The 1,013,676-nt window shown below is 42.1% G+C and overlaps 7 protein-coding genes, 8 long non-coding RNA genes and 2 pseudogenes across 61 annotated transcripts; 9 read left to right on the forward strand and 8 right to left on the reverse strand.

Annotated features, from left to right (window-relative positions):
- Positions 1 to 419: 419 nt before the first annotated feature.
- LOC138764206 (uncharacterized) lies at positions 420 to 20,998 on the reverse strand. The gene is made up of 2 exons (XR_011358069.1): positions 20,582 to 20,998; positions 420 to 627 (listed from the first exon to the last, which is right to left on the reverse strand). It is a non-coding gene; the product is annotated as an uncharacterized lncRNA (long non-coding RNA).
- A 553-nt stretch (positions 20,999 to 21,551) lies between these two features.
- helt (helt bHLH transcription factor) lies at positions 21,552 to 23,862 on the reverse strand. The gene is made up of 4 exons (XM_069939793.1): positions 23,562 to 23,862; positions 23,212 to 23,316; positions 23,020 to 23,116; positions 21,552 to 22,201 (listed from the first exon to the last, which is right to left on the reverse strand). The coding sequence occupies exons 1-4, from the start codon at positions 23,586 to 23,588 to the stop codon at positions 21,711 to 21,713; spliced, it is 720 nt and encodes a 239-aa protein (XP_069795894.1). The 5' UTR covers positions 23,589 to 23,862; the 3' UTR covers positions 21,552 to 21,710.
- Positions 23,863 to 125,719: 101,857 nt separating this feature from the next.
- On the reverse strand, positions 125,720 to 126,510 carry LOC138764271 (uncharacterized). The gene is made up of 2 exons (XR_011358093.1): positions 126,340 to 126,510; positions 125,720 to 125,886 (listed from the first exon to the last, which is right to left on the reverse strand). It is a non-coding gene; the product is annotated as an uncharacterized lncRNA (long non-coding RNA).
- acsl1a (acyl-CoA synthetase long chain family member 1a) lies at positions 126,109 to 367,903 on the forward strand. 16 transcript variants are annotated; one of them, XM_069939872.1, is made up of 22 exons: positions 126,131 to 126,222; positions 204,391 to 204,444; positions 234,120 to 234,343; positions 265,165 to 265,282; positions 275,531 to 275,595; positions 279,044 to 279,145; positions 283,206 to 283,305; positions 286,816 to 286,994; positions 288,980 to 289,012; positions 290,348 to 290,399; positions 290,715 to 290,788; positions 296,804 to 296,881; positions 303,734 to 303,868; positions 305,636 to 305,770; positions 310,746 to 310,841; positions 313,929 to 314,001; positions 321,471 to 321,559; positions 333,972 to 334,088; positions 346,657 to 346,800; positions 355,861 to 355,962; positions 365,907 to 365,978; positions 367,237 to 367,903. In XM_069939872.1, the coding sequence occupies exons 3-22, from the start codon at positions 234,149 to 234,151 to the stop codon at positions 367,375 to 367,377; spliced, it is 2,100 nt and encodes a 699-aa protein (XP_069795973.1). In that variant the 5' UTR covers positions 126,131 to 126,222; positions 204,391 to 204,444; positions 234,120 to 234,148; the 3' UTR covers positions 367,378 to 367,903. The 16 variants fall into 16 exon arrangements, with proteins under 16 accessions (XP_069796046.1, XP_069795934.1, XP_069795973.1 ...); XM_069939896.1 differs by having other exon boundaries at positions 126,139 to 126,172; XM_069939886.1 differs by lacking the exon at positions 126,131 to 126,222 and adding an exon at positions 126,459 to 126,593.
- An 8,550-nt stretch (positions 367,904 to 376,453) lies between these two features.
- Positions 376,454 to 457,078, forward strand: cenpu (centromere protein U). 10 transcript variants are annotated; one of them, XM_069940015.1, is made up of 14 exons: positions 376,454 to 376,573; positions 382,517 to 382,667; positions 383,165 to 383,283; positions 389,230 to 389,413; positions 408,316 to 408,463; positions 414,465 to 414,579; positions 415,279 to 415,536; positions 430,880 to 431,000; positions 433,582 to 433,699; positions 442,374 to 442,452; positions 443,755 to 443,802; positions 443,909 to 443,970; positions 455,023 to 455,179; positions 456,602 to 457,078. In XM_069940015.1, the coding sequence occupies exons 3-14, from the start codon at positions 383,218 to 383,220 to the stop codon at positions 456,713 to 456,715; spliced, it is 1,470 nt and encodes a 489-aa protein (XP_069796116.1). In that variant the 5' UTR covers positions 376,454 to 376,573; positions 382,517 to 382,667; positions 383,165 to 383,217; the 3' UTR covers positions 456,716 to 457,078. The 10 variants fall into 10 exon arrangements, with proteins under 10 accessions (XP_069796116.1, XP_069796123.1, XP_069796172.1 ...); XM_069940022.1 differs by having other exon boundaries at positions 376,454 to 376,566; XM_069940047.1 differs by lacking the exon at positions 376,454 to 376,573 and adding an exon at positions 377,649 to 377,713.
- LOC138764332 (calumenin-like) lies at positions 417,237 to 424,044 on the forward strand (annotated as a pseudogene).
- LOC138764340 (uncharacterized) lies at positions 423,184 to 427,278 on the reverse strand. Its single transcript, XR_011358125.1, has 2 exons — positions 427,061 to 427,278; positions 423,184 to 423,415 (listed from the first exon to the last, which is right to left on the reverse strand). It is a non-coding gene; the product is annotated as an uncharacterized lncRNA (long non-coding RNA).
- On the reverse strand, positions 457,067 to 499,730 carry primpol (primase and polymerase (DNA-directed)). 5 transcript variants are annotated; one of them, XM_069939965.1, is made up of 13 exons: positions 499,570 to 499,730; positions 492,713 to 492,895; positions 485,394 to 485,497; positions 481,837 to 481,975; positions 478,727 to 478,874; positions 477,174 to 477,467; positions 476,437 to 476,599; positions 475,471 to 475,568; positions 473,615 to 473,701; positions 473,384 to 473,492; positions 463,159 to 463,241; positions 463,014 to 463,060; positions 457,067 to 457,458 (listed from the first exon to the last, which is right to left on the reverse strand). In XM_069939965.1, the coding sequence occupies exons 2-13, from the start codon at positions 492,890 to 492,892 to the stop codon at positions 457,186 to 457,188; spliced, it is 1,725 nt and encodes a 574-aa protein (XP_069796066.1). In that variant the 5' UTR covers positions 492,893 to 492,895; positions 499,570 to 499,730; the 3' UTR covers positions 457,067 to 457,185. The 5 variants fall into 5 exon arrangements, with proteins under 5 accessions (XP_069796066.1, XP_069796086.1, XP_069796095.1 ...); XM_069939985.1 differs by lacking the exon at positions 499,570 to 499,730 and adding an exon at positions 491,336 to 491,454 and having other exon boundaries at positions 492,713 to 492,792; XM_069939994.1 differs by lacking the exons at positions 492,713 to 492,895; positions 499,570 to 499,730 and adding an exon at positions 491,091 to 491,142.
- On the forward strand, positions 499,728 to 544,153 carry LOC138764327 (caspase-3-like). Its single transcript, XM_069940090.1, has 7 exons — positions 499,728 to 499,897; positions 514,085 to 514,157; positions 530,078 to 530,205; positions 531,374 to 531,502; positions 532,098 to 532,273; positions 536,971 to 537,106; positions 542,502 to 544,153. The coding sequence occupies exons 2-7, from the start codon at positions 514,090 to 514,092 to the stop codon at positions 542,723 to 542,725; spliced, it is 861 nt and encodes a 286-aa protein (XP_069796191.1). The 5' UTR covers positions 499,728 to 499,897; positions 514,085 to 514,089; the 3' UTR covers positions 542,726 to 544,153.
- Positions 518,086 to 559,640, reverse strand: LOC138764337 (uncharacterized). The gene is made up of 2 exons (XR_011358122.1): positions 559,210 to 559,640; positions 518,086 to 518,224 (listed from the first exon to the last, which is right to left on the reverse strand). It is a non-coding gene; the product is annotated as an uncharacterized lncRNA (long non-coding RNA).
- A 61-nt stretch (positions 559,641 to 559,701) lies between these two features.
- On the forward strand, positions 559,702 to 565,598 carry LOC138764341 (uncharacterized). The gene is made up of 3 exons (XR_011358126.1): positions 559,702 to 559,734; positions 560,580 to 560,847; positions 565,164 to 565,598. It is a non-coding gene; the product is annotated as an uncharacterized lncRNA (long non-coding RNA).
- Positions 565,599 to 568,495: 2,897 nt separating this feature from the next.
- LOC138764369 (uncharacterized) lies at positions 568,496 to 592,155 on the reverse strand. Of its 2 annotated transcripts, XR_011358130.1 has the most exons (3): positions 591,990 to 592,155; positions 571,163 to 571,291; positions 568,496 to 568,638 (listed from the first exon to the last, which is right to left on the reverse strand). It is a non-coding gene; the product is annotated as an uncharacterized lncRNA (long non-coding RNA). The 2 variants fall into 2 exon arrangements; XR_011358131.1 differs by lacking the exon at positions 571,163 to 571,291.
- LOC138744346 (uncharacterized) lies at positions 575,903 to 576,503 on the forward strand. Its single transcript, XR_011345452.1, has 3 exons — positions 575,903 to 575,965; positions 576,283 to 576,332; positions 576,423 to 576,503. It is a non-coding gene; the product is annotated as an uncharacterized lncRNA (long non-coding RNA).
- On the forward strand, positions 590,277 to 706,714 carry irf2b (interferon regulatory factor 2b). Of its 9 annotated transcripts, XM_069940146.1 has the most exons (13): positions 590,277 to 590,419; positions 599,345 to 599,383; positions 605,214 to 605,341; positions 608,171 to 608,303; positions 626,515 to 626,635; positions 667,026 to 667,118; positions 672,195 to 672,294; positions 672,946 to 673,122; positions 681,857 to 681,903; positions 682,649 to 682,769; positions 696,552 to 696,716; positions 701,603 to 701,646; positions 705,500 to 706,714. In XM_069940146.1, the coding sequence occupies exons 6-13, from the start codon at positions 667,032 to 667,034 to the stop codon at positions 705,821 to 705,823; spliced, it is 1,065 nt and encodes a 354-aa protein (XP_069796247.1). In that variant the 5' UTR covers positions 590,277 to 590,419; positions 599,345 to 599,383; positions 605,214 to 605,341; positions 608,171 to 608,303; positions 626,515 to 626,635; positions 667,026 to 667,031; the 3' UTR covers positions 705,824 to 706,714. The 9 variants fall into 9 exon arrangements, with proteins under 9 accessions (XP_069796247.1, XP_069796237.1, XP_069796258.1 ...); XM_069940136.1 differs by lacking the exon at positions 599,345 to 599,383; XM_069940157.1 differs by lacking the exons at positions 599,345 to 599,383; positions 608,171 to 608,303.
- A 53,616-nt stretch (positions 706,715 to 760,330) lies between these two features.
- LOC138764390 (uncharacterized) lies at positions 760,331 to 813,736 on the forward strand. Of its 9 annotated transcripts, XR_011358137.1 has the most exons (7): positions 760,331 to 760,464; positions 765,525 to 765,890; positions 784,301 to 784,376; positions 789,135 to 789,368; positions 790,362 to 790,534; positions 791,831 to 793,203; positions 804,063 to 804,427. It is a non-coding gene; the product is annotated as an uncharacterized lncRNA (long non-coding RNA). The 9 variants fall into 9 exon arrangements; XR_011358150.1 differs by lacking the exon at positions 765,525 to 765,890; XR_011358146.1 differs by lacking the exons at positions 760,331 to 760,464; positions 804,063 to 804,427 and adding an exon at positions 813,245 to 813,736 and having other exon boundaries at positions 765,349 to 765,890.
- Positions 813,737 to 892,231: 78,495 nt separating this feature from the next.
- enpp6 (ectonucleotide pyrophosphatase/phosphodiesterase 6) lies at positions 892,232 to 986,001 on the forward strand. Of its 2 annotated transcripts, XM_069940287.1 has the most exons (8): positions 892,232 to 892,559; positions 901,930 to 902,109; positions 926,860 to 926,971; positions 955,688 to 955,829; positions 968,276 to 968,455; positions 971,501 to 971,638; positions 974,348 to 974,471; positions 983,526 to 986,001. In XM_069940287.1, the coding sequence occupies exons 1-8, from the start codon at positions 892,319 to 892,321 to the stop codon at positions 983,741 to 983,743; spliced, it is 1,335 nt and encodes a 444-aa protein (XP_069796388.1). In that variant the 5' UTR covers positions 892,232 to 892,318; the 3' UTR covers positions 983,744 to 986,001. The 2 variants fall into 2 exon arrangements, with proteins under 2 accessions (XP_069796388.1, XP_069796398.1); XM_069940297.1 differs by lacking the exon at positions 901,930 to 902,109.
- On the reverse strand, positions 917,658 to 918,843 carry LOC138754014 (golgin subfamily A member 6-like protein 25; annotated as a pseudogene).
- Positions 986,002 to 1,013,676: the final 27,675 nt, after the last annotated feature.

Here is a 1,013,676-nt window from a genome sequence, read left to right on the forward strand (position 1 = left end):
AGAATGGTATGATGCAAGCTTGTGTCATGCAAGAACCCATTTCTCAGTCTCCCTCAGTGCAATATTTTACTTTGGTTCCAGTAAGCTCCCCACTGGAGTAGATACTCAACGATCACCTAGACCACAGGAACACTTACTTTGTATTCAGTGACATCAGCTCAGTGTTCAAAACCATCATAACTGCAAAACTGACCAAACTAAATGATCTGAGACTCTGTTCATCCCTCTGCAATGGATCCTCAGCTTCTTAATTGGCAGTCCCAATCAGTGCAAAACAGCAACATTCCCTCTTCCAAGCTGACCATCAACAGGGGCACCTGAAGCTTAGTTCCCTAAACTACTCCTTGTACACTCATGATTGCATAGCCAATTTTAGTTCAACCCAATCTGCAAATTCACTGACAACTTCACTGCAGATGTCTGAATAGCTGGAAATGATGTTTATTGATGGAAATATAGAATCTGGTTGGATGGTGCCAGAATAATAATCTTGCTTTCAATGTCACTAAGATCAAGGATATTATTGTTGTATTCAGGAAGAGATGGAGGTGGAGAGGGTTAAAATCTTCAATTTCAGAAGAGTCTGTATTTCAGAAGATCTCCACTGCAGCTAGCACATCAAGGCAACTGTGAAGAAAGAATATCAACAGCTCTAATTCTAAGAAACTTGAGGAGATTTGGCATGTTTTTTTTTAACACACTGTGGAAATTATACTGACAAATTGCATCTCAGCCTGGTTTTGGAATTCAGCTGCCCAGGAACATAGAAGTCTGCAACTTACATCATGTAATGATGCAGATTGGATAAGGGACTTTGAAGTAGGGGAGCCATTAGGTAATAGTGACCACAATATGGTGAGTTTTAATTTGCAATTTGAAAGGGAGAAGGAAAGAAAGTTGGAAGTATCAGTATAACAGTTGAATAAAGGGGATTATGCAGCTCAACAAAATATAATGAAAGGATATCCTGGCTGGGAGAACTGTGGAACAAAAATGGCAGGTATTTCTGGGCATTTTTCAGAAGGTACAGGACCAGTTCATTCCAAAGAGGAAGAAAGTTTCTAAGACAAGCAAAGGGCAACCATGGCTGACAAAAGAAGTCAAGAACAATATCAAGACCAAGAAGAGGAAGTATGATATATGAAAGAGGTGTGGGAAGCTGGAGGATTGGGAAATCTTCTAAGAGCAACAGAAGATAAGTAAGAAAGCTATATAGGAGGAAAAAAATGAGGTACGAGAGTAAACTAGCCAATAATGTAAAAGGGGATAGTAAAAGCTTTTTTAGGTACGCAAAGAGAAAAAATTAGTTAGGACCAAAATTGGGCCCTTAAAAACAGAAACCGGCAAAACTATTACAGGAAGCAAAGAAATGGCTGATGAGTTTAACAGATACTTTGGTTGTGTCTTCACAGGGAAAATTCAAGTAAAGGTCAGATAAGGGGTAGAGGTCCTGCAGTATCAATTGATAGAAATTCCAACAGTAATGGAGGAATTGATGGAAATCCAGGTTCGGAAGCATGTGGTCTTGAGTTAATTGAATGGACTGAAGGTTGATAAGTCCCAAGGTCCTAATGGACTGCATCCCAGGGGGCTTAAGGAGGTTGCTCTTGAAATTGTGGATGCATTTGTCGACATTTTCTAATCTTCTATAGATTCAGGAGAGGTGCCTGTGGATTGGAGGGTTGACAAAAGGCAAAGGAGGAAAAACCCAACACCCAACCCCAACCAACCAATTTTCCCTTGCAACCGCTGCAATCGTGTCTGCCTGTCCCGCATCGGACTGGTCAGCCACAAACGAGCCTGCAGCTGACGTGGACTTTTTACCCCCTCCATAAATCTTCGTCCGCGAAGCCAAGCCAAAGAAAAGAAGAAGAAATGTTGTGCCACTTTTTCAAGAAGAGAGGGAGGGAGAAAATGGGCGATTACAGACCGGTTAGCCTGACGTCAGTGGTGGGGAAGATATTAGAGTCTATATTAAAAGAAGAAATAACAGAACATTTAGACAGAAATAATAGTATAATTACAAATCAGCATGGATTTCTGAAGGGAAAAATCATGCTTGACTAATCTGAAATTTTTCAAGGATGTGACGAGGATGGCGGACATGGGAGAGCCAGTGGATATGGTGTACTTGGACTTTCAGAAGGCTTTTAATAAGGTCCCTCCCGCACAGGAGATTAGTAGGGTTCTGGTAATAATAGAGAATTGGTTGACAGACAGGAAACAAAGAGTTGGGGTCAACTGGTCATTTTTGGGATGGCAGGATGTTGCAAGTGGGGTCCTGCAGGGCTCGGTACTGGGTCCTCAGTTGTTTATCATATATATTAATGATTTAGGTGAGGGGATTATAAATAACATTAGCAAATTTGCAGGTGACATGAAAAGAGATGGCAGTGTGAAGTGTTGGGAGGATGTCTGGAAGATGCAGGGGACCTTGGACAGGTTAGGTGAGTGGGCAGATGCATGGAAGATGCAGTTTAATGTGGATAAATATGAGGTTATGCACGTTGGTGGCAGGAACAGGAAGAAAGATTATTATTTTAATGGAATCTAGTTAGAGAATGGTGAACTGCAACGTGATTTAGGTGTACTTATACTTCGGTCACTAAAGCTAGCATGCAGGTTCAACAAGCTGTGAAAAAGGCAAATGGTATGTTGGCCTTCATAAAAAGGGAAATAGAGTATAAGAGTAAAGATGCCCTTCTGCAGTTGTACAGGGCCCTGGTGAGACCACAGCTGGAGCATTGTGTCCAGTTCTGGTCTTTTAATTTGAGGAAGGACATTCTCCCTATTGAGGGAGTGCAGTGTAAATTCACAAGGTTAGTTTCCAGAATGGCAGGATTGACAGGTTGGATAAACTGGGGTTATATACGTTGGAATTTAGAAGGATGAGGGAAGATATGATTGAGGTATACGTTTATTGAGGGATTGGACACGATAGAAACTGATTACATGTTCCCAATGTCGGGGGAGACTAGAACTAGAGGCCATAGTTTAAGAATACAGGGAAGGCCCTTTAGGACAGAGATGAGAAAAAAATGTTCTACCCAGAGAGTTGTTGGTCTGTGGAATGCTTTGGCGCAGAAGGTGATAGAGGAGGGTTCTCTGGATAAGTTCAAGAAGGAGCTAGATAAGGTTCTTGTAGACAGGGGAATTAAAGGTTATAGGGAGAAGGCAGGGACAGGGTACTGATAGTGGAAGATCAGCCATGATCTAAATGAATAGCGGTGCTGGCTTGATGGGCTGAATGGCTTACTCAAGTACCTATTGTCTAAAGGTCCATCAAAGGCTCCAACCTCTCATCTAGTGAATGCATCTATGCAAAGTGTTGCCTCAAACAGGCAGCCAATATCATAAAGGACCTGTTCATCTGCAACAAATAAGAATTTTGCTGTATATGTACACTGGGCAATATATGTGTCAGTAAAATTATTATCATTATTACCATTTTCAGAGATTCAGTAATGTAATGGGTATGTTATTTGGTTACTATTGCAGAGGTCTCATCTAATGATTTAAAGTTCAAATCCATCCAACTGCTTGGGAATTTTAATTCATGAATTAGGTGGAGGCAATAATGCTAATTATACAATTAAAACTTAATTGATTTATTAATGTCCTTTTGGAAAGGACATGGTGTGGTTGTTGTGCAACTGCTGATCTATAACATTGGTGGATGTTTAACTCGAGCAAGGCACTCAACTCAATTGTGAATAGCCATAATTAGACCTCAGAGCTTACCTAATTTTAACCTATGTACAAGGTTCATTCAAGACAAAGGCACACGCCATTCAATTGATCTTCAAGGAATGTATTCTGGATGAGGGGCATAGATATTTCAAGGACAGCTTGGTAACATGACCACTAATCGAATTAGTCAGATTCTATAGGAGGTGGCCGCCCAAGATGGTCAGGTTTTGGCAGGTGCTATGAGAACCAGTACAAGTGATAAATCTTCTTGAGTTTGTCTTTACAACTCTTCAAGGATGCATCTGCGTACAATAAAATTGGTAGGACTGAACACTCCATAGACAGTCTAGGGATCTTCACCTGGAGGACAGCTTCCATTGTATTATGTAACATTATCACCCAGGATAGATGTATCAGCTCAAATCCAAGGGCAATCAAGAGCATCAGATTTGAACAAAGTCATGAATTGCAACTTTACATATTCTTCACTCCATTGTAACCTTCAAGCTGGGGTCCAACACTAATCAATGAAGAACATGAAATATTTCAGGATCATATCCAATCCATTTTTTTTTAACGAGTGTTGCCAACGTTCGCCAACACTCTGTAAAACTATGGGAAGATAGTTTATCCTACTTTGTGGAAGGTTTACACCTTTTCCAGTAAGATGGTCAACTTCTTAACTCAGTAATGCTTCAGTAAAGTTGTGCACATATTTGGAGGTCTCCAATTTCTCGGTCACTCTAAACCTTTAACAATAAAAGGCTTCTGGCTATTGCTCTTATAAAGTTAGTTTGAGAAGGTCGATCCATTAAAGGTTTTGTACATTCACTGCTGTTAGTAGATGTTTTGAATGTTGAAAGACCTGGACAGAGTAGATAAAGCAAAGTTGTTTCCAATGATAGAGGAGTCAGGACAAGAGGGCACAACTTCAGGATTGAAGGGTGCCCGTTTAAAACAGAAATGCAGAGGAATTTCTTTCACCAGACAGTGGTGAATCTCTAGAATTTGCTGCCATGGGCAGCTATGTAGGCCAGGTCAATGGGTGCATTTAAGGAAAAAAATTGATATCAGAATAGTCAGGGTTATGGGAAGAAGACAGATGAGTGGGGCAGAGTGGGAGATTGGAAGAATGGATCAGCTCATGATGGGATGGTGGAATGGACTTGATGGACCAAATGGCCTACATCTGCTCCTATATCATTTGGTCTTGTGGTCTATGGTCTAATTTAACTCGATAATTGGGGCTTCTTTCACTGGGATCCAGTTAATCATTCATTATTATTATTACTCATGCATCTGAATAAAATGTCAAACAGATGGCATGGTTAGTGCAGTGGGGGCAGCACAGGTTTGAATCCGGCGCTGCCTGCAAGGAGTTTGTACATTCTCCCCATGTCTGCGTGGATTTCCTTTAGGTGCTCCGGTTTCTTTCCACCTTTCAAAAATGTACGAGGACTGTAGGTTAGTTGGGTGGCACGGTCTTGTGGGTCGGAAGGGCCTGTTATTGTGCTATTTTTCTAAAAAAAATCTGATGGCCAGTTAAATGGATTAGATATTATCAAATTAGAAGACTCTGTGACCACAAAAGTGATACCAGGATGGTTTATGTTGCTCCTGGCTGCAGGATCAAGCATGTCACTAAGCAGGTAGAGAACATTCTCAAGGGGGAGGTTGAACAGCCAGAGGTCATTGCACACATTGGTACAATTGACATAGAAACAGTAAGGATGAGGTCCTGCACAATGAGTATGGTTGGTTAGGTAAGCATTTAAGAAGCAGCCCCTGAAGAGCAGTGATCTCTGAATTACTCCCTGTGTCACAAGGTAGTGCGCTCAAAAATAAGATGGGGCAGATGAATTTGTGGCTGAGGAAGTGGTGCTGGGGTCAGGAATTCAGGTTTTTGGATCATTGGGATCTGTTCTGAGTATAAGAGTTGGGATGTTATGGTAAAGTTATACAAGACATTAGTGAGCCCAAATTTGGAGCATTGTGTACAGTTTTGGTCACCTAACTACAGGAAAGATATCAATCAATAATCTAGAGAGAGTGCAGAGAAGATTTACTAGGATGTTGGCTGGACTTCAGGAACTGAGTTTTAGGGAATGATTAAACAGATTAGGACTTTATTCCCTGGAATGTAGAAGAATGAGGGAATATTTGATAGCGGTATTTAAAATTTGAGGTGGATGGACAGAATAAATATAGGTAGGCTTTTTCCACTGAAGGTAGGTGAGATACAATCTAGAGGTCATGGGTTAATAGTGAAAAGGAAAAGTTTAGGGGGAACATGAGGAGAACTTCTTCACACATAGAGTGGTGGAAGTGTGAAGCAAGTTGCCAGCTGAAGTGGTGAATGCAGACTCAATTTTAACATTTAAGAAGAATTTAAACAGGTATATGAATGGGAGAGATATGGAAGGCTATGCTCTGGTGCAGGTCAGTGGGACGAGGAAGAAAAATGGTTCAGCACAGACTAGAAAAGCCAGAGGGGCCTGTTTCCATGCAGTAGTGTTTTATGGTTCTATGGTTCTATCCTAAGAGAGGGGCATGGCTGGCAGCTCAACATTCCAATATACAGGTGCTTCAGGAAAGATAGAGGAGGGGATAAAATTGGAGAGGATGTTATGTTGGTGGATAAGGAGGACATCACAGCAATAGCCAAAGGTAACATTACAGACAGGCCAGCTAGTGAAGCTATGAGTGGAGATGAGGAACAAGAAAGCCATGATCACCTTGTTGGGAGTGTACTACAGGCCCCCCCCCAAGTAGTCAACATGAATTAGAGGAACAAATTTTCCAGGAGGTTGCTGTCAGCTGTAGGTCAAATAAAGTTGTCATAGTAGGAGATTTTAACTTTCCAAAGATAGTAAAACCCTTGTATCTGACGCCTATGGGAATTAGTAAATGCCAGAGAAGTGAATCTTCCAGTTGCTTCAGACTGTGTTGCATAATGGAGAACTAATGGCGAAGTGCACCAGTTTTATTTTTTATCCATTTATTTTCCACAAATTTTTGCCAGTTGCTTGCGGCTGCCATATTCTGAGGGAGAAGACCCACGTGCACTTGGAAGAACAAAGAATGATTACAAGTAGTCAGCATGGTTTTGTAAGTGGGAGGACATGTCTCACAAATATGATAGAGCTTTAAGATGTTACCAAGAAGGATGACGAGGGCAGAATTGTACACATTGTATATATGGGTATCAGAAAGGCAAGGTTCTGAATGGTAGGCCGCTCTGGAACATTAGTTCATGAGGGATCCAGTGAGATAGCCAAATGGATAAAAAATTGACATCATGAAAGAAAGCAGAGTGATGGTGGAAGGTTGTTTTTTTGGATTGGAGGCCTGTAACTAGTCACGTACAACAGTGTTTGGTGCTGGGCCCATTGCTGTTCATCATCTATATCAATGAATTGGATGAAAAAGTACATGGCATGATCAGTAAATCTGTGGTTGACGCTAAAGTGTCTGGCATTATAAATACTGGACAGACAACTTCATTATCTCACTCCAGCAGTCCATTGTTCCTGCAAGATTCAAGACTGCCACTATTATCTCATGCTCAAGAAAGTGACCATAGCTGGATTAAATGACTACCATCCAGTGGCACTGATATCCACAATCATGAGTGCTTTGAATGACTGGTAATGGAGTGCATCAAAGTCCACCTACCAGTGAAAATGGACCATTCCAGTTTGCCTATCAGTCAAATCAATTCACAGATGATGCAATAGGCCTGACCTTCCACTCTGCCCTGACCCACCTAGAGACGATGGTTCATACGTCAAGCCTCATTGACTTCAACACAGTGACACCTCAGAGGCTGGTGGATAAACTGTCCTTGCTGGGCCTCAGTATTCCTCTCTGCAACTGGATCCTGGATTTCTTGATTGAAAGGTCACAGTCTGTCTGGGTTGGCACCAAAGCCTCAAGCTCCAACACATTGGCAGACCTCAGGGCTGCAACTGTCCATGCTGCTGACCCATGTCTGTACTGCTAGGTTCAGCTCCAACAGAATCATCGTTTGCAGATGATACAGCAGCAGTAACAATGATGAGTCAGCTTACACTGTACTATGGTGCAAGAGCAACATCTGAGTCTCAACATGGAAAAGATAAAGGAGATGATTGTGGTCTTCGGGGGGATTTAGGACCACTCACCACCACATATCAATGACTCTCGCATAGAAAGAGTGGGGAGCCCCATCAAGACACATACATCAGGATGCTCATTATCGACTACACTTCAGCATTCAACACCATCATCCTCTCCAAGCTCCAAGACCTGGGCCTCAATACCCCCCTGTGTAATTGGATCTTGGATTGACTAATGTCCAGACCACAAATGGATTGGCAAGAACAATCCACAATCTCCATCAGTACTGGAGCACTGCAGGTCTGCTCTGCTCACTTTACGCCAAGGACTGTGGCTCTGTACTATAACACCATCTACAAATATGCTAACAATACCATGTAGTGGGTTGTATTGAAAAGGGGTGGTCTGATGTTGGATTTAAGTTGGGTTCGGTGGGTTCATAGAGAATAAGTCCAGACACAAGCTGAAAAACAAGGAATAATCTTTATTGCACAGACAGGGAAATTGTAACAGGGAAGACACAAAACAACACTATACTAAAACTACATAGACATTCACATTGGATATAGTGATCTCCGATACCAGTGGCTGCCTTCTCTTTTTTTTGTTATACACCTACAGAAATATACAGTCACTAACACACTCTTACAAGACAGGGACTTCAACAGACACTCCTGATTCCCTGTACCAACAGGGGTTGGTTCAATTCTAAGTACTGTCACAAAATACTACAGTCCCACTCTAAATGTAGTGCACAACTTACCAATGACTTCTCCAGTAATGTCCACAGATCATGACCTGGAGTAGAACAGCATTCATAGTCAGGACCAAGGTGCAGAGAGAGTGTGCTGCACCACGTGGTTTGCTTTTAAAGGGCGGTAAGCTGGGGAGTCCAGCCCAGGTAATCCGTGAGTGATTTAAAAGGGCCAGTGGTCAGGTGTGCACTTATGGAAGGGCAGATTGGTAGGTGATACAACTTCTGTCTATATTCCAGACAGAGAGGCCACATTGACTCCACCATCCACACTACATGCAATGAGTCAGGATATAGGAGGGAGATTGAAAACTTGGCTAAATGGTGTTCTAACAACCTCACACTCAATGTAACCAAAATCAAAGAGCTGATTATGGAGAAAACCAGAAGTGTATGATCCAGTGATCATTGGGAGAATCAGAGATGGAGAGGGAGCAAATTTAAATTCCTGGGAGTCACTACCTTGGAGGACCTTTTCTGGACCCAACATATGGATATCATCATGAAGAAAACATGTCAGTGCCTCTACTTCCTCAGACATTTGCAGAGGTTTTGTATGATATTAGAAACCTTGGCAAACCTCTACAGATGTACAGTGGAAAGTGTACTGATGGCCTGGAATGGGGGTACTAATAACTCTGAGTGAAAAGCCCTACAAAAGATAATGGATATAGCCAAATACATTACAGGCAAAACACTCCCCATCTTCGAGAAAATCTACATGGAATGCTGCCATCAGAAAGCAGCAGCAATCATCAAGGATTCATGCCACCCAGGACATGCTCTACTCTTACTGCTACTACCAAGAAAAAGGCATAGTCACCACAAGATTCATACCACCAGGTTCGGGAACAATTGCTACTCCACCATCAGACTCCTAAACAGCAAATTCAATCAGAAACTTGTTAAAGGACTCTTTGCACATTATTTATTACAGAATTTTTTTTCTGTATTGAAAGTGAAATTGTTTACATTTCTTTCCTTGCATTTCTCTCTTCTGTATCCGTATCAGCATGGTTGAATAATGGTTAGCGGAAGGCCTTTACAGCTCCAGTGGTCGGGAGCAGGGTTTGAATCCTGCATTGTCTGTAAGGAGTTTATACATTCTCCCTGTGTCTGCATGGGTTTTCCCTGGGGGCTCTGGTTTCCCCCTATTGTTCGAAACATACCGGGGGTGCAGGTTAATTGGGAATAAGTTGGGCTGCATGGACTTGTGGGCTGAAATGGCCTGTTACTGTGCTGTATGTCTAAATTTTAAAAAAATTTTAAATCTGTTCTTGTGGAGTTTTTGTGGACTACCATTATGTAGAAATTCTGCCTGGCCCATAGGAAACAATCTCAGGGTTCAATTAATGTCATATATGTACTCTTGACATTAAATCTGAACTTTGAACATTGTTCCTTGGTGTCCATTTAAATGACAACCTATCCTGGACCCACAATGCCTCATCAGTCAGGAAGACACAGCAGTACCTACATTTCCTAAGGAGGTTGAGGAGAGCAAGGCTACCGGTCACCTTACTAATAACAATAAAGAGTGTCCTGGCTGGCTCCATCATAGTTGGTTCTGGTAGCTGCAAACATCAGATCTTAGGTCAGTACGGAGGGTGATTAAAACTGCAAAAAAATTCACGGGTCTCCCTTCCCTCTATCGATGATATCTACAGGGATCAGTACTTAAAGAGGGCTCAGAGAATCATTGAGGATCCTTACCAGCCAGCCTGCAGTATCTTTGAGACACTACCTTCAACATCAAAAGCAGGACTGGCAGGCTGGGAAACAGCTTTTTTCCCCCACAGGGGGTGAGGCTGTTGAACAATCCTGGAAACCCATAAATTATTTTTATAAATATCTATTTTGGATCACTATGTACATATGTCATCTGTGTATAGGAAGAACTGTGTGTCTGGACGTGTGCAGTATTATCTGGTTTTGTCGGGTTGTAAATGTGCATGTGCAATCAGAAGACAATAAACTTGAATATGAACAAGTGAAGACAAGTTGCCAAAGATTGTAGCAGGATCTTGATTTGCTTGGGCAACTGGGCAGATGAATGGTTGATGGATTTTAATTCAGAGAAATGTAAGGTGTTGCATCTTGGGAAGCCTAACATGGGTAGGACCTACACAGTGAAGTGTAGGAATTGGGCAGAGTTGTAGACCAGAAGGATTAAGGAGCACTGCTACACAGTGGCTTGAAAGAGGAGTCACAGATAGATAGGGTGGTCAAAAAGGCTTTTGTCATATTAGCTATCATCAGTCAGTACTGAGTACAGAAGTTGGGAGGTAATGTTCCACTTGTAAAAGTCATTGGTGAGGCCCCATTTGGAAGATTGTATTCACCATGATGCAGGAAAGACATCAAGCTGGAGAGGGTGTAGAGAACGTTTCTGATGATGTTGCCAGAACTCAGGGGCTTGCTTATAGGGAGAGGTTGAGCAAACTAGGCTTTACTCCTTGGGGTGCAGGGGGATGAGAGATGATCTCAGAGATATATACAAAATCTTAAGAGGAATAGATTGGATAAATTCAGAGAGCTCCTTTTCCTGGAGTAACCAGAGGGCATAGGTTTTAAGTTGAGGGGGGAAGAGATTTTACAGGAACCTGAGAGGTGCGTACAGGCTGTTGAGAAGATGGTTGAGGCAGGTACTATTGCAACATTTACAAGCAAATGGATATGGGCCAAATAAAGGCATGTGGGACTAGCGTAGGTGGGACATTTTGGTTAGTGGGAATAAGATATGTCAAAGGACCTGCTTCTATGCTCTTTGACTCTAAGCAAGGGCTTTTCTCTTCAGAGCAATGGGGAAAACTTAATAGAAATGTGTAAGATTATGAGAGGCAGAGATAGAGGGGGCAGCCAACACATTTCTCCCAGGGTAGCAATGGCCAATACCAGAGGACGTCCATTTAAGGTGACTGGAGGAAAGTTTAGGGGAGATGTCAAAGGTAAAAACTGACAGAGAGAGTGGTGGGTGGCTGGAATATATTGTAAGGGGACATATAAAAAGTTCTCAGATAGAGAAATGGATGTAAGAAAAATAGTGGTTTACGGGCTTTGAGTGAGGAAAAGATTAGTTTGATTGTTGAGTAGGTTTATATCTCTCGACGTAACATTATGGGTGAAAGATTTTATACTGCAGTACTGATCTATGTTCTAATGGCAGATTGGCTCCTGATGATTTCAGGACAAATTTCAACTTGACTTTCATGTTCTACATGAAATTACTTCTCTGAAGGGAAAACTCAGCCCAGCGCACTAACGCAAGTAAGAATCAGAAAATTACTGACCAGTATTCAGCAACGAGAGAAGAATATGTTGTCCCTACAGCCCCCAAAAGAACATGTATAAGAAATAAGAGGAGGTGAAATCATGGCTGATTTGATGATGGGCTCATTTCTACCGATCTGCCTTTCCCCCATATCCCTTAATTCCTCGACTATCTAGAAATCTATCCAACCTTGTCTGAAGTTTATTTGCTGAGGTCACCTCCACTGTTTCAATGGACAGATTCACCACCCTCTGGGAAAAGCAGTTCTCTTCATCTCCATCCTAAATCTACTATTCTGAATCTTGAGGCATTGTCCCACCTGTTCATCTCCACTTCTTCATTTCAATTTTTACTTTTGATAAAAGAGCAAGATCCTATCAAATGTGCCTTGTACAGACCTATTTCATTACTTAATATAGACATGAAGATGCTTTGTAGAGAACAAAAGAAAAACCATATGGAAGCTGTGAGTGAGCTGAATCAACCAACTGATTTTATTGGAACTCTCCAAGAGCTTATCGGCAAAACCATCATGATCTCTTGCGTTTCCACCCACCCCCCTCTCCACCACCACCACTACTGGGATCGATGTAATGTCAGCAAGTGCGAGCTTGCACCTCCATGACCCGAATTGTTTGCACGCTACATGACCACCGCCCCCCCCACCCCCCCAACTCCAGATGTATTCAGAGGGGCCAAGTACATAGTTCATAAACAGTTCATACATTTGGGAGGCTGACCTCTCTGCCACAGAGCTGAAACAGTTACTGGTTGGTTGAGGCCAAGATATGTTGGTTTGAGGTGGTTGACCATGAACATTTTCTGCCTACCTCCAGGGTCCAAAAGGCATGTAGTCCATTTGTGTAATAACACCTTGTATGGACCCACGTATGGGTGCTGTGCCTCTCCTTATGAAGATGTACTCACAGTCTTCTAGATCTTTAGGGACGTAGGATGGAGATGAACTGTGGCATGAGGTTGATACAGGGGGCAAGGTGCCCACCTTTTTGTGAAGTCATGTTAGTAGCACAATAGGTGTTTCCTCCTGGCTACGAGCCACTGGCACAAACTTTCCCAGGACTGTCAGCAGGGCCCCTTAGACAAGCTCAGCAGAGAACATAGCCAATCCTCCTTCAGCACTGTGCAGATGCCAAGGAGCACCCAAGGCAGCTTGTCCACCCAATTCTGATCCTTGCTTGTGTTAATGTGCTGGGCTAAGTCTCCCTTTGGAGAAGTAATTTCATGTAGAACATGAAAGTCAAGTTGAAATTTGTCCTGAAATCATCAGGGCTGTCTTCAAATGCCGATGGAACCTTTCCACCAGGCTGTTAGACTGTGGGTGGTAGGCTGTGGTGTGATGTAACTGGGTTCCTTGGAACTGTGCCAGTGCTGCCCATAGGCCCCCTGCCTTCTGATGTGATATTGGAAGGAAGGCCGAAATGACCTATCCAGTTGGCGATGAGAGCCCTGGCACAGGATGTTGTGGGAGTGTCCAAGAGCAGGACAGCTTCCGGACATCTATGGAACCTGTCCACTATCATTAACATGTACATAGTGCCTCTGGAAACCAGCAGCAACCTGACGATGTCCCATGGATGTGGTCAAGTCACCTGTGTGGCAGTGGGAAGGACTGTAAAGAAGGGCACTGCACCTTGGATGTCTGACAGCGCAGACAAGTTCTGGCCCAGTGGCCAATCTGTTTACGTAGGCCATGCCACGTGAACCTATCTGTGGCCTGTTGAGTTGTCGCCTAGATGGATGGGTGGGTCAACATGTAGCGTGTCAAAGACACGATGCCTCTATGCGACAGGAACCATGGACCTAGATCAGCCGGTGGATGTGTCACAGAGAGGTGTAGCTTCGGATGGCCCACAACCCACATCTTCCAGCTGTAGCCCTGATACTGCAGTGCAGTAGGCTGGTATCTCGCCATCCTGCCACTGGGCCACTGTGAATGCTGTATAGTCAATTCTAAGGGATAGAGAGTGCATAGACAGGACATACATATGGGACAGAGCATCAGCCGCGAGGTTGTTCTTGTCATAAATGTGCTTGATAGTCATCGTGTACTCTGGATATAAGAGAGGTGATGCTGCCACCTTCTTGACTATAGGTCCGCCACCTTGGTGAAGGCAAAAGTGAGGGGCTTATGATCGGCAAAGACCGTGAAATTCTGACCTTTGAGGAAATGGTGTATGGCAAGGTAGAGAACTAGCAACTCCCTATTGAATGCACTATACTTCGACTCCAGGGGTCTCAGGTGTGTCCGACGAAAACGAGCAGTCTCCATTGTCTATCAATCAGCTGCTCTAGGATGCCACTGATGGCCATGTTGGATGCGTTGACTTTGAGGGCAGTGGGCACATCAACGCACGGATGACTAGAAGAATGGCATTGGCCAGAGCATCTTTGGTCTGGTCAAAAGCTGCCTTAGACTCCGCATCCCAGCTGACTTCTTTGGTCTGACCAGACAGCAGCTTGAAAAGAGATTGCATGATCCTGGCAGCTGATGACAGGAACCGATGGTAGAAGTTGACCTCCCAATGAACTCCTGCAAACCTTTGCCAGTACTTGGCTTGGCAAACTTACAAACGGCCTCAAAATTTGACGGAAGAGGGACCACCCCGTGTCAATCGATGGAAATCAATGGTTGTCAGGCCAAACTGACATTTCGCTGGGTTGATGGCTAGGCCGTAGTCACTCAGTCGCTGGCAGAGCAGATATAGGTGTGTTAGGTGCTCCTGTCATGAATGATTGGCAGTGATGATGTCGTCTAGGTAGATATCCAGGCCTCGCCCCACCGAGTCTATGAGTCTCTGCAAAGTCTGTGCTGCGGTTTTGAGGCCGAATAGTGCGCGGAGGAACTTCAAAAACCTGAAAGGAGTGATGAGGGCTGATTTGGGGACGTCACAACAATGTATGGGCATCAATTTTTGAGAAGATCATCACTCCATGTAGATTGGCCATGAAGTCTTGGATGTAGGGAACTGGGTACCAGTCAGCTGCCATGGCATAATTGAACTGGCAGTAGTCCCCACGAGGTCTCCATCCCCCAGATGACTTTGGCACCTTGTGTAGAGGAGAAGCCCATGGGCCGTCCAAGTGCTGAATGATTCCCATCTCCTCCATCTTCCTGAATTCTTCCTGCAGCTTGTCGGGAGGAAGCCTGCATGCCCGAGTGTGTAGCGGTTGTCCCTGCTTTGGGATGTACTGCTGGATGCCATGTTTCGGGACTGCGGCATTATAATGGCTGGGAATCCTGCCAGGATTCTGGCAAACTCATTGCCTGATAAGGTTACTGAGTCAAGGATGGGGGCCGGGAACTTTGCTTCTTGAAGGGTGAAGGCCTTCAAGATTCATCTGGAAGTCTCCTGGTCGAGTTAACTGACCAATTAGTAATATCCTGTGGAGTCTGCGGTGATCTGCCTGACCTGAAACTAGGCCTCAGCATGTTTGAACCAGACTAGCGGCTGTGAGGACATAAAGGTTGGCAGCTTCAGCGAGACTACATTCTGTGTGCTCATGTCATTCATTGTGGGGTCCAAAATGGCATTAGGGTCACCACTGTGCTTGGTGTGCAGTGCAACGAATGAATTAAAAACCACATGGAAGCTGTGAGTGAGATGAACCAACCAACTGTTTTTACTGGAACTCTCTGAGAGGTTTTCAGCATGACCCCCATTATTCTTTGCAGCCCCCCCCCCCCCCACCTCCTACCATTGTGACATCAGCAAGTGTAAACCTGCACCTCTGTGATCCAGTTCACTAGTGGATCAGTGCAGCCTGCTAAAAAATCATCTAAAATTTTGGCCCATAGATTAGAAAATATTTTACCAGATCAGATAGGTTTTATTAAAAATCATTATTCTTATTACAATATACATCAATTTTTGAACTTTTTGTATTTACCCTCTACTTCAGCTCTTGAATGTGTACTTTCAATAGATGCCGAGAAGGCTTTTGATCAGGTGAAATGGGACTATCTTTTTGCTACTTGTTTGGCCCAGATTTTACTAAATGGGTTAAATTACTATATTTATGATCGATGGCCACAATTTGTACTAACTCAAAACAGTCAAATTTTTTTAGGCTTCATCAGGGAACTTGGCAAGATTTCCCTTTAAGCCTGTTGCTTTTTGATTTAATATTTAACCTCTTGTTATAGCTTTACAGGAGTGTAGAGATTTTTCAGCATCAATTAGGAATGGTGTTGAATGTAAAGTCTCTTTATATGCAGATAATCTTTTGCTTTTCATTTCAAACCCAGAGGTTTCTATACCAAACATATTCACTCTATTTACCCATATGGGCCAGTTCACTCGATAAGAGTGAATTATTACCCATAAAGGGGTTGGCTTTAAGATATTCTAATTTCCCTTTTAAGTCAGTTTAGGTATCCTGGAATTACAATCACAAGAGTTATAAGAATTTTATTGAAGGAAAATATTTTTGCAAAGTTCTATTACCAGGATTGCCACGCTTGTCCATTACTATAATTAGAATGAATATCTTTTCCAGACTATACCAATTTTTATCCTTAAATCTTTTTTTGACTCATTGGACTCATTTATTTCCATTTATAAATGGGAAGGAAATCAACCTCTTTTAAATAAAGTGCATCTTCAAGAAAGAAAAAAAAGAGTGGAGGTCTGAAACTTCCAAATTTCAGGTTCCACTTTGGGGGGGGGGGGGGGTGGTGGTGGTGGTGGTTCAATATATGTAATTTGCTTCTTTTATTTAAATTTGATAAATTAGTTGACTGTCCTTCTTGGGCAGAAATGGAACAGATTTTTTCTAAAAAAACATCTATGTTGGCAGTCCTAGGGTATTTCTTACCTATTTTTTCTTTTGATAAATTAACCAGTAGTCTGATAATGAGACATAGATTGAGAATATGGGCACAATTTAGAATTTATTTTTTGAATCCATAGTTTTTCTCTGGCCAAAATTTTAAAAATTAGTTAGAACCTATTATAACTAAACCTATTATAACTAAACATCTTTTTTTTAACCTTCTTTATCAGATGCAGGTTTCAGAGAGTGGTGTAGACTGAGAATTAATAATTTTAAAGTTCTTTTTATTCAGCATTATTTTGCTTCTTTTGAACAATTGAGGGCAAAATTTAAATTACCCAATAGTCATTATTTTTTCAAATATCTACAAGTCAGACATTTTGTTCAGTCCACGCTTTCTGATTTTCCACAGGTTTCTGAAACAAATTTTCTTGATTTACTTTTTGACTTTCAATTTTCTCATAGAGGTTCAATATCAATTATTTATAGTCATTTGATGGATTTGAGAACATTTTCTCTAGTTAAGATCAAGAGTGATTGGCAGCATGACACAGATTTGTACCATCCAGATGAGGACTGGGATATTGCTCTAAATATGATTAATGAATCCACAGTTTGTGCACAATGTTGTTTGTTGTAATTTAAGGTTGAACACAGAAAGTTTTCTCGGTTCTATTCTGAAATTGATCCATTATGTGATAAATATAACATTTTTGAGGCTTCTTTGATACATATAATTTGGATTTGCCCTAGTTTAGAAATTTATTGAAAAAATTACATTCAAACTTAATCAATCATTTTTAGGGTCAAGTTAGAACCGTGCCCCGTAATTGCTCTGTTTGGTTTCTCTCAAGAAGAGGGAATATTATTGACTTCATCTCAGAAGTGAATTTTAGCTTTTACCTCCTTGATAGTTCGACCGGCAATTCTGATGATTGGAAAGGAAGTTTATAAAAAATCAGACATAATGTTAAAGATATAAAGGGCCCATTTATAAAATATTAGCATAATTTAACAAATGAGGGTGTTTGGATGCCTCCTGAACAGAGCTGTCTGGTCCTTCGTTCCTATTTTTCTTAGATATGGAAGTTTGACTTGTTTAGAGGAGGATTTTGATTGTGGGGGGGGGGGGGGAGTCCTCTTTTTCCTTTTTTTATATTTTTGATGTAGCAGGTTTGATTTAAAGGGTACACACATTCTATATTATGTATAATCAAGGTTTTTTATGAAATGTTCAAATTTTTGTCCTTCCTTATACTCCTAGCAAATCTAATAGATCTATATGTGTGTATTTTTTTTAATTGAACTCAAAGAAAAGAAATAAGATTACTGAACAGCATTCACCAACTAGGTATGTTGTCCCTACAACCCCCAAAAGAACATATATAAGAATTAAGAGGCAGGTGTAGGCCATTCGGCCCACTATTCAATGAGATCATTGCTGATCTGATGATAGGCTCATCTCCTCCTTCCTGCCTTTTCCCCACATCCCTTAATTCCCATTCTATGTAAAAATTTATCCAACCTTGTCTTAAATACATTTGCTGAAGTATCCTCCACTGCTTCAATGGGCAGCGAATTCCACAGATTCATCACCTTCTGGGGAAAAGCAGTTCCTCCTCATCTCCATCCTAAATCTACTATTCTGAATCTTGAGGCTATGTCCCATCTCTTCATCTCCACTTCCTAGTTTCAATTCAAGGAGACCTGTGTAGCTCCCAAGCTAGTCATTTTGTGACTATAATTAATTCCAAATACTGTGTGTATAATTATCTGTAAAGGTGCTGCAGAGGGGGTGGGGTGGGGGTGGGGGAAAGAAGAAATTTGCCTGGATGTTGCCTGGAATGGAATAGGAGAGACTTGCTGCGGAAAAGCCTAGGAGGGATGGGAAATCGATTTGAATGAGTCAAAGTTATGAAGGCCATGGATAGAATAGACATTAAGAATTTTTCTCCATATCAGAAGGGTTATTTAACTAAAGAGGAAAGAGATTAGGAGGGGTCTTGAGATTGTTGTTTTTGATCCAGAGAGTGGTTGAAATCCAGAGCTGCCTGAGATAGGTATTGCAGCAAACTTCACAAAGTCTTAGCTGAGAAATTGAAACATGTCACAAGGGCTACAGGCAAAGTGAGCGAATAGGGGGCTGGTGTGCTTGTGGCCTGCACTGACACAGTGGGGCACAGATGCTGTTCTCATTCTCGACGCAGTGTCCATCAGTATAGTTATTGTCAAAGAGCATCAGATAGTAAGATACAACCATTAATCGCCTAGGTCCACATATTCTTCCATGAAAGCAATTTGGGTCACCAAATTACAGGAAGGTGATAAACAAAATCGAGAGAGTGCAGAGAAGGTTCACGAGAATGTTGACAGGATGTCAGGGTTTGAGTGACAGAGAAAGGTTGAGCAGCCTGGGGCTTTTTTCTCTGGACCGTAGAAGATTGAGGGGGGATTTGATGGAGGTGTTCAAGATTTTAAAAGGGACAGAGAGAGTCAACGTGGATAGGCTTTTTTAAATTAAGAGTGGGGGATATTCAAACCAGAGGCCATGGTTTGAGATTACAGGGGGAAAATTATGAGGGGAAATTTCTTCATGCAAAGGATGGTTGGGATGTGGAATAAGCTCCCAGCAGAGGTGGTTGAAGCAAGGACTTTATTTACATTTAAGGAAAGACTGGATAATTACATGGAGGGGAGAGGATTGGAGGGGAAGAGGAGGGTGGGGATTTGTTCCAGCATGGACTAGTAGGGCCAAACTGGCCTGTTCTGTGCTGTATATGATGATATGGTGATGATATGTGATATGAAAGAGCAGGGAGACACGTTTCATATCACTACAAGCTGCATTTAGGACATTGAAAGCGAAAAAAAAATCAAATGTTGAACTGCAACCCTTGAACAGAGTGGTGAACTAGGTTTGCTCGTGTTTTTGACATTATAATTGCATTTCAAACAAAAAAAAAGTTAACAATGAGCGAGCACCTTTAAGTGCTGTCCACAAAAGCGCTGGAAAATTTCCGCAGTAAGTAAAAGGTAGTGGATGTTTCGGGCCTGAACCCTTCCTCAGAAGTTCCGAACCATTTCCTGGGGAAGCTGCATGACCTGTCGAGTTTTTTTTTGTAACTGGATAAAACCCTAGATTCTGCATATTTTTCTGGTTGAGCCCGTTTAAATGCCGTGAAACGCAGCTTTCGTGGGATTTGAATAATGATGGGTTAAAATTAAATGGGCAACCACATTAATCAAGGAAACAAGTTCATTTGGCGAAGGATCCGGCGACCCTTTCTGGTTGCTTTGCCTGGCAGAATCTTATTTCATTCCCGAATCATTTTAGTTTAATGGCCGGAGATCATTATATTTTAGTTTAATGGAGATCATTATATTTTCTGTAAAGGATGTGATTGCGCTGGAGAGGGGGAAGATTTGCCTGGGATGGAGTGGAAAGCCCAGGAGGGGTGGGAAATCTGTTTGAGGGAGACAAAATTATTCAGGCCATGGATAGACACTGAGATGTTCTCTTCATATCTGGCGTGGTATCTAACTCGGGAGGGGTTGAAATCTGTTGTAGGAGGTGGGCATTATCATTTATCATATCCTCTTCCGCGGCCGAGGTCTTCAAATCTTCATGTTTCCAGAGGCATTGTCTGGTCTAGGGATCCTCGAAATGCAGTGAACGGGGCCGATCTGCATCCTGTAAAACGATCTAACTTTCAGAATCATTGAAAAGTGGGTCGATTTACTTTGAGTAAAGAACAAAGAACAAAGAGCAAAGAAGGCGCTCCCTCAAGCCGGGAGGGGGCTGCGTAAACACACGCGTCTCCTGGAAATTGGAACACCCGCGAAAAGGAAAAAGAAAACAACGTTTCAGTGATCATTGCCGATTAACAGTGGCAATAGGCATTTATTTTTTTGTCTTTTGGATACTTATGTATTTATAAATAGAGACGGTAATAACAATACAATAAATAACCTACCGACAAGCTAGAAGTGGAAGAATGAAACCGAGCTCTTCCGTTCTTTTGCGCTTCGGATTCGGGAACTGCCCCGCCAAGAATGCAGTGGGGATATGAACGCGGCTCAGGTCATCGCACCCCCCCCCCCCACCTCTCCATCAATTCCATCTGTACCTCCCGCTGCCGGGATAAAGCAGCCTCTCAATATAATAAAATCATCCCACCTCGGCCTCGCTCTCTTTTCCGACCTCCCGCCGGGTAGATTTGCAAATGTGAGATTACGCGCCAGCAGATTCAAGACAGTTTCTCTCCCGCAGTGTCAGGACGACTGAATCAACCCCCAAAAAAAGTTTTTAAAAGTGTTGCCATTGCTTTGTCCCATCTGATCTGTCTCTGTCACTCTACATTTCCTGACCCTCTTACCTGTTGTACTCTGTCTGAAATGTTAGCTGGACAAATGTTATCTCTGCATCTTGGTGCATGTCACAATAAACCTGAACCTGATTTTCTTTCATTATAATATACATATAAAAATCTTTCCCATCGCCAAAGTTAAAACAAAAATGAAGATAATATATATAGATACCGTTCCTCCAAAACAGAGCGAACGCCAGACTCTGCACTCTGTACCGGGAGATTACCAGGTCCAACGCTACGTTTCCACCGGCTTCAGTGAACTATGGAAGGGAAGATTCGGGACGGTATTGAGAAATTCGAGGTGCACACCGAAGCCCTGCGGAAGATTCACAATCTATCGCTCGCCCGTCCCATCACCACCTGTAGTTTCCACCTTGGCCTCGTAGCCACCCCAGAAGCCCAACGTGGAAGCAACTCATTCCCGATCCCGAGGGATCGCCGGAAAGGAAGAAGAGGTGTGGCTCATCTTAGTTGTCAAAATGGACAACGTGTCACTGCACACGTTCGGAGGCTATAAACATCGCAGCCGTCATTTGACACATAATGGGTTTAATTCCCCCCCCCCCCCCCCCACACCTTTAAGATGGAATGTTAAAACTGAGCTTTCGACCTGAGATCTTCTTACACTGCTCAATCCTACGGTGCAGTTACGAATGGTTATAGTAAGATCCTATTTAATGGGCCTTAATCGATTGGCCGCTTCCCCCATTATGCCAGTCCAACATGTATTTTCCTATAAATTTGCATGTTGAGAGCTGTGAAGGCCAAAGGTATTCGGGTGTGAGTGGCCAATCACGTTAATATAATGGCGATCGAGGCCTTGCACAGAGTGGAGGAAAGTAGGTTGCTGCCCTGGGTTAGTCATAGGGATGGTTGGGCTTGGAATAAAGGGGAGTCCGGGACTCCGAGCTGAACCGTGCCAGTGCATGGTTTGTGTTCTTGCCACCCCGGCCCCTTGCTGCAGTAAGGACTCGTTCAAACGCGAATTTGTAAATTCTGGCACGGGGTGAAGCTGATACGAATAGTCCGTGTCGTGAGAAGAAATTGGCCCGAAGATCGGATCGGAACATCGGCGAGATTTGGACTGCAAGAAGGCGAGAATTCGGGCGTATTTTGTGTCCTTTGTTTCCATGCGCTCCACCGTGGTCAGATAATGGACCAGGTTCTTCATACACTCGTGATAACCGGCGTGGAAGTAGTTGGCCAATTCTGCTAGTAGTTCGCCTGCGTAAATAAAATGCGTTCAGGTGGCTCACAAATATTCTGAAAATTAGAAAGCTTTGGAGTAAGCTCTTAACACAGTAGTAGATAAATCAATGCAGGCTTGTGATGACCGAAATGACGCGTGCCTATTAGAATATTAAAAGTTTCCTGAAAACTAATTGAAATAGGCGCAGACTTCTTTAAGGAAAAGCCAAGCACGTATTGCTGCTTGCATCAGATTTGTTTTAATATTGCAAATGGGAGCGAGTTCTTAAAGGATCTTGCAGAGACCATTTTACTATGATATTCTGTATTAACAGAAACATGGAACTCGGATAGTTCCAGTCAACTTCGGATCATTTTTCTCTGGAGGTGAAGGTACACGAGGGTGAAAAATGTATGAATTGGATCGTTTTCACTTGTTTTTCTCGGCTCAACCCTTTCTGGAATCCAGGGACATGTTCGCTGATGGCAACTGTGGTTTTTCATAGTGTAAACACCACGGTGTTCTTCTCTTATCTATGCACAACGGGAACACTGCTCTGTGATTTATAGGTTTTAAAAAAAAATTCTGTGGATTTCCTTCCAGAGAATAACGTGGAAAAGTTTCTAAATTAAAGTGTTGTACTTTACTTGAATGGGAAAGAGGCGGTGTTTAGTGGCGCGCAGAGGTGTGAAAACGATTCTCGGGGTGGGGAAGGGGGAGATTACTTTTGGACTGTGTCTACAATCGCAATATTTCTAACCAAGATTTGCTTTCTTACTTTTCGGAAAATCAATATTTCACAACTAGTTACCAAAACTCACGAAGTGTTAAGGGAAGGTATTGGGACCTCTACCTTTTTCTCTTCCTCTGGAGAAATCAGCCGAGTGCAGAGCCCTTAAATACTGAACTGTCATTTCCAAAATCTCTGCTTTTTCCAGTTTCCCAGTGCCCTGAAATAAGATATCACAATAGAATAGCTGGAGGTAGTAAATGACGAGCCTCCTCTGCATTAGACGTAACAGTTTTTTTTTAAATTGGGAGGTACCTGCTTTGCCAATGCCATTGGAACAGTTTTGCCAAGCTCGTTCAGACAGCGATTGATCCGATCTCTGCGTCTTTTCTCGATCACTTTGTGGGACACAGGAGCAGTCTGGGGAGTAAAATACAAGCTTAACAGCAGAAAGTTGAGATCTGGGGGGAAAAAAAAGTCACTCCCCTGTTTTTGCTGGAGATTCCCCTCCGTGAAGTGGATGGGGATGCATTAACCTCCAAGAAAAACATGAAAACATTCTCTTCCTCAGCAGAGGAGGGAATGTTCTACCACTGACAGTGAAAAAGCCACATACAATTGGAAGCGGTCAGTGAGAAAGCACGGCTCAAAAGGGTTGCCCTTACCTTGCGCTCTTTCGTTTTGGCGGACATCGTCAGACAAAGAGGATAAAATGGGCAATTAAAATAGTTTCACCGTTAGCAGCTAAACTTTTCCTCCCTGTGCTTTCTGCAGTCAAATAAAACTCGACTATGCTCCTCCCAGGCTGAAAGTGGCTCCTTATAAAGCGATCATTAAGGGGTCCAGTGCATTCATTACCTAAATTATTCGACCGGATTAGAGAGCGGGGCATTGGGGAATACGTGGTTAAAGAGGTGGCAGAAATCTGGGGCTGAGGTACTATAGCCAGGGGTTAGCAGGGGGCAGTCCGGCTTTGTTAATCCACGTGGCTCTTCAAAGGACACGTGATCGTTCCCCGAATATCATTTGCATAGTCCTAAAAAGGCGGGAAATGTGAACTCAGGCTGGTGTCTGCCCCGATCCATCAGGGCGCAGTGCGCACAAGAAAAGAAACAAAACAAAAGGTCCTACCCACCCCCCCCCCCTCCTCTTCCCTTCTCCCTTTCGATTTCGCCTGTTTCCAAAACTAAAGCGAGCGATCCCAGCCCTCAAGCATGTCCGGAGTCATTAAAGTAATTAAGTAAGCCTTTAATAGGCTGTTCCGCCGAGTTCAAGGGAAGGGGAAGGCTCCCGTTTGTTCTCACACGACTTGGTGACACATCCATTTTATGGGAGATGGCAAGCTTTTGTTTCCACTCATTATTTATTGGAGACCTCGGCAGGTGTGGGACTGGGGCTGGCACACGAACATTGCTGGCTTCAAAGCCAGCCCCAGCAGACTTTGGCACACGAGGCTCTACCCACCACTGGATTCGATTTGGTGGGCTCAATTTGTAGCCTATTATCCTATAAGAAAATGTCTATTGAAATGAATGAATAGTTTCGTTGGCCTAAATTTTAATAATGGGAGATCTTTAAGCATTGTGGAGGAAAAAGAGAGAAAGAAAACAAAATAAAAGGGAAAATGCAGCTGGCCTAAAAGTGTATTATTCACTGTCACCTGCAAGAGGGAGAGCCTGGAGATCCCTATTCATTTGCCTAATTTTGATCAATTTAACAAACTTTGGGAAAAATTACTCTGGCATTGTTCAAGAGGGCAAAGCTTGATGATCGAATTAGCAGCATGTTCTGATCCGGTAAATGTCATTAGAGAGAAAGAGACAATCGCCTTTAAACTGGTTCCTTTAAACGCGCCAAGTGGAGAAGCCAGGGCGCTAATATTCTAAAGACAGCGCTTTGATATGATAGGCTACTTTGCATCTCGCTTTTGCAATATTATCATAACAAAAATATTTTAACATGCGACTAAGTTAAATGGGAACAAAGCTGCTCTATTTTTTTACGGCCGCCTTTTAAGCAAAGTTTACTTGGCGATTGTTTCGTCTGGTGGCGTCAGTTTAACACACTCCCCTCCCCACGACTGGATAACATTTTTGCGCAGGGATTAAAAAAATAAATAGCCAAAGTATCGTTACACATTTTGTAAATAATAAACATATAAATTGTAAAATGTCAAAAGAGCATTGTTTTGCATCGCTTGCTGGCCCCTTATTAACAAGATTTGTTTTCCAAAAATGACAGGAGATCAATATTTATAGAGCTCGGATTTAAAAATCACTTTTGGAAGTCAGGCAAAAGACACTAATTTTAGTTTATTTCAGAATTGTCCAAATCAACAACAGTCAACCAAATTTTGAATATATAAAGCAATACAGCAAACAGAAAGACTGAAATGTAAACATCTATTTACAATATATTTTTTAACTGGCATTTAGAAATATATTAATGGTCCGAAAGAGAAGAAACTACTTTTAGAATTTCTTTTTTTTAAAAAAACACTGCTCTCCTCGATCAAAATTAAGATCTGTAGAGGTGTCACATCAATCGAAATGGCCTGTGGAAAAATTCTGTGCAGCGTGAGTTGTTACAGTGTTGTCCACGACCTCTTGGCGAGCCACAATGTGGTCAGTATCACTTTGTCAGACAAATCGGTTTAGCTGAGAGGACTGGCCTTGGCGATGAGCTTTGAATGGGAAATTGTTCTGTTTGAATTAATCTTCAAGTGAAAAAGACGCAAGGTCACTCAAGCAACTCCGTCTTTACAATTATATGGAAAGAATATTTAATGCACCACATCTACGTATAAATTGTTTACATTTCACTATACGTTAATGTAAATGACACATTCAGTTACAGACGAGTCAAAGCTGCATAAATTGCTCTCCTGTTTAGATGAAGATTTCACAGCGCTTGAAAAAGAAACCCATCAATTGCTTTCACCCAAGGCTTCAACCTCGTGAGGTTCAGATTTGACTTTTCTGTTTTAGTGACCAGAGGCAAAGTTTGAAACCTTATTTGGAGATTTTGCGCATGAGTGCACTATCAACTCATTTGAAAATTGATTCTTTTTACATGGTATTTAAAGATCTCTTCAAATTATACACGTAACATTTTATCTGTCGCAAAATTACCCAAGTTTGACCTGCCTTTTCATAGCAGGCTAGAGAGTTGGATGGGACTGGAAGGTTTTTAAAATGCGAACAAACGCAGGCTTTAAGTAACGCTTTTATATGTAACGTACGGTTCTCCCTGTGGGGTAAGTTTTACTTTCCCGGACGACATCGTCCAAGACTGTTAACGATTTTTACTTCTCAAATGTTCCTAAAACTCTTCTATTCGCTCTTATTTGTACCATTAGGTAACTTTAAAATAGTTGGAACTAACCTAGTGCCCCCCCCCCAAAAAAAACCCCTTAAATATAACACAATTGCCACCACGTGAAAACGTGGTGTCCTTCGCCAAAACAAAAATCGTTCTCTTTTTTGGTCCGCCGTCAAGACACATGTTAATAAATGTATTAGCGTCCACGTGAACGCGTTTCTCAATGCATAATTTAGATGGTATCCAAAATGTGCGACAACCTTGTTCCACGGCTGAGTTAAAATAGGGAATAAACTGGATGTACGAACTGGAGCAGTATTGTTTTCGTGGCTTTAGGCAACTCTAAATTAAGTGTTTCCTCCCACTCTATTCACTGAGTGCCCAGATGTTAAAATGTGCATTGAAGTGATGACGAGCGCTCGCATGACTGCCTTCCTTCATCCCTTATGTGAAGGTATCTTCCTCATTCATACACTGTCCTGAGATTACTATATGTTTGACATGTCCGAAGTCAAATTATCTCGTTTTTATGTGGATATATCTCCTCGTTGTGATAAATGCAACAATGGAGATGCCTCATTAATTCTTTTTTTAATATTTTATTTAAATTGAACATCACAAACATAACAGTTAAGTACATACATAATGTGATTAGTCATTTTATATATATATATATATATATATATATATATTTTAACAAACCCAACCATCCAAACCTCCCCACTAATACCCTCCCTGTCCCAACTTCAAAGAAAGAAAAAGGAGATCTTATTTCTTGAGAATTATTGGATCAAAGTATTTCAAACTTTTTCTGCATTTTTATAAGTTAATTTTAAACCTAATCCCTTAACTGCTTTATTTGGTACTGTTGGAGAGAGTTATTGTTGTTAACAACTTCTGAGCTACATATATTAGCATGGCTAGGGGGTGGTGTGGCTCAGATGGAGGGACGTTACCCCACCTACTCATGCTCAATGGCTATGTGATGTCATCATGTTTAAACAGAGAGAAGATTAGATGCTCAATTTCTGATTTAAATGTAAATTTTCAAACACTGTGGAGACCTTTTTTAAATTACTTTTATAATTTTTGATTTGATATGAAGGTAGAAGTGTTGACTAATGAGGTAATTTATCATTCTGATAAGAATTCTGTCTTTCTTTTCTTTATGTTTTGGCCAAATAGCTTCTTTCTTGATAGTGGATTTAGATTTTCATTTTTGTCATAATAAAATAATATAATTTGTTTAATTAAAATGTGGAGTTTCTTGGATGAAATGATATGATTTAAGTGTAATGTATCGGTTTGAATTTTAACATATATCCATGTGTACTCTATTATTGGGTGTGAAATTTCAATGTTAAAAATAAAAATATTGAAAGAGATTATGTCAATTATGGAATCAGAAGAGTACATCGCCTTTACATGACGTACAATTCTAGTTGGTCTAACTGATGGCTCAACATTCTCACCTCTTCAAATGTGGCAGATATAGCACAGGCTGAAAAGAATGCAAAGATCATCAGTATGGACAAATAACTGGTGTGAGATTGGGAAAATAAAAGTTTGCATTTACATGGCCACTTGTATGATTTCAGAACCCCTCACAATGACACTTTTACACTCAATAAAGCATTTCTGAGATGTACTCATTGTTATGCGTAAGAATCAATCTACTCAACTGTTATATGGCAGACACCAGTGATCAAATCAATGTTGAAATGTTGGTTAAGAAAAACTAGTGAGAGGACAGATGGGTCTAAGATTTAATGTTCTGTTGACATTTCACTGCACTCATTCTATGTTGCATTAAAGTACTTGGTTGAGCTCTTATAAATTAAAGCTTAAACCCACATCCAACTCAAAAACAAGAATGATATCAAAGGGAAAAGGCTGACTACCTTAGCTTCAGTGGAACCACTCATTGTCACCAGTGAACCCATTCTAAATTCATGACTATCTTTCCAATGATTACATGATTAAATACATCTAGGGTATTACAGTGTTCTCAATACAATTAAAAATAATATTCTACATAATGGTATATGTCAAAGCGTGGGTATGCACCGAAAATGCATAGTTAGCCATGTAACACCAGCAACATGAGGTGCATGTGGCAAGGGATTAAGACCATAACAGACCACAAGACAATCTTGTGAGTTGAAAACAATGATTCCTCCCTGAACACCTTTGATTCACAGCTCAACGAGAGAACAGGCTGACACCAAAGAAAGCCCCATCTCCCCCTCCATCCAGTGCCCAGACAGAAGATAAGGTGTTGTTCCTCCAATTAATGGGTGGTCTCAGTCTGGTAGTGCAGGAGACCATGGACAGACATGTCAGCAAGGGAATGAGATGAGGAATTGAAATGTGGCCATTGGGAGATCCATGCTATCGTGGTGGACAGAGTTGAGGTGTTCCACAAAGTGATCTTCCAATCTGTGCCCAGTCGCTTCGATGTAGAGTGAAATACGATAGGCTGCAGAAGCTGTGATTATAGTAAACACACTGAAAGGTGCTGGAGGAACTCAGCTGGTCTTTTCAGTATCTATAGGAGACAAAGATATATTGCTGATGTTTCGAGACTGAGCTCTTCTTCAAGGAAAGAAGCATCCCAAGCACCTCCTATAGATGCTGAAAAGACCAGATAAGTTCCTCCAGCATTTTGGTGTGTTTTCTCTGATGTAGAGGAGACCACAACGGTAGCACCATGATCAAGATTCAGAACTGACACATTCCAGTCAGGAGGAAGCACAAGGATGGTCGGCTAAGTGAACCTTGGACCTTGAATTTTGTCAAAAGAAAAATGAAAGCATACATAAGGGTGAGGAAGATTTTTAAAAATCAAACAAAAAACCCAGAAGAAATACAAAGATGGCAAGAAAGAGCTAAGGTAGAGCATTAGGAAGGCCAAAGGGGGGGGGGGGGGGGTCATGAAATGCCCATGGTGAATTTAAGAGAATCCCATGACATTTTATACTTGCATTAAAAACAAAAAGGTGACTAGGAGCACTCAAAGACAAAAAGGAGGGAATATGCTTGGAGGCAGAGGAAGTGTGCAAAGTACTGAATACTTTGCATGGTACACATGAAAAAGGAGATGAAAGAAAGTGAGAGCAGTGCGGAAAATACTAATGTGTTCGATTAAGAAAGAGATGATGCTGGGTATTTTGAAGAGCATTAAACTGGATAGGTCCCCTGGGCTTGATGAGATATATCCCAGGAATTTGAAAGAAGCAAGAGAGGATGTGCTGGGGCCTTGACAAAGATCTTTGTATTCCCCCCCCCAAGCAACAGACAAGGTCCTGGAGGACAAGAATAACTAATGTTATTCTGTTGTTAGAGAAAGGCAATGAAAGGCCAGTGAACCTCGCACCAGTGATACGGAAATCTATTGGAGAGCATATTTTGGGATAGGATTTGAGTACATTTGGGAAAGCCTGGTCAAATTAGGAACAGTCAGCATGGTGTTGTGCAGGGGAAGTCAAGTCTTACAAATTTGAGATGATATAGGTGATAGATGAGGTTAGGGCAGTTGTTGTACAAGACATTAGTGAAACTAATGGACTATGTAGAATGATAGGATGTAGGCAGAGGAGTAATCCATTTAGGCCTCTCAGCCTGCACCATCATTCAACATGATCATGGCTGATAATGCCCCAATTCCTGCTTTCCTTCCATATCTCTTCACCCCTTTAACCATAATAGCTGCATCCAATTCATATTTGAATATATCCAAAGAACTGGCCTCAATAACTTTCTGTGGTAGGGAGTTCCACAAGTTCACAACTCTTCCTGAGTGAAGATGTTTCTCCTCATCTCTGTTGTAATAGCTTATCCATAATCCTCAGACTTTAACCCTCTGTTCTAGAGTTCTCCTTTACTGGGAACATTCTTCCTGCATCTAACCAGTCTCATCCTGTCAGAATTTTATATGTTTCAATGGGATCCTCTCTCATTCTTCTAAATTCCTATGTATAGCCTTATTCTATCCAGGAATCAGTCTGGGTATCTTTAATGCCCACCCTCAATAATAAAGTCATTCCTCAGACTTGAAGACCAAAATTGAACACAATCATTAAATTTGTAGCCTCACCCAAGACTTCCCTGATTCTATATTCAAAACCTTTCCCAATAAAGTCCATCATTCCTTTTGCTTTCTTTATCATCTGCATTTTCCGCATTCCAACCTTCAATGAATGAAGTACCGTAGCATCCAGGTCTTGTTGCACCTTGACATTCCTTAATTTGTCTCCATTCAGTATATAGGCTGTCTGCCTGTTTTTTTTTGACCAAAGTCAAAGGTTTTTTTTTTTGACCTCACATTTATCTATCTTATACTGCAATTGCAATGTATTTGCCCACTCTTCTCATTTGTCCCAAGTCACCCTGCAGTCTCTTGGAAATTTCCTCACAGCTCACAGTGCTATCCATCTTCAGATCATCTGCAAACATGGAGATATGACATTAATTTCCTTTGTCTAGATCTCAATGGGAGCCATATGTCCCCACTAGGGGCCACAGCACACTTAAGGGAGCGGGGGGCTCACAAACTGAAATCATAAAATATTTGTTATGTAGTAGGTAGGAGAGAAGTATGGAAGAAATTGGACTGCTTCACAGGGAAAGGGGCTCATAAACTTTGAGCAGAGTCCTAAAGGGGTCATAGCCAAAGAAAAGTTGAGAATGGCTGATCTAAATGATTAATATATGTTATAAATAGCTGGGGTGCCTGTAGCAGACCACTAGTAACTACCTGCCTGTCAGAACAGGATGCATTTACATTTATTAGCACCCTTTGCTTCCTGCTTGACAACCAGTTTTTTATCCATATGGTTTCTCCTCTACCACCTTCTCTATTTTTTCCACACCAATCTTTTTTGTTGGACATTATCAAAGTCCTTTTAAAAGCTGAAATATACCACGACATCGAGTTCAATATTGTCTACTGGTCACGCCCTCAAAAAATTCTAGAAGATTCGTCAAGCATGGGGTTCTTTTCATAAATCCGTGTTGGCTTGGACTAATTCAAGTCAGTGACATCTTTAATAATGACTCCAATGCTGAGGTCAGGCTAACTGGTCTATAAATCTTGGGGGGTTTTTTTCACCCCCTTCTTTCTTAAAAAGTGATGTCACATTAACTACCCTCCAGAATGATCCAGAGTGATCCAGTTTGATGAAATGATCATTAATACATCAATTATCTCTAGGGCCACCTTCTTAGCTTCTCTGGAATGTAGCCTATCAGGCCCCGGGGATTTACTGACACAGCGCCAACAATTTCTATAAATTCCTCCTCTATGATAGTTCCTCAGACCCCTAGTATTCCTAGAATGTGATGTGTAACTTTGTAATGCTGTATAACCCTTCTTTGATTTCACAGTTAACCCTTATTTCTCTCTGATGCACTATCAATAACTCCAAAGACTAGAAGTTACCTGATTGATGGGACACCTCTGCAGTGAACAGAAATTCACTGTCTATGTATTGTTCAGATGGCTAGCTCCTCCCCTGGCTCCACCCCACCTATCCCAATATAAACCCTGGTTTTCCCACCTTACCTCAGATTCACCTGAGGACTATTGTGTCTACCGGCCATTGATTGTAAACTATTAAAAGATCCTCCCAAGTCTCTGAGTGCAATCAGTCATGTTACAATTTTAATAACCTAACTTTTGAAGCAGGTTGGAAGCCTGTTGAAGTCAGGCATGCTCCAGGTCGGCCCTCTGTCGCCAGAGGTCCTGGATGAATCACCTACTGGCTACAGTGCTTCTGGTCCTACCTGACGGGCATGCAAGACATCTTCAACTCCGATAGTCCCTGGAGGTCTGCACTTCTCCCAAGGGACTGTCATCAGGGACTGTGCAACATACAAGTCTACCATAGAAGGCTTGAGGCCCCGCTAAATGAGGCCTCAGAATGATGTGGTGATGAGACACCAGCTCACTCAATGCTGGCAAGGCCTGGGTGAGTCGCTGGACAATTATGTCCTTGAACTGTGGTGACTAGGAAATGCCACCTCAAAGTGTCTACAAGGCACGTCCTGGGTGAGAGAGGAAGAACAACCCATGTGGCAGGAGTGAGGTTGAGGTACTTGAGGAGCTGGCAAAAGCACTCAAAGAGGCCCAACTAGAAGCTGAAGACCTCATGAGTGAAAAATGGCATCTTTTTGGAAAACAAGTTCAGTGAGGCGCCAGCAACCCCCGTAGCCCCAGCACTGATTGCTGTGGCCATGCGCGACTGAGGATGTTATTTCTGTGGGCAGACACAATACCCCCCCTGCCCAATGCCCCACCAAAGATGGCATTTGTTTAGAATGTGGTAAGAGTGGGCTCTGGGTGAAGGTGTGCAGGGCGAAGGGGAATCTTGAGTTCCAAAGTGTCGGCCCCAGCCTCTCCGTGCTGCTTGCCATCAACATCTTGTTGCACCTCATGGCGAAACATCGTAGGAAGCAATGGCAGCCACCTTGCTGTGCCTTGTAGTCGATGCCATCTTGTCTGCCCATGGGTCAAGGTGAAAGAGAAGGAACGTGGTTTCTGGAGCACTGGCCTCAATCATCCTTGACCAAGCAAGACCTCACCAATTGAATAACTTAACGATGGAAGTGAGAGTAAACGGACACTTGGCTGATTGACACTGGGTCCACTGAAAGCTTTATAAGCTCTGCAACTGCTCTGCAGTACAACTTAAAAGTATACCCAAAGGACTATCATTATTTACCTAGCATCGCACTCACACTCTGTGACAATCCAGGGGGATTGAATAGTACAATTAACTGTGAAAGAGTGGGAGCCGAGATGCAGCAGCTGCTTAAAGAAAATATCATTGAACCTAACAACAGCCCATGGAGAGCCCAGGTGGTAGTCGTGAAAGGGGGAGAAAAGTCCAGGCTAGTGATAGACTATAGCCAAATAATCATTTCACACTCCTTGATGCGTACCTTCTCCCTCAAATTTCGGACATGGTAAATGAAATTGTGCAGTATCAGGTCTATTTGACCATTGACCTGAAAGCTGCATACCATCAGTTACAGATCCATTCCGAGGACCGTCCCTACACAGCATTTGAGGCAGACGGACAGCTCTATCAGTTCCGGAGGGTCCCTTTTGGTATCACAAATGAGGTCTTGGTCTTCCAGAGACAGATAGACAAAATGGTTGATGAGTACGGGTTGAAGGCCACCTTACCTTATCTCGACAACGTCATGATTTGTGGACACTCTCTGGAAGAGCTCGACACTAACCTTCAGAAGTTTCTCCACACTGCCAAATCCCTGAATCTCATGTACAACTCCAGTAAATGTGTGTTCCGGATAAACGTCTGGCTATTCTGGGCTATGTGGTGGAGGATAGCATCATTGGTCCCAACCCTGATCAAATACACCCCGTTAGCCCTCCCGATCCTGAAGATCATGAAGACTTTAAAGAAGTGCCTGGACTTCTTTTCTTACTATGCCCAGTGGGTCCCTCACTATGTGGATAAAGTCTGCCCGCTGTTAAAGTCCACCTCTTTCCCATTAATTGCTAAAGCCCAGGAGGCTTTCAACCACATTAGGAGCTATATTGCAAAGGCCACCATGCATGCAGTGGACGAGAATGCACCATTCCAGGTGGAGAGCGAAGCCTCAGATGTAGCTCTGGCCGCTACCCTTAACCAGGCAGGCAGGCCGGTTGCTTTTTTTTCCCCACACCCTACAAGGCAATGAGCGTTGGAACCCATCAGTGGAGAGAGAGGCTCAAGCCATTGTAGAAACCATCAGGCACTGAAGGCATTATCTGGCTAGCAGAAAATTTACACTGCTCTCTGAACAGCGATGATGGCATTCATGTTTAATAACACAAAAAGTGCACCTGATAAAGACATCCTGCCCCTTCGAACGACTTAGTGTCTATTTCAAGGGACTCCTCCCTACCAGCAATGGAAACGTTTACTTTCTTAACGTCATTGATGAGTATCCACCATGGTCATCAGGGGCTTGCACTTTATTTTCACCTTGTTCGAGTATCCCAGCTATATCCATAGCGACCGGGGCTCATCATTTACGAACGAAGAGCTTCGACAGTACCTGCTCATAAGAGGTATTGCCTCAAGCAGGATGACTAGCTACAATCCTCAGAGGAATGGACAAGTTGAGAAGGAAAACATGATGGTATGGATGCCTGTGTAATTGGATCTCTCATCTAAAGGCCTTCCAGACTCACGTTGGCAAGAAGTTCTACCCACGGTGTTCCACTCCATAAGGTCGCTCTATGCACTGCAAACAACGCAACTCATCACGAGCAAAAAAGGTGGATGAGCTGAAGGTGTGGATTGATACTTGGAAGTATGATGTGGTAGCGATTAGTGAGACATGGTTGCAGGAGGGATGTGATTGGCAACTGAATATCCCTGGGTTTCGTTGTTTTAGGTGTGATAGAGTCGGAGGGGCAAGAGGAGGTGGGGTTGCATTGCTTGTCAGGGAGAATATTACAGCGGTGCCTAGGAAGGATAGATTAGAGGGCACATCCACGGAGGCTATTTGGGTGGAACTGAGGAGTAGGAAAGGAGAGGTTACACTTGTAGGGGTGTATTATAGACCACCCGGAGGGGACCGAGACCTAGAGGAGCAAATTTGTAGGGAGATAGTAGATATTTGTGATAAGCACAGGGTTGTAATTATGGGAGATTTTAATTTTCCACATATAGATTGGGAAACACATTCTGTGAAAGGACTGGATGGGTTAGAGTTTGTGAAATGTGTGCAAGATAGTTTTTTACAACAATATGTAGAGGTGCCGACCAGAGAAGGAGCAGTGTTAGATCTACTGTTGGCAAATGGGATGGGTCAAGTGACGGAGGTTAGTGTTGGCGAGCACTTCGGGTCCAGTGATCATAATGCCATCAGCTTCAATGTCATTATGGAAAGAGATAAGTCAGGGCCAAGGGTTGAGGTTTTTGATTGGGGAAAAGCTAGATTTGAGGAGATGCGAAAGGACTTGCAGGGTGTGCATTGGGACAATTTGTTTTATGGGCAGGATGTAGTAGAGAGATGGAAGTCTTTTAAAGATCAGATTTTGAGAGTGCAAAAGCTTTATGTTCCTGTTAGGTTAAAAGGAGGGGCAAAAGGTTTGAGAGAGCTGTGGTTTTCAAGGAATATTGGAAACATGGTTCGAAGAAAAAGGGAGGCGTACATTAGATATAAGAAGCATGGAGTTAAGGAGATGTTTGAAAGATACATTGAATGTAAGAGGAATCTTAAGAGAGGAATTAGGAAAGCTAAAAGAAGGTACGAGGAAACTATGGCAAGCAGGGTGAAAACTAATCTAAAAGAGTTCTACAAATATGTTAACAGTAAGAGGAAAGCTAGAGACAAAATTGGTCCCTTAGAAAATCAGAGCGGAAAACTGTGTGTGGAGCCTAGAGAAATGGGGAGATATTGAACAGTTTCTTTTCTTCGGTATTCACTAAGGAGAAGGATATTGAGAGATGTGAGATAAAAAAAGCAAATTGGGTAAATATGGGGAATATAGAGATTACAAAAGGTGTAGTTTTAAGGCTTTTGAAGAATATAAAGGTGGATAAGTCTCCGGGACCAGACGGGATCTTCCCCAGGACATTGAGAGAAGTGAAGGAGGAAATAGCAGAGGCTCTGGCGGTAATTTTCCAAATGTCATTAGATATGGGGATAGTGCCGGAGGATTGGCGCATTGCGCATGTGGTTCCGTTATTTAAAAAGGGTTCAAGGAGGAAGCCTGGCAACTATTGGCCTGTAAGTTTGATGTCTGTGGTAGGTAAATTAATGGAGAAAATTCTTAGAGTTAGTACTTATAAACATCTGGATAGACAGGGTCTGATCAGGAGCACTCAACATGGATTTGTGGGAGGAAGGTCATGTTTGACCAATCTGATTGAATTTTTTGAAGAGGTGACTAGGAATGTGGATGAGGGTAGCGCAGTGGATGTTGTCTATATGGACTTCAGTAAGGCCTTCGATAAGGTACCACATGGAAGGTTAGTTAGGAAGGTGCAGTCTTTAGGTATAAATTTTGAGATAGTCAAATGGATTGAACATTGGCTGAAAGGGAGAGGCCAGAGAGTGGTAGTGGATAATTGTCTGTCAGGTTGGAGGCCGGTGACCAGTGGTGTGCCTCAAGAATCTGTATTGGGCCCATTGTTGTTCATTATATACATTAATGATCTAGATGATGGGGTGGTGAATTGGATTAGTAAATATGCAGACGATACTAAGATAGGTGGAATAGTGGATAATAAAGAAGGTTTTCAAGGATTGCAGAGGGATTTGGGCTGCTTAGAAAAATGGGCTGAAAAATGGCAGATGGAATTTAATGCTGATAAGTGTGAGGTGCTTCATTTTGGTAAGAAGAATCAGAATAGGACATACGTGGTAAATGGGAGAGCATTGAAGAATACAGAAGAGCAGAAAGATTTAGAAGTAACGGTACATCGTTCCCTGAAGGTAGAAACTCACGTGAATAGGGTGGTGAAGAAGGCTTTTAGTATGCTGGCCTTTATCAATCATTGCATGGAATATAGGAGTTGGGAGGTGATGTTGAGATTGTATAAGACGTTGGTGCGGCCTAATTTGGAGTTCTGTGTGCAGTTCTGGTCGCCTAATTATAGGAAGGATATAAACAGAGTGGAGAGAGTGCAGAGAAGGTTTACCAGAATGTTACCTGGGTTTAAGCATCTAGAGTATAGGGAGAGATTGGACAGATTAGGTCTTTATTCTTTGGAGCGTAGAAGGTTGAGAGGGGATTTGATAGAAGTATTTAAGATTATGAAAGGGATAGACAGAGTGGATGTGGATAGACTATTTCCGTTAAGAGGAGGAAAGATTAAAACAAGAGGACATGAGTTAAGAATTAAGGGGCAGAGGTTTAGAGGTAACATGAGGGGGAACTTCTTTACTCAGAGAGTGGTAGCCGTTTGGAATGAGCTTCCGGGAGAAAGAGTGGCGGCGGAGTCAATTGTATTATTTAAGAAAAGGTTGGACAGGTATATGGATGAGAAGAAGATGGAGGGTTATGGGCATTGTGCAGGGAGGTGGGACTAGAAATGGGTGTTTGGTTCGGTGCGGACTAGAAGGGCCTAATGGCCTGTTTCCATGCTGTAATTGTTATGTTATATGTTATGTTATGTTAATGTTCACTTTCCCAAGGAAATCTACATCTGGGGCCACCCTCCTGCCTTGGTTAACTGCACTGGGGCCAGTCCTGCTGAGAAAGCATGTGAAGAGGAGTAAGACAGCCGACTGGTCAAGAAGGTGCACCTGCTGCACATCAACCCACATATGCCTACGTGGCATATCTTGATGGCAGAGAGGACACCGTCTCAATCAGAAACATTGCACCTGCAGGAACTAAGGATCCAATACCTCAAACATGCCAAGAATAACCAAGTATCCCACCCAGGGTTCAGGATGATGCAGCTCGGGAAGTGGGTCAATCCACTCCGTGACCAGAGCTGGAGGCCTCGAGACCCAGTAACTCAACACCACAGGTGGTCCAGGAAGCTCACTACCTGAGTTCTCCAAGGACTGGTACTGGGTTTGATGATCCCTCTCAGTCAGGAGACATCTCACCTCTGATTTGATAAAGGCCCTGTACCCATTGCTGTATCACCTGCTCTTGGTGGTGACAGGGTTACAGTCAAGGGTGAGGTTGGCGAACAGAGGTGGGATTGGGGACACGAAGGCAGAGAGGTCACAGGCAGTGGGCGGGTTGCTGTTTGGATGCATTCGGAGGCGAGGGCTCATAGTTTAAAAACTGTGGTTGTAAACTCTGAGGAATGGATGGAATCCCTCGTATCCCATGGTGATGCTTTTGAGGTGGTACTGAAAGTCCAACCCCAGCGGGTGCACAGAATTATGGTATGACAAGCAGTTTAAAAATTTTGTAATCTGTGTCATGCACAGTCAATGTCACCACACAGATGCCACGGATCTCTGCCAAGTTGGATTTAGAGGCCATGGAGACTCTGTAACTCACTGGTCTCACCTTGAGGGAGTAATGCTTCACCATGTTTGGGGGGGGGTTTGAGGAATAAAGCTCTCTGTGGTTCTGCTATCAAACAGGCAGCCTGTCCTGCATCCATCATCGACCTGGCAAGCTGATGAGGGCTGCTTTGTCAAGTGTAACCAAGCCAGAGTAGCGTTGCTGTCTGACCGGTATACTGACTCATGGTCTGGTAAGATTACTCCCTCCAAGATGACGGCTCCCATGGTAAATTCGCTTGTTGGGAGTGGCATCATGCAAGATGGCAGTGGCCCCCACTGCCCATACGCAGCACTGCTCAGGTTGGAATGTTGCTTAGATTTTCATACCTTTGCGTCCTACAGCCGGAACAGAACACGTCCTTTGTCGGGCAGCGCTTCCTGGGATGCTTCCACTAACTGCAGAAGTAGTACTTTGGGTATTTACCGGCAGTGGCAGTCAGGTCAGGGTATGGGGCAGTCTGTAATCCCAGGTCTCAAGTTAGCAGCCCCCATGTTCCCCACGTAGCAGCTACGTTATCAGACGAGAAGGAGTCCATGTTGAGGAGGACTTCTTCTATGGTTTAGCTAGTTCAATGGCTTTCTGCAGCTTCAGCTCACCCTGTCCTAGCAGTCACTGGTGAACGTAATCCGATCTGGTGCCTGGCTTATCAGGCATCTTGGATCAGCTGCTCTGCTGATGAAGCTGTAGGCTTGTCCATCTCGCAGGACCTGAAAGTAATTAACTTTCCCCATTTGTTGCTTATGTGTGGTTAGGTTGTGTCTTCATTCACCTGGGCCAGGCACTGGCCTTTCAGAATGTCTATGGATTTGGTGAATGTCTTGCAGTCTCTGACTATCGGGTAAATATGGTGCCTGACCCGTGAGAACAGTAGGTGTAGTTTATCTGTGTTAGATTGTATGATCTCAGTGGAGGCCTGCAGAAACACACTGAAGCAGCAAAGCCAGAGTTCAAACTTGTCGGATGCTTCTGGTGACTAAAGGTCGATTTCCAGCCTCTCTGGTCTCAGCAACTTGTCCAATCCAAACAAATTGATGCGCTATCAATAACTCCAAAGAATAGAAGTTACCTGACTGATAGGCTTTTATTACCATAAACTGATGGCACATCTCCTGTTGTTGACCTGAGCTTGTTCTGGGGGAGGGGGTAATGGTGTTGCTGCCTTTATTAGGGGAATCAATGGGAGGAGCCACAGGTACAATCAGCAAGGGGCGGGTCAACCATACATGCACAAACAGTAATAGTGGTTCCACCACACTCTCCACGAGCTACGACTCATCTGTCATTTTTTTTCAGCAAACAGGGCTGTCCATTTTTTTTTTAAGATTCTTCATGGGATATTTACATACCTGCCATTGTATTTCCTCCATCAGCCCATTCAGTGTACTTTGCCAGTCTCTCCTATCCAATTCCTGCCTCATGTCATTACAGTTACTCTTCATTCATTTCTGGACCCAGTCTCTGAATTAACCGTGCCACGCTCCATCCTGATGAAATATTTGACCATATTATGGTCACTATTTCCCTTGGGGCCCCACACATCAAAATTGCATAACACCTCATCTAGAATTGCTGCCTTTCTCATTGGTTCATTGACACCATCCGTTACACACTCCAAGAAATGCTCCTCCTCTTTATTGCTACATTTAGTTCTCCCAACCTACATGAGTACTGAAGGGATCCATTATCACTGGTGTACCTTTAATACATGCTTCCCTTATTACTTGCTTGATGCCATCTGTATCACACCATTATTGTTTGGTGGCCTGTACACCACTCCCACTAATGCTTTTTGCCTTCCAGTGAAACTGACCCATGCAGATGCCACGTTATCAAATCTGATGTCCTTCCTCAGAATTGTTAACCTCCTGTTCAATTAGTAACGTCACCCCATCTCCTTTTCCATTCAGTTTTTCCTTCCTCAATGCTGAGCACTCTTTTGTGGGCCGCTTTAGATATCCAGCAAGAGCAAAGATGCCATTAAGATGGAAAAAGGAGCACAGATTCACAAGAATGTTAGTGGGACTGTCGGGTTTGAATTAGGAGAGGCTGGATAGGCTGGGGCATTCCTCCTTGGTGCATTAGGGACCTATAGTTTAAGGATTCTGATACGAGCATACAGAATAAAATTTCAAATTAACAGATGAATTTAAAATTGGTGGTGTCGTAAACAGAGAGAAAGATGATAATTGACTGCATGAGGACATTGGTAAGATGGGAGTCGACAGATGAAATTTAAAACCACAAAATGTGAAGTCTCTTGGCTGGAGAAGAAAGCAGCCAATCCCTCATACATCTGTTGAATCCACAATTCTTTAAACAACTCATTCACTATGTCGCACAAAGAAAACTCATTAACTCTTTAATTACTTAATTTTTTTTGCTCGCTTCACAACTTTCAAAACCTATTAATTGTACTCAGTTAATATTTACTCTAGACCAATCTGCCCGTGGTCCTAATATGATTCATTTCTTCCTTTATGATTTCAATTTTATTGAATTCTTGAAAAATGTTTCCCCAAACCTTTGAATCAGTGTCAACTTTATGTCCATCATAGGTTACAAAACACTTATCCATAAAAAAGAAACAAACATGACAGAAAAAATATCAATATAATAACCATATGTGTCTATTTAGACCTCTAATAATGGAAAAAAAACTGTCGTTCATTAATATACTGCTTCACTACATCCACTACGATTCCACCCCCCCCACCCTCCCCACCAAAGGAAACCTAGATATTTTCCCCATTTTTGTGTATAGATGTCCAATTTATCCATCTTTGTCCATTTCTCAGGCCCACCCCTGAAATAATTGTTCCCCCTAAATTCTTCCAACCTCTAAGAATAATTTGTCTTCCTACCATTAAAATAGTCAGAATCCAATTTTGAGAGTATTTATCCCCAAATAACCAAGTGTGTCTCCCAAGATAGTGCATGAGCTTTGGTCTTGGCCCAGAATTCAAGATTTTTTGATTATGATACAACAGTGTATTGGCAATGTTTCAGGTATTCAAATTTCTTTTGCCCCCAGACTAAGTCCTACATAACCTTGCTGGAATCCAATAAAAACTCTGTAGAATCTTCAACAGAATTAAATGCACTCTCAGGTATCTTGACATTATTTTGATATTTTTTACCAATTTTGTCCCATTCTTCTGTCTCAAAAACCACACTTGGGTCTATTTCCCCGTGCTCGTTTAAGACCCAACAGAAGTTTATCCTCTATTAAGGCTGAATAATAAAATGAGGCTTTGTGACCTTTATACAGCATTTTGGCGCCTCACAGTTTGGCGGGCAGCAACCTCCTTTGAAGAAGACTGCAGAGCCCACCTCACTGTCAAAAGGCAAAGGAGGAAAAATCCAACACCCAACCCCAACTAACCAATTTTCCCTTGCAACCGCAGCAACCGTGTCTGCCTGTCCCGCATCGGACTTGTCAGCCACAAATTAGCCTGCAGCTGACGTGGACATTACCCCTCCATAAATCTTCGTCCGCCAAGCCAAGCCAAAGAAGACAGAAGACTGTATTGTAGCAACTTGTGGTGGTTGCTGTATAGAACCAAAAGTTGGGTGTAGCACATAACACAGTTGAAGATATCTCCAAAATTGTGACCTAGAGATATCTTACTGTTGAATTAATTGATTAAAATTTTTTAAACTGTCACCATTATAAAGGTCTCCCAATTTAATTATACTTTTCTCTTGCCATCCCCTCCAAAAAAGGGAACTTATCAAAGACACAACTTTAGATTCATCCAAATTCTCAAATATGAATTAAATTTAAATAATCTGGTTAATATTCCGAACAAATGCATATGCTATATAATTAGGTAACATCCTTGCCTCAGGAAGTAACTTGATAGACCAACATTGTAATGGAGGGATACCAAGGAAGTGCTCTCTCTGGAGGGAGAGACCAATATGCGAAATGCCTAAGAGTAAAAAGATAATAATAGTACATCAACTTTGGCAAAGCTAAGCCCCCCCCCCCCCCCCCTTCAACTGGCAATTGTAATTTATCAAGGTTCAAGCATGGGCGTTTATTATTCCAAATAAAAGCCTTAATTATTTTTATCAAATTGCCTTCTTTTTTGAGTTAGAGATTTGAGGTCTTATTTTGCAATTGTTGGTTTCTGGAGTTGTTGCTGTCAGTCATCTGACTAGACACCTTTTTATAGATGTGTTTGCAAACTCTCCAGATATTGTTTTGATTTTATAGTTAATTCTTTTGATTTTGTATAGTGTGTGTGCAAAATTCTTTATTTTTCCACTACTATATTCTTAATTGTTTCACATTTCTGCTGATTCTCATAATCACCTTAACTATATGGTCTGTACTTATCAAAGTTTAGATGGACTGTATTGTTTGCCAGACTGTCCCTGGTAAGCAGTATCATAAAACTGTCCGTGTTTCTTTGTATCAGGGATCAGTATTAAGCACTCACTGAGGACTGGGCCTTGTTCTCCTGACTTCTTCCTGAAGTCCACATGCACACTTTAAATATAATGGTTATTCCCAACCAACCAATTTTCCCCTGCAACCGCTGCAACCATGTCTGCCTGTCCCGCATCGGACTTGTCAGCCACAAACGAGCCTGCAGCTGACGTGGACATTTACCCCTCCATAAATCTTCGTCCGCGAAGCCAAGCCAAAGAAGAAAGAAAAGAAAGAATGGTTAAATGAAAATGGGTGAAATGTTCCAGTGAATTAGTACATTATTCTTCAACAGGGATCAAGGCTCAAATTTTGTTCAAAATAATGATCTCAGAATGTTTTTTTTTAAAATTTTTTATTTTTCACACCATAAATCACAATAGCCATGATATACACTTTTTCTTTTTCACACATTTACAGTGACTTTTTCTCCCCCCCCCCCTCCTCCCAAGCCACCCGCCCCCCCTCATCCATTTTAGGTATACAATCTAGGTTGCATTAATTCAATGTTGTCATTCAACAAAAATACACCAGAAATTCTACAGAGTCCATTCTTTTCTTTCCTTCTCCTTCGATCAACTTAGGTAATGTTTGTCCCCGGTAGGTTTTCGCTATTGTATTTAATGTAAGGCTCCCATACTTGTTCGAATATTTCAATATTATTTCTTAAACTATATGTTATTTTTTCTAATGGAATACATTTATTCATTTCTATAAACCATTGTTGTATTTTCAAATTATCTTCCAATTTCCAGGTTGACATAATACATTTTTTTGCTACGGCTAGGGCTATCTTAACAAATCTTTTTTGTGCATCTTCCAAGTCAATTCCAAATTCTTTATTTTTTATGTTACTTAGGAGAAAGATCTCTGGTTTCTTTGGTATATTGTTTTCTGTTATTTTATTTAATATCTGATTGAGATCATCCCAAAATTTTTCTACTCTCTCACATGTCCAGATTGCATGAATTGTTGTTCCCCTTTCTTTTTTACATCGAAAACATCTATCAGATACTGTTGGGTCCCATTTATTTAACTTTTGCGGTGTAATGTATAGTCTGTGTAACCAATTATATTGTATCATACGCAGCCTCGTATTTATTGTATTTCTCATCGTTCCAGAACATAATTTCTCCCATGTTTCCTTTTTTATCTTTATATTTAAATCTTGTTCCCATTTTTGTTTAGTTTTACCATTTGTTTCCTCATTCTCCTTTTCTTGCAGTTTAATATGTTTGTTATAAATCTTTTGATTAACATTGTATCTGTAATCACATATTCAAGGTTACTTCCCTCTGGTAAACTCAAATTGCTTCCTAATTTATCTTTCAAGTAGGATCTCAGTTGGTAATATGCCAGCGCTGTATCTCCAGTTATATTGTACTTATCTCTCATTTGTTCAAAGGATAAGAATCTACTTCCTGAAAAACAATTTTCTATTCTTTTAATCCCTTTTTTTTCCCATTTTCTAAAGGAAAGGTTGTCTATTGTAAAAGGGAGTAGCTTATTTTGCGTCAATATTAGTTTTGGTAATTGATCATTTGTTTTATTTCTTTCTACATGAATCTTCTTCCATATATTGAGGAGATGGTGTAATACTGGAGAAGTTCTATGTTGTACCAATTTTTCGTCCCATTTATATAATATGTGTTCAGGTATCTTTTCCCCTATTTTATCTAATTCTAATCTCGTCCAGTCTGGTTTTTCCCTTGTTTGATAAAAATCTGATAGGTACCTTAATTGTGCAGCTCTATAATAATTTTTGAAGTTTGGCAATTGTAAGCCTCCTTGTTTATACCATTCTGTTAATTTATCTAGTGCTATCCTCGGTTTCCCCCCTCTCCATAAAAATTTCCTTATTATTTTCTTTAACTCTTTGAAGAATTTTTCTGTCAGTTGTATTGGCAATGCCTGAAATAAGTATAGTATCCTTGGAAAAATGTTCATTTTAATACAGTTTATCCTTCCTATCAGTGTTAGTGGTAGCTCTTTCCAATGCTCTAAATCGTCCTGTAATTTTTTCATTAGTGGATTGTAATTGAGTTTATATAATTGGCCTAGATTTTTGTTTATTTGTACACCTAGGTATCTTATTGCCTGCATTTGCCATCTGAATGGGGATTCCTTCTTAAATTTTGAGAAATCCGCGTTATTCATAGGCATTGCTTCACTTTTATTTACGTTTATCTTGTATCCCGACACTTCTCCATATTCCTTCAATTTCTTATATAGTTCTTTTATTGATAGTTCTGGTTCTGTTAAGTACACTATCACATCATCCACAAATAGACTGATTTTATATTCCCTGTCTTTTATTTTTATTCCTTTTATATTATTATCTATTCTTATCGATTCTGCTAGTGGTTCTATAGCTAGCGCAAACAATAATGGTGATAGTGGGCATCCCTGCCGCGTTGACCTGCTTAAGTTAAATTGCTTTGATACATGTCCATTTACTGTCACTTTCGCTAACGGTCCCTTATCTAATGCTTTAATCCAATTAATATACTTCTCCGGTAAACTGAATTTTTGCAATACTTTGAACAAGTAATTCCATTCTACTCTGTCGAAGGCCTTCTCTGCGTCTAAAGCAACTGCTACTGCAGGTGCTTTATTTCCTTCTACTGCATGAATTAAGTTAATAAATTTACAAATATTGTCTGTTGTGCGTCTTTTTTTGATAAATCCAGTTTGGTCTAAATTTACCATTTTCGGTACCTGTTCTGCTAATCTGTTTGCTAATAGTTTAGCTATTATCTTATAATCTGTGTTTAGCAGAGATATTGGTCTATATGACGCTGGTGAGAGTGAATCTTTCCCTTGTTTTAGTATCACTGTAATTATTGCTGTTTTACATGAATCTGGTAAGTTTTGTGTCTCATCAATCTGGTTGATTAGATCTTTAAATGTTTTGTAGAATTCTATTGGGAGTCCATCCTCTCCTGGTGTCTTATTATTTGGTAATTTTTTTATTATCTCTTGTATTTCTACTGTTCCAAATGGTTCTGTTAATTTATTTTGTTCCTCTATTTGTAGTTTTGGTAGTTCAATTTTAGTCAAAAATTCATCTATTTTCCCTTCTTTCCCTTCGTTTTCAGTTCGGTATAATTGTTCATAGAATTCTCTGAAGTTTTCCTTAATTTCTTTTGGATTATATGTAATTTGTTTGTCTTTTTTCCTTGTTGCCAATACTATTTTCTTAGTTTGCTCTGTCTTAAGCTGCCATGCTAAGATTTTGTGTGTTTTTTCACCTAGTTCATAATATTTCTGTTTTGTCTTCATTATATTCTTCTCCACCTTATATGTTTGTAATGTTTCATATTTTGTTTTTTTATCCGCCAATTCTCTTCTTTTGGTTGTATCTTCCTTTATTGCTAATTTTTTTTCTATGTTTACTATTTCCCTTTCCAACTGCTCTGTTTCCTGATTATAGTCCTTCTTCATCTTGGTTGCATAACTTATTATTTGTCCTCTAATGAATGCTTTCCTTGCGTCCCATAGTATAAACTTATCTTCCACTGATTCCGTATTTACTTCAAAGTACATTTTTAATTGTTTTTCAATGAATTCTCTAAAATCCTGTCTTTTAAGTAGCATGGGGTTTAATCTCCATCTATACATTCTTGGAGGGATGTCCTCTAGCTTTACTGTCAGTATTAAGGGTGAATGGTCCGATAGCATTCTCGCTTTATATTCTGTTTTTCTTACTCTATCCTGCATACTAGCTGATAACAAAAATAGGTCTATTCTTGAGTATGTTTTATGTCTAGCCGAGTAGTATGAGTATTCCTTTTCTTTTGGGTTTTGTTTCCTCCATATGTCCACAAGTTTCATTTCTTGCATTGATTTAATTATAAATTTGGTTACTTTGTTCTTCCTGTTAATTTTTTTCCCCGTTTTATCCATATTTGGATCCAAATTCAGATTGAAATCCCCTCCTATTAGTATGTTCCCTTGCGTATTAGCTACCTTCAAAAAGATATCTTGCATAAACTTTTGATCTTCTTCGTTAGGTGAATATATATTAAGTAGATTCCAAAGCTCCGAATATATCTGACATTTTATCATAACATATCTCCCTGCTGGATCTATTATTTCCTCTTCTATTTTAAATGGCACATTTTTGCTAATTAATATAGCCACTCCTCTTGCTTTTGAATTATACGATGCTGCTGTTACATGTCCTACCCAATCTCTCTTTAATTTCTTGTGCTCCAATTCAGTTAAGTGTGTTTCTTGGACAAATGCTATATCTATTTTTTCCTTTTTCAGTAAATTTAGTAGTTTCTTCCTTTTAATTTGGTTATGTATTCCATTAATATTTAAAGTCATATAGTTCAGCGTAGCCATTTTATATTTTGTTTATCTTCTCTTTCCGTTTTTCCATCATTACCTTTCCTCCTTTTCCATTTCTGTTTTCTTATTTTCAACTCTTTACCAGACAACATTCCTACAACTTCCAACATTTTCCTTATTCTCCTATTTCTATCTTCTTTATCCCCAATCTCCCCTTCCCCTCCTGAGTTGTCCTTTATCCCTTGTCGGACAACCACATCTCCCCTCTCCATTTGGATTTGCGAATCCACTCGCAAGCGTCAACTGATTTTGCAGTGACCGCTCTTTTCCCCCACCCAGCCCCCCCCAGAAAAGATTTCACTTTTCATATGTCACAAAGGTCACTCTTTTAATTCCCTCCTTATTCTCTCTATTCCATTACCTTCCCTTATTAATTCTTGTCTATACTATCTATGTTTTCCTCTAATTACAGATACTTTCACGTATACCCATTGTCTCTATTCACTCTTATACCTCTTTACCCGCATACATATCAGTCGTGGTCATTTTTACCCTCATTACCCGTCTTCATCCCTCAGTCTATTTTTGTCTTTACCCACATACATATCAATCGTGATCATTTTTACTCTCATTACCCGTCTTCATCCCTCAGTCTATTTTTGTAATTGTTCTGCAAATTTTCGTGCTTCTTCTGGATCCGAGAACAGTCTGTTTTGTTGTCCTGGAATAAATATTTTCAATACCGCAGGATGCTTCAGTGTAAATTTATACCCTTTCTTCCATAAAATCGCCTTTGCTGTATTGAACTCTTTTCTCTTCTAAAGAAGTTCAAAACTTATATCTGGATAAATGAAGATTTTTTGCCCTTTATACTCCAGTGGTTTGTTGCCCTCTCTTACTTTTTCCATTGTCTTCTCCAGTACCTTTTCTCTTGTAGTATATCTTAGGAATTTTACTACAATAGATCTTGGTTTTTGTTGTGGTTGTGGTTTAGAGGCCAATGCTCTATGTGCCCTTTCTATTTCCATTTCTTGCTGTAGTTCTGGACATCCTAGGGTCTTAGGGATCCACTCTTTTATAAACTCCCTCATATTCTTGCCTTCTTCATCTTCCTTAAGGCCCACTATCTTTATGTTATTTCTTCTGTTATAATTTTCCATTATATCTATTTTTTGAGCTAGTAGTTCTTGTGTCTCTTTAGTTTTTTTATTAGATTCCTCCAATTTCTTTTTTAAGTCTTCTACCTCAATTTCTGCTGCTACTGCCCGTTCTTCCATCTTGTCCATTTTTTTCCCCATTTCTGTTAAGGTCATATCTATTTTATTCACTTTCTCTTCTGTGTTGTTTATTCTTCTTCTTAAATCATTGAATTCCTGTGTTTGCCATTCTTTAAATGACTCCATGTATCCTCTAACAAGAGCAAGTATATCCTTTACCTTGCCTTTCCCTTTATCTATTTCACTGTATTCTTCCTCTTCTTCTTCCTCTGGGTTGGCCATCTGTTGTTTCTTTGTTGCCCTTTCCTTCTCTTCTTTCTTGTTTCCATTGTCTTCTGTGGTCTCTTCTTGCTGCAGGTGTTCTGCAGCTGTCGTTGCCGGCTGTGGAGATCGACTCCCCAGCTGGTCCCCCCTCCCGTCGGTGTGTTTTTTTTCATGCGCATCGCGCATGCGTGACTCCTCGCGCATGCGCGGTTGCGCACTTTTACTCGGCTCTGTGAGCCATTGTTGTAGTTCTTTTTCTACCGACCTGAGGTAGTGGGCTCCTCTCTCCACAGCGGGCCTCTTCGGACAGGTAAGGCCTTCACCTTTTTCCTCTGTTGTCTTCTCTTCCTCTCTTCTTACCGTTGATTTTGATTTTTCTTCTTTTGTCTCCATCTTCTTTCCACCTTTATACTCACTTTTCTTTAACTTGTATTTCTGTGCCTTTGTATTTTCTCTTGCTTTTCCCGACTTTTCTGGAGAGGGCTGGAGTTCACCGTCCGGCCACTACTCCATCACGTGACTCCTCATGATCTCAGAATGTTGAAGATCAACTATACATAACAACAATAGCCAAATAACTGGGAAACATCTGTTTAAGGTAAGTTGAGGAAAGTTTAGTGGAGACATTAGAGGCAAGTTTCTTTTACACAGAGAGTGGTGGGTAGCTGGAATACATGGCCAGAGATGGTAGTGGAGGCTGATAGTGGGGGTTCCCAGCACTGTATAGCAGTCTTACTTAAAATTTATTGCACAGAATATTGAGTCAATTTACTCTGAAAATACAATCTAATGAATGGAGAAAACAGTAAATCCGGACTGTATATTGTTAGGTCTGCTTTGTTCATGAATGAGTGAGACAAACACCAGGCTGAGTCGAAATCAGGGTTCTTTGTTCTTTATTACCGGATTGTAACACTTGCGACCAACCAAGTTAGCCGGAGAATGCATTCTGCCGTTATCAGCAAAATGGTGATTTTTTATACCCTTGGATACATGCTTAGAACATCATCATATCATTACTTGTCCAATGACTAAAACTGTTGCTATCCTTTCCCTGCTAGCTTCCTGCCTCTCAATCCATCAATGTCTCTCTTAAACTGTTGCTATCCTTTCCCTGCTAGCTTCCTGCCTCTCAATCCATCAATGTCTCTCTTATCTTGTAAGTACAAGGATGCATTCTGTTACTCCTTAGTACTGGGTGACTCCTTCTCCGGTCCCATCTCATGATGTTTTACCTTACAAGAGTACAAGGACACCTCCCCTTCTTGTTACTGCCCTGTACCGGGAAACTCCCTACACATTCCCATCTCATGATGTTTTACCTTACAATATCCAGATCCATCAGTGAGTGGAGGATAATTTTACAATCACAGAATATGCACAAAACCACTCCTTGACTATTAAACCAGAACGGTCACTAAGCTTGATTGCAAGAGATAATTACCCGATCATCTTTAACAGGCTACAATAACCCCATCTGAAATCATGGCTTTCCACCATGATTTGACTACTAGCTATTCAATGTCCCCATCCTGCATTGACTTTCCTTTAAATTTTATCAAGCCATTATTTTGCTCATCACCATCCCCTGTGGATTCATTGCAACCAAGGATATAGTCACGAAGGACACTATTTCTGATCATTTCCTCAGCTTCCTTACCACATATCTTGCACCCATTCCTGTTAGGATGGAGGATCATCGGCTGCCCCACATTGTGTTGCATGGCGAATTCTCCTCTGGCAACTGTGACAGAGGGGCTCCAAAAAAGAGGTACAAGGATTCTCTGAAGAAATCCTTTGGTGCCTGTCAGATTGACCATTGCCAGTGGTCTGCACTAGCATCTGATCACACAGCCTGGCCATACACCATTCACCAGTATGTCTCCTTTTTGGCTAATGCACAAAGGGTTGGCCTTGAGGACAAAAGGGGATGGAGGAAGTACCATGACACAGCAGCACCAAACCCAGAACAGAATTTCCCTTGCAGCAACTGCGGCTGGGCATATCTGTCCCGCATTGGCTTCATCAGCCACCAATGTGCCTGCAGCAGCTGTGGACAGCCCCCTTCTGAAATCTTTGTTCATGAAGCCAAACCATGATGACCACATATTTTCTGTTACCCCTCTCCTCTATACTCCAAAAGTCATGGTAAGAAATCTTGAAAAGATCATGCATCCTAACAGGAATGGGGGCTAGAATCCATTGGTTGGTTAAAAACAGCGCTCTCAATGAGACGGGATACATGTGGAAATTAGAGACCTTGATTTTTCTGTCCTTTTCAACTAGCAACTGAAAAATTAGGCTAAAGAGCTCACATGGGGCCATCTGAAGGGAGAATCAATTCTAAAGTATATGATACTAAACCTGTCAAGGAATTAAATCATTTTTGGAAATTAAGAAACCTGCAAGTTCCATAGGCATACAGTTTCAACAAAAGTTATTGGTTGCTTCATTACTGTGATGTGACCCTGCAACAAAACATTGGTTTGGGTTATTGTAGTTCAGTGTTACATAGAACATTACAGCACAGTACAGGCCCTTCCACTATGTAAACCTTTTCCTCAACAATCCAATTTTTCCCCATCCTTCCACTCATAACCCTTTATTTTTCTTACATCCATGAGTTAACTAAGAGTCTTTTGAATATCTCTCTTATACCAGTTTCCACTACCATCTCTGGCCATGTATTCCAGCTACCCACCACTCTGAGTAAAAGAAACTTGCCTCTAATGTCTCCACTAAACTTTCCTCAATTTTCCTTAAATAGATGTTTCCCAGTTATTTGCTATTGTTGTTTATGTATAATTTATCTTCAACAATCTGAGTCATTATTTTGGATGTGATTTGAGTCTTGATCCCTGTTGAAGAATAATATATTAATTCACTGGAAAATTCCACCCATTTTTATTTAACCATTAAATTTAGCATAAATGCATGTATGTTAGCAATGTTAGCAAATCCAACGAAATGATTGTGGACTTCAGGAGGAAGACAGGAGAACAGGACCCAGTCCTCATCGAGGGCTCAGTAGTGGAGAGGGTCAAGAATTCCTGGGTTTCACCATCTCCGAGGATCTGTCCTAGAGCCTCCATGTTGATGTAATCATGAAGAAGGCCTGCCAGTGGCTATACTTGGTGTGGTGCTTGAGGAGATTCGGTACGTCACGGAAGACTCTCCAAAAACTTCTACAGGTGGACCATGTAGAGCGTTCTGGCTGGTTGCATCACTGTCTGCATGGAGGCACCAACTCTCAGGAAAAAAAAATAGAGGGTTGTTAACTCGGCCTGCGACATCACGGGCACCAGACTTCACTCCATCGAGGCCATCTATAAGAGGTGGTGTTGTCTTTAAAAAGCAGCCTCTATCCTCAAAGACCCCCTACCACCCAGGCCATCCCCTCTTCACTCTGCTACCATCGGGGAAGAGGTACAGGAGCCTGAAGACAAACATTCAGTGGCTTCTTCCCCATTGCCACCAGATTCCTGAATAATCAATGAACCAAAGACACTGCACTATTTTTCGTGCACTACTAGTTTTATTATTTATTGCTGTGAAAGTGGTTTTATATGAATGTTTGCACTATATGATGCTCTGCAAAACACCAAATTTCATGACGTGTTTATAACAATAAATTCTAATTCTGATAATAACAACAATTGAAAAATAGAAGAGATTCGAAATCTTAGATTATTTCTAATAAAATTAAAGCTTTCATCATCTGTTAATAGTTATAGGATGTAGCACAGTGGTGTTCTAATTAAGTTGAGTGTGTCACCTTGTTATGGAGTTTGTATTTTCTCCCTGTTTTTGCATGGTTTCCATTGGGTGCTTTTGATTGGTTATTTGAATATCATAATGGTCCATAGGTGGTACAAATGCTAGAACTTTATTCAGGGAGGAGGGGTGATGGGTAGGTGAATAAAATTAGTCAGGGAGGATGAATGTAAATATGGGTGCTAGATATTCAGCAGAGACTTGGTGGGCCAGAGGACCTGCTTTCATTCTGTAATCCGGAATTCAAGCAACTGACTAAAAAATTGTGGAAAATAAATAGGTAAAACATACAGATTTAAAATTAGTGTGCCTTGCTGTTAGTTCACCAATCATACAGCATGCAATCTCAAGCAACCAGAAAATTAATTTATCTGGCATTTACCAATCCCCATAATGGCCAGATACCAGGGGTTTTACTGTATATGTATTGGTACTAAAAATAATACAAGCAAAGGGATGAGCTGATACCAAGTTCAGGATCAAAAGCAAATAAGGAAAATATGGCAGATGCTGGAAATCTGAAATAAAACAGAAAATGCTGCAAAAATCACTTTATACAGCATTGATAAAGGCAGAAACATATTTAGCATTTCAGAATGTTGTCCTTTCATTAGAAATGGGAAATGTTAGTAATTAAACATGTTTTAAGATGAAATGTATGGAGGGATACAAGAAGGAACATAAGAAAGGTATGTGGTAGGGAACTGAGGAGTGAAGTAGAATAGTGGGATATGGGAATACTGATACATAATTCCCTGAAAGTGGCATCACAAGTAAATAGGGTTGTAAAGAGAGCTTTTGGCATATTGGCCTTCATTAATCAAAGTATTGAGCATTGGAGTTAGGATATTGTGTTTAAGTTGTATAAGACATTGAAGAGGCCGAATTTGGAGCATTGTGTGCAGTTTTAGTGACCTAACTAGAGGAAAGATATCAATCAATAGCTGTTTCCACACCACAGGGAAGTGGTGACCCTACTTTGTCCTGGCAAAATTCCCAAGAATTTGCCCCCTCTAGTAATTTAGGAGGCTCCCACCCCGAACCGATGACACGTTACACACTTGCAGGAGTAAGGAAGTTCAATCCCCATCCATCGGTCACTCACCTGTGCTTTGGCAAGTCGCAACAGTGGCACAATGTGAGATGAATGGCCAACGTTGTTTCCCATAATCCCTTACACAGCTGAAACTGCTTTGAGAAATCCAGCTGCTTGAGGGATCATGGTTAACAAGGACAGCCATTCATCTTGCACTTTGCTTCTGTCGCGAGGTATATATCTTTTCCTTTTAATTGCCTACATAACACAGAATGCAAACACTGACGTCACAAGGCTTCCCCTTCTTGGCTATTTTCCTTTTAACACCACAGGGAGAGGTGGTCCAGGAAAGTTTACTGGGGCCATGGTCCTACCTAGGACCCATTTAAAATTCCCAGGACAACCTTTTCACACCGCAGATTCACAGAAAAATTTCCCAGGAATCTTCATTTTACACTGCGGTGTGAAAGAGTGTAAACTAGATTTACTAGGATTGTTGCCCAGATTCCAGGAACTGAATTGTGGAACATAGAAGAATGAGGAGAGATTTGATAGAGGTATTTAAAACGAGGAGGGGGATGGTCTGAATATATATAGGGAGGCTTTTTCCACTGAGGGTAGGTGAGATACAAACCAGAGGACATGGGTTAAGGGTGAAAGGGGAAAAATTTAGGGGGAACATGAGGGAGAACCTCTTCATACTGAGAATGTGTTATGAGCTGTCAGCTGAAGTGGTGAATGCGGGCTTATGTTTAACATTTTAAGAAGGTTTTTTTCAGGTACATGGATGGGAAAGGTATGGAGGGCTGTATGCAGGTTGGTGGGACCAGGCAAACAAAAAATGGTTTGACAGAGACTAGAAGGGACAAAGTGGCCTGTTTCTGTGCTGTAGTGTTCTATGGCAGAAGGATGAGGTTAAATGAAAGGGCTGGTAGAACAGGGTGGTAAAGGCATTAATGAGCAATAATTGGTTGATATGAATGAGAAATAAGCAGGAAAACAATGGCTGAAATGGAAAAATAAAAACCAAAAAATAAAGACAGGATACATGAGATTTTGTTGTATTATTTTTTTGAGGGTCCTAACATTATTGGCAAGGCCATAATTTATTGGCAATCTCTAAATGGTGATGGTAGAGTGGTAGGAAAAGAATTCCAGGATTCAGACCCTGACTGGTGGAGAAGCTGCAGTTGGTATTATTCCTCCTTGGTGGTAGAGCATCCAGGTTCGGGAGATATTGTCAGAGTAGCCTGAGTGAGTAACAGCTGTGGACTTTACAGATACTACACACTGCTGTCACTGTCCATCAGTGGCGGAGGCAGAGAGTATTCAGAATAGCTATTAGGGTTGCAACTAAAGTAGGGTGCTTTGTTCTGGCTGGTGATATATTCGTCCTGGCATGTGGTTTGTTCCATCAGACTCCAGACATGCTTTGCAGATGGTGAAAAGGTGAGTACTCGTCACAGAATACTAGCCTCCGACCTATTTACGTGGTTGGGCCAATAGTGTCTGCTCAAGATATTAGTGGTAAGGCCTGGCAACTAAGTTGATCATTGTAGTGAGTGGTGCAGTGAACAAAGCACAGCAGAAGCCATTTGTGAGCTGAACCAACATAATTGTTTAATGGAACTTTTGCAGGAGTTTAAATAAATACTAGTTGGTATTCTATCACCACCACCTGACCCCAGAAGTCACGCACCTCCCAGAGTCCTTTGCGCCCCCTAGCCACCGGGAACTCCCGATCCTGTGGTGGCCCACAACTACGGGGAATAATGGAGTGGGGCGGTTCATCACAACATCCCTTATTAGAGGTAGCAAATTCCTAGCACTTGTATACTTTTAGAAAGAGGAAAAACCTATCCAAAGTTATGTCAGGAAGAAATGGCCAGATATCACTGCGGCTAAAGACTATAAGTTACCTGACTGGCTTTTATTACCATAAACAGAAGGTAAGTCTCATGTTGCTGACCCAAGACCCGAGCTTGTTCTGGGGAGGGGTTATGGCATTACTACCTTTATTAGTGGAATCAAGGGGGAGGAGCCATAGGTACATTCAGCAAGGGGTGGGCCACCCATACATGTACAAACAGTAATGCAGAGGTTCCACCACACTGCTATAGAACCATAGAACATGACAGCACAGAAACAGGTCCTTCATCACCTCTAGTCTGGTCTGAGCTATTATTCTTCATAGCCACTGCCTGTCCAAATTTTTCTTAAATGTTAAAATAGACCTCCCATTCACTGCTTCAGCTGGTTGCTTGTTCACACTCCCACCACTCTCTGTGTGAAGGAGTTCCCCCTAAACTTCTGCCCTTCCACCCTTAACTCAGGTCCTATAATTTGTATCTCACCTAACCTTAGTGGGAACAGCCTATTTTAATTTATTTTCTTGATGCCCAGAAAAATACCCATAGGGGCAGCACGGTTAGATAGGGAGGTACAGTTGGATAAGGGCAGCACGGTCAGCAGTGTGGTTAACACAATGCTATAGCAGCACCAGTGACCCAGATTCAAACCTGGTGCTGTCTGTAAGGAGTTTGTACGTTCTTCCCATGTCTGCGTGGGTATACTCCCAGTTTTCTGGTTTCCTCCCATCCTTCAAAACATACAAGAGTTACAAGTTAATTGGGTGTAATTGGGCAGAACAGGCTTGTGGACCAGAAGGGCCTGTTACCATGCTATATGTCTAAATTTTAAAAAAAAATTAAAAAGTCATAGATCTAAAGTTGAGGTATTTGGGACCAATGAGATGACCTCCAGAGGTGAGGTAAGGCATCAAGGAAGCATTTGACAAAGTGCCCTGGTCAAGTTCAAGTTTATGATTGTCATACAATTGTAAAGTACAACTGGCCGAAACGGTGTTCTTCCGTCACACATTGTATAGTATATAGATGAAGCACATGTATTTACAAGCAATTTATGTGCAGTTCATACATAAAAATGAAAATATTGTTTAATAAGTAGATTCTCAAAGGGATTGTATGAGCAGTTCATCAGCCATTCATCAGTCTCACCGCCCATGGGAAGAATCTGTTTCTCAGCCTGGGGGTGCAGGCTCTGATACTCCTGTATTTCCTTCCTGATGAGAGTAGCTGGAAGATACTGTGTGCGGGGTGGTAGGGGTCCTCAATGATTTTTGGCACCTTCTTCAGACAATGATCCCAGTAGATCATGTTGATGGGGGTGGGGGGGTGGTGGGGAAAGGAGACTCCAGTGATCCTCTCTGACACTTTTATGGTCCTGTAGATTGACCTCCTATCCAATACTCTGCAGCACTCTAATGCAGCCGGCCAAGACTATCTCAATAGAGCTCCTAAAAAAAGTCAAAAGATGGTGGCTGGTAACCTTGGCCACCTCAGCGAGTGCAGTTGCTGTTACGCCTTCCTGACAAGTGAGAAGATGTGTATCTTAAGCAAACTTATGCATCAATGGGATTTCTGATTTTTAGATAACTCAGTCTTCATGTATCTGAGTTAGGTTAGTAGCTGCCTCATAGCTCCAATGACCCACATTCAATTCCACTGTTGACCATGTGGAGTTTACAGATTTTCCTTGTGAATATATAGGTTTCTTTTCAGGTGGTCCAGTTTTTTCTGAAAGATATGCTGGTTGGTAGGTAAATTAGTTACTGAGTGTTGATGGATGCATGAGAGAAGATAGTTTACAGGAATATATGTGGCATAATGAAATTGACAGGTTTTCTCAGAGTTGGTATACAATTGTTGGGACAAGTGTGCTCCTATGATGTTAGGAAAAGTAAGAAACAAGTTATAAAAGTAGAGAAATGTTGCCTAATATATATTTCAGTAGATCTTCATAATTGGAGAAAAAGACACCAATTTTTAATTTTTAAAAAAATTTAGTCATATAACATTAGAAAATAAAATATATCCATCATCTTTAGAAATTGCTATTGTAAATGTAAAAAAGTGTAGCAGTGCTATAAATAGACTATAACTCCCAAAAGTTTAGCAAACCACCACAGGACATCATAACATGGTCACGCATGTTTCGGTGTTTTAAAAGAATACGCATACGACTCGAGTAAATGAGTTCTGATTTTCCTGCAACTATGTGTGTCATTATTTTGCATTCATCAGCCACCACTGTGTTTTCAGTGGCTACAATTGGTGACCCCGATGGGTCCAAAATGAGCTTTTGGACCAAATGGATACTACAGTTGTTGGTGTTAAATTGCTGCCCTTCTGGACAGCAGAACCAGAGCTGTGCTTTCGAACAGGCTGAGGCACAATTTCACCTCAGGAAGATCAAGATGGTCGCAACTCACTATTATTGCCTTGTAAGTGCCTTGGACCAAGCCACTGCTAAGCGAGTCAGTGACGTCCTGCACGATCCACTTGTGCCTGGAGAGCACAAGTATGACACTCTAAAAGTGCTCCTACTGCAAATGTAAGACATGTCCCGCAGAGAGAGGGCTTCCAGACTGTTATACAGGGAGGAGTTGGTGACCGCGCCCCATCCGAACTAATGGAGGACATGCTGTGCCTGGCATCTGGCCAACAGCCAGATATGTTATTCGAACAGCTCTTCCTGGAGAGAATGCCAGAAGACAGACTCTTATTATTGCAGAGTTCCTTCAAAGACCCCAGGGCAGTAGCTGCAGAGGCAGACATCCTGTGGCTGGCAAAAAAAAGCACTCCAAAAAGGTCTTCAGACAATGTCACTATGTCACAGCTGTCTACACCCAGCATCTCCGTTGTTGACATTACTTCCCAAGCCAACACTCTCAACACACCAACTCCTATAACAAGGCAACGCCTCAAGTCAGACAGTCAGCCTGTCAACATTTCCTCCTGGTGTTGGGGAATCAATGCTCATAGGTGCCTGCCACCCTGTGCGTTCTCAGGAAATCCCTTGGCCGACTGTTAATGGTTGCGATGGTTGGCTGAAAATCTACGAGCCTTCTATATATTTGGGATCAGCTTTCCCAATGTAAATTTTTGGTGGACACAGGATAGTGTTTTCCACCAACCAGTTTTGATGCACGTTATCCTACACCTAACCTCCAACTTACGTCAATCAATAATTCCAACATACCCACATATGGCATCAAAAAATGAATGTTCATTTTGAGGGGTACATTCATATGGCCTTTTATTATAGCGGCAGTGTCACAACTGCTATTCAGGGCTGATTTTATTCGAGCTCATTCGTTCATGGTTGATTTAAAAGGGCATCGGCTGGTGGATAGTATCACCTTTCAAACTATTTACCTGGCAGAATCACATTCCTGCACTATGCCTTTGAGCCCTTCATAAGATTGTTGATAGGTTCTCCAGATTTGTCGAAGAGTTTCCCAAAATTACAACTCTGCAGTTTTTGACCCCACCCCCATCGCAAAACATGGAATGACTCACCATATTTCTACCAAGGGTCCTCCCATTCATGCTAAGGCACGTCGCTTGCCTCTGGAGGAATTGCAATTAACTAAACTAATCCCACAAAATGGAAGAGCTGGGGATAATTCGCAGGTCCGATAGCCCATGGGTGTCTCCATTACATTTAGTCCAAAAACACACTGGAGGGTGGAGACCTTGTGGCGATTATAGATGGCTCAACAATGCTACTATACCGGATTATTACCCCATTCCCCATATTCAAGATTGTTCAGTGAATCTGCATGTGGCAAAAATCTTTTCAAACAGGGTCTTGGTGCGCAGATATCACCAGGTGCCAGTGGAACCAGGCAACATCCCGAAAATGGCAATAATTACCCTTTTGGAATATTCAAATTTTTATGTAAGGCTTTTGGTAGAAAAAAATTCAGCACCTTTGATAAAGAGCTCCTAGCCATATATTTTTCCATCTGTCTTTTCCATTACTTTTTGGAAGGCAGACATTTCACCATGTTCACACACCATAAACCCTTGACCTTTGGGTTTTCGTAGGTATCTGAGTCCTGGTCAGCTCAACAACAGTGGCAGTTATTCTCCATTTTGGAATTCTCTACCAGAATAATGCACATTTATGGAAAAAACCATATTGTGGCTGATGCACTTTCCCACTCAATTGCACTCAAGGTATCAGCTATAGACTACAGTATTGATTATGCTGCTCTCGCTATTGCCCAAGCATAAGACGGTGAGATGGAGTCGTATCGCACCTCAATAACCAACCTGCAATGGAAGGATGTGCAAATCGATGCCAACAGCAAGTCACTCTTTTGCGATGTCAACAGGATATCCACAGTCAGTGGTTCGAGCTTCGTGGAGCTGTCGCATTTTTTATTCTGTCGATGGTCTTTCTTATCCATCCACCATATTGACTGTTCATCTGGTTTCAGACATCTGTTGGCATGGTCTGAAGAAAGACATCACACAAATGGCCAGATCTTGTATAGCTTATGAAAAAGTCAAATCCATTAGCATACAAAAGCACTGCTTTGACTATGTCCATGTGGACATTGTGGGACCAATTTCAGTTTCACGAAGCTACCGCTATCTCTTCACAGTGATCAATAGGTTTACGAGATGGGCCTGAGGCAGAACCCATGGCAGATGCTTCTTCGGACTCTTGTGCACGAGCATTCCTTAATTCCTGGGTGGCTTGCTTCACATCATTTCTGACAGAGGACCTCAATTTACATTTTCGTTATGGATGGCCTTATCCTGGCTGCTCAGCTCTAGGCTTAATCATACAAGTGCCTATCACCCGCAGTCCAACAGGATGGTTGAATGATTCCATCACCTTACATCAGCCTTAATGGCCCATTTTGACGGTCCCAACTGGGCAGACGAATTACCATGGGTGTTGATTGGCATTAGGACAAATCCAAAAGATGATCTTCACACTTTATCTGTGGAACTTGTATACAGCATGCCTTTGGTAGTCCCAGGAGAATTCATTCCACATGGATCCAGTAAAGATGAAGATCCCAAAGAGCTGCTGAGCAGACTAAGGGATACTGTAGGGAAATTATCCCCTGTACCACCATCATCACATGGCAGACATGTTTCTTTTGTTCCACACAAACTGAGGACTGTGAATAAGTGTTCGTACATAAAGGAATACGTGGACAGCCCTTGCAGGCGCCATACGCGGGATCATACAGGGTGATAAGACTAATTAAGTCAACCTGCCTCTTGGATATTGCCAGACAGCTTCTGTCATTCTCAATTAACAAGCTCAAACCTGCTCGTGTTGACAAAACTGCCCCTATTCAACAGCTAGCAGTCCGACACAGGGGTCGACCTCCCATAAAACTACCAGGTGATCGTGCCAGTTCTAGTGGGGAGGGATGGGCTGTATAGTGGTGGCGCTATAGATAGGGTGAAATTGTCAAATACTTAGTAGTCTATCTGTGCTTCTTAGAATTTTATATACCTCTATTGGATCACCTCTCAATCTCCAATGATCCAGCAAAAACAATCTAAGTTGGTTCAACTTCTAATTTTAGCTAATACTCTCCAATCAAGGCAACATTCAAGTGAATCTCCTGCTACTTCACCAAATTTTGCACATGTCTCCTATATTGTGGTGACCAGAACTAAACACAGTTCTCCAAATGTGACCTTAACAACATTACAACATGACTTCCCAACTTTTATACTCAAAGTCACGAATGATGAAGACAAGTGGATGAACAGAGGGACCTTGAGGGATGTATGGATTTGAGCCCCAAGGTCACCACACAGGTTGATAGGATACAGGTAGTCCCTGACTTAATGACCATAATGGGGACCAAAGGCTTGTTTGTAAGTTGGGTTTGGTCATAAGTCAGGGAGTGGGGACTTCGGGCTGCCATGGGGAGCGGGGACTTCAGGCTGTCATGGGGAGCGGGGACTTCGGGCTGCCATGGGGAGCGGGGACTTCGGACTGGCATGGGGAACTGGGAGTGGGGACTTTGGGTGCCACTGAGAGTGGTGTATACAGTAATTTTGATACAAAATATATACTTGTACTGTAGTTTTTATGAAGATATTTTTAAATTTTGGTGGTATGTGCAGGTGGACATAGCTCGCCTAATTCAGAAGTCGAGGACTGCCTGTAGTTAAGAAGGCCTATGGGATGCTGGTCTTCATTAATAGGGAGATTGAATTCAGGAGTAGAGAAGTAATGTTGCAACTCTACAAATCTCTGGTAAGTCAACACTTAGAGAATTATGTTCAGTTCTGCTCACCTCATTATAGGAAGGACGTGGAAGCTACAGAGAGGAAATTTACCAGGATTGGAAAACAAGGCTTATGAGGCAAGGTTAGCGGAGCTGGGACTTTTCTCTTTGGCGCATAGAAGGATGAGAGGAGACTTGATAGAGGTCTACAAAATTGAGAGGTGTAGGTAGGGTGGACAGACAGCACTTGTTTCCCAGGGCAGGAACAGCAACACCAGCTATATATGCACAATGTTAAGAGAGGGAATTTAGGGGAATATCAGGGGTATGCTTTTTTTTTTACAGAGTTATGATGCCTGGAATGCCTTGCTGGGGATGGGGGTTGAGGATGAAATATTGGGGGCATTTAAGACTCAGGCACTTGGATGAAAGAAAAATAGAGGGTTATAGAGGAGGAAGAATTTAGTACTTTTTTAAGGAATATATGGGTCAGCACGACATCGAGGGCTGAAGGGTCTGTACTGTGCTGTAGGGTCTAAGTGTGCTGTGCACTTTCTTTGCCATACTATCCATTTGTGTTGCTATTTTCAGGGAGCTTGCACACCAGGATTCCTTTTATGCATTAAAGCTCCTGAGGATCTTACTGTAAGCTTTCCTCTTACATTTGACCTCCAGAATTGTCTCAACTCTCACTTGTCCAGAAGATTGGAGAATGTCAACTATGGTCCCCTTGTTTAAAAAAAAGTTAATAGGTAGAATCCTGGGAATTATAGACCAGCAAGTCTTGTGTCAGTGGAGGGCAAAGTATTAGAGAGGATTCTTCAGACCAAATATACAAGTGTTTAGAGAAGTATACTCAGGGATAGTCAGCATGCTCATGGCAAGGGCAGGTTATGCCTCGCAAGCCTATTTGAATTTTTTTGAGGAAGTGACTAAAGAAATTGATGAAGGTAAAAAGGTAGTGGATACAGATTTTAGTCAGGCATTGGACAAGGTCCCCCATGATAGACTTACTCATACAGTCATGAGGCATGGGAATCTTGGAACCTTGGCTGTACGCCTTCAGGATTAGCTTGCCTGCAGAAAGCAGAGGGTAGTAGTAGAATATATAATGTATTTTGCTTGAATGGTAGTGACTAGTGGAGTTTGGCAAGGATCTGTTCTGGTACCCCTGCTCTTTGTGATATTTATAAATGACATGGATAAAGTAGTAGGGGAATTAATCCGTAAGTTTTCAGACACCACAAAGGTCGGAGGTGCAGATAGTGTAGAATGTTGGTGAGGGTTACAACAGGATATAGACAGGATCCAGAGTTGGGTGGAAAAGTGACAGCTGGAGTTCAATCTGGATAAGTGTGAAGTGATGCATTTTGGAAGGTCACACTTTATAACTGAGTACATGGTTAATGGCAGGATTCTTAACAGTGTGAAAGAACAGAAGGACCTTGGGGTCAGAGTCACTTTATTGCCATTTCATTACTAAAAGCATAAAAAAGAAACAATATTTCTCATAAACATGAGACAAGGCCCAACCAAAAGCAATCTAACAAATGAGACAGAACTGGACTAACCAAGACAGCCCATGCACTCCACTCAGCCAACCACAGAAGCTGCTGTGAATCTATGCCCCACCATCACGAACAAGCAACCAGCAAGCATGAACACCAGACAAAACATACAACCAAGCCCCAACCACTTCACCCGCCCACGAAACTGCCATAGATATACTCAGCCATTTTGGGCACACTTGCAGCAAGGACACACCAAACAAACACAAAAACAACCACAAAATTCACAAAGGGCCTCAATCAACATATAACCCCCTCATTACTGCACAGTGATAATACAGAAATCAGTAGGACCATCAACAGTAGCAGGCAAGATCTTAAGCAACCGCTACTTTCAATGCAAATATGCATTCAGTTAATTGACCCCAGAGTTCCACAGAGTTCAGCAACTTTGCATCATTGACCAGAAGGGGAAAGCCCCACGCTCTGTCCACGGCCACCAACGTCACCGCCGACCCCTCCAATACTGCTCTCTGAAGTGCCTTCTGCAACCGGTAGCCCATTATCTACCTGGTCGACCTTACCATCGCTCTCCTCTGTTGGTCTCCGTGACATTCGCCAGTCCTCATAGCCGCAGTTCTCTGTGAAAGCCTGAATGGAAGTCCAAACTCTGTCCCTCTGAGCTCCAAAACTGGTTGTTCTGCCACCACTTCCTGAACACTGCTAGCTGCACCTTGCACCGCATCCATTCCCTCGGCTGCTGACACTACTCAACACCGAGGACTGGAGGGCCCACTTCCACAGTGGTGGGCTAGTTCAATAGCAGTGCCGTGAACCTCACATAGAGATATCCTGTGCTGTTGTTGAATTCTAGATGTTTCTTAATGCTCCAATTGTCCAATCGTCCTGTTTGTCAAGGCTCTCACCTTAACATATAATGTGCACTCATCCGGAAGAGCCGCTGCGAGATGCTTGTGCCACTACCATCTTGAACCGATCGAAACCCATCATTTTCTCAAGATTGCCATGCAAGTTGATAAGGTAGTTAGGAAGGCTTATGGTATGCTGGCCTTCATTAGTCGGTGGATTGAACTCAAGAGTCCCGAGGTAATGTTGCAGTTCTATAAAACTCTGGTTAGACCACACTTGAAATATTGCGTCCAAATCTGCTCACCTCAGAATGTGGAAGCTGTGGAAAGTGTGCAGAGGACATTTACCAGGATATTGCCTGGATTGGAGAAGGTGTCATAGGAGGCAAGGTTAATAGAGCTAGGAACTTTCTATTTGAAGAAGGGACTTAATAGAGGTCTACAAGATTATGAGAGGCATAGATAGGGTGGACAGCCAGCACCTTTTTCTCTGGGCAAAAGTAGCAAATACCAGAGGACATCTGTACTAGATGAGGGGAGGAAAGTTTAGGGGAGACTTCAGGGAGAAGTTTATTTTTTTTACATACAGAAGTAGTGGGTGCTTGGAATGCTTTGATGGTGATGGTGGAGGCTGGTACAATTGATGCATTTCAGATCATTACAGAATTTGGCAAGGTAGAGAGAAACTATTTCCTCAGTCAGGAAGGTCATGAAAAAGTAGCCATGAACTTAAAGTTTGGCAATGATTTTAAAAAACATCTGTTCACATTTAGTAGAGACCTGGAACATTTTTCTCCAGAAGCTGATAAGATCTGGTAAGGTGGTAGGTTAAAAAAAATTTAAATCAAAGTTAGCACTGATATGCATTTAAGCCATAGCATGAAAATTTATGGAATAAATATGAGCAAAGAGAGAGAAAATGTAGATCAGCTACAGTCTTAAATGGTGCAAATGATTTGAGAGGCTGATTGCCAGTTCTCAAGATGTCTTTCACAAAGCAAATTAAACTAATGTAGCGGGCTGCACCGATTTGCAAGTGAACCTCATCACTCCCGAGATACTGGGAGCGTTGCCAGCCCTCCAGGCTGACATCACAATTGTCCTGGGGGCAGCGAAGTATCATGGGGGTTCTGCTTAAAAGCTCACATGGGAGTTCCACTAAAATCAGTTAAACCGACTCACACCCACTACTGTGTCATTGTTCGCTACATTTGGTGACCCCGATGGTCCAAATTGGCAAATTTGGACCTCACAATGAATGACGCCAATGAAGTCTCCTTGAAGCTGCCTACATTCTGGACCTCACAGCCTGTTGTTTGGTTCAGCAGGTTGAGGCTCAGTTTCATGTTAGGAAAATAACCACAAAATACTATTATGTGGTCAGTTCCCTAGACCAGGAGAATGCAGGCAGGATTGTTGACTTCCTGCAGCCCCTCCACTGAAGACACATATGTAGCACTCAAAGTGCTCTTCATATGCACATTCGGGCTTTCCCGTCGCGAGCGATCAGTGAACCTGCTGCATATGGATGGCCTGGTCGACAGCACACCATCCACCATCATGAGTGACATGCTGGCACTGATGGACAGCCACGGACCCTGCCTGCTTTTTGAGCAGATATTCCTAAAACATATGCTGGAGGACATTCACCTGCTCCTGGCTAACTTCGGCAACCCTTGCAGGTTGGCTGCCCGAGCCAGTGCTCTATGGCAGGCTAAGCAACATGGCAGACCTGCCGTCAACTACGTTGCTGTGTCACAGGCCAATCAATATGAGGGAGTTGCCATCGACCAGATTTCTGTGTCACAGCAGGGTTCTTGTTTTGTTCCAGTGCCATAGAGAAAGCCGAACACAGCTGGAGACAGTTTGGAGAAGGAACGGTGGGGCTATGACCATCAGCGCTGGGGTTCTGCTGCCCACTGCTACTGACTACCTTTCTCGCATCCAGGAAACTCCTTGGCCAGCGGTCGTTGGTGGCTACGATGGTCGGCGACAGAGACAACGTGCTCTATCTTTGGGACTGGCATTCTGGTCGGTGTTTCCTGGTCGACACAGGAGCAGAGATCAGCATATTGCTGGGACACTCATATGGGAAAGACTGGCCTAGCCTTGCAATGGCTAATGGCAGCAATATCTGAACATACAGAGAACAGACCATCCCTCTGGAATTCCGTCCCTGCCAGTTTAAATGGACCTTCACACTGGCAGATGTATCGGAACCCTTGCTGGGCACAGACATCCTCAGAGCCCAATGCCTCCTCGTGGACCTGAAAGGGTGCCTCTTTGTGAACTCTAAGACTTTCCAGTCCCTCACCCAACACCAGGTCACTCTACCGGCACCTCACCTTGACTAAATGACATTCTCTCACAACGCTCACGCCAAGATCTTAGCTGAGTTTTTGAGCATAGTCACCCCCCCAAATTCTCCTCATCCATGCCAAAGCATGGTGCCCGGCACCACATCTCCACCACCTGTATATACCGAGGCTCACAGGCTGCCTCCAGACAAGCTGCAGTTTGCCAAAGAAGAGTTCCACAAGATGGAAGAAACAGGGATAGTACGATGCTCTGACAGTCCATGGGAATTCCCCCTGCACTTGGTACCCAAGGCATGTGGTGGCTGGAGATCTTGTGGTGATTATCGTCGGCTCAACAACATCATGACAGTAGACAGATGTCCTATTCCCCATATCCAGGATTTCACCACCAATCTTCACAGCACGAAGATCTTTTTGAAAATAGATCTGGTTAGGAGATACCATTAGATCCTGGTGCACCCCGATGATGTCCCAAAAATAGCGCTCATCACTCCTTTTGGGCTGTTCCAGTTCCTCCGTATGCCTTTTGGGTTAAAGAATGTGGTGCAAACCTTCCAACGGCTAATGGTCAATATGTTCATCTATCTGGATGATATTCTTATTGCCAGCTTCTCCCATCAGGAACACAGCAGGCCCCAATGCCAGCTCTAGCTGTCAATCGTGCCAAATGCCAGTTCAGGCTTACAACCATCGATTTCATTGGGCACCGCATTGACCAGCCTGGGGCAGTGCCTCTTCCTTCCAGGGTGGAAGCTATATGCAGGTTCGCCCAGCCTTCCACAATTTAATGGCTGCAGTAATATGTAGGAATGGTAAATTTCTACCATCTCTTTCTTCCAGCAGAAGCCAGGATCATGCAGTTGCTCTTCAAACTACTTTCCAGCCAGCCCAAGGACCTGGAGTGGAACGACGAGAAGCCACTTGCCTTTTTCAGTCAGCAGCTGAGGCCACTGGAGCAAAAATACAATGTGTTTGACCGAGAACTCTTGGCCCTTTCCTTACCATCTGCCATTTCTGATACTTCCTGAATGGGAGGGATTTCACTGTTTTCACGGACCACAAACCCGACATTTGCCTTTGCTAACAGGTCCGCAGGAGAATGGAGGCATCTCTCTTACATCTCTGAATGCACCACTACCTTCAGCTCATTGCAGGCAAGAGCAATCTGTGGCAGATGCACTCTCCCGTACGTCCATTCAATCTATCAGCTCTTTGGCTCCTGGGATCAATTACATGGTTCTGGCAGCAGTGCAGCTACAGGACCCCGTGATACTGCTATTTCGGGCACAAACTGGAGGACGTGTGGTTTGGACCTTCCAGAGCTACATTTCTTTGCAACATACCAACCAGACAGCCAAGACCCATGTAACCAGAGGTTTGGAGGAGTTGTGTGCTCAATGTCATTCATGGCTTCGTGCACCCATCCATACATGCTGCAACACAGCTGGTCGCTGACAAGTTTATGTGGCATGGCCTGCATAAATAGGTCAGCCACTGGGCTAGAACTTGCGTACACTGCCAGACCTCCAAGGTTCAGAGGCACGTTAAAGCCCCACTCCAGTCATTTCCCCCGACAGACAGGCATTTCGACCACATGCACATCAGTATCATTGGTCCCCTGCCGATCTCCAGAGGCACTGTATACCTGTTCACCATGGTTGACAGGTTTACCAAATAGCCAGAGGTGGTTCCACTCTTGGACACATCCATGACATCCTGCGCCAGGGCCTTCATCACTAATTGGATAGCCAATTTTGGGCTGCCAATGGACATAACTTTGGACTGGGAGGCACAGTTCACTATGGTCAGCACTATCCCAGCTCCTTGGCACCCAATTACATCACAATACAGCCTACCACCTGCAGTCCAATAGTCTCATTGAAAGCTCGACTCAATGGCCCCAATTGGACTAACGAATTACATGGGTGATACTGGGAATCTGCATGGTGCCGAAAGAAGATCTGGCCTTGTCCTCCACCAAACTCATGTATGGAGCTCTGTTTATGGTCCCAGGTAAATTCGTACCACTGGCCCGAGGACAGGATGAACAGCCCACAGCTCTCCTGATGTGACTTTGGGAGAAAGTCAGCACCCTGGCACCTGTCCCAATGTCACACTGTGGTCTGACTGCTTTCTACGTCCCAGGGGAGCTCAAGGACTGCTGGTACATGCTTGTGTGCAGGGGAATGCATTGAACTCCAGTTCAGTGGCTGTATGAGGGTCCTTACAAAGTGCTCTGACATAATGGAACGATGTGTGTACTGGACATGGGAGGCAGGGAAGAAGCATTCACCATTAACCGTCTCAAACCAGCACACATCAACCTGGAGTAACAGGTGCCAATAGCATACCCACGGTGGAGAGATTGCCCACCTAAATGAAAGAACTTTATACAATGAATGGACTCATCATCTCCTGACACTGGTTCTGGGGAGAGGATCATGAGGCAGGCTGTGCCAATCCGCAAGACAACTGAGTCATGGAGGTGCCCTGAGACACAGAGCAGTGCCAGCCTGATACACTATCAATTACACAAAAACTGAAAGTTGCCAAAACTGAAGGCTTTTATTTACAAGAGATGGACAGCATCCCTGTGTTGGTCACTCACACTGACCTGGACTAGAACTGTGGGCAGGTTTGTGGCATGACAGCCTTTATGGGGAAGAAAGGGGAGGAGTTACGAGCCAGTCAGTGAGAGCAGGGTCAACCAGGAAAGGTCATGATATTTACATATGACACAAAAGTGGTTTCACCACATTCACCCCCTATTTTAAAAAAGAAAGTCCCAGGGTTTGTGGTGTAGTCAACTGCCCCTCATAAGTTCAGTCTGTCCGGCAGTCTTCTTTGGTGTTATAACCGGCAAGGCCCAGTCCAGGGGTCCATAGTGGTCTCCGTCGGTTTTGGCTGATCATTCCAGTTGGCCTGGCGAGGGTACTTGGTTGGGCCGGGAGAGCAGTGGGTGTGTGTGTGTGTTGACTGTCAGATTGGCAAGTGGTGAGGTTGGGATAGTTAGGATAGTTAGGGTGGGGTGTCCAAATACTCCTGCATGTGCCAGGTCCCAAATAGATACTGTGTCCTTGTGCCCATCCGGGAATGCCACATAGGCGTACTGTGGATTCCCATGGAGCAGCTGGACCCTCTCAACTAGAAAGTTGGACCTGTGTGTCCTCACATGCCTAAGGAGTAGTTCCGGCCCAGGGAACATCAACCAGGTAGGTAAGGTGGTTCCTGAAGCTGATCTCCTGGGGAATTTAAACAGTCTCACATGAGGTGTCTCTTGCCAGTGGGGGATGGGGAGGCCCTTGTACTTTAAGGCCAGAAGTACTGCCTTCCAAACCATGCTGTTTACCTGCTCCACCTGGCCATTCCTTTTGGGGTTATAGCAATGGGCATGGACAGCAAATATTGATGCAGCTCATCACTCATGAAGGATGAACCCCTTTCGCTGTGGACGTAGCAGGTGAATCCAAAATTGGTGAACAGATTGTTCAGAGCCTTTACGACGGTAGCTGCAGTCATGTCTGGGCAGGGGATGGCAAAGGGGAACCACGAGTACTCATCCATTATGTTGATGAAGTACATGTTGCAGTTCATGGAGGGTAGGGGTCCTTTGAAGTCCATAGTTAGATGTTCAAAGAGGTGAGTGGCCTTGATCAGGTGTGTCCAGTCAGTCTGGTAGAACTGTGGTTTGCACTCTGCGCAAACCCAGAAATTTCTGGTCAACATCCTGACGTCTTCGATAGAGTAGTGGAGATTACAGGGTGAAGTGGGAAAAAATAAGTGATTCCGGGGTGTCACAGGTAATTGTGCAGTGCCTGCAGGCAATCCATCTGCGCACTAGGACACCCCCCCCCCCCCACCCCGAGACAGGGCATCTGAGAGCTCATTGAGCTTTCTGGGCTAGTACTTTATGTGGAGAGCTCGATTCTCCACCTCAGAATTTTATCATTTTTGATTGTTAAACTTAAAGGCGACTGCCCGTTGGTCAGTCAGGAGGGTAAACTGCTTACTGGCGACATAATGTCTCCAGTGCTGTACCACTTCAATGATATCCTCGTCCTCTGTCTTGATGGAGGAATGTCGGCTCTCGGGGCCCGGGAGGGTGCGAGAAAACGCTATGGGCCTGCCCACCTGGTTAAGTGTGGCATGGTCTCCACATGGAATGGGATGGATTCATCCACTGCATGCATCATGGCCTTTGCAATGTCAGCTTTGATCCGGTCAAATGCCTCATGGGTTTCTGCTGATGGGGAAAACAGTAATTCTGATGAGGGGATGAACCTTCTCTGCATAGTTGGGGAACCCACTGAGCGTAATAAGAGAAAACCCCCAGGCACTTTTTCAAGGCCTTGAGGCAGTGAGGGAGTGGGTGTTCTAACAGGGGGTGCATGCGGTTGGGTTTGAGACTAATTACTCCATTCTCCACAACACTACCTAGTACAGCCAGGCGACGTGTGCTGAAGACATACTTCTCTGTGATATTCAGCAAACTGAGGCATTTAAAGTGTGGAGGAATTTCATGAGGTTCCCATCATGGTCCTGCTGATCATGGCCACTGATGGTGACATTGTCAAGATATGGGAAAGTGCCTGCAGGCCATGTTCATCCATCATCTGATCCATTTCCCTCTGAAAGACTGAGACTCCATTAATGACTCCAAAAGGGAGTGGTAAAACTGGCCATCCACCTCAAAAACAGTATACTGGCGGTCTTCAGGGCAAATGGGGAGCTGGGGATACATGGACTTAAGGTGTATGGTGGAGAACACCTTGTACTGTGCAATCTGGTTCACCATGTCTGCTATGCTGGGCAGGGGGTATGCATCCAGCCAGGTGAATCTATTGATGGTCTGGGAGTAATCTATGTCCATCCAGTGTTTCTCCCCACTCTTTACCACCACTACCTGGGCTCTCCAGGGGCTTGTATTCTGTTCTATCACCCCCTCAGCAAGAAGCCATTTTACCTCTGACTTTATAAATGCCCTGTCCCCAGTGCAATATCTCTGGCTTTTAGTGGCAATGGGCTTATAGTCAGGGGTGAGTTTGGCAAACAGGGGTGGGGGGAGATCCGGAGCGTGGAGAGACGCATGTCAAACACAGTGATTGGGTTTGGGGCTGACAGTTAGACATGTGGTGAGGGAGTGGAGGTGAGCAGTTTAAAAACTGCTCTTTACAGACCATGAGAGGTGGGTGGGGCCCATCATACTCCGTGGTGAAGCTCTTCATGTTACACCAGAAGTCTAACCCCAGTAGCATGGGTGCACAGAGCTGTGGCAGTATGAGGACGATATAACATGCCCTGGACAGTCAGTGTTACTGTGCAACTGCCACGAATCTCTGTCATGTGTAATTTGGATGCCATGGAGATACTGTGGCTCGTGGACTTCACCCCAAGGAAGTAGTGCTGTTCAGTGTCTGAGTGAATGAAGCTTTCAGTGCTTCCACTGTCAAATAGGCAAGTGGTGGGACTGCTGTTTGCCTGAATGTCCATCATGGATCCGGGGAGTTGATGAGGTCTGTCCTGATCCAGGGTTACTGATGCCAGCATCAGTTCATCATCTGAGGAGATCCATTGGCTGCTGGGCAGTCCAGTAAGATGGAACCCAAGGTGGTGGCCCCTTGGCGTGCATGTGGCCCCATCATCGTTCACTGGAAGAGAAAGGGAAGAAGGCGGAAGAGATGTTACTTCAGGCGGCAGTCTCGGTGGTGCACGTGTGCAGCCGTCCCAGGTCCCCAGAAGTGACGGCGGAAGTGACATCATCAAAGGTTGCTGTCCCCACTCGCATGCAGCACTGCTGGGATTTGGGATTCGTTTAGACTTGCACACTTTCGCAAAGTGTCCTTTCTTCCTGCAGTTGGAGCAGCCGACATCCCTGGTAGGGCAGTGTTTCCTTGGGTGCTTAGTCTCCCCACTAAAATAACGTCAGGTAGTCATTAATGGCAGTGTTCGTCAGCTCAGGATAGGAGGAGGCTTGCAATCCCGCCTCCCAAGATGGCAGCCCCTATGCACCCCATGAGGCGGCTGCGTGTTCACTGGAGAATGATTCGACATTGTGGATGGCTACCTCTAGAGTGTTTGCCAGCTCGATGGTCTGAGGTAGGCTCAGTTGTCTCTGTTCAAATAGCCTCGCCTCACGTAATCGGAGCGGACACCTATTATGCAGACATCTCTGATCAGCAGCTGTGTGTGCTGTTCTGCATTCACAGTCTGGAAGTTGCAGTCCCTTGCAAGCTCCTCCAAAGTCATTGAAGGTTTCCCCCTGTTGCTGTCTGCGTGAGTGGAGTTCATGCCGCACATAGACCTCATTCACCTGAACTTTATATTGATCCTTCAGGATGTTCATTGCGGCTCCATATGTTTGGCAGTCCTGGACCATCCGGTAGACCCAGTGCCTGATGTATATGTTGGGTATAATCCCGCCCTCTGCTGGACATCATGACGCCCATGTCATGATGTCACCCTTCCATATATATAACCCTGTGTGTCAGTCGCCGTTAGTCTGTTAGTCTAATAGAAGTAAAGGATGGGAAAGCATCATGTCTCCAGGTCTTAATTGTGTGAGTACATACACAACAGTGGCAACGAGGAATGAAGCAAACCTTACACATACTCTATGCACCAACCGTGAGAAGGAAAACAGAAGAAAGGTAGAAAACGACTACGTAACAACCCCAACAAATTCCTGCCAAAAGATCAAGGTGAAAGTGCGCCAAGATGGCGGGGAAAGTTCAGGGAATTGAACGAAGTAGAAGCAAGTTGGGATAACTACATAGAATGGTTTAACTACTACTGCATAGCCCCATATTGTGGAGGGTCCAGAAAACCATAAACATGCCCTCTTCCTCAGTATAATGGCAGCAAAACATTCAACCTCCTTAAGACCTTTCTGGCCCTGGAGGATCCAGGGACGAAGACATTTAATGAATTATGCACAGCTCTAAGGAGCCATTTAAGCCCCAAATCACCAGTTATGGAGGAAAGGCAACTAATCTATGAAAGGAGATAAGGACCAGGAGAAACAGTAAGTGAATGCCTGGAATCTTTGGACATCTGGCGGAGCACTGTCATTTTGAGCAGTTTCTAAATCAGGCACTGTGAGACAGATGAGTGATGGGGCTGGCAAATCGCCAAGCAAGGCGAAAATTATTAGCAAAGATGTTACATTGCATATTGCATACAGAGTTGCCTGCAGCTCTGAAACGGCAGATAAAAACTTGGATGTGGGTCAACCAGACCTAATAGTTGGGAGGTCTTCCCGCCAACAATGCTTCCGTTGTGGGAAATATAGCCACCGATCAGAAAACTGTTTCTTCAAAAATTCTAAATGCAACCACTGCAAAACAGAAGGACATATCAAAGCTAAATGTCCACTTCTAAAGCGCAGGTAGCCTGCAAATAAACAGGCAGCTAAAGTCAAAACAATTGCAGAGAGAGAGAGGGAGAGAGACAACCTAGCAACAATGATGATAACAGCCCAATGGCTGACCTTCAAGTTCCTCAAATTTCAGCTCCTGATATATTACACATCCGAGGAATAAACGGAGGAAACACTGCAATCTTTATACAGCTAAAAATAAACGGACACTCCCAGAAGATGGAGTTAGACACAGAGGCAGAGGTGTCCCTAATGCCATTACATGTAAAGGAACGTTTGCTACCACACGTCCTGGTAAAAACAACTGAAATAACTCTAAGATCTGTTACAGGAGACAGAATCAAAGTGTTTGGAAAAAGTAGGGTCCAGGTAAAATTCAAACAACAGCAACCAAAAACACTCTCCCTCTACACCGTAGATACCCAAGGACCAGCATTTTTCGGAAGAAACTGGTTACAACACATTCCCCTAGACTAGCTGGAAATCTGTTCAGTACTAAATGTAAACCACATGGACACCTCCCATCCGGAACACGACCAAATCCTCAACAACCACATAGTGGTTTTCCAACAAGAATTGGGGAAAATCAAAGGTATTCAAGCCAAACTGCAATTAAAAGATAATGCAGAACCAAAATTCTTCAAAGCCAGAACAGTCCCATTTGCTATGAAAGGGAAAATTGAATTAAACAGACTAAAACATGAAGGCATATTAGAAACAATATAATACAGTGACTGGGTTGTGCCCATCGTACCCGTATGAAAAGCAAATAGTGAGATTCGCATTTGCAGCGATTACAAAGTTATCATTAATCCTTCACTCAAAATACCCAAAGACCCCATGCCCAAGGCAGAATTGTTCCAAGCTCTAAACAGAGGGCAAAAATTCACAAAACTAGATTTGTCATAAGCACATCAACAGATAGAATTGGACAAAAATATCAAGGGAATATGTAACAATCAATCCCCATCTGGGACTATTCACCAATACACAGGCCTTACGGAGTATCAGCAACACCTGTGATTGTTCAAGCAACAACAGACAAATTACTACATGGACTCTCACCTGGGTGTTACCTCGATGATATCATCATCACGGGCCAAAACAACAAGGTTTTAACTGACTACAACAGGCTTACGAAAGGACAAATGTGTCTTCATGCGCTCCTTAGTAACATATCTTTGTTTTACAATCGACGACAAAGGGGTGCGAATGAATCCAGCAGGAACAGAAGCCATTTGCAAGGCCCCATACCCAACCAACAAATTGGAATTACATTCCTTCCTAGGACTTGTTAATCACTAACGAAAACATATTCCTAAAATGTCTAGACTATGCAGCCCGCTGAACCAATTACTCAAGAAAGATCAAACATGGTATTGAAACACAGAAACTAAAAACACAGTCAATCAACTAAAGGAAATATTAACGTCAACAAATAAAGTGCTGATCCACTGTGACCTTAGTAAAGAAGTTTCACTGGCCGTGGATGCTTCACCAATGAGAATAGGAGCGGTACTATCCCAAATCACAGAAAAAGGTGAACAACCAGTAGCGTATGCTTCACGAACATTAACCACAAGCAAACACATTTGTGCCCAACTAGAAAAAGGATTGGTAATAATTTTTGGTATCAACAAAAATTCCACCAATATCCTTACAGAAGAAAATGCACCCTGATCACAGACAACATGCCTCTTAACTTAATTCTGGGGCCACACAACGGTATACCAGTATTAGCTATGGCCAGAATTCTTAGATGGGCCATGTTACTAGCAGTGTATAACTATGATATAAAACATAAACCAGGAACACTCAACGCCATGCAGATACCTTATCATACATGCCACTACCCAAGACAGAACAACGAGAAAAAATTAAATGGAGAGCAGAGGTAGCAGTCATCAACCAAGAACAACTTCAATAACTACCTATTACAGCCCAGATAATTGGAAAGGAAACCTGAAAAGAGGCCACATTAAGCAAAATCCTATACTTCACCCTTAATGGGTGGCCCGAATCTGAAGTCATTCCAGAAGATCTAAAACCTTACCATGCATGCTGCCATGAACTATCAGTCGAAGAAGGATGTTTACTGTGGAGTATCTATACAATTATTCCAGCCAAATAGCAAACTACCATGTTATCAGAACTGCACCACAACCATGCAGGAATGGAACAAATGAAGGCATTGACCCGGATGCATGTCTGGTGGTCATTCCCAGACAGAGACATTGAAACAACAGTAAGAGAATGCAAGTATATCAGTCAATGCAGCCAAAAATGCCGCAAGCTGAAGCTAACCCATGGAAGTGGCCATCCAAACCCTGGGATTGGATTCATGTCGACTTTGCTGGACCATTCATGGGTGAGACTTTCCTAATAGCTGTGGACGCACACTCCAAATGGCCAGTAGTTTCACAACTGAAAAACACCAAAACAGATCGCACGATTGTCTGTCTATGAGTTATCTTTGCCACTTAAGGATTTCCTCATGAATTAGTTACAAATAATGGGCCTCAATTTACATCAGAACACTTTTTTAAAAATTTATGCATGACAACAATATCAGACGTATTTTGTCCCGCACTCTATCACCCAAGAACTAATGGGGAAGCAGAACATTTTGTACAAACATTCAAAAAAGCCATGAAAACCATGAAACTTCTAAAAGCCTCCTGAACATACAAAATCGCAGATTTCCTATTGGGATACAGAAACATGCAGCACTCTACCACAAAACACACCCCAGCAGAACTAATGTTTGGCCGCAACCTGCAGACCAGCCTGTCCACAGTTCATCCAGATCTGGGTCTCTGATTGCAAAACAAAAACAGCATCACCACAGACCTCACCTAGAACATTGGAAGTTGGCGAGGGAGTTCTGGTACAAGATTATAGACAATATAAAGACCCATGGGTGGTAGGAATAATCTGACAAAAATTGAGCCCCTGCTCATACTCTGTTCTAGTGGGGGACAGATTGTGGAAGCGACACATTGACCAATTACGAGCAATGACTGGCATGAAGGTCATTATGAACTGGAGGAGGTGGAAACAGACCTGCTGTGGCCTTCCCTGACCATCCCACCTCTCAGGCCGAGTGAGGGAGGGCAGAGATGGTCGTGGAGCCGAAGAAACCATTGAGGGGTCCAGTAACTGACACATGCAGCCAGGAGGGCAGCAAAGACAGGCAGTCACCACTGAAGGTTGGAGAAGGTGGGCAGTCACTGCCGACTCAACCGCCGACCTGACTATCTACGGGTCCTGAGCAAAGACCGGTACACCAAACGACACCAAGGCAGTCCAAAAGAGAAGGAAGACCACCTGAACGCTTGAAGGACTATTATTATTAAATACTTTTCCTTTTATAATTATAATTACACATGAGATGTATTCTAATTCTCACTTTTAGTCCTGGGCCCTATGTAATCTTATTAGTTCAAAGGGGCCCAGTCAGCATTTACTGCATGGGGGTGGAGGAAGAGCGTTGGGTATAAGCCCACCCTCTGCTGGACATCATGACACCCACATCATGATGTCACCCTTCCATATAATAACCCTGTATGTCAATAGCCATGTTATTCTAATAGAAGTAAAGCATGGGAAAGCATCACATCTCTGAGTCTTAATTGTGTGAGTGGATCCACAAAAATTCAAGTAGAGCAGATAGAGTTTGTTCTCGCCATCCCGGATAGCTGCGGAGGCTGTGAGGAACTTTTCAAAGCAGTGGCACCAGAGCCCGAACTTGTCAGCTGCCTCGGGTTCTCTCAGGTTGATTTCCAGATGATCCAACTTCATGTTTCGAAAAAAATAAAATTCTTGCAAATAAAATTGATGTACGATCAATTGCACTAAGACTGAAAGTTGCCGAAACCGAAGGCTTTTATTTGCAAGAGATGGACAGCATCCCTGTGTTGGTCGCTCATTTTGTCCCGAACTCGAACTGGGGGCAGCTTGTGGCACGACAGCCTTTATGGGGAAGAAAGGGGAGGGGCCCTGAGCCAGCCAGTGAGAGCAGGGGCAACCAGGAAAGGTCATGTTATTTACATATGACAAATATGCAGAGCAGTAGTTTCACTGCACAGCCCTCCAGGCTGGCGTCACAACGGTCCCGGGGGCAGCAAAGTATCATGGAGGTTGTGCTTATAAGCTCACACAGGAGTTCCAATAAAATCAATTAAACCAACTATTACATCTTTGTTCATTACACTAACACTTTTTTAGCCTCTAAGGTAGATGTAAAGGTTCTGTGGCATCTGACCAATAAGGAGAGAGGTTCTTCCATTCAATATTTGGCCAAATGATGTTGTCATCTGTCCCATAGCTTTTGGTGGGATCCTGTTTCATGTTGTCATTACTACAAAAGTAATTAATTGCCACCAAAGTGCTCTGAGATGTCTGAGAGAAAAAAAATATATAATAGATAATTGGGAGTTCTTTTTTGCTGTAAGTCTTCTTCTTTGGCTTGGCTTCGCAGACGAAGATTTATGGAGGGGGTAAAAGTCCACGTCAGCTGCAGGCTCGTTTGTGGCTGACAAGTCCGATGCGGGACAGGCAGACACGGTTGCAGCGGCTGCAGGGGAAAAATGCAGTGAAATTGAGAGAGACTCATCATCCTTGTGACATTCTGCTGAGGTAAAACATTAATTAGAAACAGAAGAGTGGAGCATGCTATAAAATATCTGGATTAAATTCAGTAATGCACAATGGAATTACAGTAAATACCAAGATCGTGTTATATGGCGAGCTCTCCACTGGCCACCGTGACAGAGGTGCACCAAAGAAGAGGTTCAAGGACTGCCTAAAGAAATCTCTTGGTGCCTGCCACATTGACCACCGCCAGTGGGCTGATCTCGCCTCAAACCGTGCATCTTGGCGCCTCACAGTTCGGCAGGCAGCAACCTCCTTTGAAGAAGACCGCAGAGTCCACCTCACTGACAAAAGACAAAGGAGGAAAAACCCAACACCCAACCCCAACCCATCAATTTTCCCTTGCAACCGCTGCAACCGTGTCTGCCTGTCCCGCATCGGACTTGTCAGCCACAAACGAGGCTGCAGCTGACGTGGACATTACCCCTCCATAAATTGTCGTCCGCGAAGCCAAGCCAAAGAAAAGCATGACTAAACTAAATATAAGTTATAGGTTAGTTCAATATAATTTTTTACATCAGTTATATTTGACTCCACAAAAAAATTAAATAAATTAAATCCTGCCTTATCAGATTTATGTTTCAATGTAGATCTGAGGTTGGAATGTTTTTCATTCAACTTGGTGATGCCCTAAAGTTAGACAATTTTGGTTAGGGGTAGGTAATTTTTTGGGACGAATTACTGGGGTCAAATTCCCACAGGATCCGATGTTATTTTTATTGAGTAGTATTAAGATTATAAGGCCAAAATTAAATTTCAATAGTTATCAAAATGAATTTGTGTTAATTGCTTTAGCAGTTTCTAGGAAATGTATAGCAATAGATTTAGGCATGGAAATATGGCACGCAGAACTTGGTACTTGTATACCATTAGAGAAAATTACTTATAATCTGTGAGATAAATATAATGTTTAGGTCAATAATTATTTTTCATGTAACATGGTTCTACAAGTCTGATCTTTATTCCTTTTCCTTTGCATCAAGCTCATTGTTGGCACACATTGATGCTGCTATGAACTCTCCAATTTCTGTTCAGGTAACATTTCTCTGAAAAAAATCCTGAAATACGCAAAGACAGCTGACAAGACTTTATTTCAGTGATCTAAATATTGTCTTGGGAGTTTAAATGACAGTTCAAAGGGTACCAGCATGCAGGGAATCCAGCTGCCATCCAAGAGGAGAGTGAGTAGAATGTGCTTTGTGAGCCCCCTTGTGGTTCATTTGAACAAGCTCAATAGTCATGGCCATCAGGAGATAGTGCAGGTGAATTTCAGGGTACATTACTGCACAACACATTAACTCATATACACGACACAATAGCCTCTGAGAATGCAAGAGACGATAATAAGCAAGGCCAACTTTGGAAAATGTTCCACAAAAATAATTTCTGATTTTTAAATGATCTTGACTGTGCTAATCACAAGATGTTCAATCCACAGCCAATAACAGGCTTTTTATAATGAACCCTGTAAATACCTGCCACATCAGAGAACATCTGAGGAAAAAAAGAACAGCTGTTGGAGAAGAAAGATGAAGTTGTGGGATATAGAGAAAGGTAAGCATTAAGGGAAGAATAAAAGAGAAGGTGTGCGAGAGTAGAAGGTGGGAAAGACTAAGTCTAAGTGTATGAAGCTGATAGGTGTAAGGGCATGCTAATGTGACAAGAAACTATGTGGATGTAGGAGGGGTGTAAGAAGTCCAGCATAAATATTCATGGAGTTTATTGAACTCAGAGTTTAAATGGTTACATTCTACCTGGTTGCAAATTACCTTATGAACGAGATATTTCCAGTATTGTTTGTCATATTTAGATTTCTTGCATTTGGTTGTTATTTTGTCATATTCATTTCTGTCCCGAATTATTAATTCTGTTTGTCTTTCTGCAGATACTGACTGACCTGCTGAATGGGTTTGGAGTCATATTTAACGCTGTTTATTGTAAACACCACAGTTCAGATCAGATTACAAGCCATTGTTTTCATACTGATGTCACATTACCAGTGTAAAGTTACACTTTTCCTGTGTAATCCAGAGTTATCCGACTTGCCTTGTAGAACATGGAGGAAGTACTGTAATCTGATGTCACTTTGGCTTCACACCAACTCCAATATAAACTGCAACCCTTGTGAATTCCAAGCCTTTCAAAGGTGAACCATTGAACCTGATTTCCAACAAATTGGCAAAGTTCAATATAGTGATGCAGCTCATAGAACTGCTGCCTCACAGCACTAGAGACCTGGGTTCAATCTGGTCCTCAGGTGCCATCTGAATGTCTCCAAAGAGCTAGGGCTTTTCTCTTTGGAGTGATGAAAGAGGAGAAATACAGTATATAAGATGATGAGGGACTTAGGGTGGACAGCCAACACCTTTTCCCTGGGGTGACTCAGAGAGCGGTGAGTGCCTAGAATACATTAACAGGGTGGTGGTAGAGTCTGGACATGCAAAAGTCTCTTAGACAGGCACATGAATGGAAGAAAAAGAGTTAGGTGTGCAAGATAGGGAAAAAAAATTAGATTGTTGTGGAGTAGGTTTACATAGGTCGGAGCAAGAAATTTGGCTGAAGGGCCTGTACAGTGCCATAATGTTCTACGAATTTCTGGAGCATTAATCCAGAGGCTCAAGTTTGAATCCTAAGCCAGGAGGTGGAGAGATAATATTCAAATAATTCTGGAATTCAAAAAATCCAATCAATGGAAGAAAAGCTGTCATTCTTCCCTGTAACCTACATATGATGCCAGGCCTCCTCAGTTCCGAGGCAATTGAGGGTGAACAGTAAATGCTGGCAATACGATTGACAGGCACTGTTGTGTCCATGGATAGAATCTGCGGACACTCGGTGACTCTGGAAGGGCTCTCTTTTGCTTCTCTTTCACTGACTGCAAGAGGTGATTCAGACAATTTCTGCTGAAGGCAAATCTGTCTGCCTAACAGCAGATGAAAACAAGTTGCATGTGATATTGCACTGTCTTTATTATATGACAATAAATTGAATCTTGTTTCCTCTGATTCGCCAATGAAAATGCCTTTCAGTATATATTTGCCTCAATGCCACTGGAGGGCAGACTGGTTCAAAAAAGTGTACTTTTCAATGAACCTTTGAAACTTTAGACAACTGCATGGAATTAGGCATCTTAGCCCAATGTCCAAGCCAACCACCAAACATCCTTACCAATTTCAATTTCCCCATCATCTCCCTCCTCAAGCCAGCACATGACCAAACACTAAGGACAATTTATGATCATTTATTCATCAACCAACCCATACTTCTTTGGGATGTTGGAGAAACCTAATTTCCCAGGTTATAGAGTCCTGGAAATTTACAGCATGGAAAAAGCCTTTCACCCTGACCTGTCCATGCCCACCAAGATGTCTATTTAAGTCAGTCCTATTTGCCTCCATTTGACCCACATCTCTCTAAACTTTTCTATCTGTGTACCTGTCTAAATCTCATTTTAAACATTGAAAATATTCCTGCCTCTTCAACTTCCTCTGGCAGCTCATTCCATAAATGACCAGCCTCTCTGTGAACATAACAAGAAATGAATAAATAGGAGCAGAAGTGGCTAGCTGGCCCATCGAGCCTGTGGCACCATTGAACAAGATTATAGCTGTCCTGGCCATGGGCCCAGTTCCATCGAGCTGGAGTTGAGTCAATGATCAGATCAGCCATTATCTTATTGAATGGTGGAGTCGGCTCGATGGGCCAGATGGCCTACTCCTGCACCTCTTTCTTATATTCTTGTGTACCTACCTTTTCCACATAACCCTTAATCCCCCTACTATGCAAAGATCTATCTATCTCTTTTTTAAATACATTTAATGATTTTTAATTAAACAGATTCTCTACTGTTTGGGAAAAGCAGTTCCTCCTCATCTCCATCCTAAATCTACTCCCCTGAATCTTGAAGCTATGTCCTCTAGTTCTAGTCTCATCTACCAGTCGAAACAACTTCTCTGCCTCTCTTTTATAATTTTGTATGCTTCTGTAAAATCTCTTCTTCTTCTGAAATTCAGTGAGCTTAATCCCAGATTACTTAATCTGTCCACATAGGCTAACACTCCTCATCTCCAGAATCAACCTAGTGAACCTTTTCTGCTCTGCCACCAAACCTAGTATATAGGTATGGTTCCTCAATAAGGAGACCAGAACTGCACAGAGATAGTATGCTGGAATCTTTAATTATTTAAATAATAAACACATCTACTATCTTTTCTTCCAAGTGGATGGCCTCGCATTCACCAACATTGTAATCCATTTGCCAGACCTCTGTCCCACTCATTTAACCTACTGATATCTCTCTGCAGACTCTCCACCTACTCTACACAATTTGCATTTCCACTCATCAGAGATAGTGCGAAGAGAAGTGAGTCAACATCAAACACTGCACTCAATCCAAATCATTAATATACATCATAAATAGTTGAGGGGCCAGCACTGAACCCCTACGGCACTCCGTTCACCACTGAATGCCAATCAGAGAAAAAAACCATTTATCTCAACTCTCTACCTTCCATTGGTTAATCAATTATCTAATACATTAATAATCAATTAACTCAATGCATCCTTATTTTATAGATGTCATTAAGTGACACCTCATCGAATGCCTTTGGAAGTCCAAGAGCTCAATGTCCCCACTGTTCCCCTCAATCCAATAGACTCATTATAGGCTCAAAACGCTCCAGTAAAAAGCCAGCACATATTCTCTCGGAGCAAAGGCCATCCATTTAAGGTGAGTGAAGCTTAGGGAGATGTCCGAGGGGTCTTTTTACATAGAGAGTGATGGGTGCCTGGAATGCATTGCCGGGGATGGTGGTGGAGACTGGTGCAATATGGATATTTAAAATACTCTTAGGTGGGCACATAGATGTAAGAAAATGGAGGGTTATGGGCTCTGAGGAAAGGAATGGTTAGATTAGTGTGGAGTAAGTTTATATAGGTCAGCACAACATAATTGGGAAAAGGGGCTGTACTGTGTGGTACAATTCTATTTATTCTCTGTAAATTTGTCAAACATGTCCTGGATTTCATGCTGTATCTGCCTGATTTTTATCCAGATGTCTCACTATTTCTTCCTTAATGATAGCTTTGGGCCTTTTCCTGACTACAGGTGTTAAGCTAATTAGCCTATGGTCACCTACTTTTGTTTACATCCTTTTTTGAACAATAGCATAGCATTTGCTTCCTCCTAATCTACCAGGACCTGCCCAGAGACCAGATAATTTTGGCAAATTGCCACAACTGTGTCTACTATATCTTTCACCTCTCCTTTCAGTACCCTGAGACGATTCCATCAGAACCAAGGGACTCATCAACCTTCAGACCCATTAGATTGCTCAGCACTCAGGGATAGCTATCGTATTGATATTTCCACCTCCCAGTCACATCCTTAATACGCCCCTCAGCTCCCTTTTAAATCTTTTCCCTCCTATCTTAAACCTTGGCCTCTATGTTTTGCGCTCCCTTACCCTGGAAAAGGACTGTGACCATTCCCCTCATGCCCCATGGTTTTATATACTTTTATATGGACACACCTCAGCTAGGGAGAAAAGTCCCAGCCTATTTAGCCTCCCCTTATAATTCAAGCCCACCAGTACTGCTAACATTCTTGTGAATCTTTTCCTTACCCTTTAAAGTTTAATGGAAAGTGTGAGCACTGCTGTGCGAAGAATTCAGACACAAAGTCCACAGACTGTACAACAGGCTTTAATCAGCTTAAGCGTGTAGTCACCAGGTCTCAGTACACTTCTGGCTCCACAGGCCCGATTACTCCCAAAGGGGCTGGCTTGACTTTTTATACGGGCTGGTGATTGACAGCAGGCAGGTGGGGCCAGCCTCCCAGATTGCCTACCCGCAGGTACAGTGGTTGCCCCCTGCAGTAGGCTGGTAGGAGTGCAGCCAATGTAGTGGTTGTTTCACCACATTAACTATGCCCAGGGCTGGTGCCAGACTATTTTCTGGTCTAGGCAAGGCCAACTATTTGCATCCCCCAAAAAATTGCCAACTTCAATTTTCAAAAACAGGTGTTTTGTAAAAAAAAAAAAATGGAAAGCACCAAACTTGAAACTGCCAAATATATTTTAAATTGGAAGTATAAATGATACATCAATATTTGATTATCTTTCTCAAATACAAAAGAAAATATTTTGGCACACAAATCAGTTTGAACTAAAGGGCACTTGGTAGAATGCAAACCTCCACCAAGGGCAACCCAACATTAAAACCTCCACCAAAGGCAACCCAACATTAAAACCTCCACCAAGGGCAACCCAACATTAAAACCTCCACCAAGGGCAACCCAACATTAAAACCTCCACCAAGGGCAACCCAACATTAAAACCTCCACCAAGGGCAACCCAACATTAAAACCTCCACCAAGGGCAACCCAACATTAAAACCTCCACCAAGGGCAACCCAACATTAAAACCTCCACCAAGGGCAACCCAACATTAAAACCTCCACCAAGGGCAACCCAACATTAAAACCTCCACCAAGGGCAACCCAACATTAAAACCTCCACCAAGGGCAACCCAACATTAAAACCTCCACCAAGGGCAACCCAACATTAAAACCTCCACCAAGGGCAACCCAACATTAAAACCTCCACCAAGGGCAACCCAACATTAAAACCTCCACCAAGGGCAACCCAACATTAAAACCTTGTACTTTGCACACCTTTCCAATGATGGAAATGAAGAACTTGGTCCCAGATGGGTTTAGTTGAATCAATTAGCAAAACATGTCAATGGGAAAAGAAATGAGGAAGGAAGGTGATGCCGTTAAAATTAAATGAAAAGAGCGGGAAGGGACGAATTTGAGCAGAAACTTTGCTGCCAAGCATTTGGGCTGAGTACCCTCTATCTTTGCTGTATCTTCAATGTAATTCAATAAAGCAGGAAGAGATACACCACTGAGCCTAGATCCAGAACCCAGGCTTAACTTTTACGCTGATAACAGACGCCATGTTACGTTAATAGAGAGTATTGAGACAGAATAATACCTCATGGAACCTGGGTTTAGCATTGAACAGGAGCTCCAGGGGCAGGGCAAACAGGGAGGGGGAGCAGGAATGGGAGGAGTGGGAAGGGGGGGGGGGTAATGGGGGGGACAAGGAGGGTGGACCAGGGAGCAAGGATGGAGCATGGACTGAGGCAGAAGCTGGGGGTGGGGGGGGGGGGTGCAGAAGTAATGAAGGGAAGTGGGAAGTGGGGAAATGGGGACCAGGGAAGGGAAAGGAGAATGGGGATGGGGAGGGAAGGGAGAGCGGGGACTGTGGAGAAAGGGGGGATTGGGGACCAGGGAGGGTGGTTTCAATGCCGGTTGTTCCCCAGTGCCCAATCTAGCTGGAGTGGCACTGTTTGAGCCATCTAATTCACACATGCGCCAACCGAACTACCTTACATGGACGCAAAACCCACTGTGCATGCGCCAATCGACCCTAGAACATCAATCTATTGTGCATGCGCCAGCTGGCACTTGCTCATGTGCACAAGAATAAAGATGACTCTGCCCAGCCAAAGGACCCCAGGACACCAATTAATAAGGTAATTACACTTTTTCCCATTTGGCCCCTACACCGGATGTCTGCCCACCCTGACAATGCCCCTCTGCTACCTAGGCGACTGCCGAGTTCGCCCAATTGCAGTGCTGTTCCTGAGCATGTCAGTGTCTTCTTCCCCAGGCTATCTGTCTGACTTAGGATTTTCATGGAACTATGTCCCTGAGTGTCATGGTCTCTCTGCTCTACAACACTCTCCAGAGTCCTACTATTTAACCTACCAAAATGCATCACCTTGCATCTGAGTTAAATTCCAAATGCTGACCTTTGCCTCATTTTCCCAGTGGATCTAAATAATTCCTGTTGTAATCTCAGATAACCTTCACTGTGGGCTATACCACCAAATTTTAGTGACATCCACAAACTTACGAACCATGATCACTACATTCTCGTTAATAGAAATAACAAACAACAGTGACCCAACACTGATCACGACAGAACATCACTGGTCATGAGCCTCCAATCTGAGTAAGAACCCCCCACCTCCCACTCTGTCTTCTTCCTTCAAGACAATATCCAATTGGCCACATGATTTAACCTTCTGGACTAACCAGTCATGCAGGATCTTTTCATCTACCCCACCCATGTAAATTTTCTTGGTCACTTCTTCAAAAAACTCAATCAAGTTCATGACACGTGATTTCCCATGACAAACCCATGCTGATCATGCCTAATCAGTCCTTGCATATGCAACTACTTATAGATCCAGTCTCTCAGAATTCCATCCAGTAACAAGCTCATGACTCGTTTAAGATCACAAGTCTGTGGTTCCCAGATTTGTCTTTGCAGCACTCTTAATTAAATGAAGGCACAAAATTAGCCACCCTCCCTGCCAATTATGTTTCCTATTTTAATAAATGCTAAAGCATTTCTGAAGATTTGTGTTTATTAATACTATAGTATGCACATTGTACCATGACATGCCATGTACAATGTAAACATATTGTACCACGGCGTATAAAAAGGTAGGTTGCATTTTGGGATGTTTACATTTTTTTAAATTTAAATTTTAAATTTAATTTATAGACATACAGTATTAATTTAATTATAGACATATAGCATAGTAACAGGCCCTTCCCCAACTATACCAATTAACCTATAATCCCTGTACGTTTTTGAAGGGTGGTTTGAAACTGGAGCACCCAGATGAAATGCACTTGGACGAAGGGGGAACGTACCTACTCCTTACAGACAGTACCATATTTGAACCTGGTATACCGGTGCATTGTGCTATTCTGGAAGCTGTGGTGGCTTTGGAGAAGCTGTAGAAGAGCTTTTTCAGGATTTTGCCTGGATTAGAGAACATTGGTTATAAGGAGAGGATAGACAAATAGATTTGTTTTCCTGGAACATTCAGTCTGATAGATGTGAATAAAATTGTGGGGGACATAGCTAGTGAGGATAGACTTTCTCTCTGGATTGTACTATCCAAAATGAGACGGTATCAGTTTAAAGTGAGAAGTGGAATGTTTATAGGAAATTGACAAGGCAGGTAACTTTACATGGAGTGGTAGGTGTCTGGAATACAACGGCAAGGGAACACGATGGAAGCAGATACGATCGCAACATTTAGGAAGCACTTTGCCGAACACAAGCATGAACAGGGAATGGAGGGACTTGGACCACATGCGAGCAGATGGGATTATCTTAAATCACCATCATGGTCAGCACCGACATAGTGGGCTGAAGGGCCTGTCCTGGTTGTACTGTTTCATTTTCTATGATCCATATTATTCATTGTTTTATGCATTGCCAGTGAATGCTTTAATGTGTGGATCCTTAAATTTTCTGATGTGGTTTGAAAGCCAAAAAATTTTCAGGATTTTAGCATTCAGACTGTCTAATCTTTAGAATGTAATTTTCCAGGTATGCAAAGGCTTTAGTGAAATAAAAGCTAACTATTAGGTAAATCCTATTAAGAACAGAAAGTTTTCCTTTCAAAGAGCTTGTTTAGATTGAGCCTCCGATCAGTTGATTGGCCCAGGACTTGCATGTGGTGAAACCATCTGCAATCAACAAATAGTAAATGTTAACCTTCTAAAATCATTCTTGTTTACTCAAACCAAACTCATCTCTATCCCTCAAAAAATGCATAGCAGCAGAACCTTGTGTATTAAGGCAAGGGTGAGCATTGGGTAATTGCGGAGGGAGGAGCTGGAAAGGAAAGCGGTGGGGGGAGGAGGGGGGAAATGAATTACCCTGTTTATGAGATGACTGAAAAATTAGATTTTTTAAATAAATATAATTATGAAGTGCATTCATAACATTATTCAGCTAAAGTCATTTCATTCAAAAAATGTGAATGGTTTTGTCCCTCATACACACTTATGCTCCTCCCTACTGTTCCTCGCCATTCCCACAAGTGGAGTTGGCACATCTTCCCTGTGTCGAGTCTTCCATATGTTCCCCACTGAAAATGGAAGGGAACTGTAGCAACTGCAGCAACCCCAAGGAAGGCCAAAGTTGAAGTTAAGTCAGAAAATGGCTAACAAAGTTAGAAACTTGTGCATTTGTGCATGCTTATGTGGGAATACTTTTTATGTGACAATTCCAGACGAACTTGAGCATTGCCAGCAACATTCAGGGCAATACCTTGTCTGTATGTGTCTTATGTTTGGTTGTGTGTCTGTGAGTTTTGCACCAAGGACCAGAGAACACTGTTTCATCAGATTGTACTTGCAATCAGATGACAATAAACTTGATATACTTTCAGTAACCTCCAATGACAGGAAAGTCATCCATAGAAATAGAAATTCGTAGAACTTTCAGCCCACAATGTTGCATTGACCTATGTAAACTTATTCCATGACAATCTAATCCTGTTCTTCCTCACATCCATAACCCTCCATTTTTCTTGCATTCCATGTGTCTTTTTAAGAGTATTTTGAATGTTCCCATTGCACCAGTCTCCACCACCACCACCGGTAATGCATTCCAGGCATGCTCTACTCTCCGAGTGTGAAACTTAACCCTGACATCCTGTGGTGAACTGTTGTATCCATGATTACCTAGCCCCACCCTGTTCTGTGACTGTACCTGTGGCCCCTCCCTCTTTAATCTTGAATAAAGCCTCTAACACCTTAACCCTTCCAAAGAAAGCCCGGGTCATGGCACAGGATGAGGTCTTTGTCCATTGCGAATAAAACCGTGTAGATCAGTGTCTCAAACTTGGTCTCTCGAGTTATTTACTGCATGCCAATTTTATTCACAATTTTTTGTTTTCATCATCAACAATGGACCAACTTCTGAAACCTGAAATTGTCCCACAGTCGCCTGGTGGCTCAGACATCTTTGAACTTTGGTTACGCTGCTTCGAGGACTTCCTACAAAACTCAGCTGGCATCATGGTCACCGACGCAAACAGACTGCATCTTTTCTTCTCCTGGATCAGACCCCAAGTGTTTCCAATGATCAGGGATGCCACGTGGAAGCAATGGAGATACTCAAGGGACAATACAGGGAGAAAGTTAATGAGAATATGCCAGGCACATGCTGGCCGCCCACAGACAACGACTGGGCAAATCAGACAATTAGTTCCTCCAGACCCTGTGGGAACTGGTGCAGGCATGCAAATTCCAGGCAGTATTGGCTGCCCAAAACGTAGAAGACATGATCCGAGATGCTTATGTTGCAGGAATCAGGTCTGTCTAAGTGCGTCAGAGGTTACTATAGCAGAGTAAGTTAAACCTAAAAGGGCAATCAATCTTGTGAAGTTGCTGGAGATTATCCTCTGCAATGCAGAAGTGTACATTGTGAACAGTCCACATGGGGGTCGCCATTCTGGAACGCAGGTCTACAGGCCACCAGTCCACTACCGTACCCGATTAATGAGCCCATCACAGCCGCTGCCTCCCAGGAGCACCTGAAGTGCTACTTCTCCAGCCAGGCAAAACACCCCCAAAAGCGCTGCCTGGCGAGAGGTGTGATGTGCTCCAAATGCAGGAAGAAGCCGATCATGACCTTCCAGCCCCAGTGCCGCCACGTGCGCAGCATGGCAGCCACCATCTTGGACACTGGCATCTTCCAGGGATGACCATGCCATGACATGTGGGCTGCCATCTTGGATGCCGCCAACTTCTGGGGAAACACACACTGCCACGTGGGTGCCACCATTATGCCCCAGACTACAAGTCAGCGTGGGTCGGACCACGGACCGACCCTGTCCTCAGTGGTGCTGGATCAGATCAATCCTCACCAACTCGCCCGCTCCATGATGGACATCTCTATCAACAACCAGGTGACTAAATGCTTTTTTGATAGTGGAAGCACCAAGAGCTTTATTCATCCTAACATGGTCCAACTTTACTCCCTTGAGGTAAAACCAGTTGCCTACAAAGAAGTCCTAGCCTCAAAGTCTCACTCCACAGAAATTTGCAGCTACACTACAGTGACCGTGCGGGGCATGACATATAGACACCTTAAGCTCCTCATTATGTCGCAGCTCTGCACGCCGGTACTGTTGGGGCTAGACTTCCAGTGCCACTTAAAGAATGTCATTATGCAATATGACAACCCTCTCCCACTCCTCACAGTCTGCATTCTGCATTTCCTCAACCAACAGCTCTGCCCCCTCCCTGCCAAGCTGACCCAACCGACATGCAGTCTCTCTACCTCCCTCATCAACCCCTGCCACTGTTTTCCAACTGTAAGCCAGTCACCACAAAAAGCAAGCAATACAGTAAGATAATAAAGATGATTCCTGGACAAGGGGATTATTGAGCCCCTGGAGACCCCAGGTAGTGATGGTCAAGGGTGGGGGTAAACGTAGAATGGTGATTGACTATAGTCAAACCATCAACCATTCCATGCAGCTGCATACATAACCCTTTCCTCGCATTGCGGATATGGTCAACCAAATTGCTCAGTATCGTGTGTTTCCTTGCGTCTGTCTAGGTGGGCCATATATGGGTATTGGGGGTACACATGGAGGAGCTGAACCATTTCGTCCAGTGGGTTGGTTTATTGGCCCCTCACATGCTTTCATAGAAGGACCGGTCCTGGAGACATCAGGCAGGGGGGTAGTGTGATCCCCAATGCAGACTTCCTGGGAAAGAAGAAAATTATTTTGTGAGGGGTAGCATTAGTGGCCATACATAGCAATAATCGAGTGGAGTGGAGCACCTCTGGAAGGACGTCCTGCTAGTGAGAGGCAGGCAGTCTCCTGGAATTTAGGGTAAGGAGGATGGCCTTCCACACAGTGCCATTCTCTCTCTCTAGGTCAGGTTCAGGCTTGTGGCAGAGGTAAGGAATTTCTGGAGGTTCACATCATGTGGCTGCAAATTATGACATTATCCAGATATGGGAAGGTAGTGCGCAGTTTGTTTTGGACTACAATCTGGTCCTTATCCTGATGGAAGATGGAAACGCCATTGGTGACACTGAAGGGGAGCCTGAGAAAGTGGTAGAGGTGATCATCTGCCTTGAAAGCTGTCAAGCTTCAGGGCGGATGGGAGTTCTCTCTCTCTCTACCTGACTGTTCCCCTGAGAACAGAATGAGTCAAGATGTTATCATTCATAAATCAATGAATTATCATTTGTTCACAGGATATGAACATTGCTGGAAAGGGCAGCTTTTACTGTCGTCCTTAATTCCTTTGAACTGAGGAGGCAAATACGAATGGTTAATCAGCTAAATCATATTGGTCACACAAGTTAAACAATCATTGTGAGAATGGGAGCCTGAGATTGCTTTCTAACTCTGAATGTTTATCTGAGTCCAAAGTACATCTTTTAATTTGTCTGTCCCTGTCTAGGTTTGAGAAGGCTGCAGTCAGCTGTCCTGGAAAAGTGGAAAGAGACCTTTTTGAATTCCTTCCACTAAAGGCATTCCCATCATATGGTCAGTGAGGAGTTCTGGGGTTTTGATCTGGAAACAGTGGAAAAAAGGCAATATTTTTCTTCATCAGGATGGTGCATATATTGAAAGGAAAGTTGGGAGCCACAGCCTGCTCAGACTTTGTCCTTTCAATTTTTGAGTTGCTCTGAGGTGGCCTTGAAAAGTGACAGCAATGCATTTCGGTACACTTTACAGAAGCAATATAGCAGTAGCGGAGTGCTGTTGAAGATGGACTCACCGAGCCATAAAATCAAGGAGTCATGCAGCATGGAACAGGCCCTTCACCCCATCTCATCCTTGCCGACCAAGATGACATCCTGTGCTAGTTCCATTGGCCTGCATTTGGTCCATGTCCTTCCAAACCCTTTCTATCCATATACCTGTCGAAGTGCCTTTTGAACATTGAAATTGGACCCTCATCCATAGCCCATAGCTCTCTCTTGTTCTAGATATAAATTACCCTCTGGATAAAAAAGTTTTGCCTCGGGTTCTTCTTACATCTCCTCTCACCTTAAATCTAGACCTTGTAAGATTGTCTAGAATCGTCTGACCTGGTAAAAAGACTGTGAGCATTAAGTTAATCCATGCCCCTCTTTAATTTATATACCTCTATAAGGTCACCCCACAGTTTTCTTTGTTCCAGGGATTAAAAACCCAGCATGTCCACCCTCTCCCGATAACTCAGGCCCTCTAGTCCTGGCATCAACCTGGTGAATCTGTTCTTCACCACTTCCAACTTAATGCTATCCTTCCTAAAGCTGGGTGACCAGATTTGCACACGTTTCTCCATGTGGTCTCACCAACACCTTCAGCAGCTGAATTGCAACGTTTCAATTTTTTCTCCCTAATCCAACCCAGTGATTCCAGTTGTGCCAAATAGCTTCTTCACCGCCCTATCACCCTGAGTTGCCACCTTCAAGGTGATAAGCATAAGTACCCCAACGTCACTCCAGGGTTCTACTCTTCTTTTCTTTGGCTTGGCTTCGCGGACGAAGATTTATGGAGGGGGTAAAAGTCCACGTCAGCTGCAGGCTCGTTTGTGGCTGACAAGTCCGATGCGGGACAGGCAGACACGGTTGCAGCGGCTGCAGGGGAAAATTTGTGGGTTGGGGTTGGGTGTTGGGTTTTTCCTCCTTTGCCTTTTGTCAGTGAGGTAGGCTCTGCGGTCTTCTTCAAAGGAGGTTGCTGCCCGCCAAACTGTGAGGCGCCAAGATGCACGGTTTGAGGCGATATCAGCCCACTGGCGGTGGTCAATGGGGCAGGCACCAAGAGATTTCTTTAGGCAGTCCTTCTACGTTTTCTTTGGTGCACCTCTGTCACGGTGGCCAGTGGAGAGCTCGCCATATAACACGATCTTGGGAAGGCGATGGTCCTCCATTCTGGAGACGTGACCCACCCAGCGCAGCTGGATCATCAGCAGCGTGGACTCGATGCTGTCGACCTCTGCCATCTCGAGTACTTCGACGTTAGGGATGAAAGCGCTCCAATGGATGTTGAGGATGGAGCGGAGACAACGCTGGTGGAAGCGTTCTAGGAGCCGTAGGTGATGCCGGTAGAGGACCCATGATTCGGAGCCGAACAGGAGTGTGGGTATGACAACGGCTCTGTATACGCTTATCTTTGTGAGGTTTTTCAGTTGGTTGTTTTTCCAGACTCTTTTGTGTAAATCCTGTCCTTATTTGGCTTACCAAAGAGCAACATCTCACACTTAATGTTAGAGTTAAAGTCTTAGTCATAGTTATCTAATCACAGAGTTAAATTCCATTTGTTGTTCTGTGGTCCACCTTCCCAACAGATCTATATCCTATTGTAAACTTAAGAATCCTTCCTTGCTGTTGACACTCTGCCACCTATTTTGGTACCATATGCAAATTTATTAATCCTGTTAAGTACATTTCCATCAAATACTGAATGTTGCAGCTCAACAACTAATATTTGGGTAACCTTGGTTCTGAGTAATCTCAACATTGGTTAAGAAGTTAAGTTTGTGAATGGCACAAGATTGGGTGGAGTACTCAATAAATCTAACTGAAATGTAATATTTCAAGTGACTCAATAGATCAGAGACATATGATAAATATAGTCTTAATGTGAATTAGAACTTGTTTCATCCATTGGAGGAATATATAAACATGAATGATATGTCCAGTCACTTACACTAAATGTGTCGTTTATCAATTAAACAGTATTGCTTGATCCTGATCTTTATTCAGATTGGCTGTGCTGTGAATACATTGGTGAAAATCATGACTTGCACTCCGTTGTTTGCTGGAAGTATAAGCAAGCCCATGTAAGTGTTCCCTTCCAGGCCAACATTCCCAGTACTGAGACCCAAATTATATTTGCTTAGCTCTGGCTACCTCTGACACCAGAATCTGAAAACAGAACTCTATCCTGTTATTCCAAACTTTATCATGGGAATCTATTACTGAGTTGATGGAGAAAAGATTCAAAGATGTCCTTAAAGCCTCCTGGGGAAAAAAATCCCTTCTAATTTCTATGATTCCTTGGTCCATGCCTGCTTAAGGGGGGAGTATTTAGGAATGGCAGTGAGAACCATTTTTTAATATTTTAATTTTTTAATAAATAGACATAGAAAAAATATATATTATTTTTTCTTTACAAGAAAAAAACAAACAAATCCTCCACCCCTCTCTTTCACATTATAAATCCACACACCATTAGGGCTCACGTGTTGATCATCAAAAATTCTTTATAGGAAAGTCACTTGCATTTATACTAGTCATTTATAACAGCATTTATTTTTTATTATTATTATTATCCTTTTTATTGTTGTAGTTATAATTTGCAATTGGGCCCTTATAGGATCCAAAATATGACTGCAATATCTTAATAAATATGTCATATTTGTTCTTTAAATTGTATGTAATTGTTTCCATAGGTATGCAACAATTCATCTCAGCAATCCGTCGTGCTATATGTAGAGGGGAATTGGATTTCCAAGCAATTGCAATACATTGCTTAGCTCCTGCCAAGGCTATTTTTACAAAGGAAATTTGGAATTTAGTCAGTTTATTACTTATTTCAATGAAGTTTCTCACAAGTTAAAACTCCAGGTCATCTGTGAAGGCCACCCCTGTCATCCTTGTTAATATTTCAATAATATCCTGCCAGAATGGTCTCACCTTCACATATGACCACATAGCATGTAAAAACATTCCTATTTCTGTCCCGCACCTAAAACACATCTCCAATATTTCAGATATATTGATTTATGCTACTTCTGTAGTGTGAGATCTAATTGGTGTTGGAAATTATATTATATTAATCATTATCTTGCATTTATAATTCATGTCATGCTATTCAAACACCAATCAGACCAACATCTTTCCATTATTGCAACACCTAGATCCAACTCCCATCTCCGTAAACTTGGTTTTGAAAATTAATTCGGGAGAGAAAAGTACATCATAGTTATAAATGTAGGTGTATTCCCCAGCCAACTCATTTGTTCCATTTCACTAATTTTGGGTGGGGCCAAACTTGGCCCTCATGTTTCTCTTTGGAATGATCGTAACTGGAGAAAACAAAAGAAAGTCCCATTAGCTACTCCATATTTATTTCTTAATTGTTCAAAAGACGTAAGAGATCCCTCCATATAACAATTGTCAATATATCTTATTCCTTTGACATACCCTGAATTCAGTATTTTGTTACCCAGATTTATGGGCAGCAGTACGTTTTCACATAATAATGTTCTTAATGATAAACCTACTTTTTTTCTAATACACTCATTTATTTCTTGCCATATTCTAATGTTTTAATATAGGGTTATCTGGTTTTTTTTTGTTATTAACTTAGCATTTCACTTATAAATAAAGTCATTTGCTGTTTCTTCTTCTATTGAATTCAGTCCTATTCGGATCCAAGAAGGGGGACTGTCTTCTTCAAAAAAGAATGATAAAAATCTTGCTTGTGCTGATAAATAGTATTTCTTAAAGTTCAGAAGTCTAAGTCCTTCCAATTTGACTTTTCCAATGATCTGTATGTATTAATTTTGGTAGATATTGTCCCAATCCATTAGTTAATACCTTTGACAATATTTTATAATCAGCATTAAGGAGTGATATGATGAGGATTTTAATGGGTCTCTACCTTTCTTCAGTAGCGCTGTAACTATAGCAGTTGAGAAAGATTCTGGGAGGCTCTGGGTCTCCACCACCCAGTCCAATACATCCATCATAAGAGGTATCATTTGGGAGGCGTGGACATGCCATGAGACTGAGCAGACGTACTTTGGCTGAGCTCTCCATGAAGAGTTTTTAAAAGACAACTCAAAAGTATAGAAAGGGGGATTCCTTAATTGGAAAAATATCACAGTCCACAGGAAAAGGTAATTATGAATAGTCAAATGTTGGCAGTATTCCCCTTGAAAAGATCAAGAGGCAAGGATGCTCTCTGTCTCCAGCATTGTTCATAATGGCAATTGGACCTCTGTCTGAAATTATTAGAAGTGATCCTGAGATTAAGGGCTTCATCATCGGACAAGATGAGCATTATGTTACCAACTAACAACCCTTTTAATATGTTTGGGACTAAAGGGTTTTTGTTAGCACAGGAACAGCAATGGAAAATTCACCAGACAGAATAATAGTTTTTTTTAATTAAACTATTAATAACATAAGTAAGTTTAGAGAGAAGTAAAAAATGTTAACTCTAAACTTAACCCCGCTATGTGCAAATAAAAAATGTAAATGGTTATGTTTGTGTGTATAATTCAAAGTCCCATTCTGAAAAGTCAATCTTTAAATCATCATTTTAGTTTTGCTTGAAGGTCTTAAATTCTCAGTTCAGAAATAATTATAAAGCACTTTTAAACATTTATCTTCAGGCCTCTTTTATTCACAATTATGTTTTCCACATGAAGAATTTGCCCTCTTCTCAAAGACAGTGAATATGGCTATTTTCTTCCACAATGAATTCACAAACCCAGACAAAGGTTAAATGAAGTGGCCAAACACAAAAATAGACCCAGTAGAATTCTGTCCTCTTTTCCAAAGAGACAGCAAAGTGGTCTTCAATAATTCAATAGACACTGATTCTATGTTCCCCTTCTTCTAGGAGTAACACACAACAACCAGCACCAATTCTGGTTACTGAATCTCAACTCTGTTTTTCACAAGGTTTCAACTTCTGTGAAATCCAAGCTGAACTATTCCATAACTGAACTCAAAATATCTGAATTCAGTAATATATTTCTCCAAATCATGAGACTGTGGCAACTGTGCCAGAGTGTGAAATGAAGATTGAGAAAAAGCTCAAACAAAGTTGAGTCAAAGTTCAGTAAAAATCGTCACACACAGCTTTTTAAAACCTCGCATGTTCCAAATGATGTCATCGCATTGTGACATCATGATGTCACTTGGAACCTCCCAAGCTGGTTTGATTAAGCCTCTGGTGAGCTCCTACATGCCCCCCTCCCTCCAGAACCAGCGATGGAGCGATGGGAGGCTAAACTTCTGGTGCCATTACTGTCCACCGCACTTGAGCAGTTGTCTGCACCTTCGCATCATGGGTTGTGGCAAGGGCCGATCAAGATTGAGATGAGTGGTCTTTAGTCGGTCAATTGTAAATGTCTCTGGATGCCCCCCACTATCCAGTACACTAGTGTATGATTGTTTTGTAGTACTCTGAAGGGGCCTCTGTAAGGGTGGCCTGTGTGCACCTCTATGCACAAACACAAACTCACAGTCACTGAGTTCCTTTGGGATGAAGGGTGTCATTGATCCATGCCTTGATGTGGGAACTGGGGCCAATTTTCTAAGCTGCTCCCATAGTCTGCCTAAGATTTCAGTCCATGGCACCTCCTGGCCACGTACTGAGGGCATAAACTCCCCAGGTACAATGAGCGTGGCTCTATAAACCAACTTGGCCACTAAGGAGTTGAGATCCTCCTTGGGTGCCAGGATTATTCCCAGCAGGATCCAGGGCAGCTCATCCACCCAATCAGGTCCCTAGAGGTGGGCCATCAGTGCAGCCTTCATGTGCCTATGGAACTGCTCCACCCGGCCATTCGACTGCGGGTGGTAGGCTGTCATATGGTGGAGCTGTATTCCCAGCTGTCACAACAAAATGACCCAGAGGGCAGAGGTAAACTGTAGACCTTTATTAGAGGTGACGTGTGTGGGTAGGTCGAACCAAGATACCCAGGCAGAAATAAAAACTCTGCCGCATGAATTGGTCAATGAGTCCATCGTAGGAACTGTCTCCGGCCACCTTGTGAATCTGTCAATTACCGTTAACAAGTACCTAGAGTCTAGACCAGGGGTCTCAAACTCAATTTACCCGGGGGCCGCTGGAGATAGAGTCTGGGTGAGGCTGGGCCGCATCAGGTTTTCCACAAGAAAAGCTCTTACAAAAACATTCCAATGTATCAAATGTCTTTATTTTTTATTTTTTAAACACAAAATAAGATGAATAAATAAATAAATTAACAATTCATAAGAAAAAAAATAAAATCAATCAGTAATAAATAAATAAAATGAAAATAATAATAATACAGCAGATATAGAAGGCTGAAGAAACCACATATAGTTGCTGACTGGAGAAATGTAATTATTATTATTCAGATTCAAATGTCTGTATTAACAGTTCTTTAACCTTTAACTTTCTGAACATGAATGGAACATTGAACATTAATGAACATCTTCTTCTGCCTACTTCTTACTGCTAGAGATCTGGCACCGCTTCCTCTCGCATAGCCGAGCCACATTTGGCTTAAGGGAGGAGGCAGTTGAGACCCTCAGTAGGGCTTGAAGATGCTCGTCAGTAAGTCTGGACCTGTACTTGGTCTTATTGAAGTTCAAGGTAGAGAAGAGCTTTTCGCACAAGTATGTGCTCCCAAAAAGACACAGGGTCCGCTTGAACATTTGGGAAAGCTCAGGGAAGCTGGGGGGTAATTCTCTCAAAAATTGCTCAAGCTTGGCTGCTTTTCCACTCACCTCCCTGAACTTGGTTTTGAGTTCAGAGTTGCACTGCAGGTCCATGAGCTCCATTTGAAGCACAGGAGGGGCATCTTGCACATCAAAGGAGAAGGGGTCCGCAAAAATTTGAAATGTGGCTCTGTGCATCTTGAAGTCTGCAAATCTGTGATCAAATTCCTCCTGTAGCTTCAAAATGACATCCACATACTTCTTACCACTGAATGGTGTGCCTGAATCCATGAGGGCCTTGCATGCTGGGAAATGGCAAAGGTTTGTCTGAGAAAGCTGGGCTTTCCATAACATAAATTTCGCAGAGAATGCTCTCACGTTGTCATAGGCAGCACTGACAAGTTGCCCCTGGCCTTGTGACTTCTTGTTCAGTACATTAAGCTCATGTGTAATATCAATAAGAAAAGCTAAGTCCATGAGCCATTTGGGATCACTTAGCATGGGAACAGCAACCCCATCTTTCTCCATGAAGGCTTTCACTTCCGCTCTCAACTCAAAAAACCTCTTCAATATGTTTCTCCTGCTGAGCCAACGTACCTCGTGAAGTAGAGCACATCCCCATAATCTGACTCCATTTCCTCTAAAAAAAGCACGGAAACTTCTGTGCTTTAAGCTCCTGGATCTGATTTGGTTGATGCATTTCACAACGACAGAAATCACATTGTCAAACTTCAGGCATTTGCTGCAAAAAGCCTGCTATTGGATAATGCAGTGCAGAGCAATGGCCTCCTCCACACTCTCCTCTTCCAGTTTTTTTTTAACAAGTGCCACCAGTCCATTTTTCCTCCCTGTCATTGATGGCGCTCCATCGGTTGTTATTCCAACAAACCTCTTCCGTGCCAAACCGGCATTCTCAATGGCATCACACAGCTGGTAAAATATCTCCTGAGCGGTGGTCTGGCCATGCATTGGAATTACTGTGAGCCACTCCTCTGTGACTTCAAAATTGTCATCAACACCACGAACATAGATTGCGAGCTAGGCAGTGTCGGTGACGTCTGTGGTCTCATCAAGAGCGACTGAGTATTCACTGAAACATTTTGCTTTCTCACACAGTTGATCATAAACGTCACTTGACAGGTCAGAAATGTGCTCTCCCACGGTGTTGGCAGGAAGGCTGATGTTGCTAAACTGACCTTTCTTTTCTGGACAGACAATACTTGCAGCCTGTAATATGCACTTTTTGACAAATTCACCTTCTGTGAATGGCTTTCCTGCTTTAACAATCATCTCACTAACCACGTAGCTAGCTTCAACTGCTGCATCATTCTCTTTGGTTGCTTTCTTAAAGAAATCTTGTTGCCTCACTAGACATGTTTTAAGATTAGCAACCCGGTTGGCTCTCTCATCTCCTTGGTATTTTACATACTCTTCAGCATGTCTAGCTGTGTAATGACGTTTCAAATTGATTTCTTTGTGCACTGCAACTTTCTCTGTGCAAATAAGACACGTCGGGATACCCCTGTGCTCAACAAAGAAATATTGCACTTCCCACTTTTCCTGAAATTGTCTGTGCTCATCACCAACCTTTCTCTTCACTGAAGGCTTTGAAAAAGACGTTTGGGGCTGTATAATATATATAATTCCATTTGGTGTCACTGTTGCATTGACGTTTCAGTGTTTAGCCGATGCGTCTTTTCTGCTTCTTTTTCTATCCCGCTGAGCAACAACTTCCGGGTTCAGACTGGACGCCGAAGTGTGTGAAGCGGGAGCGGCCGCGGAAATTGTGCATGTGCCGCGTGCATATAATGACAAATAGAAAATGCACACAAATATGCTTATATTCGCAATAAGCACAGCCGATGTCCCACCCCCGAGAACAATATACCCCACCGTGATTGGTAGGTTCATTCAGCTCCGCACACAACACTGAAAAGTGCCAATCAAACTTGCGGGCCACACTAACATTAAACTTTTATATTAAGGCGGGGCCACAAAATATCATACCGAGGGCCGCAGTTGGCCCGCGGGCCGCAAGCTTGAGACCCCTGGTCTAGACCCTTGTGACACGGGAAAGTGGTGCCTTCATGTGCCTCTGCACTTCTGTAGATTGGCAGTCCGTGCACGTCTTTGCCCAGTACATGAACTGTTTTTTAAGTACATGCTATATAAATTTATTAGATAACAGGGGGACCATTGTTCAAACTGAGGGATGGGACAGTCTGTGAATGGCATCGAAAATGAAACATCTCCACACAGCAGGGACAATAGGGCGTGGCTGACTTGCAGAAATGTCGCACAGGAGAGTGGTACCTTGTGGCCCAAAGGCTGCATCCTCGAGTTGCAGGCTCGTGACAGCAGGTTTATAAACCGGGAGTTCGTCATTACAAGTGCCTTGTAATCTACACCCGGAGAGAGGGAATGTACTGCTTGAACAAAGGAACGGAACAGGGCATCAGCCTTCACATTACTCTTACTGAAGATATGTTTAATTCTGGTTGAAAACTCGGATACGTAAGATGGATGGCATTGCTGGTGGATCTGATGCCTTCATGAAGATGAACATTAGATGTTTGTGATTAGTAAAAAACGTGACGTCCCTGCCTTAAAAAAAAAATGGACCGGTAGATACAGTGCCAGTAGTTCCCTATCAAATATGCTGGAGGGCAGAGGTGCCTAAGAAAACACAGTAGAGACTTCCATTGTCCATTGGTGTACTTTTCCAAGTCTCCACCTACTGCTGTGTCAGATGCGTCTATCCTCAAGGCGGTTGGTGCATCCATATGTGGAGGAATCAGCAATATTGGCTTCGCAAGGGTGTCTTTGGTCTCCTGGAATGCTACCATCGTCTCCTTTATCCACTCGAGTTCTTTGGTATCGCTGGACATGAGGTTGAAGAGGGGTTCATAATACGAGCTGGAGAGGGTAGAAAGCGATGATAGAAATTGACCATCCCCATAAATTGCTGGAGTCCTTTGATGGTATCGGGCCTCACAAATTTGAGAAAGCTTCCACCTTGCTAAGCAATGGAACGACACCCTGGCTACTGATGTGATGTCCCGAGAACTTGATAGAGGACTGTCCAAATTTGTACTTGGCAGGGTTCACAGTTAGTCCAAACTCCTGTAGGTGGCAGCAGAGTAAATGCAGATGCTGCAGGTGTTCTTTAAAGGAGTGGCTGGTGATGAGTAAGTTATTAATGCAAACAAAAAGGAAGTCCATGCCACACCGCACTGCGTCCATCAACGAATTCACCAAATGTCTTGCGGAGTTTCCAGACATTGTCACTCCCCAGTTCTCCACTGCCACACTGAAACGTGACATCGCACACCACATTCTTACCCAAGGACCTCCTCACATGCCCAAGCCCGACATCTGCCATCCAACAAGTTGCAGCTTGCAAAAAAAAAGAGTTCTACAAAATGGAGGAACTTGGAATCATACACAGGTCTGATAGCCTGTGAACTTCCCCACTACATATTATGCACAAAGCCATGGGAGGCTGGAGTCCTTATGGGGATTACAGGCATCTTAATGTTGTTACCACTGCAGACCGCTACCCTGTGCCCCATATACAGGACTTTACACCTAATCTTCATGAGGCCAGGATATTTTCTAAAATTGACTTGGTGTGTGGGAACCACCAAACACCTGTAAACCCGGAGGATGTGCTCAAGACCACCAGCATAACACCGTTTGGTACTTTTGAATTTTTGTGAATGCCTTTTGCGATGTCTTTCAGTCAGACATTCTTAGTTTAAATTTTAAACTGCGCAATCTACAGAAGGTAGAGAAGGTAGGCCTCAAGGGGAAGTTATGGAACCTGGACTGGATTCTGTGTTTACAATATTGGAAGGGATTGCTCACCAAATGGAAAACATGTCAATGCAGATGTCTACTCAGATAAACCAAGGATTTACGGAAGTGAAAACTACAATGAATAATATGTGTGAAGAGATTATTTCTATGAAGAAAGATATGACTGTAGTTAAAAGTAATGTTAGTAGATGTATAAAAACAGTAGGTACTGTACAGGATCTTTTTTTTTAATTGAAGAAGCTTTTTTTGAATGTAAGAATCAAGTAAAGCGTAATGGATAAAAAATGGAAAAAGTGGAGGACTCTTTCATGGACTGGGCGATTCAGAAGAGGGAATTATTGAAGAAGATTGATTCATTAGAGAATCAAGGTCGAAGAAATAATTTTAAAATAGTAGGTCTTCCAGAAGATATGGAAGGTTCAGATCCGGTAAAAAAAATTTCTGGATGGTATAGAGTTGGATCGAGCACATAGAGCATTGAGGAAAAAACCATTTCCAGGTCAACCACTGAGGACAGTTTTGATTCATTGTTTGAAATATCAAGATAGAGAAATGATATTACGAGTTGTGATGCAGAAGGCACGGCAAAATCAGACTCAAATGATGGTTCTAAATAACAGAGTGTTTTTCTATGCAGACTTGAGTCAAGAAATTATTAGAAGGCGCCGAGAATTTAATTCAGCTTCAGAAGTGTTGTGGTGAAAGTTTGCCTTTCATTACCTGCCTGTAGTTTTTTATAGAAATTTTCAGTCTCAATTTTTTGAAAATGATCGTGATGCATTATTTTTGCTAATTCGTTGCCAGATTTATGAGGAAATGGTCAGTCACCATTATCGTTGCCTAAAAGGAGGGTAAATAGAAATGGGATGGAAAGAATGAGAAACACGGAAAGAATGGAAAGAAGGTTGAATTGACGCAAAGTCTTCTTGATATTGAAGATCCAGAACAATCATTGGGATTGGAATCACTGGGTTGAATATGTCTGAATAATTACTTTGTGAAAGTCTGATTGGGGTGTAGATGACACTGAGACCTGATCGTCGTCTGCCACTAGTGGGTTTTACCACATCCAGATTTTTAGGGAGTTACTACTTTTTAGTAGTTTACTGAGGGGAAGTTTATATATTTTTGTGGTATTTTTATATAGGGGGGAGGGTTTAGAATATTTAGGGAATTAGAAAGGGGAGTAATATTTTATAGTAGAATTTTTATTGAAATGTTTTATTTGAACTTTGCAACTTTTAATGTCCAGGGATTGAATAACCCTATTAAGTGTAAACGAGTATTGGCTTATATAAAAAAAATGAATGTCGATATTGCTTTTTTGCAAGAGACACATTTGACTGAAAAAGAACATATGAAATTGAAGAGAGATTGGGTTGGTCATGTATTTTCTTCTTCTTTCAATTCCAAGGCGAGAGTTGTAGCGATCTTAATTCATAAGAAATTACAGTTTGAATTAGAATCCTTTGAAGATAATGCAGGGAGGGTTTTGAGGTAGAATTGTAAATTTTTGCTGAATCATGGACTTTGTTAAATATCTACGGACCTAATGTGGATGATGAAAGGTTTATGTCAGAGGCTTTTTTTTTGTTAAATCAGGCCAAGGAAAATATTTTGTTTGGGTACAGGTCTCCGAAAAGTATAAGGAAATCAAAGATGGAAATACAAATAGGGGCCTTGATGAAAGATTTGAATTTAATTGATATTTGGAGGAGAGTAAATCCTACAGAGAAAGATTTCTCCTTTCATTCATTTAGACATGATTCATTTCCTGGAATAGATTTTTTTTTTGGTATCGGCACATTTACAAGGTAGAGTACTCTAAGCCGAATATTAAAGCTGGGTCATATCATATCATTCTATGTTGCTTTTCTCTTGTGCAAGTCCGGAACTGGTGCAATTATCTTATAGACGACGGCTTAATACAATGCTATTAAAGAAACCAGAATTTGTTACTTTTGTTAAGGAACAGATTGCTTTATTTCTGGCTGAGAATATTAATACAGTAAGTAGTACTATTGTGTTATGGGATGCTTTGAAAGCATATTTGCGTGGGCAAATTATTAGTTATACTATGAAAGTTAAAAAACAATATGTGGCGGAAAGCTTAACATTGGAGAAACAAATTACTGAGTTGGAAAAGGAATTTCAGAAAAATGTTACAGAAGGTAAAAAGGCAGCTTTAGCGAAGTTGAAACTACATTATAATACACTACAAACTTATCAGTATGAGTGTTTAATTAATCGATCTAAGCAACATTACTATGAATTAGGTGAAAGGACTCATAAGGTGTTAGCATGGCAATTAAAAACAGAACGGACATCGTGAATTATTAATGGTGTTAAAAAGAATTCAATAGTTACCTATAAACCTCAAGAAATTAATGACCAGTTTTACTCATTTTATCAACAATTATATACTTCTGAGGGAAAGCAGGAAGCTGGTTCTATTAATACTTATTTATCTAAATTAAATTTATCTGTTTTGGGAGAGGAGGAGGTTGGAGAATTAAAAGCTCCATTTACAGATTTTGAGATTAAAGAAGCTATACAAGAGATGCCGAATGGGAAGTCACCGCGGGATGATGGATTTTCAGCTGAATTCTATAAAGTATTTTATGAAGATTTATCCTTGGTATTTGGAGATGTTCTACAGCAAATAACTGAGGATCAGGTGTAACCGGAATCTTGTTCGAGTGCTATAATTACTGTGATTTTAAAGCAAGATAGAGATCCATTGAAAGTATCTTCATATAGGCCTATTTCTTTACTGAATGTAGATTATAAAATTATGGCGAAAGTATTAGCGAATAGATTTGCTAAATATTTACCTCAGTTGATACATGTAGATCAAACAGATTTTATTAAGAATAGAAATGCCTCTGATAACATTCTTAGATTGATCACATTGGTAAATGCAACTAGAGAGCAACCCAACCACTCAATGGTGGTTGCACTGGATGCAGAAAAAGCTTTTGATAGGGTTGAATGGAATTTTTTATTTAAGGTATTAGAGAAGTTTAATTTTGGCCCTTTTTTTATTGGTAGGGTTAAAGCTTTATATAAAAACCCAATTGCTAGGGTGGTGACAAATGGTCAAACTTCTTTACCATTTAAATGAACGCGATCGACTCGGCAAGGTCGTCCATTATCACCAGTCTTGTTTGCATTGGTTATTGAACCATTAGCTCAGACAATATGACAGAATGATAAGATTAAAGGGATGAGGATTGCAGACGATGAATATAAGATTAATTTATTTGCGGATGATGTGTTGGTGCATTTGACAGAACCAGAGCAATCTTTGAAATATTTGCAAAATTGCTTGCTGAAATTTGGGGAGTTATCTGGATATAAGGTAAATTGGGATAAGAGTGAAATATTACCAGTTGGGGAAGAAGACTATTCGGAATATAAAAATATTATAATATTGAAATGGTCAGATAGAATTAAATATTTGGGAGTAATACTAAATGCAGATTACCAATCTTTATATAAATTAAATTATGTTCCTTTATTAAAAATGATTAAAATGGATTTGATTAAATGGAAAGATCTTCCGTTAATGTTAATTGGTCGATTAAATTGTATTAAAATGAATATTTTTCCTCGAATCCAATATTTGTCTCAGTCGATACCTTGTTTACATTCAAAGAATTTCTTTCAGGATTTGAATAGTGCGGTACAGGAATTTTTATGGAAGGGGAAATTAGTACGAGTAGTTTTACATAAACTTACATGGAAATATGCATTGGGTGGTTTTCAATTACCTCATTTTCAAAATTATTATGAAGCAGCTCAGTTGAAATTTGTTAGTAGATCGTTGGATATGGACCAACTTCTGAGTTGGGCAAAGGTGGAAATGACTTGTATTTCTGAATTTGAGGTACATCAGTTCATATTTAAATGGAATATGAATTTATTGCGGGAATGTAATATGCCAGTATTAAAATGCTTGTTAAAGGTGTTGATGAGCTGTGCCTTCAACGTGGAGTATTTACCTTCCTCTGGTGGATTCTGTATGAGGTCATCCATTCTGGCTGGAACTGTGCCTCTGCCTGTCCAAACCAAGTGCGTGGCCGAAGCATCCAGAAAGTCTGGAGTTTGAGGGCGACTCTACTGATTGCTGAAGTGTCCATACTGTTAAATCCAGAGGCATCTGGACCTGTCGGAATCACCAATGTAGTGGCAGCTAAACTGAGTCGGGAAGAATGAGACCAGTAGATGGTGGGCTCATTTGCACTCCAGTTATTTATTGAAACTTTCCTTGCTGCACCTAATAAGGGTATGGGTAAGTCCCACCCTCGCGCCAGAAATGGTGTCATGACGTTGCCCAACGTGCATGCAGACCCGACCCGGCCAGTGAAAAAGACGACCCCAGCAGTGCCATCTTCACGCGGTTGCTCCACTGCTGCAACTGTAATACGAGGAGCCGGTTCGCCTGCCATCGGTGATGTGCACCACCACACCTCCATATATCAATCAAATTTAAATCCTTCATAAATGATAGCATTATTTTTTCAGCTTTTGCCCTTGTCACTGGCTGGTTTATTCAGTATTGGATCTAGACAAAAATTGAAGTCTCTTCCAACCAGTATATTTTGTCTTTTCTCTGCTATTTTTAAAAATGTTTCTTTCATAAAGGTTTCATCATCATTTGGTGCATTGATGTTCATAAACGTTCATGATTCTGCATAAATTTTACTATGTGCCATTACAAATCTTCCACCTTGGTCAGAGTCCTTTATATTATTATTGGTATATTTTTATTAATTAGAATTGCAACTCCTCTTGCCTTTGTGCCAAATGAAGAAGATATAACTTGTCCCACGCATCCTCTTTAATTTAGCATGTTCCAATTCTACAAGATGCATTTCTTGTAGAAAGACTATCTGCTTTTAATTATTTTAAGTGTGCCAAGACCCATCTCCTTTTGACAGGCTGATATCCTATTAACATTAAAACAGGTTAATATCCTATTAACATTAAAACTAATAAATTTTAATGTTCTATCCAAATTGAATTTTTAAACAAATATTGTTAACAGTAAAACCTTTTCTATTGTTTAAATAATACAGTGATCTTTCCCATTTAAAAAACACATACAATATTCCTGCCCTGACCGTGATGTAAGCAGGAAACCCCGAAAGTCTGTGAGAAAAGCTCACAGAATTTCTTGAGGAAGAAGAACCTCTTCCTTTAGCGCCATCCTTTATAGATACTCCTCTCCAGGCACCATTCTTCCCCTGAGAATGGAGTCTCCATTTGGCTACTACTTTTCCCAAGTTTTCTTTCTTTTCTGAGATCTCCGAGAACATTTCAATAAAATTTACTTTTCAACAATAAATACAAGATGGTTTTTTTTTAAATACAACTTTTACTTAGTCCCATTGTAAACATTTTTTACATTCTTCCTCTTTGGCAAACTTAGCCTTTTCATAAACCCCACAGGAAATCTTCCACCTCATTCTTTGTCCTGAAAAATCATCGATTTTTGCTACTTTGGCCTTCAGAGTCGAAGGGTATATAATCAAATATTTCAAGTTTTTGGATCGCAATTGACTTTTTACATCATCAATTCCTTCCTTTGCTTAATCAAAGGACTAAAATCTTGGAAAAATAGCTTTTTTTTTCGTGGCCAATCTCAGGCAGACATTATTTTACTTACGGTATTCTTGCGCTACTCCCTTTTGGGCTTTTGCTCGATGTTCCCAGCTAAGTTAAAACTTCTTCATTTTTTGTTCTCGGCTGCCCTGGTTTTTTTTTTAGTACTTGTTTTGTCCATTTTTTTAGTGAAAAATCCTTAATTTTAAAATTTTAACCATCTTTTTGATACTCTTCATGGAGACCTCGATCAAAACTTTAAGTCGAAGTCCTTCACAAGGACACTCCCCCTAAGCACTGAGAACCTTGAGGACATACACTGGAAATGCATGGAAGTCAGTGGTGTCAACCTTTTTTTCCCCACTCACATGCCACATTAAGTAATTCCCTACTAACCAAAGAGCACTTTCCTATTTTATGGCATTGTTTCTCCAGTTCTCTGAGTTCCTCTGTCTGTTTTCTTTCAGCTTTTGTCACAGAGTATTCATCACTCTTTTCTCCTCATCTGCTCCTCCCTCAATTTTTATCTTTCCTTTGGAAAAGATTTGGTGGGTGCCATACAAAATGTAATTAACTGGGGAAAGAGCTGCTAAAAGTGCAGGCAGCTTTTGGAAGTTCTCAAGATGAGTGTGCCACTCTCCCCTCCAACCCCCACCAAAACCTCAAATATTAAGCATTTTCAAATGATAAGTCTGTTTGAATTTGTTGTATGGAGTATTTTGTGCATACATATATCAAACAAATTATTTGGAGTTTTATATTTGAGTCAGTTTTATTCTTTTTTGGTAGTGACTATGTCATGGTCAGGTTGGGTCAGACTAGGAACTCTGGATTGGGTAATGGGGAGATATGCAAAAGCAGGGATCAACCAGAGAATAGGGGCAGAAGAGAGGTTGAGAAAATTATGTTTGGGGCTTCTAAGAGACTTGGCAAATATTTCCAGAAGGCCCATACTATTCACACAATCAAAATTAAACTCAACAATGTTTTGGTTCATAAGCTCTTCTGAAATTAAACTCCTGTGTAAATAAGCTCTTTGATATACTCTTAAAAATGTTTTCACCTCACTTATGGTTCAGTGATTGTTGAAAAGCAGACAGCTCACAAATGCAACACAGTAAATAGATATTAAGTTATGATTCATCATTGAAGATGATGACATTATTATATAATCAGTCATCTTTAAACACAATTCCTTGGCAAAAATTGGAGAGTAAAGGCACTGTAATAGCAAAACAAAATATATTTTTATAACTTTACTGCAAGATTTTTGTGGGCCTCCTTCTACCCCGGACACCAGCAACATTAACATATCTCTATCAAATTGAAAAATAAGAGAATTTTTAATCTTTCCCACGTTTTGGGAGCTGAATACCTCTAAAGCCTTTAAACATTAAACTCCTGTTATAGTACTCATGGGTTAATCTTACATTTTAGAGCCATTGAGTTGTACAGTACAGATATAGGCTCTTTGGCTCATCATGTACTTATAACCTGTACATATAACCTGTTGTACCTACCTTCTTTAACCCGATGACTCTTGTCAGGTATGTAGCTTTTTTTTGCCTCATGATTCTAGCAATTTATTGTTTCTTAAATGTTGTGAGTGTCTCTGCTTTCAGGCAGTTCCATTCTCCAATCACTCAATACATTCTTACCAATGGTTAATATATTTTATCAGTGAAATCAAATTTTCATTGAGGTGGAATTTCGCAAGTTCCATTATAAGCTCATGAATCTGCGTATTTTCTTCAGTAACATGGGATCATGTTTGACATTATTCAGGGACCAGATTTTAACTTCATTTTATTCAGATCAAAAATTAGTTTTCCATATTCAATCTATTTTTAACAGTTTATATAATATCCATCTTGTATTAGATCCCGATATATTTTTATTAGGGAACATGCAATCATTAATTGATTTAGGTTTAGAGGATTATCAGATTTCCTTTATCTATTTAGCTTTAGTTGTGGCTAAGAAATATATAGCACTTACTTGGAAAGATAAAAATATACTAACTTTAGATAAGTGGTATTTGGAGATGAAATTTTGTTTGACTATGGAAAGGATATCTTTTTCAATTCAGGATAAGATGTCTTTTTATAAGTTAAAGTGGACTCCGTTTGCTAATTATATGCATTTAAGTTTGATTTAAATATATGTTTAAGCGTGATATTTTAGTATTGATAAAAAAAATTTTTTGTTGTTAGAATTTTTTTTAGGTTAAGTTTTATCTCTTTTTTTGTAAGTGGGTATTTTATTTTTCCATATATAATATTGTTAATTTTATTAATTCTTCACTCTTTATTTTGGGGGTGGAGGGTTGGACTAATTTTCAGTTAGATTACTAATATTGTGTTACAATTAACGGGGGGGGGGGGGTTATTTTGTGTAGTTTTCTGATGTAATATTGTAATCATACCATTTTAATTTTTTTAAATTTTTCTTTAAATGTAATTCTCTATTGTATTCATGTTATAAAATTTTAAATAAAGTCTTAAAAAAATTAATTTTCCATGAATATTATATTATATTTTGAATTTTTGGGGCTTAAGAAACTTTAATTATTAATCATGGAACATCAGGACAGAACTTACAGAACAGTGGGCTTCTATGCCCACTTTGAGAAGAAGAACAAAAATGCCGACTGGAATCCCTGAAAAGGCTAAAGACCCTGTGATATCTGTCACTAAGGGTGACATCAGAACATTATTCAAGAGGGTGAACCTCTAGCATACCTGGCAGGGAACTGAAAATCTGAGCCTGAGTGTTCATGGATATTTTCAACCTCTCATTGTGGCAGTCAGAGGTTCCCACCAGCTTCAAAATGGCAACAATCATCCTGGTACCCAAGAAGAGTAGTGTAGGCTGCCTCAACAACTACCGCCCAGTAGCACTAACTTCTACTGTGATGAAATGCGTCGAGAGGCTGGTCATTGCCAGAATTAACATGCACCTAAGTAAAGATCTGGACCCAATCCAATTTGCCTATTGTCACATTCGCTCCACAGCAGATGCAATATTGCTGACTCTCCACTCAGCTCTGGAACACCTCAAAAACAGCAATTTATACAATACGACTGCTCTTCATAGACTATAGCTCAGCCTTCAATACCATTATTCCCTCAGTGCTGGTCAAGAAACTATAAACTTTAGGCCTCTGCACCTCCATCTGAAACTGGATCATTGACTTTCTCATTGGAAGACCATAGTCAGTATGAATTGGAAACAAAATCTCCTCCTCATTGATTATCAATGCAGGTGCACCCCAAGGATATGTGCTTAGCTTCACTGTGTGGCCAATTCCAATGCCATCTACAAATTTGCCAATGACACCACAGTTGTTGGCAGAATCACAAACAACAACAAGGAAGCGTACCGGAGGGAGATAGATCAGCTCGTTGAAAGGTGTAACGACAACAACCTTGCGCTTAACATCAGCAAAACCAAATAGATGATTATAGAAGTCAGGGGAACACGACCCAATCTTCATCGAGGGCTGAGTAGTGAAGAGGGTCAAGAACTTCAAATTCCTGTGTGTCGACATCTCTGAGGATCTGTCCTGGAGCCTCCACATTGATACAATCACAAAGAAGGCCCGCCGTTGGCTATAGTTTGGGAGGTGTCTGAGGAGGATCAGTATGTCACTAAAGACTCTTGTAAACCTCTACAAGTGTACCTTGGAGAGAATTCTGGCTGGTTGCATCACTGTCTGGTATGGAGGCGCCAACTCCTAGGACATGAAAAATCTCCAGATGGTTGTTAACTCGGCCTGCAACTTCACAGGCACCAGACTTCACTCCATCAAGGACATCTACATGAGGTGGTGTCTTAAAAAAGCAGCCTCTATCCTCAACGACCCCCACCACCCAGGCCATGCCCTCGTCACTCTGCTACCATTGGGGAAAAGGTACAGGGAGCCTAAGGACAGCCGCCCCGCTGCCATCAGATTCCTGAAGAATCAATGAACCAAAGACACTGCCTTACTTTTCATGCAGTATTATTGTTAATTTTTTTTATATAGCAATATCGTAAGATGGTTATAATATGAATGTTTGCTCTATGACGCTGCCACAAAACACTGAATTTCATGACTTCATGATAATAAATCCTGATTCTGATTCTGAACAGTTGTTAACCCAGCAGTTTCCAGTAGATGGTGTCTTGGCAATAATGCTGGACTACATTTATAAATACAGCCATACCTTGATTCATGCCTGATTGAGTAAAGTCTGATCACCATAAGGGCTTAATAAAAATTATAAAATTTACTCCGGGACTGACATTGGTGGGTATTAGCAGACATTAAGTCATGCATCATGCATTTGACACGTAGGCTTAAAAGCCAAAACAAAGCAATTGTGCTGCCACCTAATGGTACACAATATACACCTAACTTATAGTACAGTACATATATGTAATTGAAATTTATAATATATGCATGTATATATACATGTGTATGTACAATATAGAGGTTTAGGTAAATATGTATGTGTGTCATGGTATATTATGTTGTATAGTATATTTCACCTACAATGATCGACTTACAGCCAGAGATATATGTCCCCATTTCCAGTATGTATTTGTTTTATTCATTGTTATTCCATTCGAAGGTTTATATTGTGAAATTATTGCAAAATTCATGTATCTAATAACAGCAACCAAGCACTCCTTGATTAGATAAGTGAAGCTTTAAATTCAAGTTTATTGTCATATTATAGCTGGTACAGTGTGAAAGGTTCTTATTTATTCTGCATCAACAACGTTCCTCAGAAGCATCTTCAAAGAGCACAGGTGCTCACCAGTATGCCACTTTTCCTTGGTCTGAGTAACATTTTCGATTGAAGCTCAAATAAGTGAAGTTCTATGCTGACACGTCAAACCGACCTGGGACCAAAATGCATTTCACATGTAGCCCAAAGGCAAGAGAAAGCTTTTATCTTGTTAACATGGCTGTACTCAAATCCTTGTCGTACAAGGGAAACCCAATATCTCCTGAACATTGTAAAAATCTAAAATGGGAATTAATGTCAATGAATGCACAGTGACACACTGATGGCAATAATGGGTAGAAAATAGTGTTTAAAAAGAGAATATTTATGGTAGCTAAGCTCCTTAGTTTCAGGGATTCCAAACTTTTATGGCTGACTACCATTTGTGAATTCAACTTCAACTTCATTGCACAGTCAGTTGTTTACATTTATTTATTTGTTTGCATGAGTACATTGTGTACAGTTTTTTTGTACTACCAATGAGTGGTAATTCTGCCTAACCCATAGGAAAGAGAATCTCAGGGTCGTATGTGATGTCATGTATGTACTATGATAATAAACATGAAATCTGAATTAGAATCTGAAATCTGAGGTGGTGCTATGGGACAAAGATTTACCATTTTCCATTACATGTCAATGGTTCAGTCAGGGAGAGAGTTGTTCTTTATATGCACACCAAGGAACTTTGTGTTCTCAACTCTCTCCCTGACTGAACCATTGACATGTAATGGAAAATGGTAAATCTTCGTCACCCTGAAGTTCAATAGACAATAGACAATAGGTGCTGGACCACTTCTTGGGCCACTTCTTGGCCCATCGAGCCAGCACCGCCATTTATCGGATCATGGCTGATCTTTCCTCTTCAATAACCAATCCCAGCCTTATCCCCATAACCCTTTACTCCCCTGCCTTATCCAACTCTCTTGTGGGATCCAGTCTTTAAAAAAACGAAGAGAATCTTGTCCTTCCATATCTCTGGCAAACCAACGATTTTCACATTATTCCTTCTACTTTGATTCTCCAAATAATCTATTTTCCTCTCTAACCCCTTCTCACATTCTTGCAATTTTATAACTGATTTTTCAACCTTCCACACTTTTTCTGTGTTAGAAACCACTTGCTGTTTACATTCCAAAAAAGCAGACTGAAATTTTAAAAAATCTTCACAAGATGCTTCCACACGTGTTTTAACTGTATTCAATTCTGAACTTATATTAGCATTCATTTGGGCCATCTCATTCAGTAAGGGTTGAATGACAGCGTTTAACTGCATACATTGTAGCTCAGAAAAGCTCAGCCCTGCTTTCTCTGACATAGTGGCAGAACCAGGTAACTGCAGCTCCTGCTGCAACTCAACAAAAGGCATTTTCGAGGTTTTACAGTGGGTCTGGACTCCCAGCGATGGCACCCCGACTTCCTCAGGGGATCGCCGCTGGTCTCCCCCCGCAGCTCGTTGTTTTTGCGCAAAATCACAGAGGAAATCGATATCTTCAGGTTGAAATGCTTCCTGATGCATTTCAAACAATGGAGTCGTCTTCCTGCGTGCTCCCTCCGTTAAAATCGAAAGGCTTCCAGAATCGGGATCCACTTCTTGGGAACACGTACCTTCCTCCAGAGAACCGATAATTCCAGTGCCATCCTTCACTTGGTGAGTAGTAGACATTTTCTTTTCAGCTCCCAGAGGCAGTCTTTGTGGTTTAGGCACTGAAGAAATTAAACCTGAAGCTGTAGCAAGTTGTTTAGGCCCCAAATCTTCAGTACTTCGAAAATGTAACTTCTTCTGCACTTGAGGTTTAATCTTTTTACCATTAATGGCCATAATAGTTCCTTAATACTTTAAACTAAAATTTAAGAAGTTTAAACTTGAAAACAAAGGTTTAAAAAATGGGTTCTTAAAGGTCCGGCCAGAGAGGTCGAGATTACACGTCTAGACTCTATGCCATCTTGCCACCCCCCCCTCCCTTACTGCAAGTATATTACCCACCTTTGGATTCAGGTGTAACCCATCCTTCCTGTAGAGGTCATGTCTCCCCCAGAAGAGATCCCAATGGTTCATGAACCCGAAACCTTGCCCCCTGCACACCTCCAGCCATACATTCACTATCATTCCCTTCATTTTGTCCACATTGAGACCCAGGTTGTTGCTCTCATCCATTTTACAAGATGGTGGAAACAATTTCCTCTCTGTAAGCCGACTCATCAGTGTTGCAGATGAAGCCAATTACTGTCCTTTCTCGATGATTCTGTTTGAACTGAATCTGGCAGTGCAATCATGATTCAGCGCCATGAACAGTAGCAGGTTAACACAGCCCTGAGGGATGACACTGCTCAGCATAATGGCTCTTCAGATTTTGCTACCAACCTGGACTCGCTGTGGTCTTTTGGTCAAGAAGTCCAACATCCAATTGCAGAGAAGGGTATTGAGTCCCAGTGAAGTCAATTTATCCACCAGCCTCTGGGGTATGATTCATGCCACAGTCATGCATTCATACAATTTTAATCCATATTTTATTAGAATATGGAAGGAAGCTACTCAACTCATCAAGACTATACTCTTTCTCAGGGTAATTCCATGGAACCTTGTTCTTTCATCTATCTTTATGCAACCTATTCTCCCTCATATTTCCACTAAATTTAAAATTTTTAAACTTAGACAGACAGCACAGTTACGGGCCCTTCTGGCCCATGGACCCATGCCACCCAATTAAACCACAACCTCCATACCTTTTGAAGGGTGTGAGGAAACCTTAGCATCTGGAGGAAACCCACACAAACTTGAGGAGAACGTACAAACTCCAAATGAACAGTGCTGGACTTTAAACTTGGTGGTTGGTGCTGTAACAGCATTGCATTAACCTCTATGTCAGTGGTTCCCAAACCCTTCAGGCTGCCACCGCCCTTGGCTTCTAGGCCACATCCCAAGCGCCTCCCCCCATACAACAATGCTGAGCAGGGTGAGGAGGGCAGGTGGGGTGGTGGCGTCATTGAATGAGGGTGGGGTGAAGGCAGTCATGAGCAGGGGGAGGCAGCACTAAGTGCTGAGTGGTAGGGTTGGTGGCGATGGTGCTAATGAGAGTTGGGGTGGTGATGGCAGCACTGAGCGGAGGGTTGGGGTGGCAGCTGTGTTGTGGGGGGATGAAAGTTGCGTTGAGTGGGGGGTGACATTGAGTGCTGAATGGGAAGGCGGTAGTGGCACTTAGTAGGGATGGCAGCGGAACTAAGGGGGGTGTTGGGGTGGAGGTGGCAGTACTGAGTGGAGAGTTGGGGTGGTAGCTGCATTGAGTGGGGGGGGTGAAAGTGGTGTTGAGTGGGGTGTGGCGTTGAGTGCTGAGTGGGAAAGTGGTGGTGGCACGTAGCAGGGATGGCGGTGGCACTAAGGGGGGTGTTGGAGTGGCAGTGGCTTTGAGCGAGGTATGGTGGAAACACTGAGTGCTGATTGGGGGGATGGAAACAGCGCTGAGCAGGGGTGGTGGTGTCACTAAGCAGGAGGGTGGAGGCAGCACTGAGCAGGGGATGGGGTGTCAGCAGTGCTGAGTGCGGGGTGGGGTGGTGGCGGTGTTGAATGTGGTTTGGCAGTGGCACTGAGTGAGGTGGTGGGGTGGTTGTGGCTCTGAGCAGGGCGATTGGGTGGTGGTGGCACTGAATGGGGGAGTGGCGACGGTGCAGAGTGGGTGGGGGATAGTGAAGCCGGTACAACAAAGCGGCCACCAAGGTCAGCTTTCAAGAATGTGCCTTGACACCATTTATTTTGCTCACTACTGCCACCCCAAGTCTCGCCACGGCAAATAACAACGCACATAGTTGTAGCAGTGAACCACCCCTTCTTGTCATGTGTGGTCAGCGAGGCAGCCATGCCAAAGATGGTGTTGCAGGGCCTTCTCTTCGGTCAAGACCTGAAGGGTGCATGCGAGCTTGTCAGCGTGATGCAAGTTCCAGAATGCTTTAAAGGCCGCAGTGCAGAATTCAAAGTAAAGCAGTTGTGTTACTCGAGCTCTCAGCCTGTTGTCTCATCTTTTCGCTGTGCTCATGCACTACCCACTACAAGTCCTTTCAGATATTGCGATGCCACAAAATTACTGCACTGGCTTCTTCATTTTACTTTGTAGCAGAGTGAATTATAACAAGACTGAAGGATTTCTCCTTTTTTCCTTATCACCAACTTGGATCTTTCTACCACCCATGGAGTGGGGGTGGGGGGGTGGGGGGTGGGGGGTGGGTGGGTGGCAGTGCCCACTTTGGGAATCACTGCTCTAAGTTAACCATGTCACCCAAACTTTCTAATCATTGTCTTATCACCTGCCTTTATTGAATAGTGGCCAATTAAACTAACAGCATGTTTTTGGGAAGCTGAAAGGAACCGGACTACTGGAGGGAAAACTAATATGGTCACAGGGAAAATTTGCATATCTCATGCAGAGGTCCAGAGGGTATCTTGTGCTTGCCCTTTTCCCAAGAAAGAGATGGTTATAATTATTACATGCTCACACTTTGACACTTTGTCAAAACAAATTTCACTGGCGCAAGCTTTCCCTTCTTCCTTTGTGGCCACGTGTTGCCAGATGTTTTTATTATTTCCCACCCTCGTGATGACCCCTTGTGTATCCACTGATATTTGAGTATTAATATCCATGCAAAGCGTAATCTTCAATGATCTTGGTTTTCCTTGCTAGTCTGTCAGGACCTTGCCCACCAAGTCCATGTAGTAGCTTGTGTGCAACAGGTGTCCAATTTTTAAGGAACCCATGCAGAGGCAACTTCCACACACTGTAATTTGAACTTTGAGACCAGATAAGTCTCGATGATTTGAATTACATCTTGTTAACTTTGAATGATATTTCATTAACTTAGTTGTGGTAATATGCTGTTTTATGTGATGGTGGTCCAGAGGAACATTGTTTCATTTGGTTGTAGATATGTACAGTCAGATGACAATAAACTAGAACTTGAAGATCTCTTTGGAATTTTATGCCTCAAATGGCAAATGGCTTCAAGGATCTGTACATTTATATAGGAATAAGGTGATATCAACAACATTCATCTAAAGTCAAAACCTTTGGTCCGTGTTTGGACTAAAGTTGTGATGGTCTAGAACTGAGTGGCCTCGACAAGATCCAGGCTAGTCATCATTCTGTAGTTCAGTGGAGAGTAATTTGTTTGAATTAAGTTAACTGCAGATTTGCTTCTGTGTTAATGAAAATCTCAGAAAGTGAGATGCACCATCAACTCAGTACCTTCAGGCTGAACATGGCAGTGAAAGCTTCAGTTTTATCTATAGCAATTGCATACTGCTGTTGTCATCAATGTGAATAGAGAAGTCCTTCCAGCTACCCCCTCCCCTGAATTGTATAAATTGTCCTCCTTCATTGCATTGGTGGATGTGGCATGGTATCAATTTACAACATAGAATAGTAAAGCACAAAAACAGGCCCATAAGCCCATCATGTCTGTGGCGAATATGATGCCAAATTAAACTCTTTGCCTATACCTGATCCATATCCCTCCCTTCCCTCTATATTCATGTGTATTGATGCATTGGTTGCAAATTGCTTATCTCTGCATACTGCTGTTTGACGTATATGTAATCCTGTTTGCATCTTCATCAGATTGCAACGCGTTTTAAGTGCTGTTCCCACCAATGCTTTCTACACTCTGCACTGATTGTAGCATGGAAATGTTGTGATACAGCCACTACAATGGCTGCACTCCTAACAGCCTACTGCAGGGTGAGAGGTTGTCAATCACCGGCCCATATAAAGACTCGAGCCGGCCCCTTTGGAGACAGACAGACACATGGAGCTAGCAAAGATACTGAAATTGGTGAGTATAAGTTTAAGTTAATTAAAGCCTGCTGTACAGTCTTTGGACTTGACGTCAGAATTATTCACATAGCAGCACTCACAGGAAATAAGAAGTAAACTAGGCCTTGAAGTTGCACACTGTGATGATATACACTTTCACTACAACTAATAGTCCACAGCTCCTCCCTGTAGATGCCTCATTTTGCATTGCAATATCCATTCTATTTAGCTGACAATAGAACCTGAGAGCACAATGGATGCAACATGATGTGGAGATTGGACTTTACCTTCATAAGAAGAGTGTAATGAATACTCTGACAAATGCATCAATGTGTGGCAACTGCTTACAGCAACATTACTGAAATGAAGCATGTCCACACAACACAATGGTGAACCATTAACTGAACTTTATTTGAATCTCTTGTGCTGCTTTAAGGGGATGACCCACTTCCTGCTTGGGGTGCACTGGTCTAAGAGAGTGACGTCAGCACGTTGTGGAATCACTGCCTGCCCAGAAGTGGTGACATCTTCCCGGGCAACTTGTGTCACCAAACACGGGCTTCTCCAGAGAAGGGAAGGGGGACCCACAGCATCTTGCCTCAACTGACTGGGGCGGCGAATTGGGCCGTCTAATTGCGTGGTCACTTGGCCCACTACACCCACCCCCCAAGAATCACTGCCACCCTTTGAGCAAGTCACAGTACTGTGTTTAGGTGGGTGGCCTCTGTGTCTGACCTGGGGATCCGGGGCAGGCTGGCCTGAGTCCAAATGAGCTGCCTTGATGTGGTCAATGGTAAACATGTCCTGCCACCCGCCAATGTCCAGGGTGAAAACGACACTGTTGCGTTGCAACACCTTGAAAGGGCCTTCTTAGGTGTGGTGGTATGTTATTACACCATTAGGTCACCAGGGCCCACCACCTAGTGGCCTTGTCTATATAAACTGGTTGCTGCTCATTCTTCTTCATTCTGGCCTAGGCTTGCACAGAGGCAAGGCCGAGCTGTATATATTAAAACTATTAAAACTAGCGTTTTACTTGCACTCTGTCTCATGTGGTTGATGCTAGTCGCCATCAATTTAATAGGCTAATATATATATGATGTTGTTTTTGCCCTTGCCCATGCTCCCGACTCCTCCAAGGCCCGGCTCAGGAACTTAGAATTGTGGATGGATCCCGTGCACGAGCCGCCGAGTACGGACTGGAAAGAAAGAATGGAGAGCTGTGGGATCGAAATCACAGGAGAGAGAGGGACTCATCCAGTGGTCGTAGTGGACACAAGAGGGACAGAAGTATCCTGGAGCAGGTAAAGAGAGGCCAAGGGCCCTGCCTGTTAGCTAATTAACCGGGACCAGGACTGGCCATACAACCCAATGGGTTCCTGGTTTATAACCAAGGATCGCGTCAAGCGCGAGTGGAGGGCGTACAGTAAGTCGCCCTCCTGATCATGATTTATTGTCAGGACTGCGGGGACGGATTACTACCCCTGAGACACCTCCAACTATCCCCAATCCCCCAAAGGGGGCCCACGTTTCCACAGGATCAGGCCCAGTACGCGCCCCCTAGCCACCGAATCAGAGGCTCAGGTTTAGCCAAGTGCTGAGGCCCGACAGGCTGGAGCTGGATCCCAGAACTCTTGGGGGGGAAGCACACACCTCGGCCGATGGCAGAGATGTTTTTTAAATTACGCAGGGATTGAAGGAGCGTCAGAAGAGGAGATGCTAATGCTACTGTTAGCTCAGCTACGGGATCGCTCATACTCGCTTATACAAGACTGTATGTTTTCTTTCTCAAGAAAAGCCGCGATAGGCACAGTGCTGCCTAAATGGTTAATGACACTGGGACCGGCACACCTCCAGAAATACTGCAGGCCTCACAAAACGGACCCTCTGGTGGAGCCAGTGGAAGTGAGGCACGCGAATCCCCACTATGCATATGTCACATTCAGGGATGGACGGGAAGACACGGTGGCCACCAGGGACCTCGCACCGGCCAGACGTGTGGATGACGCAGGAGACCCAACCCCTACGGATCAGCAGGAAGGGACAGTGGACAATCCAGGAGAGCCACAGACCTCTATAGATCAGCGGGAAGGAATCGTGGATGACGCGGGAGGTCATGGACCCCTACAGATCAGCACGAAGAACGGGTGATTGCCACGCCACCCTGTGAGGTCGCGCCGAATAAATAGTACCCCGACGGGAAGCCCTACACCCCCCTCAGTATACTCCCACCCAATGTCAGAACCCTCGACCCTTAATACCCTCCACCCCCCCCCCCCGCCCCAGTACCCTGAAGGTCGTTTGTGGCTGACAAGTCCGATGCGGGACAGGCAGACACGGTTGCAGTAGTTGCAAGGGAAAATTGGTTGGTTGGGGTTGGGTGTTGGGTTTTTCCTCCTTTGTCTTTTGACAGTGAGGTGGGCTCTGCGGTCTTCTTCAAAGGAGGTTGCTGCCCGCTTAACTGTGAGGTGCCAAGATGCACGGTTTGAGGCGATATCAGCCCACTGGCGGTGGTCAATGTGGCAGGCACCAAGAACTTTCTTTAGGCAGTCCTTGTACCTCTTCTTTGGTGCACCTCTGTCTCAGTGGCCAGTGGAGAGCTCGCCATATAACAAGAACTTGGGAAGGCGATGGTCCTCCATTCTGGAGACGTGACCTACCCAGCGCAGTTTGATCTTCAGCAGCGTGGATTCGATGCTGTCAGCCTCTGCCATCTCAAGTATTTTGATGTTGGAGATGAAGTCGCTCCAATGAATGTTTTTTTTAAAATTTTTTATTTTTCACACCATAAATCACATTAACCATGATACACTTTTTCCTTTTCATACATATACAGTGCCATTTTCTCCCCCCCCCTCCTCCCATCCCACCTTCCCTACCTCCCCCTCCCGTCCATTTAAAGTACAAAATCTAGGATACATTAAACCAGTCAAACAATGTTGTCATTCAATAAAAATACACAAGAAATTCCACTGAGTCCATTCTTTTCATTTCCTTCTCCTTCCGTTAATTTAGGCAGTGATTGTCCCCGGTAGGTTTTCGCTATTATGTTTCATGTAAGGCTCCCATATTTGTTCAAATATTTCAATATTATTTCTTAAACTATATGTTATTTTTTCTAATGGAATACATTTATTCATTTCTATATACCATTGTTGTATTTTCAAATTATCTTCCAATTTCCAGGTTGACATAATACATTTTTTTGCTATGGCTAGAGCTATCTTTACAAATCTTTTTTGTGCATCCTCCAAATCAATTCCAAATTCTTTGTTTTTTATGTTACTTAGGAGGAAGATCTCTGGATTCTTTGGTATATTGTTTTCTGTTATTTTATTTAATATCTGATTTAGATCTTCCCAAAATTTTTCTACTTTCTCACATGTCCAGATTGCATGAATTGTTGTTCCCATTTCTTTTTTACATCGAAAACATCTATCAGATATTGTTGGGTCCCATTTATTTAACTTTTGAGGTGTAATGTATAGCCTGTGTATCCAGTTATATTGTATCATACGTAACCTCGTATTTATTGTATTTCTCATCGTTCCAGAACATAACTTCTCCCATGTTTCCTTTTTTATCTTTATATTTAAATCTTGTTCCCATTTTTGTTTAGTTTTACCATTTGTTTCCTCATTCTCCTTTTCTTGCAGTTTAATATACATATTTGTTATAAATCTTTTGATTATCATTGTATCTGTAATCACATATTCAAAGTTACTTCCCTCTGGTAAACTCAGACTGCTTCCTAATTTGTCCTTCAATAGGATCTCAATTGGTAATATGCCAGCGTTGTATCTTGAGATATATTGTATTTATCTTTCATTTGTTCAAAGGATAATAATCTATTTCCTGAAAAACAATTTTCTATTCTTTTAATCCCTTTTTTCTCCCATTCTCTAAAGGAAAGGTTATCTATTGTAAAAGGGAGTAACTTGTTTTGCGTCAATATTAGTTTGGTAATTGATAATTTGTTTTATTTCTTTCTACATGAATCTTCTTCCAAACATTGAGTAGATGATGTAATACTGGAGAACATCTATGTTGTACCAATTTTTCATCCCATTTATATATGTGTTCAGGTATCTTTTCCCCTATTTTATCTAATTCTAATCTGATCCAATCTGGCTTTTCCCTTGTTTGATAAAAATCTGATAGGTATCTTAATTGTGCGGCTCTATAATAATTTTTAAAGTTTGGCATTTGTAAGCCTCCTTGTTTATACCATTCTGTTAATTTATCTAGTGCTATCCTCGGTTTCCCCCCTTTCCATAAAAATTTCCTTATTATTTTCTTTAACTCCTTGAAGAATTTCTCTGTCAGTTGTATTGGCAATGCCTGAAATAGGTATAATATCCTTGGAAAAATGTTCATTTTAATACAGTTTATCCTTCCTATTAGTGTTAGTGGTAAATCTTTCCAATGCTCTAAATCATCCTGTAATTTTTTCATTAGTGGATAATAATTGAGTTTATATAGTTGGCCGAGGTTTTTATTTATTTGTACACCTAGGTATCTTATTGCTTGCATTTGCCATCTAAATGGTGATTCCTTCTTAAATTTTGAGAAATCCGCATTATTCATAGGCATTACTTCACTTTTATTCACGTTGATCTTGTACCCCGACACTTCTCCATATTCCTTCAATTTCCTATGTAATTCTTTTATTGATATTTCTGGTTCTGTTAAGTATATTATAACGTCATCTGCAAATAGACTGATTTTATATTCCTTCTCTTTTATTTTTATCCCTCTTATTTTATTTTCTGTTCTTATCAGTTCTGCTAGTGGTTCTATAGCTAACACGAACAGTGAGGGAGATAGTGGACATCCCTGCCTTGTTGATCTGCTTAAGTTAAATTGTTTTGATAAATATCCATTTACTGTCACTTTCGCCAATGGCCCCTTAAATAATGCTTTAATCCAATTAATATATTTCTCTGGTAGGCTGAACTTTTGTAGTACTTTGAATAAATAATTCCATTCTACTCTGTGTCTAAAGCAACCGCTACTGTTGGAGTTTTATTTCCTTCTACTGCATCAATTAAGTTAATAAATTTACAGATATTGTCTGTTGTTTGTCTTTTTTTAATAAATCCAGTTTGGTCTAGATTTACTATTTTTGATACATAGTCAGCTAATCTGTTTGCTAATAGTTTAGCTATTATCTTATAATTTGTGTTAAGTAGAGATATTGGTCTATATGACGCTGGTGCTAGTGGATCTTTCCCTGTCTTTGGTATTACTGTAATTATTGCTGTTTTGCATGAATCTGGTATGCTTTGTGTTTTATCAATCTGGTTGATTACTTCCAGGAGGGGAGGAATTAATAAGTCTTTAAATGTTTTATAGAATTCTATTGGGAATCCATCCTCTCCTGGTGTTTTATTGTTCGGTATTTTTTTTAATATCTCCTGTAATTCTTCTATTTCAAATGGTTTTATCAATTTATTTTGCTCCTCTGTTTGTAATTTCGGTAATTCAATTTTAGTTAGAAATTCATCTATTTCATGCATGAGCTTGGAGGGGTTTCTATCGCCCAGGCCTTGGATATTCAGGATGCAGAGGAGGAAATGCCAGAATTGTTCGTACTTACGCTCCCTAGGAGGATTTCCCATGAAGGAGCTTACTTTGGCTGTGGTAGCGGCATCCAGGGTGCTGACAATATGCCAGAACTTGGTGTCCTCCAAGAAAATGTCTCTGACCTGGAACTGTGACTCGGCCAGTTGTAACCAGTTCCTGGGCTGACTGGCCCAGAAGCGCGGCAAATGTACACCCACAGCGTTGCTCGCAGCTGTTGCGACTGTGGTATCAGCATCCTACATTTTGGTGCATTGGAGGTGGGTTCCAAAGACGTTGTAGTGACTGCTCATGGCAGTGCTATTGAAATAAAGCACGTCCACGCAGCACAAGGGTGAACCAGTAATTGAACTTTATTTGAATCTCTTGCGCTGTTTTAAGGGGATGTCCCACTTCCTGTCTGGGGCGCACTGGTCTAAAGGAGTGATGTCAGCACGTTGTGGAGTCACTGCCTGCCCAGCAACACACAACCAGGAAGTGGCAACATCTCCCGGGCAACGCGTGTTGCCAAACACGGGTTTCTCCTGAGAAGGGAAGGGGGGGACCCACGCTATCTTGCCTCAATTGACTGGAGGGGTGAATTGGCCTGTCTCTCTGTGCGGTCACTCGGCCCACTACAAATGGATCAATGCATCCTCACAGAAAGGCTGGTGATCACAAGGTTAAATCAAATAAAAAGGCTAAATGAACCTTTTGGTTTATCCTCTCCATTGTGAGAGTTATGTTCTTCAAGAATTAGCTAGTTCAGTGATAGAACTGTCAAGCCACTCCTGATGATGAACTTCCAAGTCCCTATCCAGAGTACTTGTTTCCTTGCCACTTCCAACAATGAAAAAATTCTGATTCATCAGCTGAGGACTGACAACATTCTTCCTCTTATTTCTATATAATGTACTGGCTATCTTCCCTCTCCCCTCAATCATTTTTCATAAATTTTATTTATAGTTGTAAATCCACACAAATAAAAACTAATTCAATTCAATACAAACACATGTGGCATTTAAAAAGAAAAGATAAGAGAACCTCCCTATATATTACCCCCTCCCCCTTCTATCCCCCTACAAAGAAAGAAGAAAAAAAGAGCAAGAAAGGGATAAGAGACCCTCAACAGGGATACGATGTTACTTAAAATTTTCTTATATACAGAGAACTTAAGGAGAAAGGGAATTCAGAGCCTCAATTAAATATTAACACCCATATTTTGTAAATAAGGGCTCCATATCTTCCAAAATATATATACGTCTCTTAAATTAGAAGTCAGTTTCTCAAGTGGTATACAAGTCTAAACTTTAACGTGCTATCTTTCTATACCCAAATCCATATCAGACTTCCAAGTTATGGCAATACATTTTTTTTCTTGCAATTGCAAAAGCAATTTGAACAAACTTCTTATGATACATCTTCAATTTCAGTTTAGGTTTAACACCCTTAATATCACTCCATAACAATGACATTGGATCCTGTGGGAATTTAATTCTATGGGTACCTATTTCTCACTTTGGGACACTGCAAAAATGAACCAATTTCCAGTCTGCACCTAAAAATCTCCCCTTAATCTTTTTGACTTGAAACCTTGACCAGAAGCTTGCTCAAACCCTGGGTACTGGCAGTTTTGTTTTTGCTCAAGCTTTCCCCATCTGCAGTCTCCATCACACCAGACAACCTTGCTCAGTGAATGTTTATCGATAAATGAACTCTCCAAAGTGAGTAACTGCGTTCTCCTCTCCTCCCATTCGTGTAAGATATCGTAAAAATAAATTCTTCATTAAAGGTTAAATTGATGCAAATAAAACTTTTAAACAAAACTTCGACACGAATGTTTGAAAACATGTTCCAGGCGTTGTTCCCGGATAATTTTCTGATGAACAGATAGAAAGCAAGCTGAAGGAAAATGTTGCATTTTGATAGGGTTTTTAATGCAGAATGTCCAAAGGCACTTTGCAACCCAAAACTTGCAAGTTCCCTCCAAGGAAATTTCCTCAGACTCTATTAGAAAAAAAACATTGAGACATTTTGGGAGAGTCAGAAACAATTGACTCGTTAATTGTTCAGTAAAAGCTTTTGAAGAGAGGGTGATTTGGAAGCACAGTCTTTGAACAGTAGCATTACAAGAGAATGACTGATGGTCGGTGGTTCGACTCAGGGGAAATAATGTTCATGCGGCAGCGCGGACAATTAGTCGGGCGTTAGGACCGCGTGGGTTGACTCCTGGGCGGCGAAGCCAAAGCGATTGGCTGCAGCTGCGGGCGGACGAGCAGGAAAGATCAATCGGGTGAGGCCAAATGTGGAGCCGCGTGTCTTTCGCCGCCGATGTGCCCCAAGGTCTGTCCGTGGGGGAGGGGGGGGTATCGTGGAGGGAGGGGAGGGGGAGGGTGGGTTCGTGAAGGGGGGGTGCGCGCGCCCTTCTTCTCCTCCGCCGCCTCCTCCGCCACCCCTCACCTCATGACGGCCAAAGCCCGCGAGGCGGCGGTTGTGTCGCCGGGCGCGCGCGTGGATGCTGCGGGTCCGCTGGACCGCGGCTTCGCCCTGCGCATGTGCCCCGGGGCGGGCCGTCGAGTGGATCGATGGCGACGGCCCTGACGCTGGTCTCCGGGAGGGAGAGGAGGAGGAGGAGGGGGGGAGGAAGGCAGGCGAAGAGTTGGACGCGTCTCCTCGTTCCACAATGAAGTAAGATGTCTGCCCTCGCTGACTGGGTAATTTGAGAAGGGTGCTTTGCTGTTGTCTCGACCGATGACGGCCTCGCCATGACCGGCCATGGGCTGGCGTTGAGGAGCCCAGGGCTCGTCCCGAGGTCCCCCCCCCCCCGTCCCGAATAGTGAGCACTGTTTAAACTTGGAACGCCCCCCCCCCCAGTTTTATCTCAATTAAGCACATAACCCCGGACCTTGATCGGTGAAGTAAAACCATACAGTTATTTCTATCTGTGATCCTTTCTAGTTCTCCTGAGCCGCTCAGGGAAGAAGGGACTTGGCGCAGGCATGGCTTAAATGGGAGGCTGCTCGACTAGGATGGTGACTGGAGCTTTGAAAATTAAAGGCCAACTGTCTAGGTATGATACAGTCTGTGCATTTAGTTGCGTGCTTCGACACATTCTAAAAGACTAAAATGATGCAGTTATTAAATAGTCAAATGAAAAGCCTGCCTTGATTTGCACGAGTTGCATAACTCATTGCAAAATTCTCCCTTTTTCAGGGTCTGAGTCAACTGCAACAGAAAAAAGTTGGAGGGGGGTGGGTGGGGGGGAGAAAGTTGCCTGAATATAGGGAAGTAAATGCACGTAGAGGACTTGACTGGCCAGGATCAAGTGCCAAGTGTTGCCATGTTTGTTTGATAGCTGTGTTAGCAGACACCACTTAACGTTAAGTCGTATGACAACGTTGGGATTAAACTTGGACAGTTGGCTGAAAGCTGATGCTTCTGTTTAGGGGGGGGGGGAAATCTTGGAGGGTGGCGTGGGCTCAAACAGGAAATCGGTGCCACAGCGAAGTTTCGGTGCTTCGAAAGCAAGATCCGAGACATGGCATTGGACAAAAAAACTTGATCCCCCCCCCCCCCCCCCCCTGCCTAGGGCTTCGTATAATAGAGGAAACTCAGACCCTGAAAAAGGGAGAATTTTGCAATGAGTTATGCATGTGAATCATTTTAGTCTTTTAGAATTTGTCGAAGCAACTAAATGTACAGACTGTACAATACCTAAACGGTTGGCCTTTAATTTTCAAAGCAAATTTAAAGCTCCAGTAATAGATTGTGAAATAGCACTGCAAAATTGTATTAAGATTTTAAAATAAAATCTCAATTACACTTTTTCTTTTCAATAAGTTATTAAACAGTAAATGAAAAGCCTGCCTTGATTTGAAGATTCTTGAACTTTGCCAAAATTATGTTTAGATCATCTTAAAATTATAAGGAAAGAGGTATGAGATTGCTGTTTGAGTGCTTTCTTTAATAAAATTATAAGGAAAGAGGTATGAGATTGCTGTTTGAGTGCTTTTTTTTAATAAAATTATAAGGAAAGAGGTATGAGATTGCTGTTTGAGTACTTTTTATAAAATTATAAGGAAAGAAGTATGAGATTGTTATTTGAGTGCTTTTTTTTTATAAAATTATAAGGAAAGAGGTATGAGATTTCTGTTTGTGCTTTTTTTATAAAATTGTAAGGAAAGAGGTATGAGATTGCTGTTTGAGTGCTTTTTTATAAAATTATAAAGAAAGAGGTATGAGATTGCTGTTTGAGTGCTTTTTTTAAATTTCCCCCCCAATTCATTTGTTGCCCCCTACTCCCGCAACTCTGTATTTGTATAGGCCTTAATGTGATGGACATTAAATTTCAAATTACAGGTATACCCTGTTTTATGAAAATTTGCTTTTACGAAGAAACCTGTGTTTACTTTTACGACAGGATTTGAATGGTTTTCAGTTTTACGATAATAGCCGCTGATAGTAGTGAATGGATCTTCATTTTGCTCCATTTCGGCTTCCAAAGGGTTTCATAGGAACACTCTAGTTTAGTAAAGCGGGGTATATCCATATTCTGATTTTGGTGGATGGCCAAATACGTCTCTAAGTTTTGGGTTGTCTGTAGGTTCTTCCCAGACTTGAATTATTGTCAGTAAGATGTGTATCAACAGATAGAAAGCAAGTTGAAGGAAAATGTTGCATTTTGATAGGGTTTTTAATGCAGAATGTCCAAAGGCACTTTGCAACCCCACTTGCAAGTTCCCTACAAGGAAATTTCCTCAGACTTTATCAGAAAAAAACATTGAGACATTTTGGGAGAGTCAGAAACAATTGACTCGTTAATTGTTTAGTAAAAGCTTTTGAAGAGGGAGAGGCCAGGGTGATTTGGAAGCACAGTCTTGAATAGTAGCATTACAAGAGAATGACTGATGGTATAAAGAGATGGGTGGAAGCATAAATTGCCAACACTGGACAATTCAGCTGGTTTAGAGCTGAATAAGGTGGAGAAATAATGGGATGAGGCATAATCTGAAGATGGAATGGAGATTTGTGAGTCAAGGAGGCTTGTACCTAAGAATAAATATTTTTAAAATGTTTCTGTATTATGTACATCGACTAGAGTAATGGATAAATCTTGGTACAACTTATTAAAAGATTTGTGTGAAATGGGATCTTAGTTAGCAAAGTACAAAGGAAGGATTTGTAGGTAGGCATGTAGGGAGTGGATACCATTATCTTGATACTGATACAAGCTTGATACTACCGAACAACATGTAGGTGATTGAATTTTGGACTTAAAGTAGTTGATAGTATTTTGGATGAAGAAAAAAATTACAGCATCAGTGAGTGAAGTAGGTGTGGGGTCGACCACGTCAGAGAAGTGGAGTTGAGTGGTCCAGGTTAAAGGATCCTAAAGTTTTGCTCATAGGACGAGTGCTAGGAGTACAATATCTTTAGTCGTGCAACACAGAAGGGACCCATTGGGCTACACTGACCATTCGCATTAATCCTATATTTAATTGCACTTTTTAAAAACTCTCTCCCAGCTCCCCATCAACTCTCCCCTCTTCCACTCTTTCAGATGTGATTACATGTCTGCACATGAGGGACCACTTAATAATTTACAATGGCTATTTAACCTACCAACCTGCTAGTCTTTGGGATATTGGAAGAAATCAAAGCACTCAGTGGAAACCCATGCACTAGGGAGCACATGCAAACTCCACACATACAAAATGTTAAGTCCCACCTTGTATTTTTAAAATTAAAAACCATAAATATTTAATCTTTTCAGTTTCTCAGTTTTTTGTTCTCTACTCACAATAAAGATGAATTATGAAAAGGATGATGAGGAAGGGCTGGGTGTTGCAACTTTGGCAGCTAAACCCATGTCCATAATTGGTGAGGTAGAACTGGACAGCCAGTGTAAAAGGAAATAGAAATTGTTAATTTTTGCTGCTGATTCATTTTGAAATGGTCTATTTAAAGATATAAATAAATGATCATATTTGTACTGAAACCAGCTGTACAAAAAACAAGCAAACATTCAATAAACTTTTTTAGAAATCTTCTACTGCCATTTCATATAATTTCATAGAACTGATGTGGATTTGAACTGTATGAGCAAATTTAAAGCTGGAGATACATAGCAGTCTTTAGCAACAAGTACATGGTATTACCATTAATATTACCACAATCAAACTGCCCTCTGCATTTCAGAGTAGAGTAGAGTATAAAACAATATTTGATCTCTAGCCAGATCTTGCTATACAGGACATTTGTCAGAAGGGTAGGTTTTAAAGTGTGTCATGAACCAAGTTTGCATTTGAGAGAAGGAATTCATGAGCTTGTGGCTCACAACAATGCATGGTTTTTAAAAAAAAAAGTCAGAATGGGATGCCTACAAAGCTCTGAGATATAGAAAGTTGATGAAACCCATTCCAGAAGGCATTGGTACAGAGTAAGATTTGAGAGATTTCTTTTCACACCCAGAGGGTGGTTGGTCCCTACAATGCACTGTTTAGTGGATGCAGAGTCTCTCAATGCTTTTCAAGTTCAATTTTATTGCCATCTGATTGTACATGTATCACCTGATGAAATTGTCTCTCTGGACCATGGTACACACAGAAAAACATAATACACAGTACATAATGATCACATAAACAAAATAAATGTATATAAATATTTGGGATGATTACAGTTACAGTATGCTGTTCAAAAGTCTCTCAGCTTGTGGGAAGAAGCTATTCCCCAGCCTGACAATCCTCCTCTAATTGGTATCTAGATGAGTACTTTCACCCAGGCACAGAAAAGTATTAACTAGGTGCTGATAAATCAGTTTAGTATAGACAGGCGCTCGATGGACAGCATAGATTTTGTTGGCTATATGGTTTGGTTCTGTGCTGTATTACTCAGAATTGGGGAAGGATGATCACAAAGCCATTGGGAGATAAGGTTTTAATTTTAAATTGAGGTTTTTTGGATTTTTAGTCAATTTGGATCCGTGACTTCAAGGCTGATGATCGAACAGAACTTATCCCTTTGCCTCTGAGGGTGTTACTTGACTAACTGAGTTCCTCCATCAATTTTCGCTCCAAATTCCAGAACCTGCAAGTCTCTAATTAAATAAATGGTTTTGGAGGAGTTTGTTTATGGAGGATTAAAAAAAAGGCAAATTAGATGGGAATATTGAAACTGGAAAGCCTGAAAAAAAAATTGTATGAAGCAGGGAGTGTGAGGCAGTTGTATTGAAATATTCAGAAAATTTGTTAATGGTGTGACGGATTATATTTTATATATAGATATGTTTTTGAAGGAGATAGATTGTGGGAGGTTTAGTGTAGGTCACAAACACTTCACAAAACATCTCATTTAAAATGCAAGAGCTTTGCTCAAACCAGACACTCTGGGCCCAGGGCCTTTGTAAAGACAATAAGAACTGCTTTGCTGAAGGTTTTCATAAGGAGGTGCAAATGGAAGAATCCGAGCTCAAGAGACTTCACAAGTAGGTGTTAATTGGACATGCTGTGGAGTAATAGATTATTGTTTTAAAAGGAACAGATGAACGGGCTCAGAAGTTTGGGTCTGGTTCCGCAATCTGTCTAGTTGCAGTTTGCTGTTTTAAGAAGGTCATGTGGTTTTGCAAGCACAGAGAGGAGACTAAACAGTTTTTCTCAGAGAGACAGTGAGAGAACTGGTTTTGGCAGTGACTTTCAGATGCTGGCAGCTTGTTAAAACCCCATTTTGAAGATGGGTTGTGAGTTCTGAGTTCAGCCTGTTGAAAACCCTTGTGGTCCATACAAGAGGAAATAGCTGGCTAGAGTGTTTCCCAGGAAATAAAGGAAACAAGAGGAATTCTGTGGTGACCTGGAAGAAGAGGTAATTATTTGGGAAAACTCTGGACAAGTTTCTTTGGCAAGACATTGAAGTGACTGATGGAAGTAAATCAGTTTGTGTGTATCCAAAGAGCACTGAATCTCTTTCTGAAATCAACAATAACCTTCCTGAGTGGTAACCATTTAACTTTAAGCACCAGAGACTAGTGCACAATATAAGAATTCAGTGCACAGTATAAGAATTGCCTGATACCAGTGAACTTGGAGAAGTGAGATTGGACTGTGAATCAAATAACTTTTCTGAACATATACACATTACACGTGTGCTTAGAATTAGAAGAGGGTTAAGTTAATAGTAATAAGTTAAAGTTTGATCTTGTTTTTATGTTTAAGTAACCATTTGTCTTGGTGAATTCCTCTGTTCCTGTAACAAATGGAACTGGTGTAAGGTTGGGCTCATCTTGGGATTCAATACAAGTGAGGTTGCAGATGCTATGTTTCAGCATGAGATAATGTCCAGGGAGAAGGTAACATTGTAGTCGTGCGCTACTCTAAGAAAGACATACACAGGTTTAGTGAGGTATAGCTCTGTTTTAATGGGACTGAAGCCTAGCTTTTATACTGTTGGCGTTCCTGCTGTTTGCTCCATCAGCTGATGTCACCGCCCACATAACAATAGCGGTTTCCATGTGCAGGCCCCCTTCTTTCATTACAATGCCTTCTTCCCTGCGCATTATCCCCAAGCTGTTAGCTGTGCAGCAGGGGCCAGCACCATCTTGGGGATGCTGGTCCCTATGCTCTTTTAGCTGTACAACTGCCGGTTCGCTTGCTGGGGCCAGTGTCGCTGAGCATTCTGCTGGTTCCTGGTTGTGCTTGCCAGCCAAAGTGCCAGCCTGATTGCCATTGTGGTGTGCTGCTACATAAACCCCCACCCCCGAACCAGCGGTATTGTCTTTGATGCCCAAGGCAGTTTCTCTGTCGTCTTTGGAGATCTGCCTCCCTTGCATGATACTGGTGTCTCAACGGGGTGTGCTGGGTCCTGGTGTGCTGGCTTCAACCTGTCCATAATGAAGACCTCCATCTTGCTTCCGACCTCCAATTCGAATGTGGTGCTGTTGTTTTGTACGACTTGGAATGGACCCACGTATGGCCTCCAGCGGTGCATGGTGTGGATCCTTGCAGATAAAAACATACTCGCAGTCCTGCAGGTCTTTGGCTATGTTGGTCCTCTGTGCCTGGTCAGTGGAGTCGAGTCCAGGTTGCCGACTCATTCCTGTAGCCTGCGAAGGAGTGCTGTTGTGTCATCTGGTTGCTTGACTAGAGATGGTGCAAATTCCCCAGGGACCACCAGTGGAGCTCTGTACAAGAGTTTCGCAGAAGAGGTGTTGTGGTACTCCTTGGGTGCAGTGCGGATCCCTAACAGTGCCCAAGGTAGCTCATCCACCCAGTTGGGTCCTTGTAGTCTGGCTATGAGTGTGGACTTGATTGCCCATTTGATTGTGGGTGATGGGCTTTAGTGTGGTGTAGCTGAGCGCTCTATAGACTCGTGAAGTTGGACCAGAGGCTGGAGGTGAATTAGGCCCCTCTGTCTGATGTGATGTGGGATGGTATGCTTGAACCGTGCTACCCAGGAAGAGATGAGGGCTCTGGCGCAGGAGGTCATGGAGCTTTCTGTCATCGGGACTGCTTCTGGCCACCCGGTGAAGTGGTCGATCATTGTGAACAAGTAGCGGAACCCTGGGGTACTGGTAGGAGTTCCACAATATCCATATAGACTTGTTCAAACCTTCGCTCCGTGGTTTCAAAGTGCTGCGCTGGGGACTTGGTGTGCGCTGCACCTTTGGCCGTCTGGCAATGCATACATGCCTTTGCCCACCCGCTGACTTGTTTTCAGAGACCATGCCACATATACTTGCTGGCCACCAGCTGAACCATGGTCCTGATAGATGAGTGAGCCAGCCCGTGGATGGAATAGAAAACCTGTGGTTGCCAAGCCACGGGGACGATAGGTCTGACATGTCTAGTGGCCACATTGCACAGGAGGGTAGTGTTTCACCCCCCCCCCCCCCCCCCCCCCCGCGCTAACTGGGATGTTCTGGAGTTGCAATCCCAAAATGGCTGTCCTGTACTGGGGCATCTCCTCGTTGTCTTGTGGTGCCTTTGCCAGTGCCATGAAATCCACTCCCTTTGATAACGCGTGGATAGTCTTCCTGGACAGTGCGTCTACCACCACATTGTCTTTGCCCGAGATGTGTCGCACATCTGAGGTGTACTCCGAAATGTACGACAGATGGCACTGTTGGCGAGCTGACCAAGGGTCCAAGATTTTGGCCAGGGCAAAAGTCTGGGGTTTGTGGTTGGTGAAGGCTGTAAGAGTCCTGCCCTCTAGGAAATGTCTGAAGTGGCGGATGGCTAGCTACAGTGTCAGTAGCTCCCTATCGAAAGCGCTGTACTTCAGTTCTGGAGGTTGCAGATGCTGACTGAAGAAAGCCAGTGGTCGCCAGCACCCTCTGATCTGTTACTCCACTGATTGCTTTTCCTGAGACATCCACCTTCAGGGATTTTGGAATGTTCACCCTGGTATGTGCCAAAAGAGTTGTGGCTGCCAGTGCTTCCTTGGATTATATGAAGTCCTCCGCCAACTGTGTCCAAGGTTATGACCTTGGCTTTTTTCCACCATGTGGGCGAATAAAGGCCGTATGATCTGGCTGCCGGGGATGAATCTATGATTAAAAGTTGATCATCGTCAGTCCAAGCTCACTCAGCTGGGTGTAGAGGTTGCAGAGGTGCACCAAATGTGCTTGCCACCAGGATGTCGTTGAGGTAGACAAAAGTGCCACCCAGGTCTCGGTCCATCAGCCGCTGGAAGGTTTGCACGGCATTCTTAAGCCCAAATGGCATGCCTAGGAATTCAAACAAGCTGAATGGGGTGATGGAGGTCTTGGGTATGTAGTCAGGGTGTATGGGGATATGATGGTATCCCTGCATGAGGTCCATTTTAGAGAAAATCGTTGCCTCATGCAGGTTGGCTGCATAATAGCCAATTCTATAGTCACAGAACCTAAGATTGTGTCTAGTTTTGCACATCAATCAAGAATGGACAGTTTAGAATGTGAGCCACAGGAAATCAAAATTAATCAATTTAAATAAGAACAGTTTGTGGTGGTTTCACCAAAGCTCATCCTATGTAATCTTGGGATTAGTCATTCAAAAATGAGTGTTAGAAATTGGGTAGGTGGGCATGTGTGGGTGTATTTGTGTATGTACAATGGGTGCTTGCAGAGAAAGTTTGAGACTAGGAATTGAAGGTGGAAATTCTGGATAATGCCTTGTTGTATCACAGTTTCAGATTTATCAAAGATATTACCATGTCTCCCAACACTGAAATTAGATGTGTTGTTTCACTGATAACATGGTTAGCTTATAACATGGGAATTAAAATTGTCCCCAACACCTGAGCTAGACTGAGATTGTGTTGTATTTATTTGTTCACCTGCACCAAATGCATGGGTATAATCGGGAGTATGGACTGCCATAGCTGGATAAACTGGGTCATCCACATGTTGGAGCATCCTCACCAGATGAGGGACAGTGTGAGACTGGAAGGACAGTTTCTACAGCAGGGTGGCTGGGAGTTGGTCAAGCACATTTTTGAAATTGCTTTCACATATCTCTTCAAAAACTTTTATTTCCCTGCAAGACCTTTTGTTTTGCAAGTAAACCCAGGTTGTCACAAGCCTTGAGATACAAGATGTTTTTTATTAATCATGTTTTCTTTGGCTTTGGCTTGGCTTCGCGGACGAAGATTTATGGAGGGGGTAAAAAGTCCACGTCAGCTGCAGGCTCGTTTGTGGCTGACCAGTCCGATGCGGGACAGGCAGACACGATTGCAGCGGTTGCAAGGGAAAATTGGTTGGTTGGGGTTGGGTGTTGGGTTTTTCCTCCTTTGCCTTTTGTCAGTGAGGTGGGCTCTGCGGTCTTCTTCAAAGGAGGCTGCTGCCCGCCAAACTGTGAGGCGCCAAGATGCACGGTTTGAGGCGTTATCAGCCCATTGGCGGTGGTCAATGTGGCAGGCACCAAGAGATTTCTTTAGGCAGTCCTTGTACCTTTTCTTTGGTGCACCTCTGTCACGGTGGCCAGTGGAGAGCTCGCCATATAATACGATCTTGGGAAGGCGATGGTCCTCCATTCTGGAGACGTGACCCATCCAGCTCAGCTGGATCTTCAGCAGCGTGGACTCGATGCTGTCGACCTCTGCCATCTCGAGTACCTCGACGTTAGGGGTGTGAGCGCTCCAATGGATGTTGAGGATGGAGCGGAGACAACGCTGGTGGAAGCGTTCTAGGAGCCGTAGGTTGTGCCGGTAGAGGACCCATGATTCGGAGCCGAACAGGAGTGTGGGTATGACAACGGCTCTGTATACGCTTATCTTTGTGAGGTTTTTCAGTTGGTTGTTTTTCCAGACTCTTTTGTGTAGTCTTCCAAAGGCGCTATTTGCCTTGGCGAGTCTGTTGTCTATCTCATTGTCGATCCTTGCATCTGATGAAATGGTGCAGCCGAGATAGGTAAACTGGTTGACCGTTTTGAGTTTTGTGTGCCCGATGGAGATGTGGGGGGGCTGGTAGTCATGGTGGGGAGCTGGCTGATGGAGGACCTCAGTTTTCTTCAGGCTGACTTCCAGGCCAAACATTTTGGCAGTTTCCGCAAAGCAGGACGTCAAGCGCTGAAGAGCTGGCTCTGAATGGGCAACTAAAGCGGCATCATCTGCAAAGAGTAGTTCACGGAAAATGTGACATTACACAGAATTTCCTTTAGCCTACTGTAATGAAGACAAAGATTGCTATCAGCAGAAATTGCCCAGCACCCCTTAGTCCAGGAAAGAGAAGCAAAAGAGATTCTCTACTAGAGTCACTAAAGTCCGTGGCTTTACCTCCAGTCCTTCTGCAGCCTCCCCAGCCACAAAGGCTTCAGTCCAAACCATCAGCAACCAGAACTCCAGATCCAACCTCTGAACACGATCAGGGAGCCCCCAGTGCCCTCTGGCATACAGGTTAGATATTTGGTACCCCTTCAGCTAGTCTCCAGCAGTCCACAGCCTGGTATGAGTCCTTTGACCAGCAAATCACCTGCATCATGCATGGGTTCCTTGCCTTGAGTCTCCAACAGCCCACCAGCTGTATGTTCTTCAGCCCACACAGGTCCTCTGCTTCTCCTAGTTTGCTGGTCCCTTGCACCAGTCATCTGCTTCCCCAGAGTCTATCCCTCTTTGTGGCCACTGCTGAACATAGCTGGTGCCATCTTGGGCCCAGACCTTGAAGTCACAGGATTTTAAAATAAACCTGCAAGTAACCCCAATCATTATTGTAATTTGCATTGCTACTTGTTCCTCAGTTGTCATGGGATAATCTGTCCAAAATGAAAGTTCTGCTGGGAATGTCATATTGGTGCTACAAGGAAAAGGTAGAAAAATTGAAAGGCAAACAGTTGGAAATGCTAATGGGAAAGATCTATTTTATTTCCTCTTTATAATTTTATGATTTAAGTTGATAAAGTTAATTAGAAGTTCAGTCATGTGTTTACCATCAGGACACTGGAGCAATCTTGTAGGATCAGGTGGTGTTCAGGAAGGGTGGTAGCACCCACTGTCGGGGTTGTACAAAGCTAATATTGCTTTCTCAGTGGGGCCTTTTTAACTATTGATGCAGACTCTTTTAATCAGACCCCAAGGGCATACATTGCCACATAGAGTTTCTCTGACATTTTTTCCCTCCTAATCAAGGAAGCTAATGTGGAAAGGCTGAACAGGCTGGGCTCCTTTTGCTTTCCTTAAAGACTGGATGAGATTAGAATTAGATAAAATAGGGGAAAAGATACCTGAACACATATTATATAAATGGGACGAAAAATTGGTACAACATAGAACTTCTTCAGTATTACATCATCTCCTCAATATTTGGAAGAAGATCCATGTAGAAAGAAATAAAACAAATTATCAATTACCAAAACTAATATTGACGCAAAATAAGCTACTCCCTTTTACAATAGACAACCTTTCCTTTAGAGAATGGGAAAAAAAAGGGATTAAAAGAATAGAAAATTGTTTTTCAGGAAGTAGATTCTTATCCTTTGAACAAATGAGAGATAAGTACAATATAACTGGAGATACAGCGCTGGCATATTACCAACTGAGATCCTACTTGAAGGATAAATTAGGAAGCAATCTGAGTTTACCAGAGGGAAGTAACCTTGAATATGTGGATTACAGATACAATGTTAATCAAAAGATTTATAACAAATATGTATATTAAACTGCAAGAAAAGGAGAATGAGGAAACAAATGGTAAAACTAAACAAAAATGGGAACAAGATTTAAATATAAAGATAAAAAAGGAAACATGGGAGAAATTATGTTCTGGAACGATGAGAAATACAATAAATACGAGGCTACGTATGATACAATATAATTGGTTACACAGGCTATACATTACACCGCAAAAGTTAAATAAATGGGACCCAACAGAATCAGATAGATGTTTTCGATGTAAAAAAGAAATGGGAACAACAATTCATGCAATCTGGACATGTGAGAGAGTAGAAAAATTTTGGGATGATCTCAATCAGATATTAAATAAAATAACAGAAAACAATATACCAAAGAATCCAGAAATCTTTCTCCTAAGTAACATAAAAAACGAAGAATTTGGAATTGATTTGGAGGATGCACAAAAAAGATTTGTTAAGATAGCCCTAGCCGTAGCAAAAAAATGTATTATGTCAACCTGGAAATTGGAAGATAATTTGAAAATACAACAATGGTATATAGAAATGAATAAATGTATTCCATTAGAAAAAATAACATATAGTTTAAGAAATAATATTGAAATATTCGAACAAGTATGGGAGCCTTACATTAAATACAATAGCGAAAACCTACCGGGGACAAACATTACCTAAGTTGATGGAAGGAGAAGGAAAGAAAAGAATGGACTCTGTAGAATTTCTGGTGTATTTTTGTTGAATGACAACATTGTCTGACTGAATTAATGCAACCTAGATTGTATACCTAAAATGGATGAGGGGTGGGGGGGGTGGCTTGGGAGGAAGGGGGGGGGGGAGAAAAAGTCACTGTAAATGTGTGAAAAAGAAAAAGTGTATATCATGGCTATTGTGATTTATGGTGTGAAAAATAAAAAATAAAAAAAAAGAGGGATAATCAAACAAAATTTTTCCAAAAGAGACTTATAAAAGCAAATAGATATTCTACAATTTACTTCTGAATAACTAAAACTGAGAATTACAAGGATGAATGCTAATAAATCCATTGTGGAATTATTAGGTTATTTGGGAGGGTTGCTGGTAAAGGAGAGCATTTTGTCTAGATACAGGTCTTGTTTGTTCCTGTTTTATGCAAAAATGCAAACACTGTAATTGCCATTTTTTAATGTTTAATATGTTTATATCCTTTCTAGTTGATGCCCTATATGTGGTGTGCCACATGCCCTCGTCATTGAGGTAATGTGGCGGCGCACATCAGTGACGGCAGGTGAAACGGCTCCACATGTTACAGTAGCAGCCACGTCAAGATGGCACCGCTGGGGACGTCTTTTCCGCCAGTCGGGTCCACGTGCGCACAGAACTATGTCATGACGTAGTTTCCAGTGCGAGGCTGGGACTTACCTATGGCCTTAAGGCACAGGGCGAGAAGTTTCAATAAACAACTGGAGTGCAGATGAGTCCACTGAGCACTGGTCTCAATCTTTCAGCTCCGTTTAGCTGCCACGACAGTAGCCTATTTTGAAGTTATATTGGTTGTCACAGGACATTCATTAAAGGCTTCTCTAGAGTGGCCCAGAATTTGTTCCTTCAACAGGTCTTTTTTGACTGAGCTGAGTCTCCTCTGCTACCTTCTGGGTTCTAATACTGCCTATTTTCCTCTGCATCAGCTTTTCTGTCATCCTTTCATCACTCTGGACAATAATTTCAATGCTGTTCTTTGTGTCCTGTACCCTTCATAAACTTCAGCTTGAGAGGGGATTTGATAGAGGTATTTAAAATTATGAAGGGGATAGACTAGACATGAGTAGACTCTTTCCCCTGAGTGTAGGGGAGGTTGGAACAAGAGGGCATAAGGGTAAGGGGGCAAAACTTTAGGAAAAATGTTAGAGGGTGCTTCTTCACTCAGAGGAGATAGTTTTGGCAGGGTCCTTTCTGTCATTTAAGAGAAGATTGGATGTGTACGTGGATATGAGGAGGTTGGTGGGGGGGAGCTAGTGGAGTTGTTCAAGTGAACCTGTTTCTGCACTGTAAACTGTTATATCGTTATATAAAACTGTTCCACATCTCCTGAGGCTCTTTCACCCATTTTTTCCATGCTTGCTCGTGGTCCAGGGATGTCTCTGATTTAATACTCTTACCCACATACAAGTTTGTGGAAGTGGAGCAGAAATTGGTGTGTAGGGGAAAACTCTCTTCCTAAAGGTAGTGTTAAGCTTCAAAAAGCCCATTACCACAGAACTCTGGAATTTCTAGCTCCTAATTTTGAGGGTGAATCTACTGAAGTCACCTGAGGGTCTGATTCTGTCAGTCCTGGCTGAATATTTCCATTACTTTCTGGCATTTGCAACACATCACTTTGTGGCATGGCATCTCAGAACCAGATGATAGCACCTGTGACTCCGATCACCCTTGTAACTTTTATTATGGGAAATTATGAAAAAGCATGTCTGTGCCCTTTGAGCTTCTGGATCCCTCAAGCTTTAGTTCATTGCTGAACAGGACAGGAGCTTGCAGGGACTCTGGGCTTTTTTGCTTCTCTCTTGTCTTGATAGTGGATCGCCTTTGTGTGCCTTTAAGACAAAACATAAAAATAAACAGAATTTTGGATATTCAAACCTCTCCTGGGCCTTGTGACTCCGATCACCCTTGTAACTTTTATTATGGGAAATTATGAAAAAGCAGGTCTGTGCCCTTTGAGCTTCTGGATCCCTCAAGCTTTGGTTCATTGCTGAACAGGACAGGAGCTTGCAGGGACTCTGGACTTTTTTGCTTCTCTCTTGTCTTGATAGTGGATTGCCTTTGTGTGCCTTTAAGACAAAACATAAAAATAAACAGAATTTTGGATATTCAAACCTCTCCTGGGCCTTGTTCCAACTACTAATCATTTGAGGAAGACTTTTTGATTGTAGCCCTTTCAGAATGACCATGATTGAGAATGCTTTGTCCATTGTTTCACTTTTTTGATTCAATACTCTGGAATTACCCCTTCAATTTTCAACATCATTTCTCTTCAAAGTTGATCCTTGAAATTGGCCTATATTTGGGGGGGGAAAAACTTATTGTGCCTTAACCCTTCCCTGTATGGCTTAATGATGTTTTATGCTACTCTGAAAATAATTATTCTTAACTGTGTTTGTGTTACATAAACCCAGCAAAAATAAAACTCTAGGAGGGTTAGGCAGCATCTGTGATGTTTCAGGTGGAAATCCTGCATTAGGACTGAGTGTGTTAAGGGAAGAGTGCCAGTATAAAAGAGGTGATAAGGAACGGTGAGGGAGGGGCTGGTAAGTAATAGAAGGGAGATGCTGTAGTTGGGCAGATAGAAGCAGGCTTTTGTTTTGTGCGGGGGGGAGGGATGTGTGATGGAGTTGGGAAACGGTGGTGGGTGATCTGTGGACTCAGATAAAGGAGGGGGGGTGGAAAAAGAGGGTAGCTGGGATCAGATATTGTGAGGAGTGGGTGGAAGGAGAGACAGATGTTTGTAGGTGATGAAGGAGGAAACATTGAGAAAGGGAAATGAAATAGTGTGGTTTGTGGTGGGGGGGGAGAATAAAAAGGGTAGGTTTTAATTGGAAAATTCAATATCCATAACCATTGGGTTGTTGGCTACTCGCAGAATACAAGATGCTGTTTTTCTCATTGACAGTGGAGAAAGCTGAGGGCCAACATTGATATGGGATTTGAAATGGCATGCAACCAAGTGAGGATGGCCACTGTACAAAATAACACCTAGTCTGTGCTTGGTCTCACCAATTTAAATGCACCTGAATATATATGTAATTTCGTATGCATCTCCTCCATCATCATCTATTGCATATTCCCCTCTTGATGTGGCTTGTGCATCAGTGAGACCAAGTATAAATTGGGCGACTGGTTTACGGAAGACTTGTGACCTGTCCATGATAACCATTATGCTCTGCTGTTTTTACACTTTCTTCCTTTTGAATTTTTGAATTCCATTAACCTTGGTTGTTCCTGAATAAATCTGGAAATGTGCAACATTTGCAGTCTGTTCAGTTCAATATGTATCATCGTCTAATGCCATTTTCTTCCATCTCTAACTTCTGTCTGAACTTCTCCACCCTGCTGATGTAACCTAAATCATTTAGTTTCTCCTTTTTGCTTGTCCTTCTCTTGTCTCTTTACCACTTGGTAATCATGAATTTAATTTAATGCACTGTACTTTAGCTTGTGTCCTGTGCCATAAAAGAATCAGCAGATTCACCACCTCATCCTTGCCAAGTTTGATAAGCTGCATCTACTTCTGGAAATCATTTCAAGAATTTTGTTCTGCATTCCTTTGTGGATTTGATGCATGGCTTTACTACACTCTTTACAATCTTTAATCCCATTTATCCAAATAAAGGCAGTTCCTGTGGATTTATCCCCAAATTACTCTTGGCGCCTACCACATTGACCACCGCTAGTGGGCTGATCTCGCCTCCAACCATGCATCTTGGCGCCTCACAGTTCGGCGGGCAACAACCTCCTTTGAAGAAGACCGCACTGACAAAAGACAAAGGAGGAAAAACCCAACACCCAACCCCAACCAACCAATTTTCCCTTGCAACCGCTGCAACCGTGCCTGCCTGTCCCGCATCGGACTTGTCAGTCACCAACAAGCCTGCAGCAGACGTGGACATATCCCTCCATAAATATTTGTCCGCGAAGCCAAGCCAAAGAAAGAGACTCTGCTTTGTATCTGCCTCCTTGCCTTCAAAAACCTAAAATGTTTTTCCTTGATAATGTACTTGATTGTTTCCCTTTTGAGAATTTCGTATTTTTTGTTCACCTTTTTTAAAAATAATAAGTAGCTCCTCTAAACTCTTGACATAATTCATTGCATGGGGTTAGAACAAAGCTGTAATCCAACAGTGGAAGAACTTTTTATTTAAAAAAAAAAGGTTTTGTTTTCATTACTTGTGAAGTCTTCTAAAGCCCTGAATTAGATTGATACCTTTAATTTTCTACACACTGAATGCAAATTAGTGCTGTATTGCCGTATCATGTGTCTAAATTGTTTTAAACCTGCTTCAAGAAGTTGGAAAAGTATTTGAACTTCAAATATGCTTAAAATTTGGGTATTGGAGGAAAGGATTGGAGTCCTCCAAATATTTCAATTTTGTTTTTGCCCCTCCAGTTCAAATTTGACATACTTGACTAAGGATATTTTATATAAAATTAGTTTGATTTTAAATAAGTATTTATTACTTTGTAGCGAGTGATGCATTTAATAAAGCACAATAGGAGTTTAAATAATTACAGATGGTGCACTATCACAATCACCCAACCTCTGAAGTCCCGCACCTCCGAGTTCTTTGTCCCCCCCGTCCACCAGGAACTCCTAATCCTGTGAGAGCCCACAACTACAGACGCCAGTTTGATAAAGGAGTGGCGCAGTTCACCACATAATCCCCCCCCCCCCCCTCGGAACCGGAGTTTGGAAGTGACACTGCAGATTTGCCTATTCAGTTAGAATGGGCCAGCGGACACCCCCTGTGCTGGGGGAATGCTACCTATACCAGCTGATCTAGGTCCATGTGTGCCGGCTTAAGGCGATCTTCCAAAATGGTTTCTTGCCTGCTGCAATGTCAAGAACAAATGTGGAGGTGTCATTCCATACCACCCTAAGGCCGTTGCAACAGCGTCCAGTGTGCATCCCTGCACAGGAATACATAAAGACAATCCTTGAGTTCAGGTGGAATGTATGAAGTCTTAGACCCATGCTGGGTGGCTGGAACAGGCACCAGTGGACCCACCTTCTCCCTTAAATATGTGAGTACTGAAATGGGAGACTCTTGCTATCCACGTGCTGCTGGAATGAAATCCTCTGGGACTGTTAGAGGACTGCTGTAAACCATTTCTGTGGAGGATGTGGCTAGATCTTCCTTTGGTGCAATACGGATACCTAAAAGTACCCAAAACAGTTCACCTTTCCAATCTGGTCCCTTAAGACAAGCCATGAGAGTGGTTTTCATATGATAGTGAAAGCATTCCACTAAACCATTGGACTGGGGATGATGATAGACTGAACCAATGCATTTGCATGCACAGTTACTGAACGCAAACTGAGGTCCAGTCAGAGGAAATATTTACGGGTAGTCCGAAACTCACTATCCATTTGCCAATGAGGGCTCTCGCACAAGCTGAGGCAGAGGTCTCAGAGAGCAAGAAACCTCTGGCCATCTTGTGAACCTGTCTACTGTTGTGAAGAGGTGAGTAGCACCCTTGGAGGCAACAGGATGATGATATCCACTTGGATGTGATCAAACCTGCGCTGCGTGGGCGCATAAATGTGTAGTGGGGCTTTGGTGTGGCGCTGAACCTTTGATGGCTGCCACTGCTTGGATGTCCTTGCCCAAGTGCTGACTTGCTTGCATGTCCTTGCCTGAGCGCCAACTTGCTTGCACAGGGCGTGCTACATGAATTTGCCTGCCATGAGCCTTGTTGTCATCCTAATCGAAGGATGAGCCAAACTGTGTACGACATCAAATACCTGATGTCGCCACGCAGCAGGTATAATGGGCCTCGATTGGCTGTTGGATATGTCAGAAAGTAGGGAGGCATTTGCTGGACCAAAACGCATGTCCTCCAATTTCAGTCCTGATATGCCAGTGCGATACACAACGATCTCTTCGTTTTGATGTAGAGCTGCTTCCAAAGCCATGTAGTCTATACCGGGAGCAGGCGAATGCAGGTAAGTGATGGTGGTGCAGGATAGCTTGTCAACGATTGGATTGTCCTTCCTGCCAATGTATTTTATCGTAGTTGTAAACTTTGAAATGTACGACAGTTGTTGTGCTCACCCCGGATCTGACATCTTGGCAAAGGTGAAAGTAGCCAGTGAACTCTCTGCCTGCAAGGAAATAGTGCAATGGTGTATGGCCCAAGTAGAGAGCAAGGAGCTTCTTGTCAAAAGGCTATGGAGAAAAGGCGGGGACGGGGTACTGAACTTTAAGATCAGCCATGATCTCGTTGAATGGCGGAGCAGGCTCGAAGGGTCGAATGACCTACTCCTGCTCCTATTTCTATGTTTCTATGTTTCACTGTACTTTTGCTCTAGTGGTCTCAAATGATGGCTAAAGAAAGCTAGGGGTTTCCAGATGCTGTTGATAAGCTGCTCCAGGTCGTCTCCTAATGCAGTGCCTGACACATCCACCATCAGAGCCGTTGGCATGTCAACCCTCAGGTACATGAGCATAGTGGCTCCTGGTAGTGCTCCTTTGGCAGTCTTGAATGCAGCTGCGTCCTTGTCATTCCATTTCAGTTCCTTGGGATGTCTGGACAAGAGTTTGAAAAGTGGCTGCAGCTGGCACGAAACGATGGTAAAAGTTGATCATGCCAACAAACTCCTCCAGGCCTCTAATAGTAGAGGGTTTTGAAAATTTGCAAATGGCCTTGACCTTGGGAAGGGAATGAAACTGCTCAGTGTTGACTGATGCGGTGGCCGAGGAAATAGATTGACTTGAGGCCAAACTGGCATTTGGTCAGGTTGATCACTAACCCGTGGTCATCTACCTGCTGACATAGTTGATGGAGGTGGGCGAGTGGCTGGCGATAAGGATGTTGTCCAAATAAACAAGTATGAAATTCAGGCCCCAGGTAACTGTGTCCATTAGGCATTGAAATGTCTGACCCACCTCTTTTAAACCGAAAGGCATACAGAGGAATTCAAATGGCCAAAGCTGGGTAATCCAGGCAGTCTTATGAATGTCATCTGGGTGAATTGGGATCTGATGGTACCTCTGCATCAGGTCAATTTTGGAGAAAATCTTAGAGCCGTTGAGGATCACAGAGAAATCCTATATATGGGGAACCAGGTAGTGATCTACAGTGATGTTGTTCAGATGCCGATAGTCCCAACAAGCCTTATGTATCATAATCAGCGATGATTCCCAAGAGCTGTCGGAACTGTGAACAATCCCTATTTCCTCCATGTGTTGGAATTTGGCTTTAGCCATCCACAATTTATCCGGAGATAGCATTTAGGGGGACGTCCATGAGTCAGAATGTGGGGCTGTACTCCATGTTTCGGTTGGGCCATCCATAACTGCGGAGTAATAATGCTGGGGATTTCTGCTAGGATTCTGGCGTATTCATTGTTCGAGAGTGTCACTGAGGTGAGGTGCGGGCAATGCCGAAGGGTGCACAGTGAGTGACCCAAAAGTCTGAATAACTAGGTGGCGACCTTTGAGATCTACTAGAACAGAGTGCGCTTGCGGAAAAAAAAAAAAAAAATTAGCTCCCAGGAGTGTCTGATACATCAGCAATGGTGAAGGACAAGCTGAATTGTGACGAACTGAAATTGAGTGGAATTGTCTGTGACCTGCATGTCTGGATGCTTTTGTTGTGGGCGGCTGTGAAAGAGCGTGTGTCTGGGCCAGAGGAGGGAAACGTGCTTACTTCCGCTCCAGTGTTGACCAAGAACAGACAGCCTGAGTGTCGATCCTAGAGGAAAAGGAGATCGTTCTTGTGGCTGGCTGTTGCAACCACTACCAACGGCTGGCCTTGGTGTTTCCCAGATGTGTGTAGGAGGGACAGCAGCGGTGGGGGGGGGGGAGGCTACAGCTCCCCATCTCTGATGATAATAGCACCACTGCTGTCTGTCTGTGCTGTGTCCAGTCGAGTCTGATGCTGCACCGCTATCTGGAGTTGGCAGGGTTGGTGCTCTTTGCTGAGGCACCACTACGCGTTCAACTGAAAGTCTACCATGTTGCTTAGTGTGCCACAACTCATCAGCATGGGCTGCTAAGTGGCGGGGTCGTTAAAGTTTTTGTCTGCATGCAGCAAATGGATGTCTTCTGACATTTGCTAGAGGATAAAGTTGCTCAAAAAGCAGACAGAGGTTGTATCCCTCCATGAGCGCCAGCATCTCGTTCATTAGTTCGGAAGGAATGTGATCGGCCAGGCTGTCCATATGGAGAAATTGTGCTGCCCTTTTGCATCGGGAAAAGCCGAAAATACATGTGAGCAGAACTTTGATGGCTTCATACCTGTCGTTGGTTGGTGGTTGGCATGTTTGTATAAAAAACCTCTCAATCTACAGTATGCCCCGCATTGTCTTGGTCCATTGAAGCAACGACATAGCAGTACTTTGTTGTGTTGGCGCTCATCTGACGTAGATGGCATTGGAACTCAGCGTGCTCGAACCAGACCTGTGGTTGTGAGGTCTAAAGTATTGGACATTTGAGGGCAATGGCGTTATGTGCATCCATAGTGAAGTCCAAAGTGTTGTTTGGACCCAATGTCCAAATGTCCCAATGTAGCGAGTGGTGCAGTGAATAAAAGTTGTCTGTGAGCTGAACCAACAGAACTGCTTAATGGAATCTTCTCAGGAGTTTAAATAATTACAGTTTGCGCACAATCACCTGACCTCTGAAGTCATGTGCCTCCAGAGTTCTTTGTGTCCCTGGCCACCGGGAACTTCTGATCCTGTGGGGGCCAGTTTGATAATGGAGTGGTGTAGTTTGCCACAATTTTTTTTGAGCTTCGCAATACATTGTTAGAATGCACAGTTTGGTTATTCTGGGAGATGATGCATTGAGTTTCATCTCGCAAGACATGCTGCTCTTTTTAAATTTCAAAAATTTGTCACAGTAAACCTGCTTTAGTGAAAAAATTCCTCTGAGTAGGCCAACAGGCCAACTCTTAATATTTGTACAACCATATAAAGTGGAAGAAAAAGCATAGAGATGGAATATAAAGTTGCAATGTGGTGGGGGGGGGGGGGGGAGAGAGAAAAGAATCCATTGGTATTCAGGAACCATATGATTGTGTGGAAGGAACAGTCTTTAAGCCTGTTGGTGCCCCATTGCACGCTTTGAAGCCTTTTCTTTAATCAGTGGGACTGTCATGTTCATGAAACAATATTTATTTATATAGATATTTATTTTTTATTTATATTTATCTATTTATATATTTATATTTTAAATATTTATATTAAATATTTACATTTTAAATATTTATATGTTATATATTTATATTTTTATATATTGATATTTTTATATTATTTATATTTATATTTGAAGATTTTGAGAGAATTGTGGGCAACCATCCAGAAGCCTGGTACTTCAGCCTTGGAAGGAGGAATTAATATGGGACTTGAAGTACCTGTTTACATGACATCTCTTGGCAACAGGGTGATAATCCAGCCATACTGAGTAATTTTATCTTTGATAAATTACTTAATTAAAATAAGTATTTAAAAACTTCTAAAGGCACTCTCCAATTCTTCATCCAAATTATAAATAGCATAATGAAAAGCTGAGACTCAAGTACAGGTTCCAGGAGGCTATCACTAGTCATCATTTGACCACTAGCTTTTGTGCATGCACAGTAAAACTTGATGGGCCATTATTTGATTATTCATAAATGCTGATGTTCAGAATCTGGCTTGTTCATTGGTCTTGGATGTCAGCAGGGCATCCAGAATGCATATGGAGTACACAGCAAGAGGGGTGATCTTGACTGCAGCCAGGAGCTGGGTTTGGAATACTAGGGGCAAGAGTGTGGGTGGGCTTGTAGCTGGAGCTGGAAGGGAATGTTTTTGTATTTGCTATTCACTTTAAACTCCCTAGGTTCACTGGAAATGTATTTCATTTCTATGTAACATGTTTAAAAAGTGCAATAAAAGTTTCTTTAGTATTGAAGTAAAATATGAAAATCTGTAGATACTGTGGTTGAACCAAAAACAATGCTGGAGAAACTCAGCAGGTCAATCAGTGTCCTTTATATAGCAAAGGTAAAAATACATAACTGGCAATTTGGGCTTGAGGCCTTTGTCAAGATGTGGAAAAATGTCAACAGGTGTCTGAATAAAAGAGTCGGGGGAGGTGTAGTCGCAAAGGCAGGAGGTAATAGGTGGAGAAGGGAGGGAATATTCACCTAGCCATCCCTCCACCCCTTGCTGCTGTCTCCTCCCTCCTTTCTCCATCTATTACCTCATTTGGTAGCTATTGCTCTACACTATCTTTCACAGCTTTTTTAAACACTCACAATTGTATTGCCTGTGCCCATTTGTTTTTTTTTTGATGTGCAAGAAAATGAGTTGTCCTAACACTAGACACTAGGAACTCCACTAGATACAGTGAAAACTCGTTAGAACGCAATTCGTTAATCCACGGAATCGCTTATAACACGGGTATCTGTGGACCCCAAACATTGATTTTAGGATGCCAGACTAACATTGGCTAACAGCCACAAACTCAAAAATGGACTCATGCTGGGCGAGGGTGGTGGGGGGGGGGAGACACCGGCAGTGCGAGTTGGGTGGACAGAGGACGGGGGAACACCGGCAGCGCGAGTCGGGCAGGCAAGGGAGGGGACACCGGGCGGGCAAGGGGGGGGGGCACTGGCAGCGCGAGTCGGGCAGGTGAGGAAGGGGGGTGGGGAGACAGCAGCGCGACTGGAAGGGGGTGGGGGTGGGGGTGGGCTTAAATCTGGGTTTCTGAAATCCGAATACAGTGTCCCCCAAGGGTTCTGGATAAAGGATTGTATACCTGTATGTGGAGTTTAAAGGTCTTATTATAGGGTTTGAGTCACAGTATTCGGTTTTCCTGCTTCCTGAACCATGACATGTATGCATCTTTTCTGTGACTCGGGTGTAACGTGGTATGAAATCTTGGACGCCCACTACCGCGTTCTAATGAGGATTTACTGTATTTATAATGTAGCATTCCTGGGACTTTGATAATGCTGGACTGGCAGATTTTTTTTGGGACTGTTGGATGCTACACCTAAATTACCAATAATTTCATCTTTATCGCTCTGTGTAGCATGTAAATATTTTTTTTCCCAGTGAAGCTGGTGAATTTAAAGGGAACAACAAATACACAGACTCTCTGGGGCTTTGCTTTATCTTGCAAATCTATCCACATTCATAACCCATAGTATTCAGAATTGCGCTCCAGCTTGTTCTGGGCTCCATCTGCAGACCAGATTCCCAGCTCTGGTCAGACACTGGAGCATTGGGCTTTCTTAGTAATCAGATAAGGAGTTGTGTTCAAATGTTTTATGTTTAAATTTTTAAAATTAGTTAAACGTTTATTTACCATTCTGTGCCTCCTATCCTTTTACATATCAAGTTCATTGTACTTTAGTTTACTTTGCAGGTCTTTGTGACTTTATTATTTATTGCACTGTGTTCGTGAACCCCTCTGTTACTTTATCAAAGATTACTCAAGTTTTTCAAATGCTGACTGTCCCTCATTATCCTCTCAATCTCTTGAGACAGTTGCATCCATACTCTCCTGTTCTAGATAGACCACATGTAGTAGAAATGGTCTGAATCCATCCCCAATCGGGTATTTCCATAATTTTAAGTACTTCTCCACAATCTGGATTGTTAAAGTTATCTGTGGCTTGATAAATAATATTGTAGAACGCAGCATGACTGAGCTGCAAAAATAAACATTCAAGTGGATGATATTTAGGTTGGAATTCCAGAGCCTTAAACCATGCTGGGTTAAAATGGTAAGGTTAACAGAAAGTAAGTGTTGGATATATTCTGCAGGTCAAGAAATTTCCATGAAAGAAAAGGAGTTGATATTCCAGGTCTGGAATTAAACATGGATAGGCTTTTTCAATTAAGAGTGGGGGGATATTCAAACCAGAGGCCATGGCTTGAGATTGAAAGGGGAAAATTATAAGGGGAACATGAGGGGAAATTTCTTCACGCAAAGGATGATGGGATGTGGAATAAGCTTCCGGCGGAGGTGGTTGAAGCAGGAACGTTATTTACATTTAAGGAAAGACTGGAGGGGAGAGGATTGGAGGGGTATGGACCAGGTGCTGGTCAGAGGGACTAGGAGGGTGGGGATTTGTTCCGACATGGACTAGTAGGGCCAAACTGGCCTGTTCTGTGCTGTATATGGTTATATGGTTATGGTAGGGAATTTGGCTACTAAAGGAGGGTAGTTTCTCTTCCGCCTTCAGGGTTCCAACCTGAAAGATTGACTATTGTTTCCCACTGATGCTGCTTGACCTGCTGAAGTTCCTCCAGCAGGTTGCTTTTATTTGCTCCAAGTTACAGCAGCTGCAATTTTAAAAATTATTTTCATTTGCTCTCAACGGATGTGTAGCTGACTGCAACAAAGAAACACGCACCCACGCAGTGTAGCAGGTTAAGCTCACTCCTTTATTAGGGTTGGAAAGGCTGTTTTTATACTGTTCAAATTCCCGCCATTTTTCCTGATTGACTGAGTCAACCATATGAATAACAATAGTGGGCGGGAACATCCATGCATATGAATGCCCTTCTTCCCCAACCTGTTTCTGCTGAGTTAGCTGGGCAGCTTGACCAATCCCATTTTAGGACTCTCTGTCCACGTCTGTGCCGGCCCTATCTCTCCACAATTGCTGGCCATCATATGAACCCCTTCCCCCCCAGAATGGGCGTTACAGTCTATAGTGTCTGTAGGTATAGCCCCCAAAGTCTTTTGTGGTCTGCCTCTGGATTGAGGTGTTGGTGTCTCCACTGGTTTTGCTGGGTCTGTGTGGGCATGCTTGAGTCTATCTGTAGACCTTTGGTTTACCACCGATATCCAGCTCGAAGGTGGCTTCGTTGTTCTGGATGACTTGAAAGGGACCTTCATGTGGCTTCTACAGTGGTGAATGGTGGGGTCCTCTGCGTACAAACAGTTCTTGAGATCTTTGGGGATGTTTGACTTGGCTTGTCAGTGCCTGGAGGGTGGGATCGGAGCCAGGTTACTGACCTTTTCACGCAGCCTGTTCAGGGAGGTGGTTGTCTCCTCCTGTTGTCCACTAGCCTGTGGAACAAAATCCCCAGGAACCGTGAGCGGGGCTCCGTAGAAGAGTTCAGTGGAGGATGATTGGAGGTCTTCTTTTGGCGCTGTTCGGATGCCCAGTACTGCCCATGGTAGCTCGTCCACGCAGTGGACATGAGGAAGGTCTTGAGGTGTCTGTGGAAATGCTCCACCGTGCCATTGGCTTGCGGGTGGTATGCCATTGTATGGTGTAGCTGAGCGCCCCACAGGTTGGCAATGTCTATCCACAAACTGGAGGTGAACTGTGTGCTTCGGTCAGAAGTGATGTGCTGTGGCAGCCTGAATCTTGCAATCCAGGATGAGAGGAGTGCTTTGGCACAGGACTTGGTGGATGTGTCGGCGAGAGGGATTGCTTGTGGCCACCGGGTGAAGTGGTCGCCCACTGAAGAGGTAGCGGAAACCCTGAGAGACTGGCAAGGGTCCCACTATGTCTCCGTGAATATGGTCAAACCTGCATTCCATTGGCTCGAAAGGGAGGACCTTGGTGTGTCACTGCACTTTGGCTGTTTGGCAATGTGTACATGCCTTGGCCCACCCCCCGGTTTTGTTTCTGCAATCCATGCCACACGTACTTGCTGGCCACCAATCAACCCGTGGATGGAGTCAAAAACTTGTCGCCTCCATGCAGTTGGGACAGTAGGTCAAGCCTGCCCAGTGGCCATGTTGCACAGGAGGGTGGTAGTACCTGTGCCGACTGGTGTCCTGAAGCCGAAGGCCTGTGACAGCGGTCCTATACTGCGGGATCTCGTCGTCCTGCTGCTGTGCCACTGCCAGTGCTGTGAAGACCAGACCGTTGACCAGCAAGTGGATGCTGTGTCTTGACAAGGCATCCGCGACCATGTTGCCTTTGCCTGAGAAGTGCTGGACGTCAGTGGTGTACTTCAAGATGTAAGACAAGTGTCTCTGTTGGCAGGCTTACCAGGGATCGGAGATTTTAGCCAGTGTGAAAGTCAGTGGTTTGTGGTCCGTGAAAACCCTTCCCTCAAGAAAATACCGCAAGTGGTGGATGGCTAAGTACAGTGCTAGCGGCTCTCTATCGAAAGCACTGTACTTTAGTTCAGGAGGCCTCAGATGTTTGCTGAAGAAAGCTAGTGGGTACCAACTTCCTTCCATCTGCTGCTCCAGGACTCCATCAATCGCTATTCCTGAGGCATCAACTGCAAGGGCCATGGGTGCATCTGCCAGGGCTTCTTTTGGTTTCCACAAACGCACATGTGGATTCGTCATCCCAGGTCAGGTCCTTTTCTAAACCGTTGTGGTCACCAATTTAGCCGACCGCTACAAAGAGACACACACAGCGTGGCAGGTTAAGCTCACTCCTTTATTAGGGCTGGAAAGGCTGCTTTTATACTGTTCAAGTTCCTGCCGTTTTTGCTGATTGATAGGTACAATAGCGGGCAGGAACGTCCATGTTAGGGCTGTTGGTCTGATGCTGCTCCAGCTTCTATCCCTGCCGGTTTGTTGTCCTGGGGATTGCTTTCGCGATCTCTGTCCACTTCTGCTGCTGCGCGATGTGCCGGCCCGATCTCTGCAATTGCGGGCTGCCACAGATGTTTGATTTTTTTAATTGGAGGAGCTCGAGAAATTAGAGCAGTGTAAACATCTTGCAGGAATAAAGAACTTTACGAGTTTTGAGTCGAGAAATGCTGAGGTTGAAATACATTTTTAAACCATACTGAGAACTATTGAATAAGTGTTCTGGTTGAAATTGACAGCTACAAGTTTGCATGCGGGAAGCAGCAGAGATGTATCTGACCTTAAATTTTATGGAGGGTGAAATGAAGGATGTCAGCCTGGAGAGTTTTGGAATGTAAGTAAATACATTACAGTAAAGTTATTTTTTTACTCTTACATGGTTCTGATTCCTTCAAGTTTGGAGGGAGTGGGGTGCAATAACTGAACTTGCATACACTGCATGAAATATCGGTTATAGTTTTGTCTTTTAATAAATTATTATTCTTATTAGCAAAGCAATTAAATAGAAAAGAGCCAAGTTCAATCTTTTATTGTGTGTTGTGGTGTTGTACAACATTTTGTTAGAACATTCACCTGTACAGCACAGGAATGGGCCTGTCAGCCAACACACTGGCACTAAACATGATGCCCAATTTGAGATAAAACTTTGCTGCTTGCACCTGGCATGTATCCCTCTCTTTCCTGCATATTCTTTAACTACAACACAGGAAAAAAGTTCAGTCTGGTGGCATGGTGCCAATCCCAATAGCCCCTTGTAAAATACCGGTAGAGCCGTTCACATTGGACCAGTGTTAACCGGTTCTCTGGGCCCTTTCACATTCACCACCTGGAATCGCAAAGGGGTGGTTCATCCCCGGGGTGATTTGATCTCTGTGTGCCGGTTTGTGATTGTTCACGCTGGCATGTTAGCCGATAGATTGGCGATTAATTACTTGGGGGCTATTTTCAATGAAATAAAGGAAGTGATCAGGAGAAGGGACAGAGTCCACATCTCTGTCCACATTAATAGTGCCAAAGTCAAAAGAATATTCAAGTTTAAGTTCTTAGGAACATGTCTCCGATGACCTGACCTGAGAGAAGCATATTGATATAATGATCAGGAAAGTACACTAATGCCTCTGCTGTCTTAGAAGACTAAGTTGGTACATCCCACTTACTCCTAAGCTAATCCTGCAGATGCACTGTAATAAGAACACTTTTTGGATGCATCCCAACATGGTTTGGGAGCTGCTCTGTTCAAGATCTGTAGAAACTAAAGAACATGGTGAATATGGCTCAGAATATAATACAAGCTTCTTTCCTCTCCGTGGACTCCATATACATCTTTCACTGCTTAGGAAAGGTACCCAATGCCCTGGAAGGCCCATCCCACCCAAGACACACCCTTGTTTCCCTCCTCCCACTAGGGAGAAGGCCTACAAGTGTGAAAATGTGTGCCAACAGACTTGGACAGTTTCTCCTGCAGCCATCAGGCTCCTGAATGAATCTCTTGGTGCTAACTGATTTTTATTTTCAAATAGAACAAAATAGCACAGTCCAGGCCCTTTGTCCCATGGTGTTGTTCTGACCTATATAAACCTACTCAAGAATCTAAACCTTCCCTACCTCACACCCATATCCCTCTATTTTTCCTGGATCCAAGTGCCTGTCTAAGAGTTTTGAATGTCCCTATTTTATCAGCCTCTACCACCATCCATGGCAATGCATTCGAGGCACCTTTTTTTAATTTAAAAAAATTTTGCCCTTGATGTCTCCCCCTACTTTGTACAGATGTCAGGTGTTGTTTGGTACTTGCCCTGGGTAAAAAGGTGCTGGCTACCCACCCTATCTATGCCTCTCATAATCTTGTGGACTCCCAAGTCCCCTCTCCTCCTTTGCTCCAAAGAGAAAATCCCTCAGAAAGATTGTTTTCCATGAAACCTACAACCTGCCCCTTTGACACTATCCCTACCACCTCCCTGAAGGATGTCTTCAACATCGTGGGTCTGAGCATCCTCTCCATCATCAACAGCTCCCTTTGCCACTGACTCTTCCTCAAACTGCTTCAAACGTGCAGTGGTTCAGCTCCTCCTGAAAAAACCTCTCCTCTACTTTCCCCAAAAATTACAGACCAGTTTCAAAACTTCCTTTCCTCTCCAAAGTCCTTGAAAAAATAATACTTAACCAATTATCTACCTACCTTCATCAAAATAACATAACAGAAAAGTTTGTCAGGATGCAAAACCCACCACAGGACAGAGTTGGCCTTATTGAGAGTATACAACAAACTACTCCTCACCACAAACTCCGGTCTTGCTGCTGTTCTAATGCTCCTAGAGCTCAGTGCAACATTCAGCACTGTCTATCATGCTATTCTGATAGACTGCCTCCGGCAGGAGGTTAGCATCAATGGTGTGGTCCTGAGCTGGTTCAAATCTTACCCCACTGACAGGGCTTTCACGGTCAATGTGGGCAACTACACATCTGCCTCAGCCACCCTCTCCTGTGGAGTTCCAGAAGGATCCATTCTTGGCCCGTTTTCTTGATGTACATGCTCCCCCTCAGCCATGTCATACAAAAACATGGCATCTCCTTCCACTGTTATGCTGATGACACCCTGCTCTACCTCCCCTAAAACCGGATGAAAAAAATCACCAACCTTACCAACTGTCTGGAAGACACAAAATGTGGATGGCCTGCAACTTCCTCCAACTTATTAATGAGACAAAATCTGAGATCATACTATTTGCCACCCCCCCCGCCCTAATTTCACCAAAAAGTTACATGACTCCCTAGGTAATCTATCCACTCTTATTAAACCCCATGTTAAATCCCTTGGGGTGCTATTTGACCTTGCTTTCAAATTTGATAAACATGTCAACGCTGTGATGAAGGCCTGCTTTTTTTGAGCTCCACACCATTGTTAAAATAAAACAGTATCTCTCATTCAAGGACCTCAAAAAGGTTATTCACACCCTTATTTTCTCGTGCCTAGTCAACACTAACTCTCTATATGCAAGAATTGGCCAGTCCTCCCTAACCTGCCTCCAATTGGTTCAGAATGACACGGCTAGGGTCCTGACAGGTGCCAAGAGGGACCATATCACCCCATTCTGGCCTCTCTCTGGTGGCTGCCAGTGCAACTCAGAATTGTCTTCAAATAACATATAATTTAAGAAATAACATCACAGTATTCGAACCAATTTGGGAACCGTACATGGAACACAACAGAGAAGTCCTACCGCGGACCTCCACCGCCTAAAATGACAGAAGGAGAAGAAGATGAAATGAACTGACCCAGTGTGTAAAAGTAGAAGACACAAATTTCTTGTTTATTTTCATTGTGTGATGACACTGTTTAATGGGTTTAATGTATCATATAGGTTGAACGTTGAGTGGGTGGGGGGAGAGGGGGTGAAGGAGGGAGGGAAGGGAGGGGGAAAAAGGGGAGAAAATGACACTGTGTATATTCAAGAGGGAAATGTTTGTGTGTATGGTTCATAGTGTGAAAAATAATTTTTTTTTAAAAAAGTTGCTGCTATTTACACACAAGGCCCTTAATGACCTTAACCCCCCCCCAATATCTTTGATCTTTTTATGGCCTACTCAGCTCTCAAGCAGCTCTGGTCACCTACCGCAGGACGCCTGGCTATTACATGCACTAAGTGCACACAAAGGGGAGACCGGGCCTTCGTGGTTGCGGCCCCTAAACTGTGGAATAGCATTTACCTGACCATAAACTTGCTTCCCTCCCTCAACTGCTTTAAATCCAGGTTAAAAACATACCTTCTGTCATTAGTATTTAACATCTGAAATCCTGTAAGTTCCTAACTTCTGACTGGAATTGTGGTCTGTTTATAATGTCTTAATCTGTTCTGTAAATAGTTGTTCTAGTTTTGATCAATTGCCTTGGTTTGTACAGCACTTTGATCAATGCAAGTTGGATAAAATGTGCTATATAAATAAAGAACTTGAACTGTTAACCTTGTCTCATAAGACATTGTTCTCCAATCCTGGTAATTGCCTCTGCACCATCTCCTTCCTATAATCACTTCCACATCCTTCCTATAATAAGGTGACCAGAACTGAACACAATATTCCAAATGTGGTCTAATCAGAGTTTTATAGAACAGCAACATTACCTCACGACACTTGAACTTGATCCGCCGATTAGTATCATTTTAGCATACCATCAGCCTTCTCAACCATTTTATTAATCTGCATGATCTCCTTGAGAGATCTATGAATTTGGACCCCAAGGTCTCTGTTTTTCCACACTGTTAAAAATCCTGCCATTAACCATGTATTCTGCATTTCAAGTTTAACCTTCCAAAATGAATCACTTTGCACTTGTAAGTGTTGAATGCCATCTGCTACTTTTTTCATTGTAATCGTATATTTTGAAAATTGTGCTCTATATACAGCTGTATGTAATATGAGAGATAATTTGTTGGTCTGTTCAAAGAACACTCCTCACTGTACTAAATATTTTGTGACAAATAATGCTTAGTGGCTTAAAGTTTGTTTGTATTTCTATCAGAGTCTCTTCTGACAGCCTTTGCAGACTCCAACCACTTTAAAAAAAAAACCATGCCGCACATCTCTTTAAACCCTCCTCCTTAAATGCATGTCATCAAGTATGAGACATTTTTACCCTGAGAAATTATTCTGATTATCTATCCAATCAATGCTTGTAATTTTAGAAATTTCTGACTGTTCCCCTTCAGCCTTTGATCCAGAGCAAACAACCCATGTTTATCCAACGTGTCCTTGTCGCTCATACCCTTTAATCAAGGCAACACCCTGGGAAAACTCACATACGTTTTCCATTTCCATCCTTTCTGCAATGGACCAGATTTGCACAGAATATTCCAAGAATTGTCTCCTGCAATATTCCTTAAGTTTGACACCTATTTATGGTTGCAAGTAAATAGTGATTTGGTCATGATTTGCCAGATGGGCATTCTTGCACATCTCATGAGCATACAGTCCTAATAATTTTTTTTCTGTACTGTTCCCAGAGCCTATCATCATCTTTTCTTTGGTTACCTTAATCTAATCTCGAGTAACAACTGTTTCTACTGAATGGACTAAAGCTAAAAATAAACTCCATGGTTTGAGTTCTGGATAATTGTATGTCTCTTGTTTTGCACCCACACATTAATTTTTAGACCGTGTATGTAGTAGAAATCATCTGACTCCACCTGTATTGTTATTTCCAAAGTGGCCTGTAGTTTGATTCAGTTCATGAATGTGCACTGTCGGGAGGAGATGGGCGAAGAAAATCCAAAAAGATGATTAACAAACAGTGAATTTATGAATTTTGGAAAAGGAACTTGCATTAATTTAGACATTTGATAGGGGGGGGGTGTGGAAGGAGAAAGAGGAGAGGGGAAGCCTCTTTAGAGAACAATTTAAATGTTTATACTTGTCATAAATGCATGCCCTTTGGGCACGGGTTTAATTCTTGTGGTGTATTGATAAGAGGCTGAAAAGGGCATTTCATCTCGTGATGAAATTCATTCCATTTATTTTTTTTATTTTTTTATTTTATTTTATTTTTTCTCAATGAACATGCCTTATGATGCACGTGATTTGAATCCCGCGCGTGACCGCCATTTGCGACCCACGGGAGCTTTCATTCATTCCATTTATTGATAAAACTTCAATAAGATTTTCTTGCCCAAAGGATTTGTTGATTAGGCAAATGGATGGGGGAAAAAAATTAAAATTCTGTTTCCTCATGACCTGTTCATGTCCCAAATTGGTTTGTAGCCAATGTGAGTGATTCCTGAGGCTTATTCTATTTCTTTGTAGTAGTTTGGCAGTTAATTTATCTACTTCTGGTTCATATGATGTCCTGTCGATCTGTCCACTATGTATGTCCGTGCTAAGGCTAAGGGGGCCAAGTTTAATAAATCCACGTTTCTGGGTGACTCAGTGGCTTGTGAGGAGGATGCTGAGGCATCAGTGGATATGAACTGGTTCGGTGAATAGGTGAAAACTTGGGAAATGATTAAAACCTGGAGAAATGCAAGGTTATCTATTTTAATAAAGAAAGTAGCAAAGCAGAATACTTGTTAAATGGTAAGAGAATGAAAGGTTTTGATATAAAGAGAAGCCAGGTTGGCCTTGTATGTGAAGCATGGAAAATAACATGTATAGCTAGTACATAGGGATGTAAATAATATTTTAGCCTTAATGCTAAAAAGATACCAAGCAGAGATGTTTTCTATACTCCAGAGAGCATAGGGTGAGGTTATCTGATTGAAAAGTGCAATATTTCTTGGGGCTTGACAGAGTAGATGAGGGGTTAATTTTTCCTCAAAATGCAAGGAATCCTTTGAAATTTTCTACCAAGAGTATTGTGAAGCATCAGTGGCCAAATATATTCATGGATTTTTAAAGAAATCAAATTGCCAGAAAGTAAAGATGATATGAAATGTCAGCTGTTATCGACAGGCCGAGCGGGCACAAGAGGCTGATTTTACTACTGTAGTTGTTTTAACAGTATCAGTAACAAAAGTAACACTAGCAAGAATTTTGAAATATGTGAATCAAAGCTGATGATGGTTTGGTATTTAGAAAATTCTAGGGGGAAGTCAAGTGATGTGGAGGAGCTGAGTGGACAGACTCACAGGAGCTTCACAATATAATCCTGAACATTGACCAAAAGCATTAAATAATTGAAAAAAAAAGCATCAAAAATCATTAGTATGGATAAGAAGAATAAAGTAGCTCTTCTGGGAATGAATGAGATCAACAGGCAAGAACAAATGCTGTCGGAGCCGTCACATAGGAGCAACGAAATGAAGAATCCAGTTCGATGGTGGAAGGCCCAAGTCTGTGCAGTGAACTGGTAGGGTGTTGTGCTGATGACTGGCCCTGCTCTTCGGCTCCACCCCCATCTGCCCACATACAACCTTGGTTTCCCACCTAAACCCAGAATCCATCTGAAGACCACTGTTGAACCCTACCCTTAGTTATAAGTTAATAAAGCGTTTGTTCTCCCTCCAGCCGTGAGAGCTTTTATTCACACTATTTTATTAGCTTATTCCCTAACAATGGAAGCGGTACTCAAGCCAGGGATGCTACTGATAGACCCTCTATCTCCTGACACGGCAGAGGAGTTCGGATACTCGCTAGACTGCATCCAGGCCTCCCTGAATGCGACCAGAGAAGTCTTCCCCACCAATGAACTCTGAAGGCCCACACACATTTCGAGGACAGGAATGAAAGGGTATGCTGTAATCAGGGACTCCTCTACATATTTGATCTGCTATCGAGGTATTGAAAGTGAGGTACCTGAAAGTTGCAGAACGAGGTCCTAGCAAGGCACCGACTCGCTCTACGTCGCCAGTAGCCAGGAGAGACCATCGATGGATGGTGGATCTGTGGATGCTTGCCAAGAAGTGCTGCTATAAAGTGGCTAAGGGCTGTGTTTGTGAGGAAGAACAGATCTGGGACCCTCTCTTCGTGGGGGTTCGCTTGAAGTACATTATGCAGCGACTGCTCAAGTCTGGAAAAAAGGACCTGGCTAACCACATCGAGCTGGAACAGGCCAAGCTCGAACGAAGATCTCTAAGTCAGTGAGTTTGCCCATCCGGGTGAGCCCTTCCAAGGACTGGCTGCTTCCATGACCTCTGCTCTAATGGCTGCTGCTTCCTGTGCCAGGGAATGCTTTTTCTGTGGCAAGAGCCAGCACCCCCCAGTTTTGTGCTTCGGTGTTGTGTGTCTGGACTTCCTGTGTCACCTTAAAAGCGTGACCTTGGAGTATTCTGATCCCCTCCCCACTGTACTAGTTTGGAATGGAGGGCCCCTGAAATCAGAACCCACATGCCAAAAAAAACAGGGATTTCTCTTTCTTTTGCTTTTTCCTTTGGTGTTTTTGTTTCAGTGGAACTGTCGGTGCGAAGTAAAGAAATATTTGAAATGAGGCAGGTGTACTGTTGCAGAAGAATATATGTGGGCTACCAGATGCAGATAAGAATAAATATAGATATCAATGAATCCGGCATTAAAGTTCATCAGTATTAAAATAAATAGATTGAATGGGTCTAATAAGAGAAAGTCTTGACATCTCAAGAAATTGCAGACCGATTTTAGTGTTTCTGCAAGAAAGACATCTCACAAAACTAGCAAACTGAAGAGAGATTGAGTGGGACAAGTCGTATAGTCTTCATGTCATACCAAGGCGAGGGTGGGGTAGCTATTTTAATAAATAAAAAAAGTTCCAGTGGTGGTGAAGGATGTAGTGGGGGGAGCCAGATGCACAATATATAATAGCTCACTGTCAGATGTATTCAAAGGCTTGGACATTTATGAACCTTTATGTACCAAATACAGGTGGAGTCATTTATACAAAATTCATTTCTTAAAATAGCTAGAAGACAAAATAATATTTTAATTGGAGGAAACTTCAATTTTGGCTAGACTCCATATTAAATAAATCTATGCAGGTAGTGACAAAAACTAAAGTAGAAAAGTGACGCTAGCTTGTATGAAAGATATAAATCTAACAGATGCCTGGAGATGGTTATACCTCCAAGCTGGAGACTACTTCTTTCACTCAAAACCCCATGGTTCTTTCTCAAGAATTGACTATTTTCTAAAGTTGGCACAGTTGGAAAGCAGAATGGTTGAATCGGAATATTTGGCCAGACTACTGTCAGATCATGCACCTTTGGTATTGAAGATAATGATGACTGAAAAATGGGTGTCGATGTAGAGGTGGCACCTGAATTCTTTGCTGTTGAAAAGAGCGGACTTTTGTACGTTTATAAGGAAACAAATTAACATTTTGTGAAACTAACTGCCAATCTACTAATAACAGTTTCCTGATATGGGACACGCTGAATGCCTATTTGAGGGGGCAAATAACATCATATACCAAAAATGTTAAGAAAAAATTCATGGTGGAAATCAACAATCTGGAAAAGGAAATTACAGCATTAGAGAAGGAATATAAAAAATCTGGTTCAATGGACGAATACCAAACTTTAATAAATGAAAAAACTTAAATACAATACAAACATACAAAATAGAAAAAACATTGAGATTGAAGCAAAAATATTACTAATTGGGAGAAAGCGTGCATAAAGTTTTATCTTGGCAGTTATAGATAGAGGAAGCCTCAGATGATTAACGCAGTTAGGCTAGATCCGGGCACGATATCTCATGATGCATTTAAACAGTTTTATATAGATTTATATAAATCAGAATTACCGCAGGATCAAATTAAAATAGATTACTTTTTGAATAGAGTTGAGCTGCTGAGATTGAGCAAAGAAGATCTGATGAGGTTAAATGCTCCCTTTACTAGGGAGGAAATTGAAAAAGCTTTGGAGAGGATGGTTTTCCACCCAAAATTTATAAAGAATTTAAAGATTTGTTTATGCTACTCATGATGTAATTAACCAAGTTGCTGAGACATTGAGTCTCCTGGACTCCTTTTCAACAGTAATAGTTACAGTGTTACCTAAGAAAAATAGACATTAATTCCTTTGTCTTTCAGACCCATCTTACTATTAAATACAGATTACAAGATAATAGTCAAGGCATTGGCTGAGAGATTTGGCCAGTATTTGCCAAAATTATTAAGTCTGGACCAAGTAGGCTTTATAAAGAAGAGACAATTCTTCTGACAACCTGGGAAGATTATTGAACATAATACATTTGGCACAGTCTAGAGAGGACACTAATGTGACAATATCTCTGGATGTAGAGAAGGCCTTTGATTAACTGGAATGACCATATTTTTTTAAAATAATGGAAAAATTTGGACTGGGACAAATATATATTAATTGGATGCAAACCTTATACTCTAAACTACAAGCAAGGATCATCACAAATAGCTAAATTTCGGCAACTTTTCTCTTAAGCAGATCTAGCAGACAGGGATTGCCCACTGTCTCCAGGGTTGAATCATTAGTGGAACACATTAGGAAAAAAACCAAATATAAAGGGATTCAAGGTGGGCCAGCTCGAGCATAAAATAAATTTGCAAATGATGTGCTATTATACGTGACAGAGCCAGCTGAATCTTTGCCCAAATTAAAGGCCACCCTGGAAGAATATAGTATAATCTCTGGATATAAAGTAACTTGGGGGAAAAAGTAAGATTATGACCTTAACTAATGTGGACTATGAGATATAAACTGGGGAACCATTTTAAGTGGCAGCCAGGTAGTATTAAATACCTAGGGATAATGACAGATCTGGAAAACTTGTATAAATTCAACTATACTCCTATCCTTGAAAAAAACCCAAGACAATTTAAATAAATGTGTCAAAATGAAGGTGTTTCCAAGCCTACTGTATCTTTTTCAGTCCATTCCTAATTACTTGCTATGAAATTTTTTTTAAAGTATTTAATGGAGCCACAAGAACCTTTCTTTGGAATGGTAAAGTCTCCAGGATCTCTATGGAAAAATTGATGTGGGATTATAAAGGGGGGGGGGGTGGTTTACGATTACCATATTTCAAGAAATATTACTTGGCAGCCCAGTCGAGGATCCTTGCATCTTTATTTGAAAATGATCCACCAAAATGGGTTAACATGGGGCTACATAGAATGGGGGAGGGGGTGACAAAAGATTTAATTTACAAAGAAAATACCAAATTAATATGGAAGGTTAGTTAGGAAGGTTTAAGCACTAGGTATTAACTTTGAGATAGTCAAATGGATTCAACAGTGGCTGGGATGGAGATGCCAGAGAGTCATAGTGGATAACTGTTTGTCAGGCTGGAGGCTGGTAACAAGTGGTGTGCCTCAGGCTTCTGTATTGGGTCCCTTGGTGTTTGTCATTTACGTTAATGATGTGGATGAAGGGGTGGTAAATTGGATGAGTAAATATGCGGATGATACTAAAATAGGTGGAATTGTGGATAATGAAGGTTTTCAAAGATTGCAAAAGGATTTGGACTGCTTAGAGGAGTGGGCTGAAAGGTGGCAGATGGAGTTTAATGCTGAGAAGTGTGAAGTGCTTCATTTTGGTAGGAATAGTCGAAACAGGACATGCGTAGTAAATGGGAGGGCATTGAGGAATGCAGTGGAGCAGAAAGATCTAAGAATGACAATTCATCGTTCCCTGAAGGTAGATTCTCAAGTAGATGGGGTGGTGAAGAAGGTTTTTAGTATGCTGGCCTTTATAAATCAAAGCATAGGATACAGGAGTTGGGAAGTGATGTTGAGTTTGTTCAAAGCATTGGTGAGGCCAAATTTGGAATACTGTGTGCAGTTGTGGACACTGAATTATAGGAAGGATATCAACAAGGTAGAGAGAGTGCAGAGAAGATTTACGAAAATGTTACCTGGATTTCAGAATCTAGATTACAAAGAAAGATTTAGCATATTAGGTCTTTATTCCTTGGAGCGTAGAAGATTAAGGGGGTATTTGATAGAGGTATTTAAGATTGAGGGGGATATATAAAGTTAATGTGGATAGGCTTTTTCCCTTGAGGGTAGGAGAGATTGAAACAAGAGGTCATGAGTTCAGAGTTAAGGGGCAAAAGTTTAGAAGTAACATGAGAGGGAACTTCACTCAGAGAGTTGTGGCTGTATGGAATGGTTTTCTGGGAGTGGCGGCAGGGTCCTTTTTGTCATTTAATGAAAAATTCATAGGTATATGGATGGAAGGGGAATGGAAGATTATGGACAAGGTGCAGGTGGGTGGGACTAGAGGAGTGTACTTGGTTCATTGTGGACTAGAAGGGCCAAGGTGGCTTGTTTCCGTGCTGTAATTGTTATATGGTTATAATAAAATGGATAACCTCATTCTAAAGCATCTTATAAGAATCTGGAAGGAAATTAATGATTGTATTTGTAAAGATATTGTAATATCGCCAAAAGCACCTTTGATATATAATCAGCTGATGCCTATGAATTTAGGTAACAAAATTCTGGATATTTGAAATCGAAAGGGGATCTGAAATATTGAGGACTGCTATGAAAATAGACAGCTCATGTTCTTGAAAATTTGGCAACCATACCTAAATTCCATAGGAGTACAATTATAGTGCGGACCATCGTGCTTCATCACCCTACCTTCCCTGTCTACCACTCAATTGGCGGAGGGCGGGGGTGGGTGGGGGGAATCCCAATCCCAATCCCAATCCCAATCCCAATCCCAATCCCAGAAAAGTCAAGAAAAATAAAACAGCCTGAGCACTGACCGCCATGATGTGACAAACCCTGATATATGTTTTATACCTTTGCTGTGAATGTCCTGAATATTGTGAGTAATTATGGTTGCTTAAGTATTAAATGTGGAGGGTATAAAGGTTGGTGTGAGAGAAGGGGACAGAAAATCTTATATAGAATTGATAATTGTAAATTGTAATCAATAATATTGATAACTTTGAGTTTGTTTGGAAAATCATAGATAAAATATTTAAAAAAAATAGACAGCTCATGTCCTTTGAACAAATGAAGGATAAATATGATTTGCCTAATGGAACCTTTCATTGTTTTCTCCAGTTAAGTTCCTTTCTGAGGGAAAAATGGGGCCCACCAGTGACACCACCTGAAGGGAATGAGGTGGAAAGGTTACTTCATCTGGGAGAGGCTCCCAAATTTGTATCCAGATTATACTTTGTGCTTCAAAATGAGGGCCCAAAACTGGGCAACAAAGATTGAGGGAGGCAGGGAGTCGGACTTGGGAATAACGATCAATGAAGAGTGTCGGTCAGGTTTATGTAGTGGGAGCATGATATCGGTGATCAATGCCAGACTTGTATAATACAATTTCTTACACCACAAAAATTACATAAAAGAAAACCAAAGATATCAGAGATCTGCTTCAGGTGTAGGTTAGAAATTGGTAAATTTATTCACTCCACATGGACCTGTGTGAAGGTGAGACCCTTTTGGTTTGAATTACCTAATATATTAACTAGGAATGCAGGAGTAGACTTCCTGTTGGACCTGGAATTGTATTTATTGGGGAACCTGGTGGATGTGGGCAGAAAATTACCAAAATTCCAAATTAAATTTGTAGATATTGCCCTATCAGTAGCAAAAAAAGTATTGTGATCACCAGGAAATCCTCCTCCACCCCCCCCCCCCCCCCCCCCCCACATTCATCACTTGATAGTCCCCAGAAATGCACAACTGAGTGCCCATGGAGAAGATAACAATGTAAGAAATAAGACACTTTTGTCAAAATATGGCAACCTTATCTAGAGTACTTTGATGTCCAGCTATAATAGCAGCTCACAGTTTTAAAAATTGGGCAAAACACATAGACTACAGCAGTGAAGCACCTCAGAGTGGAAGTAGATTAGAAGGGCTGGCGAAACGCTGAATTTTTCTCTACTATTTTCTGTTTCTTCAGTTGTTTGGTCTTTTGATGTTTAGAGGGGAGCGAGGAGAATTACTAGTAAATTGATATTATATTTGAACCTCAGAAACAAAGGGTACTAAAATGTGTGAATGTTAAAAATGATCTTACCTACCCTTCTCCTTCACCCCCCCTTCCGCCCCTTAGTGGACGGAGCCCTCCCCCCACTCTAGCACACTGACTCCCACTCTGACCCTTGCCATCTCTGAAGTGCTCAGAGAGGCCTTGCACCCTCAGTCCCCACCTTCTTTGGTGGCTAATGATGGAGGCTGGCTTGAAACTTGCGAGGATAATTGAGTACAGTAATGACATGTTGAAGATCTTTACAAGAACCTCTGTCAGTTGGTCAGTACAGTCCTCACCTCTGCTATGGCTATGTAAGGGGCCTGTTCTTCAGCGGGAGAAGGAACAGATGTATTCATTGCTTAAACCACGTGCTTTGGGGTTTCTTTGCCATTAAAAAGAAATGGTCTTTGAAACAGTTTGGAGTTTTTAATCTAACTGATGATCGTAGGATTGCTTTCAGCTGCATAAATTAATATTAGGAAATGATGTGTATTTCTAGATATTAATCTCTACATTTGTTCTATTTCTACACTATTAGTGTATGACCATAATACATGGAAGCAGAAATGGGCTAATTCAGTCCATCGAGTTTGCCCTGCCTTTTAATCGTAGTTAGATGCTAGGTTGAAGGAAAGGGCATCCATGGTAGTGATTTCAGAATTGCTACCTGTGCCACGTGCTAGTGAGGTTAGATATAGGAGAATAATGCAGCTAAATACATGGTCTAGGAGGGAGGGTTTTAGGTTTTTAGATCTTTGGGCTCTCTTTGAGGGAAGGTGGGACCTGTTCCAACGGAATGGTTTGCATTTGAACTGCAGGGGGACAAATATCCTTGCAGGCAGGTTTGCTAGTGCTGCTCTGGTGGGTTTAAACTAGATTTTCAGGGGGAGGGGAACCAGAGTGCCAGAGCAGATAGAGGAGTGGAGGAAGGAAAAGATTATGTTAAAATTGCATTCTCTGTTAGCAGTCAATGGGTTGAAAGTGGTGGAAGTGTTCTCAGGTGCATCTATTTCAATGCAAGGTGTATTGCAAGATAGGCAGTCGATCTTAGATCATTGATTGGCATGTGGAATTATGACATTGCGGTGATTAGTGAAACTTGGTTGCAGGAGCGGCAAGGCTGGCAGCTCAATGTTACTGGCTTCTGTTGCTTTGGCACAATAGAATGGAGGTGGGGTGGGGTGGAGGGGGAAGAGGATGAAAGGGGAAGGAGTGGTATTGCTCATCATAGAAAATATCACAGCTGTGCACAGCCAGGACAGGCCAGAGGGTTTTCTACTGAGAATATATGGGTGGAGCTGAGGAACGGGAAAGGTATGATAACACTCATGGGGTTTTTTTATTGACCGCGGAATAGTCAACAAGAATTGGAGGAGCAAATCTGTCAACATATTAACTGGGACTCCCATACTGTAAAAGGGTTGGATGGCTTGGAGTTTGTTAAATATATTCAGGAAAGTTTTCTAAACCAATATATGGAGGTAACAACTTGAGAGGGTGCAATACTGGATCTCCTATTAGGGAATGAGACAGGACAGATGATTTGCCACCTGGCTGAAGAAATTCCTCAGCACCTCTATTCTAAGTGGAAATCCTTCAATCTGTTGAAAGGGGACATTAGGGGGAACTTCTCCAGTTAGAGGGTGGTGAGTGTGGTCTTGGCAAAGGTGAAAGTAGCCAGTGAACTCTCTGCCTGCAAGGAAATAGTGCAAATGGTGTATGGCCCAAGTAGAGAGCAAGGAGCTTCTTGTCAAAAGGTTATGGAGAAAAGGCGGGGACAGGGTACTGAACTTTAAGATCAGCCATGATCTCGTTGAATGGCGGAGCAGGCTCGAAGGGTCGAATGACCTACTCCTGCTCCTATTTCTATGTTTCTATGTTTCACTGTATGAGGTGCCAGTGAAGGTGGTGCATATTGGTTTGATTTCAGCAGTTAAGGGAAATTTTGATAAGCTCATGAATAGGAGAATCCTGATCTGGGTTCAGGGTGCTGAAACTAGGTGTAAAATAGTGTGGCATAGATCAGATGATCCAAAGGGCCTGCTTCTGGGCTATAATGTTCTACATGGGTGGTGGTGACGTTCAGATGCTTCAAACATTGACGAAAAAAGGAATGGACATGGATTGTAGCCTGAATATACAAATGGCACATTTTTGGCTCATTTTCCTTCACTATTTTCATTCACAAAGCTGTTGTTCCAAATTTTCCTGAGACTTGGATTCAGCCCTCAGGAAAAAAAAAGTTGCCAACCTTCCCAAATTAAAATATTTCACCTTGGTGTTCTCAATTTCTTCTATTCTCCCAAAATTCATTTCCTACCCAAGTTCTAGACCTCCCTTTCATGTATTACTGTTTTATTTAAGAACTCTAGTCTCCCTGGACGGGTAACTTTTCAATCCTTGATGCCCTAAAATGGTCTGACAAGTATCCCATTACCAATGACCTTACATTTCCACATGGTAAGAAACTTTATTCTTCTCAGATAAATTTGCATTCCTAATATCTTTATTTATAAATCTCTGACCTATTCTGATCATTTCAATTGTGGGATCTTTTGGAAAGTAATATTTTATTTCAGATTTAGTTTGGGTTGGAAATTGGCTAGTTTCCAGCAATACATTTCCTTGAAATTTTTGTTCACGGGTTTATATCCTTGCAAACAAGAGTGTTTTTCCAAATGGTCTATTTTTGTGTCGTATTAGTAAAATTAATTTTCATTTGCTACACTTATGAATATCACCTTAAAATGGCAATATAGCCTTGTAATAAGAATAATTATTCTAACCTGAATCAGGCATTTTACTTGGTAGGAGGCAAGGATTAATGGACAGAGTTTAAAAAAAAAACTTGCCAGTGTGAGAAGAATCTGAAGATTTAGCTACATGGAATCCATATAACTTGGTAAATTAGGTTAAAAGTTGGTTTGGAATGGAAGACAGAGGGTGGTAGTGGAGGGGTGTTATTTCAGACTAGAGGTTCTTGACCAGAATATTCCACTGGAATCAGTCTGGAACCTCTGCCATATATGTTGGCATACACAATTTTGATGAAAATGTGGGTGGGTTGAATAGTTTGAAAATTGCACAAAAATTGATGAAGTTGTGGATAGTGAGAAAGAAGATTGTCAAAAGGATAGAATGTGGCGGCGCACTCTCTCATGGCGAACCGACCCCGCGTGTAACGCCACATGGCGGGGCAGCCAGGGGAAGATGGCGCTGTCAGGATTTCTCCCTGCCTCAAGTCTCCTGCTCAGCGCGCACCTGAGGCAGCGATTACGATGTCCCAATGCACGAGGTGACTGAGCTCATGCTGCCCTTAAAAGGGCGTGTGCTGAATTTGAATAAAATAAACAGTCATTAACGACTTTCAGTATGGTGGCTAAGTCTTTCTCGGCTGTGTCCAGTACTACATTGGTGACCCTGTTGAGCCCAGACACCTTTCTGGTCTCAAGAACATAGATCTGGCAGAGATCAACACCGTTGCCATCAAACTGCCCCTCTTCTGGACCCATCACCTGCGTACGTCGTTCAGGCAGGTGGAGGCGCAGTTTCAACTGAGGAGCATTTCAGCAGATGCCACGATGTTCTACCATGTCATGAGCGTGCTGGACGAAGAAACGGCAGCCAGGGTGGACGATCTAATACACAACCCACTGGCTGAGGGTAAATATCCTGCACTCAAGAACCTGCTCCTTGGCATTTTTGGGGTGTCCCCTCAGCAGCGTGCCTCAAGGCTCCTGCACCTTGACGGGCCTGAGGACCACACACCTAATGGACGAGATGCTGGCGCTGGAGAAAGATCACAAACCTTGTTTCCTATTCCGTCAGATCTTCCTCGGCAGATGCCCGGGGACATCCAACTACTCCTGGCGGATGAGGACTTTATGAATCCATGCCGAGTCGCAGCCTGAGCGGAGACCCTCTGGCACACCAAGAGGGAGAACGAAGCAGCCCTCAGTCAGGATGTGTGACCAAGAACCAGCCAGCCGTAACACTTCCCCCAAGCACAAGCCGGAGGAGCACCATTCCACCTGGTGCTTTTACCATCAGCGCTGGGGAGCGCAAGTTCATAAGTACGACAACTATGTGACTATCAGGGGAAATGACCCAGCCAGCCATCGTTGATGGCTGCAACGGCTGACCATATGGACAGCCTCCTTCACGTTACCGACAAGTCCACCGGCTGATGTTTCCTGGTGGACACAGGAGTGGAGCTGAGCGTCCTTCCCCCCCCCCTCCCCCCCCACTGCCCTCAAGACACGCACCCGATCTCATGGTCCCACCCTGCGGGCAGCCAACGGTTTCGCCATCAAGACCTTCGGTTCCCATAGGGCGCAGATCCAGATCAGGAAAGAGAAATTCCACTGGAAGTTTGTGTTAGCCTCAGTGGGTACTGCATTGTTAGGGGCTGACTTCCTGAGGGCACACAGACTGTTGGTTGACATGAAGGGCAAGAGGCTGGTCAATGCTCGCATCTTCCATTCAGTGTGCCTGGATACCACGAACGCCTGCAGGCCCGAGATCATTGCCACTTCCAGGGATGAGTATTCGAACATACTCCATGAGTTCCCCGCCATCCTTCAACCACGATTCTGTGCCACCTTACCCCAGCACGGGGTATACCACCATATCTCCATGCAGGGCCCCCTGCTGCATGCCAAGCCCAGATGATTTCCGTCCGAGAAGCTGCAGCTGGCAAAGGAGGAGTTTACCCAGCTGCAGGAGTTGGGGATCATCCATCACTTGGACAGTGCCTGGGCATCCCCTCTCCACATGTTCCCCAAATCTTCCGGGGGGTTGGAGACCCTGCGGCGATTACTGGCGTTTGAATGACATGACCACACTGGACAGGTACCCAGTTCAACACATTCAAGACTTCTTGGCCAATCTCCACGGTGCACCAGTCTTCTCCAGGGTCAATCTGGTGCAGGGGTATCATTAGATCCCGGTCCACCCCGAGGACATCGGCAAGATGGTGATCATCACCTCCTTTGGCCTCTTTGAAATCCTGCATATGCATTTTGGCCTCAAGAACGCGGCCCAGACTTTTCAGCGCCTCATAGATGCAGTGAGTTGGGACTTGGACTTTGTGTTTATCTACCTGGATGATATCCTTATTGCCAGCCGCAACCACGAAGAGCACAAGGCCCACCTCCGTACCCTGTTTGCCCGACTGGCAGAATTTTGCCTCACGGTCAACGTGGCTAAGTGCCAGTTCGGCAAGCAGACGCTGCAGTTCCTGGAGCACACCATCTTGGCAGCAGTTGCTGCCCCGGTGCCAGAGAAGGTCGCGGCTGTCCAACGGTTCCCCAAGCCAACCACCCTCAAGGGCCTGCAGGAGTTCGTGGGGATGGTGAATTTTTATCATCAGTTCATCCCCAGCACCGCCTGCACCATGCAACCGCTGTTTGCATTGATCGTCACTAAGGAGAAAGTCCTGACCTGGTCAGAGGAGGCAGAGACCGCTTTTGCTGCAACAAAGGAGGTCCTCGCCAATGCAACTCTATTAGTGCACCCACTCCCGGAGGCACACACGGCGCTCTCGGTGGATGCCTCAGCCACGGCGGTAGGGGGCGTACTCAAGCAGTGGCTCAATGGACTGTGGCGCCTGCTGACCTTCTTTAGCAAACAGCTGCGCCCACTGGAGCTCAAGTACAACGCTTTCGACCGGGAGCTCTTGGCATTGTACCTGGCCATCCGGCACTTTCGATACTTTCTGGAGGGCAGGCCCTTCACGGTGTTCACGGGCCACAAGCCCCTCACACAGGCACTTGCCATGGCTAAAGATCCGTGGTCGGCTCGCCAGCAACGCCACCTCTCTTACATTTACATGATGGAGTTCACCACTGACATGCGGCACAAGGCAAGCAAAGACAACTTTGTGGCGGATGCACTCTCTCGTCTGTCGATCAATACTCTTGCCCCTGGCCTTGACTACACACAGTTGGCATAGGCCCAGAAGCTGGACACAGAGACACAGGCTCTCCGGACCGCCATCTCTGGCTCTGCGACGTTTCCACTGGCTCGCTGCGCCCGGCAGTTCCACCACAGTGGAAGTCGAGGTTTTTCAGCTTAGTCCATGAGCTAGCCCACCCCTTGGTGAAGACTTTGGTGTGAATGGTGGCAGAGTGGTTTGTGTGGTATAGGCTCAAAAAGTAGGTGGCGAGGAACTGCACCATCTGCCAGGCCTCCAAGGTCCACCGGCATATGCAAACTCCAATCCAGCAATTCGACCCGGCAGTGCGGAGATATCAGCACATCCACATTGATGTTGTAGGTCCCCTGCCGGTGTCCAGAGAAGCGTGCTACCTTCTCATAATAGTTGATCAGACCACGAGATGGCCAGAGGCCAATCCCATCAACGAGGCTTCCGCAGAGACGTGCGCCAGGAATCAAGTCAGTCATTGGATCGCTAGGTTCGGAGTCCCAGCGCACATTACCAGTGACAGGGGCGCCCAATTCACCTCTGCACTCTGGGCTCAGCTGACGAACCTCCTGGAGGTTAAACTCCACCACACCACAGCCTACCACACACAAACAAATGGTTTGGTGGAGAAGTTTCGTCGTCATATGAAATCCGCCCTCATGGCTCACCTCACCAGCCCAGGCTGGGCAGACGAACTGCCCTTGGTCCTCCTCAGCATCAGAACAGCACCCAAGGAGGACCTACATGTGTCTTCTATGGAACTGGTCTATGGTGCGCTGCTCTCGCTGTCCGGTGAGTCCTTTGGCCTGGAGCCCAACATCACGTCCGAGCATGCGAACCTTTTGGCGGATCTCCATAAGAAGCTATCCTTGCTAGCCCCCCGCCTCCCTCGCATCCTGGCGTTTGGCCGATACATCGTCCCAAGGAGCTGGACTCGGCAGAATTTGTATTTGTTCGGCACGGCCCACATACGACACCTTTACAATGCCCATACGAAGGTCCATACGAGGTCCTCCAGCAGTCCGGCAGGACATTCATTTTGGACATGGGCATTGTTTGAAGGCAGCACACTTAGACCTATCATAGTTGGTGCAGATGGCCATACCCAAACGCCAGGGCCGCCCGCCCAAGCGGCAGGATGCGTAGCCGGTTCTGGGAAGGTTTGAATAGTTTGAAAATGGCACAAAAATTGATGGAGTTGTGGATAGTGAGAAGGAAGGTTGTTAAAAGGATAGAAGATGTTATGGGTCAGTTAGAAATGAGGGCGAGGGAATGGCTGGTGGAGTTTAATCCAGACAAATGTTTTTCTTTAGGAGGCAAAATATAAGAAGAAAGTACCAGTATGTGGTAAACGGCAGGATCTGAAGAGCAATGATGCACAGGAATTTGGGATGCAAGTCCATGGCTCCCTGAAAACAGCAACACAAGTGGATAGGATGGTAAAGAAGGCGCACATACAATGTTGAGCATAAATGTTGAGAAGTCGTGCTGCTGCTTTGTAAAATTTTTGGTGAGGTTACCTTTGGAGTATTGTGTGCAATCCTGGTCTATGAATTATAGGTAGGATGTTGAAGTTTGGGCACGGAAGAGGTTCACCACCAGGGCGTTGCCTGGATTAGTGTAACCGCTACAATGAGGCTCGACAAATTTGGATTGTTTTCTCTGGAGTGTCAGTTGCTGAGGGTAATCTGATAGAACTATGTCCAATTATGAGAGGCCTAGATAAGGTAGATTTATTTTCTCTCTTAGTACTGTTTCAACAGTTTTAACCACCCCATTCTAATGCCGGCAGCTCCGTACGGGCTTCAAATGGCCTGTTAAGGGAGCCAACACTGTAAGTAAAACCGTACAACTATGAGGTCTGTGCCCAAGATAGCGGCACCTGTGTTCGGCAGCAGAGCAGCCTTAAGGGATTGCAAACTCTGGGGGAGCTGCAGACTGGCACAGGGCACCAGAAATGGGGAGAACACTCCTCTCTCCCCCACTCTGTGTTGAGAAGGAGAAGCATGGAAGATGACCCTACCATATGTGATCATTGTGGCTCAGCAGCTGGGGAAGCTGTGCATGCTGCTGGACACTGGCTCTATGGGAGCCAGGTTTCGGACCTGGGATTCGAGAAGGTACTGAGGGCAAGAAGATCTCACTAAGGGCCTCAGGTGCTGAAAGCTGCCTGATTGTGTCAGAAATTTGGATATGGAGTTTGAGTTGCTGATAAACCAATGGGTCGAACTGGAGTCTATGGCTGCAGAGGCTGAGGGAACGCTGGAGGTGAATCCATGGACATTAGTGATTCTGCAAGGGCTCTTTTGCTTCTCTTTCTCCGACTGTAAGGGATGCCGGACAAGACTATTGGCAACTCTTTGTCTTTTATTGCAGGTAAAAGTTAAAATGTATCATGTTACATTTTTATTGTATTATTACCTGACAATAAAAGGAACATGAATGTTGAAATGTCAAATACTAGAGGTCCTAAATTGAAGATTGAAGGTGTGGCGGGGGGGGGGGGGGGGGGCATTTTTTTTTTGTTAAATAAAGAGTGGCAAGCCCCTGGATCATACTCTGGGTGGGGGAATCAGTGGAGACTTGTGTAATAGCTACATTAAAAAAGACATTTAGAGAGGCACAAAGGAATATAAACCATGTGCAGGCAAATGAGAATATTTTAATTTGCCATGATTAACACAGAAATGGTGAGCCAAAGGGCTTGTCCCTGAGCTGTATTATTTGACCCTGTGTTCTTTCAAGAGCCAACCAAACGCCTAGATTTAAGGATTTGCCAAAAGAGTCATGGGCAAGAAAGAATGTTGCTTTCAGTAATGTTTTGGAATGTTCTGCCTAAAATGAGAGTGGAAACAGATACAAAAGTAACCTTACATAGGAGTTTGGGTTTTGACCTTGATGAAGGGCTCAAGCCTGAAATATTGGTCATGTATCTGTATTTTACTTTTGAAGTGCACTGTTTTTACTTGGGTTTGTATTTGTAAACATTTGTTGGGCAAGGGGATGGAGGCAGGAAAATCGTGCCAATTTGAATGCCAATTACAATTTGAAGATCAGACATGACTAGTTAAATGATGTTTTCTGTGTTTCTATAAACAATAATAGAAGGTGAGAAAAAGTATAAATGTGCAAAATCATTTGTTCTGCTGTCTGTCCAAAATCAGGCACTTTCAGCATGGGGAATTTAATGAGCCAACTCTCAATAGTATTATGACTACTTGATGTCATTCATTTGTGTATTCAGTTTTGTGAGAAATCATGAAAGAAACATTAAAACGGGAAGTTTGAGTTGGTTATAGAAACTACACGATACTGAAAAATGATTTCATTTAGGGAATAAGATAACCCCTGGAATTTCCACCTAAAATGGTTGTTTTGAGAGATACCCTTCGTTTAAGTCGACCCCAAATCTGGCACTTACCACTAACCAGAGGATGCTGTTAAAGGCAAATCATAATATTTTAATATCAAATTATGATTTAAAGGTTTACATTTTATTGGGATATTTTAAAATGAACCACTGTTGGTTCCTGTAACAAGCCATTTAAAGCATGTAGAGAGCTGACTGGGTGGATAGACCAGCAGAGGAGCACTGGGACTTCGCTGATAACTAAAGGGGGTGGGGGGGGGGGGGATGTGTCGGAGCTGGCAGGATGGTGGCAGTGTTGAGACTTCGTCAAGTTAAGACCCAGTTTTTATTTTGCACCTGACCCCAATTTTAAGGTGGATTTTTAAAGTTTTTAGGATCGTCCAAAACAACAGCATATGCAGTAGTTTATGGTAAGGGCTTTTTTCAGATCTTTGAGTCATATTGGAAGTAAATCACAAAAATCTGTAGACACTGTGGTTGAAGTAAAAAAACAAGGCTGGAGAAGCTCAGCAGGTCAAACAGTGTCCTTTATGTAGCAAAGGTAGAAATACATAACCAACGTTTTGGGCCTGAGCCTTTCGTCAAAGTCTGATTATTTTTGGGGTTTTTTTTGTCATGTTAATTGCCTTGTACGCTATGTCAATGTTGTGAAACAACCTGCTATTTGTCCCTTTGAGCATATTTAAACAATTATCTGCTTGAATTTCAGCTAATTACCAGTAAATTAAATCTACTTTGCTGAACAGTAGCTGGGTGTGAGAAAATGGACAAAATTCATTCTAGCACATTAGAGGTTGTGTGGCAGAATGGAATGTTTTTCATTACAGCATTCACTGTTCAATTAGGAAATATTGAATATTGCTGTTAGAAGACAGCAGAAAAGTGGCTGGCTGACCTTCCAGTGTTGTTACCATCATTAATAACCACAACAAAAGGATACAAATTCTATCATCATGAACTTGATGTGAAAATCCACTTTACTCAAAGCCAACCGCTTATTAAACACAGTAGGATCTGTCCTGGAGCCTCCATCTTGATGCAGTCACAAAGAAGCCTCACCAGCGGCTATACTTTGCGAGGTGAGGTATCTGAAGAGATTTGGTAGGTCACTGAAGACTCTCGTATACTTCTACAGGTGTACCATCGAGAGCATTCTGGCTGGTTGCATCACTGTCTGGTATGGAGGCACCAAATCTCAGGACACAAAAAAACTCCAGAGGGTTGTCAACTCTGCCTGCGACATCAGACACACCAGACTTCACTTCATCAAGGACATCTACATGAGACGGTGTCTTTAAAAAAAAAAGCTCTATCCTCAAAGACCCCCAAGGCTACGCCCTCTTCACTCTGCTACCATCGGGAAAAGGTACATGAGCCTAAAGATGAGCACTGAGCAGCACAAGGACAGCTTCTTCCCCATTGCCATCAGATTCCTGAATAATCAATGAACCAAAGGCACTCTCTTTCTTTTCATGCATTATTATTTTTCATTTTTCCCTGATGTCAGTAGAGTGAAGAGTACATGGCCTGGGGTGGTGGGAGTCTTTGAGGAAAGAGGCTGCTTTTTTAAGACACTACCTCATGTAGATGTCCTCGATGGAGTGAAGTCTGCCTGTGATGTCACAGGCCTAGTTAACAACCCTCTGGAGTTTATTCTTCTCCTGGGAGTTGGTGTCTCCATATCAGGCAGTGATGCAACCTGCCAGAATTCTCTTCACGGTACATCTGTAGAGGTTTACAAAAGTCTTTGGTGACATACCGAATCTCCTCAGACACCTCACAAAGTATAGCCACTGGAGAGCTTTGTTTGTGTTTGCATCAACTTTTACATACTGGGTCAGATAATTTCGTCTTCTTCTCATTTTATCATTTTAGGGGGTGGAGATCCGCAGTAGGCCCTCTCTGGTGTGTTCCATGTACGGTTCCCAAATTTGTTCAAGTAATGTGATGTTATTTCTTAAATTATATGTTATTTTTTCCAATGGAATACATTTATTCATTTCTATGTACCATTGCTGTACTCTCAGGTTCTCATCTGATTTCCAGGTTGACATACATTTTTTTGCTACAGTTAAGGCTATCATAATAAATCTTTTTTGTGCTTCATCCAAATAGAGGCCTAATTCTTTACTTCTTATATTACTTAGAAGAAAGATGTCTGGATTTTTTGGTATGTTGCTTTTTGTGATTTTATTTAATACCTGATTTAGATCTTCCCAAAACTTTTCCACTTTCTCACATGCCCAAATTGCATGTACTGTTGTTCCCGCTTCTTTTTTACAGTGAAAACATCTATCTGATACTGTTGGGTCCCATTTATTTAACTTTTGGGGTGTGATATATAGCCTGTGTAACCAATCATATTGTATCATGCTTAACCTCGTGTTTATTGTATTTCTCATAGTTCCGGAGCATAGCTTTTCCCATTTTTCATTTTTTTATCTTTATGTTTAGATCTTTTTCCCACTTTTGTTTGGGTTTACAGCTTATTTCATCTTTCTCTTTCTCTTGCAGCTTGATGTACATGTTTGTTATAAATCTTTTAATTATCATTGTGTCTGTAATCACATATTCAAAGCTGCTTCCTTCTGATAACCTCAGTCTGCTTCCCAATTCGTCCTTTAAGTAGATTTTCAGTTGGTGGTATACAAACATTGTACCGTGAGTTATACCATATTTGTAGTTCGTTTGTTCAAAAGATAATAATTTATTTCCCAGAAAACAATTTTCTATTCTTTTGATCCCTTTTCTCTCACATTCTCTAAAGGAAAGGTTATCTATTGTGAAAGAGATTAGTTGATTTTGTATCAATAATAATTTTGAAAGTTGGTAATTTGTTTTTTTCCTTTCTACGTGAATCTTCTTCCAAATGTTGAGCAGATGGTGCAGTACTGGTGAACTTCTATATTGCACCAATTTTTCATCCTACTTATAAAGTATATCTTCTGGTACCTTCCCTATTTTATCTAGCTCTAACCTGGTCCAATCTGGTTTTTCCCTTGTTTGACAAAAATCTGATACGTATCTTAATTGTGCTGCTCTATAATAATTCTTAAAGTTTGGTAGCTGTAAGCCTCCTTGTTTGCCTTGTTTGTACCATTCTGTTAATTTATCTAGCGCTATCCTCTGCATCTTGGCGCCTCACAGTTTGGCGGGCAGCAACCTCCTTTGAAGAAGACCGCAGAGCCCACCTCACTGACAAAAGGCAAAGGAGGAAAAACCCAACACCCAACCCCAACCAACCAATTTTCCCTTGCAACCGCTGCAATCGTGTCTGCCTGTCCCGCATCGGACTTGTCAGCCACAAACGAGCCTGCAGCTGACGTGGACTTTTTACCCCCTCCATAAATCTTCGTCCGCGAAGCCAAGCCAAAGAAGATCCTCTGTTTCCACCCTTTCCATAGAATTTCCTTATTATTTTCTTTAGCTCATTGAAGAATTTCTCTGTTAAGGGAATTGGTAATGATTGAAATAGGTATTATATCCATGGGAAGATATTCATTTTAATGCAATTTACTCTTCCTATCAGTGTTAGTGGTAAATCTCTCCAATGTTCTAAGTCATCTTGTAATTTCTTCATTAATGGCTGATAATTTAATTTGTATAGATGGCCTAGGTTATTATCTAGTCTAATACCTAGGTATCGGATTGCTTGTGTCTGCCATTTAAATGGTGATTCTTTCTTAAACTTTGTGACATCCGCATTATTCATTGGCATCGCTTCACTTTTATTTGCATTGATCTTGTACCCCGACACTTCTCCATATTTCTTATGTAATTCTTTTATTGATAATTCTGGTTCTGTTAAGTATACTATGACGTCATCTGCAAATACACTGATTTTATATTCCTTCTCTTTTATTTTTATCCCTTTTATTTTATTTTCTGTTCTTATCAGTTCTGCCAAGGTTTCTATAGCTAAAGCGAACAGTGAGGGAGATGGTGGACATCCCTGCCTGGTTGACCTGATTAATTTAAATTGGTTCGATATATATCCATTTACTGTCACCTTCGCCAATGGTCCCTTATATAATGCTTTAATCCAATGAATATATTTCTCTGGTAGGTTGAACCTCTGTAGTACTTTGAATAAATAATTCCATTCTACCCTGTCAAAGGCTTTCTCTGAGTCTAAAGCAACCACCACTGTTGGCATCTTATTTCCTTGTACTGCATGGATTAAGTTAATGAACATACAGATATTGTCCATTGGGAACTTGTTCTTGACCCTCTCTACTACTGAGGCTTCCCCTGACTTCCTCTGAAGACCATAACCATCTCCTTGGTTTTGCTAATGTTGAGTGTAAGGATGTTGTCGTGACACTACTCAAAGAGCTGATCTATCTCTCTCCTGTACGCTAACTCATTGCCATTAGTGATTCTGCTGACATTTGTGGTGTCATTGGCAAACATGTAGATAGCATTGGAATTGTGCCTGGCCCTGCAGTCATGGGTGTATAATGAGTAGAGTAGTGGTCTAAGCACGCATCCTTGGGATGCACCTGTGTTGATAATCATTGAAGAGGAGACGTTGCTTCCAATTCATACTGATTGTGGACTTGATGAGAAAGTCAAGGATCCAGTTGCAGAGAGGGCTACATAGGCCCATTGTTTGTAGCTTCTTGACCAGCATTGAGGGAATAATGGTATTGAAGGCTGAACTGTAGTCGATGAAGAGCAGCCATATGTATGAGTTACTGTTTTCGAGGTGTTCCAGAGCTGACTGGATAGCCAGCGATATTGCATCTGCCGTGCAGTGATTGTGTCGATAGCCGAATTGCAGCGGGCCCAGATTTTTGCTTAGGTATGTTTTAATTCTGGCCATGATCAGCCTCCTAAAGCATTTCATCCCAGTAGGAGTTAGTGCTACTGGGCGATAGTTGTTGAGGCAGCTCACACTACTCTTCTTGGGCGTCGGGGTGAATGATGCCCTTTGAAACAGGTGGAAACTTCTAACTGCAGCAATGAGAGGTTGTAAAGGTGAACACTTCGGCTAGTTGGTTGGTGCAGATATTTAATACCCTGCCAGGTACACTGTCAGGGCCTGACACTTTGCAAGGGTTCATCCTCTTGAATGATGTTCTGACATCATACCACAGAGATGTATTACAGGGCCCTCAGCTTTTGCAGGGATTCTAATAGACACTGTTTGGCTCTTGAAGCTGGCACAGTTGTTCAGCTCATCGGGTAGTGAAGCATCACAGCCATCTATGGTGTTTACGCTTGCTTTGTAGGCTATAATGGCCTGCACTCCCTGCCACAGCTAGCACGTACCTGTCTCTGACTCTAGCTTCCTTTGGAATTGTCACTTGGCTTCAGAGATGGCCTTCTGCAGGTTGTACCTGGACTTCTTGTAAAGATCCCGATTTCCTCAGCATTAGTTCTCTTCAGCAAGTTGGGAATTCATCCAGGGCACCTGGTATGTGCACGTGGGCAACACACTTATCCACGCAGGTCGTAATGAAGTCGGTGACACCTGTCTATCAAGTTTATGAATGAGTTCTTGAATAGGTTCCAGTCCACCAATTCAAACCAGTCCTGCAGACCTTCCTTCAACCACACTTTCGCTGTCTTTATCACACTTTGTTTCTGGTCTGTTATCATTTTATTCCATCATCTTTCTGTTTTCTCCTTTTCAGTGCACATTTGAAATGTTTCCTTCCTCTGCACATCCAGACATAGCACCGGTTACACTTTCCTGATTCCCCAACGTTTGCTGTGATGCTCAATATCTTTCTTGTGTGTTGGCTCCTGCTCTGACATACTTGTATTGCACCTGCAATACCCACAATACTGCCTTCATTCATATCACCATATTTTTGAAAGCCAGTTATTTCACCCCGCTCCCCCAAACAATTTGCCAAACTGATATTAAAAGTTAAGTTGCTGAAACTTGTCTCCATTCTTGTCCTTTCTTTGGTCTCTTATACAGTCTTTGACATTTCTATCATCAGAATAAGAATTACTGCATCCTTTTCTTTCAAGCTTTCTTCCTTTTCCTGCATTTTTTTCTCTTTGCTGCAGCTGTGCTGAGACCCCCCCCCCCCCCCTCCAGATGTCCCCACAACTAAGTAAAAGCACAACGCTGGACTCAGTCAAAAACAATGGTGCTTTAAGGAGCAAAGATACATAAACAAGACTCCTGGCTTCAGCCTTTGTCAAGTTATGAGCAAAATGTAGACAGGTGCCTGAACAAAATGGTAGGGGTAGGGGCACAGGCCCACAGGCTGGAGGTAATAGGTGGATAAGGGAGGAGACATCAGCAAATGGGAGAGGAGGGATAACTCTTTGGAATGGAGAGGGAAGGGGGTGGAGAGCTGGAGGAAAGAAGACAGAGGGATGGGGAAGAGAGGAAGAATGGGGAGTGCGCTAATAGAAACCGGGGAAGTCTATGTTAATGCCTTCTGGCTGGAGAATGCCCAGACAGAATATTAGGTGTTGCTCCCCCATTTTATGGGTGGCCTTGGTTTGACAATACATGAAGTCATGGATATGCATGTCATCGTCGGATTGGGATGTAGAATTGAAATAGCTGGCCATTGGGACATCCCTGTTAATGATCTGGAGAGAGTGAATGTACTCAGTGATCTACCAGTCTGTATCCAGTCGCTCTGATGTAGAGAAGACCACAGTGGGAGAATCGGATGCAGTAGAAGACTGCCACAGATTCACAAGTGAAGTGTTTCTTCTCTTGGAAGGACTGTTTGGGGCCCTGAATTGTGGTGAGGGAGGAGGTGTGGACACAAGAGTGGCACTTCCTGCAGCCACAAAGGAAAGTGCAAAGGGGTTGATTGGTGGGGAGAGATGAGTTTCTCTAGCATTGTGTCTACTTCAGTCACGGAGTCTTCAGACTTTTGTGTTTTACTCATTCCCACAATTAACTTCTGTGTTCTCTGCCAGAATGTAAACAGCTGTAATGGTTTTATCCATTTTTGATTTTTTTTAAGCCTCAGGACCTTATTCCCATTCCTCAGGATTGGTTGCAGCTGGGCTGACCTTTTGCAATGGAAGTTTCTCAATGAAGGATTTGCTCTACTCTAGGTTTCATTTTACTCTAAGGGCCAGCACTGCAAATGTTAGTGACACAGCAATTCAAACACTGCTCCTCAAACTATGATTAATCCTAAATTTGTGGGCTGCTATGTGGATTTACACATTCTCCTCTGATACTGCTAATGTGGAGTTTGCATGCTTGTTGACTTGGTGCCTGGTATCCTCTTGCACCCTAAAGATATGTTACTAGAATACTTGGCTACTGAAAATTGCACCTAGGAGGGTGGTTAGAGGATCCTGATCCCATGCTTCCCAATTACACCTGATTGACCTACACCCCAAATATGATTTTGAATGGTGGGAGGAAATCGGAGTTCCCAGGGAAAACCCACACAGATATGCAGAGAACATACAAAATCCTTACAAACAGTGCAGGATTCGAACCCCAGTCCCAATCTCTGGCACTGTAAAGGCATTGTGCTAACTGCTATGCCAACAGTTGTTGAATGGGACTCCTGGGATTGCTTTATGAGCTGACACAAGTTCAATTGGTCAAATGGCCTCCAATACCATATGGAAATAATTGGAATAGACCAAATATTGTATGATGTAAAGTACAGGTATACCCACTTTAAAGCAGTTTAGGTATAGAAATTTGTTTTTACAGAATTCAGAAATCGATACCAAATTATTTGTGATACAGAATAAAATCCACTCATGGAATTTGTGTAAATAAAGTAAAGAAATAAACCCAGTTTATTTTTTTTTAGATGTACCAGGCCCACCATAATTGGGACAAAGACATATTTTTCCTTTATTTGCCCCTGTGCTCCAGTTTTAAATTTGTAATCAAACAATTTGCATGTAATTACAGTGTACATTCCAGCTTTTATTCAAGGTTATTTGTATACATTTTGGTCTGATCAGAATTTATTGTCATGAACAAGTCACGAAATTTGGAGTTTTGTAGCAGCATCGTAGTGCAAACGTTCATATTATAAACCATCTTACAACAATAAATATAATAAAAATAATTCTGCATGAAAAGCAAAGGCAGTGTCTTTGGTTATATAACCATATAACCATTTACAGAGCAGAAACAGGCCATGTTGGCCTTTCGAGTTCACACCGGTTCACTGATTTTGTGCGCCCTCTTCAGGCATTGGTGATTTTAAGTGTAGTGTATCTTTGAGAATTTTAACATCTATCCATAGGTACTCTACTTTGGATGTGAAATCTCATATTAAAATATTCAAAACATTGGCTGTGTGGAAGAAGCCAGTGAGTGGCCGTGGACAATAGCTTCTCAGACTGGAGGCCTGTGACTAGTGGTGTGCTGCAGGGATCGGTGCTGGGACCAGCATAGCTTGTCATCTAGATCCACAATCTGGACAAAATTGGGGAAGAAGCTGTCCTTGTGCTGCTCAGTGCTCGTCTATAGGCTCCTAAACCTTTTTCCCGATGGTAGCAGAGTGAAGAGGGTGTGGCCTGGGGGGGGAGGTCTTTGAGGAGAGAGACTGGGTTTTTTTTAAAGACACCGCCTCATGTAGATGTCTTCGATAGAGTGAAGTCTGGTGCATCAGAAGTCGCAGGCTGAGTTGACAACCCTCTGGAGTTTTTTTTGTGTCCTGAGATTTGGTGCCTCCATACCAGACAGTGATGCAACCAGCCAGAATTATTTTCACGGTACACCTGTAGAAGTTTTTGAGAGTCTTTGGTGGCATATCGAATCAACAAGGCAGTTCCAGGACAGTTCCTCGGAGATGTTGACCCCCAGTAATTTGAAACTCTTGTCCCTCATCACTACTGAGTCCTTGATGAGGACGGGGTCATGTTTGACTGACTTTCTGAGGTCCACAATCATCTCTTTGATTTTGCTAGCATTGAACGCAAGGTTGTTGTTGCGACACCATTCAGAGCTGCTCTGTCACCCTCCTGTACGCTTCCTCATTGTCGTTTGTGATTCTGCCAGCAACTGTGGTGTCATTGGCAAACTTGTAGATGGCATTGGAATTGTGCCTGACCACTCAATCATGGGTGCATAATGAGTAGAGCAGTTGGCTAAGCATGCATCCTTGTGCTGATAATCAGTGAGCAGGAGATGTTGTTTCCAATTCATACTGACTGGTCTTCCAATAAGAAAGTCAAGGATCCAGTTGCAGAGGGGGTTACAGAGGCTTAAAGTTTGTAGCTTCTTGACCAGCACTGAGGGAATAAGGGTATTGTGGCTGAGCTGTAGTCGATGAAGAGCAGCCATATGGATGAGTTACTGTTTTTGAGGTGTTCCAGAACTGAGTAGAGAGCGAGTGATACTACATTGGCTGTGGAGTGATTATGAAGATACTAAAGATCTGGACCCACTGCAATTTGTCTAAGTATGTGTTAATTCTGGCCATGACTAGCCTTTTAAAGCATTTCATCCCAGTAGGAGTTGGTGCTACTGGCCGATAGTTGTTGAGGCAGCTCACTTTGCTGCTCTTGGGCACTGGGATGATGCTGCCCTTTTGAAGCAGGTGGGAACCTCTGACTGCACCACTGAGAGGTTCAAAGTGTCTGTGAACACTCTGGCTACTTGGTTGGCACAGATTTGCAGTACCCTGCCAGATATGCCATCACGGATTGACGTCTTGCAAGGGTTCATCCTCTTGAGTGATGTTCTGACATACCACAGAGACATATCACTGGGTCCTCAGCCTTTGCAGGGATTCTAGTAGGCACGGTTTGTTGTTCTTCTCAAAGCTGGCATAGAAGTGGGGAATGAAGCATCACAACCATCTATGATGTAGGCTGTAATGGCCTGTACTCCCTGCTTATCTCTAGCTTCCTCCAGAATTGCCACTTTGATTTAGAGGTGGTCTTCCGCAAGTCTTACCTGGCCTTCTTGTAGAAATCTGGATCCCTGGCTTTAAATGCCCTACTTCTTGCCCTTAGCAGGTTGTGAATCCTGTGATTCATCCAGGGCTTCTGGTTGGGGAACACACAATATGTGTGCATGGGCACATACTCGTCCATGTAGCTCTTGATGAAGTCGGTGACTCCTGACGTATATTAATTCAAGTCTATTCAAGTTCTTGAATATGTTCCAGTCCATCAATTCAAAGCAGTCCTGCAGATGCTTCTCCGCCTCCCTCAACCATACTTTCGCTGCCTTCACTACTGGTGCTGTGGTCCTCAGTCTCGCTTATATGCCAGAGTAGAAGTACAGCCAGGTGATCAGACTTGCCAAAGTGTGGTCGTGGTATGGCTTGGTATCCGTTCTTCGTGTGATGTAGCAGTGGTCAAGTGTGTTGGTTCCCCTGCTCTTGCATGTGATGTGTTGGTGGTAGTTTGTCAGATTTCTTGAGGTTGCCCTGATTGAAGTCTCCCACAATGATTGGGAAGGCATCAGGATGTGATCTCTCATGCCTGTTAATCAGAGCTCAGTCTCTCTAGTGCCAGCTTGATGTTAACCTGAGGTGGAATGTCTACTGCGCCCTGGACGATGGCAGTGAACTCACTCGGCAGGTAGAATGGGTGACAATTGATCTCCAAATGTTCCAGGTTGGGGAAGCAGAACTGGGACATGACTGTCACGTTTGTGCTGCATGATGAATTGATGAGGACACAAGTGTCGCCTTCTCTGGTTTTTCATGATGCTGGTGTCCGGAGAGCGCAATGGAGGGTGTAGCCCTTGGACTGTAACGCTTTTTCTGGAATGTTCGCGTTTAGCCATGTTTCTGTAAAGCACATCCCTGATGTCTCTCTGATATTGAGGTCTGGCTTGGAGTTCATCAAGTTTGTTCTCCAAGGATTGTACATTAGGCAGGAGGATCGTAGGGAGTGGAAGCCTCTGGGCCTGGTGTCTCATCTTAACCTGTAGCCCCTTCTGTGTCCACATGGTCAGGTCTTTACATGGCCTGTGGGTCTGCTGCTGGTAGCTTCTATGGTCTTTAAATGGTCCATGTGATGTCTCTTCAAATCTTCTGTGATGTTTAAATGTACTGAGTGTCTGATGTTGTAACTCGCACAAAATTACAGCACTTGTACATAGTCTCTTCATTTCAGGGGACCATAATGTTTGGGACATTTGGCTTAACATGTGTTTGAGTACTTGGGTATGTTTAATTGTTTCACTATAAGAGAGCTCGACTTGCTTCTAAGCTTTTGATCACTTTTGGAGTGTGTAGGTGGCATTTTTCATCATAAAGATCACAGTTGAGCCAATGATGGTCAAAGAAAATATAAGACTGAAAAACAAGAACAAGATGGCAAGAGACATCGTCCAAACCTTAAGATTACCAAAATCAATAGTTTATAACATCATTAAGAAGAGAGAGCTCAGTCATCAAAAAGGGACTGACAGGAAGACCACCACTGCTGATCACAGAAGAATGCCCATCAGAATGAAGAAAAATCCTCAAACGTATGTCCAACAGATCAGAAGGAGGCAGATGTGGATATATAAATGACAAAGATCTAAATGCTTTGGATCTTTGGCAGTTCCTTTACGCCTCTACACTTTGCTCTTTCTATCCTTGTGATACAGGTTAATCTTGGTCTCATCTATTGAACACCTTTTTCTAGAAATCTTGAGGACTCTTTTAAATACTTTTTGGTAAACTAATCTGGCCATCCTTTCTGTGGCTAACTAATGGTTTGCAACGTGCAGTGGAAGGAAGCCAGAGCACCTGGAGGAAACCCACACAGACATGGGGAGAATGTACCTTATAGACAGCACCAGATTTGAACCCTTGGCGCTGTAATAGTGTTAGTCCCAACTGCTACGCGAGCCATGCCGCCCTTGCAGATTGTCTTCTAAATTTAGATTATAGTATTAGTGTATAATTCTCTTCACCTCTAAATCTTTTTGAACATACTTGGTGATAATATGATGGGTATCTAATTTTCAGGGTATCAAGGGATTTGGGGAAAAGGCCAGAATTTGGAACTAGATGTGAGAATGGTTTAAGTTGGGGGGAGGGGGGGAATTTGCAGAGCAGACTTGATGGGCCGAATGCCTACTTCTGTTCCTTTATCTTGTGATCTTGGTCTTGTGATATGGAAAAGTTGTTCCAATGTATAAAAGATAATCATTCTACCCATAGCTTCTTGCAGCTTGCCAAGCCTGAGACCTCGCGAGTCACACTCAAAGCAGTTTGAGGTAATTTCCCATTCCCCACCCCCACCCTGACCATCTTTCATTGCAACATCCTTTCTGCTTCCTACGTGCAAGTTGAGTAACAATTCTTTCTCATTTCTGTGTTAATGAATTAGTCTCTTGTCTTTCTAAGGGAATATAATGATGCTTGGTATTTTGACAATTATCATACTTAAATTTTGCAACTACTTAAACAAATCAGCTCCATTGATTCTGCATGTGGCCATATTACAATAGTTACCAAATGCAAATTAATTTGAACATGTATTTACAATATAATTGTAGCAGGGACTGAATGTCTTTTTGTCTGGAACTTTTGTGGTTTTTTTTTGTATATGTACATATTTTGCTCCTTTTTGCTACTCTACCTACAGAATTCATTTAAATTATTTTCAGACTACGCTTTATAATGTTGTCGCTCTGTCCATTACATTTCAACATCACTCACATTACAATTTCAGTCCTATTAGCTTCCATTTGAATCTTTAGTGTGTTTGAATCTTTATTATCTCTGTAAAATATGAACAATTTGAGTTTAATGATTGAGCTTTTTGTTTAAATTTCTCTGTTCGTGGCCAGAGAATTCTTCATTATGATTGGCTGCTTGAGGACCATGTTTTTGGATGTCAGGATTTCAGTTTTCTAAAATGAGTTGTTTGGGTTCAATTCTAGTGTAAGATGTCGATTACCCTAGGCAGCTTTCTTTAAGATCAATCTGGACATTGTGGCTGTGTGAGATTCTGGATGTTTGCATTGTAAAGATATTTAAAGTGGTTTCAATCTTCTGGAAAATATAGTCAGAGATATATTATTAATTATCCTGAGCATTAGCAAATGAGAGGGAATTTGATAAAGTCCACAAATATGAGAGGTCTTAATAGGGTAAATGCAAGCAGGCTTTTTCCACTGACGTAGGGTGAGACAAGAACTAGGACATTGGCTAAGGCTGATATATTTAAGGGGAATATTAGGGGAAGCTCACTCAAGATGACGAGTGGAATGAGCTGCCAAAGGAATTGGTGGATGTTGGTTTGATTTTTGACATTTAAGGGAAATTTGGATAGTTATGTGGATGTGATAGGTATGAAGGGCTATGGTCTGGGTGCAGATTGATGGAACATGGCAGAATAATAGTTCTGCACAGATGAGATGTGTCAAAGAGCCTGTTTTTGTGCTTTAGTGTTCGATGATTCTAAATTATGAGTTGGAGCGCATGCACATATGGATGGAATAATGAATGTAGAAAAGAGCTTTTGGAACTTGGTCAAAGTTCAGCTCTAATTGTAATGATTAAATTTGTGAATGTTTTTATTAAGTCGGAGATATTTCACAAGAGCTTCTATTTGATATTCTGCACAGTTATTCATTTATCAGAAATCAATTAAGTAGAACAAAGTTGATGGCCATGGCCAGTTGCAGGTCATGCATTTAGAAGAAATGTTTTGTTAGCAAATGCACCAGCGATTGACCATATTCTAGCATATTGCTATTATCTTTTATTTGAAAGAAAATTTTAATCTGCAAACTTGGCATTGCTACACCTCTCTGATGGGTTCCCAGTATTTTTCACTTTTTTATCAAATCTCTTTCCACTTATTTTACTCTCTTGAATCTGACATCCCTCTTTTGCTTCCCTTAGCCGAAATAATTGATTTATTGTGACTCATTCTTATTCCAAGTGGGATTTTTGGTCTATGGAATACTCTTGGATGGAAGAATTAATGATGAAGAGTTTATTGTCATGCGGATAAGTACAATGTGTATGTGCACCAAATTGCACCAAAATTCTTACTGATGCAGGAAATCAGTTAGGAGACCAATTACAATTACAATACTAGTTCCTAGAATGGAAAGAGGTAAAAAGAAAGGAGAAATATTTGTAGTTACACTTTGTCAAGAAAAATAAAATGGCATTTCAATACTGCAGACAGGTCCAAATTAGTTTATGGTGAGGTAGTAAAGAGAGGTTCAAGAGCATGATAGCCATTGGTTTAAAACTCTATGCTAGAGGTGCTGGGCTTCATGAAGGTAGCAGCAAAGAGAGTTTGTGACCAGGGTGATGAATGTTCTACGTGATGTTGGGTGCCTTCAACAGTGGATGAAGGTTGGAATCTAGTGGGCCTGGCTATGTTTGCTACATTCCTTTTGCAATCCTGAGCACTCAAATGACCTAAACGGGTTGTGAAGCAATCAGTCAGCATATTTTCACAGCACACCTGTGGAAGTTTGATGGAGGATGCAATGACATGCCAAATTTCCTCAGATTCTTATAAAGTAGAAGCCAGAAATGGGGAGAACACCCCCCCTCCCTCATTAAGAAGGAGAAGCAAAGGAGATGAACCTGCAGAAGAGAGACCGTGGAGGCAAACCAGTGACTGAGGGAATAAAGTAGAAATCAAGATTTCTTTATTGTCATGTTACATGAAATTGCCTTCTGCCATTAGTGTTGCCCAGTGCCTCTTACAGTAAGAAAAACAAAAAAGTACCTTCAGAGTCCCTGAATGTCTGTGCATTCTCCCTCAGCACCCTTTCGAATCCTGGTTCTGATACCTGGTTCTCATGAGTCAGTTTCCCACAGCCCCTGCAGTTTCCTCGACAGCAAGTTGCCTGCAGGCTGTGTGGGTCCCTCAGTCACTGGTTTGCCTCCACGGTCTCTTTTCTGTAGGTTCATCTCCTTTGCTTCTCCTTCTTAATGAGGGAGGGGGGCGTTCTCCCCATTTCTGGTGCCCTCTGCTAGTCCACTGCTCATGCAGAGTCTGCAACCCCCGGTGGCAACTTCAGGGCACGTGCACTGCCATCCAGGGCAAGACCTTGGTGTTGCTCTTTTGACAGACCGTTTAAAACTTGTACAGAGCCATCGGTTTTAGGAGTGGTGATGGAACCCTACAGGACAGTGCTCTATCTCCACTCTCGATGATCTGCATCAGTAGCAGTACTGCCTTTACAACAGCTCTGGCTGTGCCTCCATTTTTTTCACTGTTCACATTAGGTGGTGACTCTAGGGCAGGACTTGATCCTCTCCACCATCATCCTGTCAATAAGACCGAAGTGTGGTGTGACAATTATATTTCTAATATATATAGATATGTTTTTGAAGGAGATAGATTGTGAGGGTTTAGTGTAGGTCACTACAAACACTTCACAAAACAGATCTCATTTAAAAATGCAAGAGCTTTGCTCAAACCAGACACTCTGGGCCCAGTGGCTTTTGTAAAGACAATAAAAACTTCTTTGCTGAAGGTTTTCATAAGGAGGTGCAAATGGAAGAGCCTGAGCTCAAGAGACTTCACAAGTAGGTGTTAATTGGACATGCTGTGGAGTAACGGATTACTGTTTTGAAAGCAACAGATGAATGGGTTCAGAAGTTTGGGTCCGGTGTCACAATTTGTCCGGTTGCAGTTTGCTGTTCTAAGAAGGTCATGAGGTTTTACAAGGAGGAGAGAGAAGTCATGGTAAGCTGGCAGCTTGTTGAAACCCCATATTGAAGAAGGGTTGTGAGTTCTGAGGTCAGCCTGTTGAAAACCCTTTTGGTCCATACAAGAGGAAATGGCTAGCTAGAGTGTTTCACCGTAAATAAGGGAAACAAAAGGAACACTGTGGTGACCTGCAGAAGAAGAGGTTATCATTTGGAAAACCCTGATGGGGCAGGTTTCTTTGGCAAGGTACTGAAGTGGCTGATCAGAAGGAATCAGTTTGCGTGTGTCCAATGAGCAAAGAATCTCTCTCTGAAACTGACAAGAACCTTCCTGAGTGATAACCATTTATGTACCAGAGTTTGGTGAAAATTCATAAATGTTAAATTCTGTGCACAATATAAGAATTGCTTGATACCGGTGAACTTGGAGGAGTGAGAAGTGAGATTGGACTGTGAATCAAAGAACTTTTCTGACCTTATACACACATTACATACACATGCGCTTAGAATTAGAAGGGGGTTAAGTTAATAGCAATAAGTTTTATCCTGTTTTTACGTTTAAAGAAAATTAAAAATAACTTTTGTTTAAGTAACCATTTGTCTTGGTGAATCTATTGCTGCTGGGTTTTGGAGTCCTCTGGTCCGTAACAGTGGTCCCTTCTTACATTGACAACAAGCTCCTTTGTCCTATCAATGTTGAGAGTAAGATTGTTGTCGTGGCATCACCAACCAGATTCTCGATCTCTATCCTGTATTCTGACTCAACGTTTCCCATTGTTTAGTCAGTGAATATATAGATTGTGTTGGAGCCAACCGTTAGGCCCTGTTGTTGTGCCAACCTATATAAATCTTAATTAATTTATAAAGGACCATGGGAAAATGGTAGCAGCAATGAAACACATCGGTGCACAATTTATAAAGACCATGGGAAAGTCACAGAGAGAGGGGAAGAGCGCGATTGTGGACCTGCCCTCCCAGAATTCCGTGTGGCAGAGAAAAGGGTCCGTGAGTGCTCCATACATACAGCCCTGTCTCTGCCGCACGGAATTCTGGGACGGCAGATCTGCAGGCAGTGCTCTCTTTCTCGCACGTGTTTTCACTCTATCTTTTTCTCTCGCTCTTTCGTGCACACTCTCTTCCCCTCTCTGCTTCCCCCCCTCTCTCTCTCTCTTTCTCTCTCTCTTTCTCGCTCTTTCTCTCTCTCTTCTCTTTCTCTCTCTCTTTCTCTCTCTCTTTCTCTCTCTCTCTCTCTCTCTCTCTCTCTCTCTCTCTCTCTCTCTCTCTCTCTCTCTCTTCCCCCCCCCCCCCCCCCTTTCATTACAGTTGTAAAGGTGGAGTTTCTCCATCCTTACATTGGGAGACTTACCTCCATGAATACGCCCTGGCCGACTCCAAGGCGCTGACTGCCATCCCTCTCGTGGGAAGGGTCAGTGTCGGAGCACTGCGCTCCACTGTCTAGCATGAATATAATGCCGCTGCAACAGACTGGCTTAGGGGCAGATCAATGAGGTCACAGTGATGTTGTCGGCCCATGACGCTATTTTATTCGCCCCCTCTCCCTTCATGACTCTCTCAGGGTAGGGGATGTCAGGGCTGCAGAGGCCAGGGTGGGCTGTGACAGCCCTACTGGCTGCTCCGGCACCTCACCGGGCTGCTTCTGGCCTTCAGGGCTGCTCGTCGGTGCCAGTGGCTCAATACGCAGTAGAGCAATGGCCAACTTCGTTATCCATAATCCCCCATGTAGCTGGAACCATCTTGGGAAACACAGAGTAGTTCCAGCTGCGTGGGGCTTATATGGGTGACGAAGTCAGCCATTGCTCGGTGTGTGATGTATGTCGTCCAGTAGCTATGCCCTCCTTTAAAACTCCAGCCGTCTCCAGGCTGAAAGGTGACATCGGAACAGGTTTTTGTGGTCCCGATGAAAAGGCTCTTTATCTTTGTCTCTCATACTGTGCTGTACATAATGTTTAAGTATGTTACAACTAGGCATGATTAAATTTTTAAATACAAGATCATAATACATTGATCAGGATTTAGTAGGTTGAATACACCCTTTTAATCTTTCGCGTTCAAGCACTCATGCAAAGACATCATCAACGTGTCACTACTTTGTCCCTGGTTAGTCCGTGTCCTTTTCACACTAGGCTCATCAGCACACAGGTGTCAGATGACTCTGGGGGTGATGCAACCTATCCAGGCGGTCCATCCTCAGGTGATTTGACACCTGCGTGCCGATTCATGAGCATTCACTCTGGACCCATATCCTGTATATTGACTGTTAATTACTAGGATAAGGTGCCAGTGTGAAAAAGGCTAGTGACTCTTCACTTGGCTCTGGATCACCTGGGTAATAGCAACATGTACATATAACCATATAACCACTTACAGCACAGAACAGGCCAGTTCGGCCCTACTAGTCCATGCTGTAACAAATCCCCACCCTCCTAGACCCACTGACCAGCACCCAGTCCATACCCCTCCAGTCCTCTCCTATCCATGTAACTATCCAGTCTTTCCTTAAATGTAACCAATGATCCCGCCTCAACCACATCTGTTGGAAGCTCATTCCACATCCCTACCACCCTTTGCATAAAGAAATTTCCCCTCATGTTCCCCTTATAATTTTCCCCCTTCAATCTTAAACCATGCCCTCTAGTTTGAATCTCCCCCACTCTTAATTGAAAAAGCCTATCCACGTTTACTCTGTCTGTCCCTTTTAAAATCTTAAACACCTCTATCAAGTCCCCTCTCAATCTTCTACGCTCCAGAGAAAAAAGCCCCAGTCTCCACAACCTTTCCCTGTAACTTAAACCTTGAAATCCTGTCAACATTCTCGTGAACCTTCTCTGCACTCTCTCTATTTTGTTTATATCTTTCCTATAATTTGGTGACCAAAACTGTACACAGTACTCCAAATTTGGCCTCACCAATGCCTTGTACAATTTCATCATTTCGAACGTGTAAGGAAGTAAACTATTTTCTAAATAGGAAGAAAATTCAGAAAGCAGAGGTCCAAGGTGACTTTGGAGACCTGGTGCAGGATTCCCTAAATGTTAACTTTTGGTTGACTTGATAGTAAGGAAGGCAAATGCAATCTTGGGGTTCATTTTGAGTGGTATAGAATATAATAACAAAGGTGCTATGCTGAGGCTTTGTAGGGCATTGGTCAGACTACATGTGGAGTACTGGGAGCAGTTTTGGGTCACATATCTAAGGAACGATGTGGCCAAGTTGGAGAGGGTCCAGAGGAGGTTTATAAGAATGATTCTGGGGAGGAGAGGGTTAACATTCAGGAAGTGTTTTGCAGCTCTGAGCCTGTACTCATTAGAGTTTAGAAGATGAGGGGAGCTCTCACTGAAGTTGGCGAATATTGAAAGGGTTGGATATTATGAATGTTGAGAAGATGTTTCCAGTTGTGGGAGATTCTTGGACCAGAGGGCACAACTGCAGAATTAAAGGATGCCCCTTTAGAACAGAGATGTGGAGGAATTTCTTCAGCCAGAAGGTGGTAAATCTGGAATTTGTTGTGCAGGCCCAGTCATTGGGTAGATTTAAAGCAGAACTGATATAGAATGATTAGTAAGGGTGTCCAAGGTTATGAGGAGAAGGCAGGAAAACTGGGTTGAGAGGAAAAATGCATCAGTCATGATTCAAATAGCTGAGCAGACTCAATAGGCCAAATGACCTAATTCTAGTCCTGTCTCTTGTGATCTTGCATCCTGCTTGTGTAGATGATTTAATTGTATCAAAGTTTCAACATAATTCCGATGTAATTGCTTCGTTATGAGGACTTCAAGTAATTTACCATAAGATTCAAATATCAATGTCTTTACATTAATTGTGAAACTGTCATTCTTTGGGGGATTTTGGTTTTAATTATTGTATCTCTAGATGCTGGTTCATTATTTAATCAGAAATGAAATTAATGGTCATCTTCCTGAGCCAGTTTCCAGATTTGGAGGCAGAAGTTTGAATCCTCACAATAGCTGAGAACTTTGTTCAAATACTGTAGTTGCATAAACCGTTGATATTAATAATGAAGATCATGAAACCCTAATGCCTTTCTGAGAGGGAAAACACACATCCCAAGTTTATTGTCATACAATTGCACAATTCGCGACAGTGGGATGAATGCCTGAAAAAATGTGACAGAAACTGGGAACATTATTTCATAACATACAAAAACATAAGAGAATCACAATTCAACAGGATTTTCAAAATCAAAAATTGTTTAAAACATGCCAATTGGTTTCAAATAGATAAGTAGTTTACAAAAAGAACATCTATTGCCTTTTGTTCACAATTATTTTCTGTCCTCGTGTGGTACAAAGAGAACCAGAGGACACCAAGGACACAGTGAGGGAGGGAACATTTTGTTCATTGGACACAGTGATTTCTTATTGGTTTTTAACATACATTTGAGTATGGGCTCAGTCACATGGTGTCATGGTCAGACAGTCAGGCTATCAGATGTGTAACAACTGATCTGTGTCACCAAGACCTAGGAGAATAAAGGAAGTGAGAAGAAATTACGTATATTTTTCAGTCCCAATTTAAAATATAGAAACGTAGTTACAAGTTATGATTCAAGACTAGGTATTTTCATCATAATCCTGTTGTCAGTCAACTGACTCTAAAAACTTTATACAGGTATACCTTGCTTTACAAAAATAGAGCATTCCTATGAAACCTTTCATAAACCAAAATGGCATAAAGCAAAGACCCATTCACTACTACTGAAGGCCATTTTCCTAAAAGTGAAAATCCATTCAAATTTCTTTTGGATAGGGAACACAAGTTTCTTCATAAAATCAAATTTGCGTAAAACGAGTATTCGTAAAGCGGGTTATGCTGGAGGCCAGAAGCGTTGGTCAACCTTTAATTCTTTTGGATGCTGTGTGACCTGCTGAGTTTCTATAGCAGGTGTGCACTGCATACATCCCCAGCATTGGATTCAAAAATCCAATGCTGGGGGTTGTTTTGCGGGCAGACCATCTAAATCATGGAATGAGTAAGATGTGTATGATGGGAGGAGAGCACCATGGAAAGAGCAAAAGAGGCTGGAGGTTTTACGTGATGGCAGCAAGGAAAGTGATGAATGGAACTGGATAGGGGAGGAATGATAGACAGATGGAATCAGTAGGAGGGGAAGGGATGTGGCCCCACTGGGCTATGTATGCAAGATAGGCAAATGATGGGAGTCCCATTGGAGTTAAACAGGGAAGACTGCAAATACTGTGATTGTCAAGTAATACACATGGAGAAATTCAGCAGGTCATCCAGTGTTTAAAGTAAAGAGATATAACCAATATTTTGGACCTGAGCCTTTCCTTGAGGTATGAGCAAAAAGTAGGCAATAAAACGCTGGGGTGGGGAAGGAAGAGGAGAGAGGAAGGCGCAGGGTAGGTATAGGGGTAGTATAGATTAACAGGTAAGAGGCCACAAGATGTAGGAATGGAATTGGCGCATTGAGTCTGCCCTGCCATTCCATCATGGGTGATTTACTATCGTTTTCAACTTCATTCTTCTGTCTTTCCCCAACCCTCCTCCACCCCCAAAATAACCCATGATTTCCTTCCTGATAAAGAATTCGTCTAACTCTAACTCTGCCCAATTGTTTGGCCTCCACAGCCATCCGCGGCAACCAATTCCACAAATTCACCATCCTCTGGGTAAAGAAATTCCTCATCTCTGTTCTAAAGGGACATTATTGTACTCTGAGGCTGTGCCTTCTGGTCTCTGACTCTCCCACCGCAGAAACATCCTCGCCACATTCATTCTATCCAGGTCTTTCATTCTTCTAAACTCTGTATTCAAATACTACTCATATGAAAACCTTTTCACTCCTGTGGATCCTCTTGAATGCTCACATAAGGATATGGAGCTCCAAACTGCTCACAATTTTCTAATTGTGATCTGACCAGTTAGACTTTGAGTGGCATCAAATGGATTCCTCTTGTATGAAGGTCTGCAGAGTGGGTCGTAGTGTTAGCAGCTTAAGTTGGGTTAGCCTGCATGGAAGTGTTGATGAAAGTGGGTACAGGAATGATCTTGAGGGTAGCAAGTTATTGTCTGAAAGCACACCTTGAGGTGACGATTTGGAATTGGACAAAGACATTGAATTCGATCTTTGTTCAAATAGTATTCCAATATTGATCTTTGCATTGAATAGTCACAGAACATTTTTACACTTCAGTAACTTTGTTTGGTTGCAAATTCACTGGTTAAAACCAAAGTAATAGGTGATAATTAAAAAAAAATGTTGAGTAAGTGAAAACTCGCTTTGTAACTGTGGAGCAATTATTCAGAGCAATTTACAAATACAGAACAGTAAAAACTCTTCCCAACTTAGTATCTACTGTTTATTCATTCAACTGTGACTCCTCTGTTCCCTGTGTTGCACAGAACAAGTGCTGGGTCTCCTTGCTGATCTTTATCACGTAAAATTATGTTCATTGGGATTGGAGAAGAATGGGAGGAGCACAGCTGCTTCTTTGGCCAAAAAGACAATTACTATATTTCTACGCATAGAATGTGCACCTAATATGTGTATTTTACAAACCAGGCACCCCCACATTATATGCGTGTGTGCGCTATATGAGAATATTTTTACATGTTGAAAGAACACACAGAATTAATAGCAAGTGTGGGAATAGCGGCATTGAAAGCACACAATTTATTGCAGCCGTGTGAAAGACGCCGGCATTTTATAGCGAGTGTGAGAATATTATAACGAGCATGAGAATGTAATAGCGTCAATGAAAGAATGGGTACAATTTATAGCTGGTGTGGGAAATTTTGATCTTGGGAATTATTTCTTTATACTGAATACCATGGTATTCCTATAAACAGGACATTGTGGCGAGGGCACTGCACCTTTATCAATGTTAATTGCCCAGACCCATCCCTGAGGAAGGAGATCAACATATCAGTGCCTCTGATTTGAGACAACATTAGAATTAAAATCCTGCTCAACTCTGAAGCCTGTCTCTGATCTATTTAATTGATTCCTCTCCCTAAGCTTGTTTCTCGGCACTTTCAGGTGCTCCAGGGAAGATCATGCACTGGCAGTTGCAGCTGGGGGAGTATAGCTGACACATTCAGGTGGCCGCGGAGAGGATGTCTTTCTGTCACTTGAATGTGCCAGCTGATAGATAGCCGTCTACCAGCGATAGCCGGCTCCTCGGGACTGTAGTCTAGTCCCGCCAACGCTGCCTTGACGTCATTTACAGCGCGTCAAAGCATGACTGACAAACAATATCAAGACAAAAAATAGTCTCAGAACTCAGCCAAAAAAAACAAATTAATGGTATATTTTGAGTTTGCATCTAGCGCATATTTTATTTACAGCTGTATAAATGAATTTCACCCTGCATCCCTCAGGTTCCCGATCAATTTTCATTTGAATAATTGGACTGTTGATCGTATTACTGACAGTGCAATAAAAAAACCAACCCTGACAGTAAAACAAACATTTCCTAAAGTATGTTGCACACTTATCAACCCATTGCGCGAGATCTACATTATGGCATCGCTGCTGCAATGTTCGGATGGTGGATACTGCCCGACTCGCGCTGCCGGTCCCTCCCCCCTCACCCACCCGACTCGTGCTGTTGGTCTCCCGCCTGCCCAACTTGCGCTGCCGACCCTCACCCATCTGACTCGCGCTGCCGGTGCTGTGCGTATTTTAAAAAAAAACACTGAAACCCTGTCCTGGGTAAACTTGTACCTCTCACTTTGTTCGTTTTAGATTGGTCAGTGTTTGAGCTACCGAAAGAAAACAGAGACACGCTGAGAGCACTTCAGTTTATACAAATCTGTATTACAAAATCTTAAGCTGATTTCAAACTACAATATGCAAGCTCTTCCTAATTATACTTATAAACGCCTGGACTGGTCCCAACTGCCAAAGCGAGGCAACGACCGCACACTTGTAGTAGGTTGTCGGGGCGCCGGTAGCAGTTTCTCCACCTCCCCCTACCAGGACGTTGGTTGGACTCTAGAAGTTCTTCTTGCTGAGAGACGTTGCCACCCCTCAGAGAGTCTGAAACTTCAGCAGTGGGACCACGGCTTGTATTACCCAAAAATTGCTAACTCAAGCACCTATTCCCTGCGCAAAAAAAAGATAACCGAGCACGCCTAGGCTTCTATCAAATACCACAACTTTCTAGCTTATCACTTTGAATACAATGATTTACTTAGCTTCAAGAGAACTTTCTAGCTTATCACTTTGAATACACTGGTTTACTTAGCTTCAAGGTCTCGCCTGACAGTCTGCGACCAACAATCCCATCAATCTCAAAAAGCAACTGGCTAACAAACAGGAAGATTAAACATTCTTGGTTCCAGATGTCTTTTTGTCAGATAACTGCATCTCTGGGCCCCATGGTGGAATTTAGCTTATGTCTGCTGATTCTTTCATTATTCTCAAAGTAGGTTACTGATACTCTGCCTTGCATAAGCAAAAGCATGGTCTAAATCCTCCATTACAAACCCAGAGTCGATGGCTGATGATGTCACCACGACATCATCAGCCCGCCCCCTGGCAGCCTGGCTGCTTTCAGCTGCCATAGGGATTCTCCAAGCAGGATATTACACCTAATGGAGAAGGGTTAAGTAAGTAGACATCCTAGCCGGGTACCTCAGTTTCAGATGGCCACTCGACATCTGCACAGGAGTACAATGTGTGGCTTTACAGTCAGGTATCGGGGCCTCCTGAAAGTGGCTAATGTGTTGCAGCAGGATATCATGATCATCTATTTAATGGACAATTGACAACTCTGGGGGTTGATTGCGGGAGATTAACTGGCAGATACTAGTACTTATTTTGTCTTCTGTCCAATTTAAATGCAAATTGCTTTTGTCAGTTCGAATTTAGAATACTGTACCTGTGTGGTATATGCGTATGTGCATTATACAAAATTATTTTTACACAATTTATGATTTTCTACGCATTATGTGTGTGTGGATGTTATGTGAGTGAAAATACAGTATAAGGTACTGCAGGACACAAGCTCTGATTTCAATCTTAAACTTGAGCTGTGTAATGTTCCTTGGACTTTAACAGCTCTGTCTGTAGCCAGGGTTATATTGTACAGAAACTATAGTTTTCAAAATTTTATTGAGATATTAATGGTACTGGGGATGTATGACTTTGAGTTAACAAAGAAATTATCTGCCATACTGTTTAATATTCTGGATTCATCCGACATATTCTTCCATTGAGTTACTGCAGTTTATGGAAGTGTCTCTTGACAAGTACTATATGTTCCCATTAAGTCCTCCCTCTATCGTTCAATAAATCATTTGATAGGTTGAATCTAAAGCAAAGCATAATTTTGTGCGTAAAGCTGAACAAGAATGTCTGCAGATGCTGAGGTCGAATCCAATTCGCAAACATGCTGGAGAGGCTTGGCAGCATGTGCAGCATCCATAGGAAGCAAAGGGTAACCAGCATTTTCAGCCTGGGTCCTTTATGACCTGCTGAGTTTTTCCAGCAAGTTTGTGTATTGCACTCGACTGCCAGCCAGCATCTGCAGATTTTCTTGTTGAACTCCATTCAGCTATTCCACTGACAAGTCTCTTTGAAGGGGGGGGGGGATGCCTACCTTGAAGGTCCTCCTCTCCGTCAAATGGAGTTCTGTGAGAGCTTCTCTCACTGCTCCCCCTCTATTATCTGCTGCATGAGGGTGCAGGCACAACAATGGTACTCTTTGCTTCCTACATTTGCTGTGTGACCTGCTGAGTTTTTTTCTCCAGCACTTTTGTATGTTGCATAATTTCTTTATTTTTCTCTGGGTTTCTCTCTCATTAAGGCACATAAAATAGCTGGAAGTATCATTTGAAACTGCATTTTGCTATTTAATTAGCAAAGTCAGTTTCTGACATATTTAGACTACTAAATCGATCACTGAACCCTGTAGTGGAGCCTGCTCTTGCTGAAACTTTTCAGCATTTGTATTGAAGAAATATTATCTTGTAGCAGCTCACCAGAGGCTTAATCAAACTGGCTGAGAGGTTCCAAATGATGTCACAACGTGATGACATCATTTGGAGCGGACACGGTTTTAAAAAGCTGTGTGTGACTGAGTAAATGACTTTTGCTGAACTTCAACTCAACTATGTCTGATCATTTTCTCGTTCTTCATTTTGCACTGTGACACAGTTGCTACAATCTCTTGGATCCTGTACGATTACATTGGGTACAGAATCTGACACCCCATTGAGTTCAATATTGTTTGTAGGATAGCAGATAAGGAGCAGAGTGGAAAATTAGTTTAATGTTTTTATATATTTTGTTTCAATTTAATTTTGTCAATTGCTTTTAAGTTTACTATTTTTTTAATCATATTTACTTAATGAGAAAGATTTCAAATCTCAGAAGTAATGCCCCAAGCTTTTACAATCTAGAAAGTGGAGGGAAGGGTTAGTTATTGCTTTGCCAGTTGGCAACGTTTCAGAAATATTTTGCTGGTGTGGCTTCACTAGAAGTCTGGGGTGCATTGGACTTATTTTGCTTAACATATGGATTTAGTGAGACTGGGTGACACATGCCAACAAGATCTGGCCCATATAAACCTTACATTCCTTTTCTGATGCACTCTAAATCTTTTGGAGGAAGTAATGTTAGCTCCACTACATAACATTTTGTATTCTGTGATATTTTTCAGTGTTAATGGAGTTCACAAATTATAACAGCCATGTTTGGGTGCTCTGTGACTACAAGCCATTATTCCAAATATTACAAACTCCCATTTAATTTAGTGACTTCACTTTAAGGGCTAGTACCAGCTGCAACCATTCACAATTGTGAAAAGAACAGAGTGGCAACAATCAGGAACTGACTGTGCCTTAATTAATCCTCTGGAGAAGGGAGAGAACATTTGTTGCTTTCTCCAGGGACAGGTGGGGAGAGAGAATGAGAGAGAAACATTGAAAGGAACAGCACACTTTGTGTTCAGCAGTCATCTCATGAACATTGGGCTGGAGTGACTGTGCGAAATGGAAAATTTGGCTGAATCTCCATGAAAGGGGAATTATTGAAGCCCACCATGACCAAAGGAAAAGTAATTTTGAAGGTGAATTATTGAAGCCCATCTTGACCAAAGGAAAAGTCACTTTGACCCATGTCGGCATTTTTGGAAGCATAGTGGAAGTCACATTTTTCATTTTCCATTTTCCCTAAGCAAGGAAAAGGTGGAATTGTGACAACTGTTTTGTCTGAAAGGATGTTTCTCAGCAAGCAGCTTGACAAGGATTCATGAGTTTTAAGCAGTCCAGTCACTCAGACTCTCCCACCTCCTTCGTAATTACTTCTGTGCATCAGTTAAAGAGGCTGCGTTCCGGGGAATGTCATGTGAAGACGTAGGGCCAGGACGAAGAATCTGGGTCCTCCGGGAGAAAGTGAAAAATAGTGGGGGGGGGGGGGGGGGGGAACCAGAGAAAAGTTTGAAATTCATCTGAATTACTTATTAACAATCATGGGGAAAAAAATAAAATGCCGTCAAAGGAAGATAGAGGCAGAAGAGCCTTCAGAGAAGATGGAAGGACAGCTAGAAGAGAAAGAAAGGCCTACTTTTGAGGAGAAGCTGGGACCTGTGGTGAAACCTCTCCGATTGAAGAGGGCCTCCTGCGAGCTGTGGTGCCCCGCAACGACAGGAAGGCCCAAGTGAGTCGGGGAGGGGAGCCCTTGACTGTACGTGCGTGAGGAGTCATGCATGAGCAGTCGACAGCAACAGGAGGCCTTGTCTGAATGCTTTACAAGGCCTACCAGACAGGCTCCCGGGAATAAGAAGCAGAGGAGGAAGCACAAACGGTAAAAGAAGAACAAGAATGTCCAGAGGAAATGGTGGAAGAAGCAGAAGGGGTAGGGAAGAAAATCAAAACTATCCCTAAAGTTCAAGAAACATTATTTATGATCATGGAAGAATTAAATTTAATTATATGTGATATTAAGAGATCAGAGGTTAAAGAGATGCAGAAAAGGCATCAGGAAGTGGAAGAGAAAATTCAGAGCATTAATTTAGAAAATAAATTTCTTCAAGAAAAAATAGATAACGTGGATGAAGGATTGGAACATGTGTTGGAGATGAATAAACAATTATCTAAGAAAGTGGACTCATTGGAAAATTACAGTCGAAGAAATAGTAAGATCATTGGTCTGAAGGAGGGCGAGGAAAGAAATGACATTATTCAATTTTTACAATGTTGAATTCCACAGACTTTTGGTCAAGAGCATTTTAAAGGGGATATTGAGAATGAGCGAGCTCTTAGACCTAAACCTCAACTGGATCAAAAACCGAGATCTATCTTGGTTAAATTTCTTTTTTATCAAGTGAGGGGGAAAAAATTTGGAATTAGCAGCTAAACAAGCTAAAGAAAGAAAAGGGCCATTGGAATTTGGAGGAAATAAAATTTTCTTTTATCCAGAAATGAGCTTTGAGTTATTGAAGAGAAGGAAAAGTTTTAATCTGGTTACAAATATATTCTAGAAGAAGGAATACACTTTTATTTTGTGTTACCTGTTACCCTGCGACTCTGAAAGTCTTTGCCAAGTAGATATTTTATGAATCCGGACCATGCACAAGAGTATGTGGGAGGACTACCGGACATACGTCAAGTGATGACTCAAAGAGTGGACACATGAAGGCAGAAAGTAATATTTTAGTGGTGGAAAAAAAATCTGCAAGTGATTTGAAATATTATAGAGGCGAATTTAATATATTCTGAGGAGCCGGAGGCAATGCTGACTGGATCCTGCTAAACTGTTGACATTGTTTTGCGGCTTTAGTCGCAACCCGAAAAATGGAGGGTGGTAGCATTGTCAGGAGATTTTATGACACTGTTAAAGGGGCTACCTTTTTCTTTCTCTTTCTTTCAATATACAATCAAGTATCTTTTTCTTTATTGGATTTAATGTTTATGTTGTACTTAAGGGATTGGTGAAGAGCTGGGGACTGAAGAAGGAGAATTTTGAAAAAGGGGAATATGTAAGTATTTTAAATTTTTTACATGAATAAATGGGTAAAATATGAGTTTTAATGTAAATGGGCTTCAAAATTCTATTAAGAGAGTACTGACATATTTAAAAATTGAAAGTGGATATTGCTTTTTAGCAAGAAACACATTTAATTGAAAAGGGACACCAAAAATTAAAAAGGGATTGGGTTGGACAATAGTAGCGTAGCATTTTAATACAAAAGATAGAGGAGTAAGAATTTCAATAAATAAAATGCTTCCAATTAAAATATATAATACAGTTTTGGATCCATTTGGCCAGTTTGTTTTAAAAATTGTCAGACTTTTTCTGAACAATGGACATTAATGAACATTAATGCTCCAAATGTGAGTGATGGTAAATTTTATACAACAAACTTTTCTAAATATGGGAGAAGTTAATGAAAATATTTTAATAGGTGTAGATTTTAATTTTTGTTTAGACCCCTTATTGGATAGATCTACAAAGAGTGTGTTAAATCCAAGGTGGCAAAAATAACTCTGTCATTAATGCAAGATTTGAACTTGGTTGATATTTGGAGAAGGATATATCCTAGAGAAAGGATTATTCATTTTATTCTTGTAGGCATATTCATATTCTAGAATAGATATATTTTTACTATCAGAGTAGGGTATAGCAGGTTCAATATAAAGCAAGGCTTATATCAGATCATTCTCCTTTGTTTTTAGCTTTAGAAGATAAACAGGGTATGAGTTTTAGGTGGAGATTTAATAATATGTCATTGAAAAAGATTTTTGTCAGTTTATTAGAAATCAGATAATCTAATTCTTGGACTTTAATGGTGACTCAATGGATAATAAATTTGTTCTTTTGGATGCAATGAAGGCATATATTCGTGGTCAGATAATAAGCTTTTCTTCTGAAGTTGAAAGGGAGAATATGTCTCAAGTTAATAATTTAGAGGCAGAAATATTGATCTTAGAAAAGGAATTACATAAGCAGTTATCAGAAAAAAAAATTCTAGTGAACAAAAATCTAAGTTATAATACATTACAATCTTAAAGAACAGAAAAAAATGATTGAGAAACATTATAAACTGGGCGAAACAAGCACATAAGCCTGACAATTGAAAACTGAACCAGAATCAAAAACTATTATTGCAACTAGAGATGAGATGGGTCACATATCTTGTAAACCTCAGGATATTAATAAATCTTTTCAGCAATTTTATACAAAATTATATAAATCTGGATCCAGGCAGGATGATGATAAAATCGATCAATTTTTAACTCAAGTAAATTTATCTAATTATGGAAGAGCAGAAAATATTCAGAACTTTTTACAGTTGCAGAAGTAGCAAGAGTTATAGCTTCTTTACAGAATAACAAAAAAAGCTCTGCACTAATCACATACGCTTGAAAAGGAACTGGCTATATTTAAAACTGATACCTTGAGGTATCTCAACAGTTGATTTTGTTTTTAAATGTGTTGATACCGTTATGTCTTTGTTATTTGGGAGGCTTTGTAAATAACTTAGAGATGCAAGATTCAAATAACAGAAGAGAGTTTACTTACTGATGACTTCCACTATCTCAGGAAACTGTTCACACACACACTAACATAAACATGCACCTCACAGTGGTGCACTATAGTTACTACAGTGAGAAGGGTATATTCTTCTGCAGTTACAAAATAGTTCACATTATCCTGACTATATAACAGGTACCTTTTCTATTGTGGTCCGTGCAATGAGCATTTGAACAAGTCTTTGTGCTATAGGTGGCATTTAAATGGAAATGGTCCACTCTGAAATTAGTAAACACAGGAAACTGATGACTCCTGATGGCCTGACATATATCTGTTTGCCACCTTTCTAAAAATATTTGCTTCTTATTACAATATTGCTTATTGTAAGGCCTGCATTTGTTGCTTGGTGGTTAATTCTTCAGTGTTGCAGGATTTCAGACTATCTGACTTTTGTGTATGGACTTCGGGTGTGCTTGGATACCAATGTTTCTTCGGTTGGTGAACCTCGGATGGGGAGGAAGGAAATAGCCGGTGCATGTGTTGTGGGTGTTGTTAACCATGTGGTTAAATTTTTTAATTAAGTGTACATGTAAGATCATCATTTGTGAAAGTTCAAGTGATAATTTGGGCTTTGAATGATTTTAAACATGTGAAAGTTAATACTAGTTTGTTATATGAGGAGAAATGTAACAAACTAAGCCCGTACTTTCCAGCATTATGAAAAAGATTCAAGATTCCTTTATTGTTGTGTAATAGTACAGAAAATAAAATGTACAAAATTCCCCTTCTGCCTGCTGTAAGGCAGATAAAGATTTTCCATGTGTTGTCTGGCGCCCCTTACAGTATGGGAGAAAAAGAAGAAAAGAGAGTTCCTTCAGAGTTTCTAAATGTCTGTGGATTCGCTTCCAGCACTCCCGCAGCTTCTGCAGCTGCACAAGGCTCCTGTTCGATCCATCAGCAAACCGAGCTCCACAAACCTCTAACACAACCAGAAAGCCGTCAGCCCCCAAGGCCCATTGGGAGCCATTTTTTTCCCTCAGCACCACCTTGAATTTCGGTTCTAATACCAGTGCGGGTCCTCTGACCGCAAGTCTCCTGCAAACTGTGTGGGTCCTTGGCCATTGAGTCCTTCGCTGGTCCGCTGCTGTGGTGGTTGCTTTCCTGTGGAGTCATCTCTTCTTCTTCTTCTCAGTGAGGGTGTTGTCTACATTTTGGTTTCCCTGCACCAACCTGCTGCTCCCTAGAGTTTGAAACCCCTCCTAATAGCTGCTGAGCACAGGTGCAGCCATCTTAGGCACAGTCCCGTGGTTGAAGGATTTTAGTCCTGCAATTCTACACCAGCCATTCTCAGTGGACCTCACCCTCCTTGACCACTCCTCCATTTCCATCAATCACTCCCTTGGTACCTACCTCTGTGACTGCAGCAGGTGCTCCACTTGCACCCACATCTCCTTCGTCACCACTGTCCGGGGCCCCAAACAGTTTTTCTTGTGGATCTGCTAGGGTCATCTATTGCATCCTGTGCTCCTGTTGTGGTCTCTTTTACTTCTGGAAAAACACCACCTCATATTCCTTCTGGGTACCCTCCAACCGGATGGCTCTGATTTTCTAAGGGACCAATTTTGTCTCTAGCTTTCCGTTTACCATTAGCAGCATCTTTTATTACCATTATTATAATCGGGGCCCCTATCTATTCCAAATATGTCTATCATATCTTAAATATTGTTGCTATTCTATAATTATAGGTATTAATATAGGGTTATTGTCTTTTTTGTTATTGACTTAGCATTTCATTTATAAATAAAATCTTTTGCTGACCCCTCACTGAGTACAGTACCATTTGAATCCAAGAAGTAGACAGGCTGCCTTCTTCAAAGAAGGATGAAAGGAATCTAGCTTGTGCAGCCAAATAGTACTTTTTGAAATCCGGTAGGGTTATTCCCCCCCCCCCCCCCCCCCACCCACCTCCACACCATGTTATAGTTCCACATTAATTTTTCCAACGAAATCCTCAACACCTTATTATTCCAAAGGAACTGCCTAATAACATTATTTAGCAATAAAATATATTTTGTTGGCAAAGAAATGGGCAGCAATTGGAAAAGATATTGTAATCTTGGCATCACTTTCATTTTAACAAAATTAACCTTTCCCACCAAAGTAATCAGCAAATCTTTTCATTTCTGCAAATCCTTCTTTATCTTCCCTAAAAGAGGAGAATAATTTAATTTATACAAATTTTGCAAGTTATTATTATCATTATTCTTAAGCATTTGATTCCATCTACTTTCCATTTAAATGGATTTCCTTATATTTTACAACTTGCATATCTCCTTTCTAAAGACGGGAAAGGATTTGACATCAATCTTTTATTTACATGTACAAGTCATAATTAAGAGATATTCTTCTTGCTTACAAAATCAGCAGAAGTCTGGAAGAGTTTCCCCCAGTGTACATTGAACTCTGTTCTCTGCCAGCCAGATTTCTGGTCTTTAATTAACACATGCAGATGGTTAGTTTCACACTAATATTGAAATATTAAGGAATGCATTAAGGATTCTGGAGCCCAAGGTTTTGTGATTGGGCAGAAGTGATAATTGATTCTAATTTCCTGTCTAGAAGGTTTGCTCGCCAAAAACTTGTATCTTTCCCTCCCAGCCTGTTCACTAGAAGCCTATGATTTTTATCTCTGTTACTGAGGAAAATCTATGCTGGTTTTCTCATTATTAAAATTTGTAGCTAGCAAATTTCTACAGGGACACCCCTGCCTACTCAATCTACTCAAAGGGAAGACTGCTGACATCTGACTATTAGTTATAATTTTAGCTTGTGGTTTATGATAGAGAATTTTTATCCAGTTTATAAATATTTTACATATAGCAAATTTCTCCAAAGTTTTAAATAAAAAAGACCATTCTAAGCAATCAAATGCCTTTTCAACATCCAAAGAAACTGTTATACTATAATTCAGTTTTAAGTTAGCCATATGTATTATATTTAATAGCCTGCCCAGATTATTTGCAGGATGTCTTCCTTTAACAAATCCCACCTGATCTGAATGTATCAGTTTAGGCAACCCCAGCCTGTTAGCTATAGCCTTCACCAATATCTTATAATCAGCATTCAGAAGCGAGATAGGCCTATATAATGAAGTTTTTAATGGGTCCTTCTTCTTCAGCAACACTAATAATAGTTGTTGAAAAGGAGTCTGGAAGAGTCTGAGTCTCTGCTGCCTGATCCAGTACATCCATCATAAGAGGCATGAACAAATCCTTGAATTGTGTATAGAACTCTGGCGGGAACCCATCTTCCCCCAGAGACTTACTAGCCTGAAAGGTGCTCAGAGCCTTCTCAATTTCCTCTCTTGTGAAAGAGGCATCCAGCTCCATCAGATCTCTGGCCTCTAATTTTGGAAGCTCAATGGTCACAAAGAACTTGACTATCTCATTAACATCTAATAATTCTGATTTATACAACTTTGTATAATATTATTTAAAATACCATTAATCTCTTTCATTTAAAATACCATTAATCAATTACCATTAATTAAAATACCATTAATCTCTTTCTAATTGTGGGTTAACATATCGCATTTATCATCCTTAACAACTCCTCTGACTTCACTTGCTAGGACAAAATCTTATATGTTCGTTCTTCTAATTCATAATATTTTTGCTTAGTTTTTAAAAAGTTTATCTGTTCTGTACATTTTCAACGCATTTTATATCAATTTTTTATATTTACCAAGAGTCTATACAGTACTTGTAAACCCATCCTTCGATATTCTTTGTCCAATTCTGTTATTTCCTTTTCCAAACCACCATTTCTGCAGTATATTCTCTTTTAAGATTTTTTTTGTATCTTAAATAATTTGCTCTCTTAGCCTTAAGCACATCCCATAACAAAAAAAACCTGTTCTCAGTGGAAGAGAGGTTCGTATCACAAAACAACTCTATCTGTCTCCTAATAAACTCACAAAAGTTTATCCTTTTCAACAACATGGCATTAAGATGCCATTTATACACTTTCTTGTTTTTCCAATATCAAAATAGTTAAGGTTAATGGCAAATGGTCTGGGAGTATTCTCGCCAAGTACCCCATTTTTATCACTCTGCTTTTTAACTGTGCAGACTTTAAAAATAAATCAATCCTTGCATGAGTCATGGACCCCTGAGTAGAGTGAATAGTCTGCAAGGTTGAGCTGCTTCCAGATATCAATCAAATTTATCACCAGTGATTACATCACTTTTGCAGCTTTCACCTTCATTTCCGTTCTTGTTGATTTATCCAATATAGGATCCAAACAAAAATTAAAATTCCCCCCGACCAATATATTTTGCCTTCCCCCTGCTGTTTTTAAAAAGACATCCTTCATAAAGGCTTCATCATCATAATTTGAAGAATAAATATTCATAAATGTCCAGGATTCTGCAAAAATCTTGCAATGTGCCATTACAAACCTTCCTACTCGGTCAATTGATATATATTCTACTCTTACCGGTACATTTTTATTAATAAAGATTGCTACCCTTCTTGCTTTTGAACTAAAAGAAGATGATATTACTTGGCCCACCCATCCTCTTTTTTAACTTGGCACGCTCCAGTTTAATAAGATGTGTTTCCTGCAGAAAAACTATGTCTACTTTGTTATTTTTAAGTATGCCTAGACCCTTTTCCTTTTCTCTGTTTAATTTAACCCATTAACACTAAGATGGATAAACTTTAACATTCTATTCATACCAATTCTTAAACAAATGTTGTTCACCAATAAAAACTGTTTTGATTGTTCAAATAATATTGTGGACTTTCCCTTTAAAGAAAAAAATGCGTAATGCCCCTGCTCTGTCACTGATGTAAACAAGAAGCAGCAGGCAGGCCATCGGTTCTTCCAAGGAAGGAGGGAACCCCCCCCCCCCCCCCCTTTTTGTGCCATCTTGTAAAAATACTCCTTTCTTGGTCCCATTATCTCCCTAGACTGGAGTCTCCAAGTTTTTGCTCTTTCTTACCTCACCACGCAAGTTGCAATAACATTGACATTCAGTAATAATTAAAAGAGGATTTTAAAAAATGCTTATTTAGTTCCATTATAAACGTTGTTCTCAGTCTTATCTAATGTCTTCAGTCTTCTCATAATCTTCATAGAAATGCCTCCACATCTTTCTTAGACTTGAAAAAAAATGCTGTTTTCCCTCCCCTGCTTCAACCCTCAGTATTGCATGGTATATCATCGGAAAAACTCATTTTTTGACTGCAATTGTCTCTTCACATCATCAAACTCCTTCCTTTGCTTGATCAAACTTGAAAGAATAGCACCCTTCCATCGTCGACCTCAAGCAAGCCATAATGTTGTTTAGAATAATTAAATGCCTGCTCCCAAAATCGCTTACTGATCCCGCTAACTCAAAAGTCTTACCAGGACCGACTGTGGTCGCTGCTCTTCAGGTCTTCTGGGACCAAGGGTCTGATGAGCTCTTTCCATATATAACCTCCTTAAATTTATACTCTCCCAACACTCATGGGATCCACGATTCATAGAAGCTCCCTTGATCATTCCCTTCAGTCCCCTCCTTCATTCCAATAATTCGAACCTTGTTGCATTTGCTAAAATTTTCCAAGTGGTCGATCTTGTCCAGCAACATTTCCCTATCCAAGTCCCACTTTTTTTGCATCATCTTCTAAAGCTTTCAGCTTTACTTGTGTTGTAACCATGTCGACTTCCACTTGGCCCATTCGATTCATTAAGTCATCAGTTGCCTCTGACATGCTCTGTATTGCTTTTTCCACACGCAGTATCTCCATCTTCTCCAGGATTTTACTTAAAGTTTACTCCAACTGCCCACCCCCCCCCCCCCCCCCCAGCTCCCTTTGAGGCTTTGATGATCCCTATGGACTGGGTGCCTCTTCAGATTTTGTTTTTTGCGGTCTTGATTTCTTGCTAGTCTTTTTGTATATCTGTAGTGGAAAAATGCTTGAAAATTTAAACCTTTAAATTGTCTTTTATCACGCTTCACAGAGACCTCATTCAAGACACATCTGCCTAGATCCTTCACATGGCCATGCCCCCATGCTATCAATATTGAAACCTTGACAGACCATGTTGCTCAATAAAGCTTTAATTAAGAAGTTTTTAAAAATTAACTAAAAAATTAATTTTTCCATTTCTAGCCATTGAAGCTTCTTATTAGTGCATAGAAATTTACAACAGCCACTCTCAAGTTTTTTTTGGTTCGGATTTTGCTCATAGTTTATGGGCCCTCTTCTCTATGAAGCAGTCAAATTTTGGTGTCTTCTGTACATCTCTCCTACTGACGACATTAAAAAAAACATAAAAATAGTTATGTTGTGTGAGGTGAAATTAAGACTTTTACTTAAATGTGCTATGGCCACCAGGGAGCCATAGAGCACCCCACTGTTGAGAAATGTTGCTCTACTGCACTGTACAAGCCTTTCAGCCCACATAGTTGTGCCAACCTAATCACCTCCTCCAACTGCCTAGAGTGCCCCTATTGCATAAAATTTCAATTTTTCTCAGATATTGTTTGCTAAAAATCCACTTGTCTGGCAAAACTTTATATCCTTTATTGTTCTTTTGTTTCACTGCCAGAATACTTTCACTGAGACATTCTCTCTTTGCCTAGAATGGCTGCTCCTTTTTCAGCTTTGCCCATCTTGTCCGAGGCTTGCTGGAGATACCACAACATTAACCTTGAGCTGAATTTCTGTTGACCACTTGTTTTTTTCATTGTGCTCGGAATACTCAAGAACTGTTCTCTTTGCATGGCTGATCTAGTGTGGCCCAAACGGTACATTCCTCTCACTTGTTCTTACGGATACTTTGTAATGTGGGAATGGGGCAGTTCTTAAACATTTTATAATCTTTATTGCTTTTTGAGTATTTGTTGTGATTATCACATTTTGTACTCTAACCTTTGCTCATCCCATTTTATCTTATCGCTCATACTGGTTTTAATCATCATGGAATTTTCCAGGTAATTGATTCGAGGTTTTGGTTTTTTTTGAGAGACTTGATGGGGGCAAGATTGGACATGCACTAACGGGCGCATAAAGCATCTGGTTCTCACTGGTCTGCCAAGATGCACCAATGGGCTTTTTCTAATTGGTTCCATGTGTTTAATTGCATGGTTAATTTTTTTTTGTTCAGGTTTACGTGGAAGAGTATTTGAACTAAGGGAAGTGCAAGAGGCTACAAATGGGGAAAAAATATCTAAGGTGGTAGAAGTAAAAAAGAATGAGGCCATGGAGGATCTGAGAGGAACGGTTTGAATTTAGCAATTAAGGAGTTTTCTGGTCTGTGAGCCGACTTAATGCAGAATAGCTGGGTGAATGGGATGATTTAAAAGTTTATGAAGGAAAACAAGACTGTTTTAAAATCCAGTCTGGTGGTGATGTCTGGACCTAGGTGAGGTCATCAGCATTATATATGCTGAAGATGATAAAAGCCAGAAACCTGAATTTCAGATAACATTCAGCATGAGGTGAGCAAATCACTGATGCAAGGCCCTTTTAAGAAATTGAATTCTGGCAAAGGTTCCATTCTCAATTATTCAGGGAGTATACGGAACAGGAGTTGCAGTGGACCAATCAGTCCCTCGAGCATGCTCCACCATTCCGCAAGATTATTCTGATTCTGTCTCAGCCTCACAGCAATTTCCTGCTATCTCCCAATATCCCTTGGCTCTAAAAAGTCTGTTAATAACTGTCTTGAATGCATTCACTGATTCTGCCTCCACAGATCTCTCATCTCCCAAGACTCCTTATTCTAAAAATATGCCCTGTAGTTCCAAATACCACCACAAGGGGAAATGCCCTCTCAGCACCTCCCCTAACAGACACCTCAGGATCATGTATATTTCAATGAAATTGTGACTGACGTCAACCACACGAAGCAGAGTGGTTAAATCCAGTCTTTGATAGAGTGATATATTCAGCTAGATCTTGTCTCTGTCAAAGCCCAGGTCAGAAGGAGGAACATGAGCTCCGATTGGCTTTATATACAGGGTCGTCAGTGGTGGCCCATGGTGACCTAGTGGTGTAATGGCATATCACCACATTCAACCTCCTTTAAAGGAATTTGGCCACTCCACCCTGCTAGTTCATAAGTTCAGGATCTGGCATGCTTTCCTTAGTCTCTTGGATCTTCAAGGTACTGGGGCAGGGGAGGTGGGGGGTATTGGGGGCATGGGATCCCAGACGTTGGGTGGTTGAGGGCACAGGGCTGCTCGTCGACTGCAGAGTAGGGGTATGCTGGGGGGATGTAGGGCTTTCCTGACGGTTACAGGCTGTTGGGGGTGTATCGGTCTGCGGTTTGTTTTGGGGTGATATGATGGTCAGTTGTCCTGGTGTCTGCTGTCCGGCTTGCTGGTCCTTCGGGGTCCGTGATTCTTCCTCATCATACATGATACTGGCCAGCGCGATGTCCCTAATGGCTACTGAATCTTCCTGTCTGTCTCTGAATGCGACGACCGTGTAGTGGGGGTTCACATGCCTCAGCTCTACTGGCTCCACCAGTGGGTCCGTTTTGTGGGGCCTGCAATACTTCCGGAGGAGCGCCGGACCCGGTGTCATCAGCCATCTAGAGAGCACCGTGCTCGTTGCAGCTTTCCTTGAAACTGAAAACAAGTGGTCATGTGGAGTCGTGTTTGTAGCGGTACACAACAGTGAGAGTATCGAATGTAAAGCCTCTGGTAACAGGTCCTGCCATCTTGCCACGGGTAGGTCTTTTGCCTTTAAGGTCAACAGTACTGTTTTCCAAATAGTGGCATTTTCCCTTTCCACTTGCCCATTACCCCTGGGGTTGTAGTTTGTAGTGCGACTTGTGGCGATACCTCTGTCCCGTAGGTATTGCTGGACATCTGCACTCATAAATGCAGCACACTTGTCAGTGTGTATATAGCTGGGGTACCCACACATGCTGAAAATAGATTTCAGGGACTTTATTACTCTGGCTGCTGACACGTCGGGGCTTGGAATTGTGAAAGGGAAGCGGCAGTATTCATCTATGGTGTTAAGAAAATAGACGTTCCTGTCATAGGAGGGGAGCAAGCCTTTAAAGTCGAGGCTGAGGTGTTCAAAGGGTCTGGTGGCTTCTATCAATGTAGTCCTGTCTGGCAGGTAGAACTGCGGATTGCATTCTGCGTAGATGGGACAGCCTTGTTTATTGTCCTTACCTCCTCCACCGAGAACAGGAGATTATGGGTTCTTATGAAATGGAACAATGTAGCGACCCCTGGGTGGCCCAGCTCATTATACAAGCTCTGCAGCTGGGATGTGTGATTGAGGCCTGCACAGATGCCCCTGGACAGAGCATCTGGGGGCTCATTGAGCTTCCCGGGCCAGTAGAGAATATCGTATTTGTACGTGGACAGTTCTATCCTTCAGCGCAAAATTTTGTCGTTTTTAAAATTTTTCCCCTGTTCTGGTAGTCGAACATGAATGCCACGGAAACGCTTACAAGCCAGGTAATGTCTCCAATGCCTCACCGCTTCTACGATGGCCTGTGCCCCCTTCTTTACTGCTGAGTGTCTTACCTCTGAACCCTGTAAAGTCTGCGAGAAAAAGGCTACCTGGTCACCCCTCCTGATTCAGTGTGGCCGTTAATGCTACATCTGAGGCATCCGTCTCCACTTGGAAAGGGATTGTCTCATCTATGGCCCTCAGGATTGCTTTTGCAATCAGGCCCCTAATCTCTGTAAAGGCTTTGACAGCCACCGGGCTTAGGGGAAACGCTGAGGCTTTTATGAGCGGGTGGGCCCTGTTGGCATAGTTGGCATAGTGTACATAGTACACAAAGAGTGCCAAACATCTCTTTAACATTTTCTGTGTGTGAGGGACTGGGAGGTCTAGGAGTAGCCGCATGCGGGCAGGGTCCAGACTGATTTCCCCGTTTTGTACTATGTATCCCAGGATGGCCAGTTTCTTAGCACTAAATACGCAATTATCCTTATTGTATGATTGGTTACGTTCCTTAACTGCCTGGAAGAAGTGCTTGAGGTTTGTATCATGGTCGGCATGAGAGTGGCCACAAATGATAACATTGTCGAGGTAAGGGAACACCACCTGGAGTTGATACTCGTCTACTATGTGGTCCATCTCCCGCTGGAACAGTGACACCCCATTAGTGAAGCTGAAGGGGAGATGGAGAAACTGGTACAGTCTGCCATCTGCCTCAAATGCCGTGTATATGCGGTTGCTCTCTCTGATGGGCAACTGGTGATACGCTGCCTTGAGGTTTATAGTGGAGAATACCTTATGCTGCACAATGCTGTTCACCATGTCCGCTATGCATGATAGTGGGTAGGCGTCCAGCGTGTTTAAACTTGTTGATGGTCTCACTGTAGTCGACCACCATCTGCTGCTTCTCCCCCGACCTTACGATAACTACTCAGGCTCTCCAGGGGCTGGAGCTCTTCTCTATAATGGAATCTGTGAACCTTTGCTCTAATGAACGCTCTATCCCGCAGGCTGTACCTCCTGCTGTTGGTGGCTATTGGCGAATAGCGGGGGAGGTTCTACATTCAGGGCTGGCTGTTTGTTCTCAAGGAGCAGGGGGGGGGGTGGGGAAGGGGCCCGTTGTGAACCATTGTGATGTTCTCCAATTGACATTGAAAGTCCAGCCCGAGTAGGATGGGAGCACAGAGACGGGTAGAAGTAACAATTTAAATTCCTCGTACTCTGTGCCTTTTACTTCCAATGTGACCTTGCAGAAGTGTGTCTCTTTAGCTGTGTGGCTGTTGGACGTGTACAAAATTTGGTGGTCACTAGAGTATGTGGTGCTCTACTACCCCCCCCCCCCCCCCCCCCCCCCCCCCGGTCTATGAAACTTTCAGTACTCCCACTGTCCATCTGGCAATTTACTTTCAACCCATTAATTTTAATACTAACAGTCGCATTTGATAAATCGTGTGGACTCGCCTGGTTCTGACTTGGAGAGGCCAGCTTGGCATGTCCGCTGTTGTGGTATTCATCGTCCTAATCATAGTAGAACTCTGGGTCATATTCCTCCCCTGATGGTGATGTCCTCTGTCCTGCATCCTTTGTCCAACATGCCGGCTGCACATGGCTCTCGGTTTCTGCCTGAGGAGGAAGAAGAGATTTCCCGCCTTAGGGCTTCTGAAGACTTTTGCATACTGCCCTTTCTTTCTGCAGTTTGAACAGCTAGCTTCTCTAGCTGGGCAGAGAGCTCTGGGGTGCTTGTGCTCTCTGCAAAACGAGCACTTGGAGCGTTCCAGTGGGGATACTGCTGCTATATGTTGCTCTTGAGCACTAGTGTTCCTCTCCCTGTGCAGGGCTAATGAGTCCAGCAAAGTTTACTCTTCCATTTCCTTTCTAGTATCTTCCAGCGCCTCTACGATAATTTCTGCCTCCTCCAGCCTGACTGTTCCCTTTTTTAGCAGTCTCTGCCTGATTTCTGTAGATCTGACGCCCGCTACAATCCTGTCTCTTAGGAGCTTGTTCGCATACTCTTGAACAGATACAGTTTTAAAAGTATACTCCCTAGCTAAGTCCTTCAGGGCGAGGATGAAATCCCTAACAGACTTCCTGGCTTGCTGCGACCTGGTCATGAGCCTGTGTCTGGAGTAGAACTTTATTATCATGTCTCTGCAAGGTGCTCATAGCCTCTTGATAGGACTTAGCATCCTGTACGGGCGATTTCCCCCAGCTGCGATAGCAGTAGCATAAGCATTTCTTCCTCCGATGCCCCACGTAGTTTAGGAAACACCTCTGCGACCGGTTGAAGTGAGTGCTTGCCCCTGGGGTCCAGTTCCAGCCTGTCTGGCTTCGAACTTGAGTCTCTGATTCTGTGGTAGTGGGGTGCATACTGAGCCTGATCACTTCCCCACGTGGCTACTCGATCCTGGGGAAGCATGGGTGCCCTCTGGGGAGTCGGGATTAGCTGGGGTTGTCTCTGGGGGAGCAGGCTGTGATAGATCGATATCGGGAGGGATATTTGCTGTAAGCCTTCTGCCAGTGCTTGCCACAACCCCTGGCTATCGAGCAGGAGACCAGTGGGCTTCGTGGCTGGACCTGGTCCCGGACAGTTACTTAATGGGCAGGGCTCTGGGCCATCCTTTACCTGCTCCCAGGTGCTTCTGTCTCTCTTGCAATCCAAGGTCACTGGGCGAGTCCCTCTCTCCACCACAGCTTTGGTCCTACGGCTCCCTGCCTGGTCTGTACTCGACTGCACGTGCATGGGGGACATCTCTATTTTCAGATGCTTAGATCTGGTTTCGCTGGAGTTGGGAGCGTGGGCGAGGACAGGAGTAGCTTCCATCCCATTTATAAATCACTCTATTAAATTGCGACCGACATCAACCACACAGTGCAGAGTGAAGAGTGATATATACAGCTAGATCTTGCCTCTGTGCCGGCCCAGGTCTGAAGGAGGAGCATGAGTTCCGATCGGCTTTATGTACAGGGTCGTCAGGAGGTGGCCCCTGGTGACCTAGTGGTGTCATGGCATATCACTACAGAAGTAACTCTTTTTCTTTTTCTAATAAGCTTAGGCTGAGCCTACTTAATCCTTCTTCACACCAGGAGATGGCCTTTTTTTTTTCTTATTCCTGACGAAGGCCCCAGGTTCATAACATTGGTTACCCATTACTTCCTATAGATGCTGTGTGACCTGCTGAGTTTCTCAAGCACATTTGTACATTGCTCTTGACCCCAACATCTGCAGTTTCTTAGCACTAAATACAGAAATATACTATTTCTTGTTTAACATCAAACTTTTTGTCTTTTATATTATTTGCTAGTTTATATCTTTACAATTTTCTTTTTGCTATTTGTTTCACAACACTTAATAGTGTTTGCACTATTTTGCACTTGTCTTTCAATGAACCCATGACCTTCGGGGTAGTATGGGGATGATGTAGTGATAACAAACCCATACAATGCAGCCAGCTTTCTGAATCGTTGTGACCGGAACTGTGTTCCATTGTCACATATTATTTGTTCGAGTATTCCTTGTTCAGCAAGGAGCTCTCTTATTTCTGAGGTGATAGTTGATGCTCTCAGGTCTTTCACCCTTTTGATAAATGGAAACTGAGTAGTAACAGGCTACTATTAATTACCACTCTTGATTCTTGGTGAACTAGTCTGCTCCCACTGTGTGCCATGGCCTGGCAGGTACTTCTGTGGAAATCGTTTCCTCTTTTTCTTATGTGTTTCTGCTTATGCTTTTGGATATCTTCTTCATCTGTATCTCATAAATGACAGAGATCAATTGCAGCTCCCAGCAGCTATCCCAGACCTAGAAATGCTGATCCGACTGCATCTACCATGTAGAGGATGTTCTTTCCCTTATGGCAGCCATTGATCTTAGCTCTCCCTTACTGCTTGATCATGGGTCCACCATAGGCCGTTAATGTGACATTTGCTGTTTCCAATGCTTCGTCTTTTGGATACCCTTTTATTATGTTCTCTGAGAACATCTGGTGGTAGAGTCTGAGTGGAAGGACGTTGCTTTGTGATCCAGCTTCACCTTTAGGTTAAATATCGTAAGCTTGTTCTGGATTGTCCTCTGTACTTGGATCCTTGTGTGCAACTCGCTTCCTTCTTTCATCTCACCCGACATCTCGTGAAGGTGTATGGATTCTATGTCCAGTATCTGAGTGTCAGAGTCCTCATTGTTGTTTCCTTTTATGTGGTGGATCGTTTTCTTGTCTTTTCTCTTCACTGGTATTATTGTTTTCTTCATACCAGACTTGCGCATTTTCACCCAGTAGTTTGCTGTACCACGGGCTCTACATTCAGAAACATGCGCAGGGCATTTGTTTCGGTCATTGAAGGGATGTTGTCTGCCGCACTTCCTGCAGGTCTTGAGGGTTTGCACTTTTATGATTGTATTCTTTATGGCTTTAACCCTTCCTTCTCTTTGCTGTCTGTACAGATAGGGATTTCATTTGAGTCCTTGTGGTTTCGAAGTCTCTGGCTGTGTCTATAGCTTCGGCCAGCTTCAAGCAATCCTTCCCTATAAAAGACTTTTTTCACTTCAGGATGGGCACTCCCTCCAAATTAGTTGATCAACTAATCTTTCCTCTATATCCTTAAATCTACATTTTACAGCAACAAGTTTAGTCTAGTGAGGATGTTATCAACAGTTTCATCAGTCATTAAGCCTTGAAATTCATAGTATTTAATTCTATGATTAGACATGGGTTCAAGGTGAGAAGCAAACTTTGGAAAAATCTGCTCTGGATCATTTTTCTCCACCTCTGTAAGCTCCCAGCTATCAGATCAGTCAAGGCCTCGGTCCCCTGTCCAGAGAAGTCGATAACTGACCCCATCTCCTTTGCTGTTGCATTTTTAAAATAGCTTTTGAATGTTAAATTGCACGTCTGCTAAATTCTTTTAAACGATTCTTCAGCCTCCCAGACCATCAATGGGTGAACTGCTGTTGCTCCAGCCATTTTTTTCAGTAATGTTTTTTCTCCTCTTCCCCTTCGTATTTCAGTGACTTACAATCAATTGTATGGCTTTATCTTTGTTCTCTTATATCGCTGCCATCATGTTATGTCTCTGTGTTACTTGGGAGGCTTCTTAAATAACTTAGAGATGCAAGATTCAAATAACAAAAGATGCCTTCTACCATCTCAGGAAACTGTTCACTCACCCACATATACATACTCCCCACAGTGGTGCATTACAGTTACTACAGTGAGAATGGTGTATTGTTACATGGTTACAAAATAGTTCACATTATCCTGACTATATAACACACACTCCTATACATGTACATACACCCCACAGTGGTGCATTACAGTTACTACAGTGAGAATGGTGTATTGTTACATGGTTACAAAATAGTTCACATTATCCTGACTATATAACACACACTCCTATACATGTACATACACCCCACAGTGGTGCATTACAGTTCTTCTTCTTTGGCTTGGCTTCGCGGACGAAGATTTATGGAGGGGGTAAAAGTCCACGTCAGCTGCAGGCTCATTTGTGGCTGACAAGTCCGATGTGGGACAGGCAGACACGGTTGCAGCGGCTGCAGGGGAAAATTGGTTGGTTGGGGTTGGGTGTTGGGTTTTTCCTCCTTTGCCTTTTGTCAGTGAGGTGGGCTCTGCGGTCTTCTTCAAAGGAGGTTGCTGCCCGCCAAACTGTGAGGCGCCAAGATGTACGGTTTGAGGCGATATCAGCCCACCGGCGGTGGTCAATGTGGCAGGCACCAAGAGATTTCTTTAGGCAGTCCTTGTACCTTTTCTTTGGTGCACCTCTGTCACGGTGGCCAGTGGAGAGCTCGCCATATAACACGATCTTGGGAAGGCGATGATCCTCCATTCTGGAGACGTGACCCACCCAGCGCAGCTGGATCTTCAGCAGCGTGGACTCGATGCTGTCGACCTCTGCCATCTCGAGTACTTCGACGTTAGGGATGAAAGCGCTCCAATGGATGTTGAGGATGGAGCGGAGACAACACTGGTGGAAGCGTTCTAGGAGCCGTAGGTGATGCCGGTAGAGGACCCATGATTCGGAGCCGAACAGGAGTGTGGGTATGACAACGGCTCTGTATACGCTTATCTTTGTGAGGTTTTTCAGTGAGAATGGTGTATTGTTACATGGTTACAAAATAGTTCACATTATCCTGACTGTATAACAGTGACATTATAGAGGATTATAAAATAATAAGGAGCCAACATCGGGTAGGTTGTTGCAGAGATTTGCTCAGGGTAATCCAAAATTAGAGGGCAGGTTTTAAGGTGAGAGAGGAAAAATTTAAAGGGGGTCTGTGGGTCAAAATTAGGTTTATTGTCATAAACGTCATGAAATTTGTTGTTTTATGGCAGCAGTATGGTGCAGAACAAGGTACAAAATCACTATAAAATTGCAATTACATAAATGCAAGATTAAAAAAAAAACTTATGCCATATAGGCTGGTAGGTTTTTGCAATGAGTTGCCGGGGAGGTGCTAGAGGCACATACAATTACAATGTTTAAGATTGAGGTTTGAACAGATTAGGAAATGGGAAATATTTAGAGGGACATGGGTCAAATGCAGGAATGTGATGTAATGGGTATCGTGATCCACATGGAGATGTTGGGCTAAAGAGCCTGTATAAATCTATGAATTTGAAACCTTCACACAGTGCCTTTCTTTCCTGTCAGAATATATCATTGCTAAGATTTATGATTTCAACCTCAAACTGAATGTGACATTTTCTACACAATCATCTCTCTTTCATAGGGGATTCTTTACCACAATTAATATTTAAGTCTGTATGATTGCATGATGCCTGATCTAATAAACCCCCCTTTGTCCCCTTGCCTGCCCAGCACCCCCCCCCCACTCTCATTCTATCTCCCCTCCTATTTAATTCCATCCCCCACCACCCCATCTCCCTGCTGAAATCTTCAGCTCTCTCTTACACCCCCCACCCCCTCCCGCCCCACTCCCACTTTTTGGCAGCCTTAGACTTCTAATCACTTACTCCGCCCTGTAAGACCCATCTTACTCTATCTGACCTCCTTATTTTTTTTAAACCTCTATCTCTCTTTGGCATTTGCCAAATTGCCTACGTCCATCATGTTTTTTTTATCTCAACCTGGTTCATCGATCCCAAATCAGGCCCCTGACCCATCCACCCCATCCCTGACCTCTTTACTCTGGCTTCTTTGCTATATTTAACCAATCTCAATAAAGGGTAATGGCTTGAAAAATCAACCATTCCTTCACCTACTGATGCTTCTTGACCAGCCAAGTTCCTCTCGTGTTTAGCTAAGATTGCCTGCTCTGGTACGTTTCTCAATGTATTAATGGTCATCCTCAAAACTATCCATGTCCACCTGATTTGACCAATCTGTCATAATTAAAGTAACCTATGAATTTTGCAGCATCTCTATTAAAGACCCTCTTATTTCTTGATTTATACTTTGCCCTATATACTATTTCCAACTGTAACTTTTGCATGTTATTTACTATCACCACTGAAACAAGTTTATTTTTCAATATTTTTATTGGTTTTATGAAATGAATGTTCCATAGGTGCATAACAATAAAATAAAATATTAACAAATCTCGTATAGCAATACAAATAATACTGAGACTTGTGTTACATTAAAAAGAAAGATAAAAATAAAAACAGTACTATTTGTCTAATTCAATCCCCTCCCTTCAGAGGCTACTGGCTAGCATAAGCATTCCACTATTAATAATTAAATATAGAGTAAAATTGGGTTCAAAAACCAAAAACTAGTTAATTTTACAAATAATTAAGAAAATAACTCCATAAAAAAACAAAGTTAAGATTAGTTTCAGAAGTGGAACATCTAATTTTTACCAAAGTCAGACATGCCATCATATTGGACAACCATTGATTATGTGGGAGGAACAGTATCTTTCCATCTCATTAAAATGGCTCTTCTTGTAATAAAGGAGACGAGGACAACTATGTGGGATTGTGAAGCAGTCAGGATTAAACCAGATGGCCCACTTTTTCCTAAAAGAGCAATAAAGGGATTTGGAATCAAAATAATAGTAAGAACGAAAGACGAGGTATGGAATACCCCTTCCCAAAAATTATAAAGAGAACATAACCAAAACATATGATGCATATGAAATGAGATTCTAAGCCATTATTATTCTTTACACGTCGTTTCTGCAGATGGCCAACCTATCCCCTTCGGCTTTCTGCCTATCCTTTCAAAATGCCAATAATCAGGAATTTTCATGTTTATGCAAATCTCACTCTAAAATGTTAACAATTCCTTTCACATGATGCTTGACCTTCTGAATTTCTCCAGCTCTTCGTTTGCTCCCAATTATGGTATCTGCATTTTCTTGTGTCTCTGATATTCAGGACCTGACCATGAACATCTAGCATTCCTGCTTCTATAATAGTTGTTAAGTGATATCCACATTTCTCTTATGTTATCAACTCATCTGTCTTGTTCCTAATGCTGTGTGGATTCATATGAAGAGCCTTCAATTTAATATTGTCATTTTCCTAACTCTGACTCTAGCTCTGTATGGTCTGCTCAATCTTGGTTATGGTCACCCCTGCCATTGCCTTGTCCCTTTTTTCTTTTTGCCTTCCATCTTCTAGTCCTGTTTTGGCCTCTCTTTTGGATGTAGTCAGATTCCCCCTTCCACCACCCCAGCTCGAGTAGATTGTCCACCCCAGTAAACATCAGAGATCTACAAGGTTATTGGTCCTGTTCCCACTGAAGTTCAGGTTGTAAGTGCCCTTGAAATTGTTTTAATTTCTCAGGATTGTAGAGTCTTCCCTGCCACACATTCATCTGCTCTTGCTTCCCCTAACTGTCCTGTCTATCCCGGATTTTAATCCTGGTTGTTCCTGCCTTTCAGTTTCTTTCCTTGTTCCAAAAGGAACAATCATTCTTCCTCTGAATTACTTCATCTTTTTTTAAACCTAGGTTTTCTGACTTTTGTTCTCTTCCTTCAGCATCCCTATACAACTTCAGCAACATATTTAACCCTAGAAGCAGAGGGGCCAATACTATCCTGGAATCATTTATCATGCCAGAAAAATGTTTTTTCACCTGTACCTATTAATTCCATTTTTGCTCTTCCTCACCTCTACACCCCCCCCCCCCAACCTTTTCTATTACTGTGGACTTTGCACTGCCTCCAATTCCCAGAAGAGCCATTGCCCTCAATAGTACTCAACATTGAATATTGGTTGGTGAACAGGAAGGGTTTTAACATTCCCTGTACTTCCCATCTATCCCTTACCTTCTGTCTGGCACTTATCCATTTCCTCTCTGCCTTCAAATTCATAAACTGTGAGGATCGAGCGGGCGCCGGCGCGGTTCCGTGGGCGTGTAGAACCATAATTTGGACGTCTGCATACTCACCTAATGAACCGCCCGTGAGAGATACTGAGTGCCGAGGAATGGCACATTGAGCTGTTGAGTCTCCTGCTGGAAAGCACAGGACACTCACAAGGCTAAATTTAAACCTGTTAGTCCCTTGGATTGGCAGCAATCTCGAGTGACATCCCACCTTGACCCATGGAGCCCGGGACGTGCAGTATATAAAAGAAGCTTGTAAACTCTGAATAAATCAGTCTTGAGTTGACTAATGTGCCATGTGTTTTTGTATTACTTCAGTAGCTCTATTGTAGTAGCCGCTACAGGATGATCCCTTCATGTTTCAGCCATGCAGTTTTATCCTTATGGATACTCAGCTGTGAGTGCAGCTGCAACTCCAACTCCATAATTAGATGCATGAGTTGCTATAACTGGTGACATTTCTGTACTTTGATTGTCTAGACCAGTCTTCTCAACATGGGCCCTATGGCCCTCCTGGGAGCCACAGCATATTTAAGTAAATGCGTTGTTTTCTTTTTACCTTGTTACAAAATTTTTTTTATGTCGTCAGTAGGAGAGAAGTATGGAAGAAACCAAAACTTAACTGCTTCAAAGGGATGGGTGCCCATAAACTTTAGGCAGAGTCCTGGGGGGGTTGGGGGTGCCATAGATGAAAAAAGGTTGAGAATGGCTGGTCTAGACCAAGGGAGGAGTCCAAGACATCCCACATGACACAAGTCTTGCAATCTACAGTAGTGAGCTGCTTTGTAAGGCCACTGAGCAGGAACAAACCAGAGATGCAAGAGGCTGACAGATGAACTTAAAGCAGAAATCAAACTGCTGGAGGAACTCATTGGATCGAGCAGCATCTGTGGGAGTGAGGGAGAAACATGAGGATTGAGAGAGCAGGGAGGATGACCAGCTTAAAGAGTTGAGAGGGTGAGGTGAGGCAGGTGATAATTTGGGACTGATGAAGGATGATGGGCACTTAGAGATGGGATGGAAGAGGGGAGAGTGAAATGGACACTGCAACTTCTTTCTCTCCTTCACCCACCTGGCTCTATTTGCCCATATTTTTCTTCCACCTATTGCCCATGTGTTTCAGTCTTGGAACTGTGCTCCTTTCCTCCCACATCCATGCTTCATCTGCCTGTTATCCTTCACCCTTGGTCCACTTGTAACAGCCGTGATTTAACACAGTTTACAAACTTTCATCACACCATGAAGTCAACTTCCTTTTTTTAATTCATTAGACACAACATTGTATTATTCATCCTCCCAAACGCCACCCAGCTAAATTCCTCTGACCTTCTCATTGGCTTACTACCACACAGGTGATCCTGACACCTTCACTCTCCTCCTCCTGCATCTGAGATTCATCACCCATATACTGAAGCTTAACACACCAACGTATGGGCGCTATTACCTCCAATGCGTGGGATCGCGTACCTTATCAGTGGTGGCTGGCACCGCTCCAGACAGCAGTGCAATCAATCGAATACTCTCCACAGAACACCTTTAGAAATTTGCAAGTCTTTGGTGACATACCAAATCTCCTTAAACTCTTAATGAAATAAAGCTGCTGGCGTGTCTTCACAGTTGCATCAACATGATGGTCCCAGGATAGGTCAGAGATGTTGACACCCAGGAATATGAAATTTCTTACCCTCTCCACTGCTGACCCCTCTATTGAGGACTGGTTTGTGTTCTCCTCGCTTCCCCTTTCTGAAATCCACAATCAATTCCTTAGTTTTACTTAGGTTGAGTGCAAGGTTGTTGTGATACCACTAGCTGATCTGTCTCACTCCTGTATGCTTCTTTATTGACATCTATGATTCTGCTGACATCGGTATATTTGTAGATGGCATTTGAATTGTGCCTAGCCTTACAGTCGTGGGTGTAGAGAGAATAGAGCAGTGGGCTAAGCATGCATTCATGAGGTGTGCCTGACTTGATTGTCAGTGAAGAGATGTTACTGATCTGCACTGACTACCATCTTCCAATGAGAAAGTCAAAGATCCAGTTGCAGCGGGAAGTACAGGGGCTCAGGTTTTGAAACTTGCTGATCTGTACTGAGGAAATGATGCTGTTGAAAGCTGAGCTGTAATCAACGAAAAGCAGCCTGATGTGTCACTGTTGTCCAGGTGATCCAGAGCTGAGTGGAGAGGTAGTGAGATTACACCTGCTGTGGAGCGATTGTGGTGGTAAGTGAATTGCACTGGATCCAGGTCTGTGCTTAGGTACGAGTTACAGTATTTCTGGCCACGACCAACTACTCAAAGTATTTCTTAACAGTAGATGAGAGAACTACTAGATGAAGGTCATTGAGGCAGCTCTTCTTGGGCACGATGCCCTTTTGAAGCAGGTGGGAACCATGGCCCAAGAGTCTGTGCTGCCCAATTTACACCCAATTAACCTACAACCTCGATACATTTTGAAAGATGGGAGGACACCTGAGCCCCCAGGGAAAACCCACGCAGACACGAGGTGAACATGCAAACTCCTTACAGACAGCGTGGGATTTGAAGCCTGGTCCCGATTGCCGGCCCTATAAAGGTGATGCACTGACCACTATGCTGACTAGTTGTAGGTTCATTGGGTGGCATGAGCTTATGGGCCATGCTGTATGTCTCTAAACATTATCAAGAAATCATTTGGAATTTATTTTTTCAGTTTGTGATCAAGAATAAATCTTTGAGCTATATGAGAGAGTCAATCACTTGATAGTTTCTCAGAGGGAATCAAAATCTATGGCTGAAATAGCTCTAATATATTTGTCTGCTCTAGTTGATTGAAATTATGAGAAGACGGGGTGCATCCTTTTTAGCATGTTACTGGTGATAAAGGTCAAGAAGAAATAGTTAAATGTTAGCGTGACTAGAAGTGAAACTTGGATGTAACATGTAGAGGTTTTGACCAAAGAAGAGGAGATTTAGAAAGTGCAATATTTTGTAGTACTTGGCAGCGTCTCTATTTTTGAAGCTGCTTGGCCATGTTAAATTAGTGGTTTGTTAATAAACAAGTATCCCATGTACTGGACTGCTTTAGAAACATGAATTCACATGCCATCAGGGAAACTGCAGAACTTAAATCCAGTTAATTAATTCAGAAACTTAAAAAAAAACTTGAGTACTGGTGACTGCAGAGCTATTAAATTGTCACATTACCCACCTGCAAGGTTCAGGGAGATTTTTAGAGCCTTTAGGAATGAAATATGCCCTTATTTGGTCTGGTCTGTAATAGGACTCCAGGATCACCAATGTGGATGACATTTAGCTGGCCTTAGATGGACAGGAATTATAATGTCATCGATGACAACAGCCTCTGCGAATGAATATACTGTAATTAAGTTTCCACCTCTTAAAGCCAGCTATCCATTTTCATGAATGAGTATAGCATGTGTTATAGAGCAGAAGCAATCATTTGTGAAATAAAGCCAGAAAATCAATGCAGCAGAAAAATCACTGTTACTAATGCAAACCACATTTCATCTGATAATGATTTAGTTTTGGTTAAATCTTCATTAAATTTCTTGCATTGTGGTTTCATTCACGTTAAGAGCTTCTTGAATTAATAGTGTTTATAGAATTTTGTTTTGCTCTTATTTTGAAGTTTTAAAATGCATTTTGTCTGGAGAGTACTGGTTTATTGGCACAAAAATTCATGACAGATGCCTCCCACTGAATATGAAGGTAAGAAAAGTAGTTGCCAAACTTCAAAGTTTTCAAAACACAGCATGTATCGGGAAAGGTTAGTATGTTACATCTGCCAGTCGTGCTTCTAAAAATGGATGGCATTGAAATATACAGCCTCTTTTCCTCATGGTGTCTTGTTTCTGTATTGCCAACTAAGGTTACAGTTGAGAGACTTTCACCTTTGTCCCCGTAACCTGGCTTTGAGTACAGAATAACCAGTTCTTTTCTAGACCGACGCTACAGAAAAGAAACCAGTTGATAGAACAGATTCTTTTCCCCTCTCTTCACATCGTGCTCAATTACTGGGAATAGGGAGTTTCAAAGCAGTGGATCGATGATGACGAAGCCTTCATCTCTCTAGTAGGTGTCCCAAGTACTCCTAATGTTGTTGTTTAACTGTGTTGCTGAAGCGATTGAAGCCGTATGAATTTTACTGCTGAGTTGATACCCTGGAATGTTGTTTTCACTTGTACACCTGTTAACATTTGCTACAATTGCACATTTTAGGAATCTGAAAGCAAAGAGTATTGCTAACTGGTGTAAGTTTTGGAAATGCAATTAGATACAGTGAATTGCACATCAGTTTTGCTAGTGTTATCTTGTAATGTTAACATGCATTAGTTAACCTGTAATGTGACCTTTGAAAATGACAAATCTCTTGATCTGACTGTGTAGAAAAAGGTAGTTAAGTGCACAATTGTCAAGTTTTAAAGGTCATACCTGGCTCTCAGATCCATTTTAAGCTTTTGGAAGACTGCAACTTAATACTTGAGTCCCAGGTCAGTCAGTCTTGTATAATTCTTTTGATTGCTTTGTGCTACAATGATCTCTGAAAACTTTTAGATTTTACTTTTAACATTGGGTGTGTAGACAAATACAAGTTTTGTAAAAAAAAATCTGTACAGAAGTATCTTTAGGATTATTGTATTCCGTGCTTCAGAATTAGCAACTGCAGTGCAAACAAGCTACTGTGTCGCTGACTTGGTAGAAGGTAGATAGATTATTCCAGATTATTCCAGGCTGCGATGCTGCAGAAAATCTGGGAAGTTGTGCATTTGACTGATTGCAGATGCAGGAGACAATTTTAAATGAACAGTCATTAAATTTGCTGTTCATTTTGACAGTAATTAGTTGCACCCAGTATTGGAATCTTGTCTTGAAAGGTCCAATTAATTCTTCTCAAATCTCCAATAACAGAATTAGTGTGAGAGTACAATTGTTTTTATGTGTATGATGTACTATCATGGAATGTTGTGTTTTTGGCAAAAAGCTCCATTGCTGAGTTCTTAAAGTCCTCCTAGATCTGGGTTGTTCATTGTATCAGCGATGGCAGTTTCAATTTGCCTTTTACACTAAAAGGAAAATGATCTCCTAATGCCCTGCTCCACTTCACAACCCCTCTGATCGGCCAATTTAGGGTGCTTGGTTGTTTTGCGTTCAAATTGCAAATTTGAGAGATTGCGCCTTCACTATTTCATCCCCCAAACTGTGGAACAATATTCCTCCATCATATCAGCCCCTTCCTTTAACTCTTTTAAATCTAGGTTGAAGTTGTATTTTTATTTACAAGCGTTTTGAGGTGATTATTGATTGTTACCACGACGTATATACAATTCTGAACCTCAGGTACTCGTAAAAAGAGTTAATGTGTAAAGAGTAATGTAATTTATAGTAATTTTGCACCTTGTTCTGCATAATATTGCTGTCACAAAACAAATTATGTGACATGTTCATGACAACAAATCTGTTTTAGCTTACAGGCCAGAATTGGGAATACTGTATTAGTTAACAAAAAGGCTTTTAACAGCAGAGAAAATAGGGAAATGATGGGTGTCTTCTGCTGGTCATGATTTGGCTCTTCTTTTCCTTTCCTAACTGTATAGTCTGGCCAGCTGGCCATTCTTGCTATCTGGAACACGTTTAGCATAGCAGTTAGTATAATGCTGTAACAGTACCAGTGACACAGGTTCAAATCCGACGCTGTCTGTAAGGAGCTTGTACATTCTCCTGTGTCTGCTTGGGTTTCTTCCAGGTGCTCTGGTTTTGTCCCACTGTTCAAAACATTTGTGGGGTTTTTAGGTCAATTGGATGTAATTGGGGCAGCATGGGCTCATGGGCTGGAAGGGCCTGTTACTGTGCTGTATGTCTAAATTTTAAAAGTTTAAACATTAAAAAAATAAACACAAAGAAGTGTAATGGATATCTCATTGTCATATTGTTATTTGATTTCATTTTGTCAGAGATGTATTCCAGTTGATCAACCTAACTTCTCTGCCATTGATGACTAGTTTATTTTCTCTTTCCCTGTGCTGATAAAAATTTCAGTGTCTTTCTGGAATTTTCTAATGTTATTTCACCATTGGCAGTTTTTTTTTAAACATTTGTTAAGTTTTGACATCTGGTAAAGTTTTTGGAGTCGGGGTTTTCTCAATGTAAAAGCTGCAAGTTGTTATTTGGTGGTTTCTCAATTTAGGTGACAAACTTGAAGTATCAAAATTTAAAACTTAAATTGAACTCAAAATACTTAAAAAGCCATTTTACAAAATTGAAAAATTAAGGCAACACAAAATAATAATGCTCAGTTTCAGATTGTGAGCAAGAATTGGTGAAGGATCTGAGTCGATTGCCTAGGACAAGGCTGGGAATTAAAGAAAGAGTGGACTCCGATGCTAGACTTCAGGAGGAGTAGAATGGTTAAATGAATTGATGGACTTACCTTCCGAATCCATCAGTAAGTCCCTCAACTTCATTTGCACGTGTGCAGAATTCTGGGACATGCAGCAGTTTAAATATCCCCCTCTGCCAATTAGCCATCTATTTGCATTTACATTCCTATCAACTCCCCCAGATTGTACCATTCATATACACACGAGGGACAATTATGAGAAAAAAACTGGAAGAAAGTCGTGGGACAAATATGAATATTGCATGTAGGCAGCATTCAAGGTTTGGATCAATCTCACTACTCTGAGAGCTATTAGATGCTATTAGCTGAATCACTGTTGCCCAAATGTTAATTGCCATTGTAGGCTACACAAGTGAAATGTCATGTTGAAATATCATTTTGTGAGAAGAATTGTAGCATTGACTGGCCTTATGAAAGCTATTGCACAAAAAGATGTGGATTCAGGAATGCTGAGCAAAATGGTGCTCTTCTCTTTCAAGAGCGTGGATGTGAAGGAGGATGAGAATGCAGTGGTTTGTCTCTCATCAGTAGCACCAATGCAAAGAAGCTGCAGTGTTTTGATGCATATGATTGTCATAAATGTGATCATTGCTTGATAAATTTCACTGCACTTTGAAAGAACTCTTAAAGAACATGCAAATCTAATTACTTTGGTGGGTAGTTGGAACGCAAGAAATTAAATCAATTTAACCAGAACTGTTTACACGGTTAGCATAGAAGTTTGTGCAATGTTACTACAGCACCAGTGACCTTGGTTCAAATCTGGCACTGCCTGTAAAGAGATTGTATGTTCTCCTTGTGTGTGCCTGGGTTTCTTCTGGGTGCTCCGTTTTCCTCTCAAGTCATGGGCAAGTCCATGGCAGATCTGACTGTGAGAGGTGCATGGCAAGCCTGCAGCCTAGCGTCTGATGTCGTAAAGGTCCCAGGAGTTGCAAGCATCATTGGGTTCCGAGAGATTTAAATGCGTGCGTGAGTTCTATAAAAGTTGGTTAGTTCAACTCGCCTTCGACTCTGTGTTGTTCTTTTGCTCACTGCATGCCTAGTGCTAGTGCACCAACAGTGTAAGTGGACAGTGCAGGCTCATCGATTGGTCCTGTTACTGTTATGTATCTTGTTTCCATCTTTAAAAAAAGCATTTTTTTCTGAGTAAAGGAAGCCTCAATATCACACCTTTTGTGTTCTGGGTTATTTTCTGATTGGCACCAAGAGGAGAAACTTTGGGAAGATTGAAGTTTTGTATATCATCCAATCTAGAACATAGAACAGTACAGGCCCTTCGGCCCTCGATGTTGTGCCAACCCATATATCCCCTCCTTAAAAAAAGTACTAAACCCTCCCTATCCCATAACCCTCTTTTTCTTTCATTTCATGTGCCTGTCTTAAATGCCTCAGTTTCCACCACCGTCCCCTGCAAGACATTCCAGGCACCTACAACTCTCTGTGTATATATATTTAAAAAATTACCCCTGTCTCACCTAAATTTTCCTCCCTTAACTTTGTACATATGTCCTCTGGTGTTTGCTGATCCTACTCTAGGAAATTGGTCCTGCCTTGAAAAAATATTTTGAACAATTGGTGTTAAAATTCAATTTTTTAGATACCGATTTTTACAAATTAGACATTTTGCTCAATCTCAGATTTCTGATTTTCATGTAATCCCTGAGGCAAATGTTCATGATAGATTTTTTGAACTACAAACTCCTCATAAAGGCTTAATATCTCTTATCTATGACCAAGTGGTTAATTTAAAACAAGCCTTGTTAAAATCAGGAAGCCTGGGATCAGGATTTGAAACTTTTACTCTCCAATGAGGTTTGGGATTCTACTTTTAATCTGATTAACACTAATTCCTTTTGTGCACAGCATTGTTTGCTCCAATTTAAAGTGGTCCACAGAGCACATATGTCTAAAGTTAAACTGTCCCATTATTATTCAGATATATATCCTTTATGTGACAAATGTAAAACATGTGATGCCTTTTTAGTTCATATGTTCTAGACCTGCCCTACCTTAGAAAAATTTTGGAAGGATGTTTTTCAAACTCTTATCAGTGATTTTAAATTTAAAAGTGGAACCTTGCCCTTTAATTAATCTTTTTGGAATATCTCAAGAGGATGATTGTATTACTGACTTCCACTCAGAGCCAAATTTGATCTTTTACTTTGTTAATAGCCAGATGTGTAATTTTGTTAAAATGGAAAGATAATTCCCCACCTACACATGTACAGAAGCTAAACGATATTATGTGCTGTTTAAATTTAGAAAAAATTAGATACGTTATCAAGGATTCAGGTATTAAATTCCAAAAGATATGAGGCTCATTTATGGACTATTATCATAATCTTAAGACCTAGTGTTGTTCTGGTATTTTGACGCTGTTTTCACGTTCCAAAAAGGTGTTACTTGATTCATATATGTCAATTTTCAACCTTGCTAACAGGAAGGGGTTTTGAAATATTTTTTTCTTTTTTTTGATGTTATGCTTTATTTTATTATTAAGAATGTGCTCTGAATTCTTTCATTATGGTCACATTTGTAATTTTTAATAAAAATTTGTGGCTCATTGTATAATTGTTTATACTTTAAATATCAATAAAAAATATTTTAAAAAGAAAAGAAAAAAATAATTAGTTCCAGGTATCCCTCATTAAACACAATTGATGTTAATGTGTAATTTGAAGGTGTATTAGTCTTTATCATGCATTACTATAAATGTGTATGGGGAAGTGAAAATCTGGTGTTGCTTTACAAGTTATTGGCACACATTTGAGGGTAATTTATATACTTTTAGAGTTGTAGCCAATCTACATTAATTTAACATCTTAATTTGGAAGGAGACTTGAAAGTGGTAATGGTTATGGATTAAGTGTTCCATTTACCCAATGCAAGCTTTTTAAGAATTCATCTTCAATTCCTCTAGTGAATGATCTCAAAAAAAGTAAATTGTATTTCTTCCTCCATCAGTCGATGTGTACTTAGGTCATCTCTACTTTTCAGGCCACAGAATTGAACGACCCACTGGAGCAATGCAAGCAGACAAGCTGTTGACACACCTTCGGGTGCCCGAATTAGAGGAAATCCTGCATTTCTTGCGCTCTCTTCCACCGTCCACTGTTATGGGGATTGGTACGATTGCAGCACTTGCAATTTACTGGTATTCCACAAGACCAAAGGCTCAGATACCACCATGTGATCTGTCAATGCAGTCTGTTGAAATTGAGGTAAGATTTGAAAGTTTGAAAATAATGTTGCATTTTAAGAAAGAGTATTGTGAATATGACAAGTATTGGTGCAAATTGATGATTGTGAAACTTGTTCATCAGCACAAGTTGCTTTCAAAGAAAAAATTTCTAAGGTCCTAAGAAATCTCAAAAAAAAAACAGGAAATGCTGAAAACATTCAGAAGGTCAGTTCCAATGAAAACATAATAACTTGAAATATTAATTATTCCTTTATGGTCACTGTCTGATCTGGTAAGTTTTTTTTCCAGCATCTTGTGCTTCTAAATTTATTACCACTGAGTTGGAAAGAAGCTTGCAATAATTTTTTTTCCAGAAGGACTAAAGTTACAAAATTACCTTGATTTCCAATTATTCTGCTGTCAATCAAATTGATAGAATCAACTTAAGGGGTAATATAGAAGGATTTGTTTATTTCAGACATATTTCATGCAAATTAGCTTTACATATGATGTAACATAAGAGTAGCTATTTACCTTAATTGGTTAGTGTTGCACATTCTTCACATGATCCTCTTTGTAATTCTACCCTTTCTATATTTTTCCTTTCATCAGTTTGTTTAGCATTCTTTTGGATTATGTGCCAATTGTTTTAACTGTAGCGGTGGCTACACTGCTAAGTGAAGGATCGCACAACCAGACAGGTTGAGTTTAGTGAGCAAAACTGATTTACTGCAGGCTGCCTGGCTGGTCTTATACTCCCAGCCCAGACCTGGCTGAGAACCGCGCTGGTGGGCCCTGACGTCACCGGGCCGTCACGTGGGTTGCCAAGCGCGGGCTTCTGAGCCCAGTGCTAAGGTCGGGAGGAAACCCCCGATGGCGCCATTTTGGCCGGCTGCCCTGCAGCGTGCGTGACAATTGGGGCCTTAATGGCTTACTGCCACACAGCCCTCCCAGAACCGGTGCCAATGTCCTTTTTTGCCAGGCGGCCTTGCTTCTTGGGTTTGGCCACAACTACTGGCTCAGAGGGGTCGAGGTGGGTTGGCTTTAACCTGTTCACCGTAAAAAGTTCCCTCTTACCACCGATGTCCAGTGTGAAAGTGGATCCTGAATGATGGACAACTTTGTACGGCCCTTCGTATGGTCTTTGTAGAGGTGCTGTGGACAGGCCCTGCCTGATAAAAATGTACTCTGTGGATTACAGCTCGCTGGGGACATAAGATGCCCGTGTGCCGTGTCTGGGCGGCGGTGGGGGTGTGAAAGAGTCCAACTGGGCCTGGAGGTGGGGAAGTAGATCATGTGGTGACTGCTGGGGGTTGTGAGGTGCGTTGACGAACTCACCGGGTAGGGCTCGCGGGGCACCGTAGACCAGCTCGGCTGATGACACCTGTAGGTCTTCTTTGGGTGTCGAGCAGATGCCCAGGAGCACCCACGGCAGCTCGTCCACTCAGTCGGGGCCGGTGAGGCGGACCATAAGTGCCGACTTAAGGTGGCGGTTCAATCACTCAACTAGCCCATTGGCCTGTGGCTGACAGGCCGTGGTGTGATGTAGCTCAATCCCAGCCTGTTGGCGAGCTGTGCCCAGAGCTTGGAGGTGAACTGGGTGTCCTGATCACTGGTGAGGTGGTTCGGGGCACCGATCCGGGCAACCCAACCATTCAAAAGTGCTCGGGGGCAGGAGTCCATGGAGGCATCTGGCATTGGGATCACCTCAGGCCAACAAGTGGTGCGGTCTACCACTGTGAAAAGGTAACGGTTACCTCGGGAAACGGAAAAGGGTCTGACAATGTCCACATGTATGTGGCTGAACTGTTCCCGGATGTGTTCGACATCTTGTATGGGCGCTCTGGTGTGCCTGTCTACCTTGGAAAACTGGTGATGGGTGCAGTCTGCTTCCGAAGCCCGTTCTATCACCATACGGACCGTGGACCTGATGGAAGGGTGGGAAAGGTCATGGATATGGTGGAAGACTTGCCTGCGCCACTGCTGGGGAAGCACTGGTCGCGGGGTGCCCATGGAGACATTGCACAGGACAGTGCCCTCACCGTGAGGAGTCGGGAGGACCTGGAACCGCAGGCCTGTGATGCCAGTCCTGAGGGCCCGCTTCTCCTCGTTGGAGTTGAGTCCAGGTGTCAGCGCGCAAATGGCCAGTCGTGAGAGTGTGTCGGCGACCACGTTGTCTTTCCCTGCCTTGTGCCGAATGTCAGTGTTGAACTCCGACACGAAAGAGAGGTGACGCTGTTGGTGGGCCGACCAGGGATCTCTTGCCATAGTGAGCGCCTGAGTGAGGGGTTTGTGGTCAGTAAAAATGGTGAAAGGCCTCCCCTCCAAGAAATAGCGGAAATGACGCACCGACAGGTGTATGCCCAGCAACTCAAGATCGAAACCACTATACTTGCGCTCTGGCTGGTGAAGAAGTCTGCTAAAGAATGTCAGTGGTTTCCACTGTCCATTCACCTGCTGCTCCAGGACGGCACCAACAGCTGTGGCAAAGGCATAGACGGACAGCGCCATATGCAGGTCGGTGCATGGGTGGACGAGCATGGTAGCCTTCGCGAGGGCATCTTTCGTGGCTTCGAATGTCCTGCTTGCCTCTGGAGTCCAGGCGAGTGTCTTGTCTTTGGCCACAATGAGGGCGAAGAGCGGCTGCATGATGCGCGCAGTACCTGGAATGAAGCGGTTATAGAAATTGACCATACCCGCGAACTCCTGTAGCCCCTTGAGGTTGTCTGGGTGTGGGAACTCCCTGACTGCAGCGACCTTCGTAGCGGCAGGTGTATTTCCTTCGGCCGTGATGGTATGGCTCAGGAACTGCATGAACTCTTTCCCAAACTGGTATCTGGCTGGATTGATCGTTAGGCCGAAGTCGGCCAGTTGGGAGAAGAGGGTACGCAGGTGAGATTTGTGTTGTGCCCAGTCTCTGCTGGCGACAAGGATGTCGTCCAGGTAAATGAATACGAAATTCAAATCCCTGCTCTCTGTCCATAAGACGCTGGAAGGTCTGGGCAGCATTCTTGAACCCGAGCGGCATGCGTAGGAACTCTTAACAAACCGAAGGGGGTGATGATGGCTGTTTTGGATATGTCCTCGGGGTGCACTGGGATTTTGTGATACCCGCGCACCAGGTCAACCTTGGAGAGTATCCTCGCGCCTTGCAGGTTGGCCTTAAAGTCCTGGATGTGAGGGATCGGGTAATGGTCAGGTACTGTCAAGTCGTTAAGCCGTCAATAATCTCTGCAGGGGCCCCAGCTTTCGGGACCAGGTGGAGTGGTGAGGCCCAAGGACTGTCGGAGTGTCAAATGATCCCCAGCTCCTGCAGATGTGAGAACCCTTCGCTATCTGGAGCTTATCCGGCGGGAGCTGGCATGCCTTGGCATGGACCAGCGGGCCTTGGGTGGGAATGTAATGAAACACCCCATGGCGTGGTGAGGCGGCGGAGAACTGCGGCTTGAGGAGGGATGGGAACTCGTCCAGGATACGCTGAAACTCGTCCTTGGGTGTGCTGACTGTGGCCATCTGCAGCTGCTCTATGCGGGAGGCGTTGAGGCGAATGGATTGGAAGATACAGGCATCTACCAGTCGCCTACCTCGAGGCTGAGGGAGCCGGTGAGTACCCGCTTGATGGTCCTGTGGGTGGGTGCTGAATGAGATGCAGCACTCGTTTGGCGGTGGCCTGGTCCAGGGCGGCGACCACATGGTAAAACTTGATCGAATCCAATGAAATCTGGCGGAGGTGAAACTGAGCTTCTGCGTGGCTGAACCAGGTTTCCAGCTCCTGAACCTAGAAGTCAGGAAGCATGATGGCTATAAGATTGATCAAAGGGTCATTCATGTCGGATTCAAAGACGTTTGAACCTGTTGGAGTCACCAATTGTAGAGGCGGCTACACTGCTAACTGAAGGATCGCACAATCAGAAGGGTTGAGTTTAGTGAGCAAAACTGATTTATTGCAGGCTGCCTGGCTGGTCTTATACTCTCAGCCCGGACCTGGCTGAGACCGCGCTGGTGGGCCCCAACGTCACCGGGCTGTCACATGGGTCGCCAAGCGCGGGCTTCTGAGCCCGGTGCCGAGGTCAGGAGGAAACCCCCGAGGGCGCCATTTTGGCTGGCTGCCCCGCAGCGTGCATGACAAGCGGGACCGGTTCGCCTGCCTAATGGTGTACCGCCACACAACTACTAATACGAGATCCATTTTCTGGCCATGAAAAGGCATTCTCCTCACAAGTTCCCCTTTTAGATATGTTCATTATTGTGTTATTTTACATCCTGACCTACAATACTTGGGATATACTGATACAATTCTTGGAAATGTTCTTGTTAAGTGCTTGGTTTCAGAGAGCTTCTTTGGATGCTGAAATTACTGACGTGGCCAAAACTTCATCTTCGGTCTCTTGAAAGGATTTGGAACCTTCAGATAAAACAGACGATTTGAGTTAGGGGTTTTATCCTCCCATTTTCTTTCATTAACTTTGATGTAATCATTTTGAGGAATTATAAAAGAAATGATCCCAGCTGATTTTGCATGATTCTGAAATACTTTCTAGCCACAAAGTTCAAGTTCATTATCATCTGATTGCACAAGTATAATGAGACCAAAAAATGTTCTCTGGTCCTAGGTGCAAAGCATGCAGGCACACAACCAGACATAATGCACATACAGGCAAACCACATATATGCAGGACAAATATACAAATTTAAAAAAAAATAATCGGATGGTTAGTGTGAGCAGTTCCTTTGGTCGTTCAGCATTCTCACAGTCTGCGGGAAGAAGCTGTTTCTCAGCCTGGTGGTGCTGGCTTTGATCCTCCTGAGTCTTTCCCAACAGGAGTAGTTGAAAAGCACTGTGTGCAGGGTGTGGTAGGGGTCCTCAGTAATTTTGTGCACCCTCTTCAGACAATGATCTGGTAAAGCACGTCAAGGGAAGGGAGGGAGACTCCAGTGATTGTCTTTTACCCTATGGTCCTCTGGAATCCAATTCTCTACAGCAGTCCTCACTGTGATGCATCCAACCACACACTCTCAATTGAGCTTCTGTTGAAGGTTGACATAATGGTGGCCCGGTAGCGTTGCTCGCTTCAGTCTCTTCAGGAAGGGCAGTCGCTGTTGTGCCTTCCAGAGATGCTGTACTTATAAAGAGAACTCCTAGGTAGTTCTCTCTACTTTCTCCACTACTGAGTTATTGATGTGTAGTGGAGGGTGATTGTTCCTGGTCCTCATGAAGTCCACGATCATCTACTTCGTTTAGTCCAGATTGAGACTCTGGTTGTTATACTCGCACTATAATCAGAAGTTTTTTCCACCTCTCCTCTGTAGTGTGACTCCTTGATGATGATGAGACCATTTACTGTTGTGTCATCTGCAAACTTGATGACTTTGTTGGAGCTGGATCTGGTGTTGTTGTCGTGGGTTGGTAATGTGAGTAAGGAGTGGGCTGAGCTCACAGCCCTGTGGTGTGCCTGTTGTGACAGATTATGTTATATTTTATATTGTATATAGATATGTTTTAAAGAAGATAAATTGTGGGGGAGTTTTTTTTAGTTAGGTCACAAACAAGCATAAGCACTTCACAACAAAGATCTCATTTTAAAGTGCCAGAGCTCTGCTCAAGCCGGATAGTCCAGGATCCCAATGCCTTTGTAAAGACAATGGAAACTGCTTTGCTAAAAGACTTCACATGTAGGTGTTAATTGGATATCCTGTGAAGTAATGGATTATTGTTTTGGAAAGCAACAGATGAATGGACTCAGAAGATTGGGTCCGGTGCCGCAGTCTATCTGAATGCAGTTTTCTAAGGTCATGTGGTTTTGCAAGCAGAGAGAGTCGAACAGGTGTGTGTGTGTGTGTGTGTGTGTGTGTGTGTGTGTGAGAGAGAGAGAGAATTCAGTTCTACAGTTTTACAGTTCAGCAGCAGCAGCTGGGACTAGAACAGGAGAAGCTGGCAAGCTTGTGGAAAAACCCCATTTTGAAGATGGGGTGCAAGTTCTTAGTTCAGCCTTTTCAAAGCCCTTGTGGTCCATACAAGAGGAGATGGCTGGCTGTATGATGTTTTTCTTAAAATAAGGGAAACAAAAAGGAAGTCTGTGATGACCTGGAGGAAAGAGGTCATCATCTAGAAAACCCTCATGGGAAAATTTCTTCAGCAAGACACTGAAGTGGCTGATTGGAAGGAATCAATTTGTGAACAACGAGAAACAAATCTCTCTCTCTGAAAACCGATAAGAGCCTTCCTGAGTGGTAACCATTTACCTTTTAAGCACTAAAGCCTGGTGAAATTCGTAAATGTTAAATTCTGTGCACAGTATAAGAATTGCCTGATACCAGTGAACTTGGAGGAGTGAGAATTGAGATTGGGCTGCGAATTAAAGAACTTTTATTAACTTATACCCACATTACATACTTGTGCACTTAGAAGGGAGTTAAATTAGGTTAAGTTAATAGTAATAAGTTAAAGTTTGATCCTGTTTTCATGTTTAAAAATAATTAAAAGCAACTTTTATTTAAGTAACCATTTGTCTTGGTGAATTTCTATTACTGCTGGTTTTGGGGTCCTCTGGGCCCATCACACTGTGCTCAGCATGACAGTGCTTGATGTTCTGCTACTGACCCAGACAGTGTGGTGTTTCTGTTGAGAAGTCCAGAATCCAGTTACTGAGAGAGATGTGGAGTCCAGGGTGGACAGCTTCTCCACTGGCGTCCCTGGAATGCAGCCTGAGGAATTGTTCTCCAGGTATGTCAAGTTGGAGTGGAGAGACATGGCTGCAGTATCATCAGTGGGACGGTTTCTTCTATAGGTGAATTGAAATGGGTCCAGTGGCTCTTAGAGGTACGCTTTGATGCATGCCATCACCATGCACTCAAAGCATTTTACAATGGTGGAGGTCAAAACCACGGGGCAGTAGTCACTGATACCATTAGTGGTATGCTTTGATGCATGCCATCACCAGGCACTCAAAGCATTATACAATGGTGGAGGTCAATACCACGGGGCAGTAGTCACTGGTACCAGTTACTGACGTTCTCTTTGGTGCCAGAATAATGGCTGTTTTGAAACCCGCAGGGACAGCGGACTGCAGCAATGAGGTGTTGAAGATGTACGTAAAAACCTCCACTCACTGGTCTGTGCAGTCCTTGAGTACCTGACCAATTATGCTGTCTAATCCCGCTGGGATTACCTTGAATAGGGCTCTCCTCACCTCAACCATGGCAATGCAGGGAGTGAAAATGGAGCTTTCTTCACCGTCATCCTGTTCTTCTTATCAAACTGTACATAAAAATTGTTAACTCTTGTCTGGAAGGGAGGCCTCGTTGTCTTTAATTTGCCAGGTTAACTTATGATCTGTTGTGCTCTTGATCCTTTGCCATATACACCTCATATTTCCAGTGCCACACAGCTGTCTGGATCCTCTGTACCTACCCATGCTTTGCCTTCTGGATTGCATGGGAGAATTCAGCCCTACCTGATCTTATTTCCATCCTACAGCCTGTCCTGAAGGCATCATCATGAGCTCTGAGAAGGGCCCAGAATTCTGCATCCAACCATGGTTTCTGGTTAGCCCTGGTTGTGAAGCATTTGATCTCAGTATCAGCCTCAATGTACTTGCTGATGTAGCCAGTCGTGTACTCCTCTATGTTTACACATCTGATGTATATGGCCACCTCCCTCAAACATCTAGAGTCCATGGTCTCCAAGCAGTCCTGTATCACTGCTATGACTCCCTGCCCCCACCCAATGTCCTGATCTCGGTGCAACCTGGCTTAGTTTGTTTTGCCAGCAATCTGTATGCCAGGAATAATTCATATAAATTTCTTGGGTATTTGGCACATGAGAAATCTTTTCCTCTTTGGGTTTTAAAATTTCATGTAAAACAAGTGGTTTGATTAACACTCTGTCCTTCACCTTAAACGTTCATTCCTTCACCATTGGTGTGCTATGGCTACAGTATTACGTGCACAAAAGACACTGCAGAGATAGTATGGAAACTCAACACCTGCATGTTCTGTTCTGAAATCCATATCATCCTGACTCAGAATTTTTTTTTTCAATTGCCACTAGATCTAAATCTTGGAACACCATATCTAACAATGTCATAGGAGCATCTATATCAGAAAGACTGCATCAATTCAGTAACATAGATCAGTGGTAATTACAGAAAGCCAACCAATGTTACCTTGCCACATGCCCCATATCATAAAAATTAAAGTCTTCATCTCCCTCTCACTCCATGATTTCCCACGCTTCTAAGGGTGGAGGCTATATGAGTGTAGATGAGGAACGGGAAAGGTATGGCCAACCTTAAGGGGTTACATTATAGACCACCAATAGTCAACGAGAATTGGAGGAGCAAATTTGTAGAGAGATAGCAGACATTTACAGGAAACATAAGGTTGTGATAGGAGGGGGTTTTAATTTTCCACATATTGACTGGGACTCCCATTTTGTAAAAGGCTGGATGGCTTGGAGTTGGTCAATGTTTTCAGGAAAGTTTTCTGAATTGATATATAGAGGTACCAACTAGAGAGAATACAATGCTGGATCTCCTTTTAGGGAACGAGACAGGATAGGACGCAGAAGCATGTATAGGGGAACATTTTGGGTCCAGTGATCATAAGGCCATTAGTTTCAAGTTAATTATGGAGAAGGATAGATCTGGGCCTCAGGTTGCGATTCTAAATTGGAGAAAGGCTAAATTTTAGGAAATGAGAAAGGATCTAGAATGCGTGGATTTGGATAAATTGTTTTTGGGCGAGGATGTGTGAGGGAAGTGGAGGACCTTAAAAGGTGAAATTTAGAGAGTACAGAGCTTATGTTCCTGAAGGCAGGGTTAGCAGGCATAGAAACCTTTGTTTTCGAGGAATATTGTGGATCTGGTTCAGAAGAGAGAGAGAGAGAAGTGTATAGCAGGTATAGGCAACGTGGAGCAAATGAAGTATTTGAGGTGTTTAAAAAATGCAAGAAAAACCTCAAGAAAGTAATCAGGACGGCTCAAAGAAGACACGAGGTTGCTGTGTCAGACAATGTCAAGGCAAATCCTAAGACAAAATTGGTCTTGAAGTTCAGAGTGGTCAGTTTGTATGAAACCAAAAGAGATGGGGGAGATCATTAATGTTTTTTTCATCAGTATTCACTCAGAAAAAGGAGACAGAGTCATGGGAAGTAAGAAAAATAAGCAGTGAGGTCATGGAATCTATACAGATTAAAGAGGAGGAGGTGCTTGCTATCTTAAAGCAAATGAGAGTGGATAAATCCCCAGGGCCTGACAAGATATTCCCTTGGACATTGAGGGAGGCTAGTGCAGAAATTGCAGGGTCTCAGGCAGAAAAATTTAAAATGTCCTTAGCCACAAGTGTGGTATCAAAATATTGGAGGGTATTTCACTTTGTTCTGTTGATTATAAAGGTCCAAAAATAATCCTGGAAATTATAGGCTGGTGAGCTTTATGTCAATAGTAGGTCAATTATTGCAAGGTGTTCAAAGAGATTGGATATACAATTATTTGGGTAGCCAGAAATTGATTACAGATTGTCAACGTGGCTTTGTGTATGGTAGATCATGTTTAACCAATATTATAGAGTTTTTTGAGGAGGTTACCAGGAAAGTTGACAAAGGAAATGCTGTGAATATTGTCTACATGGTCTTTTGTAGGGCCTTTGTCAAGGTCCCACTTGGGAGGTTAGTCAGGAAGGTTCAGACACTAGGTAGTCATGGTGAAGTAATGAACTGAACTCGACAATGGCTGGAAAGAAGAAGCCAGAGAGTAGTGGTGGATGATTGCTATTCAGACTGGAGGCCTGTGACTAGTGGTGTGCCTCAGGGATTGGTGCTGGGACCATTGTTGTTTGTCATCTATATCAATGAGCTGGATGATAATGTGGTAAATTGGATCAGCAAGTTTGCAGATGACTCGAAGATTGGAGTGTTGTGGACATTGGAGGTTTTAAAAGCTTGGAGAGGGATCTGGACCAGCTGGAAAAATGGGCTGAAAAATGGCAGATGGAATTTATTGCAGACACACGTGAGGTGTTGCATTTTAAAAGGACAAACCAAGAAAGGACATAGATGGTATATGAGAAGGCACTGAGCAGTGCGGTAGAACAGAGGGATTTGGAAATACAGATACACAATTCCCTGAAAGTGCCATCACAGATGAATATGGTTGTAAAGAGAGCTTTTGGCATATTGGCCTTCATAAATCAAAGTATTGAGTATAGAAGTTGGAATGTTACAACTTGGAAAGTTGTATAAGACATTGGTGAGGCCAAATTTGGAGTATTGTCTGCAGTTTTGGTCACATAACTGCAGGAAAAAATATCAATAAGATAGAAAGAGTATGGAGAGGATTTACTAGATGTTGCCTGGACTTAAGGAACTGAGTTACAGGGAAAGGTTAAAAGCTTTATGGTGTCCTCATGCCAGACAGTGATGTATCCAGTTAGCACACTTTCCACCAAACATCTGTATAAATGTGACAGGGTTTCAGGTGTTCTACCAAATTTCTTCAAACTCCTGAGGAATTTGAGGTGCTGTCTTGCTTTCTTAACAATGCCATTGGTGCATTGGGCCCAGAAAGGATCCTCCAAGATAACGACTCCCAAGAACTTAAATTTGCTCACCCTCTCCATTTCTGATTACCCAATAATCACTGAATTGTATAAGTCTGGCCTTCACCTCCAACAATCAGCTCCTTGGTTTTAGTGATATTGAGTGCAAGGTGGTTGTTGGTGCACTATTCAGCCAAGTTTTCAATCTCCCTCCAGTATGCTGATTCATCACCTTTCTTTATACAACCCACTACCGTGGTATCGTGGGCAAATTTTTAAATTATGTTATTGTCATTCCAAGCCATAAAGTCGTAGGTGTAAACTTGTAAAGTGAGTAGAGCAGGGGATTAAGAACAAAGCCCTGTGGTTCTCTGGTACTGATGGAGATTGTGGAGGAGATGTTCTTATCAATTCTCTACTGGTGATCTGACGCTGAGAAAATCCATGATCCAAATACACAGTGGGGTGTTGAGTTCCAGGTCTTGGAGTTTGCTGATCAGTTTTGAGGAGTGATGACGTTAAATGCCAAACTGTTGTTAATAAAGGGAATCCTGCTGAATGCACTTTTATCCAGGTGTTCCAGGACTTTGTTTAGAGCCAGTGAGATGGCATCCACTGTAGACCTGTTGCTATGATGGGCAAACTGGAACATATCCATGTCACTGCTCAGAGAAGAGCTGATATGCTTCAGCAGTAGTCTTTCAAAACACTTCATCACTGTTATGTAAGTGGCATTGGTCGATAATGATTAAAGCAGCTTACTACACTTTTGGCACCGGTATGATTGACGCCTGTTTGAAACCGGTGGGAACAATGGCCTGCTAGAGTGAGATATTGAAGACATCTATGAATACATTGATAAGTTGGTTAACACAGATTTTTAATACTTGGCAGGTAATCCATCTAGGCCAGATGCTTTCCTCGGATTCACTGTCCGAAAGGCAGCACACACATCACCCTCTGATACAGACAGGATGGGATCATCAGGGGATGTGGGGGTGCAGAGAGGTGCTTCTTTGTTGTTAGTGTCGTCAAATTGGGCATAGAAGGCATGGAGTTCCTCTGGGAGCGAAGCTTTGCTGTCTACTACTCCGCCAGATTTGGTTTTGCAGCAATGTATGGCATTTAGGTCAATTGGTGCACTATGCAGGTAGCCAATTAAGGATTAGTTAGATTGACATCCCAGCAAGATCTTTCACAGTTAAGTAACTTGAAACTTGCTGCAACAGAATTGAACAAAATCAAAATATTTGCTTTAAAAAAACAGTTGGACTTCTGCATGGCTAAGTTAATTTACCTGGTTATTTCATTGGTTTAGTTGTTCATAATACAGCTTTGCTAATTTAAATTTTAATCCTCTATCAGATTACAGATTATACCTCTGATCAGCAAAACAATTTCCTTTCAAGACTTCTAAATCTCTTGAGTTTATTAAAAATTGCTGTTCAACTATTTTTTTAATTTATTTTTTAAAATATTTTTTTATTTTTCACACTATGAACCATATCAACCAAAATATTTACAAATGTTTCTCATTAAATTTACACAGTAGTCTTTTCTCCCTTTCTTTCCCCCTTTCCCTCCTTTGCCTCTACCCACCCCCCTCTAAAACCCATACATATTCAACATATACAATACAATACAATAAAACTATAAAACAATATCTTCACACAAAGGAAAATAAACAAGAAAAATGCATCAGCTATTTATTACACACTGAATCTAGTCGTTTTGTCTTCTTATCATTTTCATTCTCATTTTAGGGGATGGAGGTCGTAGGCAAACTCTCTCTGTTATGTTCCATGTAGGGTTCCTAAATTTGTTCAAACATTGTGACTTTATATTTTAAATTATATGTTATTTTTTCCAATGGAATACATTTATTCATTTCCATGTACTATTGCTGTATTCTCAGGCTCTCTTCCATTTTCCAAGTTGACATTATACATTTTTTTGCTATCGCTAAGGCTATCATAATGAATTTTTTTGGACTTTATCCAATTTGAGGTCTAATTCTCTACTTCTTATGTTACTTAAAAGAAATATCTGTTTTTTTTGGTATGTTATTTTTTGTAATTTTATTTAGTATCTGATTTAGTTCTTCCCAAAACGTATTAACTTTCGTACATGCCCAAGTTGCAAGTAACATTGTTCCCATTTCCTTCTTACTGCGAAAACATCTATCCGATAATGTTAAATCCCAGTTTTTTTTAATTTTTGAGGAGTAATATGTACCCTGGGTAACTAATTATACTGTATCATGCGTAACCTTGTGTTTATTGTATTCTTCATAGTTCCAGAACATAACTCTTCCCATGTTTCATTCTTTATCTTTATGTTTAGATCCTTTTCCCACTTCTGGATTTATAGTTTATTTCATTTTCTTTATCTTGCAGCTTAATGTACATGTTGGTTATAAATCTTCTGATTATCATTGTGTCTGTAATCACGTATTCAAAGCTGCTTCCTTCAGGTTATCTCAAGCTGTTTCCCAATTTATCCTTTAAGCTTTCAATTGATGATATGCAAACATTGTACCATGAGTTATTCCATATTTGTACTTCAACTGTTCAAATGTTAATAAATTTTTCCCAAAAAGCAATTTTCTATTCTTTTCTTTCCTTTTCTCTCCCATTCTCTAAAGGAAAGGTTGTCTATTGTAAAAGGGATTAGCGGATTTTGCGTCAATAATAATTTCGGTATTTGATCATTCGCTTTTTTTCCTTTCTAAGTGGATCTTCTTCCTTGTATTAAATAAATGATGCAATACTGGTGAGTTTTTATATTGCACCAGCTTTTCATCCCACTTATAAAGAATATGTTTCGGTACCTTCTCCCCTATTTTATCTAGTTCTATCTTAGTCCAGTCTGGTTTTTCCCTTATCTGGTAAAAATCTGATAAATACCTTAATTGTGCGGCTCTATAATAATTTCAAAAATTTGGGAACTGCAAACCACCTTGATTCTACCTCTCTGCTAATGTATCTAACGCTACTCCCTTTCCACAAGAATTTCCTTATTATCCTCTTTATTTCATTAAAGATTTAAAGAATTGGTAACGTTTGAAATAAATATTGTATCCTTGGCAACACGTTCATTTTAATGCAGTTACCCTCCCTATCAACGTTAGCGGTAATTCTTTCCAATGTTCTAAGTCTTCCTGCAATTTCTTTTTGTGGCTGATAATTTAGTTTGTACAAGTGGCTTAAGTTATTATCTAACCTGATACCGAGGTATCGGATTGCTTGTGTTTGCCATTTAAATGGTGATTCTTTTTTAAATTCTGTATATTCTGCGTTACTCATTGGCATCACTTCACTTTTATTTACATTGATCTAGTACCCCGATATTTCTCCATATTCCTTCAATTTCTTGTGTAATTCTTTTACTGATACCTTTGGTTCTGTAGATATACTATGATGTCATCTGCAAATAAGATGATTTTATACTCCTCCTTTATTTTTAATCCCTTTTATTTTCTATTCTTATCAGTTCTGCCAAAGGTTCTATTGCTAAGGCAAACAATGAGGGGGTTAGTGGACATCCCTGTCTAGTTGACCTACTTAATTTAAATTGGTTCGATACATATCCATTTACTGCTACCTTCGCCAAGGGTCCATTATACAATGCTTTATTCCAATTTATATATTTTTCTGGTGGATTGAACTTCTGTAATACTTTAAATAAGTAGTTCCACTTTACTCTGTCAAAGGCTTTTTCTGTGTCTAAAGCAACAGCTACTGTTGGTTTCTTATTTCCTTGAACTGCGTGGATTAGATTAGTAAATTTACAGACATTGTCCGCTGTTCATCTTTTCTTAATAAATCCAGTTTGATTTTGTTTTACTATTTTTGGTACATAATTGGCCAATCTGTTTGCTAATTATTTCACTATTATCTTATAGTCTGAGTTAAGTAGAGATATTGGTCTACATGTTGCTGGTGTTAATGGATCCTTCCCCGTCTTTGGTATGACTGTAATTATTGCTGTCTTACATGAATCTGGCAAGTTTTGTGTTTCTTCTATCTGGTTCATTATTTCCAGGAGAGGAATTAATAACTCTTTAAATGTTTTATAAAATTCTATTGGAAATCCATCCTCTCCTGTTGCTTTATTGTTCGGCAGCTTTTTTAATATATCCTGTAGTTCCTCTATTTCAAATGGTTTTATTGGTTTGTTTTGTTCCTCTTCTTGCAATTTCGTCAGTTCAATTTTAGCTAAAAATTCCTTTATTTTATCATCTTTCCCCTCGTTCTCAGTTTGATACAATTGTTCATAAAATTCCTTAAAATTTTCATTAATCTCTGTTGGATTATATGTAATTTGTTTGTCCTTTTTCCTTGATGCCAGTATCGTACTTTTAGCTTGTCCTGTTTTAAATTGCCAGGCTAATATTTTATGTGTTTTTTCTCCCAGTTCATAATACTTTTGCTTTGTTTTCATTATGTTCTTTTCCACCTTGTATGTTTGTAATGTTTCATTTTTTTTGTCCACCAATTCTCTCCTTTTCGTTATATCATCCCTTTTACTAATTCCTTTTCTGTACTTACTATCTCCCTTTCCAACTGCTCTATTTCCCGATTGTAATTCTTTTTCATCTTAGTCACATAACTTATTATCTGCCCTTTAATGAAGGCTTTCATTGCGTCCCATAATATAAATTTGTCTTTCACTGATTCTGTGTTTATTTCAAAATATGTTTTAATTTGGTGTTCAATAAACTTCCTAAATTCCTGTTTTTTAAGTAGCATGGAGTTTAACCTCCATCTATATGTTCTTGGTGGGATGTCCTCCAGTTCAATTGCTAATAATAGGGGTGAATGATCTGATAGTAGTCTAGCTTTATACTCAGTTTTCCTAACTCTCCCTTGAATATGGGCTGACAACAAAAACATATCAATCCTTGAGTAAGTTTTGCAGTGACTGTACTCGAATAATATGAAAATTCCTTCTCTCTTGGGTGTTGGCTCCTCCATTTATCCATAAGTTTCATTTCCTGCATTGATTTAACTATACTAATTTATTCTTTTTACTTTTTGTCCATTTTGATCCAACATTGGGTCCAAATTAAGGTTAAAATCTCCTCCTATCAATATATTTCCTTGTGTGTCTGCAATCTTCAAAAAAATATCCTGCATCAACTTTTGATCCTCTTCGTTATATTAAGTAAATTCCAAAATTCTGAGTATATCTGACACTTTATCATTACATACCTTCCTGCCGGATTTATTATTTCCTCCTCTATTTTGATTGGTACATTTTTATTAACTAGTATGGCTATATCTCTAGCTTTTGAATTATAGGATGCTGCCATTACATGTCCTACCTAGTCTCTCTTTAGTTTCTTATGTTCCGCTTCAGTTAGATGCATTTCCTGCACAAATGCAATATCTATTTTTTCCTTCTTCAATAAATTTAGTAATCCTTTCCTCTTAATTTGGTTATGCATTCCCATTAATGTTTATAGTCATATAGTTCAACATGGCCATCTTATATCTTGCATGCACCTCTTTTCCATCTCTTCGCCACCTCCATCCCCTTTTTTCCCATTTTCTCTCTTATTACACTTAATGTACGACAACACATTTAAGACCTAAAATACCCCTACAGTTCCCACATCCACTAATACCTTAACCCCAAATGTTCCCCCCCCCCTCTCTGAGTTGCCCCATATCCCTTGCCAGGCAACCACAACTCCCCTTTTCATTTGGATTGAGATCTTGTTCACAGCGTCAACTGATTTCGCAGTGACTGTTATTCCCCCTCTACCCAGCCCTCTCCAGAAAACACTTTTTTTAAACACATATAACAAAACTCTCCCTTCCCCCCCTTACTCCCTTCCTTCCCTTCTCTTTTCCCTCTTTAGTTCTTTACATATACTTTGTTTTTACATCTTTATATATACTTTATCGCCGTTCTTCATTCTTGTTACATCTCTTCATCTCTTCTCCTGTCCTGCAAACGTTCTGTGAATTCTTGCGCTTTCTCTGGATCCGAGAACAGTCTGTTTTGCTCCCTGGGTATAAAAATTTCATGCATCCTGAATGTCTTAACATGAATTTGTAAAATTTTTTTCACCATAAAATCGATTTCGCTGTATTAAATTCCTTCCTCCTCTTTAAGAGTTCAAAACTTTTGTCTGGGTAAAAAAATATTTTTTGACCCTTGTATTCCAATGGTTTATTATCTTCTCTAATTTTATTCCTTGCCCTTTCCAGTATATTTTCTCTTGTCATGTATCTCAAACATTTTACTAAGATGGATCTTGGTTTTTGATGTGCCTGTGGTTTTGGAGCTAATGCTCTGTGTCCCCTTTCTTTTTTTTGTGTATATATATATATTTTTTTTTTTTTCACACTATGAACCAAAATGTGCCCTTTCTATTTCCATTTCTTCCTGCCTTTCTGTCATTCCCAGGACCTTCGGGATCCATCCTTTTATAAATTTCTTCATGTCTGTGCCTTCTTCACCCTCCTGCAGGCCCACTATTTTTATGTTGTTTTGCCTGCTGCAGTTTTCAACATATCAATTTTCTGAGATAACAACTCTTGTGTCTCTTTAATTTTTGTCACTTTCTTCCAACTTTTCTCTTAAGTCATTCACTTACATTTCTACAGCCGTTTCCCGCTCTTGCACATTCTCTACTCTTTTCCCTATTTCTGTCATTACCAGTTCTAACTTTTGCATTTTATCTTCTGTTCATTTCATTTTCCTTTTAATTGCATTAAATTCTAATGATAACAATTCTTCTGGTGATCTCATTTGTTCTTCAAAAAAAATATTATCTATATTCTGTTCATCTGTTTTACCTTTTATTTCTCTTTGTCCATCAGTTTTACTTTCTATTTCTCTGTGAAGATCTTGGTCGTCTTCTGTGTTTGTACCTGTGTTTGTGTCTTCTTCTCTTCTTTGTGACTGTGTCTCTTCTGTTTTTCCTGATGAGCTGCTTGTATTTCTTTGTCAGGCCTCTTCTTGCTGGTCCTCCCCTCCTGGGCTGCTCGTCTGTTGTGCTTCCTGACGTTGATCTTATTGTCAGTCATCCCTCTGTCTATCTCCCACGTCTGTTTCATCGCTCCCTCTTCTGCTGCCTTCCTTGTCCTCCAGCTGAGCACCCTGGTGTCGGGCGTCCCTCAGCTGTTCGCTCTGTGGCAGCCCACTCCTCTGCTGAGCCCCCTCCCACCGGTGTCCTCTTTCTCCTTTGATTTTGCACTGCGCACTTTTGTTTAGCTCTGAGGGCCATTTTTGTAGTCCACTGGATGGTGAGTCGTGACTCTGCAGGGCAGGCACTGACCTCGAGGATTCGGCCCTCCTCGCCACCTCAGCGCCCTGTTCCTTCTTGCAGGTAAGGCCTTCTTAATTCTTCTCCGCCGATTTTTTACTTTTTTTTTCAGTTGTTTTTACTTTCTCCTCCTTGGAAGTTATCTTCTTTCTCTTCTCTGTATCTTTATCTTCTATTTCTTATATTTTATTTTTGTTATGCTTTGCTTTTTCCTAACTTTTTTCCTATTTTTCTGGAGAGGGCTGGTTTTCCCGACCGACTACTACTCCATTATGTGACTCCTCCCTGTCCAACTATTTTTATGCTAAATATTTTGACCTTGTTCAATTCTATTGCAGAAAGTTTCAAGTTACCTAACTGAAAGATTTTGCTGGGATGTCAATCTAACTAATCCTTAATGGGCTAATTACATAGTGTACAATTCAATTTGCAATTCATTTTCATTTGAATATAAATGTTAACTGAAAAGGAAATAACTTTGAATTTTAGAATTTTGGATGAATTTCAGACATTCGGTAATGGGATATTATGTACAGAAAAAAACATGCATGTCTTTACCATTAGTTTTTCAACTTCTCTACAGATTGATTTTGTTCTGACAATCAAGTTCAAATAGTTAACAAATCTGGTACTGAATCCTTCATGATTGGGAGAAATTCAGAGTTCTGCAGTAGAGGACAAAAGGATTAATTAGGAAAGGTAAAAGAGATTATGAAAGGAAGCTGGAAGGGAACATAAAAAATAATTGTAAAATTTTTTATAGATACATTAAGAGAAAGAGGTTGGTTAAGACAAATGTGGGTCTGTTGCAGACAGAAACGAGTGAGTTAATCATGGGGAACAAAGGTATGGCAGTCTGTCTGAATGACTACTTTAGTTCTGACTTCACCAACTGATCTTCAGGAAATTGTTGAGGATAGGGGACCTAATATGAGGGAGGGAATAAAGGAAATAATTGTAAGTCGAGAGGTTGTATTAGTTAAATTGCAGGGATCAAAGGCGGATAAATGCCCAGGGGCGGATGGTTTGCATCCAAGAGGAAGGAAGTAGCCTAGGAAATAGTGGATGCATTAGTGATAATTTTCCAATCCTCCTTAGATACTGGATTAGTTCCTGAGGATTGGAGGGTGGCCAACGTACCACCACTCTTTAAGAAGGGAGGGAGAGAGAAACTGGGAAACTACAAACCAGTTAGCCTGACATCGGTCGTAAGGAAGGTACCAGAATCAGTTATTAAAGATGCAATTGCAGTATATTTGGAGAGTAGTGGTATCATTGGACAGAGTCAGCTTGGTTTTGTGATGGGAAAATCATGTCTGATGAACCTAATGGATTTTTTTTGAAGATGTAACTGGTAGAGTGGATAGGGGGGATTCAGTGGATGCGGTATATCTGGACTTTAGTAGGGCATTTGATAAGGTTCTGCACAGAAGACTAGGTAACAAAGTTAAGGTATTAAGGTAGATAGAAAATTGGTTGATGGACAGGAAGCAAAGAGTAGGTATAAATGGGTTCTTTTTGGATTGGCAGCCAGTGACTAGTGGGGTACCGCAGGGCTCCATGCTGGGGCCACAGTTGTTTACAATATATATCAACAACTTAGATGTGGGAATAGATAGCAATATCTCAAAATTTGCAGATGACACATAGTTGGGTAGCGGGGTTGGCTGTGTTGAGTACGCTAGGAGGGTACAGAGTGATTTCGACAAGTTAGGCGAGTGGGCCAAGATGTGGCAGATGCAATATAATGTGGATAAATACGAGGTTATCCACTTTGGAGGAAAGAACAGGAAAGAGGACAATTATATAAATGATATCTGTTTAGGAAAAGGGGAGATGCAGAGAGACTTGTGTGTCCATCAGTCTTTGAAAGTGGGCATGTAGGTGCAGCAGGTGGTGAGGAAGGCAAATGCTATGTTGGTATTCATAGCAAGAAGATTTGAGTACAGGAGTACAAAGATTCTGCTACAGCTGTACAACTGCAATTAGAACAAAGCTTTCAGCTGTGATCACCTGGTTTAACCAGTGCATTTGATCGAGGAGTCACGTGATGGAGTAGTGGCTAGCCCTCTCCAGAAAAAAGAAAAAAAAGTTTGGAAAAGACAGAGCTCAATAAATATAAAACTCAAGAAATAGAAGATAAAGTTACGGAGAAGAACCAGAAGATGGCACCCAAAAAAGAGAAAGTAAGAACAATGAAAAAAAAGAAGGAATATCACTGGAGAAGAAAGAAGAAGGCCTTACCTGCACGCAGGAGCAGGGAGCTACTGTGGTGAAGAGCAGCCGATCTCCGAGGTTGGTGAGTGCCCTGTGAATTTGCGACTTCCCAATTGGTGGACTGGAAAAATGGCTCTTGGAGCCAAACAAAAGTGTGCAGTCCGCAATCAAAGGATAAAGTGAACACCAACAGGAGGCGTGCTTAGCTGAGGTGCAGGCAACTACAACGCGACCAGCTGAGGGACGCCCAGCATCAGAGCATTCAGCTGGAGGAACAAAATAATGGCGAGGATCTGGAAGAGGGAGAACTGAGAAGAGGCAGGGTGACTGACGACAAGATGATCAACAGCAAAATGCCCAGCAACAGGAGGCTCGACAAAGACATAGAAATAATTAATCAGAAAAAGCAGAAGAGACACAGATACAAAGAGAAAAAGACACAAACACAGGTATAGATACAGAAGAAGAGGATGAAGAAGACCAAGATCTTCACAGGGAAATAGAAGGTAAAACAGATGGACAAAATATAGATAAAGCCTTTTTTAAGAACAAATGAGATCATTAGAAGGATGGTTGTCATTAGAATTTAGTGCAATTAAAAGAAAAATGAAAAGAGCAGAAGATAAAATGCAAAGTTTAGAACTGGTCATGACAGAAATAGGGAAAAGGGTAGAAAATGTGGAGGAATGGGAAACTACTGTAGAATTGGAAGTAAATGATTTAAGAGAAAAATTGGAAGAAAGTGACAAAAAAATTAAAGAGACACAAGAGTTGTCATCTCAGAAAATTGATATGTTGGAAAATTATAGTAGGCAAAACAACATGAAAATAGTGAGCCTGAAGGAGGGTGAAGAAGGCTCAGACATGAAGGAATTTATAAAAAGATGGATCCCAAAGGTTTTGGGAATGACAGATTTGCAGAAATAAAAAGGGCAACCAGAGCACATGCACCAAAACCACTGTCACATCAAAAACAGAGATCTATCTTAGATATACGACATGAGAAAATATACTGGAGCGGGCAAGGAATAAAGTTAGAGAAGATAATAAGCCGTTGGAATATAAGGGACAAAAAATATTCTTTTACCTGGATATAAGTTTTTAACTCTTAAAGAAGAGAAAGGAATTTAATAAGGTGAAAATGATTTTATGGATAAAAGGTTATAAATTCATGTTAAGACATCCAGCTGTACTTAAAATATTTATACCTTGGGAGCAAAACAGACTGTTCTTGGATCCGGAGAGATGCAAGAATTCGCAGAACGTTTACAGGTCAGATGAAGAGATGTAACAAGAATGAAGACCGGCGATGAAGTATATATAAATATGTAAAAATAATGTATATGTAAAAAACTAAAGATGGAAAAGAAAAGGGAAGGAAGGAAGAAAGGGGGGAAAAGAGAGAGCTTTGTTATATGTCTAAAAAAAGTGTTTTCTGGTGGGGGGAGAATAACCGTCACTGCAAAATCAGTTGACGCTTGCGTGCAAGATCGCAAACCAAAGGGAAAGGGGAGTTGTGGTTGCCCGGCAAGGGATGAGAGGCAACTCAGAGAGGGGGGTGTTCATTTGGGGTTAAGGTATTATTGGGTGTGGGGATTGTTGGAGTATTTCATGTTTTAAATGTGTTGTCATACATTGAGTTTAAAAAGGGAAACAAAAATGGGAAAAAAGGGGATGGAGTTGGCGAGGAGGTGTAAACAGATATAAGATGGCCACATTGAACAATATGACTATAAACATTAATGGAATACATAACCAAATTAAAAGAGGCTACTAAATTTACTGAAAAAAAATAGATATAGCATTTGTGCAGAAAACACATCTAACCGAAGCGGAACATAACAAATTGAAGAGAGACTGGGTAGGGCACATAATGGCAGCATCATGTAACTCAAAAGCTAGAGGTATAGCCATATTAGTTAACAAAAATGTACCAATCAAGATAGAGGAGGAAATAACAGATCTAGCAGGGAGATATGTAATAATAAAGTGTCAGATTTTCTCAGAATTTTGGAATTTGCTCAATATATATGCACCTAACGAGGAGGATCAAAGGTTTATGCAAGATATTTTTTAGAAGATTGCAGACAGACAAGGAAATATATTGATAGGAGGGGATTTTAACCTTAATTTGGATCCAATGTTGGATAAAACTGGACAAAAGACAAGCAAAAAGAATAAAGTAGCCAAATTTATGGTTAAATTAATGCAAGAAATGAAACTTATGGATATATAGAAACATAGAAGATAGGAGCAGGAGTAGGTCATTCGTCCCTTTGAGCCTGCTCCGCCATTCAACGAGATCATGGCTGATCTTAAAGTTCAGTACCCTGTCCCCGCTTTCTCTCCGTAACCTTTAATACCCTTATACTGAAGAAATATATCTAATTCCCTCTTAAATATATTTAATGAACCTGCCTCTACTGCCCTCCGTGGCAATGAATTCCACAGATTCACCAGCCTCTGGGTAAAGAAATTCCACCTCATCTCGGTCCTAAATGGTTTGCCTATTATCCTCAAACCATGGCCCCGGGTTCGGGATTTTCCCATCATTGGAAACATCCCGTCTGCATCCATTCTGTCCAGTCCTGCCAGAATTTTATGTCTCTATGAGATCCCCTCTCAATCTTCTAAACTCCAGCGAGTACAATCCCAATTTGCGCAATCACCCAAAAGAGAAGGAATATTCATATTACTTGAGTAAGCATAAAACATACTTAAGGATTGATATGTTTTTGTTGTCGGCTCATATTCAAGGGAGAGTCAGGAAAACTGAGTATAAAGCTAGACTATTTTCAGATCATTCACCCCTGCTATTAGCAATAGAACTGGAGGACATCCCACCAAGAACATATAGTTGAAGGTTAAACCCCATGCTACTTAAAAGGCAGGAATTTAGACAGTTTATTGAACGCCAAATTAAAACATATTTTGAAATTAACACAGAATCAGTTAAAGATAAATTTATACTATGGGATGCAATGAAAACTTTCAATAGAGGGCAGATAATAAGTTATGTAACTAAGATGAAAAAGGACTACAATCGGGAAATAGAGCAACTGGAAAAGGAGATAGTAAGTACAGAAAAGGAACTAGTGAAAAGGGACTATATAAAGTAAAAGAGAGAATTGGCGGACAAAAAATTAAATACAAAACATTACAAGGTGGAGAAGAACATAATTAAAACAAAGCAAAAGTATTACGAATTGGGAGAAAAACATAAAATATTGGCCTGGCAACTTAAAACAGAACAAGCTAAAAGAACTGTATTGGCATCAAGGATAAAAGACAAACAAATCACATATAACCCAACAGAGATTAATGAAAACTTTAAGGAATTTTTATGAACAATTATGCCAAACCGAGAATGAGGGGAAAGATGATAAAATAGAAGAGTTTTTAGCTAAAATTAAACATTACAAAATTGTAAGAAGAGGAACAAAACAAACCGATAAAACATTTGAAGTAGAGGAAGTACAGGATATATTAAAAAAGCTGCCGATCAATAAAATAAAACATTTAAAGAGTTATTAATTCTTCCTCTCCTGGAAGTAATGAATCAGGTAGAAGAAACACAAAACTTACCAGACTCATTTAAGACAGCAATAATTACAGTAATACCAAAGATAGGGAAGGGTCCATTAAATCCAGTATCATATAGACCAATAACTCAGATTATAAGATAATAGCGAAATTATTAGCAAACAGATTGGCCGACTGTGTACCAAAAATAGTAAAATAAGATCAAACTGGATTTGTCCAGAAAAGACGAACAGTGGACAATGTCTATAAACTTATTAATTTAATTCATGCAGGTCAAGGAAGTAAAAAACCAATGGTAGCAGTTGCCTTAGACACAGAAAAAGCCTTTGACAGAGTAGAGTGGAACAACTTATTTTAAGTATTACAGAAGTTCAATCTGCCAGAAAAATATATTAACTGGATTAAAGCATTATATAATGGACCATTGGCAAAGGTAGTAGTAAATGGATATGTATCGAACCAATTCAAATTAAGTAGATCAACTAGGCAGGGATGTCCATTATCCCCCTCATTGTTCGCCTTAGCAATAGAACCATTGGCAGACCTGATAAGAATGGAAAATAAAATAAAAGGGATAAAAATAAAGGAGAAGGAGTATAAAATCAGTTTATTTCCAGATTACATCATAGTATACCTAACAGAACCAGAACTACATAAGAAATTGAAGGAATATGGAGAAATATCGGGGTATAAGGTCAAATAAAAGTGAAGTAATGCGAATTATGCAGAACTTAAAAAATAATCACCATTTAAATGGCAAACACAAGCAACCTGATACCTAGGTATCAGGTTAGGCAATAACTTAAGTCACTTCTACAAACTAAATTATCAGCCATTAATAAAGAAATTACAGGAAGACTTAGAACACTGGAAAGAATTACCGCTAACGTTAATAGGGAGGGTGAACTGCATTAAAATGAATGTGTTCCCAAGGATACAATACTTATTTCAAACATTACCATTCCCTTAACAGAGAAATTCTTTGTTGAACTAAAGAGAATAATAAGGAAATTCTTGTGGAAAGGGGGGAAACCGAGGGTAGCACTAGATAAATTGACAGAGAGGAAAAACCAAGGTGGTTTGCAGTTACCAGACTTGAACAATTATTATAGAACTGCACAATTAAGGAATTTATCAGATTTTTACCACATGAGAAAAAAACCAGACTGGACTAATATAGAACTAGATAAAATAGGGGAGAAGGTACCAAAACATATATTTTATAAGTGGGATGAGAAGCTGGTGCAATATAACAGCTCATCAGTATTGCATCATTTACTTAATATATGGAAGAAGATGCACTTAGAAAGAAAAAAAATGAATTACCAAATACCAAAAATGCTATTGACGCAAAATCCACCAATCCCTTTTATAATAGATAACCTTTTCTTTAGAGAATGGGAGAGAAAAGGAATCAAGAGAATAGAAAATTGCTTTTTGGGAAATAATTTATCAACATTTGAACAGTTGAAGGACAAATATGGAATAACTCACGGTACAATGTTTGCATACCATCAACTGAAAGCTTATTTAAAGGATAAATTGGGAAACAGATTGAGATTAGCTGAAGGAAGCTGCTTTGAATATGTGATTACAGATACAATGATAATTAAAAGATTTATAACAAATATGTACATTAAGCTGCAAGGTAAGGAAAATGATGAAATAAGCTATAAACCCAAACAAAAGTGGGAAAAGGACAGGACTTAAATATAAAGATAAAGAATGAAACATGGGAAAATTTATATTCTGGAACTATGAAGAATACAATAAACACAAGGTTACGCATGATACAGTATAATTGGTTACATAGGAAATATCACTCCTCATAAATTAAAAGAATGGGATCCAACATTATCAGATAGGTGTTTTTGCTGTTAAAATGAAATGGGACCAGCAATACATGCAATTTGGGCAGGTACAAAAGTGAATACATTTTGGGAAGAACTAAATCAGATATTAAATAAAATCACATAAAACAACTTACCAAAAAATCCAGAGATCTTTCTTTTAAGTAACATAAGAAGTAAAAAATTAAGTCTCAAATTGGATAAAGCACAAAAAAGATTCATTATGATAGCCTTAGCAGTCATAAAACCATTTAAAATAGAAGAAATACAGTTGAAATAGAAGAAATACAGGGGATATTAAAAATACTACTGAACAATAAAACACCGGGAGAGGATGGACTCCCAATAAAATTCTCTAAAATATTTAAAGACTTATTAATTCCTCCTCTCCTGGAAGTAATGAACCAGATTGAAAAAACACAAAACATACCAGATTCACGCAAAACTGCAATAATTACAGTAATACCAAAGACGGGGAAAGATCCACTTACACCAGCATCGTATAGACCAATTATCTCTACTTAACACAGATTATAAGATAATAGCTAAACTATTAGGAAACAGATTGGCCCACTGAGTACCAAAAATAGTAAAACTAGACCAAACTGGATTTATTAAAAAAAGACGAACAACGGACAATATCTGTAAATTCATTAACTTAATCCATGCAGTACAAGGAAACAAAAGTCCAACAGTAGCAGTTGCTTTAGATGCAGACAAAGCCTTTGACAGAATAGAATGGAATTATTTATTCAAAGTACTACAAAAATTCAACCTATCAGAGAAATATATTAATTGGATTAAAGCATTTATAAGGGACCATTGACGAAAGTGACAGTAAATGGATATATATCAAACCAATTTAAATTAAGCGGATCAACAAGGCAGGGATGTCCACTGTCTCCCTCACTGTTTGTGTTAGCTATAGAACCACTAGCAGAACTGATAAGAACAGAAAATAAAATACGAGGGATAAAAATAAAAGAGAAGGAATATAAAATCAGTCTATTTGCAGATGACGTTATAATATACTTAACAGAACCAGAAATATCAATAAAAAATTACATAAGAAATTGAAGGAATATGGAGAAGTATCGGGGTACAAGATCAACGCAAATAAAAGTGAAGCAATGCCAATGAATAATGCGGATTTTACAAAGTTTAAGAAAGAATCACCATTTAGATGGCAAACACAAGCAACTCGATGCCTAGGTATACAACTAAATAATGATCTCGGCCATCTATATAAACTAAATTATCAGCCATTAATGAAAAAATTACAAGACGACTTAGAGCACTGGAAAGACTTATCACTAACACTGATAGGAAGGATAAACTGTATTAAAATGAACATCTTCCTAAGGATACAATACCTATTTCAATCATTACCAATTCACCTAACAGAGAAATTCTTCAAGGAGCTAAAGAAAATAATAAAGAAATTCTTATGGAAAGGGGGGGAAACCGAGGATAGCACTAGATAAATTAACAGAATGGTACAAACAAGGAGGCTTACAGCTACCAAACTTTAAGAATTATTATAGAGCAGCACAATTAAAATACGTATCAGATTTTTATCAAACAAGGGAAAAACCAGATTGGACCAGATTAGAGCTAGATAAAATAGGGGAGAAGATACCTGAACATATACTATATAAGTGGGATGAAAAATTGGTGCATCGTAGGAATTCACCAGTATTGCACCATCTGCTCAACATTTGGAAGAAGATTCACGTAGAAAGGAATAAAATAAATTATCAACTACCAAAATTAATATTGACACAAATTCATCTAATCCCATTCACAATAAATAACCTTTCCTTCAGAGAATGGGAGAGAAAAGGGATCAAAAGAATAGAAAATTGTTTTTCGGGAAATAATTTATTATCTTTTGAACAAATGAAGGACAAATATAATATAACTCACGATACAAGGTTTGCATACCACCAACTGAAAACCTACTTGAAGGACGAATTGGGACAGTCTGAGGATACCAGAAGGAAGCAATTTTGAATATGTGATTATAGACACAATGATAATTAAAAGATTTATAACAAACATGTACGTCAAACAGCAAGAAAAGGAGAACGAGGAAACAAACTGTAAACCTAAACAAAAATGGGAACAAGATCTAAACATCAAGATAAAGAATGAAACATGGGAAAGGCTATGCTCCGGAACTATGAGAAATACAATAAACACGAGGTTACGCATGATACAATATAATTGGTTACACAGGCTATACATCACACCCCAAAAGTTAAATAAATGGGACCCAACAGTATCAGTCAGATGTTTTCGCTGTAAAAAGGAAATGGGAACAAAAATACATGCAATTTGGACATGTGAGAAAGTGGAAAAATTTTGGGAAGATCTAAACCAGATATTAAATAAAATCACAAAAAGCAATATACCAAAAAACCCAGAGATCTTCCTTCTAAGTAATATAAGAAATAAAGAATTTGGACTTGATTTGGATGGAGCACAATAAAGATTTATTATAGCCCTAGCTGTAGCAAAAAAATGTATTATGTCAACCTGGAAATTAGAAGACAACTTGAGAATACAACAATGGTACATAGAAATAAATAAATGTATTCATTTAGAAAAAATAACATATAATTTAAGAAATAACATCACAATATTCAAACAAATATGGGAGCCATACATGAAATACAATAGGGAAATCCTACCATGGACTTCCAACACCTAAAATGACAGAAGGAGAAGACAACGAAAAGAACTGACTCAGTAAAATTTCTTGTTTATTTTTATTAAGTGACGACATTATTTAATGGGTTTAATGTATCTTATAGATTGAACTTTGAATAAATGGGAAGGGGGGAGGGAGGGAGGGAAGGGAGGGGGAAAAAGGGAAGAAAATGACACTATATATTCAAGAGAAAAATGTCTATGTATTTTGGTCAGTATGGTTTATAGTGTGAAAAATTAAAAATTAAAAAAAAAATGATAGCCTTAGCAGTAGCAAAAAATGTACAATGTCAGTTTGGAAAATGGAAGAGAACCTGAGAATACAGCAATGGTACATGGAAATGAATAAGTGTATTCCATTGGAAAAAAAAAGCATATAATTTAAAAAATAAAGTTACATTGTTTGAACAAATTTGGGAACCATACATGGAACATAACAGAGAGAGGTTGCCTCGGACCTCCATCCGCTAAGATATTAAGAAGACAAAACGATTTGATTTAGTGTGTAAAAGTAGATGACACATTTTTCTTGTTTGTTTTTCCCTTGTGTGAAGACGTTGTTTTATGGTTTTATTGTATTGTACATGTTGAATATTTATTGGTTTTGGAGGGGGGTGGGAAGGGGGGAAAATGTCACTGTGTATATTTAATGAGAAACGTTTGTACATTATTTGGTTGATATGGTTCACAGTATGAGAAATAAAAAATGTTTAAAAATACCCATGTATTTGATCTGGCAGAGACTTTGAAATTTAAACAATTTATTCTAAAGGAAGAAAGATGTTGATGGGAGGGATGATTAGGATATCTGAATGGGGATCAGTCAGATGTGGACTGATTTTGATGTGAGCTGTGATTATTAGTATTCCTGGTATCCAATTTATTTGTATAAACTAGCCTTGTTGAACTCCGTCTAACATATCTTAAAAGGTGCTAATTTAATGTAGGAATTTTTCGCTGTGAATCGTTCAACAACACCATGCATTTTTGAATGAACTGAGGTTAGGGTATGCAAGGCTATAATTTTGCTTGTACCATTGTGATAAACAGGAGATCTTTATCAACAAGCAATAATTTCTCTGCTTGTTTTATCCAAAACTTTGATGGTTTTTCAGCACCAAAAAAAGGAAGCAAGCCACTACCATATTTTTAGTCCCATATCAACTTCATTGGCTTGGAGTAAGAGTGATGGTGTTAATGTTCAAGATGCCTTTTATTGTTATGTAATAATACAAAAATTTTTGTATGATATACAGTTTTATTTCAACTTTTGCCTGCTGTAGGCAGAGTTGTCCTTAGCATTGCCTGGCGTAACTAACAATAAGGGAGAAGCAAAAGCTTCCAGCACTTCTGCAGCCGCACAAATTCCTATTCAAGCCATCGGCAACCCCCACTCCAGATCCAAACCTCCACTATGATCAGGAAGGTGCCAGCACCAAAGGCCCTTCAGGAGCCATTTTTGCCCTCCGTACCCTCTCGAATCTTATTTCCAATACCTGGTTCCCATGAGCCAGGATTCAGCAACCCGCAGCCTGTGTGTATTTCGACCATACATTAACATCTTGCAGCCTGTGTGGCTCCTTCAGTGGTTGAGCCATCGCTGGAATGCTGTTTTATCACATTTCTGTTGGTAATTTCCCAGGTTTCTCCTTCTCAGTGGGGGAGGAGGAGTATTCTCATTTCTGGTGTCATGCGTCCATTTACTATTTCCCCTATTATTTGATAACACTATTAATGTCTCGTAGTGATCTATGTTTGAGTTAAAATATGACCAGACAGAAAATTTTAGTTAAATGCTCCCATTTTTTTATATGTTTTGCGAATATTATGCACACAGATTTATTCAGTTAATTCCTTTAATAGTGCAAATTGATTATATGTACCCTATATTTAAATATCATGTAAACTAGGATCCATGGCACAAGAAGCTTGCATACACAGTATTTCCATTTCTTGCTTCTGAACCTCTTCTTGTTCAGCTGAGTCCACTTTATTAGGATAAGATTTTCTCTGTCTTAGAGGTAGCAAAATAGTTTGTGCTGCTTTTTCATAGTTCCAAGGATTTGGGTCGGTCCTATCCTTTGGTGGTACCTCTTGAGTTTCCACAACTCCAGGTGACCTTGTGGGTACTCTTATTTGTTCCTGCACTGCAAAGATTTTGTTGGTAGATCAATTGGCTACTGTAAATGACCCTGTAGTACAAATCAGTAGTAAATGAATCAAAAATGGAAGTTGACATGAGACTGGATAGGTTGGAAGGCGACAAGAAAATAAAAATAAATGTGCTGTGTAATATGAGTGCACTATGGTCTGGAGAAATGCTGTTTCATCTGGTTGCATGTGCATGGTTAGATAATAATAAACTTGTATTTGAAAAACAGAAATGGGATTAATAGGGATGCTCTGCTAGCAGGCAACATGGATGATGGGATGATTGATATCTTTCTGTGACATTTAATGCAAGAGTATGTCATTTGACTGAGCTATGCCTCAATATTTGAATACCTTAGACTAACTCTACTTGAAAATAAAATAAATGGTGGCTGTGGAGAAAGCATGGGGATGGGGGAGGGTAATAATCGTAGTTATTCTCTGACATGAATGTGATGAATAAATTAAGCTGAAGGTAAAGGTCAAATGTGCTGTTTTCAACTATAGTTTTATTGGGACATTGTTGTTGTATGTAGTGTTCTGTAATTATGTATGTGATTTTAATTATTTCAGAGTGGTGAACGGGCTAGGAGAAGTGTGCTACTCAAAGATGGTGAAGACTTGCTAAGATGCTACTATCAAGATGTAAGAACACTGTATGATGTGATAAAAAGAGGTTTGATTGTATCAGGTATGTATTGGGGAGCAATCTGAAGATCTTTTAAATGTTGGTTAAAAGTGAAAGCCCCAATTTTGCTGCAGATAATTCAAATTGTCCATCACATCCTTGTCTTTAGAGCAGCGTGACATCTAGGGAAACCCTTTCTACCAATGAGACAACAAATCCTCGATAAGGGGCAACACACTTAGTGTAGAAATCAACACAACACTGTTCCAGTCTTAGTGACTCAGGGTTGGATCTGGTGCTGTTTGTTGGGGTTTATGATCTATCTGGATCTGTGGGCCTTTCCTCACTGTTTCCTTCCACATTCCAAGGATGTACTAGGTTAATTGGTCACATGACTCATGGGCGGACTTGTCTCTGAATTAAAATTAAATCTGCATCTGTTAATGATGGGCAATGCCTCACCTCTAACTGAGCTCTGGATGGGTAATGATTCCCTCCTTTGATGCCAAAGGAAGGGTAAAAATTATAGATTATTTTTCTGCCATGTGGACAACAATGAATAGCCATTTTTTGCCACTATAATTTCCAATGATAAAGCTATTTAAAAAATATGTGATGTCATTATCTTGGACAATATATTCCGTATTTTACTATTTATTAGTTAAGTGCTCACTATATTCCAGGATTTCCCAAACTAGGTTCCATGGAACCCTGGGGTTCAGTGGAAAGGCCTAGGGATTCCAAGGAAGAAATGACAGCGATCTGTCTGTTTTTCTTTAAATTACTTTTTACCTCTGTCTTTAATTCTATTTGTTTCTGTGGGGAGACAAGATGGCGGCAGCAGGGAGTGGGGTGGGTTGGGGGGAGAGAGGGGGAGACACACGCAGCCCTCCGCTGATCCTCACCTCAGCCGCTCATTTGCTCCAATTGGCGCCCAGGCTTGGCCTGTCCGTCAAAGGGTCCAGCGGTGGGGTTGGAAGGGGGGAGAGGTGGCATGGGTGCTTTTTGAATGCCTTCTTGTGATACATTCTTGACATTGCATGACTGCCTGTGAATACAGGAAATGCATCTCCCCGAGTGCCAAGTGAAGAAACCAGTCCAGACCACACTCCTTGCTCTTTCAAGGTTCAATTAGCCTCTGCCAGAGTAGAAAGTAATTAATCTCTGCTGTGTCAGGCTGACTTTTTGTTTGGAAATTAGACAGCGATTAAAGATTATTTGTTATCCCACACTGGTTATTTTTTTTAATTGATTTATTTTATGGATTATGCCTATCCAACAATGAGATGATTAGTCTTTTTGTAAGGTTAAAAGCTCCCGTGATTTGTGGAGGCATGCTTTAGCATAGGTCCCCACATCTCATGTTGCAACTGGGTATTGTTCACCTGCTGTTTCCCTGCCAGTGCAACTCGTGTTACTGCGGTTCAACACACACACACACACACACACACACACACACACACACACACACACACACACACACACACACACACACACACAACATACCTTTGTAGCATGTACAGTATCCCCTCCTTGAACCAACTGGATTTACTGTGAGCGCCTGGTTTTCTCCGTGAGTTCCCAGTTCACTGGAAGAGGGTCAAGATCTGGAAGCTCCTTCCTGTCTAATCCACAGCACTCATTCCCCATATGTGATCAGCACAACAGGAGTTCTTGAGCTGTTTTTATTCCCCCCACTTGTGGTGTGCTCATGTTTCTCAATGTTTCTCATTGACTGATGGTGCAAGTCATGCTACTGGAACTAACCTGCTTCTTCAAGATAAGGGAGCCACTGAAAGGATAACCCATTCATTGGTGTGACTCATGCAATTGCAACAACTTGGATCTGGTGCCTTGCTTCCTGTTAAAACAAGTGATGGTGCAATGCTTTGCCACCTCGGCACAGGATCGCAATGGGGCTACCCATACTGGAGCAACCACCAGTATTGGTAGGTAGTCCCACACCTGCTCTGGAGTCCAGCTGCACATGGTTAAGGAGAGAGGGTTCTCCTAGGAGCTGGATGCTTGATTTGGGGGGAAAAAAAGCAAATGACAGGTGAGGAAAGGTGGCAACAAGAGCTCTATGTCCATGAGTTTTGGTTTGACTAAGAGTTGACTGGATGCTGTCTTGACCTGCCTTAGATCTGAAAGGACAACAAAGAAGTTATTGAGAACCACAAAAGCCTGCTAATGCTGGAATCTTGGGCAGACAAAGAATTGGTGGAGGAAGTCCACAGGTCAGACAGTCTCCTTGGGGTCATTTGTTGAACTCGGAGAAGAACAGCAAGTGGCAACTGGGTTTTGGGGCAGGGGGGGTCCTTTGGTCTCGGACTGATGTCTTTTCAAGCAGTAATATATCCCAGAGCTCCAGATGCTAGTGGAGGGGTGGGGGGGGGGGGGGGTGGGGTGGTGGTGGGGGGAAGAAGCACAATAGCTCATTTGGGGAGGCATGGGATGCAAATCCCCCCCCCCCTCCCCAATCCCATGATGCCAACCCTGTGTACATACCACATTTTTTAAACTGTAATTGATGATTGGGGTTCCACGATTTCCAAGTCCTCCCCGAAAGGGTTCTGTGAGTTTAAAAAGTTTGGAAGCTCTGGTCTATTCTATATGATTAAATTTCTTGTGAATAAATCTATCTCAGAACAGAATTTTGCCTACATTCAAATATAGAACATCGAACACTACAGCACAGTACAGACCCTTCTTCTCTTGATGTAACAACCCCTATTTCCTTAAAAAAAAGACTAAACCCTCCCTACCCCGTAACACTCTGTCTAAAATAAGGGGGATGGATATGTTGTAGTGACTACTGTAAATTACCTTTAGTATAGGTTAATGACAAACAGATTAAAAGAGAAATTGATGGGTATGTGAAAGCGATAGAATAGCATCTATTTCAATGGAAGAGGTGTTGTAGGAAAGGCAGATTAACTTAGAATGTGGATTGGCATGTGGAATTATGACTGTGGCAATTTGTAAAACTTGGTTGTAGGAGGGGCAGAACTGTTCTGAGCTTCCATTGCTTCAGACCCAATAAAATTGGGATGATGAAAGGGAGGAGGAGTGACATTGCTCATCAGTTGTGCTCAGGCAGGAGAGACCAGAGGCTCGTCTACTGAGGGTATATGAGTGGAGCTGAGGAATAGGAAGGTTATGATCACACTCATGGGGTAGTGTTATAGGCCACCCAATAGTTAATAAAAATTGGAGGAGCAAATCTATGGAGAGATAGCAGACAGCTGCAGGAAACATAAGGCTGTGATAGTAGGAGATTTTAATTTTCCACATATTGACTGGGACTCCCATATTCTAAAAGGGCTGGATGGCTTGGAGTTTGTCAAATGTGTTCAGGAAAGTTTTCTAAATCAATATGTAGAGATACCAACTAGAGAGAGTGCAATACTGGATCTTTTATTGGAGAATGAGATAGGACAGGTAACATAGTATGTGTAGGGGAACATTTTGGATCCAGTGATCATAATGCCATTAGTTTCAAGTTAATTAAAGGAGAAGGATAGGTCTGGGCCTCAGGTTGCCCTTCTAAATTGGAGAAAGGCTAAATTTGAAGTAATGAGAAAGGATCTCGAGTGCATGAATTGAGATAGATTGTTTTAGGGCAAGATCAGAGTGGTCGGCTATGTATGGAGCCAAAAAAGATGTGGGAGATCTTAAATGGGTTTTTTTCATCAGTATTAACTCAAGAAAAGGGCACAGAGATGTGGGAAGTAAGGAAAACAAGCAGTGAGGTAATGGAAGTTATACAGATAAAAGAGGAGGGTATGCTTACTGTCTTAAAACAAATAAGGGTGAATAAATCCCCAGGGCCTGACAAGATATTCCCTTGGATATTGAGGGAGGCTAGTGTAGAAATTGATGGGGCTCAGGCAGAAATATTTAAAATATTCTTAGCCACGGATGTGGTGCCAGAGGATTGGAGGGTAACTCACTTTGTTCCATTGTTAAAAAAGGCTCCAAAAGTAACCATGGAAATTGTAGGCCGATGAGCCTGATGTTAGTTGCAGGTAAATTATTGGAAGGTGTTCTAAGAGATTGGATATACAATTATCTGGATAGCTAGGGGCATTCAGCATGGCTTGTGATTTTAAGGTTATGTTCAACCAATCAGAGTTTTTCGAGGAGGATACCAGGAAAGATGACAAACAAAAGGTTGTGGATGTTGTCTACGTGGAGTTTAATAAAGCCTTTGGCAAGGTCCCACATGGGAGTTTAGGCAGGAAGGTGAAGTAGTAAACTAAATTCGACAGTGGCTGGACAGGAGAAGCCAGAGAGTAGTGATTGATTGCTCTCAGACTGGAGGCCTGTGACTCGTGGTGGGCCTCAGGGATCGGTGCTGGGACCATTGTTGTTTGACATCTATATCAATGATTTAAATGACAATGTGATAAATTGGATCAGCAAGTTGGCAGATGACACTAAGATTGAAGACTCTGTGGACAGTGAAGAAGGTTTTCAAAGCTTGCAGAGGTGATCTGGACCAGCTGGAAAATGGGCTGAAAACTGGCAGGTAGAATTTAATGCAGATAAGTGTGAGGTGTTGCATTTTGGAAGGATAAACCAAGAAAGGATATATGCAATAAATGATAGGGCCCTGAGACATATGGTAGAACAGAAGGATGTGAGAAAACAGATACATTATTCCCTGATAACGGAGTCACAATTGGATAGGATTGTAATGAGACCTTTTGGCATGTTGGCTTTATAATTCAAAGTATTGAGTACAAGAGTTGGTATGTTATGGTAAAGTTGTACAAGGCATTGTTGAGGCCAAATTTGGAGTAATATGTGCAGTTTTGGTCACCTACAGGAAAAATACCAATAAGATAGAAAAAGTGTGGCGATTTACTAGGATGTTGCCCAGACTTCAGGAACTGAGGGAAAGGTTACACAGGTTATAGCTTTATTCCCTGGAGCTAGAAGAATGAAGAGAGATTTGATAAAGGTATTTAAATTTGAGGGGGATAGACAGAGGTAGGCTTTTTCCACTGAGGGTAAGTGAGATACAAACCAAAAGACATGGATTAGGAGTAAAAGGGGAAAAGTTTAGGGGGAACCTGTTCACACAGAGGGTGGTGGGTGTATGGAACAAGCTAACAGCTGAAGTGGTGAATGCAGGCTCAATTTTAACATTTGAAAAGAATTTGGACAGGTACGTGGTAGAGGTATGGAGGGCTGTGGACTAGGCAGAAAAATGGTTTGGCACAGACAAGAATGGCTGAAGGAGCATTTTTCTGTGGTTCTAATACATAATTGTGGTGCAGAAATAAATAGAGGGAAAAGGAACTAATAGGATTGCTCCTCTGGTCACTGTTATTGACTCCGCTGGCCAAATTACCTCATATTATAATATGGAAACATAAGTAGTTGTGCACATAATTTGATTTTTGCTTTTTCTCAAAATTAATCTACCAAATCAATAATTTTCTCTGATCTAGTACTGATGTGCTAAATTTTCTTAAAATATTTAATAATATTTAGTGCCCTGAATTGGCACTATTGTCCAGATAAAATCTAAGTCAGCATCTTTAAAGATTTGGCATGATTCCATTGGTATTTTAAAACAACATTCTTAAAATTTCTCCATTTCTTTTTCCATCACCAGATATGGATTCTTGAGACTGTATTCCTGCAACTTCTTTTTAAAAGTGTATCATTTTGTTCATGTTGATCTCTCTTCATACTGAAATCTCAATTTCTCTACCTTTGAACTTCACCAACTGAGTAGTTGCAGCTTGACCTGAATTCTGTTACTGTTCTGCTTCTTATTGACTGCAGGAATTCCACATCATTCTCAATCATTGCAGTTGGACATTTTATATTTAAATCAAGTGGCCCAAAGAGCAAGATACACTTATTGATTTATCCACATCACCCCCATAATCTCCAGTTTTACCAAATTCCACAGAGGCAGCATTATTTCCACTTTGAACAAGAAATAGGAGAGCGAATAGACCCTCCAGCCTTTCAAGCCTGCCCTGCCATTCATTGAGATCATGGCTGATCTGATGACAGGCTCTTCTCCACTTGCTTTCTTCTCCCTGCCCACCCTTGTTCCCTCCTTACCCTTGTCCTCGCCAATATCCACACGGTTGCCAAATCAATTTGTGAAATGAACTTCATCTGGAGCAAGTTAAATCAGGAAGTCTGCATTCGCTGTGATTGTAGTATAATACACAAAAGAGCTGGAGAAATGCAAGGAACCAGAGGAAGGGTGAATATAGCACGGAAGCCAAAGAATATAACCAGTGTTTCCAACCTGAGCTGTTTGTTAAGCTGCAATCGAAGGTAGTGCCAGCACCTTCTCAAACTGAGTTGGAGCAGCAAATGGCAGCACTCATTACACAGGTCCAGGTTTTGGGCACGCAATGGAATTCCTTTCGTCGTCCCATGGTGGTCAAGGATATGGTAGAGGTGACGGGTGGAATATTTGTGGGAAGCACTGGAGATACTGTGCTGCTGGTTGGTCGTGTCAGCCACCTTACAACTTCTACAATTGGCAGCCGGGAAACGACCAGACATGGCAGCAGAGCCAACTGCTGTCCATGGACATGTCTGCTGCCATCTTTTCCTCAAAGACTGTCTCTCGGGTTTATAATTTCTTGTCGATTCTAGTGCAGATATTTCAGTGGTCCCTCCAACCATGGAGGAATGCAACACCCTAATATGTCATGTGTTCTTTCAGCTGCGAATGATTCTCATATTGAAACATATGGCCAGAGGTCACTCACCTTGGATTTCGGTCTCAAGAAATCTTTTTGGTGGGTTTTCATGGTTCCAAACGTGGCAAATTCCATTTTGTGAGCAGATTTCCTGTCACATTTTTCTTTGGTGGATTTGAAAAATCACATGTGAGCTGCATTTACATCCCTCCAATGTTGTTAGCCACCTGACGAGCCTTCAACCTTGCTTCTGCCCTTTCTGAGCCTTGTTCAAGTGTTTCTGTCATCTGGTGACCCCATCATATCATCATACAGGCATTAAACATACAGTAACCCACTGTAGAGAGTAGTAACACAGGCTTGTAGATTGCCCCCAGACAGTCTTAAAATTGCAAAATCAGTATTCGACCACATGCAAGAGTTGGGCATAGTCAACAGATCTGAAAGCTGCTGGGCTTCACTGTTGCATATGGTTCCTAAAAAATCTCCTGAAGATTGGCTGCCTTGTGGGGATTATTGTGCCCTGAACAATTCTACCATACCTGACTGATACAGCATTCCCAATTTATAAGACTTTTCAGCAAACCTCCATAGCAAACAGGTATTGGCGAAAATAGATCTAGTACGTGCTAGATCCATTTGAGCCTTCTGATGTCACAAAGATGGCAGTAATTACTCCTTTCGGCATGTTTGAGTTTCTGTGAACGCCATTCAGTTTACAGAATGTACCTCAGACATACCAGTGGTTTATGGAGGAGAGTGCATTTAAAAAGGGAGTGGAGCAGGAACTCAGGTCATAGTCATCTTGGGACCATTGCTGGAAGAGGAGGAGTGAGGGACTTGGGAGAGCTGTGAGTGTCGGGAACAGCTTGAGGAGAGTGCATTTAAAAAGGGAGTGGAGCAGGGACTCAGGTCATAGTCATCTTGGGACCATTGCTGGAAGAGGAGGAGTGAGGGACTTGGGAGAACTGTGAGTGTCGGGAACAGCTTGAGGAGAGTGCACTTAAAAAGGGAGTGGAGCAGGGACTCAGGTCATAGTCATCTTGGGACCATTGCTGGAAGAGGAGGAGTGAGGGACTTGGGAGAGCTGTGAGTGTCGGGAACAGCTTGAGGAGAGTGCATTTAAAAAGGGAGTGGAGCAGGGACTCAGGTCATAGTCATCTTGGGACCATTGCTGGAAGAGGAGGAGTGAGGGACTTGGGAGAGCTGTGAGTGTCGGGAACAGCTTGAGGAGAGTGCATTTAAAAAGGGAGTGGAGCAGGGACTCAGGTCATAGTCATCTTGGGACCATTGCTGGAAGAGGAGGAGTGAGGGACTTGGGAGAACTGTGAGTGTCGGGAACAGCTTGAGGAGAGTGCATTTAAAAAGGGAGTGGAGCAGGGACTCAGGTCATAGTCATCTTGGGACCATTGCTGGAAGAGGAGGAGTGAGGGACTTGGGAGAGCTGTGAGTGTCGGGAACAGCTTGAGGAGAGTGCTTTTAAAAAGAGAGTGGAGCAGGGACTCAGGTCATAGTCATCTTGGGACCATTGTTGGAAGAGGAGGAGTGAGGGACTTGGGAGAGCTGTGAGTGTCGGGAACAGCTTGAGGAGAGTGCATTTAAAAAGGGAGTGGAGCAGGGACTCAGGTCATAGTCATCTTGGGACCATTGCTGGAAGAGGAGGAGTGAGGGACTTGGGAGAGCTGTGAGTGTCAGGAACAGCTTGAGGAGAGTGCATTTAAAAAGGGAGTGGAGCAGGGACTCAGGTCATAGTCATCTTGGGACCATTGCTGGAAGAGGAGGAGTGAGGGACTTGGGAGAGCTGTGAGTGTCGGGAACAGCTTGAGGAGAGTGCATTTAAAAAGGGAGTGGAGCAGGGACTCAGGTCATAGTCATCTTGGGACCATTGCTGGAAGAGGAGGAGTGAGGGACTTGGGAGAGCTGTGAGTGTCGGGAACAGCTTGAGGAGAGTGCATTTAAAAAGGGAGTGGAGCAGGGACTCAGGTCATAGTCATCTTGGGACCATTGCTGGAAGAGGAGGAACAAGGCACTAGGGAAAGCTGTGAATGTTGAGAACCAGCTTGAAGTGAGTGCATTTAAAAAGGGAGTGGAGCAGGGACTCAGGTCATGGTCATCTCGTGACCGTTGCTGGAAGAGGAGGAGTGAGGAATTCAGGAGAGCTGTGAGTATTGGGAACCAGCTTGAGGTGAGTAAATCTGCAGGGGACATCTGCTACATCTAGTGTTCCTGCTGTGGTCTCCTCTACATCAAAGAGATTGGATGCAGACTGGGCAACCGCCATGTTGAGCCCCTCAGCTCTGTCTGCTGCAATAATGTGGATCTCCCAGTGGCTACTCATGTCAATTCTCCATCTTATTCCCTTGGTGATATCTGTCTATGGTCTCATGTAGTGCACTATAAAGGGCTGTGGAACAGGGAAACCTAGAGGCACAGGTATGTTGTTTCATGAAACTGGCGACACGGGCAGTTTAGTGAGGAAGATATTTGGGTTTTTTGCCTTCATTGGTCAAGGCTTGGAGTACAAAATCTGGGAATTCATGTTACAACTGTACAAGACATTGGTAAGTCCACACTTGAAGAATTGTGTGTAACTGTAGTCTTCCAGATGTAGGAAAAATATTACTGAGCTGTAAAGGGTGCAGAAAAGATTCACAAGAATGTTACTTTGATCGGGGGCTTGAATTGTAAGGAAAGAATAAGACGAGACGTCTCTCCCTGGAGTGTAGGGGCTAATGGGAGATCTGACAGAGAATTATAAAATCGTGTGGGGCAAAGATATGCTCATTAGTTCTGGTCTTTTTCTCAAGGTAGGGGAAACCAAATTAAAAAGGCATAGGTTTGAGGTGAGGGGGGAAAGATTTAAAAGGGAATTTTTTCCACACAGAAGATGGTGTGTACATGGAATGAGTCACCCGTGGAAGTGGTGGAGGTAGGAACAATTATCATCTTCAAAGACATTTAGACAGGTGCATGGATAGGAAAGGTTTAGACGCAGGCATATGGAATAAGCCTGGCTAGACATCTTGAATGGAATGGATAAGTTGGCCTGAAGGACCTGTCTCCATGCTATAACACTCTGATCTTGACTGGTGTGGGGAATAAGGAGGAAGGCTTCTGGGTGGCTTAGACGATAGATTGAATGATAAAATGTATGAAAATATTGAAGTTAAAAAAATAACAAATTTGATTAGCTGAAGAGGGACTGCAGATGCTGGAATCTGAAGCAAAACACAATTTGCTGGAGAAACTCAGTTACGTAAACAGCATCGGTTGGAGACAAAGAAGGATTGATATTTTATGCTCGAGTCCTTCATCAAGTCTTGATGAGCTGCATATCTTGTTTTCATGATCTAATGCTTCTTTATTCATTTTACCAAACTGTTTGCAGAATCATGTGTGTGCATGTGCGAGGAAATGAACAACATAGACGACGTAAAGTACATGTACAGTATGCACTTGCATAGTGTTTTTACTTGGCTAAAATACAGCAATAATTATGAAGCAAAATGACACCAATGCACAAACAAATTGGATGATTTTAGTTTAGTGCATTATTATTACTGTGCATTTTTTGAACCTTATCTAATCAAGATGAGTTATATGCAGAGTTATTTTTATTTTTTTATAGATAATGGACCCTGCTTAGGTTTCAGAAAGCCAGATCAACCATATCAGTGGATATCTTATCGTGAAGTGAGTACACTTGTTTCCTTTCCATGTAAATGCTGATGAATGTATGAACTATTGTACAGTATAATTGGTATGGTCCGAAACTTAAGGTGGGAGAAGACTTGGAATGATTTGCTTCAAAGTTTTGAAGTCTGTGAGATTGCAAACCATTTTTCCTGATCATGAAGACTCGAAGGGAGTTTTTTAGGAATTCACTAGAAAGATTGTACAAAAATAGATGATCTTGATGACAAGTTGTTTTAAATTAGTGGTTTTCAAACTGCTCCCCTAAACTCACATTCCACCTCAAGCAATCCCTATGCCATAGTGCTCTGTGATTAGTAAGGGATTGCTTAAAGTGATATGTGAGTGGAAAGAAAAAGGTTTGAAAACCACCCTTTTAATCGTACCTAATTAACTTGTTATATGCACGGTTTTATTGACTCCAAAGGAATTGGGCCAATGAGAATTTTCTCAAACAAAATATTTCAGTAACAATTGGGTCTAGAGCAGTGATTCTCAACCTTTCCTTCCCACTCACCTACCACCTTAAGTAATTCCTTATCAATCACAGAGTACTTATGACATAGGATTGCTTGAGGTGGAATGTGAGTTTAAGGAGGCAGTTTGAAAACCAGTGCTTTAAATGATGATTGCATCTCTTTCTCATGCCTTTTTAAGAGTCCATCATATATTTATTTCACATGTTTGTTTAACTGTGGCTGATCCTATTCCAGAAGAATTTTTTGACCATTTCTTGCACTGTTTCTGCTAAAATATCTCAAGGATCCTTCATTTATTTATAGTTCCCTTGTGTCTAATTAATAATCAAGTTCCTAGTCTGAGAAATTTGCCAATGCAATGCCTACAATTCTGCCGTTGCATGGCAACAATTTTTTTTAATTGTGAATGTAACCACTTTTTGCCATAACTTTCCTACCCTCCATTGACTTCATCTGCTGCTTGGGAAAGGAAGCCAACATACTAAAAGACTCATTGCATCCTGGACACACGCTTATTTCCCTTTTCCATTGTGGAGAAGGTTTGAGAGTGTGAAACCACAGACTACCAGGGTTAAAAAGTTTTATTCCCACAGCTTCAAATGAACCCCATAACCTTGCTCTCATGCTGGCCTTGCTTGATGCTAATTGATCTTCCTTTTCATTTTAATTCTACACTCTGTAAATTGCAATGCTGGAGATAATCTGTTGGTTTGTTCACAGAAGAATCCATGCTGTTCTCAGTATTTTGGGGCAAATAAACTTAAATTAAATTTGATCTTTGGGTGAATTATTAATAAATATATAACTTTTGGTGTAAGAAATGTGTTTGTTTGCAGAAGAAACCTTGCTGTACTCAATATTTTGGGGCAAATAAACTTAAACTAAATTTGATCTTTGGATGAGTTATTAATAAATATATAACTTTTGGTGTAAGAAATGTGTGTATTCTAGCACCTTAGTTTTGATACCCAGGTTGTCCAAATTACCCAATTATGCCAAAACACTGGTGACTGGTATTATTTTCCCACAGCAAAAGAAACACAAGTTTTCATAATACAGATGGCTCAAATTGAGCATTATTTAAACAAGCAGCTCAGTTTTTGAAGCAAGATAGAAAAAACTAAGCTCTCTAGCAAGCAAAGCACAATTGGTGAGATCCACATTGGGGTCACAGAATCACACCACCCAGAAGGTTTCAACCATTTCCACATCACAGTTCAGTGACAATGAATATTAGAAGAAATCCTGAAAAATAAAAGTGGTTCAGTGTTCAGGCAAGTAGAAATGAACGAATAAGCCAGAAAAAGTCATCCAGCAAAATTGCCAGTGCTCCTGACAGTCAGTATCAATCAAATAAGTACCTGTACTGTTCTCAGTCAGGGACAATTTTATTTCTAAAAACTTTGCCTCAGGTTCCATGAAGGCTGTTTCTGTTGATAAATAACACAAAGGGCACTTTGCTGCATCACAGAAATTAAGAACATCTCTTGTTGCCAAAGTGGAGAACTTTCTAATTTTGGTAAGTTGCTACTTGGATGGCCTGGGAGAAAATTTGACTGCATGCCAGAACTTGCAAAAGTGCTGGCAATCAAACAGGACATTTATCCCCATGCAGACATCGTACATGCAACTTTCAGCCTCGAGCATTCGTCCTTGAGGAAGCAACCTTCTGTGCATATTAATCTTCAGTATCCTGTGCTGATTGTTATGCCCATTGGGAGTACTCTCAACTCGTTCCTCTTGTTGCAGCATGAATGTGCCTGGTAAAACTGTTTTGCATCTGGTATAAAGCAATTTGCTTTATGAACTCACCTGGTCTTTCAGCATCGATAAGAGACAAATATATATTGCTGTCGTTTTGGGCCTGAGCCCTTCTTCAAGGAATAAGCAGGATGAGCAAAAAAACAGAATATCAGAATAGAGACAGTGCTGGCTGGGGGTGAAGTCCACACCAACAAGAGGTGTTAATTGGATTATGAATAGGGGAAAGGTGAGAATTAATATTGTCTGTGTTAAAGGAGAAATGGAAATGGGAGAGAGAAAGAGCTTGGGGAAGGGAGACAGGAAGAGGTGGGGGTGGGTTGGGGTTAAAGAATAAGCCAGAGAAGTCTATATTAATACTATCCAGTTGGAGGGTGCCCAGTCAGAAGATGAGATGTTGGTCCTCCAATTTGCAGATGATTTCAGTCTGACAGAGCATGAGACCATGGACAGACATGTCAATAAGGGAATGGGATGGGGAAATGAAATGGGAGATCCACACTATTGTGGAAGACAGAGCCAAGGTGCTCAACAAAGTGCTAACTCAGTTTCTCTGATGTAGAAGAGGCCACAGCAAGAGCATCAGATGCAATAGATGACATCTCCAGGTTCACAAGTGAAATGTTGCTCACTTGGAATGACTGTTTGAGGCCATAAATGATGGTGAGGGAGGAGGTGTGGGTGCAAGTGGAGCACTTCTTGTGGTCACTGGGGTAGGTACCAAGGGGATGATTGGTGGGGAGGAAGGAGTAGGAAAGGGAGTGACAGAGGAGTGATCCTTGCGGAAGGTGAGGAGAGAGGAATACGTATGGTGGTGGGATCACATAGGTGGTGGAATTGGCAGAGGAGGATTGTTTGATGCGGGCACTGGTGGGGTGGTAGGTAAGAACATGAGGAATCCTGTCCTTATTGTGTGTAGGGGCAGAGGGGGCCAGGGCAGATGTGCAGATAATGGAAGATATGGGGGTGAAGGCTGAGTTGCTGGTGGTAGAGGGAAAGCCCTATTGTTTGAAGAAAGAAGACATCTCATGATCTGGCATGGAAGCCCTCATCCTGGGTGCAGATGCAACAGAGAATGAGCAATAGAGTGAATGTAATGTAATCTTTACAGAGGACAGGATGTACAGAGGTGTAGTTGGGGTAGCTGTGGGAGTTGGTAGGTTTGACATAATTATGTCTGCATTAATGCTTTGTACCTTATTTTTCAGGTTATTCAAAGGGCAGAATGTGTGGGTTCAGGAATTTTCCTTCGAGGCTACAGGGCAGGGAATAGTGAATATATAGGAATATTTGCTCAAAACAGACCAGAGGTAAACCTTTTCTAATTTGATCCATTTTATTTTCACTTCCATTGTAAATCACAAATGCTTTTTGAATCAAAAGAATATAAAATGATACTCATTCTCATGGAAAATTACTCTGAAATGTATGTAAATTCTCATTAATTTCTGCTCTTCCATGTCTGGAGTGAGGCAAAACCTGAATGAGTACAGAAATGGTAGCTTTCAAAGTGTAGGTTTCATGGGTAAGTACTGTAGTGGAAATTAACTGGTTATTTTTATAGAAAAAATTTTCCCTGCACCTGGTTGACTGCAGATGCAAAAGGTAACTCATTGATCCAAAGGAAAAATTATATATGAAAATGATTCAGTGCCTTTTTTTTTCCTCTCTGCTTTTCCCAAAAGATGGCATGACTGAAATTTGCTAATATCAATGTATCAGTTCGGGTGCAATCCAAGGCTCCCGACTCGTAGTTCACTGAATGCAGGAACTTGAATTTCCTTTCATTATGTCTGATGTTGACTAATATTCATGACAAATTCAGGATCTGATCCCGAGGCATAAAATCAATGTAATCCACCTCGAAATGGAATAAACATGCTTAACTTTTATTCTGTCTACACTTTGGTCTGCATCTGGACCATAGCCCTCCATTACCCTCTCATCCATTACCTGTAAAAACTTCTCTTACATATTGATGTGGAACCTACATGCACCACTTCTGCTGGCAGTTTGTTCCACACTCTCACTACCCTCTGAAGAGGTTCTCCCTGAATGTTCCCTTTTCACCATTAACACTTGTCCACTGGTTCTTGTCCCACTGAACCTCTGGGGATTAAAAAAAACCATATAGCCATTTACGGAGCGGAAACAGGCCACGTTGGCCTTTCGAGTCCGCACCGGTTCACTGATTTTGTGCGCCCTCTGCAGGCATTGGTCCTGGTAGATCTTCATTCAATAACGATGGACGAATTCAATGCAGGTGGAATCGGGTACCTCATGTACATTTTCTCAAACTGCCTGCCATTTCCAAAGACTTATATACTCATACCCCGAGTCTCTCCCTCATGGTCCCCTTTGTTAAGCACGCCTTTACCTCTTGCACCTTGGGTGAATATCTCCCATGAAGCTCTCACTATTCCCATGTATTCATAATATCACCTAGCATCCTGGCATCTGTAAATTTTCCTGTGATGTGCTGGGCTATATCCACTACTTTTTGCAGGGCTTTCTGCTCAGAGGTACTGGTGTCCCCATTCCATGTCTTGATGCAGCCGTTCAGCACACCTTCCACTACACACTATGACATCCAAATCCAGGATATTAACACATATCCAACAAAATTTCCAGGAATGTTATTCTTCACCTTGCTGAAACACCCAAAATAACAGGCAGAGCTGTTCATCACAGATTCAGTGACCTAGTTTCAATCCTGACTTTGGATGCTGTCTGTGTGGAGTTGTGCTCCTTGTGAGTTTGTGGGTTTCCTCAGCAGCTCTAGATTCCTCTAACATTCCAGTGATGTGCTGATTGTTAATTATTTAGCTACTGTAGGCCATGAAGTGAGGGAACTCAGGGAAGAAAATAGTAATGTCTTGAAATGTATCCATATTACAAAATAGGAACCACTAGTGGTCTTATTGTACAATGTGATAGTACAGGATACTATCACATTGTACAATAAGACCACTAGTACAGGATACTATCACATTTGTATATATTTACATAGAATAATAGTGATTGGCTGAGAGCCGTAGCCACGTCTACTGGCAGGTCATAAAGGGCTGCTCCTAACCAGACCCAGGTCAGTCTGGACTCTGTTTGTATTTACCCTATCTATACCCATACCTCTATCAAATCTCCACTCATTCTCTGATGGAATAAAGTCCTAACCTATTCAACTTTTCCCTATAACTTGGCTCATCTAGTCCCAGCAACATCCTTGTAAAGTTTCTCTGCACTCTTTCAATCTTGATTTCTTTCCTATAGGTAGGTAACAAAAGCCATCAAATTTGGCCTCATTTAAGACTGCTTTATTATTGCATTAAAATAAGCTACTAAACATGACTAATTTATTTATTCCTAAAGTAGAAGCTTGTTAGCTTGATCTTATGTTTTTACTGTCGAGATGGGTGTTCTATGCAGAGATGATTATCACTTTGATGAACAGGTAAAGCATGATCCTTTAAACAGAAATGCTGGAGGAACTCAGCAGAAATGCTGTGCAACCTGCTAAATTCCTTCTTGATGAACAAGCATTGGAGGCTGTGACATCCAGGAAGTGCAATGAAAAGGAAAAATATTTTAAGTGTTAATATTTTCTGATGGGCAATGTGTTATTCATTCCACTGAGGTATACTAAAATGATGCCCCTTGAAAAGCCAAATAAAGGTAGAAGCTACACCATTGGTAAAAGTGACAAGGGCATGGTGATGAATGCAAGTGTCAGGGCACAGGCAGATTGATCGTTGATCATTGAAAGTGGCGGTAAGGGTGGATACTTCTGTTTATCAGGCATGACATAAAATGCAAGGCCTCAACTTTGGTTATGCCAGGCAGGAGTACTGTGTGCTGTTTTGGTTATCACACTTAAGGAAGGTGCGAATGTGTTGGAGAGGTGCAGTGTTTATTCACCAGGATGTTGCCCGAATGGGAGCATTTCAATTAAAAGTAGAAATTGGTTGAGCATGGTTTGTTTTTCCTGGGGAGCAGGCGAGGTTGAAGGATGACTTGACAGAATATACTTCATTATGAGGGGGATAGTTATAATTAGAATCTTTTTCCCTTGGTAGGTAGAGCATGTGTATAAGGTTGAAAGATGGGAGGTCTAGTGGGGATCTGAGGAGTATTTTTCTCTGACAGAGTGGTTGGAATCTGGAAGGTGCTCTCATACTATGCCTGTATCTAGACAGGCACTTGACTCACTGAGACATAGAAGGCGATAGACCAAATGGGTAAACAAGAAAGACTGCAGATGATGGCAACCTGGAGCAACACACAAAATGCTGAAGTAGCTCAGTGGGTCAGGTAGCATCCAGGAAAAGCAATAGACCTTCAATGTTTTGGGCTGAAGTTCCTTCTTCAGGACTGACAAGAAAGAGAGCAGAAGCCAGAACAAAAGGGTAGAGGTAGGGGAAGGTACATGAGCCAATAGGTGAATACTGTTGGGAAGGGGAAAAAGGTGGCGGGGGGGGGGGGGAAGAAATAGAGGAAAAAAAAAGAAGCTAGATGTGACATGAGGAAAAGGGCTAAGGAAGATGCATTCTGATATGAGAGGACAATAGATCATGGAATGAAGGGAAGGAGGTGGGAGGTAGAGGAAGGAAGGTGTGGGTAGAAAGTGGAACCGGGCAGAACTGGGTTGGGGAAACAATGAGATGGGAGACTGAGGAAGAGAAATCTCTGGAGGTAATGAAGTTAGTGATGGCATGGGAGACAGTGGCACTTTGTGGGGTCCTTCTCATGAGGCAAGTGAGAGGAGGTGTCCAAGAACTGCTGTTTAGCCTCAGCGAAGTAGAAATTAATTCACGAGACTACAAAAAGCACTGCCCTTGTCTATGGGTTTAATGGTGAGGTTGGGATTTTTCGAGAGCAGTGCACTCAGAAGGGGAATAGGTGAAGGGAGTTATGATGGTTAATGGCTCATCGGCAGATGGCGATGAAGAAATACAGAGTTGTCAAAAGGCCAGAACGGTATGCCCAAGCGGAAGAAGAGGGCTTAAAGCAGGAGATGGGGCCATTGGTGGGGAGTGGAGAATCCTTTTTGAAGTAGGCTGAGAGACGGGGTTAGTAGAAGACGACCTTTGGTAAATGGTTGGCTTGGCCATGGTGGGCCAAAGAGCTCACTGTGTGAACTCTATGACTCTTTTGTGCAGTTATTTTTGGGATATTTCGTCTGTAGTTGACTTCCATATAAAAATGGCCTTGAGAATTATCAGAATAATTTTCTTCATCAATGAATCCGCTGGCATTTTATTTTGAGAAAATATCATATGAACCTTAAGTTCTGTGACCCCATTGTGATAAGCCAGCTGATTGTTTTTATAGGATATGGTTCCAAATGTATAACATTCTCCCATCCCACTACAGTGGGTTATTGTTGAACAGGCTTGTTACGCATACTCCATGGTAGTGGTGCCGTTGTACGATACATTGGGAGCTGAAGCTGTTTCCTATACCATAAACAAAGGTATGTTTAATAGAAATAAGTCGCACTTTTGCATTTTTTTATGTCTTTGTTTCAGCTTTTGTTTCCTTCCTCTGTTAAGTGAGGCATTTCCTTAACAGGAAATGTTAAGATACCATTTCCCTGTTTTCGCCATGTAGTACTGTGTTTTTATATAAATCAATTAACACTGCTCCAAATTTTCCTGAAAAGTTACAGTGTTTACTTCCTCAATTGCTCTGTGTCATTGTAATCAATCTTGCTTTTTGCTTTCGGCGTGAGGAAACCCACAAGATCAATATAAGATTCCCTCAGCCTTTGTGAATTTCTGGGTGGGAGAATCAATTTGCAAAACTGCAAAATGCAAATGCAAAACTGTTCTAATTCAGTATAATTGTTTTGTGTAAAACTTGTTGAATATGTACAAAAGTGGAAAAATGAAGTAGAGCATGTTATGTGATGGTGTCTACTATGGGAAATATGTAGTGCTGCCACTCCTAACTGACTAGATCAAGGAGCTGGATGTACAGCAGCTCATTTGGGATGCTGACGGCATAGCAGCCAAGATGACCTCGCCGAAAGTGAGATGGGGAGTTGGCGAGTGACCACCTGGAAAGGTGGAAAGTGTGGCCTGAGAGTCCTGTGACCATCTCCCTTGGTTACAAGTGTACAATTTTGGATACTTTGGGGGTGGGTTGTGGGAATTCCTTAGCAAAGTTCCCCAGTTGATTTAGATCCAGTTTTTAACCACAGGTAACTTACTTCATATTGTCATATTGTCAGACAATCAGATCCTTATCAATATATTTCCTTGTGCATCTACAATCTTCAAAAAAATATCTTGCATAAACTTTTGATTCTCCTCATTAGGTGCATATATATTGAGCAAATTCCAAAATACTGAATATATCTGACACTTTATCATTACATACCTTCCTGCTGGATCTATTATTTTTTCCTCATATTTGATTGGTACATTTTTATTAATTATTATAACTACAGCTCTAGCTTTTGAATTATATGATGCTGCCGCTACGTGACCTACCCAGTCTCTTGAATTTATGTTACTCTTCAGTTAGATGTGTTTCCTATACAAATGCTATGTCTATTTTTTTCTTTTTTCATTAAATTTAATAGCCTCTTCCTTTTAATTTGATTATGTATTCCATTAATGTCTATAGTCATATAGTTCAACATGCCCATCACATATCCTCTTTACACCTCATTTCTGCTTCCTCACCACCACGATCCCCCTTTTCCCTAGTTTCATCTCTCAGTTTTCCCTTTTTAAACTCAATGTATGACAACACATTTAAAACATAAAATACTCCCAACAACTCCCACATCCAATATTCCCTTAACCCCAAATATCTTCCCCCCACCCCCGCCATCTCTGAGTTGCCCCTTATCCCTTGCCGGGCAACCACAACTCCCCTTTCCTTTTGGATTGTGAACCTGTTAGCAAGCGTCAACTGATTTCACAGTGATGGTTATTCACCCCACCAACCCCCCCAGAAAACATTTTTTTTTACACATATAACAAAGTTCTCCCTTTTTTTCCCCTTAATTCCTTTCTTCCGTTCTCTTTCCCTTCTATAGTTCTTTACATATACATTGTTTTTACATCTTTATATATATTTCATCGCCGTTCTTCATTCTTGTTACATCTCTTCATCTCTCCTTCTGTCCTGCAAGCGTTCTGCAAATTCTTGTGCTTTCTCCGGATCCGAGAACAGTCTGTTTCGCTCCCCAAGGATAAATATTTTAAGCACAGCTGGATGTCTTAACATAAAATGATAACCTTTTTTACATCGGATCAATTTTGTGGTATTAAACTCCTTCCTCTTCTTTAAGAGTTCAAAACTTATGTCTGGGTAAAAAAAATATTTTTTGACCCTTGTATTTCAATGGTTTATTATCTTCTCTAATTTTATCCCTTGCCCGCTCCAGAATATTTTCTCTTGTCGTATATCTCAAAAATTTTACTAAAATGGATCTTGGGTTTTGATGAGTCTGTGGTTTCGGAGCTAGTGTTCTGTGTGCCCTTTCTATTTCCGTTCCTTCCTCTATTTCTGTCCTTCCCAGGACCTTCGGGATCAATTCTTTTATAAATTCCTTCATATTTGTGCCTCCTTCATCTTCCTTTAGGCCCATTATTTTTATGTTGTTTCGCCTCCTATAATTTTCCAACATATCAATTTTCTGAGCTAACAACACTTGTGTCTCTAATTTTTTTTATCACTTTCTTCCAATTTTCTTCTTAAGTCATTCATTTCCATTTCTACAGCCGTTTCTCGTTCTTCCACATTTTCTACTCTTTTCCCTATTTCTGTCATGACTAGCTCTAATCTTTTCATTTTATCTTCTGTTCTTTTAATTGCACTAAATTCTAATGACAACCATTCTTTTAATGCTCTCATTTGTTCTTGAAAAAAAGCTTTATCTATATTCTGTCCATCTGTTTTACCTTCTATTTCTCTGTGAAGATCTTGGTCTTCTTCCTCTTCTTCTGTGTCTGTACCTGTGTTTGTGTCTTCTCTTCTTTGTATCTGTATCTCTTCTGACTTTCCTGTTGAGTTGCTTGTCTCACTTTGCCAGGTCTCTTCTTGCTTGGCCTCTTGCAGTTGGTCCTCTTCTGTTGGCTCATCTGTTGAGCCTCCTGCTGCTGCTCTTCTTTCCTTTCACCCTGTCGACTTTCCTTCTCACCTGGTACTTCACTCCCTCTCCTGTCGCTTTCCTTTTCTTCCAGCTGAGAGCCCTGGTGTCAGGCATCCCTCAGCTGGTTGCGCTGTGGTTGCCCACTCCTTGGCTGAGCCCCCCTCCTGTCGGTGTTCTCCTTCTCCTTAGATTGTGCACTTTTGTTTGGCTCAGAGAGCCATTTTTGCAGCTTAGCAGTCAGGGGGTCACGACTCTGCAGGGGCATCACCAACCTCAGAGATCGGGCGCTCTTCTCCACCATGGCTCCCTGTTTCTTCGTGCAGGTAAGGCCTTTTTTTCTTTTCTGGCGTATTTTCTTGTTTTTTTCCTTCTTGGGTGCCATTTTCTTTCTCTTTTCTGCAACTTTATCTTTTATTTCTTATATTTTGTATTTATTGAATTTTGTCTTTTTTTAACTTTTTTTCTTTTCTGGAGAGGGCTGGTATTACCCTACTCCATCACGTGACTCCTTCCAATATTCATCTACTTCCAATATGAAATTATTGTAGATCTAATTGACTTCTTGGTAACAACACCTGCAACATTTAAAGATATGATTGCCTTAACTTAGATTATGTTTTAAGTGAAGTGAAGTAAATCGAGCATATTTTCCTTGTATGCCTCTGGAGTGTCTGATTGATCACCCAGGAAATAGAAGGATTTATATTGTGTGCAAGTAGCAAACACTTATGCACCGTGTCTGGTGCAGATATGTAGGTTGAAGGGCCTGTTCCTGCGTTCTACTCTTTTATGTTTATTTGTATAATCTAATATATTTAAAAACTAGTTTTAATGCATATGAACCATGAAATTTTACCTTTTTTTTCTTGCTCTCAGCGGATATTGAGGTTGTATTCTGTGATACAGCAGTTAGAGCAGAAACCCTGCTGAACAGGGTAGAAACTGGTGAAACATCAGAAATTAAGACCATCATTGTCATGGATCCTTTTGGAGAAGACCTTAAAGTTCGAGGAATTAAGCATGAAGTTGAAATTATTTCTTTTGAGGAAATAGAGGTGAGAGTTCTAAAAAATAATCTAGTTTCTCTGTGTGCTGCCTTCTTGCAGTGCGTGCACTATTAGCTCTTGTGGATATAGCTTTTAAAATGTAAGTACATTTTTGGAACATAAAAGGGCATAGCACATGTTATGCTGACAGATCTATACCTAGTCCATGATCAATCTAATCCTTCCCTCCCTCGTAGTCTGTAAGCTCATGATTTTTCTAAAATCAATGTGCCTATTGAAGAGCCTTTTGTCTCCTTATTGTATCAGTGGTGCATTTACAGGCACTCACTATTCTCTCTATGTGTGTGTGTGATATATAAATAACTTTCCTACGGTCACCTTAAACAGATGTCTTCTGGAATTGGCCATTGCTGCCCTGTTAAAATGGTGCTGGCTGTCTGCTCTATCATGCATCTCATAATCCTGAGCAACTCTAAATTGCCTCTCATCTTCCATTGCCCCAAAGAGAAAAGCCTAAAATTTCTCAACCTTTCCACAAAAGATGTGTTACATGTCTTCTGGAGTTCCCTCTCTAAATGGTTTTGGACTCTATCCAAGATGTCTCTGACTCTGGCACCTGGGAATCTTTATTTCTTCCATCTAATCTCATGTCAGTTCCACTAACCAATGGATTCCCTATGACTATTGCTCTCCTTCTTCCCCCACCACAGATCCACATTGAGTACCAGATATATGGCTTTCCCCTGGTAGGTCATTTCCCCCTGCCCCTCCCCCCAAACAGTTAATGAAGGGAATAGCCACGGGATCATACTGCATTGACTGAATGTTCCAATTCCTGATAACCACCCAGCTCCTTGCATCCTGGACTCTCTATCAATCCCTCAGCATTCCAATATTTGTCCGCTCTACCTCCAGTTCCCAAATGTGGTTTCTAAGGAGTTGCAGGTGAAGTCATTGGGGCTACGTTGCGCAAGAGGAGCATTTTGTTTTTGTGACAGAGTATATTGAGGTGTTTGGGAGATAAATTGGGAAAGGTTTGTTAGAGCAGGTCACACACAAACACTTTAAAACACAGAATTTTTGCAGGAGCTGTTGCAAGAGAGCACAGACTCACGATGGACTGTCATTTGCAAAAAGGACAACAAATGTAACAACATGCAGAGCAGCTTTGCCTGGAAAACAGAACTTGCTGTCTGGAAGATCATGTGATCTTTTCAGACAGGGAGCAGGAACATAGCAGGCTTTGCTCTCAGATAGGAGGGGGGGGGGGGGGGGAGAGAGAGAGAGAGAGAGAGGAGAGGCACAGACATTGGTTCCAGAGGGACAAGCTGGCAAGCTTTGGAAGACAGTCTGGTCAAAGGAGAAGACTGGCTGTCTCGTGTTTCCCTTGGAATAGGGGAAACAGAAAGGAACTCTGTGGTGACCTGAAACAAGAAAAACTCTCTCTCTGAAAACCAACAAGAACCCTTCTGAGTGGTAACCATTTACCTGTTAAGCACCAAAGCCTGGTGAACTTTATTAATGTTAACTTCTGTACACAATTCAAGAATTGCCTACAACCAGTCAGATTGGACTGTGAACCAAAGAACTTTGCTGAACTTATGCACACATTACACACATGTGTGCTTAGAAGTAGAAGGGGGTTAAGTGAGTCAATAAAGATAAGTTAAAGTTTAATTCTATTTTCATGTTCAAATATAATTAAAAGCAACTTTTGTTTAAGTAACCCTTTGTTGTGGTTTTGGGGTCCTCTGGACTCGTAACAATTTATTTTCAAAATTTACTGAATCATTCATTATTTTGTTGATTTCTGAGTTCAGGTATCTGTACAAATTGCAGTTGACCCATTAGATTGGATTGAAATAATTAAACTAAATGTTGGGATCAATTTAATGTATTAGGATTGGGTTCCATCGGCTCAGGCTGTTAATTTAAAAGGTCAATGTGTGTATTTAATACAATTTGTGCCATCTGAATTTGTGTGGTTTGCATGCCAGAAATGAAGCAAATATATTGTTCCTGTTTCTTTTTAGAAATCGGGAAGGGAAAGGAGACATAAACCACATGTAAGTAAAGCTCTGTTTATTTCCAGTATTCTTAATCAATCTAAGAGCATTAAAATCAGAGTTCAATTGATTTTAATGTCATTTATCTGAATACTAATTATTAATCCAAATATTTTCAGGATTATTATTCTGAATTTGTCTTTAAAAGTTGAAATCCCCTGCACAAGACTCTCTGACTCATTTCTCCCCATACCCCTTTAAAATGCTTCATAAAGCCTACACATAGGATATAGAACCCTACAGCACAGTACAGGCCTTTTGCCCCTCGATGTTCTACCAACCCATATATTCCTTTAAAAAAGTACTAAACCCTCCCTATCCCATAACCCTCTATTTTTCTTCCATTTGTGTGACTGTCTAGGAGTCTCTTAACACCTTTGAACAAATTTATTTGTGATTGATCTTATGGAACATCCTGGAATATTTTGTTAGATCGGAAGGACTCTGAGTTCAAGTGCTTGCTATCCTTCTTCACCCCCTTAAACCCATGGATAAATATTCATGCAATAACTTTCTTTTTTGTCACTGGTCTATAATCTCTGAACACTTTGTGCAGCTACATTTCCACCTCTGCACCTGTGATGCCTTTTGCCCTGTTAGTGTGCAATGATGCCAAAAAATAACTGTGTAGTCAATCTGTATAGCTAAGATATTGAAAATTTTGCATTGTTCATGAATCCAATAGTTTATTATCATATTCATAAACACCTAATCAGAAGCAAAAAGAAATATCAGAAAGATAAAAGGAAGAGGAAAAAAATACATAATAAACATTCATGAGAAACCCAAAAGCTCAAATGAAGAATTGCTGGAGGCACCCAGCAGGTCAGACAGCATCCAGAGGTAGAAATGAACAGTCAACATTTAGAATCAAAACTCTTTATCAAGACTAAGATAGAACAGGTGAAATGACATGTATAAAAGGGGAGAGAACCTGGGGGAGGAGCCCATAGAGTAAGGACAGAAGGAATGGATGTGAAGAGACAGGTCGAGGGAGAAACCATTAGGAAGGGGCAAGAGAAAGAAAAGTTATTGATCTAATAACAGTAAAATTCCTGTATTGAGAATTCAAGCAACTAGCAAAATAAATTGTGGAAAATTAAATGGGTAAAAACTCCAGACTTTTAAACTTGGCGCACCCATACGCACAACACACAGTCTCATTCATCAAGGAAATTCACTTATCTGGCACCTACCAATCCCATAGGTGTCAGATACCAGGGATTTTACTGTATTTTAGTTTTTGCTAAATATTTGTTCTTTTCTTTGACCTATCAGTGGCACAAGAGATATTTTGAGAGATATTTTTGATTTGATAACTTTTTGTCTTTACAGCCACCACAGCCTGATGACTTGGCTGTTATCTGTTTCACCAGTGGAACCACAGGCAAGTAACCCTAAAGAAAATATGTAGTTTGTATATTTCTTTTCTGAGTGTCCATTTCTGGTTCCCTTTGTCAAAATAACAATTGCCTTTTTCTCATTGCAGGTTTTATGCCTGAGTTATTTCCCATCTATCACCCAAATTAGTTTTGTGCTGAATACTTTAGAAAGTATACCATTTGTCTTCAGATTAATTTGATGTAGTAATTGCATATCACCATTAAAATAATATATGTTCAAATTCCATTGGTTTTGATTCTGATGAGACCTGTTGCTAATTCATAATGTGTTAATTACACGATTGCTTTTGCTCTTTCAGGAAACCCCAAAGGGGCAATTCTGACTCATGCAAACATTGTGTCTAATTTGTCTGCTTTTGTGAAAGTCACAGAGGTAAATGCCAGCTACCTTCATTATGTTATATTTGTCAACAACTTTTGTTCTTATTAAGATGGGCAGCCATCAAGCCAGTTGATATTCTGCATTTGTTTCAATATGTAGTTGCTGTTACTTGGGGAATAACTAAAGCCAAAGCCAAAATCTTTTGGACGAAATGATTTCATGTTGCACTTTTCATAAAATTGTCTGACTCCTAAAATATATGCATGCATAAGAGCAATTTCTAACTGAGTTATGGTTGCTTGAGAAGCCATTGCATAGTTAACAAAGATTTACAAGGATTGATGATATAAATGATCAGATTATTCTTGTTTATTTTTGTTTGAAGACAAGGATTACCTTAGCACTAGGAAATCTTCTAAACCAAAATGATTCCAAACCACAGTATTGTGAGTCTAATCCAGGGATTCCCATCCTTTTTGTTCCTCTGTTCCCCATGGGCATTTTTTATAGGTTCCTGTGTACCCCTAAAAATTAAGGATTTAAAAAAAAACACGACATTGTGCAATCTGACTGCAGATTACAACAGCATGTATTGTACAGTAGTGGTTATTCTCTCAGACACAATGGGGGTACATGTTCCCCAGGTTGGGAACCCCTGGTCTAATCAATCCAGGTGTATTTCGGTCAATTTTGAACAATGTGGTTCTATACTGCAGATTAACTGAAGTATTAATCTCTTGTAGAGATGTTCATCAGGAAAGCCAGGTGTTTCATTCAATAACAGTCAGAAATGCACAGATTCTCAAGAGATTACCTAAAAAGCAATAGAATAAACACAGGCTGCTTCAGGAGATAGCTTAATCGTGTAGATATCAGACTACTAATAATGCTAGTTACAAGGCATAGGGAGAGTTACATTTCACTGATGGCCTCAGATTGCCCCTAAGCATGTTATCGCAACTGACGTAGTTTCATATTTGTTCACTGCAGTCAAACGAAATGTGTGGAAAGATCATACAGGATAACTACAGTATCATCTATTTTAAAATGTGAATAGAACGATTAATGGCGGTCAAAACGCCAGGTTACCCCCCAGCCCCACCTCTTGCCTTGAGAATAGCGCCATACAACATCTTGGAGGCAAATTATGTCTTGGCAATATTAGTGGTTTGTGGCGGCGCACATCGCGACACAAGCGAACTGGCTCCGTGTTTGTCTTGACCACGGCAGCAGAGAAGCCATGTCAAGATGGCGCCACCAGCTTTTGCTTCCCTCGTGGGCAGAGGGGCCGCGCATGTGCACTCGGCTGCGTCGTCACGTCACCGCCAACACAGGGGTGGAACTTGACGGCTGCCTTATAAGGTGCAGTACATGCTTTTTCGAAAAAACCGTGGGAAATGAAATTGACTCCAGCGTATAGTTCTGTTCTTGTTTTCCCCTTGTAGCTACCGCTACAATTGGTGATCCTGACGAACCCAGACGATTCTGGACTCTATATCCTGGACACTGCAGCAATTAACACAGTGGCTATGAAAGCACTGCCCTTCTCGACGTTTTGCCCACGCACTTGGTTTGGGCAAGCAGAACCATGATTCCATCTCCGGCAGATCACCTCCAACTTGACAATGTTCTACCACATCGTCAGCGCCCTTGACCAAGAGTGGATGACCTGATGCATGACCGCCCCGGAGAAAGGTAAATACCCAGCTCTCAAGAAGCTCCTTTTTAAGTACCTTCAGCCCGTCCAGGCATCAGCACGCCACCAGGCTCATGCACCCAGATGGCCTGAGACAGAGCACCATCCTCCCTCATGGACGAAATGCTCGTGCTGGCAAAGGGCTACACGTCATGCCTCTTGTTTGGGCAGGCTTTTCTGGAGCAGATGCCGGATGTCATACAACTGCTGTTAGCAGATGAGGATTTCTCGGACCCATGCAAGGTGCAGCCAGAGCAGATGTCCTGAAGCGCACAAGCGAAAACGAGTCCACCATGAACCATGTGTCGTGCCTCAACTCCAACCAGGCACAACCGTATACCAACAAGCCCGCAGAAGCACCAAACACTACCTTGTGCTTTTATCACCAATGCTGGGGGACACAGACACGTAAATGCAGGCAACCCTGCTCATTTCCGGTGAACAACCAGGCCAATCACTGCTAATGGCCACAGCAGCTGGCCACATCAATAGCCTTCTGGATGTCCCCGATAAATTTAGTGGCTGATGGTTCCTGGCTGACACGAGTGCTGAATTTAGTGTCATCCCACCAATCGCACTGGAAACACGAATGCGACCACGAGGCCCCATGCTCTGGGAGGCAAACAACCCCATCTATGTGTAAATACAGCTCGGCAATGAGAAGTTCCAGTGAAATTTCACACAAACTGCTGTGAGCACATCGCTCCTCGCCACTGATTTCCTTCAGGCACACAGCCTGCTGATGGACATGAAAGCCAAAGGCCTAGTGCACATCCGGACTTTCCAAACCGTCCAACTTGAAGCTACCGTCACCCGCAACCCAGGCGTGGCCATGTTGTGTGCCCCTAAGGATAAGTGTAGTCACATCCTGGATGAATTCCCAGCTATCCTTAGGCCGCAATTCACTTCCACCATACCACAGCACAGGGTGCTACACTACATACTGACCTAGAGCCTCCCGCTCCATGCCAAAGCCAGGAGACTTCCCCCAGACAAACTGCAGTTGGCCAAAGAGGAATTTTCCTGGATGCAAGAGTGGGCATAGTCCGCAGGTCCGACAGTGGGCATTCCCACTACACATGGTCCCCAAGTCCTCGGGAAGTTGGTGGTCCTGTGGGGATTATCACTGCCATAACAACTCCACTACACCCGGCCTCTACCCAGTCCCACACATACAGGACTTCACGGCCAACCTTCACAGTGCAAATGTGTTCAATTTGGTATGTGGCTATCCCCAAATCCTAGTCCACCTGGACGACATTGGCAAGACGGCTATTATCACTCTCTTCGGACTTTTCAAATACCTCCGCATGCCTTTTGGTCTCAAGAATGTGGTGCGAACCTCTTGGCACTTGATGGACGCGGTGGGAAGAGACTTGGACTTTGTGTTCGTCTACCTGGATGACATACTCATCACAAGCAAGGACCACGAGGAGCACAAGGACCATCTCCGCAGACATTTCGCTCGCCTGCCAGATTTTAATGTCAGTCAGTGGGGCAAAGTGCCAATTCAGGAAGGACTCCAGACAGTTCTTTGGCCACACTATCACCACGAATGGGGCGGCACCATTGGCAGAGAAGGTCGCAGTCATATGCCAGTTCGCCCGGCCCGACACCGTCAAAGGCCTCCAAGAATTCACAGGAATGGTTAACTTCTACAACCGATTCATCTTGGGGCGGCTCCCATCAAGAGACCACTGTTCGCCATGATATCAGCCAAAAGCCCTAGCATGGATGGAGGAGGCCGACACAGCTTTCACCGCGACAAAGAATGCCCTGGCCAACGCCACCTGCTGGTTCATCCCAGATCAGTCGTACCCACGGCACTCACTATAGAAAAAGCCATCGGGGGTGTCCTTGAGCAATCCTTTGAAGGTCAGTGGAGACTGCTAGCCTTTTTCAGTCGCCACCTGTGCCACCCCAAATTCAAATACAGCGTGTTTGACAAGGATGTGGGGGGGGGGGGGGGTGTTGTGTGGTGGCACACATCATGACACAGGCAAACCAGCGCTTGGGCTGTGCTGATACGATCTACTGGCTGAGGACCAAATGTGTTGGTTTCAGCCTGTCTGCTGTGAACAGTTCCTCCCTACCCCCAATGTCCAGTGTGAAAGTTTTGCCAGAGTTGCACAGGACCATGTACGGGCCTTCATAATGTCATTGGAGGGGTCAGAATGTGGGCTGCGGCGGACTAACACAAAGTCTGCAGTTGATAAGTCTTTGGGGATGGATGCCAGACGGCATCCATGAGGGGAAGATGGGGAAGTGGGGGCGTGCAAACAAGGCTAACCTGTCCCATAGGTCCTGTAACGATGCTTTCCCCTCGGTGCCTGAATCTCGGGACGGTCGGAAGAATTCACCTGGCAGGGTTAGCAGGGTTCTGCAAACCAGTTCAGCTGAGGATGTCTTTAAATCCTCTTTAGGTGCCATCCTGATGTCCAGTAGGACCCAGGGGAGCTCATCCACCCAATTGGGGCCATTTAAACGGCTATGAAGGCTGACTTCATTGGCGGTGGAAACGCTGTACAAGTCTGTTGGACTGTGGGTGATAAGCGGGAGTGTGGTGCAGCTTGATGCCCAGAAGAGCTACGAACTGTGTCCACAGGGCTGAAATAAACTGTGCCCCTCTGTCAGTGGTTATATGGGCTGGTACCCTAAACCTCACGATCCAGTACGTGAGCAGTGCCTTGGCACAGGAATCTGTTGAAGTGTCCTTTAGAGGAATGGCCTCCGTGTTTGTCACAACTGCAGCAGTGGAGCAGTCATGTCAAGATTGCGCTGCCAGGGCTTCCCATGTGGGCATAGGGGCCACACAAACGCACTTGGCTGCATCGTCGTGTCATCGCCAACGCAGGGTCAGGACTTTATAGTCGCCTTATAAGGAGCAGGGCGGCCATCTCGTGGAGTGGCCTATTACTGTGAAGCGCTGTGTGTGCGCACACACACACACACACACACACACACACACACACACACATATGTATGTGTGATAGAGAGAGAGAGAGAGAGATATGTATATGTGTTCTTTTTCGAAACTGACTCGTGTGTAGTTCTGTTCTTGTTTCCCCCTTGTAGCTACCACTACAATTTTTTCATTTTTCTTACATCGTGTTAATTAGTATCCCATGACATAAATAGAGATTTTTTTTTTGAAAGAAACAAGATAGAGAGAGTGCAGAGAAGATTTACAAAAATACCTGGGTTTCAGCATCTGGAATACAAGGAGAGACTGAGCAAATTAGGTCTTTATTCCTTGGAACATAGAAGGCTGAGAGGGGATTTGGTAGAGATGTTTAAGATAATGAGAAGGATAGATAGAGTTGATGTGGAAAGGCTTTTCCCATTGAGAGTAGGAGAGATGGATACAAGAGGTCATGGGTTGAGAGTTGACGGGCAAAGGTTTAGGAATAACATGAGGGGGAACTTCTTTACTCAGAGAGTGGTTACTGTGTGGAACGGGCTTCCGGGAAAGGTGGTGGAAGCAGGGTCAATTTTTGTCATTTAAGAAAGAATTGGATAAGTATATGGATGGAAGGGGGATGGAGGGATATGGGCAGAGTGCTGGTAAGTGGGATTAGAGGAGGGAACTTGGATCAGTGTGGGCTAGAAGGGCCAAATTGGCCTGTTAACATGCTGTAATTGTTATATGGTTATATGGTATTGCGCGTCTAATGGTATTGCATGAATTATAAAGAAATTGGCACTTCTGTTGTGAAGACTCACACTTTTATTGCAGTTTCTTTGTGATCAAATTCATTATGATGTGTGTGTGATATAAAATATACACACACATATGCACATACACACACACACACGCACGTTTGAAGATGGTATGGCATACCAGAGGGAGGCAGAATATAAAAAATCTTTGAGGGAGAGAAAAAAATCAAAACCTAATGACTTGAAATACATGAAAAATGGAATGAAACAGATGACTCAGGGAAATAATTGACTGTATACTTTTTGTTTGCACAATTGTGTTCCTAGCTTTCCTGTAACTTTTGTTTGATGTAACAATAAATACAATTTATTATTGTTAGGCTTATGCATTTAGTTTATCATCTTCTGATATCTGGTCAGGAGAAATTGAACTTTGTTCCAGCAATGCAGTTAACAATTAATCATTTATTGCTGATATGTGTCTTCATTATTATGCTTTCAATTTAAAAATGTGTACATACTATATTTCTGATCTTTCCTCTCTTTCCCTTCACTTCATCTTTCTTCAAATCATGTAGAATGAGAATATACCAAGTCCAGATGATACTTTAATCTCTTTCTTGCCTCTGGGTCATATGTTTGAAAGATTGGTAGAGGTACGTGTCTGTGATTAATCTGTGTATTGTGGGTTATGTGTTATGTTTTTACAGGGACGTTGGGTGGGTTCACCCACTGACATACACATTTCCTATTTACCTCTTGCACACATGTTTGAGCGTCTGGTGCAGGTAAGATGCAGAATTTCTGGGCATTAAGATTTATTTCCATATTCAGGGTGATTAAAAGAGCTTGTAGAGAATTATTTCTTTAAAGTTATTGCTATCATAGCATTTGTATTTGTGGAGTACCTGAGGTGATTATTATGTACCTGGTAGCAGTCCAAAGGAGATTCACCAGGCTGATTCCTGTAAGAGGGATTTGTCCTATCAATGAGGAGAAATTTCCTTAGCCAGAGGGTCATGGATTTGTGGAGGCCCAGATCATTGGGGGAGTTTAAAGAAGAGATTGATAGGTATCTAATTATACAGGGTATCAAAGGATATGGGGAAAAGGCTGGAATTTGGAACTAAATGTGAGAACGGTTTAGCTTAGGGTGAAGTTGCGGAGCAGACTCAATGAGCCGAATGTCCTACTTCTGTTCCTTTAGCTTGTGAAGAGAGGCTGGACTGTATGGGTTTGTATTCCTTGAAGAATAAGGGATATTCAAATATAAAAGGGTCAATGTGGAGATATTTTTCATGAGTCGGAGAGTCACAAATCAGGGAAATAAGTTATAAGATTGCTTGTGTCCATAATGCACAAAATTTGTTCATTAAGAAGCACCACAAGCACAGTGCCCCCAACAATAAAAGAAAGAGAAGCAAAAGTGAATCCCTTCAGAGACAGTGTGTCCACAGATTCGCCTCCAGTGCTTGAGGCCCTTTGGGAACATCTGCACCTTTATGAATCCTGGTCTCAATACCTGGTTCTTGCCAGTCTTCTGCAGTCTGTTTGAGTCCTTTGGCCTAGGACCCCTTCACTGGTCTTCTGGTGAGATCACCTTCCCAGTAAGGTCATCTCCAAGGCTCCTTCTTATTGGGGAGGTAATATTCTCCTGCTCTTGTGCTGTGTGCTTGTTAGCAGATCCTAAGGAGCCAAGAACCCTTGTGATCTGTCCCCAAGCATGAGTACTACCAACTTTGGCACTGACTTCTGTAGGTTCACCAGAGTTTTTTTTCAAAACATAATCTCTTCTGCAGGCCATTTAAAGCCTACATGGAGATAAGCTAAGTAGCTGGTCATTTAAAAACTGAAATGCAGAGAAATTTCTTCTCTCAGAAATATTGGAATTCTCGTAGGGTGATAGAAGGCAGATCACGATATACAGTACAACTCCCGGAAATGACGTCTCTTCGGCTCCAAAGAGTTTTTTTGGATAATGAGGATTTCATAAAAATCAGAAACACTCATTTATCTGAAAAATTTTGAGGCTGAAATGAGTAATTTTGCCTCCGAAAAGTTTTGGATCAATGAGGATATCTGAAACAATCAGAAATCCACAGTTACCCAAATTTTTTTCAGACCTGAATTGACGTCACAGGTGGAAAGCATTTTTAAATTTTGGAAAAACCTCTGAGTAGAATTTTGAGTTTTTGGTATTAGATTTATCTTATTTTGTTCAGGTTGTTTTTTGGTGAGAATTAAAAGTTATTTTATGCTTTAAAAGCCTTCCTTTGTTGTTGTTTAAACACTGTTACAAGTGATTTGCTGTGGCTACACTTGGCTGTTTTTTTTTTAAATAACCAGTTATCCGAAAATATTGTTTATCTGAACTTGACCATTTTGGATAAATCAGAGTTGTACTGTTATATTTAAAGTGGAGATGGATAAATATTTGAAAGATTGAGGGATAGAGAGTTATGGGAAACTGACAGATCAGCCAGAAAATTGAATGGCCTATTCCTGCTTTAATTTTGTTTATTGTTTAATAATCTAAATCCAAGGACCAATAATCCACTGACATTAGTTCTAATTGCACAACACATTGTGGTTTTAACTTTCGAGTCATAGTTCTTTCGCTTGGAAACAAGAGCTTCAGCCCACCTTGTCTCTGCCGACCCTACTAGTCCCATTTTTCCTGCATTTGGCCCATTAAACCTGTTCTATCCATGTCTCTGTCTAAATGTTTTCTTCAAAAAATATAACTGTCCCCACTTCTACAACTTCCTCTGGCAGCTCATTCCAAATATCTACCTTCCTCTGTTTAAAGATTCCTATTGGGTCCCCTTTAAATCTTTACTCACCCTCTAGATTTAAATTCCCCAGCTGTGGGTAAATTGGTTGTGACTTATTATTATTATTTTTCTAAACCTTCACAAAGTTCCCCCTGGCCTCAGAGAGAAAAGTCCCAGCCTCCTTATTTAAACCCTCCATACCTGGTATTATATCCTCTTAAAACTAGTTTATAAATGTCAGAAAATAAAATGCCATATTGGTTGAAGCTAGTATCAGTTCTTGAAATTATGTAAATATTAGCTTTTAAAAAAAAAAATCTGGTTTACGAATATCTTTTGGGAAGGATATCATGCCCAATCTGCCATTTGCTGTGGATCTGGAGTGCCCTAATGTCATTGGTTCATTGCAACTCTCTGAGTTGGCCAAGAGGCTGTTCAGGTCAAGGGACACTTGGCAAGAATTGCTAAAAGCCAAAGGCATCTAGGTTTCATTAAAGAATAATTAAAAATAACCACAATAGGTAACCAAACTGTAACTTTCCAATGCAGTATATCCCCATCATTTGGGTTACATAAATCTGTCCTTGTAGAATGCAAAGATCTCTAACAAATACTGGAGAAACTGATTAAAATTTGCTCTCATGTAATTTATGTGAAATAAACTAAGCATAGAAAATAGTGATATAGACAGTTTTCTAGGACCCCTTCCACCATCATAAAGTGGGGTTGTCTGTATTTTAGGTATATGGTCATAAGCCTGTAAGTTGCATATTTCTAGACCACGCTGATGTCCGATACCAATTGATGTTACTGATACCAAGTGGGTTTCTGATATGAACGAACACTTTGGATATCATTTGAAGGAGAAGAAATTCTCAATCCAAGTGCTTTTCAACATGTTGATAAAATACAGATAGGGTTTGCCAGTCTCAAAAATAGAATAGAAGGCTCGTCCAGGAAGACTATTTGGGTGGAATTGAGGAATGGGAAAGGGGAAGTTACAATTATAGGGGTGTATTATAGACCACCGAATGGGGAACGCGGATTAGAGGAACAAATTAGTAGGGAGATAGCAGATATTTGTGCTAAGTCCAGGGTAGTGATTGTGGGGGATTTTAATTTTCCGAATATTGATGGGGGAAACCCATTCCGTGAAAGGGCTGGATGGGTTGGAGTTTGTAAAATGTGTGCAGGATAGCTTTTTACATCAATATGTGGAGGTACCAACTAGGGAGGGAGCTGTGTTGGATTTACTGTTGGGGAATTAGATGGGTCACGTGACAGAGGTATGTGTGGGGAAGGACTTCAGGTCCAGTGATCATGGTGCCATTAGCTTCAAGGTAATTATGGAAAAGGATAGATCTAGGCCCAGAGTTGAGGTTTTTGAGTGGGGAAAAGCTAGGTTTGAGGAGATATGAAAGGATTTACAAGGGGTGGATTGGGACAATTTGTTTTCTGGGAAGGATGTAATAGAGAAATGGAGGGTCTTTTAAAGGAGAGATTTTAAGAGTATAAAATCTTTATAAACCTGTTAGGTTGAAAGGTAAGGTCAAAAGTTTGAGAGAGCCATGGTTCTCAAGGATATTGGAAACTTGGTTCGAAAAAAGAGGGAATACTACAAGAAATATAAGAAACAGGGAAAAAAGGAGATGTTTGGGTACTATATTGAATGTAAAAAGAATCTTAAGAAAGAAATTAGAAAAGCTAAAAGAAGGTATGAGGTGGCTATAGCAAGCAGGGTGAAAATAAATTCAAAGGGTTTCTACAAATATGTAAATAGCAAAAGGAAAGTGAGAGATAAAATTGGTCCAGTAGAGAATCAGAAAGGACAAATGTGTGTGAAGCCAAAAGAGATGGGGGAGGTCTTGAACAATTTCTTTTACTCAGTATTTACTGAGGAGAAGGATATTGAACTGTGCAGGGTAAAGAAAGCAAAGGGAGTATATATGGAGACTATAGTGTTTAAGAAAGAGGTAGTACTGGAGCTTTTGAAACATATAAAGGTGATGTCTCCAGGTCCTGACAGGATTTTCCCCAGGACCTTGAGAGAAATTAGTGAGGAAATAGCCGAGGCTCTGTCAGTGATTTTTCAAATGTCATTAGAGACGGGTATAGTGCCGGAGGATTGGCATGTTGTGCATTGGTTCCTTTGTTTAAAAAAAGGTTCGAGGAGCAAACCTAGCAATTTTCGGCCTGTAAGTTTGATGTCTGTGGTAGGTGAATCAATGGAAAGCGTTCTTAGAGATAGTATATACAAGTATATGGAGGGTCACGGTCTGATCAGGGACACTCAACACGGATTTATGCATGGAAAGTCGTGTTTGATCAATCTTGTTGAATTTTTTGAAGAGGTGACTAGGAATGTTGATGAGGGTAGAGCAGTGAATGTTGTCTATATGGACTTCAGTAAGGCCTTCGATAAGGTTCCACATGGGAGGTTAATTAGGAAGGCGAAGTCCCTGGGTATTAATTTGGAGATAGTCAAATGGATTCAACAGTGGCTGGAAGGAAGGTACCAAAGAGTAGTAGTAAATAATTGTCAGGATGGAGGCCGGTGACAAGTGGTGCACCTCAGGGTTCGGTATTGGGACTGTTGATGTTTGTCATATATATTAATGATCTGGAGGATGGGGCGGTAAATTGGATTAGTAAATATGCAGATGATACTAAAGTAGGGGGAATTGTGGATGATGAAGAGGGTTTTAAAAGATTGCAGAGGGATTTAAACTGCTTAGCAGAGTGGGCAAGAAGATGGCAGATGGAGTTTAATGCTGATAAGTGTGAGGTGCTTCATTCTGGAAAGAATAATCAAAGCAAGTCGTATGTGGTAAATGGGAGGGCATTGAGGAATGCAATGGAGCAGGAAGATCTAGGAATAACGGTACATTGTTCCCTGAAGGTAGGAACGCATGTGGATAGGGTGGTGAAGAAGGCCTTTAGTATGCTTGCCTATATATATATATATATATATATATCAGGGCATAGAATATAGGAGTTGGGAAGTAATGATGAAACTGTACAAGGCATTGGTGAGGCCAAATTTAGAGTACTGTGTGCAGTTCTGGTCACCGATTTATAGGAAGGATATTAACAAGACAGAGAGAGTGCAGAGAAGATTTACAAAAATGCCTGGTTTCAGCATCGAGAATACAAGGAGAGATTGAGCAAATTAGGTCTTTATTCCTTGGAACATAGGAGGCTGAGAGGGGATTTGGTAGAGATGTTTAAGATAATGAGAGGGATAGATGGAATTGAAGTGGAAAGGCTTTTCCCATTGAGAGTAGGAGAGTTGACGGGCAAAGGGTTAGGAATAACATGAGGGGGAACTTCTTTACTCAGAGAGTGGTTACTGTGTGGAATGGACTTCTGGGAAAGGTGGTGGAAGCAGGGTCAATTTTTGTCATTTAAGAAAGAATTGGATAAGTACATGGATAGAAGGGGGATGGAGGGATATGGGCAGAGTGCTGGTAAGTGGGATTAGAGGAGGGTACTTGGATCAGTGTGGGCTCGAAGGGCCAAATTGGCCTGTTTCCGTGCTGTAATTGTTATTTGGTTATATTGAACAATTTATCCACCAAAATGTTCAGTCTGGAATGTTCAGATTTTACATGGAGTAAACTTCTCAGCCATTAAATTTTGAAGGGGCCTGGGCATATTTCAATAGACACGGTTAGCGAGACACTATTGCAGCAGCAATCTGTGTTCAAATCCTGCTTTGTCTGTAAGGAGTTTGTATGTGCTCTCCATGACCTGTGTGGTCTTCTGCCAGGTGCTCAGGTTTTCTCTCACCCTCCAAAAATACCATGGGTGTATTGGTGCATTTGGAAGGCACGAGCTCATGGGCTGGAAGAAACTGGAACCTGTTACCATACTGTAACAAGTTAAAGTTTAAAATAAAATTAAATTTAACAGGAAATTTTTGGAGGTACAAATATCAACTGCCTTTTACTTCCTATGGATGCTACGTGACCTGCTAAGTTTCTCCAGCATTTCTGTGCACTGCACTAGACCCCAGCATCTGCAGGTTTTCCTGTTTAAAATAAAATGATCTTTTTGCTAACTTCAAATGTGGCCATCACTTTGTGTTCTTGTTAGCATTTTGCACATTTGTAAATGTTTTCTCCAGATGGAATCACAATTTCCTGCAATGAGAATGATATAAAATATTATTGGTTTAGAAATATACAAGAGTTGGAAGCTGTGACTATTGAGTCCACACTACTGAACAGGAGAAACATTTACTTTTAACTGAAGGTTGTTTTATTTTTTGCAAGAAGCCACAATTTAATGTAACAATATTAAATGTTTGAGTATACTTCCTTGAAGCAGGAACAGGTATTTTTTTTAAATGCAAAGAGCACAGATGTTTAAAGAGACGGAATCTTTTTTTCTCAGGACAAGGGAGTCAAAAACTAAATGGCTGAGGTTTAAGGTAAGAGGGGAGACATTTAAAGGAGACCTGAGGAGTAGGTTTTTCACATGCAAGGTGGTGAATATTTGGAACAAGCTCCCAGAAGAGGTAGTGAAGACGGATACTAATACAACATTCCTAAGGCCCTTGTACAGGAAAGAAATAGAGATCTAAGGCAAGCAAATGGGATTAGTATAGATAGGCATCACAGTTGGGATGGATGAGGTGAGCCATTACTGTGCTGTATGTTTCTATTAATTGATGAGTTCAGGAAATGCACAGAAGATTTAATTTGTCAATGTACTAAGAAAAGAACAGTTCTTTTGGGATTTACTCATTGTCAGTCACCCACCCTTTCAGTAACACAGATTAACCAAATGAATTTTGCATCAATGCAGATGCCTTCTTCATTGTCGATAATTATTTGTGGCTAACTTGTTGGTATTGCTTCACAGGTTGTGGTCCTCTGTCATGGTGGACGAATTGGATTCTTTCAGGGAGACATCAGACTCCTAATGGATGACATCAGAGTTTTGAGACCAACTATTTTTCCAGTTGTTCCCCGCCTTCTTAATAGGATGTATGATAGGGTAAGATTGAACTTCAAACAAATTCAGAAGCTTCACTGAAATATAAACAGAAAATGCGAGCTCCAGTCATCAAGTCCAGCAACAGCATTGGAAAAATAAACAGTCATAATGTTTCAGGCCAAAGATCCTCTGATACTTGACGATAACTCTGCTTCTGTTTTCACAAATGGTGCCCGGCCCATTCAGTACACGTGGTTATTTCTGTTTTTATTTCAGATTTTAGCATCTGCAGTTTTGTTTTCCATTTTGATGCTTTACTCTTTCTGATCATTTTTTTTTAAGTCATACCACTTTGGTAAGGATCTTTTATTTCTGGGTGTTTTGATAGGCATCAAATCATGAGATGATAGTTGGTAGAATCAGGAAAATCCCTCTAAAGGCCTGATTTAACTTGAACTGAATATCAGCACCTCTACTTCGTTGAAGCCTTGATTATTATGTAAAGCAGCTCAGTAAAAAGCCACCTCTGCTCAGTCTGATGGGACGATGGAATTCCAAAATTTATTTCATGGAGATTTAAATGCATAAATGGGTTATTCTATCCAAACTATTCTGAATGAAGTTACTAACAGTAATTATGAGGCGTAGGCCTAATTCCATTTTAACTATTCTCAGACTCATTATTTTCTTATGATGTCTGTTTTGGTTCTAGTTTACTGTTTCATTATGTTTGAGAAGCCCAAGCAAGTTTAAGTTGATGGAAATTGGGGGAAGGGGGTATTCTTACTAGAAGGAGTTGTACCTTTCACAAAAGAAAGTGTCCAAAGAATGGCTTTTGTTTATCAACCATTTTTCCATCAGACCCTTGTTAAATCCAGAAAGATGTGTCATATGCAAGTCCAAATATAATGGGATACCCTCTCATTACCAGGAAGAACAGATCCAGTACCAAAAAAGCTCCAAGTCTAACATGTTTTTGGATGGTATCCCAAACACCACTTTAAATGTGTAGATAATGAAAGTTGTTCATTATTTTCTTGTCTAACTTAATTTGCATCTTTCACAAACAGGAGGTCATTTATTTAAGTTCTGGTAGGCCAAATGGACTATACAATTCTATGCCACTCTGAATAGCATGCAACACTCTTACAGTGCCAGCGACCTGGGTTTTAATCTGGCACTGTTTGTGTACATGGGATTCCTCTGGGTGCTCTGGCTTCCTCCCACCCTCCAAACTCTACAGGGTTCGTAGATTAATTGGTGTATTTTGGTAGCACGGGATCATTGGCCAGTTTCCGTGCTGTCTCTCAAAAACTCAGAGCAGGAGTAGACCATCTGGCTGTGGACTTTGCTCTACTTGCTTGCTTTTTCCCAAAACCATCACTATATGAAAATCTAGATGGTCTTTAAAGAGGCAGCTTCCTTGGCAGAGAATTTCACAGATTCACTAAAACTCTAGCCAAAGCAGTTTCTTGATCTCTGTCCTGAAACGTAATTAAACTCTAAGGGAAAATGGATATGTAAAACTAAACAAGAGATGGGATTTAATGAATTATCTTGTGGAGAATGGATGCACTGATTGATTTCTTTCTGTACTGAAAGTAAAGTGATTGTGAAAGCAAATTTGCAAAGTTAAAATTCAAGTCTATGCCAAATATTTTCTGGACAAAACTCCCCATTTGATATTTTTTATTGTTCAAGTTAAAGTTAAGAATGAGATAAATTGAATTAAATAATTCATTCTACTTAATAGAGACTTGGGGAAGAAGTTTATCACAACTTCAGGGACTTTTTAATGAATTTCTTTTACCTGACTTTGACTTCTAGGTCCATAACCAAGCAAGTGGTTTTATAAAAAGAAAGATATTGCAACTTGCTTCCTGGAGAAAAATAAAAGAACTTCAGAAAGGGATAATGCGACGCAACAGCATTTGGGACACATTGGTCTTTCGTAAAGTACAGGCAAGTGTTGGGGGTGCAGGTGATAACTAGAGAAATTAAAGATGCTTAATGAAATGAAGACTTTTTAATATTGCTAATATTATTTTTCTAAATGTTGAATGTGTTAATTAAATTATCTTTTGCATGAGGATTTTATTGCATTTGCTGTATTTTTAACATTGCATTTAATTCAAGCTTTTTAATTGCTTATTTGTCAGGTTTATAGTAAAAAGCTGTGTTTTACATATGATGCAGGCAACCCAACTCATACAGCAGGGCATGCAGTAACAAGCAAATCAATATATCTATAACGGAGGGTCAAAGTAACCTTGAGGAACAACACATCTGGTCATCGTTAAACCCAACAGCATGAATATCACTTTTACCAACCTTAGGTAACCCCTACCTCTATCTGGTTCCACAGTTTCCTTCTCTTCTTTACCTACTCCCATTCTTATTTTTCCTTTCCACTTTCACTACCCCCCCAACCCCCATCGTCTCTCCCACTACCTGTCTCTTCGCCTCTCTATCTTTTATCCAATACCCTTCACCTCATAGCTCCTCCCCAGCTTCTTTCCTCCCTTCATTTTCCTGATAAACTTGACAGAATTCCTTACTCCTTAAAACTCGATAGAGGATGCCAATCTGAAACGATGACTGACTGTTTCTGCCCATGTTTGCTGCCTGACCTGCTGAGTTCCTCCAGCTTCTCATTGTTTGCTCAATATTCTAACATCTGCACCTTGAATTTCTTTATTTATTAGCATCGATTGTGGACGTGAAACATAAGGCCATAAATCTGAGAGCAGGGTGGACATTAACCTCCAGTGCAGTCTAATACAGTTTAAAAGATGTAACAGTTGTTAGTAGTGCAGGGTATCACGAGGGTACAAAAGCATAGTGCAGGGAATAGAGAAAAGTATAGATAAAAACATCTGAAAGGGCAAAATCGTTTGCTCGTGTGAGATCCATTCAAGAGTCTGATGACACTTGCAAAGAAACAGTCCTTGAATCTGGAAGTTTCTGTTGTCAAACACGTACATCTTCTGCCTGACTGAAGTGGGGAAAAGAGAAAAACTGGGAAGGGATGATTCATTTAATATTTCAACAGCTCTCCTGATGCATTAGGAAGTATAGGTGAGTGAATGGAGGGAAGATTTGTTTACACAAGGGCCTGAGCTTTGTTTACCACTCTTGCAGTTTCCTGCAGAGCAATTCTCGTACCATTCAACCAGAAAGGGTACTCTTTAGTGTTTATTTTACTTTATAGCTTTAAAATGACATAGGCATATTAATGTGGGTTTGAAAAATAATTTTGTCCTTTATTTATTTAAGCTTCACAATACAGTTCCTGTCATCTAAGTGAAGGCTGAGAAAGGAAAAGCTAAAAAAAATCTGGAACAATAGTTGAAAATTATTTATTTTGTTGAAGGTCTTGGCCTCACTTCGTTGTATACAGTGTGTACTTGAGACAAGCCATCAAATATTTAAATATATTCTGATCTTTTAAACTGTATTAGACTGCACTGGAGGTTAATGTCCACCCTGCTCTCAGATTTATGGCCTTATGTTTCACGTCCACAATCGATGCTAATAAATAAAGAAATTCAAGGTGCAGATGTTAGAATATTGAGCAAACAATGAGAAGCTGGAGGAACTCAGCAGGTCAGGCAGCAAACATGGGCAGAAACAGTCAGTCATCATTTCAGATTGGCATCCTCTATCGAGTTTTAAGGAGTAAGGAATTCTGTCAAGTTTATCAGGAAAATGAAGGGAGGAAAGAAGCTGGGGAGGAGCTATGTGGTGAAGGGTATTGGATAAAAGATAGAGAGGCGAAGAGACAGGTAGTGGGAGAGACGATGGGGGTTGGGGGGGTAGTGAAAGTGGAAAGGAAAAATAAGAATGGGAGTAGGTAAAGAAGAGAAGGAAACTGTGGAACCAGATAGAGGTAGGGGTTACCTAAGGTTGGTAAAAGTGATATTCATGCTGTTGGGTTTAACGATGACGAGATGTGTTGTTCCTCAAGGTTACTTTGACCTCACCCTCACAAAGGATGAGGCCGAGGACAGACATATCAGTATGAGAATGGAGAAGAGAATTGGAATAGTTAGCTATTGGGAGTTCCTGTTTATATCCACAGATCACAGATGACCCAATCTGCATTTAGTCTTGTATTAATAGTTTCACTTCTATTGGGTGGTATGAATTTTAACTGTAATTTGGTAAATTTTTGAAATGTGAGAGTTACTGCATGAGAAGACATTGAACAGATTGGGGCTGTTGTTTTTCAGGCTTCAGAAAACTGGGAAGTGATCTCAATAAAACAGGATTTTGAAAGTGTTGAGCTGGTCCTCTGGTTGAAGTTTCTAGAAGCAGCGCATAGTTACATGAAAAGTGAGTCAGTTAGTAAGATGTGAAATGAGGAGAAACATCTTCATTTCGGAGTTGAGGAAAGAAATTGTCAGACTTTTGCATTGAAGCGGTAGTTTGAGATTTACGGCCTTGTTCTCTTGGAATGTAAGGTACATCAGGCTTGAAGGTCTACATTGGGGTACTCATAATTGTGCATATCAATGGTTCTCAATCTTTTTTCACCTAGAGACCACCTTAAGAATTACTTTACTTATAGTGGACCACCTATAACAAACCCACCAGAGAAGAAAGGGTTCTGGAGCAGGGAAGCTCAAGACCCTTACTAGATTACTGATGGGTTTGGTAGGGAATTTTTGCTTTTTTTTTGCCATCAATTTTATTACAGTAAGCTTCCTGTTATCCGGAATTTAAGCAACCAGCAAAAAATTCACTGAAAAATAACTATAAAATCAGAACGTTTAAAATTGGCGCCCCCAAGCAATCACGCAGCGCACAATCTTAAGCAACTGCAAAATTCGCTTATCCGGCATCTGCCAATCCCCATAGTTGCAGGAGGGGTTTTACTGTACCTCTTTTTACATTTTTACTATTTCGGTCATGCTCGTCTCTGCTGTGTCTATTAAAAAACCTATAGATCACAGGTTATGAAATGCTGGTACATGTGGTGTTTTAATTTGAATTAAATGGTTTATTGTCATGTACACCAAGTTACAGTAATAAACTTTGTTTTGTATGCTATCCAGGCAAGTTACCCTATACCAGAGTACAGTGGGGTATGCAAGATAAAACAAAAGTGCAGGGGGTAGTGTTACAGTCAGTCAAAAATGTAGTGTTTAATAGTGTGAGTTGGACAAAGTACAAGATATAGAGAAAAGATAGGTTGAATAGTATGGGGGAATCATCCTTTCAAGGTCTATTCAAGATGGACTAATAGAAGGAGAAATATATAAAGTAAAACACACAAGTAAATGGATGCTAGATCTTGGATGCACATATTGTAAGCAGAGTTTTCTCATCATTTTGTGCTACTGTGGAATTTAATAGAATTCTTTCCAATCTACCATTATAAATAGAAAGGATGTGATGTTGTTGGAGAGGGTGCAGAGGAGATTTACTAGATGATTCCTGGAATCCAGGGGCTGGCGTATGAGGAATGTTTGGCAGCTCTTGGATTGTATTCATTAGGAGTATAGAAGAGTATAGAAGGATGGGTCACGTCTCCAGAATGGAGGACCATCGCCTTCCCAAGATCGTGTTATATGGCGAGCTCTCCACTGGCCACCGTGACAGAGGTGCACCAAAGAAAAGGTACAAGGACTGCCTAAAGAAATCTCTTAGTGCCTGCCACATTGACCACCGCCAGTGGGCTGATAACGCCTCAAACCGTGCATCTTGGCGCCTCACAGTTTGGCGGGCAGCAACCTCCTTTGAAGAAGACCGCAGAGCCCACCTCACTGACAAAAGGCAAAGGAGGAAAAACCCAACACCCAACCCCAACCAACCAATTTTCCCTTGCAACCGCTGCAATCGTGTCTGCCTGTCCCGCATCGGACTTGTCAGCCACAAACGAGCCTGCAGCTGACGTGGACTTTTTACCCCCTCCATAAATCTTCGTCCGCGAAGCCAAGCCAAAGAGAAGAATGAGAGGGGATCTCATAGAGACATTTTGAATATTGAAAGGTTTTGACAGAGTGTAGGTAGATGAGATGTTTCCCTTGGTGGGTGAATCAAGGACAAGGGGGTCACAGTCTTAAAATTAGAAGTTATCCATTTAAAACAGATGAGGAAGAACTTCTTTAGTCAGACGGTCGTGAATCTGTTGAACTCACTGCCACGTACAGCGGTGGAAGCTAGATCATTGGACGAATTTAAACAGGAAATTGTTAAGTATCTAATTAATAAAGGTATCAAGGGCACACTCGATGGCCCCAGTGGCCTACCTCTGTTCCTTTATCTGGTGATCTTGTAAGTATCATATTAACCAAAATGTTGTTGAATGGAGCATGTACATAGTATCTATCATGGTTGAAGTTATCTCATGTGTTTTGCTTTGTGATATGGAAAATGCTGGACATAATTGCTCACATTTGAATCCCATTAATTTTTCTTTTAAATTTAAGTTTAGAAATATGGTTCTGTAACAGGCCAATTTGGTACTTTGGGTCCGTCCCACCCAATTTATACCCCATTAACCTACATCCCAGTACGTTTTTGAAAAGTGGGAGGAAACCGGAGTCCCCAGAGAAAACCCATGCATACATGGAATGTACAAACTCTTTACAGACAGTGTGGGATTCGAATCCAGGTCCAGTCCTGATTGCTGGCACTGTAAAGGCATTGCACTAACCACTACGCCATTCATGCCACCCTAATATGTGTCATGTTATTTGAGGGATACATGCCAACCAGTGCATACACACCTTGCTTAAACTAAGACCATGGGATCTTGGACACCATTGGAAGGAACAGACAGGCCTTGAGATTAACGTCTTAGCTGACATGCAGCTTTCTCTCAGTATCTCACTGGTTTGACAGCTAAGATTTGTCTGCTAATGTATCTGGCATAGGACTTGAACTCACAATGTCTTTAACTTCACTAGTCCTCAATCCATTTTGTTTACAGGCTAGTCTTGGTGGACAGGTAAAATTGATGGTAACTGGAGCTGCTCCTGTGTCCAAGCCAGTGCTTACCTTTATCAGGGCAGCTGTAGGGTGTCAGGTAAGTGACACTTTCTTGTGTCTTTACCCAATTAATTTTTACTAATTCGTATTAATTTTTACTAATTCTTCTTGTATATGAGAAGAACAAGTGTGAATTACAGAAGAAAGGACTTAGATTTTGCAGTGCATTGGTCAGTACCATGTGAAGTTGACTTCCATTCAGCTCTCTTTCCAAATCTATTCCACTTCTCTTTTCAGTTAATAGTCTTTTAAACACCTACTAAAGCTGCTAATTTTTTGTTACCTAGCTTGGTTCCTCATTCTTGACAGATTGTTCTTTGATTTTTCTACTTGCATGTATGGATTTCTTGGATCAATGTAGACATCACAGCCCTGAAATTATGTTGCTTCACTCAAATTTTCCTCTGAGATAATATCAGTGTCCTACTGCAGGTGCTCCAAAGAAGTAGATACTCATCCTCTTTGAATTTATGGACATTTCCTCACTGGCTTTCTTCTCCTATATCTACGTAATCACCTGGGGATTCTCAGATTTCCATTTTTTTTCCAATCATTTTCATGATCCTGTCCATAACATTGGACCCGCACAGGACCCATCATGGTTGCCCTTTTTCACACGTTGAATCAATTGTCTCTTGGAAGTTAAACTCCATATTTTTGGCTCAGTTACTAAAAGGATTTTTAAACAAAATGCAGACTTGGAGGTTATGCTCAACACAGTGCAAAACTCGATTTAATTGGAGAGGTGTATCAATACATGTAATTACAGTGCTTCACTAACATCCATACCTAGGCCTGATGATAATTATCAACAAAAACCAGAAAGTCTATGTGTAATAATAGCGTTGGACCATCGCCTTCCCAAGATCGTGTTATATGGCGAGCTCTCCACTGGCCACCGTGACAGAGGTGCACCAAAGAAGAGGTACAAGGACTGCCTAAAGAAATCTCTTGGTGCCTGCCACATTGACCACCGCCAGTGGGCTGATATCGCCTTAAACCGTGCATCTTGGCACCTCACAGTTCGGCGGGCAGCAACCTCCTTTGAAGAAGACCGCAGAGCCCACCTCACTGACAAAAGACAAAGGAGGAAAAATCCAACACCCAACCCCAACCAACCAATTTTCCCCTGCAACCGCTGCAACCGTGTCTACCTGTCCCGCATCGGACTTGTCAGCCACAAACGAGCCTGCAGCTGACGTGGACATTTACCCCTCCATAAATCTTCTTCTGCGAAGCCAAGCCAAAGAAAGAATATTGAGATTGTTTTTGGAACCAGCTCAGTAAAATAGTAATTCCTAAATAGCATATCTGGAACTGATAGTACTTATCATAATGTCCTATTACATCATCTATAGCTGGTGAAATTTCTGTAATTTGCTATTTACTTTACCTGAATCTCACTCTTATGTTCATGGGGAGACTTCTGAGCAGAGTCAGGCCCCAGTGACATAATGATTAGTTTCCTGTTTGGAATTAGATTTTCCAAAGGAAGCAACTCGTCTGCTGATCAGATCTGCAAATGAATTTTTTTAAAAAGACCAGTCAGCAAATCAATTACAACATTGCAGCCACTTGAGTTGATGCCAACGGTCCTTGTATTCTTTGTCCATTGCTCAGGTTCAGTTCCACTGAACTGGGCTTTTCATCACTGTTACTAATATACAATCAATGAATGTAAAACTGATCATCCATCTGGTATTTATTGGATATTTTGTGAGCCAGTTAAAATGGTGCATGAGTGACTGTGACTCTGCGGTAATATTTGACAAAAGAGTTACTGCATGCTTTAGATATTTTTTAAATGTTAAATGTGGAACATTATAGCACAGTGCAGGCTCTTAAGCCCACGATTTTTAATTTAGACATACAGAGTGGTAACAGGCCATTTTGGCCCATGAGACTATGCCGGCCAATTTACACCCCATTAACCTACACCCCCAGTACATTTTGAATGGTGGGAGGAAACTGGAGTCCCAGAGAAAACCCACGCATACACGGGGAGAATGTACAAATTCCTTCCTCACCTCGAACCCTGGTCCTGTCCTGATCACTGGCTGCCTTTTTCAAAGAATGTGACTGAAAGTAAAGTAAAATGCTTTAAGGTTTACATATTCATGCAAGTGAAGTTTGTTCAGTGTAAGTACAGTAACATATTTTTGTCTTTTAAGCTATTTATTCTTAATGGAGGTGCATTGGTTAGGCATTGTAAGAGTGAGTCTCAAACAACCAGAAAAGTTGCATATCCAGCATCTACTAATCCCCAGAGGTTTTACTGTATTGAGGAGGAGAATAAACTCATCTTTAAACTAGTCTGGCATTGGCTTAGGATCCAAGCTGGAGAGAAGGGACTGTGGAAAGGTTAGGGATAGGCAGCATAGCAAAGGTCATATGCTGAAGCAGAAGATGATGAAGGACCAGAGACGAGGTGAGACAGGTGAACTTTGTGTCCATTTTAATGCAAGGAGCCTGAAGGGGAAAGTGGACAAATTGAGGGCATGGATAGGTATGCAACAATGGGATATTGTAGCCATAATGGAGGCGTGGTGGAAAGATGAATGTTACCGAGGTTCCAGGGTACCATAGTTAGCGGTGTAATAGGGACAGTGGCCACCCATCACCAGGAGCTGGAGGATCAAATATAGCAGAGAGATTGTGTTGTGCTAACCTATGTAAACCTACTCCACAGCAACCTAATTATTTTTTGCCAACTTACGCTCATAACCCTCTGTCTTTTGGATGCTCCTATTGTGTGAGCCTCCACCACCCCTCCTGCCAATGCATTCCAGGCACTCCACTCTCTGCATAAATATTTTTGCCTCTGACGTCTAAACCTTCCTTCTTAAACATTTTTATTTTTTTTAAATTTTACTTTTTAATAATTAAAAAGTTAAAAATAAATTAAACATATGTGCTCTGGTATTTGCTATTGTTGCCCCAGGGAAAAGATGTTGGGTGCCACCCTATTGAAACCCTTCATAATCTTGTTTCCCTCTGTTTTCACCTCTCATTCTTCTTTGCCCCAAAGAGAAAAGCCCGAGTTCGGTCAACCTTGGTTGCAAAATGTTGAATAACAGTGTTTTCATTTGTTTCATCAATAAGCTGTAGACCTTTATCATTCCAGTTTTACGAGGGATACGGACAAACAGAGTGCACAGCGGGCTGTTCAATGACCATTCCTGGAGATTGGTCAGCAGGTAAGGCTATTTTCCCTCCTAGATGTTGATTTTCAAAGCTTTGGTTTATTATAAAGAACTTGAAAACTAAAATAGACTTTGTCAACTCAATACCTGAGCATCTCCTTCTGCTCAAACCAATTAGGAGTCATGGTCTTAACATGAGAGATTGACTGTACAGCAATGAGATGAGAATATTGGTCTTCAACCAGTCAGTAGTAAACGTTTTGGAATTTTGGAGCTCTGGAGATTCAGCTGTTAAATAGTTCCAAGATGGAGATTGGAAAATTGCCAGAGAGATGTGGAGGTAGTGCAGAAAATTGTTGCAAAAGTGGAAGAAAATCAGTAATTGAATGGCACAACAAACATGATAGGCTGAAAGGCCTATTTGTGTTTTGAATTCTCAAGGCCTTTTCAATGAAACAGCCTGAAGTCACACAAGATTTTGTGTTTGGAGGAAATCAGCTTTGCCGTTGTTGATTTCCAGGTAGTAATCTTTAATACATTGAACTTGTCAACAAATACTTCTGCTGAGAGATACTGGTACTCCTAACATTTGTACAGGATATGTACCATGGATTTGAAATAGTTTGGTACAAGAGATCTCAGATGGTTAGGTTGTTCAACCAAATAATTAAGCAAAATGTATTGCTTTTTTAAATGATCCAAATTTTATTCTGTAAATATTGTAAACAAAAATATTTTGTGATTGTTCCACTTTTATCATATCATGAGTTTAAACTGAGGATTTCACTGTTGTCAGATTATTGTCTGTAAAACACAGGAGTGTTATAGATCAAATTTCTCTTTTGTTAATTTAGTTGAAGTGTACTGTATAAAAGTTCTTTGTACTATATGATCTGACTTTTTTTTTCACTTGGAACACTGAAACCTTGACTTCTCAGTATTGCTTTCTACAGTTCATGCCAGCTTGGTATTTTTAGCTTTGTCTTATTAGGGACAAGTTGATAATTTGCAAGTTTTCTGACAAATAATATAGTGTAGCGGCCAGGTAGCAGGATGAGTGGGCGCACAGTGCAGTATCACGAACTGTCGCTGGCGTGGTACTCACCTAATGGACTGCACACGAGAGATACTGAGTGCCGAGGAATGGCACATTGATCTGCTAAGTCTCCTGTCGGAAGGCACAGGCGACTCACTAGGCTTGATCTGCTAAGTCTCCTGCCGGAAGGCACAGGCGACTCACTAGGCTTGATCTGCTAAGTCTCCTGCCGGAAGGCACAGGCGACTCACTAGGCTTGATCTGCTAAGTCTCCTGCCGGAAGGCACAGGCCACTCACTAGGCTTGATCTGCTAAGTCTCCTGCCGGAAGGCACAGGCCACTCACTAGGCTTGATCTGCTAAGTCTCCTGCCGGAAGGCACAGGCGACTCACTAGGCTTGATCTGCTAAATCTCTTGCTGGAAGGCGCAGGCGACTCAATAGGCTTGATTTGCTAAGTCTCCTGCCGGAAGGCACAGGCGACTCACTAGGCTTGATCTGCTAAGTCTCCTGCCGGAAGGCACAGGCCACTCACTAGGCTTGATCTGCTAAGTCTCCTGCCGGAAGGCGCAGGCGACTCACTAGGCTTGATCTGCTAAGTCTCCTGCCGGAAGGCGCAGGCGACTCACTAGGCTTGATCTGCTAAGTCTCCTGCCGGAAGGCGCAGGCGACTCACTAGGCTTGATCTGCTAAGTCTCCTGCCGGAAGGCGCAGGCGACTCACTAGGCTTGATCTGCTAAGTCTCCTGCCGGAAGGCGCAGGCGACTCACTAGGCTTAATTTAAAAGTAATAGCCGTTACAATTGGTGACCCCAACTGCAAGATTCAGCCAAAACCTGAGTCAACAGTCGTAATGGATGCAGCTACAGCAGAAGCGGTAGCTGCCTCCACGGCGGTAGTTAATGCATTTGTATTTCGCTTGCCTCCTTTCTGGACCCATCAACCTCATTCAGATTGAAACCCAGTTTCGTCTTCGGGGCATAACGGCGGAGGACATGAAGTTCTGGCATGTTGTAGGTGCGTTGGACGCACCGCATCTCGAGTAAGCAAATTAATTGCCAATTCCCCCGTGGAGAATCAGTACACCAGGTTCCGCCAGTTTTTCCTGGATACACTGGAATTGACGACATGAGCGCGGCATGCGGCTTTTGAATATGGAAGGCTTGGGTGACAGGAATCGATTGGACCTAATAAATGAAATGCATGCATTGGCGGATAGTCATTCTTAATGCCTGCTCTTTGAAACCCTATTCCTATCAAAGCTCCCAGCTGGTGTCACCATACCAATCCCTAACATGGATTTCCGCCGTCCCCATGAGATATCACAGAAGACTGACAGGCTCTATTGTACTCCTACACAAGAGTTTGCTCAAATACAGCCTGTTTTGGCAGCAGACACATCTCCTGGTTCCTTCGAGCCTCCTGTATCTGCAGTTCAATCAAAGAAGGAGGAAGGTGCTGAGACCGCACCTGGAGTACTGTGTCCAGTTCTGGTCTCCATATTTGAGGAAGGATATACTGGCTTTGGAGACGGTCCAGACGAGGTTTACTAGGTTGATCCCTGGGATGAAGGGGTTGACTTATGATGAAAGATTAAATCGTCTAGGATTGTATTCGCTCGAGTTCAGAAGAATGAGAGGAGATCTTATAGAAATTTATAGGATTATGAAGGGTATGGATAGGATAGATGTAAGAAGGTTTTTTGAGCTGGCCGGGGAAACTAAAACGAGAGGACACAGTCTCAAGATTTGGGGGAGTAGATTTAGGACAGAGATGAGGAAAAATAGTTTTTCCCAGAGAGTAGTGAATGTTTGGAATTCTCTAACCAGGTAAGTGGTTGAGGCTGCTTCATTAAACATATTTAAAATTCGGTTAGATAAATTTTTACATGATAGAGGAATTAGGGGATATGGGGAGAAGGCAGGTAGGTGGAGTTAGGTCATAAATTAGATCAGCCATGATCTTAATGAATGGCGGAGCAGGCTCGATGGGCCATTTTTAGCCTACTCCTGTTCCTACTTCCTATGTTCCTATGACATGTGTCGAGAGTGGTGTTTTTACCAACGCCGTTGGGGAAAAATGCCCCTAAATGTGTCCAGCCATGTACCCATTACAGGAGAAATTAAAGACCTCAGCAACTTGCGCAAATACCGGCCTATTGTATCTTCAAGACAACGCGGGTAAGTGCAAGTTTCTTGTAGACACACGTGCTGAGGTCACTTTACTCCTACTGAGCTATTTTGAAAGAACACATAAACAACAACAACAACAAATGGAACTACCATTCCCAGCTTTGGCATGTGACGGATCACAATTGGAATAGGAGGGACCACATTCCATTGGAAATGCGTCTTAGCTTCTGTTGCTTAACCCATTTTGGGTGTGGATTTTTATGATCCCATGACTTACTGGTGGACATGAAACAGGAAATTGGTTCATGCCACAACTTTTCAGACATGCCCGCTGGCATGCAGCAAAGGGAGAGTTTCCCAGCTTGGGATGCATATGCTGCACAAGGATGCCTATGCTGCCCTGCTCAACAAATTTCTCCGTATTCTCACTCCTAATTTCAATGCCTCAAAAGCAGCCCATGGTGTGTCTCATTACATAGACTCTTTAGGCCCACCGATTCATGCCAGGGCTCGTCATCTTCCACCTGATAAACTGCTGCAAGCAAAGGCAGAGTTTACGGCAATGGAGGAGTTGGATATCATTCGATGCTTCAACAGTCCTTGGGCATCACCATTACACATGGTACCCAAGAAAACAGGTGGATGGAGACCCTGCGGCGATTGCCGTAGGTTTAATGATGTTGCTACACCCGACAGGTACCCAATTCCTCATATGCAGGATTTTGCTGCCCATCTACACCCATTGCCACATTTTTTCCAAGGTTGATCTGGTCAAGGGATATCATCAGATATCTATCCATAAGAATGGCATTCCTAAAACAGCAATATTACCCCTTTTGTGCTTTTTCAATTTCTTAGAATGCTGTTTGGATTGAAAAATGCTGCTCAAACCTTCCAGTGGCTAATGGATGCTTTAAGCAGGGATTTGAAGTTTGCATACATTTACTTGGATGACATCCTTGTAGCCAGTCAAACTGAGCAAGATCACCACCTGCATTTGCACCGCATTTACCAATAGCTAGAGGAATTCGGTCTTGCCATCAACCCTGGCAAATGTCAGTTTGGCAGATCCACCATCGACTTCCTAGGACACAAGATCACAGCCGATGGTATATTTCCCTTATCCGTCAAGGTAGACCCAGTTCGTGCTTTTTCCAACCTACCACAGTTAAGGGACTGCAGAAGTATTTGGGCATGATAAACTGTTATCACCAGTTTATTCCTGCAGCTGTTGACATTCTTCGACTTCTGTTTCAGATTGTCTCCACCAACCACAAGGACGTTACATGGACATCAAAGGCAGAGGTTGCATTTATGACTGTCAACGAAGCATTGGCCAAAACCGCAAAGCTTGCCCACCCTAACCCTGAGGCTACCTTGAGGGTTAGCACTGATGCCTTGAGTATGGCCATGGGTGTAGTTCTTGAGCAGTGGCCATTATCAATCCCTCGCTTTCTTCAGCTGACGTTCAAGGCCAGTGGAAGTGAAATATAGTACGTTTGATCACGAGCTGTTGGCATTGTATCTAGCCACGCGGCACTTCCGATATATTTTGGAAGGTCGCCATTTCACTGTGTTTACAGATCATAAGCCACACATTTTTGCCTTCAGCAAAATAACGGATCCATGGACGGCAAGACAGCAGCGTCACTTATCCTACGTTTCAGAGTTCACGACGGCCGTGTGCCATGTTTCAGGAAAATACAATCTTGTCACAGATATACTGACCAGACCAACTTTATATCATATTCAGGGTGGAATCAATATTTCTGAATTGGCCAGTGCACAGGCCATAGAGCCTAATGTTCAGGCACACAGTACAGCCATTACTAACCTGGATGTACAACAGGTGGCACCACAACAGGGAAACCCAACCCTTATTTGTGATGTGTCTTTGGGCTATCCGAGATTATTGATTCCGGCATCATGGAGGCGACGCCTTTATGACCAGATACATGGCTTGACTCATCCGTCCATCAGAACATCAGTCAAGCTCATGTCAAATAAATACATATGGCAAGGACTAAGAAAAGACATTGCTTAATGGGCACGGACATGCACCTCCTGCCAGACGGCCAAAATTCAGCAGCCCACCAAGGCACCTCTTCAGCCTTTTCCAGCGGTACGCAGGAGGTTTGAACACGTGCATGTGGACCTGGTCGGACCATTGCCAGTATCTCAAAACATGAGATACATTCTAACAGTGGTGGACTATTCCACATGCTGGCCAGAGGCCATCCCGTTGCCATCCAGAGACACTGAAACGTGTGCTAGGACATTCATCGTCAATTGGATCACTAGATTTGGTGTCCCGACGCACATAACTTCAGACCGCAGAGCACAATTCACCTCCGCATATGGTCTGCCTCTGGACGCTTTTGTGACACACACCTGCACCACGCCACGGCACACCATTCACAGTCCAACGGCCTTGTGGAGCGTTTCCACCAGCAACTAAAGTCCGCACTTAAGGCCCAACTCACCAGTCCCAATTGGGTTGATGAGTTGCCATGGGTTCTACTGGAAGTTTGCATACCCCCGAAGGAGGATTTCTCTCCATTATCTTTAGAGGTGGTTTATGGTACAGTCCTTACCATAAAGTCCCAGGGGACATTCATTTCACAACCAACTCTGACCTGGACGTCCTTCAGCAGCTTTGACGTGGTATCACTAGCAGCAAACCTGTTCCTACCCACTGGCATGGAACCCCTAAACAACATGTGCCACCACAGCTCCTGAACACTGATTTTGTTTTTGTACACAGACAGGTCCCAGGAGCACCATTACAATGACCATATGAGGGCCCTTTCCGCGTGATTAAGAGGGACGGGGTTGTATTTACTTTGGAGATTGGGGGGCATTTGCAGCTCTTTAGTGTAGACAGACTCAAGCCTACTCACGTGGATCCCACTGCACACATTCAATGCCCCCAGATTAGACAGCGTGGGGGTCCACCTAAGGCACTCGCAACTGGTGTTTTAGTTTCCAGCGACAATTCTTGCGGGGTGATGTCGTGTCCGGGTAGCGGGCCGAGCAGGTGCACAGCGCGGTATCGCGAACTGTCGTAGGCATGGTCCTCACCTAATGGACCGCACGCAAGAGATACTGAGTGCCAAGGAATGGTACGTTGACCTGCAGAGTCTCCTGCCAGAAGGCGTGGGAGACTCACAAGACTTGATTTAAACTTGCCAGTCCCATGGCTCGGCAGCAAACTCATAGTGACGTCTCACCTTGTCCCGTGGAGCCTGGGACGTGTGATATATAAAACAAGCTTGTAACCTCTGAATAAATCAGTCTTGAGTTGACTAATCTGGCGTGTGTGTCTGTATTACTTTGGTAGCTCTACTGTAGTAGCCGCTACAATAGCTTTTTTAAAAACTGAGATAAAAGCCACTCTTTTGTCACGAATTGAATTCTCTAATGTATGTGTAAAGATCTGGGTATGAATTGTCTGAATGTAATAAGAGAGAGAGAGAACTATTTCTAGTCTTTATCTGAAAGATTTAGAACAACCAGTTAATCATACAGAAGTGATGACCAGCTTCTAAATTCAAACATGTTCCCTTTGAGCAGCATTTTATAACCTGCTGCTTTCTTCTGTATCTCTTTTTGAAAGGACCATCCAAAGTAACTTGCTAACCAGTAGGAATTTTATAGCATCAACACAGAAAAACACACCAAAGTATATTTGCATACTACTTTCCCTTCCTTTAGAAATCCCACTAACTCAGAATACCCTAATTCTTTTTGAAAATAATCTTCAAGTCATCTTTTTTTATTTTTATTTTCGAACTGTATTGTGTAATTTGCTCATATCAATATTCCTGAGCTTGTTAACATGAAGATTGGCACTGCTAGTCGAGTTGATGCTTCACCACTCCAGTGAGCCCGGTTCACTTCTGACCTCACGAGTTCTGCACTGAGAGTTCAAATCCTACCAAGGAGGCTGGAGAGTTTAAATTCAAGTAACTAAATAGAATCTGGAATTAAACCTAGTTGTGTTAACCAAGACCAGAACTATCTGGATCACTGAACCCTGTCATATGTGATCCACTTGTGACTCCAGACACACCCACTAGGTTGATTTCTTTACTGCCTCTTCAGATTTGGAGCAATTAGCATTCAATGATAAATTTTGTTCACCCTCCTGCCCTACATTTGTCTACAAATGTCTACATTTGTCAAATTAATGAAGAAATATTATACAATTAAAACTAAAATGCCTGGTGTTAGTAAACAGAATTTACATTTTCCACAGATGTAACTTTCTCTTGACAAATTAAAGATAGATTCCTAGTTATGGACAGTATTCTGTTCAGGTCAACTCTTTCAAAGCTGCATCTCTGTTTCATCTGCAGGGCATGTTGGAGCTCCTATGCCTTGCAACCTGATTAAGCTTGTTGATGTAGAAGAAATGAACTATTTTGCTGCAGAAGGGGAAGGCGAGGTAAGTAGAAATTGTTTTTGGCACAAGTGTCAGCATGTAATAAAGATTTTATTTTCAGTCTACCTATTGGACTAATAATGTGGCTAACAAGAACAGCATTGATCTTTGAAACTGAGAACTTAAAACTTCAAGATAATATATCTGGACTTTGAAAATGTTCTGCAAGGAGGAGAAAAATGCAAGGTTAGCAGCCAAATTTATCTTTGGTTGCATTGTTATAAGAGAGTAATAGAATGTTTTAAAAGGTGAGTTTTTGTACTGATCATAATAAAATCATTTGTGTATGTATGCCAACACACAATACGGTAACTTGTATAAGTTAGTTGTATACTTGTATAAATTTATAAGCTGCCGTCAAAAGAAAAAAACTCCAAAAGATTTATTACTAGTAGATATATATAAAATTGCAAGAAACTATGCGGAATAAAGATCTATTTAAATCTAAATTGAGATGGGAAAGAGATTTAAATGTACAAATTCAAGAAGTATGGTCAAAATAATGTTATGAAAATGTAACCAACACAATTAATGTCAGATATCAAGTGATACAATTTAATTTTTTACATAATTTATACTATAATCCACATAAATTACACGGACTTAATTCAAATTGCTCTGATCAATGTTTTAGATGTAATAAAGAGGTAGGAACATTTTTACACATAGTATGGCAATGTGGAAAAAGTAGAAGAATTTTGGGAAGATACAAGTATTTTGTTAGGACCAAGTTATAAGATGCAAGTTTTGAAAAACCCAAAAATATTTTTGTTAGGGGATATTTATGATTTGAAGTTAGATATTTATCATAGGAGATTTTAAGTGTAGCAGTAGCAAAGAAAAGTAAAGCCGTAATGTGTAAACGAGATAAAAATGTGGGGTTGAATAGATGGCAAACAGAATTACAAAATTGTATACCATTAGAGAAAATAACGTATAATTTACAGAATCAACCAGAAAAATGTTATAAGATTTGAAAACCTTTTATTTTATTGGTAAGAGTTCATCTACAGAAATAAAAAAAAGAAATAAACAAATAAAAATAAAAAATATATTTTTTTTTAAATTCCAAGGATTAAACAACAATTAAAATCTCCTCCTACCATAATTTATCACAAGCTTGACTTAAATTAAGAAAAGAATCCACCATAAATTGTTCATCATCAATATTTGGAGCATAAACATTCATTAAAGTCCAACATTCAGAAAAAATTGTACATTTAACAATCAAGTCTACCAGCTGCTTCAAAAGCTGACTCCAGTTTAAAAGGTAACTTCTTGTTCATCAAAATATCAACCCTGCCCCCCCCTTGCTTTAGAATTAAAAGAAGATGCTATAACTTAACACAAAAAATCCTCTCAAGTATAAAACACCTCTTCCAAATCTCGATTAACTTGATCATCATCAATATCAATCAATTGCTGAGATTCCATCTCTCGTTTACCATTCTTTTTTGTAAGAACAGCAAGCTACTTAGGAAACATGCCTGTATTTTGACCACGCTTATTATCGGGTAAAGAATTAGCAAAGATAAGAGCTTCAGAATCATCAGAAAAAAATTGAGTCTGATAATCTCCATAAAAAAACTTTAAGTACAGCAGGGTAATGAAAGGCAAATAGCCTTTCTTCCACAGTGCAGCTTTAGCCGAATTAAATTCTTTACGACGTTTAATTACAGCTTGACTCAAATCAGCATAGAAAAATACTCTATTCTATTAACAATCAATGGACCCTGATTATTTCTCGCATTCTACACCTCAAGTCTCAAAATCAATTCTCTATCCTGATAATGCAAACAATGAATCAAAATAGAACGTGGCGCTTGACCAGGAAGTAGCTTCCTTAGCATTGCTTAATGAGCCCTGTCCAACTCCAGACCATTCGGAAAATGCATTATTCCCAAAACCTCAGGAATCCACTTTTATAAAAACTGAACTGGGTCTGGACCTTCAAAATCTTCCGCAAGACCAACTATCCAAAGAGAATGTAATTGTTCCTCCGACTTTGGTTCTCAAGCATCAATCTTCTTCAACAAGCCAGTCTTCTGAATTTCCCAACCCAGTAAATGAATCCTCCATCTGTCCCATCTTCTCTTTGCATTGGATGTGTGAAGAGCTGGTCATAAGGGAGCTATGAGGGATGTCTGAATGCACAAAAAGCCTGAGTTTGTGTAGATCTAGAGCAAAAGTAGGGAATTCTAAGATAAATATTTTAAGCAAGGTTTCAGGGACAGAGGTGATGGGGCATCTATGTTTTGGATCAACTGGAATTCACAGGGAGCAGAGGATGGGCTACCAACCTGGAGGATAGAAATTTTGAAAGTGCCAAAGGCTCAGATGAGTGCTTTTGCTTTTGACGGATATTGGAATGATAAGTTCAATGATAAGAAAAGGTGCCACCTCAGGTTATGATCCACACATGATTAAATAGGGAAACAAACTGAGTCGCGTATTTAACTCTGGAGTGGAGAAGTGATCAACATTAAAGCCTGGGTTGGACCATTTCAGCAATTTTGCAGGATGGAAATCTAATTGAAAAGATGAAAGAATGATTGAATTTTGAGTCTTAAATGACAATTACAAATGGAAATAGAGTCTTTTGTTCTATTTATTTTTAACTTTCAGCTGTGAAGGAAAAGCTGTTATTGGGACTGGTGCCCATTTCCAAGTAGCTTCATAAGAATTTTGCAGGTGAATTTAGCATGGTAATGGGATTAACAGGTTGGATTTTTCAAAGAGCTCACTTAACTGTAAAGTACTGATTGTAAAAGTGAACTCCATAAAAATAGAAAATGCTGGAAGTTATCATGAAGTCACTTGGCATTCATGGAGAGAGTTAAGGAATTACTGGTTTGGGTATGTGACCAAATATTAACCAAATTTTTTTCTTCCCCATAAAGGATGAGATAGCCACCAATGTTGTACCTGTAATGTGAGTTAAATTTTCAGAGCTAGAAGTTAGACTCTTCCTTGCAGTCATCAAACTCAACCAAAAGTACTTAGGATCCAGTATTTTTTTTAAAATGGGACAAGAGCATAGCCCTGATTATATCCAAGGATTAAACTTGAAAAGAACAGTATTGTCTCTGCTAATAAAGAGTCAGCTGATTTTGGAAAGAAACGCTGACCGATGTAATTTTGAATGGGGTACCTGAAATGGTAATAGGATTTTCCATTTTTTTCAGATTGTAGGGAGTGTGTACAGTGTTTGTGTTAATTGAATGCCAACTGCTACTGTGTAAAGATCTGTCCATCAGTTGATCAGTTAAGAACATGGAACATGATAGTACAGGCCCTTCGGCCTATGACGTTGTGCTGACTTAACTGAACCTATGCAACAATTGAAGCTTTCCTTAAATCACAACCATAACCACCTATTTTCCTTGCATCCATGTGCCTGTCTGAGTCATTTAAATGTCCCTGTTGTAGCAGCCTCACCCACCACCTGGCAATGCAGTCCTTTATGAAGCCAGCCTGTTTGTAGTATTTGCTACTGTTACGAGCCCAGAGGAGTCCAAAAACCAGAAGCAACATAAATTCACCAAGACAATGGTTACTTAATCAAAAATGTTTTTAATTTTCATCACACGTAATAATAAGATCAATATTTAACTTATTACTATCAACTTAACCCCCTTCTAATTCTAAGCGCACGTGTGTTCAGCAAAGTTCTTTGTTTCACTGTCCAATCATTCACTTTTCATTTTTCCAAGTTCATCTGTATCAGGTAATTTTCATATTGTGCACAGAATTTAACATTTATGATCTTTACCAGGCTCTGGTGCTTTAACTTAAATTGTTACCACAAAGGAAGGTCTTTGTTGGTTTCAGAGAAAGATGTTTGTTGGACACACACTCACAAACTGACCTCATTCAATCAGCCACTTTAATGTCTTGCCAAAAAAACTTTCCCCCTCATGGGTTTTCCAAAAGATTACCTCTTTTTCCAGGTTACCACAGAGTTCTTTTTCCCCTATTTCAAGAGAAACATTAACCAGCCACATCCTCTTGTAATTGACTACAAAAGGGTTTAGAATAGGCTGAACTCAGAACTCAAAACCCATCTTCAAATAGTCTTATAGCAGGTCCAACACCAACTCTTGCTGCAAACTGATTCCCCCCCTCTCTCTCTCTCTCTCTCTCTCTCTCTCTCTCTCTCTCTCTCTCTCTCTCTCTTTCCCCCTCCCTCTCCCTCCAAAGAGAATAGCATGTTTTTTCTCTCTATTTGCAAAACCACATGGCCCCTCTTAGAACAGCAAACTTCAACCAGACTTGGATCGCTGGTGCCGGCGAAAGATTAATCAGTTTTTTGAGCCTGGACATCTGTTCCTTTAAAGACAATGGTCTATTTTGATTCCACAACATCAGTCCAATTAACACCTACTTGTGAAGTCTTCATAGTCATTTTTCAAAAGGCCATTTCAGATAGCCCAAAAGTTAAGATGTAAAGGCAGAGAAACTCCACCAAAACGCATAATCACCTACCTTTCTGAATGTGCGGAAGTGGTCTCCGAGAGGGATAATCTGCGCAGCACAGCCCTCCGCTGATCATTCTGAATGTATGGCCACGCTAAGCAGCTGTTTAGGGCGGGCTCTCATCCCGCGACCCATCTCCCCACACACCCCTCTCCCTCCAGCCCAGGGGCGGCAGGGCAGCAGGGGGCTGCGGGGACCATCGGGGCAGCAGGAGCCATCAGGGGCGGCTGGTGCATACTGGGACAGCCACACCAGGCAGCTTTGGCCTTCAGGGCCGCTCTCTGCAGCTCAAAACATGGCAGAGCAATGGCCATCTTCCCTGCCCATAATCCTCCAAGCAGTGGGAACTGTTCTGGAACCATAGAGTGGTTTTAGCTGCGTGGGGGATTATGGGTAGGGAAGATGGCCATTGCTCTGCCGCATATTTATGATGGGTGGCACCATGGCACCAGTCGCCCCACCTCTGTCGGATCCTGAGGATGCTACGAGGCTCCTCTGGATATGAATGGGACGCTGGAGCAGCCTTTTAGGGCTGCTGTCTGATAGGTAAGTTCCCATTTTTCCATCCACTCCATAGCCAGCCTCAAGGTGGAGGCCCGAAAAGAAATGGTATATTGTTACTGTAAGGACACAGGCAAACATGAAGGCTCCACCTTGGGCATAGCTCTTGCATTTCAAATGAGATGTCTTTTGTGAAATGTTAATGTCTGTGAAGTGTACCTAAACTAATACCTAAACTAAACCCCTGCAATTGATACTTTTTAAAGATATATTTTATCATAGTTTTATTAACTCATTCCGTAACACGTCACAAACTCGAGTGTCATTTCACAAATACTTGTCGTTGTTGATTTTGGGTTAAAGCTCTATGGTTGCTGCTATTTGATTGTAAAAATGAACATGGAGTATGCTCAACATAGGAACATGTTTCTGTGCTGAACACATGCCCAAATTGTACTAAAGCATTGATGCATATCCCTCTATTCCCTTCATTCATGTATCTTTCTAGAAGCCTCTAGAATGCTATTATCATATCTGCTTCCATCTCCACTTCTGGCAGCCCATTCCAAGCACTTACCATTCTTTGCAAAAAGAAACCCCAAAAAAATTTACTTGCACACCACCTCACACTACCTCATAAGCCTCATTTTAAATGCATTTCCTCTAATATGTTCACCTTCTCTCTGTCCACTGCCAGAGCAAGGGCCTTCCAGTGGCCAACCACTTCAGTTCCACACCTCACTGCCTCACTGACACGTCTGTTCATGACCTTGTGTCCTCCCAAGTTGAGGCTATCTGGAAATTGGAAATACAACTTCAGGAAGGAAAAACCAGAAGTATGTGATCCAGTGATTATCAGTGGAGAATGTAAGCAAATTTAAGTTCTTGGGTGTCACTATCTCGGAGGATTTTTAATGGACTCAGCACACTAATGGAATCGATAAGAAAGCAGGTCAGCCCTCTACTTCCTCAGGAGTTTGTGGAGGTTTAGTATGACACCAGAAACCCTGGCAAATTTTAACAGAGGTGTGGTGGAAAGTGTGCTGACTGGCTGAATCACAGACTGTTAAGGGGAAACCAATAACCCTGAGTGTAAAGCCCTCCAAATGATAGTGGACACATTCCAGGACATCACAGGCAAAATCTTTCCCACTATCGAGAACATCTACAGGGAATGCTGCTGTCGGAGAGCAGCAGCAATCATCAGGGATCCATACCACTCAGCACATGCTATGTTCAAGCTGTTGTCATCAGGAAAGAGGTCTAGGTGCCAAAAGACACACACCACCAGGTTCAGGAACAGCTGCTGTCCCTTCACCATCAGACTCCTCAACAACAAACTCAATCGGACTCATTTAAGGACTCTTACTTGTGCACTTTATTTTTTTTTAAATTCTCTCTTTATTGCACAGTCAGTTTGTTTACATTTGTTATCTGTTTACAGTTCTTTGTTTATACCTACATTGAGTACAGTTTTTTTGCTCTTCAAATAACTGCCCGTAGGTAAAAGAATCTCAGGGTTGTATGTGATTTCAAGTATCTACTCTGACAATAAATCTGAAATCTATGTTCTGACTTGGCAGACCAACTGGACTGCATTAATATCAACCTCCAATTTTCATTAACCTTTCCTCCTCTGGTCTCCCATTTCCTTATCTCTCTGGCCCCCTTCTTCCAGCTCCCCACCCCATTCCCTTCCATCTCCTATCAGAGAGCTATCTTTCTTAACCTCTGCCCTTTCTCCCTCTCTTGACTTGTGTCTTCTACCCACTCACCTGTATCCACCTATTACCTCTTACCTATTAGCCTTGTTCCTACTCCTTCCACCCTCCCAACCCAAAACGTCAATTGCTTTTGCTTTCTATGGATGCAACGTGATCTGAGTTTTTTCAGCAATTTTCAGGTACTGCACTAGACCCCAGTATCTGCAGGTTTTCTTGTTTACCATCTCCAATCCCTGCGAGAAAGATTCTGTCTGTCCTATTAATGCCTCACATAATTTTATAAACTTCTGTCAGGATTTTCCCTCAGACACTCCAGAGAAAGTAACCCGCCTTTGTCCAGCCTGTCCTCAGAGCTCATACTCTCTGATCCTGGATACATCCCGGTTAATCTCTTAAGTACCCTTTCCAAAGCTGCCACATCCTTCCTGTAATGGGATAATCAGAATTGCACGCAGCACTCTGTGCTATCTAACCAAAGTATTATGTAGCTGCAACGCATGTTCCTCATTTTCATACTCAAATGTCCTGCCCAATGAAGGTAAGCGTACCATACTCCTTCTTTATCATCCCATCTACATGCCCACTTTTACCTTTAGACATAGAGCATGGTAAGGGGCCCTTCGGCTCACAAACCCATGCCACCTAATTGCACTCAATTGACTTACACCCCTGAATCATTTTGGATGGTGGGAGAAAAACCAGAGCATACAGAGAAAACTCATGAAGACAGTGATAACGTACAAACTCCTGACAGAAACCGCTGGATTTGAACCCTGGTCTCTGGCGCTGTAACAGTGCTGTGCTGACTGCTACACTAACTGCTTTCAAGGAGCTATGGACATAATCCCCAAGATCTCTCTATCCAGGGATAGATACCATTGAATTTCATGACTTGTTCATGACAATAAATTCTGATTGTTTTGGAAGGTTCTAACCTTCAAAAATGCAGGACCTCACACTTGTGAAGTTTAAACTCTATCTGCCATTTCTCTACTCATGCCTATAACTGATTCTATATCCTGTTGTATTCTTTGATAGCTCTTAGCACTGTCCACAACTCCACCCACCTACTTTTTCATCCAATCACAAACATCTCTGATCCCTATGGAATACCACTGATCACAGACCTCCAGCCAGTATAACACCATTTCAGGTGAGGTTTAAAGATATGCAAAGGCGGGCTGCAACCTCATTTGAAGAAGACCGCAGAGCCGGAGGAGTCACGTGATGGAGTAGTGGCCGGACGGTGAACTCCAGCCCTCTCCAGAAAAGTCGGGAAAAACAAAGGAAAACACAAAGGCACAGAAATAAAAGTTACAGAAAAGTGAGTATAAAGGTGGAAAGAAGATGGCGACAAAAAAGAAAAATCGAAAGCAACGGTAAGAAGAGAGGAAGAGAAGACAAAGGAGGAAAAAGGTGAAGGCCTTACCTGTCCGAAGAGGCCCGCTGCGGAGAGAGAAACCCGCTCCCTCAGGTCGGTAAATAATGGACTACAAAAATGGCTCGCTGAGCCGAGTAAAAGTGCGCAACCGCGCATGAAAAAAAACACACCGACGGGAGGGGGGACCAGCTGGGGAGTCGATCTCCACAGCCGGCAACGACAGCTGCAGAACACCTGCAGCAAGAAGAGACCACAGAAGACAATAGAAACAAGAAAGAAGAGAAGGAAAGGGCAACAAAGAAACAACAGATGGCCAACCCAGAGGAAGAAGAAGAGGAAGAGTGCAGGGAAATAGAAGAAGAAAAGAAAGGCAAGATAAAGAAGGTACTTTCTCTTATTAAAGGATACATGGAGTCATTTAAAGAATGGCAAACACAGGAATTTAATGATTTAAGAAAAAGAATAAACAACACAGAAGAAAAAATGAATAAAATAGAGATGACCTTAACAGAAATGGGAAAGAAAATGGACAAGATGGAAGAGCGGGCAGTAGCCGCAGAAATGGAGGTAGAGGACTTAAAAAAGAAATTGGAGGAATCTAATAAAAAAACTAAAGAGACACAAGAACTACTAGCTCAAAAAATAGATACAATGGAAAATTATAACAGAAGAAATAACATAAAGATAGTGGGCCTTAAGGAAGATGAAGAAGGCAAGAATATGAGGGAGTTTATAAAAGAGTGGATCCCTAAGACCCTAGGATGTCCAGAACTACAGCAAGAAATGGAAATAGAAAGGGCACATAGAGTATTGGCCTCTAAACCACAACCACAACAAAAACCAAGATCTATTGTAGTAAAATTCCTAAGATATACTACAAGAGAAAAGGTACTGGAGAAGACAATGGAAAAAGTAAGAGAGGGCAACAAACCACTGGAGTATAAAGGGCAAAAAATCTTCATTTATCCAGATATAAGTTTTGAACTCCTAAAGAAGAGAAAAGAGTTCAATACAGCAAAGGCGATTTTATGGAAGAAAGGGTATAAATTTATACTAAAGCATCCAGCGGTATTGAAAATATTTATTCCAGGACAACAAAACAGACTATTCTCGGATCCAGAAGAAGCACGAAAATTTGCAGAACAATTACAAAAATAGACTGAGGGAGGAAGACGGGTAATGAGAGTAAAAATGATCACGATTGATATGTATGTGGGTAAAGACAAAAATAGACTGAGGGATGAAGACGGGTAATGAGAGTAAAAATGATCACGATTGATATGTATGCGGGTAAAGAGGTATAAGAGTGAATAGAGACAATGTGCATACGTGAATGTATCTGTACTTAGAGGAAAATATAGATAGTATAGACAAGAATTAATAAGGGAAGGTAATGGAATAGAGAGAATAAGGAGGGAATTAAAAGAGTGACCTTTGTGACATATGAAAAGTGAAATCTTTTCTGGGGGGGGGCGGGGTGGGGGGAAATAGCGGTCATTGCAAAATCAGTTGACGCTTGCGAGTGGATTCACAAATCCAAATGGAGAGGGGAGATGTGGTTGTCCGACAAGGGATAAAGGACAACTCAGGAGGGGAAGGGGAGATTGGGGATAAATAAGATAGAAATAGGAGAATAAGGAAAATGTTGGATGTTGTAGGAATGTTGTCTTATAAAGAGTTGAAAATAAGAAAACAGAAATGGAAAAGGAGGAAAGGTAATGATGGAAAAACGGAAAGAGAAGATAAACAAAATATTAAAGGGCTACGCTGAACTATATGACTTTAAATATTAATGGAATACATAACCAAATTAAAAGGAAGAAACTACTAAATTTAAATGAATAAATGTATTCCATTAGAAAAAATAACATATAGGTTAAGAAATAATATTGAAATATTCGAACAAGTATAGGAGCCTTACATTAAATACAATAGCGAAAACCTACCGGGGACAAACATTACCTAAGTTGATGGAAGGAGAAGGAAAGAAAAGAATGGACTCAGTAGAATTTCTGGTGTATTTTTGTTGAATGACAACATTGTCTGACTGGCTTAATGCAACCTAGATTGTATACCTAAAATGGATGAGGGGGGGGGTGGGGGGGGTGGCTTGGGAGGAGGGAGGGGGGGGGAGAAAAAGTCACTGTATATGTGTGAAAAAGAAATAGTGTATATCATGGCTAATGTGATTTATGGTGTGAAAAATAAAAAATTTTAAAAAAAAGAAGACCGCAGAGCCCACCTCACTGACAAAAGACAAAGAAGGAAAAACCCAACACCCAACCCCAACCAACCAATTTTCACTTGCAACCGTGCCTGTCTGTCCCGCATTGGACTTGTCAGTCACCAACGAGCCTGCAGCAGACGTGGACATACCCCTCCATAAATCTTCGTCCACGAAGCCAAGCCAAAGAAGAAGAAAGAAAGATATGCACCACAATTTTTTTTGCCCCACATTGTGCGGTAAATGCATGGAACAGCCTGCCAGGAATAGTGATGGAAGCAGATATGATAGTAACGTTAAAGAGGCTTCTAGATAGACCCATGAATGAGCAAGGTATGTATCGTATGCAAACAGCAAAGTTTTAGTTTAATTTGGGCATATAGTTCAGAGCTGACATCATGGGCTGAATGAATTGTTCCTATACTGTACTATTAGCAGTTTTCAATGTGGTATCAAGGAGATATAGTTGTTAAGCTTTACAGGATACAAAGAGGCCCCTCAGCCTAACTTGACCATACAGTGCAGTTTATTGTTAGAGACTACGTTCTATTGGGTCGTATTCACCTTGGGCCACTTAAAAATGGGCATTGGGCCACAGTTGGCCCAGTGGCTGAAGTTTGGCCACCCCTGCTTTAAGCATTTCCTATCCATTAACCTATTTAAATGGATTTTAAACATTGTAATTGTAGCCACCTCTAATATTTTCTCTGGCAGCTCTTTCCACATGCTTACCTCCTTCTGCGTGGAAAAAGTTGTCCTATGGATCCTTTTAAAATCTTTCTCTCCACCTTAAATATGTGGCGTCTAGACTCCTTAACATGCAGAACCCTCATGATTTTATGGATCTCTCTCTTTCTCTCTCGTTCTCTGTGAGATCACCTTCAGCCTCATACACTCCAGAGAAAAATGTCCTAGCGTATCCTGCTTCTCCACATTACTCACGTCCACCAAGCCCAATATTCTCATGAATCTTTCCTGCACCCTTTTTAGCTTATTAACGTCTTTCCTATAGCTAAGTGACCAGATCTGTGTGCAATAATACAAATGTTGTCTCGCCAAAGTCCTATAGAGCAAGTTTGATGAAAAAGTGAAGATAGTGGGAATTAGGGTGAAAGTATTCCACTGTATTCGGCTCCGAATCATGGGTCCTCTACCGGCACCACCTACGGCTCCTAGAACGCTTCCACCAGCGTTGTCTCCGCTCCATCCTCAACATCCATTGGAGCGCTTACACCCCTAACGTCGAAGTACTCGAGATGGCAGAGGTCGACAGCATCGAGTCCACGCTGCTGAAGATCCAGCTGCGCTGGATGGGTCACGTCTCCAGAATGGAGGACCATCGCCTTCCCAAGATCGTGTTATATGGCGAGCTCTCCACTGGCCACCGTGACAGAGGTGCACCAAAGAAAAGGTACAAGGACTGCCTAAAGAAATCTCTTGGTGCCTGCCACATTGACCACCGCCAGTGGGCTGATAACGCCTCAAACCGTGCATCTTGGCGCCTGACAGTTTGGCGGGCAGCAACCTCCTTTGAAGAAGACCGCAGAGCCCACCTCACTGACAAAAGGCAAAGGAGGAAAAACCCAACACCCAACCCCAACCAACAAATTTTCCCTTGCAACCGCTGCAATCGTGTCTGCCTGTCCCGCATCGGACTTGTCAGCCACAAACGAGCCTGCGGCTGACGTGGACTTTTTACCCCCTCCATAAATCTTCATCCGCGAAGCCAAGCCAAAGAAGAAAGATTCCACTGGATGGAGTGATAACTTGAACAAAGAAAAATGGTTAGTTGTGTCAATCATTGCTGCCCCCCAACATTGCTGTGGAAGTTCCTTTACCTAGGTTATCCATCATCAACTACATCACCAATAATTATATCTTATTTTCTGATGATTACCCCACTTGTATTTGATATTTCCTAGCTGTTCGACCAGTTTATGTCCATATGCAGAAAAATCTGGAAGTTAAAGCACTAATTCTTGGCAGGTAATGGTTATGGCACTTGATTGGCAGTTTAACCCTGTACCTAATTTTTATGTTATGGAAATATAAAGTTTTTACTGTCAAAGCTTTTCCCATGGTATAGGAATCTTTTATTTCATTTTTCAGGTGTGTGTAAAGGGGCCAAATGTTTTTTCTGGTTACCTGAAAGACCCTGACAAAACAGCAGAAGCTCTGGATGAGAACAATTGGTTGCACACAGGAGATATAGGAAAGTGGTTGCCGGTAAGGACAAACTTATTTCACTTCATTTACAGTATGTGCAATTGGCTTGCAATACAATTATATTATTTTAGAAATTCAAGTTTATTGTCATGTGGTGCAGTGAGAAAATTTGTTTTGTATCAATCCAGCTACTCAACCCATACAGAGTACAACAATTAAAAATAAAATACAGAGTACAGTTACAGAGAGAGCAGTGGAAACAAAACAAAGGCAGCATTATTTTACTTGTGTGAGTTTCATTCAGGAACCATGAATAAGTAGAAATACCCAGAACTAGCCATCTTTTTGTAAACATTGGAATACAATATATATTTTTTTCTTCTTTATTTGTTTACCTCTTCTGGAAAAAGGGTATTCTTATTAATCCTGTTTTACATCCAAAATGTCCTCTTTCATAAGAAATATGGCTGTCTCTCTGTTTTCAGTGATAAAGTCCTTAACCCATCTCCATTTTTCATATCTACCCTCTCAGCCCATATCCCCTCAGGCAAAATAAGTCCCTCTAGTCCTTCCACCCCCACCACCCTCTGTATCTGACATGTTATCCTCCAACACAATCCCACCACCAGTCACATCCTCCCCTCCCCACCCAAATCTGCTTATCACAGAGGTCAATCTCTTTGAGATGTCCTGAACTACACTCCTCTCTCACCTATCATTCCACCCTGTAGTTGCAGAAAGTATAAAATCTCTCCCACTCACCTCTATCCAGAGCCAATAATGAACAGTACCTTCCAGGTGAGGAAATTTTATGTGTACATTGTTCAATCTAATCTACTACGTTCAGTGTACTCAGTGTGACCTCCTCTAGACTGTGAGTCCAAATATAAATAGATGATCGTTTCACTGAACTCCTCAGCTCTATCTGTGGATCTAAGCTCAAACCATTTTATCTCACGAATTGAGTTACAGGGAAAGGTTAAACAGGTTAGGGCTTTATTCCCTAGAGCGTAGATGAATTATGGGAGATTTGATCGAGGTATTTAAAATTATGAGGGGATAGACATAGCAAATGTAGATAGGCTTTTTTCACTGTGGGTAGCTGAGATACAAACCAGAGGACATGGGTTAAGACTGAAAAGGGGAATATGAGGGGGAACTTCTTCACCCTTAACCATTCCCACACAGGCATGTTTGTCCTCTGCCTCATCCATTGCTTGGGTGAGGCTGAACATAATCTTGGGTAATAACTCGTCATATTCCTCTTATATAGCCTTAAATCCAGCAGCATGAACATTTTTCAGTTTCACCGTTTCTATTTCTTGCTTTTCTCTCCAATCCTCTCCCATGGTATTTTTTCTACCTATCTCTCCACCTCTCCCTCCTTCTGTCCAATATCCAAGGACCTATTAGCTCCTCCCCAATCTCTTCCTCCTCTTCTACCCCCATTTTCTCCCTTTGTTATTACCTGACATCACCCTCCCTTATTTCAATAAAGGATCCCAACCCAAAATTCCGATCAACCATTTCTATGCTTTGGAAGTGAAGAATCTATTCATGGCTAAGTGCATAGTTCAGATGATTTCAGGGATATTTACTCTATTTGAAAATGTGATTTTTATTTTGGCAATTTGCTCTTTTTAAATGTTACTTTGATCTTCAGCTATAATGAAGATCTAATGAACAGATTAGAAAGAGACATAGTACCTTTTCTATGTATAAAACTTGTTCTTACATCAGCTATACATGACACCACAAAAATTGAATAGAATGAAATCAGATTTATCAGATCAATGTTTTAGGAGTGGTGAAGAGACAGGAACTTTTTGGGTGGTTTTATGAAATTTCTTAGAACAAGTTGCAGGCATTATATTTCCAGAGAAGCCAGATTTATTTTTGTTGGGATCACAAGGTCACAAGAAAAATGATCAGAAGCAGGCCATTTGGCCCATTGAGTCTGCTCCATGAAACCTCCTTGAGCTAAACTGATCTTGCATCTAGTTCCAAGTTCCAGCCTTGTTCCCATATCCCATGATACCCTGACTAATTAGATATCAATCAATTTCCTCTTTAAATTCCCCCAATGATCTTGACTCCATGGGTGGCAACAAATTCTACAAATCCACTACCCTTTGGCTAAAGAGATTCTCCTCATCTCTGTTGTAAATTGGTACTTTTTAATTCTAAGACTGTGCCCTCTTGTCCTGGAATCACACAACAGGGGAAACATCTTATTTGCATCCACTCTGTCCAATCTGTTCATTATTTAAAATGTTTCTATGAGATCCCCTCTCATTCTTCTTCTAATGAATAGAGTCAAAGAACTGCTAAGCCTTCCTCATATGTTATCATTCGCATTCCTGGAATCATTCTGGTAAACCTCCTCTGTACAGTATCCAACCTTGCTATATCCTTTCTAAGATATGGGGCCCAAAGCTGCACACAGTACTCCAAATGAGGTCTCACCAGTGCCCCACAGAGTCTCATCAACACCTCTTTATTCTTATACACAATCCCCTTTGAAACAAATGCCAACAGAGCATCAGGCATTTTTACTGCCGATCCAACCTGGCGGTCAACTTTCAGGTTATCCTGCATGAGGACCCCCAAGTTCTTTTGTACTTCTGAGGTTTGAATTTTCTCCCCATCCAAATAAGAATCCAACCGTTTATTTCCTCTACCGAAATGCACAACCGTACATTTCTCAACATTATATTGCATCTGCCATTTCTTCACCCATTCTTCTAAGATGTCCAAATATCTGTAAGCTTTCAATTTCTTCTACACTTCGTACTCTACCACCTATCTTGGTGTCATCTGCAAACATTGCCACAAAACCATTTAATCCACAATCTAAATCATCAATATATATTGTAAAAAAACGGCCCCAACCCCAACCCTTGCGGATCACCACTTATAACAGGCAACCAACCAGAGTAGGATCCCTTTACTCCCACCCTTTGCATTCTGCCTATCAGCCAATGCTCTACCCAATTTATTACTTTTCTGGTAATTTCACATGCTCTTGTCTTATTAAACAGCCTTTTATGTAGTATATTATAGAAGGCCTTTTGAAAATCCACAGCCTCTCCCTTGTCCACCCTACTTGAGATTTTCTCAAAAAAAATTCCATTAGGTTGGTCAGGCAGGATCTTCCTTTCATGAAACCATACTGTCTTGGACCTATCATGCCAAGCACCTCGAAGTATTCCATAACCTCGTCATTGAGGATTGATTCCAATATCTTCAACTACTGAAGTCAAACTAATAGGCCTATAATTTCCTTTTTTCTGCCTCCCTCCTTTCTTAAAGAGCAGAACTACATTTGCGACCTTCCAATCCTTGGGCACTATGCCTGAGTCTATTGATTTCTGGAAAATCAATTCGAATGCCTCTACAATCTCCAAGGCCATCTCCTTCAGAAGCTGTGGGTGCACCTCATCCATTCTCGGAGACTTTATACTTTCAGACCATTCAGCTTACTAAGCATTATCTCTCTGGTAATCTTGACTACTTAGTTCTATTCCTGGAGACCTTTGAATATCAGGAATATTGTTAATGACCTCCATAGTGAAGTCTGACGTAAAATATGGAAATATAGAAGGAACAAAACCGAAATTGAAACTATCAAGATATTAAATTGTGCCCACTGAAATCATAGTGGACATGAAGAAATAACCACACAAGGTGTTTATAGAGTGAATCAAACAGATTTACTCTTCATCACCCATACAACCTTTTAAAAGCCAGAATTACAGGCTGACGTCATGTAAGGTAAAACATCATGAGATGGGAATGTGTAAGGAGTTACCCTGTACAGGGCAGTAACAAGATGTGAATGCATCCTTGTACTTACAAGATAAGAGAGACATTGATGGATTGAGAGGCAGGAAGCTAGCAGGGAAAGGATAGCAACAGTTTTAGTCATTGGACAAGTAATGATATGATGATGTTCTAAGCACGTATCCAAGGGTATAAAAAATCACCATTTTGCTGATAACGGCAGAATGCATTCTCCGACTAACATGGTTAGTTGCAAGTGTTACAATCCGGTAATAAAGAACAAAGAACCCTGATTTCGACTCAGTCTAGTGTTTGTCTCACTCATTCATGAACAAAACAGACCTAACAGTCATCACGCTCTGACGTCATCATGCACTGACGTCACATGGCTGGTTTGATGCTTCCTGGGAGTTGTAGTGGCGCTACACAACTCCCCCACTCCTCCAAGAACTGGCAGAAAAGTTTGTCTTATAGGTCGTTGACCTCTGTGAGGAACTGTTGGCTGCGACAGTGGGGAAGATTTATCCACATGAGCTGGTTTAACCCTTTCATTAGTGAAAGACTGTGGCTTCCCTCCAATGTCTCGAACTCCCCTGGAGCCACCATCAGTGCGCCTTACACGAGCTCTGCAGACGAAGCTTAGAGGTCCTCCTTTAGAGTTGTTCTAATGCCCAGAAATACCTAGGACAGCTCATCAACCCAATTCAGGCCCTCTAACCAAGCCATCAAAGCTGACTTGAGTTGTCGATGAAATCTTTCCACCATTCCATTGGCCTGGGGATGATAGGCATTCATATGATGAATTGTTGTACTGAGCAAGTGAGACAAGGCCGTCCACAGCATGGAAGTAAATTGTGGTCCTCTATCCGAATTCACATGAACTGGTAAACCAAAACGAGATACCCAGGAACTGAGGAATGCCTAAGCACAAGTGTCTGTAGTAGCATCTACCCTAGGCATGGCCACGAGATACCACGTAAACCTGTCTATTACTGTAAAAATGTAACGGTACCCTCTTGAAACAGGAAGCAGACCAATAATGTCCACGTGGACATGAGCAAAATGCTGAGTAACTGCCAGGAAGGATTATAGTGGTGCCTTACTATGCCATTGAGCTTTTGTTGTTTGGCAGGCATTGCGGGATCTCATCATTTGTGTAATGTGTTTTTAAAACTGTGCCATATGAACCGTCTGAAACCATATGAATGGTCGATCTAATCAATGGATGTGAGAGACCATGCACATGATGCTGGAACTACTGTGCGTGGATGTCCCGTTGATATATCACAGAGGAGTAATTTGCCATTAACTCCAAAATAGACATCTTTCAATTGCAGGTTCATGATTGCAGTCTGATAAGCATTCATCTCATGGTCATGTTGTTGGGCTGTGGCCAAAGGTGTATAGTCAATATTTTGATCTACAGACAAAACCTCAAGTGGAGCAGAGCGGGAAAGTGCATCAGCTACTGCATTGTCTTTTCTGGAAATATGTCGTATTTTTGTGGAGAATTCTGAAATGAATGATGATTGCCATTGTTGTTGAGCTGACCAGGGCTCTGTGAACTTGGAAAATGCAAGTGTTAAAGGCTTGTGCTTGGTATACATAATAAAATCTCTGCCCTCCAAAAAATAGTGGAAGTGTCGAATAGACAAGTAAGTGACCAAAAGCTCCTTATAAAAAGCACTGTATTTCTTCCTGCTTCACGAAGATGGTGGCTGAAGAATGCTAACGGCTTCCATTGCCTTTGACACATTGATGAAGTGCACCTCATATGACCATATTGGAAGCATCTGTAGAAAGGGCAGTGGCTGCATTTCAAACTGGGTAGCTGAGTATAGCGGCATGAGTCAGCAAATCTTTCATCTTCAAGAAGGCATTGTTTCCCTCTTCAGTCCAATGGATGGTTCTGGCATTTCTGGACAGTAAATTGACAAGAGGCTTCATGATATGAGCTGTTCCCGGAAGAAACCAACGGTAAAAATTGACCATTCCCAAGAATTTCTGCAGGCTTTTAACCGTAGCTGGTCTTGTGTACTTGGTAATGGCCTCAACTTTGGATGGCAGTGGAATCACGCCTTCCTGAGTAATCCTTTGCCCTGTTATGGTTCCGCACACCCCCTGAACCACGCTGGCGACGGTTCATGATACTGTGTTGTGTGCCCACTCGGCTCGTTATACAGGCACTGCATTCCCCCCCCCCCGAACCGTCGCCAGAAATTAAAACACCAGCTGCGTGTGCCTGAGGTGGACGCCCTTGACGTCTGGGCTGGGGGCTCTGAATGAATGAAGTGGGATCCACATGGGTAGGCTTGAGTCTGTCCACACTAAGCACCTGCGAATGCCCCCCAATGTCCAAAGTATACACAACCCCATCCTGCTTAATCATGCAGAAAAGGCCCTCATATGGTTGTTGTAACGGCGCTCCTGGGACCTGTCTGCATACAAAAACAAAATCAGTGTTCAGGAGTGGTGGGGGCACATGCCATTTGGTAGGAACAGGGTTTGCTGATTGTGACACCATGTTGAAACTGCTGAAGAACATCCAGGTTAGTGTTGGTTGCAAAATGAATGTCCCCTGGAACTGTAAGTATCTGAGGCGTCAGTGTTTTTTTTTGTTTTTTTTTTAAATTTTTTATTTTTCACACCATAAATCACAATGTCAAGGTAGCGTCAGGGTTAGGATGGATGACCATTGCTGCATTGGCCAAAGTGTGTATGGCATCGTAAACACAACCTCTGCCTCTGATGTCCAGGTAACGTTTCTGTGCTTGGTGGCGAGGATCTGAAACAGAGGTCGAAGAATGTCAGCAGCTGCTGGAATGAACCGGTGATAGAAGTTTATCATGCCCAAAAATTTCTGCAGTCCCTTAACCGTGGTAGGTTTGGGAAAAAGCACGGACTGCATCTACCTTGCTGGATAAGGGAAAGACACCGTTGGCCATGATCTTGTGTCCCAGGAAGTTGATGGTGGGCCTGCCAAATTGACGTTTGCTTGGATTGATGGTAAGACGAAATTCCTCTAGCCGTTGGAACAGGCGGAGTAAATGCAGGTGGTGATCCTGTTCGGACTGAGTGGCTATGAGGCTGTCATCCAAGTAGACGTAAGCAAACTCTAAATCCCTGCCCAAAGCATCCATAAGCCGCTGGAAGGTTTGAGCGACGTTTTTCAACCCAAATGGCATCCTAAGAAATTCAAAAAGCCAGAAAGGGGTAATAATCATCCTTACGGACCGGGATCTGATGGTATCTCTTGACAAGATCAACTTTGGAGAAAACATGGCATTGAGCAGATGGGCAGCAAAATTCTGTATATGAGGGATCGGGTACCTGTCGAGTGTAGTTATATCATTGAGCCTACACTAATCGCCGCAGGATCTCGATCCACCTGTTTTCTTGGGTACCATGTGTAACAGCGATGCCCAAGGACTGTTGGAGCACTGAATGATACCTATTCCTCCATTGCAGTAAACTCTGCGCTTGCCTGCCGCAGTTTATCAGGTGGAAGACGACAAGCCCTGGCATAAATTGGCAGGCCTGAAGTTTCTATGTAATGGGACACACCATGGACCGTTTTGGAGGTATTGAAATTAGGAGAGAGAATACCAGGAAATTCGCCAAGCAGAGCAGCATAGACATCCTTGTGCAGCATTTGTATCCCAAGCTGGAAAACTCTCCCTTTGCTGCATACCAACGGGTATGTTTGAAAAGTTGTGGCATGAACTAATTTCCTTCGCTTCACATCTACTAGCAAGTTATATAACAGTTTATGGCATGGAAACAGGCCATCTTGGCCCTACAAGTCCACGTCGGTTCACTCGAACAGCTCCACCAGCTCCCCTGCCTATTCTCCGCCCATAACCCGCTAACCCCCTCCTATCCATGTATATATCCAGTCACCTCTTAAATTAAAGAATTGATTCTGCCTCAACTATTTCCTCCAGAAGATTATTCCATTCAGCCACCTCTCTTTGAGTGAAGAAGCATCCTCTAATATTTCCCCTAAAATTTTGCGCCCTTACCCTCAACTTGTGTCCTCATGTTTCAACCTTCCATGCTCTCAGGGGGAAGAGTCTACTTGTGTCTAGTCTATCTATTCCCTTTATAAACACCTCTATCAATTCCCCACTCAACTGTCTACGTTCCAATGAATAAAGTCCTAACCTCTTCAATCTTTCTCTGTACTCTAGGTATTTTAAGCCAGGCAACATCCTTGTAAATCTTCTCTGGACCCTCTCCACCTTATCTATAATCCTTCCTATAATTTGGAGACCAGAATTGAACACAATACTCCAAACCTGGCCTCACCAATGCCTTAAACAGTCGCAGCATCATTTCCCAACTCCTATACTCTGTGCTATGATTTATGAAGGACAGCATACCAAATGCCTTCTTAACCACCTTGTCAACATGAGAATCCACCTTCAAGGAATGCTGCATCATAACTCCAAGATCTCTTTGTTCTAGTGCATTCCCCAATGTCCTCCCCTTTACTACATATGTCCTATTTTGATTATTTTTTCCGAAATGAAGCACCTCACACTTCTCTACATTAAATTCCATCTGCCATCTTTTAGCCCAATTTTCCAGACAAACCAAATCCCTCTGTAATCCCTGAAAACCTTCCTTGCTATCCACCACTCTCCCTATTTTTGTATTGTTTGCATATTTACTTACCCAGTTAACCACCCCATCATCCAAATCATTAATATAAATTATGAACAACAGGGGACCTAGCACCAATCCTTGAGGTACTCCGCTCGTCACAGGCTTCCATCCTGACAGACAGTTGTCCACCATGACCCTCTGCTGTCTCTCCTCCACCTCTGGACCCATCTTATTATTACTCTATTTATTCCTAGTGACTGAACCTTTCTTACTAACCTTTCATGTGGAACCTTATCAAAAGCCTTGCTAAAATCCAGATAGACTACATCAACTGCCCTACCTTCATCCACCTTTCTTGTCACTTGTTTGAAAAACTCAACAAGGTTCGTCAAACATGACTGCCCCTTCACAAACCCATGCTGGGTGCTCTTGATCAATCCCTGCCTATCCAGATATTTATAAACACCATCTCTAAGAATATCCTCCATAACTTTCCCTACCACCAAAGTCAAATTTCCAGGCCTATAATTACTCGGCCGACACATTGCACCTTTTTTAAACAACGGAACTATATTTGAAACCCTCCAATCCCGCAGCACCAAACCCTCCTCCAGTGATCATTGAAAAATCACTGACAGTGCCTCCACTATTTGCTCCCTGACCTCCCTTAACGTCCTGGGGAAAATCCCATCAGGACCAGGAGACTTATCCACTTTTACTGACTTTAGAAGCTCCAAAACCCTCTCTTTACTAATCCCTATCTTTTCCATAACTAAGCCATTTGCCTCACTTATCTCATATAGTCTAAAGTCCTTTTCCTTCGTGAACACAGATGAGAAAAAAAATTATTTAATATCTCTCCCATCTGATACGGTTCCTTGCACAGTTCACCGCTCCCATTTTCAGGCGGTCCTATTCTATCCTTAACCCTCCTTTTACTATTCACATATCTGTAAAAACCCTTAGGATTCACATTTACTTTATCAGCTATTGACACCTCATACCTTCTTTTTGCCTTTCTAATTTTCTTCTTCAGGTTTTTTTCTGCAATCTATGTAATAATCATCCATCTTATCCATTTTTTTGCTTCTTAAGTAAATGTCCTCTCCCCCCCCCCCCCCTCTTATCCCAAACCATCTTCCTAATTTTTCCAGCAAACCACGGTTCCCTTGAACTTTTGGCCTTGCCTTTCAATCTGACTGGCTTGTAAAGATTCTGTACTCTCAATGGGACCTTAAAATCTGCACCCAAAACGGGCTATGCAATGGAAGCCAATATGCAATTCCAATGGAATGTCGCCCCTCCTATTCCAATCGTGAACCGTCATGTGAAAAAGCTGGGAATGGTAGTCCAATTTGCTGCTTGAAGAGCCAGGTGTTGATGTTGGGTTTTTTTCAAAATAGGTTGGCGGGAGCAAACTGACCTCAGCGCCTGCGTCTACAAGAAACCTGCACTTACCAGCATCGTCTTGAAGATACAATAGGCCAGTACTTGCACCAGCTGCCGAGGCCACTACTGGCAGCCGACTTTTTCGTTTCCCGCCTTTTTTCTGTAATAGGTACATGGCGGGACACATTTATGGGCATTTATTTCCCCAATGACGATGGTAAAAACACCATTCTCGCCACCCGTCAGCGCATTCCTCCTTCTTTGACTGAACTGCGGATACAGGAGGCTCGTAGGACACAGAGATGGATCTGTTGTGAAAACGGGACTATTGTGGTGGAGTACGATAGAGCTTGTCAGCCTCCCGTGCTACGTCATGGGGATGGCAGAAATCCATGTTAGCAATTGGTATGGTGACACGACCCAGAGATTGGACAGCAATGGAGTTTCAAAAAGTAAACAATGAGAATGACCATTCGCTAATGCAAGTATCTCATTCATTAGATACGATGAATTCCTGTCACCCAGGCCCTCCATGTTTAAAAGCCGTATGCCATGCTCATGTCTAGTCAATTCCAGCATGTCCTGGAGAAATTAGCGGAACCTGGTGTACTGGTTCTCCACCGGGAGATTGGTAATAAATTCACTTACTTAAGATGCTGTAGCAGCATCCAATGCACCTACAACGTGCCAGAATTCTGTGCCTTCTGCCATTATGCCATGAAGATGAAACTGAGTTTCAGCCTGATTAAGCCATACCTGAGGTTGATGGGACCAGAAAGGAGGCAAGTGAAGTCCCACTGCATTAACTGCTGCCGTGGAGGCAGCTACTGCTGCTGTGTCCATGATAACTAGATCCAAGCTTCGGCTGAATCTTGCAGTTGGGGTCACCAATTGTAGCAGCTACTTCAGTGGAGCTACTAAAGCAATGCACACACACAAACCAAATTAGTCAATACAAGACTGATTTATTCAGACTTTACAAGCTTCTTTTATATATTGCATGTTCCGGGCTCAATGGGATAAGGTGGGACGTCACTATGGGTTTGCTTACACTCCACAGGACCGGTAGGTTTAAATGAAGCCTTGTTAATGTCCCAAACGTTCTGGCAGGAGACTCAGCAAATGAATGTGCCATTCCTCGGCAGGCAGTACCCCTCGCGTATGGTCCATTATGGTTCCGCTCGCCTGCAGAACCACGCCAACGATGGTTTGCGATTCCACACTTTGCACCCGCTTGGCCGTTACATAGTGGTGTTCTTCCAGCCTCTTGAGACCTGTGTTAATATTCTTCCCTAAACTGATCATATAAACTCTGTTGGATTCCTGTGTGTTGAAAAGTGATCCTCTGAGCAGTCCATGATGCTATCTTTTTTTTAAATTTCATATAACTATATTATTTTTATATATTTAATTTTGGGGGGGGGGGGGGTGAGGGATCTGGGAAAGGAGGGAAGGGGAGAGATTATAACCATCATGTAATGAATAAAGTTTTCTTAAATTTAAACATTTACTGTTTTGTTTAGTTGTTTATTAATTACATGTATGGAAAATTTTTGAATAAAATATTAAAGAAGTGTTTTGTGGTGTTTCAAAGTTATTCCCCTACCTGATGAAATGTTGTTCTGTCGCTATTCGTCCCTATGATATTGACATTCTTCTCTTTATATTTAGGGTGCATGATAATGTTATCAACTGACTAAAAGAAATTGGATCAAAACATCAGGATGAACAGTTCTGATGTAACAAGCCCAGAGGACCCCAAAACCCAGCAGCAATAGATATTCACCAAGACAAATGGTTACTTAAACAAAAGTTGCTTTTAATTATCTTTAAACATGAAAATTGAATCAAATTTTAACTTATCACTATTGACTTACTTAACCTAACTTAACCCCCTTCTAATTCTAAGCGTGTATGTAATGTGTGTGTAAGTTCAGAAAAGTTCTTTGTTTCACAGTCCAATCTTCACATTCCTCCAAGGTCACTGGTTGCAGGCAATTCTTATACTGTGCACAGAATTTAACATTTATTAAGTTCACCAGGCTTTGGTGCTTGAAAGGTAAATGGTTACCACTCAGGAAGGTTCTTGTCAGTTTTCAGAGAGAGATTTATTGTTCCTTTTTAATCAAATTGTCTTGCTGATGAAACTTGTCCCTCTAGGGTTCTCCAGATGATAACCTCTTTCTTTCAGAACACCACAAAGTTCTTTTTTGTTTCACTTATTCCAAGTTAAACATTAGACAACCAGTCCTCTCCTCTTGCATGAACCACAAGGGCTTTGACCAGGCCATCTTCCAAATGGGCTTTCCACAAGCTTGCCAGCTTGTCCTGTTCCAGTCCCAGCTGCTTCTGCTGGCTGGAACATTGTACGAGTGATCTCTGTGTGTGTCTCTCTCACTCTCTCTGCTTGCAAAACCACATGACCCTCTTAGAACAAGAAGTTCTCTTCCAGACAATCTGCTGTTCCAACATGATCTTTCATTGGTTGCCTTTTGCAAACAATATTCCATTAGTGAAGTATCTTGAGCACTTTTCAAAGCTCTTGCAAAAGCTGTGGAGCCGATATGTCTAGCATGGGGCAGAGCTCCAGTATTTTAAATAAGATCTGTTTTAAAGTGTTTGTATGTGACCTACTCTAGCAAACCTTTCCTAATTTATCTCCCAAAAACATATCTATATACTCTGTCACAATGAGTAAGAGTCACTGACATGAAACGCTAACTTCTTTCATTATTTCTGTTTTTGTTTCAGGTTCTAGCATATGCAAGTTTTAGTTATCTTCCAAATCTATAACTCTGGATCCCTGAAACAAACACAAAACTGAATTTTCTTACTCTTTCTTAAACAGAATGGCACTCTGAAGATAATTGATCGAAAGAAGCACATCTTCAAACTGGCACAGGGCGAGTACATTGCACCTGAAAAAATTGAAAGCATCTATGTTCGATGTGAGCCGATTGCCCAGGTGTTTGTTCATGGTGATAGTATGCAGGTAATTATAATCTCTGAATTTGTGAATAGATGTTCTTTTAATTCTGCATTGCCACTGAGCAGTGTTACAGCTTGCAGATAAAACATTAGGCAGAAACTTAACTGCTTATCCACATTCTTTCATTTTGGGCTTTTACCCAGGATTTAATTCTCTTGTGGCTGCCTTCTGAACAGGTCCTTTAATGGCTTTATTTCACAATAAAACTAATTAAAATATGTTCAGGGCTGGTTAGAACTGGAAAGTAACAACTAAAGTAGACTTGCATTTGCTTCTTGGCCTTTTCATCAGGTTCAAGACTGACTTGTTTCTTCTCTCAATTTATCGGTTCTGAGGTTTTGTTGAGATTTGCAGATGTGTCCAGGTTGGGCAGGAGATGTTTGATAATGTGGGAAGGATTTGCAGTCTTTCATCACTTAACCTAGATTTCTTTGTGCTTTCAAAAACTGAACTTGAGGTTCTCAGCACTATTTGAAATGCTGCTCCTTGGATATCCAAAAATTAATGGTAATATCGTCATGTTTTGAGAACACCCATAAATGGTTTCCTTTTCTCACTCTTACCATTTAGGAGCTTGAAGTAAATTGTCTGTTTCTGGGGTTATTGGAGATTTGAATGTTGGAGCTAGGTGGTCATAGTGCTTGAGATTTTGTCCTGGAAAGAAGGACTGCTTTTGGTTTCACTATCATACTAGTGGACCTAGAACCATAGAACTCTATAGCACAGAAACAGGCCTCTTTGGCCCCTCTAATCTATGCCGAACCATTTTTTTTTTCCCTAGTCCTACTGACCTGCACCCAGTCCAGAGCCCTTCAGACCTCTTCTATCAATGTACCTGACCAAATTCTTCTTAAATGTTAAAATTGAGCCCGCCTTTAACACAGTTAGAATTAACATAGAGCTTATCACATTTCTGAATGGTGAGAATTGCACCATAGCTGCTTGAAGTTCATCTAATGATTTTGTTAGTTATTCTTGACTCAAAAACCAGAATGAATCACACAAACCTATTTCTGACAAAAAGAGTCAGGATTTTCTTCTTAGAACCAGAGACCATTACAGCACAGAAGCAAGCCCTTTGGCCCTTCTAGTCCATACCAGACTATTATTCTCTCTTATCCCACTGACCTCCCCCTGACCATATAGCTCCATACCTCTCTCATCCATGAACCTTCCAAATTCTTCTTAAATGTTAAAATTGAGCCCGCATCCACCACCTCAGCTCATAGCTCGTCCACTCTCTCCCTCACATTCTCCCTAAACTAGGGAGGGTAGGAACAGGAAGTTGTGGCAGATGAATACTGAAGAGTTGGGGCATGGGCAGGGGTTCAGATATTTGGATCATTGGGATCTCTTCTGGGGAACATCTGACCTGAACAAAAAAAGATGGGCTACACCTGAACTGGAGGGTTGGGGGGGGGGGGGCGGGGGGGGAGGTGTCAATATCGTGGCAGACAGGTTTGATAGAGCTGTTAGGGATGTTTTAAGCTAGTTTAGCAAGAGGGTGAGAATCAGAATTTGACAGTGGAGATGAAGGTAGAAGGACAAAAGTATGTGCTCTGAATTGATGAGAAAGGACAAGCAGGAGGCAAAACATAAAGGTAGCCAGTTTCAATGTGTCTATTTCAATGCCACATTGACCACCGCCAGTGGGCTGATATCGCCTCAAACCGTGCATCTTGGCGCCTCACAGTTTGGCGGGCAGCAACCTCCTTTGAAGAAGACCGCAGAAGGCAAAGGAGGAAAAACCCAACACCCAACCCCAACCAACCTATTTTCCCCTGCAACCGCTGCAACCGTGTCTGCCTGTCCCGCATCGGATTTGTCAGCCACAAACGAGCCTGCAGCTGACGTGGACATTTACCCCCTCCATAAATCTTCGTCCGCGAAGCCAAGCCAAAGGAAGATTTCAATGCTAGGAATATTAGGAATAAAAAGGGTGAGCATGGATCAGTGCATGGAACTACAATGTTGTGTCCATTATTGAAACTTGGCTGGAGGAAAGACAAGATTGGCTGATGCAGGTATCTGGGTTTAGTTGTTTTAAAAAAGAATAGGATAGGAGGTAGAAAAGGGGTGTGGTGGGAAGTAGCATTACTGGTCAGGAATGGTATCATGGCTATTGGCTTCTGCAGGAGGCTGCAGAAGGTGTCAAATGAGTTGGTGGGGTGAAAGTCAGAAATAGGAAGGTAGTTGTCACTGTGCTGGGAGTATTTATAGGCCCTAAATAGCCCTCAGGACATCAAGGAGCAGATAAGCAGGCAGATTTTGGAATGGTGCAGGAAATACAGGGTTGTAGTTATGGGTGATTTCAACTTCCTTAATGTTCAATGGCACCTACTGGCTGCAAGTGGGATAGATAGGGCTGAATTTGTCAGGTGTATACAAGAAAGACTGGCTGACTAGTGGAGAGACCACACTGGATCTGTTTCTGGTTAGTGAACCTGGTCAGGTGGTGGAATCTCGGTGAGGGAGCATTTTGGTGAGAGTGACCACAACTCCCTTAGCTTCAACATAGCTATGGGAAAGGATAAAAACAGACAAAATGGGAAAGTGCTTAATTGGGGAAGGGTAAATTATGAAAGGATGAGGCAGGAACGAGCAAGAATAAATTGGAAACAGATGTTTAATGTGAAAACACAGAAGTAATGTGGAGGAAGTTTAGGGACCGAGAAAATGAAAAGATGGTAGGAAAAGGGAACCGTGGCTGATGAAACAGGTCAGGCAACTAGTCAAGAGGAAGAAGGAAGCATACATTAGATATAGGAAGTGGGAAACAGGAGGAGCTAATAAGAAGTATATCATAGCTTAAGAAAGGACTTAGGAGAGCTCGATGGGGACATGAGAAGGCCTTGAATTAAGGAGAACCCCAAGGCATTCTATGTGTATGTGAAGAAGAGAAGGATGATGGGAATTAAGGTGGGGATGCTAAAGGATAAGGGAGGCAACATGTGCCTGGAGACTGAGGAGGTTGGGGAGGTCCTAAATGAATACTTCACATCAGTATTCAGAAGAGACAAAGACCTTGATCTCAGTGAGGTCGAGATTGAATGGGCCTGTGTGCTGGACATTGTGGAGATTAAGGAAGAGGAAGTGTTGAATCTTCTTAAAAACATCGAGATTGATAAGCTTCCGGGACTGGACGTGATATACCCCAGGTTGCTGTGGGAAGTGAGGCAAGAGACAGTTGGAGCAGTAGCTATGATCTTTGAGTCCTTTTTGACCACGGGGGAGGTGTTTGAGGATTGGAGAATGGTAAATGTAGTCCCCTTGCTTAAAAAAAAGGTAATGGGGAGAATCCTGGGAATTATAGACCGGTGATCTTGCGTCAGTGGTGTGCAAACTAATAGAGAGGATTCTTAAGGATAGGATCTATGAGCATTTGGAGAAGAACAGCCAACTTGGACAGTCAGCATTTCTTTGTGAAGGGAAGGCCATACCCCACGAGTCTAAGTGAGTTTTTTGAAGAGATAATGTTCTGGGCCCAGAGGACCCCAAAACCCAGCAGCAATAGAAATTCACCAAGACAAATGGTTACTTAAACAAAAGTTAGTTTTAATTTTCTTTAAACATAAAAACAGGATAAAACTTATTGCTATACAAGTTCAAAAAGTTGAAAATTTACAAGAATATCATGAAGTGGATCAATGTAAAGATGTGGTTAATAAGTTGGAAGATTCCATTATGGGTTGGAGTGTTTGGGGGGGGGGGAGAATTTTACAAAAAATTGACACTAGAGAATCATAGTTGAAGAAATAATGTGATGATCGTTGGATTGCCGGAAAGTTTGAAGGTCTAATGCAGTGCAATTTTTTTTTTTAATGGATTCCGGAGAGCTTGGAGCCTGAAAAAATTTCCAAATGGACTTGAATTGGATAGAGCACGTAGAGTGCTTAGGAAGAAACTTGTATAGTTCAATTGCTGCGCTCAGTTTTGATCAGATGAATTTGTTATCAAGATGTGGAGACTTTGAGAGTAGCCGACTGAAAGCTCATCATTTTCAGGGGTCTTGGTGTGAATGTGGTGAAAAGAAGAAAATTTAATCCTTCAAAGTCTGTACTTGGGAAGAAGGGTTGTAATTTCTTTTTTTGCCATCCTGCCATACTAATTTTTTTTTCCTGGGGAATAATCAGGCAAAATTCTTCGACAATGAGATGGAAGCTGAACTCACTGTCATCTCCTCTCAACACAGCCTTCCTCTTCCCACCCTCCCTTCTCATCTTGACCACTTATTCCAGAGACCTGAGAGCCATGGCTTGTCCCTGACAGTTAGTCCTCCAACATCACAAACATTTCTACAACTGATTCCACCTGCATTGAATTCGCCCATCGTTATTGAATGAAGATCTACCGGGACCAATGCCTGAAGAGGGCACACAAAATCAGTGAACCGGTGCGGACTCGAAAGGCCAACATGGCCTGTTTCCGCTCCATAAATGGTTATATGGTTATTAACTTAACCCCCCGTCTAATTCTTAGCGCACATGTATTTAATGTATGTGTTAAGTTCAGAAAAGTTCTTTTGACTCACTGTCCAATCTCACTTCTCCTCCAAGTTCACTGGTTGCAGGCAATTCTTATACTGTGCACAGAATGTAACATTTATGAACTTCACCAAGCTTTGGTATTTGAAAGGTAAATGGTTACCATTCAAGCAGGTTCTTGTCGGTTTTCAGAGAAAGATTTGTTGCTCATTGGACAGCCCCCAACTGATCCCTTCCAATCAGCCACTTCAGTGTCTTGCTGAAGAAACTTGCCGATGATAGCCTCTTTCTTTCAGGTCACCACAAAGTTCATTTATGTTTCCCTTATTTCAAGTGAAACATTATACAGCCAGTCCTCTCCTCTTGTATGCACCACAAGGGCTTTGACCAGGCTGAATTAAGAACTCACAACCATCTTCAAAATGGGGTTTTTACACAAGCTTGCCAGCTTGTCATGTTCCAGTCCCAGCTGCTACTGAACTGTAGAACTGAATTCTCTCTCTCTCTCTCTCTCTCTCTCTGTGAGAAAACCATATGACCCTCTTAGAACAGCACTCTGCAGACAGCAGCACTGGACCCAATCTTCTGAGTTCATTCATCTGTTGCTTTCCAAAACAATAATCCACTCTTTCACAGCATGTCCAATTAATACCTACTTGTGAACTCCTTATAGGCATTCTTCAAAGTTTGTGCAAAGGCACTCGGAGGCTGAACTGTCTGGCTTGAGCAAAGCTCTGGCATTTTAAATGAGATATGTTTTGAAGAGTTTGTATGTGACCTAAACTAAAAAAAAACCTGCCACATATCTATATACAATATAAAATATAACATAATCTGTCACAGTAACTAAAGAAATTGATGGGGTAGGGCAGTAGATGTGGTCTACATAGAATTTAGCAAGGCATTTGACAAGATCTCCCACAAGAAACTTATCCAGAAAGTTACGAGGCATGGGATCAGTGGAACTTGGCTGTACGGATAAAAAAAATTGGCTTGTAGAGAGTAGTAGTTGAAGGAAACTTTCTGCCTGGAGGTCGATGACTAGTGGAGTGCCCAAGTAATCTTCTAGAACCCCTGCTCTATGTGATTTTTATAAATTGCCTGGATGAAGAGGCGGAAGGATAGATCAGTAAGTTTGCAAATTACTGGAAGGTTGGAGGAGTTGTGGATAGAACTGAGGGTTGTCGAAGGTTACAAGATGAAAAATTGGGCAGAAACGTAGCAGATAGATTTCAAGCCAGATAAATGTAAGGTGATGGATTTTGGAAGGACAAACCAGAAGGCTGAGAACAGGGTTAATAATACTTAAGAGTGTGGATGAACAGATGGACCTTGTTGTCCAAATCCATACATCCCTCAAGGTTGCTGCACGGGTTGATAGGATAGTTAAGAAGGCCTATGGGATGCTGGGATTTATTAATAGAGGGATTTAATTCAGGAGTAGAAAGGTTATGTTACAACTCTACAAATCTTTGTTAAGACCACTCTTGAGTATTGTGTTCAGTTCTGGTCACCTCATTATAGGAAAGATGTGGAAGCTATGGAGAGGATACCAAGATGTTGCCTGGATTGAGAAACAAGTCGTATCACAGCTGGGACTTTCCACTTTGGAGTGTAGAAGGATGAGAGGAGGCTTCATAGAGGTCTACAAGATTATGAGAGGCATAGATAGAGTGGACAGCCAGCTCCTGTTTCCCAGGGCAGGATCAGCAAACACCAGAGGATATGGGTACAAAGTTAAGGGAGGGACGTTTAGGGGAGATATCAGGGGTAAGTTTATTTTTAAATACACAGAGTTGTGGGTGCCTGGAATGCCTTGCCAGGGACGGTGATAGAGGCTGAAACTTTGGCGGTATTTAAGAGACTCATAGACAGACACATGGATGAAAGAAAATAGAGGGTTATGGGGTAGGGAGGGTTTAGAGTTTTTTTTGGAAGGAAGGGGGGCTGTGGAGCTGTACTGTACTGTATTATTCTATGTTAAACTTTTCCCCTTTCACTCTTTACACATTTCCTCTTGTTTGTTTCTCACGTACTCTCAGTGGAAAAAGTCTCTATTCATTTACTCTATCTATCCCCTCATAATTTTAAATACCTCCATCAAATCTCCCCTCATTCTTGTACACTCCAGGGAATAAAGTCCTAACCTTACCCTGTATCTCAGTTCCTGAAGTCTGGAAAATATCCTAGTAAATCTTCTCTGCACTATTTCTATCTTATTGATCTCTTTCCTGTACACAATAGTCTAAATTTGGCCTCACCAATGTTTTACAACTTTACCATAACATCCCAGTTCCTATACTTAATACTTTGATTTATGAAGGCTAATATGCCAAAAGCTCTCTTTATAACCCTATCCACCTATGATGCCACTTTCAGGGAATTCTGTATCTGTATTCCCAGGTCCCTCTGTTCTACCGCACTCATCAGTGCCTTACCATTCACCATGTACGTCCTTTCTTGGTTTGTCCTTCAAAAATGCATCACCTCACACTTACCTGCATTAAATTCCATCTGCCTTTTTCATCCCATTTTTCACCTGGTCGAAATACCTCTGCAAGCTTTGAAAACCTTCTCTGTCCATAACGCCTCCAATCTTAGTGTCATCTGCAAACTTGTTTAACCAATTTACCTGGACTTAAAAATTGTAGCAATGAGGAAATATTGGTTCAGGTTGTTTTCTTTGGAGCAGAGGACGCTGAATAGAGATGACGTGCATAAAATGACAAGCCTATTTGTAGTAAATAGAATCATAGAGTCATACAGTGTTGAACAGGCCCTTTAGCACAATTTGTCCATGTTGGACCAAGTTGGCATTCTGGGGTAGTCCCACATGCATGTATTTGGTCCATGTCCTTCTAAGCCCTTCATGTTCATTAATCTGTCCAAAGGTCAAAGTTGTGTCTGCTTTCTCCGGCAGCTCATTCCAGAGATGGATCACCCTCTGAATGAAAAGGTTGCCTCCCTGGTCTCTCTTAAAACTCTCCCATCTCACCTTGAACCCATGTTCTTGGGTTCGTGGTTTACCTACTCTGGTGGGGAAGGGTGAGTGGGTGAGAGAGCATTCACTTTCGCTGTTAGGATAATCCGCTATGCCTAAACAAAGGAATGAAAATGATTGGGCTAGAAAGGTTGGTTCATGTTCATTGGTCAACAATGTGTGGCGAACAGAAAAACTTCAAATATTTTGTACCTCTTGCATCCATCTGACAAGGACCTAAAGTCCAGTTAATTTTAGTAACTTTCCCATCTATTTGGATTCAAATCCATCTATTAATAGGCCTTTGAACCCCTGGCAATTTACTTTTGAGCCAAAATATGGACTACCCCACTGAGAGCTAATCTCTGCAACAAATGTAGATAAACCAAGGTATTTGCCATTTTCTCAGTACTTGCCAATCAGAATCCAGCAATAGGGAAAATGTGCAAACTCCTTACAGATCAGAATCAAACATAGGCTCCCGGAGCTCTGAGGCACCAGCATTCCTGCTGTAGAGGTTTGTGCATTTCATCTAGTCTCATGTCTGATTTCCCCCACAGAAAGTCATCGTCATCAGAGAAGCCAACCAATTGGCTATGCTGGCTCTCTGCAAATTAGTTGAAATCACATGCTCACTCCCAAAACCCGACAAGTTTACTTTCTTTGAATGCATGTTAATTTTTCTTTTGAAATCCTTGATCTCTGCTTCCATCACTCTTGCAGTAGCAAGTTTCAGGTCATGGAGAAACACAGAAGAAAGTAAAGGGTAACCAACATTTCAGACCTGAGCCCATCATTCGGAAAAAGAAAAACAGACAGACATTCAAATAGAAAAGGTGTAGGGAGGAGAGAATGGGAAGGGGAGGAGCACAAGTTAACATGTAAGAGGTAATGGGTGGATACAGGTGGGAGGGTGCAGAGAAAAAAGCTGCAAAGTGATGGGAAGAGGGCAGAAGACTAAGGGTAGCTGTCTGATGGAAGGGAAAGGGATGGGAGCAGGAAGAAGGACGAGGGATATGGAAAGAGAGACACAGGGGAGGGGGGGGGGGTAACAGAAATTGGAGATGTATTGTTAGGTCAGTGCCACTTTCTTAAAAAAGTCTTCCTCACAATTCCATGCATCTCTCGTCCAAAGCCTTCTTTTTGTCCACTAATCTTTTAACCATCAGGGTATTTAACTATCAGGATTTCCTTGCCTATTTTATCTGAAGTAGTTAAAATCTTGAAAGCCTCTGTTCAACTTTTAAACTCCTTTGTCCCTAAGAAAAATATCCCTAGTTTTCCCTAATTTCTTAAATGACATTCTAGTTCTTTGGAAAAGAAAATAATCATTCTGCATTGGATGCAGTAGAAAGTTAAAGAAGGATTTTATTGATCTCTTTAATGTATGTTTCTATGTGTATTTTGGGGGAGACCATACGAGAAAGTGGGAGATTTTTGATTACATAGTCACTAGAAAATATTGGGACAATTTTTCCCAACATTGTTTGAAAGATGCTTTGTCAGAAATCCTTTAAAATCCAGCAGTGATCAAAAGTGTTCTGTGGTATCTAGTGTCACTATAATGTAAACTTGGTCATGGAATTTCTTGTATTGCAGGCCTTCTTGGTGGGAATTGTGATGCCTGATCCCGAAATTTTACCTGGCTGGGCACTAAAGAGACATATTAAAGGTTCATTTGAAGAATTATGCAAAAATGAGGCAAGTCTTGTGAACTAAAAATCCAATTGTCCCATTTGAGTTAATTGAACTGCAAAAATTTACACACAAATGTCATTCCAATTAATATGAAATAATAGCAGGGATTTGAAAATGCACAGTACATGTTACAAATATTTGTGAACAGTAAATTTGTAACATATACTGTTCACTATTCAGAAAATAAGGGTGTAGGGATCAATGAAAGAGGGTTATAACATCTGCACTGCTGCTGGTATGGACCCAGGAGAAAGAGGAGCAGGAGGAGTCACGTGATGGAGTAGTGGCTGGTAGAAGAATACCAGCCCTCTCCAGAAAAAAAGGAAAAAAGTGAGGAAAAAAAACAAAGCCCCAAACACACAAATCACAACAAATAAAAAATAAAGGTGTGGTGAAAATGGCATGGAAGAAAGAAAAGCCAAACCAGCCCAGAAGAAGAGGACCAACATCAAGACACCACAAAAAAAATACCCAACAAACTGAGACAACAAGAAAGTCAGAAGAGACACAGATACAAGGAAGAGAAGTAGAAGACACAAACCCAAGAGCAGACACAGAAGAAGGAGAACATCAAGCTCTGCACAGAGAAATAGAAGGTAAAATGAATGGACAATACATAGATAAAAAATTTTCAAGAACATATGAAAGCATTAAGAGAATGGCTGACACTAGAATTTAGTGAAATAAAAAGAAAAATGAAAAGTACAGAAGAAAAAGTGAGTCGAATAGAGCTGGTCATAACAGAAATAGGGAAAAGATTAGAAAATGTGGAAGAATGAGAAACAGCTGTAGAAATGGAAGTGAACGACAAAAAGAAAATTGGAAGAAAGTGATAAAAAAGTTAAAGAAACACTGGAGTTGTTAGCTCAGAAGATGGATATAATGGAAAACTATAGTAGGAGAAACAATATAAAGATAGTGGGCCTTAAGGAAGATGAAGAATGCAAAGATATGAAAGAATTTATAAAAGAATGGATCCCCAAGGTCCTGGGAATGCCAGAAATGCAGGAAGGAATGGAAATAGAAAGGGCACACAGAACATTAGCCCCGAAACCACAGTCACGACAAAAACCAAGATCCATTTTAGTAAAATTCCTGAGATATGCGACAAGAAAATATATTGGAGAAGACAATGAAAAAAATGAGAGAAGACAAAAAATTACTGGAATACAAAGGTCAAAAAAATTTTTTCTACCCAGACATAAGTTTTGAGCTCCTGAAGAAGAGGAAGAAGTTTAACGCAGCAAAATCGATCCTATGGAAGAAAGGCTATAAATTTATGTTAAGATATCCAGTGGTGCTTAAAATAGTTATCCCGGGGCAGCAAAGCAGACTGTTCTCGGATCTGGAGAAAGCACGAGAATTTGCAGAACGCCTGCCAGACAGAAAGATGAAGAGATGTAACAAGAACAAAGAATGACGACAAACTTCATATAAAGAAGAAAAAATAAAGTATAAGTAAGAACTAAGGAGGGAAAGAAAAGGGAAGAAAGGAAGTAAGGGGGGAAAGAAGAGGGTGAGCTTTGTTATATGTGAAGATAAAAGTCTTTTCTAGAAGGGGTTGGGTGGGAGAGAATAACAGTCACTGCAAAATCAGTTGACACTTGCGAGCGGGTTCCCAATCCAAATGGAAAGGGGAGATGTGGTTGCCCGGCAAGGGACAAGGGGCAACTCAGAGAGGGGGAGGGACATTTGGGGTTAAGGGAAATTTAGATGTGGGAACAGTGGAAATATTTTATGTTTTAGAAGTGTTGTCTTACAATGTGTTCAAAAAAAGAAACAGAAATGAATATGGGGGAAAGGTGGTGATGAGGAAGTGGAAATGAGAGGTAAACAAAGTATGAAATGGCCATGTTGAACTATATGACTATAAATATTAATGGAATACATAACCAAATCAAAAGGAAGAGGCTGTTAAATTTACTGAAGAAAGAAAAAATTGATATAGCATTCGTGCAGGAAACACATCTAACTGAAGTGGAACATAATAAATTAAGGAGAGACTGGGTAGGGCACGTAACGGCAGCATCATATAATTCAAAAGCCAGAGGGGTAGCTATATTAATCAATAAAAATGTACCAATCAAAATAGAGGAGGAACTAATAGATCCAGCAGGGAGGTATGTAATGATAAAGTGTCCGATATATTCAGAATTTTGGAATTTGCTCAATGTATATGCACCTAGTGAAGAGGATCAAAAATTTATGCAAGATATCTTTTTGAAGATTGCAAATACGCAGGGGAATATACTGATAGGAGGGGACTTTAATCTTAATTTGGACTCAAAGATGGATAAAACTGAAAAAAAGACTAGCAGAAAGTAACCAAATTTATAGTTAAATCGATGCAGGAAATGCAACTTTTGGATATATGGAGGAGACAACACCCAAAGGAGAAGGAATACTCATATTATTCAAGTAGACATAAAACATATTCAAGGATTGACCTGTTCCTGTTGTCAGCCCACATCCAAGGGAGAGTTAGAAAAATGGAATATAAAGCTAGATTGTTATCGGATCACTCACCCTGTTATTAGCAACAGAGCTAGAGGACATCCCACCGAGAACATATAGATGGAGATTAAACTCCATGCTACTTAAAAGACAGGATTTTAGAGAATTCATTGAGTGCCAAATTAAAATGTACTTTGAATCAGTGAAAGATAAATTTATACTATGGGATGCAATGAAAGCGTTCATCAGAGGGCAGATAATAAGTTATATAACTAAGATGAAGAAGGACTACAATCGGGAAATAGAACAGCTGGAAAGGGAAATAGCAAGTACAGAAAAAGAATTAGCAACAAGAGAAGATGCAACAAAAAGAAGAGAATTGGCAGACAAAAAAAAAATACGAACTACAAACATACAAGGTGGAGAAGAACATAATGAAGACAAAGCAGAAGTATTATGAGCTAGGAGGAAAAACGCACAAAATACTAGTTTGGAAGCTTAAAACAGAACAAACTAAAAGAACGGTATTGGCATCAAGGAAAAAGGACAAACAAATTACATATAACCCAATGGAGATCAATGAAAACTTCAAGGAATTCTACGAGCAATTATATCGAACTGAGAACGAAGGGAAAGAAGACAAAATAGATGAGTTTCTAGCTAAAATTGAACTACCGAAATGACAAGAAGAGGAGCAAAACAAATTGATAAAATCATTTGAAATAGAGGAAATACAGGATATATTAAAAAAAACTACCGAACAATAAAACGCTGGGAGAGGACGGACTCCCAATAGAATTCTATAAAATATTTAAAGACTTATTAATTCCTCCTCTCCTGGAAGTAATGAACCAGATTGAAGAAACACAAAACATGCCAGATTCATGCAAAAAAGCAATAATTACAGTAATACCAAAGACAGGGAAAGATCCACTAACACCAGCATCGGATAGACCAATATCTCTACTTAACTCAGATTATAAGATAATAGCTAAACTATTAGGAAACAGATTGGCTGACTGTGTACCAAAAATAGTAAAACTAGATCAAACTGGATTTATTAAGAAAAGACGAACAACAGACAATATCTGTAAGTTCATTAACTTAATCCATGCAGTTCAAGAAAACAAGACGCCAACAGGTGTGGTTGCCTTAGACGCAGAGAAAGCCTTTGAGAGAGTAGAATGGAATTATTTATTCAAAGCACTAAAGAGGTTCAACCTACCAGAGAAATATATTAATTGGATTAAAGCATTATATAAGGGACCATTGGCGAAGGTGACAGTAAATGGATATATATCAAACCAATTTAAATTAAGCAGGTCAACTAGGCAGGGATGTCCACTATCTCCCTCACTGTTCACGTTAGCCATAGAACCACTAGCAGAACTGATAAGAACAGAAAATAAAATGAGGGATAAAAATACAAGAGAAGGAATATAAAATCAGTCTATTTGCAGATGACGTCATAGTATACTTAACAGAACAAGAATTATCAATAAAAGAAGTACATAAGAAATTGAAGGAATATGGAGAAGTATCAGGGTACAAGATCAACACAAATAAAAGTGAAGCGATGCCAATGAATAATGCGGATTTCACAAAGTTTAAGAAAGAATCACCATTTAAATGGCAAACAAGCAATCTGATACCTAGGTATTCAACTAGATAATAATCTAGGCCATCTATACAAATTAAATTATCAGCCATTAATGAAGAAATTACAGGATGACTTAGAACATTGGAAAGATTTACCACTAACACTGATAGGAAGGTGAAATTGCATAAAAATGAATATCTTCCCAAGGATACAATACCTATTTCAATCGTTACCAATTCACTTAACAGAGAAATTCTTCAATGAGTTAAAGAAAATAATAAGGAAATTCTTATGGAAAGGGGGGAAACCGAAGATAGTGCTACATAAATTAACAGAATGGTACAAACAAGGGGACTTACAGCTACCAAACTTTAAGAATTATTATAGGGCAGCACCATTAAGATACGTATCAGATTTTTATCAAACAAGGGAAAAACCAGATTGGAGCAGATTAGAGCTAGAAAAAATGAAAAGATACCTGAACATATACTATATAAGTGGGATGAAAAGCTGGTGCAACATAGGAATCCACCAGTACTGCACCATCTGCTCAACATTTGAAAAAAGATTCTCATAGAAAGGAAAAAAACTAATTACCAACTACCAAAATTAATATTGACGCAAAATCAACTAATCCCTTTCACAATAGATAACCTTTCCTGTAGAGAATGGGAGAGAAAAGGGATCAAAAGAATAGAAAATTGTTTTTTGGGAAATAATTTATTTTCTTTTGAACAAATGAAGTACAAATATGGTATAACAATGTTCGCATACCACCAACTGAAAACCTGCTTGAAGGACAAATTGGGAAGCAGGCTGAGGTTACCAGAAGGAAGCAGTTTTAAATGTGTGATTACAGACACAATGATAATTAAAAGATTTATAACAAACATGTACATCAAACTGCAAGAGAAAGAGAACAATGAAATAAGCTGTAAACCCAAACAAAAGTGGGAACAAGATCTAAACATAAAGATAAAGAATGAAACATGGGAAAAGCTATGCTCCAGAACTATGAGAAATACAATAAACACGAGGTTACACATGATACAATATAATTGGTTACACAGACTATACACCACGCCCCAAAAGTTAAATTAATGGGACCCAACAGTATCAGATAGATGTTTTCGTTGTAAAAAGGAAACAGGAACAACAGTACATGCAATTTGGGCATGTGAGAAAGTGGAAAAGTTTTGGGAAGATCTAAATCAGGTATTAAACAAAATCACAAAAAATAACATACCAAAAAATCCAGAGATCTTTCTTCTAAGTAATATAAGAAGTAAAGAAATTGGCCTCTATTTGGATGAAGCACAAAAAAGATTTATTATGATATCCTTAGCTGTAGCAAAAAAATGTATAATGTCAACTTGGAAATTAGAAGATAGCCTGAGAATATAACAATGGTACATAGAAATGAATAAATGTATTCCATTGGAAAAAATAACATATAATTTAAGAAATAACATCACAGTGTTCGAACAAATTTGGGAACCGTACATGGAACACACCAGAGAAGTCCTACCGCGGACCTCCACCACCTAAAATGACAGAATGAGAAGAAGACGAAATGAACTGACCCAGTGTGTAAAAGTAGAGGACACGATTTTCTTGTTTATTTTCATTGTGTGATGACATTGTTTAATAGGTTTAATGTATTGTAAATGTTGAACGTTTAGTGGGCGGGGAGGGGGGTGGGAGGGAGGGGGGAAAAGAGAAGAAAATGACTGTGTATATTCAAGAGGGAAATGTTTATGTGCATATTGGTCAATATGGTTCATAGTGTGAAAAATTTAAAAAAAGAGAAAGAGGAGCAGAGGCACAGCGTTCTTGCCTTGGTCCTATTGCCCAGTCATGGTGCCATTAAAGGGGACGACTTGTTTATTTTTTTTTAACCATCTTGAAACCACAGAGATCTATGCCAAAGATGGCAGCACCCATGCTTGGCAACAGACTACGAGGGCTGTGGGTAGAAGTAAATCATGAAAATCTGTAGACACCATGACTGAAGTTAAAACTCAAAATGCCAGAGAAGCTCACCAGGTCAAACAGAGTCCTTTATGTAGCAAAGGGAAAGATACAGAACAGATGTTTCGTGCTTGAGCCCCTCATCAAGGTATGAGGAAATGCTGGCAGGCGCCCGAACGAAAGAGTAGAATGGGGAGGGGGTGACAAAGGCAGGAGATGATAGGTGGAGAAAGGAGGGAGGGAACAGCAGTGATGATGGGGAGGAGGGGAGAATTGGAAAGACAGGAAAGGCGGAGGGGAAAGAAAAGCCAGCAGGTTTAGTAGAAAGCAGTAAAGTCAATGTTAGTGCCATCAGGCTGGAGAGTGCCCAGATGGATAATAAGATGTTGTTCCTCCAATCTGCATGTAGTCTGGGAGGGATAGTACACAAGGCCATGAACAGACATGAGACTGTGGGAGTGTGACTGGGAATTGAAATGGTTGGCTACTGGGAGGTTGCTTTTGTTGAGGACGGAGAGGAGGTGCTCAGCAAAGTGATTTCCCAATCTGTGACCAGTCTCTCCAATGTAGAGAATGCCACAAAGGGAGCACTGGATGCAGTAAACAAGTCTTCAGGATGTACAAGTGAAGTGTTGCTTCACTTGAAATGCCTTTTTGGGGCCCTGGACCATGGTGAGGGAGGAGGGGTGGGCGCAAGTGTTGCACCTCCTACAGGCACAAAGGAACCATGGAGGGAATGGTCCCTATGGAAGGCTGAGAAGGGAGGAGAAGGAAAAATGTGTCTGGTGGTGGGATCTTGAAGTAAGTGCCAGAATTCTGGAAGATAATATGTTGGATGCAGAGGCTGGTGTGGTGATAGGTGAGGATGAAGGGGATTCTATGTTTGTTGCATCGGGCAAAAGGGGCCAGAGTAGATGAGAAGGAAATGGAGGACATGCAGGTGAGGGCTGAGTTGGGAGTGGTAGAGGGGAAGCCACGTTTGTGGAAGAAGGCAGACATTTCGGAAGATCTGGACTGGATGTCCTCATCTTGGGAACAGATGCGGCAGAGACAGAGAAATTGAGAAAAGAGGATGGAATCCTTGCCCAGGAACGGTTGTGAGGAAGAGTAGTCCAGGTAGACCAAGGGTTGTGGACTCTGGGGATCACCGGACAGGTGTAGGACACCGGAGCAAAAGAACTTCACCCCACAGTCCCCGCCCCATCTGCTGCTAAAAAGAAGCCTAACCTACAGGGACCATGACAGAGGGGTTCAGCCTTTGCAGGACCTACACAGGCTCCAGCAGACTGACTTTTGGGAACCAGGTAACAGGGCCCAGAATGGTGAGGGTGCCGAGGGTAAGAAGGACTCCTGAAATGGCCTCTGGGTGCTGAATGCTTCCTGGTTGTACTGGAGGTTCAAATCTGGGAGCTAAGGTTTGCCAATGGTTAGAGCAAAAGGCTGTGTGGCCACAGAGGCTGCAGAAGCACTGGAGGTGAATCCACAGACACTCTGTCTCTGAATGGACTCTTGTTTGCTTCTAGTAAAAACACAATGCTGGAGAAACTCAGCTGGTCAAACAGTGTACTTTATATCGCAAAGATAAAGATACATAACCAGTGTTATGGGCTTGAGCCTTTCATCAAGAATGAACTGTTCATATTTTGAAGGGCTCAAGCCCAAAATGTTGGCTATGTATCTCTCTTTGTTATATGAATGACACTGTATGACCTGCTGGGTTTCTTCAGCATTTTGTTTTAACTTCAACCATGGTGTCGGCAGACTTTCATGATTTACTTCTTGTTTGCTCTCTCTTATTGTGGGGAATGTTAATGGTGCCTCTTTGTCTGCCTTTATGGCAGGCATAAGTTAATGAATTTTGTGTATTATTGCATTTTGTGTGTTAGTCCATGACACAAAAAAAATGAATCTTGAATTACCCTTTGAACTTGGTGTCTCACAAGATTTCACTGCCAAGGAATAATGATTCGAATGTTGATAGTTGTATAAACAAAATAGACAATTTGTTCGGAGTGTGACCCCAGAACTGGGGATGTGCAAAATAGGAGATTTCTTTGGGTCAGAGGGCGCATAAATGTGGTCCAGGATGACACTGATACTCTACAACACTGTCAACTAATGTCATCAACAGGGATTTAAAGCATAACAGGCATCAATCATACTGGTGCCCAAGAAGAGTGTAATAACCTGCCTTAATGACTATCGACCAGTAGCACATACATCAACAGTAAGGAAGTGTTTTGAAATACTGGTGCTGAAGCCTATCAGGTCCTATCTGAGCGGTGTGCCAGTTCGTCCTGTCGTAGCAACAAGACTATGGTGGATGCCATCTCACTGGCTCTACACAAAGCCTTGGTACACCTGGACAGTAAAGCATTCGGTAGGATGCTCTTTATCGACTACAGTTCGGCATTTAACACCATCATCACCTCAAAACTGATCAGCAAACTCTGAGACCTGGGACTCAACACCCCACTGTGTAATTGGATCATGGATTTCCTCAACTTCAGACCACAATCAGTGAGGATTGGTAAGATCATCCCCTCACCATCTCCATCAGTACTGGAGCACCACAGGGCTGCATTCTTAGCCCCCTGCTCTACTCACTTTACACCTATGACTGTGTGGCTCGGTACAACAATAACAACATCTAAAGTTTTCCAACAATACCACTTTAGTGGATGGTATAAAGGAATGGAATGAGTCAGCAGAGAGGAAAACGTGGCTGAATGGTGCACTAACAACAACCTTGTACTCAATGTCACCAAAACTAAGGAGCTGATTGTTGACTTCAGGAAAGCCAGAGGTATAGCCAGTGATCATTGAGAAATCAAAGGTGGAGAGGGTGAACAAATATTAAGTTCTTGGGAGTCACTTTCTCAGAGGATCTTTCCTGGACCCAACACACTAATGGCATTGTGAAGAAAGCACGTCAGTGCCTCTACTTCCCCAGGAGTTTGCAGAGGTATGATATGACACCAGAAACCCTAGCAAATTTCTACAGAGGTGTGCTGGAAAATGTGCGGACTGGCTGCATCAGAGTCTGGTATGGGGACACCAATACCCCTGAGTGTAAAGCTCTCCAAAAGGTAGTGGCCACAGCCTAAGTCATCACAGGCAAAACCCTGCCCACTATCAAGAAAATCTATAGGGAACGCTGCCATTGGAGAGCAGCAGCAATCATCGTGGCTTCACACCACCCAGCATATGCTCTGTTCTTGGTGGTGCCATCAGCAAAGAGGTGTCGGTGTCACAAGACTCGCACCCCCAGTTCAGGAACAGCTGCTCCCCCTCCACCATCATATATCATACTCCTCTACAACAAACTCAATCAGGGACATATTTAAGGACTCCTACTGGTACACTTTATTTTCATTCTCTCTGTATCGCACAGTCAGTTTGTTTACATTCATTACCTGTATAAGCTGTGTACAGTTTTTTGCACTACCAATGAGTGGTAATTCTGCCTCGCCTGCAGAAAAACGATTATCAGGGTTGTAGGTGATGGCAAGTATTTACTCTGACAATAAATCTGATGCATGGGAAAATTCAGGTCACTTGGCCTATTGAGTCTGCTCTGCCATTTGAATCACAGTTGATGCATTTTCCCTCTCAGCCCCATTCTCCTGCCTTCTCCCCATTGAAACCCATTCTGCATGGTGCCTTAAAAGTTTAGCATCAACTCGTCAGTCTGTGTGGTGTGTTCGTGGATATCTAAACACCAGAACCTAAATGCTCTAATTGTGCCAACCTGTTGATTTAGTTGTGAATGTGTTCCATCTAAATATAATTGAATGTATTTTATTTGTAAAAAATATTTCTAATAGTCAATTTATTAAATTAACCTACAAATTGATTGTGTCCCTACATTTGCTTTAACATTGTTTCTGATTATTAATTTGCTCTTTTATTCTCCCTATAGTCTTTAAAGGATGCTATTTTAGAAAATATGCTCACAATTGGAAAGGAAGCTGGGCTGAAAACGTTTGAACAAGTAAGCATGTGCCGTTCGTTTTGTGTTTTTTCATCCTCCTTATTCTGTAACTTTTTTATTGTTTCTGATGATGTCGTCTTAAAGTTATACAGCAAAAAAAAAGCCATTTACCTCAAGATGGTGATACTGACCAAAGTGCCTACTGAGCTAGTCCTGTTTAGTTTCATTTGGAAAAACTTGTTCCTCTCACCTTAAACCTATGCCCTCTAGTTTGAGATTCCTCTACCTTGGACTAAGAGTGTAAACTCCTAATGCAAAACCTTTTGGAATCCTTTCTTGAAATCGATATATAGAACATGAACAGCAATGCCCTTGTCAATATTTTTGGTCGCATCTTTGAAAATCCAGTCGGGTACGTGAGACGTGACCTCCCACTTACAAAACCGTGCTATTTCAAGTTATGTCTGTACTTAATGACTCAAATATCTCAGCTAGAACACCTGCAATTTTCCTCTCAAGCTTTCCACAATGTTGTTGGATATATCTGATCAGGCCCAGGAGATTATTCTATCTTCATGCACATAAGATCCTTAAGCACCTTAACTGTAATACTTATTGCTCTCAAGGCACTACCTCCACACAGAATTGACCATGTAAAATCTCTTGGGATTATCCTTAATTTTATCTGCCAGAACTATCTCTTGTCCCCTTTTTGCCTTCCTGATTTCCTTTTTTTAATTGCTCCTCGGTTCCTGAAACTCTTGCAGGTATACTTGGAGTTAGAATATTACCACCAGGTGGAAAAGAGAAATTCAAGGAGCAGAGCATTGATATGAATAGATATTTTTGGAAAGCGTGAAATATTTTTCAAGATCTCTGCAAACCATGTGCAGAAGGAACTTGAGCAAATCTGAACTACAGTAAGTCTGAGAGCACGCAAGCATTAGTTGAGTCCTCTGCTGTGTGTTCTATCTTTTTAAAAGGTGTGAAATTTATTGCCGGTGACTGAAGGAATGAATAACAAATGTGTGTCTCAGCTGTCCTTTGTACAATATGCATATCTCTGCTGGTGTTTGGGATTGTATTTGGAAATGGAGATGAAATATAAGTAGTTAAAGCAAGACATGAGAGTAAAGATTTGAATTAGAAATCACACCTTAATTCACACCTGCAAGAACAAAATTGTGTTGTATCCTCGTTTGTTTCTCTACTTTTGCTATTATTCGTGTTCTTCACAGAATTTGAATCACAAGTTTACACTTTAATTAAATTGTAAAAGTGACTGAGGTTAATAATTTATTTCTTTTATTTTGAATAGGTGAAGGACATTCATATCCATCCTGAGTTGCTAACTGTTCAAAATGGCCTTTTAACTCCAACATTCAAGGCCAAAAGAATCTCAGTGAGAAAATTCTTTAGTGCACAAATTGCTGAACTTTATGCAAAAAACACTGAATAAATGTGCATATTTTTGATTCAGCTCTAATGTCCTTGTTCATTGGATAATGATAACTGATGCTTTGCGATCTACCAGAATATATATGGTATATATAATTTATATATATTTTGTACAACAAGCCTTATCAGCCAAAAAATAATAGAGCGTATCACTATTGGAATATATTGTAGATTTCCAAAATGCCTTATATTTGAAGCATTTCATCTCTATCATGGGGGGATGGGAAAGCAAACTTGAAATGAAATGGAAGCACAAATTAAGTGGCACTTGGGTGGATGGTTGTCACAAATGCACTATTAAACAACATTCTTTTTGTATCTATGGATGCAGAAACGGTTGTACAGATGTCTAAAACTGAAATGAAAATTAATTCTGAAAGCTTTAACAAGATTACCTATTTAATTTGTATCTCCCTTTGGTTTGATATGTTAAAAAGGCTTGCCATTGTAGATGTTTTTGTACTCAGAACCAAAAGTGGATTTGCAAAATTGTCAGTAAAATAAAAATAAAAGGTATGTTTTCTGTATTTTTGCTCATCACTGCTTGAAACAAGATGAATAACTCCCCAAAACAAAAGCTGTTTTAAAATGAGTTGGGCCTGCCAACTTCTGGAAATGTTACATGATCCAATTTGTGACACATCAAATGAATGCTTTATCAATATCTCCACAGCTTATTTTAACAATAACTAACTTTGCAAGTGGCATTCTCTCAGAAACCTTGCAGATACTAACTGAAGGTATTAGCAAATGAAAGTCCACAACTCTGGAATTTGGTTCCTTCTCTCATTTGGGAGTATTCATTGTTGCAGGGGTGGGCAACCTACAGCCTATGATCTAGGATCTAGATTTATCCGGCGTCACCCCTCACCCCCCCTCCCCAAGTCAGCGCCACCTCCCTCGCAACCCCCCCCCCCCTCAGGTCAGCACTGTAGCCACTCTGTTGGACATACAATGCCAAATACAATATGGTGGCCACCAAGTCAGCTCTAGCGAGAACTCCTTGTCGCCGTTTATTTTGACGCTTTTTAAAAATTTCATTCCTGGTAACATTAGTTCGGCCCACCATTCAACCACTGACACAACATCTGGCCCATGTGTGATTAAAAAGTTGCCCGCCCCTGTGCTAATGCACTGTAATCAGACAACTAAGTAGCTGGAAATTGCTGGCTATATGACTATATAAATTGCACCAAAAAAGTTTTTAATCTTGTACATCCCTACTCCTGAATTATCTTGTATTCCATTCCTTGCAAAAAAAAATTAATCTTCCTGCCTCTCACTAATAATTTTTTAGTTCAAAAACAAAACATGAATATGCTGACAATCTGAAATAAAACAATGTTAGAAATTCTCAGCAAGTTGGGTGGTATTTGTAGAAAAATTTTTAAAAGTTGACCTCCCTGTCAATGACTTTGTATTAGAACCATTGTTCCAACAAAAGATCAGAGATGCTGTCTAACTGGATGAGTATTTCCATTTTTTTTTGTTTTATTTCAGATAATTGATATGTATTTGTGTTTCCAAAGGCAGGTGTAAATTATAGACTGCCTGCTCATGGACCTCAAGGGATGATGCTTGGTGCATGCTAGAACTTTTCAAACCCTACCTTTGGGGGAAGCCAAACTACCTGCCCCCCCCCCATCTTAATTCTATAACGCATTTGGACATCGAATTCGCCCACATCCTGGCAGAGTTCCCCTCAATAGTGGTGCCACAGTTCTCTGCAGCCAAGCAAAAGCATGGGGTAAGGCACCACATTCTGACCAAGGAACCCCACTCCATGCCAGCGCACACCGATTCCCTCCCAAAAAGCTCAGCCTAGCAAAGGAGGAGTTTTAAGAAAATAGAGGAGTTAGGGATTGTGAGGCACTCCAACATTCCCTGGGCCTCTTCCCCCACCCCCCGCCCTCCACATGGTGCCAAACACAGTGGGGGAGGTGGGGTGGTGACCTCCACCACTTCAACAAGGACACCTCGCCCAACAGATATCCCATGCCCCACATTCAAGACCACTGCCTACCTGCAAGGAGCATGGGTGTTTTCCAAGGTGGACCATCTGGGGGTACCTCTAAATTCCAGTTCACCTCCAGGATGTCCCAAGACCATGATTATAACCCCCTTTGGGCTGTTCGAATTCCTATGCATACCCTTTGGTCTGAAAAATGTGGCACAAACTTTCTCGCAGCTGATGTACACAGTGGGCCAGGACCTCCCGTTGGCGTTCATCTATTTGGACCATATCCTCATCACAGGCCACAGCCGCAAAGCCCACGCCGCCCACCTGAGACAACTGCACCCGGTTGAGTGAATTCAGTTTGACAATTAACCCCGTGAAGTGCCAATTCTGCCTGGACACTATTGATTTCCTGGGGCACAGAATAAACAAACACGGGGCAACACCCCTCCCTGAAAAGGTCGAGGTGGTACAGCACTTTGCCGAGCCACGTACAGTAAAGGGGCTACAGAAATTCACTGGTATAATAAACTTTTACCATAGATTCATACCGGCAGTGGCCCGCATCCTGTGCCCCCTCTTCACACTAATGGCACACAAGTCAAAGGATGATGAGTCTTCAGGGGCATCTTCAGAGTGCCAAAGATGCACTGGCCAACACCACTCTCCTGGTACACCCCAGACCAGAGGCACCTACCGCTCTGACAGTTGACACTTCCAGCATAGCGGTAGGAGGCATACCGGAACAGCACAATGAAGGCCAGTGGCAACCCCTGGCCTTTTTCAGCAGACACCTCCCAGAGCTCAAATACAGTGCTTTTGACCAAGAGCTATTGGCACTCTACCTGGCAGTAAGACATTTCCGTAACTTTTTGGAAGGTCAGCAATTTAAGGTCTTCACTGATCACAAGCCATTGACCTTCGACTTCTATAAGGTGCCAGACCTGTGGTCAGCCCGACAGCAGAGACATTTGTCCTACGTGTCTGAATTTACTTCGAACATGCACCACATCATGGGGGAAAGCAATGTAGTAGCTGACGCTCTGTCACACCCCGCGATCAAGTTGGTCCATGCCCTATCCCAGGGGGTCAGCTACTTGGCCCTTGCCAATGCACAGCAGCAGGGCCTTGAGATCCCTGCTTATAGGACAGTCATTTCCAGTCTCAGGGTGAATGGCATCCCCATCGCCCAAGGTAACCTGACATTACTGTGTGACATCTCCACTGGCAGCCCTTGCCTCATTGTCCTGGCCACCTGGAGGCGCAAGGTTTTTGACACCATACGTAACCTGGCAGATCCGGCAATATGAGACACAGTCGTGATGGTGGCTAGCAAGTTTGTCTGCCACAGCCTAAACAAGCAGGTCAGTCAGAGGGCCAAGACCTGCATGAACTGCCAGTCCTCAAAAGTGCAGACACACAAAGGCGACCACACAGACATTTGAACCAGCGTGGCATAAGTTCTGCCGCGTGCATATTGATATAGTGGGGCGAGATATTTGCTGACCACAGTTGACCGCTCCACGAAGTGGCCTGAGGCAGTCCCACTGGCTGATACCATCAAACATAAAATCCCCAGGGACTTAACGACTTGTCAGTATGTGTTCATGTTAAGGGGCTTACACTGGCCGCCCCTACAATGACCCTATGAGGGGCCCTACAGAGTCATCAAGGACAACAGCTCTACTTTTGTCCTCGACATCGGCAGTAAGCAGGAGACATTTACGGTCGACCTCCTGAAGCCGGCATATCTGGACTGTCTCCACTCCTCCCCCGCATCACAGTGAAGACCACTCGAGTCAATGGACATACAATGGACAACAGCCCAATTGCTGGTACCTTGTCAAATTTGATAAACATTTTCCTACACAGTTGGTGTAGCGGTTAGTGCAACACATTTACATCACCAGGGATCAGAACCGGACTGGGTTCGAATCCCGCAATGTCTGTAAGGAGTTTGTATGTTCTCCCCATGTTTGCATTGATTTTCTCCTGGTGTTCCAGTTTCCTCCCCTCCTTCAAAATTTTTTTTAGCAGGGTGTAAATTGGGTGTCATGGACTCAAAGGGATGAATTGGCCAAAGTGCTGTATGTCTAATTATTTTTTTAAATTAAACGAGCCAGACACATTTGGTCAAAGATTTAATGGGAGTCATTTAGTGTTCATGCCATCCTATATATGATCCTGGAAGATATGGAGGACCTGGACACTGAACATACTATTCAGTGAGCTAACCTTGCATGGAGATAACCTGGAGTATTTGATCCTCCTCGATACAGGGTGATGCTTATTTTGTTCAGAACCATATGCGTGAGCCTGATTTGCCTTCTGGAATAGGAGGTGGGTCCACTCAATAGTAGAAGCCTGCATGAATGAGCCTGGACTATTGATACATCTGGGGTAAGTTGTGGAGAGTGAGGGAAATTTGACTCTGGGCCAAATTAGACTTAATGGTCCAGAATGCTCTACTTTAATGTCAGCGAGGAAACAATGCAAGGTTTGTGGGCACCTTTCAAGGTTCCCAGCCTCAGGAACGACTGGAACATTTTGATATTGGAGTAGGGAAGAATTGCCACTCACTTTACCCATCCACACAGATTAAGTCAAAGCTTTGCAGTCTAGTTGTGAATGGTGTTAGACAATTAAACAACCAACAAGAGGTGGAAACTGAGAAAATACAACCATTCTTAATGAAGGCAGAGTCCAGTTGTGAATGCACGTGACCAGTTTCAAATGCTTCAGCTGTGTTTAGGCAAAAGTGTTGAATGGATAATTTCTCTGCTTCCACCTGGGATCTGCACTCTCACAGAAGTCTGACAACTTGAATCCATCTCTATGACATCAAGAAATGGCTGAGAGTATGAGACGCAAAGGCTATGAATGGGAACAGAAAATCCAGCAGTTCAGTTCCAGAGACTACCCCAGCACTAACTGCATCTCTAACTGGTGGCTAACTAACAATGTGAAAAAATTACTCTCGTGTCCAATTCTCTAAGAGGACCAGTTCAATCTAACCTAGCCTTTAAATTTAGCATCCTAAGGATCACCATTAACCAGAAATTCAAATGAATCGGGCACCTAAATAACATGGCTAAAAGATCAAGTCAGAAACCAAGTATCTTGTGGTAAGTAAAACCTGCCCCCATCCACCAGGAAATATGAATGTGTTGAAATGATTACTTGGATGAGCAAAACTGCAACAATCTCTTGAAGACTGACATCATCAAAGATAAAGTAACTGACTTGTTTTGCTACCAAATAATCATCTCCTCTATATCCTTCCTTCCACCATTGGCATATTGGTAGGATCTGTGTACCAAATTCACTCTTCCAAGCAACTGTAACAGAACCTCGCAAACCTGCAACTCCTACCTCCAAGAAAGGTGCAACACTATTACAGCGCCAGTAACCCAGGTTCAAATCTGGCCTTGTCTGTAAGGAGTTTGTACGTTCTCCCTGTGTCTGCGTGGGTTTCCTCTGTGTGCTCCGGTTTCCTCCCACCCTTCAAAACGTATAGGGTTGTAGGTTAATAGGGTGTAATTGGGCTGCATGGGCTAGTTGGCCAGAAGGACCTGCTGTACATCTAATTAAAACAAACGTAGGAAGGGTATAGGGACAAATAGCACCTATAGAAAATACACCTCCATGATTAGAAAATATATTGGAGAAACACGAGACTACCTCTGCCATAAGATTTCTGAATGCATAATGTACAAGCATGACCTCACTTTTTCCTGTTTTCTTCCACTCTTTATTTATTTTTGAAATGTAATTTATAGCAATATTTACACTGTAATGCTGTCACAAAACATTTTATGATTTGTACAAGTCAATAAATTCAGATTCTGAATTTAACAGATTGAACAGTGTCAGTGGGATAAAGTTTTCACAATCCTCACATGCCAATAAGTCCTCTCCCTTCCACCCCCCCTCCCCCCCACCGAATGAATTGAACAAAAAGAGTCCCAGGTACATTTGATCCTGCTGGGAGAGTCCCGAAGAAGGGTTCCAGGCTGTAGCACTGACTGTTATTCTTACCTATTTTTCCCAGTAGAGTGGGTTTGGCCAAGCAAAGTGGATTCGCCTAGCAGAGTGGGTTTGCCCAGCAGAGTGAGTTCACCCAGCAGAGTGGGTTTGCCCAGCAGAGTGGGTTTACCCAGCAGAGATGGTTTTCCCCAGCAGAGTGGATTCACAAGGCTGAGTGGGTTTGTCCATTAGAGTGGGTTTGTCCCAGCAGAGTGGGTTTGCACAGCAGAGTGCGTTCGTCCAGCAGAGTGGGTTCACCAGCAGAGTGGGTTTTCCCCAGCAGAGTGGGTTCGCCAGCAGAGTGGGTTTTCCCCAGCAGAGTGGATTCGCCCAGCAGTGGGTTTACACAGCAGAGTGGGTTTGCCCAGCAGAGTAGGGTTTCTCCAGCAGAGTAGGTTCGCTCAAGCAGAGTGAGTTTGCCCAGCAGAGTTAGTTCATCCAGCAGAGTGGGTTCACTCAGCAGAGTGGGTTTGCACAACAGAGTGGGTTTGGTCCAGCAGAATGGGTTTTCCCCAGCAGAGTTGGTTCACCCAGCAGAATGGGTTTTCCCCAGCAGAGTTGGTTCACACAGCAGAATGGGTTTTCCCCAGCAGAGTGGGTTTTCCCAGCAGAGAAGGTTTGCTCCACCAGAGTGGGTTTGCCCAGCAGAGTTAGTTCACCCAGCAGAGTGGGTTTGCCCTAGCAGAGTGGGTTCGCCCAGCAGAGTGGGTTCGCCCAGCAGAGTGGGTTCACCCAGCAGAGTGGGTTCGCCCAGCAGAGTGGGTTAACCCAGCAGAGTGGGTTCGCCCAGCAGAGTGGGTTCACCCAGCAGAGTGGGTTCGCCTAGCAGAGTGGGTTTGTCCCAGCAGAGTGGGTTTGCCCAGCAGAGTAGGGTTTCTCCAGCAGAGTAGGTTCGCTCAAGCAGAGTGGGTTTGCCCAGCAGAGTTAGTTCATCCAGCAGAGTGGGTTCACCCAGCAGAGTGGGTTTGCACAACAGAGTGGGTTTGGTCCAGCAGAATGGGTTTTCCCCAGCAGAGTTGGTTCACCCAGCAGAATGGGTTTGTCCCAGCAGAGTGGGTTTTCCCAGCAGAGTAGGTTTGCTCCACCAGAGTGGGTTTGCCCAGCAGAGTTAGTTCGCCCAGCAGAGTGGGTTTGCCCAGCAGGGTGGGTTTGCCCAGCAGAGTGGGTTTGCCCCAGCAGAGTGGGTTTGCCCAGCAGAGTGGGTTTGCCCAGCAGAGTGGGTTTGCCCAGCAGAGTGGGTTTGCCCAGCAGAGTGTGTTTAGCCAGCAGAGATGGTTTTCACCTGCAGAGTGGATTCACAAGGCAGAGTGGGTTTGGCCCAGCAGAGTTAGTTCACCCAGCAGAGTGGGTACACCCAGCAGAGTGGGTTCGCCCAGCAGTGGGTTTGCCCAGCAGGGTGGGTTTGCCCAGCAGAGTTAGTTCACCCAGCAGTGTGGGTTCGCCCAGCAGAGTGGTTTGCCCAGCAGAGTAGGTTTGCTCCAGCAGAGTGGGTTTGCCCAGCAGAGTTAGTTCGCCCAGCAGAGTGGGTTTGCCCAGCAGAGTGGGTTTGCCCAGCAGAGTGGGTTCATCCAGAAGAGTGGGTTCACCCAGCAGAGTGGGTATACCCAGCAGAGATGGTTTTCCCCAGCAGAGTTGATTCACAAGTCAGAGTGGGTTTGCCCAGTAGTGTATGTTTGGTCCAGCAGAGTGGGTTTGTCCCAGCAGAGTGGGTTTGCCCAGCAGAGTGGATATACCCAGCAGAGATGTTTTTTCCCAGCAGAGTGGATTCACAAGGCAGAGTGGGTTTGCCCATTAGAGTGGGTTTGGCCCAGCAGAGTGGGTTTGCCCCAGCAGAGTGGGCTCACCCAGCAGAGTGGATTCACCAAGAAGAGTGGGTTCACCCAGCAGAGTGGGCTCGCCCAGCAGAGTGGGTATGCCCAGCAGAGTGGGTTTGTCTGAGCAGGGTGGGTTTTCCCCAGCAGAGTGGGCTCACCCAGTAGAGTAGGTTTGGTCCAGCAAAGTGGGTTTGGTCCAGCAGAGTAGGTTTTCCCAGCAGAGAGAGTTCGCCCAGCAGAGTAGGTTTGGTCCAGCAGAGTGGGTTTGCCCGAGTAGAGTGGGTTTGCCCCAGTAGAGTTGGTTTGGCCCAGCAGAGTGGGTTCACCCAGCAGAGTGGGTTTTCACCAGCAAAGTGGGTTTGCCCAGTAGAGTAGGTTTGGTCCAGCAGAGTGGGTTTGCCCAGCAGAGTGGGTTTGACCCAGCAGACTGGTTTTGCCCAGCAGAGTGGTTTCATCCAGCAGAGTGGGTTTGCCCAGCAGAGTGGGTTTGTCTGAGCAGAGTGGGTTTTCCCCAGCAGGGTTGGTTCACCCAGCAGAGTAGGTTTGGTCCAGCAGAGTTGGTTTGGTCCAGCAGAGTGGGTTTTCCCAGCAGAGTAGGTTTGGTCCAGCAGAGTGGGTTTTCCCAGCAGAGTGAGTTTTCCCAGCAGAGTGAGTTCGCCCAGCAGAGTAGGTTTGGTCCAGCAGAGTGGGTTTGCCCCAGCCGAGTGGGTTTGCCCAGTAGAGTAGGTTTCGTCCAGCAGAGTGGGTTTGACCAGCAGAGTTAGTTCACCAAGCAGAGTGGGTTTGCCCAGCAGAGTTAGTTCACCCAGCAGAGTGGGTTTGCCCAGCAGAGTTAGTTCGCCCAGCAGAGTCGTTTGGCCCCAGCAGACCATGTGTGATCCTCACGTTACGGGAGTGAGTTCTAATATGGATTTAAAATCGGGAGAACAAAAACGGGAGAATTTATTTATTTGGAAGCCGGATAATTTCTTCTGGCAATTTCCTATCAAGGAACGAGTTTTACAGGAAGAAACTTCCATGATTTTATTGAGGGGAAGAAAGGCTTCCCAGTGCTCCCGACTTCTCCCCCCCCCCCCCCCCCGATCCACGATGGTGCAGCCCGACCCGGACCATTCCCCCCCCCCCCGATCCACGATGGTGCAGCCCGACCCGAACCATCCCACCCCCCCCCCCCGATCCACGATGGTGCAGCCCGACCCGGACCATTCCCCCCCCCCCCCCGATCCACGATGGTGCAGCCCGACCCGGACCATTTCCCCCCCCCCCCCCCCCCCCGATCCACGATGGTGCAGCCCGAATCCCCGTCTTCCGGCGGCAGTTGGTTTTGACGGCGCGAAACGGGTTTAATCAAACACCTGAGATCAAGGGTCGCCGGTGGGGACCGGGCTGAAGGGTCAGCAGTGAGTGGACGGCGGGGACCGGGCTGAAGGGTCAGCAGTGAGTGGACGGCGGGGACCGGGCTGAAGGGTCATCAGTGAGTGGACGGCGGGGACCGGGCTGAAGGGTCAGCAGTGAGTGGACGGCGGGGACCGGGCTGAAGGGTCAGCAGTGAGTGGACGGCGGGGACCGGGCTGAAGGGTCATCAGTGAGTGGACGGCGGGGACCGGGCTGAAGGGTCAGCAGTGAGTGGACGGCGGGGTCCGGGCTGAAGGGTCAGCAGTGAGTGGACGGCGGGGACCGGGCTGAAGGGTCATCAGTGAGTGGACGGCGGGGACCGGGCTGAAGGGTCATCAGTGAGTGGACGGCGGGGACCGGGCTGAAGGGTCAGCAGTGAGTGGACGGCGTGGTCCGGGCTGAAGGGTCAGCAGTGAGTGGACGGCGGGGACCGGGCTGAAGGGTCAGCAGTGAGTGGACGGCGGGGACCGGGCTGAAGGGTCAGCAGTGAGTGGACGGCGGGGTCCGGGCTGAAGGGTCAGCAGTGAGTGGACCGCGGGGACCGGGCTGAAGGGTCAGCAGTGAGTGGACGGCGGGGACCGGGCTGAAGGGTCATCAGTGAGTGGACGGCGGGGACCGGGCTGAAGGGTCATCAGTGAGTGGACGGCGGGGACCGGGCTGAAGGGTCAGCAGTGAGTGGACGGCGGGGACCGGGCTGAAGGGTGAGCAGTGAGTGGACGGCGGGGACCGGGCTGAAGGGTGAGCAGTGAGTGGACGGCGGGGACCGGGCTGAAGGGTCAGCAGTGAGTGGACGGCGGGGACCGGGCTGAAGGGTCAGCAGTGAGTGGACGGCGGGGACCGGGCTGAAGGGTCAGCAGTGAGTGGACGGCGGGGACCGGGCTGAAGGGTCATCAGTGAGTGGACGGCGGGGACCGGGCTGAAGTGTCATCAGTGAGTGGACGGCGGGGTCCGGGCTGAATGGTCAGCAGTGAGTGGACGGCGGGGACCGGGCTGAAGGGTGAGCAGTGAGTGGACGGCGGGGACCGGGCTGAAGGGTGAGCAGTGAGTGGACGGCGGGGACCGGGCTGAAGGGTCATCAGTGAGTGGACGGCAGGGACCGGGCTGAAGGGTCAGCAGTGAGTGGACGGCGGGGACCGGGCTGAAGGGTCAGCAGTGAGTGGACGGCGGGGACGGGGCTGAAGGGCCTTCAGTGATTGGACGGCGGGGACGGGGCTGAAGGGTCAGCATTGAGTGGACGGTGGTGACTGGGCTGAAGGGTCAGCAGTGAGTTGACTGTGGGGACCGGGCTGAAGGGTCAGCAGTGAGTTGACGGTGGGGAACGGGCTGAAGGGTTAGCGGTGAGTGGACGATGGGTAAATGGTGATGACCTTGTTTTGAAGGGTCACCAGAGCAAGTGGACAGGAGGGACCTGTTGTTGAAGGATTGGCAGAAAATGTGGACCAGTGCCAGTTGCTGGACTCAGCCTATGTCACTCTCCAAGTAAATTGGTGGGATTGGTCCTCTTGGGAGCAGGCCTTTCTGTTTGATGTTGTTTCCACCTTGATAAATAAATGAAGTTCTCTGGTGATGGTGAGAATGAATGTCTGGATCAAATTTAAAGGGGTTTGACATGTTTGTTTGTTGAGTGTTCACCTGGGATGGAGCATTTCAATTATATGCAGAGGTTTATTGTCACATTGTACCTGATAAAAAGGTTTTGATTCTAGAATATCCAGCAAGCCAACTCTCACAAGCACATTAAAGTATATAGTAGAAGAGCAAGAGCATGTTATAATGTTTGGCCTGGAAGTCAGCCTGAAGAAAACTGAGGTCCTCCATCAGCCAGCTCCCCACCATGACTACCAGCCCCCCCACATCTCCATCGGGCACACAAAACTCAAAACGGTCAACCAGTTTACCTATCTCGGCTGCACCATTTCATCAGATGCAAGGATCGATAACGAGATAGACAACAGACTCGCCAAGGCAAATAGCACCTTTGGAAGACTACACAAAAGAGTCTGGAAAAACAACCAACTGAAAAACCTCACAAAGATAAGCGTATACAGAGCCGTTGTCATACCCACACTCCTGTTCGGCTCCGAATCATGGGTCCTCTACCGGCATCACCTACGGCTCCTAGAACGCTTCCACCAGCGTTGTCTCCGCTCCATCCTCAACATTCATTGGAGCGCTTTCATCCCTAACGTCGAAGTACTCGAGATGGCAGAGGTCGACAGCATCGAGTCCACGCTGCTGAAGATCCAGCTGCGCTGGGTGGGTCACGTCTCCAGAATGGAGGACCATCGCCTTCCCAAGATCATGTTATATGGCGAGCTCTCCACTGGCCACCGTGACAGAGGTGCACCAAAGAAAAGGTACAAGGACTGCCTAAAGAAATCTCTTGGTGCCTGCCACATTGACCACCGCCAGTGGGTTGATATCGCCTCAAACCGTGCATCTTGGCGCCTCACAGTTTGGCGGGCAGCAACCTCCTTTGAAGAAGACTGCAGAACCCACCTCACTGACAAAAGGCAAAGGAGGAAAAACCCAACACCCAACCCCAACCAACAAATTTTCCCCTGTAATCACTGCAACCGTGTCTGCCTGTCCCGCATCGGACTTGTCAGCCACAAACGAGCCTGCAGCTGACGTGGACTTTTTACCCCCTCCATAAATCTTCATCCGCGAAGCCAAGCCAAAGAGAAAGAGACACTGAATGATCAGTTGGTACATAGCAAGGGCAGCACTTTGAGGTTCATTCAGGGTCTGCAGAATTTATCTTTGGATTTTTTGGTGTGCCATCTGACACTCATGAATCTTCTGGCTGATGGATGAAGGGGAATAGAGTGTGGCTGAAATTGGATGAGATTATGCTGGTAGCCTTTCTGAGGCAACAGGAAGAGTTATGGAGGGAAGCCAATTTTTTTTAGACATACAGCACTGTAACAGGCCGCTCAATTTACACCCACCCCAACCTACAACCTATACCCCCCCCCACCCCACAGATACATTTTGAACAGTGGGAGGAAACCCCCACACAGACATGGCGAGAACATACAAACCTTTTCAAACAGTGCAGGATTCGAATCCTGATTCTGATAGGTGTAAAGGAGTTATGCTACTTGCTGCACCAACTGTGCCACCCCTAATGTGACAATCTGAAATGCCTTTACCACCACCTGAAGCTTCCTCTGATCTTGGGTTGAGCAGATACTGTATTATACTGTGATGCATTCAGCTAGTGGCGAATTCCTTTCTGCAAGCAGATTTCTTGTCACACATTTTTCTTTGTTGGTGGAATTGAAGAATCACAGCTCTTGTATGCAAGTGAGCTGCATCAGTTGTCCCTTAATGTCGTCATCCGCCTGACGAGCCTTCCACCTGGCTCCTGCCCTTTCTGAGCCTTGCCAGTCAGACTGTGCATTATCGGGCCAAACTGTCAGCCCGACGATCGTTATGTAATGGGACAGTTCCCATCAATCACCTCCTTGCATGGCTCTGAGGTTGAGTGGCATGGGAAGGGGGAGTGCTTCCGCGGAAATGTACTTATCTTTGTCGGGAGTGGTGCTGACCACTGCTGACGATGTAAGCAAAGTGACACATTTAGATAATGGGACACATTTGCAGGTGTGTTAAGCGTCAGTATACGGGTGATGGATCTCAGGTGCAGGAGGAGAGTGAGAGCGTCAGGATCACCCGTGTCGCGGTGAGCCAATGAGAAGGTCAGAGGAGTTTAGCCGGGTGGTGTTTGGGGAGTTGAAGAATGCAATGTTGCGTTGAGTGAATAAAAAAAAAGAAAGTCGACATCATGGTATGCTAAAAGAAAGGAGGGAGTGTATGTATTTGTAAGATGTGGTAAGTCAGTGGTGTTAAAACTTAAGGCAGAGGACTTGGGTTAAATTTTAGAAGGTTTTGGGGATACTTTTTGTTTAACCCAGAAGATTATTGGAATCTGGAATACACAGCTGAAGGGGGTGGTAGATGTAAAAATATCTGGCCAGACACCTTAATCACTATATGAAAAGTGCTGGTAAATGTGTTTGGTTTACCTGGGTACCATAGAGCCATAGAACACTATTGGATAAATAAATAAACAGGCCCTCAGTCCATCTCGTCTGTGCCAAACCCTCTAGGCATCTGAATTATAAGCCATCCATGCACCTATCAAAATTTTTCTTAAATGTTGAAATTGAGCCCGCTCTCACCATCTGTGATGTTTCCCTTAAACATTTCACCTTTCACCCTTTACCCATGTTCTCTAGTTCTCATTTCACCTAACCTCAGTGAAAAAGCCTACTTACATTTACTCTAAACTTCATTATTTTGTAAACTCTTATCAAATTTCCCTTCATCCTTTTACACTCCAGGGGTAAAAGGGGAGGAGGCTGGAGCGACTGGCGGGAGAGGAGGCTGGAGCGACTGGCGGGAGAGGAGGCTGGAGCGACTGGCGGGAGAGGAGGCAGGAGCACCGGTGGGGGAGAAGGGGACTGTAGCAGTCAGGGGGAGGAGGAGGCTGGAGCACTGGCGGGGGTGAAGGAGGCACTCAAGTCGGGTACCAGCATTGTTCGCCGCTCTAACCCCCTTCACCCCACACCCGAAATCAGTCATGACAATATGGGGATAGCCCGCGCCGACTGCCTGACAGTGTGGAGACTGATTTCGTGAGTGGGAAGAGAGTGGGGCAGCGGGATCAGTGTGGGGACGTCCCCGCGCCGGCCGCCCGACAGTGTGGGGATTAGGAGAGGAGCTGCCAGGCACTGTCCAGCTGACTGTCATCCGAATGCAGCCACTTTTAGGCGGCTGCATTCAGATGGCTGGGGAGGCCACTGTGCTGTGGGGATTATCCCTCTCGGAGGAGGGTTACCAAACTCGCCTTGCATGCGCCTCCTGCACATTCACATGGCCTTCCCACAGCCGCATTTTGCCAAAATATGCGGCTTTACAAGCAGGTCAATTGACCACCTGAAAGTGCCTTATGTTAGGAGGACAAAATGCAGAACCTCAGAGGTAGGAATCTCCATTTTATTCCCAGTGCTATATGATACATGCAGAGGAGAAGAAATATAGACCAAATGAGTGTATGACTGATGGAACGTCTTACTAGGGAGATCTTTAGATTTCCAAGACATTGGAACCTTTTCTTGGGATCTATACAAATCAGGACAGAACCAGAACACACATCAATTTACTATCTTGGCAGGGACAGGAAACTCGTATGAAATGATGAATTTTGGAAGGTCAATGTTGAAGGCAGCATACATGGTTAATGGCAACATTCTTAACTGTGTGGGGCCCAAATCCATAGATTCTTCAAGGTTGTTGGGCAAGTTGATAGGGTGGTTATGGTGTACTGACCTTCATTAGTCAGGGGATTGAATTCAAGAAGGCTGTGGAGTTTTGGTCACTGAGTTCATTCAAAACAAAGATTGATATATTTATAGATATTAAAGGAATCAAGAGATATGAGATTAGTGATGGAAAATGGACCTGAGGTGGAAGATTAGTTGTAATCTTGATAAATGATGGCAAAGGCTTCAATGGCCAAATGACGTATCCATGTTGCAATTTCCCATGTTGCGGGATCATTTGAAACCTGATCTGTTTTTCATTTTTCCCAGACACTTAAGATTAGTGTTAAGTATATTAGTTAGCCTTTATCTTTATTTGCTCTTTCATACAAAAGGAAGGTATTTTGCAAGCACTGAACTTAAAACTGAAGTGGTCGAACTGTTCCCAAATCATGGAGTATATTCTGCAAAAACATAATTTCCCTGACTTGGACAGTTATTCATCTCCAGATTCATGGCTGACTTTATGATTGTGTCTGTGTGTGAGAGAAAAATGATTTGAATGAATGAATGTTTATGTATAGTTTAATGTAGAAAAGTATTGTGTGTCCTTTAGGTGACAGTTAACATGCATGACTTTAATCTTTATTTTTGAATATTTTATTTTTTATTTTACAGAATGACTTTCATCTTGGTGGTTTTGTAAATCTTCATCAAAATTGTTACAGAATGTTTGACACACTTTTTATAGATTTTACCCTGGTGCAAAACATCTGAGACGATGAAAAAGGGAAAAGTTGCTTCCTCTTCAAAAAGATCTTATTTGCAGGTGATGTAAATCCTAAGACTTTAGGAGTTTTAAAATGGTAGTGTTTTTCTTGCTACTCACAGTCTATAGTTCTCAATTTACATTGAAATGCACAAAACATGCACATAAGTGTTAATCATATTTAAATACAGTAAAATCCCTGGTATCTGGCACCTGCAGGGATTGTGGATGCTGGATATGCAAATTTTCCGGTTGTCTGAGGCACACTCTTTCAATGCCTAACTAATACACCTGCATTAAGAACGCACAGTTTAAAAGACAAAAGAAAATGCAAAATGTAATTTCTTTCTTTTTCAATATTTTTATAAACATTGAAATTTCACATCCAAAAATACAGAGTACATATGGATATATATTAAAATTCAAAAAGATACATTACACTTAAATATATAATTTCATCCAGGGTAATCCACATTTTAATTAAACAGATTATATTGCATTGATATTATACCTGTATTATTCTATAATTAAAAAAGGAAAATCTAAACCCACTACAGGTACACAATTCTCTAGCCAGACATCTAAAATCCAGAAAGCTCCAAAATCGGGCATGCGAGGGGGTGAAACTGGAAGTGCGAGTCGGGCGGGTGAGAGACCTGCAGCACGAGTTGGATGGGTGAGAGAACAGCAGCACGAGTCGGACGGGCGAGAGAACTGCAGCGCGAGTTGGGCAGGCGAGAGACCAGCAGTGCGAGTCGGGTGGGCGGGAGACCGGCAGCACGAATCGGGTGGGCAAGGGGGAGAGACTGTCGGTGCGAGTCAGGCGGGTGAGAGAAAGCACGAGTCGGGCAGGCGAGGGGGGGGAGACTGGCAGTGTGAGTGGGGGGGCAGGGAGAGAGAGACTGGCAGTATGAGTCAGGCAGGTGAGGGGTAGAGAGAAGACCAACAGCACGAGTCGGGCGGGCGAGGGGTTGGGGGGAGACCAGCAGCACGAATCGGGCGGGCGGGGGTGGGGGGGCAGATGGCAGCACCACTGGAAGGGGGTAGGGGTGGATATGGCAGCACAATTCAAGTGGCCTTAAATCTGGCTTTCCGAAATTTGCAACACACTGTCCCCCAAGGGTTCCGGATAAAGGATTAAGGAATTGGGGGATATGGGGAGAAGGCAGGTAGGTGGAGTTAGGTCATAAATTAGATCGTATTGAATGACGGAGCAGGCTCGTTGGGCCATTTTTGGCCTACTCCTGTTCCTACTTCCTATGTTCCTATGATTACCTGTACCAGGAAAGAAACTGTTTGGCCAAAAAAGCAGACAGAATTCTTATCTGAGTGATAAATTACCTATTAGTCAACATTTTTACCTTCATATCAAATCAAAGATTATAAAAGTAATTCAAAAAGGGCCCCACAGTGTTTGAAGATTTACATTCAAATCAGAAATTGAGCATCTATTCTTCCCTAAGTTTAAACGTGACATGACTTCACATAGCCATTGAGCATGAATAGGCGGGGTACTGTCCCTCCATCGGAGCAACGCTGCCTAATCATTTGAAAAAATCAGTATTGTAGTCCTTAATTATGTAAAGTTCACTTTAATCAGGTAATTCCTGTAACTTACAAAATTTAACTTCGAACCCCGGTCGCTAGCGCTGTAAGTGTTGTGCTAATTATGTGACCATCATATTGAAATGCCCCCCGCCCAGTTTATAGATAAAGCCTTACTAATATGCTTAATACTAATAAAGATAAAGACTTACTAGGAAAGGATAGGGAGACACTTTGGGAGAGTTACCCCAGCAGAGAGCAGCATTGACTGACTCTTCATCCTGGGTGGCACCATTTTATTCAAATACAACTTTATTGAAACTTTATTCAAACAGCTACTGTGGGCAGGGCACGGCCAGGGTGTTCTACTTGCTGAATGTTTATTCCCATCTTCATCAAGCAGTTGTGTTACTTTCGAGAACATTTACTTTTACAATTTTAACTTTTATTTTAATTTTTATCAATTATTTTCCTCTAATTTATTTATTTCCTCTATTCTTTTTTGCCGATTACTTGATTCCACATACCGAGATTTTAGTGTATTGGTTAAGTGTACTAAATTTGATTAAGTATGGCTGATGCTCCAGATGCTGCTATTGCATGCAGCATTTGTGACTGAGCGGTTATGATAATGAAATTCTATTAATATTTGAGTGAAAGGAACAGAAAATGGGTTTTTGATGTGAAGATAATTTGGGATTTTTTAAAAAATTGGAATTTATTTGTAAAGTTGATATTTTCCATGTCGATACAAACTATTCCCTGTGGCTGATGGTCCTTCTTTTCATCCTGTAAGGATGAAGTGGCTGCAGTGTTTGCATTCTTTTTCTGTCGGCGCCCTTTCCATATGGTATGCTGGAGATTAATCATCAAGGCAAATGCAAAGTTGCTGCGGTCATAGTATTTGCATTTTCCAATTTCAAGTTTGTGATCTACCATGATCCTTTTTTTTGTGTTTCTTTTGTGCTTGAGGCATGTTAAACTTGGCCGTGGTTTCCCTTTTTGTGTTCCAGTAAAGAGACTTTTGCTCTTTCACCTGGAACTATTCCCTCCTGGAGAATTATAATCTAAATAGTTAATATTTACCTACTTCTGCTACTTTGATTCCTGGATTAAAGCCATGCTTTAAGTACTCATTTTATTTGCCTGAAATTTGAATGCCTAATGGAAGAAAATATGTTGTCACCTTGTGTGTGGCCCTGGGATCTTGCTGTGCACAAATTGGCCCCCACTGATCTTTGATTACATTTTAGAAGAATTTCATTGGCTTCAGGGATCTTCAGAAAATCTCCTGCAAAGAGCTGTATAAAAATGAGCCTTTTCCCCCTTTATCTGCCAGTCAGCTGCATATATAACATGGGCCAATCCTTTTGTTGCAGGAAATTGGTGAGCTGTTCAGCAACATTGGGGATTGGCAACTTGACAAGAAAATATTAACAAGGCTGTTCAGACCATAACTTCTAAATTTCTTCTTTTGGATCATCCTTGTTGATAGTTTTCCAAATTTAATTTCTGTTTTTATGTCAATCTATTTCCTAGCTCGTATATTTTATAAGGACTCACCCATAATAATAGTCTAGATTAAGAAACTACCTTAATTGAGCCACTATTTCAAAATCTTTGGATATGAGGACAATTTATTTTTAAATTTTCATGGCAGTGTTTCACAAAAAGCATACTGGCAAATTGGTGAGTCAATTTTGCTTCCTAATAACGATACTGAAATATTTATAATGTTTATTAAGGGGTAGAATAACTGATTCTGGTAAGCATTAACCCGTCATGTGGGATTAGTAAAATAAATGACCAAGCCCCTCTTAGTGCTCTTAATGATTTATTTTAAACAAATGTTACTGAAATGATAATGAATTTATTGTCATACACATTAGAATAATGTACATGTGTACTAAAATTCTTACTTGTTGCAGCCAAAATCAGGGACATTTGTGAAGAAGACAACTAATTAGTGAAGTACACCTTAAATTATTGCATTACAGAGAGATATAATAAGTATAAAGTATAGATGACAGTCACAGTTATAGTTAGTGTAAGGTTTTTTTTAAAAAAGTCCAGTAAATAGTGCCATGGTGCAGGTAGTTTTTTTTCTAATAGTCCTAGGGTACTCTGTGGTTAGGATAGTAATGGAGGTTCAAGAGCCTGATGGAAAAATATTGTTCTTAAACTTGGACTTCAGGCTTCAGGACCTTCTTTTCGAAGGTAGCAGCGAGCAGAGGTTGTGAACAGGGTTCTTTATGATGTTGGTTGCCTTCTTGAGGGAGCACCCTACATTGATGTCTTCATTGGATGGGAGGTCAGAGTCTGCAATGTACTTGGCTATGTTTACTATTGTCTGCAGTCTTCTGTGTTCCTGGGCATTCGAATCACCAAACCAGGATGTGATGCAACTGGTCAGTATATTTACAACAATACACCCCCAGAAGTTTAATAAGAGTATTTGACAACATGCCAAATCTTAGACTTTTTGCAAAGTAGAGGCATTGATGTGCCTTCATGGTACCTTGATATGCTGACCCCAGGAGAGGTCCTCTGATATGTGGACTTCCAGGGACTTGAAGGTACTAACTCCCTCCGCAAACGTCCCATCAATGCAGTCAGGTCTGTGGCCCCTCCACCTCCCCTTCCTAAAATCTGGAATAAGCTGTTCAGTCTTGTTGAAGTTGAGAGCAAGATTGTTGTTGTGGCACCATTTAACCATATTCTTGATCTCTCCCTTGTATTCTGACTATTTCCTGTTATTTGGCTAATAACGGTGAAGTTGTCAACTAATTTATAGATTGTGGTGGAGTTGAACATGGGAGTATAGGTAATAGAACAGGGTTTAAAGCATGTTGCCTTGAGATGCTGGTATTGATGGTCAGAGGAGGAGGTGATGTTACAAATGTGTACACATTGGGGCCTGCCAATGAGGAAATGAAGGATCCAGTTGCAAAGGGATATACAGAATCCCAGATTCTGTAATTTGGCCATATGTTTTGCTGGTATAATGGTGTAGAATGCTGACCTGTAGTCAATAAACAGATGTAGGTGTTCTTGTGGTCCAGGTGATTGAATGCAGAGTGGAAGGCAGTGTAATAGATAAATATTGGGAGGAATTTGGTAAGATTAGTAGGTCACAAACTACACATATTTTAAAACAGATCTTATTTGAAAGACTGAAGAATTCATATTCAGTAACATTTTTGCAGGATCTCTGGAGAATGTGATGCACATTTGACAAGTAGGTGCTAATTGGAATGATGTCATGAAATGAAAGACCATTGTTTGTAGGAGACAAACTGGCTGTTAAAAAGTACTTAGTGTGCTCACAGAAATGTCACTCTTGGGTTTTGTTTATCTAAGACAACAGCTTGACCAAAGAGAATAACTGTTGTTTGCTGAAGAAGATGGGGGTTTTGCAAATGAGAGAGTAACATGGGTTTCTGGAGTTTCAGTTGGAGGGAGAGAGAGAGAGACAAGTTAACAACCTCTCTCAGCTGGTGTGTGTAACACTGAAAAGCAGCTGAACAGTGCAAGCCAGGAAGCTGGTTGAAACTGGTGAAAAGCTCCAGAGCAGTGGATGGCTGAAAGTGGTATCTGTCTGATGTTTCTCTTGGAATAAGAGGAAAAAAGGAACTCTGTGGTGGCCTGAAAGAAAGAGATTACCATCTGGAAAACCCTGATGGGGGAAGTTTCATCAGCGAGACCTTGAGGTGACTAATGGTGGTACCTCAGCTGTGGAAATCCTGGAACAACAAATCTCTCTCTGCAAACCCTACAAGAACCTTCCTGAGCGGTGCTTTTAAGCACCAAAGCCTGGTGAACTTTATACATGTTAAATTCTGTGCACAGTATAAGAATTGCCTGCAACCAGTGAACTTGGAAGAAGGAGAAGTGAGATTGAACTGTGAGGCAAAGAACTTTTCTTAAATTTCTACCCACATCATACACGTGTGCTTAGAATTAGAAGGGGGTTAATTTGGGTTAGTTAAGTATATAGATAAGTTAAAGTTTGATTCTGTTTTCATGTTTAAAGTTGATTAAAAATAACTTTTGTTCTAAAAACCACTTGTCTTGGTGAATGTCTATTGCTGCTGGGTTTTGGGGTCCTTTGGGCTCATAACAGCCTGCAAGATGGCATCTGCCATGGACCTGTAGCGATGATAGGTGAATGGAAATGGGACAGTTCTTCCTCAGATGGGAGTTGATTTGCTCCATAACCATCCTCTCAAAGCACTTCATCATGGTAGACGCAAGTGTCACTAGCCAGTAGTTGTTGAGGCGGGTCACCTTGCTATTCTTGCCTGCTAATAATAGATGGCCCTTTAATCATATGGTGACCTTAGACCATAGCAAGAAGAAATTAAAAATGTCTACAAAAACTCCACCCATTTGGTCTTGAGGATGCATCCAGGTACTCTGCTGGGGTCAGACGCTCTCCAAGGATTCACATACAACCCCACACCCATGTCAGGCTCATGAATGGGGAGAACAGGTGCTTGTTTGGAGGTATCATTTCAAAGTGAGCATTGATTTTATCTGGAAGAGATGTATCACAGTTAATGACACCACTTTATTTTGCCTTGTAGGATGTGATGGTGTGGAAAGCTGGCTAAGCTGCTACACATCAATCTGAGACTTCAGCTTGGTTGGAATAGTCTTTTTGTGTTGGTAATGGCCTTTTGGAGGTCATAACTGAACTTTCTGAATTGTCTGATCAGAATATCGCAGATCTGGTCTTCATTTTGTGTATTTTTGGTTCATCCATGACTTCTGGTTAGGATACACCCAGGTAGCCTTAGTAGGAGTGCACTTGTCCATGCGGCTCCTGTTAAAGTCAGTAACAACTGTGGCATTTGCAATCAGATCAGCTGCTGAGTCTTTAACATGGCCTAGTCTATCAAAGTTGCTCCTCTGCCTTCCCAGATCATCTCTATATAGTCTTCCCTACTGGTGCAGTAATCTTCAATGTTTGCCTCCATGCAGAAAAGAGAAGCATAGCCAAGTGGTCCAAAGTGCAGGCTTTATGCTGTATGCGATTATAATATTGTAAGTTACTTCTGTGCTTTTGTTTTTACAGGCTTCTAAAGCTGCAAAGTCGAATAAAGCTCGGAAAAATCAAACAAAAAAAGTACAGACGCCTGTTCATAAAAATAATGCCAAATCATTAGGTCAAAAGCATCCACAGTTTTTCCCAAACCTATCCAGCATTTTAAGAAATTCAGAAAGTCAAGAACACGAAGATGAACAAAGTGATTATTATGGTAAGGTATGAATGATTTGGCATGTGCTTTTGGTTCTTAGGTTTTGGATTCCCATTGGTATGGCATATGGATTTGGTATCTCGAAAATGTAAGCATTGGTATTGACAATGGGAAAATCTCCACAAATGTTTTGATTTAAATTGGCAGGTTCTAACCCAGGTGTTGAGTTGTCAAATTGCTACAACTGCTTGTTTATTTTGCCTGCTGTTTCAAAGGTGAGCTGTCAAACAAAATTTGATACCAAGTCTCTTAAGTTAGGTGACCAAAGTCTAGGACAGAAAGTGAGTTGAAGAAGTTTGAGAAGAGAAACCTGTTGTGTATTCTCCTCAGTTGAATACACAACCACTGTGAACCATAGAACAATACAGCACAGAAACAGCCCCTTCAGACTTTCTAGTCCAGTGGTTCTCAACCTTTTTCTTTCCACTTATATACCACTTTAAGTATTCCCTATGCCACAGGTGCTCTGTGATTAGTAAGGGATTGCTTAAGGTGGTATGTGGGTGAAAAGAAAAAGTTTGAAAACCACTCTTTTAATCGAATTGACTTGTTATGTGCACGGTTTCTTAACTCCAAAGGAAATGGGCCAAGGTCAATTTTTCTCAAGCAAAATATTTCAGTAACAATTGGGTCTAGACTTTCCCTTCCTACATGTACCACCTTAAACAATCCTTTACTAATCACAGAGCACCGATGGCATAGAGATTACTTAAAGTGGTATGTGAGTGGAAAGAAAAAGGTTGACAACCACTGTTCTAGTCCATACCAAACTATTCTCTCTAGTACCACTGCCCTGCATCCTGACCATAGCCTTCCATACCCCTCCAATCTATGTACCCATCATAAAATTAAAATTGAGACTGCATTCACCACTTCAGCTGGCAGCTCATTCCACACTCCCACCACTCTCTGTGTGAAGAAGTTCCCTCTAATGTTCCCTTTAAACCTTTCCCCTTTTACATCCTACGTCCTCTGGTTTGTATCTCACCTACCCTCAGTGGTAAAAGCCTACTGACATTTACTCTGTCCAGACCCTTCATAATTTTAAATACCTCCATCAAATCTCTCCTCATTCTTCTAGGCTCCAGGGAATAAAGTCCTAACTTGTTTAACCTTTCCCTACAACTCAGTTCCTGAAGACCAGGCAACATCCTAGTAAATATTCTCTGCACTCTTTCAATCTTTTGATATCTTTCCTGTAATTAGGTGACCAAAACTTCACACAGTACTCCAAATTTGGCCTCACCAATGTCTTGTACAATTTTGCCATAACATCCCAACTCCGATACTCAGTATTTTGATTTATGAAGGCCTATATTCCAAAAGCCCTCTTTACAACCCTATTCACCTGTGACACCACTTTCAGCGAATTGTGTATCTGCTTTCTCAGACCCTTCTGTTTTGCCACACTCCTCAATGCCTTACCGTTTACCGTGCATATCCTTTGTCCTTCAAAAATGCAACACTTCACACTTGTCTGCATTAAATTCCATTTGCCATTTTCAGCCCATTTTTCTAGCTAATCCAGATCCTTCTGCAAACTTTGAAAGCCACCTTTATTGTCCACAACATCTCCAATCTTTGTGTCATTTACAAATGTGCTGATCCAATTTACCACATTATCATCCAGTTCATTGATATAGATGACAAAAAAACAATGGTCCCAGCACTAATCCCTGAGGCACACCACTAGTCATAGGCCTTTAGTCTGAGAAGCAGTCATCTACTTCCATTCTCTGCCTTCTCCTGTGTAGCCAATGTCAAAGCCAGTTGATGACCTCCCCATGAATACCTAGCATGTGAACCTTTCTGACTAACCTCCCATATGGGACCTTGTCAAAGGCCTTACTAAAGTCCATGATGACAACATCCACAGCCTTTCCTTCATCAGTTTTCTTGATAACCTCCTCGTAAAACTCTATAAGATTGGTTAAGCATGTAAAGCCATGTTGATTATCCCTAATCAGCCCCTGGCTATCCAAATACAGTAAAACTCCAATTATCCAAAGTCAGATACACCAAAATTTCAGATAAATGAAGATATCTGAAACAAATCAGAAATCCTCATTTATCCAAAATTTTTCCAGAGTCAAACTGACCGGGAATGTCAGGCTTCCAGAGGCATCAGCATCGGACCTAGGGCTACCGGCGGTGGCAGCAGTGGGGACCTCAGGCTCCCAGGCAGGAGCAGGACCCTCGGGCTCACGGCACGAGCGGGGCCTTGGAGGGGAAATGTCAGAGATCAGCAGAGGCCAGTATTTTTTTTGGTGAGAATTAAACATTATTTTGATGCTTAAAAAGCCTTCCCTTGTTATTGGTTCCCTCTTCTGATTGTCACCCAACTATCTTCCTCCTGCCTCTTAGGTGTGATAGTATCCCTGTAACTCCTGTCTATCACACCACTCCCTCTGCCTCCAGCTCTAATTCCCTAATTTGGTTTGTCGGGAGCTGCAGTTGGATGCACTTCTCGCAGATGAAGTCATCAGGGATGTTGTTGGCTTCCCTAACAATCTATATCCTGCTGGGTCATAGATTGTGCCATTCCCACAATCTATGAAATAGAAAAAAAGTTATAAAAACCTGTTCTTAGCTTGCCTCAACTACTCCTCAGCCTCTTCTCACTGAAGCCTCTTGAGCCAATGCCTCAAAGTCCCACTCCTACCCTGAGCCACTCAGGCACTTACCTAGCCGTAACCCTAATGTGGCCACTCTGCTTGTACTTCCCCTCTTTTTATTGGCTAAAACTAATTGGCCAGTGGTGAGATTCAAAACAGTACCTACTGATCCCGCTGCCGATTTATCTGCTTAGAACTTGCTTGCTCCCCCCCCTCGCTTGGGATTGTGGGAACAAGCTGCAAGCGAGGGGTAGAACCTGCTTGCTCCACCCCATGCTCACAGCTTGTTCCCACAGTCCCAAGTTGAGATACAAAAGAAATAAATAAGTTTGGGGAAGGTCAAGAAGCCAAAATTGGAGGAGAGTAGTTTGCAGTTTTTGGAGGGCTGGAGGAAAAGGGGGAATTTGAAAACAAAAGTAAGAATTTAAAATCAAATTGAATAAACTGATCAAGTATGAGTGAATGAGGTGCTGTCCATTAGGGCACAGCAAACATTTTGTATATCCTCAAGTATATTATAGTTAAAAAGGAGGAGGTTGAAAATTTTTGAAAGGGATGGGTGTGGGCTTTGAAGGGAGACATGCTGAAATGGGAATGGAATTTGATGTATTTTGAAGTGGATATAGATTGCTTTAGCAATTGTCAGTGGAGTTGGAGGCTAAATAGAATCATGAGACCGAGTTTACATCTTCCCAGTAGTTTGTGCTTATTGACCGTTTCTCTGACCTCTATTCAGTGGTAAATAAGAATTTTTGTACTCTTTGTTGAATGCATTTATGAGGCTATGTTGGAAATTCAGACAATTCGATATCCTTTTCCTAACTTTATATGAAAATGATACAAATAATTTTTGTTTTGAACTTTAAGACAATGGCAAATGTATGTTGATATTGACTGAGATGTTGACTTAAGTTTATAGACCATGATTGGATTCTTTTGTTCGTTTTACTTGAAGTAATTTGACAGTGGAGAGGTCAGAAGTGGTGGTAAGGTAGATCTGGTTGAGCATACAAATAGAAACTCTGTTTTTGGGTGTTATTATGGATGGGCCAATAAGACCTGGGGGAGTGGAGGCACAGTACTGCTCCACAGGGTCCCACTGCCCAGTAGTTGAACCAACGATTCCGAACAGTGGCCTGTTAGAGGAAGTTACAGTGTTTTTAAAAAAAAATACTGGAACCCTGGAGCTCTGTGTGCAAGATGACGGCACCTGTGCTATCCAGCATATCACAAGAGGTTGCAGACTCCGGGGGAGCAGCAGACCAGCGCAGAGAACCAGGAACAGGGAGAACACCCTTCCCCGGCCCAGTGAGAAGGAAAAGCCTAGGAGATGACTCTACAGGGAAGGTGACCATGGCAGCTGATCAGCGAGGGGTTCAGCGGTTGAAATACCCATACAGGCTGTTGGAGACTGGCTCATGGGAACCAGGTTTTGAAACCAGAATTTGAAGGGGTGCTTAGGGCCTCGAGTGCTAAAGACTTGCAGATTGTTTACATCCAGAGCTTGGGTTACTGATGGTTTTAACTGGAGTCTGGCCGGCTTTAGTGGCTGTGGGAGCACTGGAGGTGAATCCACATACACTGTCTCTGAAAGGACTCTCTTTTGCTTCTTATTGTTAGAGGTACTGGGCAGTGCTCATGGTGTCTCTGTTTGCCTTATGGCTGACAAAAGTTAAAGTATTCTAGCCAACCGCTACTGTTTTTATACTGTTCAAATTCCCGCCGTTTTTGCTGATTGCCTGAGTCATCCATATGAATAACAAGAGTGGACGGAATGTCCATACATATGAATCCCCTTCTTCCCCAGCCTGATTTTAACAGCAGCGACATCTGCCGCCACCACGACAGTTAATGCAGTTGGGCTTCATTTTCCTCCTTTCTGGACACATCAGCCTTGAATTTGGTTTCTTCAAGCTGAAACCCAGTTTAGTCTTCAGGGTATAACGGCGGAAGACACAAAATTTTGGCATGCCGAGTACATTGGATGCCACTGCATCGCGAGTAAGCGAATTTATTGCTCGTCCTCCGGCAGAAGACCAGTACATAACATTCCGCCAGTTTCTTCTTGACACATTGGAATTTACTCGGCATGAGCGTGGCATTCGTCTTTTTTGAACATGGAAGGACTAGATGACAAGAATCCATCAGACCTGATGAATGAGATTCTGGCATTGTCAGATGGCCATTCCCATTGTCTGCTTTTCAAAACCTTATTTCTGTCAAAACTTCCAGCTCACGATGCCATATCCATTGGTAACATGGATTTCCGCCGTCCCCATGATGTGGCTCGAGAGGCTGACAGGCTCTATCATAGTCTGCCCGAATACATCCAGTTGTTGCAGCAGGAGCATCTCCCGCATCCAACCAGCCTCCTGTATCTGCAGTCCAATCCAAGAAAGAGGAACGTGCTGATGTCCATTGAGAGTGGTGATTTTACCATCGCTGCTGGGGAGAAAATGCCCATAAGTGCATCCAGCCATGTACCTACAAAAGGAAGTCGGGAAATGAGAGAGCCGGCTGCCAGTAGTGGCCTCAGCAGCTGGCATACATTCAGACCTATTGTATCTTCAGGACAATGCGGGTAAGCGCAAATTCCTTGTAGACACAGGTGCTGAACTTAGTTTGCTCCCGCCGACCTATTTTGAAAAGACGCATAAAAAACACCACTTGACCCTGCAAGCGGCAAATGGAACTGCCATTCGAAGTTTCGGCACTAGATAAGTCACAATCGGAATAGGTGGAACCACATTCCATTGGAATTGTGTCCTCGCTTCTGTCACTCAACGCATTTTGGGTGCAGATTTTTTACATTCCCACAACTTACTGGTAGACTTAAAACGCAGAAAATTAGTTCATGCCACCACCTTTCAGACATATCCACTGGCGTGCATCGAGGGGAGAGTTTCACAGCTCGGAGTACATACGTTACACAAGGACGCATATACTGCTCTACTCAACGACTTTCCCCATATTCTCACCCTTAACTTCAATGCCTCAAGAACAGCCCATGGTGTGTCTCATTACATAGACACATCAGGCCTACAAGTCCATGCCAGGGCTTGTCGTGTGGCGCCTGATAAATTGCGGCAAGCAAAGGCAGAATTTAAAGCAATGGAAGAATTAGGTATCATTCGACGCTCAAACAGCCCTTAGGCCTCACCTTTGCATATGGTACCCAAGAAGACAGGCGGATGAAGACCCTGCGGCAACTACTGTAGGTTTAATGATGTCACTACACCTGACAGATACCCAATTCCACACATACAGGATTTCACTGCCGAGCTGCATCACTGCCACATATTTTCAAAGATTAATTTGTTAAGGGATATCATCAGATACCAATTCGTGAGAATGATATTCCCAAGACAGCAATTATTATGCCGTTTGGTCTTTTTGAATTCCTCAGAATGCCATTTCGCTTAAAGGATGCTGTGCAAACTTTTCAGCGGCGTATGGACGTTCTAGGCAGAGATTTAGACTTTGCGTATATTTACTTGGACAACATCCTTGTAGCAAGTCAAAATGAGCAAGATCACCGCCTGCATTTGCGCCGCCATTTCCAATGGCTCCAAGACAAGGTCTGACAATTAACCTTGACAAGTGTCAATTTGGCAAGTCAATCATAGAATTCTTGGGGCATAAAATTACAGCAGATGGCTTATCTCCATTATCAGGCAAGGTAGATGACATCCGTACATTCTCCAAACCTGTCACTGTCAAAAGGCTACAGAAGTTTTTGGGAATGATACATTTTTATCACAGATTTATTCCCGGGTTTGCTGACATCCTGCGACCCCTGTTTGATATCATCTCTGCTCCAAACAAAAACATAACCTGGACCGCAGAGCCCACAATGATGTCTGCCACGCCAAAGAGGCATTAGCCAAAGCAGCAATGCTTGCGCATCCAAATCCTGAAGCTGCTTTGTTGCTTTGCACAGATGCCTCGGGAACAGCTGTGGGTGCAGTTCTGGAACAATACGTCAATGGCCATTATCAGCCCCTTGCCTTCTTTAGTTGTCGTCTAAGACAAGCGGAAATGAAGTACAGCGCCTTTGATCGAGAACTATTAGCACTTTATCTGGCTATAAGGCACTTTTGTTATATCTTGGAACGTCGGCATTTCACCATATTCACAGACCATAAACCACTTATTTTTGCTTTTGGCAAAGTCACAGATCCTTGGTCGGCAAGACAACAGCATTTGTCCTACATTTCAGAGTTTACTACGGACATACGTCATATTTCGGGTGTGGTGAATGTCTGCCAAGCTGCCTGTCTCCCATCTGGCGAGCCTTGCTGTACTAACATTGACTGTGCATTATCTCTACTGTTAAGGACACTCCCCTTGGGTATAACTGTATATGCATCTATTGTCTTTCATTATTGTACCATGAGTTTTTGCTAATAAAAGCCATGATTATTGTTTGACCACATCGTCTTTGTCTACTTCATCAACTGGCACTTCATCGGGAAAGGACAATCTGGTCGCAGATGTGCTCTCTAGATCAAGTGTGTGCCATATTCAAGGTGGAGCCAACATTGCTGAACTGGCTGCAGCACAATCCGTGGATCCGGATATATAGGCATACAGTACAGCTATTACTGGACTCAACATTCATAGGTGGGCCATATAAACAAGGTAGTCCAGAACTCCTTTGTGATGTATCGTTGGGCTATCCTCGACCATTGGTCCCATTATCTTGGAGACGGCGTCTTTTTGATGACATTCACAATCTATCACACCCATCCATCAATCAAAATAATGTCAAACAAGTACATGTGGCATGGGCTGAAAAAAGATGTCGCGCATTGGGCAGGAACGTGTATATCCTGCCAATCTGCGAAAATTCAACACCACACCAAGGCACCCCTGCAGCATTTCCCGACAATAGGCAGAAGATTTGAGCATGTGCACGTGCCTCTGGTTGGACCATTACCAGTATCACAGGACATGAGGTATATTCTCACGGTAATAGACCGCTTCACATGCTGGCCAGAGGCCATTCCATTACCAGTCGGTGACACTGAGGCATGTGCTAGAGCGTTCATCTTAAATTGGATTGCTAGATTTGGAGTGCCTACACACATATAACTTTGGACCGTGGACCACAGTTCACTTCGGCGTTATGGGCCTCCTTGGCTCGTTTTTGTGGTACACAGTTGCACCACACACTGAAGGCTCAACTCACTGGCCCCAACTGGGTTGATGAACTACCTTGTGTTCTACTAGGAGTACGAACAGCTCCAAAAGAAGATCTGTCTGCATCGTCTGCAGAATTGATGTATGGTATGGCCCTTATGGTTCCAGAAGATATTCACTTCACAAGCAATTCAGACATGGACGCCCTGCAACAATTCCGCAAGGGTATTGCTAACAGCAAACCATCCTCTACCAACTTGTATGGTAAACCTAGGCAACAAGTGCCCCAATCACTATTAAACACTGAATTTGTATTCGTACGAAGACAGGTTCTGGGGCACCGTTACTAAAACCATATGAAGGACCATTTCGTGTGATTAAGAGAGATGGAGTGGTATATACATTAGACATCGGAGGGCATCTGCAGCTATTCAGCATGAACAGACTTAAACCTGCCCACATGGATCCTACTTCACCAGTTCAGTGCCATCAACCCAGGCGACAGTTCACAGACTTACCTGACGCATCGCGGGCGAGCAGTGCTGGAGGCCAAAGTCCAGCAAGTGGATCAGATGAAGCCCCTGCCTAAAGGCGCAGGGTGCTAATGGCTCATAGCTTTAACCTGCTGGTCACTAATGAGCTCATTAGCAGGCAGGGAATAAAAGGTCTGTGTATGTCTGCAATAAACCAGTCTTGAGTTGACTACCTTTGTGTGTGTTTGCCTTTATTTAGTAGCATCTACTGTAGTAGCCGGTACAATTGTGTATTACATCAGTAATCTTTGCCTTCGCTGTGTTGCCACAGGACACTGAACAATTCTGTGTCATGGACGTAATGCATTGATATAATTTACAAGATGGTGATTGGAGTAAATAAGTTCTTAAGAGTCAATGAGTTCAGAACTTAAACTGTATGTGGTTATCAGTTGAACTTTGAAATGAGATTATAGTATTGAAATCATTTATTATCTCATATTACAGAGATAATATGCAGCCCATGAGTTTCTGTCACCCCAGAGTTTAGTGCAATTAAACCAAAATAATCATGTTCAGAACTTTTGCTGAGATTTTCTATAAATAACTGAACATACTTTTCATTCTCTCTTGTTAAATGTTGCACAGTATTACAATAAATTATCCAGCAAACCTGATATATTAAAAAAAAACATGGGAACCAGGGCTCATTGAGTATAAAGGAGGACAAAATCAGATCCTGGTGAGTAGAAAGAGGGTGCAGGAACCATGGGCCTTGCTGAGTGGATAGGGAGTGTTACAGCCTGGGCTTGATAACAGAAAAGAGGAAGGGATAAACATCACCTCATGAGCGAGATGCCAATCATTCAGGATTTCCAGTCAGATAATGGGTAATGAGTAATGAGAATTTATTGTCATATGCAAAAGTACAATGTTGCACCAAACAGGTATGTAAGGTACACCAACTACAATGGCTCACATTAAATTTCTATAATATGCTAAGACTGAATAGGGGATACTAAATATAAAAGGCTAGATCAATAAATATCACAGTTTGAGTTGGTGCAAGAAAACAAAGGTGATGTTTCAGATTTCAGATTTATTGTCAGAGTACATACATGACAACACATTCAACCTTGAGATTCTTTTTCCGGCGGATGAGACAGAATTACCACTTATTGGTAGTGCAGAGAATATAAATACTTCAAAACGAATCTCATTTTAAGATACAAGAGTTATGCATAAGGAGGTGCCTAGAAGTCTACAAAGACAATCGACTCCTGTGCCGGAGATTTTCACAAGGTGAAATGGAAGGGCCCATCTCAGGAAACTGATAAGATCTCTCATTCATTGATTTTGGGAGTCAGCAAGCTGTTTTGGTGGAAGTTGGTGTTTTAAGAAGATCAGATGGTTTTGCAAGCAGAGAGAGTCAAACATGTTTTTCTCTAAGTGTGAGCGAGGGAGAGAGACTGCTGGTTTTCTGCAGTGGCTTTTTGAAGTTTGTTGGAAACCCCATTTTGAAGACCAGTTCTGAGTTCAGTCTGTTCAAAGCCCTTGTGGTCAATACAAGAGGAGATAGATGGCTGTATAATGTTTTGCCTGATATAAGGGAAACAAAAAAGGAACTCTGTGGTGACCTGAAAGAAAGGTTATCATCTGAAAAACCCTGATGGGGCAAGTTTCTTCGGCAAGACATTGAAGAGGGTGATTGGTAAGAATCAGTTTGTGTCCAATGAGCAACAAATCTCTCTCTGAAAACTGAGAAGAACCTTCCTGAGCAGTAATCATTTAACTTTCAAGTACCAAAGCCTGGTGAAGATGAATAAATGTTAAATTCTGTGCCCAGTATAAGAATTCCCCGATACCAGTGAATTTGGAGGAGTGAGAAATGAGATTGGACTGTGAATCAAAGAACTTTTCTGAACTTACACACCCATTACATACACGTGCACTTAGAATTAGGAGGGGGGTTAAGTTAATAGTAATAAGTTAAAGTTTGATCCTGTTTTTATGTTTAAAGAAAATTAAAAGTAACTTTTGTTTAAGTAACCATTTGTCTTGGTGAATTTCTATTGCTGCTGGGTTTTGGGATCCTCTGGGCCCATCACATTGCAAACAAATAAAGAACTATAAACAGATAACGAATGTAAACAAACTGTGCAATACAGAGATAATTTTAAAAATCACTAAGTTCACAAGTAAGAGTCCTTAAATGAGTCCCCTTGATTGAGTCGATGGTGGAGGGGTAGCAGCTGCAACTGAACCTGGTGGTGCAAGTCTTGTGGCACCTATTCTTTCTTTCTTTGGCTTGGCTTCGCGGACGAAGATTTATGGAGGGGGTAAAAAGTCCACGTCATAATGGTAGCAGCGAGAACAAAGAGTGTGCTGGGTGGTATGGATCCTTGATGATTACTACTGCTCTCTGATAGCAGCATTCTCTGTAGATGTTCTTGATAGTTGGTGACATTGAGTGCAAGGTTGTTTTTAGTACATGATTCAGCCAAGTTTTCAATCTCTCTCCTGTATGCTGACTCATCCCTATCCTTAATACAGTCCACTACCATTGTTTTGTCAGCAAATTTGCAGGCATTGTTATTGTTGTACCAAGCCACACAGTCGTAGGTGTCAAGTTCATAGATCAGGGGGTTAAGAACGCAGCCCTGTGGAGGAATCACGTGATGGAGTAGTGGCCGGTCAGGAAAACCAGCCCTCTCCAGGAAAATAGGAAAAAAAGTTAGGAAAAAGCAAAGCATAACAAAAATAGAGTAGAAGAAATAGAAGATAAAGATACAGAGAAGAGAAAGAAAACTTCCAAGAAGGAGAAAGTAAGAACAGCTGGAAAAAAAGAAATAAAAAAAGTCACTGGAGAAGAAGGAAGAAGGCCTTACCTGCAGGAAGGAACAGGACACTGTGGTGACGAGGAGCGCCCAACCCTCGAGGTCAGTACCTGCCCTACAGAGTCGCGACCCACCAGCACTACAAAAATGGCTCTCGGAACCAAACAAAAGTGCGCAGTGCGCAGACAGAGGAGAAAGAGGACCCCGGCAGGAGGGGGGCTCAGCAGAGGAGCGGGCTGTCACAGACCGAGCAGCTGAGGGACGCCCAACACCAGGGCTCTCAGTTGGAGGATAAGGAAGACAGCAGAAGAGGGTGCGATGAAACAGACGTGGAAGACAGACGGAGGGAAGATCGACAAGAAGACCATCGTCAAGAAGCACAACAGACGAGTAGCCCAAGAGGGGAGGAACAGCAACAAGAGGCCCAGCAACAAGAGGCCCGACAAAGAGATACAAGCAGCTCATCAGGAAAAACAGAAGAGACACAGACACAAAGAAGAGAAGAAGGCACAAACACAGATACAGACATAGAAAAAGAGGAAGAAGAAGACCAAGATCTTCACAGAGAAATAGAAGGTAAAACTGATGGACAAAGAGAAATAAAAGAAAAACTGATGAACAGAATATAGATAGTCTTTTTTGAAGAACAAATGAGATCACTAAAAGAATGGTTATTACAATTTAATTCAATTAAAAGGAAAATGAAAAGAACAGAAGATAAAATGCAAAGGTTAGAACTGGTAATGACAGAAATAGGGAAAAGAGTAGAGTGTGGAAGAGCGGGAAACAGCTGTAGAAATGGAAGTGAATGTCTTAAGATAAAAATTGGAAGAAAGTGACAAAAAAATTAAAGAGACACAAAAGTTATCTCAGAAAATTGATATGTTGCAAAATTATACTAGACGAAACAACATAAAAATAGTGGGCCTGAAGGAGGGTGAAGAAGGGACAGACATGAAGGAATTTATAAAAGGATGGATCCCGAAGGTCCTGGGAATGACAGAAATGCAGGAAGAAATTGAAATAGAAAGGGCACACAGAGCATTAGCTTTGAAACCATAGACACATCAAAAACCAAGATCCATCTTAGTAAAATTTTAAAGATACACGACAAGAGAAAATGTACTGGAATGGGCAAAGAATAAAATTAGAGAAGATAATAAATCATTGGAATACAAGGGTCAAAAAATATTTTTTTACCTAGACATAAGTTTTGAACTCTTAAAGAGGAGGAAGGAGTTAAATGCAACGAAATTGATTTTGTGGAAAAAAGGTTACAAATTCATATTAAGACATCCAGCCGTGCTTAAAATATTTATACCTGGGGAGCAAAACAGATTGTTCTCGGATCTAGATAAAGCACAAGCATTTGCAGAATGTTTGCAGGACAGGAGATGAAGAGATGTAACAAGAATGAAGAATGGTGATAAAGTATATATAAAAATGTAAAAACAATGTATATGTAAAAAACTAAAGAGAGAAAAGAGAAAGGAAGGAAGGGAGTAAGGGGGAAAAAAGAGAGAGCTTTGTTATATGCGTTTAAAAATGTTTTCTGGAGAGGGTCGGGTGGAGGGGTAATAACCGTCACTGCAAAATCAGTTGATGCTACGAACAAGATCGCAACCCAAATGAAAAGGGGAGTTGTGGTTGCCTGGCAAGGGGTATGGGGAAACTCAGAGAGGGGGGGGGGGACTTTTGGAGTTAAGGTATTAGTGGATGTAGGAGTACTTTATATTTTAAATGTGTTGTCGTATATTAAGTGTAATAAGAGAAAATGGGGAAAAGTGGGATGGAGGTGGAAAAGAGATGTATGCAAGATATAAGATGGTCATGTTGAACTATATGACTATAAACATTAATGGAATACATAAGCAAATTAAAAGGAAGAGGCTACTAAATTTATTGAAGAAGGAAAAAAATAGATATAGCATTTGTGCAGGAAACGCATCTAACTGAAGCAGAACATAACAAACTAAAGAGAGATTGGGTAGGACACGTAATGGCAGCATCCTATAATTCAAAAGCTAGAGGTGTAGCCATACTAGTTAACAAAAATGTACCAATCAAAATAGAGGAGGAAATAATATATCCGGAAGGGAGGTATGCAATGATAAAGTGTCAGATATAACCATATAACATTTTATGGATAAATTGTTCAAAAAACTCAGAATTTTGGAATTTGGTCAATATATACGCATCTAACGAGAACGATCAAAAGTTTATGCAGGATATTTTTTAGAAGATTGCAGACACACAAGGAAATATATTGATAGGAGGGGATTTTAACCTTAATTTGGACCCAATGTTAGATAAAACTGGACAAAAGACAAGTAAAAAGAATAAAGTAGCCAAATTTATGGTTAAATCAATGCAGGAAATGAAACTTATGAATATATGGAGGAGGCAACACCTAAGAGAGAAGGAATTTTCATATTATTCTAGTAGGCACAAAACTTACTCAAGGATTGATATGTTTTTGTTGTCAGCCAATATTCAAGGGAGAGTTAGGAAAACTAGTATAAAGCTAGACTACTATCAGATCATTCACCCCTATTATTAGCAATAGAACTGGAGGACATCCCACCAAGAACATATAGATGGAGGTTAAACTCCATGCTACTTAAAAGACAGGAATTTAGGGAGTTTATTGAATGCCAAATTAAAACATATTTTGAAATAAACACAGGATCAGTGAAAGACAAATTTATATTATGGGACGCAATGAAAGCCTTCATTATGTGATTAAGATGAAAAAGAATTACAATCGGGAAATAGAGAAGTTGGAAAGGGAGATAGTAAGTAATTAGTAAAAAGGGACGATATAACAAAAAGGAGAGAATTGGTGGACAAAAAAATAAAATACGAAACATTACAAATGTATAAGGTGGAGAAGAAAACAAAGCAAAAGTATTATGAACTGGGAGAAAAAACACATAAAATATTAGCCTGGCAACTTAAAAACAGAACAAGCTAAAAGAACGATACTGGCATCAAGGAAAAAGAACAAATAAATTACATATAACCTAACAGAGATTAATGAGAACTTTAAGGAATTTTATGAAAAATTGTATCAAACTGAGAACGAGGGGAAAGATGATAAAATAGAGGAAATTTTAGCTAAAATTGAACTGCCAAAATTGCAAGAGGAACAAAACTAGCTAATAAAACCATTTGAAATAGAGGAAGTACATATTAAAAATATATTAAAAAAGCTGCCGAACAATAAAACACCAGGAGAGGATGGATTTCCAATAGAATTTTATAAAACATTTAAAGAGTTATTAATTCCTCCTCTTCTGGAAGTAATGAACCAGATAGAAGAAACACAAAACTTACCTGATTCATGTAAGACAACAATAATTACAGTCATACCAAAGATGGGAAAGGATCCACTAACACCACCATCATATAGACCAATATCTCTACTTAACTCAGATTATAAGATAATAGCTAAACTATTAGCAAACAGATTGGCCGACTGTGTACCTAAAATAGTAAAACTAGATGAAACTGGATTTATTAAGAAAAGATGAACAGCGGACAATGTCTGTAAACTTATTAATCTAATCCACGCAGTTCAAGGAAATAAGAAATCAACAGTGGCTGTTGCTCTCGACGCAGAAAAAGCCTTTGACAGAGTAGAGTGGAATTACTTATTTCAAGTATTACAGGGGTTCAATCTACCAGAAAAATATATAAATTGGATTAAAGCATTGTATAATGGACCGTTGGCAAAGGTAACAGTAAATGGATATGTATCGAGTCACTTTAAATTAAGTAGGTCAACTAGACAGGGATGTCCACTATCCCCCGCATTGTTCGTCTTAGCAATAGAACCTTTGGCAGAACTGATAAGAATAGAAAATAAAATAAAAGGGATAAAAATAAAGGAGAAGGAGCATAAAATCAGCTTATTTGCAGATGACATCATAGTATACCTAATGGAACCAGTGGTATCAGTAAAAGAATTGCATAAGAAATTGAAGGAACATGGAGAAATATCAGGGTACAAGATCAATGCAAATAAAACTCAGTGATGCCAATGAGTAATGCAGACTATACAGAATTTAACAAAGAATCACCATATAAATGGCAAGCATAAGTAATCCGATACCTAGGGATCAGGTTAGATAATAACTTAAGCCACTTGTACAAACTAAATTATCAGCCACTAATAAAGAAATTGCAGGAAGACTTAGAACAATGGAAAGAATTACTGCTAACGTTGATAGTGAGAGTAAACTGTATTAAAATGAACGTGTTCCCAAGGATACAATACTTATTTCAAACATTACCAATTCCCTTATCAGAAAAATTCTTTAAGGAACTAAAGAGAATTTGAAAATGTGATTACAGACATAATGATAATCAAAAGATTTATAACCAACATGTACATTAAGCTGCAAGATAAGGAAATGAAATAAACTATAAACCTCAGCAGAAGTGGGAAAAGGATCTGAACATCAAGATAAAAAATGAAGTATGGGAAAAGTTATGTTCTGGAACTATGAAGAATACGATAAACACAAGGTTATGCTTGATACAGTATAATTGGTTACGCAGGGTAGATATTACTCCTCAAAACTTATTAAAATGCGATTCAACATTATTGGATAGATGTTTTTGCAGTAAGAAGGAAATGGGAACAACATTACATGCAACTTGGGCATGTACGAAAGTAAATACGTTTTGGGAAGAATTAAATCAGATACTAAATAAAATTAGAAAAAATAACATACCAAAAAAAAACCCAGATATTTCTTTTAAGTAACATAAGAAGTAGAGAATCAGGCCTCAAATTGTATAAAGTGCAAAAAAGATTCATTATGATAGCCTTAGCGATAGCAAAAAAATGTATAATGTCAACTTGGGAAATGGAAGAGAGCATGAGTATACATCAATGGTACATGGAAATGAATAAATGTATTCCATTGGAAAAAATAACATATAATTAAAAAAATAAAGTCACAATGTTTGAACAAATTTGGGAACCATACATGGAACATATCAGAGAGAGCTTGTCTACGACCTCCATCCCCTAAAATGAGAATGAAAATGATAAGAAGACAAAACTACTAGATTCAGTGTGTAATAAATAGCTGATGCATTTTTCTTGTTTATTTTCCTTTGTGTGAAGATATTGTTTTATGGTTTTATTGTATTGTATATGTTGAATATGTATGGGTTTTAGAGGGGGGTGGGTAGAGGGGAGGGAGGGAAAGAGGGGAAAAAAAGGGAGAAAAGACCACTGTGTAAATTTAATGAGAAACATTTGTAAATATTTTGGTTGATATGGTTCACTGTGTGAAAAATAAAAAAAAAGAATGCTGCCCTGTGATGCTCTGGTTTGGATGGAGATTGTGGAGGAAATGTTCTTACCAATCCTCACTAATTGTGGTCTGGAGGTGATGAAATCCATGATCCAATTACACAATGGGTGTTGAGCCCGAGGTCTTGGTGTTTCAATCGTGCAAACAGATCTTTTGGTTGTTCTGGATTAGTTTATGGTAAGGGAAGTATGTGGAGGTTCAAGTGCCTGATAGCTGTTGGATCAAAACAGTTCTTGAAGTGCAAGATGTTGGGTGTGTGGCTTCTGTAACTTTTACCTGAAGAGAGCAGTGAAAACAAGTTGTGACTAGGTTGATTGGGGTCCTTTCTGATGTTAGGTGCCCTTCTTGAGTCAGAATCTCACAAAGATGTCTTCAATGTATGGCCTGCCTATGATGAACTTGGCTGGGCTTTCCAGTTTCTGCATCCTTCTGGATTCCTTTGCGTTGAGCTACCAAACCAGACTCTGAAGCAACCTCCACAGTATACCTGTAGAACTTGTCATTATATCCATTGGGATTGCATCCAGTACCTTCAGAGATGAAAGGGTTGGCCTCTGAGGAGAGATTGAGTCCTCTGGGACTATACTCGCTGGAATTTAGAAGAATGAGAAGGGATAGAAATGTAGAAAATTATGAAAGGCGTAGATCAGTGTGTCCAGCAACCACAAACAAAATCTGATGACTGTGGCCAACCTGGGTGTGGTGTTTGGACCAATGCTGTTCAGACCGCAGGAGGAGACTGTAGCCGCAATTATGGATATCAAGTTTCAGAATATAGATGTTGAGATTTTAATAGAAAACTACGAAAAGGTAAGTCTTTGAGGAAACATATTCCACTGATCCTCCCAAAACAGATTGACCCTGTATTGAATGTGCCCAGAAGCATTGAACTGCACGTTTCACAAACATTTCTATGACTGATTCCACCTGCATTGAATTCGCCCATCGTTATTGAATGAAGATCTACCGGGACCAATGCCTGAAGAGGGCGCACAAAATCAGTGAACTGGTGCAGACTTGAAAGGCCAACATGGCCTGTTTCCGCTCCATAAATGGTTATATGGTAACTGTGCCTTTGATACTCCCTGCTCTTAAGAATTGTACCTTGACATGTTTCTTGCATCCAAACCAACCAGATAAAGCCTTTTAAAAATGTTGCCTCAGTCAGTGTAGCACTCCCACATGACAGATGTGGCTGATGCTATGATTTGCCCATATTATCTTCAATACAATGCATGTCACAAATGGCACAATCTGAATCATTCAGCAAAGACTGTATCCTTGTTAAGTAGTAAAAATGCAAAGCAGTTGGGGGAAACTTTCACCACAGCTTTGGTACAGTATTACTTTTTTAACATCTGTGCTTATTTTTTTTAGCTTGAGTACATTTAAATATTCAAAGATTTTTTAAAACATTTTTTTCTACTTTCTGTTCATTTCAGGAATGGAGTAGTCAATCCAATTGTACCTTTGATGTAAACGTTTATCAAGAAATTGGCATTTTTGGCAGATTGCATCATTTGCTACTTTTATTTACAAGATTATGAGGCCTCTTTCTTCCAATTTGCATGCCAGAATAGATTTGATTAATTAGCTATTCTTGCTGATTGAATCATATATTTAAAACATATAATTGTGTAAATTGGCTACAAAGTACAAACTCTTCCACTTCTGTTGATCGCAAGGTTGCCACTTCCGGCATGTTGTGTGCTGTAGTTTGGGTATTTTGTAGTTTGTCTTTCAATAAAGTGAAAGTGTCATTTTAGCCTTGAAAATGATTTTTTTTTGTGTTTCGCTAGTCTGCACCTTGTCAAGATCAAAGTACAAAGTAGTTGGAACTTAATTAATCACCTCAATTTTATCTTGTTGCCTTTCTTTACTGTTTTATCAGTTTTATTGGTTTAATTTAACTGCAGCTGTATTTTGAAAGCATCTGATCATTCGATCTTGAAAGTGTTTGAAAGCATCTGATCATTCGATCTTGGAGGGAAAGAAACAGGCCAATGACCTTTCACCTGACTTACTTATAATTTTTCCACGGACATTTTTATTTTCTTCAAAAGAATAATTGAATCTTGATCGTCTTTCCATGCAGAGTTTTGCTTTATGTTTTGGTTCTTCTGAATGACGTGTATGTTAGAAAGGGAACAAATGTTGATTGTGTGTTAAGGGCAATTATGCCATTTATGAACGGTAACATAGACTATGTGGATGTTAAACTAAGAGGTTTGTCAGAGCATGGAATGTTTTCACTTCTTTTCAAATCATCTTGCATTCGGGCATATTTGCCTGAGCCACGTTTTGTTTAGCAGGTTCATCCACTTAGTAAGGGTAATTCTTGTCTTGGCCTCAAAATTGGATGATCGTTGATTTTTAAGATTTGCTTCAAATAACGTCCTTGAAAGCTTGTTAATCATTTAAAGAAACTAACTAAGTTATTTGCCAACACAAAATAGAGTTTCCTGTATCCCCAATTGAACTATGTCTTTAACCTTTTGTTTATAGATAACCCAATGCACAGCACTGCAGTGTTTCCTGATGATCTGGAAGTAAATTATGAAAAGGAGAATGAACAGCTTGCACCGAGTAGTAAGCATGAGGAGCCTATGCAACCGTCCGCACATAAGGGTGGAAATGTCAGGACTGAGAAATGGTAAAATTAAAGTTGGATGATTACTGTTTCTTCTTGTGACAGGACAGAGAGTTACTTAAAACTTTAGACATGAGTGTTGTTCCAATAACTGATTGGCACAAAACCAAGCCACTGGGTGATATATAAAAAGCTTAAAAATTAAAGCTAGAGATGATGTGTAATATTTCAGTTGGTCACTTAATTTTCATATATCAGGTTGAGTATTTCAGCTGAAAATTTTTGTAATCTCTCCTGAGCTAGTTGTTCTTGGCCAATTCAAAAGTGATGGCACCGCAGTTAGTCTTGGTACACGAGGCAAGAGAAGCAGTCAACTACTGCATCTGTTTGTAATTCATGTCTTCTAAAAAGCTTGTTTATATGGATATTTAATAAGGATCAAAAGAGCACACCCACTAAAGAACCCACTTAAAAGCCCCCACCATTATGTGCTGTTCAGACAAATCTAAGAAGGATGCACAATTTATAGAAAATAGCTACTTAAGACCATTTTTTTTAATTGCCAAGATGACAGTAAATCCTAACTAATTTATTCCAAATCAGATAGCTGAAGCTGTTAACTCTTCATCTGGCTACAAATTCCATTCCTTGTCCTGAACTATATAATTTGCAACTTTTAGGTTATTTTTTTACTTTGCAATATTCTTTAACAGTGCATCCCTATTTCCATCTTCATATTCTCAGTCTTCATGCTACCTCAGACTTTCTGGCAGTTAACCACAAACAACAGGAAAGGATGTAAATGAAAAATTGAGAATATTCAAAGAAGAAATTATGAGGGTACAGAGTACAGAGTAGAAAGGCTGGAAGTCATAGGGAGCCTTGGTTTTCAAGGAATATTAGAAATTTGGTTAGGAGAAAGAGGGAGGTGTACAAGAGGTATAAACAACAGGGTGATGAGAAATTGAAAGAGGACTACAAGGAGTGTAGAAAAAATCTTAAGAAAGAGATTAGAAAGGTCAAAAAGAGGCACGAAGAGGCTTTGGAAGGCAAAGTAAGAATAAATCTAAAGGGTTTCTATAGGTACATTAAAAGTAAAAGATTAGTGAGGGATAAAATAGGACCCCTTGTAGATAGGGAGGGTAGGCTATGTGAAAAGTCAGAGGAGATGGGGGAAAATTTTAAATGATTTATTTACCTCGGTATTCACTAGGGAAAAAAAATATTGAACCAGTTGAAGTAAAGAAAAATAGTGGGGAGGTCATGAATCATGAGGATAACTGAGGAGGTAGTGATGGCAGTGTTAAAAAAGATAAAGGTGGACAAATCTCTGGGTTCGGACAATGTATTCCTAAGGACACTCAGGGAGACTAGTGTACAGTTAGTGGGGTCATTAACAGAGATATTTAGGATGTCACTGGTCACGGGGGTAGTGCCAGAGGACTGGAGGGTGGCTCATGTTGTTCCGCTGTTTAAGAAAGGGTCCAAATGTAAGCCAGGAAATTATAGACCTGTGAGTCTGATGTCTGAGGTGGGTAAGTTGATGGAAAGTGTTCTGAGGGATGACATTTACAAATATTTAGAAGAACAGGGATTGATAGGAAGTAGTCAGCATGGTTTTGTCAGGGGTAGATCATGCTTAACAAACCTTATAGAGTTTTTTGAGGGGGTTACAAAAAAGATTGATGAAGGAAAGGCTGTGGATGTTGTCTATTTAGACTTTAGTAAACCTTTTGACAAAGTTCCCCACAGGAGGTTAGGAAAAAAAGTGGAGGCATTAGGTAGTGAAATGGATTCAGCAATGGTTGGATGGGAGGTGTCAGAGAGTACTGGTAGAAAATTGTTTGTCAAATTGGAGGCCGGTGACTAGTGGAGTTCCTCAGGGATCGGTCCTGGGTCCACTATTGTTTGTTATATATATTAACGATCTGGAAGAAGGGGTGGTAAATTGGATAAGTAAGTTTGCAGATGATACAAAGATTGGTGGTATTGTGGATAGTGAGGAAGATTACCGTAGCTTAAAAAGAGATATAGAAAAGCTAGAGGAGTGGGCTGAGAAATGGCTGATGGAATTTAATGCAGATAAGTGTGAAGTGTTGCATTTTGGAAAGCCAAATCTAAATAGGTCATATACATTGAATGGTAGACAATTGAGGAGTGCAGAGCAACAAAGGGATTTAGGAGTTGTGGTAAATAGTACCCTCAAAGTTGATACTCAGGTAGATGGTGTGGTGAAGAAGGCATTTAGAATGTTGGCCTTCATAAATCGGAGTATTGAATTCAAGAGTTGGGATGTTATGATGAAATTGTACAAAGCATTGGTGAGGCCAAGTTTGGAATACTGTGTGCAGTTTTGGTCACTGAATTATAGGAAGGATATAAACAAAATAGAGAGAGTGTAGAGAAGGTTCACGAGAATGTTGACAGGGTGTCAGGGTTTGAGTTACAGAGAAAGGTTGAGCAGCCTGGGGCTTTTTTCTCTAGAGCGTAGAAGATTGAGGGGGGATTTGATGGAGGTGTTCAAGATTTTAAAAGGGACAGAGAGAGTCAACGTGGATAGGCTTTTTCAATTAAGAGTGGGGGATATTCAAACCAGAGGCCATGGTTTGAGATTGCCGGGGGAAAATTATAAGGGGAACATGAGGGGAAATTTCTTTACGCAAAGAGTGGTAGGGATGTGGAATGAGCTTCCGGCAGACGTGGTCGAGGCGGGATCATTGGTTACATTTAAGGATAGACTGGATCGTTACATGGATAGGAAGGGACTAGAGGGGTATGGACCGGGTGCTGGTCAGTGGGACTAGGAGGGTGTGGATTTGTTACGGCATGGACTAGTAGGGCCGAACTGGCCTGTTCAGTGCTGTAAGTGGTTATATGGTTTTATGGGTATGGACCAGGTGCTCGTCAGTGGGACTAGGAGGGTGGGGATTTGTTACGGCATGGACTAGTAGGGCTGAACTGGCCTGTTCTGTGCTGTAAGTGGTTATATGGTTATATGGGTATGGACCAGGTGCTCGTCAGTGGGACTAGGAGGGTGGGGATTTGTTACGGCATGGACTAGTAGGGCCGAACTGGCCTGTTCTGTGCTGTAAGTGGTTATATGGTTATATGGGTATGGACCAGGTGCTCGTCAGTGGGACTAGGAGGGTGGGGATTTGTTACGGCATGGACTAGTAGGGCTGAACTGGCCTGTTCTGTGCTGTAAGTGGTTATATGGTTATATGGGTATGGACCAGGTGCTCGTCAGTGGGACTAGGAGGGTGGGGATTTGTTACGGCATGGACTAGTAGGGCCGAACTGGCCTGTTCTGTGCTGTAAGTGGTTATATGGTTATATGGGTATGGACCAGGTGCTCGTCAGTGGGACTAGGAGGGTGGGGATTTGTTACGGCATGGACTAGTAGGGCCGAACTGGCCTGTTCTGTGCTGTAAGTGGTTATATGGTTATATGGGTATGGACCAGGTGCTCGTCAGTGGGACTAGGAGGGTGGGGATTTGTTCCAGCATGGACTAGTAGGGCCAAACTGGCCTGTTCTGTATATGGTTATAACATCTTAATTGTGTCCAGGTTCCTCTATTTCAGTGTTTTCAAATTTTCTTTCCACTCACATACCACTTTTAAGTATTCCTTATGCCATAGGTGCTCTGTGATTAGGAAGGGATTGCTTAAGGTGGTATGTGAGTGGAAAGAAAAAGTTTAAAAACCACTGTTTTCATCTTACTTATTGATTTGTTATGTTCACAGTTTCATAACTACAAAGGAAATGGGACAATGACAATTTTTCTCAAGCAAAATATTTCAGTAACATTTGGTTCAGAGCAGTGATCTCAACCTTTTTTTCCCACTCACATACCACTTTATGTAATCCCCTACTAATTACAAAGCACCTATGGCATGGATTACTTATGGTGGTATATGAGTGAAAAGAAAAAAAGTTTGAATACCACTGCTTTATTCCAATGCTCTCTTTTTCAGCTTCTTGCCTTCCATTTTTCATGAGCTCTGTATCTAATATTCTGCCATGAGTATCCTTTCCCATGCTAAGCTGTAATGGCCCATTATTCCTGGTCTTACTGGTTTGCCATAAATTCATGTGCTTCACTTCCTCAGTTTACAGTGCATGTCTCCTATAAATATCGATATCCCTGCTCTTATCTCGCATCTACAATCTTTTTCTTTCAACTTTTAGTTACTGTATATAATTTCCACTTTCATTGTCAATATTTTATAGCCATCTTCATAAAACATTTTGAGACTTTTTGATGTTAAAAGTTGACTGGAAATCTAAAATAAAATAGTGAAGCACTCAGGAAGTTAGCATCTGTGGAGAGAGAAAGACTTTCAATTGATAACCTTTAATCTTCTTCCAGATTTATAACTACTAAGTGTTTCATTTGTGTCATTTTTATGTCCAGAAAATCCCTTAAAGAAATTCCTGTCATCTACAAGATTACACTATTTGTGCTTTCTCCTGCATGAAAATTTTTAATTCAAAATATTAGATCTCTTTCTCTTATGTTCAGGAGTACATTTCCAAGTCTCTTTATTCCATGTTACTTTATGTTATGTTACGAGCCCAAAGGACCCCAAAACCCAGCAGCAATACACATTCACCAGACAAGTAATTACTTAAACAAAAGTTGTTTTTAATTATCTTTAAAGATGAAAATAGAATTAAACTTGAACTTATCTCTATACTTAACTAATCTGAATTAACCCCCTTCTAATTCTAAGCGCACGTGTATAATGTGTGTGTAAATTTAAGAAAAGTTCTTTGATTCACAGTTCAATCTCACTTCTTCCAAGTTCTCTGGTTGCAGGCAATTCTTATACTGTGCACAGAATTTAACATGTATAAAGTTCACCAGGCTTTGGTGCTCGAAAGGTAAATGTTTACTGCTCAGGAAGGTTCTTGTAGGGTTTCCAGAGAGAGCTATTTGTTGTTTCAGTATGTCCACAACTGTGATACCACCATTAGTCACCTCAATGTCTCGCTGATGAAACTTGCCCTATCAGGGTTTTCCAGATGGTAACCTCTTTCTTTCAGGCTACCACAGAGTTCCTTTCTGTTCCCCTTATTCCAAGAGAAACATCAGACAGATAGCACTTTCAGCCATCAACCATTCTGTAGCTTTCTGTTTCCCACCAACTTTTCCTGGCTTGTTTCAGGAAGACTGAAAGTTCAATCTCTTTCAGTGTCACAAACACACTGGCTGAGAGAGCTTGTTGAGCTTGTCTTCTCTCTCTCTCTCTCTCTCCAACTGAGACTGCTAGAAAGCTCATGTGACTCTCTCACTTGCAAAAACCCCCACCTTCTTCAGCCAACCACAGGAGTCCTCCTTCTTGGTCAATCTGTTATCTTAGGTAAACAAAACCCAGGAGTGACCTTTCTGTGAGCATTCTGTAGGTACTTGCAAACAGCCAGTTTGTCCCATCCAAGACAATGGTCTATTCATTTTATGACTTCATTTCAATTAGCACAAACTTGTGAAACGTGTATAACATTCCCCATAGATCCTGCAATGTTACTGAATATGAATTCTCAGTATTTCAAATAAGATCTGTTTTAAAATGTATGTATGTAACCCACTCTAATCTTACCAAATTCTTCCCAATATTTATCCATTACAGTTAGATTTAGCTCCTTTCTTTTTTTTCTTCTATTATTGTTAGATGCCAAAAACAAGTTGACAGTGTGCCTATGAAACCAATGTGAATAGTTGAAAAGGGAAGTAGACGAATAAAAATGTTGCCCCTTCTCTAGCTTTACTTATCACTTGTCGATAGGTTGTCATATGCCTTATCCAAATAATATGATTGAAACTTTTTAATTCATTTAGGATTGAGCTTGACAGGCTGAGGCAGCTTTAAGTTGCCCATTCCTATTGGTGTGAGTTTCCTTCTTGAGCCAGTGCATTCTTAAGAGGTGTGCACAGTGTTCACACAAACGACTAATATCAAAAATACCCAATCCAATTCATTGTATTAACCAATAGATAAGTTTGGCAAGGGAACCTGCTCAGAATATGATCATCATTGATTCCATTTCTGTGCATATCTGTAGTTTTGGAGCTTTTACTCGCATATCTGAAGGTGTGGAAGCAAATGAAAGTGAAATGGAAGCAGAAGATAACAGCAATGAAGCATCAAGTGAGAGTATATTGGAACCTGTTAAAAAGGTACTTTCTATAAGATTATTTGTGTTTCATTTATTAGAAGCATCTGTTGTCTTGTTTGTCCCTCTAAATGTAATCTCAGGAATGATTGTGCATGCTGCCTCCTTCCCACACAACCACCCCATTTCCCATTGTATCACTGGTAAAGAACACAGAAAGTTATGATGGATTTACCTGGAAGCACCTGATTGCATTGGACATTCACCAAAATTTTAATCATAGAGTTCTACAGCATAGAGATAGACTCCTTGGCCCAATTTGACCATGTTGACCCAGCTTCCATCTTGAAGACAGGTTGGCCTGAATCGTTGACCATTCTTCTCCCACTGATTTTGCCTGACCTGCTGATTCTTTCAGCAATGGTTTTTTTTTAAATCCAACCAAGCTAGTCCCATTTTCATCTCTTCAGCCTATCCATGTATCTGTCCAAATTTTTTTTTTTAAGTGTTGCCTTTGTCCGCAACTCCAAAAGTAAAACCTGGCTGATCCCTGTCACACTTTTTAATAATAAATAAAGACAACTGTGAATGAGTACTTGGAAGATATAAATTGTCCTGAGCACATTAGCCATCTTCTTTTTTAAAGAATGTTATTCAGAAGTTGGCTGCTGCATAGGTACTTAAATCATGATTATTTATGTCTGAAGTCTCACTTTAATTTTCATTGGTTCATTGAGTAAAAACAATTGTTTTACAATTACAGCGTAAAAGAGTAATGGTGAAAAATATAAAGCATTTACAGGCCAGAAAAGTCTCCAAGCTATCGAAGAACGTTCCATTGCAGACAAATGCAGTAAAAATTCCTAGTGATGGGAATTCTGGAATTAAGCAGAGGACTCTTTCTGCAAGTGCTACAGAGACATCATTGACATCTATTTCAATGCCAAAAAAACGAAGAAATAAGCAATTGGGCGCATCAGCAGATTCTAACAGGGACTCATTTCATGCAGAGCATTTCATGGTAAGGAACTTGTTTTCTGATTGATGTACAGTTCTTCCTGTTGAGCAAGGTGAAAGAAAATGGTGAGCTAGAGCTTTATCTGAGAATTAATTGCTTATTGGACCTTAACCTTAAGATTTGTTCTGTCCTTTCATTGAACATAATAAAAAAATAGTTTTAAGAACGTAAGTGCAGGTCTCCTATAGATAATGATACTTTGATTTTGCTTTCATTTGCAATCACAGTACAATATCATTAGTTTCAAGAAAATAATGGATGAGGACAAGTCTGGTCCTCGTGTTGAGATTCTAAATGGGAGAAAATCCAATTTTGAGGAAATAAGAAAGGATCTCGAAAGTGTGGATTGGGACAGGTTTTTTTCTTGCAAGAGTGTGCTTGATACGTGGGAGGCCTTCAAAGTTAAAATTTTGAGGGTACAGAGTTTGCCTGTTCCTGTCAAGATTAAAGGCGAAGTTAACAGGCAGAAGGAACCTTGATTTCTGAGAGATATTGGAGATCTGGTTAAGAAGGTGTATAGCAACTATAGGCAATTATGGAGTATATGCGATATTTGAGGAGTATAAAAAATGCAAGAAAAAAGCAAAGAAATCAGTGGGTCTAAAAGAAAATATGAGGTGGCTTTGGTAGACAAGGTGAAAGGAAATCCTAAGGGTATATTAAGAGCAAAAGGATACTAAGGGACAAAAATTGGTCCCCTTGTAAATCAGAGTGGTTGGCTATGTATGAAGTCAAAGGAGATTGGCGAAATCTTAAATTTTTGTTGCATCTTTGGCTGCTCTGGAAACTGGTACAGAAGCTCTGAAAATAAGAGGTTATGGAACATATACAGATTAAAGAGGATGAGTTCCTTGCTGTCTTAAAGTGAATAAAGGTGGATAAATCCCCAGGCCCTTAAAAGATATTCTTTCGGACCTTGAGGAAGGCTAGTGTAGAAATTGCAGGGTCCTGGCAGATGTATTTAATGGACATTGGCCATGGGTGAGCATTGGAGAATAGCTCATATTGTTCCATTGTTTAAAAAAAGGCTCTAAAAATAATCCAGGAAATTATAGGCCGGTGAGCCTAAAGTCGATGGTTATAAAGTTATTAGAAGGTGTTCTAAGAGATCATACACATACAAGTATTTGGATAGACTGGGATCAATTGGGGATTAGTCAGCATGGCTTTGTGCATGGTAGGTAGTATTTAATGAAGCTTATAGTTTTTGGACAGTTGATCAGAAAATTGAAGGAATGGCCTTGGGCAAGGTCATGCATGGGAGGTTAGTCAGGAAGCTTCATTTGCTTGGTGTTCATGGTGAGTAGTAAATTAGATTCAATGTTGGCTTTATGGGAGAAGCCAAAGAGTTGTTGTGGAGATTGCCTCTCAGACTGGAGTTGTGACTACTAGTGACTCTCAGGGGTCCATTGTTGTATGTCATCTATATCAATGATTTGGATGATAATATGGTAAAATGGGTCAGCAAGTTTGCAGATGACACGATGATTGGAGGTGTAGTTGCCAGCGAGAAAGGCTTTCAAAGCTTGCAGAGGGATCTGGACCAGCTGGACAACTAGGCTGAAAAATGCCAAATGGAATTGAAAGCACTCAAATGTATTTCTAGTAGACCTATGAGAGTGAGTGCAGAAGCAATCTAAGAAGTGCATAGAGAAAGATTACAGGCATGATAGGTTTGACAAAACTGGTTTTGTATCTCACCCATGTGCGGCATTTATGCTCTGAGCAAACCCACAGAAAAGAAAGATCAAACATTCCATAACAAGGAGTTGAGTGACAAGGTACATGATAATGCAGAGAACTTCGATTATGATCATGTAGTGTGAATAAAAGCTCTCACGACTGGAGGAAAACAAATGCTTTTATTAGCTTATAACTAAGGTTAGGGTCTCACAGTAATCTTCAGAAGGGTTCTGGGTTTAGGCAGGAAGCCATGGTTATGTGAGCAGATCGGGGCAAATCTGGGAGGCGGGGCCAGCCATCAGCACAAAACACTACCAGTGAATCCCAGTTCACTGCATTCACCCCTTCCTATAGAATTTAGGGTCTGTGAATGAAGACAGAGAACATGGGTTTAGACAAAAAAATGTTTGAAAAATATAGTTATTTACAGATTTAAGTGGTCCAGGGGTCTGGAGGTCCTGATGGAGCACCTTAGCACCGTGGGTCCTTGGGTCTCCTGGTTCCCTTGTGAGGGAGGAGAGGCGGGCTGGGTCTCTGGCTCAAAGGTGCAGGGGGAGTGCACTTTCCTCCTGAACCGGATCTCCCAAGCTCCTGACTGGGGCTGGCGAGAATGAGCTCCGTGGCTTGCAGGGCACTTGAGGCAACTGACACTCTGTTCCAGTGGGTGCCAGGTTCCTGATGGAGAGCGTGTCCTCCCTGCCATCCGGGTACTCCACATAGACGTATGTGGGATTGGCGTGGAGCAGTTTCACCCTTTCCACCAGGAGGTCAGTTTTGCTTCTCCTCATGTGCTTCCCGAGAAGGACTGGACCAGGAGTGGTGAGCCAGATTGGAGTGTAGTTCCCGATACCGACCTTCTCTCGAAAGTGAATAGTAGCTCATGATGGGTAGCGTTGGTCGTGGTACATAGTAGCGACTCGATGGAATGGAGCGTCATGGGGAGGACTTCCTGCCACCGTGAGTCTGGAAGGCCTTTTGACTTCAGGGCCAGTTTGACAGCCTTCCAGACCATGGCCTTCTCCTTTTCAACCTACTCGTTCCCCCGGGGGTTGTAGCTAGTAGTCCTGCTGGACGCGATGCCCCTCACCAGCAGGTACTGACGTAGCTCGTCACTCATAAAGGATGAGCTCCAGTCGCTATGAATTTAGCTGGGATACCTGAACAGGGTGAAAATGGAGTCTAGGGCCTTTTTGACTGACAAAGTGGATGTGACTGGATGTGGAATGGCAAACGGAAAGCGGGAGTACTAATCAATAACAGGGAGGAAGAAGGTGTTCCTGTTTGTGGAGGGGAGAGCTCCCTTAAAATCAACACTGAGCCACTCGAAGGGCCTGGATGACTTGAACAGGTAGTTCAAAGCGGTTTGGACTTCAGCCGAGAGGAGGAAATTAGTGGCTTTTAAGAGAGGGCGAACCTTATCAGCATATTGAGGGATCCATTTGGCGTAATATGAGAAAAGCCCCAGGCATCTCCTCAAGGCCTTTCTGGTCCTAGGGATGGGGAGCTCTAACAGGGGGGACATCCTAGTGGGATTGGGGCCAATAATGCCATTCTCCATCATGTAGCCAAGCTGTTTAGTCCTGAACACGCACTTGTCAGAGTCATAAGTGAGGTTCAGGGCTTCGCCGCATGAAGAAAACTCTGGAGGTTGGCGTCATAGAAGACCATGTGTGGCCACAGATGGTGACATTATTGAGGTAGGGGAAGGTAGCCTTCAACCCATACTCATCCACCATTCTGTCCATCTGCCTCTGGAAGATAGAAACCCCGTTAGTAATACCGAAAGGGACAATCCGGAATTGATAGAGACCACTGTTAGCGTCAAATGCCATATATGGACAGTCATCAGAACAGATTGGCAGCTGGTGATAGCCCTGATACTGCGCAATATCATTCACCATGTCAGAAATTTGAGGGAGGGGTTATGAGACCAGGAGTGTTAATAGTTAATAGTTTGGCTATAGTCAATTACTAGCCTGGACTTGTTTTTCCCATTTTTCCCTATGATCTAGTGATTATAATTCTGTTAGTTTTAGGGTAGTTTTAGGGAAGAGCAAGGAGAGGCCTAAAGTTGAGGTTCTGGATTGGAAAAGAGCAAATTTCAAAGGAATAAGAAGGGATTTGGGGAGTTTTGAGTGCGACAGGATATTTTCAGGTAAGGATGTTAATGAAAAATGGAGGATATTCAAAAAAGAAATTTTGAGGGTACAGAGTAGTTATGTCCCAGTGTGGATCAAAGGAAAGGCTGGAAGTCATAGGGAGGCTTGGTTTTCGAGGAATATTGGAAATATGGTTAGGAGAAAAAGGGAGGTGTACAAGAGGTATAAAGAGCAGGGAGCTGAGAAGTGGAAGGAGGACTACAAGGAGTGTAGAAGGAATCTTAAGAAAGAAATTAGAAAGGCCAAAAAAAGGCATGAAGAGGCTTTGGCTGACAGAGTAAAAATAAATCCAAAGGGTTTCTATAAGTACATTAAAAGTAAAAGATTAGTGAGAGATAAAATTGGACCCCTTGTAGATAGCGAGGGTAGGCTGAGTGAGAAGTCTGAGGAAATGGGGGAAATTTTGAATGGTTTCTTTGCCTCGGTATTCACTAGGGAAAAAAATGTTGAACCAGTTGAAGTAAAGAAAAATAGTGGGGAGGTCATGAAGCATATAAGGATAACCGAGGAGGTAGTGATGGCTGTGTTAAAAAAGATAAAGGTGGATAAATCTCCCGGACCGGACAAAATATTCCCTAGGACACTCAGGGAGGCTAGTGGACAGTTAGTGGGGCCATTAACAGAGATATTTAGGATGTCACTGGCCACGGGGGTGGTGCCAAAGGATTGGAGGATGGCGCATGTGGTTCCTCTGTTTAAGAAAGGGTCCAAATGCAAACCTGGGAATTATAGGCCTGTAAGTCTGACGTCTGTGGTGGGCAAGTTGAAGGAAAGTGTTCTGAGGGATGCTATTTACAAATTTTTGGAGGTACAGGGATTGATAAGGAGTAATCAGCATGGTTTTGTCAGGGGTAGATAATGCTTGACAAACCTGATTGAGTTCTTCGAGGGGGTTACAAAAAAGGTTGATGAAGAGAAAGCTGTGGATGTTGTCTATTTGGACTTTAATAAAGCTTTTGACAAAGTTCCCCACAGGAGGTTAGGAAAGAAAGGTGGAGGCATTAGGTATAAATAAAGAGATAGTGAAATGGATTCAGCAGTGGTTGGATGGGAGGTGTCAGCTAGTAGTGGTAGAAAATTGTTTGTCCAATTGGAGGCCGGTGACTAGTGGAGTTCCTCAGGATTCGGTCCAGGGTCCACTATTATTTGTTATATATATTAACGATCTGGATGTAGGGGTGGAGAATTGGATAAGCAAGTTTTCAGATGATACAAAGATTGGTGGTGTTGTGGACAGTGAGGAAGATTACCATAGATTAAAAGGTGATTTAGGAAGGCTGGAGGTGTGGGCTGAGAAATGGCTGATGGAATTTAATACAGATAAATGTGAGGTGCTACATTTTGGAAAGGCAAATTTAAATAGGTCATATACATTGAATGGTAGACAATTGAGGAGTGCAGAGCAACCAAGGGATTTAGGAGTTGTGGTAAATAGTACCCTCAAGGCTGATACTCAGGTAGATGGTGTGGTGAAGAAGGCATTTGGAATGTTGGCCTTCATAAATCGGAGTATTGAATTCAAGAGTAGGGAGGTTATGATGAAATTGTACAAGGCATTGGTAAGGCCAAATTTGGAGTACTGTGTACAGTTTTGGTCACCAAATTATAGGAAAGATATAAACAAAATAGAGAGAGTGCAGAGAAGGTTCACGAGAATGTTGACAGGATTTCAAGGTCTGAGTTACAGGGAAAGGTTGTGCAGACTGGGGCTTTTTTCTCTGGAGCGTAGAAGATTGAGAGGGGACTTGATAGAGGTGTTTAAGATTTTAAAAGGGACAGACAGAGTAAATGTGGATAGGCTTTTTCAATTAAGAAAGGGGGAGATTCAAACTAGAGGACATGGTTTAAGATTGAAGGGGGAAAATTATAAGGGGAACATGAGGGGAAATTTCTTTACGCAGAGGGTGGTGGGGATGTGGAATGAGCTTCCGGCAGATGTGGTTGAGGCGGGATCATTGGTTACATTTAAGGAAAGACTGGATCGTTAATGGATAGGAGGGGACTAGAGGGGTATGGTCCGGGTGCTGGTCAGTGGGACTAGGAGGGGGGGGATTTGCTACGGCATGGACTAGTAGGGCCGAACTGGCCTTTTCTGTGCTGTAAGTGGTTATATTGTTATATGGTTTTACCACTACCACTTTCCACAGGCTGGTGCTAGGTTCAATGATACCTTAATCAACCAGACGTTGTGTCTCAGACCTTATAAAATCTCCGTCTGCTCTATTGTACCTCCTGCTATTGGTAGCAATGCATTTGCAGTCTGAGGACAAATTCGGGAAGAGAGGAGGGGGGGTGGGGTCAATATTCAGTGCGGAGAGGCTGCATGAGGGTTCTGATTTTAGGGGCCCTCTGTTCCGAACTGTTATGGGGGGAGGGGACCAGAATACTACAAGGTCATGGCTTTTAAGGTGACACACAAGAAGTCCAGACCCAACAACACCGGACACAGTTCATCAAGTATGTACAAGCGAAATGTACAGAATTCCACCCCCCCCTTCAAATGACAGATGTACTATATAATGTTGTTGAACACATGTAAAATGCAAATGAGATGCAAGAAATATGCAGTAATTAGAAGGATACATGTTCAGGTTGTATTCTTGCACAGTCCATGAGCATATGAAGCTTTCAGTAGAACCCGTGTCAATTAGCCATTTAGTAGCCATTTACCTTCACAGTCACTATGGAGTTGCTGAGCTGGTGAGGTCTGTACTGATTTAGGACCATCAAGGCTAGGTCCCCAGAGACTCCATCCTCCTCACTTGAGTGGCCCCCACCATCCTGCGTTGCCCTGCATGGGTAAGCTGATGTCGACCTCATGGCACGACAAGATGGCCGTCCTCCTACTTCCTCTAACGATGATGGCGCCGAGTTTGAATTTGAGTCATGCAAGATGGCCACCAAGCCTTTTCGCGCTGTTTCCTCGCTGCCACTCTCCATCGGCGAGTCGCGAAGCAAGTGAGTTTGGGTGAATTCGGGGCAGACGGCTTGAGGCTGCGGACTTCCCTGGGTTTTCCCTTGTGCGACAAACCCTCGCCCACTCCCCTTTCTTGCCACAGCTGGAACACACTGAGTCTTTTGCCAGGCAATGAGATCGGGAATGCTGGCTCTTCAGAAAAAATACTCCCTAGCACGGGAAGTGGCAGCCGTAAAGATAGGGGTAGGAGGAGCAGCCAGTCCTTGGAAGTGGTTACCTGGGTGAGCGAGCTCGCTGGCTTCGAGGTTGTCGTTCTCAAACTTGGCCTGTTCCAGCGATTTGGCCAGCTTGACCTGGCTAGCCAGGTCCTTCTTTCCCGAATTGAACACTCGTTGCCTGATGTACCTTGAGCGGACCCCCGCGACTCGAGTATCCCAGATCTGTTCTTCCTCACAAACGCAGCCTGTAGCCACTTCGTACCTGCACTTCTTGGCAAGCCTCTACAGATCCAGCAGGTAGTCATCGATGGTCTCTCCTGGCCACTGGCGACGTAGAACAAGTCAGTGCTTTGCTAGTACCTCATTTTGTGACTTCAGGTACCTAGCCTTCAACGCCTCGATAGCAACGTCATTTGTAGAGCAGTCCCTGATGACTGCATATCATTTTGTTTCTACCCTCGAAATGCGTGCAAACCTCCAGAGTTCATCGTTGTGGAAGACGTCTCTGGTAGTGTTCAGGTAGGCCTGGAAGTGGTCTATCCAGTATGTTAACTCCTTGGCTACATCGGGGGACAGAGGGTCTATCAGTAGCATACCTGGCTTGAGTAGCATTTCCATCATTAGGGAATAAGCTAATAAAATTGTAGCATGAATAAAAGCTCTCACAACTGGAGGGAGAAGAAATGTTTTTATTAGTTTATAACTAAGGATAGGGTCTCACAGTAGTCTTCAGAAGGGTTTTGGGTTTAGGCTGGAAACCAGGGTTATATGCGAGCAGGTGGGGGTGGATTCAAGAGGAGGGGCCAGCCATCAGCCCAACAACACTACCAGTAAATCCCAATTCACTGAAGACCATGATGCTTTCCTTGGAGCTGAAGAAGCAAAGACGTTTGACCAGCTTACTCCTGAGGACAGAAAAGAAAGGCTTGAAAAAATTGTAGATAAAATTGATGGAAACAGGATGGGTTTGCTGTAGAGGAGGAACTTGAGAAATGGATTAAACATTGTCAAAAGCGTTGGATTTACGAGGATGTCGATTATCAATTGAAGGGTCATGATCTAGACTACAACTACAAACAAATGATGTTGAGAGATGAGCAGCCATTTTAAAAAGGCTGATCAGAATGGTGACTTGTATGATATGAAGGAGGAGTTCACTGTTTCCTGCATCCAGAGGATGAGGAGATTATTGTGTTGGAAACCATGGAAGATGTTGATAAAAATGGAGATGGCTTCATTGATCTGGAGGAGTATATTGATGATATGTATACTGCATGAGCTTGAGTGGTGAAAGCTGAGTGTGAATAGTTCAGAGACCAGAATAAAGATAGTAAAATGGGCAAGGATGAAACCAAAGATTAGATCCTGCCAGCAACTATGACTAATGCTGAGGCCGAAGCCTCCCATCTGGCACATGAATCTGATGAAAACAAAGATGGAAAACTCACAAAAGAAGAAATAATCAAAACATACAACCTGTCTGTGGGAAGCCAGGCAAGACTTTGGGGAGGCCTTAGAAAGGCATGAGTTCTAAATTTAACCACTGTAGAGAGAACAAGAATCCATTCCATGAATAAAGAATTTTTTTTTAAACAATGTGCTGTTTTCTGGCTATCACAGAGCTCAATATGGAACAGATAAGGTGTTTATGGGAGGGTGGGATCCAATGATGCAGCCATCTGAACCAAAAGATTAACAAGTAATTAGATGTTTACTTGCATTTTATTTTTAGTTTGATGTTCAGTCTCCCTCCTTTGGTCAAATATTGTAGAACTAATCTGATAAACCCATTCAAAATCTGTATAATTTCCAGGGAACTCTGCTTGGTTTCAAGTAATTTAGGACAACTGAACAAGAAGTACGTTTTGAACAAGGAACTATGGGTAAAAAGATGGGGAAAATGGAAGAATCCTGTATATCTGCAGCTGAGATGAAAAATTATAAGGAGAATTTCCAGCAATCATTCATATTATTAACGGAAGAAGTTAAAAAAAAAATGGGCAGAGTATAGCTGAAAATAAAAATTTTACAAAGAAGCAAGTGGACAAAAAAATTTGAAGTTGTGGAAGAAAAAATTAAAGGGAATGAATTTGAGATTCAAGGCATTAAGGAACAGATGAAGAAAATAGAAGCTGAAGCGGCAGCAACAAAAGATCAATTAATGCAAAAAATTGACATTTTAGAAAATTTTAGTAGAAGGAATAACAAAGATTGTTGGACTTAAAGAAGGTGATGAAGGTCAAGAAATTAACAAGTATTTACAGCGTTGGATTCCACAATCTTTGGGGGTAACTGAATTTCATGGAGACATTGAGATTGAGAGAGCTCCTAGAGCACTACAGCCGAAGCCACAAGCAGATCAGAGACCTCGTCTAATACTAGTTAAATTTCTTCATTATGAAGATCTTGGAACTGGCGGTGAAACAAGCAAAAGAAGGACAGTCACCATTGATTTATAATGGAAACAAGATTTTCTTTTACTCTGATATAAGCTTTGATTTGTTGCGGAAAGAATTCAGTGAAGTTAAAAATGTGTATGGAAGAAAGGTTATGCCTTTGTCTTACGGTATCTGGCAGTTTTGAAGGTTTGTTCCAAATGGGAAGAACAGGTTTTTTATGGAGCCTAATGAGGCAAAGGTTTTTGCGGATTCATTGCCTGAAAGATAGAGACTTGCAGTGGGTGACACTTGAATGAAAAATATCACTGAATGGTTTCATTTGTTAATATAAGAGAGGAAAAAAAAATTTGAGAGAGTTCAAGAGGGGGAAGGATTCTATAAGTGGTCTATATATAATTAAAAGAATCATAAATGACTAAGAATGTATAGACATAATGCAACAGGAGACTGAACTGCATTTCGAGTGAGCTAATTGGGAGTATAGGGCTAATTGCTGCGGAGTCATGAGTGCTGGTGTGGTTCTGACCACAACCTGAATAGATCAAGGCTTTAACGACACTATATCAACATTGGGGGAGGGGGGGTTCTATCTTTATTCTATTTTCTTTCTTTTCTTTTTCCATTATGAAATATGTTGTTAATATTATGAGAATGGAACCCCACTCCCCATACCGACGTGATCTACTGGGATAAATGTCAGAAGAGGTAGCAAAAAAATTTAGGGCGAACACCTTTCTTGGCATCCTGCTTAATATTTTTCTTTAAAGAACAAATTTTCTGGTCAGTGTCATATTATGGTTTGTTTTATATATATATATATATCTATATATATAGATATATATATATCTATATATATATCTATATATATAGATATATATATGGAGACAATATTTTAAACCATGGGTCTGTTCCCATAAGTGACATGTGTAAACCAAGACTGATCAAAGTAGTTTGATGTGAATGTTGAACTAAGCATTATTTGGATTAAAATTTTGTTTGTAGGATTGTCCTGATCTTGGATAACCTATTAATTTTTTTTAGTATGACAACAATTGGGAAATTGTTTTACAGACATTTTTGACTGAGCATCTTGAAATTAATTAAAATAATTGAAATTAAACCATTTATTGTTCTCAAATGAGTTTGATTTTCATTTCTGAATTGGAAAAACAAATTCTACAATTAAGTGTTTGAAACCCAAGATTGATGAAACTGATAAAAATATTTTGAAGAGGTGACCAAATAGATTGTCTACATCAACTTTAGTAAGGCATTTGACACACTCTTGTATGGGAGAGGAGTGTGGAAAATTAGATCACATGAATGACATCATGAAGAAAGCCTCTACTTCCTCAGGAGTTTGCGGAGGAGCTAGTGGAGTTGTTCAAGTGAACCGGTATGGACTTGAAGGGCCGACATGGCCTGTTTCCGTGCTGTAAATGGTTATATGGTTATATGGGAGGAGTAGGAGAGGAATGAAGGATCTGTAACAATGGTAACTCAGTAACGAATAAGTTTATAAAATGGGACACTATGAAGGCATATTTAAGAGGTCAAATAATAGGTCATACTTCAAAAATAAAGAAAGAACATATGAAAGAGGTAGACCAGTTGGAAAAAGAAATATTGAAATTAGAGAAGGAATTACATATGAAAAAGAAGATTATTGGAATCAAAGAAATTGAGATTTAATACACTACCAACCTATAGGGTAGAAAGGGATATAATGCAAACATGACAGAAGGATTATGAATTAGGTGAAAGAGCTCATAAAGTATTAGCATGGTAGTTAAAAACTGAACAAGTTTCCAGATCAATAATTGCAACAAAGAAAGAAACTGGTCAAGTCACTTACAAGACGCATGAAATAATTGACAATTTTAAGAATTAAAAAAAAACTATATCATTCAGAATCTCTGAAAGATAGAAAAAAAAGAGGAATATTTACAACCGGTTAAATTACCTATGTTAAACAAGCTGAACAATTAGAGTTATCTAATTTTTCTGAGATAGAGGTTGATGAGATTTTGAAGTCATTACAAAACAATAAAGTGCCGGGCCAAGATGGTTTCCCGCCCCCAGAGTTTTATAAAGAATTTAAGGAATTATTAATTTCTGTATTAGATCAAATGAAAGAGGTACATGATTTACCAGAATCCTTTAAAACAGCATTAATAACAGTTATTCCAAAAAAAAAGGAAAAAATCTTTCACAGCCTTCTTCTTATAGACCTATTGTGGCGGCGCACATCCTCATGGCGAACCGGCCCCGCTTGTATCACCACGTGGCGGGGCAGCCATGGGGAAATGGCGTCGTCAGAGGTTTCTTTCTGACTCCAGCATCCCTTCCAGCCCCCACCCTGGGCAGTGATGATGATGTCACAATGTACCAGGTGACTGAGCTCATGCTGCCCTTAAAGGGGCATCTGAATTTGAATAAAATCAGTCGTTAACGACCCTCAACGTGGTGGTTGTGTTTCTTCTACTGCTCACACCCCCACAGTGGTGACCCTGACAAGCCCAGACATTTTTCTGGACTCAAAACACCATGGATTCAGCAATGGGCGTCTTTGTTACCCATAATCCTTCTGTCAGCACCAGAGTGGTTCCAGCTGTGTGGGGGATTATGGGTAAAGAAGAAGCCATTGCTCCCACATTGAGCCAGCCGCTGCCGACTTCTCTCCCACTGGGTGCTCGGAGCCGAAAGTCATCTTTCTACTGAAGGTAAGAGAGGGCGCCCACAGGGGAGTGGGGGCAGGGGAGGGGGGGGAAAATTAATGTTACTTTTGTGCAATGTCATCTACCTAAAAAAAGCACCAGTGTTTGGAATTCTGGATAAAAGGTTTTATGTTGGCCTTTTATGTTTTGATATGACATTTAACACTTAAATATGACCAATGTAGCTTGTTTCGATTCATTCCATTTAGCATGTGTACAATATTTAATTATAATGAATATATTTGTAATGGTTTAATTTATAAAATTAGCTTTTGCTTGTCTTTGAAGTCTGACGGAGTACATTATTTTTAAGTATGTCATGTGAAGCTTTGCTGAAATCGGAAAATTGCAGGGTGAGCAATGACCCAAATTTACAGATTGAAACAGTAAAACAAAAAATATCCAACACCTATGAGGATTGGTAGATGATGTATAAGAGCATTTTCCGGTTGCTTGAGATTTACTCTTACTAAAAACTTATCCACTGCCTAATGGTCTGCTGATCAGACAAGTCTTCTATACAGATACTATGACAAATCTTGAATTTGCTTAGCCAGACATTTGAAAAAGAACACTGTGCCTCCATATTCATCTTTTTTATGGAACTTCTTTCCTTTATCTTGCAACATGGATCCACCTTCTAACCTGTTCCACCTGCAGATGTCGCTTTGCCACACAAGTGGTTGATTGGCGAACTAATGGCCAGGCGTACCAATTTTAAACTTACATTTTACCTATTATTTTCTTTTTATTTATTTTTTTTATTTAGTTTCCTTGAGTTTTTTTGGCCAGTTGCTTGAATTCTAGATATCAGGGACTTTACTTTATAAAGCAACTTAATTTATTCAGTTTACTCATATTTTATGGTTTTTTTCCCCACATTTTATCTGCTTATTCTGTTATTTCTCTTCTATTAATGTAACAATTTTTCTCCATAGCTTGTTATAAAGATTGGAAATCCTTTTTTTTTAAAACGTAAAGAGGTCCTTAAACAACTTACTGCAGAGCCGAATGCAAATTTGTAATGGCTTTATTTTACAATGAAGTCAAAACTAGTAATGAATAATTTGGATTTACCTATAGCAGATGTGTTGGTATTTAAGTGAGGTAAAGGGAATAACAGTGACATGAGGGAGGAACTGGCCAAAGAAAATAGGAAGGGGGCACTAGTAGAGAAGATGGCAGAGCAGCAATGGATGGAGTTTCTGCAAGAAATGGAGAAAATGCAAGATAAATACATACAAAAAAGAGGAAATATTCAAATAGAAAAATGTCACTACAGCGGCTGACTAGGGAAGTCAAAGCCAACGTGAAAGCATTCAAGGAAACACAGAAGCCTAATAGCATGAATACACCTGAGATTGTCTCATCTCAGAAACTAAGCAGGCTCAGGTCTGGTCAATACTTGGAGGGGAGACTACCTAGGAACACAAGGTGCTGTTGGTTTCTGTGAGGGATTGTGGTCAAAGTGGTGACTCTCTGCCTGCCTTACAGTAGATAAAAGTTAAAGAATCTCATATATGTTACATTCTAAATGCAGTATTATGTGGCAATAATGAAACCTTTACCTAGATTAGTGGGAAGATAAGGATAGGGAAGTTTTTAAAAAAATTAGGTAACTAAAACACTCAAGATGAAAAAGTTCGTATGAAAGTAGGTAGCAAATATCAGAGGATACAAAAAGCTGCTTCAATTATATAAAGAATAAAAGAGGTGGGAGTAGATATAGGACCACTAGTAAATGACGCAAGAGAAATAATAATGAGAGACAAGGGGATGGCAGAGGAACTAAATGAGTATTTTGCATCACTAGCAATGTGCCAGATGTCGAAGCGTATAAGGGAAGGGAAGTGAGTACAGTCACTATTTCAAGGTTGATGAAGGGAAAGCTGTGGATGTTGTCTATTTAGACTTTAGTAAAGCTTTTGACAAAGTTCCCCACAGGAGGTTAGGAAAAAAGGTGGAGGCATTAGGTATAAATAAGGAGGTAGTGAAATGGATTCAGCAATGGTTGGATGGGAGGTGTCAGCTAGTAGTGGTAGAAAATTGTTTGTCCAATTGGAGGCCGGTGACTAGTGGAGTTCCTCAGGGATCGGTCCTGGGTCCACTATTGTTTGTTATATATATTAACGATCTGGATGTAAGGGTGGAGAATTGGATAAGAAAGTTTGCAGATGATACAAAGATTGGTGGTGTTGTGGACAATGAGGAAGATTACCGTACATTAAAAGGTGATTTTGGAAGGCTGGAGGTGTGGGCTGAGAAATGGCTAATGGAATTTAATACAGATAAGTATGAGGTGTTACATTTCGGAAAGGCAAATCTAAATAGGTCATATGCATTAAATGGTAGGCTATTGAGATGTGCAGAGCAACACAGGGATTTAGGAGTGATGGTAAATAGTACCCTCAAGGCTGATACTCAGGTAGATGGTGTGGTGAAGAAGCCATTTGGAATGTTGGCCTTCATAAATCGGAATATTGAATTCAAGAGTAGGGAGGTTATGATGAAATTGTACAAGGCATTGGTGAGGCCAAATTTGGAGTACTGTGTAAGTGGTTATATGGTTATATGGTTAAGGGAGAAGTTGCTCAGGAAGCTGAATGGTGTAGGGGTGAATAAGTCTCCCGGAAACAGATGGATTGCAGCTGTGGATCCCGAAAAAGGAAATGGTAGAGTTTGTGGAGGCATTGGTAATAATCTTTCAGGAATTTATAGAATCTGGCATGGTCCCGGACGACTGGAAAATTGCAAATGCCACCCCAATATTCAAGAAAGGAATGAGGCAGCAGAAAGGAAATTATAGGCCCGTTATCCAAACGTCAGTGGTTGGGTAGATGTTGGAGTTGATTGTAAAGAATGAGGTTACGGAGGACTTGGAGGCACATGACGGAATGGCCAACATTTTGGCCAGCCTTGAGGTTGAAGTAGTGCAAACAGACTCATGACAAATGATTTGATTCTTGGCGATTTTCAAGTGCATATTGTTCCCTGTGACTTTGTACTTCAGCAGGGAAGTTATCATTTTTGGACAAGGAGAAATGTTGACAAAAATTGAGAATTTAAAAGAAAAGGCTGTGTTTGAGTTCACATTCCATGTTATGTCACTAGGATTCTTTTTTATTCTACCTGTTCTTGCCTTGGTTCAGCTGTTACTGAGATCTTTTGTTAACTCTATTAAATTTGCTATATAAATGCAAGATGTTGTTTCGATGCTTTACCAGGAAATTAATAATTTATTGAAAATCAACAGGAAACTTCTCAAAGAAATGAAGATAAAACCTCTGGATGGAAGAAAAAGAAGTCCTTAGTCAGGACGTCATTTAGACCTCATTCCTCTCCAAATTCATCTTCATTGGGATCTGCCTCTCCAGGTAAGGATACGAATAAATGCACTGAATTAAACAATTAGTTAAAGGAAATAGTGATTGTATAATTATCACTTTTCTGATGGAGTGATTTAGATCATAAATATTCCCCCATTAAGAATAGATTGGGCTTGATGGTTCTGTTCACAGCCATAATTTGGAACTGACTTGAAATGCAAATACTTACCATAAGTTTCTCCTCAAAATGGTGGTGAAAAATAAGTATGAGACTGGCCCTTTACTGGTTCCAATTATCATCTTCCAGCCTTCCCTTCTACCTCCCCATCTGGCTTTATCGACCTTTTTTTCCTCTTCGGTTTCCACCTATCACCTACCAGATTTTGTCCTTCCCCCTCCCTCCCATTTCATTAGGCTGGGCATCTACACTCTCAGTCATAGTTATTAAGAACCGAATATGCTGGAAATACCTTGCAAGTCAGACCACACTGGGAATTAACATTTTAAATTAAAAAAAAGTCTTCAAGCTGTAATGTTAGTTCTATTTCTTGTCCCATGGATATAGCCTGATCTTGTAGAGTATTTCCAGCATTTTTTGTTTTTATTTTAGATTTCGGCATCTGTACCTTTTTGATTTTTCACTTCTCAATATGTTGATGTTCATACTTTGGTACTATAATTTCCTTCACACATGGACATTCACAGCACAAAACCAAGCCATTTAGTTGATGATTGTGTTCCAAATGAATTTCATCCCACCTTCACCCTATCAGCATATCCTTCTGTTTCATTTACATCTTAGATTTTGGAGGTAGGGAAGTTGTGTTCCAATTGCATAAAGTTCTGGTTATTCCATGTCTGACGTAGCACATTCAGTTCTGTGCATCACATCTAAGAAAAGATGTTCCAGCTTAAAATGTATTCAGTGCAGAATTACCAAATAACAATGGACTAAAATATTTAGATCCAGTAAATAGTATTTAATAGACTAACCATGTCTATTTTCATTATCCTGATTTTAATTTCCTTTACTTTTCCTTTTTGTGCAACTTGATTTTGCATTGAAATAAGCAAACTAGAATAATTTGGGTTCACTTTGCCTTAACATAAAAAAAATTCTTATAATTTTGAAATTTACTGCTGAAGTGTTTCCTTTACAAATTGTAGTATTTAGTTTCCTTTTATTAGAGCTAATCCCAATAGTTTAAATTTGTTTCTATATCCTTTACTATATCATCCATGTATATTAAACTAATCCTACAGATGCATTCTGCAGGCTAAGCATAAATTTTCACTCACTAGTCTTTGCCTGAATTATCTTTAGATTTGATTTGATTTTTGTTTTAATCGTTTTGCCACCATGATTGGAAATTGAAAATTGCATCATATTCCATGGCCAATCCTTCTTAAAGTCTGTATATTAGAGTCATAGAGTTCTATGTGGACCAAGCTAGACCAATTTTCCTCTGTTTGCTCTCTCTCTCTCTCTCTCTCTCTCTCTCTCATTCCTAACTATGTACCAATCTAAATGTCTTGCAAATGTTACAGTTGTCTCTGCTTAGAACACTTTGACTGGCAACTCATTCCATATACTAACCACCCTCTTTGTGGAGAAGGTGCCTCATGTCTTCTGATGCTTCCGGGAGGAAAGTCTCAGCTGTTTCTTATAATTCTGGCTTACTAGTTTGGGTAATCAAAACTACGTACAGAACCCCAAGTACGGTTTTACCAGTATTCTGGAGACATGTAACATGTCATCCCTCTCATGTACCTCAATGTCCTGACTGATGAAGGAAAACCCCCAAGTCTCTTTGTTCTACAACAGTTCCCATGACCTTTCATTCACCGTGTAAAGTCCTGACTTGGTTTAACTTAACAAAGTTCAACACCTTAGGCTTGTCAGAGTTCAATTCCATATACCATTTCTTGACCCACTTTCCCAGTCATCAGGATCCTGGTTGCCTCATTACAGGAAGAATGAGAAAGCTTTGCAGAAGGTGCAGCGAAGGTTTACCAGAATGTTGCAGGTATTGGAGAATGTATCTTATGAGGCAAGGTTAACAGAGCTAGAGTTTTTTTCTCTTTTGAGCAGAAGATTGAAAGTGTCTTAATAGAGGTCTGCAAGATTATGAGAGGCATATATCAAGTAAATACCCAACACCTTTTTTCAGAGGTGACAGTAGTATATAGCAGAGAACATCTGTTTAAGGTGAGGGGTGGAAGGTTTAGGGGAGACATCAGGGATAATGGATGCCTAGAGTGCATTGGAATGTGATGGAGGCTGGTACAATATGGACATTTAAAATACTGTTAAGGAAATTAGAGGGTTATGGTGTAAGGTAACAAAGATTTAGATTGTTGAGAGGGTTTATATAGGTCAGCACAACATTATGGGCCAAAGGGCCTACACTATGCTGTCATGCTCTATATTCTAAGTCTGTTATAATCTTAGATGGCTCCCATCATTGTCCACTAGATTGCCAACTTACTGTACTAACTACATTACCATCCAAGTCATTAACGTAGTAGGGAGGAAGTATAACTATTGGAAATCCTTGAGAAGAATGTGTTCATTTAGAAAACATTTTAGAATAATTGGGCATCAATTTTTAATTATTTTGTCTTTCAGAAGTTGGGCCTTTACCTTTGAAGATCTGGTGCCGTGAAGGTTTTAAGAGGTCATCAAATGATGTCACTGATCTGGATGTAGTTCTCAATGATTTTGAGCAGATTGTTACAGAGTATAAGTAAGTTTAAGGCTGGTATTATAAAAGTGAAGAAGTTCAACATTCAAGATTCCTTCATTGTCATGTACCCAAAATACACAAAAGGAATACAGACATTGCACTAGTCCAGTGCCTCTATTAAAACGTGGTAGAGAAGCAAAAGGAGGGAGTCCCTTGGAGACATTGAGTGACTATGGTTTCTCCTGCCCTCCTACAATCTTTGTAACCACCTGGCCCTATGTCCATTCCAGTGTGGTATACCCAAACTTGAGGCATCCAAGTTACCCTGGGCCACTGGTTCCAAGAACCCAATGCGATTAAGAAGCTGTCAGTGCCCAAGGCCCTCCTTGGTATCAGAACCCTCATGAATCTTGATGTTTATACGTGGTTCACACAAGCTAATCCCCTGCACCCAGCTGTGAGCCCTCTGGCTCTTGAGCCCCATGTTGGTCTGCTGCTATGGTCCACAACTCGGTAGGGTCCTATGTCCCTTTCCCTGGCCCACATACACCATGATAAGATTCTATTGTAATCTTTGATAACTATTCCTGTTGTCTTACTCTCCCTTGTTACTCTTTGCATTTAATATATGTAAAAATCTCTCAGGATTCTCCCTTAACGTATCTCTCTTTCTTCCCCACGACTTACCTCAAGGATATTCCTACATCCCTTAAAATCCTTTAAGAATTCTCTTGAACTTCACAGCTGCCACCTGTAATGTAATTTTTGTTGTTCTGTGTGTTGCAACTGGGTAGCTATGACCACCTGGAGAGGATTTGTTATTTTTATTGCAGAGGCTCTCCTTTCTTGTCTTTCCCTTACTTTGAATGGGATTTAAAGAATTCACTGAATCCCAGCTGCCTATACCAATACCTTGTATGTCTCCTTTCCCTTGATCAGCGCCTCACAATTGGATCTCGCAATCAATGTCTGCACATTCTGGTCTAATAGCATCAATGCTGGTTTTGCCTTACTTTAGAGCTTTAACTTGTGGATTATTCTTATCCTTTGAGATGGCACAGTTAGCATAGAGGCCAGCACTGCATTATTACAGTGCTGGGGCCCCAGGTTCGAATTCGGCGCTGTCTGTAAGGAGTTTGTACATTCTCTCTGTGGCTGTATGGGTTTCCTCTGGGTGTTCCAATTTCCTCCCACACTTCAAAATTTGCTGGGATTAGGTTAATTGGGGTATTTGGGTGATACGGGCCAGTGGGTTGGAAGGGTCTGTTACATCTAAATTTTTAAAAAATTCATACCTATTTTAAAATAATAATTTATGGTCCTAAACTGCTTCTCTAGTGACACTTTAATTTCTGCCCTTGTTTCCCAAGATGTAGTCGAGCATTGCCCCCTTTCTAGCCAAGCTATCTACATTCTGATTAATAAAACAATGCTGAACACTTGACAAATTCCAACCCATCCAAGCCTTTGGCACTATTGGCATTCTGTATATGGTGGGTATACACCCTAAACATCAAATGCTTCTGGCATGACAAGTACAAACCCTGTAAATTTAAATTAAACGTAGAATGAAAGGCTCACAAAATTTATGGTGAGAGTTGTGAAAAAAATGTATTCTCATTTATAATCAAAAGGGAAAAGTCATGGGTGTGCTTGTGTTGTTTGGGTTCGTGTGGGTCCCACAGGTTAAGAACCAGACCGAGGGGAGGGTACAAAACAAACTTTTATTTTGGGAATAAAAGAGGAAGCAGTGGGGTTGGTTTATCAAGTAGACCTTTAAACACACACACACAGTACACAGGGGGAATAATATACAGTTCGGAACAACGAAGTATAACTGACAAAACTATAAGAGTTACAGTAACAGACAGATTCAACGCACACGCTCTAGGCGATCGTACGTGCCCCCCACCCCTTGGTCAGTATAGGCACGGCTCTTGCTACTTAGCCTCGGGACTCACCCCAACCCAGTATGAAAGGTGATACTCACAATCCACGAGGAGTCCAAAGAGACAGAATAAAGGAACACATGGTCCTTTTATGGTTCTGGGGGCAAAGCTGGGGGGGGGTAGGTGCAATCATATGGCTAGTATGGGCTCCATTGGTGGCTGTGTCCAATGGCTTAAGGCCAAGTGCAGGGGCTCAGCAGGGGTAAACCAAGGTGATTCACCTGGGCCAATTGTGAGGGTCACCTTGATGGCTTGGTGTGAGTTTCTGACCTTGATTGGCAGGTAGTGTGTCCTCCGAATAGAAGCGCAGCAGTGCTGCCCAGTGGTAGATGCTGCCTCTCCATTTCAGCTTGTCACAAAGTTTGAATGTGAGCATCAAGAAGGAAGAGGAAAGAAGAGGAAGGTACACTAGGAGGACCATTGGAGCAGAAGAGATTGTCTGGTGTGAGCTTGCCTGCTGACACAAAGGCTGATATATGCTGATTGGCAGACTAATCGTTTCTAGCAGTAAGCCCCCCTCCACCAGACTCAAAAAGGTGGCCAAGACAATGAAATCCCTGGACAGATAAAGAATCCCCAACACTGTTGGGATAGCAATGAAGCACATGATCGAGGGGAACCCTTTCTTTTGGGAACTCTTTGCAAGAAAGTGTTGATGGACAGTTGCAAATTTGAGGTGAAGGACATGTGGATCCAAGATATGGCACATAACAGCCACTTTGATGTAACCTTCAAGGCCCTGACGGGATGGCAGAGAATGCTTCCAGACTTCCAGGAGAAAGGGGACATGGCTTCACTTTCTCAGCCACTCTTCACCCTTTCAATGCAGAAGGAACGAGTAATAACAGTGCACATGTTCAACCCATGTGCCACTCATGGATGTGCTCACTTCCTGGGCCGGAAGAGGCAAGTGAACGTGAAATGAGAGTTGAGAATAAAGAGCCAATCATCCACCCCACCTTCTGTTCGCCATTGGAGAGATCTGTGGGTACTTGGACTATGCTGGTGAGGCAAGGGTGTGCAACAACTACAAGAAACCTAGGCATGTGGCCCAATTCAGTGCAGTCCTCTGCAAGCATGTAAGCCACAGATTAAGGATTGCATAGAGCAAGTGCTGCAACTAGTGTGGAGAAGCAAACCATCTCTACTGAGCTTGCCCAAAACGTACCGCCATCTATGCACAGGCAATGAGGGGAAATAGCCATTTACCACCTCTAGTGAGGTCAGCAACCTCTTAACCTCGACTGTCCCAGCGACCTGGGTAGAGACCTAGACTTGGGGCAGTGAGAAGACCTCAAGCACATCCATTTCCAACCCCTATACCCCAGCCCTGAGGCTGGAGGCCACTCTTCCACCTCTCTCCCCACAAATACCTTAGAGGCAGGATCAATGGAGGAGGGTGCTGAACAGGATAAGTGACAGGCTGTCAAGAAACAAAAGAAACCCCAAAAAGCCCACAAAAGAAACTGGCAACCAACAGTGGGAAGAAATGGATGAAGGCATAAACAGAAGCTAGCAAACTCTCATTGTCCAGGGACGAAGCTCACGCGAGTGTCTGACGAAGACAAAGGAAGAGCAAAGACAAAGGGGTTTGAAAGGAGGACAATGGGTTATAGGAAAGCTTGGTCGAGGGATGTAAAGCACTCAGTGAACCCTTGTTCGGGAAGAAAGGAAGCTGCGCAGTGGCAGTTCCCCCACCATCACCCCTCTAGTCAGCCTGCCAGCTCAGTGAGACGATGCAGAGACTGTCAACCTATACCTTTTCTGCTCGGGAGACTGGGTCCAATGCAGTGGCTGTGGCCATGGACACACCCCCAGCTCTGGGATATCAGGAGCTGCGTAGAGGCTGTTGCCTACACATCCCCCCCCCCTTCATCCTAGCTCCAGGAGAATACGTCATCCAGAAGACACAGAAGCCGGAGTACAGACTGATCTACCTCCAGACATACCACCTGCTTCACCTGAGGAGTCCCAGAGGAAGATCACTTCCTGTACCTGAGCTGGAAAACAATGCTACAGTTCAATAAAGAGGGGAGCTTTGATAGGCTGATTGTCACTGGACAGTAAGGTTTGCGAGCTGGAGACTCCAAGGGGCCACAATGGAGATTATAATAGCAACTCTTAATGTACACAAGGTTAAATGTACTATGTGATGTGTAAGTGCCTTGCAGTATCTTGCCACAGTCACGGCAGATGTGACGTTCATACAGGAGTGTGACCTGCCTTGCCACAGGAACTATCAGAGGTGGTCATGATGGTGGCTTCATGGTTGTCAGTATGATTGGAGGGGAATGATTGTTGCTCTCCAGTCTTGGTATTCTACTGTGGGAATGCAAATTTGTAATCACCGACGTTAAGGAGGCAGTTGGAGAGTATCTACTTGTGGTGGTTCGAACGTAGCACGACAACCCACTCTGACTAATCAATGTGTACAACTTGCCCATGTGGAACAAGAAGCTAGCTGTCTTCCAGCGAGGTCTGGGCCAGTCACTCTGGCTGGTGACTTCGACAGCACCGTCAATACTGGACGATCCATGGTGCCCTTGCTTCCCTCTTCACAGAAGTGGGCGACTGTACCTACTCCACCACAATTGTCTCAAGTACATGTATTGTGGGTGATATTTCTGACATACAGGAAAGATCTGACTGGGAGGGCTCCTGTCACTGCCAGCCAGGCCAAGTCCTGGTGCTTATTAGTGAGTATTAGCATGAGGCATTCCACCTGGACAGTCGGTACAGAGAACTACCCTGCACTGTCTTTGTCCCTGAGTGTCTGCCAGACGTTCTGTGCTGACCACTGTCTGATGGATGTGATCAAAACTTTTCCACAAAGGATAGACAGTGTGGCAATGTCCAGCTGACTGGACCATCCATTGCAATACATGGGACAGATAGAACTTCAGTACATAGGTTCTAGCCTCTAGTGCCCTCAAATGTTGGTTCTACGCACACACCAAAGTGGTCAAGAGGATGAGGGCCATGTTGGGTATGCCTTTGCCCCTGTTATCTGGCGACTTGCACATGGCAACTCTTTGTACCATGTTCATAGCAGACCCTTTTCAAATTACTGAGCTTACCAGTATGCTCTTTCTTCTTAATGATGTTCCAAACTAGGTATTCATGATGACGTAGTGAACTGGAATAACAATGGCTGGACAGGAGAAGCCAGAGAGGAGTGGTGGATGATTGCTTCTCAGACTGGAGGCATATGGTTTGCTTTGGGGATCAGTGCTGAGACCATCGTTTGTCATCTATATCTGGATGATACTGTGGTAAATTGGAACAGAAAGTTTGCTGATAACACAAAGATTGGAGGCGTTATGGTCAGTGAGGAAGGGTTTCAAAGCTTGCAGAGGGATCTGGACCAACAAGAAAAATGGGCTGAAAAATGGCAGATGGAATTTAATAAAGACAAGTGTGAGGTGTTGCATTTGGGAAAGACAAAACAAGAAAGGACATGTATGGTAAATGGTATGGTACCTTGCCTAGCACCTAACTCCCTGAACTCTCCTTGCAGAACCTCCTCACCCTTCCTACCCATATAATTGGTCCCTACATACCCCCACGATAACTGGCCAATCACCCTCCCTCCTGAGAATGCCGTAAACGTGACTGAGATAGCTCTAGTTGGTACCTCCATATATTGATTTAGAAAACTTTCCTGAACACATTTGTCAAACTCCAAGCCATCCATCCCTTTTACAGTATAGAAGTCACAGTTAATATATGAAAAATTAAAATCTACTATCACAACCTTATGTTTCCTGCTTCAGTCTGCTGTCTTTACAGATAGTTATAATTCATAATGTCATAATTTGCGCTCTAAGCTAGTCTGCCTTTCCTGCACTACTCCTCGCATTGAAATAGATGCACTTGAAAACATTTCCACCACATTCAACCCATTGACTTTTATTAGTGCATGCAATTTTCACATCATCTTTTCCCTCCTCTACTCCTCTATCTGCTCTGGCACTCTGGTTCCCAACCCCCTGTAAATCTAATTTAAACCCACCGGAGCAGTGCTAGCAAACCTTCCCGCAAGTATATTTGTCCCCTTTCAGTTCAGATGCAAACTGTCCTGTCGGAACAGGTCCCACCTTGCCGAGAGAGAGCCCAATGATCCAGCAACCTGAAGCCCTCCCTCTTGCACCATGTCTTTAGCCACATGTTAAACTGCATTATCCTCCTATTTCTAACCTCACTAGCAAGTGGCGCAGGTCGCAATCCTGGAGGTCCCGTCCTTCAAATTAGTGCCTAACTCCCTGAACGCAGGACCTTCTCACCCTTTCTACTCATGTCATTGATCCCTACATGGACCACTACATCTGGCTGCTCACCCTCCCTCCTGAAAATCCTGTGAACTCTATCTGAGATATCTTGGTCTCTGCCACCAGATACATAATTCCCTGAAAGTGGCATCAAAGGTAGTTAGGGTTGTTAAAAGAGCATTTGGCATATTGGCCTTCATAAATCAAAGTATAGGAGTTGGGATGTTAAGATAAAGTTATACAAGACATTGGTGAAGCCAAATTTGGAGTATTGCATGCAGTTTTGGTTGTATTAATTTGATAGAAAGAATGCAGAGAAAATTTACTAGGATTCAGGAACTGAGTTATAGGGAAAGGTTAAACAGGTTAAGATTTTATTACCTGGAGCATAAAAGAATGAGGGAAGATTTGATAAAGGTATTTAAAATTAGGATAGGTATAGACCACACATGTCAAACTCTGGCCCGCGATATAATTATATTTGGCCCGCAAGATCATTTCAAAAATGTATTTGAGGTGGCCCGCCCTGCAGCGAGAGCCGATGCTGTTTATTGGTAATGTCACCCCCACCATCCACCCCCTTCATTGCACATCCTTCCCCATTGTAACACGAGAAATTGTTGTAACACGAGAAGCCTGTCGATGTCATCAGCCGGCAAGCCAGTTGGAAGGCTCCCCGCACAACCAGTCAGTTTCTCCCACCTGTCGAGCGGTGCGGCGGATGGGCGAACGCCTGTGATTTCCTGTCAGCGCGACGGGCACGGTAGGCTGCACACGGCCCCCAGGCAGCGCGAGCCCTGCGCGACTGGCACCAGACGGCCCTTCCATAGCGCGAGCGCACTTCTCCCGGTCGCCATGGCCTTCAGCTCTTGCACCCGCGCGGACCCCAGGGATGGCTGGTTCGGCCCTGCACGTGAAGAGAGAGATGGTGGCTGTCCGCAAAGGCTGATCGGCAGTGCGCTGGGCCTGAGTGGGTGGGTAAGCAGGGGTGGGCAGAGGGTGTAGGTGAGGAGTAATGGGCAGGGGAAGTTATGGTGGTGCGAGGGTGAGTTAGAGGGAGGGATGAGTAGAAGGAGGGGTGGATAGGGAAGAGGTAAAAGGGGTGGGGCAGGGCAAGTAGGGGAGGGGTGATTAGAGGGTGAGAGACGGGTAGAGGGAGGAACAGGTTGAGGGGAGAGGGATTAGAGGGGCGTGTATAGGATGGGGTGGGTAGAGGCAGAGCGAGTGGAGTGAGGGGTGAGTAGAGGTTGGGTAAAGGACTGGTCAGGTAGAGGGATGGTGGGTCGAGGGTGAATAGAGGCCTAGAGCCTGAGGAGTGAGCAGGAAATGCTGAGTCCTGATGCAGGCCAAAATGGACACAGCCTGTGAATGCTGACTACATCTCCACAGGGACCAAATAGGTTTCCCTCAGGTCAAGCAAAGGGTGAACTTGAGCTACCTACTCCTGACCTGTAACATTATCCTCCTAAAGTTATATCCTAAAATTTAACATTACATATGTTGAAAGAAGAGAAAACATGCAGATGTTGTTGAAAATTTTCAATAAATATTTAGTTTGGCCCTCGACTTAGTCCAAGTTTTTAATTTTGGCCCTCCGTGAATTTGAGTTTGACACCCCTGGTATAGACAGAGTAAATGCGGATAGGCTTTTTGCACTGAGGGTAGGTGAGATGCAAACCAGAGAACATGGGTTAATGGTGAAAGGGGAAAAGTTTAGGGGGACCATCAGGGGGAACTTCTTCACACAGAATGGTGTGGGAATGTGGAATGAGCTACCAGCTGAAGTGAATGTGGGCTCAATTTAAAATTTAAGAAGCCTTTGGACAGATATATGGATGGGAAGGGAATGGAAGGCTATAGTCTGGGTGCAGGTCAATGGAACTAGGCAGAAAAATATTCCATGGATAATTAAACAAAAGGGAAGATGCTCCAAGGATGTGTCAGTTTTCAATTATGTTGAAGCCCTGGGCAAATGTGATGATGCTGTAGTGTTTACAGCAGTTACCAGCCAGTACCCATATTATAAAATGGATGTTTTATCTTCTTTTGAAACCTCTTTACCCATGTCCTGGATTGGTTTGATTCACTTTTATGTGATGTCATAATAATTGACATTGTCTATGGGGCATGACAGGATACCAGTTGTGAACTTTGTTTGCCTTTCTTACAGTATACTGACTTGGAAGTATATTGTCTTTCTTTTATTGTAAAGGGTAAAATTTCAACTTTTCGTCATAAGGATTGCAAGGTTGTGTGATATGTCTCAGAAAATAACAGCTGGCGACTTAACCTTCAACTGACTGATAAGCAACACGAACATTCATGTCATCAACTCTCTGGATTGTAAATTATAAAAAAAAATTATTTAGAATATGGTTTAGACTTTAGATGACCAATATCTTGGTACATAGAAAGTAATTTATGATCATTTGCATATGGTTCATTACAGTATTTTAGACTTCAAGAATATGCAATATGTTATCTTTTAATACTATGCCGTTTCCCTCAATTTGATAGACAATCTACAGAACTTGATTCTAGCAGAAAAGTAGTTAACAGATTCTTCATTAATTTAAAGGAGCAAATCACTGAAACTGTAAGTACTGCTGGTTGCATCTTTACTGTTACAACATTTTGTTTGTATGTTATCTCTTTGATTGGGACTTTAAAAACTTGATTTGCATGGTGGAAAGTGATGAGGGCAAGATTTAACAAAACACAAAGGCAGGTGGTGGTATGTTCTAAGGAGCGTTGTTTACTAGTTTCTGAGTGAGATCTTGCACTTGATTTGCACTGATGTTATGGCTACTGCTGTAACATTTCTGGCCATCTTTCATATCTTGGGCAGCATGGTTAGCAGAATGTTATTACAGTGGCAGCAATCTGGATTCAAATCCGGCACTATTTGTAAAGAGTTTATACATTTTCCCTGTGTCCATGTGGGTTTTCCCCAGGTACTCCGGTTTCCTCCCACCGTTCAAAATGTAGGTTCTGTAAAAATCAAAAATAATGCACACTTATGCTGGAACCTCAAACAAAATCAGAAAATGATGAAAGCAGTCCTTGATTACACCACACCTACGGAAAGAGAAATGAACTGATGGATTTGAGGCATTAGCTGTTTCTCTTTCCACAGATGGTGCCTGACTCAATGAGTATTTCCAGCATTTTCTGATATTTTTTTTAAAAAATCCAAAACTCCATTTTGATCAATTTAAATTGAAAGTTGCTGATTTTAAAAACTACAGTATATGTAGACTTCAAGAAAGCATTGATTGGGGAAGTTTTTGTTGCCTAAGTAGAGGCTGAGGAAGATGTTTTGCAGATGTTGTTTGAAGGTGGGCAGATGTTGATATCCCTCATTGGATTTCCTGTATGCAAGTCCTTCAAGGTTATTTCCTTGAAGGGCTCAGGCCCAAAATATTGGTAATACGTCTTTACCTCCTATGGACCTGCGAGACTTGCTGAGTTCTTCCAGCATTTCTGTACTGTTGTTGCAAGTGCTGTTCTCTTTCTTCCCCTGACGTCCAACCACCTCTTAGATTTTAACATCAGTTTTCCATGTCCTTTTATTTCTCCTTGTCTTGTTTTGGCATTGTGCTATGGATTCCATACAATTCTATTATATTTCAGCTATCAGGAGTCTTTTAATCAGTATTTTTAATATATGATTTGAGACCTGTAGTCTGGGATGAGTGACACAAAGCAGGAGGCAACTATCTTTTGTTTAGATTGCTATATTTGTCTGTACAATTTCTCTTGGGCAATAATTCAATGGCGAGTAATAATTTCTCCAAAATACAGTCTTAAAATTGCTACCGTAACTCTTGACCTGAATCAATTTTTCATATCAATTTGGACAGACCACAAATGCTAATAGCTTTTTCCTTTTTTAAAGATACATCAAATTCAAGATCTGAAGAACTTGGAGAGGAAAAACGCAAAGGTAAATATATATTGTAACAGCATTGCCAGAAGTTTTCACATTTATGAAGCGATTGCCGGTGAATTAAAAAATGAGCTGAGGTTAATTGATCATTTTGTTTTTGCAGGTTACAGCAACCTTCAACGAGACAAGGAAGCACCTTCTAATAGCTCAGAAGGAATTACATGAGTAATTCTACATTTTATTAAATCCTTCATTTGACTTTATTTTTGAAATGAGTGCAGGTTTTGATAATTTTAGGTCATTATAAGGACTGAACTTTTGTAATGAAATTTCACAAATATAAATTTGAGTGTATGTGGATTGTTATCAAAAGGTTTGAAGAGACCAATAATAAAGGTTATCAGATTCCAAAAGAACAAGGAGTACAAAGGCATGTTATCTGAATGTCCATAGTATTTGAAACAGTGTTAGGGATTTTGTGGAACAAATCATTAAAAAGGGGTATGATTTAGTGACCAATACAGAAGAGTGGTTGGGGAGCGGGGGGGGTGGGATGGTGCAGATGACTGGGAATTAAATATCCCAGAATATCAGGTAATTTGGAAGGATAGGCAAGAAGATAAGGGAGGTGGTGTAGTGCTCTTAATTAAGGATGACATCAGGGTGACAGTGAGAGACTAAGGAACAGAATGTTGAATTCATCTGATTGAGATTAGGAATAGTAATGGGTAAAAAGAAGCTCTGGTGAGAGTTGTCTATAACATTAGCAGCACAGACATTAAAGCAAGAAATAGCTGAGGTGTGTAAAAATGCAACAGTAGTTGTCATGGGGGACTTTAACTTGCACTTAGATTGGGCAAATCAAGTTGGTCATGGCAGTCTTGAGGACTTTGTTGAATGCATCGGTGATAACTTCCTTGAACACCATGTTGCCAAATCTACAATGCAACGTGCTATCTTGGATGAGACGGTTGAATTAATGATCTTATAGTTCGGGATCCTCGCAGTCGGACTAAATTTCTCAATGGAGGGTGCAATAGTTCGATCTATAGCCAGGATATTATGCCTAAACAATGGAGACTACAATGGGATGAAGGAGGGGTGGGACAGTTGAGGAACAGTGGAAGACTTTTATAGATTTTTTGTCGTTTTTCAATAAAAGTGTATTCCAATTAAAAGCCAGAGAGGCAGCCAAGTATCACCAAGGTAAATAAGGTAGGCATCAAACTAAATGGTCATGCATACCAAGTAGGATAGTGGAAGATTGAGAAAACATTAAAAAGCAACAGAGAACCACGACACAAGTAATAAAGAAAGGGAAGATTACATAAATAAACCAGCACAAAATAGAAAAACAGACAGTAAAAGTTTTTATAATCATATAAAGTGGAAGAGGGTAGTTAAAGTGAGCATGGAGTGAAACAAGAAAGTCTGCAGACGCTGTGATTGTATTAGATACACAAAAGTGCTGATGAAACTCAGAAGGTCACACAACATCCATTGCAGGCAAAGATATACAACAAACATTTTGGGCCTGAGCCCTTCATCAAAGTATGAGTGAAAATCAGGTAGAGGGAAGAGCACAGGCCAACAGCTGAGAGACCATAGATGGGCATAAATAAGAGGGCAGGAGAAAAAAACTGAGAATTGTTTGGCGGAGGGGGTAGCTCTATGAATGTGGAGCTGCATGAAAGGAAAAGGGGAAAGGGAAAGAGAGAGACAAGGGGTGGGGAGCTGAAGGAAAGGAGATGTAGGGATAGAGGAAGAGAGATGAGAAGGGCGGTGGGCCTAACGGAAAATGGAATAGACAATGTTAGTGCCATCTGGTTGGAGGGTGCTCAGATGGAATACGAGTGGTCTCAGTTTGGTGGTGCATGAGACCATTGACAGACATGTCAGTGTGGAAATTGGGCAGGGAATTGAAAGTGGGAGATCCTCACAATTGCAATGGATGGATCGAAGGTGCAGAAGATCACAACGGAAGCACTGGACGCAGATGATCCATGCAAATTCGCAAGTGAAGTGTTGCTCCACTTGGATGGGCTGTCTGGGGCCCCGAGTGGTGATAAGAGAGGAGGGGTGGAGGTCAGTGTAGAATCTCCTGCGGTCACAGGGTTAGGTTCCGAGGGGGCAGTTGATGGGAAGGGCAGTCAAGGAGAGGGCAGTCCCTGCACAAGGCATAGAGTGGAAATGTGTTTGGTGGTGGGATCACGAAGGTGGCAGATACTGCAAAAGATGATAGGTTTGATGCGGAGACTGGTGGGGTGGTAGGTAAGGACAAGGGGAATCCTGTCCTTGTTGCATCTGAGGGTGGAAGGAGCGAGGGCAGATGGCAGAAAATGGAGGATATGTGGGTGATGACTAAGTTGATGGTAGTGGAGGGGAAGCCATATTTTTTTGAAGGACCGCTCAAATAATTGTGAATGGAAGACCTCACCCTGGGAGCAGATGCGATGGAGATAGAGACAAAGAGATCAAATAATTGAATCCTTACAGGTCATGAAGAGGTGTAGTTGAGTGACTGTGGAGTTGGTGTTTTTGTAGAAAGTCTGTCGAGAGTTTGTCTCCTGAGATGCAGAGAGATCAAGAAAGGGGAGAGTGTTGCTAGAGTTAGACTATGTGAATTTCAGGTTAAGCTGGAAGTTAGCAACAAAATGGATGAAGAAGATAGAAAACCTAAAGCACAATACAGGCCCTTTAGCCCACAAAGTTTGCCAAACATGTCCCTATCTTAGAAATTACTAGGTTTATTCATAGCCCTCTATTTTTCTAAGCTCCATATACCTATCCAAAAGTCTCTTAAAAGACCCTCTAGTATCCACCTCCACTACCGTTGCCGGCAGCCCATTCCACACACTCATCACTCTGCGCTTTTTAAAAAGAAAACCTTACCCCTGACATCTCTGCTGTACCTACTCCCCAGCACCTTAAACCTGTGTCCTCTTGTGACAACCATTTCAGCCCTAGGAAAAAGCCTCTGACTATCCACACGATCAATGCCTCTCATCATCTTATACACCTCCATCAGGTCACCTCTCACCCTCCATCGCTCCAAGGAGAAAAGGCTGAGTTCACTCAATCTGTTTATATAAGGCATGCTCCTCAATCCAGGAAACATCCTTGTAAATCTCCTCTGCACATCCTTCCAGTAGTGAGGTGACCAGAACTGAGCACAGTCCTCCAGGTGGGGTCTGACCAGGGTCTTATTTAGCTGCGACATTATGTCACGGCTCCTAAATTCAATTCCATGATTAATGAAGGCCAATGCACCATATACCTGCTTAACCATGAGAGTCTTACCATTAATACTATATTTTGCCATCACATTTGACCTACCAAAATGATCCACTTCACACTTATCTGGGTTGAACTCCATCTGTCACTTCTCAGCCCAGTTTTGCATCCTGTCAATGTCCCGCTGTAATCTCTTGCGCTATCCACATTATCCATAAGTCCCCCAACCTTTGTGTCATCAGCAAACTTACTAACCCATCCCTCCTCTTCCTCATCCAGGTCATTTTAAAAAAGTCACGAAGAGTAAGAGTCTCAGAACAGGTCCTAGAGGCACATCACTGGTCACTGATCTCCATGCTGAATATGACCCGTCTACAACCACTCTGCTTTCTGTGGGCCAGCCAGTTCTGGATCCACAAAACAACGTCCCCTTGGATCCTTACTTTCTCAATAAGTCTTGGATGGGGTACCTTATCAAAGGCCTTGCTGAAATCCATATACACTACATCTACTGCTCTTCCTTCATCAATGTGTTCAGTCACATCCTCAAAACATTCAATCAGGTTCGTAAGCCGCAACCTGCCCTTGTCAAAGCTATGTTGACTATACCTCTCCAAATGTTCATAAATCCTGCCTCTCAGGATCTTCTTCAACTGACCAACCATTAAAGTAAGACTCACTGGTCTATAATTTCCTGGGCCATCTCTACTCCCTTTCTTGAATAAAGGAACAACATCTACAACCATCCAATCCTCCGGTACCTCTCCCATCCCCATTGATGATTCAAAGATCATCGCCAGAGGCTCAGCAATCTCCTCCCACAGTAGCTTGGGGTACATCTCATCCAGTCCTGGCAACTTATCCAACATGATGCTTTCCAAAAGCTCCAGCATATCCTCTCTTTTAATATCTACATGCTCAAGCTTTTCAGTCTGCTGCACGTCATCACTACAATCACCTAGTGAATACTGAAGTAAAGTATTCATTAAGTCCCTCTGCTGTTTCCTCCAGTCCAATACACACCTTCCCACTGTCACACTTGATAGGTCCTATTCTTTCACATCTTAGCCTCTTGCTCTTCACATACTTGTAGAAGGCCTTGGGTTTTTCTTCATCCTGCCTGCCAAGGGTTTTTCATGGCCCCTTCTGGGTCTCCCTATTTCCTTTTTAAGCTCTTTCCTGTTAGCCTAGATTGCTAAGATTACATAGCTCTCAACCTTTTTTAAGCTGTTCATTGGGACGTACCTATGCAAACCTCCACACAAATATCCCCTGAACGTTTGCCACATTTCTTACCTACTTTTCCCTGAGAACATCTTTCCCAATTTAAGCTTCCATTTTCTGACCTGATAGCCTCATAATTCCTCTTACTCGAATTAAACACTTTTCTAACTTGTCTGTTCTTATCTCTCGCCAATGCTATTGTAAAGGTGATAGAATTAATGATCACTATCTCCAAAATGTTCTCCCACTGAGAGATCTGACATCTGACCAGGTTTATTTCCCAATACCAAATCAAGTGCAGCCTCTCCTCTTGTAGGCTTCTCTACATACTGTGTCAAGAAATCTTCTTGAACGCACCTAACCAACTCCACCCCATCTAAACCCCTTGTTTTAGGGAGATGCCAATTGATATTTGGGAAATTAAAATCTCCCGTCATGACAACTCTGTTATTATTACACCTTTTCAGGATCTGTTTCCCTATCTGCTCCTCAATATCCTTGTTCCTATTGGGTGGCCTATAAAAAACACCAGTAAAGTTATTGGCCTCTTTGTGTTGCTAACCTCCTCCCCACAAAGACTCAATCCCTCCATGATATCTACCTTTTCTGCAGCCATGACATTAACTCTGATCAACAGTGCCACGCCCCCACCTCTTTTGCCTTCCTCCCTGTCCTTTCTGAAACATCTAAAACCCGGCACTTGAAGTAACCATTCCTATCCCTGAGTCATCCAAGTCTCTGTAATGGCCACTACATCATAGCTCCTAGTATTAATCCACGCTCTAAAGTTGTCTGCTTTGTTCACAATACTCCTTGTGTTAAAAAAACATCTCAACTGTTTGTCTGAGCGCGTCCCTTCTCTATCACTTGCCTATCTTCCCTCATACAACGTCTCCAGCTTTCTCTATTTGTGACCCAACTGCCTCTTCCCCAGTCTCTTCAGTTCAGTTCCCACCCCCGCAACAATCCTAGTTTAAACTCTCCCCAGTAGCCTTAGTAAACCGCCCTGCCAGGATATTGGTCCCCCTGGATTCAAGTGCAACCCATCCTTTTTGTACATGTCATACCTGCCCCAAAAGAGGTCCCAATGGTCCAGAAATCTGAAATCCTGGCCCCTGCTCCAATCCCTCAGCCATGCATTTATCCTCCACCTCATTCTATTCCTATACTCACTGTCACTTAGCATGTAATTCCAAGATTACTACTTTTGCGGTCCAGCTTCTCAACTTCCTTCCTAACTCCCCGTCGTCTTTTTTCAGGACTTCTTCCTTTTTCCTTCCTATATCTTTTGTACCAATATGTACCATGACCTCTGGCTGATCTTCCTGCTACTGTAGTATATCTTGGACGCGATCTGAAATGTCCCAGAACCTGGCACCTGAGAGACAAACTACCATCTGAGTTTCTTTCCTGCGTCCTGAGAATCACCTATCTGACCCCCTAACTGTAGAGTCACTACTGCCTTCCTCTTCCTTTCCCTACCTTTCTGAGCCACAGGGTAGGACTCTGTGCCAGAGGCACGGCCACTGTTGCTTCCCCCAGGTAGGATGTTCCCACCCACCAAACAGGAGTACTTATTGTCAAGGGGTACAGCCACAGGGATACTCTGTAGTAGCTGAATCTTTCCTTCCCCCTCCTGACTGTGACCCACTTGTCTGTCTCCTGTGGCCCAATGTGTCCACCAGGCTATAACTTCTTTCTATCACCTCCTGGCTCTCCATGACCAGACGAAGGTCATCGAGCTTCAATTCCAGTTCCCTTACACGGTCTCTTTGGAGCTGCAGCTCGACACACCGGGTGCAGATATGGCCGTCCGGGAGACTCCAGGACCTCCCACATCTGGCCCTGAGCATAGAACACTGGACTCGTACACATAATTTTTGTCTGCAATTAACCTACCTCACCTTGTTACTGCCCAAGCCCATTGAGCTAAAGCCCTACCTCTCTGCTACCCTATCACTCCGCTTCCTGCTCTGAATGTGGACGAGTTTGTCATTGGTGTATGAGGCAGCACCGATGTGTAGTCAGTATAGCATTAGACGAGTTGTGGAACGTTGTCTGTGCAGGTTTGTGGTGTGATGTGGATTGCTTCAAGTTCAGGTTTATTATAATCATCCAATTGTATTAGTATAATTGGATGAAACCACGTTCTTCGGTCCTTGGAGTAAAAGCATTTAAACACATATAGACACAGTACAATATTTACAACTATTTATATGCAGTACATAAATAAAAATAAAATAAAGGTATATGCTGCCAATGTCCATGAGATGCTGTGAAATTGAGCCTTATGTGATGTGGATGTTGTGGATATATCCTTAACAAAGCTATATGGGATACTGTAATGCACCTGTAAACTTTTTATTTGTAAGTAGGGGTCAGTGTGTGGACTGACACGGGGCTGTGGGGAGAGAGCAGGGCAGTGAGATCAGTGTGTGGACTGACACGGGGCTGTGGGGAGAGAGCAGGGCAGTGAGATCAGTGTGGGGACTGATACGAGGCTGTGGGGAGAAAGCAGGACAGTCGGATCAGTTCAGGTGTACAGTGTACAATTTCTCTTTTTCTAAATTCCTGCAGACTTGCTAGCGGTAACTGAATAAATATGGGTCCACAGATGTATATGTGGTTGGACATTGCCCGAACAGACATTAAGCGGAGCATACCTGTATTGTTAAATAAATAGTAGACACGGAGGGATTATTTGAGCAGTTCATCAGCCCTTCAGCAGTCTTACTGCCTGTGGGAAAATGTTTCTCAATCTGATGGTTCTTGCTCTGATACTTCTATCTCTTTCCAAAGAGAGTAGCTGGAAGATGCTCTATGCAGGTGGTAGGGGTCCTTAACGATTTTGCGAGCCTTTTGCAGACAATGATCCCTGTAAATCATGTTGATGGGGGAGAGGGGGACCCCAGTGATCCTCTAAGCTGCTCTTATGGTCCTGTGGATTGACCTCTGATCCAATGCTCTACAGCAACCGTATCACATTGTGATATAGCCAGCCAGGATGTTCTCGAAAGAGTTTCTGTAGAAAGTTAACAGGATGGTAGCTAGTAGTCCAAACGGGCTGAGGGAATTAGAGGAGAAAATTTGTAAAGAGATTGCGTATATGTGTAATAAACATAAGGTGGTAGTTGTGGGAGATTTCAACTTTCCGAACATTAACTGGGACACCAATACAGTAAGAGGACTGGATGGGGTAGAGAGTGTTGAGAAAGTTTTCTGAATCAATATGTAGAAGGGGCAGTATTGGATCTCCTATTAAGGAATGAGGTGGGTCAGGTGACAGAGGTTTATGTTGGGGAACACTTTGGGTCTAGTGATCACAATACTATTAGTTTTAGGCTAGTAATGGAAAAGAAAATAGAGGTGGGCCAAAGGTTGAAATTCTTGATTGGAAGAAAGCAAATTTCGAGGTGATGAGAAAAGATTTGGAGGGTGTGGTTTGGGATGTTATTTTCATGAAAGAATGTAGCTGATAAATGGAGGATATTCAAAGGAGAAGTTCTGAGAGTGCAGTCGGTCTGTCCCCGTGAGGATTAAAGGAAAGGTTAGAAACTGTAGGGAGCCTTGGTTTTCAAAAGATATTGGGAACGTGGTTCGGAGAAAGGGATGTGTACAACAGGTATAATCAGCAAGGAATGGATGAACTGCTTAAACTACTTCAGGATTTTACTGTAAAATCAATCTTAAGAAGGAAATTAGAAAGGCTAAAAGATATGAAGCTGCTTTGGCAGGAAAAGTAAAAACAAATCCAATGGGTTTCTATAGGTATATTAAAAGTAAAAGAATAGCGAGGGATAAAATTAGACCCCTTGAAGATGAGGGGGGTAGGCTCTGTGAGAAGCCAGAGGAGATGGGTGAAATTTTAAACAATTTTTTTTTCAGTATTCACTAAGGAAAAAAAATATTGAGCCAGTTGAAGTGAAGAAATGTGGTGTGGAGCTCAAGGATAATATAAGAATTAATGAGGAGGTAGTGATTGGCTATATTGAAAAAGATCAAGGTGGATAAATCTCCAGGTTCTGACAAAATATTCCCTAGGACCCTGAGGGAGGTTAGTGAACAAATAGTGGGGGTGTTGACAGAAATATTTAAAATGTCATTGGCCACGGGGGAAGTGCTGGAGGACTGGAGGGTGGCTCATGTTCCGCTGTTCAGAAAAGGATCCAAAAGAAAACTTAGTAATGATAGGCCTGTAAGTCTGATGTCATTGGTGGGTAAATTAATGGAAAGTGTTCTTAGAGATGATGTATACAACCATTTGGAAAGACAGGGATTGATTCGGAGTAGTCAGCATGGTTATGTCTAACAAATCTTATAGGTTTTCGAGATGGTTACTAAAAAGGTTGATGAGGGGAAGGTGGTGTTTGTTGTCTATTTGAACTTCAGTAAGGCTTTGGACAAGGTTCCCCATAAGAAGGTGGAAGCATTAAGTATTAATGATACTTTAATACTTAATGTATTAAAGTATTAAGTAGTGAAATGGATTCAACAATGGGAGATGCCAGAGAGTAGTGGTGGAAAATTGTTTGTCGAATTGGAGACCAGTGACGAGTGGAGTGCCTCAGGGATTGGTACTCGGTCCACTGCTGTTTGTCATATATATTAATTCTAGATGATAAGGTGGCAATTTGGATTAGTAAATTTGCAGATACAAAGGTTGGCAGTGTTGTGGACAGTGAGGAAGATTATCAAAGCTTACAGGGTAATATAGGACACTGAGAAGAGTGGGCTGAAAGATGGCAGATGGGATTTAATACTGATAAATGTGAGGTGCTACATTTTGGTAATACTGCTCAAAACAGGTCGTACACGTTAAATGTTAGACAATTGAGGAGTGCAGTGGAACAAAGGGATTTAGAAGTTATGGTACATAATCCTCTGAAAGTTGAATCAAAGTATAGAACACAGGAGTTGAATGTTGTGTTGAAATTGTATAAGGCATTGGTGAGGCCAATCTTGGAATATTGTGTGCAGTTATAGTCACCGAATTACTGGAAGGATATAAACAGTATAGAGAGAGTGCAAGGAGATTTACGAGAATGTTGCCGTGGTTTCAAGGTTTGAGTTACAGGGAACGGTTGAACAGGCTGAGACTTTATTCTCTAGAGCATTGAGGGGTGATTTGATAGAGGTATTCAAAATTAGAAGGGGGACGGTTAGAGTCAATGTGGGTAGGCTTTTTCCAATGAGATTCAAACAAGGGGGCATGGATTGAGAGTAAAAGGGGAAAAGTTTAAGGGAAACATAAGGGGAAATTTCTTCACGCAGAGGGTGGTGGGGGTATGGAATGAACTTCTGGCAGTGGTGGTAGAAGCAAGATCGATGTTAATATTCAAGGACGGGTTGGAGAAGTATATGGACGGGAGAGGTGTGGAGGGTTATGGGCCAAACATGGGTCAGTGGGACTCGGTGGGAGATGATGTTCAACACGGACTAGTAGGGCCGAACTGGCCTGTTTCTGTGCTGTATATGGTTATAGTGCTGCCCACCTCAGTCTTCTCAGGAAGTGCAGTGGCTGTTGCACCCATGTGGGTACCCATGGCTACCCCTTTGACTTGGAGAAAATGGAATGAGTCAAAAGAGCTTATTGAGGGTGATATAGGTTTTGCCAGCTGGAGTAAGGTAGTGGGAGAGGGGCACTGGAGTAAGGTAGTGGGAGAGGGGCACTGGAGTAAGGTAGTGGTAGAGGGTCTGTTGTTTGAGGAAGAAACCAAGATAGGGGTGGGGTAGTGAAAGTGTATAGAGATTGGATGTCCACAGTGAAGATAAGGCAGTCATGTTTGGGGGAACTAGATGTGATGGAGAGCATATGAGCTATCGCTGATGCAGGTGTTAAAGTGGACCTGAGGTTGCTTGAAACCACAAATACAGCTGTAAAAACACATTTTTAATCACTTTGCAAAGTGTAAGAGTTCTGTTACAGCATTAGGCCACGAGCAGCTTTTCTTTACCCTAAGCTTTTGCCTCGTGACTTACAAATCATTTAGTTATACATTCCAACTCCAAGGTTTCTAGAACATTCAAATAGACTGCTCCATACAAGTATATATTTCTTAGAATTCTCTTGGGATTTGTTAATCAGGGTCATGTCCCTTACCCAATAGATAATAAACTTTTACTACCTTTTTAGATAAGCTCTAGCTGATAACAAGAAAGAGGAATGCAGCCTGCTTCCCTTCCAGTCAACATTTTAAAAAAAATTGCGTTCTCATTCTCTCCTTTTATCACTCCATTATAATTTATGGCAGAATACTAGTGAGCTGGTGAAAAGCAAGTTTACTTAAGTGGTACAGAAGTGTAACTGCAAGAATAACTAATAACATGAAAATCCTTTTGCAAGCCATTGTAACCCTAACCCAATAGGATGGGGTGCAATCACGCATGCCAGCCCCAATTTTCTTTAAATTGTCTACATTTTGTTGCATTTGTACCATTAGATTAGTAAAAATTTCAGAGCTGTCTGGAATATATGTACAACATTCTTGGCTTATACCCCTAATGGGCAACAAGCACACGATATTTCCAGGTGCAATCTTGAGATGCATATTTGAAGCTCTGATTTGGAAGCTTTTGAGGCATTGCAATCTGCAAATTTTGAAAAATTAATATAGACAGCAGTGTATTTGCTGGGGATCTTTCAAGAGTTGAAGTCCCCATAAAATGATAGGGCTGGGAGTAAAGATTACTTTTATAATGCATTTTACAGTAAATGCCAATATGGAAATGTGAGATTTGATGTATAGTCAGGTACTTTCAGACCACTTGAACTGGTTGTTTTCTTTTCCAAATCGTGAAATCAATGTATTGTCTTCATAGGCAAGAAGTTGAACTAAAACGCTTGCAGAAGGAATATTCAGAATTGAGCGAAAAAAAAGCCGATTTGCAGGATGTTGCACATTTCCTGTCTGGTTTTAAACGGTTGAAGAAACAATACTATGAACATAGGAATAAAAATCCCAGTGAGAAAGAAACGGTAAGACCTGTTTGTTGTATCCATTTGTGATCCAATATGCATCTGTACAATGTGTTTAAATGCTATTTAGAACCATAGACTATTACAGCAAGAAAACAGATCCTTCCAGTCTGTGCCAAACTATTATTTTGGCCAGCCACTGACCTGCCTACAAGTCCATAGCCCTGCATACCCATGTACCTGTCCAAATTTTTCTTAAACGTGAAAATTGAGCCTACATTCACTTCACTCATTCCATACTCCCACTACTCTCCCCCTAATGTTCCCCTGAAACTTTTCTCCTTTCACCCTTAACCTGTGTGCTCTGGTTTATAACTCAGTAGAAAAAGGCTACCTACATTTACTCTGTCTATACCCCTCATAATTTTAAATACCTCTGTCAATCTCCCCTCATTCTTCTATGCTCCCAGGAATAAACTCCTAGCCTGTGTAACCTTTCCCTGTAACTCAGTTCGTAAAGTCCTGGCAACGTCCTAATAAATCTTCTCTGCAATGTTTCAATCTTGGGAGCTCCATACCTTTGCCCACAAGTAAATGCTTCAAAGTAGATTCCAAGCTGTTGGGAGTATTCTTTCTTTGACTTGGCTTCGCGGACGAAGATTTATGGAGGGGGTAAATGTCCACATCAGCTGCAGGCTCGTTTGTGGCTGACAAGTCCGATGCGGGACAGGCAGACACGGTTGCAGGGGAAAATTGGTGGGTTGGGGTTGGGTGTTGGGTTTTTCCTCTTTTGTCTTTTGTCAGTGAGGTGGGCTCTGCGGTGAATGGTGATTGGCAAACTTCCCTGTCTGCACTTAAACTGCTTTTATGAATAATTATTAGAAACAAATCTGCTTGCAAATATCCCACTAAACCCCTTGCTAGAATTGTGATGGAGGTGCATTGGCTGAAATCACCTTCTATGACTTGGTCAGACAGTTGTTTGATGAATTGGTGGACCATCGATGTCGTCCAAATACAGCACCTAAATGAATCCTGAGTGGTCACTCTTGTCCTGATTTGGAACATCAAAATGGTTTACTGTATTATTTTGGAGGATATGATAAAAATGTGGTTCTGATGTCACAAATAACCTGATGGACTTTCACAAAATGTTCCAAATTGTTAAAATTTTGGTTGATAGCTTTACAAATTGATTTAAATTCCTCATTCATCTGTGGATCAATGTTCCTAGTCTCTTGATTACCAGTGTAGCAACACAACCAGTTGCCATATAAATAAACTCAAAAGGAGAAAAAAAAAGTTTAGTCATTGAGCCAGTCTGGGGGGAAAAAAATCTGGTTTTGTCGTGGTCCCTGATTATTTCTGTTACAGTAAATTCATTTGTTTTTATTAGATTTTAAATTTTGGACATAACTTGCATTAATTCTCTCATTTGCATGAAATTATTCTGACATAGTGTTTAACATTTCCCTCTCGCAGTATGATATGGCCAGCTTTCCCGCCTTACTAGTAGAAGCACGAGGAGTTTTGGGAGCCGAGAAACAACTTCATATAATAAATACAAAATTACAGCAGGCTTTGGACAAGAAGTAAAGGCCAGTTGACAAAACAGCTAAGAAATAGCATTCTTTAAGATGAATAAACAGAACATAATGTCTTCTACCTTTGTGGCTGTAAAAACCATTTGACTGGACTGAGATCTTTATAGATAAGATAGATCTTCTAACCAAGCAAAAGTATGGAGCGTAAATCATAATTACAGGCGTGTTCTTTCTCTTGATGCTATGGATAGATTTTTTTTCTAAGTTCATGTTGTTATGGCATACCTGCAAATTTCCTCTTGTATTGATGGAATGTACTCTTGCATTTTTAAATGTTTGTATAAATTGTCTAAAGGGCATTTGACTTAGCTTTTTATACTGATGGACATTTAATATCAATAAATTACATAAATTAGTAGCCTTTATTTTATATAGTAGAAGCAGAAGAATCCTGCTGCAAAAGTATTTTAACACATGGATCTTTTATAAATGCTGACAGAAGGCAATACTACAATGAGACGTTCAAATCTCAGGCATGGTACAACCTTCTCCACTCACAGATGCCTCCAGTTCCTCCGCAGCAGCCAGTAAGTCGGTGTCTGACAGTTCCACACCACTCGGTTCCAACTGTAATTCTTCACTAATCTCAGTGTCTGCAGCAGCTTCTAACAACATTACATCATCAATGTTGTCAAATCCTGTGTCCACAAGGATGGGAGTTGGTGTTGAATATGGGGTATTTTGGCTTGCTTTGATGTTTCCATCTCCATCCATAGTAAAAACAAATTCATTCTCCTGTAAGAATTGATTTAACTTGATTACAGATAAATTAGAGTTAATATGACTGAATTTAATCAGAATCAGGTTTATTGTTAAGAACATGTATTCTGAAAGTTGTTTGCAGCAGTACAGTGCAGAACAAGGTGCAAAATTATTATAAAATTACAATTTTGTAAATAAGATCTAAAAAATACGAGTGGGGAAAAACAAGAAAAAGTCCATAAGTTCATTTTCTGTTCAGAAATCTGATAGGGGAGGGGAAGGTGTTTTTGTAACAATGAGTGTGTTGACCTGTACCTCCTTCCTCATGGAAGCAATGAGAAAAGGGCATTGCCTGGGTGGTGAGGGTCCTTGATGAGAAAAACTGCTTTCTTGAGGGACCACCTCTTAAAGATGTTGTTAATGGAGTAATGATTAATGCCCATGATGGCACTGGCTAAGTTTACAACCCTCTGTATCCTGTTCCTGTCCTGTGCATTGGCACCTCCATACCAGACAGTGATGCAAGCAGTCAGAATGTTCTCCATATGGTACACCTGTAGAAATGTGCAAGAATATTTGGAGACATACTAAATCTCTTCAAACTCCTAACGAAATATAGTCACTGTCGTGCCTTCTTCATGATTGCATGGGTCTTTGGAGATGTTGACCCCCCGCCCCCAGGAATTTGAAGTTGCTTACCCTCTCCACTACTGACCTTTCTACTCTTGACCAGATATGCACGCACAAGTCCAAATGTGATTTTATCAATATATTGTACAGTTGTAACCTGACAACCAACTCCTGGACTCACTACATCTACTGATAAAGGTAAACATGCCACCTCTGCATCCTATTTATTTGTTTTCATGGAGCAATTTACCTGTTGCCCTAGATCTCTCTTCCACAATACTCTCCAGGCCCCAACCATTTACTATGCAAGTCCTGTTCTGGTTTGACTTACCAAAATACAACACCTCATATTTATCAAAGTTAAATTTCATCTGCCATTCTTTGCCTCACTTCTCCAGTTGATCTAGATCCTGTGTAAACTTGGACAACCTTCATTACTGTACACGATGTCATTATTATGCAAATCATTAATATCAATGTCAAATAAGTGGACACAGCAGATTCCTGCAGAACACCACTGATCCCAGGCTACTAATTAGAAAAAAACCCACAATACCACCCTCTCCAATTATCAAGTCAATTTTGAATCCAATTGGCTAGCTAACCCATGTGATCTAACCTTCTAGATAAGCCTATCCCATGAAACTTTGTCCATATGCAATTCTGCAAAATCCTTTACAATGTCCTCCACCCTGCTCTCAATCCTCATGGTTACCTCTTCAAAATTGTATCTAATAAGTGAGACATGATTTCCCATGCACAAGCTACATTGATATTCCCTCATCAGTACTTTGCCTATCCAAATGCTGGTAGATCCTGTCCCTCAGAATCCTTTCCAGTAACTCCCTCTCCACAGATGTCAGGTTCACTGGCATATGGTTCCCCAGCCCAGGGTTTCCCAAACTGGGTTCCATTGAAAGGCCTAGGGGTTCCATGGAGAAGTGACAGGGAGTAACTAACGAGGTATCTGTTTTTCTTTAATTTACTTATTTTTACTATCCATAATTCAATTTGTTTCTGGGATGGCAGCAAACTGTGCACTCCTCCCAACAGAAAAAGATACCATAAGGCCTGACATCAGCAGTGCAGAATCAGGCCTGTGCATCATTTTTAACCAATGAGAATCTGAATTCTTCTGACACAAAGCCCGCGAAGCAGCTGGCCATATTGTGCCCAACGTTAAAAAGATCTACAACAGGAACAAATAATTTCAACCTGGAGAATGGTAAGTTTATTTACATTCTCACTATACTTTTTTAATATACCGGATATTGCAAAAGTGGAACACTTTTTAATTCTTTTTAACAGGCTGGCACGCTTGGCGTAGCGGTTAGCACAATGCCTTTACAGTGCCAGCATTCGGGACCAGGGTGTGAATCCTGCGCTGTCTTTGTACGTAACCAGACTTTTTCACGAGGGCAGAGGAGGTTGAACAAGAGGGCATGAGTTAAGGGTAAGGGGGCAAAACTTTAGGAGAAATATTAGAGGATGCTTTTTCACTCAGCAAGTGGTGGCAGAATGGAATGATCTTCCAAAAGAGATAGTTGTGGCAGGGTCCCTTCTATAATTTAAGAGAAGGGTGGATGTGTACATGGAGGTGAGGGGGTTGGAGGGTTATGGGCGGAGAGTGGGAGGGTTGAGCTAGTGGAGTTGTTCAAGTGACATGGCCTGTTTCTGCGCTGTAAATGGTTATATTGGTTCTCCCCGAGACTGTGTGGGTTTTCCCTTTGGGCTTCGGTGATTTTGGAATTAATCTTTTTACTTTTAAATAATTCATGTGTAAATATATAAAGTGATGAAAAAGTATTAAAAAACCCCTCTACTTTTAAATATAAATATGCCTATGTAAATATACAATGATAGTTCCAAAATCAGACTTGTTTTAAGTGTTATGGGTTATATTATGTTATATATAAATATGTCTTTAAAAAAGATAAATTCTGGGGGTTTAGTGTAGGTCACTTCACAAACAGATACACTTCACATCCTATTTAAAATGCAAGAGCTTTGCTGAAACCAGACATTCAGGCACCAGTGACTTTGTAGAGACAATGGAACTGCTTTGGAAAGAATTTCAAAAGCAGAAGGCAAATGGAAATGTCCGGCTCAAATGCTGATAAAGATCTTTCAAGGATTGGGTTTGGAGCCTTAGAAGAGGTTCTGGTTTTTACAAGCAGAGAGAGGAAAAGAACAAACAGGATTCTTCTCTGAGAGAGAGAGAGAGAGAGAGAAGTGAGTTCTACAATGGCAGTTGAGGCTGCAAAATGGCAAGCTGGTAGGCTTGTTGAAAAACCCCATTTTGAAGACGGGTTGTGAGTGCCTGTTCAAAACCCTTGTAGTCCTTACAAGAGGAAAAGACTGGTTAGAGTGTTTCTCCTGAAATAAGGAGGAAATCAGTTTGTGTGTGTTCAACGAGCAACAAATCTCTCGGAAATCAACAAGAACCTTCCTGAGCGGTAACCATTTAACTTTAAGCACTAGAGCCTGGTGAAAATTCATAAATGTTAAATTCTGTGCACAGTACAAGAATTGCCTGATACTGATGAACTTAGAGAAGTGAAAAATGAATGAAAAGCATTCCTGAGCATATACACGTGTGCTTAGAATTAGAAGGGGGTTGAGTTAAGTTAATAATAATAAGTTAAAGTTTGATCTGGTTTTTATGTTTAAAGAAAATTCAAAGCAACTTTTGTTTAAGCAACCATTGTCTTGGTTAATTTCTATTGCTGCTGGGTTTTGGGGTCCCCTGAGTTTGTAACACAACCTTTGTTTAAACATAAGGAAAATTCTTTTATTTATCTTATTATTATCATTACTTGCGGGGGGTGTTTCTCATTATTGTAATAATGAGTGAGCATTGTACTTCCGCAAACCCTAAAAGGGTTCAGTGAGCTAAAAAGTTTGGTAAACCCTGCCCGAGCCTGTCCTTGCAACCCTTCTTGAATGCAAGTACAACACTAGGCATCTTCCAGCCTTACTGTACCTTTCCTGTGGTTAATGATAATGCAAGTATGTCTGCCAGGGCCCAAGCAATTTCTTACCTGAATCACCAGTGAAAACCTTTTCACAATCTATCTGTAACATACTGAACATATTTTCCCCTATAATACCTGGATTTGGCACATCTGGATAAATGTTGATTTCATTTCACTAAATTAAAAAAAAACACATCATAAATATTATATATTATTTACAAGAAGGTTGCAAACCAAAAAATTCATCCACAAAGTTGACATGGGGAGTTCTAGATAAATCAGAAATCTGAGAGTGAAGAAAATGCCCAATTTGCAAATATCTAAAGATATGAGTATCGTGTTACGAGCCCAGAGGAGCCCAAACCCAGCAGCGATAGATATTCACCAGGACAAATGGTTACTTAAACAAAAGTTACTTTGTTTAAATCACACTATAATTTATCACTATTAACTAACCTAACAACCCCCTTCTAATTCTAAGTTCACGTGTATGTCATGTGTATGCAAGTTTAGAAAAGTTCTTTTTCACAGTCCAATCTCACTTCTCATTCCTCCAAGTTCACTGGTTGTAGGCAATTCTTATACTATGCACAGGATTTAACATTTATGTATTTCACCAGGCTTTGGTGCTTGAAAGATAAATGGTTACCACTCAGGAAGGTTCTTGTTGGTTTTCAGAGAGAGATTTGTTGTACAGTGGACACTCACAATGGATTCCTTTTTAATCAGCCACTTCAGTGTCTTGCCAAATAAACTTTCCCCTCGGGGTTTTCCAGATGATAACCTTTTTCCTTCAGGTCACCACAGATTTGACAATAGCTGGATGGGAGAAGCCAGAGAGTAGTGGTGGATGATTGCTTCTCAGACTGGAGGCCTGTGACTAGCAGTGTGGCTCAGGGATCAGTGCTGGGACCCTTGTTGTTTGTCATCTATATCAATGATGTGGATGATAATATGGTAAATTGGATCAGCAAATTTGCAGATAACACTAAGATTGGAGGTACTGTGGACAACAAGGAAGGCTTTCAAATCTTGCAGAGGAATCTGGACCAGCTGGGAAAATAGGCTGAAAAATGGCAGATGGAATTTAATGCAGAAAGTGTGAGGTGATGCATTTTGAAAGGACAAAACAAGAAAGGACGTACACAGTAAATGGTAGGGCATTGAGGAGTGCGGTAGAACAGAGGGATTTGGGAACAAAGATACATAATTCCCTGAAAGTGGTGTCACAGGTTGATCAGGTTGCAAAGAGAGTTTTGGCAAATTGGCCTTCATAAATCTAAGTATTGAGTACAGGACTTGGGATGTTATGTTAAAGTTGTTTAAGACATTGGTGAGGCCAAATTTGGAGTATTGTGTGCAGTTTTGGGCACCTAACTACAGGAAAGTTATCAATAAGATAGAAAGAGTGCAGAGAAGGTTTACTAGGAAGCTGCCCAGACTTCAGGAACAGGGAAAGGTTAAACAGGTTTGGACTTTATTCCCTGGAGCATAGAAGAATGAGGGGAGATTTGGTAGAGGTATTTAAAATTATGAGGGGGATAGACAGAGTAAATGTAGATAGGCTTTTTCCACTGAAGCAGGTGAGATATAAACCAGACGGCAAGGATTAAGAGTGAAAGGGTAAAGTTTAGGTGAACATGAGGGGATCACAGAGAGTGGTAGGGGTGTGGACCTAGCTTCCAGCTGAAGTGGTGAATGCCTCTTATGAGGAATTGGGACAGGTACATGGACTATGGACTGGGTGCAGGTCAGTGGCAATAGGCAAAAAAAATTTCAGCATAAACTAATGGTTCTACGTTACATGTTCAAATTTTGTAAGCTACAAGCAAATATGAGAACAGATTCAATCAACTATAAAAATGTGATTGAGAAAAAAAACATCAAACTGCAGTTTCATTGAAAATACATTATGAAGGGAAAATTATATTTATGTTAGACAAAGCTTTGATGCTGGGATTGGTCTATTGTTTCACTACTCACCAGATCAATGAGAAAATCCAAACAGCATTCATGAGGTAATGGGTGACCTTGAATCCAAAAGAATTCACTGTCAATTGATCTGCAGCAAACCAGCAATATTTGGTAATATATTGTTAAAATTCTTCTGAATAAGATTTATTCTTACTTTCAGACCTGAATCTTTGAGCTCTGCACATAGGGTCATAACACTTCTGATACCAGACTTCTCTCTTCAAGTCAACCACAATCCTGCAAAACATGACATTTTATAAAATATATAAATTTGTTTCCAGCCATTGAGGCAGTCAGAACTAACCCTTTTTCCTCAAAATATTGTGACAAGTGCCACTTTTAACATAGTGTCATTGATAAATTTCATTAGTTCCACATATTCAAGCTGAAGTTTATGTTGCTTGAACAATTATGCCGAAGCTGTAAGACTAGTCTAATGACACAATACATCAACAGTCAGTCATCGCTACTGCGGTTTTGAGAGTGCAGCCTCTGAATTAGATGGTTCTGTTTTGGGGTTTTTTTTGTATTACCAAAGATACTACAATACTGAATACATTTTAAAGAAGAGATTTAAGTCCATTTGAAATCAATGAGATTCCAGATTTTATTCTCCAAAATTCAATATCATTAGCCCAGATTATGCAAATTGCTGAGGTTTGTAGAAAGGAGGGACTAGAAGATTTTTTAAATCCAAGTTGAATTTTTTAGGCAGCCTTAATGGCGAAGCACAGCAATACATGGAATTATATCAGGGGTGTCAAACTCAAATTCACAGAGGGCCAAAATTAAAAACTTAGACTAAGTCGTGGGCCAAACTAAATATTTATTGAAAATTTTCAACAACATCTGCATGTTTTCTCTTCTTTCAACATATGTAATGTTAAGCTTTTTCTTATTAAAATAAATGTTTAATAATAGTTTTGGTTAAACTCTTTCCAGAAGAAGCATTAACAAATGAGAAATAAAATATAAAATAAAGTTTGCTGTAAAACCAGACTTCTTTTCATCTCCTCCACCTTCTGGAGCTTTTGCTTCTCATTCAGATCCTTATACCTGTCCTGGTGTTTCATTTCATAGTGTCGTCGTATGTTATATTCTTTAACTACAAACACGCTGGCTCCACACACAACAAACAGGTTTGTCTTTTAAAACGATGAACATATAGTTTGCCTCCCACCTGTTTTGAAAGGTCCTGTTTTCTGTCTTTGGTTTGGCCATTTTTCGTAAGGGGTTTATTACATGTGAGTTAGGCGACAGGTCGCAGATGGTAATGAAAGTAAAGAGAGGAGGTGGGGGAGATTAGCGGGCTGACGGGCCGGCGCCAACGCATTTGCAAAGCATTCTGGGATTTGTAGTATTAGCTGTGCATGCGCTATACTGGCGCGGCGGCCAGCGGGCCAGCTCTAATACATATTTGATATGAATTTGGCCCACGGGCCTGAGTATGACATGTGTGAATTATATGGAGGGATATATCGGAATAGTTGTGAAAGCCAAGAAGACCCCAAAATCTAGCAGCAATAGATATTCACCAAGACAAATGGTTACTTAAACATGTTACTTTTAATTATCTTTAAACATGAAAACAGAATCACAGTTTAACTTATCACTATTAACTAACCTAACTTAACCCCCTTCTAATTCTAAGCACACGTGTTTGTAATGTGTATGTAAGTTCAGAAAAGTTCTTTTGTTCACAATTCAATCACACTTCTCATTCCTCCAAGTTCACTGGTTGCAGGCAATTCTTATACTGTGCACAGAATTTAACATTTATACATTTCATCAGTCTTTGGTGCTTGGAAGGTAAATGGTTACCACTCAGGAAGGTTCTTGTCGGTTTTCAGAGAGATTTGTTGTACGTTGGACACCCACAACGGATTCCTTTTTAATCAGCCACTTTAGTCTCTTGCTGAAGAAACTTGCCCCCTCAGGGTTCTCTAGATATTAACCTCTTTCTTTCAGGTCACCAAAGAGTTCCTTTTTGTTTCCCTTATTTCAAGTGAAACATTAGACAGCCAGTCCTGTCCTCTTGCATGAACCACAAGGGTTTGACCAGGCTACACTAACAACTCACAAACCATCTTCCAAATGGGGTTTTCCACAAGCTTGCCAGCTTGTCCTGTTCCAGTTCCAGTTGCTGCTGCTGACTGCAAAACTGCAGAACTGATCTTGTCTCTGTCTCTCTCACTCTCTCCGAGAGAAAACCTGTTTGACTCTCTCTGCTTGCAAAACCGCATGACCCTCCTAGAACAGCAAGTTCCACTCCAGACAGAATGCGGCTCCGACAAGTTATTTCACCTGTTGCCTTTTTTGTAAACAACAATCCATTAGTGAAGTCTCTTGGGCACTCTCCAAAGCTTTTGCAATGGCTCTGAGGCCAACATGTCTAGCATGATCAGAGCTACAGTATTTTAAATAAGATCTGTTTTGAAGTGTTTGTATGTGACCTACACTAAAAAACCTGCTCCAATTTATCTCCCAAAAACTTATCTATATTCTGTCACAATGGTCAAAGATCTTCACAGGCACTTTGGATGATTTCTGTTATTATCCAAACAATAGCATTCAAGAGCAGGAAACACTAGAATTGTATGAACTGTTTAAAAGAATCAAAAAAGGATCAGCTGATGTATTACAATATATCTTCAATTATTCCTTACAGAAAGATGTAATGCCAGAGAATTGGCAGATAACTATCACAATACGAATGGTTAAGAAGGCTAGAACCTCCAGAGCAGTGGTTCTCAACCTTTATCTTTCCACTCACATATAACTATATAACAATTACAGTACGGAAACAGGCCATCTTGGCCCCTCTAGTCCCACTTATCTGCACCCTGCAATCACCCTCCAATCCCCTCACAGTTCTCCAAATTATTTGAAAGAATGTAAATTACATTAACTGCATTACTATTTTCTATTCTAGTTTAAAAAAAATATTTAGACATACAGTACGGAAACAAGCATTGCAGCCCATGAGCCTGTGCCCAATTACACCCAATTAACCCAAAGTGAAAAAGTTGGATAGGTGCATGGAAACTTTTTCTTAAATGACAAAATTAACCTTGTTGCAACCACCTCTTGCGGAAGGTCATTCCAATCAGCCACCATTCTGAGTGAAGAAGCCCCTCTTATGTTAACTTCTAAACTTTATCCCCCAACCCTTAACTCAACCCCTCATTCCAATCTCACCTATCCTCAAGGGGAAGAGCCTATTCATATCTACTATTTCTATCCCCCTCATAATTTTAAATACCTCTATCAAATCCTCCCTCAACCTTCTAATGAATAAAGAACAAGTCGAATCAATCATTCTTTGTATTCTAGATATTGCAATCCAGGCAACATTTTAGTAAATCTTATCTTATTGATATCCGTCCTATAATTTGGAGATCAGAACTGCACACAGTATTCCAAACTTGGCCTTACCAATACCTTGAATAGTCTCAACATCACTTCCCAACTCCTATATTCTATGCTTTGATTTATAAAGGCCAGCATACCAAAAGCCTTCTTTACCACTCTATCCACATAAGATTCCACTTTCAGAGAACGATGAACCGTTATTCCAAGATCTCTCTGTTGCTTTGCATTCCTCAGTGCCCTCCCCTTCACTGCATATGTCCTGTTTTGATTATTCTTCCCAAAATGAAGCACCTCACACTTATTGGTATTAAATTCCATCTCCATCCACTCTTCTAAGCAGTCCAAATCCTTCTGTAATCTCTGAAAACCATCTTCACTATCCACAACTCACCCTATTTTTGTATCATCCGTATATTTACTTACCCAATTTACCACTCCATCATCCAAATTATTAATGTAAATGACAAACAACAAGGGACCCAATGAGAGGCACACCTCTCATCACCGGCCTCCATCCTGAAAGGCAGTTTTCCACCATGACTCTCTGGCATCTACCTTCTCGCCACCACTGAACCTATCTGACTATCTCAACATTAATACCTAGCGCCTGAATCTTTCTTACCAACCTTCCATGTAGAACCTGAGCAAAGGTCTTACTGAAATCCATATAGACTACTACCCTACCCTCATAAATCTTCCTCGTCATCTCAAAAAATTCAACAAGATTTGTCAAACATGACCATACCCGCACAAACCCATGTTGGGTCTCTCTGTTCAGTCTCTACCTCTCTAGATACCACTGTTTTAATCATACCTAATTTTCTCGTTATGTCCACGGTTTCATAACGCCAAAGGAAATGGGCCAATGACCATTTTTCTCAAGCAAAGTATTTCAGTAACAATTGAGTCTACAGCAATGATTCTCAACCTTCCCTTCCCACTCACATACCACGTTAACCAATCCCTTACTAGGCATAGAGCACTTATAGCATAGGGATTACTTAACGTGGTGTGTGAGTGGCAAGGAAAACATTGAGAACCACTGCTCCAAAGGATTATAAACCACTCATCTTAATGTCAATTGTAAGATTTAAAAATGGAATCCTTCTTCCTAAACAGAAAAGTTTAACACGAGTCAGCAAAGATCTTAAAAAGGAAAGTTTTAAAAAAAATATTTAGAAATACAGTACGGAAACAGGCATTTCAGCCCATGAGCCCGTGCTGCCCCAATTACACCCAATTAACTTACAACCCCCGTATGTTTTGAATGGTGGGAGGAAACAGGAGCACCCAGAAGAAACCCACACAGACGGGGGAAGAATTTATACAGACAGCACCGGATTTGAACCCCCATTGCTGGTGGTGTAACAGCATTACACTAATTGCTATACTAACCACGCCATCTTGCTTGACCGATGCTAATTTTTTTGGAGCAGGTAACAGAGAATAGAAAATAGTAATGCAGTTAATGTAATTTACAGTCTTTCAAATAGCCATTCTAATGCTACCCAATAAGGTTGGAGAACGTGGATTCCCAAGAAGCAGAATGAATAGAAAATAAACAAGCTGCAGAGTTTCAAAATCAGCCGATCATGCAGCATCTATGTAAAGAAGCAGAATTGATATCTCATCTCAATGACCCTGCAAAAGAAAAGAGAAAGTAAAGAAAACAGGTCAATTGGTAAGGACAGTAAAATGAATTACAGACTGGGTTCAGGATGGATAACAGAGAATGTGGTAAAGAGAAGGTCCTTGCAGAGGAGGATAATGGATTCATAATTTACATTCATATTTTAGACTATGGAATCAAATTCTTGTTCCTTCTTTCTATGGTTGTGGGTCATAACTGTTTCTGAGCAATTTATGCTATTCAATAATGTTTCTGACTATCCATTCCATGGATGATGATGGTTCCTTTCAGTCAATTTGTAGGGTTTGAGAGGATACCCCACTCCTCAGAAACGAACAGCATGTGCATGAATGAATTTTAGGTGAGTAGGGGTTTGCACAGGTCTAAACTCACCTTTTTGGCAACCTCTCCCGTATCCAGTGGCATGGTGAAGTCCAAGATGGCTGTCGGGGGAGGGGGGGTGCAGTGAACGGTCAGACCAAGCTTCAATGCAAGGATGTTCTTACCACGGTTCACGGCATGCATTTTCTAGATAGCTGTTGACCCTACGAGAGGGTTCGTCCGCTCTTTGACAGGTCATTTTTCACCCTGCAGGATGTCTAGCCACCCTCTGCACCAGGCAAGCCTAGAGGGGGTGCAGGTTTGGTCACCGACCACCTGTCCATGTGACAGGTAGTACTGGATTACATGGTACCAGTCGCACTCAGATGAATGACCTGACCAATGTAACGTAAAGATTAGTTAATAATCCAAAATTAAAATGATCATTTATAAAGGATTGAGGATGTATAAAATTTCCAGTACCCAACCCAACTCTTGTGGCTTGCAAACAAAATCAACATTCACCTGGTTCTCTAGGATCCCTGGCCACTACATTTGTTTCGGCAACTTTTAAAACTTGGAACTCAACTTATAAGCATAAGCACGTTTATTTATAAAAGGAACAATGGCTGATGGATGGAGCTGAAGACTCTACAATTTTCTAAGAAAGCCAACTGACCTGAACCTGACATATAATTAATCTCTGCTGGGCTGGGTCAGATCTAATCCAGTGCAAACACTAATTAGACTATAGCTTGACTATGTCATCAAAAGACCATAAAATATTGGAGCAGAAGTAGGCTTTTCAGCTCCATTTCCCTGCCTTCTCCCCATAACCCTCGATACCCTGACTATTCAGATACCTGTCAGACTCTTCCTTAAATACACCCAATGATTTGACCTCCACAATCTCTTGAGGTTGCAAATTCCTGGGGTTCAGCACTTTCTAGCTAAAGAAATTACTCTGTTCTAAATGGGTGCCCTTCCATCCTGAAGTTGTGCCCTCTTGTCCTCGACTTCCCATCATGGGAAACAATTTTGCCACATCTACTCTGACCAGGCCTTTCAACATTTGAAGAGTTTCTATGAGGTTCCCCCACCCCCCACCCATTCTTTTGAACTCCAAGAGCCGTCAAATGTTCCTCATAAGCTAACCCTTCATTCCAGAAATTGTTCTTTTGAATGTTCTCTGAACTCTCCAATGTCCTGTACAAAAACTGTACCGATACTCTAAGTGAAGCCTTACTGTTACTTCTTAAAGCCTCAACATCATATCCCTGGCTCTTATATACTATTTCACTAGAAATGAATGCTGACCTTCCATTCAAATTCTTCACGACCAACTCAACCTGGCTGGATAAATTAGCAAAGGCAGTTTGAAGGGATCGGGTGGGGGGGGGGGGGGGGGGAGGGAGAGAAACAGCAGCACTACAGGACTGCTTTGAGGCCACAGATTGGAGCTGTTTCAGAAAGGTGACCAACTACAACCGCAGTGTAAACATTGACGAGTACACGAGCTCAGTGACTGGCTACTTAGCAATTGCATCAAGGATGTCAGAGATCAAATGCTACACAGACAGGGCTAACCAGAAACCATGGTTGGTCGCAGAGGTCCGTGCACTTCTCAGAGCTCAAAATGCAGCATTCAGAACAGGAATTAAGTTGACACTGAGGTCATCTAAAGCTGAACTCTCCTGTGTAATCCATAAGGCAAAGCATGGATACCCACAGAGGATCCATTGGCGACTGTGCGATACCTATGACATGAGGTACATGTGGCAAGGGATCAAGACCATAACGCTCAAAAGACCACTTCTGGACAGACTGAAAATCTTCTATGTACAGTTGGACAAGAAAAACAGGCTGATGCCAAAGAAAGCTCCTTCTCTCCCTGAAGAACAGGCCCTTGGGTGGGAACGGCCAAGGTGAGGAAAATACTATCCAGAGTGAACCCACATAAGGCAGCGGGACCTGACGAGGTACCTGGCTGGGTACTGAAGGATATCTTCAACATGTCATTGCTGCAGTCCATTGTCCCCATGCATTTCAAGGCAGCAACCATTATTCTGGTATCAAAGAGAAAGGAAGGAATATCTTGTGAAATGGTGCATGAATAACAACCCGAGTCTCAACATGAACAAGACAAAGGAGATAATTGCGACTTATGGAGGACCAGGCATGACCACCCTCCACTACACATTAATAACTCAATAGTGGAGAGCACCAAGTTCCTCCGAATCCAGTTAAGAAGTAACATCCTGGACACATAACATCTCCTCACTTGTCAGGAAGGTGCAACAGTGACTGCCCAGGCTGCCAGTCACCTTTCTGTCAAATTTCTACAGGAACTCGACTGAGAGAATCTTGGCCAGCGGCATCAGAGTATGGAGCAGACGTCAATCCACAGAGAGGATTACTTGGATTCCACCCCCCACCCCCCCGCACAATCAATGGGATTTACCAGGATCATTGTTTAAAGAGGGCTTCAAAATCAGGGAGGATCCCTACCACCTCATAAGCAGCATCTTCCAGCTACTCTCGTCGGGAGAAAGATACAGAAAGTATCAGAGCTAGAACAACTTCTTCCCACGGGCAGTGAGAATGCTGAATAACTGCTAAAATAACTCCGTGACTCTACTATTTATTAATAATTTTTTAATATATGTATCATTTGTCTGTATGTGTGATACTCCTGTACACGTGTTTTACACTGTTCTGCATCGTGGACAGGAGAATGCTATTTTGTCGGGCTGTACTGGTAGGTTGGCTCGGCTACAAGCTTTTCTAAGAGGCCGTCCTGAAGGCATTCTATAAATTCCTCCTTTTGGGATCCACCACCAACCAGGTTTTCCCAAGCAACCTACATATTGAAATCCCCAATGACTATTGTAATATTGCCCTTTTTGCATGACTTCTCACTCTGTCCCTCTGTAGTTTTCACCCCACATCCTGGCTACTATTTGGAGGCCTGTATACAATTTCCATCAGGATCTTTTTACCCTTACAGTTTCTTAATTCTACCCACAGGGATTCTATATCTTCTGATTTAAAGTCTCCTCTCCCCCAGTGATTTAATTTCATGTTAACCAGCAGAACCACCCCACCCTCTCTTCCTACATTCCGGTCCTCTGATACACTGAGTTCATGGATATTTAGTTCCCAGCTGTGATCTCATGTCAATGGTTCTACTGAAGAAAGTTGAAAGGAAATTCCAAAGACTATGCAGTACTACAAAATAACTAAGTGGAATGGTTTACTTTAGAACAAAGAAGTCCAAAATCCAACTACCTCATTTTTATGTGGATGTATCTCCTCATTGTGATAAATGCAGCCGTGGAGCTGCTTCATTCATTTTGGACAGGTCAGGGTTTTGAGAAAATTTGGAACAAAGTATTTCAAACTTTCCCTGCACTTTTAATTTTTAAACCTAATCCCTTAACTGCCTTATTTGGTATTGTTGGAGATAATGACATAACTTTAACAGCATTTGAGCTACATGTATTAGCTTTTATTTCTCTTACGGCTAGGCGGTCGGTGTTGCTCAGATGGAGGGACTTCACCCCACCTAATCATTCTCAATGGCTACGTGACGTCATGGCATTTTAAACGAAGAGAAGATTAGATGCTCAATTTCCAATCTGAATTCAAATTTTCAAACACCGTGGGGACCTTTTTGAATTATTTTCATAATCTTTGATTTGATATGAAGGTAGAAGTGTTGACTAATGAAGTAATTTATCACTCAGATAAGAATTCTGTCTTTTCTTTGGCCAAACAGCTTCTTTCTTGGTAGGGGGTGTAGATTTTTTTTGTAAATATAATAAAGTAATAAAATATTTATACAATGTAATTTATTCGATTGAAAATGTGGAGTACCTTGGATGAAATGACATGATTTAAGTGTAATGTTTCTTTTTGACTTTTAACAAATATCCTTATGTACTCTGTATTTTTTCTGAGAATGTCAATAAAAATATTGAAAATGAAAAGAACAGAGAAGTCTAAATTGGGACTTGAATACCATGTATAATTTAACACCTATAGAGATCTATACCGAGTAATTAGAAGGATCTCTTTGCTGCGGCTAATTATTGCGTTATAATTTTCTAAATAAAAACATACGTTAAACCAAGATTAAGTAGCTGTAATTTTTTTCTGCTTAATTTTACTTCCCCTTCTTTCCTGTTCCACTATCTTGTTTTTTCTGCCTCCATCTTGTTTTTATCCATATGACCCAAGGCAATGAGCGCTGTCCTTAATGACCACCTTTTCATACAGACAGTGACATCACTGACGGACTAGTGTGTGAATACACTCCATCGGCCATTCCCAATATAGGGTTACTCTTAACATTCTTCTTTATTTTCCTATTGAAGAACTAACAGAAGATGGCACCAGAAATCAAATGAAGTTTGCCATTCAACTCTATCAAACTTCTCCATGTTCACTGTAGAAAGTGTACCGACTGGTTGCATCACAATCTACTTTAGAAACCAGTGCTCACAGATGCAGTGGTACACCCAGCCAAGTCTATCATGGGTACTGATATCCTGTCCACTGAAGAGATTTCCCTGAGACGTTGCCTCAACAAAGCACTCAACATCATGAAGGACCCCCATCACCCCTGATCACACTCTTTTCTTGCTGCTATATTCAGGCAGAAGGTACAGAAAGTCTCATGTCTGGCACTTCAAAAACAGTCCCCCCCCCCCACCCCCAGACTCTTGTACCCTTCCGCACCCTGTAGAACTATGACCATAAGAGGACCACTGTTGTAAAATCACATTTTTTGTGCACTACCTATAACTCCGATACTAACCTATCATTTTGTAATTACTATCTTCTTTTTCTTTCATGCAGTAATTTAATTTGTACTTAACGTTAGTGTATTTTACATACATATGTCACTGAAGGAAGCAGGTATTTCAGTGTATTTATGTATATGATAATAAACCTTCAGCTATCACCTGGGGAGGACTGACGTTCTGCACACTGAATAGAAACATGTCTATTGTTTGCAGGAGCTGCCGCTTAGAGAATTTAACACTGAACTTACATAATATTGTTGCTTTTATGTGCTCTACCGATGTTCTCGCACCAACGGTTTTTGCCGATGTCATAAACAATCAGCTCTTCGGAGCAGAAATAATTCCATCGATGTAGGACTGAGGACATTAAATATTTTTTAAAGCACAGGATATGATTTTTTTTTAAAAAGAAATGAAACCACAACAAAATTACTGCTTCGCAACGAGGTTTAATGATGTTTGACACAATAAGAACTTACCACCTTGTATGCCTCCCTTGTTAACTTTACCAATAATAAAATTGTCAATCTCTGGATATGGTGAACAACGATAACCACCCATTGCCTCTGGAAAAACATAATTTAACCTTAGCTACACAATGCATAAAAGCTAAAGGATGAACATCGAACATATGCATTTCTGAACAACAGCAAAATTTAGTATATAAACATCCATGCTTAATACATGTAGATAATAGACTCTTTCAGATGGCCAGAATACCCCAATGTAAAGCTGCATATTCTACCCCTATGCGGCTGATGAGATACCCACCTGAATGCGCTGAACATGCCTCCGAGGTGCCGACACCAACCCTCCTCTGGGAGGGATAATCGGCAGAGTGCCAGGCTCCGCTGAAGCTGAATGTGCAGCTGCTATAAGCGGCTGCCTAGGGGTGGGCTGGTGACTCTATCAGCTAGCGACCAAACTCCCCGCTGCCTGACAGCCCCCTCCACACGACCTTACAACCCCTGCCGCTGCCTGACGTCCCCCACCGGCCGCCCTGCCCAATGTACCATCGACCTCCCCTCCCCAGTCGGGCAGGCTCCGTCAGGACGGGGGGGCCAGCGGTGTAGGCTGCCACAGCCCAGCTGGCTGCTCCTGCACCAGGGCTGCTCAAAATGCGGCATAGTAATGGCAGTCTTCCTTACCCATAAACCCCACGCAGCTGGAACTGTGTGGGAAACAGAGAGGTTCCACCTGCTTGGGGGATTATGGGTAGGGAAGACGGCCATTGCTAAGCTGCATATTTATGATGGGTGGTGCTGCAGCACTAGTCGCCTCGCCTCCATCAGATGCGGAGGCACTACGAGGTGCCTCTGGATATCAATAGGCCCTTTCAGGTGGACAGGGCAATGCTGTAGCAGCCTTTTAACCTGAAAGGTGAGTCTTCAGGCTGGGATCGGCTCCTGCAGCCGCCCTTGAGGCGAAGGATGCACCTGAAAGCGGCTAATATTACTGGAAGCACATTGATCAATAACTTATATCTAAAGTCAGCCCTGCCAAGAACATTTTTAATTTTCAAGTTAGAGTAAAGGAAATTTACATTGCAGTAAACTTGCAGCTACCCCATGTTGTCACGTCATTTATTTCAAATATTAACACAATTCTATATGCCACAAACTGATTATGCTTCTACATTTTTAGCTCAATCACCATTTATCTAAAATATGACTCGCATCTTTAAGTATTTTCTTTCTTTTTGGTAATTGTATTTGGGTTGCATTTACCCTGAGCTAACGTGGATCAACTTCAGCCAAGGAATTAACTCCCAGAACGCCAGAATGAATTTACTCCCCTACCATTCCTGCACTCCATCTACTATTCTCCCTCCCTCTTTTAGTTCAGCCTTATTCACACCCCAATCCAACTCACTCTGCTACTTCTGCCCTCCATTCAGAATAGAAACAATACTGCAAAATAACATATTTAATTAAAAATGCTTTTTTGGCCAATTTGGTTGTATCTCTATTTCTTGTTTATCTTCTTCCCCAGTGATATATTATTAGCTTAAGCTTCTCTTTCTTTTAAGATATGTTCACATTAATGGAGATAAAAAAAAATTAAATCCTCCATTTCTTCATCAAGAACTGGAGGTATTATGGCAATAGGTAGATCTGTCTTTTTCCAACCCCAAACATTAAAGCCAAATATTAACTCAGTGACTGCACTGAATTTCAAGAAATCAAAATGTAATAGATAACGGCAGTTGGTGGCTATAACACATTATTCTTATCACCACAGGCAAGAGTATTAACTATGCAGAGGCAGATTAAAATGTCTTCTTTGACAATCTAACTTAATAAATGTGCAAACAGATCATTAGGAAACCAAATACCTGATACAGGATGATACAGGTTATCTTGAGTGTGACATTCCTTGGATTTCTTCATATCTGGGCTATCACAGGTCAGAATGGTTAAGCCATCAAAAAACCTGAAAGATGGTAGTATTTCGATCATGCAAATTTGCAAACGGTCCTATTGAATTTAGATTATCAGTAGCTCATATTTGTCCTGATAATTACCATCTTACAGTCTCAAAACTACAAATTAATTTATGAAAATATACTTTTGTATTAGATCAGACTAATAAATATACATTTCTGTGCTCTTAGAATAAGAGCATAATATTATATAAAATGCATAATTTATATGAAAAATGTAATCCATAGTACAAAAGGTTATTTTATATCATGTGCAAAACTTTACATTTGTGTTTAAAAACAGGTATGGTATCAATGAAAAGAGATCATAAAATGTAAAATATGACAATCTTTAAAAAAGGAATCCCAATGTAAGATGTACAACAATATATATTTAAAGAGATCAATGAAATCTTAGTGAGATGAGAAGCAAGGACAGAGGGTCTGAAGCTGAAATATTTTTATTAAAATTCAATACGAATGAAGTTGCTTCACAGGATTGTACTGGAACCGAATCAACATTTAAGCAGTACTTTCTGGAATCCTAAAGTTCCTTACACATAATTAAGATGCTAAACTGGCAAATACTGCAGTTTTCAAGCACACTTACAACAATTAAAGCAATGTAAAATTACGTTAATCAGTTATGAGAAAAAGATTAGCCAGCACATTGGGAGAACCCCCATCAAATTCCTAATACTGATCTATTGAAATAGAAAAAAAATAAATAAATTTTCAGAACCAGACTTAAATCTCAGAATAATTCAAGTGCCAATATGTTCAAGTCCAAAGGTAACAAGATATCAGTATATATCATCAACAGTTCCTTCACCGTTATTCTATTGTCCAAAACAGTATTCAAATTTATGGATGCCTTACCTAACATTGCTGACCAGAGAACTCAGGAAATATAGTTCCTCTTTAGAAACATTATCCTGAGGGTTGGGGACGAACTGATTATCTTCAGCAACTTGAAATGAAGTGTTCTTTCCCAGTTTGGATGATCCATACAGTCGGAAGTTTCTGTTCCTTGTGTAAACGCCTTTATATAAAAAAGGCACAAGCCTCATCACTTACAAATGCACCAATAACAAAAGACAAATTTCACCCCATATTCTTAATTTGAATAACAAATAGATAGAAAATTGATGTTCCAGGCTTATAAACGCAACTGAGGTTGAAAATGTCACCCACATCAACTATATTAAGGCTCTCCCTCTCTCAAATTTCTTGCAACACCACGTTTCTGAAATGTTCCGTTTTGTGAGTCTTCTCAAAAGGACTAAAATGAGATGATGCATGAAGTTCAATAGGCTCACTAACTTGTAAAATTGCTGCCAGAAAATGCACTCTTCATTGTCCTTTTTTTTAAAAAAAAGTTTTATTAAAATGTAATATTTACTTTAGAAAATCATGTATTAAAGTTCAAGGAATTCAAAATGGCATTCATTTTGTACAACTTTCCTTCTTGTAACAACATACCTCCAAATTCAACACTGAAATGACAAACATCAGCTAGCAAACCAATTAAGCAATACAATTCCCAGTTACATACAAGCAGAATGCTTTCTTGCTTGCATATATGGGTTGAAATATTAAATGAAAAATACACTTACCAAGATCTACAAAGAGTTGATCAGTTCCATGTTTATCTTTAACAACCAGAAATGATAAATCTGGCTCCAAAATTCTCTCCTCTGATTTTTCCCACAATGGACACTTAATCTTTTTTGAGGAGAGGTTCCCAGAAATAATAAAATGCTTCCTCTTGTCTGGAGAGAGAGGAACATATGGTGTGCTGGTGGAGAGCAAAGCTTCTTCACTAGTTCTTTGAGTTTCTTGGCCAATTGTCCCACGTCTTTTTGTCAATTCTTCAATCACAGGTTGCATTATCTTTCTTATAAAGTTCCCTGATAAGAAACAAATACAGTAGCTTGTAAATTCCTTGGCAATAATTTGTTAGATACAATTTAAGTTTATTCCTCAAAATTACATTTGAGGATTGTTTTAATCAGTCAAATCTCTTCCATTTGGAGGTAGTGTTGTCCATTCAGAAATCAGATAGCAGAGGGGGAGAAGCTGTTTTTGTACTGTTGGGTGTTCATCTTCAGGTTCCTGTATGTATGTGTACATATCTGTTTTATGTCTGAATGAAGTGAATTTTGTGTAATATTGCATTTTATAACATGATAATTGAATTTTGATGAAGATCTACCGGGAACAATGCCTGAAGAGGGTGCACAAAATCAGTGAACCGGTGCGGATTCGAAAGCCCAACATGGCCTGTTTCCGCTCCGAAAGTGGTTATATGATTATGTGTATTTATATATGTATTAGTCCCAACACTAATTCCTGTGAAACACCACTGGTCACAGGCCTCCAGCCTGAATAATAGCGTTCCACCACTATTCTTGTCTTCTATGAGCCAACCAATTTCGCATTAAAACGATTACCTCACCGTGCATCTGCATCTTCTGAATAACCATTGCATCATTCAGAAGATCAAAGAGCTGAAGGAGTCCATGTTAAATAGACAAAGTTACAGGGTTAATGGCTAATTTTTTGTTTAATGAGTGAATTTAAAAAAAAATAAAATGATTCAAACCTCCATGTCTTGACTCCAACCACCCCACCTCGGTTTTGTGACCCTCGAAACTGGATAAGGGGAGGTGGCTACTTCGGATAAAGCTGCAGTCCCTAAAGGCAAAATGGTGGCAGTGCATGGCAACTCATTGCTAGCCTTTGAATGGCATACAAAAGAAAGCTTTTCACTGTACCTCGATATGCCTGACAACTAAATAAATATAAATCAAAGAAGCAGGTCTTTTTGAGAAGAAGTGTTTACCTACTTAAATGAAGCCAAGTCTAGTACTTCAGCTTACGGACGATCAAATGCAGAAGCCCAAAATTTACAGATTCCGAACGACCAAAGATAAGTGCACACTATCAAGCTCGTCAAGCCTGCTCCACAATACATCCACCATTTTACTGCATTATCTACATTATTAACTTAATGTCGAACCATCTCAATTTTGAATTAGCACAATTACTGAACCTCCACAGCCTTCTGAAGTGGATGACCATAAAAATAATGATTCATGCTTTTATTATTGTACACATCGAACCATTCTCATTTTGTGCAGGTGAACAGGTATAATCAGAAACTTACCAACATCTATATTACTCTTGAAGGCTGCATTAAGAAAATGAAATACTAGATGGCGACTGAATTTTTCATGAGTACTGGAGTCCAAGTTCAAGACATCTTTCACTGAACAATGTATGTTGTACAGTTCTCCCAATTTTTGACAAACATACTAAATTCAAAGACAAAACATTTCACAAGAAACATTTTAATGATCAATCATTATGTTATACAAGGCTAAAAAAGTCCTGCCAAAAACATGCTCTCAGAAGTCACTGCCAGCTCTGACAATCTTGCAGAATTTAAATGGTACAAGTTGATGTCTCCAGCAAATGTGCAACTTTAAATCAACAATGTTTGGTGTCAAATAGGGAACATATCAGCTAACTGACTGCATCATGGTCTGGTATGGGGATACACCGTGGACCCCAGTACATCACAGGCAAACCCCTTCCGACCATCGAGAACATCTACAGGAATGCTGCCGTCAGAGAGCAGCAGCAATCATCAAGGATCCACACTACCCAGCACATACTATGTTCTTGCTGCTACCATCAGGAAAGAGGTATAGGTGCCACAAGACTCACACCACCAGCTTCAGGAACTGCTGCCACACTCAATGACAAACTCAATCAGGGACTCCTTTAAAGACTCTTACTTTTGCCATTTTTTATTGTACAGTCAGTTGATTACATTTGTTTACATGTGTACATTGTGTGTTTTTTTTTGCCTTGCCAATAAGTGGTAATTTGGCCTGGCCTACAGGAAAAGAAATCTCAGGGTTATAGGTGATGTCATGTATGTACTCTGACAATAAATCTGAACTCTGAATCTATTCTAGCCAGTCAATAAGAAAACAACTTATTGCCTGCACTTTCAATAGCCAGCTGGCTAATAGGTGAAAGAAAAAGCACTGATTGATGGCAATCAATCTTTGCATTTTTTCTTTGCATTCGAGTCATTCACACCGCTAACTCTGCTAGGAAGCAGGTAAACTTACTGGGCCTGCTGCACCTGGGGAGACTTTTCCTCTGCACCATGATTTACCTTGTTCATAGGGAACCTAGGATTTTAAGGAGGGGTCCTGTCTCCAGCAGTAAAGTCATGAGTGACATATTACACATTCTCACAGGTCAGTGAAATCGTAGTGGGAATAAACCGCCTACGCCCTCGTTTAAAAGACCATGGGGAAAAACGCATACAGTTTAATCAGTTAAGCGCCCTAACAATATTGAATTTGTGCACTTAACTCTCGCACGTGCGCCAACCTAATTCCAATATGCGAAACCACCCCGCAAGCGTCAATCAAAAACTCACACATGTGTACAGTGATCAAGATGGCTGCGCCCAGCCTATGGACACCGGATGCCGACTAACAAGGGAAGTACACACATTTTGGCTCTTACGTACTCTGTATCCCTGTTATACTTTGTCAAATACAACATAATCCATGTAAATTTTATATTTTTTCTTTATTTTTAAAAAATTTTTGGACGCAAGTCGGGGAATACCTGTATTTAAAGAAATAGGTATTTTTATATGAATTTATGTAAAATGCACTCAATTACTTTCATTAGTTCAGTTCTTAAATGTGCAATTTTAAGATTAATTTGGACCTGTAATCAAAACCACTGTCCCTTCTCAACACGCTCAACTTCTCTGCACCAGCAAACCACACTACATAGACCCAGAGACTAAGGTCCACTGCACAGAGACCTACAAGTACAGTGTCAACTTCCTCAGGAACAAGGACAACATTCTTCTGCTGCCTGTTTGGCAGCCTGATATACAGTGGCTCAAATCAACACAAAAAAATTCTCATCCCCTCCATCAAACTTTCTCTCTGTCTAGGAAAAGCAGCCAATGCATTAAAAGACTCTTCTTAGCCACATTCTCTTTTGAGAAGAGTGTAAGATCATGCCCCACCACTCTAGGACAGCTTTTTGTTGTTGTTTTCAAACTCCTGAATGAATATCACAACAGTAAAACTAATATTTCCTCTGCACTGCACTGATTCCTTTCTCTGTAGTCTGTACTGTGTTTTACTTGCTGTATTATGCATCAGATGTCCATTTGGACTTCTCTCGCAAAACAAATTTTCTCACTGGATCATGGTAAACCTGACAATAGATGAACATGAACTTAATGAGAAGTTAAACACTGGTCGTTTTTGCTCTGTAAAACCTTTGTATCCTTCTTGTTAATACCTCTCTCTGGTGCTTTCCCACAATAAACCAAACTGTTTGTAAATGTGACATTCAATTTAAACCCAAGCCAAGACATCATGTCCAGAAAGCCTTTTATTAGGTGCCACATGTTGGAACCCCCCCCCACCCCCCGCCCCCACACATTTCCCTGTGGCTGTAGGAAGTACCATACTTGGACCCACACCTCCTTCCTCACTACCATTCAGGGCCCCAGTGCTTTCAAATGAAGCAACACTTCACTTTGTATCCGTAGGAGTGATCTATGGTATCCAGTGCTCCCTTTTTGGCCTTCTCTAAATCGGAGAGACTGGGTGCAGACTGGGATATCACTTTGCTGAGCATCTTCACTCTGTCCGCATCAGTGATAGATATTTCCCAGTGGCCAACCACTTCAATTCCACGCCCCATGCTCACGTTTGTCCATGGCCTCATGTAATGTCCCAACAAGAAGAACAACACTTGATTTTCCATCTGGGCACTATCCAACCGGATGCTATTAACATAGACCTCTGGTTCCTGCTAGCCTACTCTCTGTTCTCCCTTCCTCCTGCTCTCCACCTCTTCCCTCTCCATTCACAGAGTCATCCCTCTTTCCCCTGCTTGCAAGTATGTCCTCCCTCCTTTATGCACCTATTACCTCCTGTCTTTGGGACTGTGCTCTTCTCCCTGTCCCTCCCCCCATCATTTTGTTCGGGCACCTACTGACATTTTTCCATACCTTGATGAAGAGCTCAAGCCCCAAATGTTGGTTATGTATTTTTATCTTTCCTTTATAAAGTACCATGTTTGACCAAATGAGTTTCTCCAGCATTATGTTTTCACCAATGTATATTTTTACCAATATATCTAATTAAATGGATGTAAGATAAGTTGAGCTTTTCATGAGGTAAATCAAGATCAAATCATAGGTAGAAATGATATCAACACCTGGATTAATTTTGACACCATCTCTTTTCCATCAAGCTCCGGATTTGTTTGCTTCATGAATTCCAAGTCAAAATACAAATGGCAGACAGCTGCTTCTGGAATCACTTCATAGCAGTGCATTAATGACTTCCGATAATTCCTGGAACAAAAATAACAAAGAAATATTGAAAACAAAGCATTGCATAACTGGCACAGGCATCTTCTGAAATTTCAAACGCATCTGCAAATCTCGGAATAGATAATGGACATTAGAGACCTTCAGATAAAGGTATAAACCTCAAATTCTTAGAATAATATTAGATTTCAGATTAACTGGATCATCTGCTATCCAATAATTCAGCTCTCTAATTAGTCTTAGTGTTGGTTGAGTGTCTGCAATATAGGCCAGGCATCCAACAGCAGTTGGGGCTTGGACTGTAGACCAGGTGTGCAAACAGAACCTTTTTTTAAATTTTTTTTTTATTTTTCACACCATAAACCACATTGACCAAGATCCATACTTTTTCCTTTTCAAATATATACAGTGTCATTTTCTCCCCCCCTCCCACCTCCCATCCCACCCTCCTTACCCCCCCCATTCATTTAAAGTACTAAACCTAAGATACATTAAACCAGTCAAACAATGTTGTTATTCAATAAAAATAAACAAGAAATTCCACTGAGTCAATTCTTTTCATTTCCTTCTCCTTTCGTTAATTTAGGTGGTAGATGTCCCCGGTAGGTTTTCTCTGTTGTGTTTCATGTATGGCTCCCATATTTGTTCAAATATTTTAATATTATTTCTTAAATTATATGTTATTTTTTCTAGTGGAATACATTTATTCATTTCTATATACCATTGTTGTATTCTCAAATTATCTTCTAATTTCCAGGTTGACATAATACATTTTTTTGCTACGGCTAGAGCTATCTTAACAAATCTTTTTTGTGCACCATCCAAATCAAGTCCAAATTCTTTGTTTTTTATGTTACTTAGGAGGAAGATCTCTGGGTTTTTTGGTATATTGTTTTCTGTAATTTTATTTAATATCTGGTTTAGATTTTACCCAAATTTTTCTACTTTCTCACATGTCTAGATTGCATGAATTGTTGTTCCCATTTCTTTTTTACAACGAAAACATCTGTCAGATACTGTTGGGTCCCATTTATTTAACTTTTGAGGTGTAATGTATAGCCTGTGTATCCAGTTATATTGCATCATACGTAACCTCGTGTTTATTGTATTTCTCATCGTTCCAGAGCATAACTTCTCTCATGTTTCCTTCTTCATCTTTATATTTAAATCTTGTTCCCATTTTTGTGCAAACAGAACCTTGATGAGGGCTCAGTCCCAAAAAGTTGGTAATATATCTTTACCTCCTGTGGATGCTACGAGACCTGCTGAGTCCCTCCAGCATTTCTGTGTCTTTACAACAATGACAGTGTCTGCAGACCTTCGTGTTTTACTCAATACAAGGAGCTAAACAAGAGGAAGCACCCTACTGAATCTTGGACAATGCTGATCATAAGTAATGAACAATAAATGGGAAGCACATACTCACGTCAAAGAAATAATGTGATACATTCCTGGTCAGTCTCCTCGGATCTACACACCATAAACCTCATCCAAAAAATGCTGGCTGTGTTCTATCTTGCCCTTTTGTTATTCTTACTTCGCAACTCATTGTTTTTAAGATTCTTAACATTGATTTATCTACTGCTTTTTCTACCTTGAGGGCGGACGATAAAATCTACTTCCTTCATCGAACTTTCAGTCATCAGCCCCAAAGGTTCACTTGGCTTAGGTCAAGTTTTGTTTGATGACTCTTTTGAAATGCTTTGGGATGTTTTGCAACCTCCTGGGAAAGATGTGACGACACAGGAGAGAGTACAGAAGCAGATTTTACAGGATATTGCATGGGATGGATTTGTTTTAGTTAAGAGGAGAGGCAGTTTTCCCTCAAGCAGAGGAGGTTACAAGGAGACATGATTGAGGCATGTAAAATTATAAAAGGTTAAAAAAAAAATCGGGTTGACTTTTCCTCTATCAGAGCTAGAAGATATGAATTCAATGTGAGAATATTTAGAGGGGAGAGATTGATCATTTGGAGAATGGCAGGTACTTGGAATGAATCATTAGAGAGAAGTAGCTTTGCTCATAACATTTAAGTAGCGCAAAGGCCAGCTTGAGTTGCCTGGGCATAAAAGGCAACGGGCCAAGATGGGATTAAAATGGATGGGTGACCAGCGGACTGCATACATGGTAGGCCAAATGGCTCATTTCCATGCTTTGCGACTCTATTAAACGATCGTACAGATACAAGACTTTGTTGGGAAATTTTAATTTAGAGAAGAATCTGCTACTGCTACACAATGTGGAAGATCAAGAGAAAACATTTAAAAGAGTGTGCAGCAGACCTCAGGAAGATATATAATTCATCAAATACATTAAAATTTAACAAGCTGGAACAGAACTTAGGACTGGAACTGATAGTTCCAAAATGAATAAAATATGCTAGGTAGAAAATATAAATAATTAGAGAAAGCAAGAGTAGCCGCAAAAGGCAAACTTTCCTGCTAAAATAGATTATGAGTAGATACCACGGAATCCGTTTTGAGATACGTGTTTGTCAACACTGTAGACTGCTTTTGTCTGTTACTCCTTCAAGTTGAGAAGAAGGAGAGTGACCTTGATTAAAAATAGAAGATCTTAAACATGTTTGACAGGAAAGATGTTTCAGGGTCAGGAGCGAGAAATTCAGAGGAGATCTGAGGAGGACATTTTTCACCCAAGAAGTGGTGTATACCTGGAATGCATTGCTGGAGAGATTAACGGACACAGAGTCACTCACAGCATTAAAGAAACATCTGCATTAAGCACTTAAATTCCTTAGGCATAGAAGGTTATGGATCAAGTGCTGGAAGATGGAATGAATACAGATTAGGGAGACACATAAATAAGGAGACACCGCTACAAAATAAGGGGCCTGCCATTTGAGAACTAGTTCTGTAGAAATCGCGACGGAGTGAACAAAGGTTCCCATGATGTTACTAGTTTGTGTTGTTTTGGTATGTAATATTGGAATGAAAATCTCATAAATTGAATGAAATATCAAAATTAGGGACTGACGCAGATACAAACATAAGAAACACTGTCGAGCCTGCTCCGCCATTCAATGGGTCATCTCTACCTTCCTCCTTTTTCCCCATATCCCTTAATTCCCCTACTATGTAAAAATTTATCCATCCTTGTCTTAAATATATTTACTGAGGTATCCTCCACTGCTTCAAAGGGCAGTGAATTCCATAGATTCTCTGGGAAAACAGTTCCTCTTCATCTCCATCCTAAATCTACTACCCTGAATCTCGAGCCTATGTCCCGTGGTTCTAGTCTCCTCCACCAATAGAAACAATTTACCTACCTCTATTTTATCCATGCCTTTCATAGTTTTATACGGTGACGCTGCAATTAGCTTGATAAATTTGAGTTTTCTTCTCTTCATTTGTTGGGTTTCTCTAACTGGAAAGTACATGAAACGCCCTTCATTAAGCCTTATTAGTATAATATACTCACTTACCGGTAATAAAACCACAGTTCAGTGTATGTTGTAACAAGGTAAATTCGCTGTCCAAGTTGAGCGTCCTTCTTATTTTCATTCTCCAAAGCAAAGACATGGGCATCCTTCAATGGAAGTGTTAAAAATGGAAATATTACCATTCCATTACTCTTTTCTTCTTCACTTTATATTTTGATCTTGACCTCAGCAACCACCTCGGCAATTGGATGCACAACTTCCTGTTCTACAGGCCGAATAAGTGAGGATTTGTGATAGCACCTCCTCCATGATCATTCCTAAAACTAGGGTCCCACAAACACTGCTCCAACTCCATCTACAAATTCACAGATGACACAATTGCTGTAGGCAGGATCCCTAACAATCATAAGTCAGAGAGTATGGACTTGTGGCTTGGTGCCAGGACAACAACCTCTCCCTGAATATCACTAAGACCAAAGAGCTGGTTATAGACTGCAGGAAGTGGGAGGGGGGGGGGGGTGCTGAGCTCACTCTCCAGTCTGCATAAGACAGCTTTAAGCTTCTAAAAGTAAGCTGACCTGGTTCACTCACATAAATACAATGGCCAAGAAAAGTAACAGTGCCTTTACTTCCTCAGAAGCCCAAGGAAATTAGGCATGTCACTGCATCTCTGAGCAACTTTTCTAGGTGCTCTATTGGAAGTAGCTTGTCAGAATACATCACTATATGATACACGAACATGCAGAGCCATACATTACAGCTCAAAAATGGGCCCTAGGCCTTTCTAGTCTGTGCCAAACTTTTTTTTTTGGAATACTTTATTTTTGATTTTCAGACTCGTACAAATCCAAACAATACAATCGCTTTCAACAATAGTATATAACATAGTCTTTTTTCCCCCCACCTCTCTCCTCTCCCTCCCATACCCTAATACAACAACAATTATGTAAATGAAACAACTATAGGTAATGTCACAAACCCTTAAGGGAACTTAAGAAAAATCCAAAGAAATCTAAAATAAAAAAGGTGAGGAACAAAATACAAGACCACTTCATCTGTGCCACGACCCACTTCATTGGTCTCAATCATTTCACTGCTGGCACGGATGATCGCATTTCCTTTATTCAGCAGGGGTACAATTATATCTGTGAACCAATGTGTTGCAGATAGGGTTACCACACCCTAACAAATGTGCCATATTTCCTTCTTAAATTGTACATGATTTTCTCCAGGGGAATACAACTCTGCATTTCCGTATTTCAACGTGTAATATTTAGTTGGAAGTTAGACTTCCACATGACCGCTATACATTTCCTGGCTACCAACAAGGCGACCTACATAAACTGAATTTGTTATCTGAACAGTTTAAAACTCGCGTCCATGTTTCCCAGAAGGTACAATTCTGGATCCTGTGGAAAATCCACCTTTGTAATTTTTTTCAGAATGTCTCCCAGGTCCTCCCAGAAGGAGGATAAAGGTTCCAATCTCCACAACACACCTAAAACACATTTCCAAAATTTCTGATTTAGATTTATGTAATTTTTGAGGTGTGAAGTATAGTTGATGCAGGAAATTATATTGCACCAATCTGTACCTGGCATTAATAACAGATGTTATACTGACCAGACAGAAGTCTGACCAGCACTGCTTGTGGATTGTTGTGCCCAAGTCTGTCTCCCACTTTTCCCTTGACTTGTGTAAGGCTGGCTTCAGGCCCTCACTTTGGAATAGGAGATACATCATTGAGATGAACTTACATGTATTCCCCTTTCCATATATAACCATATAACCACTTACAGCACAGAACAGGCCAGTTCGGCCCTACTAGTCCATGCCGTAGCAAAACCCCACCCTCCTAGTCCCACTGACCAGCACCCGGTCCATACCCCTCTCGTCCCCTCCTATCCATGTAACGATCCAGTCTTTCCTTAAATGTAACCAATGATCCCGCCTCGACCACGTCTGCCGGAAGCTCATTCCACATCCCCACCACCCTCTGCGTAAAGAAATTTCCCCTCATGTTCCCCTTATAATTTTCCCCCTTCAATCTTAAACCATGTCCTCTAGTTTGAATCTCCCCCTTTCTTAATTGAAAAAGCCTATCCACATTTACTCTGTCCCTTTTAAAATCTTAAACACCTCTGTCAAGTCCCCTCTCAATCTTCTATGCTCCAGAGAAAAAAGCCCCAGTCTCCACAACCTTTCCCTGTAACTCAGACCCTGAAATCCTGTCAACATTCTCGTGAACCTTCTCTGCTCTCTCTATTTTGTTTATATCTTTCCTATAATTTGGTGACCAAAACTGTATACAGTACTCCAAATTTGGCCTCACCAATGCCTTGTACAATTTCATCATAACCTCCCTACTCTTGAATTCAATACTCCAATTTATGAAGGCCAACATTCCAAATGCCTTCTTCACCACACCATCTACCTGAGTATCAGCCTTGAGGGTACTATTTACCATAACTCCTAAATCCCTTTGTTGCTCTGCACTCCTCAATTGTCTACCATTCAATGTATATGACCTATTTAAATTTGCCTTTCCAAAATGTAGCACCTCACATTTATCTGTATTAAATTCCATCAGCCATTTCTCAGCCCACACCTCCAGCCTTCCTAAATCACCTTTTAATCTACGGTAATCTTCCTCACTGTCCACAACACCACCAATCTTTGTGTCATCCGCAAACTTGCTTATCCAATTCTCTACCCCTACATCCAGATCATTAATATATATAACAAATAATAGTGGACCCAGGACCGAACCCTGAGGAACTCCACTAGTCACCGGCCTCCAATTGGACAAACAATTTTCTACCACTACTCTCTGTCACCTTCCATCCAACCACTGCTGAATCCATTTCACTACTTCCTTATTTATACCTAATGCCTCCACCTTTTTTCCTAACCTCCTGTGGGGAACTTTGTCAAAAGCTTTACTAAAGTCCAAATAGACAACATCCACAGCTTTCCCTTCATCAACCTTTTTTGTAACCCCTCGAAGAACTCAATCAGGTTTGTCAAGCATGATCTACCCCTGACAAAACCATGCTGATTAGAATCTCCATCACTACACACAGGGAGGACAAGAGACAGTCCCAAATGATCCCTTAAGAAAGATCTTGATTGAAGATAGCAGAAGAAAGTTTTATTAGACAAATCATATTTATTCCTTAGTTGTTCGAATGACATAAGCTGCCCCTGCTCATAACTGTCCTTGATACACCTGATCCTCTTCTGGCACCAGGTGTCCAGGATCTTATTATCCAGACTCATGGGTATTAATTTGTTCTGGGTCAAGGGTGCTTAGGAGATAGCCCCACCTTTATTCCAATACATTGATTTATTTTTTTACCACATCTGAATTACCTGGTTTAATTATGGGGTTATCCGTTTTCTTTGTTATCAATTTAGTGTCCCATTTATATATAAACTCTCCTGCTATCTTTTTTCCCACCATGTGTTGTCCAATTTTTGCACAGAAGGGGGTACCACCTCCCTCAAAGAGTGAGGCGATAAACTTCAGCTGGGCTGCCCAATAATATTTTTTTTAAATCTGGCAATTTCAGATCTCCCAATTTATAATCTCAAGTCAACATTTCCATGGAGATTCTAGCCACTTTAAAAACTTTCTGACACATCTGTTGAGCATCTTAAAGAAGCCCTGCAGAAACGAAATGGAAAAGACTGAAACAGATATTGTAGTCTTGGCATCACCTTCATTTTAATACAATTAACTCTGCCAACCAAAGTTACAGGCAGGGTTCTCCATCTAGCAAGGTCCTCCTCAATCTTTCAAAGCAAAGGGAGATAACTGAATTTATATAAATTGAGTAAATCCTTATCTACTTTTATCCCGAAATATTTAATGCCCTTTGCCACCATTTAAATGGACTCCCTCATTGGCATTGTCTGCAACCCCACTTTGTCAAGGGCATGATTTCACTCTTATCCAGTGTGGTCCTCACCCAATGATCACCCCCCCCCCCCCCACAAAACCTCGGGTCAGTCAAATATACTAACACATCATCCACTGTGACAAATTATGTTATATTTTATATTGTATATAGATATGTTTTAAAGGAGATAAATTGTGTACGTCATAAAAAGATACAAACACATCAAAACATCTCATTTAATATGCCAGAGTTCTGCTCAAGCCAGACAGTCGAAGCTCCGGGTGCCTTTGCAAAAATTTGAAGAATGCCTACAAGGACTTCACAAGTAGGTGTTAATTGGACATGCGGTGGAGTAATGGATTATTGTTTTGGAAAGCAACAGATGAACGAACTCAGAAGATTAGGTCTGGAGTCGCAGTCTGTCTGAGTGCAGTTGGCTGTTCTAAGAGGGTCATATGGTTTTCTCTGAGTGAGAGAGAGAGAGTTCTACAGGTCAGCAGCAGCAGGTGGGCCTGGAACTTGACAAGCTGGCAAGCTTTTGTAAAAACCCCATTTTGAAGATGGGTTGTGAGTTCTTAGTTCAGCCTGTTCAAAGCCCTTGTGGTCCATACAAGAGGAGATGGCTAGCTGCATAATGTTTCACTTGAAATAAGGGAAACGAAAAGGATCTCTGTGGTGACCTGAAAGAAGGAGGTTATCATCTGGAAAAACCCGATGGGGCAAGTTTATTCAGCAAGACACAGAAGTGGCTGATCAGAAGGAATCAGTTTGTGTCCAACAAACAACACATCTCTCTCTGAAAACCGATTAGAACCTTCCTGAGCAGTAATCATTTATCTTTCAAGCACCAAAGCCTGGTGAAGATTCATAAATGCTAAATTCTGTGCACAGTATAAGAATTGCCTGAAATCAGTGAACTTGCAGGAGTGAGAATGAGTTTGGACTGTGAATCAAAGAACTTTTCTGAACTTACACAGACATGCACTTAGAATTAGAAGGGGGTTAAGTTAGGTTAAGTTAATAGTAATAAGTTAGAGTATGTTTTGGCTACAATTTCCTGAATGAACTTTTGGATATGTATGATCAGGCTATCAATTCTCTTTTCTCCCTTTCCTTTAATGTGAAGCTCTGGCATCAAAATTCAATAATTTAATGCTGCCTTTTTCTTCTATATGCAGGATAGGGGCATGATGAGGAATCATTCTGTTTGAATTTCTACACCTATGTGAAACAACCTGGAAAATGTTGTTTTTGTGATTCACTCCAGATGAAATCAATTAACAGAATGATTCCTCGTCATGCCCCTATCCTGATTTCCATGAGCCATGCATGGAATGATGTCATTCCGCAATTAATACTTCTTTATTGCACCTGAACACCTGCTTTTACCAAATGATGCACAAGACTCATGTTTTGGTTCACTTTCACTTTTCCCAATCTATCACCACTCAGGTAATAATGTTTTTCTGGGCTTTGAAACAAAATACCTAATATTTATTCACATTAAATTACATTCACCAAACTTGTTTCAATTACACTGGACCCTTTGTGCTTCCTTCTAAATCTCCACACCCTTCCCTCATAGCCTTGTGTCATCTACAAACTTGAAGATGTTACATTTAGTTCCTCATCAAAATCTTTGATATACTGATATACCCCGCTTTACGAAAATAGAGCGTTCCTAAGAAACCTTTCATTAGCCGAAATGGTGTAAAGCGAAGACCCATTCACCAATATTGAAGGCTATTTTTGTAAAAGCGAAAACCCATTCAAATTTCTCTTAGATAGCAAGCACACATTTCTTCTTAAAAGCAAATTTTCGTAAAGCAAGGTATACCTTTATTATGAATGGCTGAGACTGAAGCACAAATGTAGTTGTGAGGAAATTACCTGCTGGACAGAGGAAAGGATGTGTTAAAAAAAATACAATGTACATTGACTCTTGGGAATCTTTGGCCTTTAACTGCTCAAAAATTGAGATGAAACACTTAGGATTGATTTGAGGAGCTTGTCCATGCATCAAGAACACTCAGAAGCTCTGCATAAATCGCAGAAGAAAGGTACCAGCTCACAACTACCCACCCATTCGACCTGTCAGACTTCCTCCTTGCCCATAATGGAAAAGTTTGGTTCCCAGATTGGCCTCATTAAGTAACGTCAGAATTCACAAACACTCAGGTGGAAGCAAATCATTCTTGATCCTGAGAGAAAGACAATGTTGAATATTAGGGGAGAATGATGCCAATAGTGGAATGGAACGATTACAGGCTAGAGCGAGTTTCACCTGGGAAGCTATTTTTAGCAGTTATAACGTTCAAAAGGTTTACATTAAATGATCAGAAAGAAATGTCTCATGCATAGAATAACCCACAATCTGAGGGAAAATGTGAAAAGTTAAATGGCTGTTCTAATTTTAATCACAAAAAAATTGACAGAATTAAACATATCCCTTGAGGTTTGGTATTCTTCTTGCATGTAAACAATGGCATTTCCATCTTATAACAGAGGATGAAGCTATTTTGCCAACGCTGACATACAGAGAATTCCCGTTGCCTAGCTAAATTTACCTGTAAAATATTTGGCTCACATTCTCATCGGATCTATACTAGGGTTAACTCTAAATGATCAATTAACGTACCAATCTGCAGGTTTTTGAGATGTAGGAGGAAACCAACAGTGACAGTGGAGGGAACACAGGAGCCATGTAATGAATTTGGGTGACTGGAATTCTGAAGCATAAAACCAACACAGATCAATTTTTTAATTAACTTGAGGATTGTATTACTTTAGGACCAAGTCTTGAAAAACAGTTGTAGGGTGATGGTGCCTGTCTATATTTATGTCCATGTTTTCCAGAATTCTAAACTTCAGAAGAAAAAAATGTGTTAAAGACTAAAGAAACAAGGCAAAGGATTCCCCCTTTACCTAGGAAATCTAAAATTAGCGAGCACAGATTTAAAGTGAGAGGGTAAAGATCTTAAAGAGACTGGAGGGGCACCTTCTACACATAGAGGCTGGTGGGTATATGAAATAGGCTGCTAGAGAAAGTGGTGGAAATGAGGACAAATGTAACATTCAAGAGATATTTAGACAGCTGTTGGACAGGAAATGTTTACAGGGATATAAGCCAAACACAAGCAAATGAGACTAGTTTGGTTGGCATGGGCAAGTTGGCCTGAAGGGCCTTTCCCCATGAAGTAGAACTCTATCACAAGTTATGTTGCTTCATTATTAAATTTCTAAGCTTTAACCAATAATAGTTTATTGCTGATCTTACTTTTATAAAAATATCCAAATACATTATAAATATTTATTTTTTTAACTAAATTACATACAAAGCTCAAGAGCCCATTGAATATCAACTTCCTTCCTGAAACCTAATTTCCAGCTTAAAAATCTATTGTTAGCCATAATGCAACAATTCACATTTTGTAAACACATTAAGATATTTTACTTTACCTCCTTACAGCTCTTCGAAAAATTAAAGGCTTGATGCTGGCGATAAAACAACTTCCAAATCGATGATGGTTGCCATGGTTTTGAAAGTTTAGGTTTGTAAGCCAGACTGATGGGGTGCTTTTGGTAATTCCCTGCTAAACTTTCAAGAACTTTTACTCTTTCCTGCCAGTTCTTCTTCATACTCTGAGAAGACCAAAGACAATTAGTTCAGCTGTTCTTACCATTTAAATAAATGTGCTCTTTATTCCCATTTATGATGTGTCAACGTGTGCTTCAAGAAATGGGAACAACAATTCATGCAATCTGGACATGTGAGAGAGTAGAAAAATTTTGGAATGATCTCAATCAGATATTAAATAAAATAACAGAAAACAATATACCAAAGAATCCAGAGATCTTTCTCCTAAGTAACATAAAAAACAAAGAATTTGGAATTGATTTGGAGGATGCACAAAAAAGATTTGTTAAGATAGCCCTAGCCGTAGCAAAAAAATGTATTATGTCAACCTGGAAATTGGAAGATAATTTGAAAATACAACACTGGTATATAGAAATGAATAAATGTATTCCATTAGAAAAAATAACATATAGTTTAAGAAATAATATTGAAATATTCGAACAAATATGGGAGCCTTACATTAAATACAATAGCGAAAACCTACCGGGGACAAACATTACCTAAGTTGATGGAAGGAGAAGGAAAGAAAAGAATGGACTCAGTAGAATTTCTGGTGTATTTTTGTTGAATGACAACATTGTCTGACTGGTTTAATGCAACCTAGATTGTATACCTAAAATGGATGAGGGGGGGTGGGGGGGTGGCTTAGGAGGAGGGAGGGGGGGGGAGAAAAAGTCATTGTATATGTGTGAAAAAGAAAAAGTGTATATCATGGCTAATGTGATTTATGGTGTGAAAAATAAAAAAATTTAAAAAAAAGAGAATTACCACTCAAAGGCAAATCCCTTAGGTTTCTCACAAGTGTGAAACTTAGTGTATCAAATATGCCTTACTTCTTCTACTAGATCTTCATTTTCAAATTTCCCCCGTATAACCTTTAATACTGTAGTTGAAACATTTACTGTAATAAGTAGTGATTGCTCTTTCACAAGGCGAGCAACAAATTCCAAAGGTAGGTTGAAATGAAAGTGAAAATGAAAGACAAAGGGAGAAATAAATGGAAGAAAATCATTCACCAATTATAAAGAGAAATAGGCAACGTGTACAATGTCATGACACATCCGTTATTAGTCACCAAACAGAATCTGGAATAAAGTTCATCTCAATATCCTACAACTTGTTAAATAATTCCAAGATCTTCATTTCAGCTGAACCAAACTTAATGAGTTAATGACATGTTTCCCAAGTTTGCAAACATTGGCCTTCCTCTTTCTCAATACGTGCAGTCCCTGGGTTATGTAAAGGTTCTGTTACTGAGAGCTATCTGTAAGCCAGTATCTTTGTCAATCAAAAATTTGTTTTCTATAGTTTCACATGTCAAAGACAACATACCTGGTCAAGTACTGATCAGCAGCCCAGACCAATTGATGGAAGTCGTTACACACATTCTCAACACGTCCCTGAAGAAGTCCATCGTCCTCATGGGTTTCAAGACAGCCACCATAATCCCAGTACCAAAGAAGGCAACAGTCATAGGTCTCAACGACTACTGCCCTGTGGCACTGACCTCCACCATTATGAAATGATTTGAGCATCTGGTGACGGAACGTATCAAAGCACACCTTCCGGAGACACTGGACCCATTTCAATTTGCCTACAGATGGAACCATTCCACTGATGATACTACAGATATACCCTTGTCCCTCCAATCTGTACAGTTTTTTTTGCACTATTGAGAAGTAGAAAATCTGCCTGGCCTGCAGGAAAGAAAATCTCAGGGTTGTATGTGATGTCATGTGTGTACTCTGACAATAAATGTGAACTTTGAACTGTGTGTGTGTATGTTTGCATGTTTTTATACTGAGGACTGAAGAATGTTGTTGTGTTCAGTTGTACTTACACAATCGATAATGCAAACATTATCAGGGTGGCTGGGGCCAAGGCGAGAGGCCGCGGTCAGTGCCTCAGAGACTCGAGTGGGTGAGCGGCTGGGGCCAAAAATGGGGGAGGGAGGGGTCGACTTTTACATGCTATCAACTATTACACAAGTATGGTAATCATGGTTAGAAAAGGGAAGCAACAACTACAATTCGGAGTGTCAGAGACCATGATGGATGGAGAGACATGATCACTCACACCAAATGGCAAGGCACCTGAACGAATATGGTACTGTAATAAACTTGAACATAACAATCTACATGCATTTGCTATGATTCCCTCATTGAATTAAATAATCAGCCTGAAACTACCCACAATTAATGAAACATGCAATTATATACTGATCTAGTCATGAATGAATATAGTGAAACATATTATTACTAGTTTGGAAGTTGCTTGAGAAAAACAAAAATGCTGGAGAAACTCAGCAAGTTACACAGCGTTCTTTATGTAGCATAACGTTTCAGTACTGAGCCCTTCATTAAGGTGTGAGCAAAAAGTAGGCAGGTGACAGAACATAATAGTGGTGGCAGGGGCAGGCGGAGGAACACAGGACCACAGGAAAGCGGTCATAGCCGGATATGAGTGGGATGGCAGGACAAAAAAAAGCTGGGAAGTGATGGGGGAGAGGATAGCTCTCTGAATTGAGAGGCAAGGGGATCGAGAGCTGGAAGAGAAGGAGACAGGGGAGTGACCTAACAAAAACCAGAGAAGTCGATGTTAATACCATCTGGCTGGAGAGTGAAAGATGAAATGTTAGGTGTTGCCACTCCAATTTACGGGGTGGCCTTGGTTTGGCAGTGCATGAGGCCATGGACAGCCATGAAGGGGCAGGAGTGGGATTTGGAATTGAAATGCTTGGCCTCTAGGAGATCTCTTCCATTGCTGGGGACAGAGTGAAGGAGTCAGTGAAACGATCTCGCAGTCTGTGACAAGTCTCTCCGATGTAGGAAAGGCCACAATGGGAACACCAGATACAGTAGATGAATCCTGCAGATTCACAAGTTGCTTCACTTGGAAGGACTGTTTGGGGCCCTGAATGGTGGTGGAGGAGGAGATGTGGGCACACATGCAGCACTTCCTGCAGTCACAGGGGTAGGTACTAAGGGGGCAATTAATGGGAAGGGAATAGACGAAGGAGTCATGAAGGTTGTGATCCCCGCGGTAGGCGGAGAGGCAAAGATGTATTTGATGGTGAGATAATGTTGTAGGTGTTGAAAATTGTGGAGGATATTGGATATGGAGGCTCATGGTGTGGTAGGCAAAGACAAGGGGAATCTTCTCCTTGTTGTGTACTAGGGTAGATGTGCAAATAATGGAGGAGATGTGGGTGAGGGCTGAGTTGATGTTAGTAGAGTGGAAGCAACATTTTTTTGAAGAAGGAGGACATCTCGGATGATCTGGAATGGAAGACCTCATCCTAGGAGCAGATGTGACAGAGAGAAAGGATTTGAATCATTACAGGGAATGAAGAGGTGTAGTCGATGTAGATGTGGGAGTTGGTGAGTTTGTATAAAATGTTTGTAAAAAGTTTGTTTCTCAAGATGGAGACAGAGAAATCATGAAAGTGGAGAGTATTACAGTGAATTTGAGGTCAGAGTGAAAATTAGCTGCAAAGTGGATGACATTGATGAGATCATCACGGGTACACGAGGCAGCACCAATGTAGCAGAGGAAGAGTTTAGGTGCCTTGTTTAAGCTTGCTGTTTGGATTGCTCCACATAGCTAACAAAAAGCCAGGCTTATGCAGGTATCCCCTTTGACTTGAAAAAAGTGGAATCAGCCAAAGGAGAAGTTATTGAGCATTAGAACAAGTTCTGCCAGGCAGAAGAGGGTGATGGTGGAGAGAGACTGACTGGGTCTGTTGTTGATATGAGAGATGATGGCGTAGAGGTTGGACATTCATAATTAAAATGAAGCAGTTGCATTCAGGTAATTTGAGTAATGGAGGGTTTGTGAGGTATTGTGGATGTAGGTAGGGAGGGAATGGACTGGGGAAAAATGGAGTCAAGATAAGATGATGGTTCAGTGGAGCAGGAGTATGTGGAAACAATTAGTCTACTGGGACAATTGGGTTTTTGGATCTTGGGTAGGAGGTAGAACTGGGCAATGCGGGGTTCAGGAAACAATGAGGTTGGAGGCCATGAAAGTAAGATGAGCAGAACTGATGAGGCTACAAATGGTATGTGAGACAGTGGCTTGATGTTCTTAGGTGGGGTCCTGTTGAAGAGAATATGTCAGAGAGCTGTCGTCAGGCAAGGTAAAGATTAGTGAATCAGATCAACACAGCACCCACCTTTCTGCAGGTTTGATAGTGAGGACATGATTGGTGTGGAGAGATAAATAGATCAGTACTGATTTTACTAAATGGAGGAACATGGTTAGGATGAGTCTACTCCTGTTTTTACTTCTTATGGTTGAAGGAAATGTGAAAGCAGTACCAATTGGTGAGGATTAATAAAGTCCTTTTTTTGACTAACATGTTTCTCTGCAAAGACGAGTAAGCTCTTTGCCATTTATATATCCTTTTTCATTAAACACACAATGTCCTAGAGGAGCTCAATGGCTTGAGGACCATCAGTGGGAGTAAAAGAATGGTCAATGTCAACATGGCTTGAAAATCGAGAGTCCACCAGATTTGGGATCAAAAGTTTATGTCAACTTTTAATCAAAAAAATTGCCCTGCTTAACCTCCACCCCCCCGCCCCCCCACCACCCCCACCACCCCCACTACCCTCACCACTTCTCCCCATTTTGGTTTTATTTCCTTAAGATCTATTCTCTCTCCCATAATCTTGGAAGAACTTGAATATTTAATTATAAACAACAGCACTAAGAGGTATGACAGACAACATATACTTCCAAAAAAATTGTACATAATATAAGAAATGAACAAGGGCAAGGACAATAGGAAGAATTGCAGCATGAGCTGCAATTGCTCTCAAGATGAGGCCTTCAAATGCAGGATATCTAAAGTGTCCTCCTTTTCCAAGAAACATGGCTTCCCCTCTACTGTGGTAAATGGAGCCATCTCCCTCATTTCCTCCAATCTGCCTCTGCCCATCAAGTTTCTCATCTACCTGGATCACCAATCCCCAGTGGGGTTCCTATCCTACCCCTCCCACTCAGTCCTTTTTTATACTGACGTCTTTACTGCCATTCTCCAGTCTCAATAAAACGCTTAGATGGAAAATGTTGACCATTCTGAATCTGAATTTATTGTCCAGAAAACGTAAGAAAATTGCGTTGTTTTGCGGCAGCATCACAGTGCATTCTTTTCCTCCCAGAGATAGTGCTTGATCCGCTGAGTTCCTCCATCAGTTTGTATTTAGCTGAAGCATGAAGAACAGCTGTTTTAACTTGTCAGTATGAAAAGAGTAAAAGGAATGGCAACAAACTTGCTGCGAGGGAAAAATAAGTGAAATTTAAGAAAGGGGAAAACAGATCCTGCAGGCAAACAAGGGATCTCCAGGCAAGTAAGGGATCTCCAGGCAAGCAAGGGATCTTCAGGTAAACAAGAGATCTCCAGGTAAGGAAGGGATCTCCAGGTAAGCAAGGGATCTGCAGGCAAGCAAGCGATCTCCAGGCAAGCAAGGGATCTTCAGGTAAACAAGGGATCTACAGGTAAACAAGGGATCTCCAGGTAATCAAGGGATCTTCAGGTAAGCAAGGGATCTCCAGGCAAGCAAGGGATCTTCAGGTAAACAAGGGATCTGCAGGCAAGCAAGGGATCTCCAGGCAAGCAAGGGATCTTCAGGTAAACAAGGGATCTTCAGGTAAACAAGGGATCTTCAGGTAAACAAGGGATCTTCAGGTAAACAAGGGATCTCCAGGTAAACAAGGGATCTCCAGGTAAACAAGGGATCTCCAGGTAAGCAAGGGATCTTCAGGTAAACAAGGGATCTGCAGGCAAGCAAGGGATCTCCAGGTAAACAAGGGATCTTCAGGTAAGCAAGGGAACTTCAGGTAAACAAGGGATCTTCAGGTAAACAAGGGATCTTCAGGTAAACAAGGGATCTTCAGGTAAACAAGGGATCGCCAGGTAAGCAAGGGATCTCCAGGTAAGCAAGGGATCTGCAGGCAAGTAAGGGATCTCCAGGCAAGCAAGGGATCTCCAGGCAAGCAAGGGATCTCCAGGCAAGCAAGGGATCTCCAGGCAAGCAAGGGATCTCTAGGCAAGCAAAGGATCTCCAGGCAAGCAAGGGATCTTCAGGTAAACAAGGGATCTGCAGGCAAGTAAGGGATCTTCAGGCAAGCAAGGGATCTTCAGGCAAGCAAGAGATCTTCAGGTAAACAAGGGATCTTCAGGTAAACAAGGGATCTTCAGGTAAACAAGGGATCGCCAGGTAAGCAAGGGATCTCCAGGTAAACAAGGGATCTGCAGGTAAGTAAGGGATCTCCAGGCAAGCAAGGGATCTCCAGGCAAGCAAGGGATCTCCAGGCAAGCAAGGGATCTCCAGGCAAGCAAGGGATCTCCAGGCAAGCAAGGGATCTCCAGGCAAGCAAGGGATCTCCAGGCAAGCAAGGGATCTCCAGGCAAGTAAGGGATCTCCAGGCAAGCAGGTAAACAAGGAAGCTGGGGTCTAGTGCAGTGCAGCAGAACACAACAGACACTCAGCAGATCAAGCAGTATATATAAAAGGCAGAAAGGCTCAAGGCCGAAACGTCGACTGCCTCTTGTTCCCCATGGATGCTGCGCGACCCGCCGAGATGTTCCACCACTTTTGACTACATCTTTTCTTCTTTAGCACATAATACAAGATATTTACACTTTTCAGCTAATGGAGGATGGGAGACTCACCGGTTTATTTCAGTTGAACACATTCACTGGGTTTCAGCTCAGCCGGTTTGAAAAGATAAACTAACGCGCGAAAAACAACTCTGGAGCGAGAGGGCTGCCGGGAGTTGTAGTTCTCCCAGCCCCTCGGGACAATCTGGCCGACGACAGCTGCTGGCAGTGGCGCATGCGCAGGAGGTGGCGCAGGCTCTCACTCAGGTTGTCACACGTAGGTCGGGGACACGAGCGGTCGTCGTCGGAGCTGTCAGAAGGTTGAGGCTTCGTTCGTTTCAGGCCGTCAGTGGGCGCCGAGCTCGGGAGTCCAGAGCGCTGTGGATGCTGCAGGTCTGAGGTAAAGGCGACCATTATCGAGAAAACTCCGCACGTGGGATGCCGACCGTTTCAGGTGTTGGAACCCCGCCTCCCCCATTCCCCCCACCCGCGCCTCCCCCCCGCGCCGCCTCCCCCCCACCTCCCGCGCCACCCCCCCACCCCCCGCGCCACCCCCCACCCCCCGCGCCACCCCCCCACCCCCCGCGCCACCCCCCCACCCCCCGCGCCACCCCCCCACCCCCCGCGCCACCCCCCCACCCCCCGCGCCACCCCCCCACCCCCCGCGCCACCCCCCCACCCCCCGCGCCACCCCCCCACCCCCCGCGCCTCCCCCCCACCCCCCGCGCCTCCCCCCCACCCCCCGCGCCTCCCCCCCACCCCCCGCGCCTCCCCCCCACCCCCCGCGCCTCCCCCCCACCCCCCGCGCCTCCCCCCCACCCCCCGCGCCTCCCCCCCACCCCCCGCGCCTCCCCCCCACCCCCCGCGCCTCCCCCCCACCCCCCGCGCCTCCCCCCCACCCCCCGCGCCTCCCCCCCACCCCCCGCGCCTCCCCCCCACCCCCCGCGCCTCCCCCCCACCCCCCGCGCCTCCCCCCCACCCCCCGCGCCTCCCCCCCACCCCCCGCGCCTCCCCCCCACCCCCCGCGCCTCCCCCCCACCCCCCGCGCCTCCCCCCCACCCCCCGCGCCTCCCCCCCACCCCCCGCGCCTCCCCCCCACCCCCCGCGCCTCCCCCCCACCCCCCGCGCCTCCCCCCCACCCCCCGCGCCTCCCCCCCACCCCCCGCGCCTCCCCCCCACCCCCCGCGCCTCCCCCCCACCCCCCGCGCCTCCCCCCCACCCCCCGCGCCTCCCCCCCACCCCCCGCGCCTCCCCCCCACCCCCCGCGCCACCCCCCCACCCCCCGCGCCTCCCCCCCACCCCCCGCGCCTCCCCCCCACCCCCCGCGCCTCCCCCCCACCCCCCGCGCCTCCCCCCCACCCCCCGCGCCTCCCCCCCACCCCCCGCGCCTCCCCCCCACCCCCCGCGCCTCCCCCCCACCCCCCGCGCCTCCCCCCCACCCCCCGCGCCTCCCCCCCACCCCCCGCGCCTCCCCCCCACCCCCCGCGCCTCCCCCCCACCCCCCGCGCCTCCCCCCCACCCCCCGCGCCTCCCCCCCACCCCCCGCGCCTCCCCCCCACCCCCCGCGCCTCCCCCCCACCCCCCGCGCCTCCCCCCCACCCCCCGCGCCTCCCCCCCACCCCCCGCGCCTCCCCCCCACCCCCCGCGCCTCCCCCCCACCCCCCGCGCCTCCCCCCCACCCCCCGCGCCTCCCCCCCACCCCCCGCGCCTCCCCCCCACCCCCCGCGCCTCCCCCCCACCCCCCGCGCCTCCCCCCCACCCCCCGCGCCTCCCCCCCACCCCCCGCGCCTCCCCCCCACCCCCCGCGCCTCCCCCCCACCCCCCGCGCCTCCCCCCCACCCCCCGCGCCTCCCCCCCACCCCCCGCGCCTCCCCCCCACCCCCCGCGCCTCCCCCCCACCCCCCGCGCCTCCCCCCCACCCCCCGCGCCTCCCCCCCACCCCCCGCGCCTCCCCCCCACCCCCCGCGCCTCCCCCCCACCCCCCGCGCCTCCCCCCCACCCCCCGCGCCTCCCCCCCACCCCCCGCGCCTCCCCCCCACCCCCCGCGCCTCCCCCCCACCCCCCGCGCCTCCCCCCCACCCCCCGCGCCTCCCCCCCACCCCCCGCGCCTCCCCCCCACCCCCCGCGCCTCCCCCCCACCCCCCGCGCCTCCCCCCCACCCCCCGCGCCTCCCCCCCACCCCCCGCGCCTCCCCCCCACCCCCCGCGCCTCCCCCCCACCCCCCGCGCCTCCCCCCCACCCCCCGCGCCTCCCCCCCACCCCCCGCGCCTCCCCCCCACCCCCCGCGCCTCCCCCCCACCCCCCGCGCCTCCCCCCCACCCCCCGCGCCTCCCCCCCACCCCCCGCGCCTCCCCCCCACCCCCCGCGCCTCCCCCCCACCCCCCGCGCCTCCCCCCCACCCCCCGCGCCTCCCCCCCACCCCCCGCGCCTCCCCCCCACCCCCCGCGCCTCCCCCCCACCCCCCGCGCCTCCCCCCCACCCCCCGCGCCTCCCCCCCACCCCCCGCGCCTCCCCCCCACCCCCCGCGCCTCCCCCCCACCCCCCGCGCCTCCCCCCCACCCCCCGCGCCTCCCCCCCACCCCCCGCGCCTCCCCCCCACCCCCCGCGCCTCCCCCCCACCCCCCGCGCCTCCCCCCCACCCCCCGCGCCTCCCCCCCACCCCCCGCGCCTCCCCCCCACCCCCCGCGCCTCCCCCCCACCCCCCGCGCCTCCCCCCCACCCCCCGCGCCTCCCCCCCACCCCCCGCGCCTCCCCCCCACCCCCCGCGCCTCCCCCCCACCCCCCGCGCCTCCCCCCCACCCCCCGCGCCTCCCCCCCACCCCCCGCGCCTCCCCCCCACCCCCCGCGCCTCCCCCCCACCCCCCGCGCCTCCCCCCCACCCCCCGCGCCTCCCCCCCACCCCCCGCGCCTCCCCCCCACCCCCCGCGCCTCCCCCCCACCCCCCGCGCCTCCCCCCCACCCCCCGCGCCTCCCCCCCACCCCCCGCGCCTCCCCCCCACCCCCCGCGCCTCCCCCCCACCCCCCGCGCCTCCCCCCCACCCCCCGCGCCTCCCCCCCACCCCCCGCGCCTCCCCCCCACCCCCCGCGCCTCCCCCCCACCCCCCGCGCCTCCCCCCCATTCCCCCATTCTGCCATCCCCAGTGGGCTTTTGTTCATTTATATGGCAATGTCATCTTTTGCTCAGTGAGGAACTGTGCACTGTTGAAATGTTTTGGTCTTCTGCTTATAGTGGATGAAATTTTGGACTTGTTTTAGTCTTGTGTTGAGCAAATTATGAAACTTGATAAAGGGCCAGTATGTTTTGTGGTGCAAACGGGGAAGCAATTTGGACAGGGGTTAAATTTGTCAACTAGTAGTTTGTGGCAGGGTTAAAAATAATTGTCGCCACAAGAGAAGGTCAGTGGCTGTGCAACTCTTTAACTTCCCAAACCCTGTTTACCATCTGTAAGGTTGAAGTCAGGAGTGTGAGTAGAATGTTTTCCACTTGCTGGAAGAGTGCAGCTTCACCAGCGCACTAGCAGCTCAACCCAGTACAAATCATGGCCACGTGAAAGGCATTCCATTCACAACCATTCTACACCGCTGGCGCAAAGTCGTAGGAATTTGTACCCTCTGCAGAATGCAATGCAGCAAGACTCTTTTGCAGCTTCCAAACCCACCACCACCTGGAGTTTGATGTCCAAGCCACCTACCATCTTGAAATATACCACTATTCCTTGACTGTCATTAGAATGAAATCACTTCATTACAAAGCTCAAGAATCAGAATTTATTGTCATGAGCATGTCACAAAATTAATTGTTTTGTGACAGCAATGCAGTGTTAAAGTCACCCAATGCTGTAATTAAATAAACAGCATAACCAATTAAGCGTACAACAGTTTACTTTATTCAGCCTTGATAATGCTAGTGGAGTGAGGGATACCAAGAAAGAATTCAGTTACTTGTTCTCTACACTAATCCCCACTCAAAGCATGCAGTGTTCATAACACTTTTGTACACCTTTGGGCAGGGGTCTGCATAAGAGGCAACAAGTTGCCTTATTTTGCCCAACCTGTTCCGTTGTGGTGTCCACAGATAGCTGGGAAATGTGAGGGTGTCCTTACTCTTGGTTTTGTTCACTTGTTATGTTTTTTCTGGTGTTAGTTACTAATTCTCTACCACTCCGGGAAGGTCATGTTAGAAGGCAATTATATTCCCACCATATTACAAGGCAACTACTGTATTTTCTCATCTAATTCATTAACCCTTGCTAAGCATATTCATTAAACTTAATTCAGAGCAGTCCAAAAATTTATATGAACCACATTACAAAATAAATAAAAATAGAGTAAGATGGTGTCTTTGGTTCATTATCCACTCAGACGGCACTTAAATGGCAGACGGGGTAAAGCTGTCTTTGTGCCACTAAGTGCTCAACTTCAGGCTCCTCTACCTTTTTCCCCAATGGTAACAGAGTGAAGAAGGTATGGCCTGGATGGTGGTGGTCCTTGAAGATAGAAGGTTGCTTTCTTACTATACAGTCCATGTCCTCGAAGGATTGAAGACTGGTGCTCGTGACATCACAGGTTATATTGCACTTCAAGGACTACAACAGTTTATGTAGACAACTTCCCACCACCTTTTCAAGAGTAATTAGAGATATTGGCTCAGCCTGTGAACCCTATTTCTTTTTAAAAAAAATTTTAATATATCACTGGTTGTGCCATGAGAAACCACTTTATATTTAGAAGTTGCTATGATTAGGGTGCACTTTGTACCTTCAGTGGCAGTCAGATGCATATTGAATGACCTATGGTCAAAATGATGACTTGCTGGTGAAGAAGGATGTGAAGTTCCAAATAAAGTTGCCTGGTACGGTGAGGTACTTGGTTCTTACTTCGAAGTAGTGTGATTGTTATATTTTATATTGTATATAGAAGATAAATTGTGGCAGGTTTTTATAGTGTACGTCACATACAAGCACTTCAAAACAAATCTCATTTAAAATGCCAGCTCAAGTCCAGGCTCCTGGTGCCTTTGCAAAGCCTTTGAATGCCTACAAGGACTTCACAAGTAGGTGTTAATTGGACAGGCTGTGGAGTAATGGATTATTGTTTTGGGGAAAGCAACAGATGAATGAACTCCGAAGATTAGGTCTAGAGCCACAGTCAATCTGAGTGCAGTTGGCTGTTCTAAGACGGTCATGTGATTTTCTCTGAGTGAGAGAGAAAATTCATTTTGACAGTTCAGCCTCAGACTGGAATATGTCAAGCTGGCAAGCTTGTGGAATAAACCCCATTTTGAAGATGAATTGTGATTTGACAGTTCAGCCTCAGACTGGAATATGTCAAGCTGGCAAGCTTGTGGAATAAACCCCATTTTGAAGATGAATTGTGAGTTCTTGTGAGAGGGGAGGAGAGGCAGGGGACAGCCAGCCCACTCCGCCTGGATCCTGACTCGGTAACAATGACCCCGTGAGACGACACGAAACCAGTGCCCTTGTGGTCCATACAAGAGGGGATGGGTAGCTGCATAATGTTTCACTTGAAATAAAGGAAACAAAAAGAAACTCTCTGGTGACCTGAAGAAAGAGGATATCATCTGGCAGACCCTGATGGGGCAAGTTTCTTTGGCAAGAGACTGAAGTGGCTGATCAGAAGGGATCAGTTGTGGGTATCCAACGAGCAACAAATCTCTCTCTGAAAACTGACAAGAACCTTCCTGAGTGGTAACCATTTACCTTTCAAGCACTAAAGCCTGGTGAAATTCATAAATGTTAAATTCTGTGCACAGTATAATAATTGCCTGATACTGGTGAACTTGGAGTGAGATGGGATTGTGAATCAAAGAACTTTTCTGAACTTCTAAGCACACTTGTATGTAATGTGTGTATAATTAGAAGGGGGTTAAGTTAATAGTGATAAGTTAAAAGTGTGATCCTGTTTTCATGTTGAAAGATAATTAAAAGTAACTTTTGTTTAAGTAACCATTTGTCTTTGTGAATTTCTATTGCTGCTGGGCTCATAACAGTAGAAATTTTGTGCAATGTTAACTGAGTCAAATAATCTCTTGGCTACTGAACCTTAAAACATCAGTGTGGAAGACCTGCTGTTAGAAAAATATATGCAAATCTAATGGCATCTTTTGTATTAAATAAGTATGATGTAATCTATATAACGCAGCTGTACTGATTTGTGTTTAGGCATTAACATCAATAATGATGAAGTCATTCCACATGTGACCTTAGATAAGATTAAGTCATCTTTTAGGTACGATGGACATGGGATCACTGGGTTTGATATTAAATAGAATTTGAGACCATTACAAAAAAAACAATTTTATCACAAAATGTAGTTACGTTTCATGAATCTTTTTGTGCCCAAAGGAGACGCATGGAGGATAGGATGGTGGAGGGCTTTAAGGAAGAAACTTTTGGTTCTCAGAAACCCATGAGTGCTCTCACATGAATAATAATAGGGAGAATGCACCAGAGTTAATTGGAATGGCAAATTTGAAAGGATTGTAAGTTTATTGGTGTTGGAATTTCAATGCAAATATTTAAAAGGTGGAGATGTAGAACAGATGCATTATGTCAGTGGGAAAAGAGAGTAAATAGAACTTTGAAGGTAGAATTTGGGCTAGAGGGTTGTAGGTATATTGAAATTAACCTTTTGGACTCTGGCCATTTTTAACCTTTCATCCGCATTGTATTCATGGTTAAACTACAGTTTGAACATTAGTACAAACCAGCTGGTGGTTGGTATAAAACCAATCCTGGAAAACAGGGTCATGGAGTAAATGCACTTGCTGGTAGTCCCTGAAAATGGTGACATGGAGCCCAAAGGGTTAATAGTAATCTCAAACTTCAAGTTGTCATTATTGACTCATTCACTGAGACATTTTAGAGAATGAGCTTTTGTCCAAGATCCACAAAAAAGTTCTTTTCCTGTAATATGGAGAGTCATGTGACCTATCTAGCAGGAACCTGGTTGAAAGCCATCACATTTGTCATTCAAGGTCAAGACCACCCATGCTGAGTGCTCACCTTGCCATCGGCCCCTTTTAAAAAATAAAAATCAGTACTGGCTCCTGTAATCACCTGGTCTAGTTTGGGAATACCTGGGCCAGCCTTGCTGGATGGTAAGAGATATAAAGCCAAACACATGGAGAAGCTGGGTCTCTTTTCCCTGAGGAATAAACCTGAGCTCCACTCCAGGTCACAAGCCAGAGATGGTGCGTTCCAGTAATGTGGACCAGGCTTATTGTGGTGCACACTAACAAACCATTGTTGTTATGTATTTCTTTATCTTCCAATTAATCATGGTGCTGTACCTACACCAGGTCTAGAGGTAGTAGATTCTGTTTGTTTCATCAGTGTGTTTAACCGTGGGAACCATGATTAGCAGTGATCTGTGGGTTGAACTGGTGGGAACAGTAGTGATAAGAGTGCTACCACTTGGAAGAGTCAGACTTTGCAGCATCTGGGGAATACTGTTGTATCTTGGGCAGATTCAAGATGGATGGCTCCACATGAGGTCTGGTCTGTGTGTGTTCTTTTCTTAGTGCTGTTTGCTTAGTTAACAAATCTAGTTTTAAAAAGACCCCAAGTTCCTTTATTGCGTGGTCGGTGTGCTGCGCAGCGAATGAAAGAAAAAAAAACATAGAAGCTGTGAATGAGTTGAACCAACCAACTCACTTTACTGGAACTCTCTGAGAGCTTATCAGCTCCACCCCCATGATCCTTTTCGGCCCCTCCCACCGGGACCATTGTGATGTCAGCCCAGTGCGAGCCTGCACCTCCATGACCCAACCAGATGCACGGAAAGTTGCAATGCTGCTTACCGTGGCAAGACCTGAAGCTCTTGAGGTTGGTTTTCAACACATTTGTTTTTGCTGAGGTAGAAGACCAGAGCAAATTCGACAAGGTTATCAAGATGTTTAATGAACCCTGTTCACCAAAGAAAAATGAAACCTTCAAGAGGTTTCGCTCATGCATGCAGCTGCAAGGAGTAGAGCTTTGATACTTAACAGAATTGAAACTAAAAGCAAGAACATGCAATTTTGAAACACTGCAAGGTTTAATGATCAAATAGTGTTCAGGATTTTTGATAAGAAAGTGAGCGAGAGGTTGCTGTGAGAGACAGAGCTTACCTTGGCGGGAACTGTGAAGTTATGTCACGACAGTGAACTAGCTCTGCAGCACATGGAAAAGTTGGGTGATAGTGTAAAAGGCAGTAAAAATGAAGGCGTAGTCGTAGCCACAGTGTCTGGACACACACAAAAACAAAATATGATACAGGACACAACAAAAAGATGGAGAGACGTTCAATTGTAAATGATGTGGCACTAAACATTTATGGGAAATTCTATAATAAGTGCAATGGACAGAATCACTATACAAAACAATGTTTTTCCTGAAGGAAACTGAACAGATGTAAAAGTTTACAAACTGTAGAAGAAATTGCTCTCAGTAATGCACTTTTCATGGGCATATTGGTGCAGGAAGTGAACAGTGTTGAGTAGAATAAATGCACTGTCATTGCATACAAATGGAACAAATATTCCTTTCCAGTAAGACACGGGCAAAGGTCAATTTGATCTCTGAGCTCGACATCAGGACAATGAAAATAAAGCAAATCTTATACTGATCAAGGCATACAATGGACAGAGCATCAACAAGAAAGGTACAAAATAAGTGAAAGTTAAAGATAAAGAGAACACCCTCCAGTTCACATTATTCCTAGATGGACATTGGTGACAAAGCATGTGAAGCCTTACACCAGGGGTGTCAAACTCAAATTCACGGAGGGCCAAAATTAAAAACTTGGACTAAGTCGAGGGCCGAACTAAATATTTATTGAAATTTTTCAACAACATCTGCATGTTTTCTCTTCTTTCAACATATGTAATGTTAAACTTTAGGATATAACTTTAGGAGGATAATGTTACAGGTCAGGAGTAGGTAGCTCAAGTTCACCCTTTGCTTGACCTGAGGGAAACCTATTTGGTCCCTGTGGAGATGTAGTCAGCATTCACAGGCTGTGTCCATTTTGGCCTGCATCAGGACTCAGCATTTCCTGCTCACTCCTCAGGCTCTAGGCCTCTATTCACCCTCAACCCACCATCCCTCTACCTGACCAGTCCTTTACCCAACCTCTACCCACCCCATCCTATACACGCCACTCTACTGCCTCTCCCCTCAACCTGTTCCTCCCTCTACCCGTCTCTCACCCTCTAATCACCCCTCCCCTACTCACCCTGCCCCTCCCCTTTTACCTCTTTCCTATCCAGCCCTCCTTCTACTCATCCCTCCCTCTAACTGCCCCTCGCACCACCATAACTTCCCCTGCCCATTACTCCTCACCTACACCCTCTGCCCACCCCTGCTTACCCACCCACTCAGGCCCAGCGCACTGCCGATCAACTTTTGCGGACAGCCACCATCTCTCTCTTCACGTGCAGGGCCGAACCAGCCGTCCCTGGGGTCCGCGCGGGTGCAAGCGCTGAAGGCCGTGGTGACCGGGAGAAGTGCGCTCGCGCTGTGGAAGGGCTGTCCGGTGCCAGTTGCGCGGGGCTCGCGCTGCCCGGGGGCCGTGCGCAGCCTGCCATGCCCGTCGCACCGACAGGCAATCACAGGCGCTCGCCTATCCGCCGCACCGCTCGACAGGTGGGAGAAGTGACTGGTTGTGGGGGGAGCCTTCCAACTGGCTTGCCGGCTGATGACATCGACAGACTTCTCGTGTTACAATTTCTCGTGTTACAATGGGGAAGGATATGCAATGAAGGGGAGGATGGTGGGGGTGACATTACCAAAAAACAGCATCGGCTCTCGCTGCAGGGCGGGCCACCTCAAATACATTTTTGAAATGATCTTGCGGGCCAAATATAATTATATCGCGGTCCAAATTTGGCCCGCGGGCCAGAGTTTGACATATGTGCCTTACACCCTCTTGACTAGGTTTATAATATTAACTTTGATTATGCACAGAACAGCGTAGAGGAAATACTGGATCAATTTCCTGACATCTTTAATATTGGAGTTCTACCATTCACCTATAAGATATAGTTAAAAGAGGACACACAGAGTGCGTGCCCCAAGGCTGGTTCCAGCGCCATTAAAAGAAAAGCTCAAGCAGGAACTCGACTGAATGATGGCACAAGGGGTCATAAAGAAAGTAGAGGAGCCCACAGAATGCCTGAATTCAATGGTGTGTGTCAAAAAGTGGACCTAAAAGACTTAAATGCCAATATAAAGAAGGAACATTCAGATTCCTACCAGGGATGAAATTACAAGTGAGATGGCCAGTGCAAAGTTTTTCACTAAATTGGATGCTACTGGCAAATAAAACTGCATGATGGCAGCACAAAATGCTGTACATTTAATACATTGCTCAATTCTCCAGTCTGAGGATGCCTTTTGGAATTTGCTCAGCTCTGGAAATGTTCCACAGGACAATGGAGCACATCATATAAGGCATAAATGGGGTATGTGTGTATATGGATGACATGATCCTATGGAGATTCACACATAAACAACACGACAAAAGGCTCATTGAAATGCTACAATGCATCCAGAAGTATAGATTAACGTTAAATAGAAAAAAATCTCAGTTTTGTGAGGTGGAAATCACCTTTTTGGGAGATAAAACTGTCAGCTATAGGTGTAGAGCCAGAAAAAGCAAGGTGAAAGCAATTTTCGAGATGCTCAGACCCATTGACAGAAAAGGCATATTGAGAGTGCTAGGAATTATCAATTTTATTGGTAAATTCATACCAAACCTGTCTTGCAAAACAATGTACTTAAGGAAGTTGTTACAGGACAAATATGAATTCAAGTGGACAGACAACCACAAGAAAGAATGGGGACAACTGAAGGCCATTCTAGCTGCAGGACCAGTACTTTTGATTTTCTTTGACGAAAATACGACGGTGCTTCAAAAGATGGAATAGGTGCTGTACTACTTCATGCGATGGGAGAAGATTGGAGGCTAGTATATGCATCAAGGATGATGACATTTGAATGTGAATATGTACAGATCGAGAAAGAATGTCTAGGTCTAGTCTATGGACTTGAAACTCCACAGTTATGTGTATGGTCTCCCAATATTCGTGGCAGAGACAGACCACAAGCCAGTAATAGCATTTGTTTTTTTTTTTCACTTAACCATGGTGTCAATAGAATCCTGTTTTATCTCTGAATTTCCATGTGAATCTGATCACTGAATCTCTTCCCATATCAGACATGAAATCCAAGCAGATCGCGCTGAAACAGGAAAGGACACAGTTCTACAGAAGCCATCAAGAATCTGAATAAAGAATAGCCTGGAGGTGAATGCCAGCCATACTACAACTTCAGAGCTGAGCTGAGTGTTGTCAATAGGCTTCTACTCAAGAGCAGAATTGTCATCCCTCAATCACTGTGAAAAGGGTGCATGAAGGGAGTTGAAAAATGCAAGAGGAGGGCCAGAACTGCTGTTTATGGGCCAGGGATAAAGCTGACATAGACAGAATGGTTTCCAGCTGTGAGACCTGAGAACTGTACACTTAAAAGTTGTTACTGCTGATGTTCATGTGGCATTTGTGTTGTGTTAAACTTTAAATTGAAAATAAATACTATATTAATGTGTTATGTTTTATTAAACATCTCAAGGAAAAGGGATATAGTGATAGAGTGCTACCACCAGGAGTACGTAGTTGGAGACTGTGTAGCATCTGGGGAATGCAGTTGCATCTTGGGTAAATTCAAGATTAATACCTCCTTATGAGATCTGACCTGTGTTCTGACTTTAGTGCTGTTTGTTTAGATAAAAAATCTAGTTGTTTTAAAAATAACTGATGTTTGTTTAGATAAAAAATCTAGTTGTTTTAAAAATAACTGATGTTTCTTTTATTGTAATAAAAGAAACATCACAGGAACTGAGTAATAGCGATTTGTTGGTTGTAGTGAGTGTTGGTTGTTCAGTTGCTTTCGATGTGGTTGTATTTTGCTTGTGATGCTTGTGTTCTCCATGGTGACTTTCCCTCGTGGGCAAATGAAGGTCTTTTGTTATAATTAATTTGTGTCCAGAGTTGCTTCTCAGACCTGCTGAACTTGTTCCTCACATCAGATGTGCTAATTTTCCTGCTCTGAAATACTGTTCCTGCTTTTGTTTCTTATCCTTGACAATAAAGGTCCAAATAAGATCCAAGAAAATGTTGACTACTTTCCACATCTGAGGAGTCATTGCTCTGCATTTCTACTTTTAATGAACCAGCCAGTGGCCTTTAGAGGAAAAAAATGTTTGAAGATTAAGTAGCAACTGGCAGAAACCTCATGGTCTATTGGCTGCCACCCCAGGTCACTAGGCTCTATGACTTTGTGAAAGCCTGCAACCTCCTGTTCTTGGTTGAGGACATCAGGGAACTGACCCATGGCTGCCTGGTCTGCGCAGCGTGCAAGCCATACTTCTACTGGCTGGAGAAAGCTCACCTTATCAAGGTCATCTGCCCCTTTGAACATTTATGTATGGACTTCAAGGGCTCCCTCCTCAACATTGTTGACGAATACTCACATTTCCTTTTCACCATCCCCTGCCCAGATATGACTATGGCCACTGCCATTAAATCCCTGCGTAACCGCTTCGGATACCCAAGTTACATTCATAGTGACTGGGGGTCCTCATTTATGAGCGAAGATTTGCGCCAATACCTGCTGGCCAAAGGCATAGCCACAAGTAGGACCACCAGCTATAACCCCCAAGGGAATAGCCAGGTGGAAAAGGGAGAATGGCACCATTTGGAGGGCAGTCCTCAAGTCAAAAGGGCTGCCTGTCTCCCAGTGGCAATAGGTTCTACCAGAGGCACTCCATTTCACCAAGTCCTTCCTGTATATGGCAACAAATGTGACCCTGCATGAAAAATTATTTTCCTTTCCTAGGAGGTCGGCGTCAGGAACAATGCTACCAGTCTGGCTGATAACCCCAGGACCTGTGCTACTACGGAGACACACCAGAACTCACAAAGCAGACCCCCCTGGTCGAGAAGGTCCACCTCCTCCATGTGAATCCCCATTATGCCTACGTGCAGTACCAGGATGGGCAGAGAGACACTATCTCAGCCTGGGACTTAGGTTATGCAGGGGCTCCCACAACTGAGGCGCTTGCTGAATTGACTCGATCGATTGACCAGCACCCCTTTCCTGCAACTAGCGGAGACATGGCAGAGGATTTGACCCCACCCCCCAAACAGCTCCAACTGATTCTGTTCAGCCATCCAAATCATAAGCCTGTCACACAGAGGACTGCTCAGAAGACTACAGCAACACCACGGACTGCACTGCAATGGTCAGTTCAATGGACGAAACCACCAGACAGGCTGACCCCGTAAATGGACTCTGAATTGATACTTCACCCCTGCCAGACTTTGTTTCAAAAGAAGGGATGAATGTGGTGGAACATTGTATTGCAGTCATTGTACTGGTTGGCCTGCCTTGATACTTTAACTCCTCCCCCTCCAGGATCCTTAATAAAGGCGGTATCGCCCAATCCCCCTCACTCAGTATTGCCTTGGAATTGGGCCAACAGCATGTAAGATATGAGTAAGTTTATAGTAATTAAAGTATATTAATCTCTACTTCAGGATTGTCAGGTCTAATCGATAATGCTACAATGAACTAATGTTGTTGCGCACTGGAGGCCAAAATTTACCAGCTCTAGAGACTAATACACTCGGCTGGTAGGCATGTTGTTTGTATGACCAACATTAGACTCCTGAAACTTGCTAAAGTGAGATCTGTCACAGCAAGCAATCCCTAGGTGAACCAAGGAAATGTGGGTGACACAGCTGGAAAAACTGCTACGTTGCAGCTCCAGTAACTAATTCTAACCTGAGTCTGGTGCTGGCTGTGTGGAGTTTCTCCAGTCTCCCTGTCACCTTGTGGATTTAATTTGGGTGCTCTGATGCCCATGTTCCAAAAACAGGTTTTGCAGGTGAGTAGCCTTCTGTAAATTACCCCCAGCATAGATGGCTGGTAGATCCAAAAGAAATAGCATAGGATTTTTTGGGAATACTTGTCTTTTTCTTGTGCTTTGTCCTTTTTCACTTGCCCTCCGAACTTTAATAAATCTACATCTGTCATATGATCTCCTTTTCTTCTCAATGTTGACTTGTTATCCATGTACTCTAAATTGGCTGTGTAGTACTGAGATTGTTGGCAAATTCTTTCAGAACTGCCTTCTGTTGTCTGATGAATCCTCTTTGCCATGAGATGGATTGCATTTGATGTCCTTATTTGCAAATTGTAAAGCACCAATTATTTGCAGATTGGGAGCACTAAGCAAGTTGGTGGCTATAGTGAGGTTTAAAATGTGGCCTTGGTGTGCAATTGGATTTAGTGGAATTATTTGTCCAATTATTAAACCTATTTTGTCATGTGACAAGATTATTGGCTCTCTGGGATTGTATTTAAAACTTGTTTTTTCTTTACCCTATTTCTGCTGCAGCCCCCAACTTAGCCAATTGCTTTGTGATTCATATTTTGTACGTGCTTCATATTGATGTTTTCTCTTTTTGACTTAAGTTTTCTCATTAATTCACGATTTTAAATTAAAATATATATTTTGCTTCTAGAAAGAATGGCTGATGAGGGGACAATGACTGGAGGTGACACTGTTGATGCAATATCCAGCACAATTAAGGAAGGGTGAGATGGATTTTTTAAAGAAAATATGCCATGCTATTTTCAGTGTTTATGTTCTATTGCAAAGTGCGCCTTTCAATCTTGTTTTTCATTTCCACCATTAAAATTAATTCAAACTAATAGTCAATATGACTTGAGTATGTTTTTCAGCTGGTAATGTGAAATTGATTGAAATGTATATTGATATAGGAATTAAGTGCTTAGATCGGAGTCTATTCATAATTCACACAAACCAACAGTAAAAGTCTTAGAATCTGAGCCTCAAACTTTTGGCTTTTGCATATATTGTGTAAGCGCCACAGATGTACTGCCCGAGAATCCGGACCAACCCTGAGCAGTCTGGATTTTAGGACTTTTATTGTATATTCACTAAGCAGCAGTCTATGAACTTTAGGCAGTAGGCTTGCACAAAGTTTTGTTTTAATGGCAGTTTTGATGTAATGCAAGAGACTAAAATCATTATTTTCCATAATTGTACTTTAGCTTGTTGCTTGCACTCATTCAATTTCTACAGTTGCATTTATTTTCATGCCTGCATGAGACCATTTGTCCTGAAGACCTTGCTGTCATGGTTGTTATGTGGGTAGTAAATGGACCTTGGGGGGGACTCGTAAGAGCCTGCACTGGGACTATAATGCTTTTTTTTTTTAGCAGTTCACTGTTTTCATGTTTTTGAAATCAGATCAAAGGCATTTAAATAAATTTAAAGTTTAGACATACAGCACAGTAACAAGCCATTTACTTCCAATTACTTCGTCCCACCCAATTTATACCTAATTAACCTATGCCCCCAGTATGTTTCAAATGGTGAGAGGAAACTGGAGTCCCCGGGGAAAACCCATGCAGACATGGAGAGAATGTTCAAACCCCTTACACACCGAGCTGGATTCTAACCCAGGTCCTGTTTGCTGGCTACGTAAAGGTGTTGTGCTAACCGCTATGCCCAGCCATGCAATTGTTAAAAATAATAATCTTTAAAACTTTTTAAATGATTTGTAAATTAAGAAGGTTATAACTGACTTGTATCATCTTCACTTACCTTGGTGACTCCATTATACAAATGGAGCTGTGTTACTTGTGCAGCAGAAGCTCTTCAGATTGGTATGTGTAGCTCTGCAATTGGATGGTGCTGAGTCCATTGGCAGATGAGGTTGCATGTACAGAATCCAGTCTCCAAATCAGTCTATCATGCAATGAAGACTAATAGATTGTTTGCCCTTCTAATTGCTCATTGCAGTTTCATGTTAGCCTTTAGTAGCTTAATTATAAGGACATCTACCGTATATACACATGTAATAGTTGATTTCTGTTAACTAATTTGTAGGGTAAAACTTAGGGGGTCAGCTATTGTGCGCATACTACTTCTGATCATGGTAAGTCCCTGTGTTGCTCAAGGTGTCAAGAGTTCTGATGGGTGGCTGGGACTGGGTGGTAAATCAACTTTCAGGGCTTCAGGAACTCTGATGGGCTGGTAGCCAGGACCTGGTGGTAAGTCTGCATTCAGGGCATTGGGATCTCTGGAGGGCAGGGAGCCTGGGCTAAAATAAGGGGTTGTTTTTTTTTTATGTGCAATATATGGAAAATACCAGATTTTGGAGTCAAAAATAGTGGGTGGAGGGTTGACTTTTACATGGTATCAACTATTTCACGTGTGTATATATGGTATGTCTTTTTGATCATCAACACTTTCTAATATTTCACTATTTAATCAATAGTATGCTTTTTGTTAACTTTACCAAAAGTAGATAACTTAACGTTTTCCACATTCCATTCCATTGTCCACTCACTCAGCTTGTCGAGTTTCTTTTGAAATTGGAAATCTGAAAATATGACATTTTGTTCTCTCAGCTTAATGATTTGTATAGATTATAAGTACTTAGGGTCCAAGCAGTGATCCCTACACTATCTCATTTATCAGAGCCTAGCAACTTGCACAGTGCTCCTTCTGCCTTCATAAGACAGAGCCTAAAAAAAGAGGCTTCAGAGGTCACGACAGCTGGAAAGTGATCACAGGAGGCTGAAAAATGGTTACAGGACTTCCTCAAGCCAGTGGATCGGGCAGTGTTCAAGAATTCTGCGAATCTGAATGAGTACATCAAGGCTATCACACACTTTATCAAAATGGCTGTCACACACTTTATCAAAATGGCTGTCACACACTTTATCAAAATGGCTGTCACACACTTTATCAAAATGGCTGTGGACGAATGTGACCCACCAAATCATTCAGGGTTTTCCCCCAACCAGAACAATGAAATCCAGAACCTGCTGAGAGCCGGATCACAGGCATTTAAATTCGGAGATCAAGATCAGAATAGCAGGAGCAGGTATGACCTGTGAAAGGCTATCTCCCCGGCGAAGTGGAGATTCCAGATGAAAATGGAAACAACAAAGGAACTGTGACAGGGCTTAAATGCCATAAACCTGTTACAAAACCAAATTCGGTAAAGAAGCTGACAGCAAAGCTTCTTTCCCCAGAGTAACTCAAAGTCTTGTATCCCCGATTTCTTGACCGTAAGAATGAAGAACTATCCCTCCGCAGCTCCACGTACCCTGATGATCCCATCCTGTCCATATCGGAGGATGACGTGCATGGTGCCTTCAGGAGAATGAATCAGAGGAAAGCATCCAGCCTGGGTGGAGTACCTAGCTGAGTATTAAAGATCTGTGCTGATCAACTCACCAAGGTATTTACAGATATCTTCAATATCTCACTCTAACAGGGCGTGGTACCCACCAGTTTCAAAAGGTATCAATCATGTGCGGTGCTCAAGAAGAGGGCAATGACCAGCCTTAACAACGATCGACCAGTAGCACTTGCATCAACAGCGATACAGTTTTGAAAGGCTGGTGTTGAAGCATATGAGCTCCTGACTGAGTGGTAACATGGATCCATTCCAGTTCACCTATCAAAGAAACAGGACTACAGCGATGCCATCTCACTGGCTCTACACAAAGCCCTGGAACACCTGGACACAAAAGATACATAAATCAGGATGCTCTTTATCAACTACAGCTCAGCATTTAACATCATCGTCCCCTCATAATGTATAGCAAACTCCAAGACTTGGGAGTTAACACCCCACTATGCAATCGGATCACAGATTTACTCACCTCCAAACCATAACCAGTGAAGATTGGTAAGAACTTCTCCTCCATCAGTACCAGAGCATTACAAAGCCCACTGCTCTATTCCCTTTATACCTATAACTGTCTGGTTCGGGACGACAGTAACACGATCTACAAATTTTCTGATGATCCCATGGTAGAGGGTTGTGAAAAGGAATGGAATATGTCCGCGTACAGGATGGAAATTGGCTGAATGGTCCACCAACAATGACCTTGCACTCAATGTCACCAAAACTAAGGAGCTGATTGTTGACTTCAGGAAAGGAAAGCCAGAAGTATGCAATCCTGTGATCATTGGGGGATCAGTGGTGGAGAGGGTGAGCACATTTAAGTTCTTGGGAGTCACCATCTTGGAGGATCTTTCTTGAATCCAACACTCCAAAGGCATCATGAAGAAAGCACTTCAGTGCCTCTACTTGCTTAGGAGTTTGCAGAGGCTTGGTATGGTACGGGATACCCTGGTAAATTTCTACAGAGGTGTGAAAAGTGTGCTGACCAGCTGAATCACGGTTTGGTATGGAAACAACAATACCCTTGAGCATAAAGCCCTCCAAAAGTAGTGGATGCAGCCCAGGACATTTCAAGCAAAACCCTCCCACTATTGAGTACATCTACAGGGAGTGCTGCTGTCGGAGGGCAGCAGCCATCATCAAAGACCCACACCACCCAGCATATGCTTTGTTCTCACTGGTGTTATCAGGAAAGAGGTATAGGTGCTACAAGATTTGCATCTCCAGGTTCAGGACTAGCTGTGATCCTTCAATCATCAGACTCCAAAACAACAAACTCATTTGGAGACTCATTTAGGACTTGGTTCATTATTTATTACTGAATATTTATTTTCAATATTTGAGCAGTCAGTTTGTTTGCATTTCTTTCTTTTGTAACGATTTCTTTCTTCTTGAATACTGTTTACAGTCACCAGTAATTAGAAATTCTGCCTGCAGGGAAAAAAATGAATTTCAGGGTTGTACGTGGTGCCATGTAGGTGCTCTAACAATAAATTTGGACTTCGATCTTTGAACTTAATTGAAGCAGAGAAATTCTAAAGTTCTCAACTATTGTTATAGCCAATATAAAATATGACAGTGGAGATGGGATTCAAAGACACTCAGCAAACAGCCCTTTGTAATGAGTAAAACTATTGATAACTGTTTTCTGCTTCTCATTTGACCAATTAATAATCCAGTTCATTGCTTTTTGTTACTTGCCAGGAGCACATACATTGTTCTATATATCCAATCATATTAACACAATTGACAGAATTGACACGATTGACAGAAAGGATATCAACTCGGAAGATGCGGAATTTATATGGGTAGAACTGAGGAATAGCAAGGGGCGGAAAACGTTAGTGAGGGTGGTATATAGGCCTCCAAATAGTAGTGTAGAGGTGAGGGAAGGCATTAAAAGAGAAATTAGAAAAGCGTGTAATAAGGGAACAGCTGTCATCATGGGAGACTTTAATTTGCATATAGATTGGACTAATCAAATTGGTAAAAATACTGAGGAGGAGGAATTCCTTGAATGTTTACGTGACGGTTATCTAGACCAATATGTCGAGGAACCAACTCGGGAGCAGGCCATTTTAGATTGGGTATTATGCAATGATAAGGGGCTAATCAACAATCTTGTTGTACGAGGCCCTTTGGGTAGGAGTGATCACAATATGATCGAATTCTCACTCGACATGGAGAGTGATGAAGTTAAAACCGAGACTAAGGTCCTGAATTTAAATAAAGGGAATTATGATGGTATGAGACGGGAGTTGAGTAAGATTGATTGGGTGGTGTTTATGGGGGAGTTGACTGTGGATAGACAATGGAAAGCATTCACAGATCTAATGGAGAAATTGCAAAAATCGTTTATACCGGTTTGGCATAAAAATAAACCAAAAAAGGTGACTCAACCGTGGATAACAAGGGAAATTAGAGACAGCATTAGGTCCAAAGAGAGAGCCTATCAATTGGCCAAAAAAAGTACCACAACCGAAGACTGGGAGCAGTTCAAGATGCACCAAAGGAGGACAAAGGGATTAATCAAGAGAGCAAAAATAAATTACGAAAGTAAGCTTGCGGCAAATATAAAAACCGACTGCAAAAGCTTTTATAAATATGTCAAGAGGAAAAGATTGGTGAAATCCAGAGTAGGTCCCTTGCAGTCGGAATCAGGGGAATATATAATGGGGAATAAGGAAATGGCAGACCAATTAAATTCTTACTTTAGTTCTGTTTTTACAAGCGAGGATACAAATACCCTCCCAAGGATGTTGGGAAACATAGAGACTAATGCAAGGGAGGAACTGAAAGAAATCAGTATCTCTAAGGACATGGTCTGGGGGAAATTGATGTGATTGAAGGCAGATAAATCCCAAGAGTCTGATAATCTACATCCTAGGGTACTTCAGGAAGTGGCCATTCAGATAGCAGATGCTTTAAGAATTATTTTCCAGAACTCGATAGACACAGGATCAGTACCCATGGATTGGAGGGTAGCTAATGTTACCCCACTATTTAAAAAGGGGGGTAGAGAAAAAGTGGGGAATTATAGGCCGGTGAGCTTTACATCAGTAGTGGGCAAAATGATGGAATCCATTATTAAGGATGTAATAGCGGAGCATATGACTAGCAGAGAAGGGATCGGACGGAGTCAACATGGATTCACAAAAGGTAAATCGTGCTTGACAAATCTATTGGAATTCTTTGAGATGGTGACAGGTAAAAGAGATGGGGGAGAGCCAGTGGATGTGGTGTACCTGAACTTCCAAAAGGCCTTCGATAAGGTCCCCGCATAAACGACTGGCTTCCAAAATCAAGGCTCATGGGATTGGGGGCAAAGTATTGATGTGGATTGAGAACTGGCTGGCAGGTAGAAGAGAGAGAGTTGGGATAAATGGCTCGTTTTCTGAGTGGCAGGCGGTGACCAGTGGGGTGCCACAGGGATCTGTACTGGGACCCCAGCTGTTCACAATTTACATTAATGATCTGAATGAGGGGATTGGATGTAATATCTCCAAATTTGCAGATGACACTAAGCTAGGAGGGGTTGTGTGCACGGAAGAGGGGGTCAGGAAGCTCCAGTGTGATTTGGATAAATTGAGGGACTGGGCAGATACATGGCAAATGCACTGCAATGTGGATAAATGTGAGGTTATCCACTTTGGTAATACAAACTGGAGGGCAGATTACTATTTGAATGGCAATAGATGGGGAAGTGCAGAGAGACCTAGGGGTACTTGTACACCAGTCTCTGAAGGCGAGCATGCAGGTACAGAAGGTGGTTAAAAAGGCAAATGGTATGTTGGCCTTCATATTAAGAGGGTTTGAGTATAGGAACAAGGATACCTTACTGCAGCTGTACAGGGCCTTGGTGAGACCCCACCTGGAGTATTGTGTGCAGTTTTGGTCACCTTATCTAAGGAAGGATGTTCTTGCAATGGAGGGAGTGCAGAGGCGATTCACCAGGCTGATACCTGGAATGGCAGGAATGACTTATGAGGAAAGATTGCGCAAATTGGGATTGTACTCGCTGGAGTTTAGAAGATTGAGAGGGGATCTCGTAGAGACATATAAAATTCTGGCAGGACTGGACAGAATGGATGCAGATGGGATGTTTCCAATGATGGGAAAATCCCGAACCCGGGGCCATGGTTTGAGGATAATAGGCAAACCATTTAGGACCGAGATGAGGAGGAATTTCTTTACCCAGAGGGTGGTGAATCTGTGGAATTCATTGCCACAGAGGGCAGTAGAGGCAGGTTCATTAAATATATTTAAGAGGGATTTAGATATATTTCTTCAGTATAAGGGTATTAAAGATTATGGAGAGAGGGTGGGGACGGGGTACTGAACTTTAAGATCAGCCATGATCGCGTTGAATGGCAGAGCAGGCTCGAAGGGTCGAAAGGCCTACTCCTGCTCCTATCTTCTATGTTTCTATGTAACACTAGTCAGGAAGCTATTAGATGTGGTTGAAGTTGTTATAATGAAAGATGTCTTAGTTAATGGCAGTTAGATCGTTTTATCAAAGAAAAAAGGTAGTGCAATATGGACCTCCTTTTAAGGAATGAGGCAGGGCAGATGTGGGAACTGTGTGTAGGGGAATGCTTTGGGTCCAGTGATCACAGTGCCATTAGTTTCAAGTTAATTATAGATAAGGATAGATCTGGTCCTTGGGTTGAGGGATGGAGAATGGCCAATTTTGAGGGAATGAGAAAGCATGATTGGGATGTTATTTTTTGGCAAGAGTGTGCTTGATAAGTAGGTTGTGTTCAAAGGTGAAATTTTGAGAGTACATGTAGTCCCCAGTAAATAACTGTAATTGGGACCGAAGGATTGTTCACATCTCGGAATGGACGCAAGTTGGAATTTTGCCTGCGTGTGTGGAGTCCTGAAGTCTTAAAGCAAACTCTGATCAAATCAGTTTTTAATAAATTTTTGTTCTATTTGACAAATTATAACAGGGATACAGGATATGTAAGAGCCAAAATGTGCATACTTGCCTTGTTGTTTGGCGTCCCAGGGTCTATAGGTTGGGTATGGCCATCTTGATTTCTGTGTGCATGTTAGTCTTTGGTTGGTGCGTTTGTGTATTGTAGTTTGGTTGGTGCATGCAGGAGAATTAAGCGTCCTGACGATATTTGTGCCCTTAACTCTCAAGCATGTGCCAACCGAACTCCAATACGTGACCCCACCGCGCCCGCTTGCCCACAGGAATCAAGATTGCTGCACCCAGCCTATAGACCCCAGAATTCTGAATAACAAGGTAAGTACGCATATTTTGGCTCTTGCACGCCCTATATCTCTGTTATAGTTTGTCAAATACAACATGAACCGTGTAAATTTATTTTCTTATTTTCTTTTAATTAAGTCTCATGTGCAGATGGACGTAAGTCAGGGTGTACCTGTACAGAGTTAATGTTCCTTTCCGGATTAAAAGCTACCATATATTTCGGCATGCAAGTCGAGTTGAGAAACCATAAAAAAAAATTCTCAAAAGAGGGTGGGGTTGACTTATACACAGATATACTTTTGAGATCCTAAAAAAAAAATCTGATTGATGTCAATTTGACATACAAGTCGATGCTGGAAGCAGCTCCCCACTACCAGCGCCGCCACTCCTTGACACCTCCTCACCGCTGGGTGCCGCCATAACTGCTCTTACCTGAGACCCTGAGGTCGCTTTCGCCACTCCTGCCTGGTTGGCTGTGGTTCCTGCTCCCACAGGGAGCACAATGTCGGTTCTCCAGCTCCATGGGCTGTCACTGCTGCTGCCTGGTAGGCCAAGGTTTCTGCTCCTGCCTGGAGCATAATGTCGCCACTCCAACTCCGTGGGCCATTGCTGTCTGGTAGGCTTAGGGTTTTTTACTTAATTTACGGCTTTGTTACTTGCGGTTGGGATGTTTTAAAAAATTTTGGGTTGTTCTTGGAGGCCCAGACAGCCCAAAAAATGAGGGTCGACTTGTATGCCAGATATATCATAAACCCTTAAAATTAGTCTGAAAAATGGGGGTCGACTTGTAAACCAAATTATACAGTATGTTAACAGCCACAGAAAAATTGCATGGTTTTTGAGGGATATTGAAGATCTAAATTAAAAAAAAATTTAACACAATAATGAGTCCTTCCGATCCATGAGTCTGTGCTGCTCAAATACCCCAAATGACCTACCCATGTATGTTTTGAAAGTTGGGAAGAAACTGGAACTTTGAGGAAACTCAAGCAGATATGGGGAGAATGTACAAACTCCTTACAGACAGACTGCACCTGATTCAAACCCAGATCACTAGCGCTGTAATAGCATTGCTATTAACCGTTTTGAGTAAGAAGAAGAAAGTGGTGAAAAGCAGGTAGAGGCAACAAAGAGCAAATGAGGTGTTTGAGGAGCATTTTTTTTAAAAAATGCATGAAAGAACAAAAAGAAAATCTGAAGGAGTAAAAGACGACGTGAGGTTGCTTTAGCAGACAAGGCCAATATATTAGGAACAAAAGGATTGTAAGAGACAAAATTGGTCCTCTTGAAGATTTTTTTGCTTCTATATTTATTCAGATGTTGATACTCATAGAAGTGAGGCAAACAAGCAGTGAGGTTATGGAACCTATGCAGACTAAAAATGAGGAGGTGCTTGCTGCCTTAAGGCAATTAGGATGGATAAATCCCTAGGGCCTGACACTATATTGCCTCTGACCTTGAGGGAGGCTAGTGTAGAAATTGCATGGGTCCTGGCAGATATATTTAAACATCCTTAGCCACAGGTGAGATGGCAGATAGCCAATGTTGTTCTGTTGCTTTATATTCCAGGAACTTGTAGGTTGACAAGCCCAACATCTGTATTGGGAAAGTTATCAGAAGGTATTTTAAGAGATTGGATATACATTTATTTGGATAGACAGGGACTGATTAGGGAATCACATTGCAAACAAGGCTTTGTACATGTTAGGTGGTGTTTAACCAATCTTGTAAAGTTTTTCTAGGAGGTTTCCAGGAAAGGTGATGGAGAAATACTTGTGGATGTTGTCTACAATGACTTTATTAAGACTTTTGACAAGGTCCTGCATGGAAGGTTGGTCAAGAAGGTTTAGTCGCTTGATGCTCAGGATGAGCTATTAAATTAGATTTGCTTGGCTTTGCAGGAGAACCCAGAGAGTGGTAGTAGATGATTGCTTGTTTAACTGGAGGCCTGTGACAGCAGTGTGCTTCAGGGATTGATGCTGGGTCTATTGTTTGTTTTCTTTATGAACAATCTGATGATGATGGGGTAAATTAGATCAGGAAGTGCATACATGACACAAAGATTGGAGGTGTAGTGGACAGCAAGGAAGACTTTCACAACTTTGCAGCAGGAACTGGACCAGCTGGAAGAATGGGTTATAAACTGGAAAACTGTTTCAATGCAGACAAGTGTAAGGTGTTGCACTTTGGGAAGACTAACCAAAGTTAGTCATGCATGGTAAATGGTAGGCACTGAAGAATGCAATAGGACAGAGGGATCTGAGGATACTGATACATAATACCCTGAAAATAATGTCACAGGGAGATAGGGTCATAAAGAGAGCTGATAGTATATTGGCCTTCATAAATCAAAGTACTGAGTATAGGAGTTGGGATGTTATGGTGAGGTTGTACCAGACTAAATTTGGAGTATGTGTGTAGTTGTGCTCCCCTTACTACCAGCCCCCCCACATCTCCATCAGGCACACAAAACTCAAAACGGTCAACCAGTTTACCTATCTCGGCTGCACCATTTCATCAGATGCAAGGATCGACAACGAGATAGACAACAGACTCTCCAAGGCAAATAGCGCCTTTGGAAGACTACACAAAAGAGTCTGGAAAAACAACCAACTGAAAAACCTCACAAAGATAAGCGTATACAGAGCCGTTGTCATACCCACACTCCTGTTCGGCTCCGAATCATGGGTCCTCTACCGGCATCACCTACGGCTCCTAGAACGCTTCCACCAGCGTTGTCTCCGCTCCATCCTCAACATTCATTGGAGTGCTTTCATCCCTAACGTCGAAGTACTCGAGATGGCAGAGGTCGACAGCATCGAGTCCACGCTGCTGAAGATCCAGCTACGCTGGGTGGGTCACGTCTCCAGAATGGAGGACCATCACCTTCCCAAGATCGTGTTATATGGCGAGCTCTCCACTGGCCACCGTGACAGAGGTGCACCAATGAAAAGGTACAAGGACTGCCTAAAGAAATCTCTTGGTGCCTGCCACATTGACCACTGCCAGTGGGCTGATATCGCCTCAAACCGTGCATCTTGGCACCTCACAGTTTGGCGGGCAGCAACCTCCTTTGAAGAAGACCGCAGAGCCCACCTCACTGACAAAAGGCAAAGGAGGAAAAACCCAACATCCAACCCCAACCAACCAATTTTCCCCTGCAACCGCTGCAACCGTGTCTGCCTGTCGCGCATCGGACTTGTCAGCCACAAACGAGCCTGCAGCTGACGTGGACATTTACCCCCTCCATAAATCTTCGTCCGCGAAGCCAAGCCAAAGAAAGAAAAGAAAACTACAGGAAAGATATCCATACTGTTATGAGCCCAAAGGACCCCAGAAACCAGCAGCAATTCACCACAAGTAGTAACTAACAAAAGTTGTTTTTAATTATCTTTAAACATGAAAACAGAATCAAACTTTAACTTATCACTATTAACTACCCAATTTAACCCCCTTCTAATTCTAAGCTCAAGTGTATGTAATGTGTGTGTACATTTAAGAAAAGTTCTTTGGTTCATAGTTCAATCTCACTTCTCATTCTTCCAGGTTCACTGGTTGTAGGCAATTCTTATACTGTGCACAGAATTTAACCTGTATAAAGTTCACCAGGCTTTGGTGCTCGAAAGGTAAATGTTTACCGCTCAGGAAGGTTTTGTAGGTTTGCAGAGAGATGTGTTCCAGGATTTCCACAACTGAGGTACCACAATGTCTTGCTGATAAAACTTACCCTATCATGGTTCTCCAGATGATAACCTTTTTTATTTCAGGCTACTACAGAGTTCATTTCTGTTCCTCTTTTTCCAAGAGAAAAATCAGACAGAGAGTACTTCCAACCATCCGCCACTCTGGAGCTTCTAGCCGCTTTCAGGTGCATTCTCTGTCAAGAATGTGCCTGCAGAAGTGGATGCAGACCTGTGGAATGGTTGTTCAGGTGGCAGCCCTGAAAGCGCTGCACTGTCCATCTGAAAGGGACAGCTCAGAGCGCACTCCAGCTCCTGTCCCTTCATGACGCCGGGGTTTGGGAGGCCAGTGCGGGATGCCCCAGCCCTGATGTCCCATGTTAGGGGGCAGGGGCAGCGAGGAGGGGGGCTGTCAGGTGCTCGCCAGCTGATTGTCATCCCCTTAGCAGCTGCTTTCACTTGGTTGCATTCAGGTACCTAGGGGGACTCCAGTGATTATCCCTCTTGGAGGAGGGTTGGAAAGTGCGCCTCATACTCTGAAGTGGCCTTCCAACAGCTACATAGGGGTAGAATATGTGGCTTCATATCGAGGTATTTTGGCCACCTGAAAGTGTCTTCTGTAACAGTTCCAACAAGCTTCTCCTGGCTGACACTGTTCAGTCTTTCCCTCTCTCTGAGATTCCAACTGCCAGCCGCATGTCCTTCTCTCACTTGCAAAACCCCCTCCTTCTCCAGCAAACGATAGGAGTTAGTCTTCTGCTCCCATCTGTTGTTTTAGGTAAACAAACCTCTCAAGGACCTCTGTGTGAGCACTCTGCAAAGAGGTCAAACACAGACAACCGGAGTCTGGTTGTTCTTCCAAGACAATGTTCTATTCATTTCGTGACATCATTTCAATTAGCACCTACTTGTGAAATGTGCATAGCATTCTCCAAAGTTTCTGTAAAGTCACTGAATTCTTCAATATTTCAAATAAGATCTGTTTTAATGTGTATATGTATGCAACCTACTCTAATTTTATCAATTTATCTCCCAAAAACATTTCCAAATATTCCATCACAATACGATTGTAAATATTGCAAAAATGATGTATAGGACTTGAGGAACTGAGTTACAGAGAGGTTTAAAAAAAAAAAAATTCAGGACTTAATTGCCTGGAGTGTAGAATAATAAGGGAAGATTTGATAGAGGTATACATAATTATGCGGGGTTTTGATAGAGTAAATGCAAGTAGTCTTTTTCCGTTTGGGGTTACGTGAACATGGGTATAGAGTGAAAGGGACAATGTTTAAAGGGGACGTTAGGGGGAACTTCAAGCAGAATGTTGAGAGTGTGAAGCGAGCTGCCAGCTGAAGTGGTGAGCATGGTCTTCATTTTTATTTTGATAATTAAGAAAAATTTGGATAGATAGGAGGGGTCTGGAGGGCTGTGGTCTTGGTGCATGTCATTGGGACGAGGCAGAATAATAGTTTGGCACAGTTGAAATGAACTGAAGGGCATTTTCCTCTGCTGTAGCATTCTCTGGTTTTATGCAAGATTCTGTATTTGAGATGTCAAACTCTCAGGGTAAATTTCTGCTGTTGTTGACACTAATCCATACATTGAAACAATAAAGCAGACTATCAAATTGATCCTATTCAGTTATATCTTGGTAACAATGATTTAAGCAGTCATTTACAGAACTGTGTAAAAGAACATTCATCTGAATGTAGCCCTTGCCAGCAAGACCATCTGTAAAATGAATACATTAGGAAAATAATGAGCATTTAAAATAATTAATGGAGGAGTTGGGATATCATGTAGTGGTTGTTTAAAACATTGGCAGGGCCACTTTTGGAATATTGTGTACAGTTCTGGTCAACCTGGTTGAAACATAGAAACATAGAAGATAGGAGCAGGATTAGGTCATTCGACCCTTCGAGCCTGCTCCGCCATTCAACGAGATCATGGCTGATCTTAAAGTTCAGTACCCCGTCCCCGCCTTCTCTCAGTAACCTTTAATACCCTTATACTGAAGAAATAGATCTAATTCCCTCTTAAATATATTTAATAAACCTGCCTCTACTGCCCTCTGTGGCAATGAATTTCACAGATTCACCACCCTCTGGGTCAAGAAATTCCTCCTCATCTCGGTCCTAAATGGTTTGCCTATTATCCTCAAACCATGGCCCCGGGTTCGGGATTTTCCCATCATTGGAAACATCCCATCTGCATCCATTCTGTCCAGTCCTGCCAGAATTTTATATGTCTCTACGAGATCCCCTCTCAATCTTCTAAACTCCAGCGAGTACAATCCCAATTTGCGCAATCTTTCCTCATAAGTCATTCCTGCCATTCCAGGTATCAGCCTGGTGAATCGCCTCTGCACTCCCTCCATTGCAAGAACATCCTTCCTTAGATAAGGTGACCAAAACTGCACACAATACTCCAGGTGGGGTCTCACCAAGGCCCTGTACAGCTGCAGTAAGGTATCCTTGTTCCTATACTCAAACCCTCTTAATATGAAGGCCAACATACCATTTGCCTTTTTAACCGCCTTCTGTACCTGCATGCTCGCCTTCAGAGACTGGTGTATAAGTACCCCTAGGTCTCTCTGCACTTCCCCATCTATTGCCATTCAAATAGTAATCTGCCCTCCAGTTTGTATTACCAAAGTGGATAACCTCACATTTATCCACATTGTAGTGCATTTGCCATGTATCTGCCCAGTCCCTCAATTTATCCAAATCACACTGGAGCTTCCTGACCCCCTCTTCCGTGCACACAACCCCTCCTAGCTTAGTGTCATCTGCAAATTTGGAGATATTACATCCAATCCCCTCATCCAGATCATTAATGTAAATTGTGAACAGCTGGGGTCCCAGTACAGATCCCTGTGGCACCCCACTGGTCACTGCCTGCCACTCAGAAAATGAGCCATTTATCCCAACTCTCTCTCTTCTACCTGCCAGCCAGTTCTCAATCCACATCAATACTTTGCCCCCAATCCCATGAGCCTTGATTTTGGAAGCCAGTCATTTATGCGGGACCTTATCGAAGGCCTTTTGGAAGTCCAGGTACACCACATCCACTGGCTCTCCCCCATCTATTTTACCTGTCACCATCTCAAAGAATTCCAATAGATTTGTCAAGCACGATTTACCTTTTGTGAATCCATGTTGACTCCGTCCGATCCCTTCTCTGCTAGTCATATGCTCCGCTATTACATCCTTAATAATGGATTCCATCATTTTGCCCACTACTGATGTAAAGCTCACCGGCCTATAATTCCCCACTTTTTCTCTACCCCCCCTTTTTAAATAGTGGGGTAACATTAGCTACCCTCCAATCCAGGGTACTGATCCTATCGAGTTCTGGAAAATAATTCTTAAAGCATTTGCTATCTGAATGGCCACTTCCTTAAGTACCCTAGGATGTAGATTATTGAGGGATGCTATTAACGTGGAAAGGGTTGGGTGAAAAAAAAATTCATGAGCGTGCAACTGGGACTGGGGTACTTCAGTTGTAATGAGATACTAGATATGTGTGGATTATTTTTAATCCTCACGTGCTGGAGGCTGAGGAGTGACCTTTATAGAGGAGTATAAAGTCATGAGGGACATTGATGAGATGAACAGTCATGCCTTTTTCCTCAGATTTGTGGAATCTAAAACTAGAGAGAGTTGGCTTAAGGTGAGAGGGGAAAGATTTAAAAGGGACTGAATGGGTAACTTTTTCCAATCGTCGTCGGTATCTGGAATGAGCTGCCGTAGGAGATGGTAAAGGCAAGTACAATATGACATTTGGATGGCTGCTGTCAGGAATGGTTAAGCGTAGCCATTCTCAACATTTTTACCTGCCCCTCTTCCCCCTGGACTCTGCTCAAAGGTTATCGGTCCCCTTCCCTGTGTTGCAGTCAAGTTTAAGTTCCTACTGACTACATAAAAAATTTAAAAAAAAAAAAATAAAGCTTTTACTCAAATGTGCTTTTGACCTGGGTGGTGCAGGACTCCCAATGAGAATGGCTGGTTTAGAGGGATATGAGACTATCTCAGAGAGGCCACTTGGTTGGTATGGATGAGTTGTGCTGAAGAGCTTGTTACTGAGGTGTATTTCTCTCTGACACTCCCTTCTGTGACTTCTGGATGTTTTAATGCAAGGTTGTGAAACTAAATGGAGCAGATGGGGAAGAAATAGATAGGAAGCCTGGAATTAGGAAATGGAGTTTTAGTTTTACTGTTCTTTATCCGCATGGTTTTCTCAGGCAGATTTAACCCTATTAAATACTTTTTGTGTAAGTAAGAAGAATGCCTGCTTGTATTAAAATAGATTTGTTTTACATTTTTTCTATTTTAAACTGAATCATATCTGTCGCATGGTAAATCTGAGTGTGTTCCTGTTCAGAACCCAAAAACCGTTTGATCATGGAGACAGAGCAGAATCTGATGATCCACCTATGATATATAATATGAATTACAAACATATTGGCATATGCGTCATTTTTAACAATAAGAATTTCAAGCCGCATACAGGTAATTGCACATTTCCTTGCACATATGATTTCTAAACACAATTTAGATTGTGCTTGAATTAAAACCAATTAACTTGCTCATTTATAATCTGTTGCTGCTCAAGTATTTTAATGTTTATTAAATCATTATTAATGATGCATCATCTTTGGTTGATTCCATAGTGATATCACTAATGCACCAAATTATCCAAGTTTAAATTTTCATAGTACTGTGAAAGTGAATCATTTGTGAACTTAAATAACTTGGGAGCTTGAGAGTTTATCCCAGGAGTGACTTGGACCAGCAATGTCTTACAGTTGATGCAGAATCAGAATTTGTCATGAACATGTCACAAAGTTTGTTGTTTTGAAGTGGCATTGCAAGTGCAAATATTAAAGCTATAAATTCATTGATTAAATAAATAAATGCAATGAGAAGAGAAAGTGAGGTAGTATCTGTAGGTCATTGTCTGTTCAGAAACTTGATGGCAGAGAGGAAGAAGCTGTTTTTGTGTTATTGGGTGTTTGACTTCAGACTCTTAATGGCTCCTTCCTGTGGAGGGCATGGCCTGGATGGTGGGGGTCCTAGAAGATAGAGACTGCATTATTATGACACTGCCTCTTGTAGATGTCCTCGATGGGGTGATGGCACTGACTGCCACTGGCTGAGTTCACAACTCTTTGTAGTCCTTTTCTGTACTGTGTATGAGCACCTCCATACCAGACAGTGAACGGTGAGGCAACCAGTCCGAATGCTCTCCATGGTACACTTGTAGAAATTTGCAAGTCTTTGGTGACCTACCAAATCTCCTCAAACTCCTCACTAAGTATAGCTGCTGGCGAGCCTTTTTTGCGATTGCATCAGCATGGAGGTCCTTCAGAAATGATGAATCCCAGAAATTAACTAAGACACCAATAGTATCACTTTAGTGTTGCTTTGATAAAGCGTGTAAAATTAGATGGCCATCTAGTGAATCCTTTTGCAACAGGCTCAGCCTTAGTGTTTTCTTTTTGTTACCTGATCCCTGGTAAGTAGGATCACTATATTCACCATCAAAACCTCAATATTTGTAATAGTTTTTAAAGATGATCTCTACTGCTTGAATAATTGATACCACAATGGAATTAACAAATATAAAGCAAGTTCATAAGAAAATAAAATTACAATTTTTTTTGCTTTTTGTTTTAAGGGATGCATATTCGCAATGGTACTGATCAAGATGTTGGTAATTTAAAAATGACATTTAAAAATTTGGGATTTAAAATTACAATTTATAATGATCTTACATGTGGTCAGATGCTTGAAAAGCTGAATATTGGTAAGTGTTGGTCATTAAATTGCATTATGCCTTTCAACAGTGTTTTTGTAGCTTAATTAGTTAATGTGATCATTTGTGATGCGAGGCTTGAGATACTAAGGCAACTGTGGAAGCACAGTCAATTTTTGGTTAAATCTTTAAGATGCATGAAAGGTTTGATGGAATGAATGGGAAAGACAATGCTATCTGCTTGCCCAGCCATTAATGATCTGATGCAAATCATTGGAACAGAAAAGGGGTAGGGTATAAATCCATGCAATCTTGGGCCATCATTCTGTTATAATTTGGAATTCAGACTTGGTAAAGTCTATTGATCCTTGACTTGAAACGCTCTATTGACCTGGCAGTTACAGACTTGTGTAGGAAAAAAATTACATAAATGCTGGACTTGTTGACAATACTCATCGCTGTAAAATAAGTAAATATGAAAAATTGGCTTGCATGAATTCGGGTTTTTTTTTTAAATTTCATCAAGAAATTATGTTTCCAGAATGGGCAAATTTGGGAAGAAATAGATGATGAAATCTAGATTTTAAAATTGTGCTAACTGTTCCTGCTTTTATCATTCATGACATTCTATTTTGTTTATTGATAGTTGCCAAGGATGACTACAGCCAAATGGCAGCTTTCGTCTGTATTTTCCTTAGTCATGGAGAAGAAGGATTTCTGTATGGAACAGATGGATGCAAAGAAATTAAGGAATTCACTAGTATATTTAGAGGAGATCAATGCAAATCTCTAGTTGGCAAACCAAAGTTGTTCTTCATACAGGTATTGAAGGATCAGTGTGTAGAATGACAGCACAGTACGGACCCTTTGGCCCAGAGTGTTGTGCTGATCTAATAATCTACTCTAACAACTGTCTGGAATTTCTCCACACCATAAACCCCCCCCCCCCGCCCCATTTTTTTTTCAGTTCCATGTACAGTAAAATACCCATTATCCAACACCTATGGGGATTGCAGATGTCGGATATGTGAATTTTCAGGTTGACTGAGTCTTTTACAATAAAAACACCAAAATGCTTGAGGAATTCAGCCAGTCTTTTCCGAGACTATAGGAGACAAAGATATATTGCCAACGTTTCAGGCCTGAGCCCTTCAAGGAATAAGCCAGAAGCAGGAAGTCTCAGAATTCAAACAATGGGGAGAAATCCAGACCATTGAAAGTTGTTAATTGGATATGATAAGGGAAAAGGTAAGAATTTATCATGTTTGTGCGAAAGGAGATGGAATGGAGAGACAGATAGGGAAAGGCGAAGGGGGAAGAAGTTGGAGGGTGGGTGGGTGGCACGGTTGTTTTAATAAAAGCCAGAAAATTTGATATTAATGCCATTTGGTTTGATCGTGCCCAGTCAGAAGACGAAGTGTTGATGTTCTGCTTACCTTGTCTCTGTTTTGTCCTCCTGGTCTTGTCCTTCCCCATCTACATCTTGGACACTTCACACATCCACCATCAATTCAACAACTTCCAGTTCCCTGAACTTGATACGCCTCATGTTTACCATGGGTATCCAATATCCACCTCCATCCCCACACTCAAAGCCTTCTGTTTCTTTCTAGATAATAGAATCAACCAGACTCCCTCCACCACCCTCCTCCAGTTTGCAGAACTTGTCCTCACCCATCATAATTTCTCCTTTGATTCATTCCACTTTCTCCAGGTTAGCCATGGGTACCCACTTGAGCCCCAGCTATGTCTGCCTTTTTGTTGACTACGTGGAGCAATCCATGCCACAAGCCTACACAGGCAAGGCCCCCAACTCTTCTTCCGCTACATCGATGACTACTTTGGTGCTGCCTCATGTACCCACAATGAGCTCGTTGACTTCATCCACTTTGCTGCCATTTTCTACCCTGACCTCAAATTCACTTGGTCAATCTCTAGCAACACGCTCTCTGCCTCTGCCGACAAACTCTCGACAGACATCTTCTATAAACCCACCAACTCCCGCAGTTACCTCGTCTACACCTCTTCCCAACCAGTCTGCTGTAAAGATACTATCCAATTCTCTCAATTCCTCTCCGACGCATCTGCACCCAGGATGAGGACTCCCATGCCAGATCATCAGAGATGTCCTCCTCCAAACAACGTGGCTTTCCCTCTACCACCATCAGCTCAGCACTCACCCGCAGCTCCTCCATTTTCCGCAACTCCTCACCATGCACAAGGATAGATTCCTCTTGTCCTCATCAAGCCTCTGCATCGAACACATCCACTTCCGCCACCTACTACATAGTTCTACCACTAAGCACGTATTCCCTTCTCCGCCTTCAGCAGGGACTGCTCCCTCTGAGACTCCCTTGTCCACTCCTCCCTCCCACCAATCGTCCCATTGGGACCTGTCCCTATGACTGCAGGAGGTGCTCCATTTGCACTCAGACCTCCTCCCTCACCATCATTCAGGGCCCAAAACAGTTGTTCCAAGTGAAGCAACATTTTGTTTGTGAATCTGCAAGGGTCATCTACTGCATCTGGTACTCCAGTATGGTCTCTTCCACATTGGAGAGACTGGTCACAGACATGGAGATTGTTTGTTGAGCACCTTGGCTCTGTCAACCACATAGTGTGGATCTCCCAGTGGCCACCTATTTCAATTCTCCATCCCATTCCCTTGCTGACATGTCTGTCCATGGTCTCATTTGCTGCAAGACAGACCAGCTGTAAATTGAAGGGAACAGAACAACACCTCATCTTTCGACTGGGCACCTGCCAAACAGATGGCATTATTATTTTTCTAGCTTTTGTTAAACACCCCCATCTCTTCTTCCGCTGTCACTTTCCCTATCTCTGAAGCCCCTTTCACACTTGGCAGTGATCCCAGGAATTGAATGCCAATTGGCCTTTAAAGTGGCAAGTACGAAAGCAAAATCTGCTTGATTTAAGTCATCAGATGACTTAATTTCATGCCAGGAATTTCCAGCTTCAACTCCTAGTACAATCCCCAGCATCTATAGATGCCAGCGTTGAGATCCGGCAAGTGTGAAACGGGCAATTGCATTGCAGGCACTTCCTATTAAAAGTAGAACAGACCAAGTACCAGGGATAAACCCATGTAAGTGTGAAAGTGTTCATTGTTCCATTTAGGAGTGGTCTAGTGTGAAAGGACAAAGCCCCATTCCTCTCCCGGGACACTGAATGGCCTATTAACTGGGATGCAAGTGTGAAAGGGGCTTGATTCTCCATTCTGTCTCAAATTCTTACCTTGTCCCTTAACCAATTAACACCTTTGTTGGTCTGGTTTTCTCCCCATTGTTTGAATTTTGATACTTTATAAGATTTCCTGCTTCTTACTTATTCTGCTTATTCCTTGAGGGTCTTGGGCCTGAAACATTGGCAATATATCTTTGACTCCTATAGATGCTGAAAAAAACCGGCTGAGTATCAGCATTTTGGTGTTTTACTACAATCACAGCATCCACAGACTTTCATGTTTCACTCACTCTTACAATGCCTGACAAATACACCTGCATTAAGAATACACCATTTAAAAGACAAAACACAATAAATTACATACAGTAATTTAAAAAAAATCTTATTGTAGTCTTTATTTATGTAAAGATAACTTTAATCAAGTAATTTCTGTAATTTACAGTCTTTTAAAATACGATTCCAGTCATTGATGCTGTGACAGTGTTGCACTAACCTTGCCGCCATCATAATTAACCGCCTCCACCAAGTTTACAAATAAAGCCTTACTAATATACCTAATACTAGTAAAAATGAAGATTCTTACTAGGCAGTGTTATGAGCCCGGAGGACCCCAAAACCCAGCAGCAACAGAAATTCACCAAGACAAATGGTTACTTAAACAAAAGTTGCTTTTAATTATCTTTAAACATGAAAATAGAATCAAACTTTAACTTATCTCTATTGACTTAACTAACCTAACTTAACCCCCCCCCCCTTCTAATTCTAAGCTCAATGCATGTGTAAGTTCAGAAAAGTTATTTGGTTCAGTCAATCTCACTTCTCGTTCCCCAAGTTCACTGGTTGCAGGCAATTCTTATGCTGTGCACAGAATTTAACATTTATAAAGTTCACCAGGCTTTGGTGTTTGAAAGGTAAATGTTTACCGCTCAGGAAGGTTCTTGTCGGTTTTCAGAGAGATATTTGTTGTTCCAGGACATCCACAACTGATATACTTCCATCAGTCACCTCAGTGTCTTTCTGACGAAGCTTGCCCCTTCAGGGTTCTCCAGATGATAACCTCTTTCTTTCAGGACACCACAGAGTTCTTTTCTGTTTCTCTTACTCCAGTCCTCTCGCATGAACCATAAGGTCGTTTTCTCTCTCTCTCTCTCTCTCTCTCTCTCTCTCTCTCTCTCCCTCTCTTGCTCCCTCTCTTTCACCACATGACCCTCTTACAACAGCAAGCTCTCCCAGACAGCAGCAGCTCCAGCATGCTCTTTCATCTGTTGCCTTTGGTAAACAACAATCCATTAGTGAAGTCTCTTGAGCACTCTAGGACTCTTCAAAAGCTCTTGCAAAAGATCTGAGTAGCCGATATGTCTAGCATGGGGCAGAGATCCACTATTTCAAATAAAATCTATTTTAGTGTTTGTATGTGACCTTCTCTAACAAATCTTTTCTAATTTATCTCTCCAAACCATATCTATATGCTCTGTCACAACAGGGATAGGTAGTCACTTTGGGAGAGTTTCCCCAGTGGTGAGTGGCATCGGCTGGTTCGTCATTCTGGTGTCCTGGACATGCCCTCAGGGCAGCCTCACTTGCATCTGCACCAGTGTCTCGGTCAGGCCCTCGGTGCAACCCCACTTGCCTTCGCGCCAATGTCCTGGCCAGGCCCGCAGCGCAACCCCACTCGTTTCTGGGCCAGTGTCCCAGTCAAGCCCTCAGCACAACCCTACTTGCCTCAGTACCGGTCTTCCGGTCAGGCCTGTGGTGCAACCCCACTGGCCTCCACACCAGTGATGACAGCAAAAAGAATGTGTATGCACTGAGAGGCATTGCTGGTTCAGCAGGGCAAATCTGCATGTGCCCAACAAAGTCTGAGCACTCCCTTGAGAAGTCCATCCACCCAATCTTGTATTTCTTACTATATATTTCCTGTATTTTTTTTACTGTTTGAATTCTGGATAATGTCAAACTTCACTCTCTGAACTACAAGCTGTGCCCAGAGATATGTGCCAAGACAAATATCAAGTTGGAATGATCTGTTTATAAGTGCCGAGATATTCAAGAGGAATAGCCTATTTTATTGCTATGATAGATGTTATGGATGCAATCTCTTTTGAAGTTTCCCTTCAGAAAAAGGTAAACAATGTGCAATGTACTGTAAATCATGTCTTGTATTTAAATTGAGCAGTTGACGATGTTATCATGTTCCAGAATTAATTTTTGTTAGGCAACTTGAATATTATTTTTTGAATTAGTAGATTTTTTTTGTTTTTAATTTTCCAGATATTAAATTTTTTGTTTTTGTTTCCCCATTCTCTGCTGCTTAGGCCTGTCAAGGAAATGAATTTGATGCAGGTGTTATGATCGACAGCATTGAAACAGATAGTGTTGAGGAAAGGAGTACATCCTTGCAAAAAATACCTGTAGAAGCTGATTTCTTGTATGCTTATTCTACAGCACCCGGTGAGTGATTAAGCATTGTTCTAATACTGAATCTCTTAAGTTACAATATGATCACATTATAGATGGAGCCTACATGTATCCAGCATAAATTTCTCACATCTGTTCCTTGACAGGAAGTAAGCCTCTTTTTAAAAAAAAAACTGGAGACCATATCTTAGTTTATTTCTTCATTTCAAATACAGGGTACTTTGAGAATGGAGTTTCAAAAGAGTAATTGAGAAAACTTCTGGCAGTTGTCAGGCAGCCTAAAACCTCTCCAAATTTAATTTGATATTTAAGGCGAGAGTTTGTGTTTTGGATTTGCGTTGTTCAAGCCAGTTGGACAGAAAGGGTATTACAGTGACAGAAACGATCCTTAGAAGCCAATGTTGACTGGCCAAAGTTTGCAAGATCTCAATTGGATTATTCAGTACTGAGAGTGGATAAATGGCAAAACAATCAGGAACTGTTGGGGTGTGAAAAAGAATAAGTTGCAGGATGACAGGAAAGGAGGAAAGGAAGAATGGGACTGCTCGGTGGATGTTGGTATAAACTTGTTAAGCCAAATGGTATCCTTTTATATCATGAATAAACCCAATTAGTCACGAAAAACATGCTGGATGTATCTTTCCTATTGAATATTGAGATATAGACAAATTAAAAATCAAGTGAGAAGAACTTTCCCAAAAATTCTGCAAGTATCCAGCAGGTTGGGAGTGATGTGTGGGGGGGAAAAAATGATTGAGACTTCAGGTGAACAACCTTCAGAACTTGGGCAAGTCAGAAAAAAAGTTTTAATTACAGAGAGGCAGTGAGAATAAAGGGAGTGTCTAGGAGAGGGTCCTGGGACTTAAATATACAAACCAATAATATTGTAAAGCTCTGAAGCGGGATAATTGTTGGAGTCAGCTGACAGTGCAACTCCTCTCTTGGAGGAAACCTAAAAGAAAATTATTTGGAAAAAGGAGAAGGGGAAAGAAAATTGAGGCACAGGACAGAGCAGTTGCTGGAATTCTGGAACTAAAGAGAAAACTAGAGAAACAATATGTAAGTGATGTCATCTGTAGAGGGAGGAAAAAAATCAGTCAGTGCTGATATAAAGTCATAAACACATTTTTTTTTCTCCACACGTGATACCAATAAATATTAAACATTTAACCTAACACCAAAATGCTCAGAACAGGCCTTTGGCCCCTAATGTTTGTGCCGATTCTGATGCCAATTTAAATTCATTGCACCTGTCTCCTTGAGGCCTATATTCCAACATTGACTGTCTAAATGCTACGTAAACTCGTAACAATTTCCACAACCACAGTGGTTGTTGTCCAGCCACCTACCACTAAATAAAAACAAAAATTCATTGATCTATTTTACCCCTCTGTTTAAAGCTATGCCCTCTAGAAATTTGACATTTCCTCCTTGAGGAAAAAGACTGTCTACCCAATCTTTGCTTCTCATAATTTCGTATACTTCTCTCAGATCACCCCTCAGGAACATAGGAAGTAGGAACAGGAGTAGGCCAAAAATGGCCCATCGAGCCTGTTCCGCCATTCAATACGATCATGGCTGATCTAATTTATGACCTAACTCCACCTACCTGCCTTCTCCCCATATTCCCTAATTCCTCTATCATGTAAATGTCCTTCAATGCTCCAGAGAAAATTATCCAAATTTGTCCAACCTCCTTCTAGCTATATTCTCTAATCTAGGCAACATTTTTTTTTTACCCTGTCCAAAGACTCTATAATCCAGCAACTGGAATTGTCCAAATTAACTTTTATCAAAGTTTTCAGCAGCAACATGGACTTGTCACCAATTATGCCCGACTGATGAGGGTAAATATACTATATGCCTTCTTTGCTACATTATCAACTTGTGCTGCTACTTTCTGAAAATTATGGATATGTGCTCCAAATTCCCTCTGTTTATCATTACTCCTAAGGGCCCTGTAGTTTCCTCTTGTATTTAACTTCTCAAAGTGTAATGTTACACACTAACAACACTTTTAATTATGTTTGGGTCTAAAGGGTTTTTGCTAGTACCAACACAGCAACAGCAATGGCAAATTCAAATCAATAGTTTTTATTAAACTATTAATAACTTAACCCCTACATGTGCAAATGTAAAATGTGTGTATATATATATATATGTGTGTGTGTGTTTGTGTGCGTGTGTGATAATTCCCATTCTGAAAAGCCGACCTTTAAAAATTCAGCATTATTTTATCTTGCTTGAAGGTCTTAAATTCCCAGTTCAGAAATAATTATAAAGCACTTTTAAACCTTATACCTTTAGGCCTCTTTTACTCACAATTATGTTTTTCACATGACGAATCTGCCCTCTGTGAATTCACAGACTGGACAAGGGTTAAATGAAGTGACCAAACACAAAAATAGACCCAGTCCTCTTTTCCAAAGAGACAGTAAAGTGGTCTTCATTATTTCAAAAGCCATGGATTCTATGTTCCCCTTTTAGAAGTAACACAACAACCAGCACCAATTCTGGTTACTGTAACTTAACCCTGTCTTTCACAAGGTTTCAACCCTGTCTGTCACAGTGTTTTGACTTCTGTGAACTCCAGCTGAACTGTTCCAAAACTGAAATCAAAATGTCTGAATTCAGTAATATACTTCTCCAAATCATGTGACAGTTACATGGCCATCATTTTTATTTCAACCAAAATTCTGTTCCATTCCATATCCATAACAACCTCTGACCTCATCTCTGTTCAAAAGGCTTTGATTAAAAACAGATGGCTTCCTCAGTAGTTCTTGAATAATTAAGACCTACTTGAGATCCATTTGTCTGTCCAAGACACATCGACTCCAAGAATGAACCCACAGTTAACTTGCTAAGAATACAGATACAATATTTTAACTCTATAATTTACTAAGGCATTTTTAAAAGAAATATACTTCAACACATCAATTACAGTTACACCTCATACTTGTTTGAATTAAATTCTATCTGCCTTTTTCTGCCCGTTTTCAAATGATCTGTATCTTTTGACACCCTTCTTCACTATCCACAGCTCTACCATTTTTTTGTGGAGACTAAAATGTCAGCCAACTTCCATTTTTGTCCAAATTATATATAACACTGGCCCTGGAACAAATGGTCACAGACCTCCTCTCAGAATAATGCCTTCCACTGCTACCATCCGTTTTATATGGCCAAGCCAGCGTTGAAACCAATCGATCAAGGTATTATGGATCCCATGTAACTTGATCTTCTTGAACAGTCTATCAAGGAGATCCTTGTGGAATGTTCATGTAGACAATATTCACTGTCATATCTTTATCAACTCCTTAATTTCAATCAACTTTAACTCCTGACCTCCCTACACACAGCAATGATGACTATCCATAATACTTCATGCTTTTCTGATTGTGAATAGATCCTATCCCTTAGAATCTTCAATTACCATAACTGTAAGACACACCAGCCTACAGTATGCTTGAACAACATTGGATTTTCTTTGGTTCTCAGGGACTTCACATGTGATCAGAGAGAAATCAGAGATTTGTCAAGGTTCCAGTTATCTCCTTTGTTAATTTTTCTCAACAACCTGGGGACATATCCACCTTGTTCTTCAAGAGACCTAACACCATCTCCACCTTGATATCAATTTTTTTCCCGGAATGTCAGTATATCCCTCTCTGATCTCATCATGTCCTTCTGCTTGATGAATACTAATGTGAAATACTTGTTTAGTACTTCACCCACTTCCTCTGGCTTCAGTCATAAATTCCCTTCTTTTGTCCTTGAGTTGTCCTATCCTCCTACATGTTGTATTAACTGCCTTGATCCATGCCAAGAACATCACCCTTTTGCCCTCCTAATGACCTATTTAAATTCTTTCTGACTTGCACTGTTGTGACCAATTCCAATTCTAAGACCTTGCACACTCTCCCTTTCTTGACTAAATGTGCAAAATCTTTCATCATCCAGGTTTCTCAAATCTTGGTATTCTTTTCAGTTTTCCTCAAAGGAACATGACAATCCTGAATTCTGACCAGCTTCCATTGTCAGATGTGGACTTGCCCAATAACAGCTGCACCCAATCTACTCCTCCGCAGCACCTGCCTTATACCATCATAATTGGCCTTACCCTCCCCCACACCTCCCCCCCCCCCCCCACCCAAAACTATCTGAAAACTTGTAGAGTTCTAACTGTTCCTAAAAAGTGCTCTCCACAACTCCAATCATCTGCTTGGGCTCATTTCCCAATACAAGTTCTGGTGTGGACACTTCCTTGGCTGGGATATCAAGATATTGTTTTAAGAAAGGATGCACCTGACAAATTCTGCCCAGCTAAGCCTCTGACATGAGGAACTCCTGTCAATAATGGAGAAATTCAAATCACCTGCTACAACTATTCTGTTGCCTTTGTGTCTTTCCATGGTCTAACTACATAATTTTGTTCCTTGTGATATTTTGTATCTTTTGGTGAACCATAGAATATTACAGCACAGAAACCGGTTTCTTCAGCCCCTCTAGTCTACACTGAACCATTTTTTTGCCTAATTCCACTGACTGGCACCCAGTCCATAACCCTCCATACTGCTTCCATCTATGTATCTGCCCAAATTCCTCTTAAATGTTAAAATTGAGCCTGCATTTACCACTTGAGCTGGAAACACGTTCCACACCCCCACCATCCTCTTTGTGAAAAAGTTCCCCCTCGTGTTTCCCCTAAACTTTACCCTTTCGCTCTTAACCCATGTTCTCTGGTTTGTATCTCACCTACCCTCAGTGGAAAAAGCCTATCTGCATTTACTCTGCCTATCCCCCTCAGAATTTTAATACCTCTATCAAATCTCCCCTCATTCTTCTATGCTCCAGGGAATAAAGTCCGAACCTGTTTAACCTTTTCCTGCAACTCAGTTCCTGAAGACCAGGCAACTTCCTAGTAAATCTTCTCTACACTTTCTATCTTATTGATATCTTTTCTGTAGTTAGGTGAGCAAAACTGCACACAATACTCCAAATTTGGCCTTACCAATGTCTTGTTCAACTTTAACATCCTACTGCATTTTTGTGGTGTGAGGTACAGTTGGTGCAAAAAGTTATATTGCACCAACCTGTATCTGGCAATTAATGATTCTCGTCACACTATCCAGACACTCTTCATTGATTGTTGAGGTGAAGTCTGACTCCCATCTCTCCCTTGACCTGTGTAAGCTTGGCTTTGGTTCCTCACTTCGGAATGTGTAATATATTCGAGACATAAATTTACACACCTTCTCTTGACAATTTAGAATCTCCATATTACGAGACCTCGGCAGGGAATGAAATTTGATACTAATCTTTTAGTATGTTTCCATGGTCTAACCATATCGCATTAAGATTTTTTTTGTTTTTGAATGAAAATTTCTAAAGTAATTTTACGTGTTTTTTTTTAAATATTTCTCAGGCTACTACTCTTGGCGAAATACAAGCAATGGTTCTTGGTTTATTCAGTCATTATGCCATGTCCTGGATAAGTATGGAAAGAAACTTGAACTCATGCAACTGCTTACCAGAGTCAACCACAAGGTGGCACTAGAATTTGAATCTGATGCAAGTGAAGTGCAATTCTGTGCAAAGAAACAAATCCCTTGCATTATTTCAATGCTAACAAAGGAATTTTATTTTTGATCAAGACAGCTGTAGAAATGCATGAAAATTGCATAAATTCTCTGTAGAATTATTTTAAAATTTCTGCCCCTTTTAATGATTCACCTGCCAGCAAAGAAATAATAATTTGAACAAAGAACCATTTATATTACTTTCTGCTGGTTATTTTGATTAACCTACTCTGTTAAATATTTGAATGTAACAATTTTTTGTAATTTTGAAATTTGTACATTTAAATTTCATTAAGAGCAATATGCTCGGTTTTAAGGACCATATAACCATATACAACACCGAACAGGCCAGTTTGGCCCTACTAGTCCATGCCGGAACAAATCTCCACCCTCCTAGTCCCACTGACCAGCACCTGGACCATAAAATGTAATATAAATTACATTTTGAATAAACAATGTGAACCAGAGTTATAAAAGCTAAATAAAAAAAAAACAGATATGGATACTATTAAGTGCCTTGACTTAGTTTACTTACAGCTCAAAATTAGGACTGCAAGCTGTGTTCCAGCGATGTAAAGGCATACCAGATTGATATTTTGGTGCATAGCTGAAGGAATACTAAACTTAAATTGTCATATTTCAAAGGAAGCTTTAAACAAAGACCTCGTCTTGACCATGCAGCTCTTTAGATCTCATAGCACTATTCAAAATCAACCAATATCTCCAAATATTTTGCTCAACCATCATGTATGGACCATATTGTTTCCCCAACATCACAAAAATAAATAAATTGATCATTTATCATGTGATCCTTTGTAAGATTGGATTACACTATTTACTATTACTTCCTACATTTAATAAGTATTGGCTGTGAAAGCATTGTGATGTCCTCAGGTGATGAAAGATACCAAGTTGAAGTTTGAATATTTGAGTGGAGATTAGCTGACTGAATGTTCCACAATTGCTTGGCCAATTTTAGAATTTTTCTTTTGCTATAAGCAAAGTTGAGGTTTCTGAACAAATATTTTTGTTCTTTGACATACCCAAGTGTGTAATCAGACAGTCCTCACACAATATCAGTAAGACTGACATTTTGTACAGATAACATTATTCTGACAGTATCATACTTCCAAACACTTGTCATTTCCTGCTGAATAATGAGCAAACAAAACCACCAGCCTTTCCATTGGATTATTTAGCCTCATTGTGATACTTTGTTAGTCTGTAATAACTGTGCCTCTTTTTTCCTTTCTCCCCTGTGGAGAGGATGGGAAGCTTGGTAATTCAATGCTATTCCCTCATGAAATTAGACTATTATAAGTCTCCTCAGCTGTGGAGAAAGGAAATGTTTGCATTGGTGTAAAAAAAATCTTTAATGAATGCAAATTGTATCTCATCTTTAAATATTTCAAGCATTGTATACTTTCAGTCAACAATCAATGACTTGTTGATTTAGTAACTTGAATGACAAATTTTGAAATAAAAGCATTACAAAAGATTTTCATTGTATTATCTGTTACATACATTGAATAATATAGTACTTTAAGTCATGCAAACTTTTCTTCTGTTTAATGTAAATGGGTAGCTTATTTTTAGTTGTATTGGGCTATCAATTGTGCATCAAGGTGCAACAGGCGAACTGGCTCATGGAGACATGGGCAAGTTTGCGGCAGATCTGACTGAGAGCTCTATGTGCAGGGCAAGCCGACAGCATAATGCCTGATGTCATAAAGGTCCCGGGAGTCACAAGGATTACCTGGTTCCGAGGGATTTCAACGCGTGCAAGGAGTTCTATGAAAGTCAGTTGGTTCAACTTATTTTCGACTCTGTGCATGCCTAGTGCAGCTACATTGATGACCCCCCCCAATGGTCCAAACGGCATTGGGACCCAATGATGGCTGTCCCAAGCATGTAGAATGCAGTTTCACTGAAACTCAGCCACAGGGTATGAATAGACTGAAGCCCAATTCCAGGACAGGCAAATTGTCACGGACACAACAAAGTACTACTATGTGGTCGTTTCACTCGATCAGGAAATAGCAGGCCGCATCATTGATTTCCTACACCAACAACTGGTTGTGGACAGTTACGAAACAATCAAGGCACTCCTGATCCATACTTTTGGCTTCTGCTGTGATCGCACAGCACGGTTGCTTCACATGAACGGCCCAGATGACCCCACGTCAATGAACTTAATAAACAAGATTCTGGCACTAGCAGATAGCCATAAGCCACGTTTATTATTCAAACAAGTTTTGGGCAGATGCCAGAAGATTTCCACCTCATCGCTGACCACTATTTCAGTGACCCTAGCAAAATAGTGGCCTGCACAGATATCCTGTGTCACACCAAGCAGCATGGTGGGGTTTCCATCGACCGAGTTGCTGCATCACGCCCCATCACTCCACCAATGAAGCTGGTGTCACCTGCAGAAGGGATCAACATCAGTTCGGACTGTTGGCATTTTTACCACCAAAAGTAGGGTTCATGAACACAACATTATTGCCCACCCTGTCTTTTTCCCAGAAATCACTAATGGCCATGACTAATGGCTGCAGAAGCTGGCTATTGTGATAGTCTCCTTACCGGACAGACTCCAGGCAAAAGTTCCTCATAGACATGTCTATGTCCTCTCAAGCCATGACACCTACACCGGGAAGTCAGGACCAGTGCTCACCACTGCCAACAACAGCAGTATTCATACAAATGGCATGCGAACCATCCCCCTACAGCTCCGTTTCAGCTGTTTCACCTGGCCATTTACACTGGCAGTAGTGTCGCAGCCTTTATGGGTGCAGATTTCCTCTGGGCACTCTGCATCCTAGTGGACCTCAAGGGATGGCACCTAGTGAATGCCAAGACCTTCCAGACCTCACTCGGCAAAGCCGTTACTGGCCCCATACCTAGACTTTGTCAGGCAACGCATTTGCCAGAATACTAGTGGAGTTCCTGACCATCATTGCATTGTATTTCTCCACAGACTCTCCTAAGGATGGTGTACAGCACCACATTCCCACTCAAGGACCACTGCTACACGTTTGGGCAAGCAGGTTCCCACCTGACAAATTCCACCTTGTCAAGGAGTTCAGAAAAATGGAGGTGATAGGGATGATCCAGCACCCAGACAGCTTGTGGTTCTCTGTGCTGCATATGGTGCCTGTCAGATGGAGGATGGAAGCCATGCAGCCACTACAGAAGGCTCAATTATGCCACCATAGCTGACCACTACCCAGTGACCAACATTCAGGACTTTATGGCCAATTTGCATGGGGCACACATCTTTTCCAAGGTCAACCTGGTCCAAGGGTATCACCAGATCCCCAACATGGCCCTCATCACCCTGTTCGGCCTATTCAAGTTCCTTTCGGACTCGAACATAGCACAGATGTTCCAGCAGCTCATGGACTTGGTGGGGCATGGCTTGGATTTTGTCTTCATCTACTTCGATAATATCCTGATTACCAGCCGCTCGCACCAAGAGTATTTGACACATCTGCGCCAACTCGGCCAAGTTGTAGTCACTCAGGCAGCGGCAGTCGACCCCACAAAGTGGGTCATTGATTTCCTTGGGTACCACATCGAATGGCATGGAGTGACTCCCTTGCCAGTGAAAATCGAGGCCATACACCAGTTTGCCAGGCCCAGTACAGTCTAGGGCCTACAGAAGTTCGTGGGCAAAATCAACTTTTACCTACAATTCCTACTGTCAGTGGCCTGAATCATGTGACCCCTATTCAGCCTGATGTCCAGCAAGGCCCTGGAAATCACCTGGGACATGGAGTCAGCAGTGGCTTTGGAGCAGGCAAAGATGCCCTTCCAAATGCAACCTTTCTGATATACCTGCGGGTGGATGTACCCACAGCCCTCACGGTTGACACTTCCAACTCAACAGTTGGCGGCCTGCTGGAACAACTAATTAAGGTCAGTGGAAACCACTTGTGTTCTTCAGCCAGCACCTGTGACCCCCAGAGCTGAAATATAAGGGATAGTATAGACAGGAGGCACTGAATGGTCATAGTTAACATTTCACACAAGCACACCACAAGTCACAGCCCAGCAATAATTTGATACATTGGGAACTGAGGGAAGATTTGGCACAATCTGTTCCAGAATTCAATACATTTGCAAAAACACTGATTTTGCAAGGGAGAACATTCTGGCTGCCAAAGACAAACCAGCTTTTAAAACAGCTCTTGTGGCCAGCCATTTCTGTAGAATTCAGAGCAAAACTTGTTCTGTGAATGACTGGGCCTTTTTGGTGGATTAACTTGTGCCAGGAGGGTCTTTTGGGAAGCAACGTGCTTCGTTTAGATTGTGACAAACAGTGAAGGTCACTTGGATTGCTTCATTTTAAGTGTGACTAGTGAAGTTACTTGGAGATGCCAGGACCATGGTCTTGGAAGCTTTGTGGAGGCTGCCCAGTTCAATTCTTGCCTACAGAAGGACCAGGAGTGGTGTGACCACAGCTCATGTGGATTGAGATTTCTTCAAAGGCAATGCAAGAAGAATTCTTGAGTCTTCCCATCAGTTCAACATTAATTCTGGGCATCAAATTTCAAAGGCCAATACTTCAAGTAACTTTCTGGATTTTGGCCTGGATTGTAATGGTTCCAGTAACACACATGCTAGACACGCGCATGCTAGGCACGCACACGTGCACACATGCTAGACACGTCCACATGTACACAGCTGGGATAGATATAGTATTAAGGAGAGTTTAAAAGTTAAAACTAAGAGTTAGAAATAAAATGTGTTTTAAAAATTAAACACTGGTTCATTGTCTATTGCTGCTCATTATTGCTCCGTTCGTAACAGCTGCTAGCCCTCTACCTCGCCATCTGGCACTTTTAGTATTTCTTGAAGGGGTGGGAGTTCACAGACCACAAACCCCTCACCTTCGCATTTGCCAAAATGTCAGATCCATGGTCGGCAACGCCACCTGTCATACATCTCGGAGTATTCCACCATCAAACACATCTCCAGCAAAACAACATTCCTTCATCCACTCAGTGCATTCCCTGTCCCCAGAGTTGGACTACACAGCACTTGCCAAGGCACAGCAGCTGGACAAAGAAATGCCGGCCTACTGCACCGCAGTCTCGGGCCTGCAACTTGAGGACATCCCCTTCGCCCCAACAGGCAGCAAGCTCCTCTGTGATGTGTCCACCAGCCAAACCTGGCCCATCGTTCTGGCTTCTTGGAGGTGTCGTATTTTCAACACACTACCATCCAACTGGTGGCGGTTAGATTCGCTTGGCATGGCCCACACAAGCAGGTTAGGCATTGGGCAAGGACATGCATACACTGCCAGACCTCCAAAGTCCAAAGGCCTCCCTTCAACCCTTCAAGCTGATGCAGAGGAGATGTCGTCCATCTGCTGCTGGTCTCCTGAGGGGAGGTATCATGATCGACAATTCGCCAGGTGGCCAGAAGCCGTACTGCTCGCTGACATATCCACAGAGTCCTGCGCCAGAACCCTCATTGCAAGCTGGGTTGCACGTTTTGGCCTGCCTGCCAACATTACCTCAGACGGGGGAAGTTGCATTTCATGTCCAGCCTATGGTTGGACCATCCGCAGTCTAACAGTCCAACAGCTTGGTAGAGCGTTTCCACTGGTACCTGAAGTTGGCCCTGATGGCACGCCTCTGAGGCTTAGATTGGGTGGACGAGATCCAATGGGTGCTTCTTGGCATCTGCACAGCTCCCAAAGAAGACTTAGCCACTTCTTCGGCAGAGTAGGTATATGGCTCCCCACTGATGGTTCCAGCAGCCCGTGGGACAGAGGAAACACCTGCGGCAGCGCTAACAAGACCCCGAGAGAAACTAGGAACACTAACTCCTGTCCCAACTTCATGCCATGGCCCGGCACCTTCCTTTTTCACCAAGGACCTCTAGGACTGTGACTACGTCTTCATCCGCAGGGGCTTGCACCTGACACCATTCCAGCAGCAGTATGAGGGCCCGTAGAAGGTGGTGCATCAGAATGGAACCACTTGCATCTTTGATGTGAATGGTAATGAGGAGACCTTCACCATTGACCACTGCAAGCCAGCGCACCTAGACTGGAACACCCTGTGACTGTGCCACTCCCACACTAACAAGGTCAGCCATCCAAACAGACTAAAGAGGTTTTGGCAGTGGATTCCACAGTTCCTAACACCAGTACTAGGAGGGGGGTCATGGGGCAGCTCGTCCACGCAACAGGCGAACCGGCTCACGGGGTCGCAGGCAAATCCATGCCAGATCTGACTCTGAGAGCTCTGGGTGTAGTGTAGGCCCATAGCTTAGTGGCTGATGTCATTAAAAAGGTCCCGGGAGTCATAAACATCATCGCGTGCGAGAGTTCTATAGAGGTCAGTTGGTTCAACTCACTTTCAACTTAGTGTAGTTCTTTCTCTCATTGCATGCCTCATGGAGCTATCTGTTAAGACTGCCTCCACTGGCCACGTGTTCCAGGTATATTCTATTTGAAAGAAAAGTTGTCTTGCAAATTTCTTGAAACTTTCTTCCCCTCACCTTAATGTGATTTTATGTGGTGGTGCAGGGTTGAAGGATTCTTAACAGCAAAATGGGGATAGTTAATAGAACTGAGTGCAAGGAAATGTTTTAAATCCTGTTTTGTATTCTTGCCACAAGATGGCAGTGCAAGATTTTTGTCAAAAATGCGAGGTCACATTAAAGGTTCGGAAGCAAAAATAATCTGATGAAAAAATTCAGGAGGTGCAGCAACAAAGTGCTGAGTTGACATTTCTGGTCAAGACCTTGCATCAATTGGTTGCCTCCATGGACATTGGAACACCTAAAGCAGTCTGCCAATATCAAGATCTGCGCTAAATTTTGTTCTGCTCTGTTCTTCCTTGTGTCTAAAATTTACAATGGACCAAAATTCATTCATTCATCCAATTCTGACCTCTGCAATAACCTTAATTTTTCTTTTAATACTTCATTAAAAAATAATTTCAATTTGATAGACTTTAAGTTCTAAAATTCCATCAAGTCATTCCTCAATGTCAGCAGAAACAAGAGCTGACCATTGACTTCAGGAAATGGGGGAGAGTATGAGGAAGTTCAGGTCTCTGTATATATCAGCAGTGCTGAGGTGGAGATAGCACACAGAACAGGAAAGGATAGAAACCAGTCCTTCAGCCAACATATTTGTGCCGAACATGATGACCAAATCAAGCTAAAACTGATAGATATCCTTAAAAAAAATAGTATTTCTTTAATGAATTGTTTAATGGTTTCAAGTGTTGCAAAGTTGCCCTGACGTGCAGATTTTCTTTAGCGATGCGCATGATAACAGCCCCACAAGCCCTTGCCCCCCCAAAGATGCCAATTAACCTACAACCCTGGTACATTTTTGAAGGGTGGGAGGAAACACGAGTGTTGTGGTATACCACCAACCTACTGCAGGGGGCAACCTCTGTACCTGAAGGAGTGTGAGGGGACAGGACAACACCTGGCCGACAATCAATCAGTCGGCCTGAATGGATCAAGCCCCACCTGGTCAGGTGTCAATTACCTTCCGGGACATAAGCCTGCGCCGGCCTCCCGAGGGCTCACTCAGAGTTGCTACAGCCACAGCCAGCCTGGTTCTGAGGAAGTCTTTGTGGATTAAAGCCTGTTGTACAGTCTTTATCTTTGTGTGTGTCTGATTCTGGCTAACAGTGCACCACAATTTAATCCACAAAATTTTCCCACGGCACCTATGGAAAAACTCCTGTGTGCAGGGAGCCTCGAGGTCGACCCACGCCACCCGGAAGCCCAGACATTCTTTGAGATCTGGCAGCACGCAGTTGAGGCAATCATCGAGGCACATGAGGGCGACATCCTGGAGTCCAATTGGAAGAGGTTCGTCCTACTCCGGTCAAAGCTGGGTCCCCGCACCTTCCAGGAAACTAAAGGCTGCTCCACGTACAAGAGCACAATGAACACTCTCGAGAACTTGTACAAGCCTCCCATGAATGCGGTCTGTGCAAGGTACCTCCTCAATACCCGAGCCCAGCAACCCGGGGAGATGGCTGAGTCTTACCTGGGATACTTGCGAGAGTTGGCCCCACCGTGTCTGGCTGAACCTGGGGTAGGTGCAGAGGAGGTCGAGAGGCTGATCCAGGATGTTTTCAACCGAGGGCTATGCTCGAGGGCCATCCTGCAGAAACTGCTGGAAGACAACATCTATTCCCTAACCAGGACTGTGGAAGTGGTCCAAACCCTGGAAGCAGCAGGCCTGCATGTCGAAGCCTTCAATTCCAGGTTCTCCCAGGCTCCCTCATGGCCCTCTCACACTGCATCTGCACCCCCAGGCTGAGCTGGGAGGAGAATGTCGCTGCGGCAGGTGCCCGGCGCCCCTGTAAGTACTGTGGGTCCTGGTGTGGGTCAGACTGACGATTGCGCCAAAACTGCCCAGCTAGGAACCAGTATTGTTTCCGATGCAGCAAGAAAGGCCACTTGCAAAAGTGTGCCTCTCTAAACCTGACGGCAGATCAGCAGCCCTCTATGACCTCTCCACCTTCTCCGCAGATGCTCCCACGTGTGCGTGCCGGGCGGCGCCATTGTCCCGCGATGACATCCCCCTTCCCCGACTTCGACCGTGCAACTTCAAAGGGCCCCTGCCTTCCACGAAGTGAAACGTCTACTTCCTCATGGTAGTGGACAAGTACTCAAGCTTCCCTTTCACCGACCCTTGTCTGGACACCTCCATGGCCCACCGTCATCAGGGCCTTGGGGCAGATTTTCACCATGTTTGGCTACCCCGCCTTCATCCACAGCGACCGGGGGTCTAGTTTCATGAGCGACGAGCTGCACCAGTACCTGACGGTAAGGGGCATTGCGACCAGTCGCACGACAAGCTAATAACTTGAGAGGCAACGGGCAAGTGGAACGCAAGAATGGGGTGGTCTGGAAGGCAGTCCTCCTGGTTCTCAGGTCAAAAGAGTGGGCCATTGACTACTGGCAGGACGCCCTGCCCGAGGCACTCCATGCCATTTGGTCACTGCTGTGCGCAGCTACCAACGAGACCCCTCACAAACGTCTGTTCTCGTTCACAAGGAGGTCGGCGACTGGAATGTCACTCCCAGCATGGCTCACGTCCCCGGGATTGGTGCTTCTGAATAAGCATGTACGGACACACAAGGCCGAAGCCCTGGTAGAGCAGGTTTTCCTCCTTCATGCAAACCATAACTACCCTTATGTTAGGTTCGGCAGTGGCAGGGAGGACACCGTCTCAACCAGGGACTTGATACCAGAAGGAGCACCCACCACACCACGCCACCCTCCAACCCAGGACGACGCTGACCAGGCAAACATCCCTGTCCCCAGGCAACAGGGCCTCCTTGACCACCAGGGGCCCGCTTCAACCTTAGGAGACGAACCCACCCCCCCCCCCCCCCCCACCCATCCAATATGACCCGCATACGTCAGCCCTAGCCCCCCTGGCCATCCCTCCGTGCGGATCAAGCCCCACCCGGTCGGGTGTCAATCTCCCTCCGGGATATAAACCTGCACCGGCCTCCTGACGCCTCACTCAGAGTTGCTGCAGCCACAGCCAGCCTGGCTCTGTGGAAGTCTTTAGTGGATTAAAGCCTGTCGAACAGTCTTTATCTTTGTGTGTGTCTAATTCTGGCTAACAGCGCACCACAAAGAGCACCCAGAGGCAACACTCACAGTCATGGGGAGAGTGTACAAACTCCTCACAGACAGCACCAGATTTGAATCCGGGTTGCTGGCTCTCTACTATCAATTGTGCTAACCGTGTTGCCCACTTGTTAATCTTTTAATCAAAAATTGCAAATATAAATGTCAATATATAAATCAATTTAGCCACAAGATTGTGACAGAATTTCAAATTCACTTCAATTTTAATGGCAGGAAAGTAAATTTCACAAATTATTTATTTTCAAAGAAGAACTTAAATAAATGCTATGATTTATGGGTATGTTACTCACCTGTTTCAAACAGGTGACATCGTACCAGTGCCCAAGAAGAGTGCAGTAATCTGCCTTAATGAATATTGACCAGTAGCACGTACATCAACAGTAATAAAGTGTTTTGAAAGGCTGGTGATAAAGCCTATCAGCTTTTGTCTGAGCAGTGACATGGATCTATTCCAGTTCGCCTATTGTAATAACAGGACTACGGTGGATGCCATCTCATTGGCACTACACAAAGCCCTGGAACACCTGGATAGCAAAGATGCATACATTAAGATGCTCTATCAACTACAGTTCAGGATTCAACACCATCATCCCCTCAAAACTGATCAGCAAAATCCAGAACGTGGGAGTTAACACCCCACAGTGTAATTGGATAATGGATTTCCTCACTTCCAGACCACAATCAGTGAAGATTGGTAAGAATTTCTCCACAATCTCCATCAGATCTGTATTCTTAGTCCCCTGCTCTACTCACTTTAAGCCTACGACTGTGTAGCTCGTTACAACAATAACACCATCTACAAATTTTCCAATTATACCACGGGTAGTGGGTTGTGTAAAGGAAGGAGATGAGTCAACATACAGAATGGAGATTGAAAACTTGGTTGAATGGTGCACCAACAACCACCTTGCACTCATGTCACCAAAACTAAGGCATTGATTGTTGACTTCAGGAAAGGAAATCCAGAGATATTCAATCCAGTGATCATTGAGGGATCAGAAGAGCAAATTAAGTTCTTGGGATTTACTATCTTGGAGGATCTTTCCTGGACCCTACACACCACTACTGAGTACATCTACAGGGAACGCTGCTGTTGGAGGGCAGCAATCATCAACGATTCACATCACCCAGCACACACTCTGTTCTCACTGCTACCATCAGGAAAGAAGTATAGGTGCCATAAAACTCACACCACCAGGTTCAAGAACAGCTGCTACCCCCCCACCATCAGATTCTTCAATGACAAACTCAATCTGGAACTAATTTAAGGACTCTTGTGCACTTTATTGATTTTCTTCGTGTTCTCTCTCTATTGCAATTTGTCTACATTTGTTATTTGTTTACATGTTTATGATGTGTACAGTTTATATTTGCATTACCAATTAGTGATAATTCTGCCATGCCCACAGGAAAAAGGAATCTCAGGGTTGTATTTGATGTCATGTTATGTGCTCTGACAAACGATCTGAAATCTGATTTGTTAGTGGACTGATAAGGACACATGCTGATGGGATTTGCTTCCTATGGATCTTAAATTTGTTCATTTAGTTTTCCAATTTTATGTTTTAACTTTACTATTGATGACAATAATGAGAGTGTATTATATGACAATTACATGGCATAAGGTGTGATAGTTGAGAGTTCCTGCCATTTTTTATTAATTTCCATTTTCAGTCTCAACGTGTTTTATACCAAAGGGGTTAAAGTTTGGTTTAACTGTTTGTTATTTCTACCAAGAGAATGTCTAGGAAAAGCAGCCAAGGCAGTGAAAGGGACCAAGGAAGCTGAAGCTGAAGGAGTGACGACCATTATTGATATGGTTTCCAGCATGATGAAGGTTCAATCCCAAGAGTTTATGGAAAAATTAATGGATGCCATAAATCGGTTTTATGGTGTTAGAAAAAAATTGATAAAGCTTTAAAAGCTGTTCCGATATTTGAGGAATACTTGAAAGCCATGGAGGGATTTAGAGGAGATCTATGAACAACAGGCTGGAAAAGTTTGAATGAAATGGCCGCCAGCAATAAAAAGCTAACGTTGCACCTGGCTGACTTGGAGCAGATGTGATAATCTTTGTATTTTGGGATTAAGAGGGCATTGAGAAAGAGCAGTCACCTGCACAATTTTTCAACAAACAACTTACCGAGTTGTTTAGAAAAGAGCTGCCCTTTGCTTGATTGAGCACATCGTGCACCATTTCCAAAACCATCATCTGGAAACTGTCCAAGGCCAGTAGTTGTTTACCTCCATTATTTCCAGCAGAAAAAAGTATTTGGCATGATTGAGGATTGCCCTGAAGAATGGACGCAAGAGGTTATTTAACTCCGAAGTGGAAGCCTATAAAGGTTTGGCTGAATATGATACTGCTTCTAAATCACAGTCAGGCTTGGAATGAGTTAACTCTCTTGGTTACAAGGGAGTTAATACCACTGTGAATCAAAGAGATTCTGGTTTCTTTTTCCGAATCTAAGTTTTCACTCAATTGGCAGTTTGTATCATTTTGAAGGAAGGGGAAAAACTGGTCTGGGTTTTTTTTAAAGATTTAATTTTTTTTCAGTTTAATTCATGACTATGGGGACATTTCTTCCTACTTTTTGTCTGCAACTTTATTTTGTCATATGCAATGATAAGGGGCTCAGGTTATCAACTACTAAGTTTGATAGAGGGTTCTAAATATTTGTCAGTGTAATGTCTATTTTATGCCAGTAAGGTGCAAAAGAGAGTTAATTCTTGTTTGGATTACCAAGCATGCATGTAGAATGTTTCCATATTCATTAGGGGGTACTAACTGCAGAGCTCAAGAAACACAGCTACCAGAGAAGACTCAACTACCAGCTGTTTTATATTTTAAATAATTGTGCGCATTCACAAAGGGGAGTGATGTCAGCACACTGCAGAGTCATTATCTCTCTGACAACATGCCAGCAGGGAAGCAATGCTCTGCGTCAACCCACGCAGGTCTGCAAACGTGGGCTTCTCCTGGGCAAAGAAGGGGACCCCACACCATTCTGTGCCGGCTGCTTGGTGCAGCAATTCTGCCTGTCCAGCTGTGCGGTCCCTCGGTCCACCACATAACCCCCCCCTCCACCAGAATCATTGCATGGGTGCAATGTCACAACTTTGGGTATTATAGGAGGGTATCCCCAATGCTTGGGAGGTGGGACATGCACAGGTTCAGCAATGTCCATGTGTGCAGGTTTCAGTCTGTCTCGTGTCAAAAGTTCAAGTTGACCACCAATGTCCAATAGCATCGTAGATCCATTGTGCTGCAGCATTTTATAAGGCCCCTTATAAGGTTGCTGCAGGAATGTAGTGGGGGATAGACATTGAAGACATAAGAAGTAGAGTGAAGAGCAGCAGGAATGTGTGTAGGTGGTGATCCATGACGAATTGCTGGAACTGAAGCCAGGGAACCCATCTTGTTGCTTGGTTCTTGTAATTCCTCTGTAACCGAGGAACTATTTTTGGCTGGAGAAAGAGTGATGTCTGCCGGTACAAGGAGTGGAGCACCGTTAACTAATTCTGCTGAAGAGGTCTCCAGGTCATCCTTAGGTGCTGTTCTCATACCCAACAGCACCCATGGTAACTCATCTGCCCACTGAGGCCCATTAAGTCTTACCCACAAGGCTTGGTTCAGATGCTGGTGGAAATGTTCCACTAGCCCATTAGCCTATGGGTGGTACGCCATAGTATGGTGTCATTGCATATTGCAAAGTCTCACCGGATTTGACCACAAGGTTGAAGTAAACTGAGTTTCCCTGTTAGAGTTTAGAAGGACTGGTACTCCGAACTGAGAACCCAGGTTGAGAGAAAAGTCCAAGCACACATTTCAGCCGTGATGTCCATCATTGGTGTAGCTTCTGGCCAGCAGGTAAAATGGTCAACCTCTGGGCACAGGCAATGGGCCCACAATGTCTATGTGTACATGCTGAAACCATGAGTTGGTGAAAATTGTTGAAGTGGTTCGTGGGTGTGCTGTAGGACTTTAGCAGCCTGGCAGGAGAGGCATTTTCATGCCCAGTGAGTGATCTACTTCCTTAAGCCATGCCAGATATATTTTGAGGACATAAGCTTGACAGTTATGCAGACAGATGGATGGATTAGGCCATTAATGTGGTAGAAAAGTTTCCTCTGCCAAGACAGTGGGATGATTGGTCGTGGGTGGCTGGTTGAAGTATCACAAAGTATGTTCAACTGGTCAATGGAACATTGGCTAAGAACAGGTCCGTAATAGCTGTATGGAAAGCTTTTACCTCCTGGTTCTCTTGTTGGGCTATTGCGAGAGCCTGGAAATCTGGCCCTCCTGTAATCGCATTCACCTCTGTCCTGGACAAGGCATCAGCTAAAACATTGCCTTTACTAGACAAATGCTGCATATCAGAGGTAAATTCAGAAATATAGGCTAGATGCCTCTGTTGACGTGCTGACCAGGGATCTGTAATCTTGGCAAGGGCAAATGTTAGAGGCTTATGGTCAGTAAATGCAGTAGAATGTCTGCCCTCGAGAAAATATCTGAAATGTTTGATGGCCAGATAAAGTGCTAATGACTCCTGATTGAAAATGCTGTACTTTAATTCGGGTGAGTGTAAGTGGCGGCATAAAAATGCCAAGGGCTGCCAGTGACTGTTGATTTTCTGTTCTAGGACCGCCCCCACAGTGATGTCCGATGCATTTACATGAGCGCATGCTGGGCATGCATACGTGCTTCTTTTGCTTTGTCAAATGCTTCTGTGGCCATTGTAGTCCAGAGCAGTTTTTTTTAGGTTTGCCGGTGAGGATGTGGAACAAGGGCTTCATGATCCTGTCAGCTGCTGGGATGAACCTGTTATAAAAGTTAACCATTCCCAGGAATTCTTGTAGCCGTTTAATTGTGGTGGGCTTTGGGAAGGCCCAAATGGCTGATACCTTGTCTGGAAGCGGAGTTGTGCCTGAGTTCGAAATCCTGTGTCCCAACAAGTTAATTGCATGTTTGCCAAATGCACTCTTCGCAAGGTTGATAGAAAGGCTAAAATACTAAAGCCTCTGGAACAATTGTCGAAGGTATTGTCTGTGCTCTTATGTTGACTCGCTGGCCTCTAAGATGTCATCGAGGTAGACGAAAAGGAAAAATAAATCTCCTGTGACGGCACCCATTAAATGTTGGAACATCTGAGCCGCATTCTTAAGGCTGAAAGGCATTCTCAGAAACTCAATTGGACCATATGGAATAACAATAGCCATTTTTGGGATGTCCTCTGGATGGACAGAAATTTAGTGATAACCTTTTACTAAGTCTACCTCCGAGAAGATATGTTTGCCATGGAGGTTGACAACAAAATATTAAATGTGTGGTATTGGATACCTATCCGGTACAGTTGCACTTTTGAAGTGTCAGTAATCTTCACAAGGTCTTAGGCCGCTGGATGCTTTGGGCACCAAATGAAGTGGCGATGCCCAAAGACTACCGGACTTTTAGATGTTGCCTAGTTCCTCCATAGTTTTGAATGCTTTTTTTGGCCTGTAGTAGCTGGTCAGGGGAAGTCTGCATGCCTTGGAATATAGGTGAGGGCCGGTGGTGGTTAAGTAGTGCTGAACTCCAATGATGTGGAGGGACTAAATGGAAATTTGGTATAAGTAGTTCAGGAAACTCTGCTAATAAGTTCACAAAATCATCGGTACCGAGTGTTTGCTCACATAGCAGTGTTGCCAGTCGATGTTTCTTCAGGATGTTTCTATATCAATGCCTTTCCACAAGTTTAATGTTTCACTTGAAATAAGGGAAACACAAAGGAACTCTGTGGTGACCTGAAAGAAAGAGGTTATCATCTGGAGAACCCTGATGGGCAAGTTTCTTCAGCAAGACACTGGAATGGCTGATGGAAGAATCAGTTGTGGGTGTCGGCGTACAATGAATCTCTTTGAAAACCAGCAAGAACCTTCCTGAGCAGTAATCATTTACCTTTCAAACCCAAAGCCTGGTGAACTTTATAAATGTTAAATTCTGTGCAGAGTATAAGAATTGCCTGCAATCAGTGAACTTGGAAGAATAAGAAATGAGATTGGACTGTGAATCAAAGAACTTTTCTGAACTTACACACACATTATTTACACGTGCACTTAGAATTAGAAGGGAGTTGTTAGGTTAGTTAATAGTGATAAGTTAAAGTGTGGTTCTGTTTTCATGTTTAAAGATAATTAAAAATAACTTTTGTTTAAATAACCATTTGTCTTGATGAATATCTATCACTGTTGGGTTTTGGGGTCCTCTGGGCTCGTAACAGGTGTGTTGCCTAATACCAGTTGTATCAACTTAGTACCAAAACTGCTAATCATAGTCCCATTTGGCGGCATACAAGTCAGCTTGAGGCACTCAAGATTCCTGCTCATAAGAGGATGGCGGGAAGATACTGAGCTGAGCTCCAGTGTTGATTAGCAGTTTGCATTATGTGCACTAATGAGTGGCTATATGGCCAACCACTGAGGCCATCAGTGGTGGTTGGCATTGTTGTTTCCCTGGGAGTCAACCGTGTAACTGCACGGTGGCACACAGCGGCACGCTTTCCTGCCCCACTTTGTGGTAGAAACATCACTCACTGTTCTCCAATGGCTTTTTATTCCTCAGTAACTTGTGGCGTGCCATAGAACTGGCGGCTGCATTGACTTGACTGCCCAAAGTGACCTATTGAAACTTTGCCAAGGGAGGCTGCAGTACCCTGTGAAGTCTGTCTGCCTCCCTCACCACTCCCCTTGGTTTGGAGAAGTCAGCAGATGAGAGCAGCAGGATGATGTCATGAGGGAGCCGTTCCAAGAAGGCTGCCTTGAACATTAAGCAGATGAAATGGCTGTCTGCTAACGCAAGCATTTCATTCATCAGTTCTGAAGGCCTGTCCCCCAAATCATCAAGGTGGAGTAAGCACGTACCTCTTTCCAGGTCAGACATGCCGAAAGTCATGAGAGGTGTGCCTTAAAACCACTGTATTGATCTTCCTCTGGCGAGTTGTTGATAAAATCATCTACAATGGCAGAAGAATTTTTATCTAATGAGGTGACTACATGCCAGAATTTGGTGGCCTCATTTGTTACATTCCTAATGTTGATCTGAGCCTCTTCTTGCTGGAACCGTGGACATGGCCTATGAGGCCAGAAGATGGGCAGTTTCACAGCCACCGCATGCAGCGCAGTAGTGGCATCCATTCTGCAGGCTTTCTCACTATGTTTCACAGTTAGGGCTCAAAAGACGTTGAGCACCTGTTGGGGTCACCAATTTAGTGGGACTAACTGCAGAGCTCAAGAAACACAGCTAACAGAGAAGAGTCAACTACCAACTGGCTTTTGTTTCAAACAATCACACGCCTCACAAAGGGGAGTGATATCAGTGCGCTTCATAAAAGGGAGTGATGTCAGTGCGCTTCATAAAAGGGAGTGATGTCAGTGCACCTCACAAAGGTCTGCCACAGGTTGAATTTTATTCTTTGGATTAGTTTTAAAAGCATGTCAATTTATATACAGTCAAAATTTTTTAGGTTCTATTGGGAACCTCAGCAAGGTTGCCCTTTAAATATGATTAATGAATCCCCCATTGTTTGTTGTAATTTAAGGTTGTACACAGAAAGTTTTCTCGGTTCTATTCTGAAATTGATCCATTTTGTGATAAATGTAACATTTTTGAGGCTTCTTTGATACATATAATTTGGACTTGCCCTAGTTTAGAAATTTATTGAAAAAATTACATTCAAACTTAATCAATCATTTTTAGGGTCAAGTTAGAACCGTGCCCTGTAATTGCTCTGTTTGGTTTCTCTCAAGAAGAAGGAATATTATTGACTTCATCTCAGAAGCGAATTTTAGCTTTTACCTCCTTGATAGTTCGACCGGCAATTCTGATGAAATGGAAAGGAAGTTTATAAAAAATCAGTCATTGTAGTGGTCATGTAGCAGGCTGAGTGGGCGCACAGCGCAATATTGCGAACTGTCACCGGCATGGTTCTTCAGTGGGTGCACAGAGCCATAAGACAGACAGCTAGGTACTCACCCATTTAATGGACTGCACGTGCGTGGTGCTGCGTGCTGAGTAATGGCATGTTGGTTTGCAGAGTCTCCTGCCAGAAGGCACGGGACTTTCACTGTGCTTAATTTAAACCTTCAGGTCCTGTGGATTGGCAGCAAAGTCATAATGATGTCCCACCTCATCTTGTGGAGTCTGGGACATGAGGTATATAAAAGAAGCCTGTAGAGTCTAAATAAAACAGTCTTGTGTTGACTACCTTGGTGTGTGTGTATTGTTTTAATAGCTCTACAGAAGTAGCTGCTACAGTGGGTGACCCCGAATGCAAGATTCAGCCGAAGCTTGAATCTACAGTTATCATGGACACAACTACAGCAGCTGCCACCACGGTGGTGGTTAATGCGATGGGACTTCACTTGCCTCCTTTCTGGACCCGTCAACCTCCGGTATGGCTTAATCAGGCTGAAACCCAGTTTCGTCTTTGTGGCATAATGGCAGAGGACACATAATTCTGGCACGTAGTAAGTGCATTGGACACTGCAACCACAGCTTGAGTAAGTAAATTAATTGCCAATCCTCCAGCACACAACCAATCCACCAGGTTCCATCAATTTCTCCTGGACACACTGGAATTGACTAGATATGAGGGTGGCATGTGGCTTTTAAATATGGAGGGCCTGGGTGACGGGAATCCATCTAACCTAATAAATGAGATGCTCACATCAGTGGATGGTCATTCTCATTGCTTGCTTTTTGAGATTTTATTCCTGTCCAAACTCTTGGGTTGTGTCAAAATACCAATCACTAACATGGATTTCCGTCGTCTCCATGATGAAACCCGGGAGGCCGACAGACTCTATCATACTTCAACGCAAGAGTCTACTCACATACAGCCTTTTTTCATAGCAGATACATCTCCCATGTCCTACAAGCCTCTCATGTCTGTGGTTCAGACAAAGAAGGAGGAACGCGCTGACGGGTGGCGAGACTGGTATTTATACCATCGCCATTGGGGAAAAAATGCCCATAAATGTGTCCTCCCATGTATCTATTACAGTAATAAAAGGTGGGAATCGAAAAAGCCGGCTGTCAGTTGTGGTCTTGGCAGCTGACGCAAGTGCTGGCCTATTGTATCTTCAAGATGACGCTGGTAAGCGCAAGTTTCTTGAAGACGTGGATGCTAAGGTCAATTTGCTTCCACCAACCTATTTTGAAAAAACACATAAACATCAACAGCTGGCTCTTCATGCAGCAAATGGGACTACCATTCCCAGCGTTGGCACACAATGGGTCACAACTGGGATAGGAGGGGTGACATTCCATTGGAATTGCGTATTGGCTTCTGTTGCACAGCTCATTTTGGGTGTAGATTTTTTAAGGTCCCATGACTTGCTAGTTGACGAGAAGCGGAGGAAATTGGTTCGTCACCACTTTTAAAACATACCCATTGATATGCAGAAAGGGGAGAGTTTCCAAACTCGGGGTGAATACCCTGCGCAAAGATGTCGATGCTGCTTTGCTCGGTGAACTTGCTGGTATTCTCTCTCTTAATTTCAATACCTCCAAAACAGCCCATGGTGTGTTCCATTACATACCCACTTCAGGCCTGCCGATTTATACCAGAGGTCGTTGTCTTCCATCTGATAAACTGTGGCAGGCAAGGTCAGAGTTTTCTGCAATGGAGGAATTAGGTATCATTCAGTGCTCCAACAGTCCTTGGGCATCACCGTTACACATGGTACCCAAGAAAACAGGTGGATGGAGACCCTGCAGTGATTACTGTAGGCTCAATAATATAACTACACCCAACAGATACCCCATCCTTCATATACAAGATTTCACTGCCCATCTGCACAATTGCCATGTTTTTTCCAAAGTTCATCTTGTCAAGAGATACCATCAGATCCCGGTCCATATGGATGACATTCCTAAAATGGTAATTATTACTCCTTTCTGGCTTTTTGAATTTCTTAGGATGCCATTTGGGTTGAAGAATGCCGCTCAAATGTTCCAGCAGCTTATGGACACTTTGGGCAGGGCTTTAGAGTTCGCTTACATCTATTTAGATGACATCTTCATAGCCAGTTAGTCCGAACAGAATCACCACCTGCATTTACTCCGCCTGTTCCAACGACTAGAGGAATTTAGTCTTACCATCAATCCATGCAAACGTCAATTTGGCAGGCCCACCATCAACTTCCTGGGACACAAGGTCCAGCAAAGTAGGCACAGTCCGTACTTTTCTGAAACTTACCACGGTTAAGGGACTGCAGAAATTCTTGGGCATGATAAACTTCTATCACCAGTTCATTCCAGCAGCTTCTGACATTCTTTGACCTCTGTTTCAGATCCTCACCACAAAGCATAGGGACATTACCTGGACAACAGAGGCAGAGGTTGTGTTTGTGACTGCCATACACACTTTGACCAATGCAACAATGCTCGCCCATCCTAATCTCGACACTTCCCTGACACTTAACACTGATGCCTCAGATACGTGCAGTTCTTGGGCAGTCCGTCGATAGCCATTGCTAACCACTCGCTTTCTTTAACTAATATCTATGGCCGTCGGAGATGAAATATAGTGTATTTGATCGGGAACTGTTGACATTATATCTAGCTGCAAGGCACTTACGATACGTTTTGGAGAATCGGCAGTTCACTGTGTTTATAGACCGTAAGCCACTCGGTTTTGCCTTTAGCGAAATAGTGGATCCATGGTCGGCCAGGCAGCAGGATCACTTATCATACATTTCTGAATTCAAGGTGGACGTTAGCCATGTCTCGGGTAAAAACAATCTTGTCACTGATATGCTGTCCAGACAGACTGTATATCATATTGATATTCCTGAATTAGCCAGAGCACAGGTCATGGACCCCGATGTTCAGGCATACGGTACAGCCATTACTAACTTGGACATACAACAGGTGGCACCACAACTGGGCGGCCCAACCCTACGTTGTGACGTGTCTTTAGGCTATCCTAGGCCGGTGATTCCAGCATCTTGTAGGCAATTCTTTTTGACCAGATACATAGCCTTTCTCATCCATCCATCAGAACATCCGTCAAGCTCATGTCGAATAAATTCATATGGCATGAACTGAAAAAAGACATCGTACAATGGGCCCACACATGTACCTCCTGCCAGACTTCCAAAATTCAGCGGCACACCAAGGCGCCTCTTCAACCATTTCTAGTGGTACGCTGACGGTTTGAACATGTGCATGTGGACCTGGTCGGACTATTGCCAGTATCTCAAATCATGAGATACATCCTAACAGTCATAGACCATTTCTTGCGCTGGCCAGAGGCCATCCTGTTGCTATCCAGTGTCAATGAGACACGCTAGATCATTCATCGTCGCACATAACTTCAGATCGCGGAGCACAATTCACCTCTGCGTTATGGACTGCCTTTGCACACTTTTACGGCACACACCTGCACCACACCACAGCATACCACCCACATTCCAACGGTCTTGTGGAATGTTTCCTTCGGCAACTCAAGTCCGCACTTAAGGCCCGATTCACCTGTCCCAATTGGGTCGATGAGTTGCCATGGATTCTACTGGAAGTGCGCATGGCTCCCAAGGAAGATTTGCCTGCATCATCTGCAGAGATGGTTTATGGTGCAGTCCTTACAGTTCCAGGGGACATTCATTTCGCATCCAAATCTGACCTGGACGTCCTTCAGCAGCTTCGACGTGGTGTCACAGTCAGCAAACTTGTATCAACCAACTGGCATGGAACCCCTAAACGACATATGCCCCCACAGCTCCTTGACGCTGATTTTGTTTTTGTATGCAGACATTGGACAACCGTATGAGGGGCCCTTTCCACATGATTATGAAGGATGTGTTTGGGTATACTTTAGACATTGGGGGGGGATTCACAGCTGTTTAGTGTAGACAGACTCAAGCTTGCCAATGTAGATCCCACTTCACCCATTCAGTGCCCCCAGCCCAGATGGTGAGGGTGTCCACCTAAGGTGCAGGCAGCCGGTGTTTTGGTGTCTGACGACAGTTCTGGGGGGGGTGGGTGGGGTGTAGTGGCCGTTTAGCAGGCTGAGTGGGCACACAGTGTGGTATTATGAACTGTTGCTGGCGCGGTTCTTTGGCGGGTGCATGGAGCCATAAGACAGCTGGGTACTCACCCATTTAATGGACTGGACGCGCGCAGTGCTGCATGCCGAGTAACGGCACGTTGGTTTAGGGAGTCTCCTGCTGGAAGGCGTGGGACTCTCACTGTGCTTAATTTAAACCTGCTGGTCCCATGGATCGGAAGCAAACTCATAATGTTGTCCCACCCCGTCGCATGGAACCTGGGATGTGAGTTATATAAAAGAAGCCTGTAAAGTCTAAATAAAACAGTCTTGTGTTGACTAACTTGGTGTGTGTGTGTATTGCTTTAGTAGCTCTACCAAAGTAGCAGCTACAACATAATGTTAACATAATGTTAAACATGGAAAGATGAACTTTTTTAAGACGTGGGGCCCATTCACAGATGCTCCTGAATGGAGCTGTCTGGTCTATGAGTGTCATCCTTCCTTTCCTACTTTTATTAGATATCCCTTGTTTAGAGGGAGGGGTTTGATTATTGGGGGGGGTCTCTTTTTCCTTTTTGTTTTTTTTATTTTTAAAATATTTTTGATATAGTGGGTTTGATCTAAAGGGTGTACACAATGGGGTTGTGTTTAATCAAGGTTTTATTTGAAATGGTCGATTTTTTTGTATTTTCTCATACTCTGTCAAATGTATTAGATTTAAATGTGTGTATTTGTTATTAAAACTCAATAAAGATATTTTAAATAGAAAAAGTATTACATACATAATTAAAATTAACAGATGCAATATTCATTTGCTTTCTGCAGCTACACAGGTACATAAAACAGACTAAAAGCCAATGTATACATTGAATGAACACAATGTCCTCAACCACAGAAGAAATGTCAGATGATTGGAGGGTGACTTGTTCTGCTGTTTTTAAAAAGGCTCCAAAATAACCCAGGAAATTATAGGCCAATGAGCCTGACATCAGTAGTAGGTAACTTATTGGAAGGTGTACTGAGAGATTGAATATACAAGTATTTGGTTAGTCAACATGACTTTGTATGTGGTCGGACATGTTTACCAAAACTTAAGAGTTTTTCAAAAAGGTTACCAAGAACCTTGATGAACGTTGGATGTTTTCTACATAGACTTTTGTGAAGACTTTTGAATATGGAAGAACAGACAGAATTGAGTGCCCCCTCATACAGGTAGAGGTGAAGGAGGCAATTAGTTCATTACAAAGTAATAAATCTCTAAGAGAAGATGGCTTTCTGTCTGAATTTTATAAAGAATTTAAAGATTTATTAATTCCCATTTTTATGGAAATGTTAGATCAGGCATCAACAACTCATACTGTTCCAGAATCATTTTCAACTGCAATAATTACTGTGATTACCCAAAAAAGATAGAGAGCCTTCGACAACCTTCATCCTATAGACCTATTTCATTATTAAACGCATATTGTAAGGTTGTTGCAAAAAACTTGGAAAACAGAATGACTAAATTATTACCTAAGTTAATAAATATGGATCAGATAGGTTTTGTTAAAAAGAGACAATTGGCTGACAATCTGGTTAAACTATTTAGTATTATACATTTAGCACAAAAATGAAGAGACTTAAATGTTGCAGTGGTTCTAGATGCAGAAAAAGTGTTTGACAGATTGGAGGGAGTCCTTTTGCTTAAGGTGTTGGATACATTTGGATTTGGATAGACCTTTATAAACTGAATTAAAGCATAATATAATGATTCTAAAGCTAAAATAATGACTAATGGACAGATATCTGCTCCATTCCAAATGACAATATCCAGTAGACAAGGATATCCCTTATCCCCAGCTTTGTTATATTAGCTATAGAGCCACTTGCAGAGGCAATTAGGAGTGATTTGGAAATTAAGGGATGCAGGGTTGGTCAAGAAGAGCATAAAATTAGTCTATCTGCATACAGTGTTTTAATATATTTGACAGAACCTGAGACTTCCTTCCGAAAATTACATTTTAAACTGGAAGAATATGGAAAGATTTCTGGTTATAAAATAAATTGGGATAAAAGTGAAATTATGCCCCTTACGGAAAAGGATTACAATTATAATAGAAATACCCAATTTAAATGGACAAAACGTGAGATTAAATATTTGGGGATACATATAGACAATAATTTAAAGAATTTATATTAATTGAATTATTTTCCATGACTTAAAAAGTTTGAAGAAAATTTTTTTTAAATGGATGATTTTACCAAAAACATTAGTAGGAAGGGTTAATTGTGTTAAGATGAATATATTCCCAAGAATACAATATCTTTTTTAAAGTTGACCTATATTATTGCCTCAAAAGTTTTTTCAGGAATTAAATAAATATGTAAGGAATTCAATTGGAGAGGTAAGATGTCAAGAGTTGCTATAGAAAGGCTAATGTGGAAATATGAATTGGAGGGCCTACAGCTTCCTAATTTTAAGAATAACTATTGAGTAGCCCAAAAGATTTCTTACTTCTTTTTTGAAGGAGAAGCTGGCATGGGTTAAAGTAGAATTGGATAAAATAGGAGAGAGATTAGCAGAGGAATTTATATATAAATGGGACTCAAAAGTAATAGTTGATGTTTAAAAAGACACCATTGTTGAAGCCCTTGATTAATGTTTGGAATAAGATAAATGACAAAATTGGAACAGAGGAGGTATATTGCCTAAGATGTCTCTGATTCAGAATTGTCTTATACCTTTTTCAAAGGATAACAAATCTTTAAATACTTGGTTTTGTAAAGAAATTAAAAACATTGAAGACTATTATGCGTGGGGTCAATTGATGTCATTTGAACAATTAAGGAAAAAATATGCAGTAACATTTTTTTGTTATTTTCCATTGAGAGGATATTTAAGGGAAATGCTAGGTCTAGCAATGTCATTACCTTTTTGTAGTGAGGTGGAAACTCTCATTAGGAGGGGAAATATAAAGAAATTTACTTCTGCAATGTATCTTTTATTACGAACAGGAATTCCAAAACATGGAGTTCATAAATCCAGACAGAAATGAGAATTAGATTTGAATATTATAATTGATGAGAAAAGATGGTCAGATCTCTGTCGAGATTGCATTACCAATACTACTTATGTGAGATATAGACGAGTTCAATATAATGTTTTGCATCAGTTATACCTTACACCACAACAATTGAATAGAATGAAATCAGATCTATCAGATCAATGTTTTAGGTGTGATGAGCAGATGGGAACTTACTTGCATTCAATTTGGTCATGACCCAAGATAAGACCTTTTTGAATGGACTTAGATAATTTTTTTACATCAAGTTGTATTTCCACAAAACCCAGATATATTTTTATTGAGGAATATAGAAAGAACAAGACCCAAGTTAAAATTATCAACATACCAATCTTGCTGCAGTGAAATTTTTCCCCTCTGTCCTTTCATTTGACTATCCCACTGACAGATGATATCCCAAATGGGGACTTCCACTCTACTAGCCATAGATGCAGCTGCCGCTCTGGTTGAGTGAGCCCAAAGCGAGTGGCATCCACTCTGGCCAACCCCATGATCCTCTTTAGCCATCTGGCCAAGGTCTGAGAGGATGCCCGCTGATGTAGTTTCGTGTAACATATGAACAAGAATCTCTCTTCCCCTTTGATATCATGGGTACATTCAATATATTGTCTCAGATACCGCACCACACATAATCTTTCATCTACTTGACAAGTGTACAATTTAAACTTTGTTCCCACACTACCAGGTTTGTTATGTTTCAACAGGGCATGAACATGAAATTCAATGAAATCGTTTACCCAAATGATGTAGTCAAGTGTAAACAAGGTAAAGTCTGTATTCTTTGGGTCCAAATCAAGGCCACAGGCATGAACAATTTCTGAGATAAGTCACCTAAGTCCAAAGTGTACGCTGGCAACAAATGTTGCAACAAATCCAACACAACCTTAACATCCCAGATAGTGTGATAACATGGCATTGGTTGACCTAAGTGAAATACTCCCCTCATGAATCTTGAAATCAGGGGATGATTCCCGACGAAGTTAGGAAAGCCACCAAAGCACTCTTGGCCATTTTGATAGGACTATAACTGGCTACATGAACATAAAACAAATCAGTGCGGAAATACAAAACATCTGAGAAACTTAATTAACATTTAAACTTTCATTGAAACAAAACAATTGCCATTTATTAACATAAGTAAGGTATTGCTTTTGAGTTGATTTTCTCCATGAAGCACAAATAATGTCCACCGTTTTCAGCTGCAATCCCTTTACACCAAACTTTTCACGTCAATTCTGCAACATAAGAGTTTGAGATGAGTGAGAGAATGTGGAAGGAGAGATATTGGTTGAACTAGCAGTTCCTTGCTAGAAAATGCACTCATCTGTCTACAGGTGGTGCTCATTTTTTTCGATGCGCTTGGCTGGCATAGCTGTGCAATCTGGCTCGACCTCTGTGAAGAGCTTTAGGTGGGAAAATTCTGCTGCCCTAAAAAATGCCTGCGTGGTGATGCTGCCTGATAGGGATATTCTCTCTTAAAGTCCCCCGCGTACCTGCGATAGGCATGAAACATAGCAGTTGCTTTTCCTTGTACTCTCGAGCCTCAAACCACTCCAGCCGTTGCCTTCTGCTGCTCATTCAGGTCCTTCACCTGATTATTCAGATCATCACCAAAGAGAAATATAGTGATAGGATTAGCGGGTTTACGTAAATGAACATACTGAACATTTAGGTCAAGCTTTATCAGCTCCTTCCGGAAGTCATTAAGTTCGTAATTGGCACGGGAGAGCAATCCCAGCACATCTTGTTGTGTCTCTGTTATATCTGACAAGTGTCAGGGCAAATGCAGTGATACCTTTAACCAGGGACCCCTGTAATCATTGCAGTTTCATGTTCTTGGCTCTCGTGGGGATGTTCAAGTTGTCCCAAATTGCGGGGTTTGGCAATTGACTGGGTAGGGGTATTTTTAAATCGAGTCCTCTAGCACCGTCTCTTCGAAGACATTAGATACCAGTTAAGTTAGTGGTTTACTCACGATTGCTGATAACATGCCTTCCAACTTGTCCAGTCTTAGTAAGATCTCCTCATTAGTTGTAGGCTCTGCACTCCGGCAGGCTTCTGTGACAGAACCCGTTCAATCGGGTGCCTATGCCTTTTCTCAGGCTTTTTGTGCGGCTGGAGGTCATGCTAGCCCATCAAGCGGGCAGATAAACTATACCTGATTAACAGGATGTAGAGGGGCCAGGCCTTATCTTACTAAGTGAAGGCACCTCCTCTTCATTGCAGCTAAAACTGAGGATACATACCCTCAATGACCTCACCTCCTGTGGTAGCATTTCTATATCACTTCCAGACATGTCGGACCCTAACTTCAGCAAAGCTAGGTCAGTGCACCTGGATTTGGGTCCCACCCTCCATGAGGGTAGGCCGCTGTTACCTGATCCCACCCCTAGCAGAGGTAGATTGGCTTGCCCTGACCCAACCCCCAATGGAGGTAAGTCGGCGTTGTTACTTCTCAGTTTGACTGCTCCCTGGCAGGCCCGGTGGTTCTTCAGCGCTTCATTTGTGCTGTAAGAGCTCTGTTCGAGGCCTTTTTGCTCCACTCATCCCCCACCTCAGGGCCTGGGAACCTCCCACTGGCTGTCCTGGATCGCTTTTTGCTCACCTCCTTTGAGGGAGAGCCTTCCTGGGGTTTGCACTCTGCCTCTATACATTTGTCGGATTGTCTTAAACATGATTTATTGACTTTTTTCGACCTTTTGTCGGTGCTCAAAATGGTGCCCATGCTGTGTGCTGCAAGTCAAACAGATGAATTGGCTGCACATGCACAGATGGGATCTCTAATATTAGTGAACCAATGAGCATTATGAAATATAATGTCCCTATCATACTTGCTGCACCATTCTCTGTGTAAAAAAAAAACTACTTCTGATGTTTCTGTTAAACTTTCCATCCCTAACCTGAAAAGATGTCCTCTGGTATTGGTCATTGCCATCTGGGAAAAAGATACACTCTATCCATGCCCCTCATAATCTCTAATGAGTCACCTCTCATCTTTTGTCACTCCATAAGATGTTTTCTAATCCAAAAACCATTTTGATAAACCTCCTCTGAACCCCTCTCAAGCTTCCACAACCTTCATATAATAGGGCACACAGCAATGAACATAATTAAGTGGGATCTAACCAGTTTTAAAGAGCTGCAACATTACCTTGAGACTTTTGAGTTCAATCCCCTGACTATTGAAGGCCAACACACCATACATCTTCTCAACCACGCTGTCAACTTCCATAACAACCATGAAGGATGGACCCAAAGATCCCTTTGCACCTCCACACTGCCAATAACTTTTTCAACCACCCTCATTCAATCTTCCAAAATGCATCGCTTCACACTTTAACGGCTTGAACTCCATCTCCCACTTCTCTGCCCAATTTTGCATCCTGTTGAATCCTGGTTGTATCCTACGAGGACCCTTTACAATATCCACAAGACATCCAACTTTGTGTCATCTGAAAACTTACTAAGCCACCCCTTCATATCCTTATAAATTGTGATCATTTGTAAAGATCATAAAGAACAGGGCTCCTAGAAAAGATCTCTACAGAACACAGATCAACGGGCAGAATACACTCAGTTTGTTACCACCCTCGGCCTTCTGTGTGCAAGCCAATTCTGAATCCACACAGCTAGATTTCTACGGATCCCAAGCCTCATGACTTGCCGGATGTCCCTACCATGGGGAAATGTGTCAAATGCCTTACTAAAATAGATATGCACCACATTCTATATGCAACTAAAATAAAAAGGCATTCCTACCGGAGCTGCTGTATCGACAGGCCTTGCCACTGATGCTGACATGGAGAGAGCGGGAAGTGGAGACACAGCACTCCCCTGCTGAGCCCTACCGACCAATCCAACTGCTGTCGGCAGGGGCGTAGCCAGGTTCTAATGTTAAGGGGGAGAGAGCGCATAAAAAAAGGTGCCACGGCACATACCAGATTATAAGGCAGTGGTTGAATGGTAGGTCACACTGATTATTTGGCGGCATCAAGACCGGGAGGGACAGCGGTGTTGTGGGGTGGGGCGGGAGGGGTCATGTTCACAAAGCATACCAAGTAATTTTAAATGCATTTTACCTTTTTAACATCAAAACACAAAGAACTTAAATAAGATGCAGTTTTAAAGGAAGTACATAATTGGGTGTAGGGAGCTCTGAGGAGAGGGAGTACCTTTGGTGCTAATAGCTGTGCCTCACTAAGGTGGGAGTGGTAGGCATCACTGGACCTCACTCATCTCCTAAATCTCTCACTTGTTGGCTCCTCGTGCCACACCCTGAAAACCACTTCAGCCTGCGGGCGAAAACAAGTGAGGGGGTGGTGTCATTACTACACCACTAGGTGATCATCCCAACAGCGGAGCAGGCGGAAGAGGAGACATCTCCCAATGGCTGCAAAGGCGGAGGAGAATGGCCAACAATGGGTAGGGAGGCTTGTGAGCACACTGCAAGAACTGCTGTGGACCCACAACACTCAGGGCTTGTCTACCTAGTGAGTGAAGCCTAGATTCGGCGGACTGTGCGGAAGAAACCATCACTGGTTCAACGGACAGAAAAGCAATGCGTCGTGGAGCACTAAGTGGCCACAGTGAGACACATACAGAACACTGCTGGCCATCGACTGCATTCTGACCTGTCTCCACCGTCTCGAATATCTCTTTCCACTGGGTCCAGATAGGCCGGGGTGAGAGAATGAGGCTGACTCTCCCTCACTTTAATGCAAGTCAAGCACAAGTCATGACTTCAAACATAATTGTTATTTGTATTTCAAATCAAATCATAATAAAAAAAAGTGTGTTATTTAATTATTTTACATTTTAAATGTAAAATGAAAACAAATGCCAAGCAGAAATAAATACCTTCAGAGCTATTCCTCCCCAGATGCCAGGGGCCAGACTACTCCCCCTGAGCACCGCGCATCACAGGAGGCTGAGCAGTGAGCACACAGTTCAAAAAGATCACTTATGAAGAATGTGTTCAGGGGGAATGGTTGCTTCCCCTGCACACCCCTCAAGCCTCCACCCCACCCCCCCCCCCAGCTACGCCATTGGCTGACGGGTCTGTACAGGGGCCTTAAACAGCCTGCCAGTTTTATTTAAAATCCTGCAACCACAGGGTCTGAACCCAGGATGGTGGCACCTGAATTCAGCAGCAGGCCTTGAGGGGGTTGCAGACTCTGGGGGAGCAGCAGACTGGTGGGGAGAACCCTTCTCTCCCTCCACTCCCCCCCCCCCCAGATGAGAAGGAGAAGCAAAGGAGACAACCCTAAGGACAGTGACTACTGTGGCGGACCAATGGGATGCTCTATGCCTGAAGGAGACACTCAGGCTGCAAGTTGTTGGTGACTTGTGGACAAGGAACCTGTACAGATTCAGGTTGCTGGCACCTTGAATAGGCTGCAGACTCTTGGAGGCTGGTTCGTGGGAACCGGGTGTCAGGGCCAGGATTTGAGCGGGTGTTCTGGGCAAGGAGGGCTCCTGAAGGGTCCTGGTCATTGAAGACTTCCTCATCATATGGGTGGTTTGGATCTGGGCTCAGGTTGGTGATCATTTTAACAGAGGCTGAAGAAGCGTCGGAGGTGAATCCACGGACACTCGGTGTCTCTGGGGAAGCTCTCTTTTGCTTCTCTTTCTGACTGTAAGGGCCACCAGACAACATTAATATTTATGTCAAACCTCTCTCTGCTTATGACAGACTAAAGACAATTTGTGTAATTTACATTTCTGTTTTATTACATGACAGTAAATTGTAAATTATCAGATAAACCACTCTGTTTATCAATTTGTATTGTGTGATGGATTATGTTATATTTTATCTTGTATATAAATATGTTTTAAAGGAGATAAATTGTAAGTTTTTTTAGTGTAGGTCACAAACAAACACTTCACAACACAGATCTCATTTAAAATGCCAGAGCTTTGCTCAAGGCAGACAGTCCAAGCTTCCAGTGCCTTTGTAAAGACAATGGAAACTGCTTTGCTGAAGGACTTAACAGGTAGATGTTAATTGGACATGTTGTGGAATAATGGATTATTGTTTTGGATTGCAACAGATGAACGGACTCAGAAGATTGGGTCCGGTGTCGCAATCTCTCTGAATGCAGTTTGCTGTTCTAGGAAGATCATGCTGTTTTGCAAGCAGAGAGAGAGAGAGAGAGAGAGAGAGAGAGAGAGAGAGAGAGAGGGGAGACCAAAAAGGCTTTTTCTAAGAGAGAGAGAGAGAGAGAGAGAGAGAAAGAGAGAGAGAAAGAAAGAGAGAGAACTGACTTTTGGACTGTAGCTTTTGGAAGCTTGTGGAAACCCCATTTTGAAGACAGGTTGTGAGTTCATAGTACAGCCTGGTCAAAGCCCTTGTGGTCTACACAAAAGGAGATGGCTGGCTGTATAATGCTTCACCTGAGAGAAGGGAAACAGAAGAGCAACTCTGTGGTGACCTGAAAGAAAGAGGTTATCATCTGGAAAACACTGAGGGAGCAGGTTTCCTCAGCAAGACACTGAAGTAGCTGATCGGAAAGGAATCAGTTTGTGTGTGTCCAACGAACAACAAATCTCTCTCTGAAAACCGACAAGAACCTTCCTGAGCGATAACCATTTATCTTTCAAGCACAAGAGCTTGGTGAAAATTCATAAATATTAAATTCTGTGCACAGTATAAGAATTGCCTGATACCTGTGAACTTGAAGGAGTGAGAAGTGAGATTGGACTGTGAATCAAAGAACTTTTCTGAACTTACACACACACATTACATACACATGTGCTTAGAATTAGAAGGGGGTTAAGTTAGGTTAAGTAAGTTAATAGTAGTAAGTTAAAGTTTGATCCTGTTTTTATGTTTAAAGAAAATTAAAAGTAACTTTTGTTTAAGTAACCATTTGTCTTGGTGAATTTCTAATGCTGCTGGGTTTTGGGATCCTCTGGGCCCATCAAAATTGTTACCTCTTTGATAAACACAATCAGGGTTGTGATGTACAATTTTCCCCTCACAAAGCCTTGTTGACTATTCCTAATAAGATTATGTTTCTCCAAACGCTTGTAGATTCTGTTACTAAGAATCCTCTCCAATGGACTGCACGTGGTCTATGACGTGAGGAACAAGTTCAGCAGGTCTGAGAAGCAACGAGTCTGAACAAAAGTTGATTGCAACAAAAGACCTTATTTGCCCACGAGGGAAACTCAACGCAGGGATTGTGCACGCATTCACGCACACACACACACACACACACACACACACACACACACACACACACACACACACACACACACACATCACACAGACACAGAGACACACACACGCATACACCCACACACACATACACTGACACCCACACCCACCCACACCCACCCACACTCACACACATGCACACCCCACACACACACCCATATACACACCCCCACACACCCAACACCCAAACAAACACACACACGCATACACCCACACACATCCACACACACCCACACCCACACACACACACCCACAACCACATCCACACACACATCTACACACACATCCACACACACTCACACCCACATACACACCCCCACACACCCAACATCCACACCCACACACACACTCACACATATGCACCCACATACATATCCACTCACACCCACACCCACATACCCACACACACATATCCACAACCATACACACACCCACATCCACGCATACACACCCACACACAGGCACACAGCCTAACTCACACTGCCCACACACCCACCCCCCCACATACACATACATACCCACAACCACACCCACACATACACACGCACACACAGACAGACAATCTAACCCACACCCCCCACACACATCCACAACCACATCCACACAAACATACACCTACACACACATCCACACACACTCATATACACACCTCCAAGCACCCAACACCCACACCCATACACACTCACACACACATCCACACACACCCACGCAAATACCCACACCCACATTCACACATACACACCCACACACACACACTCACAACCTAACCCACACCTCCCCCACACACCCACATCCTCTACCCCTCACACACCTACATCCTCCACCCCCCTACACACACACACACACACACACACACACACACACACACACACACACACATACACACACACACACACACACACACTCAGATAAGACACAAAAAGTGCACCATAGATTCTCAAGATGGGGCATATGTCCCACCAGTGGGGTGTGGGAATATTTTGGTGGGGTGTGGGGATTAAGAATATTTTAGTGGGGCATAGGAATATTTTTGGAAATAATTAAAAGATTGGTTTGAAAAAGTAAACTTGTTATTGTTAGTGTGAAAGATATGAGTTGGCAACAGTGTTGGTACTGGATAATTGTGATAATTTCCAATTAAAATCACTTTGTTCTTTTTATTTTCATAACATGATGTTTCTCTGTTATTTCTCCATTGTTTCTCTTATTTTAACCGTTGTTATCCTTGGTTAACACTATATTTTTTCTGACAGGTCTTATTATCATCCATTCCAAATTATCTCATCGGCGACGATGATTCCAAATGATCTCCTTCCATACCACTTTACTTTTTCTGTTCAGTAGTGAGTGAGACCTGCATTTTTATGTATCTTTGTGGACTAGCTTATTAATGGGGGGTTGGGTGGGGGGGGGTCCATCCCAGTTGCCAGCCTGAGGGGGATACCAAAATTGGTTAAAAAAAAGGACCTCAGATAGTAAAGCGCGAGGCTAGCGCAGTTTTGATGCCCTCTCTGGAAGATAAAATGCCAGAAAGAGCACTAATGTTTTTTTTTTCATGTTTTTTTTTAGGGTCAGTATTTCTTCCTTTGATTCAATCATTCCTTTTATTGCATTTTTCATTTCTAAGACATAATAAAATATTGATTAATCTGTTATACAGGGAGCTCACACTGTTGTATATTCAAAAGGAGCAGACCAAGCAAGCAAAAGGTTTGTTGATATTGAGTGGGGATCTTGAAGTTTGGGTTTATACCTGCTGTTCACGATGAATATGCATCTTGTTGCCTATTACGCCAACAGACTTTGACAAATGAATCAGAGAAAACAGACCAGCATGAAGCTCATTTGAGGGTAAAACATCCTAACCATGTCAATTTGAAATTGGAATATTTTAAATCACTGAAAGAGAAGTTTGAAAATAGATCTAAAGTTACTTCATTATTTTCTGCGCAAACTACAGCCCTGATTCATACCCTTGAAGCTCGCTATGAAATTTCTCTGTTGATACCAAAACATGGGAAGTATCATACAATCGAGAAGGAACTGATTAAACCCACAAAATCTTTGTTTCTCAAAACACTTCTGCAAAAGGATGACAAAGATGTCCGAGCAATAAAATTGCTGTCTGCAAGAGAATAGATAACATGGGTCAAGATGTTGAAAAACAACTTATTGAGAAGTTGAAATTGTGAAAGTTCTCAATACAACTGGATGAGTCTACTGTATGGGACAGTGAGTTATTGGCAGACATGAGATATATTGATCAGGAAGAGTTTCAAGAAGAGATATTGTTTTTGTGAATCATTTGAAACAACTATTACTGCAGTTGATATCTACAGCAAGCTCAAAAATTATTTGGATGAAAATGAAATATCAAAAGGAAACATTGTATCTTGTGCTGCAGATGGTGCACCTGCTATGGTGGGTAAAAAACCCAGGATGTTTAAAATTAATGAAGGATGAAAATCCAAACATGTTGGTTGTCCATTGTGCTATACACAGAGAAAACATTTTTGCCAAGAATGTTTCTCCTGTTTTACAAGAGATACTGCTTTCTGTGATCAAATGTATCAATGCCATCAAAGCTAATGCCAAATGTGAATGTCTTTTTAAGCAGTTTAGTGTTGATAAAAATGCAGAGCATGTGGAATTATTGCTTCACTCAGAAGTAAGGTGGTTGTCAAAGGGAAACTGCTTCGGAAGGTTTATGGAACAGTTTGAACTCCTCAGTGAGTTTTTGAAGGACAAACCTGAAATGAAGCTCTTGCTAACAACAGATGGCAAAGCTTATGTGAGTTACTTGATGGACATTTTTGAGAAACTAAGTACATTGAACAAGCAACTCCAAGTAGCAAATATGATGCAAAAAAAAAGATATTTGGTTTCATGACACTTCTATAATTATGCCAAAGGAATATTTCTGCAAGAAATTTCGGACAATACTATTGGTTGAATAAGTGTGAGGTAACTAATGCTGCTACAAATGTTATTGTTGACCATTTGAAAATGTTGATTACTGACTTCAATGGTAGATTTTGTGATTAAAGGCAATGGATTTTCCCTCTTGGGTAACTCAGACATTGATGGTGGTCTTATCTGAAGTTCCAATGCAATAGGAGTTATCTGAGATGCAGCATGATGAATTTGTGAAATCTGTTCAAAGTGAAAGAAACCATGATGTGACTGTCCAATGAGATTGAAAAGAAATGTTCAAACTCGACTACTTTAGCAAGGGAATTATTGATACATTTTCCATCATCTTATTTAGTAGAATGTGGGTTCAGTGCTGTTAGTAATTTGCTAAAAGCCAAGAGAATCTGACTGGAAATTACAAAATGTGGAGATTTAAGGTTGAAAGTTACAAATTAGTCCCTTGAATCAAGAAAATCTGCCTCCAGCATTGTAAAGTTCCTATTGAAGTAATGACAAATGTTGAATGTGTGTTTGAGATGGTTGACATATTAAAGTAGAGGTTGAATATGAAATGTGTTCCAGTGTATTCCTAACCTTAATTGCACTGAAATACACTTGCAGTAAATGATTTAATTAAAATTTCTTTTGGATACATAACTCTTTCTGTTAATGGTGGGGCGTACGTTTTTTAAAAAAAAATGAAGTGAGGCCTAGGGCAAAAAAGGTTAAGAACTGCTGCAGTACAATCACATCAGATGCGCCTAGCAACTGGCAATCGCTACAAATTGCGATCTATAGAATATAGCAAAAAGACACAACAACAGTACCCTCCAACTCTCGATCTGGTGCTGGTATGGTACCCTGATTACACCACAATAAGCCCCCCAATCCCTTACTGGCACACATCTTGTAATTGATTCTCCAGTGTCATCTGGCTCATGACGTAGAGTGGAGCTTCAGTTCATTCCCAGGGAAAGAGAGACCCAGCTGCTCCGCATGTTGGACTTTATGTCTCCAGCACACCAGGGGGTGGGCTGGCTCAGATATGCCCAAACTAGGGCAGATGATTAAAGGAGCCAGTGGTGAGGTCTGTAATCTTTTAATGGGGACAATGATAGATGTGATGGCTTCTGACCAGGCTCCTATCTGAGGGGTCACATGACTCTCCATGCTAGAATGTCATAACTCAAAGTTGGTGGATTGCTGATGCATTAGGGAGTTAATTGACCAATCCTTACTCTACTAGACCAGACGCCAAACATTTCTCTGTCAGCCTGCAGGAACAGGGTGGCTGGCCATTTGCTGCCATGGCAAATGTACTGTCTTCAAAGTAAAGGCAATCATAAGACCACTCTCATGTCCTTATAGGGGCCAAGTAAGTATACCTGTCTCTGGGCCTAGACAGTCCCTGTGGCCTCCTTGAATAAAATAACATCATCACATCTCCTTTGATGAAGGCTTCTGACCAGAAACATTGATTATTTTATTTCTTCGACTGATGCTCCTCGTCGCCCTCAGTTGCTCCAGCAGATGGTGTTTTGTTCCAGATTCCAGTATCTACAGATGATGTGATCCCCATCCTCCTGAGGTCATTCTGAATAAATCTCTGGGTAACCATGGCGAAGAAGAAAGGACCTCCAGTTAGATGGATGAATGCTTGTGGTGTTGTGCACCTATACTTTTAAAGGCTAAGTGGTGAACTTTTGGTCTGCTTGCATTTCTGGCTTATTGCTGAAGCTGGTTGTCTCTCAAACACTGCACATGAATTTCTAGGTGTAGAGCTCGTCGAAAGAACCAAAGACTTGTTGATCCAAACCAAGGCTTTTATTAGTAAAAGACAGGAGCTCTTCACAGGTGGCCGACCAGTCCGGAATGATCCGACCTGGCTAGGGACACAACCCTTTAAGGCCCAGACAGTATGCGTGGGTAAGCTCTCAGCCAATTGCTGTAAGCACAGTCTAGATACTGTAACTATATACACTATATACATTGGTGATAGATCTGTACTATCACACTAGGTTCAAACTAGATGAATTCCTTTACTCTCCTCATTATCAGACCTTTGAACCTGCATTAATGATGACATGGTACGATCATAACTCTATGTTCTTGACTGGCTTATCCTCATGTTTTGTCCACTTAGCTTTACATTGTATGTCAATCTTCTTGCTGGCTCAATGTAATATTTTTGACAAACTATTTCACATTCAGATTTCAGATTTATTGTCAGAGTACATACATGGCATACATCATATACCACCCTTAGATTCTTTTTCTGCAGGCAAACTGACTGACTGTGCAATACAGACGGAATAAAAAAAATCAATAACATGCACAAGTAACAGTCCTTAAATGTGTCCCTGATTGAGTTTGTTGCTGAAGTGTCTGATGGTGCTCTTCCTGAACCTGGTAGTGCGTTATTCTGTTTGACATCTTTTATCAAACCAAGAACTTGGTTCTGTTTTAGTCCATTAATTTAAATGAGGATTTTTCATTTAATTATAAATTACTTTGGTGCAGTTTACACCATGCAGTTGACAGCAGTAGAACAACCTGCTTACTAAATCTTAAGAGTCTTATAATGAATCTGTACCTTTTTAACCTCAGGGCTGGCCTGATTTTTAAATTTTATTTTACCCTGGGAAGGATCTCTTCCTTGAGCACAGACTAAGAAGAGCCACAATGAACACACACAAGAAGTTAATTTGTAAGAAAATGAAATGGAAATCCCCACAAAGGAAAGCTAGACAAGTAGAAGAGGCAATTCAGAGAGAAGTGAGGCAGGTAGGGAAAAGGACGGAGAGAATAAAAGAGAGAACAGGATTGTCCAGAGAGACCAAGAACTGAGAGGAGAAGAAGAACAGGTGCAACCCCTACTCTGTGGCCCAAGAAGTGTAAGACCGAGCTCGATCTCTGACTCATGATGTGTCATGCCATCAGAGAGCGACATCCTACCGATCACAAAAGTGGCAATCTTGTTTTCTGCATCAGTTTCTGGTAAGATTATTTCCAAAATCCTTTCTGTGTCATTTTATTTCTAATATTTGTTTGAGATACTTTTCTGACGTTCTGTTCTATTTGTTAATTTCGGTTTTCAGGCTACTGCGTGCTTCCACAAAACTGTTTCCAAGATGTGTGGGGCAGGAACCAACAGTGCTGACTGCTGTTGCGTTTTGATATTAGTCTGACGTGGCCTCAATATTTTCACTTCCCTGATGCTCTCTCGTGCTGGTCTCACTGCTACCTGGGCATCAGTGCTCTCTGTTTTCCTGCTCTGCCGCCTTCTCCTCCTACGCTCTGTTCCCTCCATCCTCGTTTCCTGCTTTCTCTTGCTGCCCTTTAGACAAATCATTTTCTGTTCTAAAGTCTGAAATCTCCCCTGTAATATTTGAGAGAATTCCATCTGTTTTCAAATCATCTCCAGCAGGGGGGCGTGGCAAGATGGCGTAAGGAATAGACGTGCCTTCCAGTCCTCTCCTGACTCTTTGTTATTGTTTTGTCTATAAGTGCCCGTTGAAACTTTCTAAAAAGTTTATAAATAGTTAGAGGTGCTGAACTAGCTTCTAATGGTACAATTGCAAAAAAAAAAGTAAAAGAAAACGGCAACAGATTGCTAAGAAATTTCATTTCCCGAAGTTATCTGAACCTACCTGTTTACAAGAAGCCAGGACTCGGTGTGGAATGGATCCAAGAGGAGAAGTGCAGGATTCAGCAATGGAGCTCCGCTCTGTACCGGTAGGGCTCTTTAAAGATGGCGCCCGGCAGCCTTTGGAACAAAGGGCTAGCCGGGCGCATGTATTTCAATCAACGCCCGCTATGAGCGCTGTTACTGAACCTTTGACAGTTGGAACAGCTGGGACGCCGCCAGCTGAAGACCCGACTTTAAAGAGACGTCCACCGATTGATGTAGCGGTGGCACTGCGAAATGCACCGCCAGTTATGAAGACTTCAACGGATCTTGATATAATGAAGACTTTTGATGTAATATGGGTTAAGGATAACCCTGACTATCAGTCTTCTGATACTGCTGAGGAGGTTGTGGCAGGGGTTTCTACACGGAGTCAGACTGCAAGAAAAGCAGTTAAACTAAGGGAAGGATTAGAAGATCCTTTGACTCGGAAACAGCAGGATCCTTATTTTGCCTGAATCTATTCCAGTTGATATGCTTATTAAGAATCTTGAATTTAAGTTATTTATAGGTAAATTTTTGGTTCAAGTTAATACTAAGCTTAATACCTTGGTGGATATTAATACTCAACAGATGGTTGATTGTGGAGCTTTTAAGCTTGAAACGAATGAAAGACTTGATGTTTGTGACCAAGGTATAGTTGAGGTACAAGATCAAATACAAGACGTAAATAAAACAATTGAGACTTTACAAATCCAGAATAAAAATTTAGCGAAAAAGGTTGATTATTTGGAGAATCAGTCCAGACGGAACAATGTAAAAATTATTGGCTTGCCAGAAGATATAGAAGGACCAGATCCAATAAAATTTTTTACTGATTGGATTCCACAAGTGTTAGGACAAGATAAGTTCCTGGAAGGTTTAATACTGGAACGTGTTCACCGAGCTCTGAGAAGAAAGCCTCTTCCAGGTCAGAATCCAAGACCTGTTCTGGTTCGTTGTTTAAACTAATATGATAGAGAGACAATTTTGCGTGTGGCTATTAGAAATGTGCAACAAAGCAGATCTCCTTTGATGGTCCAGAACAATCGTGTTTTTTTTAAATCTGGATTTGAGTCAAGAAGTTATGTCTCAACGACGTGAATTTAATTTTGTGAAAGAAGTGCTATGGAGAAAAGGATATAAAGCAACATTTAGATACCCTGCAGTATTGAAGATTTTCCAGGATGGATGTCAACCGAAATTTTTTGATAACCCTAAAGAAGCTATGGACTTTGCTCAACTGTTACCAATCATGCAATTCCAGGAACGACGTAGTCCTCCACGGTCTCCAAAGAGAGTGGAGACGCAAGATGGGAATCGAATTTAAAGAAGAAATGGAAACAATGGTGGTCGGAGTGACAAAGCTGATTAAAAAAAAAAAGAATTTTTTTCCGAGAAGATTTAGATAATGATGATAGTTTAATGTGAAATGGGAGTTAGGAGGGGGGACTGGGTGGGCATTATTTTCCAGAAGTCGTCAGCTACGTGTGAGTTATCTCACACCCAATATTTTGTGGGAGTTACCGCATTGTGCGGTTCAGACAGGAGGAGGTAGTTGTAACCTCTTACCTGTTTTTTTTTATTATTTTTTTCGATTAAGGAGTGAAGTTTCTTTTTCTTTTTTTTTGTTGTAGTTTTAAGAGGGGATAAGGGGAGGGGAGGGGGTCTTTTTTTTCTTGGTTTTTTTTTCTCTTTTTTTTCTTGTGTTGTTGTAAGAAAGGTCTAAATTAAAGTTTGCTTCTCTTAATGTCCAGGGTTTAAATAATTCTATTAAGCGTAAGAAAGTATTTGTTTACTTAAAAAAACTAAAAGTTGATGTGGCTTTTTTGCAGGAAACTTATTTAACAGATAAGGAACATTTGAAACTTAAACGTGAATGGGTTGGACAAGTTTTTTTTTATTCTTCATTTAATTTAAAGGCAAAAGGAGTGGCAATTTTGGTGTACAAGGATCTACTATTCCAGTTATAGAATGAAGAGAAAAATGGTGGAAGATTATTAAAACTGAATTGTACAATTTTTAACGAGGCTTGGACTTTGTTTGATGTTTATGCTCCAAATGTTGAAGATACAGCTTTTGTTGTGGATATGTTTTTATTACTTGGACAAGTAAATTCTAATGTGATGATTGGGGGAGATTTAAATGTGGTATTGGAGCCTTTATTGGACAAGTATCCAAGAGTAATTAAGCCATTATATAATAATCAACTTGTTCCTTTTACATATACTGTTTGGTTTTGTGATCGATTGCAACAGTTTTGGAAAGGTATTCAATCTATTTTTAATAGTCTATATAATATCTATGTTGTATTAGATCCTGATATATTTTTATTAGGGAATATGCAATCATTAATTGACTTAGGCTTAATTGATTATTAGATTTCTTTTATTTATTTAGCCTTAGCGGTGGTCAAGAAATGTATAGCGCTTACATGGAAAGATAGAAATATATTAACCTTAGATAGGTGGTATTTAGAGATGAAGTCCTGTTTAATTATGGAAAAGATATCTTTTTCAATTCAAGATAGGATGTCTTTTTATAAGCTGAAGTGGACTCTATTTGTTAAGTACATGCAATTAAGTTTGACTTAAATATGTTTTAGGTGTGATATTTTAGATTTAATAACTTTCTTTTTTATTAGTATTTTTACCTGGTGTTTTTTGTTTGTTTGTGAGTGTTTTTTTTTAATATATAATATTATTAACTTTATTAATTCTTCACTCTCTATTTTGGGGGGGGGTGGGTTTTTTTTATATATAGATTTTTTTTAGTGGTCGTATATATGGGGGTGTTAGACTAATTTAAGTTAGGACATTAATGCTGTGTTGAAATAATTACTTTATTTTTATTTTCCTTTAAATGTAATTTTTTTTGTTTTATTCATGTGATAAAATCTTTAAATAAAGTTTTTAAAAAAATCATCTCCAGCATTTGGACCAATTGCAATGAGTGGGCACAAGGGAATCATTTTATTGGTGATATGTCCAACCATTATTTTTTTTATTAGCAACCTGTGGGTTCTCTCAAGAATGAATGTGCCATTTGAAAGAATTTAGGAGATCAATGTATAATTAAGAGAGGGCAATGGTTGAGAATGATCTAGGTGTGCTCTTGCAGATTTGTTTTGAAAAAATATAGGAAAATGCCAAAGTGTTTCACAGGAGCTTATTCAGATGACAAAAAAGTCCATGTAAACATCTGCTTTGGTGATTTGTAGAGCAGAGGGATCTAGGAGTAGTGGTACAGAGTACCCTTGAAAGTGTCACAATTCGTCGATAGGGAGGTCATTCAGAGAGTTGAGTATTGAGGATGGGAGTCACGTTGCAGTTGTATAAGATGTGGATGAGCCACTGTGTTCAGTTTTCATCACCATGCTGCTGGAGAGGCCGCAGAGATGATTTATGAGGATATTTCCAGGACTCGTGCGTTTGATCCATAGAGAGAGATGGAGCAGGTGAGGCTTTATTCTTTGGAGCTTGGGGAGATGAGGGGTGACCTCATAAAAAAAAATCATGAGAGGAAAAGATCGGGTGAATGCACGGTCTTTTGCCCAGAGTCGGGGAATCAGAGGACATAGGTTTAAGGGTGAGTGGGAGAGAGATTTAATAAGAACCTGAGAAGAAACTTTTACAAAGAGGGGAGAAGGCCCAATGGAACAAACTGCTGGAAGAAGTAGTGAAGGCAGGTACTATTACAATGTTTAAGAAACATTTGGATGAACACATGGATAAGTGATGCATGATCAATTAACCAAAAGACTGAAGTACTGGAACTGAAGACTTTTATTAGCCAGCGATGGACAGCATATCTTGAGTTGCTGGCTCACACTGACCCGGGCTCAAACTGGGGGCAGGGTTGTGGCATGACAGCCTTTATGGGGAATAAAGTCACGAGGCGGCCAGTGAGAACAAGGCCAAACATATAAGGTAAAGGTATTCATGTACACAAGTGGTTTCACCACAGTAAGTTTAGAGGGATATTGGCCAAATGTCGGCAGGCGGAAATAGTGGGGGGTGGGATATTTTTTGTCAGTAGGGGCACATTGAGCAGAAGGGCCTGTTTCAATGCTGTATGACTTTATGACTCAACGATTGATGAATGCAAAGCATCCACAACCTCCACAATGGATGAATCATGGCTACAATGCATAACATTTAAAAATGAGCCTGCAGCACCTGGCAGCTGGGTAGAAAAAGCGAGCAGGTGCTCAGCGACACCATCACCTGCACTTTCCTCTTCTAGTCACACATTTTGGCTTGGATTTATATTACTAATCCAATCTCAGTGGATCTAATTCTTTATGTGACACTGTCAAATGATTTTATGAGCTTTAAATTTCTCATGTAATTGCTTTAAATGATCATTAAAATATATATTTCAGAGTGATTTCCATCTTCCTTGGAAGAGTAAATGTCCAATTCCCAAGAATCTGTAGCTATTACTTTTGACATGCAGCACAGTAACAAGGCCATTTCAGTCAACGAGTCTGTGCCGCCCAATTTACACACAATTAAACTGCACCTCCGGTACGTTTCAAATGGTGGGAGGAAACCAGAACCCCCGGGGAAAACCCATGTAGACACAGGGAGAACGTACAAATTCCTTACAGATAGCGTGGGATTCCAACCCCGGTCCCAATCACTTGTGCTATAAGGGCATGGCACTAACTGCTATGTCGACTGGGCCACCCGGTAACTGTGAAACAAACGTAATTTTGAATTAATTTATAAACATAGCAAACAAATTTGGAATTTGATGTGATTCTGAAAATTGGTTTGCAATTTCTGTGAAGATAACGGGAAATGATGAGTCAAAATATCAGATGGAGATCGAGAACCTAGTTGGGTGGTGCCAGAACAACTCTCTTGCTCTCAGTGTCAACAACATCAATGAGCTCATTGTGGATTTTAGGAAGGGGTGACCAATGGATCAGTGACCTATCTTCATTGATGGGACAGAGGTGATGAGCATTAGTACCTTCAAGATCAGGGAGCCAGAAAATCGAGGCAACTATAAAGCAGATAGACAGACACATCTAATTTCTAACAAGTCTGAGAAGATAGAACCATAGAACCATAGCACAGAAACAGGCCATTAGGCCTTTAAGCCCTTCTAGTTTGTGCCAAACTATTAGTCTGCCTAGTCCCACTGTCCTGCATACAGTACATAGTCCTCCATACCCCTCACATCCATGCACCTGCCCAAAATTCTTCTTAAATTTTAAAATTGAGACTGCATTCAGAACTTCAGCTAGCAGTTTGCTCCATATTCCCACCACACTCTGTGTGAAGTAGTTCTCCCTAATGTTATTCTGAAACTTTCCCCCCTTTCACTCCTAGCCCATGTCTACTGGTTTATATTTCACCTACCCTCAATGGAAAAATCCCTGTTGCATGTACTCTATCTATCTATCTCATAATTTTGTATACCTCTATCAAATCTCCCCTCATTCTTCTATCCTCCAGAGAATAAAGGCCTAACCTATATAATCATATAACTATATGACAATTACAGTATGGAAACAGGCCATCTTGGCCCCTCTAGTCTGTACCAATTTTAGTGATCTCCTCTAGTCCCACTTACCTGCACCCTGCCCATAGCACTCCAATCCCCTCACATTTAGGCACCCATCCAACCTTTTCTTAAATGACAAAATTGACCTTGCTGCAACCACCTCTTCCGGAAGGTCATTTCACTCAGCCACCACTCTCTGAGTGAAAAAGCTTCCTCTCATATTACTTCTAAACTTTTGCCCCCTAACCCTCAACTTATGACCCCTTATTCCAATCTCACCTACCCTCAAGGGGAAGAGCCTATTCATATCTACTCTATCTATCCCCCTCAAAATTTTAAATAACTGTATCAAATCCCTCTTCAACCTTCTATGCTCCAATGAATAAAGACCCAGTCGACTCAATCTTTCTTTGTATTCTAGATATTGCAATCCAGGCAGCATTTTAGTAAATCTTCTCTACACCCTCTCTACCTTATTGATATCCTCCCTATAATTTGGAGACCAGAACTGCACACAGTATTCCAAATTTGGCCTCACCAATGCCTTGAATAGTCTCAACATCACCTCTCAACTCCTATATTCTATGCTTTGATTTATAAAGGCCAGCATACTAAAAGCCTTCTTACCCCCCTATCCACATGAGATTCTACATTCAAAGAATGATGAACCATTATTCCAAGATCCCTCTGTTGCTCTGCATTCCTCAATGTCCTCCCCTTCACTGTATATATCCTGTTTTGATTATTCTTCCCAAAATGAAGCACCTCACACTTATCTACATTAAACTCCATCTGCCACCTTTCAGCCCATTTTTCTAAGCAGTCCAAATCCTTATGCAGTCTCTGAAAACCATCCTGACTATCCACAACTCCCCCTATTTTTGTATCATCCACATATTTACTAACCCAATTTACCACTCCAGTGTCCAAATCATTAATGTAATTGACAAACAACAAAGGACCCAACACTGATCACTGAGGCACACCGCTCGTCACCAGCTTCCATCCTGACTGACAGTTATCCACCATGACTCTCTGGCATCTACCCTCTAGCCACCGTTGAACCCATCTGACTATCTCAACATTAATACCTAGCACCTGAACCTTCCATGTGGAACCTTATCGAAGGCCTTACTGAAATCCATATAGACTACATCTATTGCTCTACCCTCATCAACCTTCCTAGTCACCTCCTCAAAAAATTCAACAAGGTTTGTTAAACATGATTTTCCCCACACACCCATGTTGGGTGTCCCTGATCAGTCTCTGCCTCTCTAGATACTTATACATATTATCTCTAAGAATACTCTCCGTTAGTTTACCGACCACCGACGTCAAACTTACTGGCCTATAATTGCTGGGCCTACACCTGGAGCCCTTTTTAAGCAGAGGAGCCACATTTGTGACACGCCAATCCCGTGGCACCATGTCCCTCCCCCCACCCCCCCACCTAGTGACTTTTGAAAAATCAGTGTCAGAGCCTCTGCTATTTCCTCCCTGACTTCCCTCAAGGTCCTGGGGAAAATCCCATCAGGATCTGAAGACTTATCCACTATATACCTCAAAAGTTCCAACAGCCCTCTTTCCTAATCCCTACATTTTCCATAATCATCCCTTTTACTTCTCTTATCCTACATGATTCCATATCCTTTTTGCTAGTGAATACCAAAGAGAAGAACTCATTTACTATTTCCCACATCTCATTCGGCACCATACACAGTTGTCCGCTCTGATTCTCTAAGTGACCAATTTTATCCTTCACTCTACTTTTGCTATTTGCATATTTGTAAAAACCCTTTGAATTTACTTTCACCCTGTTCTCTATAGCCACCTCGTACCTTATTTTTGCTTTCCTAATATCTTTCTTAAGCTTCTTTTTACAATCCATGTATTTTCCAAGCCTCTCGTTTAACCTTTCCCTGTAATTCAGTTCCTGAAGTCCAGGCAACATCCTAGTAAATCTTTTCTGCACTCTTTCTATCTTATTGATATCTTTTCTGTAGTTAGGTGACCAAAACTGCACACATTACTCCAAATTTGCCCTCACCAATGTCTTACACAACTTTACCATAACATCCAATTCCTAAACTCAATACTATGATTTATGAAGGCCAATTTGGCATATCATGGAATACTCTATTGAACTTCTGCACGTGTATTGAGAAAAGTATGCTAAGTGGCTGCGATGTGACCTGGTTACGTAATTCAACTTTCCAGGAATGCAGAAGATTGGAGGGAGTAACAAACACAGCCAAGTCCATCATGGGCTCCAACCTCCCATCTGTTGAAGGCATCTCTTTGAGGCGCTGCCTCAAGAAGCCAGCCCCATCATAAAGGACCTCCATCATCCTGATCATAGCTTCTTCTCACTGCTACCTGTGGGAAAAAGGTACAGGAGCCTAAAGTTGAGCACCTCTCATGTCAGGAACAGTTGAACTATAGAGCTATAGACCATCTGTGCTGTAACATTCTATAACTCTAGAGTTCCATAATGGCTATCAGGCTCTTGAACCTCCCCTTAAAACCCTAACCATAAACTACCTAGGATCACCAAAAGATCTGTCTTCACCATCAAGATGCCACCTTTTCTCTTGCATTAACTGTAACTATGAATATTTATTTCTGTCTAGCTTTTATAGTTCATATCTCTTTCAGTACTGGGATAATATATACTATTGTGGTTGATTTTTGTATTAAAAAATGCCTGTTTGCTGCAGCAAATAAGAATTTCAATGCATATGCACATTGCATTGAGTCTATGACAATAAACTCATTACCATTACTGCTTGTTAACATCAAAACTGTATTTGTTTTACATAATTTTTGTTTGATTTTCTGTCAGTATCTGCCATTCTCTACAAATTTTGACCCCATGTTTTTTCTACAGACTACATGCATTAGTGTAGAGCACGTCGAAAGAATCGAAGGCTTGTTGATCCAAACCAAGGCTTTTATTAACTAGAAGACTGGAGCCGTATCACATGTAGGTCGACCAGTCCAGAATGACCTGGTCTGGCTAGGAGCAATCCTTTAAGACCTGCCAGTAGGCGTGGCTACACTCTCAGCCAATCACAATAATCCTACACTACAATCTATACATATACAAATTGGTGATAGAATCTGTACTATCACAAGTAGGAAACCTGATAAAAAGCTTGAATTAGGCACTGAGCTTCCTGTGGTTGTATGCAGCAGGAAACGTACATTTGAATTTTCTACAGGCAAGAAGATCGTCAAGCATATCCACTCATTTTGGAACAGTTTCGCTTATCATATGACTAACCATATGGTACTGCAACTGACATTGGTTTTTGATCACTAAGGAACTGAAATTCGGGTGTCAGTAATTCCAGCAAACCCTACCCTCTCAACATGCGAGGGGGAAGGGGGACTTTCCATGTGCTTTCCGCTTCAATGAAACCCAGCTGGTGTAGCCTTCAGATCATGTTGTATCATATGCTGGAGTCAGATCTCCTGGGTAACAACAGAAATGTCTTAAAAAGGCACCTGCATATGCTATTGCCGATCAATATGAAAAACAAGCATGCTCTGTTTTGTTGAGAGCTGAGCGGTAGCAGCTGGTGTGCTAATGCCTTGGATTTTGGGCTAGGGGAAGTGAAGGAAAGGTACTGAAAGGCGAGCAGTGGTAAATTTCAAACCAAAAGAGAAAACAAAATGGATGGATCAAATAATGAATTAGGTTAGTGATAAATATTATTCCTACTGCTGTTTGTCTGCAAAAGGCTTTGCTCTAACTTTTGAAGGTATCTGAAGGGTGAATTTACAAAGCAGCAAGGACACAGACTGAATGAATATCCGAATGAAGTTTGCTTAATGAAAAGGAGTGAGCCCTTTAAAGCAAGTGTGAATTCAAGGCATTGATTCCAATCGCTATTAATTTCTTTCATTCCATTTGACAATGATTGTTGCAGAGGACCAGAACTTGGCTTTGGATAATATCCTCATGTTGGTAAAGAAAGGAATTATGAAACTCATTCCTAATTGTTGGATGACTGCATTATAAATAAAGTTTAGAAAACATGCTGATGACTCTTGCCCAGCAGGTATACACTGTAGGCAAGAGGTCCATGAGAAAGAGAATGACAGGTCGACACTCTCTCAGAAATTCTGGAATTGGGATTGTGTGGAAGGGATGTTAATATGCACCTGTGTGTATATTTTGCTTTTGTAAACCTGGTGTCTGTGTTCTGTTCTACTGTTTCAATTTCTGGATCATTTGTTGGTAGACTACAAAAACAAACTACTTAACAAATATAGGACAGAGGTCTCCCATAGACATATGCCAGTTGTGGAATCTGCAGAATGCTAACAATCTGACCAGATACAATATGGCAAGGTTTACAAATTATAAAGTTAAAGGATCCTTGGATAGGGATCATCGTCAATGCCCAAATGGGCCTGTCCCTAAGAAGGTTCTGAAGACTGAGAACAGGTGCAAAGCTACAGGCATAACTGAATTTTAGCTTTCTTTCCTTTGCCCTTAATTGTTCTACTGAGGGAAAGGAAAAAAAAAATGAGGAAGTAAATGGCATTGGGGATGCACCCAGAATATTAATCAACTCACGTACAATAAGTCCTGGGTTTTTTTTTGGTGCTGATAGGATGCATCAAGGCTGAGAGGGAATCTAAATTCTACTCTCTAGCCCTTGAAACTGAGAATTAAATCAGAACTTTTGAAAAAGGTGCTAATTAGAATTGAAAACATTAAGATGTAGAACAATTTCCCATTAACCTTTAAATCCAGAACATGAAAGCAGAAACTTAGCAAATGAAGATTTCAGGAATTAAATCTGGAAACATTGTTCAATTAAGAGTGGTAAACACTGGGCTAGTCTCCTGGGTACAACCAATGGTGGAAAAAAGCCTGGAGCCTTTCAACATATAGTGTGGTGTTTTGGGTCAAACATCGGTTTCTAAAATAATATTTAAATAGCTGAATCTATTCTTTAATCTGCATCTACTTTGGCTACCTCTGCAGTGAGTGTCTTAAGAAACATTGAAAGCAATGCCTCCTTTCATAAAAAAAATGCCTAAACAAAATTCTACATTGAATTGAATAAATTTTAAAGCAGAATCACATTAAGATGTTCTTGTCTAAATTTCTTGTCAGAATTCTAAATTTTGCACTGCAAACATATTCTTTGTTATGTTACAGACACTCTCTTCTCATTAGTGCAATCTCAATAAATACGTTACTGTACTTTGGTTAACAACTAATGCAATAACATAAATGATTATTTCAACAGTACCTTGATTCAAATGTGGGACAAAGCCCATAATATCCAATATGTTCCTTACATCGTTCAGTACCTTGGCATCTTAGGTGAGTGGAAAGTAAAAATAATAGAAACTTCAAGTGCACTGACAGCCATCCTCAAGCCTGCCAGGTCCAAAGGCAGGCTTGGATATGTGTGATTTACTCACACAATAGAGGCTGGTCTAGCATTACAACATGATGTCAATATGATTTTCAAATGGTTTACAAGCAGCTCTAAACTTTACGTCTCCCATGTGGATTTGCAGTTACCCAGGAACTCATTAATAATAGTTTCAGTGACACTTTTTGGGGTGTTAAAAGTTTAGCTTCCCTAATCTCATTAGTGTTTTCAGTTGATTTGCTGCTGACCTTATAAAGAAATTTTTTTAGAAAACTTTATGAAGGAAAAACATTTTGAGATGTTTGAGGCTTTTGAAGGGACACTACACACCATATTTGATGGGGCATTATTACAAGTGTTGTACAATGACATAATCAACATCTGTGATAAAAAAAGATCCTGTGATGCAGCAGTCTAAGCTTCCTCTGAAGTACCTAGATATTGTCTAATTTCAACTTGTGCTCTGGTGAAAGCTGAGACTTCCTCATCAGATCCTGCAGGATGGATGGGTACACGGGTGTTGGAATAGACCTGGCACAACTTGCATGCAGAAGAAAACTGGCAAAGGCTGAAGTTAAATTCCTCCAGGCTCTTTGATAATGCACACATGTTTTCCAGCAGATCTGACAAGGCACCAACTATTTCATTGTGTAAAAACACCAGCTTTCTTCTAGACTTGCAGGGGTGACCAACCTTTTTTTATTTTCAGTTTAGACATACAGCACGGTAACAGGCCATTTCGGCCCACGAGTACATACCAGGGGTGTAGGTTCATTGGGCAGCACTGACTTGTGGGCCGAAATGGCCTGTTATCACGATGTATGCCTAAATTTTAAAAGTTGGCCACCCCTGTATCTAGACCCTGCTTCTCAGTGTTTCAATCTTTTGTAGGATGAAGCTGGTATTTTGGCGAATTAATCCCTATCCCATCTGCAGACTATTTATGATGGCTACCAAATGATAAGATGATATTAACAGTTTTTCTCTTTCTGTAAACACTATCCAATTCATAAAATTTCCAGCATTTTCCTTTTAGTTCCATTCCCTGCAACGGTTTTGACCTGATTTTCACATTCCCTCTGCTTCTCTCTCTTAAGTTGGTATTGTTACTACATCAATGGGATGGCTCTGTTAAAAACACAATCACCAGAATAACCCTGGCCTCACTGTATCAGAACGATTCTCCCTTGTCCTATTCATTACTTCCTTGTTCCTACCAGTGATGAAACTAACTTGTTTTGTCACTTCCCAGTCCTGATATTTGACCTGAAAGGTTAATTCTGTTCTCTTCCCACAGATACTGCCTGCCCTTCTGAGGGCTTCCGACATTTTCTGCTTTCACTTATAAATAAAGGAAGATCCTTGGCCATTGTTGATCGTTCAAAATAGTCATTGAAAAGAAACAAAATATAATGAGAACCAAGTAAAACTTCCATTGCATCTGTACATTTCATTTCATTCATTTGTTGATTAGAGGTAAATTGTTTTCAAATGAACTGACAATAAAATATGGACAAACAACAGGGAGAAGAAACGAGCATAAGCATTGATCTGCAACAGAATTAAAAGAGAGTTCAACAGAAACTAGGATAAATATACACCATTTGACAAGTTAAAAAAGATAAAAAGAGATTTAAAAAAGGTAAACTAAGTATAGGGTCACTATGGGAGGGCAAGAGGATGAGGAATAACAACGAAGCAAAGAGGAACTAATCAGAGTTCATAGAATGTTTTGAGATGGTTTCTTAGAACAACATGTATTATGAAACAAGATAGGATTTGTTGATGACCTCATCGTGAAGGATATGATTGAATTTTACATTCAATTTGAAGGAAAATCGAGGGTCTCTAAGACTAATACTTTAAATCAAAATATATGAGCATGAAAACATCGCCAGATAAAGTAAACCATCAAATCGGGTGAAGGGGTCACTCAATCCAGATGCAGCAAGATCTCTTATAATGAAAGGAATAGATACAATGTTATAAGATTTTTTTTTCCCTGGGAATAATCCTGTATACATTGTTAACTAAAAAAGTTAAACATGTTATTGAACATAAAAAGAAAAAAACAACATTTATTTGTGAAAAACAGAAGATTGGACAGATTACAAAAATAAAGCAATGGACAAGGAAAGATTAATAAAGAAAAAATAATCCAGAAAGATGAAATAAATAGGAAGTTTCCATTGATATCTAATAAAGAAAAAAATAGTTAAGTGAGCCTTGGTCCTATAGAAAGTGAAGAGAACTTAAGGATGCTGTGAGGAGATATGGATAGGTTAGGTGAATAGGCCAAGATCTGGAAAACAGAATTTATCATAAGAAAATGTAAAATTCGGCAGGAAAACCAAAAATTAAGCATATCATCTGAAGGGCAAGAGATTGCAGAGCCCTGAGTTGCAGAGGGATCTCTATGTCCTTCTGCGAGTGTTTGCAAAAGGCATATTAGCAAGTACAATAGTTGATTATGAAAGCTAACAGAACTTTATTGCTTATTGTGAGGGGAAATAATTTCAAAAGCAGGGAGGTTTGCTTCAGTTACATAGAATATTATTGAGTCTGTAACTGGAGTCCTGTGCATGGTTGGTCTCATTTCACGAACATTGTTAATGCATTGGAAGCAGTTCAGAGACAATTCATCAGAACCGTTTTAGGAGAAAGGTTTGGAAAGGTTCAGCTTACACCTGCTGGATTTGATTGAAAAATTTAAGATACTGAGAGCTCTTGACATAATGAATATGGATTTAATGTTTAGCCTTGTGGGAGAATTTAGCATCAAGGATTGAAATTCAGAAATTACAGGTTGCTCGCATAAGAGATGATGTGATATTTTTTTTCTTTCGGAAGGACTTTGGAATTCTCAAAGGGCAGAGGAAGCAGAATCTCTGAACATATTTTAGGTATTGATAAATAAATTCTCGATAAGCAAAGTGGTGAAAGGAAACTGGGGATGATAGGAATGTGGAGTTGACGTTACAATGTAATCTCAACCATAATCTTTTTAAATGGCAGAGCAATTTGAAGGGCCATGTGGCCTACTCTTGCTCCTACATCTCTGGATGCAAAAGTATTTTGGAGTGGGAACAGAGTTACAAAATGCTAGCCAGGTTAAAACAGAGAGCAAAAGAGACAGGTAGGGATTGCAAAAAAAAGTATTTAACGGGAAAACAGTTCAAGTGAGCATGGCAATGAAAGATGTGATTAGAAATGATATAACCATATTTAAAATTAAAAGAGAAAAACATTTGAATAAACCAATCAAACTAAAAGATGATAATTTTTTATTGGTTCCAATTAATTGCTTCTAAGTACTTTAAAAAATCTAGAAAAAAAATGATATGCAAGGCATTATTATTTAGATTGAAAACATTATTAAAAATGTTGTTTTAGAGGAATGACAGATATCAAATATTATACTTTGGTTTAAAAAGAATATGCTTTTTGTGATTTTATTTAATACCTGGTTTAGATCTTCCCAAAACTTTTCCACTTTCTCACTTGCCCAAATTGCATGTACTGTTGTTCCCGTTTCCTTCTTACAACGAAAACATCTATCTGATACTGTTGGGTCCCATTTATTTAACTTTTGGGACATGGTGTATAGCCTGTGTAACCAATTATATTGCATCATGCGTAACCTCGTGTTTATTGTATTTCTCATAGTTCCGGAGCATAGCTTTTCCCATGTTTCATTCTTCTTCTAAGTAATATAAGAAGTAAAGAAATTGGACTCAATTTGGATGGAGAACAAAAAAGATTGATTATGATAGCCTTAGCTGTAGCAAAAAAATGTATAATGTCAACCTGGAAATTAGAAGATAGCCTGAGAATACAACAATGGTACATAGAAATGAATAAATGTACTCCATTGGAAAAAATAACATATAATTTAAGAAATGACATCACAGTATTCGAACAAATTTGGGAACCGTACATGGAACACAACAGAGAAATCCTACCGCAGATCTCCACCACCTAAAATGACAGAAGGAGAAGAAGATGAAATGAACTGACCCAGTGTGTAAAAATAGAAGACACAAATTTCTTGTTTATTTTCATTGTGTGATGAGATTGTTTAATGGGTTTAATGTATCATATATGTTGAGCGTTGAGTGAGTGGGGGGGGGGGGGGATGAAGGAGGGAGAGAAGGAAGGGGGGAAAAGGGGAGAAAATGACACTGTTTATATTCAAGAGGGAAATGTTTGTGTATATTTTGGTCAGTATGGTTCATAGTGTGAAAAATAAAAAAATATATAAAAAGAATATATGTAAAGAATTATAGACCAGAGAGAAGGAATGGAATCTCTAATAGTGAAGAAAAATACAAAGGCATCTAAAAACCAAAAAATAGTAAATATCTTGGTGCAATTAGATAGAAGATGGGGCTAAATTTACTTAAAACTAGCAGGATACCCGGCATTGTCCGGGAAATAAAACACTCAGTTGTTGATTACATGGTTGAAACAAAATAGCTAAAAAAACTTCATATAACCTTAAAGGTTAAAATCAACGTGCTCATGGCATTCAGCAGCAAATGTTACCACAATTATAGTAAACATTAATGCAAGTCAGTAAAAGCTGGTCAAAAATACTTTTGAACTTGATATGACCTTAAAGGTTAAATTCAATGTGGTCATGACATTAAGCAGCAAATGTTACCTCTACTAAACCTCCCTGGACATTTCCAGAGAGCTCCATGTTGATTTGCATGGAGTACAGACAAGCAAACAGATATACATGCACAAATATTGATTAGATTTTTGAATCAAAGACAGAATGGATCAGGATAATATAATGAATGTCATGTTTCTCGATTCAAAAGAGTTCCAGAAAATAGACTGAGTGAAGATGAACAGGTTTGCAACAATTTCATTGTATGAGAATTGCATAATCTGGGGAAATTAGCAAATGTGCTCACTTGTCCTGACCTGTTGAGGATATTAAAGTGATTCATGCATTGCACTGAAGACAAAATACTTAGTGTATGGAATGCTCAGAGGTTATGGTGATTAGAGTGGAAAAGGACAAGATTTGGATCAGCCATGATATTGAATGGTTAGGTGGACTCAAGGGGGCTTATGGTTTACTCCTGCTTCTACTCATGATTTCAATCAGACCCATTACCTCTGATTTTTGGTTTAATTCCTGCAATTCTACACATGCATTTAAAAATTGCCTTTTCATTAATATTGGCCCTCGCTTGATGTTTCAAACCAAGGAAAGAGAAAATTGAGAAAAGTATATTATCAATGGAAAACTGCCAAACCTAAAAGGAAATAATTTTGTTGCACATCTGTTAAGACTTAACTTTGCATTCTCCTCATATTTATTTCTGAGTCTGGTTTTAAACCTAAAAGGAATTAATGCATAATTGTACAATCTCTTTTCACAATTTTAAAATATTTAATCTTGATTTTATGCTGAGATTATCTGCTCCTTTCTGTCTAATTGATGAAAGCAGAGTTACCCATACATAAGGAGGCATTGATCCCAGACACATTTAAAAGTGATATTGGATCCTAGAACTCAAACGAATGAGATGTGGACATGTAAATTTGCCGCAGTTTACACTCATAATTCATAGATTTTTCTTGAACAAAGGGTCTGATATAAGACTAGATAAGGCACAACATGTCAATGACACATAAAAAATTCATAGGCAATCCACGAGAGGGATGGGATGCACTTGAAGTGGTGGGGATTCAATATATTGGTGAAGAGATTTGCTATTTCAGAGGGTTTAACAGCCTGGTAGGGCAATGAGACTCAAGGTGGTAGTGTGGTAGATGAGAAGGTTGAGGCAAATAGAACATAATAGGCAGGTGGCACAGTTAGCAGAAAGCTGTTCCACCACCAGTGACAGTTCGAACCCAGTGCTGTCTGTACCTCCTCCCCTTTTCTGCATGGGTTTCCTCCAGGTGTTCCAGTTTCCTCTCGCCCTTCAAAATACATACTGGGGGTGTATTTGGGTGGCACAAGCCGAAAAGGCCTGCTATGTCAAAATTTAAAATAATGGAGTGAGGAAGGACTGATAAGGCCATTGATTTTAATGCAAGAAGTGTGATAAGACAAATGAACTCAGAGCATGGATAGTTATATTGTATTGGGATATTATTAATGGAGCTTTGGCACCTCCATACCAGACAGTGATGCAACCAGCTAGAATCTTCTCCACGGTACACCTGTAGGTTTTTGAGAGTCTTCAGTTACATACCAAATCTCCTCAAACAGCTCACAAAGTATAGCCACTGCTGAGCCTTCTTCATGATTGCATCGACATGAAGGCTCCAGAATAGATCCTCAGAGATGTTAACACCCAGGAATTTAAAGTTCTTTACCCTCTCCACTACTGAGCCCTTGATGAGAATTGGTTCATTTTCCCTGACTTCCTCCTGAAGTCCACAATCATCTCCTTGGTCTCCTCAGTCTGTTCCCAATTTTCGCCTCCCTTTCAGTAGTCTCATCGCCAACCTGTCACCCCTCTCCACTTCTGCAATTTTTCCAGTATCCTATTACTTCTTGGTCCCTCTGCAGCCGTGTTCCTTATGTTATGAGCCCAGAAGACTCCAAAACCCACCAGCAATAGAAATTCACCAAGACAACAGTTACTTAAAAGTTGCTTTTAATTTTCTTTAAACATAATAACAGGATCAATCTTAAACTTAAACTTAAACTTAACTTAACCTAACTTAACTCCCTTCTAATTCTAAGCGCATGTGTACGTAATGTGTATATGTTCAGGAAATTTCTCTGTTTCACTGTCCAGTCATTCACTTTTCACTTCTCCAAGTTCACTGGTTATCAGACAATTCTCATGTTCTGCACAGAATTTAACATTCATGAATCTTCACCAGGCTCTGGTGCTTCAAATTAAATGGTCATGGCTCAGGAAGGTTCTTGTTGGTTTCAGAGAGATATTTGTTGTTCGTTGATTTCCTCCAATCAGTCACCTTAGTATCTTACCGAAGAAACTTGCTCCATCGTGTTTTTTCTTCCAAGTGACCACAGAATTCCTCTTGTTTCCCTTATTTCAGGAGAAACACTCTAGCCGGCCTTTTCTTCTTGTAAGAACTGCAATGGTTTTGAACAGGCTGAACTCAGAACTCAGAACCTGTCTTCAAAATGGTTTTTTTTAACAAGCCTGCCAGCTTGCCATTTTGCAGCCTCAAAAGGCTACTGCAGAACTGACTTTTTTTTTCTCTCTTTCTCTCTCTCTCTCCAGAAGAGATTAGAAGATCACAAGAAAAAAGAACAGAAGAAGGTAATTTGGTCCATTGAGTCATCTCTGTGAAACCTCCCTGAACTAACCTGTTCTCGCATCTAGTTCCAATTTCCGGCCTTGTCCCCATATCTTATGATACTCTGACTAATTAGATACCTATCAATTTCCCCTTTAACTTCCCCCAATGATCCTGCCTCCACAGCTGCAGGTGGCAACAAATCCCACAAATCAACTACCCTCTGGCTAAAGAAATTTCTCCTCATCTCTGTTGTAAATTGGTACTTTTTAATTCTAAGACTGAGCCCTTAAGTCCTGGAATCATCCAACAGGAGAAACATCTTATTTACATCTACTCTGTCTAATCCATTCACTATTCAAAATGTTTCTCTGAGATCCCCTCTCATTCTTCTACATTCTAATGAATAGAGTCCAAGAGCCGCTAAGTGTTCCTCATATGATGTCCTTCTCATTCCTGAAATCATCCTGGTAAACCTCCTCTGTACAGTATCCAACCTTGCTATATCCTTTCTAAGTTATGGAGCCCAAAACTGTACACAGTACTCCAAATGATGTCTCACCAGTACCCTATAGAGTCTCATCAACACCTCTTTATTCTTATACACAATCCCCTTTGAAACTAATGCCAACATAGCATTCCCCTTCTTTACCGCTGATCCAACCTGGCGGTCAACTTTCAGGTTATCCTGCAATGAGGACCCCCAAGTCCCTTTGTACTTCTGAGGTTTGAATTTTCTCCCCATCCAAATAATAATCCGACCGTTTATTTCCTCTACCAGTTCAGGTGCAACCTGTCTTGTTTGTAGAGGCCAGATCTTCCCCAGAAGAGATTCCAATGATCCACAAATCTGAACCCCTGCCCCCAGCACCAACTCTTGAGTGACACATTCATCTGCCACATCCTCCTATTTCTACCCTCTCCAGCACGTGGCACTGGTAGCAATCCTGAGATCACCACCCTTGAGGTCTTATTTCTTAACTTCCTACTTAACTCCCTGTAGTCTCTTTTTAAGACCTCATTGCTATGTCATTAGTCCCCACATGGACCACGGCATCTGTCTGCTCCCCCTCCCCTGACAGAATGCTCTGAAATCGATCAGAGACCTCCCTGACCCTGGCACCTGGGAGGCAACAAACTGGTTGGGAGCCTCAATTTCATCTACAGAAACCCCTATCCACATGCGTAATCAACGAGTCCCCAGTCACTATTGCTCTTCTCTTCTTCCCCCTTCCTTTCTGAGCTGGGAGGCCAGCCTCTGTACCGGAGTCATCAACACCTTGAGAAGAATCACTTGACTGTTTATTTTTCTCTCTGCTTCTAAAAACCATAGGCTTGTTACAGGACTCCAAACCCAACCTTCGAAATATCTTATCAGTATCTCTGATCCTGGACTTTATTGCCCATACACAATAGATCAGCATTCTTCATTGTTTCTGCGAAGTCAACTGGAGCCTCAATGTCTAGCTTCCGCAAAGCTCTTGCATTTTAAATGAGATGTTGTAGCCCTGCTAAAGGCAGAGCTGCTGAATTAAGTGGTGTCCACACCAAACAAGTTAACCAGTAACTGCCATTTCTTCAAACCACGCGCATTCCTTTTTAGGGGAGGTGACAGGCTCACAGGAGTGATGTCATAATGCTGCTGTGAGGCCTGGCCGTTCCCCTGGCAATACGCTCCTGGAGCCTGGAACTTCTGCGCAGTGAGGGGAAAGCCCTTGTGTCCTGCCGCAGTGGCTGTTCGCTACGGCGATTCGGCCAGTCATGTGTGGGGTTGATCCAGTCTGCTACAATGTCTTTTGTGAAGTGTTACACTGTTTGTGAAGTGTTACCTACACTAAACCCCCCACAATCTATCTCTTTTAAAGATATATTTGGTCTAAGAGTAGATAGGTTTCTGGGTCTGGATGAGGTACACTCATGGGCTCTGAGGGAGGTGGCGTTGGAGATTGTACAGGCATTGGAATTGATTTTCCAGAAATCAATAGACTCAGGCATTGTTCCCGAGGATTGGAAGGTCACAAATGTAGTTCCACTGTTTAAGAAAGGAGGGAGGCAGAAAAAAGGAAATAATAGGCCTATTAGTCTGACTTCGGAAGTCAAAAGGTTATTGGAATTGACCCTCAAGGATGAGGCTATGGAATAATTCGAGGTACACGACATGATAGGTCCATGCCAGCATGGTTTCATGAAGGGAAGATCCTGCCTGACCAACCTAATGGAATATTTTGAGGAAATCTCAAGTAGAGTCAACAAGGGAGAGGCTGCAGATGTAGTGTGTTTGGATTTTCAAAAGGCCTTCGATAAGGTGCTATTTATTAAGATGAGAACACATGGAATTACCAGAAAAATAATAGATTGGGTAGAGCATTGGTTGATGGGCAGGAAGCAAAGGGTGGGAATAAGGGGATCCTTTTCTGGTTGATTGTCTGTCACTAGTGGTGTTCTGCAGGAGTCAGTGTTGGGGCGGCTTCTTTTTATGCTGTATATTAATGATTTAGATTGTGGATTGAATGGTTTCGTGGCAAAGTTTGCAGATGACTCCAAGATAGGTGATAGAGTACGAAGTGTAGAAGAAATTGAAAGCTTGCAGGGAGACTTGGACAGCTTAGGAGAATGGGAGAAGAAATGGCAGATGCAATGTAATTTTGAGAAATGTACAGTTGTGCATTTTGGTAGAGGAAATAAACGGTTGGATTCTTATTTGGATGGGGAGAAAATTCAAACCTCATAAATACAAATGGACTTGGGGGTCCTCATGCAGGATAACCTGAAAGTTGACCGCCAGGTTGGATCAGCGATAAAGAAGGGGAATGCTATGTTGACATTCGTTTCAAAGGGGATTGTGTATAAGAATAAAGAGGTGTTGTTGAGACTCCATGGGGCACTGGTGAGACCTCACTTGGAGTACTGTGTGCAGTTTTGGGCCCCATATCTTAGAAAGGATATAGCAAGGTTGGATACTGTACAGAGGAGGTTTACCAGAATGATTCCAGGAATGAGAATGATTACATATGAGGAAGGCTTTAGCACAGTGGTTCCCAACCTTTTTTATGCCATAACATAACATAACATAACATAACATAACATAACATAACATAACATAACATAACAATTACAGCACGGAAACGGGCCATTAGGCCTTCTAGTCCGCACCAAACCAAACACTCCTCTCTAGTCCCACCTACCTGCACAATGACCATAACCCTCCACCTTCTTCTCATCCATATACCTGTCCAGCTTTTTCTTAAATAATAAAATTGACTCTGCCGCCACTATTTCTCCCGGAAGCTCATTCCACACTGCTACCACTCTCTGAGTAAAGAAGTTCCCCCTCATGTTACCTCTAAACCTCTGCCCCTTAACTCTTAACTCATGTCCTCTTGTTTCAATCTCTCCTACTCTTAACGGAAATAGTCTATGCACATCCACTCTGTCTATCCCTTTCATAATCTTAAATACCTCTATCAAATCCCCTCTCAACCTTCTATGCTCCAAAGAATAAAGACCTAATCTGCCCAATCTCTCCCTGTACTCTAGATGCTTAAACCCAGGTAACATTCTGGTAAACCTTCTCTGCACTCTCTCCACTCTGTTTATATCCTTCCTATAATTAGGCGACCAGAACTGCACACAGAACTCCAAATTAGGTCGCACCAACGTCTTATACAATCTCAACATCACCTCCCAACTCCTATATTCCATGCAATGATTGATAAAGGCCAGCATACTAAAAGCCTTCTTCACCACCCTATTCACGTGAGTTTCTACCTTCAGGGAACGATGTACCGTTACTCCTAAATCTTTCTGCTCTTTTGTATTCCTCAATGCTCTCCCATTTACCACGTATGTCCTATTCTGATTCTTCTTACCAAAATGAAGCACCTCACACTTATCAGCATTAAATTCCATCTGCCATTTTTCAGCCCACTTTTCTAAGCAGCCCAAATCCCTCTGCAATCCTTGAAAACCTTCTTCATTATCCACTATTCCACCTATCTTAGTATCGTCTGCATATTTACTAATCCAATTCACCACCCCATCATCTAGATCATTAATGTATATAACGAACAACAATGGGCCCAATACAGATCCCTGAGGCACACCACTGGTCACCGGCCTCCAACCTGACAGACAATTTTCCACTACCACTATCTGGCCTCTCCCTTTCAGCCAATGTTCAATCCATTTGACTATCTCAAAATTTATACCTAAAGACTGCACCTTCCTAACTAAACTTCCATGTGGTACCTTATCGAAGGCCTTACTGAAGTCCATATAGACAACATCCACCGTGCTACCCTCATCCACATTCCTAGTCACCTCTTCAAAAAATTCAATCAGATTGGTCAAACAGGACCTTCCGCCCACAAATCCGTGTTGAGTGCTCCTGATCAGACCCTGTCTATCCAGATATTTATAAGTACTATCTCTAAGAACTTTCTCCATTAATTTACCTACCACAGACGTCAAACTTACAGGCCGATAATTGCCAGGCTTCCTCCTTGAACCCTTTTTAAATAATGGAACCACATGCGCAATACGCCAATCCTCCGGCACTATCCCCATCTCTAATGACATTTCCAATCCACATCCCTAAAATATTTTAATATGTTCTCGCACCCCTTAAAGTAATAATTTACTTAAGAATAAAGGTGAAGGTGACCAAAACAAATTTGTATAATCAATTTTTAATAATATATAGACAAAAATGAAACATATAGAAAAGAAAAAATATTACAACAAATTGAAAGTTGCATAAACCCTACCAAAAAACTAAATTTTCATCCATGCATGAAATTTCTTTAAAAAAATTAAAGAACTAATATTCAAATGTTCATAAGCCAATTTAAATTTAAAGACTCTTTTGTTCCTGTTTATTGCTTAAGAGTTTTTCAAAACGTGGCACTTTGTTGCTGGTAGCAATCTGCATGTCTGCCTGTGCACCCAAGTGATTTCTAGATTTTGTCTTGATTGACAAAAGGGTCCTAAATCCAGACTCACATAAGTATGTCGTCGTGAATGGGATGAGCACAGTTAGTGCTTTTTCACAAAGTCTTGGAAACATGTCCATTGCCGAACACCAATATTGTTCCAAACTTTTGCTTTCAAACTGCATTTCAAGAACACGATTTGTGCACAGTTCAATAAAATCTTCCTTCAGCTCTTCATCATCCAATATATTATCCAAATTGAAGGAATATGGATTTATAAAAAAAACTGAAATGTTATCTCGCACCCCCTGGAATCCTATCTCGCACCCCAGATTGGGAAACCCTGGCTTAGCGGTTCTTGGACTCTATTCATTAGAATATAGAATGAGAGGGGATCTCATAGAAACATTTTGAATAATAAATGGATTGGACAGAGTGGATGTAAATAAGATGTTTCCCCTGTTGGGTAATTCCAGGACAAGAGGGCACAGTCTTAGAATTAAAAAGTACCAATTTATCACAGAAATAAGGAGAAATTTCTTTAGCCAGAGGGTAGTGGATTTGTGGAATTTACCACATGCAGCTGTGGAGGCAGGATCTTTGGAGGAATTTAAAAGGGAAATTGATAGGTATCTAATTAGTCAGGATATCATAGGATATGGGGACAAGGCCGAAACTTGGAACTAGATGCGAGAATAGTTTAGTTCAGGAGGTTTCACAGAGCAGACTTGATGGGCCAAATGGCCTGCTTCTGTTCCTTTTTCTTGTAATCTTGTGATATTTATTCATAACCATTCTAACATACCTCATAACACTCACCCCCTTTTTTATGCTTGCCATTTCCATTTCTCAACCCAAAATGTTGACTATCCATTTTTTTCCATGGATAATGAGTCTCTCCAACTTATCTCTGTTTGATTAGGATTCCAACATCTGGCATTGACTTCCATTTCCATTGGTTATTCAATTGATCTGAACCTGAGGATAAAGCAGACATGAGTCAACCACTCATGAAGATTCTTGGACCGAAAAGATTAATTTAACCAACATGTAAGTATAACCAACTGAAAGTCACCATTTGCTCCATTATCTTCCTGTGTGAAAAAGCTTGATCTCTTTGGCTAAATGAACTTCTGAGAACTATGATTCAGTGGGTTGTCTAATTTATTTTTTAAATTTAAATTTATACATACAGCACAGAAACAGGCCATTTTGGCCCACGAGTCCGTGCCACCCAATTTACAGCCAATTAACATACACCCCCAGTACGTTTTGAATGGTGGGATGAAACCGGACCTTCTGGGGAATACTCACATTGACACAGGGATAACGTACAGACAGTGCCGGATTTGAACCCCGGTCTCGATCGCTAATTGTTATGCCAACCATGCGGCCCAATGAATAAAATTTGAGTAGAATGACCTTAACTTCTTTGGGGTTTTTAAAAATGAGACATGATCTCATTAAAACATATCATTTTGAGTAAACTTTACAGGTTAAATGATAAGAAGCTGCTTTCCTTGATATTGAGATGAAATGGTCTCAGGAGGAGAAGCTGCACGTGTTGGATTGAGATCTGAAGGAAATCTCCTTACACAGCAGCCAGTGAACCTTTGGAATTCCCTTCACGATGGAGCTGTGATTACTCAGCTGTTGGGTCTATTTATGGCTGAGAATTTTTTTTAATTCAGAGGAAACCATGAATATAGGGAATATAGGGTTATAACAAGAATGCAGAATACGAGAGAGAGAGAGACAAGTGTCAAGGGTGATCCTATTAAAGAACAATGCAAGCTTGACGGGCCACGAGGCACAGATTTTTTTTAATGTTTCTTATCTTCTGTTACCAGATCACATTCAATTTCCCTGTATTCCTAAAAACAAACTTAATTAGAGATTCATTTAAGGCCTTTTACTTTGCACATTATTTAATATTGAATAGATATTTTCTATATTGCAGTTTGTTTGCACATTTTCTTTGTTTACATTTTTCTCTTTTATATACATATCTTTCCTTGAGAACAGTTTTTTCTTTGCACTATCAATAAGTAGAAATTCTGCCTGGCCCACAGGAAAAGGAATCTCAGGGTTGTTTGTGATGTCATGCATGTACTCTGACAATAAATCTGAACTTTGACCTTCACCGTTTATTTTTTTTTTTTTTTTATTTTTTTATTTTTACCAGCTCATTCTGCTGCAACCCAGTTCATTCTCTTACTCGTTCATTCTCTCATTGCTTCTCTTTCTAAGGTAAGGTCTTGTCAGGCACAAAGCAGCTGCATAATTGCAGAATATCCTGTTGTAGGTTGGAAAGCTTGAATGAGCAATTGAGAATTTAGCCCTAACTGCTCTCTCACTTGGACAATGATCCCATGGGACTACTGTGAAGAGTTGAAGAATTACTGCTATTGTTCTTGTCCATGTTTATTCTTCAGTCAATGCTAGGCTAATGAATGTTTGCATCATAGATCATACAGTACAGAAGCAGCCTTTTAGCCAGCTAGTTCGTAGAAACTTTTATTCTTCATAACTCCAATCTCCTGCACACAGACACCTCCGCTCATGTTCACAGTCCAGTATATCACAGGCAAATCTCTCCCCGCCATTAAGAAAATCTACCTGGAATGCTCCTATTGGAAAGCAACAACAATGATCAAAGATCCACACCACCTAGACCACACATGTCAAACTCTGGCCCGCGGGCCAAATTTGGCCCGCGATATAATTATATTTGGCCCGCAAGATCATATCAAAAATGTATTAGAGGTGGCCCGCTGGCCGCCGCGCCAGTATAGCGCATGCACAGTAACCGCTGTGTCCCAGGGTGAGAGAGAGAGAGAGAAAAATCCTGGTCCTTGAAAAGAAGTGGTGGGTGGTTTTTTAAACACGCTGTCGTGTCCCCCCGCCCACCCCCCCCCCACCGCAGCGCGGTCTGGCCGGTGTCAGGGGAAGCCAAGGCTGCTTCCCAGCGCCCGGAACCCCAGTGGCACAGTGTTTCTTGGAGCTGCAGATGGAGTCAGGATGCCGGAGGGAAGATTGGGGCTCCCCGCCGGGTGATGGGGGCGCCGGCCGCCGGCCGCCCTGCGCCTTCCCACCGGACCAGCGGCAGGTGCCCGGAGTACACGTGGAGAGCGAGGCTGGTCGGGCAGGTAGGGTGGAACCCCCCGCCAATCTCGGGAGTGGCATGGGCTGGATTGGGATTAGCCGCGCTCACCTGCTCCGCCACCGCTGACCGGGATCACAGCGCGGTCCTGAGCGCGGAGATTGCCCTGGAAAGGTCCTGGGACACCGGCACGGAAAGAAGAGCAGGGTCCGTAGAACATTACAGATCAGAAACAGGCCCTTCGGCCCTTTGACTCTACCTCGTGAAAACCCAACACTGGAGAAACTCAGTGGGTTAAATCGTATCCTTTATCCAGCAGAGAGGTACCTGACAATGTTTGGCTCTTGATCCCCCTCATCAATGTATGAGCGAAAGTCTGTGGTTCTCGTAAAAACACCAGAAGGGAGAAACTCAGCAGGTCAAAGGGGGTCCGGGAGAAACTCAGCAGGTCAAAGGGGGATCAGGGAGAAACTCAGCAGGTCAAAGGGGGGTCCGAGAGAAACTCAGCAGGTCAAGGGGGAGGGGTCCGGGAGAAACTCAGAAGGTCAAGGGGAGGGGGTCCGGGAGAAACTCAGCAGGTCAAGGGGGTTCCGGGAGAAACTCAGCAGGTCAAGGGGGGTCCGGGAGAAACTCAGCAGGTCAAGGGGGGTCCGGCAGAAATTCAGCAGGTCAAGGGGGGTCTGGGAGAAACTCAGCAGGTTAAGGGGGGTCCGGCAGAAACTCAGGGGGGGCCTGACCTCGCCAGGACCGTTGCCCACTCTCTCTCCCTGCCGCAGGCCGACCCACGACTCATGGTGACGGGGCCGCTGATCCGCCGAGATGCCGCCCTGCAGCGAGAGCCGATGCCCCCGCACTGTCGTTGTCCAACCCGATCGCCCGCAAACCCTGCCCTCCCGCACACAGGCCTGAGTAAGTATTATGAACTTTAATCTCAGGATAAAACGATCTTCCAATAGTTTCATGTCACAGTCATAAATATATTCCTGGTTAAAAATGGTCCTGCACCTGGATACAAGCTCATTAGGCATCAAACTTTAAAAGTGTGTCAATCAAAGGATATCTGTACCAATGGAAAAAGGGCATGGCAAATAACCCTGCTAGAGTTCATGCCCACAATCAGTCACCCATTTAATTGTTTCAGGAATTATTCTCCCACATTCTCAATAGCCCTCAGATTTTACTATTCGACAGCACACTAGCAACATTTGACAAATCCTCTATAGAGAAATATTATTTATTGAATATTTTATTTCTCATTTGTTAATGCTTCTGGGAAGAGTTTATCCAAAACCCTAACCCTTAACATTACATATGTTGAAAGAAGAGAAAACATGCAGATGTTGTTGAAAATTTTCAATAAATATTTAGTTTGGCCCTCGACATAGTCCAAGTTTTTAATTTTGGCCCTCCGTGAATTTGAGTTTGACACCCCTGACCTAGACCATCCTCTAATCTCGCTGCTTCCATCAGGAAAGAGGTACAGGTGCCACAAGTCTCCCACCACCAGATTCAGGAACATTTGCTCCCGCTCCACCATCAGACTCCTCAACAATAAACTCAATCAGAGAATCATTACTTTGCACATTATTTATTATTGAGGATTTTCTCCACTGCCCAGTTTGCCATTTCTCCCTTTGTTTACATTTTTCCCTCTTTTGTTCATGTGTCTTTTCTTGAGTCCAGTTTCTGCATTACTGACAAGTGGAAATTCTGCCTGGCTCGCAGAAAGAAAGGATTTCACGGTTTTATATGATGCCATGTATGTTCTCTGACAATAAATCTGAACACTTAACTTTAATGCAATACACCAGAGTGCTGGAGAAATTTAGCAGGTCATTGAAGAAGTAAAAGGTCATCAACGTTTCATGTCTGAGCCTTTCATCAAAGTATGAGCAGGTACCTGAATAAAAAGGTACAGGCTAATTCAAAAGATGACATTGGTCTGGGTGGGAAGGTAGAAGAGAAAAAAAGTTGTACTCTTCCCCTGCCCCTTCCTCCTTCCTCTCCTCTCCTCCCGCAGGTGGCTCCCTGCTTTTTGCTCATCTCTTGATGAAGAACTCAGACCTGAAAGGTTAATTATCCTTTAGATGTTTCTCCAGTATTTTTTTTGTAATCACAGCATCTGCTGATTTTTATCTTTAATCTTTTGCCTTTCAAGCTCTATGGGATATTTGAAGAATAAAAGCTGCTATATTAAAACATTATTTTTCTCAGTTAAGAATTTCTGTCAGAATTAAAGGCAAGACTTATAGGTATGGGGATCAAAACTGAATAACTGGATTTCCTGTTAGGGAATGAGCTAGGTCAGGTATCGGACATTAATGTTGGAGAACAAATTGGGTCTAGTGATCATAACTCTGTTAGTTTTTGGGTAGTTTTAGGGAAGAGCAAGGAGGGGCCTAAAGTTGAGGTTCTGGATTGGAGAAGAGCAAATTTCGAAGGAATAAGAAGGGATTTGGGGAGTGTTGAGTGGGACAGGATATTTTCAGGTAAGGATGTAAATGAAAAATGGAGGATATTCAAAAAAGAAATTTTGCGGGTACAGAGTAGACATGTCCCAGTGAGGATCAAAGGAAAGGCTGGAAGTCATAGGGAGGCTTGGTTTTCGAGGAATATTGGAAATTTGGTTAGGAGAGAAAGGGAGGTGTACAAGAGGTATAAAGAGCAGGGAGCTGAGAGTTTGAAGGAGGACTACAAGGAGTGTAGAAGGAATCTTAAGAAAGAAATTAGAAAGGCCAAAAAAAGGCACGAAGAGGCTTTGGCAGACAGAGTAAAAATAAATCCAAAGGGTTTCTATAGGTACATTAAAAGTAAAAGATTAATGAGGGATAAAATTGGACCCCTTGTAGATAGCGAGGGTAGCCTGAGTGAGAAGTCAGAGGAAATGGGGGAAATTTTGAATGATTTCTTTGCCTCGGTATTCACTAGGGAAAAAAAATATTGAACCAGTTGAAGTAAAGAAAAATAGTGGGGAGGTCATGAAGCATATAAGGATAACCGAGGAGGTAGTGATGGCTGTGTTGAAAAAGATAAAGGTAGATAAATCTCCGGGACCGGACAAAATATTCCCAAGGACACTCAGGGATGCTTGTGGACAGATAGTGGGGCCATTAACAGATGTCACTGTAGGATGTAGGATGTCACTGGTCACAGGGGTAGTGCCAAAGGATTGGAGGGTGGCGCATGTGGTTCTGCTGTTTAAGAAAGGGTCTAAATGTAAACCTGGGAATTATAAGCCCGTGAGTCTGACGTCTGTGGTGGGCAAGTTGATGGAAAGTGTTCTGAGGGATGGTATTTACAATTATTTGGAGGTACAGGGATTGATAGGGAGTAATCAGCATGCTTTTGTCAGGGGTAGATCATGCTTGACAAACCTGATTGAGTTTTTCGAAGGGGTTATAAAAAAGGTTGATGAAGGGAAAGCTGTGGATGTTGTCTATTTAGACTTTAGTAAAGCTTTTGACAAAGTTCCCCACAGGAGGTTAGGAATAAAAGTGGAGGCATTAGGCATAAATAAAGAGGTAATGCAATGGATTCAGCAATGGTTGGATGGGAGGTGTCAGAGAGTAGTGGTGGAAAATTGTTTGTCCAATTGGAGACCAGTAACTAGTGGAGTTCCTCAGGGATCGGTCCTAGGTCCACTATAGAATTGGATAAGCAAGTTTGCGGATGATACAAAGATTGGTGGTGTTGTGGACAGTGAGGAAGATTACCATAGATTAAAAGGTGATTTAGGAAGGCTGGAGGTGTGGGCTGAGAAATGGCTGATGGAATTTAATACAGATAAGTGTGAGGTGTTACATTTTGGAAAGGCAAATCTAAATAGGTCATATGCATTAAATGGTAGGCTTTTGAGATGTGCAGAGCAACAAAGTGATTTAGGAGTGATGGTAATGTAAGCACAATGATCCGGACACCAGAAGTCTTCTCTCCTGCACTTAATAAGCTGCATTATCTTCCCATTTCTATCCCTCCAGACCTAGCATTTCTAGAGATCCTGTCCTTTAACTTAGCACCTAACTAACTCTCTTTGGAGGATTTCATCCCCCCCAATGTATCCAATAACGTGGCTTCCACAACTGCCTGTGACAACAAATTTCACAGATTTACCACCCTCTGGCTGAAGAAAATCCTCCGCATCTCTGTTCTAAGTGGACACCCTTCAATCCTGAAGATGTACCCAATTTTCTTAGACTCTCCCACTATGGGAATCAAGCTTTCTTCACCTACTCTCTCCACGCCTTTCAACATTCGAAATGATTCAGTGAGATCCCCCCTCATTCTCCTAAGTTCCAATGAATCAGGCCAAGAGCTGTCAAACACTCCTCATATGATAAATATTTTCATTCCTGGAATCATCCCAATGAACCTCCTTTGAACCCTCTCCAACTTCAGTTCATCATTCCTTAAATGATGAACACAAAACTTCTCACGATACACTGTGAAGTATCAACAGTACCTTACAAAGCCTCAATATCACATCCCTGCTCTTCTATTCTATTCCTCTCGCAATGAATACCAGCATTTCAATTTGCCTTCTTCACCACCGTCTTTTTTAAATATTTTTTTCAAAAATTATACATAATAACATTTTAAATATACAACATAGTAAACTTTTTCCACACAAACACAACAAAGAAAAACAAAACAGTCCCTCCCTTCCTCCCCGCTCCATACATACAGATCACTTCACCATCAGAGCTTACATATATTTTAAGTATATAGAGTACAGTTCGGGAAACTACATAATAGTTACTTTTATACTCTTTTTTGTTCCTTTTTATTACTGTATCTGAGCCCCTATATTGTCCAGATATCTCAACATGCAAGTTCACCTTTCGGTTATCCTGCACGAGGACTCCCAGGTCCCTTTGAATCTGGATATTTTCAATTTTCTCCCTATTTAAAAAATAGCCTGCCCATTTATTTTTTCCTACCCAAGTGCATGCCCATGCATTTTCCAACATTCTATTTCATTTGCCACTTCTCTGCCCATTCTCCTAATCTGTCTAAGTCCTTCTGCAGCCTCCATGTTTCCTCTACACTATCTGCTCCTCCATCTAATTTTATATAATCCTCAAACTTGGCCACAAAGCCATTCATTCCATAATCTTCTTCTGGCTGTCATTCCCTTAAGATGATGATGGTTCTTTTCAGTCAGTTTGTGGGGTTTGATATGCACGTCTTGGAGAGGCCCTGTGAGGATACCCACTCCTCAGAATGGAACAATGTGTGTGAATGGAATTAAGGTGAGTAGGGGGTTTCATAGGTCCAGACTCACCCTCTTGACATCCCCTCCTGGGTCCAGTGGCATGGTGAGGTCCAAGACAACTGGGGGAAGTTCTGTTGCAGTGAATGGCCAGGCCAAGCAGGAGATGCCCTTTCTGCGCTTCATGGCATGTGTTTACTGGATGGCGGTTTGTCCACCCTTTGTTTTTCATCCTGCAGGGAGTCTAGCCACCCTCCTCCACCAGGCAAGCCTGGTGGGGGAGCGGTTTAGTTGCCACCCAACCAACCATGCAAACAGGGTATACTGGGTTACATGATACCAGCCACACTCAGAGAAGTGACCTGATGAGAAATTTCATAATTTAAATCATTAATATACAATGTGAAAAGAAACACCAACCCCTGTGGAACCTCACTAGCAACTGACAGCCAATCAGAATATGATCCTTGTATTCCAACTCTCTGCTTCCTACCATTAGCTAATGCCCTACCCATGTTAGTGTGTTTCCTCTTATACCATGGGCTTTTAACCTGCTAAGTAGCCTCATGTGTGACACCTTGTCAAATGCCTTCTGAAAATCCAAATACACAACATCCACTGCATCTCCCTTATCCAGCCTGCTTGTCATTTCCTCAAAGAATTCTAATAGGTTTGTAAAGCAAGATTTTCCCTTAAGAAAATCATCCTGGCTTTGGCCAGTCATGTTATGTGCCCTCTAAATACTCATAACCTCATATTTTACAAATTACTCTACTGCCGTCAGGCCAACCAGCCTATAATTTCCTTTTTTAAAAATTTTTTTCAAAAATTATACATAGTAACATTTTAAATATACAATATATTAAAACTTTTCCACACAAACAAAAACAAAACAGTCCCTCTCTCCTTGAATAATGAAATGATATTTATAATTTTCCAGTCCTCTGGGACCATACTAGAATCTATTGATTCCTGAAAGATCATTACTGATGTCTCCATTATCACTACCTCTACCTCTTTCAGGACCAACAATGTATACGTGTTATTGAAGTGAACAGTTACAGGAGTACCCTGCACTGACTGCTTTTTGCCTTTTCCTTTCCTGACTGTCACCCAGCTACCTTCCTGCTGCCTCTTGGGTATGACTCCTTCTCTAGCCCCTTTTATACTGCGAAGCCGTGGTATTCCTGTAAACACGACCCGTCTTAGGAAGCCAGATTGCGTGTTCACATAACCGATAAAAGCTGCCTCGTTGAGTCAAATACGCTCCACCACTGAAATTACCCCTCCTTGGAGGATAGAAGACGGGAAAGTCTGGACCACCCAATCTATTTTTGATTTTTATTAACACACAGAGCTAAAAAAGGTGGATAAAAACTAGGTTTACAGCTCTGTGTAAAAGGGACTCCTGTAACTCCTGACTATCATCCCCTCAGCCTCCTGAATGACCCAGAGTTCATCTAGCTCCAGCTCCAGTTCCCTACCATTGTTTGTAAGGAGCTGCAGTTGGATGCACGGTGCTCTTCTCACAGATGAAACTGTCAGGGATACTCTTGGCTTTCATGACTATCCACATTCTGCAAGAGGAGCACATCCCTGCCCTGGTTGCCATTTCCACTGAGTAGTAAATATGGAAAAAATACCTGCCCTTACTTATGCCTTCTTGATGAATCTTTATGTTCCTCTATCAGGTCAAAGCCTGCACTGTGGCCTCCAAGGGGTGCAGTGTTAAATTTTTAGGTGCTGGAGCTCACCAAAAACGGTGACAAGGTCTTGCTAGACCTAGGGAAGGGGCTGCCATGGAGTGCAGCTGAATGAAGGGGGAGTGCGACAATTTGGCATTTCGGGTACTGGCAGAGCAGTTCCAGCTATGTAGGGGATTATGGATAGTGAAGCTGGCCATTGCCAGAGTGGTCCTAGAATGGCCCGATGAAGTGCCAGGGTGCCGCTCCAGCGAGTTCTGGCAGCTCCGCACCTTTGGTGGCCTCTGCTCACCAAAGCCTCTCGAGCCAAAGCCTTTTAGTCCCACTCTTCTACTGCTTTACAGTAATCCAATCGAAGTCTAGCTTTCATTGGTATCAGTGTATCAAATCTCAATTATATATATTCCCTTATTGAGATTCCAGCAGCATTTTCTTTCTTGCTCAAGAACTGATGTGTATTATCATTTAGTTGCCCAGCCTTGCCTTCTTTTCTTTTTAAAATCTTTTTTAAAATATAATAAATACAGTACAATGAAGAAAAGGGAATGAAACTGAAAATACAATACAATATATGGCAAGATAAAACTTCAAACAGTATAAACTCAGTCCCTCCTCCACTGCACTGAATGAAGACAGAAAAGGCATCAAAAATATTATATACATATTAAAAACACTCCACCTAACCTACTCTATTAAACAAAAGAAATTTAACAAAAAAAATCTGAGCATCTTATTTTGAGGGTTACATATATTCTGTAGCTTTTGGTTCATACCGTGATTCAAAAAACAAAGGTAAGACTACATCACATCAGGAAGAGCGAAGACATCTAATCACATTAAAAACATTTACATCAAATGAAAATAAGACATAAAAGGTCATCATGTATCTTCAAATTTCACCAATGAATTAAATACATGATATCTATCCATCCATCCCCCTTCCATGATATTAAGGTGAGGACGGGGTACTGAACTTTAAGATCAGCCGTGATTTCGTTGAATGGCGAAGCAGGCTCGAAGGGTCGAATGACCTACTCCTGCTCCTATCTTCTATGTTTCTAATGTTTTTCTAAACTTAAACAGGGTATAATATGAGAGAACCACTGTTGGAGGTCGAGAGTCTTTCCATTTGAATAAGATGGCTCTTCTAGCCGATAATATAGAGAAGGCCAAAACCCATTGCACAGGAAGAGAAAAACGTCCTATGTTTGGTTCAATAACCCCCAAAAAAGCACTTACTAGATTGGGTTGAAATATAGTTGAAAAGATATTTTAAAATTCTTTCCTTAGATTTCTAAGGATGGACAAGACCAAAACATGTGTCAACGTAGCAATGTCATAATTAGGGTTATTATTAGAAAAGATATAAGCTATCTTATCTTTGGACATGGGAACATGATACACCACTTTGAATTGGATTAGTATTAGTTGGGCACATATTGAAGATGTATTCACCAGTTTACTAATCTTGTCCCATAGATCCTCCGATAAGGGTCTTGCAAGTTTCAATTCCCAAGCCTTTGTAATCTTATCGTGAAGTACTGGACATAATTTCAATAATCTATCATTTACAATTCCAATTAATCCTTTCTGAGAAGGTGGATATGGAAAGCTCAGAAATATGGTATTTATGAAATTTCTATCTGTAAATATCTAAAAGACATTAAACAACCTTCTTAAATAAGTTTTCAAAAGAAATAATACCTTTGATTTTTCATATGGATCGATCAATTATTGATTGTCAAAAAAAATTATGAGAGATAATTAAAAGTTAAAACAAAGTTTTTTTAAATTAAAAATTTCCTAAATTTGCAGTATTGGTTTAGATATATCCTTATTGATTTTAAAAGAATTAAATGGAAGAGAGATACCCAATAAAGAGGCCACTGAATACTGCTGTATAGATTTCAATTCTAAATCTGTCCATAATGGACAATCAAATTTGTCAGAATAAAAATCCAAAAAGTTTGAAAACGAACATTAACGGCCTGGAAATAAAATCTATAATTAGGTAGGGCCAAACTCCATCTTTTTTCAATTTTTGTAAATTAAATTTACTAATTCTTGAGTTTTGTTCTTCCAAATAAAACAAGAAACTTTTGGGTCAATATTATCAAAACACAACTTTGGGATGAAAACTGGAATCGCTTGAGATATAAAAACTGAGGTAATATTATCAATTTCACTGCATTAATATTACCTATCAATGATAATGATGAAGGAGACCATCTAGAAAAAGCCAATTTCACAGTCAAATAGAGGAGAAAAATTGAGCTTATATAAATCTTTAAATCGTTTAGTAATTTAAACCCCTAAGATTGTGAAATGATCTCTGACAATCTTTAAGGGACCTGCATATTAATTGGAAAAAGTTCACTTTTATGAAGGTTTCATTTATATCAGGAGAAAGAGCAGAACTGAGAAAACACAGATAATGTAGCTGGGATAGATCTATCGGGATCTGAATTATAAGTTAATAGGTTATCTGTATACAAAGAAACCTTATGAGTTACTCTGTTTCTGACAATCCCTTGAACTTCATGAATGTCTCTAAGGGCTATTGCCATAAGTTCTAAAGCAATTTGCAAGAGGACCACCTCTTGGTCCTCTTCCCCTAAACAGCCTAAAAAAGAATTTATTATTATTAGTAACCACCATAGCTAAGAGGGTACTATAAATCAATTTAATCCATGATATAAGGCCCATAACAAAATTAAATCTCCTTAATGTTTCAAATAAATAGTTCCACTCTACTCTCTCAAAAGCTTTTTCAGCATCTAGAGAAACTACACATTCTGGAATTATGTCCAAAGGGGAATGAATAATGTTCAATAATCTACGTATATTAAAATATGAATAATGAGCTTTAATAAATTCACTCTGATCTTTAGATTGAACAGAGGGCTTGCCTTCTGTGTCCAAGAATAAACTGAGTCTGGATAAAAGGCCTGGAGAATTGAGTTCAAATACCTCAAAATCAATTCATTTCATGCAAAAATGATAACAGATTCTATTATTGATAACAGTGAGCATGTAATTATTGGATTTTCACATTAGAGTTTCACTAACAACCTTGGGAAAGGAAGTTTGCTATGTTGTTCTGTAGAAATAAGAGCAGGAGTAGGCCATTTGGCCCATCGAGCCTGTTCTGCCATTCAGTAAAGATAATGGCTGATCTGGACGTGGACTCAGCTCCACCTACCCCTCTTCTTCATCACCTTTAACTCTCCTACTATTCAAAAAATTTATCTGTACCTTAAGAAAATTTAATAAGGCAGTCTCTAATGCTTTATTAGGCAGATTCACCTGTCTCGGGAAGGAGTTCCTTCTCATAAGCTTAGTCCCCCCAAATCTTGACACAGTGTCCCCAGTTCTATTCACCTACTTGCAGAAAAACCTCCCTGCTTCTATCTTTTAAAATTCCTTTCAGAATTCTCTGTGATTCTATAACATTTTGTCCCTCCACCCCTCCCCCCCCCATTCTTCTAAATTCCAATGAGTCTAGTTCCATCTCTTCTAAGCTCGTCCCCTTTGTTTTTCACTGTAATTGGCTTGCATTGCTTTATTAGATGGTTCAGCAAGGTATTATCTTCATGAAGCATTTTGGAACATGCAATAAATGATGACCTTCCCAGCAATCCCTCATCCCTTGAAAAGCCAAAGAAATAGACAGGCAGCAGAGATGCTTTGAAACGGCACAAATGCTGCCATTTAGTTATCAGTTTTGGCTGTTCAGCATTCTGAATTCACGTGTTGCTAGAATCTTCATGAGTTTGTCATATTAAATGTCACGATGCAATGAAAACTAGCAACAAGGTGAACTGAAAAGTGTGGTTGAAAACCCCGAGCTTGGGAAGGAAATGCAGAGTAACCGGCTTTTGGTTGAAGAGTACATGGTAAATAGTTCAAAGAAGCCACAGTTGATGTGGGTGGGCTTCTAATTTAAGAAAAGTCCTGCTCTGCACTAACAAGTGCTATAAAATTAGGGGTGTAGTGCTGGCAGAGTGCCGCTTTGGCACCTCATGACTCCGCTCAATGCGGGATCAATGGCCGTCTTCACTACCCATAATCCCCATTGCACCTGGAATTGCCCCCCCCTCCCGGCTTGGTAGCCCTCACCCTCCGGCAGCCCCCTCCCTAGCTAGGAAAGCCCTCCCCATCTCAATTCCACCCGCATTCCAGTTCCCCCATTCTCCCTCACCCCACCCCCCCCCCGGCTCGGACCACTCCACAACCCCACCCCACCCCACCACAGCTTGGTTCCCAAGCCCCCAGCTTGTCAGTATTCCACAGCCAGCTTCTCCTTGGCAGTCCAAACCCCACCCACCCTCGGGTCTCGCAAGATCTCCTTGTCACCATTTTTTGGTGAGCTCTGGCATTCCGCCACTTAAACCTTGAGCACTGCACCCCTGGATAAAATACAGGGCAGATCCATTCACTAAATTCGCTTTCATCTTAAGTCTACCTTAAAGTTAGCAATCGGAATTGGAAACATATTTCTGTCATTTGCTGAGATTTAAAATGAAACTAAAACTAAATCGGCTCCCCTGAAAACCCTTCTGTCAAATAGGTTGTTTCCCCCATCCCCTCCATTCATCTATCCCCCCTCCATCTCCATCCATCCATCCTCCATCCATCCCCTTCCATCTATCCCTCCTCCATCCATCTACCCCCCTCCATTCATCCATCTCCCTCCATCTAACCCTCCTTCATCAATCCCCCTCCATCCATCTATCCACCCTCCATCCATCCACTCCACTTCCATCCATCCCCCTTCCATCTATCCCTCCTTCATCCATTCACCCCCTTCCATCCATCCATCCCCTTCCATCCATCCATCCCCTTCCATCCATCCATCCCCTTCCATCCATCCATCCCCTTCCATCCATCCACCCCACTTCCATCCATCCATCTCCCTCCATCCATCCACCCCACTTCCATCCATCCATCCCCTTCCATCCACCCCACTTCCATCCATCCACCCCACTTCCATCCATCCACCCCCTTCCATCCATCCACCCCACTTCCATCCATCCACCCCCTTCCATCCATCCACCCCACTTCCATCCATCCACCCCCTTCCATCCAGCCACCCCACTTCCATCCATCCATCTCCCTCCATCCATCCACCCCACTTCCATCCAGCCACCCCACTTCCATCCATCCATCTCCTTCCATCCATCCACCCCCTTCCATCCATCCACCCCACTTCCATCCATCCATCTCCCTCCATCTATCCCTCCTCCATTCCCCCCCCCCCCCCCCATCCGATCATATTTGGCAGCGATCGCAAGGCTGCACTTTCACTCCCTCTTTCGCTGAGCTCGCTGAAAGCCGAAGCCTGAGAGAGGAACGGCCACGGCCACTGACTCGCTGCCAGGTCAACAGGGAAGTGCAAACTGAAAATGAATTTCCGAGAGAGCAGCGACGCGACCAATGAAAGTTTGCGAAACACTTCCGCAGTCGGCGACCGGGGTCCGCCCAGATGATGTTGTAAATTGCGAGGAAGAAACACGAAAACAAATCGCAAGGGGGGAAATTTCCAGTCTCCCGGCCCTCTCCTTTTACTTTCGATCTAATTCTACAAGTGGCAGGACGGGGGATTTGTCTTGGCATTAACCCCCCCCCCCCCCCCTCCTCCCTTCCCTTCCATCAGCGTGACCGTCTTGCTTGTCAACCACTTTGGAAAAAAAAAGCCCTGGACTCATTAGGGATTTTGGAGGTAATGGGTTTTCTCAAAAAGTCGGAATGCATTTGATTTGGATAAATATTAGATACTGGAGGATGTTGTGCCTGGGGGGGGGGGGGGGGGGGGGAGGGGGGGATCACGAGCTGGCCTGCTGCAAAAGGAAAACGAAAAGTATCCCCAACTTTTGCGCGAAGATTGTTGTAGTTTTAGTTTCGCTTTTAGCATAAACACTTCTGCAAAAAGAACTCGTGTTAATTGAATTAACGCGGAGCGGTGCTGAGCACGCCATGCGTTGTCTGAATGTTTATTTCACGACTGAGATTTCTTAGGGAGGGTTTGGATTGAAATGGCACAATCAGACAGAGACAACGCTGACAGTTTGCCGTCGGATCTGTTGTTTTTTGAGCTTGTAGGGACATCTGCGAAAAGCCAGGAGCTGAATTCCCCCTGTGTGGTTTGAAACCCGGTGGAGCAAATTATACTTTCGGTTAATTATCATCTTAGAAAGACATAAAAGAATCTGCAAAATAGCAGGATGTTATAAACGGAACTTCATGAAGTGAGTACAGTTCAGTGTGCAACATTTTACATAACGCTACAGTTGCGTCAAGCTATATTTATAGGACAGCATTCCCTTGAACCTGTATTAAATATATAAATAGCGAAGATGCATAGATCGATGGAGATTCTAGCAAAAAAAAATGGTTGGCTGCAGTAATATTTTTAGAAGCTCTTCTTTTATTTGTTTTAGTGTGTTTTTAGTAAATTCACTTCCGCCTTCTGAGTTTCTCGAGATCTGGGCGCGCCATGGACCAAGGCTCCACTGTGATTGACACCTGCAGTTCCAAATAAAACGCTACAAATGTGATTGACATTTGCAGGAGGCAATCAGGTGCCGGCGGTGGCTGGGCCTTGCAGCCAATGGGTGCCTTACTGTAGTAGACAGTTCTGTTGTGACGTAGGCCGCGGTTACGTTACATAATTCGAGAATTATTTAGTTCCTGCAAAAAGAATGTTGGCAAAGGGGTGGGTGGGGGGAAGAGGGAGAGAGATGTCAGCATGGAAGGAAATGTTTAGATAAAAAATGTTAAATCCCCCTCCCAAATCAGAGAATTGTGGTTAGGTAGCATTAGCTGATTTCCATGTTTTTTTTAAAAAAAGGACAAAGTGCAAAACAGACAGTCTTGGATGATAGAGTTCTGAGAGGCTGTAACTGTTCACAGAGGCCGAGGCTAAGAGAAGAGAAGATTGCGAGGCGATCCATTGGAAATCTTTAAGATTATTGAAGGTTCGAAAAAATGCATTCCTCTTCGAGAGGCTCCAATCCAAGAGGCTATAGATTTATGATAGAAATTTATAAATCCAGTAGGAGCTGGGTAAGACATTTGTTTAAAACCCCTCTGAAAGCCGACGCTCTGAATGGAGGGGTTTTCAAACTGGCCCTCCTAAAAGGGAAGGTTGAGAACCACTCCTCCCACCAAAATTAACCACAGTTTTTTAAAAAAAGAACCACTGCTCGAGATCCAATTGTTACTGAAATATTTTGCTTGAGAAAAAATGGTCATTGGGCCATTTCCTTTGGAGTTATGAAAGCATGCACATAACGAGTCAATTAGGTACGATTAAAGCAGTGGTTTTTCAAACTTTTTCTTTCCACTCACATTCCACCTTAAGCAATCCCTTATTAATCACAGATTACTTAAGGTGGTATGTGAGTGGAAAGAAAAAGTTTGAAAACCACTGTTTTAATTGTACCTAATTGACTTATTATGTGCACGGTTCCATAACTCCAAAAGAAATGGGCCAATTACAGTTTTTCTCAATATTTCAGTAATAATTGGGTCTAGAGCAGTGGTTTTCAACCTTTTTACTCCACCCACTTACCACCTTAAGTAATTCCTTTCTAATCACATAGCATCTATGGCATAGGGCAGATGTTCTCAACCTTTTTGTTCCACTCACATACAACTTTAAGTAATCCTTAGGTCATTGGTGCTCTGTGATTAGTAAGGGATTGCTTAAGGTGAGTGTGAAGGGAAGGTTGAGAATCACTGCTCGCGACACAATTGTTATTGAAATAATTGAGAAAAATTGTAATTGGCCATTTCCTTAGGAGCTATGAAACTGCACATAACGAGTCAATTAGGTACAATTAAAACGGTGGTTTTCAAACTTTTTCTTTCCATCCACATAGCACCTTAAGCAGTCCCTTACTAATCACAGAGCACCTATGGCATAAGGAATGCTTAAAGTGGTATGTGAGTGGAAAGTAAAAAGCTGAGAACCACTGGCGTAGGGATTACTTAAGGTGGTATGTGAGTGGAAATAACAAGTTTTAAATCCACTATTCCAAACTTTTTTTTGGGGGGGGTGCAGGGGAGAGGTGGCAAGGTTGAAGGGTGATGGGTACGATTGGTCAGGATATTGAAATCAGGTGAAGAGGGTAGATATGGGCCAACATTATCAATGTTGTTGCAGGTTAGGGGAGGGATTGGGATCGAGATTGGCAGAATTTGTGTTGTCAGATGGGTGATTAATTATTGAGATGCATACTCATAGATGGGGCTGTGAGATGTGGCTTAAGATTGGGAACAACAGAATAGATATAATTGCAAGGATGGGTATGTGAATTGAAGTCAGATGTTACAATGGATATTCTAGATAGCAGGGGAAACAGGATCAGCCAAATGAATGTTGAGCTGAGGGGGGAGAAGGAAGATGAGGACCTAAGAGAACAGGGGGATGGAAGATTGGCAACAACAATGGGTAGCAGACTAGGGTCCTGATCTCAGGAAGTTTGTGGTGTGGGCTCAGGCTGGAGATCAGAGAGTGGTACAAAGATCAATGCAGGGGAGAACAGCTTGTGATTTAATTACCTGGGTAATTAAATTTACCTGGCTTGCACTGTCATCTGGTGCAAAGATTAATTATCCCAGGCTGCTCAACTACAAGCAGGAACATTGTGGTTCACATTCACCTGCCGTCCAAGTTCAAATTTATTGCCAAGATACAATAATAGAGATGGTTTTTGTGAGCAGACCAATAAACATTTACATTGTACAAGTAAGACACAGTAACAAAGTAACAGAGAGATCAATTGGTAAGTTGGTACCAAGCAAAGGCAAGATCATTTTATTAGTGTGAGGACCCCTGTAATAGCAGGAAAGAAACTATTCTGAAGCTGGTGGTAAATTGTCCTCCATAGAAATTGTATTGGGAGACAAAGATGCATTTCTTTATAAACAACATTAATTATTTTAAACTAAAATGCTGTTAGAACCTTTACACAGATCCGAGATGATGTTGAATAATGGCCATCACTACTTCCCCCCACAATTTAAGCCAATGCTTTAAAATAAGTTTTTGCTGTGTCACTAAATACATTTGCCAGATCTTTCTGCTTCCTCTTGGCCTCCATTATTAAATTATTTAAATTGGCTCTATTTTGGTTATTGTCAGGGGTATTTGGACTCTCAATGAAGAATCTTTCAAACAAATCCTTCAGGCCACATTTCTTCTTGCTTGTATGATGGTTGATATCACAGGTGTTTAGAATTAAAATTTGAATTTTTTTAACATTTAAAAAAAAGTGACCTATTTGGATAAAATATATTTTTCTATATAATTCTGTTGCAGCAATAAATATTAACCTTGCATAATTTACATGTAAAAAGCTGAAAGAGTAAATATATAGATAGAAATGTAGCTGGGAGGAAAAAGTGTAATCACTGATATGTAAACATTGTGAAATAGTTGATGCAAAACCTGAAACGTATCATAAAATAGTTACAGCTCAGAAAGAGGCCATTCCGCCCTCTGCCCATGTCAGCTCTCAACCAGACATCTGTTTTTTGCAGTTGCTGGCCACCCTTGCAGTCGAATTTCAAAGAACGCACATTAGTGCATCACCATAAAACAAAACCAAAAAAACTTCTCAGCCTCCAGAGAAGCACAGGTGTCATTAACAGAAACTAATTAAAATGAAAGAAAAGTGTAAAGAGGAGAAGAATGTTAATCATGAATTATTTTTTGGGCACAGGCACAGTTGGATAACATTTGTGTAGACTCTTTTGTTCAGTCGTTTCATAAACTAATCTGAACGAACTCTTGTCCCATGCACACTGGCCATAAGTAAATGCCAAGAGCTTTTACAGTGCATTGCAAAATCTGTGAGCTAAAAGGAATGGCAATTCCATTGATAAGAGACTGCAGATGCATGTGATGCAAACTATAAATGTCCTATTTATATACTATGCAGATTAGAATTAAATAGGAAAAATTTTATCACTGATTGGAAATTGGGTAAGAATGAAAGCTTATTTTCACTTACAAATTAAAATTGTACATGATCTTTTATGAACAAATCTTAATCCATTTTGATTTTCTTTGGATCGATTCCTTTGCAAACAGTTTCATTTCACTTAACATTATGTCATAATTATGTCATGACGGCAGGTACTGTGTACTACAGTCTTTCAATGTGTTTTGATAAATGAACAAACGATTCCAACCCCCCCCCCCCCCATCAAGTTCAATCATTTTTATCATCCCCTACCATCAATTTGACAGTTGACTCTGTCATAATCTCGTGTATTTTTAATATATTGTAAAGATTTTGATTGCTGAAGATAAATCACCAGTAGTACTGTGGCTAAATTACTTGACCTGTAATCTAAAGGTTGAGACTACATTCAGAAATCCACATTCAAATGTACTTGAATTATAAGGGAGTCAGAGTAGAGAAGAGCAGAGCAAAGTGCTGGTGAGGCTAAAATTAGATCAGCTGCATTCTTATTGAGTGGCAGAGCAAGTTCAACAGACTCATCAGCCATCCCTTCCTCTTGCTCCTTATGTTCTAGATAGCATAACACATTTATAGTTGTATTTGGTGGTGGTGTAAACAATATGGCCTCACAGTTTGTGACCTTTATACAGCATCTTGGCGCCTCACAGTTTGGCGGCTAGCAACCTCCTTTGAAGAAGACCGCAGAGCCTACCTCACTGTCAACAGACAAAGGAGGGAAAAACCCAACACCCAACCCCAACCCACCAATTTTCCCCTGCAACCATGTCTGCCTGTCCCGCATCGGACTTGTCAGCCACAAACGAGCCTGCAGCTGACGTGGACATTACCCCTCCATAAATCTTGGTCCGCGAATCCAAGCCAAAGAAGAAAAACAATATGGACAGAAAGTAAACCTATTTCAAACTTTTAGAAGTTCTTGTAGGATTAACATTTTTCTGATTCCACAGATACTGCTTGACTTATTGAAAGTTGCAAATTTTCTGTTGTACTTTAAATTTGAGCCAGCTTAAACATGCAGCAAAAGAATGAGGCAAAACACGATTTCCTTCAAAAATAGATTGGATATTGTACGGAGTGCAGGAGTTTTTTTTGCCATGTTTCAGATGATTTCTTTCATGTAAAAGAGACTTAATAAATACATTGAGTTGCATAAATTGAACCGTTCAAATCCTTAAGGAGTGACTTGCTGTGGATTCTGGGCTTCATTTGGCCAATAATTGTTGGAATTTCAACATTTCTGGGGCCAGGTTGGAACCCCTTCATGTGTGTTGTTTGTGTATCAATAATAGATGTCAAAGGTGAAATTGTCAAAACTTTAAAAAAAAAATAATAATTTGACACACATGCGACTGCAGTTTATCACATCTACAACATTCAGGATGCTTCAAAAGTTTAGGTTAAAATGTGCTTGGAGGTGCAGGTCAAATCCACCTACTCCTCAATGTTATTACCGTGCCTTGCTCAGGCCATTACGTCCTTGTTGTGGTGTGCAGGTGCTTGATTTTGAAAACAAAGTTCAAAAGTTGCCCAAATAAAAATATTTCAGATATAACTTTCAGCACTGAATATCTTTTTTTTAAAAAGTGATACAGCAGATAAAACTTTTCACCTTAAATTTGCTTTTCATTTACGATCATAGTTATTTCTAGCATTAGATTGCTGACCTGAATGCATTCATTTTTACTTTCACCAGAGTCCTATGTCAACTTATGTCTCTTTTCTTTCTTTTCTTCTCTTTGGCTTGGCTTCGCGGAGGAAGATTTATGGAGGGGTAATGTCCACGTCAGCTGCAGGCTCGTTTGTGGCTGACAAGTCTGATGCGGGGCAGGCAGACACGGTTGCAGGGGAAAATTGGTGGGTTGGGGTTGGGTGTTGGGTTTTTCCTCCCTTGTCTTTTGTCAGTGAGGTGGGCTCTGCGGTCTTCTTCAAAGGAGGTTGCTGGCCGCCAAACTGTGAGGCGCCAAGATGCACGGTTGGAGACGAGATCAGCCCACTGGCGGTGGTCAATGGGGCAGGCACCAAGAGATTTCTTTAGGCAGTCCTTGTACCTCTTCTTTGGTGCACCTCTGTCACGGTGGCCAGTGTTGCGGCTTCAATAAACGATGGTGATACTCTCATCTTAAAAGTCAGGTTTTGCTTCCATGCAAAAATGTTTGATTTTAATTTCCGTGCTTTATGTGATTCTCTCTTTCCATCATTCATATTTCTTTCAGTGACACTCCAGACTGTAGACCCACGCCCCCAGAGATCTGACAGGAGGGTCATCCGTATCCCGCATGCCACCTTCTTTAGGTCAGAAACTGTTCCGTCTGCACGGTCACATCTAACTTGCAGGTAAGGAAAAGGTCTGTCTTCGATTGACTCATGAGGAACTGTTCAATGTTTAGCAGCTTCTTGAATGTGGATTATTTACAAATCTGGATTGGATTAAAATAATAAATTAGATGAGGTGCAAAGCTGCCTCAACATATTTGTTGGATCTCAGCTTCAAATGAGCAATTGCCCCAAGTGCACCAGTAGGATTTCCATTTCCTACAAAGAATCTGCCAACTTTCAAAGTTTTATGAGGTGACTGAGGGCTAGATTGATTTATTTTCAAATGCATTCTATTAGTTTTTAATCGGTTGGGATTTCTTCACCTACTTGTGAGAAGGACCACTGGTATGAATACATCCATCATTTAGTACTCTTTTGAAAGGCTCTAGGGTGATATTTAGGACAGCATAGTACAGACTCTTCAGTCTATAGAGCTGGATCCTTAACTTTCTCATCGGAAGACAACAGTCAGTATGAATTGGAAACAATACTTCTCCTTGCTGGCTAACAACACAGGCGCATCCCAAGGATATGTGCTTTGCCAACTGCTTTACTCGTTCTACATCCATGACTGTGTGGCCAGTCACAATTCCAATGCTATCTCCAAGTTTGCCGATGACACCACAGTTGTCAGCAGAATTGCAAACGGCAATGACGGAGCATACAGGAGGGAGACAGATCAGCTTGTTGAATGGTGTAATGACAACAACCTTGCGCTCAACTTCAGCAAAACCAAGGGATGATTGTGGACTTCGGGAGGAAGTCAGAGGAGCACGACCCAGTCCTCATCGAGGGCTCAGTAATGGAGACGGTCAAGAACTTCAAATTCCTGGGTGAGGATCTGCCATGGAGCCTCCATGTTGAAGCAATCACAAATAAGGCTCGTCAGTGGCCGTAAGGTGTCTGAAGAGTTTCGGTATGCCACTGAAGGCTCTCATAAACTTCTACAGGTGTACCATGGAGCGCATTCTGGCTGGTTGCGTGGTATGGAGGCACCAACTCTCAGGACAAGAATAAACTCCAGAGTCTTGTTAACTTGGCTGCGACATCACAAGCACCGGACTTCACTCCATTGAGGCAGTGTCTTTAAAAAAAAAGCAGCCTCCTTAAAGACCCCCACCATCCAGGCCGTGCCCTCTTCACTCCGCTACCATCGGGGAAAAGGTACAGGAGCCTAAAGACGAGCATTCAGCGGCACAAGGATAGCTTCTTCCCCGCTGCCATCAGATTCCTGAATAATCAATGAACCAAAGACACGGCCTTACTTTTCATGTGCTATTTTTTATATAGTAATGTTGTTCTCTTCTTTGGCTTGGCTTCGCGGACGAAGATTTATGGAGGGGGTAAAAAAAAGTCCACGTCAGCTGCAGGCTCGTTTGTGGCTGACAAGTCCGATGCGGGACAGGCAGACACGATTGCAGCGGTTGCAGGGGAAAATTGGTTGTTTGGGGTTGGGTGTTGGGTTTTTCCTCCTTTGCCTTTTGTCAGTGAGGTGGGCTCTGCGGTCTTCTTCAAAGGAGGTTGCTGCCCGCCAAAATGTGAGGCGCCAAGATGCACGGTTTGAGGCGTTATCAGCCCACTGGCGGTGGTCAATGTGGCAGGCACCAAGAGATTTCTTTAGGCAGTCCTTGTACCTTTTCTTTGGTGCACCTCTGTCACAGTGGCCAGTGGAGAGCTCGCCATATAACACGATCTTGGGAAGGCGATGGTCCTCCATTCTGGAGACGTGACCCATCCAGCGCAGCTGGATCTTCAGCAGCGTGGACTCGATGCTGTCGACCTCTGCCATCTCGAGTACTTCGACGTTAGGGATGTAAGCGCTCCAATGGATGTTGAGGATGGAGCGGAGACAACGCTGGTGGAAGCGTTCTAGGAGCCGTAGGTGGTGCCGGTAGAGGACCCATGATTCGGAGCCGAACAGGAGTGTGGGTATGACAACGGCTCTGTATACGCTAATCTTTGTGAGGTTTTTCAGTTGGTTGTTTTTCCAGACTCTTTTGTGTAGTCTTCCAAAGGCGCTATTTGCCTTGGCGAGTCTGTTGTCTATCTCATTGTCGATCCTTGCATCTGATGAAATGGTGCAGCCGAGATAGGTAAACTGGTTGACCGTTTTGAGTTTTGTGTGCCCGATGGAGATGTGGGGGGGCTGGTAATCATGGTGGGGAGCTGGCTGATGGAGGACCTCAGTTTTCTTCAGGCTGACTTCCAGGCCAAACATTTTGGCAGTTTCCGCAAAGCAGGACATCAAGCGCTGAAGAGCTGGCTCTGAATGGGCAACTAAAGCGGCATCGTCTGCAAAGAGTAGTTCACGGACAAGTTTCTCTTGTGTCTTGGTGTGAGCTTGCAGGCGCCTCAGATTGAAGAGACTGCCATCCGTGCGGTACCGGATGTAAACAGCGTCTTCATTGTTGGGGTCTTTCATGGCTTGGTTCAGCATCATGCTGAAGAAGATTGAAAAGAGGGTTGGTGCGAGAACACAGCCTTGCTTCACGCCATTGTTAATGGAGAAGGGTTCAGAGAGCTCATTGCTGTATCTGACCCGACCTTGTTGGTTTTCGTGCAGTTGGATAATCATGTTGAGGAACTTTGGGGGACATCCGATGCGCTCTAGTATTTGCCAAATATGTTGTAAGATTGTTATAATATGTATGTTTGCATTATTGATGCTGTCACAAGACACTGAATTTCATGACTGGTTCATGATAATAAAATCTGATTCTTATGAATTTGTGCTGACCTTTATGTAAGTCTATTCCACAGCCCATCTAATTTTCCCTACCTCTCACCAATAACCCTCTATTTTTCTTACATCCAAGTGCCTATCTTAGTGTCCCTATTGGACCAGCCTCCACCACAGTCCCTGCCATACAGTCCAGGCACCCACCATTTTCTATGTGATCGGGAAGTCTCCAGCGCTCTTGGCACCCTCACACATCCCAGTTCTAACATCTGGTGCCTCTTCAGCCAGTCTTGAGCCAGTCTCCAGCTGTTCACAGTCTGATGTAAGTCCTTTGACCGCAGGCACCAGCAGCCCGCAGCCTGTGGGGGCTCCTCGCATCAGGTCACCGACGGCCCGCCATCTGTGCGTTCTTCAGCCTCAGACCCCCTCGCTGGGTGACAACTGGTTACTGTCCCGTGAGTCATCTCCTCTGCTTCTCCTTCTCAAATGGGAGGCGGGCTCCCCATTTCTTGGTGCCCTACACCAATCCTCTGCTTCCCCGGATTCTGCAACCCCTTGTGGCCACTGCCATATGTAAGTGTCACCCACTTGGGTCCGGACCTTGCTGTCACAAGATTTTAAGAGGAACCACCGTTGGCTCCTTTAACCGGGCGCTTAAAGTCTGTATGGATTTGGCAGCAGTTGGACTGGGAGGTTGAATCCCATGGGGCACACTAGCGGCAACACTGACATTGTAGCAGCGCCACTATTTTACTTTAGATGATGTGGAGAGCAGATGCAACAGAGGTGGAGAAACTTGGGGACAGGATGGCATCCTTACAATTTGTAAGGTGGAAAGAGGGTGGGATGAGGGGTGGGCTATAAAGCTGAGAAAGTCAGTGCATTTATGGTAAACATTAGTGGAGAATTTGCTGAGATGAAGATAGAGAGACCCAGAAGGGGGAAAGATGTGTTGGAAGTGCCCATTGCCCCTCCTGGTTTCATTCCACTCTACCCATCTATTTCACCCATCAGAACCCCTCCCTTCTTGCTCCACCTGGTCCCATCTAGAACGTAGAACACTATAGCACATGAGCAGGCCCTATGACCTGCAACAAACATGACGCCCAGGTTAAACTGAAATACTGCTGCTTGCACATGATATGTATCTCTATTCCCTGCAGTGTCATGTGTCTTATCTAGAAGCCTCAAATCAGTGCTTCTACCACTACTCCTGGTAGCCTTGTCCAGGCACCTACCACTCTCTGTGAGGAGGGGGAAGTAAAAATGCCTGCTTTCAACTCCCCCCCCCTCCCCCACAACTTTAACACATGATCTCTTGTGTGTGATTTGTACCTTGGGGCAAAAGATTCTGACTGTCTACCTTATCAGCGCCTCTCATAATTTTATAAACTTCTATCAGATCACCCTTCAGCCCCCACTAGCTCTAGAGAAAACAAACCCAAGTTTGTCCAACCTCTCCTTGCAGGTCATACCTTTTAATCCAGGCAACGTCCTGGTAAAGCTCTTCCTAAACATGGCAGGGTTGGCGTAACGGTTAGTACCACATCTTTACAGTGCCAATGATTGGGACTCGAATCTGGGGTTCAAATCCCATGCTGTCTGTAAGGAGTTTGTACGTTCTCCCCGTGTCTGTGTGGGTTTTCTCCGGGGGTGTAGGGTAATGGGGTGTAAATTTGGAGGCATGGACTCGTGGGCCAAAATGGTCTGTTATCATCCAGTATGTCTAAATTTAAAAACAATCACTCCAGATTCTTCCTAAAGTGGGGCAACCAGAATTGGACACAATATTCCAAGTGTGGCCTAACCAAAGTTTTATATAGCTACATGACTTTCTTGCTCTATATTCAAATTCATCAGCTCTCCCCTAATGATTCCTGTTATCTCCATGAACTCGTTCTTTACCTATCAGATTCCCACACTAGTGCCCTTTGTTCTTGCTAATCATCCTCCACCAGCTATCTCCACTCTTTGGCTCCCTTGGCTCATCTTGCTTCATTGGCCCCCTTTTTTTCCTCTTTCAAGAACCTATGAATCCAACCTCGCCTTTCACCATCCTTGCCACAAATTCAAGTTTATTATCATATGTACCAAGATGGACACACAGAAGACTGCAGGAATCGTGTTTAGTTGTAGTGGTAAATGTTTTGCGAGCATATTAGTTAGACATCTCATACGATGCTCAATAATGAAGTCAGTGCACAAATGTAGAGCCAAGAATAGATCGGTTAGTACAGGAACACAATCCTTTATCTGGACATCTAAAATCCGGAAAGCTCCAAAAGCCGGCATTTTTTCCTGGTGCTGGTACAGCAGAGGGGGAGAGAGAGAGAGAGAGAGAGAGAGAGAGAGAGAGAGAGAGAGGGAGAGAGAGAGACAGCAGCGTGACTAGGTTGGGCAAGGGCAGAGAGACGGCAGCGTGACTTGGGCGGGGGTGCGGGGGGGGGAGAGAGACGACTGTGCAACTCGGGTGGGCTTAAATCTGGGGCAGTTGGCTTTTGTTCTGAAATCCGGAATGTCCCCCAAGGGTTCCGGATAAAGGATTGTGTACCTGTATTTTGATCTTCTTTCAGGGGACGGATGATGTAATGGAAGAAAATGTCCTTTGATCTGGTGGTGCCATGATCTTGTATGATTTTTTTTTCCCCTGACACGATGGAGGGGAAGAGAGTGTGGCAAGGGTGGAATGAGTCTTTTAATGTGTTGGGTGCTTTTTTGAGGCAGCGGGAGTTTATAGATGGAATCAATGGAGGGAGGAAGGCCTGAACTGTGCTCACTTCTGCAATTTCTTGCACACTTGGGCGGAGTAGTTCCTATACCACGCAGTAACACGTATTGATGTTTTCAATGTGCACCTGTAGAAGTTGTTAAGGGATGTTGGTGATGTGCCAAATTTCCTCAGACTCCTAATGTGCTTTCTTGGCTATTGCATTGATGTGGGTGGATACGGACAAGTCTCTAGAGGTGTTTACACCTGGTTCCATCTGTCAGACATCCTTCACCCCTCTTACGGTTCACCAGTCCTTTCTTCCCTGTGAATCCCCCCCTCCCATTCTCGCCTCCTTATACTGGCTATCTCCTCTCTCCACATTTAGTCTTGATGAAGGGTTTCATACTGAAACAGCAACAATTCCTCCCCACCCCTTTTCCCCAACAAATACTGTGTTCCTGATTCCAGTGTCTGTAGTATCTTGTATTGCTCAGTTGAGGGGCATTTGGGGATACCCTTCAACTGAGCCATGGCATCCAGATCTCAAAAAATGACTTTTTTTTAATAAATGGCAGAGGACCAGGAGCTCACTGCCACAAATGTTTCCACTTCTGCAAGATCTCAGCTACAAACAGCAGGTACAAAAAAAAATAATGTGACTATTCTCAACAGTGACATCATCTTGCCTTAAGTAATCAAACAGTAGTCACGCGTCATTTAACATCCATGATACTTTCTGTGGAAGAGGACATTTTGCGATTTGGACATTGTGCACCATATTATATACTTAGCAAAGCTATATGGGATTCTGTAGTGTACCTGTATTGACTAAATAGCCAAGATACTATACACATACAATACTGTTTTTCAGTTAATGTATCTGGCAAGGTAATGCATGGATTAAGTAGGTTAATATTGCACAGTACTGTAAATTTTTTATTTGTAAGTTTGGAAAGTTCACTTTAAAATAACAATACAAAGTACAATATATACATAAAGCCTGTAACATAGGTATTTATTATGACCATCAAGATGTGTATTATAGGTTATGCCTATATATATACTGTACCATTTTATGCCTGGCAGTGCATTTGCTTTGTATACCAGAGACATGAGATACGTGTTGCGTGGGGGACGCTGTTGTGTTCACTGTGTCCGGTTATATCTGCTACGTTCCGTTCTCCAATCAAGGTTTCTGAACTCTGATATAACCTCATGAGACCATGGACATGTATGTGGTCAGACATTTCCCAAATGGACGTTGTGGGCCACATGACGATATAAGTTCTCGCAAATACATTAGAAGTTGATTTATTTATGTTCTGTGACTACATTTTGTTGCTTTATCTACCCTAATGATTTACCAAAAGAGATTGGGCATCCTAGCCAATATTAGTTTCCATGGAGTATTTAATATATTATGTGGGTTAATATTTTACTCTTTATCTTGTGTAATATTTACCAGGTTACAATACTTTTAAATTTTTTGTAAGGACTTTTGCCTGAGATAACGATAAACGTTCGTTGTGTGCTGTAACCATAGTGAAACAAAATGCCCAGGGGCTAGCTAATTCTGGACTGCTAGTGTTCATTGCTGTAACAGGCATATTGACATGTCCCACATCCATTTCTTTATCCAGCGCTCTCATCCAAGTTTGATGTCACGTGGAATGAATCAAATTGGCTGGAAACTAGTGATGGAGTGGATTTTGGGAGATGCTGTGTTAGATTATCCACTTGGCTTTCCACCTGGCTACAGTTGTAAATATGTCAGCCTTTATAATTAAGGGTGGGGATATACTTGGAGCTGTGTCTGCCCAGTAACTGTATATCTATTTGTGCGCTGGCAGGGCTGTTGAGGCTGGATTTATTCATGGCAGTGGAGTGAGTTCCACATTAGAAGCTATTTCTGAAGTTGCATTTTCACCAGGTTGACATCTTTTTTAACAGACTGGTGCTGTGCTCCTTTCCTATCCCATTGGCAGTTGCTGTCAAGGTTTATGTCTGAGTCATGGTCATTTGGGCTAACTCCAGCAAGTGTAACAGTTTTGTTGTTAATCTTTAGTTATAAAATATTTATTTCTTAATAAAGTTAGTTTGTGGGCTGGACAAGGTCACACACAGGTCACGTCACATTTACAGAGACTCAGAGAGAGAGAGTTCATTTAGGAGTCGCTGAGTCTGGAATGTAACGGAATAAATTAATAAAATATATGTTAAAAAAGGGGGAATAAGATTAGGTAGTTTGGGTCACTTTTCACAAGCAAACATCACATTGACAAGACAGACAGGAATTGAAACACAAACAAAAAGGAGAGAGAGAGTGAGAGAGAGGGAGATAAAGGCTGCTTCAGTAAGTGAAAGGCTACAAAAGTGAAAAGCCTGCTAAAGACGCCATTTCAAGATGCGTTTGAGTCCGGAGTTCAGCCTATTCGAAATCTCTGTAGTGGCTGGTTGTTGTGTTTCTCTTGAAATAGAGGAAAATAAGAAATCTTTGTGGTAACCTGGAAGAAGGCACATTTCTTTTGAAAGACACTTTGGTTGCTGATTGAAGAAAATCAGTTTGCGTCTCCACAGAACATCTCTCTGCACCCACCAAAGGCCTTCCGGACTGGTAACAACTTAACTTCAGGCACCAGGGCCTGTTGAATGTAATAACTGTTTAATTTTGTGCACAGTACTGAAAAGTGCCCAATACCAGTGAACTTGGAGAAGTGAACAGTAAATGACTGGACAATGAAAAAGAGCCACCTTGAATACACAGACACACACACACACAGACAGACACACACAGTAAGCATAGCATTATGCTGGCAGTTGTGCAATTAAATAAGTTCTTCCTTGGAATGATGTGCTCAGACTTAACTAAGACATAAACTACTTAAACCACTTGGATAGAGTTGGTCAGATGTTTTTATGGATGTGAAGTGTTAATTTGAAGGAAGGCAAAAGTCATTTACTATGAGTTGTGCTTTGAAGATGTTGTGGCTATTCCTCAAGGTCGAGGATGATGGCCTTTCCATTGCCCACAGAACGAGATGCCTGTGCATCTATTTGTTTAATGTATACCTGATGTTGCACTCCAAGAAGCACATGATACTTCACAAATCAGCTGATTAATTCCAATGGCATGGAAACCATGACGATTGGAGCTGATGGATTTATTGTTTCTTTCGTCCACCTTCACAGCTGTTGAGTTCAGAGTAAGTCCATCCTCTTGTTCCACTGTTGAGGACTTAGTTGGATTGTTCTTTGTCAGGAACCTCACCTCGACCTTATTGCCATGGGTGACTCTACCAAGAGCATAGATCCAGAGGGCATTTCTCTCGGGATCACAGGATCACACAAGCTTCTCCACCATGACAAGGTGACAATCCACAGAGAAGTTTTTTTAAAGAAACAAAACTGAAACAGTGGTGATGTCATGTCGCTTGATTTCAGAGAACACATATCTGAAGGCAGAGAGAAAGATTTTGAATAAGACTGAAGAGAGTGACCATCCTGTGAAAGACATGGGTAAAATAGTAGTCTCTGGAGAGTGAAGAAGATGATGTTCTGTATTGTATTATCCTTATCATGAGATACTCAAAATAAGAGACTTTAAAGTAAATAAGACCATTTCGCTCTTGATTAAGAAAGAAATCAATGTGTAAATCACAGTTCAATAACCTTAACAAGATAAGAGGGAGTTTGTGAAATCACTCATATGAAGAAATACCTCTCCGAAAGACAACTCATCAAAAGACTTGTGAGTTTAAAGAGAGCTGAAGACATAATGTTTAAAAGTGCTTCATGATTACTTCTGAACTGCGATTTAAAAATCTTCAAGCAACACAAGATGTTTGATCCTGAAGTTTAAAATGGAGTTTTCAGACAAGCTCAACTGAAATGGTTTGTAATTTACCACACACATATCTACATTTGCATATAGTGGAAATTAAATTCAAGTTAAGTTTAGAGATAAATAAGAAATGTTATGATATTAATAGTTTAATAAAAACTATTATTTTGAATTTGCCATTGTCTGGTGATTCTTTGTCACAACAGCATTGAGCACACTTATTTCTAACCTCTGGCATGTCAAAGTCTGTTTTACTTCCAGAGGCAAACAAGAAAACCTGCAGTTGCTGGGGTCTAGTGCAGCATACAAAAATGCTGAAGGAACTCAGCAGATCACACAAAGGAAGTTTTTTACCTCCTCTCTTGGAACTGTGCAGGCAGCGATACTATAGTGGCTGATGTGTTTGCCACCATTTGCTTTTTTTTTCTCCACAGTTGTTTTTATAAAGTGATGTATCTTCTAATTCAATGTGTTACCTTCTTCAGGACAGAACCCTCCACCCATGAAGTAAGAATGATTTTTGTTTTTCCCCTGGCCCCCTACTCTGCGAGTGGAAAAAGGGGATGGATTATCTTTTGATAAATAACTATGCAAATCATTGACTGAAATTGGCACACGTGATTAGAGAATTGCTCATCCCTCATTCTCAAATAAGACCCTAACATCAAGTATTTACCGTTGTGAAGTGTACGAAGGTGGCTATCAGATCAATCTGGGTTTGAAAGTTGCTTTTGCACAGATGACAGAGGTGTAGGGATGCTGTAACACCAGGGGTTCTTGCTTTCTTCGATTTTCTTTCCTCTTTGCTTCCTTTGTTTTAGTTTCTACATATGATTGAGCACTAGTTTTAATGCAGATTTGCCCAACAAATCCATGCTTATTACTCCCATATTGCATATCATATCATATATTGGTGCTCCAAGAGAGTCTTTGAATCATTTTTTTTCCTGTCCACTGCATCCTTTGCAATACTGAAATATTGAAATTAAGTTTAAGTTAACCAGTTGTGTTGATCAATGTTACAGCTTATATATAATGATGGATCACAAAGACATGTGAGCATCATCAGATTTGTTGATGGATAGTTTCCCAGCATCCCCCTCAGCCTACAGTAAGGTTGATGTCAGTTTTTAAATTTAAAGACCTTATCTTTGCTTGTTGAATATTTGAGATTTTCCTGCTCTGCTGTAACCACTTGCTTGTGGGGGGATGTCAGCATTGAAATATAAACACATTATGTAATGAGGGAATATATGATTTATTATTCCTTGCAGTACATATTGGGTGAATGATCTCCAAGTATAGGTAACGGTGAGGAGGAGGAATAAGACTGTGCTCATCTAGGACAAAAATTGGGTTTAAATGGGGTAAGGGAGCAAAATGATTGGTGGTACATTAAGGGAGGTTAATAAAATCAAAGTACTGTGATTCATTTCTAGAGGGATGGAACTGGAAGCAGAGTATTTGTGTAGTCTTCTGGTCAGATCACTTAGTTATTACAGCATAGATGGAGGCTATTTGGCCAGTTGAGTCCAGGAGTAATCCTAGTAGTCCCATTCTGTGTTCTTTATCTTCCTGCAACCTTGTGACATTTTCTTTCTCACAGGTCCATCAATTTTTCCTGAGTTCTTTACCATTTGCCCACATTAAAGGGCAATTTACAATAGCCATCTAACATTGAGTCTCAGCGCAGTCCTATCAGTCCTAACCCCTCATTAAATTTCTAGTCACCCACAACCATTCCCTCCCCCCCCTACCCCCACCCATTTTCCTTCTGCCCACCTACCGTATCCAATTAAAATACCAAAACATCTCTGGGATGCAGGAGAAAATCCCACGGGATGATGGGAAGAATGTGCAAACTCAACAAAAGTTCTGATTCATTGCTACTGAGGAGGTTTAAGTATGTTCAAATCTTTACTGGTTATTTAAAGTTGGTAGATTATCTGTCTCAGTCATTGGTTGCAGTTAAACTTCTTAATGAAAATAAAACAAGGAATGCCTTCATGAAGCAAGGCAGTATCTGATTTATTTGATCCATGGATAAACCTTGATAGGCCACCATGGCCCTTTAATGCTTGAAAGCAGCCATGTCATTTTAATCTGCTGTTTAACGAGGCATGCATGGTGGCAGCATCAGGAATAGGCCAGAATAAAAAGGAGATGTAAATTGTAAGGTTATTTCCAGAATCAACACAGAAAAGGGGAATTTTAAAGAAAATTTCTAGTTTAAAAAAAATTGCAACTTTTTTATAATGGCACAGAATGAAGAGACAGCAGCCAAGATAAATAATAAAAACAAAATAGGGAATGATCGCCAAAAAAACAAAATGAGGGTGGGATTCGGGAATGGCAAAACAATTTACTGGAGCTGAATGGAACTAATTCTCTTCAAGAGGGAATATCGAATAGGTCCAAGATAAAGTCTCTTTATTCTGATTTCTTCTTTCAGCTCATGAATTTTTGAAACTCTGCATCAGAGGGCAGAGCCACTGACTGAATGGCTGGACAGGAACTGAACGTTATGAGAAAACAGGCAGAAAAGTGTTGTGGCCAAGCCAGAGCAGCCATGATCTTATTCAATGATAGAGCATTGAGAGGTCATATTTTTTCATATTTTCTTTTTGTTTTTGCATACTCTTGTGGCACAGGAGGTCATTCAGTCCACCTAATCTATACTGGCTCCTGTAGCACACCCAGAAGTTCCAATCCACCTGAAACATTTTCTCTCACATGCCTGTCATCTCTCCCCAATTCTCTTGCCACCCATTTACACGAGGGGCAATGTACAAAGCGACCACATCTTTGGGATATGAGAGGAAACTGGCCCATCCTTAAAAACTCAAAAGTGTGTAATATGTTCACAAATTATGAAAAAGGCAATTCTGTGGATGAGAGAATTCAAATCTGAGACATTAAGCACTGGGCAAAAAAAAAATCTTGCCTATTTAATTTTAAGTTCTGTAACAGCATCAGTTGAAATGACTTGATCTTTGAATGAAATAGCCTTCATGACATTAAATACCACTTATGCTGAGATATTGGAAATGATTGACAAAAAACCTTGGTGAAAGTACACATTGCCTTTCATTTCTTTTGTTTGCCATTATTCTGCAGTATTATAACAAGGCTGGGGTTCTGTGATGCAAGGTTGATAGAAATCAACAAAAAGTCTAGTTTTAATGTCATCACCATGGTATTAAGTAAACATACCTATTCCAATAAAAAGATTAAATAGATATAAGGGATTGTCTGTTTAACCTACATTAATACTGATAATACATGGGAATTGATCCAGATTTAAACAATAAGCTATTCTAAAGCTAACCTGGATGAGGATGTTTGATCACTGAAAACTTGACAATGTAGACTTTGTTGGATTGATGTTAAAGGCAGAAGTCTGCAGGCGCTGGGGTCATGTGCAATACACAAATGTGCTGGAGAAGCTCAGCAGGACATGCAGCATCCACTGGAAGTAAAGGATAATCAATGTTTCGGGCTAGGGTCTTTTGTCATGATATGAGCAAAACACAGTCATTTGAATAAAATGTTGGGAGGGAGGAAGGGCAAGGGGGAGCACAGGCTAACAGGCGGGTATAGGTGGGAAAGTAGAAGAGAGAAAAATGATAGAAGAGGAAATAATTTGTTGGATTGAGGAAGTACCTGGTGTGAAAAGCTTGGCTTTGATTCTGCTTAATTTCTGTCATAGCAACAGTCGATAGGTCTTGCTTGACAGAGGTATTTTTTTTCAGATCGTCAATGTAACAACTTTCAGGGTTTCTTCACGTGCAAGAGATCTCTTCATCCACATTTTGTTGCTGGATTGGCTGCAAGTAAACCTTTTAGGGAAGTGGTCTGAGTGCTCACCAATCAATCGTACACTCTTTCACATCCAAGTGTGTTTCAAACTGAAGATCCTTGCTACTCTGGCCTTATCAAATGCTTTAACTTAAAACCTCAAATGAGTCTTTCCTGATCCATTGACGTGACACTCTTGGTTTCCAGTGTCTCCAGCTGGGAGTCTGCATGTTATGGCGCAGCTGGTAATGTTCTGAAAGGAAAGGACGTTGAACAATCAGTGGTCACAATTTGGGGGGGTGTCACAGGACAAGAAATGCTGGATCATCAATGAATGGCTAGAAAACATCTATGTTTTGACATTTTTAATGTGTAAATTGCTCTCACAATCATTTCCAAATGAATCAGTAACCATGTGGAAATTGCAGTTTACCATTATCATGACTCAAATCCACTCAGTGGGAGACGTGTATCTCATGATGTCACCAATGTGCAGCACCTTTCTGCTAAAGGTACGACCCATTGGTATGCATTCATAATAATTCATAAAAATCAGAGCAAATCCTGCAGCAGATCGACAAGGAAATGTGACTTATAGGTCTCGCATTTTCCATTGATTGATTGGTCTCGTGTGCATTTCATTAGTAAATTTCTACAGTATCCAAATGTGCTGGAGAAACTCAGCAGGTCGCACAGCAACTATAGCAAGTAAAAGGCCGTCAATCTTTCAGGCCTGAGCCCTTCTTCAAGAGTCTATAGACGCTGCAGGACCTGCTGAGTTTCTGCAGACATTCGCATACTGCATTAGACCCCAGCATCTGCAGATTTTCTATTTTATCAACTGTTTCTGGTTGGCCTATAAACACACAGCAACCCTTCTGCATAGTGGAGTGTGCAGTTAACAAGGTGCCATCTCTGCCAACGCTGAACTTGCACTTTTCATGCGTATAGGGCCCCTTGAATATCAAGACTCACTTGGATCTAAGGTGAAAGGTAGGGGGGAATAGAGGAGTTCCAAAGAGGAACTATTTCCACACAGTGTAGATGGAGTTTGGAAGGCGCTGCCTGAAGATGGCGAACATTTCAAGACATTTCTGAAGCATCTAGACCAAGCAGAAAGGACTGTGTAGTTAATGTGGGTAAATGGCATCAATGTTAGCAGGTAACATGGGCAGCATGGATATGATTGGCTGAGGGCCCTGTTTCTGTGCTTGCGCATCTCATGCCTGTGACTTTACATTCATAGCCCAGCTACAACATGTGCAAGGCTCTCAGGAGATACTCATGGAGGAACATAACCTCTCCTACATCAAGCTCTTTCACCCATGGTCACTGCTTCAGATTTGAGATTGCCGTTCTTTGGATTGAAATAGGTGGAGTCCCTGGATGAATCCTCAGTGCCTGCACAGACCATCTGGTGGATGTATTCAGAGATATCCTCAACTTCACCCTCCAAAAGGCTGAAATACTCAACTGATTCAGGCAGGTCACCATCACCCAGGTGCCAAAGAAGAATGTAGTGAAGCCTTTGATTCTGAGATTCACCATTATGAAGTGCTTCAAGAGGTTAGTCATGGCTCACAGTGACTCAAGCTTACCAACCACCTTTGACCCACTCTAGTTCATACATAGGTCCACAGGAGATGCTTTCTCCCTGGCTCTACTCTCAGCCCTGGGTCACCTGGACAAAGATAGCTATGTTAGATGATTCTTCTTTGATACTAATCTCCAAGTTACATGACCTTGGTCTTACCACCCCCTCTGCAATTGAATCCACCTCTTTACTCCATGATCACCCACAGCACTCGGCATGACAAGACTGCATACTCAGTCCTTTACTCCCTGTAAACACACAATTGTGTGGTGAAACACAGCTCCAATTCTGTCTGTAAGCTTAGGGGTGAAACCTTTGGCTTAGGGAGGATCTCTAATCATGGGAAAACGGAGACAGAAGAGAGATAGAGGGACGTGGCTTGGTTTCAGGACAATAGCTGTACCCTCAATGTCAGCAAAACCAAGGAGTTGGTTATAGATTTCCAGAGAGGGCTGGAGCTCACTCCCCCGTCCCCATCAATGGTACTGACGTAGACAGCTTTAAGTTCCTGGGTGTAAATATCTCCAGTAACTTGTAAAGATGCAATGCTGGAGAAACTTAGCAGGTCAAACCATGTCATTTACATAGCAAATATAAAAATGCATAACAGATGTTTCAAGCTTGAGCCCTTCATCAAGGTATCTTGATGATGTGCCTGCAGACTTTCATGTTCTACTTTAATCTTCAGTGACTTGCCCTAGTACTCCCATGTAAAAGTTTGAATTTATCGTCAGAGTACATAGATGACATCACATGCAACCTTGAGATTCATTTTCCTGCAGGGCAGGTAGAATTTCTTCTTATCAGTAACTGTAAACAGTATTCGAGGGGGGAAATATGTAAACAAAGAAGGAACTGCAAACAAACAGTGCATTACAGAAAAAAATAATACATCCATGCATCGAGTTGCGACTGGGTTATGTTCTGGTAGTGGGGATGCAAATTGATTTGGGCGTGTCGATTATTGTAGGTGAAATATACTATACAGAATTAATAAAATCTATTCTGCTGAGAACAAGGTGAAATATCTATTAAAAATGGTCACAGATGTAATAACTGCCACCAGATGTTTGATGCACACCAGGCATCAATTTACCTTTCCAATCGGTGCCTGGGTTGAAGCAAGTTGCACTTCATTGTGTGGGGAGCTGCAGGTGCAGCCTGGACAGCCCGTCTGCGCCTGCGGGGTCTCCAATTTAATAATCGTAATATGATCTTCATTTTTAAAAAATCATGTTTGTTTCATCAGATCAGTGGCTCGATTGGTTCTGGAAGGGAGTATACAGGTGGTGCTTGGATACAGTGGGTTGGGATCCTTCCTGGCGTTGGTTGCTTAGCTAAAGGAAAGCTGGATGATGGAGGAGAGGAAAAGGAGAGAGGGAAGGTGGAAAATGGGGAGAGATTAAAGGAAATATAGTGTAAAGCAGAAAGAGATAGAAATAAGGAAGAGAGCGTGGGAGAGCGGAGATAGGGACAATGGTGACCTCAGATGTATCTGCAATCAGACATTACTTGATTGGCATAAGTCAAGGTGTGGCTGTATTCAGTAATAATGGTGCAAAGTAAGAGTCCTTAAAGGAGTCTAATGTTTAGGAGTCAAATGATGGAAGGGTCACAACTGCGCCTGAACATGACTCTAATGGCACTTGTATCTCTTTCCTGATGGTAGCAGCAAGAACAGAATATGTCCTGGGTGGTGTGGATCCTTGATGATTGCTGCTGCTTCCCAACAGCAGCATCCATTGTAGATTTTCTTGATGGCGGGGAGGCTTTTGCGGGTGATGTACTGGGCTATGTCTACTACAGAGGTTCTTGATCTTTTTCTTTCCACTCGCATACATCTTATGCCATAGGTGCTCTGTGGTTAGTAAGGGTTTACTTAAGGAGGTATGTGAGTGGAAATAAAAAGGTTGAGAAGCACTGGCCTGCTACCTTTTGCAAGGCTTTCCGCTCAGAAGTATTAATGTCCCTAGATCAGGCTGTGATGCAGCCGATTAACACACTTTCTACAACACATCTGTAGAAGTTTTCCAAGGTTTCCAATGTCACACTTAAACCTCTGCTGATATAGTTTCTTCATGAGGACATTAGTATGTTGGGCTCAGGACGTCCTAAATAGTGACTCCCTGGAATTGAAATCTGCCTCTGGCTAAGAGAGCATGAGTAATTTGGCAGGATCCCTTATCAACTTACACAGATACACCACTGAAAGTATCCTATCAGGATGCATCAATGTGTGGTACAGGAAGCGGCCAAGACCACAAGAAAGTGCAGAGGGTTATGAACATGGCTCAGGCCAGCTCACGCACATGTGGACCCCCCCCCCCCCCACCCCACCCCACCCCACCCTGGTCAGGAAGAAGATTCATAAGTATGACATCAATAGCTGAAAATAACAAGTCAGAATATAGGATGGAAATCAAGAATGTAATTGGGTGATGGCACAACAAGATCAAGGAGTTCAATCTGGATTTTTGGAAGGAGAAACCAAGGACCACGTAGCTGTCCACCTTGATGGAATGGTGGTGGAGAGGGTTAGTACCTTCAAATACTAGGAGTCCCCATTTTGAAGGATCTCGCCTGGATCCAACACATTGAGGCAACCATGAAGGGGGCACACTTTGTAAGAAGTCTGAGGAAATTTGGTATGCTATCGAATATTCCATCAAAAAATCTTCACAGCCTGATTTGGTCATTCCAGTGCTCAGGAATGCAGAAGGCTTCAGAAAGTAGCAAATAAAACCAAGTCCATCACAGGCTTCAACCTCCTATCCACTGTAGACATCTACTGTATATGAGAGACTGGCTCAAGAATCCCCATCACCCTGGTTACAACCTTTTCTTGCTGCTATCTTTGAGAAGAAGGTACAGAAGCCTAAAGTCCATCGCTTCTCAGTTCAAGAACAGTTTTTAATCCAACAGCTATGGGGCTCTTGAACCTCCCCTCACTATCCTAACCATAAGCTACTCCAGCACCACAAAAAGGTCTGTCTGCTCTATTGAAGCACCACTTTTTGTTTCTTGCACTAATCGTAATTGTAAATATTTATCTCTTTTATTTATTATCTCTTTCCATACTGGGGTAATTTCATGGGTACTATTTGGAGTTCTTTTTTTTTAAAGTACCTGTTTGTAAAAATTTTGGTCCATGTGTGCATTGAACTTGTATATACGACTTGTATATAACGATTCTCATTATCTACTTGTCTGTTCGCAAAACATCTATTGCTACATCTTGGTATTTGCGACAATAAATGAGCTTAGAGCTTGATTCAGCATTCACGGGGCATGTATGTCGTGGCTAACTAATTACACTGAAGGTACCCCACCCGGCTCGACTCCCGCAATTTCCCTTTTGGCAGCTCTTTTTTGTGGCTGCACAGTGGCTCAGTGTAGAGAGGCTCAAGACTAAGCCTGTCTATGTGGTGGTGTCAGTGAAGTGCTGTGATGTCTGCTAATAGCTGCAGTCAAGAATAGCGCCAAGTTTCAAGTTCATTTGTCACAGTATTCCGAGTAAAGTGGGGGAGGGGGGGGGGTTCTTTTATGAGTAGATTAACAGGTTATCTCTAGATTCATACAGCTTTCATAGAAGACAATTTGAAGAGTATAGAGCAGTGGTTTTCAAACTTTTTCTTCCACTCACATACCACTTTTAAATAATCCCTGTGCTGTAGGTGCTCTGTAATTAGAAAGGGATTACTAACATTAGTGAGTGGAAAGAAAAAGTTTGAAAACCACTCTTTTAATCATACCTAATTGATTTGTTATGTGCACAGTTTCATAACTCCAAAGGAAATGGGCCAGTGACAATTTTTGTCAAGCAAAGCATTTCAGTAACAATTGGGCCTGATGCAGTGGTTCTCAACCATTTCCCCCCACCCACATACCACCTTAAGCAATCCCTTACTAATCACAGAGCACCTATGGCATAGGGATTGCTTGTGAGTGGAAAGAACAGTTTTGAAAACCACTGATATTGAGTTACAGAGAAAAGAAAGATCAATTAGAACAATGCAAGGACATCATGATAGCATTGATGTAGGGTTAATTCAGGGGCTTGATGTCCAAGGACTTTCAGCCTGTTGGTGCGTGCTCTCACATGCTGAAGCCTTCAACCTAGATGGAGAAGGGCAGGGTACGATGGTTCCTTCAGTATGCTGACGCCCTTTTCTGACAGCAGCGGATGTAGGTGGAGTCCATTGAGGGGAGGGAAGTTTGAGTTATGTTCTGAGACGTCCAACCCCTTCTGATCTTGAGCAGATCAGCTCCTCCTTCACACTACGATGCATCCAGCAAGTATGGTTTCAAAGGTGCGCCTGTAGAAATTGTTGAGGCCCAAGGGGAACAAGCCAAACTTCCTTAGTCTTTGAGGAAAGTTGGTGTGCTTTCTTGTCTGATGCGCCAGTGTGCTTTCCCAGGTCAGGTTGTTGGAGATGTTTAATAATAACAGCTTGAAGCTATCTACTCTTTTCACTTCAGCACCATTAATGTGGACAGGGGTGTTGCATCTGCCCCCTCTCCTGAAGTCAACGATCATCTCCTTCATCATATTGATGTTGAGAGAGCGATGTTATTATTTTGGCATCAAGCCACTAGACTTTCTATCTCCTGTATTATCTCATTGTCATTTGACACCCAGCTAACGACTGTGGTGTTGTTGGTGAATTTGAATATGGATTTGGCTGTACATTTGTGGGTGTAGGGAACTGAGTAAAGATCCTTCCTTTAAGGGTGCTGCTATTGAATGTGATCCTAGAGGAGACGTTGTAACCCATCTTCACTGATTATGTTCTTTTAGACAGGAAGCCAAGGATCCAGTTGTAGAGAGGGTTGCAGTGGCCTAGATCCCAAAGTTTGGGAATGAGTTTGCTTGGGATTATGCTATTGAAGGGCGGAGTGGTAGTCTGTGAACTGTCGTCCTTGATGTCCTGATGTTTGGAGCTGGGTGGAAAGCTGAAGAGGTGGTGCCTGTCATGGATCTGATTGGACAGCAGGCAAATTGAAATAGACTAAGACTGCCTGGTAGGCTAGAGTTGAAACCAACCTCTCAAAGCATTTCATAATAATGGATGTTAGAGCCAATGGTCAGTGATAATTTTGACCCATTACTGTTCTTTTCTTTGATACTGGTATGATGGCAGCCTTCTTTAAATTTTTAAAAGATTTTTCACATTATGAACCATATTAACCAAAATGCACACAAACATTTCCCTCTTGAATATACACAGTGTCATTTTCTCCCCTTTTCCCCCCTCCCTTCACTCCCTCCTTCCCACCCCCTCCCTACCCACTAAATGTTCAACATATACAATACAATAAACCCATTAAACAATGTCATCACATAATGAAAATAAACAAGAAAATTGTGTGATCTACTTTTACACACTGGGTCAGTTCATTTCGTCTTCTTCTCATTCTATCATTTTAGGGGGTGGAGGTTCGCGGTAGGCCCTCTCTGTTGCGTTCCATGTACGGTTCCTAAATTTGTTCGAATACTGTGACTTTATTTTTTTAAATTATATGTTATTTTTTCCAATGGAATACATTTATTCATTTTCATGTACCATTGCTGTACTCTCAGGCTCTCTTCTGATTTCCAGGTTGACATTATTCATTTTATTGCTACAGCTAAGGCTATCATAATAAATCGTTTTTGCGCTTCATCCAATTTGAGGCCTAGTTCTTTACTTCTTATATTACTTAGAAGAAAGATCTCTGGATTTTTTGGTATGTTGCTTTTTGTGATTTAATTTAATACCTGGTTTAGATCTTCCCAAAACTTTTCCACTTTCTCACATGCCCAAATTGCATGTACTGTTGTTCCCGTTTCCTTCTTACAGCGAAAACGTCTATCTGATAATGTTGGGTCCCATTTATTTAACTTTTGGGGTGTGATTTATAGCCTGTGTAACCAATCATATTGTATCATGCGTAACCTCGTGTTTATTATGTTTCTCATAGTTCCGGAGCATAGCTTTTCCCATTTTTCATTTTTTATCTTTATGTTTAGATCTTGTTCCCTCTTTTGTTTGGGTTTACAGCTTATTTCATCGTTCTCTTTCACTTGCAGCTTGATGTACATGTTTGTTATAAATCTTTTAATTATCATTGTGTCTGTAATCACATATTCAAAGCTGCTTCTTTCTGGTAACCTCAGTATGCTTCCCAATTTGTCCTTTAAGTAGGTTTTCAGTTGGTGGTATGCAAACATTGTACCGTGAGTTATACCATATTTGTACTTCATTCAAAGTACTACAGAGGTTCAACCTACCAGAGAAATATATTAATTGGATTAAAGCATTATATAAGGGACCATTGGCGAAGGTGACAGCAAATGGATATATATCGAACCAATTTAAATTAAGCAGGTCAACTAAGCAGGGATGTCCACTGTCTCCCTCACTGTTCGCTTTAGCTATAGAACCCTTGGCAGAACTGATAAGAACAGAAAATAAAATAAAAGGGATAAAAATAATAGAGAAGGAGTATAAAATCAGTCTATTTGCAGATGACGTCATAGTATGCTTAACAGAACCAAAATTATCAATAAAAGAATTACATAAGAAATTGAAGGAATATGGAGAAATATCGGGGTACAAGATCAACGCAAATAAAAGTGAAGCGATGCCAATGAGTAATGCGGATTTCACAAAGTTTAAGAAAGAATCACCATTTAAATGGCAAACACAAGCAATCCGATACATAGGTATTCAACTAGATAATAATCTAGGCCATCTATACAACTTAAATTTTCAGCCATTAATGAAGAAATTACAAGATGCCTTAGAACATTGGAAAGATTTACCACTAACACTGATAGGAAGGGTAAATTGCATTAAAATGAATATCTTCCTAAGGATACAATACCTATTTCAATCGTTACCAATTCACTTAACAGAGAAATTCTTCAAGGAGCTAAAGAAAATAAGAAGGAAATTCTTATGGAAAGGGGGGGAAACCGAGGATAGCGCTAGATAAATTAACAGAATGGTACAAACAAGGGGGCTTACAGCTACCAAACTTTAAGAATTGTTATAGAGCAGCACAATTAAGATATCTATCAGATTTTTATCAAACAAGGGAAAAATTAGATTGGACCAGGTTAGAACTAGATAAAATAGGGGAGAAGGTACCAGAACATATACTTTATAAGTGGGATGAAAAACTGGTGCAACATAGAAGTTCACCAGTACTGCACCATCTGCTCAACATTTGGAAGAAGATTCACGTAGAAAGTAAAACAAATTACCAACTTCCAAAATTATTATTGATGCAAAATCAACTAATCCCTTTCACATTAGATAACCTTTCCTTTAGAGAATGGGAGAGAAAAGGGATCAAAAGAATTGTTTTTTGGGAAATAATTTATTATCTTTTGAACAGATGGCAGCCTTCTGGAAGCAAGTGAGAACTGTGGCCTATTGCAGGGAGAGATTAACGGTATCTGTGAGCGCATCTACCAATTGGTCTGCTCTCAGGACCCGTCCTGGGTCTCTGATTGGACGCATCGCTTTTGTCAGCCCTGATTTAATCAGTAGGGGCGATCAGTTTGAATTGGCATCAACGACCAGTCAACTTTTGAATGAATGAGGCCTTTTTCCTAGGCAAATGGACCTATTAGCCCACCTGAAGTTGCTGGTGATGTGGTTCGGAGAGGCTGAGGCATGTAACAAAAATTGGTTGCAGAGGATAAGCAAGGGTGAAATAAAATTGGGACTGTGGGAATGATTTTCCCTCTTGAGGACTGGCAAGAACCTGGTCATCAGGTGTAAGGAGCTATAAGTGTTGGCACTATAAGTGTGGCTCCTCTCCACAGCAGTCACCTGAGCCATTTTTTGTTTCACTTGGTGATCCAATTTGGAATGTATCCGATGGGTTGCGATGCCCAAGTCCCCAGAAAATGGAGGCGAGAAATTGTATCCAACATTGCCATTTTCCTGATGGCCACTTGCATGTGTGGCTGCACCAAACTTTTTAGAACCATAGCACGAAGGTCCCAGGTGTCATTATATGTCATCTCTGTCTGCTGTTGTGAAGCCTGGCCTCATTGTCGTACAGTCCCATTCAGTTGAGACATTAATGCCCTGCAGGCAATGTGGGAGAATTAACCTGAGCGATCCTGCCAGATGCTTTCCTGCACAGACTCAAGGTGATTTTACAGAGTTCATTATTGCCAGAACTCATCAAAAAAATACCAAGTTCTTGCTGGGTTGCCACTGAGTAGCCCTCTGCATCGGAGCTTTCCTTTGCATGTTGGGAGTCTCACTCTCAATGCACATTACCCTCAGGCTAGCTGTGACAAGGATGATATGATTGCCCACCTGTTTGTAGACTGTGCATTTGCAAAGAATGTCTGTGAAAGTCCAGAGATCCTTGTACTGGTTCATTCTGAGTAGCTGTGTCACAGAGGACTACAAGGACACATGACAAGACAAACATCAGGTGGAGTTGGAATATCATCAGCTTAGTAAGGGAATGTTGCTGACAAGGTGAGGAATGCACTGTTAGTGTAGCCGACACAAAGGTTTTATGGGGATGGGCTGTAGTCTCAGGTCTGTAATAGATTTGTGTTAACCTTTATAGTTAAAATCTTTAATTATAAAATATATATTTCTTAGTAAAGTAAGTTATAGAGTTGAAATGTTGTATATGTGTTTTTAGTATAGGGTCACACAAGGGTCATAGCATATTTACAGAGAACCATTGTACTCAGAGAGAGAGTTCATTCTCCGAGTTGCTGCATCTGGAATGCAGAGCCATAATGGAACTGAAGTGTTTTTAATTAAAACTCAAGGACTATGTGTGGTTTCTTAAAAGCATGTTTTTGTTGGTATATGCAACATTCTGATGTCATGTGCCCAGACTTTGTGGAATTATAAAACTACTTAAGCCTGTTGAAACAGAGGTGAGGTCAAATATGTGATATATGTGGTTTGGAAAAGGCAAGAGATTTTTGCAGAAATTAAACTAAAACTGTGGTGATGTCATGTCACATGATGTCAGAGAATGAAATAATGAAGACAGAGAGACATTTTGAATCTGAAGAAAAAGAATGAAGAGATTGAAGAAGCACTTGACATCCTGGAAAGACAGGACTATCGTATTATCCTTATTATTGGAGATACGCAACATAAGTGGCTTTTAAATAAGTAAGACCACTTTTGACTGCTCTTTTAAGAAAAGAGAGGCAGCCTTATGTGCCCAGAAGATGGCCACTCTTGATTAAGAAATAACTCATTGTGAAGATCATAGTTCTGCAACCCTAACAAGAAAGGGGGAAACTTGTGAAAACACTTGTGAAGAATATATCTCTGAAAGGCAGCTCATCAAGAGACTTGTGAATTTAAAGAGATCTGAAGACATAATGTTTAAAAGTTCTTATAATTACTTCTGAACCACAATTTTAAAAAGATCCTGATGTTCAGCAAGATGTTTTAAACTGGACTTTAAAATTGACTTTTTCAGAATCAAGATTAAACTGTAATGGTTTGAATTTAATCACACATAGATATATTCATAAAATTGCACATAGTGAGGTTTTAAGATAGAGTTAATTTTAGAGATAAGAAGTATTATGTTAATCATTTAATTAAAAACTATTATTTTGAATTTGAATCTGGTGAATTTTCTATTGCTGTTCCTTTGTTATTACTAATTAGGTTTGTAACAAAATTGGGAGCTCATTTGTGATTTTACCAAAATTGGAGCTGAATTAGAGCTTATTTGATTGATAAATATTCAACATGTTTGGTTAAAAATCTTTTTGAAAGTCTAAAGGTTTATTGTCTGTGTGGATAAACAAAAGCAATGGGTTTTGATAAATGTTTGGCAACACCAATCTGTGTAGATTTGAGAGTGGAGACTTGGTCAAAGTCTGCAAAAATTGCAGATGATTATGTTTTAAGCGCCAAAACTAAATGTGGGTCAAGTAAAACTTTCCAAATAGGATTTGATAAGTTTTTGGCATCACCAAGATTTGCAGACAATGAAAAACACTGAGGGGTTGAATATTAATCCAGAGTTGGAACCGATGGGGTTAGGGAAATTTAGATTTGAAGAAGAGAGAATTAGGAGGGAGGTAGAAAAAAAATTAAAGCTGAGGAGGCAGAAGAAAAAAGGAGTTTGAAAGAGAACTAAAGCAGATTAAGATAGAGATACTTAGAAAAAGAAGAGAAGAGATGCAAAGGGAGTTTGAGAGAGAAATGGAGACTTAGGAAAATTCTGTTAAAGTTACAGATGATTCTGTGTTAAATCCAGAACTTAAAGCCAAGTGAAACTTTTCAAAGGGGACAAAATTTGCTACACTTGCACACAACTATCACAATGTGAAATTGATGCCCAAAATACCTTTACAAATGAGTAATATGAAATACCAAAATAAGGTAGAATATAGATGGGGAAAGTGTTTTGGTCCATTTTGTAATTATTGTAAGAAAGCTGGTCATGTGATAGCAAACTGATAGAGAAAGAACAGGAAACAGCAACAGATACTTGTATTCTTTTGGATAATTTAAAAAAATATATATTTTATTTTATGTTAGCATGGGGGGGGGGATTGAGATTTGGGCAATCAATCTATAATTTAAAAATACAGGTACTATTTATATGATGATGTATGTGATAATGTTCTATACGAGTCATGGAAAATTAAAACTATTCAAAAAAGAAATCTATAAACTTTAGAAAGCCAATTTCACTGTTAATTTAGCTAAGAGTGAATTTTGTCATGCTCAGGTGACTTATCTTGGTTATGTTGTTGGTGAAGGAAAATTGGAACATGTTCAGGTTAAAGTTTAGACAAATTCTGAATTTCCTGTACCCACGGGTAAAAAAATTGTTAGCAGATTTTTAGGAATGGTAGATATTATAGGTTCTGTTTATAAAAATAAATTGCTGACATTGTTCTTCCCATGTCTAATGTTTTGAGCAAGAGTGAAAAGTTTATTTGGACAGCCATGTGTCGGGAAGCATTTGACAAACTTTTACTTAAGTTACTTGATTTTTTTTAATAAAAGGATGAACCTCCAGTGTCTTATATATCTAAGAAATTCAATCAACACCAAAAGAATTATTCTTTAAAATTAAAAAAATGTCTCTTGTGTTAGCTGTACAATATTTTGAAGTATATGTTTGAACTGCTATAGGATTAATCATTGTTTACACTGAGCATAATCAGCTGGTATTTTGAATAAAATTAAAATAGGATATTATTGAACTGGAGTTTAATTTTGCAAGAATATGACTGGGTTATAACTCATATTAGAGGCAAGGACAATGGCATTGCTGATTGCCAGTCCAGATGTTGAATTTAGATGTTATTTCTGCAATATCTGTTTGTGTTATGTTGTCTAATAATGAAATCTATCAAACACATGGTAGATGGTAATTTTAAAATTTGACCTTTTAGAAGTTCAACATTTTCTCTTTGGAAGGAGGTGTTAATCTTTAAAGTTAAAAATCTTTAATTATAAAATATATATTAATAAAGTAAGTTGTAGGGTTGAAATATTTAATATGTATTTTTAGTTAATTAGTTGTGGGCTGGTACAGGGTCACACACAGGTCACAGCACATTTACAGAGAACCATTGTACTCAGAGAGAGAATTCATTCTCGAAGTCGACACGTCTGGAAAGCAGAGCCATAATAGAACTGAAGTGTTTTTAATTGAAACTCAAGGACTATGTGTGGTTTCTTAAAAGTATTTGTTTTTGTTGGTATATGGAACATTCTGATGATGTGTGCCCAGACTTTGTGGAATTATAAAATTTATAAAATAAAAAGCCACTTGAAACAAACATTGTTATGGATGTAAGTAGTTTGGAAAAGATTAGTTTTGCAGAAATGAAACTAAAACTGTGGTGATGTCATGTCACATGATGTCAAAGAACTATATACTGAGACATTTTGAATCAGAAAAAGACGACTGTAGAGACTGAAGAAACACATGACATCCTTGAAAGACAGAACTATTGTATTATCCTTATTATTGGAGATGCACAACATAAGTGGCTTTTAAGTAAGACCACATCCAACATTTCTTTTAAGAAAAGAGAGGCAGCCTTTTGTGCCCAGAAGATGGCCATTCTCTTTTAAGAAATAACTCATTGTGAAGATTAGAGTTCCACAACCTTAACAAGAAAGGAGGAAACTTGTGAAGAATATCTTTCTGAAAGATAGCTCATCAATAGACTTGTGAGTTTAAAGAGATCTGATGATAAAATACTTATAATTACTTTGAATCACAATTTAAAAAGATCCTGAAGTTCAACAAGATGTTTGAAACTTGAGTATAAAATTAACTTTTTCAGAATCAAGATTAAACTGCAATGGTTTGAATGTAAACACACACACACACACACACACACACACACACACACACACACACACACTTGTGCATGGTGGGGTTTTAAGATAGAGTTAAGTTTAGAGATAAGTAAGAAATGTTATGTTATTAATAATTTAATAAAAACTATTATTTTAAATTTACCAGTCTCTGGTGAAATTTCCATTGCTGTTCCTTTGTTAGTACTAATAAGGTTTTATTGGTTTGTAACAGATCCTCCTGCCATAAGACATTGAGGAACTCAGCCATGTGCAAAAGGTCCTCAAGCACTAGAAGCTTTGTATCATCCAAAGAGAGGCACAATGCTGCTTTGTACATGTTCATACAGCCAATGTATGAAACTGATAATGCCATGAATATAGTTAAATAAGAAAGTCTGCAGGATTTGTGATTGTAGTTCAATACACGAAAGTGCTGGAGAATCTGCAGCGTTCTTTATGTAGCAGAGATACAGTAGATAACCAAAGTTCAGCCCTGAGCCTTTCATCAAAATATGAACAAAAAACAGACAAGCGCCTGAATAAAATGGGGGGGAAGGAGCATAGGCCCACAGGTAGGAGGTCCTAAATGGATATGGGAGCGCAGAAGAGAAAAAAGCTGGAAAGTGATAGGGGAAGTGATAGCCCTCTGAATGGAGAGGAAGAGTTGGGGTGGGCAGTGGTGGCAGTGAGGGGAGAGAGAGAGAGAGAGAGAGGGAGAGACTAATGGAAAGTAGAGCAGTCCATGTTAATACTGTTGCAGGCCTCTGTTATTTTTAAACTTTATATATTATATTTTAATGAGTTATGGTGGGGGGTTGGAACAGGGAAAGAGACTCAGATAAAACAACATTTTGAACAAGACAGCCTAGCACCTAATTCAAAGCTGTAAACCAGCATTATTGTTCTCAATTGAAAGATTGAAACATGAATGTTTACTCAAGAATACATCTGTTCAAACAAAAGGCCATCTGCTGATTGACCTAGGCTTTTAGGAAACTGAAACTGAAAACCAGTATTTATCAAGCAAGTCATGTAATTAAGACACTTGAAAAAACTGCATTTTAGTTCATCACAAAGTCATCTGGAGAAACAGAATTAAAGTGACTTTGGGAAGATGGCCACTTCTGCTGTGTCTCCTTGTTATAGGAGAGTAGTGATACTGTGGTTATTGTAATGGTCACTTTTGATTGACCCATGTCTGAGTAAAGGAAACAGGATCAATCCTGTGTTTGGGTCATGACCATTCTAATAAAAGCACAAAATGCTGGAGAAACTTAGCAGATCAAACAGTGTCCTTTATGTAGCAACAGCAGAGATGCATAACTGATTATGCATTGGGCTTAAGCCCTTTATCAAGGTATGATGATCATTTCGTTTAACCCTTGCTTGGGTTTGTGGAAGCATTGCATCGTGAGTCACAAGTTTCATAATCCCTACGCAAAGAAGAGGGGAGTTGGTGACAAATCCTTCGTATGGAAGAACATTCCTTAGAAAGCAACTTGACAAGAATTCATGAGTTTTGAGAAGTCTGATGACTCGGTATCTCACCTATTTCATAATTATTTCTGAACATCAGTTTAAAGACTCCTTGAGTTTCAACACAAGATTTCTAAGACTGAACTTTGAATTCACTTTTAAGAATTGTACCTAAGCTGTAATGATTTGGGTAATGCACTCACACACATATACATTTGCGCATAGTTGGGGTTAAGTTTAGATTTAAGTAAGATTATTCATAGCTATTAATAAAAATTATTGTTTTAAGATACCATTGTCTTGGTGGAATTCTTTTGCTACTGGTCTATGACATAACAATATCATCTTGTTGGAAAATGCCCAGCTGGAAGATTAGGTATTGCTCCTCCAATTTGCGGGTGGCCTCAGTTTGACAGTGCAGGTGACCATGGACAGACATGTTGGCATGCGAGTGGGGCATGGAATTGAGATGGTTGGCTAATAGGAGGTGCTGCTATTGCACCTAAAGGACAGGCTGAAGGTGCTCAAGATCTCCCAGCCTACATCGAGTCTCTCTGATGTTGAGGCCACAATGAATATATAGATTGAACTACACTATGAATAAAGGAAAGCCATGCGCATTTTATATATTTATCATTTTATATATTTATCATTAAAGGTTATTATTGTAATAAAAATATACTGAAATTTGTTTGGCCAATTTCCTAATTTTTATTGTTGGTTGCCTGATTGGCCTCTAGCACCTCATACAACAGCCATTTATTGCACCAATGAAGGGTGCAGACCAATTTTTAGGCATTAGAGATGAGAGTATTTTTAACATCTGTGTACACATCATCTGCGTGATGCTGTAGACATCTTCTGGCAGTGACAGTTTGATTCAAAGGTGATTGGCAGAGAGAAGGATGGTTTGCAGAAGCTTCTTTAACACAGAGGATCCTCGGTACAAAATGGGGATAGTATGGTGTTCTTATATAATGATTTTATTTCAGAATAAATATTCTGTGTCTGAATAATGTAACAACACCATGATGAATTTTGCAGCCTTTCTCTGTGTATAAAGAACATAAGAACAATAAAAATGGAGCAGGAGTTGACCACTTGGCCCCTCAATCCTGTCCCACCATTCAAAGGCTGATTAGTCCATGCTTTCTGCCATTTTTTCATAGCCCTCAATTCCCTGATTTTTCAAAAAATAATCCACATTTTCTTTAGATCAACCGAATGATCCAACTTCCTCAACAATCTAGATTTGAGAATTCCAGAGGTTGACCATCATCTGTTATTTTCATCGTTATCTCAAGGCCCCTCCTATGAGTGCCAAGTGATTATGGCCTATTCTAATTATTGTTCCAAGGATAAATATTGGCACAGACACCATGATAAAATGAATTTTCATTTAGAAATCTCTGGCTCTTCAAAATGTGTAACAGGTTAATTCACATCCACCAGAAGGGTATTTAACACCTCAACAGGTCAGCGTATGCACTCAATCTTCAGCCTAGGTTATGAGATTGGTGCTGTTTAAAAAAAAAAATTACTTAATATTCCATACATGTAGTAAATACAATTATTATAATAGTACAGATATCAAAAAAAGAACAAATTGATAACATACATGATGGATTTCACCCCACCCCAAAACCTTTCTCTCCCACTCAACCTCCCCCCACCAAAAAAATATACAAATTGCAAAAAGTAAAAAAAAAATAGGTATAAAAAGACCAGAAAGAAAAGAGAAAGTAAATAGAGGATCATTGGATTGCAGAGAGAGAGAGAGAGAGAGATGTCGTTCAGTACATCTCATCAGTTCTAACATAAACATACAGAGGAGAATTCTACAGGGCTAGAGGGATAAAAAGGATATCACTACAAATTTAATTCCATTATTTGAGTGTACTGGCACCAAATTTGTATTTCCTAAATTATAAGTAATTTTGTCCAAAGGAATGCAACTTTGAATTTCAACATGCCACCTTGGCACACTTAAAGATGTATCCAATTTCCAAGTAATTGCAATACATTTTCTTGCTACTGCTAATGCCATTTTAACAAATTTCAATTGATAAATTGATAATTTCAATTTAGGAGTTGTACCTTCAATATTTCCTAACAAAAATAAATCACGGTTTGGTGGGAAAAGGTCAGTTCTGTTGAGTGGGTTTTGAACCTACAACCTTTTGACATACTGACAAGTCTGTCAAATGATCCAAAGCTGACACTTGAGACTGGATGCAGACTGGGAGATCACTTCACTGAGCTCCTTCTCTCTATCTGCATCAGTGACAGAGATCTCCCATTGGCCCAACATTTCAATTCTGTGCCCCACTCCTGCACTGACTTGTCTGTCCATGGCCACATGTACTGTTAAATCAAGACCACCCGCAAGTTGGAAGAGCAAAGCCTAATTTTCCGTCTGAGCACTCTCCAACCTGATAGCATTAACATTGTCTTCTCTGTTTTCTGCTAGCCTACTCCCTGTTCTTCCTCTCTCTTCATCTCCTGTCTTCTCCAGCTCTCCACCCCCTTCTCTCTCCATTCACAGAGCCAACCTCTTTTCCTTGTTTACTGGGGTACCCTTGCTCCCTTATCCACCTGCCCTCCTGCCTGTTGGACTATGTTCCTCCCCCCTGCATCTTCCTCCAAACAATTTTGTTTGGGTGCCTGCCAACATTTTGTCCATACTTTGATGAAGGACTCAAGCCTTATGTATTTTTATCATTGCTGCATAAAGATGGAGGAAGAACCATGGCACAGCAGCACCAAACCCAGAACAGAATTTCCCATGCAGCCAGGCATGTTTGTCCCACGTTAGCCTCGCAGCCACCAGTGAGCCTGCAGCAGACGTGGACAGCCCCCTTCCTAAATCTTGTTTTGCAAAGCCAGGCCATGAGTGACATAAAGTAGACTCCAGCATTGTGTATTTACTTAAATCACAGTGTCTGCAGACCTTTGTATTTTATTCCTAACACTTGATTGTATGTGATACATGATGCATATAATGCTGGGAGGCACTAGTCTGGAGTCACTGGGAGGCACTGCATGAGTCTGGAGATGTGGGTTGAATCCTGTTCATAAATGAAACAATCCTATTGAATCAGCTGGATGCTCCTCTCCTTCTTGCCTTACTCAATCACATTTTGATCTTTTTGTCTCTTCAGAGTATCTAGTATAGTTTGCTTTAGCTGTAAATATGATTGAAATATAATGGAGTAAGTTAATAAAATATATGTTTAAAAAGGCAGAATAAAGATTAGGTAGTTTAGGTCACTTTTCACAAGCAAACATCACATTAACAAAACAGACAGAGAGAGAGAGAGAGGGAGATAAAAGCTGCAGCAGTAAGTAAAAGGCTGGCCAAGTGAAAAGCCTGCTAAAGACCCTATTTCAAGATGGGGTTTGAGTTCCGAGTTCATCCTGTTCAAAATCTCTGTAGTGGCTGCTTGTTGTGTTATTCCTGAAAATAAAGGAAAAGAAGAAATCTTTGTGGTAACCTGGAAGAAGGCACTTTTCTTTGGAAAGACACTTTGGTTGGTGATTGAAGGAAATCAGTTTGCATGTCCAATAAACAACGAACATCTCTCTGCACTCACTAAAAACCTTCCTGTCTGGTTACAACTTAAAGTTAAGGTACCTGAGCCTGTTGAATGTAATGACTGTTTAATTCGGTGCACAGTACTGAAAAGTGTCTAATACCAGTGAACTTGGAGAAGTGAACAGTAAATGACTGGACAGTGAAAAGCCATCTTGAACACACACACACACACACACACACACACACACACACACACACACACACACACACACACACACACACACACACACGTATTTAGAGTTAGAATGGGATTAAATTCAAAATCTCTGTAGTGGCTGCTTGTTGTGTTATTCCTGAAAATAAAGGAAAAGAAGAAATCTTTGTGGTAACCTGGAAGAAGGCACTTTTCTTTGGAAAGACACTTTGGTTGGTGATTGAAGGAAATCAGTTTGCATGTCCAATAAACAACGAACATCTCTCTGCACTCACTAAAAACCTTCCTGTCTGGTTACAACTTAAAGTTAAGGTACCTGAGCCTGTTGAATGTAATGACTGTTTAATTCGGTGCACAGTACTGAAAAGTGTCTAATACCAGTGAACTTGGAGAAGTGAACAGTAAATGACTGGACAGTGAAAAGCCATCTTGAACACACACACACACACACACACACACACACACACACACACACACACACACACACACACACACACACACACACACACACACACATGTATTTAGAGTTAGAATCGGATTAAATTCAAAATCTCTGTAGTGGCTGCTTGTTGTGTTATTCCTGAAAATAAAGGAAAAGAAGAAATCTTTGTGGTTACCTGGAAGAAGGCACTTTTCTTTGGAAAGACACTTTGGTTGGTGATTGAAGGAAATCAGTTTGCATGTCCAATAAACAACGAACATCTCTCTGCACTCACTAAAAACCTTCCTGTCTGGTTACAACTTAAAGTTAAGGTACCTGAGCCTGTTGAATGTAATGACTGTTTAATTCGGTGCACAGTACTGAAAAGTGTCTAATACCAGTGAACTTGGAGAAGTGAACAGTAAATGACTGGACAGTGAAAAGCCATCTTATATTGATAAGTTAAATATTGATCTTATTATTCTGTATTAAAACAAATGTTGTTAAATTGTTAAACTCACATTGTCTTGGTGAGTTTCTCTTGCCTGCTGGTTTTTGAATCCTTAGAACTTATAACAAGTGGGGACTCGTCTGTTGTGATTTGAAATATTTGGAGTTTTTGTGATTTATTAGTAAATTGTTTTTCTAAGCTAATTTAAAGCTTGTGAAATATAAGTGAGGAAAAAATTTAAAGAGAAAGACTTAGACAATTTTCCTGAGGTTAAATCTGTTGAATTGCAATTCCAAAATTGGAGCTGGAGGAAGATTGAGAGAAACGGGAGTTTGAATCGCAGAAACACAGACTTCAACTTGAAGTGGAGGAAGCTGAAAGAAATAGGGTTTTTGAATTTAAAAAAATTGAGATAGAGGGAGGTAGGAGAATAGAAGCTCGAACTGCAGAGAAGTTTATGGCCAGTAGAGAAGTTAATCTATTTCCTCTTTCACTGAGAGGTATATTGATAAATATTTTCAGCTGTTGAAAAGGTTGCTCAGAGCTCACACTGGGTGAAAGAAAAGTGTAATAAAGGGAAAAGCATAACTAGCATTACTCTAGGTTGAATACCGAGCAAATTGGAAATTATGAGACTGTTAAGCAAGAAGTGTAAAATACTTATGAGTTGGTTCCAGAAGCATATAGACAAAAATTTAGGAATTTGGGGAAAGCAAGGAACCAATGTTATATGGATTTTGCACGAGGAAATTCTGTATGTTTTGACCATGGCGGTGCCTCAAAAAGAATAAATAATGATTTCAACAGAATTGACATTAATTGAGGAAATTCGCAATGATATCAAATTATACCTTGATGAGAAGTACATGGAGACATGGCAATGAAGCGCTAGGTTAGCAGATGAATATGCCCTGATTCACAAAAGCAAAGGTCAGGAGAGTAAGCCTTTTCAGAAGGTTAATGTGGAACAGGCCAGTAAGCCTGAAATTAAGTCTGGGGAGAATATTAAGAGAAAAGATGAGGGTAGAGTAGGAAAGGACAAAATTTCAGGATTTGTCTGTTATTACTGTATGAAGCCTGGTCATGTTCTTGCAAATTGTTCAGTGCTGAAAAAGAAGAAAGAAAAGGAGATATTACCAGAAGCCTATATTCATACAATTTAACTTAATGAGAAGAGGTAAGGATGGTATTCAAACCTTTTGTATTAGAGGGCTTGATTTCAGTGAAGGAAGGAACTTACCAAGTGCCAGTTAAAATTCTCAGAGACACTGGGGCTGCCGAGTTATTGTTGTTGGAGAATATCTTGATCCTTGATCAAAAGACAGACGCAGGAGAGATGACTTTGATTAGAGGTGTATTTTAAAGATGTATTTTAAAGTTGCCCATGCGGGGAGTCTCATTCTTACTAGGGAATGACTTGGCAGAGGATAAAGTTGGGTCAGTGTTGAGGATGGAATTGACAAGGATTGTGAGATATATCCTGCATATGCTGTGACAAGGTCTTTGACTAAGAAAATGAATGCAGAGGAAGGTCCCGTTGATAGAGACTTGCTCAGTATTTCTGAAATAGTCAGAAAGAGCAGGTTAAAATTGAGAGTCAGGATTTGTTTTTGTCAAGGAAAGAGTTAATTGAGCAGCAAAAGACAGATTCTTGTCTCTGTCTTGAGGGAGAAGGCTGTGGATGAGGAGGAGATTAAGAAAATACCCTGAGGATTTTACTGGAATGGTGAATTGTTAATGAGGAAATGGAGGCCTTGTGATGTCCCTGCAAATAAAGAGTGGGTGGTGATTCATCAGGTGGCCATTCCAAAAGCTTATTAGAATAAAATTTAAAATTTGGCCTTTGGGAGGTCATCTAAGTGTAAAGAAGAACATGAATAAAATTTTGAAACAATTTTTCTGTCCAGGTCTAAGGAAGGATGTCACCTTTGTTAGGTTGTGGGGAAACCCTCCGGTAGCTCCCTTACAAACTTGTTGGGGAACCTTTCACTTGGGTTATTGTGGATTGTGTGGGTCCCCTGCCTAAAACAAAAGCTGGGAATCAGTGCTTGTTAAAAATTATGTAAATGGTGTCAAGATATTCAGAAGGTATACCATTGAGGAATATCAAGACAAAAACAGTTGTAAAGGCTTTGAAAATTTTTTCAGTTTTTGGGTAATTTAACGAGATCCAGAGAGATCAAGGCAGTAATTTCATGTCAGGACTATTTCAGCAGTTGATTTATGAGCTTGGAATTAAACAGATCACTTCATCTGCGTATCATCCTGAAACTCAGGGAGCTTTGGAAAGATTTAATTCTACTCTTAAAATTATGATGAGGATTTATTGTCTGGAGAATGGGAAAGATTGGGATGAAGGTATTAATTTACTGTTATTTGCAGCAAGGGAGGCTGTTCAGGATTTATTAAGTTTCAGCCCTTTTGAAATTGTGTTTGGGCATCAGGTTATAGAACTGTTACGGTTGGTAAAAGAACAATGGGTTAATGAGGATGTTCAGCTAGGTTATGTTTCTAAATTTAAAGATCAATTACAAAAGGTGGCTTAGGAGAATTTAGAAATGACTCAGGGCAAAATGAAGCGATTATTTGTCAGGAAAACTCAAGTGAGGAATTTAAAGCCAGGAAATAAAGTGTTAATTTTTTTCCCAACAGATGACAGTTGTCTTAGAGCAAAGTTTTATGGACCATATGAAGTAAAATCAAAACTGAATGATGTTAACTATGTGATAAATACTCCATGTCTATTCAACATGTGAAACCTTACTATGAGAAAAATGGTAGTTGAGAACAGCCTGTATCAGAGGTGTTAGTTGTTGACAGGGTTGAGGAAGTTATGGATCATAAAATCATGGAAACAGAATATTGTGAGGGTTACCTTAAATAAACCATAGTCCACGGGTGCTTTTCTAATTCAACAATTTTGGAAAATCTGGAATAAAATTTAGCCCATCTTAAAACACAAGAACATAAGCAGTTGTTTTTGAAATATACAAATTTGTTTCCTGATGTGCCAAAAAGACCGTCAGTGATTTGTCATGGTGTGGATGTGGGAGAAGCGAGTCCCATAAAACAATACCCCTATTGAATAAATATTGAAAAGAGTAAAATCATGGATTAAGAGATGGAATACATGTAGTAAAATGATATTATTAGATCTTCGAACTCAAATTGGAGTTCTCCTTGTGCTCTGGTACTTAAACCAGATAGAACTGTTAGCTTCTGTACAGATTACAGGAAGGTCAATAAAGTAATCAAAACAGATGCTTATCCCATTCCTAGAATTGATGATTGTATTTATAACATTGGGAAAGCTAAATTTCTTACTAAGGTGGATCTCTTGAAGGGTTACTGGTATGTGCCACTAACAGAGAGGATGGAATATTTCCACATTTGTGACACCATCAGGCTTGTACAAATATAATGTGGTACCTTTTGGCATGAAAAATGCTTCTGCAACGTTCCAAAGGATAATAAATTCTGTAATCCAAGGTTTAAAACATACACTCTCTTATATTGATAACTTGGTCATAAGAAGTGACACATGGGAAAAACATCTGGTGGAATTGCAAAAATTATTTGCAAGATTATCTGAAGCAAACTTAACTGTCAATTTAGCTAAAAGTGAATTTGGACATGCTACTGTGATGCGTTTAGGACATGTAGTTGGTCAAAGCAAAATTGTGTCTGTTGGAATGAAAGTGCCCATTCCCAATGGCATCAAAGCAATGAGAAGGCTTTTAAGGATATTATAGGAAGTTTTGCAGAAATTTTACAGAAATTGTTCTTCCTTTAAGCAATCTCTTGAAGAAAGGAGAGAAATTTGCGTGGACAAAATCTTGTTCGAGAGCATTAGATAATTTAAAGGGTATGCTGTGCCTGTTTTAAAATCTGATTTTGGATGCTAGTGAGGGGGCAGTGGGTGCAATGGTGTTATAAAAACCTGATAATGAAATTGCCCATTCAGTTGCCTACTTTAAAAAAAAATCAATGTTTATCAAAGGAACAATTTCCACTATTGAGAAGGAACTGTTATATCTAATACTCGCTCTGCAGAATTTTGATGTGTATCTGAGTACAACCCATGAACCAGTAATGATATTTACTGACTACAATCTTCTGGTGTTTTTGAATAAGAAGGATAAAAATAGGAGATAATTAAACTGGAATTTGATTTTGCAAGAATGTAATCCATAAATTAGTCATATTAAAGGTTCAAATAAAGTGATCGCAGATTGCTTGTCTAAGCTTAAATTCCTTTGTAAGGGAGAGTGTAATGGAATAATTTAATAAAAAGTATGTTTAAAAAGGGAGAATAGAATAAGGTGGTTTAGGTCATTTTTCACAAGCAGACAAAACATTTTAGAGACAGAAACAGATAGAGGGAGATAAAAGCTGCAGCAGTAGGTAAAAGAATGGCCAAATGAAAAGCCTGCTAAAGACCCCATTTCAAAACAGGTTTTGAGTTCAAGTTCGGCCTATTCGAAATCTCTGTCGTGGCTGTTTGTTCTGTTTCTCCTGAAACAGAGGAAAAGAAAAACTCTTTGCGGTAACTTGGAAGAAGACACGTTTCTTCAGAAAGACACTTTGGATGGTGATTGAAGGAAATCAGCTTGCGTGTCCAATGAACAACGAACATCTCTCTCCACCCACCAAAGACCTTCCTGGCTGTTAACAACTTAAGTTAAGGGACCAGAGCCTGTTGAATGGAATGACTGTTAAATTCTGTGCACATTACTGAAAGGTGCCTGATATCAGTGAACTTGGAGAAGTGAACAGTAAATGACTGGACAAAGAAAAAGAACCATTGTAGCGGCTCGAGTCCTGCAGAGCGGGCCGACACAGGAAACAGCTGTCGAGCATGGCGATCAAGCAACCAGCATGTGGGATGAGACACCCGCTCCCATAGGCCGCAGTAATAGCAGTCAAATTGACCAATCACTGCCAACAGATTGCAGGGAGTCCAATCCGGACCTGCCGATCCAGGACAGCCAATTGGCAGCCAGCCCCACTCAAGCCATGCACCGGTGGTGTTGCGGCCGGCTGCCTATAAAAGGCAGAGCTGGTCCCCAATAAAGTCGGTGTCGATTACACTCCTTTTGTGTGAGAGTCTTCTTTCTTTAACCTTGAGCTATAACCACATTATACCTTGAGCTATAACAGTAGCGTCCCTGCTACACCATCTTGAATTAGGAGGGGGTTAAGTAACTAAATAGTGATAAGTTAAATATGGATCATATTATTCCGTATTAAGAAAATAAAACAAATTTTGTTTAATTAGCCAATGTCTGGTGAATTTCTGTTTTGGCTGGTTTTGGAGTCCTCAGGACTTGTAACACAAAGCATATTTATTCAAAATTTGTTCATTAGCTATTTTTCATAACTGAAAGAACTTAAAATCGTCCATATTTGTAATGTTTAGGGTGTGTACCAAACTTCTGAGGATTGGATGCTGTAGAGGACCAGTTGCTGGTCGCATTGTGTGGTTTTGGCTTTGATCGTCTTTTTTTTTGCACCTCCAGAGATTTCCATCTCTTTTATCATTTGTAATAGAGATCCCTTTGCACTGACAATCTTACAAGTACAAGTAAGTTTTAATTACGGCCTCCAAATTAGTCTGTCATTCTGCACCTGGACAATTTTTGCTTTCCTTCTGTCAAACCAGATGGGATCTTTGACTGTTTTGAAGGTATATTTGAACAACCTGTTGCTGGATTTTTATTTCTAGTCCCAGGTCACCACTTTTGAGTTTTGACATTTTCAAATTTAATCTGATTGATTGTTCTTCTCTTCACAGTGACATAAAAATTCCATATTCCAGTGAATATTTGGCTGCTGTGGGTCTCGCTGTTCACTCTTAATGAGATCAGAGAAAGACTGAGGAAAATTAATATTAGTTTATCTAAACCACATCCAAATATGTCTTTCCATATTATGTGGCATATTGTTATGGGCATTGTTTCTTTTATCAACAAAATTTTATTCTCTAGATTTCAACTGAATTATATGCTTAGAGAACTATAAAGGAAATCTGGAAGAGAGTTACAAATCCAAAACAATGATAACTCTGAACATTTGAAATCAAAACATTTTGGGGATTCTCAGCTGATCGGGAAGCATCAGTGGAGCAATAATTTTAACATTTCAGGTTGATAATTCTTCATCTTTGGGCACTTTCTCCTATCGTCTAAGAGTCCTTTTAGAAATTGAAGTAGAGATTTTCCCACCCTCGTGTTGCAATGTGGGGGCTCTGCTTAAAAGCTTTGCAATTTAAACTAATTTAAATGTATTTCTGAATGCTGATGGGTGGAGCTTCCCATTAGAACTGAAGGGCTAAACCAGTGGTTTTCAAACTATCCCCCTAAACTCGCGTTTCACCCAAAACAACCCCTTTGCCATAAATGGCCTGTTATTAGTAAGGGATTGCTCAAGGTGGTATGTAAGTGGAAAGAAAAAGTTTGAAAACCACTGTTTTAATCATACCTAATTGACTCTTATGTACACAGTTTCATAACTCCAAAGGAAATGGGCCAATAACAATTTTTCTCAAGCAAATTATTTCAATAACAATTGGGTTTAGAGCAGTGATTTGCAGCCTTCCCTTCCCACTCACATACCACCTTAAGTAATCCCTTACCAATCACAGAGCACTTATGGCATAGGGATTGCTTAAGGTGGAATGTGACTTTAGGGGGGCAGTTTGAAAACCACTGGGCTAAACAATGTCTTTGGAACATTTAATTAGGGGAAAAAATTGAATAACTATTTATTTAGAGGTCATGATATAGTTAGTGATGAATGACACCAAAACCTCACAAGCCAGAAAGAAACTCTTCAGCCCATTGAGTCTGCGACACTTTTCAAAGAGATTCCATCAGTCCCATTTGCCTATTTATTCCCCACCACCCCCCCACCTCCACCCTCCTGCAACTCATCTGTGCCGGGAAAGTTTATATGAACCAACCTGTTTCCATGTCTATAGGATGTGGGAAGAAATAGGAACATTTAGGAGGTGGCGAGGGTAGAGGGAATCCAGGCAGTCACAGGGAAAAGATCCAAATTTCGATCCAAGCTGCTGGACCTGTGGAGAACAGTAGTAAATGCTGCACTGCTGAGCAGCCATAAATCCACTTCTTGCATCATTAGGGAGATTTGAACAGCTCTATCAAACCTTTTAGAATCACAGCAATGATCAAGATCTACTGGAACAGAGCTTTCAATCCCGAGTTACTTTCTTCCTCTTCTCTGGACCTGGGGATGTCCCTCAATGAGCAGAGCAAAGGGAACATGTTTTTTTTAATGGTGTCTAGATTTTCCTTCTGTGGAGTGAAAGTAAGAGATTAATTTTGACACTGTACCTTCTAGGTGGCAATGCCCGTGGAAAGAATGCGTATGCGGCCATGGCTAGAAGAGCAAATAAATTCCAATAAAATTCCTGGATTGAAATGGCTAAGTAAGGTAAGATCTCTTATATTTTCCAAAATCTACAATGTGAATTGAGGCTATGGATTAATTCCTTTAGTTCTCCTGCATGTAATTTTTTGGTTTTAAACGTTTTGTGGTAACTTGTGGCTTTAATGCAAAGGTACAGCTAATGTTTCATTACAGCTAATGAATTCCTCCTCCTCAGTCAAATTGGTAAAAATATTGAGGAGGAGGAATTCCTTGAATGTTTACGGGACAGTTATCTAGACCAATATGTCGAGGAACCAACTCGGGAGCAGGCCATTTTAGATTGGGTATTATGCAATGATAAGGGGCTAATCAACAATCTTGTTGTACGAGGCCCTTTGGGTAGGAGCGAACACAATATGATCGAATTCTCACTCGACATGGAGAGTGATGAAATTAAAACCGAGACTAAGGTCCTGAATTTAAATAAAGGGAATTATGATGGTATGAGATGGGATTTTAGTAAGATTGATTGGGTGGTGTTTATGGGCGAGTTGACTGTGGATAGACAATGGAAAGCAATCACAGATCTAATGGAGAAATTGCAAAAATTGTTTTTACCGGTTTGGCATAAAAATAAACCAAAAAAGGTGACTCAACCGTGGATAACAAGGGAAATTAGAGACAGCATTAGGTCCAAAGAGAGAGCATATCAATTGGCCAAAAAAAGTACCACAACCGAAGACTGGGAGCAGTTCAAGATGCACCAAAGGAGGACAAAGGGATTAATCAAGAGAGCAAAAATAAATTACGAAAGTAAGCTTGCGGCAAATATAAAAACCGACTGCAAAAGCTTTTATAAATATGTCAAGAGGAAAAGATTGGTGAAATCCAGAGTAGGTCCTTTGCAGTCGGAATCAGGGGAATATATAATGGGGAATAAGGAAATAGCAGACCAATTAAATTCTTACTTTAGTTCTGTTATTACAAGAGAGGATATAAATAACCTCCCAAGGATGTTGGGAAACATAGAGACTAATGCAAGGGAGGATCTCTAAGGACATGGTCTTGGGGAAATTGATGGGATTGAAGGCAGATAAATCCCAAGGGCCTGATAATCTACATCCTAGGGTACTTAAGGAAGTGGCCATTCAGATAGCAGATGCTTTAAGAATTATTTTCCAGAACTCGATAGACTCAGGATCAGTACCCATGGATTGGAGGGTAGCTAATGTTACCCCACTATTTAAAAAGGGGGGTAGAGAAAAAGCGGGGAATTATAGGCTGGTGAGCCTTACATCAATAGTGGGCAAAATGATGGAATCCATTATTAAGGATGTAATAGCAGAGAAGGGATCGGACGGAGTCAACATGGATTTACAAAAGGTAAAATCTATTGGAATTCTTTGAGATGGTGACAGGTAAAATAGATGGGGGAGAGCCAGTGGATGTGGTGTACCTGGACTTCCAAAAGGCCTTCGATAAGGTCCCGCATAAACGACTGGCTTCCAAAATCAAGGCTCATGGGATTGGGGGCAAAGTATTGATGTGGATTGAGAACTGGCTGGCAGGTAGAAGACAGAGAGTTGGGATAAATGGCTCATTTTCTGAGTGGCAGGCGGTGACCAGTGGGGTACCACAGGGATCTATACTGGGACCCCAGCTGTTCACAATTTACATTAATGATCTGGATGAGGGGATTGGATGTAATATCTCCAAATTTGCAGATGACACTAAGCTAGGAGGGGTTGTGTGCACGGAAGAGGGGGTCAGGAAGCTCCAGTGTGATTTGGATAAATTGAGGGACTGGGCAGATACATGGCAAATGCACTACAATGTGTATAAATGTGAGGTTATCCACTTTGGTAATACAAACCGGAGGGCAGATTACTATTTGAATGGCAATAGATTAAGAGATGGGGAAGTGCAGAGAGACCTAGGAGTACTTGTACACCAGTCTCTGAAGGCGAGCATGCAGGTACAGCAGGCGGTTAAAAAGGCAAATGGTATGTTGGCTTTCATATCAAGAGGGTTTGAGTATAGGAACAAGGATACCTTACTGCAGCTGTACAGGGCCTTGGTGAGACCACACCTGGAGTATTGCGTGCAGTTTTGGTCACCTTATCTAAGGAAGGATGTATTTGCAATGGAGGGAGTGTAGAAGCGATTCACCAGGCTGATACCTGGAATGGCAGGAATGACTTGAGGAAAGATTGCACAAATTGGGATTGTACTCGCTGGAGTTTAGAAGATTGAGAGGGGTTCTCATAGAGACATATAAAATTCTGGCAGGACTGGACAGAATGGATGCAGATGGGACGTTTCCAATGATGGGAAAATCCAGAACCCGGGGCCATGGTTTGAGGATAATAGGCAAACCATTTAGGACCGAGATGAGGAGGAATTTCTTTACCCAGAGGGTGGTGAATCTGTGAAATTCATTGCCACAGAGGGCAGTAGAGGCAGGTTCCTTAAATATATTTAAGAGGGAATTAGATCTATTTCTTCAGTATAAGGGTATTAAAGGTTACGGAGAGAAGGCGGGGACGGGGTACTGGACTTTAAGATCAGCCATGATCTCGTTGAATGGCGGAGCAGGCTTGAAGGGTCGAATGACCTACTTCTGCTCCTATCTTCTATGTTTCTATGTTTGTCCAGTCACTGGATAAATTTTAATGCTGCTTTGTCAGAGTGCCACAACGAAGGAATGTATGAGGAGTTGTTCATCGGGTAAACTTGTCAGATCCCTGCATTCCTATGACGGCAGCCATTCCGATACCCAATTGCTCTGTTTCCTATCTGGGAGTCTTGTCTTTGCTCCATGGGTTTTGGAATTATTCAATATTTTAAATTAAAATTTAGGCATGCAGCACGGTAACAAGCCATTTTGGCCCACGAGCCCGTGCCACCTAATATACACCCAATTAATCTACGACCCAAGTACATTTTGAACGGTGGGAGGAAACAGAGCCCCCAGGGAAAACCCATGCAGACACTGGGAGAGTGTACAAACTCCTTACAGACAGCGCGGGATTCAAATCATGGTCCCAATTGCTGGTGCTGCAAAGGTGTTTTACGCCAACCGTGCTACCCCCAAAATTTAAAAAATGTAGATTTATTTTATTCATTAGCTATTTCATCCCAGCCCCTACTTCCCTACTTTCCACAATTTTGACCAGGTGTCTGTTGGCTTCAAATTCCCTTGGATTGATTACAGGATTAAGCAAGGTGTTGTTTGCTTTTTGGGCAAAAATATTGCCAGGATCAGTGTTAATGGTTGAGGAACACCCTTCTGTTTTTCTGCATGTTTTTGCTGGTATATTCAGGAGTTGAAAAGATGCCGGATTATAATTCCCAGCCAATAAACTGGATCACACCTGCTTGTGCTTTTGGCTACCCACTTGTCACCAGGATCACCAAGAAAACAAAGCTTTTGAACAGCTGCCTAAATCATCACAGGTACATATTAAATCTGTGAACCGCTTACAGTGGTCCAGAGAGTTGCAGAGACATATAAAGCAGAAGCAGGCTCTTCTGCCCAAAGCCCACACCGACCACCAACAACACATCTACACTAATCCTACATTCATCCAATTTTTTATTCTTCCCTCTTTCTAATTAACATCTCCCCCCCCCCCCCCCCCCCCCCACCCCAGATACAATCACTCACCTATGCACCAAGAACAGTTTAGAGTGCCAGGTAGCATATCAATCTATGGGATGAGGGAGGAAACTGGGGTACCCAGAGGAAACCCATGCAGACATAGGGAGAACATGGAAACATGGCACAGGCAGCATTGAAGCCAGGATTGACCTCAGGTCTCTGGCGCTGCATGGTAGTGGCTCTACAAGTGTTAGTGCATTCGTGTTCTTATGGGTCTCAGTGAGAACAGGTGTTGTTGTTAGGATTCCAGCCCCCCTTGTTAGCTTTGATCACCCTGAGGTGGTACTCCTTTCCACGATTTCTATTTATCAGGGTGAGCCAACCTTGAGGTTACACCAAATGAGACTGAGGCCATGGAGAAAACAAAACTAGTGTGCTTGTGTTCTCCACTTCTCTGCCTGCCAATTTATTCCCCAGGTATGCTGGAGAAAATGTGACTGCAGAAATAGTCAACAGTACAACATAGAGAGATAATGGGAGTTTCTTATATTAATTCTCCCACAGAATTGGAAACAGACAGAATGATAAAAGGTCAGAGGGTCAACAGGAGAAACAAAGAAAGGCAGCATTTCTTCCCATTCATTGTATTCTTGAGCATTGAAACCACAAACTGATTAAATTAAAAATTTTATTTACAGCATGGTAAAAGCCGATTCCAGCCATTTAAACCCATGTTGTCTGATTACACCCAAATTAACCTACAACATTTTGGATGGTGGGAGGAAATGAAACCAGAGCACCAGGAGGAAACCCATGCAAACACAAGTTCCTTATAGACAGCACTGGACTTGAACCTGGGTCTCTGGCACAGTAATAGCATTGCACTAACCACTACGTTAAGCAGGCCACCCATACACACCTAACAAAACAGCACTTTTAACAGGCTGAGGTGGAGAGGGTTAGGAAGAGAGGTCATCGAGCTGTCATTGTCAAAGCATGTTAGAGACAAGCATGAATAAGACTAAAATAGTCGTTACCATAGTTATGGCGATACAGCAATGAAATAAGCCCTTCGGCCCACTGAACCTGAACTGACCATTGGCTTCCCTTTATAGAAATTGTACATTAAACCCACTGTTTATTTCCCTCAGATTCCCATCAACCCTCCCCAACCCCCACCCCAACACACAATCAGATTCTACCACTCACCTACATTCTTGGGCCAACTAACCTGTCAACTTACATTTTGGGATGTGGGAGGAGATCAAGGAACCCAACAGAAACCCAAGCAATCACAGGGAGATGGAGCATGCAGGTCAGGCTTGGACAGTCAAGTCTCTGGCACTGGGAGACCACCGCTCTATCAGCGATTCCACTGTACTCCCCTCTTTTGCCAATCACGAAATGCCATATGCTCACCACTCCTTAATTAACCACAGCCAGAGATTGGCAAGTGGATTGCCAGCTGATGGGAATGGGAGCTTTTCACACGATATGGTTTACTTGCCTTTAAATGAATGATGGTATTTCTTTTCCAGGAAAAGAAGATTTTTCAGATTCCATGGATGCACGCTGCTCGACATGGATGGGATGTAGAGAAGGACGCTCCATTGTTTAAAAACTGGGCAGTTCACACAGGTAGATCAATAGCAGGAGTGAAAACAATAATTCAAATGTGATTTTATAAAATTGTGATATATTGAAAGTTTTCTTTTAAGCAGTTTGAATGTCATCAGACATCCTTCTGTCAGGAGGCTGGTGTCACTGAGGGATTCTTCCAATCTTTTGAAATTTTCTGGCAGACAGCATGAATTGAAAATTGTTGCCCTCATTACCACTGCTGTCCTTATGCCATTTTGCCTTCTGCAATGAGCTTAGTTGAAAAAGGTTCAAACTCCCTTGATATTCAGGTGACATTACTTGAACAGGAGCTGGGATCTGATACTTTTGTGCTGTCAACACCTTTGGTGAAACCAGAAAGAAAGAAATGTAATTTTTTAAAAAATGTATGCAAATAAGGAAGAACGGAGCATTGGACATGTATCCAACCTGATAAGCCGGAAATTATCTTTTTGGATGAAAACCTAAGAATAGGGGAAACACTCAGCAGGGCAGGCAGAATCTGTGGAAGGAGAAACAACAAACACTTCAGCTCTGTATGTCGTGAAAGGGAATTAATTATCTGCTTATTTTAATCAACAGAGCTTGAATTATTTATCGGCAACCGACTTAAAAAAAAAATCTCAGATGCTGAAAAGGATATTCCTTTTTTCATTTGTGTGCTGACAGGAAAATACCATCATGGTGTGGATAAACCTGATCCCAAAACATGGAAGGCCAATTTCCGCTGTGCAATGAACTCATTACCCGACATAGAAGAAGTGAAGGACAAGAGCATCAAAAAGGGGAGCAATGCATACAGGGTGTACAGAATGCTACCAGCTGCTGACAAGCCCAATAAGAAAGGTACTTGAACTAAAGAACAGGTTTCAAAACAAGTATGCCATGGTCACTGGAGTGCTAGTAATTTAGTGAAATAAGGGTATTCAGGTACGATTGTAAACTTCAAGCTTGGCATTTTAATCTTTTATAAACCTCATGCTGCTTTGTTAGGTTATAAACGCATATTTTCAACAACAAGATAGGTAAAGTAGACACTGAAGCCATCATCTGTCTGTTAATCAGTGTCAACCTGCCTCTTATTGAATTTTTCAATTGCTTCTCTTTTCTGAATTTTTTTTCTTGAACATGGTTTCGTTATCTGCTTCAATATCTCTGGATAACTGGGCAGAGGCCACAGAGGAGATGGCAGGAACAATGGACACTCTGAAGGGACTTTCTTTTGCTTCTCCTTCTCTGCTTGCTAGGGGCACTAGGCTAATGGTGCCTCAGTGTCTTTACAGGGAAACAAAAGTAAACACATTTTGTGTGTTTATATGTATGTGATAACAAAGGAACCTTGAACTTGGTTCACTGGTTGCAGGTTAGGGAGGGGTGGTAGGGAAAGGATTCTTTCAACAACCCCTTGACACAAATTTTGTTACTGTCATTTTTTATAATAGCTGATTGTAATAGGTAAGTGCGTTTGGTGAAAATTTGTTGGAGGTTATAAATTGCAAAGCAAAATGGGGTAAGTAACTAAGATTGGGCAGATGTGAAATTAATTGCAAAGAAATCCAAAGCATTTCACGTGGCAGCTTAAAAAACAGGAAGAAAGTCTGAAAAATGAAACTGATCTACATCTCTGGTTGACAATAAATTGTATCAATTGCTGCATTGCTTAGTGGCTTGAGTAAAAGTCGATCAGATGTTCGGATGTTGTAGGGTCAACGATGAATTGAACTAGTGTGGTAATCCTTCATTTTGCACATCACCAATTAGAATGAGATACATAGGATACAATTAAATTGATGAACTTTGGTTCATCACCTTCACTGTCACAGCTAAACCTAAATGTTTTTGTTGTGCGTAACTGCTCATACCTGTAGGTGTCTATTTCACTGATCTGCAAGCTTATTTGTTATTTTTAAAGTCATGCTCTGTACATTAGTAATTTCTGTGCAGTTCTGCAAATAATATCTTGGAGCACCAGAGGAGAGGCCTTCCTAGATGACTTACAAAGCTGCCTCTCGCCCCAACATGGAGACTCAGATCAAATATCTGTCCTGCTAACCCTGACATACAGACCGCTGGAAAAACGAACAAAGTCAGTCCGTAGGGATATCAGGACATGGCCGAGTGGTGGGGTGAGGGGTGGGTGGGACACAGCAGCATTACAGGAGTGCTTTCAGACAATGGACTGGAACTGTTTCAGGCAGGCGGCCACTTGGATGTAATGGAATTCAAATGCTTCACAACCAGGGCTAACCAGAAACCAAGGTTGTACACAGGGGTCCGGGCCATCGAGACGTAGCCTTCAGGACAGAAAACAAGTTGGCACTACATCAGCCAGGACTGAACTCTTCTGTGCAATCCGGGGGGTGGGGGGGGGGGGAAAGCATGGATACATACGGAGGATCCAGAGGCAACTTGGCGACGCGAGGCACATGTGGCAATGGATCAAAACAATAAGAGAGCACAGGAGAACCTTGAAAATCAATGGCAATGATTGCCTCCCTTCTGGACAGACTGAACATTTTATACGCATGGTTTGACAAGAAGAACAGGCTGACGCCAAAGGAAGCTCCTCCTCCCCTGAAGAAGAGGTCTCTTGCGTAGTCTTGATTGAAGTGAGGAGATCCTATCTAGTGCGTACCTACAGAAAGCACGGGACAGACAACATATTTGGTTGGGTGGTGCAGAACTATGCAGGTCCTTACTGAGATCTTCGACATGTCATTGAAACAGTCCAACGTCCCCATGGATTTCCAGGCATCCACCATCATCCTAGTACCAATGAGGGTGACTGTAACAAACCTCAATGACTACCACCAATGGCACTAACCTCCACCATTATGAAAAGCTTTGAGCATCTGAAGATGGTGCGTATCAAAGCGCACCTCCTAGAGATACTAGACTCATTTCAATTTGTCTACAGATGGAACTGTTCCATTCTTGGTGTCATAGCCTTGTCCCTCCACTTTGTCCTGACCCACCGGGAAAATGATGCCTCATGCACCAGGCTGCTGTTCATTGACCAGCTTGGCATTTAGTATAATCATACCTTAGAGACTGGTGGAGAAGTAGTGCTCGCTGCGACTCAACGCCTCTCTCTGGAACTGGATTCTGGACTTCCCAATGGAAAGACTGCAGTCTGTCTGGGTTGGCAGCAAAATGTTCTGGATCATGACGCTGAGCATTGGCACACCTCTCAGGGCTGTGTGCTCAACCCACCTTTGTTCACGCTACTGACCCGTGTCTGCAACACCAGGTCCATCTTCAAAGGAGTCATCAAGTTTGCAGATGGCACAATAGTTGGCCTGTTCAGCAACAACGATGAGTCGAAATACAAAGATGAAGTGGAAAATATCACGAAATGGTGTGAGAATAGAAAACTGAGTTTCAACATGGACAATTCAAGGGAGATTATTGTGGACTTCAGGAGGACCATGGACGACCACTCTCCAATACACATTATTGGCTCCATAATTGGAAAGAGTGGAGAGCACCAAGTTCCTTGGAGTCCACTTAAGAAGGGACCTATCCTGGTCATTAACGTCTCTTGTCAAGAAGGCAAAACAATGACTGCACTCATTAGAAGGCTAAGCTGGGCAAAGCTACCAGCCACTATCCTGTCAACTTGCTACAGGAGCTCTGTCGAGAGCGTCTTGGCTGACTGCATTACAGGTGGTATGGTTGCTGTAGAGCCTTGGATCAGAAGTCAATCCACAAGACCATAAAAGCGGCAGAAAGATCACTGGGGTCACCCTCTCCCCCCCCTCCCCCCCACCCCATTGATGGGATTTACCAGGATCATTGTTTAAAGAGGACTCGTAAAATCAGGAAGGGCCCTACATGCAACATCTTCCAGTTATCCTGTCAGGGAAAAGATAGAGAAGTGTCAGTGCCAGAACCACCTGGCTGAGGAAGAGGTTCTTATGGGCAGTGAGACTGCTAAAACAACTCTCCGTGACTCTACTATTTATTAAGAATATTCATTTTCATACATGCACATAAGTACTGTGTATGTGCATTGTTTGTCTGTTCGCATGTTTTGCACTGTTCTGCATCATGGTCTGGAGAATGCTGTTTCGTCGGATTGGACTGGTGTAATTGGATGACAAATAAACTTGGATCAATTCTCTTCTTAATATTTTATGTAAAAATCGGTTTCATTCTGTGAGTCTGCACATACTTTAAGGAAGTAACATTCTCTTTGTGTTGGTAATCAAGGAAATCTGCAAATGCTGGGGTCTATTGCAGTACACAAAGATGCTGGGGAATCTCGGCAGGTTACGTCACATCCGTAGAAAGAAAAAGGCAGTCGACCTTTTGGGCCTGAGCCCTTCTTCAGGGGTACTGAAAATCAGCCAGCTACCTGAATAAATATGTTGGAGGAAGGGTGGATGAAAGGCAAGGGGGAGGAGAAGGGGAGGAGCACAGTTTAACAGCTAAGAGATAACAGTGGATATAGGTGGAAGGGTAGAAGCGAAAGAAGCAACAAAGTGATAGGGGGAGAGAGAGGACAAAGGGAGAGAGTTGTATGACAAGAGAAAGAAGGGAAGGGGTGGGGAGCTCGAGGAAAGGATACAGTGATGAAAAAGAAAGAGAAACATTGGGGTTGGGGGGTGAACAGAAATTGGAGGTTAATATTGTTGCTGTCTTGTAAGAGATAGCTGAGATGGAATTCAAGGTGTTGTTTCTCCAATTTGCGGGAGGCAATAGACGAGGTCATGGACAGACATGTCAGTGTGGCAGAGGGGTATGGAATTGAAGTGGTTGGCCACTGGGAGGTCCTTCCTGTTGCATCGGACAGATTGAAGGTGCTCAATGACCTCCCAGTCAGCGTCCAGTCTCCCCAATAGAGAGGAGGCTGCATCGGGAGCACCTAGTGCAGTAAATGACCCCTATGGATTCACAGGTGAAGTGTTGCTTCATTTTGAAGGACTGTTCAGGGTCACGAATAGTGGACCCTTGTGGTTACAGGGATTTGATACCAATTGGTGGGAATGAAGTAGTTGATGAGGGAGTCTTGGAGAGACTGATTCTTATGGAAAGTGGAGAGGGAAGATGTTTCTGGGGATGGTTCCTATTGTAGATGGCAGAAATATTGACAAATATGTTTTAGATGAAGAGATTGGTGGGGTGGTAGGTAAGGATGAGGGGAACTCTGTCTTTGCTATGTCTCAGGATGGAGGGGCTAGAGCAGATGTGCGGGAAATAGAGGAGGTGCTGGTGATGTTTAAGTTAATGGAAATAGAGAGAAAGCCATGTTTTCCCAAGAAGGAGGATGGAAAGCTTCAAACTGGGAGAAGATTCTATTTTTCTCTTTGTTTTCCAACTTTGACACAGTAAGATCATAATGAAGGAAGCACTTGGTTTTTAGAGAGTCTGTCAGCATTCATTAAGATGAAGATTTATCTACCTTGACCATTTTTCTGAATTGTCCTATATCCCTTGATTCTCTCAATGTCTTGACATTTATTGATCTCTGCTTTAAATTAACAATGTCTGAGCTTCTATAGCCCTCATGGGAGAAAATTCCAAAGATGGGTTAGGCAGTTTCGCTGTTTTACAGTTCTAAATATTCTACCCCTTATTCTGAGACAGTGATTCATAAAGTCACAGACTCATACAGTATGGAAATAGGCCTTTTGGCCTGACTTGTTCATGTTGACCTGGCTGTCCATCCAAGTTGATCCCATTCGCCTCTGTATCCCTCCAAATATTTCCTATCCAAATACCTGTCTGATATCTTCTAAACACCACAACTGTAACCCCCTTTCCATCTTTCTCTGGCAGCTCATTCCATATACCCACCAGCCTCTGCATGAAAAAAAGTCCATTTTAAATCTTTTCCCTCTCAGTTTAATCCTAGGACCCCTAAGTTTAGGACTCCTCTATCCTTGGGAGAGAAAACTGTGACCATTCATCTCACCTTTTCCCCTCATGATCTTATATGATCACCCATAGCTTCCAACCCCAGTCCAAGACTATCCAGCCTCTCCTTGTAACTCAAGCTTTTCAATCCTGGTAACATCCTTGAGAATCTTTTCCGCAACCTCTCCAGCTTAATGACATCCTTCCAATAACTGGACAACTAGAACTGCCCTTGGTTCTCCAAATGTGGTCTGACCAATATCTTGTACAGTTATAACATGGAGTCCCACTCCTTTGCTCAGTGCCCTGACTGCCAGATGCTTTCTTTACCTGTGTACCTGCTACTTACCTGGAAATATATACCTGTATCTCTAAGTCTTTCTATTCTACAAAACCCTCAGGGCCTTGCACGTCCTGCCCCGTTTAGACTTACCAAAATGCAACACCTCACACTTGTCTAAGCTAAATTCCATCTGGCATTCATTGGTCCATTTCTGTAATTGATCGAAATCCTGTTGTTATTCTAGATAACCTTCTTCACTGGCTACTATATGAGTAATTTTGGTGACATCTGCAAACTTATTAACCATTAAATTGTTAACATATTGCAGGTGACCCAGTACTGATCCCTGAGACACACCATTGATCAAAGACTGCTAATTGGCGAAGTAATCATCCACTGCCATCCTCCAACTCCTTCCACAAAGCAAATTTTGCATCCAATTGGTTAGTTCAACCTGGAGCCCATGTGACCTGATCTTTTGAAGTAACCACTCCTTATCTAATACTTTGCTAATGTCCATGTAGGTAATGTTCACTGTCTTGACTCGTCAATCTTCTTCAACAAAACTCAGTCAAATCTGTGAGACTTGGTTTTTGAAAATGCTGATTGATCCTGTCCATTGGAATTCCTTTCAGTTACCTTCCCGCTGCTGATGCTAGGTTCACTGGCCTGCAGGTCTCTGGCTTGCCTTTGCAACCCTTAAAGGCTCAACATTAGCCACCCTTCAGTATTCTATTAGCTCATTTGTGGCTGACAGCAATGCAAACATCTCTGCTAGTGCCCCAGCAATTTTTTCCATATCTTCCCACAATGTCCAAGGATACACTTGGTCATACCCTGGGGATTTAATATGTTTTAAGGCTGCTTTTTTGTGTTGAGATGTTCCAAGAATCACTATTCAGTAGCTTTAATGGAATTCTCCACAGTAACTATGAGCAATACTCATTTAAGAACTTAGCAGTCTCCTGCAGCTCCACATATAGACATTGATCCTTAAAGAGATCTATTCCAGTGGTTCTCAACCTTTTTCTTTCCACTCACATGCCACTTTAAGCAATCCCTATGCCATAAGTGCTCTGTGATTAGTAAGGGGTTGCTTAAGGTGGTATGTGAGTGGGAAGGGAAGGTTGAGAATCAAGCAGACTCAATTGTTACTGAAGTATTTTGCTTGAGAAAAATTGTCATTGGCCCATTTCCTTTGGAGTTATGAAACCGTGCACATAACGAGTCAATTCGGTACAATTAGAACAGTGGTTTTACTAATCACAGAGTACCAATGGCATAGGGATTACTTAAAGTGAGTGGAAAGAAAAAGGTTGAGCACTACTGATCTATTTCCTCTCAGTTACCCTTTTAATAGATCTGTAAATTTCTTAATAATCTCCTCAACCTTGTCTGCTCAAGCTATCCTTTGGCCTCTTTTTGCTTAAATGTGCTGGTTCACTTGATGTGCCAACTTTGCCCTTCACTCTAACACAAACATGCTGGCACTGAATTCCCCCTATTTCACTTTTAATAGCCTCTCGTTTCACTCACAAACAGCTTCTCCCAATCAACATTTGGAAGTTGCTTTCTAATGGCATCAAAATTAGCCTTGCCCCAGTTTATGACTTTAACATGTGGAACAATCCAAACTCTTTCCCTAATAATTTGAAAATCAGTAGAAGTATGATCACTGGTCTCCAAATGGTTGTCAGTCACCCAGCCTGTCTCCTTTCCCAAAAGGAAATCCAGTTTTTTGTCTCCTCTAGTATGGTCCTCCATGTACTATTTAAAGCAAGTTTCTTGGAACGCATATAATAAATTCTGCCCTGTTTAAGCGCTTTGCACCTTGGAATCCCACTCAATAAAAGGATCATTGAAATCACCAACTATTGCAATCTTATTCTTTGAACTAGATTCTAAAATTTCCGTACATAATTCTAATTTTTGATGACTCTTTGGGAGGGGGGTTTATAATACAATCACATCAAAGGGATTTATCCCCTCATAATTTTAAAATTCCACCCATATAATCACATTAGATGATTTCCCATCCGTCCCCCCCCCTCCCCCTCCACCGGAATATCCTCTATATGTACTGCCTTGACATTCCTCCTAATGAAAAATGCAATTTCCTCTCCTCTCTTATCTCCTCCTCTATCACACCAATAGCATCTGTGCTCCAGAACATTGAGCTACTTGTCTTTCCCTTCTCTTTGATTAATTAATGATAACAACTATAAGTAATCTCAACCTGATGTGAGGTCATATCAGGGTCAAATGCAAAATCATGAGTTAGGAGTGTCATTTCTGCTTGGATCAGTTCCAGAAGGTTTAATCAGTCGTGGAATATTGTGTTCAATTTTGGGTTCCTCATTTAAGAAAGGATGTGCTGATGTTGGAGAGGGTTCAGAGGATGTTTACAAGGATGATTCCAGGAATGAAAGGAGAATGAAAGCAATTGACAGCTCTTGGCCTGTATTTGTTGGAATTTAGGAGATGAGGAGGGATCTCATTGAAACGTTTTGAATGTTGAAAGGCATGGATGGAGTACATGTAAAATGGGGTTGTTTCCCATAGTAAGAGAGTCTAAGTTAAGAGGGCACAACTTCAGGATTTGAAGTGTTTCCGTTTAGAGCAGAGAAGCGTAGGAATTTCTTCAGCCTGAGGGTGGTGAATCTGTGGAATTTGTTACCACAGTCCATTCTGGAAGCCTGCTCATTGGGTGTATTTAAGACAGAGATTGATAGGTTCTTGATTAGATAGGGCATCAAAGTTTACGGGGAGAAAGCCGGGCAATGGGGCTGAGTGGGAAAATGGATCAGCCCATGATTAAATGGTGGCCAGATTCGCTGGGCTGAATAGCCTATTTCTGCTTCTGTGTCTTATATTTCTTTTAGGCTATAATATTCCAGTCCCATGGTCCAATTCACGCCCTTCTCCAGGAAGAGCATCTTCCCTGTACTCAGATATTTCAATGAGTTCCCTTCTCATTTTTCCAAACTCTAAAGAATTTGGGGATACTTTACTCAATCCCTTCTCAAAAGACAAACCTACTATCTCAATAACCAGTACCAGTGCATCAGTGCTGAGCTCCGAGTTTCAAAAGTGCGCACTATAATCCATTTGTGGTCTCGTCAAGGCTCTGTGTAATTATGGCAATGATTTAACTAATGAAACCAAGAACTTCAAATTATTCACTGCATTTGGAAAATGAAGGCAATGTGGGGTTTTTTTTTCCTATTTTTGGACCCTTTAATGACTTCTCTAAGCATTAAGAGGGTTCAGCATTGAACTTACTAATTCAAGTAGTATACAATAAACTAAAGTTTGATATTCTGCATATACCTCCAGTTGCTGGCTCACAACCTCAAATATCTGAAAGGACCTTCGTATTCACTGAAATCAACCATTACTGGGCACTTTTGTTCTGAAACTTGACATTTTTCTTCACAGGAAAGAAAATAAAAGTGGAAAAGGAAGAACAATGCAAAACAGTCAAGGTAAATACTGTTCTTTTTTCTATTAATTTGATATCAAAGGAACATGAGACTGTAAAGAGATTGGGCAACTAATCTTAATGTGATGTCATTTTATTGTAGTCATCATTTAAAAACAACAAACATCCCTCACAGCCCCCCCCCCTCCCCCATATCAGTGGAGAACAAAATGTTTTTTAAAATTATTTTGTTAGCAGTGACTCATCTAGGCTTTGGCGAGGTGGTTTACAACACTGCCCTTATTAATTTTGTAGAGCAAGAACATCTCATAAATTCAATAGTTTATAAGACCAAATAAGAAACATTCACCAGTCTGAATTAATTCTGGTTGAAATTCTATGGTCAAAGCATTGTGACAGAAGAAAATTATATAATTTTTAGAATAATGCTTGCAGAAATCAAAAAGGTTTCATGGTTAAGGTCTCAGAATTTGTTGCAGTCAGCGGAGTATCTCACTTTAATTATCTTGCATAAGACAGTGTAGCCAGGAATATCTCATCATGCCAGTTTCTCACTTGCACGCACTGTTAACCACCGTCATTAGTCAACTGAAATCTTTTGTTTTCGCACCATGACATTTACCATTTGGAGGTAGTAAAAGGGTACAAAATAGTTTAGAGGAGATTAGGGACAATATAGCATACTTATAAGGAATTGTTTATAAATCACCTCAAAGGTTGCACTACAATTATGAAGTCATTGAGGATGCAAGACTGCTGAATTAAGAAGAAATCTTTTGTTTTTGTAGTGGAAAACACCAAAATTTCCCTTTGAAGAAAATGAAGGATTGCTAAACAATCATGATCTTTACACAAAGCCTAACGTGAAAGATGACGCACAAGTTCACAGCACTATGGATAACTTTGACGGTAAGTCACATTTACTCAAGTGTACATGTTTTTAATACTGCTTACTTTCTGTTTCCATCAACTTTGACAATTGCACAGCTTAAAATGAGTCATACTTTTTTTCTTGCAGAGAGAGGTTATTTTTTTACCACAACTCAACTGGTTTTTATCAATTATCTGTTCCAGTGCCCTTTCCCACATTGTTTGTCTGTCATAAACAGTAATGGCCACTGTTGATTCACTTGAAGGAGAAAGAAAAGTCAAAGCCTGTTAGCTACAAAATGATGCATAGACTTAATTTATTTTATTTAAAGCATGATAGCAGGCCTTTCTGGCCCATGAGCTTGTACTGCCCTAATACACCAATTAACCTGAAAACACTGTATGTTCTTGGAGACTGGGGAGGAAACCAGAGCACCCAGAAGAAACCCATAAAGTTCACAGGGAGAACATTCATAGAACGTAGAACATTACAGTACGGTAAGGCCTTTCAGTCCTTTACATATTTCTGCCAAAAATACTAAACCCTTCCTACCTCGTAACCCTCTTTTTTTAGAACCATAAAAAGCTACAGCACAGAAAACAGGCCATTTGCCCTTCTAGTCTGTTCTGACCATCATTTCACTAGTCCTGCTGACCTACTGAGATTCTATAACACACCAGACCTCTCTCATCCATGTAACTATCCAATATATTCTTTAAACACAAAATTGAGCCCGCATTCACCACATCAGATGCAACTTATTCCACACCCCCACCACTCTCTGAGTGAAGAACTTTCCCCTAATGTTCTCCCTCAATCTTTCCCCTTTCATCTTAAGACTATGACCTCTCATATTTATGTCACCCAATCTAAGTGGAAAATACCTCTAATAGTTTTTTAAACCTCCTTTAAATCTCCCCTTCGTTTTTCTTCACTTCAAGGAATAGGTCTAACCTGTTTAATCTTGCCCTGTAACTCAACTCCTGAAGACTTAGCAACATCTTAGTAAATCTCTGCACTCTTTCAATCTTATTGATATTTTTTCTGTAGTTAGGCAACCAGAACTGCACACAATATTCCAAATCTGGCCTCACCAATGTCTTAAACAACTTCATCATAACATCCTAATACTTTGATTTATAAATGCGAAGATGCCAAAAGCTTTCTTTACAACCCTGTCCACCAGCAGGGAACAATATATATGTATTCCCAGATCTCTCTGTCCTTCCACACTCCTAAGCGCCCTTTCATTTACTGTATGTCCTACCTTGGTTTGCCCTTCCAAAATGCATCACCTTACACAGTCTGCATTAATCTCCATTTGCCATTTTTGGCCCATTCTCCCAGTTGGTCCAGAGCCCTCTGGAAACTTTGAAAATCTTCATCGCTGTCCACAAAGCTTCCTATCTTTGTGTCATCAGCAAAGTTGCTGATCCAATTTACCACATTAATATACAACAAACGGGGAGGAGTCACGTGATGGAGTAGTGGCCGGACGGTGAACTCCAGCCCTCTCCAGAAAAGTCGGGAAAAACAAGAGAAAATACAAAGGCACAGAAATACAAGTTAAAGAAAAGTGAGTATAAAGGTGGAAAGAAGATGGAGACAAAAGGAGAAAAATCAAAATCAACGGTAAGAAGAGAGGAAGAGAAGACAACGGAGGAAAAAGGTGAAGGCCTTACCTGTCCGAAAAGGCCCGCTGTGGAGAGAGGAGCCCACTACCTCAGGTCGGTAGAAAAAGAACTACAACAATGGCTCACAGAGCCGAGTAAAAGTGCGCAACCGCGCATGCGTGACTCCTCGCACATGCGCGATGCGCATGAAAAAAAACACACCGACGGGAGGGGGGACCAGCTGGGGAGTCGATCTCCACAGCCGGCAACGACAGCTGCAGAACACCTGCAGCAAGAAGAGACCACAGAAGACAATAGAAACAAGAAAGAAGAGGAGGAAAGGGCACCAAAGAAACAACAGATGGCCAACCCAGAGGAAGAAGAAGAGGAAGAATACAGTGAAATAGATAAAGGGAAAGGCAAGGTAAAGGATATACTTGCTCTTGTTAGAGGGTACATGGAGTCATTTAAAGAATGGCAAACACAGGAATTCAATGATTTAAGAAGAAGAATAAACAACACAGAAGAGAAAGTGAATAAAATAGATATGACCTTAACAGAAATGGGGGAAAAAATGGACAAGATGGAAGAACGGGCAATAGCAGCAGAAATGGAGGTAGAAGACTTAAAAAAGAAATTGGAGGAATCTAATAAAAAAACTAAAGAGACACAAGAACTACTAGCTCAAAAAATAGATATAATGGAAAATTATAACAGAAGAAATAACATAAAGATAGTGGGCCTTAAGGAAGATGAAGAAGGCAAGAATATGAGGGAGTTTATAAAAGAATGGATCCCTAAGACCCTAGGATGTCCAGAACTACAGCAAGTAATGGAAATAGAAAGGGCACATAGAGCATTGGCCTCTAAACCACAACCACAACAAAAACCAAGATCTATTGTAGTAAAATTCCTAAGATATACTACAAGAGAAAAGGTACTGGAGAAGACAATGGAAAAAGTAAGAGAGGGCAACAAACCACTGGAGTATAAAGGGCAAAAAATCTTCATTTATCCAGATATAAGTTTTGAACTCCTAAAGAAGAGAAAAGAGTTCAATACAGCAAAGGCGATTTTATGGAAGAAAGGATATAAATTTACACTGAAGCATCCTGCGGTATTGAAAATATTTATTCCAGGACAACAAAACAGACTGTTCTCGGATCCAGAAGAAGCACGAAAATTTGCAGAACAATTACAAAAATAGACTAAGGGATGAAGACGGGTAATGAGAGTAAAAATGATCACGATTGATATGTATGTGGGTAAAGACAAAAATAGACTGAGGGATGAAGACGGGTAATGAGGGTAAAAATAACCACGATTGATATGTATGCGGGTAAAGAGGTATAAGAGTGAATAGAGACAATGGGCATACGTGAAAGTATCTGTAATTAGAGGAAAACATAGATAGTATAGACAAGAATTAATAAGGGAAGGTAATGGAATAGAGAGAATAAGGAGGGAATTAAAAGAGTGACCTTTGTGACATATGAAAAGTGAAATCTTTTCTGGGGGGGGCTGGGTGGGGGAAAAGAGCGGTCACTGCAAAATCAGTTGACGCTTGCGAGTGGATTCGCAAATCCAAATGGAGAGGGGAGATGTGGTTGTCCGACAAGGGATAAAGGACAACTCAGTAGGGGAAGGGGAGATTGGGGATAAAGAAGATAGAAATAGGAGAATAAGGAAAATGTTGGATGTTGTAGGAATGTTGTCTGGTAAGGAGTTGAAAATAAGAAAACAGAAATGGAAAAGGAGGAAAGGTAATGATGGAAAAACGGAAAGAGAAGATAAACAAAATATAAAATGGCTACGCTGAACTATATGACTTTAAATATTAATGGAATACATAACTAAATTAAAAGGAAGAAACTACTAAATTTACTGAAAAAGGAAAAAATAGATATAGCATTTGTCCAAGAAACACACTTAACTGAATTGGAGCACAAGAAATTAAAGAGAGATTGGGTAGGACATGTAACAGCAGCATCGTATAATTCAAAAGCAAGAGGAGTGGCTATATTAATTAGCAAAAATGTGCCATTTAAAATAGAAGAGGAAATAATAGATCCAGCAGGGAGATATGTTATGATAAAATGTCAGATATATTCGGAGCTTTGGAATCTACTTAATATATATTCACCTAACGAAGAAGATCAAAAGTTTATGCAAGATATCTTTTTGAAGGTAGCTAATACGCAAGGGAACATACTAATAGGAGGGGATTTCAATCTGAATTTGGATCCAAATATGGATAAAACGGGGAAAAAAATTAACAGGAAGAACAAAGTAACCAAATTTATAATTAAATCAATGCAAGAAATGAAACTTGTGGACATATGGAGGAAACAAAACCCAAAAGAAAAGGAATACTCATACTACTCGACTAGACATAAAACATACTCAAGAATAGACCTATTTTTGTTATCAGCTAGTATGCAGGATAGAGTAAGAAAAACAGAATATAAAGCGAGAATGCTATCGGACCTTTCACCCTTAATACTGACAGTAAAGCTAGAGGACATCCCTCCAAGAATGTATAGATGGAGATTAAACCCCATGCTACTTAAAAGACAGGATTTTAGAGAATTTATTGAAAAACAATTAAAAATGTACTTTGAAGTAAATACGGAATCAGTGGAAGATAAGTTTATACTATGGGACGCAATGAAAGCATTCATTAGAGGACAAATAATAAGTTATGCAACCAAGATGAAGAAGGACTATAATCAGGAAACAGAGCAGTTGGAAAGGGAAATAGTAAACATAGAAAAAAAATTAGCAATAAAGGAAGATACAACCAAAAGAAGAGAATTGGCGGATAAAAAAATAAAATATGAAACATTACAAACATATAAGGTGGAGAAGAATATAATGAAGACAAAACAGAAATATTATGAACTAGGTGAAAAAACACACAAAATCTTAGCATGGCAGCTTAAGACAGAGCAAACTAAGAAAATGGTATTGGCAACAAGGAAAAAAGACAAACAAATTACATATAATCCAAAAGAAATTAAGGAAAACTTCAGAGAATTCTATGAACAATTATACCGAACTGAAAACGAAGGGAAAGAAGGGAAAATAGATGAATTTTTGACTAAAATTGAACTACCAAAACTACAAATAGAGGAACAAAATAAATTAACAGAACCATTTGGAACAGTAGAAATACAAGAGATAATAAAAATATTACCAAATAATAAGACACCAGGAGAGGATGGACTCCCAATAGAATTCTACAAAACATTTAAACATCTAATAATACCGCCCCTCCTGGATGTAATCAACCAGATTGATGAGACACAAAACTTACCAGATTCATGTAAAACAGCAATAATTACAGTGATACTAAAACAAGGGAAAGATTCACTCTCACCAGCGTCATATAGACCAATATCTATGCTAAGCACAGATTATAAGATAATAGCTAAACTATTAGCAAACAGATTAGCAGAACAGGTACCGAAAATGGTAAATTTAGACCAAACTGGATTTATCAAAAAAAGACGCACAACAGACAATATTTGTAAATTTATTAACTTAATTCATGCAGTTGAAGGAAATAAAGCACCTGCAGTAGCAGTTGCTTTAGACGCAGAGAAGGCCTTCGACAGAGTAGAATGGAATTACTTGTTCAAAGTATTGCAAAAATTCAGTTTACCGGAGAAGTATATTAATTGGATTAAAGCATTAGATAAGGGACCGTTAGTGAAAGTGACAGTAAATGTACATGTATCAAAGCAATTTAACTTAAGCAGGTCAACGCGGCAGGGATGCCCACTATCACCATTATTGTTTGCGCTAGCTATAGAACCACTAGCAGAATCGATAAGAAGAGATAATAATATAAAAGGAATAAAAATAAAAGACAGGGAATATAAAATCAGTCTATTTGCGGATGATGTGATAGTGTACTTAACAGAACCAGAACTATCAATAAAAGAACTATATAAGAAATTGAAGGAATATGGAGAAGTGTCAGGATACAAGATAAACGTAAATAAAAGTGAAGCAATGCCTATGAATAACGCGGATTTCTCAAAATTTAAGAAGGAATCCCCATTCAGATGGCAAATGCAGGCAATAAGATACCTAGGTGTACAAATAAACAAAAATCTAGGCCAATTATATAAACTCAATTACAATCCACTAATGAAAAAATTACAGGACGATTTAGAGCATTGGAAAGAGCTACCACTAACACTGATAGGAAGGATAAACTGTATTAAAATGAACATTTTTCCAAGGATACTATACTTATTTCAGGCATTGCCAATACAACTGACAGAAAAATTCTTCAAAGAGTTAAAGAAAATAATAAGGAAATTTTTATGGAGAGGGGGGAAACCGAGGATAGCACTAGATAAATTAACAGAATGGTATAAACAAGGAGGCTTACAATTGCCAAACTTCAAAAATTATTATAGAGCCGCACAATTAAGGTACCTATCAGATTTTTATCAAACAAGGGAAAAACCAGACTGGACGAGACTAGAATTAGATAAAATAGGGGAAAAGATACCTGAACACATATTATATAAATGGGACGAAAAATTGGTACAACATAGAACTTCTCCAGTATTACACCATCTCCTCAATATATGGAAGAAGATTCATGTAGAAAGAAATAAAACAAATTATCAATTACCAAAACTAATATTGACGCAAAATAAGCTACTCCCTTTTACAATAGACAACCTTTCCTTTAGAAAATGGGAAAAAAAAGGGATTAAAAGAATAGAAAATTGTTTTTCAGGAAGTAGATTCTTATCCTTTGAACAAATGAGAGATAAGTACAATATAACTGGAGATACAGCGCTGGCATATTACCAACTGAGATCCTACTTGAAAGATAAATTAGGAAGCAATTTGAGTTTACCAGAGGGAAGTAACCTTGAATATGTGATTACAGATACAATGTTAATCAAAAGATTTATAACAAATATGTATATTAAACTGCAAGAAAAGGAGAATGAGGAAACAAATGGTAAAACTAAACAAAAATGGGAACAAGATTTAAATATAAAGATAAAAAAGGAAACATGGGAGAAATTATGTTCTGGAACGATGAGAAATACAATAAATATGAGGCTGCGTATGATACAATATAATTGGTTACACAGACTATACATTACACCGCAAAAGTTAAATAAATGGGACCCAACAGTATCTGATAGATGTTTTCGATGTAAAAAAGAAAGGGGAACAACAATTCATGCAATCTGGACATGTGAGAGAGTAGAAAAATTTTGGGATGATCTCAATCAGATATTAAATAAAATAACAGAAAACAATATACCAAAGAATCCAGAGATCTTTCTCCTAAGTAACATAAAAAATAAAGAATTTTGAATTGACTTGGAAGATTCACAAAAAAGATTTGTTAAGATAGCCCTAGCCGTAGCAAAAAAATGTATTATGTCAACCTGGAAATTGGAAGATAATTTGAAAATACAACAATGGTATATAGAAATGAATAAATGTATTCCATTAGAAAAAATAACATATAGTTTAAGAAATAATATTGAAATATTCGAACAAGTATGGGAGCCTTACATTAAATACAATAGCGAAAACCTACCGGGGACAAACATTACCTAAGTTGATGGAAGGAGAAGGAAAGAAAAGAATGGACTCTGTAGAATTTCTGGTGTATTTTTGTTGAATGACAACATTGTCTGACTGAATTAATGCAACCTAGATTGTATACCTAAAATGGATGAGGGGGGGGTGGGGGGGTGGCTTGGGAGGAGGGAGGGGGGGGGGGGAGAAAAAATCACTGTAAATGTGTGAAAAAGAAAAAGTGTATATCATGGCTATTGTGATTTATGGTGTGAAAAATAAAAAATAAAAAAAATGTACAACAAACAACAGTGGTCACAGCACAGATCCCTGAGGCACACCACTAGTCACAGGCCTCCAGTCTGAGAAACAACCATCCATTACCACTGTCTGTTTTCTATTATACAGCCAATTATGAACCCAGTTTACTGCCTCTCCATGGATACCTTAATCTTCTGAACTAACCTCCCATGTGAGATCTTGTCAAAGGCTTTACTAAAGACTATGTAGACAACATCCACAGCTTTTCCTTCATCTCCCTTCTTAGTTACCTCCTTGAAAAACTCTACACAATTTGTTAAATATGACCTACCATGCACAAAGCCATGCTGACTTTCCTTAATCAGCCCACGGCTGTCCAAGTGAAGTTCTTTCAATAATTTACTTACAGGAACTGATTATTAATAGTGAAAGGAAAAATATTATTTTGATATAAAGGTGTTTTAGATGAAATCATGTCTTTTCCACCTTTTATAATCATTTATTCCACAAATCAATTAAATGTTTCAATATTGATGGATCTCTACCAACTAACAATTTTGAACTCCATTTATAAATAAATTCTTGCATATATTTCTCATCAATTTTAGCTAACTATATTTTCCCAAACTGAAGATTTATTTAAATCAAACATTCCACTAATAAATTTCAATTGAGCAGCTTTATAATAATTCTGAAAATGTATAACCACCTAATTCAAATTTTCAAGTTCATCTTTTCAAGGATACTCCAGCCATTTTCCCTTTCCATAAACATTTTCAAACAATTAAGTTAAGATTGTGGCAGATCTAAGTTGTGGACAAATGCCATCAAGTTGAAATAAGATGAATAACGAGACCAGACCTCAGGTTTCAGCCAGAGAAGAGTAAAAGAGTAATATATTAACATGCTGTCAGGCTAGATATAGACAAACAACAGGTGACCTGGCGTCATGACATTTGGAGTACGTACTATCTCATGACATTCACGTTTAGTAGGCCAGGGCTTCTCAGCAGACCTGCAGGTTCTGCTGAGTCACTATGCTGTAGTGGCAAGTTGCCAGCTTGTTGTGTCTAGCTATGAGTTTGGAACTGTTAGTGCTGGTTCTGTCCATTCCACCACCCGCCCCCCCCCCCTCCCCAACCAGTGTACTGCTACAAGAAGTATTTGAAAAGGAAAAGATTGAAAAAGATATTGGATCCTTGGGAAAATATTCATTTTAATACAATTAACTGCCTATTAATGTTATAGGTAAATTGTTCCACCTATTTAAATCTTCTTTAATTTTCCTAAGTAATGATGAATAATTCATTTTATACCAATGATCTAAATTTTTATCAATGTTAATACCTAAATACTGAATTGGATTTTGTATCCATTTAAATTGAGCAATTTGTTTACATCAATCATAATCCCCCTCAACTAATGGCATAACTTCACTTTTGTCCCAATTAATTTTATAATCAGATATTTCTCCATAATTCTGTAATTCCATTTTTTCCTTTCACTGTTAATAATCAATTCCTGAAGATATGGAATCAATTGGGGATTAAAAAGGTGGAGGATTGTTTTGAAGCAGGGAAATTTATATCTTTTAACCAAATGAAGGAAAAATATGAAATTCCTAATAATACTTTTCTAGTTATTATCAAGTAAGAGCTTTATTAACTGAAAAGTTAGGTTATAGTTTAAAATTACCTAGACAATCTGCTTTAGAGTTATTTCTTATTAAAGGAGATATAAATAAATTTATTTCTCAGATATATAAATTATTACAAAGCCTAAGCCAAATATTCATAAATCAAGATTGAAATGGGAAACTGGTTTGAATAGAATGATAGATGAAAATGATTGGAAGCATCTATGTAATGATAATATGACTAAGGTTATTAATGTAAGGTACAGATTAGTACAATATAATTTTTTGCATCAATTATATTTAACCCCTCAAAATAATTTTAAAAATAACCTAATGTCTTCAGATTTATGTTTTAGATGTGGAAAAGAGACAGGTTCTTTTTTTCATTCGACTTGGATCTGTCCTTAAGACTTTCTGGATACAAGTTAAATTATTTTTAGAAAAAATATTGAAAGTTAAACTTCCGTTTGATCCAATGTTGTTTTTACTAGGAGGTATTAAAGTGATTAGTTTAAAATTACGATTGACTATGTATCAAATTGAATTTTTACGTTTAGCTTTAGCAGCATCTGAGAAATGTTTAACTATTACATGGAAATCTGATTTGGTCTCGGGAATGCAAAATGGCACACTGAAATGAAATCTTGTATACCTCTTGAAAAGATAACATATAATTTATGGGATAAATACCATTTCTTTTGAAAGTGTGCAGCCCATTATTGAAAATTGTTGGTTGGAAGATTTGAGCTCTCATCCATTCTTGGTTTCATGGCTGAATTATATGTAATTAATAATTTCCTGTTTTTTTTTCTTAGTGGGTAGTTGTAGGGGAAGGAGGGTGGGAATTATTAATGGGGAGGGAGAGAGAGGTTGGGGGGGTGGTTTGCTATATATTATCCACACATATTTTTCGGTATATGAATTTTATTAGAATTCGATGTAATTGTGGTTTTACAATTTTTAAAATAAAGTATTCCAAAAAAAATTACCTATAACTGTTGTCAGAGACATTGGTCTATAATTGCCTGGTTTATTTTTAGAGCCTTTTTTAAACAACGGGACAACATAAATTCCCCTCTAATCCTCTGGCACCTCACCCGTGGCTAAGGATATTTTGAATATATCAGCCAGGGCCCCTGAAATTTCTATATTGGTCTCCCTCAAGGTTTGAGGGAATATCATATTCGGCCTGTGTGATTTATCTATCTTTATTAGACAGCAAGCATCTCCTCCTCCTTAATCTCCATATGTTCCATGACACTTCTGTTTATTTCCCTTCCTTCCTTATGCACCATGCCAGTTTCCTGATGCAAAAAAATCTGTTCAAGATCTCCCCCATTACGTGGCTCCAGACATAGTTGTCCTCTCTAATCCTCTAGGGGACCAATTTTGTCCCTCGCCATACTTTTTCTCTTAATATATTTATAGAAGCCTTTCAGGTTTACCTTCATGTTATCTCTCAGAGCAAACCTGATGTCTTCTTTTTGCCTTCTTGATTTCTTTCTTGGGTATTTTCTTGCTTTTACTGTACTCTTCATGTACCTCATTAGCTCCTTGTTGCTATACACCTCCCTCTTCTTCTTAACTAGATCACCGATGTCCCTTGAAAACCAGGGTTCCCTATGCCTATTAACTTTGCCTTTAATCCATGCAACCACTGCACTCTCAAAATTTCACCTTTGAAGGCCATCCACTTACTTAACACGCCCTTTTCAGTAAAACAACATATCCAAATCCATTCTTCCTAGATCCTTTCTCACTTCCATAAAATTTGCCTTCCTCCAATTTAGAGTTTCAACATGAGGACCAGACTTATCCTTTTCCATAATTAACTTGAAGTTAATGACATTATGGACACTGGATACAAAATGTTCACCTACCTGTCTTGTTCCTGAATAGGAGATCAAGTCTCTCGATGGTACCTCTGATTTAGAAAACTTTCGTGAAAATATCTCACAAACTTCAAGCCATCCAGCCTTTTCATAGTATGGGAGTCCCAGTCAATATTTGGGAAGTTAAAATCTCCTACTATCACAACTTTCTGCTTCTTACATCAGTCTACTATCTTTCTACAGATTTCTCTGACTTTTGTCTATAATACAACCCTATCAGTGTGGTCACATCTTTCCTGTTCCTCAACTTCACCCATATGGCCTCTGAAGACAAATCCTCATGGCTGTCCTGATTTTGCACAACTGAGATATTTTCCCTTAGCAATGGCACTCTTCCCCCTTCCATCCTTCCCCCTCTATCATGTCTGAAGCAATGGAACCCCCGAACATTAAGATGCCTGTCTTGCCCCTTCTGCAACCAAGTCTCACTAATTGCAATAATGTCATAATCCCACGTGTCAATTCATGCCCTAAACTCAACATCCTTACTAACAATACTCCTTGCATTAAAATAAATATCACATACCAACCTATGATTTCTGTCAATACATGCAGTCCTCGCATGACGTTTATCCTCCTCTTTCTCATTAACTGGTTCCCCTCCCCCTGCAAATCTAGTTTAAACCCATCAGGACCTACCCACAAGGATATTAATCCCCTTTCAGTTCAGATGCAATCCACTCTGTTGGTATAAATCCCACCTTCCCTGGAACAGAGCCCAGTGATCTAGAAATTTAAAGTGGCCCCCACTACACCACGTCTCCAGCCACGGTGCTGCCTTATCCTATTTCTAAACTTTCCAGCATGTGGCATGGGAAACAATCCTGAGATTACTATCCTGGAGGTTCTCTTCTTCAACCTAGTGCCTGATCTGTCCTTGCTGGATTTCCTCACCCTTCCTACGTATGTCATTGGTTCCCTACGTGGACCACCACATCTGGCTCCTATAATCCATGTGCCTGTCTAAGAGTCTCTTCAAGATACGTTACAGACAGCACCGGATTCGAACCAGGCGCTGGCGTTGTAATAGCATTGCACTAACTGTGTCTAACCTTGGCACCCTTGGGACTTGGTGCTGTTAAGCTGTGGAGGGGCAGAAAATTTGTTGTTTGAACTTCTCTGTGCCTCTGAAGTGCTTTTAGCATGAAGTTCAGAACAGAATTGCCTTCATTGTTTTGCAGATGTTTGCAGAATGCTATTTTGGACACAATGGGAATGAAGCTAAACAATACAAGTAATACATGAAGGACCATAGATGTCTTCATCTGTTAATTTGAACTTTAGAACACCACAGCATGGAAACAGGCCCTTAGGCCTATCTGGTCCATGCCTAGCCTCATTGATTTGCACTGGACCATAGCCTTCCATACCCCTCCCATCCATGTACCTATCAAAATTTCTCTGAAATGTTGAAATCAAGCCCCCACTCTGTTTTAAGACTTCAAATAATTTCTGAATGTTACCTCAACAAACATCCTTTTTTCTATCTTAATTCCTACACCTGTAATTCACCAATCTTTATTACAAATCTTTATCATGGATATGGTCTATAGGCAGTTAGAGCAGATGAATAGCATCGCTAACAATAATTTGGTCTTAATTTTCTGCTGTCTAATTCAGTCAATACTTCTGGGCTGCACAAATAAACTGATTATGTTTGCTGCACGATTTGCAGAAGTGATAAAAAAACCAAAGACTTTTATAATGTAATGGTGGTGAAACCACAATTGGTTTACTATTGTAACTAGACAGAGATGAATGGTTCCCTGATCATGGGAAGTCTGATTATATACTGCCGGAAATCACAATTAGTACCTTGAAATGTAGCCATATTACCATTTTTACTGTACTTTTAAGAAAACTTGCAGTATTTTATTGGAAGAAAAATGTTGCCATAAATATTTGGAGAATATTGTAGAATAAAATGATTCAATGCTGCAATTTATGAAGGGAATCGTACCAAGTGCCTTTACACCAAGAAACTTGGGGATGCAGATTGATGGGTATATGGAACAAGGTGCCAGAGGAACTGGTAAACTGGTAGAAGCAGACACAATAGTAACATTTAAAAGGCATTGACAGGTACAAGGACTTGATGACCAGAAGAAATGGGAGTGGAATTAGGCACAACAATTCCAACTTGCCATTCCATTGTGGCTGATTTACAATCCTTTTTTAACCGTATTCTCCTGCCTTGATTCCCTTTCCAATCAAGAACCTATCTCTCTCTCTCTTAAATATACTCAGTGACTTGGCTCCACAACCATCTGCGGCAATATATTCCACAGATTCGCCACTCTGAGTAAAGAAATTCCACCTCATGTCTGTTCTAATAGGACGTTTTTGCATTCTGAGTCTGTGCCCTCGGGTCCCAGCCTGTCCCAAACATCCTCTCCACAGCCACTTTACCCAGAACTATCAGTATTTGAGAATGAGATCACCCCTCATCCTTCTAAACCAGAGAGGAATATGGGCAGTCTGAAAGCAAATAAGACTAGCTCAGTTGACATGCACAAGTTGGGCCGAGGGACCTTTTTCCATAGTGACCAGTGACCAAAATTAGAAAGGTAAGTTCAGTGTGGCAGGTGGTCACTATTGACTGATGCAGTGTCAGATGTCATTTATACCTTTGCAAGAATTTTTGTGCAAACGTATGATTTTCTTATGAGGTATCTAATTTCATTTAAAAAATGTCTGCTGCTCTCTGGTATGATAATTTGGAGAGGGAAGGGGAGTGTTAGAGGAGTCAGGTGCTTTTCTTTGTCAAATTTTTCAGCATGGCCTACGCATATGTGGTATGCGCTTTCCCTTCAATCGTATCCAAGTTGATGATGCAATGTGATTCCTTTTAAGAGCTTGGGTATCCTCCAAGCCTTGATATTATCGAAGAACCCATGATTGTCAGCAATCCGCCAGATGTCTGCCAAGTGATAGAAGTGACCACAGAATGTGATGACCAGCCTGTCAGCACCAGCCATCTGTACCCACTACAGATCTCCCCAGTTTCCTCCTATGCAGGTTGGTGTTACAATTTTAAGCCCATTGATATTACTAGTTACTGACTTAAAGTATCTCACTCGAAAGCTTTGTGTTCTTAGAACAAAAATGTGACAACTCAGCCTCTGAGATGTTTGTAATTCCTCAGTGCTCAGCTGATAGCCCAGGTAGAACTGTACTAAGATATAAGCTTTGAAAGGACATTAACAGAGAAGAAATTTAGTCACCAACTGGTCCTGAATTCATTAACCATAACCAAGCCTCCAGTATAAAGGTCTTACTGTTTCCTAAGGAGGGGTAATGTCAGTTTCTATCAATGCCCTCACTACCATCTCTCTGGTGGGAGACTGGAAACCAGGGTCAGGTGGGTGCAGGGAGTTGAGGGAATGGTCAGATATGTCAAGAGAAGGGGCATCAGTGGAGGAAGGATAGCTATATTAAGGCAGAGGGTAGGGACGTGGGGGAAGGTGGAGAGGCAAGATCAGACCAGATCCAGAGTCAGAAGGGAGAATTCCAGAGATATGAACTAGAGTTTAATGATTGGGGTAGTACAGCTGGCATAGATGTTAGCACAGCACCAGCGATTGGGACGAGGGTTCAAATCCTGCACTGTCTGTAATGAGTTTGTACTTTCTCTCCGTGTCTATGTGGGTTTTCCCCGGGGGCTCTGATTTCCTCTCACCATTCGAAACGTACCAGGGGTGCAGGTTAATTGGGTGTAAATTGGGCAGTGCGGACTTGTGGGCCGAAATGGCCTGTTACTGTGCTGTTTGTCCAAATTTAATTTAAAATTTAGAATGTCATATAAGGTAGATTTAAACAACAAGCAGAATTTATAGAAGACCAACCTGTTAGAGGATTAATGACTGGGACATCCCTACCCCAGCTGAATAAGGCTGGTTCCTTCAAATAAGGCCTGTTATGAAACTCATGGCCAGCACTATTCACAGTCAGTTTACCACAAGTGGCGGCACGATGTTTATGCTCTTGCTGAGAAAAATCTCGAGCTTCCTCTCTCTATTGGATCCACCCTTTGATTGAGCTTCCAGTCCGATATCTTCTGATCTTGATGATGAGGTCACTGAACGGCTGGGATCAATTTGATAGGTTGGAGAGAGCAGAGTCACTCAAAAGGAACAGTACAATTGAACAGAATTAAAAACACCCATTTGCTTCACCATTCTCCTGCCACACTGATAAAAGGTGCACTCTCATCTTGCCTTTCTGCAAATACTTGCCTGTATTAATCCATTTCCCTTCTGAATGTCACTGGCTGGGCGTAGAAAGACGTTGGATAAAACAAAACACGTAAAATTGCTGTGAGAATTCTGATTCTCATGCCAATTACATATTTGGTGAGCGTGTCTAGTGAACTAAGGTGGTCGGGTAAGCCACAGGAATGTTGAGTTAAGCAGTAAATGTTTTGAATTATGCTGGAGTATTATATCAAAAAAAGAACCTTGGGCTTCAGATTTCAGATTTATTGTCAAGAGTACATACATACTTTGACGTCACATACAACCCTGAGCACGGCAGAATTACTACTAATTGGTAGTGCAAAAATTAACTGCACCCAGCATGAACATGGAAATAATCAAAAGAACTCTAAACAGATAACGAATGCAAACAAAGTGACTGTGTAACGCAGGAAGAGCAAAGAAAATCAATAAAGTGCACAAGTAAGAGTCCTTAAATGAGTCCCTGATTGAGTTTGATGTTGAGGGGTCTGATGGTAGAGGGGTAGCAGGTGTTCCTGAACCTGATGGTGTGAGATTTGTGGCACCTATACTAATATTAGGATATAATGTAGCAGAAAACAAGAATAGTCAAATTAGAAGTGGTTCCTGCTTCATCATGAATGTGTTAGACATGAAATCAGGAGGGAAAATGTATTCTGAGTGGACCTATGGCTCAGTGTAATCAGAGATTTATAGAATTTAATTTAGACATACTGCACGGTTACAGGTCCTTCCAGTACACAATCCAGTGCCACTCATATACCTCGATTATCCCCTGTAAGTTTTGAAGGGTGGGCCGAAACCGGAGCACCCAGAGGAAACCCACGCAGATACGGGAGAACATATAAATTCCTTACAGAGAGCACCGGATTCGATCCCTGATCGCTGGCACCGTAATAGCATGCACTAACCACTACACTAACTGTGCCCACCCAAATGATTTCACACTGAAGGATATCAGTCTTTCTTGCTCTTTTGAATGAGCTGTGTTATTCGTGCTATGCCCCTGTTCTTTCATCATGGACCTCTCTTCAAATAATAACACATGACGACAAATCTTTTTCAAAATGTTTGCTTCCTGAATAAAATTGGGTACTATGACAGACAACTTCAGGCTGAACACAGAGATAATTTCAGATTTGCTGTATCATGTAGGAAGATGGAGAAACATTAAACATGCTAAATTTAATAAAAGTTAATTTAATTGCATAATGATGCTGACACATTGCATTAGTTCAACTAACTTAAAAATGTCTTGCTGCTAATTTTTGTTTGTACTCAGCTTCTGATGCCTCTCATGTCAGTGACCAACAATAGTTGGCCAGCATTGATGGATTCCAGTTTCCCTGATACCACAATGTCCTGGGGAAACCTTCACCGTGTTCGTCACTGACTGCACCAAGATCAGCAGGGAAGAAGTCCAAGTACAGATGCAGAAAATGAATTTTCAATGATGTGTTGTGCTTCATGGTTTTGTTTGCATGAAGTAGACTTAAAATATGACAGGAAATCACAATAATAGGTTATATATAAAAAGTGGTATATGATAGGAAAATTTTAGGGTGATTTTTGTGATCAGTAGCTCAAAATCCATAAAATACACCCATTAGTGTTCAGGAAGCAATATCTTGGTTGTCCGGTGTAATCTGATTACTTTCTGAAGGTTATTATTGAATCTGTTTTGGTCATGCTTTTGAGCAATTCCTTCCTGACTGCAAACATTGGTTAGAATTTACATGGCATCTTTAAAATGGTCACTCCTTCACAGATATCCTGTGCGATCAAATTTGACATTGAGCCACAAGAAGATATTATGCATTATGGCCTAAAGCACAGTCAAGGAGAATGATTTTACGGAACTTCGTAAAGAAGGAAAGTAATAGATGTTTAGGAAGGGAATTCCAAAGTGGGCGGCCTAGAAAGCAGAGGCCACAAGTCACTTTTAGAGCAATTAAACTTGGAATGATCGGGAGGCCAGAGATGTAGGAATGCATATGCTTTGGAAAGATTACAGAAATCAGGTGAGGGGAGACCTTGGATGGCATTTTATTGAATGATAAAATTAATGCTGCATAAAAGGCCATTCAGCCCATGTTGTACCTCCTGGAAGAGCCTCTTTCCTCCTCTGCTCTTTTTCCAGTGCCTTCAAATTACTCTCTCCCCATTTCTCTTTAGAAGGCATTGATTTGATTCTGTAAATCACCCGTGTAGGTTATAACTTTCAGTTTCTCAATTTCTCCTTTTACCATTTCTAATTCAACCTCTTTGCCTCCTGGTTCTTGAACTATCCCTTGATTTATATAGTATTCCTCTCTTTACCCTCTTCCATTTGTTAACCATTTAATTGTCTCTGCCATATCGCATAATGGTTTCTTTTGCCTGTTATATATTGATGATCTCTGGTTTCACAGCCTTTCAATAGAACAGAACAGTTTCTCCTTCTGAAACCTCCATCAGATTTCCCCTTTACCTTCCCCGCTGTAAGCACAACAAACCCAGTCTTTTTAGTGTGATCGCAAAATGCTGCAGATGAGAAGATTTGTCTTATGAATGATCGCTCAAGCAAAGCCCATGTTAAAAGGTGAACTGAATATTTGAGGAAAAGGAATGTCAAACATGAGAGAAGAGATGCTAATATATTTGATTGGAACCAGTAGTACAGACTTCCATGGGCAACTCGCCTGTGGTGTTGCCATAACCTGTGATGTCTGTGCCTTGCATATATAGCTACCAGAAAGGTTTGCGGTGCCTGACTTTTCATTATATTGGTTGCCTTTGGTTCCTTGACATCTGTGGAGAATCTCCAATTGTTGATGTGTGCAGTCTTGTCTGGAATGATCCCAGCTGATGCTGTTAGTTGATCTCAGCCATGACCGCAGCCAAAGTTCTCTCATTTCATGGCTGGTTAAACTATTTGATAAGCTTTCTTTTTTGTTGTTTTACAACTTTTCAAGTCCAAGGCCGGCTGTGACTGCCGATTGTTGCATGGTTGCTAAAGTGTGTTGGATTTATTTCTCAGGTATCATCACTTCTCTGACTTCAACTGCTTCACTTTCTTGTTCTTCTAGTTGATGGCCTGATACAACCATCCCGTTGTGCACTGTCTTCCCAACTTATTGGAAAATAGAACAACCTTTTTTCCTCAAATTGAATGAGGTTTTTTTTTAAAAACATCACTAAATTAAATTTTTTTTTTTCTAAATAAATAACTGAAGAAATTCAGATTCATTCTCCTGGTTGCTTCAGGTTCTGAGATGATTTGAGCAGGGAAAAGCGGGTGGAGGTGGAGATAATAATTATCAAGTACTCCAAATCTATCAATTCTGGTAGAAAATGGTCCAACGATCATGTGTGGCAATTCAAATTGCATTGTGGGATGCCTTGTCGTGTGTGGTTACATCATTAATCTGCCTCATGGCAACAGGCAGAATGTTTGACTTCTGCTACTTAGAAAGAGTGGCATCCATTGCGGGTTGGTGGCGTCAGACAGGCCACTCCTTGCTTAATTGAGGCAAATGTTAGGAGAGGTGTGCTCTGACGGTGATCAGATGTTGCAAAGGATCAAGAATAAAGGAATCAATGTTACCTTGGTGGAAATGAAACACTTTTACAAAATGGTTTTAAGTGGCTCTCCCATTAAACTAATTTTCGCTTTTGTTTGTCCAATAGAAAGTGAAACGGATAGTGTTGCAACCGATGCAGAACATGACGAGGTCAGTAAAGAACATGCTGCTTTGATGTAAAAAAGGGAGAAGTTAATTGATTTGAGAATTCTTGTTCAGCTTGCCAGGGCTTCTAACATCCTTGTAAAAACACCTCCACTACTGGTGAATCCTGAACCCTCTGAAGCGATGATATTTTTAATGCCATCATTGACTTTTCTGACACCACCATGCCTCCAGAACTCGAGGTCCAGCGCAGGTTAATTTTTACTAGCAAAGGATTAGTTGAGTGCCCTTACTGATTATTATTCTCACTGTGTTATCACTGGAGGCTAACCCCTTAATGGAGATTGAAATTAGAGGAGTGAAAAGGGGAAGATGATGAATTGTGAGGTGCTTTGTCCCTCCTCGCCTCTGAATGTTCCCCTCATTACTGCACTGCAGTGTTCCATTTCTCAGGCCCGTGCTCTCTTCAACTACAGTGCTCAGCTCAGAACATCGTTTGGTGGAAGTACCCATTTCATTTACACAATCAAACATGTAGTGAGCGCCACTTAAAATTATAGGAGAGATTTTCCTCACTTGTGCCCAGTTGCAGTTGATGAACAGAAGCTTCAAAGTCAGTGTGGGTTGAAGTTCAGGCTTTTGTGATATGCAGCCAGTGACTGAAATGGTGGAAACAACAGACACAGTTTATTTACGACCAGTGCTCGGCTTGTTCCTGATATTTGATCAGAACAGACCAAAAGAGACCATGTCAAACCTAAGTTCTAAACACCAATGTTGTGTTCAAGTGCTTTTATGTAGATTGGTTATTACAACATAGAAACTGCCTATGCAAATAGGACTATACTATTTGTTAGTGCTTTGCATAAGTCTTCCTCCCTCCCCCATTCTATCTCATCCTTTCAGCATATCCTTCTGCTCCTTTCTCCTTCAAGCACATACTATTTTTTTGTAATTCTTTATTTATCGCACTATGAACCATATCAACCAATATATTTACAAATGCATCTCTTTAAATATTCACAGTGACATTTTCTCTTTTTTCCCCCCATCCCTCCCTTCCCCCTTCCCACCCCCTCCAAAAACAGTAAATATTGAACATATAAAATACAATAAAACAATATCTTTATGCAAAAGGAATACAAACAAAAAAGACGTATCATCTACATGTTCACATTAAATCTGATCATGTTTATCTTCTTATCATTTTAGGTGGTGGTGGTCCTAGGCCTGCTCTTTCTGTTACGTTCCATATATAGTTCCCAGGTTTTTTCAAACATTGTAACTTTGTCTTTTAAATTATACGTGATTTTTTTTTCCAATGGGATACACTTAATGTTTATAGTGTAACGTGGCCATCTTATATCTTTATTTTCACTTCTTTTCTGCCTCTTCACCACCTCCATCCCTTTTTTCCATTACTGTTTTTTAAGTTTTCCTTTTTAATCTCAATATATGACAACGCACTTAAAACATGAAATACCCCAACAATCCCCACAAGCAATAACCCTTTAACCCCAAATGAACCTCCCCTCCTTGGATCGCCCCTTGTCCCATGACGGCAACCACAACTCCCCTTTCCATTCAGTTTGCGAACTTAGTCACAAGTGTCAACCGATTTCGCAGTCACCATTATTCTCCCTCCGCAGCCCCCCCAAGAATAATATTTTCCTATACTTATAACAAAGCTCTCTCTTTTTTCCCCCTTCTTCCCCTTCTCTTATCCATCTTTAAATCTTTATATAAACATTATATTTACTTTATATTTTTACATATTTTTGTATATTTTCTTGCTGGTCATCCTTCTTGTCACTCCTCCTCCTCTCTTCTCCTGTCCTGCAAATGTTCAGCAACTTCTTGGGCTTTCTTTGGGTCTGAGAACAGTCTATTCCGTTCCCCAGGAATAAATACTTTGAGTATTGCTGGATGTCTTAATATAAAGTTATACCCTTTCTTCCATAAGATTGTTTTTGCCGTGTTGAATTCCTTCCTCTTCTTTAAAAGTTCGAAGCTTTTGTCCGGGTAAAAAAATATTTTTTGTCCCTTATATTCCAGCGGCTTATTGTGTTCTCTAACCTCCTTTCTTGCCTGCTCCGGTATGTTTTCTCTTGGCGTATATCTTAGAAATTTTACTAATATGGATCTCGGTTTTTGATGTGGTGGCAGTTTTGGTACTAGTGCTCCATGCGCCCTTTCGATTTCTATTTCTTCATGTGAATCTGTCGTTCCCAGCACCTTCGGGATCCATCCTTTTATAAATTCCTTCATATCTGACCCTTCTTTGCCTTCTTTCAGGCCCACTGTAGTTTTCCAATACGTCAATTTTTTGTGACAATTAATCTTGTGTCTCTCTCATTTTTTTTTCGCTCTCTTCCAACTTCCCTCTTAAATCATTTATCTCCATTTCTACAGCAGCTTCTCGTTTCTCCACATTTTCTACTCTTTTCCCTATTTCAGTCATGACCAACTCTAAGCTTTGCATTCTGTCTTCAGCTCTTTTCATTTTTATTTTGCTTGAACTAAATTCTAGTGATAGCCATTCTTTTAATGACCTTATTTGTTCTTTGAAAAAATCTTTATCTAAACTTTGTCCTTCTATTTTACCTTCTTCTTTCCTTTGAAATTCTTGGTCTTCTTCCTCCTCTTCTTCTGTGTCCGTATCTATGTTTGTGTCATCTTCTTCTCTCTGTATATGTGCATCTTCATCCTTCTCTGGTGAGCTGCTTCTGTATCCTTGCTTGGCCTCCAGCTGCTGTGTCATCTGTTGTTGGGCCTCCCACTGCAGGTCGACCCGCCACTGGGCCCCCTGCTGCAGGCTGACCCACTGCTGGGCCTCCTGCCACAGGTTGTCCCCCTGCCGGTTGCCCCGTTGCCGTTCACCCTCTTCCAGCCCTTCATTCTCTTACTCACCACTCTTCTTCTTTCTTGCTTACTTCCCCCAGCTGAACGCCCCGATACTAGGCGTCTCTCAGCTGGCCGCTCCTCAGCTGAGTCCCCTTCCTGCTGGCGTTAACCTTTTCTTTTACTTGCGCACTGTGTATGCTCAACTCTTCACGCATGCGCAGTTGCGCGCCTCTTCTTGGCTCTGAGAGCCATTTTTGAAGTCTGCCGGTCAGGAGGACACCACTCCTCTGGGGACTCACCAACACTGGAGATCGGCCGCTCCTCTCCATTGTGTCTCTCTGCTCCAACATGCAGGTAAGGCCTTCTTTCTTCTCCAGTGATTTTCCTTCTTCCCTTTTCACCGTTATTCTTACTTTTTCTCTTTTGGGGGCCATCTTCTGTCTCTTCTCTGTAACTTTATCTTTCTCTTCCTGTATTTTATGTTTCTTGAGCTCTGTTTTTTCATACTTTTTTTTCTTTTCTCTGGAGAGGGGTGGTTCCACCCGACCAGCCATTACTCCATCACGTGACTCCCCTTCCTTCAAGCACATACTTGATGCCACATTAAATTGTCAACACTTCTTGTGATGGCAGATTCCACTTTCTTGCCCATGTCCACGTTAAGAGTTGCTTGCTGAGTTATGATTTATGAATTATGAATTCTAATTATGAATTTAGAAGCAGGTATCACAGTTTTGGAGGTCCTCCACAAATGGCAACACTTTTACATCCATTCAGGTCATATAGTTGTAGTGATAGGTTTAGAAAGTTTGTTGTGAAAACTCTGAGTGTGGGAGAGGGACTTTTCTTTGGCCACCAGAATAAATTGGTGTGAAGCTATTAGCCATAGGGCTGAACTCTGCTCCTGCTACTCATTTTCACAATGGAACAGGACACAGGCTGAGTGTGCAACCAGGCGCCTATATCACCCCATGCATCAAATATAGGGGCCAAAGGCAAACTTCCACGTTTTTGCAGAAGGTATGTTCACTCTTATTCTCTTCTGTTTGTTCAGCTGACTGAGAGAACACGTCAAGACCAGACACAATGGCAACAGAGCAACATCGAAGGGAAGGAATTTCTCAGCAACGTGGGGCTGAACAGTGAATTTTACCCGAGCACAGGGTCCTCCATGACACCCAGCATCTGCAATCTCCAGTTTCTAGCCAACGGTTTTGACGGATCACCCTCTTACACCTCTGTCACCTATGTTAGCCCATCAATTAAAATCTCTACATCACCTGTACCATCACAACAATCCTCTTTAAAGCAGCACACAGCCGAGAACCGCGCAACCGTCATCATGAAGACATCAGACTTGACCAGAGGGAAGAATTGATGAATCCCTTTTTGATTTGAATAATGTCTCCTTGTTCTGACAAGGTTATTACTGGGCTAAACCTGCACTGTAGCACAGATGGACCTTACAGACCTTAAACCTATCAAAAATGTGCTGGAGAGAACTGGAAATCACTTGTTGCTTCAACTGCCTTCTCCAGTTCATCAATGTTAACTCAGGACTACAAGTTTATAAACTATTTTATTTCTTTGAGTTTTCCTGTTGCACTTGCTTTTCCAAAACATCTAAAACAAACGAAGACAATGGCTGGAATTTTACCTTGGGCAAGGACACATATCTGAGCACTCCGAACGGGACCATATTGAAAAAAACTCACTGTGCCTACCAAACCTGACTGCAACAGGAGAAGAAATGTGAACTGCTTTGACAGTGTGTAAATTTTAAAACTTTTTGAATGTGAATATGTACGTAGCGCAGGAGGGATTGAACTTTATGCCCTGCTTTTTGCACCTTAAATCTAGTTTAGCACTTAATGCTGTCACGTTAATGGAAAATACATGCATTTAGAGTTTAAGATTATTGTGGTTCAGAGTTTACGGCCTAATCTAATGCCTGCTTTCACTGGGCCTCCTTTGCTCAAGCACAGAATTACAATAATCAGTGTGCAAAAGAATTTGCCTCGGTTAAAAGGATTTAGGCTTTTTTTCTAAAGCAAGCTTTTTATTTTTTTTATCATATGTAAAGGGATTATTTTATTCAGGGTAATTGAATTCTGAAGTGAACATAAATCTTTTATCTTTTTTACCAAAGTATGTTTGTTGTTTCTGCTCTGGTTTTATCACCTTTAAAAAATCTGTGGTAAATTGTCAATTTTTTAAAACAAATTTATAGCAATTACAAACTATCCAATAAAATGTAGCCTCCACATCACTGACTAAGAATAATGACTCTAGTCATTACTTTATTAAATGCACTGTGATCTCACTGAATATTTAACTTGGTTCATATTTTTAAACACACCTGCAAATTCTGCTGACTGCTGGTGGCTTCCTAGGATCAACAAAAATAACATTCGCTCAGATACTGCTAAAAATATCCACACACTGAGCATAGAGTTCCAATAGGCATCTGTAAACACCTTTGGGTCTTCCAGCACATTCCTCTTGATTTTCTTCTCTTGTTTAATTCCCAAGGACTTCAGGCTTAATTACTCCAGTGTCCAAGGAACCCTTGCCAATGCCTGGCAAAAAAAAAGCTGCTGCTGTTTGTAATGCACTCCCATCCATTTCTTACATGCATGCATTTGATTCACTCTTTACACTCAGATACTTCCTGCAAATGTCAGGGATTTTCAAACACACTTCTAGATTCCTCCAGCAAATATGGACACATTCCTCCAACTATCAATGTGCACTCTCAAGAATCATATGTACGCATTGCCAATTTTTTCAGTATCTACAGCAAGCACCTGTGTCACTTGTGGTTCACTTGCTCGCACTTTCACCCATGAATCTCAGGTTTCGATTTCAAGTCCCATGCTAGAATATCGAGCACAAAAATGTTTAATCAGACTTGTACATTACTGTGGGAATGTGGCATCAACAATATATTAAGAGAGGTCTATTTGAAAAGGAAGAAGTAGTAAGAATATACAAAATAGCATGCAAGAGAGAATGTGTGACAGATTTAAAAGTAACATGTGACATTAAGCTATATAGATATATTGCTATTTTAAAAATTGTTTTTAGATGTAAATTAGGGACTAACATTGGCACACTGGCGGACATACACATACATGACTTCTCTGGTATCTGGAATTCAAGCAACCATCAAAAGAAATTGAAGAAAATAAATTTAAAAATAAAGAAATAGAATAAAATAATAGGCAAAAATTACTTAAGTTTAATATTGTAAAAGTAAATGTTCTCTGAAGTAGCACATAAACCTTTGGTGAGGAGGGGAGGAAATATTCAGCCAGCGAAAGGCCTTGGGTCGTGCTTTGCTCGTAGCAGCTGTTTGAATAAAGTTGTGTGAAGCAGCAATGGCGTTGCCCAGGATGAAGAGCTGGTAGATGCCATTCGTGTCCCTTTATCCCTGCTTAGTAAGAGTCACCCCGGTCAGAGGCTTTATCTGTAAACTTTGGAAAGTGGGGGTGGGGGAGGGGTTAATTAAATTTATTTCGGGTGACTCCATAGAGGGAGAGGAACCTGCACCAATGGTTAAATATTTTCAATGAATGTGAATGAAAATAAGGTAAAATGCTTTAAGGTTTATATAGTCAGGCAAATGAAGTTTATTCAGTTCAAGTACAGTCTAGTATTTTTGTCTTAAAACTTTGTATTCTTAATGCAGGTGTATTTGGCATTGTAAGAGTAAATCTCAAGCAACTGGAAAATACACGTAACCAACAGGTGCTGGATATCATGGGTTTTAATGTACCATGTTAGTTCCATTGTTTGGGTACATTAATTGATCCTTTCTATTGTGCTGTTTCTCGATTTTGTTTTTGTAATGAGTGCAAAGGCTGCAATGTTTCACGAGTTGCCTTGGGAACATACAGGAATTCCATCTTGACTAATTGAAATCATTGAGCAAAAGAGTCAGCTACTTGACATCCAGTAACTGGATATTTAAGGAATAGAATAGGAGTCCAATTTTCTTGGGCAACTGCTTACCAACCAATTATTTTTTAACCAAAAATAGACTTTATTCACAATAAACTAATTACAGGGGATGTCACGTGATATGCTAGAGTTAGGACACAAGAACCTGACCCTCCTGGGAAGTAGTTCAAAAAGTACCCATTAAACAATGTATAAAAAACCAATTGAAGAAAAAAAACTATTAGAACTGTTCAAGAACACAAATATATCGTCAAAAGAGACAAAATTTTACCTGGAACCCAATGAGAGGAACAAGAAGATTGTGGTCAGAGGCCTCCTGTCCAACCGAAGCCTGGGACTAGCATGTGAGCCACCTTCCAGGTGAACCATGGGGATGCCTGCAGCTGGATCGAAGAGATGGCATCCAAGAAGAAGATATGCATGCGCGAATCAGAAGAGGCTCAAGAGACAGCTGAAGGAGCTACTGGCAGCAGATACAGGCCTTGCCACCAAGAAATTCGAGAGAAAAGTGATAGAGGAGGAAGAAGATGAAGAAGAGCAAGAGGCAATACAAGAAAAAGTCGAGGTTTCCGCTAAAGGAAAAGGAAAAAAGCTTAAGAAACAAGAAGAAATTGAATACTCTAATGCAGACTTTTTGCGAGAACTGAGGGGAGATTAAAAAAAATACAAACAATAAGATTTTAAAATATTTTGCTATTGTGAATAAGATGCAAGTTACTTTGGATAATATGGATGAAAGAATCAAAAATGTGTAAGATGTACAGGATAGAGTGGGAAAAGTGGAAAATGAAACGCTTGCATGGACTATGGGAAAGAAAAAAAACTGGGAAATGGTGGATGTATTAGAGAACTTCCTTAGAAGAGATAATATTAAGATTGTTGGCCTCAAGGAGAGCTTTGAAGACAAGATCCGATTTGTTTTTCTCAAGATTGGATACCTGAAGTATTGGGTGCGGCCAAGTTGGACAAACCTATTGAAATTGAGGGGGAACATAGAGCTCTCAGACCACCACCATTGCCATACCAAAATCCTATACTGATATACATTCTATACTGATTAAATGTCTGAGATATCAAGATAGAGGGAAGATGCTAACTGCAGCAGCAACAGGAACAAAGCAAGAAATGATCTGCTTGACAAAGGATCCAGAGTATTGTGGGACCCAGACGCAAGTCCAGAATTATTGAAGTTGAATCCAGTTCAAAATTCTCTTTGGAAATTGGGATACAGATTTATACTGCATCACCCATCTATTTTGAAGATCTTTCTGCCTGACAGAGAATGAAGATTTTTTAAATATATATATGGACAATGATTGGGCAGAAGAATTCATAGAAACATTGGCGACTGTTAAATCGGACGAGTGACTAATTTAATACAATTTTTTTCAGTTTATTAAAATATCCTTCCAAATAAATATATGGTGATCAGCCGGGGGGGAGGGGGGGGGGGGGTCCTTGGGATAATGGGTGGTTGACTACTATTGAGTTGTGTGTTTTTGCGGCATTAGCCACAACCCGTAAAATGGAGGTGGTAGCTTTATGCACTATTTACACAATGCTAATAGAGGGGGTTCTTGTAGTTTGTATATCTTTACGTGCTCTATACACTATATTAATGGTACCATAACTACAATCTTCTCTTTTCTCTGGACCGCTGGAAGGTGCTCTACCACAGAGGATAAAATCTGAGTGATTTATTGGAGGAGACACGCAGGGTGAGGTGAAGGGGGGGACTAGAGGATGTTGTGAAATAGATCTGTAGAGATGAATAATGCAGTGAAATATGTAAGTTTTAATGCCAATGGGCTAAATGGATCAGCGAAGAGAAAGTGTATTGTCACCTTAAAAAAAGGAGTGGAATTGGCCTTTCTGCAAGAAATCCACTTAATCAAAAAAGAACATCAAAAGAGATCAGGTGGGACAGGTTTTTGCCTCTTCAAAAGGTGTGGCAATTTTTATACATAAACATCTTCCAGTTAGAGTACAAAATGTAGTAGCATATCCTGCAGGTAGGTATGTTATAGTGTATTGTCAAATATACTCCGAGTCCTGGACCCTTATGAATATATATTTACCAAATGTTGAAAAAAAATGTAAAAAATTATTTACTAAGGGAAAATTGTTCAAAGTCTCTTCCCACCATTAGTTTTGTATTTGTACATTTCCACCACTGTACATTGTTGCGTTCATTTCTGTTTACACCATTACCTCCTCTGTGCCACCTTGTCTTTACTCCCCTCTCTGTTGTTTAATACCCTCAATTCGTGTTATGGAAGGACTCTAGAATGTGGTCCTACCCATGATGCCCTCATGTTGGCTGTGTATTGTGTCAGTGCATCGCTCAGCACGTTCTCCTGCAGCCTGGTATGTATCAGTCGACAGCATTCCTGCACTGACATCTCCATGTGTTTAAATATTAACAGATTTCAGGCGGACCAAAGTGCATCTTTCACTAAGTTAATGGTCTTTCAGCAGCTCTGGATGTTTGACTCTATGTACATCCCTGGGAACAGCCAGTAGCTCAGAGAATTGTCTGTCACGCTGTTGCAGGGGATGAACCATGTCAAGGACCCTTGCACCCTTCTCCACACACTCTTAACCATTCTGCAAAGAGGCAGGAGACTGTCTTCACTCCACCCCAATCATCTCAGGGCAATGTGCCTGTGGATGATGTTCTGGTTGTATAGGTGGGATCTGACTGGGAGGGTTCCTCTCACTGCCAGCCAGACCAAATCCTGTTACTTGTGAGTCCTAGTGATGAGGCATTCCACCTGATGACCTGAACAGTCACCTCAGGGAACCACTCCACCAGGTCCATTGAGTGCTCATTTGTCAGTGTCTGCAAGATGTTCTGTGCTGACCACTGCCTGATGGCCATGTGGTCAAAGGTGTTTGGAAAAAAATGTTTCCATGAACGATAGCTGATAAGGCAATGTCCAGCTGATTGGAACATTGAGAAGGAGTGGGGCCAGGCCCATCCTTCACAACACCTGGAATAGATAGAATGTCAGCACATAGCAGTACTTGGTGCCCTCAGACTTTGGTTTCACAAACAGCCTGGTCTCAGGAAGAGGGCCACATGAGTACACCCTTGCCCCCATTGTCTGGTGCCTTGTACATGGTGACCCTTTAGACCCTTTCATCTTGGATCCCCATATAAACTGGAAAAGATCTCTGGTGACTACCTGAGTGGAGGTGTGGAAGATGGGCCACACCAGTACCACATACATCAGCACCTGATGACCAGGTTACGACCTAGACCAGCAGCAATAGAAATTCACCAACAATGGTACCTTCAAAACAATATTTTTTATTATTAATTATTAATATAACACTTCTTACTTAACTCTGAACTTAACCCCACTATGTTCAAATGTACATGTGTGTGTGGGGCAAAACACAAACAGACTTCTCAAAACTCACAAATTTCTTGTAGAGTTGTTTTCAAAGAATTGTTTCTTCACATGAATGATTTTCCTCTTTTGCATGGAAATTTCAGAACATTTTTTTCTTCCACAATGATTTCACAAACACAGGCAAGGGTTTCATGAAGTGGTCATGTAGAAATGGTCACAATGAATTTGTCCTCTTTTCAAAGAGTCAGCTGAAATGGCTAAAATCTTCAAAACCACTTTTTCGGTGTTACTCTTTTTCATAAGGAACACAAGTAGCCTTGCTTCTCCAAAGGATTGTTAATGCATTTCAATCCTGTGTGACTTACAGGCTGGTCAAGCACCTTCTTCTGGTTCCAAAATGTCTCTGTTTCAGTAATATGTTTGTACTGACAATAACCACAACAGCAGTGCGAGTATAAGACAGCTTTAATAAACTAATATGCACACTAAAAGGTCTTGTCTCTCTGCAAGATAAACCTGGAAGGCTAGACTGTAGCTCTGGACTGCTTTATATACAAGGTCACTGGGATGACCCCTGGTGACCTAGTGGTGTAATTACACATCACCACAATGTTCTATGAAAATGTTTTTAATCATGTGACATAACATCACGGCTGTCTTTGAAGTTTCATCTCTTCTAAAAGTATGAGTGGATATGACTTCAAATTGACTGCTGACACCAGCCAGTGGAATGGCTGTGCATGTGCACAGATGCTTCTGAGCAAACACTAATTGTTTTGCATTATCAATGGAGAACAGTCATAAGACTTTAATGACTGTTTACAGCTTTGAATTAGCAGTCACACTCTCTCTAAGCAAACAGGCTTCCAGCAGAACAATGAATAAGCAAATAAATGGTCTCTGAGATCTGCCAGCTACCATTTCAAAAGACTCTTTGAGTGTAATTATATGTGTCTGTAAGTGTGCCCCTGAATCCAACCCATGAAATAAGTTTACTAAGAAATGTTTATTTTATAACTAACACAATTCCATCACAGCCATTTCCCAATATCTGGTGGACCTTTGCAATTGGCTCCAACTAATTTTTCGTTGCATGCCCCAGGCCCTCCAGTCCAGAACCCTAACACCTTCAGATAGTTAGATCTGAATGTGAAGGGGATAGTGGACCAGTCAGACCAGTTACCAAAGTGGCACCTGAAGTAGCCTCATAATGGCTGGAGTTGCTGATCAGATTGTGGACCAGAGACGTGATGATGTCCATATACAGGAAGGCCTTGACCAGAGTGCCTCCAATCCCTGACAATGTCACTCTTCTTCCCTCATACTTCCTGATGGATTCAGCAAAAGGCTCCATGCAGCACACAAATAAAAAATGAGTGGTCAACCCTGCCTGACTCCAGACTTGATGGGGAAACTATCTGTTTTCCACCATTGATTTGGACTGTATTATGGATGTCCATGTGGAGCAGTTTAATCCAATTTTGGATTCCCTCCCCAAAAACCATTTTGGAGAGCACATCCATCATGTATCTGTACGCTATCTGATCAATAGCTTTCACCTGGTCAAAGCTGATCTGGCAAGTACCCATCCTCTCTCCTGTATGTAGCCAATGGTATCTCTGAACAGCATGAGGCTAGCAGAGATTTTCTTGCCCAGAGCTGTGCTCAAGATGGATTCCTGCCCCAGGACAGATTTGACTCGATTGGTGATGGCCTTGCAGAGATTTTGTAATCAATGTTTAACAATGATATGGGTCTCCAATTCCTGATATCCTCCTTCTCCTACATCTGTTTTAAAATGAGGGTCATGATTCCCTTCCTCATGGAGTCTGACATGCTGCATGCCAGGACAATAGCTTTTTATATGGTATTTCCGGCAGGTCCTGCCTACTCAGTCCCACAGAGGTGTGTACCACTCAGCTGCTAAGCCATCACTTACTTGACCTAAGGAACAGATGGATAGCAGCAGCTCCTCCAGGACAATTGGCTATTCCAGACTCTCATACTTGCTGTCGTCTAAAACCTCCTTGATAGAGGACAGTAGGTTTTGGGAGGCGATTCTGTTGTAAAATTCAGCATAAAGAGATCTGCTGATCACTGTAAACCTATCTGTGCGGATATGACTGAGCGTGCTATTCCTTTAGGCTGTGGATCACGGAGCACTACCAGTGTTTTATTTAAATGTTGGCACCTATGGCTCCTAGAACGCTTCCATCAGTGCTATCTCCGCTCCATCCTCAATATTCATTGGAATGACTTCATCACCAACATCGAAGTACTCGAGCTGGCAGAGTCCGCAAGCATCGAATCCAAGCTGCTGAAGATCCAACTGCGCTGGGCAGGTCACGTCTCCAGAATGGAGGACCACCACCTCCCCAAGATCGTGTTCTATGGCGAGCTCTCCACTGGCCACCGAGACAGAGGTGCACCAAAGAAGAGGTACAAGGACTGCTTAAAGAAATCTCTTGGTGCCTGCCACATTGACCACCGCCATTGGGCTGATCTTGCCTCCAACCGTGCATCTTGGCGCCTCACAGTTCGGCGGGCAGCAACCTCCTTGGAAGAAGACCGCAAAGCCCACCTCACTGACAAAAGACAAAGGAGGAAAAACCCAACAACCAACCCCAACTAACCAATTTTCCCTTGCAACTGCTGCAACCGTGCCTGCCTGTCCTGCATCGGACTTGTCAGTCACCAACGAGCCTGCAGCAGACGTGGACATACCCCTCCATAAATCTTTGTCTGTGAAGCCAAGCCAAAGAAAAAGAAGAAAAGTTTTGTTGGATATAACCATTGCATCTTCATTGCGATCATCCCTTTAACTGAGTGGCTTGGTTGTCGGCTGAATTAACTGAAGTTTCAAACATCAGTGGTCACATGGCCATCCTTAGCGATATAATATTTTTAAATTTGCTTCTTGCCACGATGGGATTTAAACCCATTCATTTACTTTTTAACCATCACACAATGCCTGTCTGCAGCTTGCAAGTATTGAAGGTAGAGATGTCTAATATGATGGCAATATATACAGTATGATGGAGGACCTCAGTTTTCTTCAGGCTGACTTCCAGGCCAAACATTTTGGCAGTTTCCGCAAAACAAGACGTCAAGCGCTGAAGAGCTGGCTCTAAATGGTCAACTAAAGTGGCATCATCTGCAAACGAGTAGTTCACGGACAAGTTGCTCTTGTGTCTTGGTCTGAGCTTGCAGGCGCCTCAGATTGAAGAGACTGGCATCCGTGCAGTACCGGATGTAAACAGCGTCTTCATTGTTGAGGTCTTTCATGGCTTGTTTCAGCAACATGCTGAAGAAGATTGAAAAGAGGGTTGGTGCGAGAACGCAGCCTTGCTTCACGCCATTGTTAATGGAGAAGGGTTCAGAGAGCTCATTGCTGTATCTGACCTGACCTTGTTGGTTTTCGAGCAGTTGGATAACCATGTTGAGGAACGTTGGGGGGCATCCGAGGCGCTCTAGTATTTGCCAAAGCCCTTTCCTGCTCACGGTGTCGAAGGCTTTGGTGAGGTCAACAAAGGTGATGTAGAGTCCTTTGTTTTGTTCTCTGCACTTTTCTTGGAGCTGTCTGAGGGCAAAGACCATGTCAGTAGTTCCTCTGTTTGCGCGAAAGCCACACTGTGATTCTGGGAGAACATTCTCGGCGACACTAGGTATTATTCTATTTAGGAGAATCCTAGCAAAGATTTTGCCTGCAAAGGAGAGCAGCGTGATTCCCCTGTAGTTTGAGCAGTCTGATTTCTCACCTTTGTTTTTGTACAGGGTGATGATGATGGCATCACAAATGTCCTGAGGCAGCTTTCCTTGGTCCCAGCAGAGCTTGAAAAACTCATGCAGCTTGGCATGCAGAGTTTTGCCGCCAGCCTTCCAGACCTCTGGGGGGATTCCATCCATACCTGCTGCTTTGCCACTTTTCAGTTGTTCAATTGCCTCCATCAGCCAGCTCCCCACCATGACTACCAGCCCCCCCACATCTCCATCAGGCACACAAAACTCAAAACGGTCAACCAGTTTACCTATCTCGGCTGCACCATTTCATCGGATGCAAGGATCGACAACGAGATAGACAACAGACTCGCCAAGGCAAATAGTGCCTTTGGAAGACTACACAAAAGAGTCTGGAAAAACAACCAACTGAAAAACCTCACAAAGATTAGCGTATACAGAGCCGTTGTCATACTCACACTGCTGTTCGGCTCCGAATCATGGGTCCTCTACCGGCATCACCTACGGCTCCTAGAATGCTTCCACCAGCGTTGTCTCCGCTCCATCCTCAACATTCATTGGAGCGACTTCATCCCTAACATCGAAGTACTTGAGATGGCAGAGGCTGACAGCATCGAATCCACGCTGCTGAAGATCCAACTGTGCTGGGCAGGTCATGTCTCCAGAATGGAGGTCCATCGCCTTCCCAAGATCGTGTTATATGGCGAGCTCTCCACTGGCCACCGTGACAGAGGTGCACCAAAGAAGAGGTACAAGGACTGCCTAAAGAAATCTCTTGCTGCCTGCCACATTGACCACCGCCAGTGGGCTGATATCGCCTCAAACCGTGCATCTTGGCGCCTCACAGTTCGGCGGGCACCAACCTCCTTTGAAGAAGACCGCAAAGCCCACCTCACTGACAAAAGACAAAGGAGGAAAAACCCAACACCCAACCCCAACCACCCAATTTTCCCCTGCAACCGCAGCAACCGTGTCTGCCTGTCCCACATCGGACTTGTCAGCCACAAATGAGCCTGCAGCTGATGTGGACATTACCCCTCCATAAATCTTCATCCGCGAAGCCAAGCCAAGCCAAAGATATACAGTATATCGCTACTCAATTATCAAAGGTATTTATTCTCTGCCTCATATTCCATCAAACTTTAACTGAAACCCTTTATTCTTAATTTTGTCCTGTATAATTTAATCTAAAGCAGTGGCTCTGAACCCTTTTCTTTCCACTCAAATACCACTTTAAGTAATCCCTATGCTTTAAGTGCTCTGTGATTAGTAAGGGATTGCTTAAGGTGGTATGTGGGTAGAAAGAAAAAAAGTTTGAAAACCACTCTTTTAATTGTAGCTAATTGACTTGTTATGCCCACAGATTCATAACTCCAAAGGAAAGGGGCCAATGACAATTTTTCTCAAGCAAAATATTTCAGTAATAAATGGGTCAGAGCAATGATTCTCAACTTTCCCTTCTGTTACAGAGTTCTGTGTTGTGTATTGGCCTATGTGTTGTGTGGTTTTATGTTAAAAAATGATAGTTTTCCTTAGAGAACCAAGGTGAAGGTGGACTGCTTCCAAATTGGTTTGATCCCAGATGAGAGTGGGAGACGGACTGAGCATGTGCAGAAAATGAAAAAAAAAGCCCTTGGACGATAAACCACCACTAGGGGGTGCTGTGGAGTGGAAGAAGGCCCAGAACATGAGTCATGGTCTGGAGGACAGTTTAGAATGTTGGGATTTCAAAAAGGATGAACATTCCGAATGCAGCCAGAAGGATCCGGACCAAGCCCGTTGTCCCTCTCTCTGCAAGACAACTTCGAATTTTGTGCTCTCTCTCTCTCTCTCTCTCTCTCTCTCTCTCTCAAAGATGTTTTGGCTTCAGTTCACCAAACAAACTTAATTTTGTTTATGATCTTTGCTTCAGTTGAGATAGAAGTTTTGTGAGTCTTGATTGTTTTTGTTTTGAGTCTAAGTTTTTCTGTGCGCTGGTTGGAAATATAACTTAGACTTTAATTACATATGTTATACTTAGGCTGGGGAATTTATTAGTTTTACACTGTTATAGAAATTTGCATAGTAACCAGTGGGCATTGTTATAAAAGGGGGGATTTTGAATTAAAGATTGAAGGTGAATTTTTGTTAATAAAGTAATTGTTCATCTTTACCCCTGTGTGATCTGCCTTCTTTGTGGTTGCTGGTTTGATCCTGTAACATAATTTGGGGAAATTGTCCGGGATCAAACCAATTTGGAAGCTTGAAGGGCAATTGACTTGTGCTTCGTTATCAGTCGTCTGAGTTTGACTCAACCTTTAGCTTTAAATTAAAAATAAACGGTGAGTGTATAAATCACCAGCAGAAAAACCAGCAACTATGAATATTGACCAGTTCATAGCGAACCCTTCAGTGGTTAATTTAAAAATGGATAAAAGTCAGAACTGATGGTTATAGTTGGCAAATTAAAACTTCTTACAGTAAAAACTGGGATGAAAATAAAGGAAATTGCTCGAAAGATTTTAAAGCACTATGTAGGAAAGGGGGTATTTGAAGAAGCTGCATTCGAACAGTTTCCAAAGGAGAAAACTTCAGAGGAAGTAAAGTTGGCTTTGAGAAAACTAGAGTTAGAGGAAAAAAGAGAGACAAAAAGGAAACTGAATGGGAAGCAGTAAGGCAGGCAGAAAGGGAAGAGAGAGAGAGAGAGGAAAAAAGAGAGACAGAAAAGAAAGCTGAATGGGAAGCAATAAGGCAGGCAGAAATGGAGGAAAGGGCAGCCGCAAGGGAGGAGAGAGAGAAAGAATAGAAACATGAGCTCGAACTAGCTAAATTGAGGCAGACCCTAACACAAGGAGAGGGAGAAGCCCAAAACCCACATGTTGGTAAGACGGAGAGGTTTCTGGTCAGTAGAGGTGAGGTTATTCCTCCATTTGAGGAAGCTGAAATAGACCAGTATTTTCAGCATTTTGAGAAAGTAGCTGTAAATTTAAAATGGCCACCAGACCAGTGGTCACTCCGGCTACAAAGTGTTCTTAAAGGGAAAGCCCAACAGGTGTACCTGTGTCTCACTGTACAACAAGCAGCTGATTATAAATTTGTAAAGCAGGCTATACTCCGATCTTATGAACTAGTTCCAGAGGCTTATAGACAAAAGTTCAGGAGTTTAAAAAAAGCAGCAACCCAATCTTACCTGGATTTTCCTTATAGGAAGGTTATGTGTTTTGATCAATGGTGTGTCGCAATGGAAGTAGAACATAACTTTGATTTATTGAGGGAAATCATTTTGATTGAGGAGATTTAAAATTGTGTTCCTGATGATATTCAAGTGTACTTGGCAGAGAAAAATATAAAAACTTGGCAAGAATTGGCTAAATTCGCAGAGGAATATGCTTTAAACCACAAGCCTAAGTGGACAACAGGGAAAACCTTTCAAAGGAATAATTCTGATAATCCAAGTAGAGTAGAATGAAAATCTAGAAGTGAGGTTAAAGGAAGAGAGGAAGAGAAATGGGTGAAGGAAAAGTTTTCGAGTGTTATTTGCCACTATTGTAAAATGCCAGGGCACATAATAGCAAATTGTCCTGTAAAGGAAGAAAGAGAAAGGGGTGGTACCAACTGCCTGTGTTCAGAGTGAGAAAGTTAGGGACATTTTTAAACCATTCATGACTGAAGGTTTCATTTCAGTGAAAGAAGGATCCAATCAAGTGCCAGTTAAAATCCTGCGGGATACTGGAGCAGGCCAATCATTTGTATTAAGCAACATTTTGAATTTGGATGTGACAAAGAGGGTGGACTTGGGAGAGCCAGTGGATGTGGTGTATTTGGACTTCCAGAAGGCCTTTGATAAGGTACCGCACGGGAGACTAGTGGGCAAGATCAGGGAGCATGGTATTGGAGGTAAGGTGCTGACATGGATAGGAAATTGGTTAAGAAATAGGAAACATCAGGATGGCAGGGTGTGATGAGTGGAGTGCCGCAGGGATCGGTATTGGGTCCTCAGTTGTTTGTGATTTATGTAAATGATTTGGATGAGGGGATTATTAATAACTTGAGCAAATTTGCAGATGACATGAAACTGGGTGGCGGTGTGGGGTGTGAGGAGGATGTCAGGAAAATGCAGAGGGACTTGGACAGGTTGGGGGAGTGGGCTGCTGAATGGAAGATGACGTTCAATGTAAGCAAATGTGAGGTTATTCATTTTGGGGGCAATAATAGGAAAGCTGAGTATTATTTAAATGGAGACAAGCTAGGGAGTGGGAGGAGCAAATGGATATGGGAGTACTTGTTCACCGGTCACTGAAGACTAGCATGCAGGTTCAGAAAGCTGTGAAGAAGGCAAATGGCATGTTGGCTTTCATAAAGAGGGGATTGGAGTATAGGAACAGAGACGCCCTTCTGCAGTTATACAGGGCCCTGGTGAGACCCCACCTGGAGTATTGCGTCCAGTTCTGGTCTCCAATTTTGAGGAAGGACATACTAGCTATAGAGGGTGTGCAGCGCAGATTTACAAGGTTAGTTCCAGGGATGGCGGGGTTGACATATGCTGAAAGGCTAGAAAAACTGGACTTGTATAGAAGGATGAGGGGGGACATGATTGAGGTATACAAAATCATCAGGGGGATAGACAGGGTGAAGTTGGATTACTTGTTCCCAATGATGGGGGAGACGAGGACTAGAGGCCAAGTTTAAGAATACAGGGTAGGCCCTTTAGGACGGAGATGAGAAAACATTTTTTTACCCAGAGAAGTGTGAATCTCTACCACAGAGGGTGGTAGAGGCAGATTCGCTGATTATGTTCAAAAGAGAGTTAGATAAGACTCTAGTGGGCAAAGGAGTTAAGGGTTATGGGGATAAGGCTGGAAAGGGGTACTGATGGTAGTGATCAGCCATGATCTGTAAAATGGCGGTGCTGGCTCGACGGGCCGAAGGGCCTACTCCAGCTCCTATTGTCTATTGTCTATTGAGACCGACACTGGAGATGTGAATTTAATTAAAGGCATTGGTGGTGAAGCAGAGCCTATACCTTTGCATAGAATAGTGATGAAATCAGACTTAGTTAATGGCCCGGTTACGATAGGGATAAGATCAAGTCTGTCGATGGATAAAGTTTTTCTTTTGTTAGGAAATGATTTAGCAGAGGGTAAAGTCATACCTGTGGTGAAACTCACAAATAAGCCATTGGTTTATGAGTCTGAAAAGGATTTGGAAATCTACCCTGCGTGTGCCATTACTAGAGTTATGTCTAGAAAAAAGGTAGAAGTAGCGAAAGTCTGTGATGATGCTGTAGTGGAGGCAAACATTGAGGACAAACCTAATGATCCAGCTTTGCTGTTGTCAAGAGAAGAATTAATAGCTAGACAAAAGCATGATCCTGATCTTGCTGGGATAAGAGATAAGATTCTGTCTAACCAGGAAATTGAAACTGTGCCAGTAGGTTACTTTGTTCAAGATGGAATATTGATGAGAAAGTGGAGACCAAAAATGATACCTGCCAGTGAAAACTGGGTGGTAGTAAGGCAAGTTGTAATTCCCAAAACTTACAGGAATGAAATATTAAAGTTGGCTCATAGTACATCTTTAGGAGGTCATCTTGGAGTGAAGAAGATGGTAGAAAAGATAAGGAAACAGTTTTATTGGCTGAAATTAAGAAAGGATATTGTGAACTTTTGTAGAACCTGTCACACTTGTCAACTGGTGAGCAAGCCTAATCAAGGACCACCTTTACAACCCATCCCTGCTTTTGTGGAACCCTTCTCAAAAGTGATAGTGGATTGTGTTGGCCCATGGCCAAAAAAAAGCAGGAAATGAATATTTGTTAACACTCATGTGCACAGCTTCAAGATTTCCAGAGGCTATTCCCCTGAGAAACATGAAAGCAAAGACGATTGTGAAAGATATGCTAAAATTTTTCACACTGTTTGGCCTACCAAGGGAAATTCAGTCGGACCAAGTGAGTAATTTTATGTCTGTAATATTTCAACAGGTGGTGTATGAATTGGGAGCCCATCAAATTGTCTCGTCTGCCTATCATCCTGAAAGTCAAGGGGCCTTGGAAAGGTTCCATTTAACTGTGAAAAATATGATGAGGGCTTTTTGCGTGGAAAATAATAAGGATTGGGATGAAGGAATCCATTTGTAATTGTTTGCTGTTGGAGAGGCAACTCAGGAGAGACTTTCTTGACTTTAGTCCATTTGAGTTGGTGTTTGGTCATGAAGTCAGGGGTCCATTACTATTGTTGAAGGAAAAGTGGATACATAATGATATACAATCACATCTGTTGGATTATGTTTTCAAATATAAAAACAGATTACATCAGGCTTGCGAGATGGCAAGGAAAAATTTAAAAACTGCTCAGGGAAAAACGAAAATCCAGTATGATCAAAAAGCAAAAATTAGGGGCATTAAACCTGGTGACAAAGTATTGGTTTTGTTTCCAATGCAGTGAAACCCTTTGAGAGCTCAGTTTTCAGGATGGTATAAGGTGAAATCAAAAATTAACCAGGTCACCTATGTCACACATGTCAAACTCTGGCCCGATATAATTATATTTGGCCCGCAAGATCATTTCAAATATGTATTAGAGGTGGCCCGCTGGCCGCCGCGCCCGTATAGCGCATGCACAGTAATACAACAAATCCCAGAATGCATTGGCATCAGCCTGCTAATCGGCCCCACCTCCTCTGTTTACGTTGCAGGGTCTCACCGTGGACTCTGGTTTTGGGGCCTGGCCGGTGTCAGGGGAAGCCAAGGCCGCTTCCCAGCGCCCGGAGCCAGAGGCCTCGGGCTTGACCTCGCCAGGACCGTTGCCCACTCCCCCTCCCTGCCGCAGGCCGACCCGCGACTCACGGTGACGGGGCCGCTGATCCGCCGAGATGCCGCCCTGCAGCGAGAGCTGATGCCCCCACACTGTCGGGTCCCCCCGCCCGCCCCCCCACCGCAGCGCGGCCTGGCTGGTGTCAGGGGAAGCCAAGGCCGCTTCCCAGCGCCCGGAACCGGAGGCCTCGGGCCTGACCTCGCCAGGACCGTTGCTCACTCCCCCTCCCTGCCGCAGGCCGACCCACGACTCACGGTGACGGGGCCGCTGATCCGCCGAGTTGCCGCCCTGCAGCGAGAGCCGATGCCCCCGCACTGTCGTTGTCCAACCCGAAAGCCCGCAAACCCCGCCCTCCCGCACACAGGCCTGAGTAAGTATTATGAACTTTAATCTCAGGATAAAACGATCTTCCAATAGTTTCATGTCACAGTCATAAATATATTCCTGGTTAAAAATGGTCCTGCACCTGGATACAAGCTCATTAGGCATAAAACTTGAAAAGTGTGTAAATCAAAGGATATCTGTACCAATGGAAAAAGGGCATGGCAAATAACCCTGCTAGAGTTCATGCCCACAATCAGTCACCCATTTGATTGTTTCAGGAATCATGTTATTCTCCCACATTCTCAATAGCCCTCAGATTTTACTATTCGACAGCACACTAGCAACATTTGACAAATCCTCTATAGAGAAATATTATTTATTGAATATTTTATTTCTCATTTGTTAATGCTTCTGGGAAGAGTTTATCCAAAACCCTAACCCTTAACATTACATATGTTGAAAGAAGAGAAAACATGCAGATGTTGTTGAAAATTTTCAATAAATATTTAGTTTGGCCCTCGACTTAGTCCAAGTTTTTAATTTTGGCCCTCCGTGAATTTGAGTTTGACACCCCTGACCTATGTCATTGAGACGCCTGATCATCAAAGAGAGACACAGGTCTGTCACATGAACATGCTTAAACCTTACTTTGAGAAAATGACTGAGGAGGAGACTAGGATTCCAATCAAGGTGCTAGTTATAGAGGAAAGTAAGGAGGAGATAAGTTTCGTGGAAGGTCATTGAGCACAGAAAGTGATAAGCCCCAGGCTGGAAAATTCTATATTTTTGCAAAACTTAGTCACCCAGTTAATGCATTTGACTAAATCAGAAAAGGAAGAAATGAGGACATTACTTATGAAATTTAAGAATATATTCCCAGATGTTCCAAGAAGAACATCTAAGCCTATTAAGCAGCATCCTTACTGAGTTAATCAGGAAAAGAGCAGATTGGTGGATCAAGAGGTGGATTATATACTCAAAAATGACATCATCCGAAAATCAAATTCACATTGGAGTTCACCCTGTGTTCTGGTGCCTAAGCCAAATGGCTCAATTAGGTTTTGTACAAATTATTGAAAGGTAAACATGGTGACAAAGACTGATGTGTTCCCTATTCCCAGAATAGATGATTGTATAGATAAGGTGGGGAAGGCTAAGTTTCTTACAAAGATTGATCTCTTAAAAGGATACTGGTGTGTTCCTTTGACAGAGAGAGGCAGGGAGATTTCTGCATTTGTTACACCTTTGAGATTGTATGAGTATAAGGTTATGGCTTTCGGGATGAAAAATGCACTTGGCACATTTCAGAAAATGATTAATGCAGTAATTCAGCATTTAGAGCACACAGGATCCCACATCGATGATTTAGTAATTAATATGGATACATGGGAAGAACACATGCTTGAATTAGAGCAGTTATTTCAGAGACTGGTGGAAGCACACCTCACAGTGAATTTGCACAAGAGTGAGTTTGGACATGCCACTGTAATTTATCTGGGTTATGTGGTAGGACAGAGATAGGTGGCACTGGTTTGAGTGAATGTATTGGCTACCACTGTGATCCCTATCCCTGGTAATAAGAAAGCTCTTTGGAGATTTCTAGGTATGATTGGCTACTATCGTAGATTTTGTAAAAACTTTGCAGAAATTGCACTCCCATTAACAAAACTATTTGAAAGAAAGAAAAATTTATCTGGTCAGATGCATGCCAGGAAGTGTTTTTGAAGTTAAAGGCCATTTTATGCCATCATCCTGTACTTGTGTTCCCTAACTTTGAAAAGCCATTCTCTTTAGCTGTGGATGCCAGTGACAAAGCGATTGGTGCTGTACTGTTACAGAAGAAGGATGGTGATGGTGTAGACATCCTATTTTGTACTTCTCAAAAAGGTTTAACAACCATCAACAAAATTATTCAACCATTGAGAAGTAGTTATTAGTGCTTGTTTTAGCGTTGCAACATTTTAATGTGTATATTTGTACTGCTCAAAACCTGTTAATAATATATACTGATCATAATCCATTAGCTTTTCTGTCTAAAATGAAAAATAAGAACAGATGGTTATTGAATTGGAGCTTATTATTATTACAAGAGTATGATTTAATTATTACACACATAAAGGGGACAGATAATGTAATAACAGATTGTTTGTCAAGAGAAACAATTAATCTGGGTAGATATGAATCTAATCACATACTTATTGTAAAAGAATTGGTGTGTTTATTTTATGTTATTTATGTAATACTTCCATTAATTGTTAAAAATTTGTTATTGTGGACCATATTTTTTTAGCAGGGGAGGTGTTACAGAGTTCTGTGTTGTGTATTGGCCTATGTGTTGTGTGGTTTTATGTTAAAAAGTGACAGTTTGCCTTAGAGAGCCAAGGTGAAGGTGGACTGCTGAGAGAGTGGGAGATGGACTGAGCATGTGCAGAAAAATGATCTAAAAATTTCTGGACTTGGATGATAAACCACCATTGGGGGTGCTGTGGAGTTGAAGAATGCCCAGAACATGAGTCATGGTCTGGAGGACAGTTTAGAATGTTGGGATTTCAAAAAGGGATGAATATTCCAAAGGCAGCCAGAAGGATCTGGACCAAGGCAGTTGTTCTTCTCTTTGCAAGCAACACAAGTCAACTTCGAATTTTGTGCTCTCTCTCCCTCTCAAAGATGTTTTGGCTTCAATTTACCAAACAAACTTAATTTTGTTTATGATCTTTGCTTCAGTTGAGATCAAACTTTTGTGAGTCTTGTATGTTTTGTGTTTAAGTTTTCCTGTGGGCTGGTTGGAAATAGACTTTAATTACATATGTTATATTTAGGCTGGGGAATTTATTAGTTTTCCATTGTTATAGAAATTTGCATAGTAACCAGTGGACATTGTTATAAAAGGGTGGATTTTGAATTAAAACTTGAAGGTGAAATTTTGTTAATAAAGTAATTGTTCATCTTTACCCCTGTGTGATCTGCCTTCTTTGTGGTTGCTGGTTTGATCTTGTAACACTTCCACCTTAAGCAATCCCTTACTCATCACAGAGCACCAATGGCTTAGGGATTAATTAAGGTGGTTTTGAGTGGAAATAAAAAAGGTTGAGAACCACTGATCTAAAGCATCTTGCTCAATCTTTGTTTTCTTCAATATAATCTTCTACGTTGTCCTCTAACCACAGACACTTCCTCCCTTTTTTCTCTTCTTTTGCATCATTTATTTATTATTCAATAGTGAATTTACAGAAATTTGATTTAGAGTAATTTTTGCAACTACAATACACAATCCTTCTGCAACAAAATTACAAATTTTGTGATACGTTCATGACGATAAACCTGATTCTGATTCTCTAAGAGCTATTGACTCTTTTGGAGAAGGCAACAGCTTTTGAAAGCTGGGTTTACATTGGCCTTTCTAAGGTACTTGTCATGCCAAATTAAAAAAAAACATTAGTGTGAACACTTGGTAATTATATTTATTTCTCCAAGCCAGGTCAACGGCTATGAGGCCATTTTAACAGGCACAGGAACTGGCTGGTGCTGGCTTTCAATTCAATTCTGTTATTTTAACAGGAACCTGAGGATAGTGAGTGCATCAAACAGGCTGCTGGAGGAGGTGGTTGAGGCAGGTACTATTGCAACATTTAAGAAAAATAACGGATGTATACATGGATAAGATAGGTTTAGACTAGAGCAGTGATTCTTAACCTTTTTCTTTCCACTCACATATCATTTTAAGTAACCCTTATGCCATTGGTGCTCTGTGATTAGTAAGGGATTGCTTAAGGTGGTATGTGAGCCAGAAGGGAAAGTTGAGAATCACTGCTCTGACCCATTTGTTACAGAAATATTTTGCTTGAGAAAAATTGTCATTGGCCCATTTCCTTTGGAATTATGAAACCATGCACATAACAAGTCAATTAGATATGATTAAAACAGTGGTTTTCAAACTTTTTCTTTTCACTCACAAACCACCTTAATCAATCCCATTGAGCGCTGACGGGATAGGGGATTACTTAAAGTGGTATGTGAGTGGGTTGAGAACCACTGGACTAGAGGGTTATGGGCCAAATCTAGGCAGGTGGGATTAGTGTGGGTGAGATATTTTGGTGGGTGTGGGCCTGTTTCCACAATGTATGACTCTATATTGATCTGAACCTTCAGAGAGTATATAAGACCATAAGAAACAGAAACAAGTTTAGGACATGTGGTTCCTCCGCTATTCAATAAAATTATGGTTGATCTTTTTACCTCATTATCACTTGTCCACAGTAACCACATAATCCCTCGATTCCCTCAATATGTAAATACAGTAGACATTTTCACTGAAGTCTCAGCAGCTGAACCTCCTTTTCTTGAGAGATTTCCTGGAATTTGAGTAATGATGTTTCTTCTCACCTCTGCTCTGAGTGTCTGACCTGTTATTTTAAGACTGTGTCTTGGTTCAAGACAATACACCTAAAGGAAACATTAGCTTCATGTTGACACATTAAGATCTGGAAGAATTTTATTCATTTCACCGAGATTAACTCTTATACTTTCGAACTCTCAGGCAGCTCAGTTATTGTGTTTAGCACAACACGAATGCAGCACCAGTGACCTGGATTTGAATCTGATGGTGTCTGTACGGTGTTTGTACAGTTCTCCCCATCTCTGATTGGGTTTCCTCTGAATGATTCGGCTTCCTCTCATGCTCAAAAGATGTGCTGTTATGCGTGAGGAAGCAGGTTTGATGGATTCCAAGAGCAGCGAGTTTGAACACTGGCTGGTTAAACAGTGATATTTAATTTTATTCATACTGTTACGAAATAGACTAGCACCAATAGAAATGCACCAAGACAATGATATCTTCAAAACAATATTTTTTTTATTATTAACTATAAATAATATATTTAATTAACTCAACTTAATCCCAATTAAGCACAAATGTATGTGTATATTTGTGGATCACCCAAACCATTGCAGCTTAGGCACAATTCTGAAAAGTCCATTTCAAAGTTCAGTCTTAGAAATCTTGTGTTGAAACTCGGAGTCTTTAAACTGATGTTCAAAAGTAATCATGGAGTAGGCAAGGCACTGAGTCATCAGGCTTCACAAAACTCACAACTTCTTGTTGAGTTGCTTCTGGAGAAATGTTTCTTCATACAAATGATTTTTCACAATTCCCCTCGCTTGCGTGGAGGTTATGGAACTTGTGATTTCTGAAATGCTTTCACAAACCCAGCAAGAGTTAAATGAATTAACCATCAGAATGGTTGGGATCCAACTGCAAGAATAATATTGCTTTCATTTACCCAAATATGGGTTAGTCACAAGCAACCATTACAATAGCCATGGTAGCACTGTTCTCTCTTTTTACAAAGAGAAACAGTTGAAGTTGCGAACCTCTCAGAAGTCACTCCAATTCTGTGTCCAGATGATTCTCTGATAATACTTAAAATGCTTTTTTTTGTGTCTGCATCACATGACTGCTTGAGCAATTCATGGTTTTTAGGTTTCATTTTCCCAAAAGCACGACTCCTCTAGCAAATGGCTTACTGTATAAGCAGTTGTCATTCTGAGCAAACATTGTTCCAGCATTTCAATTGAATAATAAACAAACTCCCTATAGCTCTGAACTTACAGACAAGCTGTCTCTCTTGGCAAACAGTCGGGCTTTCAATGGAACTGTAGCATTCATGCTACGTGGGCATGGAGAAAAATGACACACTCACCAAAGCCTTGAAATCGAAACTGGTAGTTCACTGTCTTCCTGCTATGCGGGAAGTCACCCCCAGGTCTGGGCGGTCATCATATTCATTGGCCATTTTGTGGGCCGGTCCGTGTCTCCATGGATGGGCCATTACACAAAACAATAATAATGCTTTTATGGCTTCTTGATGTAGCCTCTGCATCTGTTTCAAAATGGTGTTAATATGTGTATTTCCAAACCCACAAAGTAACTCTCTAAAAAATGCATTATAAACAAAAGATTAATAGTTACACAAGTCTGTTGCAACATGCATAGGGAATATTGCAGGAGGAATAAAGCACCCACACCCATCCTCATTGAAAGATATATTGCAATCAAGTGAAATACACAATACCCACCGTCCCCTGATACAGTGCAGGCATGGATCTTAACTAAACTAGGGATAGTGATTTCTAGACACAATATTACACACAATTCACAACCTGGAGTGGAGCTAGCGTTCTTCCCAGAAGAGAAAGACAGATGTGGTCCACACATGGTTAGCTTTATAGTGCCATTGGCTGGGAAGTCTGGCCCAGGTATCAATTAGGTAATTAATGGGGCCAATGGTCAGGTGTGCTGACCTGTGTGTGGGGCTTGATCTTGATTGGCAGGTGAGGTGACTTCTGAATAGGTTCCAGCCTGATAAGTCACATAGCCCTCTGCAATTCGCATCCCAATCAGGTTCCAGACAGAGAGGTCACATGACCCTCCACAATCCACTTTGCACATGTGGGGTTAGTATGTTAATTGGTCACATGGGTGTATTTGGGTGGTGTGGGCTCATAGGCAGAAGGGCCTGTTACCATGCAGTGTTCTTGTGTCTGCATGAGGTTCCTCTGGGTGCTCTGGTTTACTCCCTCCCTTCAAAACGTATGGGGTTGTAGGATAATTGGGTGTATTTGGGACGGCACAAACTCACGGGATGGAAAGGCCTGTTACCGTGCTGTATGCCTAAATTAAAATTGAATCTTTAAATTAAAACAAATATATATTTTCTTCTTAATTGGTCCATCTATGACAAACTGCTATTATATTCTCTGAATCTTTGCTGTGCTTCCTCTGTTTTAAGTATATCCTTCCCTAGTTTCAGACATGTACACAATATTCCAGACGCAGTTTTAGCAGGGCCTTATTTAATTGGAGCAAGATTTATTTAGTCATATGCAATAAAGGCTTCCTAATTGCTTGCTGATTGTAATTATTAACTTTCTGTGACTTGTGTACAAGGTCAGGGATGGGTGAAAACTTAAATGAATATTTCTCATTTGTGTTTACTGTGGGGAAGGTTATAGAGGTACTGATATCTTAATACATTCTGATTATAAATGAGGAGGTACTGGTGGTCTTAAAGTGAAAGTAGCTAAATCCCAGGGTCCTGGCCAAATGTATCCCAGGACATTATGGAAGCTAGGGATGAAATGGCTAGGGCCTTGGCAGAGAGATTTGTGTCATAGTTAACCACGAGTGAGGTACTGGAAGACTGGAGAGAGGATAATGCTATGCCTTTATTTAAGAAGGGGACAAGCCAGTAAGTCAGGAAAGAGGTATGGGTACCACGGGGCTCGAACCACCAGGTACACTGACAATAAACCTGAAATCTGAAGCTAAATTCATTGGTGGGGAAGTTACTGAAGGGGATCTTGAGAAACAGGATCTACCTTCATGAGGAAAGGCCAGGACAGATAGAGATAGTCAGCATGACTTTGTCCTTGGAAAATTGTACCTCAGGAATTTGAGTTATTTCTGGAAGTAACCACCAGGATGGGCAGTGCAGTAGATTTGGCAAGGTCCCCCAAAGTAGGCTGTTCCAGAAGGTTACATCACCTGTGATATAAGTGGGATACCAAATTGCCTTGGTGACTGGCACAAGATGGTAGTAGCAGATGGATGAGATTGGAGGTCTGTGACCTGTGGTGTGATGCAGGCAATGTGCTGCATCATTGTCAAGGGTCCACTGATGTTCATCGCCTATATTAACAACTTGCATAAGATGTAGATGGCATGGTTACTAGGTTTGCTGAGGACATCAACATTGGTGTTTTTATCTCAGATTACAACAGGATGTTAATCAACCAGAAAGTGGGATAAGGAATGGCAGATGCAATTTATCTTTGACAGGTGCAAAGTATTGCTTTTTAGTTAGATAATGACAAGGGGAAGGGCAATTAATTGGAGGCAGGATCATCCTCAGACATTGGTCTCGGTTTTGCACAGTTAGTGCTGCTGCCACATAGCTCCAGGTTCGATCCTGTCCTTGGGTGCTGCACTTGTGTTTACACTTTGCTTCCTGTGACCATGTGGTTTACACTCAGGTACTCCAATATCCTCCCACACCCTAAAGCCATGCTGGTTAGTTAATTAATCAAGTTTAAAAGACTCAAAGTATCTGGAAACTTGAGAAGAGTTCTTCTGTGAGCAGACATCTCTAACATGCATAAAGAGAATGATTACAGGGTATAGGATTCCAATGAATAGAAATATAATTTAGCACTGTTTATGGGGCTCATTCAGGAGCCTGATAGCTGCAAAGATGAAACTGTCTTTGAGTCTATTAGGACATGCTTTCACACCCTTAAGACTTCTCCCCAAATGGAGAACAGAGATGAGAGCATGACAGGGGTGTGATGGGTCGTTCAATATGTTGTCTGCCTTTCCTGGGCAATGGGAGATATAGATGGAGTCCGTGGTGGGGAGGGAAGTTTGCATTGTATTCAGAGCTGCATTCATTGCATTTTTTAAAATGTAGACATACAGCATGGTACAGGCCCTTCTGGCACACGATCCCTTGCAGCCCAATTACACCCAATTAATTTACAACTCCCATACAACCCTCATAAGGGGAGGAGGAAACCAAAGAACCCAAAGAAAGCCCACACAGACATAGGGAGAATGGGCAAACTCCTTAAAGACAGCGTGGGATTCAAACCTGCGTCATTGGCACTGTAACAAAATTCACTAACCGTGCTAAGTTTACTAAGTGCTACACTAAGCATGCTGCCCTATAGCTAGTATAGATTACTCCTAGTTTGGTGAATGGTAAGAGAATGAGAGGCTAGGTAATAGGTTGAAGGGAAATATGTAAGGGAATGGAACTGATGGAAATACTCTGGGAACTAGCATAAACTTAATATGCTGAATAGCTCCTTGTAGTTAAGTGAAAAATGAGTTTTGTGTTCAAAATCAGTGGGTTCAAAGAAAAATGAAATGAACTTGGTAGCTTACAGAATGCCACCCATGTTCCATTGCTGACCCCTGTTTATGTCACTCAATTAAACAAGATCTGATAAGTAAGAATCAGCTGAAAGTGCAGGAAGGAGAGATCAGATAAGCAAACATTATCAAATACTTGGTCCCTGGTATGTGTAGATTACTTTTTCATAAAATCATTAACCTCCATAATTAAAAAAAAATAATTTTTGATGTACTCATAACTTAACAATGGAGAGCACAGATTTGCTTTATTGGAATTTGGCTATGGCTTTCCATAACAAAGTATTGAAAACTTAAAATTTCAGTAAATTTTCCATTGATCAGAGGATTGCTTCCCAAGAAAGTTAAAAATAATTATTGAAAATAATGGAAACACATAACAATTCTGGAAGCACTTATGGAAAGAGAAACCAAATTAATATTTATGGTGTTTCGCTGCATTGTTAGAACAACCCAGTGAAATACCTTGAGTTTCATTGCCTAAGAGTGAGAAGGCACTCCATCAAATGCCAGTTCCTGTGGCTAAATGAATACACCTGTGGTGTGCACAGTAATTGTCTCATAATATTTGGGCCTGAGTGTGTAAACTCCTGGTGGCTATCCCCAGACAAGTCGGAAAGACTGACTCCTATTACATCTGCAGCAACTTTAGGATATGTCCTCCAAAAGGCCAATGGGAGTTGTCATTTCCTGTCGCACCAGGTTTTTTGGTGACTGTATTCAGGGAATGCATTGGGGATGGCATGAAGCAAGCCAACATCAATGGAACATTCAATAGATCTGCAAACCAAATGAAAGGTTATTGCATCACCTCCTTTATCCTGTAAGTTCTAAGTATCATAAACAATAATTCACACTTAAATAGGATTATATTGTAAGAAAGTGTTCCATGGCATTTCACAAGAGTAGTGTGAACCTCCTTCTCCTTGTACCATGCTTGTTTCCGATCCATTTTTATTCCATATGCCAATTTCCTGCATAAAAAATTGTTCAAGATCACCACCACTTTGATTTTCTAGGGGTTCAATTTTGTCCCTTACTATCCTTTTACTTTTAATATACTTGTAGAAACCCTTTGGATTTCCTTCACATTATCTGCCAAATCACCTTCATGTCTTCTTTTTTGCCTTCCTAATTTCTTTCTTAACCATTCTCCTACATTTTCTATACTCTGCAAGCAGTTCATTTGCTCCTTGTTGCCTGTACTGTGTATATGTATCCTCCTCCTTAACTAGCTCTCCCATATCCCTTGAAAACCAAGGTTCCTTATGTCTGTTAACTTTGCCCTTATTCCTGATAGGAAGATGCAATCTGTACTCTCAAGATTTTGTCCTTGAAGGCCTTCCACTTGCTGGATGAATCCTTGCCAGAAAATAATTTATTCCAATGGACTCTTCCGAGATCCTTCCTCATTTCTTCAAAATTGGCTTTTATCCAATTCAGAACCTCAGCTCAAGGACCAGACCTATCCTTCTCCATAACTAACCTAAAAGTAATGATATTATAGTCTCTGGACCCAAAATGCTCACCTACACATACCTCTGCCACATAACCTGCCTGGTTCCCGAAAAGAAGATCAAGTATTGCATCTTCTCTTGTTGGTACCTCCACACACTGATGTAGAAAACTTCCCTGTATACATTTGACAATCTCCAACCCATCCATTCCTTTTACTCTATGAGGATCCCAGTCTATGTGCAGAAAGTTAAAATCTCCAACTATCACAACTTTCTGTTTCTTTCTGCTCTCTCCCTACAGATTTGCTGCTCCAAATCTCTCAGACTATTGGGTGGTCTGTAATACTGCCCTATTAGTTTGCTCATGCCCTTCCCATTCCTTGGCTCCACCCATATGGCCTCTGCAGCCGAGTCCTCAGTGCTGTCCTGTCTATGGAGAGTTGTGATATTTTCCCTGACTAGCAATGCCACACCTCCTCCTTTCCTCCCTTGTCCTCTATCCCACCGAAACAACGGAACCCTGGAACATTGAGCTGCCAATCCTGCCCCTTCTGTAACCAAGTCTCATTAATAGTAATAATGTCATAATCCCACGTGGCAATGCTTGCTCATCTGCCTTCCTGGCAATACTCCTCACACTGAGGTAGATGCAGGTGAGATCATTTCTTTCCTGTACAACCCTGTCTTTACATGTGGTCCTTGTATGATTTTCATTGCCCTCCACTTGAATATCTGGTCTAATATTCTGGTTCCTCTCCCCCTTCCCCCTGCAAATCGAGTTTAAACTCCCCCCTCCCCCCACCCCCGAAGCAGCATTTGTAAAACTGGCCACAAGGATGTAAGTTCCCATCCAGTTCAGGTGCAAACTGTCCCGTCTGAACGATTGTCTCCCTTAATTATAAATCTTGAAGACCTTTTTGTTGTTAAAACCTGCATGTTTCTCAGGTGTGGGAGATCTGTAGACTGAGATGAAAAACAAAAGCATTGAGGATATTTGGTGACTGTGGTGATGTGGATGCCATCAGTGTTTGCCAAAATCATGTGGTGAAACTGATCACAATTTACGTTTGTATGCAAATGTTGAAATCCTTGCCAGGGATTCAGAATTTAGAATTTGGCTGTGCTGGGTTCCAACTACCACAATGAACTCGAGCGAACTGAATTGAATTCATGAGGGCTTCACTCATGTACAGAGGCGTGTCACTGTAAAATTATCTAAAAACCTTGTGCCTTGTTGTACAAGTTCTATGTGATTTTTTATTTCTGCGTCTGGTCATATCTATGGCTTGGAAAACTTCCTGGCTCCAATAATCAAGTTTATATATGTAGATCGAAATTCTTTCAGATCAATATTTCAAAATGAAATGAATCCTAAAATAAAATAAATTATTTGATGTACTTGTAATATTATGTTTTCTACACGAATTTCATATGTAAATATTAATCAATATTTAGTATTGTGTAAACAAATATCGGTAAAAGAAATTAAAAGTGGCTCTGCTGTCTGCAAGAACTCTTTCATGTGATCAGCTTGATGACATCATAGTGGATGGACTCCATGGATCCCTTTGAACTGATGCCTGACAGCAAGCAATAACAGAAAAGGTGCAGTTCTTGTTACGAATATTGGAAGAACTTTATGGACATTGCTTTTGAAGTTTATCGTGCTTGGCTTTGCTTCTAAACAGAATGGAACATCTGGCAATTTCATTTCCACTTGTGGTCCAACAAAGCACATTTCATGTATTACCTTGCAAAGTGAATACTTTTTGATGTGATGAAAATAAATATGGGATCCACAGCTTGTACTTACTAATTTGAGTGACAGCTTAATTGATAGCCAAGAACAAGCTGCAACCCAGAAGCAGAAAAGGTTGCTTGTTGCCAGGGTAGAGATTATGAGGGAGTGGAGGTTGGGCAAGAATGGTTTGTCAGGTCGGGGAGTGCCTATTTTCTGATAAAGAGTCAGAATTCTGAAATGTTAATACTTTTTTCTAATTTACGGTGCCAATTGTGCAGTGATGAGGCTGAGTCAGTGATATGAGAAAGAGCGTCGAAGTTGAAAACTCCTCAGATTAATGAAAAGTTACTGGAACTCTGTAGATTTTGTTGTGTAGCTCAGTGTTAGCAGTGGTTAGGGCTCTTTGGAGCTAGCACTGAGTGCTAGCTCCGTAGTTCTCAGGCAGTGGGTGATGGAGGATGGCTGTGATGGGGGTTAGGGGAATTTGTCTTCTCATAGGAAGAGAACCAGCAGGTAATCTTGGAAAGTTGCTGAAAGACAATTTTATTACAATCTGCAAGATTCTGACAAGATTTGAAAGGATAGATACTGAGGGTATACCCTACTTTTGTGGTGAGATCTAGAACAAGGAAGCATACTTTCAGAATAAGGTGTCATCTGTTTAGGAGTGAGTTCAGAAGGAATTTCTTTTCTTCCACAGAAATGTCATGGAAAGTGTGCTGACTGGCTACATCATGGCCTGGTATGGGAGCACTAATACCTCTGAGTGGAAAACCCTGCAAAAGGAAGTGGGCACAGCCCAGAACATCACAGGAAAAAAACTCTCCCTCACTGTAATGGAATATATATTTGGGAGATAATTGGTAAAATTAAAGTATGCTACATACATACACACATTTTAAAACAGATCTTATTTGAAATACTGAAGAATTCATATTCAGTGAACTGTACAGAAACTATGGAAAATGTTATGTACATTTCACAAGTAGGTGCTAATTGAAATGATGTCATAAAATGAATAGACCATTGTTTTGGAATGGAGACACTCTGGTTGTTTGCAAGTATCTTTAGTGCTCACAGAAAGGTCACTCCTGGGTTTTATTTACCTAAAGCAACAGATGGGAGCAGAAGGATAACTCTGTGATTTGCTGAAGAAGGTGAGGGTTTTGTGGCAAGTAAGAGAGTCACATGGGCTTTCTAGCAGTCTCAGTTGGAGAGAGGCAGAGAGAGAGAGAGAGAGAGAGAGAGAGAGAGAGAGAGAGAGAGAGAGAGAGAGCTTTCTCAGCTAGTGTGTGTGACACTGAAAGCAACTGAACAGTGCAAGCCAGGAAACTTGTTGGACCTGAAGAAAAGCTGGAAGTGCTATCTGTCTGATGTTTCTCTTGGAATAAGTGAAACAGAAAGGAACTTTGTAATAGCCTGAAAGAAAGAGGTTATCATCTGGAGAATCCTGATGGGGCAAGTTTCAACAGCAAGACATGGTGGTAACTCAGTTGTGGAAATCCTGGAACAACAAATCTCTCTCTGCAAACCCTACAAGAACGTCCCTGAGCAGTAAACATTTACCTTTTGAGCACCAAAGCCTGGTGAACTTTATGCTTGTTAAATTCTGTGCACAATATAACAATTGCTTGCATATAGAGATCCTGGAAGAAGGAGAAGTGAGATTGAGCTGTCAACCAAAGAACTTTCCTTAAATTTACACGCACATTACATATACGTGCATTTAGAATTAGAACGGGGTTAAGGTTAGTTAAGTAAATAGAAATAAGTTAAAGTTTGATTCTTTTTTCATGTTTAAAGACAATTAAAAACAATTTTTGTTTAAGTAACTACTTGTCTTGGTGAATGTCTATTGCTGCTGGGTTTTGGGGTTCTTTGGGCTTGTAGCACCCACCCTTGAGAAAACCTACATGTAACACTGCTCTCAGAGAGCAGAAACAATCATGAAGGATCCCCAACACCCAGGACATGTTCTGTCTCACTGCTGCCATCAGAAGAGAGGAATGGGTGCCACAAGACTCATATCACTAGGTTCAGGAACAGTCGCTACCCCTCCACTATCAGACTCCACAAAAATCAAAGATTTTTTTAAGGACTCTTTGTTTGTACATTTTTTAATTTTCTGTTTTGATCAGTTTACTTACATTTATTTCTTGGTTTATATTTCTCCCTTTTGAAAACATACCTTTTCCTCAGCACAGTGTTTTGCACCACCGTTAAGTAGAACTTCTACATGGATAGCTAGAAAAAGAACCTCAGGGTTGTATGTAATGTCTTAACTGCACCCTGACAATAAATCTGAAGTTTGAACTTTGAACTTTTCCAAAGGTCATGAAACTTTAAATGGTTCTGACTTCTTATGTTCTCAAGAAGTAGCTCTTCTCCTCCTGGCCCACAACCATGATGGAAAGCCACTTTCATTCTGCACACAGTGGCCCTTGGTTCCCTTCAACTGCCTGCATGGTAATGTTCCAGAAAATCTTGCTGTCCAGGATTAACTTTTAAATAAAGCTAAAATTGAGGGGAGCAGCTGCAACAACCACAACAAAAAAATTTGCCACCTGCTTCTTGCTAGAGCAGGGTTTCCCAACCAGGGGTGCTCGCACCCCTTGGGGGTGTGAGATAGCATTCCAGGGGGTGCGAGATAATGTTTCAGTTTTTTTGTTTAAATTAAGGGTACTGTCCTATATATTCAAGATAAACATTCTGATTTTTTAAAAAGTCCAAATTAAAGATGGGGATGTCCTCTTTTTTTCTCTATTCAATAGAATGAGATTCTCTATGATTTTTAGCGTGTTTTGATGCACTGTTTCCTTTTAAATCGCATCGCCGTGTAACTTTTTTAAAATCGGAACATTTAAAATGGGAACCAAACTTCTTGTTTCGTGTTATGTAGCGAATTACATTTGATTATTATTTCTTACTATTTATTTGTGTTATGTAAATTATTAATTAACCCTTCATTATGTCAAAGAAAAGGCAATGGAATGATAATGATGTGCAGTTTGGTTTCACTTGCACCAGAACAACTGAGGATCTGCAAAAATCCCAGTCCATGCTTTGTGACGCTGTCTTTTCAAACGCAAATTTGAAGCCATCTTAGCTGCAGGAACACTTCAACAACCGGCATGGTGGAGCAGATGTTGCAGGCCATGATGTTGAATTATTGAAAGCTGAAAAGGCCCGCTTTGATTCTTGAGCAACCCTTCCAAAATTAGGTTTTATACCTGCTGACAAAGCACTGCTGATGGCTTCATACCACGTGACGTATAAAGTAGCCAATCCAAGAAGCCCCATACAATTGCAGAAAAGGTGATAAAACAACCGTGTGCATTAGAAATGGCAACAATTGTTCTGGGAAAAGAAGCCTCAAACAAGCTTAAATGAGTGCCGTTATCAAATAATGTTATTCAGAGCCGAATTGGTGATTTGAGTTTGGACATTTTGGACCAAGTTTATTTTAAAAAATATTTTATTTTTCACACTATGAACCATATTGACCAAAATACACATAAACCTTTCCCTCTTGAATATACACAGTGTCATTTTCTCCCTTTTCCCCCTCCCTTCCCTCCCTCTTTCCCACCCCCCTCCCCACCCACTCAACGTTCAACATATATGATACATTAAACCCATTAAACAATGTCATCACACAATGAAAATAAACAAGAAAATTGTGTCATCTACTTTTACACACTGGGTCAATTCATTTCGTCTTCTCATTCTGAAATTTTAGGTGGTGGAGACTTCTCTGGTGTGTTCCATGTACGGTTCCAAAATTTGTTAGAATACTGTGATGTTATTTCTTAAATTATATGTTATTTTTTCCAATGGAATACATTTATTCATTTCTATGTACCATTGCTGTATTCTCAGGCTATCTTCTGATTTCCAGGTTGACATAATACATTTTTTTGCTACAGCTAAGGCTATCATAATAAATCTTTTTTGTGCTTTATCCAAATCGAGGCCAAGTTCTTTACTTCTTATATTACTTAGAAGAAAGATCTCTGGATTTTTTGGTATATTGCTTTTTGTGATTTTATTTAATACCTGATTTAAATCTTCCCAAAACTTTTCCACTTTCTCACATGCCCAAATTGCATGTACTGTTGTTCCCGTTTCCTCCTTACAGCAAAAGCATCTATCTGATAATGTTGGGTCCCATTTATTTAACTTTTTGGGCATGGTGTATAGCCTGTGTAACCAATTATATTGTATCATGCGTAACCTCGTGTTTATTGTATTTCTCATAGTTCCGGAGCATAGCTTTTCCCATGTTTTATTCTTTATCTTGATGTTTAGATCTTGTTCCCACTTTTGTTTGGGTTTGCAGCATATTTCCTCATTCTCTTTCTCTTGCAGTTTAATGTACATGTTTGTTATAAATCTTTTAATTATCATTGTGTCTGTAATCACATATTCAAAGCTGCTTCCTTCTGGTAATCTCAGCCTGCTTCCCAATTTGTCCTTCAAGTAGATTTTCAGTTGGTGGTATGCAAACATTGTACCATGAGTTATACCATATTTGTACTTCATTTGCTCAAAAGATAATTATTTATTTCCCAAAAAACAATTTTATATTCGTTTGATCCCTTTTCTCTCCCATTCTCTAAAGGAAAGGTTATCTATTGTGAAGGGGATTAGTTGGTTTTGTATAAATATTAATTTTGTTAGTTGATAATTTGTTTTTTTTCTTTTCTACGTGAATCTCCTCCCAAATATTGAGCAGATGGTGCAGTACTGGTGAATTCCCATGTTGCAGCTTTTCATCCCACTTATATGTTCAGGTACCTTCTCCCCTATTTTATTTAGCTCTAATCTGGTCCAATCTGGTTCTTCCCTAGTTTGATAAAAATCTGATACGTATCTTAATTATGCTGCTCCATAATAATTCTTAAAGTTTGGTAGCTGTAAGCCCCCTTGTTTGTACCATTCTGTTAATTTATCTAGCGCTATCCTCCGTTTCTCCCCTTTCCATAAGAATTTCCATATTATTTTCTTTAGCACCTTGAAGAATTTGTCTGTTAGGTGAATTGGTAACGATTGAAATAAGTATTGTATCCTTGGGAAGATATTCATTTTAATGCAATTTACCCTTCCTATCTGTGTTAGTGGTAAATCTTTCCAATGTTCTAAGTCATCCTGTAATTTCTTCATTAATGGCTGATAATTTAATTTGTATAGATGGCCTAGATTATTATCTAGTTGAATACTTCGGTATTGGATTGCTTGTGTTTGCCATTTAAATGGTGATTCTTTCTTAAACTTTGTGAAATCCACATTATTCATTAGCATCGCTTCACTTTTATTTGCGTTGATCTTGTACCCTGATACTTCTCCATATTCCTTCAATTTCTTATGTAATTCTTTTATTGATAATTCTTGTTCTGTTAAGTATACTATGACATCATCTGCAAATAGACTGATTTTATACTCCTTCTCTTTTATTTTTATCCCTCTTATTTTATTTTCTGTTCTTATCAGTTCTGCCAATGTTTCTATAGCTAACACCAACAGTGAGGGAGATAGTGGACATCCCTGCCTAGTTGACCTGCTTAATTTAAATTGGTTCGATATATATCCATTTACTGTCACCTTCTCCAATGGTCCCTTATATAATGTTTTAATCCAATTAATATATTTCTCTGGTAGGTTGAAACTCTGTAGTACTTTGAATAAATAATTCCATTCTACTCTGTCAAAGGCTTTCTCTGCATCTAAGGCAACCACCACTTTGGCGTCTTGTTTCCTTGTACTGCATGGATTAAGTTAATGAACTTACAGATATCGTCCGTTGTTTATCTTTTCTTAATAAATCCAGTTTGATCTAGTTTTACTATTTTTGGTACACAGTCGGCCAATCTGTTTGCTAATAGTTTAGCTGTTATCTTATAACCTGTGTTGAGTAGAGATATTGGTCTATACGATGCTGGTGTTAGTGGATCTTTCCCTCTCTTTGGTATTACTGTAATTATTGCTGTTTTGCATGAATCTGGCATGTTTTGTGTTTCTTCAATCTGGTTCCTTACTTCCAGGAGAGGAGGAATTAATGTCTTTAAATGTTTTATAGAATTCTATTGGGAGTCCGTCCTCTCCCGGCGTTTTATTGTTCAGTAGTTTTTTTTTAATATATCCTGTATTTCCTCTATTTCAAATGATTTTATCAATTTGTTTTGCTCCTCTTCTTGTAATTTCGGTAGTTCAATTTTAGCTAGAAACTCATCTATTTTGTCTTCTTTCCCTTCGTTCTCAGTTCGATATAATTGCTCGTAGAATTCCTTGAAGTTTTCATTGATCTCTGTTGGGTTATATGTAATTTGTTTGTCCTTTTTCCTTGATGCCAATACCATTCTTTTAGTTTGTTCTCTTTTAAACTGCCAAGCTAGTATTTTGTGCATTTTTCTCCTAGCTCATAATACTTCTGCTTTGTCTTCATTATGTTCTTCTCCACCTTGTACATTTGTAGTGTTTCATATTTTATTTTTTTGTCCGCCAGTTCTCTTCTTTTTATTGTACCTTCCCTTGTTGCTAATTTTTTTTCTGTACTTGCTATTTCCCTTTCCAGCTGTTCTATTTCCCGATTGTAGTCCTTCTTCATCTTTAGTTACATAACTTATTATCTGCCCTCTGATAAATGCTTTCATTGCATCCCATAGTATAAATTTATCTTTCAATGTTTCCGTATTTATTTCAAAATACATTTTAATTAGTCGCTCAATTAATTCTCTAAAATTCTGTCTTTTAAGTAGCATGGAGTTGAATCTCCATCTATACGTTCTCGGTTTCCATCTATACATTCATCTAATCTCCATCTATACGTTCTCTCCACTGGCCACCGAGACAGAGGTGCACCAAAGAAGAGGTACAAGGACTGCTTAAAGAAATCTCTTGGTTCCTGCCACATTGACCACCACCAGTGAGCTGATATCGCCTCCAACTGTGCATCTTGGCACCTCACAGTTCGGCGGGCAGCAACCTCCTTTGAAGAAGACCGCAGAGCCCACCTCACTGACAAAAGTCAAAGGAGGAAAAACCCAACACCCAACCCCAACCCACCAATTTTCCCTTGCAACCGCTCCAAGCGTGCCTGCCTGTCCTGCATCGGACTTGCCAGTCACCATCGAGCCTGTAGCAAACATACCCCTCCATAAATCTTCATCTGCGAAGCCAAGCCAAAGAAGAAAGAAGAAATACGTTCTCGGTGGGATGTCTTCCAGCGCTATTGCTAATAACAGGGGTGAGTGATCCGATAACAATCTAGCTTTATATTCCATTTTTCTAACTCTCCCTTGGATGTGGGCTGACAACAGGAACAGGTCTATCCTTGAGTATGTTTTATGTCTACCTGAATAATATGTGTATTCCTTTTCCTTTGGGTGTTGTCTCGTCCATACATCCAAAAGTTGCATTGGAGGATGCGTTGAACCTCAAACTATCCCAATGACCATGAATTAATTTTAAAAGCGATCATTAAAATGATTAAACCATCCAACTTAGTTTTCCCTTAGCCAGTTCAAAGCGTAACCTTAGTTAAGTCAGTTTTTTTTTACAATCTAGCCTTTGGCACAAAGACCCAATACACGGTTGGCATAGCGGTTGGTACAGAGATCAGGACTGGGGTTTTAATCCCACGCTATCTGTAAGTAGTTTGTATGCTCTCCCTGTGTCTACATGGGTTTTCCTGGGAGCTCCAGTTTCCTTCCACCATTCAAAATCTATCTGGGGCTGTAGGTTCTGTAAATTGAGCAGAATGGACTCATGGGCTGAAATGCCCTGTTACTGTGCTGTATGTCTAAATTTAAATTTAAAAAAATTAAATTTAAATGCCACATTTTATATAAGACATGATGCAAATCTATCATTAACCAATTTTAAACCTTTTAACATACTTTTAACAACAGCATTAACAATTTGGATTTATATAATTATTTAACATTATAAAAATTCAAGGACACAGAGATTTTTTGATGATGGTTTCAGACCCAAAACGACTGCCTTTTACTTCCTGTGGATGCTCCATAACTGGCTGAGTTTCTCCAGCACTTTTGTGCACTGGGCTTTGTCAAACACAGTTTCGCATCAAGCCATATCAGTAATCAATGAGATAAATGGCCAACCAAAGTCAAACTGATAGGCTTAAGGAACGTCTTAGAAATGGAAAGATACAGTGGTTTAAGATACAAGGTCTAAGATTGTCATACATAAATACACAAAGTATGTTTACTTTAGTTTGGCTGTAAAGGCACACAAAGAAGCAACACTTCTCCAGCACCCTTACCTTGAAGAGAAAGAGAATGAACCGAGATTCCCTTCAGAGATGTAGTGGAAATGGATTCTGTCTCCTCCTCCAATGCCACTGTTTTCTGCACTCCTTAAACCTCTGTAGCCCACAATCTCCTGTCTGTTCCAACTGTGAACCAGAGCTCCGGGCATTCAAGTCACCCTCTATGGCCCTTGGTTCCACACCCTTGATAATATCTGATGCCCTTTGGGAGCCCTGTTTGCCATTAATCCTAGTCCCAGTATCTGGTTCTCATGAGCTTATTAGCAACCTGGTGTAAGTCCTTCAGCCACTGAGCAACTCACTGGTCTCCTACCCTGTTGGGTCTTCTCCTTCTCTGTGGGCTGGTGTTCTCCCACTCTGGCACCCTGCATCAGTCCGCTGCTCACCCAGAGCCCGCAACTCTAGTGGGTGCTGCTTTCTTGGGGCATGGACCTCATTGAGTTCTCTGAGACCCCATTCTATAGGCAGTTTAAACCTGCAAGGGACCATTGGCGAAACTACCAGACAGTTGGACCCTGCGGAGGAGCCCTGGAAGATGCATCACTACTACCTGCTCCTTCCGCTGGCATTGGGGAAAAAATTCCAGAGACTGAAGTTGAGGCATTTGAGTAATTAAAACCGGGATCGGGAAGAGACTGGAATTGGAGGAGCATTTAGAACTTGATGGGATTCCTTGGTTTCTGGGGGGGCATTATTCGATTGATATTTACAATATATGCATATAACCTTGTTTAGAGGGAGGGGGTAGATTAGTAGGGATAATTTTTTTTCTTTCCTTTTTTCCTTTTTATTATTAAGACAAATAAGCAAGGTGGGGGAGTTTAACTACAGATCACAGATCATATAACAACAACACGATCATATCAGAGAAGTATAAAATATATAAGGGAATTTTACGTGTATTATTTGTAAAATGTTTGTATTCAATATTAATTTTGGACATAGTATGAGTTATGATTTAATTGTTTAATTATTATGTTTCTAATTTGTGTGATATGTTTACGATATGATTTGATTTATGTTATTAGAATATCTTGAGTAAAGGGTTTTTCTTAAACTCAATAAAAATAATTTAAAAAGCAAAGAATTTGATGGGTTGTTGGTCTACTATGGAAGCTCTTATGGGGATAAGGAAAGAGGAACTGGGACAGGATCCAACTCTGTACTTACAATTCAAAACCTTCGTTTACTGCAGAAGATGATGTATGTATCATAGAAACAAATGATGTTCATTCGGCCCCTCAGACTAATGTAATGTAATCACCTTGATTTGTTAGCTTTATTTTTCTCTCTCCATTGTGCAGCCTGACCAGCTGAGTATTTCAAGCACCCTCTGTTGCATTTAAAGCCCTACAACTGTTTAATATGATTATGCATTCCAGCCGACTGATGGGAATCTTTCAACCAATTATTCATCAGTGTTTATATTCACAGATACTACTTCCACTGCTCCCCAGGTAAGAAAGTTCAAAAGACCTTTGATCCACTGTTAAGAAAGCAAATTTGCCTCATCCTTGTTTAAAATGGAGAGTCCCTTATTTTTAAACAGAGATTCCCAATTTTAGATTCTCTCACAAGAGGCGACCTACTGTCCACATTCATCTTATCAAGGCACTTAAGATTTAAAATTGACCAGAGGGGTGGCTTTTTCACACAGAAGGTAGTGGGTGCATTGAACACGTTTCCAGAAGAAGTTGTAGAAGCAGGGAGAAGTTTATTGTTTAAAAGAAATTTAGACATGTACATGGATAGGAAAGGTTTAGGGGGTGGGGCATGTGCCAAATGCTGGCAACTAGGACTAGCTTGGACGGCACAGTCAAGGTGGACCAAAGGGCCTGTTTCTGTGCTGTGCGACTCTTCTGGGATTTCATCTGTGACCCTGCACTTCATAGTTTTTCAAGTTTGCACCCAGGCACTTTTTAGATATGGTGTAATAGCATCGCTCTGACTGCTGTGCTAAATGTGTCGCTCATGCATGTTCTGTTCCAAAGTAAGCAATTCCATCTTATCCCATCTTTTCTCAGCGCTATGGTCTCCCAGACTGGGCATTAATCTTCTCTCCAGCAACTCCATTGAAGTCATTCATTTCCTGTAATGTGGAAACCAGAAATGAACACATATTCAAACAAGTTGGAGTACGATGTTAATGTAATTTGTGTGATCTAAAACAGCAGCAAAACCTCGGGGAGACTCAGCATCTGTGAAAAAGAAAACTGTTAACGTTACAAATGGATGGTGACCTTACATCAGAATTGAATTATTCTGACACAAACAGGAAAGGGTTGTTGCCTGAAACTGTTGAATTCAGTGTTGATCTCTGATAGCTGCGGTGTGCTGAGACAGAGGAGGAAGTGCGGAGGAACCTCATTAACGGTGATGAAAATTGCATTCCTACTCATGGATGCTGTCTGACCTACTGAATTCCACCAGTAGTTGGTTGTTTTCCCAAGGTTCCAGCATTTGCAATCTTTATGCAAACAAGGAATTGCTGGAGGAACTCAGCAGGTCAAAATTCAAGTTTCATGATTCAAGACTCAGGATCAAAATTCATTTATTGTCATGCACTGCTACACAATAGGTACTAATACACAAAATTCATTAACTTTTGCCTGCTGTCGGGCTCACTAACAGGCGCCACTAGTATTGCCCCAATAATAAGCAAAAGAGAGGCAAACAAGTGTCCATTCGGAGAAAGTGTCCGTGCATTCACCTCCTGCATTCCCGTTGTCGCGGCAGCCGCATAGTCTCCTGTCCAACCCATTGGTAAACCTGAGCTTCCTGATCTGAACCTCTGATACAATCAGGAAGGTTTCAGTGCCCGAAGCCCCTTTGGAAGCCCTTCTTACCCTTGGCAGCCTCTTGAATCCTGATATCTGGGTTCCATGATCCAATCGCCAGCAGCATGCAACCTGGTGTGAGTCCTTCAGCTGCTGGGCTAAAGAATGGAGTAGGGATAAGAGAAGATAAAAACTAAACCTCTGTGTGCCAACTAATATCATTAAATGAAAATGAAGTACTACAAATCAAAAAAAATTTTTTTTTCACTAGATCTGTTTAATAACATAAATGTATGTGCATTTCTTGAAGTAGTAGCATTGATTTTAATCCAAAAGCCTTCCTACATTACACTAACAATGAAAAGACCTTGGCTATAACTCCACAATTTGGAGCATGACTAAATTCTAGGCAGCAGATTGTGCCTTACTCAGTAACGTGTAAACCATGTGGAATCAGTACATTAGATTCAGATTACACTAATATTCATTAGAGCAGCACAGTTAGCAGGGCAGAATGATTTGTGTAGCGGTTGGCGCAATGCTATTAGAGCACCAACGAATGGGACTGGGGGGGGTGAATCCCATGATGTCTCTAAGGAGTTTGAACGTTCTCCCTGTGTCTGCGTGGGTTTCCTATGGACACTCTGGTTTCCTCCCACCCTTCAAAAATGAACTGGGTGATGTAGATTAATTAGGTGCATTTGGATAGCATGGGCTCGTGGGCCGAAAGGGCCTGTTACCATGCCATATGTCTAAATTAATAAAAAATTTTAAAGTTACGTGGACATGTTGTAGAGTAAGGATGGATTGTTGAAGCAAAACATTTTCAGCATCAATATCTCTAATTCAAAGACATTGTATAAGTAGCTTCTTTTGATTGCCATTCAATAATATCAGTATTTTCCATGCCATCAGGATTCTCTTGGTCTCTCTTGAATCACAAATATTGGAAAATCACAAGAACTGCAGATACTGGAATTAAGAACACAGTGAGAAATTAGAGACACTCTCAACAGTTCAGGCAGCATTTCTGGAGAGAAATGCCAGTCAGTGTTTTGGTCAGGACCCTTTCCCGAGACTGTCTTGGAAAAGGGTCCCAACCTGTAACGTTGACTGACTACTTCTCTATATGGAAGCTGCTGGAGTCCCTCCAGCTTCTCTTCATTACATCAGAGACTTCCCTTTTTTTCTCTTCATTCCCCACCTTCAATTTAGTTTTCACTTATGGTGATTAAAGGACACTGAATGGATTCATTAACTCTTTTTCTCTCTTCACAGATGCTGCCTGATTTGCTTCAATGTTTCATTTCCGATTTCCAGCATTTTGAATTTTTTATTTTGCTCCACCTTGCATAGCTGCAGCCAAGGTGAGGAAACCCTATTAAAGGTGAACCTGTACAAGACAACAGGCCTCGTCGGGTACTGAAGGACTGTGCAGACCAATGGCCTGAGGTTGTTATGGATGTCTTTAAACACGTCACTGCAGCAGACTATCGTCGCCATGGGTTTCAAAACAGCCACCATTATCCTGGTGCCCGAGAGAGTGACAATAACAGGCCCCAATGACAACTCCCAGTGGCACTGATCTCCATCATTTCAAAATATTTCAAGCATCTAGTGAAGGAACACATCAAAGTGTACCTCTCAACGACACTAGACCCATTTCAATTTGCCTACAGAAGGAACTATTCCACTGATGATGTTATTTCATTGTCCCACCTGGAAAACAGAACTTCAGTTTGTTTGCAGCTCCTTGTTTATTTACATGTTTTACGCTGTGAACAGTTTATTTTTGGACCACCAATTAGTGGTAAATCTGCTGTGCCCACAAGAAAAAGAAATCTCAGGGTTTCTATGTGATGTCATATATGTACTCTTGACAATAAATCTGAAATCTTCAATCCTCCCAGGAAGTGCAGTCACTGTTGTGGCCTCATGACTAGTGAGGAAATGTGTATCCATGATAGGTCACAAGTTAAGTGAAGTCCAAGGAACTTGGTGCTCTCCTCTCTTTCCACTACAGAGTGTAGGTCAAGCAGCTTCAGAGGACATGGTGAATTGCAAAGTAGTAGGAAGTTTTCCAAGTCAAGGTTTATATTAATACATGCAGTCCTTGCCAATGTGTTACATTAACTGGAGGAAACATAGCAAGACATCACATACTGCTTATGTACTTACAAAAACGATTTAAAGCAACTCATTGTTATTTAAACAGAAAGAAAACTTCATTCTCCCAGAAAACTTTCATATTACAAAAAACTAGTGATTCAAATGCAGAGCAACCAAACTTTCATGGTGGAAAAGTGAACATAGAGCAAGGGACACGCTAAACTGTTGCTGGATGAAGGTTCAGTAATTTCTATTGGCTGTATTGTAATAGTATGAGATCCTGATTTTCTCCAATGTGAAATCAAAGCACAGAATAAATCTGCTTACAACTGAATTGCTTTTAATTTATGGGAAACATGGAACATTTCTTTTTTTGGTCCTATTCAGGCCTCTCTCCTAATTAATTTTCCAGAACATTAATTCTTTCACATTGAACTCAAATATCCCTTCACCTTTGCTATCCACTTGCCTCTTATTTACATAGGGTCAATTCCTGGCTCTCACCTTCCATATTTCCACATCTTCTTCTCAGGAGAAGAACCAATAATCATTCTGCAGTCTCCCGCAACTATTATGACTGCATCTGATCCCATTGCATCCTCTCATCTTGTCTGACCTTACTGCATCTGTAAGACTTCCCTATCATTGCTTTGGGAAGGTCTTTTATTCTTTTGCACCTTTTTATCCTCCACTATAGTTGAGAGGGCTCTCATTGCACCTGCTCTATTTCCAGGACTTCTGCTCTCAGCCTCTCTCCTCTAACCCAAAGCAAAAATGATATTTTTCATGAGGCTCTGACATGTCCTTCTCTATCCTGAAACACTACTTCCCCTTTGCCACAGTGGAATAGAGCTCTCATTTCCATTTCCTCTATTTCCTGCAAATCCACACTCATCCCCTCTCCTCCAGGACTGAAGAAAGAGAGGGTCCACCTGTTACTCACCTACCCCCCCCCCCCCACCAATCTTTGCATTAAACTCAGTATCTCCTTTGCAACTTCCAATTTGATCTTAACACTAGTCATATCTTCCCCTCTTGTCGCCTTTCTATATTTTGCAGGGACCACTCATTTTGTGACCCCTCAATCCATTAATATGTCCCTACCCACTACTCCCCATTCCATGAAGACTTTCCACACAATTGTCAGAGATGAAAGACCTGTCCACCCTGCTTATTCTCCTATTCCCCTCCAACAGTCCAGGGGCCCAAACAATAATTTTCGGTGAAGCAGTGATTTACTTGGACTTTTTGCAGTTGGTGTTCACAATGTGATCACCTCTACATTGCAGAATCCAAAAAAAAATTGGGTGATCCCTGACAGAGCACCTGCATTCAGTCCACAGGGGCGACTGTGAGTTTCCTGTTACATGCTGCTTGAATTTTCAATTTCAATCCTGTTTTAACCTGATGTCTGTTATCTCCTTCCTTCCCATTGTGAGGCCCAGTTTGGACACTTTGACACCTTCCAGATTGAACATTGAATTTTCCAACTTCAGATAAACTGTTCTTTCATCATTTACCATTACCATGTTTATCAGATCAGATATTATTTATTTTCAAGGAATAAAATAGAAATTTAACATTACACAAAATTGCCTTTAGTCTAGATTCAGAATTTATTGTTATGAACAAGTCATGAAATCCAATGTTTGTGGCAGCATCATAGAGCAAACCATCTTTAACCATCTTTTGACATTACTATAAATAAAAAAATTAAAATAGTTGTGTACGAAAATTAAGGCAATGTCAGGAATCTGATGGCAGCAGGGAAGAAGCTGCCCTTGTGCCATTGAGTGCTCATCTTTAGGCTCCTGTACTTTTTTCCCGATAGTAACAGAGTGAAGAGAGCATGGCCTGGGAGATGGGGGTCTTTGAGGATAGGGGCTGCTTTTTTAAGACACTATCTCATGTAGATGTCCTTGATGGAGTGAGGTCTGGGGCCTGTGATGTCGCAGGCCGAGTTAACAACCCTCTGGAATTTATTCTTGTTCTGAGAGTTGCATCACCATCAGTATTAACAATTGCCCAGTGCCCTTTATAGTACAAGAGAAAGAGAAGCAAAAGAACCTTCCACCAGAGTCACTGAGTGTCCGTGGATTCAACCCCAGTGTTCCCACGGCATCTGCAGCTGCACAAGACTCCAGATCAGCTCAAACCATTGGCAACCCGAGCCCAGATCCCAACCTCCCTTTGGGAGAGTCCTTGCCCTCAGCATCCACTTCAATCCTGGATCCGACACTTGATTCTCATGAGCCATTCTCCAGCAGCCCGCATCACCGTATGCAAATCCTTTGACCTCAAGTTGCCAGCAGCCAGCAGCCTGTGTGGTTTCCTTGCCCACAAATCACCAAGAGCTCGCTGCCTATTTTTGTTCTTCAGATGGAGAGCCCCTCGCTGGTCTGCCACCATGGTCATTGTCCTAAGGGTCACATCCTTGGCTTTTACTTTTCAATGGCGAGTGTTCTCCCCATTACTAGTGCCCTGCACAGGTCTGTTGCTCCCCCAGAGTCTGTAACCCATCTTGGCTGCTGCCATACACAGATGCTACCATAATAGGCCCAGACCCCGCAGTCCCAGGATTTTAAATAAAACACTGTCAACTCCTTTAACAGGCTGTTTAAAGCCTGTACGGAGCTGTTGGCAGTAGGACTGGGTGGTAGAACCCCGTGGGGGAGTGCTGTGTTTCTGCTCCCCGTTCACCCTGTGTCCACACCAGTGGGAATGCTGCCTTGACATCAGCTCCGGCAACATTTTATAACCTTATATCCCTTTCTCACCTTGTTTCACAAGATAGCTCATGTCCCTAACAGCGAGTGCTCATTCCTTATTACCTGATCTACCTTAACCAATCTCTATGATTTGTCTTACACCTCACTCCTCCTTCAGCTATGTCCTAACCTGAACCCCACCGCTCCTCCCTACTGTTCCAAGGAAGGGCCCTGATGCAAAATATTTACTGGTTCCTCCTTGCAACTGATGTGGCACTACTGACTGACTTCTTGCAAGGTTTTTTGTTTTAGTGTTCTCCTTCTCTCAGATCGTGATGGGAACCCAGGAGATCACAGGGAGAACATGCACGTTTCACAAAGAAGCAATGAAGATAATGAGGTTTTCCTGTTTGCATTGGAACTGACTAGTTCAAATCAAAGGTCATCAACTACTAATATTAACACCAATTTTCTCCCTCCAGTGCGTTGCCTGACCTACGTTTGTCTCACAAAGGAGCAGTAAGACAGTTGCATTTCCGGTGACACCACTGGGTCACACAGTTTTGGACAGGAAATACTAGGGGGCTTATCTACTGAGGCTACATGGGTAGAACTGAGAGATGAGGAAGGGATGACCACATTAATAGGATTGTATGATAGACTTTCAGTAATCAGTAGACAATAGGTGCTGGAGTAGGCCAATTGGCCCTTCGAGCCAGCACCACCATTTATCGGATCATTGCTGATCTTTCCCTTTCAATAACCAATCCCAGCTTTATCCCCATAACCCTTAACTTCCCTGCCCACAAGAGCCTTATCCAACTCTCTCTTAAATCTATCCAATGAATCTGCCCCCACTACCCTCTGTGGCAATGCATTCCACAGATCCACAAGTCTCTGGGTAAAAGAAATTCTCCTAATTTCTGTGTTAAATGTCCTTCCCTGTATTCTTCAGTGGGAATTAGAAAAGCAAATTTGTAGAGAGATAGCAGACAATTGCAAGAAACACAAGGTTGTGTTATAGGTGATTTTAACTTTCCACATATGGACTGGTACTCACAGGCTGTAAAAGGGTTGGATGGGTTAGTTTGTCAAATGTATCAAGGAAAAATTCCTTAATCAATATATGAAGGTCCCAACTAGAGAGAGTGTGATATTGGATCTCCTATGAGGGAATGAGACAGGGTGGGGAACATTTTGGATCAAGTGATCATAGTGGCATCAGTTTCATGCTATGTGTGGAAAAGGATGCTAAGTTAGAGAAAGGTCAATTTTAATGACATCAGAAAGGTTCGGGCAAAAGTGTGCTTGGTAAATGGAAGGTCTTCCAAGGTGAAATTTTGCACAAACTGAAAGGACCCTAGCGGAGGTATTTAAAACATCTTTAGCCATGGGTGAGATGCTGGATGATTGGAGGAAAGCTGATCCTGTTCTGTTGTTTAAAAAGGATTTAAGAATAAGACTCTGTGAAACTATAGATCAATGAGACTGATTAAATATGGTCAACCCATCTAAAAGAGTTTTTTGAGGATGTTACCAGGACAATTTGTGAAGGAAAAACTCTGAATGCTGTCTACGTCAGGCCTTTGACGAGGTCCCACATGGGAGATAGTAAATTAGATTAGATATTGGATATGCGGGAGAAGCCAGAGAGTGGTCGTGGATGATTTCCTCTCTGATTGGTGGCCTGTGACCACTGGTGTGCCTCAAAGATCAGTGTTAGGTCCATTATTATTCGTCATTCGTGATTTGGATGAAAATGTGGCAAATTGGATCAGCAAATTTGCAGATGACACGTACAGTAGGGGGATAGAGGACAGCAAGGAAGACTTTCAATGCTTACAGCAGGATCTGGACCAACTAGAAAAAATGGGCTGCAAAATCACAAATGGAATTTCATCTGAACAAGTGTGAGGTATTACACTTTGGGAGGATTAACCAGGGTGGAGCTTAACTGGAAAACAGTAGGACACTGGGGTGTGCTGAACAGGGGGATCTGGGAATAAAGATACATTCCTTGACAGTAGAGTCACAAATAGACAGGGGCATAAAGATAACTTTTGGCAAATTGACCTTCATAAATCAAAGTTTTGAGTACAGGAGTTGGGATGTTATGGATAAGTTGAATGAGACATTGGTGAGGACATATTTGGAGTATTGTGTAAGTTTTAGTCACCCAACTATAGGAAAGATATCAATAAGATTGTAAGAGTTCAGATAAAATTTACAAGGATGTTGTCAAGACTTGAGTGATAGGGAAGGGTTGAGTAGGTTCAATCATTATTTCTTGGAGTGTTGGAGAATGAGGAGAGATTTGATAAAGGTATAGAAAACTAAGAGGGGTCTAGATAGGGTAAGTGCAAACAAACTTTTTCGACTGAACTTGGATGAGAGAAGAACCAGAGGACACGGTTAAGGGTGAAACATGAAATGTTTAAGGGGGACATTCAGGGTGGTAAGAGTGAAGAATGAACTGTCAGTGGTGGTTGCAGTCTCAATTTCAACAGTTAAAAGGGATTTGGAGAGGTACATGGATGGGAGGGGTTTGGTCTGGGTGTAGGTGGATTGGACTGAGTGAACTATTAGTTTGGCAAGGACTAGATGGGCCAAAGAGCCTGTTCCTATGCTGCAGTGTTCTATGGTTCTACAAAAGCTATTTAATTTCCAATATTTCCTTGTCTGGAATATAGGTACTGATTATAAAAGTAGGCAACTCATGTTGCACTGCATCCATTTTTGGTTAGGCCACATTTGGAGTTTTGTGTGCAGTTTTGGTCACCGCATTACAAGAAGGATGTTGAGGCTTTGGAGAGAGTCCTCAAGAGATTGCTCAGATTAGAGAGTGTTAGGAAAAGGGAGAGTCTGGAAAAACTTGGCTTATTTTCTCTGGAGTGTCAGAGGCTGAGGGGCCACCTCATAAAAGTATATAAAATTATGGGAGGCAGAGATAGGGTAATAGAAATGTTGTCTCTGGGTGGGAATGTCAAAGAAGAGAAGGCATAGCTTTTAAGGTGAGTGGGGGAAAGTTTAAAGGAGATTTACAAGGCAAGTTTTTATTTAAACACCAATTATGGTAGGTGCCTGGAACACATTGCCAGGAAATGTGGTGGAAGCAGAAAGAGTAGCAATGTTTAAGATGGATACATAAATAGGCAGGATATGGATAGATATAGGCCATGTGCAGGGAGATAGGATTAGTGTCAATTGTCTGAGACCTCATGAACTGAAGGGCTTGTTCCTCTTCGATGTTCTGTTAGTATTGTGGCTAATGCAAAGCTATTAAAGTGATCCGGGTATGAATCAGGCACTGTCTCTAAGGAGTTTGTATGATCTCCCCATGTCTGTGTGAGCTTCCTCCGGGTGCTCTGGTTTCCTCCCATATTCTAAAGCCATATAGGTTTAGTCAGCTAATTGGTCACAGGATTGTATTTGGCCTGTGTAGCTGTATATCTCAAAATAAAAAAGAAACATCAACTTTCTTTCTCTCATTACAATGCTACTATATCTGCTGAAGCCTGATTTTCAATTATTGGTTTTAAGTTGTTGATATTACCTGAAAGCAGTTTCTGCAGCTCACTTCTAACCCCAGCTTGAAATCATACTCTCTGCACATAAAACCGCTTTTTTATTCCTCTCTTCTGATTTTGATGGGTCTCTGACCTGAAAGTTTGATGGTTTTTCTCTCTCCACAAATTCTGCCTGACAGAATATGGAACATTACAACACAGTACAGGCCTTTCAGCCCACAATGTTGCACCGACCTATATATACCTATCCCCAAAAAACTAAACTCTCCCTTACCTCATAACCCTCTTTTTCTCTTTCATCCATGTGCCTGTCTAAGAGTCTCTTGAATGCCACTAATGTTTCAGCCTCCACCACTGGCAAGGTATTCCAGGCACCCACAACTCTCTGTCTAAAAAAAACTTAGCCCTGATGTTTCCCCTAAATTTTCCTCTCTTCGCTTTGCACAGACTGCTGAGTGTTTCTAGCATTTTCTATCCATGCTTCAGATTCCCAGCTTTTTTTTTCAATTTCAAAGCAGCATCTGTCACCACTGTACTGACCACCATTGGGAGATCAAATCATTCATTACTTATTTGATTCATTTGACATGCAGGTCAGGATTAAATGTTTCAACATTGCTGAAGATGAAATTGATCCTGTTACCCTAGCATGCAGCTTTGGTGAAAACATTTTTGTTTCTGTGGGAAATGGCGAATCTGGAGTTAGGTACAATGAAAAATCAACGTCACTGATTCTCTTACCCACATTTACTACAAATCAGAAGCACGGCACTGGCCAACACTCTTTACAGATGGAATGGGATAGAGGCACAACTCACGATGTGGGAGTTATAGAGTCATACTACACAGAGCTGGTTCCTTGACCCAACACATCCATGCCGATCAAGTTGGCATTCCAGGTTAGTCCTATTTGTCTGCATTTTGTCTGTGATAAAGTGAACACTCACAGTCTTTTTCCCAGGGTAGATGATTCTAGAACTAGATTCCAAAATGCATGGAGTTTGTAGGTTAATTGGCATACTTGGGCAGCACGAGCTCATCAATAGGGCCAGCTACTGTGCTATATCTCTAAAGTTAAAAAAATTAATTTATTGTGAGAAGGGAAAACTTTAAGATAGGCAACTTTTTCATTCAGATGGTAGCCCCTAACTGGTGAGAACTGCAGAAGTGGGCACAATAAAAATGTTCAAAGGACGAATTAGGACAGGCTTAGAAGGATCTGGGATAAATGTAGGCAAATGTGACCAGTCTAGAATGCCAACATGATTGGCATGTACAAGTTGGGATGAATGGCCTGATCTATGCTATATGACTCTCTGGCTCTACTAAGTCCCTCCTATCCATAAATTTGTCCAAATATAATTTAATGCCATAATTATAACCCCCTTCTATCACCTTTTTGAGCAATTATTGGTAAAATGCCTTGTAAGAAGGCAATGAAAGATTTACTAGGACCATTCAAATGTCAGAAAAAAGTTTACATCAAGGTTGGCTGATAGGACACAGAATTGAGATAACGTGAGATATAAGAGACACAATTTAGAAAGCATTTAGAAAGGCATAATCTGATTATAGATGGTCAGCATGGATTCATCAGGTGAAGGTTTCAATCACCTGATTAAATTCATTGAGGATGTAACAAAGAACATTGATGAAGGTGGAATGGTAGTCGTAGTGTATGTGGATTTCAGTAAGACATTTGATAAAGTTCTCCATACAAGGTTCATTCAGAAGGTAAGGAGGGATGGAATCCAAGGAGGATTTGCTTTGTGGATACAGAATTAACTTGGCCACAGAAGGCAGAAGGTGGTTGTAGATGGTTGATATTCTGCATGGAGGTTGGTAAAAAGTGGAATTCCCCAGCAATTTGTTCTGGGACCCCTCCTCTTTGCGATTTTTATAAATTACCTTGATGAAGGAGTGAAAGGGTGGATTAGTAAGTTTTCAGGTGACATGAAACTGGGAGGTGTTGTGGATAGTCTGGAGGGTTGCCAGAAATTATAAAGAGACATTGACAGGATGCAGAGATGGACTGAGAAGTGGGAGATGGAGTTTAACCAAGAAAAGTGCGAGGTGGTGCATTTCAGTACATCAAATTTGAAGGCAGAATGCAATGTTAATGGGAGGTCTCTGAGCAGTGTGGATGAACTGAGAGATCTTGGGGTCTGTGTCCATGGGACAGGTTGGTAGTGTTGTTAAGAATGCATATGGTGTTGTGAGTTCATTAACCATGGGATTGAGTTCAAAAGCTGCGAGGTAATGTTACATCTTTGTAAGACCATGTTTAGACCCTACTTGGAATATTATGTTCAGTTCTGATCATCTCATTACAGGAAAGATGTGGATTCTATAGAGAAGACGCAGAGGAAATTTACAAGGATGTTGCCTGGGTGGGAGACCATGCCTTATGAGGATAGGTTGAATGAACTTGATCTTTTCTCCTTGGAGTGATGGAGGGTGAGGGATGACCTGATAAAGGTGTACAAGAGGAAGAGAGGCATTGGTCATGTGAATGGCCAGAGGCTTTTTCCCTGGGCTGAAATGGCCAAAACCAAGGGGGATTGTTTTAAGGTGCTTTGGAGTAATTAGAGGGGAGATGTAAGAGGTATGTTCTTCACTCACAAAATGGTGAGTGCATGGAATGTGCTGCAGGCAATGGTGGTGCAGGCAGATACAAGATCATCTTTTAAGACTATTAGATAAGCACATGGAACGTAGAAAAATGGAGGTTTATGGAGTAGGGAAATTCTAGAGAGTTGGGAGAATAGGCTATTATACTGGCACAACACTGTGGGCCAAAAGGCCTGTACTTCGCTGACAGAGAAAATGAAGGTATTTTAAGAATTATAGAAGTGGTAGCCTACCATTGGGAGGTTAATTAAGCACTGTAAATTGCCTCGAGGTGAGTGATGGAATAAGAAATGTAGAAACTGAAATGAATTATGAGTGATGATTTTATTGTCATATACATTGTATAATGTACATTTGCTCCAACATTCTTATTTATGACAGCCAGTCAGGTACTTAATAAGAAAAAAACTACAATAGTACATGATAAATTAAATTAAAAAGAGATAATGAGTACAAAAGATGGATAGACAATAAATATTCATAGTTACCATCATGGTCTGACAATCGTGCTAAGAGTCTTGTTTATGGTGTCAGAGCATTTTATGGTTAGGGTAGTCAGGGGAGGTTCAACAACCTGATAGCCATTGGAACAAAACTATTCTTGAACCTGGAGTTGCTGGATATTATGTTTCTGTACCTTTATCCCAAAGGAGGCAGCAAGAAGAAGATCTGATCAGGGTGACGGGGTCCTTTAAAATGCCACCTGTTGTTTTTGAGGCAGAGCCTGACATAAATAATGTCTTCATGGATGGGAGCTCAAACCTTTTTCAGCCTTCTGTATTCCTGGGCACTCAAATTTCCAAACTATGGTATGATGCAGCCAGTCAGTATACTTTCCACACCACACCTGTAGAAGTTTGACAGAGCATTTGATGACATGTCAAATCTCCACAGGAGATGGGAAAGAGGGAAGAATAAAATGGGCTTATAAAAGGTGATGTGTAAAGGAACGCTTGATTAATGATTGTCAGGGATTTGGTGGGCCTAAGGGCCTGTTACCATGCTGTATGAATGAATCTATAATAATTGTTTTTATGCATTAGGAAATGTTAGGGAAAGCAAATGTATTGTGATTTTGAAAAGAGAATGGGATGAACATTTGCTTGACAAGGGGAAGGGCAAGAAGTTGATCGAATTCAATAGCAGGAGCAGGTATGAAGGGCTGAATGAGCTTTTGTGCATTGGAGTCGAAATTGCTGCTGCCATTGGAGAGCAGCAGCAATTATCAAAGACCGACACGACCCAGCACAGGCTCTGTTCTCCCTGCAGCCATATGGAAAGAGGTATAGGTGGGGGAGTCACGTAATGGAGTAGTGGCCGGTAGGGGAACTCCAGCCCTCTCCAGAAAAGTTAAAAAAAGATAGAGAAAAAGCAAAGGCACAAACTTAAAAACCAAAACAAAGTAAAAGTGTGAAGAAAATGGCAGCGAAGAAAGAAAAACCAAAAACAACGGGAAGAAAAGAAGAAGGAAAGACGTCGGAAGAAGAAGGTGAAGGCCTTACCTGTCCGAAGAGGCCCGCCGCGGAGAGAGAGGCCCGCTCCCGCAGGTCACTGGAGGTCCCGGGCTCGGGACTACAAAAATGGCTCGCAGAGCCGAGTAAAAGTGCGCAACCGCGCATGCGCATGAAAAAAAACACACTGACGGGAGAGAGGAACAGCTGCGGAGTCGATCTCCACAGCTGAGAGAGACACCTGCAGCACAGCAGCAGGTGCAGAACACAGACAATAATGACAACAAGAAAGAAGAGGGTAAAAAGAAAACAAGGAAAGAGGTATAGGTACCACAAGACTCACAGCAGCAGGTTCAGGAACAGCTGCTGCCCCATCCATCATCAGACTCCTCAACAACAAACTCAGTCAGAGACTCATTTAAGGACTCTTACTTGTGCACTTTATTGATTTTCTTTTAGTTCTCTCTGTATTACAGTCACCTTGTTTACATTAATTATCTGTTGACAGTTCTTTATTTGTTTATGTGTTTGTGTACAGTTTATTTTTGCATGACCAATTCGTGGTAATACTGCCGCACCCGCAGGAAAAAGGAATCTCAGGGTTGTATGTGATGTCATGTATGTACTCTGACCATAAATCTGAAATCTGATTCAGTGTACTGAAGTACTTCACCAAGACAGAATCAAAATCAGGATTTATTGTCATGAACATGTCACAACATTCATTGACAGTGAAGCACCATCCTTTTTCAGACCAACTCACTCACAAGTTAGAGGAGCAGCCGCAGGCCATTAGGCGCATCGAGTCTGTTCCGTGACTCTACACTAAGCTGAATTATGCTCACACCTAGTTCCAATTTCCAGCCTTCCCCCATATCCCTTGATACCCTTACTAATGAGATACTTATCCACTTCCTGTTTAAGTACTCCCAGTGATCTGGCCTCCACTGCTGTGTGCAGCAATGTGTCCAACAGATCCACGACCCTCTGACTAAAGAAGTTCTTCCTCCTCTCTGTTCTAATTAGGTAACTTCTAATTTTAAGACTATGACCACTTGTCCTCGATTTGCCCATCAAGGGAAACATCTCTATCAAAACCTTTCAATATTCGAAATGTCTCTATGAGATCTCCCCTCATTCTCCTATACTCCAATGAATACAACCCAAGTGCTGTCAAACACTCCCCATACGCCCGCCCCTGCATTTCAGGAATCATCCTAGTAAATCTCCTCTGCACCCTCTTCAACAACATCTTGTCCTTTCTAAGATAGGGGTGCCAAAACTGTACACAGTAGTCCAATGGGGTTTCACCAGTGCCCCATAAAGTCTCATTAATACCTCTCTACACTTATACACTATTCCTCTTGAAATAAATACTAGCACAGCATTTGCCTTCTTCACTACCAATCCCACCTTGGTGTTAACTCTAAGATTACTCTACACAAGGATGCCCAGGTTTCTTTGCACCTCTGAGGATTGAATTTTCTCCCCATCCAAATAGTTCTCTGCCTGTTTATTTCCACTCCCAATAAGTAAAAGTGCAATGCTGGTCAAACAGTATACTTTATGTAGCAAGATAAAGATACATCACCAGTGGTATCTAACAACTGAGGAGTTAAAAAAAAATATGGATTTAGTAATTCAGAATTGAGTTTTAGATGTGGATTATGAGAAGGAACATTTTTACATTCAGTTTGGTTTTGTGATAAGGTTGAATCATTTTGCCAAAAAAAAATAGGGAATTTCTTCAAAAATTGTTTAAGATCCAATTTTTGTTAGATCCAAAAAAAATTTTGTTGGGTTTGTTACAGAGTTCTGTGTTGTGTATTGGCCTATGTGTTGTGTGGTTTTATATTAAAAAGTGACAGTTTGCTTTAGAGAGCCAAGGTGAAGGTGGACTGCTGAGAGAGTGGGAGATGGACTGAGGATGTGCAGAAAAAGATTTAAAAAGATGATAAACCACCACTGGGTGGTGCTGTGGAGTGGAAGAAGGCCCAGAGCATGAGTCATGATCTGGAGGACAGTTTAGAATGTTGGGATTTCAAAAAGGCTGAACATTCCAAAGTCAGCCAAAAGGATCCGGACCAAGCCCGTTGTTCCTCTCTCTGCAAGCAATACAAGAAGACAACTTCAAATTTTGTGCTCTCTCTCACTCTCAAAGATGTTTTGGCTTCAGTTTACCAAACAAACTTAATTTTGTTTATGACAGTTGAGATCGAAGGTTTGTGAGTCTTGTGTGTTTTGTGTCTAAGTTTTTCTGTGGGCTGGTTGGAAATATAACTTAGACTTTAATTACATATATTATATTTAGGCTGGGGAATTTATTAGTTTCACACTGTTATAAAAATTGGTATAGTAACCAGTGGGCATTGTAATATAAGGGGGAATTTGAATTAAAGTTTGAAGGTGAATTTTTTGTTAATAAAGTAATTGTTCATCTTTACCCCTGCATGATATGCCTTCGTTATGGTTGCTGGTTTGATCTCGTAACATAATTTGGGGAAATTGTCCAGGATCAAACCAATTTGGAAGCTTTAAGGGCGATTGACTTGTGCTTAGTTATCAATCATCTGAATTTGACTCAACCTTCAGCTTGAAATTAAAAATAATCGGTGAGTGTATAAATCACCAGCAGAAAAACCAGCAACTATGAATATTGACCAGACCATAGCGAAACTGTCAGTGGTTAATTTAAAAATAGCTAAAAAGTCAGAACTGATGGTTATAATTGGCAAGTTAAAACTTCTTACAGCAAGAACTGGGATGAAAAAAAAGAAAATTGCCTGAAAGATTGTTAAGCAATATAGGAAAGGGGGTAATTGAAGAAGCTGCATTAGAACAGTTTCCAAAGGAGAAAACTTCAGAGGAAGTAAAGTTGGCTTTGAGAAAACTAGAGTTAGAGGAAAAAAGAGAGGCAGAAAGGAAACTGAACGGGAAGCAGTAAGGCAGGCAGAAATGGAAGAGAGAGAGAGAGAAAGAATGGAAACGTGAAGTAGAACTAGCTAAATTGAGGCAGATCCTAACCCAAGGAGAGGGAGAAGCCCAAAACCCACATGCTGGTCAGGAGGAGAGGTTTCTGGTCAGTAGAGAAGTGAGGCTAGTTCCTCCATTTGAGGAAGCTGAAATAGACCAGTATTTTCAGCATTTTGAGAAAGTAGCTGTAAATTTAAAATGGCCACCAGACCAGTGGTCACTCCGGCTACAAAGTGTTCTTAAAGGGAAAGCCCAACAGGTGTACCTGTGTCTCACTGTACAACAAGCAGCTGATTATAAATTTGTAAAGCAGGCTATACTCCGATCTTATGAACTAGTTCCAGAGGCTTATAGACAAAAGTTCAGGAGTTTAAAAAAAGCAGCAACCCAATCTTACCTGGATTTTGCTTATAGGAAGGTTGTGTGTTTTGATCGGTGGTGTGCCGCAATGAAAGTAGAAAATAACTTTGATTTATTGAGGGAAATCATTCTGATTGAGGAGATTAAAAATTGTGTTCATGATGATATTCAAGAGTATTTGGCAGAGAAAAATATAAAAACTTGGCAAGAATTGGCTAAATTCGCAGAGGAATATGCTTTAACCCACAAGTCTAAGTGGACAACAGGGAAAACCTTTCAAAGGAATAATTCTGATAATCCAAGTAGAGTAGAAAGAAAATCTAGAAGTGAGGTTAAAGGAAGAGAGGAAGAGAAATGGGTGAAGTACATATTTTCGAGTGTTATTTGCCACTACTGTAAGATTCCAGGGCATATAATCGCAAATTGTCCTGTACTGAAAAGGAAGAAAGAGAAGGGGGGTGGTACAGAGTCAGAAAGTTAGGGATATTTTTAAACCATTCATGACTGAAGGTTTCATTTTGGTTAAAGAAGGATCCAAACAAGTGCCAGTTAAAATCCTGCAGGATAATGGAGCAGCCCAATCGCTTGTATTAAGCAACGTTTTGAATTTTGGTGAGGAGACCGACACTGGAGATGTGAATTTAATTAAAGGCATTGGTGGTGAAGTAGAGCCTATACCTTTGCATAGAACAGTGATAAAATCAGACTTAGTTAATGGCCTGGTTACAATAGGGATAAGATCAAGTCTGGTATTGGATGGCGTTTCTCTTTTGTTAGGAAATGATTTAGCAGAGGGTAAAGTCATGCCTGCGGTGAAATTCACAAGTAATCTATTGGTTTATGAGTCTGAAAAGGATTTGGAAATCTACTCTGCATATGCCATTACTAGAGCCATGTCTAGAAAAAAGGTAGAGGTAGAGAAAGTCTGTGATGATCTGGTAGTGGAGGCAAGCATTGAGGACAAACCTAAGGATCCAGCTTTGTCAAAAGAAGAATTAATAGCTAGACAAAAGCATGATCCTGGTCTTGCTGGGATAAGAGATAAGATTCTGTCTAACCAGGAAATTGAAACTGTGCCAGTAGGTTACTTTGTTCAAGATGGAATATTGATGACAAAGTGGAGACCAAAAGTGATACCTGCCAGTGAAAACTGGGCGATAATAAGGCAAGTTGTAATTCCCAAAACTTACAGGAATGAAATATTAAAGTTGGCTCATAGAACATCTTTAGGAGGTCATCTTGGAGAAGAAGATGGTTGAAAAGATAAGGAAACAGTTTTATTGGCTGAAATTAAAAAAGAATATTGTGAACTTTTGTAGAACCTGTCACACTTGTCAACTGGTGGGCAAGCCTAATCAAGGATCACCAGTGGCACCTTTACAACACAATCCTGCTTTTGGGGAGCCCTTCTCAAAAGTGATAGTGGATTGTGTTGGCCCATTGCCAAAAACAAAAGCAGGAAATGAATATTTGTTAACACTCATGTGCACAGCTTCAAGGTTTACAGAGGCTATTCCTCTGTGAAACATTAAAGCAAAGACAATTATGAAGGCTATGTTAACATTTTTCACAATGTTTGACCCACCAAGGGAAATTCACTCGGACCAAAGGAGTAATTTTATGTCTGTAATATTTCAACAGGTAGTGTATAAATTGGGAGCCCATCAAATTGTCTCGTCTGCCTATCATCCTGAAAGTCAAGGGGCCTTGGAAAGGTTCCATTTAACTGTGAAAAATATGATGAGGGCTTATGGCATAGAAAATAAAAAGAATTGGGATGAAGGAATCCATTTGTTATTGTTTGCTGTTAGAGAGGCAACTCAGGAGTCTCTTGACTTTAGTCCATTTGAGTTGGTGTTTGGTCATGAAGTTAGGGGTCCATTACTATTGTTGAAGGAACAGTGGATACATAATGATATACAATCACATCTGTTGGATTATGTTTTCAGATTTAAAAACAGATTGCATCAGGCTTGCAAGATTGCAAGAAAAAATTCAGGGAAAAATGAAAATTCGGTATGATCAAAAAGCAGAAATTAGGGACATTAAACCTGGCAACAAAGTATTGGTTTTGTTTCCAATGTAGTCAAACCCATTGAGAGCTCAGTTTTCAGGACCATATAAGGTGAAATCAAAAATTAACCAGGTCACCTATATCATTGAGACGCCTAATCATAGAAGAGAGACACGGGTCTGTCACATGATCATGCTTAAACCTTACTTTGAGAAAATGACTGAGGAGGAGACTAGGATTCCAATCAAGGTGCTAGTAATAGAGGAATGTAAGGAGAGATAAGTTTTGTGGAAGGTCATGGAACACAGAAAGTGATAAGCCCCAGGTTGGAAAATTCTATAGTTTTGCAAAACTTAGTCACCCAGTTAATGCATTTGACTAAATCAGAAAGGGAAGAAATGAAGACATTATTTATGAAATTTAAGGATATATTCCCAGCTGTTCCAAGAAGAATTACTTGTGGTTTGATGTGGAGATCAGTGATGCTAAACCTATTAAGCAGCATCCTTACCGAGTTAATCAGGAAAAGAGCAGATTGGTGGATCAAGAGGTGGTTTATATGCTCAAAAAATGACATTATCCAAAAATCAAATTCACATTGGAGTTCACCCTGTGTTCTTGTGCCTAAGCCAAATTGTTCAATTAGGTTTTGTACAGGTTATTGAAAGGTAAACATGGTGACAAAGACAGATATGCTCCCTATTCCCAGAATAGATGATTGTATAGATAAGGTGGGGAAGGCTAAGTTTCTTACAAAGATTGATCTCTTAAAAGGATACTGGTGTGTTCCTTTGACAGAGAGAGGCAGGGAGATTTCTGCATTTGTTACACCTTTGAGATTGTATGAGTATAAAGTTATGGCTTTTGGGACGAAAAATGCACTTGGCACATTTCAGAGAATGATTAATGCAGTAATTCAGGGTTTAGAGCACACAGGATCCTACAACGATTATTTATAATTATTACGGATACATGGGAAGGACACATGCTTGAATTAGAGCAGTTATTTCAGAGACTGGTGGAAGCACACCTCACAGTGAATTTGCACAAGAGTGAGTTTGGACATGCTACTGTAATTTATCTGGGTTATGTGGTAGGACAGGGACAGGTGGTACTGGTTGAAGCAAAATTATTGGCTATCACTGTGTTCCCTATCCCCGGTAATAAAAAAGCTCTTCAGAGATTTCTAGGTATGATAGGCTACTATCGTAGACTTTGTAAAAACTTTGCAGAAATTGCACACCCATTAACAAAACTACTTGGAAAGAAAATTTATCTGGTCAGATGAATGCCAGGAAGTGTTTCTGAAGTTAAAGGCCATTTTATGCCATCAGCCTGTACTTATGTTCCCTAACTTTGAAAAGCCATTCTTTTTAGCCATGGATGCCAGTGACAAAGCGGTTGGTGCTGTACTGTTACAGAAGAAGGATGTTGATGGAGTAGAACATCCTATTGCGTACTTCTCAAAAAAGTTTAATGACAATCAACGAAATTACTCGACCAATGAAAAGGAGTTATTAGCGCTTGTTTTAGCATTACAACATTTTGATGTATATATTTGTACAGCTCAAAAACCATTACTGATCATAATCCATTAGCTTTTCTGTCTAAAATGAAAAATAAGAACAGAAGATTGTTGAATTGGAGCTTACTATTACAAGAGTATGATTTAATTATTACACACATAAAGTGGATGGATAATGTAATAGCAGATTGTTTGTCAAAATGTTAATCTAATAGATATGAATCTAATTACATACTTATTGTAAAAAAATGGAGTGTTCATTTTATTTTATTTATGTAATACTTCCATTAATTGTTAAAATTAATGTGGACCACATTTTGTTTAGCAGGGGAGGTGTTACAGAGTTCTGTGTTGTGTATTGGTCTATGTGTTGTGTGGTTTTATGTTAAAAAGTGACAGTTTTCCTTAGATAGCCAAGGTGAAGGTGGACTGCGAGAGAGTGGGAGACGGACAGAATATGTGCAGAAAATGATCTAAAAACTTCTGGACTTGGATGATAAACCACCACTGGGGGGTGCTGTGGAGTGGAAGAAGGTCCAGAGCATGAGTCATGGTCTGGAGGACAGTTAGAATGTTGGGATTTCAAAAAGGATGAACATTCCAAAGGCAGCCAAAAGGATCCGGACCAAGCCCATTGTTCCTCTCTCTGCAAGCAACACAAGAAGACAACTTCAAATTTTGTGCTCTCTCTCGCTTTCAAAGATGTTTTGGCTTCAGTTTACCAAACAAACTGAATTTTGTTTATGATCTTTGCTTCAGTTGAGATCGAAGTCTTGTGAGTCTTGTGTATTTTGTATCTAAATTTTTCTGTGGGCTGGTTGGAAATATAACTTAGACTTTAATTACATATGTTATATTTAGGCTGAGAATTTATTAGTTTTACACTGTTATAGAAATTTGCATTGTAACCAGTGGGTATTGTTATAAAAGGGGGGGGGGGGGGAGGTGATTTAGAATTAAAGTTTGAAGGTGAATTTTTTTGTTAATAAAGTAATTGTTCATCTTTACCCCTGTGTAATATGCCTTCTTTGTGGTTGCTGGTTTGATCTTGTAACAGGTTATATTGCCGCATTTATTGATTTGGAGTTAGTTAAGTTTCAGACAGCATTTCTTCATTTAGCATTGGCTGTAGCATGTAAATGTGTTGCGATTTCATGGAAAGACAAGGTTGAGGTAAATACAACTCATTGGCATAATGAGTTGAGGTCATGTATTTATATGGAGAAAATAACATATAACTTACATGATAATTATGACTTTTTTATTAAGATGTGGTCGCCTTATTTGAAATGTTTGAGTTTAGTAATATCTTAAATTGTTGTATGTGTTTCTTTTACTTTCTTAATGCTTCCTTTGTGGAGTTTGCTGAGGGTGGGTGGTGGGGGGTGGGTTAGTTGTAGTTTTCATTTTCATATTATGGACTTTGTAAAAGTTTTTCTTTTGAAAATATTAAATAAAGTTTTTTTTAAAAAGATACATCACCAATGTTTCAGGCTTGAGTCCTTCATCAAGGGTTGGACAAAATGTTGTGAGGTGCCAGAACATTACAAAATGGTAAGGGGGAGTTGCAGAGTCCCCAAGACAGGAGGTAATAGGTGGATGAGGGTGGGAGGGCATGCTGTCAAGCAGGGTAAGGAGGGATGGCTCTGTGAATAGAGAGGGAAGGGGGTGGAGAGCTGGAGCAAAGAAGACAAAGGGAAAGGAAAGGGAGGGAGAACGGGAGAGCAGGCGAGGTGAAACCAGAGAAGTCGATGTTAATGCCATCTGGTTGGAGAGTGGCCAGATGGAAAATCAAGCAGTTGTTCCTCCAATGTACAGGTGGTTTTGGTGGGATGGTACATGAGAGCATGGACCAATGTGAGCAGGTGAGAAGGGCATGGAATTGAAGTGGTTGGCCACTGGCAGATCCCTGTCACTGATGCAGACAGAGCGAAGGTGCTGAACAGGTTAGACCAGTTTTTCAAAAGCCTTTATTTTCCATGCAGGCAATCTGCTGGCCTCCTCGGATTTCAACTAATTGCTTTTTGATTCCAAAACCATTGGCACAACCTAAATAAAGGAGTATTTCTCAATCAGTGGCCTGCAGTCCACTGGTGGTCTGTGTGTTAATTATAGGTGGTTTATGGAAACATGGCAAATTTAAATCTTATTTGATGTAATAAATAAGTAATATGTAAAACAAAGCTGTAAGTTCCATAACAGAAAAACAAAAATTGTCACAATTTTTTCCCACCAAAACAAAACATAAATCCTGTCAGGTGTGTTAGGAATTAAAGTACCTTTAAAGAAATTGCTCGAGACAAAAATTGAGAACAAAGAACATTTATTACTACAACAATGCAAAGTTGGGTGCTTCCCCTTACCCTGGGAATACACACACATACTGGGGCTCACCCAACTTTTATACAGTCAATTTCAGTATCAGAATGCCCTCCCCCTTACATTCTTCTGCCCCCTGGATGGGTTTGGCATAGGTAATTCTTCCTGCCTACGTGCAGTTTCAGTACACTTGGAGGACCAGGGGGTATCCTGTGGGTGCCCCATCATGTCATTGTCCTTATTCACACCTTCCTGATTCTCTGGGCATGTATGACTTGGTACTTCTGTCCAGGGCTAGGAGACCCTTATCTGATCCAGACTACCTCAACTTCCTACATTCTATTGTACCTTACCATTCCTTATCTTAGTCCTATGGTCTTGTCACAAAGGATAGAAGATTCTTATGTTAATCGTGCTGACTCTGCTTTCCTGCATCCTAAGCCCCAAACTTATCCTGTTTGAACTGGTTTCAGCCATTTTACTGATGAACTTTAGTTTCTTCCATGTTCATAATTTTAGGTCAATTTTCCCATCTCTCACAGGTGTCTATGAAGTGGCTCGAGCTCATAAGAATTGCCCCTCCCTCCTCCACTGGTGGTCTGTGGGTTGGTTTTGGTCTGTCAATAAAAAAGTTGTATAGAAGTTCCTGTTGGAGCTCTGCACAGAACAGTGGCTTGTCATTACAAACACCCTTTTTCAGCAGAGGGACAGCCTGAACTCTACCTGGATGCATCCCCGATCCAAATACTGGCACCTCCTGGACTACGTCCTGGTGCGAGAAAGTGACAAACGAGATGTGCTCCACACCAGGGTCATGCCCAGCATGCAATGCCACATTGACCACCGGCTGGTTCGCTGAAAGCTCAACCTTCACTTCAAGCCAAAGTCTAGGAACAGTAAAGCCCCCAGAAAGAGGTTCAATGTTGGAAACTTGCAGTCAGGCGAAGTGAGAGGAAACTTCAGGCAAACCTCAAAGCAAAGTTCGAGGATGCAATCCGCCTCATGGACTCGTCCCCTGAAACCCTCTGGGATCAGCTGAAGACTACCATACTGCAATCCACTGAAGAGGTACTGGGCTTCTCCTCCAGGAAAAACAAGGACTGGTTCGATGAAAACAACCAGGAAATCCAGGAGCTGCTGGCAAAGAAGCGAGCTGCCCACCAGGCTCACCTTGCAAAGCTGTCCTGGCCAGAGAAGAAATGAGCCTTCCATCGCGCTTGCAGCCATCTTCAGCGCAAACTCCGGGAGATCCAAAATGAGTCGTGGACTAGCCTCGCCAAACGAACCCAGCTCAGCGCAGACATTGCCGACTTCAGGGGTTTTTACGAGGCTCTAAAGGCTGTGTACGGCCCCTCACCCCAAGTCCAAAGCCTGCTGCGCAGCTCAGATGGCAAAGTCCTCCTCAGCGACAAGATCTCCATCCTCAACCAATGGTCAGAACACTTCCAATCTCTTTTCAGTGCCAACCGCTCAGTCCAAGAATCCACCCTGCTCCAGCTCCCTCAGGCTAAGGCTAAGGCTAGAGCTGGATGAGGTCCCCACCCGGGAAGAGACATATAAGGCAATTGAACAACTGAAAAGTGGCAAAGCAGCAGGTATGGATGGAATCACCCCCAGAGGTCTGGAAGGCTGTCGGCAAAACTCTGCATGCCAAACTGCATGAGTTTTTCAAGCTCTGCTGGGACCAAGGAAAGCTGCCTCAGGACCTTCGTGATGCCATCATCATCACCCTGTACAAAAACAAAGGCGAGAAATCAGACTGCTCAAACTACAGGGGAATCACGCTGCTCTCCATTGCAGGCAAAATCTTCGCTAGGATTCTACTAAATAGAATAATACCTAGTGTCGCCGAGAATATTCTCCCAGAATCACAGTGCGGCTTTCGCGCAAACAGAGGAACTACTGACATGGTCTTTGCCCTCAGACAGCTCCAATAAAAGTGCAGAGAACAAAACAAAGGACTCTACATCACCTTTGTTGACCTCACCAAAGCCTTCGACACCGTGAGCAGGAAAGGGCTTTGGCAAATACTAGAGCGCCTCAGATGCCCCCCAAAGTTCCTCAACATGGTTATCCAACTGCTCGAAAACCAATAAGGTCGGGTCAGGTACAGCAATGAGCTCTCTGAACCCTTCTACATTAACAATGGATTGAAGCAAGGCTGCGTTCTCGCACCAACCCTCTTTTCAATCTTCTTCAGCATGATGCTGAAACAAGCCATGAAAGACCTCAACAATGAAGACGCTGTTTACATCCGGTACTGCACGGATGGCAGTCTCTTCAATCTGAGGTGCCTGCAAGCTCACACCAAGCTCACAAGAGCAACTTGTCCGTGAACTACTCTTTGCAGACGATGCCGCTTTAGTTGCCCATTCAGAGCCAGCTCTTCAGCGCTTGACGTCCTGTTTTGCGGAAACTGCCAAAATGTTTGGCCTGAAAGTCAGCCTGAAGAAAATTGAGGTCCTCCATCAGCCAGCTCCCCACCATGACTACCAGCCCCCCCACATCTCCATCGGGCACACAAACTCAAAACGGTCAACCAGTTTACCTATCTCGGCTTCACCATTTCATCGGATGCAAGGATCGACAATGAGATAGACAACAGACTCGCCAAGGCAAATAGCGCCTTTGGAAGACTACACAAAAGAGTCTGGAAAAACAACCAACTGAAAAACTTCACAAAGATTAGCGTAAACAGAGCCGTTATACCCACACTCCTGTTCGGCTCCGAATCATGGGTCCTCTACCGGCATCACCTACGGCTCCTAGAACGCTTCCACCAGCGTTGTCTCCACTCCATCCTCAACATTCATTGGAGCGACTTCATCTCCAACATCGAAGTACTCGAGATGGCAGAGGCCGACAGCATCGAATCCACGCTGCTGAAGATCAAACTGCGCTGGGTAAGTCACGTCTCCATAATGGAGGACCATCGCCTTCCCAAGATCGTGTTATATGGCGAGCTCTCCACTGCCCACCGTGACAAAGGTGCACCAAAGAAGACGTACAAGGACTGCCTAAAGAAATCTCTTGGTGCCTGCCACATTGACCACCGCCAGTGGGCTGATATCGCCTCAAACCGTGGATCTTAGCGCCTCACAGTTCAGTGGGCAGCAACCTCCTTTGAAGAAGTCCGCAGAGCCCACCTCACTGACAAAACCCAACACCCAACCCCAACCAACCAATTTTCCCTTGCAACCACTGCAACCGTGTCTGCCTGTCCCGCATCAGACTTGTCAGCCACAAACGAGCCTGCAGCTGACGTGGACATTTACCCCTCCATAAATCTTCGTCCGCGAAGCTAAGCCAAAGATAGAAGGTAATAGTTTTGCCTTCGACCATCCTTTGAGCAGAAATATGTACTGTATATTTTGGCATATAAGATTACCCTTGAAACACCCAAAAAACATGCCAAAAATAAGGGTCGTCTAAAAGGCCAAATACAAAAACGTGACCTTAAAATTCTACTCAAAGTACCACTCGATTGTTTCCATAACCTACTCAGACTCCATCCTACAACAAAATTTTTAAGCTTTAGAAAGTATTTTTTATTGTTTAAAAAAAACACATCTAAAATTCTTCAAAATCAGTATCGCCATCATGGTCTGAGGCAAAGAACTTGGCGTGCACATCTGGTCTCAATGTTTTATTGTCCTATTACCAGATTTTTCCTGTTCATGAAACAACTGCAACAGCCTACTTTCTGTACCTTTAAAATCTCTACTGTGAGCTGGGTTTGACCTTTCCCACTTCAGTGAGTGTGCTTTGATTTTATCTTTTGGGACTATTTAGCAATCCTTCCTCCGTTTTAATACCCATTCCGCAACGCGATTTTCCAACTTTGGTCAACGGATGATTCCTCTTCTCATCGAACATTGTTTCTTTGGCATTTTCGTTCTTTCTCCACTCTCTTGCCACCTTCTCAGTTCTCTCAAATGTCCTTGCAACAGCTCAGTTGGTAGATTCCTTGGCCAACTCAATTACTTTTAATTTAAAACTTGCTTCATACTTCCTTTGTTTTGCTGGTGGTTCCGTGATAGCACCCACCTTCTGGCTCTGTCCAACAGCTCAGTCAATGCAACACCAGCTCAGTCAACACGTTTTTTTTGGGGGGGGGGGGTATCATCTTATACACCTGATATACAGGTAGTCCTCGACTTCCAATCTACGCGAGTTATGACCGAAATTTTTTTAAAAACGCATCTGAGCATGCGCATCACAGCGTTACACAGTATAGGGCCATGTGCACAGCCGCCTTTCTGTAAGTGCGCTAGAAAATGGCAAGGAAGAGGAAAAACATATCCCTTGCTGATAGAGCTGCTTAAGAGACCCAGGAAAACCGTAATTCTGGAGGAAAAATGAAAGCCTTTAACCAACATGACCAAGGTAGAAAGGTCAATGATATTGCACACAGTCTACAGTTTTCTCATTCCACCACATCAACGACGTTAAAGGATGCAGAGAGAATGCGTGAGGCTGTAAGAGGATCTGTAAGTTTGAAGAGCACAATTTTAACGAAGGAACAGCGAGGGACCATTCACAAGATGGAGAAGTTATCAATGGTGTGGTTGGAAGACCTCATTCAGAAACACATGCCATTGAATTTAGGGACGATTCAGATGAAGGATAGAAGCCTTTTTGAGGCCTTGAAGGGGAGAGCAGGAAAGGATTACATTGGGAGCTTCACCGCAAGTAACGGCTGGTTTAATAGATTTATAAGAAGGTACACCTTCTCACATGAAGCAGCAAGTGCCAGTGAAGTGGCCGCCAAAAAGTTCATTGAAAGTCTGGATGAGTTCATCCGTGATGGTGGTAATCAACCAGAGCACATTTTCAATGTGGACAAAACGGGACTTTTCAGAAGAGGATACACGTCCATGAAGAAGCTTGCACGATCCCAGGATTTAAAGCATTTAAGGATTGAGTGACCTTGTTATTGCAAGGTCTTTCCAGATTTACTGTTCTGAGAGTCCATGTGCATTCAAAAACATTGACAAGCACCCCCTGCCTGTCCACTACAGATCCAATCCCAAAGCTTGGATGACGAGGGCCTTGTTTGAAGACTGGTTCGCTAATTGTTTCATTCCAAATGTTTGGCAATATTGTTTGGAAAATAGTTTCACTTTCAAGATTCAATTAATCTTTGATAATGCGTCTGGATATCCCCCTCATTTGTTGGACCTTAATCCAGACACAACTTTTAAAGCTCATTACTTTCACTCAAAGTTTGCGCAGGCTATAGCAGCAACTGATAATGATCAAACATTGTTACCTGGTTTTTGGAAAGGTTACAGCATTCTTAATTGCATCAAGAACGTCGCCGCAGCATAGGAGAATGTCACAGGAAGATGCGTGAATGGAATTTGGAAGAAAAGTCTCAAACACTACGTTCACACAAGCTTGAATGAGGAGGATGTGCTTGACGAGATTAAAGAGAACATTGTGACACTCGCAATGGATCTTGAAGATGTAGAAGAATTATTAGATCTTGAATCAAAGGAATTGACCAAAGAGGACTTAATCAAATTAGAAGAACACATTGCGGAGGAGGAAAAGAGGAAAAAGGAAGAGAATGAGGATGAGGAATCACAGAAGAGCTTCATCATTAAAAGATTGTCCAGGGCATTTTCACAAATGAAGAAGGCCATTGCTGAGTTTGAAAGTATGGACCAGAATGTTGCACAAATTCAAAGCTCTCTTTGCAACCCTATTTACCTGTGACATCACTGTATCAGTATCAGTATTCCAAGATCCCTCCCTCAGTGCCCTACCATTTATTGTGTATTTTCTATCTTGGTTTGTCCTTCCAAATAGCAGGACCTCACATTTGGCTGTTGCTACTTTTCTCTTTAGAGTGAAAGGATGAGAGGTGAGAGATGTGAGAAGGAACTCAAAAGGTCATGCTGAGTCCATCGAATCATAGAACATTAAAGCAACCTTTCTGTCTGTGCCGAACCATCTTTTTTGCCAAGTTGTGTGGATCTCCACCATCACCAGACCTCCCTCATTATCACTTCACCTTCATTACTGTCGTTATCATGGCTACCACTTGTAGTCGAGGGTGATGGCCTTCGTTCCGTTGATCCACAGAGCAAAGGCGCCTGTGCGTGTATTTATTTAACGTGTTCCTGATGTTGCACTCCAAGCAGCACACGATACTTCACAGATCAATCAACTAATTCCTGTGGCATGGAAACCACAACAATTGGAGCTGATGGATTTGTTGCAGCCTTTATCTGCCTTCACAGCCTTTGAGTTCAGAGTAATTGCGTCTGCCTGTGTGGTGGGACATCACCGGCCTACTGCAGGGGGCAACACCTGTACCTGCAGGAGGGTACTGCCAGCCTACTGCAGGGGGAAACCTCCGTACCTGCAGGAGTGTAAGGGGACAGGACAACATCTGGCCAGCTGTCAATCAGTCGGCCTGAAGGGATCAAGCCCCACCCGGTCAGATGTCGATCACCCTCCGGGATATAAGCCTGCGCCGGCCTCCTGAAGCTCACTCAGAGTTACTGCCAGCCTGGCTCTTTGGAAGTCTTTGTGGATTAAAGCCTGTTGTCCAGTCTTTACCTTGTGTGTGTCTGATTCTGGCTAACAGCGCACTACAGCCTGTTCCACCATTGAGGCCGTGGTTGGATTGTTCTTTCTCAGGGTCCTCACTTTTGACCTTACCGCCATGGGTGATCCTACGAGGAGCATCGCTACAAACGGCATTGTTCTCAGGATCTCAGGACCACACAAGCTTCTCCACCACAACAAGGTGACAATCCAGCGAGAAGTCTTCATTACCAGTGATGATCCTAGCCAAGTTTTACGTTCATGTGCAATCCAGGTTTGAATTCGCTGCTGTCCTGTAAGGAATTTGTACATTCTTCCTGTGACCGTGCAGATTTCCTCCAGTGTCCCGGTTTTCTCCCACGTTCCAAAGGCATGAGGCTAGTAGGTTGTTTGGGTGTAATTGGGCAGTACGGGCTTGCTACCATGCTAAATTAAAAGTTTAAATGAATACCAGTATGGTGAGAAGTAGTGTTCCACAAGCTGGTCATCTCTGACATTCATAAAGCTGTATAATGCCACTAGCATAGAACTGCAGAGCATTACAGCACAGAATCAGGCCTTTGGCACACCTAACCTATGCAGAACTTGGGAACGTGTATGGGCTTTAGAAACTAGTGCATGCGAACGAGGTATTGGAGTTGCATTTTGAGAGGGTGCTGAGGAGAAGAAGGGCCTCGGGTGCCGAGGAGAAGAAGGGCCTCGGGTGCCGAGAAGAAGAAGGGCCTCGGGTGCCGAGGAGAAGAAGGGCCTCGGGTTCCGAGGAGAAGAAGGGCCTCGGGTGCCGAGGAGAAGAAGGGCCTCGGGTGCCGAGGAGAAGAAGGGCCTCGGGTGCCGAGGAGAAGAAGGGCCTCGGGTGCCGAGGAGAAGAAGGGCCTCGGGTGCCGAGGAGAAGAAGGGCCTCGGGTGCCGAGGAGAAGAAGGGCCTCGGGTGCCGAGGAGAAGAAGGGCCTCGGGTGCCGAGGAGAAGAAGGGCCTCGGGTGCCGAGGAGAAGAAGGGCCTCGGGTGCCGAGGAGAAGAAGGGCCTCGGGTGCCGAGGAGAAGAAGGGCCTCGGGTGCCGAGGAGAAGAAGGGCCTCGGGTGCCGAGGAGAAGAAGGGCCTCGGGTGCCGAGGAGAAGAAGGGCCTCGGGTGCCGAGGAGAAGAAGGGACTCGGGTGCCGAGGAGAAGAAGGGCCTCGGGTGCCGAGGAGAAGAAGGGCCTCGGGTGCCGAGGAGAAGAAGGGCCTCGGGTGCCGAGGAGAAGAAGGGCCTCGGGTGGCGAGGAGAAGAAGGGCTCGGGTGGCGAGGAGAAGAAGGGCCTCGGGTGGCGAGGAGAAGAAGGGCCTCGGGTGCCGAGGAGAAGAAGGGCCTCGGGTGCCGAGGAGAAGAAGGGCCTCGGGTGGCGAGGAGAAGAAGGGCCTCGGGTGCCGAGGAGAAGAGGGCCTCGGGTGCCGAGGAGAAAAAGGGCCTCGGGTGCCGAGGAGAAGAAGGGCCTCGGGTGCCGAGGAGAAGAAGGGCCTCGGGTGCCGAGGAGAAGAAGGGCCTCGGGTGCCGAGGAGAAGAAGGGCCTCGGGTGCCGAGGAGATGAAGGGCCTCGGGTGCCGAGTAGAAGAAGGGCCTCGGGTGCCGAGGAGAAGAAGGGCCTCGGGTGCCGAGGAGAAGAAGGGCCTCGGGTGCCGAGGAGAAGAAGGGCCTCGGGTGCCGAGGAGAAGAAGGGCCTCGGGTGCCGAGGAGAAGAAGGGCCTCGGGTGCCGAGGAGAAGAAGGGCCTCGGGTGCCGAGGAGAAGAAGGGCCTCGGGTGCCGAGGAGATGAAGGGCCTCGGGTGCCGAGGAGAAGAAGGGCCTCGGGTGCCGAGGAGAAGAAGGGCCTCGGGTGCCGAGGAGATGAAGGGCCTCGGGTGCCGAGGAGATGAAGGGCCTCGGGTGCCGAGGAGAAGAAGGGCCTCGGGTGCCGAGGAGAAGAAGGGCCTCGGGTGCCGAGGAGAAGAAGGGCCTCGGGTGCCGAGGAGAAGAAGGGCTCGGGTGCCGAGGAGAAGAAGGGCCTCGGGTGCCGAGGAGGAGAAGGGCCTCGGGGGCCGAGGAGGAGAAGGGCCTCGTGGGCCGAGGAGGAGAAGGGCCTCGTGTGCCGAGGAGGAGAAGGGCCTCGGGTGCCGAGGAGGAGAAGGGCCTCGGGTGCCGAGGAGGAGAAGGGCCTCGGGTGCCGAGGAGGAGAAGGGCCTCGGGTGCCGAGGGGGAGAAGGGCCTCGGGTGCCGAGGAGGAGAAGGGCCTCGGGTGCCGAGGAGGAGAAGGGCCTCTGGTGCCGAGGAGGAGAAGGGCCTCGGGTGCCGAGGAGGAGAAGGGCCTCGGGTGCCGAGGAGGAGAAGGGCCTCGGGTGCCGAGGTGAAGAAGGGCCTCGGGTGCCGAGGAGAAGAAGGGCCTCGGGTGCCGAGGAGAAGAAGAAGGGCCTCGGGTGCCGAGGAGAAGAAGGGCCTCGGGTGCCGAGGAGAAGAAGGGCCTCGGGTGCCGAGGAGATGAAGGGCCTCGGGTGCCGAGGAGAAGAAGGGCCTCGGGTGCCGAGGAGAAGGGCCTCGGGTGCCGAGGAGAAGAAGGGCCTCGGGTGCCGAGGAGAAGAAGGGCCTCGGGTGCCGAGGAGAAGAAGGGCCTCGGGTGCCGAGGAGAAGAAGAGCCTCGGGTGCCGAGGAGAAGAAGGGCCTCGGGTGCCGAGGAGAAGAAGGGCCTCGGGTGCCGAGGAGAAGAAGGGCCTCGGGTGCCGAGGAGAAGAAGGGCCTCGGGTGCCGAGGAGAAGAAGGGCCTCGGGTGCCGAGGAGAAGAAGGGCCTCGGGTGCCGAGGAGAAGAAGGGCCTCGGGTGCCGAGGAGAAGAAGGGCCTCGGGTGCCGAGGAGAAGAAGGGCCTCGGGTGCCGAGGAGAAGAAGGGCCTCGGGTGCCGAGGAGAAGAAGGGCCTCGGGTGCCGAGGAGAAGAAGGGCCTCGGGTGCCGAGGAGAAGAAGGGCCTCGGGTGCCGAGGAGAAGAAGGGCCTCGGGTGCCGAGGAGAAGAGGGCCTCGGGTGCCGAGGAGAAGAAGGGCCTCGGGTGCCGAGGAGAAGAAGGGCCTCGGGTGCCGAGGAGAAGAAGGGCCTCGGGTGCCTAGGAGAAGAAGGGCCTCGGGTGCCGAGGAGAAGAAGGGCCTCGGGTGCCGAGGAGATGAAGGGCCTCGGGTGCCGAGGAGAAGAAGGGCCTCGGGTGCCGAGGAGAAGAAGGGCCTCGGGTGCCGAGGAGAAGAAGGGCCTCGGGTGCCGAGGAGAAGAAGGGCCTCGGGTGCCGAGGAGAAGAAGGGCCTCGGGTGCCGAGGAGAAGAAGGGCCTCGGGTGCCGAGGAGAAGAAGGGCCTCGGGTGGCGAGGAGAAGAAGGGCCTCGGGTGCCGAGGAGAAGAAGGGCCTCGGGTGCCGAGGAGAAGAAGGGCCTCGGGTGCCGAGGAGAAGAAGGGCCTCGGGTGCCGAGGGGAAGAAGGGCCTCGGGTGCCGAGGAGAAGAAGGGCCTCGGGTGCCGAGGAGAAGAAGGGCCTCGGGTGCCGAGGAGAAGAAGGGCCTCGGGTGCCGAGGAGAAGAAGGGCCTCGGGTGCCGAGGAGAAGAAGGGCCTCGGGTGCCGAGGAGAAGAAGGGCCTCGGGTGCCGAGGAGAAGAAGGGCCTCGGGTGCCGAGGAGAAGAAGGGCCTCGGGTGCCGAGGAGAAGAAGGGCCTCGGGTGCCGAGGTGAAGAAGGGCCTCGGGTGCCGAGGAGAAGAAGGGCCTCGGGTGCCGAGGAGAAGAAGGGCCTCGGGTGCCGAGGAGAAGAAGGGCCTCGGGTGCCGAGGAGAAGAAGGGCCTCGGGTGCCGAGGAGAAGAAGGGCCTCGGGTGCCGAGGAGAAGAAGGGCCTCGGGTGCCGAGGAGAAGAAGGGCCTCGGGTGCCGAGGAGATGAAGGGCCTCGGGTGCCGAGGAGAAGAAGGGCCTCGGGTGCCGAGGAGAAGAAGGGCCTCGGGTGCCGAGGAGAAGAAGGGCCTCGGGTGCCGAGGAGAAGAAGGGCCTCGGGTGCCGAGGAGAAGAAGGGCTCGGGTGCCGAGGAGGAGAAGGGCCTCGTGGGCCAAGGAGGAGAAGGGCCTCGTGTGCCGAGGAGGAGAAGGGCCTCGGGTGCCGAGGAGGAGAAGGGCCTCGGGTGCCGAGGAGGAGAAGGGCCTCGGGTGCCGAGGAGGAGAAGGGCCTCGGGTGCCGAGGAGGAGAAGGGCCTCGGGTGCCGAGGAGGAGAAGGGCCTCGGGTGCCGAGGAGGAGAAGGGTGCCGAGGAGGAGAAGGGCCTCGGGTGCCGAGGAGGAGAAGGGCCTCGGGTGCCAAGGAGAAGAAGGGCCTCGGGTGCCGAGGAGAAGTAGGGCCTCGGGTGCCGAGGAGATGAAGGGCCTCGGGTGCCGAGCAGAAGAAGGGCCTCGGGTGCCGAGGAGAAGAAGGGCCTCGGGTGCCGAGGAGAAGAAGGGCCTCGGGTGCCGAGGAGAAGAAGGGCCTCGGGTGCCGAGGAGAAGAAGGGCCTCGGGTGCCGAGGAGAAGAAGGGCCTCGGGTGCCGAGGAGAAGAAGGGCCTCGGGTGCCGAGGAGAAGAAGGGCCTCGGGTGCCGAGGAGAAGAAGGGCCTCGGGGACCGAGGAGAAGAAGGGCCTCGTGGGCCGAGGAGAAGAAGGGCCTCGTGTGCCGAGGAGAAGAAGGGCCTCGGGTGCCGAGGAGAAGAAGGGCCTCGGGTGCCGAGGAGAAGAAGGGCCTCGGGTGCCGAGGAGAAGAAGGGCCTCGGGTGCCGAGGAGAAGAATGGCCTCGGGTGCCGAGGAGAAGAAGGGCCTCGGGTGCCGAGGAGAAGGGCCTCGGGTGCCGAGGAGAAGAAGGGCCTCGGGTGCCGAGGAGAAGAAGGGCCTCGGGGGCCGAGGAGAAGAAGGGCCACGGGTGCCGAGGAGAAGAAGGGCCTCGGGTGCCGAGGAGAAGAAGGGCCCCGGGTGGCGAGGAGAAGAAGGGCCTCGGGTGCCGAGGAGAAGAAGGGCCTCGGGTGCCGAGGAGAAGAAGGGCCTCGGGTGCCGAGGAGAAGAAGGGCCTCGGGTGGCGAGGAGAAGGGCCTCGGGTGCCGAGGAGAAGAAGGGCCTCGGGTGGCGAGGAGAAGAAGGGCCTCGGGTGCCGAGGAGAAGAAGGGCCTCGGGTGCCGAGGAGAAGAAGGGCCTCGGGTGCCGAGGAGAAGAAGGGCCTCGGGTGCCGAGGAGAAGAAGGGCCTCGGGTGCCGAGGAGAAGAAGGGCCTCGGGTGCCGAGGAGAAGAAGGGCCTCGGGTGCCGAGGAGAAGAAGGGCCTCGGGTGCCGAGGAGAAGAAGGGCCTCGGGTGCCGAGGAGAAGAAGGGCCTCGGGTGCCGAGGAGAAGAAGGGCCTCGGGTGCCGAGGAGAAGAAGGGCCTCGGGTGCCGAGGAGATGAAGGGCCTCGTGTGCCGAGGAGAAGAAGGGCCTCGGGTGCCGAGGAGAAGAAGGGCCTCGGGTGCCGAGGAGAAGAAGGGCCTCGGGTGCCGAGGAGAAGAAGGGCCTCGGGTGCCGAGGAGAAGGGCCTCGGGTGCCGAGGAGAAGAAGGGCCTCGGGTGCCGAGGAGAAGAAGGGCCTCGGGGGCCGAGGAGAAGAAGGGCCTCGGGTGCCGAGGAGAAGAAGGGCCTCGGGTGCCGAGGAGAAGAAGGGCCCCGGGTGGCGAGGAGAAGAAGGGCCTCGGGTGGCGAGGAGAAGAAGGGCCTCGGGTGCCGAGGAGAAGAAGGGCCTCGGGTGGCGAGGAGAAGAAGGGCCTCGGGTGCCGAGGAGAAGAAGGGCCTCGGGTGGCGAGGAGAAGAAGGGCCTCGGGTGGCGAGGAGAAGAAGGGCCTCGGGTGGCGAGGAGAAGAAGGGCCTCGGGTGCCGAGGAGAAGAAGGGCCTCGGGTGCCGAGGAGAAGAAGGGCCTCGGGTGCCGAGGAGAAGAAGGGCCTCGGGTGCCGAGGAGAAGAAGGGCCTCGGGTGCCGAGGAGAAGAAGGGCCTCGGGTGCCGAGGAGAAGAAGGGCCTCGGGTGCCGAGGAGAAGAAGGGCCTCGGGTGCCGAGGAGAAGAAGGGCCTCGGGTGCCGAGGAGAAGAAGGGCCTCGGGTGCCGAGGAGAAGAAGGGCCTCGGGTGCCGAGGAGATGAAGGGCCTCGTGTGCCGAGGAGAAGAAGGGCCTCGGGTGCCGAGGAGAAGAAGGGCCTCGGGTGCCGAGGAGAAGAAGGGCCTCGGGTGCCGAGGAGAAGAAGGGCCTCGGGTGCCGAGGAGAAGAAGGGCCTCGGGTGCTGAAGGCTTCCTGATTGCATTGGAAGTTTGGATCTGGAGCTCAGGTTTGCTGATTAATTGTACAGGGGTTTGTGTTGCTGCAGAAGCTGAGGGAGCACTGGAGGACATTCAGTAACTCTGAAGAGTTGCTTCTCATTCCCTTTTTTGGCAAGGGGTGCTGGGCGACACTAATGGAGACTTTGTCTGCCTTATGGCAGGTGGAAGGCAATTTTGTGTAATATTACATGCTCTGTCCTATTACTTGACTATAAAGAAATCTTGACTTTTGAATTATTCTGCCTGGTCCCGTTGATCTGCACCCGGACCACAATACTCCATACTAATGCCTTATCAGCTGACAGCTTGCAATTATTATGTCTCAACTTCCAGAAATTGTGACAATTCTTAGAGTAAAGCACCATAACTCCAAGCCCCATTCTGCTGTCCCCACCCTCAATCCAAGGCCCCTTCCCTGCATTTTCCTCGGTTCCAGATTCTGCACAGGACGTAATTTATTATGGCAAATCAGCCTCGCAACCTGCCCATTTTTGGGATGGGGAGGAAACTGGTGGATCTGGAGGAAATGTATTCGCCACAGGGAGAATGCGCAAATTCCTATCAGTGTCTGAGGTCACAGGGTCTGGGTCTCTTGTATGGTGAGGCAGCAACTTCGCCAGCTACACCAATGTGTTCCCTCATCATGAATACAATTAAAGATAGGAATAATATTTTTAGAACATGGAGCATTACAGCACATTACAGGCCCTTTGGCCCTTGATGTTGTGCTGACTGATATATTCCTACCTCATGTTTCTACTTTTCTTTCATCCATGTGCCTGTCTAAGAGTCTCTTAAATGCCCCTAATGTTTTAGCATCCACCACTACCCCTGGAAAGGCATTCCAGCCACCCACAACTCTCTGCATGAAAAACATACCCCCGATATCTCCCCTCAACTTCCCTCCTTTCACTTTGTATGCATGTCCTCTGGTGTTTGCTACTCCCACCTTGGGAGAAAGGTGCTGGCTGTCCATCCTATTTATACCTCTCAGAATCTTGTAGACTGCAATTAATTCACCTCTCACCCTTCTTCACTCCAAGGTGAAAAGTCCCAGCTCTGCTAACCTCATATGACTTATTATTTTGATCCAGGCAACATCCTAGTCAATCTCCTCTGCACCCTCTCCAGAGCTTCCACATCTTTCTTGTACCCTTTACCAGAATTTTGTAGAGGTGTAACATGACCTTTCAACTCTTGAACTCAATTCCCCGACTAATGAAGTTAAGCATCCAACAGGCCTTCTTAACTGTCCTATCAACCTGCACAGCAACTTTGAGCTTCACAGTGTGATCACAGGGAGATTAATCAAGCTCCACAGTCAGCACAAGAGGCGTGGATGGAATCAAAGGACACTGAGTGCCTTGATGTTGTGCTGACTGATATATTCCTACCTCATAAGAGTTTACTGTTAAAAATAACACTGAAATACTTATTGGGTGCTGTCACACAGTTACATAAGATACATCAATTACAGTTTTCCAAATTAAATTACCTTAATATGCTAAGAGAGGGAGGAAAAAAAGGAGAAATAAATATTCACAGTTGCATTTAGTGCAGGAAAAAAAAATTGCTGTTTTGATAGTGCAGACAAATCTTTTGGTGGTCCTGGAGTAGCTTAGAGGTCGTCTGAAGAGCCTGATAGCTGTTCAGACCTAGTCGTGCTGGACGTCAGTCTTCTATACCCTCTGCCTGAAGAGATTGAGACTGAGCAAGAAGAGATTGCAATCAAGATGATGGGAATCCTTAAATTTAAATTAATTTAAAAAAATTAGACTTACAGCCCCGTACAGGCCAATTCAGCCCAATGAGTCTGTGCTGGGTGGGAGGAAACCAGAGTCCCTGGAGAAAACCCATGCAGACATGGGGAGAACATACAAACTCCTTACAGACAACATGGGATTTGATATCAGGTCCAGTCCCGATCGCTGGCGCTGTAAAGATGTTGCGTTAACTGCTGCGCCAACCAAGCCACCCGATCCTTGATGATACTGGATGCTTGCTTGAGATAGCCCCTCATATAGAGGTCATTTCCGCAATTTTCTTGGCTAGGTTTTGTCATTTTCTGCAGCCTTCTAAGTTACTGGGCACTTTAGTTTCTAAACCAGGCCATGATGCAACCAGTAAGTATATTTCCTACAGTACACCTGGAGAAGTATTCAATGACATGCCAAATCTCCTCATACTTCATTTTTTTTAAATCTCGTTAATTTTTGAGTAAGATGCCCTTCCAGCCCATGAGCCTGTGTCACCCAAACACACACAATTAACCCACTATTATGAGCTCCCGTTTTAGTAAAATGGTATTATCACTGTAAGGGATAGTATAGACAGGAGGGAATGAATGGTCACAGTTAACATTTAACATTTCACATAAGCACAACACAAGTCACAACCCAGCAATAATTCAATACTTTGGAAGAACTGAGGGAAGGTTTGTCACAGTCTGTTCCAGATTCAATACATTTGCAAAGTTATTGTGACTTTCAAAGGGAGAACCATTCGACTGCTGAAGAGAAAACAGCCTTTGAAAGCAGGTCTTGTTGCCAGCCATTTTTGTGGATGACTGGACCTTTTCGGTGGATTGACCTGTGCCAGGAGGCTCTTTGGGAAGCAAAGTGGAGGTCTTTTCGGTGGATTGACCTGTGCCAGGAGGCTCTTTGGGAAGCAAAGTGGAGGTCTTTTCGGTGGATTGACCTGTGCCAGGAGGCTCTTTGGGAAGCAAAGTGGAGGTCACTTGGAGAGACTGCTTCATTTTAAGTGTGACAAGTAGTGAAGTGACTTGGAGAGACCGGTGCCAGGGTCCTTCGTGGAGGCCGCCCAGTTCGAGTCTTGCCTACAAACGACCAGGAATGTTGCGACCATAGCTTGTGTGGATGGTGTTGCAATCTAGGGGCTAAAATGTCACGGAATAGAGGACTATGTAACAATTTTTATATTTACTTCATGGTTAAGGGAAAAGTATAAGGTAATTAAGTGGCAATCACAGCATGGAGCAAAGTTGGCTGAGTACAGTAGGGGCAGAATTGTCTGCTTCCAAAAAACAAGGGAGAGGAAATGGATGAAACGATTTAGGAGGAATGCTCAACTGAAGGAGGTGTTGAGTAGCGCAGGAGACACAGGGCAGACCAGAACAAAGAATATCCTGTAAGAAACAAAGGTAATGGAAAGCCAGTCTAGGAAGAAGATTAAGGCATGAGGAGGTGTTAAGGAGAACAGACAGGAACAGAACGATGATTGGAAATATCTGGGGCAGGAATTGATTTCTGGTCAAAACAATAGGATGGTCTGATCTTGAGGATTTAAGATAAGAGATCTACACCCGAGATAAACTGTAGAATAGGAAATTGTTGGTGATATACTTTATGTAAAAATCTAGCAAAGGAAGCCAACTTTTGTTCTGTATGGTATATAAACTGAGCAGACTGGACAATAGGGGTCAGTCTTGGGGAATAGCTCACTGTGCAGGTGACCTATGAACTAACGACTGACCCAGAGCTCTGTTAAGTTTTATTCTTGTGCTGTATAATAAACTGATTGTTGAACCGAAAACCTTCTCCTATCACTTCATTCAACGAGCACGCTGGACTCAGACGACACATAAACTAAATTGAGGGTAAGGTAAAGCCAGAGTCCGACAACGGACATTTCTTCAAAGACAATGCAAGAAGAATTTGTGAGTCTATAACAGCCACAACTGCAGTCGTCCCATCAGTTCAACATTAATTCTGGGCATCAAATTTCAAAGGCCTACATTTCAACACTGAATTTAAAGGACTGACCTTTGAAGTAACTTTCTAGATTTTAGCCTGGACTGTAATGGTTTGTGTATATCTCACACATACACTAGACACCAGTGCATAGATGGGGATAGATTTAGTGTTAAGGATAGTTTAAAAGTTAAGACTATAGTTTAAGAGTTTCAAATAGAGTTTTAAAATTAAACACTGTCTGGTTCATTGTCTATTGCTGCTCGTTACGCACAGATCGTAGCACCACTAATCCTGTGTATCTTTGGAATGTGGGAGGAAACCAGAGCACCCAGAGGAAATCTGTTGTAAGGTGAGCTATTTTTAAAAGTGAGGCTGGGAGGGACTTACTTCCTGTCTGTCTTCTTTACTTCCTGTGTGCCTTGTATATCGCTTGGAGGCCATGGTGTGTGTAAGAGGAGAGAACAACAGAGGAAGAAGATAAGCCTCTGCATGGATTTACTGCTCCAGATAAAGTAGTTCTTTTGAGCTTAAAGTTGTTGAGTGGTTCCTTCTCAAAGTAGAAGTTACCACAAAACCCATGTGGACACAAGGAGAAGGTACCATACAAACAGCATCAGATTCAAACCTGGGTCACTGCTTCACGAACTGCTATGCCAACCCTGTCGCCCAGAAGTACAGATTGTCCCTGACTCCCGACAGTTCAACTTATGATTTTTTGAAGTTATGATGGTTCAAGTCTGTACTTCAAATTTTGAATTTCAATCTGTACCTGCACTTATGAACACTACTCTCTCATGACGCTGCCTCAACCCAGTGTACTTTCAACTGTGTACTGTACGCTAATAGCTATGAGGTTTTGTTTTTTGACTTAGGATGAGAGTGACAGATTGCAACTCCATTGTAAGTTGAGGACTACCATAGAGGCGTTGGTGTGCATTCTACATATTGCCGCAACTATGTACTGGCTCCAGGAGAGGCCCTTCGATATGTGGATACCCAGGAACTTGGAGTTGCTAATCCTCTACAACCATCTTGTGGATGAAGATGGGTGCGTCGTCCCTCAGCATCTCCTTCCTAGAGCAGTTCTGTGCTGTTTTTTAATTTGTAATAGTTCTAGGAGCCTTTACCGGCACCACCTACGGCTCCTAGAACGCTTCCACCAGCGTTGTCTCCGCTCCATCCTCAACATCCATTGGAGCGCTTACATCCCTAACGTCGAAGTACTCGAGATGGCAGAGGTCGACAGCATCGAGTCCACGCTGCTGAAGATCCAGCTGCGCTGGATGGGTCACGTCTCCAGAATGGAGGACCATCGCCTTCCCAAGATCGTGTTATATGGCGAGCTCTCCACTGGCCACCGTGACAGAGGTGCACCAAAGAAAAGGTACAAGGACTGCTTAAAGAAATCTCTTGGTGCCTGCCACATTGACCACCGCCAGTGGGCTGATAACACCTCAAACCGTGCATCTTGGCGCCTCACAGTTTGGCGGGCAGCAACCTCCTTTGAAGAAGACCGCAGATCCCACCTCACTGACAAAAGGCAAAGGAGGAAAAACCCAACACCCAACCCCAACCAACCAATTTTCCCCTGCGACCGCTGCAATCGTGTCTGCCTGTCCCGCATCGGACTTGTCAGCCACAAACGAGCCTGCAGCTGACGTGGACTTTTTACCCCCTCCATAAATCTTCGTCCGCGAAGCCAAGCCAAAGAGTTCTAGGAGAACTCGCACTGCCAGTATGTCAATGAAGACTCCGGAAGAGCAAAACATTACTGACCACACCACATCCTGAACTCTTTCACATCATTGTTTTGATCCCAATAAATTAATCACAACATAAACTTAATTGACCTTCTAAAGTTTGATCGTTCAGCTTTATGAAATTTTTGCATCCAATGCAGAATGTAACGGAAATCCAATGCATCAATGGTGATCATAAAACTTGCATCCATGCACGAAATGGCTAGGGGTGCAACTTCAATACCATGCTTGATTGTTTTTACCTCCCACCCTCCAAAAACAGATGGGGTTTGTAGGTTAATTGGGGCTTTTTGGGTGGTGCGGGCTCATGGGCCTGTTACTGTGTATATGTCTCCACATTAAAATTTTTAGAAATCATAATTTTAGACAATGAAAACCGATTTAGAGATATTAGACAGGTGATTGATGCCGTCACACTGTTAGAATGGTTTAAATTTAGATTTTTAATTTGGGTGCAAAGGGGACAGCTGTTGAACAATGTATGATCAGATAGATATTTGAGAAGTGAAACACAAAAACTGCAGCTGCTGAAATCTATGAGCAAACAAATGGAAGCTGGAGGGACTTGGTCAGTCAGCGTCCGCGGAGAGAAGTAGTTAGGGCAAACAAGAACTATTTCTCTCCATTGATGCTGCCTGACCCACCAAGTCCCTTCAGTGTCTCGTAGTTTGCTCAGTATTTACCAAGTGTTTATTTAAGTAGGGCTTCTTTTGTGCCGAATGGTGGCCCATGAGTGAGAGCAGGGAGTGAACAGCGAGCCAAGCGCACCTTTAACCCCGGAAATCAATTCTGTTCAGTCAGATGAAGACCTCCGGATGTACAGTGGAGTGGAGCTGCTGCCTCAGTGCCAGAGACCCAGGATCCATCCTTTCCTCTGGTGCAATCTGCGTGGAGTTGGCACGCTCTTCCTGAAACTGTGTGGGTTTCCTCAAGATGGATTGGAACTGTTAATTGGCCACTGTAACTAGCCCCAGTGTGTAGGCAAGTAGTAGAACCTGGAGAGAGTTGAGGAGAATGCAAGGAGAATATAAAAATTGATAAAGATTCAGCTCAGACTCAGCATTCTCTATCTTTCTGTGTCTTAAGGCCTTTCTGTACTAATCACCTGTCTAACATCAGTCATTTTCATTATCTAAAATTATGATTTTTGTTTACATTTAAATTTAGAGATACAACATGGTAACAGGACCTTCCGGCCCATGAACTTGCACCACCCAAATGCACCAATTAACTCTGTAATTGATTATAATTTTGGCAAGATTAGTGGGTTACATACATACACACATTTTAAAACAGATCTTATTTGAAAGACTGAAGAATTCATATTCAGTAACATTGCAGGATCTCTGGAGAATGTGATGCACATTTCACAAATTGGTGCAAACTGAACTGACGCCATAAAATGAAAGACCAGTGTTTTGCAGGAGACAAACTGGTTACAAGTACCTTTCTGCAAAGTGCTCACAGAAAGGACACTCCTGGGTTTTGTTTATCTAAGACAACATCTTGACCAAGGAGAAGAACTCCTGCTGTTTGTTGAAGAAGGTGGGGGTTCTGGCAAGTGGGGGTTCTGGCAAGGTTTCTGGCAGTCTCAGTTGGAGAGAGAGAGGAGAGAAGAGAAGCCCTCTCAGCTGGTGTGTGGGTGACACTGAAAAAAAAGAGCTGAACAGTGCAAGCCAGGAAGAGCTGGTTGGAAACAAAGTTCCAGAGCAGTGGATGGTTGGGAGTGCTATCTGTCTGATGTTTCTCTTGGGATAAGAGGAATAGAAAGGAACTCTGTGGTAGCCTGAAGAAAGAAGTTACCATCTGGAAAACTCCGATGGGGCAAGTTTCATCAGTGAGACATTGAGGTGACTAATGGTGGTACCTCAGTTGTGGAAATTCTGGAACAACAAATCTCTCACTGCAAACCCTACAAGAACCTTCCTGAGCGGTAAACATTTACCCTTCGAGCACCAAAGCCTGGTAAACTTTATACATGTTAAATTCTGTGCACAGTATGGCGATTGTCTGCATCTAGAAATCCTGGAAGAAGGAGAAGTGAGATTGAACTGTGAACCAAAGAACTTTTCTTAAATTTACACACACATTGCATACACGTACGCTTAGAATTAGAAGGGAGTTAATTTGGGTTAGTTAAGTATAGAGATAAGTTAAAGTTTGATTCTGTTTTCATGTTTAAAGTTTATTAAAAATAACTTTTGTTTAAAAAACCACTCGTCTTGGTGAATGTCTATTGCTGCTGGGTTTTGGGGTCCTCTGGGATCGTAACAACCCCTACAAACTCCATATGATTTTGAAGGGTGGGTGGAAACAGCAGCACCCAGAGGAACCCCATGTAGACACAAGGAGAATGTACAAACTCCTTAACGACCACGGCAGATTCAAACCCAGTTCGCTAGCATTGTAATGGCAACCTCTACACTAACTGTAGCATCCTTCTTAGTTTCTTAGTTTCGACTTTACCCTCTTTTCCCAATCGGGAGACTACGGCTGTTTTAGAGGATATACTATATTCAAAATTCCCTCCAAAAGGTGTGATATCTAAATTATATAATATAATTACAAAAATAAATTCTGGGACTTTTGAAAAGTTTAAAAATGATTGGGAAAGAGAACTCAACCTTCATATTTCCAATGAAAATTGGAATAAAATTCTGCGACTGGTAAACTCTTCTTCTCTATGTGCAAAACATTCACTAATACAGTTTAAAGTTGTTCATAGAGCTCATATGTCTAAAGCATCCTGATTTTCCTAACATCTGGAGATTATTGTCCCTCTGGATTGGTAATTAAGGGTGACTCTAACCCTTAAAATATCCAAAAATTGCTCCACATCTTCTTGAAAGATGAGCTGTTGAGAAGAGAATTTTTTTGGCTTCACTTTAGAGTACTGGGTAACGTATTGTTGATTTGTTCACAGGTTAAGTAATTTGCATTTTAATTCATTCTTTGTATACTGTACTTCTTTTGCCCTTTAACCAAGTCATAAAATCAATACCAAGTGATATCATTTCTGACAACCACACCCCAGCCAGAAGTGCAGGGAATGAAAATCTCCTCAAGTTCAGCATTATCTGGCACTATTCCAATAGTTTTGCTGCAAGTATCATAACAAACTGTACGGGTTGAAAATCTGAAACATAATTCATTTATGAAAGTGCTTTGGCCATGAGAGGCATGGGCACAGGTTTAAAGATCTGATGCAATTATATATAATTGGATTATATTCACAAATAACCCATACACAGATATTAGTTTCTCATGATTGAGCACTTGAATTTACAGAAAAATCTGACGCAGTTCTCATACAGTGGAAATGTCAGTGCTTTTCTCCACTCCTTTAGTGAAACAGCCGATAAACAAGGTTTCAGTTGAACCTCTGCCAATTTGGAGGTAAACAAGATAATCTGCAGACGCAACACTGAGCATCTATAAGGAAGGCCTCAAGGCTTTCGGCTTCTTCCTGGATTATAGATCTGACCAGGCCACATCCACCACAACCCTCCTCCACCTGGTAGAACTTGTACTCACCCTCAACAACTTCTCCTCTGGCTCCTCCCATTTTCTACAAATGAAAGGTATGTTTACTCGCATGGGTCCCAGCTATGCTCGTCTTTTTGCTGTACATATGGAACAATCCATGCTGCACGCCTATACAGACAAGCTCCTTAATTCTTTCTTCATTACATTGATAATTACATTGGGGTGGCCTCCTGAATCCAAATGTATCCACTTTCTGCTGAATTCCACTCTGGCCTCAAATTTACTTGAGAGTGAAACACGAAAGCCTGCAGATTGTAGTAAAACCACAGAAATGCTGGAGGAACTCAATAGGTCACACAATGTCCATAGGAGGTAAAGATATAAAGGTGTCTCTTCATACAACGTGGCTTCCCCTCTATCACCATTCACTTGGCCTTCACTTGCATATCCTCCATTACTCACACAGCTGCCCTGGCCCCCTCCGACTCTATGTGTAACAAGGACAGGATTCTCCTTGTCCTGACCTACTACCCCATCTGCCCTTGCATGCAACATATCATCTTCTGCCAGTTTTGCCACCTACTACATGATCTGGCTTTACTGTTCTATGGCAGCACAGGACCCTTGTGGGCACATTGAGATTCTATCAATACTTCCCTTCATCAGATAATAGGAACTTCACTGTGAGATTGGATGCCTGCCTTTGCAGAATTTTCTTCTTTGAACCACAGATCTGTAATCCTTTATGGTAAAGACAGGCTTTAATCCACAAAGACTTCACAGAGCCAGGCTGGCTGTAGCTGCAGTAACTGAGTGAGTTTCGGGAGGCCAGCGCAGGCTTATATCCCGGAGGGTGATTGACAGCCGGCCAGATGTTGTCCTGTCCCCTTATACTCCTGCAGGTACTGAGGTTGCCCCCTGCAGTAGGCCAGTGGTGTACCACCACATCCTCTTAAACGTGCGGTTCATCTGTTGACCAAAACACAATCTGTTCTGGCTCGGGAAATGAGAAGGGCAGCTGCAGCAAGGCATTTCTCTTCCTGATGACTTGTCCAAATAGGAGTCTTGCTCCCCCTCCCCTCTTTCAGACTCCAGCATTAAAGGCATACATTGCAGAAGTCATGGCTCCACATGCAGAATTGTGGCATAATTGGATCAAGTGTTAGGAATCCCAGGATCAACCGCTTTGTCCAATGCCAGCAACAGGTCAAAACACAGAAATGCTGGTGGAACTCAACAAGTCTTGCAGTGTCCATTGGAGGTAAATATATATTACCGATGTTTTGGGCCTGAGCCTTTTGTCAAGGTATGGAAAAACCAGACCTGAATAAAAGAAATGGCAGGGGGAGTAGTATAGACCAACAGACTAAAGGTGATCATTGGATATGGAGTAGAGGTGAGGAGAAAGGAAGGGTGAGAATTGATAGGGGGAGGGTGGGTGGGTGGGGGGGGGGTGTTGTGAATGCAGAGGTGAGGTAAAGGAGACAGAGGGAAAAGGGAAGAGGGAGGACAGGAGAGGTGGCTAGCAGAAACCATTGTATAAAGATGCAAGTCGCCTGCAGCAAGCCTGATGTACCAGGGGCTAGAGGAGATGTGGGTACGTTAGCAATAGAGTTCTTCTTTGGCTTGGCTTCGCCAACGAAGATTTATGGAGGGGTAATGTCCACGTCAGCTGCAGGCTCGTTTGTGGCTGACAAGTCCGATGCGGGACAGGCAGACACGATTGCAGTGGTTGCAGGGGAAAATTGGTTGGTTGGGGTTGGGTGTACAACTTCCTCATTTGAGCAGGTGAGAAGTGGCAGTGGTTGACACAAAACACAGATCGAGGGTGGATTGTTATTGGAATAGCTGAGATCAACCCCAAAAACACCCACAAAAATACAAATCATTTGAGAAAACATAGCGAATGCTAGGAATGCCACTTTCACATTCTTAGGCTCCATTTACACAAGAAAAAAAGTTTGATAATTTCACAAGAACAGGACAAGCAAGTCTGCTAAATAACAAGGTATGGTGAAGCATAGAGGAGCAAAGAGACCACCCTTGTTCTCTTAATCATGTTAGAACTTTTCATTTAACATTAATAAGGAATTCATTCTTTCGCCAGAATTTAACACCAGAGGACATCCATTTCAGGTGAATGGAGGAAAGCTTAGGGGAGACATTAGAGGCAATTTTATTTCTACTCAGAGAGAGTGGTGGGTGCCTGGAATGCATTGCTGGTGCTACTGGTGGTGGAGGACGGTTCAATGGGGAAACATAAGAGTCTTAGACAGGCATGTGGATGAAAGACAAATAGAGGGTTGGGGATAGGGAAGGATTTGATTGATGTGGAGTAGGTTTACATAGGTCAGCACATAATGGGCTGCAGGCTCGTTTGTGGCTGACAAATCCGATGCGGGACAGGCAGACACGGTTGCAGCGGTTGCAAGGGAAAATTGGTTGGTTGGGGTTGGGTGTTGGGTTTTTCCTCCTTTAATATAATACAATATAATATAATATAATTATAATATAATATAAAAGCATTATATTAACCACTACGTTAACCATCATTCAGGTTACACAGCAATCATCAAGGATCCACACCACCCAGGACATGCTCTGTTCTCACTGATACCATCAGGAAAGAGGTCTAGGTGCCACAAGACTTGTGCCACCAGGTTCAGGAACAGCTGCTTCCCCTCCACCATCAGACTCGTTTCCCCATTCCAGGAAGAATTTGAAGGCTTTGAAGTGGATACAGAAGAGATTTATCTGATTCTGCCTAAATTAGAGGGTCTGAATAATCAAGAGAGGTTGGACAAACTTGGGTTGTTTGCTTTGAAGTGTTGGAAGCTGGGAAGAGACTTATAAGAGACATTATTGGAGACATGGATAGTCAGGATAAAAATTTCAAGTACTAAAGGACAGAAATTTAATAGGAGGGGAAAGTTATTATAGCTTGGATAGATTTTTACATAGAAGGGGAATTAATGGATATGGGGGGTGGGGGGTGGTGGAAGGCAGGTAGATGAAGACGAGCCTATCACCAGATCAGCCATGATCACTAAATGGCTTGACAGGCCAGCTGGTCGACTATTTTTTCTGTTCTTATAATGATCATGCAGCAAATGGAGAGTTCAATGGCAGGCTGAAGAGATTTGGTTAAATTTGGCAAAGAACTCAGTGTAAGACATGATGGACTGAAGGTTCAGTTGCATGCAGTAAAACTCTGACTCCAATAATCATGGCATTTGTTTAGAATTCCAATGGTTCAGCATTTGGATGCCTATTCCTGTGCTCCTTTTACCCTGATTCCCAAGTTCCCTGTAATATTTTATCATCCCCTCTGAAAGTTATACCATTGCATAACATCCAAAAAATGCAAATCAAATATGTTGGTCTATTGATAACATTCAAGGCTGGTAAAGTTCTTCCAGACAAAGGTCATTGACACCCACATTCATCAGACAGTGATCAGCTAGATCATTCAGCAAACATTGTAGGGTGACTTCTAAGCAGACTGTCCAAATCATCTGGCAGAATGCCCTGTGGACAGAATGAACTAAAAAGCAACAAGGCCTCACTTGGTTGGCAGTGAGAGAAGCCCTGTTAGCCTGATCTTTTCTTTACAGTTCAAGTGGCACTCCCTGCCCTCAGGACAGCAACAGTGGGGAAAATTTGGATGCCTTCCTCTTTGCGGACTGTGGATTTGCCAAGAGGGAATGGAAAAGGATGCAAGGGTCCTCATTAGTTTTTTTTTAATCCCCAGCAGCTCGACAGGCTGTTGCTTGAGAGACAAGCCAAAATTGACATCAGGTGCTATTGGAGGATCATCAACTTACTGAAAGTCATGGGTTGGTTTGCCCAAAACTGGTTGGCGCTCCACCACCCTGAGATATCCATTAGGGAAGAGAACTGACTGACACATTCCAGAATGCAGGATACATGGTAAGTCACCCACTGAAGCTTGGTGGAAAAGCTCTGTCGGGAAGGACCACAGTCCATTGTTCTTCCACTATTAGATGTTAATGAGATGACCCTAATGGGGAGTCCCCTTAAACAATGGAAGAGTGCATCACCCCAGGGAACCACATGTGGCAATGGTTCTACATACAAAAATAATTGGCCTATGCTGTCGAGTTCAAGTTCAAGATCAAGATCAAGCTTATCATTTGATTGGTCAAGTACAACCCGGCGAAACAGCATTCTTCAGTCCTCAGTACAAAAACATGCAAGCACACATCTAGACATAACACACATACAAAGGATACATATCCAGCACACATATGAAAATAAATAAATATTGTTTGATAATAGTAGAGTCTTGGAGGGTTAGCATGTTGCATTCATTCAGTCATCTGCAATCTCACTGCCCGTGGGAAGTAGGTGTTTCTCAGCTGCTCTCAATAGAACTCCAGTCAAAAATTGACAGTATGGTGGACAGAAGCCTTGTCTGCCTCAGACTCTTTAGAAGTGTGGTCGCTTTTGCACCTTCCTGATAAGTGAGGTAATGTTGTGTGTCCAGGATAGGTCACTTGTTAGGAGGAACTTTGTGCTTTCTACTCTCCACTACCGAGTTAACGTGTAGTGGAGGGTGGTTGTTCATGGCCCTCCTGAAGTTTACATTCATCTCTTTGTGATAGTATGGGATCCTATCACCACTGTATATATTTGTTTATAGTACTAATGATTGGCTGAGAGCCGTAGCCACACCTACTGGCCAGGTCATAAGGTGCTGCACCTAACCAGACCCAGGTCAGTCTGGACTGGTCGACCTCGATGTACTATGTTTCAGTCTTTTGGTAATAAAAGCCTTGGTTTGAATCTACAAGTCATTCGACGTGCTACAACTCTTTTGTTCACGTTGAGACTCAGTTTGTTATTCTCACACTACATCACAAGATTTTCCACCTCTTCTCTGTCGTGTGACTCATTGTTGTTGCCCCTGAGACCAACTTTTGTTGTGTTATCTGTAAACCTGATGACTCTGTTACAGAACCAGTACACTACGAATAGAATAAATAAATGTAAAGAGCATTCCTTGATTTATAAATTTTATGAATAAAATTTAAATATCAAACAGATTTTCAAACACAAGCATAAAAAAAACCTAAGTGAAAATAGGCTGATGAAATATTTATATTGTTGTCTTAAAAAGTTGTGGAGCTTTGCTACAATAACATTAGGTACAATCATTAACTCAAATGATTAAATCAAATGACCCATTTACTTTAATCTCCTTGAAATAAGAAAGCCAAAGGGGTCACTTGTACTTTACAAAGAACTTTACTGCTGTACTTTGCTCCATGATTGCTGACAAGAATGTTTACACAGCAGAGAAAACCTCTGCTCAAATTAACTCCAAATGTTACTCTACTGCCTCACTTTAAAACAGGGTGCACCCAAGGTGCAAGAAGTTACTGATTAAATGTAGAGAAAGACTTGCATTGATCGAGTGCCTGTCAGAACGTACAACATCCAAGGCTATTCATAGGCAATAAAGTGCAGTGTTAAAGGAGGATGGCACAAGGAGAGCATTTAGCCCATTGGACATTGCAGGCTCAATGAAAGCAGTGTTCAGTTATTTAATGAGTGCAATCTAAGGCAACTGTTATCATTTATATTTAATAGAAATGCAATTATTTCCACTAAAATAGTTAAGTGTATTTTGAATGTTACTTTTGAATAAGTTTTTCTACCACCATTTTAAGTTATTCATTCAAGAACTTAACACACCATGTGAAATGTTTTGCTTCGCCTACTCCCTTTTTTTTTGCACATTGTCTTCTCTTATTACAACTATTTTTGTCAGTTTCTCCAATTTTTTTTCATCAAATCTTTTATTCCTCTGTACATTTTGTCTTTTATTTGTCAGAAAATGGTTTGTATACACTAAGAAGAGTTATTCTGTGAAAAAAGCAACCAGCTTACTGATAAAATTCATACAGCCATGTAATGAGCACAATTTACAGAATATACGATTACAATTAAAAGGAAGATCAATTAACAGCAAGCAAGGGAAACATGATCAACTATTCTGGGATTCATTCAGGAGCCTGATGGCTGCTGGGAAGAAACTGGCTTTAAGCCTGTTGGTGCTTGCTTTCACACTCTTAAGCCTTCTCCCCAAAGCAAGGAGGAAGAAGGGAGCATGCCCAGGGTATTTCAATATGCTTGCTGGCTTTCCTGGAGAGTGGGAGATGTAGATGGAGTACACAGAGAGATAGGAGGATTGTGTTAGGTTCTGAGCTTACTGCCTTCTGTTGCTTCTCCAACCTTGAGCAGAGCAGCTTCCACACCACACTGTGAGACATCCAGCAGGTATACTTCTGATTGTACTCCTGTACAAGTTGTTTAGGGACAAGGGGGACAAAGAAAGCAAAAGTAAAGGTTTCACTATTGTCATGCAATACTACATATAGAATGTAACATACATGAAATTCTTTAACTTTTGTCTATCTTAAGGTGATAGAGAGTCGCCACTTTGTCCACCCCACCTCACAGAAACCTACAGCCCGTGGTGCTCCTAGGTGGTCTCCCCTCCAAATACTGATCAGTCCTGTGCCTCCTTAGCTTTCGAAATCAGAAAATCTCAGGCGTATTCAGGCTATTACATACTGTGATTAAAGACATTTCTGTGTTTTCTTGACCATTGTGTCAATGTATTTGTCCTAATTCTGGTCATTAGAGAATTTGACCTCTTGCCATTAATGTGGACTCTGCCCCCTCTCCTGAAGCTAATAATTTCTTGTTTTGTCTTAATGACTTTGAGTGAGGCCCTATTATCTTAGCACACTGCCACATAGATTTCATACTCTTTCTTTTATTCTATCTCTTTGTTATTTGATAACCAGGCCACTACTGTGGTGTTGTCGACATATTTGAGTTGGAACGGTATTTAGCTGTCCAGACGGGTGTTCAAAGTTCAAATTTATTGTTAGACTACAGATGTGATATCACATGTGATTCTTTTTCCTGCAGGCCAGGCAAAATTTCTAATTACCGGTACAGGTACACAATCCTTTATCTGGACATCTACAATCCGGAAAGCTCCAAAATCTGGCAAGTGGGGACCAGCAATCGGGGACTGGCAATCGGGGGAGGCGGCCGAGGGGCCGGCGGCCAGGGGAGACTGCCGGGCAGCCAAGGGACCGGTGGTTGGGGGTGATGTCCAGGCGTCCTAGGGACCGCGGTCGGGGGAGGCGTCCGAGGGACCGTGGTCGGGGGAGGCATCCGAGGGACCGTGGTCGGGGGAGGCGGCCGAGGGACCGTGGTCGGGGAAGGCGGCCGAGGGACTGGCGGTCGGGGGTGCGGTTGGGGGATGTGGCCAGGCAGCTGAGTGACCGGGGGTCGGGGGAGACATCTGGGCAACTGGAAGGGGGCAGGGGTGGATACGGCAGTACAATTTGGGTGGGCTTTCCAAAATCCAGAAAAATCCAAAACTCGGAACATACTGTCCCCCAAGGGTTCCGGATAAAGGATCGTGTACCTGTAAATGTAAACTATATCACGAACTGCACTCAATGTTGTGGTCTGGGTAACTGACTGAGTCTGGCCTTGCTGAGGCCAGATGATAGCTCTCAAACATCTCATCTTACCCCTTCAACAGGACCCCACCACAGAATATCAAGCCACCGTCTCCAACACGATCTCTAACCTCATCACCTCTGGTCACCTCCCTCCCATGGCCTCCAACGTCATGGTTTCCCATCCCTGCACTGCCTGGTTCCATTTCTTACTCAAGATACACAAACCCAATTATCCAGATAGACCCATTGTTTCTGCATTCTCCTGCCCAACCAAACTAGTATCATCTTACTTCGACTCCATTTTTTCTCCCCTGCTCCAATCCCTCCCCATCGACAACTGTGCCTCCTCACATGCCCTCCATCCCTTCAATGACTTCTAATTCCCTGAATTTGACATCTCATTTTCACTTTGGATGTCCAATCTGTTTACACTTCCATCCCCCAAACAGAAGGTCTCAAAGCTCTTCATTTATTTTTTGGCAAGAGGCCTGACCAGTAACTTTCCACCACCTCCATCTGGCAGAACTTGTTCTAACCCTTAATAACTTCTCCTTTGACTCATCCCACTTTCTCCAAATCAAAGAAGTAGCCATGGACACCTACATAGGTCCCAGATATGCCTGCCAGTTTATGGGCTTTGTGGTGCAAGCCTACACAGTCTAGGCCTCTCAACTCCTCCTCCACTATACTGATGACTACATTGGGGCTGCCTCATGCGTCCATGACGAGCACGTCAACTACTTTCACTTTGCTGGAACTTTCACCCTGACCTCAAATTCACCTGGTCCATCTCTGGTGACACTCTCCCCTTTCTTGATCTCTGTCTCCATCTTGGGAGACAAGCTTTCCACAGACATTTTTAACAAACTTACCAGCTCCAACAACTACCTCAATGATACTTTTCCACATCCAGTCCCCTGTAATTATTCTATTCCTTCCTTTCAATTTCCCTGCCTCTGTCGTATCTGTTCCCAAGATGAGGTCTTGCAGCCTAGGTCATCCAAAGTTTATCTCCTTCTTCCAAAAATGCTGCTTCCCCTCCATCATGATCAACTCAGGCCTCACCCCTATCTCCATTTCCCTCTCATTGGCCCTGGCCCTTTCTGCCCCCAGACACAATAAACCAGGATATCTCTTGTCCTCACCTACCGACCACCCAACCAGCCTTCACATCCAACACATCATCCTCCATAATTTCTGCCACCTACAACATGATCCCACCACCAGACACGTCTTCCCCTCTTCTCCCCTCTCTGCCTTTCATAGGGACCACTCCCTCTGTGACTCCATTGTCCACTCATCCCTTTCCATTAATCACCCACTTGGGACCTTCCCCTGTGACCTCAGGAAGTGCTACACTTCCCTACACCTCCTCCCTCACCTTCATTCAGGGCCCCAAACAGTCCTCTCAAATGAAGCAACATTTATTGCATCCGGTGCTCCCATTGTGACCTTCTCTATATCGGAGAGATTGGATACAGACTGGGAAATCGCTTTGCTGACCGCCTTCACTCTGTTCGCATCAGTGACAGGGATTTCCGAGCAGCTAATCATTTCAGTTCTGAGCCCCACTCCCATGCTGACATGTCTGTCCATTTCCTCATGTACCAAGACCAAATGCAAATCTAAGGAGCAGTACCTAATTTTCCGTCTGGGCACTCTTCAACCAGATGGCATCAGCACCGACTTTTCTGATTTATGCTAGCCCACTCCCCATTCTCCCACCTTTCCCATTCCCTCTGTCTTCTTTCCTCCAGCTCTTCATTCCCCTTCCCTCCATATTCACAGAGCCATCCCTCATCCCTCTGTTGCAGTTGTACCCTCCCTCCCTTATTGTCCTATTACCTCCTGCCTGTGAGTCTATGCTCCTCCCTTGCCCCTTTCCCATTCACCATTTTGTTCGGGCATCTGCCTACATTTTGTCATACCTTGATGAAAGGCTCAAGCCTGCAACATTGATTTTGTTTTGCTACAAACTAATAAAATCTTAATAATACTAACAAAGGAACACCAATGGAAAATTGACCAATGGTAAATTTAAAATAATTGTTTTTTATTAAACCATTAATAACATAACATTTCTTACTTATCTCTAAACTTAACTTTAAACTTCAAACCCCACCATACGCAAATGTAAATGTGTGTGTTAAAGTCTAAAACTATTAACAGTGTAAGGTTGATTCTGAAAAAATCAATTTTAACATCCAGGTTCAAACATCTTGTTGAATTTTGAGGATCCTTTTAAATCACAGTTCAGAAGTAATTATGCTGGCTTCTTGAATTCCAGATAGATGGGATTTTACAGTACCTGTTTATGGTATTGAAGGTACAGCTGTAGTCTAAGAACTAACATAACTTCTTGGAGTGCAGGTCCTTGGGCTGAGAAGAGAGCTAGGGAGGTGATGTGTGTCATTGATCTGTTTGGCTGGTAGGCAGACTGAAGTGGGTCAAAGCTGACTGGTAGGAGAGAGTTGATGTGAAGACATCATCAACCCCTCAAAGCATTTTATGATGGTGAACATCAAAGCCACTGGTCAGTAGTTGTTTCAGACCATTGATTGGTGCTGGTATTATGGTGGCTTTCTTGAAACAAGCAGGGACTTTGGCCTGCAGTTGGGAGAGATGTTTGGTGAATACATCTGCCAATGGATTAATGCAGGTTCTCAGGAAACATCACTACACACCATCTGGGCCAGTCGCTTTTCAAGATTCCCCTGACTTCACCATCGCTTGTGGCAGTCAATGTGAATATCCATTGGCCTGCTCAAAGTGAGCATAGAACACGTTTACTTACTGGGGAGCATTTTGCAGTTGCCTTTTACGTTGCTCAGCTTTGCTTTGTATTGTGTGATAGCATGCATGCCCTTCCATAGTAGCTAAGTGTCCATGATGCTCCCTTGGGACTATAGCTTGGAATGGTGCCATCTCTTGGCTTCTCTGATTGTCTTGCAGAGATAGTATTTGGATTTCTTGCAGAGGGGCAGATGTCCTGACTTAAATGCCACTAAGCTGCCTTCAGCTGCGGGTCCGCATCCCAGTATGTCTAAGGTTTCTGATGGGAGAACACCTTTACGGCTATCCACTGCTTTTCGAAAGTTCACTTTTATGAAAGATCAACATTAGTACCTGTTTTTGCTAACTGAAAGAAATCCAAAGAGGATTTTTGCTTTTATCAAAGAAGGTGAAAAGTGAAAATAGTGTTCAGCATTTGTTTTGCCACGAGTTGTTATAGAGGCAGCGTGCACCCTGAGCAGCGAGAGTGGCGCTGTCAAGCTCCTTCCCCGGGAACTACACTCAGCATCAAGCCGCCATAGCTTTGAACGGTGTCTGTGAGCATGAGGCTTTATCTCAATATATTTTGTAACAGAAAAGCCAAAGAGAGGTCAAAAGGGTGTCACGCTTAGTATAAAACTGGATGTAATGAAGCATTTCGATCGTGGCGGACGAAATAAAGACATTGTGCCTGTGTAAAACTTGCCTGTGTCCACCATTCATACGATTTATATGTAGAGAGAAAGAATCTTGAAAGCTGCCGATGTTACTATTGGTTCCGCTAGCAGCAAAGTGGTCTCTTTTAGTGTTATTTTAGGTTTTGTGTGTTATTTGGTATGATGTGGTAGGTTACTATTTGGGTCTGGGAATGCTCAAAAAATGTTCCCATATAAATTAACAGCAATTGCCTCTGTTTTATAGGAACGGTACACTTTAGGATAGCAGGGGAAACCTCTTCTTTGTAATGCTGATTTCTACCCACTTAATAGTTTTTAGTCACGTCATTTTCTATCTATACACTTACTGATGAAACTGGTGATGTCTTCATTGGGATTGTTTACTGAATCCTTGAATATGGACAAGTCTACTGACTTGAAGTAGCCATTCAGCATGTCATCTGTATTCTCGTTGCATCCTTAAATGGCTTTCACCACTAAGCCTTCCTTCCTCAGCATCTGCTTGTAGGCAAGTAGTATCAGGTACACCCCAATGATTAGACTTTCCTGAGTGTGCATGCGAGATGGAATTGTCTGCATTCCTTAAAGATGTGCAGCAGTGGTCTGAGGTGTTGGGACCTCTGGTGGGGCAGGAGACATGTGGTCAGATCAGATATTATTTATTGTCATGTAATAAAGGTGAAATGTAATATGACACAAAATTGCCTTTATTCTGCCTAAAACAGCAGAAATTGTTTGGAACCTGATGTACCATCAGTAACTCCAAAAGACTAGATGTAGAACTGATAGACTTTTATTCACATTAGAATATGGCCCTGCTGCATCATGGGTGACAATAGGTGAGGGGGATGTGCGGTGATCAGTAGTGGTCTACAGGACCCCTGAGGGTGCCAGGTCCTGAACAGAGACTGTGCCCTCGTGCCCATCAGGGTACGCCACATAGGCAGATTGGGAGTTGGTGTAGAGGAGGTGGACCCTTTTGACTAGTGGGTCAGATTTATTGCCCCTCGCGTGCATCTGGAGTAGAAACAGCCCTTGGGACATTAACCAGGTTGATTGCGTGGTCTCTGTTGCAGCTTTTCTGGGGAAAGAAACATTCTTTCATGTGGTGATCTGATGGAGTTGAGTGCCCTAGGGAGGACATCTTGCCAGCGGTAGAATGGGAGGCCCCTAGACTGCATGGCTAGGAAGACAGTAGTGTTCTCCCTTTCCACCTGCCTGTTCCCTCAGGAATTGTAGCTGGTGGTTCTGCTCGTGGCAATGCCTCTGGCCAGCAGGTACTGACACAGCTCATCACTCATAAAGGACAGCCCCCAGAAGCTATGGATATAGCAGGGCAACCCAAGCAGAGTTAAAAGGGTGCAAAGGGCCTTTATGACTGTGGGAGCCATCATGTCCGAGCAGGGGATGGCAAAAGGAAAATGTGAGAACTTATTGATGATGTTGAGGAAGAACACGTTACGGTCAGAGGAGGGGAGTGGTCCTTTGAAATCGAATGCTCAGGCATTCAAAGGAGCATGTGGCCGTTATCAGCTGCACTTTATCTGGATGATAGAAATGCAGTTTGCTCTCTGCTTAGACCTGGCAGTTTCTGGTCCGATCTCCTTGATGGAGTAAGGCAGATTGTGGCTTTGATAAAGTGTAAGAACCTGGTGACTCTAGGGTGACAGAGACCATTGTGGAGGGCTTGCAATTGTTCTATTTGTGCACTTGCACATGTTCCTTAGGATAGTGCATCTGGAGGCTCATTGAGTTTCATAATTGTAGGTGGAAAGTTCAATTTTCCACCTCAATATCTTGCCATTCTTGATTTTACCTCACTGGAGGTATTCAGTGCTCAATTCCCTGGGTCATAGGTGGCGAGGTGGTGTCTCACATAGTCCTAGTTTATCTTCTTCAAGTACTAGCCTTTCAGAATGTCCATCGCCAATGAGTACAACGCTGCATCCTTGATTATTGAGTACAACAGGGACCTGACCTGGGTGTGCAGTACCTGCAGCCTGTCGTTCTCTGATCGGATGATGGCAGATAATGACTGCAGGAACACTTTGAAGCAACGCAGCCAGAGTTCGAAGTTGGTCGAGGTTTCAGGTGATTGAGAATCAATTTCCAACTTCTCTATTCCATTGTTAAAATGTATTGTGAATAAAATTGATGCACCATCAATAACTTCAAAAGACTGAAAGTTATATAAAACTGATAGCCTTTTATTCGCAATAGAATGGAGTCACGTCCATGCTGGTTGACTGGGGAGGGGACTGTGGAAAAGTCAACTTTATTCAGAAGTCTTTGAGAGGGGCCAAGGGTACAGCCAGCCAATGGGCATGCCCTAACAGTTAAATATACAAACAGTGATTACTGTGGGAGAAAGAAAAGCAAATGAGAATCCCCTCAGAGTCACTGAGTGTCTGTGGACTTGCCTCCAGTGCTGCCACACCACTGCAGCACACAGTTCAAAGCATTGGCAACCAGACCAAACCCTCCTACATGATGAGGGAGCTTTCAGCACCCAGGGTCCTTTGGGAGTCGTCCTTTCCCTCAGCACCCAAATGAATCCTAGTTCCTCCAGCAGCCCAAAGCCTGATGCGAGCCCTTTGTCCTCAATTGCCAACAGCCTGCAACCTGTGTGAGTTCCTTGCCCATTGGTCACTAACAGCTCGCCTCCTGTTTGTGGCCTTCAGCTGCAGAGCCCCTCGCATGTCTGCCACAGTGATCACTGTCTTGAGGGTCATCTCCTCTGTTTCTCCTTCTCAATGTTATAGGGGCGGGGAGTGTGGGGAAGAGAGAAGCAGCAGGTGTAGTTTTCAGTTATTGGTGCCCTGCATCAATCTGCTGCTCCCCCAGATTCTGCAACCCCTCAAGATCACTGCTATATTATTAATAAAACACTTAGAACCTTTAACAGGCTGTTAAAGCCTGTACAGAGCTGTTGGGAGTCGGACTGAGTAGTAGGGGAGCACTGTGTCTCAGCTCCCTGCTCTCCCTGGGTCTGCAGGAGTGGCAGTGCTCCCATTACAACAGCTCTGGCAATGCCAACTTTTTTTTTGTAGAGTTTAGATAGAATGCTTTTGAGGGTTGTTTGGCTTGATCTTTTTCTAGAAGAATGATATCAATTATTGTTTAACTGAAGTTCTGGTAGCATTCTGGGACTATACTATAGAGCTCGTCGAAAGAATCAAAGACTTGTTGATCCAAACCAAGGCTTTTATTAGCAAAAGACAGGAGCTCTTCACAGGTGGCCGACCAGTCCTGAATGATCCGACCTGGCTAGGGACACAACCCTTTAAGGCCTAGACAGTAGGCGTGGCTTAGCTCTCAGCCAATCGCTGTAAGCACAGTCTAGATACTGTAACTATATACACTATATACATTGTTGATAGATCTGTACTATCACATGTACAAACTCCAAAATCTTACACTTTCCTCCTAAGGTATAGAGTTCGACATTTATAAACAGCATTCTTGATGACCCGCAACCAGCCTTTTTATATTGAGTGACCGGTTTTTCTCTGTACATAAACAGCATACATGCTATTATTTAAATAAAAATCACTCTGACAAGTTGCCCTGTCACTTTCTGAAAGCAGATTGCTCCCCAATCCCCTTTAAAAATGTTGGTTGGTCATGGCTATCCCTTGAGGTTGAGGATGATGGACTTAGTTCCATTTTCCACAGAGCAAAGATGCCTGTGCATGTAAACTACGCCAATTGCATCCTTCATCCGTCTTCACAGCTGTCGAGTTCAAAGTAACTTCATCCTCCTGTTCCACTGTTGAGGTCTTGGTTGGATTCTGTGTCAGGGACCTCACCCACTACTTTATCGCCACAGGTTGCCCTACCAGGACCAAAGCTCCAGACGGTATCGCTCTCGGGATTTCAGGACCACACTACCTTCTCCACCACGACAAGATGACAATCCACAGAGAAGCTTAAAATATACCCTTCAGAATAAAGCAGATTCTGTATAATTATGTTTGATTATATGTTCAAGTGGAATGAATGTGATAGTACAGATTCTATCACCAATGTGTATATGACCATATGTACAGATGGTAGTGTAGGATGATTGTGATTGGCTGAGAGTGTAGCCACACCTACTGGCAAGTCTTAAAGGATTACTCCCAGCCAGACCAGGTCATTCTGGACTGATCGACCTACTTGTGATATGCTCCAGTCTCTTAGTTAATAAAAGCCTTGGTTTGGATCAACAAGTCTTTGGTTCTTTCGACACGCATTACAACGCTTTAATTTGAAAGCAAATGATACACCTGCAACCATGAGAATTAGCTTGTTCTATTCAATATTGTCTGGCTGCATACGGTAGCTGACACAAGTATTGTTTTAGTTGTTATCCATGGTGTAGTAAATAGCACACGAATCTTAGCCATATTTTAAAGCCCACTCCAGAGATACAAACACCAAAATCTAACAACTTTGGTATAGTGCTGAGAAGGTATCAAATGGATAAAATGAGAACTCAGAGAAATACAAATGACACCATTTTAAAATAGTATTAATGATTTTCTGTTGCAATAAACTTGCTGCCCATTTTAAGCAGCTATATTTCCTAGTTGACAAGAGATTGAATTTCAAAAGTACATTACTGACTGCAAATCACATTTCAAATTCACAAAAAGAGGATTATTTTTTGATTGGCTACATCAGCCATCGCTCAGTGAAATATTTTTCTCAGCACAAGAGCATGCAGGTGTATGAAGCAAATATGTATGTAGGCAAATAAATTGAAGTTCAAGACACAAGCTAGGAAGCAGCTGTGAAGTAAAAAGTAGTCACAGAGGATTTGCTATTCACCATACATTATCAGACGTTACAATTTTCCTATTTTTGAGATAAATTAATATTGATAGGGATTAGCCAAGATTATATTGGGGCGGAACAGTCTGCAAGGAGTTTGTACATTCTCCCCATGTCTGCTTGGGTTTCCTTCAGGCATTCTGGTTTCTTCCAACCTTTCAAAACATACCATCAGGGTAGTAGGTTAATTTGGTGTAATTGGGCAGCATGGGATCATGGGCTGGAAGGGCCTTTTACCGTGATGTATAAATTTAAAAAATTTAAATATCCAACTGAACCAGTGTGCTAATTCTTTTATTAGTTTTGGAAACATTGGGGACTAAGGATCATTTTAACACCAAAATATAACAGCGTATAGTCAATATTTTAATTCTGCAACCCTTTGCCGGAATTGGCAAAAGGAGAAATGCAAGAAGATTGACAAGTGGCATTCTGCAGGGACCTTCTCTGGAACCAATACTCTTCTGTGATTTTTGTAAGTGATGGACAAAGAGGTGAAGGTTAGGTCAGTAAGTTTGCAAATGACATTGAAGTTGGAGGAGTTGTGTCAAAAATTGCCACAGGTTACAAATGGATATAGACAGGATGCAGAGTTCAATCCAGAAAAATGTGAAATGATACACATTGGGAGCTCAAACATGAAGGTGGAGTAAGTAGTTAATAGAAGGATTTTTATCAATGTGGAGGAATAGTGGGATCTTGGAGCCCAAGTCAATAGTTCCCTGATGTCTTCGCCTGCAAAAAGGTACATTTAGCTGCAGCTGAGTTAGGGAAATGGAGATGGAGTTGGATGAACTCTGATCATTTGGGAGGAAGAGGGGGGTGAAAGACAGGAGTTAAGGGATTCTATCATATCTAGGAGGCAAGAGGAAGGTAGGGGAGGGAAAGGGGACAGGCAGACCGTGCAGGGCACTCCTGTGGCCATTCTCATCAATAACAAGTATACCATTTTAGATACTGTGGGGGGGCAGGGTGGGTGGGGGAGATGAATGACTGATTAGAGATAAGCCACAGCAATCAGTTCTCGGGCATAGAGTCCTGTGACTAAGAAGGGAAGGGAGAAGAGGCAAGCTGTAGTGATAGGGGATTCCATAGTTTGGGGCACAGATAAGAGATTCTGTAGAAGAGATCAAGTATCCTAGATGGCATGTTACCTCCCTGGTGCCAGGGTCTGAGATATCTCCGATCGAGTTCACAACATTCTCAGAAGGAAGAATGAGCAGCCAGATCTTGTGATCCATACAAGGGCCAATTATGCGAGTAGGAAGGGTGAGGAGGTCCTGCAAAGAGAGTTCAAGGAGTTAGGTGCTAAGTTGAAGGACAGGACCTCCAGGGTAGTGATTTCAGGATTGCAACCAATGTCACTTGTTAGTGAGGATAGAAATAGGAGGATAGTGCAGCTTAACATGTGACTAAAGACATGGTGCAGGAGAGGACTTCATGTTTCTGGATCACTGGGCTCTCTTCCTGGGAAAGTGGGACCTGTTCTGATGGGACTGTTTGTATCTGAACTGGAGGGGCACTAATATCCTTGCAGAAAGATTTGTTTGTACTACTCCTGGGAATGGGAACTAGAGTGCCAGAGCAGATAGGGAAGTAGAGGAGGGAAAAGATGATGTGAAAATTGCAGGCACCATTAGAAATCAACAGGTTGTACATGGTGGAAATGTTCTCAGGTGCAACTATTTCATTCTCAGGTGCAACTATTTCATTAGCACATGGGATTATGACATTGTGGCAATTAGTAAAACTGGGTTGCAGGAGGCGCAAGACTGGCATCTCAATGTTCTGGGCTTCTGTTGCTTAAGACGATAGAATGGAGTGGGGGGGGGCAAGGGGTGAAATGAAAAGGGTGGCATTGCTCATCAGGAAAAATATCACAGCTGTGCTTAGGCAGGACAGACCAGAGGGCTCATCTACTGAGGCTATATGGGTGGAACTAAACGTAGGACCTCATTCATGGAGTTGTATTGCTCATTTCCCTTGAGAGCAAAGGAAAACTTAATTACATTATAGACATTGTATTATAGTCAATGAGAATTAGAGGAGCAAATCTGTGGAGAAATAGCAGACAGCTGCAGATTCTAATAGTAGCAGATTTTAACTTTTTACATATTGACTGGGACTCCCATTTTGTAAAAAAGCTTGTTCTGAACTAATAAAATCTTATTAGTACTAATAAAGGAACTGCAATGGAAAATTGACTAGACGATGGGAAATTCAAAATTATAGTTTTTAATTAAACTATAATTAGTTTAAACTATAAAAACATGACATTTCTTATCTCTAAACTTAACTCTAACTTAATTCCCAATATGCACAAATGTAGATATTTGTGTGTGTTAAAATTCAAGGCATTAGTTTAATCTCAAGTCTGAAAAGTCTATTTTATGAAGTTCAGTTTCAAACATCTTGTTGAACTTGAGAATCTTTTTAAAATCACAGTTCAGAAGTAATTATGAGGCACTTAAAAGCATTGCATCTTCAGATCTCTAAACTCAAGTTTCTTGGTGAGTTGTCTTTCAGAAAAAAACATTTCTCTCCCTCTTATCTTGCCCTAAGACCTACAGAGTTCTTCCCCCCCAAATGATTTCAAACTTCTTCCTCTGGACACAAATGAGGCTGTCTCTCTTCTTAAATGAGCAGTCAGAGCAGCTATATTCTTTTAAAATACCCTGGGTGTCCCTTCTGTTAATAAGGAGTGCACAGATCATTTTCAAAGGATTTCAAAACTTGAGCTCCTCTCTTGACAGAGAGAGCAATCTTCTATTCACAGGAGGTATGGTTTCTTCCAACTCTTTTCAAAATTGTGGTGAAAGTCATTTGTGTAGATGTATGGACTGGCCAGACCAAACCTACCCCTGACCTTCCCTAACCCCTCCCTTGGCTCCTCCCCCAGATTTCCCAATAAAGGATGGTGTGCCTGGACTTGCCCCCTCTTGCTCCTGTACCTGGAACTTGGCCAAGTAATGGATCAGGTTTTTGGGATTTAAAGCTGTTTAATCACTCCATCATGTTGACATGGTTATTGTGTGGACCACAAAAGACCTCTCTCTCTCTTCATTTATGTTTCTCTGAAAACATTGACCCAACATCATAACTATTTCAGTTTTATTTCTGTCCAACACACAAACTTGTGACCTCGTTTCTGTTTAAGTGATTATAACACATGTCACTCAAATGGCACTTGAATTTTGAAATAGCTATTAGCATAATGCTGATTGTACACAAAAATGCTTTTAAGAACCACACATGGTACTTGTGTTTCAATTAAGAACACTTCTTCAGCTTTATGGATCTGTTTTCCAGACGCTGCGACTCTGAACTGACTTGTGTGTAAAGGTCTGCAGTGTTTGTGTGTAACCCTGAATCGATCCCAGAATTCCATCACTAGAAATATATTTAAGTCTGTAACTTACTGTGGTAAACCATTGTTATGTATCATTGTCTGGTCAGACTCACCTATTGGCTGGTTGTATCTGTGGGCCTATTGTTTGGTCAGACACACCAATTGGCTGGTTGTACCTGTGGGCCCTACCCACACCCCCCCTGCAGCTCAGTGCAGGACAACCAAATAGTATGGATGTGTTTATGTTCTTAAGTGAATAAAAGCCCATTGGTTTGCCTACAATAGTCTTTTGAGTAATCGATGATGCATCACTTACTTTACTACAAAATATATCTTTTTCTTTTCTCTCTCTCCTCTCTTTGGCTTGGCTTCGCGGACGAAGATTTATGGAGAGGGTAAAAGTCCACGTCAGCTGCAGGCTCATTTGTGGCTGACAAGTCCGATGCGGGACAGGCAGACACGGTTGCAGCGGTTGCAGGGGAAAATTGGTTGGTTGGGTGTTTGGTTTTTCCTCCTTTGCCTTTTGTCAGTGAGGTGGGCTCTGCGGTCTTCTTCAAAGGAGGTTGCTGCCCGCCAAACTATGAGGCGCCAAGATGCACGGTTTGAGGCGATATCAGCCCACTGGCGGTGGTCAATGTGGCAGGTACCAAGAGATTTCTTTAGGCAGTCCTTGTACCTTTTCTTTGGTGCACCTCTGTCACGGTGGCCAGTGGAGAGCTCGCCATATAACACGATCTTGGGAAGGCGATGGTCCTCCATTCTGGAGACGTGACCCACCCAGCGCAGCTGGATCTTCAGCAGCGTGGACTCGATGCTGTCGACCTCTGCCATCTCGAGTACTTCGACGTTAGGGATGAAAGCGCTCCAATGAATGTTGAAGATGGAGCGGAGACAACGCTGGTGGAAGCGTTCTTGGAGCCGTAGGTGATGCCGGTAGAGGACCTAACTAAAGATAACTAAAGATTTTAACTAACTGGCTGGATGGCTTAGAGTTTGTCAAATGCATTCAGGAAAGTTTTCTAAATCAATATATAGAGGTACCACCTAGAGAGAGTATAATACTAGATCTCCTATTAGGGAACAAGACAGGAAAGGTGACAAAAGTATATGTATGGTAAAATTTTGGGTCGAGTGATCATAATGCCATTAGTTTCAAGTTAATTATGGAGAAGGATAGGTCTGGGGCTTGGGTTTAGATTCTAAATTAGACATTTTGATGAAATAAGAAAGGATCTAGAATGTGTAGATTGGGATCAATTGTTTTCAGGTGTGAGTTAAGTGGAGGACTTTCAAAGGTGAAATTTTGAGAGTACAGAGTTTGCATGTTCCTGTCAGGATCAAAGACAAGGTTGGAAGGTATGGGGAACTTTGGTTTTTAAGGGATATTGGGGATCTGGTTCAGAAGGAGAGGTGTATAACAGGTATTGGCAACATGGAGTTAACAAGGTATTTGAGGAGTTTAAAAATGCAAGAAAAACCTCAAGAAATAAATCAGGAAGGTTAAAAGAAGACACGAGGTTGCTTTGGCAGACAATTTGAACAAAAATTCTAAGGATAGTAAGGAAAAAAAGATAGTAAGATACAAAATTGGTCCCTTTGAAGATCAGAGTGGCCAGTTCGTATGGAGCCAAAAGAGATTTTATAGGTTTTTCCCCCCCGTCAGAATTCACTCAGGAAATGACCTCAGAGTCATGTGAAATAAGGAAAAAAAGCAATGAGGTTAATTAACCTATACAGATTAAAAGAGGAGGAAGTGCTTGCTGTCTTAAAGCAAATAAGGATGGATAAACCCTTAGGGCCTGACAAGATATTCCCTCAGAACTTGAAGGAAGGTAGAGTAGAAATTGCAGGGCCTCTGACACAAATATTTAAAGTGTCCTTAGCTACAGGTGTTGTGCAAGAGGATTGGAGGTGAGCTCATGTTGTTCCGTTGTTTAAAAAAGTCTCCAAAATTAACCTTGGAAATAATAGGTTGGTGAGTCTGATGTCAGTAGTAGGAAAATTATTGGAAGGTGTTTTAAGAGATCAGATGTATAATTATTTGGATAAACAGGGATAGATTAGGAATAGTCAACATGGCTTTGTGCACAGTAGGTCACGTTTAACCAATCTTAGAGTTTTTGACAAGGTTACCAGGAAAGTTGACGAATGAAAGGCTGTGGATGTTGTCAACATAGACATTAATAAGGCCTTTGACAAGGTCCCACATGGGAGGTTAGTTAGGAAGCTAGGCATTCATGGTGGAAGTAGTGAACTGGATTTGACAGTGGCTTGATGGGAGAAGCTAGAGAGTAGTGGTGGATGATTGCTTCTCAAACTGGAGGCCTGTGACTAGTGGTGTGCCTCATTGATCAGTGCAATAACAATTATTGTTTGTCATCTTTAATCAGAGATCTGGATCAGCAAGTTTATAGATGACACTAAAATTGGAGGCATTGTGGACAGCAAAGAAGGTTTTCAAAGCTTGCAGAGGGATCTGGACCAGCTGGAAAAAATGGGATGATTGACAGATGGAATTTAATGCAAACAAGTGTGAGGTGTTGCATTTTGGAAGGACAACCCAAGAAACGATGTACACGATGAATGGCAGGGCACTGAGGAGTGTGGTAGAACAAATAGATCTGAGAATACAGATACATAATTCCCTGAAAGTGGTGCCATAGGTGGCTAGCTTTTGGCATATTGGCCTTCATAAATCATAGAATACAAGAGCTGGGATGTTATGTAAAAGTTGTATAAGACATTGATGAGGCCAAATTTGGAATATTGTATGCAGTTTTGGGCACCTAACTACATGAAAGATAAAGTATCACTAAGATAGAGAGTGCAAAGATGATTTACTAAAATGTTTCCCAGACTTCAGAGATAGAGTTACATGGAAAGGTTAAACAGTTTAGGATTTTATTCCCTGAAGTGTAGAAGAATGAGGGGATATTTGATAGAGGTATTTAAAATTATGAAGATGTATTGGGAAAGGTTGTGGCTGTCATGTGACAGCACTTCCCCCTACCTAGTCGGAGGACACACCAGCTGCCAATCAAGGTTTGGTTGTGCCCCACCCATTAGAGCACACCTTGCTGTTGGCCATATGTAAATTAATTGGACTGCACTCTCCACCTTGCCTGTACTTGGCCTTGGGCCATTGGCTGTTGTAATTACATTAACCCTCCTGCCACTGAGCTATTGGCCCCCAGTAAATGATGTGGGCTTCTCCCTCCAGCACTATAAAGGTGCCATGTTCTCTTTGTTCTCTCTCTTTGCAAGCTTGGGATCACCCTGCTTCACTCCAGGTCTAGATATAGCTATGTGGAAGGGTGCTGGAGAAACTGTTGGTAAGATGTGCACTGTTAAAAGGGTGGGGAGCGTTTAATTAGTGGCCCTTGTAGCATAGAGCTGGGCCTGCACTGAGTTGAGGGGTGGTGGGCCATCATAGTGATTTTTCCATGATCATTGTTCTGCACCAGGGGGCGCGTTCTGCACCAGGGGGCGCGTTCTGCACCAGGGGGCGCGTTCTGCACCAGGGGGCGCGTTCTGCACCAGGGGGCGCGTTCTGCACCAGGGGGCGCGTTCTGCACCAGGGGGCGCGTTCTGCACCAGGGGGCGCGTTCTGCACCAGGGGGCGCGTTCTGCACCAGGGGGCGCGTTCTGCACCAGGGGGCGCGTTCTGCACATAAAATCCTTCCCTACATCAAAGCTGTGTCCAGAGTCCTTGCCTTTGAGACCTACCAAACCTGTTTCCTCACTTACAACAGAAGGGGATAGACAGAAAAATTTAGGTAGGCTCTTTCCACTGAGGGTAGGTGAGATACAAACCAGAGGACATGGGTTAAGGATGAAAGGGGAAAAGTTTAGGAAGGAGATCAGGTGAGACTTCACACAGAATCGTGAGACTGTGGAATGAGCTGCCAGCTGAAGTGGTGAATGCAGGTACATGGATGGTAGAGGTATGGAGGGCTATAGATTAGGTGCACGTTAATGGGACTAGGCAAAAAAAAAATCAGCTCACACTAGAAATGCTGAAGAGCCCTGTTTCTGTGCTGTAATTTTCTATGGTTCCCTCAAGAGTGCCTCACAGGTTTATAAGGTGGTTAAACATGCATATAGTGTGCAGGCCTTCATTAGTCTGACAATTGAAATTCACGACTTACAAGAAAATGTTGCAACTCTATAAAACTCTGGTTAGTCCACAATGAGTATTTTGTTCAGTTCTGGTTGCATTATTACAGGAAGGATGCAAAAGCTTTGGAGAAGGCGCAGAGGAGATTGATTAGGATACTGTCTGGATTGGAGATAATGTCTAATGAAGAAAGGCTGAATGAGCTAGGGCATTTTCCTTTGGACTGATAAGAGGATAAGAAGCGATTTTAAATGTTTAATTTGCAAGTACAGCATGGTGACAGGCCATTCCTGCCCATGAGCCTGTGCCAACCAAATACCCCATTTAACTACAGTATGTTTTGAAGGATGGGAGTAAACTGGAGCACCCAGAGGAAATCCACACAGATGTGGGAAGAACGAACAAATTTCTTACAGACAGTGCCAGATTCGAATCTGGGTTACTGGCACTGAAATTGCATTGTGCTAACCATGCCGCCCTTACAGAAGTATATAGGATTATGGGAGACAAGATAGAGTAGACAGCCAACTCCTTTTCCCTGGTTTATCACTGTATCATGGTTTGCGTGACAATAAACAATTAACTAGAATGGTTTAGAACCAATTAACAACCTGACATTTAACCTCTCCCAATTTTTATTTTGGCTCTTTTCACAACAGTGGATCATAAATGAACTGCAAACAGATCAATATTTGATTTAACCCACCTGATCTACTGCCGTATGTTTCAGAAACTGAATGCTCGAACAGGAGGATTCTAACCGTTACCAGTGCCCAAGGGCCTCGACTTATTTTCTGCTGGTGGAGCTGAGCCACTCTCCTTTGCAGCAGGAAAGTGGATTTCAGAAAGCTTCAGTTGTTGGAAGGTGAATTCTTGGTTACTTTGCTTTGTTTTTTTTTTCCCTCCACAGCTGATTGAGAAACCTTGAAGACTAAAGTGAAACCACAAGGAAAATTAAGCATGGGAACTTCCTTGAGCAGAGAGAAAAAGGAAATTACTTTATCCATCTGACTGCCAAAATAGCTCTGGTTTGCAGTTTCTGGGCTTCTTGCCCAGTTCAAACCACCACTTCCAGCCATGTTAGTCCTGGCCGCACTAATGCTTTCTTTGTGAATCCTCAGACAAAGGCCAAATTTTCATACCTGTGTTGAACATAAAAATCGTACTGGAGGTTCACAAAATGTGAAATATATTCACTGGTTATAAAAATTTCGATAAATTTTTGATTATGCAAAGTATTTTTTAAAAACTCACATTAACTTCCTGAACTTTTTAAACACAACAAATATTAGAAGGGGCTTTAAAATGATGTATTGAGTAAGTTATCTTCAGATCTGCATTCTTACAGTAGGCCCTAGTTTACCTTGTGTTTAAAAACAAACAATTTACATCATCTGTCCATATCCCATCATCCTTATCAATGCTGGAAATCAAACAAAGGACCAATTAGTCCGAAAGATCTTGATGTATTAACAGGCTTTTACAACTCCATGGAAGGAATTGTCGTAACTGATTTGGACACAAATATGCTAACCAGCTGATAGCAGAGAGCACAGGAGATGCTTGTGCCTGCATCCTGTGCTCCCATTGTGGTTTCCTCTACTCAGAGAGACTGGACATAGACTGGGAGATCACTTTGTTGAGTACCTCAATTTTGTCCCTGCCCTCCCCCCCCCCCCGGCGCCCTCCCCCCCCGGCGCCCTCCCCCCCCGGCGCCCTCCCCCCCCGGCGCCCTCCCCCCCCGGCGCCCTCCCCCCCCGGCGCCCTCCCCCCCCGGCGCCCTCCCCCCCCGGCGCCCTCCCCCCCCGGCGCCCTCCCCCCCCGGCGCCCTCCCCCCCCGGCGCCCTCCCCCCCCGGCGCCCTCCCCCCCCCGGCGCCCTCCCCCCCCGGCGCCCTCCCCCCCCGGCGCCCTCCCCCCCCGGCGCCCTCCCCCCCCGGCGCCCTCCCCCCCCGGCGCCCTCCCCCCCCGGCGCCCTCCCCCCCCGGCGCCCTCCCCCCCCGGCGCAAGGGGGGTCTGGGGGCAAGGGGGGTCTGGGGGCAAGGGGGGTCTGGGGGCAAGGGGGGTCTGGGGGCAAGGGGGGTCTGGGGGCAAGGGGGGTCTGGGGGCAAGGGGGGTCTGGGGGCAAGGGGGGTCTGGGGGCAAGGGGGGTCTGGGGGCAAGGGGGGTCTGGGGGCAAGGGGGGTCTGGGGGCAAGGGGGGTCTGGGGGCAAGGGGGGTCTGGGGGCAAGGGGGGTCTGGGGGCAAGGGGGGTCTGGGGGCAAGGGGGGTCTGGGGGCAAGGGGGGTCTGGGGGCAAGGGGGGTCTGGGGGCAAGGGGGGTCTGGGGGCAAGGGGGGTCTGGGGGCAAGGGGGGTCTGGGGGCAAGGGGGGTCTGGGGGCAAGGGGGGTCTGGGGGCTTCAACCGCCCATTGGGGATGCGGCAGAAGTTGTGAACTCCCAGATCCAGACCCAGACCTTTGTTCAGGAAATCTCGACAAAACGGGTCGGGCGTGTCATGATAATGAATATGTATGAGATGTACCGGAAGTCACGTGGTATGAGAGGGAGATAAGAACACAAGCAGGAGAACAAAGGAAACCGGAGAATAAAAAGACATTAAGAAGTTTATCTGATAAACTTGTGTTTAATGTTTTATTAACTTCACATTTCGGGCCACAAATGTGACATTGGCGACGAGGATGAAAGAAGCTTGAAGAAAATTAAAGACTAAACAAGATTACAGAGGATTACAGACAACTTCAAGGTGATAAGAATTTTCTCTGTGACTCAGTACTTTTGGGGCTGGAATATTTCCTCATGGCTGGGGCAGACGGTGACTTTCTAATACATAGTGGAATTGCTCATTTTGACCCAACGGGTGATGCAAGCACTGTAAGTGTGAAGTGGAAGGCATGGCTGGAAGACTTTGAATCCTACGCTGACAGTCGTGGCCTATTTCTAGATACCGGTACGGTTGAACAAAAAGCGCAGAGAAGGGCGTTACTTCTTTTCACTGCAGGACCCTCAGTTCGGGAAACATTTAAGACACTTTTGAATACTGGAAGAAAGGATGAGAACCGGAAAGCGGTAGATGCATTAAATGCACACTATGTAGTGACACCGAATCCTACATTTCAACGCCATTTGTTTTGGAGAACGAGACAAGAAGATGGCCAGACAATTGCTCAGTACGTGATGAGACTACGCCAGCTAGCTGTTGGATGCAATTACATGCCAGCTGATTTGGACAACCAATTATTGGATCAAGTCGTACAGCACTGCAGATCAGATAAACTCAGAAGACGTCTACTGGAAAGAGGGAGTGAGTTGGAACCATTGCTGCTGCATTAGAGGCTGTTGAAGGGCAATTTCATACCATGACCCTGAAAGACAATTCAAGCCAGCAAATTAAGAGGCTCTCACATCGCCATAATCAGCCAAGATATACGTCGACACAGGACGTGGAGTGTTATCGATGTGGAAACCGAGGTCACTTTGGAAAAGACCCATATTGCCCGGCCAAAGGCAAAGTTTGCAGAAAGTGTGGAGGTAAGGAACACTTTGCAAAGAAGTGCAAAAGCAAGTCCAATGCAGACCAGAAGAGGAAGAGTACAACTTCCAAAGGCAAAGCCTGGGGGAAAGGAAAGTATCCTGGAAAGAAAGATGATACCCAGGAGGAACAGAGTTGTTACCAATTTATGTTGAATGAAGTACATCATGAGAAGGTCCCAGTGATCATTGGTGGAGTGACAGTGCAGGTCATTGTAGACTCAGGCAGTGACAGTAATGTGATTGATCGACATTTATGGGAGAAGTTGAAAAGGAAAAAGATCATCTGTACCTCAAAGAAGTGTTCCAAGAAACTGTATCCATACACAGCAACCAAGCCATTGCAGACCATTGGATGTTTTACTGCAACTGTTGAAGTTGGAGATAAGTACACCGAAGCAGAGTTTATGGTCATAGAAGAGAAGGGAGAACTATTGTTGAGTAGAAGCACAGCGCAAGACCTGGCAAAGCTTGTGTCAATTCAATTCAGTCATACGAGGATATGAAGCAAGAATTCCCCACAGTCTTCCAAGGAGTAGGAAAGCTGAAAGGTCGACAATTGAAGCTAGCAGTAGATGAAACGGTTAAACCCAAGGCACAATCACTGCGCCGAACTCCGTTTGGACTTCGTGGGAAAGTCGAAGCCAAAATTAAAGAATTGATCGAACAAGACATTATTGAACCGGTGGAACATTCGACACAATGGGTCAGTCCCGTAGTGATTGTGCCCAAACCAAAGCGTGACATAAGACTATGTGTTGACATGAGAATGGCCAATGAAGCTATGATTAGAGAACGACACCCTATACCAACGGTGGAGGAAATACTTCAAGAACTAATTACCAGCAAGGTATTCTCAAAAATTGATCTGAAATGGGGCTATCATCAATTAGAGCTGGATCCAGGTTCCCGAGATGTAACAACATTTGTGACTCACTGTAGATTGTATCGTTACAAGAGACTATCATTTGGAATTAATGCAGCTTCGGAGATCTACCAGTATGAAATCCATCGAGTGATTCAAGGCATTCCTGGAGTTGCCAACATTTCTGACGACATCATAGTCCATGCACCAACGAAGGAAGAGCATGACAAATGGTTGAGGCGTGTACTATCTAGACTACAGGAGGCAGGCCTTACCGTGAATGGAAACAAGTGCCAGTTCGGTGTGTCAGAAATGGACTTCATGGGACACAGACTTACACGGGAAGGACTAAACCCTGCAGAGGCCAAGGTGAAAGCTATTGAAGAGGCACGTGCACCTCAGAACGCAACAGAGGTGAGGAGTTTCCTAGGATTGGTTAATTTTTGTGCAAAGTTCATTCCTAATTTTGCTACAGTGGCAGAACCACTAAGGAAACTAACCAGGAAAGGTGTACCATTTCATTTTGGATCTGAGCAGAAGAAAGCGTTCACAGCGCTGAAGCAAAGCCTGACAGATGCAAAAACTCTTGGATATTATGATCCGGCGGTATCAACCAAAGTCATAGCGGATGCCAGCCCGGTTGGTTTAGGAGCTGTGTTGGTCCAGATGCATGATGGAGGACCAAGAATCATTGCCTATGCCAGCAGATCGTTATCAGATGTGGAAAGAAGATACTCTCAGACAGAGAAAGAAGCACTTGGACTTGTATGGGCCTGTGAGAGGTTCCATGCATATTTACACGGCATTGAATTTGAACTCATCACAGATCATAAGCCATTAGAGGTGATCTATGCACCTAGATCCAAACCATGTGCCAGAATAGAGAGATGGGTACTCAGACTACAACCCTACAAATATAAAGTAATCCACATAGCAGGGAAAGCAAACATTGCAGATCCGCTGTCCAGATTGGTGAAGGATGGAGGTCCACAATCCAAGTCAGAATTGGGAACTGAAACAGAGAGCTTTGTATGCTTCGTAGCTATTCAGGCGACACCGAAAGCTGTGACTACGAAGGAGGTCGAGAGAGAATCCGAATGTGATCCAGAACTCATGGAAGTAAGAGAATGCATACAGAGTGGACAATGGGACAAGTGTACTCACAAGGCTTACATTTCCATTAGAGATGAACTTTGTTGCATCGGACAGTGTGTATTGAGAGGTTGCAGATTGGTGATACCGCAAAGATTGAGACCAAAGATCGTATCCTTAGCGCATGAAGGACACCTAGGCATTATTGGTACCAAGCAAAACCTCAGAACCAAGGTATGGTGGCCAGGTTGTGATAAAGACCTGAGAGATTTGTTAAAACTTGTCATGGATGTCAAATCACAAGTAGGAGTAATCCGCCAGAACCGATCCGGAGTACGCAACTCCCGACAGGACCATGGATCGACGTAGCTGTTGATTTTCTTGGACCTTTACCGACGGGTGAATCAATTATGGTAGTGATAGATTACTACAGCAGATACTATGAGTACGTGGTGTTGAAGTCCACAACCACTGAAAAAAACAATACAAGCATTAGCAGAGATATTCGCAAGATATGGATTACCTGTTACATTATACTCTGACAATGGTCCACAATTCATTTCAGAGACATTTACGGAATACATGAGGACCACAGGTATCCACCATCATAAAGTAACTCCGAAATGGCCGCAAGCCAATGGAGAAGTAGAGAGACAAAATCAGTCCATTGAAAAACGATTGAGGATTGCACACGCTGAAGGACAAAATTGGCGAGAAGCATTGCTATCTTATGTGGCTGTCTATCGAGCAACGCCTCATGCAACCACTGGAAAAAGTCCTGCAGAAGCATTTTTTGGGAGAAAAATCCGCACAAAAATGCCAGAAATAAAGGAAATCCGAGACGACCAGGAGATGAGGGACCACGATGCTGAAAAGAAAGGTGCAGCAAAGCTGTACACAGATTCGAAACGTGGAGCCAAGTACTCAGACATCATGCCAGGAGATAATGTTCTAGTGAGGCATGAAACTGGTGGTAAGCTAGACACACCTTATTACCATCAACCCTATACTGTTGTATCCAGAAGTGACAGTATGGTGACAGTCAAGTCTCCGACTGGAGTCCTGTATAAGAGAAATGTCTCAGGTGTAAAAAGGCACCAGTCCAGAGATACATCGAGCGAAGAGGTTGAAAGGCCAATACGAGATGCTGAAACTGAGAGACCTGATGATATTCCAGAGGCAATTACCAGCACTCCTGATGAAGTGACTAGAGCGCCAGAAACACCCGAAGCCGTGGCGAGCAGTATTTACGACGCTGAGAGTGAACAACCGAGAAGCGACGACAATATCGCAGGCAGGCCGAAACGAAACCAGAAAGTGCCCAAACGATACGAAGACTTTGTGCCATAGTTTTAATAAGAACTTTGGGACAGTATTTAATCTTATATCATAAAGTGCATGTATGAATGCTGTAGGAAGTAAATTTTATGTAGTTGAATTATAGTATTACCATTAGTTACGATGTTTGTATGTTTCCGAGGGATATTGGTAAGTGAAGATAAAGTTTATTTCTGATTAAAGGAGGGATGTCATGATAATGAATATGTATGAGATGTACCGGAAGTCACGTGGTATGAGAGAGAGAGATAAGAACACAAGCAGGAGAACAAAGGAAACCGGAGAATAAAAAGACACTAAGAAGTTTACCTGATAAACTTGTGTTTAATGTTTTATTAACTTCACATTTCGGGCCACAAATGTGACAGGGCGCCCCCATGGCAGGCACCTGGGGCTGGACTCGGAGGAGCAAGCAGATGCTGCGAGTTGGCGGGCTGTGCAGGCAGCCACCGGGCAGGTTGGGGAGACAGGTGGTGCCAACGTGCCGGACTCCAGTGCTGGAGAGCAGAACTGTGATGGTGATGAAGCTGCCCGTGGTCCTCATGGCAAACACTGTCTGCCTGCATCCATCGCCCAAGCTCATGGGCAACTGCAGGATGGATCTCTGCATGATTAACCCCACATCTACTGACTAAAATCCCATTAGATATGTAAGCATGTTGACTGGGGGTTGGTGTTGGGGAAGGGATAATACAGATGCGAGAGGGAAACTCAGCCCAACCCGGGATGAAGGGGTTAACGTATAAACACTTGTGACTGTGCATCTATTCTGGCAGTGGGAGAGAGGAGGGAGATGTGAAAGGGGATTGAGCGTGAAATCAGCGACAGGCCTCGACCCAAAGCTCTCTCTCCACAGGTGCCGAACAAAGCCCTCTGTACGTCTCTCGTAGTAGCTTGCTGTCTGCTGCAGATCCCGACATCTGTACTCTCTGCTGTCTCCCCTAACTGTTAGAGTTGTATCTCCCTGTCCCGCAGACTGGTCAGAAGGGTGGATGGGATACGGTGGTCAGTGCTGTTGTAAAACACCAACATCTATAGACAGTGAATGATGTAAGTGCTGAAGGAACTGAACAGGTCTATCAATGCACTCTATATAACAAATATAAAGATACATACCAATGTTTCAGGCTTGAGCAAGGTGAAGATAAAAAAAGCATGAGGTTGCTTTGAACCATGTACCAAATATTAATCCAGACTGGTTCCTGGATTACATTTTACACAAGTGTTCTGTCAAAATTAAAGTTTACTGAAAGTGGGGGGGAATGTAAAAAGGTCCAGAATTGTGAGTTGCTAGTGTGGGAACATGTCACCGGAGAAGTGGATTTCAGCCTGGGGGGGTGGGGGGGGGGCTCATGATATTTTGGATTCCATGATCTCTCTCTCACGGTTAACTCTCCCCGCCTGGCCAGGAGCCACTCAATGTGGGTGTGATAATGATTGCAGGAGCAGGCGGAAACAAATCCAGCCCTCCTTTAATGGTGGGAATTCTGCCCCTCACCCCTCTATCACCGCTGCTGCCACCCATCCTACCACCACTGCTGCCACCCACCCTACCACCACTCTCTTCCTTGCCGCCATCCCCCACCTGCTGCCACCCCCTGCTCCAAAGCTGCAAAAAAATCAGTGTGGCCCACCATTCAATATTACAGTCAGTTATCACTGACTCACCATCTGGCATGTGGTGTGCCTTTTTTATGTGCTCACGACTCCTAACATTAGAACCTGGCTACACCTCTGATTTGTTGCCATAGGCCAGGGGTGTCAAACTCAAATTCATAGAGGGCCAAAATTAAAAACTTGGACTAAGTCGTGGGCCAAACTAAATATTTATTGAAAATTTTCAACATCTGCATGTTTTCTCTTCTTTCAACATATGTAATGTTAAACTTTTTCTTATTAAAACAAATGTTTAATAATAGTTTTGATTAAACTCTTTCCAGAAGAAGCATTAACAAATGAGAAATAAAATATTCAATCAATAATATTTCTCTATAGCCTTTAAGCTCCTTTTAAATGTATTTTTTTCACAAGCCAACAAGTCAAAAAAAAACAACTTGCTTCAATGAAAATCCAATCTTTCAACTACGAACAGTCCAAAGTTAACCAAAGAAAATATGAATCCAAGCTTAGCTTGCTCCATTGTGATTTACTCTGATGCACCTGGGTCTAAACCAGATACTTGGCATCTCTTCTTAGATGCAAGTTCATCAAACTCTGGGGTCAGAGTTTGCCTCCCACCTGTCTTGAAAGGTCCTGTTTTCTGTCAGTCGTTTGGCCACTTTTCGTAAGGGGTTTATTACATGTGAGTTAGGCGACAGGTCGCAGATGCTAATAAAAGTAAAGAGAGGAGGTGGGGGCGATTAGCGGGTTGATGGGCTGGCGCCAACGCATTTGCAAAGCATTCTGGGATTTGTAGTATTAGCTGTGCATGCTCTATACTGGCACGGCGGCCAGCGGGCCAGCTCTAATACATATTTGATATGATCTTGCGGGCCAAATATAATTATATCACGGGCCAAATTTGGCCTGAGTTTGACATGTGTGCCATAGGCAATTGTAAAGGCCAGATTATTGGGTGTACTTATTGAGATCATGGGTCCTTGATTAGCCAGGGTATCATAGGTTATGGGGAGGAGATTGGGTAGTGGGGCTGAGTGGGAAAATGGATCAGCTCATGATTAAATGGCGGGGTAGACTCTGTGGACTGAAGAGCTTATTTCTATGTCTTATGGTTTCATGGACTTCAAAACTGCTTGAGAGATCCAGAGGATGATTCTCTTCAACAGGTTTGCTCCTTTATTTGGATGAGTGTGGAGATTGCAGAGAGGTTAAGTAATCGATCTCTATCTTTGTGGCATGGGAGTATTCAAGTGGGAGGTGAAATGATCAATATACTACTCATGGTGGATAGCATAATTAAGTGAAAAGATAGAGAGCCTTGCAGCAAAGATGGAGTCCCAATGTCTGTGTTGTTTGCATAGTGCCAGAGTTAGGATATCTCTTCTGGCTGGAGAAGAACTGGGAATGGGAGTGGAAGTGGGATGATCCCTTTGTTTTGGTCTGGATAGAAAAGTAGATCATAAGGAAGGCTAGGAAGACTTCTGCTGAGATATTATGAGCAGCTCAGGCCAAATTGGAAAAGCAGAACTACAAAAATGATAAAGACTGGATTATCACTTGGAGAGGTTAAAAAAAAAAAGAATTCCTCAAGAATGTTCTTTAATATCAAACTAATTTTTTTAAAATCTGTGTCTCTGGGGTTGGAGTTAAATCCAGGAAACAATAAAACAGTTAATCCCCATTATCCAGAATTCAAGCAACAGACAGCCTCAAGCAACTGGCAAATAAATTGCAGAAATAGGTAAAAAAATAAGAAAGTTTAAAATTGATGCCCCCCCACCCCTGCGTGTTAGTTCGCCAATCTCGCAACACATAGTCACAAGCAACCGGAAAATTCACTTATCTGGCATCTACCAATTGCCATAGATGCTGGATACTGTTTTTTTTAAACAGTACTACCATTTGAGTGACAGCTGACATGAGGTGAACAGAAGGTCTGAATGTAAATCTCCTCTATTTAAAAACCATTAATTAAATGTTCTTGAAGCCTAATACTTCCATAAAGGAAATATCCCTGTCTTGGAGATTCTGCTTCAACAAATAGCCCTAACTTTAGGTTTAAAACCATAACATCATTTGCACCTTTAAACAGAATGAAGGTTAAATCTGAAATAATGAAACTTGCACAAATCCAGCAGAACTTCTGTGGTGTGGGATTCTCTGAAATTATGTGGGCACCATGATATGGGGCTATACCCATGGAGCTGCATCATAGGTTCCATAGTCATCCTTGTCTTCACCCGATCAGAGGCATTGCAGCTCTCCTCTCATATAGTTTAGCAAGATTTTTTTTCATCTCCTTCTCAGTTCTGATAAAGGGTATTTGACCAAAAAATGTTAGCTCTGTTTTTCTTTCCAGCTGAGTATTTCTGTTAAAATTGACCTTTGGTTGTTTGAAAACAAACTTAAATATTGCTGGATTAACAGACTTTTAATCACTTTGCAAAAACAAGAACTCTGTTACAGCAAGAAACACTGCCATGAGCAGCTAGTCTTACCCCAAGGAAGACTCCTTGTGGCATAGAAATCATATATTTTATAGGTTCATATGGCTAGGTTTCTAGAACATTCAAATAGCCTTCCATGTAAGTACATATTGCTTAGAATTCTCTTGGGATTTGTTAATCAAAATCTTAACCAAATAGAGTTGTTGTTGTTCTTCAACTTTGCTGAGTTATCAAAACATACCAAGGAATGTTCACTGTAATATTATTTTCAGATTTCAGATTTATTGCCAGAGTACATTCATGACATTAAGTACAATCCTGAATTTTTTTCCATGTGAGCAATGCAGAATTAACACTTATTGGTAATGCAAAAAAAAACCTGTACACAGCATGTACAGATAAACAAATAAAAACTCTACAGATAATGAAATGTAAATAAATTTACTGTGCAATATAGAGAGAATAAAAAAAGTGCACAAGTAAGTGTCCTTAAACGAGTCCCTGATTGAGTTTGCTGTTGAGGACTTTGATGGTGGAGGGGTAGCAGCTGTCCCTGAACCTGGAGGTGTGAGTCTTGTGGCACCTATACCTCTTTGTTGATGGTAGCAGTGAGAACAGAGTGTATGCTGAGTGTTGTGGATCCTTGATGATTACTGCTGCTCTCTGGTGGCAGTGTTCCCGGTAGATGTTCTCGATAGCGGGGAGGGTTTTGCCTGTGATGTCCTGGGCTCTGTCCATGACCTTTTGGAGGGTTTATGCTCAGAGGCCTTGGTGTCCCCATACCAGACCATGATGCAGCCAGTCAGCACACTTTCCACCATACCTCTGTAGAAATTTGTCAGATCTTCTAATGTCATACCAAAACTCCACAAGCTCCTGAGGAAGTATAGATGGTGACGTGCTTTCTTCACAATGCCATTGGCTTGTTGGGTCCATGGAAGGTCCTCTAAGGTCTTTCAAGAACTTAAATTTGCTCACCCTGTCCACCTCTGATCCCCAAATGATCATTGGATCATACACTTCTGGTTTTCCCTTCCTGAAGTCCTTGGTTTTGGTGACATTGAATGTTGTTGCACCATTCAGCCATGTTTACAGTCTCCATCCTGTATACTTTCTTTATACAATCCACTACCGTGGTATAACTGGCAAATTTGTAGATGGTGTTATCGTCATACTGAGCCACGTAGTCGTAGATATAAAGTGAGTAGAACAGAAGGTTAAGAACGCAGTTCTGTGGTGCTCCAGTTCCTCAGAAGATTGTGGAGATTTTGATTATTACTTTAAAATTTGCATTCACATTTCCAGTATTTCTTTATTTTAGATTTCCAGCACCTGTATTATTTTTAATTTTTACATGGCAGCTCAACTTTCAATAAGCCAATAGAAACCAGAGCACCCAGGGGATAATGGGAGTGGAAACCAGAGCACCGAGGGGCAGTCGGCAGTGGAAACCAGAGTGCCCAGGGAAGTGGAAATCACTGGGAAGGGGGCTCATAAACTTTCAGCAGAATCCTAAGGTGGCCATAACCAAAAAAAGGTTGAGAATGGCTGGTCTAGATAAAGATGGGCATTGGTCTGATTCAGCTCTTCAGATCTTTGATCTATAAAAACATAATTGTGGTGCTACTGGAACTAGTGCAATGGTAGCAGAGCTGGTGATGTGGATCAGGTGAGAGTGGGAAGCGGAGACACAGAGCTCCCCATGGGCTTTTAATAGCCTGTTAAATGAGCCAAGTTTTTTATTTGAATAAAAATTCTTAACCACAATACAATCAAATATGTTCAAGTATGATCTATCCTATACAGGAAAACATGTAGTATATACCAAATCCCTCCAACCCCCCCATCCCCTGTGTTCTTTATAAATCCTGCGACCAAGGGGCTTGGGCTCAGGATAGCAGCACCAGAATTCTGCAGTGGCCATGAGGGGTTGCAGATTCTGGGGGAGCAGCAGACTGGTGCAGGGCAGTAACGGGGACAACACCACCCATCCCTGTTGAGAAGAAGCAGAGGAGATGACCCCAGGAATAGTGACCATGGTGGTGGATCAGCGAGGGGCTCTGCAACTGAAGGACATACACCGACAGCGAGCTGTTGGCGACCTGTTGGGCGAGGAACCCTCACAGACTCACACCAAGCTGCGGGGGCTCACACCAAGCTGGATATTGGCTTGAGAGTACCTTAGAACCAGGAATTGAGAGGGTGCTGAGGAAAAGAAGGGCTCCCGAAGGGCCCTGGGTGCTAAAGGCTTCCTCTTGTGATGGAGGTTTGGATCTGGGCTTGGGTTGCCGATGGTTTCAACTGAATTGGAGTCTGGTATGGCTGCAGAGACTGTGGGAACACTGGAGGTAAATCCACAGACACTCAGTGACTCTGAGGGGGACTCTCTTGCTTCTCTATCTCTGATTTTAAGGGGCACCAGGTAATGCCCCTTTGTCTGCCTTGTGGCAGACTAAAGGCAATTTCATGTAATATTAAATCTCTTTTATTACATGATAATAAATGGTATCTGATATGATCTGGATAAAATAGTGAAATAAAACTTGATTAGCTGATTAATTGCTTTGATATAATATCACTGGAATTAAAAGAAGTATTCTAAAACATCTGGGTTTTACATTTTAATTGTCGCGCTGGGTCGTGTTGCTTCTGGTGGTCGAAAGCACATCTGGAGTTGATCTGCCGTAATTAGTGTTGGGTCGTTTCTATCATTATGTTAAAGAAATGCAAGTGATTTCCACATGCTATTGGAATTGTTTCCAAAGTCAATTGACTTTCATTTGCCATACATAAAGGCCTTTGTTACTTTTAAGATAAGACAAGAAGGATATAATTGGCATTTGCTGGATCTGCAGCTGGGAGTGTGATCAATGATCTCCATTGGATTGATCCCTGGGTCAGGTTGAGGAAAATCAATTGTGATTTCAGCTCTGAGCACAGAGGTGGTGAGGTTAAGAGTGGAGTAATCAGAACTCTGTTCGAGCCGAAATTGGTGAGTCTCTTTGAAGGTGAATTGGAGAACTGTTAGTGCTCATGGAATTTCTGGATAAAGATGATTATATAAGGTGTATTATACTTTGCATGAACCACTGACTTTTAGTTAATGATAGTAAATAATTATGTGGGGAATGCACAGCAGAGATGTGAGGGATATTTTGGGACCACTTGCATAGGATTCTTGATCAGTTTGTCTCACTGAGACAGGGAAAAGTTGGGAGGGTAAAGGAATCAGAATCTACTGTCATGAACATGCCACAAAATTTGTTGTTTTTCAGTAGAGTCACAGCGCAAATATTCTTAGAAATTACATTTCTAATTAATTAATTAATTAGAGTGAGTGATAAAATTGGAGAAAGTGAGGTTGTGTCTGTAGTTTACTGTCCATTCAGAAATCTGATGGCAGAAGAGAAGAAACTGCCCTTGTGCCACTGAGAGCTCATCTTCAGACTTCTGTACCTTTTTCCTGATGGTAGTAGTGTGAAGAGGGCATAGCCTGGGTGGTGGGAGTCCTTGAGGATAGAGGCTGCTTTGTTAAGACACCGTCTCTTGAAGATGTCATCGATGGAGTGATATCGCTGGCCGAGCTAATAGCTCTCTGGAGTTTTTTTTGTCCTGTCATGTGCACTGGCACCTCCATGCCAGAGAATGATGCAACCAGACCGAACGCTCTGCCTGTAGAAATTTCCAAGAGTCTTTGGTGACCTGTCAAACTCCACACAAAGTATAGCTGCTGACGATCCTTCTTCGTGATTGCATCAACATGGGTGCTCCAGGACAGATCCTCAGGGAGGTTGACATGCAGAAGTTTGAATTTCTTGACCCTGTCCACTGCTGACCCCACGACAAGGAATGTTCGTGATTATCCTGATTTCTTCCTGAAGACCTCAATCAGCTTCTTGGTTTTGCTAACATTGAGTGCAAGGTTGAGTGCAACTGGACGTGCTCTTGTATTTTGTTCCTTATATTGTTTTATTTTAGGTTTCTTTTTTTTTTAAAAAGTTGTGATTTGGTTCTTTGTATTTGTTTAATTTAGATCATCTTTTCTTTGTTGTATTAGGGTATGGGAGGGAGGGGAGAGGGGAAGGGGGAAAAATAGACTGTATGTTATAAACTATTGTTAATTGTGTTGTTTGTTGTGAGTTGTATGAGCCTTTTAAAATCTAAAATAAAATAGATTTTTTTTTTTAAAAAGCTGATCTATCTCCCTCCTGTACACTTCCTCATTGTCGTCTGTGATTCTACTGATGACCATGGTGTCATCAGCAAATTTGTAGACGGTGTTTGAATTGTGCCCAGTCCTGGGTATAGAGCAAGTAAGGCAGTGGGGTAACCATGCATCATTGAAGTGTGCCTGTGTTGATCGTCAATGAGGAGGAGGTGTTGTTTCCAATTCATACTGATTGTGGTCCTCCGATGAGGATGTCAAAATCCAGTTGCAGAGGAAAGTGCAGAGACCAAAGTTTTGAAGCTTGTTGACCAGCACTGAGGGAATGATGGTGTTGAAGGCTGAGCTGTAGTTAATGAAGAGTAGCCCGATTATACAGTACGTGTTGATGTTGTCTAGGTGATCCAGAGCTGAGTGGAGAACCAGTGATATTGAATCTGCTATGGAGTGATTGTGACAATAGGTGAAATGCATTGCATCTAGATCTTTACTTAGGTACATGTTAATTCTGGCAACGACCAACCTCTCAAAGCATTTAAACAAAGTAGATGTTTGTGCTACTGGGCGATAGTTGTCTGGTATTCTTGGCCACAGGAATGATTAATGTAGGTGGGAACATCTGACTGCAGCAATGAAAGATTGAAAATTTCTGTGAACACTTCTGCTAGTTGGTTGGCACAGACTATCCGTACCCTGCCAGGTACGCACGCCATCAGGGCCTAAGGCTTGTGAAGTTCACTCTCTTGAATGATGTTCTGATGTTGGCTTTAGAGACCAATATCACAGGGTTGTCCGCTTCTGTAGGAATTCTCATAGGTATCATTGAGTTCTCCTTCTCAAAGTGAGCCTAAAATGTGTTCAGCTCATCGGGCAGTGAAGCATCACAGCCATTTATGGTGTTTTGTCTCGCTTTGTAGGATGTGATGGTCTGCACTCCCAGTCAATAGCTAGCAAGTCTCTGACTGTCTCTTCCTTCCATTGGAATTGCCTTTTTGTTGCTGAGCTAGCCTTCCGCAGTTGTACCTGGACTTCCTGTAGAGATCTGGATCACTGGCCTTAAACACCCCTGATCTCGCCCTCAGCAGGTTGGAAATCTGATTTATCCATGACTTCTGGATGGGGACTCCCACTATCAGTGACAGCCGTTGCATATTCATTCAGGTCTGAGGATGAGTCCTTGAATATGGTCCAGTCCAATGATTCAAGGCAACCCTGCAGGTGCTTCTCCATCTCCCTCAGTGATACTTTCCCCATCTTCACTGATCCTCAGTCTCTGCTTGTATGCTGGGCATAGAAGTACAGCCAGGTGGGATGGCTCGCTAGCATTCCTTATGGTGGTGTAGTAGTGGTCAAGCCATGGTTGACGGGAAAGCAAAGTGAGAAATGCCCATCCAAACATGGTTTTTAGTTAGCCCTGGTTGTGAAGCATTTGATCTGAGAGCACATGCTAATATAGTCAGTCACTGAGATCATGTACTCCTCGATGTTTACATGACCATTGCCCGTGGCTGCCTCCCTTAAGCAGCTCCAACCTGTGGTCTTAAAGTAGTCCTATTGTGATACTGTGCCCCCCAACCCCACCCCCCCCCCCAACACCCAGCCAAGTCCTGATCTTCCTGAGAACTGGCTTCATTCATTTTGACAGTGGTCTGTATGCTGGGATCAGCAAGGATGGATATGTGATCCAAGTAACCAAAGTGGGGCTAGGGGCAGCCTTGTGTGCATCAGGGACGTTGGTGTACACTTGATATGAGGGCGTTCTCTCCTCTGGTGGTGAAATTGATGTGCTGTTGAAACAGCTGTAAGATAGTTTTCCAGTTGGCGTGGCTGGTTGGTTGAAATTGACAGCTACAATCATGGCTCCGTCAGGGTGGGATGTCTGGACTTGACAGACGACACGATAAGGTTCCTTCTATGCTTCATCTTCACAGAACATAATACTGTGCCAATCCGCATGGCCAAGAATTTCATGGGCAGGTTGAGGGGTCTGCATTATGTACTCTATCTCAGCTGAGCAGATGGTCTTTACAGAGTCACTGTGCACCAGTTCTCACTGATGTAAATGCCCAATCCCCCCCTCCTCAAGTCTTGCCAGAGACAGCAATGACTCTGTCTATCCTGCAGGAGACAAGGTTCTCTATTGGAAACAAATGAGAATTTCGATAATTTCCCTTCTAGTTTTCAGAACGCTTATTGCTGTGATTTTAAATATTTTGTTTGTCCTATGTTTCATGTGGACTCTATCAGATTAAGTCCCATCTATTATAGATCTTCTCCTAAAGAGGCTGCCAGATGAAGATTATGCTGTATACAACATTACCCAGGCAATAGGGTGGAGTATTGATTAAGTTCTGGTCAGCACATCACGGGAAGGATGTAATAATGTTCATGAAGAAATTTACAAAAATGGTATCGGGGATGGAGAAGCTTACTAACTCTAGTGGTTTTTCCTACAGTATATCAGAGGAGATTTGAGTGTGATTTATTTTAAATGTATAATTACAGCATGGTAACTGTCCCTTCCGGCCCACGAGGCCATGCAACTATGTGACCACTTATCCCATTAAACCTGTACATCTTTGGAATGTTGGAGAATAAGGAGAATGTACAAACCTCCTGCAGACAGTGGCGGATTTGAACCTGGGTCGCTGGCACTGTAATAACATTGTGCTGGCTGCTACACTATCTATGCCACCATTTAATCTAGTTGTATAAAGTTATATCTATAATCAGCCATCTGGGCTTTCATAACTTTATTCTTCTTCTTTGGCTTGAAATCTTCGTCCGCGAAGCCAAGCCAAAGAAGAAGAATAAAGTTATGAAAGCCCAGATGGCTGATCATAGATGTGGCCTATTTCCACCAAAGAAAAGGTACAAGGACTGCCTAAAGAAATCTCTTGGTGCCTGCCACATTGACCACCGCCAGTGGGCTGATAACGCCTCAAACCGTGCATCTTTGCACCTCACAGTTTGGCGGGCAGCAACCTCCTTTGAAGAAGACCGCAGAGCCCACCTCACTGACAAAAGGCAAAGGAGGAAAAACCCAACACCCAACCCCAACCAACCAATTTTCCCCTGCAACCGCTGCAACCGTGTCTGCCTGTCCCGCATCGGACTTGTCAGCCACAAACGAGCCTGCAGCTGACGTGGACTTTTTACCCCCTCCATAAATCTTCGTCCGCGAAGCCAAGCCAAAGAAGAAGTAAACAACTAAATGGAAAAGGCTCATGTACATAGAAGCTTCGAATTGAGGAAAGCATTTTTCCTCCAATATATGGTGGAGGTCTGAAACTCGGTGCTCACGTCCGTGAACACAACCAAACAGAAATGCATGTACGCATTCTGCTGAGGCAGCTAAAGCTTTGTCATGGTTGAACAGTGCATAGTGAGGGCTACCTTGGATCTGACATTTTACTTTCATTTTCTGTATGCACCAGGCTCTGATTCCTGTTTTTAGGAAGTTCATTATCCTGCCGATATTCTGCAAATATCTATTTCAAATGTTGATGCATTGTAGCTGATCTAAGGTTCAGATAAGGTTTGTGTATTGCACACCTATTTCAAACCAATGGATGTTAGCTTAGCTGTCTATGTTTTAGCCACACTGTTTCAGTATGTTGTGTGGAACCTACCTCCTCATTTGGCTGTCTTCCTTGAATATGCAGCGACTTGATCCATCTCCATTGATGTGCCAAATGCTCTGACCTCTTCCAATTCAAGCCTCATTGTGCATCCTGGTCAAATTAATTAATCAGTGCCCATGCCTTCACCTTCACCTAGAAGTTACTTTAAACCCAGCTTAATGTTAAAGCTTTTGCTCACTTGCCCTAATGTGTCCAGTGTTAAATATAGAAATGGAACCTGGGAAAAAATTAATTCCTGTCCCTTACGGCATGCCATTAAATATCTTCCCACCTACTGGAGGAAAAGGGTAATAGTTGGTGAGGAGAGGAATGAAGGGTTGATAGAGTTCTGTAACAGACTTGTGAAATCCAGATGCCACCCTCTGGTAACTCCACAGTATTGACGGTCCTGCGTGAACTCCGCACCTAGTGGGGCTCCCAACAGTTTATTGTCAGATCACCAAGAGTATCCCTGATCTGTTCTGGCCTTCGTCAGACCGCTCACAGAATAGACTGTCAGTTCTTGCTCAGTTTTGTCACTAAACAATCCATTAGAGTCTTGGTGATGTTAAGCTGAGCTAACATAATTTCTGCTGGTGTTTGGTGGATGCTCTTGTCACCTACAGTGAGTCAGATCTCAGTGGCTTCACTTCTGGGTATTTTAAAGGACCATACTCCTGATGCGCAATGTTTTGCAAAAGGGTGCTATATAAAACATACTGCAGGGGGTGATCTCTGTGCCTGCTGGAAGACCACCTGCTGACTCCATCTGGGCCAGCTGTCAATCAGTTCACCTGAATATAGACCTGAGCCGGCCCCTCCTGAGCCAGTCACATGGGGAACCACCAAGGCTTGAAATGGCCTTCAGACATTTACTGGAATAAAGTCTTTTGAGTTTTGTGCTTGCTTGCTGATACCTCAGCACACCACAATAGTACAGTGCAGGAACAGGCCCTTCAGCCCATGTGTCTGTACTAAACATGGTGCCCAGGCTAAACAAATCTTTTCCCTCAATCGCCTCCATACTCATATGTCTACATAGAAACCTCTTCAACATTAGTATTGTATCTTCCTCCACCACTACTCTTGGAGGCCCATCCCAGGTCCCTGAAACAAAACTGGTCCACACATTTCCTTCATTTCCAAATTTTGCTCATGTCTCTGCAGATTCCCCTCCCTCAGATGCAATTCATTCACTCTATCTAATTTAACCTCCTATTTACTCGCAATTGGCTTGAGTTATCATTTCTGAACAATTTTAATTCCAAATTGTGGTAAATGTTCTTTTTGTTCCAAAAATGCCATCAGAAGCTGTAAGTTTTATCTCTGCAAATGCTTTTCTAACTGTGTAAAATTGACTTCTTTTTGCAGTAATGGCTCAGTTAACAGGAGAATACTTTTGGTTTCCCAGACTAGTTATGCTGAGAAGGTCTGATTTGCAGATTTTTGTATCAAGACTTAAAAGAAGCTGTGACGAGGACAATGGACAGGTAACAACAGTGTAATATTACCCCAGCAGAAGGACATGTCAGCTAAATTCTTACCCTTGATAAGCTCTAAACTTTCCTTATGAAGCTGGAAAGAGTGGCTTTCCAGCCTTGGCTCTTCAGACCTCTGGTGTAATAGCGACACCTGCTGTGCATTGGTACCCATTAACTTTTAATGAAAAGAATTTCACCAACTGGTGCCAAATGCAGGAGTTGCAAGCAGAGCAGGTGTGTGATCCAATAACAGCGCAGAAACAAAAGGTCAGCGCTGCCTTGCCTACAATGTCATGAAAGAATTTTAAAAAAACACAGTTCATTGAAATTAGATCAGTGTATTTTGTGTTTGAGACAGATTTTGATCAAACTTTAAAACATTTAAAAAAATTTTCACACTATGGACCATATCGACCAAAATACACATAAACATTTCCCTCTTGAATATACACTGTCTTTTTCTCCCCTCCCTTCCCACCCTCCTTCCCACCCCCCTCCCCACCCCCCTCCCCACCCACTCAACGTTCAACATATACGATACATTAAGCCCATTAAACAATGTCATCACACAATGAAAATAAACAAGAAAATTTTGTCCTCTACTTTTACACACTGGGTCAGTTCATTTCGTGTTCTTCTCCTCATTCTGTCATTTTAGGTGGATGAGGTCCGCGGTAGGACTTCTCTGTTGTGTTTGTACAGTTCCCAAATTTGTTCGAATACTGTGATGTTATTTCTTAAATTATATGTTATTTTTTCCAATGGAATACATTTATTCATTTCTATGTACCATTGCTGTATTCCCAGGCTATCTTCTAATTTCCAGGTTGACATAACACACTTTTTTGCTACAGCTAAGGCTATCATAATGAATCTTTTTTGTGCTCCATCCAACTCGAGTCCAAGTTCTTTACTTCTTATATTACTTAGAAAAAAGATCTGGATTTTTTGGTATGTTGCTTTTTGTGATTTTCTTTAATACCTGATTTAGATCTTCCCAAAACTTTTCCACTTTCTCACGTGCCCAAATTGCATGTACTGTTGTTCCCGTTTCCTTCTTACAGCAAAAACATCTATCTGATACTGTTGGGTCATAAAGGAAAAGGTTGGGTATTCTTTGGTAAGGGATTCATCTCCTGACATTGAAAAGCATTTTCACATCTGCAAGTCAGACCCGTGCAGCAACAACTCCCAAAGCGATCCATTCAGCAGAGTTGCTGCCTCATTGTATTAGGAACCTGGGGTCAATTCTAAACTTTGGCGATTCTCTGTGTGCACTCTGCTCATTCTTCTTGTGGCTTTCTCTCTCATTCCAATGATGTGACAGCTCTAAATTTCCCATAGTGTGTAGGTGAGTGGAAAATCTTGGGAGGCTCTTAGAGTTCAAATCTGGAGCTGCCTCCAAATAGATTGTACCATAGGCATATGGGGACTCTTCTGTTAAGGGAGGGCAGATTTGCCTCAAATTTTACATGGGGCCTGCAGACTGTATCCAGGCCGCCTTGCATCTCACCTCCGGGCCTGGACACAGGTCGCTGCCTCCTCCATGAACTGGCTGCCAGTGTGCTGAATGGGATGAGCAGGGGTGGGGGTGTTGGGTGCTACCAGTTGCCCCAGTAATTACAAGGACAAAGACTGAAGGGGAATGATAGGCTTTATTGTACATAAGACTTGAGCTGGCCTGGATTCAAGCTAGGGAAGTGCAGGGAAGGGAGAGGTGGCCCGACCTTTATGGCCTGGGACTCAGGGGACATCCAGGTGAGAATTTCATCAGGGGGTGGGCCAGCCCAAGCCTTTACCAATCAATGAGTACATACAATCCATTACAGGGTGGGGGGGGGGGGCTGGCAAGCAGAACGGGGGGGGGGGAGGAAGTAGGTGGGGAGGTGCTGAATGGGCTGAGCGGGGGGGGGGGGTTTCTGAACAGGCTGAGCCAGCGGCCAAGCGGGGCAGCCATCGCCTAGGCCCTCACTCACCCTGGGCGCCAGGTCGGCGAGATGCGGAGCCAGGCTCCCCACCATGGAGCCCGTGTAGTTGAACTCTGCCTGTCGCCCGCATATCATGCGTTCGCCTGATGGCCTCGGTACCCAAATCCATTGTGCATGCGCCAGCTGGCACTCACGCATGTGCAAAAGAATAAAGCCCAGAAAACCAATGGACCACAGGACAGGATGCCACCAACTAATAAGTAAAGCTGTGGCTGTGAGGTAAAGAGGGAAGATGAGATCAGGCAAAGCCAGGAGGAAGGAGACTTGAATTATTCAAGTCTCCGAATCCCCGGCTTTGTCCGAATTTTCCCCATTGCTTTTCCCAAATTTGGGGGGTAGGTTATTTGGGTGTAATTGGGCAGCATGGGTTTCAATGGTTGACGATATCAGCCTCTACCATATTGTAAATAAAACTGAAGTTCTCTGATGCAATCATTGGGAGAACAAAAAACACAATAGGTGTGAATGGACACTTGATAGCACAGATTTGGAGGGTCAGAGGACTTGTTTCCATGCTGTGTGCATTCACTGTGTGGCAGGCTACACCAAAGGAAAACACTGGCACAATACTGTTTGGGGCAACAAGTTTTATTCCACTCACATAAATATCTAGTTGGCTGCTAGCTGTGTTTACAGTGGGCCTGGGAGAGGGAGGGGGAAGAGAGGGAGGGGTGGGTGGGAGGGAGGGAGAGAGAGAGAAAATATGAGCACATGGTTGGGACTTCAGCTTTATACCATGGGCCCTTTGGGCCAGCCTGGTGGTTGGATGTCATTAGGCTGGGTGCTGTGTCTCTAGGCCACCTGCTGGCCGAGTGATGTAAACGCAGCATATCATAACACACTGACCACCCCTAACAAGGTATGCTGGTGGTAGAGGAAATCTACAAGTGCAATATCTATCATCTACACAATTCATGGAAGTTTCTTGCCAAGTATAACCAGAGAGCAATCTCCAAACAAATGACTTCTATCATCCAGAAAGTGTAGGACACTGAGCCCCTCCAAGTTGCACACTCTCTTGACCTGGAAGCATTCCCTCATCGTCCATAGACTAAATCCTAACACTGTCGTCAGCACTGTGGGAATAAATCAGAAGAGCTGCAGTGATACAAGGAGGTCGTTTTCCATCAGCTCCATGGTAATTATAAAATGGCAATATACGATGGCTTTATCAATGAGATCCAGATCCAGATTTTTTAAAAAAATGCTCCCTCAGACTAATTGGTTCTCTTTCTTTCTCAATCTTGTGAAGAGAACATTTAGAAAAGTAATCAGATGATACACTAAAAGGTATGGCAACATTTTCTTGTTAGGTTTGCACCCTTGTTCAGTGGAACATGAGGCCATGTATACCAATTGGATCCCTAGGTTTCTCAGAATCCAATGGAGCATGATCTTCTCCAGAAAGAATGGAGACATGAACACCAGCTGTTCCAAGTTGGCCTCATCAGAACAAAAAAAGATTGCCTTCAATGGCCTGCAAGGGCAAGGAGCAAAGAGCAAAGAGCGTGGTCACTGTGAGACACAAGTGCACGACTTGACTGTGATGCTCATCAAGTAACCAGTGGAGTCATTGGAAGGTACAGCGTGAACACAACCCGAGTGCATCTGGGTATCCCCAAGGAAACAATGGCAGCATTTGTGGAAACAAAAGACAGGCAATTGATCAATGCCATTGGATCAACCATTACATTGATTGCTGAGACCATTGGTTCTCAACATTTTTCTTTCCACTCACATACCACTTTAAGTAATCCCTATGCCATCAGTGCTCTGTGATTAGTAAGGGATTGCTTAAGGTGTATGTGATTGGGAAGGGAAGGTTGAGAATCACTGCTCTAGACTCAATTGTTACTGAAATATTTTGCTTGAGAAAAATTGCCGTTAGAGTTATGAAACCATGAGCATAACATGTCAATTAGGTATGATTAAAACTGTGGTTTTCAAACTTTTTCTTTCTATCCACAAACCACCTTAAGCAATCCCTTACTAATCACAGAGCACCTATGGCATAGGGATTTCTTGAAGTGGTATGTGAGTGGAAAGAGAAAGGTCAAGAACCACTGGTTTAGACTATGCACCCATTTCTTCTGTCACAGAGGGAGTGATACCAACAGTGCTGTTTGACCATCATCCATCCTAGTCTCTGGTGTTTCACTCTGATAATGGAAATTAATTATATTTTACATTTGACCGTAAGTGATAGGTTCAGTATTAGGCCATTTGGCATAATGAGTCTGCTCTTTCATTTCAACCCCTTTATCCTTCCAACTCCACATAACATTACCAATCAAGAATTTATCAACCTATACTTTAAATCTATCCAATGACTTGGTTTCCACTGCTATCTGTGGTGATGAATTCTACAGATTCACCACTGAAAAAATTCCTCTCGTCTCTGTTCTAAAGGGTGTCCTTTACCTCTGGTCCTAAACTCTCCCACTACTGGAAATGTCTCCTCTATATTCAGTATGTTTCAATGAGACCCCTGGCCCTACCTCATCCTTGCAAACCCCAGCAAGTGCAGGCTCCTTATTACATTAACCCTCTCGTCTCCAGGATAACCCTCCTTTGGACCTTCTCCAATGCCAGCACATCCTTTCTCAGATATGGGGATGAAAGCTGGTTGCAGTAATCTAAATGTGGTCTGGCCAATCCCTTTATAAAGCATCAGCAGTGCATTTTTGCTTTTACATTCTAATCCTCTTGAAATGAATATCAACATTGCAATTATCCACCATCACCTTAAAGTGTCCCTATATCCACTCTGTCTTCTCTTTTAATCTTTATAATCTATATATATTTGACAAAAATAGTATCCTCTTTAATTTTACTTCTAGTTCACCTTCATATTTCATCTTTTCTCCCCTTAATGGTTTTTTAGTTGCTTTCTGTTGGTTTTTAAAAACTGGCCAATCCTCCAGCTTCCCACAATTTTTTGCAAGACTGAATGTTCTCTATTGGTTTGTGCTGTCTTTGACATCTCTTGTCAGCCACGGTTTCCTGACTTTCCCAATGGAAAACAAATTATAGCAGCTCTTGAGAACCCTTTACTCTGTGTGTGGGAAGTAGAGTTAAGCAAGTTCTGGCCTGCTGTTGCAGAATGAACTAGAATGTTTAGAAAATTGGCATTCTTTATTTTGCTGGCTGCATGAATTGTGACTAGATTTCACTGAACTCTTCAGTTCAGGTTCACCAGTTTTAGGCAAGATGAAGGAGATGATCGTGTCTTCAGGAGGAACTGGATGACCACCCTCTACTTCACAACAACAACTCTGTAGTGGAGAGCACCAAACTCCTTAGAGTTCACTTAACTACTGACCTATCGTGGTCACACAACATTTCCTCAATCGTCAGTGTTGTGTTGGGTGCACATACACACAATGAAGACCACTTTGAGTTTAGCATTCAGAACCTTTACTGAAAACAATCCTGCAGTACACTTTTCTTGCAAGGCCCTTCCTTCAGCTCCATCACCCTGTCTGACCCAGAAAAGCACAATATTGAATCCCACCCCTGTGACATTCTTTTCTTTGGCTTGGCTTCGCGGACGAAGATTTATGGAGGGGGTAAAAAGTCCACGTCAGCTGCAGGCTCGTTTGTGGCTGACAAGTCTGATGCGGGACAGGCAGACACGGTTGCAGCGGTTGCAGGGGAAAATTGGTTGGTTAGGGTTGGGTGTTGGGTTTTTCCTCCTTTGCCTTTTGTCAGTGAGGTGGGCTCTGCGGTCTTCTTCAAAGGAGGTTGCTGCCCGCAAAACTGTGAGGCGCCAAGATGCACGGTTTGAGGCGTTATCAGCCCACTGGCGGTGGTCAATGTGGCAGGCACCAAGAGATTTCTTTAGGCAGTCCTTGTACCTCTTCTTTGGTGCACCTCTGTCACGGTGGCCAGTGGAGAGCTCGCCATATAACACGATCTTGGGAAGGCGACGGTCCTCCATTCTGGAGATGTGACCCATCCAGCGCAGCTGGATCTTCAGCAGCGTGGACTCGATGCTGTCGACCTCTGCCATCTCGAGTACTTCGACGTTAGGGATGAAAGCGCTCCAATGGATGTTGAGGATGGAGCGGAGACAACGCTGGTGGAAGCGTTCTAGGAGCCGTAGGTGGTGCCGGTAGAGGACCCATGATTCGGAGCCGAACAGGAGTGTGGGTATGACAACGGCTCTGTATACGCTTATCTTTGTGAGGTTTTTCAGTACATTATCAACAGGTCAAATGCCAAACTAATGACATTACACCACATCCCCCTCACGTTAAGTTCAAAGTTAACCTTAGCTGTGGCTTCTTCTCACTTTAATTAACACAAAAAACATTCAGAATCCACATTTCCTTTGAATTCTTATTTTTAGTCTCTCACAGGTTAAATATCTGTGGTTTTATAACTTCTCTACCTGGCCTTGTTCTCATGATTCCAGGCGTACTCTGGGATTTTGTTTCTCGTGACAGTCCCTGAATCTGGCAGATGCTCCTGTGGATTCTTGCCTGAGACTCTGGTGCTGGTATAGACATTAGATGGTGATGATTCCTCCTCAGTGTTCCTCGTGGTCTGCTGACCAGGTATGACCATGGGCTGTGGGTGTATGTATCTCTCCAGGTGACAGCTTTGCAAGGTCACTTGTTCTGTGCCTCTTATTGAAATGTTTTGCATCCATCCATCTTTTCTCCCTCTCCTTGTGATGGAGTTGTAGCAGGTTTGGAAGAGTCGGCTGCAACTTCTCTGGAAGGATAGGCAATGTGGTGCCTATCCAAGAGAAACTGGGCAGGGCTGTAGATGTTCCTCAGAGGTGTGGCTCTGTAGGCCTATAAGGCATGATAGGGATCTCTGGCCTTTTTAAGTAAGTTTTTAACAGTTTGAACAGCGTATTCTGTCTCGCCATCACCCTGCGGATATTTAGGGCTGCTGGTTACATGCTCAAAGCCATAATCAGCTGCAGTCTTTCATTTTGTGTGCAGAGAATTGTGGCCCATTGTCACTTATGAATGTTTCTGGAATGGCATGTCAGGAGAACATAGATTTCAGATGAACAATTACCTCTGTGGACTTTGTTGGACTGAGCTGCATTATTTCTATATATCTAGAGAAATAGTCTCCCACTAGCAAATAGGTACGGTCTCTGCAAATAGGTACTGTCTAGATCTGCCAGGCCCTGTCTGTAAGTTTGGTTGGCATCAGAGGTTCTTTTGAATTTACTCTTTCCTTATTACATTCTCTGCATTTAAGGACCATGTCATTTATCTGATTGCTTAGTCCAGGCCACCACACCCCCTGGTGGTCCTTGTGTATTTTCTCAAGTCCATCAGTGAGAATGCTGAACGACTAAAGGAACTATTTACTCTAACCATCTGAGACTCTCATGTTCATGAAAGAAAAAAGTATTTATTTGTATATATGAGTATTTGTCCTGCATATGTATTGTTTGTCTGTATGTGTGTTATGTCTGGTGTTTTGCACCGAGGACTGGAGAACTTTATTTTGTTTGGTTGTACTTTCACAATCTGATGACAATAAACTTGACTTTTAGTTAATCTCAGCAAAAATACACCTTTTCCTTTTTGGTCTAAGTTACTTTGAATGCTTCTGAATTGTAAAGACTGAAAAATTATGTGGCGGCAAAGAAGACTGCCTCTCCTCCAAATGACCAGGTTCTGTGTCTTGCAGTGGCCGACCCTGCAGAAAGCTGCTGGACCAGATAACATTCCCGTCAGAGTACTCAGGGAAAGTGCAGCTCAGTTAGCAGATGTTCGCACTGACTTCTCTAACATCTCGCTAAGAAGCGCTGTGGCAAAAAGTTAGGTTGCAGGTGCAGCAGGTTATTAAGAAGGCAAATGGAATGTTGGCCTTCATCGCTAGAGGAGTTGAATTCAGGAATAGGGAGGTAATGTTGCAACTGTATAAGGTACTCGTGAGACCGCACCTGGAGTGCTGTGTCCAGTCTTGGTCTCCATATTTGAGGAAGGCTGGCTTTGGAGACGGTCCAGACGAGGTTTACTAGGTTGATCCCTGGGATGAAGGGGTTGACTTATGATGAAAGATTAAATCGTCTAGGATTGTATTCGCTCGAGTTCAGAAGAATGAGAGGAGATCTTATAGAAACATATAGGATTATGAAGGGTATGGATAGGATAGATGTAGGAAGGTTTTTTGAGCTGGCCGGGGAAACTAAAATGAGAGGACAAAGTCTCAAGATTTGGGGGAGTAGATTTAGGACAGAGATGAGGAAAAATAGTTTTTCCCAGAGAGTAGTGAATGTTTGGAATTCTCCAACCTGGGAAGTGGTTGAGGCTGCTTCATTAAACATATTTAAAATCGGTTAGATAAATTTTTACATGATAGAGGAATTAGGGGATATGGGGAGAAGGCAGGTAGGTGGAGTTAGTCATAAATTAGATCAGCCATGATCTTATTGAATGGCGGAGCAGGCTCGATGGGCCATTTTTAGCCTACTCCTGTTCCTACTTCCTATGTTCCTATGTAACATGCTTCAAAGCTGCCACGATTGTTCCCGTGCCAAAGAAGTCCTTCGTGTCCTGCCTCAATGACTACCGCTCTGTTGCACTCATGTCCTCATCATGAAATGCTTTGAGAAGTTTGTCATGGGGAAAATCAAGCTCCTGCTACTCCTGTCACTAAACCCTGTCCAGTTTGCATAAAGACCCAACCGCCCTATGGATGATGCCATCGCCACCACCCTCCTCGCCCACCTGGAAAACATGGACTCATATGTTTGAATGCTATTTATTGACTTCAGCACGACATTCAACACAATCATTCAACAGTACCTGATAAGGAAGTTATTCTGTGGACATTGAGAATTAAAAGCACCCTCTTTCATTTATAGAGTCATAGAATTGTTATGACCTAGAAGGAGTTCATTCAGTCATATCATTTATGTAGGTTCTCACACAACCAGGGCTAACGAGAAACTATGGTTGAATACAGAGATCTGTGCACTTCTCAGAGCTCAAGATATTGCCTTCAGGACACTAGGAACAGCCAGGGCTGAACCCTTCCATGCAATCCAGGAGGCAAAGCATGGATATACACACCAGCAACACGAGGCACAAGTGGCATGGGATCAAGACCGTAGCAGATCACATCAACCTTGCGGGTTAAAGACAACAACGCCACCCTTCTGGACAGACTGAACATCTTCTATGAACAGTTTGATGAGAAGAACAGGCTGACGCCAAAGAAAGCTTCATCTTCCCCTGAAGAACAGGCCCTTTGCATGGCCACAGCCAAGGTGAGGAGTACCCTCTCCAAGGAGAACCCACACAAGGCAACGAGATGAGCCAAAATACCTGGTTGGGAACTGAAGGACTGTACAGACCAATTAATAGGCATCCTTACAGATATCTTAAACATGTCACTGCAGCAGTCAATCGTCCCTGTGGTTTTCAAGACAGCCTCCATTATCCAGAACAAAAGAGGGCAACAGGAATGGGCCTCAATGACTACCATCTAGTGGCACTAATTTCCACCATTATGAAATGCTTTGAGCATCAGGTGATGGAATGCTTCAAAGCGCACCTCCCAGAGACACTGGGCCTATTTCAATTCACTTATAGATGGAACTTTTTCAATGATAATGCAATAGTCTGTCCCTCCACTCTGTCCTGAGCCACCTGGAGAATGACACTTCATATACCAGGCTGCTGTTCATTGACTTCAGCTCAACATTTAATATGATCATTTTTCAGAGGTTCATGGAGAAACTGTCCTCACTGAGACTCAACAATCCTCTCTATAATTGGATGCTGGACTTCCTAACAGAAATACCTTGGTCTATCTGGGTTTGCAGAAGAACATTGCAAACCATCACACTGAGCACTGGCGCACCTCAAGGATGTGTACTCAACCTATTCTTGTTCACACCACTGACCCATGACTTCAATGCCAATTCCAATTCCAACAGAGTCTTGACATTTTCAGGTGACATGACACTAAATGGCCTCATCAGCAATAATGATGAATCACACTACAGGGAAGAGGTGGAAAATTTCATGAACTTGAGTATAAATGTGAACAAGATGAAGGAAATGATCACGGACTTCAGGAGAACTACACATTAATAGCTCATTAGTGACGATGGTAGAGAACACCAAGTTCCTCAGAATCCACATAAGAAGTGACCTATCGTGGACATCTAACATCTCCTCACTTATCAGGAAAGCACAACAGTGACTGAACTTCTGGAGAAGGATGAGGAGGGCAAGGATACTGGTTACCATTCTGTTTACATTCTATAAGAACTCTATTGAGAGAATCCTGGCTGGCTGCATCAGAGTGTGGTATGGTTGGTGTAGAGCAGGGGTGTCAAACTCAAATTCACGGAGGGCCAAAATTAAAAACTTGGACTAAGTCGAGGGCCGAACTAAATATTTATTGAAAATTTTCAACAACATCTGCATGTTTTCTCTTCTTTCAACATATGTAATGTTAAACTTTAGGATATAACTTTAGGAGGATAATGTTACAGGTCAGGAGTAGGTAGCTCAAGTTCACCCTTTGCTTGACCTGAGGGAAACATATTTGGTCCCTGTGGAGATGTAGTCAGCATTCACAGGCTGTGTCCATTTTGGCCTGCATCAGGACTCAGCATTTCCTGCTCACTCCTCAGGCTCTAGGCCTCTATTCACCCATGACTCACCATCCCTCTACCTGACCAGTCCTTTACCCAACCTCTACTCACCCCTCACTCCACTCGCTCTGCCTCTACCCACCCCATCCTATACACGCCCCTCTACTGCCTCTCCCCTCAACCTGTTCCTCCCTCTACCCATCTCTCACTCTCTAATCACCCCTCCCCTACTCGCCCTGCCCCTCCCCTTTTACCTCTTCCCTATCCACCCCTCCTTCTACTCATCCCTCCCTCTAACTGCCCCTCGCACCACCATAACTTCCCTTGCCCATTACTCCTCACCTACACCCTCTACCCACCCCTGCATACCCACCCACTCAGGCCCAGCGCGCTGCCAATCAGCCTTTGTGGACAGCCACCATCTCTCTCTTCACGTGCAGGGCCGAACAAGCCGTCCTTGGGGTCCGCGCGGGTACAAGCGCTGAAGGCCGTGGTGACCGGGAGAAGTGCGCTCGCGCTGTGGAAGGGCAGTCCAGTGCCAGTCGCGCGGGGCTCGCACTGCCCGGGGGCTGTGCGCAGCCTGCCATGTCCGTCGCGCTGACAGGAAATCACAGGCGCTCGCCAATCCGCCGCACCGCTCGACAGGTGGGAGAAGTGACTGGTTGTGCGGGGAGCCTTCCAACTGGCTTGCCGGCTGATGACATCTACAGACTTCTCATGTTACAATTTCTCGTGTTACAATGGGGAAGGATGTGCAATGAAGGGGGAGGATGGTGGGGGTGACATTACCAAGAAACAGCATCGGCTCTCGCTGCAGGGCGGGCCACCTCTAATACATTTTTTAAATGATCTTGCGGGCCAAATATAATTATATCGCAGGCCAAATTTGGCCCGCGGGCCAGAGTTTGACATGTGTGGTGTAGAGCATCAGAATGGAGAACAATCCACAGGACCATAAGGGTGGCAGAAAGGATAACTGGGGTCTCCCTTCCCCCATTGATGGAGTTCACTGGGATCATTTTCTAAAGAGGGCTCACAAAATCATTGAGGATCCCTACCACAGCATATTCCTGCTACTTCCGTTGGGAAAGAGATATAGAAGTATTAGAACTAGAACCACCAGGCTGAGAACAGCTTCTTCCTATGGGCCATGAAAATGCTGAATGACTGATGAACTGCTCATAAAAACCCTCTACGTCACAACTGTTTAGTTAACAATAATATTTATTTTAATATTTGTATATAAGAACTTATATATATAATATATATAATTTATCTGTAAGAGTGTTATGTTTGTACATGTTGAAGTTGTCTAAGGCATTGGTGAGGCCAAATTTGGAATACTGTGTGCAGTTTTGGTGACTGAATTACAGGAAGGATATAAACAGAGAGAGGGCAGAGGAGGTTTACAAGAATGTTGCCTGGGTTTCATGGTTTGAGTTACAGGGAAAGGTTGAGCAGGCTGGGACTTTATTCCCTGGAGCATAGAAAATTGAGGGGTGATTTGATAGAGGCATTTAAAATTATGAGGTGGACAAATAGAGTCAATATGGACAGACTTTTTACAATGAGAGTTGGGGGAGATTCAAACAAGAGGACATGGATTGAGATTAAAGGAGGAAAAGTTTAGGGGAAACATGAGGGGGAATTTCTTCACTCAGAGGGCGGTGGGAATGTGGAATGAGCTTCTGGTCGAAGTGGTAGATGCAGGCTTGATTTTAATATTAAAGGAAAGGTTGGATAGGTATATGAATGAGAGAGGTGTGGAGGGTTATGGGTTGGGTGCGGGTCAATGGGACTAGGCGAGAGAAGGTATTCAGCATGGATTAGAAGGGCCAATCTGGCTTGTTTTTTGTGCTGTAATTGTTATGTGTTTGCAGAGTGTTACACTGTTTACCAGAGAATGCTATTTTGACAGGATATACTTGTTTAATTGGATGAACTTGAGCAAGTTGAGAAATCCCATCACTCCCATTCCACCATTCTTTCCCAAACCCCTTCAAATTATTTTTCTCAAGTGCCTTTCCAAATCTCATTGGAAGTTTTTAGGTGATTTTGTTTATACTATCCATATAAAACACAAACATTACCTTCGCATCCATGGTGAGGCTTTGCTGAAATTTAAAACAGTATCCTTGAACTTCCTGCTCAAAGGAAGAGCTTCCCTTTCTTTATCCTATATAAATAAGCTATGACCATGAATGCCCCTTCCCACATGTTTTGCCCTGGAGATAACAAACCCTGCTTTTCCAGTTGAAGTTTAAATTCCTCATCTCTAGAACTCTTCCGGGTTAATCTCTTCAGCAGCCCTAGCAGGATCTTGACATCTTTCCTATAATTTGGTAACAAGAAATTATCAGAATTAATCACCAGCTCCCCACGTATATAGAAAAAGATTTATTTCTATAATAGGGAGGTGAAGACAATTATTTGTGTAACAACCAGAAAATAACGATGTAACGTAATACTTTTTCCCCTGAACCAGGATCTATTTTATTTTTGCTGGATATATCTTTGAAATAATTTCCCTGCAAATCTCTTCAGTAGAATTATATTCATCTATATATTGCAAACTCCCCACAACATTATCTCCAACTTACTGTGAGCAACATGACTCTTTAAATTAAGCTTTGAACAGTTGTGGATTAATTTATTATTACCTTTCTTTGCATTACAAATTATTTGCAAGCCCTCACTAGAGGGTGCTGGAGAACACAAATATATTATTCATTCTAGATCAGAAATTTTAGTCCATCGGATCAATGTTAATTTTCGTATGCCACTCAAATTTATTTCATCTAACAAACACCCAGCACACCCCATGATTCTTTCCTCATTTACATGTTTATCTAACTTCTACTTAAATGCATTAATGCTAATTTATCTTAACTCCTTTGCCCAGCTCCCTCTTCTTTGGGTAAAAATGGTTCCCTTGAATTTCTTTAAATGTTAAGGATAGATTTGAACGTATTTTCAATTTAGTAATAGATGGCAGACAAACTATTTCTGGTCTTTGAGGAGGTCTAAGACCTGGGTACATAGGCCTAAAGTTGGTGCCTGGCTTCTCAGGAATAATGTTTGGAAAAACTCCTGGGCTGAGAATTTGGGGAATGGTGAAGTCAGCTGTCCACCACATTTGTTCCACACCTTGTCCCTTGGATCTAATGGAGATGCACAAGGCAGAACATTCAGCATGAAAGAGGCTATATTTTGGTGAAGACTAGGACACCAAAAGGGAAGGTGAGCAGAAAAACAACCACTGAAATAAATTAGGAGGTTGGGCAGCATTTCAGGAGGTAAGATCAGTGTTTCAGGTTAAGGCCCTGCATCCTGACCATTGACCATCCATTTGCCTCCATAGATTCAGCTCAACTCATTAAATTCCTCCAGTGATTTGTTGTTTTGCTCCAGATTCCAGCATTAAGGGTTTCCCATGGCTCCAAAAGCAAAGGTGACATGCACATAAAATTTGAGGGGGGGGTGGTTTGATGGGGTTGAGGTATGGATAATATTCCCAAGAGGAAATGTCAATAAGCATGGGTTACAATGACAGAATGAAAGGTTGACAATTCAGGACAGAAATGAGAAGAAAATTAATTATTGGATTTCTTTACTAAGAGATCAAAGAAGATTCAGTCACTGAGAAGATTCAAGACAAAGATTTTTAAATATTGAGATTCAAGGAATATTGTTAATCAATATACTGTATAGGTCCAATCTACAGAGGGTGCATACTGGATTTTCTATCAGGGATTGAGACGAGGCAGGTGATAGAAGTGTATGGATTGTGTGATCATTAGTTTCAAAATAATAATGGGTAATGATAGGTCTGGGCCTCAGGTTGAGATAGTATTAGAAAGGATATGCCAAGTGTGGATTAGGAGAGGTTGTTTTCTGGCAAAGGTGTGCTTGGTAAGTGGTAAGCCTTTAAAGGTGAAATTTTGAGAATAAAGAGTTTATTTTTTTTCTGTCAGGATTAAAGGTGAGACTAACCGATATAAAGAATTTTGTTTCCAAGAGATATTGGGGACTGGCATTACAGAGTTCTGTGTTGTGTATTGGCATATGTGTTGTGTGGTTTTATGTTTTAAAAAAATGACAGTTTTCCTTAGAGAGCCAAGGTGAAGGTGGACTGCTGAGAGAGTGGGAGATGGACTGAGCATGTGCAGAAAATGATCTAAAAATTTCTGGACTTTGACAATAAACCACCACTGGGTGGTGCTGTGGAGTGGAAGAAGGCCCAGAGCATGAGTCATGGTCTGGAGGACAGTTTAGAATGTTGGGATGAACATTCCGAAGGTAGCCAGAAGCATCTGGATCAAACCTGTTGTTCCTCTCTCTGCAAGCAACACAAGATAACTTTGAATTTTGTGTTCTCTCTCTCTCTCTCTAAGATCTTTTGGCTTCAGTTTACCAAACAAACTGAATTTTGTTTATGATCTTTGCTTCAGTTGAGATCAAAGTTTTGTGAGTCTTGTGTGCTTTGTGTTTGTTTTGTGTCTAAGTTTTTCTCTGTGGGCTGGTTGGAAGTGTAGCTTAGACTTTGATTACGTATGTTATATTTAGGCTGGGGAATTTATTAGTTTTACATTTATAGAGATTTGCATATTAACCAGTGGGCATTGTTATAAAAGGGATTTTGAATTAAAGTTTGAAGATGAATTTTTGTTAATAAAGTAATTGTTCATCTTTACCCCTGTGTGATAAGCCTTCTTTGTGGTTGCTGGTTTGATCTTGTAACATTGGTTAAGAAGAAGAAGGAGGTGCATCACAGGTATAGGCAGCAAGGAACAAATGAGGTACATGAGGTCCATAAGAAATGCAAGAAAACCATTAGGAACATTAAACATTACAGCACAGTATAAGCCCTTTAGGTCTTAATATTGTGCTGATATATTCCTACCCTCTATTTTACTTTCATTCATGTGCCTGTCTAAGAGTCTCTTAAATGCCCATGATGTTTCATCCTCCACCACCTCCCATGGCAAAGCATTCCAGGCACCCACAACTCTCTGTTTTAAAAAAAAATTAAAACAACCCTGATGTCTCCCCTAAACCTTCTCTCCCTTCACTTTGTGCAGATGTCCTCCGGAATTTGTAACTCCTGTCCTGGCGAAAAGGCACTGGCTGTAAACCTTATCTATGTCTCTCTGAATCTTGTAGAGCTCTATTAAGTCTCCTCTCATCTTTTTTTCACTCCAAAGAGAAAAGCCCTATCTCTGCTAAGCTTGGCTCAGAAGATTTATTTTCCAATCCAGGCAACATCTGGTAACTCTCCTCTGTACCCTCTCCAGAGCTTCCACGTCCTTCCTATAATGAGGTGACCAGATCTGAACATAATATTCTAAGTGATGTCTCACCAGAGGTTTGTAGAGTTGCAACACGACCTCTCAAAGAAAGTTAAGAAGGAAATTGGGATGAATAAAAGAAAAAAAAAGACAAAAAAAGGGACAAAAAGGAACAAAACACTTGAAGATTATGGTGGTCATCTGTTCATGGAGTAAAAAGAGATGGGGACAGCTTAAATGTGTTTTTTATTTCATTTGTATTTACTTGTGAGATGGACACATAGTCTATAGAAGTGAGGCAAACAGCAGTGAGTTCATGGACCCTACATGGATTACAGAGGAGGAGATGCTTGCTATCTTAAGGCAAATAAGAGTAGATAAATCTCCAGGGCTGACCAAGATATTCCCTTGGACACTGAGGGAGATGAGTGCAGAAATTGCAGGGGCCTGAGGAGAGGTATTTAAAATGTCCTTGACCAAGGCTGAGGTGCTGAAAGATTAGAAGACAGCTAATGTTGATTTGTTGTTTAAAAAATGTTCCAAGAATTATTTGGGAAATTATAGGCTGGTGATCCTGACATTGTAAGAGACTAGATGTATAGCACATGATAAGACAGGGAATGATTAGGGATAGTTAACGTGGCTTTGTGCTTGGTAGAGGTCAGCAGGAAAGTTGATGAAGGAAAGACGGTGGATGTTTTCTACCTGAACTTTATTAAGGCCTTTGACAAAGTCCCATCTTGGAGTTTGGTCAAGAACCATAGAACATTACAGCACAGAAATAGGCTCCTTCGGCCCTTCCAGTCTGTGCTGAACTTTTTTTTGACTAGTCCCACTCACCTTCACCCAATCCATAACTCTCCATACTTCTTCATCCATGCACCTGTCCAAATTCTTCTTAAGTGTTAAAATTGAGCCCACATTCACCACCTCACCTGGCAGTTCGTTCCACACTCCCACCACTCTCTGTGAGAAGTTCTCCCTCATGTTTCCTCTTTCAACCTTAACCCATGTCCTATGGTTGGTATATCACCTACCCTCAGTAGAAAACATCTACCTATATTTAATCTGTCTATCCTCCTGTAATTTTAAATACCTCTACCAAATCTTCCCTCATTATTCTACATTCCAAGGAATAAAGTCCTAACCTGTTTAACATTTCCCTGCAACTCAGTTCCTGAAGTCCTGGCAACATCCTAGTAAATCTTCTCTGCACTCTTTCAACCTTATTGATATCTTTCCTGCAGTTAGGTGACCAAAACTCCACTTAATACTCCAAATTTAGCCTCACTAATGTCATATACAACTTTACCATAAGATCCCAATTCCTAAATTAAATAATTTGATTTATGAAGGCCAATATTCCAAAAAGCTCTTTTTACAACTCTCTCCACTTGTTTCACTACTTTCAGGGAATTATATATCTGTATTCCCAGATCTCTGTTTTATCTCACTCCTCAATGCCCTACCATTTACTATGCATGTCCTTTCTTGGTTTATCCTTCCAAAATGCAACACCTCACACTCTCCTGCATTAAATTCCATCTGCCATCTTTCAGCCCATTTTTCCAGCTGATCTAGAACCCTCTGCAAGCTTTGAAAACATTCTTCACTGTCCACAATGCCTCCAAGAAGCTTTTTTTTAAAAATTTTTTTATTTTTCACACCATAAATCACATTAACCATGGTACACACTTTTTCATTTTCACACATATACAGTGCCATTTTCTCCCCCCCTCCCTCCTCCCATCCCACCCTCCCTACCTCCCCCCTCCCGCCCATTTAAGGTATAAAATCTAGGATACATTAAACCAGTCAGACAATGTTGTCATTCGATAAAAATACACCAGAAATTCCACTGAGTCCATTCTTTTCATTTCCTTTTCTTCCGTTAACTTAGGTAGTGATTGTCCCTGGTAGGTTTTCGCTATTGTGTTTAATGTAAGGCTCCCATATTTGTTTGAATATTTCAATATTATTTCTTAAACTATATGTTATTTTTTCTAATGGAATACATTTATTCATTTCTATATACCATTGTTGTATTTTCAAATTATCTTCCAATTTCCAGGTTGACATAATACATTTTTTTGCTATGGCTAGACCTATCTTAACAAATCTTTTTTGTGCATCCTCCAAATCAATTCCAAATTCTTTGTTTTTTATGTTACTTAGAAGGAAAATCTCTGGATTCTTTGGTATATTGTTTTCTGTTATTTTATTTAATATCTGATTTAGATCTTCCCAAAATTTTTCTACTTTCTCACATGTCCAGATTGCATGAATTGTTGTTCCCATTTCTTTTTTACATCGAAAACATCTATCAGATACTGTTGGGTCCCATTTATTTAACTTTTGAGGTGTAATGTATAGCCTGTGTATCCAGTTATATTGTATCATATGTAACCTCGTATTTATTGTATTTCTCATCGTTCCAGAGCATAACTTCTCCCATGTTTCCTTTTTTATCTTTATATTTAAATCTTGTTCCCATTTTTGTTTAGTTTTACCATTTGTTTCCTCATTCTCCTTTTCTCGCAGTTTAATATACATATTTGTTATAAATCTTTTGATTATCATTGTATCTGTAATCACATATTCAAAGTTACTTCCCTCTTACAAACTCAAACTGCTTCCTAATTTATCCTTCAAGTGGGATCTCAATTGGTAATATGCCAGCGCTGTATCTTGAGTTATATTGTATTTATCTTTCATTTGTTCAAAGGATAAGAATCTATTTCCTGAAAAACAATTTTCTATTCTTTTAATCCCTTTTTTCTCCCATTCTCTAAAGGAAAGATTATCTATTGTAAAAGGGAGTAACTTGTTTTGCGTCAATATTAATTTTGGTAATTGATAATTTGTTTTTTCTTTCTACATGAATCTTCTTCCAAATATTGAGTAGATGATGTAATACTGGAGAACTTCTATGTTGTACCAATTTTTCATCCCATTTATATAATATGTGTTCAGGTATCTTTTCTCCTATTTTATCTAATTCTAATCTAGTCCAATCTGGCTTTTCACTTGTTTGATAAAAATCTGATAGGTATCTTAATTGTGCGGCTCTATAATAATTTTTAAAGTTTGGCAGTTGTAAGCCTCCTTGTTTATACCATTCTGTTAATTTATCTAGTGCTATCCTCGGTTTCCCCCCTTTCCATAAAAATTTCCTTATTATTTTCTTTAACTCCTTGAAGAATTTCTCTGTCAGTTGTATTGGCAATGCCTGAAATAGGTATAATATCCTTGGAAAAATGTTCATTTTAATACAGTTTATCCTTCCTATTAGTGTTAGTGGTAAATCTTTCCAATGCTCTAAATCGTCCTGTAATTTTTTCATTAGTGGATAATAATTGAGTTTATATAGTTGGCCGAGATTTTTGTTTATTTGTACACCTATGTATCTTATTGCTTGCATTTGCCATCTAAATGGTGATTCCTTCTTAAATTTTGAGAAATCGGCATTATTCATAGGCATTGCTTCACTTTTATTTACGTTGATCTTGTAACCCGACACTTCTCCATATTCCTTCAATTTCTTATATAATTCTTTTATTGATAGTTCTGGTTCTGTTAAGTATACTATAACATCATCTGCAAATAAACTGATTTTATATTCCTTGTCTTTTATTTTTATCCCTTTTATATTATTTTCTGTTCTTATCAATTCTGCTAGTGGTTCTATAGCTAACGCAAACAATAAAGGTGATAGTGGGCATCCCTGCCGTGTTGACCTGCTTAAGTTAAATTGCTTTGATACATGTCCATTTACTGTCACTTTTGCTAATGGTCCCTTATATAATGCTTTAATCCAATTAATATACTTTTCCGGTAAACTGAATTTTTGCAATACTTTGAACAAATAATTCCATTCTACTCTGTCAAAGGCCTTCTCTGCATCTAAAGCAACTGTTACTGTTGGTGCTTTATTCCCTTCTACTGCATGAATTAAGTTAATAAATTTACAAATATTGTCTGTTGTGCGTCTTTTTTTAATAAATCCAGTTTGGTCTAGATTTACCATTTTCGGTACATACTCTGCTAATCTGTTTGCTAATAGTTTAGCTATTATCTTATAATCTGTGTTAAGTAAAGATATTGGTCTATATGACGCTGGTGTGAGTGGATCTTTCCCTTGCTTTAGTATTACTGTAATTATTGCTGTTTTACATGAATCTGGTAAGCTTTGTGTTTTATCAATCTGGTTGATTACTTCCAGGAGGGGCGGAATTAATAAGTCTTTAAATGTTTTATAGAATTCTATTGGGAATCCATCCTCTCCTGGTGTCTTATTATTTGGTAATTTTTTTATTATCTCTTGTATTTCTACTATTCCAAATGGCTCTGTTAATTTATTTTGTTCCTCTATTTGTAGTTTTGGTAGTTCAATTTTAGTTAGAAATTCATCTATTTTCCCTTCTTTCCCTTCGTTTTCAGTTCGGTATAATTGTTCATAGAATTCTCTAAAGTGTTCCTTAATTTCTTTTGGATTATATGTAATTTGTTTGTCTTTTTTCCTTGATGCCAATACCATTTTCTTAGCTTGTTCTGTCTTAAGCTGCCATGCTAGGATTTTGTGTGTTTTTTCACCTAGTTCATAATATTTCTGTTTTGTCTTCATTATATTCTTCTCCACCTTATATGTTTGTAGTGTTTCATATTTTATTTTTTTATCCGCCAATTCTCTTCTTTTAGTTGTATCTTCTTTCATTGCTAATTCTTTTTCTATATTTACTATTTCCCTTTCCAACTGCTCTGTTTCCTGATTATAGTCCTTCTTCATCTTGGTTACATAACTTATTATTTGCCCTCTAATGAATGCTTTCATTGCATCCCATAGTATAAACTTATCTTTCACTGATTTCGTATTTATTTCAAAATACATTTTAATTTGTTTTTCAATAAATTCTCTAAAATCCTGCCTTTTAAGTAACATGGGGTTTAATCTCCATCTATACATTCTTGGAGGGATGTCCTCTAACTTTCCTCTTTCTTTTCTTTGGCTTGCTTCGCGGACGAAGATTTATGGAGGGGGTAAAAAGTCCATGTCAGCTGCAGGCTCGTTTGTGGCTGACAAGTCCGATGCGGGACAGGCAGACACGGTTGCAGCGGTTGCAGGGGAAAATTGGTTGGTTGGGGTTGGGTGTTGGATTTTTCCTCCTTTGCCTTTTGTCAGTGAGGTGGGCTCTGCGGTCTTCTTCAAAGGAGGTTGCTGCCCGCCAAACTGTGAGGCGCCAAGATGCACGGTTTGAGGCGTTATCAGCCCACTGGCGGTGGTCAATGTGGCAGGCACCAAGAGATTTCTTTAGGCAGTCCTTGTACCTTTTCTTTGGTGCACCTCTGTCACGGTGGCCAGTGGAGAGCTCGCCATATAACACGATCTTGGGAAAGCGATGGTCCTCCATTCTGGAGACGTGACCCATCCAGCGCAGCTGGATCTTCAGCAGCGTGGACTCGATGCTGTCGACCTCTGCCATCTCGAGTACTTCGACGTTAGGGATGAAAGCGCTCCAATGGATGTTGAGGATGGAGCGGAGACAACACTGGTGGAAGCGTTCTAGGAGCCGTAGGTGATGCCGGTAGAGGACCCATGATTCGGAGCCGAACAGGAGTGTGGGTATGACAACGGCTCTGTATACGCTTATCTTTGTGAGGTTTTTCAGTTGGTTGTTTTTCCAGACTCTTTTGTGTAGTCTTCCAAAGGCGCTATTTGCCTTGGCGAGTCTGTTGTCTATCTCATTGTCGATCCTTGCATCTGATGAAATGGTGCAGCCGAATTAGGTAAACTGGTTGACTGTTTTGAGTTTTGTGTGCCCGATGGAGATGTGGGGGGGCTGGTAGTCATGGTGGGGAGCTGGCTGATGGAGGACCTCAGTTTTCTTCAGGCTGACTTCCAGGCCAAACATTTTGGCAGTTTCCGCAAAGCAGGACGTCAAGCGCTGAAGAGCTGGCTCTGAATGGGCAACTAAAGCGGCATCGTCTGCAAAGAGTAGTTCACGGACAAGTTTCTCTTGTGTCTTGGTGTGAGCTTGCAGGCGCCTCAGATTGAAGAGACTGCCATCCGTGCGGTACCGGATGTAAACAGCGTCTTCATTGTTGGGGTCTTTCATGGCTTGGTTCAGCATCATGCTGAAGAAGGTTGAAAAGAGGGTTGGTGCGAGAACACAGCCTTGCTTCACGCCATTGTTAATGGAGAAGGGTTCAGAGAGCTCATTGCTGTATCTGACCCGACCTTGTTGGTTTTCGTGCAGTTGGATCATCATGTTGAGGAACTTTGGGGGACATCCGATGCGCTCTAGTACTTGCCAAAGCCCTTTCCTGCTCACGTTGTCGAAGGCTTTGGTGAGGTCAACAAAGGTGATGTAGAGTCCTTTGTTTTGTTCTCTGCACTTTTCTTGGAGCTGTCTGAGGGCAAAGACCATGTCAGTAGTTCCTCTGTTTGCGCGAAAGCCGCACTGTGATTCTGGGAGAATATTCTCGGCGACACTAGGTATTATTCTATTTAGTAGAATCCTAGCGAAGATTTTGCCTGCAATGGAGAGCAACGTGATTCCCCTGTAGTTTGAGCAGTCTGATTTCTCGCCTCTAACTTTACTGTCAATATTAAGGGTGAATGGTCCGATAGTATTCTAGCTTTATATTCTGTTTTTCTTACTCTATCTTGCATACGAGCTGATAACAAAAATAGGTCTATTCTTGAGTATGTTTTATGTCTAGCCGAGTAATATGAATATTCCTTTTCCTTTGGGTGTTGTTTCCTCCATATATCCAAAAGTTGCATTTCTTCCATCGATTTAATTATAAATTTGGTTACTTTGTTCTTTCTGTTAATTTTTTTCCCAGTTTTGTCCTTATTTGAATCCAAATTCAGGTTGAAATCCCCTCCTAATAATATGTTCCTTTGCGTATCTGCTATCTTCAAAAAGATATCTTGCATAAACTTTTGATCTTCTTCGTTAGGTGAATATACATTGAGTAGATTCCAAAGCTCCGAATATATCTGACATTTTATCATTACATATCTCCCTGCTGGATCTATTATTTCCTCTTCTATTTTAAATGGCACATTTTTACTAATTAATATAGCTACTCCTCTTGCTTTTGAATTATACGATGCTGCTGTTAGGTGTCCTACCCAATCTCTCTTTAATTTCTTGTGCTCCAATTCAGTTAAATGTGTTTCTTGCACAAATGCTATATCATTTTTTTCTTTTTTCAGTAAATTTAGCAGTTTCTTCCTTTTAATTTGGTTATGTATTACATTAATATTCAAAGTCATATAGTTCAACATAGCCATTTTATACTTTGTTTATCTTCCCTTTCCGTTTCTCCATCATTACCTTTCCTTCTTATCCATTTCTGTTTTCTTGTTTTGAACCCTTTATAAGACAACATTCCTAAAACATCAAACATTTTCCTTATTCTCCTATTTAAAACTTCTTTAGCCCCAATCTCCCCTTCCCCTCCTGAGTTGTCCTTTATCCCTTGTCGGACAACCACATCTCCCCACTCCATTTGGATTTGCGAATTCACTCGCAAGCATCAGCTGATTTTGCAGTGACCATAACTCCTCCCCACCCAGCCCCCCCCAGAAAAGATTTCACTTTTCATATGTAACAAAGGTCACTCTTTTAATTCCCTCCTTATTCCCTCTATTCCATTTCCTTCCCTTATTAATTCTTGTCTATACTATCTATATTTTCCTCTAAATACGGATACATTCATGTATGCACATTATACATATACACACATATACCTCTTTACCCACATACATATAAATCGTGGTCATTTTTACTCTTATTACATGTCTTCATCTCTCTGTTTGTTTTGTAGTTGTTCTGCAAATTTCCTTGCTTCCTCTGGATCCGAGAATAGTTTTTTTCCATAAGATCGTTTTCGATGTATTGAACTCCTTCCTCTTCTTCAGGAGTTCAAAACTTATGTGTCTTTTTAGTTTGCAGTCTTTTGTACTCTCGTTACACATCTTCATCTCTCAGTCTATTTTGTAATTGTTCTGCAAATTTTCGTGCTTCATCTGGATCCGAGAATAGTCTGCTTTGCTGTCCTGGAATAAATATTTTCAATACCGCTGGATGCTTTAGTATAAATTTATACCCTTTCTTCCATAAAATCGCCTTTGCTGTATTGAACTTCTTTCTCTTCTTCAGGAGTTCAAAACTTATATCTGGATAAATGAAGATTTTTTGCCCTTTGTACTCCAGTGGCTTGTTGCCCTCTCTTATTTTTTCCATTGTTTTCTCCAGTACTTTTTCTCTTGTAGTATATCTTAGGAATTTTACTAAAATAGATCTTGGCTTTTGTTGTGGTTGTGGTTTAAAGGCCAATACTCTATGTGCCCTTTCTATTTCCATTTCTTGCTGTAGTTCTGGACATCCTAGGATCCTAGGGATCCAATCTTTTATAAACTCTCTCATATTCTTGCCTTCTTCATCTTCCTTAAGGCCCACTATCTTTATGTTATTTCTTCTGTTATAATTTTCCATTATATCTATTTTCTGAGCTAACAGTTCTTGTGTCTCTTTAACTTTTTTATTAGATTCCTCTAATTTCTTTTTTAAGTCCTCTACTTCCATTTCTACTGCTGCTTCTCGTTCTTCCACCTTGTCCATTCTTTTTCCCATTTCTGATATGGTCATATCTATTTTATTCATTTTCTCTTCTGTATTGTTTATTCTTCTTCTTAAATCACTAAATTCTTGTGTTTGCCATTCTTTAAATGACTCCATGTATTCTTTAATAAGAGAAAGTATATCCTTTATCTTGCCTTTCTTTTCTTCTTCTATTTCACTGTACTCTTCCTCTTCCTCTTCTTCTTCCTCTGGGTTGGCCATCTGTTGTTTCTTTGTTGTCCTTTTCTTCTCTTCTTTCTTGTTTTCGTTTTCTTCTATATTCTCCTCTTGCTGCAGCTGTTCTGCAGCTGTCATTGCCAGCTGTGGAGATCGACTCCCCAGCTGGTCACCCCTCCCGTCGGTGTGTTTTTTTGCATGCGCATCGCGCATGCTCGACTCCTCGCGCATGCGCGGTTGGGCACTTTTACTCGGCTCAGCGAGCCATTTTTGTAGTCCACTTTCTACCGACCTGAGGGAGCGGGTTTCTCTCTCCACCGCGGGCCTCTTCGAACAGGTAAGGCCTTCTCCTTCTTCTTCCGTTGTCTTCTCTTCCTCTCTTCTTACCGTTGGTTTCGATTTTTCTTTTTTCGTCGCCATCTTCTTTCCACCTTTATACTCACTTTACTTTAATTTTTATTTTTGTGCCTTTGTGTTTTCCTTTGTTTTTTCCGACTTTTCTGGAGAGGGCTGGAGTTCACCGTCCGGCCACTACTCCATCATGTGACTCCATCAAGAAGCTTTATCACTCTGTATTCAGGGTGAGGTAGTAAATTGGTTAAGACATTTTATTTGTAAGCCAGAGAATTTGTGTTAGACAACTGGATTTCTGACTGGAGACCTAGGTCTAATGGTGTGTTCATTGTTGTTTATCATCTCTATCTGGATGATAATGTGGTAAATTAGATCAGCCAATTTGCAGATAACACTAAGATTGTAGATGTAGAGGACAGCAAAGAAAGTTCTCAAAGTTGGCAGTAACATCTGGAGCAGCTGGAAAAATGGGCTGTAATATGGCAGATGGAATTTAATGCAGACAAGTGTGAGGTGTCACACTTCGGGAGGACAAACTGGGGGAGGACTTACGCCATATACGGTAGGAAACTATGCAGTAGGAAGAGGTGCAGTAAGATCGCTGGTTCTTGGAATACAGATGCATACCATATATGTTTGTGTAATTGTCGATACCATGTAATAGTTGACCCCCTCCCACCTTTATTGGCCAAATAATGAGTGTTTTTGCATGTTAGTGTAAAATTCAACCCGCCCCCAACTTTGGCCTTGTCCGCCCACCCATCTGAGCACCTGATGCCCTGAAACCCATCAATCACCCATCAAAGCCCTGACTGACCACTCATCCGTGCTCCCAATGCCCTGTCTGCCCACCCATCCAAGTTTCTGATGCCCTGACCACCCACCCATCTGAGTTCCCGACACCCTGACCACCTGCCAATCTGAGCTCCTGATGCCACAACAGTGGAGCCTCACCCCAACCACCCATCCATCTGAGCTCCCAACTGTGGATCATTGCCCCGGCCTCCCGCTTATCTGAACTCAACAAAACGCCCCAGCCTCCCATCCATCTGAACACCCGATGCCCTGGCTCCCTGCATATCTGAATTCCCAATGCCTCGACTGCAGACTTGCTATCCAGTCCCTGCAATTCAAGCTTCCAATGGCTTGAATGACACAGGCACTTACTGAAGTCAAAGGTTTGACCTGGGTAAAAGTCCACCCCTGTTTTTTGGCCCAAAAAAGAAATCCAAAAAATTTGATGAAGACACGAAGAGACATGTTAATTCCTTAAAGTGGTGACACAGGTAGATAAGATTGTCTAGAGAGCTTCTGGCACATTGACCTTAATGAATCAAGATATTGAGTAGAAGAGTCAGGATGAAGTTGTATGAGACTTTGTTTAGGCTAAATTTGGAGTATTTTGTGCAGTTTTGGCCACCTACTTACAGGAAAAAATAGCAATAAGATTGAAAGAGTGCAAAGAACATTTACAAAATTATTGCTGGGACTTGAGGAGCTGAGCTATAGACAAAGGTTGAATAGATCAGGACTTTATTACCTAGAGCATCGGGAAGCAAGGGGAGATTTGATAGAGGTATCCAAAATTATGAGGGCTATAAATAGGGTAAATCCATGCAGGCTTTTTCCACTGAGGTTGGGTGAGCAAAAAATAAGAGGACATAGGTTAAAGATGAAGTATTTTTGGGGAACATTGGGGGTACTTCTTTACTCAGATGGTGATGAGAGTGTGGGACAAGCTGCCAAAGGAAATGGTGGATGTGGGTTTGATTTCAACATTTAAGAGAATATGGATCAGTACATGGACGAGTCGGCCCAGTGCTGACGGGGGCACAGACCCGCAGTCACACTGGTCAACCTGCAACAAGTGCAGGTGAAGAAGAGGAGGAAAGTCCTGCCTTGTTGGAAACAAGATATAAAGAATATGTCTTGGGTACTGCATCTAAAGAAGGTAGGCCTCAAGGAGGATCAGGGGAGTCTGGATTTGATGCTGTCTTTACTATTTTGGAGGGAATTGCTAATCAGATGGATAACATGTCGTTACAGATGTCTACACAATTGAATCAAGGGTTTATGGAAATGAAAGTCAAAATGAAAAATATTTGTGAGGAAGTTTCATCTATAAAGAATGATATGACTGTTGCTAAAGCTGATGTTAGTAGATGTTTGAAAGTAGGGGATACTGTACAAGATAATTTAAAAAAAAATTGAAGAGGCTTTTCATGAATGTAAGGATCAAATGGAACGGAATAGAGAAAAAATGGAAGATTCTTTCATAGGATGTGAGATACAGAAGAGAGAATTGCTGAAGAAGATCGATTCTTTGGAAAATCAAGGTCGACGGAATAATGTAAAAATAGTAGGACTTCTGGAGGATATTGAGGGTACAACACGGTGAAGTCTTTTAGAAAGTGGATTCCTGATGTATTTGGGAATGAATTTTTTCCAGATAGCTTGGAATTGGACAGAGCACATAGGGTGTTGAGGAAGAAACCTTTTCTGGGTCAGCTTCCATGAGCAGTTTTAATTCAGTATTTGGAATATCAACATAGAGAGATGATCGTATGAATTGCTGTTCAAAAGACTCGATGGAATCAAACTCCAATGATGGCTCAGGGCAATAAAGTGTTCTTTTATGCCGATTTGAGTCAGGAAATTATTAAGAGGTGTAGAGAATTTAATTCAGCAAAAGAAGTGTTGTGGAGAAAGGGTTATAAATTTGCTTTTTGATATCCTGCTGTATTGAAAGTTTTTATGGGAATTTTCAATCTCAATTTTTTGAGAATGATCATGACGCATTAATTTTTGCTAACTCTTTGCCAGATATGCGAGGAACTGGTCGATCTCCGTTATCGCCCCCTAAGAGAAGGGCATCTGATAAGAATGGGAATGGAAAGAAGGGTGAACTGACACTGAGTCTGCTTGATATTGAAAACCCGGAACAATCTTTGGGACTGGAATCGTTGGGTTGAATATGAGTGAGATAAATAATTGCTGAGTAGTTTGACTGGGGAGGGTGGATGGCGCTGAAGCTTTTGATAGCTTCTACCACACCCAGATATTTGGGGAGATACTACATTGGTGTAGTTTTGGGGATATTAATTTTTTCTTGTCTTTTTTTATATAAAGGGTTTTTTTTTTGTATTTTATTTGAAGGGATTTTTAAGCAAGGGGAGCTATATTTTGCTATAGTGTGAATTGTGTATTTTTTTAGTGAAGAAATGTCTAATTTGAATTTTGCAACTTTTAATGTACAGGGATTGAACAATCTGATTAAACGCCAATGTGTGTTGGCTTATATTAAAAAGATGAAGGTTAATATTGATTTTTTGCAAGAAACACATCTAACTGAAAAAGAACATTTAAAATTGAAGAGAGATTGGGTAGGGTATGTAGTTGCTTCTTCTTTGAATTCTAAGGCGAGAGGAGTGGCAATTTTGGTTCATAATAAAATACTGTTTGAGTTGGTATCATTTAATGAAACTGTGGGAAGGGTTTTAATGGTGAATTGTAAGATTTTTGCAGAACCCTGGATGTTGTTGAATGTTTATGCACTTAATGGTGATGATGCGTGATTTATATCTGAAATTTTTTAACATTTAATTAGGCTAATGAAAATATTTTAATTGGAGGGGACTTTAATTGTGTTTTAGATCCATTATTGGATAAATCTCCAAAAAGTATAATGAAACCCAAGATGGCTGGAGAGATGCAGTCTTTGATGCAAGATTTGAATTTGGTTGAAATTTGAGGGAGATTAAATCTGACAGAAAAAGGTTTTTCTTTTTATTCATCTAGGCATGATTCATTTTCTAGAATAGATTTGTTTCTTATTTCGGCACATCTTCAAGCCCGAATTGTTCAGGCTAAATATAAAAATATGATTATGTCCGATCATTCTATATTGTTTATATCTTGTGTTGGTTCGGAGGTTATGAGATCAACCTATCGGTGGAGATTTAATGTAATGTTATTGAAAAATCTGGAGTTCATTACTTTTGTTAAGGAACAGATTGCTTTTTTGACTCTTAAGGATAATTCAGTATGTAGTGATTTTATTTTATGGGATGTTCTGAAAGCATATTTACGGGGTCAAATTATTAGTTATGCAGCAAAAGTTAAAAAAAAACAGTATTTGGCGGAAACTCTGACTTTGGAGAAACAAATAATTGAATTGGAAAAAGAATTTCAGAAGAAGGTTACAGAAGATATAAAAGCAGCATTAACTAAGCTGAAATTATGTTATAATACCTTGTAAACATATCAGTATGAGCGTTTAATTCAAAGAACTAAGCAGCATTATTATGAACTGGGTGATAGGGGTCATACGGTATTAGCTTGGCAATTAAAAATGAAACAGGTGTTGAGAACTGTTAATGCTGTTAAAAAGAATTCAATAGTTACTTATAAACCTCAGTAAATTAATAACCAATTTTATTCATTTTATCAGAAGTTATATACTTCTGAGGGAATTCAGGATGATGATTTTATTGAATAATTTTTTATCTGATTTACATTTGCCAGTATCAGGAGTGGAGGAAGTGAAAGAACTGGAATCTCCATTTACAGTTTTTGAGATTAAGGAAGGTATACAGGAGATGCCAAATGGAAAGTCACCAGGTGATGATGGATTTTCAGTAGAGTTCTATAAGGTGTTTTATGAAGACTTGTCCCCTATATTTATAGATGTGCTTCAGCAAATAACAGATGAACAATCATTACCAGAATCTTGTTTGAATGTGATAATTACAGTAATTCCAAAGAAAGACTGAGATCCATTGAATGTGGCTTCATATAAACCAATTTTTTTATTAAATGTGGATTATAAAATAATAGCTAAAATGTTGGCAAATCGACTTGCTAAATATTTGCCTCAGTTAGTACAGAAAATCCAAAGGGTTCTACAAGTATATTAAAAGAAAAAGGATAGTAAGAGACAAAATTGGACCCCTAGAAAGTCAGAGTGGTCAACTATGTGTGGAGCCTTGGAAAATGGGGGCGATCTTAAACAATTTTTTGCATCGGTATTTATGCAGGAAACTGGCATAGTGAATAAGGATGGAAGGGAAACAAATCGAAGTCTCATGGAACATGTGGAGTTTAAGGAGAAGGAGGTTCTTGCTGCCTTGCCATGAATAAAGGTAGTCAAACCTCCTTGGACTGGATATGATATTCCCCCACACTTTGAGGAAGACGAGTGCTGAAACTTCAGGGCTGCTGGCGGATATATTCAAAATTGGAGAGTAGCTCATGTTGTCCCACTGTTTAAGAAGGGCTCCAAAAATAAACCAGGCAATTCTAGACTAGTGAACCTGTCATCAGTAATATGTAAATTATTTGAAGCATTTCTGAGAGATTAGATATATAGTTATTTGGACTTTTATCAGTTGATTAAGGACAGTCAACATGGATTTGTCCATGTACGTCGTGTTTAACAAATCTTGTAGAGTTTTTTGAGGAAGTTATCAGAAAGGTTGATGAGGGAAAAGCTGTGGACATTGTTTATATGGACTTTAGTAAGGACTTTGACAATGTTCCACATGAGAGGTTGGTTCAGAAGATTAGGATACTAGATATACATAGAAAGGTTGCAAAATTGATTCAAAATTGGCTTGGTGGAAGAAAACAGAGTGTGGTGATGGATGGTTGTTTCTCAGATTGGAGATCTATGTCAAGTGGTATGCCTCAGGGATCTGTGTTGGGACCATTATTGTTTATTATCTATATACATGACCTTGATGATAAGGTGTGAATTGGTTCAGCAAGTTTGCTGATGACACAAAGATAGGAGATGTTGTGGACTGTGAGGAAGATTTTCAAAGCCTGCAGAGGGATCTGGACCAGCTGGGAAATTGGACCAGTAAATGGCTGATCAAATTTAATGCTGATAAGTGTGAGGTGTCGCACTTTGGAAGAGGGAATCAGGGTGGGAAGTGCACAGTAAGTGGTAGGCCATTAAGAACTGTGGAGAAGCAAAGAGATCTGGGAATACATATACATTGTTCCCTGAAGGTGGTGTCGCATGTGGACAGGGTTGTAAAGAAAACTTTTGGCATCTTAGCCTTTATAAATCAACGTATTGAGAATAGAAGTTGGGATGTTATGTTGAAGTTATTCAAGTCATTGGTGAGACCACACTTTTAATATCTTGCAGTTCTGGTTGCCCAGGAGCAGGATAGTTATCAGTAAGATTGAAAGAGTGCAGATAAAATTTACTAAGATGTTGCCTTGTCTTCAGGAGTTGAGTTACCAGGAAAGATTAAACAGGTTAGGACTGTACTCCTTGGAACAAAAAAGAATGAGGGGAGACTTGATAGAGGTTTATAAGATTATGAGGGGTATAGACAGAGTAGATGTGAGTAGGATGTTTCCACTTGGATTGGGGGAGATAAATACAAGAGGTCATAGCTTTTGGCCAAAAGGGGAGAGGTATAAGGGGAACATTAGGGGAAAGTTTTTCACTCAGAGTGTGGTAGGAGTGTGGAATGAGCTGCCATCTGATGTAGTGAATGCAGATTCAATCTTGAATTTTAAAAATCAATTGGATAAATACTTGGATAGGAGGGGTCTGGAGGGTTATGGAATGAGAGCAAGTCAGTGGGACTAGCTAGTTTTATTGGTTGGCACAGATCAGAAGGGTCAAATGGCTTCTTTTTATGTGCTGTAATGTTCTATGGTTCTATGGATAGGGTGTGGATGTTGTGTATTTAGATTTTCAAAAATCCTTCAATAAGGTGCCACATAAGAGGCTGCTTAAAAGATGAGATCCCATGGAATTACAGGAAAGATATTAGAATGGGTGGAACATTGGCTGATATGCAGGAAGCAAAGGGTGGGAATAAAAGAATCACATTCTAGATAGTTGACAGTTACTAGTGGTGTTCTGCAGTGGTCGGTGTTGGGGCTGCTTCTTTTTACAATGTATATTGATGATTTAGATTATGGACTGAATGGTTTTATGGCTAAGTTTGCAGATGACACCAAGATGGGTGGTGGAGTACGAAATGTTGAAGAAACCGAAAGGTTGCAGAGAGACTTGATAGTTTGGCAGAGTGGGCAAAGAAATTGAAAATAAAATACAATGTTGAGAAATGTATGGTTGTACATTTTGAAAGAGGGAATAAGAGGGAATTATATGGATGGGGGAAAAATTCAGAATTCGGAAATGCAAAGGGATTTGGGGATCCTCGTGCAGCATAACCTAAAAGTTAACTACCAGGTTGGATCAGCAGTTTTTTTTTAAAAAGCGAATACTATGTTGGGATTCATTTCAAGAGAAATAGTGTACAAGAGTAAAGAGGTGTTGATGAGGCTCTATGGGGCACTGGTGAGACCTCATTTGTTGTACTGTGTGCAATTTTGGGCCCCTTATATTAGAAGGGATGTAATGATATTGGAGAGGGTACAAAGAAGACTTAGCAGGATGGTTCCTGGAATGCAAGGACTAACCTATGAGGAATGTTTAGAGACTCTTGGACTAGTACATTGGAATATAGAAGAATGAGAGGAGATCTCATAAAAACATACTGATTGCTGAAAGGATTCGACAGAGTCGATGTGAATAAATAGTTTCCCTTGCTGGATGAGTCTAGGACAAAAGGGCACAATCTTAGAATTAGAAGATACCCATTTAAAACTGAGATGAAAAGAAATTTCTTTAGCCTAAGGGTTGTGGATTTATGGAATTTGTTGTGGAGGCTCGATCACTGGGAGAGTTTAAAGGGGAGATTGATAGGTATCTAATTAGTCAAGGTATCTAGGGATATGGGGAAAAGCAGGAAATTGGGACTAGAAGTGAGGACAGCTTAGCTCAGGGTGGATTTTTGGAGCAGACTCGATGGGCCAAATGACCTACTTCTGTTCATTTATCTTGTGATCTTGTGAACTTATTCCTGCTTCAGGTTTTAATATTTTGATCTCAAAATCACAGTCAATGGTGCATTCATGAATCGAGAGTTTAGGTGACCTGAGTAGGGCAGGAATCTCACAGCAGGGATCAGAATCAGAATTTATTGTCATGAACAAGTCATGAAATTCAATGTTTGCAGCAGCGTCTTAGTCATATTATAACCAATCTTACAACATTATTCTGAAAATAATTCTGCATGAAAAGTGAGGCAGTGTCTTTGGTTCATTGATTATTCAGGAATCTGATGGCAGTGGTTGAGCGGTTAGCGTTGTCGTTACACCATTCAACAAGCTGATCTATCGCCCTCCTATACGCTTCCTCATTGCCGTTTGTGATTCTGCCGACAACAGTTGTGTCATTGTCAAACTTGTAGATAGCATTGGAATGTGTCTGGACTCAGTCATGGGTTTATAATGAGTAGAGCAGTGGGCTAAGCACGCATCCTTGGGATGTGCCTGTGTTGATAATCAGTGAGGAGGAGATTTTGTTTCCAATCGTACTGAATATTGTCTTCCAATGAGAAAGTCAAGGATCCAGTTGCAGAGGGGGGCACAGGGGCCCAAAGTTTGTAGCTTTTTGATCAGCACTGAGAGAATAATGGTATTGAAGGCCGAGCTGTAGTCGATGAAGAGCAGCCCTTTGTATGAATTGCTGTTTTCAAGGTGATCCAGAACTGAGTGGAGAGCCAGCAATATTGTGTCTGCTGTGAAGAGATTGCGACAATAGGCGAATTGCAGTGGGTCTAGTCCTTTGCTTAGGTAGGTGTTAATTCTAGCCATGACCAGCCTCTCAAAGAATTTCATCGCGGTAGAAGTTAGTGCTACTGGATGTGAACTGGGCTGATCATTGAAATTGTTTAGCATTAGAAAGTCACTGTCTTCTGAGGCTGAGCTGGAAACAATGAAGCTACCTGGGTGAGAAAATGTTTTGAAGATTTTAAAGGAAAGGTGATGGAAGTAGTGCAAGGTATGATACGGAAATTGTAAGCACCAAAACCCTGCCAGTTCACTCTGCAGGAAAAGAAGGTATAACCAGATGGTGGGAAGGTGTCAATGACCCTCAGCCAGGTTTCAAGAACATAGAATATTACAGCACAATACAGGCCCTTTAGCCCACGATGATGTCCTTCCCAACCTCACACCCATAAACCTCTATTTTTCTAACAGCATGTGGTTATCTAAGATCTTTTGAATGTCCCCACTATCAGCCTCCATCGCCACTCCCCGATGCAGATCAGTCACTGAAGGATTTATCCATGATATTGGCAATGCTAATGGCCTTGTTCACAAGTAACCAGGGGTGGCACAGTTAGCACTACACTGTTAAAGCGCCAGCCACCCAGATTTGAATCTGGCACTGTCTGCAAGGATAGTGGGCATTCTGGAAGTCATTATTCATAGATTTGAGATATGGAATAAAATTTTCTCCCCTGGAATTTATGGGAAATTTAAATAAATGAATAAAAACAACATTCCTGATGGCCGCAACTGCACTGCACAATGCACTTTGTTCTAACATGGGAGTCGCCTGTATTTGTTGAAGGTTATTGTTATGTAATAAAGATAGTTCAATATTACACAGAATTGCCAGAAATCCCTCTTACAGTCAGAGAAAGAGAAACAAAAGAGAGTCCCCCCAGAGTCACCGAGTGTCCGTGGATTCATCCCTCATAGACCCTGCAGCTACACAGAGTCCGGTGCAAGCCATCAGCAGCCTGAGCTCCAGGTGCAAACCTCCGACACAATCAGGAACCCTCTCACATCCCGGTTCTGATACCTGGTTCCCTTTCAGCTAGTCTCAAGCCCGTGCTTAGCAGTCTGCAGCTTGGTGTCAATCCTTCGACCATAGTTACCAGCAGTCCACATCCTGCATGGATTCCTCGCCTTGAGCCACCAACAGCCCCACTGCCTGTGTGTTTCTTCAACCACAGAACCCTTCACTGATCCACCACTTTGGTCACTGTCCTGTGGGTCGTCTCCTCTGCTTCTCCTTTTCAGATGGGGTTGATCTCTCCTTGTTCTGGTAACCTGCACCAGTCCTCTGCTTCCCTGGAGTCTGCAACCCCTCATGGCTGCTGCCAATCATAGGCACCCCTATCTTGGGCATAAACCTCGCAGTCACAGAATTCTTAAGTAAGACTACCTTTGGCTCCATTTACAGGCCTTTTAAAGCCTATAAGGAGTTGATGGCAGTTGGGCTGGGTGGTTGGACCCCACTGGAGTACTGTGATCTGCTCCATGCTCTCTGCAGGTCTGCTCCATTACAGTAGCTCTGGCAGCACCACCATCTTCAAAAAAATCTTAGGGTCCAGAAGAAGTCTTAAATTATTGTGCGTTCCCATAGGAAACGTCTCACATGAACTCCCATGCCTTTATGTTGGAGGATTCAGATCAAGATGGGTTTCATTTAGACAGGTCAGATGTAGATAGCCTTAAGTTGTAAATTACAAAGAAAAATAATATACATTTATAAAAATCCTTCATATCATGTGGTTTTAATAGAGTCTGTCATTTCAATTCAACCATTTATCAAAAAAAAAACAGAATTTGATGTAAATTGAATAATGCCTTTTCTGGAGAATTCAGGTTTGAAGGATGACACAAAATTGGAGAATTTTTATTAAAGGAATAAAATACAAGGATGTTGGTTGAAGTGAAGAAAAAATATTTTTACAGTTACATGAGCCCTGCTGTTTTTGGCCAGAGTCGAGGCACAGTGACAGCTGTCTGGCTTAGAACATTTACCAGCTGCACCTCCTGGATGGAGAACTATAAATTCTATATTTCGATTCCAAAAAACACATTTCCACAAAGCAGGTCACGAGTCACAGTAGAGGTGCACTCTAGGTCCTATAGCATATTAGACTGATTGAATAGAATGACACCTGCTTGAGGGATGAAAATGCTTGACAAGTTATTTTACTCAATAGAAAGAACCTTGACGCTTTTGATGAAGTGATGTGACAAGAGTTACATATGAATTGGGAAAAAGAGTAGGCTGTTGAGCCACTTAAGTCCACTCCATTACATAGCAGGCCTGACTGTAACCTCAGCCCTGTAGTCCTGCCTGCCTACCGCCAGTAATCTTTCATCCCCTGCTCCTCAAGAATCTACCTACAGGAGGAGTCGCATGATGGAGTAGTGGCTGGTAGGAGAATACCAGCCCTCTCCAGAAAATAAGGAAAAAGGTGAAGAAAAAGCAAAGCCCCAGACACACAAATCACAACATATAAAAGATAAAGGTGTGGAGGAAATGGCACCAAAGAAAGAAAAGCCAAAAACAACAGGAAGAAAAGAAGGAAAGACGCCGGAAGAGAAAGGTGAAGGCTTTACCTGTACGAAGAAGCAGGGACCCACCGTGGAAAGAGGAGCCCATTCCCTGAGGTCAGTGGAAACCCCGCAGGGTTGCGACCCACCGAACGCAGGACTGCAAAGATGGCTCACGGAGCCAAAAAGAGGTGCGCAACCGCGCACAACAAAGTCAACACCGACAGGAGGGGGGACCAGCTGTGGAGTTGAACTCCACAGCACAAACAGCTGAGAAAGACCCAACAGCAGGGCTCCCAGTGGGAAGATACAGAAAATAACAGGAACGGGAGGGATGAGAATGAAGAAAGGAAACCAGAGACACAACAGATAACCAGCCCAGAAGAAGAGGACCAATAGCAAGACACCATAAAAAAAACCCAACAAACTGAGATAAACAGCCCAACAAGAAAGTCAGAAGAGACACAGATACAAGGAAGAGAAGTAGAAGACACAAACCCTAGAGCAGACACAGAAGAAGAAGGAGAACATCAAGCTCTGCACAGAGGAATAGAAGATAAAGGGAATGAACAGTACATAGATAAAAACAATTTTCAAGTATATATGGAAGCTTTAAAAGAATGGCTGACATGAGAATTTAGTGAAATAAAAAGAATGAAAAGTACAGAAGAAAAAGTGCGTAGATTAGAGCTGGTCATGACAGAAATAGGGAAAAGAGTAGACAAAGTGGAAAAACGAGAAACAGCCGTAGAAATGGAAGTGGACGACTTAAAAAGAAAATTGGAAGAAACTGATAAAAAAGTTAAAGAAACACAGGAATTGTTAGCTCAGAAGATGGATATAATGGAAAATTATAATAGAAGAAACAATATAAAGATAGTGGGCCTTAAGGAAGATGAAGAAGGCAAAGATATGAAAGAATTTATAAAAGAATGGATCACCAAGGTCCTAGGAATGCCAGAAATGCAGGAAGGAATGGAAATAGAAAGGGCACACAGGACATTAGCCCAAAACCACAGCCACAACAAAAAACAAGATCCATTTTAGTAAAATTCCTGAGATATATGACGAGAAAATATAATGGAGAAGGCAACGAAAAAAATGAGAGAAGACAAAAAGCACTGGAATACAAAGGTCAAAAAAAAATTTTCTACCCAGACATAAGTTTTGAGCTCCTGAAGAAGAGGAAGAAGTTTAACGCAGCAAAATGGATCCTATGGAAGAAAGGCTATAAATTTTTGTTAAGATATCCAGGGTGCTTAAAATAGTTATCTTGGGGTAGCAAAGCAGACTGTTCTCAGATCCGGAGAAAGCACGAGAATTTGCAGAATGCCTGCAAAACAGAAAGAGAGATGGAGGTAACAAGAACAAGAATGACGACAAACTTCATCTAAAGAAAAATAATGTATAAGTAAGAACTAAGGAGGGGAAGAAAAGGGAAGAAAGGAAGTAAGGGGGGAATTAAGAGGGTGAGCTTTGTTATATGTGAAGATAAAAGTCTTTTCTGGAGGGGGTTGGGTGGGAGAGAATAACAGTCACTGCGAAATCAGTTGGCGCTTGCGAGTGGGTTCATAATCCAAATGGAGAGGGGAGTTCTGGTTGCCCGGCAAGGGAGAAGGAGCAACTCAGAGAGGGGGAGGGACATTTGGGGTTAAGGGAATTTTAGATGTGGGAATAGTGGAAATATTTTATGTTTTAGAAGTGTTGTCTAACAGTGCGTTCAAAAAAAGAAAACAGAAATGAATATGGGGGAAAGGAAGTGATGAGGAAGTGGAGGTAAACAAAATATGAAATGGCCATGTTGAACTATATGACTACAAATATTAATGGAATACATAACCAAATCAAAAGGAAGAGGCTGTTACATTTACTGAAGAAAGAAAAAAATGATATAGCATTCGTGCAGGAAACACATCTAACTGAAGTGGAACACAAGAAATTAAGGAGAGCCTGGGTAGGGCACGTAACGGCAGCATCATATAACTCAAAAGCCAGAGGAGTAGCTATATTAATCAATAAAAATGTACCAATCAAAATAGAGGAGGAAATAATAGATCCAGCAGGGAGGTATGAAATGATAAAGTGTCAGATATATTCAGAATTTTGGAATTTGCTCAATGTATATGCACCTAGTGAAGAGGATCAAAAATTTATGCAAGATATCTTTCTGAAGATTGCAGATACGCAGGGGAATATACTGATAGGAGGGGACTTTAACCTTAATTTGGACTCAAAGATGGATAAAACTGGAAAAAAGACTAACAGAAACCAAATTTATGGTTAAATTGATGCAGGAAATGCAACTTTTGGATATATGGAGGAGACAACACCTAAAGCAGAAGGAATACTCATATTATTTGGGTAGACATAAAACATACTCAAGGATAGACCTGTTCCTGTTATCAGTCCACATCCAAGGGAGAGTTAGAAAAACGGAATATAAAGCTAGATTGTAATTGGATCACTCTCCCCTGTTATCAGCAATAGAGCTGGATGACATCCCACCAAGAACGTATAGATGGAGATTAAACTCCATGCTACTTAAAAGACAGGATTTTAGAGAATTAATTGATCGACAAATTAAAATGTACTTTGAAATAAATACGGAATCAGTGAAAGATAAATTTATACTATGGGATGCAATGAAAGTGTTTATCAGAGGGCAGATAATAAGTTATGTAACTAACATGAAGAAGGACTACAATTGGGAAATAGAACAGCTGGAAAGGGAAATAGCAAGTACAGAAAAAGAATTAGTAACAAGGGAAGATACAACAAAAAGAAGAGAATTGGCAGACAAAAAATAAAATATGAAACACTACAAACATACAAGGTGGACAAAGCAGAAGTATTATGAGCTATGAGAAAAAAACACACAAAATACTAGCTTGGCAGCTTAAGACAGAACAAACTAAAAGAACGGTATTGGCATCAAGGAAAAAGGACAAACAAATTATATATAACCCAACAGAGATCAATGAAAACTTCAAGGAATTCTATGAGCAATTATATCGAACTGAAAACGAAGGGAAAGAATACAAAATAGATGAGTTTCTAGCTAAAATTGAACTACTGAAATTGCAAGAACGGAGCAAAACAAATTAATAAAATCATTTGAAATAGAGGAAATACAGGATATATTAAAAAAAAAATACTGAAAAATAAAATGCCGGGAGAGGATGGACTCCCAATAGAATTCTATAAAACATTTAAAGACTTATTAATTCCTTCTCTCCTGGAAGTAATGAACCAGATTGAAGAAAACCAAAACATGCCAGATTCATGCAAAACAGCAATAATTACAGTAATACCAAAGACGGGGAAAGATCCACTAACACCAGCATCGGATAGACCAATATCTCTACTCAACACAGATTATAAGATGATAGCTAAACTATTAGCAAACAGATTGGTCAACTGTGTACCAAAAAAACTAGATCAAACTGGATTTAGTAAGAAAAGACGAACAACGAACAATATCTGTAAGTTCATTAACTGTACAAGGAAACAAGATGCCAACAGTGGCGGTGGCCTTAGATGCAGAGAAAGCCTTTGACAGAGTAGAATGGAATTATTTATTCGAAGTAATACAGAGGTTCAACCTACCAGAGAAATATATTAATTGGATTAAAGCATTATATAAGGGACAATTGGCGAAGGTGTCAGTAAATGGATATATATCAAACAAATTTAAATTAAGCAGGTCAACTAGGCAGGGATGTCCACTATCTCCCTCACTGTTCGCGTTAGCTATAGAAGCATCAGCAGAACTGATAAGAACAGAAAACAAAATAAGAGGGATAAAAATAAAAGAGAAGGAATATAAAATCAGTCTATTTGCAGATGATGTCATAGTATACTTAAACGAACCAGAACTATCAATAAAAGAATTACATAAGAAATTGAAGGAATATGGAGAAGTATCGGGGTACAAGATCAACACAAATAAAAGTGAAGCGATGCCAATGAATAATGCAGATTTCACAAATTTTAAGAAAGAATCACCATTAAATGGCAAACACAAGCAATCCGATGCCTAGGTATTCAACTAGATAATAATCTAGGCCATCTATACAAATTAAGTTATCAGCCATTAATGAAGAAATTACAAGATGACTTAGAACATTGGAAAGGATTACCACTAACATTGATAGGAAGGGTAAATTGCATTAAAATGAATATCTTCCTAAGGATACAATACCTATTTCAATCATTAACAATTCACCTAACAGAGAAATTTTTCAAGGAGCTAAAGAAAATAATAAGGAAATTCTTATGGAAAGGGAGGAAACCGAGGATAGCGCTAGATAAATTAACAGAATGGTACAAACAAGGGGGCTTACAGCTACCAAACTTTAAGAATTATTATAGAGCAGCACAATTAAGATACGTATCAGATTTTTATCAAACAAGGGAAAAACCAGAATGAACCAGATTAGAGCTAGATAAAATAGGGGAGAAGGTACCTGAACATATACTATGTAAATGGGATGAAAAGCTGGTGCAACATGGGAATTTACCAGTACTGCACCATCTGCTCAATATTTGGAAGAAGATTCATGTAGAAGGAATAAAACAAATTATCAACTACCAAAATTAATATTGACACAAAATCAACTAATCCCTTTCACAATAGATAACCTTTCCTTTAGAGAATGGGAGAGAAAAGGGATCAAAAGAATATAAAATTGTTTTTCGGGAAATAAATGATCTTTTGAACAAATGAAGTGCAAATATGGTATAACTCACGGTACAATGTTTGCATACCACCAACTGAAAACCTACTTGAAGGATAAATTGGGAAGATGGCTGAGGTTACCAGAAGGAAGCAGTTTTGAATATGTGATTACAGACACAATGATAATTAAAAGATTTATAACAAACATGTATATCAAACTGCAAGAGAAAGAGAATGAGGAAATAAGCTGTAAACCCAAACAAATGTGGGAACAAGATCTAAATATAAAGATAAAGAATGAAACATAGGACAAGCTATGCTCCGAAACTATGAGAAATTCAATAAATACGAGGTTAAGCATGATACAATATAATTGGTTACATAGGCTATATATCACGCCCCAAAACCTAAATAAATGGAACCCAACAATATCAGATAGATGTTTTTGCTGTAAGAAGGAAATTGGAACTACAGTACGTGCAATTTGGGCATGTGAGAAAGTGGAAACGTTTTGAGAAGATCTAAATCAGGTATTAAATAAAATCACAAAAAGCAACATACCAAAAAATCCAGACATCTTTTCTCTAAGTAATATAAGTAAAGAACTTGGCCTCGATTTGGATGGAGCACAAAAAAGATTCATTATGATAGCCTTAGCTGTAGCAAAAAAATGTATAATGTCAACCTGGAAATCAGAAGAGACCCTGGGAATACAGCAATGGTACATAGAAATGAATAAATGTATTCCATTGGAAAAAAATAACATATAATTTAAGAAATAACATCACAGTATTCGAACAAATTTGGGAACCGTACATGGAACACAACAGAGAAGTCCTACTGAGGACCTCCACCACCTAAAATGACAGAATGAGAAGAAGTCGAAATGAACTGACCCGGTGTGTAAAAATAGATGACACCATTTTCTTGTTTATTTTCATTGTGTGATGACATTGTTTAATGGGTTTAATGTGTTGGATATGTGAGTGGGGAGGGGGGTGGGAAGGAGGGAGGGGGGAAAAGTGGAGAAAATTACACTGTGTATATTCAAGAAGGAAATGTTTATGTGTATTTTGGTCAATATGGTTCATAGCGTGAAAAATTTTTTAAAATTTAAAAAATAATGTCGCACCTGCTGCAATACGTTCGGTTACATTTGTGGCGAGTAAATGCTTCAGGCTCAAAGACGCAGCCTGATTGTACGTATTAAGAAAGCCTATGAGCTCTACTTCGGTTGTAAAATTCGTGAACCCTGGGCTCCTCACATTTGCTGTGTGACATGTGCAGTCAAACTGAAAGGTTGGCTCAGATGTATATTATATAATTAAACATGCTAAATTCAATAAAAGTGAATTTAATGTTTTTTAAAAAAAGAAGAATCTATCTTCATTCTATTTTCAAAGTTTTCAAAGGTTGTTTCCACTGCCCTTTTGCGGAACAGAATTTCAGACTCGCATCATTGAAGAGAACAAAACTTGAATGATCATTGGCCTAAATGGAAACGTTTTGTTTTAAAAAATAAAGTGATCCCAATTCAATGTTCTCCTACAAAAGGACTCATCGTCTCCATATTTGTCCTATTAAAGACTTCTTTACTCAATATTTAAATTTTGACATACAGACCATGAGCCCCTGCTTCCCAACCCCTGGTACATTTTTCTTTTGAACAGTGGGTGGAAACTGGACACGGGGAGAACATGGAAACTCCTTACAGACAGTGCGGGATTTGAACCCAGGCCCTGATTGCTAGCGCTGTAACAGCGTTGCGCTAACCACTATGCTAACCATGCCGTCCTAAGCCAAATGTTGACATAGTGGACTGTGGTGATATATTGTTTGGGTGTTTGCATCCCAGTGTAGTTGCAGCAAGATCGAATTTCATTTCATCTGCATGTTGGATGTATGTACAGTATATAATAATAAATGTTCAGCATGGTGTTCATCATCTGCTGTTTGATGATTCAATACCATTCAGGGCCATTGCATGTGACTTAATTTGTGCTGAGCATTTGCTCTATGATTCACCAGTAAGCTTCACTGTTATTTTAACCAGAGGAAATCCTGATGAATAAATAGGGATCTGAATGATGAAAAGGCAATGTTGTTTGGAAAGCAATGAAGGAATCAAATGGGTAGGTTAACCCCATATTGAGCCATGGATCTCATTTAGTTCAGACAGGTGAAGAAAAATGCCAGGCTTGAGTTGCAAGGCAGTTCACCATTAAAGATCATTTGAAGTTCAGCCATTATGTTCCATATGTAGCATATGATGTTGTGCAAAATTAATAACAGGGAATTAGTGGATTTGGATACCCAATATTGACCTGGGAATGATGAGCTCCAGATTTTACATCAAGTCCATAACACTATAAGACCATATGACATAGGAGCAGAAATAGCCTATTCAGCCCATCAAGTCTGTCCCGCCATTTAATCATGAGCTGATCCATTTTCCCACTCAGTCCCACTGCCCAGCTTTCTCCCCATAACCTTAGATGTCCTGGCTAAACAAGAAGCTATCAATCTCTGCCCTAAATACACACAATGACCCGACCCTCACAACTGCCTGTGGCAACAAATTGCCCAGATCTAACACCCTCTGGCTGGAGAAATTCCCATGTATCTCTATTATAAGTATGAATCGTGAAGATGTGCCATCTTGTTCTGGACTCTCCAACAATGGAACACAACCTTTCTACTACACCTACATTGCTATGCCTTTTAACATTTGAATGTTTTATTGAGATCCCCCTCATTGAATCATGTGGAAGTCTACAGCTGGATTCTCAACCGCTCCTTGTGTCAGCTTTCCAGTAATCCTGCCCATGGATCATGCCTCCTACCACATACTACTGCCTTCCTCTGTGGACTGCCCATTGAAGTCCTCTGGAACTGACCCCAGCTGCACCTTTGTCTTCACTGGAGCTGAAACCTGCCCATCACCCTGCCTCCACTCACTGAGCAGTTTTAATGTGTCAGCTGCTTTTCCAAGGCAGCAGGAAGTATAGATGAGAAGAAGGAGGGTCTGTGTGATGTTTGAGCTGCATTAACAACTCTCCACAGTTTCTTTTGGACTTGGGCAGGGTAGTTCTGTATCACACAGTGATCCATCTTAACAGTGTATCTGTGAAAGTTGTTGCTGAATTTTCTCAGTCTTCCAGTGCACTCTTTTGGCTGTCGTGTGGCTGTGGTTGGACCAGGCCTGGTTGTTGTAGATGTTTACCTCCAGGAACTTAAAGTTGTTTACTATTTCCACTTTACCTCTCTTCTGGAAACCTATGAACCAGCTCTTTTGTCCTGTTGCTATTGAAGGAGAGGTTGTTGCCCTTGCACCAAGCCACCAATCCTTCTATTTTCTGACTCATCATTGTTTGAGATCTGGGCTACAATGGTGGTGGCATCCATGAATTTATAGATGGAGTTCCAATTATTGTCAAAATTGTATTTTATAAATAAAGTGTTCTGGTGACAGAGATCCAACTTGCCCACCTGAGTCCCTGTTGTCTGTGTTCGGCACATATCCCCCTCATCCCTTCTGGTTACAATTTTTCATGATTGCCTCATTAAACATGATCTCATGGTTACCATCTTTAATGCCCTCTGGTTTTAGACTGTCCTATCCTGGGAAAAAGACTTACCCTTCACCTTTTCTATGTCCTTTTTGATTTTTATATACTTCTTTCAGATCGCTCTTGTATTCGAGGAAAATATGTTCATCATTACCTCCTTGCTCCAGTACTGTGCATCTATTTATTAAGCCTGGAATTCTGTCAGTGTTTTTAACCATTTTCTTGACCTGTCCTGCTACTTCAATGGAAGTCTGCACATCTATCTTCAGTTCTCTCTTTCCTTCTGTCCTTTTAGAATTGTGCATTTCATTGAATTTCTCTTCACAAACTTCCACCCAAAGCATCACAATTAAATCCAATCTCTCCACCCATTCCCCCAGCCTACCTAAATCTTCTTGAAGTCTATTAGTATTATCCTCACAGTTCAGAATGCCTTCAAATGTAGCGTCATCCGAGCTTTAGAAATTGTATCCTCTGCACCCAAGTCCAAATCATTAATACTTTATATGTTAAGAAAGGCTGAGGTCTTGTACTGACTCCTGGGAATTTCTTTCAGTCCAATAAACAGCTTTTCACCAAGACATTCTGCTTCCTTTTACACAGCCAATTTTTTTATCCGTACTGCTCAAGACCCTTTTATGCCTTGCCCTTCAATCTTGATGACAGGTCTATTATGTTGCAGCTTATCAAATGACTCACAGTCCATATATTATACATTAATTCATTTCCTTCATCGAACATCTGTTATTTCATCAAAAATCTCTGTCAAGTTAGTTAAATGCAATTTGTTTTGCAGCAAGTCTGTGCTGGCTTCCTCTAATCAATCCACACTTGTTCAAGTGTTGATTAATTCTCTATTTGATTACACTGTGCAATTTTTTTCACAAGGCTTGTTTCCTAAAAGATATCGAGAATTATGATAGACAACTTCTAGATGATAATTTCAGATATGGTTTATCACATAGGAAGCTGGAGAAACATTAAATAAACTTCCATTGAATTTAGCCGGTTTAATCGCATAATGACCCTGACACATTGGGTTCGTTCAACTGACCTAAAAATGTTTGGCTGCTGATTTTCATTTGTACTCAGCATCTGATGCCTCTCATGTCAGAGTACAATGATGGATTCCAGTTGCTCTGATACCATTTTTCCATGGTTGTAATGTCCTGTGAAACCTTTCACCACGTTCGTCCCCACACGCACCAAGATCAGCAAAGAGGAAATATAAGTGTGAATGTAGAAAATGAATTTTCAATTACATATTGCACTTCATGGTTTAGTATGCTTGAAGTAGGCTTAAAATATGACAGGAAATCACAAAAATAGGTTATATTTAAAGAAAACAGTATGTGCTAGGAACAATTAAGGTGCTTTTCATGATCAGCAGCTCAAAATCCATAAAATACACCCCAAAATATTCAAAGCAAAATCCTCATTGTCCAGTGTTACAGTTTCTGACATTTCCCCACCACTGAGATTCATCTGATTTTGGTTACTGGATCTATCACTCATCCAATATTTGAACCAGTGTGTTATAGCTACACATTTCAAGCCCTTGGGCAACTTTTCTGAATCAATGGATATTTGGAAGTTAATGGCCAGGGCCTCTGATCTTTTCTTTGGGACCATCAGCAACTTGAGATGCATCTCAGCCAAACCACATGAATCTGCAGGGGTCACCTACTGCATCTGGTGATCCTATTGTGGTCTCATCTTCATTGGAGAGACTGGGCACAGATAGGGAGATCGCTTTGTTAAGCACCTCAGCTCTATTTGTAGCAATAGCGTGGATCTCCTAGTGGCCACCCATTTCAATTTCCTCTCCCATTCACTTGATGGCACGTCTGTCCATGGTCTCATGTTCTGCCAGATTGAGACCACCTTATTTTCTGTTTGGGCATCCTCCAACTGGATGCATTAACATCTCTGGTTTCTGTTAAAGCCCCCCCCGCCCCCCCCGCCCCCCCCTGCCCCCCCCGCCTTTTCTATCACTAACACAGGAACAATAATGAAAATGCACCAATGGTAAATTCAGAATAAGTTTAAAAAAAAATTAAACTATTAATAACATATCATTTCTTACTTATCTCTAAACTTAATTCTAGATTTGACCCCACTGTGCGCAAATGTAAAATGTAAATGTGTGTGTAAGTCCACTCTGAAAAGTGAATTTTTTAAAACTTCAGCATCATTTTAGTCCTGCTTGAAAGTCTTAAATTCTCAGTTCAGAAATAATTACAAAACAATTTTAAACATCATATCTTCAGGGCTCTTTACTCACAATTTACCCTCTTTTCAAAGGGAATGTGGCTATTTTCTTCCATGATGAATTCACAAACCCAGATAAGGGTAAAATGAAGTGGCCATACAAAAATAGACCTGATAGAATTATTTCCTCTTTTCCAAAGAGACAGCAAAGTGGTCTTCCTTATTGCAAAAGCCATTGATTCTGTGTTCCCCTTTTCCCAGGTGTAACACACACAACATGTCTCCTGGTTACTGTAACTCAACCCTGTCTTTCACAAGATTTCAACCCCTATGCCACAGGGTTTTGATTTATGTACTCTCTAACTGATCTAAATATGTCTATATTTCTCCAAAACATGTGACAGTTACATCATCAACAATGTCATTCTTAATTCCTAGAAAACATGTGATCAGTTAATGGAATTTTAAAGTTACCAATTCCAGTTTTTTGTAAGTCATGTGATCTTGGCCCGCAAGATCATTTAAAAAATGTATTAGAGGTGGCCCGCCCTGCAGCGAGAGCCGATGCTGTTTTTTGGTAATGTCACCCCCACCATCCTCCCCCTTCATTGCACATCCTTCCCCATTGTAACACGAGAAATTGTAACACGAGAAGTCTGTCGATGTCATCAGCCGGCAAGCCAGTTGGAAGGCTCCCCGCACAACCAGTCACTTCTCCCACCTGTAGAGCGGTGCGGCGGATTGGCGAGCGCCTGTGATTTCCTGTCGGCGCGACGGGCATGGCAGGCTGCGCATGGCCCCCGGGCAGCGCGAGCCCCGCGCGACTGGCACCGAACGGCCCTTCCACAGTGCGAGCGCACTTCTCCCGGTCGCTACGGCCTTCAGTGCTTGCACCCGCGCGGACCCCAGGGACAGCTGGTTCGGCCCTGTACGTGAAGAAAGAAATGGTGGCTGTCCACAAAGGCTGATCGGCAGCGCGCTGGGCCTGAGTGGGTGGGTAAGCAGGGGTGGGCAGAGGGCGTAGGTGAGGAGTAATGGGCAGGGGAAGTTATGGTGGTGCGAGGGGCAGTTAGAGGGAGGGATGAGTAGAAGGAGAGGTGGATAGGGAAGAGGTAAAAGGGGAGGGGCAGGGTGAGTAGGGGAGGGGTGATTAGAGGGTGAGAGACGGGTAGAGGGAGGAACAGGTTGAGGGGAGAGGCAGTAGAGGGGTGTGTATAGGATGGGGTGGGTAGAGGCAGAGCGAGTGGAGTGAGGGGTGAGTAGAGGTTGGGTAAAGGACTGGTCAGGTAGAGGGATGGTGGGTCGAGGGTGAATAGAGGCCTAGAGCCTGAGGAGTGAGCAGGAAATGCTGAGTCCTGATGCATGCCAAAATGGACACAGCCTGTGAATGCTGACTACATCTCCACAGGGACCAAATATGTTTCCCTCAGGTCAAGCAAAGTTGAACTGAGCTACCTACTCCTGACCTGTAACATTATCCTCCTAAAGTTATATCCTAAAGTTTAACATTACATATGTTGAAAGAAGAGAAAACATGCAGATGTTGTTGAAAATTTTCAATAAATATTTAGTTCGGCCCTCGACTTAGTCCAAGTTTTTAATTTTGGCCCTCCGTGAATTTGAGTTTGACACCCCTGTTGTAGATGATACTACTCCAAAAGATTACCTCACCTCTGTTTCAAAGGCTCAAGTATATTGCTTGGGTGGCTCTGAGTTTCATTTCTCTTGTTCAAGAGGCCCTGTGGCTTAGTTTAAAAACATGGCTACCTTCAGCAGTTCTTATTTGAGTACTTAGATACTTTCATTTTTAATAAACACTCCATTCATCGTGAATAATTAAAACCACTTCAAATCCATTAGCTGTCTTCCCAAGACACATCGACTCTGAAAATGAACACTCTTTCATAGCTCAATGGTTCTCTTTAACTGTACTGTGACTTGTTTGTGACCCTGTACCACCCCACAACTAACTTACTAAGAATACATATCTAGATAAAATATAGTTTAACATTAACACAAATCTGTTACACAATGGTCCCAGTTCTGACTCTCATGAGACTCATTTCCTACCTTGAGCAGAATGAATGGCAACCCTTCACCTTATTCTCTTCAATTTCTCTTGAAACCAACCTTGTCTCGATAAAGGGGCTTGGCTCAGAGCATCAACTCTTCTTTTTCACCCACTGATGCAACTTGACCTGTTGAGACCCTTCATGTGTTTAGCTTCAGATTTCAATATCTGCAGTTTTCTCTGTTTCTCCGACTATATTTCAGTTAGTTTGATGTAACCTGTAGTAGGTTTACTGACCGGATCTGTGTCAGAAAAACAAATTCTAAAGTGGCTGTTGAAACAATGACCCAAAACTTCTAGCATGAAACTGACAACATTTACCTCTGTGAATGTTCAGGATTCCTTCAAGGATTTAATTTACTTTATCCACAGTGAATGATTTTTGAATGTTAAAGAAATTCTAGCTTTCCAAAAATATGGTAGCCAGAAAAGCCTGGTTGTGGTGTAAGGATTCAACAATATGATTCACTTGTCACTTACCATCAAAATGTTGCTCAGGTCCTGGTTGATTAGCTGAGAGCTCAGGTTACCTCAATGGGTGCACATACAAATAAGAGCAGGGTCATCAAATTTCTCTTGGACAGTCATAAACCCAAAGGCATTCACAGTAGTGTGACAGTATATAGAAATGTTTTTTGGGAGATAAATTGGGAAAGGTTTGTTAGAGTAGGTCACATACAAACACTTTAAAACAGATCTTATTTGATATACTGGAGCCATGCTAGACATAGTGGCTTCTCACACCTTTTTGCAAGAGCTTTCAAGAGTGCTCAAAAAATGTCATAATGTATTATTGTTTATCAAGGCAACAGATGAAAGGAGGCTGGAGCCGCTATTATCTGCAGGAGAGTTTTGCTGTTGTAAGAGGGTCATGTGGTTTTGCAAGCAGAGAGAGGCAAACAGGCTTTCTCTCAGACTCAGTGAGTGAGAGAGAGAAGCAGAGATCACTTGACAGTGTTAGAGCCAGCAGAAGTTGCTGGGACTGAAACAGGACAACCTGGCAAGCTTTTGGAAGACAGTCAGGTCAAAGCCCTTGTGGTTCATGCAAGAGGAGAGGATTGACTATTTAATTTTTCACTTGGAATAAGAGAAACAAAAAGGAACTCTGTAGTGACCTGAAAAAAAAAAAAGTTATCATCTGGAGAACCCTGATGGGACAAGTTTCATCAGCAAGACACTGAGGTGACTGATGGAAGTACATAGGTTGTGGATGTCCTGGAACAACACATCTCTCTCTCTCTCTCTCTGAAAACCAACAAGAACCTTCCTGAGCAGTAACCATTTACCTTTTGAGCACCAAAGCCTGGTGAACTTTATGAATGTTAAATTCTGTGCACAGTATAAGAATTGCCTGCAACCAGTGAACTTGGAAGAATGAGAAGTGAGATTGGAATGAACTAAAGAACTTTTCTGAATTTACACACATTACATATATGTGCACTTAGAATTAGAAGGGGGTTAAGTTAGGTAAAGTAAATTAATAGTGATAATTTAAAAGTAATTCTGTTTTTATGTTTAAAGATAATTAAAATCAACTTTGGTTTTTAGTAACCATTTGTCTTGGTAATTATCTATTGCTGCTGGGTTTTGGGCTCATAACAGTAGTCATCTCCTCCGTCAGTCTCTCCACCTCTCCCACTTTCTTCTGCCCAGTACCCTATCACCTCTGGACATCTCTTCAGCTCTGATCGATCTATCTATCTATAACATAGGGGCAGAGTCGGGATGATCCATCTTTTCTCTACCATGAAAGCGTTCAATCTGTCTATGCTCAAGGAGGACCCGATCATTTGAAGGGTACAAAATCCTGTACACCTGACCAGATGGAGAAAACTGCACTGTCGGTATTTGAGTATCGGACCAGTCCCTCAAGGACATCAAGTTCTGACACATTGGTCCCAAATCTTTTGCCTAGTGATTAGTGCTAATTGCAAGAGTGACATGAGGACTGGCCTCACAGGCCATCACATACCACTCAAGCTGCTCAGATGTCAGTGCAACCGTAGCGGCCACTCCCTCCTTTCCTAACACTATGTAGTCCGAATTAATTTCCCATTGCATGCCCTCTACCTCTTCATAAAAGGCATGCTGATAAATTTCATCCCCATCTCTATCGTAAAAGAGGGCAACATGGAGGGGGTCCGAGGGAGAAGTATATGGGTGTAACGTCTGGATCCACGGCTTCCATTGATTATAAAGCTTTAGCAGCCCTCCCTTCTGTGGGTCCTCCGGTTCCAGCAGTCCCCAGTAAATGTTGGCCCACAGTCCCTCAGACGAGGATCCTCCAGTGGCTGACAACAACATCTGAGAACCGGAACAAAGCGTAGTTAATGAACAGTTCACTGAATATCCATTTGGAAAGGTGACCTCTATTCCACTGGGTCCACAAAGGACCGATGCTCCACATCTGACCAGCAGATCTCTGCCCAAAAGATTAGTAGGGCATATTGCCAACAGAATACATTGATGTGCGAAAGTCTGTCCTGCAACAGAAGTGACTAGTGGTGTAGAAAACGGCAGATTTTCTGGTGTACCCGAAAACTCTATCAACTGGACGCTAGAGGATGATTTTTTTAGATTGAAACTCAGCGCCGGTAATTGTTGAAAATCTGGCACCCGTATCTATTAAAAAGGATACTTCCATGTCCATCACTTTTATTTGCAGGAAGGGGTCTGCGAACCCAGCCTGCTCCTGGGTGCTCAGTCCCTGTCACTGCTGGCACCATTGCTCCTCCTCCTTTAGCAATGGGAATTGTCCTGTTGGAGCTATAGCCACATTGGGTGCTTGATGTACCGGAGGTGATACTGATGATCTCTGGGGCTGGACCCAAGGCTCATATTGTGGTGGTCCATATCCCCTTCCGCATATTAGGGGGCACTCTCTTTTCCAGTGTCCTGGCTGACCACATCCAAAACATACAGCTGGCTGCATTCGTGGAACACCCCAACCTCTCCCTCTTTCTCGGAATCCCCCCATTGGACCTCCAGTCCTGTTCCCATAGGTGGAACCCAGTGCCCAATTTGGGGCCGGGTGCCAATACGTATTATTCCCTTGTGGTGGCTGCTGAACCATCTGGTTTGCACACTTTGAGGGATTCTTTTTTGTCTCATTGGCCTTTTTCCTAGCCTTTTCCAATTGGAGCTTAAGTAGCAGCACTTGTGCAGACTCCCTACTTTGTTTGTCCTCCTCTTGCTTAGCCCTGTAATGCCTCATATGATGGGTCAAATGCTTTTCCTATTGATTGCTCAGTCGAGTAACCAGGAATATCAGGGTTATTCTCTTACGCCTCCCTGACTACAGCTGGCAACCTGTTCATTACGGCAGATCTAAACAGTGTAGTTTGCAAGGGTCCTGTGGCAGGGTGTACTCTGGCTTTATCTGTCCAAGTCTCTTTACACTGACTCAAAAAGGTCATAATGGAAAATGTCAGGGACTGCATGACATCGGGGCGAACGGGAAACTTATCCTGCATTGCACCTCCTAGTGCCGTAGCATGTTTTGCAAATGGTTCGGCATCAGGGCACATAGTGATTCCTGCGACCATTTCTACCTACTGTATTTTCCTCAGCCTAAGCTGTTTGCCTAATAATGCTCTCCAGTCTCCCATGGCTATCTTATGTCCCATCGTATGCTGGCAGAACTTTCCCATCCACGCTCCGCCTCCCTCAGTAGGAGGTGGCATTTTATCCAAAACACAATTCATATCGGTGAACGAGAAGGGTTGATACCTTTCCCCAATTTGCGGTCCCTTATAAATTAGCGGCATCTGTCTATACCTTTCTGGAGGACGTAATTCCTCCCGGCCTCACAACCCATATCCTGAAGGGGAGCGAGCTCTTCCCTGACCCTGTCCTTTATGTGTAGTCATTTTTCCTCTAATCGTTATTCGATGCTCCATATCTTCATCCTCACTTTCCACCCTGTCACTTGTACTTTCACTTTCCTCATCCCGAACTCTTTCTTGCTGCCATCTTACACTCACTGGGTCCTCTCCCCTCCTTGTCTCCTCGACTCCCTGTTGTTTGTTGTGAGGAATGGGGGTGGAGTGATCCTCTGACATTCCTAACGAGAAGGCATTCTCAAGTGTTTGTTCTTGCTCTCTCTCATTTGTTTTTTTCCAGTCGCATACTAGTTTCCCTTACTTTACATACATCGTCCTGTATTCCCTTCGTCAATTCCTTTATTGTCTCCACACTTACCTGCACAACTACTTTAAGTCTCTCTTTCACCTCCTGGAGTTTTTATCCTGTTAATTCAGTGACATTCACTATTCCCTCATTTATCTGCATCACTGGCATCTGGGGAATTGGATAAGGTGGTGGCAACGTCTCTGGTAACTTTGGATAGAGCAGGGCTGATGGCTTAACCTCCCCTGTCACCTCCTCCCCCTTTTTCTCCTTTGTGATAGGGGATCCCTTTTTAGTAGCATGCTGAAGGTCTGGAAAAACAACCAACTGAAAAACCTCACAAAGATTAGCGTATACAGAGCCGTTGTCATACCCACACTCCTGTTCGGCTCCGAATCATGGGTCCTCTACCGGCATCACCTACGGCTCCTAGAACGCTTCCACCAGCGTTGTCTCTGCTCCATCCTCAACATTCATTGGAGCGACTTCATCTCCAACATCGAAGTACTCGAGATGGCAGAGGCCGACAGCATCGAATCCACACTGCTGAAGATCAAACTGTGCTGGGTGGGTCACGTCTCCAGAATGGAGGACCATCGCCTTCCCAAGATAGTGTTATATGGCGAGCTCTCTACTGGCCACCGAGACAGAGGTGCACCAAAGAAGAGATACAAGGACTGCCTAAAGAAATCTCTTGGTGCCTGCCACATTGACCACCGCCAGTGGCTGATATCGCCTCAAACCGTGCATCTTGGCACCTCACAGTTCGGCGGGCAGCAACCTCCTTTGAAGAAGACCGCAGAGCCCACGTCACTGTGAAAAGACAAAGGAGGAAAAACACAACACCCAACCCCAACCCACCAATTTTCCCTTGCAACCGCTGCAACCATGTCTGCCTGTCCCGTATCGGACTTGTCAGCCACAAACGAGCCTGCAGCTGACGTGGACATTACCCCTCCATAAATCTTCATCCGCGAAGCCAAGCCAAAGAAAAGAAGGTTTGTTTCCACAGCCATGCAAGCCAATGTCATATTATGTAAATTTGCCCTCCTCTGTTCCTTCGCTTCCTTCTGTTGTTTAAATTTTCTTCTATTCAAGATAGATCCTTGTCCCTTATTCTCATGTTCCTGTACCTCCTTTGCTGCCTCCCTTTCGGCTTCTCCTAGATACAAGTCTGATTTTTCCTAATCCTAGCAGCACCTTCCCCTGACTCTGCAGCTCTTTTCACATCTGATCATACCGTTTCATAACCTTTCCTTCTTCCCCCTTTCGCAGTCCTCCCACCAATTGACTCCTTTTTTTTCCCACTGCTGGTTCACAGATGGAGGAATCCATTCACATCCTCCATACGCCTGACATTCATCCCCAAATTCTCCTTCCATCTTTCGTTCCCATCTTTTTCCCTTCAGACTTCGTAATTCAATGAGTCTCTCAGCTGGTAGAATTTTGCCACCCGTCAACCTACATTGAACCTTCACACTTTCTTATAAACACAAAAGGAAAACTTAGCACAATACTCAAACAAATAACCCATGCAATATGTTAACTAAATGGCCAAGAACTTTAACTTTTATGTCTATGTCTCTACTAGGGGACTCCGACCCCCGGATTTTTCTCCAGGGGACTCCGACCCCCGGATTTTTCTCCAGGGGACTCCGACCCCCGGATTTTTCTCCAGGGGACTCCGACCCCCGGATTTTTCTCCAGGGGACTCCGACCCCCGGATTTTTCTCCAGGGGACTCCGACCCCCGGATTTTTCTCCAGGGGACTCCGACCCCCGGATTTTTCTCCAGGGGACTCCGACCCCCGGATTTTTCTCCAGGGGACTCCGACCCCCGGATTTTTCTCCAGGGGACTCCGACCCCCGGATTTTTCTCCAGGGGACTCCGACCCCCGGATTTTTCTCCAGGGGACTCCGACCCCCGGATTTTTCTCCAGGGGACTCCGACCCCCGGATTTTTCTCCAGGGGACTCCGACCCCCGGATTTTTCTCCAGGGGACTCCGACCCCCGGATTTTTCTCCAGGGGACTCCGACCCCCGGATTTTTCTCCAGGGGACTCCGACCCCCGGATTTTTCTCCAGGGGACTCCGACCCCCGGATTTTTCTCCAGGGGACTCCGACCCCCGGATTTTTCTCCAGGGGACTCCGACCCCCGGATTTTTCTCCAGGGGACTCCGACCCCCGGATTTTTCTCCAGGGGACTCCGACCCCCGGATTTTTCTCCAGGGGACTCCGACCCCCGGATTTTTCTCCAGGGGACTCCGACCCCCGGATTTTTCTCCAGGGGACTCCGACCCCCGGATTTTTCTCCAGGGGACTCCGACCCCCGGATTTTTCTCCAGGGGACTCCGACCCCCGGATTTTTCTCCAGGGGACTCCGACCCCCGGATTTTTCTCCAGGGGACTCCGACCCCCGGATTTTTCTCCAGGGGACTCCGACCCCCGGATTTTTCTCCAGGGGACTCCGACCCCCGGATTTTTCTCCAGGGGACTCCGACCCCCGGATTTTTCTCCAGGGGACTCCGACCCCCGGATTTTTCTCCAGGGGACTCCGACCCCCGGATTTTTCTCCAGGGGACTCCGACCCCCGGATTTTTCTCCAGGGGACTCCGACCCCCGGATTTTTCTCCAGGGGACTCCGACCCCCGGATTTTTCTCCAGGGGACTCCGACCCCCGGATTTTTCTCCAGGGGACTCCGACCCCCGGATTTTTCTCCAGGGGACTCCGACCCCCGGATTTTTCTCCAGGGGACTCCGACCCCCGGATTTTTCTCCAGGGGACTCCGACCCCCGGATTTTTCTCCAGGGGACTCCGACCCCCGGATTTTTCTCCAGGGGACTCCGACCCCCGGATTTTTCTTCAGGGGACACCGACCCCCATTTTCTCCAGGGGACTCTAAGCCCCATTTTTTTTTTAAGCTTTATTCATTGACTTATACTAGGAATTTTGCAGAGTAGTGACAACACACAATTTTATCATTGCCAATAGCAGAACTTCGTTTAAACAGGCATCTGCTTATCTCCTTTTGTTGAGTGGCCACTTGTTGTTACCGCCACAATCGACCGTTGTTTCATCTCTCTCTTCTGTCACTACTCCATCTTCATCACATCGGTGTCACCAAATTGTCAGACTCTGGCTTTACCCTACCCTCAATTATGTGTCGTCTGAGTCCAGCGTGCTCGTTGAATGAAGTGATAGGAGAAGGTATTCGGTTTCACAATCAGTTTATTACATAGTACAAGAATAAAGCTTAACAGAGCTCTGGTTCAGTTGTTAGTTCATAGGTCACCTGCTCAGTGAGCTATTCCCCAAGACTGACTCCTACCACCCAGTCTCTTCTGTTTATACTATAATCAGCCAACTTTTCTACATACTGTGACTGTTACCTAATTGCATTAATATTTCCCTTAAACAGTATAATTGAAGTAAATAGTAAATTGTTACATAGTAATGGATTAATGAATACGTAATGAATAGTACATAGGCATATTTTCCATGATTACAACCCCTTGGTTCCAACAGAACCTGTGATGCGAAAAGGTCGGCCCGAGTATTTTAAATAGGTCCAAGGTAGGGCTGCAGTCCTGGGTAATTTTCCCGAACCACTCTCTCCCCGTGATTTGAAAAGGAAAATGGCCAAGCAGGGGAAGCCTTGTGATGTCAGTGATTAAAATTAAAAGATTCATTCCTCTTGACGGCAGCGGGCTGCTTCAGCAGGTTGCGGTGGTAGCACAATGCGGGATGAATGGCCATCCTCGTTAACCATAATCCCTCATGCAGCTGCATGAGGAATTATGGGAAACAAAGACGGTCATTCAGCCCACATTTTTCCACTGTCATGACGTGCTGAAGCAGCCCCAAAATGGGTGGGGGGAAAGATAGACTGACAGATGGCCGGGGTGGGGAGCGGAAAGTAAAGTAGCGAGCGGGCCACCCTCTAAATTGATGGGGAGGGCAAATTCCCAAGAACTTGGACTGTGGTGTGAAAGGCTGAGGAGTTCCTGCAAATTTCACCGTGTCCAAGTAGGGTCATCGCTCACCTGCAGTGTGAAAAGAACTGTTGGAAAGCGGAAATATTTGCTTGTATTCCCTGAGAGAAAATTACTTATAACCTGAGGAAAAAAATACGTTTTTCTAAAACTTTGGAGTCCGTATCTTCAACACACGGGTGTAGATTCTTAACGATGACCTCTCCCCCTCCCCACTTCCACACAGCCCACCCTCACCCCCCTGCACCACCTGGCATTCAGGGTAAATCAGGATATTTGTTTCTTGGTAGGAGATTGAGGAATCCAATGAAACCTTTTCTTCTTTTCTGGTCTCTTTCCTCCCTTCAATTCTATTGAGCATCTCTCTACTCCCCCACCAGGTGGATGATGATGGGGGGGGGGGGGGGAAAGAGTTCTCTTCTTTTATTGAAGATCAACATCGAATGATAAGATTATCTTTCTTCTATGCCAGGGGTGTCAAACTCAAATTCACGGAGGGCCAAAATTAAAAACTTGGACTAAGTCGAGGGCCAAACTAAATATTTATTGAAAATTTTCAACAACATCTGCATGTTTTCTCTTCTTTCAACATATGTAATGTTAAACTTTTTCTTATTACAATAAATGTTTAATAATAGTTTTGGATAAACTCTTTCCAGAAGCATTAACAAATGAGAAATAAAATATTCAATAAATAATATTTCTCTATAGAGTATTTGTATAATGTTGCTAGTGTGCTGTCGAATAGTAAAATCTGAGGGCTATTGAGAATGTGGGAGAATAACATGATTCCTGCAACAATCAAATGGGTGACTGATTGTGGGCATGAACTCTAGCAGGGTTATTTGCCATGCCCTTTTTCCATTGGTACAGATATCCTTTGATTGACACACTTTTCAAGTTTTATGCCTAATGAGCTTGTATCCAGGTGCAGGTCCATTTTTAACCTGGAATATATTTATGACTGTGACATGAAACTATTGGAAGATTGTTTTATCCTGAGATTAAAGTTCATAATACTTACTCAGGCCTGTGTGCGGGAGGGCGGGGTTTGCGGGCGATCGGGTTGGACAACGACAGTGCGGGGGCATCGGCTCTCGCTGCAGGGCGGCATCTCGGTGGATCAGCGGCCCCGTCACCGTGAGTCGCGGGTCAGCCTGCGGCAGGGAGGGGGAGTGGGCAACGGTCCTGGCGAGGTCAGGCCCCCCCTGAGTTTCTGCCGGACCCCCCTTGACCTGGTGAGTTTCTCCCGGACCTCCCTTGACCTGGTGAGTTTCTCCTGGACCTCCCTTGACCTGCTGAGTTTCTCCCAGACCCCCCTTGACCTGCTGAGTTTCTCCCAGACCCCCCTTGACCTGCTGAGTTTCTCCCAGACCCCCTCACCTTGACCTTCTGAGTTTCTCCCAGACCCCTCCCCTTGACCTGCTGAGTTTCTCTAGGACCCCCCTTTGACCTGCTGAGTTTCTCCCAGATCCCCCTTTGACCTGCTGAGTTTCTCCCGGATCCCCCTTTGACTGCTGAGTTTCTCCCGGACCCCCCTTGACCTGCTGAGTTTCTCCCGGACCTCCCTTGACCTGCTGAGTTTCTCCCGGACCTCCCTTGACCTGCTGAGTTTCTCCCGGACCTCCCTTGACCTGCTGAGTTTCTCCCGGACCTCCCTTGACCTGCTGAGTTTCTCCCGGACCTCCCTTGACCTGCTGAGTTTCTCCCGGACCTCCCTTGACCTGCTGAGTTTCTCCCGGACCTCCCTTGACCTGCTGAGTTTCTCCCGGATCCCCCTTGACCTGCTGAGTTTCTCCCGGACCCCCTTTTCTTTCCGTGCCGGTGTCCCAGGACCTTTACAGTGCAGTCTCCGTGCTCAGGACCGCGCTGGGATCCCAGTCAGCGGTGGAGGAGCAGGTGAGCGTGGCTAATCCCAATCCAGCCCACGCCACTCCCGAGATTGGCGGGGGGTTCCACCCTATCTGCCTGACCAGCCTCGCTCTCCACGTGTACTCTGGGCACCCGCCTCTGGTCCGGTGGGAAGGCGCAGGGCGGCTGGCAGCCAGCGCCCCCATCGCCCGGCGGGGAGCCCCAATCTACCCTCCAGCATCCCGACTCCATCTGCAGCTCCAAGAAACGCTGTGCCACTGGGGTTCCGGGCGCTGGGATGTGGCCTTGGCTTCCCCTGACACCGGCCAGGCCGCGCTGCGGTGGGGGGGGGGGTGTGTGGGCGGGGGGGGACACGACAGCGTGTTTATAAAACCACCCACCACTACTTTTCAAGGACCAGGATTTTTCTCTCTCTCTCACCCTGGGACACAGCGGTTAATGTGCATGCGCTATACTGGCGCGGCGGCCAGCGGGCCACCTCTAACACATTTTTGATATGATCTTGTGGGCCAAATATAATTATATTGGGCCAGAGTTTGACATGTGTGTTCTATGCCATTGGATGTTTTCATGGTTTTTTTTGAAGACCTTATTTAAAATTTTATAACATGAATACAATAAAGAATTACATTTAAAGAAAAATAGATGTTTTCATGTTGATTTGAAAATATCAAACTACTCCAAAAAACAGTGCATCTAAAATAATAGTTTTCAATTTTTCAAATTCTGGATTAATTTAATCACAGTGCAATGCGACTGTACCCCCTGATTGAATGGAAGTTAACCCATTTTGCCATGTTTCGGTTTAAATTGGTAATTGTCTACTTTGGTATGTTTCACGCAGCCTTCCTTGAGAGATAGCAGACCTGTCTGCAGCTCGCACCCAGCCACCAGCAACCTCAGCACAGCTTGGGCTTCCTTCCCATGGCCGGACCTGCGGCTCTCGCCCTCTTCATTCTGCTCCCCTTTCTCTCCACCCCATGTCTCGCAAGCCGAAAACTCCTCGTTTTCCTGATTGACGGCTTTCGCCACGATTACATCGGCGAAAAGGAGCTGGACAATTTGCCGGGATTCCGGGCCATCGTGGAAAGGGGCGTCAAAGCCAAGTACTTAACGCCAGATTTTCCCAGCAGTTCGTATCCCAATTATTACTCCCTCATGACTGGTGAGTGATTTGCAGTAGATGTTAATGTTTAAATGCTCAAGTCTATTGAAATCTCGACCATTAAAGTATTAAATGAGCACGCTTTGATCTGCGACAAACAAAGAAAAAGTTTTGCATTTGAGTTACTTTTAAATGTTCAAATAATGTGCAGCTCAGGAAACATTTTACTAAAGACGATCACGTTAAACCGGGCGGATTGGACACGAGCGGTTCATAGTACCGACGCGTCTGCTAATCCACCACCAAAGTCCTCGCTGGGCGCCCGATTAAAAAGGACGACCTGCAGAATTCGCTTCGCACGATTTGGGAATGTTTTGTCTCATTTTTTTGTGCTCCCCGTAGGGTAGAGTGGAAACCAGTGGGAGGAGTGTTAAAAGGTGTGACCAGCAGTAAGCCACCCGGATTTTGAGTTCCTTTGAAAGAGAAATTAATGGATATGTGTCCAATAACTGGGGTGGGGGAGATGAATATGGGGCATAATCATCCGTGACCCAAGCCGGAGAAGACAAAGTCAGTTTGGAGGAGCTGGGCATCCGTGGAAGGCAATAGATAATCCACGTTTTAGGGAAACCCTTAATCAGGAATAGCAAGAAATGGGTCAACTTTATTGCAGTGAGGGGGGGGGGGGGGAAGAAAGGGGGCTCGAGGAAGGAGCTGAGAACGTTAAAATTTGGTTGGCTCGCTGTGACATTCATCAGGATCGTGTCCAACCTCCTCCTCCAGTGCCTTGCCATCAATGTACAAACGTCCATCAATCCCTTTTTCAAAGGAATTCAAAAATAATTGAACCTCTGCATTCCTCCAGGGTAGAGACTCACTGCCCACCCCACCAGTGAAGAATGTCCTTTTAGTTCACCCTATCCTTTAATCCAAAACCCCTTAGTTCCAGCTTCCTCAGCCAGGAAAAACTCCACCCAGTCTGCTGAGCAATGGAAATATTTCATCCATTTTGATGGGGTCTGCGCACATTTTTCTAATCATGCCTTGTTTAATTAATTTCTCCTCAAGTTGCAAATGCTTGGTCCCTGGAACAGGCCAAGTGAATCATTGCTGCCCTCCCTCCAGGAGAAGCATTTCCTTTCTGGGTGGAAGATAAAGTTACACACACTCCAACCAGAGGACATGGGTTAAGAGTGAAAGGGGAACGTTTAGGGGGAATATGAGAGGGAACTTATTCAGAGTGGTGGGAGCATAGAACAACTGCCAACTGAAGTGGTGAATATCTGCTCAATTTTAATATTAAGAATTTGGACAGGTATGTAGATGGGAAAGGTTTGGAGGACTATGGACTAAGAGCAGGTCAGTGGGACTAGGTGGAAAAGTGGTTCAGCAGACTAGAAGGGGCCTGTTTCTGTGCTGTAATGTTCTATGGTTCTACACTCCTCCAGCTGTGCTCTCACCAAACCCGACATTTTACCATTCTTTCCTCCTGCATTTAAACAGGCAATATAAATGTCAACATACCCTTAGCCTTCCTAATCACTTGCATCAACTGCATGTTGACTTTCAGTATCTAGAGTACGAGGTCCCTTGAATAGCAACATTACCCAATCTCTCACCATTTAAAAAAAACTTCATTTTTCCTCCCCACTTTAAATTACATCAGCCCTAATTTTGCACATTCAGCTGTCCATATACCCTTAAAGACTGTTTACAAACATCTCCCCACTCAATGTAGTTCAATATCACCAGTGAACCTGGAAATGTTCTATTTAGTCCCTTCAGCCAAATTATTGATTATAGATCTTGATCCAAGCTCTGGTATGCTATTATTCACAAGAAAAACTGATAGGTTGCAAGGAACATAGAACAATACAGCACAGGAACAGGCCCTTTGGCCCATGAGTTCCTTGCTTCAGTTTCAAGCAAAGGGAGAGGGAACAAAGGAGTCAGATTATATTCCATGCAGACACCAGAGACTGGAACTGGATAAAAACAACAGGTCGGAGGAATTCAGTGGAGGCAAAAGGATGATCATTAGACTGCGATAGCTCCGCAGGTGTTTGGCTCATTAAGTTCCTCTAGCAGTTTGTCTTGGGTTTATTTCATGGGGGCTTTAACAGCTGGAGAAATGATTGGAGAAGACTTGGAGGTCAGAAGTGTAAAAGTGGTCAGTGGGGCCTCTACGTGTGGTGGTTTGTCAGGCTAAATTCTTCAACATGCAACTCCTTTCTACCTCAGTCTCTGGAATTCTAAAGTCATTACCTGTCCTTTCAAACATTGACTTTCCTTCCAATAGATGGGATGCAGGATCATCTGCAAAACCAGGACTTCCAATTCACAGCCATTTTCAAGTTCTTTCAACCCAACATGTGATCTCCAGAAATCCCAATTGGCCCTTCCTTTTTTCACTGAAGAGTTCTGGAGTAAAGCACCTTTGCAAACAGGCACATTATATCCAACCCCCTAGCTCAGCAGCTAGGTTTCTGCCTGCCTCCAAGCACATGGATAACCCTGAACTAGATAAGGGATGACATGATCAGATTATAATCATCTGATGCACAACTGGCACCTTAAAATTCTTTCTGGCTACCCCAAATCTTGACCAAACCATGGGGCACAGAACAATATCTGCTGTGTCACAAGTTTGAAGGCAACATCTTGCAGCTACTTCTGTTTTCTGGCAGGATATCAGAGTGATCAGGGGACCTGAAAGTAATACTATGTGATACCAGTTTCTGCTGCTATACATGTCATCCTATAATTAGCCATAAATAAGAAGTCACTGAATCAAAAAAAATTGTTCAGATTTGGAAGGATGATACAAGTGAATGAGTGAAGATGAACCTTGGTAATTATACTCAATATGCCTTCTGCACATTTGAATTCTCCGACTCCAATGCATGCAATTTCAAATGTATTCTTCAAGGTTACAGGGCAGGCAGATAATTGTCTATGGGATAGAATACAAGAGCAAGGACACCATGAAACATTGACAGCAATCCTAAACCCTGCAACCTGTTATACCAAGTAAGGCAAGGCAGAATAGACACATAAGGTCACCATAGACTGCAGGTTCCCTACCAATTGCACATTTCCATAAATTAATGCTGAGCCAATAACCTTTCAAATTGGCAATTAAAGCATATTTGAACATCCAGGAACATTGCATATTCCCCCCCCCCCCACCTTTTCACTTGCACCCATTTATTGCCAGTCTACTCATTTTAGACTGAATAAATTTGGCTTGGATGTCTTTAGGCAATGAATTCCTGACATCCTTTCTTCATTCTGTTAAAAGAAAATCCTCAACACCCTTTTAATCATCCCATCAATTAACTTCTAGTTATGCAATTCAGTCATCACCCATTCTGCTGAAAGGCATAGATGATTTCTATAGGTTTCTCACAATTTTATAGATCCTAATCAACTCCATGTTCCTATAATTCCTTGTCAGTTTTTCCTAATAGCTCATTCTCCAGCCCGGCACATATCTGCAAACAGTATCCTTTAATGTACCATGCACACTTGTATCCCAGCTCTTATTTAATGCATGTTTAAATGAATTCCTCAAGAAATGCAAATTCAGATTTATCTAGCTTTTAAGTGCAGAAAATAAATCAATTTTCTTCACGGCCTTTTTGACAGTGGCCATTGATGTGTGGAGAATTTAAATTAACCAGTACTATTCTTTTCAACCCAATTCTCCTGCTTTCTCTATGCAATTGATCAAGAAGGAGTCTGCCTTAAATACCCCCAATGACTTGGACTCCACAGATGTCCGTGGCAATTAATCCATATAACCATATACAGCACAGAACATATCTAGACAAAGAAATTCCTCCTCATCCCCGTTCTCAAGGGAAGTTTTTGTATTTTGAGGCTGTAGCCTCTGGTTCCAGCCTCCCCTACCATAGGAAACATTCTCTCCACCACTCTATCCATGAATCTCAGTGTTTGATACATTTCAAATGAAATTTCCCCCCCCACCTTATTCTTCTAAACTCCAGTGAATACAATGCCAAAGTCTCCAAAGGCTCTTCTACTTCCTCAGGAGTTTGTGGAGGTTTGGTATGGCACCAGAAACCCTGGCAAATTTCTACAGAGGTCCAGTGGAAAGTGTGCTGACCGGCTGCATCACCAATACCCTTGAGCACAAAGCCCTCCCCACTATCTCCATACTGTACTCTATCTGCCATTTCCTTGCCTAGTGGCCTAACCTATCCATGTCCTTCTGCAGACTCAGGGATTCCTCTTCTGATCTGTATTGTCAGCAAACTTGGCCTCAATGCTATGCAATCAGTCATACAAATCATTGACAAATAGTGTGAAAAGAAGTGGTCCCAGTACGGAGGCCTATCAGACACCACCGGTCACCAGCAGCCAACCAGAAAAGGCCCCTGTTATCCTATTCTCTGCCTCTTGCCAGTCAGCCAATCTTCTTTCCATGCTAGTATCTTTCCTGTAAACTCATGGGCTCTCATTTTGCTGAATGGCCTCACGTGTGGCATCTTGTCAAAGGCCTTTTGAAAATCCACGTCCATTTACTCTCCTTTATCTGTCATTTTCTCAAAGAATTTCAAAAGGTTTGTTTGGCAAGATTTCCCCTTCAGGAAGCCGTGCTAACATCAATCTATTTTACTCTGCGCCTCCAAGTACACTGAAACACATCCTTAATAATAGGTTCTAACATCTTACCAATCACCAAGCTGCTAATGGCACACTCTTTTCTGATTTTCATGTCTTCTTAGTTTTCAAGGCAGAACAATTTGTACAACTTGTACAGACTAACTGGCCTATAGTCTCATGTCTTTTGCCTCCCTCTTTTCCTTAAAGAGTGGAGTGACATTTGCAATATTCCAATTCTCAGGACCCATTCCAGAATCTAGTGATTCCTGAAAGATCAATACAAATCACAAGATAAAGAAACAGAAGTAGGCCATTTGGCCGATTGAGTCTGCCACTCCACCATTTTCCCATCTAGTTCCAATTTCCAGCCTTTTCCAGTCAGGGTATCAAGGGATATCTGATATCTGTCAATCTCTTCCTTACACTCCCCCCCCCCCCCCAATGATTGGGCCTCCACTGCTCCACTGCTGTATTGGAAATTTCTCTTCATCTCAGTTTTAAATGGATACCCTCTAATTCTAAGACTGTCCTGGATTCACCCACCAAGGGAAACAACTTATTCACATCTACTGTCCAATCCTTTTAGGATTCAAAATGTTTCTGAGATCTCCTCTCATTGTTCTATTCTCCAATGAATACAGTCCAAGAGCCGATAAATGTTCCTCAGATGTTAGCCCTTGCATTCCAGGAATCTCCCTTGTAAATCTTCTCTGAACTCTCTCCAACATTAGTACATCCCTTCTCAGATAAGAGCCCAAAATTGCACACGAGGTCTCACCAATGCCCCATGGAGCCTCATCAACACCTTTCTCTTGAAAAGAATGCCAACATAGCATTCACTTACCTTATTGCTGATCCAACTGGGTGGTTAACCTTTGGTGTATCCTGCACAAGGACCGACCCCCACAAAGCCCCTATGCACGTCTGAATTTTCTACCAAATGCCTCCACAATTTCTTCAGCTAGCTCTTTCAAAACCTTGGGGTGTATTTAAATTTTATTCATAGGATGTTAGAAGCCAATTTCAGCCATTTAAACAGGTGCTGCGTGCCCAATTACACCAAAATTAACCTACAACCCTGTACATTTTGGAGGGTGGGAGGAAGCCCAAGCATCCAGAGAAAACCCATGAAGACATTGGGAGAACACAGACTCCTTACAGACAGTGCTGGATTTGTACCTGGGTTGTTGGTGCTGTAATTCTTTCTTCTTTGGCCTGGCTTCGCGGACGAAGATTTATGGAGGGGGTAAAAGTCCACGTCAGCTGCAGGCTCGTTTGTGGCTGACAAGTCCGATGGGGGACAGGCAGACACGGTTGCAGCGGCTGCAGGGGAAAATTGGTTGGTTGGGGTTGGGTGTTGGGTTTTTCCTCCTTTGCCTTTTGTCAGTGAGGTGGGCTGTAATAGTGAGGTGCTGTAATAGTGTCACACTAACCACCAGGTTAACCATGCTGCTGGTTGATCTGGTCTAGGTAATCTATCCACCTTCAGACTTTCCAACTTTCCCCACCAACTTCTCTTTGGTAATACCTACTACACACTCTTCTGGACCTCGACACCCTCGATCTTCTGGCACAATGCGGGTGCTTTCCACGGTGAAGACAGACACACGTTAACGCAATGGTTACAGCACCAGTGATCAGGACAGAGGTTTGAGTCCTACTCTCTCTGTAAAGAGTTTGTAAGTTCTCCATGTCTGGATGGGTTTCCTCCAGGTGTTCCAGTTTCCTCCCACTGGGTTGTAGGTCACTTGGCATTAGTCATCAATGTGCTCTTAAAAACCCAAGAAGAATCATATTTTAAAAAGCTGGTATGGGCAGCACAGTGTGCATAGCGGTTAGTGTAACTCTAGCCCCTTTTACACATAGCTTTAAAGCTGGGTTTTATCCACCTTTCCAGCTCTGTTTTTTTTTGGAAAAAAAAGGCAAATTGGTTGGTACAGACTTGCCCATCTTCAATTCTCCAAGGTGGCAGTGGGGGGTGGGGAAGGGGGGGGGGGGTAGACTCAGCAATGGAGACTATTTGACTCTGAGCCAGCAATCAAGGTTCACATCTGGCAGTATCTGTAAGGAGTTTGTATATTCTCCCTGCATCTACATGGGGTTTCCCCAGTACTCGGATTTCCTCTCACTCTTCAATTCATACCAGGGTTGTAGGTTAATTGGAGTAATTTGGCAGCATGGCTTCATGGGCCAGTTATAGTGCTGTTTGTTTAAAATTAAGTACTCAAAAACTAACAACTAGAGACACAAGGCTTAATTCTGATGACAGTCTGTTTTTGATTGAGTTCAACTGGTTCGAGAGTGAGGCAGAATTAACAGATCTGATTTGTACAAGCATGCACACTAAATTATGTAGAACTCAGAAGCCCCTTTCACACTTGCAAATGTTCCCAGGAATTAATGGCCAATCGGCCTTTAAAGTGTCTAGTGTGAAAAGAAAATTGTCTTAATGCTGGCGTTAGATGACATCATCTCTCTCGACCCCTAGTACAATCCCCGGCATCTGCAGGAGCCAGCGTTGCAATCAGGCAAGTGCAGAATGAACAATTGGATTGTGGTATTGAAATGACTCAAGTTTTTGCTTGAGTGCAAGAACATGAAAGACGATTAAAATAAAGGTATAAACTTTGAGAGAGGAAATAAATAGCAATATCAAGTAGACAACTTTTAAACAACATGGAAAAGTTAATAGCATTTTAGTGCCCAATTTATAAAGACTGTAGGGAAAAAGCAATAGTGGATCTGACTTCCCAGAAAGCCAAGCGGTAGAAAAACCCCTCCATGAATCAACCATGCATGCAGCTGTGCATATAGCACTCTCTTTGCCACACAGCATTCTGGGAGACCAGGTCCAACATTCTTCCCCCCCCACCACAGTATTTCTATATTGTGTACAATAACACTATCAATTTTCCCACACCATTTAAATTGTGCATGATAGCACGACCAACTTTCCGATGCAATTTAAAAATTGTCCACTATTGCTATTTATTGCTAGTACTTTCCCCACAGTCCCTTATAAAGGTCAACCCAACAACAACAACAGGAGCAGAAAGCTCATACATAAAGTTCAATGATGCTAATTAGGCATGATTAATTTTGTTCAAATATAAGATCATAACATATCGATCAGGATTTAGGGCAGGTCCACCATCACTTGATGCATAATGACATCACCAGTAGAAGGTGGATCAGTCCTAACCCCAGCAATGGCTCCTTGCAAGTATGAAAATGTTCAGTGTCCCAGTTAGGAGTGGTCAAGTGTGAAAATCCAAACCCCCATTCCTAACTCAGGACACTGAACAGCCAATTTAGTGGGATGCAAGTGTGAAGGCAACTAGAATGTGCTGCAGATACACAGGAAGTCAACCAACATCCAACAATAAATTAACAGTCTAGATATTTTGACACTCTTGACCCATCAGAGGGGCATCACCTTTCTTTCTTTTAGTTACAAGTGAACCAACTACACATTTTTCAGAATCCCCATTTTAAGTACAGTAAAACCCCTGTTATCCAGAATTGAAGCAACTTGCAGCCTTAAGAAATCCAAGGTAAAAAATACAGAAGTTTAAAATTGGCACACCTCACTGTAACACCAATCAAACATACAATCTCAAGAAACCAGATAATTCACTTACCAGCATCTATCAATCCCCATAGGTCCGGGATACCAGGGCAATAAAAGAATAGAGTTCTAGACATGTTCAAATGATTCTTTCCATCAGTTTAAATTTAAAAAAAATACATCAATATTATTGATATAATACCTTGAATGACCTCAAGCTATCCCAGAGAATTTTATAACCAATTAAGTTAACCAATTTAGGGGCTAGTTATTGGGCCAGACATCATGGAACACCCTCCCTGCATGCCTTCAAAATAACATCATGAGATCTTTAACATCCACCTGAGAAAACATTCAGCTCAACTTAACATATCATTTGAAAAGCAGCACCTCTATCCATGTAGCATTTCTTACTACTGCATGGTTTTTATTCCTTTCAAATTATTGGCTTGCAACTTGAACCCACAAGTGTTACCAAATGAGGCACAGCTGACACCCATTAATGTGACAACTTCTCGTTAAGGTTAATAGGTTAAGTGGAAATGAATAAAGGATGTGTTATGTAGAAAGTGAAAATATTAAATATCTCCAAGACTCCTGGGATGAAGGGAGGAAATTAGTAATGCTTGGTTAATATTTTTACTGAGTCCATAAGTTTGTCTCCTGAACAGTGCTGAGTTAGCTGATTTTAGTTCGGGTCAGAACAAAGTTCGTTAATTGACCTTAACAAATGTCAGTGAGTTCAGAAAGGAGAGAAGTCTCTTCCAAACAATTATTTTCATTTACTTTACTATCCCTGCAGACAGAAGATTCTGTTTTGTGGCTCAATTGGTACAGACCCCAAGGCCACAGATAAGTGAATGTAAAGACAGCATGAAAACAGGCCCTTCAGCCCAACTCGTCCATCTGACCAAGTTGTCTATCTCAGCCAGTCCCATTTGCCTGCATGTTGGCAAAATGCTATGTTATTTTTTATACATTGTAAATTGATACAATGCGCAGCCAAGCTAATGAAGATTCACATAGCATAAAGCTTAAACCAAAAATCTATTTTTCTTAATATTTGATGCCATTTGTTCTTTTGGAATAAACGCAAACTGATGGATGTATTATAGCTTACTGGGTGAACTGCATATGAAAAAATGTAACTGGAAAAACTGTATATAAAAAAAACGTATATGAGAAACGGTTTCTGTTTATTTCCGCTTGTGTGTGTGTGTGTGTTCCTTGCAGGACGGCATTGTGATGTGCACCAGATAATTGGAAATTATATGTGGGATGAGAAAACGAACAAGTCCTTTCTGATTGGTGAAAACGAAGATAGCCAACTTCCTATGTGGTGGAATGCATCAGAACCAATCTGGGTTACCATGATAAAGAATAAGAGGAATGTTTACATGTATTATTGGCCTGGTTAGTATTTCAAACCACCAGCCTATCCACCCAAGTACATCAATAATTTGGACAGGAGAATCAAAATAGTACATTCAGTTTTACTGATGACATAAGCTCTGTGGCAGTGGGTTGTGAAGAAGTTGTAGAGATGCTTGAGAGTGAAATGGATGGGTGAAGTTAATGAGAGCATAGTGGATGGAATAAGACCATCAGATGTAGGAACTGAATTAGGCCATTCTGCCCATTTGAATCACGGCTGAGGTATTTTTCCACTCAACCCCATTTTGCCTTCTCACGGTAACCTTTGTGTGGTGGTACACCACCAGCCTACTGCAGGGGGAAATCTCTGTACCTGCAGGAGTGTAAGGGGACAGGACAACACCTGGCCGGCTGTCAATCAGTTGACCTGAATGGATCAAGCCCCACCCGGTTGGGTGTCGATCATCCTCCGGGATGTAAGCCTGCGCCGGCCTCCCGAGGCCTCTCACTGAGTTGCTGCAGCCACAGCCAGCCTGGCTCTGTAGAAGTCTTTGTGGATTAAAGTCTGTTGTACAGTCTTTATCTTTGTGTGTGTCTGATTCTGTCTAACCACAATTTAATCCACAAAATTTTCCCATGGCGGCTATGGAAAATCTCCTGTGCGCAGGGAGCTTCGAGGTCGACCCACGCCACCCGGAAGCCCAGACGCGCTTCGAGATCTGGCAGCACGTGGTCGAGGCAATCATTGAGGCAAATGAGGGCGACATCCTGGACTCCGATCGGAAGAGGTTGGTCCTACTCCGGTCAAAGCTGGGTCCCCGCGTCTTCCATGTAACGAAAGGCTGCTCCACATACAAGAGCGCAATGGACACTCTCGAGAACTTGTACAAGCCCCCCATGAATGCGGTCTGTGCAAGGTACCTCCTCAATACCTGGGCCCAGCAACCCAGGGAGACAGCTGAGTCTTACATGGGACACTTGCAAGAGTTGGCCCGACCATGTCTGGCTGAACCCTGGGTAGGTGCAGAGGACATCGAGAGGCTGATCCGGGACACCTTCATCCGAGGGCTTTGCTCGAGGGCCATCCGGCAGAAACTGCTGGAAGACAACATCTATGCCCTAACCAGGACTGTGGAAGTGGTCCAAACCCTGAAAGCAGCAGCCCTGCAAGTCAAAGCCTTCGATTCCAGGTTCCCCCAGGCTCCCTCATGCCCTCTCACACTGCAGCTGCAGCCCCAGGCCGAGCTGGGGAGGAGAACGTCGCTGCGGCAGGCGCCTAGTGGCCCTGTAAGTACTGTGGGTCCTGGTGTGCGTCAGATCGACGATCGCGCCAAAACTGCCCAGCTAGGAACCAGTATTGTTCCCGATGCGGGAAGAGAGACCACTTTGCAAAAATGTGCCTCTCTAAACCTGCTGGCAGCTCAGCGGCCCGCTATGACCTCCCCCGCGGAATCCCCCACATGCGTGTGCCGGTTAGCGCCATTGTCCCTGCGATGACTTCCGCCTTCCCCAACTTCGACCGCGCATTCGGGTGCCATCAGCTGCCATGCTGGCAACGTGGTCAACACGGGTGATGACCAGGCCACCCTACTGACACTCCCCATGCCTCAGGAGGCCATCGGTTACCACACACTGTACTTCACGACCGATGTCGACGTGGTCAACGCGGGCGATGACCAGGCCGCCCTATCGATGTTCCCCATCCCTCTGGGTAGTGATGACTCCGACTCCGAGATGGTCCTGTCTGCCACCATGCTGGCCAGGGCATCCCCCACGATCTCAGGCACTCGATGATGGATGTGCGAGTCAACAGGCAGGTAACAAAGTGCCTGTTCGACAGTGGCAGCACCGAGAGCTTCATTCACCCGAGCATGGCCCACTCCCTAAGGTTAAAGGTTCACCCCACCACCTGCTTGATCGTCCTCAATGCCAAGGATAAGACTGTTGGTACCCTCGGGCACAGCTCGGTCAATATAATGGTGAGAGGGGAGACTTACACGGGATTCAGGCTCCTGGTCATGCCCAAACTCTGCACACCACTCCTCCTGGGCCTGGATTACCAGTGCCACCTGCAGAGTGTCACCCTTGCATTCAGGGGGCCCCAACCTTCACTCACATTGCACAGCACACCAACCTACCAGCACTGGCCAACCTGCGGCCTCTCCACACGCGCATCACCCCACCTGTGCTCTTCCCACATCTTGCGCTAGGCTGCAAGCTGACCGCTACCAGAAGTAGACACTGTTGCACCACAGACAGGGACTTCATCAAGGCGGAGGTGCGGCGACTCCTGGCGGAGGGCGTTATAGAGCCCAGTAACAGCTCTTGGAGAGCCCAAGTCCTGGTGGTCAAAGGGGGAAGTAAGGGGAGGTTGGTCATGGATTACAGCCAGACCATTAATTGGTAAACCCAGCTGGATGCCTACCCCCTGCCTAGGATCGCTGACGTGGTCAATGAGATATCCCGCTACCGGGTTTTCTCCATGATTGACCTGAAGTCGGCGTATCACCAAATCCCTATCTACCCGAAGGACAAGCCCTACACCGCCTTTGAGGCAGATGGGCACCTATACCAGTTCCTCCGGGTTCCTTTTGGGGTCACAAACAGTGTCTCCGTCTTCCAGTGGGAGATGGATTGCATGGTAGACCAGCACAAACTGAAGGTGGTGTTCCCATATCTGGATAACGTCACTATCTGCAGCCATGACCAGCAGGACCACGTAGCTAACCTGGAAAAATTCCTCCAGACGGCCGTGGAGCTGAACCTCACTCTCAACAAGGAGAAGTGTGTGTTCAGCACCACCCGTCTTGCCATCTTGGGGTATATTGTGCCCCATGGAGTCATCAGCCCAGATCTGGAAAGGATGAGCCCATTAATGGTGTTAACCTTACCCCCATGCTAAAGGCCCTCCGCAGGTGCCTGGGCCTGTTCTCTTATTACTCGCAGTGGGTCCTTCACTTCTCAGACAAGGTCTGCCCACCGGCCCAAGCCACAACTTTTCCCCTCCCACCTGAGTCGCAGGCAGTCTTCACCCGCATCAGGCAAGACATTGCGGACGCCACGATGCAGGCTGTGGAGGTGGTGATATGCAGGAGGTGGCGTTCGCTGCTACCCTCAACCAAGGGGGGTGCCCCGTTGCCTTCTTCTCTAGGACCCTCCACGGCTCCGAGCTAGGGCACTCTGCCATTGAAAAGGAGGTCCAGGTGATTGTGGAAGTGGTTCGCCACTGGTACCACTACCTGGCCAGCAGGAGCTTCATGTTCCTCACAGATCAGCAGGCCATGGCGTTCCTGTTTAACACTACTCACAAGAGCAAGATCAAGAACGACAAGATCCTGCGCTGGAGAGTTGAGCTGGCAACCTACAGCTATGACATCCAGTACCTCCCCGGGAAATTTAACGACTCCCCCGATGCCCTCTCCCACACCTGCGCGTCTATGCATGATGACAGGTTGCAGGCATTGCATGAGTCCCTCTGCCATCCAGGCATCACCCGGTTGTACCATTTTGTTAAGTCCCAAAATCTGCCGTACACCATCAGTGATGTCAGGGACATGACCAAGGCCTGTCGGGTCTGTGCGGAGTGTAAATCCCACTACTTCCCCCACCCCCACCCCACCCCCGGCCCATGTTGAAAAGGCTACTCGGCCTTTTGACCATCTCGGCATGGACTTCAAAGGGCCCCTGCCTTCCACGAACCGAAATGTCTACTTCCTCACAGTAGTGGACAAGTACTCACGCTTCCCTTTTGCCATCCCTTGTCTGGACACCTCCATGGCCACTGTCATCAGGGCCTTGGGGCAGATTTTCACCATGTTTGGCTACCCTGCCTTTATCCACAGTGACCAGGGGTCTAGTTTCATGAGCGACGAGCTGCGCCAGTACCTGATAGCGAGGGGCATTGCGACCATTCGCATAGAAAGCTATAACTCAAGAGGCAACGGGCAAGTGGAATGAAAGAATGGGGTGGTCTGGAAGACAGTCCTCCTGGCTCTCAGGTCAAAAGAGTGTGCCGTTGAGTACTGGCAGGACGCCATGCCTGAGGCGCTCCATGCCATTCGGTCACTGCTATGCACGGCTACCAACAAGACCCCTCACGAACGTCTGTTCTCATTCCCCAGGAGGTCGGCAACTGGAATGTCACTCCCAGCATGGCTCACGTCCCCGGGACCAGTGCTTCTGCGTAAGCATGTACGGACACACAAGGCTGAAGCCCTGGTGGAGCAGGTTTTTCTCCTTCATGCAAACCGTAACTACGCTTACGTTAGGTTCGGCAGTGGCACCCCGATGCCTCACTCAGAGTTGCTGCAGCCACAGCCAGCCTGGCTCTATGGAAGTCTTTGTGTCTTTGTGGATTAAAGCCTGTTGTACAGTCTTTATCTTTGTGTGTGTCTGATTCTGGCTAAAAGTGCACCACTTTGACAGACTTACTAATCAAGAACCTATCAACATCCACTTTAAACATACAGTAGAAACCGCCATGTAAGGGGATTGGTAGATGTTGGATAAGTGAATTTTACAGTTATTTGAAATTATATGTTGCATGGATTGCAAACTAACTGCTAGGGGCGCCAATTTCGTATTTTTTACCTTTTCATTTTTCGTGATTATTTTTGCCGATTCCTTTCTATTTCAACTCTAACCAGCCCTTTCAATGTTTGGTAAGTTTCAATGAAATTCGCCCTCATCCCCCAACTTCGGACCCTTCAGCTTCTCAAGCACCTTCACCTGAGTGATACTGAGTATTTTCCCTGCTGTCCCCTGATGCGCTCAAATTTCTGGCATCTCACTAGTGTTTTCAACAGTGATGTCTGATGCAAAATACCTATTCAATTCACCTCCATTTCTTTGTTCCTCATTACTAATACTTCAGCATCATTTTCCAGTGGTCCATTGTCTACTCTTAACTCTTAATACATCTGAAAAAACACTTTGTATCCTCTTTTATATTATTGGTTAGCTTACCATCATATTTTATCTTTTCTCTTCTTATAGCTTTTTTGGATGCATTTTGTTGGCTTTTATGCTGTCATTCATTTCTTTTGTCAGTCATGTTTGCCTCATCTTCCCTTAAGAAAGATAGCTCTAGCCGTAGCAAAAAAATGTATTATGTCAACCTGGAAATTGGAAGATAATCTGAAAATACAACAATGGTATATAGAAATGAATAAATGTATTCCATTAGAAAAAATTACATATAGTTTAAGAAATAATATTGAAATATTCAAACAAATATGGGAGCCTTACATTAAATACAATAGCGAAAACCTACCGGGGACAATCATTACCTAAGTTGATGGAAGGAGAAGGAAAGAAAATAATGGACTCAGTAGAATTTCTGGTGTATTTTTGTTGAATGACAACATTGTCTGACTGGTTTAATGTAACCTAGATTGTATACCTAAAATGGATTGGGGGGGGGGGTGGGGTGGGGTGGCTAGGGAGGAGGGAGGGGGGGGGAGAAAAAAATCACTGTAAATGTGTGAAAAAGAAAAAGTGTGTATCATGGCTAATGTGATTTATGGTGTGAAAAAAAAAATGTGGGCGGTATGCTTAGCGTAGCAATTAGCACAGTGCTTTTACCATGCCAGCAACCTGGGTTCAAATCCTTCATTGATTGTAAGGAGTTTGTACTTCTTCCTCTCGTGCTCTGGTTTCCTCCCGACCTTCAAAACATACAGGGGTTGTAGATGTATTTGTGAGCCAGAAGGGCCTATTACCATGGAGGGGGTGCAGAGAAAATTCACTAGAATGATACCAGGGATGGAAGGACTTGGATAGACTAGGCTTATATTCTCTGGAATTTAGAAGATTGAGGAGGGATCTTATAGAAACACATAAAATTCTTAAGGGATTAGAAAGACTAGACGCAGGTAGGTTGTTTCCAATGCTGGAAAAAACCAGAACCGGGGTCACAGTTTAAGGATATGAGATGAGGAAAAATTTCTTCTCTCAGAGGGTGGTAGATCTGTGGAATTCTTTGCCACAGGAAGTAGTTGAGGCTGGTTTCTTGTCAATATTTAAGAGTAGGTTAGATTTGGGCCTTGTGGCTAAGGGGATCAGGGGGTATGGAGAGAAGGCAAGAACCAGGTACTGATCAGCTATGATCATAATGAATGGCGGTGTAGGCTTGAAGGACCAAATGGTCGACTCCTGCACCTATTTTTCTATGTTTCTAAATTTAAAAAAAAATTATGAAATGATCCTGCATCTTCTGAATTATCCCCATAAACTCCTGCCATTGCTTAACCGTCAACCCTGTCAGGGTGGAGAAAGTGGAGAAATTTGACATCCATAATGATAAAAAATGGTTAGAGAGATTAATGAAAAGATATGTTTGGAGGAGCTTTGGTCTCTGTACAAATTAAGTGGAAGTTAACTTAATGTTAGCAAAACAGAGATCAACAAGAGAGCCTGCAGGTTCTAGGAAACCAGAGGAGCAAACCAAATGCTGGAGGAACTCAGTAGGTCAGCCACCATCTATGGAAGGCAATAGATAATATTTTGGCCCAAACCCTCCATCAGAAATCCTTTCTGGATAAAGGGTTTCAGCCCGAAACTTCAACTACCTATTGCCCTATTGCATTCCATGGATGCTGCTTGACCTCCTGAGCTCCTTCAGCATGTGTTTTGCAGAGATTTAGCAAACAATTGGGAAGACAAGCAATTATGTAGATCTGTGGTGGGCCAACATCTGAATGACCTTGTATAGGTCTGGTCCAGTGTCCTCTCTACTTTTTAGTTGTCAGTGTGTGCAAAAATCTTATGTTGTGCAAATTTTTTTCTCTGACAATCGTTTGGGCGCATTGAATGCTTGTGCAAATATAAACTTGAAATTGTTTCAAGATAATTTTGGGACAGCTTGTCTCTCATGGCTAATAAAACTGTTTGGACATGTTTTAATATAATACAATTATGATTAACTACTTGCTTAACCGACTTAACTAGTTAACAGAAACAGCTGAGATTATTTTCAATAAGTATAATTATTAATTACTACATTATTTTGGTAACTAACCTTATGAGCGCACATTAATTTCCTTTGTGTGTTAGTTGCAAAATGTGTGTGCACGCTCACAGCTTAGAGGGAACAGTGGTGTAGTCTCCCAACTTTGGATCATATACTTGCAATAGAGAGATTGATGAGGACGATCCACAGATTGATTCCTGGGTTGGCAGGTTTTAGGAGGAGCATTTAAATGGACTGGGCACTAGGAGCCAAGCTGCAAACTGATTGTAACTTGAGATGGAGTTGGAAATTGAATGGACTGAGAGGGTGGGGTAGATTGCAACTTTATATGGAGTTGGGAATTGAATGGACTGAGAAGGTAGGGTACATTGTAACTTTATACAGAGTGTGGGAATTGAGAAGACTGAGGTGAGGTACAGTGCATTGGATATTTGGAATCTTCCTTCGGAGTTCAGCAGAATGAGAAGTAATTTGGTGTTCTGGTGGATGGGATTTTGAACCAGCATTATGTCCTCAATCTTAGGGTCTAGCCTTTCAGAGCAGAAATTTAAAAAAAAATTCCTTCACCTGCATGTGTGATAAATCTTTACAATCTATTATCCACGAGGGGTTGTTAAGGCTCAGTTACTGACCATGTTCAAGACAGATAACAGATATGAGCTTGGAGAGGAAAATGGTGCTAAGATAAGCTGCGATGTAATTAAATGGTAAAGCAGTAATGAGGAGCTACATTGCTTATTTCTGCTAATTGATCAGAAGATCACAAGTTAAAGGAACAGAAGCAGGCCACTAGGCCCATCATGTCTGTTCTGTGACTACACTAAGCTGAATTACACTCACACCTAGTTCCAATTTCCAGCCTTTGCCCCTTATCTCCTTGACACCCTTACTAATGAGATACATATCCATTTCCTGTTTAAATTCTCCCAATGATCTGTGGCAGTGAGTTCCACAGATCCACAACCCTCTGACTAAAGATGTTCTTTCTCATCTCTGTTTTAAATGAGTAACTTCTAATTTTAAGACTGTGACCTCTTGTCCTTGATTCACCCATCAAGGGAAACATCTACATCCACTCTGTCAAAACCTTTCAAAATTCAAACTATCTCAATGAGATCCCCACTTATTCTTCTATACTCCAATGAATACAATCCAAGAGCTGCCAAACGTTCCTCATACATTAGCCCTTGCATTCCAGTAAATCTCCTCTCAAACAACATCACATCCTTTCTAAGATAGGGGGCCCAAAACTGTAGACAGCACTCCAAATGGAGTCTCACCAGTGCCCCAAAGAGCCTCATCAACACCTCTTTACTCTTGTACACTATTCCTCTTTATGTTCTCATACAGTTACCCCAGATAGAGTTTGCCTGGTCATTCCCTCATCCTTCTGTTTCTACCTCTCCTTCAGCACCATAATGATAGGTTCAGAAGTAGGCAAATTCCTTTTCAAATCAGTTCTATAAAATGAAATCCTGGTTGATCTCAATCCAATTACCAGCCTTTGTGCAAAGTACCATTGATGAAGGAAGTTACACACTTCCCCATCCTGGAAAATAATTTTCATCTAACTTAGCAATTCCCTTTGTACCTTGAGAAGTTCAACTAAATCACTGCATAATCTTCTGCCCAGGGTATATAAACCCTCAGGCCTGAAACTTCTCTTTGAAATATAAACCTTGCAGATTGAGTAAAATTGCACTGCACTCATGTTCTATCTATTCCAACATATGCTGCGTAGAATTGCTCAGAGTACTCCTGGTGTGATGTAACTAGGAGTTTGTATTACTGTAATGCAATTTTGATCTCCTAATACTCAAGACCTGTACAATTATAGAAACGGTTGGAACACAAGAGGATCTCATCATGTCCGTGTCAAATAAAATATAACTTTTGTGACTAATCCTACCTTCTAGATTTCAGTCAGCATTTTTATGAGCAAATCTCTTAAAGGTTTAATCTTCTGTACATTTAGTTTAAGTTTAGGAAAAAAGTTGGAGTTAATTGGGCAAATAGTTTGAGCAGCTTTTCTGTAGTTAGCCACTACAATGGGCAATTTTTCCAGCACCAGGCGATGAGCTTGAAGCAGGATATAGCTCTGGCGAGGGTAGTGGTGGAGATGGTCATGCATTACACACTTGACATTGGGTACCTTTGCATATTATACAATCCTATTTAAGGAAATTCAAAGGTCATAGATCAGATAACTTAATTCTTGGTGTTATTAGTCTATAATTATGATGACGGCCATGGACCTTCATAATTTTCAGGATTCGATGAGAAGCAATTTGAATTTAGAAAGCGTGATTGCACTTTTTGAAGAAGTGCCTAAGAATGATTAATTCATAATGTCACTCTTGAGAAATTGATAGAGCCTCAAGAATTGAGGCTAATGTAATTGAAGGAAAATAACTCAACTGCAGAAGAGAAAATAATGAAAATGGATGACCTCACATTTGGCTTTCTTACAGTCACTTTCCCCAAAGTTTTGTTCATCGTCTATTAAAATCTTTGAGCAAATACTTTCATCAATGGCTGCAATGTCATCCATCACTTTATCATTGCCACTTGTAGATATTTGGTGAAACAAAATCAGTTGAGGGAGACACACAGGAGACTGCAGACGCTGAAACCTACAGCAGTGAATAAGCTTCAGGAGGATCTCAATGAAGGATTGTCAACGTTTTGGGCTCTAACCAGAAATATTGACAATTCATGCTCTCTCACTGACATGTTTCCTTTGCACTGTTTCTGATTCATTGTTGTTTATTGTGGAAGTCGATGAGGGAGATGTAGTTATTAAGTTTTGATTATCAAGTTATTAGTTGTCAAAAATGATGGTGTTATTGAAAGTGAGGAGGAAGCTCCCTGACAGACTTGGTCAAGATGGGAAGACATGGAATTTAATCTTGAAAACTGTAAACTGATAGATTGGAGGAGGACTAATAGGCTAGGGCATGCACAGTGCATGGCAGGGCCATAGGAGGTTCTGAGGAATGGGATGTACATACCTATAGGTCCCTGATGGCAACAGAACAGGTCAATGTGCTAAGAAACCAAATGCGATTTTTAATGATAATGGGCTTATTGTAATAGACAACGTACATCGGGACCCACGTTCTTACTTGCTGCAGCTGAATAAGGCTCTTCATAAATAAAATCTAAAAGCAACCACAATTGCACAGTTTTAATTAAAAAGAGATAATAAATAGAAAATAAAAGGTTATAAATATTCAATTATCCCAGGGCAAAAACAAAAGTGACTTAGCTATAAGCCACGGTCCTTCTGTGGTGCTGGAGCAGTCCCTGATTATTGAGTTAAGGGGAGGTTCAAAACACTGATAGTTGTTCGAAAGAAATAGTTCTTGAATCTAGAAAATTTCAAACTTCTGTACCTTCTGGCTGAAGGTAGCAATGAGAAGAAGTTGTGACCAGAGCGATGGGGCCCTTCTTGACTTTAGCACCCTTCTTGATGCCACACCTTAATGGATGTAATGGATGGGAGGTCAGAGGCCTTGATACACTTGGCTATGCTTGCTACTTTATAGAGCCCACTGTGTTCTTTTGGCTTTCCCAAACCAGAATGTGATGAGGCATGGAAGATATGAGCAGGGAGATTATGGTATAATTATATAAATAAATATTTTGATCACAGCTGAAATAATATGAGCAGTCTGGTCACCACATTGTAGAACTTAGAAAATTGGGATGTTGTGCAACCTATATAAACTAACTCTACATCAATCTCACCCTTCCCTCCCTCACAGATTATAGCCCTCTTTTTTTATATATCCATGGGTCTATCTAAGAGACTTTTAAATGTCTAATTTATACCAACCTCCACCACCATCCCCAGCAATGTATTCCAAGCACCTACCACTTTCGGAGTAAAAGATACATAACCTTTGATATTTCCAGTAAACTTTCCTTCATCATCTTAAACGGATGTTCTCTGGAATTTTCAATTGTTGCCCTGGGAAAAGGGTGCTGGCTGTCCACCCAACCTATGGCTCTCATAATCTTATATGCCTCTGTTAAGTCACCTCTCATCTCTGTCACTCCAAAGAGAAAAAGACTGGCTCACTTATCCTTTCTTTATAAGACATTCTGCACTTTTTTGATCTTATTGATATCTATCCTGTAGGTAGGTAACCAAAACTGCACACAATACTCCCAATCTAGCCTCACCAATGTCTTGTGCAACTTCAGCATAACACCCCAACTCTGGTATTTGATACTTTGATATATGAAGGCCAACGTGCCAAAAGCTGTCTTCACGACCCTATCTACCTGTGATGTCACTTTCAAGGAATTATGTATCTGTATTCCCAGATCCCTCGGTTCTACTGCTCTCCACAGTACCCGATTATTTGCTGTGTAAGTCCTACCCTGGTTTGTCCTTCCAAAGTGTGACACCTCACATTTGTCCATATTAAATTCCATTTGCCATTTTGCAGCCCATTTTTACAGCTGGTCCAGATCCCGCAGCAAGCTTTGAAAGTCTTCTTTGCTAAGAAGAGTGTGATTGCTCGGAGAGGGTTCAGAAGACATTCACCAGGATGTTGCATGAGGTGATATTTTTCAGCTACGATAGGCTGTGTTTGTTTAGAGTGGAGAAGCCTGAGGGGTGATCTGATTGAGTTATGCAGGAGTAGTCACAAAATGATTGGAGGAGATCCTTGGTTGTGTGAAGAGGAAATCATGTCTGATGAATCTAAAGGAGTTTTTTGAGGATGTAACCAGTAGAGTGGATAAGGGAAATTCATCCGCGAAACCAAGCCAAAGAAAAGAAAAGAAGAATAAGGGAAAACCAGTGGATGTGGTATATCTGGACTTTAGTAAGATGTTTGATAACATTCCGTACAGAAGACTAGCAAATAAACTTAAAGAGCGCTGGATAGGAGGTATGGTATTAAGGTGGATAGATAATTGGTTGAGGGACAGAAAGCAAAGAGTAGGAATAGATGGATTCTTTTCAGAATGGCAGCCAGTGACTAGAGGGGTACCGCAAGGCTCAGTGCTGGGGCTGCAGTTGTTATTAATGACTTCGATGTGGGAATAGATAGGAGTATCTCAAAATTTGCAGATGATACGAAGTTGGGTGGCAGGGTTAGCTGTGTGGAGGATGCTAGGAGAGTGCAGGGTGATTTGACAAGTTAGGCGAGTGGCCCAGGACATGGCAGATGCAGTATAATGTAGATAAATGCGAGGTTATCCACTTTGGAGGTAAGAACAGGAAAGAGGATTATTATTTAAATGGTATCTGTTCAGGAAAAGGGGAGATGCAGCAAGACTTGGGTATTGCGGTGCATCAGTCGTTGAAAGTGGGCATGCAGGTGCAGCAGGCAGTGAGGAGGGTGAATGGTATGTTGGCGTTCATAGCGAGAGGATTTGAGTACAGGAGTAGGGAGATCCTGCTACAGCTGTACAGGGCTTTGGTGAGACCACACCTGGAGTACTGCGTGCAGTTTTGGTCGCCTTATCTGAGGAAGGATATCCTTGCCTTGGAGGGGGTGCAGAGAAGGTTCACTAGACTGATACCAGGGATGGAGGGACTCTCATATGAAGAAAGGTTGGATAGACTAGGCTTGTATTCTCTGGAATTTAGAAGATTGAGGGGGAATCTTGTAGAAACTTATAAAATTCTTAAGGGTTTAGACAGACTAGATGCAGGAATGTTGTTTCCAATGCTGGGAAAAACCAGAACCAGGCGCCATAGTTTAAGGATAAGGGGGAAGTTTTTTAGGGCTGAGATGAGGAAAAATTTCTTCTCTCAGAGTGGTAAATGTGTGGAATTCTTTGCCACAGGAAGTAGTTGAGGCCGGTTCCCTGTCAATATTTAAGTGTAGGTTAGATTTGGCCCTTGTGACCAAGGGGATTAGGGGGTATAGGGAGAAGACAGGAATCAGGTACTGATCAGCCATGATCATAATGAATGGCGGTGTAGGCTTGAAGGACCAAATGGCCGACTCCTGCACCTATTTTCTATGTTTCTATGTTTCTATGGGACAGGATTTACTGGAAATGCATGGACTTGTGGGGAATAAAATGCATGGTTTTGTGAAGAGAAGATCTGGTCTCATAAATTTGAGTTTTTTGTTGAGGTAACAAGATCATTAATGAGGGGAGGACAGTGGAAATTGTCTACATAGACTTTAGTAACACAATTACAAAGTCCCTCATGGTAAACTGATCCAGAAGATTAAGTCATGTGGATTTCATGGTGAGTTGTTATGTTGAATATAAAATTGGCATGATTAAAAAAGAGAGTTTAGTATGTTTCGAGGTATGTTACCAGTGGTGTTCCACAGATATCTATGTTGGAACTGGACCAAAATCTAGGTGTAGCGACTTCCTTCCTATTCACTTATAGAGTCACTTGAAGGCTAAGTTAGGGAGTTTGTCTGCGACATATTTTCTTTCATTACTGGTACAAGTTCAGTTGTATTTAAATTCTTTATTTTTAACATGCAAAATTTGTAACCTTCTTTCCTGATATTCTATATAGTAGATACTTAACAGCAAAACATTTTTATACAAGTTAACGAGGCCTAAACAAGATGGTCAACAGAAATTGTCAACCCTAACTTACCCTCCTTCTAGTTTCCAACTGCCGATGCTGGCTATAGAACCTCATTTTAAGTGTGCGCATAACTCCTTGGTGCGGTACACTGGCCCTGGCTCCAACCACTTCGCTACTGAGGTCGAACTGAGTGCTCTGTGGCACATGCGTACTGGCCGACACCCCAGACCCTGGCTGACACTGCTGTCGCTGGGGCTGAGCCAACCATGCATGTGCCACCATGCTCCGGCTCCAAAAATGGTGCCGGCCCTGACACATATGCTGATGGGAAGAGGCCTATGGACCCTGTAGAATACCGCCGATGTCCACGACCGCAACAGGTAAGGTCCAAGTATGTGGCTGTTACACCGGCCCCTAATTATTATAATAAGTGTAATGTCTCCTAATGATAATAATTACATAACTATAATCCATTATTACAACAATTGACCACATAAAATTTGAAATGTTATACAGGTCTTCTTTCTCTGTCTTTATCACCACTCTGGAGTCTGTTTATGGACAAAGTACAAAACACAAAATCCCACAAAATAAAGTCAGTTTGTACTTATTACAGTTCCTCCATCTCCGGTCAAATCCATGAGTCAAAACATCGTCCAGCAAACCTCAAATCTCCCTCAGACACAATAGGTACAGCTTTCTGCTTAAATTTAACATGAGGTATGTCTTCAGCATGTCGTGGTGATTTCTTCCTTTTTCCAGCCTTCCATTGTCATAGTAAAGATTTGAACTTTTGGAACCAGATTTGCTCATCTTTTTTCTTTCTTTTTCTCAGTTGTTCACAGATAAGGTTAGATTCAAACAACATTAGTTCTTCAAGCTCAGCAACCAGCCGCAGCATTTGTCGAATCCTTCTGTTTAGAAGTAGACTGGTTTCTCTTCTAGCTCCAACAAATTTCTTTAACTAGAACTGCAGCCTTTTCAACAACTCTGGGCTTCTATTTTATTTTCCTGCAATTCCAGATGCAATTTTACAACTTCCAATTCAGTCTGATTTTCTGACAGTTTATTTTGAAGCCTTTTATCTCTGCATTCAACTCTTTTGAGAAGAAAATAATTCTCTCATTACCTTGCAAGAAGTTACTCACTTGATCCGCAGTTAGAAGGTCACGTGATACATTTCTGCCTGCAATTGTAAACTCAAAGTGTCTGAATTTATTCATCCTGTTCGTTACATTGGTGGAATGCAACTTGTCTTTATTTCTGCATCGTTATCAGCTGGGCCTTCAAGTTACATTCTTGATTGTTTCCCATAGTCAGCTGTCCAATGACCTGTTCTCTTTCAAAAGATGATTTTGCTTCTCCAACTTCTTGCATCGTGGTAAGGCTGAATCACTTTCCTCATTAATTGTATTCCTTTCTTCAGCTTTTTGGCTTTGAGAATTCTATTTACAATTAAATCTCTATTCTTGTTAACCGCTCTCTGGACCTTTCCCTCGGTCACTTTCAAAAATGAAGATTCATTGGGTTCATTTTCAAAGTTAAAATCTTTCTGTTTTCATGATTATCCAATATTTCTAAATCCCGTTCCAACATTTTGTTCTTTGAAGCCAGTTTCCCCAATTTGTCCTTTATTCCATCAGCGCAATTTTCTGTGTTCTCCACTTTTGCAGCATGTTGCAAAATGTCTTCATTGGCCTTGTCTGCTCTAACCTCTGAGCTACAGAAGCTCCTTTCAGATTTATTTTCAGTCAACAATCAGCGACAGTATTTGCAGCATCTTCTACGATTTCATTTTTATCTATTGTTGATGAAAATAATTCCTTCAATATTGGTTTCAATACCTCTGATTTGATCTGTTACCTTTTCTTCAGAAGTGAACTTCTTGTTTACAACCTTGTGCTGTTCCCATAACTCATCATGTTTCTCAACCGAAATCCTATTATCATCTCTGTCCAAGGGGGCTATTCTTGGTGTTCGAGCCCTGGCAACACCATGCTTGGAGAGGATTTGTCCATGTATATTCATGCCTTGTGACTATGGTACGACCAGTACTCCATTATGGTCCCTTCATTGCTCCTCCTGTTCCATTCACTACTCCTCCTGTTCCCTTTGCTGCCTCCTCCTGTTCCCTTCACTGCTCCTCCTGTTCCCTTCACTCCTTCTCCTGTTCCATTCGCTGCCTCCTCCTGTTCCCTTCGCTGCCTCCTCCTGTTCCCTTCATTGCTCCTCCTGTTCCCTTCACTGCTCCTCCTGTTCCCTTCACTCCTTCTCCTGTTCCATTCGCTGCCTCCTCCTGTTCCCTTCGCTGCCTCCTCCTGGTCTCTTCGTTGCTCCTCCTGTTCCCTTCACTGCTCCTCCCGTTCCCTTCGCTGCCTCCTCCTGTTCCCTTCACTGCTCCTCCTGTTCCCTTCACTGCCCCTCCTGTTCCATTCGCTACTCCTCCCGTTCCCTTCGCTGCCTCCTCCCGTTCCCTTCACTGCTCCTCCCGTTCCCTTCACTGCTCCTCCTGTTCCCTTCACTGCTCCTCCCGTTCCCTTCGCTGCCTCCTCCTGTTCCATTCGCTACTCCTCCCGTTCCCTTTGCTGCCTCCTCCTGTTCCCTTCTTTGCTCCTCCTGTCCCCTTCACTGCTCCTCCTGTTCCCTTCACTGCTCCTCCTGTTCCCTTCACTGCTCCTCCTGTTCCCTTCACTGCTCCTCCTGTTCCCTTCACTGCTCCTCCTGTTCCCTTCACTGCCCCTCCTGTTCCATTCGCTACTCCTCCTGTTCCCTTTGCTGCCTCCTCCTGTTCCCTTCATTGCTCCTCCTGTTCCCTTCACTGCTCCTCCTGTTCCCTTCACTGCTCCTCCTGTTCCCTTCACTGCTCCTCCTGTTCCCTTCACTGCTCCTCCTGTTCCATTCACTACTCCTCCCGTTCCCTTTGCTGCCTCCTCCTGTTCCCTTCATTGCTCCTCCTGTTCCCTTCACTGCTCCTCCTGTTCCCTTCACTGCTCCTCCTGTTCCATTCACTACTCCTCCTGTTCCCTTCATTGCTCCTCCTGTTCCCTTCACTGCTCCTCCTGTTTCCTTCACTGCTCCTCCTGTTCCATTCAGTACTCCTCCCGTTCCCTTTGCTGCCTCCTCCTGTTCCCTTCACTGCTCCTCCTGTTCCCTTCACTGCTCCTCCTGTTTCCTTCACTGCTCCTCCTGTTCCATTCACTACTCCTCCCGTTCCCTTCGCTGCCTCCTCCTGTTCCCTCCACTGCTCCTCCTGTTCCCTTCATTGCTCCTCCTGTTCCATTCGCTACTCCTCCCGTTCCCTTTGCTGCCTCCTCCTGTTCCCTTTGCTGCATCATTAGCTGCTCATCTAAGGCGTATTTTTCATCAAGTGTAAACATTGGTGCTTGAAGAGCTCCTAACTCAGCCTTGGCCTTTATACGTACAGTTGAAACAATTGAAACGTGGGAAGCCCCGGAGCCCACTTTGGAACTTCTTTTACTACCTCCACTGCCTGGTTCAAGGAATACCTGTGTACATACTGTTGTATTCCTGTTCTCGGCCTTAGGTATATAGACACTTTTGAGCATTTTCCGTTATCCTAAGACCATTCATCTGAACCAAGACTATAACGCTGTTCTCTGCTGAATTTACTTATGGTACATCATTTATTGCCCAAAATTCTGACTCCTTTTCAAATACTAATCATACATTTTCATCCCTTTCATCCTCTTTGCCAAAATTTTGTGACATTTTTTTTGCCATTTCTGTACCACTGAAAAGGGAAAATATGGTAGAATCAGCTAACATCATCCGCAGGACTTTCACAGAGTCTTTACCCTCATCAACCGAAGTTTTTTTAGTTTTCAATTCCAGTGACGTGAAGATAATTGTCGCCTGATGTACTTAGCCTTCGTTGCTTCAGTTCTGCTCCGAGTTCCGCAGCCCTCACGTCTTCAATACGTTGCTCTTCAATAGCAACACCAGCGACAGCTGAGCCCATTTTACTCCACTTGTTCCACTGTCCTTCGAACCTGAGCACCAAGCATGCACAACACGAACCAATTCAACAGTCTCCTATGGACCAGCGGCAGCAACTCCAATTCCAAATAGGGTTCCAAACTTGCCACAAATACACAGGAGCCCACAGACATAAGCCTCTGATGGCTGAAAATGTGCTGCTGTTGACGAATGTTTTCACTGCAACATCCATCCATAATATCATTAATTTTCAAGAAATGGCTTTGCCAACATGTCGACAGAATCTTCTAACAGATTAGAAGTTTCTAATTCTTTTTCTGGCCACTACTCTGGCCGATCGATGTTGATTGCAAACTGCAAAGCATTTCCACATTTCTAAGATGGCTGCCATATTATTTTCAATATCACTCCAAACTCAGAGGGGTTATTTTCTATCTTATATCGTACTATTTTCTGTTCCAACAATAATTCTCTGTTGACTAAATACAACAGTTTCTGTTCACTTAATTTCTGTCGATTTATTACAACAATTTCTGTTGACCTATTGTAGTGACTTCCTTCCTATTCACTTATATAGTTGTTTAGAGGCTGAGTTAGGGGCTTGTCAATCATTTCCAGTACAAGTTCAGTTGTATTTAAGTTCTTTATTTTTAACATGCAAAACTTGTAACCTTTGAAGCGCTCTCAATAACTATATGAAACTATAGGCTTTTATTTACAATGCATTTGAAGGCTTTCTGGGGAGGGCTTGTGGTGTTGGAGCCTTTATACAGGGCCAAGAGTGAGGAGCCATGGGTCCAGCCACAGAACGGGGCAGAGCCAGATGAAAGAGTTCATCACATTCACCCCATTTTTTGTCTGGCGGGGTTACGTGGGGCACAAAGTCGTACAAAAGTCTTAGAGTTTAAGCCTGTCTGATGGCCTGGTCATCCTTTGAGAGTGGCGGAGAGTTGGTTTCTTTGCTGTAGCTGAGGCCGTTGATTCCTCCTGGTCTTTCAGCACTGTTTTTACTTGCTGGGAGCCTGGCGGCTCAACTGGAGTGACTGGGGTGGGGGCATGGCCAGGATGCCATCGTATGTAGTGTGTCCATGGGAGAGGAAGGAGCTGTTTGGTGGGTATGTTCCTCGAGTGCTCCCGCTACCCCACAGGCGCGAGGTCGCAGATGGAGACAGTTTCCTCATGCACATCTGGGTAGGCCATGTACGCATATTGGGGGTTTGCATGGAGGAGCTGGACCTTTTTGATGAGTGGGTAATTTTTATGGCCCCTCACATACTTCCATAGCAGAGCTGTCCCTGGGGACATCAACCAGGATGGAAGGGTGGTCCCCGATGCGGACTTCCTGGGGAAGGAGAAAATTCATTCATGAGGGGTAGCCTTGGTGCCAGTACATAACATTGACCTGATTGCATGGTGCGCTTCGGAAGGACCTTCTACCAGTGAGAAACAGTCAGCCCCTAGACTTAAAGGCAAGGAGAATGGCCTTCCACATGGTGGCGTTCTCCCTCTCTACCTGGCCATTCCCTCGGGGGTTATAACTAGTGATCCTGCTGGTGGTGATACCTCTGGCATGCAGGTATTGGCACAGCTTGTTACTCATGAGTGAGGACCCCCGATCACTATAGACATATGACGGGCATTCGAATAGAGCAAACAAATTGTGCAGTGCCCTAATGACTGTGGTAATGGTTATGTCTGGGCAAGGGATGGCAAAGGGGAAACGTGAATACTCATTGATGACCATGAGGAAATGCACATTGTGGTTGGTGGAGGGGAGGGGAGGGGTCCATTGAAGTTCATATTCAGGTATTCAAACAACCATGTGGACTCTATATGGCTGGTAGAAGTGTGGTTTGCACACAGCACAGACCTCGCAGACCCTAGTCATGTCTTTGACATCCCCGATAGAATACGGCAGATTATGAGATTTAATGAAGTGAGAAAATCTTGTGACACCAGGGTGGCAGAGGCCATTGTGGAGGGTCTTGAGGTGATCTCTCTGTGCATTGGCATATGTCTCTTGGGATAGGGCATCTTGGGCTCATTGAGCTTTCCCAATTGATACAGAAAATCCTCCTCAAAATTTTATCATCCTTTATTTTAGCCTGCTGTTTACTGTTAAACATAAATGCCATTGGTCCTTGAGCAGGGTAAAATGTCTGCCGGCCAGGTAATGCCTCCAGTGCTGCACCACCTCAACTATTGCCTGAGCCTCTTTCTCGATGGAAGAGTGTTGAATTTCAGGTCCCCGGAGGGTATGGGAGAAAAAGGCCATTGGCTGACCTGCTTGGTACAGGGAGGGTGAAATTGGACACATCGTTCTCAACATGAAGCAGGGCATATTCATCCACCGCACATGTTGTGGCTTTAGTGATGTCCTCTTTTATCTGACTGATGGCTGCATGGGCGTCTTTTGTCAAGGGGAGGGATGTGGACTTGATAAGGGGGTGGGTTTTGTCTGCATAATTAGAGACCCACTGGGCGTAGTAGGAAAAGAATCCCAGGCATCTTTTCAGGGCTTTGAGGCTGTGGGGAAGGGGGAGCTCTAGCAGTGGGCGCATGAGGTTGGGGTCAGGGCCAATAACCACATTCTCCACAACACAGCCAAGATCGCCAGGCAGGTAGACCAGTTGTAGGTGAGGTTTAGGTGTTTGGCTGTTGTGAGGAATTTCTGGAGGTTGGCGTCATGATCTTGCAGGTCATGGCCGCAGATCGTGACATTATCTAAGTAAGGGAATGTGTTCATTTTGGACTGCCAGGATGAGTATTAAAGTTGGAAATTAAATTGCAGTGGTATAAAATAGATTTGTCCCCCTTTGGAATACTGTGTGCAGTTCTGGATGGCACACTGTCGTAAAGCTGTGGAGGCTTTGGAGGGGTTCATGAGGATATCGCTTGAATTGCATTCTCTCGAATTCTGGAGGCTGTTGGGTGACTTGATAGAAGTATATAGAATTTTGAGAATAAATTAGAATAAATAGTCTTAGAATAAATAGTCTTTTTCCTTGGGTGCAAATGTAAAATACTTGAGGGCATAGGTTTGATGAGAGAGTGGGAAAGTGTAAAGGAGATATGAGAGGCAAGTTTACACATAAGTGCCTGGAATATGCTTCTGGGGAGGTGGAAGAAGTAGATAAGAAAGCAATGTCTTAAGACGGATTTAGACAGGTGAGGGAACAGGAATATGGAGCACCTGCAGACAGATGAGATTTTTTTTGATTGGCATCATTTTAAGCGTAGACATGGCATGTCAAAGGGCCTATTCCCATTCTATGTTTTATTTTTAAATGATAGCTGTGGAGAGCATTGGTTTAAAATAAGGGGCATGAGGTTTGGAGGGAATTTGAAAAATATTTTCTTCATCTAAAGAAGTGTTGAAATCTGGATTGTGGCGGAGGCGGATCTCTCACAACTTTATTTATTTATAGTCAGGAATTAAATGTTTGCCGTAATGATGTTAGGCTTATGTTTTAGTTTTCCTTGTGTTGAGACATACCCAGTACGATTCAACATTTGATGCTGTGAAGCTGACAGAAAGAAAGAAATATTCAGGACGGGTACAACCGCGAGGCCATTAAATCTAGTGAAACAAAATCAAAGTTTCCCCAATAGTTAAAACCTTGCACTGAGAAATGGAAAGAAAACTGAAATTCTCCAGGCAGTAAGATCACATTTAAACACCCCATTAAAAAAAAACAGGGCACCAGATTAACATTAAACTTAGCTTCCTGTTCAGATCACTCCAGGAAAATGTCAATTTTTTTTTACAGTATGAGAATTTTTTAAATGCAAGCATGTCTCTGAGGGAAGGGGGTGACTGATTAATGGGAGAGGTGAGCAGACGAGGAAAAATGTGTTGGTAAAATAATATTACACACACCTTGCCTCAAATGCCCCAGAAAACTATTTACCAAATGCATTCTGAAGTTTTATTATCCTGTCTAGGCTAAAAGTAGAGGTCATATGGATAATCCGTAACATTGCAACTAAATTATCTAACAGTTGAAAGGTTAGGACTTTAAATTTTGAATGATTTAAGGGTGTGGCTGTGAGTTCTATTTTAGGCCATTATGAGGAACTGTGGAGGGTTGTGTGATCACTCCATAGTCATTTGGTTAAGGCTTTCCAGACTTGTGAGGCACAAGTTTCCATCCCATTCTGAGTGACCCTGGGACAGCCATTGTCCTGGAGACGCTTTTGGCCCAGCATTAGTGGTTATTGGTGATACTGCCTACAATTTCATTGTTAAACTCTGAAGAATCCTTGATTAGTTGCTGGATGCTGGCTGCCAGCCAGGGTGGCAGTGAGGACCTGTGCACAGCTGCAAGCCATTCTATGACATGGAAGGGTTGAAGCCAGCACCGGTCCCAATGATAACTACAGATAGAAACCTTGATAGTTTAAGCTGAGCAGCACTTTGGATTGGACACCATTGTTAAAACTGGCAAGCGTTGAATGGTAATTGTATGTACTCAATGGGAACAGATCTGTATCACAGGGTGCCTGCAAATGTTTCAGAATTGAGTTGGTTGCAAATTTCAGAAGCCTCTAGTGCCATTGAGTTGATGGTTTGCTTTTATTTGCACATTGCAGAGTATGCAAAAGAAAATGAGTCATTTGAATCTGTGTCTGGAAGACCATGAGTTATGTGCTGGGTCTGAGCTCTTCATTTTCAAACACTCTTTTTCCCATGGGCTGGACTGGCACACTAAAGGCAGTAGTGTGTTTCTTTATTAATTTCTCCCTTCATTAAGAGTTGGCCCAAAATCTATGGCAGTTATGGCTGTGAGGCAGGATCATGGTGACATAGAAAAGGGGAAAGCTGCCAGACTGACTTGCACCAGCTCTGCGAAGTGACTCCCTGTTTTAATGACACCAGGCTTTAAGCAACATTGAAATGGTGTTTAAGAAAATGAATGTCATTTGAAAAAAGATGTCAGCACTTAAAAAAATTTAGACATACAGCACAGTAACAGGCCCTTTCGGCCCATGAGCCTATGCCACGCAATTACATCCAATTGACCTACACCCCCCTATGCTTTTTGAATGGTGGGAGGAAACTGGAGCACCTGGAGGAAACCCACATGGACATGGGGAGAATGTACAGACAGTGTGGGATTCGAACCCAGGGCATGATCGCTGGTGCTCTAACAGTGTTGCGCTAACATCTTCGCTAACCGTGCCACACTTGTTCAAAGAGAAGTTTGTGTTCTGTATGAAATAGGTCCACCATGCCCCAGTTATTAAACCCAGTGAAGCTGACTTATCTGAAAGATTGGTCAACCTGCAGTGGGAAGTGTGAGCAGATCTATCCTTTTTCAAGGAGTTTTCTGGCTGCAGGAGCATTTCAGCTGGGTGAAGTTAAGAGAGGATGTCTGCTGGTTGGTGTCCATCTGCTAACATCAGACTCTCATTGCATGCCAAATGGTGTTAAAATCTGTGCAACAAGAAAGTCTGCAGACACTGTGAATGTCTAAATACACGAAGGTGCTGGAGGAACTCAGCAACTCTCGCAGCGTAGGAATAGAACAGGTCTTTCTACCTCAGGGGTGCATGTAATGATGTCATTTCCTGTGTAATGGAGGGTAGCCTGGAGAAGTTAGTTCACTTGGTTCTGAAGCAGAATCAGAATTCATTGTCATGAACATGTCATGAAATTTGCTGTTTTATGGCATGACAGTGCAAACATTTTTTATAAAGTGCCTTACAAAATAAATAAACTGCAAGAAAAATAAAAATACCAAGTAAGGCAGTGTGTGTGGTTCATTGTTCATTCAGGAGTCAAATGGTAGAAGCGAAGAAGCTGTTCTTGTGCCACTGAGTGCTCCTCTTCAGGCTCCTATACCTTTTTCCCTGGTGATAGCAGAGTGAAGACGGCACAGCCTGGGTGATAGAGGTCCTTGAGGAAAGAGGCTGCTTTCTTAAGGCACTTATAGATGTGTGTAGTGAAGTGAATGAATGTATTAATGAAGTGAAGACTGTACCATGATGTCACAGGCCGAGTTATCAACTCTCTGGAGTTTTTTCTTGTCGTGAGAGTTGGCGCCTCCATACCAACTAGCCAGATTCCTCTCCTTGGTACACCTGTGGAGATTTTTGAGAGTCGTTGGTGACATACCACCTCAGACATCTTAGAAAGTATAGCCGCTGGCGGGATTTCTTTGTGATTGCATCATCCTGGATGCTCCAGGACAGATCCTCGGAGATGTTGACACCCAGGAATTTGAAGTTCTTGACCCTCTCCACTGCTGACTCCTCGATGAGGACTGGTTCGTGTTCTCCTGATTTTCTCTTGAAGTTCACAATCACCTCTTTGGTCTTGCTAATGCTGAGTGCAAGTTTGCTGTTGTGACACCACTCAAATAGCTGATCTATCTCCTTGCTGTACCCTTCCTCATTGCCGTTTGCGATTTTGCTGACAACCTTGGTGTCACTGGCAAACTTGTAGATAGCATTTGAATTGTGCCTGGCCACACAGTCATGGCTGTAGAATGAGTAGAGCAGTGGGCTAAGCACGCATCCTTGAGGTGCTTTTGTGTTGATCATCAGTGAGGAGGAGATGATGTTTCCAATTCATACTGACTTTGGACTTCTGGTAAGGTAGTCAAGAATCCAGTTGCAGAGGGAGATGCAGAGGCTCAGTGTTTGGAGCTTGTTGACCAGTACTGAGGGAATAATGGTGTTAAAGGTTGAGCTGTAGTTGATGAGCAGCTGCATTTATGCTGTTTTCTAGCTGATCCAGAGCTAAGTGGATTGCCAGTGATTTTGTGCCTGCTGTGGAGTGATTTTCCTTGGGCATTCCATCTTGCGCTCTCTGCAGTGGCTCTATTGAAAGAGTGATATCTCAACCAGCATTGAGATCTAGCCTAATTCTCTGCTAATATTTTTACATAGCCCATTCACTAGCTCCATCCCCCCTGAACACTCCAATATCCTGCACTGATTTTTGCACAATCCCCTACAGCTACCCTAGTCAACTTTCATCCTGCAAAATCCGGAGCTCTGAGCCTGGTAGTTCCAAAGCAGCTTTTGTTGGTGTCCGTCCTTTCCCTGGCCCTTCTTCCAATCATGCCCCTTTCCCCTGAAAATGCTCCATAAAACAGGAACATAATGTCTTTGGCCCAGTCTTTGGCCTGTTTCCTTCCATGTGCTGGACACCAGTGCAACAGGTGAAGGAAAGGCTTTATCCTTGCAACCTAACGCTCAGCGCTACTAATATTTAAACTGGCAGGTCCAAGACTAAAGGCTTCGGTGCAACGCGTTGCTTCTAATTAGTATGACTCAGGGGGGGCAAAAATCGAAACACAAAGATGACTGAAACTATTTTTTTTTAAATCAGGTTGTGAGGTTGAGATTCGCAGTGTGAGGCCAACGTACTGCCAGAGGTACTACTACAACTCATCCGATGCTGACTTTAAGGTTGCCATTTCAAATGCTATTGATGTGTTAAGGTAGGATATCCTGAAATACCACTCCGTGACTCCAATGATTTTTTTTTTGCCTTTCAATTTTGGGTGGTCTTCTGGAGGATAGGCTTGGAGAACCTGCCTTCCTGTGTTTTGTTTTTCATCTCCTCTACTTTCTGAGGTTGGTTCTGCCAACAGTGTTGACATAGTGAACTCAAGAAACTTAATATTTTGTCATTTCTCCTCCATTTACATTGAACTGACTTCCATCTGTATAAACACACTTTCTACTTGGTGCAGAAGGAAGTGAAAGTGAATTTAAATAGCCACTGGTGACTAAAACCGTAAGTTTTAGCATTGTTCCTCCGACGTTATTTTTCAAGTGCTTCAGTGTTTTTTTTTCATTTTTCAGTCTGGTTCTTCTGCCTTGGTCATTCCACAATGCCAACTATAACAATTTTCTTTTAATCTGTTAAATGAATGAAATCGTATTTTGCTGACTGCCTGTTGTTGTTTTCTTAATGAGATTTGACTTTAGCACATGGATTAGCTCATTCTTTGCAACACAATGCCCATCAGGAGCCCACTATGTATATTCCTTGAGCCACAGAATGATTTCATTGGTAACACTGGACAACGAAGATCTTGCTTCCTGAACACTTATGGGTGTATTTTATGGATTTTGAGCTGCTGATCACAAAAATTGCCTTATAATGTTCCAATCACTTATCATATTTTAGATATAACCTATTTATGTGATTTCCTGTAAGTCCACTAGCACATTGGCCATATAGCATGCAGTTTTAGTCAGTCCAAGCATGCATGGGCATTCACTCATTGCAGGTGCTATGTAAACGTCTTAGGCTTTGGCATGCTTTGTCAGGATAGATGCAGACAGGCTATAAAAGCTGCTTACATCTACATGCTGTGCATTGATTAAAGATTGAACACATGTTCTTCAGGCCATAGCTTAGTGAGTTTACTTAACAAAAGCATTTATTGTCCAGGAAGATCCAATACAGCAGAAATGTCTTGTCAATGTCACCACAGTTGCGATACCTTCTGATACATTTGTGGCAAGTATACATTTAAGGCTCAAAGGCGTAGCATGACTGCACTTATTTAGAAAGTCTACTTCGGTTGTAATTTGGTGACCTAAGACAAACCCTCCTCACATTTGTTGTGCAACGTGTACAGTCGACCCGAGAATGTGACTCTGAGCTATTGGGAAGTCAATGCCATAAATTCAATTCAATATTTCTCCAACTTCCCAAGTGGAACAGCAACTCTGAAATTATCTTTGTGTTCAGCTTGAAGTTGTCTGTCACAATCCTCAATATCTTTTTATGAAGCAAACCTTTTGAAAAATACGTGGTCCAGTGTAATCAGTGGCACTGTATAAAATCCTCCACTGGATGAAGATTCATCTAGGTAATACAACAGAGCCTCAATTGACATTATTAATGCTTTCCAAATATCGGCAATGTCAATTCCACCTGACTAATCTGGAATTCCAGGTGGAATACAAGGTGGATGTGGCCATTTTTAGCCCTTCCTTGAGCAGGTGGAATTGATATGTTTATGGCCATCATTTCCAGCAGTTCTGTCATGAAGGTGCCTTTCCATGCTAAGCAAGTACTTGAAGATATGATTGTGTGATTCTCAAATGTGGAACCATTTAATTTATTCATTTTTAATTTAATTTATACATAAAGCCAGGTACGTTATGGAATATTCCAATGAGTGCTGTCCCAACAACTCTCAAGGGGTTCCAAGTCAAAACACTTTAAACATTAAATGGTAGCTAATTTAGTCTATTTTGTAGTTTGGGAGAGACAGCTATTACAAACTTCTGTTTTAGTAAAATAGGATTATCACTGTAAGGGATAGTATAGACAAGAGGGACTGAATGGTCACAGTTAACATTTCAGACAAACACGAGTCACAGCCCAGCGATAATTCGATACATTGGGAGAACTGAGAAGGTTTGTCACAGTCTGTTCCAGGATTCGATACATTGGCAAAGACACTGTGATTTTGCAAGGGAGAACCATTCTGGCTGCTGCAGAGAAAGCAGCTTTTTGAAGCAGCTCTGGTGGCCGCTGCTATTGTGGAATTCAGAGCAAAGTATGCTCTGTGAATGAGTGGGCCTTTTCGGTGGATTGACCTCTGCCAGGAGGGTCTTTTTGGGAAGCAACATACTTCGTTTTAAGTGTGACTAACAGTGAAGTTACTTGGAGAGACCGCTGCCAGGGTCTTGGAAGCTTCATGGAGACCGACCAGTGCAAGTCTTGCCTATAAAAGGATCAGGAATGTTGTGACCACAGCTCGTATGGATGGTCATTTGTTCAAAGGCAATGCAAGAAGAACTAGTGAGTCTGTAGCAGCCATAACTCCATTCTTCCTGTCAGTTCAACATTAATTCAGGGTATCAAATTTGAAAGGCCTAAGCCTCAACATTAAATTTGAAAGACTGAACTTTGAAAAAACTTTCTAGATTTTGGCCTGGACTGTAATGGTTTGGGTGTATCACACGCACAAGTTAAGACTACAGTTTAAGAGTAAGAAATAAAATTAGTGGTTTAAAATTTAACCCTGTCTGCTAGGCTTTTATTAACTACAGAATGGATGTCCATCCATGCTGGTCAACTGTCTTGGTCTGAGGAGGGGACTGTAGCACAGTCGCCTTTATTTAGGGGTCAGTGGGAGGAATCTCAGGCAGTCAGCGAGGGCCATGACCTAGCACATCCAAACATATATAGAGTGGTTTACCACATTCACCCCTTGTTTTTAAAAAGAGTCTGGTGGGATGAAGTGATTTAAAAGTCCTTACAGGTTAAGTCTTTTGGGTGGTTTAGTCTTCCTCTGCGACCATTGTGGTGCAGGTGTTGAACTTTGGTTGGTGTGGGACACCTGTACATTGTCTTCAGCGATGGCTTGGTTTATGTGTTGCACCGTCTCAGACGTTCCCTCCCCTGGGGCAGGGGTAACATTTTATGATTCTGGTGCCTAGCGGATAGTGGTAGATGAAGGTGGTGCGGGGTGGTCAGTCATGGCCTCGGGGACTCCTGAGGACACTAGGTCCCAAACAGAAACCATGTCCTCGCACCCACTGAGGGTACACCACATAAGCATATTGGGGGTTGGCATGGAGGAGATGGACCCTTTTAACCAGTGGATCAGACTTATGGCTCCTCACGTGCTTTTCGAGTAGGACCGGCCCTGGGGACGTCAACCAGGATGGCAGCGTGGTCACTGAAGTGAACTTCCTGGGGAAGGAAAACATCCTTCCATGTGAAGTGGCATTGGTGGCTGTATATAGCGATGATCTGATTGGAGTGGAGTGCATTGGGGAGGACATCTTGCCAATGGGAGACTGGAAGATCAGGGCTAGGAGGATGGCTTTCCAGATGATAGCATTCTCCTTTTTCACCAGCCCCTTCCCTTGAGAGTTGTAGCCGGCGGTCCTGCTTCATGCCAGAAGGTACTGATGCAACTCATCAATCATAAAAGAAGACCCCCATTTGCTATGGATATAGCATGGATACCCAAACAGAGTGAAGAGATTGGCAGGGCCTTGATAACTGTGGCAGTGTTCATGACCAGGCGGGATGGAAAACGGGAAACGCGAGTACTCATCAATGATGTTGAGGAAATACACAATGTGGTCAGAGGAGGGGAGGGCCACTTGAAATTGACGCTCAGGCATTCAAAGTGGTGGGCAGCCTTTATCAGATGTGCTCTATCTGGCTGATGGAAGTGTGGTTTGCATTTCGCACAGACCTGGCAGTTTTTGGTCATGTTCCTGATCTCCTCAATGGAATAAGGTAAATTGTGGGCTTTGACAAAGTGGTAGAGCCTGGTGACCCCAGGTTGGCAGAGGTTGTAGTCGAGGGCCAGTATCCAGCCTATTTGTGTGCTGGTACATGTTCCGTGGGTTAGAGCATCCGGGTCCATATAAGATATCATAATTGTAGGTGGAAAGTTTAATTCTCCACCTCAATATCTTATCATTTTTGATTTTATCTCACTGCTGGTTGTTGAACATGAATACAACAGCATCTTTGTCAGTCAGCAAGGTAAATAGTTTGCTGGTAAGGTAGTGTCTCCAGTACCGTACTGCCTCAACAATGGCCTAGGCTTCCTTCTCGACCAAGGAGTGTCAGATTTTGGGGCCCTGGGAGGGTGCGGGAGAAAAAAGCTATGGGTCTTCCTCCCTGGTGGAGGTGGCCACGGCGGTCAGACCCCACTTGGAATGGGGTGGATTGCAGCCTTGGCAATATCCATCTTGATACGGCTGAAGGCTGCATGGGCCTCTGATGTCAGGGGAAAAGAGGTGGATTTGATAACAGGGCGGGCCTTGTCCGCAAAATAGGGGACCCATTGGGGACGGTAAGAGGAGAAGCCCAGGCATCTTTTCAGGGTCTTGAGATTGTGGGGAAGGGGGCACATGCTGTCGGGATCGGGACCAATGACTCCATTCTCTGTGACACAGCCAAGGATGGGAAGGTGAGTTGTGTGAAACACACAAGGTGTTTGGTGGCCTGGAGACATTTTGGGAGGTTGGCAGGTTATGGCCGCAAATGATGATGTTGTCCAGATATGGGAATGTGGTGTGCAGCTTGTACTGGTCTACTATGTGGTCCATCTCCCGTTGGAAGACCGTAACCCCATTAGTGACTCCAAAGGGGACCCTCAGGAAATGGTAGAGGCAGCCATTTGCCTCAAAGACAATGTATCGGTGGTCCTCTGGGCAAATAGGTAGCTGGTGATATGCCGAGTTTAAATCGATGGTGGAGAATACTCGATATTGGGCAACTTGGTTTACCTTGTCGGCTATGTGGGGGAGAGGGTCTGCGTCCAGCTGTGTATATCTGTTAATGGTCTGACTGTAGTCTATGACCATTCTGTGTTTCACCCCATTCTTAAATACTGCTACTTGGGCTCTCCAGGGACTGGTGCTGGCTTCAATTATCAGAAGCCACTGTACCTGCAACATTGCAGTCTGCCAAACATAGCAATCTGGTACGGGTGTGGTGTTGATTAAAGGATAAATGTCGGGCTGGATACCAAGAACTCTCCTATTCTTTGACCTATTGCAACTTTTTATATTGACTTGGCCAAACAGCTGGGACCATCTTTCATAGTCTGAAATATTTAACCTATAATCAAGCAGTACTCCCTCAACTCACCTGGACTTCTGTAATCAGCTCTGGAGCAGCACAACCTTCTCTTTCCAGTTTAACTTCCTACCAGTTGAATCACCATTTGCTTCCTCCATTGTAAACCAAATTTCAACCTGGATTTGCCATTCAAATCAATCTCCCACTCCCTGAAGAGCCTTGTGAGCAATCTTATCAACTGCCTTCCTGCTCTGATTCCTGCTGAACCTAATTCATTGAGGATGCTCATTGATTCAGTTAACTTCTCTACGGATTCTTGGAGACTAATGATCCTTCCTCCACTGACACACAAGTCGATAATGAGTTTCATCAAGAAAAAGAGATTCATGGCTGATCTATTCCAATAGCACTGCTTAACCTACCACCAAGAAAGGATGAGAACACAATTGACCTGTAGTGGTGCTATGGTGGCATTACAACTCCCAGAAGGCATTGAACTGGTCATGTGACATCCATGCATGATGATGTCAGCGCGTGTCAAGAGAGTGATTCTGGCTTTTAAAAGTTTGCGCGGGTTATGAAGAATAAATCCGTTTGATTCACTCTAAAAATGCCTTGAGTGATTATTTTGTCGTGTTCACTATGAGTGACCCCAGTGAGTCCAAAAACGTATTTTTGGACAAGCATGGACTCTGCAGCCATTGCTCTGAAGTTCCCACCTTTCTGGACAGCTGAGCCTGAATTGTGGTTCCAAGATTGAAGCACAATTTAATCTTCGCAAAGTCGAAATGGACACCACTCGTTATTACCATGTTGTCAGTGCCCTGGACCAGGCTGTTGCTCAGAGGGTTGACGACTTCCTACGGGATCCACCACATACAAGCAAGTATGACGCTTTAAAAGCACTTTTATTACGTGTATATGGTATGTCCCATAGGGAAAGGGCAGCCAAATGATTACATTTCAATGGGTTTGGAGACCATGCTCCTTCAAAACTGATGGATGAAATGCTGTTCCTGGCAGCTGGCGAAAGTCCCAATATGTTATTCGAGCAGCTCTTTTTAGAGTGAATTCCAGACGATATTAGGCTCTTGTTATCCAAGTGTTCACTTAAAGACCCAAGGGCTGTAGCAGCGGAGACAGACATTCTATGGCTGGCTAAAAAGCACAGCAAGGGAAGGCAAGTCTGCCAACCAAATCCTCGAATATTGACCCCATGTCACATTCTAATTCACTTAGCACATCACTCCCTACAAGCAAGAAACATCCCAAGGCACGCAAGCAGCCTGTGAACACCTTACCTTGGTGTTATTACCACAGGCATTAGGGGTAAATGCCTTCCACCCTGCCCATTTGTGGGAAACGCCTAGGCCAACGACCATCAAGGGCTGTGGTGGTTGGCGAGAAACCTGCAAGCCTACTGTATGTATGGGACCAGTTGTCCCAGCGAAAGTTTTTGGTGGGCATGGGTTCAGAAGTTGGAGTATTTCCACCCATCGGTTCCGACACACGTCATCCTACCCTGGACCTGCAACTACGAGCAGTTAACAGTTCCAACATTCTGACCTTTGGCACCAGGAAGATGAATGTCAAGTTCGAGAATCATCTCTACATTTGGCCATTTATTATAGCAGCAGTATCCCAACCTTTCTGTGGTGCCGATTTTCTTCAGGCTCATTCATTCCTCGTCGACTTAAAAGGCTGTCGGCTAATAGATGGAACTATTTTTCAGACTATTCCTCTGGCAGACGCCTATACCCTTGCTCGATGCCTTCAAACATTAAGTAAACTAGTAGATGAATTCTCTAAGCTGTTGGAAGATTTCCCTATGATTACTACTTTACATTTTTCTGCCTCTATTGCAAAGCCCAGTGTTACTCACCATATTGGTACTAAGGGCCCTCCTATCCATGCTACAATGGCTGCTTGCCTCCAGAGAAGCTGCACTTAGTTAAGGAAGAGTTTTCCAAGATGGAGGAGCTAGGCATAATTTGTAGGTCCGACAGTCCCTGGGCATCTCCTTTACGCAATGGAGTTGGCTTAACGACGCCACCATCCGGATCGTTATCTGATACCTCATATTCAGGATTTCTCTGCTAATTTGCATGGAGCGAAGATCTTCTCCAAAATAGACGGTGCGTGGCCATCACCAAGTACCGGTAGAGCCAGAAGACATTCCAAAAACAGCAATAGTTACCCTGTTTGGGTTATTTGAAATTTTTATGAATGCCATTTGGATTAAAAAATGCTGCTCAATCATTTCAACAGGTGATGGATGCTTTAGGACGTGGTATGACAAATGTCTTCATTTACCTGAACGACATTTTAGTGGCCAATGGGATTAAGGAAGAACATTTGGAACATCTTTGAACACTTTTTATTCGTCTTTGACCAACCCTTAATCCAGATAAATGCGTTTTTGGACAAGAAATGATTGATTTTTTAGGATTACTTAGGAAGGGATGATTCTGCTGCCATCCAAAGTTGAAGCTATTACCAAGTACTCAAGACCTTCTATGGTTAAATGCCTGCAGAAATTCTTGGGAATGGTAAATTTTTACCGTCGTTTTCTTCTGGGAGCAGCTCATATAATGAAGCCTCTTTTTGATTTACTGTCCAGAAATGCCAGAACCATCCATTGGACTGAAGAGGGAAAAAATGCCTTCTTGAAGACGAAAGATTTGCTGACTCGTGTCGCTATGCTCAGCTACCCAGTTTGAAATGCAGCCACTGCCCTTTCTACAGATGTTTCCAGTATGGTCGTAGGAGGTGCACTTCATCAATATGTCAACAGGCAATGGAAACCGTTAGCATTCTTCAGCCACCATCTTCATGAAAGAGGAAGAAATAACAATGCTTTTGTAAGGTGCTTTTGGCCATTTACTTGTCTATTTGATACATTTTTTTTGGAGGGCAAAGATTTTACTATGTACACCAACCTCAAGCCCTTAACATTTGTGTTTTCCTGGTCAGCGCGACAACAATGGCAATTATCATTCATTTCAGAAAGTTCCACAAAAATACTATATATTTCTGGTAAAAACAATGTAGTAGCGGATGCACTTTCCTGCTCTCCTCCACTTGACTACGCAGCTTCGGCCACAGCCCAACAACATGACCATGAGATGAATGTTTATCAGACTGCAATCACGAACCTGCAATTGAAAGATGTCAGTTTGGAGTTAATAGCCAACTACTCCTCTGTGATATATCAACGGGACACCCACGCCTAGTAGTTCTGTCATCACGGAAATGTCAAGTGTTCGACTATGTGCATGGTCTCTCACATCCATCGATTAGATTGACCGTTTATATGGTTTTGAACAGGTTCATGTGTCACTGTCTTTAAAAAGATGTTACAAAAATAGCAAGGCCCTGCATTGCCTGGCAGAAAGCAAAAGTTCAGCGGCATACTGAGGCACCACTGCAGTCCTTCCCAGCAGTTTCTCAGTGTTTTTCACATGTCCACATGGACATTGTTGGTCTGCTTCCTGTTTCAAGAGGGTACTGTTATCTTTCTACAGTAATAAACAGGTTTATGCTGTGGCCCGAGGCCCTGCTTATGGTGGATGTTACTACAGACAATTGTGCTCAGTCATTCCTCAGTTCCTGGGTATCTCGTTTTGGTTTACCAACACATGATACTTCGGATAGAGGACCACAATTTACTTCCTTGCTGTGGACGGCCTTGTCTCGTTTGTGCAGTATAAAAATTCATCATACGAATACTTATCATCCCCAGGCCAACAGAATGGTGGAAATATTTCATCGACATCTCAAGCAACTTTGATGGCTCGGTTAGAGGGCCCGAACTGGGCCTGGGGTATTACTGGGCATTAGAACAAATCCAAAGGAGGACTTCCAAGCTTCATCTGTGGAACTCATGTACGGTGCACCGTTGGTGGTCCCAGGGGAGTTTGTCCCTTACTATTCCACTCCAACGATGATCCTAAGGAACTGTTGAGCAGGCTAAGGGAGACCGTAGGAAAATTGACCCCTATACCACCATTGTTAAATGGAGAAGATTCTTCCTTTGTGTCCGAAGACCTCAAAAACTGCGAATATGTCTCAGTCCAAATATGTCAACCTTTATAGACGCCCTACAAAGGACCATATAGGATACTGAGAGAAACTAGGTCGGCTTGTACTTTGGACATTGGAGGGAAGCCACAGTCTTTCACTATTGACAGGCTTAAACCAGCTCGTGTGGACGTCTTCCCCACTGCAGCAGCCAACAGTCTGACCCAGAGGTCGCCCACCTAAAAGACAGACAAACCTTGCTGCCGGTTGTGGGGGGGGGGGGGGCGCGGGGGGCGCATGTAGCGGTGCTATGGCGGGACGACAACTCCCAGTGGGCATTGAACCGGTCATATGACGTCAGTGGGTGATGATGTCAGCGTGTGATTCTCACTTTTAAAAGATTGTGCAGGTTATGAAGTGTGTATCCGTTTGATTCACTCTTAAAAAAAATGCCTTGTGTGATTATTTCATTGTGTCAACACGATTCCAGTGGCCACAGACCTATAAATAGCATCAACTGCATGTTCCCCTCCTCCCCCCCCACCCCACCACCACCAGCAAGTCACATTTTGTCTTGTTCCTCATCACTATTGGGCCCAAATCTGGAACCTTTCCCTGATAACAGGTGTGGTGGTTTTGATGAGCCATATTTTAAAATATGGCTCGTCATAAACATTGCAAGAACAATTTGGGCCGGGGATTAAATGTTGACTGTGCAAGTAACATTGGAATCACCAAAAATGAATAGAACCATAGAACCACTGAACACTACAGAATCAGACACATCTAGTCTGTTCTGAACTAGTATTCTGCCTATTCCCAGTGACCTGCACCCAGACCACAGCTCCCCATAACCTCCCTCCCCACCCCCCATACAACTCCCATTCATGTGCCTATCAAATTTTTTGTTGTTTCAAATTTGAGCCCACATTTACCACTTAAGCTTGCATATTGCCCAACACTCTCACCACTCTCTTTATGAAGAAGTTTCCCCCAGTATTCCCTTTGAATATTTCACCTTTCAAGGAGAGAGTGTTGTCAGAGATGGACTAGGTGGATGTTGGCATCAAAGTGGATAAAATTGATGAGCTTATGTGGTCACTGATGTAGCGGAAGAAGAGTAAGGAGACTTGCCTGTGTCGGCTTGTTGCATGGTGATCTAGCCAGTAACATGGCAGGCATAGCCAGGACCCCTGCGTGTACATATAGCTACCTCTTTGACTTGGAGAAAGAGGGATGAGCCAAAGAAGAATGTTAGTGAGGTTGAGAATGAGTTATGCCAGGTGGAGGAGGGTGGTGGTGGAGGGGGATTGGTTGGGTCTTTTGTTGGGAAAGAATCGAAGGGCTTTGAGACCTTCAGTATGGGAGTGGAGGTATATAGAGATACTATATATGATACTTTGATTTATGAAGGCTATGTTCATTAAAAATGTGCCAGTTCTTGCAAAGTTGACATTATATTACATGGTAGGCTATACATTTATTAATGCTGTTTTTAATCAAAGTACCTGTGCCAAGCAGTGTGGCTTTATGAGTGGAAATCATGTTGGATAAATTTATTAATTTTTTTAAGGATGTGACAAGCAGCATAAGTAAAGTGTTTACTGTACATGGTAGGAATTCATAAACTTTGTGGACTGATGAATCAATAAAAGACTTGTTAACCATCAGAAAATAGTGAATCAGGATGAATGGGTCATTTTGCAATCCACAATAATGATAGATAAAGGAACTGACCATAACCAATTATATTGACAATATAGATAGATGAGGATACCGGTTGAGAAAGATGTAAAAAATCTGCAAACTATATATAAGGTTAATTGTGCTGCAAAAAAAAATTGACAGAATATAATGAAAGAAAATGTGAAGCTGTACATTGTAGGAGGAATTAAAATTACATTTAAATGGGGAGACTGTAGATGTTACATTTTGGAGGGATCTGAGTACCATTAGCCTCTTTTCCACTGACGTCCCAGTTAATTGGCGGTGCAGTGCCCTGGGATAGGAAGCCCTTTGTGCCGTTTCCACTGGCCAATCCTTAACTGGGACGCTAATTGTTTTCCTACTGAACACACTCATCCCCAGGAATTGGAGTGTTCTCCCTTCAACTGGAAATGGTAACTTTCTGGTGTCCCTTTTCCACTGGTTTTATCAGCATGCCGATGTCAGCAAACGCCAGTGATATGAGTAGGGGGTCGAGGCGGTTAATCCCCGGAGTAAAATGACGTCATTTGACACTGTTTGGACAGTGTTCCTTTTCCACTGGACACTGTCCCACTAGATTCCCAGTTAATTTCTGGGGCAGGGTGCCAATGGAAATGGGGCTACTGTATGTGAAGTACAGAACCAGACAGGTAAATGCAACATTAATCAGTATTGCAAAAATGGACAGAATATGAAAATAGAGAAACCTTTCTGAACAAGGTGTGGCGAGACCACACCTGGACTGTGATATATAATTTTGATTTTCCTATTTAAGAAGATAAATGCTTGCATTGGAGACAATGCAGAGAAGATAGGCTCCTTTAATGAAGAGGTCGTCCTGTGATCAAATTTGAATAGGTATAGGTATGTTGACAGGATTTCAAGGCTTGAGTTACTGGGAAAGGTTGTGCAGACTGGGGCTTTTTTCTCTGGAGCGTAGAAGATTGAGAGGGGACTTGATAGAGGTGTTTAAGATTTTAAAAGGGACAGACAGAGTAAACGTGGATAGGCTTTTTCAATTAAGAGTGGGGGAGATTCAAACTAGAGGGCATGGTTTAAGATTGAAGGGGGAAAATTATAAGGGGAACATGAGGGGAAATTTCTTTACGCAAAGGGTGGTAGGGATGTGGAATGAGCTTCTGGTAGACCTGGTCGAGGCGGGATCATTGGTTACATTTAAGGAAAGACTAGATAGTTACATGGATAGGAGAGGACTGGAGGGGTATGGACCGGGTGCTGGTCAGTGGGACTAGGAGGGTGGGGATTTGTTACGGCATGGACTAGTAGGGCCGAACTGGCCTGTTCTGTGCTGTAAGTGGTTATATGGTTATATGGTTATTTAGTCATTGGGTGTGGACAACATTTATGCAAGCCTGTTAGATTCCTTTCTTTTCCAATCTTTTTATTATTATTATAATTTACAAACACATACAGTTCAAAGAGATATGAAAAATACATAGTAAATAACGAATTAATACAGAGATATTAAACAATAATATTGCAGAATAAAAATATATCATAAAAAAATTTTTTAGATCAGTTTAGAGTATGAACTATCTCTAAAAAAAAGATATAATTAATAAAAATATATAAGAAAAAGAGAAAAAAAAACCCCAAAAAGGAAGAAAAAACAAATCTGAATTAAAAACTTAAAAAAAAACCTACCGATATAGCTAAACCACGCCGATCACTCCGATCTCATCTAGCAGCCCAATTATCATACATAATCATAAAAAGAAAACAGAGCCAGATCAACTCACCACAAATGAAAATATTGAATAAATGGTCGCCATGTTAACTCAAACTTAGAAGGGGATTCATAGACAGAGTTTCTAATTTTCTCTAAATTTAAACATAGTATAGTTTGGGTTAGATTCCAATAGGTGCTGAATGGAGGTTTGCCCTTTTTCGGCAATATAGAAGCCAGGGACACAGTTTCAGAATATGCAATCGACTTTTATTTCTTTTCTCAAAGAAGTAAGAAAGCCATGCATCCCCAATCATTTAATGCATGAGGTCAACGTGCACAAACATTTGATTCAGTGAAGGTTGGGGGTAGGGGAGGTCAAAGCAATTAAGTGAATCTAAGACCCAGCTCAGAATCGCCACGATTATACCAACTTATTCCTGTTCTTGTTTATCACTTTCCTGGAAACCAAAACTTTAACAATCCAGGGACCTGTTTTTGACCAACATTTGTAGCTCATTCCATTAGTGTCATGGGATAATAATGCAATTACCTCACACATGAATCAAGATGAGCTGGCTAATTGATCCAAACTTTCCTTGATGATAGAAGGCAGAGGATGCAAGGAGAGGTGGACATCTGTGATCAGCAAGATCAGTGTGAGGACACATCGAGTCTGCTCTGCCATTCCATCATGAACTGATCCATTCTCGCACTCGGACCCACTCTCATTTCCTTCTCCCCAAAACCTTTGATATAAATATGTGATTGTAGAAGTATGATTAATAAGATTCCAGATGACATGGAAATTGATGATATTGTGGATAGCGAGGAGTATTGTCCAAGTCTACAAGGAATATAAGTTAGATGGAGCTTTGGCAGAAGGAATTTAATTCCAACGAATGTATGAAGATGCATTGAGAAGTTAACAGGGATATACCCTGAAAATAGCAACACAGGTTAAATAGGGTGGTGATGAAGAAAATTTAAAAGTTGGGACATTATGTTACAATTTTACAAAACATTGGTTAAACTGCACTTGAAGTAATGTAGGCAGTTCTGGGATGGAAGCAAGATGATTGATGAAACAAAGGAGTTTGGGCTTAAGGTACTTGGTTTAAAAACTCCAGCAGTGAAATCCTGTGGATGGGATGATTGACTTCACTCAACTGCAAACCTTTGTGTAAGTTATGACTCTAAACACTGAAGAGCTTTCCTCTTGATGCCCATTAACTTCATTGTTTCCAGAGGTGCCTGATGCTAACTGTAGTCAAATGCTGCCTTAATGTCAATTCTCAGCTCATCTCTAGATGCCAGGGTTTCATTTAAGGCCATAACTTGAGAGGTGGGTTAATTTCATGAATTTATTTTATAGTCATTATTTACTTCTAATTGTTAATGACAGCAGTAGATATTTTATTTCAGAAACTGTCCGTGGTGCTTCTGCATGAACTTCTATTCCTGAGCTGGATCATGTCTTTTTGCCAAAATGCAGATAAAAATGATACAGTCATTAGCAGTCATACCAACATCGATCAATGATTATGAAGTGGATAACCTCAATCCTTAGTAAAAACTGAATAGGCGGTTCATTCTACAGCCGAAATGACCTTGCATCCTGAAAACCTTTATCGTGTATGCTGGTCTTTATAAATTATAACATAGAATATAAGAGCTGGTAGGTGATGTTGAGACTATTCAAGGCATTGGTGAGGCCAGGTTTGGAATATTGTGTGCAGTTCTGGTCTCCAAATTATAAGAAGGTTATTAATAAGGTGCAGAAAAATATACTAAAATGTTGCCTGGATTGCAGTTAAGGGTTAGGGAGCAAAACTTTAGAGGTAATGTAAGAGGAAGTTTCTTCACTCAGAGAGTGGTAGCTGAGTGGAATGACCTTCCGGAAGAGGTGGATGCGGCAGGAGTGGAATTCCTGGCTCATTTTCCATCTGTGGTGGTAGGGAACACTGTAGCTGTATTGTAAAGCTGAAAGTCCTGCATAATATCAGATCATGGAGATGGCTGTGTTACCATGTCGCCTCCAACCGTGCATCTTGGGGCCTCACAGTTCGGCAGGCAGCAACCTCCTTTGAAGAAGACCGCAGAGCCCACCTCACTGACAAAAGGCAAAGGAGGTAAAACCCAACACCCAACCCCAACCCACCAAATTTCCCTTGCAACCGCTGCAACCATGCCTGCCTGTCCCGCATCGGACTTGTTAGTCATCAACGAGCCTGCAGCAGACGTGGACATTTACCCCTCCATAAATCTTCGTCCGCGAAGCCAAGCCAAAGAAAGAAAAAAGAAGACGACGTTAAGTCAGAAGGTAGAAGGGATTTTTTAAATCATATGCAGTACATATATAAATTGATTCAGGGTTAAAATAGATGCTATAACTATAAGACATAAATAGCAATTAGAAGATGCCATCAGGGAAATTACATAATGTCTTAGAAACATCTGTACATTGTGCAGATGATTAATTTAGTGCTTTGTGATGACCTAGTTTGGGATTTGGTTGCTTCCAGACATGGGTAACTCAGCTTAATGAGATCGATTGCTATTCAAATACAATTTAAAACAGCTGTAGAAATATGATTATTTTCCAAGAAAAGACGAGAAATTGGCACTTCTTTCACATACATGAATAGAGGATTAATATTCTGCAATCATATTAATATTGCATGCTGAAGAGTTTCATTCGATTTAATGTTCAGATTCATCTTCCAAATTCAAAGGTTTGTATACTCACATATCAGGAGCAAGAAAGTTTGCTTCAGAAACATACTGCCCACCAGAGAGTGAGAGCGAGAGAGCGAGCTGGATTTACTGCACGTACTGCTTTTTAAATTAAGTAGTGGAATCTAGGTAAAGTCATATGCCTAAATGTTCCTGAGAAGGAGGCAGCGCGGTTAGCATAGAGGTGTAACAGCATTTCAGCGCCAGCGGCCGGAGTAGGGCTTACTCCGGGTCCTCTGGTTTCCTCCCACTCTTCAAAACATACCCAGGTTGTAGATCAATTGGATGTAATTGGGCGGCATGGGCTATTTATGAGAGATTTATGAGTTTATTGAAGCTGATCCCATCTAGACAGTGGATTGTATTCTATCCCATTACTAATTTGTTGCTTTCTAGACATTGAAGAGGTTTTGGAGAATGGGGAGATGAACCATTTGTATAGAACAGGCTAGAAGGGCCTGTTACCAGGATAAATGTTTTTTTTAAAAATTGGTATAATTTTGGCAGGCCATGTGAATCTGCTTTTGACACTAGTGTGTACTTTCTTGGTCATTTTGAAGGGCCTTTAAGAGTTAACAATTACTTTGGGTCGGGAATCATATAAAGCCAGAACGGTTAAAAGCAGTAGTACGATTCTTTCCCAAATCATGAATTCTGATGTATTTTTAAACAAACTGGCAGCTTTAGAAATATTGTTACTGATGTCTAGCTTTATTAGTTTTGTGTTTTGTGGTGGGACTTGAAGTTGCATGTCTGGATGATTTATTCAGATCACTGGAGTATTAGTCCAATCATTTCACCACAAGGAAAACCTCAGCCCCCTATTTGTATAGGAGAATATAAATAAATATGGTAGTTTTATTTGGCATACCCTTTTCCCAAACCTTTACTGTTTTGAATGTTATTAGCAATTAAAAACTTGAGATGCTTTACCTAAAATACTGACTACTTAGTATTTTTTTTTTATTTTCACCAATTATTCGCTGCATATGGGTGTCAAAGGGAACACACTATAGAAACATTCCTCCATTGATGGAAGAATTGAACATTTAAGAGGGTAGACGAGGTGTCCTTTTACTGCGTCCTGGATATTTATGAGTTATTGAAGCTGATCCCATCTAGACAATGGATTCTATTCTGTCCCATTACTAATTTGTTGCTTTATTGACATTGAAGAAGTTTTAGAGAGTGGGGAGATGAACCACTTGTATAGAATACCTAGATCCTACTCCGTTTTAATATCTGAATACTTTTATAGTTGGCTCCAGATGTATTTCCAGTATGTAAAATATTATGGATCTTCTCAAAGCATGTGGAAGGTGTGGGATAGGTTAGATGTCATTGTCAGATATTCAATATTGTCCAAATTACCCCAGTTAGGGACAATGGCCAGAATCGACAACTTGCATATGGTTCCCTTCACCACAGATGGAAAATGAGCCAGGAATTCCATTCCTGCTCTTTATCTGGTGGTCATCAGTAGAAACATGCTTTGTAAAGATGTCAAGCAAGAACAAGGCTTCTCTTTTGATGAATTAGTAAGATGGAGAACTGATTCAGATGCTGCCGTTATCACTGTATTTCTGTGGGTATGAACTGCTGCCTTTGGGAAAGCTGATGGCGCTGGACCCCATTTAGATTGCTAAAACCCATTCTTTCCCCACAGAAGGTTTTCACGTCAAACTGCTCTGGAGGAGAGCAAATCTCCTATAGCACCTGACTGCGGTTTGTGGAAAGGACTGTCCAACACCAGTGGATGGTTTTCTCAAGAGCTTGACAGTTAATTACTGGGTTTGATTTTGCAAAATTCTTCAGAGAATGTCTCTGCCAAGCACCCTTGGAAACCTTTGGCACAAAGACAGCCAGTAAGTGTTGGCTTGCATTGTGAGACTACAGAACCCAACAATTCAATTCTGGAGAGCAGCAACTGCCTTTGTTTCTTTCCCAGCTGGCAAGCTCTCCCCATGCACACAAATGGATAATTGTGCACCAGTTACCTCACAGCTAGCAGTAGTTGTCTGCACAGCTTTCCCACTGATTTTTTATGAATTCTATAGCTTAATGGGAATCATTGTTCTTTTTGCTGAGTATCACAAGAATGGTAGGCCTTGTCATTTAGATGCTGGGGGATGTGGAGATGGTGCCCAAGAAGAACAAAGTGAGCTGCATCAATGACTATTGTCCAGTAGCCCCCACATCGATTGTAATGAAATACTTTGAGAGGTTATTCCTAGCCAGGTCCTGGACCTACTGCAATTTGTCTACCACCATAATTTCTCACAGCAGATGCAATTTCACTGGCTCTCCGCTTAATTCTGGGTCACCTTGACAACAGCGACATGTACATCAGGCTCTTCATTGACTAAAGCTCAGCCCTCGACATCATCATACTCTCAGTGCTGGTCAACAAGCTCCAAAACCTGGGCCTCTGCACCTCTCTCTGCAACTGGATCCTTGACTTCCTCACAGGAAGAACAGTCATTATGAATTATAAACAACATCTCCTCCTCACTGACTTACTTTCTTTTGAAAACGAAAGGATTATTAAGTTTGTGCATCTTCTTTCGCTGTGTGATCTGTACAATAAGGATGCTCCACCATAGCTTAGGTCCAGAATCGACTTTGGACTTCTACCAATTTCCCTGCATAATTCACCCTTCTTCCCTGAGGCTTCAAAGTTCAAATTTATTGTCAGAGTGTAGGCATGACATCATACAACCCGAGATTCTTTTTTCCTGTGGGCCAGGCAGAATTTCTATTTATTGGTAACTCTATACTGCACTCAAGAAAAAGATATGTATACTAAAGAGAGAAAAGCAAACAAACAGTGCAATACATAGAAAATATTCAGTAATAAATAATGTGCAAAGCAAAAGTCCATAAATTAGTCTCTGATTAAGCGTTGTTTAGGACTCTGATGGTGGAGTGGAAACAACTGTACCTGAACCTGGTGGTGTATGTCTAGTGGCACTTATACCACTTTCCTTATGGCAGCAATGGGGTGGATCCTTGATGATTGCTGCTGCTCTCCAACAGCAGCGTTCCATGTAGATGGTAGGGAGAGTTTTGCCTGTGATGGGTTCTGTTCAATACCTTTTTCAGGGCTTTCTGCCAGGCTGTGATGTAGCTGATCGGCACACTTTCTACTACACATCTGTGGAAGATATCAAATCTTCACAATTTTGAACTACTGTATATTTTACCTATTTATTTTATGCAATTTTTTTGTCGGTTGCTTGAATTCTGGATAACATGGGTTTTACTGTATATGAACAGCAATTTCAGTGGCAATTACCAGTAGTTAACTAGATGATACATGCATTTCACATGCTTGATTTACTTTAATTTATTCAAATGATCTTGAACTGCATAGCTTTTGAAACATCCACTTAATCAAATAGATCATACTTTGTTTTAAACAAATGTACAATTTCTCCTTTTTCCTTCCTCTCCAGATTATTTCAGATTTATTGTCAGAGTACATACATGACATCACATACAACCCTGAGATTCTTTATCTTGTGGGCGATGGAGAATTACCACTTATTGGTAACTGTACACAACGTACACATATAAACAAATAAAGAACGTAAACAGATAATGGATGTAAATAAACTGACTGCAATACAGAGAGAAAAAATCAATAAAGTGCACAAGAGTCCTTAAATTAGTACCTGATTGAGTTTATTGTTGAGGAGTCTAATGGTGGAGGGGCAGCAGTTGTTCCTGAACCTGGTGGTGCAAGTCTTGTGACACCTATACCTCTTTCCATATGGCTGCAGGGAGAACAGAGCATGTGCTGGGTGGTGTGAATCCTTGATAATTGCTGCTGCTTTCCAATGCCAGTGTTCCCTGTAGATGTTCTGAATAGTGGTGAGGTTTTTTCCAGTGTGGTCCTGGGCAGTGTCCACTACCTTTTGGAGGGCTTTACGTTCAAGGGTGTTGGTGCCACCATACCAGGCCTTGATTCAGCCGGTCAGCACACTTTCCATTACACGCATCTCTAGAAGTTTGCCAAGGTTTACAATGACACACTGTCTCTCCCAAAATTTCTGAGGAAGTAGAGGTGCTGATGTCCTTATTTTTAAAAAAAATATTTTCATTGATTTTAATAAGGAACATACAGAAAAAAAGTATAATACAATAAAATATACAAACTGTTACACAGAATAATTAATCCAGTCTGTATAACAAAACAAAGTTGTAATAAATAAGTTATATAAATTGTAAGTCAAAACCATAATTATTTTATTTTAAAATATTTAAATCTTATCTAACGCATTAGTATTAAGATTAGGGTTAAAAATTAAACATTTCAGTTATACAATATTCCAATTATGTTCAAGGAATTTTATCAGAACATGAACTGATTTCAGTACTCCAAATAAAATTCTTCATAATGTATCAAAATCTAATGAAATTATATTTTCTGTTTCTTTTTTATCTTTCCTTAAGATTTTTTTGTTTTTCTTTTCAAAAGTTGTAAAAATTCCTTTATTTGAAAATAAAAGGAAACATAGAAAATAGATGTAGGAGTAGGCCATTTGGCCCTTCAAGCCTACACCGCCATTCATTTTGATCATGGCTGATCATCCACTCAGTACCCTGTTCCACCTCTCTCTCCATACCCCCTGATTCCCCTAGTCACAAGTACTAAATCTAACTCTCTCTTAAATATAGCTATGGAACCAGCCTCAATCACTTCCTGTGGCAGAGAATTCCATAAATTCACCACCCTCTGAGTGAAAAAATTCTTCCTCATCTCAGTCCTAAAGGACTTCCCCTTTATCCTTAAACTGTGACCTCTGGTTCTAGACTTGCTCAACATTGGGAACAATCTTCCTGCATCTAGCCTGTCAAATCCCTTAAGAATTTTGAACGTTTCTATTAAATCTTCTCTTAATCGTCTAAACTCCAGCGAGTACAAGCCCAGTCGTTCTAGCCTTTCTTCATATGCAAGTCCTGTCATCCCTGGTATCAATCTGGTAAACCTTTCCTCCACTCTCTTCATGGCAATGATGTCCTTCCTCAGATAAGGAGACCAAAACTGAACACAATACTCCAGGTGAGGTCTCACCAAGGCCCTATACATCTGCATCAATACCTCTCTGCTCCTGTACTTAAATCCTCTTGATATGAACGCCAACGTACCATTCGCCTTTTTTACTGCTTGCTGCACCTGCCTGCCCACCCAGATCACCCAGATCTCTTTGCATCTCCCCTTTTCCTAATTGGATACCATTAAGATAGTACTCAGCCCTCCCATTCTTTCCTCCAAAGTGGATAATTACACACTTATCCACATTATATTGCATCTGCCATGCATTTGCCCACTCACCCAACCTGTCCAAGTCACCCTGCACACTCTTAACAGCCTCTACACAGCTCACAATGCCACCCAGCTTCGTGTCGTCTGCAAACTTGGAAATGGTGTTTTCTATTTCCTCATCTAAATCATTAATATATATCGTAAATATCTGGGGTCCTAGCACTGAGCCTTGTGGTACCCCACTAGTAACTGACTGCCATTCCGAAAAGTACCTGTTTATTCCTACTCTTTGCTTCCTATCTGTCAACCAATTCTCTATCCACCTCAATACCATATCCCCTATACCGTGTGCCTTAAGTTTGTATAGTAATCTCCCGTGTGGGACCTTATCAAAAGCCTTCTGAAAATCCAGGTAAACCACATCTACTGGTTCTCCCCTATCCATTCTACTAGTTACATGCACAAAAAATTCAATAATATTAGTCAGACACGATTTTCCCCTCATAAAACCATGCTGGCCCTGACCAATGAATTCACCACTTTATAGATGTGCCGCAATCACATCTTTAATAACTGACTCTAACATTTTCCCCACTACCGATGTCAAGCTAACCGGTCTATAATTCCCTGATTTCTCTTTCCCTCCCTTTTTAAAAAGTGGAGTTACATTAGCCACCCTCCAGTCCTCAGGAGCTACTCCAGAATCTAAAGAGTTTTGAAAAATTATCAACAATGCAAAAAATTTACAAATCTTGGCCATTATCTTCACATTGTATAATATAATTGTGGCTACTGGACACCCTGAGTGGAAGAAACAAGCTGAGTCGAATAGAGTTTGAAACCAACTGATTTACTGATTCAAACTCCGGCGCTTAAAAGGTCCGTGCTGGTCCCAGTGCTCGGGTGGGGCAGAAGTGACGTCAACTCCCTGTCCATTGTTTTGCCCTGCACTGAGAACTCCTGAGTATGTCTCTGACTGTGGAATCGACCATGACTGCTGGCGCGGTTTGCCTGCCGAGTTGGTGAACCGCCACATGACTCTCTCTCAGAATCGGCGATAGGAGGAGCTGAAACCATACTCCGTACACTGTCTGCTTTATGTGGCCACCCTCGCCACTTGACCAATGTCCAGGTGTGCCGGCTTCAGGCAGTCTATGGTAAATGTCTCCTCTTGACTACCTAGATCTAAAGCACGTTGCCCTGTTATGACATACAACTTTGAAGGGTCTTCATTCAGCCGCTGCAGGGGTAGTCTGTGCACTTCTCAGCGGACAAACACATACTTGCTCTGCTGCAGGTATTTGGGTACAAGGGAGGGACGTTGGCACGTGAGCCAGTGTTCCAAATCTCTCCCGAAGTCTGGTCAAGTCGTCTACTGGTGTGTCCTCTTGGCCACGCGGTGTGGGCATGAATTCGCCAGGTAAACGTACTGTGAATAGTGCACTGTAAACTAGTTTGGTGGATGACGCTGCCAGGTCTTCCTTGGGAGCTATGCAGGTGCCCCGTTGTACCCTCGGAGGCGTGCCATCAGGCTGACTTCAGGTGCCTGTGGAAATGTTCCACCAGGCTGTTCGAATGAGGGCAGTACGCAGTTGTCTGGTGGAGCTGCCGCTGGCCACAGAGCCCAGGTGAACTGTGCCCCTCTATCCTAGGTGAAGTGGGCAGGGAGCCTGAACCTTGCTACCCAGATTGTGATCAGCATCCTGGCGCATGTCTCTGCCATTGTGTCGGTGATTGGGATGGCTTCTTGCCACCTTATGAACCTGTCCACCATTGTAAATAGGTACCTTGCTCCCCTTGAGATAGGTAGTGGGCCAATGATATCCAAGGGCACTTGCTCGAGTATCTTGTGTGTTGGCTGGGAAGGTTGTAGCGGTGCCCTTGCATGCCTCTGGACCTTGAATGTTTGGCAATGTGTGCACATTCTGGCCCAGTAGCTGACCGCTTGGGTAGGCCATAACACATGAAGTGATCTGCAATTAGCTGGTGGTCACTCGAATGGAAGGGTGGGCTAACCCGTGCAAAATGCCGAAGATTCAGCACCTCCAAGCGATTGGTATGATGGATCAAGGTTGTCGGGTGGAAGTGTCACACAGGAGTTTGGTACCTCTGGGCCTAATTGATATGTCCTCAAGGCAGAGTCCGGTGACTATGGATCGGTTTGCCGATAGTTAATTGTCCCCCTGGTGTGCCTCTGTTAACACCGCGTAATCCACTCCCGGAGCCCAAAGCGTTCACTGACTGGATGGACGCATGGGACAGTGTGTCATCCACCATGAGATATGCTGAGATATGCTTGATCGTGGTGATCAGACACGTTGGCGAACATGAAGGCAAGGGGCTTGTGACGTTGAAGATTGTGAACTCTCTCCCTTCCAGGAAATACCTGATGTTGAATGGCCAGATATAGGACCAGCAGCTTCTCTGTCGAATGTGCTGTACTTGATCTCTGGGGGCTGCAGGTGTTGGCTGAAGAAGGCGAGTGGCTTCCACTGTTAAAGTACACCACTGACTGCTGCTTCAGAGGTGTCTACGGTGAGGGCTGTGGGGACGTCTACGTGGGGGTGGACCAGGAGCACGGTGTTTGATAGAGCATCCATGGCCTGGTCGAAAGCCGCCATCGCTTTTTCTGTCCAACCTACCTCTTTGGTTTTGCCAGACATCAAGCCGAACGGGCCGCTGAGGGGATGAGACAGTGGTAAAAATTAACCATCCTAATGAATTCCTGCAGGCCCTTAGCTGTGTTGGGCCTGTCAAATTTACGAATGGCCTCCATTTTCCCTGGCAGGGGAACAGCTCCGTGATACCATGACGGTCGATGTGGTGTCCCAAGAAGTCAATGGTGGATAGGCCAAACTGGCACTTGGCGAGGTTGACTGCCAGGCCATAGTCACTGAGGCAGTGGCAGAGTAGGCACAGGCATGCTAGATGTTCCTGGCAGGAGCAGCTGGCTACCAGGATGTCATCCAGGTAGAGAACAGAACGTCCAAGTTCTGCCCTCCTGTGCCCATGAGGCGATGGAAGGTCCGGGCTGTGTTCTTGAGGTTGAACAACATTCTAAGGAATTTGAAAAAGCCAAACAGGGTTATGATTTGGAAAACTCATGATGGGGCAAGTTTCTTTCACAAGACATTGAAGTGACTGATCGGAGGAAATCAGTTTGTGTGTGTCCAACGACCAACAAATCTCTCTCTGAAACCAACAAGAATCTTTCTGAGCGGTAACCATTTACCTTTAAGCACCAGAGGCCTGATGAAGATTCACAAATGTTAAATTCTGTGCACAGTATAAGAATTGTCTGATACCAGTGAACTTGGGGAAGTGAGAAGTGAATGATTTGACTATTAAAGCAAAGAACTTTCCTGACCATCTACAAATTACATACACGTGCACTTAGAATTAGAAGGGGGTTAAGTTAAGTTAGTAGTAATAAGTTAAAGTTTGATCCTGTTTTTATGTTTAAAGAAAATCAAAAGCTACTTTTTTTTAAGTAGCCATTTGTCTTGGCGAATTTCTATTGCTGCTGGGTTTTGGGGTCCTCTGGGCTCGTAACATGCCAGATAATCAATATTTACAATTCTCAATTAAACAAAACAATTATATAATATAATATCACAAGAAAAAAACCCACTTTAAATCAAAAACACTACCTCTAAACAAGGTTATCTGAAAAAAGATGCATGGAAATCGAGTTACAACAACCAGGAACCAGACAGCACATCATTGGAGCAGCTTTTGGTTGTGATTATAATCCATGATTGGGCCCCACATCTTATAGAAGTTAGACTTTGCATTTTTAATAGTATATCTGATTTTTTTTCCCAAACTTAGGAAAGACATGGAGTATAAAAGAATGAGAGGGGATCTCATAGAAACATGTCAAATCTTGAAAGGTTTGACAAAGTGGAGGTAGATGTTTCCCTTGGTGGGTGAATCAAGGACAAAGGGGTCACAGTCTTAACATTTGAAGTTACCCATTTAAAAGAGAGGTTATAAAAAACTTCTTTAGTCAGAGGGTCGTGGATTTGTGGAACTCACTGACGCATACAGCAGTGGAGGTCCAATCACTGGGAGAGTTTAAGCAGATGATTGATAAGTATCTAATTGGTTGGGTCATCAGGGAATATGGAGAAAAGGCTGGCAATTGGTACTAGGCATGAGTATAGTTCATCTTAGGGTTGAGTCATGGAACAGACTCGATGGGTCAAGTGGCTTACTTCTTTTCCTTTATCCTGTGATCTTGTGATATAATTCAACCATTGAATATGAGTAGGGTGGAGTGTTGTCTTTCCATTTCATAAAAATTGCCCATCTACCTATCAGTGAGGGATAGAATTTGCTTTTGATTTGATGTCAATAAAATATTCTCTTATTGAGAAAAAAACAAATAAAGCAATTAAGGGTTTTACTCTTAAAAATCACCAGCAAGTTTGAAAGATGCTTTCCCAAAATTTTCTCAAACTAGGGCAAGCCCAGAAAGTATTAATCAATGAAGCCTCAAAAATGTTGCTTTTCTCACATAATGAATCAATATTGGAATAAAAGCGAGATAACTTAACTTGAGATATATGTTCTCCATGGACCACGTTGAATTGTTACGTGCAAAAGTATGTACCATTAATCAGATTAAAAGTAGAATCCCAAACCTCATTTGAAAGTGATAAATTTAAATCGTGTTCCTAATCATTCTCGATCTTAACAAGTGAGGCTGTTCTGAAATCCAGCAAATTGTTATAAATAATTGATATTAACCCTCTTTGAAAAGGCTGTAAGTTGAAAAGTAAATCAATGGTGGACTACGTCTTTGTCCTCTTAAATCTGGCAATGAATCAGCAAAAATCATTGCTTCACGATCATTTTCAAAAAACCAAAATTGATAGTCTCCATAAAACACCTTCAACACTGCAGGGTAGCGAAAAATAGACTTATAACCTTTACGCCACAAAACTTCTTTAACTGGATTAAATCAACGTTGATGTTGAATGACCTCTTGACTCAAATCAGGATAAAGAAAACTCTGCTATTCTGAATCAATAACGGAGTTTGTCATTGTCTCGCATTTTGCACTGCTAGTCGAAGTATTGCTTCTCTGTCCAAATAACTCAAACATCAAATTATTACTGGTCTCGGTGGTTGACCAGCTAAGGGTGTTCTTCTTAAAGCTCTATGGGCTCTTTCCCATACTAATCCCCCAGAAAAAAATTCTTGCCCTAATACTTGCGGGATCCAGTCTTTAAATAAACAAAGAGGATCTTGTCCTTCTATATCTTCTGGCAAACCAACAATTTTCACATTATTCCTTCTGCTTTGATTCTCCAAGTAGTCTATTTTCTTCTCTAGCTCCATCTCACGTTCTCCCAGTTCTATGACTGATTTTTCAACCCAACACTTTTTCTGTGTTAGAAGTCACTTGTTGTTTACAGTCCAAAAAAACAGTCTGAAATTTTTTAAATTCTTCATAAGATGCATCCACACGTGCTTTAACTGTATTTAATTCTGAACTTATACTAGCATTCATTTGAACCATTTCATTCATTAGAGATTGAATAACTGCATTTAATTGCATACACTGTAGGTCAGAAAAGCTCAGCCCTGCTCTCTCTAACATAATGGCAGAACAAGGTAACTGCAGCTCCTGCTGCAACTCAACAGAAGGCATTTTAAAAGTTTTACTGCGGGTCTGAACTCCCAGCGACGGCACCCCGACTTCCTCAGGGGGTCGCTGCTGGTCTCCCCCCGCATCTTGTTTTTTCATGAAATCACGAAGATAAGCGATTTCTTCAGATTGAAGTGCTTCCTGATGCATTTCCAACAATGGAGTCTTCCTGCGTGCTCCCTCCGTTGAAATCGAAAGGCTTTCCAAATCGGGATCCACTTCTTGGGAACTCGCACCTTCTTCCAGAGAACGGGTAATTCCAGTGCCATCCTTCACTTGGTGAGTAGTAGACATTTTTTTTCCAGCTCCCACAGCCAGTCTTTGAGGTTTGACACTGAAGAGATTAAGCCTGGGGCTGTATCAAGTTGTCTAGGCCCCAAATCTTCAGCACTTCGAAAATGTAACTTCTTCTGCTCTTGAGGTTTAATCTTTTTACATTAGTGGCCATAATAATTCCTTGATACTTTAAACTAAAATTTAAAAACTTGAAAACAAAGTTATAAAACGGGTACTTAAAAGTCTGACCAGAGAGGTCGAGATTACACGTCTAGCCTCTACGCCAATTGTTCTTGCCAATCTGCACTAATTGGCGCCTGAAAGTGAGGAAATCCAAAAGATCCAATTGCACAGTAGGGTGTGGTGGCCTAGGTTTTGGAGTTTGCTGATCAATTTTGAGTAGTTGATGGTGTTGAATGCTGAACTGTAGTTGATTAAGAACATCCTGATGTTTGCATCTTTGCTATCCAGGTGTTCCAGGGTTTGGTGCAAAGCCAGTGAAATGGCATCAGCTAAGACCTGTTGTTGTGGTAAGAAAATTGGAATAGATCCATGCCGCCACTCAAGACAGGAGCTGATATACTTCATCTCCAGACCATCAAATCACTTCATCCCTATGGTTGTGAGTGTCACTGACACCCCTGGGCACGGGTACAATTGAGGCCTGTTTGAAACAAATAAGTACCATGCTCTGCCAGAGTAAGATGTTGAAGATATCCGTGAATACAATGGCCAGTTGGTCAGCACAGGCTTTCTATGCTTGGCCTGATACCTTGTCTGGACCAGATGTTTTCCTTGGATTCACTGTCCTGAAGGTGGCCCACACTTCATCTTTGGATACTGACAGAGGATCATCAGGGGATGTGGGGATTCTTCCTTGTACTGGTGGTCAAATTGAGCATAGAAGAAATTGAGCTTAGCTAGGAGTGAAGCTTTGCTGTTCCCTATTGAGTGCAACACGAAAGTCTGCAGACACTATGATTGTAGTAAAAAGACACCAAAATGCTGGAGGAACTCAGCCTGTCTTTCAGTGTCCATGGGACACAAAGATATATTGCTGATGTTTTGGGCCTGAGCTCTTCTTCAAGGAATAAGCAAAGAATAATCAAAATGAGCAGTGGATTTAGTTTATTGTATGTTGTCTGACTTAAAATATGTTCTTAGCCATCACCGTACTTGAAGCAAACGTCTGCTTGAAACCTCACTGAAGAAGTGCACCATTTTCTACTGACTTCTGGGAACCTCTCACACATAGCCACTCAAAGTGGAGAGGGAGCATTCAAGCTGGTGATGAAAATCTTGAGTCCAGGTATCGAGAATATGTATAAATGGCAGAAAGAGTGCACAAGGTTACAAACCATCCACCCTCTTCTCTTGTTTGGCACCCCTACCCCATCTACAGTGGAGATCAGGATCTCACATTGGTCTCGCCAGTGACATCAGAATTAATGAGTGGAAGTAACCCTCAATTCCCATGAACTGCTTAAAAAGATTAGAGATGGCACAGATCTTATTCCTCTAGCCATAAGAGGGGGCTCTTACACTTCTCCTTCTTCAATTTTCAAGGTTATGAATCATTATTCATATAGATTCCAATTAGTTTTGAAACTCATTTACAATTATGGAGTATTTTGAAGCAAAAGTTGATGGCAAGAATGTTGTGATTTGAGTCTGGAGCCATTGCGAAATGCTCCTTTTCTTCATTATCTTTTACTCTGTAGAGAGGAATGTCAGTAGTTTTGATCCGCCCCTGCGCGCACACTGATGTGGACACTCCTTCAGCATTAACAATAGGATAGCAGGATTTGTGATCCACCTGGGGTACATCCATGCATAGGAAGAAAGTGTGATGGAGCAGAACAACAGAAGTCATGTCAACATGTAAGAGCAATTAATAATTGCAAATCAGGAAACAAATTCTAGAATTTTACAATGATGCAGAATGCAAAATTATGCCAGATTTGCAACAGGTTTGTTTCTGAGATTTATCCTTTTGGAGGTCTGTCATTCATTTGTTATTTTGTCATTAGTTTTTGTTATCCCAATTCCAAGCATCATGGTTAAAAGAATTGTGCGCCTCTTTCTACAGTATAACATTTCCACAGAGACCAGACTGCTGCTTTGATGTAAATGTTTTTGTGATATGTTCTGATGGGATTGATGCCTTGCCCTGTTCTTCAATCAGCTCTGAAATGAACATTTGAATTTTTCAACCATTGCAAAATGACATGAATTGTACACGTTAAAGATAAGTCTGTCATTATTTAACTGTGATTTGTCTGATTAGACAGGGGAAGGCAGATATGGCTGCAGTGTACACTGAGCGCATTGATATCGAAGGTCACCATTTTGGCCCCTGGTCAAAACAGAGGATTGAAGCCACCAAAGTATTGGATGAGACTTTAAAAGATACGAGCATGAAAATTAAGGTCAGAAAAACATGTGGCTGCTTCGTGAATGCACATCGTCTTTCTTGTGACACTCATTTTTCTTCATCAGCAGAAAGAAAGGCACAGTTTTAGACCTGCTGTGGGTAATGATGACTTTATGCAATGTTGTATATTTGAATCAAAGAAAGTTTTTTGCTTTTCAAGTGTCCACACCCATGTAGAGTACTTTGAAAATATAATGAGGGCTTCACTTGTGGCATTTCAAATCACCATCACTCATTTGATGAATGGATTTTTCCTCAATATCTCTCTACTAATTGCTTTAAACTCATTTCCTCTAGTCTAATTAATATCGCTTACTGCCATGGAAAAGTGGTTAACTTTGTTCGTCCTGTTTACTCGCCCCACCATTTTATGTACTTCAATAATATTTGTTATCAAATTTCTTGTTCCAAAGAAATTATCCAAGCTCATTTTCTTCTCATAACTACAATTGTCCAGCCTCAGCAAAATCCTCATTAAATCTCTGATACACCTTCACTAGCGCGAAGGTATTCTTTCTGAAATGCAATGATTAGAACTGTACACAGGCTTGAGTGGATTTTATGCATCATGTAATATAGGAAGAATCCTTTTTGCCTTCTGAATCACATCATCAGTTTGCCCTGCTGCTCCAAGGTATCCTTACCCTATATTTCTTAGTATCCTTTCATTTATTATGTTCTCATTTATCTCACTTATCGGGCACTAGTGGCCCGAGTACTCAAATCCATTGGCAATGTACCAGCTGGCACTAGCGCATGCGCGCAAGAAGAAACATGGCCTTACAGGCCTATGGATCCTGGGACGCTGCATGGTAAGCTCCCACTTTTCTGCCCACACCAACCACCCCATCTCTGCCCCCCCCTCGCTGTCTTTCAGCGTCCATGGGACACAAAGATATATTGCTGATGTTTTGGGAGTGAGTTTTCAAGTGGGAAATTGTGCTTCCCTCCCCTCGCCGCCCCCCCCAGTTACCCTAATTGCCCCAACTTGTTCTGGTGCCGACCCTGCTCCTATTCTTTGCTACCATGCTCATCCACTGCCCCCCACCATGCCTGCCCCCCTTACCTTTTTATTCAGACACCTGACATTTCTCCATATATTAATGTCAGTTATGCATCTTTATCTTTATAGATGTTTGACCTGCTGAGTTTCTCCAGTAAGGTGCCCGAAAATTTTATTGTTTTACTTCCTTTCCTTAACAATTCACTGTCTAACCTGTGCACCTTTAATTACTAATCTTTGTGAGTGCAATTCCTTCCCAAGCTTTACTGTTCATTTACATCTTTTACCCTGACACATAACACTGAAAGTCTGACATAAAAATTCAGCAGGTACAAAGTGAAGGGAGGTAAGTTTAGGGGGGGGGACATCAGGGGTAAGAGTTTTACACAGGGAGGTGCGGATACCTGGAATGCCTTGCCAGGGATAGTGGTTGAGGCTGAAACATTGGAGGCATGTAAGAGACAAGCACATAGATGAAAGAAAATAAATGGTTTTGAGTTAGAAAGGGTTTAGTTTTTTTTTGTAGGAATATATAGGCAGGAAAAACATCGAGGGCCAAAAGGCCTGTACTGTGGTGTATTGTTCTATGTTCTATGTCAGGTAGCATCTGAGTAGTGTGAAGAAAAAGATTAATGTGTCAGCTTAATTAAGTTTCATCAGATGATGTTAAATTTACAGTCTCAATATCTATTGCCTATTTGTAGATTAGGGTGGATAATCATTAATTATGAATCAATTTAATTGTAGAGAGCATGTAAAGGTCCTTGAGAGGATGCAAAAATGATTTACTCAAGCAATGAGAGATTTCAGCTGTAAGTTAAGACAGAAGAAACTGACGTTGTTCTCCTTTGAGGGATTGTTCAGAGGTATTTGATAGAGGTGTGCAAGATTATATTGAGCATTGGCTGGTTAGATAGAGCGATGTTGCTTCAAACACTTCAAAGATTTGAGGTGTGTTTTAAAACTTTAGCTAAAGATTTCAATAAGGTTGTGCAGGAAGTACTTTTTTAATTGGTTGTCAGGAATATACTGCCTGCAAAGGTTATGAAAACAGAATCAATCTGCACCTCCAATAGGGAATTGAATAACTAACGGAGAGAATCTGCAGTGCTTTGGGGAGAGAGAGCAGGGGAATGGGACTGATAGGATTGACAAGTTGGATCTGCCATAGACTCAGTGGGCTGAATGATCTGTTTTATAACAATTGTATAATTTTATGAGAGAATGAATGACATTAATTTTTGATTGTTAGGAAAAAGCCCAGTAGACTCCGAAAAGAAAGAAGTGATGATACAAGCCTTCGGTTAATACGGTGAGAAAATCCCATAAAGAGAGGTGGTAATTAAGAAGTCTTAGTGCCACATCGCTCTGTGGTCAGGAAAGATGTGAGGGCGGAGGTTGGGTTGAGATATGAATTGTGTTTTCAGAGCCAGCACAGAGCTGAAGGTGTGTGAGGCTGGCCCTGATTGTGGGTTCACACTGATTAACTAAATACAATGTGCTGTCAGTTTGACAGTGTCATTCAGTGTAAAGCTGGCATGTTATATTGCATCCACAGCAATTCTATTGTCAATAGTTGTATTTTATTAGACAGCAGGAGCTTAGCCATCTGATTAATATTAAGTCAGACAGTGAATGTGAGAGAATAGACAGCAAACAGTAAATCTCCTTCCCATTATTGTGAACTTACACAGATTGACACTACCCTCAGAGATGCCTGAGCAGAATGGTTTTTTTTTATGTTAACCTGCCATGCATAAAGTGTTAGTTTAGTTTGTAACATTTGGCCAATCGGAAAAATGACATCCTCAAATGGTTTTACAAACAAGTAGGAAGATTTCGGATTGAATGTGTTGGAGACAGAGAGCCAGTATATATTAGGTCAGGGCTGTACTGGATTCAGACCAGGAAATAAGTATTTGGGCTTTGACCCTGTTGGATCTTTCAGAAGAGGTTTGGTGGGAAGAATGGTAGAGCAGTTGAATTTGGAGATTATAACATGTAAATAATTTATCATTGATAAGCTTAAGATAGAACTGAAAGTGGACTACTCGTTTAATGCACAGTAGAGGTTAAAAATAGAAAATAATAAGCTCCAGACTAATGAAGACTTGCACACCGTACACTTTCTTAACCACCCGATCAACTGGCAAAGCAACCTTGAGTTATATACGGATTTAGACCGCTAGAGTGTTATGAGTCCAGAGGACCCCAAAACCCAGAAGCAATAGAAATTCACCAAGACAAATGGTTACTTAAACAAAAGTTGCTTTTAATAATCTTTAAACATGAAAACAGGATCAAACTTTAACTTATTACTATTAACTTAGCCTAACTTAACCCTCTTCTAATTCTAAGCGCACATGTATATAATGTGTATATAAGTTCAGAAAAGTTCTTTGATTCGCAGTCCAATCTCACTTCTCACTCCTCCAAGTTTACTGGTATCAGGCAATTCTTATACTGTGCACAGAATTTTAACATTTATGTATTTCACCAGGATATGGTGCTTGAAAGGTAAATGGTTACCACTCAGGAAGGTTCTTGTCGGTTTTCAGAGAAAGATTTTTTGCTCGTTGGACACCCACAACTGATCCTGACCAATCAGCCACTTTAGTGTCTTATATCTCTCTTTGGCTTGGCTTCGCGGACGAAGATTTATGGAGGGGGTAAAAAGTCCACGTCAGCTGCAGGCTCGTTTGTGGCTGACCAGTCCGATGCGGGACAGGCAGACACGATTGCAGCGGTTGCAAGGGAAAATTGGTTGGTTGGGGTTGGGTGTTGGGTTTTTCCTCCTTTGCCTTTTGTCAGTGAGGTGGGCTCTGCGGTCTTCCTCAAAGGAGGCTGCTGCCCGCCAAACTGTGAGGCGCCAAGATGCACGGTTTGAGGCGTTATCAGCCCACTGGTGGTGGTCAATGTGGCAGGCACCAAGAGATTTCTTTAGGCAGTCCTTGTACCTTTTCTTTGGTGCACCTCTGTCACGGTGGCCAGTGGAGAGCTCGCCATATAACACGATCTTGGGAAGGCGATGGTCCTCCATTTTGGAGACGTGACCCATCCAGCGCAGCTGGATCTTCAGCAGCGTGGACTCGATGCTGTCGACCTCTGCCATCTCGAGTACTTCGACGTCTTATATAACCATATAACAATTAACAGTATGGAAACAGGCCAAATTGGCCCTTCTAGTCCACACCGATTTATGTGAAATTCCACTAGTTCCACCTACCCACTCCCATGCCCATAACTCTCCAATCCCCTCACATCCACGTACTCATCTAGCCTCCTCGTAAATAACAGAATTGACCCTGCTGCAACTATTTCTTCCGGTAAATCATTCCACTTAGCCACCACTCTTGAGTGAAGAAGCACCCTCTTATATTACTCCTAAAGTTTTGCCCCCTAACCCTTAACTTATGACCCCTTGTTCCAATCTCCCCTACCCTCAGGGGAAAGGGCCTATTCACATCTACTCTATCTATTCCCTTCATAATTTTAAATACCTCTATCAAATCCCCTCTCAACCTTCTATGCTCCAACGAATAAAGTCCCAGTTACTCAATCTTTCTCCGTATTGAAGAATCTGCAAACCAAGCAACATTTTTGTAAACCTTCTTTGAACCCTCTCTACTTTATTTATATCCGTCCTATAATTTGGAGACCAGAACTGCACACAATACTCCAAACTTAGCCTCACCAATGACTTAAACAGTCTCAACATCACCTCCCAGCTCCTATATTTTATATAAATATGATTTATAAAGGCCAGCATATCAAACACCTTCTTCACCACCCTATCTACATGGGAATCTACCTTCAAGGAACGCTGAACCATTATTCCAAGATCCCTCTGTTCCTCAGCATTCCTCAATGCCCTCCTCTTCACTGCATATGTCCTATTTTGGTTATTCTTCCCAAAATGAAGCACCTATCACTTATCTACATTAAACTCCATCTGCCACCTTTCAGCCCACTTTTCCAAACAGTCCAAATCCTTCTGTAGTCCATGAAAACCCTCTTCACTATCCACAACTCCCCCTATTTTTGTATCATCCACATATTTACTCACCCAATTTATCACCCTATCATCCAAATCATTAACATAAATGACGAACAACAAAGGACTCAACACCGATCCCTGAGGCACACTGCTCATCACCTGCCTCCATCCTGACAGACAGTTGTTCCCCATGACTCTCTGATGCCTATCTTCCGGCCACTGCTCAACCCATCTGACTATCTCTATATTAATCCCTAGAGATTGAACCTTCTTCACTAACCTTCCATGTGGAACCTTATCAAAAGCCTTACTAAAATCCAAATAGACCACCTCAACTGTTCTACCTTCATCAACCTTTCTGGTCACTTCAAAAACTTCAACAAGATTCATCAAACATGACTTTCCCCTCACAAACCCATGTTGGGTGTTCCTGAACAATCCCTGCCTATCCAGATATTTATACATATTATCCCTAAGAATTCCTTGCATTTGTTTCCCTACCATCGATGTCAAACTTACTATAGTTGCTTGGTCAATAGTGGCTGAAGAAACTTGCCCCATCAGGGTTTTCCAGATGATAACCTTTTTCTTTCAGGTCTCCACAGACTTCCTTTTTGTTTCCCTTATTGCAAGTGAAACATTATACAGCCACCCCTCTCCTCTTGTATGGACCACAAGGGCTTTGACCAGGCTGAACTAAAAACTCACAACTCATCTTCAAAATGGGGTTTTTCCACCAGTTTGCCAGCTTGTCTTGTTCCAGTCCCAGCTGCTGCTGTGGAACTCAAGCACTGAATTCTTTCTTTCTTTCTCTCTCTCTCTCTCTCTCTCTTAGAGAAAACCACATGACCCACAGACTGCAGCTCCAGACCTAATCTTCTGAATTGGTTCATCTGTTGCTTTCTAAAACAATAATCCATTACTCCACAGCATGTCCAATTAACACCTACTTGTGAAGTCCTTATAGGCATTCTTCAAAGTTTTTACAAAGGCACCCGGAGCCTGGACTGTCTGGCTTGAGAAGAGATCTGGCATATTAAATGAGGTCTATTTTGAGATGTCTGTATGTGACCTACACTAAAAAAACTTGTCACGATTTATCTCCTTTAAAACATATCTATATACAATATAAAATATAACATAATCCGTCACAGGCAAACCTTTAATTTTGTATTGTATAGTTTATAAAGCTCTCTGTTGAGGCAGTGTCTATTAAACAGTCTGTCAGATGTCCGTTCACCCTCACCTCCATCGTCGAGTTACTCAGCTGGTGGGGTTTCACTTGGTCGAGGTTGACTGATGCCAGCACTCCAGAGGTTACATCGCTCCCCCTGCTGCCTTCGTCTTGATCTAAAGGCCGGGGAGGTAACGTCGACCACAAGGAGCAGCAAAATGGCTGCCATTCCCGCCATTGCTTCTCTTCTGTTAGTGATTCCCGCCACGAGGTGCAGCAAAATGGCGGCGGCAAGAGCATGGAGAGGTGTGGTCCCACATTTCCAGCCTTGGGCACGGGGTGTACGACTGTTCAGGGGCTGCGCCTGCAATAGTCTTCCTGGGGTTCCCCTTTGCCTGATGGGCTTTTGCCTAATGTCCCCTCTTACTGCACCCTGAGCAGGTGGAGTCTGCAAAAGTAGCTCTCCCGGTCGTGTTTGGCCACAGTGGTCAGTACCTGGGGCAGGTGTGCACTGCAGGCCAGGCTTTCTGAGAAACCTCACCATTTTCATTAGTGAGGTTGGGCCTGATGAAGGATTTCGCTAGATCGAGGGTACTGGCAAGGTCCTTCTTCCCCAACTCCAATAGTTGCTGCCGCACAAACCTCAATTTCACTCCTGCCATGAGTGTATCCCGGACTTGTTCTTTTTCCCTCACCTGGGCTGAGACTGCCTCGTAGTGGCACTTTCTCGTCAGCGTCCATAGTTGCCCAGCGGTTCACTCGGCCATTGCCGACGTTGTGAGAATTGATGTCTCACCAACACGTTGTTCTGGGGCCTCAAGTAGTGGGCCTTCAGGCCTTCAATGGCTCTCTCATATGTCGCACAGTCCCTGATAACCTTGTATCCCTTGGGGCTGACTTGAGAGAGGAGGGCCAATCTCCGGAGGCCATCAAAATGGAAGACCTTTTGGGTGGCCGCTATGCAGGACTGGAAGCACTCCAACCAGTAGGTGAATTCCTCCAGGGTCTCTTGGGACAGTGGGTCGACCTGAAGTATGCCAGGATTGAAGAGGGTTTCCATCTCATCTTCAAAAGCAAGCTAATAAAATTGTAACGTGATTGATAGAACTCGAAGATTTGTGAGGAGCACGAACAAGCTTTTATTAACTTACAACTAACAGCTGGTATTTACAGAGGTCTTTAGGTAAATCTGAGGTAAGGCGGGAAAACTGGGTTTATATCGGGACCAATGGTGGTGGAGCCAAAAGGAGGGGTTTGCCGTCTAATCCACACACAGTTCACTGCATGCATGGAATGGTTTTTCCTCATCATGCTCAATTCCCTTGCTCTTTATTTTTTTTTAAATAACTGTGATCTCGAATTCTTGATCCCAGCACAGAAGTATCAGCCTCCCAATATCCAATCAATCCAGTTCCCTCAGAGGTTTATATACAGTACCTCTAGCATGTCTCTCCTCTTCTCCAAAGGAAACAGTCTCAACCTCCCTAATCTATCCTCGTAAATGTAGCCATTCATTTTGAGATAATTATGGACAAGGTTAGGTCTAGTCCCTGGGTTGAGACTCTAAATTGGAGAAAGGCCAATTTTGAGGGAATGAGAAAGAATCTGCTGAGTGTGGATTGGGTAAGGTTGTTTTCTGGCAAAGATGGGAGGCTACAAAGGAGGAATTTTGAGAATTTAGAGCTTGTATGCTCCCATCAGAATTAAAGGCAAAATTAACAGCCCTTGGTTTTCGAGGGATATTAACAAACTGGTTAAAAAGAAGGAGGATGTATACAGCAGATATAAGCAACAAGGAGCAAATGAAGTAATTGATGAGAATAAAAAATGCAAGAAAAATCTTCCAAAGGAAATCTTAAAGGCTAAACGAAGACATAAGATTGCTTTGGCAATAAGGTGAGGGAAATTTCTCAGGGTTTCTAGAGGTATATTAAGAGCAAAAGGAACGTAAAGGACAAAATTGGTCCTTTTGAAAAATATAGTGATCAGCTATGAATGGAGCCAGAAGAGATAGGGAGATCTTAAATAGATCTTTTACATCTGTATTTACTCAGATTTATACAGAGTCTATAGAAGTGAAGCAAATAGGCAGTGAGGTCATGGACCCTATACAGTAAAAGAGGAGGGGGTGCTTGCTGATTTGAGTACATTAAGGCTGGATAAAACCCCAGGGCTCGACAGGATATTCCCTCGGACCTGGTGAGAGGCGAGTGTAGAAATTACAGGGGCCCCAACAGAGATAATTTAAAAAGTCCTTTGCCACCAGTCAGGGAACCTTATATTGTTCTGTTGTATAAAGAGTAATCTGAGAAATTATAAACTGCTGAGCCTGATGTTAGCAGTTAGTAAGTTATTGCAAGGTTTTCTAAGAGATTGGATAAGTGTGAGGTTATTCACTTTGGAAGGAAAAATGGAAGATCAGGTTTTTACTTCATTGACAAGCAACTGCAGCATGCTGCGGTGCAGAAGGTCTTGGTACTGCTGGTACATGAATCGCAAAAGGATTGTTTGGAGGTATAGCAGGCTATCAGAAGGCCGAATGCAATGTTGGCTTCATTGCTAGCGGGACTGAGTTTAGGAGCAGGGAGGTTACGCTCCAACTGTACAGGGTACTGGTGAGGTGCATTTGGAGTATTGCATGCATTTCTGATGCGCAACTGCCATTTCGGGCTTGAGCCCTTCATCAAAGTATCTTGAAGGGCTCAAGCCTGAAACATCGGTTCTGTATCTTTGCCTTTGCTACGTAAAGGACCCTGTTTGACCTGCTGAGCTTCTCCAGCATTTTGTGCTTTTACTTCATGCATGTTGTCTTCAGAATTTTGTGATTTACTGCATGCAGTTCTGGTCTCCTAACCTGAGGAAGGATATACTGGCCTTGGAGGCAGTGCAGGTGAGGTTCACTAGATTGTTTCCAGAGATGAGTGGGTTAGCTTATGAAGAGTGATTGAATCGCATGGGACTGTACTCGCTGGAATTTAGAAAAATAAGAGGGAATCTTATAGAAACATAAAATGATGAAAGGCAAAGATAAGATTGAGGTCGGTAAGTTGTTTCCATTGTTGGGGAGACGAGAAGTAGGGGGCATAGCCTCAAGGTTCAGGGTAGTAGATTTAGGATGGAGATGAGGAGTAACTGCTTTTCCCAGAGAGTGGTGAATCTATAGAATTCTCTGCCCATGGAAGCAGTAGAGGCTACCTCAGTAAACATATGATTGGATAGATTTTTGCATAGTAGGGGATGTGGGAAAAAGGAAGGTAGCTGGAGATGAGCCAATCATCAGATCAGCCATAATCTTATTGAATGGCAGAGTAGGCTTGATGGCCTACTCTTGATCCTATTTCTTATGCTCTTACTTGGATAGACAGCAACTGATTGCGGATAGTCAACTTGGCTTTAGGCCTGGTAGGTCATGTTTAACCAATCTTATTTTTCGAGGAGGTTACCAGGAAAGTTGATGATGGAAAATCTGAGGGTGTTATCTGCATGGACTTTAATAAGACTTTTGACAAGGCCCCATATGGAAGGTTGATCAGAAGGTTCAGGCACATGGTATTCAGGGTGAGGTTGTAAATTAGATTATACATTGGCTTTGTGGAAGAAGCCAGAATGGTAGTAAAGATTGCCTATCTAACTAGTGACCTGTGAATAGTGGTGTGTCTCCAGGATTGGAGCTGGGTCCATTGTGATTGTCAACTATATATGATCTAGATGAGAATGTGATAACTTGGAGCAACACATTTGCAGATGACACAAAGATTGGAGATGTAGTAGACAGCGAGAAAGGCTTTAAAATTTTGCGGAGGGATCTTGACCGGCTGGAAAAATAGCAGATGGAATTTAATCCAGACAAATATGAGGTATTGCACTTCAGTAGGACAAACCAAGGTAGGACATACACAGTAAATGGAAGGAAATACTGATGCATAATTCCCTGAAAGTGGAGTCATAGATGGATTGGGTCACAAAGAGAGCTTTTGGCACATTGATCTTCATATATGAAGTACTGAGTATTGGAGTTGGGATGTTATGGTGAAGCTGTATAAGGCATTGATGAGGCACACTGCAAGGTTAGTGAAACGGTTAGCACAGTGCTGTTATAGTGCCAGCATTTGGGATTAGGTTCGAACCCCACACTGTCTGCAAGGAGTTTGTATGTTCTCCTCATGTGTGTGTGGGTTGTCCCTGGGTGTTCTGGTTTTCCCTCACCTTAAAAATGTACATGGGGTGTAGGTCAATTGGGAGTAATTTGCATGGGCTTGTGAGCCAAAAAGCCTGTCACCATACTATATATCTAAATTTTTTTTTCAATGGTGCATTGTGTGCAGTTTTGGTCATCTACCTACATAAAAAAATATCTATAAGATTGAAAGAGTGCAGAGAAAATTTACAAGGATGATGACAGGACTTGAGGAGCTGAGTTATAGGGGAAGGTTAAATAAGTTAGGTTTTTATTCCCTGGTGCATCGGAGAATGAGGGGAGATTTGTTACAGGTGTACAAAATTATGAGGGCTATAGAGTCAATGCATATAGGCTTTTTCCACTCTTGTTAGATGAGACAAGAACTAGAGGATATGGGTTAAGGATAAAAGGTGAAATGTTTACAGGAAGCATTAGGGGAATTTCTTCATGCAGCATGTAGTGAGAGTGTGGAATGATCTGCCAGCTTAAGTGGTGAATGTGGGCTCAATGTTGATATTTGAGCAAAAATTGGATAGGAACTTGGATGGGTGTGGTATGAAGGACTGTGGGTCAATGGGACGAGGCAGAATAATGGACCAGAACAGACCAGATGGGCTGAAGGGCCTGTTTGTTTGCTGCAGTGTTCTATGGTTCTAATCGCTCATTGTTTTTTTAAATTAAACTTAAGTTTTAAATTGAGACATGCAGCCCTTCTGGCCCATGAGCCCGTGCCACCCAATTACATTCAAGTGACCTACAGCTCCAAATATGTTTTGAACAGTGGGAGGAAACCAGAGGCCCTAGAGGAAACTCACGCTGATATGGAGAGAATGTCCAAACTTCTTGCATACAGCGCTGGATTTGAACACTGGTCGTTGTTGTGCTAACGGCTACGCTAACCATGTCACCCATTTTGTTAATGTTATTGTTTCTTATTGTCATTGTTTTCTGAAGACTCTATTGTATTCAAATTGGGGCTGAACCAGAGTTTTATAAAGGTTTAGTATGATTTCCTTGTTTCTGTCCTCCAGGGGCTTAATGATGAAATTCTGAAATGTTATGCCTTATTAACTGCTTTCTCAAGCTGCTCTGCCCCTCTTGATGATTTTTGCATACATATCTTTATGATCCCCTTTGCTCTTTATTTTTAATTTTTTAAAAATTAAATTTAGGCAAACAACACTGCAACAGGCCATTTCGGCCCATGAGCCCGTGCCGCCCAATTTACATCCAATTAACCTACACTCCCAGTATGCTTTGAACAGTGGGAGGAATCCAGAGCCTCCAGGGAAAATCCACACAGACACGGGGAGAACGTGCAAACACCTTCCAGATAGTGCAGGATTTGAACCGTGGTCAGAATTGCTGGTGCTGTAAAGGCACTGTGCGAACCGCCACACAAACTGTGTTGCCTTGGACCCTTCTTGGACCCCTTTAAGAGCAATATCCTTTATTATATTTTGCCTCCTCATCCCTTTCTATGAAAAGGCATCACCTCTCATTACCCCTTACTAAACCACATCTGCTTTGTGTCTATAAATTCCATTGGACTGTTTATATCCTGCTACAATCCTTCACTATTCTCTTCACAGTTAACATTATTGCCAAGTTTTATATTATTTGCAAATCTGGTAACTGTGGCTTGTATCCCAAGTTTAGGTCATCTCAGATGGATAAAGAAAACATGGTCCTAACACCAATTCCTGGGGAAATGTTACCATTCACCTTCAATCGAAAATTCACCCCTTGAAATTAATGTTTTTTACACTTTGGGACTGGTTTGTTGAAAGCTGATATTTCTCTATCATCTGCAGTGCATATCGGATTCAACTGAATGAAATGTCACAGCTTGAGATAATTTATGGGTCAGCATGATATTGTGGGCCAAAGGGACAGTAGTGTACTGTATTGAAAAAAAATCCAGAAATAAAGGGTGAAATGGGTCCTAAATCTAATACTCATCACATCTTCCTCCAATATTTTCAGATGTAGTTCCAAACACTGCTATAAATTATATTAACGTGCTTATAATATACTGTATGGAAAATTAAACTGAACCTGGAATTTACTATTTTGTACTTCAACAGGAGGCAGGTCTCCAGAATGACTTGAACGTTATTCTGTTTTCGGATCACGGAATGACAGACATTTTCTGGATGGATAAGGTTATCGAACTCGATAAATATATCAACATGATAGATATATTGGTTGTAATGGATCGGGGATCTGTGGTGAGCCTGTGGCCTCAAAATGGAAAGCTGAACAAGGTTGGTATTAAGATATCACAGCATACAATTGCAAGAAATTTGAGGATAAATTTTAGCATTAGACCCATTGATGCATGTTGGATGAATTTGCCAATCTCAAGATTGCAATCAAAATTCACCAAGACAATGCTATCCTCTAAACAATAATTTTTATTACTAACTATTAATAATATAAAATCTTATAAACATAAGCCCCAACTATACACAGATGTATGAGTCACCAAAAACATTACAGTTCAGGCACTATTCTGAAGAGATGATTCAAATTCAAAGTTCAGTCTTAAACATCTTGTGTTGAAATTTAAAATTTTTTAATTGATGTTCAGAAAAATTACAAAGTATTTTGAGACACCTAGTTATCAGACTTCTCAAAACTCACAAATTCTTGTCAAGTTGCTTTCAGAGAAATGTTTCTTCATACAAATGATTTCACAATTCCCCTCTCTTACATAGATGTTATGGAACTTGTGATTTCTGAAATGCTTTCACAAACCTAGGCAAGGGTTAAACAAGGTAACCATCAAAATGGTTATGATCTAACTGGAAGAATGATCTTGCTTTCTCTTGACCAAGAGAAAGAGTGGAAGTGGCTATCCTCTCCAAAAACCACTTTAATTCTGTGTCCAGGCGATACTGGTTGAATTCTAAACAGCGTGTTTTTCAAGTGTTTTTAACCACATGACTTGCTTGAGCAATACATGATTTATATGTTTCAATTTCCAATTTCTCCAAAAGTATGAGGCAGATGGCCTCCTGCTTGTTTACTCAGGTGTCTTCTTTAGCAAACATCCATTGTTTCAAACTTTCAATGGAACAATCACCTTTGGTTTATGACTGCTTCAGTTCCAGACAAACATTCTCCAGTATGTGTGTTACCTGTGTCTGCACGTTTCCCTGTCCATCCCACAAAGTAACTTTACTAAAAATATGTATTATAACCTAAAAATTAATAATAACATGTCTGCAACAGAATATATACTGGAACCACTGCAAAATTATGGAACGAGTGCTTTGACTGATCAGACATGGCTCCTTCCAATTTGTCCATAGCACTTTGATGCAATCTTCCCACATTTATTTTATCTTTAACTTAATTGTCTGTTTGCTGTAAGTAAGAGGTGCTGTAATGTCCATTCTATCTCAATGAATTAGGCTGTTGTCCTCTTAAGGGACTGTCACCCTGTTCAATATTTTGACCATTATCTTACAGAATTGCTTTACTGTAGGCTTCATCAGTTTTTGAATGAATGGGTTCCATTCCCGTAATGATCTGAGCATTAAGCATTCAAAAGGACTGAGCATGAATCCAGTACTGGTAAACTAGTGGTTCTCCAGCTATTTATATTTTTTGTGGACAGGCGCATCAGAGAGGTTCAGTTAAATTCCAACAAAAAAGCTCATTGGTTAGTGTGAAGGCCAACTGGTTTGCATCTCTGTTTTAAAATATTTTCTTAAAAGCCTTTTGGTTTCTTACACCATCTTCTTTGTGAAGATGACACAAATGTCTTACCTTTTGAACATTCTTGCTACGGATCTCACTGCAGAATCCAGTTGTCAACCTTGTGAAAATTATACAGGTTTCCTCTGTGGTCTTGATAAAGGACCCTGACCTAAAACGTTGACTGACCATTTCTGTCCATGAATGCTGCCTGTCCTGCAGAGTTCCTCCAGCAACCCTTGCTTGTTCAAGATTCCAGCACCTGCAGATTATGTGTTTCTTTATCAGCATTTTGAGACTTATTGAAATATCTCTGAGAAAAAAAAGACTTTTTTTTTTCTCAAAGGAGGCCAAATCTGTAAATAGTTCTACAAGTACACACTTCTCCAAAGTAGTTGCAGCTTTGGTCATTTAACTGAAGGACTGATGCTCAGAACTGAAAATAGATTAACCCACAATTAAAGCAGATTTCAAATGAAACTTTGTTACCAAAAATGTTGCCGAATAAGGTGTATAAGATAACCCAAGAATTTTCACTTAACTTGTATGTTTTGAGCTACAGGTATAGGACTACCCCAAGTCTAGCACTTACCGCTACAGGTATAGGACTACTCCAAGTCTGGCACTTACCGCTGAGAGTTTACTTCCCCAATAGTTCTTTAGCAACTGGCCAGTGTGCTGTTAGGCACACGACTAAGTGTAAGGTAAAACATCATGAGATGGGAATGTGTAAGGAGTTACAGGGAGTGTTTGGGAGATGGACAGGGCTGTAACAAGATGTGAATGCATCCTTGTACTTACAAGATAAGAGAGACATTGATGGATTGAGAGGCAGGAAGCTAGCAGGGAAAGGATAGCAACAGTTTTAGTCATTGGACAAGTAATGATATGATGATGTTCTAAGCACATATCCAAGGGTATAAAAAATCACCATTTTGCTGATAACGGCAGAATGCATTCTCCGACTAACAGGGTTAGTCGCAAGTGTTACAATCCGGTAATAAAGAACAAAGAACCCTGATTTCGACTCAGCCTGGTGTTTGTCTCACTCATTCATGAACAAAGCAGACCTAACATAAGCCACACAGTCTTAGTTATTTAAAATTTAGCCAATTAATTTCAAGTAATGGCAAAATACTGTCAATCGCCTGTCATAACATACATCAAACATTTCCAGCTGGTGACGTCACTTAGGCTGTTGTATATGGTGACGGTTAGCTTTGTTTGCTGTGCTATTACTTTAAGGTGTGTAGACAGGTTTAAAATGCATTTTTATTGTTTTAATATAACATTACAATTAATCCAGCTTCTGAAATGTAAGTTTCAACAGAAAAATATTTAGTGAAAAGACCATAAGTGTTATGCGAGTGTTTTATGCTGTTCTCTATCGCCGTGGGGAACGCACTAAACCACAGAATATTATTGTTCGGATGTTATACTTGGCATATAAGATGACCCCTGGTTTTGGGGTGACATTTTTAAGGTTCAAATTCATTCTTATACACCACCAAATATAGTAATTATTTATTATGCTTTTTGAGAACAATGACAGATTATTGTAAAACCATCTAACTAAATAATCAATATTACTTCTTTGATCTCACTAGGTATACAACGGCTTGAAAAAAGTGAAGGAAATGAATGTGTACAAGAAAGAAGAAATTCCACATCGATATCATTATAAAGATGGGAAATTTGTGGCACCACTGACTCTAGTTGCTAACCCAGGGTGGTTTATTATTGAGGTAATAGTGAAATAGAATCATGATTTTTTTTTTTAAAACATTTATTCACTTGATGTGATCATCAATGGCAGTTAAAAATCAACCATAGTGGAGGATCTGAAACCACTTAGAGCTAAGCTTGGGAAGGATGGCAGATTTTTTCCCTCTGAAAGACAAGAGGGAGCCAGATGGGTTTCATGAGTTGCATGGTTTTCTATCACTAAGCTGGCTTCTTTAAAAATTCCAACTCAATTTATTACACGACTCCGGTTCCCACTGTGGTACTTGGGGAATTCAATCTCGAGTCAACCTCTTTCTGTTAAGTTGAGTAATTTAACCACTACCCTACTCGTCCCCATGTTGAAGGCAGTACAATCCTTACTAATGAACTTAATAAACGGACGACTTTGTATTCCGTCTGTGTGTTCCATTCATTGGGATTATTTTACTTAAAGCATTGAAGGAGCAATATCAGAGAACTCTTGAAATGTTTTGATGAGTAAATTAGGAGAAGCCTTTCTCAGGTCAAGAATGCAGAATCTGAGAGAGTGGAGGACACGGATTTCAATGGTCATGTTCCAAGGAAAATCAGGAACTAAGGCAATGGGGGGGAAAAAAAATCAGCGCTGAAAGTCCTTTGAAATACTGGCAGGTGAATGGAAGTAGAATTGTTATTATCAGGGTTTGTTCATTCCATGAATGTAAGAAGTGTTTCTTTTTTGTAAATTATTTAGGGCAGAGTGGTTAGTGTATCTGTGAGCAAAATGCTGTAACAGCACCAGTGACCAGGGTTCAAATTCAGTGTTGCCTGAGTTTGTATATTCTCCCCGTGTCTGTATGGATTTCCTTCAGGTGCTCCGGATTCCTCCCACTGTTCAAAAACGTACCAGGGTTGTAGGTCACTAGCACGGCACGGGCTCTTGGGCTTAAAGGGTCTGTTACTGTGTTACATGTCTACATTTTTTTAAAATGATGTGCTTGTGAATTAGCTTTAAAATTAATTCATCAACTTGCAAGAACTTTCAGCTGATCGTCAGCTGTTATGTATTGCTAAGATGATAATGGCATTGTCTCTTCAAACAATAACAAGTTGTATTAACAGAAGTGAAGATGTAAGTGGTTCCTGAAGTGATTTCTTTGTGCGGCAAGGTACTGCAGATGGAAATTAGAAACAAAGCTAGAAGCATTCAGCAAATAAGGCACCATCTGTGGAGAAGGTGAAGGAGAATGTTTCAGGCCAATGACCCTTCATCAGAACTGTGTGCTTTTGGCATTTTCTGGAGATAGGGGAGGTAAACTACTGATCAGGGAGAATGTCAGTGATACCTAGAGTGAGCAGATAGAAAGCTCATTGAGTGAGGTAATCTGGAATAAGAAAGGTGCAATCAGCGTGATATCAAAAAGGTAAATGGGTTGTTGGACATCATTGCTAGAGGGATTAAATTTAAGACCAGGATGTCTAGTGCAAGGGTACTGATGAGCCCAAACCTGTTGGGGGAAGGACAAGGAGGAAGAACACAGGCTAATGGGTTGATTTTGGTCTATCTGCTGCAAGAGCAAAGACCTTCTAGTGGCCAACTACTTGAGTTCCTCATACCATTGTCACACTGACATGTCTGACCACAGCCTCATATACTGCCAGACAGAGGCCATCTGCAAACTGAAGGAACAACATTCTATCTTGGTAGTCTCCAACAAGACAGCATCAATATCAACTTTTCCAATTTCCATTAACATCCAGTTTCTTTCTTTCCCTATCCCTCTTTCTCCCAGCTCCTATCCCCTTCTCCCACTTCTCCTATCTGAGCTATCTTTCTTACCTCTCTGCCCTCTTCTATCACTTCTCAGCCTCTTCTATCCTCCCATTTGTATCCACCTTTGACCGCCTGCGATCCTCCCCCTTTTCTTCACCCTTCCACTCCCCTCCCCTCCACCACATATTTATTCTGTCATCTGCCTGATTTTTGACACTCCTGAAGAAGGGCTCAGGCCCGAAACATCAACTGACTTCTACTTCCCATGGAAACTGCTGAGTTTCTCCAACACTTTGGTGCACTGCACTGGGCGCCAGCATCTGTGGATTTTCTAGTTTACCTCCACCCTATCAGTCAGGGTGTCTACTGAGTGGGAACATTCTGTCGAATATTCGAGAAACAGTTATTTCTGGATTTTCCAACCTCACAATCGCCCCTTCCACAGAACTCTCCTCCAGGCTAAAATTCAGGCTGGCATTTCCTGGAGGTAATGAACCCCACAAAATTATTTTCCTGCTGCCCTTGCTTTGTACCAATTGGTCTTTATTTCCATTCCCCGCTCCCCGCTCCCATGCTCTGTAATTGTGCTCATACCCTTCTACTTTATCTTGTACATGAATGTTAGCAGGACCTATTAGACTGCTCATTGAAAAATCCTTCTCACTGTACAGAACAGGTGGCAGTGCTAGCGAGCGGGACCGGGGTTCAATTTGTATATTTTAATCAAGTCTCCATGGGTTTCAATGACGGGCTCGATGCTGGTTATGTATCTTCATATTTGTTATATAAAGTACATTGTTTGACCTGCTGAGTGTTCCCAGCATTGTGCTTCTACTTCAGCCACAGTGTCTGTGGACTTTCATGCTTTACTTTTGACCTTCATTATATAATGCATTTGTCCAAGGAAAGCCACTGTAAAATAACCTTCTGACTTTTTTTGAGCAGCTCGAGGTGACGGGTGTTTGTTTTCTTTCAGAATATAGAAAAATTGCCTTATTTGCAGAATGAAGCAGGGAACAAGATGGCTTGGCAGCATGGATGGCATGGTTATGACAATGAGCTGATGGACATGAAGGGATTTTTTCTGGCTTATGGACCAGGTATCTCCACATACAATGCCCTAATTGTAATCAAATATCCAAAACAAGATACTGCATTGCCACATTTACATCTAGCAAAATAGCTTGAAGTTATCTTGTGATTCCATGGCAAATAATGTACCAGATTGCATTTTAAAAATAGACAATCTTTTGGAAGGAGGTAAACGGTGTACAATGCGCAAATGTAGTTTGAAAGTCAGAGAGAGAGGATTTAAGGATACTTTTAAAGAATTGATTGTGAAGCAAAGTAGATTTGAAAGGAATTTAGTTAGAAAGGAATCTGTAAAACCAAATATCATCCCAGTTAGATTTGTTGGCTGCAGTCCCAATAGCTCCCTCAACCTGCCAATAGTTGGATTATGTTTCTGCAATTCTGCTACAATTACAGATCGATTCATTTTACCATATAACCATATAACCACTTACAGCACAGAACAGGCCAATTCGGCCCTACTAGTCCATGCCGTAACAAATCCCCACCCTCCTAGTCCCATTGACCAGCACCCGGTCCATACCCCTCCAGTCCTCTCCTATCCATGTAACTATCCAGTCTTTCCTTAAATGTAACCAATGATCCCGCCTCGACCATGTCTGCCGGAAGCTCATTCCACATCCCTACCACCCTTTGCGTAAAGAAATTTCCCCTCATGTTCCCCTTATAATTTTCCCACTTCAATCTTAAACCATGCCCTCTAGTTTGAATCTCCCCCACTCTTAATTGAAAAAGCCTATCCACGTTTACTCTGTCTGTCTCTTTTAAAATCTTAAACACCTCTATCAAGTCCCCCCTCAATCTTCTACGCTCCAGAGAAAAAAGCCCTAGTCTGCACAACCTTTCCCTGTAACTCAAATCTTGAAATCCTGTCAACATTCTCGTGAACTTCCCTGCACTCTCTCTATTTTGTTTATATCTTTCCTATAATTTGGTGACCAAAACTGTACACAGTACTCCAAATTTGGCCTCACCAATGCTTTGTACAATTTCATCATAACCTCCCTACTCTTGAATTCAGTACTCCGATTTATGAAGGCCAACATTCCAAATGCCTTCTTCACCACACCATCTACCTGAGTATCAACCTTGAGGGTACTATTTACCATCACTCCTAAATCCCTTTGTTGCTCTGCACATCTCAATAGCCTACCATTTAATGCATATGACCTATTTAGATTTGCCTTTCCAAAATGTAACACCTCACACTTATCTGTATTAAATTCCATCAGCCATTTCTCAGCCCACACCTCCAGCCTTCCTAAATCACCTTTTAATCTATGGTAATCTTCCTCACTGTCCACAACACCACCAATCTTTGTATCATCCGCAAACTTGCTTATCCAATTCTCCACCCCTACTTCCAGATCGTTAATATATATAACAAACAATATTGGACCCAGGACCGATACTTGAGGAACTCCATTAGTCACCGGCCTCCAATTGGACAAACAATTTTCTACCACTACTTTCTGACACCTCCCATCCAATCATTGCTGAATCCATTTCACTACCTCCTTATTTATACCTAATGCCTCCACCTTTTTTTCCTAACCTCTTGTGGGGAACTTTGTCAAAAGCTTTACTAAAGTCTAAATAGACAACATCCACAGCTTTCCCTTCATCAACCTTTTTTGTAACCCCCTTGAAAAACTCAATCAGGTTTGTTAAACATGATCTACCCCTGACAAAACCATGCTGATTACTCCCTATCAATCCCTGTACCTCCAAATATTTGTAAATACCATCCCTCAGAACACTTTCCATCAACTTGCCCACCACAGACATCAGATTCACGGGCCTATAATTCCCAGGTTTACATTTGGACCCCTTCTTAAACAGCGGAACTACATGCGCCACCCTCCAATCCTTTGGCACTACCCCCGTGGCCAGTGACATCCTAAATATCTCTGTTAATGGCCCCACTATCTGTCCACAATCCTCCCTGAGTGTCCTTGGGAATATTTTGTCCGGTCCCGGAGATTTATCCACCTTTATCTTTTTCAACACAGCCATCACTACCTCCTCGGTTATCCTTATATGCTTCATGATCTCCCCATTATTTTTCTTTACTTCAACTGGTTCAATATTTTTTTCCCTAGTGAATACCGAGGCAAAGAAATCATTCAAAATTTCCCCCATTTCCTCTGACTTCTCACTCAGCCTACCCTCGCTATCTACAAGGGGTCCAATTTTATTCCTCACTAATCTTTTACTTTTAATGTATCTATAGAAACCCTTTGGATTTATTTTTACTCTGTCTGCCAAAGCCTCTTCGTGCCTTTTTTTGGCCTTTCTTTCTTAAGATTCCTTCTACACTCCTTGTAGTCCTCCTTCAAATTCTCAGCTCCCTGCTCTTTATACCTCTTGTACACCTCCCTTTCTCTCCTAACCAAATTTCCAATATTCCTCGAAAACCAAGCCTCCCTATGACTTCCAGCCTTTCCTTTGATCCTCACTGGGACATGTCTACTCTGTACCCTCAAAATTTCTTTTTTGAATATCCTCCATTTTTCATTTACATCCTTACCTGAAAATATCCTGCCCCACTCAATACTCCCCAAATCCCTTCTTATTCCTTTGAAATTTGCTCTTCTCCAATCCAGAACCTCAACTTTAGGCCCCTCCTTGCTCTTCCCTAAAACTACCCTAAAACTAACAGAGTTATGATCACTAGACCCAATTTGTTCTCCAACATTAATGTCCGATACCTGACCTAGCTCATTCCCTAACAGGAGATCCAGTATTACACCGTCCCGAGTCGGTTCTTCTACTAATTGATTTAGAAAACAATCTTGAACACATTTAATGAACTCTAGCCCATCCAGCCCTCTAACTGTATGGGTATCCCAATCATAATCACTACCTTATGATTCTCACACATATACGTTATCTCCCTACAAATTTGTTCCTCTAATTTTCTTGGCCCATTTGCTGGTCTATAATACACCCCTATTAGCACCCTCATGCCTCCTTCACCCCTCAATTCCACCCAAACAGCCTCACTGGACGATCCCTCCAGACCATCCTGCCACCTCATGGCAATAATGTCTTCCTTAACAAGCAGAGCAACTCCTCCCCCTTTTTTACCCCCTGATCTATCACATCTAAAACAAATGTATCCTGGAATATTAAGTTGCCAGTCCTGCCCCTCCTGTGGCCAGGTCTCACTAATTGCCACAATATCATGACCCCAAGTATCTGTCCATGCTCTAAACTCATCTGCCTTGTTCACGATGCTTCTTTCATTAAAATATATGCATTTCAGAGAATGACCCTCACATATATTCTCTTTTCTACCTTTTACCCTAATCTCCATCCTACCTTTGTTATCGTTATTATTCCTATCTAGGTGGCCATGCTCCCTTGACACTGCTCTCACACTCTGTTCCCCACCCCCCTGCCAAACTAGTTTAAACTGTCCCCCACAGCTCTAGCAAATCTGCTTGCCAGCACATTGGTCCCCCTCCTGTTCAAGTGGAGTCCGTCCCTTTTGTACAGGTTCGGCCTTCCCCAGAAGAGATCCCATTGATCCAGAAATCTTATCCCTTGCCCCCTGCACCATCTCTTTAGCCACGCATTCATCCTCCACATCCTCCTATTTCTACCCTCTCTTGCGCATGGCACCAGCAGCAATCCAGAGATTACTACCTTGGAGGTCCTGTTTTTTAATTTCCTACCTAATTCCACATAATCCTGTTTCAGGACCTCATCCCCACTTCTAACTAAGTCATTGGTCCCCACATGGACCACGACTTCTGGCTGTTCTCCTTCCCCTTGCAGAATGCTATGAACTCGATCAGAGATATCCCTGACCCTGGCACCAGGGTCAACCTGGATCCCCGATCTCGTCCCACCAACCTTCTATCTGTCCCTCTGACTAATGAATCCCCAACTACAAGTATCCTGTTCTTATCCCTCCTTTTCTTCTGAACCTCAGGGGCAGCCCCTGTGCCAGAGACCTGACCTCCACGACTCATCCCCAATTGGCTATTCCCCCCAGCAGTATCCAATGCAGAATACATGTTGCCGAGTGGCATTTCCACAGGGGTACTCTGCACAGGCATTCTCCCTCCTTTCCTCACAGTCACCCAATTCCCTGACTCCTGCCTTTTAGGGGTGACTGTCTCCCTGTAACTCTTCTCTATCACTGCTTCTGCTTCCCTTATGATCCTCAGTTCATCCAAATGCAGCTCAAGCTCCCTAATACGGTCACTCATTATATGCAATTGGATGGACCTTTTGCAGGTGTAGTCGTCAGGAACAGCTGTGCTGTCTCTGATTTCCCACATCCCACAACTGGAGCACTTAACTACCCCAACTGACTCCATTTCCTCCTTTCTTACTATAAATATGTTGTTTCAAAGATACCTTTCCACACAAGGAGCTCCTTCTCAGCCCCTGCTCGCCGAGGTCCCTCGAGCCAAAGTCCCAAGTCCCCACTCACTCACTGCGCCGCTCCTCGCTGGCCGCTCCCTCCCTTTCTACTCCTTTTACCTCAACATTTGATGCCATTGTCCCATTTAAAATCCTGCTGTTTCCCCTCCTTGGTCACATTGTTCTTGATCTTAAAAATAGGTCCAGAACCAGAAATAATTCCAACAATATTTTGTGCTTTTTACTCTGAATCTGCCAGGTGGGGTAAGATCAGGAGAAAATAACTAATTTCAGCAAATCAAAAATATTATAAAGAGAGGCCTGCAGTATTTTGGCTGCATTTTAATTTTCACGATACAGCACAGTAGAAGGTCCTTCTTGGCCATGAAACCTGTGTCGTCCAATCATACAAGTTCAAGTCTATTTTCATCTTACATATACAACCAGACAAAACAGCGCATCTCTGGACCATGGTGCACACTCATACACACACAGCATATAATAATCACATCTGAACATATATATTACATGTGTGTGTTTATGTGTGTGTGTGTGTGTGTGCGTGTGTGTGTGTGCGTGTGTGTGTGTGTGTGTGATATAATTTTTAAAATCATTTACTCAGTTACCGGAAACTATTCACCAATTGCACAGCCTGCAGGAAGAAGTTGTTTCCCAGTCTAGAACTCCCGATTTTGCTCCTGTATCTTCTTCTTGATAGTATTAGGTCAAAGATACTGTGTATTTAAGTTGAATTTGGACTTCAATTACACACAAGTAACCTACTAAGCCTGCACGTTTTTGAGGGCGGGAGGAAACCAGAATACCCAGAGGAAACCCACGCAGGTCACAGGTAGAACATGCAAAGTCCTTTCTGACAGTGGCGGATTGGAATCCTGGCAGTGGAGCTACTGTGGCAATGATGTTTGCACCATTAATCTATGAGATTCGAGCATCACTGCCTTAGAGATAGGCTTCCTTCCTAACCTGCTGCAGTATCAGTGCTGAACTTACACCCTCAACAATACATTTCAAAATCAGGAAGGTGTGTGACTTGGTTGTGTTAATCCCTCAGACCTGATTCATTTGCAAACATGTGTGGTATATGCCACTGGGAAAGAGAAGACCCGGTACATTGCTGTAGGTCATTTTGTAGATAGAACATATACCAAGATTTTTTTTTCTGGTGGAGGAGAGACCTAATATTTAGGGTAGCATCAGTTAAGTAGACTATTTTGTCCTGGATGGAGCTGAGCTGTTTTAAGTGTAGTTAAAGTAGCAGAAATCCAGGTAAGTGAAGAACATAGAACGTAGCATGGTACAGGCCATTCAATCCATGATGTCATCCTATAACAATCTAACCTTTCCCTACCTTACACATACAACCCTCTATTTTCTCGTCTTCTCTACATCCTTGTGCCTATCTAAGAGTCTTTTACATGTTTCTATTGTGCAGAGATTTGGCTGGAGGAAGAGTAGGATTGGCTGATGCAGGTACCAGTGTTTAGGTGTTTTAAAAGGAATAGGATTGGAGGTAAGAGAGGGGGAGAGTAGTATTACTGGTAATGGTTATAGAAAAGGAGGACATTACAGAAGGAATGTCTCCTGAAACAGTGTGGGCGGAAGTCAGAAATAGGAAGGGAGCAATCATGTACTAGGAGTAGTCTGTAGGCCCCCAAATGGCCCTCGGGACACCGAGGAGCAGACAAGTAGGCATATTTTGAAATGATGCAGGAAATACAGGTATGTTGTTATGGGAAACTTCAACTTTCCTAATATTGACTGGCACTTCCTGACTGCAAGAGAGGTAGATTGGGCTGAATTTGGCAGGTGTGTTCAAGGATTGCTGACACAGTATGTGGACCAGCTGACAAGAGGAGAGGCCCTACTGGATCTCATTCCGAATAATGAACCTGGTCAGGTGGTGGACCTGTCTGTGGGGGAGCATTTTGATGAGAATGTCCACAATTCACTGAGCTCTAGCATAGCTATGAATAAGGATAAAAGCAGACTAAATGGGAAAGTGTTTAATTGGGGAAGGGCTAATTACAATGGGATGAGGCAGGAAATAATGAGAGTAAATTAGAAACAGATGTTCAAGGGTGAAAGCACAGAAGTAATGTGGAGGATGTTTAGGGACCACTTGTGTTGGGTTCAGGATACGTTTGTCCCATTGGGACAGGGAAAAGATGGTAGGAAAATGGAACTGTGGTTGACAAAACAGGTGAGGCAACATCAAGAGGAAGAAGGAAACATACATTAGATATCAGAAGCAGGAAACAAGGACTCATGAGAAGTATATGATAGCTAGGAAGGAACTTAAGAAAGGACTCAGGAGAGCTCGAAGGGGGCATGGGAAAGCCTTGGCATGTAGGATTAAGGAGAACCCCCAAGGTGTTCTAAACATATGTGAAGAGCAGAAGGATGATGAGAATGAAGGTGAGACAGCTAAAGGATAAAGGAGGCATCATGTGCCTGGATGCTGAGGAGGTTGGGGAGGTCTAAATGAATACTTTGCTTCAGTGTTCACAAGAGAAAAGGACCTTGATCAGGGTGAAGTTGGAATAGAACATGCTTATGTAATGGACGATGTGAGATTGAGGTAAAGAGGAAGTGCTGGTTTTTCTTAAAAACATTAACATTGATAAGTCCCCGGGGCCGGACGCAAATTCACTTAAGGAATAGCTGGGGCAGTGGCCATGATCTTTGAGTCTTCTTTGGCCAGAGGGGAGGTGCCGAAGGATTGGAGAATGGAAAATATAGTCCCATTGTTTAAAAAAGGTAATAGGGAGAATTCTGGGAATTATAGACCAGTGAGTCTTAAGTCAGTGGTGTGCAAACTATTGGAGATATTTCTTAAGATTAGGATCTTTGAGGATTTGGATAAAAGTCCACTCAAAGTTAGTCAGCATGGCTTTGTCAAGAGCCTAATTGAGTTTTTGAGGATGTAGCAAAATAAATTAATAAGGGTAGTAAGGCATTTTACAAGATTCCCCATGAGAGACATGTTCAGAAAGTCATGAGGCATAGGATCCATGGAAACTTCGCACTGTGGATAAAAAAAATTGGCTTGCATGTAGAAAGGAGAGAGTAGTAGTGGAAGGTAAGTATTCTGCTAGTGGAGTTCCACAGGGATCTTGGACCCCTGCTCTTTGGGATTTTTTTATAAATATCCTAGATGAAGAGGCAGAAGGATGTGTCAGTAATTTTGTGGAGGAGTTGTGGACGTTGTTCAAGGTTGTCTTAGGTTACAAAAGGATATAGACAGGATTACAGAGTTGGGAAAAAATGGCAGATGGAATTCAAACCGGATAAGTGTGAGGTGAGACAAACCAGAAAGCTGAGTACAAGGTTAATGGTCGTTTTAGAGTGTGGATAAACAGAGGGACCTTGGGGATCCAAAACCATACATCCCTCAAGATCACCATGCAACTTGATAGGATAGTTGAGAAGGCCTATGGGATGCTGGGATTCATTAATAGGGGGATTGAATTTAATAGAGAGATCATGTTGCAACACTCACATCTGTGGTGAGACCACACTTGGAGTTTTATGTTCAGTTCTGGTCGGCTCATTACAGGAAGGATGTGGAAGCTATGGAGAGGGTACAGAGGAGATTTACCAGGATATAACCTGGATTGGAAAATATATCATATGAGGCAAGGTTAACAGAGCTGGGACTTTTCTCTTTGGAGTGAAGAAGAATGAGAAGAGACTTAATAGAGGTCCACAAGATTCTGAGAGGCATAGATAGGGTACACAGACAGCACCTTTTTCTCAAGGCAGGAATAGCAAACACCAGAGTACATTTGTACAAAGCGAAGGGAGGGAAGTTTAGGGGGGACATGAAGGATAAAATTTATACATAGAGAGTTGTGGGTGCCTGGAATGCCTTTCCAGTGATGGTGGTGGAGGCTGAAAGATTAGGGATATTTAAAAGACGCTTAGACAGACACATGGATGGAAGAAAAATAATGGCTTATGAGGTAGGGAGGGTTTAGTTTTTTTTAGGAATATATAGTTCAGCGTAGAATCGAGGGCCAATGGACCTATACTGTGGTGCGCTATTCTATGTGCTATGTTGAATGTACCAGCCTCCAACTCCACCCCCAAGCAATCCATTCGAATCTCCGAGTTAAAAAATCTTACCTCTGACATCTCCCCAAAAGTTTCCTCCACTCACCTTAATCTGATGTCCTCTGGTATTTGCCCTTGCTGCCCTAGAAAATAGGTGGCCATGCTATCTAAACCCCTCATAATCTGAGATATCTCTATTAAGTCACCTTTCATCTTTCATTTCTCCGAAGAGAAAAGCCCCAGCTCTGTCAACCTGGCTTCATATGACATGTCCTCCAATCCAGGCAACATCCTGATAAATCTTCTCTGCCCTCCCTCCAAAGTATCTACAGGCTTCCTGTAATGAGGTGACCAAAATTGAATGTAATGAATGAGAATATACCATCATGCTCCTGACATGGTTTGTAGATGGTTGAAAATATTTTGGGGTGTCAAGAGATGAAAGTGAAATACTTACTTACCAGCCTTGATAAATGTCATATATCTGTGTATAGTTTAAGGCTTTACTGGAATATAATTTATTTTTTAACATTATAAAATATTTTGTAAATGGTCAATAATTCAAAGTAAGTTGTCTGGCTTCAAACTAAATATGTGTTGGTGTTGTTCAGATTTCAGAATGAACTACACGGTTCCTCCGCTGAGGGTGGTTGACATATACAATGTCATGTGCCACATTACTGGAACAACGCCATTGCCAAACAATGGCTCCTGGTCCCAAGTGGAGTCAGTGCTGATGAACAATGCTATTTTGGCCCTCAGGGCAGAAGCTAACATCATCAGAGTGTCAATAACGCTTGCCTGGATGTTTTTTCTAATATGCTTTTAATCCTTTCAATTTTCTTTAACTTCAATCAAAATATTGGAATTTTCACAAGACTGTTCTGTTTGGCTATTTCTTTCGATTAGCTTCTACACTGACTGAAACTTTGCACTTGTATTTTGTTTAAATTATGCATGCAGGGCAAAGATATATTCTAAGACTTTGAATGTTAATTTGACAATTGCATAAGTAATATTATTGAAAATGACATAGATAATAGAAAAGCACAAGATTCTGGAATCTGGAGCAAACAATGGGAAGCAGGAGGGAGCCAGCAGGCAGGCATCTTCCATGGTTACAAATGGACAGTCAGTCATTGGATCGGGACTCTGTTTTGAGACTTCAAAGGGTGTGAGAAAAGGCTGGGGAGGGGCTAAGAGGTAATATTATCTCAGAATCTCCCTAGTCGTTTCCCCTACCTTCCTTTTATGCTTAATCCTCTGGACTCCTTGTCCCAGTTTTCAGGGACTATCAACAAACTCAATGTTCCCGTTTTCTGGGACTGGTTTTGTATCCAACCACCAGCTGGTTCATACTGGTGTTGGTACTGTAGTTTACCCATGGACCCAGTCTGGAGTATATATTCTGAAATGTTAAAAAACGGCCAGAGTCCAAAGGGTTGATATTTTCCCTTCATGTCCTAGTCTAGAGAAAGGGTCCTGAGCTGAACTGTTTCTCTCCATGGATGCTCCCTGACGTTCTGAGTCCTTCCAGTTTCTTGTTGTTAACTGGTTTACAGGGAGGAAGATGATTTCATTTAGCTAAAGGCTTCCCTGTCATCACTGAAAATTTTTGTCATGTCTAATACACTTACAGTGAAGATGACAACCCTTGTGGGCTGGGACATGATAATGGGTCAGCAGAAACTCATTTGGAATGCTCTCATCTTCGATGCTGCTGGTTCAATTCCTATTTCCAGAGATTTGAACACAACATTTAAACTGCACTTCAGAGCAGGGCCAAAAGAGTGCTGCCCTCTCTGCACGCCTGTCCTTTGGATGAGCTATTGAACTAAGACCCAGTCTGCCTTCAAATATCAGACCTTTCAGTACTCTTCTAGAGAGTTGTTCCTCATATCCTGCACAATACTTATCCCACAATCAACATTATAAAAACAAGTTTCTAGTCATTGTCACAGTATTGTTTTGGCTCATGTTCTAATCCACATCTCAGAGTGTCTAGTTGTGGCTCTTCACATTCCTGTTACCTGGCTGTAGCCGCACACCTGCCACATTACCCCAACCTCACTCCCAGCCATAAACCTGGCCCGTGCTCCTGACACACGACTCCAGACCTAACTGATCACAATCCCGACCACCGATTCCAGCTACACACGGCGCATCTTCCCAACTCTTGGCTCCACCTGCACTCCACACCCACATGCTTGAAACCTGGCTCCCAGTCTTTGGATCTGTCCTCACTCCTGGCCCAAGCTCCCTGTCCTTGTCTCCAGCTGTGCACTTGGCCCATTCTTCAAACCCCTGAGACCACCTGCCTTCCAGAGCAACGTTCCAAACCTATGGTCTCAGCCACACAGCCAGCCCATGTTCCTGACCTCCGCAGGGCCTATCCTCCCAACCCCTGATTTAGCCAATGTTTGAGGTTTAATTGATACATGGGATTAAGTGGGCAATGTGGGCAACCGGGACTGGGGATTGGGATCAGGGTTCAGTGTTGAGAATAGGCTGGTGAGAGTGAAGAACTTCTGGACCAGGAATGTCAGGGCACTTGAGGATGATTCCAATAGCAACAGATCTGCTGTCACAGCACAGGTTGTATTATACAGAGAGTCCTCAACTTACGATCGTGTTCCATTCTGACTGACTGGTCATATCTCGAACTGGATGCATGTAGGAAATTCACTGTATCCGTTTTATCATTCATCAAATACAACTTGGTGGCCACCAAGGCCAGCTCTCGCGAGAGGTTAACCACCACTGATGTTGATGCTATTTTCCATAGCTAAGCCCTTACTTTCACCCGTAAAAGCCTAAGTTTTATATTTACATATATTTTTAATTTTTTGAGGGGGTTGTATGTGTGGATGGCCGTAAGTCACATCGGTTGTAAGTCAGGGACCTGTAATAATTATCGATTAACTCACAAAAAACATGTGAAAGCAAGTAATTCTCGATCTTAAGGTACTGCCAGAGAAATTGTTCATGGGATCTTCTGGTGCACAAATTAAGCAGTCAGGTTTCCTAATTTGCATTAGTACTTGGATGTTAAATCATTGATTTGTCCAAATAAAGGCTATAAAATTAGCAATGTAATTCAAAGATTTCTTCCTGTTGATGGGGCAGTATTTATTTATCCCCAATACTGCAATCCCTGTTGTTTTACTCAATTCCAATTCCATGATTTAATTCTGCCTTCATGAAAGGTGGACATTGGCAAGATATACCATACCAGAGCATAAACGCACCACACTGCAGCTTTTCTTAATCAGAATCAGAAACAGACTTTATTTTCATGAACAAGTCATGAAATTCGGTCTTTTGCAGCAGCGTCCATATAAACCACTTTACAATAAATTTTAAAAAAGTAAGGCAGTGTCTTTGGTTCATTGATTATTCAGGAATGAGATACTGCCTGCCTTTCCACTGCAAAAATCCTAACTGAGCTGTTATTGTAAATTTGTTTTATTAATTTTTTTTAAATTTTAGTCATACTGCACAGTAACAGACCATTTCTGCCCACAAGCCTGTGCCACCCAATTACACCCAATTAACCTACAAACCCTGGGGTACAACACAGGATGCTGTTGACACTGTGGTTAAGTGGAAAAACACACAAATGCTGGAGAAACTCAGCAGGTCAAACTGTGCCTTTATGTAGCAAAGGTGAAGATACATCACCAATGTTTCGGGCTTGAGCCCTTCATCAAGGTGTGGGGAAACGAGAGATGTCTGAACAAAAGGTGGAAGGGGGATGGTGAGGGTGGGAGATGATAGGTGGAGAGGGGGGAAACACTGCAGTGGCGGGGGAAGAGAGGCTCAGCTAGGTGGAGAGAGAAAGGAAGTAGGAACTGGATGAACTGGTTAAAGGAGGGTGGAAGGGGGAAAAAGCAAGCTGATTAGTGGAATGCAGTGAACTCAATATTCATGCCCTGGGGTTGGAATGTGCCCAGACAAAAAATGAGGTGTTGTTCCTCCAATCTGCGTGTGGTCAGGGTGGGATAGTGTGAAAGGCCATGGACAGATGTGAGCTTGAGAGTGTGTCTCAGAATTGAAATGGTTAGCTATGGGGAGGTCGCTTTTGTTTCAGACAGAGAGGAGGTGCTGGGCTAAGCGATCTCCTAATCTGCGATCGGTCTCTCTGATGTAGAGAAGGCCACAGAATTGGATGCAGCAAGAGTTCTTTGGAGGTACAGGTGAAGTGTTGCTTCACCTCAAAGGTCTGTTTTGGACTTCAGTCTGTGATGAGGGAGGAGGTGTGGGTGCAGGTATTACACCTCCTACGACCACAGTGGAAGGTGCTGAAGGGGGCGATTGGTGGGGAGGGAAGAGTTCACAAGGAAGTCACAGAGGGAGCGGTCCCTACGGAAGGCTGAGGGGAGGAGAAGGAAAAAATGTGTCTGGTGGTGGGGTCTTGTAGTAAGTGCTGGAAATTCTGGCAGATAATGTGCTGGATGCAGAAGCTGGTGGGGTGGTACGTGAGGACGAGGGGGATTCCCTGGAGCCAACCATTTCAATTCTGAGTCACACTCTCAAGCTCACATGTCTGCCCATGGCCTTTCACACTACCCCACCATGACCACCTGCAGATTGGAGGAACAACACCTCATTTTTTTTCTGGGCACCCTCCAACCCCAGGGCATGAACATTGAGTTCACTGAATTCCACTAATCAGCTTGATTCTCCACCACCCCCCCCCCCACCCCATTCCTTTAACCAGTTATTCCAGTTCCTACTTCCTTTGTCCACCTAGCCTAGACTCCTCCTCCCTGCAGTGTTCCCCCCCCACCTATCATCTCCCACCCTCCCTCCACCTTTTGTTCAGACACCTCTCATGTTCCCTTGATGAAGGGCTCAAGCCTGAAACGTTGGTGATGTACCTTTACTTTTGCTACATAAAGGCACTGTTTGACCTGCAGTGTTCCTCTAGCATTTGTGTGTTTTTTCAACCTACAAATCCTGATAGATTCTGAACGGTGGGAGGAAACTGGAGCCCTTGGATGAAACCCACACAAACATGGGGGGAACGTACAAACTCCTTGCAGACAGCGCAGGATTTGAACCCCAGTCCCAATTCCTACTGCTGTAACAGCAATACACTAACTGCTACACCAACCATTGCTAAAAGAAGAAAGGTTCAGAAAAGTTCCCAGTGTGGCCTTCTTGGGGGTAAATGTTCCAGAGCCACTGAGAGGTGGAGAGCAAAATCATGGGAGGGGTGCCCTCGGAAAAGACTAAATGGAAACAGAGCACATAATGATCTTGGATCGAGGCAGCTTCAACGATTTGGTGACATGACTGTCAAGAAGCGTATTCATATTACACCAGCAAAGGGTTTTCAGATAAACCTGGAAACCTAATTTATGCTCCTTCAGATAAACTTCACCTCAACATATTTTGCAGGTGTTTATGGAATTTAATACTTTTCTGAATTCATCAAATATCAGAATTTAAACAAGTCTTTCAGCTCTCCCTATTCTAGGGAGACAAGGAGCCTGTGGGAAGAGTATCAGACTGGGCAAGCAGCTCCTTTGCTCTTATATCATCATGTCCTTTTGATCAATTTAAATTGAACATTCTTTTCAGGAGCCAATGGCAATGGCAACTGCGTGTTCTATCTTATCTGCATCTGTTGCTAGTCGTGCTGCCGGGTCCTTGTGACATCACTGGTTCAGGTAATCGAACTGCAGCCTCTCCCTCTCAGAAATCCAGCTTCAAACCTGACATCTGGATGGAATTTACACATTCTCCCTGTGATTGGGTGAGTTTAGGGTGGCACATGGTCACAGCTGGTATAGCTAGTTAGATCGTGATCTCCAGCGACACATTTTCCATGCAACTGCAAGGATTTCCTCTGGGTGGTCCAGTTTCCTTCCAATTCAAGGGCAGGCAGGTTGATAGGTTAAATGACCTCTATAAAAGGTCACAAATGTGTAGGTAAGTGGATGGAATTTGAGGGGAGTTGATTGGAAATTGGGGTCAATAAAATGGTATTCATGCTCGATTCGTGGAAATGGGGGCTAAAAAATTGGACATTGGGCTGAAGGGCCTGTTTCAGTTTCAGATACCTATGTCTTGTACTTTGGATCTCTTCCCACCATTACTCACACCTCATTTTTCCTCTCAACCCACTCCACAGTTACTCTAAATGGAATTATGAGTGAGGGCTACATCATCAATGAACAGAACAAGTGTTGGGGGGGGAGGGGTAAAGTCCTGTAACCTCTCATTTGTTCTACATCTGTCAAATGAATATGGCCACTCAATCTAACCATGATGGATTGACACACAAGCCACATAGATATCCCATCCAGCCTTGGGCTGCCTCACAGACACAAGGTACAGCTAATATGTAAAGGTTATAGTACAGCCGATGTGTACTGGTGAAACTCCCATCACACATGATGTATGGGCATAGCCTAAAATTGGGAAGAGTTCTGAGAAAAGGCATGAGAACTCCTATGTACCCTGTACCACTCTCCACTCATCTCCTTCCTGGTTCTGACTTGTTTAATCACTGTTCAAATATCCATGTTGATTATTAATGACAAGTTCAGAATGTACAAGATTATTTTGTCAATGTGTAGTGTTTCTCTGATAGATTAAAATTAATTAAATCTGGATTGTTATAGAACCATAGGCCCTTCTAGTCTTTGCCAAACCATATTTTTTGCCTGATCCCACCAACCTGCACCCAGTGCACAGCCCTCCATACCTCCGCCATCCATGTACCTGTCCAAATTCTTCTTAAATGTTAAAATTGAGCCTGCATTCACCACTTCAACTGGCAGCTCATTCCACACTCCCACCATATAACCATAACCATATAACCATATAACAGTTTATGGGTTGGAAACAGGCCATCTCGGCCCTACAAGTCCACGCCAGTTTACTCAAACAACTCCGCTAGCTCCCCCCACCTATTCACCGCCCATGACCTTCTCACCCCCTCTTATCCATGTATATATCCAGCCTCCTTTTAAATGAAAGAATTGACTCTGCCTCAACTATTTCCTCCAGAATATTATTCCATTCAGCCACCACTCTCTGAGTGAAGAAGCATCCTCTAATGCACACATGTCAAACTCTGGCCCGCGGGCCAGATATAATTATATTTGGCCCGCAAGATCATATTAAATATATATTAGAGTTGGCCTGCTGGCTGCTGCGCCAGTATAGCGCTTGCACACTGAAGGTGAAAATGAAGACGCCGGAGGTGTGGAGGGATCTCAGAGTCCCGAATCCCGGGGATTGGAGCGCCGCACTCAGCCCGCCCGGCTCCCGGACACACAGACGCGGCTGGAGTTGGGGACCATCCTCGCTGGGTATGCGCTTCAGTGGCGACACCGGACCAAACGTCTCGTTGGCGATGCCTTCCCCCTCGCTCTGTGCGCGGCGGACCCTGCCTCCCGCTCCATTTGTTGGAGACGAGCCCGGCGCGGTGAGATCTCAGTTTAATCCCTCTCCAACCATGGGAGGGGGGTGGGAGCAATGCGCTCTTCTCAGCCAATTCCTCCACTGCCCCGGACGCCGGCGTTACAACGGGGGGTTCGGGTGCCTTCGTCAGGCGACCGACCTGTTGGTCCAAGACAAGGGGAGAGCGTACAAACTCCACACAGACAGCACCTGAACTCGGGTGAACGTGGAGCTGCGACCCCACATTCCACATCAGGACTGTGTGTAAGATTGGGAGCAGTGAGACTGAAGCTTATTTTGTTCCTGTGATTTAAGCCTTTCTTGGGGTGTGGGGGGTCCTTCTCTGACCACTTGCCTAACAATTAACCTAATCAGATGTGGAGTTACCACAATACAACAGTTCTCAACCTTTTTCTTTCCACTCGCGTCCCTGTGCCATTGGTGCTCTGTGATTAGTAAGGGATTGCTTAAGGTGGTCTGTGGGTGGGAAGAAAAAGTTTGAAGACCACTGCTTTAATCATCCCTCATTGACTCGTCATGTGCACGGTTTCAGAACGCTAAAGGAAATGGGCCAATGGCAATGACAATGACAATGAAAGAGTTTATCCAAAACTATTATTAAACATTTATTTTAATAAGAAAAAGTTTAACATTACATATGTTGAAAGAAGAGAAAACATGCAGATGTTGTTGAAAATTTTCAATAAATATTTAGTTCGGCCCTCGACTTAGTCCAAGTTTTAATTTTGGCCCTCCGTGAATTTGAGTTTGACACCCCTGCTCTAATGTTTCTCCTTAAATTTTGCCCCCTTTCCCTCAACTTGTGTCCTCTTGTTTCAACCTCCCCTGTTCTCAGGGGGAAGAGTCTACTTGCATCTAGTCTATCTATTCCCTTCATAATTTTAAATACCTCTATCAAATCCCCTCTCAACCATCTACGTTCCAAGGAATAAAGTCCTAACCTCTTCAATCTTTCTCTATACTCTAGGTATTTTAAGCCAGGCAACAACCTTGTAAATCTTCTCTGCACCCTCTCCACCTTATCTATATCCTTCCTATAATTTGGAGACCAGAACTGAACACAATACTCCTAACTTGGGCTCACCAATGCCTTAAATAGTCGCAACATCACTTCCCAGCTCCTATACTCTATGCTATGATTTATGAAGACCAGCATACCAAATGCCTTCTTAACCACTCTGTCAACATGAGAATCCACCTTCAAGGAATTCTGCACCATAACTCCAAGATATCTTTGTACTTGTACATTCCCCAATGTCCTCCCCTTTACTACATATGTTCTATTTCGATTATTTTTACCAAAATGAAGCACCTCACACTTCTCTACGTTAAATTCCATCTGCCTTCTTTCAGCCCAACTCTCCAGACAAACCAAATCCCTCTGTAATCCCTGAAAACCTTCCTTGCTATCCACCACTCTCCCTATTTTTGTATTGTTTGCATATTTACTTACCCAGTTAACCACCCCATCATCCAAATCATTAATATAAATTATGAACAACAGGGAACCTAGCACCAATCCTTGAGGTACTCCGCTCGTCACAGGCTTCCATCCTGACAGACAGTTGTCCACCATGACCCTCTGCTGTCTCTCCTCCAGCCACCTCTGGACCCATCTTATTATTTCTCTATTTATCCCTAGTGACTGAACCTTCCTTACTAACCTTTCATGTGGAAACTTATCAAAAGCTTTGCTAAAATCCAGATAGACTACATCAGCTGCCCTACCTTCATCCATCTTTCTTGTCACTTCTTTGAAAAACTCAACAAGGTTTGTCAAACATGACTTCCCCTTCACAAACCCAATGCTGGGTGCTCCTGATCAATCCCTACCTATCCAGATATTCATACACACCATCCCTAAGAATAACCTCCCTAACTTTCCCTACCACCGAGGTCAAGCTTACAGGCCGACTTGGCCAATTACTTGGCCGACACCTCGCACCTTTTTTAAACAACGGAACTATATTTGAAACCCTCCAATTCCACAGCACCGCACCCTCTTCCAGTGATCATTGAAAAATCACTGACAGTGCCTCCGCTATTTGCTCCCTGACCTCCCTTAATGTCCTGGGGAAAACCCATCAGGACCAGGAGACTTATCCACTTTTACTGACCCTAGAAGCTTCAAAACCCTCTCTTTACTAATCTCTATCTTTTCCATAACTAAGCCATTTGCCTCTCTTATCTCACATAGTCCAATGTCCTTTTCCTTTGTGAACACAGATGAGAAAAAATTGTTTAATATCTTTCCCATCTGATACGGTTCCTCACATTTTCCAGTGGTCCTATTCTATCCTTAACCCTCCTTTTAATATTCACATATCTGTAAAAACCCTTTGGATTCACTTTTACCTTATCAGCTACTGACACCTCATACCTTGTGTGAAGAAGTTCCCCCTTATGTTCCCCCCAAACATTTCCCCTTTTACTCTTAACCCATGTCCTCTGGTTTGTATCTCACCTACCTTCAGTGGAAAAAGCTTATCTACATTTACTCTGTCAATCACCCTCATAATTTTACATACCTCCATCAAATCAACACTCATTTTTCTATGCTCCAGGGAATAAAGTCTGAACCTGTTTAACCTTTCCCTGTAACTCAGTTCCTGAAGTTTGGGCAACATCCTAGTAAATCTTCTCTTTCACTCTTTCTATCTTATTGATATCCTTCCCTGTAGTTAGGTGACCAAAACTGCACACAACAATCCAAAATTGGCCTCACCAAAGTCTTGTACAACTTTACCATAACATCGCAACTCCTCTACAAAATTCTTCGATTTATTAAGGTCATTATGCCAAAGCTCTCTTTACATCCCTATCCACCTGTGATGCCATATTCAGGAAATTATGTATCATTTACCATGTATGACCTTTCTTTGTTTATCCTTCCAAAATACAACACCTCACACTTGCCTGCATTAAATTCCATCTGCCATTTTTCAGCTAATTTTTTTCAGCTGGTTCCAGATCCCTCTGCAAGCTCTGAAAACCTTCTTCACTGTCCATAAAGCTTCCAATCTTAGTGTTAACTGCAAACTAGCTGATCTAATTTACCACATTATCATCATTGATATAGATGACAAACTACAATGGTCCCAGCACTGATCTCTGAGACACACCGCTAGTCACAGGCCTGTAGTCCCAACAACTGTAGTCCCAGCACTGATCTCTGAGACACACCGCTAGTCACGGGCCTCCAGCCTGAGAAGTAATCATTCACCACTACTCTCTGGCTTCTCTCGTCCAGCTATTGTTGAATCCAGTTCACCATTTCAGCTTGAATACCTAGCATCTGAACCTTTCTGACTAACCGCCCATGTAGGACCTTGTCAAACACTTTACTGAAGTCCATGTAGACAACATCCACAGCCTTTCCTTTATCAACCTTCCTAGTAACCTCCTCGAAAAACTCTACAAGATTGGTTAAAAATGACCTACCACACACAAGGCCATGTTGACTATACCTAATCACGGCACTGTTGGCGTGGCGGTTAGCATAATGCCTTTACAGCGTCAGCGATGAGACCAGGATTCGAATTACTGTTGTAAGGAGTTTTTACATTCTCTCCGTGTTTGCAAGGTTTTTGAATAGGGGCTCCACTTTCCTCCGACTATTCGAAACATACTGGGTGTGTAGGTTAATTGGGTGGCATAGATTTGTGGACTGAAATGGCCTGTTATCATGCTATATTTCAACATTTAATCAGTTTCTGGCTATCCAAATACTTGTACATCCACTCTCTTAGAATACCTTGATGGTATTCAAATCACACAAAGCAGAGTGCAGGTAAAATGTTAGTTTTAATAGACTAATATATACAGCTAGGTCTTGAGGTCTTGCCTCTGTGCTAGCCTTGGCCAGAATAAGGAGGGGATGGATCTCCACCGGTTTATATATGCAAGGTCACAAGGTGAGCCACTTGGTGACCTAGTGGTGTAATAATGTACCACCACATTCACCCCCCACTTAAAAAAAATGGGACTCCCCTCCCCCCCCCCTTCTCTGACTCTTTCCACATGTTCATAAGTCCAATATCTGACGAGGTTTCTTCTTCCTTCTTCTTCAGAGTCTGGGGGTCCTGGCCCTGGGTGAGGGTATGTTGTGGGTGTGTAGGGCTTTCCTCCCACATACTGGTCGCTGGGGGTATGCTCATCCATCACTTGTTGTGCTGCTCCGTAGGGGTCCGCGACCCTCCCGCGTCATCTGTGGTGCATTCCTGATGGTCCACCAGGGCCTGTGGCTCTCCTGCATCATCTGCTGTCCCATCCTGCAGGTCTGCAGAGGTCTGCAGCTCTCCTGCGCCACCCACACTTCCTGCCAGTGCGAGGTCTCTGGTCTTCTCGTCCATCCCCGAACGCGATGTATGCGCAGTGAGGGTTCACATGCCTCACTTCCACGAGCTCCACCAGAGGGTCCGTCCTGTGGTGTCCGCAGTGCTTCCGGAGGAGTGCCTCTCTCAGTGTCATCAGCCATCTAGGTAGCACCATACCTGTCGCTGCTTTCCTCGAGAAAGAAAATATACGGTCATGGGGTGTCATGTTAGTGGTAGAACATAATAGTGAGTGTATGGAGTGCAGGGCCTCCGGTAACACATCTTGCCACCATGCCACTGGTAGGTCCTTTGCTTTTAAGGTCAGCAGGACTGTTTTCCAGATGGTGGCATTCTCCCTATCTACCTGTTCGTTCTCCCTGGGGTTATAGCTTGTAGTGCGACTGGTCGCAATGCCCCTATCTCTCAGGTATTGCTGGACTTCGGTGCTCATAAAGGCAGGACCCCTATCCGTGTGTATGTAGCTGGGGTATCCGCACAAGCTGAAGATTGACTGCAGGCACTTTATTACTGTGGCTGCAGAGACGTTGGGACACAGGATAGCAAAGAGGAAGCGTGAGTATTCGGCAATGGCATTGAAGAAATAAACGTTCCTATCGTAGGAAGGGAGTGGACCTTTAAAGTCGAGGCTGAGATGCTCAAAAGGCCTGGTAGTTTTTATTAGTGTGGCTTTATCTGGTTGGTGCAACTGCGGTTTTCACTCCGCACAAATGGGGCAGCCCCTGCTTACTGTCTGTACCTCCTTTACTGAGAATGGGAGGCTTTGGGCCCTTATAAAGTGGAAAAGCCTAGCAACTCCCAGGTAGCCCAGCTCATTGTGCAAGCTCTGCAGCTGGGACACATGATTAAGGGCCGCGCAGGTGCCTCTGGACAGTGCGTCTGGGGGCTTGTTGAGTCTCCCTGGATGGTATAGAATGTCATAGCTATACGTAGACATTTCTATCCTCCGGCGCAAGATCTTATCATTTTTTATCTTCCCCCTGTTCTGGTTATTAAACATGAACGTCATGGATCGTTGGTCCATGAGAAGGGTGAAGCATTTACAGGCCAGAAGATGTCTCCAGTGCCTCACTGCTTCCATGATGGCTTGGGCTTCCTTCTCCACTGCTGAGTATCTTACCTTGGACCCTCCGTGATAAAAAGGCCACTGGTCGCCCCTCCTGGTTCAGAGTGGCAGCCAACACCACATCTGAGGCATAGGTCTCTACCTGAAAAGGGACCATCTCATCTATGGATCACAGGGTTGCTTTCGCATTCAGATCCATAATCTTCTTAAAGGGGGGAAGGGAGTCCCAATTTTTTTAAGGGGGGGTGAATGTGGTAGCTGCTGGGCTGAGAGGAAAAGTTGAGGCTTTTATACGTGGGCGGGCCCTGTCGGCGTAGTTGGGGACCAAAATCCCCAAACATCTCTTTAGTGTCTTCTGTGAATGTGGAATTGGGAGGTCTAGGAGTGGGTGCATGCGGGCAGGGTCTGGGCTGATTTCCCTGTTCTGCACCACGTAGCCCAGAATAGCCAGCTTCCTAGTGCTGAAGACACATTTACCCTTATTTATATATTAGATTGCGGTCCTTTGCTGCCTGAGGTTAGTGTCATGGTCAGCTTGTGAGTGTCTGCAAATCGTAACATTGTCGAGGTATGGGAACACTGCCTGTAAGTGGAACTTGTCCACTATACGGTCCATCTCCTGCTGTAATAGGGATACCCCATTGGTGATGCCAAAGGGGAGGCAGAGGAATTGGTACAGCCTGCCGTCCACCTTGAACGCTGCATATATCTGGTCGCTCTCCCTAATGGGCAACTGGTGGTACGCTGCCTTGAGATCAATGGTGGAGAACACTTTGTACTGGGCAATGCCCGCAATACGTGGAAGCGGGTAGGCATCCAGCTGTGTAAATTTATTGATCTTCTGACTGTAGTCCACAACCATCTGCCTCTTTTCCCCAGACTTCGCTACAACAACCTGTGCTCTCTAGGGGCTGGAGCTCTTCTCTATAATGCCCTCCTACAGGAGTCTGCAGAGTTCTGCTCTAATGAACTTCTTGTCTTTCGAGCTGTACCTCCTGCTCTTGGTGGCCACTGGGGTGCAGTCGAGAGTGAGGTGTGTGAATAAGAGTGGTGTTTCTATATTCAGGGCCGTAAGGTTACAGTGCCGTCTATTTCTAACGAGTAGTGGGGGGAACGGCCCATCATGCACTACTGTGATGCTTTTCAGCTGGCACTGAAAGTCCAGCCCCAGCAGTACTGGTGCGCAGAGGTGCGGGAGCACCAGCAACTTAAACCTCTCATACTCCATATCCTGAATCTTCAGTGTGACCCTGCAGAAATGTTTGACCTTTGTTACATGTTTGTTAGATGCCAATAAAATTTGGTGGTCACTTCAGGTATGTTATTAATGCAAGGCATTCTATTAGCCCTTGGTCTTTGAAACTCTCCGTACTCCCACTATCCACTAAACAATTTACAGTGGGCCCATTAATCTTAATACTAACGGTCGCGTAAGATAAATCGTGTGGATTTGCCTGATTCAATCGCAGTGAGTCCAGCATGGCATGTCCTTTGTTCTGGTAGGAGTCTACATCTTGGTCATAGTAGCATTCACCATTGTATTCGCCACCCAGTCGTGATGTTCTCTGTCCAGTGTCCCTTTCCCAAAATGGCCGACAGCACATGGCACTCTGCTTCTGCTTGCCTGTGGGGAAGAAGAAGAGCTTACCCGCCTCTCATTTGCATGAGAGAGGGCTTTGGCAGGAGCCTTGAGGCCTCTGCAGACTTTCGCATAAAACCCCTTTTTTCCACACCTTGAACAGTTTTTCTCCCTAGCCGGGCAGTGAGCTCTGGGGTGCTTTAGCTGCCCGCAGAAAGGGCACTTGGGATGCTCCAGTGGGGCTGCTGTCGCTATGTACTGCCCTTGATCACCTGTGTATCTCTCCTTGTGAGGGGATAACGAGTCCAGTTCTGAGTGCTCCTCTAGTTCCCTCCTGGAGTCCTCCAGAGCCTCCACAATAGTTTTTGCCTATTTAAGCCTAACTACCCCCTTTTCCGTAGCCTTTGTCTTATTTTCATCGATCAGACACCGGCTACAATTCTGTCCCTTACCAGGTCATCCGCATATTCTTGGGCTGATACTGCTTTAAAAGTTCAAGACCTCGCTAAATCTTTCAACGTGAGTATGAAGTCTCTAACAGACTCCCCTGCCTGCTGCGACCTGGTCATAAGCTGATGCCTGGAGGGCAGCTCACTGTGTCCTCTAATATAGTGTCTCTGCAGAGTGTTCATCACTTCTTGATACGACTTAGCGTCCCGTATTAACAAGTACAGGCGATCCCCCAGGAGTAGCATCAGCAGTGGATGGAGGATGCTCCCTCCACCCCCGCATAATTTAAAAAGCATCTCTGCCATCGGCTGAAGTGCATGCTCACCCCGGGGGTTCTGGGATCCAGCTCTAGCCTGCTGGGCCTCAGTACCTGGCTGAACCTCAGCCTGTGGTTTGGTAACTGGGGGGGTGTGTGTGCTCGTATTGGTCCTGATCCTTCTCCCATGTGGTCACTCAGTCCTGCGGAAATGCAGGCCTTCTCCGGGGTATGGGGGACGGTTGGGGGTGGCTCTGGTGTAGTAGTCTGTCCCCACAGTCCTGCCGGTAAATTGCGATCGGTAGGGTGACTTACCACACGCCATCCACCCACGCTTGGTGTGACTCTTGGTCGTACACCAGGAACCCCATGGGTTGCGCGGCTGGTCCTGGTCCCGGCGAGTTAGTTAACAGGCAGGGCTCTCAGCCACTCATTACCTGCTCTGGGATGCTTCTGCCCCTTCCGTAGTCCACCACGACCACTGGGTGAGTTCTTCTCTCTCTCTCTCTCTCTCTCTCTCTCTCTCTCTCTCTCTCTCGATCCCGATCTTGCAGCTCTCCGTCCGATCCGTTTCTGGCTGCACGTGCTCGGGGCCCATCTGTTTCTGAGTCAAGACTCGGCTGAGTCGAGGGCTGGTGGGGCATCCATTCTGGATATATATTAGTCTATTAAATTGATGGTGACTAGCATCAAATCACACAAAGCTGAGTGCAGGTAAAACACGTTTTTAATAGACTAATATATACAGCTAGGTCTTGAGGTCTTGCCTAGGTCAGAATGAAGGGGGGATGGGTCTCCACCAGTTTATATGTGCAAGGTGAGCCACCTCGTGACCTAGTGGTGTAATAATGTGCCATCACACACCTTCCAATAATTTACCCACTACTGACGTCAGGTTCGTCAGCCTATATTTTCCAGGGTTACTTTTGGAGCCTTCAGTAAACAAAGGAACAACATGATCAATCTGCCAATCCTCTGATACCACACCCGAGGCTAAGGACATTTTAAATATTTGCACAGTTGCACACGACTTTGAAGACACTCACAACAAAGGTATGAAACATGTATCAGGGTTTGTTATGGGATTGTCACTCCACGGCACGGTGGCCAGAGCTCAGACTGCTTTCTTTTCTTGACTTTTCCTGGTTGGGATTGGATAGGCCCCCTGCCCCCTCCCCCACATATTGCGGAATAGAAGTGGAAGGTAGGGTGGTGAGGCACGATGGTCCACACTATAAATGTGCTCCTATGGAATTGCCAAATTTTAAAAAAATGTGTCATACTTTTTTTTCTTAAGTTGTAATTTTCTCGAGGGGAACACATCTTTGCATTTACGTGTTCCAGCGCACAATGCTCAGGCAGGAGTCGGATTTCCAGGTAACTGCTGTGCACTTCCTGGCCACTGCCAATACGATCATCGGTACATGTCCAGATTGCGTGCACAATGGCTCCTGTTTCAATGCCGTAGCTGAAGCATTGGTCTGATAATTCTGGTTTAGATCTGATCAATTTTTTCAGCGTCATGTACAGCTGGTGCACAAAATTGTATTGCACCAGCCTGTACCATGCATTAATGATTGCAGTCATACTGGTCCGAAACAGGTCTGACCAACCACGCTCATCAAACATTATTCCAAAGTCCGACTCCCACCTCTACTTGATTTGTTAAGGCCTGATTTAGGTCCTTCTACTTGGAGCAAGAAATACATTTGCTGAGATGAGCTTCCATGCGTTGCATCCTTTGAATCATGGCCTCAATGTCACTACACTGTAGCAGGGCCATAGTTGGACCTAATTTGACCTGCAGAAAAGATCTTATAACCATATAACCGTTTACTGCACGGAAACAGGCCATATCGGCCCTTCGAGTCTGCGCCGGTTCGCTTGAACAACTCCACTAGTTCCTCCCTCCCACTCTCCGCTCATAACCCTCCAACCCCCTCATATCCATGTACACATCCAGCCTTATCTTAAATGACAGAAAGGACCCTGCCGCAACTATTTCCTCTGGAAGATCATTTCATTCTGCCACCACTCTCTGAATGAAGAAGCATCCTCTAACATTATCTGAAGGTAGCTATGGAATGTCTTATTTGATAAATCATACTTTTGTTTGAACGACATTAGCTGACCCTGTTCATAACCGTCCTCTACGCATTTGTCAATGGTATTAATCTATTTGGAATAAGGGATGTTTTTGGGGACAGCTCCACTATGATTCCTAGATATTGATTAACTTTATTCCAAATGAGGATAATTTGTTTTAGTATAGGGCTGCCTGTTTTGACAGATAACAATTTAGCATCCCATTTATAAATAAAGTCCTCTGCTATCTTCTCACCTACCACATGCAGGTCAATTTGTGCCCAGGATGGTACACCACCCCCTTCAAAGATTGAAGCGATGTATGTGGACTGGGCTGCCTAATAGTATTTCTTGAAGTCCGGAATTTGCAGTGATGCATCTTGACGAGATCCTCATGGTTGTGGATTTTTAGAAGTTCTTGAGTGATAGCAGAATCGTGCTAAATTTCCACAGGCTTCTGATATATTTCTTGAGAGCTTGCTCAACATTTTATGGACTTGCTCAGGGAACAAAGATCATTTCTAGGTTTCCTTACAAAATCTTAAAGAAATCAGAAGGGCAAAAAAAAAGGCACGAGGTTGTGGTGATACATCACTAGCCTACTGCAGGGGGCGATCTCTGTACCTGAAGGAAGATTACTGAAGGACAGACCACACCTGGCCGGCTGTCAATCAGCCGACCTGAATAGACCAAACTCCACCCGGCCGGCTATCGATAAACTACCCGGGATACAATCCTGAGCTGGCCCCTCCCGAGCCAGTCACTCAGGAGTCACCAGTACAGCTACCACTGTAGCAGAAACTTTTAACTGAGTAAACCCTGTTGTACAGTCTTTCTCGAGTTTTGTGTCTGCTTACTGCTGCAGCCGTGCATCACAATTTATTCAGTTAAAATTTAGACCTGATATGGAAAAGCTCTTAACCGTCGGGAGCCTAGAGATTGACCCTCGCTACCCGAAAGCCGAAGCACACTTTGAAATCTGGAGACACGTGATTGAGGCGGTCATGCAGGCACACTCTGACGTGGTGAACTCGGATCAGAAGAAACTCGTGGTGCTCCACTAAAAGTTGGGTCCCCGAGCCTTCCAGGCCCTCAAAGACTGTATCCGACCTGGAAGCGATGGCTATCCTGGAGATCATGTACAAGCCCCCAACAAACGTGGTCTACACCAGATACCTTCTGAGTATTCGGTCCCAGCAGCCAGGTGAGACAGCTGAGGCCTACCTGGGAGCCCTGCGTGAGCTAGCTCGTCTGTGCCTGGCAGAGCCTGGGGTGAACGAAAAGGAAGTCGAGAGATTGGTCAGGGACGCCTGTGTTCGAGGTCTGCACTCGAGAGCCGCCCACCAGAAGTTACTAGAAGACAGTATCCACTCCCTGGCCCAAACTATAGAGGTTGTCCACTCCTTGGAGGCTGCAGCCCTCCTTGCTGAAGTCTTCGACTCCTGACCTCCTCAAGTCTCTGCATGGACAGCCTGACAGCAGCCGTGACTCAAGGACCACTGGTAGATGAACGTTTTGCTGCCGCAGGTGCTCCACGCCTGTGTAAGTACTGTGGGACCCAGTGTGGGTCAGATCGACGATCGTGCCAAAACTGTCCAGCGAGTAACCAGTTCTGTTTGTGATGCGGCAAGAAAGGCCACTACGCAAAAGTATGCCTTTTGAAGCCTGCCAGCAGCTCAGCGGCCCTCTACGATCACCTTGCTACCCCCCTGGACACTGCCACATGCAAGGGCCAGGCCTTGCCATTACTCACCAAGTGACTTCCGTCCCACTTCTGTTCCCCACGGGTACTACAGCCGTGTGGTCGCCACGAGCGCTGTCTATCCAAAGCCTCACTAGCCAAGGCCAGCGAAGATGTCACTTCTGCCGCCACAGATGACATCACTTCCTCCGACACAGAGTGCAATGACATCACCTCCCCCCAAGCAGGCAGCACGACTGATGGGTAGAGCCAGACATCCACTGCCATGCACGCCCACAGGGTGCCGCCATCTTGCGTCGCCCAAGTACCACCACCATCTTGGGCCTATCGGGCCGATCCAGCGCACATGTGCCCATTAATGGAGCTACCCTTTCCACATATGCTCAAGGCCCTCCGCAGGTGCTTCAGCTTCTTCTCTTAACCAGTGGGTTCCCCGCTTCTCGGACAAAGTCTGCCCACTGGCCCAGGCCACCACCTTTCTTCTCCCACCTGAGGTGCAGGCAGCCTTTACCTGCATCAGGCAGGACATCGCAGACGCCACGATGCATGGAGTGGATGAGGACTCCCCATTCCAGGTGGAGTGTGATGTCTCTGATTTGGACCATGCTGCCACCCTCAACCATGAGGGATGAACTATTGCATTCTTCTCAAGAACCCTCCATGGTTCCGAGCTTGGGCACTCTGCCATTGAAAAAGAGGCCCAAGCGATTATGGAAGTGGTCCGTCACTGGTGTCACTACCTGGCAGGCTGGAGATTCACCCTCCTCACTGACCAGCATGCAGTGGCATTCATGTTCAACACCACCCACAAAGGCAAGATCAACAAGATCTTGCGCTGGGGAGTCGAGCTAGCAACATTCAGCTACAACATCCAGTACCAACTAGGGAAGTTCAACGACTCCCCCGACGCCCTATCCTGGACCTGCATGTCGGCCCAGGCCGATCAGCTTCAGGCACTCCACGAATCCCTCTGCCACCGGGGCGTTATACACCTCTACCATTTCATCATGTCCCAGAACCTCCCATACTCCGTCTAGGAAGTCCAGACCATGACTGAGGCATGACAGATCTGCACGGAATGCAAGCCTTGCTTCTTCCGCCCACCCCAGGCTCACGTTGTGAAGGCCACCCGGCCCTTTGAATGCCTCAGTATTGACTTCAAGAGTCCCCTTTCTTCCATGAACCTGAATGTCTACTTCCTCGCAGTGATAGATGAGTAGTCCTGTTTTCCCTTCACCATCCGGTGCCCAGGCATGTCCACAGCCACCGTCATCAGGGCACTGACATAGATCTTCACTCTGTTTGGCTACTCCGTGTTCATCCACAGCGACTGGAGGTCCAGCTTCATGAGTGAGAAGCTACGCCAGTACCTGACAGCAAGGGGTAACGCAACTAGTCACACGACTATTTATAACCCGAGGTGGAGCGCAAAAACAGAGTGATCTGGAAGACAGTCCTCCAGGTCCTTAAGTCAAAAGATTGGTCTGTGGACTTCTAGCAGGACGCCCTCCCCGAGGTGCTCCACGCCATCTGCACAGCTACCAACAAGATCCCTCACGAATGCCTGCTTTCATTCCCGAGGAAATCGGTGACTGGAATCTCTCTCCCAGCATGGTTCACATCTCCGAGACCAGTGTTCCTGAGTAAACACACGTGGGCCCATAAGGCCGACCCCCTGGTCGAGCAGGTGTTCCTCCTACATGCCAACCACAACTACGCCTACGTCAGGTACCCCAACGGCCAGGAGGACACCGTTTCAATCAGGGATCTGGCCCCAGCGGGAGCACCCACCTTGACACAGCAGCCTCCACTGCCCCAGGACCAAGATGCTAACCTGAAGAGACTTCTCCAGGTCGGCCTGATGCATCTTCCCCATCTTGAACACTCATTGCACACTCACGCCATGGTGGATGACCTTTCTCCTCTGCCCCTCCAAGGCTTACTGATCTGGCCACCCCACCACGCTATGACATGCCAACTACCCCAGTGCCCACCCTAGCCATCCCGTCTAGCCCTCAGGCACCCAGCACGCCCTCACTGACCTTTGACCAGGAGCCAATCCTGTGATGGTCACAGAGACTCCGATGGCCACCGGAATGTCTAAACCTGTAAATACACATATACCACCCCCCCAGGGACAATTTTAGAGAAGGGGGTGAATGTGGTGACACTAGCCTACTGCAGGAGGCAACTCTGTACCTGCAGGAAGATCACCGAAGGACAGACCACACCTGGCCGACTGTCAATCAGCCGACCTGAATAGACCAAACTCGACCCAGCTGGCTGTCAATCAACCATAATCCTGAGCTGGCCCCTCCCGAGCCAGTCACTCAGGAGTCACCAGTACAGCTACCTCTGTAGCAGAGACTTTTAACTGAATAAAGCCTGTTGTACAGTCTTTCTTGAGTTTTGTATCTGCTTACTGTTGCTGCAGCGCATCATAGAGGTTTCTTTGGCAGACCAGGTGAAGGAAAATCCTAAATCCTAAAGGCTTCTAAAGGTATGTGCAGAGCCACAACGGATGGGGGAGTCCTTAAATGCGATTTTTCATCTGTATTTACTCAGGAAATTCATACAGAGTCTTGGGAAGTGAGGCAAACAAGCAGGGGTCATGGGACCTAAAAAAATTAAAGGGGAAGAGATGCTTGCTGTCTTAAAACAATTAAGCATGGATAAATCCTTGGGCCTGGAAAGCAATTACCTTGGACTTTGAGGGAGGCTAGTGTAGAAATTGCAGAGCTTCTGGCTTATTTACAGAAAAACCCCATGCATCTGGCAACTATGGGGATTGGTAGATGATGGATAAGTGTATTCTCTGGATGCTTAAGACATGACTCTTTCAATGTCTAACTAATATACCTGCATTAAGAATAACCAGTTTCAAAGACCAAAATACTACACTGTACATGCCTGTATGAATATATCACCTGTATGAATAAAGCACTTTGCTTTATTTTCAGTCACGTTCTTTGAAAACATTTAACCGTAGCTGCATCTGCAGGTTCCTCCTCCTACATGGAGCTGCCCAAAAGATGAACAACAAGATTGTATATAATTAATACCCCCCCCCCAAGTTTACAGATAAAGCATCTGATTGGGGTGACTCTTACTAAGCGGGACTAAGGAGATATTTTAAGAGAGTCACCCCCAATGATGAGCAGCTACATTCTGGGTGACAACATTGCTGATTCACACAACTTTATTCAACAAAGCATGACCAAAGCCCTCCACTGGCTGAATATTTGCAAAGGTGTCACTCTAGAGAACATTCACTTCTTTCTTGAATATTTTATTTATAAATTTTAAACCACAATAATAGTTACATTATATTCAATTCTAGATTTTATTTCAAAAAATTATACATGTGGTATATATAATCCCATCCCACCAACCCATTCTCCCACCTTGCTTTCCCCCAACACCAAGATAAAAAGAAAAAGAAAAAGAAAAACCCAGAGAATGTCAAGAAAATAAAACATTTATACTATAAAATCTATTGAGGGTTACCAAGAAGTGAGGTCTTCAGAGAGCCTGTTAAACATGCAAACCAAAATGTTGTAAATATGGCTGCCATATTTTAAAAAAAAATGGTATTTATCTCACAGATCATAAGTAATTTTCTCTACTGGTATACATCTGGAAAGCTCTGCATGCCATCTTTCCACGCCTAAATCTATTTCTGACCTCCATGATATTGCTATATATTTCCTAGAAACTGCTAAAGCAATTAACATAAATTCAATTTGATAAATATTTAAATTTAATTAGGCTTTAATACCCTTAATATTACTCAGTAAAAATAACATCGGGTCCTGTTGGAATTTGCCCCCTGTGATTCATCCCAAAAAATTAGCTACCCCTAACCAAAATTGTCTAACTTTAGGACATTGTCAAATTGAATTCAAAAATGTTCCAATCTCAGATCTACATCTAAAACTTAAATCTGATATTGCAGGATTTAATCTTTTAATTTTTGTGGAGTCAACTATAATTGATATTGACTAGCCGATATCTTAAATTTATAATTTTAGTCATATTTACTCTTACATAACTCCATCCAGTCCTTTTCATTTATTTGTGTCTGTAAACTACTTCCCATCTTAGTTTTGATTTATGCACCCCAATTTTTGGGGCTTTCGTTTGAAGTAAATTATACATTACCAAAAAAATTACTGTACTAATACAAATCAGTAATTCTAATTCACTTTGATTAGGTAATCTCAAACTAGGACCTACTTTACCAGAAAAAAAAGCTTTAATTTGATAATATCAAAATGAAGTATTACTAAGTACAATGAATGTTTCCCTCATTCATTCAAATGTTCCAAATTTCCCATTCTAAAAACAACTTTCAATCTTCTTAATACCCATCCATCTCCAAATCCTCAAAAATTGGTTATCCATTGAAAAAGGAATAAGCCTATTTTGACATAGAGGCATTTTCCTAGATATTAAACTTTTCATACCAATTTCATTATCTATATTTTTCCACAACTCAATCAAATGTTTTAAAATAGGTGATTCCCTACTTCCAAGTGATAATTTAGAATTCTATTTATAAATAAAATCTTGGGGATTCATATCCCCTATTATGTTAAATACAAAAACCCAAGATGGAATATTATCTAAGCTAAACAATACATTTATAAATCTCAATTGAGCTGCTTTATAATAATTCTTAAAATGAGGAAGACGTAAACTCCCTAATTTATACTTCCATGTCAATTTTTCCAAAGAAACCCTTGGCATTTTGCGTTCCATAAAAATTTCATAATTGCCGTATTTAAATCCTTAAAATTTTATTTGAAGGTATTGGAATAGGGATTGACTGAAAAAGATATTGAATTCTAGGAAAACATTCATTTTAACACAATTTACTCTGCCATCTAAAGTAATAGATAAATTATTCAATTTCTTTAAATCTGCAACAATTCTATTAAGCAAAGGGAAATAGTTCAATTTATATAAATTTACTTTTACAATTCTAAATTTGCATATTTTTTACCAATTATTTTATTCTTTTTTTAATTTATTTTCATCCTTTTTTTTTGCTGGTTGCTTGAATTCCAGACTCCATGGGTTAAGATGTCCCTAGCCACAGATGAAGTGCTGGAATATTGAGAGTATCCTATGTTGTTCTGTTGTTTTTTTTAAAAAGCTCCAAATATAATCTTGGAAATTATAGGCTGGTGAGCCTTATGTCAGTAGTGGGTAAATTATTGGAAGATGCTCTAAGAATTAGGAGATACAGTACACGTTTTTGGATAGTCAATGTGGCTTTGTGTTTAACAAATTTGATACAGTTGTTTGAAGAGGTTACCAGGAAAGTGGATGAAAGAAAGGCTGAGGATGTTGTCTACATGGACTTTAGTAAGGCCTTTGACAAGGTTCCACATGGGAGGTTAGTCAGGAAGGTTCAGTTACTCAAAATAAAGTAGTGGCTTTACAGGAGAAGCTAAAGATTGGTAATGGATTATTCCCTCTCAGACTGGAGGCCTGTTACTAGTGGTGTGCTTCAGGGATTGGTGCTTGGACTATTGTGATTTGTCATCTATATCAATGATCTGGATGATAATGCAGTAAATTGGATCAGCAAGTTTGCAGATGACACAAAGGTTGGAGGAGTACTGGACAGCAAGGAAGGCTTTCAAAGCTTGGAGAGGAATGTGGAATAGCTAGAAAAATGGACTGCATAAGGGCAGGTGGAATTTAATACAGACTAATGTAGATGTTACATTTTGGAAGGACTAACCAAGATAGGTCATACATGATAAATTGTAGGGCACTGAGGAGAGTGGTAGAACAGAGGGATCAGGGAATACTGTTGCAAAATGGGTGAATAAAATTACGATAAAATATATCTTAAAATGGTATAGATTGTGTGGGTTTAGTTTAGGTATTTGTTTACATTCCATAAAAGACATTAAATGAGATGTCTTTTGTGAAATGTTAAAATGCAAGAGGTATGCCTAGATGGAGACTTCATTGTCTCCAGTTGGCTTTGCTGAGACAATGGAAGAGTACTTGTGGCACTTTTACAAGTGGATGTTAATGGATGTTTACACAGATCTGATGTTTACACAGATATCCAGGCTCAGAAACTGATTAATCTTTTGCCTGTGCCAGTAATCCAAGTCTGGTTGAAGTTTTCTGTTCCAAGAAGGGTCATGTGGTTTTGCAAAGAGAGAGAAAAAACATCCTATTCTCTTTGGAGAGAGGGAGAGACATGAAAATTGCCTGATACCAGTGAACTTGGAGAAGTGAAAAGTGAATGATTGGACAATAAAACAAAGAACTTTCCTGAACATTACATCACAAGCTCTTAGAATTAGAAGAGGGTTGTTAATAGTCATGTTAAAAATTGATCTTATTATTATGTTTGAAGAAAATTTAAAAACGGTTTTGTTTAAGTAACCATTGTCTTGGTGAAGTTCTGTTGCTGTGGTTTTTTAAGTTCTCTGGGCTCATAACAAGACTGACACACAATTGACTGAAAGTGGTGTCATAGGTAGATTGGGTCGAAAAGAGAACTTTTGGTACATTGGCCTTCATAAATTAAAGTATTGAGTATAGGAGTTGGGATGTTATGACAAAGTTGATTAAGACATTGATGAGACCATATTTGAAGTATTCTGTGCTGTTTTGGCAATCTAACTACAGGAAAGATATCAGTAAGATTGAAAGAGAGCAGAGAATATTTACTCAGATGTTGCTGGGACCTGAGGAACTGAGATCAGGGAAAGGTTAAACAGGTAGAAGAATGAGGGAATATTTTATAGAGGTATACAAATCATCAAGAGGTATAGATTGGATAGATGCAAGTAGACTTTTTTTTCACTGAGGTTAGATGAGATACAAACAAGAGGACATGGGTTAAAGGTGGAAAAAGAGAAGTTTAGGGGAACTTCTTTAGCTAGAGGGTCAATTTGTGAAATTTGTTGCCATAGATGGTTGTGGATGCTAAGTCATTGGGTGTATTTATGGCATAGATTGAAAGGCTCTTGATTAGCCAGGGCATCAAAAGTTATGGGGAGAAGGCCAGGCAGTGAGGCTGAGTGGGGAAATGGATCAGCTCATGATTAAATGGTGGGGCAGACTTGATTGGATGAATAGCCTATTTTGCTCCTTTGTCTTATCGTCTTATGTTGGAGGTAGTGGAAGCAATTGGAGGAATCCCACGTGGACATTGGGAGAATGAGTAAATAACCATACGACACGTACAGCATGGAAACAGGCCAACTTGGCCCTTCTAGTCCATGCTGAACACTTTCTCACACCTAACCCCACTGACCTACTCTCAACCCATACCTCTTCAATCCTTTCCAACTTCTCCTTAAATGCTAATATCGAGCCTGCCTCCATCTGGAAGCTTGTTCCACACACCCACCACTCTTTGAGTAAAGAAGTCCCCTCTCAGGTTTCCTCTAAACTTTTGCCCCCTAACTCTCAACTCATGTCCTCTCATTTGTATCTCCCCCTTTCTTAAAGGAAAAAGCTTCTCCATATCAACTGTATTTATAACCCTAATAATTCAATCAAATCCCCTCTTAACCTTCCATGCTCCAAAGAATAAAGACCTAACTTATTAATCTTATCCTGCAATCCTGGCAACATTCTAGTAAATATTCTCTGCACTCTCTTCAATGTGTTGATTTCGTTCCTATATTTTAGTGACCAAAGCTGTACACGATACTTCAAGTTTGGCCTCAGCAATGCCTTGTACAATTTTAACATAACATTCCAGCACCTAGACTCAATGCTCTGATTTATAAAGGCCAACATACCATAAGCTTTCTTCACCACCCAAACTCCAAACAGACAGCATGCAAGGTCAGAAATGTGAAGAAATGACTTGACAAGAGGAACTCAGTGAAACCCAGGAAACATCTACTTCACTTCTTCGTGTAACTCGGGAAGAAGTTTAGATTCATATATGATCTCAAACAAAGATTAATTGCAGAGCCCTTTGAAGAGAGACGGCCATTTAAGTCTAAACTTTGCCGAATTTCACCAGAGATATCTTCTGCATGACTGGGACTATCCTATGGCTGCACGAGAAAAAACTTAACCATGCATGCAGTTTTCAGTTCTGTAAATGAAAAGTCTTCCTGCCAAAATTCTGTAATAAAACCCTCAAAAAGCAAACAAATTGCCAAGAAAATCATTGTAAATCTTCTGCTTTTTGCAAACCCATCCTAAAAGGCCACTTCCAATCGTGCTTAATAGAAAAAGTACATATTTTCTCCTTTAAAACAAATCTTCCCGTCAGATCAGAACCTCCTTAACCACTCAGCTGTCTGTATCGGTGGACACCATAACTCCCGCAAAAAAAATGGTTGCTCTACACTCATTTAGATTTTATTTCTCAACATTATTGCATGCGAATAAAATGCTGTCCACTTTTGCAGCCCCTGATCATCTTCTCTTTGATACTCCCACATTGACTCAACTCAAAGAGCTCCTGTCTTACAGCTCCAGTGATCTTGGTTCAATCCTGACCTCCCATACAGTCTGTCTGGAGGTTACACAGTCTCCCTATCTTCAGATTGTTCCCATGTTCCTAGGCTGGACAGATAGATTGATTAGCCACTGTAAATTTCTCTGATTGTGAAGGGTATAATCTGGAGGGAGGTGATAGGAAAATGGGAAGAATAAAATGGATGGCAGTAGGATTAGTGTAAATGAGTACTTGATGTTGAAAGGTTCATGTCATCTCATTGCATGACTTTGGGATGTCAAAGGTTTTATGGCTCCTTATCATGCATCCAGAAAGATGTTAAGAGTGTACATGACCATTAACCTGGTGCTTGAAAGGTTTCAGGGCTTTTGCTTCCACAAGTCCAATCCAAGTGCCGATCCCGTGTTGTGAGAATAAATATTTCCTGATATCAGTCCAAACTTGACAAATCAACACATTATTAGCCAAGGTTTTAACTCAAGGTTGTAGGTTCCTGAGGGAGGTAACAAGCTATCTTTGCCAATCACAACCCCATGTGGATCAGGAAGAACTTCAGTTTCAGACTTTTGCCTAAATCTGCTGGGAATTATGAGGAGAACAGAAGCAGAATTTTAGGTGATAAGAAACCAGAGATAACAATGTTGTGCTTTAAATGGCAATAATAAAATCCAAAATTGTTCCAGCTCCTGGAGGAAATTTCAACAAAATACAGTAAGAACCCCAGTATTTGGCACCTATGGGAATTGGTAGATGCCAGATAAATGAATTTTCTGTTTGCTTGAAATTGCGTTTTGAATGATTGGTGAACTGACCGCTAGGGAGAGCCAATTTTAAACTTTCATATTTTTTATCCATTTATTTTCCGCAATATTTTTTTTGCTGGTTATTTGAGGCTGCAGTTTGTTTGAATTCCGGATAACGGGGATTTTGCTGTATATACTTAATTGGATTTTTTTTCTTGTCCATCTGGTGAACTGGAAACTGGTATGAATGCCACTGAACCAATCAGCAGATACAAATGACAGGAGAGCATCAGGATACCAGTAGCGGCCTGCTGAAATCCAAGTTAAAATGCCAATGGATGCCAATGTTCAATGTTCAACACAAATTTATTGTCATACACTTAAGTACAATGCATCGAAATTCTGAATTGCTTCAGCCAAACGTACCTGAGGTACACTAACTCCAATACCCCTTCTACTGCTATTTTAATCTTTCAACTGCCTTTATTCATCACCTTTTAAAGCAAACTGGGTTGAAATTTTGGACTTGTATTTTTGTTATTTTTTTTCCACAGCTTTTGTCATGGTTGGAGTCTTCTCCAAATTTAAAGCTGTCCATTTATCCTCATTTTCAATTAATTTATTCTGATATTTGCTTCCTGTAGCGCGAATAAAAGCTCTCACAACTGGAGGGAGAACAAACGTTTTTATTTGCTTATAACTGAGGGTAGGCCCTCACAGTGGTCTTTGAAAGGGTTCTGGGTTTGGGCGGGAATCCATGGTTATCTGTGAGCAGATGGGGGTGGAGCAGAACACACTACCAGTGAATCCCTGTTCACTACCACTTCCTCTGCTGCTGGTGAGGGTGGACTTGCAGCAAATAATTTTTTTAAAGTAGAACAAGTTTTGATCACAGTGAAGAGTCAGGACAGACTTCCCCTCTGCACCAGCTACTTACCCATGCATTTTATTGCACTATCTTCCGATTGGGTGCAGTTTTAATTTTTTTAAATTTAAATTTAGATAGGCCATTTCGGTCCATGAGTCTGTTCAGCCCAATTTACACCCAATTGACATACACCCCCATTGTGTTTCAAACTGTGTGAGGAAACCACAGACCCCTCCCCTCCCCCGGGGAAAAACCCATGCAGACACTGGGAGAACATATAAACTCCTTACAGACAGAGTGAGATTCGAACTCCAGTCCCGATCACTGGCACTGTGCTAACCGCTATGTCAACCTCACTGTCCCAACTACAGGAAAGTCACCTAACTACAGGATGGAAATCAATAGGATTGAAAGAATTCATAGGGATTTACAAGGATGGTCTTTAAGAACTGAGTTACATGGATAGGTTAAACATAAAACATTGATTCTACAGCACAGTACAGGCCTTTTGGCCCTCGATGTGCTGACCCATATATTCCTTAAAAATATATAGTAAATCCCCTGTCCTACCCTGTAACCCTCAATTTTTCTTTCATCCACATACCTATCTAAGATTGTCTTAATGTTCCAGCTTTCACCACAATCCCTGGCAAGCCATTCTAGGCACCCACAACTCTCTGCATTTATATAAAAATTTTACCCTTGATGTCTCCCCTAAACTTCCCTCCCTTTATTTGGTACAAATGTCCTCTGGTGTTTGCTATTCCTGCCCTGGGGAAAAGGTCCACCCTGTCTATGTCTCTTATAATCTTGTCAATCTCTATTAAGTTTTCTCTCATCCTTCTATGCTCCAAAGTGAAAAGTCCCAGCTCTGCTAGCCTTGCCTCATAAGGCTTATTTTCCAATCCAGGGAACATCCTGGTAAATCTCCTCTGCTCCCTCTCCAAAGCTTCCACATCCTTCCAACAATGAGGTGACCAGAACTGAACGCAATTCTCGAAGTGTGGTCTGACCAGAGATTTGAACAGTTGCAACATGACCTCTTGACTCTTGAACTCAATCCCCCTATTAATGAAACCCAACAGCCCATAGGACTTCTTAATTATCCTATCAACCTGTGCGGCGACCTTAAGGGATGTATGGATTTGGACCCCAAAGTTCCTCTGTTCATCCACACTCTTAAGTAATTGACTACTATTCCTGAACTCAAACTTCTGGTTTGTCCTTCCAGAGGCATCATCTCATACCTATCTAGATTGAACTCAATCTGTCACTTCTCTGCCCAACACTGAATCTTGCCTATATCCTTTTGTAACTTACGACAACCTTCAGCATCATCCACAACTCCTCCAACCTTCGTATCATCCGCAAGCTTCCTGACTCATCTTTCTGCCTCTGTTTGACAGGTTAGGACAATTATTGGAGTGCAGAAGATTGAGGGTGGAGTTGATAGAGATGTACAAAATGATGATGCGTATAGACGGAGTAAATACAAATAGGCTTTTTCCACTGAGGTTAGGTGAGATACCAAGGACATAGGTTAATGGTGAAAACATAGAAGTATAGGGGAAACATTAGGGGGAACTTTGTCACACAGAGAGTGGTGGGAGTATGGAATGAACTGCCAACTGAAGAGGTGAATGCAGGTTTAATTTTGACATTTGGACAGATACCTGGATGGGATGGGTATGGAGGGATATAGACTGGGTGCAGGTCAGTGGGACTAGGCAGATCAATTAGTTCAGCATTGACGAGAAGGACCAAAATGCCTGTTTCTCTGCTGT

The sequence above is a fragment of the Narcine bancroftii genome, chromosome 1 (assembly GCF_036971445.1).
Source record: "Narcine bancroftii isolate sNarBan1 chromosome 1, sNarBan1.hap1, whole genome shotgun sequence".
NCBI classification, from domain to species: Eukaryota; Metazoa; Chordata; class Chondrichthyes; order Torpediniformes; family Narcinidae; genus Narcine; species Narcine bancroftii.

Excerpts from the sequence above, each read along its gene's own strand:
- helt (XM_069939793.1), bottom strand. The coding sequence starts at position 23,588 with ATGTCCGCCAAAACGAAAGAGCGCAAG. Across the intron at positions 23,317-23,561 it reads CCAAAACGAAAGAGCGCAAG|ACTGCTCCTGTGTCCCACAA; the intron begins GTAAGGGCAACC and ends TTTACTCCCCAG. Across the intron at positions 23,117-23,211 it reads CAATGGCATTGGCAAAGCAG|GGCACTGGGAAACTGGAAAA; the intron begins GTACCTCCCAAT and ends ATCTTATTTCAG.
- acsl1a (XM_069939833.1), top strand. The coding sequence starts at position 126,183 with ATGTGGAGCCGCGTGTCTTTCGCCGCCGATGTGCCCCAAG. Across the intron at positions 275,596-279,043 it reads AGTGGATATCTTATCGTGAA|GTTATTCAAAGGGCAGAATG; the intron begins GTGAGTACACTT and ends CTTATTTTTCAG. Across the intron at positions 314,002-321,470 it reads TCCTGGAGATTGGTCAGCAG|GGCATGTTGGAGCTCCTATG; the intron begins GTAAGGCTATTT and ends TTTCATCTGCAG.
- cenpu (XM_069940015.1), top strand. The coding sequence starts at position 383,218 with ATGCGAGGGGGTGAAACTGGAAGTGCGAGTCGGGCGGGTGAGAGACCT. Across the intron at positions 414,580-415,278 it reads TATTGGAACCTGTTAAAAAG|CGTAAAAGAGTAATGGTGAA; the intron begins GTACTTTCTATA and ends TTACAATTACAG. Across the intron at positions 455,180-456,601 it reads ATCCCAGTGAGAAAGAAACG|TATGATATGGCCAGCTTTCC; the intron begins GTAAGACCTGTT and ends TCCCTCTCGCAG.
- primpol (XM_069939965.1), bottom strand. The coding sequence starts at position 492,892 with ATGAAGAAGAACTGGCAGGAAAGAGTAAAAGTTCTTGAAAGTTTAGCA. Across the intron at positions 481,976-485,393 it reads GAACTGTGGTTTTATTACCG|GAATTATCGGAAGTCATTAA; the intron begins GTAAGTGAGTAT and ends TTTTTGTTCCAG. Across the intron at positions 463,061-463,158 it reads TCAAAGATTCAGGTCTGAAA|GTCACCCATTACCTCATGAA; the intron begins GTAAGAATAAAT and ends TTTGGATTCAAG.
- LOC138764327 (XM_069940090.1), top strand. The coding sequence starts at position 514,090 with ATGGCTGATGAGGGGACAATGACTGGAGGTGACACTGTTGATGCAATA. Across the intron at positions 531,503-532,097 it reads GCTTGAAAAGCTGAATATTG|TTGCCAAGGATGACTACAGC; the intron begins GTAAGTGTTGGT and ends GTTTATTGATAG. Across the intron at positions 537,107-542,501 it reads TGCTTATTCTACAGCACCCG|GCTACTACTCTTGGCGAAAT; the intron begins GTGAGTGATTAA and ends AATATTTCTCAG.
- irf2b (XM_069940146.1), top strand. The coding sequence starts at position 667,032 with ATGCCCGTGGAAAGAATGCGTATGCGGCCATGGCTAGAAGAGCAAATA. Across the intron at positions 673,123-681,856 it reads TGACAAGCCCAATAAGAAAG|GAAAGAAAATAAAAGTGGAA; the intron begins GTACTTGAACTA and ends TTTTCTTCACAG. Across the intron at positions 682,770-696,551 it reads CACTATGGATAACTTTGACG|AGCTTGGGTATCCTCCAAGC; the intron begins GTAAGTCACATT and ends ATTCCTTTTAAG.
- enpp6 (XM_069940287.1), top strand. The coding sequence starts at position 892,319 with ATGGCCGGACCTGCGGCTCTCGCCCTCTTCATTCTGCTCCCCTTTCTC. Across the intron at positions 955,830-968,275 it reads ATACGAGCATGAAAATTAAG|GAGGCAGGTCTCCAGAATGA; the intron begins GTCAGAAAAACA and ends GTACTTCAACAG. Across the intron at positions 968,456-971,500 it reads AAAATGGAAAGCTGAACAAG|GTATACAACGGCTTGAAAAA; the intron begins GTTGGTATTAAG and ends TGATCTCACTAG.